This window comes from Canis lupus, chromosome 10, assembly GCF_003254725.2.
Source record: "Canis lupus dingo isolate Sandy chromosome 10, ASM325472v2, whole genome shotgun sequence".
Taxonomy (NCBI): domain Eukaryota; kingdom Metazoa; phylum Chordata; class Mammalia; order Carnivora; family Canidae; genus Canis; species Canis lupus.
In genome coordinates, this window is record NC_064252.1 from 30,202,456 (window position 1) to 31,177,630 (window position 975,175).

The 975,175-nt window shown below is 43.9% G+C and overlaps 2 protein-coding genes, 5 long non-coding RNA genes, 1 other non-coding gene and 1 pseudogene across 9 annotated transcripts; 5 read left to right on the forward strand and 4 right to left on the reverse strand.

Annotated features, from left to right (window-relative positions):
- Window positions 1-144,454: 144,454 nt before the first annotated feature.
- On the reverse strand, window positions 144,455-158,113 carry LOC125755922 (uncharacterized). Its single transcript, XR_007413483.1, has 3 exons — window positions 158,024-158,113; window positions 146,610-152,646; window positions 144,455-145,472 (listed from the first exon to the last, which is right to left on the reverse strand). It is a non-coding gene; the product is annotated as an uncharacterized LOC125755922 (long non-coding RNA).
- Window positions 158,114-347,063: 188,950 nt separating this feature from the next.
- On the reverse strand, window positions 347,064-369,249 carry LOC112668814 (uncharacterized). The gene is made up of 3 exons (XR_003141893.2): window positions 369,146-369,249; window positions 350,035-350,109; window positions 347,064-349,374 (listed from the first exon to the last, which is right to left on the reverse strand). It is a non-coding gene; the product is annotated as an uncharacterized LOC112668814 (long non-coding RNA).
- A 14,942-nt stretch (window positions 369,250-384,191) lies between these two features.
- On the forward strand, window positions 384,192-384,688 carry LOC112675002 (40S ribosomal protein S10-like; annotated as a pseudogene).
- A 23,316-nt stretch (window positions 384,689-408,004) lies between these two features.
- LOC112675010 (uncharacterized) lies at window positions 408,005-412,964 on the forward strand. Of its 2 annotated transcripts, none has more exons than XR_004803120.2 (4): window positions 408,005-408,123; window positions 408,753-408,867; window positions 411,146-411,362; window positions 412,418-412,964. It is a non-coding gene; the product is annotated as an uncharacterized LOC112675010 (long non-coding RNA). The 2 variants fall into 2 exon arrangements; XR_003145714.3 differs by lacking the exon at window positions 408,753-408,867 and adding an exon at window positions 409,618-409,712 and having other exon boundaries at window positions 408,074-408,123.
- A 26,399-nt stretch (window positions 412,965-439,363) lies between these two features.
- Window positions 439,364-442,974, reverse strand: LOC125755868 (collagen alpha-1(I) chain-like). The gene is made up of 3 exons (XM_049115068.1): window positions 442,719-442,974; window positions 441,347-442,184; window positions 439,364-440,626 (listed from the first exon to the last, which is right to left on the reverse strand). Exons 1-3 carry the CDS (start codon window positions 442,972-442,974, stop codon window positions 440,302-440,304), a joined length of 1,419 nt encoding a protein of 472 aa, XP_048971025.1. The 3' UTR covers window positions 439,364-440,301.
- A 41,030-nt stretch (window positions 442,975-484,004) lies between these two features.
- On the forward strand, window positions 484,005-962,731 carry LARGE1 (LARGE xylosyl- and glucuronyltransferase 1). Its single transcript, XM_049115330.1, is given in 16 exon segments — window positions 484,005-484,153; window positions 484,697-484,783; window positions 579,083-579,270; window positions 672,624-672,925; window positions 687,730-687,812; window positions 703,796-703,919; window positions 737,057-737,228; window positions 845,284-845,388; window positions 878,710-878,825; window positions 880,646-880,771; window positions 906,678-906,833; window positions 922,621-922,784; window positions 932,809-933,087; window positions 952,911-953,057; window positions 958,626-958,821; window positions 961,196-962,731. Coding segments are annotated over 15 exon segments (2,406 nt in total). The 5' UTR covers window positions 484,005-484,153; window positions 484,697-484,733; the 3' UTR covers window positions 961,394-962,731.
- On the forward strand, window positions 623,270-623,407 carry LOC112675871 (small nucleolar RNA SNORA76). Its single transcript, XR_003146131.1, has one exon. It is a non-coding gene; the product is annotated as a small nucleolar RNA SNORA76 (small nucleolar RNA).
- On the reverse strand, window positions 767,619-780,861 carry LOC112668833 (uncharacterized). The gene is made up of 3 exons (XR_003141911.3): window positions 780,394-780,861; window positions 779,754-779,945; window positions 767,619-775,476 (listed from the first exon to the last, which is right to left on the reverse strand). It is a non-coding gene; the product is annotated as an uncharacterized LOC112668833 (long non-coding RNA).
- Window positions 962,732-965,794: 3,063 nt separating the features above from the next.
- Window positions 965,795-973,990, forward strand: LOC118350045 (uncharacterized). The gene is made up of 3 exons (XR_004803128.2): window positions 965,795-966,173; window positions 973,182-973,307; window positions 973,398-973,990. It is a non-coding gene; the product is annotated as an uncharacterized LOC118350045 (long non-coding RNA).
- The last annotated feature ends 1,185 nt before the right edge of the window (window positions 973,991-975,175 follow it).

Below are 975,175 nucleotides of genomic sequence, written 5' to 3' on the forward strand. Positions count from 1 at the left end.
TCCATTCCCTGTGTACTAGAGGACACAGACTATACTAGCATGCCGCATGCCTTGGTCTTACTCTCAGACAAAACCAGGGTACATACTGCCCATTCCACTTAGCATCTGGTGTCCTCTAGAGCTGCTCACCAATGACCTGGATGCCAGGAGGCATTCTCACATGGAAGTTGGTCATTTGGTGTGTGAAATCTCTTAGCATATACAGAAAATTGATTAAACTTCCTTGATGAGAGATAGTTGGTAGACAAGGTCTCAAAATTCAGGGTGATATCTCTTCTCCTGTGATTCCCAGATGTTCCATGTGCGAGATCTGAAAGCAAAGAACACTGTTGCTCTGGATGATGAGACTAACCTGAGGGGACATCCCTGCTATGGACAGTCTTTTATGGTCCCTCAGAGTAGACGTGTTCCCCCCCACAGGTCTAGTACTTTCTCTTTCCTTACCAACATTAGGACTATTCCCAGGAAACAAATCTCTTATCCAATTTATCCCATTTCTTCTTAGCAGCCAACACTACCTGGCATTAAATTAATGTGTTTTTTCTATCTTCTTCACTGGAATATGAGGACCCCAAAGATAGACCTTTAATTCTTTTGTTCACTGCTATTTCCCCAGTATCGAGAAGAGGGTCTGACACATGGTAGGCACTCAATAAATAGTTATGGAAGGGAGGCACTGAATAAATAAATGGGGGGGGGGAGGGAGGAAAGATAGAAGAAAGAAAAAGGGGGAAGAGAGGGAGAGATAATCTTCAGACCCATTGCCCCTTCTCCCGACCCTTTCCTTCCCAGCATTGTCTCAGGGGCACATTTCCCTGTGAAGTCTCTTTCTTTCTGACTCCCTAGCTCATTAGCAAACAATTGTGACCTCAGTAACAGTCATCACTAATACTATGCCCAGGACCATTCTAAGTGTTTTATAGTAAATCCTTGTGACAATCCTATGAAGTAGATACTTCTATCATCTCTACTTTACAAAGAAACTGAGGCACAGAGAGATGACTAAATTTGCAAAGGCTGCAGAACTGGTACATGGGGCAAAGCTTGGATTTGAGCTTAGTAGTATGGATGCAGTGTCTGTTCTTTTAACCATTGCATTATTCACACAAATATGCACGCGCACACACACGTGCTCACACATGCTACAAAATCACTTGTTTTCTCTTCCTTTGAAGAAATTTTCCTTCCTTTATAGAAGCTACTTCCAGGTAGCTTTGTAGAACATTTTTTGATGTTGTGTTACCTCAACTCCAAAAATGTTGGCAGAAGGACTCCTATAGCTCTGAAAACCTACAGAGTGATTTCTCAGTAGGTCACTGGGTCACACCTCCCTCCTTGTCCACTAGGCCACCTGTATCACCTGCTCTACTGCTATTGGAAATCACGGTCCATGCACAATTGTTATAAATTGCACTGACACTGTGGAAAGATCTTAGGACTCCAGTTCTTTTATTCTTTATGGTTGATTCACATATTTTGGTCTTCTCTCCCATTGACGTTTACTTTTTAAAGTATCAGCATTCCTACCCTATGGCCTATATTTGGCAAGCTGCAAATGTACTTAATAGAGAAAAAGGATTTTTAAAATTTGTACATATTATTTGTAGTGCCTAAAACAAGTCTGAGCACATAAGACATATGCTAAATAAAGTAATAAATAATTGTACTGTGACTCATTAGGGTATTTCTATCAACCCAGTGCATCAAGCTGTGAGGATCTAAGTGTATTTATGCTGTTACTGAATCATCTGACTCCATTCATGTGCTGTACTGACACTGGAAGTGTCCAAACTATAAATTCCCTAATACAACATTTATTTTATTTTTTTTAGATTATTTATTTATTTATTTATTCATGAGAAACACACACACATACACACACACAGAGAGAGAGAGAGAGAGAGGCAGAGACATAGGCAGAGAGAGAAGCGGGCTCCATGCAGGGAGCCTGATGTGGGACTCGATCCTGCGACTCCAGGATCACACCCTGGGCAGAAGACAGGCGCTCAGTTGCTGAGCCACCCAGGCATCCCCCTAATACAACATTTAAATGCTCTCCCAATCTGGGGGCACTTGGGTAGTGCAGTCAGCTGATCATCAAATTCTTGATTTCAGCTCAGGTCATGATCTCAGGGTCATGAGATAGAGCCCTCAGTCAGGCTTCATGCTGGGTGTGAAGCCTCCTAGGGATTCTCTCTCTCCCTCTCCCTTTGCCCTTCCCCCAACTCCTGCATGCACATGCTTGCTCTCTTTCTCTCTTTCAAATAAATAAACAAATAAGATCTTTAAAATAAATACTCTCGCAGTCTAGCCCATTTACTTTTCCAGCCAGTTTGCCAGTTGCACATATTTTCCTAATATATCATATATTTTTACAACTTTGAATTTTGCTTATATTATTGCCTCTTGGAATGGCTGTCTCCCACTTATCTCAGTTCAGACAACTCCTATTTATCCTTCAAAGCCTAGATCAATAACGACTTTTTCCATGCAGTATTTATTGATGAGCCTAAATTTGGTTATTCCAGTCTGTTCTCCCATAATTCTTGGTGCATAAGGTAGTGTCAGCATATAACATAATGCATAATGATTTTTAAAAAGATACATACTCATTCTCACTAAGGCGGTATATGGCATGAGCTATGTATTCATGAGATCTTTTTTGAATCATGGCACTGATTTCATTTCCTTAAAAAAAATCAAGCTGGTAAAGAATGGCAAATAGAAAATCCTAATATTCAGTAATCAGAACCATCTGGATGCTTTGGATATGTAGCCATCCAATACCATCCATGAACTACTGACTGACAACCAAGCACAAAACACACTTGACATATTGAGCAAGCTACGAATTCAAAAACCTTGGATAAGTATTGGTCATAACTCCCTAAATTCTACTGGGTTGGATTATAAGACCCAAAAGTGTGTTAATGCCAACATTAAAAAAGTAATTTAAAAAACAGATTTTTACAGTATCTTTTATTTATTTATTTTAAAGATTTTATTTACTTATTTGAGAGAGAGGGAGAGAGAGCATAAGCAGTGGAGAGAGGGAGAAACAGTCTCCTTGCTGAGCCAGGAGCCAGATGTGGGGCTCAATCCCAGGATCCCAGGACCATGACCTGAGCTGAAGGCAGACACTTAACCAACTGAGCCACCTAGGTGCCTCTATAGTATGTTTTAAAATAGTTATTTATCTCAATCATAGAAGTAGTTCCCACTATTCGTGCAAAACTTAAAAATACAATAATGTATGCAGAAGAAAAAAACTCAAAACATATAGTCCCACATTCCCCCAAATAACCACTCTGAAGTGTTTTAGTCTAGCCTGTTTTCCTATTAGCCTATTAAGTTAAAAATTAGTGGAAAAATTCAATGAAAGTGTTTACTATTCCTTTCACTTAATACATTTTGAGCTATTTTCCATGCCATTAAATATTATTTGAAAACATGATTTTTATAACACAGTACTATCCACTCACATTTACTTAGATATACTCTTGTTACATATTTGGCTCATTCCTTCATTCTTTTGCTTCTATAAGCAATACTGTGATACACACAGTGGAACATAAAGTCTCCAGGACTAGCTTGCATAAAGTAGCAGGGTACTGTTTTAAGGTGAGTATAAATTTACAGTCTACATTTATTGTCCAGACCAGTTTGGAAAAGCCTAGAGTTAAGAATAAGAATAAGCCTTGTAGCTGGCCTTTTCCTGACCTGGCTAACAAACCCCTCAGGTGATGCAGCTGTGTGAGTGTATGTGTGGCAAGGCTCTTAGGTTCCAAAAGAGGGGCTCCAGTCCCAGAAGAATATTACACAGTGTCCTCGAAGAGGAAATGCCATATTGTTACATAGGAGCTTCAACCTTCTTTGGGATAGGTGGGGCCCCAGCTACAGGCCCATTGACTGCTCCCACTCCCAGGGATGTGGGGGACAAACCAGAACTGTGTTGGACAAGGAACAGGGAAAGCCCTCTGAGGAAGCAGAAGTAGCTCAAGACTTCATATCCAAAGGGGTGCCAACTCAAGTCCAAGCAAAAATGGAGCTCATGTCCAAAGGGAGGATCCAACGGCAATCTGATGAGTTCGATGCAATATACTGGATGTCTCTGGCTTTGAATTCTCTTTGCACCTGGATTCTCAGCCTGGCTTTGCCTCTTGCCAGTTGTTTGATCTTGGGCAAGTATGCAACCACTCAGTGCCTCAGAGTCTTCCTTTCAAGACAACAATTAATGTCTGCCTTGAGTTAGAGCTGTCAAGCCTAAGTGTAAGACAGTGCACAGTCTGCAAATAGCAAGAAGAGGGAAAAAGAGAAAGGAGAAGTGTATTATGTCAAGTGCTCTGGGAGACAAACCAAGGCAGAGAAGTGTGTACAAAAAATTTATTGGGGGGTGGTTTTAGGATCTGTATCTCTGAGAGGTTAGGGGGACTGTCATATTGCAACAGAGGCCTTGGCCAATCTCAAGGGGACTCTGAAGCTGAGATGGCCCTTTTAGAGTTGTTTTTAATTGCAGCAAGGACTCAGACCTGCTTGACGAATGACTTTTGGAAGCAGGCTATGGCCCCAGGGAGATGTGACCTTGGAGAAGGCAACCTCGGCAGCCAACCTTTCCCTGGGTCTGGGGAAAGGAGCATGTAGGCCCAAGGTGGGGATCTAGGTGGCAAACCATCGCATCTACTAGGAGAAATTCTCTCATTCATCGAATGCTTCCACTGTGTTCCAAACACAGAATCACAATAAAATCAAATACTTCCAGTATTTACTCTATTCCAGGAACAGTTCCAAGTTACAGAGATGAACTCATTTATTCCTTAAAACAGTCCTACAGGAAGTGTTATCGATGAGGACACTCAGCGATTAAAAGATCGACCCACTGCCACCCAACAAAACATGTCAGAGGCAGGATTTGAACCCAGGAGTTCTGACTCTGGAGTCTGTGCTCTGAAATTCCAGGACAATAGAAGATACTCTCTGCTCTGGAGGAAATCAGTTTCCTCAGATGTAAGCCACATTCTTGCTAAAGGTAGTGACTAGTTTTCTATTGCTTCCCTAACGAAGTACCACAAATTTAGCAGATCTTCCACACTCATTTAGGTTGCTGGCCAAATTTGGTTCCTTAACATTTTAAGACTAAGATCCTGTTTCCCCACTGGCTGCCTTGGGGGACCCGTTTTTGCTCCCACTGGCTGCCTTGGGGGACCCGTTTTTGCTCCCTGTTAAAGCCAGGGAAGGAAATCTCACTGAAGGCCGAAGGGAAGCCCTGCAAGGGGCACTGTCTGCAGTTACCCTCCCCACAGCCCTCTCTTCAGCAGAAGGAAGATAATAATTCTTATCTTGACAAGGGAGGATACTCTGCACACAGGTATTTTATCTTTTGCTTTTAAGAAAAAGAAGGAAGATCCCTCTCTGCCCAGCAACAACACACTACGCACCGCTGGCGGCCAATCAGAAACCGCCATAACCTCCAACTCCTCTTGGGTGAACTTTGGTTCAAAACAGCCCTCCCCAGTTTCCTCCTAAAACCTAATAAAAGCTGACCTTCCCTTTGTCTCTTTGGACTTGCTTGTGGTTCACCATAGTTTGCTTGTCCTGAATTGCAATTCCTCCGCTGTTGCCGAATGAAGGCATTTTGCTGGTGAAATAACTGTTTTATGTTTAAGTTCGCTGCTCCCAGAGGCTGTCTCCATTCCTCCTCATGCTTTCCAATCGTCTCTCCCCTCCAAAAGCAGTTGGCTGAGGCCCTCTCCTGCTTTAAATCTCCCTGACTTCTTCTGCTACATGCTTCTTACTCTAGACTTTGCTTTCTAAGGACTCCGGTGACTGGATAGGAGCCACCCAATAATCTGGGATAATTTTAAGATCCTATTTTAAGATCCAAACTTAATTACAATGCTAAAGTCTCTTGTATCATGTAATATAATATATTTGCAAGGTTCAAGGATTAGGACATCTTTGGGGGGAACAGTCTGCCTTCTGTAGGCAGTTTAAGGCAACGGGCACAGCCACCGCCACAGTGACTATTCCCCATCACCTTTACTTTTATATCAAGCAGACCTTCCCCTTATCTGTGCAACTGGCACCCAGTCATGAGGAGGGTGGGGCCCCATATTTTAACTATCGCTATTATTTTGACTCTCCCCACCTCATTCTTGAATTTGCCTGAATTTTGCTCTTCTTGTTTTTATCTCTCCCTTCTAATTCTTCCTTTGTCCCTTGAGCTTAATAGAAAATGGGGCTTCCCTGGTTTTCACCCATATCACCTGTCCTAACAAGTCTTCTTCTGTGGTTGATCAGTCCAAGGAAACCTCTCCATCCGATTGGAGACCTTCACTGGCCAGCGTCTGCCTACCTCTCCAGCTTCATTATCTACTGCTGCTCAACCCCTGGAGGGTACCAGGGTCTTATTCAGATCTGTAGCCACAGCTTCTAGAATAGTGGCAGGCATAACATAAGCAATCAATACAAGCTTGTCGAATATTGAACGGAAGGAAAGTGGGTGGGTGGATGGATGGAGGGATGGATGGAGGGATGGATGGAGGGATGGAGGGATGGGTGAATTAAATGAACAAAAGAACTCACTTAGTTATGAAGCATTGCTTTTTTCTAAGTGTTATGATTCATGAGGTAGGCCAGCAGGGTGGAACCCAAATGTATTTTCCTTTATAGTTTATTTATTAAACAAATATTTACTGAGTGCCTGCCATAAATTAGATTCTATAATAGGTTCTGCCGGTGATAAATAAGACATGCTCCTTGACCTGGGGGACGTTTACTTTCCATCAGGGAGAATAGCTGTGTACACATTTGTTTCCACTTTTCTCCCTCATGTCTTCTGACCCATTCCTTTCCTCCTGTTTCTGTCTTTCTGCCTCTCCTCCCTAAATTACTCCCAAACCCTGGACCTGTGCCAGCAATTCTGTAAAGACAGAAATTTCCCATCTTATGTTAAACTTTGAAACTAAGTATTAGGAAGGGATTGGGAGCTGATTAAATGTCTTCATCAACAAAGAAGAGAGTGAAAAAGAATTTTAAAGCACTTTGTTATTCTCATCGTCCCTCTTGAGGTCATTTGCATTTAACTTCCATTCTTTCTAGCACAGAGCAATTTTGGTGCTGGTTTCATGATCAAAACCAACTGAGAAAATCACCATGGCTGTGGCAAAACAAGAAGACGGCAAGCTTTGAGACCGAGTGGCTGGGATTTTCTTTTCTTTTTAAGATTATTTATTTATTCATGAGAGACAGAGAGAGGCAGAGACACAGGCAGAGGGAGACACAGGCTCCATCCAGGGAGCCCGATGTGGGACTCGATCCCAGGACCCTGGGACTAGCCCTAAGCCAAAGGCAGATGCCCAACCACTGAGCCACCCAGGCAGATTTTCTTTCTTCCTTTTTATTTTATTTTTTTAATGAAATGAAATTCACATGACAAAATTAACCATCTGAAAGGACACAATTCAGTGATATTTATGATGTTGTGCAGCCTCCACTTCTATCTAGTTCCCAAACTTCCATCACTTTAAAAGGAAACCCTGTATCTATTAAACAGTTACTCTCTATCCCCCCTCTCCAAAGCCTTGGCAACCACCAATCTCTCTGTCTCTCTGTGTCTCTATGGACCTTTCTATTCTGGATATTTCCTTTAAGTGAAATCATGTAATATGTGACTTTTTGTTTCTGGCTCCTTTCACTTAGCATAATGTTTTCGAGGTTTATATATACATCCTTGGAGCATGTGTCAATACTTCTCTCCTTTTTTATAGTGAATTAGTGTTCACTCACCATAATTTATCCATTGATGGATGTTTGGGTTGTTTTCATCTTTTGGCTACTGGGAATTATGTTGCTATGAACATGCATATATTTGTTTGAGTACCCGTTATCATTCCTTGGGGTACAGTCCTGGGTCATTTAACTTTTTGAGGAACCATTCTCCATCATGGCTATACCATTTGTGTTCACATCAGCAATGTACAGGATGGAGGGATGGATGGATGGATGGATGGATGGATGGATTTCTGCACATTCTTACCACCACTAGTTATTGTCATTTTAAAGAAATTATGGCTATCTCCCTGGGTGTGGATCTCATCCTTACACAACATGTTCTCTGTAACCCATTTCCCACTTTCCCTCTAGTTGGAAAGGGCTTAGTCTTCTGAATTTCTGCCTTTTGTGCCAACATTGACTCATACACTCCAGACTAAGTCCTTTCATTTTGCAGGATGCCTTCTGGGTTCTTCTAAGGCATCAGAAGCTCTGAGTTCCAGCCTCTGCCCACATAGCACACTACCTGGGTGATTCAGAGGAAGCTACTTTATCTGGAAGAGCCTCTATTTCTTCATTTGTTCAATACATAGGGATTGACAATCCCCCATAGGGTTGGTGTGGGGCTCCAGCAGGCTGTGAGTTGTACATACTTGGTTGTGCTCTTGCTCTAACTGGCCAGAAGGACTAGCTTTATTTTACCGTGTTTCCCTAGCATGGTATCTGGCCAACAACAGAGGAACTAGGAAAAGTGAATGAATGACTAATATTATCATTGTTATCTCACTGTGGGAATGACATTGAGCTGGAGAAGATATTCCAGTTTGTCTTCAAACAGAGTTTAATAGAGTAAAGGATGCACAAGCTGGAGAGTGCATAATCTTGTCTCTGAAGAAGACTCCTCCTTCTCCTGGATTGTACAGTCCTGGGTCCACTTGCAAAATGAGGTAGCAGGCTCTAAAGGGGACCCCCCTTCCCACTAGCCACATTTTGCTGGCATATCCTGGTCACAGTATGAGGTGGGAAGTCAGAGGTATTAAGGTCTCAGTTTATGGGCCATCCAGGTCTTGGCTTTGCATGGAGAACAGAGGTATAATCTTTTCCATTTACAGGATGCACTGGGTCTCCATCCTCATCATTTTATATTATTATATAAAATATTTTATCTATAATTTCTATGCATTTGGATCAGAGAGAGAAGTTTCAGAACATACTCATATCTCCAAATTGTCCTAGAGAGTAATCTTCATTGCTCATCCTGCGTTTCCATTAACTGGGTCTGGGAGGTTCATACCACACACCCCCTCCCCATTTAGAAATAAGTAAATAACAAGCAGAAAGCAACTGGCATAAGGCTTCCTATGTTTGCTGGTTATAACAACTCTATTCAATAGATGGAATTATCCTCATTTTATGGAAGAGGCATCAATTTGATAAGTTGAGGATGCCCCTGTGAAACCGTATTCTTGTTTCACTCTGACTCTGACTCTCACTAAATGCGATGTCTGTAAACACCCCATCAGTGTGAAGAAGAGAACGCACACGCATGCGCACACATGCATGCACATGTTGCGTACCGTATATGCAGTTTTTGGTCCCTGTTGCCAATCATATGTTGAAAGGGTCTTTGCTTAGAGCTTGTCAACACCATCATTTACTTTTCAGCTGCTTCAATAGCAACAGAATTGTTCACTCATCCTTCTACTTGATTGATGGGAGAAATCAAGGTCTTTGCAGTGGGCCCCACCTATTAGCAGGCTACAGGAGTGGGTGCCCTGTGCCCCTTCCCACTCCTTTTTTCCAGAAGCCAAAGGATACAGAGAGACAGGGAGCACCGAATCCGACAGTAATGGACTGTAATTTGAGTTCTCAGTTTATTTTAACTGCCCGGGTGTGATTGCCTGTGAAAATGGTTTGATTTTATGTTCTTTGTGAAGCTGCGTCAAGCCCCATTTGAAATAACTAGGGCCTTACTTTCTCTTGCTTCTGCTCAGAGTGGGGATGAGTGGAGTGGGGAGAAGGGGAGGGTAAGCTTCCAAGAGAATTTGCAGGAGAAGAATGCCTAGTGATTGTGTGCAGAAGTGAGTGGGCAGATGGAGAAAGCAGTGCTGTTAAACTGCCCTCAGGCAACCTGCAGCCTTGGCAGGTAACAGGTGGAATGTGCATCTGGCATCTTCTACACCTCCCCCCACCATCAGCAGCTGCTCTGTTGGGCCTGGTCAGATGGGCATGTGATGAGATCTGCTCCATTTCCATGCACAATAATTCGTAAAGGAAAAGTAGGAGAGGTGAGAGGTTAGGTGTACTAACCAGGGCACCATAGAACCCACTGGAAAGGTCCATAGTGCTTTGCCATGGCTATTTTTCATAGCGGCAAAACTCAGAGCTGTAATGTCCAGTTCAGAAGACACTATCCATGGGTAACTCCTGAGCACTTGAAATGTAGCTGAATTGAGATGTGCTCCAAGTATAAAATACATACCAGATATCAAGAGTTTAATGTGATAAAGAGAAGGTAAAATCTCTCATTAATGATATCTTATGTTGATCCCATGTTGAAATGGTAATATTTTGGCTATATCAGGATGAATATAATAGATTATTAAAATTAATTTTTGCTGATTGTGTTTTACTAATGTGGCTATTGGAAAATGTGAAATTTCATGTATGGCTCACATCACATTTCTATTAGACAGTGCAGTCCAAAGACTTCCCTAAATCCACTATCCTCCCTTAGGCTGTAGCACAGACAAAATCAGCAGGGAACTTGCACCCTTGACAACACCACCCCTCCCCCACCTTGAGGAAGCATATGGGAATGCAAGAGAGTTCTATTTTTACAGGAATTCCCTAAAACAAATCCAATGTTTCAGTAAAGTGCGTCCTTCCACGCTGTTGTATTTTTGTTGTTTAATTAAAAGCAAATTCTTGGGGCGCCTGGGTGGCTCAGTTGGTTAAGCATCTGCCTTCAGCTCAGGTCATGATCCTGGAGTCCCAGGATGGAGCCTTGCATCAGGGTCCCTGCTCCACAGAGAGGCTGCTTCTCCCTCTGCTTCTGCTCCTCCCACAGCTCATTCTGTCTCTCCTCCCACCGCTCATTCTGTCTCTCTCACTAACACTGTCTCTTAATAAATGAGTAAAATCTTTTTTTTTTAAAGAGCAATTTCTTATGTGATATGGACATCAGTGAGGCCTCTCCTTAGCTGTTGAGATTTAAATTCATTTGTCTGGATGATATCTAATCCATGGTCCATGGAAGTCCCCAATTCCTGCTAAGAATGTAGGTGGTGCAAGAAGGAGCTTTATTCTTCAGGCTCCTGTGCCTCCGGGGCCCCGTTCCCCATTTATCCACCATCAACCAACACAAGGAATATCCCCCTCTAGGGTGTCCTCCACAAGGAACCCACACACCAAGCATTTGTGATTTTAGAAGGCTGCAGTGCATACAGAAGCATAGGGGCTTCCTGGGGGAAAAGTCACATCAAGCCTTGCAGAGCCTTCTACCATTTGGCCCATGTTGGTCAGTGTTCTTGGGCTGTACTGGAATAACTCAAGATCTCGAAGTCCTATAATAACAAAGGCTTATTTCTTATTAGCACTGCAAAGTTCTGGTATGGGTGGCAGGTAGACTGTGGCTCTGCTCCATGAGTTCCTTTCATTCTAGGATTCAGGCTAAAGGAACAGCCCCTAAGTGAGAGGCTGGGAAACATAAAAGGCTCCTACTTTGAACATGATATGTTGATTTCTTCTGCTCACAGTCTACTGGCCAAAGCTGACCTCACTGAGATGGAGAAAGGACTTCTTTCTTTCTGTAAGGTGCTGTAGGTGACATAGCAACAGACTCACAAGTCATTCTTGCTCATAGTCCATTAGCCAGAACTAGTCATGTGGCTCTAGTACAACAGTAGCAGAGGATGGTAGGCAGGGAAGCACAAACCATTTGATGAGAACTGTCTCTGGCATTGTCTCCACCCTATTATCTCTGTGATGGCTTCCCACAACACAACCCTTTGGACCATGGCCAATTCAAGTGGTCGTTCCAACACATGAGTAGAGGTCTCTAGTGGACCTTTTGAGCCTTTGGCTCAAACAAGACACTAACAAACCTTAAGAATTGCTTAGAAAGAAGATTGACTTCTCAGGACTTCAGCCATATGTTTTTCACTCTCAGGGTTATCTGCTACCCTTCCTATATCCACCCTGACAGCAGTTGGCACTGTGGTCTTAGAGATTACCCAACACCATCTCTCACCCAGTGAAGAACCTACAGTGGATGGTTGATTGGGGTTAGTGGAATACACCAAGGCTATATGGGCACAGAGAACACTAGTGAGAGTGTGCTTTCAGGGCTTTGAAGTTAGAAGGATCATGGTGAACAAGGTGTAGATTCTCAGAAATGAGGAAATGAAGAGGAGGAGGAAGAGAAAAGAGAGAGAATGAGAGAGAGTATCTGCAGCTCATTACCGACAATGTATAAACAACCCCTTAAGTCTCATGACTCTCCAAAATATGTTGGGCATAAACTGGCATATTGTAGGTGCTTTAATTAGTCAGGATATTTAACACTAGTTGCTAAAACAACAAACCCCAAAATAAATCTCAGTGGTTCAACACAACAGAAGTTTACTTCTCACTGCTTCGCAGTTCCATAAATGTCAACTGGATCAAGTGGGTAGCTCCTCACCAAGGATTTACTTGGGAACCAGCCTCCGTACATCATGTGGCTCTACTGTCACAGTGTTTTTGTCTCTCATCCATGTGGCCACAGGAGAGAGAGTGTTTATGACATCAGAGAGAAGGACCATGCATTCTCTCTCCTCTTTCCTTTTCTCTTTCCCTCTTTCTCCCCACTCTTTCCTTGCTTCCCTACCTTTATCCATCTTCCCTCCCTCCATTCTTTCTGCATATTTACTGAGTATCCTGGCAGAAATAATGCTGTGTGAGTGAATAATGGGGGGGAGGGAGGGCAGTGAGGGCTGCAGGTGGACCGCTTCCAGCCCAGGCATCTTCTTGGGGCGCTGGTATCAGAGTGGGAGATGGGGAGAAGCTGGCATGTTTCCCTCCCTCTGCAACAGATGGCCAACAGGAGTGGTAGTAGAAGAATCCTGAGGTCTCAGTCGTGTCTATAGATCAGGTCTCACAATGTTAAAACAGAAACAAACATTTTCTGTGAGAAGATGTGGCAAGTCAGAGAAATAGAGGGGTCATGGATGGAGCTGTTGAGGCCAGACCCAGCCTCCTGGTGCACTGCGGGGCTCTTCCCCAGGCTCCCTCTTCTGGGCGCCCAGACCGGGCCTAATTGGAGAGAGTTATGACCACAACCTCCTTCACATCTGCTGCCTTCAAAGTCACCTTTCCAGTGGTTAGTGCTGAGCTCCCCACATGGCAATCTCACTTTGGCAACCCCAAATGTAGCTCAGTTTATTATACACTCATAAGAATGGCTTTATGAGCCCTTAATTGTCAGCAGTAAAGGCTTGAAAATGCTTGATATTCTAACTCCAAAGGCTGTCAGCACTGCAGGATATCATGTGGGTGGAATTGGGAAAAACAGGAAGACGCTCGAAGGTTACAAGTACCCAGGAAGGCACCGCCGCCTTTGCCGTCCACACTGGTAGTCTTGTTCTTCCCTCCCTTTTTACCCCCACCTTTCTTTCTTTGGTTGTCCTCCTCTCCCCTCACCCTGGAGGATCCAAGCAACACTCATTGGACAACCACGTGTGTGAGGTTCATGCTCATGACCATCACGGCACTTTTCTGAGGTGCCCACCATTGTCCCAACTGAAAGAGGAGAGAACAAAAGCTCTGAGAGCTGAGGGCATCTGTCTGAGGTCACGCAGCCAGTCAGCAGCGAAACTGGGACTCAGAGTCTGAATCTGGTGCCAGTGGTGATTCTACAGCTTAGCTCCACTGCACCATTTACCGTTTTGCCAATCCATCTCTGACTTTTAATTTTAACACCCTCCGCCGTACTTAGTCCAAGATGCCCTGGGCTTCACGCTTCCGAGAAGGAAAAAGTACAGGACCAGGAGGGAGGCAGCTTTGTCTTATCTTTTTTTTTTTTTCCCCACTGTTCAATAACTCATCAGTTGTGTGTAACACCCCGTGCACATCCCATCAGGTGCCCTCCTTAATGCTCATCAGCCAGTTACCCCATCCACCCACCTAGCTCTCTTCCAGCAACTCTCAGTTTGTTCCCCAGAGTTAAGCATCTCTCATGCTTTGTCTCCCTCTCTTAATGACTTCTCATTCAGTTTTCCCTTCCTTCCCTGATGATCCTCCATGCTGTTTCTTATATTTTACATATGAGTGAAACGATTATTATACATAATTGTCTTTCATGATTGACTTATTTCGTTCAACATAATACCTTCCAGTTCCAAACACATCGATGTAAAAGGCTGAGTAACATTTCATTGTATATATATGCCACACCTCCTTTATCCATTCATCTGTTTTACCTTCTGTAACAAATAAATTATCTCACTGTTTTCCCCCACTTTGATTAGTAGATTTGCCACCTTCATATTCCACATTTTGTCTGCTGTGTGAGAGAGCGATCTGTGAGATGTATAAGCAGAAGCAAGCGAATCCTGCATCCTGGATGCCCACTTCCAACCTAACTGTCTTGCTCACCCTCCATCCCAGATGTTGCATTCTTGCTGGTGTGATTCTTCGTCTTTTGTCCCAAAGGCTGGGATGCCCAGAGTCACCTTCTCTGGTTTATTCTACTCTACGGCATCAGGATGCCCAGCTTGAATGTGTGATCCTCTGGGAAGTCTTCCTTGATCCTGCTTAGCCAAACATGATCTCTCCCTCTACCTGCCTTCTGTAGTCCCCTCGGCCCTTTTCAACCTTGTATTACAACAAGGATACATGCATCTCATCTCTCCTGTAAGATTTTGCAGGAGAAGAAGTAGGCACTGTGGTATTTAAATGGACTTTGGAGGCAGACAAACTGGGATCAACATGATGGTTCTGCTACTTACAAGCTCCATGACTTCAGGCAAGTGACGCAGACTCTCCAACTCTTGGCTTCTCTAGCTACAACATGGAGGCTATAACAATGACATCAGAGGTGCCATGGGTGCCAAATAAGACAGAGGATGGAAACAGTTTAGCAGCACAGTGTCAGACACACAAGAGGCTAGCACATAGCAGGTGTTACTACCTTTTATTAAAAAAACATGGATTTGAATCCCAGCTCCCCCTCCTACTTTGACTTCAGCTATCTCCTTGAACCTCAGTTTCTTAATCCTTAGAACAAGGGTCATAATACTTCCCTGATAAGGCTTGAGGTTAAAAGACATCATATATAAACTGCATAGTGCAGTAAGTAGACATAAAGTAGGTATTCATTAAATTATTATGGAATGAATTAATAAATTAATAAATGGGAATAATGGCAGTAGAGGCTACAGATGCATAGCACAGATAGGATCAGAGGCTTATTCAAAGGCCATATTACCTCTTACTGAAGATCTTACAAAAAGTTAAAGAAAAACAATAGAGACTATTTAATGAGCACCTCCTCTATGCAAATATTTAAAAATAGTATCTGATAATCTTATGAGACAATAATTATTACCCTTGACAAAGATCTGGCTGATTTAGAATTCAGGCTCCTAGCCACTACATAAGGTTGCCACTCATCAGATGAGAGAATCCCGGTGTTTTGAGAGTGAAAACATTTTTAGTATGAGTGGTGGTAGGACAGCTCAAAATAGTTTAAGCCAAAGGAGAACTTATGGTTCATTTAGGTGGGAAGAACATAAGATCTCTCTGAGAACTGAGAGAACTCCTAGAACCTTATGTTCTCTAGGACCCCCAACATTACCCACCCAATTTTCACCTGTTAAAATTTGCATATTATTTAAGTGCAGAATCAAAGCTTCATTATCTTTCCCTCTCTTTTCCCACAGAACACTAATAGCTCCATTCTCAGATTCCCCTGAATACTTTGTTTATAGGAAAGTACTTGCCGGGTTTTGCCTTTTATGGTAGCAGTATTTATTTTTGTAATCATATTCAGACCAATTCAGTATCTGATGCTCAAAAATATTTTTTAATAGATTGATGGATGGATCAAGAGATGGACTGATAGGTACAACATATAAATGAATGGATGGATGGATGGATGGATGGATGGATGGATGAGTAAATGAATAAATGAGTAGATGGGAAATATATTGATGGATAGTATTGTGGTTGAATGGATTGAAGGATGGATGTATGAAGGTAAATGGATGAAGGGGGAAAATTGCAAGACTGGTGGACTGATGGATGGTTTACTCAATGGATGGATGTGCAGGTGAATGGGTAGATAGAGAATGAGATGGTTAGATAGATATTAAAAGCACATCTTTCCCTTTCAGGCACGTAGAGAATTTTAGTTCCCTAAAATATAGAGTTGGAATGATTTTCCTTAGTTTTATTTTTTTCCATGATAATTCTGTTAGAAGATATCAGGACCAAGTTGATGCCTTCTTTAGATGGAGTCAGAAAATGCAAGCACAATGTCTACCTGTTGTAGTTTTTATATTGCTCATCATAATGTGTTTGAGTATCTCACTGAAGAGGAAAAGGAAAAACAGATTTTATATAAATATGTGACAGTCCATTAATCTTGACTTGCCTCCCTCTTGGATTCTGAGAGTAATGCCGCCCACATTGACTAGAGAGGGAAGAAAGAGCTGGAAGGCGAATGGAGCAGGAAGATGGACTATTTAATCACTTATTATCATTCATGGGGCAAAACAACACCCCAAGAAGCATATCCTGCTTGCTCCCTTTAACCTGCTCTCTGCTAGGCAGCTGCCACCAGGCTCAGCAGTTTCCTCTGCCTTGGAATGAGCAGAAGCAATTCTGGAGCTGAGTCATAAAGAAAAGGGGCTTTAATTTAATTCTTAGAATCAAATGTAGCCCCCATGTTCTAGTCCAATTAAATTGGAAGGGTCACTACACTCGTGTTAGATTAATATGGTTTCTAAGTGATAAAATAGGATGATGCCTAAAAATCCTTTGAGGCAGGCAAATTTGAGTTTGTGCCTAAATTCTTTCCCTTGTTGAGGGGGGGATTTCTGTTTCTTTTCTAGCAACATGGTAAACCAGGTGCCTCCTACCAGCACCACCCATCAATGCTCCTGCTGAAAACATCTGTCAATGTTGGATAAAATATTTTTACATCTTTTTGAATGCTTCTTTGAGCTGAAAGAAGTTAAGTGATGCTCATGATAAAGACCTAGAAATATAAGCATAGCACCGAAGGCTACCTTGTGCCTGCAGGACATTTTCTGATCTTGGTGAAACTTAATTTTAAGTTCTTACAGCTCTACAGCTGGAAACAGAAGGCAAAACCCAGAGTCCACTGAAAACAAGGTGATGTCTGTTGTAGAATCTCCCCAATAAAGCTGGGCTCTGCAGATTGTTAGTACATTTTAGTGCACAGGAGAATTAGAAATATATATCCTAGAGAATTGCAAAGAAATTTGCAATGAAAATAAGTTTGCCTAAGCAAACCTTAGCAATAAGTAAAGAAGAAAAATATCCCATGAGAAGTTACAAACATAAACAAGTCATCATATAAGTTGCAGTCAGAATTCACTCTATCTGTTGAACATCTAGCTAAAAGTTTAGTTTAAAATGGTCCTAGTCTTACTAGGTCCTATTCCTAGGCAGTTGATAGAAGCCTAGGCAAATCTTATCTGAAATAGCCCAGCCAAAATTATCTCCAGAGGTAAAGTGTCAAGGAAAATGTGCATTTTTCAGGAAAATAAACCACTAAATTTTCATAGTTTTTTTATAGGCTAGACCTAACTTTCTCCCTCAACTCCATAGTTGTCATCTTTCAAAATGGCAAGCTCACATTAAGTCCTGGATAATACAGCTTTCTTTGAAAGAAGAAAATATACTGGATGATTAGAATAAGAATGAGAGGAAAAGAGAAAAGTTGCACATGTCTAGGAAGAAACATAATTTACATGACTGCTACTATAGGGCTGAATATATAGACTGTGACTAATTTCAAGTAATATAAACAGTGCTGAAAAGAATACTTGTTCAAATATTTGACTAGATTCTTCTTATTTAGTTGGAATAATTTCCTAAAAGTACAATTACTGAATTGAAATGAATGAACATTTTTAGGTCTCCTAACTCCCAATGGGATCATTTATACAAAAGAGCCTTATGAAATTCAGTGAGGTAAAATATAAAGGATGTAAGGTTATTTATATGAAAGGTAGGGAGAAATGAAGAATAATGAATGCATTGCATTTTGGTTTGATTAATTCACCAAATATCTCTGAAGCTCATGCTTTTTATCAAAGAAATTCTAGGCTCTAGGGATGCAACCATAAAAAGTCACAATCCTTGCCTTCCAGAAACTAACCATAAATAAAATGAGATGGATAATTAATTGTATATCTATGTTGGGACCTGTGCCAGCACCTAGTAGGTGCTTGTAAATATTTGTTGAGTTAAATAAACAGGTAGTTAGCATATAATAGTGCCATAGTAAGGATATCGGAGAGATTTTTCAATTGAGCCTAAGCAGAGACAGGATATAGCTGCTTAGGAGTGCTCAGTCACACAGCTTCCAGGTAAAAAGCCAGTGCCCTGAAACAAGACCTGAAAAATGAAATTCTACCTTCCACTGGGAGCCTCCTTGCAGAGATGTGGGACATAAATCCTAGTAGGCTTGGGAAGTGGAAAGTGAAAGCCCATGGCACCTTGAGTTTAAGCCTTTGTGAAAATCCCTGAGATCCAAGCCAAGATGCTGATTGTTCAATACCTCTTGTCTCAAGAGCTTGGAATTGGCGTTTTCCATGGCTGGACCACTCCTCTTTAAGAGCCATATCCTATGGCTGTCACCCCTGCACACCATGGGGATCAAAAGTCACCTCCTCAGAGAGGATTGTCTTGGCCCTCTTGGTACTCATACCCCCCCCATCCTATCTTAAACATCTACATTTTATTACCAGATGGCAACTATTCTTATTTGTTAAATGTTACCTCCTTGCACTAAAAGGTAAAGGAGAAGGATCTTTGTCTCTTTTGTTCACTCTGGTAAGCATGGCATTCAGAACAGCTTTGTACTGTGCAGCAGAAGCTCTGCACAGTGTCTATACTTAATGATACTCATGCTATGACATTAGGTGTTCTTACATACACAAAAGGAATTTGGGGAGGTAACAAATACATCTACATATTACTGGGATTGTGGTAATGGCTTCACAACCATATGCATATGTTCAAACTCATCAAATTGTTTACATTAAGTATGAGCAGTTAATAAAGTTGGTAAGAATAAAGAGGCTTGATGAATATTGGTTTAATGAATAAATGAATGAATAAGTAAATAAAGACTATTTTCCACTAAAACCCATCTTATTCCACTTAGTTCTTGTAATAACTGCCATTCACTAAGTGCTTACTATTTTCAGGCACCATTTGACTTTTCTTTGTACATTATTTCATTTAATCACCCAAGAAACTTAAGCAATGAGCCCCACTTATATTTCATTTTATAGACACAGTGGTTGTATAAGATAAAGAAGTTGTAAAATGTTCTTGGTACAGTGGCTTTTGCTTGTTTTTGCTTTATTTAATGCTGATGGGGCTTTAAATGTCATCTTAATTATATCATGTAAGAGTTAACATAGCAGAGGGAGGTTGTGGAGAGAAGGTGGGATTTGGAATCAGGTGAACCTAAATTCTAGTTCAAGCTCTGCTTCTATCAAACTATGACTTGGGTGGGGTCCTCACTTTCCCCATCCATAAAATGGAAGTTCCTTCTTGTCTCCCCTGCTTCACAAGGTTATTGTGAGCATAATGCAAATTATTAAATGGGAAGGTTCTCAGCAAACTATAATTTGCTATACAAATCTGGCTATATTCTTATAGCTATACCCTCAGGGGAACTACGTCTGAAAGACCTGAAGTTTCTGAGCTTCCAAGTTTATCTTCCTTTGCATATTTCATTTGCCTGACTTTGGTGGACAGAATCATTAATATTAATGTACAGGCTTCATGAATTATGCACCTGAACCAAGAAAATTTTCTTCTACCTTTCCCACCTTATACTTTGTCTCACTGGCCCAATAAGCTTCTACCACTAACAAAGACCTCACAGAAAATGAAGACAAGACTTGTCTTTGGGATGGCAGAAGATGGCCACTCCCTCCCTGGACATTGTCCACTCCCAGCAGAAAGTCCAAATGTATGCATATGCCAGCATGCATCTGAGTTTCCAAGTGTTGATCTCAATGTTCACAAAAGTCCCACTGGGTCACCTACTGACTCAGTACCTGAGGTTGGAAACACCTCTGTGGAAGCCTAGTCACACACTCTGGCAATGATTTGTCTAGTAATGCCCCTGAGGAGGCATGTTGAAGATCTAAGAGAGAGAGGAAAGAACATATATCTTTGGTAACTTATGATGCTACTTCAGCATTTCTATAACAATCAACAAGGTATCAAGGAAGGTGGAGGGAAGATACCTGTGGCAGGCAGGATAGTGTCCCCACCCCAAAGATGTCCACATCCTGATACCTGGAACGCATGACTATGTTACTACATGTGGTGAAGAATTAAGGTTGTAAACAGAATTAAGACTGCTGATCAGATGACTATGAGATTGGCCGATTATCCTGGATTCTCCAGGTGGGTCTAATGTAATCACAAGAGTTTTGAAATGGAGAAGAGACAGAAGAGAGAGTGTGTCAGAGTGACATAATGTGAGACTCAGCTTTCTATCGTTGGCTTTGAAGATGGGAGGGGGCCAGGAGCCAAGGAGTGTGGCAAGTCTTTAGAAGCTGGAAAAAGCAAGTAAATGCATTTTCCCCTATATGTCCAGAAACAAATTCAGTTCTACCAACACCTTGGTTTCAACCCAGTGAGGCTCCTTTCAGATTTCCAAACTCTAAAACTGTAATACAATAAATTTGTGCTCTAAAAACCACTAAGTTTGTGGTTATTGGTTACAGGAGCAATAGGAAAAGAATACAGTACCAACACTCTGAATATAATCTGGAAGTTTCTGATCAGAGATTATGGCTCATTGCCCTGAAAGCTATAATACCAGTTGTTAAATCAATCTGGATATTAAGAGACCAAAGACATTATCCATATACTAAATCTAGCAGCTGAAAGATCTATCTCCTCTCTTGAATCTCCACATACTGATATCTGAGAGGGTTGGACATTGGTCTCTAGGGTTCTTCTGGATCTGTCTGCAGGAATGTTTTGCTTCTGTGGTTTGTTAAGTACTGTCCTGATAGGAATGGACTCACTTATGGGGCTGTAGAAGACTGATATATGAACACCAAGATTATTTTCAGAGGTAATTCCAAATACAAGAGACATTTCATAATGCTGCTGTATCAGGTATTCACTGCTGCATCAAAAAATTGCCCTAGAACTTTCTATTAAGGACCACAAACACGTGTTACTTCACAGTTCTTGTGGCTGAGGCTTCTGGGAGCAACTTAGCTGGATGCCTCTGGCTCATGTCCATCACAAAGCTGCAGCCAAGATGCTAGCCGGGCCCATAGTCAAGACTTGACAGGGAAGGATCTGTTTCCCAGATCCCTCATGTGTTCATGTGGCTGCTGGTGGGCTCCAGGTCCTCACTGGCTACTGGCTGGAGACATTACTTCCATGACATGTGCCCTTTTCATAGAGTGGCTCCCAAGAGGGGAGCTGGCTCCTCTGAGTGAGCAATATCAGAAGTGGTTCATATCCTGCTTCCTGTATTCTGCTCACTAGAAGAGAATTAGTGAGTCCAGCTCACACTCAACTGTGGGGGATGATGGATGACTCAAGAACATGAACACAAAGAAACATAGCTCATGACAGGCCATCTCAGAGGCCACCTGCCTCAGATGCCCTCTATAATATGTAGGGTGATGAACTGGTGAATATCCCCAACTATTACAGAGGATAATGAGTTTGATTCTTGGATGAGGGAAAAATCATATTTTACTGTAGCTGGTTTGACCAAAAGTTAGGAGATTGATCTAATGAGCCTGAAGTTGTGTCTTCAAGTCTCTTACAGGCCTACCACCTTCAGCCTGGCCTGAAGCTGCTGAGGGTGAAGGATGGGAGCATTTCTGCTCTCACTCTCATACAAGCTGGCATCATTTCACACCTGGATGACTGCAAGAGCTCCTTAATGGCCTATTGCCTTTTAATCTTGCTTCTTTTCAACTCATTTTCTACAAAGTAGCAAGAATATCTTTAAAATAAATTATGCCACTCCTCTGCTTAGATCTTTGAATGGTTCTCATTTATTTAGGATAAAGCTTGAAATTCTAACCAGACTACAAGACCAGCATAATGATCTGGCAGCTGCCTATTACTCCAGCCTTGTTTCATGCTTCTATTTCCCCCCTTGTTCATGGCTTTCTAAGCACTGGACCTGCTTTTAGTCCCTTAAACCTATCCGATTCCTTCTTGCCCCAGGACCTTTACACACGCTATTGTTCCTGCCTCATATATGCTCTTAGAACCATATCTGGCTAGTTTCTACCTAGTTTAAATGCCATATCTTCAAGTGATGTGATTTGTAATTACACACTTCCTTGTCTGAGGCCTCTTTCATCTGACTCAAAGTTTCATACAAGAAGACCCATATTTCTTTTGCTCACTATTATAGATCAGCATCTTAAAAAGGTGTCTAGCACGTAGGAGCTTGGTATATACTTACTGAATGAATGAAGAGAACCTAAGAGTATCCAAGCCCTACCTTGGACCAGTCACATCTCCTTCCCACAGGTCTTAGAAGAACAATATATACAAAGAAAGAACAAGCATGGAACTTAAGAGCTGAACTCTAATAAGCAACACTCAGCCACATGTAGGATTTCTTTTTCTCCTATACTTATAAGCTTTAAATATAACCTCGGTTGGGGCACCTGGGTGGCTCAGTCTGTTAGGTGTCTGACTCATGATCTTGGCAGGTCTTGATCTCAGGGTCATGAGTTCAAGCCCCATGTTGGACTCCATGCTGGGTAGGCAGCCTACTTAAAAATAAATAAATACATACATACATACACATACATACATACCATGAACTAATCAAGCTGAAGGCCTAGTATGTTTATTTCTTCCCATTGTTCAAATAGGTATCCTACTTATTTCAATGGACCTAGAACACCACAGGCAAAGGATCTAAAGGTAAAAAGAATGTTTGCCCCACGGTGGAGAGCCAAGCTTGCTAAGACTGCCCACAGACCACATCGATGGGTCACATTCTGTCTCTTGAAATAATTGAGAGCATCCAAAAGAGAGAGAAAGAAAGATGTGAGGCTGTATCATCACTGACTTGCAGGAGGAAGGAGAAGCATATATGCACCACCTAATATTTCCTTGAAAGTGCTACCCATCAGGATCCTGGTTCTCACAAAATAGCCTAGAATGAAGCAATTCAGGTCAGCCTCCTCCTTCCAACTCTTCCTCCTCGATGGGGGAATACAGTGACCTTGATCCGGCTACATGTTTGGGAAGATATGAAAGGAAGAAGGAGGGATTGTGCCTTTGACTTTGCTTTTTAGAGAACAATAATGACGGTAACTGGAATAGAGCTGTTCCTGTGTGTGTGGAAAATGAAGGTGCTATTTGGGTCTTTTATTATTTCCCCTTAGATGGCACTTTAAATTTTGAATAGGGACTTCACATCTTTTATCTCATTTGATCCTTATATCACCTCTGCAACATTGGTTGGGATAGGACTTTAATCCCATTTGAAAGATGAATCAATAAAAAAAAAAAAAAAAAAAAAAAGATGAATCAATAGACTTAGGTCATTTTACATATTTGAAAACATTGTCAGTATGAAAATATATTGATATAACTTTTTTTAAGTCTATAAATTTTTTTTTAAGATTTTTTTTTAATTTATTTTTTTATTGGTGTTCAATTTACTAACATACAGAATAACACCCAGTGCCCGTCACCCATTCACTCCCACCCCCCGCCCTCTTCCCCTTCTACCACCCCTAGTTCGTTTCCCAGAGTTAGCAGTCTTTACGTTCTGTCTCCCTTTCTGATATTTCCCACACATTTCTTCTCCCTTCCCTTATTTTCCCTTTCACTATTATTTATATTCCCCAAATGAATGAGAACATATAATGTTTGTCCTTCTCCGACTGACTTACTTCACTCAACGTGGATGGAACTGGAGGGTATTATGCTGAGTGAAGTAAGTCTATAAATTTTTTAATGATACTTCTCAAAGTATTAGAGGATCTAACATTGCTATTAATTTATGCACATATTTGTGAAAGCACTGAGTTTTATTGTTAAGGATCAATTTTTTTCCTCAAATATTTCTTCATTTTTCTTTTCTCCCTCTTCTTCTCTCCCCTTTGATCTCCCTGTCCTTGCTGAATAATTCAGTCCTAAATCTATTAGATGGGACAGAAGATGGTAGGTATCAGAATCTACAGGGAGAGGGCACAGTGCTCTGGAGCGAGGGACTGAGCCCAGGGAATGGGAGAAGGCTATATGTGAGGGCTGCCCAAGAAGAGTAAGTTGAGCTTGACCATGCAAAGGAGCAGCCTGATGTGAAGTGTCAGGGCCTGGAGCATGTGGAAAGTTTGTCCATGTCAGGGAGAGTCATCCCAAGTGTTTTAAGGAAGGCATCCACAAAGAGGAGCAGCCTAAATGGGGTAAGAAGGGTATCTATCCAAGGGGGTAGAGAGCAGTTACCTGACCTGGGAAGTCAGAACCTTACCAGGATGAAGTACATAATCCTCAGGAAGAGCAGTCCACAGAGAGTGTCACGTGGGGTAGGTTGGACTAGCTTATAACAGAGAGTAAGAACATGAGCAAAGTGAGGAGGGGTGCCTGGCAGCGGGTGTCATAACAAAATCATGATCCTTAAGAGTATGCCTATGTGTCTCTAAGACCTAGCAGGATAAGGCAGGTGTTCATACAGTGTGCCCCACGTGGGATGCTGGAACTCAAATAGCATGAGGGGACCATCTGCTTTGGGAGAGGCAGTGGAGGTGGGAGATTGGTTTCATAGGAGGAATTGACTAAATATAAGTAAATAAAGTAGGGACAGGGGGAACCATTTGAAAAAGGGAGATACAAATCTAGAAAGAAAATTACAGTGAAAATATAGTATTGGAGTACTGTTGGAGCAAATTCATGGTCTTTCATCTAGATAAATAGAAATGTGAACATGTGAATATATATACATATGTTCCCTGGCTCTGTCCACTACAAAGATTTGGGAGCAGCTTCACCCCAATAGCAATGAGCACACTTTGAGCTCATATCTTGGTTTCTTAATACCATTTTCCATTAAGAGAAACTGGAACTCACTGGGAACTAGCTAATTTCAGGGAAGCATCAGGGATGAATTTACCTTATGAGAGAATATCTTGTGACAGAGAGAAATAATTGGAGCATATTAAAGGGGCATAAACCTAACCTGAATGGAACACTACTGGCCAAATTGGAGATAATCTGAGTAACCAAATAAGTAAGAACAGTAATAGCTGAATACACTGAATAAAATAGGAAACCACGAATCTACACTGAGAAAAATAGCTTAAAAGTTTGATGACAATTGCATATTTACATATTGATAAAGTACTTTACCATAAAATACATATCAATTACAAAAGGAAGAAGAGTGACTTTACAGTGGGGAAGCCTGGCAGATGCTAGCTTAATCAAGGAATCAAAGGAAGCAAATGGACTCATCCACCCCCTGGAGGGATGCGATGAGAAAAACACAGCATTGCTTCTACAATATTTCTGCCAATGAAGCATAACCCAAATCTAATCATAAGGAAATACAATATAAACCCAAATCGAGAGACATTCTACAAAATAAATGACCTGTACTCTTCAAAACTGTCAAGGTCATGGAAGTCAAAGAAAGATTGAGAAATGATTGGAAGAGAGAAAAATCACACAAAAGTAGGTGCAAGGCATGATTAATAACCGAGTCCTTTAGTTATCCGGAAAATGATTGGGACAATTGGAGAAACTTGAGTGGACAATTGTGTATTAATGCTGATTTCTTGATTTGAGGGATATGTTGTACTCCAATAAGGAGAATGTCATTTTTTGTAGGAAATATGCACTAAAGTATTGAGGTAAACTGGACATTAGTTTGCAAATTTACTCTCAAATGGTTTAGAAAATGTGTCTGTATGTGTTTGTAATTTTTTGGGTAAGTTTAGAGTTGTTTTAAATTTTTCAGAAAAGGTAATTGGAGGGATAATTCTTCATTGTTAAAAAAAATGCCAAAAGTCTTTGCTTTTGACTAAAATTAGTCTGATCACACTGCTGCCTTTCCCCATCTCTACTCTTAATCAGAAATCCTAATTTGCAGCCATGAATGTCTTTGATCCATTTTAATGAAATGGTAGGAGAGGAAAGAAGTTAAGTATTCCTTACATGATTGAATAGACCAAATTTTCCATCCTATAGATTTCCTGGGGAAAAGGATGACAAAGAGGGCCTTAGTAACAATAGTAACAGCTAACAATTGCTGGGAGCTTTCTATGTTCTAGGTGTTAATATATGTGTTTTACATTTATTAACTCGGATTAGTATTTTTCACAGCCCTAGGAGACAGGTTTTATTAATACCATGTTTTATGGACAAGGACACATAGATGGTAAATAGCAGAGCTGAGATTCAAACCCAAGTTATCTGACTCTCAGGCCCATAGTCACCATGTTGACAATAATAACTATTTTGATAATAATAGTTAATATATATTAAGTACTTAATATGTTCAAAGCGCAGTGCTAGAAACTTACTTCGTTTAATGTTCACATAAACCCTATAAATTAGGGTTTCCAGATACATAAAATTTGACACTCAGCACTCAGCACATGGGGAAGCAGGAATTCAAATGCAGCTCTGTGTTAACACCAAAGTCTGGTCCCTAAGCAATTACACCACCTCATCTATGTGTTGGTGAAAGTCAGTAACTCTAGAACTTTACTGTGCTTTTCACTGTTCCTCACGAGGTCTGGATTCTTTGTATGATACCATTTAGGAAAAAGTAGGTGTATGGTTTGATCTTTGTCAAATTCTGTCAGCAGCTACCATGTTTAAGTGATTCAGCCCTGTGAGTGGTTGGTCAGTTAGTCAATATACTTCTGTGTGACCTTTTCTAGCAGAAAACTGACTTTGAAGGTCTCCCTCACAGTAGTGATCACACAGTGCTCTTGTAATCCATTTTTTTCAAAGGCCAAGCTGATCAAAACCTTCTAACAGGGAGCCAAGTTGTTCCCGAATCTTCATCTAATGGGCTCAGAAACAGCTGTACTTTGCAGAATTGCCTGTGCTATGCTGTCATTTCTGAAACAGAATGACTGGCAAGGTGGGATTTGATCAACAGCTGTGTATAAATAAAACCCAATGTCAAAGGTAGCCCTCCCTGTTGACTCAGAGTTTCAGCAGAGTTCCCAGAGACCTAGAATGCATAATGGATGATGAGTACCCTCATATCCTAAAATTAAGATGCCATACCCCCTACATGGGACATGGAAAGGATGTGAAAAAAAATGGTTCTGTCACAGAGATCACTTACTTCCAAACTGTAAAAATGTCAAACTGGAGGTATTTGGAGAACAGAGCCCTTTGAAGAGGGCTGTTGGAGTGCTGTAGGGTCTATCTTCCTCTTTCCCTTCAAGGTGGAAATGTCAAGGGCTACACCTCTTGATATTAAATTAGATGAGAGAGACTTAATGGGACCACACAGAGAACTTGGCCTGTGTCCCTGAAGACTGAGGGAAGATTAGGGTGGCATGAGCAGTTGTGAGCTGACTATGAGTAGAATTCTAGCACATGAAAGCCCTCCTTTCGCTGATAGTGGGGTATAGCTGTGGATTTTCTTAGACCAGACACCAGTCACAACCAGGGGAGCTTGCCTGGAGCATTTCAGGAGGATTCTGTCCAGGGAGATGCATCCTGGAAGCAATCAGAAGATAGACTCCCAGAGGACTAAGGGTTAATGGGAAACACAAGGTTGTCCTCCAGAGAATGCACTGATTTCAATAAAGGAATTGTCCTGCTGGAAAATCCCAAGGAAGACACTCAAATGTGGTCTAAGAAAGAAAAGTCAATTTTAACTATTCACCAAACTTAGACTCCAACACTAGCTTTATGCAGTCAGCCTCATAAAACTATGCTCCCCTCCCAGAACTTTTCTTCATTTGGCTGACCCTAATGGTGACAGAAGCAGCTGGTAGCCAGTGGAGTAAAAAGATATCAAGAGAAAAGCAATAAGTCAACCACAACCCCTGTCCCCACTGGGGGCCAATTTGCAAACTGAACAAGGGGATGAATTAAAATGTGAATCATGAAAAAAAATTAAAATAAAAATAAAATGTGAATCATGTTTAACTTTACACTGCATTATTAGTTTGAACCATATAACATTGTCATTTACCTAGATCAAAAATTATCAAAAATTGGCAATTTCTCATGGTTTAACTTAAAACACTAGTCTGGATTAGTTTAATTGCCAAAATGAAATTACTCTTGAGAATGTAAGGAACTCAAAAAGCTATGATACCCACATACGATTTCCTGCAGGGTCAGGCTTAATAACTAACCCATGGAGCAGTCTTAGAGGCCAGTGGGAGAAAGAACTAAGCGTTATTATAGTTGCCCTCATCAAGTCCAGTTCATCCCACATAATGGAAACGTGATGCATTTTCCTACTTAACCTTGTTCTGTTCATGAGTTAATGTGCTTGGTAAAGAATACATACTGGGATGAGCAAGATAGACAGGATTCTTGCCCTCAGGAAGCTCATGTTCTTCTGGCAAGTATAGAGGGCTGGTGACTGCCATGAAGCAAAAAAAATAGATAAACACGCAAGATCTTTCCAAGAGAATAATGAATAGCATGGTCTGACCAAGATTACCTGGGGCTTGGTGATCAGGAAATGTCTATCTAAGAGATGACCCATGAACTGAGACATGAAGGGAAAAGGAGTCAATCATTCAATGAATTAAAAAAGGATCATTCCAGGCAAAGAGAGGAGCAAGTGCAAAGACACCAGGCAGGTGTGAAAGACAGAAAGGAGGCGAGTGTCAACAGTGATAATTGAGCTCTTATCCTTGACTGTAACCGACTTGAAGGCTGAACCACATCCCTGCATGTCAGTTTCCCCAATCCCCAACTTGGCACAATGTTAGGTGCACAATTCCTGGATGAACCTCACTTGTTCTGCTTGAGAACCCTGGCCAGGTCCCGGGCTCAAAACAACTTTTGAGCAAATTTCGCAGTTGGACACAAAGTTTGCCCAATAAGTCGGTGGAGAGATGAGTGTAAGCCCAATGCCTTACTAAAAGCTCAGGCTTTTCTGGCCTGAATGAGTATGTGATTTTCAGGTAGAAAGGAAAGAGGCATAGGGAGGTTATGGAGAAAGATGGAGGGATGTTTTTCAGAAGAAAAAGTACAATGGGATGGTCAACAAAACCATCTGATCTTCCACTTTATTTTTTCTTGTTTTTTTTAAAGATTTTATTTATTTAGTCATGAGAGACACAAAAAGAGAGACAGAGACCCAGGCAGAGGGAGAAGCAGGCTCCATGCAGGGAGCCCAATACAGGACTCAATCCCAGGACTCCAGGATCATGCCCTGAGCCAAAGGCAGACACTCAACTGCTGAGCCACCCAGGTATCCCTGACCTTCCACTTTAATACACACCTTCTTATTTAATCATTCAGGACTGTTTTTGAGGGCAGATTTTTTTTTTTTGAGAGAGAGAGAGTGTGTGGATAGGGGGCAGGAGGACTAGAGGGAAAGGGAGAGAGAGAATCTTAAGAAGGCTCCATGCCCAGCACAGAGGTGGATGTGGGGCTCAATCTCATGACCCTGAGATCATGACCTGAGCCAACATCAAGAGTCCGACATTCAACCAACTCAGCCACCCAGGGCCTCAATATTATCCATTTTTTAATCATAAGATAACTGTGGCTCAGAAAGGATAGCTTTTTGTACAATATTCACATAGCTAAAAACTGACAAAGACAGAATGCGATGCCCAAACCAGAGGATTCCAAGTCTCATGCCCCTTTTACCACAATGTGTTCCTCTAAGGTACAAGGAGAAATGAGCTCATGAGAAAAGAGACTAGCCCATGTTGTCTACCCATTGCACACCCCCTACTGCATAACATTTAATGCTCTTTCACATTGAGCATTGAGTCTCACATTGAGACTCACAATGTTAGCAGGATTCTGTGTCAATTAGCCTTCTCTGAGAAGCAGTAGCCAAGATGGAACCAAAAGCACAAGGTATTCACTGAGGTAGAGGCCTATAGGGGATAAAAGGAAGAGAGAGCAGGAGTAGATGAGGAGGGTCTCAGACCAAGAGGTCTGAGGCAGGTCTGGCATCTGTGAAGAGAGGGAGGAGGGAGGTCTGGGTAGGAAGAGCTTACAGCTAAAGTGCAGCTAGGAGAAACTCTCAGCAAGGCTACGGCAGCCCAGAGCAAAGACGGCCTATTAGGAGTCCCACAGTGGGCAGGAGTGCCCGACTATAATCCTTGCTAACCATTCAAAATCCTTGGCCAGGAATGGCTCAACATAACCTCTGCTATGGGTCCTGGAAGGTGTGACAACTGGAGCTGTCAGTCATCTCAACTCCTCATAGCAGGTTCTCTCTTGAAGAGAGATCAGAGTGGGGCCCTCCTATAACTCTACAGATGCCTACTTTACAAGTGGGTATAACTGAGGTTGGGATCATTGGGTGCCCTGCCCAAAGTCACTCAATAATTGAGGGAATTGCTTTTGTAAACCAGGTCTGTCCCAAACCAAAGTGTTTTCCATCACAACAAAAGCATACAAAGAAAGCAATGAAAAGGTATGGTGCCTCTGAGAGTCTCCACTGTCCCCCCTGTGTTTCCACCACCCCCCCAACCTTTTATCTTCACAGCCGTATCCAGACTTAACTATATCAATCTTTTCCTTCCCTTACCATGCCCTAGGCATACAAAACTGTCACAGACACATGAGCACCCTAAGCTATTTCCTGTTTCCATGACTTCACACGCACCTCTCCCTGTCTGGAAAATCCTTTCTGCTCTTATCTTCAATTGGTATTTGTGGCTGTTTATCTTCATTATCCGTTTACAGGTGTGCCTGTCACACTTGACTGGATGTCATAAGTTCAGTAGCCTGTATGTGACTTGTCTTTGTTTCTTTATTCCCTGTTCCAGTGCCAAACACATAGCAGGAGTACAGAGAGTGTTTTTGGAAAGAAAGGAAAGAAAGAAGGAAGGAAGAAAGAAAAGAAAGAAAGAAAGAAAGAAAGAAAGAGAGAGAGAGAGAGAGAGAGAGAGAAAGAAAGAAAGAAAGAAAGAAAGAAAGAAAGAAAGAAAGAAAGAAAGAAAATATAAATGAACGAGTGGCTATTACCTCACCTGAGAATCATTCCTGGGCCCTTGACCTTCCTTCTTACCTCCCATCTATACATCCAGGTGAACATGAAAGCACTATCTAAGCAGCTCCATCAAGTCACAGTAACAGACATTTCTACTACTTACCAGTGTTTACCACTCTGGGACACATGGGGATGACTGCCCTTATTTGCTTCCATTACATTATTTCTAGTGAGCAGGGCTTACTTCGAACAATAAATTATAAGCCAAAGTGGTGTGTATCACTTTGGGGTAAAAGTAGCTTGTTGCCAGGGCTCTCTTCCCCTCCAGGGAGCATCCCAGAAGCACATGTAGTCATGATAGTGCCATAGGTCAAGCAAACAGCTTGGGATAGGAGCCACCAAGTGGAGGACAGCTGCTCTGGAGAGGCACCTGCATTGACAGCAGACGTTACAGGAGCAGAAGATACACTTGTGCTAAGTCATGCAACAAAATTTGCAATTTGTCTGTTACTGCTCTATCCTGCTGCATTTGACTAACACAGGCAGGGGCCCATCGAATCCAAGAACTAGGAAATCGGCAGTAGTTTGCACATTCTTCCACCTGTCAGATGTGAGCTCGCTCAACCTCAGACTCCTAGGTCCCATCCACAGAGATCTGTGATGCTCCAAGCTTGGATGAAGGTTTAAGGATCCATTTTTATGAAGCTTCTGGTGGCAAGTCAGATGTGTAGGCAGAGTTGGGAAGGGCCACACCAAAGAATATTAAATATAAAATTCTTTTTCATAGGAAAGGCATTGCCACTTGGCAGAAAGCATTTGCTCCAGGATAGCCCATCCTGAATTACCAGCAGAATCTGCATTAACACCATGGTATTTCTAACTCTTCTGACCTGCCACACCGCTTTGAGTTGGGCTTCCCTGCATATCACCTACGTGGCCTTGGACAAGTCACTTCATCTCTCTGAGCCTGATTCCTTGCATAGGAGATAGATAATAAAATTTTCTCTGCTGGGTTGTTAGATGCATTAGGGTGAGCCTGAATTGAATGCTTAAAGACATCCAGTAAACGGTGCTTATGGTCACTACAGTCTGGAGAATCACATGAATTCACTTGAGTTCACACAGCAAGTTTGTGGTCAAGGAGAGAATAGCCTGCAGGATCTCTTGTCTGGGTAACAGACAGGAGAAGCTTCCGGGAAGAAAAGCGCCTGGGGGCAGCCCTGGTGGCTCAGCGGTTTAGCACCACCTTCAGCCCAGGGTGTGATCCTGGAGACCCGGAATCAAGTCCCAAGTCAGGCTCCCTGCATGGAGCCTGCTTCTCCCTCTGCCTGTGTCTCTGCCTCTGTGTGTGTGTGTGTGTGTGTGTGTGTGTGTGTGTGTGAGTCTCATGAATAAATAAACAAAATCTTAAAAGAAAAAAAGAAAGAAAGAAAAGAAAAGGGCCTGGGCTGGGTTAGGGGGAGCAAAGGCCAGCTCTGCTCTGCGAGACATTGGGACATGGCTGGCTGCCTGGCGCATCAGTTCCCAGGTACCTGGTACAAAGTAGGGCCTGCAGCCAGGCAGCAGGAGTGCAATCTCTCTGCAATTAAAAAACTAATGGCTTTTAAATGGAGCTGCTTCTTAAGCTGGCAAAAGCCAACTTGCCTCCAGGTTGTAACAGAAGATGGAGAGAGAAGGTGGGGCTTTTAAGCCCAATCTGAGAGCATTAATTTCAAACCACTCTGACTCTTCCTTTCTTCCAGTCCACAAGCAATGTCCTCCCTGAAGGCTGTGTTCTATGTGGGTGGGGTAGTGCTCAGACCACCAGGATTTGGACCAGATCAAGTGTTTTCTTCTCATATCTAACCAGTTCTTCGAAAGCATCTGGCCAGGCTCAGTGGTCATGTGGTTTCTCAACAAACATGTTTAGAGCTGTCAGTTCAGGGTTGGGCTAGGACCTGTGACATAAAGCTGTCCAAAGAGCCTTGGCTGGGAGTCAGGACACACAAGTTCTATCTCAGCTCTATCACTTCCCAGCCATGAAAGTCTAGGTGATCTTAGAAAGGTTCCTTCCCCCTCTGGGCCCCTTCATCTCTAAAATAGCAGAGAGGCTCATTGATTCAGACTGTAATAATTAATAACAAGCAACATTTATTTAGTCCTTACCACTTCTCAGGCACTGTTCAGTCAGCCTTACACTTATAAACTCATTCAATTCTGGCAACAAATCTATTTCATCATTCCCATTTTGCAGATGAATAAACTAAGGCACAGGAGTGTCATAATTTTCTGAAAGTGATGCATTTGATAAACATGAAGGTCCTCCTGGTCTCAGCTCTCATAGTCTGGCTTTCAAGAACGTGCTCTTAAACATCTCACTATTCCCCTCTCTAGACTCTACGTAGCTTTACCAAGGACAAGAACTGGGCCTCCTGCCCTCAGAGTTTTCTTCCCTAGTAGAGAAACAAGACTATTGCAAAAAAAAAAAAAGTAATATTGAGCATGATGGTCTGGACTGGGGAGCTCAGGAAGGAGAGGGAGAGAGGATGGGTCCCAGTGGTTGGGGAAGACTTCGTGGCAAAACTGACATTAGATACGGTTCTTGCAATGGAGACAGGATTTAGACAAGTAAGGGAAGAGGAGGCAGACATTTCTAGTAATAGAAATAGGTCAGTAAATGCCTAGAGGATAGAACATGTGTGATGTCCAAGCCAGAGGTCATGGCTGAGGACCCCATCCCTTTCTGAAACCACATATCCTCTTGAAACACCCCTGCCCCATCCTCCAGGTTCAGACCCAGAAGCATCTTCTTTTGAGCCTTTCATGACCACCCTCCACTCAACACAGACTTGGCTGCTGCCATCTGTGCTACGCTTCACCTCTCTTGCTGGACCATGAGTTTCTTAAGGTCACATATGGGGTTCTGTACATCTTTCCCACCTCTGAACCCCAGATTGCAGAGCCTGGCACCATCCGGTGTATGCTAGATGATGAATTCATGCTGGAGATAAGATTTATACCAAATGAGGCCAGGATGTGGTCTCACTGGCTATCAAAAGAGTTTGGATTTGATCTGAATTTAGACTGGGGAGTTGAACGATCTTGGGCTGAGACGTGACCCCATAAGATTTGTGGTCTACGAAACCCACACTGGATGGGCCGAGATTTAGGAAAGGCCAATCATCTCTTGCCTTTTAAAAAATATTTTACCTTTTCCATATGAGCAGCAGAGCATATGCTCAGATAATTTCAGAGCAGCAGAGGAGGAGAAACCAATGATACACATCCTGTAAGCTTTACAGGTTAAGGTTAAGGTTATTGGTAATGAAGAGAATGATAGTAATGGTGATGCTGATGGTGATGATGGTCCAACTTTGTCATTTGGGTGCTATCCTTTGAAGAATCTCTTCCCTTACACCAGGCATATTTATTTATTTATTTATTTATTTATTTATTTATTTGACTCTCTCTCTCTGCCACTTCCCATCCCCCGTTAAGGTTCTAAGACCATGCTTTCCACATAGTAGGTTAAAAAATGAGGAAAGGGAAAGTCACTTTTACAGTGCCTGGCACTTAGTAAATTATGGGTCAAACTATGTAATTGAAGATTTTGAGGAAAAACTATTTTTTTCACATTACTCAGGTAGCTGATTTGAGCATTATACTATCCTTGAAACTCTAGTGTAGTTCTTTGCAGTTAATCAACTGCCCTCTAGCTATATCAAGGACACAGGAGAAGAAAAAAGAAAGATGGATCCTAAGCCTAAAAGCTCTGAAGTGCCCAGAGCATTTTTTCCAAAAAGTGAAAATAGATAGAACTCAAGATAAATTGGGATGAAGAGTTTTGAGGTCATTCAGACCAGGAGGAAGGTACCCAAAGCTGCTCTGATTCTAGAGCTGGCCAAAGGAATTAGCAGGCACTTAGAGCTCTTATCAGCAAAACTAGAAAAGACAAGCAAAAGGATAATTCTTCAAAAATAACTAGGGGAAAATGAGCCTCTCTAGTTGAAAAATAAGGAACTGAACTTGCAAGGACATTTATACCTTCAGAACTTAATTGTTCAGATCTTATAAAGTGTTTCCAGGGCTTGAGAGGTAAAGCCTTGGCTCTTTGAGAGAACACGTGTGCACAGGCACACACACCCACACAGAGCCACAGCACACAAGTGGTACAAACAGACAAGACCACCTGGACAATAGGCTCTCACGTTTTAGAGCCACATCTTACAGGTCTCCAAGAAGTCCTGCTTCTCATTTGAGGGACCAGTTAAGAAAATAGAATTCTAACTTCTCTTAACCCCATCTATGCCCACTGTCAATTATGGCTCTTGAGATCCAGCTGTGGAGACAGATTCCTGATTGGGAGGACACGACAAAGGGTCAGGTCCCTGGAACCTGGGGGAGTTACTGCCTGATAGGTACACCCCAGAGAATCAAGGCAGATCATAAATGATATTCACTGAAACAGAAAACATCCCATACCGTCTCCCTGTACATTGGTCCCAACCACATACCCTCATGTACACACCACATTAGTGAACAGGGTAGACATGGGCTCTGCCCTCATGAAGCAAATAATCCAGTAGACAGATAAACAATCAACTATATAAGTAATATAGATTCTATTAAGATAAGTAAGATAGTCATAAATGAAAAAAAGAAAATTTAAACAAGATACTGTCACAGAGACAAGAATCACTGAGCAGGATCCATGATCCCACACTCCTGCTACTCACATGCATCACTCTTCAGACCTTCTATTATGAATAGTCCCTTAAATATGCCCCACACATGGCATACAAATGTATTTTCCCCGTCCATCCCATGTCATCACCCTCTAACCACCCCACCTCATCGCTCCTGCAGGCAAATAGCCATCCGCATAACTCTCTCACTACCACACCCACCACACATCACCCATCACACACTTACCAATATACCAGATCACAGTTCCACATACGTGCTCTCCCCATCACAGCTTCCCCAATTCACTGCTGATCACACACTCTCACACATGGATATATCCATGCATAGTTACCACAACCACAGCTCAATATCACCAACATGCACCATGACTCCATGAGTACCACACATCACATCACAACATTCTGGTACCTGTGGATTGAAATTTCTGTCTTCACAAACACACTTCATTTACACACAAATGTACACCCCAGAGCTTGCATTTAGCCTCATTTTGCTTCAGAAGGGTATGGATCTGGTCTTGTCACAAATTTATTTTTAGAAATACCACAACTCCCGGGGCACCTGGGTGACTCTTGGTTTTTGCTAAGGTCATGACCTTAGGGTTGTGAAGATCGAGCCTTGTGTTGGGCTCCATGCTCACTGTAGAGTCTGCTTGTCCCTCCCTCTCCCACTGTTCCACTCCCCCACCCTACCCTCCACTCATGTTCTCTCTCTCTCTCTCAAATAAATAAATAAAATCTATTAAAAAAAAAGAAATAATTCTTACTATTCTCTCCACCAGCCCCAAGGATTATTCAGTCCATAGTTTTGTTAAGAAGGGACAGAGTTTACTCTGATCTCAGACTAGGTGATATCTGTACTGTAGACAGTAATAGAAGAAAAAAAACTTTATTTGATTGAGACTTGAGACAGAAACTTTTTTTTAAAGATTTTATTTATTTATTTATTCATGAGAGACACAGAGAAAGAGAGAGAGGCAGAGATACAGGCAGAGGGAGAAGCAGGCTCCCCACTGAGCAGGGAGCCTGATGTGGGACTCCATCCCAGGACTCCAGGATCATGCCTTGCCAAAGGCAGACGCTCAACTGCTGAGCCACCCAGGCATCCTGAGACAGGAACTTTTTTGCCATTTCTCCTGAAGTCAAAGCCACAGGGAGTTTGCCTCTTCCTTTCCCCCTGACCTCTGCTTCTTAGCTGCCAGTGGCCACTCGTTGTTGGAAACAAAGATAACTCCACACACCTCTGCTGGAATCTTCAGTGGCACCTCTGCACGAAGGGGTGCATCAGAGGTCCTCGTGGTGTTTCAATTTTCTATGACTCAGTGGCTGGAAACAACACTCATTTATTGTGTTATAGATCTGCAGATCAGGAGCCCCAACACGGTCCTTCTCTGTTAGGGTCTCAAAGGCTGAAATCAATGCTCTTCAGAAGAGCTTTTTCCCAGCTCATTCACACTTGGAAGCTGGTTCCTTGCAGTTGCAGAACTGAGGCCCCCATTTCTTTGTTGGCTATCAGCCAGCAGTTGCTGTCAGCTCCTGGAAGCACCACATTCTCGGTCCTCCATCTGCCTCCATCAAGCCCCCTCCTGCACCTTCTGTCTCAGACCTCTGTATCTGACCTCTAGATCCAGATCTAAAGGGCTCAGGTAATTAGGTCAGGTCCACCAGGACAATCTCTCTATCTCAAGGTCAACTAATTTGGGACCTTGATTCCACCTACATAATCTCTTGCTAGTAGTACCTGGACTAGTGTTTGAATACCTGGGAGAACGGGTGAGTTATCATGGACTGGGAATCTTGGGGCCATCCTAGAACTCCACCTACCATACCCAGTATCTGGCCTGTGTAAGGAGCTCACCTCTCCAGGGTTTCCCTTGCCCAGTATTTAGCCAATCATCCCCATGTCCACTTTGATGGTAACTCCTGTCTTCCACTCTTCACTGACCTCTGTGCTGAGGCCTGAGTACACTCTCCCTTATGCATTCTGCCTTCAGATATTTGGCCCGAATAGTACAGCTCTCCCAGCCATCATTTTGCTTAATCTCACAAAGCCAGGACCTTTCATTTTCCTCATAAGATTCTCTTGACAGTTTTTCTTCCCCCAGCCCAGAACTGAGAAATGTGTCACCCCAGACATGGTCTTTAAAAGTCACCAAGCCCAAGCCTCACATTTTGCTATTAGGGAAGCTCAGGTTACCAAAAAGACCACCCAAGGTTACACATCAAAGATGCATTAGAACTGCAGTATTCCCAGCTACCTGTGATCCCTGTACCCGACAGACCAGAACAGGGGTTCTGGTGCTACTGACAGGAAGGGAGAGGAAACTCGGGGTTTGCTGAGCCCACGCCATGTGCCAGACCCCAGGACTGGGCATCTAACACATCACATCTTTAATTCTCGTGGTCACTCTTAGTCAGTGGCTCTCAATGGGGACAGATTTGTCCCCCAAAGGACATTTGCAGTCTGGAGGGATCTTTAGTTGTCACAACTTGGTAGGGGGTGCTTCTGGCATCTAGTGGATAGAGGCCAGGGATGCTTCAAACATACTACACTGCACAGGAGACTCCCCACAACAAAGAATTACCTGGTCTAAAATGCCAGTAGTGCCATGGTGGAGAAACCCTGCTTTGAGTCAAAAGCTATCACACTTTGTGTGTTCCCATGATTCTTAGACTGCCCAGACTTTTTATTTTAGACAGATAGGGCTATAACCATAGTGATTATCTTCGTTATGCAGGCTGTTAACCTCCCACTCCCATAAGCTATCTAGACTAAGAATGTCCTTCCACGTCATCTTATGTGTGCTTATGAACAATTTTCTCTGCATCTCAAGCCACTCACCAAGCTCTTCTTCTACATCAGACCTTCCAGAAATGTTACCTGGCCAGGACAGTGAATGTCTACATACCTGAAGGTACCTTATCCCTGTCTCTCATGCTTACAGCCAAGCACCCTTCTGTTGGCCACTGTGTCAGCCTTGATTGTTTTAGGATGCACAGCAATCCTTCAGGTTTCCAAATGGCGCTCCTTTCCCAGGGAGCTCACAAAGAAAGGGCCAAAGCCATGAGGTGGCCCAGAGAGAAGTGTTCCCCTCTTCCCAGCCTGGCATCTCCCTGGATCCCCTCAGCCCCCAAACAGTGTTGTCTGAGCACCAGTATCTCAAGGAGATTTTTAAAGAACAACAGTAGAAACCATTTCTTCAGGTTCTGCCTGCATGGTTTCTTTTTCTAGGATCTGGATGTAGGGTTAGGCATAGTCTGAGTTAGAAGTGGAGTTTGCAAAATAAGCTCTATTTGCTTCTCACAGCCCCACTCCCCTCTGCTCGGGCTCTGACATTGTTCCTTCTACCAGAACCCCTGAGCAAGTGGACTTGTGAAAATTGCTTTCAGGGGGGTGTCTCCCCCTAGTCCTTCATAGTTCACACCAGACATTTCAGGCCGAATCTGGGGTGTTTGCTACATACCAAAGAAGAAACAGAGACCCAAAAGGGTTAAGAAATGTGCCAAAAATACAAAATAGTTACACATTAGAGCCAAAATTCTGTCAGGCTCCAAAAGCTGTCCTAGGGCACCTACGTATTTCTGCATGGATGGAATCAGCTTCCTACCTTCTTCCTGGGGAAAAGGGGGGAGAGCAGAGCACATCCTTATCCCCCCGAATCCATAGACTCAGCCCTCCTAAGGCCATATTATATAAAGCAAATCGCTAAGACAATTCCAGCCCCTCCTTCTCTATACCTCTCATTTCACTTTACTTTTCTTTTCATCATATTATTTGTCCTAAAATAGAAGTCACACAAAAAGGTCATTTGACTAGGGACGCCTGAGTGGCTCAGCAGTTGAGCGTCTGCCTTGGGCTCAGGGTGTGATCCTGGAGTTCTGGATCAAGTCCCACATCGGGTTCTCCGTGAGGAGTCTCCTTCTCCCTTTGCCTATGTCTCTGCATCTTTCTCTGTGTGTCTCTCATGAATGAATAAATAAAATCTTTAAAAAAAAAAAAGGTCATTTGACTTAAAATTGCTCAGTGGCAGGGCAAACCCATCTCTGCAGGATTGTTGGCCTGAGCCATTCGATCTGACTTTTCCAAAGTCCATTCATTTCAGTCTTTTCTCCAGAATCTGGAGTCATATTCTCCTCCCTCAGGGGAGATGGAGTCTTCTTCTAGCTCATTCTCCTTCCCTCTCCTTCTCTGGAGGTCCAAACTGCCACCCCACTGTGTCCCTGACCTCCTGGTTGAGCAAAGCCTGGGCACTCCCTCCTCCCAGCATTTTCTGGGCTTCTTCCCTCAGTTCAGAGGGACTTCTCTGGCCTAGTTCCCATGGGAACGGAGGTTCACATTGCTGAGGCCTCCTGTGGCCACAGCATCAAGGTTTCTCAGTTAAAAAAATCATCCTGACACACAACAGGCTCTGGTCTCTTCTGTTTTGTTCTAACCCAGAGCCTGCCAAACCTTCCTGTATATCACCTGAATGGTGTCAGTTTCAGTGGGTCTGGAGTAAGACCCAGAAACTACATTTTAAAAAAATTATTTTATTTACTTATTTGAGAGAGAGACAGAGATAGTGACAGAGATAATGAGAGAGAACATGAACAGGGAGCAGAGAGAGAAGCAGACTCCCTGCTGAGTCAGGAGACTGACGCCAGGCTCAATCCCAGGACTCTGGGATCATGACCTGACCCAAAGACAGGTGCCTAACCAACTGAGTCACCCAGGTGCCTCAAGAATTGGCATTCTTAATGATTTTATCCAGGTGAGTCTGATGTTTAGCCAAGTTTGGAAACCATTGTTGTAACCAATTAGCAAATTCTTGGAATCCAAATGTTTCCTAGTTTCATTTTTCAACCAAAGCCTCCTACTAATGAAGATTTGGGCCAGGTAGAATGTACCCTTTGCCAGACCCAATGTCTTGCTCTTTTAATCATTCATTAAGTCACAGATGATTATCCAGGACTTATCATGAGCCAGATGCTGCTTATAAGTAATATAGTCCATGGAGGAGCAATAGTCCTCATCAAGAAAGCAACTACAGGGGCTCTCACACCCTGGGCAAATCCTGGCTCTAGTGCTTGGTGCAGGTTTACCTACCCAGGTGTTGACAAGCAGAAGTCCCTAGAGGGTTTGTATTACATGTGTGGTGGGATAGATAGTCCAGAGGACAAGATATGAGCAGCAAACATGCAGGTGAGGAACGTGGTGATCAAAGGAAGTTCATGGATACTTATACTATTAAAAAAGTGAAGACATGACACCACACATGAACCAGGGGTAGAGCTATAAACTGAACACAACAGGATAGCTAATCCAGTTCTATGGTTCTAGCAGGGAAAAACAATCATGATTTATTTTTGTCATTCTGTGACAAAAAAAAATGTGATTTTTCTGACAATTACAAGAGGGTTTTTGAGAATCACTGGATTCACACTTAGAATGAAAACTAAGTGCAGTTTATTCTAGAACTTCATATATTATAAATCACAAAGGCCATGTGGTGATGTCTGTAATTTTCCTAAGAGTTCTTAAATTTTATAAGTACTACATATTTGTAATAGTGAATTAAGTAGCATGTCAAACAAGTGCATTATATAAAATGTAGGAAATGCAGAAGCTGTAAAGAAGAATATTAAAATACTAAATTTAATTCTACTCCCCAGTTATAACCTCTTGAAATTTTGGTGTATATATTTTCATTTCTTGATAGATAGATAGATAGATAGATAGATAGATAGATAGATAGATAGATTATATGTGTGAGAGTATAAAGATGTTATGGATTGTATTTTCTCACATAAACTCTGTGGTGTGTTGTTTCCTTTATGGTTAAATATTTTCTAAGCCCTCTGCATCTGTAAGTATTTAAACTAGAGTGCCACTTTTGTGCCAGACACTAGGTTTGGCTCTGCAGATCTGAAAGTAACAAAACATACATGGTTTTTGTCCTTGCAGATATTACCATCTAGTAGGAGATAATCATGTGATCACATATATAAATGTAAAGTGACAAGTATCATACAAGATATGAAGCCAAAATTCATGATGCCAGGAGAGTGCATATAAAGAGGGAAGACTGGTGTGCATATCAGGAGGCACCATGGTAGGGAATGGGGCGGGCATCATGGGCAATGTGGTGGCTGAAATGAATTCTCCCCAAGAGATATGTCCAGGTCCTAACCCCAGTACCTGTGAATGTGACTTTATTTGGAAATAGGGTCTATGTAGACATAACTAAGTTAAGGACCCTGAGATGAGATCATCCTGGATTTAGAGTAGGTGATACATCCAATGACTGTTGTCCTTGTAAGAAAAAAGAGAAGAGATTGAAAACACATGGACATGAGAATAGGGTCAGGTAAAGATGGAATCAAAGACTGGTGTTAAGAATCCTCAAGCCCAGGAATGCCAAGGGTTGCCAGTAGCCACCAAAACTAGAAAAGAGGCATAAATGGATTCTCCTTTAGGGCCTTCAGAGGAAACCCACCTACTGACTCCTTGATTTGGACTTCTGGTCTCCAGAATAGAGAGAAAAGAAATATTGCCACTTTAAGCCACCTAGCTGTGGTTTTCTCCAGCAGTCCTAGAAAGCTAATACAGGGGCTTTCTGGGGGAAATGAAGCATCAGCAGGCCTCTGAAGGATGGGAAGGAGTTATTGAATAGGTTTTCAGGCAAAGGATGTAGCCTGCTTAAGGAGAGCAAGGTGGGAGGAAGATGAGTCAGTCTGAGGAACTCAAAGAAAGTTGACCTGGCTGAAAGGCAGAGTGTGAGACTGGACCAGAGCCTGGGCACCTCCAGGTCCATCTCCTGTCCTTGTGAGGTCACAGTCTTTATACTAAGAGCCAGCAAATTCATTGGAAAATTTTAGCAGGGCAAGGGTAGGGGGCTAGAGTGTGTAGAACAAACGGTGGGGGTCAAGGTAGATAAGGAAAACTGGTTAGGGGACAGAGCCCAAAGATGAGATCACTGAGCACTTTACTTCATTCTGAACCGGTTACATATATTAATCCTCACAACAAACTTAAGTAACAGGTGCCCTTATTGTTCCCATTTTATAGCTGAGGAAACAGACACAAAGAGAGGAACTAACTTTCAAAGTGTCCTATTGATAGTAAGTAGTGGAGTGGAGGTTTGGATGCATAGAGTCTGGCCCCAGAGTTCACCCTCTTAACCATTAGCAATGAATTAGAGAGAGGTGACTGAACAGGGTTCAGAAAGGGTGCTTTGTAGGGTGAATGGAATTCAGGAGGGAGGAGAGCATATGAAAGGACATTCCAGGGAGGAAAAGGAACATATGTATAGAAAGGAGGTGTGGTGTGTTAGTGGCATATGGCATCATGATATCATAGTAATTGGTACCATAATAAGGCCACTTTGCTGAAGTAGAGACTGTATCACCAAAAAAGTCAGTTGCAGAGATTATCCCTAGGAACCCTCATTAGGCTTTACACTTTGGCCCCTTCCATAAAACAATCGAGGCCAATGCAGGATGCTAAGAAAACGAGATGACAGTATGGGGATCCAAGAGAGGACGACGGGGCAACTGTTACCTGCTTCACTTCTTAGGTGAGGTCACTCTCCTCTTCATCTCTTCCTTTGCCCATTTGCTGTCATCTCAGGAAAGAGCCAGGAGATTTGTCAGGCTGCAGAAGTTGAGCCTTACCCTCCAGTAAATCACAAAGCTCAAGCCACTTGAGCTGCTAGAGAGCTTCTACCTGGGGTTCTTCCACAGGGTACATTTGTGCTCACATGGCAGTCATTTTCCAAGATTTATTCACAGCCCTATTCCCTGAAGTCTCCTCCCTTGTGATCTTGGGACAGATGATCAGTGTTTGCTCCAGGTAGAGAAAGAAGGTGGGAGAAGTAGAACCACCGGTCAGGCTCCAAGTGGGACTGAAGAGTCTCCCCTAGGGAAATTCTTAGTCAAATGGCTGGAAGAGACCTCTGAGGCCATCTATTCCCAATCCACAGATATAGAAGCTGGCACTGAGAAAAATTCTTCCTTTGACCTTTCAATATATGGAGGGAGTGATTTGTTCAAGGTCATCTAGCAAGATAGTATGAGAGCCAAGGCTAAAATACAGAGTTGACTCCTTCAAGGTCTACTGGAGAGTATCTATATATGAAGCTGTGATGTTTCTCTATGTTGTAGAACTATAAATTATATTTAAATTTATAGTTATACTTAAATTCTTCCTGTTAGGATGAAAGTTTTCAGAGGTCAGAGACTTCCTTTTAATGCCCATATTTTAATACATAGCATGTAATGGGAACTGAGTGAGCAATAAAAGAGTGGGTGGATGGATGGATGGATGGATGGATAGATGGTTTCAGGTGGAAGTTTTCTCCATCCTATCTCTTAAAATATGATCTGTCTTCAGGATTACTGTCATGTTTGCAAAGGTGCTAAGCAGTGTCTAGGGTTACACTAGAGAAAACTGTAAAATTGAATGAATTTCTTGTGACTTTTTTCCCTGATCAGTAGGTGTTTCTCACCAAACATAGATCCTCCCACCTCTATAGATGTAGGAAAACTTCCTACTATGCTACATCCCCAGGCCTTTCTATTCTGTTGCCTATATTCTGTATCTTTGATGAGCATCTATTTTCCATCAACACTCCATCCTGGTTCCCCTTCCTTGTCTCATCATTAATTCTGCCTCCACAAAGATAAACCTGATAATCACCAACACCTATCTCCTTTCTGTGGTCTAGCTGTGAAATCTTAGGGCTACCTTTGACTTTTACCTAAAATTCAATAGTCAAGCTGTCATTGAATCCACTTGCTTCTCCCTCTACAGCAACTCTCTGTTCATTTGCTCCTATCTTGGTATCATTAACCTACTGCAGGCCCTCACTCTCCTTGTTTATTACAGCAACCTAGTAGACTTCGTGTCTTGCCTTTCTCTTACCTTGACTAGTACAGCACTAATGTGGTCATTTCTTGGTCCTCTCATTCACACATTTCTCTCACCCCCAACATTCACACACATCCCCTCACACACTCATATACACACATGATCTCACACTTGTATACACATACACATTCATAAATATGCTGGCATATACTCATATTTTCTCCTAGTCTCAGTTTCACCATTTGTGAAATAGGATCAGTGATAACCATTTCTCAGGGTTATGGTGCCACGTAAGTGAGAAAAGATTAACAAGTGCTCTCATTTACTAGGTATTTAATGTAAGGGAGGCATTGCACTCTGGTATTTACAGTAGTATACCATCAACCTCTCACAATGGTCCCAGAAGATAGGTATCTGCCACCCTGGTTTTATAAATGAGGACCCTGAGGCATAGAGGAATTAAATAAGTTGCCTGAGTTTAGGTAATAAGTTCTGAATTTAAACCTAGGCAGCCTCTCTTGAGAGCACTGTACTCAACTACTAAAGAATACTGCTTGTGTTTTATATAAAGCACCTAGCAAACTGTCTGGAAACATTAGGCACTCACTGAATATTTTCACTTCTATTCCCAATAGAAATGTTGATAGCACTAAAGTGGACATTTAACATGTTGTTGGATCAAATGCAGTTGAGGTTAGAGCTCCCAGTTTCACCCAAGTCGGAGGAGCTTCTATGAGACCAATCCTCTTGCCAAGAACAACTATAAAAGCTGAATCAACAACTATAACAACTATAAAAACAGCTGATGGAGGGCACTGGACAGTGACTGAGGTACCCAGCACACAAGAGAAGGAACCTGTTGATTTGTTTGCCATGGGGGAGTGAGGATTTGGAATAGGAGCTAAACTTTTAGCAGTCCGAAGGGACTGGGTAGACAAACAGCAGAGTTGATGTCTACTAGACCAATATTGGAGCCAGGACTTTGGGAGCCAATATTCTCCAGCCATTCCTGTTTCAAGATTTCTTATATCAATCAAGCAGTTTGTTGACTCTGAACCCAAAGGCTTCAGCACTGCCCATTGTGCTTCTAGTTCAGGGCTGATCTGTCACTGATAAAAGCAACTCTGGAGAGAGATTTTTCTGCCCTCCCCTTCTATATCCCCTCAATGTCCAGTTCCTTTTGCTTCTGCCTCTTTAGTACTATCTCATTCACCTTTTTTCCCATCTCCAAAGCCCAAGGTTGCTGTCTTGTGTTGCTCAGATCTTCACCATCCTCCTCTTGGATTATCAGCACATCTTCCAGCCTGGACTCTCCTGTCTCTAATCTATTCTTCACATAGATGCAAACCTATCTTCCTAAAGCACATGTCCAATCAGTCCACTCCTTGGTCGAAAACTTTCCACAATTTCCTACCAATATCAGAAAAAAAAAAAAAAGCCCAACCTTGTTGCATGAACCAAAAGTCTATTTATGCCCTGGCCCCCACAAACCTTTGTAGTTTCCTCTCTTTTTATCCCCTTCCCATCTGTTACTTCAACCTATGATTCTCCAATCTCCCTCCACATATAAATACCCTCTTCAGGAAAAGATCTCACCCTGTACTTTCTGCTTTCACCTGGCCAATTATGATCAGCAGTCATAGCCAGCACACCTCATTCCACCAGACCTTCCACTCTGGTGGCTGGATCACATGACCTTTCCTGTGTTATCACTATACTATCAAGTACAGTCTCCTGAAATGCAGTATATACCATGCCTGAAAGAACCGGCCAGGTACTCATTTCTCACCCTCTATCATGAACTAGCTAAAGGCAGACAGAGCCCAGGTGGTTTGTCTTTACATATCAAATACACTTGCAACCCTTGCCCATCACAGCCACTATGTTTTGAATAGATAAAAGGAGAGAAGCATGTAAAGAGATGTATATGATGATAAATGCTTCCAGACATCAACTGCATTTAAATCAAGCTAGGAGTCATAAGCAACTCAACAAGCAAGATCTTCACCAGGTCTCACAGCTCAAGGAAGATCACTGGCCATGGAACAGGTCTCAGTCAGGACTCTGTTGCAAATCACAGAGGCCTAACTCATGCTAGCTTAGGCAAATAGGGGGCATTACTGGTCTACACACCCCATTCACACTAAGGTCAGGGAAGGCTGACACCAGGGACTCTAAGCCCACCTGCAGAGTCACTCTCCCGTGACTCAGCTTTGTTCCTCCAGCTCTATTCTCTTAGGTCAGCTTCTCCTTTTAACAAGGAAGTTGGTCAATGGTAACTTCCAGCTGATATCTTCACAGTCTCTTTTCTAGTTTGTAAAGAAGTTTTTCTTGCTCTGCTTCAGTTCTCCAGTTGGGAAGTTCCATGAAGGACTTTGATTGCCCTGGTTTGGTTCACATGCTCTCCTCACATTGGACAAATCATGGTTGTGTGGGAGTAGTGTACTCTGATTTTGTCCAAATTGGGCCATTTTCTCATCTCTGGCCTGCAGAGGAGGTAGAGTCAATAAGATGATGGCAGCTCTCCCTTAGAACCATGTGGGTAGAGAATGGATAGAAGAGGCAGTTCCCCTGGCTGCCACAGCCATGGTTGCTGGGGGCATCATTGGAGCTAGAAAGGCAAGCCAATTTGTATCAGTGAAAAATGGCTCTAGAGGAGGATTTGGAAATGTATGAAATGGAGGCGTATCAATTTGCTATTGCTGTATAAAAAATAACCCCCAAACTTAGTAGCTTAAGATAACAGCATTTAGTAAGCTCACCATTCTGCAGGTTGACAATTGGTCTTGGCTCAGGTGGATGGTTTTTCTGGTTTTGGCTGGGCATATCCCTGAATCTATAGTCAGCTGCCAGTCAATGAGTGGCTCTGCTTTTGGGGGTTGACTGGCTCAGCTAGGGTGCCAAGACTGATAGGACTCTGTATCCATTGTCATCCAGCTGGCCAGTCTGGGGTGTTGACATAGTGGCTCAGCATGGTACCAAGAGAATGAACAGAAATGATCAAGGTCTCTGCAGTCCTAGGCTCAGAATTGGCATAAGGTCACTCTTGCCATATTCTATATCTCAAAGAAAGTCACAGGACAGCCCATATTCAAGGGGACGGGAAATAGAATCTACCTCTCAATGGGAAAATCTGGGAAGTACAGCGAGGGATGGAGGAACAGTGTCTCATAGGAGGAAGGAAGTGGGAGAGTAAGGAGAAAAATAAGGAAAGGAGGGTTGACAGCAGAGAGTACATGGAAAAACCAGAGGGACTGAGGTCATGAAGAGTGTTCTGAGATGACAGGGAAGTGCAGCCTGGTGGGATCTGCAGGCCATAGAGTCAAGTCCAGGTGTTGTCATATGCCCAAAGAACTTGATGGTAGAGGCTGAAGGACAGATATGTCGTGGTCTTAGCTTCATAGCAACCAGTTCCAACATAGCACCTTTGATTTTTCATCCAGTTTTTTATCTTAATTAGCTATCTCTAAAAAGACATTGAGACTCTGCCTTGGCCAAGGATTGCCAGGGACACAAACGAGCCAGAGAAGACCTGAGAGGCATTTCCAAAGCAGATCTAAGCTTGGTTCTCTCCTTTTGTTTATGCATTTTGCTTTATAAAAATTAAAAAGATAAAAGGAAGGCAGCCCCTGTGTTCCACTAAGCTGGCTGTTAGGGGACTCCAGAGGGGAATTAGCAATCGTGTGTTATGATGATAGCATCTAGTTAAACCAGCAAAATGGCTCCTCTGACTCCAGCAGTGGAACCAGTGGGTGGGAACTCTCACAGTCTCTGAGAAAGCCAAGCATTTGTTCCTACCAGACAAGTTAGAAGCCACAGCAGAGGGAACTTCCTGACTCAGGAGTCTCTACCTGGAGTGAAAGTACGAGGTGCTGGCAAGGAAGTGACTGGATAGGATGAAGATAAGAATGCAGCCTGGGCAAGAGCTCATGGTCTGGCAATAGAAAACCAGTATTTGTGAAAAGCTTCTTTCTGCCACTTTCAGGTTGGGCAAACTTGGGCAAGTGAGGCTGAACCACAGGCCTCATATCTGCACAACAAAGATAGTCATATTAGCCTCAGTGGAAAATGTCAATGATTCAGTGAGATTAGCTGGTAGTAATGTGAAAAATTTAAACATGAGGCATAGTTCTAGCTATTTTAAGGAAAGTGAGTTCCCTAAGTCAGAGGCAAGATGCAGAAGGAAGGATAAAATTTTCTCTTGGAGCTATAAAAATCCCCACTCCCTTTCCATAGTCCCAAATAAGTGAAACCTCTCTAATCAGAAACTCAAAGGAAAAGAGCTCACCCATAAACATGACCCTGTGTCAGTAATTCCAGAGTCATTTCTTTACCCACATAATTATTCAACGTGTATGGCAACGTGGGTTGCCCTTGAGCTGAGTTGGGAAGTGGGACCAGTGGGTCCACACTCCCAGGCTCAGGTTTCCAGAGCTCCCCCCTCACTGAAACCCTGGACAGGACATTGTAGCTAGAGGGATCATGGACTAAGGGCTAGCAAACATATTTGTGTTCAAAACAATGTGATTAAAATAAATATCATCCACACTCTAAAAAATTATCTCTTTTTAATAATAAATAAATAAATTTAAAAATTATCTCTTTTTAAAATAGAAAAAACAGGAGCTATAACAAGTACAACCGCACCAAAGAGTTGTTTGCTGTTTCGTTGTCATTGAAGTTAGGATGTTTGTATGTTGACTAAAACACATTAGTAATTATGCCATTAGCATGCATGGCAGCAGCTGAATGTAATACACAAGGCGTCCCTGAGCAAACTCTGGGTGCAGTGAAGCTGTAGGTGCTACATAGAGAGAGGTCTGAGGGGCTAGGGAGGAAGGCAGCAACATCATAACACCATACAATTTGGGCACAGAGGTGGATGAGGGAGAGAACAGGAGGGAGGAGCACCAAAGAGCACTTTCAGTGGGGTACAGAGAAGTGTCAGTTCCATGGAGAACTGGGTGTTTTCTTTTTCCACTTTTCCTCTCTTTTCATCATCATTTCCCAAGTGCCTTACAAAATGCAGGCACATATGTTCTCAATAAATGTTTTCTCAATGAGTGAATAAAAAAGTAAATGAGGAGCACACCCACTGCAAATCAGGTGGCATCCCAACCGTGGTGGAATGTAAATTAACACAATACATTTTGAATAGCTGTTGGGTTTTGGGGTTTTTTTGTTTTGTTTTGTTTTTTCCCCTAGACCTAGTCTATAGAACCTCTAGAAGCAAACATGCTGGCAACAACATTCCCTCAGAGGAGGAGGGAACAAGGCCTCCCACCCTTCCCCTGAGACCATGAATCTCTCTCTCACACTCATCTGGGACTGGAACTGTGTCATAGACCACTTCCTCACCTGTGTCCAGAGCCATGTCTGTGGCCGTGGCAGCAGCACTTCACTGGTGTGAGTTCAGAAACAGCAGAGGGCTGGTTGGACTTCTCAGCCCAGTGAGGGGGTTTCAGTGCAGGATGGCCACGAGTGAGTGAGCAATATTGTCAAGCTTTGAGTTTAGAAGGTTTATGTATTGATTTTGGCTGTTGTTGTTTGTTTCTTCACTTAAGTTGAGACAAATCACAAATGAGGTAAGCCCTGCTTGTTCAAGTATTTATAAAGTTCCTACTGTTCTCCAGGGTCCATTCTGAGCACTGAGGATATAGAATAATATTACCAACAACAACAACAAAAAAGAGGAAATGAGGATCATATAGCGATGGAGGCCCTCTAGAGAGTTAAAATCATAAAAATAAATCAATATATAAAATGTTACATGGCAAGTGCTGTGGAGACAAATAAAACAAGATAAGAGAAATGGGGACATGCTCTATGAAATCGGGTGGCCAGGGAAAGGGAGCTACATGGAGGACCACAGCTTGGGGGAGCAGAGAAGAACACGCAACCGGATGGACATTTCCTTTCAAAAGGGAAAGAGAAAAGACTGAGCTCCTCATGCATGGTGTTTCCTTCCCATGTCACCAAAGGAAAAAATCTCAACTTCTACAGAGGCAAACATAGACGTGGAAGGTGAGCAGCTAACGACATTGCAGTAACATATGTCCATCCACGCGGAAGGAACAGTAGGCGCAGAAAGGAGATAGATGTTCCACCCTCACAAATCATTAAGCGGGAGAACTCATGCAAAACACACAGCAGTGTTTGACCTACAGGGGGCGCTTGGTCATAATAAAAGTAACAGCAAGATTAATAGCAACCATAATCATGAATATTCCTGAGTGTGCAGTATGTGCCAGACACAATGCCAGGCACTTCCTGTGTGTGTTCACCATTTTTCCAACAATCCTAGGAGGCAGGCATCACTATTAAGGTAAGCCAAATGGAATTACCAATATTTAACTGTTCAATCTACTATGAACCCTACTTAGCAGATGGGAAGACAAGTTGGTTACTATTGTATTGCTGTCAATGTGCAGTCAGTTTTGAATTCACAAAAGTCCATCAAAAACAAAATGCAAGGTAGGACAGGTACAGTGGTTTCTTCTTTCCTTAAAGAGGCTAAATTTGAATTGGCTTATCTTCTCAGCCTACAGCAATCTTCCTTGTTCCCTGCAGCATATTCCAAAATATCGGCATCATTTGTGTCTTTCTATATGCTCATCCTGGACCTCACCTTCACCAATATTTTTTTTCAATAACTTGAGTGAATGTCTAGCACACTGAGATGATATAGTGCCAAGAGAGCTAGATGAGCAAGCATGAGTCAAATAAAAATCCAATTTAGAGGTTCCACCAAAGCGACCAGATCCAATTAGATTACATGGAACGGGAGTAGGCTCATTCATGTATGCATTATTTTACTCAAAAATTATTGGATATCTACTATATCAGGCACTGTGCTAGATGCTGGAGATTCAGAAATAAGCAAAGGAGAAAGATCTCCACTGTTGCTCTGTTGAGCTTACTATCTAGTTCAAGAAACCAATTATAAACAGGTACACCAATAATAGCACCTGTGTAAAGTGCCACGAAGTAGGATGCAGTGGAATGCAGGTAGGCAGAAAGGGCTCTTTAAGGTGTGTGGCTTGGAGTTTAGGAGGGACCCATATCATAAGAAAGAAGCAGTCGTGAGAAATTATGGGAGTGGGGAGAGCATCCCTGGCTAAGGCACTACCTTGTGCCAGATTCCTGAGCTGGCAACGGCCTTGGTGAGTTACAGGACCTGGAGGCCCCAGAAGTGAGGAGGAGGAGAGTGGCAGAAACTGAGACAAAGCAGTGACCAGATGCCACAGGAGCCTTGGGAGGGGAAATGAGCTTTATTTCTTGTGACTAAATATGTATTAATTCCCTCAGGCTGAAAAATTACCTGCTCAAATACCGGATGAGGGAGAAATGGGAGAGACCATGAACTTCCTTAATGACATAATGATGGGACTGCGCCAGGAGTCAGCACAGCAACAGCAGGATGTGTCTACAGAGAGCTAAGGCAGCCTGGCAGTGTGTGAGCAGAGCTGTGTCATTCTTTACAAAGGAGGTGAGCAGCCTGGTCCCTCTGAGATACTCAGAGCACAGCTGCTGCCCTGTGTGCAGACCTGAGCACCAGACTTTCAAAAATGGTATCAACAAATGGAAGCACATCCAGAAAACGGAAAACAAACTCCTGAGGGATCTCTAAAGAATGCAGAGATCTTTGGTTCTGCAGGAAATGGCTTCTTAGAAAAAAAAAAAAAAAAAGGAAATTGGGGATGATCCCAGAAACATGTGCTTTACTGTCTCCATCCTACTGAATCTGTTGAACAATCCTTGTGTGGCATGGGGCATCATCCCCATGTTCATTACTCTGATGAAGAAACTGGCTCTCAGGGAGATCATAGGGATCTAAACCCTTATCCTTATCAAGGATTTCATAACTAGCCAGTGACAAAGTAGAACTTGAATTCAGGACAAGACTGATATTCTATCTAGTACATCAGACTATCCTCAAAAGAAAAAGAATCTTTTACTTAAGAGCCCAAAATACAGAGAAAAGTAAGAAGTTATAAAGAGGTGGAACCAGTCTCCAGAGGAGGAGGAACTTCCTAGAAATATGTGTGCTGGGTAACAGTGGAGTTCGACAGCATCATCACAGGTGGTATTTGACCCAAGGCTGGAAAATCTTTTGTCTAGGAAGTTGTGGTGGGATCTTACAGGCAAAGGGAGGTTGGATTTGGGTTCTGAAAGCCCTTTCAGGATTCACAAGATTCTCTGGTTGTGTCTCTGGAATAGTTGCCTTCTATGCAGAACTAGTATGCTCAAAATACTATGGGAGGCATAGAGATAAATGCAATAAATTTGAGAGGCCAGGAATAAACCTATATATCTATGGTCTGTTTATTTTTGACAAGGATGCCAAAAAAAAAAAAAAAAGAATATAGGATAAACTACTTCCCTTCTTCTTGGCCAGTTCCTAGGGGATGAGCCTCCCACTGCCTCTTCCCTCATAGTCCTGTCCAAGGTCATCTAAGGTCAAGTGTCACAAGTCCAAGAGCTCTGATTTGACTCTTGGCTCTCTTTCTTCCCCTCTCAGGTAAAGAGTCCCATCCCAACACATTGGCTCAAGGGTACTGCACAAACCCTTCTACAGACCAGACTCAAATCCATTTTGCAGATCCATCTGGCCCAGAGGCCAGGCTGATCTCATTCTAGACCTAAGTTCTACAGAAGGAGAGAGGTCAAGAAAGTGGACTATTCCTCTCTTCTTAAAGAACTAATCATCTAAAATTAGTAGGGAAATCCCTACACATAGATTGACATAAGCATGACCAGACCTCATGCAAGAGCAGTACATACTTGTGCTCACAGTATATGTTAAATTAGCAAGTGCACCTTACTTTCCACACAAGTGAGCACACACACAGAACCACAACATGTTGCACATTCCATAAACCCACACACAACTGTCTCCATTCCTAAATGCAGACGTTTAGGAATCACACAATCACCAATATCTAGCACATGTGCATTTCCGAATTCTCCCCCACACTAGCATGTACAAGTGCATATACACACGTGGTACAGTCATGTTCATAAATGTGTATGCATACCTACTGCTAACCACTACTGTTAGAAAAGTACTTCAACTTGCCTGATTTTTCCTCAGATTCAGTGTCAGAAAGAGTCTCATCTCTCTTCTGCAGCCCCCTTACATATGGTAGCAGATGGGAAAACTGCTTGTGCCTATCAGAGGAAGCATGTGCTTCTTGTCTTCTCACACCCCTGTTACAAATAAATGTAACATCACGGCCACAGGTTCCCTGGGGCCGGAGATTAGTTAGGAGCCCAAGTCGGTAATCTCTAGATAAACAATTATTCATGTCTCCCAAATTGGAAACCAAGTGATCTCGGCCAGCTGGAAAAGTATAAAAAGGCCTCTCCCTTTGTCTTGAACAAAATGAACTCTCTTCAAATACCCTTTAGCAGAAAAGCAGGAGATAAGAAGCAAATGGAAGGCTACTAATCTCTCTTTTCTTTTATAAGAACAATGTATTTTTTATTATTATTACTTATTTCATTCCACAGAAAGTGCTAATGGAATTGTAAACCAGTCTAACTGCTCCTGGAAGGGGACAGAAATAGTTATAGCTTCAGAGATTTTAGCTTTAAGACATGGTTCTCCTCCCCCTGTCTGTTTCCCCATCAGTGGAATGGAACAGGGTCAAAGGAGAGGTTTCCTGGCTCCTTCTCATATTCAATGTCCTATGCAAGCTAGTTCCACTTCAAAGTAAGTGTCAGACTGGCCTGGATTCAAATTCTAGCTAGGCTGCTTACTGAGCAATTTCAAGTAAAATAGTTCATTTTGCTAAACTGTGAGAGAAAGAGAAATCTCTCTTCCGTAAAACAGGGAACTAACATCCCCCTCACAAAATTACTGGAGAATTCAGTGAAATAATCATTGTAAAATGCTCTGTAAAACATAATAAATCTAAAAGCATTAGTTGTTTGTTGACTTGGGGGAATATCTCAATAACTCATTTTCCATATTTGTAAAAATTGAAAATTATGGAGCATAAACATATGCCAAGTCTGTGTGTGGCACAGAAAATAAGAAGTACTTAATTATGTTAATCCCTTCCCTCCTATTATAGCAAGATTAGGGTATTACCATAGAGCTAATATCACACACATTATTTTTATAACCCCTTTGTATTTTCTGGGGTCTTATCCTACATCTGCATGTATATTATCAGCTCTTTGAGGGCATCAGGCAGCAAAGGATGTGCTTTGTCTTAAAAGTCAATGCAATATACTGAACGAGGGCTCATGAGGTCAGAGCTTTAGTCCTGGCTCGGCATCTTGCATGCAGAATAATTCTAGAGAATCATCATTAGGATGCCAAGGTTCTCATTTTTCTCATTTATACAGTATGGGTGCTATTAATCTATTAATGTTCCACTTCATAGGGCTACTGTGAGGAGCATAACCAATGTGAAAGAACTTTGAAAAGTATTCAGTTATTAATCAGGCCCTTGTCTGGATCAGCAGATATTACTTAAGTAGTTACTCAGCAAGGGGCTTGGCTAGTTGTTTGAAACTTCTCAATCATGACCTCTTGGTCAATGGATCATATAGACTAGGGATTGGCAAGCTTTTCCTATAAAGGGCCAGACAAAAAATATTTTATACCCACTCACTTCAGGGTCCCTCAGTGGAAAGAGGGTAGATAGTCTCTGTCATGAATACTCAACCCTGCTACAGAGACAAAAGAAGCCATAGATAATAATAATTTAAAAAATGAATGGGAGCAGCTATGCTTCTATGTAACACTATTTACAAGAAAAGGTAGAACTTCTGATCTAGATGAGATGACATAGGCCTTATTTTCCCTGCTCCTCCCCATTAAGCACAACTATAAGCCCTGAAAATGACAAGCAAAGGAGAACTCTAGCAAGTGGTGAAGAGAAGATAAGCAGATTTGGTACCCCAGGGCTGGAGAAAGAAGACCATGGCTGGGTATCTCGTACCCCACCCTGTTCACCTACCAGAGATGAGCACCCAGACCTACTGGTTTTTTGACCCCTGACATAATACCAGAAGGTTATCTCATGTAGGTTCATTCCCCCACCACATCATACAGAAGACCCTCTGACAATACCAGGTAAGACTAAGCCCACCACAGGTGTAGTGTTCTCATTTCTCACTGGGCCAGAGACTCCCCTCTGCTGCTGAGAGATAACAAGGAGATAGGCAGAATTGGCAGTGGAGATAGCTACAGCAAATGCCAGGTCCAGAAAGCCTCCTTGTACCCATGAACTTGAGACTTTACTCGCCTGCCCAGAGACACCAGGGTAACTTATGAGTATCATAGAAGAGTCTCACTACAGTCATCCCTGGCAAAGAGATATTCAGCAGACCCCACTCCTCACCCTGAATGAATCCCTGCCACACCAGGCAGCACAAGCAGGGACCCAATGGGAACCCTAGCAGCACCAGAGAAATCAAGTAGAGCAAAAATTACACTGAAAAGACTGAAAATTAAACTGCCTTTGGAACCATAGTCCACAGAAGTGGGCCAAGACCCACATGCAAAACCAAAATAAGGTGGCTGTCTGCTAAAATAAAAGATTTAAATAAAACCCACTGTCTCCCAACATATTATATATAATAGATACAATGTAAAAAACCAAGAAAATCACAACTTGAGTGAAAAAAGATAATAACTTAATGCCAACACTGATTTAAATTCAATATTGGACTTCTCTGACAAGGATTTTTTTATTTTTTATTTTTTTGTACATTTTTTATTGAAGTTCAATTTGCCAACATATAGCATAACACCTGGTGCTCATCCCGTCCAGTGCCCCCCTTAGTGCCTGTCACCCAGTCACCCCATCCCCCCGCCCACCTCCCCTTGTTCGTTTCCCAGAGTTGGGAGTCTCTTGTGTTCTGACAAGGATTTTTTAAAAACAATTATTTATTTATTTTGGAGAGAGAGAGAAACATAAGAGAGGGCAGGGTGAGGAGCAGAGGGAGAGGGAGAGATTGAATCCCAAGCAGACTCCACACTGAGTGTGAGACTGATGTGGGGCTCAGTCCCACAACCCTGAGATCATGACCTGAGCCAAAATCAAGAGTTGGAGGCTTAACCAACTGAGCCACCTAGGCACCCCATGACAATGATTTTTGAAGAAGCTATCACAAAAATACTTCAATAATTGATTACAAATTAAACAATTTTTAAAATTTCAACACAGAAGCAGAAGTTATTTTAAAAGAATTAAATAAAAATTATAGAACTGAAAAATTCAATAATAGAAATTTTTTAAAAACCCACCCAGGATGGGCTCAGTGAGAGTGGAAATGACAGGGGTACCTGGGTGGTTCAGTTAGTTAAGCATCTACTTTCAGCTCAGATCATGATCCCAGGGTTCTGGGATCAAGTCCCACATTAGGCTTCCTGGTCAATGGAGATTCCTCCTCCACCCCTGTTCATTTGCACTCTCTCCCTCTCTCTCTCAAATAAATAAATAAAATCTTTTTTTAAAAAAAGGAGTAGAAATAACAGATCTATAATCAATGAACTTGAGAACAGAACAATAAGATTCACCCTCATCTGAACAATAGAGACAAAATGGAAAGAGAGAGAAGGCTCTGTGGGACAATAACAATAACCCAACATTTATACATCAGAGTTGCAGAAGAAAAGAATAAAAAGAGAATGGGCCTAAAACAATATTAGAAGAAATAATGGCAGAAAACCTCATAAATTTAGTGAAAGACAAATCCATGAATCCAACAAGCTGAGCTAACAGCAAACAGAATAAACCTAAAGATATCCACACCAAATATATCATCAGTAAGATTGTGAAAACTAACATCAAAGAAATATATCCTGAAAGCAGCAGATAGAAATGACACATTACATATAGTGGAATTCAAGTAAAAGAGGTTTTCTCATGTGAAACCCAGAAGGAAGTAGCTAATTCCATATCCAGTGAAACTGTCCTCTAAGAATCAAGGGGAAATAAAAACAGTACAAAATGAAAGGAAACTAAAAGAATTTGTCTCCAGCAGACTTATCCTTAAATGCAGTTCTTCACACAGAAAGGAAAAGAAAAAAGAAGGAATATTAGAGCATCAGGAAGGAAGAAGGAAGAAAAGATCAGAAATAGGGACATACATAAAATAGTGTCCTTTTCTTCCTGAGTCTTATAAATCATTTTAATGATTGAAACAGAAATTATGACATAATCTGATAGTCAAAACAAAGGCATTTAAAAGTGAGGAAGAAAAAGGGTCCTAAATTCAAGTGAGCTTTCCACCCTTCACTTGAAGTAGCAAAATGATACTGGTTGGCTATTATAAATCACATACGTACACGTAATGCTCAGAGCAACCACTATGAAAACTATACAAAGAGATTCACTCAAAAACACTATAAATAAGTCCAAGTGAAATCTTAAAACATGCCACATAATCCTCAAGAAAAGAAAAGAGAAATCAAGGAAACAAATGAAAATCAAATAATAAAAATGGTAGACCTAGGCACCACGATATCAATGATGACCTTAAATGTAAATGATCTAAATACACCAATCAACAAACCAGGATTAGCAATATGAATTCAAAAAAGAGTAACACCCAACTATATGCTGTTTACAAGAAATTCACTTCAAACTCAATAACATAGATAGTTTGAAAGTAAAAGAACAGAAAAGATATGCCATACAAACATTTTTTTTAAAGCAGGACTAAGGGCGTCTGAGTGGTTCATTGGGTTAAATGCCTGCCTTCAGCTCAGGTCATGATCTCAGGGTCCTGAGATTGAGCCCCACATGGGCTGAGCAGGGAGCCTGTTCCTCCCTCTGCCCCTCATTCATGCTCTCTCATTATCTCTTTCTCTCTCTCTCAAATAAATAAATGAAATCTTTTTTTTAAAAAAAAGCAGGAGAGGTGTATTCATATCTGATAAAGTAGATTTCAGGGAAAAGAAATTACTAGAGACCAAGAAGAACATTGTATCATAATGCCAAAAGTATCATACTACTGAAAAGACAATGTGTGAACAACAAACAGAGCTCCAAATTACATGAAGTCAAAATTAATATAGAGCTGAATGGAGAAATAGTCAAATCCACAGAGACTCCAACACTCTTTTCTCATCAACTAATAGAACTCCTAGATTGAAAATCAGTGAGGAAATGGAAGCTTTTAATAATACAGTCAACCAGCAGGACCTAAAAGACACATATGAAACACTTCATCTAACTATGGAAGAATCCACATTTTTTTTTCAAGTGGCCATGGAATTTTCATCAAGATGCCATACAAGGACCATAAAACAAGTCTTAACAAATTCTTAAAAATTTAAAAGAATTTAAGCCAAACAAAATGGGCTCTCTGACCAAGATAGAACCTAAGTAGAAATTCATAGCAGAAGAGCAACAGGAAAATGTGTAAATATGAAAATTAAACAACATGTATCTAAATAATCCATGAGACAATGAAAAAGTCTCAAAGTCAATTTAAAAATGGAATTGAGGGATCCCTGGGTGGCGCAACGGTTTGGCGCCTGCCTTTGGCCCAGGGCGCGATCCTGGAGACCCGGGATCGAATCCCACGTCGGGCTCCCGGTACATGGAGCCTGCTTCTCCCTCTGCCTGTGTCTCTGCCTCTCTCTCTCTCTCTCTCTCTCTCTCTGCCTCTCATGAATAAATAAAATCTTAAAAAAAAAAAAAATAAAAATGGAATTGAAACACAACATACCAATTTATGTGGGATGCAGCTAAAGTGGACTGAGAGGGAAATTAATAGCACTAAATGCTTGCATTAGAAATAAGGAGAACTCTCAAATCAGCAACCTAAATTCTTACCTCAAAAAGCCAGAAAAAGGAGAGTGAAATAGGCTCAAATCAAGCAAAAGAAAAGAAATGATAAAGATAAAAGTGGAATTCAATAAAATTAAAAATAGGAAAACAATAGAAAATCAATAAAATAAAGTATTTCTTTTTTAAAAAATCAATAAATTCATAAACCTCTGGCAAGACTGACAACAAGAAAGAACACAAATCACCAACATCAGAAATGAAATGGGAAATCACTGTAGGTTCTGAAGCCATTAAAAGCATATTAAGATTGCAAACAACTTTCTGCCCATAAATTTGACAACTTAGAAAAAAGTGATCCTCAAAAAACCACAACGGCCAAAATATATCCAAGATGCAGTTGATAATCTGACTAGCCCTCTGTTCATTAAAGGAATTGAATTTGTAAATTAAAACTCTTGAAAAACAAATATGTAGGACCAGATGGCTTTGTTGGATATTTCTACAAAATAGTTAAATATGAATTAATGCCAATTTTATACAATCTCTCCCCAAAAATAGAAGAGAAGGGAACACTTCCTAACTCATCTTATGAGGCCAGTATTATTCTGATACCCAAACCATACAAAAACAGTACAAGAAAACTATCAACCAATATCTCCCATGAATATAAATACAAAAATTCTTATTATAATACCAGTAAACTTAATGGAACAATGTATAAAAATAATTTTATAGACCACGAGGAAGGGACATTTATTCTAAAGATGCAGGGCTCCTTTGAAAATGAATCAATATAACCTATCATATCAACAAACTATAGAAAAAAATCACATGATCGTATCAACTGATGCAGAAAAAATTTTGACAAATCCAACTGCTATTCATAATTTTAAAAAATCTTCAGCAAATTAGGGATTGGGGGAAATTCTGTCAATTCAATAAAAATAATCTACAAAGGTCCTATAGCCAACATCATATTTAATGGTGATAGGGTGAACATTTTCACCCTAGGATGGGAAACAAGCCTGCTCTTAACCACATCCAACTTTCCTAGGAGTGGTAGGCAAATAGATGTGGTCATAAGAGGGCAACACGACAAATCCTTGTGGTATCAGACCTGTTCATTATCTTCACAACTGTGGTGGATACGTGAACCTACACAGGTGATACAATTGTATAACACCTAATAGACACACAAAAACAGAACAAGGGAAATAACTGAAAAAAGATTGGTTGGTTATTTTGATGTCAGTTTCCTAGTTGTGATATGATACTACATTTTGTAAAAATTGAAGAAAATGGCACACTGTCAAGGGATCTCTCTGTATTAGTTTTTGCAACTGCATGTGAATCTACAACTATCTCAATAAACATCTCATTTTTTTAGAAAAATAAGGAGAAAACCCAAGTAGTGGATTTTGGCCTGTGAGCCAAAATTTGCAGACCACTGAGCTAGACCATTGTTTCCCAATCCTGGAAACATGTTAAAAATTAACTGGAAAGTTTTTAAAGCTAAAGATGCCTAGGCTGTACCCCAACAGAGTTTGACTTAATTGTTTTGGTCTGGAGCCCATGCATGCACAGTTTTTCAAAGCTTCCCAGGTGATTCCAGTATACAGTCAGATGGGAGAACCCTTGTTCCCTTGAACATAAAATGTCATTTTTTGAAAAATATTTTACTTATTTATTCACGAGGGACACACAGAGAGAGGCAGAGACATAGGCAGAAGGAGAAGCAGGTTCCCTGAGGGGAGCCTGATGCAAGACTCGATCCCAGGACTCTGGGGCCATGCCCTGAGCCAAAGGCGGATGCTCAACCACTAAGCCACTCAGGCATCCCAAAATGTCCATGACTTTTGTCTTCTTTTTTTTCTCCTTGGCCCACATTAAGTCAGAAACCAAAACCTAAAATATACCCACAGAAAACTGTTAAACATTTCCCTTCTATCAAGAATACCAATGCCTTATTTCTGACCTTTGTCACCCATCACCTGAACCAGTATAATGGACTCTTGGCTGTCCTGCTTGTCTCTTGTACTTACCCTGGAAAACTAGCTCTAATGGTACTTCCAGACTGCAAGTCTGATTGTGGCATTCTTTTGCATAAAATCCTTTTTAAATTCCACTTTGCTTAAAAGAGTACATCTGTGCTATTTCATTTGGCATGATTCATCCAGTCCCCCACACAACTCCATCACACACACCTGTGTCCCACTCATTCAGAACTTCTCCCTATCCTCTGGACACTTCTGGACTTTTCATAGTTTCATCCTTCCACACAGGCTGTGCCTAAAGTAAACTTTTTAATCCTTCTTCACAGGGGAAATTTCGACTTTTCTTTCAAGATTCAACCCTCTCAATGAGATCCCTTCTAGCAGGAGTAGCTCTTCACTCCTTTGCATAGCATTCTGCCCAGACCTTTCTGTGTGCCTGTCCCTATACTCCACTATATGTTCTAAAGTCAGTAGCCAGGTGGCTACTGGATGTCTGGTATAGAACTTGGAACATGGTAACATTTTCAAATGCAGAGATAATTGAAATTTTAAAAATAGAAAAAAATTAAAAAAAGAAATTTTTAAAATAGGATCAAATTACCTGTTAGAACCCTAAAACTGCTACTCATCCTTGAGTCTTGGTTTAAACATGGCCTTCAGGAAGCCTTTTCTGAGGTCCATGAGTGACGTATGATGCCCTCGGTTATTTCCCCAATAACACCATGCTTTCCCTATGCTAGCACTTGTCATATTGCTCTTATACTTGCTGGTTTACTTGTCTGCTTTCCTATAGGGTGGAAACTCCATGAGATAAGATTCTGGATTTTTATGGCTCATTGCTTTAGGCCTAGCACTTCGCATAGATTAGATGATCAATAAATAGTGGCTTCATGTATGAATGGATGATCTCCATCTAGTGATGTGTCTCTTAGTACATAAATAATCTCTGTTCTCTGCTTCATACCCTAGAAGTACAGCTTCCCTGTCCCAACATCATTTCTTAGCAATAGAATATACAATCTCCAAGCCAAACTGTTGATCCATCTGCACTCCCCTGACTTGGGAATGTCTTTGCTGCCCAGGTGGTAAAGAGGTTACAATACATGACCAGTCTCCTTTGTCAGAACTTGGATATGACATCACTCTGCCTGCTGAATGTACAATAGTCAACAATTCCAGTGGGCTTTAGGACCTGTTTACACTAATTATAGAACATCCTTTTGTTTAGGGAACAAGAGAATTTGAACTGAATGTGAGGGATCCCACAAGGGAAGGCAGCTTTGAAAGATGTGATGTTATCATCTGTGCTATGCAAATTGAGTTTGGGTTGAAATATGAGTTCTGTTTGCCTGACTCAAAAGCACCCGGTGAAACATTAGTGTTACTGTAAAATATGGTGACACACTGGAGCTCACACATTATGCTGAGAGCCTCCAGTAAAGCAAGGCAGCCCAAACAGTTCTCCTTTATTCTTTTATTCAGTGTTTGAGGGAGTTGCCAATCTAATAATAAATTCTTCTTCCTGGGAAGAGGGCACCTGATGAGTACAAAACAGCATTTTTGATTAAAAAAAAAGTATGCACATTGGGGGAGGAAATCACTTTGCATTTTTTCAGCTCCTTCCATAGAAGAAGGAGGTGGCGCTGGAAAAACACACACTCATTTATTGTCACAGCAGCAGAACAGCGGGGACTCCACAATGTCTGTTTTTCTAAGGAAGGAAAATGAAGCCACAGGAGAGTTCCTGAGAACTAATAGCAAGAAGGAGCAGGGACAGGATGGAGAAATGGCCCAGCCCCCTTGGGATCAGCCAGGTTCTCTGGGACAGCATCCTCTGAAAGGACAGAAGAACATCCAGTTGTATTGTGATTCTTAGAAAGTATAAATAAATGGTTTCTAAAGTTTTAAAAATGAACTACTCTGTAAGTTGTTGCTTTTTTAATGTTGAGTGTGCAACATCAATGTATCTGTCCCTATCTCTCCCTCAACTTCTACAAGGAAAACATAAGCTCCATGAGGACAGAGACTCTCTTATTCAACATTGTATCCAAAGAGCCTAGAACAGTGTCTGGGATATAATGAGTGCTCAATAAATATTTGTTGAATGAAATAATAATAAAGACATGAGTAAATACACATGTATTTATTTATGGATTATATTCATGCATTCAAACTAATGTATATTCATGTAGTGAAATATTATGCAAATTTCAATGCCTATTGAAAAAGGGAAAACTCAAGAAAGAGAAGCAAATAAATATGAATAGCAGTTCCCATGATTTTCCCTCCATCTCCCCTCAGAATATTACTATCTACTCCCCTTTATATTGCATATAAAATCATCTTTAAACTTCAGGGTGAATATGAATCACCAAGGAAGCTTTTTTAGAATGAGTATTTTTATTCAGTTCTCTCCTTTTTCTTCCTCCACCTTTGCCTTAGTTTCTGATTTAATGGGTATGATTAGGCAAGGCTTAGAAATTGCATTTTTACAAGTCACTGGAAATTATGTTGTAGATCTACTTGGAACTACATTTTATGAAATTCATTGTAGAGAAAGTGTTGGTTTCAGGGGCAAGTTGCTCCAGGTCCAAGCTTCTGGAATAAGCCAGTTCTACCTTTCACAATTATGGAGTTCTTTGGAGCCTGGCTTTACAAATGGGAACACACACACACACACACACACACACACACACACACACACACACATTCCCCACAGTACTTGGTACCCTAAGGGTCATATTCAATTACAGCAAATACGTGGCACAATCTAAGAACTAACTACAGCAATGTCTCGGCCAGGTTGGGTACTACATACACTTCAGAACCATGGACAGGCCTGGGGACCCAACCAGCCACCCAACTTGCTGTCCTCTGTTCATGGTTCTCTGTTGTCTGCTGCCCCTGCCTGGGGAGTGTGGAGCAGTACATGTGACCCTGATGCTGGAGCTGGGCATCTACTCCCCAAGACCCCAATGCTTGTGTTGGGCCTGAAGGACATGGCAGTGTCTTTCAAACCCCATATCTACCTTTTTTTCTTCTCTAAAGCTTCCTACTCCGGAATACTTAATGACACTGACCAGTTGTTCACATCAACATCAAACCATTCATGGTCACACATAGCAACATGAAACTGGATGTTGCAGAAAAAATTGGATGAGCTATACATGACATTCTTTTAAAAAAATAATTTTATTGTTTCAAAGAGTGGAGTATTTGGGGGGGAGTTGTGGGGTTTTTTAAAGTTTATTTATTTTTTAGTAATCTCTACACCCAACAGGGGCTTGAACTCACAACCCTAAGATCAAGAGTTGCCCACAACTGAGCCAGCCAGGCACCCCTATTATATTTCTCCTATATGTCAGGCACTGTGGTGGAAGCAACCAGATTGTCTATTTTACCCACCCACCCCCATTTTAATAAAAGATTTATTTATTTAGAGAGAAAATGTATGTGCCCAAGCAAGGGGAGAGACAGAGGGAGAGGGGGAAGAGCTTCTCAAGCAGACTATGCAATGAAGGGTTCTATCTCATGACCCTGAGATCATGACCTGAGCCAAAAATCAAGAGACAGACCCTTACATGATTGAGCCACATAGGCATCCCCTCTATTTTTCTCCTTTAAAAAAGCTTTTTTATTTTTAAATAATCTTAGATTTATAGGAAAGTTACAAAAATAGCATAAAGGTTTTACATTTCCAAATATTAACTACTTACTTAATCATAGTTCAGTTATTGAAATCAGGAAATTAACATTCTAGACTATTCAAGTCTGACCGTCTTTTCCCTAATGTTCTTTTTCTGTTCCAGAGTCTAATCTAGAATCCCACATTCCATATATTATTAGTGATCTTTCCTTAGTATCTATACATCTATAAAAGTTGCTCATTCTTTCCTTGTTTTTCAAGACTTTGATGTTTTTGATGGGTACTGATCAGTTATTTTGTAGAATGTCTCTCAATTTGGGTTTGTCTGATGTTTTCTATGATTAGTTTGCATTCAGGGACATTGCTTAAATTATGTCAGGGGCCAGAGATAGGAAATGTATGCATGCATTCATACATATCTAATTTACTTCTCTGTAAAATTATTCTATCTGCATATATTGTAGAACTGTAAGTTCATACGGATACCTCCCATTCCAATCCAATGAATGCCACTATGTTTATTCTAGCTATTTTCTTTTCCTTGTGACTTCATTCTCTGACAAAATACCTGCTCATTATCTACAATTTATTCATTTGTTTCCGAAACAGTATACACATGCAGTAATAGAACTGTAATGCATACACTATAGGGATACAGTATTGGTGTGTAGTTCTTTTTGTCTTTAACCTTGTAGCATCCTGTTGTAAAAAAAAAAAAAAAAAAAGAACTGCTTTCCAAATGTAGAGTATCTTTGATGTCAGTGTATGGTATATGTGTGTATGTTTGTGAGTATATGTGTTTTATTCAGCATCTTCCATGATTTAAATGTGTCTACTAAAAATGTTTTTTAAATAAATGTGTCTACTAGTCTCATTTCCCAAATGTAAACTGAAATTGAGCCAGTAGAAACAGCTGTTAATATACCAGATAACTACCATAGGTGAGGGAACAATAGGAGGCTCACAGAAGGTGTTCCATCTCAGACATTAGCTCCTCCCTGCTCTAACCCTCTTGATGTGTATCCTGACATGCTCCACAAAGCTTAGGATTAATTGCTTGCCAGAGTTTTTACAAAAGCAATAACCAAACCTTCTCTGACCATTTTCCAAAGTCTGTGCTTTCACAGGCACCTGTACTTGCCTCTGCCATAACATTTATTGCCCTCTATTATAAACCATCTTTTTACTACTCTCTTGGTGCCCAGAATGGAGCTGGCACTCTATCAGCATTTCTTGAATGACTGAATGAAGATACAGAAGCGTGGCTGAAACCGTGTCCTTAAGTCCTTGCAGAAGATCACCCAGCATGCTTCTGGAATATGGCAACCCTGGGCCCTACCTGGAAGTCTTCAAATTCAGTAGATTGAGACAATCCCCAAGAATGTACATTTTTGCAAGATGCCCAGGAATTCTTACTTACTTTCAAGCCTGATAACTAAATGCATACTGGCTAATACAGCCCTGATAGAATACTTTGGTGGAATGGAGTAATTAGGGCAGGCTTCTTGAAAAAAGAGTTATTACTTGACTTCTTTTTTTTAAATTTTATTTGTTTATTTTATATGAGAGAGAGAGAGTGGGCAAGTGTGAGCTGGGGTAGGAGCAGAGGGAGAGGGAGAGAGAGAATCTCAAGTAGACTCCACACAGTTCAGAGCCTGATGCAGGGCTTAATCTCAAGACCCTGAACTGAAATCAAGAGTCAGCTGATTAATCAACTGAGCCACCCATGTGCCCTATTTATTATTTGACTTCTTAAAAGTGGATCTGAGGATGGAAGTCAAGGAAAAGCCAATGCACCCAGATAACAAAAGGGTTGACAACAACAGCCATTTCACATCTCCTTCAGTTGTCCAGGAGAGTGAAGAAGCCTTCAGAAATTTTCCTCAGAAGCCCCAACCCTTCCCTTTGAGAACTGCTATTGTTTACATGAAAATTCAGAAGACATGTTCTGGGCCCAGACCTGCCACTAAGTCTCTGGATTTGAATGACCTTAACAAATGCTACCAGTAGTAATTATTACTATGGTAATATTATTATCATTATTATTATTACTTACTCAACATTTAAAATACCCCATACTGTGCTAAACATTCCCTGCACATTGTCTCTTTATGCTGATCTTAGACTCAGTTACTATTATAATTTCCATAATTCAGGGGGACATGAAGATTCTGAAAAACTCAGGAACTTTCCCAAATTTGCAGAGCAGCCAGGTTACTCATCTGTACATTGGGAATGACATCACCTCCCTCCTTGGGGTGTAATGAGTTTTAAACTATAAGAGTTGTTGCAAAATTTTCTGGCTCAAATGTGAAAAACTACTGGCAGTGCCAACTCTTCAGAAAGGGACTGGGAGTTGGGATGACAGGGAGGTTAATATTCCTTGTACATTATTTAGTGCTTTGTAAAATTTGTGTGAGCTTTCAATATCACGAACAAGTGAAGTAAAAAAAATTAAAGACAGAAAAGAGTGAAGACTAAGTAGAAACTAGAAAAAAAGCAGAATGCCGCTACCAGCTCTAGGCTGGAGGCACAAAGAGAAGGGGTAGCATTACCAGAGCCCATGGGCCAGAGTTATTAGTAGAAGCTGGAACCCAAACCTGCCTGCCAGGGGAAGCTGGAGTCATTAAGGAGATAGAGCCCAAGCAGAGGCAAGGCAGAGAGAAGGAAGAAACACTCTGGTGTGATAGATTACCCAATATTCAAAAATATTACTCCCTACCTCCACCACCATGGAAAAAGTAAACCTTCCCACTCCACAGATGTTGGGCTTGATCATATAACTGGCTTTGACCAAGAGATATTAGAAGACAGGACATTAAGCAGAGACTTATAGTGTGCTTGCATAATTAGACCTTCTCACCTGCCCTTTTCCCATTGCCACATAAAGAGCATGCCTTGAGTAGCCAACTAGTGTCTGAAGACTAAGAGACACACTAAGAGATACCCCAGAAAACTTGCAGAATTGAAGCATGGAGCCTGATTTCCTCAGCACTACAAGTCAAAACAGAGCCACTCCAACAGATCCATGGACATGGGAGCCTGAAGTGTTTGCCATAGCATGACACTGAGTTGTGCTAGTATGTAGCAATAACTGATGGATGCACCTAGCTGCTCCCTTCCTCCTGCTCTCCAGTCTTCCATCCATGCCTCCCATTTGACTGCACCAAGCCAGAAGCCAGTTGATATAGGATCTTGGGAATTATAGCCTTCTTGTGATATGGAGATAAGCAAGGGAAGAACAAGGAATGGATCAGGGTGGGGGGCAGGGGAGTGGAAGTAAGCATAGATCTGTCACAGCTTATGACAACATTATAGTATCTGGCATAAAATAGGTTGTTCAGGGAGGCCTGGGTGGCTCAGTGGTTGAATGCCTGCCTTAGGCTCAGGTCATGATCCCGGGTTTGGGGGATTGAGTCCCACGTGGGGCTCCCTGCGAGGAACCTGCTTCTCCCTCTGCCTGTGTCTCTGCCTCTCTCTCGTGAATAAATAAATAAAATCTTTTTTAAAATAGGTTGCTCAAAAAATGGAGATTATTATTATTTGGGAAAAAAAACCTCTAGAAAGAGTAAGGCTCACCATTAGGTTCAAGGTCACTTTCCAGGACAGTGTCCCTGGTTTCTAGTTGAAGAATACTCCTGAGAACTAGACTGACTGAGAAGCAAAGCATAATAATGTGATAACGACAACACTGACAAGGATATAATCATAAAATAGTTAACACTGATTGAGAATTTAATATGCTACAGGGATTTTTTTAAGTTCTTTACATGTGATAATCAGAACAACCTTATGAGATTGGTACTAATAGATAGATGGTGCCCAATTTATGATGTTTCAACTTTACAATGGTGTGAAAGTGATATGTATTCAATAGAAACTGTACTTAATATTTTGAATTTTCATTTTTCCTAGACTAGTGATATGTGGTACGATCCCCCCTTATGATGCTGGGCAGCAGCAGTCAGAGCTACCAGTCAGCTCTGCAATCATGAGAGTCACAACTGATTTACTTACAGCCATTCTGTACCTATACAACCATTGTGTTTTTCACTTTCAGTACAGTATTCAATAAATTATACAAGACTATTACCACTTTATAATAAAATAGGCTTTTTGGAGCACCTGGGTAATTCAGTTGGTTCAGCCTCTAACTCGTGGTTTTGGCTCAGATCATCATCTCAGGGTCATGAGATTGAGCTCTATGACCAGATCAATGTGGAGTCTGCTTGAGATTCTCTCTTACACTCTCTGCCCTTCCCCAATTGCTCGCTCGCTCTCTCTAATAAATAAATAAATAAATAAATAAATAAATAAATAAATAAATAAAAAATAAAATTTTTATTTTAAAAAATAGGCTTTGTGTTAAATGATTTTGCCCAACTGTAAGATAATGGAAGTGTCCTGAGCATGTTTAAGGTAAGCTAGGATAAGCTATGATGTTTTGGGTAGGTTAAGTGTATTAAAGTGCATTTTTTACTTAGGACATTTTTAACGTACAATAGGTTTATCAAGACTCAACTCCATGATAAGTCAAGGAAGATCTGTATATCTATTTTCCTGGTAAGAAAATTGAGGCACAGAGAGGTGACCCAAGATCATGTAGCTAGTAAATGTCATGGTCAGTATATAAACCCAAGTAGTCTGCCTTCAGTGTCCATAGCTTTGACCACTACAGTAGAGAAAAACTATGTGTGTTACATAGTTGAAATTTAGAGATTTGAGTAGGATGTGCGTGTCCGTGTGTGTATGTGTGCGTGTGTACATGTGTGTGTACATGTGTGTGTGTGTGTGTGTGTGTGTGAGCGATGAGGAGAGGGACTGACTTCTAAAGCTTAATCATAAGGCATTGTGAATTCTCAAGCCTTGCTGATGCTGGAGAAGATGAATGGGGAAGAGGCAGCTGGGCTAGGGCATGGCATCTTGGAGCCAAGTTGATGAAGCTGGAGCCATAAATCCTTCTTCTAGAGCACACACTTCTTCCTGGGAGACTGCATCTGACAAGCAGAGGAGAGAGATGCCATCACCTGGACTGGGGACATCACTGGTGGAGCTTTCCCTGGGAGCCAAGGTAGCTCATGACAGAGCAATCTATGTGTGACAAGAGTGTCCTATATTCTCCTCTCAGGTGGAGAAGTAGGGAGCAACCCAGGGACTGTCCCCAGAAGCTCCAAGGGATAACAGGCTTTGGAATTAGAGAAAACTAGGTCCAAATCTGGGCTTTTTCTCCTATGAGCTATGTGACCCTAGGGAAGTTGTTTAACGTCTCTCAATCAAACTGCTGACACAGGGTACCTCCCACAGGAAAATTAGATGATAATAAATAATATCTCCCTTGGAAAGTTGTCAAGGAGATTCAGTAAAATTGTGTTTAATAAAATACTAGCTCAGTGCCTGGCAAATGATTACATTCAAAGCTCGTTGGAGACAACCCCTTTTCCTTCTTAACTGATGATGATAAGACTAATATTAGTTGTAAGTGGTTTACCTATAATCAGATGCCAAGCATCACAGCAGCACATTCTGTAAGCAACACAGTTGAAAGGAAAGGCCTTCCCCAGCTGTTAGAAGTGGTACAGCTAGTGGGGTTTGGGCATAAGTTATCAGGGTTCTCTGTCCAATCCAACCACTCACTTGGTATATGGCTTACAGCAAGCTAATTTCTTGAAGGCTTAGTTTCATCATCTGTGAAATGGGCAATAAAACAGTGCCTCTACTACTGGGGAGTTACGAGAGTTCACTGAGCTAATGCACCTCAGGCAATTGACATCATTCATGGCACACAGTAAACTCTTGATGTATGCTACTTGTGATTATCATGAAGCATGTTGTTAGATACATTGATCAAGGGTGCAGGCTCTAGAACCAAACCAAACTCAAAACCTGGCTCTGCTGCTTACCGCAGTGTAGCAAGAAACCTTGGGCAATAAATTGATTCTTCTGCATCTCACCTTGCCCACCCATGACATAGTGATAACAATGCAAACTTCTTCACGGTGGTTGCTGAAAATGAGGAAAATGTTCAGGATAATGTCTGGCATAAATAAGGATTTAGTAACCATTATATTGTCTTCACTTCCAAAACAGCATCAACATTTTTGGGAAAAGGGCATTTTTTTAAAAGTAGGCTCCACACTCAGTGTGGAGCCCAATGCAAGGCTTGAACCCACAAGATCAAGACCTGAACTGAGATCAAGAGTCAGAAGCTTAATCCTCTGAGCCATGCCGGTGTCTCTGGGCAAAAGGCATTTTATCAGGTCATGAGATTACTGCATATATACAGAAAACACATTCCATCACATACATGAAGCAAACAACAAGTAAATCAAACATCAATGAATTACCAGGAAAAAGGGGCTAAAAATAGGCAGCGGTTATTGACTGGGCAGAAAATAAAGATAGAGGGCTGTTTCTTTATAAGCTCCATTAAAAGGGAGAAATCACACAAACAATTTCTGTCTATGACACAGAAGATGTTCCCCCAAATATATATATATATATAATTTATATATTTTACATATGTATGTACATATATATTTAGAATAATAAAAGGTGGCAAAAAATAAATGATTCTCTATACCTGTTATCTAGGAAATTTAGCCTGATTGGATAGCTGGGAAAGCAGTGTGGTATATACAAGATGTTCAAGTGATGTTTCATTGAATGAATGAGTACTGGGGGCATTACTCAAATGAATGATAATATGCATGATTGAAAGAGCGTGGAGGCCACTGGTCCACGGAACTCTTCCCAATTCCTACCACAGGAATCTAAACTCTTCCCACTTCAACACCACTTCCCTTTCCCTTCTCTTGTTCTCTATCCATCGTCCATCTACTTGTGATTGCCCCTCATTCCCCAAATATGAGTGCCTTACTTCCCTCTTCTAAGATGTCCTTCCTTTTGCCTTGTTAATCTCCAATGCATCTTTTCAAACCCTATTTAAGTGCCCCGCCCCCATGAACTCCTTCTCAACTTGTCTTTCTTCCTTGCTTCTATGTCATTTTGTACAGATGTTCACTCTAGCTCTGATCACAACACATTGTGACCATCCATTTGTGTGTGTGTTCCCCTCTCCCTGCTTTACTGTCATAGGATAATACTATGCACAAAGTAGATGCTTAATTTCTATTTGTGGGGGAAAAAAGAGGAAGAACATGATGGATGGGTGGATGGATGGATGGATGGATGGATGGATGGATGGATGAGTGAATGACTATTTTCAATTCCTGGATGGACTTCTGCCCTCTTCTCCCCTTCACTTCCCCTCCCTTCCCTTCCTTCAGAGACTTCTCTCTCTCAATTGTCCCTGCAGGACCAACTGTGTCATTCTTTTACCTATCATTTTGCATGTCTTGTCTCTTTACTTTCTTGTGCTTTTTTTTGCCACTCCCAACTTGTCCTTCACTATGCTCCACACCTGATCTTCTGACCTACCTGTTGTACTTCAATTGCCTTTCTGGCATCCCAGTCTCTGAGTGAGCCCTATGATCTCAAATGTCTTCTAAAACATCTGCTTGACTCTTTCCTACTCAACATTCAGAACTCTTGCCTGACATTACCACCTCCAGCAAGTCTTCTTGTACAACCAACTCAGACTCTTTAAAAAAGCCATTCAGGATTCAAGCCACACTGAACTAGGACTCCAAAACCAGGATGGACCGCTTATACTCTACACCCTTGCTGTGTATTCATTTCCACTTGATGCACTTGCAATGTTCCTGGAAAGCCTCCCACTGTTCTGGCTCAGCTTCCAGGCTGCATGCTGTGACACAGGGAGTTCTGTGTCAAACTCGCAATTAACTAACTACTGTACTTAAGCTAATCTCAGCCTAATTAATGGCTGCTCAAGCTATCGGTGCTGATAAAGCAGAACTGCTGCTGCTCAGGAGTTCTGCTTCCTGCAGTCTCAACTGTGTCAGAACAAGGATGTGGCACCCATCCAGACTTCTTCAGAGCCCAGGGGTTTCTTAGTTCAATCACAGGGGATTGAGCACAAAGATGAATTTGCATTTTCCATCTTTCTAGGACTCTTGGGAAGTGCTTTCTGGGGTCTCAGCTCCAGTCATCTCCACTACTCACCTAGGGGGTACTTCAGGAGCCTGTAATACTCCATGAATGAGTTGCCAGGCAAATGTGCTTACACTTAGTCAAACTGACGTTTTGCTGGCAACAAAAGCAACAAAAACAACAACAACAAAAGCCCCCCAAAAAATACTTTTCCAAACTTTTCATTTCCTTTAAGGATTAAGTTACCTTAAGCATACAGTTTTATAAAGTATATAAAATTAAGTTTCTCCATTAACAAAATATTACATGCTGATCACAGAAGATTCAGGAAATACAAAATTGTGAAAAGAAACACCCCTTCTACAGTCTAAAGTCTTAAATAACTTTGATATATTCCCCTCCAATATTTTTCTCTGCAGTCTTTTCCAATTTTTATTCTCAATGTCTCCATAGTTTTGATCACTCTGTGGATACTATCTTGGATCTTGATTTTTATTAGGATTTCCTAAGACCCTCTTTTTGTCTGCTATGGATATCAAAATGAATCTTGTTACAAAATAATAATAATAATAGCTCATACTGAACATTTACTATGGTACATAGCACATACTCCCATTCTCTCTATAGTTTTTGAACTTAAATCTATACACAGATCCTGTTTGTGTACTATTATACCCATTTACCCTCCCAGGACACTGGGGCTCAGAGAGATGAAATAACCCACCCAGGTTCAGGGCGGGGCACAGCAGGGGTACAGTTTGAATTCAGATTGTTTAGATCTCAAACCTGCTCTCTTAGCTGCTAAACATATTGTAGCTTAAAAACACCATGAGCAATTTTCTCTATAGCAATGGATTTTGCACATGTTTATGCACATGTGTGAGGAAAATCTACTTAGAAACTAATAAACAAATATCTACTTAGAGTTCAAGTGTTTTTCGGGCTCATTTTTTCTTCTTAGCAGGTAACTTCTAGTCAACTCACCATGCAATAGATAAGGCAGAAGCAAAATAGAATGAGACCTGCATGTGGGATGCCTGGGTGGTTCAATGGTTGAGCATCTGCCTTCGGCTCAGGGAGTGATATCAGGGTCCTAGGATTGAGTCCTGCATCAGGCTCCCCTCAAGGAGCCTGTTTCTCCCTCTGCCTGTGTCTTTGTCTCTCTCTCTCTGTGTCTCTCGTGAATAAATAACATCTTTAAAAAAAAAAAAAGAATGAGACCTGCAAGGATTTCTCTGTTATCAACTTAAACCTGACCCTCAGGTTTCCATTATCCTCTCCTTGATTTTATTATTAGGATATGATCCTTATGTCCATTTATATAACAAGGGTTTGGGAGCATACAGACTCAACTTGAATGCTAACTCTGCCATTTGCTTTTTCCATCGCCATGAACAAGTTACATACAGCCTGAGTTTTCTCACCCACAAGATAGGAATAATAATGCCCATCCTCCAAAGATAATAATTACTTTGAGTCACAAATGAGGACGTTTGAGTCAGTTAGGTGTAAAGCATTTCAGACTGTCCTTGATAATTAGCAGAGTACTATAAATGGTAGATACTTCTATTTTTTTATTTTTTTTATTTTTATTTTTTTTATTTATTTATGATAGTCACAGAGAGAGAGAGAGAGAGAGGCAGAGACACAGGCAGAGGGAGAAGCAGGCTCCATGCACTGGGAGCCCGATGTGGGATTCGATCCCGGGTCTCCAGGATCGCGCCCTAGGCCGAAGGCAGGCGCCAAACCGCTGCGCCACCTAGGGATCCCGTATAAATGGTAGATACTTCTTTATGTAAGAATCAACACATCTGAGTTTTAGCCTTCCTAGATAGTAATATATTATTCATTCATTTGGCCATAAATGTTCATTTTTACTAAGACCCTATCTGAGTCAGCTTTTGAGCTAACTTTGAGAAATGTGAAGATTAAAACTTTTGACTCATCTCTGTAGTTCTATCTCCTCCTAGAGGTCCGGATACTCCTGGTTTAAAACAAAACAAAAACTAAAAACAGGCCTCTGCAGTGGATCCACTCCTGAGCAGCTTGATGGACCAGGAGAAGGATCATCACCAGCTCAACATCGCCCCCACACAGTGGTGGTGCTGGGTGATGCATTTGTGGCATGAGGATTCTCAAAATGTTTATTTTATTATGAGTACTAATCATAACGATAGCCAGTGTTTTAACCAAGAAGAGACTGAAAACGTTGGCCCCGTGTAACTGCCATTACACCTGGCTCAGATTCTTCTCCAGAGCATCTTATCTGTTGCACAAATCCTTCCCAAATACCTCCCTGGACCTGCTCCCAAAATTGAATTGGGCAGAACATTGGCTGCTTATATCTAGCTATGATTTATTTCATCAACATATGGATGGGTTCCTAATTTCAATATCATTATCACGGGGTGGCTCCACTCCCAGGATACAACTTTATTATATCTGTACCTTCTGCTTCAGTCAGGAAAATTCTGTATATATACACAGCTGATCTTGCTTTTGTGATCATGAGGGTATAAGTGTGCAGCAGTTCCTCTTCCTTATTTTCCGATGCCCCATCTACCTCTGTGCTTTTTTTCTACATTCATTCATGCATCTTCTACTTCCATCAACTAATACTGATAATTTTTTCTCATCTGATACAAAACATTTCCCTTGTGATCAATACTCCCTATTTAGCAGAGTTCACCATGTAATAGGGTAGAAAGACATAAAATCAAATACAGAAAACATCATCAGGAAAGACAATCTTATATCCGAACACTATACATATGGTAGAATGGTAACAGAGGAGTCGTTGATTCTTCTTAGAGCCATCAAGAAAGGCTTTTCAGGGAGGTAAAATTTGAATTGTGTCTTTTTTATGGTTCAATGTGAGTCTTCCACACATGTCCTCAATCACAAAAAGTAATAATACTAATAGTAATTGAAAGAAGGTTAGCCTGAGGCCATAACATGTACAAAGATGTGGAGGCCTGAGCCACCACAATGAAACAAGTAACTATCAGGTTCTTCAATATGGCTGGGACACAGGCAGTGCAGGGTTGACAGATGGAGATTAGGATAGAAAAATAGATTTGAAGTCAGATTACAAAAGGTGTAGGATTCTACAGGGCATCAAACTACAGGCCACCAGGAGCCATTAAATAATAAACAAGCAAAACAAAAATCTGTAATTAAAACAGCAATCATTTAATAAGCCCAAAATAATGTGGCAGGCCCTGTGCTAAGCAATCTACATACATTTCATGTAAAGTCACTGTTATAGATGAAAGGGAAATGCTTGACAATATCACATAGTATTACAGAGAGGGAACCAGGAAATGCCTGGATCCTGCTTAGGAAACCATCCCAGCCCTATCAAGAAGTTCTAATATAATAAAATAAGCAAATGGACATCTAGGTCTGGCCCCCTCAGAAGTCTGACCTCTGTACCACATTTTTGAAGGACTGCTGTACATTCAGTGCAGAAAGCTCAGAGGAGGTAGAAAAAGAAGCAGAATATTACTTCATCCATCAAGGCACAAAGGCCTGAATTAAAGAAGTGGCCAAGGGGAGGGAAAGAAGAAAATAGAGAGGAGAGGTGGAATAAGCATGGTTTATAAAAATGAGAGCTGGAATAAACAGGGTTTATTAGATAAAAGCAAAAGTGGGAAGGAGACAAAAAGAGTCTTAGCTGCTGGCTCTGAGCTGTCAGGCCAGAAATGGCAGGTGTGACAGCTCTCCAGAGCTCTTTTAGCTGTCCTCCCAGCTGGAACCTCAACTTTTCTCATCTTGAAACTGTGAAAGTTTCCCCCACATGCCAGGGCACCCATGGCCCTCAGCATTCCTCTGTAACCACTGCAGACCCCGAGATGATTCATCTCCCTGTCAAGCTTCTCGTCACCCTTAATTTTCCAACCAACACTTCCCCTTCTTTGCTAACCTTTTTGGCAGACACTGTTCATGCTCTGCCATTTCTAGACCTGCCAGCCAACCAGGCATGGAGCCTGAGCTCCTGTGGCCATTGGTGGAGTGATGGGAAACTGAGTTTGACTCTAGTTTTGAACCTCCAATGGCCAGAACTGTGTGTGGCACATAGAAGGCAAATGACTGCGTGAATACACAAACCTCGGACTTGATTTTGCTGAGCTTGAGTTTTCTCATACATGCAAAGGGGATAGGAAATCTCATCTCAGTGCATGGCTTTGAGGACAAAATGTGGTTAAAAACCAAAAAAGGTGAAAGAGTCTTGAAGATTGAAATGTACTATTTACACAATGGTTAATTTTATGTGTCAATTCAGCCAGGTCATGGGGTGTTCAGACATTTGGTCATTATTTTGGGTGTGTCTGTGAGGGAGTTCTGGATGAGATTAACATTGGAATCAGTAGACTGAGTAAAGTAGATTGCCTTCCCCAATGTGGGTAGACACCATCAAATCCAGGGAAGACTTCAATAAAAGAAAAGACTGACTCTCCCCTGAATAAGAGGTAATTCCTCCTACTTGAAAGCCTATGAACTAGGACATCAGTTCTCTTCTTGCCTTCAGACTGAAACTGAAAAATCAACCATTCTTGAATCTTGAGCCTGTAGCTTTCAGACTGGACTTTGGACTCAGACTGGAACTACCCATTGGCCCTCCTGAATCTCCAGTGGGCCAGCTGAGACACTGGGACTTCTCATTCTTCATAATCACATAAGCCAATTCCTTGTGATAAATCAAATCTCCCTCTCTGTCTCTCTCCTTTGCTTCTATTTCTCTGGAGAACCTTGACCAATATGCCATGGTTACCCCCAAAGCCAATATTCAGAAATTCTCCCTCTTGAAACACTCACACTGAGACCTAAGCCATCGTGAACAGAACAAAAACATTATTCTAATAATGCAAGGTACAGGGGCAGAATGGACTGGACACGTGGAGGGAAGTCAGGGGAGAAGAGTAAGGCCAGAGGCACAATCCAAATTTCTACCAAGAAACCTCAGGATTGTCCTCAAACCTCAGGGCAGTAGCAACTGCTAGACCATTAGCTACTGGAAAGACTCAAGACCAACTCTTGAAGATAAACCACAGGACTGCAAGCCAAGGGTTCTAGCTTCTCACTTTTTATTGCATTGTATCAGGTACATTCAGGTTATTTCAGGAAACATGATAGAAAAAAGGATGGGCATCTTCAAAAATTATGAAAAGGTTCAGAGATGCAAGGTAAGTTTTGTCAAGTGGTTTAACACTAAAGTGGTAACAAAGGTCAGAGTGTCAGAGGCTTATTTTTAGGTGCTAGCTCCTGTTTGGCATAACAACAGGAGGGACATAATATCTTAAGGAAGTCAGTCAAACAAAAGACTCTCAAGGAAAGTCTTTTCATTTATTCATTTTTCAAAATATTTGAACATAAGCATTCACTTTCCAAAAGAATTTCTCTCTAGAAACCTGTGCGGGTGTAGCCCTGGACTTGAGCTGGAAGTGAGTGCTTTCAATACAGCATCACACTATTTGTCAGGTCATAGCCTGCCCTGAAACAAATTATCTCTAAAGCTGGCTCTGCAAGGTCCCTCGGAAATGGATGTCCACAGATGGTAGAGATACAGCAGAAATATGAGTGGCCTGATTGACCTGAAGTAAGACTGATCAATGGGTTCTTGAATGTCTAGGAAAGATCAGATACAAACAACATCAACCTCGCTGTGAACACGTGTACAGAGCACTTGACAGAGGAGCTGCCCAATCTGGAACCAATCTTAAAAGGCTCAGATATGGTAAAGGACAAACTGGAGGATCAATGCTGGGTCTGGGCCAAATTGGCTGGTGGAGCCAGATGAGAGTTACTCAGTGTCAAGGTCATCTGTCTGAATCAGGAAGGGTTACATATAATACGTTTGGCCAAGAGTGTGCCTCAGTGCCCTGGGTTGATCTCCATGAATATACATATTTCTACAGAGGCACCTGTGCATTAGTAGAAGATATTATCATCTGAAAGAAGAAATTTTTCTACATTATTTATACCACTATAAACTATGAAACATTTATAGGTTTACATAACCTCCTTGATTTATCTTTTAAATAGAAATTAAAGTACTTTGGATACAAGTAAGAGAAGCCCAACTTAATGAAGCCTAAGGAAAAAGGAATTTGTTGATTCATTGACTTACATCATTAAAAAGTCTAAAAAAACACAAAAGTTAGGCAAGTAAGATCCTGGGAATCAGTCAAAATAGTTGAGATTCTGTTACTCTTTTCAGTTCTCACAGAGGGTCTTTCCACGTGAAGGAAAAGATGGTGACTAGCAACCCCAGACACACAGTTTATTTCCAATGGAAATAAGTCCATCCAAAAATTCCAGCAGAAAGCCCCATGGAAGACTGTAACTGGTCTGGCTCAGGCTATATTTCCAAATCTCTAAACAAATAACTTTGGCAAGGAGAATAGAATATCCTTGTGAAATAAGAGAAGCAAGAAAAGGAGGTATAGTGGTAAAATGGGTGCTATGCAGATGACAGGAACAGATGTCTCTACTCACTTCCTTTTCCAGGTATTTAGGACCAGATGACAGAACTGCTTGCAAATTGGGTGGTAAAGTGAACTTTCTTATAAAAATTCAGAGATGTCCAGCTCTTAACTTAGTAAATATTAATGTTTTATTTACCTGCATCCACACATAGCTGAGAGATGAATGTGAGAGATTTTCTTGATTTTTCTTCCCACACTGAGGAATAGAAACATATAGTTTCTGGAATAATGAGACCTGAGTTCATTTTTTTCAAGCTTTTATTTAAATTCCAGTTAGTTAACATTCAGTGTAATATTGGTTTCAGGCACAGAATTTAGTGATTCATCACTTACATACAACACCCAGCACTCATAAGAGTAAGTGCCCAAATTCAAATCCAGAACCCCTCTGTTTCCAAATCCGTGTTCTAGGGCATGATATACTGGCTCATAGGACAGCTAGGAGAGTTAAAAGAAATGCAGTATGTAGAAGTACTTTGCAACCCAGAGAGCTGTATGCAAACATAAGAGGAAATAATAAGAGTCATGAAGCTGGTTCCAGTACAAGGAGAAATGGGCAAGGTGCAAATATCTAGGAGCTGAAATTTTCCCTCAAAGCCTTCAAGACAGTTTCAAGGCCTAAGATGGAAAGGCCAGTGAGGCAAAACCCTTTAAGCAGTCAGTTCCAAAAGCAAGGGCAGCCTCAGGCTATCATTGATGCCAAGGTCTTTTGTTAGATCCTCTAAGTACAGAGAACAGGCTCAAGACTTCTCTGTCCTGCCTGCCTCTCTCCATCATCGTATGTCACTCTGATCCTACAGCCTCTCCTTCACTCCCCTTGAGAAGAGTTCAAGAATGGAAGGACTCCAACATAACAAAGGCTATCCAGAAAGCAGAGCTTATTGTTAGTGTCTCATCACCCAAGTGTCCTGGCCTATAGGACCCTGGTCTATAGTCCTGATCTATCCAGATCTGCTTTAAGGAAAGATGGGAAGGGTAGGAATAGAGATTGGAGACGGAGGGGTCTGAATTGTTTGACTAGAGTGCAGAGATATCTTCTACACCAGATTCTTGCATTTAACGTTATCTGGTGAGTCCTGCCAGAAAGAAAGAAAGGACAGCTCTGTTTTTGACTATCCCTCACTTAATTTATTGATTCAATTAAAATACTTTATTCTTATTCTGTAAATATTCCATAGCATTGTTCAATTTTGTTCTATTAAAATTCACAGAGTCCCTATTCTGTGCCAGGTCCTATGCTAGGAGCTGGGATGTGAGAATAAGTAACACATGATCCTTGTAATTCCAAGGAATGAAGGAGGTAAATACAGTGCAGCATTATGAATGCCATGACAGGGGAAACACAGGTGAATTGGAAGAACGGGAGAGTGGTATCAAACCCAGCCAAAGACGGCATTTCAAGTCCACTTCTTTTTTTTTTTTTTTTTTTTTTCAAGTCCACTTCTTAGAGGAGGTAATCACTAAGCAAAGTTGGCGTTACCCAAGCAAAGAAATGCAGGAAGGCCATTTTGTGATAAAGCAGCATAATGTGTGTAGAGATTATTTAAAGATTTCTTTTATTAGAGGGTTAAGTGTGAGGTGGAAATTAGGTTGTTGAGGGGGAAATATCTTGAGAGTGTGTGGTACGTGTTAAGGAACATGTATCTTATCCTGCAGTTGTTAGGGAGCAACTGAAGGGCCTTGTGGAGTGCCATGGTCTTATTTTTGTTTCAGAAATATCTTTATGTTGTCTGCATGGATGATGTATTAGAGGTGAACCCGCATGTAGGAAATAGAAAGCTAGAGCAATAATTCAGGTGAAAGATAATGAGGTTTTGAATAAAGACAGAGCTCTAGGAGGGATGAGAGAGGAGAATTAATTAAAATATATATAAGGTAAAAATGGCCAGATAGGCAACTGATTGAATGCAGAGCTGAGGGAGAGGACAGAATCAAGAATAACTCTCAGGCTGCTGACTCCAGAGACTAATGGTACCATTAAATGAGTTTGTAGAAATGGGTGGAGCAGATTTAATGGGGACCACAGTAAGTGTGGTTTAGGATATGTTTGAAATTGTGATGTTCATAGAACATCTAAATGGAGATGTCCATTAAGTAGCTGCATCCACAAGCATTTATGTTGGGAAAAACACAGAGGCGTGTCACAGACTAGAGGTAGTAGTTAAAACCACAGAAGCATGTGCAACTGCTCAAGGATAACTCAAAGATGGATAAAAGGAGATAAGTGCACATGCCCAGAATCTGAGCCGAAGGGAAGGAGGAGGTCATACAGCAGATAAGAGATAATAGGAAAAGAATGGCCAGGGAAGAAAAGACAAGAAGAAAGAAGTTTCAAGATGGAAGGAAGTAGTTGGTCACTACTACCAAATGCTACAGTAATAGTCTTTGGGCATGGCCATTAGGAAGTCACAGATGAGAAGAGTGTTTGCAATTAAGTGTGACCAGTTTGTGGGAGCTGATCAATAGTATCCCTCCCTTCCCTGCCTGTGCATGGAATCACCAGAAAAATCAAGACACAAAAATCAGAAGGAAAGCAAAATGTGGCTGAGATGTGTCAGGGAGATCCTTCTCCCTTGTGCTGACCTTCTCCTCCCCAGTTTGGTTGCAGGGTGGGATGTGTCCAAGTAAGCTCACTGCATAGGGATGAACAGATAAGCCCCAAAGAAGGAGGAGGATGATTAAACAGGTAAACAGGTAAACCTCAGGCTTCTTCCAGTATCATCAGTCAGATGAGTCTATCCATCCAGAGAGAGAATGTCTATCCATCCACAGTGAAGTTGCCTTTTTCACAAAGCTCCATTCTGGAAAGGGAAGGAAAATTGCCTTCCCTTTTTAGAAACAAAAATGAGAGGGGGAAAATAATGCTCTCTTCCAATAAAATCCAAATGTCAGGACATTGAGCAATGAGTGGGGGTTGAAGAAGTAGAGGCTGCTGATGTAGGCAACTCATTCTGGGGACCTCCTAGCACAAGCAAAAGAGAGAGAGAGATGGGAGAGATTTGAGTGACTGGGTCAGAGCATATGGATGTTTTCTATACCCAGCTCTTAGATTTTGTCTTATCTGACCCAAAACAGATAAACAACACACCCTGATGTAAGTGAGAGATCACCTCATCCTAACCAAGCTGAATCAGCAAAGTCTGTCCTTTGGCCTCAAATACGTTGTTCTATGAGGACAAAAAGAGCCCTGGGCTTGGAGTTAGAATAACTGGACTCAAATGCCAGCTCTTTTACTTACTTCTTAAACCCCCTTGAATAAATATTTTACTGTTCTGAGCCTCAGATTTCCCATGTCTGAATTGGAAATAATTGGCCATATCTCTTGGACTGTTGTGAAAATCAAGTCAAATGAAATCAAATCAGATTAGGTAAATATCAGTGAGAATACATATGAGAAGATGTTAGCACCTAGCTCAGGTGCTCAATAAATGATCTTTATCTAAGTATGTTTACTGACAATAATGCTCTTCCATAAAAGTATCTAAGAACTATAATTTAGGACTATGACTCATTAGTAATATTGTTAGTATAGTAGTATAGTATATTGTTAGGTAGTATATTGTTATCCTTCTGGGAAGATTCTCTTTTTGTTTACCAAAGTATCACACTAGGAATATGGCCTCCCTTAGAGCAGAGCAATATCTTTTCAGAATAATTTTCCTCTATAGTTTAGTCTCCAATTTTGTAGATCTGGGTTCTCAATTTTGAATACCTAGAAGTGATATAACTCAAGGGGATAGACTAACACTGCCCAAAGTTATAAAAGATCTGATAGGTAACATAGGCGCCAATATATTCTCAAAAAATTTTCCTGTTTGTTGATGATAATATTCAACAGGTTAAATTTATTTATTCAGTAATTCATTCAATGCTTAGTTGCATTATGTGTCAGATATTGTGAATACGGAGATGAACAAAAATGAGCTCTTGCCTTTGGAGCTGACAGTCTGTTCATGAGATAGGCATGGTAAATGCACATGAAGCTAGAGATGAAAACAAAAATCCAAGTCTTGGGACCTCAGTGCCACTGAAGAGAGGGAAATTCACCCAGCTTGGAGGAAATCAGGAGAGATTTGAGAGTAGCCGTTGCTTGAGCTGAGTTGCGAAGGGAAAGTAGGAGTTTGTCATATGGAAGTGGTGAGAAAGAGCACTCCAGACAGAGGGAAAAGTACTCATAAAGCTAGGGAGACATGAAATAGCCTTCTCATTCTAGGAACTGCCCTTTCAAGACATAAGTTTAGTGGCAATGAAGGGCAAGATGCAAGTGATGGAAGGTGGAGTAGAAAGGGAAAGGGAAAGGGAACAGGATAGGGAAAGGGAAAGGGAAAGGGAAAGGGAAAGGGAGATGCCACATCAGGGAGGACCATGAGTATGGAGAGCTTAGACTCAGCCTATAGGCAGAGGGTAGTGATGTAGAAGGATCCACATGAGCCAGTCTCTGCCTTTAGGAGGCCACATGGGAGACCAAATTCTCCCAGGAAACTGCTTGCTGATTCTGATGTCAAAACAAGCATGTTTTGGTAACATTCTTCAAGATCATACAACTCATCTTACATTACTCAGTGGCCTGCATCATTGTCTGTCAGAGCACCCTACTCCTCCATGAATGAAGGACATATTCTAGGCTCCATATGGTAATCTGCTCCCATTAACAAAATATTTTTTCTCACCCAAATACAATATAGCTTAGCAGTTAAAAGCATGCAGCCAGACTATGTGGATGTGAATCCTGGCTTCTCCACTGACTACTTGTGGGACCTAAAACGTGGGCATAAGCTTTTTATGCCTGTTTCCTCATCTGTAAAAAGGGGAATAATGTAAGTACCTACCTTAAAGTGTTGCTGGATTAAATGAGTTATTATATATATATATATATATATATATATATATATATATATAATGTGCTTAGAACTGGGATTTAGTTCAAAGGAAAAGCTATGTAATGTTAATTGTTGTTATATTTCAAATTAGATTACCGTTTTGAAAGTTCTAGTCTATATTCTCTAGACTCTGGGAGATTTTGTCTAGTGATAATCAAAGAGACCCAAATCCTAGTTCTACCCTTCCATGTCCATTTAGTCTTTGACAAGGAACATACCCATTTTAGCCTCAATTTTGTCATTTATAATATAAAAGTAATAATATGCACTCAAAGGGTTATTGTGAGGGTTTAACACCATGATGTTTGTAAATTGCCCATCATACAGAAGAGAGGCAATAATTTTCTGTTCCTTCCATTAGAAATCAGCCAACATTGATTCTCCCCCATGTCCTGAATTAAGAATGTAAGCTCAACAAGAAAAACACATAGAGAATTTTTGTCAAATAGGTATCAGAGGAAAAAAAAACTGAAATGAGAGGCGTCTGGGTAGCTCAGTCAGTTGAGTGTCCCATTCTTGATTTCTGCTCAGGTTCTTTTTTTTTTTTTTTTTTTTTTTTTTTTTAAATTGTTTCTTTTTTTTTTTTTTTTTTTTTATTTATGATAGTCACAGAGAGAGAGAGAGGCGCAGAGACACAGGCAGAGGAAGAAGCAGGCTCCATGCACCGGGAGCCCGATGTGGGATTCGATCCCGGGTCTCCAGGATCGCGCCCTGGGCCAAAGGCAGGCGCCAAACCGCTGCGCCACCCAGGGATCCCTCTGCTCAGGTTCTGATCTCGGGGGCATGAGATCGAGCCCCACATTGGGCTGGGCATGGAGTCTGAAGGTTCTCTCTTTCCTTCTCTCTTTGCCTCTCTCTATCCCTGCTTGCACACTCTCTCTCTCTAAAAAGAAAGAAAGAAAAAGAAGAAAGAAAAAAGGAAAGAAAGAGATGAAGAAAGAGAAAGAAAGAAAGAAAGAAAGAAAGAAAGAAAGAAAGAAAGAAAAAGAAAGAAAGAAAGAAAGAAAGAAAGAAAGAAAGAAAGAAAGAAAGAGAAAGAAAGGAAAGAAAAAGAAAAAGAAAGAAAGAAAAGGAAGGAAGGAAGGAAGGAAGGAAGGAAGGAAGGAAGGAAGGAAGGAAGGAAGGAAGGAAAGAAGGAAGGAAGGAAGGAAGGAAAAAACTGAAATGAGAGCTGGCTTTGAATTTGTCTTTAAAGCCCAGTGAATAGATTAGTTATGATTTACCCTGACATTAATTTGTCTAAGCTGATTTGAAGATTCTGAAAATGTCTTCTCCCACATTGACCCTAAACTCGAGTCACAGGCTCATCCATCTCAGATCCCTTTCATGCAGATAAATGATGCTGAAGTTGTACTGTGATAACTCACCTTGGTTATAGCCTTTGGATTCCAGTAAAATTTGCTTTTGAAGTTCCAAAACATGTGTCTATCTTACCTACAGAAGTGCCAGTTGGAAGGCGACTTTGAATTAATCTAGCTGACTTTTAAGAGACACTCAAACTTCCTCCTTGTGTAGAACCACCTTAAGTGAATATCCATTTACCAACATTTTTTCTGAAATGTACCCATCTGGACAGCCATTTCTCATTGGTAAAATGTAGTCAAGATGATCAGAGATCCTGAATGAAAAAATATATAGATGGAAAGAGGATTGGGGAGTTTTCAATGTTTTCAGGGTGGGTTTGCTTTCTTCAAACTGTGCAAGCCTCTTGGGGATCCTGATCATTGCTTTCCTAGAGAAAGAGAGAAATGGTGTAACTCTCCCTCCCCCCATTCCCAATACTGAGAATGAGTTTTATAAGGGTATGAATAGCATGGGGAGGGGAGAATGTTAAGGACAACTGATTACTATATTTCTGAGAGCTTTGGTAAGCTCTCAGAAGCGAGGCAATTGGAACAGCACAGGTTTAGATGCTGGAGAAGTAATATTCAAGTCCCAATTAGATCTTTTATTAGTGAAAGTAAAAGGTTGTTCAAGTTGGCCTAGTCTTGATTTCTTCAACTACAAAATGGGAATGGTGATCACTATCTCATAGAAGGGAGATTGAATGTAAAATCATAGCCATAATAAGAAATAGTAAGTACTCAAAAGTGTTAGATCCCTTTTATTTTTTTAAATATCTTATTTATTTATTTATTTATTTATTTATTTATTTATTTATTATTTATTTATGATAGCACATATGTGTGAATGGGGGACAGAAGGGGCAGGGCAGAAGGGGAGGATCAGAGGGGAAGGGAGAGAGAATCTCAGGCAGACTCTGAGCTGAGTGTGGAATCTGATGTAAGGCTCAGTTTCACAAACCTGAGATCATGACCTGAGCAGAAACCAAGAGTTGGATACTTAACCAGTTGGGCCACCCAGGCACCCCATCCCTTTTCTGTAACATTCTGAATCTATGATTTGATGGGTAGAGGTTATAGGCAGGCACATTTTCACCCCATGTTAGGAAGAACTTTCTAATAATAGGGGTTTCCAAGCAATGAAACAGACAGCTTCACAGAATGCAGAATCGCCTACCTCCTACTGTCTCCTGCTTTGCTGACAATGGTCAGCCATGGGCCCAATAATCTGCTTTTATGGCCATTTTAAAAGATGATGAGATAGGAAGTTGAATTGAATGTCATTTTAATTCAAAGAATTCAAGATTCTTTAAAAGTCACTATGAATTTTTTAAATTCCCTAACAGAGAAACTGGATGCTTCTAAAGGCATCACAGGAATTCATAGTGAGACATCCCTATGACCCAGAGAAAGAATATCCGTACATCTGAGCTTCATTATGAGAAGGAAGTTCTACTGACATTATTTAAACTCAAGGGCGTCTACCTCCTTGAGACACCATCAAATTAATTGCTTTAGTGTGTAAAAGTGGAGATTACACAGTGTCCCAGCTGTCAACTAAAAACATGAACAGGAAAAAAGCATTCAACAAATGGTTACTCATTGGGGCACCTGAGTGGCTCAGTTGGTAGGTGTCCAACTCTTGATTTCAGCTCAGGTCACGATCTTAGGGTTTTTAGATGAAGCCTCACCTCGGGCTCTGTGCTGAGCATGGAGCCTGCTTAAAATTCTCTTTTTCCCTCTTCTTCTGTCCCTCCCCACTCCCTCTCTCTCTAAATAAGGAAAGAAGAAAAAGAAAAAAGAAAAAAAAAGTTGACCATTTATATAACCCCAAAACAACCAGTTTGACTTCTTATTCTCTGTGAATTGACTTAAACTAACTCCAATGTTTATTAGAGGGAGGGAGAATAATGCAAAGTCTTGGATGTTGCTGTTGGTGCTTCTACTTAAAGACAAAGCAAACCTTCATGATGAAATCCTACACTGCAGCCCCATCCCTACCCCTCATAGTTCTATGTCCTTGGGCTTGTCATGGGAATACACTGGACTTTCCATTTCCTTATCCCTAAGATAGCAGCAATTTTTTAAACACCTTGTAGAGCTTTTAGAAGAATAATTAAGATCTGATTTTCAAAATGTGTTTCCTTACAAAATGGTACAGCCACTTTGGAAGACAGTTTGACAGTTTCTTACAAAATTAAACATATTTTTACCATAAAATCCAGCAATTACACTCCTTGGTATTTACCCAAAGGAGCAGAAAACTTATGTCCATGCAAAAATCTGTGCCGGGATGTTTATAGCAGCTTTATTCATAATTGCCACATTTGAAAGCAACTGAGATATCCTTCAGTAGGTGAATGGATAAATAAACTGTGATCCACCCAGAGAGTGGAACATTAGTGATAAAAGAAATGAACTATCAAGCCGTGAAGAAACACAGAGGAACCTTCAGTTCATGTTACTAAGTAGAAGAAGCCAGTCTGAAGAGGTTATATTCTGTGTTGTTCCAACTATATGACATTCTGGAAAGAGAAAAACTATGCAGACATTAAAGAGAGGAGTGGTTTCAGGGGTTGATTTTGTAGGGGTGGGGGAGGAACGAGTAGGTGAAGCATAGAGGATGTTTAGGGCAGTGAAAGTACTCTGTGATACTATAGTGATGGATATATGTCATCATATATTTGTCAAATCCACAGAATGTACAAGAGTGAATCCCAAGGTAAACTATGGATTTGGAGTGATTCTTATGTGTCAGTATAGGTTCATCAGTTGTAACAAATGTACCACTCTGGGAGGATGGTGATAGTGGGGGAGGCTACCTATGTGTAAGGGTGGGGGCATTGCGGAAATCTCTGTACCTTCCCTCTCAATTTGCTATGAACCCAAAACCTGCTCCTCTCCCTCGCCCCCAAAAAATTCTTAAGAAATGTGTTTCTTGAGTCACTATGGTTCTGCTAATGAAGGGGTCCCAAGAAACCAAACAGAAATTGTGGGCCTCTACTCCACAATGTCCAGAGCAACTCCAACTGCTTTTTTTTCCAAGTTTGAAAATCCTTAAGCTCTCCCATTGATCCATTCTCATACTCACACATGTTTATTCTATCCTGCTATATGCCAGGCACTGTCTTAGACCCTGGGGATACAATAGTGACCAAGACAGGCAACAGATGAGGTCCTGGGCTTCGTGGAGCTATATTCCGAAACAGAAGGGAACATGGTTTTTATTTCACTAGTGAATTGGTTCTTTCTTTCTTAAGATTTTATTTATTTATTTATTTATTTATTTATTTATTTATTTATTTATTTATGAGAGAGAAAGAGACAGGGAGAAAGTATGAGCAGGGAAAGAGACAGAGGGAGAGGGAGAAGCAGACTTCACCCTGAGCAGGGAGTCCGATGCAGGGCTTGATCCCAGGATCATGACTTGAGCTGAAGGCAGATGCTTAACTGACTGAGCCACCCGGGAGCCCTGAGAGGATCAGTTCTAAAAAACCAAGTCTGGCTGCCACTTGGAGAACACGTGAAATCAGGGTGTGGAAGCCAAATCTCTGTCAGGTTTCTCAAAGAGTTGTGCCCATCTGGCTCCAAACGCCTTGCTTTTGGGGAGGGGGAGCTCCCTAATGGCATAATGGGCTCCAATGGGTTAGTCCAGGTATCCTTCTCCCATGCAGGGCAAGAAGCCCACTGCTCAAAATTACTAGCCAAACATTCACCATTATGCAATATTCACCATTCTTCATTCTAATTGTATCAATGCTTAATCTGCAATCAAAAGCTGTCTCTGTATTGCCTGGGGGGCAATTTCCACACCACTTTCAAGACTTTTTTTTTTAATCTTTTTTGCTCTACCTATATACCTGTGTTTTTATTATTTTCTCACTATAGGTTTAAATCTACTCACATTGCCTCAAAGAAATTTACTTAAACAGGTATATCTTAGTAAATAAAAAAGCAGAAACACTTTCCACAAACCAGAAAGTAGGCATAGGGAATAAATATCACTCAGACAAAATGTTATTAAATTCTAACGGGCTGCCTGCTAAAGATTTTGAGCCTGAGGATTCCTCTGTCTTTGTTCAAATGTATTATAGTAAGAGTTAGAATCCTGCTAAAGATTTGCTGACACTACATTGGGACTTTGCTTGCCTTAATCAGAAATATGGAAATTGAAAATACTAAGGATCTCAGTCTGTTGCTCAGTGTTATGTAAATCCACGGCTGCATACCACCTGAATGCATCTCATACCACCTACACTCATCTCAAGTCTCATTGGTGCCACTTCTAGAAAGCCGTTCCTAGGCAGTTTGCTTGTTGCAGGCCTTAACATTAGGCTCTGGGAAGTATCAAATCTAGGAGATGGGCCCTAAGGATGGTTCCTCAGTCCATGAGTTAGGGATGAAGTCACTGCATGCTACCATTCCACTGACCCAAACAAAGGAAGTCACATTCTCTTGGTTGAAATATCTAGTCCCTTCTGTGTCCTGACTGGCTCCTCTTACTGACACTCATTTGTTTACATCTTTCCCACTAGAAGGAACGCTTAGAGAAAAGAGGACATTATAAGCATTCACCCAATGTCTTCTGAATGAAGGAAAACAATTCTGTCTTCTTGTTATCACCACTCCTCACTGCTTCCTAACTCTGACTCTGTCCCCCTGAGGAGAGACACCTACTAATCTGATTGGCCAGTACCCAACATTTTGGTTTTGCAATATTCTCTATAGAGGTCAGGATACCCAGGAGCCTTGCCTTCTTCTGCATCTCTACTTCCACTCTGTACTGAATCAGGCATTTTCATGATCTTTCTCTTTTCCCTACAGAAACTAGAAAACATGCTGCTCTTAAGTCTTGATTCAGAGGAAAATAGGAGTTTCTCTTGGGCCTCCAGGGCCAAAAGCTCAATACAACTTTTACAACCTTTTATGTTGGTTGGGGTTGTTGGGTACTGGATCTGCAAATTATAAAGTAGAGCTTTGATGTACCTTTCTATTGGTTCTTACATGTTTTGCTTCCCTAGGAACTTGGTAGAGATGGAGGTTGTATTATTTTCTATTATTGCATATCAAACCACCCCAAAACCTAGAAGCTTAAAGATGATCACCATTTATTTGCCTATTCTGCAGGTTGACGATTCGAATAGGGCTCATCTGGGATGGCTCATTTTCTGCTCCACGTGGTGTCAGTTGGGCTCATTCTTATGTTTGTGTTCTGATCCTCAGTGGATCAGCCAAGGGCTGGCTGGCTCTAGATGCCTTAGGATTGACTGGGGTAATGGGGGCAACTGGGCCACATGTCTCTCTCTAGCTAGCTAGTCTGAATACCTTCATACGGTGGCTTAATCACATAGTGTGGCTTGTTCTTGAAAAAGAACAAGCTCTAATGTGAAGGTGACTTTCATGCCTTTGCTACCATTACATTGACCCAAACAAAGGAAGTCACATGGCTAAGCCAAGTCAATGTGAGAAAAGAGCATGAATTGAAAGCCCTTGAATGATTTGGGGTCATGCTCACTAGCTAGTCTTTTCTACTCTAAACCACATCTCCTCCCTCCAGCCTCCTACCTGCCTCATTTCAACCTTATCTTATAATCCAGAATTATGGAACTGATTGCATTCCCTGTCTCTTCCATGGTTATTTATAGCTCCAGACCTTTGCACATGCTATTTCCCCAGTCTTGGACTCCCTTTTTTCTGCTGCTACCCTCCCTTCCTCTGGTTCTTGTGATCTGCTTCTGGTCATCTTTTAGCATTTAATGAAACTTCATACTAAAAGCTTTTTGTCAATCCTCTGAGGCCATGTAAAATGATCCTAAAATATGTTCCCATGGCACCCAGATCCCCTCCTATCATATAATATGAAACTTGTTTGTTTGCCTCTCTGTATCCCATGCCAGACTATGAACTCTATAAGGATTGAAACCATGCAGACCAGACAAGGAGAGAGTTCCTTTTCTGTGAACACACCCATCAAATTTGTTCTCTCTAGCCTTCCTCAGGAAAGATCTCTCTAGAATAGAAGGAACTGGTCTATTTCCCTCTGGCATTAGGATGGTGTGAGAGCTGGGCAAGCACAGGATATTGAGATGTCCCAATTTCCCATCCTTTTCAACCATGTTTGCTTAATGTGCTCTATAATAGGCTTCCTGAATTCAACCATTTTCCTTAGAAAGTAGTTTGCATGCCATACAGTTACTCTAACATGCTCCTTAGGGGATCACTGGGGTGGACAAGAGAAGTTTTAACTGCAAATATATATATATATTTTTTTAAGATTTTATTTATTTATTCATGATAGTCACACAGAGAGAGACAGAGAGGCAGAGACACAGGCAGAGGGAGAAGCAGGCTCCATGCACCGGGAGCCCGATGTGGGATTCGATCCCGGGTCTCCAGGATCACGACCCGGGCCAAAGGCAGGCGCCAAACCGCTGCGCCACCCAGGGATCCCTAACTGCAAATATATTAAGAATTTTTCCACCTTATAAAGATCTTGTATTTGTAGATATAAATGGAGTAGAATTGATCCATGTGGTACAATAGAGAGATCACTCAGATAGCAAAACTATAATAGAAAAGCTCGAGAGCCATATCTCAGCAGGATTCCCCATATCCTTGCTTAGAAGACACATGCTGTGGGGCAAACCCCAGGAGTTCCCTAGTGAATAACCTTTGTCTGACCTTCAGGGGTCAGGAGAACATCTTGCTTTTGATCAGAAGTAACCCTTCACACACATACTGTCCCACTACCCCAAACATCAGCTTGGAAACAACAGAAAATGTTGCAAAAATAGTCATCTAAAAAGGGACATCAAAAAAACCACCCCCCCACACACCCAGTAGCCATTAAATCTGGATACCACCTCTTGTGTTCACACATAGCCTTATGCATAGAAGGTACTAATAATTATATACGATGAATAAATTCATGGTTTTGGGCAACAATAATATGGAGTCTCCATTCAAGCCTGTGTTTGAGTGTACATAATTATAAACATGAGGCATATCTTACATAGACCAAATATCTATTGAATGAATGAATGAAGCTCAGGCCCCAGGAAGGCCATAACTTCCAATAAAGGCAGTAATCTCAGGAGTCAGCCTCTTCCTCTTGACGTTTTGTCCAAAGTCAAAATCAATAAGTCTATTATCCTTGAAACCTGACTTGACACTGCATCAGCATCAAACATGTATCTACCTCTGATTGGATTTTAAGTTCCTATGGATTATTCTCTGGAATAATCTCTGATTATTCTCAAATATGTTAACAAAGGGAAAAATAATAAGATCACCTGGGGAAATAAACTTTATGATGGTAGGCTTGAAGAGACTTGATTCGATCTGGCAATCCAAGATGGAAACTTAATATGCAGCTGTAGGAAAACAGTGGCAATGCCTCTGGGCAGTGATATGAGTCCTGCCCACTGCTTCTCACCCCAAACCCCCATCCTGGGAAGATACAAGTCATTAGCACATCACAATCAGATCTGAATAGAGGCCAACATGGCTTTTTCCTGCTTCTACTGGAAAAAAAACACACACACACACACACAAATTCAACTCAAGATGAAGAGGATGAGCAGGGCAAGGCATAAAGGAAAGAGTCCTGTGTTGCACATTGATAAACCTGGGTTCAAATTCACTCTCCAGATTACAGACTTTAGGAACTGCATAAATTATTTTCCCTTTGGGGGTCTTAGCTTTCTGATGTGTAAATAACAGTAATGCCTCAGGTTGTGTTAAGCAGTAAAAGAGAAAGTGATTTATAATGAGCAGTGCTACATAGCACAAGCTGTCATTACCACTGCTATAAAGAGCGAGCTTCCAACCACAGGAACTTAAAATCCAATCAGAGAGATAGATACATGTTTGATGCTAGAATTCATGGAAATCTATATTCCTAATCCATCTGTTCCTTGAGTGACTTTCAATTGTTATTTGTTCATTTAACAAATATTTATTGAGTATCTACAAATGGTCAGATAATGCACTTGGCATGGAGGAGATATCATGGCTGGAAGAAGGGAGATTGTCACTCTCCTAACTGGGTCGGTGCTGACCTGCAAACACACAACCTGGATGTTGAGAGCTTCTTAAAAGAAGTCTCATTTGGTCGCCTCCTATCTTTTCCTTGAATGCTATGATCACTAGTTATTTTAACTATCTGAGTTGGTAACAAATAGACAAACTGTGTGTGTGTGTACTGAATGGGATATGCAAGCCAAGGGGAAGATTAAAATATGCCTGCCCTTGGAAGGGGTATGAGAAGACTGGATATGGAAGGGCGACAAGGCTCAGTGATGTGGGGATTCCTTGTCTGAAAGAGGGAAATACAAATCGAAACCACAATGAGATACCACCTCACACCAGTGAGAATGGGGAAAATTAACAAGGCAGGAAACAACAAATGTTGGAGAGGATGTGGAGAAAAGGGAACCCTCATACACTGTTGGTGGGAATGTGAACTGGTGCAGCCACTCTGGAAAACTGTGTGGAGGTTCCTCAAACAGTTAAAAATATACCTGCCCTACGACCCAGCAATTGCACTGTTGGGGATTTACCCCAAAGAGACAAATGCAATGAAACGCCGGGACACCTGCACCCCGATGTTTATAGCAGCAATGGCCACGATAGCCAAACTGTGGAAGGAGCCTCGGTGTCCAACGAAAGATGAATGGATAAAGATGTGGTTTATGTATACAATGGAATATTACTCAGCTATTAGAAATGACAAATACCCACCATTTGCTTCAACGTGGATGGAACTGGAGGGTATTATGCTGAGTGAAGTAAGCCAGTCGGAGAAGGACAAACATTATATGTTCTCATTCATTTGGGGAATATAAATAATAGTGAAAGGGAATATAAGGGAAGGGGGAAGAAATGTGTGGGAAATATCAGAAAGGGAGACAGAACGTAAAGACTGCTAACTCTGGGAAACGAACTAGGGGTGGTAGAAGGGGAGGAGGGCGGGGGGTGAGAGTGAATGGGTGACGGGCACTGGGGGTTATTCTGTATGTTAGTAAATTGAACACCAATAAAAAATAAATTAAAAATAAATAAATAAATAAATAAATAAATAAATAAATAAATAAAAGAAATTAAGAATCCAGCTTAAATGAAGAAGCTCCTATGTTTTTCCCTGGGCTGGCTCTTGAGGCTGAAGTTTTAGGAAGAGGCCCTTTGTAGAGGAAGGTGGCATCAGTATGGCCCCCAGCTCTCAAGATAAGGCTAAAAGGAAAGGAAATTGATGATCCTTCCTCGGAAATATGGGCAAAGAGCTGGAATCATCGTCTCAGTAAGAAGGTCATAAAGGACCCTGGAAAGAGAAACATGGGAGTTTGTTAAAATCTGACACTTTTTTTCATTGGTGTTTTCATACCAATGACCAGCAGTGAAATCCTTAAAAGGGGGAGAAGCTGAGAAAAGAGGATGTAGAGAGATGCTATTCCATTCTGCAGCCGACTGGGTCTGAAGCGGAAGCCAGGGCAGGGCTGCTGCAAAGAGGGATATGCTTCCAAGGCTCTGCTAGCAGGAGAGAGGTGCAAACAGCCTGTGTGGATGCTGACCTGGGCCAGGCAGCTATCTGCGTTCAGCCTCATAAAGGAGGATTCATTGGATGAGGGTTTTGCTTATAAAGCCAAAGAAAGCTATCTTCAGGCAAATCCCTTAACCCACAGAAGAAAAAGCTGAAACCAGTTTAAAAGCAGTACCCAGTTGAGATTTGAGCAAAGACCTAAATTTGAAACACATCCACAGAATGAATGTAAGAGTAAATATGCGAATGTTTGCATGTGAAAGTAAATAAATAAGTGGAGCCTAAATGTTGCCCTGCAGACATGATCTTATCATACCCATGAATGCCATAAAGCTGCCCAACCCTATGAGCTGAGAGTGCCTGGGGTCTGAGAAGAAGCAAGAACCTCAGGTACCTTTCAGTTGCCAGAGTGTTGCTTGACTAATGAAGCAGACTGAGGAATTCAGATAGGGGTGGGAGGGAGGAGGCAAGGGGTAGGGGTTGACAGAGTCTTGTTCAGTTCTGTTCATCCATTCTTGGGATTGAGACACAGTTTTTGTCAATTCAAAAAGAAATAAAATAGTGACCTCTTTTGCCTCCCTCTGCTCATCCTAAACTCTCAAGCTCTTTCCCACAGGTCCACAAAACTATCAAATATCCACTGATGTGGAAAAAAACAAGAGATTCTCTATCCTTCAAGTCACAAGCTTGGGAGCCCCTCTCCTTCAAAGAGAAGGCTTGATCTGTCACCTCAGTAATTACACTGTCACTGCAAGACATGACCCAACACTGGGGGAGCCCCATCTTATTGACACAGGTAAATGGGGACCCAGAGCCCTCCTCAAGAAGTAGAGTTCTCAAGATTAGGACTGAAAGGGATGTTGAGCATTTTTGCTGAGCACACCAGGGGGTTCGCCCAAGTAGCTGGCATCGAGGGTGTAGAGGTACCTGGGCATGGGGAGTCAGGCAGGATTCCCAGACTCCAGGATTTCCCTTAGAGACTCAAATGTGCTTCAGGAGCTCTCATCGTTATTACTCTCTTATTCTCAACATGTGCTTCCCTGGTCTCTTCCATTGCAGCCCGGACTTGTGGTTTCAGCCAAAATATCACCTCCTCCAGGAAGCCTCTCTTTGACCCTCAGATTTTTGTCAGAATAGTGGCGTGGTCAAGAGCATGGGTCCTAGGATCCCTAGGTGTGGATCTTTATCCATAGCTACCACTAGCTGAGGACTTTGGGCAGATTACTTCACCTCTCTGTGCTTCAGTGTCCCTTTTTAGAATTAAATTAAGGGAGTAATGTCATGAGCATTAATTAAGTTATGGCAGTAAATCACACAGAGCAGTCCCTGCCATCTAACAAAAGTTCTGTATCTATCAGTTATTGTCATTTGTATTATGATTCCTCTTTATTGTGCTCTTGACACTCAGAGTTATTTGTTCAATATCCACATCTGCTCCCAGACTTCAAGATCCCAGAGGTTCAGGGAGTGTGTCTGTCTTGTTTGCTGCTGAATTATGACTGCTTAGTGGGGCACATCAATGGCTGAATAGATTTTGAATAATGAGTGAATCAATCAATGAATTGAAAATCTTCAACAAACACTGAAGTGACACCAGACCCCTCCAAGAATATCTATCATGTTTTCTTTAAAATTCCCAGGGCCTAGCACAATTTCAGGTTTCTCACAGACAAGAAATAAATAGTTTTTGGATGAGCAAATGACACTTTCCGAGGGGGGGGAGAGGTGCAAAAATAGTAGGGATAGGAAATGCAATTGCCAAGCATGTGCAAAAACACCAGGCAATGTTTGTTCTTGCAAACACTTAACATTCAAGGAAGATCGTCTATGATAAAGGGGCTTACCATGTAGCAACCCATGAAAACAGAGAAAAGAAACACAGTTGTGGCTGCCAACTGAATATCTTCAGAAAGGTTTGGCCAGATTGTGTTGTTGGGGAGAAAGCAAAAATAAACACCTCGCCACTTAGATCAATGGAGTTTTATTTCCACTTTTGGTATTTGTGCAGTGCTGGTCTGCAGAGAGTCCCTGCTTCCTGGAACCCCTGGGGGACCAGGCTAACAGAGGCTCTACCACTGTATAACAATGCCATCTTGACACAAGACTCTGGGGTGCAGCAGCAATAGGAAGAGCATGGGGAATCACATGCATTTGAGCTCTGGTCTGAGCTGGCACCAGTGGATCTGAATCTTTTGTGCAATACCTGGAAGGCAAGTCTTTGGATAGCTGGTATCAGAATTTTTCTTAAGGAGGAAATTGTGGGGTCTTTTAAAGGGAATACCTTTGTAAGTTTCTTAGGGTAGAAGATTGGACTCTGGAAACATGGCTGTTGGCAGGAGCTCTGGCAACAAAGAAAAAAAGAAGCCATTGTGCATGAGATAGAAGAATATAAAGACGAAAAAACTCTTTTTTTGTTTCAAGGAAAAGGAAGGTGATTAAGAGAGCAAAGTGATGTGTTCAAATTGTAAACGGTGCTCCAACTTTCTTCTCTTACGTACATGTCTTCAGTAAAGGCAACCACCACAAGGACGACTTCACCTGAGCCCATGGTATGTGAATGTATGTGTAGGGGGGAGGCTGAGCTCCTATTTTGGGCTAAGCACATATGCAACTGAGACACCATGAACCAGAGAGTGAGATATCCCACAAAGCAAGGAAGCCAGACCAGTGCCAAAGACAGCTAGCTACTCCCAGTGTAAAGCCCCTGGGAATTGTTAGAAATCCAGGACAATACTTTGAATTTTCAGACTAGGATGGACGCCAAAACACATCCCATTGAGCTCACATGGGATGGGAAGACTTTGGCTGGAGTCTGGGACACCTATAAATTAAACACTCATCAAAATGTTTCTGCTCTTCATGCCTTGCAGTCATAAATACCACGTGCTAAAAATAAAAGTGTGCATGGGAAGATGGGTCAAAACAGTTTGTAACCAGAGACCTTAAAAAACAATCAAACCCTACTACAAATTCTAACACAGTTAACTTTGCACCTGCAAATGCATCCAGACCACACTTAATCCTCAACAGCTGTATACCCTGGGCCTTCTATCTCCTTTGACTAAAAATTTCATCAAAATTAAAAACATGACTCAGATGGTAGCCTTCTTCTGGAATCCACTGCTTTAATATGGGGGATATGTCCTCCCAGATTCTCTAGAAGCTTAACATGTGGAAAGCGCAGTAGTTACAGGCACCTTCAAACTAGACATTGCACATACTAGAGAAAGAAATGTTGTCCTCTGTTGGAGGGTCTTCTTTAATTAATTGGAAAACTTGCTCCTGATCACACTAAAGCATTAATGTTCTGGGAAAAACTGAATGAACCACCATGATTTCCAGACTACACCAACATATCCCTCTTAACTGATCACATATGAGATGATTCATTCAATGAAAGATGTTCTGGCAAAACAAACTGTATTGACTACTTGCATCTTTCCATCCCTTCTCTGACCTTTTGAAGGGCATCTTGGGACATCCAATGCCCTGCTTACCCCCAGGGAGCATCCTTGGCAACAGAGTTGCTGTGATCGTGGGCAGAAAACCTGAGAAGCCTTGAAAGTTGTGAAAAGACTCTTGTCCGAGCTCCTGGTTCTTAACTATTCTGTTACTCTTTCAAGATCAAGTTTTGTCATAGAAATTTAATTAGATTTTTAGAAACTTTTCATTGTCATATATTCATTTTATAGCACATATTCACTTATTCGTTTTTTTATTAAATATATATTAAGTGGCTTCTGTGTTTAAGCAGAGGATACAAGGCATGATTATATATTAGTGTATATTTGTTTTCTGGGCAATCTCCCTCTCTAGATATTGAAAGCATTTAAATTAAATGCTCATCTCAAAAAAAAAAATAAATAAATAAATGCTCATCTCTCCTTCTGCATGGTCTGTGTCATGGCCTGGCATAGAACAGGTCCCCACACATCCTGCTTAGTGAATGAGTACAACTACACCTTACTCAGCAGTTAAAAGCATATGCTGTAGATCTAGAAGAGCCAAATTTGGATCCCTGTTCTGCCACAAGCTTAGACATGTTATTTAATCTCACCGGCTCCAATTCCTTTTACAGGCGGGGAGCCTGACCCTCAGAGATTTAGAGTGAATTGCTCAAGGTAGATTTAACAAAATCAGTTGAATTAGATGTGACTGTGACTAGAAGAGGGTTCTAAATCCTAGTCTGTCTGTTGTTCCTGACCCTTTTCTGAATCTATATTACCCCTTCAGGGTCCATCCAGCTGTTTGGAGAAAATAAACAGATGCCACACTTACTCGAAGGATACAATTTCACATGCTCTTGCATGTGTGTTACTTTACGGACCCCATGAAAAAACTATGGCAAATATCATTCTGTCCATGAAACAGTAAGAGTTTTAAATTTAAATTGCAAGGAGTAGAAGTCCCAACATAAACTAGATTAAGCAGTAGAGGAGATTGTCGGCTCATGTGACAGAAAAGAGTGAAAACTGACAAGCTTTAGTGTGAACTAATCCAGTAGCTCAGTGATATATTAGAGACCTGTTCTCTTGTAACTCAGCTTTGCTCTGCAGTGACAGTGGAATCCTAGGGCTGGCCCGACTGTGGTCACCGAATGGTGGCAAACAGAAATCTCATGTCCAATTGAAAGCAGAAAGCTCCATCTTATAATCATCCAACAATATCTTGAACTCTGGTGATTGGACCACTTCTGAACCAATCCAGTTGACCAGGGAAATCCCATGTGCTGACTAGCTTAGATCTATGATATTCTCAATCAATCACTGGGAAAGCAAAGTGAGATTAACCTCCTTGGCTGGGACCCGTTAAGGCCTACCCCTGCACATGAAAAAAATGCCATCCAAAAAAAAAAAAAGTAAAAAAAAAAAAAATGCCATCCAAATCAGACGGCTGTTACACCCTAGGAAAGAGGTAGAATGGAGAATCCTAGTTTAAAATGAGGAAGAACTAAAATGGAAGCTGGCCTCTAAGTGGTGTTTAAAATACCTTATGCTAAACTGTATTTAGAATAGGGTTTGCTTGATTCTCATGTTATCATGTTTGTTTTTTTTTTTATTTGCTCACTTCCTTAGAGGTGGGTCAATCAATTTATTATTGATTCTATCTTTGCTCTCCAAGGGGAATGGGGCGTAGGTGCCAAAGCACTGACAACAGGGATGCCTTTCCATTGCATCACTGCTTGATGTGTGTACCTGGTCTGTGTTATTGTCTACAAAGGATTGGAATGAGTTTGGGAGACCCCAGAGGTCAGAACAATTTTACAGGCACTATATGGATCTTATAGGAATGGGTCAGTTAGAAAGAAGTAGGCAGATTTTGTGCTGTCCAGCTGCATTTGCCTAGTCCCAAAGCCCATCCTATCATGGCAGCCCAACCCCATTGAGTCATTCAAGCACTCTGACCTGGTTGGAATTCACACATGCAGAATTCCACGTGGTGGCTCAGTACATCTCATCACCCAGACTACAAGAATGACAGCACTACCAGGACCCCATGTTTCTGTAAGGCTATCCCAAGAGTCTGAATGGAACCTATGACTACACAGGGCTGAGCACTAAACTGGTGATAAACATGCCCTTTAAAGTTGAAAGAGCCATATGGGAGGACGCCTCATGAAATAGCAAGAGTCCTAGACTTTGAATAGAAAAGCCTGTGTCGAAATCCTGCTCTGTCACATGTAATTTTATTTTCCTAAGTTATTGACTAGCATATATATATTCAGCCTATCGCCAAACTTCCAAAACAAACAAACCACCAGACACTTTTGATTCCATGCCACTTTCAAGCTACCACTATCCTCTCCTTCCCTCCTCATCTAAAACTCCCAAAAATGTTATCTACATTTCTCTGCTTCTTTTTAACAGCTTTATTGAGATATAATTCATATGCCACACATCACCCATCTAGAGTTTACAATTCAATGGCTTTTAGTATATTCACAGTTATGTAAATATCACCACGATGAATTTTTGAACATTTTCATTGCATCAAAAAGAATCCCACATCCCTTACCCATCACCCTCGATCCCCTTGTGAACTCTTCTCAAAACTTTTTATTGAGAAATATGCCATAGGTGCAAAGGAGGGATATGACATAGATGTAAAGTTTAAAAAATGAAAATAACACAAATGAAAAATTAGCATTTGTTGCATAAAGAACCTATGAGTAAAAGACAAAAAGTGAGCTATTGAACTGTTAAAAAGTGAAAATAGAACCAAAGTCATGCCCTCACTCCTCAGATTGAAAAGTAAAATTTTCTAACACTGTCGGTACTCCCTGTGTTTTCCTCTGATTATTTCTCCTTGTGTTCCTCCCAGAGGTCCCCAATGTTTTGAATTTTTAAAAATCAAGTTGATTGCTTTCCTTGATAATTTTACCCAAAGGCATGTATTCTTAAACTACATATTATTTAGTTTTGCCTGCTTATGAAAGTTGAATAAATGACACCAAATTGAATATATTCTTTTCAACTTTTTTTCTCCCTCAACAGTATAGTTTTTGAGATTTATCCATGTTGATGCTTGCAGCTGTATTTATTTTCACTGCTTATTTATTTGTTGTCTGAGTGAAGCACAATTTATTTATTCATTTCATAGTAGACAGATATGTTAGCCATTGTTTTTGCAATTTTAAAACCAGTGCTGCCTCGAACATTCTTTCTATGCCTCTTAGTATTCATAAATATGCCATTTCTACAGTGTAGACTCGACACAGAATTCTGGGACATTCCACATGGCATGCACATGTTCCACTATATAAGTAGTGCTAGGTTGTTTATCAAGCAGTTATTTCCAATTTCTACTTCCTCTGTGAGTGAATACTACATCTTTAGTATTAGCAAACTTCTATTTATTTTTAATTCAATATACTTCTCTAGGCTTTTCCTAATTAATAATGAAGTTAAGAACCTTTTGTCATATGCTTATTGGACACTCACATTTCTTATTCTGGGAAATGACTTATTTTGTCTCTTACTCATTTTTTATCTTATATCATGAATACATTCACTATACATTCTTCCTTGATCATATATGTTGCAAAATACCTACTTCAACTTTGAGGCATATGTTTGTGATGTCCTTTAATAAGTCAAAATTCTTCAATTTAATGTAGTTAAAACCATCAAACTTCTCCTTATGGGTTCCACATTTTTATATCTTGTTAAAAAATCTTACCTTTTCTGAAATCATTCTCTTATACTGTCCTCTAGGAATTTTAAAAGCTTTCTTTCACATTTAAATCTTTAGATCCATGTGCAAGTGATTTTTATGGGTGATGTGCAGAAAAAAATCATTATTTTTCCATATTTTTTCCATTATTTGTTCCACTGAACAACATATATTGAAAGCCAGACCATCATTTTCACTGGTCAGAAACACCAGCTTCATCATATATCATGACTGTATACGGATGAGGGTATGTCTATGGTACTTTACTATGCTCCCTGAGAGTAGTTGTCTCTTTCCACACCAGTATGACATACTACTGATTATCATAGATTTATAGTAAGCCATGATATCTGGCACGGTGAATCTCCTGGCTTGGTTCTCCGTCTTTGGGAAGTATCTTGACTGTTACTTGGCTTTCAGTTCTCTTGTGTGATTATTAGAGTAAGTTTATCAAATTCTATGAAAATTCTTCTTGGCATATTGATTGGAATTTTGGTGAATTTAGAGATGAATTTGCAAGGGATTGACATATTCATGACATTGAGTTTTCCTACCCACTAGCATAGTATCCCTTTTTCTGCATTAGGATCTTCCTTAATGACTTTCCCATAACATTTTACATTTTTCACAGTAAGTCTTGGACAACTTCTCCTACATTTTGGTGATTTTTTTCATTTTTTGTAAATATTATTTTGTGTTTCATTTTCAACTTGACTGTTGCTAATGTATAAAATGCAAGAGACTTTTGTATATTGATTTTTTTTCATCTAGAAAATTTGCTAAACTTTCTTATGCATTATAATAATATCCTATAGAGTCTGAAATTTTTCATATAGAAAATCTCATCTTCTAGTAATGACACTTTGATTCTTGCTTTTCAGTGCATTTATCTTTTATTTCCTTTTCTTGTTCTATTTTGCTAACTAGAAATTTCCAATGAAATACTGGAAATAACTGGTGATAGCTATCATTCTCATCTGTTTTTCTGTAAAGGAGTGCATTAAATATTTTATGACAACTATAATGTTTGCTTCAGGGTTTTTGTGTCTATGTAGGAATAATTTTTTTCTCAATTCCTAGTCTGAGAAGAGCTTTCATGTTATCATGAATGAGTATGGAACTTGGATAAATTTCTTTTTGTAATCTATGGAGGTGATCATTTATTAATAATTTTCCTTGAACTTGTTATAATAATAACTTTTTCTAATTTTGGACAAACCAAGCATCCTTAGAAGAAACTCAACTTGATCATGTAATATAACTGTTTAATGTATAGTTAGATTTGGAGTGTATGTGGACATTCAGGAAGGAGAGTGAGCTATAATTTTCTGTTATAATAGCAGGGTACAATTTTGATGTCTAGGTTAAGACTTAAAGAACGTTGGGAAATCTTCATCATTTAATTTACTTTTTAAATAATTACTTTAAATTTATAATAGTAAAATTCATTTTTTTGATGCACATTTGGTACGGGCTTATTTTTTCTATTTCAGCTGCCATACGAAAAGACATGTGATGGCACCTCAACCAGTAAGTGGTAATGCTTCTATATATCTTTCCATGTGCCATTCATATATCCTCTCTGGTAAAGTGTCTGTTCAGATCTTTCAATCATTTTTTTCCTTGAATTTTTTTGTTTTTTTATTGTTGATTTTTTAAAATTCTTTACATAATCTTGCTATAAGTCCTTTATCAGATACACGGTTTACAAATATTCCCTTGCCGTTTCAATACTGATCATTCTTCAAGTGTCGACTTCCTATCCCGAGGGTGCCGAAAGGGACAGAGGTCCAGAATATGTATTTGAACAAATCATAGCTGAAAACTTGCCTAATCTGGGAAGGGAAACAGGTATTCAGATCCAGGAAATAGAGAGATTCCCCCCCTAAAATCAATAAAAACCGTTCAACTCCTCGACCTTTAATAGTGAAGCTTGCAAATTCCAAAGATAAAGAGAAGATCCTTAAAGCAGCAAGAGACAAGAGATCCCTAACTTTTATGGGGAGAAATATCAGATTAACAGAAGACCTCTCCACAGAGACCTGGCAGGCCAGAAAGGGCTGGCAGGATATATTCAGGGTCCTAAATGAGAAGAACATGCAGCCAAGAATACTTTATCCAGCAAGGCTCTCATTCAGAATAGAAGGAGAGATAAAGAGCTTCCAAGATAGGCAGGAACTGAAAGAATATGTGACCACCAAACCAGCTCTGCAAGAAATTTTAAGGGGGACTCTTAAAATTCCTCTTTCAGAGGAAGTCCAGTGGAACAATCCACAAAAACAGAGAATGAATAGGTATCATGATGACAATAAACACATATATTTCAGTAATAACTCTGAACGTGAATGGGCTTAATGACCCCATCAAAAGGCGCAGGGTTTCAGACTGGATAAAAAAGCAGGACCCATCTGTTTGCTGTCTACAAGAGACTCATTTTAGGCATAAGGACACCTAAAGCCTGAAAATAAAAGGTTAGAGAACCATTTACCATTCAAATGGTCCTCAAAAGAAAGCAGGGGTAGCCATCCTTATATCAGATAAACTAAAGTTTATCCCAAAGACTGTAGTGAGAGATGAAGAGGGACACTATATCATACTTAAAGGATCTATCCAAGAAGAGGACTTAACAATCATCAATATATATGCCCCGAAAGTAGGAGCTGCCAAATATATCAATCAATTAATAACCAGAGTTAAGACATACTTAGATAATAATACACTTATACTTGGTGATTTCAATGTAGCGCTTTCTACACTCAATAGTTATTCTAAGCATATCTCCAAAGAAACAAGTTTTAAAAGATACACTGGACCAGATGGATTTCACAGATATCTACAGAACTTTACATCCAAACGCAACTGAAAACACATTCCTCTCAAGTGCACATGGAACTTTCTCCAGAATAGACCACATACTGGGTCACAAATCAGGTCTTAACCAACACCAAAAGATTGGGATCGTCCCTTGCATATTCTCAGATCATAAAGCCTTGAAATTAGAGCTAAATCACAAGAAGAAGTTTGGAAGGACCTCAAACACGTGGAGGTTAAGGACCATCCTGCTAAAAGATGAAAGGGTCAACCAGGAAATTAAGGAAGAATTAAAAAGATTCATGGAAACTAATGAGAATGAAGATTAAACCATTCAAAATCTTTGGGATACAGCAAAAGCAGTCCTGAGGGGGAAATACATTGCAATACAAGCAGCCATCCAAAAACTGGAAAGAACTCAAATACAAAAGCTAACCTTGCACCTAAAGGAGCTGGAGGAAAAACAGCAAATAGATCCTACACCCAGCAGAAGAAAAGAGTTAATAAAGATTCGGGCAGAACTCAATGAAATAGAGACCAGAAGAACTGTGGAACAAAGCTGTGGTCATCAAGACAGTGTGGTACTGGCACAAAAACAGACACATAGATCAGTGGAACAGAATAGAGAACCCAGAAGTGGACCCTGAACTTTACGAGCAACTAATATTCGATAAAGGAGGAAAGACTATCCATTGGAAGAAAGACAGTCTCTTCAATAAATGGTGCTGGGAAAATTGGACATACACATGCAGAAGAATGAAACTAGACCACTCTCTTTCACCATACACAAAGATAAACTCAAAATGGATGAAAGATCTAAATGTGAGACAAGATTCCATCAAAATCCTAGAGAAGAACACAGGCAACACCCTTTTTGAACTCGGCCATAGTAACTTCTTGCAAGATACATCCACGAAGGCAAAAGAAACAAAAGCAAAAATGAACTATTGGGATTTCATCAAGATAAGAAGCTTTTGCACAGCAAAGGATACAGTCAACAAAACTCAAAGACAACCTACAGAATGGGAGAAGATATTTGCAAATGACATACAGATAAAGGGCTAGTTTCCAAGATCTATAAAGAACTTATCAAACTCAACAGCAAAGAAACAAACAATCCAATCATGAAATGGGCAAAAGACATGAACAGAAATCTCACAGAGGAAGACATAGACATGGCCAACATGCACATGAGAAAATGCTCTGCATCACTTGCCATCAGGGAAATACAAATCAAAACCACAATGAGATACCACCTCACACCAGTGAGAATGGGGAAAATGAACAAGACAGGAAACAATCAATGTTGGAGAGGATGCGGAGAAAAGGGAACCCTCATACACTGTTGGTGGGAATGTGAACTGGTGCAGCCACTCTGGAAAACTGTGTGGAGGTTCCTCAAACAGTTAAAAATAGACCTGCCCTACGACCCAGCAATTGCACTGTTGGGGATTTACCCCAAAGAGACAGATGCAATGAAACGCCGGGACACCTGCACCCCGATGTTTATAGCAGCAATGGCCACGATAGCCAAACTGTGGAAGGAGCCTCGGTGTCCAATGAAAGATGAATGGATAAAGAAGATGTGGTTTATGTATACAATGGAATATTACTCAGCTATTAGAAATGACAAATACCCACCATTTGCTTCCACGTGGATGGAACTGGAGGGTATTATGCTGAGTGAAGTAAGTCAGTCGGAGAAGGACAAACATTATATGTTCTCATTCATTTGGGGAATAAAAATAATGTGAAAGGGAATATAAGGGAAGGGAGAAGAAATGTGTGGGAAATATCAGAAAGGGAGACAGAACGTAAAGACTGCTAACTCTGGGAAACGAACTAGGGGTGGTAGGAGGGGAGGAGGGCGGGGGGTGGGAGTGAATGGGTGACGGGCACTGGGGGTTATTCTGTATGTTAGTAAATTGAACACCAATAAAAAATAAATTAAAAAAAATAAAAAAATAAAAATAAAAATAAAAAAAAAGAACTGTGGAACAGATTAACAAAACCAAGAGTTGGTTCTTTGAAAGAATTAACAAGATAGATAAACCATTAGCCAGCCTTATTAAAAAGAAGAGAGAGAAGACTCAAACTAATAAAATCATGAATGAGAAAGGAGAGATCACTACCAACACCAAGGAAATACAAACGATTTTAAAAACATATTATGAGTAGCTATATGCCAATAAATTAGGCAATCTAGAAGAAATGGACGCATTTCTGGAAAACCACAAACTACCAAAACTGGAACTGGATGAAATAGAAAACCTGAACAGGGCAATAACCAGGGAGGAAATTGAAGCAGTCATCAAAAACCTCCCAAGACACCAAAGTCGAGGGCCAGATGGCTTCCCTGGGGAATTCTATAAAATGTTTAAAGAAGAAACCATACCTATTCTACTAAAGCTGTTTGGAAAGATAGAAAGAGATGGAATACTTCCAAACTCATTCTATGAGGCCAGCATCACCTTAATTCCAAAATCAGACAAAGACCCCAACAAAAAGGAGAATTATAGACCAATATCTCTGATGAACATGAACGCAAAAATTCTCAACAAGATACTAGCCAATAGGATACAACAATACACTAAGAAGACTATTCACCGTGACCAAATAGGATTTATCCCCGGGGATGCAAGGCTGGTTCGACATTCGTAAAAAAATCAATGTGATTCATCATATCAGCAAGAGAAAAAACAAGAACCATATGATCCTCTCAATAGATGCAGAGAAAGCATTTGACAAAATACAGCATCCATTCCTGATCAAAACTCTTCAGAGTGTAGGGATAGAGGGAACATTCCTCAACATCTCAAAAGCCATCTATGAAAAGCCCACAGCAAATATCATTCTCAATGGGGAAGCACTGGGAGCCTTTCCCCTAAGATCAGGAACAAGACAGGGATGTCCACTCTCACCACTGCTGTTCAACATAGTACTAGAAGTCCTAGCCTCAGCAATCAGACAACAAAAAGAAATAAAAGGCATTCAAATTGGCAAAGAAGAAGTCAAACTCTCCCTCTTCACCGATGACATGATACTGTATGTAGAAAACCCAAAAGCCTCCACCCCAAGATTGCTAGAACTCATACAGCAATTCGGCAGTGTGGCAGGATACAAAATCAATGCGCAGAAGTCAGTGGAATTTCTATAAACTAACAATGAGACTGAAGAAAGAGAAATTAAGGAGTCAATCCCATTTACAATTGCACCCAAAAGCATAAGATACCTAGGGATAAACCTAACCAAAGAGGTAAAGGATCTATACCCTAAAAACTACAGAACACTTCTGAAAGAAATTGAGAAAGACACAAAGAGATGGAAAAATATTCCATGCTCATGGATTGGAAGAATTAATATTGTGAAAATGTCAATGCGAACCCAGGGCAATTTACACGTTTAATGCAATCCCTATCAAAATACCATGGACTTTCTTCAGAGAGTTAGAACAAATTATTTTAAGATTTGTGTGGAATCAGAAAAGACCCCGAATAGCCAGGGGAATTTTAAAAAAGAAAACCATATCTGGGGGCATCACAATGCCAGATTTCAGGTTGTACTACAAAGCTGTGGTCATCAAGACAGTGTGGCACTGGCACAAAAACAGACACATAGATCAATGGAACAGAATAGAGAACCCAGAAGTGGACCCTGAACTTTATGGTCAACTAATATTTGATAAAGGAGGAAAGACTATCCATTGGAAGAAAGACAGTCTCTTCAATAAATGGTGCTGGGAAAATTGGACATACACATGCAGAAGAATGAAACTAGACCACTCTCTTTCACCATACACAAAGATAAACTCAAAATGGATAAAAGATCTAAAGTGAGACAAGAATCCATCAAAATTCTGGAGGAGAACACAGGCAACACCCTTTTTGAACTCAGCCACAGTAACTTCTTGCAAGATACATCCAAGAAGGCAAGAGAAAAAAAAAAGCAAAAATGAACTATCGGGACTTCATCAAGAAAAGAAGCTTCTGCACAGCAAAAGATACAGTCAACAAAACTAAAAGACAACCTACAGAATGGAGAAGATACCTGCAAATGACATATCAGATAAAGGGCTAGTATCCAAGATGTATAAAGAACTTATTAAACTCAACACCAAAGAAACAAACAATCCAATCATAAAATGGGCAAAAGACATGAACATAAATTTCACCAAAGAAGACATACACATGGTCAACAAGCACATGAGAAAATGCTCCACATCACTGGCCATCAGGGAAATACAAATCAAAACCACAATGAGATACCACCTCACACCAGTGAGAAGGGGGAAAATTAACAAGGCAGGAAATAACAAATGTTGAGAGGAGGTGGAGAAAGGGGAACCCTCCTGCATGGTTGGTGGGAATGTGAACTGGTGCAGCCACTCTGGAAGACTGTGTGGAGGTTTCTCAAGGAGTTAAAAATAGACCTGCCCTACGACCCAGCAATTGCACTACTGGGGATTTACCCCAAAGATACAGATGCAGTGAAATGCCGGGACACCTGCACCCCGATGTTTATAGCAGCAATGTCCACAATAGCCAAACTGTGGAAGGAGCCTTGGTGTCCATAGAAAGATGAATGGATAAAGAAGATGTGGTCTATGTATACAATGGAATATTACTCAGCCATTAGAAATGACAAATACCCACCATTTGCTTCAACGTGTATGGAACTGGAGGGTATTATGCTGAGTGAAATAAGTCAATCAGAGAAGGACAAACATTATATGGTCTCATTCATCTGGGGAATATAAAAAAATAGTGAAAGGGAATAAAGAGGAAAGGAGAAAAAATGAGTGGGAAATGTCAGAGAGGGAGACAGAACATGAAAGATTCCTAACTCTGGGAAACGAACTAGGGATGGTGGAAGGGGAGGTGGGAGGGGGGTGGGGGTGATTGAGTGACGGGCACTGGGGGGGCACTTGGTGCGATGAGCACTGGGTTTTATTCTATATGTTGGCAAATTGAACACCAATAAAAAATAAATTTATAAAATAAATAAATAAATAAATAAATAAATAAATAAATAAATAAATAAATAAAAATTCTAATCACTAAAAAAAGTGTTGACTTCCTGCTGCAAATGGTATATTATTAATTATTTTTCAGAATCCTCAGGTAGTTGATTTTTTTTGTCTAAAGTTTTTAGTTATAATCAGCAGGAGAGATAGATGATAAATAACTAATTCCACCTCAGCCTGTACCAAGAGACAGTCTTTTTATTCTCAAAATGTTTTTATCCAAGTTTGGTATGATCAATTCCTTCATGTTCTATAGAAATTGCATGTAAGATTGTGTGAGCATTTGTGGGTAGATTTTAACTGCTCATGTGTGGGTTTTTTTTTTTCAATTTTTAAAAATTTTATATAAATTCAATTTGCCAGCATATGGTATAACACCCAGTGCTCATCTCATCATGCTCATGTGTTTTGAAGTGGCCATAAAATCATTTGGCTTTTTTCTCTCTCCTTTAGTCAGTTTGGTAATATATATTTGGGAGTGAGAGTCTGATTTCACTTAAGTTTTAAAATTTATCAGCATAAAGTTATTCATAATACTCTCTTTCAGATCATTGTTGTTATTTCTAGTCACGGTCTCTTGTCACAGTGTCCTTTACCTTTGCCTCCTCTTTTATGGGAAAGGCATTGCAGCCTTGCCAGAGGTTGACAATTAATTTAGTGTTTACAAACTGTGGAAGGAGCCTCGGTGTCCAACGAAAGATGAATGGATAAAGAAGATGTGGTTTATGTATACAATGGAATATTACTCAGCTATTAGAAATGACAAATACCCACCATTTGCTTCAACGTGGATGGAACTGGAGGGTATTATGCTGAGTGAAGTAAGTCAGTCGGAGAAGGACAAACATTATATGTTCTCATTCATTTGGGGAATATAAATAATAGTGAAAAGGAATATAAGGGAAGGGAGAAGAAATGTGTGGGAAATATCAGAAAGGGAGACAGAACGTAAAGACTGCTAACTCTGGGAAACGAACTAGGGGTGGTAGAAGGGGAGGAGGGCGGGGGGTGGGAGTGAATGGGTGACGGCACTGGGGGTTATTCTGTATGTTAGTAAATTGAACACCAATAAAAAATAAATTAAAAAAATTTAGTGTTTACAGAGACTGATTTTCTTTTTCTGTATATTTGTATTATATTCCATTTTCTCTCTTCCTGTGTTCATTATTTCTTTCCTTCTACTTTCTCTTTCCCTTCCTTCCTTCCTTCCTTCCTTCCTTTCTTTCTTTCTTTCTTTCTTTCTTTCTTTCTTTCTTTCTTTCTTTCTTTCTTTCTTTCTTTCTTTCTTTCTTTCATTTTCTATTTATTCCTGAGACACAGAGAGAGAGTCAGAGACATAGGCAGAGAGAGAAGCAGACTCCATTCAGGGAGCCCAATGTGGGACTCAATCCCGGGACCCCAAGATCACGCCCTGGGCTGAAGGCATACACTCAACCTCTGAACCACCCAGGCGTCCCTTCTTTTTATTTTTTTTTAAAGATTTTATTTTATTTATTCATGAAAGACACACAGAGAGAGGCAGAGACACAGGTTGAGGAAGAAGCAGGGTTCCCGCGGGGAGCCCGATGTGGGACTCGATCCCAGGACTCTGGGATCACGCCCTGAGCCAAAGGTAGAAGCTCAACTACTGAGCCACCCAGGCATTCCTTTCCTTCTACTTTCTTTGGGTTTTTGCACTTATCTTATTTGAGACTTCTTTGGTTGGATTATTATTTCATTTATGTCCATCTATTCTGGACTATAAGCATTACAAACAATGCTTCCCTTCTGTGTAACACTTTAGTTTTATTCCACAATACTGTAGGATTGTAGTTAAGAATTCTTAGAATAGACTTTTATGTTTCTTTTTTTTTTTTGTATGTTTTTTTATTGGAGTTCGATTTGCCAACATATAGTATAACACCCAGTGCTCATGCCATCAAGTGCCCCCCTCAGTGCCTGTCACCCAGGCACCCCATCCCCCTGCCCACCTCCCCTTCCACTATCCCTAGTTCGTTTCCCAGAGTTAGGAGTCTTTCATGTTTTGTCACCTTCCCTGATTTTTCCCACTCATTTTCTCTCCTTTACCTTATAATCCCTTTCACTATTTTTTAATATTCCCCATATGAGTGAAACCATAAAATGATTGTCCTTCTCTGATTGACTTACTTCACTCAGCATAATACCCTCCAGTTCCATCCACATTGAAGCAAATGGTGGGTGTTCGTCATTTCTAATGACTGAGAAATATTCTATTGTATACAAAGACCACATCTTCTTTATCCATTCATCTTTCCATGGACACCAAGGCTCCTTCCACAGTTTGGCTATTGTGGACATTGTTGCTATGTTATAAACATTGGGGTGCAGGTGTCCCAGATTTTCCTTGTATCTGTATCTTTGGGGTAAATCCCCAGCAATGCAATTGCTGGGTCATAGGGCAGATCTATTTTTAACTCTTTGAAGAACCTCTACAGTTTCCAGAGTGGCTGCACCAGTTCACATTCCCACCAACAGTGCAAGAGGGTTCCCCTTTCTCCACATCCTCTCCAACATTTGTTATTTCCTGCCTTGTTAATTTTCCCCATTCTCACTGGTGTGAGGTGGTATCTCATTGTGGTTTTGATTTGTATTTCCCTGATGGCAAGTGACATGGGGCATTTTCTTATGTGCTTGTTGGCCATGTGTATGTCTTCTTTTTTTTTTCCCTTTGAATTATATTTTTAAATTTAATTTTGTTTTGTTTTAGGATTCCCAGAAAATTGTCCTTCCTCTGCTGTTTTTTTTAAATTTATTTTTTATTGGTGTTCAATTTACTAACATACAGAATAACCCCCAGTGCCCGTCACCCATTCACTCCCACCCCCCGCCCTCCTCCCCTTCTACCACCCCTAGTTCGTTTCCCAGAGTTAGCAGTCTTTACGTTCTGTCTCCCTTTCTGATATTTCCCACACATTTCTTCTCCCTTCCCTTATATTCCCTTTCACTATTATTTATATTCCCCAAATGAATGAGAACATATGTGTATGTCTTCTTTGGTGAAATTTATGTTCATGTCTTTTGCCCATTTCATGATTGGATTGTTTGTTTCTTTGGTGTTGAGTTTAATAAGTTCTTTATAGATCTTAGATACTAGCCCTTTATCTGATATGTCATTTGCAAATATCTTCTCCATTCTGTAGGTTGTCTTTTAGTTTTGTTGATTGTTTCTTTTGCTGTGCAGAAGTTTTTTATCTTGATGAAGTCCCAATAGTTCATTTTTGCTTTTGTTTCCCTTGCCTTCATAGATGTATCTTGCAAGAAGTTGCTGTGGCCAAGTTCAAAAAGGGTGTTGCCTGTGTTCTCTTCCAGAATTTTGATGGATTCTTGTCTCACTTTAGATCTTTCAGCCATTTTGAGTTTATCTTTGTGTCTGGTGTAAGAGAATGGTCTAGTTTCATTCTTCTGCACGTGGCTGTCCAATTTTCCCAGCACCATTTACTGAAGAGACTGTCCTTTTTCCAGTGGATAGTCTTTCCTGCTCTGTCAAATATTAGTTGACCATAGAGTTGAGGGCCCATTTCTGGGTTCTCTATTCTGTTCCATTGATCTATGTGTCTGTTTTTGTGCCAGTGCCACACTGTCTTGATGACCACAGCTTTGTACTACAACTTGAAATCCAGCATTTGATGCCCCGACTCTGGTTTTATTCTTCAATATTCCCCCTGGCTATTCGGGGTCTTTTCTGATTCCACACAAATCTTAAGATTATTTGTTCCAAATCTCTGAAGAAAGTCCATGATATTTTGATGTGGATTGCATAGAATGTGTAAATTGCCCTGGGTTCGCATTGACATTTTCACAGTATTAATTCTTCCAATCCATGAGCATGGAATATTTTTCCATCTCTTTGTGTCTTCCTCAATTTCTTTCAGAAGTGTTCTGTAGTTTTTAGGGTATAGATCCCTTTACCTCTTTGGTTAGATTTATTCCTAGGTATCTTATGCTTTTGGGTGCAGTTGTAAATGGGATTGACTGTTTAATTCCTCTTTCTTCAGTCTCATTGTTAGTGCATAGAAATGCCACTGATTTCTGGGCATTGATTTTGTATCCTGTCACATTGCAGAATTGCTGTATGAGTTCTAGCAATCTTGGGGTGGAGCCTTTAGGTTTTCTATGTACAGTATTATGTCATCTGCGAAGAGGGAGAGTATGACTTCTTCTTTGCCAATTTGAATGCCTTTTATTTCTTTTTGTTGTCTGATTGCCGAGGCTAGGACTTCTAGTACTATGTTGAATAACAGTGGTGAGATTTGACATCCCTGTAGTGTTCCTGACTCTTATGTTTCTATTAGTCATGTATTTCTAATACTCTATTCCACGGGGAAAAATAAGCCTTCCTTCTGAGCCTTCTCTAGTTTCCAGTCCATTGTACCAGCACCACATGAGTAGAGCGTGCTCTGTTAGTCTCTCCCCCAGGAGAGTCCATCTGTGTATGCCACACCTGACCCTCAGCCCAAATCTCGAGAGGCAGGACCCTCAGAGAACAAATGGCTGGCAATTATCAGCTCACCTAGAAAAGGCTCTTCTGTCTCTGGAATTTTCATTCATCTACTGCTCTTTGCTTTAAAAGCTCCCACATGTTTTTTAAAATGTTTTTGCAATTTACTAAATTTTTTTCTAGTTGATGCAATGGGAAAGAGAGGCTGTTATAATCTACCACATATTACTTAGAAATAAAAGTCCTCTTTGGAAAAAATTCAACCATTTCTTATATCCTCAAGACTCATAAATTTCTATCTCTAGTTCTGCACTTTCCTCTGAGCCTTGAATTCATATATTCAACTGCCCTGAGACCTTTCAACCTGAATGTCCTATGTATGGTTCTAACTTAGAGTATCCAAAAGTGAACTCATCATGTACTGCTCCTCTTTCCCATTCAATCTTCTTGTGTTCCCGGCCTCAGCTGGTGGCTCTGCCATCTCTCCAGTGCTCCAACCTGTTCCCATAAACACTGTCTATACCAAATAGTTCTCATGTGATTTACTATCTGTTCACTTGCTAATCATCACAAAGAAAATGAATAAAAACTTGACTCAGAATGAGCCAATCAGAATGCTTCCCTGGAAGTTTCATCCCTAGACCTAGAATAAGAGGGTCTTTCTCATCTGGAAAAACATGTGCCTATAGCTATTTGCAACCATGGTTCCAGTCTTATGGATAAAGCAGAGCTGAGCAGGTAATATCGACATGAAGAGAGTAGCAAAGATGAGGAGGCAGTGAAGAGAGAGGATCCTATTAGCATTTGTATGCACTGTTGTCGCCTTTCCCTCCTGTTCTCTAGGCTGGGAAATTTCTATGGCCTAAGCTTGTACAAGTTAGGTTTCTGTCGTATGCAACCAAAGAGCTCCGATTTAAGAGGTTACTCAAGAAATCTTTTTTGGGCTTAGACTGGGGCATGAAGCTGATTGCTAAGGGATGGAAACGGAGAATATACCTAGAAGTTCTTTGTTAAATGGGAGACAGAGAAGTAAGACACAGACTTAAAATGATCATTCTATGGATGTTACCAACCCTCGGTACTACGTGTGCATGGGGTCGTCTATAGAGGCTCCGTGGAAGAGAGAAAGCAACAATACCGAGATAGGCAGGAGACAACAATGGACAGAGAAAACTTGAGAGTGTACATTAACTGAGCACTCACCATGTACCTGGCACGGTTCTTAGTGTCTTGCATGTATTAACTAGTTAGTTCTTACAGTAACCCTTTGAGGTCAGGTGTTATTCTTCTCCTCCTTATGGCCATGAGAAACTGAGGCACAAAGGGACTCAGTAATGGCCAAGCGACACAGGTGATCAGCACCAATGCCTTGCTACAAACACAGGCAGCCTGGCTACTCTCTTAGCTGCTACGCTATACTGCCCCCTGATGGTCAATCAGGCATTGCCGATGAAGCCCGCCACATCGCAAAACCGTGATCAGGGGCAAGGTCGTGTTAACAAGAGTTCTCATTTGCTTGGAGCAAAAGTTCTTAATACAAGAAATGGAAGAAAAGGTAAAAACACCAGCTTGTAAGATATATGCTAAAAGCCTTTTCAATGCCATGAAAGTCTGAACTTGTTTGTGATGTCCTGAGATTAATGCCGCTAAACCACAATCAGGCCAAAATGCAAATACGTCTTCAGAGTGACTGGGCACTACTGTTGAAGTTGTGCACTGCACACAGGAACCTAGCTGCACAACAGGTGGGGCCTGAAACCCAGTCTGTGCGCCAGGGACCAAAGCTGAGATACACAGGTTGTCTTGGAGATTCCACCCTTTTATAATTTGTGCAAAGTACAATAGTAGCTCGTAGCAACCCACCAGTCTTCTCTGCAAGGTTGTTTTCTGGTAAGAAATTGAGAGATCTTTCCGGAGACTATTACTGAGAGCATCCTCAGTGCCGGGCAATGAACTGGATACTTAAGTGCTTTGACTCTCCTAATCCTTACAGTCCGGCAAGGTAGGTTATAATGTCCTATTACAGAAAAAGACTAAGGCCAAGAAAGGCTATGTCATTCAACTCAAGGAAGCATGGCCAACATTCTAATCCAGGTCAGACCCCAAACCTCAGTGATGGTTCAGTGCTCCAGCTCAACCTCTTCCACATCCAGAATGACAGAAAATTTCCACCTCTTGACACCATGATGCTCACCTGTCAGTGCCAGAGGAAAGCTAGCCAGCTGGGTCCTGATCAACCACAGCAGGACGGAAGATGCTGCTGAAACCACTCTGTAGCCACCAAGGGGTTAAGAGAGTCAGCTTCTGGGTTGGAAAAGCAGATGCAGACGGAGTGGATCCCACAGGAAATAAAGCACGGGAGACAGGTGAGCAGTGTTCCTGGCAGCCGACAAGAGTGAAAATAAAATCTATTCTAAGCTGCCAGCTCGCACCTCTCCTTCAGTTTAACAAGTGTATTACTGTCGAATTTGCAGCTATGGACATGCCACTTATAGTTCAAAACCATTTCTGTTTTAGCCCCAACTCAGTCAGTCAGAACTGGCAGAGAAGGATTTAAAAACAAAAAAAAAGATACTTTTTTTTCCCCACCATTGTTCTCCAAGTGAATCTGAAGTTCCTGTGACTGTGGCATGAAGATGCTCAGGGAATTCTCCAGAGGTCTCCCGCAGGTCAACAAGGAGGACATTTTGCCCCATTGTCACCCCTGGGTCCTTAGCAGATAGCTTTTTCCAAACAGGATTTTTCCCCTGAAATTGTTTAGAGTTTCAAACATCAAACAGCCTCTAGAAAATCTTGGTTGAGGGCACAGGATGCTCCCTAAGCCAAAGGAAAAAGGAGATGATTTTGAATAAAGGAACTTCCTCACTTGAAGTGATGCTACATAGGGACCAGTAGATGGATGAGGAGTTAGAGAACCAAGAGAATTGTTGTAAGAAGAAAAGGAAGGGAGCCCCGCCATCCTGCATGTGCCATGTCCAGTGCTATTCGAAGACACTTAACACTTATTCATTCATTTAAACATCACAATGGTCTAGATGGGCAAATAACAGATTTTCATCCCCACTTTACAGAGGAGGAAACTGACTAACTGAAGAGGTTAAATATAAGTCACCCAAAGTCAAAAACATTGGCAGGGCTCTGATTGAATCCAAGCAGTTTGGACCAAGAGGCTGTACTCCTACACCATATGGTCTCTTGGTGCCACCTATGTTTTCTAGAACATTTGTGAAAACAATTCTCACACCACTGGATGGAGGAGAGCTTTACAAAGGCACAAGCAATGTGTTGTGGGTGCCACAGAGGGAAAATCTGGAGAAGGTGGGAAATTGGGATCACTTCCCAGATGGAGAAGCTTTGGACACAAGGTCTAAGAACTTGGTCAGACTTTGAAAGGTTACAGGTAAGAGGAGAGCCTTCTAGATTGTTGCTTCTCTTTATTCCTGTGAAACCCTCCAACTTGGCCAACTATCAGGACTTCAGCTCAACGTGTCTGAAACTCTTCACCTCCTTCCAAGCCTGCTTTCCATCCATACTGCCTCTGACGGCGGCCCCTCCACTCACCCAACTTAGGAATCAGCTTTGATTTTGCCCCTTCAATATGTCATCAATAATTACCCCATCCTCCATAATCTTATCTTGAGAAGAAACCGATTTCACAAGAACGCTTGGCCTGAGAGACACACAGGGGAGTCTCTGAGAAAGTCTCCATGGGAAATATCCCGAAGTCAGTCTGTGGAGAGCACATTTAGGAACAATTCAAGAAACTTGGTTTCTCAGACCTGGCAGTCACTAACTTGTGCAAAATGAATTCATCTTCCTGGACTTCGAACCACCTCTTTCTATAAAATGGCAGACAAAACAGGAAAGAATAGAAGTTGGTGGACTAAATCATTTCTGGGTTTCCTCTTTGCTAAAACATTCTCTCATTCTTTGCTTTCTGTCCTGGCTTCTCTTTTTTACTTACAGGCTTCTTGATTCTCTTCCCATCCTGTATAAGTTCTGAAGCCAGACAGAACTTGATATGTCTGTGAACCCTATTCCCTACAAGGTCGGGAGCCCCAGGAAATTATCTCATTGAGGTCTTTAGATCTTCACCCTAGTTTCAAAGTGAGTCCATTGGTACCTCTATCCAATGCCAGAGGGGAGATCTAAATGACCTGAACAAAGCTTCCTTTTCTATGAACCACACTCTCATTCCTGCTTGGGTCCCTTAGGATGAAGCTTTCTCCCCAAAAGAGGTATCCCCTGACCTGTCTCATTAAGCCAGCCACATGGGAAGGAAAAAAAAGAAAAATCCAGGTAAGAGAGAAGAAGAAAAATCTAAGACAAAAACAAGGAAAGGGGCACCATAAATCCCTCACATTTGAAATAAGAAATCCAAAATGGAAAGGTACCGAAATACAAAAAAAAGTTGATTTTCCATCCCAAAATTCTACACCACCATCACTAACCACTGCCCTCCACCCACTGCCAAGTTCACAGCTCAAGATTATGTCTTTGACAAACAGGGAGCTGTTCTTTGGAGTAAAAACAAGACTGAGGAAAGCCTGAGCTGCTCTCAGAAGTGCAATTGTGCCACAATGTCCATCTTGCCAAATAAACAGTAGGTATGCAATCAATAACTGTCAAGCAATGAATGAATACATTAACATTGTAATGTTCTTCTCAACAATACTTTAATAACAAAGTACAATTCAAAGCGTCATAAATATATAACCAAAGAAAGCAAGGCTTTTTCTCTTTCTTTCTTTTTTTCTTTTCTTTTTTCCTTCCTTCCGTTCTTCTTTCCTTCCTTCCTTCCTTCCTTCCTTCCTTCCTTCCTTCCTTCCTTCCTTCCTTCTTCCTTCCTTCCTTCCTTCCTTCCTTCCTTCCTTCCTTCCTTCCTTCCTTCCTTCCTCTCTTTCTTTCTTTCTTTTCATCCAACCACTTGTCCTCAAGGGTCTCTGTTCATTTTATTTCTGTTTTAGAAGCTTGTTGATTTAAAACATACAATTACCATCACATTTATCCTATCAGTGAGGAAAGAGAGTTTCAGAGCTCTAGCACTGATTGCCAAGCAACAGAGTTGTGAGGGGAGCCGGGACTCAAACCTATTTCTACCTCATTACCAAGCTGGTACCTTCTCCACTCACTGTGCAGCGATAGAAGGAAATGTGTGCAAAACCCCAGACAAACAGCCTCATGTTTTATCATCCTCCTCTTCTCCAGCTCGCTGAGAAAGGCAGAATTTTGCTTTCCAGTTTATCTGTTCGATATATGCCTTCTAGAAACCATGTCGAGAGGGAGATGGTATTTCTTTGAGGAGTATCCTTTTTCCCATTTCCAGAAATGTTGACTTTACTACAAGGCTAATATTGCATTACTATGGATTTTTTTTTTTTTTTACTTAATTGAAATGAATGAGTCTTTTAGCTGAACTCCCTCCTCCTAAGAAGCTGTCTTTGGATGCTGGAAGTGCTATCAGGTATATTTGTTATTCTTTCTCATTCCAAAAAAGAACAGGGACAAAACAGCCTTCTCTGAGGATGTGGGATGATGGGGGAGAGGACCATAGTGTTTGCTTCCTGCCCTTCCTATCTTCCTCACTATAACCCAAGCTATTCCATCATGGTTTAATCACTTTCCACACCCCGGTTGATTCTTCTGTTATTTATTATTGAAGCATAATTGACACACAATGCTATATTCGTTTCAGGTATAGAACATATTGATTCGACAATTCTGTTCATCACTGAGTGCTCACACCACTGCTGAGTCTTATGGAGTCCATTGGTTTTTCCCAAAGACCTTGGCCAGAGTACAAAGACTTCAGTCAAACTCTTAGATCAGCATGAGCAGGTTTATCAAGATTTTAGCTCAACTGAATGTAGGCTGGGCCTAAATCTTGAAAAAAAAATTAAAAAGAAAAGACAATGTTTATACACTGCAAAAGCTTTGTCTTCCAGATGACTGACCCGTATGCTTATAGTTTTAAGAATTTCTGTCCTTTTCATTTGGGGAATATAAATAATAGTGAAAGGGAAAATAAGGGAAGGGAGAAGAAATGGGTGGGAAATATCAGAAAGGGAGACAGAACGTAAAGACTGCTAACTCTGGGAAACGAACTAGGGGTGGTAGAAGGGGAGGAGGGCGGGGGGTGGGAGTGAATGGGTGACGGGCACTGGGTGTTATTCTGTATGTTAGTAAATTGAACACCAATAAAAAAAAAAATAAGAAATTTGGAAGGCAAAAAAAAAAAAAAAAAAAAAAGAATTTCTGTCCTTTGATGATAATTTTTGTGATGATGTTTTAATTTCTGTTTGTTCTCAAGGGAAGATATAAGTAGAAAGACTGCTTGGATAGTGTAAGTATTAGCCAACTACTATTGCTATAGGTACATGTTCACACATGCTTATATGCAACACACACACGCACGCACATTCACAGCCATTCCTGTCTCGTCCTTTTCTACTTTATTTTTTTATTGAATTTATTTTTTTGTATATATTTTTTATTGGAGTTCTATTTGCCGACATATAGCATAACACCCAGTGCTCATCCCATCAAATGCCCCCCTCAGTGCCCGTCTCTCAGTCACCCCACCCCCCGCCCATCTCCCTTTCCACCACCCCTTGTTCATTTTCCAGAGTTAGGAGTCTCTCATGTTGTCTCCCTCCCTGATATTTTCCACTCATTTTCTCTCCTTTCCCCTTTATTACCTTTCCCTATTTTTTATATTCCCTTTTCTACTTTAGAATTATTGGAGAAGACATCTTTTTTTCTGGTAGGCCAAAGCTTCCTTGCACAAGAATTCCTATCCCGTAGTGTGACCCTTTCCTCTGGCATGCCTCACTCACTCCTCCCCCAGGTGCTGGAGGCAGTGTTTGCTCTGTCAGTTGAGTTTGAGAACACAAACCAGGTGTGTGTAATCAGCTTCTTCCCGCTGCTTTCTCTTTGGGACTGACCTGCTCTCCACCATGTGGTAAGTTTCTCCATAAAGTCCTCTCTCCTGTTGGTGGGACCTTTTCCCACCATGCTGTGTCTGAGGTGGAGAAGTCTGTCTCATCCTGAAGTTGAGTATCAGGAAGCCCACACAAAACTCATCCAAGCCACACACTGCTCTAGCTTTACCAGTAGTAATACCTCATTTGCCATCTGTGGGATTCCTTTTTCTTTCTCAATCAGTTCAGAACTCATGCAGGGGAAAGAGGGGGAATTATGGGTGGACTGCTGCCAACAACCCTCAAGAACTACAACTACTTCCAGTTTCTAACCCATAAGCAGACACCAGCTAAGGGAAGGGAGCAAACATGGGCTGTTTGGATAGCACACAAAGAGCATCCCTAGACACCAGCTGTCAAACACCCCTTCCTTTTAATGTTGGGGGTGGGGAGAGAATCCTTGCTTCCTTTCTGGACCAGGACATAAAACTAGCACCATCACAAGACTGCCAAACAGGAATTAAGACCATTCCACACCTCCTCATGAGCATAAGCATCTTTTACTGACCCTTTTTACAGATTAGGTCCCTCTCTGGGCTGCACCTCCCCCACCTATGCATCAGGGATAATAGATAGCCGTGCCACCCTCCTATAGGCTTATTGGAGGATAAAATGAGATAATAGGAGAGTACTTAGTTTCTGGCATTCGAAAGGTCTCAGTGAAGTTTATCTAGGTTTGCTGTTTCTTCAGTTTTGTTGCAATCTCCTATTGTTAATTTGTTGTTGTAAGAAGGACAATGAGACCCAGGGAGGTTATGTAGCTCACGCAAACACTCATTTCACAATTTGCATCTGTTGGCTTTGACATCTTGCCCATCTTTCTTCTGGTTGTTAGTGTAATGCCAAATTAGCTTAAGTTTATGTGATGTTGTGAGAGTCCTAATCATTTTTTTTAAGTGATCACCTTTAATCAAGAGAGACAGGACCTCCGTGTGCCAAGAGTCCTCATGCAGTTCTGCATTGATTGGCGAAGGTGTCAACGGTACCAGCTTATAATTAATTATGCGGCCCTCAGAGTCAACACTTCGATTATCTCCAGCCTCATCACTAATGTGTCTAAAGAGGGGGAGGAAAGGAGCAAGGGAAGGGCCTAGTGTGCCCTTCAAGGCAGTCCCACTCCTGGGAGCCACTGGGCAGGGGGTACAAATCAGGTCAGGAGACAGTGAATCTAAGAGAATAATAGTTCAGGGAGTCAGATCCTGCAGTGGAAAGAGTCTTAGCCTCTAAGCCAGGAGATCTGAGTTCAAGTCCTGCCACTAACTAACTGGATAAACTCGACAGCAGAAAGAAACCAACACTACCAACTGCTTACTCTGCCCGCCCCCTAAAGACATGATTTTATTTCATCTCTTTAATGCCACCACGAGAGAGACAGTATCCCATGCCACAGCCCCCACTGCAATTTACAAGGAGTAAAAATTAAGCTCAGAGGACTCATAGCTAGTAGATGACAAATAGAGGAGGATTCAAACTCTTCAGAGGCTTTGCCCCATATCCTTTTTAAAAAAAAAAAAAAATTATTTATTTGAGAGAGAGAGCACAAAGTTGGGGAGGAGCAGAGGGAGAGGGGAGGACCTCAAGCAGGCTCTGTGCTGAACACAGAGCCTTGATGCAGGGCTTGATCTCATGACCCTGAGATCATGATCTGAACCAAAATGAAGAGTTGGACGCTCAAGCAACTAAGCCTCCCAGGCACCCTGGACCATATCCTTGTCTCCAAGAGATCATGCTTCTAAACTGCAAGAATAGGGGCTTGTCTCCACACTAGGACCCTTCCTATCCTGCTCATCAACCCAGGAGAAGTCTCACACTGCCTCTTTCATGATGCTGCCTCTGCCCCCAGCTACATGTGACATCCCTCTGTTTTTTACATGCCAGGGTTATTATAGTCCGGGGAATCTTGCCATTCCCCCTGCCTCAAATATACTAGTTCCTTTTAAAGCATTTTGTTTGTGTCTATAATGGATATAAATTATAAGGTCTTCCCAGAATCCCTCCATTCCACTGGGAGTAGCATCTTCTTTTCCTGGAGCTTTTCCTCTTATAGTTCCAGCCATGATGCTAAAATGGGTACTGCTATCTTCTTATGAACCCAATCTCCTTGATTACATCAAGTTCAAGCCAGCCAATGATGAGGCCACATCTCCCATCCTTTTTCCACTCTCAGTTGATTGGCTTAATGGTGAAATAAACAAAAGAGAGACTGATAGCAGAACCAACTATATGCAAAATGCAGAACCCATCAGTGGCTGTGTCCTGGGGCCTTGTGGGGAAAGCAGCGTGCCTGGGAAAAGACTAAGCAGAGACTGAGACTGAGTCAGAGAAATCCCAGCATACTCAAATCCTCCATGTCAACTGAGCTACACCCTTACACTGCCTGCCATTTTGTAGTTCAGCTGATACCAGGACACCCTTGCAACAAATTATTTTTTTGCCTTGCCACGTTCACTTACTGTAACTGAACTACCTTAATATAATATCTATCCACCCATCTTGTGGCACATATGTACGTTCAATCCTCATTATTCATGGATTCCGTATTTGCAAATTTGCCTAGTTGCTAAAATTTATTTGTAACCCCAAATCGATACTCACCGCACCTCCGCAGTAATTAGCAGACATGTGCAGATGTGCAGAAAGAAGAAAATGTGTCTCCTGACACACATGTTCTCGGCTAAGGTCGAACAAGACAACACTCTGCCTTCGCGCTTCTGCTCTCCTATTGTAAACAAGTGTCTTTCTCACAGGCTAGGTAGTGCTATATTTTTCACATTTTTGTACTTTTTGTTGGTAAATGTGCTGTTTACAGTGACCCTAAGCCTGGCACAAAGTGCTGTTTGGTGTTCCCAAGCACAGAAAGGCAGTGATATACCTGAGGGAGAAAATCAGTGCGTTCATAAGCTTCATTCAGGCAAGAGTTATGGCGCTGTTGGCTGTGAGTTCAATGTTAATGGATCAACAACATATAGTAAATTAGATGTCTTAAAGCAGACACAGACACACATACAAAAAACAAGGTCATGTATTGATGTTTGAGCCCTTGCAATGGCTTTATAGATATTATTGCGAATAATAGGAATCAATTGTAGACATATATATCCAGCATGTATACATATATGTGTACATGTGTATACACACATATACAGGTGTGAGTGTAGACATAGGTATGCATACATGGAGGGAACCACTACCACTGATTGCACATACATATGCACACAAATATATACATATACATATGTGTGTGAGAGAGAGAAAAAAAACACAGAGAGAGAAAAAGTGAGAGAGAGATTTATCATACATATTTTCCAACAATCCTTTGCAGGGCAGGAGCAATTTTCTTGACCTCTTTCTTCAGCGGTACCATGCTTCCTTCCCACTGTTGAGTCAATAAATGTCTGCTGAATGATCATCGCCATAGATCGTATATGGTGGCCCATCTGCACAGCAAGCAATCCTGCTTCGGCGATACTGACCAACCCCACAGGAAGGACACCTGCTTATCCTGGGCTTGCACATTGTTGGGGACACCCTGACTGAGGATATATGGACCATGGGCTCCACATCAAATCATAGGCCTGGAGAGTAACTTAAAGAGGAGTAGAGAATGTGTACTTTGGTAGCCCAAATACCCGAGTTCAATTCTTGGCTGCACACTCTGGGCCTCTGGCCTTTCTCTTAGTATTCTATCCATGAAGTGTTTCTTCCACTATAAGAAGGTGCTCGAGGCTCATCTTTGTCCACAAACCCTTTGTGCTGTGTGCTGGGTGGGGATGTCCTCACAGCCACTGAGAGGATGAGGTGGTTCTAGAGAACTACACTCTCACCACCTCCCCTGCTATCTACTCATACAACAGGTAAGGGGAGAAAGTTCTGCGTTGTGACCACACAGCGCAGCCATGTAAAATGGCTCAAAGAAGCCCTGAGCCTACAGCAGGTTATTCAAACCAGCAGAAATAAGCAGTCAGAGACAAAGCTAAAGAGACACGCAGGGCTGAGTGGAGGCTGAGTAATTAAAAAGCCCCGGTGAGGATTCTGTAATAAGGGGAAAGGTGAATTGTGGCGAGATGGGCAGAAGCCATCCTGAGGCTACTTTCAAATTAGGAGAACAAACAGACAACTCCCTGGGGAACCTTTAGTGATCTGGAGAGCCGGGCCTCCGTGGCCGAGCCTCCTGTGCACACATAGAAGCTGCTGACAAGTCAAATTTCTTGCATAAAAGGGAGTAAGTGCTTACACAGGGCCTAAACACTTTTTATTTTTTTTAATTAATTAATTAATTAATTAATGATAGAGAGAGAGAGAGAGGCAGAGACACAGGCAGAGGGAGAAGCAGGTTCCATGCACCGGGAGCCCGACGTGGGATTCGACCCCGGGTCTCCAGGATCTCGCCCTGGGCCAAAGGCAGGCGCCAAACCGCTGCGCCACCCAGGGATCCCCCTAAATACTTTTTAGTTGGCAAAGCACTTCCCTTATATTGCCTCACGTCTGATTCTCTCAAAAGCTCAAGAACGTAGGCAGATTTTAATGAAGAGGAAATCAAGGCACAAAATTTCAATGAATTTCATGAGGTCACATTGCCAGGTAAGGGGCAGAGCTGGGGCTCAAATTCATGTCATCTGATTCTAAACCCAGAGCCCTTTTCTGCCCACCATCAATGTCCCCACAAAACTTGAAACTCAAGGACCCTGGGGACTATGAGCAGCATGTTCTGGGCTCCTTCATAGGAGACCAGCAATGATAAGCCTGCCTGTCTAGGTGGACAGCAAAGAAACCGGACCTACAAAGGAACAAATATCAGGTTGGACCCAAACACCATCTCATGGAATAGCAGGAAACACTTTTAAATATTTCCCTGGTGATTCCAATGTGCAACCAGGTTGAGAGCTACTGGAATTAGAAAAGTGTTTCTTAAATTTTGGCAGCAGAATCACCTGGAGAATTTATTTAAAAAATAGATGGCTGCGTCCCTGCCCCCAACACACACACTTGTGTTTCTGATTCAATGGGTCTGAGAGGAGACAGTTAATTTTCACTTTTAATAAGATGCCAGGTGGTTCCTACTGATACCGCTGGCCCAGGGACCACACTTTGAGAACCACTGCGTTGGAGTGTGGGGCTCATCTTGCCACTCACCTCTCAGTCCCACCAGCCTGAAGGGACGTTTCTTTCCAGGCAGCTCCCCCTCTCCATGGTAAAACATGTGGCAAACTCAGACTCTCTGGAGTGAGGTGTGCAGCATTTTTAAGGGAACCCTCCAAAAGCTTACATTGAAGCCCTATTTCCTGATCCCACTGTGCTTGAAACTAGTATTTCTGATTCCTTGTACAATATTTCAATCATGTCTGTACTCAGACGAGGAAAACAAAGGTACTGTTCAGGTTCTAAAAATAAAAAACACAACTTTCTGAACTTTGAGCTTGATCTGGATTGGATGGCACTTTTCAGGTGACGGTGAGTGCATTTCACATGTGTGACCAAGAAGACTGGCTGTGAGAAATGGAAGCGTTAGCAGTTATGCATCCATACATTTGCCATGGCATCAAGGTAGATGGCATCCAGGCCTCCTGTGCCTTGACTTTACGTCACTCAATGGAATATTAGCATATGTGACATGGTCAAGATTTGAAATATGCCTGCTTGTTTGGATCTTCCTCTTGTTCTCTGAACCACATCGCTAAAGAGAAGGAATGTCTTAGGTAGCCATGCCTTAAAAAGGAATATGTGGGACAGAGCTGATATGACCAAAACTCAGAGCTGCAGACTAAGCAGAGCCATCTCAGCCCATCTGAGAACCCTTGAATGAGACATACATGATGATTAGGTACCATTGCATTTGGGGGTGGACAGTGATGCAGCATGAATATAATAATTATTGACTCATACAAGAGGGATAACAGAACTCCCAAATTGGACTTTAAAAGAAACAGAGGATTGGAAACATTTGGAGAAATTATGAATGTATTAGTCAGGTTTTCCAGAGAAACAGAAATAATAGAATATGTGTGTGTTTGTGTGTATGCTGTTATAGTGTAGCAGTCAAATTCTAGCTCCTCACTAGAGTCAAATCAAGCTACACTGGTATATAGCATGTTGCTAGCAACATAGAATATATATAGAAGCTATGTGACTTCTCTGTGTCTCAGTTTCCTTTAGGGCCATAATACTAGTGATACCCACTTTATGGGGCTCTTTATAAGCAGTGCATGAATTAATACACACCAAATACTTAGAATAATACATGGCATGTAATAAGTGATATGTGAGTGCTTGCTGCTAAGATTTGACATCAGAATTTTTAAAATAGCACTAAATACTAGAAGTCAGGATCTATCTAAATGTAGTATGAAGGGAATTGTGAACTTCTGTTTTACATTCCACTAAATTATAATTCAAAATTAATATAAAATATATTTTTATATGTTTAAGGTCTCATGATGTTTACCTTTATGAAATGGGAAGGACCCAGAGAGAGATGGGACTAATTGTAAGTAACTCAATCAAGGTTGATGCCATTTAAATAAACAGCAACCAAGAGTATGAGAAAAGGAAGTACATAGCTGTGGCAGCACCAAGTGATACTTCTCAACTGAATCAATACTGTAGGGATGCATGGCTATGTAGGTATACACAGCGAGAAATGAAATCACTTGTTCATGCAAAAGTCTGTACCCAAATGTTCATATCAGCCTTATTTGTAATAGTCAGAGAGTAAAAACAACTCAAATGTCCACCAATAAATGGGTAAGATGTGGTATCCATATAATGGAATATTATTCAGCAATAAAAAGCACTGAAGCGCCGATACATCCTACCACATGGATGGACCTTGAAAACACTGTGTGAATTGAAAGAAAGAAATCAGTCTCAAAGACCACACAGTATATACTTCAATGTACATGAAATGTTCAGAATACGCAACTCTATAGAGACAGTAGATAAGTGATTGTCTAAGGTCGGGGTGCAGAGTGGGGGAAGACAATGGGGAGGAGCTGCTAATGGATGTGGGGCTTCTTTTTTTAGGTTAATAAACATATTCTAAAATAGATTATGAAAATTGTGGTATGACTGTAAACATATGGCACCTGTTGAACTCTACACTTTAAATGGGTAAATTGTATGATATGTAAATTACATCTCATAATGTAAAAAGGAAGGCTTGAGCCCATAGAAAGGAAAATCCCTCAAGAATCATGACAATATTATGCTGAGTGAAATAAGTCAATCGGAGAAGGACAAACATTATATGGTCTCATTCATTTGAGGAATATAAATAATAGTGAAAGGGAATAGAAGGGAAGGGAGAAGAAATGGGTAGGAAATATCAGAAAGGGAGACAGACCATGAAGACTCCTAACTCTGGGAAATGAACTAGGGGTGGTGGAAGAGGAGGAGGGCGGGGGGTGGGGGGTGAATGGGTGACGGGCACTGAGGGGGACACTTGACAGGATGAGCACTGGGTGTTATTCTGTATGTTGGCAAATTGAACACCAATAATAAATAAATTTATTATTAAAAAAAGAATCATGACAATACAGTATCAGAAAAAGAATTCAAAGCAAAAGTCATTTCAAAAAGGTCATTTTAAATTAATAAAATATTAATTCGAGTTAAGATAAAAGACTCATACATTTTAAAATGAAAAAATAAGGTAAAAATATGAAGACTTTTATATAGATGAGAAATTTACAAATACACAATTCTTGGTAAATCCTTCAATACACTTCTCTCAGCCTTTGAGAGACTAGGATGTGAAAGGAAAAAAATGATACAGAGTTAATAATTTACAAAGTGATAAAATTAATAAAATATATATGCTATTATATGAACATCAAATAGAAAATATACCTTTGTAAGCATTCATGTGGCATTTACAGAATTTAATTATACAGTAGGAATTGTAGAAGCCATATTCTCTGGCAACACTGCATTAAAGCTAGTGTAATCACAAAGTGTAATCAAAACAATGTGAAAAAACCTCTTGGAAATTAAACAACATTCTATTAAATAAAGATTGGTTCAAAGAGGAAATAAAAATTATAATTACATGCTATTTAGAAAATAGCAAAAATGAAAACAATATTTATCGAACTCACTAGAAAAAGGTTACCCTTTACCTAAAGTCAAGCCCGTAAAAGCTGTCATTATTAAATAGAAAATCATGTAATTAGAGTAACTAAGCATTTAATATTTAAAAACGAACTAAAATAACACCAGGAAAGGAAGAAACGATCATGTTAAAAGTAGATATTTGTGAATTACAAATAAGTAAAATAGAATTTGTAATTAAACTCTGAAAGGAATTCCCAGACTTCTAACAATGAGACTATGACAACAGTAGAAGTCCAGAGAGACATCTCAGAATAACATACAAAATGCTAGATGAAATATGGGGCTTGAGCTTTAAAATGCACCATTCACCTGGCTAGGAGGTAATAGAAATTGTAAAAGGCAAAAAAAAAAAAAAAAAAGAAAGTCCAGAGTAAAAAAAACAGATGCAGAGAGATAAGTGAGCCTTGTAGCATCATTTGCCCCCAGGACTTAGGTCATCTGCTGCTGCCCTGCACTGTGAGTTTTAAAGGATTCCATGTATGATGGGAGGAAGACACATAATCAAAGGACAAAACCTGAGGCACACACAGATGCGAGACTCTGGCATAAAGCCAACCCCTCTAATGGCTATACCATCCTCAATGAATTAAAATTATGCGCGCACATGCGCGCACACACACACACCCCTTAAGAGATAGACAATATGGATTCTAGTTTATACTGTCTCAGGCTTCTGAAAAAAATCAATGATAAAAACAAAAGCAAAAGATAAAATATTTTTCCCAGTGAATCCTTAATACCAAGTTTACATTTGCATCCATTTTAACTACTTTGACCATTGCCCTCAAAAATAAAACTATAATTTAAAGTGTCCAGGAATGATGATCCACCCTGAGCCACTGGCAATAGCAGATGTATTCCCCTCTGGAGAAATATACTTTAAATTCATGCCTCAAAAATTCCCACAAGTAATGTTTTACAAACCATCATCTCATAATCATAAATCACAGGACCTATGTGGGAATTGAGGCATCTTAATGAAAGGGAGCAGCAGAAACAACTACTCATACCTACAATAACTGTAGATAAAGGAATTATCAGATGAGATATAATCTGTTATGTAATTTAGTTAAAACTAAATAAATCAGGGGCACTTCAGTGGCTCAGTCAGCTAAGCATCTGCCTTTGGTTGAGGTCATGATTCCAGGGTCCTAGTATTGAGCCCCACATTGGGCTCCCTGCTCAGCAGAGAGTCTGCTTCTCCCTGCCTCTCTCCACAGCTCATGCCCTCTCTCTCAAATAAATAAATAAAATCTCCCAAAAAAACAAATAAATCGAAGTGATCTATATAGTTCAATATCATCCGTATCAAAATGCCAATGGCTTTTTTTTCAAAAATGGAAGTTCCTTCCTAAAATTCATATGGAATCTCTAATTAGCCAAAAGAATCTTGAGAAGGAAGAACAAAACTGGAGGATTTACACTTCCTGATTTCAAAATTTAATACAAAGCTACAATAATCAAGAGTGTGGTACTGACATAAAGGTAGACATAGAGACCAATGGGATAGAGAGCCCAGAAACAAATGCTTGCATATGTGGTATAATGATTTTCAACAAAGGTGTCAAGACCGTTCAAAGGAGAAGATACAATCTTGTCAACAAATGCTTCAGGAAAAACTGGATATCCACATGCAAAATAATGAGGTTGGACCCTACCTTATACCATATACAAAAATTGACTAAGTGGATCAAACATGTAAATGTAAAAGCTAAAACTCTAAAACTCTTAGAAGAAAGCATATGGGGAGAGCTTTGTGACATTGGTGTGGCAATGATATTAAAAGTACAGGCAAGAAAAAAAAAGTTGATACATTCAACTTCATTAAAATTTAAAACTTTTGTACATTAAAGGACAGTATTAACAGAGTAAAAAGACAACCCACAGAATGGGAGAAAATGCTTGCAGTTATATATCTGATAAGTGATTACTCTCTACCATATGTAAAGAACTCCTACAATACAACAACTAGAAATTGAAAGATGGGCAAAGGACTTGAATAGACATTACTCCGAAGAAGATATATGGATTACCAATAAAAGATACTCAACATCATTTCTTCATTAAGGAAATGCAAAACAAACCACAATGAAATATTACTTCATACCCATTAGGACAGCTATTAAACAAACAAAGAAATATCAGAAAATAACAAGTGTTGGTTTAGGATGTGGAGAAATTGGAATGCTTGTGCATCGATGGTGAGAATGTAAAATGGTGTAGTGGCTTTGGAAAACAATGCATTGATTCCTCAAAAAAATTAAACAGAGAATTACCATATGATCCCACAATTCCACTTTTGAATATTACACCCAGAAGCACTGAGAGACTTGAACATATATTTTTATAACAATGCTCATGGCAGCATTATTCACCATAGCCAAAGGTGGAAAACCATACAAATGTCCATAAAAAGATGAATGGATAAATAAAACATGATATATACATATAGACAGATGAAGAAATATTATACAGCCTTAAAAGGGAATAAAATTCTGATATGAGCCTTGGATGATATTATGCTATGTAAAATAAACCAGACACAAAAGGGCAAATATTGTATTATTCCATTTATATAGGTACCTACAGTGGCCAGAGACAGAGTAGAATGGTGCTTGCCAAGGGCCAAGAAGAGAGGGCAAGAGGCAGTGGGATGCTATTGTTTAATGGGTGCAGAGCTTCAGTTTCAGAATTATGAACAAGTTGTGGACATGGATGGTGGTGATAGTTGCACAACAATGGGAATGCCCTTAAAGTCTACATTTAAAAATGGCTGAATGGCAAATTTTATACTGTTTATACTTTACCACAACACAAAAAATATGGATTAGATCTACACATATATTATCCTATTTTTAGAGCTAACTAAAAATATTAGGAATACCAAACCAAACCAAGTTTCTGAAAGTATGATACAGAGAGGTAAGGTCGCTATCACTAATAACCAAGCGGATTTGAAAAAGAACCAAAAAGAGCTTCTAGAAAAAAATGTCTATATAATAATAACAAGTTAAAGAGCAGATTAACACATCTGAACAGATGGTTAGTAAACAAAGATAGAACTGAAGAAATTATGTAGAATTATGTAAAATGTAGCACAGAGGGACAAAAAGAGAAAAATGTAGAAAAGAGGCTTATAAGAATAGAGGAAAGAGAGAAAGCTTATTATGTGTCCAGTCAGACAGAGTCTACAGGAAGGTGATAAAGTCAAAAGGGAAGGTACAATATTTGACAAGGTAATGGCTGAAAGTTGCCCAAATACATGTAAAATTGAACTGCTCAGGGGATCCCTGAGTGGCGCAGCGGTTTAGCGCCTGCCTTTGGCCCAGGGCGCGATCCTGGAGACCCGGGATCGAATCCCACGTCAGGCTCCCGGTGCATGGAGCCTGCTTCTCCCTCTGCCTGTGTCTCTGCCTCTCTCTCTCTCTCTCTCTCTCTCTCTGTGACTATCATAAATAAAAATTAAAAAAAAAATTGAACTGCTCAGACTTAGGAAGCCCAGTGAAACATAAGCAGGATGAAAAAAAATAAACTTACAAGCTAAACTGGTCATGATCAAACTGTACAACATGGCAGAAGCTGACAGAGAAAAATAATAAATTGCATAGAAGACAATTAGGGTGTCAGCTGACATCTCCCAGCTAAAAATGAAAGCCCAAAGACGGTGGAATAACATTTCTGAATTTCTGACAGAGAATTACTGATGACTTAGGAAGTATACCCAGTAAAAATATCACTTCAACACTGTGGCAAAATTAAGACATTTTCATGGAAAAACAAACAATCTTTTATACATAGACTCTTGTTAAACTTTCTAAAGAACAAATTTAGAGGATTCATTTTAGGAAGAAGTAAAATATCTCACAGCATATGTGTAAATCCAAACAAACACTGGTTAAATAAAAATAATGTCTAAATTTTAGATTTAAAATAAGGTAGAACTAATGTGTCAGCTAATGAGCAAATAAACATCGGCAGAAGAGTGCAGGAGTTAAAATGCATTGTTCAGAAGGAGAATAACGATACTGATTAACTTTTGACTTTGTTGTGTGTTAAAAGTTCTACGGTAATCACTACAGAATAGAAACAGAATACAGAATTTCCAGATTATTAGAAGGGAGAAGTGAAACAGGGGTAAGCATAATGAATCCAAAAGATGGCAAGGATGGCCAGGAAGAGGTACACAGAAAAGGTATTACAGAAGTAAATCCAGGGCACCTGGGTGGCTCAGTTGGTTGAGCATCTGCCTTTGGCTCAGGTCATGATCCCAGGGTCCTGGGATCCCTGCTCAGCAAGAAGTCTGCTTCTGCTTCTCTCTCTGCCCTTCACCCTCACTCATGTGTGTGTGCTCTCTCTCTCAAATAAATTAATTAAATATTTTTAAAAAGAGAAGAAAATCCAAATATTGTAATCACCACCTACAAAACTTGATTAACCCCTCACAATAAAAGATAGAGTCACCAGGCTAAATTATAAAGACACTCCTGAGAGGCTTTTTTGGTGCAAGCACAAGATGTGACATTGGGCACTGAGCCTTACTGCATGAGCAGGGCATTCTGACCTGGCAGTTTACAGAGGTTTGCATAGGGCCAGATTCTCACAGCTAAGGCTTGGGCCCTTAAGTCTGAGAGCACATGGTATTTGATGTTGGCTGGCAAATTCAGCTACGGCAACTTTATCCATAGGCAAGTGGCTCCTTCTATAAAAGCAGCACAAATAAGGAGATGAATCCGGAGCCCAGGAGCTGGGTCTAGAGGTATATTGTAAGAGTCATTGATACTATCACAGATCTGAGAGGCACCCATTTGTGACCACCATTCTAAGCTAAGTTCCTTACATTGGGCCATAAGTAAAAGCAAAGGGGCCACACAGACCTCGTTAAGGATAATGTCTGCTACGCAGATGGCCTGGTAAACAGAGGCACTGACCCCCTCTTTTCAGCAGGTGGGTCTATCATACTCATCCTCAATACGAGGTTACCAGCCCAGCAGAACCAGCCTGGCCTGGAAGCCTGCTAGAAATGCAAATTCTTGGGCTCTACCCTGGAGCTACCCAATCAGAATCTCTGGCAGTAGGGAGGGCCAGCAATCTTGGTTTCAACAAGCCCTACAGTGAATTCGGATGCACAACAAAGTCTGAGAACCACTGGTCTACAGCAATGAGGAAAGCTTCTGGAATACACAGACTTACAGCACTATGGAGGATCCAGGATGCAGGCTTTCCCACCATGCACTTGTGTCTGTGGCAAACAGTCCATGATGAAGAAAACAGCATAGACTTTATCAGATTTTGAGGCCTGGGGGAGAGGAATGATATTTGCTGGGTTTCAACTGTGGGACCACTTTGTTCTGTGTGTGCCTCTGAATCCTGTTGGAGTTTCTAACTTTACTTTTTTATTATTTTTTAAGATTGTATTTATTCATAAGAGATACACAGAGAGAGGCAGTGACACAGGCAGAGGGAGAAGCAGGCTCCCTGCGAGGAGCCTGATGCAGGACTTGATCCCAGGACCCCGAGATCATGACCTGAGCTGAGGGCAGACACTCAACCACTAAGCAACCCAGGAATTTCTAACTTTAAATGACTGGTATCCAACCTAGATTATGAAGGACCAGGCAGTGGCTGCAATTTCCACTTTACATTCTTACCGTAGGAGTAGACTGGGAGTTAAGAATTAGAAAGGGTAAACCTAGGGTGTTTTGACTGGCAAAAGTTGAAACTAAGACCAGTCTGCTCATAATCTTCACTGTTACTTAACACTGCACTGGACATATAGCATGCCACAATGGAACAAAAAGCAATGAAAATGGAGAAGTGAAACCATCCGTTTTAGATTATATTATGGTAATCCAGGAAAAAAATCAAATAAGGAACTACAAATACAAAGAAACTGCAGGAAGGTAGCTTAGTATTGATCATGGATATATAGATGCCTCTCAGATCTGTGACTCTACCAGTGACTCCGATAATGTAACTATGGACACAGCTGCTGGGCTCTGGAATTCATCTCCTTATTTGTTTTGAGGCTAGGTTTTCTAGAAAATGGCTAAGTGTGGCAGGGATGGGAAGATCACTCTTGGGAGAGGGAGACTTCTGGAATGGCCAATCCATAGGAACAGAATTCTGCACAGAATAGCATCTGGCCAGGGTGCCCACATCAAGGTGAAGGAGGTGCAGGGGGTACCCATGATCATGGGTTCCAGTGGTCAGCTCATATACTGAACCAGCCAGAGACAGGCTATCTCAAAGAACACTGCAGTGGCTTTCTAAAGCTCAGGTGGAGTGCCGTACCGGGGTTGACACTGTGAAAGGAAGGGGGTGCCATTCTTCAGGATGCACAGTGCATATCTTAACTCAGAAATATCTGCATGGTACTAGATTCCAAAATGGAAGAATAGGCCCAGAATGGAAGAAAGGGTGGAAGGAGGAGTGGCTGTACTGACCGTCTCACTCAATGACCCACAGGGGTATTTTGTGCTTCCCATTCTCTCAATTATGGGCTCTACAGGGTTAGAGGGCCTGATCTCCCAAGCAAGAAACTTACCAGGAAAGTAGCAGGGGTTCTCCTGAGCTACAAGGCATGGCTATCACCATACTTAGGACTCCTGTGACCAGGGACCGGAGATGAAGGGAGCAGTCCTTGGCAGGAGTCATGGATCTCCATCAGCATGAGGAGGTAGGACTTTCACACAAGGAGTTAAGGGAGGAAGAACATGAAATTCAGGCACTTCCTGCCTTTCCCTTGCCTCACTATAACTGACCAAGAAGGATATGATTACCAAGAGCCCATATTCTCATCAATGAGGTTTTGGGCCATAATACCAGAGAAGCCATCAAGACTTGCCAAAGAGAGTGAAGGGAATTCAGAGTGGATGGAGGGGGGAGCAGGTGAGTGCAGTTGCAGCCCTAAGATCACTACAGCGACAAGGGCTATAGCAACAAGGGCTCCACTCATTTCAATTGGCTGTATTTTCCACAGGAAGAAAGACCCACGGGAACCATGGAGGAGCTGCTCCCAACTCTATGTGGAGAAGTGCACTGCCAAGGGTGGACTGTGGTGGCCAAAGGACGGGTTCTCAGATTTCAAGGTGCATAACTGACCAGCAAGCCCCACTGCTTAAAATGCATCACTACTGCCTATACACACCATGCTGTTTATAGGCTGCTCCCACTAAGGGTTGAGGAAGACATAGGAACCCCTTGATAGGCATCATTGGCTTCAGGACTCCCCAGTGGTCTTGCTGAGCTTTCCCAGAATTGCACTGGAGGCTGATGTGCTCCCCTCCTCCACCCTCCCTGCTCTGCTGGGTGTCATACCTGCATCTTGCAGCCTCCCTCACTCTCAGAGCGTTTCCACTAATCAAGGTCCGGCATGCCTGACTCCTGTCTTGGCATCTGCTTCTTAGAGTTAACACTTAATGGAAAATTAACGTAGCTGTCAGATACTCATACAACAAACTCTTTGTATCTTTCAACATGCATCAGCAATCAAGAGCAGACCCCATATACAATCACAATACAAAAGATGAGTTACCTAGAAAATAGAATAACAAAAGTCATTCAGAATGTATCTTTAAAAAAAAGGACTTGTAGAAATAAACCGAATTACTGTGTTTTTGCATATTCTAATTCAACATCGAAGATTTTAATTCTTCTGTAGTTTAGAACTTGAACATAATCTCCACAGAAATATCAATAGATTTTTTTAAACGAAGTACACATGTTGATGATCAAGTTTGTGGGGAAAAATTTCAAATGCCTAGACTGTTTGATCCAGCAGTCCCAACTCAGGGAAGTAACCTCTACAGATGTTACTGGAACATTGCTTACAATCGCTAAAGGCTGAAAACAGTGAAATACCCCTCAACGGCGGACTGGTTAAGTAGAATATGGTGAATCCATACAATGGAATAAGCTATCCCGCTCAGAAGATAAAAGAAAAGAAATAAGAGAAGCACGAAGCTATCTGCACACTGATTTGCAAAGATCTCCAAGTCATACTGTTAAATGAAAAAAGCAGGGAAGAGTGTATATAATATGCTACACTTTGTGTATAAAAAGAAGAAAAAATATTCAATCATATCTGTGCATTTGCATAAAGAAGGTCTGGAAGTTATGGAAACTAACAAAACATGGTTAACTTTGGGGATGGTAGAAACTATATATAGTGAGAGCAAAGGTAAAAGCAAGACTTTGCCTTTGAACCATGTGCATAAATTACCTGTTCCCAATAACATAAGTGTATCTCTAAAATGCTACTGAATTTCACACTGACTACAATACTCTTTCATGGCCACCAATTTGGCAAAAATTAAAAAGCTGGGTAAATGCTAAGTGTGGTGAGGGCACGGGGTATTCCAACACATTTCTAGTGTCTGCATAAACTGACTCAACCCCATCAGAAAAGACCCTAGTAAGGTTAAACTCCAAATATTCTATGATCTGGAAGTTTCTCTCCTTCTTATGTATCTGAGAAAATATGCACGGGTACTAGAAAATGTGTACAAGTATATTCATGTCTGTATTAGTTGTGATAGCAAACACTTTATCTAGATGTCCCTCCAAAGCAGAATGTATAATCCGCATTATAATCCATTCATGTGAGCACCATACTGCAGTAGAAAGGATCGACTTCACTACCTGTATAAACCATAGTGAATCTCAAAAACCTGAAATGGAAAAAGAAAAAAAAAAACCTGAAACGGAACAACAACAACAAAAATCATATAGCTTCGTAGATTCACAAAAAGATCAAAAGTGGCAAAACTAAATTAAATCTTGTTTAGAGAAAAGTACCTATATTACAAATATGCCATGGGCTCATAGACAGTTCAAGGATGTGGTTATTTCTTAGCAAGGGAGGGAGGGGCAGTTTGGAGAGGAGGTCTCCGGGTGACTAGTATTGTCCTCTCACCTCAAGATCAGGACAAAATGTTTAGTTTTAGCATTTAAACATGTATACATATAAATGCAGTTTTTTGTATGTAGAATATATTTTATGATTTTTTTAAACGTAAAAAAACAATTCTTTCAAAGACTGGTGATGTGGACACCTCTAGCATATTAAATCAGGAAAAATAATTACATGTGAAAAGAAATCTTGCTACTGATAAGGAGGAAAGAATAAAATAGTAAAAGACTATAAACAATTTAAACTTCAGAATTTCACTGAAATGGGGAAGATTCTGGGGAAATATACACTTTAAAAAATTCACTCATGATAAGGAAGAAAACCTGAACAGACAAATTACTGTGAGAGACTAAAAAATTTATCAAAGAATTACTTTGCAAAAACTCCTGCACCAGACAATTCTGAGATTTAATACTTTCAAAATTTCAAGGGACTAAAATCCGTATGCTATTAAAATTGTTCCAGGCTTAGAAAAATATGAATACATTTTTCATTTTGTAAAGCCACCATAACCCCGATTCCAAAATGTGAGAAGTGGGGGGGGGGGGGGGGAGGAATTGTAGTAAAATTGGAAAGTTATGTAAAACACTAAATAATATAATATTAGACCAAACCAGCAGCAGAATTAAGAGAATTATTTACAATGATCAATAGGATTTAGCCAAGAAATGCAAAGATCATCATTATAAGATCTATTAATGCAACATCCCATATTAATATATTTAAGGAGAAAATAGGAACAATCATTTTAATGGAAGAAGAAAAAAAGCAGTCAATAGCATTCAAAGTACACTTTATAATTCCAAAATATGTTTTTTGGGGAAAATTAAAAATAGGAGGTTTTTAACATGGTTAAGACTTTATATCTTAAGCTAATTATTAACATTATCTTTTAAAGTAAAAAACTAAAGAGAATTCTTACTAAAACCAGTATCAAAAGCAAGCAAACAAGATATTCATCATTATTACCATTTAGCATTTTCCAAAAACTCTCAGCAATGCAATTAGCATGAGATATGAAGAGATATGATCATTGAAAGGATGAGAAAATTATCACTTTGTACAATAATGCTGTTGTATTTTTATAAAACTCCAGAGAATGTTTTTAAGAGGAGAGAGGGGCAAGGGGCAGAGGAAGAGGGAGAAAGAGAATCTTAAGCAGACTGATTGCCCAGCATAGAGCCCAATGCAGGTCTCCATCCCACACCCCTGAGATCATGACCTGAGCTGAAATCAAGAGTCCAGTGTTCAATCAATTGAGCCACCCTAGCACCCCAGAGAATCTATTTTTAAAACATATATTTTAAGTTAGTTTTATAAACTAACTTCATGGAGGATTTTTTTTAAGTATTTATTTATTTGTTTGAGAGAGAGAGGAGCAGGGGGAGAAGGAGAGAGAATCCTAAGCAGACTCTGTGCTGAGCCTGGAGCTCAATCCCACGACCCTGAGATTATGACCTGAGCTGAAGTCAGGAGTCCGCCACTTAAGCTACTGAGCCATCGATGTGCCCCAAGGATATTTTAAAAATCTGTATATTTCATATATATCAATAATAATCCATGAAAACACAACCAGAAAATAATTTACAGTGGTATCCAAAATATAAAATTCTGAGGGGAAAAAAACATTTTTGAAGAATAGGTAAGATCTACAGGGTATGCCCCCAAATTTGCTGAAAAATAACAATAAACATTTTTAATATATAAGCTAAAAATGTTTATGTATGAGAAATTAATATATTAATTCTTCTGAAATTAATTTATGGGCTTAATAAAATCCCAGTTACATTCCTAATGGAATTTGTTTGGAAATTAATTATTGGATTCTTAAGTTTACCTTGGGGGGAAGCGATAATAATACAAACAAAATAAATTCATGAGAAAACAGCTGAGGACTTTGTAAAAAGAGTGATTAAGAAAGAATTTTCCTGAAGCCCCTGGGTGGCTCAGTGGCTTAAGTGTCTGCCTTCAGCTCAGGTCATGATCTGTGGGTTCTGGGATCAAGCCCATGACTCAGCAGGGAGCCTGCTTCTCCCTCTCCCTCTGTCCCTCCCCCCTCATGCTCTCTTGCTTGCTGTCTCCCTCAAATAAATAAATGAAAATCTTTAAAAAAGAAAGAAAGAAAGAAAGAAAGAAAGAAAGAAAGAAAGAAAGAAAGAAAGAGCTTTCCTACAAAAAAATAAATGAAAATGAGTGGGAAAAATCAGAGAGGGTGACAAAACACGGGAGACTCCTAACTCTGGGAAACAAACAAGGGGAGGTGGGCAGGGGGATGGAGTGACTGGGTGATGGGCACTGAGGGGGGCACTTGACAGGATGAGCACTGGGTGTTATACTATATGTTGCAAATCGAACTCCAATTAAAAAAAATATACAAATAAAACCCTACAAACACCAGAATTATGTGATAAAAGCCAAAGAAGAAATGCTGTAAGAGGAGATTGAGAAATAGAATGAGTTCCTCACAGAGCAAGGAAAGCCCACAAATCAACAAGGAAGTGAGAGGTTGCCCAGGACATTGTAATGGAGAGATTCACTACTGGGTGAGGGGAATAAAAATGGCAGCCTCAACTGAACCACTAAAAATGCATCCTACACTGATCAAGCCCTGCCTCCCTCCCCACCCGCCAGATCCAGCCCATCATCACGCCCATGGAATGGAGTCCTAATGCTTGTCTCTGATGCATCCCCATCTTTCTGTCTCCCCTGGAACACTACTGTTGTCTCCACAGTCCTTCTGCTTTTACATTCCTCCAATCCATTCTCCACCCGGCTGCCAAAGTGACCTTCATCACACACAAGGTAATTTGTGTCACTGCTTTTTCCTGATTAACCAGTTGCACTTAGTATACATTCCACACTCTAAAAACCTGGGTCATCTGATCCCCTCACTCCTCTGCTGTCCCAGTTTTGCTGGTGTCCCCTCACTCATTCTGCTGCTCTTAGCTACTTTGGCTTCATTAGTTTCTCAAAAGCAAGATGCTTGGGAAGAAAACCACACCAGGCAAATGAAAGAAAGAGCCAAGAGAAAAGATTGATAGATTTGATTTCTTAAAACTTTAAACCCTCTCTACATAAAAACCATCCTTAAAGAAATCATCATGAGTAAGCTGATGACAGATGATGAACCGGGCAGGGGGGCGGAATGGGGGGAGGATGTGCCACAAACAACTAGACAAGGATTCCAAGGCACTGCTGTTTAACAAGGCTGTTCAAGTTAGTGAGACAAGAACACAGATTTCTGTTGGCACCCAGGTCTGGAAGACACCCAGGCAATTCACCAAATAAATGCTTAAGATAGATAAACGTGTGAAAGATTTTCTTCCTTACTTCGTCAAAGAGATGAAAGCTTGAACTACAAGATAGCATTTTTCACCTATTGCTTTGGTAAATATGTGTTCTCCTTTTAGAAATGTTTTCATTGAGCTACAATTTACACAAAGTATGCCAATGTTTGGCGTACTGCAGTCTTATTTTTCATAGTTTTTATAGCCATGTAACCCCACCCAGATCAAACTATAGAACCCCTGGGGGTTTCTGTGTGCTTCTCCCTAGTTCACGTTCCCCTTAGAAGAAGCAACCCTTATTCTTCTATCTTCAAAGATTAGTTTTGCTCGTTCTTGAACTTGATAACAACAAAAATTTACACAATGTATCTTTTTTGTACCTGCCTTTTTTGCTCAACAAATCCCACGGGGGTTGCATTTATCAGTAGTTGCCTTTCTTCTGTTTAAACTTTCTGTGTGGTACCCCATTGCAGGAAACACCCCCAAGTGTCTCTTCATTCTGCTGCTGATGGACATCAGGGCTGTGCCACTGGGTCTAGTCTGAATAGATATGCTCTGAATGGTCTTGTATGTGTCTTTGGATGGGCACAGGTTTTCATTTCTTTTAGAAACCTTGCTGTGGATCACCTGGATCATAGATTAGATGTTTGAATAGCTTTAGTAGATAGAGTTTTTCAAAGTTATTACACCAAGGATTGATGCTCAAGCCTTCTAAAATGACGTCTGGTGCTCTCTCTAGTCATTGAGAGTGAAGATGGAATGCTCCTTCCTTCCTTTATCTTCTTTCCTTTTTCTTTCTCTCTCTCTCATCCTTTTCCATCCCCTAAACTCCCTGCTCAACCTGTCTGTATCCCCATCCTTTCCCTCCCTTCCCACACCTTTTCAGTCCACTCACAGTTGGAAGCTGTTCCAGGCCTTAGCAAGCCTGTAAACTAGATTCTGAGCTCCCTGTATCAGCAACTGCCTAATTAGAGGCACGATTTGTGGTCCAGTGAAGTCTCCACCAGCCTAATGTGCCTGGCGGAGCTGCGCTTCTGCTAGTAATTACCTTCAACTTCCAGTTAACAGAAGGGCAAGAACATCTGTATCAAGAGTAATGAGAAAGCCCCTGCTTGGGGTCCTGGAGCTGGAATGTGAAGCAGGGAGCCTGTAGAAACCCTCATTAAATGGACCATCCATTACTTATGCCCTGACAGCGCCTCAGCTTCTCCCGTTACCTGTCTCTCTTGCCCAAGGAAGATGACTTAGTTTCTGCTTCTGGATCTGGGTCTCTGTCCAGTATTTATTATTTAAATGGGAGAACAGGGAGAAACTGTGGTATGAAGCATAGATTCTTAAATATAAGAATATTGAGGCAGGTTGCAAAATTAGTTGGTTCCTAATAATTAAAGGACCAGTCTCCAAGGGATTCCCTTTTCCAATAGAGAGAAGATGCAAGTCTTTCCTTAGAGGAATATTCCTCTCATTTACAATCCAACACCATGTATTTAACTCTCTCCAGCATCTACCATGTGCCCAGCAATGGGTACAAATGGTGAGGAAAACAGCAGTGGTCTCTATTATATCAGTTCTATATCTAGTGATACATTTATCAAGTAATCACTCACCTTTGCTTAGTAGCTGTTTCATGTTGGGAAGGAATTCAGAGAGCATGAAGGAGGTATGAGAGCTTATTACAAGGGTCTGACGGGGGTGGGAAGTTCAGGAAAGGCAATCCTTAGGAAGTAACAGTTATGATCTCCAGGATGAGTGAAGGTTGGAGGGTTGGAGGGTGAGCCATCGAATAGCCTGGGATGAGGCTGCTTTTGTAGTGGGAGAGAAAGCACCAGAATTACAACAGGGCACCAGAAATGACTAACCTCCCTGATTACTCCCATTAACATATCATAGGCATGTGACGGTTTATACTCACTTCATTTCCTGGGGCAGAAAAAAAAGAGAATTATGGTCTAGCAGCCTTTATTTTTTGAGCATGTGCTATGTTTCATGCACTAGTAGCCTTTTCTCATCTCATCCTTACACTCATTTTTTGAAGTTGGCCTTCCTATTGCCCCAATTGTACAGAAGTGGAAACTGAGGCACAGAGCAGGTAAGTAAACTTTACAAGGTTGCCCTACTAGTAATTGCAGAGTGTTATGGGATGCCTGGGTGGCTTAGCAGTTGAGCATCTGCCTTTGGCTCAGAGTGTGATCCCGGGGTCCTGGGATTGAGTTCTGCATCAGACTCCTTGCAGGGAGCCTGCTTTTCCTTCTTCTTGTGTCTCTGCCTCTCCCTGCGTGTCTCTCATGAATAAATAAATAATTTTTTTAAAAAAATTGCAGAGTGCTAAAAACAAACAAAACAAAATCCAACTCAGTTTTAAAGACCTTTGTTGTCTTTATTGAATGATTTATGAATTAGGGAGCACCCCCATACAGTAAATTAAAAAAAAAATTCCAAAGAGCTGCACAAAAGGAAAGAGTTTCACAAGCAGAAAGGGATGGGACACACTAATTACTAGCAAAGAGTGGATTGTTTCAGGCAAGGCTATCTTCTCTTAAGGGATCCAGGCATCTGTCAGGCAGAGGACTTCACTAGTACTGACCAGGTGATTCCAGATTGACTGGTTTAAGATCCCACTCCTGGGAGAGCTAGAAACTATAATTGAGTTAGGTATGAAGTCTTGGTTTGGTGACACAGGCTTAGCACTAGTGACTCCATTTTGAGTCTGTTGTCTCTTTTTAACAGCAGCCAAGTACACATAAGATTCCAGTGCTTCACAGAAGCAGCAATAGCCATCATCAGTCTTGGGCCTTCACTCTAGCAGCAAATCCTCTGTCAGCCCCAGGAGTTCCCACGAGATTTAAAGGAGCCAAAAGGCTTCCCAGGGGGCCCTTATTTCCTAAGGCCACAGTTGTGTGTCCCAACTTGCCCAGCAACCTTCTGAGATAAGGCTCCTGGGGAAGGACTGGGAGAGCCCAGCAACAGCATGAGGAAGGGTGCACTGTCACAGGTCAGAGGAAGCCAGCACACAGCAACCCTGTACACTCAGAATGATTGTAACACAATGAGAATATCAGGGTAGTAAGCATGAATTTACTCCACAAATTTCAGGTTTAAAAAATATTTCATAATACATTGTTTTTCTAAACCAAATGGAATCTGGCTTCTAGGGCAATGGGTAGATATTGGTTCTTCTCCGAAGGGTCATCCAATAGTTCAAAGTGATAGAATCAGTACAGAAAATGTTTCAGGGAGCACTCTTCTTTCTTCCCTCTAGGCAGCATCTCCCCAGCCTCCCTCTAATTGCACCTCTCTCCTTTGCAGGAATTCCAGCCCTAAAGACCACCCTTGGGGGAAAAATCTTCAGTCATTCCATGTCGGGGCAAGTGAAATTCAACCCTTCATTTGCTGGTGGCAGAAGCAAAATAATATACCACTTAGTACTTCCTAATGAGCTTAGGGAAGAATCAAATTATCTTCTGTGTGTGCGTGCATGTATGTGTATGTGTGTGTGAGAGAGAGAGAGACAGACAGACAGAGGAAGATAAAAATCTAACTAGAAGAAAATACTCCAAACATGAATACAAATTGCCTCAGCATATTGGTATTGGGGATGATTTTTATTTCTTTCTATATACTTTTCTCTATTTTCTCAATTTTCTGAAACTGATTTATAGTACTGCCATAATCAGAAGGAAACAATAGAAGCCATTTCTTCCTCCCTCCCTCCTCACTTCCTTTCTTTCTGTCTTTCACTTTTGTCTTTATTCAGGCCTGTGGAATTGCAGGACACCTCTACCAAATGTAAGGTCCTGTGGAGCTCAATAGCCCTTCCACCTGCATCTGTGTTTCCTTCTGTCTCACTGCCATGAGCAGCCAGCTTCCCTTCTGCCTCTCCATCTAGAGAAACAGGAGCTCAGAAATCCAATCTCCTCAACTCACACAGATTAGGTCTAAAGTTGGGGTGACTGTGACCGATGCCTAGAGTCCAGAATATAGAGGGAATTTCTTGGGGCCACACCAGTCTCAGCCAAGAGGAGAAAGAGAGAGAGACAATGGGGACAGAGGGATCTAAGATGCCACAGTGCTGGTTCTGGGATGTTGTGTGTTTTCACAAGAATACTTTAGTTCTAATTACTCAATCCACAGTGGGAAGCTGTTGAGCTTGTGGCTATGGTAAATTCCAAAGGTCTCTACTTGGGCTGTGTCTCTGTCGTGAAGCAATTTGGACTCTAGAGTCTCTCTGGTAAGAAAAGCTGAGCCTAGAGATGAAAGGGGTAGAGGGGGAGGAAGAGTTCCAGGAAGGAAGGAAAGAGCCGAAGGAGACCAAACTGGTGGCCAGGGCATCAGCCATGAGAATATTAACCTGTGGAAAGAACACCAGCCACAGGGCCAGGAGACCCACCTCTGCAACTAATTTGGACTCCTGTACAAATATGAACCTCCTTTCCTCTTTTTTATTTTAGTACAGTTGACATGCAATGTAACATTAGGTTCAGGTGTATAATAGCAACCTGACATCTCCATAGGTTATGCTGTGCTCACCACAAGTGTAGCTACCAAATGTGGACCTCTTCAAACCCTTGCTGTGCAAATGTAGAGCCCCATAAGGCCTCAGTCTTCTCATCTTAAAATAGCAATAACATAGGGCCAACCTCACAGGCTTATTGTGAAGATTTAATGGAAAGTTCTAGAACAGAGGGCCTTTGTTGGATTATGGCCTCCCAGCATTCTTTCTACCTTCCTTGAGTAACTACACTTCAACTTCCGATTGAGGTGCTTCCCCCTCCCCACTCTCTGTTCATACACCTCAGTGGGCATGGCTCAAGGGGCCCCAAGCCAATTGGTGTGCACAGCCCCTAGATGACGTGGTTCTCACAGGAAGAATGTGTGTGTGCACATTCAGTTACAAAAGCCAAATACAAATTGTACATGAACCCAAAGTGAGGCCACTCAAGCAAACTGAAATGTCAAGTTTTCTTTTCTTTTTTTTAAGACTCAAACTATATTCATTCAATGTAGGAAAACTGATTAATTCATGCCTGTCAGAAGGTCTTTTTGTGGAATGCCTTTGGTTTTTAAAAAGCATGAGTACAAATTAATTATTGCTTAACAGATGCACTGTTTTAGACATAGTCTTCTAAAACATTAGATCCCAGGGGGAAATAGCTACAGGGCTGCTTGGGTGTTAAAAATGATGAAATCCTAACTAATTCCCTTCTGGCTCTAACGATCTATGAGCATCATGTGGAAATGGTAAGCCTCTGACAGGCAGAAGAGAGTATTTCAGGATTTGGGAGCACAGCTCAACAATACTGAAACCACACCGTGTTGTCAGGCGAAGGAAGAAATAACAGCAGAGGTCAGCACTCTGCTGGGCTCTTTCCGTGACTTTCCTTCTTGAAGTCTTACAGGAACCTGACAAGTTGTATTCTTAGGCACACTTTGCAGATGGGGAGACTGAGGGGTGGAGAGGTAGAGTAACTTCCATGAGCTCATTCATGAGGGAGCAATACAGTCAAAATCAGAGGGCAGAGTTTCAGAACCTGAAAGGTACGCAAGACCAGCACCGGGAGAGGCCCTCTGAGCAGGCTCAGAAGCAGCAGCTGCAACCAGTTCGCTGAGCCCTGGACAGTAACTCAGTCATTTTGTTACTGGAGTCAATAGTTCCAACACCAGTACTTATCGATTTCCCAAATTCTTGATGCGGGCAGAGGAAGCAGCTCTGTGGGCAGGTTGGTTCCACCAGGTTTTTCTGCAGAGCCCCAGACTGTCCGCTGCTGCTCCAATGCTCCCGATGATTTTGAAATACTCAACTGCCCTGTTTCAAGTACTTCCTGCTGAAATTATCTATCATAGTCTACCCAATCAGGTCAACTCCTAACCTCATTCAGGTTAGGAACAGAAGGAAGGGGAACAGCCCAAGTGAGTATTTGAACCCAAAGCAGAAATCTACGGGATTCACTTTCATTTCTTCTCCCACTGGGTAAAGCTACTGGGATAGCTTTCGCACCTCGGGATAGCTATGATTGGAATGAGTTTGGGGCTATTGATTCCTGTTCTTCCTTTCCCACGTGGCTGCAGAACTGCTCACAGAGCACATTTGTTTAAGAAGTAGTGACGAATCTTCTTTCTTGGAAGTCCTCTAATTACAAATCAGCATTAAGAGAGACCTTGCACATTTACAGAGTTTAGCAAAAATGTTTCATTAGCTATTCCTTGTGCTGATATACCACACTAGTCTATGGAATAGGGCATCAGAACTCATGTGGGCGAACACTCAGGAAAGAAAATGAAGAAGATACAAAGAAATGGAAAATAAGTTCCATGCTCGTGGATTGGAAGAACAAATATTGTTTAATTGTTTAAATGTCTAGGCTACACAGAACAATCTCTCCGTTCAATGCAATCTCTATCCAAATACCAGCAACGTATTTCACAGAGTTGGAACAAATAATCCTAAAATTTGTATGGTACCAGAAAAGACCTTGAATGCCAAAGGAATGTTGAAAAAGAAAACTAAAACTGGTGTCATCACAATTCTTGACTTCAAACTGTATTACAAAGCTGTGAACATCAAGACAGTATGGTACTGGCACAAAAAAACAGACACATAGATCAACAGAACAGAATAGAGAACTCAGAAATGGATCCTCAATTCTAAGGTCAACTAAACTTTGACAAAGCAGGAAAGAATATTCAATGAAAAAAAGACAGTCTCTTCAACAAATGGTGTTGGGAAAATTGGACAGCCACATGCAGAAGAATGAAATTGAACCTTTTTATCACACCATACACAAAAATAGACTCAAAATTAATGAAAGACCTAAATATGAGACAGAAATCCATCAAAATCCTAGAGGACAACACAGTAAGCAACCTCTTTGACTTCAACCATAGCAACTTCTTGCTAGAGACATCTCCAAAGGCAATGAAAACAAGGCAAAAAATGAACTATTGGAACTTCAACAAGATAAAAAGCTTTTGCACAGCAGAGGAAACAGTCAACAAAACCAAAAGAAAACTGACAGAATGGGAGAAGATATTTGCAAATGACATATCAGATAATGGGCTAGTATCCAAAATCTATAAAGAACTTATCAAATTCAACACCCAAAAACCAATAATCCAATCAAGAAATGCACAGAAGACATGAACAGACACTTCTGCAAAGAAACCCTACAGATGGCCAACAGACATATGAAAAAATGATCAACGTCACTCAGCATTAGGGAAATACAAATCAAAACCACAATGAGATACCACCTTCCACCTGTCAGAATGGCTAAAGTGAACCAGTCAGGAAACAACAGATGTTGGTGAGGATGTGGAGAAAGGGGAATCCTCTTACACTGTTGGTGGGAATGCAAGCAGTTGCAGCCACTCTGGAGAACAATATGAAGGTTCTTCAAAAAGTTGGACATTGAGCTACCCTATGGCCCAGCAATTGCACTACTGGGTTTTAACCCAAAGATACAAATACAGTGATCTGAAGGGGCATTAGCACCTCAGTGTTTATAGCAGCAGTGTCAACAAATGGCCAAACTTGGAAAGGGCCCAGATGTCCATTGACAGATGAGTGGATAAAGAAGTATTCCACACAATGGAATACTACTCAGCCATCAAAAAGCCGAAATCTCACCATTTGCAACAATGTGGTCGGAATAGAGGATATTATGCCAAGTGAAATAAGTCAGAGAAAGAATTCTCATATGATCTCACTTATATGGGGAATTTAAGAAACAAAACAGAGGATCAGAAGGGAAGAAAGGAAAAAATAAAACAAGATGAAATCAGAGAGGGAGACAAACTGTAAGAGACTCTTAATCATGGGAAACAAACTGAGGGTCACTGGAGGGGAGGGGAGATGGGGTGACTGGGTGATGGGCATTGAGGAGGAATATGATGTACTGAGCACTGGGGGTTCTATAAAACTGATGAATCACTGACCTCTACCTGTGAAACCAATAATACATTATATGTTAATTAATTAATTAAGTAAATTTAAATAAAATTTTTAAAAAAGAAGAGCTCATGTGAGGGAAAACCAAAAATTTGTGTGACCAGAGTAAGATTGTTCATGTTCTGGGATTCTAGATCTACCCCGCTCTCCTCCCTACTGGAGCCCCCAGGCCTTGCGTAAGCATTTCCTATTCATTCCATTTCGCCATAAACACTATGTAGCCATGGACATTTATTTAACCATTTGGTGCTATTGTTGCCTTGACTATAAAATTAGTCAAACTTATAATAGTACCTATTCCAGAAAGTTATAACAATGTAAAGAAATAATGTATATACTTCACTTAGAACAGGTCCAAGCAAAATTAAGTTCTATCTAAGTGCTTTCATAATTATTATTTTTCATTTGATCTATACATTTTACCTTTCATTTTATATCTGAGGACTCAGAGGCTCAGAGAAGTGCAATAGCTTACCTTAAAGTTTCTGTGGCCCCTTCCTGTCTGCCTGACACACCCTACTTCCTGGTCTAGTTCAAATGCTCCCTTCTCTGTGAAGCTCTCTGTCACTCATGCACACACATGTGCACTCACACACACACTTCAGGTTAGCTGTAATATTTCCTTTCATTATATTTTATACTTCTCATAAAACTTAACACACTTTGCCATATACAGCCAATAAGGGCATGCATAGTGTCCTTTGTTATGAAATGCAAGTCTCCACAGACAGACACCTTTGGACTCTAGGGTCTGAAGTTGCCCCCGTGGCTAGCATAGTGCTTTGCACATGATAACAATAATCGTGACGTGTATAGGGGACAGTCTTTCATTTCTGTACCATCATTCAGTTCTAACCATTCCTGAATGGATGAGGTATTTCTCTCCACATTTTACAACGAAGAAACAGAAGCTGAGAAATGTGACGTCACACAGCTCATGCCAGGTGAGCTGGTGTCTCAACGTAGGTCTGACATAAAAGCTTCTGGTTTTTCTAAGATACTACTGTCACTTCAGTAAGAGGTTCTGGGATGGGATGGGGTGGAATGGAGGCATGGAGAGGTGGAGTAGAATGGAGAGATAAAACACAAAGAGGAGAAGTCAGGAGAGATGGTGTGTGCAGAGGGAACAGTATGCATTATCAGAGTCAGAGTGTAGAAGAGAGCAGTACAGCTTGACCACTGGACTCCATTTCCACAATAAGACCACTCCTCCCTTCCTCTTCTTCAAGGCTTTTGTGAAACGGAAATAAAAAAACAAAACAAAACAACTAGAAAATGTTGAGGAAGAAAAAAAAAAAAAGCAGCACTCCCCAGAGGCAAAGGCTCTTTAATGTTATCCCAGTGACAAAGGAGATGACATCTGGGTGTCCTCCCAGTCAGAATATCCTGGCCTGGTGATGCTGACATCAAAACTACTGGGGGCAAAAAGTCATTCTTCGTCCTCCTAGCAATTGCTGTGTCTGTGTCTCCTTCTCTCCACAGAGCAGAGATGTGTCAGAACAGAAGATGAGGGCTAGACCTGCCAGGCTCAGATCAAGAAGCGGGTCCCCCAGGCAAGCCCAGTTCATGTTTCTGGCAGTTTCAACAAGAGTCAGGAGTCCCTGTGGGGATAGCACTAGGGAGCGGGGGCTGGGAGGAGCACAGCTTATGGCTAGCATCTGGGCATCCTCTGCAAAGGCAGCTAAGACCCACTTCACAAGAATAGGTTTTATGATCAGAACTCCATCTTTCAATGGATTTTGCATGGGGGAAAAAGAATAGGCACCCTTTCCCCAGGCAAAGTGCTATGCTGAGGGCAGGAACCAGGCTTTCACAAAGGACTTACATTACTACCTGCTTTTGCTAGCCAAAAGAAATCTGAAGGGGATTTTGCTTTTACAAAAAAAAAAAAAAAAAGTCATTTCTGTACTAATATAGGTCTTTTGTAAAAGTGAAGGGGCATGATGTGAACTTTTAGAAAGCAGAAGTTACACTTATACCCATTTTGCAGATGAAAAAAAAAACCTGAGTGACTCAAACACTAACTTGGTGACAGTGCCAGGATTTAAATCTAGACAGTCCACTTCCAGAACTCCTGTCTTGAGCTCTGTGTGCCACACTGACTTTCTTCTCTCAGCTCACGGCCAATAATCACTTCATTAAGCCCTCAATGGAGGAAATATGCATAGGCTGTGCCCAGCTAACCAAGAGCAAAATAACCCTTTATTTATTAGCTGGGATTTGGGCTGGGAGTCCAGGACCTATGCCAAGATGGCCAGGGCAGCACGGCATCCTTTCTCCCCTAAAATCAGTTTACATGCTACCAATGCCAACGAGACTCGAGGCTGCTCTATTTTCACACCAAAGCTTCACCTCAGATCTTCCTTAGCTCAGACCAGGCTAGCTGTCATGGAATGGGCAGGTCCAGAAGGTAGAGGGATTGAAGTGATAGCTTGCAGGAGGTGAATTTGGCTGGAGAGGAGTTGGGACTCAGGTGAAGAAACATCAATCAAGAAGGTCAAAATCAGTTCCAGAGGATTCCATGCCAGAGTGATTCGGTTCGCAGCATGGGCAGATGCTCCAGAAACCCCATTCTCCAGACTCAGTTAGCAGCCAGCATCCTAGGACTTGGACTCCAAGCTGTTAAAGAAAAGGGGTAAGACATGATGCTGGGTCCCCTACAGTTTCAACTTTGACTCTGAACCATTCAGCGCAGTCTGGTGTGAGGACAAAGTGGCCCCACTATAGGAAACAGAGAAGGAGAAGACAATGAATCTGCAGCCTACGGACCCGGGATGACCCACTTCAAATGGGACAGCCCTTGCAGTCACTGAGGAAGGAGAGAAGTGGAGTTGGTGGCCAGATCTGCTTGTGCAAATGTCTTCCCTTACCCCGCTGTCATGAGGACACTTGGAGGCAGTGCTGCTTTATTCTTCCAACTTTAGCCACTTTGTGGGATGTAAAACCATTTGAATTGGGGCCTCTAGGGCAATGGGCTTAGCTCTTGGCATGGAGATGCCCCTTTTTTTAGTGTAGAAACACTTAGGTTCAAGGTATCCCTTTGCCCTTCTGGGCTGTGCAACACTGGGCATGTCACTTAACCTCTCTGAGCCCCAGATTCCCATCTGTAAAATTAAGAAAGATGATAGTGATGGTGCCTATTTTAGTGGGTAATGATGACTGAGTGAAAGAGGTGGTTTAAAATGCTTAACATCGTACTTGGCACATTATAAGCCCCCCATAGATGTTTGCTAATGCATTATTTTTTTCTACCTTTGCTGAGGTATCATTGACAAATAAAAATTGTATATACTTAAGGTGTATAGGGTGTTGTTTTGCTGTTCATATACATTGTATAACGATTAGAATATCCATTATTTTGAAGGTGGGAGGCAGCATTGTTGAAACAAATCCCAGAGGTTGGATTGGCATCAATTCGGGGATTTTTGCCACCCCCATATCCACCCAGTTAGACACTGAGGGGGCCCTCACCCCTCTCCACCAGTGGCTGCCAACCAGTCAGCTCTCCCTCATGCTGCTATCAAGTTCTGCAACAGCCAGCAGGGCACATCAGGTGGACGGAGCCCAGGCCTCAGAGGGAAGAACAGACATGGACACGATGGACAGAGCCCTTCAGGGATCTTGAAGTCAGAACCCAAATTCTAGGAACCAGCTGCTGCAACACTCAACTCTGTCCCCTCGAGTTCCGATAATCTTCTTCCCAGAAAGTTTTTAAAAAGAGAGAGAACACATTATTTTACTGACTTTAAAAGCACTGACCTTTTAATCTGTCCTTCTAAAGAGAAAATGGTTTGTGCTTCACAATTTCTCTGGAGTCAATGATCCTGAATACATTCACTGAAACAGACTCTCATAAATCTATATATGTACAAGTTAAAAAGATAATAAAGCTCTCTGATTCCGAGGACCAGCAGTCCTCAACAATTAAGACACAGAAATGCATTCATCTCAAACTCTTTTGTGTGTGTGTGAACCCAAAGAACTTTCCTTTCCTTCTCACTTACTCTCCTAATAATTCCATCAAAACAATACTCCCTGAGTATATTTTCTCACCCTGTCCTAAGAAAGCCCTGGAGAGAATACAAAGTAAATAAGAGAATGGGGCTCCTCTTCTCAAAGAACTTAGATCAGCGGCAAGGCAAATTCAATAATTTATCCCACAAATATTGTCAGGTGTGAGAGATAGAACAGTGACCCAGAAAGACATGGTCCTTAAGGAGATGGAGGTTAAAATCTTTTTTTAAAAAAGATTTTATTCATTTATTCTCTCCATGAGAGACACAGAAAGAGAGAGGCAGAGACACAGGCAGAGGGAGAAGCAGGCTCCTTGCAGGGAGCCTGATGTGGGACTCGATCCCAGGACCCCAGGATCATGCCCTGAGCCAAGGCAGACACTCAACCACTGAGTGACCCAGGGGTCCCTGGAGGTTAAAATCTAAAAAGCTCCTGAAAATAAGTAATGAGAAAAACCACAGCTAAGATCAGGGCCTAGATAAGTAGTGAGGAAAGGAGTAATCTGAGTGCCTCCCTATTTGACAACACTGCAAAGGACGCTTTGCATGTTGGATAGGGTCGAGCTCTACAAGGAAGGGGCAAAGATCACACTGCTTTCCAAGGACATCAAGTGACTGGCCCCGGATCACAGAAAGAGTATAGAAAGGGGATAGAGCTGAGTTTTTAACTTCAAGTGTGGGATCTTTCAGTAGTAGTACAAGTGCTACAGTGTGAAGGTTTGCTTAAGACGTTGAATCCAGAGCCCGAAGAACTGACTGGCTCCCAAATTTCTGGTGCCAGCTAAAGCAAATTCCTCATTTGATACTGAGCTTTGCTGAAATGGACACCATTTACCACAGATTAAACATATGTGCTGCTCTTCTCTTGCCTCAGACTAAAGCCTCTTGCTTTGGGGAGTTCCCGTTCCCAGGTCCCCCATGTGTGAGATGGAAGATTCCCCCATTTGTTCCTGAGGAGAGCCAGTCTTAATTTCCTAGGGTTGCCAAAACAAAGTACCACTAACTTGATGGCTTTAAATAACAAAAATTTATTGTCTTCCAGTTCTGGAGACAAAAAACCCAAATCAAGGTGTGTCAGCAGAGGGGCGCCTGGGTGGCTCAGTGGTTGAGCCTCTGCCTTTGGCTCAGGTCATGAACCAGGGTCCTGGGATCAAGTCCTGCATCGGGCTCCCTTCAGGGAACCTGCTTCTCCCTCTGCCTGTGTCTCTGCATCTCTTATGAATAAATATATAAAATCTTTAAAAAACAAACAAACAAAAAGGGTGTGTCTGAAGGGCCATGCTCCCTCTGAAGTTTCTTTTATATATATATATATATAAAAGATATATATAATATATAATATTATTATAATATATTAATATTATGGTGGCTTTTGGTGGCTTTTGGTGTTCCCTGCTTTGCAGCCATGTTCTTCCGATCTCCGCTCTGTCTTCACATGGTCTTCCTCCCTGTGTGCCTGTGATCTCCCATAGGGACACCAGCCACTGGATGTTGGGTCCACCCTAAATCCAGGATGATTTCACCTTAATAGCCTTAACTAAATATATGTGAAGAAATATTGTTTCCAAAAAAGGTCATAGTCTGAGGTTCTGGATCGACATGAATTGTGAGGAGACACTATTCAACCTATCCTTATCATCTATTTTTTAATTTAAAAAAATGGTTTGATGTTCGCCGGGACACCTGCACCCCGATGTTTTTAGCAGCAATGTCCATAATAGCCAAACTGTGGAAGGAGCCTCCGTGTCCATCGAAAGATGAATGGATAAAGAAGATGTGGTTTATGTATACAATGGAATATTACTCAGCCATTAGAAACAACAAATACCCACCATTTGCTTCAACATGGATGGAACTGGAGGGTATTATGCTGAGTGAAGTAAGTCAATCGGAGAAGGACAAACATTATATGTTCTCATTCATTTGGGGAATATAAATAATAGTGAAAGGGAATATAAGGGAAGGGAGAAGAAATGTGTGGGAAATATCAGAAAGGGAGACAGAACATAAAGACTCCTAACTCTGGGAAACGAACTAGGGGTGGTGGAAGGGGAGGAGGGTGAGGGATGGGGGTGAATGGGTGACGGGCACTGAGGGGGGCACTTGACGGGATGAGCACTGGGTGTTATTCTGTATGTTGGCAAATTGAACACCAATAAAAAATAAATTTATTATAAAAATGGTTTGATGTTGGTCAACTCAAAATAGTCTTTCTGAAGCCTCATATTAGGATATGAGGAAAAAGAAAGGGGACAGCATCTAGACTGACTTGAAACGTTTTTATGGTGTTGTCAGATGTAGTTAGTAGCAATATGGAACACGAGCTATGAGATATTGCTTCTAGTATTAACCTCATCATTTACCAACTGTGTGACCTTGAATAATCAATGTTAGTCTCTAGAAGCTCAGGAGCTAAGGAATAGAAATTTCCAGAGGTTTAGAAATAGCTAGCTACCCACCAAAGATTTTAGTTATCTCTTCAATACTAGAGCTTATTGCATGAAAGCTGCTCACCAGCCAAAGTTCACATATCAAGTTGGTTTTTCATCTAGTTGAGGTCCTGTGGCAAGATCCGGCTGATGGAATATGCATCACCTCCTGGCTGAGTTGGCTAAGGAGTGGTTATACTTTCACCGGCCTCTATCTTCCCATGGAAACTGAAGGAAAGGGACTCTGAGGGCCTAGGGGAGGATATGCCCCAAGATGGGCAGAGTCTGAGTCCCTGAATCACCACAGGGAAGGCTGGACAATAAGAAGGAGCACAAATGGCAAAACTGGTAAATGAGCAAGAAATAAGCATCTGCTACATGGTCACGTAAGTGCTGGGGCTTTGTCATAGCACAGATGTCATAGCACAGGTGTCATAGCACACATAGCACAGAGCCGAATGGCATCCTACCAAAGGTCATGCAACAATCATGTTCTTCCTTCCGGCCCCACACTCTCCTACCATACTTTCCTGTCCTCAGATACAAAAGGGAACGGGATCTGGACTCGGACCAGAATCTCCATCCCAGAAGCAAAGATGAGTGTTTGCCTGGAAGGGAGCTTATCTAAAGCTCTCAAGGAAATAGCGTTTTATGAATGTGGTGCAGAAAATCCAGCGCTAAACTGGGGCACAGGGTCATACTGATAATGCAGACGGGGCCTATCAGCCTGAAGACTGACGGGGGGTCAGCGCCAGATCTGAAGGGAATTCTCCACATGGACGGGCAATATCTCCACTTCTACAAAAGGGAGATGTCTTTGAAACACGGAGTGACTTCCTTCAGACGGATTGCTTCTTCCTTTTCCGCCCAACCAGCTGGGGCCAGAGCAACGCCTCAGACATGCTTTACCGTTCTTTCAATAAACCTCAGCCCTTTCTTCTCTCTCCTGCCGCAGGAATGCACGGGCCTGATGCAAAGACTTGCTAACTACAAATTCAAACATCAGATATTAAAAGTCAACTCTTGGAGTGGAAAAAAAATAAAATAAAAAGAGCGCTTCTTGTAGAGTACATTCCTTTGAAAAGCCTTTGTATTTCCCAGTATTGAAGTGATGGTGTCTCATTCAGTCAAACATAAGAAATTTGAAGCCATAGTAGAATATCCAGAGGAAGTTTGCAAATGGAATTTTCTGCCTGGGATTAAAGGCATGTTTGAGCAAATGCTTAGCATTTTATTTTACGTAGGAGATCCCATCAGAACTGGGGCTTTGTTTGGTGGTGGAAAGGCCTTTATTGCTGTATTTAATGCCTTGTTATACTTAGTTCTGTACATTCAGAGCCCTGGATCGGAAGCCTGACAGACGTGTTGTTCAGGAATCCATTGTAAGTTTTGGTCTTTGGAACCCAAAAAGAATATTCAGATCTAGCCATCCCGGCTTCATCCCAAGGGAGAAATACCCACAAGGGACAATGACAAATGGGAAAACTCAGTAAAATTTTATTAATAGTTGAGCTTGTACCCAAAGCCACATGCAGAGCTCTTTGGTAAATTTACCTGGAGAATGAAGAGATGTTCACCTGATGTCTGTGAGGGATGGATCTGCTCTGACCCCATATTTACCAGATGACAACATTCAAGTCTAAGAGAGAGAGCAGAGAGAAGCCATTATCATCCCTTTGTCTTACAGTCACCTACCTGGTAGAATGCTAAGCTTCATCAGATTTCCAGAATTTACCTATCACATGAAGAACTCCTAAGTGGAGGGTGAAAAAGAAAGCAAAGTTTAGGAGGTGAGTGTCAAATTGTTTGGATGTATCTCATACCCTAAAAATCTACCCTGCTTCAAAATACAACTCTCTCTCTTATCACTTGTATGCTCTTGGGAAAGTCACTGGTCCTGCTTTATTCTTGCTCAGATGGTTGACATGAACAATAAAAGGAATAAAATACAGAAAGTTTCTAAAGCAATGCCTGAACTCTACCGAGGTGGTGCCTTGGTACCTTTTCTAACTCAGATCAAGCAAGCCCTAGAGATTAGGGGGAAGTCTGAGTAGAAGATGTAAGTCCGGGGCCTTGGCTGCAGAAAGAAGGAAGGCTAAGTGAGACGGTGTTGGTCTCAGACAGATTCGAGAGGATGATAAGACAAAAACTGGAACAAGAAACAAGTGGCAGGAGTGCCTGGGTGGCTCAGTGGTTGAGTGTCTGCCTTTGGCTCAGGGCATGATCCCGGGGTCCTGGGATCGAGTACCATATTGAGCTTCTCCCTTTGCCTATGTCTCTGCCTCTCTATGTGTCTCTCATGAATAAATAAATAAAAATCTTTAGAAAGACAGAAAGAAGTGGCAAGCTCGCTCTAGGGCTGGAGGACAGGTCACCATGAGATCCTCAACAAGGCTGTGTATCCAGGGATTTTTTTTTTCCCCCTCTGATGAAGAAGCTGGTTAGTTCCAGAGCCTGGGGCAAGTCAGGCCTGCTGTGGGGATAAATGGCCTGTGCTGCAGAGAATCGGAGAAAGAGGGGGGCAGGGAGCCAGGCAGGTTATTATAAATTCCAGGTGCCAACCTACACAGGAAGTGGAGTCTGGCACTCACAGGCCAAAGAAGTGCCAACACTTTTGACAACTGTCATTTGATTTAATTGTTCTGAGGCACCTCTGCTCAGCAGTAAATACACTGAGGAGGTTCGAGAGAACTCAGAGGTTCTGGTGGCCACTGTGGCATGATGAACAACTGAATAACTCTATCAAAGGAGGCGGGCCGAGGGAGGGATGGAGACACAGCCGGGATTGGAGCTGTGCTGCCCTATTGTTCTGTCAGAAAAATGTTCCTCTGCTGGGCCTTGATCTAGAAGTTTATTTAAGGTCATCAAGACTGTACCAAGGAAGCCAAGGAGAGTTGGTTTTTTTAGGTCTTCCAAAAACTGGGTGTGTGCAAAGGGTTTTCTTTAACCAGCACTGTTAAATAAAAGTTATATATAGTAATAATAATTACTTATATTTATTGAAAATTTTAATTTCAAAGCCACTACATAAATGTTTTCTATGAATTATCTCGTTTCTTCCTCTAAATAGTCCTATGGACTCAGAATACTTATAATACCTATTGCTTTGATGAAGAAACCAAGGCTCATGTGTGTTAAGTAACTTCTCCAAGAACACACAGTTAGTCAACAAGCCAGGAACTCACTCCAGTGCCCATACCCCAAACTACATGGCCATGCTTCCAGGAACAAAAGCCTAATGGAAGCATATACTTCATGCCACTTCTTCTAGGGCACATGTGGTTACAGGTAACAAACTACTTGCCTGAGAGTTAGGTGGTATTAAGGTAGTCAGTATTTGCTGAATAACATCAGCATCTCATCAATGTAAATTCTCTGGCCAAAGCCTCTGAAGTTCCCTTGGCCTTTCCCTGGTGGCTGAAAGATACTGTGGCAGTTGCAAGTCTAACATCCGACCCTAAGAGCCACCGCCCATTTCCCTGCTCCCCTTTAAAGTGAGACTCTTCAGAAGAGTCTGTTTCTCCTTCATCTCCTGTCATTCTCTCAAGAACCCAATGCAATCATGCTATGTTTTGCACCAACCCCATTAAGATAGCTCCTTGGAAGGTCACCAATGACCTCCACATTGCCTGATCCAACTGTCAATTCTCAATCCTGACTCTTAACTCATCAGTGGCCTTTAATACACTTGACAACTCCCTCCTTTGTGAAGGACAATGCTCATTCTTGGTCTTCCTTTAACATTTCTGGTCAATCCATCTCACTCCCCTGCTGGCTTTTCTTCATCTTTGACAACTCCCAACTGTCAGTGTGTCTCAAGGCTCATTCTCCTGTAGGTCAAGAACAATTCCTAGGTAATTCTATCTGGTAGGGTTTTAAACACCATTTATAAATTAATCAAAGTGTATGTCTCCAGCACTAAATTCCAGACCTCAATATAAAGGTGACTTTTTGACATCTCCACCTAGATGTCTCCAGAGTTTACACACACCAAACTGAACTTTTGATCCCACTCTCTTCCCATTCTTCCTCAGACGACTCTTCTCCATAAACAACAATTCTCTTCTTCCAGTTGCTCAGTCCAAAACACTGAAATCATCCTTGGCTGCCACCTTGCTTTACCATTCTACATCCAGTCTATCATAAAATACCATTTGGTCTAGCTTTGAAATAAATCTATAACCAGACTACTTCTCACCAACTCTTCTACTACCCCTCTGGTCCAAGCCCACCTTTTCTGTGGGCTCCTCTCTGTGATTCTACCTTTGGCCTATCATATTAGATTCTCCAAAGAGCAGCCAGGGTCATGTAAAAACACAAGTTATTCCTCATAATAAGTGTTGTAGCCTTCCTGCTCACTCAGCTTCCTTCAAGAACCTGAAAAGCCCATCCTCTGGCTTACCCCCACTACCTCTCCGGTCTTAATTCCTAACACTCATAGTCTACCTTAGTGTAACTGTAGGTTCTGACCTACTGGCAGATTACATAATCAATTTAGGTACTTAGGATAAGAATTTTTTAATAAAATAGAATAGACTCTATTACAGTGCATTGCACACAGTAAAGGTAAGTATTATCTTGTAGAACTTAGAATTCAGCAAGAGCATGTGTGCAACTGAGTGTGTGTGTGTGTGTGTGTGTGTGTGTACTGGGTCCCTATATAAAATTTACATCTCACTATGAATAATGTTTCAAAAGTTTAAACCTTAGCTCACTCTGTTCCAATCACTATTTAGTTTCCCCAACATGCCAACCATATCACCACCTGGAGGACTTCACTCTTTGTCTGGAATTCTCTTGCACCGGGTACCTAATTCCCTCACTTCTTTTCAATCTTTCCTAAGGCTCATCTGATGAGAAAGGTCTTCTCTGCTCACATTATATAAAATAGCTCCATCTGTCCTACCCTGCTCAGTTTTTTTTTCATGTTGCTTTTTACCACTTGACATACTATAGATTAATTTGTTAACTTTGTTGTGCACAGTAGAGCAGAACCATAAAAATGACCATGCAAGCTGAACAATGTCAACTTAACAATGGAAAAAATTATGATTGTTCCATGACCTTGAAAAATGCTTATCAAAACAATACCTCTTACTAGCACTTGTAAATCTATAGAAAAATGAAAAAATAAAACTAATACTATGGTCCTATTTCCCTTCTTATGTATGCCCTCTCTGTGACAGGATTCTGTTTCTGCCCCCATTTCCCTTAGATTTGCTGAGGACAATGGGATATGAGAGCAAGTGGTATGTGTAACTTCAGAGCAAAGTCTTAAGAGATAGTTCTTGGTTCATCATGTCTCTCTTTTCAGTCTCAGTAGGGACTGCTCCATACAATGGCAAAGAAAGGTGATGTAGAACAGACCTACAGACAACCCCAAATGCTCTAGTAAGGCGAGTGGGAAACAACTCTTTATTGTTCTTTAACTTCAGTGTACACCAAAAACACCCAGAGGACTTGGTAAAGGAAGACTGATGGGCCCCATCCTAAAAGTTTCTCACTCAGTAGGTCTAAAGGAGAGACCAAGAATCTGCATTTCTAACAGTTTCTCAGGTGATACTGATGCTGCTGTTCAGGAACCACACGTTGAGGATCACTGTTCTAAGCCACCAAGACTTAGGGGCACAATTGTTACCACAGCAGAGTAGCCTATGCTGATTGGTACAGAGCCAATAAATAAGTTCTGTACAGATGCAGGGAAATAACAACTCAGGCAGAAGGTACTTCAGAGCTTTGGAATCAGACATATTGGAGTTAAAATCCCTGACCCCATGTTAAGTGTTGTGTCAAGATTCATGAAGGTGAGTTAGAGTTTCTGCTCTCCAAATTTATACCCTTTGGAATATTATCTAGATTTTTTTTTAAATGGCTTCCATTACTTAACAGAGTGACACTTATGATTCCTCCAAGTGATGTTACACTGAATCAAGATGGGCCAATTTTAGTATTTCTCCCAGAAATTTAAAATTTGGTCAAAGATACAGTAGTTAAGCTACATATTTCATTATTCGGTTTATTTAATTGTTGTTTTTGTTAAAGTAACAAAAAGACCCTGAGGGAAAAAAGAGAAATTAGATACTGAGAGAACTTTGGTCTCTCATCAAATAGAATATGCTCTTGGTTTTGGTTGTCTAAAACATTGTTGGAGGTTTTCAGGCCAGTACTCTGGAGAGCAGAAAAGGAAACCAACATCCTCTATGGCATCCCTGCAGCTGACTTGGACCTGGCTCTCATCTCAGGGTTACTTTTCATCCTGTCCCTTCTCTCTGCTTATTAGCTTCTCAGCACCCCCAGCACCCCTTCCTCATCACTCCATCTTCAATCCTAGTGTTCACTCTTTCAGGGATGGCTCTAGACATAACTAACTCTGTGGTGTGCTAGGTCATGTTGGCTAGGCCTTCTCACTCTCAGGTACTGTGCTTGTCACTGTGCTCGGCATACACTCAACTCTCATTAACTATTGGATAGATGGATGGATGAATGATAGAATTGTATAGTTACTAAATTTATGGGCTTTGAAATCAGACAGAATTGGTTAGGAATCCAGCTCCACCACTTACCACCTCTGTGGTCAAGGGCAAGATGATAAATTTTTCGATACCACAGTTTTCTCATCTGAAAAATATTACCTACATCATGGCAGAGAATATTCAGTAATATTAGCTTTTCAAAAACCATTGTGGGAGCTAGTTTATTGGATCTTGAAGTACCCTCTTTCGAGATTGTTTCAACAGTGATGGAGAAGGAGGAGGCAGATGTTGAGGTGAGGAGAGAGGAGGAAAAGTATAAAAGATCATTTAGAATTCAAGAATGGGTGAAATGATTCTTGGCATTCTGAAGACCTACGCTGATATAAGTGGATGAAACAATCAGCTTCAGGGATCTCCACAGACATCCGGAGGTGAGGCGGAGAGGGCAAAAGGGAGAGGCATATACTCACTTTCTCCTTCTACAACCTTGAGAAAGTGAGTTTGGAAGTGGCTTTAATTCCCATCTGCCGATTCTCTATCACCAGAAGCCATTAGAAAGCAGTTAACTCTAAAGGCTCTGATACTAAATTACTTGTAATCCCTCTTCTTATGGAATGAATAGATAGAAGTCACTGCCTGTAAGAGTCTGTGCCCATGCAGGAAAACAGAAATCCAAGTAGGAAATTCAAAAAGAAATGATGCAACACGGGGATCTAGTTACAAAGTGTTGCCAAGGCTGAGAAAGCAAAGAGCAAAAAGTGTGACAGCCTGGAGATGAGGAACTGCAGGAAGCAGCAACCACCCTAGGGTGGGAGGAAGAGGGGGAGGACATGGTGCTAGCAGAGCCCAGGGTGCACTCAGGGCAGCGCTGCTGCGATGCCCCTGGTCAGGGCTGGAACTGCCTGGGAGAGCAGGCCCCACTCCGTGCTCCCACTGTGGAGAAGGGCTGCCGCTTGGTGCATGCACCAAAGAAGGCTCCCTTCTGAAGCTATGATCACCCAGACGGGGGTGCCATGGCTGATGCTAGGATCATCCCAAAAGGAAGCAGCCCCTTCCAGAGACACTGCCAAAAGCAGAGAAAGAAGAAACCAGTAGGAGGCCTTTCTCTTTCTGACGGTATCTCCTTATTGGCAAAATTGAACAAGGAGCCAGATGGTAGGGGAGTTCAGGAAATGCAATTTACACAGGCTCCCAGCCTCGGCATCACGGGGGAAAAAAAGGTACAAGTCTATTACCTCTACCAGAGAAAGGAGAGTAAGCAGGGAGACAGGAGGTGATGAGGATGATAATGAAGACAATGGTGATGATGACAATTATAATAGAAATACAACAACAGCAGCAAGATGGGTATTTACAGCCAGGCACTGTCCTAAGCACCTTGCATGGATTTACTCAGGACAGAGAAGGAAGGAAGATGAGAAGAATCAGAGGGAAAGAGTGAAGAGTGAAAGAGAAGCAGCCCCCCTGCTCTGAGACTGAGCATTTCATCCCTGAGAAACTTGTGTCCTTGCCCTCTTCCCCTTTCCACCTCCTCCCCCAACACTGACCCAGGAGGAAGAACCCCCAATAGGTATTGGATGACAGCTGGGAGCTGGCTTGGTACTGAGAACTCTTTATCGCATTACCTTATTCAATTTTCACAAAAATCATATGTTGAAAAGAGAAACAGGACAAGAGAGGTTAAATAAGTCGCTCACAGCCAGTAAATAGCTCACAGACGGTAAAATTTAGTTGTCTTTTTTCAGAGCCCATGTTCCTTCAAATTAAGTGGAAACAGTAAGAGCTGTTCTCACCCAGATGTCCAAAACCAGCGCCCAGACCTGCTCTCCCAGAATGCTGCCTTCATTTCCAGAGAGACTCTGGTGCCAGGCTGTCTTTTAACTGGGAATCTACTGAGGGAGTGGGGAGCCCCTGGCCTGGGGTGGAGTCACTCTGGCCTAAAGGGGATTCGCTTTGAGAAAGGGGTTTTGAAGTTGACAATGAAAGTCATTTCCCTTCTAATGGAGCCTAAATAGCAGATCTTGAAAGCCTAGGCAAGTAAAGAATAGTTTAAAAGAAAGAGGGAAAAATTCAAAGTGCTGTCACAAACTGCCCACCCCGGAAAGGGGACAGCATAGTTCAAACACAGTGAACTATCTCAACTGACTAGAAAGAGCCAATATGCCTTTCCCCTCGGCTTTACTGAGGTATCCGTGACATGCAGACCATGCCAGTTTAAGGTACGCATGTGCTACTTTGACGTGTGTATAAATTGCGAAATGATGATCACAATAAGGTTAGTTAACACCTCCATCCTTTCACATAATTACCTCTGTGTAATTATGTGTGGCAAGAACATTTAAGATTTACTCTCTTGGGACGCCTGGGTGGCTCAGTGGTTGAGCATCTGCCTTCAGCTCAGGTGGTGATCCCTGGGTCCTGAGATCAAGTCCCGAATCGGGCTCCCTACAGGGAGCCTGCTTCTCCCTCTGCCTATGTCTCTGCCTCTCTCTCTCTCTCTCTCATGAATAAATAAATAAAATTTTAAAAAAATTTACTCTCTTAACAACTTTCAAGTATACAGTAGAGCACTGACAATTACAGTCACCCTGCTGTACCCTAGATTCCACAGAATTTATTCATCCAATGGCTGAAGTTTGCACCCTTTGACCAAGACCTCATTTTCCCCACTGTCTACTCTCTGTTTGTATGAATTCGACTGTCTCACATGTAAGTGATATGCTACAATATTTGTCTTCTCTGTCTGACTTAGTTCATTTAGCATATTGCTCTCAGGTCCATCAATGTTGCAAATGGCAGGATTCTCCTTTTTTGTGGCTGAATAATATTCCATTGTGACATACCACAGGTTCTTTATCCATTTATCTATCAGTGGACACTTAGGTTGCTTCCATGTCTTGCCTGCTGTGAATAATGTGGCCATGAATACAAGAGGGCAGATATCTCTTTGGAGAGGGCTATTTCATTTCCTTTGGAAATATTCCCGGAAGTGAGATTACTGGATCATGTGGTAGTTCATTTTTAATGTTTTGAGAAACCTCTATACTGTTTTTCCATAATGGTTGCACCGATTTACATTTTCACCAACAGTGCCCAAGGGTTTCCTTTCCTCCACGTCCTCCGACACTTATTATGCCTTGTCTTTTTGATAATAGCTATCACAACAGGTGTGAGGTGATATATTTCATTGTGATTTTGATTTACATTTCCCTGATGATTTGTGATCTTGAGCACCCTTTCCTGTACCTGTTGGCCATCTGACATACTCTGGAAAAATATCTATTCAAACCTTTTGCCCATTTTTATTTTTTTTAAGATTTTAAACAGACAGAGAGGCAGAGACACAGGCAGACGGAGAAGCAGGCTCAGCGTGGGGAGCCTGATGTGGGACTTGATCCCAGGACCCCGGGCTCACAATCTGAGCTGAAGGCAGACACTCAACCACTGAGCCACCCACGCATCCTACTAGCCCATTTTTAAATTAGATTCTTTAGGTTTTTTGCTATTGGGTTGTATGAGTTCCTTATATTTTTGATAAGGAGTTAGCAATACCCAATAGACATTTTTTGCAAGAAGCCCCAGGTGTTAAGGCTCATCTGAGTGTGGAAGCCCCTATTGAGAGAGAAGCAACGTAAGCTGTGGTCGATCAAGTTCATGCTTGTATGAATGGGTTTACTATCCTTTTCTGAGAGACTTTTCTGGTGATGGAAAAGGATAAAAGCATCCATTGGTGCTCAAGGCAAGAGGGAAAAGGGACCACTCTTTGTTTTATATCACAATTGATTTCTATCATCAGAAAAAAATTATAGCAAAGTTAGCAGCTTTAAACAGCACAAAGTTTCTGTCTATCAGGAGTCCCAGCATGGCTCAGGGTCCTGTGGTTAAGGGTCATGAGGCTGCACCAAGGCAGCAGCCAGAGCCAGGTTTTCATCTAAGGCTAGAAGACCTCTTCCAAACTCATTCAGGTTGTCAGTAGCATTCAGTTCCTTGCAGTTAGTTATAGGACTCATGGTGGCTAGCTTCTTCAAAGCCACACACAAGTGCATGTACACATGCGTGCGCGTGCACACACACACACACACACACACACACACAAAGGATGAAGAAAAAAGAGTGGGTGAGTCGGCTTACAAAATGAGACTTCCATAACACAATGTGATCCCAGGAGTGATGCCCCATCACCTTCCATGTACAATTGGTTAGAAATAAGGGACAGGGCCCATCCACAGAGAAGAAGGGCATCACACTAAACTGAAAACACCCAGATGTGAGGCTCACAGGGAACACCTGTGAACATCTGTCAGCCACAACCTCTGAGGCTGCCCAACACAATAGTGATGCCATGCTGCTGAGAACCTCGCCTGCCTTCCTACTTTCTCTCCATGTTGTACCTATACACCCACTCCTTGCTCACCTCACCCATCAGACCACGCAGCAGCTCCTGATCATACCTCCCAAGGGCCCATTTGCCTGGAAACACCACCAGCAGGCTCTGCTGCTCAGGGCTCTCCCAACAGGTCCAGGACAAGGAGGAAGGCTCTCAAGGGCCCTGCATACGTCAGCGGGTCCACACCTCAGGCCCCATGCCCATGTTTGCTGTGGGAATGGAGAGAGGGGATTAGCAGGTGATGAGAGGAAGCATGGGTGTGTTTAAACCTTCTCCCCACATAATCTCTTATTGACCGAGAAACATCACAGGGAGGTGTCTGGGAGGAATTAACACTAATCCCTTTCCAACTCTTAGGCGGCTTTGCTCACCAGCCCCTCCTCGCCTGGACAACCACAGGAGTGGGTTAGTCACAGAGGATGCTGGGTAATCAATTAGGATGCTAACACGCCACCTTCAGAAATGCATTAGCCCTGGTCCCCCAGCACATTCTTAAATAAATCACAATAAAAGTGAGATCTGGAGCATCACAAATGAATTAAAAGAGGAAGATGAAAGTGGAGGGAAACACAGGCACGACATGGGGTTTTCATTTAAATAGGAAAAGAGAAGACAGGACATAAAAGGTAAGAAAAATGAAGAGAAGGAAGAAAAGAGGAAAGGAAGGATGAATACTTTTTCTTTTAAAACTTAATTCTGTGGCTGTAAAGTGGGCCAGATGAGCCTATGTGAATGGTCATCAAATGGTCCCCTGCTCTAAGGGAGATTCACAGCAATAAAAGTGTAACAAGAGCCAAGTGTTGTGAGGTCAAGGTCCTGCCAATCGAGAGAAGTATGGCCTTTGTCTCTTGGGTCCATACTGCTTATCACACAGCCTGAAATAGAGGAGGTGTTCTGGAAATGTTTATTATTGTGAAACGGATCCGCCTTTTGTTTCCTACACCAGCCACATCATTCCCCTCCAGAGCTCTGGTCACTCCACTTTCATTCATGCCTCCATTGGCTCATCCATTCACCAGATATTTACTGATGTGGTCACTTACCCCACATGCTGCTGCTCTTGGGTAGAAATCCCCAAAGCTAGAAGACATTATAAGTGATAAGTATAAGTTAACACTTAACCCAGTTTCATGGGATAGAGAAAACCTTCTGGAGCTAGTTATATCCAAGTTAAGACTAACAGGTGACAGCAGGTAAGAGAACTTGAGACAGGGGTATTCCATGCAGAGAGAAGAATGGGCTCCAAGCCGTGATGTCAGAGTAGCAAGTCATAGGAAACCAACATGGTTCAGAATGACAGGATCAAGGCCAAGTTACCATGTACAAGAAGTACAGGAACATCTGAGATATAAGCTTGGAGGAATAGCAGGGTCAGACTATATTTGATATTCTGTTCTGAGCCAATGGAGACCACCTAGAGGGTTTTAGGCAGGAAAATGGCATAATCCGATTCATGTTTAGCACAAAAACTAGACCAAAGGAGGTAAAATGAACAGTAGTAAAACTAGTCAAGAGTGAGGTGGAGCGAATGGACCAGGTGAGAGATACAGGTGACTTGAATGTGAGAGGTAGTTCAGGAGGTGAGAAGTGAAGAGGTACGGGGGGAAAAAAATCTAACAAAACTGAGTGGCCCGCTGGACATGGGTGAACAGTCAAGAATGGCTTTCCTCCTGGGATTGATGTTGCCCAGCTGGGTAGATGGATGGGGGTGCCATCTACTGCAACAGTAGGAAGGCATTTGGAGAGAAGATCAATGATGGGTTGGAGTGGACTCCATGAGACATCCAAACAGAGAGATGTCCAGTGAGTCTTCCAGGAGAAGTCTGGGCTGGCAGCATCAGCATACAGGTGCCAATCAAGGCCATGGGACCAGATAAGATTACACAGGGGGATGTGGGTCCTACAGCCATGCCTTGCCTACTCATTCTTCCTCCCTGCCAGACCCTTGGCTAGATGTATACTTGTGGCAGCTTTTTTTGGGGAGGGAAAAGGTAGCTTCCTTAGCATCAGGTTTGGGCAGTAGAAAAGCTCTCTGCTTGTTTCTACTGCGATTCTTAGAGCCAGCAATGCGTATTCGGGAAGCTGGCTATTTCTGTACTGCCTGTATTTGCTGTAACTATTTCCCTCCAGCTTCCCTTAGTGTTTAGTAAAAAAAATCTTTCTCAAAATATCAGCCTGTCTCAGTTTGTGTTAAAGGGATGGAGGAAAAGAGAGTTTTGTCAAGCTTGGGCTCTACTGTTGAAAGGGAAGCCGTGGCCTTTGGGGGCTTGACATGGTGTCCCAGGAGGACCCAGCCAGAAAGAGACCCAAATGGGAGGTGAAACCCTGGAGGTCTGTACATCTGTGCCCCCCAACCTGCAGACAGCCTTCCCAACTGGTTCTGCACTGCAAGAGACAGCAAAGTGCTGTGAAAAGAGAAAGGACGTGAATGTCAGACAGAAATGGCTTTGACCCCTAATGCTGCCACTTAATGAGCTAAGAGGCCTCAGGAAAGTTATATAACCCTTCTGAGCCTCCGTGCTTTCGTGGTAAATAATAGTACCCAAGTTGCACATTGTTGGAACAATGCTTATAAAACTCAAGGCAAGAGTGGGGACTCAGTAAATGGTGCCTCTGGTCATTCTTAGCCATAAGTAGTGAAAACAGCAGAGGATCAGAATTCGGAAGTCAAAGATGAGCCTAAAGTGGCTGAATGAAGGGAACCAAAAGAAAATTGGGTCAACACTGGGGGCGGGGCTGAAGCCACGCCATGGATTCAAACCCAATGACTGATCTGAATCAGGAGGACTATAGGAAGCGGAAGCACAGAACAAAGAGGAGATAAGAGGCCCCAGCTTTCGAAAGATGTCAGCTTGAGACCAAGTTATGTTCCAGCCTTTGCATTCTTGTATTTTTCCTGCTGGGAAGGAAGCCTGCCCATCAGCTCTGTTTCCCTAGCATGTAAGGTTGGTCCAGCAGCCAGAGGCAGCAGGGATGTTTGTCCTGGGATGTTGAAGTTCTCTATGGACTCATTCACTCTGAGCCACAATAGCTCACCAGTGGCTCTGGGTACAACCCATAAGCTCTATCTACCTTCTCTATCTGCTCTTTTCCTCAATCCCTAAAAATTAAGTGGAGTAAGACCTCCGCTGCATCCCATCCTGAGCAAGCCTTTCAAAGCCCATGTGCTCCAGCCTGGTTTTCTCCCCTTTACTATTGCCTCTGTTCTTCTCCCCACCTCGCACAGGAGGAGGTAGACAGATGACAGTCACTTCTTAGGAATTACAGCTGCAGAGATGACAAAAGGGCCGAGAAGGAGGTACATCTGGCACAGATTCACCCTTTTTTTCTAGATACTTATAATGCCAGAACTGAAAGGGCATTAAATCACAAAATCCAGGGATTGCAAACTCAAATGTTGTCACTTCAATCCTGTGCTCCTTTGTCCTGAGGCCAGACAACCACACTCTCTGAGGCCTGTGCCCCAGCACACAGCAACCTCCCGTGGGCACCGGACCTATGCTGTCAAAAGAGAATGAGGTTCAAGACTTGTATTCAGTGGCTGGCGGATGAAAAGTCATTTCCCCACTCCTGGATGCAAGTGAGGAACCAAGTAGCCCCAGGAGCTGTCAGCATCTCTATCATTAACATGAGAAGTCAGCTGGAGACCAAAGGCAAACTACAAAGGAGAGGAGAACCAAGAGAGGTGGGGGGAGTTGGAGCTGCGGCCCCACATCCATTGTGAGTCTCTAAATGAAACAGACCCTGAAATCAACTCTGCTTCTGGATCAGTGCCAGGAAGCCGGCTTGCGTCAGATTTTCAGAACTTGAAAACGTCAGTGCTCCTTCCCGATTTACTATTTAGTGGTTCCTACTCTTCTCACACTTTGGATCAACAAGGGCCCAAATGAGGAAGGTCATGTCACCATACTCCTCCCTCCCTTCATTTGGAGTGCGGACTACCTTCTGACCCTGGATAGATGACTTAACCTCTATATCTCTGGTTCTTTATCAGTGAAATGGGACAATAATAGATGCAACACTTGTAATGTGCTCAGGCCAGCACACGAGTGTTCAGTATACATCAGTAGTTGTGTTTAACCTAAGTAGTAAGAAAAAGGATTAGTATTGGTATTGTTATCCTCAACTCTGATTCTGGGAAAATTCTTCATTTGCTTCTTGTTCTGTGGCCTGGGTTAAGTCACTGGGTGAAGGTCAGTTAACTCTGTATCAAATACTCCCTACGTCTGGGGAAGAGCCCGGGATCTAAGAGGTGTCTGGGAAGACCTCGCCAAGCATCAGTTCAGTGGAGGGAGGCGTTATCTGGGTGACAAAGGGGGATGGCCAAACTGATGTTTCTTATCAGAGGAATTAGGAAAGAAAACAGCTGGATGAGCAAGTCAAAGCAAAGCCTTTACTGTTCATAGTTAGCCAACCCATGCAAACTGAAGTCAACCAGCAAGTCTAAGGGTGAAGAGCTGAGTCACAATTCAGGCACAAATTAGAAAGGAACAGAAGCAGGGCAAGAGGAAGGAAAAATTCTAGGAAGATTGCCAGTTCAAGCTTTGTGAACTGGACTGCTTCCTCCAGACACCATTGTTACCAAGGGAGATTCCATGTTCTCCGCTCCCCCTTATCGGTCACTGGTTGCATGGTTCACAGGGACCGGGTGGTGAAGGGCTAGATTAAAGAATCAGGGTACAGGTGGACAAGAGCTACAGAGGATTCTGTGTCCATTATTGCAAAAACCCTATGGGTTGTGTGACTCTGTAAACACTGAAAACATAGGGGCAATCATCTTTGCTATTCATTTTGTACAGTCATCAACCTCGAATCTTCCTGAAATCTTCTGAGGAGAAAGCAGTCACCAGCTTGCTGGGTTCCTCCCTGATCAGCCCCTCCTTCTGCAAATCGTGCTAGGTGGACAGAACAGTTCTCCAGGGGAATCCAGAGCTAGCACTTCCTTCCTTCATAATACAACTCGTCTCTGATAATCTACTTGTCATATGTGACTCTCCCCCCTTCCTACTGGCAGCAACACGGGCCCCTCTTATGACATGGCTGCCAGGCCTGCTCCAGCCCCACCTGCTGCAGAATTAACTTATCATGTCCGCCCCACCATGGGGACCCACAGGGTATCAGAGCCTCAAGCAGCTGAAATGCCAGAAGGATAGAAGATTGGCCGCCTGCGTCACTTTCTATCTATCTGTAGTACCACAACCAGCCCAGTAAGGAGCATGCTGGGAAGTGCTGTGGACAGATCCATGTACAAGGAGGATGGGGACCTGCTTTTGAGCCTAAGGCCATAGGACGCATGTTTGTAAGACATTTTACACCTTCCAAAACACTTTCTCACACTCTCACATGTGAAGCAGGCCATCGGGAGGTGATTATTTCTCTTTTTACAGAACTGGTTGCCATGCTGCAGAAAAAATCCTGAACTCTGAGTCAGGAGCACCTGTCTCTGCTACTAATCAATTTGTGAATCTGTGCAAAGTCCCCCAGCTGTTTCAATCCTCAGTTTTCTCAGCTCCAAAATCAAAGTAATAAAACCAATGTTAGGAGGACTCAATCAAATAAAGATAATTTTAAAATGCTTTATAAATTTTAAAATACTATATACATCGATCCATGATAGTGATTCTACTACGAAATGGTGGCTCCAGTTGAAGCAATGTAGTGTCAGCAAAGGCAGGAAGGGCAGTAAGTACCCTAGGGTGATACTCCCCAGGTCCCTTCTCTGCTTCTCCTCCTCCTCACTTGGCCTGAGGTAAGTTACTTGGCTTCCTGGTGAATCTTTGATTGCATCTATAAAATGGAAAGTAATAATAAAAGTTACTTTGAAATTTTTTCTGAGGATTAAGTTAGATAGTGCAAAGTGCACAGCACAGAGCCTTGAACACCACAAACACGTAATGAATAGTTGCCATCAGCAGCAGCAGCATCATTAACTTCCAGTTACTACACTTCAAGATCAGAATCCAGAATCTGTGATCGCTGGTCCAGGGCTGCAAAAGTCCCCTATCAATTGGACCACTTTAATGACTCTGCCCTCAGACCTCAGATGGTTAGAGCAAGGGGCACGGACAACCACACTCCTCTTTTATTAAAGACAAGAGAACTGGGGCTCCCAGAGGAAACTGAATTGCCCACCATCAGACGTAGAGTTAGGGAAGGAGGTCAGGCTTTAATCCAAGTCCCTAGGCTGTCAGTCCAGTGCTCCTTCCACCATCCTGCTGGCCCAGAGATTCACAGCCCTTAGAGCTGCAGAGACTGAGAGACCACCTACCTCACAAAGAGAGGTAGCCGTGACACAGACAAGAACAACTACATTGCTACTTCAGGGTTCTCCTCTCCCACCTCAAGCCTCCTTAGAAATGTCTCCCTGAGATGACCACTGGGTGTTCTACTACATGTTGGCATACTGAATTTAAATTAAAGAAAAGAAAAATAGGGGCACCTTGGTGGCTCAGTGGTTGAGCATCTGCCTTTGGCTCAGGTTGTAATCCCAGGGTCCTGGGATCGAGTCCTGCATTGGGCCCTCCACCAGGAACCTGTTCTCCCTCTGCCTAGGTTTCTGCCTTTCTGTGTGTCTCTCATGAATAAATAAATAAAATCTTTTTTTAAAAATGAAAGAAAAGAAAAAGAAACGTCACATTAAACACCATTGCTGAAGTGAAAAATCCAAAAATTCCAAATAAAAAAGAGAAACTGCCTTCAGAGAAATGAAAATGAGAAAGATAACTCGCTTATCAACAGATACAAGGAATGCCAGAAAACAAAGGAATGGCCTCTTTAAAGCTCTGAAAGGAAAAAAAAAAGCCAGACTAGAATTCAACTCAGAAAAAAAACTGTCCTTCAAAAATAAAGGTACAATAAAGACATTCCCAGACAAACACATACTGAGAAAATGTGTGGCCAGCAGGCTTACACCACCAGAAATGAGGCTTTCCAGAATGAAGGAAAATTATTCCAGATGGATGTATGCAAGTTCAAGAAGGAACAAACAGCATTAGAAAGGATAAATATATGGGTCACTTTAAGAAATCTATTTATGGTTTAAAGCAACAATAATAACAATGCCTCGTAAAAAGCACCACATACATCGAGGAAAATATATAACAAAAAAAAAAAAAAAAGAAACAGGAAGGATATAAGTGGAGTCCAACTACAGTAATGATGCAGGTTTTTAGATGTGATAAAAATATTAATTTCAGGTAGGCCATAATAAGTTTAAAATGCATTTTGTAGTTTCTAGAATAATCACAAAAAAGTGATATTGAAAGAACAAAAAAATAAGAGGAAATAAAACAGATTAAGGAAAATATGTGCATGAATAATACCAAAAGTAGTCAACAGGGAGTAATAAAGCAAAGAACAGAAAGGGCACATAAAAAAATAGCAAGATGATAAATTTGATAAACTTAACCTCAATTATATTAGTAGCAGTATTAAATTAAAATGATATATTCCAATTAAAAGGTTGTCAGACTGGAGTGAAAAAAAAAACAAATGTAAGACTTGCTTATGTGCTGATTACAAGAAACACATTTTATTATTATTATTTTTTTAAGTAGCCGCCACACTCAATGTGGGGCTTAACACAATCTTGAGTTTAAGAGTCGCATGATCTACTGACTGAGCCAGCCAGGCTGCCCAAGAAACACACTTTAAACATTAAGGATAGGTCACAAGTAAAAGGATGGAAAATATGTCATATAATACACAAATGCTAAACAAACACTAAGCAAGAGAAAACAGATGTGTGTGGCTATATAAATATGAGAGAACGGTAATTTTAAGGAAAGAGTTATGATGAGTGAAAAAGAGGAACATATATTAACAAAAGAGTTAATTGGAATAGACAGCTATCCTCAAGTTAAAAGTACTTAATAAGGGGCACCTAGGTGGCTTAGTTGATTAAGCATCTGATTTTGGCTCAGGTCGCAGTCTCAGGGTTTTGAGATCGAACCCCACATCAGGCTCTGTGCTGGGCATGAAGCCTGCTTAAGATTCTCTCTTTCCCTCTCCCTCTGCTCTTCTCCCCATCAAAAAGTACTTAATAATATATCTTTAATATATATAAACTTTAAATTGGCAGAACCGATAGGAGAGAGAGAGAGAGAGAGAGAGAGAGAGAGAGACAAAATCACAATAAGGTCAGAAGCTGTTATATGTGTATCTCTGTAAATCACAGAACAACCAGGAAACATTAGTGAGTTATAGAAGAGTGGCACAATATGGTCAAACTGAATACATCCAACCACACTGAATACATACTTATTGCAAGTACACATGTACCATTTATCAAAACATACTATACTGGGCTATGAGTCAGGTCTCAAAAAATCTTCAAGGAAGGCAATAACTTAATGGGTATACTCTGATGACCAGAATTAAATTAAGACTTAAAGACAGAAAGATAAAGAAAGAAAATCTCCAAATGATTGAAAATTAGATAACACATCTCAAATAGCCCATGTACAAAATGGAGATCAGAATGGAATTTAGAAGATAGTTTCATCTGAATACAAAATATCTCAAACACTAAATATCTGTATTTGTGAAATGAAGCTAAAGTGGGACCTGGAGGGAAAATATATATTTATGTGCATATATTAGGAAAATAAGAAAAGTTGAAAATCAATTATCTAAGCTTCTAACTCAATAAACTTAAAAAATAAAAAAGCCCACAAAATGAAGCCCAAAGAAAGTTAAAGGGAACAAAAATAAAGCAGGAAAAACCACAAGAGAGTATAAAATATAAGACATAAAATAGAGAAAGTAACATGGCCAAAAGTTCATTCCTGAATAGATCAAGAAAATAAATAAAAATATAGCATGAAAAAGAAATAAAACAAAGAGCAAACATGAATTACACATACCAGGAATAAAAAGGTACATTATTATAAAATTTGCTGGCATTTAAAGGTAAGAGTATACTATGAACAACTTTAGGACAATAAATTTTTTAAACATGAAATGGACAAATTCCTTGAAAACCACAATCTTACTAGAAGAAACAGAAAATGTGAGCAATCCTATAGCTAAACGGCTTCACTGATAGATGCTATCAGATGGTTGGGGAATAAATAATAAAAATAGTTTATGAATTCTTCCAGATAATAGAAAAACAGAGGACGCTTATTAACTTCTATTACGAATTCAGTATAATCTTGTCCTAAAACTTGACAAGAACATTATAAGAAACAAAAATTACATTCAATGCCCTTCATGAACACAGAAGCTACAATCCAAAACAAAACATTATCAAATCTAATTCAGTGGCTATTTTTATTTATTCCAGGAATGCATAAAAGAACTAAAGATTATAGGAAACACTTTTAAAAATCGCATGTCAATCCCTCTTGTGAACACAGAAATAAAAATCATAAATAGCAAGAAGAATGAGGAGGAGAAGGAGTGGGAGAGGGAGGAGAAAATCATGTGGTAAGATTTATTCCAAGAAGGGAACACTGATTTTCAAAAACAGAAGAAAGACAAAAATTATATGATTATCTCAAAATATGAAGAAAAAGCATTTGATAAAATTCAATACCCATTCATGATCTTAAAATAAAGAAAAACTCAGTAACTAAAATTTTTAAAGTTTTTAATCTGGTAAAGAGTGTTTTCAACAAATACTACCACTAACATACTTAACAATGAAATATGACATTGGGAACAAGACAAAAATTACTATGATGACTTCTATTCAATTTTGTTGGAAGTCTTTGAGCAATAAAGCAAAAAAATAGAAATAAAAAGTATAAGGATTGAAAAGAAGAACTAAAACTACTTTTATTTATGAAAATAATTTATAAAATTGTGTAAGCAGAAAATCCAAAGGATCCAACACAAGGAAATTCTTAGAATTAATAAGTGAATTTAATAAAAACAATGGATACAATATAAGTATATGAAAGTCAAGTGTCTTTCTATATTCCACAGCAAACAAAAAATAAAATCTTTAAAAATTAAAACATTTACAACAGCATCAAAAATATCAAATCCTGCAAGTGTGGCACTTTCATGTGGAAACCACAAAACATTGCTGAGGGAAATTAGCGTACTTAAATAAATAGGTAGTTCATATTTATAATTTAGAAGACTTACCATAGTAAAGAGAGCAATTTCCCTTGAACTGATCCATAGATTAATGAATAATCCCCATCAAAATACCAGATGGGATACATGCATGGGTGCATGTGTATATGTGTAAATTGACTACCTAATTCTAAAATCTATATGAAAGTGGAAAGAACATAGAGTAGTCAAGAAAACCTTGAAGACCAAATTTGGAGGACTTCAACTATCACATTTCTATATTTACTTTAAGTTATAGTAATTATGATTTCGTGGTCTTGGTCCACTGATAGATAAATACAACAGTGGAAGACAACAGAAATTCAGAAATAAATCCTCAGCAAATTTGCAATTAATTTATGGGGTGAAATCTAATGCAACTCAATAGGAGGATAATGTTTTTTTTTAATATATGGTTCTGAAACAACTATATATTCATATGTCCAAAAAAAAAAGTACCTTGACTTCCATCCCACATCAAAAATTCATTTGAGGTGATACCATTCCTAAGCATAAAAGGCAGAAGTATGAAGTTTCTGGGTGAAAATGTAGGATAATGCTTTTATGACCTTGGGAAATGTGAAATTTCCTTAAACATGACACAGAAAACACTAATCATAAATAAAAAATTAGGTAATTTTTACTTCATTAAAATTAACAACTACTATCCATCAAAAGAAATGATCAAGAAAGTAAATAGGCAACCCACAGACTAGAAGAAATTCTCAACGTATGTATCCGATGAGGACTCATTTCCAGAAAATACATTTTTTTAAAGACTTTATTTCTTTATTTGAGAGGGAAAGAGTGAGTGAGAGAGATCACAAGCAGGGGGAGAGACGGAGAAGGAGAAGCAGACCTCCTGCTGAGCACGGAGCCCAACAAGGGGCTTAATCCCAGGACCCTGGGATCATGCCCTGAGCTGAAGGCAGATGCTTAACTGACTGAGCCACCCAAGCACTCCAGAAAATATATTTTTAAAAAGCTTCGAACAATTTGATTTAAAAATGGGCTAAAAATTTGAATTGGCAGTTCACAAATGAGAACGTCCAACTGGCCAGTGAGCCCATGTAAAGTTATTCAACATCGGGCAATTCTAGATTTTGTCAAGGATCATAAGTGATCAAGAAATCCCACTGCTGTGTACGTACACAAGAGAAATGAGTGCAAATGTACACCAAAAGGTATGTACCTAAATTTTATAACAGTTTATTCATAACAGCCAAATCCTAGAAATGATAAAAATGTCCAACAACAGAGAAAGTAATAAAATTTGGTATATTTGGTATGGAATACCGCACAGCAATAATAAAGAACAATCCACCCAAACATAGAACAACATGAACGAATCTCACAGGTATTAGGTTGAATGAAAGAAACTTACAGGTTTTAGTTTCCATCTTCTGGTTGGACTCTGACAGATACAGTATGTACTATGTGATCCCATTCATAGACATTCAAAAACAGGTCAGATCAATCTATGGTGATAGAATCCAGAACAGAAGTTACCTCTGGGGTGGTGGTATTGACCAGAAAAGGTAGGAAGGAATCTTCTGGGGGGTTGAGTATTCTGATTTAATCAATATGGCAGCTACATAGATAGATAGATAGATAGATAGATAGATAGATAGATAGATAGATGATAGATAGATAGATGATAGATAGATAGATGATAAGTCGATCCATTGAGTACTTTTTTTTCAAAGATTTTCTTTATTTATTTGAAGGGGGAGAACGCAGAGGGAGATGGAGTGGGAGTGGGAGAAGAAGACTCCCCAGTGAGCAGAGAGCCCAATGCAGCGCTCAATCCCAAGACCCTGAGATCATGACCTGAGCTGAAGGCAGATGCTTAACTGGCTGAGCCACCCAGGTGCTCCTCTTTGAGTTCTTCATGGTATATTAGATTTCAGTAAAAAAGAAAGAAGTAATGAACTGCCCTTTCCAATCCATTTTCCTGTTATACTATCTTTTCCTTGTCAAATTGTAAGCACATTTTTATTTTATAGATATCATCTTAATCTATTAGCAATATTGAATTTTTCAGATCTATTATTTATTGATTCTGCCCATTGATTTTGTTATGGTATTTTTAATCATACAGAGTTTTAAACTTTTTTGTAATTTTAATTTTATTTTGTTAACATATTATACTGTATTAGTTTCTGGAGTGGAATTCAGTGATTCATCACTTACATACAACACCCAGTGCTCATCACAAGTGCCCTCACCCATCTAGCCCACCCCACCCACATCCTTTCATTAACCCTGTTTGTTCTCTTCATTAAGAGTCTTAATGAAGGGCTTGTTTCCCTCTCTCCTTTTTTTCTTTTCCACTTTCCCACATGTTCATCTGTTTTCTTACTTAAATTCCACAGTATGAGTAAGATCATATGGTATATTTGTCTTTCTCTCACTTATTTCACTTAGCATAATACACACTAGCTCCATCCATGCAAATGGCAAATGGCAAGATTTTATTCTTCTTTGATGGCTGAGTAATACTTCATTGTATATATACTACATCTTCTTTATCCATTCATCCACTGATGGACATTTGGGCTCTCTCTATAGTGTGGCTATTGTTGATAATGCTGCTATAAACAATAAAGTGCATGTACCCCCTTCAAACCTGTATTTTTGTATCCTTTGGGTAAATACCTAGTCGTGCAATTGCTGGATCATAAGATAGTTCTAACCTTTTGAAGAACCTCCCCAAACTGTTCTTCAGAGTACTGCAGCAGTTTGCATTCCCATGAACAGTGCAAGAGTGTTCCCCTTTCTCTGCATTCTCACCAACATCTGTTGTTTCTTGAGTTGTTAATTTTAGCCATTCTGACAGGTGTGAGGTGGTATCTCATCATGGCTTTGATTTGTATTTGCCTGATGATGAGTGATGTTAAGTATCTTACACCATACACAAAAATAAATTCAAAATGGATGAAAGACCTAAACGTGAGACAGGAAACCATCAAAATCCTAGAGGAGAACATAGGCAGAAACCTCTTTGACCTCAGCCATAGCAATTTCTTGTTAGACATATCACCGGAGGCAAGGGAAACAAAAGCAAAAATGAACTATTGGGACTTCATCAAGATATTAATCTTCTGCACAGCAAAGGAAACGGTGAAACTAAAGGGCAGCCTAAAGAATGGAGGAAGATATTTGCAAACAACATATCTGATAAAGGGCTAATAATCAAAATCTATAAAGAATTAATCAAATCATGGGCAGCCCGGGTGGCTCAGCAGTTTAGCGCCACCTTCAGCCCAGGGCGTGATCCTGGAGACCCCGGATTGAGTCCCACGTCAGGTTCCCTGCATGGAGCCTGCTTCTCCCTCTGCCTATGTCTTTGTCTCTCTCTGTGTCTCTCATGAATAAATAAATAAAATCCTTATAAAAGAATTGATCAAATCCAACACTTCCCCAAAAAATAATCCACTAAAGAAATGGGCAGAAGACATGAATAGAAACTTTTCCAAAGAAGACATCCAGATAGCTTATAGACACAGAGTTTTAAAGTTTTATATAGATAAACATTCTTGTTTTTTAAAGCTTCTGGGCCTCTAACTATGGTTAGGAGGTTCTCAATATCACATTGTACATGTAGCTCCCCAAGCATTTTATAAGATTTTTATTTATTCATATATATGTATATTAATATATTCACATATATTTAAAACTTTAATCTATATGGAACTTATTATTATTCATAGTGTTTTCTATGGACTGTTATGTTCCTCCAAAATTCATATGTTGAAGCCCTAACCCCCAATAACCTATTTGAAAATAGGCCCTACAAGGACGTAACTAAGGTTACATGAGGTCATGAGAATCAGGCTCTGACACTGCAGGATCAGTGCCCTTATAAGAAGAGACATGACAGACATGATCTGTCTGTCCACCATAGAAAGACACAATGAAAAAGTGGTTGTCTACAAGCCAGGAAGAGAACCCCCACCAAAACCAAACTCTTCCTTCATATTCGGCTTTTTAGCTTCCAGAACTGTGAAGAAATAAATCTCTCTCGTGTAAGCCACCCAGTCTATGGTGTATTGTTATGGCAGCTTGAGAAGGCTAAGACAGCCTGTTAGGGAAATCCATACTTCTCTTCTCCCAAGAACATAATCAGTCCCTTTTAAATTACCTTTCTTTATTCCACTGACTGAACTTCTCAAATATTTTGGGATTGATATCTTGATTCTCTATTCCATTCCATTGATAAGTTTGCCATCTCCATACCAATTTAAAAACCATATGAAAGAATAAACTCCTAGGAACAGCCATGAAAAAAGGAAGAAGAACACTAAGTATCAAACTATATTATGGCTTCTGATTAGTAAGAGAGTAACCAGTGGGGATGAACTGAGAAGTGTACTTCTACATGTTGTTGGTGGAAATGTGAAGGCCATAGTGTTCATAGAAAACGGTATGTTCAGCATCTATTAGATTTCATAAAACATATTTCCTCTCCTCCAGCCATTTTGATTCAGGGTATTATGCCTCAAAGAAATAAAAGCATCAGTACACGAGGACATGAATTCTAGGGTGTTTATGTCAGTAGTGTTCTAAGTGGCAGTGTAATGGAAATATAAGGGAATGTCTGTCAATAGAGAAATGGCTGACCAAACTGTGAAGCATTCAACACCATGGAATATTAGGTAGTCCATTGTAGAAAATGAATTAAAGCTACCTGAGGTCTTGGAAAGCTTTCCAAAAGGAATCACTGGGTAAGAAAAGCAAGAAAAGGTAGCATATACTATACTAAATGACTATATTTAGTTGTGGCCAAGTGACTAAGTTCTATCCAAAGAAGATGGAAATCACCATCTTCCCAACCCGGTGGTTGGGAAATCACCATTGAAAAAGAAAAAGATATGCCTGTTGTTTCCTTGACTTCAACCCTATTTCCTGGAATATGGATGTGATGGCTGGAACTTGAGCAGCTACCCTAGATGATTAGGATTAACCATGAGGATTGAATTTATCCCAGCAGCGGCAGACACAAGGGTGAAAAGATTCAGAAGTAATGACCATTAGCAGTGGTCCCCAACTTGGCTGTACATTAGAATCACCTGGGCAGAATTTAAAACTCCCAATGTTTCCCCAAATTAGAACTTCTGTAGGCATCTGTATTTTTAATAGTGAGGGTTACCTTGTATGGCCAAGGTTAAAAACAATTATTTCAAGTTTTCTTCAGTGTTTCCCCAACAATGCCAAGTGAATGTCAAAAGTCCCTATGCCAATCCATGCTCATCCAATGGAATTTATAATTCAGTAGGGTTAGGTTGGGGCCCCAGAATCTGTTTTGTTTTGTAGTTGGTTTTTGTTTTCACCAAGCACTCCAGATGATGCTAATCCCAGGTTTGGGAAACACCATGTAGATCAGTGTGTCTAGATCAATGCATCTAAACCACAATAACCATCAGAATCACTTGGATAGCTTGTTTTTTTAATAGCTTTACTGAGGTGTATTTTACATATCATAAAATTCACCAATTTCCAGTGTACAATTCAATGATTTTTTTTAGTTATTTTAACTGAACAGCATCATAAACCAGTTTTAGAACATTTTCATCCCCCCCACCCCAGTAAGATCCCTCATGCCCACTGACAATTAATTCCCATTCCCATCCCCGCCCCCAGGTAACCACTAATCTACTTTCTGTCTCTATAATTGCCTTTTCTGGACATTGCATAGAAATGGAATTACACAATACTGGTCCCTTGTGTCTGACTTCTTTCACTGAACATCACATTTTTGAAGATCGTCCATGACATAGCACTTGCCTGCAGTTTGATCCTTTTTAACTGAGTGGTTTTTGGAGAGTTTGTTTAAACCTGGACTTTGGACTGGGTGGCTCTGTTGGTTATATATCCAATTTGTGATTTTGGCTCAGGTCATGATCTTATGGGCTCGTGAGATGGAGCCCTATGTCAGGCCCCATGCTGAGCAGGGAGTCCATTTGAGATTATCTCCCTCCCTCTCCCTTTGCCCCTCCCCTTGCTTACACATTCTCCCTCCCTCCCTCTCTCTCTCAAAAATAAATAAATAAATAAATAAATAAATAAATAAATAAATAAACCTTAAAAAAAAAAAAAAAACACACACCTGACTGCCCTCGGCTTTGCCCCGGAAATTCTTATTCAGTGCAATTTGCATTTTTCACATGCTCTGAGGTGGTGCTGATGCTGCTGGTCCACAGATCACACTTGAGTAGCACTGGTCCAGAAGATGCCAAACCACAGCTGCCTAGCCTACTGACACACTGGTCTACAAGACACCATTCCCCACCAAGTGACAAAATCTTAATTATGAAGGCGCCCTGGGCATGTGGGTTCATCCTGAGGTTTACCACCAGATGTTGCCTTTGACTTTTACCTTGTCGTTTCCTGATGAAGGTGTCACTGCACACAGGTCCCTGACAGAAGCCATTTAGAAAAATAAAGACAAATCAACACATGGGAGCATTACATTTGTACACCAATGGGGAAGGAAATGTTAAACTGCACTAACAATTCACAGGATAAAAACTGATAGCATATTAACCTAGGACATTGTCAATGATATATTTAAATATCAAATACCCAATGTGCATAAGGATATAATGAAATAATAGCTGGTGGAAGAGTAACAAGTAAGACCATTCGGGATTGTATGGCAATACTGTCCACCTCAAGATCCTTAAAATGTTCCTGCCCCTTCCTCTTCTTAATTCTATTTTTTGAAATAAATCCTAACAGAAACACATGCTGAGGTAACTGGGTGACAGTCTTTAAGGAGGGCATGTGATGTGATGAGCTTTGGCTGTTACATACAACCAATGAATCACTGACCTCTATCTCTGAAACTAGTAATACACTATATGTTAATTAACTGAATTTAAATAAAATTAAATTTAATTTTAAAAAGAAACATATGGGGATCCCTGGGTGGCTCAGTGGTTTAGCACCTGCCTTTGGCCCAGGGTGTGATCCTGGAGTCCTGGGATCGAGCCCCACATCAGGCTCCCTGCATGGAGCCTGCTTCTCCCTCTGCCTGTGTCTCTGCCTCTCTCTGTGTCTCTCATGAATAAATAAATAAAATCTTTAAAAAAAAAAGAAAGATATGTTTACATACACATGTTGTATATAAACATATGTTTATATACACATATGTGTATATACAATGTTGTTTGAGAGTGTTGTGTTTCACCTTGAAATGTTCAACATAGTAGAGAGAGGGGTGATGCATATTTTAACGCATTCAGTATAGTCCAAGTCCAAGAGCAGTGATGGGTCTAACCTAGATGGGTTCAAATCCCAGTTGTGTTGATTACTGGCTGCATGACTATGGGCAAATCACTTAATATCTCTCTGCATCAACTTCTTCATCTGTAAAATGGCTATAATATTACCTACCTCAAAATATGTGATGATTAATTTTATATGTCAACATGACGGGGTCACAGGTGCACAGATACTTAGTCAAATATTATCCTAGGTGTTTTTGTGAGGGTATTTTTGGGTATGTTTAGACTGAGTAAATTGTCCTTCTAATGTGAGGCTCATCCAATCAACTGAAGCATGAATAGAACAAAAAAAAAGGCTGACAAAAAAAAAGGAGGATAAGAGAGAATTCCTCCTACCAGCCTGCCTTCAAGCTGAGACATTAAGTTTTTCTTGCCTTTTGACTCAAGTGAAATATTGGCTCTCTTGGGTCTCCAGCTTGCTGCCTGCACATCTTGAAACTTGTCAGCCTCTATAATTGTGTGAACCAATTCCTTATAATAAATCTGTCCCCCTCCTCCTGTCTCATTATCAATTGATCAATCATTTGCCTATTGGTTCTATTTCTCTGGAAAACTCTGACAAATACAAAACAACAGTATGTCCAATAAGTGGGAAGAAAATGTTAAAAATAAATTTTAAATTCATTTTAAAACTTAAAAATATAATTATCATATGGCCCAGCAATCCCAATTCTGGGTATATACCAAAAGCATTGAAAGCAGAGACTGAAACAGATTATTTGTATTTCCATGTTCACAACAAGCATTATTCACAATAACCAAAAGGTGGAAGGGACTCAAGTGTCCATTTATCTATCAGTTGGTCAACAAAATGTATTCTATTCATGCAGTTGAATACTATTCAGGGGTTTTTTTAAAAGGAAACTCTGACACATGCTATAACATGGTTTATACATGGTTATATTATGCTAAGTGAAACAAGCCAGTCACAAAACGACAAATATTGTATGATTCCACTTATATGAGGGATGTAGAATCATCAGATTCAGAGAGTAGAATGGAGGTTAGCAGGGGCTGGGGGGAGGGAGATAAAGGATTAGTGTTTAATGAGTACAGTTTGGGTTTGGAAGACAGAAAGGTCTAGAGATGGATGGATGGCAGTGATGGTCACACAACAATGAAAATGTACTCCATGCTACCGGACTGTACACTTTTAGATGGTTAAAATGATAAATATTATGTGTATTTCACCACAATTAAAGAAATGGGGGGAAAAGTATATACTTCATAGAATCACTGTGAGGGATGAATGAGTTAATACACGTACAGTGGCACATAATAAGCATGACGTAGTAATAGGTGCTTCACAAGATAAAGATCCCACATATTTTAAAAGTATACTTATACATGAAAAAATTCATGAGAGAAGGTGAAATGAAAATGCAGAATACAAAACTAGGCATTATGCATATAATTCCAATTTTGCTTGAAATATACTTTTTAAGATCTATGTATATCTTCCTATGCATAGAAAAGAAAACATGCAATCAAGAGTGACAAAATGTTAACCTGGTGGGTTCTGGGTGATGATATTATATAATATTATATGTTCATTTGTCTTAATGTTTCTGCTTTTGCCAGTGTTGAAAAAAGATATGTGTTGTTTGTGTGTGTTTAATTTTTTATTTAAATTCAATTTAGTTAACCTATAGCCCATTTTTCATCTCAGGAATAGAATTTAGCAATTTATCAGTTATATACGATACCCAGTGCTCAGTACACCACATGCCCTACTCAATGCCTGTCACCCAATTATGCCATTCCCCTCACCTCCTCTCCAGCAGATCTCAGTTTGTTTCCTAGAACTAAGAGTCTCTTATTATTTGCCTCCCTCTACTTTGTCTTAATTTATTTTTCATTCCCTTCCCTGTGTTCATCTGTTTTATTTCTTAAATTCCACATATGAGTGAAATAATATGCTACTTGCTTTTTCCTGACTTGTTTCACTTAACACAATACCCTCTAGCTCCATCCACATCACCACAAATGGCTAGATGTCATCCATTTTGATGGCTGAGTAATATTCCATTATATATATGGATATAAAGTAATATTCCATTATATATATGGTTATATATATATATATATATATATATATATATATATATATATATATACCACATCTTCTTTATTCATTCAACTATCAATGGATATCTGGGCTCTTCCCATATTTTGGCTACTGTGGGTATTGCTGCTATAAACACTGGGGTGCATCTGCCCCTTTGAATCACTATGGATATGTGTTATTTTTTATAAGTTTCACCCCTAAATGATGATTTTAGTTGTTCAATGGGAGCATATCTGCAACCAATTACCTGTTTATACTTCCCTATTAACTGGAGATGCCATTTTCCTTCTGGGAGGCAGCCTGCCCTCCCTCTCTGTGCACTGCTTACAACCTCCAGAAACTTCATCTGCACATCTAAGACAGATAAAGAGTCCTTCTAGTATGGGCATGACTTGAAGCTTTTGTTTCACATCCTGAATTCAGAAGAATTTTGAGAAGCAACAGAGACCTGGAGACTTCAAGGAAATAAAAGTCAGTCAAGAGAGTTGGCTCTTGCCATTCATGGACAAACTCAGCAATTTTATGTGTGAACAATCAGTTCCAGTGACATCAGGAAACTCACCCCACATTCTGTGTAATCAGGGCTCAGTTCAACACCTCCAGGACAGTACTAATCTCTGGGCTCTCCATGTCAATCACACCCCCTCTCTCGGCTTCTGTGTGATTGGAGGGTTTCAAAAAACCAAAGCTCCAGAGAATGTCACTCCAGGTCTGTCACAATTCAGATTCAAGTATCCACACCTTGCTCCAGATGTCCAATATCTAAACATACAAGGCTACAGCTTGCCCCATCCCATGCTGTGAACACTGAGATCACGTTTGTGCCTAGACCTTCCTAGTTTTCCTCCTTCATCAAAATATTTCCTAGTTGTTTAAGGCCCAAATTGATTGTCATCTCTGTGCAGATTTTCCAATTCACCAAGCAGAGTGAAGTTTCCCATCCTTGGAGGCCAACTGGCAACTACCCAACTGATTCTCTTGTGATGCATCTTCCCAGACAAGTAGAATATGAGTTTTCTGTGAGCATGGGTGGTACTAACTCATCTCTGTAAATACAGATCAGATACGTTTTGTTCAGTTCTACCTTGGCTATGATATATCACTAGAGGTATCCACAGCTCATAGGGTAAATGGAGAAGCCATTCTTATCTACTCTGCATGGTTGGCAAGAGAACATGAAAATCTAATGGGTTATTCTGGTGAGGGTGATGGAAGAGAGACAACAAAATCTCTCATTCAGAAAGTTTTGAAATCATCCAAAGGATCATGATAATAATCATGAACTTGCCTGACTCCAATGAAGCAAGTTGAGCCCAAAACATTGCCCTGGTCACAGCTCTGCTTTGTACTGCTAGAAATGGAAGCTTCTCAGCTGCATTCACCTGAATAATTGAATGGTTTGCTGCTTGGGAGAGGAACAATTGAGTATTCAACTGTTGGGAGAGGCACAATTGAGCGCACTCCATTGTTTGGGAGAGGACTGATTGAATGTTTCATTGCTTGAGAGGAACAATTGAGCATGAAACTATTTGGAAGAGAAATAATTAGGCATCCCATTGTTTTGGAGAGGAACAATTTAATATGCCATTCCTTGGGAGAAGAACATTTAAGGACAGACTTTCACCAATTTAGGACTCTATTCTACTTAAAAGTTAGCTTCCAAGTCATTTTTTTGTTTGGAACAGAGAATACATTTATCTAGAGACACAATGTTTATGATGATTTGTAGATTTGTAGGCTTCCAGAGTAGTACCTTCACCCCCATCAACATCTATTATCTTTCCATTATCTTTGAAGTATGCTGGGTTTGATTTCATTTGTACCATACCACCACTTCTGATGCTGCATCAATAAGGAAATGCATTTCCAAATACAGCTTTAGGTGCCAAGAGATGACTTTACCTGCTTTCATTGTAAACATGTGACCTCTGCCTCCACTGTCCCTGTCAATTGCCCTCCTTCACAGGTAGACAGGTTAGATGCTCCAGCCAGGTTGCTGTAACTCTCAACCCTTCCATTTTAACTGAAATCAACTCTGTGTATTTGCATGAGAAGTAATTCTCCATGCCAGTCACTCCCAAGGGTGTCCAGAATGGAGCATTGACTCAAATATTCTAATCCAAAAGTTGTGTTAAATCTCAAGTTATTAGAGTTCCAGCACTTTGTATGTCTTGCCTTTCAAGAGTAAGTGAAAGTGAGTGACACCATCTACAAAGCCACTGAACAAGACTTCAAATAGTTCACTCTCCTCAACTGGCTGCTCCCATCTAGGCACTGATATAAATCTGTGAGTGACAGTGTAATTCAGATAGGATTTTAAGTAAATCTCTCCATCTTTCTACCTCTCCATATTTATATTTGTGGTAAATAGTTTGCAAAACTGGCTGCCATATTTACCCTTTCTGTAACCACAGCCTTGGCTATCTCCTCCAATGCTGACTTGGGCTTGGCTATAGAACTCGACTGACAAATGGGACAACATAAAATGGAATGCAAGCAGAAACTTGAAAGTGCCTCAGACTGGGGCTTGCTCTATACATTCTTAAAACTCTGCTATCATGAGAGAAAGCCTGGGCTAGCTAGCTGGATGATGACAGATACATGGACAAGTCACCTCTGTTGCCCCAGCTCATAGTCTGTCAACTTCCAGGTATGTAAGTGAGGTCATAGACTTGTCACTCAGTTACCAATCTGCCAGTTGACAATAGGTTCAAGAGCAAGCCCAGCAGAAGTCAGCCATGCTGGCCCAAACCCAAAGAAATAGCTGCCCCCACAGAATCAGAAGCTGAACAAATGGTTGTTATTTTAAGCCAGTAGGTTTTGGAGTGTGTTATTACACAGCAAAATAGCTAACTGGTACAGGAATTGATACCTAATGGTTGAGGTGCTGCCTTAAGTAAAATCTTATACAGGTGGCATTGGCTTTACTACCAATGGATGGAGCCTGGAGAAGAGGCAAGGAAAATATTAACAAAAGAGATCAAAGTGATAGACAAATTGTTAGTGGAAACTGGAAAAGAAGCAAGGAAACTGCAAGAGAAATAGGAAAAAGTGTTGCCCTGTGATATATGGCAGTGGAACAATTAGCAATGCTGTCATCTGTGGTAATATATGATAGCAAATGTACTTAAACTTCTGGACCTTGGTAAAAATATTTCCAAGCATAATGTGGAAAGAATCAGTTAGCTTATTTAGGTGCCTGTGTTAAGACACAATAAAAGAGGGTAGTTAAAGGAAGAATTGTTCAGTTGGCAAGAAGAATTTTGAAGGCATAGAAGAGTTTTCTGGATGATAATTTTTTTCTCAATCCCTATCTTGAGCTGGTAAAAGATTCTCAAAGTAAGAGCCTCAAGGTAAAGATAAAATAAGATGTAACTCCAAGAAACCGTAAACCTTTTGCAAACACTTAATGCACTGCCTGTCAGACACTCTTAGCTAGAGAAAGGGGCTTATCAGAGTCTGAGGGCAACCATTCCAGAGTAGAAGCAAGCTTTTGTCAACTGGAGTGGACTTACAATTTGATACATATGAAACCCACAAAGTGTTGAGGGTCTTGTATCAGTAAAAGGAGCATCAGCTTTAACTGAGTAAGACGTATGTTACTCAAATTGCAAAAAACCCTCTAGGCTCCCTACTCTATATCAGCATAAAGCAAACAACAAAACTATTCAGCTGCCAACCAGACCATTTCTTATGGAAAGGGAAATATATCTCAAAAGGTAGGATTGAGAACTGAGATAATGGACCCTTGAAAGACAATTGACTCAAAGTCGCTATCAAGGAGCTAAACTGAGTCCTGGGGCACCTGGGTGGTTCAGTTGGTTAAGTGTCTGATTCTTGATTTTGGCTAAGGTCATGATCTCACCATCGTGAGATGGAGCCCCTGTGCTGGATATGGAGCCTGCTTAAGATCTCTCTCTCTCTCTGTTGAGTGCCTGGGTGGGGCTCAGTAAACTAAATGTCTGCCTTTAGCTCAGGTCATGATTTCAGAGTCTTGGAACCAAGCTCCACCTTGAGCCCCCTGCTCAGCAGGGAGTCTGCTTCTCCCTTTCCTTCTGCTTTCTCCCCACTAGTGCTCTCTCTCACTCTCTCTCTCTCTCAAATAAATAAATGAAATCTTTTCAAAAATTTTAAAAATCTTAAAAAGTCTCTGTCTCTCCCTCTGTTTCTGACCATCTCTTCTAATTTAAAAAAAGGAGCTAAACTTAGTCTTGATCAAAGAACATTTATTGTGTCTACAGTAGGGGGACAATGCAACATCTGCCTAGAGGGATCTCAGAATTGTTCTGAATGAGGATTGCTATGTGCTTCCCATTATTTTCACCTCTATGCCTGTCCTGCCCTGTATTACTATGGTATTGGTGGGGGGGCGTGGGTTGAGGTCAGATAACTCTTTATTAACTCAAGTCCTCAAGATGAATGGGCCCCATATTCAAAGGACCACAGTCAACAAGCCTCATCCATATCTTGACCTGCTAGACTTTAGTCCTGATGCTATAACTGGATGATGTTATAGAGGATTCAGAGATGGTATAAAATATTTTACATGTGAGTGGAATGTAAGCAACTTTGCAAGAGATAGATTGTAAAGGTACCCAAAGATTCTTCTTGAAAAGGCTTACACACTGGGCTTTTTCCTCTCTTGCTCCCCTTGAATAAGCCATCCTTTGAATAAGCCTGGGCTAGCTTGCCATGTGAAAAATCCTGAGCTAGCCCCTTGGATGGTTATAGACATACAGCACAGTTGCCCCATTGCTTCCACCAGCAAATCACAGACATTTGAGTACCAGCTAGCATCATCTGGTACCAGCTGGCCTCTGGGACCAAACAGTCTTCTGACTGAATGCAAATATATGAGCAAACTCTGCTGAGATTCACGGAGTCCAGCCAACCCAGAAGATCCACCCATCAGAAATGTGAGCAAAAGCTGACACACTTCTACATAGCTATGATCTATTATTAACCACTTTGTCAGAATAGTATCATAAAACCACAGAAATAAATTATACATTTTCTAATTTGGAAACTTTAAGACTGGCTAATTACATGCTCCATTCATACTATGTATTTACCACTTCCCCTTCTTCATCCAAAACAACATTTGATACTTTATTTACCGTGGAAAAAGTCTCCTCTCTTCCCTCACTAGACTGTAAATTCCTTTAAGAGGAAATGTGGCACAGCAGTTAGTAGCACAGACTGCGGCCAGATTACTTACTTGTGGTCAACCCCCAACTCCATGACTACAAGTTCTGTGGCTTTGAGTAAGTCATGTAACCTCACTGTGCTCAATTTCTTTAGTTCTAAAATATTGAAAATAATGGTACTCCCTCTAGAGCCACAGCAGAATTACATGAATCAATACATGTTATCAGCTTACAATGGTTCCTGACTCATATTCATAATGAATGATATAGGTTTCCATTACCTGAGGTCCAAGATGAGCCTTGATCAATGCTGGACCCCCCTTACTTCCTGGTGTTCTGAGCGGTAACACATATCTGTTAAGTAAGCAATCATTAATCAAAGAGGTGGGGAATTTAGACTATAAGCCAGTGAAGCAGATGTAGTATATTCATAACATCACCAGTACAAGGTATTTGGGTAGCAGTTTTTTTTGGAGAACCTGGGAGTGTTCCCCAGCCATTTTCCCAACCAGCCCTGCCACAGAGACTGCTAAATTCTAAGCCTTAAAATAGGTAGGTGATTTTTCCATGTTGGTGCTTTGCTTTATCATCAGAATGTACCTTTGTGTGCAGAGAAAACAAGAACACATCTGTTGTACCCCCTCAAAGGCTGGCTGAGGGTTTGAGAACAGCCCTCACATGTTGGCATCCCACCTTCTTGAGACAGCCTGCCATATGGTCTGTGGGCTCTGCTTTTCACAAGAGCCTTACCAAATTGCTGGGCAACTGCTGGACAATCAAGCAGCACAGTTTCTTTGAAGGCAGGGCCACAACGTTGTTACATGAGACAAAGCCTGGGAATGAGTCCTCCACGAGTTAGTGACAGTTGAATTTCACTAAAGGAGGAGGAAGTGATGAATAGGTAATTCCATGAAAAGAGGAAGCTGTCTCAGTGTAAAGAGTCTTCTTCATCTCTTCAGACATGATATATGTATGTCAGCCTTGAGCCACTTATGGTCCCAGGAAGAATGGGTACCATTGAACAAGTCAGGCACAATTCGTTAGCATTAATATAAACACCTGCACCCTCCTGCTCACTGGGTATTTGTAAAGTGCGGTCTTGACTTTGCATCAGTATCTCCAGAAGCTAGCTAAAAATCTGATGCTGAGCCTCAACTCTGACCTATCAGGTCGGTGTCCCAAGGGTGCATGGGGCCTGGGAAGCACCTCTCATCCATCTCCCCAGATGCACCTTCTGTTCACTGACATTTAGATCAGGTGCTGGCTTGAACTAGGATGACAGGAAGCACTGTTAAGAGATCAGAGAAGTGAAGAATCAGATATCCTTTCTTAACAAGATCCTCCTGTGATTCGGAAAAGAGACATAGGGAAAAGGAGGAGGAAGAGGAGGAGAAGGAGGAGAAGGGAAGGAGAAAGATAGAATGAATATACAGAATGCTTTTTAGGGGCAGGGCGAGATGGCAGAGGAGTAGGGTCCCCAAGTCACCTGTCCCCAAAACTTACCTAGATAATTTTCAAACCATGCTGAAAACCTATGAATTTGACCTGAGATTTAAAGAGAGAACAGCCGGGATGCTACAGAGAGAAGGGTTTTCGCTTCTAACAAAGTAGGAAGGCGGAACAAATAAGATATAAAAGAATCCAGTGGGGGGGGGGGGCGCGAGGAGCCGGGCACAGCGGGCTTGAGAGCCTTGGGACAGGAGAGCCCCGCCCCGGAGAAGCAGGAACTTTAAAAAATCCGCACCGGATTCTTCCCGGATGGAAAGGCGCTCAGCAGGGAACTCGAGCAGAGTCGCAGGAGGGCAGTGGAGCCCCCAGGTTCCCGGGGTCACTAACAGAGGAGGTGCGCCGGGGAGAGCGCACCCACACGGCGGCCCGTCTCCCCAAGGGCTGGAGCGGGCAGCGGGGCCTCGGGGGGAAGCCGGGGGTCAGGCGGGGCTCGGGGAGGCGGCTGCACCTGCTGCCTTTGGAGCCGCGGCCCGGGAGCGCAATTCCAGCGGCGCAAGCCCCGGAGCCCAGGGCGCAGGGGACATAGCCCAGGACCCTGCGCTTCCCCGGGACAGGCAGAGGCGGGGAGCACCCAGGACAGCGAGGACGCTCCTGCCCCGGGCGCCCACAGGCTGTGCAAATCGGCACCCCCCGCCCCGTGAGCACCTAGGCCCCTGCGGACTGGTAGCTGTGGTGGTTACTGCGGGAGCTGACTCCAGGGCTGGAGAGCTGGCTGCTGCTGTCACTGTCGTTGTTCCTCCTGGTGTCACTGTGTGCCTGGGAGGGGCAGGGCCTCCAGGGAACAGGGGCCTCCCAGGGTCAACAGCTCCCACTGAGCCCGGCACCTGGCAGGGGGCAGGGCAGCTCCCCCAGGTGCACACACCTGAGAAGCAGCACAGCAGGCTCCGCCCCCAGAGACCAGCTGGAAGGACAGGGGAAGGGCAGGCTCTTGGCCGAGCAGTGCTGGAAAGCTCCAGGGTAAGTCGAGGGATTTCCAGTATATAGAACCAGAGGCTATCCCCTCCTACTTTATTTTCTTCCTTTTTCCAGTACAACTCATTTTTATATCAGACCATAAATTTCCAATTTTTTTTCTCTTTTCCCACCTTAACTACAATATTTTACCACCTTTTCATTTTTAAGTTTCTTCCTTTTTGACTTTCACATTTCTACAATTACAGGTCCTAGATATATTTTCCACTTCTAGATTCCCTTCAACATACTCAACTTAATTTTGGGAGATATACAAGAAATGTTTTTTGTTTTGTTTTGTGTTTTGTTTTCTCTGCCTCATTTTGTTCTACAATGGCAAAAGTTAATACCTTCTAAAACACGACCAGCATGCACCCAGAACTAAGTGGCATACCATGCTAGTTCATTCTGTGAGATTATATTCTCTCTTCATTCCTATTCTGCCCCCCTCTTTTATCTCATTTATGTTTTGGTGGTCAGTGTTGGGGCCCTCTACAAGTATTTCTGGTTTATATAAATTTGTGACTGAGCATCTTCTAACATACAGAACTTAATATACTCAGGACCAAGAGGATCACCCTCTAGGACCCCTCAGTCGGGTTACATTCTCCCTTCACTACAACTTTGTCACCACCACCGTCTCCCCCCTTTTTTCTTCTCTCTTTTTTTACTTTTTTCTTTTTCTCTCTCTCTCTCTCTCTTCTTCCTTGGGATTCTTGGCCTTTTATTTTTTACTACTTTGTTTTAAAATTTGTTTTTCACTTTAGTGGTCCTTTTGTTTTATTTTGTTCTGATCTTTGTTTTCAATTTCTGGTCTCTGACCTTGGCAGAATCATCTAGGTTGAAATTCACTTAGGTCCTGTTTGATATTCTTGACTCAGGCCACTCTTACAGCCACTCTGCACTGAGCAAAATGACTAGAAAGAAGAACTCACCACAAAAGAAAGAATCAGAAACAGTACTCTCTGCCACAGAGTTACAGAATTTGGATTACAATTCAATGTCAGAAAGCCAATTCGGAAGCACAATTGGCTCTGGAAAAAAAGCATAAAGGATTCAAGAAACTTCATGACTGCAGAGTTTAGATCTAATCAGGCTGAAATTAAAAATCAATTAGATGAGATGCACTCCAAACTGGAGGTCCTGACAATGAGAGTTAATGAGGTAGAAGAAAGAGTGAGTGACATAGAAGACAAGTTGATGGCAAGGAAGGAAGCTGAAGAAAAAAGAGAAAAACAATTAAAAGGCCATGAGGAAAGGTTAAGGGAAATAAATGATAGCTTCAGAAGGAAAAAATCTATGTATAATTGGGGTTCCAGAGAGTGCCAAGAGGGAAAGAGGGCCAGAAAGCATATTTGAACAAATCATAGCTGAGAACTTCCCTAATTTGGGGAGGGAAACAGGCATTCAGATCCAGGAGATAGAGATGTCCCCCCCCACCCAAAATCAATAAAAACCGTTTAATACCTAGACATTTAATAGTGAAACTTGCAAGTTCCAAAGATAAAGAGAAAATCCTTAAAGCAGCAAGAGACAAGAGATCCTAACTTATATGAGGAGAAATATTAGATTAACAGCAAACCTCTCCACAGACCTGGCGTGCCAGAAAGGGCTGGCAAGATATATTCAGGGTACTAAATGACAAGAACATGCAGCCAAGAATACTCTATCCAGCAAGGCTCTCATTCAGAATAGAAGGAGGGAAAAGAGCTTCCAAGATAGGCAGAAACTGAAAGAATATGTGACCATCAAACCAGCTCTGCAAGAAATATTAAGGGGGAGTACCCTGGAAAAGAAAGAGGAAGGCCAAAGAAATAATCCACAAAAACGGTGACTGAATAGGTATTATGATGACACTAAATTCATATCTTTCAATAGTAACTCTGAATGTGAATGGGCTAAATGATCCCACCAAGAGATGCAGGATTTCAGACTAGATAAAAAAGTAAGACCCATATATTTGCTAACTGCAAGAGACTCATTTGAGACCTAAGGACACCTCCAGACTGAAAATGAAAGGATGGAGAACAATTTACCATTCAAATGGTCCTCAAAAGAAACCTGGGGTACCAATCCTCATATCAGATAAATTAAAGTTTATCCCAAGGACTGTAGTAAGAGATGAAGAGGGACACTATATCATACTTAAAGGGTCTGTCCAACAAGAAGACCTAACAATCATGAATATTTATGCCCCTAATGTGGGAGCTGCCAAGTATATCAATCAATTAATGACCAAAGTAAAGACATACTTAGATAATAATACACTAATAGTAGGAGACTTCAACATGGCACTTTCTGCGAATGACAGATATTCTAAGCACATCACCAAAGAAAGAAGAGCTTTAAATGATATACTGGACCAGATGAATTTCACAGATATATACAGAACTTTGCATCTGAACACAACGGAATATACATTCTTCTCAAGTGCACATGGAACTTTCTCCAGAATAGACCACATACTGGGTCACAAATCAAGTCTCAACTGATACCAAAAGATTGGGATTGTCCCCTGCACATTTTCTGACCACAATGCTTTGAAACTAGAACTCAAGCACAAGAAGAAATTTGGAAGAAACTCAAACACATGGAGGTTAAAGAACATCCTGTTAAAAGATGAATGGGTCAACCAAAATATTAGAGAAGAATTTAAAAGATTCATGGAAACTAATGAAAATGAAGACACAACCATTCAAAATCTTTGGTATACAGCAAAAGCAGTCCTGAGAGGGAAATACATTGCAATACAAGCATCCCTCAAAAAGTTGAAAAAAACTCAAATACACAAGCTAACCTCACACCTAAAGGAACTGGAGAAAGAATAGCAAATAAAACCTACACCAAGCAGAAGAGAGTTAATAAAGATTCAAGCAGAACACAATGAAATAGAGACCAGAAGAACTGTAGAACAGATCAACAAAACCAGGAGTTGGGATGGAGTGACTAGGTGACAGGCACTGAGGGGGGCATTTGATGGGATGAGTACTGGGTGTTATACTATATGTTGACAAATCGAACTCCAATAAAAAATATACTAAATAAATAAATTTTAAAATAAAAAATAAAATAAAGAAGAATGCTTTTTACATTCAGAACTGACACTCAAACCCATAAACAACACATACTTAACCAAAACAAAAGTTTTAGGAATCAATACCTACTGAAACTTTCTGACATAATTTGAACATCTTCTGTTATTTTATATATATATATATATATATATATATATATATATATATATATATATATATATTAGTGAATCCTAGTCACATGTGAGCATCTTGGTGCCTCTACCTGCCAAAAGCACTGGTGTGAGGAATTGGGGGCAGTGGTGGTAGTAGAAATCAAGGTACTCAAGAATAGAAAAAGCTTGGGTTTTTTTTCTTTCCAGTGAGAACTAGTGACTGTTATCAATCAGAAAAACGAAATGATGAGACCCCTTTCCTCCTCCAGCCTCAGTGATGATCCTCTCATTCTTTGTATGAAGTGTCAGTGTGAATGCCCTAAGACAACTAAAAATTGTGGGGAAAACTAATTGAGAACACAACAGTGGCTAGGCAGGAACCAAACACACTGACCTGAGAGAAGAAATAGAAAGTAATTTTACTATTTGTGGGGACTCAGAAATTTTTCTCAGGTAGGAGAAACTGTGCTTAGGTTAATATGAACCTGCAAAGAACCCAGAGAAACAAAGCTGGCATCTGTGGCCAGAACACTTAGCTTTCCACACCATCCTTTTGTTCATTCAACATATTTTTATTAAGTGCCTAGTAGAACTAGCGATACAGCAGTGAATGAGAGACAAAATATGCCTGCCTTCTAGGAGCTCAGGTATCAGCGGAAGAAGGTAGACTTTTTTTTAGTGAATAAAATATAGAATATGCTATATGGTGATAGAGAGCCCTACTCTGTTCTTTTGGAAAGTAGTATGTGGAGACCACACAACAGGGACTTGGGGTGCTCATTGCTGCAGGGTTGGTTATTGTATCTAGATGTTTCCAGTGGGCCACGCTGGAAAAACAGGGTGTTTGTGTTCTTTTCTCATAGGAAGAAGTTCATTATGAGTCACAATCAAACTTCCAAATCAAATTCAGGACCAAGGAGCTTTGACTTAATCTCTTCACATCCTTTCCGCCACTCTAATAATTCTGGTTCTCAAGGATACCAACATGAGCACTTAATTTATTGCACAGCATACACTCACAACTCCCAGAAGAACCACATCCACACTACACCAACATTAGGACCACTACAGGTGTTTACATTTATTTTTACCAGTGTTTTTATCTGTAGAGTATATGCCGCTAGAGATGCAGTCAAACTGTTGTTTTGAAGTCACTTGAAACAATAATTCTCTATTTGATTATTTAACACAAATTCATTTCTTTCACTTTGCCTTCAATCTTCGGAGACTGCTGTTTTTTAACTTTGATTTTGCTTCGTAATTATGTAAAATGTCTTCCTGGTTCCACGATTCACCCTATTTCCCTCATCTTCTTTCTTCACTGACCTTATAGGTATGTGTGATCATCTTATCTGTTTTTGGTTATTCTTCCTATCATCATTATTGTTATATACATATATGCATATAAAATCTATATCCTCACTCCCATTTTCTTAAATTGCACATGCTTTTCTCCACTTTGCTTAATTTACTTGCTTTGGTCCAGAATACATTCCAGAGACCACTCCACAGTTGTCTGAAAACATATTCCATGTTAAATCTGTGTGGATATCTCAAGGTTTATTTAACTAGTGCCCTATTGATGTACATTGAGCTTTTTCCACTCTTTTGAGCACCTTTCCTTTTGCCCAAGGGCATTTTTAGATCCTCCTGTAAATTTTATGAAAACTTTGGCTCTATAGACAATGGGAATCTCAAAAGACCAGTTTGGAGGTAATACATGGAGAGGAATACATCCCATTTATGTCTTATTTCAACTTACAAGGGTATCGATCCTGTGTTGTGTCAAAAGCACAGTGCTAAGTGTCAAGGGGGATACTAAAGAAAAACTATCCTACCCTAAAGGGCCCCACGCAGGTTAAAAAAACAACAATTAATTGTGTAATAAAAGTAGAAGAAGCTCAGTGTCACAAGACAATTTTGGAGAAGAAAAATCAAGAGAAAAATCTATGATGACTTAGAGCTGGGAAGAATTAGATAGGACTTATGATGAAAGAATATTGAATCCTTTAAAACAAAATGCAGAAATGTTGATTGATATGGGTAGATGATGGGTACACTGGGAAAAATTAAGGACAGGGACACAGATACGCTCAGGAGATATGCGAGGTGAATTTTGGGGTGTTTGCAAGGAAGTGTTAAGAGGTGACTTATGGAGAGCACGGTGGTTCAGGCTTGCAGTCACACACTGGAGTCCAAGTCCTGGATACTCACTTACTCTGATCTTCAGCAAGTTTGCTCAACATGTACATATGCCTATTCTGGACTATGCAGAATAGTGGGTTAGCCCTTATCCAGCAGAGTACTGAAACAGAATTTCACAGCATCTGACACTGTTGATGACCTCCTACCTCCTTTACCTTGGGCTTCTGAGATGACCTTCCCATTTTCTGACAAAACTCCCTATTCTTCCCCTTCATGGGCTGTCTTCTACCTAAGGACACAGGGAGCAACATCAGTTGTAGAGGAACCCTAGCCTTTGTTCTAGCACAGAGATGTCTTCTTCCCCAAGTGTAAACCTCCCCAGCTGGGGATGCATCGGCTTTTATGGCAACCACCTCCTCTAAACACACAATCTCTTCCCCAGACCTTTCCCAAGGTTGGGGTGTGGCTTGCACCTGTAGTGTCTCAGCAAGCCTACAATTATATGTCAGAGGAGTTTCTCCACTTTGTCCTTGCCTTCTCTGAACCACCTTACTCCTCGTAGCCATCTCAAACTCTTCCAGACACGATGGTGTAAAACCACCCTTTGTCTCTCCGCAGGAACAATAATGGATAGTTTGACAGCTGACGTTGTGACATGCATTCAACAAATGTTTTATTGCCTATTTTGTGTGGGGCAAGTCCTAGACACTGGGGATAAAGGTGTAAACAAAACACCGGATGAGGCTATTATGGAGCATGCAATAATGCCAGGTGCTCCACTACAGATTTTATGACAATAGGATGGTTGGGTCCTTGCAACAAGTCTTCAAGATCAATATTGTTGTTAAGTCCTTATAAAGCTGAATAAGGTAAGTGTTGGTTAGATGAACTAACTCGATACCTGAGCTTATATCTGGCTCTTTCTTTGACTCATTATCTACCTTTAGGCAAGTTTCCTTAAAAGTCCTCTGCCTCAGTTTCCTGATCTGGAAAATGGATGTAGTAGCTACATCCTAGTGTTTTGTGAGAAATAAATGAGCATCTTTCTGGAATGAGAATAGAACAGTACCTGGCACACTGAGAGTAATTCGGCAATTATGATAATTTGTAGTCTTATATGATAGAACGTTGATTTCTAAAAAAAAAAAAAGAACATTGATTTCTAGCCTTATATGACATAACATTGATTTGTTTAAGCATTTTGTCTTATTAGATCATGAGAGACTAAGGACCTTGATTTTTTATCATCTCAAAATCCCCATGTGTAAAATGGGATTAATAATATTTATTTTCCAGCTGAGTTGCAGGATTAGGGAGAATGTTTTATGTTTCTACGAAGGATTTTGCACAGTTCCTAATCTACAGTAGGTGCTCAATAAATTTCCATTACTATAATTATTGTTACCACTATTATCACTATTAGTATTACTGTATAATGATTAGCAGAGTTCTAGAAATGGAGAGGGTGCTTAAAAAGCTTTTTCTGACTCAAATAGAAATAAATGGTGGAGCACTGATTCTGAAGCATGCCTCCTGCCCCCACTGCCCACGAGACCTGAGGGATTACCCCTGCCTCCTTCTGTTTTCCTGAATGGCAACTCATCACTTGCTTTGGTTAACATTGAGCAGTAAGGGCTCACCCCTGCTAACCACTTAAAAACTAATATTGAGTTTGCAAAAACTGCTTTTTAATGATCTTTAACAGCCCTCCAGAAAACCTCATTAGCAGGCACCGAATCAAGGCTGTGCAGGAAAAGGTTTGTATGCATGGCCAGAGGCCTTTAGCTCCCATTTGTCTCTGATTGAAGGCAGAGCACGTGTCATGTCCCAGCTCCACAGAAGCCCCTCCTCCAGGTCTCTTGGTCATCTCTTCCCTCTTGTCCACCTTGTTTGGGGCCCTGGACCTTCCAGAAAGAGTACGTATCACTTGCCATCTGGTCCACCAGATTCTAGTATCTTCTTGCACAGAACTTCTTTGGTCCTGATAGCTAGGCATCACTCCTCTGCTCAAATGTCCAGCAGGGCTCCCTACTGCCTCTTCTACCAACTCTGAGCTCTTCACCAGGGGCCCTTCCCATCTCTCCCCCTTGCCTTTCATGACTCCTCCCCCCCCCCACAGAGATTGTCTACATCAAATGAATTGTCTGTCCCAGACCAAAGGTTTGTGGTCTATTTTCCCTGCTTCTAAGCTTTTGAACATAGGGTTCCTATAGCCTGACTTGGCACTGATCATTCCACAGTTCTCCCTGGAGAAAGCACTCATGACATGGATTGTAGAGATAGAGGATCTTATCCCATTCCCCCCGCCCCAAAACAATTCTTGGACTGAGCCCAAATACATCAGTGCATGGTCCATCTGTTCTTTTTCATTGTTCAAAATATTACAGCAGTGTTCCTGAACCTTGACACCATTGACATCTAGGGGCAAGATAATTCTTTGTTGTTAGTGTGAGGGGGTGCTGCCCTGTACATTGTAGTATATTTAGGAGTATCCTGGACCTTACCCACTAAATGCTAGTAGCTGTCCCCTTTCCCCCAGTGATGACAATAAAAAAATGTACCCAGACATTTTCAAATGCCCCCCTGGGGAGCAAAATTGCCTACAGTGAAGAAGTATTTCCTTACATTAACTATAAGAGCCTTTGGGATATCCACCCAAGTGGATGGTGCTGTAACTTTCTGCTCCACAATCCAGATCCCCTATTAATAAGAACAATCATACCTAATACTTACGTAGCACTCATTACATACCCAGCATATCCGTACAAGATTCACTTATATTAGCTCATTTTCATCACCTAGCCAATGAAGGACATGCTTTTTTGTTCCCATTTTATAGATGAGGAAAATGAGACACAGACTAATCGAATAAATTGCCCAAAGTCACAGTCAGAATTCACTTCAAGGTAGTGTGTCTCCAAATTCCCTCTTCTGAATCCATAATGTGTCTTAGAATCAGCAAGTACTTTGAAATATGAAAGATCTAAGCTTACATTTCAGTTCTGACACCTAAAAGCTCCAGAGCTTTGGACAAGGTGCATCCCCAATTTCCTTAGTCAGCAAAATATAAATAATAATACCTATATTGAGGGATTGTTTGAAGCTTAAAAATAATACATACATAAAGCTCCTAAAATTGGGTCTGACCCATTGAAAATGTTTAATGAAGGAGGCTGATGATGGTAGTGGTTGAGATAAAAGAGAAGGAATCTTAAAAGCAGTTGAGGAGAGACAGTAAAATCCTAGAAAAAGTCAGTGATTTTTTTCTTCTGTATATTCCCAGGGCCCAGACAGTGACTGGCAGAAAGTATTGGCTACACCTCTGTCTTTCTGGGATACTGGAGCATCAGTTGGCAAACTGGAGCCCCAGGCCAATCTGGCCCACCATCTTTTTTGTTAATAAAGTTTTATTGGAACAAAGCCATGCCTGCTCCTTTATTCATTGTTTCTGACTGCTTTCATGCTACAAGGGCACAGCTGAGTAGTTACAACAGAGACAGAGGTCCACGAAGCTAAAGGTTCACTATTGGGCCTTTTTCAGAAAATTATTTCCTATCTCTAAGGTATAATTTAAATTCGAAAACACTAAATGTGAAGATCTCTCATATCCTTTCTTGGCTCAAACACATTCTGTGATTTTTCTGGATTCCCAGCTCTAAATTCACCTCTTCCGTGTTACCTTCTGTAATTGACTCCATCCAGCTCAGGTTTTGTTGATTATTTCCTCTCATTGTCCGCCTTGCACCCTCAGATGAAGGCACCATGCTGTTAATTTTCACCATCTCCAGGTGCCTGGATGGCTCAGTTGGTTAAGCATCTGCCTTTGGCTCAAATCATGATCCCAGTGTCCTGGGATTAAGCCCCACCTGGGGCTCCCTGCTCAGTGGGAAGTCTGCATCTCCCTCTACCCCTTCCTCTGTTCATGCATTCCCTTTTTCTCTCTCTCTCTCTCTCTCTTTCTCTCAAATAACGAAATAAAATCTTTTAAAAGATTCACCATTTCTCACATTGTCCATATGTAGGTGTCTATGACTGCTTCCAGCATGAGCTTCTGCTGACAAACTCCCCAGTTCTTGTTCAATGTTGCTTCCAAGGACTGCCCTCTGAAGCTTTTTGACCATGTAATCACCAGACTCACATTCAAAGGGAATAAGGGAAATAGATTCAGGCAGGCCCACAACTGGGCCAAATCCTCCCATCTTCACTTCCCCTCCTTCCTTCCTTGCTGGTGGCTACAGATTTGGCTGGTCTCCTGTAGGCACCTTCATGCTACTCACCAGCTGTCAAAACTCTTCTCTGTCCTAACCAGTTATAGTAGGACAAAATTCTCTCATTTTTAAATTTAAATTCAACTTGTCAACCTATAGTGCAGCACCAGTTTCAGATATAGTTGTCAATAATTCTTCAGTTGCATATAACAAAGTTCTCTCTTAAGAAAAACTCAGAAACTAGAGTGAGGAATAAAACAAATGCAAAAGTATAAAGAAAAAATAGCTTTTGAGTCGATTTTGTTTCCTAGAGAGTAATGCTTAATTTCTAAATTAGATTCCAACTCAGATATTCTATTATTCTGCAGAGCGATGCTATGGTATTAACAGGTACTGTGTTTAACAAACCTAAGTCAGGGCCACCTACCAGGTGTGTGACAAGGAGGCATCTTTCTTCATTAGGGAAGAAAATTCTCCCCAGAAACACCCTAAAATAGGTTCATATACTCCTACTAAAGCTGCAAGGGAATCGGAGGAAGTGAGCATTTATAATTTTCAGCTTCTGTTGTGAGACATGGTCTCTTTCAGAAGGAAGTAAAAAGGGAACGATTACTGAGCAGAAGCAATCGGTATTCGCCATATGTAGTTACTACTAGTTAAAAACATACAATAAAATACCCCATTTCTAGATCCAACAATGTATACTCTTGTTTACAAATGTCAGCTAATCAGAAGTCCATGTTGTGAGTCTATTTTCCTCTTTGCTTGTAGAAGGACAGGCATCTATTTTCTCTAAGATGATATTTTTTTCCCTTCAAAAGGCTCGAAATTTCGAAGATTCCTGGGGTCACTTTCCCAGAGTCTGGTGAGACTGGCACACTAGAGCTACAAAAGGAAGAGACCTGAATGTTCACACTTCTTATGAATCAGGCACTCTGTTAATTACTTTTTGTGTGTGATTTTATTTAATTCTCACTGCAGGGCTGTGACACAGATACATCATCACCAGGGCTGGGGAGCAGGGGTGAGGAAGTAGGGTTCCTAGGGCTAAAAATTTAAGGAGGCACCCATCCTCAGGGCTGAGCCAGTGGTATTCTTGTACTGATGTAACACAGAGAGTGAGTGCCTCCTTAAATTTTACCCACTAGGCTCCTCATTCACCTCTGCCTCACCCCAGCCATGATCATCACCATGATTATATAGATGAGACAATCATCTATATAATCTATATAATCTATAAAATTACATTCCTGAAAATTGACATTAAACCCAGTTTGTCAGACTCACCCTTAAACACTGGATAATGCCCTCTCAAGTGTGAGTGATGCAAATACCATGGAAATAGAGTGGAGGTCTCACCAAAGAGCTAGGACCAACTGGTAGACCAGACATCTTGAAGGAACAAGACTCTATCTCACTGAGTGCTCATCCATTAAGGGTTGCATGTTGACCACAGCTGGTAGAAGGCATCTATCCTCTTCCCCTCCCCTGGTTTACTGTCACTCCCACCCATGGCTGCAGCCCCTTTTGTTCCATTCCTCCCCTGTGCCATGTGCCATCCTTCCTGTAAAATATACCTGCAAGGCCCTATAGCACTACTGAATCTCTCCTTCAGATAACTAATTAAAAATCTAAAATAGAGCATTACCCAATGCCTCTCTGGTGGCACTCCACGAGAGGTGTCTCCCTACTGGATACCTTTGTTGTCTGCTACTTAGTTTACATTTCCTGTATGGTAAACATTGAGGAAATGGAGTAGCAGAGTCCTTTTCTACACCCAGGGGAATTTCACAAGACAGTTCATCTAACTTAGCCTATGTTCTTTTAGTTAACTGCAAGAATCTGAGTCTAGAAAAAATCCGTCTGGTCCCTGGAATAGAGGAATAGGTTCAAATAGTGTTTGATATCTGATTAGCGAGTACTCACTGATATGATGTATGAGGCACTGTGCACATCTTTATGAAAGACATGAGGTCACATGTGCTGAGCTCCTGAGATTCTGCTCTCCCTCCAACCTAAATTAACCTAAATTTGTAGGCAATTAACTCCTACCCACAGGTCCACTCTGCTTTGAACATGAAGACCAGTTTTTATTACCCAAGTAAGTGGTCCATCACAAAAATCCCTCCAAACATACCTAGCCTCTTGCTTTCAATTTTATTCCCCTAATTATATGAAGTGGTGTTTTGTTTCATTATTTAACAGCCAAGCCTCTCTCTACCTTACATCCCCAATTTAGCAAACAGGTCTCCATCCTGTCTCACCAGATTCACATAGCTCATCTCCCAGCCCTGGGTAGACATCACTGTGTGATGGAAAGAACATGAGCTTTGGAAGGAGTTAGGTTTGCTTGGGAAAACCTGAAGTGAAGCAGGAAGACTGGCTCCTGGTCTAAATATACTACTAGTTAACAATTATGCAGCACAAATCACATGCCAGAGACTGATCTAAGTGCTTTATGTAGACTGACTCACTGAACCCTCACAGAAACTCTATGTGGTAAGCACAATGTTATGTCTACTCCATTCCTGAGGAGATTTAGGGCACAGAGAGGTTACTTTTCCAAATTTTCACAGCTGGAGGCCATAGAGCCAGGATAGCCTGGCAGTCCAGCATGAGACAGGCAGCTCTTAACTACTACACTTCACGGCCTCTCATACAGAATTCCTGGGTAAAAATAATGATAACAAAACCAAAAATGGAGTGGCATTTGAAAGCATAGGGATAATCCTCAGCTGCCAAAAAAAAAAAAGTGGATTTAAAACCAAGAGGTGATCAGGGGCTTAGGTTAACATCCAAATTGGTATTAAAACAAAAGATGAGACTTAGGATCTGGGCTTTGGGTTGTGATATTCATCTAGGAACAGGGACTGAAACACTCATTCCTGGGTGGCCAGAGAAACCTTCCTGGCACAGAATTCATAGAAAAAGAGTTAATTTTCCAGGGTTAGAAATGATAAGAAAATAAAGAAAGAGGGTCTAGAAGAGAAAGTATTGCTTTCTCTAGGATTACCTGTCAATTTTTGGCAACCAAGAACTTAGATTTTAACAATCCATGTACCCAAGGGACAGTAGACAACACATAGGACTTGCAATTGGAGGAAGGGTACTGGGGGAGATGAACTGGAACCTTATCTAAAGACAAGACTCTCAAAAATATATAGGAAAAATACTTACAAAAAAAAAAAAAAAGCTTACTTTCCAGAAGCAAGGTTGGAATGTTTATTTATCTCAGAGTAAAGCAGATTAAAACCTCCTCAAGGCTCTCTATCCATAAGCCTAATCTACACAGGGGTTTGGGTCCAGAATCCATATCTGATACATAGTCCAAAAAATAGCCCAAACCAAAAATGTAGCTGAAAGTAGTCCAATGTTGTAGTACCCCAGGGTCTTAGCCGAAGAGAAGTCAAATCCTCTTCTGAAAGGCCCCTGAAGAATGATGTTCCAAGGAACAGTCACTGATAATGACAAATTACATAATATGTAGAAGCAAGTCCCTATGATTAAGATTAAAATCACAAACAACACCAAAACCACAAATTGCAGAACTAGACTCATAAAGACTCTCAGTGTTGGAACTTACATAAGGAGATAAAAATTAGTATAAATAATATATTTAAAGAAATAAGTTATTGAAACTATGACAAAAGACCATTTTCCCTCCCCCCAAATGACTATCAAAGCTGACCAGGAAATGTTGAAAAATTATCAAATGGAACTTTTGAAAATAATAAACAAATGAAAATTAGAAACTCTATGAATAGATTAAGCGGCAGATTATATAGAGATGAAGAAAGTATTGCTGAAATAATTTTAATCAGTTACCAAGATTGCAGTCAATAAAGATGGAAGAAAGGAAATATGAAAAAAGATTCACAGAGGATAGAGCAAGAAGGTCTAAGAAACAACCAACTGGTGCCCATGCATAGGAATGGACAGAAAGACCAGAGAGATGGAAGCCTTATTAAGATTACTGTTGGAGGGGCATCTGGTTGGCTCAGTCAGTCAAGCATCTACCTTTGATTCAGGTCCTGGGATCAAGCCTGGCATTGGGCTCCTTGCTCAGTGGGGAGTCAGCTTCTCCTTCTCCCCGCCCCCTGCTTGTGTTCTCTCTGGCTCTTTCTCACTCTCCCTCTCAAGTAAATAAATAAAATCTTCTTTTAAAAAAAGATTATTGTCTGAGAAATTTTCAGAATCACTGAAAGGCATAATTTCATAGGTGCACCCAATCTAATGAACCCCAGAAAACAAGAATGCATATTACTATCAAATAAGCTGTGGACTGTAAGCTGACTTTCCATCCACAAAAATAGAAGCCAGAAGTCAATGGAATAATATCTTAAAAGTAGTGAAATAGGGGCGCCTGGGTGGTTCAGTCAGTTGGGTGTCTGCCTTTGGCTCAGGTCATGATCCCAGAGTCCCGGGAGTCCTGTATCAAGCTTTCTGCCCAGCGGAGAGCCTGCTTCTCCCTCTCCCCCTGCTGCTCCCCCTGCTTGTGCTCTCTCTGTCAAATAAATAAATAAAATCTTTTTTTTTAAAGGTACTAAAATAAAAGCCTTGTCAATCTTGAATATGTATATTCAGAAAAACCATTTTCTTCCAGAACAATAGTGAAATAAGATATTTGCAGACAGAAACCAAAGGAAAAAAAATTATTTGCTACCAAGAGAAATTAATAAAGAATGTATTTTGAAAAGAAGAAAAATAAACCTCAAAAAAGGCATGAGATTCAAGGAGGGAGGGGGAGACGAAAAAAAATTAACGTGCATGAATTGATACAACCTAGAAAGGTACAAATCAATCAAATCTCCTATTTGTGGGGTTTAAGAAGAACTAAAAGGGGACATCATTTTATTATTAGAGGGTAAACAGCACAAAACGTCCGATCCTTGTTCAGGAAGATAATAAAAATAAATTTGGGGTTATTTTAAGTTAAGTATATATGTTGAACATCTAAGAGAACTGTAAAAAGAATTAAAATAGTTTACCACTAACATTTGTAGTCATAAAAAAATATAATTTAAAAGATATCAATCAAAAGATGACACAGAAGGAGATAAAATTGATTGATATGTGGAAATCAAAAACCAACAAAAATAAAACACATGATCTTTACTCCCTTCCACTGCTTGGAGAAGAACAATAAAATGTGCTGATCACCTGGGCTCAAGGAAGAGAAAGTCAGCACTGAGGAATGGAAGCTCCAATTCATGTCATGAAGCATGGCATCTGAATTAACCATGTCCATGTGGTGTCAGAACCCCAAACTGGGAAATGTGCAAAAAGGCTGCATCTAGAACATATCAATTCCATTGGTCCCTTAGAGGCCAATGGTAAAATACTCAACAAGATGTTTGCATAAGTCAAAAAATGTTAGGATTCACAAAGTAAAACAGCTGCCACAAAGATAAGCTTGTAGTAAAAAAAAAAAAAAAAAAAAAAACTGCAAATGACAGGAGAAACAAATGTGAATGTGATCCAGGCAGCAGGGCAAAAGTCAGAATCACACCCCATGGGAGAACCAAGGATAATAATAATAAACAAAAACTTACAGCCACTATTCTGCAGACATAAAACTCAGGTTTAGTGAAGTTCAATTGTCCTTCTAGAGCTCAGTATATTTATTACACTTTGCCCAGATTTCTGACAATTTTGGAGCCCAGGTGAAATTGGGGCTGTGGCTTTCGACTTAAAAATGTTTAAAATATTCAAAGAGAAAAAGGAAGAAGGAGCATCGATAATGTAACTATGGAACAATTACCCACAAATCTGGAAAAGAACCAAATACAAATTCTGGAAATGGAAAATACAGTCATAGAAAATAAATAAGTAAATAAAACCACAGTGGATAGCTTACATGATGAATCTGTGATTGAATTTCAACTCTACCACCTACCAACTAACCTTGGGTAAGGGAGTTCTTTTATTTCTGAGACCGAAATTCCACATTTATAAGATGGTCTAGTTAATAGCTATTTCACAAGGTTATTGTGGAATTTAAAAGAATAGTACACCTGAAGCCTGGCATGTGGTTAATCTCAACTTTGTTCCTTTTCCACATTTCTGCTTATTTTCTGCCTTGTATTATGGTTATATCTATATTTGATTTTTCCACCATTAGACCGTAAGTCCCTCACAAGCAAGACCTAATACAGAGTTTGCATATAGACGTTCTAGATAAGTAAAATTTTATACATAACATGAAACATATATGTATATACATACATGAATATACATAACATGAAACATATATGAAAGAAAAGTAAAAATATATTTGAAAGTGAACATAAGGGGGAAAATCAAGGATCAGTATCCAAACATCCTTTAGGATTCTGATCAATTGCCCCAAATTTGGATTTCTGGTTCCTAGCATTCAGCCACACTTGTTAGGTTAGCTCAGGAGTCAGCAAACATTTTCTGTTAAGATCAGAGAGGAAGTATTTCAGGCTTTGCAGATCACATGATTTCTGCTGCCACTATTAAACTCTGCCCTTATCCTATAAAAGCAGCCACAGACAGCACATCAGTAAATTAGCATGGCTGTGCTCACTATGACTTTATTTAGAAAAACAGTATCAGGTTGGAGAACTGACCTCTGAGGAAAGCTACCTTTGCTCTATGGCCTTTGTCATTTACTTCCTTCCTTTGCTAGCTTGTATCTCACAATTTGAACAAGAACTTCCCCAGGTTAGAAGCATGACTGATTCACTTCTGCAACCTCCAGTAGTAGCTAGCCAAGGCATGGCACAGGATAGGCAATCTGCAAATATTTGTTATGGAAATAAATCCTTGAGAAGTGGGACCTAATTCCCCTCCCCTCAGATCCACACCAGTCTTAAGGACTCCCTTGACTAATGGGATATGATAAAAATGACATGGGAGACGTTGGAGCATGGGACATAAGACATCTTCCAGCTTCTGTGTGGGTCTCTTGGAACACTGTCTGGTAGCCCTGGGAGCTAGCCAAGAAGTCTGACAACTCTGCAAAAGAGAAATTCGGAGAGGCAGCCACTGAGACTACATAGAGAAGGAGAGTGACCTAAGGCCATCCTTCCCACCCTCATCATCAAAGCACCAGACATGTGAACAAGCCATATCCTACCCTACAGCACAGCCACCACCAGCTGAACACCGCAAGTGACTCTAGCTGATGCAATGTGCAGCAGAAGAATCATCCAACTGAGCCCTGTCTGAATTCCTGAGCAATGATGTCACTGGATACTACCATAAACAGTGGCTTTTCCAGGCCACCACGTTTTGGGGTGGTTTGTTATACATCAGATTACCCGAACAGCTGCAGATAGAACCACTCCACTGAGGTAAGTGCCATCCGTTTCTCTGGGTGCCACTGTTGGAGATGTTGTCTCTCTCCAATGGTTTTAGAATTTTCATGTCCTGCCCTTCACTCCCAGAGGGCTCTCCTGGCTCTGGTCGACCTTTGAAATTTTTGCCTTGTTGTAGACCAGGCCATGGTCTGTCTACACCCTTGTCTACATTCTGCATTTCAATCATATGTATGTCCCCTACCACCTTTGGAAATTCTATCCAAATCACTGTTTGCCTGAAATTGTTTAAATCTTCTTACCTGGGTTTTTACTGTTTATGTTCTTGTGTTTGTGGGAGATGGGGCTGTATGACCTCTGCATTCTCCTCCAATTCAGCCATTCCAAGGTCACATTGAGAATATCTGAATACTTAACTTTGGTCAGGTCTAAACAACTTCTCTTTGGAGATACATCAGGGACAGGGCTTGGGGCAAACCCCTAGGTGTCCCCTAATGCATAAGCAGAAGAGCAACAGTTCATAGCTCTCCTGTAATCTCTGCATCCTGTAGCCAGGTGTGCTTAGACCTGGGCACAGCTAGACATCCAGGGGGTCTAGGTTCCAGGGAAGGGACCCCCACCTGTTGCTTTGCCTTTTATGGGGTGGCCTCATAGAAGAAAATAAACATTTTAGACTCAGATACCAAGAACATCGAGCCTAGCTATCACACATTTTAGAGGAGCTCTGTGATGACCAGATGCCCAGCAGATGGAAACCTTGGGAAATGGGTATCAGGCACAGCCCCTCCCACTATAGGGCGGGGCTTAGACCTAGCTCACTGGTTGCCAAGCCACTTGGAGAAAGCTGGAGAGGTCATTCAGCCCTTCTTGCCTGCACAGGGATCCTGGCCTTCCCCTTTCATATCCACCAAACCGCGGTCTCTCTGGTTGTGCCCCATTGGCCAAAATCATCTTAAACCACCACCTTTGTATACCAGGCCCCATCCCCCACCAGCTCTGCCCAATGGAGAACAGACATGCTCTGGGCCTCTTCAGCGCTGTCAAGAATTTCTTTTGCTCACATTCTGCATCCTTGAGCAGTCCTTCATGAATCCACAGCAGATGTTTCTTAGTCCTTTCATTTTCCTTTTTCAGAGGAATTGTAATCGGCTGTGCTTTAATTAGGATCTCCCTCAGGATACTTGGGCTTTTTTCCATACCCGAGAGTTTGCAGATTCTCTCTTAGTGCACCAGGCTGATTAGATTTCTTAATTCCCTAAAATTTGCTGTCTCAAAGCCTAATACCCATGTAGTGATGAGGTCTGTTTCTCTCCCTCTCCTCTCATTGTGCTAAATCCAGGCACCAGTCACTGGTAAGGCACTTAATCTCTGGCTTCCTGCAAATGCCTTTCTGGACTGGGCAAGCTGGCCCTGAAGGTGGAGCCACTCCCTAATGGACAGCTTTGCTGGAGCTGAAAGGGCCTTCTGACCTGATTTGGAAAGTCCTCCTCCATTCAGTGGAGTAGCGCTGGCCTCGCTGGATTGGATCTCACTTGGAGTGACCAGAATAAGCCTAGCACAGGCTTAGCTGTAACCTGTCGATCATTCACATCACTTTTTCTATTAATGTGTATTGGGCTCCTACTCTGTGCAATGAGGACACAAGGATAAACATGCTTCTTAAGTTGTTGGAAATTACTGTCTAATGGGAGACACCAATAAGTGAAAAGACAAATATTCTGTAGCACTGTGAAAGGTGCTTTCAGCAAAGTGGGACATGGGTATCTGGGGAATGGGAAAAGGTTTCTTCAAAAATCAACATCTAAGTCGAGGCTGGAAGGGCAAATAGGAGTCCAGGCCAAGGAGACTGGGGAAAGGGTATGAAGGCAAGGTAGAAAAAGAGGAGGGTTTTCTAGGCAAAGGGAAAACCTTAAGAGACAGTGAGGCTTGTTCTGGGACTGCAAGTGACTCATTGCTGCTGGAGTGTAATGCAAGCAGGAGGGAACGGAGTTGGGTTGTGTGTGTGTGTGTGTGTGTGTGTGTGTGTGGAGGGTCTCAAGAGTACAAGACGAAATGGTAGGCAAGGGCCAGAGCATGCAAAAACCGGTGAACCATTTTAGGTTATTGACACTGGAAGAAGTGGATCTGTCCCCTTTACATCATTCATAGTGTGGGTTTCAGGCCCCGGCACGTCACACTCCCAGGAATTGAGAGAGCCCTGACTACTCATATTCTAGAGACGGCTGGTTCTGGCAGGAGGTGTCTCCAAAACCTAACAAGCTCGTTGAAGCCTGAGAACCTTCTGAAAGAGGGGGCACGCTTAGAAAGAAAAAGTGGGTCCAGTGGAGAAGTAGATGGAAAATTCAGCTCAGTGAAGTGGGAGCTGGGTGTTCTGGGCTGCAGAAGAAGCCAGAGTGATGGGCCAGAAGCACCTACAACTTCCTAGTATCAGTAACATCCTCGCTATTCCCAAGCAGGTCCCAACAGCCAGCCCAGGTGGACCCAAGGGTTAATACTTGTCACAGGTATATGGGCTGCCTTTTTTATTTTTTGAAGTTGTGACATTTCAGACTATCTCAAAAGATTGTTGGTCTAGAGGATAGAAGAGTGAAAGAAAGGGGCAGAGAGGACAGGCATGTTTGTGTTATTTTTCCTGTCCAGATTCAGGGCAAAGCAGAGGAGTAGAACTCTCTCAGAGGGTCCAAGGCCAGGAGAAACAGGAATTTGTGGAGATCAGAGCTCAAAGCAGGCCTCGAGTCAGGGACCAGGGTAGGGAAAAACACAGGTTAAAGGGTAGAAAGACGTCAGAAGGTGAAGTTGCCAAAAGACAAAACCCACAACCCCAGTAACAGATTGGACCAAACCATTGGAGACAGAATGTTACCAGTTATCAATCAATCGATAACCCTGTTATCAGTATTAGTTGATAATGACGATTGTTAGCAATGATACTATTGTTACCAACTGATTACATTAGCAATGATCATTGATTAAAAACAAGTATTTATGAGGCACTTGCTGTGTGTCAGACACTACATTTCATAGAAGATGGATATACAGACACATACCTACATACACCCGCACATGCACACATGTGGTTAGATAACTCGATAAGGAGATAGATAGATAGCAGGACTGTCTGTCTCCTTGTTCCCTCTAATATGGAAATAAAACCTAATGACTTCAAAGCCATAATTGAGCAAAGTGCTTTCAAATTTAATAGAAAATGTCTATGTAGAGCAAGAAATAGACACAGGCAAACTTATTAGATTAAAAATTATGGTGGTGTAAGAAATGGAATCTTCTATGTAGCCTGGCTGAAGGCTATTGGTACAATATTAACCCCTACAGGACAAGGTATGTGATCTTTCTTTCTTCTTTCTTTCTTTCTTCTTTCTTTCTTTCTTTCTTTCTTTCTTCTTTCTTTCTTTCTTTCTTTCTTTTTACTACTTCAGGCTACTGAAGAAAAATGGAGGGTAAAAAGTCAAGGGGAGCCAAGGGCAAATAGTTCTCCCATCTTTCTCCAGCCCCACTTCACCACCGTGGCTTTCCACACCCCACTACTCAGCAGCAGAAACAGATGCAAGAATCCTGAGATGCAAAAGGAGGCTGGGAACTTGGCAATTACTAGGAAGAATGACAGTGTAGGGGAAAGAGGGAAGAAGAGAAGATGAGAGGAGGGCAGCCTGGGAGAAGGGCAGGAATCTGCTTGACATTCTTCACCGGCTCAGAAATAGTCTTGCAAAGGTACCTGGAGGCTGGCAGCTGGTGCCATGAGCTGCTGTAAAAGCCCTGTTATCCAGAACAATTAGAACCAGCAAGTTGGGCAGCCCCAGTGGCCCAGGGGTTTAGTGCTGCCTTCAGCCTAGGGTGTGATCCTGGAGACCCAGGATTGAGTCCCATGTCAGGCTCCCTGCATAGAGCCTGCTTCTCCCTCTGCCTGTGTCTTTGCCTCTCTCTCTGTGTGTGTCTCTCAAGAATAAATAAATAAATAAATAAATAAATAAATAAATAAATAAATAAAATCTTAAAAAAGAAAAAACCATTTTTTTATATTCCCCAAATGAATGAGACCATATAATTTTTGTCCTTCTCCAATTGACTTAGTGAAAGGGAATAAAGGGGAAAGGAGAAAAAATAAGTGGGAAATATCAGAAAGGGAGACAGAACATGAAAGACTCCTAACTCTGGGAAATGAACTAGGGGTGGTGGAAGGGGAGGTGGGCAGGGGGTGGGGGTGACTGGGTGGCGGGCACCAAGGGGGGCACTTGATGGGATGAGCACTGGGTGTTATTCTGTATGTTGACAAATTGAACACCAATAAAAAATAAATTTATTTAAAAAAAAAAGCAAGTTGAAAGAAGAGAAGAAACCTTTAAAAATGAAAGAGGCCCACCTTAAGGATTTTTGTTTCAACCTAAAACATATCAACGCACCTTTGTTTGCCTTGTGCCATAGGATGCACATCTTTCTTTCAATGTAGGCTTGCAAACTGGAAATCCCAATCCTCTTGTACAAACCTCCTTTACATTTCAATTTTCAGTTTCAAATCCCTTCAAATAGAAGAATGTAGAGAGTGTACAAAGCAGTCTGAGTAAAGGACCAGTCTCTATTTTTACTATTGTTCTCCAGCCACTTATTGTGATCTCACATGCATCTGAAAGCATTTTTAAATGACTTGGCTTTTCAAGGTTTTTTTCAACTACCTTAATTTCATTTTTATGGAAACACTGCTCTATTTCCTTCTACATGGACATTTTATCAACTTATATAATTTCTAATTAGGTTAAGGTAATAAGAGTAGCAGGATAGCAAATGGAACTTTTACTGTTGAACCAGAATTAGCTACTCAGACTCAAAGCAAATGGCAAAGTAGCATCCAGTACCCCACATTCTGAAAAGAACTAGGGATATCGGGTGCCCAGACACTTCCTCCAGGGTGATGGCATCAATCAGCAGCCAAGTCATTAACAACAAAGTCCTTAATGCTATTAATAATATCCTCCCCTAAAAGCCTTATACCTTAACTACTACATGTCTAGATTTTAAACCCCTTCTATTTTGTTCAGTTGTATATTTAAGTACATTATGTCAGTAATGCAAAATGAAGCAATGCAACTGTATCAGTTGCACATTAAGAAAAAAAAATAAGCCCTCTCTGGAAGACTTGAAATGAGTTCTTAAGAAGAATATATAAATACAGTAGTAGTCTATGAAAAGTAACTTCGTATAATCAGCCTCAAATAGAAAGGGATTGAATAGCTTAAAAACAACGTTCTGATTGGAAAAAATATGTCATCACAGGGTTTTATCAGAACAAGCAAAGTTATGATCTCATTATTTTTCTGAGCAAGTCTATTCTAATTATAAGAGAATAAGATTTAAAAGTGAAGCAGAAAAGGGGTGCATCGGTAGCTGGGCTTTCTAGGAGAGAGGAAAACATGGAGAGAGGGAGATAGTTAATAAGTACAAAGACTGCTTCCATACTAATTAGGAATAAACCACAAAAAGAGAAGTCAAACTGCACGTTGAACATTAACTTTTGATCCTGCAAACCAGCAGACCAAGCTGTCCAGGGCAGTTCAAGTTAACTTGCATTGTGATTTATCAAGCACCTGTACGTTTCTCCCCTATTTGCTGAAGATGTGCACTCAGGTCCAGGTGGCAAGTTGCCCTGAGTGAATGTGAACCACCTGGCACTTGTGGGCTCCTGAATGGGCCACCCTTGACACAGGTGAATCTGCTCCGAAGAAGGGACAATAGGATCTTCAATTTTTGAAAAGCAGAGACCAGAAAAGTATCTTGGTCAAATGTCTTTTGATTGCAAATGAGAGAACCCAACTCAAACCACCTTGCAAAGAGGGGCAAGGAGGAGTGGTAAACTGTTTATGGTTCATTCAAAGAAAAAGTAGTGTATTCTAGCTTTCAGCAAGGTTGAATCCAGCTGATCACACACAGCGGACAGAAATAGGTCTCTCTGTCCCTCAGCTCTGCTTCCCATTGTATAGGCATGATTTTCAGCCTTCTCCACACCGGTGGGAGGGCAGAGGCTCCCATGGGCTGGTGTTTGTGTGATCCCAGCTTCAATTCAAGTGAAAAGAAAGCTTCTTTCTGGAAGTCATGATAAAAGTTCTATAACTGCCTATCACTGATGCCCAGATTGGGTCACACACCCAGCGTCTCTATCTGCTCAGGCTGCTCTAACAGAATATCACAGACTTGGGGGTTCAAACAATAGACATTCCTTTCTCATAGTTTTGGAGGCTGGAAGTTCAAGTTCAAGGTGCCAGCATGAGGGTGTCTGGTTAGAGCCCTCTTCCCGGCTTTCAGCCTGCTGCCTTCTCTAGGTGTCCTCACATTGTAGAGAGAGAAAGAGAGAACTCTAGTCTCTCTTCCCCTTCTTATAAGGACATTAATCTCAGTATGGGGTCCCCATCTTCGTGACCTCATCTAAATTTAATTACCTCCCCAAAGCCCATAACTATAAATCCCAACACACTGGGAGTTAAAGCTTCAGTATATAACTTGGTGGGGACCCCAACATTCAGTCTGTAGTACACATCCTGAACCAACCACCTTGGTGAAAGGGATACTACATGGTGAAAGACCATGCTTACAGGGTTTCCTATCCTTCCCTGAGGCCAGGGGTGAAGTCAGCTCTGCCTGGACCACATGAACTGAGTGGACCAAGAGGGTTTTCCTGAAGGAACATTGGGACACTGTAATAAGGAGAAGGTGGATGGGTCCCTGATGGGAGAAAAAAAAGATTTCTTCTACAGCTAAGGAAAGTCCTTAAACTACCATTAATTGAACATATACTACGTGCGGAGTAGGCTACATGCATTTTATCTTTTGATCTACACAACCAGGTAGATAACATTACTCCTATTTTACTATAAAAGAAACTGAGTCCTAGAGCTATTAGGAGACTTTGCCAGGCATTACAAACCTAGTAAGTAGGGCTTCAGGGGCTCTACGATGGAGATATCTCACCCAAAAGTACCTACTGCCCAGTGTTCTGAATTCCACTGTTCCATTAGAAACCCACCAACATAGCAAGTTCCCACTCAGTCTGAGGCAGGGGTAAGGTTGGTGCTTATCTCCCACATGCTTTGGGGCCAGTAGGTAATTTCACAGATGAGCAGAGAATTGAATGGGACCCTGAAGTGGAGGCAGAGTTCGTTCATTGTGAAGAAAAGGCACGTTCAGAATTGTAAACACTGAAGGGTCTAATTCTGTAAAAATCCAACAAAGGAAAAAAAAAAAGATCTGAATCATATCCAAAAAGGCTGGGAGTAGATGCTTCAGGGAATCAAAACCTAAGAAATTACTTTCTTCTCTATACTTTTCTGATCTTTCCAAATTTTCTATCATGAGGAATTATTTTTCATCAGGGAAAGGTTTACTTTTAAACAAACCTGGAAATAGAGGATAAAGAAAGGTAAAATAACCCCTAAGATATTTGAACCACATTGATAAGCTGGAAAAATCTTGTCAGGTTTCTGTGAATGAATTTTTTTTAATGAAGCATTGGAGTTAATAGCAAATTCTCTGCATGAACAGAAGTTAATATTTTCGTGCCCTCTGGCACTTGGAAGCCAGCAGCACACAGTGCAGGCATGTATTTTTATAACCCAGACACAAGTGCTAACAGCAAGGTTGGAAAACATGCTGACTCAGCCAGGCTCCCGCGGTGGGCGGGGGTGAAGCAAGGACAAACTTTGAGGACTCTTGAAGACCGAGAGGTTCTATGATCAGGAGCAGAAGAAAAAGTGAGCAATGAACATGAGAAAGGAATTAAAAAGTCATTCTTCCCTGGAGTTCAAGACCCTGGACAGTTCTCTGTAGGGGGCTCCTGCTTAGTCACCACCTGAAACCCTTGTTCCTGGTGAAATCCAAGAAAATAATCCTCATCACAACCAGGGTCCCTCAGGTGTCTGTCACGCATCAGTTTACAAACCATTTCCCCATTTACTGTCTCATGTGAGCCTCGCCATCTCCTCATCAGGCAGGCTCTGAGGATCTTTCATTGGAAGATAAAGGAAACAGTATGCTTCAAGCAATGATGGGGGCTGGACAAAGTCTCTTAAGAAAGCCCAAGTGAGGGGCCCGGGTGGCTCAGTGGTTGAGCGTCTGCCTTCGGCCCAGGGTGTGATCTCGGGGTCCTGGGATCGAGTCCCACATCAGGTTCCCTCAGGGAGCCTGCTTCTCCCTCTGCCTGTGTCTCTGCCTCTTTTTGAGTCTCTCATGAATAAACAAATAAAATCTTTAAAGAAAAATAAAATTTTTTAAAAATAATATCAAAATAAAAAGAAAGCCAAAGTGAGTTTGGAATTATTAGAGATGGCTAATTGCAAAACTGCATGCAGTTCTGCCCTTGCTGCATATTGCACTGAGGGGGGAAATGGATTTGAGCCATTAAGAATGAAGCCTCCCTCCAGGAAGGGGACGATTCAACATCATATGCTTTCCAACATGACACACAGAGGACACAGGACCACCTCTGTGATATTCCTGCCAACAATTCATTACCTGAATCAAATCATGAGAAAACATCAGACAAACTCAAATTGAGGGATATTCAACTAACAACTGGCCTGTTCTCTTCCATAATAACAAGGTCATGAGCTACAAAGAGTGAGCAACTTTTCCAAATTAAAAGACACTACAAAGAGAGCAACAACTGAATACACCATGGGACTCTACATGGGATTCTAAACCAGAAAACAATTTTTTTAACTGTAAATGTCATCATAAGGACTACTGATGAAATTTGCGTAAGTTCTATAGATGATATAATTAAATCAATATTAATTTCTTGATTTTGATCATTATACTCTGGTTATATAACAGGATGTCTTTTTAGGAAATACACATTGAAATATTTGGGGTAAAGAAGCAGGGGCATGAAGCTTCAACTTGCTCTAAATCACTCAGAAATAGACATGAAGGAGGGTACATGATATGATAAGCATAGAGTTTTATATGCAATTGATGAATTATTGAACACTAAATCTGAAATTAATGATGTACTATATGTTGGCTAATTGAATTTAAATAAAACAGAAATTGAGACATACATACATACATAATGATATAGAATGATAAAGCCAATAGGTACAGAGAAAGAGAGAAGTATAGGGATGGGATGGGAAGGACTGGAATGGAATGGAAAAGAACAGAAAGGGATGGGATAAAATGAGTTGGGTTAGGATGGGTGGATGGACACATGCATGGATGGATGCATGGATAGCTGGGTAGATGCATGGATGCACAGATGGATGGATAGATGGATGGATGGATGCATGGATGCATGGATGCATGGATGGATTGGACAGATGGGGTGTAAGGAATGGGAGGTGATGAAATGGTATGGGAAGGAATGATACAGAGAGCTGGAGTACAATGCAATATACACTAAATTATTAAATTAAATATATTTAATTTATATATATAATTATATATATATAATTTATAATTTATAATTTAATTTATAATTTATAATTATATATATAATTTATATATATATAAATATATAATTTATAATTTATAATTTATAATTTATAATTAAATTTATAATTTAATTTATATATATAATATATAATTAAATATTATAAAATGAGAAAGACAACGTTAAGCAGAAAACACAACATAGCTGATATTTCCTAACATTCATGACACAAAACAACCTAGCACCTGGATAGTGCTAGCCAAACTCAACGTTCAGGGTATTTTCATTCCATGCTTTTCTATATTCTATTCAGCTGAACATCAAAATCCTTAATATAAGCATTTGGTTTTCCAGTTAGGAAGATCTGGTTTTATACCCTGGCACCACCACTTTCCAGCTGGGCTATTCCTGGAAAGTTCTTCACCTCGTTAAGCCCTGAGGTCCTCGATGGGAAACTATGCCAGTGTTACAGGGCTTTTGTGAGAAAATCTGATACATGAGAAAAGTCAAAGAAAAGAAAGCCTAGCATGCAGAGACACAAAATACTTTTCATTTTTATTTTGCCCATTTTTATGTTCTCAGACCCTGGCTGCCACATACACAGTCCCTATAGGGACTGGAGAGCCCAGCCAGGCTGCAGACTCATCTCCCTGGAAGGTCCTCAACTCACCATGATCCATTGGTGAGATGGACCATCTCTATCTCACCACCATCCATCCACCATGGCTGACCTAAGACTGGGATCATGAACCACTGGGGCTCCTTCTGGAAACTTACCCTCATAGACACCAAATAAACACTTTGAAAACATTTTTATCCAAAAACATGATAAAAACATTGGCAAAATTCATGGAAAATATAATATGAACCACATTATTCTTTACAAAGCCACAAAAACAGGGCACCGTTATTAATAATTAAAAGTGATGCTCTGTTGCATTTGGCACAATTTGTGATTTTTGTATTTATTTATTTTTACAGTGTCTCTCTCTCCCCTCTAGACTGAGCAACAGAGGCAAGGAATTAAGTCTTACTCATCCATGTTTCCACAGTGCCTAGTTGTGTCTAGCTCATGGTAAATGATAAATAAATGTGTGTGTGTGGGGGTGTATGAATGGCAAATGAGTGAATAAATGAGTGAATGGGATTTTCTAGGTCTGGGGGACTTCTAAGAGCCTATGATTTTTGTCTGGCTTGCATCCATTGAACTTCCAACAGTCTATTCAATTCTCAAAAATTATCCATAGAGACCTGTGATACGGAATTAAGTATATTCTAAAATCCATATTCTAATCTTGACAACTCCTGTTCACTGGGATACATCCTGAGAGGATATGCCTCCAACCCCCTGGGTACAACCATGTTGGAAGACACTCTCTGTGTCCCTATTGTCAAAAATGCTGAAGAGGAGGCTCTGGGGGAGTGAACTGGAGCTATGTCCTGGAGTGATCCCGTCACCTCCAGATGCAGAACCATCAGCCTTCTACCTACAAGCTAAAGTGGGCAAGTAGTAAGGGACCTCAGAAACTAAAGGAGATCTGGAGGGGAGCCATTGGAAATCAAAGCCCATCTGCACAAGAGTCAGAGTAGAATGAGTTTCTGTGTCCTTACTACCTAGGTCTGAATCCCAAGTCCACCAGGTGAGTGCTCTGTGACCTGGGGAAAATCCCATCAATCATGAATATCTGTTTCCTCATCCTTCATATGGAATGGGATAATAAAATATATTTCACAGGCTTTTGTGAAATCAGTTAATACAAAAGAAATTGAACAGAGCCAGGTACATAGTAAGTATTCAATCTTTGCAGTTTATGGTTATTCAGGGTGAAGAATGAGCAGGTGTCAACAAGAGACCCAAGTAAGAAGACCTCAGAGTGAAGACAAAGAGTTGTGACTTCACTTCATTAGACAAAGTGTGTCTGGGACAGTGTGCTCTTAGAGGCTTGCAGCACACCCTCTGGACCAAGCTACAACCACTTCAAAGGTTCCAGAAGCATCAGGTAAAGACCACTGCTGAAAGCACAGAGCATAGCTGACTAGTGCAAATGCATTATGTGTCCTCTGCCTGAATTCAGTTTTGTTCTCTCCTGCCCCATCACAGGCTCCTGAGAACAGATCAACTTGAAACTCATTTCAACATTTAAATTGTCAGGATATGATTAAGCCTTGGAGAAGATTAATTACCAGCTTCTTATGCATCAACCCCCCTCCCCACAATGTTCCCTACCCCCTACTAAGTCTCTGAAAGAATCTAACGTTATAAACAAGGATCTAATTAGCAACTTGAATTCAGGCTTAAGATCTTTTGTGAAGGTTTGGTCACAGATGCTGCTTTACGCCTGGGTGGCTCAGCAGTTGAGCGTCTGCCTTTGGCTCAGGTCATGATCCTGGGGTCCTAGGATCGAGTCCCACATCAGGTTCCCTGCATGGAGAGCCTGCCTCTCCCTCTGCCTATGTCTCTGCCTTCTCTCTCTGGGTCTCTCATAAATAAATAAATAAAATCTTTAAAAAAATCTCTGAGGATTATTCTTCAACATCCAGAGAGACTCCTGTTACTTTCTTAGGCCTTTGAGGAATTTTATCTCATTTGAATAATGCTGCCAGCCCCAAGGACCTGCTGAGGAGTGGACCCAAGATTAGCCCTTGCTGGGCTATAAAGAACTCTCTTTTTTATATTAGAATTACTTCCCATTTCATTTACATCTTCAGAGGAAGCTAACTCCCCCAACTTGAGTTTCTCTCAGTTGGGGTGACAAGGGAGATGCGGACCTTCAAATGGTGGCTTCAAGTGGGTAGAGATCTAACAGAGCTCTGGTTTGCTGGCCAACCCCAAGCAGCAATTCAGTGTTGGTGGTGAAGATCTCACTATGTGACTCTAGGGCTCATGCTCCTTCCCTCTCCTCATTCCCACTGCTCTGCCCTCCCGGGGGTCAACTGAGGCCACAGCCTATCTCCACTCCACCCCACCCTGGACAGCTTTTATATTCCACCCAGCTTCACATTCTTCATGCAGCCTTGATCACATCACTGTCCAAATAAAACCATTAGAGATTCCCAGCTACCCAATGTCCAAAGTCCAGAGTCCTTACTCTGGCATTAGAGAGTCTCTCTGCTATGGATCCAAACCCCTGTATCCGCCCTTCTGCTTTACCCACGCTTCCACACCTCTATCCTATAGTTCTTCAAGCCGCAGGCAATGTCTCATTAAGGAAGTCTTGAAATCAATTGAGTGTATTATGACCAGAATTTTTAATGTGGTTTACAGCAGAAAAGCAAACACTTACATGGCTTTTATTCTATGCCAGGAGCTGTTCTCAAAGATTTCTCTCACTGACCCTATGATGTAGGCACTGTCGTCATTCCTGTTTTGCAAATGAGGACTCTGGCTTGAAGTGACGTTAAATAAGTTGCCCTACGGGATTAAGGCAGGCTTGAACCTAGGCAGCCATGGTATCAGAGGCCATATTCCTAACCACTATGCAATACTGCCTCCAAATATTGTAGAACTGAGTGGAATAGGAAAGAAAATCCAGGGTGTACTCAATACATAAGGACAACTTTCATGAAGGTCTGTTGCAGATAAATATAAATGTATACAGGCAAGAGCATAATAGGAAGTGTGCATCGCACTGAGTATACAACGTAAAATGTGTATCTTACTGTGGCTTGTGGTCAAAATATGTTCTGACGAAACCATAGGACTGGCCAGCAGCCCCTCATGCCTCCCTGCCTCTATGCTTTCTTCACCCACTTTGATCCTAGCCCTTAAAATGTCTTTCCCTATCTTCCCCCACACCTATTCAGTCCAAATATTGTCTCCTCTGCATAACATTTCTTAGTTCCTCCATTCTGTCTTCCAAATTAGAAGCTTCTGGAGGACTTGGGTACATGGGTTTCCTCACTGAGACTTGCTTTCTGACTGACTGAGCCTCATCTCCCCAGAGGCTCTCACCCTCACTCCCCAGAGGGCCTGGCGGTCTTCTGGCACTCAGCCCTCTATGTTAGTTCTGGGCAGTAGGAAGTGTGGTCTCCGGACCGGCAGCTTCAGCACCACCTGGGAACTTAGAGATGCAAATTCTCAGGCCTCACCCAAGACCCAGCGAATCAGAAATTCTGAGGGGGACCAACAGCTCTTTGTGCAATAACAAGCCCTCCAGATGTTCTGATGTTTGTGCAAGTTTGAGGTTACGCCAACCTGTTCCTAGGTTAAGCAAATGCCATTTTTATCCAGGATCAGAGAAGAGGTTTCTCCATGATTCTGGGCCAGTTGACTGCAATGCAATGCTTATGAGGACAAGGTCATGAGATCAACCTCATGTATCAAGGTCAGTGATATTTCTCACCCATACACCAAAGACCCAACCTTAGCCACTGTGCACTTGTGGGCTACTCAGTCCTAAGGGAAAGGATGGATGTCTCAGTGCAAATTCATTTGCTCAAGACTAACTTCCAGTTCTAAATGACTAGTGGACTGTCCTTGCTCATTCATGAATCTCAGCTTGGGGCTATGAGCTATCCACATCCAGAAGGAGGCAATAAAAGCAAAGCCAGGAATGGACAAGGATATTGTTTGAAGCCAAGGGAACTTGGGCAGAACACCAGTCTGTAAGGCAAAAACCATTTTAGGAGGTATGGTCAAGGCAGATTGCAAATGATGATAACAGGCAATGAAAGTCCATGTGGGTTTAGAATAGGAATAAAATTGCACAGAAATTCCAAGGTCACAGAAATAATAAACCAAGAAGGCCCGGGAGCTAGCTCTTGGATTCCAAAGCATTTGCATGAACATTTTGTGTTTGAAGAAACTCAAATTTGCATTCTAAGAGGTTAAGAAACAGGATCACATAGTAAGGAAGTGGCAGACCAAGGATGAAAACCCAGCTTTTGCTGTTTCCAGGCTCCCCACCCTTAGGGAGCTTCTGGGTCATCTAGGTGCCGTACCCTCACTCTCCATTTCGCTCCCTCTCTGCTCCTGCCACAGGACCCTGACTTATCACCACGCCTGATCCCACGCTCTGCACCTTCTTGCCCTTCTCCTATAACTACCCTGCCCTAGACGCCCCCACCGCTGTCTCTGCTCATCCTTCATTTCCTCAACCCCAATGCCGCTTCTTCACAGAGGTCTTTCCTAACCACTCAACTGACCCTCTGCCCCCTAACAGCTTCCTGGAGCTGCCAAAATCAACTGCTACAGGAAGTGTCTTAAAACAATAGAAATGTATTGTCTCACACATCTGGAGGCTAAAAGTCTGAATCAAGGTGTCAGTAGGGACCATGTCTCCCCAAAAGCTTTAGGGGAGAATCCATGTCATGCCTCTCTCCTAGCTTTGGGTAATTGCCCAGCAATCCCCGGTGTTCCTTGGCTTGCAAATACATCACTCCAGTCTCTGTCTCCATCGCGCATGGCATTGTCCTCTCTGTGTCTGTGTCTACATTTTGCTCATAAGGACACTGGTCATTGGATTAGGGCCCACATTAACACAGCAGGACCTCATCTTAAGTTGATGACATCTGCAAAGACCCTATTTCCAAATAAGGTCACACTCAAAGGTCCTGGGGGTGAGGATTTCAACATGTCATTGGGAGGTTGGTACATAGTCTAACCCACAACAGTCCCAGACACTTCTCACCACATTACTCTATTTTATCTTCTCCATAATACTCATCACTACATGAAATTATCCTATTGACTCAGAAGTGTATGTATCATTGTTGTCTCGCTCACATTGTAGAAAGCAATCTCCTTATAGCCAGGTTGCCTCTGTCTTGTTCACAGCTGAATCTCCAGCACCTAGAATGAAGCCTGGTACAAAAGAGTATTTAACAAATATTTGCTGGCTGACAAATGCCTCTCCCCACTGGGTCTTTAATTACACAGACCCAACTCGTCAACCACAGGATGAAAGTATGCCCAAGGCTGGCCAATCAGAACCATTTTAAGAATAGACTGTGTGAGAGAAGGAGTCATGGTCTTTCTTCTGAAGCTATTGGCTATGAGGATGAAACCTTAGGGTTGCCAGATAAAATACAGAACTCTTAGTACATTTTTTTTTTTTAGTTTAAGGATATTCCTCACATTGCATCGGCTATACTTTATGCATGTGACATACAATATTTTCAAATGTATTAGCTGTTTATCTGAAATTATAATCTAACTGAGCCTCTTAGATTTTTATTTGATAAATCCAACAACTTAGTGACATCAGCCTCAAACTACCAGCAGCCATGTTGTCCACCCCACGTAGAAAGTCAGCTGAGGAGAAAGACTTTCTAGAAGAAAGTGGAGCTAAGAGACAAAGATTGATTCCTGGCAATAGTTTTCCAAGTGCCTGGATCCAGGGAGGCCTAAATGCTCCCTTCACCAACTGGGACACCCCAGTAACCTAGGTCAATAAAATCCTCTTCTTTTTCTTTCCTAAACATTTTGTTGTTGTTGTTAAATTAAGCTTTTGCCACTTGCAAACAAAAGATGTCTGGTGAAAGCAAGTCACCATGCAATCAGTGCTCATTCTTCTCTCCAGGAACACCCGAAAGTCCACAATGTCACATTTTCCCTCCTCACTCTTCTACCACTTCCCCAAAGGGCCCAATTTCATTCTGATGTCGTCCTTTGTGTTCAAGCCAGACATCCTGCACCTGCCACCCCTGCACCTGCAGCATCAAGTCCCATCAAGACACAAGGCAAACACCAACAAGACAGAAAACCTCTCTCATGCTGAGGTTGGTCACCTTTCCAAGAGTGAAGCAAATATGTCACATCATGCACAGGGGCCCCCTCTGGATCAGGAGTGAAGGATGAGAGAGATAACTAAGGTGAGGAAGGCAGAGAAGCCCATCCTGCTCCAGCAGAAACCTAAGCTGAGGCTCTAAAGAGACAGGCCCCACTGCTAAGTCTGCAGAAGCCCAGCCTTTCCGGTCCCTCTCCAGCTTTGCCACAGAAGTTCAAGAAAAGACCCAGTTGACCATATAAGAGGGACAGTAGAAGGTAAGATCTGCATACCTGCAGGTGACCTGGGCAGCATCCCTGCTATAAATTGCATCACTGCAGTTCTATATAACAAGTCTCTTGTGAAGAGACAGCTGGGATCGATACATCTTGTTTGGGCAGATCCTGATTTGATAAAGATCAACTCTTTCATTCCAAGCCAGAGAGGAAGAATAGGCCTGATGCTAAGGTGTCAGTCCCCTAGCATCTGTGCATCTGTGCAAAACCCAGAGCTTTGCCAAGAAATCATTCAAATGGCCACGGGCAGGGATATTGACCCCCATGAAAATTAAACCCTAGGCCTTCTGAGCATAGTATTTGCCAAGCACACACTTTGCAAATCAAGACATTGCTTATTCATCCAGCAAATATTTATTGAGATCAACCAATATGCAAACCCTGTGCTAGGCACTTGCAAAACAATAGTGAGCAAATGTAAGCACTCTCCCTTCATCTACCTTTTTCCCTAGTTGGGAATATGGGCATTGGTCTCATAAATACTTACATAAGAGGAACTATTATTGTGCTAAAGTTACCAAAGAGAGAAAGGTATAAGGATAGGAGAGGTTCAATAGACTTCATTCCATATTCAACAAATTATTTGTTGCAAACCCCACCCCCATCCCCACCCCCACCCCCACTTTGTGCCAGACCCCATTGTGGGTGCCAAGCTACACCCATACTTTATCCATCAAGGGTTTGGATCTGTTTATTAACTGGAATTATTGACTGCTTCCCATGCAAAGGCTCATCTCAATCCCAGCTTGTGGGTAAACGTGTCTCCCATCCAACTGCTGGCTTCCTGGTTCCCTGAATCCGGGAATATACACTTGTCATACCTCTTAGGTGAAACCCACTGAAGTCCAGGGCCTGCGATCAGTCACCCTGGGCTCTGGGGAAAGCTGGGAGCAGGCAAATGAGAACTTGAAAGGGAAGGGAATGCGCTGTTATTTTCGTTTTTTGGCCTCAATCTGTGAGGCTGGTAGATTTTGGAGAATTACACAGCAGAATGAATGTCATACCCAACTGGTTAGCATTCAGGAGCTCTACACTTTGTTGGTGATTCATAAGCTGGGAAGTTCAGGATTTGAACTGCTGTGTATTAGCCTTTGCATTTTTGTTTAATAGCCTGGCTACTTGTGGCTCCTCCCCAGGTGTGATGGACCCTATGGCAGTTGGACTTCAGACCCACCCACCACAGTCAGCTGAGGAAAACCCAGGGGTCCTTTCCTTAACAGGAAAGTGCCCTTGCTCTTCCCATCGAGTATTCTGGGTGTTTGCCCAGACTCAAAATTCTCAAAACTTCCATAAACTTAGAAAGCATCCTCTAGCTGCTCTGGACCTCAGGGTCTCATGGCTTAGTCAAGAATCTTTGGGCTGAAGGTAAAAACAACCCACTTCAGAGGAGCCTATCCAGCAAAAATGAAAGTGTGTGTGTCAGAGCAGAGTGGGTGGGGGATGTTTATTAGCAGGATATGTAGGTGAGTTACAAAACCCATGGGAATAGATCACCTCTGTGCACAAGAATCTGGAGCCAGTAACTGGGAAGCTATCAGGAAGCAAGATGGCCACAGGTCCATCCCTCTGTGTCCCCCGGTCTCTCATCTCCACCGACCTCCCCAGTATCTGGATTCGATCATTCTTCTCGTCTGCAAAATCCCTGTCTCTTTGCTCTGTGCGCAGATGGAAGGATGACTCGTCTACAGTTCTTGCACTTCCATGTCCTTGCTTTCTGCCACACCAGAGACTGACTCGCTGTCAATTTCCTCTGAGGTGCTAAAATCCACCACTTACTCATTTCGCTGCAGTTATGAAGGACCCACAATGCGCCAGACACTGTTCCAAGTGCACTCCAAATATTCACTTATTGAGTTGGGCCCCTCATAAACTCCAAATCGTCATTGTTAGGGTCTCTTACGAGGGTCCAATAAATGGCATCCCCTCCTACACCTGTATAGAACAAGAGTACTTGGAGAGACAAGAATATCAAGCCAAAATTTTGTTTTTATTATTGATAAAAACTAGGTTGGATAATGTGAGTTCTATTTGTAGGCTCTCTAAAACTGAACCCCAGAATTTAAGAGACTTACCTTCTCAGACACAGACAAACCTGCCAGGATAGGCCTAAGGCCCAATAACAAAGATAAGATGCACTGCCTCAAGGAGTGGCTTAGAACTCATTTACCCTAAGGGCAGCTCACTCCGAAGGAGAAACCAGTCAGAGGTGAGATGAATGTGATTCATTTGCTTCTAAATTTACCAAATAGATAAATCCCTTCACCTCCCCTGGGGCAGGGTGTCTAAAGAGGGTGAGAGAGAGGCCAGGAGGTATGGAGCTAACTTTCCACAGGGAAAGAAACATTAAGAACAGGACCAATTAAGGGCTCCTAACTCTGGGAAACAAACTAGGGGTGGTGGAAGGGGAGGAGGGCAGGGAGTGGGGGTGAATGGGTGACGGGCACTGAGGGGGACACTTGACGGGATGAGCACTGGGTATTATTCTGTATGTTGGTAAATTGAACACCAATAAAAAATATTACAAAAAAAAAAAGAACAGGACCAATGTTGCATATCCCAAAACAATCCTTTTTAATATGATTCTTTGTCTTCATCACTAAAGGTTTTTACATCTTTCATCAGAGAGTCAGGTTTCCTTTTTTCCTTTTTTAAAAAATGTGTGGGCACATTTTTCTGCAGCTGTTTTGAAAAGTTTGATTTTTCCTGTTGTTCTAGCAAGCATATTGACAATTACATATGATCCGGAATTCTCTACTCTTTGTCCAGTGTCTATTGACTTTCTAGTATGAACTAGGACAAAAGCGTATTTTCTCTTCCTCCTGCACACTCTTTTTCCCACCAGTATTAGTAGATTATCATATCTTTGAGTAGATTTCTGTTACATGATTTGTTAGCTTTGAATAATACTTTTGACCTCTGACTACGAAAACTTCCAAAGGCAGCATATGAAACATCGCCTTCCACCATTTTGCCCTCTTCTCCAAATTTTCTTAATGAAATCATTTCTGCCTTGTGAAACCTTACAAGGTTTTATGCCGCAACCACAATCCTAAACTACTTTAGTCTTCAGTTCCATAGTTAGATGCATTGCCCACCCATCACGTGTCCTATTTCTGTGATGCCTCCTGCTATCTCAAGGGGCATCCTCCAGCAGCTTCTTCCAGTGGTAGGACTTTGGGAACTGCCCCCTCATTTGAGTGTGTGCTCAAGACTGTGAGTCTTCTGCTTCTACACACAAACAACAATCCAGCTATGTAAAAAAAAATATTTTATCATGTTTTTTTCTAATGAGTTTTATAACCACTGTTCCACTGCTTTCTTGCTCTGAAAATTGCCACAGACCAGACCGAGGCCTCTCAAATGACCTGATGCTTTTCCTGGTTGCCGAAAGTATTGATTTTTGACCTCTAAAATCTGGTGGCCTAATTATTATAGGACTGATCATTCGAGGCCATTATCTCCAGGGTGTGCGTGGGTGTATATGCCCATGTGCATGTGTATTTTTTGGAAACTTTTCATGAATTATGTTTTGATTATTTTTCCATCTGACAATTGAAAAAGACATATTTTCTCACTGTTAAAAGGAAACTTAAAAAAAAAATGCAGACCATCCATTATGTGTATATTGTATCTTCTTTATCCACCTTCTGGAGCTATTGTCTTATTTTTAACCCATCCTAGTCCTCTGTCCAGGACATTTCACTTAATTCACTTTTCTTAATCTCTCTTCCACATCCCATATTGTTTTCAGCAACGTGTACTCTTTATTTATGTGCTTCTTCTTATACTACAAAACCTGCATTCATGTGATGGCTTTATTTTTATCTTTCTCGTTCTTTTCCTGAGCTCCACCAGCTCACTCTTTCTTTTTGCCAGCTCACATTTAAGCTTTTTTACTGTTTTACCATATTTCCCCTGACCTATTTTATGTCCACTTTAGATTAATTTTACAAAGGTTTTTTTCAACCCAGTGATAAAATGTTTTTAGAATGTGCTTTATAGTAATACTTTACAGAAAGAAAAACGTCCTAGAGATTGCCTTGACTTTTAAAGGCACACAACCCTCCAACCAACCCACATTACTAGTGTAAAAGTTTTAAAAATAAAGTTCTTGTATATTTAAAAAAAATCTATCCCTATTAAGAGATTTATTATGAGGCATTGGGTCATGCACCATGAAGGCTGAGAGGTCCCACAGTCTGCCATCTGCAAACTGGAGACCCTGCAGAAAAAGTCTGTGGTGTGGGTCCCATCCAAGTCCAAAAACCCAAGAACCAGGAGAACTCTGTTGTGAGTTCTAGTCCAAGTTTGGAGGCCTGAGAACTGGCAGCACTGACAATGTCCCCATCCAAGGAAGGAGAAGAGGAATGTCTCAGCTCAGTCAGGCAAAGAAAGTAAATTCCCCTTCCTCCACGTTTTGTTCTATCCAGGCCCTCAACAGATTAGATCATGCCTACTCACATTGAGGAGGGCAACTGTCTTTATACGGCCTCTGAATTCAAATGCTAATCACATCTAGAAACATACTCACAAACACATCCAGAGGTAATGTTTAACCAAGCATCTTTGAACATCATGACCCAGTCAAGTTGACACTTAAAATTAACCACCACAGTCCTCAACTCCATCTTCCTGCTACTACCCCATCGCTCAGTTCTGCTTTACAGAAAATCTCACGTTGTACTTCTTCACCTCCCATTCTCTCTTGGCCTTACCAAGTGGATTTGCATATCTGCCCTTCCACATCCTAATAAATGTCATTCTATCCTTCAATTTGGTCAAGCAAAAAGCACTGGGCTGTATTCTGCCTACCGTGCCTCAACTATTGGCTGCTTCTTGGATTTATGATTTCTCTGTGTGAACTTTTCTTTTGGTCCTATCTTTTCTGCATCTCCCTCAAGCCAAACTGGGTCCAGGGAAACTCTTGCCATCAATCCACACAGCTGTACCCATTGCTCCAAATAAGGGTGATTGGTACGTTTCCTTCTGGATATGCCGGGTACTTGAGAGAAATATCTATGACCATATTCTCCTGAGATCTGCAGCTGTGAGCATCTTTTATACCTTCCTTCACCTTATCTGATCTTCACTGCATTTGCCATTCTCTAGATATTATGGCTCAGGGTTACAGATATCTCTTGGTTTCATCAGAAATGGAGATTTCATCTCTTTCCACATAATCCTTCTTGGTTTGAGAATAATTCCCAAGTGGAGAAAGAACAAACAATATCTCTCTCTACCATTTTAAAACTAGAAATCATAGGTATATGATTAATACTTTGCTTTTTTAAAGATTTATTTATTTTTTTAGAAAGAGAGCAAGAGAGGGAGTGCAAATGGGGGAGGGCCAGAGGGAAAGAGAATCTCAAGCACACTCCCTGCTAAGCTCAGAGCCCAACGCAGAGCTCAGTCTCACAGCCCTGAGATCATGACCTGAGCCAAAAACAGAGTTGTATGCTTAACTGACTGAGCCCCCCAGGAGCCCCAAAACTTTGCTTTTAAGAAGATAAATCTGACCACAGTATTTAGGTTGGATTGGAAATAGGAAACAAACAGATACCATTTGGTAATGGCAGATGGTCCAAAGAGAGGTGTTCAGGAGGCTGATGGAAGTTAGAGCCTGAAAAGATCAGAGAAGGATTGTGCAAATGGAGCCTTCGTTGCCTTTAGAGATGCAGCCACCACAGTGTGCCAGTCAGGGCTTGACTGGAAGTAACAAAAACTAATGCTATTTTAGTTTTCTTTTTTATTTAAAAATAAAATATATTTAAAAAAAATAAAAGATATTTGAGGCAAGGAATCAAATGCTTATAAAATCATTAGAAGGTCTGGAGTAGTAAGTTCTAGGCAGGGAATGATGAGGAATGGCTAAAGAAGAGTCCCCAAGAACCAACTCATGAAGTGACCCTCTCCAACAATAAGGCTCTTTGGGGGTTGGGAAGCTGGAGTTATAACTACTGCTTCCAGGAATCACATCACATAGCGGCAACCCAAGCCCCAAGAGCCCAGTGCCATGGCTGTTGGATCCAGGAACAGTTTACCTAATGAGTACCATGGAGGTCGGGAAGCTGCCATCAAAAGGTTGACCTCTCTAGAACCAGAGTGGCCGAGACACCAGTGATACAGACCCCTCACCTATACTGACTCTTCCCGCTCATCTTGCTCCAAATCCAAGCCTCACCTGTGTCCAGCTGGCAAAACTGTACCTCAGAAACTATGCCTTCAACTGAGAATATTGTTTTGAGGTTTCCAAGCTGGCCAATATAGAAAACCACCGAAGAGGGGCACCTGGATTGCATGTCTGCCTTCGACTCTGGTCATGATCCTGGGTCCTGGGATCAAGCCCTGCATTGGGCTCCCTGCTCAGCAGGGAACCTGCTTCTCCCCCTCCCTCTGTCCCTCCACCTTGCTCATGCTCTCTCTTGCTCCCTCAAATAAGAAAAATCTTTAAAAGGAAAGGAAAAGCACAGAAGAATAAAAGCAGAGCAAATGATACAGAAAACTACTCAACCTCCTTCCTGGGTTTACCTCACTGTTGGGTTAGCTGCTAGAGCACTGGCTCCCTCCTCCCCCCCAAATACCTTTGTTACTGTACATCACATATTATCATAGCTGCTTATTATGACAGCCCTAACTAATATCAACCCCACTTCACGGACAAGGACACTGAAGCCCATAAAAGATGAAATACCACGTCCAAGGTCACCCAGTCAAATAAGTGACAGAATTCAGACTTAGCCCCACGATCTAACTCTAAAGCCCTTCATCTTTCTTCTGCCTGTTAAATCCATGAACTTCTTTGACTAGGTTTCCTTTTCAACTGAGAAGGGCACCAGCCTCTTTCAAGCAAGTAAAATAAATAGACTTCTTAATCACTATTTCTTTCTGTTTACTTGTGCCAGATGGTTAATGCTCTTGCCAGCCTGGCTGAGGGCTACACATAATACTACTGATTCTGTAGGGGCTGCCGTCTTCCTGCTTGTGGTATTTGCCTGTATGGATGATCAATCAGGTATTTCCCTTATGGATAAAAGTTATTGATGGTCACTTGCTCCTGAAAGTCTAAAAGGAAACTTCTGGTCTCTCCAAGCCACAAGCCTTGTTCAGTGAATACACTGATTAGGGCTCTCACTGGTTCCAAGTTGCCCTGATAACTGGAACTTCCCTCCACAAACCTGGCCAAGTCAAACATTCATTATTCCTGGACATGCCCCTGTTTTCATGCCTTTGCTGATTTTATTGTCTCTGCCTGGATTTTCCTTCTCTTCTCCAATGCCTGGGTATCCAACTCTTACTCCTCTTACAAGACTGATCTCAAGCACTTCCTTTTCCACAATATTTCCCTTAAATCCTCAACCAGTTCAAAGTGAGTTCTCTGGCTTTTGAGTTATTTTGATACTTCTGTTTACCTAACTTTCTACTTGATGTTGAATAACCATGATGTGAGTTGAATCGCTGGCCCCAAACCTTCTACTACCCTGTGATAATATTATAGATCTGCATTCTTCGTTTGACCAGGAGTATTTGGCCTTGGGCTTTGACATGTGACTTGCCTTGGCCAATGGGATATTAGAGAACATGATACAAGGAGAGGTTTGGAATGGACCAGCAGAGCTGGGCTTACCTTCTTGCATTTCTGCTTTGTGCCAGGAGAACATCCTGAAGGGAGATATCGGTCCAAAGGGGATGAGAAGCACCTAAACTATGACTTGAAACCAAGCAGAGCCTAACCTAGATCAGCCAAATCCCAGGCAGTCTAGCATCTGCATGAGTGAAAATTCATACTTGTTTTGCCTGCCACTGTGATTTTGCTGATATTTTTATATAGCAGAAACAGACTGATGATGATGCAATTTCATCTCCTTCCCTGGATGGTGCACTCCTGAGGGCAAGCTTCCCATTTTCCTCTCTGGACAGCTTTGTGATGACAACCACATTCAAACATTATAGGATGCTTACTGCAGATCCTATGAAAAAGCTGAGGCTCAGTGAGGTTCAGTATCTAGAGTTCCATAATGAAGCAGTAGTGGAGATACGTGGTTCAAATCCAGGGAGGCTGGCTAGAGAGGCTTCATGCAATACATCCATCAATATAAAAAATGCTCACAAAAATACTTGTGGATGGGAAGTAGAAAGAAAGGGAGAGACCCATAAGAGACTCTTAACTCTAGGAAACAAATTGAGGGCTGCCAGAAGGGGGATCTGGGGGGATGGGAAACCTGGGTGATGGGCATTAAGGCGGCCACATGATGTTACTGAGCACTGGGTGTTATATGCAACTGATAAATCACTAAACTCTACCCCTGAAACTAATACTATACTATATGTGAACTAACTTGCAATTAAATAAAATCTTGAAAGAAAGAAAAAAATAGAAGAAAGGAAGTAAGGAAGAGCTCTGTGACTTTTGTGTATTTTTTAAAAAATATTTCTACATTTGCTACTGAGATTTCTACAGCATAACTGTGATTTACACCCTTAAAGAGGATGTTTATCATTTTGACTGCTCAGGAGTCATTCTTCTTCTAAGAGCACCTGACTACCTTTTAGGAAACACTGTACCCATGTGTCTTAGTGAAGTGTGTATCTGCAAGAGCCCTTTCCTTACAGAACTACTCCACCTACAGGATCCCCTAACCCCTGCCACACAACAGCCAAGGGATGGGCTTGGGAACAAAGTTAACCCAACTGGCTACTCTCCCTAGGACTCAGGTGAGCAGTCGAAAGAAGAGTTAAGCCATCATTTCAGGGAGGTGTACATGACAGACTTCCCAGCTGGGAATCATGGCTGAGTTCTCCTGAGGTCCCCTCAGCAATTTCCCATTTTCCTGCCCAATCTCAGCCTCTCTTAGATCTGTGAGTTCCCCTTACCCTTCCAGTAAATCTTCTTGCACCTAAGAAATGCACTGTTGGTTTTTGTTGCTTGCAACCAAAAACCTGACTCTTCCTTTTCCCAAAACAATCCCCATCATTATGGAACTATGTGCTGCATTGGCCTGAAGTCATGAATGTCCTAGATTTTGAAAGAAGTAAGTTCAAGGCCAAGTTGCCTGTAGTTGCTCTTTTGCCAACTGCAGTCTGAATGAGAACACCTCTAGGCCCAGTAACCAGTGGTTTGAATACATCTACTATCCAGAGAGGAACATGAACATGATCTATGTAACAGCTTCTGTCACTAAATCACAGAATATTGGGGGGATGTGGAAACTAGGTGATGGGCATTAAGGAGGGCACTTGATGTAATGAGCATTGGGTGCTATATGCAACTGAAAAATCACAAAATTCTACCTTTGAAACTAATAATATACAATATGCTAATTAATTGATTTTAAATAAAATAAAATAATAGAATTTTAAAGAATATCTAGAAACAAGACCCTGAGAGGGAAGGTGACTTGTCTGGAGATGAACAACTTGGTGGCAGGCCTGAATCAGGATCTTCTGATTCCCAACTAGGGCTCATTCCACCCCACTACCTGCTCTCTGTCTGCAAGAATGTTTTGTTCTCTTGGTATAGTGGTTAAGAGTACAGTTTTAGCAGACACACCACTGGGCTCATATCTTAGCTAAGCCACTTATCAGCTCTCTGACCTTGGGAGCATCACTTGCCTATCTGCACTTCAGTTTACCTACCTGTGAAATGGGAATGATTATAGGATCTATCCCCTAAGACTGTGATGAGTAACAAATAGTATAAACATATTAGCCTAGTGTCTGGATATGGCAAGTGTTCAATGAATATTTGACATCATTACAATTATTCATGAAGGAAGTGACCTTGAATATCAGTTATTCCTCATTTTAGCACTTGAGCAGAGATAAAGGGAACAGACCAAGGTCATGCATCTTGAAACTGGCATGCTGTTCCCACACACCAGGCATGTGTTGTGCTAGCCTGGGCTATTTTTAGTAGCAACTGACAGAAAGGCTCAACCTAGTGAAAACTTACTGATTCATGTAACTGAAAAAGATGGTTGCTGATTTCAGTAGTGTTGGGTCCAGCTGCTTACACAGTGGTCTGTCTGTCTGTCTTTCTCTCTTTCTTCTCTCACCACTCTCCCATCTCTTGGCCTTGTTTCTTGCTGTGTTAGCTTCATCCTTAAATAAACCCTTATCACATGGAGATTCTTGCATCTCCAGGCTTAATTTATTTTTATAAGTAATAATCCTGGTGAAGAAAAAGGAACTATTATTTGCCAATTATTCCTGCAAAATCTCGGGAATTCATGTTGATTAAAGTCAGATGTTCAAGCCTAAATCAATCATCTTGGCCAGAGGGCACTAGTAATGAGCCAGGCCTGCCCAATGTGCCCATTGCTGGATCTGGTAGGATGAGGTCACTCCCAATTAATCACACAAACAGGGTATAGAAAGGAAGCTGATACCAGAAGATGAAAGGATGGAATATGCAGGCAAACACAACCAAGATCAGGAGCCCAACTTTCCACTCTGTTATGGAAAGATCCCAAAGGCACCCATTTGCCACCACCACTCTTCCCCTCTCGCGTCCTCCAGTCAGTTAATTTCTTCATTCTGTTTCTATCTCTTCCTTAGAACTTAAAAAATTCTAACCTGCTGTGTAGACTCCTAAAAGATCCCCAGTGCCAAATCTGAGACCCAGATACTGGGTCCAACTCTCTGCACTGAACACAGAAATGTGGTAGCCTATAAGCATAGTTATCTTTGAAGCAGATCTGGAGACTCAGCCAAAAGGGTGACCTACTTCTCTTTTCTTTAGCACCTCAGACCCCTCTTGGGTCAGGAATGCATCCATCAGCAGCGATCCTCTAAAGAAGAAACAGCGGGGGCTCAGATTTGCTGAGAGCCAGCATGACCTTAAGTACTACAGTGGAAAGTCAAAGTCATCCTCCCCTACTGACGGTAACATTGCAATAGCAAGCGGGCTGCCTACCTGCTCATTCATAAGCCTTGGGGCCATATAAAGGGGCATATAAGGGATTTACAGGCATCGGTTCTAATGCCACATCTGCCATTAGTAGTCAATGACCTTGGGCTAGTCAATTAGCCTCTTAGAAGTCTCAGATTCTCATCTGTAAAACAGAAGCAATAACATTTATGTGCCAGGGGTGATGTGAGTGTTAGATGAGACAGTGCATGCGTTGACCTCTGGGGGGCACAACATTCTTTGGTCCACATTCCCTAGGCCCGGCCATTCCTTTCCATTCCTGTCAAGATCTAAGACAAATACCTCCATCTCCTTAAACAGAAGAATGCCAAGCTGATGAATTTGATTGCAAGACACAAATTGGACTATGTAACTGTCAAATGGATGAGCAAGCCAGTGTAGACATACCAGATCTCTCCTCCTCTTCCTCACCTCTTCAGGGTAAGGGCTGGGGCTGCCTCCAGATGTGAGAGAACCCAGATCTTTTTCTGTTTCTGTCCTTCTTTGTCTATCCCCTTGTGGCTACTGATGCAGATTAAGAAATATTAGGGCAGGCAGATCCAGGCTTTGGGGCCATTCTTTCTCTTTCTCTCTGTCATCCTGGAGGCAGGGCTGGAGGGGAGCCTCCTCTCATTACAGTGGCATGTGGCTGTGTGACACTGCGCAAGGAATTTAGACATTCCTGGCCTCAGTGTTCCCTTCCACAAAATAGAGATAAATGGAACTAGACCTGGTCATTCTAAAGATGACATTAGATTGCAGAGACAATGCAATAGTACAGTGCTTGGAATATGATAGGCACTAATCATAAATCATGGATGCTTTTCCCTCCTCCTGCTTCTTATAAATATGACAACATCTATCTCTTGTGGCACAAGCTCCCTAGCCCAGTTCCATGCAATAGCCTCTGATAAATGTCAGTGGCCAGGACCCAAAACTTTCCTCTTGTTTTGCTAGTTTTTTTTTTCTTTTTATTGGAATTCGTCTGAACATCAGATATTCCTGGTATTAGCAAGAACCATTTGTATATTTGACATTTGATGTTGGTCAAAAGGTATTTGACCAATGTCCTGTCTACTCAGAACTCCACTCCCTCACACCAGCTAATAGGATCTTCTAATGGGCTTTTCTTATAACTTTTTGGTGGCATTCATTCCATTCTGCTTTGTGGTTAAGGGAAAAAGAGTACTGCACTTGTAGCCATCCTAGGTTTGAGTTTTGGCTCTCCAAAGTGCCAGCATGACTTTGGGTATATCATCACCCCTCTGTGAACCTATTTCCTTTTTCAAGATGAGGATAATAATACTTTCTGCATTAGTGTTGTGAGGATTTGGGGGTTGTGATAGTATAAACTAATGTACATATTGGATATTATTGAGTATTTTGTGTATGTTTTCTAGAAATCTCTCTCTCTTGCTAGACAGTAGATTCCTTAAAGGCAATATATAATTGCATCAACAATATCATTCATTCATTGACCATTCATCATTTATCACTGATATGATTTAATGATGTCAATCGTTCATTTCAGAATCCTGCAAGTTCTAAAGCATAGAAGATATCCAATGTGCCAGATAGTTAAATGGATTAATGGGGATTCTCTTCTATGATATATTTAATGTATTCCATTTATACAACCCTTTGGTAAATAATCTTTTTGATTCAGTTCTGTATCCCCATGTTCAGCAGCTCTCTAGTAAATATTTTCTAGAAGAACAACTGAATAAATGAGTGATAGAGAATTCAAATCTTTCTTCTCTCCATTCCTTCCTTTCTCCCTTCCTTTTAACATTCATCAACCACCTCGTTTGGGCTGGTTACTTTAGTAGATCCCATTCAACTCTGTGCCCTTGCATACACAGCCCACATCACACAGTAAGGAGGTGCAAGACACAGGACAAGATAAAGAGGCAGTACAGTGATGTTGTTTAACTCTTAGGCTCTGAACTAGGGCTACCTAAGTCTGAATTCCAAATCCACTACTTAACAGTTCGACCTGATCCTGGTGAATAAACTTCTTTAGGACTTAGCCTCTTCATCTATAAATTAGGAATAACAGTAACTGTCTCAAAGAACTTCTGTGAGAACTATATCGGGAAATATGTCCAAAGCACTTGGAACAATACCTATACACAGTATTATTAGTATTATGGGCTGAACTCTGTTCCCATAATGTGTGTTGAGGTCCTAACCCCTGGTATCTGTGAATGTAACTTTATTTGGTAATAGGGTCTTTATGGATATAATCAAGTTAAAATGAAATCCTTAGGGTGGGACCTAATCCAGTATGAGTGATGTCTTTATATGAAAGGGAAACTTGAACACAGAGACACAGACATGCACAGAGGGAAGATGATGTAAAGATGGGGAGACTACGACGTGAAGCAAGGGAGAAAGATTGGTGTGAACATTTACAAGCCAAGGAATACCAAGGATTGCCAGCAAGTAGAGCACAGGCTAAAAAAGAGAAAGGAAGGATCCTCTCTTAGAGCCTGTAGAGCAAGCATCCCCTGCCAACACCCCAATTTTGGACTTCTATTCTCTAGAACTGTGAGACAATAAATTTCTGTTGTTTTAAGCTGCCCCATCTGTGGTACCTTGTCATGGCAAGCCACAGAAATGAATACAATCATTATTAGTATGTGGTTTAAATGTGCTCTTTTAAGAGTTTCTTTTTAAGTAATCTCTACAGCCAACATGGGGCTAGAACTCACGACCCTAAGACTAAGAGTCACATGATCCATTGATTGAGCCAGGCAGGCACCATGTATTAAATGCTTATTGAACACAAGAATGAATTTGTGCATTTTGGACTCTCTTTTTGAGTTTCTGGGACCCTTCGAGAGCCCAGAGTAATGAAAAGAATTCAGAAAGAAATCTGGTTTGCAGACTCTTAGGAGAACTTATTAGAACCATTCTTTCATGACATCCTGGAAACAAGGTCATGAATAGTTTTAACCTGGTTCACTAGGTGAATTTCAACTGACGTGCATAGAAGTCAATAAAAAAAATTTTTATTTATTTTTTGAGAGAGAGAGAGCACGCACATGAGAGGGGAGGAGAAGAGGGGGAAGAGCAGAAGTGGGGAGAGGGACAAGCATACTCCCTGCTGAGTGTGGAGCCCCACCCAGGGTTCAGTCTCAGGACCCTGAGATCATGACCTGAGCCAAAATCAAGAGTCTGATGCTTAACGGACTGAGTCACCCAGGCGCCCCAAGCCTGCTCCTTTTTTAATGCCTCCTCGTTCATGCAGAGCTTCAACTTTACACCCATTACCATAATCAAGCTGTATCCAAGGACAAGCAACAAGCATATCACACAGAGAAATGAAAAGAAACACCCAGATAGGGCAGCCTCTGTCCCCATTTCAAAAGGCTGGTCATCAGAGGGCACACCCCAACCGGTCTGCTCTCTGCATTTGATTCTTTCCCATGAGTTCTGAAAAGGTTCCGCGTGGAACCAGGCTTCAGTCAAAATTGTGTACCAAGCATGTATATGACCTGAAAACTTCTTCCATGTCTTAGGGAGGATTTTTCCATCAAACTTCCCCTGGCGGTCAGATCATTTGGAAGATGTGTATCTTCATGGATTGATGCATACCAATGGTGGACATAGCTGGATGCCTACCAGTATCTGTCCACTTTTCCTCCTGCCTTCTCTATAAGCCACGAGCCTCAGGACACTCCCACCCCTGAGTTCAAATCCTAATTGGTCTGAGTATAGTCTCATTTCCCTGGCTTAGGGTTGGCTCAAGAACAAGCACTATCCAAAAAAAAGAACAAGCACTATCTGATTCAGGGCCATAAAGTGGGATTCTGCAGGTGGGCTAGTGAGAAATAATGTCCTCAACCAAAAAGACAGGGAGGGAGAAGAGGAGGGGAGAGAGGAGAGAAAGATGTAACCTCTTTTCTTCTCCGGACATCACTGAGTCTGGATATAACACCTTCAGCCTAAGGATGAAAGCAATAGCCAGGACAGCAGAGGAGAGATTCAGGAAGAACTTGGATCCTCAATAAAAATATTGAACTGCTAAACCAACCAATTTGGAAGCCTGACATGTTTTGGGATATGTTCTATCATAGGAGCCTATAAATTTGCTTTAGTATTTAAGCCAGCTTGAGTCAGTGTCTGATCCTAGCAAAATCAAAGCATTTCAACAAATAAAATATAAAATATTTTTCAAACAAATTAAAATATTGAAAATAAAGTTTATCTTACTTTTTCATTTACCAAGAGATTTTTCCTATGTCACTAGATAATCTTTATAAATTAAATTTTATAGAGACATTATTATAGTTTGAAAATGCATCACAATTTACTTAACTATTCACATACCTTGGGGGAATTAGATTATTCCCATATTTCACCGTTATAAATAACATTGAGGTCAATATCTATAAACAACCCTATTTAGTTTCTTAAGATAGATTAGAGAACTTAAATTCCAGTTTAAAAAAAAAAAACTTTTTAAGGGTTTCTGATACTGCCAAACTGCTTTCAAGAAAGACTAAATCAATTTATACTCCCATTAACATAGTATAAGAGAATCTTTCTCACTACAACATAAGTCATAGGCAATTTATTAAGATAAAAGAATAGTATTCTCATCTTAATTGAAATATTTTGATTACTAGCGATGCTGTGTTTCCTTTTATTTAATGGCCCCATATTTTTTTTCAACAAATTGCCCATTCATGTTCTTGCTGATTTTTAATTGAGGTTTTACATTTCTCTGCAGACTTTTAAGAGCTCTAGGGCTTAATATGTGCAATAAACCTTAAATTCATAATTTATTTTAATCCTCAAAAATAATTTTGTTAGGTAGGTTTCATTAAATCCATCCTATGGAGGAAGAGATGGCAGCTTCAAGAAGTTAAAGAACTTTGTGATTGCCATCAAGGTGTGTCTCACGTGTGAATACAGGTGCGCACACCCAAACACCAATTTGACCTTTGCCACTTAAAGTGCCTCAGCTGTCACCCACACTCTTTTTCCTGCAGGTGAGCCCTTATACCTTGGCGATTGTCTGGTTCTCCATGTAAATGAATTTCTAGTAATTCACTTTTGGAAAACACAAGGATGCATTTTTCCACTTGGTATGTTTCCTCCTCTTTTGATGATATATACATAGAACCTCACCTCCTGTGAGTGAGATGTTTCCCCAGCGCCAGAATGCTCCCCCCCCCCCCCCCCCCGCCGGCCAGTGTGGCAACTGCAGCAATAAATACAGATGTTCCACATGCTGGCAACCTGGCCACTAACTGAGGGAGCCACCTGCTTCTGGCTTGTTAGCAATTGCAGGGTAACTGCATCCCAGACTTGACCTGACAGATGATACAAGGGAGGGGGGGCGCTCTGAGCACCCACGGTGGTAGAAATCATCCAAGTAAGCCAAAGGAGGAAAAGTGGTGGGCTTCAGAGGGGCTGGGAATTATAAAGCAGTGTAGTTCATGTAAGAGTCACCAGGGAGATTTTTTAAAACTCCCACACTTCAGACCACTCTCAAGACCAACTACATCAGAATCTCATGGCAGTGCGGGCAGTGGGGGGGGGGACCCAGACGTCAATATTTTTTTTAAAGCTCCCCAGATGATTCCATTGTGCAGCCAAGCCTGAGCACTCTCATTCTATAGAATCACACTTCTGATTTCCTGTCTTCAAAAGGAAACCCTGCACCCCAGAGATGCAGGAAGGGTTCAGGAGAGAGAACGAAGGAAGTGCTCAGAGAGAGGGTGGGACCTACGAGACCAAGGTGGGTCCTTGGCTTGGAAACCAAGTACTAGTTAGGAGATGAAGCCTAGTTGGGTAGATAGAAGCTGGGAGGTGGGCTGGACCCAGGGACCCCTCCCTCGCCCACTGAGCGTGATCATGCTCTGAGCACTCCCCTAAATCCAAGCTCCCCTCAGGTCCTTCTGAGTGAGACAATTTCCTTGAAGCTGAGCAAAACAGTATGAGGATACCCACCCCCCTCCCACACCAAACAAACCAGAACAAAGTGAGCAAACAGGCAGGAGTCACCACTGGCATATAAACACAGTTTAGAATGGTGACTCCCATTTCATCCTTGTCCTCTTCAGTCCCTCCCACACCTCTGCATGGGGCCCTCTCCCAAGGCCAATCAAGTGGGGGTTGCACAACTGTGCACAACTGTGCTCCAATATTTCTGCTGTTCCAGAAAAATCTTGCTCTAACGTGATCACGATTCAAATGACTTTGTCTTCCCCTGTGGTTATATGTTTCCTGAGCTTTCTTTCCCATCATTGTTAGCAACCACACTCGAAAGTCCCCCAGTGCACAGCAGGAATCACGGTCCCCACCTTACATATGGACAGGTCAAAAGCCTTCCCAGGACCCAAAGCTAAGCTACGCAGTGGGAAAGGGGAGGAACAGCAAGGCAAGGATGCACAGAGAGATGGACAGCAGCTCAGAGATGATCAGAAAGCAGGTAGAAAAAAAAAGAGAGACAGAGAGAAAGGAAAACAGATGCTCAGAGGTTCAAAGAAAGAGAAAGACACAGAGATTCTGGGGGATGCAGAGACATAAAGACATAGGAGAGAAAGATCCAGAGCCAGGACTAGAAGGATCTTACTTCCTGGTTTGGGAGTAAAGCACTGGTGTTGGGTCATTTCCACCACTCTTTTCCCCTGTACAACTGACCAGGTCAGGGGTGACAAACATGTTCCAACACGCCAACTGCAATCAATAGGCAGTCACTTAAATTCTATCTTGACAAAATCTGAGGCTACACCCGGGCGCAGAGAAAAAGACTCCAATGATGGATTAGCGATGTCTGCCACGGATGCGGGCGAGCAGAATTAACAACGCACGTGCCAGGTGTTCACCTCAGAAGTAGATTCCTTCTAAATTCAAATTTCAGCTCTAACGGTCTACAATGCAATGCCACCAAAACAAAAACACAAGATCTTTTCACTAGACCACGTTTTTCTCTAAAATGGTGACTATTACCTGCCATCATTGGGCATAAAGGGGAAAAATATGATACAAGGAATATTTCAAGAGGGAACAGTTGTGGTTTTTCTCCTCCTTTCCCAGAGCTTCTAGAAATATGGACATTTTAGAGTGCTAGGGGATGCTTTTTGCATCTCTTGGAGAAACGAAAGAAGGGGACAGCTGGAAAAATTTAGGACTGTTCTAAATTATTTAAGACCTTTTACTTTACTTGTACTTTCCCAAAGAACACAGGCACCAAGGTCTCAGCCACATGCACCCTGCCCACTTGGTAAGAAATATGGAAGCTTAGGCTGCAGAAATGAAAAACCACAGTGCGTGCTCAGAAACATCTGAAAGCTGGAGTTTAGTGATTTGTGCTTTACAGTACAATACTCTGTCCTCCAGGAACTGAAATCTGTGAAGGAGGAAGGGTGGTTGGCAAGAAGCTCAGACACATGGTGTCCAGAGGGTGGTGATCTTTAGGAACAGAATTCTCAAAAAAAAAAGGGGGGGGGGAACAAAATTCTCTAGCTTCGGGGCTAGCATCAGGCTGCCCTGGGGGTCCAGCCCTTCCATGGCCTAACAGCAGAAGCGGCTCTATAATGAGATGCTCTGGGCTGAGACATCTAGAAACCGATTTTAGATTCTAAGTACAGTTGACCCTTGAACAACACAGGGGGGTTAGGGCCACTGACAACTCCCCTGACAGTCGAAATTCCAAGTATAACCTCTGATTCCCCAGAAACATAACTACGAAGAGCCTACTGTTGACCAGAAGACTTATTGTAACATAAACAGTAGATACCATAAATATCTATATTGTATGTTGTATGTATTTGATACCATATTCTTACAACAAAGTAAGCTAGAAGAGAGACAACGTTGAGGAAATCACAAGATAGAAGGAATATATTTACAGTCCTGCAGCATAAAAACTCTACACCAAAATTGACCCACACAGTTCAAACCCACGCTGTTCAAAGGTCAACGGTATTTCAGAAATCTGTTCTCTTTCTGACTCACCCACTGCCGCCCTAGATGAGGTCCTCATTATCTTCCTCCCAGACCCCTACTAAGTCTTGTTTCTCTTCTCTTTATCTCTCGTCCTGACACGCTTGTCCATCCTCAACACCAGCCACAATGACCTTTTCAAAATGCACACTTGACTATATTGCTCCGTTTTAAAACCTCTTGATGGCTCCTTTTATCTCTGGATAAAATCCAAGGTCCTGAAAATGTCCCAAGAGACCTGACCCTACACAAGACTTCTGATCCTCACTTGTAATATGCCACCAGCACCAACACGGTTGAGTTTCCCCGCAGTGTGCCTCTCCTCCCTTAATCCCTGTCTTGGCTCAGGCTCCTGCATCCGGAATCAATGATCCATAGCTGTCTGCTGGAGAATTCTTCAGCCCTCCATTTTCCCCTTTCTGCATATCATGACATTTACCATATTTTGCCATAACAAGTGTACTTGTTTCTCTGCTCTTCCAGACAGGAGCTCCTTGAGAATAAGAACTACATCCTACTCATCCCCAAGTTTTGTCATCTGAGTATGTGCCAGGCAGCTTACAAGTCTTTATTCAATACAGTGAATGATATTTAAAAAAAAAAAAAAAAAACCTACCTTATATAGGACTCTGCCCTTCTTTAGCAAATTTACCCAAAGGAGGTTACGGTGTATCTTAAAAAGATTAAATCTTGAAATTTGAAGTGGGTTATACTGAAAGTCGAACTACCCCGTCTCTAACAAAAAACTCCTTCTGACCGTCTTCTCAGGGAAAACTTACTCAGCTTCCCATCTCTTCATGATCACATGGAGTTTTTGTTCCTCCTCATGGTTTCCTTAACCATGAATTTCACACATTCATTTTAGCACAAAGTAAATTTCAGTTTCACACATCAAGATAAGCATCAGTCTCCCTGGTTAGAATATGAGCTCCTTGAAGGTGGCAATTGTAGTTGACTTGTCTTGGGAGTAAAAAAATCATAAAACAGATAGTAATCATGTAATACTTTTTAAAATAAACAAGTGAATTGCTTTTTATCATAATAACTTACATCTATTGAGTACATAGTAAAATTCTCACAATGAGGTGAGGCAGGTATGCTTATTTTGCAAATGAATAAATGGAGTCTTCTAGATGTTAGGTGACTTGTCTTATTACTCCCAAGTGACTGGCCCAAAGCCAGAAGCTAGACCTGTCATGTTATGTAGTGCCTCAATGGATGGATGGGTAGATGGATGGATGGAAGGGTAGATGAATGAGTGGATGGTCTCATGGGTGGATGAATGAATTATGGGTGGGCAGATGGATAGAAGGATGATGGATGGATGGGTGGATGAACAGGTAATGGCCAGGGCTCTGAAATCCTATGGAAATATTCGACATTCTTCACCACCACCACCCACTGATGTCTTAAGAAGACTAACAATTCTAGTATTCATTTATGATAATGATTTCATTGAAAAAGAGGAGAGAAAATCTGAGAGGAAAACCCTAGACTGATTCGTCAAGAAATGAGAGTTCCTTAGTACCTACAACCTATCTGCAAATTTATTTTAAGTTATGAGATCTAAGCCTTTGTCCAGATTTCTTCATTCTTTTTATTCCCAATATTGCTTAACTAGTGTGCGTGTGTATATGTGAAGAGGAGTCTTTTCCTATTTCAAAGGAAATATTGATATTTTACTTTGTGAAAAAAATTACATGATTGCACTAGAAAAGATAAATGGATTCATCTAGTTTCAAATGCTGCTGGAAAAAATTATTTCTCCCTGATTCTTGACAATTTCCTGTTCCAGAAGGAATTCCCACTTAGTCTAATTAGGCTCTCTCTCTTCTTCACTGGGTCTCCATCATTCATTAGTTTCCAGCTGGGTGATGCATTACAAGGAGCTTTCTAATTACCTTTATTTTGTAGACATCCTTACCTGTAGGTGGCCAATGAATGCTTACTTAAGCTGGATTGCTGATCTCCACTGACCACTGACCTAATACCCTATAATCTGCTTGTTCTCTCTCTCTTTCTCACCCTGTTAGGAAATCAGAAACAAAGACTCACACCAGAGAGTGTAAAGAGTAACACCACATATAGGTTTCTCAAAGGATCAACATACCCAATGTGTAGAAGTAGAGATTCACTTTATTTACCTTTCTCAAAGCCTAGAGTTTAACACAAGACTTCTCAATCAGACCATCCTGCTCCAATAGCAGCTCTCTTTGTGCTCCACTGTAGGAACCCTCTAGGTGGTTGCTACCAATCACCATTCTCTTGAACCCATCAGCAGCCCACAGAGATTTTCAATAACCAGAGTGTCTGTATCATTTCTCATCCAAATTAGGGCACTTTGAGAAGTTACGGTGGGTAGCTACACCAGGAAAACAAGAGCAACGAGGATCATCCCCATCAATAACCCTACCAATAATAGATTTAAGCATTTGTATATTCCTCCCCTGGACCTCTGCACATTTTCCAAGTCAGCTTAGGCTGTGTGATTGGCCCCCAGCGCCCTGACTCAGTTTCTCACTGGACACACTATGCGCCCACACTCAACTCCTCATGTCACAGAGGTTGACTTTATCATTATCTACTGGCCACCACATCTTTATTCGTGGGCAGACCAAGTCCAGGGTATTTGGTCTCTTACTCTGTTTTTCATGCTCATCTACAATGAACCAGCTGATGCATGGATCCTATCCCCTTTAATTCCTAAATTTTCATTTTCACTTTGCCATTTTTGCTGCCCAAAACACGATGCCTATTTTCTAGCTGTAAAGACTGTATCTTTTTTTGGTATATTTTTTATTAGAGTTTTATTTGCCAGCATATAGTATAACACCCAGTGTTCATCCCGTCAAGTGCCTCCCTCAGTGCCCATATCTTTTTTAAACTGGGTCAGTGGATTTTGATCCCGATGCACCACAATGGGATAATAAGATAGATTACGCCTAGACAGTCACAATTAATTCTTAAACAGACTTAATTTGATTTCCCTTCTCCAATAAACCTAATTTACCTCAGTGGAGGTGTGACACGTCTGATTAGGCACAGCGATGCTCTGAACAGTGGCCTGGTGGAGAAAGGCTTGTGTGTGCAGAGCCATGAGGTCAAGGCTGAGCGGCGCTCCTCTTCGGTGCGATTAGCTGTAATTCAGAAGAACCTCTGGCTCGGTGGTCCACCCTTTGCTCTTTAACTGGCAAGATAATTACACAGGGAAGAGGTGAGGAAGGGAAGCCAGGGTCAACCCTCACTTAGCACTGAGACTACAGACAAGAGATGAGTTCAGGAAAATAATTATATGATTTTTCAATGCTTAAACTCAAAGTCCACTTTCAGCTCCTTATGGAGTCTTATTGAGGAGAGAATGGGATCACTTGCAGTGCTGTGGAGACTGCTACCTTCCTCAACAACATTTAGAGACATCGATTTTCAAGTCAATATGCAAAGTTTTTTTTTTTTTTTTTTTCATTGAACAGAGTTGATTAGACCCCTGTGAGTGCTGGGAGCACAGAATTCTTGATCCACAATGTTTGATTTACTCTGAGTGAAATTGGTAAGACACACCAATTCTTTCACTAGTTCTCAAAGACTTCAGAGGTTGAGGGTTACAGACTTTGGATATCCCCCATCCTCTGATCATCACAGTTAATTGCTCCTGAAAAGCCTTCAGATATTCTAGAAGTCACCCCTCAGGAGGGCAGTTTCATCAGCCTACCTTTCAGTGCATTAGTGGTCCTGCCAGCACACGATGGAAACAGCTGACTCTGTGTTTTCTATTCTCATTCCTGCCCTGACAAGCTATGCAGCCTTAGGTAAGCTACCTCACCTCCCTGGGCCTCCGTTCCTTCCCAGGATGAATGAGGATGAAAGGACCTGCCAAATCTCCATCAAATAAAGTAGCTAACAAGAAGTATCGCTTGATATGTTCTCAGTAGAACATAGTATCTGTCTTTTCTAGGAGTCACGCCAACGATACACTGCCCATGAAAATATTTCAGACAATTTTCCGAATAAGCAAGGAGGCATTACCATGATCAGGGACCCTAAAATGATAGCAGCAGAAAGAAAGACAAAAACACCTCTTAATTGTGACTCTGTTGAACAGAACTGAATTTTAATTAAGCAACAAGATGGGAGACACCATGCATTTCCAGGCAATTATGGAGCACTGTGGGGGGGATTGTAAAGTGGCAGGCTGCAGGCTGACTGACTTCAGAAGTTCACCAATTCCCACTGAAACACAGCCCAGGATGTCTCGTTGCCAATAGGGAGCGGTGTTTGTCAATGAAAATAAGACAGAGCTCTGGCGGGGAGACCAAGAGGGTCACTAGAGGGAAAAGATGGACTTTTTTTTTTTTTTTCTTTTGGTCTGAACAGAATGATCTAGAGCTCTCTCTGTCTAGTGATGAGCACACACGGAATAATTTCTGATGGACAGATTTAATATCTTATCCACGGCCGCCTCTCCTCATGTCAGCATCAAGACCAGGGAACGCAGGCAGGGCACACATGAGGAGAGATGGAAGATGGAGGCAAAGAGAGAAATCTGGCACAAGACCTGCAGTGAGAATATAGATTGTATTTCAGTGCATGAGCAGGCATGAGCACTGAATGGCATGAGCACTGAAATATAGTCCCATACATTCAGCCAGATTCAAAATTCGAGGAGCCAGTCTCAGAAAGCAGGCAGGTTGAGGGTCAGAGTAGGCCCCCTGAGTCAGATTCTTCACGATGTGAAGAATCAAGACACCATGTCAGGCCAAAGCAGGGAGATGGTCCAGACGCATGAAGATAGTCTGAGTCGCAGGTGTCAAGATCCAGGCAAGGAGAACACCCAGCCAGAAGAACCTCCACATCGGCCTCAGCCTGGGCCACCTGTATACTCTAAGTTGAGAAGCATCCTGTCCTCAGGCTTTTTTTTTTTTTTTTAAGATTTTATTTACTTATTCATGACAGACACACAGAGAGAGAGGCAGAGACACAGGTAGAGGGAGAGGGAGAGAAGCAGGCTCCACGCAGGGAGCCCCCCATGGGACTCGATCCTGGATCACACCCTGGGCCGAAGGCGGCGCTAAACCGCTGAGCCACTTGGGCTGCCCAGCTTTTTAAAGGACTCCCCAGGAGGCTGCTTCAGCTTGTCTGCCTGGAGCATTCATAGTCACTGGTTCAAAGGCACAGGTTGAAATCTGACAGCTCAGAGCATCCTGCCTGTGGGTTTGTTTTGCCAGCACAGTGTTCTTTAAAGGGTTAAGTCCAAAGGCCTTTGGAGAGGATGGGTATTCCGCACTTGGGGGATGCCTCTTCTCTCCCAATTGTGCCATATCTGGTCACTTTAAATACTTATTTTACTGCTGGCCCCTGGAAAGATCTGAGATTGTGAGCCCAGTTTAAGATATCACCACCTTGATGAAGGTGGCCCTGATTGACTCCGTCAGAACCTTCCTCTCTGCCCCCCAGAGCCTTGCATCTGACTCCATCCTAGAGTTTATCATATGGGACACTGTACCTGTATATTCCTCTCCCATAAGAAGAAGTTCCAGAAGGACAGGCTCCCAGCCTTGTTCATTTCTCCAGTGCTCAGCATACTGTATGGTACATAGAAGGAGCTCAATAAGTCGTAAGTGGATGAGTGAATGTTTGGACCTTAGAGACTTCCCTTGGAGACTTCCTGAGGCCCAGGTATGGGATGATGGTTGACATGGTAACTCACAGGCTACCTTCATAGAAATCTGTACAGCCAGTGCCATTTTCAGCCCAAGAGACTAAGAGTTTGAATCTCAGGTGGTTGCCTTCCCGCCCTAAATATGCTACTGAAGACAGCAGAAGTCCTAGCCTTTGGCATAAGTGCTCTTAGCTTCTGGTGGTGGCCATCCTGGAACCTTCTTCATTCCCAGCTTCCTCTCTCAGAGTGAGGATGGTTGGAGATACTCAACTTGGGTGTTCTTGGGATGAGAACTTAGTCACACAACACACACGTGTACACAATACACACCACTCCAGAGTCATCGGAACATCACCTAAGGTAGACTGATACAGAAACTGTGAAAGACACACATGGCAGCAAGCAGTACAGCCCTAGGGCAGGAAGATGTGCAAGAGAACCCTAGACCACCAGGCAGGCTTGGGATTGAGTGCAGCTGTGTCGCTAACAACTGTGAACTCGGCACATCAGTTATCCTACAGAGGGTACATGGTAGGGTGCTGGGGGAGAGCTGCAGGAGACATAAAATTCCACCTGAATGGCTTAAATAAAAGAGGGATATTACTGATTCACGGAATAGGAAAAAAAAAAAAAAAAAAAACAGGAGTAAACCGAGCTTCAAGTATGGCTGGATCCAGGCCTTTGGGGTAGGTGATCAGGACTTTCTCTCCATCTATTGGCTCTACTTTTCTTTGTATTGTCTTCATTCTCAAGCAGACTCTTCAACAGGTGGCCTTCGGAAATCCAGGCTTACATAATATTCCTGGGTTCAAGCCCAGCGCCCAAGAGAGCATCTTCCTCCAAACACCCTCAGAAGTCACAAGATTAGCTCTGAAGGACGTTTTGGATTATATGATCACACTTGGAGCTTCAGGGCAAGTCAGCTCACCTTGAACTTCATATAGGCCTTCTGTGCCTTGTCCTTGCTCCTCTGTTTTCTGTCTACAATTCCTCCCTAAATGATCTCATCTGGTCCCATAGCTTTAAATATCTACATCCTAAAGACTCCTAACACACGGCTATAGCTCTGACCTCTCTCCAGGCTCATGTATCAAACTGCTTCCTTCACACATCTCTACTTAACTTAATTATTAATCATTTTGAATGCAAGTTTTCCAAATAGAATTGTTCATTTTCGACCCCAAGCCCACACTTCCTTTCGTCTTCCCGATTTCATTAAATGGCACCACCATCCACCGTGTTGCTGAAGACAGAAATGTAGGGATCATCCTTGATTCCTCTCTACCTCTACATTCATCCAATCCAACAGTCCTTTTAGCTCCTCCTGCAAAACACATCCCACATCTTATCACTTCTCACGTTTTATAGTATCCTCCTAACTGAAGTCTCAGCTTCCTCTTTTTCTTCTCATAGTTTATTCTCCACACAGCAGCTTGAATCATCTGTAAAAGACACAAATCCCTCACCTACCCAAGCCCCTCAATGGCATACATTCATTCAGAATAAGATCCAAATTATATTCTATGACCTACAAGGTCCTACACAATTTAGTCCCCATTGCCACCTCCCTGCTTTGATCTCACTTCATTCACCCTTGCTCACTGTAGTTCAGCTGTGCTGATCTTCTTGCTGTTTCTTGGAGACGCCAAGCTAGTTGCTACCACAGGGCCTTTGCACCTACTTTTCCCTCTGCCTGGAACACTTGCCCCCCAAGAATTCTCACATGACTTGCTCCCTCACTTATTCAGTTTTCTACATCTTGCACTTACTCAAAGAAAAAACTTCCCTGCCACATATTCTTCTTTTCCCATCTTTCCCAGCCAAATTCTGTACCTGATTTTTCTTGATAACATGTATCTCTTCCATAAATTATACATTTATTTGTTTCCCATTTTCCCTACTAGCATATAGACTCCATCAGGACAGGAATCTCATCTATCTAACTCACCACTATATCCCAAATACCTGTCCTAGCATGAAGCACATGGCAGGAGCTCAATAAGTAAAGAATGAACTGAAAGTGAAGGATGGGTAACTACTTTTTTTTAAAAATGAGGGCAAATTTACCCTCATTTCTCCTTATTACTAAGGAGAAATGAATGTTGGGCAGGTGCCGCCCACGATACATCCTATCTAAAAATACCTGATAATCAGATCAACCCATTTTATGAGAATTTCTACTAAGAGGTACCACACACAGTTACACACAGAAGAGTCCAGCCAACCTTTACCTAGCTCATCCAAAATGCAAGATTTATGAGCTGCTTCAGGTTCAAGAAAGACTACTGAGGTTGACAATAGGGCAAAGGTGTGAGTCTACATAAAGCCTGGATTCAGAAATTCAAAACTGAACAACACATTTGTGGAAGATGGAGCCAGTGAAGCTGAACTGCACCAGCCCCCATCCTGCACTTCACTTTAGCATCAGAATATGCTGATTAAATATTTTCATTTTCTTTATTTACACAAGAAGAATTATAAGGGTAGGTATTTAAGATGGTGAAGGCAAGGGTTCCATCATCCTCAATGGGGCTGATTTGATTTCCTGCCTCAAAGTTGAACTACTTCGAATGCATGAACTAGATCATTCTCTTCCTATTAATACAACAGAGCAGCCTAACCTATTTTCAGATTGCGTGACACCTTTTTTTCTTTTCCCTCCTGAAGCTTGTATTGAGAGTCCAATTTTAAGAGCAGGTGATCAGCAGCATGGCCTCATTTGCAATGATGAAAGGCTGAAATTATTCTTACCTGTTTTCTTTACTCTCTTTCAATCAATTACCTTGAGATTTTAGAGATAGCTTCATTGATTGCCCCAAATCTCCCCATCCACCCTTCTATCAATACTAAGTTCAAGGTTACAGGAGGCACCATTTGTCTTATTGATGCAATTCCTCCTTCCATTTCCACTGGCCTACCTTGGATCAATTTTATTAATAATACAATTGGTATCTTTCCCCACCCTGCCCCTCCCTCAATCCCCAAATATATTTCAACATTTGCCTCCCCCCACTAAAAGCATTCACTCTGCCAGAACATTCTGAAACACAACACTCTCAAGAATGAACCGTCGTCCCTTGATTGTCTCTGAGCTGAGGGTGTTCAAACTTCAAAGAATATTTTAAAAACTATATGGTGTGTTTAAGAAGGTACAAGCTTAGGGAGTCTTTCTTTCCATGTTTACATGTTCTTTTTATTCCTGGCATTCTAAAGCCCAACCTTGTTTTATTTATCCTTCTACTATGAGCAATCATTGTTTTTATATATTTCAACCCCTTTTGCTATTGCAAGTTTCCTGAAGGTAGATATTATATATCAGCCACCTCTGAGTCTCCCCCAGGGCTTTGCAAAGAGCTTGGCACTAGGAGGCCCTCACTAAGGATTTGGAGAATGCATCAGCAAGTGAACTGCTCAGGTTTCCACAGGAGCATATATTCTTCTACAGATTTTCTAGAACATAGTTTCAAAATGAGTGGGCCAATTCCACCCGACTGAGCCTCTCAGAGACTAGGTGACCCTCACCTCTGTAGCCCCAGGAATGAACTAGCACAGCTCATGACACAGGAGAATAAAGGTTTGTTAAACAAGAAAACAAAAGCAATACTTTAAAATTATATATTTATTAGGGTGAAAAGTTGCACGTAAAGCTCCTTGGATTTCCCAAGATGCTAGACTCTCTGCTGGGAAAAGAAACTTGACTAAGAGCACCTGATGAGTCAGACAGTTTTTTCCTCCCTCCCCAAAGAAGTCCAAATCCATGGAACCTGTGGTATGACCCTTATTGGGGAAAAGAGTCTTTGAAGATGTAATTTAGTGAACGATCTTGAGATGAGACCATCCTGTGTTATCCAGCGGGCCCTAAATCCAAGAACAGATGTCCTAGAAGAGACAGAAGAGGAATAACACAACAAAGAGGAAAGAGGCCACGTGAAGAAGGAGCCAGAGATGAGTGATGAGCGCCCACAAAGAAAGGACTGTCAGACACCAGAACCTGGGAGAGGCAAGAAAGGACTCTCCTCCTCTGGAGCCTCTGGAGGAAGTGCAGCACTTTTGGCCTCCAGAATCTCATTGCTGCTGTTTCAAGCCGCGTGTGTTCCAGCATGTGCTCCAGCAGCCTCGGGAAATGGATACAGGCGCTGACACTGGGGTTTTCTCCCACGGACTCCTCTCAACACTTAGTGTCTTCATTTTTACAGAGGAGGAAAGAGAAATACAAAGAAGTAGAGTGACATTAGTGTCACAGCTCGCCGATGAGCCAGCTGAGCTTGCAAACAAGACTCACTAAGAACAGCAGTTCAGTAGGTCTTCACTGAAACCAGGCTTTGCAGGGCGCCTGGCTGGCTCAGTGGTTGAGCGTTGTCTTTGGATCAAGTTGTGATGCCAGAGTCCTGGGATCAAGTCCTGCATCAGGCTCCCTTCAGGGAACCTGCTTCTGCTTCTCCCTTTGCCTGTGTCTCTGCCTCTCTCTGTGTCTCTCATGAACAAATAAATACAAATCTAAAAAAAAGAAACAAAGAAAGAAAAGAAACTAGGCTTTGCTCCCAGCCCAGGTGAGGCTCTAGGGATGACAGCCTCAGTAAGATGAGAAGTCTACTTTTGAGGAGTTTCCAGGGGGCCTGCTACTTTCTACCAAAGCCCATGTTCTTTCCTCTATGTGATGTGAAAGGAAACAGTAGTTCCACCTTATACTTGTCCATTCTTTCTTCCATGCTGTGCTCTCCAGCCTAGATATCCTGCGTTCCAGCAAGCCACCTCAATGGTTTACCTGGGCTTCTAGGCTCAGGGAAGGAAAGGAGGGAGTAGAAAGAGAAAGCCAATTAGCCAGGAAGGGCAACCAGGGAGGGAGTTGTTCTAGGATGAAGGGCACTGGCTTACTTGATACACACCTGGTTGCTTGTGCCCTGGAGTGATAGACGTGCTAAACACACACACACACACATGCACATGCACACACACATACACACCTCATTCTGTCTTCCTGGGGAATTCCTTCAGACTTTTAAAAACAGCTACTGTTGGGGCACCTGGGTGGCTCAGCTGCTTAAGCATCTGCGTTAGGCTCAGGTCATGATCCTGAGCACCTGGGATCGAGCCCCTGAGTCCGGCTTCCCCCAAGGAGCCTGCTTCTCCCTCCCCCTCTCCTTCTGCCTGCTGCTCCCCCTGCTTGTGCCCTCTGTCAAATAAATAGGTAAAAATCTTAAAAACAAAAACAAAATAGCTACTATATGCTACCTACGTGTACTCCTTCTCAGTCTAAATCTTTCAGCGGTGTACTGCTTTGTAGTTTGTAAAACCCTATCACCATGTATCACCATGTTTAACCCTTTCCACCATCTAAGGAGGCAGGAATATTTTTTTCTCACTTTGTAAGAAAAGAAATAGTTTCACAGATGCACAGTGATTTTCCAGGTCAAAGAAAGGATCCAAACCCAAGTATTCTGAATACATGGTCCCATATATCCCCACATGAAAATTTAGGGGCAGAGACACTTGGTATCAGGGAATGCTAGTCCGGAGGATCCATTCTTGCCTTCAGATTTTAGCTGGGCACCTGGCCACTCAAAATTAAAACATGTCCTAGCCTCCCTGGCAGCTAATTATGGCATGTGACTAAGTTCCAGCAAAGAGACACAGGCAGAAAGTTGCATCCAATTTCTAGAACAAATCCATATGTGGAAGAATGTCTCTCTGTCCTTCCCACCCCTAGTTGGAATGCTGATGTGTTGGCAAGACCTGAGCAGCCACCATAGATTACTAGGTAAATGATATTCTGAAACAGTGGAATAATGCTAGAAAGGACCTCGGACTCAGTGATCAAGTAACTGCCTTGTCCATCTAACATCTATATTCACCTATATTTACATGGGGGGAAAGTGAATTTCTACCCATTTTGTTTAATTCATTATTGTCTAAAGGGTTCTCTTATTTTCAGTTGAACCTAATTTTTAAAAAAGATTTTATTTATTTATTTGACAGAGAGAAAGCACAAGCAGGGGAAGCAGGACAGGGAGAAGCAGGGATCCTGCTGAGCAGGGATCCTGATGCGGGGCTCGATCCCAGGACCCCGAGATCAGGAGCTGAAGCCTGACCTGAGCTGAAGGCGGGCATTTGACAGACTGAACCATCCAGGTGCCCCCAGCCAAACCTAATTTTAACTGACATGGGTTCCTAAATTTACAAGGAAACCAAATGGTTTAAAACCTCTTGGTTTTAAAGGTTCAGGTTGTTTGCTGAGTCTAATAAGTTTTCTCAAACTACTTTCACTGCCTGAAAACTGCAAGGTGAAGTTAAAATCAGCATTGTACTAAGCCACAGAACAGTTATGAGGAGTTTGGATTTTATTAAGAAAGAATTATCTACATCAATATTGAGGCATTCTATTCTTTTAGATCTTGCTACAGGTTGAATTATTGCCTATTATAGAAACTGGTTAAATAATTGCACTTTGTGTAGTCCGTTTATTTCATCCTTTTTTGGTACCAGCTTTATAGAGATATAATTCACATGCCATTCAATTCATCCATTTAAAGTGCACAATTCAATGGTTTTTATAGTCACAGAGTTGTTGTAACCATCGCTACAATCAATTCTAGCACATTTTCATTATCCCACAAAAGAAACCCCATGCCTACAGCAGACACTCCCCACTCGCCCATCCCTCCTCAGCCCTAAGTAATCATTACCCTACTTTCCATATTTGTGGACTTGCCTATTCTGGACATTTTGTATACAGATCTTTCTTGACTTATGATGGGATCATATTCTAATAAGTCCATTGTAAGCTGAAAATGAATTTACTATACCAAACCTACCAGACGTCATGGCTTAAGCTAGCCTGCCACAAACATACTCAGAACACTTACATGAGCCTACAGTTGGGCAAAATCGTCTAACACAAAGTGTTGATATTTCATGTAACTTGCCAAATACTGTACTGAAAGTGAGAGACAGGATGACTGTCTGGGTGCAGGTTGTTGACTCTCGTGATCACATGGCTGACGGGCAGCTGTGGCTGCATCGGGAGGGAGGATCATACAGCCTATATCATTGGCTCAAGAAAAGATCCAAATTCAAAATTCAAAGTATGGTGAAATGCCTAGCGTTTTCACACTATCATAAAGTCAAAAAACCCTAAGTCGAACCATACTAAGTCAGGGAACCTTTGTAAATGGAATCACCCAATGTGAACTTTTGTGCCCAGCTTCTTTCACTTAGCACAATATTTTCGAGGTTCATCCATGTTGGGGTGTGTATCAGTACTTCTTTTCATTGCAAATAACATCCCACTCTCTGGATATACCACTCTCTGGACATGTGGGTTGATTCCAATCTGGGGCTATGATGAATAACACTGCTACGGACAGTCCTGTGTTAGTTCTACTACAAAGCTCTTATTTATAGCATACCACATTCTAGCATTCTCTAGGTTACAACTATTAGTCTTCATTTCATTTTTTGGTAATTATTTTAGGGCAAAATATGTTCTCTCTAGTTAACTGGTGTTACAATCACAGTGTCATGGGAAAAGCAACCTGTTCCTAGGGTCGGAGATAAACAGCACCAAAGTTACTAATATGTACTAATTAACAATAATAACGGCAGCCATGAGTTATTTAGATTCTCCTATGTGTTCATTACTTCCCGTTCCTTCAGTTGATGCACCTAATTAATCTAATAATTCTCCCATTGCTGGTGGATTTGGGTTGTTCCCATTTTATAACATGGAAGTTAATCCTTCAACAACCATTTCCATGCAACATTTTTTTTCTTTCTTCCAGAAGTATTTTCTCAGGATAAAATCACAATCCTGGTAAAAAAGGATAAAGCCTCTTCTGGTGTTCACTTAATTGCCATATTGATTTATAAAATTATTTAGAAATATCCATTCCAGCAAACTCTGCCAGAAATAGGTACTGACTTTTTAAAAGATATTTGTTTGTTTGTTTGTTTGTTTGTTTGTTTATTTTAGAGAGAGAGCACACAAGCATAAGCGAGTGGTGCAGGGAGGGGGAGAAGAGGGAGAAGAAGAATCAGATTCCCCCATTGAGCAGGGAGACTGATGAGGGGCTCAATCCCAGGACCCTGAAGTCATGACCTGACCTGAAGGCAGAAGCTTAACCAGCTGAGCCACCCAGGTGCCCCTAGGTGGTGACTTTTTTAAACTTACAAATTTTATCCATGCAAAATACAAACTCCGCTGTAATGCCTTAATTTGCAGATCTTTGATTACTTCTTTATTATTTTGTTGAAGAATAAGGCAGTTACCTCATGGAATCTTTGAAAAATTGAAATAAAATGAACACAAGCTTTGACCCCATATCTTCATGAATCACTGACTGAAGGGGTGATAACATGCTTAAATTAAAGATGATTATTTGGAACAACAGTGAGCCTCAGTGGAATTTTCTAGAAATGGCTGAAAAACTTAACTCCATTGAATGTTTTATCTTCATTAATGATTTGGAAGGAAAAAGTAAACAGCACTGAAATTAACTTCACAAATGGCTCTAAACTGAGAGAATTGTAAATAGCAATGAATAATGAGAAATTATCAAGGGACCAGAATGGTGAGAACTCGTAATATACAAAAGCCAATCCAGGGACACCTGGATGGCTTGGTGGTTGAGCATCTGCCTTTGGCTCAGAGCATGATCCCAGAGTCCTGGGATTGAGTCCCACATTGGGTTCCCTGCAGGGAGCTTGCTTCTCCCTCTGCCTGTGTCTCTGCCTCTCTCTCTCTCTCTCTCTCTCTGTGTGTGTGTGTCTCATGAACAAATAAATAAAATATAATAAATAAATAAATACATACATACATACATACATACCAATCCATCCTTGAAAACAGGGCTGCCAGATCAGGAAAATGGAGTATCCAGTACAAAAGTTAGGAAGTGCTACAAGCCATATCCACTGGACACCCACCTAGCACAGGGCAAGTACCAGGGCCTGTCAGGTTCCCACATGGAACTGCCATCCTAATGCCTTGACCACTCACGCTGGTTCCCTTTGCCTGAGTATCTCATCCTCCCTTATTTACTCAACTGACACCTTCTGGGACTCAATTCGGACAGAAGCTATGTCCTCTAGCCAACTCCTGGCCAGCCTCCCTCTACTTCCTTCCGCATCACAAGGGCATCCTGGGCCTACACACATTTTAGCACTTAAGAAAAAAAAATATTTTATTTATTTATTCATGAGAGATACAGAGAGAGATGTAGAGACACAGGCAGATGGAGAAGCAGGCTCTCTGCAGAGACCCTTATGTGCGACTTGATCCCAGGACCCCAAGTCAATGGCAGATGCTAAACCACTGAGCCACCCAGGTGCCCCCATGTTAGCACTTTAAAGACCACAGTTTGGAGTCATCCAAAGACGGCTACTATGGTATACTATATTTTGAATCCCTTCCCATAAAAACATATAGAGCAACTGGAGTAGCAAAACTAAAATTCCACAAACAGTATCTACACTACAACCAAGTGACTAGATATCATCATGAACACTATAACAAGGCCCAGTGAAGACAGATCACTGCATGGCATCAGCATGTGGATCTGTGTATAAGGTAGGAGAGGGAAGTGGTGGAGCATCTGAAAGACTGGGACCAGAAGAACCCCCCAAAATAGAGTCCCATATTCCTTAAGTAAAGAAGTCAATTTTAGAATAACAACAGACACTGGGAAACACTTCCCCCATAATCTATGAGTAAATGCTGGGGGGCTCACACATGCTGGAAGGGCTAAGATATCCAAGCCCTAAAAACACTCCAAATTAACTGGTCAATATAATATACTCTTCAAAATTAAGTTCCACGCTGAGGACAACTGCTGATAATAGAGGTGAAATTAAAAGGACTGAGGTGATAGGAGGAAAGGACAAAGACATCCAGATAAAAGTAGAGGGAGAAAAAGGAGCCAGGAGATGTCAGAATTCATAAGGCCTTGACTTTTAAACACTTCACAAAACAACAGAAGAGAGAACTCCGGAGCTAAATGTAGAAAATCTTTCCTGACTAGCCCCCACCAAAAAGTATCAGAGAATACATCTTGTGTAAAAAAACAAACAAACAAATGAGCATGCACAAATTCCACACAAAATTATTATGTATACAGCCAAGTAAGAACACAATAATGCTCTTTCACATGACGAAAGAATGAATAAAAAATAAGATGTTTTTAAAGAAGTCAATGAAACTGTTTATAACTTAATATTTCCAAATGATGTAAAAGAACAGGGGCATCTGACTGGCTCAGTTGGTGGAGCATGTGACTCTCCATCTTGTGGTTATGAGTTCAAGCCCTACATTGGGCATAGAGCCTACTTAAAATTTTCTTTTAATTTAAAAGAAATTAGAAGCAATAATAGAAGATGTGAGCTAACAACATAAATCAGAATAAGAAATACTAGAAAATAGAACTAAACTCAAGAGAGAATTAGGAACAAAGACAAAAGAGCATTTTAGAAATGGAGACTAAGACTGAAAAAAAAAAGAAAAGCTAAAGAAACACAACATATAATACCTTAAAAGAAATAGAAGACATAAAAGAGGAACTTTTAAATAAAAATAGTCATAAGAATTAGACACAAAAGTGACAAATGCAGAAGATAGTCAAAGATGATCCAACACATATATAACTAGAGCACTAGAAGAAAACTATCCAAAGAAAGTAACAGAACAAATTCTAAAACTCTAGCTTAAAATGACTGTCCTAAAATACTGTTGTTGTTTTTTAATTTGAAACTGCATTTAAAATGCCACATACTGGGGCACCCAGGTAGCTCAATGGTTGAACGTCTGCCTTTGGCTCAGGTCATGATCCCTCAGTCCTGGGATTGAGTCCTGCATTGAGCTACCCACAGGGAGCCTGCCTCTCCCTCTGCCTGTGTCTCTGCCTCTGTGTGTCTCTCATGATTAAATAAATAAAATCTTAAATTAAATAAAATAAAATGCCACATCCTATTTCTAGGTATCATCAACCCAGGACAACCAGCAGAGAGACATATTCTAATAAAATAGTTAGAAGAAAAAAATGCCTTAGGGCATCCAAGAACAAAAACTAAGTCACTTCTAAGGGAAAGAATATCAGATTGTCATCAAATGTTCTGAGAGTGGCACAATATGCCAAAAGACAATGGCATATATTTAATATATTCAAAGAAAGAGAAGTTGAGTGCTGAGTGAATGAACCCAGTCCTAAAATACCACAATTGTATGATTCCACTTATTTAAAACATCTGAAATAAGTAAATCTACAGAGACAAAAACGTAGATGAGTGGTTGCCAGAGCTGGAGGGAAGAGGGAATGAGGAATGACTGCTAATGGGTACAGAGTTTCTTTTGAGGATAATGAAATTGTTCTTGAACTAGACAGTGGTGGTAGTTTCACAACTTGGTGAATACACTAAAAACCACTGAAATGTACACTGTAGAAGAGTAAGTGTTATGATATGTGAATTATATCTCAATAAAGGTATAAAATGAAAAAAGAAAAAGAAAAACTATGTAAGCCAAAGATTTTACACCTAGCCAAACTAACCTTTAGGTATAAAAGCTAACAAATGGTTCTCATGAAGACAGTACTCAAGAAGTATTGTTCCCACAGGCCCTTTTTGAGTGTGAACTTCACACACTCTTGAGTGTGAACTTCATTTTGCTAAAATCACAGGAATATTAAATATATATAAATACTTGTGTAAATATATATACTTGTAGAGCTAAGACTATTAGAGAGTGTACAGTATGCAATGACTATATGTATGACAGCATAGCTATCAAAAATAGGTGGGAAGCACAAATAAAAAACAGAATCTCAAATACAGAGAACAAACTGGCTGTAGCCAGAAGGGAGGCAGATGGGGGCATGAGTGAAATAAGTGATGAGGATAAAAAGTACAGTTATCATGCTGAGCACTGGGTAATGTATAGAATTGTTGATCGTTGTATTGGATGCCTGAAACTGATATAACACTGCATGTTAACTATACTTGAAAATTTTTTAAAAATGGATAGGAGATAGGGAGAGTGACAAAGAATTAAATTAAACTAGTTGATGCACAACGATTAACTTGGAATTAGAAAGTATGGCCTGGGGGGAGAAATGAGCAGAGGCTGAAGAGGTTATACACTGATTTCAATATTGTTCATTGAAATATTGTTCATTGCAGAGAACAAATAGACCATACTCAAAACCAAGGGATTATGGGTATTGTGTAAAGCTATTTTATACAGGTGGAAAAAAATAAATGAAGTGTGTCTCTAGATACCACTGTAGTATGAATCCCAAAATATATGCTTCAGAGAAAATATGGAAGATGAAATAGAAAAGCACATATAATATGCTCCTGTTTATTGAAAAAGGGGGTTATACATATTTGCTTCAATTAAAAAAAACAATAGGGATCCCTGGGTGGCTCAGCAGGGATCCCTTGGTGGCTCAGCGGTTTAGCACCACCTTCAGCCCAGGGTGTGATCCTGGGGACCCGAGATCGAGTCCCACGTCGGGCTCCCTGTGTGGAGCCTGCTTCTCCTCTGCCTGTGTCTCTGCCTCTCTCTCTGTGTGTGTCTCTCATGAGTAAATAAATAAAATCTTTTAAAAATATATATAAAAAATAAAAATAAAAATAAATAATAAAAATAAATAAATAAAATAAAAGATAAACCATATATTTTTAATTATAAGGGAGGAAAAGAATAGGGAAAACAGACAGAAGCTTCACTTACTTGAATTTATCTTGTTTTGTAATTTATCTTGTTTTTTGATTTAGAATCATTAATTACTTTATGGAATTGTAAAGTAAAATGAAAAGCAATGACTACAAGTTAAAAATAAAGAAATTTAACAATATCAAAAATCTCTAAAAGCACATTCAATTGGTGGCAGAGCCACACAGAGAATTATTATTCAAAATAACTTTAAGAGACAGTAATTTTATTTTTTTAAGAGACAGTAATTTTAACTGTAAATCCTTCATAAACTATACACTAAGAATCATTACATTATTGGAGCTAGTGTTGGTATTGTTTTTCTGTTGGATGTGTAATGATAAAGCAGATTTTTATGTTACTCTGATTCTATCATTCATAATTTTCATAAGATCAAGCTCAGAATAGAAGAGATATGGATGTAATCTAGAAAAGATGAAAGAGAAACTAGTCCTGACATTTGATTATAAATACCAGTATAAATCCATGATGTATTTTATCTGTTAAAAATGTCTTAGCACTGTCCACTGAAAAGACCTAAAACAATGAAAGCCCCAAAAGCAATGAGCATCCCTAAAGCACAGACTGTACTCTTGAAATTTCATTTCCCAGTAGAAGAAATCAGGGCTTCTTGGAGAAATGACTGATTCTGTATCTTGGGCAGGAAATGGACAAGGTGAGCCTAAAACATATTGCCATACCAAGTTCCTAGGACACTATCAAATACCCACTAGGGTAATGTCAAAACAGGTCAAACTGAGGAAACTCACTGGCCAAAAGTAATACATTTTGAGCATCAATGGAAAATAACTTCAGTGGGTTAAAACATTGAATTTATTTGCACACACAAGTATAAAATGATGCTTTAAAAATCTATCCAGTTGGTCCGTATTAGAAGATATTAGAGAACTCAATTTATCATTTTTAAATGTCTACTTTCCTTTACTTTTGGGCAACTAAATAGATTTAGAATGATGCCATTCTGTAACCTCTAGTTAATGAACAAACAGAGGCACTGACAATTATCACCAAGATCACAAAGAGAGGCACTATTGCCTCCTGATGGAAGAGTCTTGCCAAACATAATAAGAACAATAATATCAATTAAATCTGAATCTGATCATTGACAGCTTATAGGAAGTAGAGAGGACAGAGAATCATTTTATATATATGACAGGTGGGTATAATCATTCAAATCCAGACCATAGGAAGCTATAAAGGACCAAAGACATTTCTCTATGAGAAAAGAAAGCATATATTAGACTTTAAGAGTCAAATTACATATCAAACAATTGCAGGATGTGGCCCTTATTCAAATAAGTCACTAAAACATAACACTTGTGAAAATGGAAATTTGAATAGTAACTTAGCGTTTGATGACAAAGAGTTACTGTTAAATTTTTTAAGATGTAAGAATGATATTGTGGAATTTGTTTCAAAAAATAGTCCTTATTTTGTAAAGCTATACAGCTGTAATAATTCTGGGAATAATTCTGCACTATTTGAGATTTGCTTCGAAATAATATAGACCAAACACATATACACAAATGAGTATGAGAAAACAGGTAAATCTAGAGAAATCGGTGTAAGACCAGCAGATTGTATCAATGCCAATATTCTGGTTGTGATATTGTACTACAGTTTAACAAGATGTTCCTACTGGGGGAAACTGGGTGAAGTAGGTACAGATCTGTGTCATTTCTTATAGCTTTGTGTAAATCTACAATTATCTCAATAAAAGTTCCAACTAAAAAACCCAATAAATGGAGGACGTTGATGGAGGTATAAACAAAATAAGATCGGTGAGGTTGGCAAAGAATTGATAATTGTTGAAGCTGAGTGATGGGTTCCAGGAGTTCGTTATATTATTTTATTCACACTTGTATATGTTTGTAATTTACTATAATATGGTTTTTAATGCATTTATTTTTCATACCTCTCCATCTGTAAACTTTTGAGACAGGATTTGTGTATTATGCATCTGCAGTTATTTGCAGAAGACTTGAATAAAAATATATTGGTTAGATAAACTCATGTAGAAATGGATGGAAAAACAGTTACAAGTGAGTGCATTATTAGATAGAAAAATACATCAAACTGGTGAGGCTTTCAACCCCAGATCTGATACCAAAGTCCAGTCGTTACTAGTTAGTACCAAACTAATGATGAAATAAGAGAAGTATGGAAGACAACTAACTGCTCACCAACATCTGATTTTCCACTTTGGTGGTGGATTATAATTCCATCGAAATCAGGTTTGTTGTATGACTCCCTTTGACCAATTAAACAGGATTAAAAAGTCCTTTGTGTCAACTTGTAGAAAAATCTTTAAGAGACAGTTCACCATGTTCCCTCTTTTCCTCTTGGGCAGGGAGCTCAGTGGAAAGTGGCTGCTCCTTTACAGTGTGGGGGGTCCTGAGTAATGTGAAGAGGAGAAAAAGCCAGTAGGTAGCGTGTACCAAAAAAAAAAAAAAAAAAAAAAAAAAAACCTTTGTTGTTCCACACCACCAAGATTTGGGGGCTGTTACTAACTCTCTAAGTAGCATAACCCGATAGAGGGGGCTGCTGGGGTTTGCTTTGTTTTAGTAGAGCAGGAGCAAGAACAGTGAAGTCTGGGCTTGAGGGAGCCCAGGACAGGGATGGTGAGAGTATAAACCAGAACAGAGGCAGAGGAAGGCAACAGCGCTGAGCTGTGACAGAGGTGGAATCCGCAGGGCTGGGAAATGAAGAGTGGGCCTGAGGGAGGGAGAGAGGCCAGGATGTTTCCAGGAATGCGGTAGGAATGGCGCCACCACTGTCACTCCGGAAGGGAGCATGAGACAGGGGGAGAATGCCACCCAAGGGAAAGATGGGGACAATTTTGGTCTTAAAAAGGATCAAGCAAGGCTACAAATACATGCTGCTGTACAGTCCAGCTGCAAGAAAGCAAAGCAGAATCTCAGCACTGACAGTGCATATAGGAAGGGTGGTGATGTGAATGAACCCCCCCACTCCCCTCACCCCCACCGCCCCAGCCTCCAAGCTGGGCTGGGCTGTGCTGTGCTTGCAAGATCCCTGACAGATGGGCCCGTGCCCACTTCTCAACCTTTGCCAGGAAAAGTGATTCCCCTGGCTTCTCCAGGAACCCAGCAGTGTCTGCCAAGGCCAGTGGTCAGCAGGTTTTCCCCTTGGTAAGCAGGCAGCAGTCGCCCCTGGGGCAGACAGACCACAGAGCATTAATCAATAATCACTTTTATCAGGGCTTTCAAGAATTGGCTTTTGGCAGTAGGGTTCCAGAATTTCTGAGTTTCAACCTTGAAAAGACCTTTCTCCAGAAGTCTCTTCTTGTCAAAAGTAAAACAAGCCACGAGAGATCTAAGTTATACCTCTTTATTTAGTAGTTTCCGAGAGTGGCAATCTCTTACCGGTAGTATTAAAATAAAGTGACAATAACAAAAATTATAATTTATTTTTTAGCACTTTATCACATGCCAGGTATTGTGCAAAAGGTTTCATATACAGTACTTCTTCATTCATGTAGCCCTGCCATCAACTTTATGAAGTCATAAAAACAATGTGATGGAAAACTGACATTACATCCTGAGAAAGGTGAATTCTCTGACTACAGCTCTTCTGTTTGCTGAGAAACGTGATGATTGTGGGGATGTAAGCTTGGAAGAATCAGAGGTAAATTATGCTATATAATCAGAGGAGAAGAGTGATGAGAAAAGAAGGAAGAAAAAGATAGAGGAGCTAGAAGGCAACACTTAGAAGCTGGAGCCCCAAAGGGGAAAAAGGAGAACAAAGCTTACACGCACACACGTGTATACACACACACACACACACACATACAACTGGTGGGGCATCTGGGAATATCAAACAACTTGATGTTTGTTGCAGGGCATAGCACGTAAAACATCTCTTAATTCCCCCTACAAAATTTTTTAATGAAATACACATTGCACATTAATGTTTTGAGAGGATGATGGGGTGGGTTATAAAGAAGTAATAATTCCCACTTGAAAGTTAAGGAAAAGCAAAACAAGGATGCTCAAGGCATTATGCTAAGTCAAATAAGGCACAAATAAATACTGTATGGTATAACTTATATGTAGAATAAAAAAAAAAGGCCAAACGCATAGAAACAGAATACAATGGTGGTTGCCAGGGGCTGGAGAGGTGGGTGGGTAAAAGAATTGGGAAAATATTGGTCAAAGTGTACAAACTTTCAGTTATAAGATGAATAACTTCTGAGGATCTAATGTATAGCATCATGACTACAGATGATAATACTATATTGTTTCCTCGAAACTTGCAAAGAGAGTAGATCTTAAGCATTCTCATCTTTTAAAAAAGGAATATGTTAATTAACTTGATTGTGGCAAATATTTCACAATGTATTCATATATCACATGATCTCATTGTACACTTTAAATATATATAATTTTATTTGTTGATTATACCACAATAAAGCTTGAGGGGAATCTTTATAATCTTTATAATGACAGCAACATTTTTACTGGGCTGAAAAAAATCCAAAGTTCTAAGTGGCCCCATCAAACAATGGTGCATGCATACACTGGAATAATATCCAGTGATAAAAAAGACCAAGCTATTGATCCAATAGTATCAAAGATGCATCTTAAATGCATTTTGCTAAGCGAAAGAAGTTCAGACCCAAAAACCCTCATAAAATATGATTCTATTTATATGATAAAATGAAAAAGGCAAAATGTGAGGGGCAGAAAACAGATCAGTAGTAGCCAGGGGTTGGAAGAAGGGGAGAAGTTGACTATAGGGGAGCACACAGGGGATTTTTTAGGGTGATAAAGCTATCCTGCGTGGTTCTGAGGTGGTGGATACATGATTCCCCATTTACTCAAATCCTTACACAGTGAACTTTATTGTATGTAAAAACTCTTTAAGCAACCAGAATGTCCAAGGGTCTCAGGATGGAATGTGGACCGTGAAAAGTGAACCTATCTGTATCAAAAAAACACATAACCTTACTGATAGGAGTAGGGGAAAAAGTATTTCATCTAAGTAATTTTGATTGCTTACAGTATTTTGACAATTTATCTAAAGAAATTGTAGATAATGAGAGCTAGATTTCCTGCTGCCTGAGAAAGAAGGTAAAACTCAGCAAAGAGAGAAGGCTAGAATAAACCCAGGGCACCTGGGTGGCTCAGTGATTGAGCATCTGCCTTTGGCTCAGGTCGTGATCCCAGGGTCCTGGGATCTAGTTCCACATCAGGCTCCCTTCCCCACAGGGAGCCTGCTTCTCCCTCTGCCTGTGTCTCTGCCTCTCTGTCTCTCATGAATAAATAAATAAAGTATTTAGGGAAAAAAAGGTAGAATAAACCCTTGAGTATAGGCTGGACTTAGTGACTCATTTCCAGAGAATAAATTATGGAAAGGGGAAAATACAATCCTTAAAGTGGAGAGCCTGGCAGATGCCACTGTAATCAAGCAATCAGGGTTAATATCACCAGACTTAAGTCACATGGATGGCCTGTTACCCTGACACGAAGGAATAAGAACCCTTTACCTCAGTAGTATTCTTCCCCAAACACGAGGAAAAACATCAGGAAAACTAAAATTGAGGGACAATCTATAACATATCTGACCAGTCCTCTCAAAAACTATTAAAGTCATGAAGATCAAGCAAGGAATGAGAAATTGTCACAAATTAAAACACACTAAGATGTGGTACACAAGTGCAGTGTGGCCTCCTGGACTGGGTGCTGGAACATAAAAAAGGAGCAGTAGTGGAAAAGCAGATGTCATCTGAATAAAGTCTGTAGTTGAGTTAATAGGAAGGCCCCAATATCAATGTCTTAGTTTTGACTGAGGCTCCACAGCTATGCAAGATGTTAACACTGGGGGAAGCTGGGTGGAAGACACATGGTGACTCTCTATTCTATCTGCGACCTTTCTGTAAGTCTGAAATTATTTCAAAAGAATTGGCATGGGCTGGAAGTAGATTATAAATCACCACCACTCATACACTATTGGCTTGAAACTAGTCCTACATCCTTAATCCACCTGTAAGGGTGGCTGGGAGCTGTAATCAGCCTTACGTGCACAGGAAAAAGAACATAGAACATGATTTTGTAAACACCCAGCATTGTCTCTACGTACCACTTTAAAGGTATGAGGCAGACACAGTAAGCAAGAGAAGGTTCACCGCCCCAAGTTCAAGCAGCAACTTTCCCCAAACCTTTTTTTTTTAAAGATTTTATTTATTTATTCATGAGAGAGAGAGAGGCAGAGACACAGGCAGAGGGAGAAGCAGGTTCCATGCAGGGAGCCCAACACGGGACTTGATCCCGGGTCTCCAGGATCAGGCCCTGGGCTGAAGGTAGCGCTAAACCACTGAGCCACCCAGGCTGCTCTCCCCAAACCTTTTGACCCTGACCCTTTAACTGCCCAGAGTAGCCAGTCACGTTTTAGGAAGAGTTGTGCTGTTGGGAGAAGAGTTTGTGCAGTGCTTTGGGAAACACTTCCAACTCACGAACAGCTTTATGCTTCAAATGCATTGTCCCGTTTTATCCTCATGGCCACCCTCCAGGTTTAGAGATGAGGAGCCTGACAGGTGTGGAGTGTCTCACTGCATGGACCTACCGAAGACCCAGCTGGACATCTGATGAGGTCATGGGGTTAAAAACAAAACAGAAACCTTAACTTTACTGTGGGCCTAAATTGTCTCCCCCACCCCCAATCCAGATGTTGAAGTCCTAACCCCCAAAACTCAGAATGTGGCTGTATTTAGAGATGATCTTAAAAGAGATGACATATTTATAACAAAGTCTTGAGGGTGGTTCCTGTTCCAACCTATGTAATGATCTCAGAGGAAGAGGACATTTGGACACAGACACACGTCTACGGAAAGACTGCGTCTGTGAAGACTGCCGTCTGCAAGCCAAGGAGATAGACCTCACTCAGAAGAGATCAACCCCCTAACACCGTAATCTTGGACAGCCAGCCTAATGAACTGTGGAAAAATTAATTTGTTTTTTAAGCCACTCAGGAATCAGGACCATAGTCCTTGTTATGGCGGTCCTGGCGAACTAACACGGCCTGTCTGCAGTTATCCCCGGGTCACTGAGCCCCATAGGAAGGAGTGGAGAGTGAGCCTTTCTATTCCCAGCTGGTCTTTTCCAGAGGGAGAATCAGACCTCAAGGAAGCAAGGTGGTACCCACTCGCTCAACCTCTAAAGGAGCAGGAGCTTCAATCTGCCCATTCCCACCAGTGACCTCAAGCACCTTACCTGGCAAGGGGTAGCCTAGTGCCCAAAGCAAGGCTGTGCCACTCACCAGCTGAGAAACTTTGAGGGAGTGACAATCTCTCAGAGCCCCAATGACCCCACCAAGAAAACGAGGAAAATGGGTGATGCTTGCCCAACAAGGTGTTCATCGAGCTAAATTGGTCAAAAGTTTGTGAAAGCACTTCATACCAGGCCCAGTCAGTATACATTCAGTCAGAACACAAACATAGCATCCACCATCACTACAACTTGGAGACTCTTAACTCTTATGAGTCACGGCCCGGCCAGGCGTCTGGATGGGAGCATTAAATACACCTGGGCACACATCCCTAGATGACCATGAGGTGACCTGAGTTAAGTCCATTCTCTGAACTCTGTTCAGCTGTAAAATAGAAACAAAAACAGTGGCTCCCTGGAGGGATGTCTCTTGGGTCCTGATGATATTGCACGCACAAAGCTCTCAGCATGGAGGCTGGCCCGTCATTATGATCATCACCCAGGTTATTAGAATGTTTAGTTTTGTTTCATTTTCAAATTTCTCTTTTTCTATTTCCCCAAAATGTGCTAGCACGAGCACATCTCCCTTGAACTCATCTGAAAGCACCATGTTTTAATCACCAGTCTGTAGATGGGCAAACCTGGAGCTTCATCAATGTTATAACAATTCACAGGGAACATGATGTGACCCTGGACTGTGTTTTTAAAGCAGCCTTTTATTGGCTTCTGGGGAATGGATACCTCCTTACAAATCTTTGTTTCAAGATGTCTCTACTTAAAAGGGCAAAAAATGTTCAAGGAAGGGGTATTATATTCTTGTTCTCAGACATTGTTCTGGAAAAGGAACAGAAAGTGCTCCCAACAGGTCTGCATCAATACAATTCTATATTTAATCGTGTGGTTTGCTTTTGTGAATTCTTTATTAGCTGGTCATTAAGAGCATAATCGCTGATTGGAATCGGTGCACAGGGAGGGATTTTCTTGCTGCCTGCCTTTGAATCTTAATTGTAAGGCAGATGGAATGAGTTTGTGTACTGACCTGGGAATGAGCCTGAAGACATCTTTTCAGGGGAGTCAAAAACAAACAAGCCAGCCCCCACGCAGCCTGGCTTAGAACTGAACAACCTGGAAGGTGGTAGGAAAGGAGAACTGCGCAGGCCCCTCAGGAGCTGAACTCTAGCTCCAGATGCCAAGGGATTTGAAGTTTGGATGGACCCCCAAAGAGATGAAGGCTAAAGAAGCTGCTCCAGGGGCACCTGAGTGGCTCAGTGGTGGAACATCTACCTTCAGCTCAGGTCACGCGATCCCAGGGTCCTGGGATCGAGTCCCACCCCTGGTTCTCCCTCTGCCTCTGTCTCTGTCTCTCTTTGTGTGTCTCTCATGAATAAATAAAGTATTTAAAAAAAAAGGAAGCTTATGTAGTAGAATTACTAGCAGATTTAAGGATAATGTCTGGCAACCACACTGTTCAGTAAGATATTATTGCAGATAATATTTATCTATTTTTATTTAAATTCAATTTGCCAACATACAGTATAACACCCAGTGCTCATCCCATCAAGTGCCCTCCTCAGTGTATAGATAATATTTATTGATATTGTCTACAATGTGCCAAGTGCTTCCCGTGGATTATCTCATTTAATAAACACATACTATAATTTAAAAAATCTATCTCTTTGTTTGTTTATTTATTTATTTTAAATAGGCTCCAGGCCCAGTGTAGAACCCAATGCAGGGCTTGAACTCATGGCCCTGAGGTCAAGAGTCGGATGATTACCCAACTAAGTCACCCAGGGGGCACCTGGATGGCTCAGTCAGTTGAGTGTCTGACTGTTGATGTTAGCTCAGGTCGTGATCTCAGGGTCCTGCCTTGGAGCCCCATGTGGGGCTCCATGCTCACCAGGGAGTCTGCTTCAGGATTCTCTCTGTCTCACTCTCTCTCTCTCTCTCTCTGCCCCTTACACTGCTTTATGCTCTCTCCCTCTCTCTGTAATGAATAAATGAATCTTTAAAAAAATAAAAGAAACGTTAGACTTAAGGAAGCTAGGTAACATTCCTTGCTCTCAGATCCAGCAAGTCTAGGCTCGAACTAGGCTTTAAATTCAAGTTATTGATTTCAAAGTCGCAAGTCTTAATTACTACGATAGCGTGGTCAGTGGCAGAAGCAAGAACATCTGGATTTGTTGATAATTAAACCACAATCCTGGGCCCCAAGCAGCTTGCGGACTGACAGGGGAGTCAGACACTGTAAACACATAAATGACTTAACAATGCATTCAGTACTGGAAGAGAGTCACAGACAAAATGCCGTGACTATACAAGGGCAAGAGGAGCTTATCTGCCTGGTGGAGTCAGAACAGAATCACTGAGGAAGTCTTCCTGAAGCCGAGGAGCTCAACAGGCAGAGAAAATTGGGAGAGGTGGGGGCAAAATAAGGAAATGGTACAGCAGGTCTGAAGTCACAAGAGCATGGAAGGGCATGTTTTGTCCAGGCCACAATGAAAAGCCCAATGTGCCTTTACCAGATGGAGCATGTGCAAGAGAGCAGTTAGTTGTGCCTGGAAAGATTCACTGAGGCCAGGGATGAGGGGCCTGATGTATAGCAAGTGCTAGAGTTTATCCTGTGGAAACCAAGAGGTGAATGGCACTTGAAGCAGGGAAAAAATGCATCAAATTATGTTTTTTAGGAAAATTCTCCTAGCAGCAGTTGGGACCATGGAGACAGTCCCTGAATCCCTGAAAAGGTGAAAAAGATAAGAATTAGAGAATTCATTAGATAAGAAGTGGGTAAATGACAGACAAATTAGGACCATGGTGTCAGCAAACTGCAGCTTATAAACCAGGCAGGATGGGCTCTTGGGTCCAGAAATGAAATACACATTCCAAAGACGAGGAATGGTGTCTGCCTGCAGGTGAGACACAGCAATGGAAGAGTCCTTGAAATGAGAAATGAAGGAAGGGACAGGTGAGATCAAACTTCCTGGAGATGCTGGGTGGCTCGGTGGTTAAGCACCTGCCTTCGGCTCAGGGCATGGTTCCGGGGTCCTGGGATCAAGTCCCACATCAGGCTCCCTGCAGGGAGCCTGCTTCTCCCTCTGCCTGTGTCTCTGCCTCTCTCTGTGTCTCTCATGAATAAATAAATAAAATCTTGTAAAAAAAGAAAGTTTGCCTAGGGAAAATAAGCATGCATTCAGACATTCAACAAATTCTTATTAGACACTTATTAAGCTGTAGACACCGGGGGTATAAAGATAAACAAACCACCATAGTTTCTGACTTCAGGGAGCACACAGTCCATGCACGGGAAGAACGCTGAGTGCAGGAGGTGCCCCCAGGGTCACGTGGGAAAGACCTTGGAAACCATGCCCGGAATCTCTCCACTTTCCTGCAGAGTAAGCTTGGACGATGAGCAAGTGGACCTAGTGGTCATCATCCAAGGGGGCAACGCGCTCACAGCAACTTGGTGAGACAGGATGACCAGGATATAGGAAAGTATTCTTCCCCTCGAAATGAAAAGAATGGAGATTCCACTGCCCAAAAACTGGTGACCTAAGTGACAGTAGCTTTTTTTTAAAATTAAGATATTTATTTACTTATTTGAGAGAGAGAGCACACGCAGAAGGGGGAAGAGACAGAAGGATTGTGAGAAGCAGACTCCCCACTGAGCAGAGAGCTTGATGTGGGACTTGATCCCAGAACCCTGAGATCACGACCTGAGCCAAAGGTAGATGCTTAATCGACTGATCCACCCAGGTGCCCCATGGAGTAGCTTTTTATACCATAATTTGAATAAGATAGAACAGCTGGGCACGATTTTTGGAACCTGGGATTTGGAGTTTTGCCCACCCAGGTTCCAACTTCAGACTCTCCAGTTGACTGAATGATACTATCTTTCTCCTGCCTGTATGGTGTCTTCATCTGAAGAATATGGACAGTAACATCTTCCACCTCAGTTTGAGGTGAGAAGTACCTGAAGGGACTTTATGAAATGCCTATTGAAAGGACTGGAATACAGCAGGTGAATATCGGAGTCTCTGAGTCATACCCAATACATATACACCCCTCCTCCCCACTTAAATTTCTAAATAAGGAGAGAAATAAAATATAAGAGTACAAATAGAGGCCAAATATCAACTTTATTACTGATTATCTATTGCTGTATAACAAACTGCTTTAAAATTTAGTGGCTTGAAAATTATATTTATTGAGCTCATAAAGCTGCCATTTGGACAGAGCCAAACAGAGACATCTTGTCTCCGCTCTTCTCACATTGGTTGGGGCAGCCCACAGGCCCAGGGCTAGAATCATCCAAAGGCTCCATCACTCACATGTGGGGCAGCTGGCAGCTGGGACCTGCGGCCAGGACCAGGATACCTGTGCTCTCCACATGCTGGCAGGGTTCCAGCGGCGGGCATCCCTGGAGGACCAGGTGGGAGCTGTATTGCCTTTTATGACTCAGCCTCAGAGTTCACATAGCATCATTTCTGTCATTCTCATAGCCCTGCCAGATTTAAGGTGGGGGGGGTACATAGAGACCCATCTCTTGATGGAGGAGTATCAAGATCACATTTGAAGAAGAACACAAGTAGGATGGGATATATATTGGTGTGGCCCTGGTTGGCTGACCCGTCAGGCTAAGTTACAGAGGAGGGTTTAGTAAAGCGACTATGGGGTAGGGGAAAGAATTTAGGAAAAGCAATTAGACCTCGTTACAGTGGAGCTGTCACAACGCCTAGGCTCAAAGGGGTAAGGGAAGGGAGTGACTACCTGAGAGAGTGACAAACTCCAGCTGAGGAATGAAGCTGCCCAATGGCACCTGGCAGGGAGAGAGCCGCAGGAAGAGATACCGCAGCCTTACTCTCCTCCTTCCTTCTGACCTCCTTCTATACCTCCCCAGCTTGAAACCAGAGGGGAAGCATGTATTTCAGGATGCAACCAAGAACAGAACAGAAAGGATCAGGAGGGGCAAACAAAAGCCATCTAGCACAAAATCCATGTTGGAACATCTGCACTTGTGGGGGGTTACTAAGTGGAGCCCCCATCTTTCAGCCTCCAAATCTCAAACAAGGACCAGCCCTTTCCTTTGGGTAGAAGTTTGCATCTGCAGAGCAGGTGCATTTCCCCGGGGCCACAGCCTCCTCCTGGTCATGTGGAAGAGAAGTAGGAAAAGGCTGAATCAGTCCCCTTTGTTCCTTGAGTCCAAACAGAAAAGGGGACTGGTCACCCACCAGACAATTCACTGCACCGCTCTGGAGGCCTAAGGGGTGCAAGGGCTGTAAGAGGTAAAGCCCCTCTCAGAAAAATGGGGGGATTTCCCCCAACAGGACTCAGCCATGACCCTCCTTTTGTTTACTGGCCCCCTGACTTCCACCATAAAGGAAACCCAGGCCAGATGAGCGCAGCGCAGAGCAGAAGCAGAGATTTTTGTCTGTATTAAGCCAGCAGCATCATCCATCAATTTCAGGCACATCAAACAGACCAATTTAAAACAAAAGACTTTTCATTGGATTTCTGCATTTCCCATGTACACAAATAATACGAGAGGAGACAACCAATGCCTGAGCATCTCAATCTTACTCCTTCTAGATCCTAACACAACCTGACATTCTTCAGGGCAACTTTTCAAACAAACAGCCAGGAATGGACAGGAGGCAAATGCTTTGTGCAAACACCAATAATTCTCATTCTATCCTCTTACATATTGACATGTTCTAGCTGTAATCTTCTCTTTTTAACCTGTTTTGCTTTGGGAGAAGGTGAAGAGTCTCAGGAGGCAATTGCAAGGGACAGGGAAGAGATGGAAGAGAAGGTAGGGTGGGAGATGTTAGCCTGGTAGAGGCCACCCCCCCAAGACCTCCCCCCAGGCCTTCCAGGCACTCCTGACCACCTCCCATTTTACTCCCCCCACACCAGGACAGGAATGATGTATGGCATTTCCTTGTTCGTGTGCTCTACCCTCCCACCCTCCTCAAAGGTAGAGGCAGCTTCTTACAGGTAGGGGCTATGCCTTTCCCAGTGCTACACAGCTCGGTACCTGGCTCATTATACATGAGGGTGATAATAGCATAAAATAGGACGGACTGCAGTGAGCACACCAGCTCTGGAGATCATTGCAACACTCTCCTCCTTCTCCAGTGACACACGCTCAACAGACGAGATGTGTGAAATTGCTGTAGGGGCACCTGGGTGGCTCAGCGGTTGAGTGTCTGTCTTTGGCTCAGGTTGTGATCCTGGAGTCTTGGAATCAAGCCCCAGGGTGGGCTCCTCGCAGGGAGCCTGCTTCTCCTCTGCCTATGTCTCCGCCTCTCTCTGTGTGTCTCTCATGAAATGAATAAAATCTTTAAAAAGAAAAGAAATTGCTGTATAAACTGTGTTACCTGTACTGCACCCCACTAGTTAGTCCAAGAGCTGGGAGGCCCAACTGTCAGGACCCCAAGACTCTGTGGCGAGACCAGACAGGTTATTTTAAATCCTGGAATTATGGTGTCGAGCTTAAAAGCAGGACAGCCTCAGTTTAAATCCCAACTGAACCTATTACTGGCTGTGTGATTTTGATGAGGTCACTTGCCTTCTCTGTGCCTTGTTTTCATCATTTGGAAACTTGGGACCATAATGGAAACTACCTCCTAGAGCGGCTTGAGAATCAAATGAGTCAAAATATAAAACTTTTGGAGCAGTGCCCAGCATATGGCAACCACTATTAACATTAGGTACTATTAATAAGCATAGTGGCTTTCATTATTAATATTAATAGCTTGTATCTGGCTACTGTCAGAGTCTCCTGAAATCGTAGAAGTGGACAGAATCTTAGAGGTCCTACATTCCATCCTCTTGTCCCTGCACCCCAATGGGTGGGTGGCTGACCACAGAGGGAATCAACATTTTTCAAACACCTACTATGAACCAGAACAAGCACTCGATGTTTAGTACACATCATCACACTTGCGTCTCAATACAATTCAGTGAGACAGATACGGCTATTCCCCCATTTTACAGATAGGGAATGGAAGTTTAAAGGGAAAGTTGCCTCTGGTGGGGCTGGATTCCAGCTGGGATCTCCACACCCTAAACTTAGGACTTTGTTGGCTAGAGTCCTGCCCTGCGCTCCAGTCACTGTGTGTCTGCTAGCCTTCTCTCTGCAGCCAGACTCAGCACCTGCCATCTCCTCTGGCTCTATCCCCTCCACCCACTCCCATTTAATAAGTGTAAAAATACTTTTACTGAATCATTTATTCATAATTTTCTCAACACCCACCATGTGCCAGTCAGCAGCATGTGTGCTGTGGGTACAACAATGAGTAATCCACAGTCCCTTACCACGGAGTCTAAGGGAGTCTGGGGAACTCTGTATTTCTTATGCCAGGTAAATATCAATAAGGCCATTTGATTGATTGAGACAGAGGAAGAGATGGACAGCCACAGTCAAGGTCTCAGACTGATCTCCCCCTGGAAAGCAGAGCCTGAGTCAAGAAATTGCATGCAGGTAATTTGTTTTGGAAAGTAAGACCAAGGCAGTCACCATGATGGGCAACTGGGGCATTATTCCCCTGGGACCTTTGTGGAGTCACCTTCTAGAAACCTCTACCAACATTTATCCACCAGCTCTTCTCTTCTATAGTTCAAGGGTTCACCATGAGGTGTTCAGTGTGTGGCACTTCCACATAGCACATGCTTGAGTATCAAGCAGTTTCGCCACAAGCATCCACTGCTAAAAATCCTGACGCACCCCACGGCAGAAAACATTGCCAGTGCATTTGCCTGGACAGAGACAGTTGCTTCTGTAATGGCTGGAGCAAAAGGAGGACGAGCAACAACAGCATCACATTTGAAGTTATCATAAATACAAATATAAATACAAATTCTCATGACCCAGCCCAGACTTACGGAGTCAGACACTCAGGGAGTGGGCTCAGCAATCTTTTTCCCCAAGCCTTCCAGGTGATCATGATGCACACTTGAGACTCGCTGGTCTAGAGAACTGTGGGTCAGGATACAAGGAGTGTCTGACCCAGCTAATACACTGATCCTAACAGCTGAACATTCCAATTATTTCAAATCCCAAGGTAGAAATCTGCAGGCGACCTTCAACTCGCCTCCAAGTCTGACAACCGCCTGCTCATTCAAACACCTATTGTCTGCAGCTACTTTCATACAAAACAGACCATGTAGCCACAAACCTAAACTATTTACTATTCAGCCTTTTAAGAAAACTTTTGCAGGGCATCTGGGGGGCTCAGTGGCTGAGCATCTGCCTTTGACTCAGGGCATGATCCTGGGGTCCTGGCATGGAGTCCCACATCGGGCTCCCTACAGGGAGCCTGCTTCTCCCTCTGCCTGTGTCTCTGCCTCTCTCTGTATGTCTCTCATGAATAAATAAATAAAGTCTTTTTTTTTAAAAGAAAACTTATGCCAACTCCTAAAATAGAGTCCAGATATACACACACAACAATGGTCATAACTGATTTCTGACAAAGCTGCTAAAGCAATTCAAGTGATAGTCTTTTCAACAAACGTTATTGAAACAAGTGGGTATCTATATGCTAGAAAATAAACTTCAACCTACACTTTGCACCTTATGCAAAAATTAGCTCAAAACAAGTAACAGATATAAATAGAAAATATAGTCATATAAAACTCCTAGAAGAAAACATCAGAGAAAACAATTGTGGCCTTGGAGAGGCAAAAATCCTGAGACATGACAGCAAAAGTACAATCCATAAAATAATAAATTGATAAATTATGCTTCATTAAAACCTTTGGTCTGCAGAAAGCAATGTTCAAAGGATGAAGTACAAGCTGAAGACTATAAACATATATTTGCAAATCACTTCTCAACAAATAAGCTTGTATTTAGAATACATAAAGAATGTCACGGGGCACCTTGGTGGCTCAGTCAGTTAAGCATCTGACTCTTTATTTCAGCTCAGGTCATAATCTCAGGGTCATGAGACTGAGTCTCACATCAGGTTCTACATTCGGTGTGGAGCCTGCTTGAGACTCTCTGTCCCTCTGCCCCTCCCCCCCTTGCACTTGAGCACACACTCAAATAAATACATAAATAAAATCTTAAATAAAATAAATAAATAAAATATTTTTTAAAAAGAATGTCAAAATTCAACAATAAGAAAACAAAACAGGGGCAGGGCAGCCCTGGTGGCTCAGTGGTTTAGTGACGCCTTCAGCTCAGGCCCTGATCCTGGAGACCTGGGACTGAGTTCCATGTCAAGCTCCCTGCATGGAGCCTGCTTCTCCCTCTGCCTGTGTCTCTGCTTCTCTCTCTCTCTCTCTCTCTCTCTCTCTCTGTCTCTCATGAGTAAAATAAAATCTTAAAAAAAAAAAAAAAGAAAACAACACAGGTTTTAAAATGAATGAAGGACTAGAGCAGATACTTCACCAAAGAAGATATGTGGATGGCAGGTAAGAACAGAAAAATAATGTTCAACATCTTAAGTCATTAGGAAAAGGAAAATGAAAATGATGAGACATGGCCCACACACCTATTAGAATGGCTAAAGTTGTTCAGGAAATTTTAAATCTGACACTACCACATGCTGGGGGGACAGGGAGCAACTGGATCTTTCATGCATTGTCACTGGGAATGTAAAATGCTACAGCCACTCTAGAAAATATCTTGGCAATTTCGTACAGAGCTGTAAACATGCACTCAACTATATGACCAATAATTCACGCTCCTTCTATTTACCTTGGAGAAATGAAGATGTGTTCCCTCAAAACCCTGCAAGTAAATGTTTATAGCAACTCTATTCAAAATCACCCCCCCTAAAACTGGAAATAATGAAAATGTCCTTCAGTAAGGACACGGATAAACAAACTAAGATACATTCACACAATGACACACTCCTCATCGATAAAACAGAACAACCTATTGATAGTCACAGCAACTTGGATGAATCACAAAGGCATTATGCAGAGTGAAGGAAGTCAATCTCAAAAATTACAAACTGTATGATAAAACAGGACATTCTAGAAAAGACCAAACTATAGTGGTTGCCAAAGGCTCGGGGTAGGAAGGAGAAGACCACAAAGGAACAGCATGAGGAAGACTTGAAATGTTGGTGCTGTTCTGTGTGATGATGGTGAAGGTGTTTACAAAAATCTGCACAATGGGGCACCTAAGTGGTTCTGTTGGTTGAGAGCTGACTCTTGATTTCAGCTCAGGTCATGATCTCAGGGTCTTGAGATTAAGCCCCACATCGGGTTCCACACTCAGCGCAGAGTCTGCTTGAGATTCTCTCTCTGCCCCTCTCCCACTGGTGCTCCCTCTCACTGTCTCGCAGTCACTGTCTCTCTCAAATAAATCTTCAAAATAAAAAAAACCTATGCATGTATTAAAACTCAAAGAACCGGGAACGCCTGGGTGGCTCGATGGTTGAGTGTCTGCCTTTGGCTCAGGGCATGATCCCAGGATCCAGGATCAAGACCCACATCGGGCTCCCTGCGAGGAGCCTGCTTCTCCCTCTGCTTATGTCTCTGCCTTTCTCTCTCTGTGTCTCTCATGAATAAATAAACAAATCTTTTTGAAATGTTAAAAAATAAAAAATAAACTCAAAGAACCATACACCAAAGAAAATGAGTTATATTGCACACAAATGAAAAAAAAAAAAAAAAAACAAGCAAGAACATAGGCTCTGGGGTCCCTTCGGCTATCTGGCTCCCAGCTGTAACTCTTACTGGCTTGGTTGTTTAACCTTCAGTGAGTCACTTACCCTCTCCTTTGCCTCAGCTCCTCAATTTGTAAAATAGAGCTAATAGTTTCTACCACGTAAACGTTTTGTGATGATTAATAGTGCAAAAAAAAGCCCTCAGACAGAGCCTGGCACACACAAGAAATGTAATACTAATAATAAAGGTTTACACTCATTAAATTTAGCCACTAGTTACATCAAATGGATTTTACTTTGTTATGCAAGAACTGATCTTTTTCAGGGGGTTCGAACAGTAATTCTCACATAATTCAAAATATCCTATTTCACAGAGCAACTTTTTCCATCCATACAAGATTCAAAAGGCTTTTATGAATTTTGTCATTTATCCTTGTAAGACCAAGAGATCATCCCTATGTATGAAACTCCCTGTCACTGGGGCTGTGAGGGTTTCTCCAAATCCAAGTTTCAGATCGTTTATGGGAAAAAGTCAGGACCCAAAATTGGAGTCCAGAAATAAAGAGGCATCGTCTGTTCGAACACTGCACAGTTGAAATTCCTTCCATCTGGTCTTGAATACCATCACTTTGATGGAATGAATAGAGATGCTTGACAAATAAACAACAAGTGACTCACACTCTATTCCTCAACCATGGAATCTTCTCAGTTCCTATCCTGTCCTGTGGTTCTTGAAATAATCCCTCTTTTATAGCATATCCTTCCCCCTGCCCAGAGCTTCCCACCAACCCTGATGCTCTAAGTGGATGATGGCCTTTGATATGCCATTTCTGTCTTCAAAGGCCTGAGTTTCTCCTTCCCTTCACAAATCATCATTAGCTTTCTTTAGCAAATTTCCACTGGAGATAATTGTTGTGACATGTCCTCAATTCCTTTCTAATGAAAGTGGAGTGTAACCCAAGGCTTTTTAAAATTTGAACAAAGGCATTTCATCCCAGTCATACATAACACAGTCGTAGCCAGCTGTCAGTTCAATAGCTCAACAAATGTGTACTGAACATCGTTTGTGCCATGCGTGATGGAAACAAACATGACTATGAGCGGCCCCATGGAGCCACCAGGATTCTCGTACACTGCTGGCGAGAGTTTAAATTGGAACAACACTCGAGAAAACAGTTTACCATTATTATAAAGCTGAAGATGTACACTATGACCCAGCAATCCCACTCCTGGGTATACATCCTACAGAAACCCATGTGCGCATGCTCCAAGAGATGTGTACAGGGCATTGTTCCATCAGCCCCAGACTCCAAACAACTCAAGTGCTCAAACACATTGCTATATACTTACATGATGGGATATGGAGATAAAAATTAGTAAAGACAGCTATGCAACGCAACGTGGGTGAATCTCACAATGCCGAACAAAGGAGGCCGGACATAAAAGAATACATACAGTAGGAGTTAATGGCTATACAGTTCAAAAAATGCATAACTAAACCACACTGTGGTACAGAGGCACAAAATGTATGTTCCAAAGTGGGTACCATACACAGTCGGGAGATAACAGTAGCAAGAGACGGAGCAGGTCATCACTGATGCTTTTGGGATATCCATCATGTTTTATGTCTTAACCTGGGCGGTCACTTCACAGGTTTCAATTCATAGTCATTTAACTATATACGCATACATCTTACATATATATTTATATCTTACTTATGTGTATATAGACACATCTACACACACATATACACATCATATGTATACACATTGCATGTATACATAAGACGTGTACAAATTTATACACTCATATATATGTGTGTATATATGTGTGTGTGTATATATATATAGATGCACTTATGTATATTGTATTTCAAAATAAAAAGGTTTAAAAAGAGGTAACATTCAAAAAGAAAGAAAGATGGAGAAAACAGATCCCACCCTTTCTCTCCCACTGGATGCAGAGTGCCTGGGGCAGCTATTTAAGGACTCTGAAAAGTAAACAGCAGCAGGTACCTCCAGGAAGATGAGAATTGGAGCCAGCAAACGGGAGATGAGTTTACTGTGGCTTTTCCTCCAAGGCGCCCAGCCTGAACAACGCATGGGGGCGTGGGGACCAGCAAGCAGGCCCCCAGTGGACACTGAGAACTCCAGGAGCAGCTTCTGGCCCGGGCTCCAGGTGCAGGACAGGGAGTCTCTAACTCACAGAAGGAGTGTGGGAACACCCAGTCTCCCCTCCCTCGGTTCTCAGATCCAGACCCAAAGCGATCCTGGGCTGTCAGTGGCAGAGGCCCCTGCGGGAGGTCACAGGGTCCAAAGCGCTAAAGCAGGGGACCTGGCTCTGCTCAGTGCAGCGGAGATCCCTGGTTGGTTTTTTGGGGTGTTTTGTTTTGTTTTGTTTTAATGCACTTGTTCATTTTAGAATAGTTTTTAAGTTTACAGGCAATGGTGAAGAGAGCACGGAGAATTGCCATACACCCCAGAGGCAGTTTCTCCTACTGTGAGCCTCTTACATTATTAGTGTCTGTTTCTCTGTCCTGAAGCTTGGCCCCAGAGCCAGGCACAGCCGCGAAGTGCTCAGCCCCGCAGGCCACCTAAAGCCCCAACTTTCTAGCGGAAGGAAGGAAAAGGAGAACCCCGGGGAAATCAATGTGAAGTGCCGGAGACAGAAGGGAGACAGAGGAGCCCAGGAGGGAGAGCTCAGGAAGTGGTTGATGAATTCCTGTACCCACACCCAAGCTGTGCCTGCCTGGGGCTCCTCCTATTCGGCGCCCCAACCCTGAGAACTGACCGCAGCTAGAGGATGACCCATGTCCTTAGACTGAACACCAGGTGGCGCAGCCCTGGGGCGGCTCTAACCAGCACCACCGAGGTTTGAAAACCCAACTCCTATTGGAACCAAAGTTCACAAAAGGGATCTTGGAACTTGCCGCCTGAATCTAGCCGGATTGATTTTCCTGCTAAAGCGAAAAATTTCCTCAAGACGTAAATAAGGACCAGGGTTGCATAACATGCGGCTCAAATTGTTCAGAATCTAATTCAAAATCACTCCGCATACAAGAACCAGAATGCTCTCGACTCCACTGGGGGGAAGCAGTTAACAGAGGACACAGATGTTGGAATTAAGCGGTCATACAAAAGCTCCAACAAGCAATCATAAACCATCTTGAAACAAATGGAAAATCTCAATAAAGAAGTAGAAGATAGGGCAGCTCCGGTGGTGCAGCGGTTTAGCGCCTGCCTTCAGCCCTGGGATGTCATCCTGGAGACCTGGGATCAAGTCCCTGCATGGAGCCTGCTTCTTCCTCTGCCTGTGTCTCTGCTTCTCTCTCTGTGTGTGTCTCTCATGAATAAATAAAATCTTAAAAAAGAAAAAAAGAAGTAGAAGATATATCCAAACATCAAATAGAAATTTAAAAACGAGCTAACAAAAAAAAATTTTTTTAATAAAAAAAATTCACTGGATGGGCTCCATTGCAGATTAGGGATAACAGAAGAATTCGCAGTGAACCTGAAGGTATATTAATAAAAACTGTCCAATCTGAAGAACAGAGAGAAAAAATCTTTTTTAAAAATAAGCAGATCCTCATAGACCTGTGGCACTATTACAAAAAGTCTAATATTTGTGTAATCTGAGTCCAAAGGGGGAAGATAAAGAGTGTGATCAAATGTTTAAAGGAATAAAGGCTGAAAATGGCCAAAAGGCATAAAGCTAAAGGTTGAAGATACTCCGTGAGCCCCAAACAGGGTACCCAAGGAAATGCACATTACAAAGACCCCTCACTGTCAAACTGCTAAAACGGAAGACAAAAATATCCTGAAAGCAGCCAGAGAAGAACGAATTACTTAAAGAGAAGCAAATATTCAAATGACTATGAATTTCTCATCAGAAATCACAGAGGTCAGAAGAAAGTATTAATATATTTTTTAAGTGCTGAAAGAGAAAAATTGCCAATCTAGAATTCTAAACCTAGTGACCTATAACAGAATGAAGTTAAAATAAAGGCACTCTCAGATGAAGATAAACAAAGAGAATTTCTTGATAGTGCACCTTTAAAACATCCCTGCTTTCAAGGAATTTCTAAAGCAATTTCTCTAGGCATGAAGGCACATGAAACCAGAAGAAAACTTGAAATATTGCTGGAATGAAGGAAGAACAAAAGACATAGAAAAATATCAAGATGAAATAATAGACAATTCTCTCCTGTTGAGTTTTTAAAAATGAATTTCACAGTTGAAAGTAAACACTATTTTCTGGTGGAGTTTTAAATGAATTTAGAAGTAATATGTAAAATAAATATAAAGGTGGGAGGGTAAAGAGACCTATAAGATGCGAAGTTTTCTATATGTATCTTAGAGGGCTAAATATTGATTATAAGCAGACTGCCAAAAAATGAGTATGTATATTGACATCCTTTGTTGAACACTAAAGTAACTCTAAAAGAGGCATAATCAAAATCTAAATAGAAAATTAACATGAAACACTAAAAAATATTAAAATAACCCAAAAGGGGGCAGGGAAAGGAAAATTGAAAAAACAAAGGAAACAAAATGAAAAATAAAATGAGAGATCTGAATCCAAAGATAACAATAATTACATTAAATGTAAATGTTCTGAACTTACTAAATAGAAGAGATTTTCTGAATAGGCAAAAACATATGCCCTAACCATATCCTGTGTATAAGAAACTCACTTTGAGGGGCGCCTGGGTGGCTCAGTTGGTTAAGGGTCTGCCTTTGGCTCAGGTCATGATCCCCGGGTCCTGGGATTAAGTCCAGTGTTGGCTCCCTGCTTTCCCCTCTCCTAATCCCCCTGCTTGTGCTCTCTCGTGCACTCTCTCTCTCTCTCTCTCTGTCAAATAAATAAAATCTCTTTAAAAAAAATAAGAAAGGAACTCACTTTGAATATAGTGATATAAATAAGTTAATCAGGAAAAAATAAGAAGTGACATATCATGCAGATACCAATAAAAAGAAAGCTGGAAGTCTATACTAAATAGACTTCAAAGCAAAGAAAATTACCAGGAGTGAAGAGGAGCAAAGCATAATGGTCAGTTCAGCAAGAAAACATAACAATCCAAAATGTATATGCAACCTAACAACGATTTTCAAAATACACAAAACAAAACTGGAAAACTGAAAGGAGAAATCAATAAATCCACAACTATAGTTTTAGATCTTAACACTCCTCTTTCAGCGATAGACATAACTAAAACAACAACAACAAAAAATTTAACAAGGACATCAGCCTTGTTGTGTCTAACTGATATTTGTATCAATTGATATTCATATTGATCTAATTGATCAATATCTAATTGATATTTATAAAACATTCTACACAACATCAGAATACATGTTCTCTTCAAGTGCACATGGACTACTTACCAAGATAGACCATATTCTTTTTCATTTTTTGTTTTTTTTAAAGTAGGCTACCCGTGTGGAGCCCAATGGACTTGAACTCACCATCCTGAAATTTAACTAACTGAACCACCCAAGTGCCCCAAGATAGACTGTATCCTAAGCCATAACACAAAACCAAATAAACTTAAAAGAACTGAAATCACATGGAATATGTTATTTGATGCCAAAGAAATTAATGAAGAACAGAAAGTCTGGAAAACCTCAATTCACATCCTTCTCAAAAATCAATAAAGAGGTAGTCTCAAGGGGAAAGTATGCCAAACTGAACAAAAATATGCCATATTTGTCAGCTGCAGCTAAAGTAGTACATAGAGGAAAAATTATAGCATTAAATGTGTTAGAAAAGAAGGGGGGACACCTGGGTGGCTCAGCAGTTGAGCATCTGCCTTTGGCTCAGGTCCTGATCTCGGAGTCCTGAGATCGAGTCCCACATTGGGCTTCCTGCATGGAGCCTGCTTCTCCCTTTGCTTGTGTCTCTGCCTCTCTCTCTCTCTCCCTGTGTGACTATCATAAATAAATTTTAAAAATTTTAAAAAAATATTTAAAAAAAAAAGAAAGAAAGAGGGCAGCCCGGATGGCTCAGGGGTTTAGCGCCGCCTTCCCCCCAGGGCCTGATCCTGGAGACCCAGGATCGAGTCCCACGTCAGGCTTCCTGCATGGAGCCTGCTTCTCCCTCTGCTCGTTCTCTGCCTCTCTCTCTGCATCTCTTTGTTTGTCATGGATAAATAAATAAAATATTTTAAAAGAAAGAAAGAAGAAAGAAAGAAAGAAAGAAGAAAGAAAGAAAGAAAGAAAGAAAGAAAAAAAGAAAGAAAGAAAGAAAGAAAGAAAGAAAGAAAGAAAGAAAGAAGGGTCTCAAAGAAATAAGCTAAGTTTCCACCTTAAGGACTAGAAAAAAATAAAAGAATAGCAAAATAAACCCAAAGTAAGAAAATAATAAATATACGAGTAGCAATCGATAAAATTAAAAGGAGAAAATCAATGAAAACAAAATTGTTTTATTAAAAAAAGATTTAAAAGTTGATAGACCTCTAATAAGACTGATTATAAAAGATACAAATTACCAATATCAGAAATCAAAGAGACAATGTCACCTCCAACCTACAGACATTAAAAGGATACAAAAAGAATATTATGAACAACTCCTCAACAATAAAATTGACAAATCCGAAGAAATGGACGAATTCCTTTGAAAACCCACAAACTATCCAAAATGAAATAGATAACCTGGACAGACTTCTAACTATTAAGGAAATCAAATTCAGAGTCTAAAGCCTTCCAAGAAAGAAATCTCCATGCCCACATGGTTTCACTGGAAACTCCTCCCAAACACTAAAGAAATACATAACACCAATTCTGTATAATCTCTTGCAGATAATATAAGCAGAGGAAACACTCTCCAACTTGTTTTATGAGACCACAGTACCCCGATAGGAGGGAGCATTCAGGGTTGGCAGTACCAAATTAGAGGTCACCCCAGTAGCAGCAAATAGCAGTGCATGTAGAAATTCACGCAATGGCTGAGATTGCCCAAGGAGAGCACATCTAGTAAAAAGAATTGAGGGATCATGAGAGAACACTGGGGAACCACCAGGGTCTGGCAGGAGAGAAGGATGTCCAGGAAAGAGACAAAGAAATGGTCAGCGTTGAGACCAAGAGAAGTGGCATCTTCAAAAAGACACGAGAGGTCAATGGTATCCATCCCATAAAGTAGTGTGATTCAGACAAGAAGAAAGGCGTCCGCAATTACTGCCCAGTTAAGACGGGCACAGGCTCCCTAAAGGGGCACACTTGTGCACTTTGGTGGGATCGTAAACTGGTGCGACCACTATGGAGAAGTGTGGGGGTTCCTCAAAATATTGCAGAAGGACTACCATCTGATCCAGCAAGCCCACTTCTGAATACAATTCCAAAGGAAATGAAAATAGAATATTGAAGGGATCTATGCACTTCCATGCTTTTGCAGTATTATTTATAATAGCCAAGATTTGGAAACAACCTAAATGACCATTGATGCATGAATGGATAAAGAAGGTGTGATATAGATACAGAGATACACACAGAGACACACACACATACACACACAATGAAATACTATTATTCATCTATGAGATAAAAAGAAATCCTGCCACTTGCATAAAGGGACTTTGAGGGCATTTATGCTGACTCAGTCAGGTAAGACAGAAGAAGACCAATACCATGTGACAGTCCTTGTATCTGGGATCTAATAAGAACCCATCCTGAAATGGTAGTTACCAGGGACTGCCAGGCAGGGAATAGTAGAGATGCTGTGTAGGGGGTGCACACTTGCAACTAATGGACACCTAAGTCCTGGAGAGCTGATACACAATATCACACTTAGAGGAAATTGTAGAGAAGGATCATCAAGAAGACATGACTGGCAGTTGACCTGGCTCTTTACACCTTCCGCTGGCCTTGGAAAGTGGGTTCCGCTTGCTTTTCCTGCCCCCAGAGGCTGCTCCAAGGAAGGCCTTGAGACAATGATGTTTCCCTTTGCCTATTAACACTGCCACCTGACAACCTAGAATGGGCTGCTTCTTCTGTCTCTCTTGCCCTCCAAGTGCAGGGGGCCAGTTTCACTATTACACCCAGCAACCTCCAGAGAAAGTTACAAACCAACAGGAAAATGGAGTTATAAACATTGGACTTGCTAAAAGAATAGATCTTAACTGTTCCCACCACTAGAAGAAATGATCATGGATCTGTGATGCAAAGGAAGTATTAATGAGCTCTACGATTGCAGTCATGTTGCAACATAAATGCGTCAAATCAATATGTTGTAACCCTTAAACTTACAGCATTACATGTCCATTATAGTTGACTCTTGAACAACTCAGTCTGAACTGCCCAGGTCTACTTATACATGTTTTTTTCAATAAATATAGTATAGTACTCTAAATGCTTTTTCTTTATGATTTCCTTAACATTTTCTCTGCTCCAGCTTACCTTATTATAAGAATACAGTGTATAACACGGTGTAACATACAAAAAATATGCGTTAATCCACTATTTATGCTATCCGTAAAGCTTCCAGTCAACTATTAGCAAGCTACTAATAGTTAAGTTTGGGAGGAGTGAAAGGTTACCTTCAGACTTTCAACTGTGGGGCAGGGGGCGTCAGTGCCTCTAACTCCCTTGTTATTCAAGGATCGATTGTAAAATGGTAAATAATCCGTTTTTAAAAGAGCACGTTTCCAAGTCCATCCCACTGGGCTCAAATCCTGGCTTCACTCTCTAACTCAGGTAAGTTACCTTAACCTTCCCTGCGCCTCAATGCCCTTATCTGTAAAATGGGCCAATAATAGTTCCTGCTTCAAAAGTTGCTATGAAAGAAAAATGGGCTAACGGGAGTAAAACACTGGCACACAGAAAGTGCTCAGTACATGTCAGCTGCTAATATTTCAGTGTCCTTCCTTTCAACTTAGGAAAAGCAAGAATCAGACCTAAAATATGTGGAGGCAAAATGAAGTCAGCACCAACCCCTCACCGCAGCTGGCCTCATTGCAAACACATCTCTCTTGTCTTGGCAGTGAACTCTGCTGTCAATAAAGCCTCAGCCCTTCTCTGAAAATACTCAAGGTGCACAGTGAGTCCCTAATTATCTTATTTTTTTATTATTCCATGTCAATAAGCCATACTTTCCACATAGAATTAAAAGGCAAGGTGGTATTTCCACAGGAACGGCAGTCCAGTTCTTCAAAGATAATGTTTGCAGCCCTTGGCTCTGCCAACAGTGGGCTGTGTGAACCCTTGCAAGTAGATCGACATCCCTGATCCTAAGTTCCTCATCAATACTGACACTCACCCTTCCATCTTTTATAATGGTACAAGGGCTGGAGCGGTCAACTGACTGCAGACTCTTGCCCTCCCTCAACATTCCTGAGAATCACAGAGATGCAGCTGTGTCTAAAGTTTCAACCTGAAACTTACCTGGAGGTTTTGAAGATCAGCAGGACCACACAGGTGACAGGGAAGGAGTGACCACATCACTCCATGGAATTTCAAAACCCCTTCCAACATCTGCTCCATATTTCTGGAGGTCTCACTTTTCGCCAAGACCAAGCCCCAAGAGCCTGCTACACCTTTCAACAGCTCTCACCACCCAAGAGACACCTTAGGATGTGGAAGTAGAAGAATCAGCAGCACGGGAGTCAGGGGACCTGGGAGCCCAGCCAAGCCCCGACCCCAATTACCTATGAGATCATGAACAAGGTAATTGCCCTCTGTGGGTATCAGTTTTGTCATCTGTAAAATGAGCATGTAGGCCTGGGCTGTATAAGAAGTTCACTTCTAGTTCTTGGATCCTTCATCCTAAAAGGAAAGAGAGGGAAAAGTCTTCTTGAAATTCAATGAGAGAAACTTACCGGATGATTCACCTAAGAATGAAAACAACTTCAGGTAACCACTAGTTGTCCAGAGTCTCTGGGAACTACCCATAAGGATGTAAGTTTGCAACCAAAGTTCATTGTTGCTTTTTAGCAAAGAATTCCCCACCCCACCCCCCAACTTCTTCCTCTCTTTGAGTGGCATTTAATGTCCACAGAAGGGTGAGTACAGTGGCAGAAACTCAGGATGACAGTGAAGAGGGGAGTTATTGTTCAAGGGCACAGAAGGAAATCAACCCACCATCATTTCCCAATTATTTCTCCTTTTGAAGCTCATTAAGGCTTTCTCAATTCATAATCAATACATTAAAGTCCCTCTGTTTTATAAAACAGTTCATCAATATTTTATAGCTTTAATAATTTATGTTTTATTACAGAAGCAGATGGAACCCTACAGCACACATGTTCTCTAGAGACGACAGAGGAGAGAGAAAACCTGAGTTGCAGATTCTGGACTTAAATAATCAGCCTTTCTGGGCCCTTATGTCCAATTCTGAATTTTTGAAGGAGGGATGGTGGCTGGGTGATGACCCACCTATTAACTTCATTAAGGAAGAGACCAGTTCCAATTATTTCTTGACCATCTACCATGTGTCAGGCATTATGCTGACTATTTGACAGGCATTGCCTCAACTACTGCCCCCAAATAGCCAGAGTAGAGAAGTATAATCGTCCCCACTGCACAGATGAAGACCCTGAGGCTCAGAATTATCAGAATTAGCAAGGAATTCATCAGAATTCACCAAGGTGGGACAGACAGGACATAGCAGTGCAGGGTTTGAAGTGAGGTCATCTGACATCAACATCCATGCAGTTAACATCTCTGCCATACAATGGCCAACATTCCTTCTTTTGGGAATATTATTTAGTGAACATCAACTTCTGTAAGTACTGGGGATGCTGACATGAACTATGCAGGTGGGACCTGAACCTCAGAGCTAACATAACTCCCACCATATTCCATCCAATGCCCCCCTCGTAACAAGTCTCCTGCAGCCCATTTCACTAGCCAGGTCATGGCATGGCTTGGTCAGCTTGGCTGGGCTCACAGGGTCAAGGACAGAGACCTGAACTGGAGGGTACAGAGACCAGGTTCCAAACAGGTGCTCCAGAGGTACATGTTTTGATGGGCTTTCCCCTGGGAATATATCTACCCAGAGTATGGGGGAGGGATCCCCTGGGTGCTCATGTATAGAGGCTCCGTGCACTGTAACTTCATTGGCCTGCCTGTGAATCTGTCTCTCCCACATCGATTTATTAAAACTGGGGTTTATGTTTCTTATAGTGTGAGATGCCATTGCCTAACACAGTGCCTGGCATGTAGTAGGTGCTCCATAAATGAATGAAGGAATCATTGATTGAGTTCAAAGTCGGGAGCTAGCAGTTATTTCCTGTGCAGCCTCGGGCAAGTGACTTAACTCTCTGTGCCTGGATTTCCTCATATGTAAAACAGGACACTGAATAGTACCTATTTCACAGAGCTCAGGTGAGCAATAATTGAGTGAACAGACAGGAAGCCATTAGAAGAATGCATGACACATACACAAAATAAGTGACAGTTTCCTGTTTTTCACAGTATCTATCTAAGCAAAGGCCATTTTCCAGATGAATATTGATTTTCCTATAATATTTTCCCATTAAGTATTTGTTCAATGCAGGATATGTTTCTGTAGGTATTTGTCATACTAGGTGTAATTTATCCCCCCAGATGTTTTTCTGTGCATATTTTTTGAGTGGTAATTTCTCCTAATGAAAATTTTTCTGGTAGGCATTTTTTCTGGAAAGACTATCTCTCCAGAGGCTATCATCTCCCCCTTTTTTGCAGTTAATTTTTCCGGTGGATATGTCACCCAGTGAATATTTTTGTGGTGAGCATTTTCACAATGAACAGTTTTTCCCAGAGGATATTTTTCCTAAGGAGCATTTTTTTGTGAGACTATTTCCTGGTGGGAATTTTTGCTAAATAGTATGTTTTCATGAGATACTTTTCAGAATGAAGTGTGCTTCCAGTAGTTATTTCTCCAAATAGGCACTTTTTTCTTAGAAGTTACATGTTTTTCCCTGGGTGTTTCCCCTATAAGTCCTATGATCTCATTATGGATGGAATTGTGTCCTCTAAGTTTGTATATTTGAAGCCCTAATCCTCAATGTAATTGTATTTGGAGATGGGGCTTTTAAGGTGACTAGGGCTTAATGAGGTCATAAGGATGGGGCCCTGATCCAATAGGATTAGTGTCCTTATAAAAAGAGAGACAGACACCAGGAGGCCACATGGGGACACAGCAAGAAGGGGACCATCTGCAAGCCACAGAGAGAGACCTCAGGAAAAACCAACCCTACTGATGCCTTTATCTTCTGGAGACTTCCAGCCTCCAGCACTGTGAGAAAAATAGATTTGTTTTTTAAAACAAATCTGATATTTTGTGACAGCAGCCCTAGCAAACTATTACAGTTCCAGGACCTGGGATTTTTGTGGCTGGAGCTGCAACAGAGTAGTAACCTCTTTCCTTCCAGCTTCTTCTAGAAGGCAGTCCAGTCCTTCAAAGACATCCCTCACTCACCCCACATTGCACATGAAGTCCTAACTCAACACAAGCAGAAAGTCTATGCTGGTTTATGGCTCCCTTTTGTGCTGGTAAATATACAGTCCTTAATCCAATTTATGTTCCAGCCTGCAGCTCTCCATAACTCTAGTCCTGCAAAACCAGCTCAGTAACAAGTGCCCTGTTCCATACATGTAGCCTTGAGGTTGTACCCAAAGTGTTGCAGACACATAAAGATCCTGAGGACCGTAGAAGATGTGGCTTGGGTCCCTTTGTCCTGCATAATCCCTTTTTATCGCCATCCGAGTTTTTTCAACAGCAAAAATAATCAAAAACAGATTCATGCTGAAGTGCAAACAAGTGATGACAACTAAATTCGTCCTTAAATTAAAGAGTAAAGATTTACTATATGGACTTTGCGGGATCAGCTCACTGGGGGAGGGATGATTGGCAGGTAGCAACCCATCTGCTGTGTACCTTGCTCTACCCTTCCTGCACCCGGTGGAAGTTCTAGAAACAAAGTCATCTTGCAGGACGCTGCCAGGGGACTCAGTAGGGATTCTGCAGATACCAAACAAAGATGGGCTTCCCTATACTCGAGTCAGCACAGGGCACTTCATGGAGTGAAAGCTCCCTAGGCGTACTTGAAAAGATAATGCCCCATTCCAACACGCAAGAGTGCTTAGGCGCTCCTGACTCTTCTCTTACATCCCTCCCACACACAGCTCTGCCCCTATTTCTACCCTATTGGTTCTGGTGGACGTGACTGGTGCTCACCAACCTCCATATTCTCTCTTCAGGGGCATGTGGCTGAACAACATTTCCTAGGTGTGGCCACAAAACAGGGTTCTGACCAACAGGACATGAGCAGAAGTGATGTGTGTCCCGACGAGGTCCAGGCCATAAAAACCTCCCTGGCAGTGATTCTCACACTCTTTTGCATCTAAGCAGAGATGTTTCTGGGGACTTGTAGCAGGGAGGAGCCACAGTGTAGAAGGCGCCTGGCTTCTGGAGGAACGGTGGGGAGCAGAGCCCCAGGCCATTCATGCTGGACCATGATGAGCAAAAATTTAAGCTTTACTGCAGCAAGCCACTAAAAGTCAGGAAGTAATTAGCCTAAGCTGAGCCATTTACTGGCCCTCTCTGAGCCTCAGTCTCTGGACTAGTAAGACAGGGAGATCATAGTGACATGTAAGGTGACTTGGCCTGAAAAATTCAGCGGGTCTCTAACTTTTTCATAATTTGGTCCCAAGTCTTCGGACATAAAAAAATAAGCGCAGGTGCATTCATCCACCAGGTGGGCTCTTCAGTGTTATATATGTTACGCTCAGAACAGATCCATTTTTCTTTTAATAATAGAATATCCATCCATAACTGGTTCATTCCAGAAATAGGGTTTCAATCGACTGAGCCACCAAGCGTTTGAATTCCATAACATAAAATCAGTTAGCAATTGACTGATTTTAACTAATTTCAATTTGTGGGGAAGATCGTGATTTAAATATCATTTCTTATTTTTTCCCCCTCTCACTCAGCTTCATGCCTACTGTGTATCCTACAGAGGGATGATTATTCCACATCTTCCAGCTCAGAAAGCTCTTAGGGAGATTGTCCACCTTGATGGAACAAACACATGCCTTGATTTCCTGTTTGGGAACTTTGGGGAATGCTGAGGGAATGACAGTTGTCCCCCCAAGCTAACTTTATTCATGGACAGTAATGAAGTCTTTCCAAGTTCCCATGATATCGGCTTTGAGTGAGAGCCACCAGGAAAAGTGAGAGAATAAAGGTGGGTTTTCTTTGTAGGATGATGATGACTAATCTTCCTAATGGTGCCACGGTTTCCCTGCTTTCCTCTAGAATTTACTCTCAACACAGCAGCCAATTTGATCCTGCTAAATGCGAATGGGATCACATCACTCCTCTACTTGCAGAATTGCAAAGAATTTTATCTTGCTCAAAGTAAAAGCCAAAGTCCTTCTTAGCTTGCCTATGAGGCCCTACATTTTCTGGTCTGACTCCATTTCCTTTTTATCTCTCACTGCTCCCTGCATCTCAGCCACATGTACCTCTTTGCTGTGACTCAAACCACCCTAAGCAGAACTCCTGCCTCAGGGCCTTTGCACTTGCTGCTTCCTGGAACACTCTTTCCTAGATATCTTTATATCCTCCCACATTTCTTTCAACTCTTCGTTCCAATAGAGAGCTCTTCGCTCAAAATTCTATTTATACTTACAACTCCCTTCATCAATGGCACTGCCTATCCCCCTTCCCTGATTTTATTTTTCGCTACAGTCCTTTTCTCCTTCTAGCACGCTACTAGCTCTCATACCTACCTTTATTTTATTGTTTATTTTATTCAGCCCTTCCTGAATATAAGCTCCACTGAGAACATATCATTGTTCTTTTGCCGCCATTCCCCTAGCACCTAGAAGACTGAATGGCACAGAGCAGATGCTCAATAACTACTTGTTGAATAAAAGTTAAATTTTGTTCTGCCCTTATATTTATCAAATGATATCAGAAGCCCCTTAGATTTAACATATTTCCTATTTTGCCTTGGACAGATGTCAATTATTGTTGTTTTTATTGTAACCCTATTGTAATTCCAATTGGGTCCCCAAATTCCATAGAGAGTAGAATGGGATTACCCTTCGGAGAAAAGTCAGCCTGGGAGGAGGAAGAGAGTAATGACAGGTGCTGAGCTGCTGGGACCATTCCCTCAGAGCTGGCGATACCTGGGCCACGGCAAACATTGCTGACTCAAGATGTGTGGACTCCGAAGTGTCAGGCCTGTAAATCCCCTGAAACTATAGGCAAAAATGTGTCTCTATGTGTATGCGTGAGTGTGTGTGTGTGTGAGTGTGTATGTATGGGTGGGTGTGGAGTGTGTCTGTGGATGTGGAGTGTATGTGAGTATATGAGTGTGGGTGTAGGTGTAGGTAGGAGTATATGAGTGTGGGTGTAGGTGCATGTGTAAGTATGTAAGAGTGTGTGGGTGTGTGGATGAGGAGTGTGTATGTGTGCGTGTGTGAAGCACCCATGTATGCTCATTCATTCTTTTCACAATACCTGCAAGTGCCAATCTCCCCACCACCCGGCCCCAGGTTCTAGGATTATACAAACCCAAAGTCCCTGCCCTGTGCAGCTTACATTCCAGTGAGAGAAGAAATGCTAGGCAGATGCATATTTTTATAAATCAGAAAGCCAAGAGGCCAGACAGTGAGCAGGTTGACGGGGAGCTTTTCCAAGGGGCTTAAGCTGGAGGTTCTCTTTGAGAAGGTGGAACTTGAGCAGAGATCTGAATAAAGGAAGGGAATGAGAAGCTCAATCATCTGGAGCACAGTGGTCCAAGCCGAGGGAACAGCATGTGCGAAGGCCTGAGATAAGAAGATCTATGCATGTTTAGGAGAAGGGAAGGAGGCCGGTGAGGTGGGAGTGTGGTGAGCAGTGGCGAGAATGGCAGGACAGGAGGACAGAGAGAGTAAGGGGGGCCGGCATGTAGCATCTCACAGAGCCATGTGTGGCCGTGGCATTTTATTTAGTGGTGAAGATAACGAGATTCCAGTGGCAGACTGTGAGCAAAGACCTACCATGATGGGACCTGGGTTTTAAAAGCTTCTCTCAGGCTGCTGTGTACAGAACAGCCTGAAATGGAGCAGGGAGGCAATAGGAAAGGCGTGTGGAGACCCACGTGAGTGGATAGCTGGGACCAAGTAGGCGGTGTCACTGAGAAGGTGAGAAATGGGGCTGCTGACTGCTACATGTGGCTGTGTGGACACATTTCTGGAGAGACAGTCTATATTGGCCACCAATGTCTCCTGACAGCCCATGCATGCCTCCTGCTTCTTCTGGTGAAAATATGTCCACTTCACATTTGGCCAACAACCCTGCCTCAACAGGCACAGTAGGCATGGAACCTCTGTCCCTCAAACTTACCAAACTCTCCAGGCTGAGGGGCCAGCCCTGGACCTCAGCGAGGTCAACAAGCCTCCCTTCCCTGGAAAACTGCATCTTTTTTTTTTTTTTAAATTTTTATTTATTTATGAAGTCACACAGAGAGAGAGAGAGAGAGAGGCAGAGACACAGGCAGAGGGAGAAGCAGGCTCCATGCACCGGGAGCCCGATGTGGGATTTGATCCTGGGTCTCCAGGATCGCCCCCCGGGCCAAAGGCAGGCGCTAAACCGCTGCACCACCCAGGGTTCCCGGAAAACTGCATCTTTATTAGAATGACATCTTTCTGAAACCGGATCATATTCACCTGGACAGTGTTCCCCTGAAGGGGCTGCTTATGCGTTCTGCTGGCCTGACCCTAGGGCTGCTTGGTCCCCTTCTTTTCCAATGACTGGAAGTTCTATTTTTTCCTTTTTTATACTATTCTGACTATCATATATAGTCATATATATCATATATATTCATGTACATATATAAACACATATGTACTTACATGTATGAATATATACATACATATACATATATATGCATATACATATAATATATATATAGACCGTGATGTTATATTGTATATGATTGATTATATTATTATATTATGCTGTGTATGCTGTGTTATGCTATGTATATTAGCCAAGGTTTCTGTTCTCATCAACCAAATAACCTTAAGCAACACAGAGTCCATAGCTGTAATCAGATTATCGAAAGGGTCCAGTATCTCCAGAGGTTTAGCAGTTTAGCAGTAGTGTTTTAGAGCCTTGTGAATCAAAGTGTGGTCTGTGAACCAGCATCCCCATCACCCAGGTGCTTGGTAGAAATGCCCGATCTGGGTACCTGGGTGGCTCAGCCAGTTAAGCATCTGCCTTCAGCTCAGGTCATGATCCCAGGGTCCTGGGATTGAACTCCACATTGGGCTCTCTGCTCAGTGGGGATTCTGCTTCTCCCTTTCCCCTCCCCTTGCTCATGCGCTCTCTCTCTCTCTCCATTAAATTAATAAATCTTTAAAAAGAAAGAAAGAAATGCAGACTCTTAAACCCCAGACCTACTGAATCAGAATGTACACTTGCACAAAATCCTCAGGTGATTCCTGTACCCTTCAGAGCTTGAGAAGAGCCATCCGAGAGTCAACATGATGCAGGAGGAAGCTGTCAGACTGGAATCCAGAAAACCTGTGTCCTAGACTTGGTTAGTGCACTGAATAGTCACGTGATGTTGCCAACTCTCTTCCCTTCTAATCTGCTTTCATTTTCTCACCTTTAAAAAAAAAATAAAGTCGATCTGTGACTTGCTATTTGCTCTCATGATAATTTGGAAGCACCCACATTCTAGCAAGAGGCATAGGACATTATAACTGGTCAAATGTCCACATCCCCCACCATCTGGAGGAGTGGGTGGCTTTATCATTCACTGAGAAATGTTTGCTGACTCTCTTCCATGTGACAGGCACCTGCAGTGCTCTGGGATGATCACCTGCGCCTGCCCTAGCCCAGTACCAGTGCTCAGTAAATGTTTCCAAACACATTATTTAATGAAAGGATTCCTTCAGAAACAAGTTACTGCACTAAATGTACAATGTAAAGTAGTTCTTAATGACCACTATAAGCATCTTTTTAGAGATCCTTTTCCAGTTCCAACAGCCTAGGAATCTATGGAATGAGTCATTTATCAGTGGAAGGGTTAGTAAGGATGGATCGTATCTTCTGGAAATCCCAGGCCCTCACCTGAGCTTCTCATAGAGACATGCCATCAGCAGGTTACTCCAACCTACACATACAAACCTTCTTGGAATACAAGGATCAGTGGGTAATTCACCTGCCTGGAAAGACAGGTGCTAACTTCTTTATAGCTGAGCTGTTTGGGGTATGGGGAGGGGGGAGGGTAAAAGCAACCATTTCCATAGCAACAGAAATGTACAATTTAAAGGACATAGTGTCTTGCTTAAATCTATTTATAAAGAATGTGTAGGAAAACAATTAAGGAAACAGCAGATGAAGTCCTCGAGCTCTTGCTTAATTGTCTTCCATCATTTAGCGTTGAAGAAAAATGGGCTGACAGACAGGGTCAAAGGGTCAGCGGCCAAGGAGGGTGTGCTAGGAGGAGCATGTGACTGTCCTGTGTGGCTGCAGAGAGTCCAGCCCACTCACAATCCCAACCCCAAATCTCCCACTTCCCAGGGCTAGCCCTGTTCCAAAAGTTTTTAGGGCAGGCCTGAGATGTGGCTTAGAAAACCATCACCTTCAGGTGATTTAATTGTCCCCTGGGGCTTACCAGACTGGGAACGTCTTTTCCCTGACCTGCTCCTCCTGCCAGGAGATTTTCAAAGCTGCTATCTAACCGGTCTCGTCTCCAAAACTCATAATGCTGCTTTGGTGCTACAGGTGCGCCCCTAACTCAACATTTCCAAAGTCAGTCATCTTCCTGACCGCTCACTTGGGTCCCACCACCCTCTCTGACATCCAGCAGCAACACCTCCCATGTCCCTAAATCATGCCCATTTCTTCTTCCCATCGTCTCCTGCAACTTGTCCATCATCTTGACCCAAGACTACACAAAATGCAGCAGAGGTGGGCTGGAGGCAGGGCTTCTGAGGACAGTTCTGGGCTCTTCCCCGGGCCACATGGCCTCTCCCACCACACACCCTGGTCCGTCCCCGTCTTCTCCACACCCTAAGGGTGCCCAAATGTGTAAATCCCATGTGCTGAGCAGAACCTTGGCCACGCATCTCCTGAATTTGTGGCCCAGCCCTCAAGATTCAGGTGTGGAGCAGCTGCTGATGTTTCCTGTGCAGCTTTGAAAAGTGGGTTTCAGCCATTGTGGATTCTGCAGAAGCCATGGAGCTGTGTCTCCCCTCCATCTACACCCTCATGTCATCGCAGGGCGGCACCGATGCAGGGTGTGTCCCATTGGCAGTGGTGGCTTCTGACCTCCCTCCTCTGTCCTTGCTGACCTCCCTCCTCTGTCCTTTGATGCTCCCCAGAAACCTCAGACACATGTTCAACCTGGAAAATGGAAAAGGCTACCCAGAGTGTGAATGTGTCTGTCTCACTAATGAGACGAACCTATTAGGGCCACGTGTAATCAACACGGACTCCTAAACTGAGTGATGTGTGCCTCTCTTTGTCACATGGGTTGATGAGGACCCAACACTTCAAAATGAAGAGAAAACCAAAACAAAAGCACAAGAATGCAGTGTCTTGCTTGTTCAATAGACTCTCCTGGGCCACTTCTCCAGCATCTTCCTCCCTCCTCCAAAAGAATAAATCTTCATTTTCCTGTAACATTTCAAGTTCTGTGACCACAGGCACTGCTGGGGGGAACTTCACCCTCACACCAACTTCCCCAAGCCAAGTCCAAGCTCTTTCTGAGGCTCCAACTCCTTCCTCTAAGGAGCCCTGCATGTTCCTTTGGGATGTGCTCCTCCCTCCTCCTGCATTTCTCTTCCCCAAATCCATGTTTGTTTGGCCCCTCCTTACCATTCAGTTCTCAGCTCAGAGCAGCCTTCCTGGACCACCCTGGCTATATTATTGAGCCAAATGGGCCAGGCAAAGATATGGAAATGAAATCTATTAATGGGGTCGTCTTGTCCCTGTTCTCCTCCCGTCAGGGCACTCACCACTGCATGCAATTATTCTGTTCATTCTTCCACTTGGATCTATGTTTACGGAAGCAGACACCCCGGGTCATATCTGTAGCCTTAGTGTGTACTCAGAGTCTGGCACATAGTAGGAGCCCAGCAAGATAGTCTGTTGAATTAATGCATAATCTTTATTTACAGCTCCCTGGTGTGTGGTTGGCCAAATAATCACCCTGAATGAAAGAGGATAGTAGATCCCATGGGATTCTGTGAGCTCTCATACAATCTGGGGTGGGTCTCTTCTGGGAGACCTGGTACTGTAGACCATCCGCGGGTGCCTTGTGCCTGGGCAGCAAAGTCAATAGATAGCAACCCATGGAAGGACAAGGAATAAAATTCAGGGCAAAATGCTGAAGACATTTTTAAAAGATATGAGGCACCACAGAATGCTTCAGATTTCAGGCAGAAACTTGGTAGTGGACAGCCATTGCTTAAGGACTCTGTAGATGTTCACTATTATCGAGTTCTACCCGGTGGAATCAGGAGTATGAACCAGAGCAGATTACCTGCTTGTTACGAGGGTGAACGTATTAGACCACTCAGGCTGCCATGACAAAGTACCGCAGATGGTGTGGCTTAAACAACAGAAACTTGTTTCCTCACAGTCCTGGAGGCTGGAAGTCCACACATCCAGGTTGGCAAGATTGGTTTCTTCTGGGGCTCTCTCCTTGGCTTGTAGATGGGCATCTCCTTCCAGTGTCTTCACTTGGTCTTCTCCATGCGTGTATATCTGTGTCTGGATCTCCTCCTCTTATAAGGACACCAGTCATATTGGACTAGAGCCCAGCCCACCTTACTGACCTCATTTCACCTTCATTACCTCTTTAAAGATCTTATCTCCAAATACAACCACATTCATAAGATTCCAACATATGAACTTGGGGCAGGAGACACAATTTAAGCCATAATGGCTAATGAGATTTATCAACATAATCTATGTACAATCTTTTAGAATGATGCCTGATACACAATTTGCTTTATAAGTGTTATTATAATCATTGTCTACAATTTTAATAGATTTCATCTCAATGTCTTTGCCAGACCCATAGGGCTCAATAAATATGAGCTATTGCTATTAGTTTATTCAAGAAATATTGTTCATCGCCCATTGAGTGCCAGCCATTGTACTAGGTGTGAGGTGGAGCTGTAAAGAGGATGGATGAGGGACCTGTCCTCAGGGAAGTTATTATTATTATTTCCATGGACTTTCATTATTACCTAATCATATAACTTTATTTAAAAAAAAAAGCTGTGATTTAGCAAATGTGAATCCACGTTAGTGCCAAGAGATTTATTTTCCTAAGTGTTGGTTAACCATCTATTTGTTATCTGTACTAGGACTTGATGGGATTAAAGTTTAATGCTTTGTGGTGTCAAAGGTCTACTTTATTAAACACTGGACAGAACAGGTCCCTGAGTGATCATCCACTCCCCCACCACTCTGGGCTTCTCTCCACGGTCACCAACTTTGGTTGTGGGACCAACTGACATTCCCTCCACCACTCTGGATCTGATCTGTCAGGACATGGGTTGTCAACTCACTTAGAGCAGACCCCATCCCTTCTCCTCACAGATGACATCTGTGCCCTCACCTGTGTGCAGCTGCAACTCAACCTTCCAGCTGCTTATTCACCCTTACCCAGTTTGTAACCTGAATTAGACAGAACCCTTTTCATTTAGAAGCTAAAGAAACTTGACTTAAACTATCCCAAAAAAGGAATTTGTTCACTGTATGGACTGAATGTTTGTGTCTTCCAAAATTCATGTGTCGGAGCCCTCACCCCACATGGGATGGCATGTGGAGGGGAAGCCCTCAGGAGATGATTGGGTTTAGATAAGGGGGTGTGTGAGACCACCCTGATGGGAATACTGTCTTCATAAAAAGAGGAAGAGAGACAGAGCTCTTCTACCATTTTTCTTAGGTACCGGCCATCTCTTTTTCCTGTTCCTTGCTTCAAATAATGCTGACATCATTGTTTTTGGGGGGTTCAAGATACTTACGGAACTCCTCCTGCTTATAGTGGACTGTTTTTATACACTAATACCATACTTCTGATTTTGACCACCACCAAAACCTGAGCGCCTCAGATATCTTCTCTGGGTTTTTTTTTTTTTTTTTTTTTTTTAAGATATCTATAGCTTTTCTCTCTCATTGTATTTATTCATAATGATACAAAGTCCAATTGTTCTGTGTAAGAATTTAGACATTCTTTCAATAATGATTTATTGAGCCCCTATTATGTGCAAGATACCTATTGTAGATCCTGACAGTATACCAGGTAACAGGTGAGACACCATCACCACACTCCCAGACCCTATATTTCAGTGAGGTGGGGCATGATATGGATATAATATAGGGTTTTGTTTTTTTGTGTGTCTTGACCTAGTTTTGAGACCCTAGCTAATGCATAGTTAATTCTTCTTCTTGAGCAGCTGATTAAATTTACACTCCCACCCACCTACCATATAGGGCTCACACTCTGGGTCACTATCTACCTGCCCTAACTGCCCCAGGGCCACATACCAGACAACCAGAGATACCTTCTGAAATTATTCAGATTAGTCTATCTTAGCCCAGGTTGCCCTGCCACATTCTTCCCCTCTTGCAGAACCCACAAGTGCTCTGGCCTACAGGTATCTCCCCTTTACCTAATGACCCTCCCTAGTGCTTCCCCTGAGTGTCACTGAATAATATGCTACTAATCCCCAGGGAGCTGAGAGTAGCAAAACAGTAAAATTCTTTCTAGTTGCTCTCTCTTGATTTGTGTCTGGCCTCACTATACCTCAACCAAGATAAAAAGAATAAAACAGTGCACCAGTTGAATCCTCAATTCTTGATATCTAAGTATTATTATCTCAAACTCCCACTGTCATGACCTAGAGGAGCCCTCAAATATCATGGAATTTCTGCTGATTCCTTGTGGTTTGGATTCTAGTATCTCTGTTCCAAGTCCAAGTCTCCTTGATAAAAAGCTCATGTTCTTCATCTACTTCCAAAAGAAATCCACACAGAAATATAATGTTTGTAAAATTGTCCTGAAGACTTGGTGCATTTTGGGCAGATATAGATATGGTTGCCCAGGGAAAGTAGAATGATAGGAGAGATCTAGAATGACACCCTGAGGAGCCCTGACATTTCCAGGCTGTGTAGAGCAGGATGTGGGTAAGAAAAACTAAGGTGAGGCTTACAGGGAGGTGAGAGAAAGAGCAGGAGAGAGTATGTCCCAAGAGACAAAGAAAAGAGAAGGTCTTGTCAACAGTGCTGAGAATTGCCATGAGACCAAAGTGACCTAAATGTTGAAAAGCATTCCTTAGATTTAGCCATGTGGGGATCTGTGGAGATCTTCAGGAGAGTGGTGAAAATCGATAATAGCAAGCTGAGGATGATGTGGGAGGTGAGAAGACAAATGCATGCATCTCCTCAAAGGAGCTTGATTAAGAATGGAAGAAGAATGTGGTAGGAAATGCTTCAGTGGCCCCAGATGCCAGGCTGCAGCTTGGTGTCATAGTCAAGTGGCATAGAGGAGAAGGTAGCAGCATGGCCATCAGAGTCAATAGATGGTTAAGACTTAGGGAGTACTCCCAGGCCCCTGTGACTTTCACCTGTGCCCAGGGACCAGGAACACCTATATGCCCCAATGAGAAGACGCACAGTTGCCAAGGGGGAATGTCACAGCAGCCGCCTGGAGCTGGAGCAGCATGACTGCAGAAGCAAATACCAGAGACTGCAGACTCCAGCAGCACCAGCACACATGGCAACCCATAAAAACATATGGCACCAAACACACACACACACACACACACACACACGCATGCATGCACGCGCGCGCCCCTGCACACAGTGATGCGAATATGTCAAAGAACACAGCAGTCAACTGGAGGGGCTCAATGGCCAAAGCTGGAATCACGTAAGCCACAAAATAAATAAAGCACTATTGGATTATAACCCAAACTATAAAATAAATAACCATGAGTCCATACTGATAGATAAAAAAAAAAAAATCTCTGGTGCAGGTGGGGCATTACTTTTCACTCCTGAGTGTGAGTGTGGGCTGTGCATAGTGACTTCTTCCCAAAGAGGAAGTATGGAAGGGGAAGGATACCTCCACCACCAGGCAGCTGCTGTGACATTCCCCCTTGGCATCTCTGAGTCCTTTCATTGGAGCACATAGATGTTCCTGGTCCCTTAGCCACAGGTGAAAGTCATAGGGGCCAGGGAGTGTTTTCTCCGTCTTATCCATCTATCCACTCTGAAGAGGAGGGATACCTTTACAATGGAGAAAACTGACATATACTGCTCGGCCAGGTGATCAAGGTTAGCATCAACAGTGATAAGTCATAGCAATACTGTGTACTCTTGGGACGCCTGGGTGGCTCAGTGGTTGAGTGTCCGCCAAGACTCTGGGGTCATGTCCTGCATCGGGCAGGGAGCCTGCTTCTTCCTCTGCCTATGTCTCTGCCTCTCTTTGTGTGTCTCTCATGAATAAATCAATAAAATTTAAAAAAAATACTGTGTACTCTTGATGTGATATGGTAAAAATGGAACTTTACCTCTGTGATCTTCCCCCCCAAAACCCATTGCCCCAGTCCTATCATGAGAAAAGCATCAGACAAATCTCAGTTGAGGGACATTCTACAAAATATCTGACCAGTGCTCCACCAAACTATCAAGGTCTTCAAAAACGAGGAAGCTCTGAGAAAATGTCACAACTAAGAGGCTCCTAAGGAGACATGATGACCAACGGCAATGGAGTGTCCTGGATAGGATCCTAGAACAGGAACAGAAAAAACTAAGGAAATAGGAATAAAGTATGGACTTTATTTAATAATAATGCATCATTGTTGGTTCATTAATTGTGATAAATGTACCATACTAATGTAAGATGTTAATAATAGAGGAAACAGTGTGCAGTATATGGGAACTCTCTGTACTAGCTTCGCAATAATTCTGTAAATCGAAAACTGTTCTAAAATAAAAAGTTTATTAAAAACACAAAACAGATGGCATCAGATGAAGTATGCTTCAGGGCTGTACATGTCCCTGGAGATACTCTGACCAGCCACTCTGCCACAATTACTAAGAAGGATCCCGAGGATTTGAGATGAATTCAAAGACCCTGTCTTCCTCTTCCCACTACCTCCTTAAAGTCACCTAATTCACCTTCTCCTCTTCAATCCAATTCTAATGTCCAGAGCAATGGGAAAGAAACAGCATTCTAAAAAATCAATTAATTATCAAAACTAAAGAAAAAGTTTACAACACTGAACTTTGATTACGAGTTTGGACCCACCCAATGGGGGCAAAACTAGGGACAATTAGATCAGTCTTGGGGAAATAAAGAAGCTCCAGTTGTTGCACAGCTGAATGTATTGAGTAAATGTGCAACTAACTACATGTAGAGTCTCTGTATAAACAGATCCACAGAAGAAAGGGAGGATGTGAGGAGGAAGGTTCTCCTTACTTGGTAGAGTTCCTTGTCATACACAATGGTCTACTCACTCCAATTCCCTCCACTCTGGATGTGCTGACCATACTGCAGCAAGGTGGAATGAAGAATCCATACCTACTTGTGAGCCATCCTCCAGGGGACCCTCAACTGAGATCTTACCTATGTCGGGGTCACTTTCCTTGGAGCAGAAGAAGCTGAGAGATCAACACTGAGCATTCCTAATGCATCCTATAATGCTCTCCGAAATTATGCCATTAGTTTTTCTCCTTATTTTTCCATGTTCAGGTGGGAAATTAGACCACCCTCTATTCTCTGCTTTGGAAGATGGAGGAGCAAGGAGGTGTTGAGGATCAGGGGCCATTATTTAATATGCAGCTAATTTCAGACAAAAGACTAGGGAGTCCAAACTAACTGATGTCATGAGGTATTACAGAGATGTGCATAAGCAAGTGTGCAAGACCAAACTAAGGTAGCAGAGCCTGCAAGACAGGAACCATGCCTTGCTATAGAATACCAGATAAGGAAATGCAGCCAGTAGCAGGCAACCCACTCCCTTGCTCGTGATCAGGAAGCTTTGTTCCAAGTATAGAAGAAGAGTGGAATAAGGTAACTCACAAACTCTATCTGGAGCCCAGTGGTTCCCATCCTTCCCGCCCACCTTCTGATTCTGAATCAGTAGATCTGGGGTGGAGCCTATTAATTTGAATTTCTAGCAAGCTTCCAGGTGGTGTTGCCTGCAGGACCAAGGACCACACTTCGTGTTGTATTGAAATGGAAAAAAATAGATACATAAAAAGGTAAGCAGAGTAGTCATGCATTCTTGTGTATCTATTTTCCCAGCTCAGGGTAAATGCTCCCTCACTACTGTCAGAAGCATCCATGTCTCCTAAAGATGTAAGATGGCTTGAGAAAGAATGAAAAGAACAAGCTGTAACCTATAGGGGATCATTAAAAAAAAATTCTCCCATTCTGTTCAATACAAAGTCACTCTTCAAGACTCTGCCCCCAAGATCTGCCTTCCTGAGTTCAGAGATAAGCTTTGACTTAAACTGATAAATTTTTTAAATGAGGGTTGGGGCAGGGGTAGAATCAAACAAGCACTGAATTGAACACATTGGTTGAAAATCTGAGTCCCATTGAACAGAGGTCAGTGCTAGTTTCCTTCCCCTATCTTAGTTAGGAGGTTGGTTAGGAAGCAAGCCCTAACAACACTGTTTTCATGGTGTCTGAAGTACAAATTGGGATTCGTAACACTCCTTGAAGGAGTGAGCCATAATCTCATCTGTTATGTATTCCTTCTAAAGTAGTTGCTTATCTTCTAACCTTATGAAATCATTTATTGAACACTTACTATCAATACTAACTAGGTATCGATAACTTACTATTACAACTATACTAGGTATCATGTACACCAGGAACAGAGACAAAGGACAAGACTCTACACACAAAGACTCACAATCTAACGAGGAAGAAAGACAAAAAGATGGTCTGTGTTGGTTCAATTTTATGTGTGCTGTTGTAAGAGGTATTTGGGGAGAGGGATCCCAACTTACGTTGAGAGTTTTGCCAAAGGCTTTCTGGAGGAACCCACATCTGAACCAAGATCTGAAAGACAAGGAAGAGTTGGTCTATGTTATGGACTGAATTGTATTCCCCCCAACTTCATATGCAGAGGCCCTAACCTCCAATGTGATGGTATTTGGAGGTGTAGCCTCTGGAAGGTAATTAGGGTTAGATGAGATCATGAGGATGGGGCTTTGGGATGTTGGCATTAGTGGCTTTGTATAAAAGAAGAGGAGAGAAATATGCCTCGAGTCTGGATCTATAAGAAATAAATACCTATCGTTGAAGCCCCCCCGCCCCCAGTCTATGGTATTTTGTGATACCAGCCCAAGCAGACCAACACTGACTAATAATAAAGAGCAGGGAAAGCATTCCGAGTAGCAGGAGCAGCCCAAACAGTCCCCAAAGGATGGGAGAGCTAGCCTTGTCTGGGAGCTACAAGCCCTTTCAGATTCCTGAATCCCAGGGCTTTCGTATTGCTGGTACTATAAGGGAGGTGACCATGACAATGACAATTAGAAGTTCAAAGCAAGATACCCAAGAGTTAGAATGCACAGCACCAAGATGATTCGTATGTGCATTCAAGGAAAGACAGGTTCAATGAACACTGAGCAGGAGGCAGGAGGAGCAAGGATTTCTTGGAGGGGGCGTGGCAGCAGAGGGAAAGGGCACTGTCCCAAGGCCAAGAACAGAATCCAATACATTCCCACTTTGCATTCCACTGTGAAATGAGCATGACCGATTCTCTCCTCTCATCCCCTCTGCAAAAGTTTGCTTTCCACAGGAAACTGTTCAGGGACATGTATTTGTTTGAGGCAGATTGGAGAGGCCATGGCTTTGGTAAATGTGCATAGAGCTCATTCAAATTGGATGGATTAAAGTACATTTTGGCCAAAGGATTCTCAAAAGCCTGTGCCTGGCTGGTTACATAGAGGCAGCTCTGCTGATCATCTGACTCCCTTCCACTTGCTGGGCTGTACATCTATGGCAACCTTTTAGGGCACTTACCCAACAACAACAAAAAAAAATTAAATTATGCATTGAAGTGGAGGCGTGATGTGCAGGGGAGAGACAACAGCGTCTCTATTAAACCACTTAGCACCACCATCCTCAGCCACTTGGGGCCGGAAAAGATGGTGTGTTTGAAGGGTGGTGTTTAAAAAAATGTGTTCCAAACACGAACAGAAATAGTTTTTTCCAACAATTAAGAAACACTTTCAGATACTTTGCTGTGGTGGGGTATTTCAGAAACATTTGTGTCTTTAAATGCCAGATTCCTCAGACTGGTTATTGCAGAAGTATGAGAAGGAAAAAAACCCTTCTATTTGAAGAAATTTGTTTCAGAATGCACTCAAGCAGTAGTGGTTTGGCATGGGGGATTTTTTTTTATCTTTTTCAACCTTTTAATGATATGCACGAGTACCTTGGGACCCTCAAGGATCTAAATGACTGGCCCCCTGCTTACCTCTATATTCTTTTCTCTTGAAACTCTTCAGTTGGCCTCTTATGCTAAAATATGGCCAAAATGTCAATAACTAGCCAAATGTTTCATGCTGTTGGGTGTCTTTGTTTCTGTGCTGTTTCCTCTGCCTAGAATGAATTTCTACCACTGATTGTCTGGTGAACCCCTTCCTACATCCTTTGAAATGAACAGAGACATGACTTCCTCCAGACTCCCTGAGATAAAGAATGACTCATTTTCTCTCTTCTGTAGCAACACCTTTGAGTTTGGTCCCTACTCTTGTTCACTTGGGCAGTCTGGATGAGCTTCTGCTCTCCTTTTTACCTTATAAAAATGGAGAATCAGAATCAGCTTAAGAACATGACCTGTTTTTCTGCACTCACCCCAGACCAACAGCTTCTCTAGCCCTGTCTCCTGCTTATTTCAAATCTCTCATGCTGAGAGGATGTGTCCCTTATCAGCTAAGCATCAGTTATGTGTATGTTCTCTGGGTGGATCCATTGGTACATGGATGCACATATAATATCTGACAATCATGGAGTGCTTTATGGAATGAGTTTAATAAATGATTTTTTTCTTATTCTCAATCTTTAGTCTTGGGCTTATGGAGGCAAGGTGAACAAAAGGATCAGCCTCATGTTGGCCAACTAGCCAAGAATGAGGATTGAATTCTAGGCATTCTGATGAGCACTTAATAGAGTCTGGCATAAAGTGCTGTAGGAGCATAGAGGATGGGGCTGCTGATCTTGCCTAGGGAGCAAAGAGGGCCTCACAAAGGCGGTGCCCCGTGCAATCGTTGCCTCCATGCTTGTGTAGCCCAGACAGTCATGTGAGTCTTGTTTGTTATTTCGGTCAGACATGGATGAACATATTTTTTAATGTTTAAATATAATAAGTAGTACAGGCATGGTGTGTATTTGGCAAAAATTCAAACAACCCAAGTCTATTACATACCATTCTATTTGTTTAATTGATTAACACCATTCTTCCTTCATTGACAGAAGGTCATTAGCCTGTTTTCTCAAATATTAATTCATTTGAGCTTCATAACAATTCTATGAAGTAGATACTGTAGTATTAAGCCCAGAGGACAGAGGAAACTAAAGCATGGAAAGGTTGGATAATTTATTCAAGGCCATAGAACTAGTAAGAGGGGAGGATATGAACCCAGGCAGCATGGGGCTGGAGCCCATGCACTCAGACACTATCATATGCTGCCTCGTGTGCAGATATAGTGACAAACCATAAACTCAAGGATGCCAGGATTCATCTCTCTCTTTGTTTTCCTCCACTGTATATCCAGCCCGGAACTTACAGCATAGCCCCTAATAGGAGCCACATATTAAACACTTTTGAAGAAATGAATGATAGAAACAATAAGAACATTTCTTCAGGGCACCTGGGTGACTCAGTGGTTGAGCATCTGCCTTTAGCAGGTCATGGACCCAAGGTCCTGGGATTGAGTCCTGCATCGGGCTCCCCACAGACAACCTAGTTTCTCCCTCTGCCTATGTCTCTGCCTCTCTCTGTACCTCTCATGAATAAAGAGATAAAATATTTTTTTAAATAAAAGAACATTTCTTTGCTTGCACTAATCACACTAATATATATATATATATATATATATATATATATATATATATATATCTGCTTGCATATTTGTCTTTCTGCTAGACCTTGAGATTCTTAAAAACAAGAATTCACCTTGGAATCTTACTCACCTTCAAATCTTCTCAGGTCCAGCACACACTTGTATTTATTTGCTCAGTGAATTCATTCATTCAAGAGATATGTATTTAGTGCTTTGAAACTAGACATCACACAGTAGAAGGTCCATAAACAGTGCTATAATGATGCTGTAAAAATTTGGGGGGAGAATTCTGCTTCAATCCAAGATGATTAGTACATCAGTCATAGGTCTATACCTGTATCTAGGCATCCTCACAACAGAGGTAATTCCCTCTAAGAAAGCCTGATCTTCACAACAGAGAAGTTGACAGGGTAGCCATGTTACATGTGTTACAAAGAAATAGGACATTATTTTGATTCTTCTGAAATGAACTTCAGAGTCATCCTATCTTTTAAACTCTAACTTGCACTCACTTTTTCAAGGACGGTTCTGTGATTTAAAGTGAGTGTGCTCATAAATCAATCAACTCACATTATGCACATATTTCTCACAGGGATGCCCACAAGAAAGGGCACAGAGCATTCTCATCAGACAATTCATAATTCTTCTGACAAAATTATGTGATGGTTACCCTTTCCATTATCATTAGTGACATTATGCAATGGAATATGGTACAGAAAAGTAGAGAAGAAATGAACTTTAAAATTGGACCCACATGAGTTCAAATTCTAGTCTGCCGTATCTAGTTGTATGCCCTGGAACATGTGACTCGACCTTTTTTTCCTTCACTGCAGAAAAAAATGGAGATAATAATGTCCATGTGCATGGAGCATTGTGAGGTAACATATGCCAGTGCCAGACACATAATAGCTCTGATATAAAAATTATTTTCTTTACTTTTCCCCCATGACCCTTGGTATTCATAAAAAAATTGTCATTGCCATACTACTAAGAAGAAATACCTAAGCTAGAAAAGATATATCTTGCCAATGTCTTGACCTTTTGAGTCAACCACACAAGGAGTCTGGTCACCCAGGATATTAAAAAGGAATAGCAATTAAAATCAAAGAATAGGAGGCACTTCCCCCAAATCTTGAGTTTTCTTGGGGCATTTTAGTGAGTTTTTTGAAAACTCCACAAAAGGAATCCCCATTACACTGTTTCCCTGGGTAAGTGATGCAATCTCCAGCAAATTATACATAAAATATGCACATATAGACATAGTCAGTATATTATAATTCTTAAGAATGTGCACACAAGAGTCAGACTACTTTAATTAAAACTGTGGTTTCAACATGTATCAGCTGTGTATCTTTAGGAGCTATATCTAACCTCTTCATGCCTTGACTTTGTCATTTATAAAAGGGATATAAGCATTATACCTACCTCCTAGAGTTGTCTAGAGGATTGAATGAAATAAATACACTGCTCCACTTCACTTAGAACAGTGCCTACCATGTTGCAAGTGCCCAAGAAATTGTCCATATCCACATATCAATAGGGTTATCAGGGTGTGATTGGAGGATGGTCAATTCACTGCTTCATATTTTATTATGCATTTTCTGAATCTTTTACACCATCAGCCGTTTATGTTTTCACTCATAGCCAAACTTTAATGCTGTTTCAATTTGAGAGATTTCTTTTTCTTTTCTTTTTTTTCTTTTTAATGAGCAGCCTTCCATTCAAAGGGTAGGAAAGAATTGGAGACTTGCACAGAGCCAATGGGTGGAATCCAGAAAGAACCAACAATTGAACATCAGGAGGTGCAATCTAGAGCAATTCTTAGGTAGAAAGTAGCTGCGAGAGCTTTTTAATATATGGCCTGAAATCGCAGGCCAACAGGGTGAAAAAAATCTTCAGAGTAGGGTCCAGACTCAAATAAAGGCAAGGGTTTCCACAGGCAGCATGAATGAGTGAAGTGGGCAGGTTGTAATCCATAGAAGTGGTGGGAACTCCAGAGAACTGGACAGTACATACCTCATCTGAAGAGGACAGCCACCACTGCCTTCTGCTTGTTGTAACCATGCTCTGTTTCCAGATCTTGTGATTTTTGAAGAGAACTAAAAAATCTGGAATTTTATGTAAAATACCCTAAATTTTAAATGTTGGAAACTACTTACAATTTTTAAAAATATTGAAAGCTAAACAAAGATGTCACAAAGCCATGAATTTATAACCAATGAATGAAAGGCTCATTTCCATCCTAAAAAATCAATAGAATAAATGGAGAAAGTTCATATAAAACCCAACAAGGTGCATGAGAGACGCCTAGTGGATGGCAAAATGGAAGGAGGAGAAGGATCTAGGTTCTTGATGACATTGTTGAGATAACAAAGCAATCCTGGCACTACTTCCTGTCTTGTTAAAGAAAAAAATAAAATAAATGTTTAATGATTTCATCCCCTATCAGCCAGGTTTTCTTTTACTTGCAGCCAAATGCACCCTTATGTACACACAAAGCAGATCAATCTGGAGAACAATCTGGATAGGAAGGTGAAGATGTGGATGAGCAATGCCTCAAAAAAATCCATTTGCTCACTCAGTCATTTTACAAATATTTATTGTGGGACCACACTGTGCCAAGCACTGGGCTGGACAACAAGGGCTTCAGGGGTAAGTCGGACTCAGACTCTAGAAGCTCACACATGGAAGCATTTGCAACTCATCTTCATGGACCAAAAGAAAAAGAGAACTAGCTTAAAAACCCAGGCCATGTGAATGGGTTGCCTACAGGTGCAGTCCAGAGGGCAATTTCATGTCAGGTGGGGCAGAGAAATAAATCTCTAGACAGGCCTGTGTCTGGCTGCCAAGAACATGGAGCCTGTGCACAAATGTCAAGGATGGAGTGTTCAAATGTGACCCTCATGCCTTATTTATATGGCATTTTCACCCGGCAGCTATCTGGGAAGGCCCTGGCCCTGGTCTCCTTGCCACTTTTTTGTACTCTCTCTATTTTGACAGTGTGATTTACTGGTCTCCCTTTTCAGATCTTCCCTGGGCCTAGGAACAGATATACAAGCAGAGTGTATGGCCTGGAGAGAACCTGGTAAAACCAGGGTAATCTGGGAGGAGAAAATTGGCTGGGCATCAATCTGCCTCATAGAGATGAGCAAGAAAGAGAGTCATTACTGGCTCTGTCCTCTGTCTATTTCTCCTTCCCATGATCTCCCCAACTATACTCTTCCCATGTAGATACTGAGCCCTCTGTGGGGAAGGCTGAGGCTTGTCCAACAGTCTTAGAAACTGAAATAAGTTAAAAGGCAAGGGCTAGTTGTGTCCAATAGGAAAGAACCTCCTTACCTCCTCTTTCTAAGTCTCCATGCTCAGAAGTGGGAGATGGGCAGGTGACACAACACAAAAAGAGAATTTCTCCCAAGAAGAACCCTATTTCCTTCTGCTCTCTCAATTAAACCAAAGGAAGGCGATTTTTTTCCCTTTCTTCCTTGAACCAGAGTTTTCCTGATATGGTTGAGTCTAGGCAGCATTTAATAATTTAAGCATAGAGAATATTATTGTTAAGGTCCCCTAGAAAGTCCCAAGACATAAAGGTGCAGAACTGGAAATGAATTTAAACACCATCCAGTCTCATGCTTCCTCTGCCCCATTTAATGCTTCAATCCATTCTGATAAATCATGTACCCACCCTGCAAACATTTCTTGGACACCTACTCTGTACCAGGCACCAAGAATGGAACAGTGAACAAAACAGGCAAAGGTCATCACTTTCATAGAGCTCACCCTTGAATGCCATGTGGTTGTCCTACCTTTGTCTGAGTAAGAAAATGAGATCTTATGACCTCTGGGTCCAGAACAGCCCATCTTAGAACAGGTCTGCTGTCTACAAGGCTCTTCCCTCCATTGAATGAAAATATGCATTTCAGTCTTCCTTCACATGCATTGAGCATCTACATAGTTCCAGAGTAGTTAGCTTGAAATTTGCATCTACTCATCATTTTATACTCCTCATGATTACTCTGTAGGGAAAATATTTATTCCCATCTTACAGATGGGGAGCTGAGTCATAGAGAGACTCCATGACTTGGCTAAGGCCACTCAATTGGCAAAGGAAGAGCCTAGACTGGAATTACAGACCCTCCCACTGAGATCAGATTCACTGGTCAAAGGCAACCCAGGACATTCCTGCTGGGTCCTGTCTGGATAGAGATGCATCCTCCCTGGGATGCATTCTTGGAATGAAAGGGGGTTGACCCCAGCAGACTGATTAATTCAAGAAAGGGGCAAAGAAAATTTCTCCCTTCAATATCCCTGTTTATACAGGATCCCTACAGAAAGGAAAGTTCCTCACTATTACTACCCAGAGGAAACTGTCCCACTCTGCCTGAAGTTTGTCCTCAAGGACCCCATGGAACCTGCAGACCCACACTTAGCCAGAAAGTCCTATAGTCCTTAGGAATGACTCTTAAGCAAGGGTGCTGGAGAGTGGAAAGGAGAGTCAAAAAAGAGCACTCTCTCTGACACAAACAATGACTCACAATGGTGATTGCAAGGACTCTTGGTCAAAATGCTTAAGCTTCTGGGGAGGGCCTATAAGGGCCTTAGCCTTGCTTCTCCTCTCATTCAGTCTGCACTGTAATGCAGGGACTCAAATCTCAGGGTACTCTGGTCCAGCCCCCTCATTTTACAGACAGGGAGACTGAAACTCAGAAGAGAGCCTAAGGTAGCAACAGCCAGTAAGCAGAAGCCTCAGGAGAAGGAGTCAGTGGATTGGGAAGATGGTCTCAGGCATTGTTTGGTCTGATGTCACACCAGTTGGGAATTAAGTAGATGCCCAGACATGAGCCAGGGGATCAGCAGAGTCTTTATGGCTGTCAGAAGGAAGGCACTGGCCAGAGTGCTCTGGAGTGACCCACACCAACCTGTGGGACCCTTAAAAAATTACTGAACTACCCTGCTCAGCATCGTCATCTGCAAAATACAGACAATAGGGGATCCCTGGGTGGATCCCAGCGGTTTAGCGCCTGCCTTTGGCCCAGGGCACAATCCTGGAGTCCCAGGATCGAGTCCCAAGTCGGGCTCCTGGCCTGGAGCCTGCTTCTCCCTCTGCCTGTGTCTCTGCCTCTCTCTCTCTCTCTCTCTATCATAAATTAATAAATCTTTTTAAAAATCCTTAAAAAATACAGACAATAATGATAGTAATACTACCTCTATGTTGAATTGTACAGATTAACTTGGATACTTCAGAAAAAGCATTCAGCACACAGCCTAGCCCATATTAAGGGCTAACAAATAGGGGCTGTGATTATCATCTCCTCCATCCATTTTAAAACTTACTTCACTATACGAGAGAAGACTAAGATTCATGAAAGACAGTGGAGGCCAGATTTGTACGTAGCCCTAGTCGCTTTCTGGAGCCTGTGCACTTAACCATACACTGTGTTTGCCCGAGCATAAGATGGCACCATTTTGCACCTAAAACACTGGCCACATGGACTCCACCCATTTTCTGTCCGCACCTCCATCCTCCACTGACTGTGAACTCTCTGAGAGCAGGAAGCTGCCCATCATGTTCATTACTCATCCCTAACATCCCAGTGCTGATGGGTGTTCTGTGTTGGTTGAGTAACTAATTAAAGGGAAAAATAGCATCATAGATCATGACACTTGGAGGAAGAGAGTGAAGGTGAGGGATGGCTCACCCACTCCTGTTCCCTCCTCCTTCCCAGTGATGTGTCTCCCTCTCCTGGTCCCTCCCTTCCATTACTGGGAAGATCATAGAACCAGTGCCTTATGGAACCCATCTCTCCTCTTTAATCTCTCTTTATTTCTACTTTTGGAGAATTAATTTTTGGTGAGGTGTCATATTTCTTCCACACCCCCTCTACAGCTAACAATCTTCTCATCACGCCTCAAAACCCAACCCAACTGAAATGTCACCTCCTCTGTGGAGTCTTCTCTGTTCCATCAGGGAATGTAAGGGAATGTAATGCTCCGCGTGCACCTACAGGACTTTGTTGTTATTCACAGCTCTGCTCTAGTACTTACAGGGTTGAAACCTCTGCCTGCCCCCCAGTGCTGTGTCTGTCCCCCTCCCCCTAGCAAAATCACTTAAGGACAAAGCCTGACTCTTCCCATCTCTACCGGCAGCATCAAGCACAGAGGCTGGCATCTAGCAGGTGCCAGGACATTGATTAATTAAATGAATGAATGAATGAATGAATGAATGAATGAATACCAGAATGTGCCCAGTTCCCTAACAGAAGATCTGTAATTCTGAAGTAAGTAGTATTCAGACACTCAGTAGCTACCTCTTAAGTGCCTACTGAGCACTGGGCACAGTTTAAGGCCTAGAGCTCAGGCTTTAAGTGAAGCAAGAGAAATAAGAAGCAAGTACAGAAATAAAGAAAAAAGAGATTTTAGATAGTGATGAGGGCTGTGGAGAAAATAACCCAAGGGGTTTAAGAGAGGGTCACTGGGGTCACAAGGGGTCAGGGTGGCCTCTCAGAAGAGGTGGCATATGACCACAGGAGCTGCTGGGAATGACCACAGGAGCTGCTGGGAAAGATCAGTGGGAAAGGCTATGCCTGGCAGAGTGAGCATCAAGTGGAAAGGCTCTCAGGAAAAACAGGCTTGTCTTGTTGGAGGTGCAGCAAGGATACCCAGACACCTGGTAGAGTGGAGTGAAGTGAGGGTAGAGGAAATGAACCTAGAGACTCTGCCGAGGGTCACATTATCAGGGATGCATGGCATGGTGGGACATTGAAAAGTTTTACACAGAACAGTGACATGATCTGCCTTATGTCTTTGAGAGATCACCATGAGCAAGGAGAGAAAATAGGTTTTTGAAGCCATAGCAGGAGTAGACTTAGGAAACCCAGTTAGGAGGCCATTGCATTATCCCAAGTGTGAGTTGATGGCAGCTGGTCCAGGATGTGCTGGTGGTGATGGAGAGGAGGTGAGATTCAGGAACTGTATCAGAGGTAGAGCCCACAGAACCTGCTGGTGCACTCAGAGTGGAGGGTAGGAGAAAGATGAGAGCAAAGGATGGTGGTTGCTTACTTAGATGTATTTCTACAGGACTAACTTTCCATTACTCCAACGCTTACAGGGAGGACCCTCTCCATTCTGCACCTCTACGTCCAGCCAAGTTGCTCCAGAATGAAACCTGCCAGCACACCCAGCTCCTTCTTCCTATTCTCCAAGCCACCTTCACTTGCCTCCTGCATCTTTTCCTCTTCAAAAGCACTGCCTGAGCCTACGAGTCATTGCTATAGACTTCTCCAGCAAAATGCAATTTGGGAAAAGCTGGTTTGCTTTTTTTTAAAAAAAGCATCATTTGTACACAGGAAGGCACTACATGGGGGATGATGGCTTCCATGGAAAGCTGTCCCATGTTGGGCATGGTAAGGCACTGCATGAGCCAGCAGTGCCGGGGGAGGGTTGGGGACTGTAACATTTTAATAAAGTGCTGATTTCGGACAGGATTTCATGTCTTGGAGGGAAGTGCCTCAGGCCAACTGTATGCCTCTTTGCCTCATGTTTGCCAAAGCCCTTTGAGGAGGTTGAGAGCTCATTACTACAAGAACCTATTGTAGACCATACACCATTGAATCCTCAGCCAGCCTATGAAATTGTTTTCTTGCACTTTAGGTTCATGGTTTAAGTAACAGAGAGTGATGGCAGATGGTTGACCAAAATCCAAAGATGGAAAACCTACCACACCTCCTGATCACCCGTTCTTTCCACACCCCATACATTGACCTACATTTGGCAAGTGAAGCCCCTCCCCAGGTTTCAGACCAATTATGCTCTCAGTGTATACACAGCATCTATTTATTTTTCTCATTCAAACAAAATGTATTTATTGAATGCCTCCAAATGCTCTGGGGTTGCAGCCATGAGCGAGAGGCAAGGTCCCTACTCTCATGGAACGCACACTCCAGTAGGGAAGGAGAATGAAACGACAGATAAGATGATTTCAAAGAATAGTGTATTAAGGAAAATATGACCAGTGACTATGGAGTGACTCTAGGGCAGGGTCTGCAAACATTTTCCATAGAGCCAAAGAGTAAATATTTTTGGCTTTGTGGGCCATATGGTCTCAGTCACAACTACTCAACTCACCTGTTGTAGGATGAAAGCAGCCACAGATGATATGTAAAGGAATGAAGAAAAAAAACTGCATTCACAGAAACAGGTGGCAGGCCTGGGGACTATAGTGTGCCAACCCCTGCTCTAAGGGAATGTGGGAGGAATATTTAAAAGGGTGCACTGAAATAGGGTGATATTTAAGCTGAAGTCTGAATGGTGAGAAGGAACTTGCCACATAAAGATTAAAAGGAAGGTGTTCCAAACAAGGGAACAGCACGTGCAAAGCCCTGAGTCATGACTATTTCAGGAACAAAAATGCCCACCCATGTGGTGAAGCAAAAGGAAGATGAGGGTCACAGGTAGGCAGGGATCAGGCTATAATGGTCCATAGTCCAAGATGAGGCCTAACACATAGTAGGTGTTCAATTAATTAATTATGGCTCCATCAAAGGGAATTTAAGGAGTTCTAGGTTATTATCCAAAGAATTTAGACAAAGTTCCACAATTGTCATTCAACGCTGTACCAATCTTAGCCACAAGAATCTTTTTTCCTGTGATTAAATTCCCACCTAGAACCTCATTCCCATCATTTATTTTCAGCCTTGTCTCCTATTAGGTAGCCCACCTATGCCCAATCCCTGCCTCCGTAACCTAGTTTGAGCTCCCAGATCTTCCAAAACTGGTGATTGGTTTAAAACTAAGGGATTCCTGACTGTTTCCCTAGAGCAGAGGTCCCTGCTATGTACTAGCTGCTGACAAGTGGAGATTTGTTACGGCAGTCACTAGACTAGGTATATTAGCAAATAATCTAGTTCTCTCCTTCCAGGTACTTCCACATCCCCTGAAAGTTATACGATCAGTGACATGCTTAAGCCAATGAACTGCAAACAGATAATGCATGAGTAACTTTCAGGTAGAAGCTTTAAGAGCCAACATACAAATTGCCATCTCTCTCTCTCTCCCTTCCCAGCATGACTAACTTGCAGCATTTCTCAAGAAGGAGCCCTGTCCTTATCCATGTTGGACATACAGTATTGAAAGAAATAGATTTGTGTTGTGTTGAGGCAATAAGATGCTGTGGTTATGACTGTAGCACAATCTACCCATTCTGATGAATACAGAGATTTGTACTTAAAAGGAAGGGATAGCCATAATAAAGATCTAAAATATGTTACGTTGACCTAGAAGTTGAACAGTAGATGACTCAGGATATCCAAAGCTAAGTCAAGACACCAAGCCAGGGTAATATAGAAGCACAGCAAATCCAGGAAATCCAACTACTAAAGACATGACTGTTGACTCATGGGAACTCCTAGAGATTATTTCTGACCTTTAGAAGCTCACATTCTGTGGACAGCTCAGCCAAGTAAACAAGTAAGTATAATTCATTGTGTAACAAGTGCCATTATGGAATTGTCATAGGAACAAAGTCATAGGAACAAGAGAAAGTGAAGTGATATCAATAGTGCATTTAATTATACAGTAATAGTAAGATTAATTGGCCAGGCTACATTTGGTAGATCACATAAACTCTATGTAGGTAGGGAGTTGTCTGTCTGATTCTCTGTTATATCCCTAGAATCCTATTAGGCACCGGTGAGTGGATGTTTCATAGATTTTTGTTGAATGAATAAATTCTGAATTTCAGAAATATGGTGGTGAAAGAGTATTTCAGACAGAAGCAAGAGCATATGCTAAGGCACGAAGTTTAACTCTATAATCTAAGGAGTTCCATTTACCTGGATGATATGATATGCCCAGGATATGAAGGAGGCTGAGGGGACATGGGGAAGGAGTCAGGATGATCATGGAGAAGTAATCCAGGACAGACTTGGATTTGCAGACCCTGAGACCAGGTTACTCAAGGTTAAATATCTATGGGGATAAGGAAGAAAATGTGAGCTATAAAGCCATAGTTTGTGAAGAGAGTATGTGCTGGTAGAAATCTGACCAACTTCATGAACTGTTGGGTGCATATTCCTCCTAAAGGCTTTTAATCTGAGATGTTTACAAATATTGTGATGACCTAACACAACATGTCTGTGGGTTACAGGCCAATTGTAAGGCACCAATTTTCAAATCCTGCTAAGAGAGACAATCAGGAGATGACTGGGGCTTCAAGAAAAGGGGTATAAGTCCCCAATCATCATCCATAATCTTGAAATTCTAGAAGCTGACAACCGAAGGCTTTTCACGAGTTTGGCCCAAACTCATCTGGCAGCAAATACTGCCTGAACTTACATGAGGCTATTCATAGTCTTCATTTTTCCCTCTTCATGTGAATATTCATACATTTCATTGTGTGTGTGTGTGTGTGTGTGTGTGTGTGTGTGTGTATGGTTATGGGGTGCTGCCCTGGAGTACACTGCTAGACCTACATAATATGCTGTATCTTGTTTTTCTTAAACTCAAGAGATTCTGAATTTTTGGAAGACTCAAAATTTTAGATCAAGGTTTATGGACACCAGACATGATCAGATTCATAATCTTTTGGTAGAAAGCTCTGGCACCTGTGCTAATGGTAAACTGGAGGAAGGAGACAAGATAGCTGGTTAAGGAGCTGTGGGCAAACCATTTTTGAAAACTATCAAGAGCTGTTCCAAGGTGGATATGCTGGAAATGGAGGGGCTTGGGCGATATTTCCCAGTCGGAGCAACACAAATCAGTGCCTGATGGGAGGTGGGAGGTAAGAGAGGAAGGAATCCAGGATGAGTCTCATGCTTCCAGCTTGCAAGAGTGGACAGATGGTGAGCCATCCACCACAAGAGTAAATCCAGAATGATTAGAGTTAAGGGAATTAAAATTATAAATGCCAGTTTGGACCTGTACATGTGAAGTTCTTCTGTACCCTGTGGCTGGAGATGGAAATATGGATCTCAAGCCCAGGCAAGAAGCTACTGACAGAGTACAAATTTGGGAGGTATCATGATTTAAATAGTGTCCCGTAAAAAGATAAGTCCAAGTTCTAACCCTCGGTAACTGTGAGGGTGAATTTATTTGGGGATAAAATTAATTTAAAGATCTTAAAATGAAATTGTCATAAGCAAAGAGCCCTAAATCCAATGAATGTTGTCCAAATAAGAAGGAGAGGGAGATTTGAAACCCAGAGAGAACACAGAGGAAATTAGAAATTAGAGTGACTGTCAAGGATGCCAGAGCCACTTGAGGCCAGGAGAGGCATGAAATGGATTCTCCCTTATAGCCTCCACAAGGAACCAACCCCACTGACACCTTGATTTTAGACTTCTGTCCCCAGAACAGTGAGAGAATAAATTTCTGTTATTATAAGCCACCCAGTTTGTGGTAATTTGTTACAGCAGCGCTAGGAGATGAACACAGAAGGCTTCAGCCATGCAAGGCATTTTCAGCCTGAGGATATGGTGGGGAAGTTGAGAGGTAGACCAAAGACAGAAGTCAGGTGACATCAACGTGGCATTGAAAACAAGATGGTGACTAAGGATAATTGGAGAGGTAAGACAAGCCCTGGGAGGGTGGAAGCCCAGAAGGGCATGAGCCTCAGCAGGAAGGTATGCTCTGCAGTGTCAAATTTTGCGGAGAAGACATATAGAATGAAGGCTGAGAAGAGAATACCAAATTTAGCAATAAGGTCAATGATGATTTTGAGTTGGAGAAGCTCCAGTAAACTAAGCAATAGGTAATTTGTGAGAAGCGTGAAGTCAGTAAGGAATTCTTTCAAGAAGTTTGGCAGTTGTGAAGGGAAGGAGGGGGCCATCTCAGTAGCTTGAAAGGTTTGAGAGTCAGGAAAAAGGGTTTGCAGGCTGGGGAGCATTGGGAGCATGAACATATCCCCAGGCTGTTTGTGGAAACGAGGGCTGGGCAAGGGCTGGCAATGTAGGAGAGGGCAGAGGGCAGAGGACATGCAAGGTCCAACTGACAAAGAGTTAAATGTCACATTTGGGGCATGGAGTCCAGGGGCTTCTTAGTAGACCTCTATTGTGGGGAAGCAGGTACCCACCTAGAAACAACTCCCAGCCTCCCTTGCAGTCTAATGGGAACATGTGATCAATTCTCAGCAATGGAATGAAGCAGAAGTGGTGCATCTCCTCCAAGCCAGCGGTGCATCTCCTCTATCCCTTCTCCTCTCACCTCCCCCTGGACACAGAGGATGTCACAGCCCTTAAGGATGGCAGCCCCACAAGACTGAAAAGGTCTGGGTTCCTGAATTACCACCGGGAGGAAAGCCTCCCATTATCAGGAAAACTCTCAATGGACTGTCAGATGAGTAAAAAACAAATATTGTCTTAAGTCACCGAAATGTGGGAGTTTATTTGTTTTAGCAGTTAGGTGATTCTAATACTATCTGCATATTATATGTGTCCAGATCTTATACTGCTGGCTTCCTGCCACCTGCCAGAGTTCAATTGCTACCAGACTAACCCACTAACCCATTAAGGATCACCTGCCTGGGGCACCGGGGTGGCTCAGTTGGGTAAGTGTCTGCCTTCAGCTCAGGTCATGATCCCAGAGCCCTGGGATCAAGCCCCATATCAGGCTCCCTACTCAGTGGGGAGTCTGCTTCTCCCTCTGCCTGTCACTCCCCCTGTTTGTGCTCTCTTGCTCTCTCTCTATCTCTCTGTCTCTCTGTCTCTCTCTCTCTCCCTGTCGAGTAAATAAATAAAATCTTTAAAAAAAATCACCTGCCTTGCAGGACCTGGCATCTGTTCCACCCTAACTGAAGGTCTTTGGTTCATTCAACATAAATGTTTAATCTCCTACTATGTGTAGTATACTAGTTGGGAGATACGGCTACCGGCACAGATGTAATAAATCCCTGCCTTCAGGTAGCGTACATTTTATTTTTTTTTAAAGATTTATTTTTATTTATTTATGATAGACATAGAGAGAGAGAGAGAGAGGCAGAGACACAGGCAGAGGGAAAAGCAGGCTCCATGCCGGGAGCCCCATGCGGAACTCGATCCCGGGACTCCAGGATCGCGCCCTGGGCCAAAGGCAGGCGCGAAACCACTAAGCCACCCAGGGATCCCCGGTAGCATACATTTTAATGGGACACACAGAAACTAAACAGACACATAAGAAGGTAATACAGTATAAGGTAGGAATATATGACTTCCTACTGATATATATATATATATATCAGGTATACATATGAATATATATATGCTTCATTTTTTAATAGTAATAAAATTGCTGTAACAAATTATATTTTTAATAGTACTAAAAAATGAATTAAAAATGAAGCAGAATAAAGGGACAGGGAGTGATGGGTGAGGCGGGGTGCAATTTTAAACAAGTTAGTCCAAGAAGGCCACTTGGAGGGCAAGACATTGACACAGAGATTTAAGTAAAGTGACTGAACAAGCAAAGAACAGGCTGGAGGAGGTAAGCCAGACAGAAGGAGCAAGTTGTGCAAAAGTCCAGAGAAGACAATGTGCTTGGTATTTTGGAGGGTGGCAAGGCCAGTGTGGCCTGAGCAGAATGAGCTACCATGACAGGTACGGCAGAAAGATAAACCAGGGGTCAGATATCCTTGGGTCATGGTGAAGACTCTAAGCCTCTTCTAAGAAGTGGGGAGCGCAGACCCTGTCTCCCAGGCCAGCAGGACTTCTCCCACTGTTTCCCAAGAGCCCGCCCCTCCCACCTGCACACCTGGCCAGCTCCAGGACCCAGCTCCTGTCCCTCTACTCCGCACCCCGTTACCTCACTCTGAGCTCCCCTGGGCACAGAGCTGCCAGACTGCGGGGGACCTTTGCCAAGGACAAGCAAGGTAGAGGAAGTGGCTTTTTCCATGAGAGGTGACTCCTTTGCAGAGAAAAGAAAGTTCAGAAGCATCCTAGGGGAGAAGCAGCACCCACGAGGCAGTGAGCACTAAGTCTATATTTGAGCTGAAAAACATGCAGACAGGCGGGCGGGAGCCCAAACACAACTGTTTATGCCTTATGCGATCGCAAATGAGTAATTTTGCCTACTGGAGTTTCAGGAAGCTCCTCCAGCTCGGAAACAGAGCCATCTCTCATACTAGAAGGCTGCAAAGCTGCGTGTGAGGGTTTGGTGGCCTCCGCAGATGGAAACGCTTCGAACAGCCACAGTCACTTGCATTTGCAAACTATGCTTCTCTCATCCTGTCCATGCGGCCCTGTCCACACAGTAATCTGGCTCATTTTATTTTACAAACGAGGGCACTCTGGCCCTGAGAGGTGACGTGTTGTGTATACCTAAGGTCACAAAGCCAGTGGCGGGCTTATTCTTGTGAACCACATTTAAAAGTGATCATTATCCCCCTGCTTGAAATCACCCATGGGTACTTAAAATTCAAACTCCTTCCCATGTTCTAAGAGATCTTAGGCTAGGGATCAGCAGACTCTAGCCCACTGCAGGATTTTGTAAATAAAGTTTTATTGGGAGGAAGCCATATTCATTCATTTGCATGAATGCAATAAGACCTGGCCTCATTTGCATGAATGAGCATGTTTGCTCACTGTCTATGGCTGCTTTTGCACTACAATGGGAAAGCTGAGTAGTTGCTTCACAGACCGGTCCATAAAGCAGGAAATATTTATCATCCAGCACCTGTAATTTCAGATTTATTGACCCCTAGCTCTTTGCCATCTGTCCAGACCCACTTTTCCTCTCTTATCTCTCTGCTGTCTCTTCTACGCACTCTTTTCCAGGCACATTGGTCTTAGCCTAGCTTTTCTTGCCCCAGGACCTTTGTACTTGCTATTCTCTCTGAAACACTTCATCATGATTTTCATACCTGGCTTCCTTTCACATTTCAGGTCTTGGATCAAATGCTTACTCCTCGGGGCGGCCTTCCACAATCTCCCTATCTAACAGGGCTACGGTCCTGTCTCAAATTCATTCCTCTGCTTTTTGTGTGTGTGTGTGTGTGTGTGTGTGTGTGTGGTATCTATAACTTTCTAAGTCATCTTATCTTTTAATGTACTTATTGTCAGAGTCTCTCACTAGAAAAATAACCCCATGGGAACAAGCACCCTGATTGTTTGGGTCCCAGTTAAATCCCCAATACATAGAATGGTGTCTGACATGTAGCGGATGCTCTATAGTCAAGTGCTAAATGAATGAATGAATCAAAGAAATAATGAGTGAATCATAACTGTCCTTGGTGTATATCGAGGTTCCTCGGCCTTAGCACTAGTGATTCTCGGGGCTGAATAATTCTTTGTGACAGGGAATTGCCATGTGCACTGTAGGGTATTGAGCACTGCCCCTGATCTCTACACACCATAAGTCACCACTACCACCAAACTGTGACAACTGGAAATGTCTCCACGCATTGCCAAATGTCCCCTGGGGGATAGGGGGAAGCGATTCACTCCCAGTTGAGAGCCACGGAGATACATGGTTTAAAGCTGCCCTTAGAGCTTAAAGCAGACAATAAGCTTTTATACAAGACCACAATCATCCAGATTCCTAGTTGATTGTAGTTGTACATATGAGTGACCTCTGGGTTAGGGCCATCTCCTGATGAAATTGCTTCATAAAGGAAATACCAACATTATTTTGGAAACGAAAGTCCCAAGTTGGAAACCACTTTAATGTTTTCAGTGGGGAATGATTAATAATCAGGAGCCAGGATGCATGGAGTTACAAGTTATTATCATATTCTGGACTCATATGAACATAAAGAGACGTTGCTGTGTTCCAGGGAGGGTGGCAGGCAGAGGGGGCAATGTGATCGGAGAGGCCGAGGGGCTCTCCTGGGGATTCGGTCATTTACAGGGAATCAGAATTATTAATGTGTTTTGTTAAATCTTTTCCCGTAACAAGAAGAAAAATAGATGAGAACAGAGACAGAGCAAATGCACCGCCTGGCAAGGACTGTGGGTGATCTCTGGGGTCCGCAGATGATGGGAGGGTAGGGAGACTCCCTTTTGTGATGCTATTTTCTAGGAGGAAAATGCTGAGTTCAGAGAGCCTGCTCTTGCTGCAAGAAGGCTGCTGCCACTCTGCCTTTGATGTAGGGGCTGGTCAATGCACTTTGTTCCGTTCCTGAGGATGGAGTCTATTTTAGTAGCTCTTGTCCCCATGGGGCATAGCTTAATGTGCCACCCAATAGATACAGCCCTGCTTCACCAGAAGGATGGTTGTCCTCCAGCAGATGACCCATGGGGTCCTATGGTGTCAGCAAAGAGGAGGGACTCAGGCCAGGACAGGCTGCCCCAACCCATAAGGTGCATTTCCTGCTGAGAGTGGGCACTGGGGGAGAAGCAGTGGCCAGGAGCCATGCCTGTTGCAGTTGGTACGTTTCTCTCAGCCTGACTTCCCATGGGTACTTTCCCCCTGCTGACGGCCCCAGGGACCAACCCTGCCTCCCATTCTTCCTCACTGCTGCTGGTACTGCCTCCAGACCTCAGATTTCTCTCCCACCAAAGGCCGGTTTCAAATTAAGGATGCAATTCTGGTTCCCCAATTTCATTGTGGAAAAGAAGCACACAGTCTTTTCTTCCTAGGGTGTTGAGAGAGGGAGATAAACAGGGTAAATGAAAACAGCATGAGAAGGAAAATGAATATAGTGGAATCTGTTGTTTTTATGTATCTAGGCTCCATTCCTCCTTCTGACCAGAACACTCACATTTTGGGGGGAGACCCACCATCCCCTAACCCTCAGTTCTTGGGATCTGAGTTATGGCTAGCATCAGCCACACCAGATTCAGGGGCAGGCACATGGCCCAGCCCTGTCCCGATCATGGTATATCATCCTTCTGTTCACAGTGATGGGTTTATAGGTGGACAAATGACCCAGGTCAACCCAAGTCATCATTAACTCAAGGGCTCATGCTAAAGAGTTTAGGGAAGAGGAATGCTCCTCTTGCTGATTGAAGAGAGAACAGAATGAAGGCCAGGAGCTGCTGGAAGCCTTTTTCCACCACTGCTGGGAAGCCTGTCAATTGAGCCAACGGTGAAAAGCAGTTCCATGAGGTGGGGACAGCATGACAGCATCCTCTAACCATTTGCTACAGCCATACCTGAAACTGGCCCTTCTCAGAACTCATCAACTACATAAGACACACGTTATGTAAAATAGACCTTTTGATTTTTTTTCTCATGGTAGGTTTTAGTTTTGTCTTACAACATAAATATTTAGTATCTCTTGCAACACAAGAATCTTGTATTTTAACTCACAGAGTTCCCAGATTCTCACAAAATTCTGACCATGTCTTTGGTCAATATTAGTTTCCTTTATTCCTAAAGTTTCTAAGCCCTTTAAAGTCCTTTAAAAAATTAATTATTTATTCATGAGAGACACACAGAGAGAGGCAGAGACACAGGCAGAGGGATAAGCAGGCTCCCTGCGGGAAGCCCGATGTGGAACTCAATCCCAGGACCCCGGGATCACAACCTGAGCCGAAGGCAGATAGATGTTCAACCACTGAGCTACCCAGGTGTCCCTCTAAGCCCTTTCTTAAACAGTGAGAGGGTAGTTTCTCATATGTAAGAGTACTCCTTCTTTAACCCCAGTGCTGGAAGCTACTGAGTAAATATTTATTGATCACCTAATATGTTCAAGGCACCATGCTTGGTTCTTTACCTAGGGTTTGTTATTATTTAACTCAAGTTATAAGAACATATGATAGACAGTCTTAGCCTCAATTAAAGATGAACAAACTGGGATTCAGAAAGCAAAGTAAGTGCTGAAAGCCCCATACAGCTAAGAAATGGCAGTGCAAGCATTCAAATCCAACACACCTCTCCTAGGTCTATGAGCCCTTCTCCCATTGACGCCTGAAATTACAATTAAGAAGAACAACGGCTATGTACTGCTTGACCATTGGGATTAACAATACAATTCACCACTGGAGTACTCATCAGAAGCCCAAGCCCTGGACTAAGTACATTGCCTATAATATTTCTAACATCCACACAACACTGTAAGATACGGATTATTATCTTACCATCACCTCCATTTTAAGAATGAAGATATTGAGGCTCAGAAAACGTAAAATAACTTGTTCAGGGTTATACAGTTAGCTCAAGAAGAGAGAATTCCAGACCACGGAGAGTCCAAGCCAGCGTGCTTTCCAGTAGCCAGATTTCCTCCCAAATCTCAAGTGAGAAATTAACATCTTAAGAGCTTTGAGTTTTTCCCACCCCCATGTATCTCTGATCCATAAAAGAAAGCTCTTCTTAGGAAATTTCGTCATATGCCATCCACTTAAATACTTTATGCAGGAAAAGCTTGACTCCCCAGTTAAAATAAGATACGTGGAGGCTGGCTCCATCACTTACACATCTACACACCAAGAAGTGTAACAGGTGCATCATAAACACTTGCTGAAGAAACAAGACAATCCCTCCATCCAGACCTTGTCCCCAAGGGCAGTCCATGGAGATTTCTCTGGGAATCCTGCTGAAATTGCAGATGCCCAGATCTGCAGCCAGGCCTATTAAATCAGAATATATGAGACAAAAGGACAAAGAAAATGTGGCATATTGGAATAGTATACATATAATATCTATTATGAAACCCTATATATATATAATAACAGAATATTATTTTGCCCTTTAAAAAAAAAGGACATCCTGCCATATGTACCAATATGCATGAACCTCGAGGACATTATGCTAAGTGAAATAAGCCAGTCATAAGAACATAAATACAGCGTACTTCCACCTATATGAGGTACCTAAAAGAGTGAAACTCACAGAAGCAGAGAGTAGTACGTGGTTGCCAGGGCGCGGAGAAAGAAGGTAATGGTCAAAGGGCATGAGGTTTCAGTAATGCTAGATGAATTAATTATAGAATCTGCTGTACAACATTGTGCCTGTAGTTAATAAAGTAATATACACTTAAAAATCTGTCACTATAGCATGCACAACAATCATTGCAATAACCCTAAATTATTACCAAAAAACATACCAATACTCCTATTTAAAAACATCCATTAAGAGGGTAAATCTCACTCTAAGTGTTCTTACCACAATAAAATAAAATTTTAAATTAAAAAAGGGACACATAGAGACAGAGCACAGGAGTCTGCATATTAACAAGCACCCAAGTGACAGCTATGTGTATCGAAGTGTCTACTCTGCTAAAGAGCCGCCAACCTGAGGGACAAGTATATACTTCATTCCTCCACTTAACAAATGTCCTAAGTGTCTCTTGTACAAAATGTACCTTGCCAACCATTGAAAATAAATAATAACCAAGGTCTCTTCCCTCAAGGGACCTAGCAGTGAGAAAAGATGGTACACAAGTAATTACAAAACCACTGTTTACTTATAATTATGCCAAGTTTTGTTGTAACATGTAATGGGAAGACTTGACGTTGTCTGTGTCTGTATGTGTGTGTATGTATACACAGCAGAGAAGGATCATCGTGCACTTTGAGGACCAGGTGGCATTCTCACTGAGCTCTAAATGTTGAGCAGGAAATAACCAGGTAAACAAGCAAAGTGCCTGAGGCATAAGAAACAGCATGTGCAAAGGCCTTGTGATGGAAAGGTAAAAAAGAAGGTTCTAGAAACTGAAGGAAAAGGAAGGGGTATGCAGTGTAGAGAGGGAAGGTAAAAGTGCTGCATTATGAGGGTGGTGAAGCATATCCTGGATGTGTGTGGGGAGGGTGGTGGGGGTTGTACACCATTATTAGATTGCATTTGGGGGGGTGTTGTTATTTATTTTTTTGTTTCTTGTTATTTTAATTCCAGTATAGTGATCATACAGTGTTATATTAGTTTCAGGTGTACAATTTAGTGATTCAACACTTCCATCAGATGTGCGTTTTTTAAATGTTGGGAAGAGGACAAGAGTAGAAGAAAGAAAACCAATGGAGAGGCAGCTGCTGTCCAAGCAGGAGATGAAAGTGAAGGTGATGTGGACAGTGGACAGAGCAACATGTATTTGGGAAGTAGAAATAGCAGTCTCAGGGATAGAATGGATACAATGGCACAGGAGAAGAGCTGTAAATGGCTCTCTAGAAACCCAGGGGAGAACAAGAGCTCTGTCAGGGAACATGGTGAGCTCAGTTTTGGAAATGATGGGTGTAAAAGTACATCAGTCAAGTCTCAATTGGCAGACAACAAAAACTCCTCAAGCTGTTTAAGCAGTCGTGGATTTTTTTTTTTTTTTAAGCAGTCGTGGATTTAACTCCAGTATTAGATGTTCTCTGTGGTCTCTCTTACTGTGTGACAAACCACTTCAAACGTTGTGGTTGTAACAAGAGCCATTTCTTTAGCTCACAATTCTCTGACAATTTTGGGTTGTTTTGAGTTTAGCTGTGTGGTTCTTCCGGTCTTGGCTGGACTCACTCTTATCTGTGGTCAGTTGCAAATTCACTAAGCGTCTCTGCATCTGGGTACTGATTGGTTGTTGGTTGAGTGTGATGAGGACCTCTGGGCCATATATTTTTCATCATTTAGCAGTCTGGCTTCAGCTTCTCACATAGCTGCTGGGAGATGTATACAAGGCTTCTTAAGAGGTAGGTTCAGAGTGGGTACATCACTTTACCTCGTTCTGTTGGCTAAAGCAAATTATAAGGCCAGCACAAATTCTAGGAGAGGGGGAATAGATCCATCTCTTGATGGCATGAGCTACAAAGTCTCACTGCAAAGAGGCATGGGTGTAGGAAGATGTAAGATATTATGGCCATTTTTGCAAACAATCTACCACAAGTACTTACAAAATCACTGAAAGGACTGGAGGAACATGCTTCATGCTGAACCTCCAAGAATGAGTCTGAGAACTTGCTCACCAGGGGAACTTTTGCCTCTGCTACAATCAGGAAGGCCACCACAGGACCACTGATTTCAAGAATGGGCCACTGTCATTGTATTACAATGATCAAGAAGCCACTCGAACTGCCACTTCAGAAACAACTGCCTTTCCATATCCAGGAATGCAGTGACCAGAGGCAGGGACTCTGCTGCAGAAGAGTCCAACATCCTGGTAACTGCAACAAGAAGATGACCTCCACCTTCCCAATCTCATGCCAGTACATATAATTGGTGGAATCTGGTTTTCCTTCTAGAACTCCAGCTGTAATGGAGTCTGGGAAATACAATTGCTAGTTTTCCAGCCTTAATAGTATAGGAAGGTACTCTAGAAAGGGTTGGGTTGGATTCTGGGTGTCAGACCACACCATATATCTCAAGGCGATTGTGAATAACCAAGGATAAATGATGAGAAGAGGCAACTATTAGATGCAACTGTCACCTCTTCAATAAATGGTGCTGGGAAAATTGGACATCCACATGCAGAAGAATGAAACTAGACCACTCTCTTGCACCATACACAAAGATAAACTCAAAATGGATGAAAGATCTAAATGTGAGACAAGATTCCATCAAAATCCTAAAGGAGAACACAGGCAACACCCTTTTTGAACTTGGCCACAGTAACTTCTTGCAAGATACATCCACGAAGGCAAAAGAAACAAAAGCAAAAATGAACTTTTGGGACTTCATCAAGATAAGAAGCTTTTGCACAGCAAAGGATACAATCAACAAAACTAAAAGACAACCTACAGAATGGGAGAAGATATTTGCAAATGACGTATCAGATAAAGGGCTAGTTTCCAAGATCTATAAAGAACTTATTAAACTCAACACCAAAGAAACAAACGATCCAATCATGAAATGGGCAAAAGACATGAACAGAAATCTCACAGAGGAAGACATACACATGGCCAACACACAGATGAGAAAATGCTCCGCATCACTTGCCATCAGGGAAATACAAATCAAAACCACAATGAGATACCACCTCACACCAGTGAGAATGGGGGAAATTAACAAGGCAGGAAACCACAAATGTTGGAGAGGATGCGGAGAAAATGTAACCCTCTTACGCTGTTGGTGGGAATGTGAACTGGTGCAGCCACTCTGGAAAACTGTGTGGAGGTTCCTCAAAGAGTTAAAAATAGACCTGCCCTACGACCCAGCAATTGCACTGTTGGGGATTTACCCCAAAGATACAGATGCAATGAAACGCCGGGACACCTGCACCCCGATGTTTATAGCAGCAATGTCCACAATAGCCAAACTGTGGAAGGAGCCTCGGTGTCCATTGAAAGATGAATGGATAAAGAATATGTGGTTTATGTATACAATGGAATATTCCTCAGCCATTAGAAATGACAAATAACCCCCATTTGCTTCAACGTGGATGGAACTGGAGGGTATTATGCTGAATGAAATAAGTCAATCGGAGAAGGACAAACGTTATATGTTCTCATTCATTTGGGGAATATAAATAATAGTGAAAGGGAATAGAAGAGAAGGGAGAAGGGATCCCTGGGTGGCGCAGCGGTTTGGCGCCTGCCTTTGGCCCAGGGCGCGATCCTGGAGACCCGGGATCGAATCCCACATCGGGCTCTCGGTGCATGGAGCCTGCTTCTCCCTCTGCCTGTGTCTCTGCCTCTCTCTCTCTCTGTGACTATCATAAATAAATAAAAATTTAAAAAAATAAAATAAAACTTTAAAAAAAATAAAATTAAATTAAAAAAGAGAAGGGAGAAGAAATGGGTAAGAAATATCAGAAAGGGAGACAGAACATAAAGACTCCTAACTCTGGGAAACGAACTAGGGGTGGTGGAAGGAGAGGAGGGCGGGGGGTGGGGGTGAATGGGTGACGGGCACTGAGGGGGGCACTTGATGGGATGAGCACTGGGTGTTATTCTGTATGTTGGCAAATTGAACACCAATAAAAAATAAATTTATTATTAAAAATAATAATAAATAAATAAAAATGTAAAAAAAAAAAGATGCAACTGTCGCCCAGGTGTGGGGGAGGTGAGGGGTCTGGGCTAATTTCAGATTTGAACAAGAACTGAGCATGGTATAGGGAGTCACTGTGTGCCTGGGATTCATACCAAGGCCAAACATCCTAACCATTAACAACCTATCCCATCCCCATTGTCTCAGTGATTCTCGCTTTAAGACAAGAATGGTGGAAACATTCTTTAAATACACTAAGGCCAGAGCCTAAGCCTGTTGCTCCATAGCTCTGTGAATCTGACCACCTCTCTCCTACAGTTTTGGTGTTCTCCCCAGTATAGCAAGATGAGTCAGATTTGTCTACATAGATGACTCTCAAGAGCCTTTTTCAGCAACAGTATCTATGAAACTTTCTTGCTCCTGTGCACAGGTATGATTCATCGTCCTCCCGCAGTCTCTTGTTGAAAGAATACTTCCCAGCAGGTAGAAGCACTTACTCCCTTGACATTTGATGATGACAGCAAGGAGGGTGCCCTAGATTCCAGCCAGCCTGTCCCGTTCCCCACTCTGGCTGAGTGACAGCAATGGGCTACCCCTGTGCTCCCCATTTCACCTTTTTCTCCTATGGAAACCTTTCCCCATCCAGCTGTGCACCTGGTCTCAATCTAGGGCCAATTATAAGCTTTGATCCAAGTGTTCTACAAGGGCAGCTTCATGGCCAGGATCTCAGTAAACCTCTGAATCCATCTGTGGCAGACTTGGTGGTTCCTCAGGGACCAGCCAGATGGTTGGTAAAAATGTCTGGGGAGCATAGAGCTTTGCCCTGTAGGGTTATCCAATGGAGCTAAAGAATCAATTGAGAGAAGGAACCAAAAATGGAAGAGAAAAATCTAGAAACTTAGCAGTTCCATCTTTTTATCTAATCAAAGCGTATGAGAAAGAATCTGACAGTGTAGTGGCCTAGACATAAAAATGAAATCTATGTATTTGAAGACCACCCTATTACATTTAACAGAATGGTTGGCAACCAATGTTTCAGTGTCCTTACTACCAGTCCTAAAGTGCTTCTTAAAAGAGGAATTAATATAAAGATCCTTCTTTCCCACTTCCTGTCCCAAATTTTAGTCCTGAAAGTATTTCCATTCATCACATGCACTAAGTATTTCCATTCATCACATGCACTAAGCCATCCTCCAACAACTGGAAGTGATCATTCTGAAATGCAAAGACAACTGTGTTTCTCCCAATTTATAACCTTTTAATTGTGTTTTTCCCAATTATTCCCCCTGTTGTCCTCTTTTATGTCACATGTGTGACTTTTTATCATCTGGCCTCTCCAGCCTTGTCTCTTGCTTTAACTCCTTCTAACAGCTACACTCCAGCCCTGGGATCCCTGGTTGGTGCAGCAGTTTAGCACCTGCCTTTAGCCCAGGGCGCGATTCTGGATACCCGGGATCGAATCCCACGTCGGGCTCCCGGTGCATGGAGCCTGCTTCTCCCTCTGCCTATGTCTCTGTCTCTCTCTCAATCTCTCTCCCTCACTGTGTGCCTATCATAAATAAATAAAATAAAAATAAATTTTATACTCCAGCCCTGATGAGCTTCCTCTGGGTTCTGAAAAACACCATAACTTCAGTGTCTTCAGTTCTTTTGCAGATGTTTCTCTTGCTACCTAGAATAGTTCCCCAACCACCATCCCACCTCTGTATCTAGATTCCTCCAGTGCCTGCCTTAAAACTTTATCCAGGCACCACTGCTTCAAAAAAATCCTCCTTGACCCCAATAGAGTGCTTTGCAAATGAACAACTGGGCTTCCCTTCCCCCTCTCCAGAGCAGGAGTTTGTGAAGGTACCTATTGCTTTATCAGGAGTCAGTGTCTGGCCCAAAAGAGGCACAAAGTCAATGTTAGATTTTAAAAAGAAAATCAATCAATCAATGTATTAGAAAAGCAATGCTTTCTGAAGATACAGAGTGTTTCACTGGGCACCTTAGGATACACACCTCACTATAAATGAGTACAAAATTACAAGACCAGGGCTTTGACTCCAACTCACAAATGATCCAGACAATCCTACTGTGTATTTCAGTAAGAGATGGGATCCTTAATTTCCAAACTCACCCTGGTGATCAGTCATCAGAGATACTCAGAGAGCAAAATATAAACATGGTAGCCTGGTCATTTCTCCAGATTGGTCAATAAATATTTATTGAGCAATCGCTATGTATCAGGCATGATTCTAGGTGCTAGAGATTCCAGGGTAAATATGTTTGACAAAAGCTCTGCTGCTGTTGAGACTGTACCTCTAGAGAGGAGACAGTGGGAATAGTGAGTGTTAAATGCTGTGAAGAAACCAAAACAGGACAAATGGAAGGTCCATTAACTGTGACAGGCTGCCCAGTTCCGATGACTGGGAGGGCTACTCAGGAGCCATGGAAGACATCCCTGAAGAAGCGGCCTGAGAGCTGAGTGCTGAATGGTGAGAAGCATCAGGAAGCAAAATTAGGAGAGTGTAGGGCTCCAGGAAGATAGGAAAGCAAGTCCAAAGGTCTTGAGTGGGTGCCAAGTTTGGGGCATTCAAGAACAGACAGATGGCCAGTATGGCTGGAAGTCAGTGATCAGAGGGAGGGTGGTAGGTGCTGTGGCCCCAGAGGGCTGCAGGAATCAATGATGTAGAATTGTATAGGCCACCTGAGGAGTGGGAATTCTATTCCAAGAGCAATGGGAAGGGATTGGAAGTTTTTGAGCATAGGGATGGCATGATCTAATTTAAAAGATCACTCTGGCTGCTGTATCATGAGTAGGTAATGAGGACAAGAGGAGAGGAAGGGGAATAAGTTTGGGTTGCTATCACAGGGATCCATCTAAGTAGGAGGTGATATGAGAGATAATGGAGTTAGATCTGGGCAGAAGGATTAGCCAACAGGACTTGCCATTGCAGGGGGGTAAGGGAAATAAACAGAATGACTTCTAGTTGTTTGGCTTGAGTTGCTGGATGGATTCTGATGGCATTTCCAGAGATGGGAAGGTCTAGAAAGACAGATCTGGAGAATCAACGTGTGAAAACTGCTCATGTTTCACTTGGGATGTCCATACGGTGCTGACCAGGCCGTGTGGAAGAGATAATGGATGTGGGAATCTGGAGCACAGCAAGGTCAGCCCAGAGATAATAATTTCACCATTATCACCAAGTACATGGTTTATGAAGGCTTGGGCTGGGTGAGATCGTGCAAGAAAAGAGTACGCACCAGAAGAGGACCCTGGACTGAACCCAGGAATACTCCATTATTTTGAAATCAGAAGATACCAAGTCAGCGGAGGAGAATGACAAAGCTAGTGAGATAGGAGTTGAGAGCAGGAGAAGGTGGTGTCTTGAGCCCAAGGGAAACCCAGCACCTGAATAGATGAGAATAGAAGAGCCCAAATCAATCACACCTTCTGGAAGGACATTCGATCAGTGATATCATCTGCACAGAGAAAGGGAAGCACTTACAGAGGAAATGATGTTGGGCAAATAACTATGTGATAATCAATAACCACATCAGGCAAAAGAATGATATGGTTCAAATAGTAATTACAAGCTAGAATCACAAATCATGGTTTGAATTACTTTTGAGAGCTTAATCTTGAAATCCTTAGGCCCCAGTATAGGAAATATCACTAAGGACTCTACTCCAGCCTTTGGATAATGTCACTAAAGTGCCCACTGGTCAAAAAAGAGGGGGAAAAGGGGAAAAAAGGTCTTAATATTTAACTTAACTTGTAATTGCTTCACAATGCTTTTAACTGTGACTAATCAGTTGTAGTTTCAAAGTGAAATGAGCTGCTTCTGCCATAGGAGGCAGTAGAGCACGAAAAGAGCATTGATTCCTGTTGTTCTAGATGCACAGATTTTATCTGGGGACCCTTGGGGAGCCATGGATAGAACTAAGGGGTCTATGAGGTTGATTAGCAAAAAAAACTCATCTTTTTTTTTTTTTTTTTTTTTTTTTTTTTTACTAACCTCTGCTATTTAGCATTTCTTTCAGTACCTTTGATACTGTGCCCAAGAGAATCAAGATTCTTCTATACATATAATAGTTGTTGCAGGGATCTTGAAATATTGTTTATCCTCATCTACCACTTCAAAGGAGACCTTCCTCTAGATCCTATTATTTCATGTGTTAACAAAGAAGTACATATATTACTATATCACAATTTTTGTTGTTTTTGTCTTGTGAATATCTTTGACGACTGAATTTCAATGTATTTGAAAACTGATTTATCCTCACCAACTACTTCAAAGGAGACCTGCCTCTAGATCTTATTATTTTATATGTTGATTGATATTGAAACTGCTGAGAACTGTTTACACCTATCTACGACTTCAAAGGGGACCTGCCTCTAGGTCCTATTATTTCTTGTGTCAATAAAAAAGTACATACATTACTATATCACAACTCTTGTTGCTTTTGTTTTATCAATATTCTGATAAACTGAATTTCAATATAATCCCTTGATACTCCTTTGTGTTTTATTTGATGCATTTAAACGCATGACACCTAGAAGGGTCTGCAAGAGACAGTGTTTAGAACAAAGTGTGGCCTCAGGTGGAGGGAGGGGAGAACTGCTTTAGGAAAAATGGAGAAAATGCCTGACTCTAGAAGCAACTCTGATCTGGAAGAGAAGGTACTCAAGAATTGAGATAATTCCCATGAAAAGAACAAAGTTAAGTGGCAATTGCTCCTTGAAAAATCTAGAAAGGGACTCCTGGGTGGCTCAGCGGTTGCGCATCTGCCTTTGGTTCAGGGCGTGATCCCAGAGTCTCTGGATCGAGTCCCACATCAGGCTTTGTGCATGGAGCCTGCTTCTCCCTCTGCCTGTGTCTCTGCCTCTGTGTGTGTGTGTGTCTCTCATGAATAAATGAATAAAATCTTTTAAAAACAATCTAGAAAATATGGAGTAGAATTCAAAATACTGTAGCTCTTAGTAGTTAGGAGCAGCAAAGAAGGAAGCATTCACTTTTGAAACAATCTGAGACAGAAAAGCCCAGAGCAGCAACTTCATAGTAAAGGTTTTAAAAAGGCAATAGTGAGGTTGTAGATCATTACATTAGTGGTTTCTGATATAGCAATGCCAGATATGGCAAACAAAAATATTGGATGACCAGTTAAATTTTAATTTCAGATAAACAAAACATACTTTTTCAGTATAAATACATCCCAAATATTGCATAGAATATACTTACACCAAAAAATTCTTTACTTATCTGAAATTTACTTATGGCTGCCCTGTGTTTCATCTTGCAATCCTACCAATAAATCATGCCTCCAGCAGCCACACTTTTGTGTGGTTCCTCCCCTCTTGATGCTGGCCATGTGACAATTGCTTTGGCCAATGAGATGTCAGCAAGTGTAACCTACACAGAGATTTGATAAATTCTTGAGCAGACAAAGCTAATCCTCTTGAATGTTACTGCCACCATGTGAGGAAGCTCAGTGTAGCCTCTTTGAAGATGCAAGACACCCACCGTGGAGAGAGAAGCCCGCTGGCCCAGCTGGCCTAGCCCCAACTGATCCTCCAAGCTGAATGCAGCCACATGAGGGACCCAAATGAGCCCAGCAGAACCACCGGGACTGCCTGCCCACAGAATTAATGAGAAATAACAAATTGCTGTTTAGCGGTGGTTTGATATGTAGCAATAAACCATTGGTACAGTGCATTGTATTATAATTCACTCAGTGAAGACTTCTGCAGCACCTACTACATGCAAGCCACTAAAATTGGTCATCCAATATTTTTGTTTGCCATATCTGGCATTGCTATATCGGAAACCACTAATGTGATGATCTACAACCTCACTATAATTGCCAGAGTGCTGTGATCCACCTACATTAGAATCATGGAGACAGAGTGTTAAAAATCTATATTCATAGACCACCTCTATTGAATCAGAACCTTTGGAGATAGGACTGAGTAATTTGCATTTTTGACAAGCCTCCCTAGTTATTTTTAATCCTCTTTAGAGTTTGAAAACTACTACACTAAAGTTAATAGACATTATTCAGTCCTCAAGCTATGCGACACAGAGAAGGAGTCAAGAGTGTAGCAAATACCCACAATCCAAGTCAGAAATGGGAAATGACTGCCCCAAAAGTGGCAAAAGGAAAATCCTATGAGCCACAGAGAAAGGCAAAATCCACTCTGAGGGAGAGGCACAAGAAGGCTTGATAGGAAAGGGAGCTTTGTGAGTATAGGTCACAGAAAAGTACAAGACTCAGAATTTGGGTTCCTGGGTTTGGGTCTCGGCTAATGATAGCCACCATTTATTGAGCAATTATTATTTGTAAGGGGATGAGCTAGGCTCTTTACCCATACTCTTTCAAATCTTCACAACAACCCTGCAAGGTAGATGCTATAATCCCGTTTTTAAATGAAAGAAGAGCCTCAGAGAGAAGATGACATCTGCCTAAGGACACAGGGCCACAGTTGGCAGAGCAAGGATTTAATGCCTGTTTGCCTGACTCTATAAACCAGGAATCTTGCACTGCAACACATTGCCACTGACAAAGAGCCAGCCCACCCTCTGGGCCTCCATTTCTTCATCTGTGAGATGGGACAGAATGCATGAGGTAATTTCTGAGGTCCTATTACTGGAGCCCAATCACCCCTACTCTTGATATTGATTGTCCTTGTTGGGTTGGGGGTAGAAAGAGTTGCAACAGCAAAAGGGATGGGCCTCAGCCCTCGGGGATTTGTTGCTTTGTGAATGATTCAGTCAGCTTGGGCTGCTATAACAAAATATCATAATCTGGGTGGCTTCTAAACAACAGAAATTTATTCCTCACTGTTCTGCTGACTGGTAGTCCAAGATCAGGATGCCAGCATGGTCAGGTTCTGGGAACCTCTTCTGGGTTGGCAGACACCAACTTCTTGTATCTTCTCATGGCAGAGAGCAGGAACAAGCAAACTCTCTAGGGACTCTTGTAAGGGTACTAATCTCATTCGTGGAAGCTCTACCCTCATGACCTCCTCTCCTCCGAATTACCTCCCAAAGGACCCCTCTCCTAATATCTGTCGCACTGGGGGTTAGGGTTTCAACATATGAATTGGGGCAGAGTACAAGCATCCCATTGATGATCATTCCCAACCCAGAAATACCAGTCACAAACCATCTCCTTTTCACTCTCAATAACTGTTGTATTAAAGATTCTGCTTGCTTTCTACAGGAAATGAGAGGGAAAGATAAGATGAAAGGAGGGAGGTGGGTTAGTGAATAATTGACTGAATGAATCACTGAATGGATGATAAGTCAATGAATGAAAAATGGGAACCAGATGTTTGAGGAAACCCTGATTAAAATGGCTCAGGGACACCTGGGTGGCTCAGTAGTTGAGCATCTGTCTTCAGCTCAGGTCATGATCCCAGAGTCCTGGGATTGAATCCCACGTCGGGCTCCCCACAGGGAGCCTGCTTCTCCCCTCTGCCTATATCTCTGCCTCTCTCTGTCTCTCATAAACAAAGTCTTTAAAAGATAAAAAAAATTAAAAAGTAAAATAAAATAAATTGGCTCAGCCAAATTAAGAGGACCAATAAGTGTTTGAGAGCAAGCAAGGGTAAGAGTGGAAATGTGTGCTCCAGAGGAAAAAATAGCTTAGCAAACATCAACAAAGGCAAAGAATTAGACAAGACGTGAGGCAAGACTGACCTGCACAGCTTTGAGGGTCTAGGCAGTGCCCCACAACCGGCTTGCTACAGAGTAGATGCACAGAGTTCTGCCCAAAGTGAGTGAGAAGCCACTAACTGATGATTAAAGAAACAGGGAGAGTTCACCACAAGAGATCAGCAAGGACACTCAGATGCCTGGGTGGTGAAGTGCTGGTGTCATTACATCCTGAGACCTTGTGGATTAATGAGATAGTCGGGGTATCAGCCCATGCCAAGAACCCTTCGTTCTGTACCAAAGGAAGTCAACTCAGATCATTTAATTAACTGTTCTCAAGTTTTCTTACTTTGTTTTGTTTTGTTTTTTTAAGATTTTTATTTCTTTCTTTATGAGAGACAGAGAGACAGAGAGGCAGAGACACAGGCAGAGGAAGAAGCAGGCTCCAAGTAGGGAGCCTGATATGGGACTTGATCCCGGGACTCTGGGATCACACCCTGAGCCAAAGGCAGAGGCTCAACCACTGAGCCACCCAGGTGCCCCCAAGTTTTCTTACTTTGAAGAGAAAAATAAATACTTTCATTTTCTTCTGATTTCTGAGAAAATGAGTCTAGGCTCAGAGACGGCAGTAAGCACTTTGATAATTAAGAACTGTTCTTCAAATGCAGGAGATTTCTCCATGAAGCTAGGAAATCTGTTTAGGAGAGAAAAGGAATCAATGCTTATATGCCAAGTACTGTACCAGGCATTTATAATGGCACAACAGCCCCAAATGATGTCTTGCAGTCTCCAGTTTACAGATAAGGAAACTGAGTCCCACGATATCCAGCCCCCCAGAAACAGAGCCCCAGGTTCAGAATCTGGCTGGGCACTTGCCTCTGGGATTATGATTTGTCATTGTTTAATTTCCTTTTTCAGGGTACAACTCAGTTCATCTCTTTAAATATTTGCCTTACTAAAGTATCTTTTCCATTGCCAAAAACCATCCTATTAATTGAATTTGGGGATCTAGTCTAGGACCTGACTTTTCAATAATATTTAATAACTATTGCTTCCTTCTAGTTAAAAGGGTAAACATCAGAGTTGGAAAGAAGTATTCAATCCAAATAGGCCTCTAATTGAGGCTCTCTTCCAGCAGTAATAGTGATAAATCGTATTTATATAGAATGTTACAAAATTCCAGGCATCTTGCACTTAACATGTGCAAAACTGAAGTCTTGATTTTCCCTGAAGCTCTTCCACCTTTTGCTAATTTTCCACATCTCAGCCAAGAGCACTGGCATCCATCCTACTGCTCAGACCACGTGTTTAGGAGGCATTTTTGCTTTCCTTCTTCACCCCCGACTTGTTCACCATCCAGCCCTGAGTCACAAACCCTTTCCTCTTCTCCATCCTCGCTGCCAGTGTCTCACTGCCCCATCTCTCACTTAGCTCGCTGCCATGGCTTTCTAACTGGCCCTCCATTCTCCATCTTATCCCACTCTGATGCATTCCTCCACATAGCCCATGCCCCCTCCTTAAAATATAAGTAACCTTAAATTCTTAAATTAAGTCATCTTCATACTTAGGATCTTCTAGTGATTTGGAGTTAATAGTAAGGTACCAGTGTTAGTCCTAGGTTCTGATTAATGTAACCATTTGTGGAAGATGGAAGATGTCCACATTAGCAGAGATTGGGTAAATGGTGTAAGGGAACTCTGTGTTTTCCTTGCAACTCTAAATCTAAAATTATTTTTAAATTCAGACAATTTTTTTAACCTTCCAGAGAATTCCATCTGACTTGGACTAAGATTCAATCTCCTTTCCACAGCCTGCCTTCTTCCTCTGCACCAGTTCCTAGTACCCTCTCATGCCCCCTTCTCCCTTCACTGTGGCTTCCTCTTGGTTTCTAGAAAACGCCAAGGATCACAGTCCCTCCTCACCACAGGATTTTTGCACATGCCATCTTTTTCTCTGGTAACATCTTCCTTTGTTCTTCATGTTGCTTCCTTTTGGTCCTCAGGTCTCAGTTTTAAAAGACTCCTGCCCAGGGGGGCTTCCCTGACTCCCGGTGTAAAGTGGTTAGATTCCTCACCATGCCTGCTCGTGTCTGGCTGTAGGCTCCTCTAGTACCTTGCACAGTGTGCGGACCATGCTTGGTGTGAGCTCTCCTCTCCATCGGCTTGCATTTTAATTCCAAGATGGATGTTTGGTGTGTTTAAAGCTCCTTATCTCTGGCAGCAGCATTTACTTCATAGGAGCACAGCCCTTGGGGACCTGGAGAAACTTGTCTTCACCAAGGTATGCTGGAAGTAGATAAACTGTAGAATTTACACCCCCAGCTTACCCTCTAGAGAATGGGCATTTTGAAGAAGATTGATAAAAGGAATGAGAAAAACCCCTTTCTGCACACTGTTTCTGGTCCCATTTCAGCCGTTCCCCCATACACAGGCTATAAAAAGGATATAGAAAACACGATATGAAGAGGTGGAAGAAATAGGCTTGCCATTGAGAACTTCATCCCTAATTTAGATAAGCGTGTCTCAGGAGATATCCTTCTGTCATCCTCTTGAAAGCTTCTGTTATCATGTGACCCTCAGCTCAGCATTTTAGTGCCCGATTCCCCTCCTTCTCCTTCCCTTCATACTAGTTCAATGGATCAAGCAAAGTCAAAGTTACAAAAATGCTACATACCACCCATGGGCAGGGGACAGGCTTCCAAACAAGCAGGGCACCTGGTGGTTCTATTTCATGAATGAGGAAATGTGATACAAACAACTATCACTTGTTGAGAATGTCCCTGGGTGCCAGGCACTGAGTGAAGTGTATGCCTTGTATTATCTCATTTGATTCTTTATATTGTTTCATTCAATGATGTCACCCAAATGCGTAGAATAGGCACATAGTAGGTGCTCAGTAAAGTTTCCTATAAACGAATGATCCTCTGATGTAGGAATTGCTAACATCACCCTTTTCTGGATGAGGATCCTGAGACTAAGACACAGTAGCTTGTTCAACATGACACAAGCAGGAAGTGGGAAATCAGAATTGAACCCATGTCTAGTCTGAGACCACATGTTTACCATTTGTAACAGCTAATCATCACAGCCCCTCACTTCAATCCAAAACTCGGTTTGGATACAGGTCCGTCAGATGCCTCATTCCAAAGCACACGTGCCCAATAACCCTTCCAAATCTAAAGACAGTCACCCTCATACTGAAACACTTCTCTATCGACTTTCTAGATGATTGGATCTGCGTGCTGTTCTGAGTGAAAGAACAACCTTACAAAGAGACCTTTTTCCAAAATGGCATTGCCCTTTACATTCGAAAGTCATCCGGCATTGCATTTCTTCCATTAGTTCAGGGTTGCTGAATTTCCACTTATTTCTCCCGTCAGTAGATATATGGGAATATGCACGGATCAGAAAGTCCAGGTCAGTTTTGTTGAGCAACCTGAGGGTGAGTCTGGCTTGATTGGTGTTCTCACTGGGCTACTGGTCAGAACTCAGGGGTGTAGAGTCTTAAATATCTACCAGCCTGCAAGGCTTCTAATCTTCATGGAGAAAACAAGACCCACAGGGAAATATAGAACAAAAACAAAAAAACAAAAATTAGGCAAGAAGATAAAGTGAGAGTCAGAGCATCCCTCAGAAAACAAAAACAATGATTAAAAAGTAAGTGTATTGAACAGGATAATCTAAAGATACGATGGGAATGGGGCCCTTAGTGTTGTGCAATTAGGCAGACTCATGTATGCACCAACAACTGTACTAAACACTTTACATTAATTTCCTCAATTCTCACAATAAGCCTGAATATAAACCATGTTATTGTATACAATTTCCAATGAGGAAAGTGAGGCTCAGTGAGATTAAGGATCTTTCCCAAAGTCACACAGCTACTACATGACTTCCATGAATTGCTGTGCAAATTAGCAAAAATACGGAGAAGTCCTATGCATCGGTGAGATGTGCTGGCTTTAAGATGCTTGAGTTTTAGTCCTGAGTCTGTTTCTCACCAAACATGTGCTCATGGGCTAATCTCTTCCCCATTTCTAGCCTCAGTTTCCTTAACTGTCAGATGAGAAGACTGAACCATAGCTGCCAATTAAATGGGGGGTTGCTACCTGTAGATAGTTGGTGCTGGAAAAACAGAAGAAGAGGTCTAATTTGCTGTAGACTCAGGCAGAGGGAAGACTAGAGGGGTCACAGGAGGCCATGCTTGACCTGAGATGCAAAAGGTAAGTAGAAGTTTGTGGGGACTAGGACTTGAGGGACTGGGAAGAGCACATGCGAAGGGGCACACTGGTGAGCATCATAAGGAAATCTTGAAAAAATGGTACATTCAGGACTTTGGGAGGTCACTTCTCCTCTCTGCCTCCCACTTCGTTGGTTTTTAATCTGTGAGATGAAATAATTGAGTTGGATGCTCTGGGAGTTCAATTTCTCCATGGTATTATCTAGAACACCAGAAAGTATATTTTATTTGGTATATTTACAGTAATGACAATGTCCACCATTTACCCAGACAACTAGTTATCTAGTTAGGATCCCTTTCCTTCTAATCCCAACATCTCACTCCAGTCACCAGATTGCCTGGACCCAAATCCAGCCCTCCCTGCCAACTGGTAGCCCTGGAACCCCGGGCCAGTGACATCGCCTTGCATGCACCACAAATCTATCATTTTTTAGAAGATATTTGAGATAATACACAAAGTGTCTCTATTAAAGATGATAAAACAGGAAATAGTGACTAGGTTGGACTACAGTTCTTTTCAACTGTCTTCTGCTCCCAGATCTGGAATGAATTTGGTCTTCAGTTACATTATTGGAGCGAGAAAAAAAGAACATCTTCATTTTCCTAACACTAGCCTTCCACCTGGAAACCTGAGGTTGATTTGGTAGACACTTAAGACTCAGCAGGCATTCCCCCTTCCCATTTCATTCTGCTCACAGCTGGACTCCAGAAACCTTGGAACATTAACCTACCATAACCCCAAACCATGATCAATACCAATGTTAACAAACATATTTTCAAGTTTGGTCTGCTAACACAACTTCCAGTCACCATCAATGGCAGAGCCCGATCTTTTTTTCTTCAAGTATAAATCAAGTGATTGCATCCTCTTCCTGACCTGTCATACCACCTGTAAATCCACTACAAACATCATTTTAATCAAGTCCTGCTATAAAAGCTAAAACCTGACGTTTTTACCAGCTAATGCCAGGCCACTTTCCATCCAACAAATGGTAGACAGACAAGAGAATGAATCTGGGTATGAATGGATCAAGTGCAGCAGGGGGAGAGAAGAAAAGATAATCTCGACTATGGCACAACTTTCCCAGAGGCTCAGACCAGGTTAAGAAGTACAGAAAATTAGGGGTTCTGCTCTTCAGAACTTGAATAAATGAAAGAAGACAATCCCAAATGAAATGAACTCAATAATTAATGTATAAAAAGGTCCAAAGAAAAAGAAAGTGGAATTAAGCATGTGAATCAAAGTCCTTTTTTGTTTGTAACCTTACCATTTCCAAACAGTTTTCATGGCAAATGACAGCACAACATAGCATCTGTGGTGTAAGGTGTTGAACACCTCTGCAGGTGTTAAACATATATACTGAATGTGCTAAGACACAGCAGCAAATAGAACCTCTTCTTCATCACCTTCTCCAAACTTAAATTCAACAGATCACAAAAGATTGTTTTCCTATTTAAAAACCCACTTAGACTGTGGCATTCACTCTTTTTGCTGTGGAAGCCAGAGAGGCACATAGTGGTCTTCCAAAGCCCAGGGATGGGTGGGTTGCCTAGGAAAACTAGCTTGGCTGGGGTTAATCCTCCACAGAAGAAATAACATTCATCTCCCACTGTGGGGCAAATCAAATTAGAGATGGCTCTAGAGAGCCTTCTATCTGTAAAAGAGGCATCCCCAGCACATACTTCCTACAAAAAGGGTTGTTCCGACTCATACCGTGAAGGAGACTGAGTTTTATCTGAATGGCATATTACTTTGGAGTTTGGGAATGGGAAAGGTTTGGAAGATGTAGGACACTGATGTATCAAAAATTGATTCTGTTAGTGGGGAATTTTGATTCCATCTCTGTGGTTGCAGCCTGATGAGTCATGTGATGAAGCTTCCTTCTGACTCAGACATTTCCTCAACATTCACACCCCTCTCTCCAAGCCTGATTCCATGTGAAACCCAACAGCAAGTCCATTAGGACCTACGGCTGGAGAGCTTGATGCAAATGCTTGTTCTGATGCACATAAACTGGAACCTAAGAGGAAAAATCATGCAATTATTAAAAGTGCCCACATTAGGATCTTAGTTAATAGCAATAGGACCTTGGCCTAATTACTTGACCCTTCAGAAATGTGTTTTCCTAGCTTATAGACTAGAAATCCAGAATATTAACCCCGAAAGGCAAACCTAAGTCTCAAATGATGTCTGTAAAACCTTCAGCATGGTGCCTGGCGTGTGATAAGGGAGCACTGAGTGGAAGGTCCTATTGTAAGGGAACAATGAGGAACAGAAATAGAAGGAAATGGTCCTCAGGAAATGGGCACAACACCAGCACTCTGGGGCCTCTAGCCCTGTCACAAGCATGGAGCTGTGAGCACCCCTCCCAAAGTGAAGGGGAAAATGAGGGGGTCTTCCACTGGAGCTTCCATGAGCTTAAAAACAGGGACATCTGCCTTCTTAATCTCTGTACTAGAAATGCCTACTACAGGCCTTGGCAAATGGCAAATGTTTGATGAATATTTGAATAAATGAATGAGCCCACCCCAAATCAACAAAGTTAAAACCATAATAATAACAATTTCAAATTTGTATAGTGTGTACTAAATGCGAGGTACACATAGCAAACACTTTCCAAACATGAACTCATTTAATCCTCACATCAACTCTATGAGGGGTGTCCTACTATTATGCTTACCTTGGGCAAGATGAAACTGAGGCGCAAGAGAGGGTAGTAATTTTCCCAATGTCACACAGCTAATAAGTAGCAGAGCTGGAATATATACAGTAGAATATTAGTCATCAAAAAATGAAATCTTTCCATTAGCAATGACGTGGATGGAACTAGAGGGTATTATGCTAAATGAAGTAAGTCAATCAGAGAAAGACAATTATCATATGATTTCACTTAGATGTAGAAGTTAAGAAACAAGACAGAGGATCATAGGGGAAGAGAAGGAAGAATAAAATAAGACAAAAGTCAGAGAGGGAAACAAACCATAAGAGACTCTTAACTCAAGGAAACAAACTGAGGGTTGCTGGAGAGGAGGTAGGTAGGGGAATTGGGTAACTGGGTGATGGGCATTAAGAAGGGTGCATGATGTAATGAGCAAATGGGTGTTATATGTAACTGATGAATCACTGAATGCTAGAGTCCATAATTCATATTAAACTATGAAATAATAATAATTTCATTATTAGTAAAACTAATAATATACTATATGTTAATTAATTGAGTTTGAATTTAAAAATTAAAAAAATAAACACAGGCAGCCTGGGTTTCAATTCTGTGCACTTAAATCTAAATGTATTACGTACCTCAAAAAAAGAAATTTGCTCATTAAAAAAAAACACACTAATTCATGCTTGCTTTAGAAAATTAGAATGTACAGAATATTAATCTTTTGGTTTACTGCCTTCTAGGCTTTTTTTCTATCTATTTGATCAGTTACAACCATAACCTGCATACAAATTTACAACCTTTTAAAGGGACTGGTTGCATAATGAACTCTGCCAAATTTTGTAAAGAATTTTTGCAGATTGAAAACTTTAAAAAAACCTATTTATTACTTGCTTGTAATGATGCCCAGCCCCAAAGTTGGAGTTCTTCCCAGCCCTTTGGTCACAGGGGCTCTGACAGAGCTTTCTTCCCAGAATTTGGGTCTGGAATATGGAAGCTGATAATACTTAAGGTGTCTATAGCCTGATTTTATACTCTCGAGAACATTCAACTGTTCATCATGTTCAGCATTATTGTTCCCTTCACAATCTACTCAAAACTCTACTCCCCCCATCCTCCTCCACATCTCCCAGTTAGGGGTCTATTTGGACAACTGCTATTGAAGGTATCAAGGGACAGTAAGCACTTTTTTCCCTTTGAATTCTTGTTAGTTTATTCCTCTGGGTCCTGTGAGTTACAATCCACAGAAAGTAGAGCTTGTGTTTTTCCAGAGCAGTTAATAAAGTGTTACAGGTGAACTTTGTGCATTCTCTGCCCATCGCTGCTATCCAAACACAACATTTATTGAGCCTTTATACCTGTAGAAAAGATGTGCAGGATGCAAGAATTGGAAGCCTTTATTTTTTTCCTGATATTGACCTAAGTAATTCCCCTTATTTCTCTCTCTCTTTTTTTAATTGGAGTTCAATTTGCCAACATATAGCATATCACCCAGAGTCCCCTTATTTCTCAATGTGACTTTACCTAGAAATAAATGGGCCAAGACAGTGATTCCAACTTTTGGCTGAATGTTGGGCAAAGAATCCGAATAGACATTTGTCTAAAGAAGATACACAAATGTCATCATAAATGCATGAACATATCTCAACATCATTAGTGATCGGGGATATGAAAATGAAAATCACAATAAGGTACCACTTTATGCCATTAGGATGGCTATAAGCAATAAAATATATAATAACAAATGTTGGTGAAGATATGGGGAAATTAAGACCCTCATACTCTGCTGATGGGAGTGAAAAATAGGCAGCCACTGTGGAAAATAGTCTGGCAGTTCTTCAAAAAATTCAACAGAGAGTTAGAAGATGACCAAACAGTTCCGCTACTAGGTACATACATAGGACAAATGAAAGTACATGTCCATACAAAACTGTGCACACAATTGGTCACTGTGGCATTAGTCATAATAGCCAAAAAGTGGAGAAAATCCAAATATCCATCAATTGACAAATAGGTAAATAAAATGTGGTATATCCATATAATGAAATATTATGCAGCAACAAAAATGAAATGAAGTCCTGACAGATGCTAAGACATGGATGAACTTTGAAAGCATTATGCTAAGTGAAAGAAGCAAGTCACAAAATACCAGATACTGTATCATTCCATTTATATGCCATTTCCATAAGAGGCAAATCTCTACAGATAGAAAGTAGATCAGCAGTTGCATTGGGCTGGGGGATGGAGTGATGGGAAATTGAGTATGCTGTTAATGGGTACCGGGTTTCTTTGAGGAGCTATAAAAATCCTAAAAGTTGACTAAATCCTAAAAGTCCTAAAGTTGACTGTGGTTATGGTCATATGACTATGAACACACTAAAAATTTTTGTATTATACAGTAGTCCCCCCTTATCCAACAGTGTTGCTTTCTTTTTTTTTAAAGACTTTATTTATTTATTCATGAGAGACACACAGAGAGAGGCAGAGACAGGCAGCAGGAGAAGCAGGCTCCCTGTGGGGAGCCCAAGGCAGGACTCGAGCCCAGGACCCTGGGATCACAACCTGAGCCAAAGGCAGACACTCAACCACTGAGCCACCCAGATGTCCCCAACAGTGTTGCTTTCTGTGGTTTCAATTGCGTGAGGCTGACTGTGGTCTTAAGCAAATGATCCTCCTTCTGACATAGCATCAGGTCAATAGTAGCCTAACACTATGTCACAGTGTTCACAGCATTCACCTCACATCATCTCACCACATTCCAAAGGGAGAAGGGTAAGTACAGCACGATAAGATATCTTGAGAGAGAGAGTGCATGTGCACCAAAGGGTATATTCACATAACTTATTACATTATATTGTTATAATTATTATATTATTATTTTTTATATTTTATTATTTAGAGACAGCGGGAGAGAGAGAGAGCATGAGTGGGAGGGGAGGAAGAGAGGGAGAGGGAGAAGCAGACTCCCTGCTGAGCAGGGAGCCCAATGAGGGATATGATCCTAGGAATCCAAAATCATGATGTATGTGAGCCAGAAGCAGATGCTTAACCAACCAGGCCACCCAGGCACCCCTATTCAATTTCATTAGTAGTATTATCATTTATCTCTTACTGTGCCTAATTTATAAATTAAATTTTATCATAGGTATGTAGGTATAGGATAAAACATAGTATACAAGGGATTCAGTACTCTCCAGTTTCAGGTATCACTGGGAGTCTTAGAACAGGGACCACTGTACAGTTTAAGTGGATGAATTGTATGTGTGTGAATTATAGCTCAATAAAGCTATTTTTTTATCCATCAAGATACGTAACTAATTCAGTCAGACAATTGCCATTTTATCATTAAGAGGCTCAGACACACCAGACATTTTGACTCAGTTTTTCTTTTGTCTGGGTATGCTAACCATCCAAAAACTCAGTGTCTCACAATGGTGAGCATTTGTTTAGCTCATAAATCTGTGGGTCTACTGGGCTAGGCTGGGCTGAGCTGGCTGATCTTGACCTGATTCACTCACATGTTGGTCAGCTGGTCATTTGGCTAAGATTTGGCCAGTCTAAGATGGTTTTGGCTAGAGTGATTCATCTCTACCTCACATGATCTCTCCTCCAGAGGGCCAGCCCAGCTTTGCTCACATGGAGATAGTAGGGTTCTAAGAATAAATGGAAGCCTGTCAGACCGCTTGAGCCTTAGGCTGAAACTGGAAATTGACACAAAGTCACTTGACCGCATTTAATTGGCCAAAGCAAGTCATCAAACCAACCAAAATTAAGGTTTGTGGGAGAGGTCTGAAAATCACATTACAAAAGAGAAGGGTACAGAAAGCAGTAAAGAATTAAGGCAATTGTCATAATCAATCTATCCCATAGTCTTTGGGGCAATGTCTAGCTTTTAATTTCACTCATCTTTGTGGGTAGCTTTGGGCACATTTATTGCTTCTTCTTATAAAAGAGATAAGGCCTACTTGACCTTCAATCAGATTTCTGGGTTGAAATTAGATTAAAAACTCCTTTAGACTACTTATTTCAAAAAAATTAAAGTTAAATGCAAAAAGTATTCCATACTTATTAGCAGCAAGTGTCTTATGATCTATGGATTTAAATAAGGCAGAGTTCAAGTTCTCACATACAGGAGAGACCCGAGATTTCTGAGAATTAGAAACCTATTTAGGTAATATCTTCCTTGGAATGAAAGCAGAGTAGAGAAAATTCTTACATAGCCAATGTAATTCATCCATTCTAATCCATTCACTTTATCATGACCCAGTAGAAGACAATAGGGACAAATTAGAAGAATGAATGAGACCTTATCCATTTTTTTCTTGGAGCAAGTAGAAGTGAAAATAGGAAAAGAGAAGCTACATTCTAGAATCCAGAGCGTGAGAGAGTTTCAAGGAGGATGGGGAGTCGGCAGCAGCAAATGCATCTGTGAAAACCAGTAGAGTGACAGGGAAAAGGATCCATTGGATTTGGCAGAGCACATTCATTCTATAAATGTTAGTTGAGAAGATACAATATGCTAGGCCCTCTGTCAAATGCTAGAACACAGAATGGCTGTCTTCTCAATCTCAAAGAACAAACCAGTGGGAGAAAATAGACATAAAAAAAAAAGCCAGCAATTCAATGTGAAAAAAAATGTTTTGATGGAAGTTATTGGTCTCCTTACAAAGTATGCTTTTGGTGGAAAGAGAAAGCCTGAAGCAAGCCTACTGCATGTTGGATAAGAAGAAAAGATAAAGACTAATAATAGTTATTGAAGAGAAGAAGAAATCGGGAGCAGCTTGAGGGAAAGATTGAGCCCTGAAAATTTTTGCTTTGTTTTGTCTTTGTTTTTATTCTTGTGTGGAGACCACCAAAGCATGTTTGATGGCTACCGAAAGAAGCCAAAAGAGAAGAAGAGCTTGTAACGAGAGAGAGGCATTAGCGTCACCTCCTAAACAGAAGCTAGATCCGTGCAATAGGAAGATTTATTTGGGAAAGGAGTGGGAACCACTTCATCCTCTGAGCAGGAAAGGAAACAGGAAACTTGGACATTGAATATCTAAACCCAGAGCGGTTTGTGTCCATTGGGGTCCACAAGAGGCGATCTAGGGAGACTTATTTTGGATCAAAAATATTGGCATTCTTCGGGTATTTCTAAGGTTTACCAGGAACACACGACAGGATAAGTGAAACTGGGAGTTTCCAGGAGAGCGTGGACATGTGTTTGCTTCCATACCCCTTTTTGGAGACAGATGTGCAGCAAGTTGAGAGAAACCACAGGAGCAGGTCTCCGTTTTCCTGCTGGGGTGGCACAGGTCATCTGTGGACAGGAGCAGGTGAAGGGAAGGATGGGACTTGGCAGAGAAAGGCAGTGTCCCTGAGCAACTGACACGGGATGGGAAAGGGTGCCAACCAGGAGTCATCTCCTACATCAACAACTGCCGAGGGATTCATATATTCCGGGAGGAATGCTGAAGAGGTCATGCTGGTTTATGGGAAGCCTAATTAGAAAAGTTAATCAGATGCAAAATTCTCCCAATGAAGTCCACGCATTCCCAAGCTGGAGAGCTATGATTTGAGGATTGCCTGCTGTTCTGGATCGTGTGTGCTGCCAACTCTCCTCTATTACTGCAGATAATTGTGTCAGCTCCGTGGAGTGTCTCTATATATAAATGTGCAGGGCGTGTCACACTTTTCCTGGGTGCCACTTGTCTCTTGGCCAGCTTGTTGCCTTTCAAACAGTAGTCCCTGTGCTTCTGCCTGGAAGAAGGACAGTGCAGCCAGACAGGAAGGCCACGAAGCCTTCAGCGGTGTGTGAGTGCTACGTGTACCATCCTGCTTCCTGAAAACATGTCATCTCCATCCCTAAAACATTAGCTCTGATGCCTCTTATTAAAATATACTTTCTCATTTTCTAGCAGTGCAAATGTTGAGGAAGATAGCTGACACTTTTATATTTTCCTTTCTTGACAGTAAAATTTAAAATAACTGTTCTGAAGATGAATTGCTGACTACTTCTAATCATAATCTGGATGTATTTTTTTTTTAAATCCCGACACAGGTTTTGAAGTCGACAATTCTAGACTAGAAAATCAACTCTGTAATCTGGGATCTGCTAAGCTCTCTGAGCCTCTGTTTTATTCTCTCTATTTTGGGCCAACTAATGTATGCAAGTAGGTGTATAAAGTAGGTACACAGAGAATAGAAAGATAGTTGATAGATAGAGGAAGGCAGACAGGCAGAAAGATAAATAATAGTGATGAAATGATGAAAATGATGGATGGATGGATGGATGGATGGATGGATGGATATCGTTGGATGGATAGATGGATGGATGGACGGATGGACAGATATGCTAGTAAAGGAGAAAGGAACGAAGAGAGAAGAAAGATGCACATGTTATTCAGGGTGTACTAGTTAAGAGCACAGGCTCAGAAGTTAGACTGATGTTTCAGTAACTAGCTATGAGAAGTTGGGCAAGGTATGCCTTATTGGATGGTTGTAGGGATTAGACACAAAAATCCTATAAAATCCCTGGCACGTAGCCACCTTGGAAACTGATAGTGACTCATGCCAATTCCGTGTCAGCTACCAAGCTAAGCAATGTATGCACGTTAACTTACTTAATTCTTCTACCATTGCTCCCAAGGAAGATATTGTCCCCTTTTCCAGATGAAAGGCTGAAAGTCCAGGCCACCATGAATAGCCAGGAGGTCTATGCTTTGCCCATCCTTGGGGCTGCCAACCACAAGGACTAGATGGGACTGGGCTTTAGGGAAATGAAGTAACTTATCCAAAGTTATATAGAAAGCAAAGACTAAATTGGTGATTTAAATCCAGGTACGCCTGACATCTGAATGTGTGCTTTGAAACCCTAAATACATTCCATCATAAGCACTTATGATTATGTTACTCTAATGAGACTGTTTGATAAATCAGTTTAGTGTTCAGATGAATAGAGAAGAAACAAAGAAAACTGTTGAAAATACTGTCTTTACACATCTCCATTCCTCCTTGGACCTTCCATCTCAGTTACTGAACAAATTCCATTAACAAGTACAACTCTGGCTCTTCTCTACTCCTGATTAACTGGGTGTAGCTTGTCCTTTGCTAAATCATCTGCAAATGTCTCTTATTTCCCAACCAATAGCTATTGGCCACTGTTGCCTCTCTGTCCTACTGTCCCCTGAAAGAACAAAAGCCAATTTAAATCCTAGCCCTAGGAAATCATAATTAGGAAGCTAGGGCTCTGTTCTCTTCTTCCCTGCTCTGACAGATTCCACAACTGAAGGCCCAGCCTCAGCACAGAGTCAGGAAGGTGGAGACACTAACCAGCTTTTAGATATTTCAGCCTGGAATAGACACTGAAGGTGGCAGGATGCAGCTTCCGGCTCGTCTGAGAGTTGTCAGCACCTCAACCTAGCTTATCATCCCCACGTTGGGCTCAACTCCAGAGTTTAAGAGCAGCGTGACTAAAACATTTGAGGAACCCCTCTGTCCACGGTTCTAAAAATTAACACCTTGGAAGCATCCTTCTTGCTTTCTTTAAATACCATTGACTTCTGTCCAATCTCTGTGAAGAACGCAGAATCCAGTGCCTTGCCTTGCCCGTCTTATAAACATTTCTGATAAAGGGGAAGCTTAGTGTAGAAATGCAATAATTTGACCCATGCTGAACAAAATTTACATCAGAATGCAAAATATCCAGTTATTTTAAAGTAAATTATTCTTTTATATTTTTTTATATTTGATGATAAGTTTCTAATTGCTAGCCCTTAGGAGATACATATAAATCACAATGTGGCATTTTATTTTTAAATGTCAATATTTATAATTTGCTGAAAATAACATCCCTGGCAATTGTTTAAAATTCAGATGAGAATTTCAGATGTCAATTCAAAAACTTCTGATCACATTATTTTCCAAAATTATTTTCAGAGATACTAAGCAAACACATTTGGAGACTGCTGTTAAGCCAAAAAAGAGATATGATAGAGAAAAAACATGGAGGTGCAAAAATTCAAATAATTTTTTTAGGTCTATGCTAACTTTTAAGTACCTGTCTCTCCCCAACTACTGTGCAAGTTTGTTCATGGCTGAAACTAATCTGCAGTAGGTATGGATGGTACCCGCCATGTAAGCAGGTGCACAAACATGGAGTCTTCATGTAGACATGACAACTTCTCAAAGCTCAGGGACTACCCATCACCTTCATCTCTTTCCTCTGGCTCCCTCCTCCAGGTCTGTAGACTGCTAGATGCTATTCCATGAGCAGGAAAGTTTCAGCAGGAAGGCAGTGGTTAACAGAGATTCCTTTGTTCATACCCTAATTAAAACATATTTATTGATAACCTCGATCTAAATATGTTCTAAGAGGTGAGGAAGGCTTTGCTGTGGAAGAGTCATTTCAGCCCTGACCTAAATGATTCCGAGGAGCTACTGGTGGGGAAAGTCCAGGAAAAAGCATCCCGGGGAGGGGGGGGTGGGGGGTGGAGTGCAGGAACACATTCCTAACACCTGAACATCTTTGAAAAAGAAAAGGAAGACCAACATGGCCAAAGCACAGTAACTGAAAGGAAGAGAGGTATGGAAATAGATGAGAAATGTACTAGGTGGTATAATGCCATGATAAGGAATTGTAATTAATCCTAAATATTAAAAGAAGCCATTTGAAGGGACGCCTGGGTGGCTTAGCAGTTGAGCATCTGCCTTTGGTTCAGGGTGTGATCCTGGAGTCCCAGGATCAAATCCCACACCGTGCTTGCTGCAGGGAGCCTGCTTCTCCCTCTGCCTATGTCTCTGCCTCTGTGTGTGTGTGTGTGTGTGTCATGAATAAACAAAGTAAATAAAGTAAATAAATAAATAAATAAATAAATAAATAAATAAATAAAAGAAACCATTTGATTTATATTTTTGGAAGCTCATCCTGATTTCCATGTGAAAATATGTAGACTTAATATAGTATAAGGGCTTTGGGTAAGGTCAATAGGTTACACACACACACACGTGCATGTTTTCTTTCCCATTGACACTCTGCTACACTTACAGTGAAGATATTTTGTTTTAAGGCATACACTCAAAATATTGGGGAGAACAAGGGAATAAAAACTTTGAAAGTTGGGGGACACATAAATAACTGACAAATGACTTACAAGATCTAAGATATCAACTCATCTTCTAGAGTAAGGAAATCTGAGGACCAACTTAACTTGAGTAATAGAATCCTCAGAAGGCTTTAGAAACTTTACAAGTAGGAGACAAGGAGATCAAAGGAAGAAAGACTAAAAAAATCTGCTTCAGTTTTTGGATATCCAGATCCCCTTCCCCACTCCACAGGTAAGTGATTGCCACCACCTTGAAAAAGACAAGAAGTTTCATTCTCTACAGAGAGTAGAATAGTGGATCTGCAGTCTTGGAGACATCAGATCCATCTGAGGGCAAGATTGTCAAATGAGAAGATTAAGTGAACTTATGTATTTTAGATGCTGAAAACCCCAAGCATGTTTTCTTCTTTTAATTCCAGAATACTGGCATTCATATCTTCTAGAAGATTCTTTTAAGAGGAAAATGGGAAAGAAAAGGTTAAAAATGTTTAAGTATCAGTCCTGAATATTCCACAGTGAGATAATACATGTTGTGAAAAAAAATGAGAGAGAACAAAGACAATTAAAGAAGGGGAAATATAAAAAAAATAGTTTAAGAATATATAAACATAGGGCAGCCCTGGTGGCACAGCAGTTTACTGCTGCCTGCAGCCTGGGGCGTGATCCTGGAGACCCAGAATCAAGTCCCACATCAGGCTCCCTGCATGGAGCCTGATTCTCCCTCTGCCTGTGTCTCTGCTTCTCTCTCTCTCTCTCTCTCTCTCTCTGTGTGTGTGTGTGTATGTGTGTCTCTATGAATACATAAATAAAGCCTTAAAAAAAGGAATTGACAAAGATTGATTAACATTTAAAAAAAGAATATATAAACATAATATTATTTTCCACATTTAAAAATTTACTGAATGCTCAGCATAATGAAAAAAAATAAACCCAAATCCAATGGCATTATTATGAATGTTCAGAACACCAGGGATAAAAAGATTCTTAAAGATCTAACAACAACAAAAACAACAACCAAGAAAATTCACATACAAAGGCTAAGCAATCAAAAAGTCTTCATACTTTTTAATAGCAATACTGGATACTAGAAGGCAGGGAGTAGGGGGAAGAGACACCCTTAAAATTCATAAGGAAGTTTATTTCCAAGCTAGATTTTTATACCTAGCTAAACTCTCAATCAACAGCCAGCATGGAATTAACCATTTTTTTCAGACATGCAAAGAATTTTTTTATCCCCTTCTATGGCTTCTTTTTAGAGAAACTACTGAAGAGTAGGAATCACAAAATAGATGGAGAAAATCAACAAAGTAGTTGTGGGATATTAGAAATAGGAGACATGGCTTGAGAGAGAGATGCAAAGAATCCCCAGAATGAATGATAAGGAGGATTCCTGGATGAAAGCTGTGCCCTGGGCATCAAAAAGGCTAGTGGTCCAGGGTGATCAGAGCTAAAGACTAAGAGTATTATTAACAAAGACTAAATAGATTGGAAATACCTAGAATGTCTGTATATCTTGAGAAAAAGGAGATTTGGACAAATGGAAAAGACGCAGGATTGAATTACAGATTAGAACATAGAAGGCTATGGAAACAAGTTCAGTAGTAGCTCTGGGGGAAAATGTTGTACAGAGAAGGAAAAGTAATCCTAACTTAGTACATGGGGGGGACAGGAAGATGGCAGGAATACGCATGTATGGTGGGACCAATGGGAATTCTTAAACAATGTCTAAAAAAAGAAAGAAATCAACAGTTAGTATCCAGCTGGTTATTTAGAAGCAGAAATAAAAATAAGCATCAAAATTATCTAAAATTTTAATTATTGCTTGTGGGGAAAGGAAAGTTGAACAAGAGAGACAGAGAATTGATTTTTTTTTAAGATTTTGTTTATTTTTTTTTTGAGAGAGAGAGAGTGAGTGAGAGAGAGAAGGAGCAGGGAGAGGGACAGAAGATGGAGGGAGAAGCAGACTCCCCACTGAGCAGAGTTCCCAATCCAGGGCTTGATCCTGGGACTCCAGGATCATGACCTGAGCCAAAGGCAGATATTTGACTAACTGAGCCACCCAGGCTCCTTGAGAACTGATGTCTTATGTAAAAACTTGGTACAACTATTTTACCCTTCAAATAATATACATGAATAATAATGTTTAATGACAGCCAGATGTAAGGTGTACTTAGGTCGAGCTGTATACACATGCTATATACTCATTTAATTTTCACAGCAAGTCTAGAAGTTTGAGCTTATTTTTACTTCCATTTTCAGATGAGAACACTAAGACTCAGGGGAGTTAAATAATTACTGTATGAATACAGGGCTCGTAAGCTGCAGAGTTGGGATATAATTCAAGCAAACTGGTTCAAGAGTGACCATTCTTGAATGCTCTACCAAGGGTTCTTAAACTTGTGTAAGCCAGTGACCTCTTTGGCATTCTGGTGAAGCCCAGGGACACCTTAAATGTTCCAGCCAGAAGCAGCAGCATGCGCAAAGGTGCACAGATGTGAGCTGCAGCAGTGTATCCATAGGACCACAATTGTTCAATATTGTTAGAGAGATGCATTTTCCCTTCTCCTAATGTCTTCCCCATGGCCTCTTTCCACCCTTTTACTCACTCTATCCTGGGGGAAGTGAAGTGATCTATCTGATTGGTAAGTTTGGAAAGAATAAACTAGACCTCCCTATAGATCCTTGCAGGCAAATTATATGCAAAGAGCAGGAGTTCTGTATCTCTCCATATCATGCATTTTACACTTGCTGGTTTAAGACTCCCTGAGCCAGGATTGTCTGTGGCTGGATGGGTAACTTGCCTGGTTCAAGGCAATCAGTTAGTAGGCCCATCCCACACACACAAGCTGTGTCATCTAACTTAGTTCTGATCAGAATGAGAGGTGATATTTTGGTATTCTGGGTTCTTTGAGTTATTTTTCTTGACTTAATTCAAAACCCAGATGAATAAGAATAATACTATGCCCCTCAGAAACTCCAAAAACCATAGCTCAATTAAAAAATATTTTATTTATCTGTTTATTTGAGAGAGAGAGAGTGAGCATGGGCATATAGGAAGGTGAGGAGCAGAGGGAGAGGGACAAGCAGGCTCCTGCTGAGCACAGAGCCTGACTTGGGGCTCAATTTCACGACCCTGAGATCATGACCTAAGCTAAATGAGGAGTTGGATGCTTAACCAACTGAGCCACTCAGCCACTCACACACAACCCCCTCCCCCCAGCTCAATCTTAAGTAATGATGGGAGATGCAGGCACATGTAAAACTAGGGTGGGAAACAGGAAAGATACTGAACAGGGATCTTGTGGTGATTCATGCTTTGGAATTCTGATTTTAACTTGAGGGCAGTGGGAAGCCACCAAAGGATTTAAAGTAAGGGAGTAACATGGCCAGATCAGCATGTCGTAAAAAATCATTTGATAGAAGAATGGATTGGAGCCAAGGCAAGACTGGTAAAAGGAAAAGAATTTGAAATCTATAACAATCTGTCCAGAAGTCAGGCTGAGGAAGTAGACACGGAGGGGTAGTTATGGATTCTAGAGATACCGAAGGAATTTCTTTATGAGACTTCCTCATAAAGAGGAATTCCCCCACTCTGCTACACCTGCAGATGAAAAATAAGCTCTCTTCTCTGAATTCCATTTTCTTTGGTTCCTAACTCCCTTATGGTCTTTGTATTTTCACTCTTCGTCATAGTTATCTACCTGTGTTTTACTTAACCAACAAGATTGTCACTTCATGACAATGGAGAGTTTTATGATTCATCTTTATTACCCTCACTGACCCTGGTCAGAGTTAGCCACAAACAAATTCATGGAATGGATTCGCCTTTATAATTAGGAAAGAAAGATTCTGGCAAAATCAGTGAAAGGTGAGACTGAAAAAAAGCAGCAATTAGTTATTGCAGCATAAAAAAACATTCCCAAAACATAGGAACTCAAAACAGCAACCATATTTTTAGTGCCCACTAATTCGCAGGTCTGATGTGTGGTTCTGCTGACCAGCACCAGGGAGAGACTTACTGGCTGGCCTCAGTCATGTGTCTGTGGTCATCTGATGGGTGGCCAAAAACCAGCCAAGCAAGGATGGCTGTCAGCTGGTGGGATGAGGACTCCTGGACCACACACTTCTCATTATCCAGTGCACTAGTCTGGCCTTGTCATGGTGGCAAGCCAAATTTCCAAGAGAGCAAACAGAAGGATTCAAGGCCACTTGAAGTGGAACGATAGTACTTCCGCTGCATTCTCTTGGTCAAACACCAAGTCACAACACCAGCCGGAATTTGAGAGATAGGCAAGTAGAGATGGGAAGAACTCCAAAACCACACGGTCAAGGGCAAAGATCAAGGAGGGATGGAGAACAGGGAACATTTCTGCAAACATTATACTAGAGGGAATTTTGAGGTACAGCTCTGGCTGCAGTGAAATAATCCCCTTACCAGCAGCAACCATGAGAAAGATTTGCTTGAAGATCATGGATGATGATGATGAGGAGGAGGAGGAGAAAGAACACTGCAAGTCTTGTTAACAATGAATCCAGCTATTGTAATCCCCATTTTACAGGTATGAAAATTTCATCTTCATGCAGGGAGGTACTTTACTCCAGGTTAACTATAAGGTGATAAGTAGCAAGCCTAGAAACATATGAAGTCACCATATGGAATGGGGGACAGCCAGCTGGGGCCCAACTGCATGGAAAATTTGCCAGAAGTTTCCCTCCTTGTTTGAGAGCTGCAGGAGACTTTTCATATAGGCTCATTTTCCCTGTTGCATCTTTCTCTGTTCATCTCTCTTGATTATCCCTATCCTGGTTAAGTCTATTTCTCAGATTTAGTTTATAATGTTTTATCATAAAGGATCTTTTTTTCACTGCTTTATAGAGACATGGAGAGGATTAACAATTAATTTAGTGTTCGCAAAATGCCTCGAGCACCTTGGAATTAAACATGTCATGTGCAAATAAATAAATAAAGGCTTTTGAGTATAGAGACATTGGTCTTCTCTGAGATACATACTCAGAGTATCTACATGCATGCATGCACACTGAAAATCGGCTGATTCCACTAGACAAGGACCAGATGATCCCAGAATTTGCTCTTCCATGGGTGTGGTATTAGAAGGGAGAGATGAAAGCCAAGATTCCACCATCCACCACATTTTCTATCTGTATGTGAGGGATATGAAAATCAATAGAAATGTTCAATGTTTGATAACCCAAGTACCCCCCACCACACACACGTGCACACACACACACACACACACACACACACACACACACACACATACATGCTGCTTTCCAGGATCCAATGAAGCTGACAGGTGGCTGAGCAATGAGGAGGAAGAGAAAGATATGCTTCAAAGTAGAGACAGCAAGAAGTTTGAAGCTTACATAGTGACAATGAACAGTTCATGAACATATTTTGTTTTTGTCTTTTATTTTATTTATTTTTTAGTAGGCTCCATGCCCAACGTGAGGCTCAAACTCACGACTCTGAGATCAAGAGCCAGCCAGGCACCCTTATGAACATTGTTTGTTTGTTTGTTTGTTTGTTTGTTTAGAGATTTTATTTCTTTTTTTTTTTTTTTAGAGATTTTATTTCTTTATTCATGAGAGACACAAAGAGAGGCAGAGACACAGGCAGAGGGAGAAGCAGGCTCCCTGCTGAGCAGAGAGCCTGATGCACAGGACTTAATGCCAGGACCCAGGATCACAACCTGAGTCAAAGGCAGACGCTCAACCACTGAACCACCCAGGTGCCCCTATGAACATATATTTATGTTGATAGGTAGTTTCTTGGCACTTCCCTCTCCAGCTACTGTGGATAGGACCTCCACCCTGCTACCAGTCCTAGCTTCTTGAATTTCAGCTAAGTGTAGGATCTCCTGAGAACACAGCGTTCATAGTAGCCTGAGGTTCAGGGAACCCCTGGAACTCATAATTTACCTGAAATAGGTACACGTTTATATTCTCTATGAGCTGCCCTGAAACTATTTAAAATGTATTCTCTTTGTAAAACCCCTTTCAAGTCCTAAACAACTATTGTATGAATTAATTCTTAGAGTAAAACTTATGATTGCCAGGTTTGTGGATTTATAATCAGATAAAGCAGACCAGATGAGAAAAGTCTTTAATTTTTCAACCCACCCCTTCAACCACAGTGCAGTTTTAAAATTTTTCTTTTAGAGAGAGAGTGAGAGTGGGAGAGAGCACAAGCAGGGAGGGGCAGAGGGAGAGAGAAAATCCCAAGCAGGCTCCACACCCAGTGGAGAACCCAATGTGGGACTTGATCCCATGACCCTGAGATCACAACCTAAGCCAAAGTCAAAAGTCAGATGCTTAACTGACTGTGCCACGCAGGCACCCTAGTACATTTTTTAATAGACTTCCTATTTATTAGAGCAGTTGTAGGTTCACAGCAAAATTAAGAGGAAGATACAGAGATTTCCTATATACTCTCTACTCCCACACGTGGGTACCTACCCATTATCAACACCACTCAGGATACATTTGTCACAATCACTGAACCTACATGGGTAAGTTTTACCCAAAGCCCATAGTTTACATTGGGGTTCACTCTTAGCGCTGTATATTCTATGGGTTTGGAAAATTTATGACGTATATCCATCAGTGTAGTATCACTCATGGTAGTTTTGCTGCCCCAAATCATGGCACATTTTTGGTGAATGATTTTCCCTTCAAGGCTGCTCTTGATTTCACTTTGACCAGATTAGAGGAACAGGAAGATAACACAGCCTATGAGTAGCCCTAACTTCTAAACATTAGAAGAAACAAGGGATGGAAGGTGGACAAAGAAACCAACATATGCTGGGCATCTCTAGACACTGGTTAAGTTCTGTTTTCCTGCATTATCTCACTTTAGTCCCCCAGACCCTTTGGGGTAGATGTCTTCACCTACATTTTCTTTATGAAGTCGATGAGGCTAAGTATCTCATATAGCTCTTAAATGGACTATAAACTCCTTGAGGAGAGGACAGTATCTTACTCATCTTCATACCTCCCCATACTTATCACAGGAACTGGAAGAAAGTAGGCACTTGGTACATATGTGCTAAAGGAAAATTAAGGAAAAGGCAGAGGTGGAATTCAAATCCATCCCTATAGGTCTCCAAAATCTGTGCAAGTTTCTAAGAACCAATTTCATGTGTGTGTGTGTGCATGTGTATGTGCACGTGCATGTGTGTGTGTAAGACCATAGAATTTTCATTCTGGCACAGGAAATGCCCAAATATGAAAATCTGCTCAGCTATTTGCCTGTTCCTCCCCTCCTTCCTGAAAATTAAGTATCAAGTGAGATGCATCTTCTTTGACTGTATTAGGATTTTTTTTATTCCTCTTACACACTTATATTTTCCTTGCCTTTTCCTACTTTCAGAAATCAGCCCTCATCTACAGAAACTGCCAAGAGATCCATTCATGCTTTTTATGGAACGGCATTTGAGTAAGACCCTTGAATTCTTGGCAAACTACCTGTTTAGATTTGAGAACTATATACAGGTAGGAAATTCTCATTTTATGACTAATTAGGACTTTGAACCCAATCCTACAACTCCAACATGACCTTGCCCCATGGCAGCACCTAGCGCTACCTTTCTATCCTCTCTTCCTTACTCACTGGGTTCCTTTTTTTTTTTTTTTTTCTCACTGGGTTCCTGATACAATGGCCTCCTTGGTGTTCAACAACTGCACACAACTCTCACCACAGGACTTTTGCACTTGCTATGCCCTCTGCCTGGATCTCTCTACTGTAAAAACCTTCCTTCATGTCACTGCATAAATGTCACTGCATCAAGATCCCATTTCTAACCACGTTATCACAAATCCTTGCCTCTACCCCATCATTCTCTATGCCTGTTTATTTTCTTCACTGTCTTAGGACTCCCTGACATATGGCAGGTGGATTTGTTCATTGTCTCTCTTTCTCCCACTAGGATGCAAGAGCTTGATTTGCTCACACTTCTACCTTCAGTGCCTAGAACAAAGCCTGGAAATATGGGAACTCAATATCTTCTGAATAAATGAATGGAATGCCCATGATGGATGGCAAACATGTGTGCCTTCACTCCCCTCTTCTGTGTCCATTTCAGACCTCGCTAACTACTGTAGTGACCATTCCTACTAAATCAGAATAGAGCCTCAGAATCCTCTCTAGGCAACAGCTACCAACCTACTGAAGTGGGCACTTGCAAAGAAAATGATGTGCCTTTCTGAGGCCAGTGTGATCTTCTGCCCTGGTGACATGAGCTGGGCCACAGACCAAGCAGGAGACCTTCATCTGTCCCTCTAGCTTCAGACCAAGGCCAGATCTAGCCAAGTGGCTCATTCCTCTGTCCTTTTTTCCACTAAGTCCATAACCTAGTCCTCTGACTTGGCCCAGGTGTGTACTGGAGCTGGCTTAGATAGCTCATGAGTGCAAATTACTCCCATCTTCTCCCAGTCTGTGTTCCATGACTTCATTGGTAGCTTAAAATCAGCCATAGTGTCAATCAGCAAGTAGTACAAATAGGGCTTTTTCTTTTCTTTTTGAGAGGGAGCTGTGAAACCAGCACACCACTTCCTAGACCCTGTGAGGTCCAGTAACCAGGGGAGCAAGTGCTGTGTTTCTTTCCTTGCCTAGAGCGGGAATGTCCCAAGTCACTTCTGTCCCAGGGCCCTAGTCTCCTTTCTGTTTGGCCTTATGAGGAATCTGGAGGTGAGAGAAGATACGGCTTCCAGCAGGAAGCAGACTGGGTCACTGGAGGGCAGAAAGGACAGCAGCTTGCCCCCTGAAAGAAAGCGCTTTTGCCTCTTTGTTCCTTCCATGGAAACCCCTAAGTGGCTGGGACATTCTTTTTTCTTGTTAAGATATATCTGTTTTAGAGAGAGTGAGGGACCATGAAGGGTAGGAGCAGAGGGAGAAAGAAAGAGAGAGAGAAACTCAAGCAGACTCCTTGCTGAGTACAGAGCCAAACATGGAGCTCAATCCCATGACCCTGAGATCACAACTCCAGTGGAAACCAAGAGTTGGATGCTCAACCACCTGCACCACCCAAGCATCCCTTGGCTGGGGACACAGATCCCTCCTTCCAAGTAGGGAAGTGAGGTCTGAGGGAGGAAGGGACTTAGAGAGACTCTGAAGAGCAGCATCTGAGTCTGGTTTTTATATGGCCTGCCTCAGAATCCCAAAATTTTCACTACTATAGCAACACCCCTCATGTGCTGATCAAACTCAGAAAATGAGATTTAGAAAAATGCATTTCCATGAGCACAACAAAATGATTCATGAGCACAACAAGTGATTATTAAACTTGCTAACATAAATCAGACTTTCTTAGAGAGAGCATTTAAAATGCACACTCCTGAGTCTCATGTTGGAAGATTCTGATTCGGTAAGTCTAGGGTAGGGCCCTATGTTTTGTGGCTGGATAAAGCTTCCTAGGTGATTTCGATGATATTCCAAGTTAGACTTGGCAGTAAACACGGATTTGTCTTTCCTTTTTGTTTTTACTTCGCAAAATGAGCTTTTTAAAAAAATTCCTTACTTTTTGCAAGAGAACACAAGTACTTTTATCAGATAAACACATATTGAACATATAACATGAGCAAACATGATGCTGTGCTCATGAAATGGATACTTTTATTGCAGAGGTAGATGCTACTATCGTTCCCATCTTAGAGATCAGGAAACTGAGGCATGGAAGAATAAAGTCATCTGTGCAAGGCCACAGAGCTAATGAGGCAAAGCTGGAATTTACACCCAAGGTTATTTGATACTAGAACCTACACCCTTAATCACCAAGCTTACGGACTCCCGAAGACTTCCAGAAATAAAAAGACAAAAAATTTAATTTGAAAATCTCATTGAGCAAAAGGATTTTAAAAAAATAATAACGAATCTTAAACATTTCACTAAAATGTCAAATTCCATTTTTCTGGATTTTTCTCATAAAGAACTCTGGATGGTTGAAATAGATTTCTATGGGTGGAAAGCAATCAGAATAATTGGTTTGAGTAGAGCAAAGTAACCAATAAATTAGCTTGAACATGACCTTTCAGAGGCGGCTTCTATTTTGTTTCTATTCTCTGGCCCTGAATTGTCGCTTGTTAATTGGTGGTTTGTTCTGCAGTCAGGCTGCCTGTTTCTGACACTGGGTAATGCATTATGAGATAATCTACTTTCTGTGACTTCACACAGTTCCCATGGCAACCGTCAATGCCATTTCCCTGCAGAGTGGCTGCTTCGTTTGTTCCAAATATGTTGCAGGAATGTAAACATCTTCAATAAAAATGTCCAGTAACATGACAGTCCAAGCAAAGAATGACATTTATATAATTACAAATGGGAAACGATCTATAATTATCCCAACTTTTCCCCTTGGACTAAACCAGGAGAGATGTAGGGTGGTTTTGCTGTTGTTATTCTAACTTCTGTTTGAAGGGGGAAAAAATAGAGAAAAGGTTTGTTTAACAAGACTTACTTGAAGAGACACAGTACTTCTTTGAAAAGACCTTGTTCATTAAAGCTTTGGTTCATTAGAACCAAGCTGGCAACATTTCTAGAAGGAAAGAACCACATCCATCAACCCAACTATCACAACTATGAGGCGAGTGCTCACTGGGAGCCTCAGATGACCTAGATGTCCCGACGTTCAAAACTAATAATCTGAAATTCTCTTGGTTGACAGAGAGAGTTCTTTATCTTTAACTCTTGCTGGCTGGCTAGCTATGTCCTCAAAGTGAGCTCCCCTAAGGAAATTTCTCCCATCAAACACTTTCAGACACAATCCCAAAGTGAAGGAATTCAATGTCTGGAATTTTTTTTTCAGCTTTATTGAGATATAATTTATAAATAAAATTCTGCACATATTCAATGTGTACAATTTGATGAGTTCAGACATAGTATCTGGATCTTGATAGCACTTTTCAGTGCCTTCTCTATCTTTGTACATGCTGTTCCTTCTGCCTTGCATACTCTTCCCACCTTCTAGTTCAGTTCATTCCACTTGTTTTTTTTAATAATAAATTTATTTTTTATTGGTGTTCAATTTGCCAACATGCAGAATTACACCCAGTGCTCATCCCATCAAGTACCCCCCTCAGGGCCCACCACCAGTCACCTCCACCCCCCGCCCTCCTCCCCTTCCACCACCCCTAGTTCATTTCCCAGAGTTAGGAGTCTTCCATATTCTGTCTCCCTTTCTGATATTTCCTACCCATTTCTTCTCCTTCCCCTCTATTCCCTTTCACTATTATTTATATTCCCCAAATGAATGAGACCATATAATGTTTGTCCTTCTCTGATTGACTTATTTCACTCAGCATAATACCACTTGTTTTTTAAATCCAAGTTCAAATGTCACCTACTCTGGCAAGTTGTAGTAGGCAGAATTTCAATATGGCCCCCAAGATTCCCACCCCCTGGTATATTCCCACCTCTGGTGTATGTACTGCATGCAGTCTCCTCCCTTGAGTGTGGGTGATACCTATAAACATGTGGAATTTCTTTCCTAGGATTAAATGAATCAAAAGGGAGTTTATCCTAAATGCCTGACCTAATTCGGTGCATGCCTAAAAAAAAGTCAATAAAGGACCATCAGTTTCAACTTGGACATGTAAAGAGCTTGGAAATTGACATTCCCATCCTTACACCAAGAAAAAAATTGGACAACATGAAAAATCAATGAATTTTTTGGAACTGTGAGATAACTGAAGATGTAAGAGAAACTGCCACTCTAAAATCCAGAAAGACAGTCCTTTCTAGAGAGCACAGGTGAGATTTGCTTACCTGAGGCAGAAACCTCTAGGCTCATAAACTGGTAGGAAGACTTAGAAGGTGATTTTGACAAATTGCTGAAGGCTCAGTGTGGACTCACATGAGAGTAAGAAACTCCTTGGGCCACAGTCTTAAGAGGACCCACACTTTTGTGAGGTTTACATCCAGGAACCCTCCCAGGTTCCAAGAAAGATCCCTTCTTGGCTCTGCAGGCAGGAGAGTACAAATTAATCATTTGGAGATATACCAGGAGCCTACTACATTACAAAGGCCTCCCCTTCAGAAGAGCTTTGCCAGGCTATCTAACTGAAGGGAAGGGGATCCTACCTACTCCAGCCTGCTTCAACATTCCCAGCTCACCGACAGGGAGGAAAAACATAGTCAACAAGGATAAATCCTTCAAAGAAACAGATAAAAAACACTATAGCCAGTGAAAGTGGGGGGAGACAGAGAAGGGTAAAAGCTCTATCACTGGAGAAATACTTGTGAAGGTCACAGCCCCAAGACACAAACCCAGAGAAAGACTGAGATTTAATGGGAAGGTTTAAAATGTTCTCCATTCCTCATACCTTTCCACCACTCAAACAGGGCTCTGGTAAAACAACAGTGGATTTTGGCCAAAACAATGGCAAGGGGCAGACTCTGGGGAGGGTACTGAGGAAAGTCACAAAAAAAAAAAAAAGACATAAGTAAAGGCATTGAGGAGTGGGCAACCTCTGGCACCTGTAGCTATAGCAAACATTAACACAGCATGTCTTCCAGAGAGATTAACCTAAGTCCTTCCACTAAAGGCCTATTTACCTGACCCCCTGTTACCTGATACAACATGTCTGGCTTTCAACAAAAAATTACAAGGTTAGTCAAAAGGCAAGAAAAACAGTCCAAAGAGACAAAGTAATCTTCAGAGCTAGACTCAGATATGACACAGATGTCAAAATTATCTGACAGAGTTTAAAATAGCCATAATTAATATATTAAGAGATGTAATGGAAAAAGAACAGATAAGTATTCAAGAACAGATAGGTACTGTAAGCAGAAAGGTGGAAACTCCAGGAAACCATCAAGTGATGCTAAAAATCAAAACACAGCAACAGACATGAAGGATGCCTTCAGAGGGCTCATTAGTTGACTTGGCACAGTCAAGGAAAGGTCCACTGAGCTTGAAGATAGGTCAAAAGAAATATCCCAAGAAGAAAATTCAAAGAGGGTGGGAGCCTGGGTGGCTTAGTCAGCTGAGTGTCTGTCTTTGGTCATGATCACAGGGTCCTGGGATTGAGCCCCACATTGGTCTCCATACTCAGTGGGGAGCCTGCTTCTCCCTCTGCCTCTACTCCTCCCCCTGCTTGTGTGCTCTCTGTCTCTCTGTCTCTCTCTCTCAAATAAATAAATAAAATCTTTTTTAAAAGAAAATTCAAAGGGAAAAAAACAAATGGGGAGAAAAAAAAAACAAGATAGAGCATCCAAAAATTGTGTGACAACATCAAAAGGGATAACATACACGTGATTGAAACACTGTCAGAAGAGAGAATGAAGCAAGAGAAATGTTTGAAGTAATAATGGCTGTGAATTTTCCAGAATCAACAACACCAAATCATGGATCCAGAGAACATCAATGAGGTTAAAGGAAAACAAATCCCAAAATATCAAGACATTCATATTCAAACTGTGGAAAACCAAAGACAAATAAGAAATCTTAAAAGAAGCCACAAGAAAAATACACCTTAGAAGAACAATGATAAGAACCATGGGGAACTTTGTGGGTTTTTGTTTTGTTTTGTTTAAAGATTCATTTATTTATTTGAGAGAGAGAGAAAGGGAGTGGGGTGTGGGGGGCAGCAGAGAGAGGAATCTCAAGCAGACACCCCACTGAGCTTGGAGCCTTGATGCAAGGCTCAGTCCCACAACCCTGAGACCACAACCGACCTAAAATCAAGAGTTGGGTGCCCAACTGAAGTGAGCCACCCAGGCGTCCCAGGACCACAAGAAACCTTATATCAGAAGCCATGTAAGAAGAGAATTAAGTGAAATATTTAAAATTTGAAAAAAAAATTGAAAGAAAAAGCTCACCAACCTAGAAATTTATATCCAGCATAATTTTTCAAAGGGAAGGAAACATAAAGACTTCTCAGACAAGTAAAATCAGAGGAGCTTGATTACCAACAGATCTATCTTGCAATAAATGTTAAAAGAAATTCTTCAGGATAAAGGAAAATTATACAGGTCTGAAACTTGCATTATGTAAAGAAAGGAAGAAAGGAAGGATGTTGTAGAAGGAATAAATGCAGGTAAAATAAAATATTTTATTTTCCTAATTCTCATTGACTTAGAATATAACTTATTGTTTAATGCAATAATGGTAACAATGTACTAGATGTTTGTATAATGTGGATAAGCAAAGTGAATAACAGCAATATTGCATGGATGGGAAGGAAGAATAACGAATTCTCTGTTCCAAGACACCTGCACAAGCTTTGAAGTGGTGTCATGTTTTTTGAAACCAGACTCAGGCTGTTTGTAAATGTAGATTGCAAACTATAAATGGAATGTGGGATCCTAAGTGGGATCTTGGAATGGAAAATAATATTGGGAAAAACATAAGGAAATCTGAATAAAATATGAATTTTAGTTAATAATAATGGTTCATTATTGGTTCATTAATGGTGATAAATATGCCATACTCATGTAAGATGTTTACCATAGGAGAAAGTGTGTGTGGGATAAATGGGAACTCTCCATCCTATCTTGTGATAAATCTGAAACTATTCTAAAGTTAAAGGGAAAAAAAGTGATACTCAAAGAGATTATCCTGCTAGTGTCAAGAAGGAAGAAGCAAAGCTGCCTCAGAGAAGGGCAGGATCTAGTTGCAAGAGCTTTGGTCCTACAACCGCAAGTCACTCAATTTTGCCTACAATCAAAATGAGCTTGGAAGAGGACCCCAGCTGAGAACCATATGTGGCCAGTGCCTTGACTACATGCAGCCTGATGAGACAACCTGATGAGACAGAGGATCCATCTGAGCTGTGTCTGGATTCCTGACCCACAAAAACTGTGAAATAATGAATTTATATTGTTTCAAGCTACTACATTTGTGGTCATTTGTTATGCATCAACAGGATACTAATGCACAAGACTTTTCTGACTATTGTCAGGTGTATATGTTTCCCCAAGGAGTACTCATCCCTTTTATTCATTCACTCAACTTATACATATTGAGACCTACTATGTGTCACACACTGTAATAGATAATAGAGGGGGTAAGCGGGGTATACTTCTTTTCTTCTCGGAGCTTGGGGTGTGGTGGAAGATGCAAACAAATACCATTGTAGATGTTTAATTTACAAACTATGGTAAGTTCTATAAAGGGGAAAAATAGGGCAGGAGAAGCAGTATTTAAATACTGGAAGGTTGGAGAAGTCTTCTCTGAGGAAGACTACAATTAAGCTGACACCTGAAAGATATGTGTACTCTGGCCAGACAGTAAGTGGGAGCAGAGAAGGTTGCATGTGCTAAGGTTCTGAAGAGGAATGAATTGGGATATTTGAAGGACTAGGAAATCACCAGCATGATAGAAAACCAAAGACAAAGATAAAATCTTGAGGGAAGCCCGGGGCAATGGCTAGCATGGCTGTCATGAGTGACCACAGGGGAGGGACAGGAGGTGCATGTGGGGAGGTGAGCAGTGATGGTCTGGAAGGGGTCTCAAAGGTGGTAGAACAGATGCTAGGATTTTGTGTGGAGGCCTACGAAGCCCTTGAAGGGTTTGAGCAGGAGAGCACTCAGATTGCTGTGTGGGCTTGAGCAGAACATTGAGATGGGAGACTAGTTGGGCAAGAAGGATTACTAGAGATGTGGAAAAAAGAAGGCCTGAGAGTAACTCAAGAGCTGGGGTATCTAGAAATAAGTGGAGTTGATGAGGTAAGAAGGAAGCAGCAAGGCCAAGGAGGATTCCAAAGTTTCCAGCATCCTGGATAAAGGTGAAGAAGGCTAGGGGAGGTACCCACTGTTCTCTGTCTCATATGCCCTTCCCAGTCATCTTGGCCTAGCCAGCTTCTACTCTACCTTCAGAAGCCAGCTCAGTGTCACTTCTTCTAGGAAGATTCCCCTGACCACTCAGCCCTGAGGCTCTTCCTCTTGTCCCCAAGCATCTGGGGACCTTTCTCACAGCACAGAGTGCTCTGTGGCATAAGTGACCAGATACCCCTTTGTCCCACAGAAGCAGGAGCTCTTTAGAGGGAAAATGGTACTTCAAAACTCTCTATTTCCAACTAGAACATGTCTGGCACACAATAATGGTTTGCTGCACGAGCAAATGCAGTAAAAACATAGGAACGATTCAACATTGGGAAACACTGCTCCTCAGCACACGGTCCAAATGTGAGTAGTAAACAAAAGCCCTCTGAAACATGAAAGCAAGTGCCTTTACAGGCAAGCAGCAAAGTTCATGTTCTCCCCTCCAAGATGGGACACCCTTGGCCAAACTGAGAGCCAATTCACAATTTTAAGGAATTCAAGTTATCTGGTTTCTTAGTCCAGAACAGATTAGATGAAATTTATGGGAGTTTGTCACCCTAACAACGAACACAGAGCAGGAAAATAAAATGCACTTGACTGTAGAAATTGGGGCATTTTGCTGCAAAAATGCAGCAAGTAGCTGTCTGAACTCCAATCTGTAGCAACATAATGATGGCGAATTTAAAAATAAAGCAGTTGTACTAATGGGCACCTGCATTGTGCTGTCCACAGACAAGGTTCATTCGATCTTCTTAGCAAATGTATGAGAAATTAAGATGCTTGCTTGCAAGGAATTTAAAAAGTAAAATGTAGGAAGTAATGGGGATGGGGAATGGCACAGAGTACAGAGGGGAGGGGAATGTGAAATGGAAGAGGATTCACTGGGGTCTTCAGAGGTAGTAGTGATGGCCTCGTGTAGCAGAAGCATCCAGGGAGACATAAGTATCCTTCTTGGTTAGTGCCACAAAGTTCAATAATAATAATGTCATTGTTATGATTTACCCTTATAGTCTTTGCAGTGCATGGATGGGTGTTGGTCTATGCTATGTCTGATTTTATACAGAGAAAATCATTCAGTTGCCCCCCAGCTGCCCTGCAGGACAAGTCACACTGTTCCTATTAAACAGGAAACAAGATTCAGGTGAAACAACTCATAAACTAGACAGGATTGAATCCCCATCTACCTGATTCCAAAATGTCATTCCAGCCACCAGCCTCTTACTGAAAGGCAGGCCCCCACCCTCCATCTCTCATTCGTGTTTTTTAGCAGGAAAGGGTGAGGAAAGCGGGATCGCTTAGACCCTGCCTTGGCACAGGTGACCCTTCGTGCTCACACAGGCACAATGAGAGTGATGGTCAGGGCTCCCCTTCAGCCAGTTTCTCCCACAAGCCTACTTCCTCACCACGGAGTTCAGGGGAGAGGCTCAGCGTGTGGCTCAGATGTGAGGTGTAAACATCCTACTGCCTTCTGATGCTAAGGGGTGAACATGTTCAAATAAGCATGCAGCAAGAACGATGGATAGACAGACAGACAGATGAGACGTGATTCCTCAAGAGGCCCCCTGAGCTCACCCAGTCACACAGCCACCTGGATAAGGGGTGGGATGTTGGGGTTCATGCCTCTATGTCTCCTTACTCCATAGATACCTACCACCGCAGCCTTCCTGAACTCCCATCACTGTTTCTCCATCTCAGCAAGGCCACCATGCGGTGCTGTCAGGATAGTGTCCCCAAGCAGAGAGCTGGGATGATGGAAGGGAGCACACCTTTGTTTTGCTTCTGTCAGGGAGACAAGGTCCCACACTGTGCACTGTCCTGGACACTATCCTGTCTCCAGTAATGTACACTGGGAGGGCAGGTCCAGTCCCAGCTATTCCATCATGACCAGAAACAGTAGTCTGGTCCCTTTGTAAACTAGTCCTAGGCATAAAATTCTCTTTTTTGAATGAAATCTGTCATATACACAGGATATATACTATTATATAGTGTGAAAGATTTGGGATTTCCCTGAATTCAAATCCATGCTATTGGACACAATTCTTTCCTTATAACCCCTAAGAGCTGCTTTGTAAACATTAAGTTTAAAAATCATTGTCGATATCAATCTCCAAACCTCTAGACCAACAAAGGGTCAAAGTGATCCACAGAGGTGTCAGGAAAAAAAAAATACTAGAATTAACTTTTATTTTTAACTTCTATTTTGGGTGTTTTATGGTGAAAAAATATATTAGAATGGTAGTACATTTAAATATTTTATAAATAAACAAATCTACATATGTAGTTCAAGCGATGTGGGCTTTTTGTTTTTTGGTTTTTTACTAATAAGAATACACAATCAAAATAGCTTAAGGGTCTCTGAACTAGACAGGGGTCAGTAAACTTTTCCTGCAAAGAGCCAAACAGTAAAATATTTCGGCTTTGGAGGCCATATGGTCTCTGTCAAAACTACTAAAGTCAGCTTTTGTAGCATGGAAGCAGTCATAGACTATATGTAAATAAATGAGCAAGAATGTGTCCCAACAAAATTCTATTTGCAAAGACAGGTGGTGGCTGGATTTGGCCTCCAAGCTGTAGTTTGCTGACCCATGGCTTTGGTGATCTTTTTTTGTTTTTTTTTTAAGATTTTATTTATGTATTTGAGAGAAAGCCAGAGACAGAGCATGAGCAGAGGAGGAACGGCAGAGGGAGAGGAAGAAGCAGACTCCCCACTAAGCAGGAAGCCTGATGTGGGGCTCCATTCCAGCACCCTGGGATCATGATCTGAGTCAAAGGCAGACACTTAACCAACTGAGCCACCCAAGTGCCCCCACCTTGGTGATTTCTGAAGATGCTTTCAGCAGGAGAGTCTTTAGGCTCAATTTCAATCTACAAACTGTAGTGGGCCAAAGTGAAGTGTCTCTGGCATCACGAGCTCCTGTATGTTCTTAAAAGGGTAACTATCACTCATACTGCTCAATCCTAACCCTCCACCTGAATACGCAACCCCTTCTTTAACAGCACTGAAATATAAAACAAAATCTCTCCAGCAGTTACAAGGTGATTAAAACTCAGGCATTGGAATTAAACAGAAGCTAAAATCCAAAGTCCACTATATAGAGCTGGGCTCAGTTTAATTACTTCTGGGGCCTCCATCCCCATCACATGCAAAACCCAGACTCTACTAGCTACCCAATGAGTGTGCCGCACTGATTGAAAGGGATAAGAGGATCAGAAAGTGCCTGGCATGGATCCGAGACATAGCAGGTACTCGGTAAATGCTGAATTCCAAGCCTGTCTTTGCTCTGGGCCGTTTTTGCCCTCCAAACCAAAAAATGGAAGGAAAAATCAGAGTAAGAGCAAAAGGAAAAAGAAAGAGAGAACAAGAGAAAAGAAAGAAGGTTTGGTTATTCCTTTGCTCCTTCTCCCACAGGTTTCGCTTCTTCTGCTGGGAAAGCTGTAACTCCTACTTTTGTCGCAAACCAAGGCTCCTCCCTCAAGGACATGGGGCAGGGGTAGGAAGATGGGTGGTGGCTGCACAGTTTGTCATGCATCCTTTGTTAGTGGTCCCCAAAAGGAGGTGTCTCCACCAGGGGTTTTATGTGATCCATTTGGGCAGAGGGAGGAAGTGTTAGAACTTCATTTCATATTTATTTTTCATCTAGTCTTTTCTAAATTTCTACTTTTGATATGCATCTTATGGATTTAATATATTACACTATAATACATGCTTGTAGTCTATCAATAGTTACACATAAAGTAAAGAATAGGCTCAAACAAATGTCCTGATTGTGGTACATGATCAAGGAGATAAAAAACTGGGGAGAGGGCAGCCCAGATGGCTCAGCAGTTTAGTGCCACCTTCAGCCCAGGGCCTGATCCTGGGATCAAGTCCCGCATTGGGCTCCCTGCGTGGAGCCTGCTTCTCCCTCTGCCTGTGTCTCTGCCTCTCTCTCTGTGTGTCTCTCATGAATGAATAAATAAAATCTTTAAAAATGAAAAAAAAACTGGGGATATCTCTGCTTTAGGGCTTGACGGGGATATTTAGACATCCTATATGTCAGAGGATGCAGGTAAATTTTCTGTGTCTTCTGGGAGTATCCATGTTGTACAAAGATTTTTCCAGTATCATTAATGCAAACACATTTTGAAGTTGAATGCCAAATCCACTTGATTTTTTTTTTTTAAGTTTAAAGTTCAACATAAGACTTCTAAGAAACTGTAAAAGAGTGATTGTTCCTTCCTTCAGGTACACCCCAGACCACTCAAGAATATGTGTTTACACTATTCCATCTGGAAAGTGAGAGCCAGAGAGACAATGCTATTGGCAAAGGACCTACTTGAATGAAGTTCCTCTTGGTTGTCTGAATCCAACTCATCCCAAAGTACAGTGTGGGGAATATTCTGGAGGCATGCCCTGGAGACTCACATGTGGCTCTTACAATAATATAAATAATCATTTGTTTTACATTTATTACTTATTCCATGACAGGCATTTAATCTATATCATGTCACATAATCCTCATAACAACATTACAAAGTAGATGTTTGTATACAACATCATGTCGATGTTTTTCATATAGAAAAGGCATACAAAATGAAACTCTTTTTCTACAGCTAAAGAGCTGCAGTGGGTAGAATTCTGAAATGACCCTTCATGACCCCTACTTTTGTATAACCTCGTGTCCTGGAGTATGAACAAGACCAATAGTTATTATGGGATGTCAGTCCTGTGGTTGTGTTATATTATATGGCAAAGTAGATTTTTGTAGATGTGATTAAGATTCTTAATCAGTTGAGCTCCTCAAAAGGGAGATCACCCTGGGTGGGCCTGACCTTATCAGGTGTGCTCTTAGGGGGTCCAGCAGTCACAAACTAAAGAGATGAGAGAGATGTGCTTCTGCTGGTCCCAGAAGAAAACAATGTATTCTGCCATGAGCTGCCTATGGCGGTTACATGTTAAGAAACTGCAGGTGGCATTAAGGTTCTGAGTATGTTCCATGGCCACAGCCAGGAGCAAAACAGGGACATCAGTCCTACTACCACAGGGAAACAAATTATGCCAATGATCCATTAGCTTGGAAAAGGAGCTCAAATCTCAGGTGAGAATAGCAGCCCCAGCCAGTGCCCTGATTTCACCCCAGTGGGACACTAAGTGGATTCTTACATCACGGAAACTGTACCATTTTAAGAAAATGTATTATTTTAAGCCACTAAGTTTGTAGCAATTTGTTACACATCATGGAAAACGAATACAGGAAAACTAATATGGCTAACCAGAGGTGGTACCAGAAATGCAATCCCAGGCAGTCTTGGTGCATTCATTCATTCATTCATTCACTCATTCAACTCTGCTCCTGGTTCTGGAAGTAACAGTGGTGAATCATAGGTGTTCCTGCTGTCATAAAGATGCCAGTCTAGGGCAGCCCCGGTGGCTCAGCGGTTTAGCGCCGCCTTCAGCTCAGGGCCTGATCCTGGAGACCAGGGATCGAGTCCCACATCAGGCTCCTTGCATGGAGCCTGCTTCTCCCTCTGCCTGTGTCTCTGCCTATCTCTCTCTCTCTCTCTCTCTCTCTCTCTCTCTCTCTCCTTCATGAGTAAATAAATAAAATCTTAAAAAAAAAAAAGAATTAAAAAAAAAGATGCCAGTCTAGTGTCTCCAGAACCCTAGCTTTCAGTGCTGTGCCATACTGCCTCCTTATAAGTCAAAGGGGTAAGAGACACAGGTTAGTCTCGCCAAGGAGGAGAGGGATTTCAGGTCCTTGTCTGCAACTTCTCAGGAGAGGGTGGTTTTTTCCAAATAAAGGAATGGGACTGCAAGCCAAGATGAGGTCATGACACCCATAGCAATGGCCACATAGCCCACTTTGCTTTAACTTTTTTCTGGGACTCAGGGAGTCTTTCCCTTATAGACCAAAGAAAGTCCGTGCAGGGGCCTTCTGTCAAAATATGTTTACTTATATATTTAATCTTCTCTAATCTGATTTGTTTCTGTGGCTTTTTGTTTTCCTAATCAGTTTGCTATTCTTTTAAAGATATTCAAGATAACTAATAAATCTTCCAATATGGTTTTATTTACTTTTTTTAGTAGATTCACTATTTTGATGGTCAATGCCTGGAGAGAAAGGACTGGAAGGTTGCCATTCGTCTGGGAGGGCTTTCGTCAAATCATGTCTAGGTGTTTAGTGCGTGTCTCTCGCACACCAGAGGCCGGCAATGCAGCAAATGAGAAGAAAGTCTGTTGCCTGCCTGTGTCCTTGGAGACTGGACAGGAAAACACAGAAGTATGAAAACCTAACAGTAGAAACCTCCACAGATGCAGCCATCAAGGCACACCCAACAAAGCCCATGGACTTTGGAGCCACCCAGACCTGGGTTTGAATCCCTGCTCTGCACCTCTCTCTACCTCTGTAGATGTAATCATAATGATAGCTACAGCAACAATTTTATTAAATGTCTGCTATATACCAGGCACAATGCTGAGCCCTGTATGCATGTAGCTGCATGAATCTGAAACCTACAGTATGTTCTTCATTTTAGAGATGAGGCCATAAAGCACGGACAAGTTAAGCAACATGCCCCCCATTAGCCAGCTAAATCGTGGAGGGGGTAAGATTTCTGCTGAACCCTCTAACCTAAACTCTGGGCTTCCATTTCCTCATTTACAAAATGAGTTTAATCATATCCACTTCACAAGGTCGTATGGAGGAATGCGTGAGATAATGCCCTTACTACACTTGCTTAAAGGCAGTCACTTGGGACACATTAGCTTGCCTGTGGAAGCAACTCCTAGGCTAGAGGCGTGCCAGCAGGCTTCCTGGAGGAGGTGTGGCCTGGGAAGGGTAGATTATGCTCAGAGACTGTTTTGAGTTCAACGTCATCAGCGCGCTACCTCCAGTTTGCTCTGTAGGCAGGCTGTGGGCTCCACGCAGAAATGAGAGAGCTCGCCTGATTTAGTGAACAGTGATTCATTCTCTTTCTCCTCCAGGTAAATATGCCTGGTGAACCTGGGATTCCAGTCTCTTGGTGCACACGGCTCGGTGCTGGGCACACACCAGCATGCTCAGTCCCTCTGCTTTGCAGAGGAGCAGGAGCACAAATGTGACCTCATAATATGCCACTTTGGCATGTGGATTCTTTTGAGCTGAAGGGCCATCAAGACCCAGCAGATCCAAGAACAACTTTTCTCTAAAAGAATTTACATAGGGAGCCTAGCACAGAGAGAGAGAGAGAGCTATTACCAGGCATAACTTTTTATCTGAAATGACCTATCTGAATGGCAGGGCAAACATCTAATTACCAAACATCTGCTCTTCTTATTGTTCTATGAATCACCCGCCCCCACTTGGAAGCCCCAGGCCCCTATCCCATTCCTTAGCTCAGAATGGCATATTGGCCACAATTGTCAGACTTGTCCTTGGGTGTCATATTTTTTACAGGGCTCCAGTACGTACGTAATTAAATTTGTTTCTCTCCTCTTAAACTGTCTTATGTCAATTTAATTATTAGAGCAACCGGAGAACCGGAAGGGCAGAAGGGAAATGTTTCCCTGTCTACACAAACCGCTGCGTTAGGAGGCAACAGGGCCCATCTTGAGAAGCCATAAGCTCTTTTCCGTTTGAATTGACAGAGAAATATTTATCCAGGGTTGCAAAAATCCTCCAGGAGGGCATTACATTCAAAAAGAGAGAGAGAGAGAAGAGGAAAAAAAAAAGAAAGAAAGAAATTTCTTACTGTATTGGAGAAGCAGTGCTCCCCTTTTGACATTTCATAAGGCATAAATTTAATAGCAACAGAAACCCCAGAGACATGCTGTTAGCTAAACTGCAGGTGAAGGCATATTGCTGAGAAACTCGGGGAGTGCCCTGTCCTTGCCTTTGTTATCCTGAGCACACTTGTCTACAGTGTCTCTGGGGTAGTCTTTCTCCAAGGTTAACCCACCAGGGACTCAAGCTTCCAGTTTCACTTCTTACAAATGCGTATTTTAATCCATGCCCCTGGCTCCCTTGCAGAACCCATCCTGATAGGCAACACTCCAGGATCTGAATTTAAGAAATCTGGCAGAGCTGTCTGGACCCTTGCAAAAGTCTGTTCCTATTGTTTCTGGCAGCTCCCCCTTGCTCTTTGGTGAGGGGGGCAGTGACGGCCACTGCCATTCAGGTGGTGACATTAGGACCAAGGGGAGGTTTTGAACCAGAGTCCACCATTCCCTTGGTGCTACCAGTACCTCATGGTGGGTTTCAAGGGGTCGTCTGCTGTACCAGCTTTAAAAAACAATTAAAAAAAAAACAAAAAACGATTGGGTAGGGTTTGGAATCTGACCCTCTGTGAGATGAATTTAGGGATCTCCTCAGTTATATAGAAGGCGCGGACTTGCTATGTGACTTGAACTTTAGTGTACAAGTGATTTACCTGCTTGGGGGTTTTTGTTTTGTTTTGTATAAAAGTTGAACTTGATTTCTCATACTAACGTCTGTTTAATTTTTGATACAAAAGACAGCTTGTTTTTTGGACACTGTAGATTCCTAGCCACCACTCCGGGAAAGTCGGATTCAATAGGGAGGGACCCTTGACTTGAATTTCACAAGCCTTAGGTGTGATTTTTTTTTTTTAATATTTTACTTTTAAGCAATCTCTACACCCAATATGGGCTCAAACTTACAACCCCAAGGTCAAGAGTCGCATACAATGTTTACAGCAGCAGTGCCCACAATAGCCAAACTATGGAAAGAGCCCAGATGTCCATCGACAGATGAGTGGTTAAAGAAGATGTGGTATATATATATATTATATATATATATAATATATATATATACATAAATGGAATATTACTCAGCCATCATAAAAATGAAATCTTACCATTTGCAAAGACGTGGATGGAAGTTGAGGGTAGTTATGCTAAACAAAATAAGTCAGTCAGAGAAAGATAAATACCATAGAAGTTCACTCATATGTGGAATTTAAGAAACAAATCAGATGAACATGGGGGAAAGGAAGGACAAATGCAATAAGGTGAAATCAGAGAAGGAGACAAACCATAAAGGACTCTTAACTATAGGGAACCAACTGACGGTCATTGGAAGTGGGGGGATGGGGTCATGGGGTGATGGGCATTAAAGAGGGCACATGATGGGATGAGCACTGGGTGTTCTATGCAACTGATGAATTGCTAAACTACCTCTGAAACGAATAATACACTACATGTTAATTGATTGATTTTAAATTGAGAAAAATGGAAAAAAAAAAAAAAGAGTCACATACTCCACCAACTGAGCCAGCCAAATTCCCCAAAACTTAGATGTGATTTTGATGCAAATGGCTCTGGAGTCACCGAGATGTTGATGCTCAAGAAGAACCAAATCGCCATTTATGAACTCCTTTTCAAGGAGGGGGTGATAGTGGCCAAGAAGGACATCCACATGCCCAAACACCCTGAATTGGCCGACAAGAATGTGCCCAACCTTCACATCATGTAGACCATGCAGTTTCTCAAATTCCGACGCTACGTAAAGAACAGTTCACCTGGAGACATTTCTTCTGGTACCTTACCAACGAGAGTGTCCAGTATCTCGGTGATTACCTCCACCTACCCCCCAAGAATGTGCCTGCCACTCTGCACCGCAGCAGACCTGGGACTGGCAGGCCACTGCCCAAAGGTCTGGAGAGAGAGCGACCTGCAAGACTCACAGGAGGGGAAGCTAACAGAGACACCTACAGATGAAGCGCTGTGCCCCCTGGGGCCGACAAGAAAGCTGAGGCCAGGACAGGGTCAGCAACCAAGTTCCAGTTTGGAGGTGGATTTGGTGGTGGACGTGGTCAGCCACCTCAGTAAAGTTGGAGATTGTTTTGTGCTGAATAAATCTGTAGCCAGAAAAAAAAAATGGCTCTGGAAGCTGGCATTAAATGTAAAGAGAAAGGACTCTGCAGTCTCTGGGTTAGATTCAAATTCCAACTAGGTCATTTACTTGCTGTGTGACTTCAGCCATGTGACTTAACCTTTCTGGGCTTTGGTTTCCTCATCTATTAAAAAATAAAAAACAACAAAAAAAAAACCCCTCTGTCTCAAGATGTCTGTCACCATTTAGAATCCTAAACTACCAAATCTTTGGGTGGAAAAGGAAAAGGGACAAGACCCAGCATTTGATGGAGCCCCAGTGGTATGCCAGGTGTGTGATTACACCTCCTCTAGGACTCCTTCAGCTAAGCTTTTCTCCATCCCAAGTCAAAGAGCCTATGATAATCTGTTTGGGCTTCTGAAACGTGCCTACAGGGTAGTGGTTTCTGACTCATATTCTGACACAAAATGTGCATGGTGGATTAATTTTGTTCAACACACCTTGGTGGTTTTGTAAAAGGAAAATCTGTGCAACTGAGTTCATTCATTCTACTGTGTTCCAGACACTGTGGGAGACGCTGGGGACCTCATGGTGGGCTGCCTTTGTGGAGGCTGGGCACACTGGCACCACGATGCCTGACCCTGTGAACCAATTCAAAAGCAGCGGGACTGTCCCATTCAGCCCAGGTTAGGTGAGGCTGAAGGGAAACCGTGAGAGACTGCTCTGGGAGCTGAGCCGAGCCGCATCCCAGCTTGGCTGCTCGAAAATGAAAGGCCAGCTGAATTCAAAACACCTGCCCACAATAAATAGCAAAATAATAATAATGTGGTATTTAAATGCTGGCATCCAGACTTCTTATCTGCTGTGCAGGCTTGTCGGGAGAAGGCTAAAACAATGGAGGGACCACAGGCACCCCCTTAAACAGAAATACTGAGATACAAGCAAGTAGGTTTTCTCAGATTGTGGTCCCTGGGCCACCGGCCACACAACCAGCTCAGGGAGCTTGTGTTGAATTCATAGTCCGGTCCCCTTTCCCAATGCACTGACTCAGAACTCCAAGAGGAAGGGCTTGTGAGCTGCATCCTTTACAAGACCTGTAAGCCTGCCCCCTCCTCCCACAGTGAGCCTACAGCCAATCTGAGAATCATTATGATCTTGTTGCATTTAATGTAAACAACTTTCATAGTAGACGTGTCTCTCTCCTTTCTGATCTTAATGATAATAAAACCAATAATTGGTAATGTGTACTGTGCACTCTCTATCTGCCAAGGAGTGGTATGGATCAGGCATTTTACATATGACCCATTTATATGCCCAAAAACTGTCTTGGTTCTATTGTCATCCCCATTTTACAGGTGGGGAGACTGAGGCATGCAGTTTGGTGACTTGCCCAAGGTCTTACTTATTAGGAATACAGCCAAGATTCAAACTCAGACCCACGGATCACGCAAGAAAGGATCTCACTTCTTGCAAACACAAAACAAAATAAAAGCAAGATGCTGAGGGCAGTGGTTTTTGGGTGATGAGAATACAGAGAGGACACTGCCCTTTGCCAGGGCGGGGCGGGCCAGTGTGTCGCAATTAGATATTTCAGTCCTCTGGAATCAAATCAGCTCGTCACTGGCATCATGTTCTCTCCAGCACACATAGCACCGCTGGCTCGCTTTCTCAGTGTTGAATCCAAACACCACAGTTTTAGAAACTGCCCTCTTTCCAAGCACCTTATTAATCCTCAAAACATTTGTGAGCTTCAAAAAATTATGCTAGCAGCATGTTACATGTGCGACAGGCCACGGCTTGCACTCCCCATTTTCCAGACCAGGAAAACTGGGCCGGCAAGCCAAGTTCCTGGGCCAGCAGCACAGTTGGAGGGTCTTATCCCCTCCCTAAAACCCACCACCTCTTTGGGACTGTGTTCTCACAAAAGGGAAACGAAAACATGGAAACTACAAAGACATCTCCCCTGTCCCCCTTCCGCATGAGTTTGAACGATGCAGTCTGGAAAGTGTCTACAAATATGACTTAGGTTCAAGGCCCAGAATCCTAGATGAGAGCTAGTGACACCAGGGACAGGTCAGTGTTTTTATCCAATGAGATCTTTGAAAATAACAAGAATGACTCCGATCTGGGCTGGTTGCAAAGGGTTTTTGGTGCTCTCAGGGGCTGTCAAATGCCAGGCAAGCCGGGTTTTGCAGAACAGGCTCCTAAGAAACAACCAGCCAATTAAAAATGCCTATTTCTAGGCCCTTAGCTAGACCTGGAGCATCAGAATTTCCCGAGTTGGATCAGGAAATCTTTATTTTTAACACACACCTCCACTGCTCCTGATGCCCGGGCAGGTTTAGAAGGCCTTGAGTCCTTGTCATTATGAATCTATTTATATCCTAAAATGGCAAAGCTGGCAGGGACTTGAGATGCTGTAGTCCAACCCCTCATTTTACAGATAAGGGAACGAAGTCTGGGAGGGAAGTGGCCCGTCCAAGTTCCAAGACCCAGGCTGAGTTAACTGCGGCCCATTTAACTTTGAGTTCTGGAAGCAGATCTAATTTCAGGATCAAATTGGCACCACAAAAATACACTTGAATATTAACTTTTTTTAATGGCTAAAAACCTGAGCCAGGTTTCTCATTTAGATTCTTCTATCCAGTAAAGTAGGTAATTTAAGTCATAAGAATAGGTATCCTCACGCCCCATAAAACTCAATAAAGTGATTTCCATCTTAAATGGGGCGGGAGGAGGGGGCCCGTGGAGGATATATCCTGTGAACCTTTCTATTTTTTGCATTGGTCTTCAAGTCCTGAGCAGTATTCACCCAGAAATCAGATCTCTAGCTCCTTACGCAGCTTCCAGGAACTAGCGCTGGCCGTCCTCTGCTGGCCCACTCAATGGGATGGACACCTGTGGCTGGTGTGAGGCTTCAAACACTGAGTGATCAGATGACCTCCTGAGCCAGGCCTGGAAAGCCACTCACCTGCAACAAACAAAATGCAAATACATTGTGTTTGCTTTCTTCCTGTGGCAGGTTTGCAAACAGAGGTTGTACATCTGGTGTGGGGCCTGGGGGAAACACCTGCCCCTAGCCCAGGGAACAGAGTGACTGACAGGAGAGTCAACATGCCATCCTAGGTAGCGTAAGAGCCAACCAGGAGGGCAGCTGCTGCTGTTACTGCCTCAAGTCCCTACCAAGTCCCCTCTCAGATTTCTCCCAACTGTCTTTGCTGGAGCTGTGCAGTCCAGGCCTTATGTACCTTGCTACTGGCGAGCTGGGTTCTTTCCTGGACACCTGCCTCCTTAAGCCCACCTGAGCCTGCTGGGAGCCTTGAGCCCAGCACGGTGCCTGCAACCTGGTGAACACTCACAAAAATCTTTGCAGGACTTTTGAACTAGACCTACCCTGTCTCATATCTACATGCTTCTTGGGCTGCTTCCAACTGAATAGCTGATGCCAAAGTGAATTCAATTGGATTTTTATCCGACAAGCTTTGAGTACCTGTTGTTTGCCGAAGTGGTATTAAGATCAGTGAAATGGAGGCCCTCCGCGCCAAGAGGGTGTAACTGAGAAGAAAATGCACACATGCGTTCACATCCTCCTTGCACAAGGCAGCCTATGATGAATGCAACTCAGAGAAGTGCAAAGAGGCAGACAGCACAGTGGGAAGACTCCTGCTTGACTTTCTCCTCTTTATAAGTATTTTTTAACAGCTTTATTGAGATATCACTGACATGAAAACTTGTATATATTTAAGATGTGCAACCTGATGTTTTCATATTCATATACATTGCAAAATGATCACCACCATCCAGCTAACTCACAGATTTATCACCATCACGCAGTCACCCTTTGTGTCTGTTGAGATTTAAGATCTATCCTTGGCAAACTATACATTAGATCTCCAGACCTCCTTTATCTTGCACAACTGAAGTTTTGTGCCTTTTGACCAATATTGTTCCACTTCCCCTCCACCCAGACCACCTCTCTCCTCCCAGTCGGCAACCCCCATCCTACTCTCTGTTTCTGGAGTTTGACTATTTTGGATTGCACACGTAAGTGAGATCATGCAGTACTTCTCTTGCTGTGTTTTCCTTGGTTTCCTTTGCAGAATGCCTTTGAGGTCCAAACATGTTGCAAGGGGCAGGATTTCTCTCTTCATTTGTGCTAAGTGATATTTCATATATATATATATATATATATATATATATATATATATATAATAACTTCTAAATCAAAGGTTCATAGGGGGCATCTAATTGAGGGAGACTGAGGCCTACGTCTGAGTCCTGGCTGCAAAGGAGACTGAAATTGGGGGTCTAAACTCTTCCTTAGAAAGGCAGGACCTAAAATAATTGGAATTTCCTCAATGCAGAAAGGCCATTCAAAAGACGGTAGGAAGCCATGAGTCTGACAGATATACACCACAAGGGGCATAGCTGAGATCTGAAATGTGAACCTATCACCTATTGAGTGTAGGGGATATATTAGATCAGGGTTCCTCAACCTTGGCACTGTTGACATTTCGGGCTTCCTGAGTCTTAGTTGTGGAGGACTCATGTATGCCTTGTAGGATGTTTAGCAGCATCCCTGATGTACCCACAAAATGCTACTAGAAACCTCTCCCCCAATTGTAAAAACCAGAGCTGTCCTCAAACTCTGCCACATACTCCCTATAGGGCGAAGTTGCCCTGAAAACCACTGGATTGGAGACCAGCTGAGTTTGAAGGCTCTTTTGGTAACTGAGAGAGAAAAAAAAGGATATATATATATATATATATATATATATATATCCCATCTTCTCTATCCGTTCATCTGCTCGAGGACACTTCAGTTGTTTGCACATCTCGGTAATTGTGAATAATGAGGCAACAAACTTGGGGTGCAAACAACCTCCTAACCCACTGCAGGCTGTTTATTGCCTTTTGCTAGCTCTCCAGATAGTAAACTAGCAAGGGTAGGGATCTTGGTTTCTGCTCACGGATCTTGCCAAGTGCCTAAAACGGTAGCCAGCATGTAGTAGATGATTTACAAATATTTCTGAATGATTTTGATTCAGATGGGGTCTGGATTCCAATCCTTTTTCTGCCAAGTATCAGCCACATGACCTAAGACAATGCTTTTTTTTTTTTAACTTTAGCTTCCTTATCAATGAATCTGGAATAATGGCAGTTGTGAGGATCAGAGTTTATAAAGCAAGTGGTTTTCAACCAATGGCATTAATGTTACTGTGATTATCATATTATCTTAGTGATAAATTTTTGAAAGGCACGGTATCTTGGAAGAGAAGATTTATTATAACTGGCACACTAATTCTACCTTTTAACTATCTATTAGGTGACTATCAGCCAGAAGTCACAGAAAACCAACTCATACTGGCTGAATTTATTTTTTTCCTCATGTAACAAGAAGTCTGGAAGTGGATTCATATCAGGGCTGGCGTCTCTATAGTTCTCATGATGGGGACAAAGGATAGCCCATAGGAGAAATCAGCCTTGCCCACTGTTTCCTCAAATAAATTTTTATTGAAATATAATTACATTCACTTGTTTATATATTACCTGTGGCTGTTTCTGCACCACAAGGGCAGAGTTGAGCAGTTGTAACAGAGACAATACGGCCTGAAAAACCTAAAATATTTGCTATTTGGCCTTTATAGAAAAAGTTTTCTGAAGCCTGCTCTTGACCATTTTTTAATGTGTTCCAGGTAGCATATTTGCTTTCAAGACAAGGGAGGGAAAGGTGGCATAAGCCAAGCTTGTCCCTTTAGAGAAGAGCAACAGTTTTCCCAGATGGCCCTGTCTAACTTCCTTTTTCACTTCGTTGGTCAGAACGGGGTCACATGATCATCTTTGGCCAAACAGGAACCTGGGAAAGTAGGAGATGGCTGGTTACAACTGCCTAGACCTGAGCTGTCCAATAATGGAGCCACTTGCTGTGCGTGTAGCTGTTGAGATCTTGAAATGTGACTGGACCCAATAGAGATGTGCTGTAAGTGTAAAACATGCATCAGATTTCAAAGACTTGATGCAAAAAATAAACCAGCTCATTAATAATTTTTTATTGATTACATGCTAAAATGCTAATATTTTGGACATGTCAAGTTAAAATATACATCAAAATAAGTTCTACAAAAATTGAAATATGCTAAAAAATATACTATCAAAATAAATTTTACAAAAGTTACAATATACTACGAAAATGAATTTCTTTCTGCTTTTTAAAATGTGGTTACTAGAAGAATCTTAAATTATATAAGTGCCCTCACAGTTGTGGCCCTCATTCTGTTTCCCTTGGATGGCGCTGTGCTAGGCTAATTGTGATTCATTGCCTGAGACTGGGAAAATTGCTACCTTAACTACAGGGGCACTCTGTCAGCAAGCAGAAAGGGGGAGGAGTGGGGAGGCAGACATTGTTACTAACAGGGTTTGCCATATTTATTTATTGAACAAAAAAAGAAAAGAAATGAGTACCCAAACCATGCCAAGCACTATGAGAGATGATTGGAATAGGACAGAGCAACACAGACATGATCCTGCCATCGTGGAACTTAAAAATCTTCCCGGAAAAGGTAATACTAGACCTCGGTCGCAGAATGGATTGGACTTGGGTAGACAGTGGCAGGCAGTGTTGGCTGGGATGAGTGGGAGGGCATTCCAGAGTGAGTAAAGATGATTGAGGAGGGTGGGGATAGGGATCTGGATGAGGAGGAAGGTTTTTACCCCAACCTATTGCCTTCCTCTTCCTGCTGCACCCTAATCCAGGCAAAATCACCTTGTTTTCATTTCCCAGACATAGCATGCACATTCCCACCCCTGAAACTGAGATGTCCTTCCTCATTTTCCTCTCCTCTGTGTTGGCTCAGTGAAATACCTTATTCTTTGAGGTTCAACATGTGCATTCCCCCTCTACGAAAACTTCCTTGATCCCCAGTCCCAGAAATTAAGCTCTACTTTCTTTGTGCTCTAATAAAAATAATAGACTTAGAGTAACAGTCATAAATATCTGTTGAACACTTACTATGTATCTGGCATCATGGTTTTAATTAGATTATTTGAGTGTCATGACCACCTTATTAGGTAAAAATATTATCCCATTTTACAGATGGGACCACACAGATCAAACCCATGTTGTTCAAGGATCAAATTTGTAGAGGAAGTAATAATAAAATGAATGAGAAGACATTTCCCAGAGTTAAAGAAAGCAAGACTTCAGACTCAAGGGGCAGAAGAACACTGAGCAATTTGAAGGAAAAGACAGTCTGCTGATGTTACGAATTTGGGTACCTAGCGCACGAGGTGCTCAGAGGTAACTAGGTCCCCCACTCTTTTCCCATTGTACTACGTGTATCACTATATGAAGGCTGTCTCCTTGCTCTCTTGCCTTCAATGGAACTTCTCCACTATCTGAAATGCAATAAAAGCATCAGTTCAGAATTCATCCTTGATTCTGGGCCAATATTTGTGGTGTATGGAATTGGATGTGCCCATTTCAGAAGATGCCTATGGTATAATTAGAGTTTATTAGCCTCCGTAGTGTGTGTTCATCAGAAGTTCATCCCATTTGACACAGTTTGGGCCTGTGACAGGCAGCAGCTTTTTAATCCCTGCCAAATTGGAGGAGGAATCAAAATAAGAATCTATCTCGGAGATCCGTTATTGCATATAAAATGGGCAAAATGCTAAAAAAAAATGTCATGTAACAATCTGTTTGGGTAATATTTGAATGTATTTATTGAAGATGTTGACATTTAAGCAAGAAAATTAGTGTTCATAAAGTAGAGTGGACTGGGGATTATAAGAATCTCTGACCAAATAACAAAAATAAAGGACTACATAAACCAATCAATTTAAAATTTTAAATTAAAACAGCATTAATCTGAGATGTGAGATATCAATTTTGTAAGCATGGTTCAGGGCTGGCACTTGGTAAAGTCCAATGCCTCTTAAAGAGTGAACAGTTCACAGGATCATTTGGTTAATCAACTCTTGGGAGATGAAACTGAACAAAACCATTTTACTAGTAAATGAAACATATTTAATTTGGTGTCTCATTCTATGCCAGTCTGTCATTAGAGGGACCTACATCAAAACTTATAACAACAGCTTTCCATCAATAAATGTTTGACAGTTACAATGCTATTGGGTCCACCTTTCAAATTTATAATTAGGAAGACTTAAAAAAAAAAAAAAAAGGAAGACTTGGCAGATGGGACATATTGATCAATAACATAGTCAATTTTCTATTATGGAAATAAATTGATATTTCCACTGTAAAAAAAAATTTCTTTCAGTACCTCAGAATAACACAATTTATTTCCAGCAAGGTAACGAGAGGAAGTATAAATGTTAAGACAAATAATAGTAGGCACTTACCAGTCCTTTGAACTATACTCCATTTTCAACATCCCTATGAGACATCAGATTTGCTTAGCAACTTCCTTGCAAGAAATTTGTTCTCAGATTTCTGCCTTATGACAGGAGAACTGGATCCAAGACTGATCATACTGTTCATCCAACCAGGACCACTGTTGTTGGAGATGGAGTTGGCGTTGGTGGGAGATGTGATACAGAGGAATACAGACACAGAGCACAAATCAGATCCAGAATCAGATCCGGGTATAAATTTTAGCCTTGAACTTGAACACATTGCTAGCTCTCGCTGAAACATATATTCTTCACCTATAAAAGTTGGAATCAACTAGATCTAAATTCAAATCATTTCCCTCCTGCTTACTAACTAGCTAAGAAGCCTTTTTATTGGGGGATCCCTGGGTGGTGCAGCGGTTTGGCGCCTGCCTTTGGCCCAGAGCACGATCCTGGAGACCCGGGATCAAATCCCACGTCGGGATCCCGGTGCATGGGGCCTGCTTCTCCCTCTGCCTATGTCTCTGCCTCTCTCTCTCTCAACCTCTCTCTCTCTCTCTGACTATCATAAAAAAATAAAAAATAGGGGATCCCTGGGTGGCGCAGCGGTTTAGCGCCTGCCTTTGGCCCAGGGCGCGATCCTGGAGACCCGGGATCGAATCCCATGTCGGGCTCCCGGTGCATGGAGCGTGCTTCTCCCTCTGCCTATGTCTCTGCCTCTCTCTCTCTCTCTGTGACTATCATAAATAAATAAATAAAAATAAATAAATAAATAAATAAATAAATAAATAAATAAATAAATAAAAATTAAAAAGAAGAAGCCTTTTTATTGGACCTCTCTCACCTGCTTTCTTCAGTGGACTGCATGGGAGTGAAATGACATGATGTATCTAGGTATCACAGCACCAAGGGCATGCCCTCACTGATTTTAGTTCCTTTCCTCTTCCCTGTGATACGACCAATGGACAAACAATGCACCAAGTTATAGAAATTTGAGATCTGGATGTGCAAATTGCTCAGTCCTCTTTTTTTTTTTAAATGTAGCACCTCATCTGGATGGGTCTGGAGTCTTGGAAACCTGACTACCCTACATTCTTCTACAAATGGACCTCAAGAGCTTATTTGTAGGTTCTAGCAGGGGAGCACAGCTACCCATATACCCTTGACCAAAGAACAATCCTCCAATATCAGGGAAGGCCATCCTCTTCGACTGAGTGCAGGCTTGGGAAGGACACATAAGGAGCAGAGAGGGAGGAAGGGGACATGACCTAGCCAGCCAGATTAACAGAATCAATTCTGTCAACTAATGGGGTGATGGGTGTTGCAGCCAAATCACCCTCACATCCTTCTCAGTCCTTTTAGATGTAGTTTCTTCTAAGAATCTCAGTGTAGACTCAGATATGGAACCGTATTAATGTACCAGCTTGCTTCATCAATTGTTCATGGCATCTACTTGGTCATTTCAATCTCAGATGTTTGATGAGAAGCAATACACAAGGCATGAGAGGACCATGTAATGACTTCCAACATCAAGAGGGTTAAATCCAACTGGGAAGTCCCTACACAAACTGAGACCACCTAGTCACAACAATCACGTTAATGTGTCCTAGGGGTAAGGGGAGCCAGACTGTTAGGATGTCAGGAATTCTCACCAGTACTCAAGTTCTGCCAAAGTATGTTAGAGAACATTGTGTCAGAGTCCCCTTTCCTGCAGTCTCTCTTGCCCATTATGAATCGAGCCATGTTGCAGAGGAGGGAGTGGTAAAGTCCTCCTTCAATTACTGACAGTCTTGTCATCTCTGCAGCCCACCTCACCTGTTCTCTCCATTATGGCCACTTGATATTGAAGAATGCTCAGGATCAGAAGAAAGTTTGGCTAATTCCTTGGGACTTGGTTCTCAGAAACCATCTCAAGATGGTCAAGGACATTGGTAGTACAAGGAAGACTAGGAAAAGGACAGGTGAGCTTGTTTGGGAGGGATAGTAGAATGGGGAATCAAGAGTTCTATTTCAGACATGTTAAATTTTCATTCCTACTCAACACGTATAGGGAGATGTCAAGTAGCATTTTAGATACACAAATCGGGAACTCAAGGGAGATCTCTGAAATGGCGAACTGCTGTTATAAATTGGGGAATCATTATTACCAAGAGATAAGGTGAATCTTGGAATTACTCTACATGTCCCAGAGAGTATAGAGACAGAAAAGTAACAAACCCAGGGGAAGGCCTCCAGGAGAGATGGCATGGAAGGATCAACAATATTGAGATGGATGAAGAGAGAGATGGCCCTAGGTAGATTCAGAGATGTGAACAAAAACCCTACAGGCAAAATATATGTCTTGTTTGGCAGCTAATGAAAACACTATTGGGGAAAAAAAAAAAAGAAAGAAAACACTATTGGGTTTTCAAATGGTATCCCATGGAACTCCTGGGTTCCCCAAATCTTTCAGAGGCTGTCATTTGGGGTCCAAAGGAAGTTCAGCCATGGGGTCTCAAGTCCCCCTTCCCTGCCTCAACCATAACAGCTCCTTTATTGTCTCTTCTATATTTTTTAACAGAAGATTTTCTGCAAAGATAAAACTTTAAGGCCTTTTAGAGAAGTTGGCTTTGTGACAGGATCATAGGTCCTAGAGTCCTAAGAAATATCTTATGATCTAGATTCTGGCCCTTTGTATCATGTGACCTTAATCAGGTTGCCTCTGGTACAAAAAGAGGCTACCAACACCTCCAATTTGTGACTCCATTGAGAGAATTAAATAAAAATTATATAAGGTACCTAATGGAGTACCTGACACCTAGTAGGTCCTCAACCCTTACTGGTTTCCTTCCGTTTTCAAGGGAGGGCTGACCGGGAAAATTCATTCCACCAGACTCACTGTTCTACAGAGTTCTCTGGCATTGCTAGCCTGACCCAAGTGCTTTTTCATCTCTCGGAGAGTTTTCGCTCTCCCAGCCTCAGCCTCAGCAACCCTGACACACACATGCTCACATGCATACATGCACACACACAGGTGCACACACATGTCCATAGTTTTATTTCCTTCCCAGAGTGTTAAATCTTTGTTTTATTTTAGCCTCCCCCATTCCCAGTGCAGGCTCCTTCTCACTCCCATAAATTCCCGCAGGTCAGCTGTGGTGGATCAAGGCTTCCCCAGGACCAGTGGGCTCCCAAGAGCTGGACAAAGCCTCCAGAGTCCTCTCTGGGAACCTTCCCCTCATAGGAGCCAGGCTCGGATGGGAGGCTTCCAGTGTTCATGAGCTCACTGCAGTCCCCTGGGGGCCAGAAGGAAGGTGCCCAGACAGGAAACCAGGGGCCTGGAGAATGAAAGAGAGACATTATAAAGGCTTAGTAGAAAAGCTATAAATTGCTGTTTCCTCCCCCGGCAACTTGTATTTTCCAAGATGGCTGCAACATTCTCTCCCATCTTGTCTGCTCTTCTACAATTTAACCTTGACCCTCCTCCCTGAGATGTGGGATCTAATTCTTCTGCCCTTGAAATCTGAGCTCATCTCCTGATTTGTTTATTCCCAGTAGAATGCAGCAGAAATGGACTCTGTGACCTTCAAGGCTAGGTCAGAAAAGGCCATGCAGCTCCCACCTGGCTTTCGTGGAATGCTCACTGCAGGCACACTGCCTCCAGGAAATCAGGCCCCACTCTGCGGAAAGGCCATGCCACATGGAGAAGCCACCTAGAGGGGCTCTGGGTGAGTCATCCCAACCCAAGTAGCAAGCAAGACCTCCAAATGCTCCCAGCCCCAGGGGTCTGAGTCACCACCAGCCCCCTGAGTCTCTGCAAGTGAGTGCTCAATATTGTGGAACAGGCCCAAGCTATCATCCCCTTTGCTCCCTGCCTGAATTCCTGACCCTCACTATCTGTGACCTGAACAAAATGGCCATCACTTAGTTTTTACATCAGTCTGTTGTGAGTGATTTGTTACACAGAGTTAGTGATGGGAACACAATCCCAAAACATATAACAAGTAAGTGCACACATACACACGTGCATGCACACACGCGTGCTCACCCTTGTTTAAAGAAGAAAGAGTAACCCACTAACTCCATGACTCAGTTTCCCCATCTGTCAGGTGACAGGTGAAGCTCTAAGCCCCAAAGGCCTTTCCTGCGCTGACATTCTGCTTCTGTGACCTTCCCCCCTTCCCTTTTGTCAAAGCCTTGTCTGAAACTCTTCTATTTCTCTGCGGTATACAGGCCTGAAGCCTCCCCGGCTGTAGCTGCATTTTAGACAGCATGAAAGCCTACTGGGAAAGAAACCAAGCTTTGATGGTGGGATTTCAGAGCCAGGAGGTGTTTTTTTGGGGGGGTGGGGAAGAGTGGTTATCCTACTTGGAATTATGGCAGTATTTGTGTATCACTGTTACATAATGAATTATTTATACACAATAACTGTGATTACATGAGGTGTTAGCACATGCAGATGCTGACTGTATGCTGAGCGTTCTTCCAAGCACACAGCATGTCTTGTCCTTCTAGCCCTTCACGGCGGGAGATGGTCCCACTTCAACGAGTGCTCCCTGCTCTGATACCATGTTAGGGAGCACATGTCACGTGGGGAGAAGAACCTACCTGAGAATTCCATACTAAATGTCGGTCTGTCCAGCCCAGGGGTTTTCAAAGCTGGCTGCAGTGAAACACATTTTATACCCTGAATCATGGTGTTCCTCTGATAAAACTGAATGATGTTAATGTCTTCATTTGCAGGGGAAATATGTTAATGAAGAGGATTTTTTATTTTCCTCCAATTTCTTTTTAAACCTTTGGCATTCACTGCCACTTGCTGACTAAGAAAACCAGCTCAAGCTCAAAGGAGAGGAAAATATGGGGGCAATGAAGAGAATGGGCTCTGGAGTCAGAAAAAAAATGAACAAAGTGAACCAGCCCTTATAGCTGTGTGGCCTTGGCCAAGTCACTAATCTAATGCTTAATCCTGTCATCTGTTACAGGGCAACTACAGTTCCTCCCTCATAGAGTTGTGTCAGGATTAAGGGAGATTATGTATTAAGTACAGTGCCCACCACGTATAAATAGCTAATACAAGTTCGCTGCTTTTATTAATAAACCATTCTTAGATTACTGCAGGCAAATTCAAGATAGAAGATAATTTTCAAGGTGATTTGGGCCTACTAGAAAAAGTCTCAGGACTAAGGGAATGTACGTTTGTTCATGCATGCACATCTGTATTTTACGAATTAGATAAAGTCTTACAATAAAAACTTCCAAGTTAGTTATTGAATTTTCCACCCTTGTGATGCAAAAATACTCCACTGAAAAATAATATACTGAAGCAGGAAATGCATGGCCATTGGAGCAGAACAAAAACAGATTCTAATCCTGGATTAGTTACTTATCTTCTCTGAATCTTGGTACAGACACGATGTATTAAGTGCTCAATAAATATTTGTGTCACAAAATTCTAAAAATTATTATACTAATATCTACCTTTTTCTTTTTTTAGGATTAAATGAGATATAAAGTAAAAGTGCCTAGCTCACAGTTGCGAGTTGGCAAATGTTCATGTTCTTTATCCACAAACTCTTTTTAAGTGCCTGGCATATTTTATTAAGAAACTCCAAATTTGATCAGTTCTTTTCATTCTGATGAATTTTAATTCCTTTATTCATGCAGATAACGGCTGCTTTAGCTACTAAGATGGTTTTACTGAATATACTCTCTATTCCATCCTAGAGATTAATAACAACAGGCTGTGTGGATAAAGTAATGGTGCTTCTCAGATGAACTCAAGAAGCTGTACATATATTAATCCTCCTCCTTGTAAAGGAGTTAAGAAACACCTCATTTTTCATTAACTTAAGAGATAGCTAAGTTTGCTTTTATCATGGGCATACACACATGCACACACACACACATACCTTGAATACAGTGTCTCTTTAGAACCATGGAGTCTCAGATGGTCATAGAATCATTAGACTCCCTTCCTCTGGATATAAATTTAGATCTCAAAAAAAAAAAAAAAATTTAGATCTCTGTGACTTCCTGAAAGAAGATCATTTGTTTCATCTTCAAAATTAAGGAGTAGTGGGGGAAAGTTCCGGTGATTCTTTTTTAATGCTCAGCAATTTCTAGTCTTCCAATTAGAAGCAACTAAATTCACATCACGTGACTCACCTTCCTGCCATAAATCTGGTGATCAATCTAAAAGCTCCAGTCTGCCAGCCATTTCCTAGGTAACCAACCCCAAGTGACTAATGGACAGCCCATAACAGACAGCAACCAGCAAGAGAAAGGAAAAATCTGTCAGTTTGTACTTTTTTCTCAATACATTTAAATAATTAAAAACACCATCAAGCAACTAATCCATAGGCACAGTGGTGTGTAAAATATGATTGCATAGTGCTTTGCTCCCTTCATTGATTCATTGGAGAAGGAGAAAGAACCATTTCCTCAAGATTTTACTTGTCCCAAAAGGAGTTTCTGCCAACCTTTGCTAACTTTGAAATGAAGTTAGTTATCAGGCCAAGCCTTGTTGAGTGGCTGCATGACAAATGGGCATAAGCTAAGTATTTATGGCATGATCTCGAAGTTTCCTTTCAACCTGGAAGTATCATAAATGGATGATTTCTGGAATATATATTGGATTACATTCAATGATTCAAGAGGCAGATCTCTCCCACCTAGTCCAGCCTTCAGGTCACGGCTGCCCTCATCGCCATCCTGATTGTCATCCCATGGGTTGCCCTGAGCAACAACCACCAGCTCAACCATTCCTGGGGGTCCTACCCCTCAGACTATGTGAGATGGTAAGCTTGTTGTTCTAAGCTGCTAAGCTTAGGGTAATTGGCTCCACAGCAACAGACATATTCCTAAGTGAACAAGTGAGGGGCACACCATTAGGCACACAATGATTCTTTTTGTTTGTTTAAAGTCTATCTCTGCCTGTGCCAAAAAAAAATCACAGATATTGCTATCTCTAGGTGGAGAGATGACTTGCATTTTTCCTTCCAACTTCTCTTTGTTTTCCTACTTTTCTACAGTGAATCATTTCTGTAATAAAAAACAAATGAAGTTAAAAATTTTTAGTAATTCAACAAAGCTTAAAGGTTAAAGCATCCATTGGGGAATCAGTCCTCAGTGAATCCTGGATGCAACATATATCAGTGCATGACCTTTGGAAAAGATATATAATCTTTCTGAGTCCCTATTTTTTCATTTGTAAAATGTTGGTAATGAAAATAATTGTATCTCATTAGGTTTAGGGGATGCTTAATGCAGATAATGCAGGTAAAGCACCCTGCACAATGCTGGTCACATAGGAAACACTAAATAAAGGTTGGAAATAAATTTAAAAAGAATCACCTTCTTATAGGTAAGTACTTTCTGAGTGTCAGGCAGCAGGTTAAGGTAATTAAACACAGAAAATACCAGAGCAATAAAGAATTAAATAGCTGTTGATTCAAAAGAAAGGAAACCATTAACTCTGGTAGCATCATAAACAGCAAACAAATATTGAGCACCTCCATGTGCAAAACTGAGTAGTAGATGGCAAGGGCATGGGTTTTAGAATCAAAAAGAAGTACATTTGAATCCTATCTCTTCCTTGTTATCTGTATGACAGTGGAAACACAACCTACTCTCTTATCTTCACAATGGGTAAGGTCCACTGGGGCCATTTTGTAGTCAATAAAAATGGATCCGGCAATCTTTTTTTTTTTAATATTTTATTTATTTATTCATGAGAGACACAGGGAGATAGAGAAGCAGAGACACAGGCAGAGGGAGAAGCAGGTTCCATACAGGGAGCCTGATGTGGGACTCCATCCGGGGACTCCAGGATCACCTTGGGCCAAAGGCAGGTGCTAAACCACTGAGCCACCCAGGGATGGATCCGGCAATCTTTTTCTTTTTTTTAATGATCTTATTTATTTATTCATGAGAGACACACACACGCACACAGAGAGAGAGAGAGAGGCAGAGACACAGGCAGAGAGAGAAGCAGGCTCCATGCAAGGAGCCTGATGTGGGACTCGATCCCAGGTCTCCAAGATCACACCCTGAGCTGCAGGCGGCACTAAACCACTGCGCCACCTGGGCTGCCCCTGGATCCGGCAATCTTAACCACAAGAGAAATTCATTGGAAATACTCAGGACACTTAGGCAGTCAATGAAACTAGAAGACTAGTTTGGAAAACTATTAAGTTTGGGAAGGTTCCAGGTGCCAGGGCAAAAACCACAGAAAGACCATGCAGCAGCAAGGGTGTGGTTAGCGACCATCAATGCTGCTGGCACGAATACGCCCTCCCATTGGCCTCATGTCTTTAGGTCACCTGCTCCAGATTCATAGACCTCCATTGTGATGCTATCATCGGCTCTGCTGGAATAAAAGAGGTCTCCTCAGGCTCCATCAGTGGAGCAGGTGCTATCTCCACCATGACCATGTGTGTTGGGCTATTTCAGGAAAGGGAAACTGGGCACCAAAATGTTGAGTGCCCACCCTCATTGGAATAATGATATGAAACATTGCACACTCATTATAAGGATGAAGGAACTACATAAAGTCTTTAACTTGCATATCACAATACCTGGCATATAGTTGGCACTCAAAAACTGTAAGCTGTTATTATTAGACAATCAAAATGTAGCCTTTGAGCTACAGAGCAGACTTTAACTGACCACCTACTCAGCACCTGGCCCCATGCTAGGCTGAAGATAGACCAGTTACAATATCACTTAATACAGTGTTGCATCTGCTTATAATGAGATTACAGGATAATGGGAGAGGCAGAGAAATAAAAAATAATAATAGAAATTTGAAATCATTGTGATGAGGACCAGAGCTCTGGGAAGGAGTAAAGTGCTCTCTGCATTCTCAGAGGAGGGAACTATTCACTCTGTCTTGGGTGGCTGGAGAACGCGGAAAGAAAAAGGAAGTCCTTGCTGAAAGGACGGCATTTGAATCAGGAAGATACTCTCCTGCCCATCTGTCCTGACCCTGCACATTCCCCAAGGTGCTTCTTCTGATAAAACAGCCTTGCTACTCCATCCAAAATGCAGATTGAGGAATTTGAATAAAGAAAAGTTCTAAATGAAACCTTCCAGGTGGGCAAGTGGTTGCCAAGCAAAGGTATTCTTCAGTTCTTTTTTATTTTTTCTTATCTTCCATCGTCATCCCTACATCATGCCCAGGGAACAGTTTTCCTTCTTAATTAATGGTCTGTCTAAAAGCAAAGGTTTTTCTCTCATTTGCTCATTTGTCATTTCAATAGATAGCCAACACTTATCCTTATCCAGGTGGTAACCCAGGCAGTACTTTCTAGTGGTTGAGCACCTAGGTTATAAAATCAAGCAGACCTGGTCAGATCCTACTTTTGCCCTTCCTCTCCAGGTGACCTTGGGCAACAAACTCACCATAAGTGTTTAAACATGTGTAAACCAGGGACAAGCACAGTAAACATGATTCTCAGAGTTGGGACACCACATTGGTATACCCTTGCAGAGAGACAGACGTTCAACAAATGTTACCTATATTGTTACTATAAGTGGGATGTGGGTTAGCTGTGCTACTATTCAAAGGGCAGTGTGCATCACCAGCAAAGAGGAGAGAGGCTGGAATTTTCAAAAGCCTTTGTTAAATACTAGCAGAGACAGGAAGGAAATACAGAAAATTTGAGAAATACAATAGTTTGACATAATCAAGGACAGCTTTCTGATGCTTCACTAGCCTATTCTATTACTGTTTCTTCACGTCCTATAATAGTAGCTGGTCTTGTGAAGGTGTTCTATAAATATTTAGTGAGTTATTTAATTAATAATGTGTGTTTATCCAGTGACCATTACCTTCCACAACTCCAAGGGTTATTTACATATGACACACATAGATGACATTGTGCTTCAGAGCAGCAGTTCTCAAACTCAGCTGGACTTTGGAATTACCTGGAAACATTTTTAAAAGACTGAGGGCCTGGGTCTCACCCCTAGAGACTCTGGTTTAATCAGTATGGGATGTGATCTGGGCATCAGGATCTTTTAAAGCTCCCAGGAGAGAATAATGTGCAGCAAAGTGTAAGAACCAATTCTCCAAGTATTCTGCATGAGTTTTGACCTCTGGATTGTGCACCAGGGTCATCCTGTTATTAATAGCTCAAATCCCTGTTCTCTAAGGTATACAGTGAGAGGGGAAATGGGCAGGTCTGCCTGCAGTGGTAATTTATTATGGCTAGAGAGTAGAGAATTGAGATCAGATGGACACAGATTTAAGCATAGGCCAAATTATTACTAAATCATGTAACCCAAAGCAATTTGCTTTGGCGGGGAGGGTCTCAAAATTCAGAGAGCTGTGACCCAGAGTGCCCAGCAGAGGGTCAGCCTTGAATAACAGCTGTTCATAACTCAGACCTCTCTGACTGTTCCACACGGATCACTTCTTCTGCAGCCTTCTCTCATGTTCAGTCTAAACGAGGAATTAGCAAAGTACTACCAGTGGATGAAAAAAGGTTCGGCCACCTATGTTTGTAAATAAAGTTTTATTAGCCATGCTCCTTCCTTTATCCTCTGTGGCTGCTTTCAACCTCAACAGCTGAGAGACTCTATAACCTACACAGCCTAGAACATTTACTCTCTGGCCCTTCCCAGAAAAGGTTTGCCTGGCCCTGGTCTAATCACCAATGAAATACATTTTCTGTGCTGTTTATGATAATGAGGATCTACTGTTATTTGAAACCCCACCCCCACATTACGATTTAGGTTCCTTGAAGCCAGACCAGCTCATGTCATATTTCTCTGATAATTCTATTTCATATTCACTTCTTGCTTGCCAAAGAACTTTGATGTGTGAGCTGTCATTTCCCACAGAGTCTAGCATAATGTTGAGCAAACAGAAGACACTTGAAAAATATTTGACTGATTGATTGCCTTTCTCTGATTTATTTCAAGCTCTGAGCAATTGGGCCAATGGTTATTTTTGTCGCTGACGTGATAGGTCATGAAGACCATCACAAAACCCTATATCAAATGGGGACAGAATATTTCAAACCATTGTATGAAGTGGCTTTTTTGTAACCTTTCTGATTGTCACTAGTTTCCATCCATTTCTTTATAAGCGTTATATGATTCTTCTCACAAGAGACAGTGCTGTTTCTGTAGAAAAGGACAATGTTTAGGTTTGAGCTAAAACCCCAGCTTGGCCATTTCCTAGCTCTGAGGCCTCGGCCACATGGCTTGTGATTCATATCATTTACAATCTAGATGAGTCAGAAACATGCTCTTCCCTTCACTCGTATGTCTTGGTCTCACTTCTCTACCAGTTCATGGGAAATCATATCGGTGAATTGTCTTTTACGACTGCAGACAAGGGCACAGATCAATCTAAAGTCAAGCAAGTTTGCTAAGAAAAACAACGATGAGAAGCAAATGTTCAAGGAAGAAGATAAGAGATGTCGTGAAATGCACATGCCTATCTGTGAAGCTCTGGAGTGATGTGACATTTCTTGTCATTGATTTGACCTACTTCCAGCTCTCCTATGTAATAAATAGCAGGGCATTCAACACTATTAGCTATTCTATTTCTATACATTGTATAGTTAGTTCTAATGATGTTTTCTAGTTATTTTGTGCTTGTTATCATACCAAGAGGACCCACTTTAAAAAATAGTAATAATTGAATTTACTAAGGAGATTTCATTAAAAAAACAGGCTGAACATGGTCCAACTACTGAATACTGTGGCTAAATGTGAACCTGATGTTGAAGTTTTTAAAGGGGTTTATGTAATTATTTTGAGTTAATACTGTCTTTGTTCCAGATATTGGATGGTCTTTTGTTGGAATTCTATGTGTATTGGATGCTTTTCTCTTGGATAGTTTATAAAAGAGCCCTCTGAAGGAGATAATGTAGCCAGAAAGCAAGACCAAGTGTGAAAGAGATATTTTTCAACTCTATAAGAAGATGACACTGTCACTAAGAGTTCTGCACACTATTGCAGGTATGAATTGTCTTCCCTACAATCATATATTTCACCACAAAATGAATTTTTAAATTTATATTGGAGTATGGAAAGGTCTTATATTATGGGAATTCACTTCAAATTAAATAATGAACCATGAAAAATTAAACCTGAGAACTCTTCTGAACTTTGATAATGTAAGTCTTGACTAATAAATAACAAAAATCTTTCCATGGTACTTACTTGATAATCACAATGATCCTACAAGGTAGGCATGTCAGGTATTAAAAATCCTATTAAATCGAGAAAGAAAGCCTCAGAGAAAGCAGAATCCAGGCATACAACTGGGTTTTAAAACCGTATCTGAATTCACATCCTTTGGAGTTTTCAATCGAATAAGCAATATTCTGCTCCCCAGGAGTCCTGTGTTCTTTTTTCCAACAGTCTATCCAGTTTCTGACTTTTCCCTTGGTTTTGTCCCTCAGCTCTAATCTGCACCCTCCCCTTGGGAAGCATTACAGAATTTAACTTCCCTCTTCATGGCCAGGTATTTTGGCTCCTCACTGTTTTAGGATAACTGTCCAGCCCTACCCAACGCTGCTGCAAGACCTGAGTCTATTCCTCTCTGCACCTGGCAGACGGTGTCTGCTCTGATGAGGTGTTTTGGCTGGCAGAGAGAGAGGTGGTGCATTCCATTTCCTCCAGGAGCTTCTGTTCAGAGATGAGTGGTAGAGATCAGAATTCTTGCTGGAGGCTGGAGACACAAGAGGGGATTGAGATTACAAAGTGGATATTCTCCATCTGGCAGGTCATGGGAGCCAGTTTTGGTCGTTATGGCTAGAGGAATAAGACAGGATTGTTTTCGTGAGAAACTATGTGAGACTGAGCAAAATCAAAACTGCTTTAGAGCCTCGTATTTTCATTCATTCAACAAATATTTAATAAGCAACTACTATGTGCCCCACACTGTTGATAGACACTGAAGATACATCAAGGAATGAAATAGTAAAGAACTCCTGATCTCATAAAGCTTACATTCTAGTTGGAGGAGCAGGCAATATACATATAAGCAAAAATATGTATATTTTAGTCTTCTAACCCTTGAACATGGTATATGTTTCTATTTAGCTATTTTTATTTCTCTCAGCAATGTTTTGTAATTTCTCGTGTACAGATCTTGATTTTGTCATATTTAGTTCTAAGTATTTTGTGGTTTTTGCAACTAGTAAAAATAGAATTTTTACATTTCATTTTCTAATTGTTTACTGCCAACATATACAACACAGTTGATTTTTTATATTAACCTTGTATCATGCAACCTCATTAAATTCACTTATTATTTCTAGTCATTGTTTTGTAGATTGCTTAGACTTTTCTATGTAAATAACCAAGACATCTGCAAGTAGAGACAGTTTTACTTTTTCCTTTCTGATCCTTATGCCTTTTCTTTATCTTGTCTTATGACAAAAGCTAAGATGTCTTGTGCACTATTAAAAAGTGTGGTGACAGTGGACATCCTTGCCTTATTCTTACTCTTGGGTGAAAGAATTCAATATTTCACTATTAATTATGATACTGTTTATAAATTCTTTATAGATGTCCTTTAACATACTGAAGAAGTTCCCTTTTATTCTTGGTTTGCAGATTTTATCATGACTAGGTATTGACTTTCGTCAGATGTGGTTTTGCACCATGTGGCTTTTCTTATTTATTCTGTTAATATTATTAACATATAAATATAATATTATGAATATTATATATGACATAGATAAGATATAATTATAACATACATAATATGTAATGTTATGAATTATATACAGATTTAATTAAAAAGTTTTAGTATAAATGCTGTAAAAATTAACAAGTTATACTCCACATATGAGTGAAATCATATGGTATTTGTCTTCTCTGACTTATTTCACTTAGCATAATATTTTCTAGCTCCACTCATGTTGTTGCAAATGGCAAGATTTCATTCTTTTTTATGGCTGAAAACTTTTCTATTGTTTATATATACTACCTCTTCTATATCTATTCATCATGTGGAATTAAACGAAACAAATGAACAAAGGAAACAGAACCAAAAAAAGATAGAGAAAAAGACAAACCAAGAAACAGACTCTTAACTACGTAGAACAAACTGATGGTTACCAGAGGAGAAGTGGGGAGGGGGGGATGGGTAAAGTAGGTGATGGGGATTCAGGAATACACTTGCTGTGAGTAACGAATGTACAAAATGGTTGAATCACTATATTGTATGCCTGGAACTAACATAATGCACTATATTAACAATACTTGAATTAAGATTTTAAAATTTAATAAAAAATAAACAATTTAGAGAGACTAAGAGTAACAGGAAGACTGTTTCAAACAGTGGGCAAGGAAGGCCTATCTGAAGAGATCACTTTTGAATAAAGACAAAGAAAGTGGAAAAGCAAACTGAGCAAAAGGTTTGAGGAACTATCATCCCAGGCATCAAGTGGTAGAAGATGGATTTGAAGAGATAACCAGGGATTATTTATATCAGCCCTTGAACCCATTGTAAAGAGTTTGGAATTTTATTCTGAGTCCCCTGGGGAACCATTAGAAGGTTTTTAGCAAGAAAGCACCATGAATTGATTTATGGCTTTTAAAGATCCTTCCAGCCGTTGTGGAGAATTCGATGCAGGTGTCAAGAGTGGGTGGGGTGTCAGTCGGAACTGTTTTACCAGACTACCAGGGACACTGGCACCCTGGATTAGAATGGTAATGGATGAGGTGGTGAGAAGTGACCTGTCTGGGGTTTGTTATTGGATTGAATCCGGACTACGGAAAGTCAGGATTCAAGCTGGGTGCGTGGCGGTGCCACTTACTGATGGGACAGAAGAGGATTGGGAGATAGAATCAAGAGGCCTGCTATTGCCATGTAGACATTCACCTCTTTCAATGAATCCAAAATAAATAACTGGACATACAGTTCCGGAACTCAGGGAAGAGGTAAGAGTAGAGAAACAAAACTGGAAGCCTCAAGAATGTAGATGACACTTAATTCTATGCAGCAAGGTGAGTTCACAGAGGAAATGAGAATAAACAGAACTGTGTGCTGGGGGATTCCAACACATGTAGAATCAGGAAGAGGAGGAAAGGCCCACAATGGAAGTGGAGAAGGAGCAGCCAGTGGGTAAGAGAAAAACAGGAGGAGTGGGGTGGCTCAGAAGCCAAGAAAAGAAAGGGCTTTGTGGGAGAAAAGAAAGGTCCACTGTGTCCAGGGCTCCTAAGAGGCTAAGTGAGATAAAGATAAAAAATTGACCATGGACTTTCAGGAAGTCTTTGGTAACATAGAAAAGAACAGTCTCACTACAGTGAGTGGAGGGGAGAACCTAAATGAAGAAGGTTGAAAGACAGAGATTTATACTGGCTGGGTTGAGGGGCTTGGAGACAGCATGTATAGACAAAGTTTTTTTAAGTCTCACTTCAAAGAAGAGCAAAGAAATTACTTAGGCCTGAGATGGGAAATGAAGCCCAAGGATGGCTTGTTTAGTTTTGCTTAAACATCACAAGTATTTCCCACATGCTTATAAGCTGATGGGAATGCGTCATACAAAGGAAGAAGCTGTTGGTACAAGAAATAGATGGGATCATTGAAAAAGCAGCAGTTTGTCACTAATAGGACAGAATGAGGTCCAATCACAACCCCAGGGACTGGCCTGACCCAGGAACAGGACCAATTCTCCACAGAGGGAAGGCAGGAAAAGGGAAAGCGATGAAGATTGATGGGTAGGTCGGGTAGATGCAGCTCTCTTCCTCCAGATTCCATCATTAATGGCAATGAAAGAAGAGATGGAGGCATCTGCTGAGTGATGAGGCTGGAGCAGAACTGGAAGTGTGGGGAGGGATGAGATATGATGACACAGTAGCCCTACAGGTAAGAGAGTAAGGGATCAGTGCAGTCCCACTGAACAGCCAGGCAGTGCCAAAGTCTACCTGTGACTGATCATAATTTGAAGTGAGGTCCATCAGCAGAGATGTGCATCCAGGTTCTGCTACTTGGGCTAAGAGGCAGAGGAAAGCTATGTTGGGGTCTACTGTGCTGGTTGGGCAGTGGAGACTCATAGAAGCTACTGATTGCAGAGGTGGACCATGTTATCTAGGCTGAGTTAAAAGAGAAGAGATAAAAGTAAAATGGTGTTAGGGTCAGTGGAGGTCTTAATGAGGTGAGAAAAGTCTGTTTGTGGAGAGGGGGTGGGGGCACTACTCACATAAACAAGCTGAAAAAGCAGAAACTGGTGGTCAAAGAGTAAGATGCTTAATCAAGAATTGGAAGATGGTTCAGCTATTGCCAATGACAACGTCAGGGGGAACTTCATGTGACAAGATGCTTGGAATTTGGTGGAGGAATAAAGTGAGAAGAGTATGGGAGTGCAGGATAGAGGTCTGGATGTCAGATGGATGGACCTTTTAGCTAGATGTTGTCCTTGAAGACTTTGCACATTGTCCCTCGGATAGCCACATAGGAGAGAGTGTATGTGATGGGCAGTGAACTAAGTCCTAGCATCACTGCTTCTCCCCCATTCCTGCACTTTATTTTTCTATCATATTTATGGCCAGTCAACATGTTTCATAGGTATTTATTGTTTGTTGCCAAGGTAAGGATCATATCTGCTTTGGTTCACAGCTGTAACTTCAGAATGGAGGGACAGTGGGTCTGAAAGAGACAATGAGAAGCCCCAAGGACATATTTCTTGTCCTCTAGCCTGGTAATCCTTGCAGGTGAGAATTACAACCAACACTAGAGGGCCACCACCCAGAAGGTGGTGTTCTCAGGGGAGTTTTAGCAATGAGAAGAGGGGGACACACAAAAAAGGGGGTGACAGGTATAGATGTTTTCTTTTTTCTTTTTTTGGAACACAGGAGGTAAGAGTGAAAGGGACCAGGAAATGAATGGGAAATTGGGTCAAGTTCGTGATGTGGAGGACAATGTGGGGTGTGTCCAAGGGACTGGCCAGAAAGGCTTGGGAGTGTTATGGGTACTGAGGTAACAAGGCATGGAACGCATAATGGGATCAGTGCTGAGGTCTTGGAGAAGGTGAGCTATTAATTTTCATTATGGGGTCCCTTTAGAGTTTAGCTTAGTCAATAGTTCGTTATGAGAAATAGATCGTAATGGTCTTGCCAAGCGCCCAGAGATTTCTGGTGGCCTCCTTACTCTGGTGGGTTACATCATGACATGTCTCTCCCACCTCTGCACAGAAGCTGACACCCAAGTCCTGGCAGTTTGGAAAGGACTGAGTGGCCCTGCCCTGCATGAGCCTTGGTATCCTCACAAGGGGCATGTGGAGCAGTGACAACTGTAGGGAACCTCCCAGCAGATTGCAGTGTGGTAGAGCAGACTGATGGGAGCTGGAGCAGAAGAGGGTTTATCCCAATGGCCTACATTCCTGCATGAGAAGATATGGGCTGGAGAATTTCAGAGTCACTGTAATTTGGGCACGAGTGCAAAGTGACCCTATCCCATAAGCACAGGTGGAGGAAGCTAGTGGCCACATAAGTTACATGCCACAGTCTCCATATGTAGCCTCTTTGCCACACCTTTCCCTAACAACTCACTTCTTGCTCTGGCTCTTAAAAAAATTTTTTTAAAAGGTAAAATTTATGTTTTTAAAAAGCTTCCCTAGAGCAGAGGTGGTTCTTAAGCACTGACGTTTCAAAAGATAGGCCAGAAAGGCTTGGGAGTGTTAGGGTACTCAGTTTGTAGAGCTATCCAAAGTTGAGATGTCAACAGAGGAAGTTAGAAAGTGGAGAGCCCAGGCTGCCACTCAAGAGTTGAGCAAGTTTGGCACCAGGATGCCCAGAACAAGGAGCACCATTGACTAATTTGAACAAAGGCACCTTATGGGCAAATGGCAGTCCCGAATCAATGAACTTGAAAGCAAACCCCCAGAGCATATGTCCAAGAGAAAACAGAGTACTCTTCATCTGTATGAAGTGGGAAGGCATTGACCTCATTTATAGGATGAAGGATTCAGGTGAAAGGTGAAGAGAGATGCAGATATTTGAGTGGTTCCAAGGAGTCTCAGAGAACAGCCTTTCGAGCAAGTCTTCCTCAAAAAGGCAATGCATAATATTTTCAATATGTTTGCTTTATGTTTCCCTTCACTTTCCAGGGGTGAGGGTTCTAGTCTAATCGATCTTTTCATTCCCAGGACTTGGCCAAGACTGGACACTCAGAATATGCTCGCTGAGCAAAACTGGACGACATGTTGTATGTCATAATGTGAAGTTTCAGTTCTAAGGCAATCCTGAGCTCAAAATCTTATTTTTTTCAAAATTTTAATATTATAAACTCAGAATGGGTACTAGAAATAACTAATTTTTATTGAGAGAGCCATATGATTTAATCCCCACAGCATAGTCTACGAGGTAGGTACTGTTAGTACTTCCCTTTTATAAAGAAGGAGAAGGGGGAGGTGGGGGAGGAGGAGAAGGAGAAGAGGAAGAGATACATACATAGTATTTAGTATGTGACAAGCCCTGCCCTAAGCACTTTTACTTATAATAACTAATTAAATCCTGCTAATAAAACTTTGGGGTGCCTACTATCATCATCCTCATGTTACTGACAGCAAAACTAAGTTGCAGTAACACATTTAGTAGTTAGCAGAACCTGGAAACCTCCCTGACTCCAGGATCCATGAGATTAACCAAAGTTATCCCCAAATAAATCCTCAAATTCCCCACCCAAAATAATAAACATCCCAGGATCTTCCAAAACATCTATATTGATCTTGTCCAAAAATCATTACCATTCTGAACTCTGAGTCCAAAAGATTGTCTTCTTAGGAGAGAAGAGGGTAATAAGCAATAGGAACACGCATTAATGGGAGAAAAAAAATCAAGAGTTTTAGAACTGTTATTTCAAAGCCTGACAGCACCCTTTCAAGGATCCGTGTGCCACCCTCACAGTAAGTGGCTCAAGTATAGATTTCCCATTTGGTCATTAACACCCATTATCTCACTCCCCCCACAGACGCGCCAAATTTACTTTTAACTGCTCTCAGCACTGAGACAGGGGGGCAGGATAATGAGTCTCCACAATGTATAATTATTATAAATGAGCAGAGATAAACTACACCTGTCAAAATAAATGATCGGCATCTTAAAACTGCTGGTTTCTCCATTCACTGTTTTGTAAACTTGAGTTAGCCGTCCTTGCTAATTTTTCCTGCTGCTGTTCCTAGGATTTTATTTTTTATTTTTCTGATTTAAGCCCCTAGAGTTAGCTCAGAAGGTGTTCGTCACCTGCAAATTCTTCTGAGGATAAGAGAAAAGCTTGAAGTAAATTGTTCTGCAGGGAATGAATTACTATACAACTAGAGCTCCCTGAAAAGATGTCAGACATGGGCTGGCTCATTGTGACTCTGTCTATCAACGTTCAGCCCTTCAATAATACCCCAATTTCGTTCTTTTTTCCTAAGGTTTCTGCCAAAGTGACAAAAAGACAATGGCAACACAGCATAGAAGTCAAGCTAATTTTAAGTATAACTATATTTAAGGAATGTTCAGCCGACAGTATTTGGGATGCAGAAATACTTATTTCCATAATCTCTGAAGTTCAAATCCAACTAACAAAACTACTGACTCGTCTACACCGGTGTAAAATAACTGTCCATGTGGTTTTTAATGATTGTATACTTGCGTCTTTCTCTTGCAAAATATTTTCCTTACTATCTTGGGTGTATTAGGATTCTCAGAATGTGAGTAACAGAAATAAGGAAGGGACCTTTAGTAGAAGGACAATGAGGTCACACAGCAAATCAGAGAGAACTGAACAATTGGACAGGAAGCAGGGCAACTCAGAGCATTTCAGGAACAGAGACACAGTACTTCCCAGGGAGACTGAATCAGATTCATTCTAGCACCACGCATTCCTTTGAGAGAAGATCTCATTGACCTCGATAGAGCCATGTGTCCAACTGCAAAGGTAAATGAGCAGGATACGGTGAGAAGTGAGCCTATAACCAGAAGAAGGGAAAATAAAAACAAAAATAAAAGCAAATGGAGTTCCTACCCTGTTTGTTTTGTTACTCCATACAGGAAATGCTTTCCAGGATTAATTCTGGAAATTAGTTCCAACACATTCTGGTTGGTCCAAGATACAAATCTGTTTCCTTTGAGTTCTAAGGTGACAAGAAGCTAGCTCTAAGAAACAAAGGGCCTGTGGTGGTCAGTACATGAAGTTTTTCCAATGACTCTGAGTCCACAGAGATGCTCTCTGTTGGACAGTTCTGGAGATTCAGAGTGTCGGGAGAATAAAGACTGGGTAGCTGGTCTCAATTTACCAAACACCCATAAAATTTTTTTTAAAGATTTTATTTATTTTTTCATGAAAGAGAGAGAAAGAGGCAGAGACACAGGCAGAGGGAGAAGCAGGCTCCCTGCTGGGAGCCTGATATGGGACTCGATGCCATGACCCTAAGATCAAGCCCCGAGCTGAATGCAGATGCTCAACCACTGAGTCACCCAGGCATCCCCACCCATAAAACTTTTAAAAAATATCTCTCACACACCCTCAATCCACTGCTGATCCTGTGGTTGGCTTTACCTTGGGGATGAATACACCCAAGGATGAGATTCAAAACCTAGAATAACCTGTGTGGCACAGCCTTCCCTTCCCCCCAGAACAGATCCCGACCTGCTGTGCCAGGAATTACTTCTTCAGTTGCTGGATCATGGGAGGTCCAGGGGATATATCCCAGCACCAACCAGAAGCTTGCCCTTCATCCCTGGTGAGGGTCACCCCAGCCTTAGGGACCCTGCCTTCTTGCCCATGGCTGCAGCCTCTTGAGGTACACCTGCAACCTATGTCTCAGAAGCCCTCTGGGAGCTGTAGTCAGAGACTTGGCATCAAGCCATTTTGCTGTACATCTGAATCTGAGTTTCTTCTGTTGACTATCTGGGTTCTAGTCCTATTCTTAAGCTATAGTCCCCATGGAGCATCCTGATATTGAATACAACAGCCACCCTTTGTCCCTGTAACCAGCTTCTATTCCAATAATATGCCAGCTATTGCACTTCCAACCTATGACTGGAGCATAGCCTGTTATGCACCATGTCCCTTGCCATTCATCTATTTGTCTGTTCACAAACATTCCCTGGGGATGCTGAGATGAATTAAACCCTTGTCTTTGAAGAACAAACAACTCTACTCTTGAGCCCCACTTTGTGCCAGGGCATTGACTACCAGCCATGGACCTCCTAGAAAGCAACAGCCTGCTTGGACATGTGTTAGGCCATAGTTAGGGGTGCCTGGGTAGCTCAGTCAGTTAAGCATCTGACTTTTGATTTGGGCTCAGGTTGTGATCTTAGGGTCATGGGATTGAGCCCCATGTTATACTCAGTATAGAGGCTGCTTGAGATTCTCCCTCTCTCTGTGCCTTCTAAATAAATAAATAAATAAATAAATAAATAAATAAATAAATAAATAAAATTTAAAAATCTTTTAAAAAACAAAAATTACTGAAGCTACACACCACCCATTTGTTGAAAAATCTGAGTACTGGTCACTGTGGGTAGAGAACTTGGATATTAGGACCAGTCCTTCCTTCAGCATCAGGAGATGCTCCATTCCCACCCTACCCCCTGGCTCAAATGAAATTAATTTAGCTCTCTGAGCCACCTCTCACCTTCTTTGGTCTTATGAAATAACCAGGAACATCTAGCCACACCCCCACATATAGCACCCTGAACTCTCCCTAAATTCGTGCTCCATCATCATCATGGGGTTTCTTGTGTTTTCCCTGTTCCTTGGGAACTTCAAGGCTAAGGGTTGTATTAGTCTGTACAAAATGTGCATGTTCAGCTTTCCCCAAAGACTGCTTTAATATAAAAAGTATGATATTAGCTTAGAGATGTCACCATAAAAAAACCATCACCCAAAATAGGTTATTAATTCAGAAATGCCTGATTTTGAGATGTCCTACTTTGTTACCCTAAATTTCAGACTTTGCTACGTCCATGTCTAGCTGCTAGAAAGCTGTCATAGTGTTGGCAGAATACAGAAAATTGGGAGAATTGGCCAAAATGTTTTTGAGGGTATATTTATTTGTCATTCAGAGAGAAGGTAACCCCCAACAGGCAACATGTCATTTGTGGGTATCAGGCAAATTTTTGGTTTAATTCCAAAGGCATCCAGGACATATAACTGAGCAGCCATTAGATTGTCCTTTTCCTTTGGTTCTGTAGTGAAGGGAAACCTGGAAAGGTGAGTGAGCAACGTTGGGTTGGATGCATCTTATCAATGCATCTAATTAGTGTGCTAAGATGTGAAGAAAAAGCATTTGTAGGAGCAAGTGGCCATTTGTATTCAGTCCTGCAAAGGCCCATCTCCCTGATTCATCAATCTGGACCTTCTACACCCAGTGTCACCTGGTTCTGCCTCGCCCTACCCTCCAGGTGCATTCAATCTCAATCCCCCAGGTTTCCAACCCCATCACTCTTTTTCCTGTGGATGGCCATGGTTCATCTCTAAGGCCTACTGTTCATCCCTCTTTTCAAACTATGACCTTCACTGACACTCAGAAGCCATCTCCAGGTACTTTGCCTCTGGATTCTCGGGGTGACTACTTTTTCCAATTCATTTTGGCCACTGGTCCCTAGAATGGTGCTTCCATAAAAAGAATTGATAGTCAAGCATAGTTGTTCTCTAAAATAAGCTAACATTTATCTTTCCCATAAAGACTGGCAATGGCATCAAGCCATTCCCTTCAAAAGAAGCTGTGAAGTCTATTGCCTTTGTTTCTATCTGAGATTTCATGAGGTTTTGTGCAACACAACAACAACAACAATAGCAAAAACCTGATTTGCTGCCGAAGTGGTGAATTTGGAAGGTACGTGGACATTGTGGCTTACCTTTGGTTAGAGCAGCAGGGCCTCCCAGCTGGGTCTTTTGGCCCAGTTCTTGGCTGTTGAAGCCAGCTCTACAAAAAATCCTTGCTGCTTTTGGCTATTTGGTACATTGTAATAATTAGTTGGCAGTTCGTGTGATTGGTAATGGAGCTTTTAAAACAGATTTTTCCCCCATCCCCTTGTAAAAAATTCAGGGCTTAATTGTTCTTTCAGAGCACTATTGGAAGAATTGGGGTCGGGTGTGAAACTCAAAACAAGACTGTTGCCTGTGAGAGAGCTTTTCTGAAAACATTCCATAGTGCACCTGCTTGCTGGGGAATGGAATTTTAGGGGAAGAATGTTTGAAAAGGAAAAGTGACTCCTAGAGTGCTCCTGGACTTAGCTGTTTATAAAAGCAAAGAAGCAAAAGTGGCTTTCAGTTACTTCTTTAGGAAATGTAAACATGATAGGGGCGCCTGGGTGGCTCAGTCGGTTAAACATCTGCCTTCAGCTCAGGTCATGACTCTGGGGACCCCGGGAATGAGCCCCACGTTGGGCTCCCTGCTCAGCGGGGAGCCTGCTTCTCCTTCTCCTGCTTCCCCGCCCCTGCTTGTGTGCTCTTTGTCTTTCTCTGTCAAATAAATATAAAATCTTAAAAAAAAATGTAAACATGATATACCCCAGTCTCACTATGTAAAGCTCTATCAAAGTATGTTTTAGTAGCAAGAACTCTGGACTCTGAATTCTAGACCTGACTGCCCCCAAGACATCATGTGACACAGAATGCATATTCGTTCACTTATTTACAGTCATTTATTGAGTACCTACTATGTGTCAGAATTCTTTGGTAAGTACAGTAGACCCCATCTCTGCTGTTAAGAGGTCATATGAACTAAGAATTGGATCCAGCAAGATGGAGACCAATGGTGACCTTAGCAAGAGATATTTTCTATGAAGTAATAGCATCAGAAGCTTTACTGGAAGGCAGGAGGGGACAATGCTGAAGAGTGACTGTTGGGACATGAGTTGTAGATAGCAAGGACCGATACACATTTCCAAATTTTCAAGAAGGCAAACCTTTCTGAATTGCTGACTTTTAGAGAAGAGATGTGAAGTGCAGGCCAGTCCCCCTCCCCCAGATACAGCAAATGGATAAGGACAAAATTAACTGCTTGTCGGGAAATTTTTCTCAATGGAGTTTAAGTTCAGGATGATTTAGACTCCACTGTCCTGGAGCAGAATGATTATCATCTTAGTGAAACTTCACCAAAGAAGATTTACCCTCCATTGTCTATTTGTACTCAGGTACCACTGATTGTCTGCAGTGGATTTTGGCAACTACAATGCTCACAATGTGGGCCCTTAAAACACAATTGTGCTTGGAGTAGATGCTCCAAGGGCTGAGGATCAGCAGTTTTAACATTTTGTGGATGTTGGGCTAGTGTTGGGAAAAATCTTATGAATAGTATTGATAAAATCCTCCCTTGACTCTCAAGCTACTGCTCTAGTTCTCTCTCTTTTAACAGCAAAACTTCTCAAACACAAGATATAAAGCACCTAGAACAGTACTTGGAACATAGCAGACATTTGTTGTTAGTATTTTGTCCCCCAGAACTTAATCCCCCTGCTTCTCTAGTTAAGACTTCAGTGATGGGTGTTCACATTATCACAAGTAATTTTGAATGCTAGACAGGTGTTTACAGAAAGCTAATAAACAGAAATATTTTTTTAAAGATTTTATTTATTTATTTGAGAGAGAGAAAGAGAGCTCACTAGCAGGGGTAGGGAACAGAGGGGGAGGGAAAAGCAGATTCCCCCCTAAGGAGGGAGCCCCAGGCAGGGCTCCATCTCAAGACCCTGAGGTCATGACCTGAGTCATGACCTGAGCTGAGCCAAAGCCAGACGCTTAACCAACTGAGCCATCCAGGTGCCCCTAAACAGAAACACTCTTATACATAGTAGAATTTGAAAAACTATTAAATTGATCATTACAACTCAGTTTTGCTAGAAGGGGGGGGGGGCATGAGTGAAAGGCTCTTGAGAGACATGTGTTGGGATACATTCAGCTTCAAGTAACAGATAACATTGACTAACCAATCTAAACAATGAGGACATTTAAAAATTTCAAGTGCAAGGATTCTGAGACAAGGTGGCTTCTGAATTAATTCAAGGTTCACTGACATTAAGGATCCATATTTCTTCTAATTTTCAACTATACCGTGGTGCTAGCTTTGTCCATGGTGAGATTGTGGCCTTAGGATGTGCTGCTGCCATTCTGAGCCTTACATGCAAACACAGCAATGTTCCAAGGAAGGAAAGGGATGACTTCTTCCTCTTTTTGTCAGTAAGAAGCCCCCATCCCAAACCTTCAGCATATCCCTCATATCTCATTGGCCAGAACTGCTTTAAGTCATACCCCTAAATCAATTTCTGGCAAGAGGACCATGCCTCAATGGTAGATGTAGACTAATTCGGATCTGCCCCCACAGTTGCCGCTTTGCCTGCAAGGATGAAGGGAGAATGACTCTAGCAGTAGGCTCTGCATGCCTTGAAATTCCTGCACCACCAGCTTTGAGACGTTTGCAGAATGGCTACTTTGCTTTAGAGAATCAAAGAATAATCCAACCTCCTGAGATTCCTTTTGGGAGAAAGATACACAGAGTAGCCTAGGAGTGTTTTATAAATAAATATTTAACAAAAAGCTGGTGTTCTGGGCCGGGGTGATAAGGGAGCAGGCTTGGAAATGCTGCCTCAGGCGATTTCCTGCTGGACAAGCCTTTATGGCCAGTGACCAAAAACTTTCCATGGACAATGGACACTCCAAACTTTCCATAAGACCCCCTGGCTAGAAGAATCAGTTCCACTACAAATTTAGTGAGGTCAGACAATATGATATTGTGATTTATAAAAAGAAATATGGTCTTTTTCCAGTTTCTGGCACAGAGCTCCTAAAACTCTTGGAATTTCCTTAGAAATGAGTGAGATAAAAAAGTGTCTTTTGTTATGTTAATGACATGACTTTTGGGCCTAACCTAAGGATGAGGCTGGTTGCCAAGAGAACCAACCATGTGGTTAGAGGGTTGTAACTTTCAGAGGGATCTCCTATCCTCCCCCCCAGGGCTCCCAACTTCCAGGGAGGGCATAGGAGCTGCCGATTGAATCTACAGCCAAAGGCCAATCATTTAACCAATCATGACGATGTAATTGATGTAGGAATGAGTTAGGGGCAGATGGGGCTAGGCAGGGAAAGATAAAGGAAAAGCCCAGAGTCAGGCTCCCATAAATCTGGGGGCTCCCATAAATCCCAAAGACTCCAAATGGTCCAGAGTCAGGCTTCTACCCATCCCAAGGAAACAGAGATAAGACAGTAAAAATGGAAAAAAATAAATAGATCAGGCTCCCTAGATCCAAAGTGTTACGGAGTATCCCCCTTTGGTGATTACCAGACAATCACAGAGATTCACCAGACCCCCAAACAGCCATATGTCAATCACTTGAGACAGCACAAAGAAATCTCAAGGCCTTGGGCTCCCTGGTTAGGTTCCCAATAAAAGGCCAGCCAAAAAGCCCTCAGTGGCAACCCTGTTGGGACCATCTCACTTCTGAGAGCTTTTTCTGTATCTTTACTTAATAAACTTTTATCCCTTTCCTCACTTTCCTGTGTTGGCAAGATTCATTCTTCAACTCGGTGAGATAAGAACCAAGCTCTCCCATGTTATAATGAAGCCTTCACTAAAACCCAAAAGGTCCGTGTTGGGAGAGCTTCAGATTTGGTAAAGAAGTGGAGATGTGGGGGAAAGTGGTATGATCAGAGAACATGGAAGCTCTGAGTCCTTTCCCCACACCTTGTCTTATGTATCTCTTCCACCTGGCTGTTCCTAAATTGTATCTCTTCACAGTAAACCAGTGATGTAGTAAGTAAAATGTTTCTCTGAGTTCTGTGAGCCAGTCTAGAAAAATTAATCAAACAAGGAGGGGCGCCTGGGTAGCTCAGTTGGTTGGGCTTTTGACTCTTGGTTTCAGCTCAGGTCATGATCTTAGGATCATGAGATTGAGCCCTATGTGGGGCTCTGTGCTAGGCATGGAGTCTGCTTGGGATTCACTCTCTGCTCACCTCCCCCCCCCCCCAACCCTGTGTTTGCTTTCTCTCTCAAATAAATACAAATAAAATCTAAAACAAAACAAAACAAAACACACACACACACACACAAGGAGGAGGTTATGGGGACCTCTAATATCTATCTTCTGTTCAGAAGCAGAGGTGACAATCTGGGCTTGCAAATGGCATCTGAAGTGGTTGGGGGGAGGGCAGTGGTGTAGGAATGAGCCCTTCACCTCCAAGATTTGATGTTGTCTCTGGATAGATAGTGTTGTAATTGAATTGAAATCTCAGATGCCTCAAGTACCACCCTCCTCCACTCCACCTCCACAACTGAAATTGGGTGTAGGAACCCAAAGTAGAGAGTGAAACCATTAAGTCTTTCATGAAAATAAACCCCAAATAAATGAAACTTTTACCAAAAACTGGGTTTGCCTTTTGGTGGGTGTCCAGCCAAAAGACACAACCAAGCCAAAGAGTAGGAATAGAAGGGTTTCACTTGCAAAAAGTGAAAGACAGGGCTATGTCCCAGAGCAGTGTTTCCTTGAACAACAAAACTGGGAAAATTTGAAGCTAAGAGTGCACACATATTCACAAAGGGGCTTGTGCAATGGGGCATTCAACATGGAATTGGGGCAAAAGTCGTCTTAAGGAGACAGATTCCAGGTCTCACTTGATCGAAGTCACCAGGACTGGCAAGAGTGAGTATCATCGGTTCTCTGGCTCCAATTGGCCCTCTATTTGATTGTTCAAAGGGGTTTAAATTCCTGCAAAGATAACTCAAGAATATGCATTGTCAGGCCAATCTTTACTTTTGAACCAGGACTGGGAGTTTTATCACTGATTTATTGTTCCCTATATGATTAGGGTAACTCTTGCCCCCCAATAGTGGCTATTTGTTCTTATATTCTTTTGTTCCCTTAAAATCATTAACCACTAGATCTAGTCTTCTGCAATTTCATCATATCCCAGGAAGTTCTGTGAGGAATATGCTCTGGGCAAGTAGTGCCATCAGGCAAAAGATCACAAGATGGCAGGGTGGTGGTGGGGGCTCCAATGACTTTTCTTATGTCAAGAAAGTTGTCTCTTCCTTCTTTTTCCGGGAATCCCTAGCTCTTTCTGCTTGCACAATCACTACAACAATAAGGGCACTGACTTTTTTTCTCCCTAACTGATCCCCCAAGAAATGGAGTGGTAAGAGGTTGCCTGGGAAAGGAAGCAGGTCAAGTCAAGGTTTTTCCAAGATCCAGAAAAGACCAGAGGAGAGAATTTGAGAGCTAGAGATATAGCTGAAAATCTGCATCATGCTTTAAAAAACCAAGAAAGAAGGAATTTCCTGCCCAGAGCAATTCTGTATTGTACAATAGTAGCATGTCTGTTGCCAGCTAGACTATATAGTTTTTTTTCTTTCTTTCTTTTTTTTTTTTTTTAGGGAACTTATAACCATGTTAGGCATTTGGATCAACATTGATTTTTTTCTGTGAATCATCACTGAAGTTTTCAAGTCAGGTTTTGTTCACATAATGTAAGCAACATCTCTCCCTTAATGATTTTTATATACTTTTAGACTAATCACTACTCTTCTGAGTTAGTTTTCATAAATTAACGAGTTAAGTACGCTTAAATCTTTAACATAGAAAATAAAATGTCATGTGAATTTAAAAAATATTATTCTTTTTTTATAAATTTATTTTTTATTGGTGTTCAATAAAAAATATTCTTTAGAGTTTTAATGGAAATGACTAAAAAAATTTTTTTAATGACTTTTAAAATTTTAAGTAGAATATCTGGATGTTAAAGCTATAGGTAGATCAGTTTACACCATCCAGCCAAAAATCTGTAGTCAAAATATCAATAATATCAGTAGCAATTTCTGAGTAGTCCTGAAGCCTTACGTTTCACTAGAAAGAATAACCACGTAATTTTGTTAATATCACACCCTGACAGAGAGGAGCAAGAAAGCTTCTAGAGAGAAACCACCAGAATTACTAAGTAGGTGAAGGGATTATTCCGAACAGACTAAACGTAAATTGTACTCTAGCGAAAGAGCCTTAGAGGACTTTTGATATCAATTAATTAAATCATAAAGGTTGTTAACGAAGACAATAGTCACTACCATTTACTGGTCATCTGGTGTGTACCAAGCATCCTGCTGTGAGCACCTACACCAGGCCGGGCTTAGGCTCCATTTCTGGTTAAGATAAGCAGAAATGGACATTTTGGGAAGGAACTCAGGTGATCTATCATGGTGTCCAGAAGGCTAATGAGACAGGGAAACTGAAGGGAGCCCATTTTAGAGAAGCTCCCTCTCTGCTGTTTCTCTGCTATGCCCTACTGACTTATGTTCTATATTTCCCCTCGCGTCTGAGTTAACCAAAGAAGCTATGTTTCCACTCCAAGGGGAATGCAAGAAAGTTAATCATTCTCCAAGTTTCATCCTAGGCCCCCATATACCTGTTAATATCTACAAAGAATTGGATCCTGAGTATGTTTCACGACATTAGCTTCAAACCTTGGTCAACACTGACATCAATACCCCCTACCTTTGGTGATTTATGGAATATTACTTATGTTCACCTGACACTCATCTTTGATGGGATCCTATCCTAGATTCAAGCACCCTGGGCTCCTTTCCAATAGAAGACTCTAACCTCAAGTAAGGGGAAAGACTCACTTTTCTGAGTCTCCCAGACATTCTGTCCATTACTTATGCTCTTCAATAAACTCTGCTCTCACTTCCTCTCAGCTGGTATTTGATTTCTACCCGGCAGGAAGCCAAGGATCCCTGTGGCTCTTCCTGTGGAATCCCCCTCTGGGTCCTCCTTACTTCACTGGTGAACTGAAACTAAAAAGTGGCAGCAGGAGGCATGGGTGTTGTCTGGCTGGCTCAGCTGGAAGAGCATGCAACTCTTGATTTTGGGGTTTGACCCCCTTGTTGGTTGTAGAGATTACTTGATAGATAGATAGATAGATAGATAGATAGATAGATAGATAGATAGATAATTTTAAAAAAGTCCAAAACCAAACCAAAGACTGGAAGAAAAGAAAGGGGACTAAGGAGCTGAGACGACAGGACATATTTCAGGTGAGTCCTCTGGATTCAGCAGTTTATAATTGGTCAAGCTGGATCAAGTGGCCACATCTTAGCTGTCAGAGGGAAGGAACACCTGCTCCTATCAATTTCCTTATTGATAGGGGGTGGGGCCATATCCAAGCAAGGATCTTACAGTGGGGAATTTCACCTAATAGGGATATTTAGGTACTGGGCAACCACAAAGATAAGAGTTCCTTTTAAAAAAATTTTTTTTTTTAAATTTATTTATTCCTGAGAGATACAGAGAGAGAAAGAGGCAGAGACACAGGCAGAGGGAGAAGCAAGCTCCATGCAGGGAGCCTGACACGGGACTCAATCCTGGGACTCCAGGATCACGCCCGGGCGGAAGGAAAGGAGGCGCTAAACACTGAGCCACCCAGGGATCCCCTAAGATAAGAGTTCCTTGAAGTCTGCGCCTTCAAGCACCCAATAGCCTCATAACATTTCATCTGATATTAAAAAAATAAAATTCTGTTTCCCATCAAAATAGTATCAACTAATCCCTCATACAACTGAAAATGGTCTATGAACTACTCAAAGCCCCATTCATGGTAATGCAGCTCCCTCACTATCCTACAGGACCACCCACGAGTCACCACAATGGTACGTTAAAATAGAAAGAAGCTCAATTCGAAGTCTTTGCCCTGCCAAGCCAGCAAACCAAGGCTTAATTACAGTTTCAGCTTATCCCAGGAATGTGAGCTTTTAACTGTCAACCGGAAATTTCCAGATTGGCCCTAGCGAGGTCATCTGCATGATAAAAACTCTGCCTTTGCTTCCTCTCCAAAAAAAAAAAAAAAAAAGGCCTGACCTGAAGCAATCTCCTTTTTTTTTTTTTTTTTGCTAATAATGTCCTTGCCCCCCTATAAAAACTTGCCTATAAAAACCTTCCATTTTGTACAGCTCTAAGGAGCATCTCGTTACCTGCTATCTGTGGTGCAGCTGGCCTCATGGATTGCCTAATAAAGCCAATTAGACCTTCAGATTTACTCAGTTATATTTTGTTTTTGTGCAGGTACCTTCCTGGCTATGCACACAAAGCAAACCCGCTGTCTGCCAAACTCAAATTGTTTCCTCTATCACGAAAATCTCATGACTTCATAAATCTGAGGCTTAGATGAGCAGCAAAATAAAAAAGGCAAGTATCCTTGGAGGTTGGGCAGTGTTAACTGTAATTGATTCGTACCTTCAAGACCATTTGGGGGCTTGTCTGTGTGTGCGTGTGCGCGCACGCGCACACAAGCATTTCAGCCAACCAACCAAGCCATTGATTAGAACTAATCCCACTTGTTTGAGTTTACACACTGAATTCAGAATCTCCTGCATGTAAACCCATATCAAAATTATTTTGTGACTCCTCCTTTCCCCCTCAAGGCTTAAGTTTTAAATTGGACTTCCAGCTCAAGGAATACTGGGACCTGAGTAGTCCTAGGTATGGAGACTGCATAGAAGTATCCATCAAACTTGGGGGGGGTGGGCTGCTTTTTCTGGGGTTTAGTGGGAGAATTACTGAGGGTTCGGAGCTCCCAGTGCTCTAAATTCCCTCCCATAGCCCCCTTCTAACTCTTGGGGGCCCACTCTTCACAGTAACCTACCTTGTACAAAAGACTTGGGGATGCTGTGAATTCAACAAACACTGCTTTGGTAATCCACAGGATCAAAGTCGGAGCTTGGTTTTCAGCTGCAATTGATAAGAGATTACTTAGCTGCACTCATTGAAAGTCCCCGATTTCTGAGTTTTGAGCCAAAACGGGAAGATTTGAGGAGGTAATTCTGTTTCTTCACATGACCTCCCCTCGTCCATGCATCCCTTATGCTTTTGTAAAGACAAAATTTGACGTGTTCCTATAATAATTGTTAAACATTTCTTTCTGGCCTTTTCCTCTTCCATATCTTTAGCTTTAAGCTTCTTGGCCCATTTCCCCCCCACCCTCACTGCTAACTGATGTAATTTCATTGCTTAGCTTGAAACCGCAGGCCCTTCTAACCTCTGATGAAAGAAATCTCAAGAAAAATAAGGAGATAAATGTTCACCTTTTTTGCTTCAGCTGTAGAAAAGCGGATAGGATTTTGTACAATGATGCTGTATGTGCAAATATATTTTCTTAACAAAGGAGTCTTTATAAAACTCAGACTTGAGATGGCTTCTGCAGGCTGGGTGTTACCTTTCACTTCTAAAGAAGCCGGAATTGTCTTTGTCACTTTAATTATTTGCTGCCTGAATAGAATATATAGCATCTAATCTTATAAAGGCTACAAATACTTGTGAAGTTTCTTTGATAAACCAGAAGAGGTACTGATACTTCTCTCTTTATCCTACATGCATGGATGCGAAAAAAAAATTAATAAATAAAACTTTTGACTCTGTTGGAGTTCTTATTTAAACAACATTTCCAGACTATTTCAATAAAAGAGTTTCATTGTCCCGTAGCAGTGAACACTTACTAGTCCTTCAGTGGGTACTGCACTGATGGAATTAATTCTATGACTGATTGATATGGTAACATCTGAACATAAATATGTTTGGTCCACACCCCTTTTCTGGCACAGAGCTCCTATAACCCCTGGAATTTCCTAAGCAAGGAGAGAGGTACAGGTGTCTTTTGTTATGTTAATAGGCAAGTTTTGGACACCTAAATATGGGGTTGGTTGCCCAGAGAACCCACCTGAATGTTAGGGGTTGGAACTTTCAGGGGAGGGGAGCAGGGCCGCAAGGTGAATCACTTGCCAATGGCCAATGCTTTAATCAAGCATGCCTTTATAGTGACACCTCTATAGAAATCCAAAAAGATGGGGTTCAGAGAGCTTCCAGGTGAGGGAGCACCTGGAGGTGCGGGGAAAGCAGTGTCCCTGAAGAGGGCATGGAAGCTTCCCGCTCTTTTCCCAGACTTCGCCCTCTGTATCTCCTCATTCTGTTACTGAGTTAGATCCTTTTATGATAAACTAGTGCGTTGAGTGGTTTCTCTGAGTTCCATGAGCTACTCTAGCAAATTAACCAAACCTGAGGAGGAGGTCGTGGGCACTTCTGATTTACAGGAGTTGGTCAGACACAGGTAACAATCTGAGCTTGGGGGTTGGGGGGGGGAGCACGCATCGGAAGTGGGGGAGGGGCAGTCTTGTGGGCCTAAGCCCTTACCTGTGGGGTCTCCAGGTAGCTAGTGTCAGAATTGAGGTGGGTTGTAGGATACCCATTCATTTTTAAAGATTTTTAATGTATTCATTTGAGAGAGAGAGCACGTGAGAGCATGAATCGGGGAGGGGCAGCGGGAGAGGGAGAAGCAGACTGCCAGCTGAGCAGGGAGCCAACATGGGACTCCATCCCAGGACTCCAGGGTCATGACCGAGCTGGAAGCAGATGCTTAATGAATTGAGCTGCCCAGGTAGCCCTAGGATACTCATTTAGTGTCACAGACTTGCTCTGTGGTGTGGTGGAGTCTGGTGTAGGGGCCAAGGACAGGCTGCCCCCAAATGTGTCACTTTAGCATATTGATTATTTTAAATTAGACGTTATTTAAGAATCAGCCAGTGTAAGGAGAATACCCTGACCTTCCTTTGTCCCCAGAAAGTAGGAAATAAATCTCCCATGTGAAAGGTTACCCTCCTCATACCAGGAGGTAAAGAGACATCCCCATCACCAGAGAGAGAATTTAGAGCCAAGAGGCTGTATAGATAAACCTTGTTACTTTTTACTAATTTACTATCCCAGCCCAAAAGCTGTTTAGAATTCCTTCCTAATTGAAATTCCCAAATGTAAGTTTCCTTTGTCCTGTCAATTCCTCACAAATTTATTGTCTCTTTGTCTAAAAAAATATAAAAACTGCTTGCCTTGGTCGTTGTTTTAGGTCATAATTTCTTTTTTTTTAATATATTTTTTAAATTTATTCATGACAAAGAGAGAGAGGCAGAGACAAAGACAGAGGGAGAAGCAGGCTTCTCGCAGGAAGCCGGATACGGGACTGGATCCCGGGACTCCGGGATCACGCCCTAGGCCGAAGACAGACACTCAACCACTGAGCCACCCTGGCGTCCCATAGGTCATAATTTCATTATTGTGCCTCCGTGCACATGTAATTACACTCCCCCCCCTGTTAATCTGTCTCGTGTCAATTTATTTTTTAAAGATTTTTTTTAATATTTTTTTCTTTATTTATTTATGATAGTAACACACACACACAGAGAGAGAGAGAGGGAGAGAGAGAGAGAGGCAGAGACACAGGCAGAGGGAGAAGCAGGCTCCATGCACCGGGAGCCCGACGTGGGATTCGATCCCGGGTCTCCAGGATTGCGCCCTGGGCCAAAGGCAGGCGCCAAACCACTGCGCCACCCAGGGATCCCCTCTCGTGTCAATTTAATTCTTAGGACAGCTAGAAGATGGAAGGATAGAAGAAAGTCGTTCTTCCCCAACACCCTCACATGTTGGAATCAGGTCCAGAAACCTAAAAGACTACCATATACCTTAATCTGCTGGAATCCCACAGCCCCAGTTAGCCCAAAAACAATCACAGATTATTCTCTTTACCCTATTGGTCTCCAATTGTCTACTCAACTAGTACCAGCTTCTGTACCGGTGAGTAATGCCAACATTAGATAAGACATTATTTTATTGGAAGGTTATTGCATAGCTCACAGAACTGATGGAAACGATGGAAAAGCAGACTCAGAACAAATGTGGAAATTAAAGGAAATTATGAAGGTAAACCATAATCAAGGCCATGTCAGAAAGAATCTGGTTCTGATGCCACTGTGGGTACTGTCACCCCTGGAAAGCCATTGGTGCTGCTCCCAATTTTCAATTCTACGGTGACCACCAGGAGCAATCTCCAATGGACCTGGGTGTCTGCTTTGCTCTCAAAGGTAAAGTCCTTGATGGGGACATTTGATTAGCTCAACCTTGGTCAGATGCTCTTGCCTTAGCTGCCAGAGAGCATGGAGAGGGAATATCATCCCTGTGATAGATATTTGGATATTTCTTATGTTTCTGGGCTGATCACCCTGTAATCTCTGGGTAATCCACCTCCACCTCTCCTCTTCCCAAAGTAGAAATCAGAAAAATTATTTCTTCAGGTTCCTTTGCAGCCTTGGCCCACATATGACCTCAGCCTACCCATCAGTAGGGGACAAAAGGAGGAAAAGGTTTTGTGTGGAGTGTTCATTTTGTGGGGTTGCTGGTTGCAGGGTCAAGTTCCCCATGCAGAAGTGGCATATGAGTCAAAGGAAAAAAGTTGAGTCCCTAATGAGGTGCAAACTCTAACTCTCCAACTTAGTGACAGAACAGCAGTTTCCTCACGAGGCCAGCTCCCCAGCATGGTTTTGGTATCATTCTTAATCTCTTTAGATCATTGGTTCAGCACTCCAATAATCTGTAAATTATCCCTCTTCTGTTTTGTCATCCAGGGTCACTTAGTGTTGATCACAATCAGGATCTCTAGTTGATAATGTATCCCTCTTTATTTTCCACATCAAAAGTGGGGACCCCACTCTTATCAAGACTAAAATAATGGGGATTTCCCTTCAATTAAGAGTGGTATTCTGTGGTGCTTGGCTGGCTCAGTCAGTAGAACATGCAACTCTTGATCTTAGGGTTGGGAGTTTGAGTTGCACATTGGGCATAGAGCTCACTTTAAAAAAAAAAAAAAAAGAGTAGCATTTTGACTCTGGTAAGCAAAAGAGAAAAAAAAGACATTAATACTCCAACACTGACAACTCCCTACATTTGCTATTACTATGCCCATTTTGGAAATGAAATAAATGAAGTCTCAGATCAAACAACTTATGTGAAGCCACACAAGCCACAATTTGTGTGAAGCTGTGTAGCAGAGCTGTAGCTGAATCCATCAGGCCCTAGTGGCCAATGAGCATTCTATACCAGAGCTTTCTAATTCCTGTCTGCTATTCTGCTATTTTCCACTACGACACATCTTTTTGTTAACAGTAAAACACAACACACAAAAGTCAACAACAAATCCTCTCCTCCAGAGAAAGTACATTATACCTAGTAGTACAGTCTGAAATTTTTAGACAGAGGCATTCTATAAGAAGATTCCAGAAGGTAACCAGACTGCATCCCTACCAAGAGTTTCATAGCAAACAGAGGTGGGTTTTATTCAGCTTGTTCTTGAACCAGTATAGCATATCGGCATCCTGGGCAAGTCCCTTAACCTCTCAGGGCTTCATTTTGGTCATCTGAGCAGTGGGGATAAATAGAACCACTTCCTTTGTTCTGAGGGTTGAAAGATGAAATGCATCTAAAGCACTTATGGAGCACAATACTGATGTACATTAAATACTCAACAAGTGTTGGCTATTATCCTTGGGTGACCTTTGATAAAAGCGGAGGCACCGCACAAAGAAGCATGTCAGCTAAGGGTTCGGAGGGAGACCAGGGATGTGGTCGAAGCCTCTTGTTGGTCCAGCCTGCTCCTGAATGTCTACCAGAGTGAATCAAGGCTGTGTTTTGTTTTATTTTTTCCCCAGGGAGATAATAACATCCACCCTCCCTAATTCACAGAGTCATTAAGCGGACAAAATAAGATAATGTATGTACAAAAAAAGAAGCACTGGGAAAGAAAGTTAAGTGCCATAAAGTTGCAAGGTATTGTTGTCCTTGAGGCTGTTAGTGTTTTTGGAAAGCTTTTACCCTGGTAAATAATAAGACATGCCCTTGAAAGCCCTTTAAATATGTAAGGTCTGAGTATGTTACCAAAAAAAAAAAAAAAAAAAAAAAAAAAATTAAGGGATTGAAATTAGCCTGGGAAAAGGAGGGCTGAAGAGGGTGATATAATTATTCTTTGTAACTTGAATATTGCCTCCACAAAGAGAGCTGTGATCAAATTGTCTGCTTTCTACCAAGGTCTACACAATAGGAAATTAGTTTCAGGTGCTACTGGAAGAGACCAGGTTTTTTACTCTAAGAAACACTTCTAGAGATCCCATTGGAAGGATTAAAGATGTCATGTCCTATGTAAATGCTACCAGTGTAACAGTTGGGGCCTTCCAGAAGGAGGAGGCCAGTTGGATGCTTTGAACAAAAAAAGACCTAGTGGCTTATAAAACAAGATCTTGACTTTTAGTCTAAAGGTAAGGTGGAAGGGATACGAGTTCCTCAAAATGGAAACTACAGCCAAGCAACTGATTGGAGGTGGTCCCATAAGGCACCATTATTGAAAGGTCATCCCATTCCCATTGGGAGGGGGATGAAAGGTGATGGGATGAGAGGGAATATTGCAAACCTACACAAAGAAAAATTAAGTTTCCAAATAATCTCCCTGCTTAGTTAGGACAAGGTGTTTCCAGAATGCGGTTGAAGAATTGGCTGCATTAGAAGGTTAAGTAGGCCTTCTAGCATGGAGTAGAGAATGCAGGGATCAAGGGACCAGGAAGACCATCACAAAGGATGAAGCTAGGTTACCTCACATCTCTTCAACACAAGCAAAACTGGGAGACAGACAGAGTGATAGAATATTGTTAGAGAAAATCCCAGAATGTTGTTGAGTTGGATCAGCACTGATTCATGCTAAGTAAGTTCAAGGGACCACACTGCTACTCCATTTGTTCATCTCTGTTGATTCTCTCTCTTTTTTTTTTTTTTTTTTTTTAAGATTTTATTTGTTTATTCATGAGAAACACAGAAGAGAGAGAGACAGAGACGCAGGCAGAGGGAGAAGCAGGCTCCATGCAGGGAGCCCGATGTGAGACTTGATCCCCGGTCTCCAGGATCACACCCCGGGCTGCAGGCAGCGCTAAACCGCTGAGCCACCCGGGGCTGCCCTGTTGATTCTCTTAAATGCCCTCAACAGCTGTTCATGTCCTGTTCTTCTCTTCAAGAATGTCCTTCCTGCTCAACAAGCTGCAGCCATGCCAGCCAGCCTTCTCTCATGCCAAGTCCTCTTGTTTCATTGCTTTGCACATGCTGTTCCTTCTACCTGGAATATTCTTTTTTTTTTTTTTCTTTTAAACATAGAATACTCTCTGTCCTCACTCATTGCTTGAATTACTCCTACTTCAGATCCCCTTAAATATTTCTTCTTTGGAAAGGCCCATCTGAGCTACAGCTTTGGTCCTTTTCCCACTGAACCACCTCCAGGTTCTCTGTAGCATTTCCCTCAATTAACAATTATGTATGTGTTTGTGTTTGTCTGCTTAATGTTTGTCTCTCCAACTAGATCGTAGCTTCCACAAGAGAAGGAACACGTCTATTCTGCTCACCTTTGGCACCAGGCTAGAAAAGCAGGCCCTCAAAATATCCTGGTTGAACCCATGAGTGTTAGAATAAACTAAAATGTCTCCACTAGAGACACTTTCCATCAGCTTTCAGCATGTCATTTATTTATGTTGGGCAGGGAAGAGTTAATTCATTAGTATCAATGAGAACATGAGTCCAAAGCAACAATTTGGTTAGGTTAATCTGGCTGCCTTTGGTTTGGCCAACCTGCTCAACAAATATGTCCTCTTATGCTCGGTTGAAGTGGACAGTTGTTCCCAGGAGAAGCAGTAGCTGAATTCCCCACTCTCACTTAACTACAGCCGACTTCCACTGGGAGACCAAAGTATATACTTTTCACTAAAATTCTAACGGTTAAGAAATCCTTCAGAAGGTAGTGCTCATAAACAAAGGCCCTGTAACCAAACACAAGAAAATGGTAAGTTGTGATTCCCCTCATGAGCACGAAAAAGCTTTGGCTGATCATACATTGCCTTTGCAACTTTTTACAACACAATAACATGGAAAGGTGGACCTGTCAGTTGAGTTATTATTTATACCAGCCACATGGCTGCTGATAGAGATGAAGAAGCTCAGTCATGAACCACCTTCATTGGGCCAATAGAAGTGGCAGGAGCTTAAAAGGCAGAGATAGAGCCTTCAGCATAATCCCCCATCCCTTGTCTTCTGATTGAGAAGCTCTAAATCTCAACTAACCAGTCTGGAAGGTGGAGTCCTCACGGACAAAGCAGGATAGGGAAGCAGAGTGAGAAGAAGAACTGGGCATTCTAGTTTTGAGTATCAGAGAGCCTGGTGGCAGGGAGGGAGAAGATTCATCCTTAAATGAGCAAGCCACCTAAGATACAAGTCTACTGTGAGGTCGGTGGGGCAGGGAGACATTGGGTCAGGAATTGTTTGCCCATATCCATCTCTATCCAGCTGTGGATCTGGAAAACAGTTCAAAGCCACCACTCTGAGAATTGAGCTAAGGAAAATCCATCACCAGTGTATTGGTAAACACTGGGTATCGATGGGCTTGTTCTTACTTGAGGATAAATGAGTAGAAAACAAGAACCATGCGAGACCAGTGAAAAATACTGCCGAATAAGAGAAAGGGAAGAATATCCTAAAGACCTAAGGAACGACGAATTCTCTCAAAATGATTTACTATAGGAAATAAAGTAATACTTTAGAATCTGCTTAACATCTATAAAACTAGAGCAGAAAGGCCAAGATGTCAAGACAAAGAAAATGAAATTAAAAGGGAGACAGGTGATATAAATAAGAATTGTAAGGAGAGGGGGATCCCTGGGTGGCTCAGCGGTTTAGCCCCTGCTTTGGCCCAGGGCGCGATCCCGGAGTTCCGGGATCAAGTCCCACGTCAGTCTCCCTGCATGAGCCTGCTTCTCCCTCTGCCTGTGTCTCTGCCTCTCTCTCTCTCTATGTCTATCATGAATAAATAAATAAAATCTTTAAAAAAAAAGAATTGTAAGGAGAATCAAAAATGAAGTACAAATAGAAAAATTAAAAATCTACAATGAAGTAGTAGAGAGCAGAACTGAGCACACAGAAATGTGGGTCAATGCCAGGGAGGATGAACCAGGGTAGCCTTCTCAGAAGGCATCTATAAATAATTTAGGAGTTAAAAACAACGAGATGGTAAATGGCATCTCTATTAAATGACACGTAAAGACAACAAAATATAGGGAACTAACCTGCATCTTTGCCCACTCCCTCCCCAGCTCTTAGCCAAGTTTGTGAACAAGCTTTAAAAAGCTCCTGTACCGGGACACCTGGGTGACTCAGTGGTTGAGCGTCTGCCTTGGATGCAGGTTGTGATCCCTGGGTCCTGGGATGGAGTCCTACATTGGGCTCCCCACAAGGAGCCTGCTTCTCCCTCTGCCTAGGTCTCTGCCTCTCTATCTGTCTCTCAATGAATAATATCTTTTTAAAAAGCCCCTATACCCTTGTTCTAGGGCTCAGAGATGTGTCCCCATGTTCATCTCTTAGCCTTTGTTATGACCTCCTTAATTTGTCCTAGTGCTCACACTTTGCAGAGGCAATATGGCACCATAGTTAAGAGCTCATACTCTAGAAATAAACTGCCTGTGTCTGGAATCCAATCCTAATGTTACTGTGCAAATTTTGTAACTTACCTGATTCCTTATGTCCTCATTATCTCATCTGCAAAATGGCCACAAGGATGATAATAATAGTAATTACCTCAGAGGGTTTAGTATAACTATGTGAGCTAATGCACAAAAGTGTTTTGAACAGTGGTAAGTGGATTACAGATCCATGGTAAAGTGATATTCAAATCTTTTGCATTTTCTCTGGTTTCTTTCTCTCTACTGAAAGCGATGGATACTTCCGGATTGATATTTCATTTGAGAATTTTAAGGGTTGCTCTAGACTTTGGGTTTTCCCTTGGCTCTACCCTTGACAGCCCATGGAGCTTTTGGATACTTCCTAAACCCTAGTCTGGGGCTAGTATTCCAGATCCCCACCTAAGGGAGTCAAAGTAGAATTATAGATATTTTGGGGAAGGAACTAGAATACATAAGACAGATGTAAACATAAGTTATTAAGAAGCATGCTCAGATTTACTTTGTGGAGGTAATTTGGTTAGCATATAAGAATGGGGAAAGGCTAGTTTAAGGAAGTTGGAGATACTTGGGAGATACTATTTGCAATATTCCAGGTGAAAGAGAAAGGTCTGAGCTAAGGGTATAAGTAAGTTTGGCTGAAGCATTGGAAGGATGCTCTCAGGATAGGATGAACAAGAGTCTGTGACTGAGGATAAACAGTGGATGAAATATAAGTCAAAGTTAAGCATTTCACCCAGCACCCTTTAATATTTTTCTTTCCTCTGTCCACTTGGCTGTGGGCCATGAAAAGAATAAGACCTGTCTTTATTTTTATTAAAATTCTCAATGGTCAGCATAGTAACTGACACACAGCAGGGATTCAGGTACTATTTGTCAAATAATTCTAGACCCAAATTAGCTTTCCAGTCTCTGATCCTTTAAATGATTGTGTCACGTTAACCAATCACATCTTCTGTTGAACAGCTTAGTTGTTTCTCATAGCTTCCCTTCACATATGGCCAAACCTTGCCAAACCTGCATTGTCCAACAAGATCCTCCTGCTTTTAGAAGTCTTCCAAAGACCAGATGGAGCACGGCAATCTCTCTCTTCCAGATTCATAACACTGCTTGTCCTTACTGTATCTTTTAAGAACACTCAAGGGCAATTCTTCGGATTTATCTCATTTTTGCAAAGTCATTTAACTCTTCAAAGTAAATGCTTTGTCTCCTGAATTGGATTTGGAGATTCTCAAGTGTAGGAACACATCTACATTCCCTTTTGCTTGCTCTCCCCACTATGCCCACTCCATAGCGTGCCTAGCACAGTAGTAATGTGTAGGTAGTAGCTACACAATAAACCATGAGGCACATGATTCTGAACACTCAGATTGTGTTTTTTAATCTTCTTAAGCAAGTAATTTTTAAAACTACTGTTTAAGATGAGAAATTCTTAACTCTCTAGCAGGACTGGGTAAAATACTAACAGAAACAGCTCTTCCCTGGCTTCCAGACATGCCTTATTCTGCTACGAGAGAGACTAATTTGAGGCTTGGGTCCAAGAGTTTAACTGGGACACCATGACTTGTCCTGTCCACACAGAGGTTATCAATTCAAATCCATGCGTTCTGTGACTACAGCATATTCAAGCCCAAACATACAGAAATAAAAGCCAAAGGTCCAATTGTCATGGTGGAGAATGGAGCTGTCATGGGAACTTTCAGCCATCATCACTTCTCGAGTGAGGTTCTTTGCCAGAATGTAGAAATGCCAAAGTCAAAGCAAAGGTTCTAGAGGCAGGCTCCAGCTCCCATGATAAAAATGCTGGCAGAAACTATGGGGTAGGGGCAAAAATGGTGAAAGAGCTAACCGAGCAGGCTGAATCTCCACTCCAGACTCTGCAGGAGATCGGAATGATAAATAGATCCTTGTGCAAAGGGAAGTTGTAGTTGCGCAGACCAACCACATGTGATAGATGGTGGGTAGAGTGTGGGAACTGCAGGATCTAGGTCTGTTCACACCAAGTATAAAATAGCAAATGATTTCCAAATGAAATTTCACTCTCTGGAGGAGAGGGAGCTCCTTGTACCCTTGTAGCATCAGTTGTTGTCATATCCAGGAACGGTGAGTATGAGAATTTTTAAGTCTGAGTCTTTGGGAAGCAGCCCCTTTTACATGTATTGGTTAAGATGATTTGGATATGAGTAAGAGAAACCTAAACAAAAACTTACACAATAGGTGGATTTATTGGTTCATGTAAATGAGGGATTCATTGGTAAGTTCTTATTTGGTGCCATCAAGGGTCCTAGAGAAGGCCCTATTAATTGATATCCAAAGGTCACTTTCTCCCCTTCTTTTTTGCTAACAAGCTCAGCGGTGTTCCATCTTCAGAAGGGGAATCGTGACTAGCCCAAGACAATCCTAAGGGAGAAATCTAAGAAAAGACAAAGCACTTTCTGCCTGTCTTTTTCTTACGGCTTTGGATGCTGGTTTGAGAAAATGATGTTTTAGAGTAACCACAGCCATCCTGTGAACATGAGGCAACACGTAAAACCAACCCATGGAGGATGGTAGAATGATAGACTAGAGGGAAAGATCTTAGGTCCTTGATGAAATCATCGAGCTGCTGTATCACACGTGGACCTGCCTACCTTGAGATTTCCCATTATGGGAGATTATTATTTAAGGTCTTATTACCTGGGTATTTTGTTACTTGCAGATCAAAGCAATCCTGATTGATATGGATTGATTTTTTTTTTTCTCACTCCATGCTCTGATATTCTTGGTATTGCTGTTATGTGTTGTGGCAGCAAAATGGCTGCAGCAGTACCAAAGTTTGTATCAGTAGACCTCACAGGCCAGAGGTGATGGAACACTTGGTAGTCCAGCATCTCAAATAAGCGTCCCGAGAGTCAACTTGATTGGACTAGCTGAGGTTGTCTACTCAGCCTTGAGGTGGTCAGGATATGGAATACATTGATTAGCTTTTGGTATTCATGTCTGCTTTTGGAACTGGAGATAGGTCAGGTTCAAAATAAAATCTGGGTTCTTTTAGCAAATATGCCTTGCTCAGATCCCCAAGGTGATCACCTCCATCTTTGATGGACAGTTTCCATATCAGTGAAGGTTTCCTACCTTAAGCACCTGTACCTCTCTGCTGTGGATATTGTCTGGCCATGGGAGCGTGGTAGATGTGCTGGAACTGACTAAGGCCCAGGAGCAATGCTCAACAGATGAAGGGATTTTGTGGATAATGACTTCTTTAGGTTTCCTGACCCTTGGGGGGACAATCCTGAGGTATGTTCTACATCTTCGCTTGTCCCACACAGTAGCTAAAAGCCAGGTGCAACTATTGACATTTAAATCAATTAACAACAACAACAACAAACACACACACACACACACACAAATCAATTAACATTATATAAAATTAAAAATTCATTTCCTAAGTCAGACCAGCCTCATTTCAAGTATGCAGTAGCCACTAGTGGCTACTATATTGAGACAGTGCAAATATATAACATTTCTATCACCCAGGTCTTCTGGACGATGCTCTTCTACACATTCTCTCAGAGTGTCCTTATCACAACTAAGCACCCATTGACCACTGATTAATTTACCCCTGATTGGTCTCTTCCCCTTTCTTATTTTATTCCCACACATCTTCATTGGGCTTCTTGGAATCAATTTCCAGATAAGCTTCTCGGTCTCAAGTCTTTGTCTCAGCGTTTACTTTCTGGGGAACCCTACTTGCATCACACTCTCAGGCATAGGAAAGGGAGGATAGGATATTGTTGGTTACTGACAAATGTCCTTTACACCCTGGCTACTCAAAGTGTGGTCCCTGGATATTGTTAGAAAAGCAGAATTTCATGCTCTGTCCCAGGCCTACTGACTCAGTACCTGCATTTTAAGAAGATTCCCAGGTGACATGTATGCACATGAGGTTTGAGATGTGCTGCTCTATGGGTTCCTTAGATAGAGAGGGGGTGGAAAAAGCAGAGCTGAGAAAATTTCCCCACACAACTATGACTGCCATTTAAACAGTTATTGTTTTCTTGTCTAGAGCACCAAAAGATATATTTCATCATCTTTTATTTCAATACTTTGAGGACCTTATCAATGTTTGAATGTATTTATTTAGTTATTATATATCATTATATTACATTATTATATTATATTATTATGTTATTATATATTTTTTTTTCATTTTTGTCTTGGTCTTCTGGGCCAATAACTTGAGATCTCCTTTCCTTCCAGGGTGCCAGGACCTCAGGATGAAATCTCACCTTGACCTTTGAATTGACCACTTCCGCACTGATTTTCTCTTCCTGTCTCCACAAGGCTGTTACATTGCCAGTTAAGCACTTCATCATAAGGTGATCAGGGAGCTATTTACCTGACAAGGTTTTTACTCTGATGGACTTTCACATTCAGTGAGTGAATAAAACCTTTCTTCTAAAGACAATGGGATTCTCTATGTAGAGCCAAGTTTGTTCTAATTAGCTGGCTCTGAGGTTTGCAGTGGCAAGTCTTCCGGAAGTTAATACTGCTATTTTGAGAATACCTGTATGTTGTCTGCTTAATGAACATGATGATGGGAACATAAACTATTTTTCATTCCACTAAGAAAGACTTTATCCTTATTCCCCATCTCACATCTCAATTCTAGACTTGCTTTGTTTTTAGTTAAATTATGTTCAAATCACACTTTCATTAGTGTTAATTTGGCGGTTTTTGCAATGTTCTTTAATTCTTCAGCTAGCAAGTGGCATGTTTCCTGCTTAGATCTGATGGAGGCATTTTATTTTACTCATTTTGATTATTGGCCTGAATGACAGAGGGATGTTCCACATCATGCATTTATACTTTCAGTTGAAATGCGTCTGGATAGAACACCTTTTGCAGATATTTCTCCAGCATTGGTTGAAGGATAACTAGTAGGTTTTATATCTGTGCACCCTGAGTGTTGTTTGATTCTTGATCCTTATAAGGACACTATAACCTTATTTACTGGCAAGATGTGGGAAGAACATGTGTGAGTGCTAAGTATTCTGAAACCTTGAAAATTTGATTGCTAGATATTGAAGTCTACAAAATGATTTGGGCAGCTTTACATATGATCAGGTCTGATACTGCAGTTGTTTGGCAAATGTAACATTACTATTAAAATATTGAAATCCTTCCATAGTGGCTGTTAAGTACCCCCTGAAGTAGTAGGTTCCCTACTTCTCTACCTCAGCTGACATAGCCGTCTCCCAAAATCATACCTTTCTCCCACCACCATTTCGCCAGAACCCAACATCAAAGAATTAGTACTTGGCCTACCAGGCCCCCCAGATTCTGCTGTAAGCGTGGATGCCCCAAGGCTGACCTGACTTCCCATAAGTTGACTGGCAGGTGCCCTGCTGTTATAGGTTGTATAGTTTTCACATCACTCCTGTAAGGATTCATTGGTTTCTCTACCTAGCACTTGAACACCTTTCAAAACATTCAGAAAATAGCTCTGAAATCTTAGAAATGAGTTCTATTTGGAATAGTAAAAGTAATTGGGTTGACTTTAAGATGGTAAAAGTATCAGGCCACTTTCATTTGGATGAGGGCAATATTCTTTATTATGATGATGATATTTTGGAGGCAAGATAAGAATTGGGAAAATGGGACTCGTTTTATATTTTAAAATAATTTTTAATATTTTATTTTACTTTTTTTTGGGGGGGGGGACTCTGGTCTTTTAAGATGTAAAACCCAATCTGCCTCCAGACTTTGCATCATATTCTTATTCCATTCCAGTTCCTTGAGGTTCACAGAAAATGAAACCAGGAAAAGCGGAGGTGACAGCAGGTCTCCCGACTTCCTCTTTGAGATGCCTTTAGGGCCCCCTAGTGGCTATTTTAAGACAGGTTTTTTCTTTTTCTTTTTTTTTTTTTTTTTAATTAGGATTAGGTCTCCTTGACCCTGATTTTTTTTTTTTTTTTTTTTAAAGACCTTTCTGAATCTCTCCTGTGACAGGTGCAATAACTGTGTGGAGAAAAATATATAACAGTTGGTTTAGAGGGCTCAATATTTTTCACTTCTCAGTTCTTAGCAAAAGCAGTGCAGAATCTTTAGAAATAACAGATATATCACCTTACATATTTTATTCTGCATTCCTCATACTATATTATGTCATAGCTGAAATCCTTTAAGACATTTATATCCTGGTTTGTGTCAAAGGGCTATACTATAATTCATAGGTAAGTACATTCTCCCTTAGGTTTAACACACACATACACACACTAACGCACCTATCCATCCCATTGGTGGGCAAAGGAATTCTTTTAATGTGGGGCTTCACATAATATGAACTAACAGAAAGGCTCAGTTTGTGGAATATTTCACTCTGACAGCATTCCTATCATTTAGAACATTAGAAATGCCACTGAGTTCAAAACACTGCAACACTGAACAGATAGAGCCAAGCTTTTGTGCATTTAAGGTGCCTATTGACTGATGCAAGTAATTTTTGTGAAATCCTCTAATAATGAAATATATCTTCAATGTGTTTTATTGACCAGAGTGAATATTGCTCCCTCTCTCTCTATGGTGATATTTTTCTTTCTAAAATCCAATCTAGAGAATGCACTATACTTGGGTGATTATAATGGAGACGTTTCTTTACCACATGCTTATCTTTTAGTTCAGTTTCTGATATTATTCCTTTATTTCTCCATCGCTTGTAAATTTCAGGTCTCCCTCTCCTTCCTGGGTAGGGTACTGAGTGTCTCAGTCACGTTACCCTTATTAATATGCTAATGTATTATAATAATGCATTTTACACCACTAATGAAGCGAGGCAAAGCAATGAATAAAAAGCAAGCCCAAATTCTTGCTTTAACTTTACCCGGTTCCAGGGCGGGGGCTGGAGTAGGGGAGAAGGAGAGTGGGAAGGACGGCCGACCCGCAAAAAATAAAAATGATCCCCTTGTTTTCAGCGCTTTCTAGAACAGAGCTGTACGTCAGAGGAAGAACCGAGCAGCATTCGAGCTACAAGGATTGGCATTAAACTTTGACACTTTAATGGTCTCGAGGATATTAGAAAATATTTTATCATATAACGTTCTTCTCCGACACGGTAGTGACATTGACATCAGAACCAGATACGATCTCCTATCGGTGCAAACGTGCAGGGTGAGGCTCATCCCCGCCGTGATAAGGCGGCAGGACCCCAGCTTCGCAGTGAACTTCTGAAGCTCCGAGAGCGAACGTTTCTTACTTCTTCGCCGGGGACGCTGCTGTGTAACCGCTACCTTCTTTTTGCATTCTCCTCGGCTCGGTCTGCCGCTGAGAATAGGTAAACAGCACTCCAGAGCTGGGGGAGAGCCGGGGGTGGTGCTCGAGGGGTGGGGTGTGCACGGGGGTGGGGGTGGGGGCGCTGGGGCGTGGGGGGGGGGTCGTTGCCAGAAGAGGCTGGAGGGAAGGGAGGGGACGGCGGAAGGGTCCCGGCTGGGTCGAGCTGCAGGCCGAGAGCGGGGTTACTTGGCGGCAGCCGGGTCCCGAGCGGACCGGAGGGCCAAACCTCCGAAACCCTTGGGCCTGACCCGGGGGGCCTGACCTCTGGGGAGTGTGGTCGGTACCGCAGTCCGAGCTCCGCGTCCTTTCCTTATGCACCCCCGCCCCCCGCCCCCCCCCCCCCCTTGCACTTTATCTCTGCTTTTGCATCCTTCTCCTGCCCCTTCCCGGAGTAAGGTGGGCTTCCCGCGGCCTCATCTAAGCCCTGGGGCGGGGAGACCGAGGCGCGCAGTGGCGAGGCTGGGACCCGGCGCCCGCCAGGTTGGGGAGGGGTGGGGACCCGGTGGTGGGGGGGGGGGGGAAGGGGACCCCAGAAGCCCTGGGACGAGCTGAGGAAAAACCCGGGAGCTGGATCACACGCCGGAGCCCCGGTCTCCCAGGCAGAGTTGCCCATCCCTCTGCGTCCTCCTCCTCTCCCGGCCTGCTTTCTCCTCCTTCGGGTTTTCTCTCCAGGCCTCCTCCCGCCCCCTTTGCCCAGACGATTTCACCCACTCCTTCCGTAGCTTCGGAGCTTCGGAGGACTCTCGGCGCCCCTCTCTGGGCTTTAGGACTGGGAGGCTGGAAGTCCATTCAGTGGGATGTCGCGCGCGGGGTTCTTGTGCCAGGAGGGAGAGCAAGAATGAAATCAGGACCGGGAGGGGCGTGTTGTGCGTGCAAGGGTGTGTGCGTGTGTGTGCGTGTGTGTGTGTGGGGAGGGGGCAGAGAAATGCAGTTTCCCCGAAAGAATAGGGAGCCCTGGATCGGATTCTTGGATACAGAGCCCCCAGTAATGCTGTCAAAGCCCTTCCTCGTGGCTCCTCGCAGCCTCCGGCTGCCCCGTACCCTGGCCACCTTGCTGAGAAGCGGCGACCCGAGTAGAAGTGGAGGCGGGGAAACTTCCTACTTCCCACGACGGCCGTTTCGTACCAGGGGGAGTGGACCGGCTGCGCGGCCCTGCGAGCCTGCCGGCGTCTCGACAGCGGCAGCTGCGGACCCGTGGCTCTTCCCTTCCCCCTCTTTCCGCCAGGCTGGCCAAGCCCGAGGCGGCCGGGAGCGGCCGGGGTGGGGGGGGAGAAGGGCGGGGAGCTCCCGGCTTGCACCCTTCCATCCCGACCCCGGCCGGGATCCCGGCTCCGGGTGTTGCTTCCACCCGCGTGCGAGCGAGCCGGAGAGGCGGGGGGGCGGAGCCTCGCGCGGGGGGCGGAGCCCGGGCGGGGGCGGGCGCTCGGTCCGCGCGGCTGCGGAGCCCGCCATTGGCCGGCCGCGCCGTCACGGGGTGGGGGCGGGCGCCGAGGCGCGCACCGGCCCCGCCCCCGCCCGGAGCCCGGCCCGGGCTCGCGGTCCCCCCCAGCTGCACAGACATGACACAGACACACAGTCACTGCAGCTGCTGAGCGAGCCCGGCGCTCTGGGCACGCGGCGGCGGGGCCAGCCCGGAGCCCGGACCCCAGCGCCCGCCCGCTCGCCCCCCCCCCCCCCCCGCCGGCCTCCGCGCGGCGGCCCCCGCCTGGCCGGGCGCGGGAGGCGGGGATCGCGCGCCGGCTCCGGCCAGCGGCGCCCGGCTGCCCGCGGCGGCTGCAGCGGCCGCCCAGCTCCGAGCGCCGGGCGCTCGGGGAAGCCGGCGCGGCGCGTCTCGGAGGCGGCGGCGGCCGAGGCCGGCGAGCGCTCCCGGCGGCAGCGGGGCCGCCCGCCGCGGCTCCCCGCACCCACCGCGCTGCGCCCCGCCTCCGCTCCGGTGACCTTCCCGGGGCGCCGCCCCCGGCCCCGCGCCCCCGGCCCCGCGCCCCAGGCCGGGGCGAGGCCCTCTCCAGCGCCGCCTCCCCGCGGAGCCGCGGGCGGGCGGGCGGGCGGCGCAGGCCCGGGGGGAGGGGGCGCCGCGGCCGGCTCAGCCTCTCCGCCGCCGTGCTCGGCGCCCGGCCCGGTCGGACCGCCGCTGCCCCGCCGCCGCGCGGAGCCGGGGCGCCTGACGCTGGGGGCGCGGCCGCGCTCGCCTCGCGGGGCCGGGAGCGGGCAGGCCCTGCCCTGAAGGGGCGAAGCGGCGGGGAGCGCGGGGGGTGGAGCCGGCCCGGTGGCCGCCCCGCGGCTCTCCCCAGCGCCCCCTCCCCGGACCCAGCCCGAGGCCGACGCAGGCCCCTGCCCATGCGGGGCGCCCCCGGCGGGGAGAGTCCTCGGGGCAGGGAGCAGCGCCAGGCAGCGGCGCCGGAGGGCGAGGAAGGAGGGACGGCGCTCAGCCGGGGCGGCCCGGACCCTCCCCGCCGCCCTTGCCGCCGCGGGCCGCCCCCGAAGTCCGCGCTCGGCCCCGCCGCCTGAACTAGGGCAGCGCCGCCGGGACCCCGACCCGGACGCCCTGCGCGCCCCGCTCTTCCGCGGCCTCCCGGTGCTTGGCGGCAGTCACGGCCAAGGTAAGAGCCCGGGGGGGGGGGGGGGTCGGAGAGCCGCCGCGGGGGCGCCCTGCTGAGCGGCGCCGGACTAGTTCCCCGAACCTGTGGCTGCTACCCCCGCGAGGCACCCCCTCGGCCGCCTGGGCGCGCGGCCCCGGGCGGCTGGGGTGCAAGCCCGCGGGTCTCGGACGCCCCCACCGCCCGCTCCTAGGCACACGGCTGCCAGCCCGGAGCGCGGGGAGGACTTTCCCGTCCACACCGGGAGGGGGTGCGCCGCGGTCTCGCACCCTCCTGCCCCAGTCCCCGCAGCTTCTCAGCTTGGGCATCCGTACTTGGGGCGGGGGGGGGGGGGACGACGACCTGCTGTGTGTTTCGCTGTCCCCCTTGGGTGATCCTCACCTGCCTATCCTGGTGTGATGCTCTGGAGAACTTTTCTTTGCTCCTGTTGTAGACAGTCGAGGCGATTTCGGGGGAGCAGCCACGGCTTCCAGGGCCCTCTCTGGGACAGAGTAGTTGGGTGGCAGCGATATCCGTAGAGAGGAAACCTAAGCAGAGTGGCCGTCCTGTTAGACAAAGCTGCTTACGATGAGTGATGAGTGTGCAGCGATCCAGCCATTCCCGTGAACGTCTCTGCCGCTGAAGGGTGGAGTGGCTGACTCCAAAGTTCGAGCATCCTTAAGTTATTTTGTTTATTACCTTCTTTAACATCTCAGTCCTACAAGGCTGTCCTTGCCACTTTGAAATTTATTAAACCTATGAGATTTCCCTGGAACAATCTGATTTTAAATGGGTCACTTAGGAGGGAACAGATTGTCTCTCCTACACTGAATCCATCCCCCGGGTGACCCTGTTTAATGGGGATGGATTTTTTTCTCGTCCCCGAGCCGGTGTACCTCGGTTGAGCAGGTTTCTGTTGAACTCCGAATCCGTGAATTTTGTCACTCAGTCCATTAAAATGATCTCCTGAGGGAGCAAAATAGCAGCTTACGTTTTCCGTGAATGTCACAGGAAGTTTTACAGGGTCTTATGTAAGTTCCCCAAGAGAGCACTCAGGCTCCCGCTTTCTTCTTGGGGGGTGAGGTGGGGTGGCAGGTGCGGAGGTCACCTCACCAAAATGTGGCTCGGTCCCCTCTCTGACACAGGTGGAAACCCAAAGTGCTTATTCACTCCGTGGATGCAGTCACTTCAGGCTCATTTTTCTCCTTACCTCTCTCGCCTTGCCTCCCCAGGAGTCAGCTTCGGTAGACTTAAGACAAGGGAAGGTTCTAAATCAGGAAAGGAATAAGTGGTGTTTTCTTTTCTCATCTCTCACAAATGGGTGACATGAATGAATTACTCACGGGCATGAGTCCTCACTGGGGATTAAAAAAAAAATAAATAAACAACACCTGGCTTTAAGGTTTCACACATCTTAGTGTACCTTTATATTTCAAGAGTGTTTCACTTCAGTGAAAATTGTTTGAGGAGAACACACATTTATCGAGCCTGGCCCTGTTAATTCCATACCAGGAAGAAAACTAATTGGAGCAGAGAGGCAGAAGTCGTCAAGATTTAGATGTTAGTGGGTTTTCAAGTAGTGGCAAGGACAGGAAACAAATCCACCTAGTAAGATAGGTTTTCAGAGCAAAGATTGGATCACTCTGGAGAGGTCAGTCGTCCACTAACCAGTGTGGGTCCTTTTTCTTCACGTAGTGAAGCGTGTTGGCTTGTGGGTTAACTTTTTCCGTGTGAGGTAATGCAGATCACATTGTCTTTTAAACCAGAACTATAAGGGCCTTGGAAATGAAAGCACAAGGTTTTCGTCTCCTCATCTCCTCGTAGGTCCTGGAGGGCTTGCATCTCGACAGGATGTGGAGGTTCCTGAGCTGTGCTTTAATGTGGATGCGGAATGCAGGAGTGTCTCCATCCTTCAGCCACCTACAGTGGGACGACACTAGGGGGACTAGTTTTCTCTTCCACCACCAAGGAAGAAAACACAAGGACCCATGTTACAAAAGGCCGTGGTTTATCTTTAGGGCTCATGAGCTTGACTTTTTGGTACCTACTGTATGCTTGCATGAATGAGTGGATCCCGGATGCTTGAATGATGGGCCTCATCACATCTAAAGTGTCAGTCGGGCAAATCAGGACTGGCTAACTGCAAAGTTCTGAGTAAATGAGGGCTAGACATTTCAGGGGGACAGAACCTCCTGCAGGCTCCATCCTTTGGTCATGTAGGCCATGCTAACTTCTCCCCCAAAGGTTTGTAATCAGAACTGCCTTTTTTTGGTTTTGGACTGCACATCACCTGCAGTCTTCATAAAATCACATATAATCATCCATTCTGAATGGAGTCTAGAACCAACTCCGTCAAACTCCAAATTTCTCACCATCATCCCTTAAAAACACATACGTTGTATTTACACACAGCTAACATTTGACGGTCTGGTTTGCACTTTTGTCTCAGATGCTCTCTGCACTTCTAACAGCATTAAGTCATTAGCGTCTAGGTTTCTTCCAGTTGAATTGGAAGATAATTCTATTTTGCTGGAAAAAAAAAAAAAAGCCCCATTGCCCAGGCTTTCCTTACCTAGGGGGTGTGTGTCTTATCATAGCCGACTCCAGCGGGGGGCAGACAGAAAAGGTGAGAGGCAGAGTCCAAGAAGAGGTTACCCGGTTCAGAATACTGGCACCAAAAAAGGGCAGATGTCCCCAAGATTTAAGTCTCACTGGATTCTAAAAGCCCCAGTTCAGCATATGGAATTAGATTCAGTGTTTGGAACCTGTGAACCTGCATGAGTTAGTTATTACATTTTCCTGAACTCAGGGTCTGGTAGGACCTGCATTTTTTTATCTTTTACCCATATGTGTAGTGCATATTTAGGTAGTTTGAAGGGAACTATTGTTGTGGTCTAAGGAGAATGGTCAGTATAAAGCTTTATTTCTGCTATTAAAGCTTTATAGATTGATTCTCATAGGCACAGTATAGCCAAGGGGTAAGAGATTGGAGCAGGAAAATACTATTAAATTTGCCACTGAGCATCAACTTGTGAAAACTGGTTCCAGAAAAGATATATACTGTCGTCCTAAGGCATGAATGAAGTCATGTGAATGTCAGGGACACCAGGTGGCAGAGGGAGAATAAGAAGTTGAGGTGGAATACTGGTCTACGGTAGGGTCTGTGAATGATGGGAAGGCATCTTGGAGCCAGAGTCGTCAGAGAGTAGGGAGCATGCAAGGTTGGGGGGAGGGATGAGTCAGTCGCAGGGGACTGCAAGCCCCAGGCCACCCTGCCACTGACACACTTGAGTCATACAGCCGCCTCACAGAACCCACTAGTGCTGTTGAGGCTTTGCTACTGTCTTCCAGAACATTTGACATTGAGAGGTACTCGGGTGCTCTGTTCCTCGCTGACCACATTGGCATTTGGAGGGCAGTAGGCAGCTCCATCATAAGTTAAATGTATTTCAGAAGATGTTCCTCCTTTTAACTCAACGAATAATAATTGAACATCTATTATGTGGCAGATGCCATGCTCTGCATGGGAGGCTACAAGAGGTTTCACATTTAGTTCAGGGAAGCAGAAGTCCAGAGGACCTTTCTCATGAGCGAAGTGCTGTTGTATAGGTTGGTGCAAAGGATGTGTGTTTGCCAGAGGAGTAGAAGGAAGAGAGTCCCAGGTAGCAAGAATAGCGTGAAAACCTTGAAATCTGTCCCGTGTATGGAGAACAGTCATTAGTTAAGGTGGCCGGAAGATGTTCTGGGAGAGGGGAAGCCTGGTGGGAGAAGGGAGATAATTGGATAGGATTCTGAGCTGGGGACTAACTTCCTGCTACATGTCTTCAGATGGTGACAAGAATGGTGTCTGGATAAGATCCGAGAGTACTAGTTGATTATTCCACATTGTTAACAAAAACAGAAAAAGGGGTTTTCTGTTTTGTTCTTTATCCTTCTACATATAGCACTTTGCTTGTTCTTTAAAAAAAAAAAAAAAACTGTTAGCAGTGCAAATAAAGAAAGGGTCCCTTATCAACCATATAAGTCTGCCCTCTTGCGTACGAGAATTCCATCTGGGGCTTTCATTATGTGATCATGCAGCAGTGGGAGAAGTGACAGTGTTAGATGAGAGATGATATAGTACGGGGGAGCAAAGTCCTTCTCTGGGAGAACACATTCCATTTTGTCAGATCGGATTCCGGGTAGAGTTACGGCCACGTTTACACTAGAACAAGGTTCTCGTATTTGAGTCATTTTAGTTCTGGCCTCAACGTTCTTTGCTTTTGCAAAGGAAGAGTTTAATAATGAGAATGAGTGTGTGTATGTGTATGTGTGCCTGTGCGTACGTGTGTGTATGTGTGCGTGCATTGTGGGATGAAGAGACTGTATAGCGAAGAAGAAAAGCAATGATGTAACTGTCGGAGGATGATAGGGAGAAAGGAAAATCAGAGTTGCGGCAGTGAGTGAGCCCCAGGGGAAAATATATTTAGTTTTTTTTCAGAAATAGGAGCCAGACAGTGGAGGAAAAAGAAGGCTCTGTGTGTGTGTGTTCCTTGTATCATCTTTACCTGCATTAAGTGGGAAGCAGGGTGATTTAAGTAAAATCAGGAGATCTGGGCCTAGTCTTGCATCATCTGTTGCTAACTTGCTGTGTGACATTGGAATATTGCATGACCTTTCTGGGCTGCAAGTGTTGTCTCTATACTTGAGTTCTTTACCTTGCAACTGGGAATTTAGGGCCCAGAGAGGGAATGGGTTTGCCTGAGTTAGTGGCAAAGCTCTGACTACTTAGGATTTCTAGCTCTGAAATGGGAAGAGGCCTGTGACCAGTTCAAAGGTATACTCTACCTTGAAATATAAAACACAGGTAGGCAATGCTGAAGAAATGAAGCATGAAGTCTTGGCTGTGTTGCTTGTATTTCTCTGATCTCTCTCTAATATGTTGGGCTATTCACGCATAAGCAGCCAAACTTGCCCGCTAACTTCTTAAATAATAGGAAAACAAGTTGGTTTTGATGTTACCTATTCTTTGAGAACTACTTGAGAACTAAGTATGTTGTGATAAAAAGCAATGCTGAAAATTTTGATTTTTTTTTTTCTTCCAGTTGTCTCTTGGGGATTTGGCAAAGCCTGTACTCTAACGTGGAAAAGGGAACCCTTTCATTTGGTCCAGGGTTGGGGGAGCAGTTTACTTTGTAGGGCAAGCTCTTGGGTGAGTCTGAACGGAGGGATGTTTGGAAGAAAAATGAATGCAGAAAAGCAATCCTGTAGATGTATAAGTTGGGGGAAAAAGAAAATCAATTTAATTTTATGCCTGCACATTTGTGTTCTAGGAAGAAGGGTGCTCACTACTCAGGCATTGATCTGGCTATAGAGGGCAGTGCTTATTGGAAAGAGGAGATCTGAAGTGAGTGCACTGTAAATCTGAGGGTTTATTTATTTATTTATTTATTTATTTATTTATTTTTACGTTCTTATTTCAGTATGGAAGTTAAGTCTAGAAGTGCCCTATTTTAGCAGAATTTGGCTTATAAAATCTGATTTTAAAGGCAAACACGTTAAGTAATTGGGGTACAAAGATTTTTATTTTACAAAAGGGATTCATAAAAGGACCTTTTTAAATTGCTAGTTCCTTTATTGTATTTCAAATTATTTGGTTAAGGCAATCATGATGGATGCTTTTGGGAGCCTCATCTGTCACATGAAACCAAGGATGTTTTTTAATACAAACTTTTCAAATGTTTTAACAAATAATTCCACAGGTTAACCTGCCAAGGACCCTAATACGGAACTGTATTACTGGAAAAAGTCTGGTAGTTGTATCGCCTTTCATAACCACTAACCAGCAGCTGGTGTTCTCTCACTCACCCACTTACTTGGGGGCAGATTTACTTGTTTAACTGCTCTTCTTCTGGAGATAGCAGTCATAATGACCCACCTGCCTGAGTTCCTCAACCTCCTGCATTGAGGTTCTACCTCTGAGACTATATCAAGAACAGAGGTGGTTTAAAAAGTAAATTAGGTCATGGGATGCCTGAGTGGCTCAATTGGTTAAGCATCTGCCTTCAGCTCAGGTCCTGATCTCAGGGTCCTGAGATCGAGTCCCAAGTCTCTTGGGCTCCCTGCTCAGCAGAGGGTCTGCTTCTCCCTCTGCCCCTCCCCACCGCTCCTGCTCTCTCTCTCTCTCAAATAAATAAAGAAAATCTTTTAAAAAAAACATTAAAAAAATTAAATTTGGTAAGAGTTTCTAGGACTCTGAGTTTTCATTATTGCAGACATGGAATTAATTGGCTTCTGCCTAGGTATACGGGAGAGGTGATAAATGTAGGAAATGTATAGAATCATGCTTGCCTCTTGGCTCTTGCTTTGCAGCAACTGCAATATCTAGGGCTTTTGGGGTTTTTGTTCCTTTATCTTTTATGAAAGTTTCTGGAAAGGAACTTGTTCTAGGAATGAAATAAAATGTAAGGTGTTTGAGGCTCCAGAGGTAATTTGGGGGCATCCTGGCATTGTAGATAATCACAGGCCGGGGCTAGACTGGAAAGTGCCATATTCCCGGTAATTTTAGCCTCTCTTGTCACATTATGGGGTTGTGCTCTGGACGGGTGACAAATGAAGATGGAGATGGAGCCCTGACTACCGGGAGAGGTCTGCTCATCATAGAGTCATTTTTTGAAGTACCAAGGCCAATTGGGAAGACAGGGCTTGCTCATCTTTCCACGGAAGCAGAATTTGGGAGGATTTATGGCAGAAGTGGGCATGTGGGAATTTCTTTCTTTTTTTAAATTAAAATTCAGCAGGGAATCCTGGGCTCTCTAGTGTGATTCTGTGGTTAGGGCTTGCCTGGGATACCTTGGTCACCTGTTTATTATTGAGGAAGGTTAATGTGTCGGTGCCTCCTGGGGAAAACCCGCTCGCCCCTTCTGCTCCTAGAACAGTTGCGTAGACCCTTGATACGCCAGCACTGTGTGTGCACCAGCCTCCTTGACTGTTGTCAGCTCTCATCTGGGAGGAATGGCATTTCCTGGTTGTCTCAGGAGCCAAGAGGGGTGCAGGCAGAGTAATCAGCAGAGTAGGGCTTTCCCCCTCCTGCAGGCCTCGTGCCCAGAGCTTAGTAGTTCTGCACGAAATGAGTAGTGTGTCCTGTGTCCTCATGGAACAATTTGTTTGATGAGTGAACAAGCGGTCATGTTTTCAGTGCTGCGGTGGGGAGGTGCCAGGGAAGGAGGGCGAGTGAATACCAGCAGACGCACAGACTCGAGGCCTCTCCAGGAAGATGTTATTTTAAAAATGTGAAGGACGTTTCAGGTCAGCAAAATGAATTCTCTTAGGGGTCATTGTTGTGGTTCAAACACTGATGGCTTTGTAACAAGGCAAGGGGAGTGCAGTACTGGAATGTGTGGCGGCTTTCCTTTGCTCTCACTTTGTGGGGATTTTGACTTTTCTGGCACCAGACGAATGGGCGTGCCCTAAAGCCTGTCAAATGCACATGCCAGGTGGCCTGGAAAATGCTGGAGAAGCGTGGATTGTTGCTGATGCTGTTTCCAGTGCTGGGGAGGGAATTATGGAGTGTGTGGGGGTGTGGAGCTGGGGCGTGTGGCTCCCTCTGAGGAGGAGGAGTGGGGGGCACTTGGGACAGCTGGAGCCCTCTGTCTCCATGGGAAGACCTTTCCACTGCCATCTTGGTATCTCTTTGCCTTTCTCTGTTTTCATGAATCACTCCCTGCTTGGCTTTTCCATGTCGGAAGTTCTCTGCACCAGGAGCAGAGCTTCAGGGTGGGGACCCCACCAGGGTGGGGAAAGACCTTGGACCCCATCCGACCAACACCTTCCTTTCATAGCTGTGGCTGCTAAGGCCAGAGAGATAAAGAGAATGATCCTGAGGGGAGGCAGGACCAGAGCCCCAGCTTTCCGGCCTCCCCAGTGGCCCTAGGCTCTGTCCTCTCACACCTGTGACTTCTAGGTGTCTGTCTTCAGCCCCTTCCCTTTGTTGTTCTGCATCATCTGTTCCACACCCAAAAGCGTGTTCCTCAAGTGCCTCCTTGGTGCCAGGCTCCCTTTCATTGGATCTTTCCGTGTCATTTCAGCCTGACAGCACCCTATATGTGGTGGGCACTCTTACCCACTTGGGGTATGGAAACTGAGGTTGCTCAGGTCACACAGCTGTGAAGCCTGGGGCCAGGACTCAGCTCAGCCTGCTGTCTCAGTGCTTACCTTGTCCTGGCTTCCCCGCCTGTCTACACTCGCTGTTTGCCCCGGGACTTTGCAGGTCTTCTCTAGTCCTGGCCTATTGGCTGTTGCCTAAAAATGTCCCTTGTTTTCCCCACTTGGGCCTATTACTGCTTCTCCCTTTGCTGGATCAGACTCCTCCTTCCTCCCTCCTTTCTCTGTCCGGTCAAAATCTTTCCTGTCAATAGGCCCCGGGCGGGCACCCTGTCTATCCTTGATGGCATTCCCTTCACTCATTCGACGTCCACTCACTGCCTGAGCCAACACTCCTCAGACAGCATTCACTAAACACCTGTGATGTGCAGGTCTTGGCTTGACATTGGGAGACGGAGGTGAGATCACCTGCTATCATCAGTAGCCTTGTCTTGGTGAGGGAGGCAAGTGGTAATGAAAGCGCGAACGAAGGACAGTGGGCACAGTGTGCTGGGTAGCATTATATTATGCTTGAGAGAGTCAAAGAAGAGAGTATTCGATCTGGATCTTGGTGAATAGGAGATGGAAGAATGACGTGGGAGGAGGCATTGCTCCCAAATGCCGACAACTGTGCGTGGCCTCTTCTGCTTGGCCTCGTCCGTGTCCAGATACTTTCCTTATTCCCCCACTTGAGTGTCAGCTCCTTAGGCACTGTGGCCTGGTTAGCGCATCCATGTACCTATGGGTATGTCTTGCTAGCACTTAGGAATCCTAAACAATCATTTATGAAATTAAATTGAAAGCCTGCTGTCCTTGCCCTCGAGAAACATAGTTGGAGAGATAAAGAATGTGTGATAAGTTAAGCAACAATAGAAGATTCAAACGACTGGTTGAGAGCAAGAATAGAAACTGCAGCAGTACATACAGTTAATGGTTGTGGATTATTGAAGCTGGATGGGAACTCAGAGGTGGGAGTTTACTTTAGCTGCTTAAACTCAGGAGGTGGGGTTTGAGCTGGGTCTTTGGATGCAGGATAGTTATAAATCTGAATAGAAGAATTACAGGGAGGTCAAGGGGCCAGGTTAGGTCCACAGGTACATATTTCTGGGTTACAGGATAAGCCAGCTTGGGTTTCTGTTAGCAGGGAGCCGGAGATGAGCTTGGCAAGCTGGGTTGGGGGCCATGGGCTCTCGGAAGGCAGGGTGGCTTTTGATCAGGAGACTGATGTATTAAAAGCTCTGTTTTAGGAAGATGAGCCCAGGAACAGGATTGGGGTCACTTTGGAGTAGGGAAAGAGGAAGCTGGGAGGCCACTGAACAGGCTTTTTTGCCATAGTTCATACATGGAGTTTTGGAGACCACAGGGCTAGAGCCGGTACGGTTGGGGATGGAAGCCAAGAGGAGCTTTTGAGCTTTTCTCCGATCCCAATCATTGGTACCGAAGTCTGAGATGCCCACTGGAAAGCAGCCTTGTTGGAATAAAGTTTACTTGTGAAAGTAACAGCAATTCTTAAAGTAGCGCTTTCTTCCTCAGCTGGGTAGAGCATGGGGATGGGGCTTGGGTGAAAATGTGCTTTCCAGCGCTTCTTGTTTGTTTGTTTGTTTTTTTTTCCACATGAGCCCAGGGTTATAGAACAACCTTATTCCTAGCCTTGGATGACACCCAATAACAGAGAATTCTTTTCCTCATGAGTGGTTCCTAAAGCAGCTGTCGTGGGCCGAGAGGAAAACGACTGGAGCTCTGACATCTGGGCTCCCAATCTACCGTAAAAGTGAAGCTGTGCTGTGCTTCCCTCACCACTGGTGTGTTTCTGTGCCTGAGGAAGGCCTTGCTGGGAGATGACAAGAATTGCAGAGGTTTCAGAATTTCAGAGGAGGCCATTCTGGATAACAGAGTTTTTCAAATAGGCTCGCAAGGCTCTCTCATAGATAAGAGAGCCTTTATTTTTAATCTGTAAAGAAAAGGGCTTTTCTTGAATGTTCTGTGTATTTACCCTCACAGGCTTACTCTTGGCCACTGGAAAACTTCCAATTTTCTTATCAGGACCTGTAAAGCTTGTTAGGAACTGGCCCCTGCCTCTCTCTGCAGCCACATCTCCCCCTCCCTCTGCTTCATGCATCTGCAGCCCCTACCTCTTTCCCCTCCCTGCCCCCACTCCCCACACCTGCCAACCTGTGCACAGAGCTCTTCTGCATGATGGGCTCTCTCTCTATCTACTTAGGACCCCTCTGTTTCTCCCTGAGTGCCTCCCTGCCATTTCCCTTGCTGGCCTCTGCTCCTGCACTTTCTGTGCTGTGTTCCCAGGTCTCCAAGCTGGCTGCCTGGCCAGAGTGTGCGAGCCTTTCAGTAAAGAGCACGTCTGAGGACTGGGGGATCCTCAGTGCTTTACCACGTTGCCTGGACCTTGCTGTGTGTTCCATGCGGTGGCAGTGCTGGATATTTTGGATTTCATTTGCCGTCCAGGTGTAATAACAGCTCTTCCTTGCTGAACGTTGAGGATTCCAGAGTGCGTGTGTGTGTGTGCACATGGGCTTCTCAAGGTATTCTTGAAGGACCTGCATGTCCCTGCTGCTTCCCTTGTCCTGTTGGGTGTAGCTGTGTTGCCACCACCCTCACCACACCCTCTTCTCTCTGCTGCCCTAACTTTGCATTTCTCTGCTTTCCCCATTTTCTCTGATCTTCAGCCTCCTCTTTCTTCTCCTCTTGGGCGTTTTAAAACCCTGACGAAGAAGGTCAGCTCTTTTCCGCAAGCCGCAGGAGGCCTTGTCTTCAAGTGTTTGATTCTTTCTGGCTGTGCTGTTGGTCCCGAGGTGCGGGATGGAGTCTTTGACCATGGTTTCTGTTTACCAGGCTTAACACCATCTGACATCCTTTGTAGAGAACCAGTTGCAGAGTGGCACTTGTGGTTGATGGAGAGATTATGAGATAGTGATGGGGCTGCAGAGGTTGGATGAACTTGTGGGGAAACTCAGCCCCAGTGCTCAAAGACGCTTCCCTGGATAACCAGTGTGTTTCTGTTGGCTGTCTAGGATTGCTGCTAGTATTTGTGAGGTCCATCTGGGTTTTTATCACGCTGCCCTTGTAAGCCAGACACTGGTGCTGCACAAATAGGTTTGCTTAGCGAATCACAGAAGAGTGATAGATGAACCCTGGGCTTATCAGAGGGCGTGTGTGATCCAGGCCCCAACAACATTTTATAAACTTGCAGTTGGCACGGCATTGGTTTCATGGTCCATGAAGCCCTGCTGCTTTTCCAGTGGTAGTCTGACTTAATACACACCGAGGGATGCTTTCTCTGGCTCTTACTTATTGACATTTTCCTTTTTCTTCTGCTTGGATTTATCCATAACTCCTGTTGAAACAGCATTTTTGAGCTCATTAAATCTGTTAATGTGTGTGTAATGCTTAGGACAGAGCTATATACAGAAAGCGCTCGGTAAGTATTAGCTATTGTAATTGTGTTATTATTTAGAGCTTACCCACATTTTCTCTCCTCTCCCTCACTCCGGGCTCCTCACTCCTGGCTTCTGGTGGTTGCACTTAGTAAACTAAGGAAACCAATGGCCCTAGGGGCAGAGGACGAGGCTACAGGCTTTGTCTTTGCAGCCCTGTCCAGAGATCTCAGAAAGCTTACAGAGGCCCTGAAGGTAACCACCAACCCTCTCATCACCTGAGGCCATTTTCCCTGAACTCTCTGTCCACCTGGCTCCTTTCTCTCATTGGAAATTTGTGCTCTGATTGGAAAAGGAGATGGGAGCCAATGAATGGTATAGGGGAGGACTCTTAGCAAGTTGTGCTTCAGAGTATTTAAAATAACAGTAACAGTAATAATGGTGATAACAAATGATAGCAATCATCCTTGAGTCCCTCTTCTGTGCTTAGGAGATATGCTTTCCATGCATGAAGCCTTCTGATTCTCACTGCAACCCTCTCCTCTGTGCAGTTCATATTACCTATGGGGAACCTGAGGTGCAGAGATGTGGTTTTTACCCAAGTGCAAAGCCAGAGACTGAATACCAGGTCTGCCCATAGAACATTTCCTCTTAATCTCTGTCCTGTGATCCACTAGCCCAGGTGCCTTGACACCTGGGGATACATGAATGAAGCCTTTCCATAGAGTGTGCAGGTGTGGATGGTTTTAAGGGAATAAATTTTCAGATTTTTCAGCCTTGCATATGGACTCTTCCCTAAAATTAATTGGACTGAGACCATTCCTCCCAGGTCCATGGATCATCCTTCCATTTTCCCAGGCACCCCTCATCCCCCTTTATAAAAGCACATTTCTCACCCAACACCAATCTCCCTCTGATGCACTGCTCTTGAGTATCAAACCTATCAAGGGGCCATTACATTCCAAACAGAGTAACTGTTGGAAGTGGGTGGGTGGGAACCTTCTGCTAATGTGCGCATTTTGCCACAGGGCGCCCCTTTGTACCTTCTCTCGCCTGTTTACACTTGGGGTTAGAAACAGGACATCTGGGCCCCTTTGTGCTAAGGAATGATATAAATTTTTCAGCTCTCAAAAAAATGTAATTTGCTCCTGAATTTTTAAAATGAATGATAGGTCTCAGATGGTTAGATTCTGTTTAAAAATGTGATGGGAAAGTTTTATTTTAAAGTGTTACTGTTTATAATGTGCTGGGAATTCTGTCCTTAGAAATGAGTTTATGATGAAAACTTCAGACGTCAGCCTAAAAATAGGCAAAGTGGTGCAAGTTTTTCAAATTTCAAGAATTCAGAAAAAGCGCAATAATTGTACTCTACTTCCCCCTAAGATACTGAAGTTTGGAGCAGACTGTCCTTTGGTTAGTTTCTGCCATGGACCCTTAGGCACCTAAATATTATATTTTTTTTTTCCTTAGAATTTCAGGGACATCAGTATCTCCGAAAGCTCATATTTGCAGTCCTGATTAGGCACCCTTGAAATTATATGGGTTTTAGTCAAATGTAACCACACTTGAAATTTTGATGAAACTTTCATATGTGGAGTGAGACATCTGATTGTATATAGCAGAGTGCTCCAGTGAGGACTGTTTCTCCTCCTGGGGTAGAAACCTCATTCACACTGATGTTAAGGGGTGGGGGAGAAGAGGACTTTTGCTGCTCAAGTAACTGAAAAGTAGAGGGAAGCATCAGGTGGTGCTGGATCCAGTCCTTGAGAAGTCATTGATCTGTCTCTTGGCTCTGTTCTCTTGGGTGTCGGCTTCATTCTCAAGCAGTGTCCGCATCAGGGGGCAGGACAGTCCTCAGCCTTACGTCCTACCCACCACCTCATTGCCTCTGAGGGAGAGCATCTCTTCCCTGGTAGAATTGGTGGAAGTCTTGGTCATCCTCTGGTTAGAAGGGTTGAGACCACAGTCCTGGAGTGGGTTGGGGACAAAGCAATGAGTTCTGTTTGAAATGCTCGGAGAGTGGGGAGGGAGTGGTTCCTAAGAGAAGCTGGGCAGACAGAGACCCTCAAATGCTCAGTGGGAAGATTAGCCTGAAGATCTTATGATGCTATCAAACCGACCACAAATGCCTTCACCAAAACCCCTTTATTCTCCTGGGTAGGCTTCCCACTGGCCAACACTTTGACTGATATTCAGATACTCATCTGCCCAGTGACACAGTGACGTTAGTGGTACCTTCTCTCCCTGCTTTGGTGATTTCAGGACATCTAAGGAAATGGTCCCAAATCCCCGATGTAGTGTATTTTGTGATTTATTTTTTTTTAATGACCATTACTTCTGTGTGTGGGCTGCTATAACAAAGGACCACAGATGCGGGTGTGTGTGTGTGTGGCGGGGCTTACACAACACATTTATTACCCCACAGGTCTAGAGGCTAAGCGTCCAAGATCAAGGTCTCAGCAGGGTTGTTTCTTCAGAGGCTTCTCTCCAATGGCTGTTGTTTCCCTGTGTCTTCACATGGTCCCTCTTTATCTGTGTTGTCCCAGTCTCCTCTTAAAAGGACACCAGTCCTACTGGATTAGGGCCTCGCCCTCCCTAATCACCTCATTTAACCTTATCATCTCTTTAAAGCCCTGTTTCCAAATACAGCCACATTCTGGGGTATCGGAGGTTAAGACTTAGACCTATGAATTTGGTGGGTTGAGAGGGAGACACAGTTCAACCCGTAACACCGTCAGTTGCTGCAACTCTGTGAATGGGTTCTATTTTGAAAAATAATATTAACGTACCCACCTTGTTTAAAACACAGATTAGTAACAGGTTCAACTATGCGAATGCAGACTCACCATGGCAGGGTGGTAAGTTTGACTCAGTTTGCTATTTGGGTATGCTTTTCCCATTAACAGGTGTAGAGGGAAGGCAGCTTATAGGTGAGGACTGGTCGTGGGTTTGTCAAAAATGCTTGGGATCTGGACCTTTGGCTTCCTTCACTCCAGCTGCCACTGTTGTTCTGGTTCCAGTAACAACTTCCTGGACATTCCCCGAGGGTAGACTTTGGTTGTGAAATAAGTTTTAGGAATTTTTAGGGAGTGGGCAGGAGGCTGCCCTGAGGCAGGATTTTTCCATTAGCCCAATAGCTGGTGGTCAAAGCCAGTTTCTTTTTACTCTTTCCCTTGGAGCTGGTGGATCATTTGACCTTGATCCCTGTTGGTGTCCGGCCTGTGTGTAGAAGAGAATCTCAACATCCCGTATTTTGTGTCTGAGGACACAAGGTTCACAAGTGAGGGGTTTTATGAGTCAACTTGCCCAGGTCCCTAAAGGGCTGCTGTTGTAACAGAAATTGCTTTGCATCCCCACGCAGGGCTCATCTTTAAACTCCGCAGATGACAAGCCTGCCTCAGATTCTCCTTGCTGAGCGGTTGTCACTGTTCTCCCTCCTGCGCTAATTACTGTTTTAACACGGCTCGGGTGTTCGTTGTCTGGTCTGCCTGCGTTTGTAGTGGAACATCCCTGCTGAAAGATGTGGGGAGGAGGCAGCCGCTTGTCAGATTGTAGTTTCTTGGTGTCCAAATCCCAAAAATGCCCCACTGAGACTTTGCTTACCTACGATCCTGAGCTCTCCCTCCTGAGTGCTTTGGAAAGCCCTCTGCTGTGGGATGTGGTCGAAGCATAGGTATGTCCCTGGGAGGAGGGTGAAGTTTTGAAAAATCCATCCACAGGGTAGCACCCCTTCGTATGCCAGTGTGGATTGCCGTAACTGATTTCGAGATTGCCTTTATGGGAAGCAGATCACAGTCCCCAAGAGACAAGGACACAGGAGGTGGAAGTTTTGACTGACAGCCCGGTTTCTTGTTGGATGTGCCTTGGCTAGCTCAGCCTTGGGTAAGCGGCCTACTGTCTCCGTACGGGCTTTCTGTCACTGCCGTCACAAAGTACCAGCTGGCTGGCCTCAAGCAATGGGAGTATATTGTTGCACAGTTCTGGAGGCTTCACGTCCAGAGTCCAGCCATCTCAGAGTGTCAGCTGGGCCAGGCTCTCTCTGATGACTCTAGGGGAGAGTCTTTCCTTGCCTCTTCCAGCTTCTGGGTTTTGCCTGGACAGTTACTGGGCAGTCCTTGGCTGTTGCCGTTCTGTCCACACGGCGGCCTGCTCTCTGTGTGTTGACACATTGTCTGACCTCTGTGCATAGCTCAGTGTCCAAATTTCCCGTTTTGTAAGGACACCAGTCATATTGCACTGGGGCTCACCCTCGTGACCTCATTTTAACTGGAATATTCTCTAAAGACCCTGTTTCCAAATACAGTCACATTCTGAGGTCCCAGGGGTTGGGACTTCAACTTCTCTTTTTGGGAGGATACAACTCAGCCCCCAACTCCCTGAGCTTTAGTTTTCCTCCTCACAAGTTCTGTTAACTGTTCCCACTTGTAGCATAAGTTTCAAACATGATCACGTCAGAGAGCTCTCTAGAAAATATATCCCCTGAGTGATGGAGGCAGAATGCCTATTGGATGTTAGATGTGTTTTATTCTTAGTTTCTGGTACCTACTGAGCATTTGGACCTGGCACATGACATGCTCTGTGTGATTTTTCAATTAAAAGTCTTTGGGGAGTGTGAATGTGTGATCCGAGCTGCGCATTTGCTGAAACCTGGAGCACGTTGGCAGCAGACTCGCAAGGGGAGCGCTGCCCCAAGGGTGGAGCAGCCTCAGAGACTGCTATCACCTGCCTTGTCCTGACGCACTGGCCACTCGGCCGCTCGCTGCTGCCCTGCGGGACAGTTTGGATATAAATCCTCAGATTCCCATCCCGGCTCTTGAATCTTCCATGGAGTGCATGGGAATGTGTGGTAGCTTTATTGGTTTGTTTTCATAAGTTGTATTTTGATATTCAAAAGAGGTTCACTGGGGCAGAGGCTAAGAATGTTTTCAGAGTGTTTCTCTTTTGCCTTGTCTTAGTAACTTCCAGTGGTAAGAAAAACAAAAGCTACAAAACAAACACACTGAAGACAACCCTGAAAACCCTCACCTCCCAGACATTGAAAGGATTTGGAGTCTTTAACTCCTTTTTGTATAGGCTTATGTGTATATGTTTCTGTCTGAAGGCATGTACATCCAGATATTTCCTTGGAGGTGCTCAAGCTGGGCTGAGATCTCACTTCTCCATTAAGTAAGTCTTGACGTTGTTCCCATGTACTGGATGGGTGTTTCCAGGGGCTGCCGGTCAGCAATGTGGCTTTGCTGTGTTTCCATCCTCCTTCCTTCCTTCCTTTTGCTTTCCTTTGCTTTCCTTCCTCCATCATGCAGGGAGCATGCATCATCTGTGTGTCGGGCACTGTGCTGGGCACGGGCTTGAGGAGGACGAGACGTGAGGCCCTGCCCGCATGGAGGCTCGTTCTGGATGGCCTGCGCTTCCTTGAGCCTGGGATGCGTCGTCTCCCTGCTCTCTGTCCTCTTTGCACGCAGAGCGACTTCCTTTGACACTTGGCACCTGCATTTGAGGCTAAAAGCTACCATATATCTAACTCCACTTGGTATTTATTGGGTTGTTACACCAAATTTTGCAAAGCCAAAGGCACCGCTTGGTTAGAAGGAATTCTCTCTCTCAGTCCCAGGAGGCTGCTCATTGGGCTTTGATGATCCGTAAAACCCAGCTCCGTTTCTAACAACGAGAGAGCTTGTAACTTTTTTGCCCTTTCTGAATTTAAGTCCTTTATAGAGTATTCTGAGAGTTGGGCACTGTCAGACAGATTTTATGTCATGACTCTCGGATGGGTGACGATGTCCTGGGATTAATTTTGTTATATGGCTGTCTTCATGTAGTGCCACCCTTGGAAGCATTAGATTGTGAGAAGTGTTCTTTTCATGGCAATATTTAGATGTGGTCATTGAAATGGGAATTCCTGGAAGGACCCTTGGCGTCCCCACGCTGCGTGCAGGGGTTGACAGCCATCTTGCAGAAGAGTCGAGAGCATTTGTTGCCTTGTTCTCTTCCAATGGGGAAGACCATAAATAGGTCCTGCTGTGGGGAGCTGGCCCAGCCGCTTTTATCTTCCCGGCCTCCTGTCCACTTCCTGCTGGACAGAATCGAGAGACGACTTACTTGTTTAAGGGATCTGTAGTGAACTGTCCTGGAAAATAACTCCTCAGAGAAGAAGGTGCAGGAGGAAAGGTTTCTACGTGGATGGGAGAAGAAACCAACCAGTGGGAGGTGTCTTGGAGAGTTGCACAGTGGGTTGTTTTTTTTTAATTTTTAAAATTTTTTTAATTTTTAATTTTTTAAAGATTTTATTTATTCATGATAGACAGAGAGAGAGAGAGAGAGGCAGAGACATAGGCAGAGGGAGAAGCAGGCTCCATGCAGGGAGCCCGACGTGGGACTTGATTCCGGATCTCCAGGATCACGCCCTGGGCCGAAGACAGGTGCTGAACCACTGAGCCACCCCGGGATCCCCTGGGTTGGTTTTATCTTAAGATGACTCTTGTAATGATCTTGTTAAGAGAGAGGAGGAATTAAATATAACTACTATTATCTGGCTTAAAGTTCTTCACCATCCCTCTGTGTCTTATAGAGATGCAGACTCTTTTGGGCTCCAAAAGAGTAGACTAACTGGTTTATTTGACAGATGATGAGACTTCAGCCTGGGAGGTCAAAGGGACCTGTCCAACGTCACACCAACTTGATGGTGAAACCCTGGTCCCCTGACTTCCATCCTCTTTGGCTGCCTCCCCCCCAGCCCAGGCTACCTTCCACATGATTCGATGGCTTTTTAAAAAGACAAAGGCTGTTATTGGTCAAGTGCCTGCCCCCCCCCCCCATCTGCCAGAGAACTGGCCTGGCCCTCCTGGTAATGGTTGGGTAACTTTTGGGTTGTAACGGCCATGGCCACATCGATGCTGGAAGGAATAATAGCAGGGCTGGGTCTTGTTTTATTTATTTTTTTTAAGCGGGGTCTCATTGCTACGATTATTGAATGCATCTTTTAAAGATGAATATAAAACAGCTACCCTCCCAAGCAAATCATAAAACAAATTATGCCCTTGCCACCCAGAACTACAGAGAAACAGCAGGCTCTTGGTGGCACAGAGAGTAATGGCTGCAATATTAAAACAATGATGAGAAAACCAGGATCCGATAGCTGGAAGGCAGGGAGGAGAACAGTCCCTTAATCCCCCAGGGATAATGGGTCTCAACGACAGGTCCCTGTGATTTATTGTGCTTAATGGACTTGTTTTTATTTGTCCCCTTCAACACAGAGCTTTGTCACTGAAGAGATTTGATAATGGCCTGTTTGCAGTCACTTAGACTCTGTAATAAAGCGCTACATTTTTGGCTGTCTGGAGATCCACTGCTTCATTGGCATTCCCCCTCCGATTTCACCTTCCCTGGGATGGAGTGAGATAAGGACTTCTTTGCAGCCCTTGTGCATTCCCATCATGCCCCCCAGGCCGCTTGGTGGCCCAGCGGGCCTGGCCTGCCTTCTGCTCTCTTCTTGTGCTACTTTGGGGCAGCAGGAAGGAACCCTTTATTCTGCCCATAATAACAAATCCTGAGGACTTTGTTTTCATGAACCATCAATGAGAGTTTACTGCTTGCAGCTTTTGGGGCAAGCAAAAAAAAAAAAGAGAGAGAGAGAGAGAGAGAGAGAGAGAGAGAGAAGTAGATGTGGGAGGTTTTCAGAAAGAACAGGCTTGACCTAAAGGCTGCAGGTGTTCTGATCGAGGTGTCCTGCCCCTTTACAAAGATGTGTCTCATTCATTCCTTTTGCGTAAGTCACCCTGAGGTTTCATTTCAGCTTCCTCCTGGGTTCTGGGGAAAGGGAGCTCCTCAAAGGACTGCCCTCCTTCCTGCAAAACTGCCCCTCACCTGCTAAGGTTTGGGCAGAGAATTCCCAAAGCAGGAGATAGAGGGAAATGCCTAGAAAAGAGACTTCCAAGTCTCTTCCAATCCTGAGTTTCCTCTCTTGGAGGACCTTTCCTGGTGCCCTGTTAACAGGTCTGGTCAGTGGGGAAGGCGCTCTGCTGTGTGGCAGCCACACTTGGCCTCTGGGGCAGTGTTGGGAGAGACTCTCTTTCACTGTGAGCATTTCTGAACACCAGGAGGGACCAAGTATCTAATTATAGGAAGCTCAAACAGAAAAAGACTCCTTTAATATGCAGAATGATCTGCAAGAGTCAGGAGTACAGAAGGTTTGGTACAGGGGTGGTCAGCATCCTGGGCACCTCTGGGTGGGGTGCTCCCCTGTAGGTGGGGTGCTGCAAAAAAACAGTTTAGTTTGCACATTCTAGCAGGGTGACAGCATCATTAAGGGTGAAGTGGTGCTGACAGTGTTATGTTGCTCTTGGGTATTTAGGATTCCACTCATATGAGGTACCTGGGGGAGTCACATTCATAGAGATAGAAAGCATGGTGGTTGCTGGGGCCTGGGGAGAGAGGTGAAGGGGCAGTTAGTCCTCAATGGTTGCAGAGTTCCAGTTTGGGAAGATGAAAAAAGCTCTGGAGATAGATGGTATTGACGGTGGCCCAACCGTGGGGATATATTTAATTTCACCAAACTTTACCCTTAAACATGGCTGCAGTGGTCAATTTTATCAGGTGCATTTTACCACAGTGGAAGAAAAAAGGGTTTCTCTTTGACCCCACCTGCCGACGTTCATGCTCTTGTATGACCCCTTGCTCACCGTGTGGATGGGGCCTGGGCCTTGTTGTAAGCCACAGAATACAGCAGGGGTGATGGGGTGTTGCTTCTGTGATTAGGTTCGCCTGCTGACTTGCTGTGGAGGTGCTCCTGGTTGGCTTGGTGAAGTCAGCATGCTGGGGAAACCTATGTGGCTAGGAGCTGTGCGGTGACCCTTAGCACACAGCCAGCAAGGAGCCTAGCCCTGCAGTCCTACTGCACAAGGACTTGGGTGAGCCTGGAGGGAGGTCTCCCCCAGAGCCTCCACAGGAGGACACCCCCTGGATAACTTGACTGCAGCCTTGCCTGTCTCTAAGCAGAGGACCCAGCTAAGCCATGGTCAGACTCCTGAGCCGCAGGGACCATGAGATAATAAGTGTGTGCTGTTTCAAGCCCCCAACCAGGTGGTAATTTGTTGCACTGCACTAGATAACTAACACAGAGCCTCATGAGAGACTTTGTCTGGATTTATCCCATTCTAGTTTTCCCTCCACCTGGTCAACCTCAGGCCTCCATCTTCCCTTCCTGTCCACTGGGAGTATGCAGACTGTCTGTCTTCTGTTTGTGTTCAGTTATATTCGTTGTTAGAGCCCCTTCATCCTTATGCTTCCTTCCTACTCTTCTCTGGTTTGTGGTTTCAGGGGTGGGACACATTCCCAGTTGGCGAGAAGAAGAGTAGTTTTCAGGGTGATGATGGACTTCGTCAGAGACTCAGGTGTACTAACTCACCCACCTGTGCAGGTGGGCCCTTTTCCTCATCCCTCACCTGCTTGCTCACTGGCAGTAGCTTAGCTGGATCTTGCCTCACTCAGGTACTGTGCTCATTATACAAAATGCAGGTAATCAGATTTTCTAGGGTTGCTCTGATTTCAAATATTCTGCTCCCATTCATTGTCCCCCATAAACCATGAAACTGTCCCAGAGACTCTGCTTTGGCATCTCAACTCTTTTTGGACTGGCTCCCTTGCAGTAAATTAGTAAGAGCCACTGCTGTTTTTTGAGTACCTGCTGTATATCAGACCCTTGATTGATGATTCCCCTTGTGTCTTCCCATCAGCCCTGGGGGGGGGGGTGGCCGTCATGATGCCTGATTTACACAGAAGCACGCCAAGATGCAGTGGGGTTTATTTTCTTGTCCAAGGTCACATGGAGAGCATGTGTGGCCAAACCAGGATTAGAACTCTGAAACTGTCCTCTGTCCTCTCACTCGTCTGGGCTCACTGCCTCGGAAGAGGACCGGAGGTATTCTTGCCAGGTCCTGTGTCCCAGTTTTGCTTGGAAAATAGGGTTGCTGCACACAGGCCACCTGGAGGTTCCTGATAATTTCTTCCTGGTGGACCACAGTGGGACAATGTGGGGTAGAGGGCACAGCTGAACCCTCAAGCTCAGATAGGGAGGGAGACCAGGTGGTCAGGCGTGGAGGTTCCAGTTGGCCTTGGCAGCCCTGGTGGGCAGAATGAGGAGTCCAACGTGGTTCCCAGCCTTGGCTCTAAGTTATAGTCATCTGGGCTGTAAGTTGGATAACATCTACTGATGCCTGGGCCCCACCTCCAGAAATTTTGATTCAACTGGTTCGGGGTGCCACTTGGGCATGGGGGCATCTAAAACTCCCCAGGAGATTAGCACATGGAGGGCCTCCATGTAGCAGGAGGTCAAGTGGACGGAAGCTAAGGGTGGGGGCATATCCCAAACACCACCACACTCGCCCCTCCCCATTTAGTGACAGACTCTGTTTATGGCCTTGGCCTTGTGGAGTCCAGGCCCACGGGATTGGCTTCTAGGAGCCCAGTTTGAGAACCCAGTGAGGCAGGCTCATAGTTTGCTATGGATTCCATGGGTCTTAGCACCGTACTGCATCTTTAGTGCCATCAACTCATTCCTACTCAATGCACAGTGAAGGGGACAGAAAGGTTGGGATCCACACCCCAAAGGCCTTATGAAGTCAGCTTCTGTGCCTGCATGGACTGCTTCTTGTTCTTGCCTAGAATGAGTGGTTAAAGCTGGGCTGTGCCATTTCCCCCTGTAGCTGGTGTGCCTTTTGATGAGCGATACTAAGATTGTAGTCATTTTGTGGATAGGACCTGAGGTTTGGTCTGCTGGAGCGAGTGGCGTGATGAGTTACCCATCGTGGGTGCTGTGTACAGACAGCTTCAGCTGGCGATTGCTTCAAAAGGCTTTTGAGGACGCCTGGGTGGCTCATCAGTTGAGCATCTGCCTTTGGCCCAGAGCGTGATCCTGGGGTCCTGGTATTGAGTCCCACATCGGGCTCCCTGCAGGGAGACTGCTTCTCCCTCTGCCTGTGTCTCTGCCTCTCTCTATGTGTCTCTCATGAATAAATAAATAAAAACTTAAAAAAAAAAAAAAAGCTTTTGAGAGTTGAAGCCCAGAGAGCCTGAGGTCTGTTGTGTAAGTGACACCCTTGGTGATTTTTGCCCTGTATTTGTAACTGGTGTCAACAACACCCCACTGCTTTCTGTACCCCACTCTGTTTTTTCTTACGTGTGGCGTCACTGTTGTTAATACACTGCGTGATGTACTTGAATGTAAGCTGACGGCGGCAGGCATTTCTCTCCCTTATGTCTTGCATGCAAAAGGCTCTTGATAAGTATTTGCTGAATGCAGGAACAAACGGTGGCTTGTAGCTTGTATCATTGGGACCCAGAGGGGGAAGTGGACTCATCTAAGACTTTTTCCCCCCTTGGTTGAACTCTGGGAGGAAACTGCAGGCTTTCATAGGGCAGGAGGAATGGAGAGCTATGGGTTAATTTTATTTTACCTACCCTCTTGGAGCTGGTGTCTTCTTTCTTAATTAAAATGTATTTTTTTTTTTAACAGTTGCCTTGTAATGGAAAATGACAGTTCTGTAGGCTTTAGTCTTTTATGTCTTCTAAACCGAGCCCTTTCCCCTGCTGTGGCTTCAATAATGCATCATTTCATAAGTTCACGGACTTTAATGTGCTTCTGCAGAGCCTCTAGTCTCTGGTAGGTAGTTAAATGAAAATTAACCACCGTAGGTTTGATTCAAAGTCACCTCCTCACCTTCTCCTTTTGTATCCCCTCCCTCATCTCATGTATGCAAAACACTGTCACGTTTTTCTTCTTCTAGTGAGAGGGCGTGATGTGTGTGTGCACCTGGGCTCTCATGTGTGATGGATATATCGATTTATTTCATAATCTGAGATCCATGAAAAAAATAACAATGTGTACATACAAGGTTTTGAAATTTTGCCTCTTGAGCTAAAGTACAGGGGAGCCTAGGGACCTGGAACAGACTAATATTTAATGAGAGTGTTGCTGTCATATCAGGCTGAGGACTCAGAGTGGCTGCTGGTAAATTGTCATGTGTCTTCACAAGGCTCCAAAAGCTACTCAGGTTTCATTCATTCATTCATTCATTCATTCATTCATTCACTCAGTGCCCAAGGATGATTTTTTTCATGTAGGAAGGCGCCTGGGTGGTGGATGTGATGTGCCCTTTGCATTAATGGTTTCAATTCTTCATACCTTTCTGAATTCTTGGAATTCCTACCTAAAGATTATGGTGTATTTCTGCAGCTTTTGAGTTTGGACTCAACTGTGTGACTTGCTCTGACCTGAAGGGATGATACAGAAGTGATGGTATGTGAGTTCTGACCCCAGGCCTTATAAGGCTGGGCAGGTTTCCGCTTTTCTTTCCAACTCTGTGCCTTTGCCACGAGAACGGCATTCCCTGGTAGCCTGCTTTTCTGAGGAGAAGCAGGATGAGAGGCACTTGGAGCAGAGCTTCCCAGCTGACCTGGGAGCCTGCAGTGGGAAGCCAGGCCCACCCTATATCTGCTGGGTCCCAGCTGGCCTGCAGATGCTTGAGTGAAGATAAATGATGGCTGTCTCAAGACACTGCTTTTTGGGATGGTTTGTTACACAGCGTTATGATGTGACAGGTGGCTGATAGAGGGATATTAATATGACTTGGACATGGATCTTCAAGTTTGGAGTTTGGGGACGGTGGTGGTGAGGCCAGGACAAGATCAGTAGCTCCCACAGGGCAAAGAAGGGGCTTAAGTGCCCTAAGAAAGGACTCAGTAAAGGTAGTGCAAGGAAGGAGAGTCTACTGGGTGAGTTACCAGGGAACCCCTAACCACCAAAAGACCATCGAGAAAGGGTTGGTCTTTGAAAAAGTGTTCTTTGACAATGTAATCAAAGTTCAGAATAGAGGACCATTGACTGGGTTTCTGAGTTTAGAATATGTGATGTTTGAAAATTGATTTTTCATCACAGCTAATTGCATTGATGCCAGTTTCCCATTAAATATCTTATGACTTTGCTCTCACTGGACCAGAGAAGACTCAAGACTTAAAGTCATATTGGTGTCAGAGAGCAGCATCTCCCTTTGATGACAGCCAATATTTATAACGCTTGTCACAAAGAACTGCCCAGCGTGTATTTGGCATACCTACTGAGTGCCAGGGAGGTGACTGTCCAGCACTTTATAGGAATGAGCTCATATAAGCCTCATCATCATCACCTACAGAGGCAGTGATAGCTACTAATGTTAGTTCCATTTTCTAGGTAAATTAATCAAGCCAGAGAGGGTAGGTAACTTGCTAAGCCATGCAGGAACATTCTCCTCCCTGTACTTGTCTCTCCCATGAGACGGACATCCTCTCCATTCATTCATTTTTGTACGACTAGCACATAGAATGATGTTTTGCACACAGTAGGTACTCAGATGGCATCTGTTAAAGGGAAAAAAATGAATAAATCTTTTCAGAATGAAGTGTCTGTATGGAAATCGTAGTTGGTAAGGAAACAGGTTTCTGGGGATTGATTCTTATAAAACAATGAGGCCAGGTCAGTGGTAGAGATCCTGGAAATATTTACAGGTATTTGGGAGAGCACAGAAAGGAAAGGTAGCACCTTCTGGAAGTGATGAACTCTGAGATGAGTCTCAGATGAGTCTGAATTCGACAAGGGAGAAGCAAGGGGCTCATCTGCAGAGGAGCCATGCATTTACAGAAACTGTACACACATCCCCCGGTGCCCAGCGCAGCTTCTGGGACATGGCAGGTGCTTGGTTATAAATGTTTGTTGAGTGAGGGAGGTGCTGGCGATGAACCTTCTAAGCTCTTGTGACCAACACAGCTGTGAAAACTTGAGTCTCTTCATAACCTTTTTGTTTCCAGCTTCCCTGATGCTTGTCACTTTAGGGAAACTGAGGCAGCACAACAAAAAGCACCAGGACCCATTTTGTCTTAAAAATTTGAGGGATTGTTGCCTGGTCAGGCTGGTTTATCAGATAATGATTCTCTTGAACAAAGCGAGGAATTCTGCAGATATTGAATAAATTTGGAATAGCACATGCTAGTTCAAACCTTGACAGACTTGTACCCAATGACTCTCGAATTTTGATACTATTTACTGATGACCCTCAACTCGACCCATATCTGAATCCTGGCCCCAGCATTTACCTGTGTGAATTTGGTGACATTCCTTAATAGCTTTCTGAGCCTCTCTTTCTTCATCTGTGAAATAGAGATAAAATCCACATCCTGGAGTTATACAGGTTAATTAAAAGAAAACAAAAAAAGCTTGGATTTTCTTTTTCTTTTTCTTTTTCTTTTCTTTTCTTTTTTCTTTTCTTTTCTTTTCTTTTCTTTTCTTTTCTTTTCTTTTCTTTTCTTTTCCTTTTCTTTTCTTTTCTTTTCTTTTTTCTTTTCTTTCTTTCTTTTTTTTTTTTTTTAGTATCAGCTACACACCAGGCATTCTTTTTAACCCCTGTGTGAATGGATTCATCCGGCATTTTGAATCCTCACAGAAAACCCTAAGATGGTATAAATAGGATGATGATCCCCACCTTACAAATGAAGTTTGTTCATAGCTGTTCATAGCTGCAGGGCTGTTGAGGGGAGAAGGAGGATTTGAACCATCCCCCCACAAAGTTATACTCCTAACCCTTCAGCTGTACTGATTTTTTTTTTTTTAAAGATTTTTATTTATTTATCCATAGACACACAGAGAGGCAGAGACACAGGGAGAGGGAGAAGCAGGCTCCATGCAGGGAGCCTGATGTGGGACTTGATCCCATGTCTCCAGGATCACACCCCAGGCTGCAGGCGGTGCCAAACTGCTGCGCCACCAGGGCTGCCCTATACTGTGTTCTTAAAACTTAGCAAGTACCCACAGATCTTCAGTTTTCCATCCCCTTCTCTTTGCAGACCTGACCACCAATGTTCTTTGCCAGGCCTGAGGAACCAGTATGTCTGCCAGGCTGGGAAGGCTTGGCAGGCCCCAGTTTACATATGGCAGACACTTGGCGGAGGGGGGGCCTCCCTTTCAGTGCTGACATCTCTGGTCATTTGGTTTTGCCTACGTGTTTATCATTGTTTATCCCGTGGGGTGGTGTGCTCCACGAGGGGCAGGGACCCTATTTTCCTGTATTTTTGGCACAGAGCTTAGGACCTTTCCCACTTTGTGAGCACTCTTTATTTGTTTTATTTTTATTTTTTAAAGATTTTATTTATTTATTAATGAGAGACACAGAGAGAGGCAGAGACATAGGCAGAGGGAGAAGCAGGCTCCTCGCGGAGAGCCCCATGTGGGACTTGATCCCAGGACCCCGGGATTACACCCTGAGCCAAAAGCAGATGCTCAGCCACTGAGCTACCCAGGTGTCCTTGTGAGCACTCTTTAAATATCAAATGAGGGAAGCCCTGGTGGCGGTGGCACAGCGGTTTAGTGCCACCTGCAGCCCAGGGTGTGATCCTGGGGACCCAGGATTGAGTCCCACGTCAGGCTTCTTGCATGGAGCCTGATTCTCCTCTGCCCGTGTCTCTGCCTCTCTCTCTCTCTCTGTGTCTCTCATGAATAATAATAATAAAAAATAAATCAAATGAGTGAATTGAATTTTGTTCACTTTTCTTCCCTGTTTCCTGATCACTCAAGACCACTCACCATTTTAGACCTAGTTCAAATGATCCCATCCGCTTACAGTGAAACGAGCAGCTTGAGCCTGTATATGTTACGCTGGCATTTTATGTGGGTACTTTGGTGAGCACTGGTGGGGTCTCCTTTCTAACCTGCTGGTGAGTGCCCATGGGCCCCCCAGAAAATAGCAGACTCAGAGCCCACCTTCCCAGGTCAGATATTCTCAGTAAGCACTATTGACGAGTTGATTGAACAGAGGCCCTCTTTGACTTTTGCCTCTGTTAGAACTTCCAAGGCGACCGAGAGGGGAAAAAAAGAAGTTTATTTAAGGAAACTATTTTGCATAGTTTCCAAATATGTATTATTCCAGCTTAAACTTATGAATGGATGGACTCCAAACGATATTTTCTTTTCTCCCACTGAAAAAGATGTCCTAGATGGTGCTAAGGAATGCTGGTCTAGGCACAAAAGTCCACCTGACCCAGGAGGGAGTTAAACTCTGGGACCTTTGCCACAAAGTTGTCAGAGGGCTGTACTTGCAAATCTCAGGATTAAAACGGGAAGGGGATACAATTGAATCAGAATGTTTTTCATTTATATTGAATGAAGAGGCTTGAGGACAAGCTCATGTAATTAAAAGGAAAACCTTGATACTTCTGAAGGGCCCTGGGTAAGAATTCTGGAGGTACTTGTCATTTACAATTCAATGAGTGGGTTTTCTTTGGGGGAATGAGGTTAAGGGGCTGCACTGAGCCCAAGCCCTAGGATCCTGCAGGCCTTGATTAAATCCAGAGCTTGACTAAGTGTGTTAATTGACTTTAAGTAAGCTACTAAAAACACTCCTGGCTTTCTTATCTCTGAAATGGGTGAGGTATTTTATGAAACTGACTGGGTGTAAGGACTTATTTGGAGGTGCTCTTTAGGTAGGAGGACCTCCGTGAATGTTAACCCCTTTCTCACCCCTGTGTGTGATAGAAGTACAGTCCATCCATCCCAAACATCATTACTGCATTTATCCACAATACACACACCACATCTGAGAATGGAAGCAAAGTGGAGAGAGAGTTGAAATTGCAATGGGGAGGGATTTTCCTTGAGGGTATGGAGATTTTTGACACATGGAAGGGAAGAGGGTAACTCACTAGGTACTTTGTTTCTCCAAGTGTTCCTCCATGGGGTTTGCAGGTGTTCTCCTGGAGAACATTTAGATTTTTTTTTAAATTTTTTTTCCCATTTAAAATTTCATAAATTGACATTTTGATGTCATCTCAAATTAATGTAAGCATCTTCGGGGTCATCTGCATGACTACCTATAATCAGACTTGCACCAAGTGATTCCTGTTCAACTGAGTGAAGCTCAGGAAGGAAGGATGGGGATGCTTACTGTGAAGGAGGCCTTTGGGCCATTCGACAGTGTTTCCAGCATCAAGAAGGCACAAGGCTTGAGGCACTAACCTCAGAAGAATCTGATCCACCTGAGCTGAGCAAACCTTCCTCCCTTGGGAGAGTGCTGGTTTAGGTTCAGCATTGACTGTCACGTTGAGTTAATGTAAACTTAAACTGATACCGGACTTAAAAAAAAGCCCAACGACCAGGTACCTTGTGAATTTACTGCCTTCAAAGTTGTGTTAGAGCCACAGGTCCTGGGTGTGTGGTCCCCGGCCCTCTGCTCTCTACCTGGCAATCTGCTGTCATCCACCACCACTGCCTTGGAACTCCCCAACCTCAATTTACTTACCAATCCTCATTCTCTCACACTGGCTCATTCAAGCCAAAACTTGCCTTCTCTGTATGTAATTTTTTATTTATCTATTTGGAGAGAGAGTGCATGCTTGCAAGTGGCAGAAGGAAGAGGGAGAGAGAGAGAATCTCAATCAGACCCTGCGCTGAACACAGAGCTCCATGTGGGGCTTGATCTCAACACCTGAAATCATGACCTGAGCCAAAATCAAGAGTCAGACACTCAACCAACTGAGCCCCCAGGTGCCCCAACCCTCTGTGTTTTTAAACGAGCTTTGAGAGAGTTTTCTCAAGTTGGTTTTTACAGTTTTGGTGGGATGTTTTGGTTCATTTCTTTCTTGGGTGAATTGCTGGAATGGAAGCTTCCTGAGGGCCTTGGGGTACTTGTTACTATATCTGTAGTACTCAGGACAGTGCCTGGCACTTAACACTCTATAAATAGGTATTTAAATCATTAAAAAAATTAATATTTAACATTTTAATGCTGAAATAACACTGGAATAAAAACTAAGCCAAAACAAGGGTTCCTTGCCAACTTCTTTGCCATACAAGTGGCCCCTGGTAACTCAGTTTGGGGGAACATTGTGTTAGATGGATTGCCTAAGCGAGAATGGCCATACTCTAGGTGGAGGTGGAGGAAGAGGGGACATAGGATCGTATTGGATCCATGTGTACCTGCTGACACCAGGGAACAGGGCTGCCCTGGGTCCATGTCTGGGGGGTCCAAGAAGAGGGACTTGGTGGCCTGCAGTTCACCTTGGCTGCTTACCTGCCTGCAGCTCACCTTGGCTGCTTACCTGGGATGCTGACTGGGGGAAGTTTGTAATGTAAGCGCACCCTTTCTGGATTGAGTGTCTCCTGGAAGGTCAGTAGAAGGGCAGTAGAAGGGCATTCTTGTCCTTTATAGAGTTTGGAGAGACTCAGGCTTGAGTGGGAAGTGAGTAGGAAATTGTAGCTCAGGTGAACCCACGCGGACCTCTGGAGGGTAGCTGAGCTGTTTATGCCTAATATTCAACTTCTTAATGGGTGTTACTCACTGGATTTCATCATAATTATAACTTTGTTCTAACCGCCTTTTACAGGTCGCAGAGCACACAAACAAGCCTTTTATGCTCTGTCAATAAATATTATGAGGTCCTTACTGCAGCCATGGGAGGTGGATATGGGATAAACATTCCTGTTCTGCAGGTAAACAGACTGAGGCTTAGAGGGATTGATTTGAACTTGGGTCTTGGGACTTTGAGGTTCTGTTACCTCCATGTGTCATTTGGCCATCTAAAGGAAGGGGTGCTTCTGGATTTAAGTCTGGAGTTTCCCCTGCTTTCCCTGCTGCTAAGGGTCACCAGCTGGTGATAGGGTGACCCAGTAGCACCTTCATTATATTTTCAGCAACCAAGAAAGGGATAGATCCACTTGACTTCATGACAGGCGGTGTTGCAAGTGAGACCCACACCCTTGTGCCATACAAACGAGGTTTGAAAGCAAGCTCTGTCATGTTCTGGCTGGAGTGGATTACTTCTTACCATCTGAGCCTCAGTTTCTTTGTGGATAAGATTGGGGATGCTAATGTTTAATCAGGGCATTAGGATGAGAGGTGTCATCATTTGCAAACTGCCTAATTCAGTGCTCATATACTTAGCAGTTATTTCTATTTCCTGAGGTTCTTAGCCAGCCTTTTGTGTAAAAAATTGTGTTTTTTGTTTGTTTGTTTCCGGTAGAAAGCCTCACAAATGCATGTGTTCTTGGTAGCTTCAGAGAACAGGAACCTAGAGATGCTCCTGTCATTGCGCCTCGGAGTCCCCACGGATGTGATTTGCAGGAGAGGGGAGGCCTCCCTTCCCTGCGCAGGCAGATGAGAGGCTGGGTTGCCAGCCCTCAGCGGTGGAAGCAGTGACCTCAAGAATCTGGCAGCCCTGCAGGACGGTGGCATCTGGCCTTGCAGGGCCTCCCCCCATCTGGCCTGGCCCGGTCTCCCACCGATTGATTCCTTCTTAGTTGTGACATTCCAGCCAAACTCACAGTTGCTTGGATGTGGCACGTGCCTTCTCATGTCACATGCGTTGCTGTGCTGGCGCTGTGTTAGGGCCTCAGAATAGATGTGGGGTTTGATAAGTGGGCAGCCTCTCCTGGGCTGACTCACCCCAAGCCATTGCTATGTGTGAAGAGTACACTCTTTAATGCCATCAGAGGAAAGAGGTCCCGCAGACGGTGACCCGAGACCATGGTGTTCGCAAATACACAAGTGCTTTGAAGGGAGGTGTTCCCAGCAGCCTGGTCGAAGAGCTCAGCAGTGACTAGTAAATGGTAGTAAGTGGAGGAAGTCGATGTTGGTCGAGACCCAGCAGGGGAGCTGCCTTCCTGCCCTGCTAGGAGCTTCTGCTCTGCACTCGGCCCGGGCCCACAGTGAGAGGGGTGGTGTGCTGAGGTGTTTACAGCCTAATCATTTTTTCATTCATCATCCGAATATTTACTGAGTACTGCCACGTATGGCACGGCTGTGAAGTGCAGTGGGGCTCTCAGACAACTGAGTGTCCTCAGGAACCTTACATTCCATTGAGGGAGACAGACCAACACAAGTAAAATATATCAAGCCTTCTGTGGTGACAAAAGTCCCAGAGAAGTAAAAGACATTGTCGATGGGAGAGGGAGGGTTGGGGGGAGAGTTTGCAAGTTTAAGTTGCTCAAATGGGGGTTCTTGCAGGTGATTTGAATGAACCTCTGAAGAGGTAAAGAAATGAGTCATGGAGATATTGGGAGAAAGAGTGGAGAGCAAGTGCAAGGGCTCTGAGGCCATTTTTGAGTTGAGAGACCACAGGAGGTCCATGCATAGAAAGGAGGGAACCTTTTTTTCTTTTAGGGATACAGGGACACAGGATGTTGCATTCTTTTCCTGAGCTGATGCAGACCTAGATTTAATATCATGGAGGCTGCTGAGATTTTTTCACAGATGAAGAATGAGAATTTCCCCCTGCCTCCAAGTGGAACCTGGTTAGCTCCTGAATCCATAGATGTCCTTGATGTATCCAGTGAAGCCAGTCTTGGTCTTCTGCTCCAGCTTGTCCTCAAGGGGTGGAAAAGCCAAATGTTGAGGGTCAAGTCAAAGAACAGAAGCTTGCAGGGGATAGGTTGGAATCCTGGTGGGAGGTGCGTGATGTTGGCTTGCTTGGTGACAAGGGAAGGGTCCAGGCAGAAGGTCTCAAACTGTTCGACCAGAGGCTTGTTCAGGTGATGGGCGCAGGCCACCCCTTTCTCTGCATCACGTAGGACCCTCCTCTGTTGAGGATTATCCATAGGGAGCAAAGATGGAAGCAGGGAGACCCTCTGGGAGGGGCTTGCTTTAATTCAGGGAGGAGGTGACCGTGACTTGGGCCAGGGGGCACTGCCCCCCCTCCTCATAGCTGGCGTTGGAGGCTGTGTGCTATCTTCTGTCATGTCATAAGGGAAGGGGCTTAGATGCTGACTGAGGCTGAAACAGGCTTCTGGCAACTTTCACTGCATGATCTCTTCTGGGGTTGGTGTCCCAGCAGGTTGGTAGGGATGTTCTCACCCAACCTTTGTGTCTTACTGATTCCGAAGCTGGTGCACAGTGACGAGTCTTCCCACTGTGCACGTAACTCATCCAGCTGGGTGTCATGTCTCATGGCTTCCCTGGATTTGTGGAGAGGCAGGGTGAGTTGTGGTCCATCGTGAGGAAAATTGGGAGTATGGAGCAATAAATTGAAAGAGGCCTCCATCAGTCTGTTGAAATCCCTGTCATTTTGGGCTCCAGTTCAAGGTAATCCCAGGATAGAAAATAGAACGACAGAAGAAAATAAAAATTGGGACTAGTTTTGAAAGGAAGGAGGGCATATGTACCTGTTGTTGCAAGATGCAATCTCAGGAGTTTACTAGAAGTGCTGTAGCGAGGTCATTAAGGGCATTTCACTGCTCCGTGGGATGTATGGAACTTTTATTTGCCACATGCATTGTTTATCATCATTAGTTCTTTTCTATGACAAAGGTTAGCATTGCTGTTCCATTTTTCCTGATGAGATAGCCTTTGCTTTCCTGGCTGAATTTCATCCTGGCTGAAATTTCAATCTTTCCCCAAGGTTTAACAGTGTTTCCTACTGGCCTGTCTCCTGGTCCCCTTCTGACTGCTGTGTGGGGGGTGAAGTGGTAGCTGCTCTGCAAATTCTGGACACAAGTTAGATGGCATTAAACGGATTTCCTTGGCCCTGGCTCACTGGCCTTTTTCATCAAGCAGAAGGACAAGGCGTGTGGAAGAACGGAGGCAGTTTTTCTGGAGTGGGAAGGGTCTTAGCACCCACTCTGGGCCTGTGTCTGGGAGACTTTTCTTCCCTGTCCTGTGTTGCTCCTGGTTGTTGCTGCCTTGGGGAGTTTTGCAGCTCAGCCTCCTGTCCTGGAGCTAAGTCCCACATGTCATTGTCAACCTGTTCATACACAGGTGAGGCTCCTCGTAACCGTTTCCCTAACCCTTTTTTTAAAAAAAAAAACATTTTATTTATTTATTCATGAGAGACACACAGAGAGAAGCAGAGACACAGACAGAGGGAGAAGCAGGCTCCATGCAGGGAGCCCGACGTGGGACTCGATCCTGGGACCCCAGCATCACGCCCTGAACTGAAGGCAGACACTCAACCACTGAGCCACCCAGGTGTCCCCGTTTCCCTAACCCTTAAGGCTCAGCCTTGGTGAAACAGACTCGCAGGTGGGTCTTTGTCGAAATGAGATCCACGGGTCTTTATTCTGTATGTCCTGGAAGAGAGACCTGCTAATTCAACCAAACTTTTTAAACAAGGGGTTTATATTTTGAGGGTAAACTAAACAAACAAACAAACAAACAAAAATAGCCTTGAATCTTTGCTGTGATCTTTTGCAGTTGACATATATTTTCATAAAATAGGACCTGAGCTTTTGAACCAGCCTCCCCCTCCCCTTTGAAAGAGGTCAGTTTATTACCTCTGTTTGGAAAACTTGATTATAATTTTCTACCTTCCATTTCCTAGGTACCTCCCTAGGCGGAGAGGCTTAGATCAGCCTTCCCCTCCAGTTCTCCACCTGCCTGCCCTGGGAGCAGGAGGTGACCTCGCCCGGCGACCTAGCGCAACAACCCCTAAGGGCTCCTGGCCCCACTGCAGGCTTCGCGTGGTTTGCTCGCCAAGCGGGAGAGGAAGTGGGCAGCATGTTGTGTGCGCAGGACTCCTTTCTTGGCCCCAGGGGTGCTCGTAACTATGCTTTTGGAAACCTGGTACATGGCAAGGCATCTGGAATGTTAGACTCTCCATATGGAAGCCTGTTAGGGAGCGTCACCGCGGGTTGGCCTCATGGCCTGTGTGGCATCTTTATTGAGCACGTGCGCATGTGCACACACACACACACACAGCTGCTTTTTATAAAGTAGAAGGGGATAGTTTGGAAGGGTGACATGATTCTTTGCCATCAGAAGCCTAAAAAGTACACAAACACCTACAGTAAATCTCTTCTTTGTTCGTTCCCCCCTGCTCCTGTGTTTACTGCTCACAAAATGGAGCAGAGATGGGCACCTGTTCAGGAGAGGAGCGTGCCTCCATCAACACCTGTGTCTCAAGCAAGAGAAGTAGAGGGAATGAAAATGTCAGTATGGAAACCTGTTCTAGAATTTGAAAGCAAGATTTAGCTGAAGGTTTGGATGAAAACATCCTCACCTTTTACATCTGGGAGGGGATGGGAGGAGTGCACCCGGAGCAAAGAAAACTTGAATCACGTGGGACAGCCCCTGCTTTGATGAAGCCATCAGAGCGAGGCAGGGAGGTCGGGGAGAGTGGGCTGGGCACAAGGAGGAGGCAGGAGTGTGGTCCTCGGGTCTTGGATGATGGGGCCTAGGTTGGCCTCATGCAGTGATGCGCATCCTGTGCTCCTGGGCAAGTCTGTGGTCTATGTCTCAGCCGAGCCTCATTGTCCTTACCTGAAAGCTTGGCTTAACACTAGCAATGTCACAGCGTCATGAGGGCGCTCAAATGAGAACGTGCATCAGAGGTCACTCTGATACCTACCTGCTGTGAAAAAGCATTGGATGGCTGAGATTTTGGTCAAGACTATCGTACTTCCATCTGATGTGACTTGGACCCACAGAGCCTGAGAAATATGGCAGCCGTGCAGGGTGGAAAAGGCTCTGAGAGTCTGTCTTTTGCTTCAGCTTAAACCTATTTCCTTGGTCATCCAGAGATGCTTTCATGTTAGCGTGGGTGGGCACAATTTGGAGTGCTTGATTAACCCAGCAATTAATAAAAGCGGAGAGGTGACAATTGGTGTTACCAAGCTGCAATTGAAAGCGATGCATTTGGCTTCTCTCCATGCAAACAGATTGGTGGAGAAGCCACCCATGGGGAGGAACATCGGAATGCAGAAAAAGGAAGCTGGTTGGAAAAAGTATGCTGAGCAAAATACGGTGTCAAGATGGGTTGCTTGGTTGGTGATTTCTTTCAGTCAACAGATATTTATTGAGTAATTCCTATGTGCCTGATTCTGTGCTAGGAACTGAAGAAACATTTGTGGATAAAGCGTAACTTCTCCTGTGAGGAGCCTCAGACTGGTGATAAGAATGACTTCTAACACTTTGTAGGAAGTACAAGATTGAGGGTGTTTAAAGTTCATGGGGATCAAGGGAAGGAGTGGCTGGTTTTATGAAAAGAGAGAGCAGTATTGACTTTACAGAATAGTGGATTAAAAGGATGTTTTCACACAAGGGACTACAGGAGCAAGGGTTCGGAGGCATAAAATGAATGGTGGATTTGTAGTCGATAAGCAGGGCCTGGTCTGAATTTGAGCTCTGCTGCTGGCTAGCTGGGGGACGTGGCATATCACCGAGCCTTTGCATGAGTCAGTTTCCTCATCTGTCAATTGGGCATAAAGACTACACATCTCAAGGGGTCTTGGGAAGATTCTTCTCTACTTCATGCAAGACACAGCATGCTTGGCCCGTGGTGAGCCCTCCTGCAGCAGTAAGCCCCGAGATATGCCCGGTTCCGTGGATGTGCCCTGTGGAAGCAGGACCTGAGACTGGAAATGTCACATAAGGCCTGCTGGGTCAGAATATCACACGTCCTGATTTTACCTCTGCAGACATTAACTGACACCTTATTGGAGCCTTGTCTCCCCTTGAGGTACCAAACCATCTTACCCTATAAAATATGGGCACCTGTTGATGACCCTGGGTGGCAAGGAATTGCCTATTCATTTTCCTTCTCGCCTGGAGGTGATAGGTGATGGCGTGGCATAGCCTTGGAGACATAAATGAGATGGCGACAAGCTCGGCTCAGCATCTGGTTGGATCTGGGACCTGGTTCTGGCTCCATCGCTTGTCAAGTGCGTGACCTCAGGCAGTCTCATGTCCTCCCTCCTGGGTGGAGTTTCTGCACCTGTGGCATTTTGTTTAACTTGTATTTACATATTGAGTGAAACTTTGATCTCAAGAACTAGGATGAAAACACCTTTGAAAGAGGGAACTGCCTTGTGGTGGGGAAAGTCCTTGATAGGCTACAGTAGTATCATCCAGTAGAAATAGAGACCACAGGGGCACCTGGGTGGCTCAGTGGTTGTGTCTGCCTTTGGCTCACATCATGGTCCCGGGGTCCTGGGATCGAGTCCCTCGTCTTCCTCTGCCTATGTCTCTGCCTCTCTCTGTGTCTCTCATGAATAAATAAAATTCTTTAAAAAAAAAAAAAGAAAGAAATAGAAACCACATATGTGATTTAAAGCTTTCCAGTAGCCGCGATAATAAAAAATTAAAAGGTAAAAAGAAATAGGTGAAACAAATTGTAGTCTTCGGTTGTATTTAGGTCAGTATAACTGAAGTGCAAATGCAAGTTATTGTGCGATGTTACCTTCTTTATTTCACACTAACTCTGTGAAACCTGGTGCCTGGCTTTCAGTTAGAGCGTGGCTGGGTCCAGACCTGCCCAGGGCTAGTGTGGCTCAGGGCTCTGGCTGCGGAGTCCTGGGAGGAGCCAGAGCCACAATGCAGTGGCTCTTCCTCCCTCTCTCCATCTGTGTCTCTCTCTGCATCTCTCTCTTTCTCTCTATGCTTCCCCTCCCGGAGACGGACTAGAAGATAAATGAGCAGTGGAGACCACAGTGGATGCTTTGTGTGATAGGATTTTTGTGGAAAATGAGGACTGGGATAAGTTTCACGGAAGGACACAGAGAAAGGCAGTGCACCAGGAGTGTGCAGAAAGCACGCACATCACAGCAGTAGCAGCTCTGTGTCAAGCACTGTTCTAAGCATCTCACTGGCTCCTCTCATTCAATCCTCACGGGACCCTAATCATTTCTCCTATTTTGAGAATGGGAGAATTGACACAGAGAACTTAAGAAACCTACCCAGAGTCACACAGCTGAGGTTTGAACTCAGATGAGCTGTCTCTGGAGCCCTGCTTGTGCTAGTTAATTCAAAAAAAAATCTTGCAGGGAGCGTCTGGGTGGCTCAGTTGGTTAAGTGTCTGACTCTTGATTGCAGCTCAGGTCATGACCTCAGGGTTGGGAGATCGAGCCCTGTGTTGGCCTCAGGGATTGTGTAAAATCTTCCCCCTCCCCCTGCTTTATCCCCTTCTCTCTCAAAAAAAAAAAAAAAAAAATCTTGGAGGAACTCAATCTTACAGAAGACTTTGGGCTTCCCTTTGGACTGAGTAGTTTACACCAGAGGTTTAGGGGCAGGAAGGCCCTGAGGATCATCTGGATGAGCCTGAACTTTGCAAGAGTGTTAAGTTTACACCACATGTCAAGTGTGCTGCCCCGAGCACCGTTACTATACACAACAGGGCTTCAGTAAATGCTGCTCCTTCCTTTCTTCCCTCAGCCCCCCAAGATAAGCCTGTTTAAAGAAGGGGCTTTCTACATTTTGCTCACACTAGACCCAAGCCTGGTGCATAGCAGCTGCGTGGTAAATATCTGTGGAAGTCAGTGGGGATGCGTTGGCATCACCAGGTATGATGATCGTTGAGCCCACCAAGAGCTTGCAGGGGCAGCTGTGCCATGACATATGGGATGGCCTCATAAATACAGCCCTGGGTGAAGAGGGCTCATGTGAAAAGATGACCAGCCTGTTATATCTAGAGTTCTCACTTCCAGCTGAGGACAAAGGCCAGTTTATGCATCTCATGCCAAAACTTATATATAGAATATAGCATATTCTATAAGCAGCAAAGTTCAGAAAACAAAGTGTTTAGCTTGATATACTTTTTACAAGGGGAGTCCCCCTGTATAACCAGTTCCCAGATCGAGAAATAGGACATTACCAGTACCCCAAAGACCGCCCCGCCCTAGAATGTCTGCTCTCCTAATGTCTGACTTCATGGACTACCTTTGTGTGCCCATGCTTTTGAGAAATCCTGATGACCAGAGGTGTGCAGGGTCAGTTTGTTTCTGTCTTGCAACTCTGATCTTCTCCAGGGTTGGAGTTCTAACCTGGTTCTTGTGTCTATTGCATGGATGAGACACTGAGGCTCACAGAGGTCATCTAGTTCTCATGGTTGAGCATAGATCAGCGACTCAGACTCAGACCTGTAGTGCTCCAAAGCTTGTGTTCTTGACCATCCCATATCCATAGGTTTCCTTCTATGACATTTTGTCTAAGATCCCAAGGTTGGGATGTTCGGGTTGAGATTTCTGGACTGAGCAATATCTGGGGTGCCTGCTGTGATGCTGCAGAGGAGAGACCAGCCGTCCCGGCTCAGAGCCTGGGATGCTGGATTTATCCCAGAGGCCACACCTTCCAGGGTGCCTTGGCTGGCAGAGTCCATTCTGGGTGGGATGGCAGGGTGCTTCAGAATGTGGGGCAGAGGAGTTCCTCATTGCCCCGTGCTTCCCACGCCTGCTTATTGCTGACAAGCATGCTCAGGCTCTGTTGGGGGAAGCGTTTAATTAAAGTCAAATGGCTCACTCCCACCTAAGTCCAAGGGCTCTGTGCCACCAGGTACACTGGTCTCCTGCTCTGGGAGCATGGGCTTTGGAAGCATGGTGAAGGCTGCTTGGGGGAGGAAGCTGGAGTGGCAGGCTGGGGAGGGCAGCCCCTGCCTGGCCTGGAGGCCCCTTAGATGGTTGGAAGTGGGCACACGTATTTCAGGCTGGGGAGCATTGCTCTCTCTGTGGCACTGCCCTCTGCCCCCACCGTTCTCCAGCAAGAGGGACAGGTGGTAGCTGTCATTCTGCAGTTGGCCCTGGCCACAGAGAGATTTGCCAACAGTTCTGGAATGGAGATACCCCCCCAGCCTGTTTGGCCCAGAGAATGCAGCTTGACCCATAAAACTTCAAGCAGGCAGTCCCCTCGGCCTGGCTTTCTCTCCGCTCTGATGGGAGTGGATAGCAGGCAGAAATAGAAGCCATTACGCTAGGCTCGGTGCCCCTCGGACTGAAATTTAATTCAAAAAGGCAAAATAAAATCATCCCTCTGAGGCAATAGTTCTTATAAAAATAAAGCCAATATTATTATAATAATCCTAGTGAGTGAGTTGCCGAATGGTTTACTCTTTGCTGGCTACTGGGCTTAACGTCCGTGATTGAATGGCATAGCTCTGGAGCCAGGCTGTCTGGGGCTGAATTCTGTATCCTCTACTTAGCTGTGTGACCTTGGGGGAGTTACTTGACCTCTCTGTCCATCAGTCAAATGGAGATCTCAATGGTCTGTACTTGTCAGAGTTGTTGTGTTAATGAATTGATTCATGTAAAGCACTTAGATTACTGCCTGACCTGCTAAAGGCTCAATGGACTTCCATGTGGTGATGATGATGGGGATGATGAAGATGTGCATAGAGTTAGTTCTAGTCTCCGGGCAGTCTGGTGTGCTAGATAGCTTAGTATTCCTAGTTTACTGACAGAGAAACTGAGGCACTGCAAGCTGCCAAGGTGGAATGTGAACCCAGAGCATCCCACTGCAGGCTGTCCAGCTAATGGGGTTATTTAATCCCTGAAAAATTAAATATATTTCACAATCCCCCCCATAACTAATGTCTGTTGAGTGAATCACCCCATTTCAGCTGCTACGTTTCCGTTGCCTTAGTGTGTGGGTTGTGTCTTGAGACCTTTGTGGAAGAGCTCTGAGGTCCGGTGAGACTAGAGCCCTGCGGGTGAGATGTGCTTGTGAGACGGGGATGCCTCGGCGTGTGAAGACAGTGGCAGTGGGGTCTTAGCAGTGAAGGCCCACCGTCCCATCTGTGCCTGTGCGGGGCGTCACTCTGGCTGGCTGGACCCTTCTGGCCTTCAGTCCCTCGTAGGACTCATCCTCGGGGTCTGTACCAGCTCTAGCCAGGTTTGACAGACATGGGAAAGCACTGGGCAGTCTGGGGAAAGAAGGAACCGTTTTCTCACGGAAGTTCCCTGAGTGGAGGCAGGAAACCAGGAGCAGAGGGGAGGCAGGAGGGAGGGAGAGGGAGAGAAAAATGCAGTAGGGGTGCAAGATGAGAGGCTCAGGAGGAGGGAAGTGAAATCGGTGAGTATTTGGATTTTTATGGCTTGAGAAGGGCAGGGCAAGCCTAGGGTGGGAGGCAGATCTGGGCCTGGTGGGGAGCGGACGGACCGGGTGCAGGGATGTGAGGTGCTGGCAGGGGGCCGCAGGCATGGGAGGGTGGAGAGGGGCCCAGAAAGAGAAGGGATCCTGAGTAGAGTACAGGTGGGGTGCGGGTGGCCATGGGGCCGGAGTCTGCTCTTGGGCTGGGCCCTGTGGGTCGCCACCTGCTGCAGAGTTTCTGAGGAGGGCTGCCCCGCCCCCACCGCCCTGGGGGTGAGGTGGGGGGGTGTACCCGGGCGTCCGTGCAGGGCAGGAGCAGGCGGGCAGCACCCCACACCCTTCAGAAGAGGCTACACAGATAAACACGGTGTGTCTCATGAGTCCAGGAACAGCTTGAGCTAATCGAGGCGTGCCTCTGCCGTGTGCCGCTCATGCCAGGGGGGTTAAAAAAAGACAGACTCACGCCGATCCCAGCAAGGGCTTTTTGTGGCGGTGCAGAAATAATAAACCCAAACCCAGAGGCGAGCCGTTCCGGGAGCGAGGCGGGCGCCGGCGCGGGGGAGATCCTGCCAGCTTCTGCGGCCCCGGGGGCCGAGCCGTCGCAGGCGGCCCCTGTCTTCCAGGGCAGAGGTGAGAGGGCACGCTTCCCGGCGGGGCGATCCGAGTTTAGTGTTGGTCTGCCCGGCGAGGTCAGTTCCGTGCCCCCCCCCCCCCTCCCCCCCCGAGGCTCTGCCTTCGAGCCAGCATGAGCCGGCCCGCCTCGCCCGGTGCCCGGTCCTGGCAGCCCGGGAGAACTTGTTCAGGTCCAGAGACGTAAATGGCTCGTCCCGGGCTCATACGCAGCCCTGGTGGCGGCGATGGCCACGCCAAAGGACTAGCGTAGCTGCTAGCTGTGTGCCTGGGCGCCGTGGCACGTTCTTTGGCAGTGAGGACGGTGTTCCTGATGGTCATGGGTGGCATTGACCCTGTGTTGACTCCACGCCTCACCTTCCTCTTTGAAATGGGATAGCTTCGTGGGGTTGTGCTGGGGTTAGGGTCTTCGCGGGGATCCCACAGGTTCATGAGTGTAAGGCATTTAGTGCCATGTTGGTATTCGTTACCAGTATTAGGTGCTATTGATTAAGCCACTGGAAGGGCACTTGACCTGAGAGCCACTGTTTGCCCTTTATAAAGGGGCGAGTCTGAACCTGCATTCTTTCTGCCAAGCCACATGCTGCATGATGACCTGCCAGCTTGCGGTGTGGAGAGACCCTGCAGTGGGTGAGTGACTGGCCAAAAGTTTGGTGACAGGACACATCTCTGTTGTAGATTCTTTTTCCTTGGCTCCCAGGACGCCCCCCGCCCCTGGCTCTCTCCCTCTCTCTCCCCTTTTCCTAGTTTCCACATCCGTTGATAAAGAATACAGTAGCCTGTTTCTCTGTGAACACGTGAGGGGTAGTTTAGCTGAATTAACACTGGCAGCCATCACTGGTTGTCTGTTAACTTTAGGTTCGCAGGGCTCTGACTCCGTCCCCAAAACTTTTTTTTCCAAAAGTAAACAATCCACTCTCTTCCCTCCACTGGGGATTAGGGATTGTGGAAATTGAACGTTGCTAAATGTGCACCAGGGTGGCTCATGCAGTGAGAAAAATCTGTTTCTGGGAAAAGTTGCAGAGAGAGAAAAAGGGGAGGGAAGAGGAAAGGAAGAGGTATGTTTGCACAGGGAGGCAAGCTGTTTGGGTGGGCCTTGAAACAAGCAGTACGCTGAAACTGAAGATTCAGTTCAGATGCCACCTGTCCCAGAGCCGGTGCTGTGCACTCGGGCAGATTTAGGAACCTCTGCCCTGTCCTCCAGTAGCACCTGTGCTCTGACTTCCCTCTTGGCGCTTGCCAGGATTTATGGCTGTTTGACCACTGCCGTGTCCTTGCTGGGCTGGAGCTGTGACTTTTGTATTCCCCTTACCTGACACCATGCTGGCACATAGTAGGTGCCCAGTAAACGTTTATGGAAACGACTTAGTGTAAAAGCTTGGCAAGTGAGGAGCTTTAGTTCACTCTGCCCACTTAGTCCTGGAGGTACCCTAATTGCTTCTTTCCTGTTTTCTGTTGCCCATATGGACCTGGGTCAGTTTTAACTGCTAAAATGAACTAATTTGAATTTAATTTGAATTAATGGGATGTATGTAAGCCACTGCTCATTTAATTAATTTGTTTATGTCATCAAATGAGTACTTTGAAGGCCCCTAAGTGCAGAGCATTCTGTTTGGCCAGTGGAATAACAAAATTGAGATAGATGCCAAGGATGTGGGCTTTGAAGCTGGACCACCTCAATTCATGTCCTGGTTAGACACCCTCTTCTGGCTTCAGGGGGTTATAGTAGGTAAAGAGCCCAGATTTCTGGGTCTGAATTTGAATCCTTACCCCACCACTTATGAGCTGTGTGACCTCAGGCAAATTACTTAACCTTTCTATGCCTCCCTTTCTTCTTTAAAATGGGATGACTTCATGGGGTTGTTGTGGGTTAGGGTCTTTGTGGGGATTACACAAGTTAGTATATGTAAAGCACTTAGTACGTGGTTGGTATTTGTTCCCAGTATTCGTTGCTATTAGTTAAGCTTCCGTACTGTCATGTGTAAATCTTGACTGTTAGTACCTAAGTCTTCATGGAATTGTGCTGAGAAATGTATGGGTTTCCTGTGGCTGCCGTAACAAAATGCCACACACAGGGCAGCTCAAAATAAGAGACATCTGGAAGCTGGAATTCCGAAGTCAAGGTGTATCAGCAGGGCCACACTCTGAAATCCATTGGATGATCCTTCCTTCCTCCTCGTGGCTTCTCGTGATTGCCAGCAGACCTTGGTGGTCTTGGCTTGTAGACGCCTCGCTCTTGTCCTCTGTATCATATGATGTTTTTTCCATTTGTCTTCACATAGTCCTCTTACAAGGACACCAGTCATACTGGCCTCAAGGACACACCCTATTCCATTATGACCTCATCTTAACATAATTATATCAACAGTGACTGTTTCCAAATAAGGTTACATATTGAGTTGCTGGGGGTTAGACTTGAGAATATCTTTTTTTAGGAGTACACATTCAACCCATAACAAGGATGGAATGAGAATCCAGAGAAGTGCTGGATGTAGAACCTAGAACAAAACAGTGCCAGCAAGCTTTAGTTGTGCCTGTCATTACTGTTACTCTGTCGTCATCAGCACAACAGCCCTTTGCTGGGTGGCCATGGGAGGTTCTTGGAACATCTTTGAGCCTCATGTTTTAACTGTGTTAGTTAAAATACGAGGTTTCCTGTGTATTATCTGTGAATGGTGTGGCCCATCTTACAGGGCCAGCCAGTGTCTCCGAGGTGGGAGGAAGTAGGACCACTTCCCAGAAGGGACCCTGTCACGATGAAGTGAGGCTGAGTTTGTTGGTGGCCCAGACACACGGTGTTTCCCAGGCTTGCCGTCCTTCCTTTGTGGTGGGTACCTGGTAGCCCACTGAAGACAAAGCCCGTTGTGTACCACTGCACAGACCAGGGAAGGCTCCTCTTCCCTCCCTGTGGGGTCAGGAAGGCTCAGAGGCATGTCCAGACATTAGCCAGCTTGGATTTTCCAGATCCCCGGTTCCTTTTGCAGATAGAATGGGATTTTTTTTTTTTTTTCTCCACTTGGGAGCCGAACAGATTTGCTACAGAGAAGTCTAGATATCTATGGAAACAGTCCTAATTTTAGCCTTGCCACGCTTAATGCCAACTCGGAGAGTGCTGTCTTGGGTCAGGGCCCAGAGAATGGGGAAGGTAAGCAGGCCTGAAAGGGTCAGAACAAGCGCAGAGTAGCCAGCTGACCGGCCAAAAATGGGAGGGTGCTCAGAAGTCTCAGGGGTCACAGAGGGACTGGCTCCAAGGAGAGAATGGGTCTGGAGAGAGGGGCTTTGAGAGATGCCAGTATCAGAAATTAGTCTTTAGAACCAAGGGATCTCTTTCACCTCCCTGTCTTGTGCTCCCTGTTGAAATTCTGCTCATTTTCAGCCCATGCCAAGACCCTTACTCCACTTGCCCACTTTTGGAATCAGCCTCTAGCTGCCCTGAATTCTACTGCCTTCTTTAATTCTGCTAAAGCACTTCTGGCAGCCAGTTTTGTTTTAAGGTTAGTCTGCATACCCCGCCAGCCTCTGTTTGTTTTTTCGCCCCTCGAGGTCAGCTGTAGTCACTGTCATGTCCGTGTGCTGAGCCTGCCATGGGGTGGACCTGCAGAAAACGTGAAACGAGTGGAATTAGACATGACGTGGTCTCCAGTTGGCCACACCAGGGCCGGGGCAGCCTGGAAAAGGGCACTGAGTGAATGAGAATATTTAATAGAGTATACAGAGCCCCCTTAAATGGGAAGAATCCCCATGCATGGGAATGGAAATCACTTGTCATTCCATGAGGGACATGCTGAGGAGCATGACAGGCAAGAGGCCCTGCTTGGGGTGCTGGGTGTGTCCCATGATGGGGTGAGGGCAGAAATGGACAGACATCATTTTAGGCCACGTAGGGGACATTGCTTCCCTGCGTCAGCCCCGTCCACCCAGCTAGCTCAACTCCTGGCAGAAATCATTGTAGAATATCAAACACAGCCGACCCTCAGACATCAGACCTATAATGAGCAAACGTCCGTTGTAACGGTTTGGAAGTAAGGCTTAGGCACATGGAAGAAGTCCCTGATGTGAATTCTTGTACTGCATTTCCAGAAACCTTGTGTTCTTTTCATCAAGATGAAAAGCAACACGATTGTGGTAAAACAGGGAAGGTCATGTGCAAGAGATTGCACGGATCCAGTTCACCTTCCCCTTAAGGAGGTGGGTGAGGCACAGGTTGGCATGCTGACCCGGATGGTGTCAGCCCGAGCGGCTTAGACCACATCTCTCATTGTCTCCCCATCTTGATGTGCTAGACAGAATGTAAACCAGGTCCTACTGAATACTTGGGCACTTTATTTAAATGATCTCATTTAATCCCACTAACAACATCGTGTAGCAAGCAGTGTTTCTCTTCACTGTGCAACCAACGGGAGGCTGAGACCTAAGGATTTGAAGTAACTTGCTGAGGCCCGCCTCACCAGTAAGACAGCCAATGATTCAACATAGCCCCCTTCCGTGACGTTTAGCTGTGTCAGGGAGCTGCAAACCTACCAAAATGAGCTTTTCAGGCAGAGAGGTATGGTGCCATTTGCCACCTCTTGGGAAAGCTCTGCCTAGTGAGTAATAGAATTGGGGCCAGCGTGCAAGTTGGACTGGCCTGCAGGCGAGTCTGAGGGCTGGGCAGGCATTTGCTGGGCAATGGGATCCCTACCTCTTGGGTGGCTGCTTGTCCGGCACCAGTTAAAGGCTGTTTTGCCGGGTGGGAGACGTGGGTGCAGGCTCCCTGATTGGTTCATCCCCTCTCCACCCTGGTACTGCAGAGAGGAGTGAGCCGCCCCAGCTGGCAGGGTGAGTCAGAGCGGAGCCCAGAATAGAAGCCAGAGGGCACGTATGTGAAGGCCATCTCTATCCCAGTCATTTGGGTTTTAAAATTCCCGTTAAAGATGATTAAGCTTTTATGCATCACAGTTTGCACACTGCTGTGGGATCATTTATTAGTGTTGCCTGGCAACAGCTCTCTGAGTTAGCCACACCCTCTGGAGGGTAATTAACTGGGTCACCCAGGGCCCAGCTCAGTATTTATGCATTTTTTTAAAAAAAAGATTTATTTATTTATTTGAGAGCGAGAGCGCGCGCGGACACACACATGCACACGTGGGGGCAGAGGGAGAGAGAATCCCAAGCAGACCCTGTGTGGAACATGGAGCTTAATGCAGGGCTCCATCTCATGACCCTGAGATCTCCACCTGAGCCAAAACCAAGAGTCAGATGCCCAACTGACTACGCCATCCAGGTGCCCCTTACTTGTGCGTTATTGAGCCTTCTCCTAACTCCCTTCATGCATGCATCCTTCCTTCCATTCATCCGTCCAAAGAGCACTTTTCTTAGGCACCTCTTTGGGGTTAGCTTTATATTTGGCAGCATTCTCTCTTCATTGCCAGGAATCATTGTGCTAAACTGGAAATGTTGGTCTTCCTGTTTGTATCGGCACAGTAGCGCCCCCATTTGTTGAGACCCTAAGCTCCAGGAGGGCAGGGACTTTGCTCATTTCTACGCCTCTCATGCCTGGAAGAATGCCCAGCACATAGGACCTGCTCTGTGAACATTTGTTGAAAAACAGAGTGAATGAAATGAGTGTCTGCTATGTGTTTGGCCCTGTGGGAGGTCCTTTACAGATTTTTTCTTCCTTTTTGATTCTCTCAGTAAACCATCTTGCACCATGCCTGTGGCTGCCGCTGTTGTAGGGTGCTAGCTGGCGAGCGCTTACTTTTATCGTAAGCCTTACTATCAGCACTTGCATAGCAGACAATCATCCCTGAAGAATGCCGCTGCTGTTATGCCCATTTTACAGATGAGGAAGTGATGCAGAGGTTAAGTTGCCCAAGTTCACACAGACCCTCTCGCTTCAAGCTGTGTTCCTTTTCCTCCTCACCAGGGCTGCCCAGTAGAACTTTGTAGGTGACAAAGTGTTCCGTATCTGTGCCGTCCAACACAGCAGCCACCAGCCGCAGGTAGTTCCTGAGCACTTGACATGTGTTTAGTGTTACTGAGAGACTGAATTTTTAGTTTGATTTAATTTTAATTTCATGCGGCTAGCGACCTCGCACACCGCACAGCACATAGTTCTTTCCTGTCCAATCTGTGCGTATTGTAACAGTTTACCTTAATTGTTTATTACGTGCTGCTGTTTTTTTCAAATGCTTTACAATTGGGAAGTTATTTAAGTTAATCCTCACAACCATAAATGAGCTCTCGGAGGTCAGAGGTCAAGCGCTTCCCCCCACCCCCAGGATTTTTCCGCAAGAAAGTGGTGTAGCTGGATTCTACCCCTGGGAAAAACTGTCTGACGCCAGCCTTTTAAAGGATCTCCCTCTTTGCCTCCTTACTTCCCACATGTCTAGCAATGGATATTGCTGTGAAAAAACGAGGTCTTGTTGTTCTATGTGTTTTTTTTTCCTCCGAGGTTTATTTTTTTATTTTTTTATTTTTTTAAAGATTTTATTTATTTATTGAGAGACGGGGAGGGGGGGGTCTTACGTGGTTTTTAATCCCAGACACAATGCTGCCCTCTTCCCCAGCTTTGGAAAGGGGTCAGCCCATATGCAGGTGAACTCGCTGTTCCCGCCAAATGACTCATTTAGGTCAAAAACATTTATTTACCTGAAGTGGAGTTGTGTCATTGTCACTCAGAAGAAAAACAAGATGCCAATATTCCTTGCTAGGATGTTCTTTAATGAAAACAAACAGACCAAACCAAACCTACTCCTTGGAGTCCCGGTGATAATATTTCGAGGTCGGGCTTGGAAGGAGAGAAAAAAAATCAAACTGAAATTCTCTGCAGTCCTGCTGGGTGGAGCAAGTGTCTGCGGCCTGTGGGCAGAGTGATGGGACTCTTCTGTTCCTGGCCGCACCTTCCCGTCTTGAGGATGCATGAGAGGGCTCTGGGTCAGGGGCCAGGTGGCAGAGGTCGCTGAATTTTGCTCTCTGGTAGAGGTCGGCATGTTTTGGGATAAAGGTTCATCTGAATGTGTCATGCATGCTGGGCCAGGGCATGCCATCCATGCCTGTGGCTTTTTCAGAAACCGTGAACGGAATTGGAGGCCGGGCCAGGAATTGAGAGCAGAGCTGGGGCACAGGTGATTGGGGAGAGACGGGCCCGAAGGATGAGGCCACATCAGGACCACAGTTCCAGTACAGGCAGTGGTTGTGGAACCCAAGGGGCCACAGGTCAACAGCCCCTTGGGTTCTGAGTTGTGGGACCAGGAGAGAGGTGGCTGCTGGCCTCCAGGGAAAGCCGTGTTTGAGGGCTTCGACTGACCAGTTACATCTGCGTTCATCTTGTTGCTGCCTCAAGGTGGTCACACAACCTCCTTGACCAGCCCTGTCTCTCTGCTTGCCCACCCATCTGTCCATCCACCCAACCAGCATTTGGGTCTCAGCTCTGTCCTGGGAACAATGTGGTGAACAAGGCACCGTCTGTCTCCTCGAGGAGTTCACAGTCCTGTCAGGAGACACGTATTGGAGCCTGGGTTTCTGAAATGAGTAAAGGCAGCGAGGGAAGCTGTGTCCCAAGGCACCTCGCCTGCCCAGCCTTCTCCAGTGACATGAAGCCAGCATTGCTGTCTCTGCTCCTGTCGTCTTTATCGTACACATGCCTACTGTCTCTGTTATGCTTCGGGAAATGTAATTTATGCTCCATGTAGCTCTTGATTGCATCTTTTTTTTTTTAAGATTTTTTTTTTTTCCATGAGAGAGACAGAGAGAGAGGCAGAGACAACAGGCAGAGGGAGAAGCAGGGTCCCTGAGGGGAGCCTGAAGCGGGACCCGATCCCAAGACCTGGGATCGTGACCTGAGCGGAAGGCAGAGATGCTCATCCACTGAGCTACCCAGGCGTCCCACTTGATTACATTTGATTGTAACCCTCCTGGAAATAGGGGCCTCCCTGGGACCCAACTCTGTGGTAGGAGCTGCTGGGGTCTCCAAGATTACTGAACTAGGTTGGAGCCCCTTCATCCTGGAAGCGACCTTCACGGCCCTCAGCGACTTTGTAGGGGCATTCCTAGCTTTCTTCTCTTTGCCTTCCTCAGATAAGGTCCCTCAGGGTGGGCTCTGTCATGAGCTGTTGCCACCTCAGTGGAAGAGAAAAGGGAAGCCTCACCTTTCGCTTAAGACAAGTTTGCTGGAGCTCATCGCCCTCCATGCACGTCCCTGTTACCTGGAAACGCAGGAGGGATGAGTTTTCCTAGATTATCAAATGTGGGATGGTACATACTTTGCATTTAGGTAACACTGGGAGGTAAGCATGCCTGTGCATTTGTTTGATGAGACAAAACGCCAGGTTGCCTTTGGTGTGTTCAGTGAAGGAGCCACACTTTACAGACTTTGGAAAAAAATAAGGCATTGTTACCCTGACCCCGCCTTTTATTCTTAATAAAGTTCACCTGAGCCTAGAAGGAGTCTGAGGCCTGCCCTGGAGTCCTGGAAATGGGGCTGGCATCATCCAGGCGTTGTGAGGCGTACCATCACCTGCCTTCCCATTGGGAGGCAGGAGGCCGCCCAGTGCTAGAAGAAGGAGGGCTGCCAGCTTCTTGGGAGTTTCCTTTGTGTCAAGGACTTAATTCATGTTTTTATTCCAAATGTCTCCAGCCCCCAGTGAGCCTGTATTAACCTCCACTCACAATCAAGGGGACTCTGGGAGCCCAGGGAAACCCATTTCAGACTTCTAAGCTTCAGATAATAAATTTGTCTAAAGCACCCCCTCCCCAGGTGTTCCACAGAGTTGACCTCCCCAAGGTTGAGCTGCTGAGGATACCACGTTCCCTGCTGAGGCCTGACATGGAAAGAATCTACGTTCTGGATCACATTCACACCATCTGGGGTAGCTCAGTTGACGTCTGTGCCTCAGTTTTCCCATCTGTAAAATAGGTTATTAATAGGTTATTAATAATAGTAGTAGGCGTTAGATGAAATAATTCACCCAAAACCTAGCACATCATAAGCACTCAGTACATGTGAGTGCCAATAGATAAATAGCTAGAATTATAACATTAATCACCATTACAATTTTGACAGTTTTTACTTCTAGGGGCACCTGGGTGGCTCAGTTGGTAAAGCATTTGCCTTTGGGTCAGGTCATGATCTCGGGGTCCTGGGATCGAGCCCTGCATTAGGCTCCCTGCTCAGTGGGAAGTCTGCTTCTCCCTCTCCCTCTGATGCTTCCCCCTCTTTGTGCGCGCTCTCTCTCTCTCTCTCTCTCAAATAAATAAATAACATCTTTAGAAGTTTTTTTTTTTTTTTAATTTCTAGTAACAATTTTGACCATTGTATTACTGGACTGCCTCTTTGTTAGTCGAGTCATCACTTTGTTAATGAAGACACAGGTCTTCTAATAAGAACTTAGATTTCATGACATTGAGCCCCCGTGCAGCATTGTGGTAGCCCCCAAGGATGTGTGGGGTCGCTGGCATTCCTAGGACCCCCATGTCCTGGCTCAGTCTCAGTTTCATCTCCCATGGTCCCGGAGACTGTGCTTCTTGCAGCCATTGTGTCAGGGAGCTTATCATCTCGTCGTGGGGGGCCCCCCAAACTCCAGATTGAAGAAGTGGAAAGTCAGTACAGTAGTGCAGTGTTAGTTAGGTCCAGGCTTGACTTGTCACCAACCCAGAGAAGCCTTCCATAACGTGGACTGTCCACCTCCTGCTCCCACGTGGCCTGAGCAGACTCTTCCTTTGATTCTGTGGTGGTTTGTGTGACCTTGTGTTGCAGCCTTTTCTGTTGTGTGTTCTTAGGGGGCTTTGTGTCTCAGCTCCTCCCCTGGCTGTGAGCTCTTGAGGGCAGGAGACTGTGACTGTGTTAGGAATTTCTGCTTCTCACTCGGCTCCTGTCCTCCTCTTCTGGGGACAGAGATGGGTTCCCTTCCCTGCTCTGGCAGTTAGGCAGGGCCTTGTGGCTCCTTCTGGGAGAAGAGAAGGCTGAATAGAAGTGGCATGCCTAACTCAGCTACAGCTTGATTTGTTCAGGAGCCTGTGAGGCTTGGGAAGTGGCGCCAAATATGAGGGGAGGGGCGTTTGTGAACTCTGAGCGGCCAGGATGGCAGTGTGTCTGTCTGCAGGTGAAGAGTCAGAGGCTTTGCCAGCTTAATTACTTGTCCACAGTCCCACAGCTGGAATTCAAGTTCAGCTCTGTCTTGTTCTATATCAGTATGCTGCCAGTAGCTAGTCCTGGCTTCTTTTGTTTTTGTATTGTGGGGTGAAGGGGTATGTGTGTGCAGGTGGGGGTGAGTGCATATTGGAGGCATCTAGCAAAACCACAGGGCTGGGCTCCTTTCGCCAAGTGGGTCATTGCGAAGGCTGGCATCCTCTGTTCACCAGGTTAATGAGTACAGAAGCCATTTTCTATTTATTTAGTCTTAAAGATTTTATGTACTTATTCATGAGAGACACAGAAAGAAAAAGAGGCAGAGACACAGGTGGAGGGAGAAGCAGGCTCCCTGTGGGGGCCTGATGTGGGACTCGATCCCAGGACTCCAGGATCACACCCTGGGCCAGAAGCAGGTGCCCAACTGCTGAGCCACCCAGGTGTCCCCCACCACTTTCCCTTTAATGTGGAGCTTTGTGGAGCTTTAGTGAGATGAGCAGGAGGGGCTATGCTTACTGACCTTTACCTCACCTCCCAGATGGGAAGACGAGGGTGGGAAGAAGGGAGGAAACAGGACAGGAGGCCGAGGTAGAGGCTTCTTGGGTGATGCCGCCTCCCTGCACGCTTAGGCTGACAGGCTTCAGCACCTTGACCCCCTTGGGATTCTAGGATGAGGGAAATGGCTGTACCATTTCCGTTGTTGGGGCATTTGGAGGGGTGGGCTCGCCTAGGGGTTGCAGAGCAGTGGCCTGGCAAGCCTGCTGTGTTGAGTTCGTTCCCACTTTGACCTGGTGATCCCAGTGAGGCTCAGTTTATGACCATTCTTTGTGTGCCAGGTACTTTTTTTTTTTTTAAGATTTTATTTATTTATTCATGAGAGACACAGACTGAGAGAGAGGTAGAGACACAGGCAGAGGGAAAAGCAGCTCCATGCAGGGAGCCGAACGTGAGACTCGATCCTGGGTCCCCAGGATCAGGGCCTGGGCTGAAGGCGGCACTAAACTGCTGAGCCACCCGGGCTGCCCTGCCAGGTACTTTCTTAAATGTTTCCTACACATTTATTCCCAGAACTGTCCCCTCTGAGCTCTGGGTGGTCCTGCTGCCCACCTGACAGATGAGGACTAGAGAGACTTTCCCCAGGCCACACCTGCTATTGACTAGAGGAATCAGTTCTACACCAGGACATTCTGACTTGGGAGTCCCTAACTGCTGTGATTTCTCTTCCAGGTGCTTAACTTGTCCAGTCACAGCTTAAAAAATTGTTTTTAGGTCTTTTTTTTTTTTTTTAAAGATTTAATTTATTTACTCATGAGCGACACAGAGAGAGGCAGAGACACAGGCAGAGGGAGAAGCAGGCTCCCTGCAGGGACCCCGATGTGGGACTCGATCCTGGAACTCCAGAATCATGACCTGAGCCAAAGGCAGACGCTCAGCCACTGAGCCACCATGTGCCCCTGTTTTTAAGTCTTTATTATGATACAATATGCATTATATAAGATTGACCATCTTAACCATGTAAAATGTAGTTTAGTCGTATCTGTACATCTGCATGGTTGTATGACCAGTCCCCAGAACTCTCTTCATCCTGCGAAACTGAAACTGTACCCATTGAACAGCAATTCCCCTTTCTGGCCACCCTGGCAGCCACCATTCCACTGTTCATCCCCAAAACTGGGCTGCTCTAGGTACCTCGTGTGTGTGGAATCATGTAGTACTTGTCCTGCTGCATGTGGCTTATTTCGTTTAGCATAATGTCCTCAAAGTTCATCCAGGTTATAGCATTGCTTTTGACTGAATGGTATGTATAGTCTGTTGTGTATACATCACATTATGTTTTTCTGTTGGTCCACCAATGGGTAGGTGGATTGCGTTCACCTTTTGACTACATTTTGTTGTTTTTATCAATCAGACCAAGGTCACACTTCAGGCTTTGAACCCAAGTTTCTCTTTGATACTGGACTACTGACTTCTTTTACTTCGAAGCTCTAGGAGTTGAAAAGAATTTTGACACACAAAAGAATGGTATTTTTTGTAAAGGGGCCAGTGAAAAAAGTTCTAGAAATGTTCCCCGAGGCTCTTCAAGGCTCCTCCTGGAACGTGGCTGCTGGGACTGCTTCTTTTCTATTTGAGTTTCTGCTGGGGCTTAGGAGGTGGTTCGGAGCAGTCCCAGAAAGTATGAGGGAGGACGTGGATCAGAAGAACAGTTCTGGTCCAGGCTCCCTGGACAAGTCTGGCTCAGTTCACCAGCTACAGAAAACAGCTCTGGATGACCTCAAAACCCATGTACCTGGAGGTTTCAGATGGCCTCAGACATCTGGCTCTGTCTGCATCACTGTTCAAGAAGTACATTCGGGATCCCTGGGTGGCGCAGCGGTTTAGCGCCTGCCTTTGGCTCAGGGGGCGATCCTGGAGACCTGGGATCGAATCCCACGTCGGGCTCCCGGTGCATGGAGCCTGCTTCTCCCTCTGCCTGTGTCTCTGCCCCTCTCTCTCTCTGTGTGACTATCATAAATAAATAAAAAAAAAATTAAAAAAAAAAAAGTACATTCAACTTTAGTAAGCCTCAGATGGCGTTGGACCATTCAGGTGGTGTGAGATCCTTCTTCTGAGTCCCCACTCAGATAGCGCTTCTCCCAGAAGCCTTGTGGGGACCCAGTTACATCACCAGAAGCCAGAGGAAGGATTTTTGTTTCTGTTTTGTGTCCCTTTTCTCTGAAAGTGTACTTTTGACCCCCACTTTGTTGGGTTCTTTGTAAAGCTCTTGTCTTAGGTTTATATTAAGACAGTCTTGATGGGCACCTCGTGGCTCAGCGGTTGAGCATCCACCTTTGGGTCAGGGCGTGATCCTGGGGTCCTGGGATCAAGTCCAGCATCAGGCGCCCCACAGGGAGCTTACTTCTCCCTTTGCCTGTGTGTCTGCTTCTCTCTCTGTGTCTCTCAGGAGTAAATAGATAAAATCTTTAAAAAAAAAAAAAGAAGACTGTCTTGAGATACTATTCTGAAATTATTAAGTATAGTGATCTAACATTATTATCATGACATGGGTTTGCAGTCGTAGCTCCCTTGAAGGGGTTAGGTTTTTCTTCAAGCCCAGGGCCTGAGTGAGAATGGATAGTGTAGCTGTGGGGGTGTCTGGTGGCACAGGCAAGGTCTCCCGTGGACTAAGCCATGATTGCTGTCCAGTCCAGTGTGTCATCAGTTTCTACTTAAAATAAGGGTTTTGTTTTACTGGGAGAGCATTAGTTACTAACTGTTACTGTTGATTTACCAACAACCAGAAGAAAGGTTTAAATACAAGTGTTTTCTTAGCATCTTCCCTGAGAAACTATCTGCAATGGGATGCTTAATTTAGCTTCACCTTTCTCTGACCACATCATTTCTTACGGTTGCATGTCCACTGGGAATATTTATTGGCACGCATCTATTGACCTGTAGCATTTTGGGGGCTGTTGGAGTAGCAAAAGCTCGTAATGGATTTTTCTCCTGCCCTTGAGGAGAGTCTCTTTCTTTCCATTTCCAGTTTAGAGCCAAGAAGGCAACGTGTGGGTGATGAGGTGCGCTCCCAGACGTTGCCAAGCTCTGTCTGCCCCGCAAACTTTGACTTTAGATGCTATTTTAGCCTTTTCTTCTTGCTCATGGCAAAACACAAATTGGAAGAAAAAGATGACGACAGGTTCATCCAACAGCTAACCTTAGGAGGGGTCTTGTCTGGTTTTTAGAACCTATGTTGAAAACAAATTCAGATGCATTGGCTATTTGTAGCGCACCTGTCACATGCCAGGTAAGACATGGAGTGGTTTCTTTTTTTTTTTAATTAAATAATTTATTTATCTATTCCTGAGAGACACAGAGAGAGCGCAGAGACACAGGCAGAGGGAGAAGCAGGTTGCCTGTGGGGAGCCCGATGTGGGACTCGATCCCAGGACCCCGGGGTCACACCCTGAGCTGAAGGCAGATGACTGAGCCATCTAGGCATCCCAAGTGTTTTCAGAGCTGTCCTGTTAAATCCTTTCAGATCTCAGTTTTGCAGTCGCGTGAGCATCCACCTGTCACAGGGCTGTCCGTGGAGGGGCCAGCAGCCTGGTGCATGCCTTCTCTGAGGTCAAGGCTCTGTTCTGGTTCTTCTTGCTGCAGATGACACAGTGGCTTTCTCACATGGACCCAGACAGGATTCTGAATCTCTGTTCCAAAGGAGTTCTGCCTCTGTGTCTTGCTGTCTTTGCCCACGCTCCATGGGTTTCATTATTAACTCCCAGTTAGCTGCAGAGACCTCCGAGGTCTTCGTTGAGGCCCTGAGAGAGGAGTAGCTGCAGAGACCCTTCACACACGTAGGTCCTGGCCACCTTCTGTGTGGAGGGTCATGTGGCTGCGTGGAGAACATTTCCAGAGGGACCCGGCCACCCAAGAGCTGTGACAGCCATGAATCAGCACTTACTCTGTTTGGACTCTGCATATGGAACATCCTGGAATCTCTTCACGGAAGTCTGGCGTGGGGTTCTCTTCCACTCCCCCCCCAACCCTTTCCTGCTCTGTCATGGGCCGTTCCTCTGCACACCCAAGGGCTGGTCTACAGGAGGCTCTCAGGAAACAGCCTGAGGTAGATGGTGCTTCTCAGAGGGCTGAGGCCAAATCCTCTCACTGTGTCACTTATTACTTGTGTTCTCTTAATCTTTTTTGCATCAGTTTCCTTGTCTTGGGGTGAGAGTAATATCTCGTGGTATTGCTCCTAGGACTCAGTGAGCAAAAATGTTGAGCGAGAGCCAGGTATTTTTGTTTTATTCACCACTGTATTGCCGGGTAGGTGCTCAGGAAATATGTGTTGAACAACAGAAGGAATAAGGAGTCTGTCTCTAAGCTCATTTCCCCCACTTTGGAAAAGGAGATAAGGGTGTTGATCAGTGGTTCTTAAGGAGGGCTCCTTCCCAGAAATTCCTTGGGGGCCTTTCCTTTAAGCACACAACCAAGCCCTGCTCCTGAAATTCCGACTCCCTGCATCTTGGCCTGAGCTTGCCACGTGCATTCTGGAAACAAGGGGTCCAGGTGATTCTCCTGTGCAGCCCTGGTGAAGAATGAGGGGCTCGCTGGCTGCTGGTATCTCTCACCTGATTCTGCATTGGACAGGTAGGGGGCAGGTCATCAGGGTCTCTCTCGGTGCTCACCCCAGCCCCCTACCTTTCACACCCATCCTTCAAGACTCAGCTTCAGTGTCACTTCAAGGAAGACTCCCCTATCTTCCTCAGATCCAAAGCACCCCTCTCTGTTCGGTCTCCATGGTCCTGCTCCTGGCATCTGTAATGCCACCATCAGCTGAAATGAGGTTGTTGTTGTTTCTTTTTTTTTTTAAGATTTTATTTATTTATTCATGAGAGACACATAGAGAGAGAGGCAGAGACACAGGCAGAGTGAGAAGCAGGCTCCTCACAGGGAGCCTGACGTGGGACTTGATTCCAGGACCCTGGGATCACGCCCTGAGCCCAAGGCAGATGCTTAGTCCCTGAGCCTCCCAGGTGCCCTGAGGTGTGTCTTCTTTATGAGGCGGCAGGCTAGTGGAGGGCAGAGTCTTGCCTGATTCAACTTGCAGCCTGCCCTCCGCCCCCAGCACCGTCCCCCAGCCTCTTGGACCTATTTGGTACATCATGTGTATTTAAATGTGTCACTGATAAATACATGAATTTTTCAAAAGCTAATTTTACATGTATAAGTCATAACGGTCTCCCTTGAGACTCCTGTCTTATTCAGACCAGTAACAAAGGACATTGTTATTAGATTTTTTTTTTTTTTCCTACTAAACCAGGGACATTTAGGGGGAAAAAAGCGATACTCTTCCTTTGTAATTAGCCTTGATGATTAGACTATCTTTTCCATTATGTTTTATTTTTACTCTGCTGGAATTTATCAAGTGGCCTCTTTTCTGTGAAGGTTACCCTTCAGAGGAGCAAGGGAGCTTGATTAGAGCACTGGGGGATTTACTTTGTGTTTTTTTAAAAAATACGGAGCATGGTGGAGAGGGCTGATGTGAGCCGGTGGTGAAAGGTCAGCGCTTGAGCCATAAAAAGGGACCTTCACAGGGAGAAACTGAAGCCTGGGCTCCCAGGACAGGAATTTTTTTTCTACCACCAACATCTCAAGTAATTAATAGTCACTTTTATTTTTGAATTTGTTTTATATGTGGCAGAGCTTCCCGACCAATCCCTCATGGCCTGTCATCTGTGCTGAGGGCAAGTTCCTTTATTTTTTTAAAAGCACATTAATAATTGCATTCATCAACTGTGACTTTCTGTTAGCTATTTGAGTGTGAGGTTTTATTGCATTTTTTGGATACAAATGGATTTCAGAGTCAATTGCTCAGTGCCTTGGTAAGCTACTTAATCCCTAAAAGGCAAGTTAATTTTTTTTTGTCCAGCATCTAAAAAGAGTGTCTGGTGAGCCCGGGGTGTGTGTGTGCAGCTGGCTACCTTCCTGCCTGTCTGGTTGGGACTCCTCTGGGGACATGCTGAGAATAGTTTCATTTCACACTTGCTTTCTCTTGTCCAAAGATAAACTGAGAGGTGTTCTTGGGGGTTGAGGGGTCCCTGGTGTGTTGCGGCCAAAGAGCAGAAGAAGTTTGTTTTTCTCCATTTGTCCAGTGAATATTTAGTGCCTGCTTCAAGGCAGGTTCTGAGGATACAGAGGACAAAACAAAGTCCTGTTCTCATGAACTTGCTCTTTTCAGCTCAACTTCTTTGGGAAGGTAGGCGTTCTTGCTGCCTTGGGCATACTTACATAGGTTTGACCACTCTGCAAGTAGATGTTATTAGGGATATTACACACACACACACACAGATCTGTAAACATGATTCTGGCGTGTGGCATTTTGCAAAAACAGTTAAGCTGTGGAATTATGTGTTCTGGGTTTGAAAGTAAACCCTGCCTCTTACCAGCTCTGTGGTATTAGACAACTCTGGGGCTTCGGTGTTCAGAGCTTTGTGTCCTCCTCTATCAAATGAGGCTAATGGTTGGATGTACCTCTCTGGATCACCATGATGACCTGTGAGGGGCATAGCAGAGGCCCAAATGCTCAGGGATGGCCCATAGTAGTAGGTTGGTGCCGTGGAAGGGAGGACAAATTTCCCGCTACCCTCTAAGATTCAATGACCAGACTTGCGAAATAAGTGGAGAGAAGACAGATTAATGGGAGAAAAGTGTACAGATTTTATTGGATGTTGAAAGTTTTACAGGGTATGAGGGTGGGGAGGGGAGGCTTCAGAGAAAGAAGAGAAAACCCCTAAGGAAGCAGCTAGAAAGGGGTTTGGGGACCTTTCAGGGGTGGTGAATTGTGAGAAGGTCACTCTGTGGGGGCAGAAAAGGGTTCTTGAGCAGGATCTGCTGGTGTAGATTCCTCTCAGTGCCGTCTGCATCTCTGATGATAAAGTTGCTCTCTCCTCTTCTTGGTGTGGGAAGAAAGGGCACCTTTGCAGGGAATTTATGCCCTTCTTCCAGGTGGGTAGGGAGAGGGCCTGGGTCTGCTTTTTCTCAATGCCATCTGCTCAAATAGTCCTTATAAGCCAGAGGAGCATATCTTGGGTGACATATTCTGACCCTGGTGGTGTGGACACACTGACGTGTTGTCAGCCTCGCTAGGAGTGAGGAGGTGAGACTCTGGTTCTGAGGTCTGGAGTCCTTCCTGGAACCAGTCTTGCACCAGGATGACCTTAGATCCAGTTTGTGTTCAGAAAGGTCACATGTGGCAGAGGATCCTGAGGCCCTCGGGGCTCCCTGGTTGTACTATGTAGTTGCAGAGTGGTCTTGGACATGTTCCCCACTGCTGCAAATGTCACTTTTCTCATTTCTGAACTGGGACAAGGCTCCTAACTTTTCTGGTCACCTCCTCATCTTCCCTCAAGTCTCTGTTTAAATTTCACATGGAGGAGGCTGCCTCTGGCCACCTGCTTGTCACTGGTGTCCTTCGCTGGTGTGCCCAGTTCCCTTTGCCCTGCTCTGCCTTTTCTTTTTTCCAAAGCACTTATTGCTTCTAACGCACTGTAGGATGTTTCTTTTTTAATGTATTAGGTTTATTTTATTTATTTATTTTTAAGATTTATTTATTTATGAGAGAGATAGACAGAGAGACGGAGACACAGGAGGAGGGAGAAGCAGGCTCCATGCCGGCAGCCTGATGTGGGACTCAGTCCTGGGATTCCAGGATCACGCCCTGGGCCAAAGGCAGGTGCTAAACTGCTGAGCCACCCAGGGATCCCGTATTAGGTTTATTTTTAATTAATTCTTTATCCCTTTGCAATGTAACCTCATCAAGGGTCAGGGTCTTTATTTATTTTGTACCTCTGTTGTCTTGATATTGCCTGATGTAAACAGATGCTGTGAATAGTTGAACACATTATAGAGAAAAGAAAAGAAAAAAGAAAAAAATCCCCAGGAACTCTGACTGCTGTCTGCGTGGGTCTGGCCTGGCTCCGAAGGCAAGGCCCTGGTGTTTTCCTACTGGACACGAAGAATGTCACAGCACCTTGATATGTGGCAAGGCCACTGGGTGATGGTGGTAGATCCTAGGAGGAAAATAAGACCACTTATGACCAGGACTGATTGCAGATGAGATGGGATCACAGTGCACTCCACAAAACTGGCCAAATGCTCTTCCTCCCCAGATCATGCAAACGACTGCTATTTATCTTTTTTCTTTTTCTTTCTTTCTTCCTTTTTTTTTTTAAGATTTTATTAATTTATTTGAGAGGGGGGAGGGAAAGAGTTGTGCACACAAGAGTGGAGGGGAGAGGTAGAGGGGGGAGGGAGAAGCAGACTTCCCCCTGAGCAGGGAGCCTGAAGATGAGCTCAATCCCAGGACCCCAGATTATGACCTGAGCTGAAGGCATCCACTTAACTGACTGAGCCACTCAGGTGCCCTGACTACTGTTTCTTTACCAATTACAGCTATAGTCCTACTCTGTTCTCTTCTCAGATAAACATTACAAGGGTACATAGTCACAGAATTCCTGCTTTATGACAGCCCCCACCAGAGAGGAAAACCATGCATTTTCAAACCTTCCCCTAAATCATGAGCAAGCCCATGTTGTATGAGTACCTCCTAACATCCTTGTACTGAGACACCCATCATTCTCCAGGATGACTTCCTTGTTTGACTTCAGGTGTGTTCCTGGTGGTCTCTGGCTGGAGGCTTCAGCATCGAGTGGCCTGGAGAATGAAACTCAGTCACTAGCTATCACTATACCAGTTGCGTAGGTTATCATTCATAGATAAAAGGTATTGAACAGATATGATATCTGCTGGGCCTGAGTTTTCTAATTGGCAAAGTGAGAGGATTGACCAGATGGCTCACTAGGTTTTCTTATAGTTGTCACATTCTGTTAACTCCCGAGTATTACTAAGCACTCAGTGTGTGTTGTGCATTGTGGGGACGAGGAAAGAGATAGAAATAGGAGGTTTTGGAATTCCTGCCTGGGTTGTAGCACTTGCACTCTGGCCCAGTGCAAGATATAGAGCCCCAGATTTCAGTTTTATTAACTGAAAGGTGGTGATGGTGTTGATTCATAATAATATTGATAATAATAGCATAAAATTCCTAAGAGCCTACTCTGTGTTATCTGAATCAGGATCCCATGAATTCTCACAATAACCATGTGAGGAAAGTGCTGTTACTACATTAAACATACGAGGTCAGGAAGTCACAGAGAAGTGAAGTCATTTTCCTAAAGATCACGCAGCTCAACAGTGTGAGAACTGGGATCGAATCCTAGGTCTCTGTCATCGTTAAGTCACATATTTTGACGTCTAGGCTCAGACTCTTCATCACGACACCATGGTGAACTAATGTGATGGCTGGATGTTCCGTGGCATGCAGCATGAACAGTGCGTTATAGAGTGCACGGTTTACGTGGAGGGCTAGGTCATGCACACCTTCAGTGGTTGGGATGTTAATGCAGGGGTTGTAGGATGCACACCTCAAGGCATGGATGTTGAGAGAGAGGGAAAGCCTGGTGGATGGGGCTGAGGGAGAGAAGGAGGCACCACTCCACGAGACACCGCAGATCTTGAGAAGTCCACAGGATTGGGAGTCAAAGTGACGTAGGTCTTATCCCGATTTTACCACATATGAGCTCTTGACGATTTTTAGTGGCTAGATTTTTAATTTGTTTAAAAAAAAAAAAAAAAGAGGGTCAGTAATTTCTCCCTGCCTCACAGAGGAGGTAACACCTGTGGAAGCACTTTATAAATGGTCCAGTGCTGTATAAGCATAAGTCCTCTCTACTTATGGAGGGGGAAAAAAAAACCCCACAACTCATGTGGTTTCAAGGCATTTCTCGGAACATAAGCCAGGTGCTAAGTGATCCCTCTTCCAACTACCCAAACTTTAGAAAGGAGTGTTGCCATAAGAACCTTGTCATTATTATTCAGCAGATGTAGACTTGTAAGGGTAGAGTATTTTTGAAAGGCCCTTTAGGTTACTTGTAGGGTCTTGGGGGCAGGAGGTGGGTGGGAGGGTTTGCTGTAGGCAGGTGGAATTAAATAATGAGGGAAGCCCACAGGGCCCCTCCTTCAGGTGAGGGCCCTGGGATTAAAGGGGCTGCTGCTACCTTGAACCATCTGCCCTATCTCCTTCACTCTGAGTCAGCCTTAATTGTTCAGGGATTTGAATTGGAAAATGTGTTAGCCACATTATTCTTCCAAATAAGGTTATAATGTCTACCTGTGTTAAGGGAAGAGTTCCTTTGGTATTTCAGATCAGGATGATGATAATGGTGATGGTGATGATAGTTAGAATCCTACCACATTCTAGCAGTTATTGGGTGCTGTATTCCAGACACTGTATTGGGTGTGTGTGTGCATTACTTTATTTAGCACTTACAACACATTCATTGTTACCCCCTTTGTAAATGAGGAAGCAGGCACAGAAAGACTGAATTACCTACCCTGAGTTACCAGCCAGCGGGTCTCATGGCCTAGGTTGGAATGAGGCCCTTCTGAATCCTCAACTTCTAAAGTCTTAAGACCCTGCTCCCTGGTGTCCTCCCAGAGAATCCTAGGATGAGAGCTGGTAATCTGGGAGCATTGACTTTGAGACAGGAAAAGGGGGTTTGGAAGAGGTGAGGTCCCTGTTTGAAGGCCATGATGCTGGCCTGGGACGAAGCCTGGATCAGGGCCTCCATCTCTTCCTTAATCTAGAGCAATAATATGCTTGATTTTTCTCCTGATGGATTTCTCCTAGTGTGGTTTCTCAGACACAAGTGTGGGCCCCTTTTGTTTAACTGGAAATGACCTAAGCCAAAAGAGCCAAACTACCTGGGTTCCCATCCTACCTCTTCCCCTAGCTGACCATGTGACATGGGACTTGTTTTGTGATCTCTGTGTGCCTTTCTGTGTCCTCATGTGGAAAATCCACTAACAACCGTACTTACACCAGAGGGATGTGATAAAAACGAAAGGAATGAATGTCTTTGAAACTCTTAGGGCAGTGCCTGGTGCACTCTGAGTTGTCAGTAAGTGCTACCTGTTCCATGGCTTATAGTCTTAATATGAGTCTGTTCCAGTGTACTGGACTTCCTGTCCTTACCCCCCAGGATCCGCAACCCCCTGGAGGTATGGATGCTGGTGAAGATGTGGTGAAGTTGGTGGGTGCCGGACAATGGGGGGGAGAGTTGCTAGTTCACAAGAGACATTTGCCTACCACACACCCCCTCCCAGGTGGTTGGGTGTTCTGTGGAGTGAACCTGCGTGTGTGTGTGTGTGTGTGTGTGTGTGTGTGTGTGTGTCTGTCTACTGGATTCGGTGTAAGGAGACAGGTTTATTTTAATCAGCATCCTGTCCTGGGGTGACTCAGGAGAAGTCATGTGGCCCAGTGGGGTTTGAAAGTGATGACACAGCATCACCTCCAGCCAGAAGTGGCGCAGGGGCATGGAGGTCATATCCTATGCATCTTTATTTTATGCAGGAGATATGAAGTAGGTAGGGTAAGAAGATGAAGAACACGGACACAGGGTGGGTGGAACAGAGAAGAAAAGGATTGATCATGCAGTTAAGTCATTTTAATCCTTTTAGATACTCCAGAAGGCAGTGAAGATGGCTCTCTGGCTTGGAGACCGGAGAGGAGAGGTGTTTCAGATGAGTAATTTCTTCAGAGCCAGTTAGGTGTGGATCAAGGACTTGAATCCAGGTTCCTTTGCCTCAAAGTCACTCTGGGATGGACCCAAGGGACTTGCCTCAAGGAATTAGTAGAATACCAGTTTATGCAGAGCAAGAACTCTGGGGCTGCAGGTGGACAAGCCTTTGGTGAAGCCCTAGGATTTAAGAGCCCGTGCCTGGCAGGGTGCCAGAAGTCAAAGGCCCCTCTGTCTCCATATGGTTCCAGGAGGAGTTCCCTCTCCTCTCTGGCTGATGCAGAACCTGGGTAGGCTGGGGATGAGCTGCTGGCTTGGAGACAGCTGATAAAGGGCACCTCTTCCCTTTTCTTCATGAATTCTGGAGGGAATGATTATTAACTCTGAGTTATTTAGTGGCCCTTGGGAGGTAGGGAATAGAGCTGCTGGCCAAAAACTCTTTAATGCCTGCTCTTTCTTACCCACTGCCTGTTTGGGCCTGTGAGCCTGGTTTAAAAACCACTTACCCCTCATCCTGTTTCCATCCCTATACACTACATACTTGAGATGCGTAAATACATTTGCCACAAGTGTTATTGGGGGGCTGATGAATTTATACATAGTCTTTTCCTCATAGGCACTCATTTGTTTATACTCTGAACTTCCACAGCAGATACAAGTAGTTTCATGCCGGTAAAAAAAGCAGACCCCACAGAGGGTTTAACAAAATCTGTGTTCCTGATTTAGTTTTGATTGATTATATCTCTGGCTTCTTTCATGGGGCTATTAATTGACTATGGGGAGTGGCTGCTTTTCACCACCATTAAGTCGCTAGTCAGGAGTAGAACAGAGACATGGATTGTTTTGAGGTCCTTCAGATTGTGCAACATAGAAACAGGCTGTTAATTTTGTAACCACCAGTTAGCATTAGTAGGGATGGCTTGAGTTTCTCGTTTGATTATGGATCAGGGGCTATGGCTTAGAGTCTCTTTGGGGTAAGGTAAACTGATGAGTGAGTTGAGGCAGCGAAAGATGGAGTCATGCCGGGTTTTTCAAGCAGTTGTTTATAAAAGAATATGTGAAGTGGTGGAAAACAGAATTTGCTTGGCTTTTCCTAGTTTATCACCTGAGAAGGTGTTTGAGACTTTTTAGCAGACTTAGATCTATCACAGAGCATATTTAGGGGAGCCCTTATGCAGGTTAGTTGATAACATACAATACTTTACGAAGTCCAGTGAATTTCAGGGCACCTGGCTGACTCAGTTGGAAGAGCACGTGACCCTCGATCTCAGGGTTGTGAGTTCAACCCCCACGTTGGGTGTAGAGAGTACTAAAAACAATAAATAAAATCTTAAAAAAAGAAAGTCCAGTGGATTCAATAGTGTTGCTTATTTATCGAGAGACTATTTATCAGTCACTTATGATGCATAAATTACTATCCTAGACAAAGGACAGAATTTTAACTATAAATTGTTATAACGTAAACTGTATCCAGTATTGTTACCATGTTAACTGTATCTTATTGTAGTCTGATCTTTAAAAAAAATATTTATTTTTTTGAGCACAGAGTGAGAGAGCATAAGCAGCGGGGAGCAGGAGAAGGCTTGATCCCAGGACCCCAGGATCATGACCTGAGCCAAGGGCAGATGCTTAACCACCTGAGCCACCCAGTCGCCCCTGAAGTCTGATTTTTAAAAAAATGCATAATGTCACATTGTTGAGCAGAAAATTTCAGGTCAACAACAGGATTTAATCCACTCTAGGTAAAAAATAATTAAAAAAAAGGTATAACTTTATGCTTTTGTACATGTGTGAAACATTTTGGAAGATCCACAAGAAACTGAAAAATAGTCTAATATGGAATGTCATAATTAATGGCTGCCAACGTAGAAAACAACCAGATGTTATGTGTTTCCTGATGGAGCTGGAATCTGGTTGAGACTCTGGATCTAACTGGGAAATCAGCAGAAATATGAGCGGCAAAGACATGTGTAAACTGACGGGGGGCAGACATGAAAATCCAGGCAGCGGGAAACTGTAGAAAAACAACTCAGTCCTTCAACAGATTAATTGTAAGGGGGAAAATGATGGAGCAGTGACTTGGATGTCAGATGATATTGAGGAATTAATGTTTTTATTTTCTTAGGTAATGAAACCGAGGTCTAGATTTTCAGAATCTCTATCTTTTAGATGAACATGATGAAATATTTTTGAGTAGATAACAATATATTTGGAGATAGTTTTCAAAATAACCTCAGGGGCATGGGAATGGATAGGGTGGAGCCCAGATGAGACTGGGCATGACTTAGTAATGGTACACACCTGGGTCATATTAATGCAAGGATTCTCTCTAGTCTTGAATATTTGACATTTTCCATCATAAAATTTTTAATGAAGTAATCATCAAAACTAGTCTATTTCCCCTTCACTCCATGTGGAGAGGCGTAGTGAGAGGTTCATGGTAAGTAACAGCCCTGAAATGCTCCAAGTTGGAATGATCTTAGAAAGATGAGCTCGTTTGCTGGCACTGTGCCCTGGGTGTCCAGGGGCTGGGAGAGGGAGGCAGGGAGAGACTCCATCGGTGGGGCTTTGTGAATCCCACACGTGCACTTTGACCACAGCTGTTCCACTTGTATATTTTATTTCTTGGAGTTTCCCATAAGATTTCACTTGGGACAAAAAGACTTTTTGCTGCTTTAAAAAAAGACAAAGGTTTGGCAATCACTCCCTAACATTCTATTTAATCAGGAAACCGAAGCCCAGAGAGGGAAGGTGATGTATGCAGGCTCACACCGAAGGTGCATAGCCCCAGACCTCTTGGTAGATGTTCTTTGCACTACTCAGTCATGCTGCTGGTTATTCTTTAAGCCTCTTATGCAGGGCCCCCCAGGAAGATAGATCACCTGCATTCTGGTTTCAGGTCCTACACCCCCCTCCCCTGCCTGCAGCAGAAGCTGGGTTGAAGTCATTCTCTGTGTGCAGAGTGCTGGCTCTGGGCTCTGGGCTCCGGCTCCAGGCTCCCTGACTTGCTCTCAGCCTCAGCTCCTGGCCGTGCATCTGTGCCAGGGAGCCCTGCAGCAGGAGGAAGACATTGAATTTGGGAAATGAACAGTCTTGTTGGGACCCTACATGGGCTGAAAAGCCTGTATATTGAACACTTAATCATTTTTAATGCTTGTTTCATCTGCTGCTCAACTTTATTTGCCTTAGTAAAACCTAGGAGCCTCATAGGGCCCCAGAGATCCCCTCCCCCCCTTCAGGGCCAGGTACACACATGGAGCACAGCTAGAATCCAGGCATGTGGCAGTATTTCTGTAAAGTGGTGGGTCCCTCCTACCCCGTATCCAGATATCAACCTAGGCAAAGACGGGAATGGGTAAACTAAAAGTACGGGCAAGATTGGTAGGAACAGCTTATAGAATCTCTTCTGTTAATGTTAGACCAGTGGCCCTTAAACCACTATTACCGCTCCCCTCCCCCCCCCAAAAAAAACATGAAGGATAAGGCTTAGCTTTTATCGGGAACCTTTTGGTAGAGATTTGGGGATGGAGAGAGGGTCTTAGTATAGTGATGGACATCCGGGAGGATGGTGGTAGTGACTTTGGGTGCAGTTTGAATAAGCCCCCATAAAACTCTCCTACCTATGATCTCACTCCTCTACCCCTCCCAGTCTTGAGATCTCCTGTTTCATCTCAAGGCTGTTTAGCATTATGGAGTATACTTAGAGCTGAGCTCAGGACTGGCATCCATCTGCTGGAGGCATTATTAATAGCAGTCTTTAAGGCATGCCTTGTATGCTTTGACTCTGGGTTACAGGGATGGCTAGGATCTAGTATGTGCTCTAAGGTGCATAGTCTAATAAACTAATGAAAAAATAACACATAGAGGCTCAATTTTAGAGAGTCTTCACTCCTTGCCAGGCACCATGTTAATTTTTTTAAGATTTATTTATTTATTTATTCATGATAGAGAGAGAGAGAGAGGCAGAGACACAGGAGGAGGGAGAAGCAGGCTCCATGCCAGGAGCCCGACGCAGGATTCGATCCCGGGACTCCAGGATCGCGCCCTGGGCCAAAGGCAGGCGCCAAACTGCTGAGCCACCCAGGGATCCCCCCCCCCCCCAATGTTAATGTTTTACCTGTGTTTGGTAATTTAATCCTTGCAGCAACCATAAAGGAGAGTCACTATTAATAACCCCACTTACAGAGGGGGCACTGAGTTCAGAGAGGTTCTGTGACTTGCCTGAGGTTCTAGAGCTCAGAGTAAGTGCTTGGAGCAGGATTTGACACTAGGGCAGCCATCTCAGAGCCCTCTTACCACCATGCCCTACTGCTTTCTGCTGTGGTGAGGACATTGCAGTGTGTTGAACACAGGCACAGACATGTGCATGAGCACAGAGGTGATGGAGAAGCAGAGGGGACCCATGCTCATGAGTGGGGAGGAGATGGGGAAGTCAGGGAAGGTTTTAGAGTAGAGAGACCCAAGTTGGGTTTGGGGGATTAAATGGAGTCTACCCAGAGAAACCAGGAGTGGAAATTCAATTCAGGAGCCAGAGCAAACAGAAGCGGCTGTTTGGAGAGTGGGAGGTGGTTGGCTTGTGCTGGGATAGAAAACTCAAGTGGAAGAGAGAGCAATAGATGGACACACGGGAGAAGTCCTCAAGGGCACCATCTGCCCTGTCCTCCAATTCAGTAGCTGCTAGCCACATGTAACTACTTTAAATTAATTAAAATAAAATGAAATAAAAATTCCAGTTCCTCAGATAAGTCTGAATCCATGCAGCTAGTGGCTACCATATCGGATAGCACAGATATAGAACATTTCCATCAGGGGATCCCTGCATGGCTCAGTGGTTCAGCGCCTGCCTTTGGCCCAGGGTGTGATCCTGGAGTCCCGGGATCGAGTGCCGCATCAGGCTCCTGGCATGGAGCCTGCTTCTCCCTCTGCCTGTGTCTCTGCCTCTCTCTCTCTCTCTCTCTCATGAATAAATAAATAAAATCTATTTTTTTTTTAAAGAACATTTCCATCATTGCAGAAGGTTCTGTTGGAGAGTGCTGGGCTAAATTGTTTTCTTATTTGGCACACACCTGCCAGGCCCCACCTGGCTGGTCACCTGCAGGTGTCGGGACAGAGAGTTTGTTTTGGTTTGGTTTTGGTGGAAGAGCCTGGGCTCTCAGTGGAGGGGTAGGGGGATGGTGTGTGCAGTTAGAGCAGAAGCATCGTATAATTGCTTAAGATAGGAATGTTGGTAACTTTTTAAAAAGCACCGCTCAGATCAGTGTATAAAACTCCCAAGAAATATGTCATTTCCCCTCTTAAGCCAGCAGAGCTAACTAGTTTCATTAAAAAGGCAATGGCAATCTATTTTTAATTTTATTTTTTATTAAAAAACACCCTACTGCTTGAGATTCTAATCTCTAACTGAATAATAGGTGTCATTTTAGTGTTGCGAATAGCCAGCAAAATAGCATGCATCGAGGGTGCTTAATAAATAGGATTCAGTGCTTTACATTAGCGTAGGGACAAAAATAGGTCAAAAAGCTTTTCCTTTTTCCTTTTGAGTACAGTGTTCTGACTTTCCAGATGGTGAAGAACCATTTAGAGCTATAAAGGGATTTTGATTTAGATAATGGTAACCTTGCTTAATTTCACAAAATTTATGTTTTGTAAAAGGGACTTGGCTTTCTTTGAAGTTCTGTGAGCAGTGGATCAATAGTTTCAAATGTTATTTGTGACCAAGAGATTCAGTTTTGAGGACTTTTTGTGATTTACTCCCTGTGTTTTGAAACAATTTGCCACTATTTTTGGAGTACTTGCTTTCAGAAGATTTGTACTTGAGTCCTGATTGTGTCTCTTAGTAGCTGTGTGACTTTGGACAAGTCACGCAGTCTGTAATGGGCACCTCTTGATTTTCCAACTCAGCATTTATTCGGCCCTCTCAGTCTTTCTTAGGAAATCTAGTGCAGCCCATGAGCTTTGGAGGAGACCCTATCATGCCCAACTTCAGGGTGTGACCTATAATACCAATTATACCTCACTACAGTGATTTGGGTGGGCACAATCAGATGCGATGGGACTTTTGTATGGACTGTTGAGACAGGTGCATGTATTCTTTTCCTTGAACTTTAGAGGCTATGGCTGTGCACATCTGCCTACATCCTACCTAGTAGCTCTGCACTGCTTGGCATCTGCGAATGAGGTCAGTGAGGTTAAGAGCAGAGCTGAGAACAGGAGAGAGATCTAGATCACACCTTGCCTGAGGGCAGATCTACTCTTGGACTTTGTAGATTATAAGCCACTAAATTCTCTATTTTGTTTACAATAGTTTTTCTATCCCTTAAACTGGAAAAGTCCCCTTACAATCCTTGTGACACCTTTTTACACATTCATAAAGGAAAAAAATTATGAAAGTATTTTCCCATCACCTAGGATTGTTGTAAAGGTGAAGAAAGGTGATATATCCAGAAGCATTTTCAAAAGTAAAAAAAATCATGTTCAGATAGATATTTGCAAGAAAAAAAAGATGTTAGAACGTTTCAAACCAAATTTTGACTTTGTTCTTTTTGGACAAGGAGCAGCAACTTAGTTTCATGGATCAAAGCTAACAGAAGAGATTAGATCATATTTTAACATTCTCAGTATTTTCTCAAAGTGAGTTAACCTCCAAAAATAATTTTAAATGAATATATGTAAAAGTAGTTCTTAAGGACTGAGAGTAAGACTGCAAAAGGATTCTTTATTTTTAGGACCATTTTTGTTTTTCTGAACTAGGTCCTTTTTTAGTGTATTAATTTTCTTAGATTTTTAAGTGGGGCTATCTTTTGAGAGGCACCTATATAGTGCTGGGCTAGCTGTTTTGCATATGATATCATTAAATCAGTCTATGGCCATACCACCCTGAATGCACCCGATCTTGTCTGATATCATTAAATCACTTTTTAAAAAAGATGTATTTGTTTTAAAGAGTGGGGAGGGGCGGAGGGGGGGGAGGGAAAGAATCTTGAGCAAACTCCATGCTGAGTGTGGAACTGGACACAGGGCTCTATTTTCACCACCCTGAGATCAAGATCTGAGCCAAAACCAAGAGTCACATGCTCAACTGCACCACCCAGGCACCCCATTAAATTGGATATTTTATATTAAGTGTGGGGTAGGCTAGACTGTAAAACCTAGTCACTGTGGATGTGTTTTTCACATTATACATTTTCCTATCTTGGTTTGTATTGTCTCTTAACTTCTGCAATTCAGAGGCATTTTAGAGGCATATTCTCTAATGATCTAGCCTGTGGATCATTTAATAATGATTTCATCTTCCACAAGGGACTGGGATGAGCAGAGTTTTATATCCTAAACAGCAGAAAGTGCATGGGCTTTGAGGCTGGGTGGATGTGGGTATGAATCTAGAGTCCCCACTGTTGGGTCTGGGTGTCTTCATCTGGGGAAAAAAAAAAAAAAAAAAAAGGAAGGCTCACAGTTCTCTGTGGTGGGTTTGTTGTGAGGATTGCAGGGGGTGATGCATATGAAAGCACCTCATACCTGGTAGGTAATCAGTAATCACTTTGCTTATTTTTTTTCTTCATCTAGATGAGATAGTTTCAGGCAGTGAGTCTAGCTCTAGGGAAATTAGGAATTTTATTAAAGAATCAATTTGTCCCAGTAGCATTCATCTTTTAATTCTTTAGACTACTAAATAATCTTGTTCTCACACAGATGTTCTATATTTTGAGATCTGGGCATGTAGAAAGAGGAGAATGTTCTCCAGGGATGCTAAAATATATTTATTTGTCCATTCACTTATTCATTCAAATTATAATGGGGACCTTCTCTGCCAGGTGTGAGGAAACATCTTTCTTTCACCTCTCCTAGGTCATTTCTTGACTTCCTCGTAGATCTGTGGACCTTGGGGTCATTTCTGAAGCTGATACTTAGATAAAAGTAGACTTTTCTACCAGAATTCCATGTTTGCTCACTCTTGGGACAGATTTTTCTGTCATGGGAGTGGTCCATTTCTTTCATTTTTTCACCCCTTCTCTTGATGCAGATAAAAATTTGGAGAGCTGTTGAGGGAAAATGGACAGGATAAATTCTGCAGACCGAATCTGGAGACCTAATAGCTCGGGGGAGAGTGACCAGGAGGTGGAGAGCTACCTGGGGCAGGACTTTCAGCACTGGAGCTGTCCACCAGCCAGATGGGCTATTCCCTAAGGCAGGTGAAAATCTACTGCCAGTGGTGTTTCATTAAAGGCCACAGGACAAATTTTTTTTTTTTTTAACATTTTTTGAGATCTAGTGGCTCTGTGACTTACTGAAGTTTGAGTAAAGGATATTCCAGCATCCGTATCCCCAACTTAGAATGTCAGGAGAACCTTGACGTTTAGACCATCTGATAAGAGACAGCCACAGAGAATGGTCTAGAGCAGAGACTAGCAAATGACAGCCTACCACCTGAGCCTGTGAAATAAGAATGGATTTTATTATATTTTTCAGTGGCCAAAAAAGAAAAGAAAATACTATGTCACGACATGTGAAAATGGCGTGAAATTTAAATGTCAGGTATTCACAAAGAAGGTTTTGTTGACACACAACCACACCTGTTCCTTCACTGTTGTCTGTGGCTGCTTCCCACCACAAAGGCAGAGTGGAATAGTTGCAACAGAGGCCATATGGCCCAAAGCCTAAAATATTTACTGTCTGACCTTTTACGTAAATAGCGTGCTGATCCATGCTCTAGAGCAGAGCTTCCAGACTCTTCTCACCCGAAGCGTCGTGGAAAATGATGACGTTTGCTTAGCCAACTGAGATCCATGGGAGGTGCCCTGCTGTCCGAGGGCTGGAGGACCAGTGGCTCAGCCCGCCTGACATCCTGGCTCACAGACCGCCCTGGTCAGGGGCTTCAGTCCCACCTGCGGCTGTTTGATACAGACACTCTCACCTGGGCTTGCTCTTCTCCAGCTTTTTAAAGATGCCCCAGGACTCAGAAGTTCGCAGTCATCTGCATTGCTTTTCATGGTGCTCTTGATGTCGCTTGTGCTGCAATCTCTTTTTCTTTGTTCTCAGGCCCTAGGCCTTTCATAATCTGTTTGAATTAGCCCTTCCCAAAGGTGTTAAGGGCAGGTACGAAAGCGTTGTTGTTAAGAATTTCATAATGTGGTTGGAGAAGCAGGACTTCCACTTACATATGTGGAATGGAGGGTATTAAAAGGCTGTCTTTGGCGTGGCTATCACGGGATCTGCTGCATCCCAGCACCAGCTGGTAGAAACGGCCTCACCCTTGTTGATAGGACTGCTCTGGGCATCTGTGCCCATTGCTTTGAGGGTGGGCACCTGATATACTGGCCACTCCACAGAGTCTGGGTGGCATTTCTTGTAGTGGATTAGCAGAAGAACCCGAAGCCTGGTGTGATAATGCTGATTAGTAAAGTATATCTTTCAGAGAATCTTAACTAGAAATCCAGAGCAAGGAGCCGCTGGGTAGCAGGAAAAGAAGCAGAGAGAGGGGAATTCATTCCTGTCACAAATACTCACAATGTTTCTCTTAGGGATGAAGTGCTCTTCTCAGGGTGTGGACAAGCAAAGTCCCTTCTTTCTTGGATGTTACATTCCAGGGTAAGAGAATATAGAAAAAATGCTTCTTAAAGAGAAGTGCTATAAAGGAAATAATCCAGATTGATAGGCTAGAGAGTGGATCATAGGAGGGAAGGGTTAGGTATCAGGGGAGGCCTCTTAGGGTGGGGACAGCTGAAGGCTGTGCTAAAGTGGGTCTGCAAAGATAGGTCAGTAGAGCATTCTAGGCAGCGGGATCAGCAAGTGCAAAGGTCCTGAGGTGCAAGTAAACTCGGCTTGTTCATAGGACAGAGAAAAGCCATTGTATCTGAGATATAACAGTGGGATATGAAGTTGGAGGAGACAGGGCCAGATCTTACAGACACATGGAGCCAGGAATCAGCTCATGGCAGAGCTCATGCTCCCTCAGCTGTGGTCCCTTGTGCTGCCTGGGTTCTAGCAGCCAGTGCTGTGTTGCTTGGTTGTACTGCAGCTGCTGTTCTGGGGCTCATGGGAGGGGCTGTCTCCCTTTTTTGTCCTTCAAGTGTTCATGATACATTGTTATTATCTGGGCTGGCCTCATTAAGTCTCTGCTTTTTTGCAATCTCATCTGAACCACAACTAGTACTTACAGTATGCCGGATCTGTCTTCATACTTTATATGGATTTACTCACTTTTTTTCCCCAGTGAGGTAGATAACTGTGCTCATCCCCATTTTACAGATGGAGAACCTGAGGCAGAGAGAGGTTAGGTTACTGGTCTCAAGCAACCAGTTAGGAAGTCGGAGGCCCGAGGTTTGAGCTCAGGTGGCTGGATTCTGAAGCATGGGCCTCTCCCTCACCACCTTGTGCTCCCCCTTGAAACCCACGAGTGCAGTGGAGGCACCTGGTTGTGGAGCCAGGCCTAGGTGGAGCTGGGTGGGAATAGAGGGAATGTAGAATTGTGGGTGAGTGTAGCAGATGAGATTCAGCCTGGAGCAGCTAAGGTGGCAGGAATTCATGATGTGCATGAAGCAGCAAATGGACGGAAAGAAAAGACAAGGCTTGCCCTTGGTCCTGTTGGCTAGGGGAGCTCTTCTGTTTTCCCAGGGGACCATGAATGGGGAGACTAACACTCAGTTGGCACCACTGCATGTCAGACATTTGTTATTGTTTCTAACCCCAAAAAACCCTGCAAGGAGGTGGCTTGGAGAGGTAGAGACCTCTGCCATCATCACGGATCCAGGATTTGAACTTTTGAACGACCGGACTACACTGTCTTTCAACTCCATCACCACCACCCCCCCCCCCAGTCCAGCCCTCAGGAAGTAGGCTGAACAAGAGGAGCGAGCTGCACTCTACATTGGTCATTGTCAACGTCTTCTGGCTGTGGAACCCTCTGGAGCGGCTGTTAAAATGTGGCCTTTCCCCCAAAAGTGCTCGTTTACATACATTTGCAGACACATGGTGTTGCATGCACATTGAAGGACTTCACTGCATCTCTTGAATGGGTCCAGAGCCCTGTTCCCATCTCTCAAAGTGAGGCTGAACCCGACAGACCAACCCGGTTGGGGGGAAGAGGAACAAAGTGATTCCTGACTGCTCGCCTTATGTGGATCCAACAAGCTGTGACCTCTTATCTAAATAGCATAATTTAAGTGCCCACTTATGTGTCAAGTCTGGGACCAAGAGCTCACATGCTTCATTTAATTTCTACATCCCTAGGAGCCTATGTTATGGGTATTATAATTTCCTCTAGTTCGTTCATTCGTTCGTTCGTTCGTTCCTTCCTTCCTTCCTTCCTTCCTTCCTTCCTTCCTTCCTTCCTTCCTTCCTTATTTTGTTTATTTGAGAGAGAGCACACACAAAAGCAGGGGGGGTGGGGGAGAGGGAAAAGCAGACTCCCCACTGACCAGGGAGCTCAACGATGTGGGGCTCGATCCCAGGATCATGAGATCATGATTTGAGCTGAAGGCAGATGCTAAACTGACTAAGCCACCCAGGCACCCCAATTTCCTCTATTTTAAAGATAATAGAACAAAGCATAGAGTTTGAGGGATTGATCCATGCCAGATGAGCTGCAGAGCCAGGATTCTAACTTAGCTCTTAGTTATACTGAATTTCCAAGTGGTCAGGCTGCAGCTAGTGCCAACATGTTCTTAGCATGAATAAACAAGTGCTTGTAGGTATTGCCAGGTCCTCAAATGCCATTTCTTACCTGCCTCTGTTAGGCAGCTCAGATCCTCGAGCCAGGGGAATGCTATTGAATTTCTGGTTCTGTCTTGAATGCCATCGATGCATTAATTAACGTGGCTGTGCAAGCACCTGACACTCTTGGAGGGCCACAGGGATGTGGCGTCCTTGCCACTTGTGTTGCACGCAGCAGTGCAGTTAATCCCTGCTGAGACAGCTCCACGCCATCCAGGGGGCTGACGATCATAGGGGGTTTGCGCAGACTTGCCTGCCACTACAGACCCCAAGTGCAGAATTGTAAATGAACAAACACTTAAAGATGCCACATATTGGGTAAATGCTTCTCCAGCGGTAAAATATTACACCAACAGAAAACCCTTATAAACATGTAATAATAATTTACGCATAAGTACCAGCTCTAAAGTGAAATTCAGCTCAATCGAGTTTTGCAAGAATTTTCCCTGGTGGAGAGTGCTAGCCATTGTGTGAATTCTCATCTGGGTGAAGAAAAACAAAATCCATTTCCCTGAGCATAGTTATTCTTTGAAATAGCTTTGGCCTCAAACTTTAGAGGGAAAAATTATCCTGCGTGGGAAATGCTAACTGTATCATTTCTAAAGCTGTAGCTTTGTTGCCGAGGCATATTAACACTATAGAAACTTTTACTCAGGGCTTATGACTTGCCCCTGCCTGATGTTTCCATTTACTTAAAGAAGAGTGAAATGAGTGAGCAATGTTCTTTTTTCCCCCAGCACTTTTCCTCTGAATATTCATTTTTATGGTTCAGCCTTTTTAAAAAAGAAAACTTGAATTGTTTGGCTTAAATGTTCTTAAGTGTTCATCAACTAGAGACCAGAATAAGAAAAAAAAAAATTGCTGAGATTCCTAGTGCTCTCCAGTTATTTCTGAAGGTGGATAGTATATCCAGGTGCCATATATATATGTGTATGTGTGTGTATATATATATATATATATATATATATATATATATATATATATATATATATAGGATTACGGTGATCACTGACCTTTCCTTCAGTCATAAGCTCCATGAGACAAGGGGCTTTTTGGTGAGTGTAGTATCCTTAGCACCTTAAAAAGCTCTCAGTATGTAGTAGCTACTCCATGAATGTTTTGAAGTCAATGTCAGATCCCTAGGAAGTGGTAGAAGGAGCGAGGCTTTATTCTCTTGAATTCCACTTGGCGTTGGCGGCAAAGTCTGAGAGGTCCAGTGTTCTCATGGTACAATGACAACTATGCACCAAGACTGACCTCTAGGGCGGGGTGGGGGATGCCTGTGTGGCTCAGTAGGTTAAGCGCCTGCCTTCGGCTCAGATCATGATCCCAGGGTCCTGGGTTCGAGCCCCATATCCAGCTCCCCGCTCAGTGGGGAGTCTGCTTCTCACTCTCCCTCTGCCCCTCTCCCTCTCATGCTTGCTCTCTTCTCTCTCAAATAAATAAAGAAAAGCATTTCCTCAGGGTCCTGGGGGCTGGGACCAGATCAAGGTGTCTATGGGGTGGTTTCTCCTGAGGCGTCTCCCCTGGGTGCAGACACCATCTTCTCCCTGGGTCCTCATGCTGTCTTTCCTGGGTGCGTATCTGTCCTAATCGCCTCTTCTTAGGACGCCAGGCAGATTGGATCACCCTAGAGACATCGTTTATCCTTCATTACTTCGTTAAAGACCCCGTCTTCAAATACCATCACACTCTGAGGTCCTGGGGGTTGGACGTCAATTTGAGGGGGGAGGGCGAATTTGTGAATTTGAGGGGGGAGGGCGAGGAGGGTCATAGTTCAGCCCTGAACAGGGCAGTTACTGACTTGATTTTAGCACCTTGTCACTGGTGAAGTGCCATTCAGATGTTCAGGTGTTATGAGGACTTTCAATCTAATTGAGGATATAATGAACGACATGAAAGTCAATTCATTGTATGGGTTGGTATCTTCTAAGCACCTTGGCAAGCATAGTGCTTTTGGGGTTCTGGGGGGTGGGCTTCACTCCACCCCCTCTGTGGGACATGGGGGGTTTTCCAGCATGTGTCCTCTCATTGACAGGACACATGTGTCCTGTGGCTTATTGAATCCTGTGGCCTGCCTTTACCCACCTGAGGCGCAGACACTCCATGGTACCTACAGGGTCCTGTCTGCCTGGTCCACCAACAGTGGCCTAATGATAGCACTTATTGAGTACTTGGTATTTGCTGGGCACAGTTCCAGGCAGACTCCTGTCTAGAGTTTTGGTACCCCCCCCCCCCGCCCCGCCCCGGGTTCACAGAGTATGTGCTGGAGTTTGTATTTGAACCAGGGGGTCAGCCCCAGGCTCCATGCTCTTACCTGCTGAGATATATTGCATACCAGTGAGGCTGTTCTCCTGGACACAGGTCACTAGGTGCTGACCGGGCCACAGCTGGAGCCACCAGGTGCAGTTTGGGGCTGCTGCTCATCTACTCTGTGCCCTCTGGGTGGAGCCAGCCTGGTCCCATCCCTCTGGGCTTGCCTCAGTGCAAAAGCCCTTCCTGACTTTCATTCTGTAGAGTTCTGAAATGGAGTCTAAGCCACAGCTCCCAGGCAGCTTGGAGGCTCTAGGTCCTGTCTCCATTGGACACTCACCCCACTTTTGGTTAAGGCTTCAGTTTGTTTTAGTCCCTCTGATTGCTTTTGGTTGCCGGACCTCCCATCTCCCTGTTGGGTCTATTCCTGATCTATTTTGTTGCTTATGTGGGAGCTCCTGGGCTTGGACTTTGCTGTATGCACTTACATCTGATCTGTGTGTGAGGGCAGAAGATGGCTGGGCACCTCCAGGGCCCTCCCCAGCCCTGGTGGAGGCTCCCTGGTCATCTGGTTGACATGGTCAGTGCTGGAACTCATGGTGCTCCAGCTGGGAAAATGCAACATTATGGGACCCTGGTAAAAAGGGCCACTGACTAGAGGCTCTCTGGGGAGGTGTTTGGCTCCAGAATCTTGAAAACTGATTTGGAATTAGCTAGAAAGAAAGGAGGGGAGGATCTGCTGGTCAGTGGGAGTGGCAGGAGCAGGAAGGTGAGGGACTTTTGAGATGCACAAAGGAGGGCACTGTGGAAATCTGTTAGTACCAGGACCCAGAAGCCTGAGAGTTGGAAAGGTGAAGGGGGAGGACTCTGGGCCAGGTGGGGAGGGGCTTCGTGTGCAAGCCAGGCAGCTTGAATGTTGTCTTCAGGGGCTCAAGTCTTTGTGTGTGTGCGTGTGGTGCATATGTGTTGTGAGGACTCCCATCTCAGAGACCCCACTTACAGCGGTGTGCCTGTTTCTAAGTGAAAGGATCCATGGACTTGATTTTGAAGGCTGGAGGGCTGGACAGGAAGCCACTAAGGAGAGAGGCAGACATAGCACTTGAGTTTTCATTCAGGGATCTTTTTTAAAGTCTGAAAAGTACTTTTCTGACAGCTGGTTGCTGGGAGTCATCACCAGCCTGAGATTACTCCTGTGGGCCCGGGGGCCACCCGAGGCCTGAGGCCGGCATTAGGTCTTTATGCAGCTGCTGCTGAGCTTCCCACCCGCTTGCTCAGCAGCTCTTTCCACTCTTGGCAGTGTTTCATCTCTCCAGACCTCCTGTCTCCTCGTCTGCAGGTGTGCTTCTGGAAGAATAGGAAAGGAGGAGCAGAGGGACGGTGCTCAACCTGCACCCCACGCAGGATGTAAAGTACTGCATCACATGTAACTCTTCTTTCAGTGAATTTCTTGTCACTCCTTTGCTCTGTATCCCCAGAATCTCTGCTAACATGGGAGTAGGATCACCGCCACCATTACCATTACCACCGTCATCATTACCATCACCATCACCATTATCATTACCATCACCATTATTCCCACCAGCACCAGCACCACCATTACCACCATCATTACCATTATTACCACTACCACATCATCACCACGACTATCATAACCATTAACCACTGCCATCATTACCACCCCATTACCACCAGTATCATTACCATGACCACCACTACCTTTACTACCACAACCATTACCACCGTCATTACCACCAGCAACACCATAACCATAACCAGCACCAATGCCATTACCACTACCATCATTACCACCATTACCACCACTACCATCATTATCACCACTACCACCATTACTACCAGCACCACCACCATCACCCTTCACCCTCACTTTCAATGTATCAGGATTTCTGGCCTCAGGAATACTTGCATCCCCCAGTATCCTTTATGTCAAGCATAAAGGATATGCTTGACCTCATTTAATTTTCAACAAGTGGCAATTAGTCACTTGTTGACAAATTCATTTTGCTTTTGAGGAAACTGAGGTATGGGGATGTTAAATAAGTTGGCCAAGATCATGCTGCTGACACGCGACAGAGATAGAATCCAGATGGGCCCCCGGCACCAGGGGGAGCCACTGCCGCCTCTCACGGAGGAGGCCTGGCCTGGTAGCTGGGGAGGGGATCCGGAAGGCCGTCCACTCCGTCTGCCCTGGATCTGTGTGGTGTTGCTTCTCTCTGCTCTCCAGATCCCCGAAGTTTTATGTTCTAATCAAGCGTGGTCAGCACTTGCTCATGGAAATTGATGACGCAGCACAACCTCTTTCTGTAAACTTCAGAGATGGAGTGTCCTTTGGAGACAGAGTGGCTGTGGGTCTCAGACCTTGAGGGTGGGGGTACGCACCATCGCTTTAATAAATGAGCTGAAAGCCTCATTGGCCTCCAGCCTGAAGGGCCTCGGTGACTGATGGGCAGATGGAACGTCACATCTGTCTTTGGGGTGCTGTTCCTCACCTCCCCACCGCCAGGCTCTCACCCCGGCACTTCCTGCTTGGAGTCTCCATCTCTCGTCCCTTCCCGGGACAGGTCACCTGTAATCTCTCAGGCAGGGGCCTTGCCTGCCTCCTGCCTTCACCCTCCGGGAAGGGTGGTTTCTTCTCAGGATGTCTGCAAGCTCCACGGCTTGGGAGGAGTTAAGTCCAGCCAGGCTGCCGCCTGGGAACCTGTCCCCCTGGATCTCTGTTGGTTTTAATCTTCATTATCTTGAATGACAATGCTGTCAGCACCCGGGAGGGATCCTTGAGCAGCCAGATGGTGGCTGGATTTTTCTGCCAGTCATCAGTTTTCATCTGATTGCAGCGCAGGTGCAGGGAGGAGCCGTTTCTCAGCACTCCTTCAGATTGCCGCTGCTTGAGTAGATTCCTCCAGGAACCTTTCCAGGGACTGTTAAGGCTGGGAGCAACCCAGAGAGTTGGGAGTTCACCAGAGAGGTGAGGTGGTGGATTCATAAATAGTTATTGATGTCAATTATACGCAAATAAATAATTTTTATACATTTATTGAGCACCTACTATGTACCAGGAGTTACCCTAGGCCCTGGGGACCTGGGAATGAGCAAAACCAAGCCCCTGGTCCAGTGGCTCTTCGAGGAAACAGACATACATGGGACACATCAAGTGCAGGAGGTGCTGAGAAGGGAAGATAAAGCAAGATAATAGCATCAAGGGTCAGAGGGTGACTGGGCCATGACGTGGGGTGGGGTGTTGTCTTGAAGAAGTCTGAAGATGGGGGATGTTTGGAACCCGCCTTGGCCTGTGTTCTTCTCCCTCTAGTCTTTCCGTATTGCTCTTAGGTAGTTTTGATAGTCATTGTGTATAAAGGACTTCTTTGCTTTCTGTCATTCTAGCATTATTACGTTTTCTCATTCATTCCTTTACTCCTTCAGTGATCCTTTACTTAGGATGCCACTGGTGTCAGGTACTACTTTCGGGACCAGGAATTTAGAAGCAAATATGCTCCCTTGGGGGCAGCCCCTGGGATATGGGATGCTGGCATTGAAGTCACCCCCAGAGTTGTCACTACTTCATTGCTGCTGATCGCCAGCACCTCGGGCTCTCCCGTGCCTTCTCTGGCTCACCTCATCGACTGCTCTCTCACCCCTCTGGAGAGTGGTCCTTCCCTGAGAAGAGAGAAAGCCCTTTCTTTCTCAGCCAGGCTTCCTTCTGGATCCTCCTTCATGGCCAGGCCTCAAAGCAGAGCCTGTGGCAAGGCTTCCACATTCTCAGCATGGCCATCAGAAGAACCTGGCTTCCGTCCCCAAGCATCAGGGAGCTGGTTGTTAGGTCTACACCCGTTGCCCTCCACCCATTGTCACTCCCCCTGAATTGGGCAGCACACATCCTCCCGTCTACTACCTCCTGCAGCAGACGCCCTGCTCCAGGTGCTTCCTGGGACTCCCGGGACTCAGCCAGCTCCTTGGGGACTCCCAGCCTGCTGCCTGTGCCAACACCTCTTCCCCTGCCCTTCGGAGACAGGTCGCCTCCAGGTCCTGTGGCTTCTTCTCATTCTTGAACTCACCCCCTTGGTATGTGGATACCTTTTCCTACCTGTCCTGTCGGCAACTTTAAACTTAGTGTGTCGAAGACCCAATTCTTCACCTTCCCTCCTCCCGACGGCTCCCCCTTAGGCTCCCACCTGTGAACATAGTACTTTCATCCCTGTTGTCACGTTACTTCTTCACACTAACCCCAGGAATTCCCGCAGTACCGAGTCCCATGCCCAGCCCTATTGTTCCTTTTTGACTTTGTGTCTCCCCTCTCCCAGCCCTCGCCACCTGGGTCCTCTGGAGAACAGTGCTCCTGGGAGGAGCCATGGATTGAAGTAGCTTTGGTTTCCCTAGCTGTGTCTTTTGGGTAATTCCAGGCCAAAAGCTTTCACCTCTGGCCTCTTTTCAGTTGGAAGAAGCTAGAATGTGCTGATTCCCAGGATGGCTCGAGCTTTGATATATCTTAGGTTTGTGACCTGTAAGGTAAAATATTTCCTAATTATCTTAAAATTAGGTAAGAAGAGAACTGAAGTAGGTGGAAAAATGTCCTCTGGAGAGAGGAAGGCTTAATCCCCAGAACCTGTAAGTATTACTTTATTTGAAAATTGGGAAAGACCCTTTGCAGGTGTGATGAAGCAAACTGCTCTCAAGATAAGGAGATAATCCTGGATCCTCGGGGGGTGCCCAAAGTGCAGTCACATGCCTACTATAGGGAGGCAGCGGGAGATGGTCCACAAACAGAAGTGGGGATGACGATGCGAGGGAGAAATTGGAGCCATGAAACACAAGTCAGGCACTGAGAAGGACAAGGAACAAACTCTCTAGACCCCTCCCTGGGGAGAGCACCACCCTGGGACACCTTAATTTAGGACTTCTGGCCTCCAGAGCTCTGAGAGAGCAAGGTTCTATTGTTGTGAGCCACCAAGTTTGTATTACAGCAGACATAGAGGATTTTACCACAATTAAGCCCCCAAAACAGAAACCACTTTTGTAAAAAAAAAAAAAGAGTAAAGAGTGTCTGTGTTTGAAATATGTCCCAGGTGGTGGATGTATCTGTTATTGGCACCAGGGTTTCTAGGTGTAGGACTGGTGGGGTTGGTGGCCTCAGCCCTGCCACTCCCCAGCCCTCGTTCTCCTCCCTGGCCCTCCTCCTCTCCAGCCCTGCTCCTCCTCCTGGGCCCTGCTCCTCCACAGCCCTTCTCTTCCCTGGTTCTGCTCTGATGATTTCCTAAGCCTTCTGCTCTGCTTCCTCTCCAAGTGGCACTTTGTGTCTTGTAGTTCTGGCGCCTTCCTCCCCTCCTAGCCTCGCCCACATCCACACCTGCTGTTTTGTTTCCCTAATTGCAGCTGGGGCGTTCAGCGGCTTCCAGTCTCTGTTGGAGACTGCGCTGTTGGGTGGTGGGGACAGCCAGGTGGGCTTTGTTGCTCTGTCTCTGTCAGCATCCCATATTTGGGCATTTGATAAATATCCCCATCCTGAAATGAAAAGACTGGCCTCTCGAATGTTCCTTTCTGGGGTTTTTGCTGTAGAGTAGCCCAGTCCTTTGGGTTCCCCTGCCCAGCTTTCTATAGTGAGGCCAGTGTTGTCTGCACAGTGGACTTGGGGAATTCCCTGGGGTATTCAGTCATTAGGTCACTCATTTATTAATCAACTACTAGAATCACAGATCAGAACATTTGAAGACTGGTTCCTAGAGATGATCCAACCTTTTTTCCTCATCTTGCGTACAAGAAAACAGAGGCCCAAAGTGTTGCCTCTGAGGGCGAGCGATAATACGATATGACATTAGACTTAGTTTATGTTGTCCACCTGCCTCTATCCCTCTCACCCCTCACTGCCCACACACTGTGCTAAAATGTGTTGGTGGGCCACAGCTGTCATTATATTTAATTTTATAAACAGCTGACATTTATTGAAGCCATACTATGTGTGAGGCACAGCTATTAGCACTTCCCTGTATCAGTCCATTTAATTATCATTAAAACCCAAGAGGTAGGTGCTATTATTAGTAGAAGAGTGTCTAGGCTTTTTCATTACTCAAGCCTTTAAATTCTGGGATCATCATTTGCTAAATTTAAACCTCATCTATAAAATGGGGGTCATAGTGCCTCAGGCCCTGAGTAGATATTTATAGGTGAAAGGAGCAAGTGGAGGAACATATAAATTATGGACTCAGAAAAATACATGTAATTAAGAAATATCAGTCAATAAAATGTTCACAAAAGCCAGGGGCCTGTGTGTTTAATTTGAGCCTGTGACATGAAACTTTTGTTGCATTCATTTTCCCCTCTGGAAAACGAGGATAGTAATATTTAGCTTATAAGATTGTTCTAAGGATTGGATGGGAGAGTGGTATAAGCAATGGACCTACCCTAGTGCGTAGCACAATGGCATGACATTGGTGATCACCCAATATTGGGTGGCAGCTTTTGTTTGCTGTTGAGATACCTGAAGGGCAAATGAGGAATGCATTGTCATTGGGCTGTGGGGTGCTCTGGGGTAACTGTAAAGTCCTGTTCCAAGATCTGCCCTTTTAACAGGACAGCCAGTGTGAAGTACAGATGACTCAGTTTTTGAACAAGGATATCTTGACCCCAAAGGGCAGCAGAAAGAGCTCTATCTACCATCAGCCCCAGCCAGGAAATTCCTCACTGTCTAATGGGAAGGTACAATGGTCAGAAGGAGCTGCTGGCTGGGTGCAGATGCATCTGTCCGCAGTCACACTGTCTATGGGCATGAGTCATTGGCTCTGTCCTCAGATGTGGAGGGCAAGGACAGGGAACAGCATGTCATCGGACCTAATTGATGGGGTGAGTGTTGCTGTGCTTTAGAGGGATAGTTGAGCCTAACTCTTTTTCCATTGTAAGCTCTATGTTAAGTTGAGCAGACTCTATTAACTATTTTTTCCAACTTAGAGGAGTATATATTGACCTCTGCTCTGTACCAGGCACTGTATTAGGTTCTGGAAAGACAGAAGGAAAAGACATGGTTTCTGTCCTTGGGCAGTTTAGAACTCCTAGGAGACATAGGCAAGGAAGCAGCAATAGCAGGTGCAGGCTGGTACTATGAGTGTATTTACACATGCACATGTGTGGGCAAGGCTTGTGCCATGGCCTGAGAAGAAGCTCATGAATTTTTCTCATTGGGAGGCCTCTTGACAGATGACTCATGATCTTGTTTCCTTTTTTAATATATCATTTATATTCATCAGGATGGATTAGGTTATGCTATTTATATGAACAATCCCCAAATCTCTATAGTTTTACAAGGATTTATTTCTTACTCCGGTAACAGGTTCATCTTTGGTTGGTATGTGTGTATGTGGAGGCTTTCTGCTCCATGTTACTCATACTCTGGGAGTCAGGCAGGTCCCACTCCTTGGAATGTCCTAGATCACAGCGGCTGCAGGAAGTTGGGACCCGGGGAATCACTTTCTGCCTCTAACAGAGTTTTGCTTACAGTTGGTTGGCCGCAGGCAGTCACCCAGTCGCAGTTTGCTTCTAGCAACTGGGGAAGATTAGACCTACCTGGAGAAGAGGAACCACATGATTACCGACAGCCTTGGATTGTTCTGACCAACTTCACATTTGAATTCCTAAGCTAGAGGCTATAAACAAAACAGTGCATTGAAAGAGGAGCTTGAGAAGGTGGCCAGAAACAAAAGGAGGGACAGCCTTGCCCGTAGGAAAAGTATAGGAAAGTCATGTCTACTAGTGGTAAGATCAGATAGAGCCACTGTGCAGAGTTGACTGCCCGGACACCTTTGTAGCCTCCAAGGGCATACACTGTGCTGTTGCAGTGTAGTAGAACTTATTGCTACACAGTGCCTTGGCCAGGCACCGTGCCAAGGCAGGGGTTACGTAATTACCTGGGATCATTAAGAAAAACTTAAGAATATATTTATTTTATTGGTTGTAAGACTAAGGATGTATCTTTTTAGTTAGTTAAAACTAAATGTAACAAAAACAGTAAGCCTTTTGTTACCTAAAAAAGTCACTTAGGGGTGCCTGAGTGGCTCAGTTGGTTAAGCATCTGACTCTTGGTTTCACTCCGGTCCTGATCTCACGGTCATGAGGTTGAGCCCCACATTGGACTCCATGCTCAGCTCGGAGTCTGCTTGAGATTCTTTCCCTTTCCCTCTGCCCCTCTCCCCCCATTTTCTTTCTCTCTCTCTCAAAATTAATAAAATCTTTAAGAAAGGTCATTTAAGTGAAACTTGGGTAAATGGAGGCATTGCCGTTTATAGTTTTTCATTTCTTCAGGATAGTTTGTAAGTAAGTGTTTGATTGTTTGAGCAGACTCCAGACTATCTCCCATGTTTGTTTTTTGTCGTTATTTGTTTTTTCCTGTTCATCATGCTTATGATTGTTGGGAATTTCCAGTAATGTGCTGAAGATTGAGCTATTTTGTTGTAAGTATATATGTATACATGCACATGCACCTTTCTATTAGGAGAAATATGGGCTTTAGCAAGCAGAAGGTCTTTGGTTAGGGTCAGAGAGGACCCAGGACATAATTTTGGAATAGCCTTACCTATTATCCCTGCTCTGTTCTCTTTCTCAGCATGCTCTTTGACATCCTTTATAAGGTAGCTGGGAAGAAAGCTCCTTAAATATCTTTGGCTCACTTTCCTGGAGATCTGTACTAGCTAATCAGTCAAGCAAACATTTATCAAGCATGGTTTATATCCCCCAAGGCATAGTGGAAAAAGAGAAGTATAAGGTCTGGCCCCCCATGCTCGAGGAGTTTACAACTTAGAGATGGGGAGATAAATCAATATTTGCCAACTATGTGCCACACACTGTTCCAGGCTGGCATCACCTCATTTAACCCTATAGGAGGCTTCAGTAGCTGCCAGGTTTTCTACTTTAGGATGAAGAGATTAAGACCTGGAGAAGAACTCTAACTTTATCATGCTTCCATAGTAAATGGCAGTATTTGCATGGGAAGCCAAGTGTTCTCTTTTAAGTCCCGTCTGCCCTTGCTCTGCTATCTGCCAGCCAACACAGAGCATTCAGAGATCCCTAAAGCAGAGTGGGATCTCAGGAGGGCAGAGATTTGTGTTCGCTTCAGCTCTTAGGTTCCCAATGACTACGTGGGAGCCTGGCTTAGATGCAGTGATGAGTAAAGAAGGCTCCTGCCCTCCAGGAACGAGCAGTCCAGGCCTGTGAAACTGTTGAGAGGTTCAAGTCAGGGCAGGGAGTCTGCTACCAAGGGCACTGGCACAGGCGAGGGTGCCTTGCGTGTAGCTCATGAGAAGTGCTGAGGGCGTTCAGCAGGGGTGGGACCCGGTGTGACTGGGTTTTAGCCAGCCTGCACCCCTTGAGCAGTGGCAGGAGAAAGGACAGAAAGGAGCACGCACCTGAGGTGAGGTAGCAAGCCCCATCAAGATGCCGTATGAGCAAGAGGGGGCTGCATGCCGGTGCCAGCGGTGGGAGCTACTGGTCTTACTGGTGCTAAGCATGGGGAATACAATAGAGGAAGGAGCCTGGGAAGATCTGTTCATTCCTGGCTTGGGTAACTAACTAAGCTGGTGGTAGTGGACGAGGAGGAGGACCAGATTTAGCGGAAAAGATAATCCTATTTCAGACAGGACAAGGATGTGGGCTTGGGAGTCAAACCCCTCATTTTCTCTATTAGTTTTTTTGACTTTGGGCAGAATACTTCACCCCCCCCCCCACTTAGATTCCTGTAATGTGAGAAAACAAATTGTACCTCTCCCATAGAGGTTTTATAAGGATGAAATGAAGTCATGCCCATAAAGCACTTAGAGTTTGACATGTAAGTGCTGGCTGCTGATAATTACTAATAACCTGTAGTTACTAACTGATAAAGAAGATGGATAAAATGTAGCTTACTGCAGTGGAGAATTTATTTTATTTATTTGTGGTTTTATGGTTCTATTAACACAAATACGATGGCACACAAGCTGCCTGTTCACTTTCTTTGCTATGCAGCCTGGCAGGGGGATTGGCCAGCGGGGCTGCTCTTTCCACAGTGGCTTTGGAGGAGCCGCCGTGAGTGGCATCTGCACAGCGAGATTTGTCGCACATCAGCATGGCTAGCTCCTTGACTTTGTGGGCTAGTAACTTCCCGAAGCTACTGGGCAGCATGAACTTTGTTTTCTCTTTGGTCCCATAACTAATGCTGGGCATCAAGATGTGGCCCTTGAATCTGTGTACCCTATTGTCGGTGCCTCTGCGTATCTGCCAGTTGCATTTATTTTTGATGTATTGGCCTGACTAGTGCTGGATGTACTTCTTGATCCTCTTTTCTTAAGGATCTTTGGCTTCATAGGGGTCTGAGTAGGAGATGGCTGCCACCTCCCCAGGCGGTGCCAAGGAGAGTACAGCAGGGAATTTAGTATCTGGTGACCTCTATTCTCATTTTAAAGAGTTGAGGGAAAATGCTATAAGAGCAGATAAAGGAAAAAAATCAAATATCTGTTATATTGGCAGGCTCTATGCCAGATCCTATGCTGGATGTTTCGGAAATTTTTGTTACTATAACCATCCCATCACGGCAGGCTGAATAGATCTCAGAATGTATGATTCAAGAGGTTTTTATCTCATTCCCCAAAGGAGTAGGCTGGGGAGAGTGAAGGGTGTGTGTGTGTGTGTGTGTGTGTGTGTGTGTGTCTGCTCCACGCAGTGACTCTGGCCCTTGTCTTCTCTCGAAGCTCTGGCACTGATGTCCAGCCAACACAGGGCAAGAGCATAAGCCTCCTTGCCGCTCATGTCCCCCTGGTTAAAATTTAAAATTTTTTTTTTTTTAATTTTTATTTATTTATGATAGTCACAGAGAGAGAGAGAGAGAGAAGCAGAGACACAGGCAGAGGGAGAAGCAGGCTCCATGCACCGAGAGCCCGATGTGGGATTCGATCCCGGGTCTCCAGGATCGCGCCCTGGGCCAAAGGCAGGCGCCAAACCGCTGCGCCACCCAGGGATCCCCCTGGTTAAAATTTAGTCCCAGGGTCGCACCTCATGGCGAGGAGGCTGCAAACTCTCTCACCCTGTGTGCAGAGCTTGCTGAACAGCTAGCTCTCTCCACAAAGGGCCCAGTTTACAGGTGAAGAAACAGTTTCTGAAAAACAAATACGTTTCTTTCAGGATGACTGATGGAAGGCAAGATACATGTGGGAAGCGAAGATGGATAGTTGGGGGATAGGTGGGTTAAGTGAAGTGGATTTAGTGGGATTAAATGATGAATAAAGGAGGCATATCTGTGGTTAAGGTAGTTGAGACAACTCCTGGGCAATGTCCCAGGCCGTGAGCTGGAACCAAGGAGGCATGGCGGTGGAGGTTGTTGGCACCAGGAGTTACAGATCAGGTAAACCAGTAGGTTGGATGAATAGCCACAGGAGCTGGAGCCGCCCCAGATGGCAGTATAATTAGAAAGGGAGGGAGAAGCTGAGAGAGCGGGAGAAGGACACAGAGTTTGTGACCAGAAGATCTAAACTTCAAAGACATCATCCAGAGCATTGATGTGTGTGGAGTAACTTACTTGTTTTAGCCCTACCACGGACCTGGTAGGATAGTGGACCCGGGGAGAGCTTTGAGCTCGCGTACCCTGCAGGGGAAGATAAAATGAGTTGTGAGGATGGGGTGAACGGAAATCGGCTGTCATGATCATTACTTTTGGATTAAAGAGGTTATGGGGGCCTGTGTAGACTTGGAAGTTGTTTGGCATTTGGATCAGGCTGTGGTGAACAGGATAAGCACAGTTCTCTTCAAATTGGTGGTTTGTGAAGTTGCTTTTGAGCGCGGGGATGAGTCAGTCTCGGCACCTATTTATTGAACACGTACCATGTGCCCAAATGTTAGTGATACCAGTTCTCAGGATAGCGATGAGGTATAACCACAGCTTTACCCGGGGCCTGCTTGTAGAGAGGACACGCTCCTGCAGAGTGGTGGGGGGACGTCTGAGGGAGTCCGTGATCACTGCCCACAAAGCCCACCTAGGTTCTCACCCGCCCTGAGTTCTGTGAGCCTTTGCCAAGTCACTGGGCTTCCTGGTCTCGGGCATCTCATCTGTTTAAAAATAAACTAAAAAGCATGGGCAAGGCTTCGTTTTCATTATTCAATAAGTATTTGCTGGGTACCATCTGTTCAGGTCCACGGGGCACAGAGGGTAGGACACAGAGCTGCTGCCCTCAAGAAGTGAAGGAATAAGATTAATATATGTGGAGGGAAAAGGTAAGTTTGTACAGGCTGTCGTTGGATATTTATGAGAGCCTCTGCCTTACGAGGCCCTGCTCCCAGGGCTGCGGCGGTCGGAGCCTGCCTACTTCCCACATGCTCTTTAGTCCCATACATTCTTGTGCGGCCACCCTGAGCTTCCCCTCCCCTCCTCCCACACTTCCTTCTCCCTTATTCATTCAAAACATATTCACTGAACACCTACAGTTGGTCAGGCTCTGGAGAGACAACCATGAATGAGTTGACAGGGTCCCTGTCCCCATGGAGCAAACATGTCTTTGGAGTGACAGATTGTACACAAGCCAACGAGGCAGTTCCAGATCTCTCCATACATGCTCTGGATAAACTGGAGACAGCAGTGTGGTGGCAGTGACTTCTGGGGTGATGCTGGACAGGAAGGTCTTTGCAGGGGTGACATCGCACTGAGCCCTGTGGAGGCAGAGAACCTGCCCCGTGACTTGGGGAGCAGCATCTACCATGAGGGTCGCGGCATGGCCAGGGACAGCAGGGACTGAGGGAGCACGGTGGTGGACGTCTCAGAACTCAGATGATGGGGGCAGAGGGCATGCATATTGAGACACACGTAGGAAATGTTAGGCCCCTTCCTTTACTCGTCCCTGGCACATAGTAGGTTCTCAGTAAGTATTTGTGAAAGGGTGAGTGCATGCATACACACCACCTCTTGGAGCCCCCTTCTCTCCCAGCTGGCTCCTCCAACCGTCCAAGGCAAAATGTTCAAAAGATCTCCAGCTTTTCGCATTAAAATGCCTTGGCTTTAGAAGGACTGGTGGTCCATAGACGGGAATAAATCTTGTAAACTGGCATGCCGACTGCACCACTAGTATTGGCTGAGGCCCAGGAGCCCCCCCGCTGGCCTCCTGAGCCTCTCAAGCCTCTGTGCTCCACTTAGAATAGGAAAGGAAACACTATTTAGCCCTTACAAACTGGCCATGGTGCCATAGGGAGATTTTAATATTTGTGCTCCTATGAGTAAGTACAGTCATATCCTGTGTTTATAGGGGAGACACTACAGCACAGACTGTCCAAGGTCAGATTCATTGTACAGCCTGGGGTCTCATCCCGGGTCCCCTGCCTGTAGGGGCCCCCTTCCCGCACGCCACACCACGCGGCCCCCGTCTCCTGCCCTCCCTCCTTAGCCTCTCCATCTGTCAAACGTGGATAATGATTTTGTCCTATCTTACCACTGACCCCCTTGATAATATTGACCTAGTGGGAAGTTGTAAGGCAGAACCAGTAAAAATGACAATGAAGCATTTTGCCAATAGAAGGTGTGCTGCTGAATGTTAATTCACAGCGGAGCCTGGCCGTGATGTGAGGGCACATTTATTAGGTAGCTATTTAGCCAGCAGGCCTCTTCCTGCCCCCAACTCGATGAGGAAGCCTGGGCTGGCTCCAGCGGCGTGAGCTCCGTCCTCTGTATTTTTGCTGTGTGTCCCTTCTGTGATCTCTCCACATGTGGATTTGGTGACCCTGTAAAAGCTTGGAAGCTCTTTGGGGCCATGAATGGGGTTTGGCAGCCACAAGAACAGTGGACACCATGCTGGGTGTCCAGCCATGAAGGCTGGAGAGGCTGCCTGCCCCAAGGGTCTCCTGGTCTAGAGAGAAGAGAGGGCAGGTGTGTGATCAAGTGCACCAAGCAGTGGGGAGGCCTGAGAAAGATGCTCACGCATGGAGCATTGTGGGAGGAGAGGGAAGAGGCAGCCAGGGAGCCTTCCATAAGGAGGGAGTTTGAGAGGCTGGTCTGGCACAGGGGTCAGGTGCTTGCACTCTGGAGCCCACCTGCCACTGTCTGGCTGGGTGACCCTGGGCAGGGTATTCGATCTCTCTCTAGGGCTGTAAAGTGGAGATGGGAAGACTTAGACCTCACAGGGCTGTTTAGGGCATTAAATGAATTAATATATGCACCAGGTGTAGAACAGTATCTGATACATGAGTACTTGACATGTGGCACACACGTGTATTCTGAGCAGTGGCGTCAATGTGTGGAGGCCTGTGGAGGGAGCGGACCTGTGAAGGGCTGAGGTGGGTGGGGGACAAGATCCTAGGCACATGCTGGGTGGGGAAGGCACTGTGTGCCCACTGGAGGCCAGGCTGTGTGGGTGCTGCTGAGCCTCAGTGGCACATCTTTGACACTGTGTGTGTGTGTGTGTGGGGTGGGTGGGTGGGGGGATCTAGATGTGTATTTATGTAGACATAACACACATCTGACATTTACCACCCAGCCTCTTAGCTCTAGGGACAGACTGAGGAGAATGACTTGAGGGATAGAAGCCATTAGGGGAGAGTGATAGTCCCTCTGACCAGCCTTTCCAGGAGAGCATTCTGGAATTCGAGATGGTGGAGTGAGAGTAAACTGTGTCATGGAGTAAATAGTGATTCTAGAGTTCAGACAGACCTGACTTAGAATCTTGCCCTCAACATTATGTACGGGTACACCTACCTACCTACCTACCTGCCTATGTATATAGGTATGTATCTATCTACCTACCTACTTACCTATGTATGTATCTACTTACCTACCTACCTACCTACCTGTTTGTCTCTCTCCTATTTATCTGTCTCCATCAGCCATCCATCTGTTGGTATCAGTGTCCCTCTGTCTCTATCAGTCCATCAAACCAAATTGCATCTTGAGGGGGAAAGCCTGAGTGCTACTCCAGCCGCAGCTCTGTGCTGTTCACCATTGGTCCGTGATTTTCACCCCTTTTGTCCACAGGCCACAGGGGGTGCATGCTGTCGGGCTGGAGTTTTCATCACCTAGACTCTTTCTATTTGTGAAAACAGTGCAGGCATCCAAACGCCAGGCCACGCTTTGTGTGCTCATTTAATGAGAAAATCGAATGCAAAAGAGGGAATGTTTGGAGATAATTGGACTCAGGAGGGTTGCGGGTTTTTGGAGGTGATGAGCGGTTGATGGTCTCATAAGAAGTGCTTATGATGGTCTACAAATGGCTGAGCAGCCGGATTCCTGCTTCTAAGGCACATCTCCCCAAGGTCTTCCTCATGTGGTGAACCCTCCTGCCCCCCACTGCTGTGTGAGGCAAGCACTGGCAGGGTGTCCGGGTGCCTGCGAGCGTGCACACACCTGTAGGGACACTCCTTGTGGAAAAGGCAGGGGACGAGTTCCCATCCTTTGCTGTGGCTCTGTTTTGAAACTTGGTTTTCATGGCCAGCCTCTTCCCTGAAGTTGCACCCAGTGCATGGGTCCCTGGGCTGGATTGACAGGCAGGTGCACTGTTAGATTCCCAAGAATGGGTCTCAGATGAAAAGAGTTCTCTCTCTTTCTTTCTCTCTCTCTCTCTCTCTGGGTCATAGAAGCCATGGTCAAAAGCCAATCACTCACCCACTTGTCGTAGAACAGATGAAGGCAACCCAGGGCTTTTTCTCCGATGGCAAATTCTCCCGGCATGAGGAAAGAAACATAATTGGAAAATGGGCAATATTCACAGAGCAATTACTGTGCCCGTTAATGAGGTTTACATGAAGGCTTCCAGTGAATTAATGAAGAACAGTGATTTTGGCATTCATGTTGAACAGCTGGACAGCTTGATAAGGGAGCAGACTAGGAGGGCCCAGGGCTCGGCCAAGGTGATAAGGACTGAGGGAAACTCTCTCCCCAGCTGGCCCCTTCCTCAGTTCTCTCTGGTCCCATTACTGTCCTGGGAGAAGTTGATCGTGGTGTCTGGGCCACCACATTGGACCTGCCCCACCAAGAGGAGAGGAACCAGTTTGCCTAGGCCGTGGGGGCCCATCTTCCCTGGGCTACGCTCAGAATCTGGCCAGTGGCAAGCCATTAAGTTTCCTTTCCTCGGGCGTTCTGTTTGGGGGTTACATTACAGTGGTTTTTGGGGGACAGTAATCTTGGAAATCTCATGCCATTTGAATACTGAGGTCTGGGTGATGGCCCTGTCATTCATGCCCGTGTGCTCCTTGGGCACGTTACTTAGCTGCTGGGAGCTGTGGTTTCCTCCTCTGTGGAAGAGACACACTTACATCAGTGACCTGTTGGGAGAATCAAATGGAATAGTTCATACTGAGTCCCATTCTGCATGTGTTATGCGTTGTGTCAGGTGGGGGTTCTCCAGAAAAACAGAGCTAGTAGGACATAGAGAGATCTACCATATACCATAGGCTTTGTTTTAAGAAATGGCTCATGTAACTGTGGGAGCTGTGAAATCTGTGGGGCAGACCAGCAGACTGGAAGCTCAGGCGTTGGGAGTCAGGACTACAGTCTTGAGGCAGAAATTCTTCTTGTCTGGGAAACCTTGGTTTTTGCTCCTAAGGTCTTCAACTGATTGGACAAGGCCCACTCACATTATTGAGGCTAATCTCCTTTACTTGAAATCACCTGATAGCACAGATTAACCACATCTACAGAATGACTTCACAGCAACATGGAGGCTGGTGTCTGATTAAATAACGAGGGACTATAGAACTAGCCAGGTTAACACACAAAACTAATCATCATTGTCATTGTCATTGGGATGTCAGGAACCTTGAATACAGTATTTGCCCCTGTTGGAGACTATTGGAAATGTGTCATTTGCTGACAGTCAGCATCTTAGCTCTAGGGATAGATTGTCAGGTTGAGGAGAATGACTTGAAAGACAGAGGCATTTAGGGAAGAGTGACAGTCTGTCAGACCAACCTTTCCAGGAGAACATTCTGGAATTTGAACTAGTCAAGTGAGAAGATGTCATGGACAGGATAGCAATATTGGAGGCCAAAGAGACCTGATTTAGAATCTCGACCTTAACGTAGCTTCCTTTCCATCCCACATTGTGATAAGTAATTGAACCTGTGATGCTTTTCAAACCTTTTTTGTCCTTTAAAATGGGAAAAAATAAGCTTAAAAGATAAGTTTTATAAGAGTGCAGTATATTTGGCATAATTTAAACAATCAGCAGATAATTATTTCCCTCCCTGTGTATTTGTTCAGTGTTCATGGAGTTGTTATAATGGGGCATTTGTTTTATAATCTAAGGATTTTCCTGTGAGGGCTTTGAAGCTGGGAACATTGCAGAATGCGAGAGTTAAGGAAAGCTGGAAGTATCTGTCAAAATGGGGACAAGTAAGGGGCACCTGGTGACTGTTGGTTAAGCATCCGACTCTTGGTTTTGGCTCTGGTTATGATCTCAGAGTTGTGAGATCGAGTCACGTCGGGCTTCTTGGAGTCTGCATGAGATTTTCTCTCTCTCTCTCTTTCTGTCCCTCCCCTCTCAAATAAAAGAAAAAATAAAATCAAAAAAAAAAAAAAAAAAAAACAACATAGGGGCAAGTATGGCATTCAAGAGTGCCTGAGTTTCCTATGTTCACAATGAAAATGCATTTCAACAGGAGATCTTTGAGGGGCAGAAAAGATGGACCCTCCTGAAGTAGTGCTTCCTTATCCGAGCTGAGGGCTGAGCTGGGGTAGAAGTGGAGTGTCATTTCCTGGTGCTTGTGTCCCAGTGGGAATGGCCGCACATCACCATTTCTGAAGATAGGCGATCACCATGGTCAAGCTTATTTCATTTATCCCCTGCCCTGTTGGGTAGAGGGGATCCTAAATGCTAGACACATCTGTCTTTCACCAGATGTTTGTGTGGGACAGTGTGGGCACCTGTTTCATTTCTGGTCCTTGGTACGTGACTGTCAGAAGAACAGAAAATCTGTGTGATGATGGTGAATTTCCATGAGCTTGGCATTGTCATCTGGGAAAGCTCGTTGCTTCTTAGAATGGCACTTCTGCGTGCACTGGGTGTATTTCAGAACAGGACTACACTAGACGTAATGTCTCCTCCCCATCCCTCCCACCCCTCATTAACATGTTGAAATCCTACCTTCCAGTGTGATGATTTCTGGAAGTGGGGCCTTTGAGAGGTCCTTATGGTTAAATCAGGTCATGAGGCTGGAGTCCCCCAGAGTGACATTAGTGCCCCCATAAGAGTCACCATCAAAAAGCTCTCCCAAGTGTGAAGTCTGCAGCCCTGCAAGAGAACAGTGCTCTCAGCAGAAACCAGCCATGCCAGCCGACTCCCAGCCTCCAGAACCGTGAGGAATAAATTTCTGTTGTTTCCTTATGCCCCCAGTGTATGTATGGTACTTTGTTACAGCCGTTTGAAGTGACTAAGAGAACCACTTAAATCCAGACTATTCCCTTAGCATTGGTTTATGTACCAACTTGGTACCTCCTAATGAGGGAAAAAAAAAAAAAGCTAGAAAGCATGCAGAACCAGTTTCATTAAATATATCTGTGTTTTATTTGTCTTTTTCTTTCTTTGTCTCCTTGAGGAAGCTGTGAACTCCTTGAAGGACAGATGGTTTTCTTTTCATCTCAGTGCCTCATTGTCTAGCCTGGGGCCTGGCATGTTGTCAGGGCACAGTGTACATGTTTGGTGGATGAGCAGACAAACTGTGAAGAAGCTTCTTGATCCACATTGTGTGGTTGGCCTGCACAGCTGTTGAGGCTTGACTGTGCGTCTGGAACATGATATTCCACACAGAGGGAAACTCAGTAACGGACCAGAGTCCCCAGGGAAACATCTCAGAGGGTCTGATAGATGGACAGAACAGCCTGGCGAGGCCTGCACCATCTGTGCCTCTGACCCGGCGGATCGAAGGTGACCGTGTGATGGAGCGAGGTCTTCCCAGTGACAACTCACCCTGCTTGGCACGTACATGCTGGGAGGCTCTGGTCTGAACTCCAGTGTCCCTTGAGACTTGAGTAGATAGAAGTGGCTTCGTGTGTACAGGGGAGGGAGCCATCACTTGGACTTCTTTGGAACACGGAAACGCAGAGGAAGGCAGGTGTGGTGGTGTGTTTCAGAGCATGTTGGAGCCTTGCGTAGACTTGACCTTGTGGTCTTAGCCCTGTGGGGCCTCTGCTCTTGGAGTTGTTCAAATATTAAGTGCCCCTGAGTGGGAAAAGAAATGAATTTTTAACATCTATATTTGCATGTGTTAATCATCTCCTGCATTTGCCTGCCCAGATTCAACCTTTCAAAATAATTTCCAGATGTCTCTCTTAATGACACCACATCTCCGTGTTCCTCGTCTACTTAGGTCATCCAGCTGAGCAGGGTTTTCATCTCCCCCTGCTACAGGCCTGGATGGTGGGACTCGCTGCTTGCCTGCCCCACTCCTTCCCGTATCTTCCCATGTTTCGAAGGACTGTTCTGAAGCTTGGAGCAGCTCGTGGCAGTCCATGTTAGTGCTAAGGCTCTGACAACTCCTCATCACTTCTAGAAGAAGTCCAACAATGCCACATGTGTTCCCAGTTGGGTTCTGGTTTTCCTGGCCTTAGGCTCTACATCTAAGTGCCAGACCTCAACTTGACCACTCTCTGAATCTAACATACTCTTCACGTTCCCAAGATTTGTGAATTTGTTTTTCCCCCTGGAAAATCCTGCTGACTCTTTCTACCTGTCAGACTCTCAGTCATCCTTTAACACTCAAGTTTTTTGGGTTTTGGTTTGGTTTGGTTGAATTGAATCGCATGCAAACGAGCACTAGGAAGGTGCTGGAATTGGCACACTTCTCTGCAGTGTTTTGCTTTAGTTTAGTGGAAATTCTCTTCAGCTCAAGCCATGAGTGCCCCACAAGGGAGCCCAGTTTCTTCATGTCTTTACTCGCTCCGCTAAATTGTGTTTTATTAATGTGTGTGATTGTACTGATGCTCGGGCCACTGTGCTAATCACTGATAATTGCCTTAATGAGCTATTTGTAAGAAATACAGTAATACCAGTAGGGATGAAACCAGACCCCACCACAGCTGGTGGTGTAATAGCCCTTTCATTGGCTTTGGGGAAGAACAGTCTGCAGGATTCTGGCAGTATCAGGAAGAGCTCTGAGTTACCCACTTTCCCCTGAACACCAAAGTTACCCATCTTCCACTGCACGTTAACCGTGTGCTCATCCGTCAGGAGGCTGGGTTATCTGGGCAGCATCCCAGTGACTCACTGAATGAGGTCCCCCCTGCCCTCCACCATGATGCATGTTCATCAGAGGCCACATGTGGCTCTAGCCTATGCTATCTTCACTCTGGGATCCAGGGTGACCTCTCTCAGGACCATTGCTGGTCATCATGCCAAGAGGAGGGCCACACACTGGTTTTTAACGCTTCCTTCCCCTCTGTCGCCTGTGTGCTTATTTCATTGGCCAGAGTGAGCCACATGGTCAAGCAGGGGCAGAGAAGTTCTGTTTTGATGTGCTCAGGGCTGGAGAACTGGTATTTGAGAATCACCTGGAGCCCACCATACCACGTACAGGGGTACATTGCTCTGCCTTGTGTGGTTTGGTTCCAGGGAGTCAGTACAGAGATAACTGTGCTGACACAGGCTTGGGATTCAGTAGTCCTTGGTTCAAATCCTAACCACCACTTACTATGTGATGTTGGTCAATGGCTTAATCTCTCTCAAATTCAGTTTCTTTTCTTATTTTTTAAAAGATTTTATTTATTTATTCATGAGAGACACAGAGAGGCAGAGACACAGGGAGAGGGAGAAGCAGGCTCCACACAGGGAGCCCAGTGTGGGACTTGATCCCTGGACTCAGGATCATGCCCAGAGTTGAAGGCAGACACTTAATCCCTGAGCCACTCAGGCATCCCTCAAACTCAGTTTCTTCATCTGCAGCATGAATATAGCAATTCCTGGGGCACCTGGGTGGCTCAGGGGTTGAGCATCTGCTTTTGGCATGATCCCAGGTCCTGGGATCGAGTCCCGCATTGGGTTCCCTGGGGGAGCCAGCTTTTCCCTCTGCCTGTGTCTGTGTCTCTCATGAATAAATAAATAAAATCTTTTTTTTTTTTTTTTTTAAAAAAGAGAAAACAGCAATACCTGCCATATAGGACTGATAAGGATCCCATGAGAGAATGGATTGAAGGCCTTTCTAATGGTAATTAGTAAATGGTAGCTGCCCTTGCCATTTCCTCAGGGGAGCCATGGGAGTGAAAGCACCCACACCTGTCAATTCAGTAGTTGGTATCCAGCTCTCCCTTGTGGTAGCCACACCCTCATGTGTGTCCAGAGCTCTCGAAATGTGCCTGGTGTGACTGAGGAACCACACTTTGAATTTTATTTAATCTTGATGATTTAAATTTTAAAATAAGCAGTGTAAAAATATTTTCCCTTAATATACAGGCTTATTGTTCTGGAGATGTTTTTTCCTTTAACCACACATGGATAGTGGGTTTGGAAGGACTCCGTTTCATTTTAATTATTGAAAATGCAGCATCGAAATTGAGATGTACTGTGAGTGTAAAATATGCACCCAGTTCTGAATATTTACTGTGAAAACAGCATGTAAATTATCACATTAAACATCTTTATATTGACCACATATTGTTGTGATAATGTTTTGGATATATGGGGTTAAATAGATATATTATTAAAAGTAATTAGGAGAAAATTTAAAATTACACATGGGGCTAGCATTCTGTTGGGTGGTGCTGGTTTAGAGATGCAGAGAATGAGGCTCAAGCCTTATTGGGATTTGTCTGATTATCTGTCTGCCCATCTATCAATCCATCTGTCCAATCAGTATGGATTTATAGATAGCCTCCTATGTGTTAACCTCCTATATGTTAAGCTCTTGGTTATCAGTACCAGTCAAAACAGATGCATTCTCAGAGCTCACGCTTAGTGAGGTGGGGGGTGGGGGCCAATGATACAATCACATACATAAGTATAAGCTGTTGTATGGCATGTGGGACAGTCAGGGTGCTAGGAAAGCATACGACATAGGCCCTGCTCTTTTTAGTACATTAGTTGGTTAGGTGGGGTTAGGGAAGAAAGATTTTCTGAGATCTAAAATCAGAGAGGGTTTGGGTTGGATGAAGGTGGCTCTGGAGTTGGGAGAGGAGTGTTGCAGGCAAAGGGAAAAGTATGCACCCAGGTCCTGGGGCTGAGAGGGAAACAGCATGACAGTCTCACTGAACCTCTCTCCATCTCGTCCTTTTAATAGTTAATTTTCATGGGAAAACACAGAATGGATGGTCTTCTGAAAAAGGTATGAAACCCTGAATCCTTCTGCTGCTTCATCTAAGAGGTTCAAGTCCAGCGCACACTATGCTCCATGTGGAGCCCATCCGTTTTCCACATCTGACTGTGTCCATCCTCAGGTTGGAGCACTTCTGAGTCTTACACTGATCCCAGAGCTGAGCAGCGGGCCTTGCAGCTTAAAAATACTCCGAAAATATTGATGAGATTTATGCCTTCCCAGAGAAAGCTCATTACCATGTTAACCCCACTTTTTCATGCTTTTGCACCAGGGGCAGAGGAGGGCTGCTTATGCTCCCTTGAGGACTCCTCTCAGCACAATGGCAAGGCTTCATCCTTCTTTCCAGATACGGAGATGGAGGAACTTGAAAAGCAAAGACCTGGTTGTAAAAGTAACGTTCATTGCACACTTACTACATACTGGTCCCTCTTCTAAAGTGCTTCATGTGAATTAACTCATTGACTCCCCAACAGGTTGATGAAGCTGTCATCCTGATGTTGCAGATGATGAAACTGAGCACAGAGTAGCTGAGAAATTTACAAGCTCACACAGCTCAGAAGCGGTAGAGCTGGGATTTGGATCCCAGCAAGCCATCTCCAAGGCTTTTACTCCTGATGGGCTGCCATATAGTCCCACCTGCTGCACCACACTGCCCATCAGGCTGTGTTTCTGGAAGTCACATGGCTTGAAAGTGCAAGGAAGAGGACTCCAGGTCAGCTCTAAGTCTCATCACTTCTCTCTGAGCTGGGCAGCTGGCATCCCTGAGAACCTAGAAAGGCCCGAACACTGCTCTGAGTCCAGGAATTCAGAGACGAATAAGCTATCTTCTTACTTATAGGTGGGGAGATGTCCTATTGTAGATGATTTCAATATAATGATATAGCCATGTTCCTGGAAAGTGTTCAAGAATTATTTATCCTCTTCCAGGATGTGATTATGTAAAGGGGTGTTTCTGTTGAAGGTCCTGTAAGCACTGCATCTAGAAAATGTGCCAGGTTCATTTATAAGGCTCCAGGCTGTCCTGGAGGCTAGACTCCCAGACTATCCTGTCCTAACACGTGTCTCCAGCTGAGACTCGTTGGATTTGCTGCAGCCACGCCTGGTTCTCAAATCACAGACCTGTCTGACCCTCCCAGCTCCTCCAGAGAATCTTGCAGGAGCCCCCTTTGCTTCTATTCTCTTTCCTTCTGGATGATAGGGGCCATTTACTCTCCCATTCCCTCATCCACCTGGCTGCTCATTCATTTACCAAACACTTATATTAGCCGACTGGTTTTCTTGGGTCAGGTACTGTTCCTAGACACAGGAAATACAATGGTCAGTAAAACAGATCGCTGCCAGCGCCTGACCTGGCAAGGGGCAGACCCTAAAGGTCACAAACTCTAGGATTCCATTTACAGGAAATATCCAGAAGAGGTAATCTTTTGGTCATTACCAGGCCCCGAGGGAGAAGCTGCCCAGTGGGTAGGGAGTTTTATTTTGCAGTGATAGAAATACTTTGGAAGTAGGTAGGCTAGATGGCACAACATCGCAAACGCTCTCTGCGACAGGAGATCACTGACTTTATACGGTACTTTGTCTTAGATTGTACTGTGTTTCACTTTAATGACTTTTAAAAAAAAGGAGTAAAAAAAAATTCTAGTGAGGAAAGATAAGCCCTAAACAAAGAAGTTCATGGAGGTGGTGACAATTTTACAAATGAAAGAGAAGGGAAGGAGCAGGGATAGAGCTGCTGGGTGGAGTGACTGGTATGGACAAGCACCTGTCAGCAGAGGGTTGAGGGAGGCCGAGGGAGGCCGAGGGAGGGTGAGAGCACAGCAAGACAAAGGGCTGGAGGAGCGTGTCCCTTGTGATTGGCGAGTGGGGGGGGTGGTCAGAGCCCGATGGTGCCCCTGCCACCCTCTGAGTGCATGCAGATAAGGCACTCCTGTCCCTGGAGTACAGGGCTCCCTGGCGGGGTGGCAGGATTGTATCCCTCTCTGTCCAGTTCCCTTGTTCAAGCACGATGTGGGGCTGTCACGTGGTGGCCCCTGCTAAGAACTGTAGGACAAGAAGAATTGCTTTTTTAAAAACAGTTTTTTTTTTTTTTTTAAAGCAAAGAGTTGCAGTCTTACTCCCTGGGGGAAATAAAAACTAGGTTGCTTAAGGTATCCAAACCACGCAGATACACAGCTGGCTCTGTGCAGTGTTCTGTGGCAAGCGGTCCCCAGGTGTGTGCGTGCGAAGTGTTTAGTGGGCTGAACAGCAGTGAGGTGGGCTCTGGGTCCTTTATTCTCATATGTTTTTTCTCTTATGTTGCCAGCAATGGAGAAGGTATCTGGTCCTCATAAGGTGCCAAATGCATGTTTGAGGAATGAATGGGTGGATAGTCCTTGAACTCTGAGCTTGAAGACCAAAGTAGGAAGATCCAGTATTGTTATTTATTGTTAACTAGTGTTTTGTGCCAGAGGCTCCCAAATGCCTTGGTTATTGGAGATACAGTCCACCTCATGGGTTGAAAAGCCACCGTATTTTGCACAGAGGGCTCTGAAGGCAGATCTCTAAATAAATAAATAAATAAATAAATAAATAAATAAATAAATAAATAAATAAAATCCAAAACACCTGTGGACAAAGGCAGCATTTTTGGAATCAGCAAATGACTTTTCAGGATGATGACTTAGGCCAATATACTTTTGGGTGTTTCGCCCTGTGCAGACCAGAGTTAACAGACCCAATTGGTATCTGTAAAAAGGCCTGCTTGCAAAGTTGGCCCTTGGCTGATGTCTGAAAACTTGGATTTTGGGAGGGTGCCCACCATTCCAGAAGCTGGTAAGAGTGCCTCGCTGTGCCTCAACTGTTTATGCAAATGATAGAGCTTATGCTGAACACAGTTTCTCCTGGGAGTCCGGAATTTTGGTACATGTTAGGCAAAGGATGCCCACTGACCAGTCTCCAATAAAAACCCTGAGCCCTGAATCTGAACTTCCCTGGTCGAACTTTGTACATGTGTTGCCAAAGCCTGTGCTGGGTGCATTAGGTGCGTCTTGGGTGACTCCAGTGGGTGGGGACTCTAAGCTAGTGCCAGGTTCCTTCCAGATTTTACCCATGGGCTTTTATTTTTTGCTGATTTTGTTTGGTGTTTGCTGTAGTAAGTCAAAGCCATGTGCGTGTGAGTATATGCTGAGTCCTGTGAGTCCTCTTAGAGGATCATGGAACTTGGGTCTGGTCTTCAGGACCTCTGACACCCCTCTGCCTTTGGTTATTGGCTTTATTAAATAATTAGTCATATCACCTTAGAGACTATTGAATGCCATTGGCATTTACTGAGTCCCGTTTGTATACATATCACATCTGTAAAATGTCTGCATCTCCAGGCTCATTTGCCTTTATAAAAACTGGCACTGCGACATGCTTCCATGAGTGACTTGTTGCCAAGACATTTCCACACATAGGGCACTGTCACAGAGATGATTGAGACAGAGAATCTCAATTTGAGGGAGAAAAATGTAAGTTATAGGAAAGCAAAACCCCTAGAACTTTGGGGAAATTAAGTGCCCTCCCATTTCCATGATGTGACAGTAGTTGTTATAAAGGACAGGCTTAATGCCTCTTGCCTTGAGGGAGTCATACAAGTGGCTATAAGATGCTGGTGGAGTTGAGTGGTTTGGAGAAACAACACCTCACTCTTCCCAGTATCCCTTGCTCTTCTGGCGTTTTCATCAGCGTGTTGATGCACCCAGCTTCTTACCCATCCATTTGTACGTCTGTCTATCCACTCAGCCAGCCAGCCCTGCCAGGCAGCTTGGCCTCTTCCTGAGTGCTGATTATGTGTCACACAGTGTGCCAGGCATGGGGTACAGGAATTAGTTGAAGAGAGTCTCTGCTGTCCCTGGAGATAGGCGTGGAAACAAGAACTTCCAGGGGGAAAGAGCCAAGGCTCTCCAGAGTCACACAGGAACACATGCCTAGTTCATCCTGATGGGAAGAGAGGTAGGGTGACAGCCCCGCTTGGACTGTATGTGACAAGGAGATTATCTAAATAAGGGGACCAGTGCCCGGGTGGGTGGGTGGGTGGGGGTGTCCTCTGTCCTTGTCCTCATGGACATTGAATCAAAGGGCAGGGGAACGCCCTCCTCCTGTGGGAGTTCCCCAGAGGTTAATTTAAAATTATCTTTTCATTTGGCCTTGAGATGAGTCAGAGTTGCCTTGGGCTCAAGGCTGGGGACACAGCCATTCCCAAAGGAAAGTAACAATTCCCCTCCTTCACCTGCCGGTGGTAATCAGAGGAAGACTCCCGAACAAATAGCCTGGAACCCCAAGACAGGCCCAAGGACCCTTCCCGCAATAGTAATGGGGCCAGAGCCCCCTCCCTGGAGTCTTCTCGGAGGTTCTGTTAGAGAGTCAGCAGTCTTGAGTTGAAGAAGCCAAATTACTGCTTTTATTTTTGGCTTTGCCTGGGGTCAGAAATTCCTTTTGTTTCTGACTTACCTTTTGTTTCAGCAAGTTGGCCTGATTTCCGTGTTTAGAACATTTTTTCATCATCTCGGCCTCTACGACATTGTTCCTTTGCACAGATGCTTCTTAACCCTGCATTTTTTTTTTTTCCAGAGTTAATCACCAGGCCTTTTCCTCTCAAGGCTTTCATGAGGCAGGTCGGAATGAAAGCAGGTGTTCCTTAAGTGAGCAGAAATACCCCAAACCGCAAACACTGTGTGTCTGAACTGCTTTATGTGATACTGTTCAGCTCTTAATTCTTACAGTAAGTCAAGAATTAGGTGCGAGGCTTGCCCTCCCCATTTTACAGTTGAGGAGACTGAGTCACAGGAGGGTTAAGACATTTTTGCCCAAGTGCCTCTGCTCATCTTGGATTAAAAAAAAGTGGGACATGTGAAGCCCAAGTCACAAAACAGAATGGATCAACTGTTCTTCATCACAGGTGAAAATGTTCCGGGGGGTAGTCTGTAAAGAGGAGGGTGAAAGACCAGGAGAAGATTGTGCAGAGCATGTAGCTGACTGCAGACCCATCTCCAGGGTGGATCAGAAGCCCTCTAGACTTGACGGGAAAAAGCTGAACTGTGCACTTCTGGGCAACAGACTTACGCAGACAGCTCACCAGAGGAGATGTACAGGCGGCAGACAAGCCAGTGGAGAAGGTATTCCACACTGTTGGGGAAATGCACGGTAGAGCCACAATCGGCTCCCACACCGCACCTGTTACAGTGACAGGAGGAGCCCTTGCTGCTGAGGACGTGCAGAAACCACACCTTCTGTGGGCGTGTGAAGGGCTGCAGCCATTCTCTGAATCTCTTGGGCAGTTTCTTGAACAGTTAAATATATACTTAACCATATGGTCCAGTGATCACACTCCTGGGCATGCATCAGAGAGACAGGAGAACTTGTGTTTACATGCACACCCAGACACAGGTGTGTACAGGCACTTCATTTGCAGTAGCTGCCAACTGAACATGGCCCCTGTGTCCTTCAACAGGAAAATAATAATAATCTTTTTATTTGATACCGAATTTTTTGTTTAATTTGGCACATATGTATGTTTTTAATACAGCTGTATTTTAGGGTATCATTGATATGTAAAAACTGCATGCATTTAGTCTATGCACTTTGATTAGTTTGGACATATGCATATACACCTGTGATGCCATCAGCACAATTAGGGTAATGAAACATCTTTGATTTTGGGACCCCTGGGTGGCTCAGTGGTTGAATGTCTGGCTTCAGTTCAGATCCTGATCCTGGGGTCCTGGGATCGAGTCACGCATCCGGCTCCCCACAGGGAGCCTGCTTCTCCCTCTGCCTGTGTCTCTGCCTCTCTCTGTGTCTCTCATGAATAAATAAATAAAATCTTAAAATCTTCATTTTCAATAGGTGAATTGTTAAAATGTGGTCTTGCCTTACAACAGAATACTGCTTAACAGTAAAAAAAAAATGAACTTCATGTGTGGAACAGCTGAGGTGGTCTTAAGGGCATTATGTTTAGTGGAAACTATCTCATAAGGGTTACGTACTGTATAATTGCATTTATATAACGTTCTCTACATGATAGAATTGCAGAGCATAGGAGACGAGTGGTTGCGGGGGCCTAGCAGGGAGCAGGGGCGCGTATGAGTGTAATGGGGTGGCTAGAGGGAGTTGGCTTGCGGGTAATGCAGCAGTTCTGCATCCTGATGGTGGCGGTGGTCACACAAATCTTTACATGCGACAGAATTTCTTGAACTAAACCCAGAGTTCAAAAAATCCCAAACACTAGTACATGCAAAAACTAGTGAAATCCCGAGGAATATCTATAATTGGATTGATTGTGTTGTGCTGGTGTTAATTTCCTGGTTATGAGAACGATGATACTTAAGCTGTCACTCCTGGTAGAAGCTGGGTGACGGGTACACAGGACCTCTGTGTACAATTCTGCAACTTTTTGTGAATCTAAAATTATTTCAAAATAAAAATAAGCATGGAGTTAAAAAACAAAAAACAAACCTGAGAGGTAAATATTTTGCAGACAGAGCATTTGATACACTCTTCGCCTGCAAGAGGCTTACTGTCTGGTGAGCAGGGGTTTGGTTTGGCCACACTGAACTTTCCAAATGGAATGAGTCAGGACATAAGAGAAAGCTGAACTGCATCGAATCGAGTGTCTTAAGAATTCAAACAGGCAGAAAGTGCCCAAGGCAGCTAAGATAGCACTTCTCCCTGCTTTCTAAGTGCAGCTCCCCCGTGTGCAAACACACACACACACACATACACACACACACACATTCAGCGAACTCTTGTCTGCCTGTGCCACCTCTTCTGCCATGTGGTCTCATCAGTGGCACCCTTTCTGTTTTCCTTTCTTGCACCTCGAGTCTTTCTGTACACCCCCACACTTTCAGCCAGTGACTCCGGCTTTTGTTTATCAGAATGTTCTTCTCTATATCTTTACAAAGACAGGCATCCCTTTTTGCTTGAGTTAGTTGTCTACTGATTTGTTTCTACTGCGCGGATTAAGCCTTTATTTTTACAGCCACAGTGCCAGGCCATAGTGATGCTCTAGAAAGGCTTCTCGGATGAACAAACAGCAGGCAGCTGTGTGCCCTTCTCCAATCTTTTTTATTTTTATTTTTTAAAAGATTTTATTTATTTATTCATGAGAGACACAGAGAGAGAGGCAGAGACACAGGCAGAGGGAGAAGAAGCAGGCCCCCTGCAGGGAGCCCGATGCGAGACTAGATCCCGGAATCTTGGGATCACGCCCTGAGCTGAAGGCAGACACTCAACCGCCAAGCCCCCCAGGTACCCCTCTGGTCCAGTCTTAACTTCACAGGAGATAGTTGCGTCCTGCCCACGGGATTATGAGTAGAATACTGTACTTGTATACTCGTAGAGTACAGTATTCTATTACAGACAGTATTTTGCAAGGGCCCAGGCAGATTGCTGGCTCTCCATCCTGATATGGATCTAGGTGTCATCCGCAATTTCTTGGAGAGAAAAAAGGCTCCAGAATCTGGTTGCAGAATATCCAAACCAGTCATATGGACCAGAAGCCAGAATTTACTGCTGTAGGTGCTTGAGGTCTGTATTGTCATTACTTTTAATAGGATGCAATAGTGTTGGGTGGAATGTTGAAAGGCCTGACCTTTGAAAGTTCCTTCCAACTCAGTGTCTCTTCGGTTCCACTTGAGAGTGGTGTGGAAAACCCACGTGGAGAACTGTTTCTGAGGGAGGATTTAGGAAGAGTGCCATGGCGGCTGCATGTGTCACCTGCGTCATGGGCCAGATGAGGCTGGGCTGGTGCCAGTTTTCCTTTGTGCATATTCCTCCAGTATGTCAGAGAGCTGGGGGTGGCAGGGACCTGAATGATTACATCATCCCCTCCAGATTAGATCTCTGAAAAATGTGTCAAGATCCTGCATCAAGCACATGGAGCAGCAGTTACCAGTGTGGAACATTCCTGACGCAAAAATGCCATGTGTGTGTCTTGGTACAGAGTGAAGAAGAGGAGGGAGATTGTCGCCGGTGGAGCACTCCTGGTGGTCACCCATTCCATCAGTTTCCCTTTCAAACTTTAGGAGTTAGGAATACCCAGGAGGTTCTGCTTATTCCTTTCCTGCAGTTTTCCTGTATTCTGTTTTCATGGATGCTTTTTATTCTATACTATGTTCATGTTTTAAAGATAAATGCAGTTTGTGTGTGTGTGTCTTCACATCTATACTCATACTACCTCAGATACTGCTTGGTACTTTGCATTTATTACCTTTTATAATTCATGCAACACCGTAAGCCTCACGTGCACAGTGTTGCATGAATTATAAAAGGCAATAAATGCAAAGTAACGTGAGGCTTAAGATCCCCATTTTATAGACAAGATAAAATGAGAGTGAGGATGGGGAGGGATGGTCAGGTGACTTCAGGGTCACAGTCGTAAATGGCAAAACTGGGCTAAGACTCAGGTCGGTTTATCCTCAGAACCGGTGTTGACAGTGTATCTTCAGAAGCATTTGACAGATAGAGGAGGGTCCCAAAACTCAAAGCACTGTGTCTGTTCAGATGACTTTGTTGGGAGAAGCAGTATCTACAAACTGACTTAAGCAGTTCAGAGAAGATACTGGAAGTTCGTGTAGTTGAGAATCCCAGAGGTAGGGCTGAGTTGAGGTGAGACTTTGTCCTTTTCCCTGTGTCACTTTTCCCACAGTCACCACTGCTTCTTTAGTAACTGGAGCCCATCAGATGCATGCCACCTGGAATCCATCACTGTGGCAGTGGGGCTTTGATAACAGCAATTGTGTAGGTTGACTGGACCCAACCTTAACACTTGAGGTGGTGGTGATGGGAACAAAGGCAAAAGAAAAATTAAATTTCCTTGCTACCTACAGCCCACTGACAAGTCCTTGAAACAGGCAGAGTGACCTTCCTCTAGGAGCTCAGCTGCCTCGATGTTACTACTTTGCTAAGAGCAAAAGGCAATCTTAGCCCAAACCCAGGATCTTCTAAATCTAACATATAAAAATTCCTTTGGAAATTTCCTTTATTTCTACCCTCCTATATACGGGTTGGCAATCATCCCCCAAGCACATGACCCACCGATATACATCTGAAGGGTCTCATGACTAAGGTTTTACTAGACAGTAATAAATGACCTCCCAATAATTGCTAGTCCCTCAAGGTCCTGGAAACCTTGCTTCCAGAATTCCTTAGAGACTCACGCTCTCCCTAATCCCCCTCCCCACATGAACGTCTGTAATGGGCCACTCCTCATGACCCCAGTGCAGCTCTTCCTGCCCATAGGTCATGTCCCGCTGCTTTAATAAAACCACCTTTTTGCACCAAAGGTGTCTCACGAATTCTTTCCTGTGGCCGTGGCTCCGAAACCCAACATCTTCCTACATCAGTGGGACTCCTCTCCAAACCCGACGGGCTGGATATTCTGGTTCCTTTCAGAAGAGGAAAGGGGAGAAAAGGCAGTTCACGGTGTCCGATGGTCTGCATCTGAAATTGTCTGTAGGAGGTGCAGGCTGAGAAAGGTACAGGGCCTGACAGGAGAGGTCTCCTGCCTCCCCTTTGTCATCTGCACTTGCGGATTGACTGGAAATCCAGCCACCTAGTCATCCACCCACCGCCATCTGTTGTTCCTGTTCCTTGTGGGTTCCCACTTTATTTGCTTATTTATTTATTTATAAGATTTATTCATGAGAGATGGATTTTCCTGTTTTATTTATTTCATCTTATGGTGTTCTTTGCTGGCATGATCATTTTACAAGAAAGACACTGTTCCCTGGCACCTCTTCTCCCTTGATTTATTATTTTACAGGTTTATTTTGCTTTTCTTATTAAGAGTTTCGGATTGTTTTCGAGGTTTCTCCCCTCTGCCACCAAGTGTGTTAGAGATCACGGCTTTGTCCAGGTCCCTCCCTTCTAATGTTTCAAATTCTTAGCTGTTTATCCTTCACTCCCATTGAAATTGACTTGCAGAAAAGTTTCCAGTGACATGTTAAATGAAATTCGATAATGTGGGCATTAATGTCTGTGTTACCTGGGTAATATCTGAGCACTTAATATGTTATAAGCATTATACATATATTAACTTAGTTAACAGAACCCTTATGAGGTAGGTACAATTTGTATCACATTTTACGGATGAAGAAACGAAGTCCAGAGAGGATGGTTGATTTGCACAAAGCCACACAGCCTGTGGCTGGCAGAGGCAGGATTTGAACCTTGGTCGTCTGGCTCCATAGTCTACACTCTTAATCATTATGTCTATCATTGTATACACATTTATAAAATCCCATATACATATATCCACTAATGTATATGTGGTTATGATTGCTGCAGGAATCAAATTGGTTATATCTATGTAAACATAAACATAAGCAGCAGTGATTATTATGACTAAGAGTTAATCAGATATATACTCTATGCCGGGCGCTGTGCTAATTGCTTACTTAAATTATTCTGTGCTGAGCTTTCCACAGCCCTACAAACTTGCTACTATTATCCTGGTTTTTGAGGTGAAGCTACTAGAGGCTGGCAGACTAAGTAATTTCTACCAGGTGACACAGTTTATAAAGATAGAGTCTGAATTTAAACCTTTGGAAACATCCGTCCTCTTAAAATAGGACCAGCAACTCTTACCATTCACTGAGTCCCATTCCCTGCCAAAGACTGAGGGAAACATTACTTACGTTGTCCTATTGGAGCCATCCACTGGTACTTTGGCCTCCTTTTATATGAATACTACTCCCTTTCGCTCCTGAGATTGTTCTGCATTGGGCAGGGCACCTGTGGATACTGGACCAAGGAGGAGACTGAGTGGAGAGAATTAGTGTGACTTCTCCAAGGCCCCGCAGCAGTAAGAGGGCAGGTTGGGTTAGGCTCTGATCTACCTGCTTGAGAAGCCAAGGCTTTCAGCTCTTCCAGCCACCTGGCTCCTCTGAGATTTGCTGCCTTTGTGCTGCCCAACACGTACTAGAGGAAACCAGGTCTGTGGGCAGAGATGCCTCCTACTCCAGCCCCAGCCCTCGAGGCGCACCTGGGGCTGCAAGTGCCTGAGCAGCACCAGGGCTTTGTCCCCCTTCCCTCCCTCCCTGCTTGCTTGCTTGCTTCCTTCCTTCCTAACTTCCTTCCCACCCAGCAGAGAAGAATCACCTGGCCACTCCATCTTCTGTGGTCCAGTATCTGAGAAGACATGCCCCACAGTCTCATCAGCATTTGCAAGTTATTCACCAATTATGTGCACAGACACATGGGGCCCAACCACGTGCTTCACGCACGGACCACAGTGTGGGTGCTGGGAAGCATGTGGATGCTGTGGGTTTGGGAAGCTGGGTGGGCGTCGCATCGAGCATAAACTTGTCATCTTCATGCTTTCAACCTGGCAACATCCGAGCCAGTTTTCCCCTCAGCATCCCATAAACTTCCTTATTTTCCCTGTAGTTGTAGGAGAGAGGCCCTACAGAAAACTCAGAAACCAAAATATATTCTTTTGCAAAAAAAAAAAAAAAAAAAAAAAATGTCCCCACAAAAGCTGCCTTTCTCAATTCCATATATATTAGTGCTGCTTTACTTTTTTTCGGCGGGGTGGGGGGGCATGAAAGCAAGAGATTCTCACACCTCCCCTTCTTTTATGATTGTGACCGAGAGGCAGGGAGAGGACAGATCTTAAGGACACATGAGGGCTTAAGAATAAGCAGAGATCTGCATTGGGGAGCAAATAATGCAGATGTGCTTCGAAGACTTAGGAGATGAGTTGGAAAAGTTTTTTTTTTTTTTTAAATAAAGATTTTATTTATTCATGAGAGACACAGAGACACAGGCAGAGGGAGAAGCAGGCTCCGAGTAGGGAGCCTGACGTGGCCTCAATCCCAGGTCTCCAGGATCAGGCCCTGGGCTGAAGGCGGAGCTAAACCGCTGAGCCACCCGGGCTGCCCCAGTTGGAAAAATTCTATTTAGAGAGGAGGATTTTCCCATGTTCCTGGGGGAGGCAGGAGGGACTCTGATGCCCTCCACATTCTGGAGGCCAAGCTGCCATCCGGGGCAAGCGGCGTTCTTCACTTCTCAGGGCGCTTGCTGGGGCTCCAGGGTTTTGAGCAGAGACTGGGCAGGTGCGCCTTTCAGTTCTATCAATTACACATTGTAGTACCGGGTTTGTGTCCCAGCTCGAGTCATTGGGGGGGGAGCGGGGGTGGGGGGGTGCGGCTGCTCCTGAGCTCGGAGGGGCCTGTTCCTGCTCAGGTTGTGGAGGGCATCGCGGCTGCCAGGCAGGAGCGGAGACTGCCCTTCCTCACGGAAAGGAAACTTGGAAAAAAGTCCAGTATCTATTCTCAGAGGTGGGGGGTTTGGCGGTTTCCTTTTCTCTCCCAGCTGTAATATTTAAAAAATAAAAATAAAAAAAGGGAAAAGCATGGACAGCCTGGTAGCAGTCCAGGATGGTGAGAGAGAAAAGGGAATTTTCAAGTTCCAGAACATGTTCTCCTGCTCCTCTGTGGGTCACTAGCGTGAAGAATGACACGCTCCTGAGCACCTGTCCTGGGGATGCCTTGAGCTCTTCGTGGGCATCTCACAAATCTCCGGGGCGTTGCCTGCAGGAGCCTGGCCGGTCCTGGAGCTCCCTCCTCCGGACACACCCCGGGGGCTTCTGTTCTGTTGGAAAGCTGTTCGTGGATGTCAAATAAGATCGTACTCAGCACAGACTGGGCGCTCTTCTGACACCCCCCGCCCCCCGCCCGGCCCACCTTTTCTTTCCCTTTGCTCACGGGTGGGGTTCTGGGGGAACCCCTGCACATAGCAGGAAGGGAAGTGTGTTCTCTTGGAAAACTGGAAAGTGCTGGAGAGTGAAGGAGGAGAGAGAGACTTCTGTGGACTGCAGGCTGGGGGGCTTGGGAACGCCTGCGTCTCCCTTGGAGGGAAAGTCTTGTGTTTTTTGTTCATGTGCTTTATTTTTTGCTTTGTTTTTAAGCAGGTGAGTCTACTGATCTGGTTTGTCATGCTTCCCTTAGAGCACAGAAGAGGTTTCTTACTCCTCCATGTACTCCCAAGATCCTGTCCCCTTAGGTCTCTGAGAACAGATTTTCCTGGTCATACCTTTGCCCTTGTCACATTTCTAATCCCAGAATATCTGCAGTCATAGTACGTTCTGTTACAGAGAGGGGAAAAAAAAACCAAACCCTGGCGTTGGAGTCGATATGTCTGGGTCTGCACATTGGCTCTGCCACTGGCTATCAGAGGCACTGTGCATGCCACCTAGCCTTTGTGGCGTCCCGTTCCTCAAATAAAGAAGGGAACAGGTGATAATAAAGTTTAATTAGTGAGGATTGAATGAGATAATGTGATCTGATGCCAATCCTAGCATGTAGCAGGTGTAAAACACACAAAGATTTTCTTTACCCCTAGGTACATATAAGACTTAAAAAGTATTTTCCCTGGAAAAATGGTGATGATTGTTAATAGTGATGGTGGTAGTAATAGTAGTAGTGAGCCTTTGGCTTAGGTTCCATATGAAAGTCCAAAATGATTTCTTTTTTTTTTTTTAATTTTTTAAATTTATTTATGATAGGCACACAGTGAGAGAGAGAGAGAGAGAGAGAGAGAGAGAGGCAGAGACACAGGCAGAGGGAGAAGCAGGCTCCATGCACCGGGAGCCTGATGTGGGATTCGATCCCTGGTCTCCAGGATCGCACCCTGGGCCAAAGGCAGGCGCTAAACCGCTGCGCCACCCAGGGATCCCCAAAATGATTTCTATATAATCATCTGTCAAATTATTATATGGAAAAATAATGTGCTACTAATATATTTAGTTATATACTCATAATAGTATACTAATAATAATGCCACTTAGTAGCATTATTCCTAAAGAAATTCATTCCTCAAACACCCAATAGCCTAATAATAAGTCATTGTTAGCAAGAAAATGTTCCATATAGGTGAATCTCCAAATGAAAGGACACCTTTTGCCCTTAAGCAGCAAAATCTTCCAACCCAAAGAAAACCAAAATCACATGACAATATTACAGAAAATGTTCTAAACCCCATCTTTCCCTTCTCAAACACAAGAGACCAAGTCTTATTTAAACTTCTCATAACAAGACTCATTTTGCCTTTGCGCCCTCCTGTCATCCACGGGGATTACCGTGTGAAGAACAGTTTGCCCCGACAATCAGTGGCCCCAACTGTGGTGCTTTTGTGGTTTCCTGACTGCCTCTTGCTAGTGTATTTTTCAGACCCGTCATCAGTCCACCCCACGCCTGAAGGGAATGCGTGGAGGTGGCTCTGGCTTTCTCAGGACAGAGCTCATCACAGGCTTTAAATCTGAATTATGTATCTCCTCACGAGCTCTTCTCATTTACTTCTACGAAAGAGGTTCCTTCTTCATTTAAAAGCCTTGTCTTCATAGCTACCACAAGTTAAAAAATAGCTCTTCTTGCCTTTATGTTTTCTTACAAAAATTTTATTTGCAGTGCGTACAAAGAAAAGTCACTGCGGTGGTTTTGGGCAGAATTTTTACCTGATGTTCACCTTGAGAGGACATGTGCTTGAGGGCATTTTAAAGCAAAAAAGTAAGGATTGAAACTTCTGAAGTCATCTAAATAAATATTCTGGATATGTATTGCTATGGAAAAAAAATTCAAAACAGCTTTTGGAAGTACCTGTCAATTATATTTCCTGTTTTGCTGAACTTAAGCAGTTGGCATGTCAGATAACTAGATTCTCGGGATGTGGAATTTTTTTAAATCATTGTGATGGGCAGGATAAACGTAAACTTCGGTCATCTTCCACAGAACATAGCTTGGTCTTTCATCATGTTTTTGAAGGCAAAAAGATGGATGGAAATCTCTGGGTGGTATGAATTGTTAAGTGATTCTGTTGGGTTATGAATACCTTAAAGAAAAGAACCATCTTAGTTTTCTTTTTATTCATGTAACAAGTATTTACCTGCTTTTGAAGCATCTGGAACAGAGTTCCCAAGTTAAAAATGTTTTGGACTTAGAGCAGGAAGATGTAGTTTAAATCCCCACTGCATCCTTGACCATTTAGCTTACAGCTCCTGAGTCTTGGTTTCCTTCCGCCAATAGCCACCGAGTTGTAGCTACGTTCCAGGTGCCAAGTGTGTGAACGTGGCTGAGAACCAGGTGGACACTCGGTCCCTGCCCTCATGGAGTTTATAATTGGCCAAGGCTTCGTGAGCTCTGCCATCCTGTGTTCCTGTTCAGTGTTGTTTCCTCCACCACCACCCCAAGCGAGCACAGGTAGGGGCAGAGGGAGAGGGAGAAGCAGACTCCCTGCTGAGCAGGGAGCCCAATGTAGGGCTCGATCCCAGGACCCTGAGATCATGAACTGAGCTGAAGTCAGACACTTAGGCACCCCTCTCCACCTCTTCTTAACACCTTATTATTTACAAAAAAAAAAAATACATTGATGGTAATGAGAAATGTATATCACTGTCCCTAAGCAGGTAACCAAAGGAACCCACGCTGTGTTAAAGCTTGGCTAGATGCTGCTGCCGACCCAAAACCCTCTAAAGGGGACTTATTTCCCTTTGTCAAGTGTTGGAGGGCTGTAAGGATATACTAGCCTTATTCAGAGGGCCGAAAAAGGAGGCAGTAACTTTCTCACTCAGTTCTTTTGAATGAAGATCTGAAGATTTGCAAAAACTGAATTCAGTACTTGATTTTTTTCAGTCTGATGGAGCTGACCTCTGCCTGCTGAGGAAGGCTTCCTGGAGGAGGTGGCCATTGAGTTAGGACCAGATGGACAACTAGCAGTTGAGCTGGCAAATAATTGAGAGGAAGGGCATTCCAGAAGCCTGGTCATAAAATTGCTTTTTATTGGGTTTTTAAAGGTACATTATTTTTATATCTGGTGTCAAATGTCGAAGTCTGAAATTCTAGAAATTAAGGGACATTTCAGAAGAATATTGAGACGTCACCATGAAAACTTGTTTTTAGGAAGATCATAGAAACAAAATGCCCTTTGAATCCCCAGCCACCCTCACTTCTTGCTGAGGATGAACATCACCCAGCCTACTTAGTGCACCTTATTCCCTGAAACTTTGCGTGTCTGGTGCTTTTCCAGAGGTTTGGGTTAACCAGTACATCAGGGATTTCAAAGATCTTCTCTAATTCCTTTTTAAAATTGGGTAAAAAAAATCCTATCAGCTTTTAGTTGAAAGTAAAGTGTGTTATTTACTTAGAAGCAAGCCCTATACTCATGGAGCATAAATTCTAGGAGAGAAGAGAGTCATTGATAAAATAACCTTGCAAGTAGGTGTAGGTTGTAAAGCTGGTAAATGCTTGGAAGGAGAGTATTGAGAGCTAAAGGGAATGCCAAGGTGATAAAGGAGAGAAGGGTCTGGACAGGGGAGAATGTTCCCAGACCCTCTAGAAGGAGTGGGAGAGAGTTAGGCCTCCACCCTCTCTCTACAGGGCCTCTCTGTAAGGTCCCAGTACAAACTGAAATTCCAAGGGCTGGAACTGACCCAATGTGACTCCTTCCTTGAAGACAAGTGCCCTTTGGCTGCGGAGTCGTGATTTTGAATCTCCCCCTGAGAGCTCACGGTGGGCCAATTTAGAGAGATATTCTGCAGGTGTTTTATTATTCCGATTAATACACTTGAATAAGAACCTCCGTGTTCCTCTGCATTAGAAAATGTTTTCCTAACAAGGTCCTTATTAGAACTTGCAAAAACTGCCTTCCCGGTCTTCTCGGCCTCTGCATAGTGTGCCCCACTTCGACCCAAGAGAACAGGCTTCTTGAAAAATTCATTTCCTAATGATTCTGAGTTTTATTGTTTAAAGGCATGTTTTTGCTATCTACAGGATTTATTAAAAAAAAAAAAAAGGCTTTCAGAGTTGGCCTGCAGGCAATTTAATGCTGCCTGTGGCTTGCAGCAAGGCATATTTTAAAACATTCTCTGCCCTTCTTCCTTCTTTTATTTCGTATGCCACCCTGCCCTGGTTGCACGATGCAGTACAGCATGTCTGTAAATATCTACAGTGTGTTTGCACAGAAATTGTGCCCAAATTGAATCAAACAGCATTTCCTTTCTCTCCTGACAGCTTGGATTTTTTTTTTTTTTTTAAGTGGCTTTGACAAGACTCAGGGCCAAATTATTAAATCACCACGGTGACCCTTTGTGTTCATCTGCCGCTAATGAACTTAGAAAATTGGGATCTCATCTGGCAGACAAACTCATTTTGTTTGACAAACAGCTTAAAAGCATTTGTAAACAAGAACAAATTGGGGCTTGTATTTTTTTCTCCCACCTGGCATGAGTTTTAGAGTTTTTCGTTTTTAGCGTCTCTGAGGTTTGTAGGAATGAAGCTTTCTTCATATTTTTGTGACTTCCATTGTGTTAGTTGTCAGCCCAGCAGACCACACACGTAGCAGCTGTTCTAGAATTCGCTGGCGTGGTGTATGAGAAAGAGCGCTAGGTGTGTGCCTGAGATATAGTTTGACCAGTTACTCATCAAGTAGCTTCGTCAAGTTGTTTAACACCCTGGCACCCCAGTTTACTACTTTGTAAAGTGGATAGTAAAGCCAAATGATGAACATATGTATTGTGTGTGTTTACATAGTGTATATATATGGTATCTATACTGCTGTATCTATGTTATATATAGATACTATATGGATTTTTTAAAAATTATTTATTCATGAGATACACGGAGAGGGAGAGAGAATGAGGCAGAGACACAGGCAGAGGGAGAAACAGGCTCCATGTAGGGAGCCCGACGTGGGACTCAATCCCAGGTCTCCAGGATCAGGCCCTGGGCTGAAGGCAGTGCTAAACTGCTGAGCCACCTGGGCTGCCCTGGATTATTTTTTATATGGATTATTTTTATGTGTAAATACATGTGCATGTCTGTGTGTGTATAATTGTATGTATGCATATATACATAAATGTTTCTATGTATGCACAAGCAAATAAAATGGAGGTTCATAGGAGCTTATTAGTACCTGCAACTATCTCCTACAACAGAAGGACAGATTTCTTTGAGAGACGAATGCCACCTTCATTGTAACTTTTCAACATACTATTTAATCATGCATTGGAATACCTAAGCCCTGAGGTAGTTTAAGAAGCAAATTTGGACATTAGAAATCTTTACCGTTAATTTGTATTCCTTCAAATTTAGAAGAAAATTCAGAAATTGTATAGTTAACTGCCAGAGATCCAGCTCTGTAAGCAGGAGGTACAGTGGAAAACAGATGTGCAGGAGTCACATTGTTGGGATGACATTCTTGCTCTGTCACTTGCTGTGTGACATAGGACAGATTGCTTAGTTTCCTTTTATTTAAAATGGGGATAGTATTACCTTATTTACAGGGTTGAATTTCAGTAAGATACTGCATGCAAAACACTTAAAGTGCAATGCTTGGTACAAATATATTGCTTGGAATATGATAGAAAATACTTCTAGTAATATTCATCAGCAATAAAACAGTTGTTGTAATGGCTAAAACAGAGAAAGGATTCTAATTAAACAAAGTATTGGAGGATGGTGGCTCAAAGGAGTGTGGGTCAGCTTCCCCAAAGAGGTGACCTATGAAGGATGGAGTTGTCAGAGTTGTCACACACAGAAGGAGAAAAAAGGGAGAAGAAAGTGAAAGATTGTCTTAGCAGTTCAGTATTGATTGGTTTTAGCAACTTTGAAGTTCCTTCTGAGTACACAAGTCCTTCCTATCATCTACTGATGAAAGAAGACTCTAATCCCCCTCCACCACCCTTTCTTGCCCATGACTTCCTGCAGAGCCTGGTGATCAATAGCCACCAGGGGACTTAGAGCCACTTCTCAATACTGATTGTCAGAGGCAATGGCGCTGACGCTGCTGTTGTTTCGTTGTGTGACCATGCCATTCTCCCCAGCTAGACTGTAAGCGTTTCTCATACCCAAGCAGATTTCCATGGATATTTGTTTGATTAAATTAACAGGAATTAAAACCTTTCTGCCTGGAGTACCTCCAGTAGATGCCTCTTCTTCTTTTCATGGAAACTCATTTCTTAACCTTCTCTGTTTTCCATTCCCTGGCCCTGGTCCACCTTCCAGTAAATCTCAAAGTGTACTTCCAGACTCGTTCTTTTCCTGAAAAACATAGTCCTTGCTTAAAGGGATTCATTCTCCAATGAGAGAGATTCAGACGAACTCACTGCAATATATTTTGCTAAGCTCTACGAAAGGAAATAGAGAAGACAGATGGTTGACCTCCTTATATGATCTGGAGGAGATCTCTTGACTTTTAAGAGACTTAGTTTTTTATCCGGAATTTGGGGCCAATAGCATTGTGTCACAGGATGATTGTGTAGATCTAGTGAGACAAAGAACTGTCATGTGCTACCTGACATGCTTATGTCTGGGAATTGCTCAGGAAAAATAAGGGTGACCAGTAGACTCTTTTGTTCTTACAACTCCATTCTTTATCTTGGTGGGGGCTCGTCTGTATTATTAAGCCCTGACCTGATGTGACTGCTTATTTTTTCAAATGAGGTGTAACATATATAAGTTCTACCCTGTTAGATTGTACAAGTCCGTGCTTTTAGGGTATTCACAAGATTCTGTGACTGTCACTAGTGTTTAATTCCAGAATACTTCCTTTAGCCCCCAAAGAAACCACATATTCATTAGCTGTCACCCCCTCCCCCTCATCCATGAGCCCCAGGTAGACACTTTCTGTTTCTCCAGGTTTGGGCTGGGAGATTCTTGAAGGGTCTTTCCCTCTGTCCCCCATATTGAATGCTTGCAAATCATGACGTTTTCCATATTTAGGTCCTTTAGACATTTCTCTCTCTCTCTCTCTCTCTCTCTTTTTTAAGATTTTATTTATTCTTAGAGATAGAGAAACAGACAGAGAGAGAGGCAGAGACACAGGCAGAGGGAGAAGCATGCTCCATGCAGGGAGCCCGAAGTGGGACTCAATCCCAGGTCTCCAGGACCACACCCTGGGCTGAAGGCGGCGCTAAACTGCTGAGCCACCCGGGCTGCCCCCTTTAGATGTTTTTTTAAAAATATACTCTGATTTGAAGATGACAAAGAAGATAAAAAGCAATGGGACAAGAAGGCAAGGACTCAGGTTCCAGACTGAACTCTGTCCTTTTCTTCCTGGATAACTTCTGGGCCTGTCTTGTGCGAGCCTCAGTTTCCACACTTAGATGACTGGTAATTGAATTTGAAGAACCACTCCCTCTCTGAATTATCATTTAGTTTAAACTCAGTGATTTTGAGTCTATGCGTGTTCATATTCATTGGTTTTCAACATGTGCTTGTTCTTAAAGTTTCTCCCTGCTTTCTGTTATCCACTGAGCTGGTGGTGTTTTCCTTTTAAAGTTTGATGCCATGTTGATGTCAAAATATGTAAGTATGTCATGTGTTGTGCATCCATGTATGAAACAGAGGCATTTTTGCAGGCAGCTGTCTTGTGAGGACCGATGAGATCATGCATGTAAATTAGCACAGGATTTGCACTTAGGGTTACAGAGCAGTTCTTTGATAGGTGAATGATGGGCTCACCAGTTGGTGTTGGTAGACCAGTTGAACACTTGCCCAGATGCAACTTATTAAACCGGTTGTCCCATGTGATCCCAGTTCAAAGCTTTCCTGATCTTGGGATGGGCCCTCTGAGAGCTGCTTCCTTTCCCTCTTTGCCTTCTCTGACGTGTGGAACATGTCAGTGCGAAATTATAGATTTGGAAAAACAAATGCCATGAGAGGAGCAATTTACCTTATCCTGCTCTCTTCAAGTGGCATGGGAAATGAAAAACGTCCAAACTAAGACGAATTTAGTGGATACCAAAACCACCAGGCTATTGATTCTTAAAGCCAGACAGCACGGTTATGAATTGGGTGATAAAAATGGAAAGCATTTAGCTCGACTTCCAAGACGGGGACAGCTTTGTGTGTTATCACTGCGATTAGGTTCTCCTGACAGCCCCACAACTAATGAACTAGCACTCAGTAACTAGCCGGCTCACTTTATGTGCTGCATCTGTCTGACGTGTTGTGTGAGTGAGCTACATGGGAATAATTTGATTTTTTTTTTTTTATAGAAACTTGGATGCCTGAGATTTAATCTCTAACTTTAAAAGGTGGCAGGACTGCTAGCTGGAAGTTCTTACTGCAGTTAGGACAGTAAGAGGTTAGAAGCTGTGAATAGTTCTGCACCCTTGCAGAGGAGGGGTTTATAGCTCCTGATGGACATAAAACTGAACAAGCAGATGCCTTTTGGGTGTGAGGGATCAGTTATGGAATCTGCATTGATTGTCATTGGATCCTGAGGCCCAGAGAAGGTGAGTTTCCAGTCAAGTCACAGTGTAATTTGCTGGTTGAGCGGGACTGGATTTCCTGCAGCTGTGTTTCATGTCTTTCCTTCACATCATTTAGAAGGTTGAGGCCTGCGGTAGGTCCAGGCCATCCTGTCCTTTCTCCAGTGGCCTTGGGTCAGTTCTGCTGCTCTCTGACAGGTCTGACAGACCTCTCTCTGGAGAGAGGATCCCTGACCATAGAGGACCAAAATGCCTCTTCCCAACTTTCTGCCTTCGTGGTGGTTTCTTTTCTTGACTTTTGTGTGATGGGGTGAGGTTAACTGTTACTAACTGAATTATATTCACCTTCCCTCCCAAATTCATATGCTTAAGTCTTAACCCCCAGTACTTGAGAATATATTCTTATTTGGGAATAGGGTCATTGCAGATATAATTAGTTAGAATGAGATCATCCTGGATTTGGTTGGGCCCTAATCAGGTGGTGTGACTGTTGTCCTTATAGAAGGGGAAATTTAAGCCCAGATACACACACAGGGAGGATGCCATATGAAGTCTGGGCTTGTGCTGCCCTAAGCCAAAGGACCAGCAAAGGCTCAGGGAGGGGCCTCGGATGAGCCCCTCCTAAGTGCCTTCAGAGGGCGTATGCTGTGCTCATGCCACGATCTTGGACTTCTAGCTTCCAGAACTATGAGATGATATAGGTCCGGCAGTCCTAGGAAATGAATATAGCCACCCACCAAGCAGTTCATACTATAAAAGCACAATTAGTTATGAGAAGGGGAAAAGTAAGTAATAGATTGTACCTTCCTTCTTACCCTTTGCCACATTCTTTTTAATTTTCATAGGTAGGTATTTGTTGAATTAACTGGATATTGATTCATTCATTCATATTCACTCATCAATATTCATTGTATAGTTGCTCTGTGCCAGATAACATGCCGGGCGCTCTTCTACCATGTCTCATCCTGCTTCTACCCAAACTGTGTGTGATATGTGTGTCTGGCATTTAACCCACACTGAGCCATGATTTTCTCATCCCTATAGTGGACTATTGACATACAAATGTTAGACATCTTGAGGGTTGGGCACCTGGGTAGCTCAGTGGGTTGAATGTCTGACTCTTGGTTTTGGCTCAAGTCATGATCTCAAGGTCATGGAATCAAGCCCTGAATTGAGCTCCACACTTAGTGGGGAGTCTGCTTGAGATTCTCTCCCTTTCCCCTATATTTCTCCCTCCCCTGCTTGTGTGTGTGCTCACTCTCTCTAAATAAATATATAAATCTTAAAAAAAAAGTCTTGAGGGTCAAGGGAGATGAAAATGTGATCAAGTGTCCCGTAGAAACCAGCTTCATAGTAGATGCTAAATAGCTGCTACTACATGAGCTCCCCAAGTACAAGATTCTAGAAATTTAAAATCATTAATAATAATAGGATTCCTTATGTGCATAGAGCAAAGGGATTTTGATAACCTTAGAAAAGTCATTCTTCTCAAAGAAGTACTGTGCATGCACACTTATAGTGGCATGATTCAGAATTACCCAAAGATGGAAACAGCCTGAATGTCTATCAGCCCATCAGCTGATGAATGGATTAATAATGTGTCCTTCTGTGCAGTGGAGTATTATCCAACCATAAAAAGGAATGACATTGATACATGCAAGAACAGTGATTGAACCACAGAAACATATGCTGAGTGAAAGAAGCCAGATACAAAAGGCTGATATGGTTTCACTTATATGAAATATCCAGAATGGATGAATCCATAGAGACAGAAAACAAAGTGGTGGTTGTTAGGGGCTCAAGGAGGGGAAAATAAGGAGTGACTGCCTAATTGTATGAGATATTTTTGAGTAATGGAATTTTTTTGGAATTAGATCAAGGTGCGGTTGCACAATAATGAATGCAGTAGATGCCATTGGATTGGTATGTTGTTAAAATGGTTAATATTAGGGGTGCCTGAGTGGCATAGTCAGTTAAGCATCTGACTGTTGGTTTTGGCTCAGGTCACGAACTCATGGTTGTGAGATCAAGCCCTGCACTGGGCTTACACTCAGTGTGGAGTCTGCTGGAGATTCTCTCTCCCTCTCCACTAGCCCCTCCCGCTTGTGCTTGCTTATACTCTCTCAAATAAATAAATCTTTTAAAAAAGGTCAATTTTATGTTTGAGAATCCTACCTCAGTAAAAAGAAAAAAAGTCATTCTTCTTTAGTCACAAGGATATTTCTGTGGCCCTAGGCAGAGGAACACGGAACCAGGTCAGAATGTCACACTTTGGAGCCATCACACAGTATAGCTCAAATATTTTCAAATCGAGAGACATCATCTTGCCTTTACTTTTCTGTCTGTCTGAAAGAGGAGTTTTCTTCATGACACTTTCCTTTTTGTGGCTTTGGTGACACTGTGACTTGTCATTGCAGTTTCTGAGCAGGACTGGATCATGGGCCATCCCCAAGCCAATCCTGGGCAAAGGAGAACAGCATTGCTCCAGCTCTGTGAGACCGACCCTGACTAATCCTCTGCAGCTGGGGGCCCCATTCCTGAGCATTGTGCTGCCTCTGTCCTAGTCCACGAGGGCTGCTGGAACATAGCACCACAGGCCCGGTGGCTATATTGTAGTAAACAATATTTACTATAATATAATGAATAAATAAACAACAGAAGTTTATTTCTCTCAATTCTGGAAGCTGGGAGTCTGGGAGTAGGCTGCTTGCATGGTCAGGTTTCGGAGAGGAGACTCTTCTAGGTTACAGACCGCTGGCTTCTTGTGTGTCTTCATATGATGGAAAGAGTCCCTTTTAATAAGGACATAAATCCCATTCATGGGCTCCACCCTTGTGACCTCAATTCCTCCCAAAAGCCCTACCTCCTAATACCTTCATATTGCAGATTAGGATTTCAACATACAAATTAGAGGGGAACACAAACATTCAGTCTATTGTACCCACATATGGACCATATCAACATTGTGGTAAATAGAACGGTCCTCCAAACAAGGACATGGCTATTGGGATGGCCCCCAGTTGCGTTGGCCACCAGAAGCCTTCAGGTTGGCCTCTGGGATATGCTTTCTTCTTCGCCTATCCCAGAATTCACCTCGCTTGTAGAGATGTTGGTTTTCTTAACCACAGATGTTCTAATTCCTGCCCAGCAGCTCCCGACGGACTGTAGGATGAAGTCCAAGTTCTCCTTCACTTATCATTCAAGGCCATCCAGGCTCATTCCCCTCCACCCAGCCTCTTCCTTACCTGACTCTGGAAGGAGTGGTTGTCTGCCATTCCCTGATTCCACGCATGCCCTTGTACTTTCCTGAGTGGCTCCTTCTGTTAGGGATGACTTCTGTTTCCTTACCATCCTTTTGAATTGTGCCATCCTCCCTTAGCTTAGCCCAGATGTTTCCCCCTGCAAGTCATGTTTCCCTGGTTCTGTCTTGTGTCCTGATCATGGTGTCTTTGTCCCCTATGTTCTTAACAAGTCTGTTCAAGGGCAGGCACCCTGTTGTATCCTTCTTTTACCCTCTACCCCAAGCCCTGTGCCCAGAATAGAGTGTATGCCCTGTAAACATGTGCCAGGTGGAATGGGGATGAGTGTTGAGGAATCAAGAGAAGGTAAAGAAATAGCTACCTTCTTATCATTTGCCACAAGAGATATTTACATAAAATCTCCATAGGCCTTGAAACAGAGGGAAAATAGAGACTCTGCAAGTTAGACACATCCTCCTCCAGCAGTTGGGAAGGCTGGAGTGCATTTAGCAGTCTCCGCCCTTGATAAATGCTTATGCGTGTTTGCTTAAGCAGAATGGAAATGGGAAGCATGCCTGCTTAAATCATCCCTTTCTAGAGTGAAAAATCAAAAGAACGAAGACCAAAACACTCCAATGGGTAGCCTTCATGGATATGATTAAGCACTGATTTAACATTCAGAACAAAAACATAAAAATCAGCCTTCCTGGAGCTGTAGTCTGACCCCAGGAAAAGTGTGTATCTTCAAGAAGGATCAATTTGCATTAAAGATCTGTTTGGCAATGCTTTGTTGAAAGAGGTTAATATCGTAAGTGGAAATTTCTGATTGCTTCTCGATTCTTTTCCTCCTCCTTGCTCCTCCACCTGTGTTATCCCAGAGAGAGCTCCGGGCTAGAAGTGATATTTATGCCACCCGCCTGTCAACATCTCTATGAAATTTGAGTTCCTGCCCTTGGAAAGCAGAATCTGGGTTGATTTAACAGGTTGGAAATTAAGGGCCTGGGATGCAGATCATCAGCTCACCACCTACCTCCCCAGGTCAAGGGTGGTGGCTTTGGAGGAAGATGACCACAGTGAATGTGCAGTCTTGCCTGGGCCACTAGATGCTAGGAGCACCCCATTCTCTCTGGTCTTTACTATCAAAAATGTCTCTAGACATTGTCAAGTGTCCCTGGGGTGGGGGGCAAAATTACCCCCAATTGAGAACCACTGTCTTAGAGGCTCACCATGCAGATAAGAAAGAGTTAGGCCAGGAGGAAGAAGCCACAGCAGGCAGAAAGGCAGGGAACTGTGAAGGACACAGTGTCCTTCATCCAGGTGCTGTCCTGCATCAGAAGGTATGACATGGGTGGGCTACGGGGTGTGGAGCCCTTTAATGTCATGCTGAGGAAAACACATTGGATTTGAAGTCAGGAGTCTTTGGATTAACAGCAGGCAACCACCTACTCTGTTCCCCAAGCTGTGTGACCTGAGTCATTCAACCTCCTGAGTCTTGGTGCCCTTACCTGTAAAGTGGAGGGGCACAGATTGATTATAAAGACTGAGTGAGTTAAGACCAGGAGGATGTGTTGGTCTGGTGCTGGGCATCCTCAGTGATGATTACATGTTGTCTTCCTTCTTGAGAGCTCTCATGTCCAGTGAAATCTAGTTCTCTTTCCACTTCCATCTGGCTCATGCTGTCGTCTCTCCAGCCTGTGCAGAAACTCCTGGTTTCTCTGCTCCAATTCAGCCTCAGGCCTGTAGCCACACTTGCTTCCCCGAGACAGGGTGACATGAAGGCTCATAAGATACCTGTACTGCTCTGGGGTGCCTGGGGTGGGGTGGGGGTCAGTTGGTGAAATGTCTCCTTTGGCTCAGGTCATGATCCTGGGGTCCCGGGATCGAACCCTATGTTGGTCTCTGCTCAGTGGGGAGTCTGCTGCTCCCTATGTGCGCGCTGTTTCTCTCTCTCTCAAATAAATAAACAAACAAACAATCTTAAAAAGAAGAAGAAAAAGAAGACACCTGTACTGTTCCACACTGTGGCTCTGGAGCATGTATAACATGGCAAGTTCAGATTGAGTGGTGTGGTGTTCCTGTTAGGTGCACTCTGGATTTTGAGACTCAGCCCCAGTAAAAGAATGTGCAAGAGCTCAGTTGTATTTTATTTTATTTTATTTATTTATTTTTTTAATTTTTATTTATTTATGATAGTCACACAGAAAGAGAGAGAGAGAGAGAGAGAGAGGCAGAGACACAGACAGAGGGAGAAGCAGACTCCATGCACCGGGAGCCCGACGTGGGATTCGATCCCGGGTCTCCAGGATCGCGCCCTGGGCCAAAGGCAGGCGCTAAACTGCTGTGCCACCCAGGGATCCCTCAGTTGTATTTTATATTGGTGACATGATAAAATGCTAGTATTTTTGACATGGTAGGTTAAATAAAATACATTATTAAAGTTAACTTCCCTTATTTCTTTTTGCCTTTTTTAAAGATGGCTATGGAAAACAGGATGAGTTTTATAAGAGTAGCTACAGTCTTGTCCAAGGAAGCATATGGTTTGGTTCTTCACAAGAGAATCATTTCCTGGTGCAGTTTTGAGACAGAATTTGCTTCATGGGGCAGTTCCATTTTAAAGTACAGAAATGGCCCCTTAAAAGTAGTCACTCATTGGCTAACATGTTTAGCACAGTTTGTATTTCCCCCCGTAGATGTTAGAATTTTTCCTGTTTAATACTACTTCTTTTACAGTATACGCCATCCTGAGGCAGGACCAGGGCATGGCCATATTTGTGAGATCTCTCCCCTCCTTAGTTATGGACTGAATGTGTTTTCCTAAAATCCATTTCTGGAAACCTAACCTTCAGTGTGCAATGGTATTAGGAGGTGGGGCCTTCGGGAGGTGATTAGGTCATGAAGGTGGAGCCCTTATGAATGGGACTGGTGCCTTATAAAGGGGACCCCACGAGCTCCCTTGGATTTCCTGCCACGTGCAGATACGAGCAGTGTGCTCTCATCAGTTGCTGAATCAGCTAGAACCTTGGTCTTGGCCTTCCTACCCTCCAGAACTGTGAGAAATAAACATTCGTTGTGTAAGCTGTCCAGTCTATGGTATTTTTCCAAACCAGCCCAGATGGATTAAGATGTGTCCTCCTAACTACTTTGTGGGTGGCACAGCAAGGCCTTAGAATTTGATTGGTCAAGCAACTGAAATCCAAATAATTCATTTTTATGTTAATATTACCTCAGCATCTTATGTTGCTGTGTAATCATAGTTTGGAGATTATTTTGATCTCTCTTGATCCTTGCAGCAACCACTAGTGCTTGATATTGCCATGAGCTTTGTTTCGCAAAAAAGGATGGGAATCTCTGAGATATCGAATAACTTGACAAGATCCTCAGGTCAATGGGCAGAGCTGATACTTGAACCCAAGACCTGACTCCCCATCCTCTGTAAATGCTGGGAGGCCCACCTGAAATGCAGACCATGCCTTGGAGCTTGCTGCCAACATAACAGAGACAAGATGGCGAAACTCTGTGGCTGCAGGTAGCATGTCCTAACTGCAGAGTTGTGTGAAATGTGTGATTGATGACTGGAGTGGGCGGTTGAGACCCTGGTGAGACCTCTGCCCTTGATCTAGCACAGCATGGTGGTTCTGAGAGTAAAAAGGACATGTTTCCCTGCAGCAAGAGGATTTGACTTCACAGTGGTATCAAGACAAACTAAGTTGGCAGAAATGGGCCCTCAGAGTCCTTTAGAACACAGCGAACTCCCAAGTCTCCGATGTTTGTTCCAAAGCACGTTGCATGTGGCTTTTACTCTCGTAGTTCACATGATCAATTTTTAAACAGTGCCTCCAAGGCCAAATGCCATTCTCCGAATGAAGAAAGGAATTGGGAGCATCAGTTTGACAAGCCCAAGGATCATCTCCAGGAGGGACATGCTTTGGGCTCTGATGTGCTGAGAAGAGAGAGGGGAGGGAGCATCTTGGGGTCGGTCTCCAGGAGGGGTGCTCCAGATTGCAAGGGAGAGGCCCCCCCCCCCTTGTGTTTTCTTCCTTGGGGAGCAGAGAAAGGAGAGAAGGTTACCAAAGTGAACTTGGCAAGTGACCTCAGATGTACCAAGGGGTCTCTGAGGGATTCACCACAGCCATAGGGACCTCCCTGAGGTGCTGTGTGGATTCTCTTTGTCCTACTACAGACATTATAGAGTCAGGCAGCAAAATGGTAAGCTTTTGTGTAGAAAGGACTTATCCAAGCAATAGTAGAATGACTGCAAGTTATTGGGTGGTTGAGGCTGTCTGGCATGTTCGTTCACTTGCTTCTTCCCCATCCATTTATGGGATGCCCACTCTGTGCCTGGCTGTATGCTGAATGTAAAGCAGTCATGGTCTTTGCCCAAGGGGAGACTGAAATCTAGCGAGAAAGGCAACCATTATATAAGTAATCCCTCAGATAATCCTCAGATAATTGTATAGTTCCAAAGCTTGATGAGTACAGTGGAGGGAGAAGCCAGAATATGGTGACAGATGACACAAAGAAGAGGCATTTGGGGCATAAGGCTGACCAAGAAGACCTCTCTGAGTTGACTGCATTCAAGGCCTAGGCTTGAAGAATCAGAAGGACTTAGCCCAGCAAAAAGCAGAGTGATAAGCATTCCAGACAGAGGCAGCACACGTGCTAAGGCCCTGAGGGGCATTCAGGAAGTGAGAGGGGTAGTACGGCCAGAGGCAAGCAGAATGAAAATGAGAGTGGCCAGAGGTGAGGACTGAGAGGCAGTTAGAGGTCAAGCCATGTAGATCCTTACAGATACACCATAGAGTTTGGCATTTATTTTAAGAGCTGTGGGGAAACATCGAATAATTTCCAGTGTGATCTGAGTTAGGAGGTGACTGCACTAGGTACAATGTGAGACGATGGTGGCTTGGATTTATATAGTGGCAGTAAAACCGGAAAGAAGTGGGTGTTACCATTGGACAGAATACATGTTTTAGAGGTAAAAATGACAGGACTTGAGGATGGCCAGATTTGACAAGGTATGAGGGGTGAGTAAGGAATTGAGAATGGCTCCCAGGTATCTGGCTTGAGCTTTGATATAGATGATGGTGCTCTCTTAAGGAGGTGGAAAGCTCTGGAGAAGAGGAGATGAGGATGGGGGAAATTGGGAATGAGGTCTGAGGCACACCTGGAAGGGGAAGATGATTGTACATTTGAGTCTGGAGGTCGGAGGCCAAAGCTAGAGATACAAATGTGGGAGGCATCAGCCTGGAGTCCATCTCACAGGACACTGGAATGGGGCATCTCCCCTGGGGAGAGAAAACAAGGCAGATTCCACACTGCACCGTGGAACCCTCCTGGAGTCTGCCATTTGCCATTGGGAAAAGAAGAGGCTTGAGGAGAAAAGAAATGTTTGAAATAAACATCTCAGGTACTAAGAAAGTGAGTTTACTCACTTACCAGATCACTTACCAGAGATCCGTGGTAGCATCTCATAGCACTTGACTGCCCATTTGAAACCAGACGTGAGTAAATGGAACAAATCTGCCTGCTTGATAGTGCAGTTTCCTACCCCAACATCTGGCTTCCCAAGTACAGCGGTGGTGAACAAGTATGGTCGTGCTCATCGGAATGAGTGGATTTTTCCAGGCTAGTACGATTGGAGCGAAGGAGGGCCAAGAGGAGGGGTGCATGCTTGCAGGGGGAGGTTCTAAGAATGAATCATGGCCTTTATGCAGAATGAGAGAGAATATAAGGAAAATCTAGGCCTGGATGGGCAGTGATGAAGAAAGCTTGTGGATTGAGGTACCAGAGGACAGTGAAGAATTTGTGTAATGGCAGCCTGGGAAGTCTAATGCTGACGTTTGAGATTTGGGAGGTTGTGCTGGTTTTGGTGACACCACGTCGTAGAAGGTAAATTTGGTCCATGTGAAGTGGCAGATATTTTGAACTGACCGTTTCTATCATGGAATCGAGGTGGTGGGGGGAAGAGCTTGTGGGGGAAACTGAGGTCTTCAGAGAATGAGAGGAGTAACTAGGAGTTGCCAGATGACAGGGACAAGGATGGAGAGAATGATGGTGGGCCACAGAGGAACAGGGTGCTCCTAAGAGGGAGGGCCGGTAAGAGCTGGCAGACAGCTGGAAGCCAGGAGGACAGAGGCCCACTTCCCAGCCCCTCCGTATTTGTGGGAGAGGTAGGGGGAAGGGTTCTCCTTTGGGGAAAGCAGTGACCCTGAGACAGCTGTACTTTCACACAAGCATTGAGCTGGAATGGAGCCAAGGGAAGTTGAGGATAAAGAGGAATTTGCTGATGACCTAGTGAAAGTTCCCCAGGATTCCATAGCAGGGCTTGGGAGGAAGGTGTGGGCTGGCACTTGTCAGAGGGAGTAGTTTGCATAATGAATATCCAGGGAGGCTGCTGGCTGTCACTGACATATTCAGTCATTGATCCATTCAATAAATATTTCTTGATCTCCTCCTAAGTGCTAGATACTGTGCTAGCAACAAAGATAACAGCAGTGGCCAAAGTAGACAAAGTGCCTGCCCTTGAGGCCTTGTGCTCCGACTGGGGAGACAGCCCGGTCGTCACTTGTGTGTTCTTTTGCACAGAACTGATTTTCTCTTTTTTCAGGAAGCGCTGGAATTTGAGTCTCAGGGTTTCCAACAACTAAATCAGTGTCCTTAGCCTCTCTTGGTCTGCGAGGTGGGCATAATAATGCCTCGGTGGGAGGTGGTGGTGCCATTCAGTCATTCAAACGTATAAGAAGTGTCTCTGTTGGGAGGTCAGGATGGGTCATCAGAGCCACCTCTAGTCCACGAGATGCTTCTGTTTAGTTAGAAAAAGGCACTTTTCCTTCTAGAAACTTTCCCTCCATTTATCAGGGACCTGTAGATAATAGATAATCGACAAAGTCCAGGGATGCGTGGGGGGCTCAGTGGTTGAGCATCTGCCTTCAGCTCAGGTCTTGATCCCGGGGTCCTGGGATCCAGTCCCACATCGGGCTCCCCTCAGGGAGCCTGCTTCTCCCTCTGCCTGTGTCTCTGCCTCACTCTGTGTCTCTCATGAATAAACAAATAAAATCTTTTTTTTAAAAAAAAAAGATAATCAAAGTCCAGGATGTGATGGATTCCCTAGGGCCCTGGAAGCCCCTGCAGGGGTGAGGTGAGGGAGGGGGTTCAGTTGGAGCAGTGGGAGGCCAGCCTCATTTATAAATAACCTGTTAGTTACTCATTGTTTTAGTGGAACTGGCCTCTCAAACTGCGATGTGCACTCACATCCCTTGCGCTCTTGTTAAAATACAGATTTCAATCCATGGAGCTGGAGGTAGTGGGGGGGGGGGGGGGAGGGGGGACCGGACAGACTGCATTTCTGGCAAGATAGGACCCGCCACCAGCCACTGCCTCTGCTGGTGGTTCAGGGACCACATTGTGGATGAATATGGCAAAGTATATAAAGTGTCATCTTACTGCTAGTCTCAGGCAGAGGCTTCAAACAAACACTACAGGGCCTGGATCCTTTGCCCTTGAGGGGTTTTGGTGTAGTGAAGAGAGATTAATGCCAGGAAATGATTAGAAGACAGTGATGTGATCAGGAATGTGCTCCTGACAGGCTTTGGAGTTTAGAACAAAGGGAGGGAGCCTCTCCAGGTCTGGACTTGCAGGGAGATGTTCCATGGAAGCAGCAAGAACTTGAAATTCCTCCAGAGGTCCTGCAGAAGTCCTGCAGAGGAGGAGAGACTGGCAGGATATTGCAGCTCTGTGAGAGGCTTGGGTGAAGGCATGAGGTGGGGATATAACACTCGCCCTAGTACAGATAATGATAGAACAAAGCTAATGTCTCTGAAGGGTCCGTCTGCTGTAGGACCTGTACTAGGAGCTCAGGGAGGGCCAGCCCTGTGCCCTCTCAGGAACTGGGACAGCATCTTGCAAGAAAGGTTCACTTGGGACTCAGACAACAATATGGAACCAGCGGGATTCACCCAATCTTATAGTTACAGTCGGTGACCTGAATTTGTTACCTGCCCATTGGATCAGTTTGGGCTCCTGAGTGATTGTGAATAGTTTTGGCCATTGGGTTCCTTAGACTTTCTGTTTGCTTCTTTTAGAGATTACTTAGATTGTTCATTCCCTCTTCATGTGCAGTATTTTTAGGGAACTCACACATCTTGAACACCTGTGAAAATTCATTTCTAATGATGCTGATTAAAAGACAACCCCTCGGGGCAACTGGCTGGCCGGCCCAGTTGGTAGAGCACGTGACTCTTGATCTCGGGGTTGTGAGTTCAGTCCCTACATTGGGCGTAGGAGCCTACTTAAAAATAAATAAATAAATAAAAGATAACCTCCAGTGTTGATCAGATCTGTATTTGGAATGTGAGCTTCTGATAGTCTTTCAAGTGGTAGCCAGCCATCCCTGGAGGCTGTATTCCCAGTGAGGATCCTATAGATCTTAAATCACCACACCTTGCACACAAAGTAAAACTAACATGTATATTCTTCGCTGTCCGCACTCAGGTCTTTTGAAAATCACATGCAATATAACAAGACGTGGCAAGTTTTAAAATATTTTTAAGTTATAAAAACACGTATTTTTTTTGGATAAAATTTGGGAAAAATACGTATTCATATATGTTTAAATTATCCACATCCTCTACTCACAGATAGCCTATAAGTTTTATGCCTTTTTTCATATATATAGTTATATAGGTATTTATACACATGTATGCAATGTTACATTTTACTTTCAGCTATGAATGCTGCTTTTGTGGCTTTAATAGATCATAATTTTTCTTGCTCAGGCGCAATGGTTTGCATACGTGTGAATTTCACTGGTTAAGACGGATGGGAGAAGACAGTAACAGATGTTTAGGAGGAGAAATTGACCAGTTTGGCCAAGGGATTGGGTGTTGGGTTTGAGGCAGGGACATTTTTGAGGTGACTGTTGGTGCCACCTTTTTTCCAAGGAATCTGTCTCTCTCTGAGCAGGCAAAAGCAGGTTCCAGGCTGGTTTTCTCCCAATAATCCATCAACATTTGCACGTGTGTGGGAGGTAATTTCCAGCCCACCCTTGGTTCCTTCCTTCCTTCCTTCTTGTGTTGATTCCTGTATTGACTTCCTGGAGTAACTTCTGATATAAATTGAGATTTTTCTTTAAAATGTGTTTTTAGTGCATAGAGGTGTCATTTAAAAGTCAAATCCATGAAGGAATATTTTTTACCTGCTGGGTTTAATTTCAGATGCCAGTGTTATCATAAAATGCAAACCACCCTAGACTGTTTTAAAACTTTGGGACAAATTGTGCCTGTTGAAATTAACTTTTGCAGATGGAGCGAGGAGAGGAGGAAAATAAGTGTTTTAAAGAGTTTTTAAAAAATGCTTTTAAATATTAATGTTGCTTGAGTTCAACTCTGTATATATTCCTATATTCCTCTGAAGTCCAAATTCACCTATAACTTTCCAGTTTTTGTTGTGTCCATTGTACTTTTTTTTTTCTTTGAATGATAGCAAACAGTGGTGATATATTTAACCCTGGAAAGAAAATAATCAGAAGATTCAGTATAAAGGATTGAGGTTAGATGAGAAGGAAAATGATCCCTGGCAAAGGTAGTTAGAATCAATCAGTTCCTTAGGGAGAGGAGAGCCTGAGGTGTCTCTGCCTTAGGTACATGTAACCTTTGGCCAGTTGACCTTTCTAGGCCTGTTTCTCATCCATTAAAGGAGGTTGAAAACTAGTTCCTATCTCATAGGTTATTTTGAGAATTAAACAGAAGGCACAGAAAAGATCTTGAGACATGATCTGTGTTGCTTACTGCTAGTTGTCATTGCTACTATTATTATAAGGGCCATTCTTTAAAAAGATTTTATTTATTTATTTGGGAGAGAGCACAAGCAGGGGGAGGGGTGGAGGGAGAAGGAGGAGCAGGCTCGCCAGCTGAGCAGGGAGCCTGACAATGGGACTCGACCCAAGGACCCCAAGGACCCTGAGATCGTGACCTGAGCTGAAAGCAGATGCCTAACTGAGCCCCCCAGGTGCCCCTCTAAGGGCCCTTTTAACATGATGGTATCTCCTAAAGGAGATTTGAGGAGGGTGCTTCAGGTTGAGATCACCCATTTGGCAGTGACAGCCAGTGCATACTTGTTGGGATCTGTTTTCTCAAGAAGTGGCTGCTCTTTGGCTCTCAGGAAGAGGTGGGGCCCCCTGCCATGTGCTCCATCCATCTTTGCTCAACACTTATTCAAGAGCTCTCTCATTTAAGACTCCAACAGAGAGGGCATTGCTTCAAGAGGAGGGAAATGAAGCTTACCCAGTGATGGGGGGTTGCCAGTGCCATGGCTAGTCACGTGTGGAACTGGATTTGAATCCAGAGCTAACTGCATAGCCTCTTGTCCCCAACAAGTTTTTCCTGTGAGATTGGCCAGTGTCGGAGCGATCCTCATTCATAGTGATTCACAGAGTTTGTGTGGAGGGTTTGTTGCCCATGCTTCAGAATGAAAACTTTCCATGGGGGACTTTTTTTTTCAAATCCACATTCTTTGAAGCGATTTTGATGTTTTGGTTTTACCTTGTAGTCTATACCTTCCAGCCCTGTAGTCATTCATCTGTTTCAGAGGAGGGCCATTTAGAAAATCGTGTCAGGGTGGGTATAGAAGAAAGCCTGGTGTTGACAGTTGAGATTGGCTCCATTAGGTGTTCATTGCTAGCAACTTGCTGAACACAGACTCCTGAAGCTGGGGAGGACCGCTTTTGGTTAGAATCTGATTCCATTTATTCGTTCAGCAGACAGTGATTACCTAGCCTGCAGGTGACAGCAGGATGCTCAGGCTTAGGGAAAGCAAGGTGAGTGGACAGGGTGTCGCTCTCTTGGGAACTGCAAGGCTGATGGGGAGGGCAGACATTCAAGACCAAGACCACATCATGTGGGGTTTAAGGCTCATGGCAGAGGGAAGGACATAGTGTGGGAATACCCAAGGGGACACCCACACCAGCTTTTTCATGGACGTCTGTTCTTTGGGGCTGGGAAGCCTGCCGTGGCTGGTTCTGCTCTGGGAGGCTCCCAACACGGGGACTCCTCGCTCCTTCTGCAGCCAGTGTGACATCAGTGCAAGGAGAGAGGTGGAGACAGATGGCATGGCCTCTTGGTTTATAAATTCCTCTATAAGGCACATGACTTGCAGTCAGATATGCAGGTGAGGGGTCATGGCCTGTACTCTGCGTTGACCTTCTCCCTCTTCTTTGAACATGTCTCAGCAAGTCTGTGTAACCTGAGGCCTGGCTTTCTGCAGGCCTGTAACGGGTTATCTGTGTTCCTCTGCTTTTTCTGCACGTTTTAATCATTTCCGTGCTTTTCTGGACATCTTTTTCCGTTTTGAAGGCAGAAGCGATTAAGATAGTCCCTGGTGAGTGTATTCAGGTCATGAGCTGTGATGGGGATGTGGTCCCCTGCAGATGGTGTTGTGGCTGGTTTGGTGTCCTCTCCTCTGAGTGTGCAGACCCTCAGCTGTCAGTGCCTTGCACAGCTCTCCATCCCCCTCGTCTGGGACTTGGGAACTGTTCTGCTACCTCGACTGCACATGGGTTAGCCGGCGACTTCATCTGTTGTTCCTCTAAGGTCCATGCCTGTCTCATTCGTTGCAGTCTTGGAGCTCCTGTGCATGTTTCATTTCGGCCTCTCTTGTTAGACTATGTCTCCCAAGCAACCTGTGTTCTGGTCGTTTTTGGAAATGTGGCACCTGGTCAGTGCTTGGTATCTACAAGGTGCCAACTAAGTGCATTGTTAGTAAGTATGTTAGTTCAGGCTTTCGGCTAATCTGTACTGTAAAATACGTGTGTGTGCGTGCACAAGGGAAGGAGGGAGTCATAGTTTTTAATCATCTTTTATTTATTTACATTTTAAAGAGCTGTCTCTGTTTTGAGAGACTGGAAGACTGCAGAATTGTCTCTGGGATGGAAGGTTAGCAAGAAGTCATGCACAAGCCACATTTCAGGATCTCGGGGCTATCGCTCCTCTGCAATTTGTATCCATCTACAGTGCTGAGAACTCAGCCCTTCCTCTCTGCTCTTCCTTTCAGAAAGTATTATGAAGGAGGCCGAGGACCCCGTGCTCCGGGCAGAGAAGCGGCGCTGGGATTAGGGGTTGCCACTTCTGAGAGGATGCTGGGAATCTGCAGAGGGAGACGGAAATTCCTGGCAGCCTCACTGACTGTTCTCTGCATCCCAGCCATCACCTGGCTTTACCTGTTTGCCGGGAGCTTTGAAGGTAAGAAGGTGGCTTCCTTACAGGGAGAGGGGAGGAGGGAAGCAAAAGGCCCCTGGCTCTCCCAGAGTCCTGGGAAGCCCCTCCAGGCTGTCCAGTCCCAAGCTGTCACTTCATGGAGCAGGAGGCACATGGGCAAGGGGCCAGACTTGCCCAGGTTTACACGGGCAGCAGGACCGGGTCCGGAGTGAGGAGGACAAAATAAAAGCAAAAGCAAAATGAAGTGCACCTGAATGCAGTGACATGGTTGGGGGGCGGGGGGTGGGGAGTGACACAAGTGTCAGAAACCAGCTCTTGGAGTTGATCATTGTGTCCATAGGGGGTGAAAGGTTTGGGCCCTGGAGGGATGACGTAACTACTCATGGAGCCAGATGTTTCATTCATTCTTCGGTCTGTTCATTTATTCACACATTTCACATGTTGTTGTTACTGCTGCTGCTGCTCGTGTTGAGCATCCGTGCTGACCAGGTGCTGGGGAGGCGGCGATCACAGGTCTGGACGTGCGCAGTGCGGTGGAGACGCGCTGGTCCGGGCCTGGCCAGCCCAGCGCGCTGTGGGAGGCGGCTGTGGGAGCTGTCAGGCCTGCCGGCCGTACGACGCGATCGGTCACACTGGCCGAGGAGACGAGTGCCGCAGAAGAGCTGCCCTCCCCAAACAAATAAAAACAAACGCCAATCCCTGTCACTTTCCAGAAATCAGTAGAGAAGACAAACCCCGCCGTTCCTGCAGCCAGCAGTTCCGAGTGCAGCGCGGCGTTGGGCTGTCAGAGGTGGTTTCCTGAGCTTCAGGGGGGAGGGGATGGCACCATCGAGGAGGACCCTTCCTTTATACTTAGCGGTTGAGTTCCAAAAACATCTCAGGTGAAAATCTGTCTCAAGGAAGTCACTGGTGTGTTTTCTTTTCCTTCCGAGATTTTATTTATTCAATTTGGAGGGGGGGGAGTGAAAGGAGGGGCAGAGGGGGAGGGAGAGGGACAAGCAGACTCCATGCTGAGTGTGGAGCCTGACATGGGGCTCGATGCCACAACCCTGAAACCATGACCTGAGCTGAAATCAAGAGTCGGATGCTCAACCGACTGAACCACCCAGGCGCCCCTACCCTCTTTATTTTCAAAGATTTTATTCATTTTTAGAGGAAAGAGTCACTATTGTGTGTTTAAACATTTCCTTTATACATGATTTTTATTGACACCTCAAGGCTGCCTTTTAATTAGGAGTTCCACCTCACTCTCTTGAGATTTACTCAACTGAATATGATCGAGGTGTCACCATGTGCCTGCAGTGCAGGGGAGGGCCCAGGGCCACACCCGTCCCTTCCCTGTCCCACTCGTCCCTGGACTGGAGCAGCTCCTGTCTGAGCAGCTCAATGGGGTAAATTATGCCACGGCAGTGGATGATTAGGTTTTGGCAAAGAGATCAGAGAGAGGAAGGGGAGTTGCTGTTGATCCTAGAAGAGACAGAAGGAAGCATTGTGCCAGGGATGTTGGAAGAGCTCTTGTAAAAGAAGGCTGAGAACACGCCGTGCTGGTCCAGGGTTAGTACATCAAAGTGCTGACTTTGCCAGTAAAACTGGACCCAGTAATGATACTTATAGTGTAATAATAATAATAACAACAGTAAAGGGGATGATTATATTTCAGGCATTTCTGCGGCCAGGTGTTATTGCAAGGATGTTGCACGTGTTGACTGTTTCTCCGTCATAACCCCTTGTAGTAGGTACAGAAGAGGAGGACAAGGCAGGAGTCCTTCAGTGATCTGTCCAGGGCCCCAGAGCCAGTCAGGATGGGCCTGGGTTATTGGACTTGAGATCTGGGGTTTCTAACTACAATACCATGGTGTAGATTGGGACTTCAGTGAGGTAGAAGACTTTGGCAAGGGGTTTGTCAAGGTGTCACCTGCCCTTTCTGAGTGCCTGCGAGGGAAATTGCAGAATTTTGATTTGCAGTCATTGTCGGAAACCCAACCCCAAATGATTTTGGCAATAAGGGAACTTAGGAGGTAACAAAACCAGTAAGTTCAAAGGTAGGGGGTGCTTTAGGCAGGGTCAGATCCAGGGGCTCAGGTGATATTTTTGCAGCTCAGTCTCCCTCCTTCCCTTTGCTCTACTTTTCTCTGCCTTGGTTTCTTTCAGGGCAGTTTTATGTACACAGAGGAAGCTTTAGCTTATAACTTAACCTCACCGGTGCCTGTAGAAAGAGTTTGTCCCCCTAATTCTGCAATATGCCTCTGATTAGATTGCCCCTGGTCAGTTGTGGTCCAGAGACCAATCACTGTGGTTGGGGGAGGCTGGTGAGGCCAGCTCTGTACCCTCTGCTTCATTTTCGTCATAGGGTAGAGAGGAGTTCCCTGACACATGTGGAGTCAGAATGGGGGAAGCGTGGCCCCCAAAGGTAAGTGGTGCAGTTTCCCAAAGAGGAGACTGGGAGTTGATCTGCGATATGGAGAATTCATAATCGGCTGTGCTTCGTGATAGGTTAATGTCAGCTGGAAGTCTACCTTCCAGCATCATGCTATCTGAGCCGGCCCTGGCTGATGGAGTGACGATGATCCTCAACTTTGAATGATTTTATTAGCCTGGCAGGTAGATGACGGGAAACAGGGAGGATTAAGGAAATAATACTCTGAGATGAACTGTGGAGACTGGTGTAGGTGCCCTGTTTATCAACATGATGCTTAATCATAAGCCCTCCCCTGGGGACTGAATCGCAAACTGCATTAAACAGGGGCTAGATGATGGGAGCACATTAACAAGCATTCTTGCTAGGATGACAAACATTACAGGTGTGTTTTATGGGTATCAATCTGTAGCTGGACCACAGCATTTATTTCTGGGTGTCACACTTTAAGAACAATCTAGACACATCAGCACATCAAGGAGAGTCTAGGTGAGTGACAGTGCCAATTCAAACCTTGTTACATACACAGTGGTGGAAGGAATGGGGGCTCTTTACCTTGGAGAAGCCGAAACTCCAGGTGTACATGATCAGCTTCAACAAGCAGTCAAGGGACTGTCACCCGAAAGAGAGATGGCCCCAGAATCTATGGAGGGACATGGCAGGGAGCCAGCTGTCAAGCTCATCATAGTAAAGGATCACTCTGTCCAAGGCTGGAGTGAGCTGCCCTGAGAGGCAGTAAAACACCTAATGTGAGAGCTGTGTACACGGGAGTGCGGTGAGTGGGTGGGCGGCAGCTCAGCATCAGGGGTACGTGGACAGGATGACCTGCCTGACCTATCCTGACCCAGAGATCCTGAGACTCTAGGAAAGACAGTCTTTACTGGGAGACAAAGGGTACCTCCTTGCAGCCCCTGCCAGTTTACAGCAGACATCAGTGCATTTCCAAAAGAGCCCATGGAGACATTCTTTTCTCTGTAGTTAAACATAACAACTTTGCAATCCATTTATTGACACCCTTGAGTTTTCTGTTTCAGTGCAGGTGGAGCCATAAATAAAGGACAGGGTTGCTGCCTGCATTCATGAAAATGCTATTTATACTTTATGCGAGTTTATTTATTTTCCAACCCTGTTTAATTTCAGTGGATCTCTTGGAGATACCGATGCCCTCAGCATAATGTTTTGGAGTTAAATGACACGCAAGAGCAAGATACATTGAGAGTGCACTAGAAGGGGGCGGAGAGTGGTCTCAGGCACCAAAACCAGCTGAGCCAGAGAAGCTGGGTGATTGGGAGTATGGTCACTGCTCTTTCTAGGCCTTCATCTCCTGCTGCATGAAATGACATAAAACTGAAGGTCACCTATGGGGGCTGTTGGGGCACTGACATTCTAGAACTTTCCTAAGCATCTGATGTGCATGAATTGGAAATGACCAGAATCTGCCCCAGTGAATGGGAAGTATGTCTGGAAGAGGGAATCGGCTTCCTGTGATTTGCTCCAGAGTGTGGATCCAGGATCAATGTTATGATCAGGATCAGAGTTATGGGAAGGCAGGTGTTGTTTTAATATAAGAAGGAACTTGTGTTGTAATAATTAGATTTGCCAGGTGTTGGAGGCCACCATCTGGGAAAGCAGTGATGAGATCCCCATTCTTAGAGCTGTTTGTCAAAGGCCAAGTGACTGTTGGTTCAGGATGCTACTCAGGGGATGGTTTTGCTGGTCCTTCATCTCCCTGCCACGGCCCCGTTCCTAAACCCTAATTCCTTTGTTTCTTCTCCAATCAGCCTTTCTTCCCATAGCATCTCAATGACCATTCCCAGCCACCCATCCTTCATGCTCAAAGCAGCATATCTTCGCTTCCTCCTTCTTTCCCTGCAGCCCATGCTTGCTACTTCCTGTTGAACCTGACTGTGGCCTCTTGTGGCCGCGTCTTTGCTTTCTGCCTCTCACCACTGAGTGGCCGTGACCCTGAACCAGCCAGTCATGCTCCTCCTGTGTGGCCATGACTGGTGCAACACCTGCCCTCCACCTCCCGGAGAGCAGCGGAGCCGGGCTCAGTCACTGTGCCACTCTGTCCCTCTTCTACTGCTCTGCCTCCATCCCCTAGCGTCCCCTCCCCAGCCTCCTGGACTCCCTTTGGGTGCGGTGCGCTGTCTGGTGGCCGCTGGCCTTCCCAGGTGCTGTTCTTTTTCCCTGGGACACCGCTACACTTCTTTGCTGGGCTGACTTCGACCCTTGGGGCTCAACTGAGCCTGATGGCACCTCACCTCTAGCTAGGTTGGCTTCCTCTGCTGCTGTCTCCAAACTCTATATACTGTCCTTTCTTCACACCTGCTTTACGTTTATTGTTTCTCCTAATCCGGTCTTCACAAGTGAGCACAAGCATCGGGAAGGAAGGGAGTGGTTCTGCTCCCCCTCCCATCCCTAGGGGAGCCAGGAGAACTGGTTGTTGAATGAGTGAATGAGTGAAGAATGCCCTCTTCTGGATTTGAGTGCTGACAATGCTCACCATTGCCTCCTGGGTTTTCTCCAGATTCCTGGTAGTGGTTTGGGGTCTTTCACAGGCACTTTTCCTTAGCCTCTGATTTCTGTCAGAGGCTAAGGCAGGCCTTACTTCTCACTCAGGCAGGCCCCCTTCTGTTTTCCTACTTCTGTATTTTTGCTCTTTGTTTCTTCTTCCCAGAATACGGTTCTCTGGTTTTGCACCACCCTTCCTCCCAGCCAGCATCTTCAGCGCCCATGTTCAGCGTGTGATCCCATGTGGAAGCTTCTGTGACGGCACTCATCAAGGGGTATTTTGCTTGTTTGGTGTCTTTCTAGTGCTTTCTTTTGAGTTTTGTGAGACAGGGGACTGTTTTACTCATCTTTACAGTTTCAGAGTCTGGGCATCACCCTTAGTGGGTCCTGAGTGTGAATGTAGACTGGGAAGGAGTCTGGATGTTGGAGGAAGCAGGAACCACTGGTCTCTTCTGGGGCTCTGAGTACCTGTGATTTTGAGACTATGGCTTAGAATATGGCTCCAGGAGCCTCACCTCCCTTCTGGATGTGATGTTAGTTGTGGGACTTGAGGAATTCTGCTTAAACACACATTTATTTGAATTTATTTTATTTTTTTAAAAAGATATTATTTATTTATAAGAGAGAAAGCAGGCGAGCAAGCAACGAGAGAGCCAGCACAGAGGGAGAGGGAGAAATCGGCTCCCCCCTGAGCAGAGAGCCTGATTCAGGACTGCATCCCAGGACCCTGGAGTCACGACCTGAGCTGAAGGCAGACACCTAACTGACTAAGCCACCCAGGCACTCATTTTTTTTTTTTTTAAGGTTTTATTTATTGAGGGGTGGGGGGAGGCACAGAGGGGGAGGGAGACTTCCCTATTGAGCAGTAAGTCTGACTCAGGGCTCAATCCCAGGACCTTGAGATCTGACCTGAGCCAAAGGCAAATGCTTAACTAACTGAGCCACCCAGGTGCCCCTGGTGTTTTGTTTTTTTTTTTTTAATATTTTATTTACTTATTTGAGAGGGAGTGAGAGAGAGTACAAGGAGTGGGGCAGGAGAGGCACTCCCCGCCGAGCAGGAAGCCTGATGTGAGGCTCCATCCCAGGACCCCAGGATCATGACCAAAGGCAGACACTTAACCAACTGAGCCACCCAGGCTCCCTGCTCCATTTGAATTTAGATCATGCTGATTATTTTCTTCCAGAGTCACCTGGGTATGTGAGTTTTACTTGCCGGGTGTGGTTCTTTCTCCTCTGCCCATCGAGGAGATGTTGTTCAGCTGTTACTGAATTCCCAGCATGTGGGAAAAGCATGCTTTTCAGCCATTCAGAAGATTGTTCACACATGCTGCCCTCTGATAATTTATAACCAGCTCCATGCAGACGCTTGGTCCAGAAGCTTTCTATGGTCAGGGAAGCAGGCCGATGCAGGTGTGCGTGTTATTTGACAGCACGTGTTCTTCGGAGGATGCAAAGTCCTGAACATTTAAAACCCATGTCATGGGCGGCCCTGGTGGTGCAGAGGTTTAGCGCTGCCTGCAGCCCGGGGTGTGATCCTGGAGACCTGGGATCGAGTCCCACATCGGGTTCCCTGCATGGAGCCTGCTTCTCCCTCTGCCTCTCTCTCTCTGTGTCTCAATAAATAAATAAAATCTTTAAAAAAAAATAAAACCCGTGTCATGAGCAGGCATAGGATATTGATTTTTGGACTGATTTCAGCCCGCACCCACGTTATTTAGTTCACTGTTCATGCCGTCCTTATCAACACAAATTCCTTCTGAAATGAACGGTTTCTTGGGGTCCTGACATTTGACTTGAAGAGTTGCAGTAAGAACCAAGGAGTTGTAAGTTGAACTTATTTTTGCCTTATGACTTTGGGGGATCAGGGGCACGGGAACCATGGATTAAAGGGAGCTGGTGATGGTGCTGGTGGGGTGTCTGTTATCCAAGCAGAGCTTATCCAGACATGACTGATTCCCCAGCCCCATGTCCACTTCCCTCAGCACAGGACTGTGATGGGATGTTGGTGAGTGTGCAGGGGGCTGGTGAATAATCTGCTCAAGGTTTCAGGATGCCCTGGGGCTAGGGTCTGTGGCAGTGGTGATGCGGCTAGGCCATCCTGCTTTCCTGCCAGTGGCCCAAACAGATCCCTTAATGAGGGTTTTACGGGGTGCAAGAACATGCGGTGCTGAATGAAATGGAAATGAAATGGAAAGCATAATATACTTACTGGCTGTCTTTAGTATGTCGGAAATGAGGGGCTTCCCTGCTTACTAGCTGTAAGCCTCCGAAGCAGGACTTGAGGGAGGCGGCGGTGGGTGGAGGTCATGCCGCAGACCCCGGGGCTGCACTCATCTGTGCTTCCTACCTTGGGCCCAAAAGCATCTCCTTAAGCTCTTAGACTCCGAGGGTAGTTGAAATCTGTCACAGCTGTGTTCAGCTGTGAGGTGGTTGCTAAGGTGACCTTTGCTTTTCTTGTGCCAGCTTTCGATCATCTAGCATTATCGGTAGTCCTGCTGGGGTGGAGCAAACAGCCCCTATGTGGCCTCAGTTGGCTGCGCCTCCTGCAGGAGCTTGTGGCTAGGACCTTTGTACCAGGTGTTAGGAAAAGCTGGTGTCTACTCATCAGCCACCTTGTATTAGTTTCCTGTGGCTGCAGTGACAGAGTCCCAGATGTTCAGTGCTGAAAGAACCACAAATGTATTGTCCTATGGTTCTGGAGGTCAAAAATCTACAGTCCAGTGTTGTTAGGCTAAAGCCAGATGTTGGCAGGGCTGGTTCCTTCTGGAGGCCGCCAGTGAGGATCCATCCCCTGGCTTTTCTCAAGTGCAGAAGTGTAGCTCCTTCAGATTACTATTTGACTCTGAGCTCTGCTGCTGGAAATTGTCACATCTCCTTCTCTGTCCTATCCTCTTAATAGGACCCTTGTGATGGATTCCAGTGCTCACCTGGATAGTCCAGAATGATCACTTCATCTTACAAGCCTTAATTTAACTATACCTGCAAAGTCCCTTCTGCTATGGAAGGTAACAGATTCACAGATTGTGGGGATTAGGACATGGACATATTTGGGGGTCATTATTTGGCTCTCCATATTGCTTGGTCCTATTCTCAGCATCCCCTCCATCTTGTGACTCTAGAGAGACAAAGGGGTGTTGTACCATCTCTTCTCTTTTTTAGATATCTTAATCCTGCTCGAGGAGTTAGGTGTTCTATAATTTTAATACATAGAAACATCGAGCAGGACTTACTGCTCATGAAAAAGGTATTGAATTCAGATGTGTTCAAACCATTTTAAACCATAATATTTTGTCTATAACAGATGTTTAACCAATAATGACAGTTCAGGTTTTTTTGAAAAGGACAGGAACTTCTGCTCTTTGGGGGTGCTGGTCTTAAAGTGATTTTAGTTATTTTTTTATTTCAAATGCCAATTTAACCAAAGAAGGGATCATTTCATTTAGAGAGGGCTGTTGACGGTCTCTTAATTTTAAGTAAAATATTTTGTATTGCTACTTTGGAATACGATTTGCTGTTATCACCTGAAGCTGAACATACTCCATGTCCCATCAGTTTCTGTCCCTAGTCATATGCCATAGAGAAAATGTACGTACGTGTGCTCAAAAAACACGTACAAGAATGTTCACAGCATTGTTTTTAATAGTGCCAAAGAGGAAAATACTGAAATATACACCCACAGTATAATAAACACAAGTAGTGGCATGGTTATATAGTGAAGTACTACAGAGCAATGAAAATCCTCACGGATACCGTTGAGCAGAAAAAGCAGACACAAAAGAGTATATGTACTGTTGGATTCCAATTGTATAAATAAAAAACCAGACAAAAGTTGATCTAGGTATAGAGACTGTGGCATGGCCAAAGGAAGACTTTGGGACACTGGTCATTAACTTGTTAACCTGTGATTATACAGGTGGGTTCACTTTATGAATATTCACATTTTCATTTTCACATTTTTCATCTGTAATTCACTTTTCTGCATGTGTTTTCTTATTTAAAAACAACTCTGTAGGGCAGCCCTGGTGGCTCAGCGGTTTAGCGCTGCCTTCAGCCCAGGGCACGATCCTGGAGACCAGGGATTGAGCTCCACGTCGGGCTCCCTGCATGGAGCCTGCTTCTCGCTCTGCCTGTGTTTCTGCCTCCTTCTCTCTCTGTGTCTGTCATGAATAAATAAATCTTTAAAAAAAAATAAAAACAACTCTACAACTCTTGATAGTTAACTGAATTTGAAGAGATTGTGTGGGGTTTGCATTCTTTTCAGATAAAAGAGGCATTTTATTAACCTTTGGGATTTACAAATCTATGTCATTGTTTAACTTTGAAATTCAAATACTTTTTAAGCATGAAACTTTTCTTTTGGGATATATACTTGACACTTCTATTTAACCACATTTCCTTTTTTCCCCTCCTGATCCACCTTACCATGTGGATACAGCCCCCACCTTCTGAGGGTCTGATCACAGCACTGATTTAAGATCTGAAATTGGCTCCTGAGACCTTAATTCTGAAAGCATGTTTTCATCACTTTGAGCCAAGATCAGTGTTCCTGTCGGAACTCTGTCAGTGACCAATTCCAATTAATATTAAAGTGATACTATTTCTTAATATGGATACCAAACCACATTGGATAAAAGCTCCCACTTGCATTAGTCATCTGACCTGCAGCGTTATAAAAACCCTTGTGCCTGGAAAAGAAAGACACTTCTTATTGTAAGCAGCATGAAAACATGGAAAGGGTATGTACTATTTAAGCCATAACCACAGTGGAAAGGACAGCAACTGCTATCACTTCGTTAGACAGAAATTGGCTGCATCTGGCCCGAAATTGTGTTGCGCTTGGCCAATGCGCTGCTTTTTACCATTGCTGACTTGATTATTGACCATTAACACTTGGGGAGATTGCACATAAAAATCATGATTTCTGGCCTTCCTTAACACCATGGAAAGATCTAGCAAACCAGAACCCCCTTCATCCTAGTGGCCACTGGCTGGAGCTGAGTCATCCCTTCACACGGTGCATGAACACTCCAGTTTGTCACAGTGACATCATTCCCGGCTGATCCCTGAGTCGCTCTGTGTGCTTGCTGTTTTCCGCAGACCCCAACTGAGAAGGAAGAGCTCCTGGTATTTTCTGATGTCACTCGTTGACCCTGGCTGGCTCAGTTAGACTTTGCGTTTGGACGGCTTGGCTTACTCTGTGCCATGTGCCGGGCTGGGGCTGTGACCTGCATTGTCTCCTGTCTCCCCACAAGCAGCATCATGCTCTGCCCATTTGACAGACAGAAGCCGAGGCTCAGGGTGTTGTGCTCCTTGGCCGAGGCCACCAGCTGGTAACTCGGGGAGCTGGCATTCGGACCCCGGCCTGGGCTGATAAGGCCCCCTCCTCCCACATACACTGCTCACTCTCAGTGACCTGCAGATATGGAAACATGTGGCAGAGGAGATTGTCAAGTCTGTACGCTCAGGTTTCAGTCAGGGCAAGGCAAAACCCTGTCTTGGTCGAGAAGACAGACCCTTTTCTGTGGCTAGTGGGATTCTGGTCAGCCAGTCTAAGCAGAGAATTTGATTAGTCTTTTAATGCAGTTTGCATTTTTGCCTCTGCCATAGACGCCTGCAATTAAGAGCAGGAGGGCATTTTAGGATTCTTCCAGGCAGCCTTGCAACCTAAGCAGATAAAACCTTTGAAAACCACTTGAGGGCTTCATCCAGGGCGGGGACTGCTGGGGGAGGGGGGTGAACGTGTACCCGAGTGAGCAGGGTGACAGTAGACCTGGTCCTTGACATCACTGCAGGTCTATTTCTCCCCCATGGAAAGGGGTGCATGGTTGCAGCTCCTGCGTGTTATGAAGGCTCAACATGGTCCTGCTACAGAGCATGGTTGTTTAGGACGGGTTCGTTTTCTTCCCCTTCTGTTTTCCTGGCGTGTTGGAAGGCTATCCTGGGAGAGATGCAAACGATCACCCACTTGGTCTTAACTAGGCCTGCGGAGGCCACTGATGTCTAGAGAACTGTCCAGACTAAGTTCAACGCCTCAGCCGGCGGTGCAGTTGGAACCATCGCTCAGTCTGTAGCACCACAGGACTCGCTACCCGCCTCTTCATATCCCTTTTAGAAAAGACAAAAGAGGAAGGTCACACTTGTTCATTTTTGTCAATGTGCTTTCTCGCACATCGGCAGCACTCCCTGTCTGTGTTGGGGGCAGGGGATGGGGACACGACCTACACCTGTGGTCGTAAATGCACCTGCAGCTGCTGGTGGATCCAGGGTCCATGTTTGCAGAAATGAAGCCGTTTCACATGGGTGTCCTATAGTGAGAACATGGAAGAGTAACAGGAAAGGACCATCCTCTGATTCCACGTTGAATCACCTCTATAATAAGATTTGTCTTCTAGGGGCTGTAGCTGAGTCATTACCCCTGGCTCTAATTCCCAAATCTCCCCTTAAATGCTGTGTGTCCTCAGCTGAGGAATCTAACCTCTCTGAGCCCAAATTGCTGCCTCTAAAATTGGGGTGCTGCTCCCTGTTTTACAGGGCTTTTGTACAGGTGAGAAGGAGTCCATTGTGCCTAATGCAGAGTAGACTCACAGAGTCGTTTGTGTTCAGCTGTGTTTTATATGCTGACTGTGCTCTCTGAAGCAAAAATCACTTAAGGACTCACTGGAATCAAATGTTTAAGGCTGTGGTGTTAGGCAGTCTGGCACTATCAGGTTCCTTCTTATCTTTCCAGGGGGGACCCTCCTCCGATAATGAGGATTTGTCAGTTTTGCTCCAGCAGAGGGCACTCCACGCCCCATCTCCTGCCTACCCGTGAATTATGCTGGAGCAGGTGTGGGGCATTGAAACTTTGCTCTGATGTCCTGGGCAGGAGGCCTCTCCATGGCCCCAGTAGATAGCCATGATGATTCCGTAGCATGGTGCTGCTGAACAGAAGCTTTCTCACGTACATTTAAATAATCCTCCCACAACTCCAGTAGGGAAGGCGGTATTCTCAGAGATGAGGTAACTGGGCTTCACAGCCATTGGTGGATCATTCGAGGACATTGATTCATTCAACAGACACAGCCAGGCACTGTAATGCAACACTGGGGATCGGGCTTTCCATCCCAGGAGCCCATCCTCTTGTGGCCTGGAGCTCCCTTTCTGGTGGAAGGGGAGAAATGATTAAAGGGTAGCTTTCTGCTACCCTTTTTGCTCTGCTGAGTGGTAGCAAATGCTACAAAGAAAAAGAAAACATGGCGAGATGATGGTGAGCGTGTCAGGGGAGGGGTGGTTGGACAGTCCTTGGGTGATGTTTAAGCAGAGCCAGGTGGAGAGAGAGAGGAGGGACATTCCAGGCAGAAGGAACAGTGGGTGTGGAGAGTGCTTGACACCTCTCTAGAAGGGCAAGGAGAAATCCGGTGGGCTGGAGAGGGAGTGGGCTATGTCAGGAAGGTAGGTGGGGGCACCACATGAGGGTGGGCCTTGCAGCTCTGTACTCTGATTCCTTCATCATCCTCAGCAAGTTTATTCCTTGGTATCTCCCTTTGGCTGCTAACTTCGAGGAACCTTCGAGAGTGTTTCCTCCTCCTGCCTGGGAGCCAGGTCCCTTAGATCTCTGGTTTCAGAATGGCCAGATGAGCAGAATCACCTGGGGCATTTGTTTCATGTGTAGACTCCGGGCCTATCGTGGGGCACAGAGGAAAGACCAGTTCTAGGGCTCTGGCCCGGAAATAACCAAATGCGGTGCTACAGCCCCAGTGCCAGTGTTTTCAAGTATGTCGAGTGAGCCTTCTCTTCTGGGAAGTTTGACATGATTCTGGATCTTTATAAGTTCCCTTCTTACTATGGGTGGCGGATCTCAGCCCGTCTCCAAGGTTCATGGGCTCTAGGACTTGGATTTGGTAATGATCAGGTCGGTGATGACAGCATGGATTGAGTGCCTGCTGTTTATCTTCTGCAGAAGCCCAGCTTTATGCTTTATCTGTGACATTTAAGTCTTCGTCCTCACGCCGGGTTCCCCGGGGAGATAGTACCTTTGGGTAATACACTGTTTGTGCTTCTGTTCAGCCTCTAGTGTTGGATCACACTCCACTTCCCTCCTTTGCAGAGTTGCCACATAGATGAGAATAATGGTGCATGTTGCTCGGAAGAGTGCCTCGAGTGCTGGGTAACCTGTTCTTGTACTAGTATCCACCCTAATTTTGGCACCCTGCCCTCTGTCGTCATCTCCAAATCCTTAGTGTTTGGCACAGTCCCTGGTGTACAGTCGTTGCCCTGCAAGTGTTAAAGTGCCTACACTGGATAGTTCTAGCTCCTGTTTATGGAGGATTTATATGGGTTCTTTACTCATAGTAACTCCTCTGTTTCTCAAAACCAAGAAAGTAAGTACCGCCAACCATCCCATTTTATAGATGGGGAAACAGAGGCACAGGAGCGCTCAGGAGTGTGCTCGAGGCGTGAGAGCTAAGGCGGAGCCCGGGCAGTCGGTGTTTGCCACGGTCTCTCCAAGGTTCCATTTGCCTCTTCCACGGATGTGATTGTAGATCTTTCTCTCTTCTGTCTTAAGTTCCCTCCTTCCAGCTTCATTCTCCGTGGAGACTGGGAAAAGCCAGTCAGTCATTCCCCTTGTACGAACAACCCTTCACATGTCCTTGGAAAGTGTCCTAGACCAAGACTTGGAAGGTGGTAGAGTGTCCAGGTGTGTTTACCTCTCTTTCTTTCCAAGCCCTGGATTTTCTTTGCCCACCCCTTGGGCATACCTGCCAGTGGCTTCTGCCTCAGTGGTGGTTGGATGCAGGCTTCAGGGACAGATAAGGGTCGGCCTGTTCTGAGCAGTAGAGCTAACTATTAGCCTGTGCTTTCCCCCACCCAGAAACCATGCCTGTGACTTAATGCTTCCCGGCATGCAGGGCCTGGCTCACTCCAGGGAGTTGGGTGGGGGGCAGGCTGGGCTCTGAAACTGTTCACATCCATCCAGAAGTGAACATAGGCAGTCCTATGGGAGCCGGTTCTGCGGTGGCAGTGAATGAGACAGGTCTGGGTAGAGCAGCGTCTCACCTACGGCTTGATTTCATGTTTTGGATAAATACTCCGAGGTGAGGGGCATGAACGGGTGGATAAGTAAGGATCTCAGGGAATATTTATGAAATCTTTGTGTCCCTCTCACTACCTCTCTCTCTGTCTCTCTTTTTAAAGATTTTATTTCTTTATTTGAGACAAAGCACAAGCCGGGGGTGTTGTCAGAGGGAGAAGTAGACTCCTCACTGAGCAGGGAACCCGATGCGGGGCTGATCCCAGGACCCCAGGATCATGACCTGAGCCCAAGGCAGACACTTAACCGACTGAGCCACCTCAGTGCCCCATCACCTTCTCTCTTAATAGAGTCCTGCCTAGGTGGCTCTCTGAGTGGAAAGGATCTGCCTTTTCCCTTTGGTCTCCCCTCTGCCCCAAACAGTCTCAGCACTGTTTTCCAGATGCTTTGATGACAGGTGGCAATCAGAAAGAGACCCTTGAGTTGCATGTCTTCTCTGCTGCTTCGCTTGTTCAATCCTCAGGTGAAATCCCTGGGCTCCTTCAGGTGCTGAGACCATCTCTCCTGTCCACCCTTACTGCCGGGTGATGACAGTTTGTGCTGGTGAGCACAGGCGCTGTCTGCTGTTCCCAGTGCATGTGTTACTTTTTGCAGCGCTCCTTTCCGGTAGGTCCTATTCTCGTCCTGCTCCTACAGATTAAGTGCAGGGTGTTGGGAAGCTTGGCTGGGGTTGAGGAGCCAGTGAGTGCAGACCCAGCTGGTGCGGCTCGGGGCCTGTGCTCTTAATCACACACATAGGCACTGCCCTCCCTCTGTCTTGGTCGGTAGCATGCATGTGGCTCTTCCTCTGGGCAGAGCACAGGACCAGCCACAGGGGAACAGAGGAGAGTATGATTATTCCAGGGCATGGGGTTGTAGAAATACAGAAGTGCAGATGTGCTGCAGGTGCTGTGAGAATGCAGAGCTCAGTGGGCCGTGTGTGGGCTGCGGGTCAGAAAAGGGCTTTACAGGGAAGTGATCCTGGAGCTATGTGTTGAAAGGGCAGTAAATGTGTCCTGGGGATTCATGAGAGCATTTCATCACTTGGGAAGACACAGTGGAGTGAAACCACCAGGACCAGAGGGAGGTGGGAGGTGTCTCCTGCGCCCCATGCTCTGTCACGGCCTATCAGAGGAGCGCACACCCGGATGTCAGGATGGAAGAGACATCGGGCTTTGCAGACAGAAACCTCTGGGTTTGAAGTCTGCCACGCAGCTGCTGTGTAACCACAGAGAGCATCTTGCCTTGTCTGTGCCTCTGCTTCTCCTGCATAAATGGGAACAGCACTATCTTCGTCCAGATTTACTACGAGAGCTGAGTGTGAAGGTTTAAGTAGGCACCTGATGCATACAGGGCACTCAGTGAATTGCAACTGCTTGTTTTATTTATTTATTTATTTATTTGTTTATTTATTTATTTATTTATTTAGGGCTGCACACTCGCATTATTTTATTTTGCTTTTCCAGCTTGTTTTATTTTTGATGAGATCATCTATCGATCAACTTCAGATCTGTAATTGCAAATCAAATATAATCTAAAAAAAATCTCTAGCACATAGTTGTTGCCCAGTAAATATAAATCAAAGGGTGGACTTGTTGCTAGCAGGGCCTAATGGGAGAGTGTTCTATGGAGACGAAGATTGGGATGGCTCTTTTCATTTCATCATGAAGCGAAGTGTGGTTGGAATAAGGTAGAAGTGCCAGCTGTGGCTCAGTTAGGTGGTGGCGACGCTGAGGTGTGCTAGGGTTGGCAGGTGTGTAGCTCTGGTCCCCTAAGACTTGGGTTTAAGTCAGAGCCTGCCGCTCGCCAGCAGTCCCGTGCCATTTCGGATCTGCCACTCCTCCTCTAGGGAATGGTTGTGACAGATGAGCTACTACAGGACTGGAGCCTGGCACACGCGGGGCCAGGGATACGGGGTTCTTCAGCAGTCGTGAGCCCCCTTTAAGGGACAAGGAATTAGAAGGAACACAAGTAGTGTTTTTGGGACACTCACATGTGCTTGGCGCTGTTCCCTGTGACTTACACGGATGGTCTTCAGTCCTCACAGCTTCCCTGCGAAGTTGGTCTCCTAAGTATCCCCACTTACAGGTGAGGAAATTGGGGTACAGAGAGGTTAGGTTACTTGCCCAAGGTCACTCTGCTTGGCAGGAAAGGAGTCGTGCTTTCAGTTATGCTGCCGTGCCGTCTCCAACAGCAACCCTGGGGGAAACTCTGCCAGCCCTGTCTGACGGATGGGGAAACCAAGGCAGCAGGAGATCACATACCCTCCAGAGAGGGCAGGTTTGTGGCACTTGGCACGTTTTTTGTTTGTGGACAGTTAAAGGCTGAAGCTGGTTCTGCTTGGACTCTCAGCAGGAGGAGGAATCTTTGTCCCCACCCGGGGGACGGGGTGGCAGCCCGGGGAGGGGGTGGCAGCATGGAACCAGGCGCCCGTCATCCTCGGCCCTGGGGTCCCGCAGGGGGTCGTCTCAGGACAGGACCAAGTGCTCCTTGTCCCTTCCAGCCGCACTCGTGGCGTTGGTGCTGCTGCCCGACCTCCCTGTTCCCTGCAGCCCCTCCCCTGCCTGTGGCTTAGCGGGAAATCACAATCCCAGGGGTGTGGGGGGGTGTGGGGGTGCTTCCGCTGCAGTCGTGCTGCTCCGAGGACGCCGGGCCCCGCAGGACTGGGTGTCCTCACTGGCTCCCTGCGTCTGTGCTTGCGTGCAGCACTCTGGTGCATTTAGGAAAGTCTCCTTTCCAGCAGGCAGTTTGCAGCTGCTCAGCCCCAGGCGCCTGACATTTGATCTTCCACTTGCAAGTTTTTCTGTGGGTATTTACATTCCCATCAGCCTGGAAGAGCCTTGGGGAGTCAAACTGGCCCTGGGGCCCCCTTTAAATTCCCTACTGTGTGTCGCGTGTCTAGGGGTCATGATCACTAGCTGAGATGATGCTCCTGTGTTGGCCACTTTTTAAATGTATCTTTTTTAACCTACTGAGGGAGGCATGTATCACTTTTTTTTCCCCTTTACATCTAAAAGCTGGGGCAAAGCAGCCTCAGTACTGTAATACTGTTAATGTTTGGCCTGTACCTGTGTGCACTCTGGGTTCCTGGGTTCCGGTGTGCTGGTGATTATATACATAGAAAACCTAATGCGTTCGGTGGACACCTTTTGATGATGCTTTGACTTCCTCTGTGAATTCCAAGCTAGTCCCCTTCCTTTGAAGGCTTTCATTACCTAATGAAATGGTTCCAGTTCCCTCTGTAAGACGTGGGTGTAAACATTGTTCCGCACAAAGCCTGCCCTTCCGGATTGTCCTCTACCAATTTCACGGTTCCCCAATCCTGAAGCCAGATGTCAGATGGTGTGGCACTTGGGAAGTCGGGAATCCTGAGCTTAGTTGAGATGAAACCTCACCCGGAGTTTGTGTGTGAGGAGGTTTAGTAGGGAGTAGGGGAGACAATGCCCCCTTTACTGCTTTTTTTAATGACAGCCCCCCACCCCCACCCCATACCAGAGGGAGAATCCGGGTATTTCTGAGGAGGAAAGACCTGTATGACTCCTGCTTCTTTGCATGTTTTTTCATGCATGTGGGGGTCTCCTCTGGATGGTCGATGGATTTTAGAGCCTTTGTATCCTGCTCCTCTGTTTTCCTGTTAGATGATGGAGCAGATGTTTATTAAGTATTGGGTATGTATTTGATCCTGGACCAGGGTCTGAGAAAGACAAAATCAGGCTAAGGCATGACCCTTGCTTGCCGTTAAGAAAACATGTTCTCTTGTTAGGTGATAATGACCCTTCTGAAGGTGGTCATTCCCTGAGGACAGTGGGTCCTTGGAGGAAACCAGATGAGGTGATGGGACCACTGTGTAGTCAGGGAGGGAGGTTGTAGGATGATCAGAAGTGAAAATTTACATCAAGAGCAGCAGTCTGTTCTGGAGGCGAGAACTCCCTAGGTACAATCCAACCTAACTACTATGTTAGAAGGAAAGACACGTGACTCTCCGGGGGCATCAAGGAAAGCTTCCCGAGAACCGTGCCTCTTGGGCCGAGTCTTTTTTTTTTTTATTTTTTTTTTGAATAATAGATTTATTTTTTATTGGTGTTCAATTTGCCAACATACAGAATAACACCCAGTGCTCATCCTGTCAAGTGCCCCCCTCAGTGCCCGCCACCCAGTCACTCCCACCCCCCGCCCTCCTCCCCTTCCACCACCCCTAGTTCGTTTCCCAGAGTTAGGAGTCTTCCATGTTCTGTCTCCCTTTCTGCTATTTCCTACCCATTTCTTCTCCCTTCCCTTCTGTTCCCTTTCACTATTACTTATATTCTCTTGGACTGAGTCTTGTAGCATGACAAGGAAGTGTCGTGCTACAAGGAGCAAGCCAAGGAAAGTGGAGTTGAAGGCCACAGCTGACCGATCGTTGGCTGGGGTCATGAGATCGTGACTTGATGGTGGTTCTCTGCTGAGACCGTCTAGTGATGCCACATGTGGTCCCTGAGAGCAATGTGTTTAACAAATTGGTCCAGTGGTCTTGGTAGGAAAAGCACAAATCCCGCCCGAAACTGTGTGGTATCCTGCATGGCCTCGGCTAACAGATTTCCATATTAGCTCATGAGCCTTGTGGAAATCCTGTCTTCAGACATCCATGGGGTCCTTCTCTGTACGGTATCTGCAGTGCTATCACCTCCTCTCCTGCCTCCCTCCACGCCCCCATCTTTGGCCCTCAGTGATTCTGTATTAATAGCAGCGATTAAGCTGCCTCATCTCATCAGGGAGGAGATATTAATCTTCATCAGACCCAGGAAGGAGCTGAATTTTTTTTTCCCTGCTCTTCCCTTACCTCCCCTTTCTCATCCCCCCTCCACGGAGCTCAGGGCTGCTCCAGTGTCTGCTCTGGAATCTCCTTCTGCAGATGAGTTCAGGGGGGTCACTTCTTGGCTTCCCTTGCTCAGCCTCCCTGCATCCAGGCATCGCATGCTGCATGCTGTAATTGAAGCCCACTGTCCAGGGACAGAGGGCGGGGAGGTTGCTCCCTCCAGTGGGAACTCCCAGTCTCACTGTCCTCGTTGCTGCTGGGAAGTTAGAACAGGGCAGTACCACAGCTGGAAGCTGGAGGTTTCTTGGTTTACGAAATCCCATTCAACCCTTAGAGAAGTATGCCAGCACCCTGTTGCCTTTTTCATTCTGTCTTTCTAAGGTCCATGCTGGGCTGAGGATCCTGGGTGCCAGGGCCAGGGCCGGGAGGCAGAGACCTCAAGGACCAGAGTTAGGATGGAAAGGAACTATGTCCCAGAGCTCTTCTCCATCCCCAGCTGTTCCCACTTCTGTGAACCAGCTGCCAAATATAGCTCATCGTGCACCAAACTTCTGTTACGGGCCAAGCTCAGTGTTGGCACGGTAACTCATTCACACACGAACTTGCCATATGTGTGTTGTTAGTCCATTTTTCAGATGAGGAAACAGGACTGGGAGGTTGAGCGCCTTTGCTGAGGTTGCGTGGCAAGCTGGGAGGAACCAAAATCCATCGTAGGTTTCTTGACTCCTGTTTTGCTCTGCCCACCAGGGATGACAGTAGAATTTCTTGCCAAAACCGGAATGCTTTAAAGACTGGAAGAGGATGCTAAAATATGTAGGCTGGGCCAAAAGGCATAAATGGTGACTGGTCCAGGTTAACCAAGAGGCATGGTCTCTTGCTTGTACTACAGCTGGAGACACGGGGATGCTTCTGTGCTGTTTCTGGAAGCAGAGATGGCAAGAACAGACCTCATTCTCTCTGCCTCCCTTCCCTCCCAGAGACCTGCTGGCTTAGCCACAGGCCTGGTACAGGAGAACCTGATTAGTTTGCTTCTAACAATGAAGAATCTGGAATAACCACCATCTCCTCTGCTCAGCATGCAGCCTTCGTACCCAGGCCACCTTGAAGGATCTATCTAACTCCCCTCACTCAGTGGCATTGGCCTTCTTTCAGCCTCTGAGCACACCCCGGTTGGAGGAATGGTAGTCTGCGCCCTGCCCCCCCCAAGGGCTCTCTTTGCATTCTACCAGCAATCTTCTTCCTCAGAGGGATTCCCGAGACATTAAATTAGCAGACAATGACATTAGCTCTAAGAACCAAACTTGATTACTCGAACTATGAGTGTTTATTATTATAAGGAATAAAACAACCTTCTCTCTATCCCCAACTCTTAGATCAATCATATCCTCACACTAAATTGCATTAACACCAGTTTCCTTTTAGTTGGCAGGGTTGTTTTGTTTTTTGGATATTTTTTGTGCAGATTGTCTGAAAGGCAGGGAGTATGTCAGAGTATTACACACCAGCACAGACAGGTTTGTATGTGAGCTTCCCCATGTAATTTGCTGGCTCTTCAGGCTGTGGTCTAGGAGTGTGAATCCTGCTAGAGGCTGCATCCTATCGTGGCCTCATCTCCCTGGACTCTGCCCATCACTCTGTTCCTCTAACTTGACAGCAGATACTCTGATGCCTTTATATTTGCCCATGCTCTGCTTTTTCCCTGAGAAGTTCCATTGTCCACGTCCAACCCCCAATCCTCTGTACTTGAAACTGTCCCCAATGCATCTCTTTGCCCCTACAGCCCTTCTGGGCTCCCCTGTTAGAGTACTTTGGGCAGAATTGGTGCTTAATATATGCTATTCATGGGGCAGGAATATTGTTACCTTGTGAACTTGCTGTGAGGTTAAATGATACACTTAGAGAGTGCTTTCCTCTGTTCTTTGTGTTCTAATTAATACTAGCAATTGTGGTGGTTGGTAAACTTCTGGGAGGTGATTCAATGTCAATATTCAGTATGTGTCTCCACTGACGTGACAGCTACTCTAGGGTAGGGCCGTACGTCTTACTCTATTTTGTATCCCTGACTACAGGGTACTGTGGTAAGTGTTCCATGAATTCAGTTGAGTGAGTGAGATAAAAGCCGACCTGGGGAGGGGAGGTTTTGAGAAAGATCCTTTACTCCCCTCTTACCTGAGGGCCAGTTTGAGGACCTGAGTACAGGATCTGAGATTAATTGGAAGGGTTCTGGGTCCTATAGGAAGCAGGCGAGACCTGTGAACAAGCAAGTCTGTTCAAAGCACGGTGGGTGATTCCAGGCCGCTGCAGAGCTGAATCTGAGTTTTTCCATGGGATGCCACAGCTTCTGTGAAGAGGGGAGGAGGATCCTTTCTTACCTACACAATTTACCTGGAGAAGTTTGGCCTCTCCAGTGCTCATGGGGAGCCAGAGTCCTCTTTGGACATTGAGGCAGAGAACCCACATCTGAGTCCAGTTGTGCCTGAAACTCCTCGTGTAGCTGTGGGCAAGGTACTCCTCACTTCTAGGATCTGTAAACAAGGGGCTGGGTGTTGGAAGAGTTAAACTTTATAAGGATTATTATTCTAGAACTCAGAAGGATAAAAACAAAAATCAACTCAATGGATTGTAGAGCTCAAATAGACTCATAAGAGCAAAGCTGTAAGACTTTTAGAAGCAAACATAGGGGTAAATCTTTGTGACTTTGGATTAGACTGATTTCTTAGCTATAACTCTAGAAGCAAAAGCAAAAAAAAAAATAGATTGGACTTCATCAGGATTTAACTCTTCTGTATATCAAAGGGCACCATTTAAGATGAGACAGCCTGCAATATTGGAGAAAGTATTTGCAGTCTGATAAGGGACTTGTATCTTTAATAAAGAACTCTTCTAGATCAGTGAAAAGACAACTGGATTAAAAAGTGGACAAAGAACTTGAACAGACATTTCTCCAGAGAAGCTACACAAGTAGCCAATAAGCACATGAAAAGATGTTCAATGTCATTAGTCATTGGGGACTGTAAATCAGAACCACCACAGGATACCACTTCACACCCACTAGGGTGACTGTTATCAAAAAGATAGAAAAGAACAAGTGTTGGAGAGGATGTGGAGAAATTGGAGCCATTCTACACTGCTGGGAGGAATGCAAAATGGCGCAGCCACTTTGAAGAAGTTTGGCAGTTCCTCAGAAAGCTAAACATAGAAGTAGCATGTAATTCAGCAAGACTACTCCTATGTATATGCCCAAAAGAATCAAAAACAGATACTCAAAAACTTGTACACAATTGTTCCTAGTAGTTTATTCATAATAAAGTGGAAACTTCCCAAATGTCTGTGAACTGGTGAATGGATATACCAAACATGGCATAGCCACATGGTGGAATATTATTCAGCCATAAAAAGGAGTGAGGTATTGATACCTACAGCATGGAGGAACCTGGAAGACACTATGTGAGAGAGGCCAGACAGGGAAGGCTACGTAGGATTCCATCCATATGAAATGGCAGGATAGGCAATAAGTAGATTAGTGGTTTCTAAAGGTTGGGGGGAGAGTAACTGGCAGAGTACAAGGTTTATTTTGGGGGCTTATGAAGTTCTAGAATTGGACAGTGGTGGTGGTTGCACAACCCAACATATGAGAACCTGCTAAATTGTATGCTTTAAAAAGGTGACTTTTTTATGGTATGTGGAGTATATCTCAATAAAGGTGTTATTAAAGATGAAAGTGGAGGGACACCTGGGTAGCTCAGTCGGTTAAGCATTGGCCTTCAGCTCAGGTCCTGGGGTCCTGGAATCGTGCCCTGCATTGGGCTCCCTGCTTTGCAGGGAGTCTGCCTCTTTCTCTCCCTCTGCCCTTCCCTGCCATTCATGCTCACTCTCTCTGATAGATGGATGGATAGATTTGTTTAAAAAAAAAAAAAAAAGATGGGGCAGCCCCAGTGGCTCAGTGGTTTAGTGCCATCTACAGCCCAGGGCCTGATTCTGGAGACCCGGGATCGAGTCCCACGTCGGGCTCCCTGCATGGAACCTGCTTCTCCCTCTGCCTGTGTCTCTGCCTCTCTCTCTCTCTGTGTGTCTCTCTTAAGTAAATAAATAAAATCTTAAAAAAAAAAAAAAGATGGAAGTGGAGCTACCATATTTGTCCTTCAGGGTCTGGGTTTTTACCCCGTTGTGGGTTGAATGGTGTCTCCCCTCCCCCCACAAAGATGTTGCTGTCCTAATCCCTGGTACCTGTGAATGTAACCTGATTTGGAAATAGGGTCTTTGCAGATGATCCTGAGTTAAGATGAGGAAATTAGGGTGGGCCCTAATCCAGTATGACTGGTGACCTTCTCCAAAGAAGGCGTTTGGATCCAGAGACTCCCACTGAGAGAAGACGATGTGAAAACACACAGAGAACAACACCCATCTACAAGCTAAGGGTTGCCTGTGGCCACTGGAAGTTAAGAGAACAGGTTCCCCCTCATGGCCCTTGCAAGGAACCAACCAGGCTGATGCCATGACCTTGAACTCCGGCATTGGGAGAAGAAGGAGTTTCTGTCGTTTCAGCCACTTCGTTGATAGTACTTCTTTGTGGCAGCCCTCAGAAATGAATATGCAGCATGTCCATGAACACTATGGCCTTTCTGCTTTTTCCACCAAACCATTTACCACTTACTGTGTCCCCTAACACTTTGTCATTTGATTATTATATTTGTCATATTACGTTGTATTTACTTCTGTTTGTCTCTCTAAGTAGACTGTGATGGGAGGGATTATCCTTGCGTGTTCCTACAGCATGCTGATGTACATGTCCTATAGGCAGGATGGATGCATGCAGGCAGGACTCAGAAAATCAGAAGAGAAAAACCACCTTCTTCATATCAAAGCTCAAAGTTTAAAATGCAAAATAACATTTGAAAGAAAGATCTGTGTGTCTTCTCTACTTGAGTCTCCTTGGCACCAGTCCTCAGGCACGCATTTCCCAGTGTAAATAACTTTTGGACGTGTTAAAAAGTTCACCAGTGTTTAAGTTCATTAAATTAATGTTGTCACTTTAAGCTGCTGAGTGTGGTGCAGGCTGTAAACTGTTCATCGTGTTTCTATAATTCTGCAGCAGTGGTGTCCTCAGGAATGGGAGGTGTGTTAAAAATAGAAGAGTTGTTCTATATTAAAGAGTCCTAGACCAGGAATTCAGTGACTCAGGCCTGCCCCTTAATGCTGCATGGATTTACTTTGTTAGACCTTCAGCTAAACTCAAGTAGCAGGTGGGGGAAGCCAGGCAGTATGCAGGCAGGTCTAGTAGAGCCTCCTATGGTTCTGAGTAGAGCCATGGCCTGCTGGGGGTGAGATAACATGGCAGTGGGTCTGTCACCCAGTGTCAGATGGTGTGCCTGGCATAAATCCCCTGGAAATGTTTTAATTTGTGGGATAGAGAGTCTCTAGGCTGGAGGAACGGTCTATGTGTGCATATGAGAAGAGGCGGATGAACTCTGGAAGCAGTAGGGAGTGGGGCTGATGAGGAAGGGTGGGATCACATATGCTGTAGGCAGAGTTGCTGGAGAGCCATTTGCACGGCTTTGAGCGGGCCTTTCTGAATCGGACTAGGAGTTTGATTCAGCTTATTGGGATGGTTGATGTTTGCCGTCAGGCCTTGCGAGCACCAGGCCCATTTGCCCAGCCTCTGGATGACCCTTACCTGTCCCCAGTCCTTGATCCTGCTCGGGGCTCATTCCTGCTAACCTTCTGTGCTGGCCCCACTCCTACCCATACTTCAAAATTCAGTTCAAAGCCTACCTCCTCTAAGAAACCTTCCCTAACTCCCCAAGCCCCAGGAATTCCGTCTTTACCTCCTCTCCTGAGCTTCTTTCTTTGCCTTTGCTTTCTGTGTTAATCATTTAGAGAATGGACCTGGGTTGAGGTCCTAGCCTTATTAGTCAGTGGATTTGTGACCTTCGGCATACAATGTGACTTCCTGGGTCTTACCTTCTTTCTCTGTAAAATGGATATGATCATAATTTCCAGACAGAAGGAATAGGTACACCTCATTGTCATCCTCAAACGATGAACTGGGACTTGATCCTGTTACAGGCATTCATGGCGGGTCCTGGGTCAACAAGGCTCTAAATTGCATTTCTCTTTATGTTCTACTGTCCAGCCCCATTCACATTACTGCAGTGGGGTAGAAAAATGTGCCTTACACACTCAGCTTTGAATGCTGGCTCTTTCTCTTTGCTTGGTTGAGCAAAATATTTCTGGGCCCTTGGTTTCTTCATTGTGGTATGTATGGGGTAATACTACTACCCTCTGTAATGTGGAGATTGAACCAGGTGGGGAATGGATCAGCCCTACTTCAGTGCCCAGCCCAGAACGGGGACTAATCAGATGACTTAATCAAAACCAGCCCAAGCTTCACTATTTGAGGTCATTTCTTAAGAGCATTCTGAAGTCTCTCGATTCTTAGCAGCCACCTACACCATGGTTGTCATAAGAGATGGAAGATGTCTTTCTTTCTCTTTGGTGGAGCTGATTTTGGGGGCACTCTCATTTGTGAAGCCCTCTTCCTCTCCATCCATAACCATCTTCCACCTTGTTGTGGCTGCCCTATATCACCTTGACTTTCAGGAAGCCTTGGTTTTGCCACCAGCCTGTGCCATCCTCACTTGCCAGGGCAAGCGGACTCTCCCTACATTGCTTCTCCAAATCCTCTCACATCTCTCAAAACTTCTCTCTTTCCCTCACTTATATTGCCTTAATTTCTTGTTCCTCTGCCATTAAGTAGATATTGATTTCTATTAAGATGAGCATCAGGATTTATTGAGTGGAGAGGTAAATATTGACAGGCAGGGAGGTGGGGAGTTCCCTCCTCATCACCACTCCATCCTGCTTGCTGCTTGGAGGTAGGCAGGCAGGGTCCTAGTGTGGCATCCAATTCTGTTGCAGTAGGAAGATTGCCTACCTCGGGCCTGGGCAGGTTAAGAATGCTTAACAAATGGACCAGGTGAAGAGGAACCCTTGTATTTGCATCTTGTATTTGAATATTCCCAGTCCTGGCACTGTGCTCGACGCAGGGTGGATGTCAATACACAAAAATAATTTTGGAAGGAAGAAAGGGAGGGAGGAGGACTATCTAGCAATGGCACCTCCTTCCTTCTCTGGGTGAAGGGGGAGGAATTTAGGATTTGTATGGCTAATATTGCTCTGAGTTTCTGAGTGTGCTTCCAAAGGTAATGTTTCTGCTCCGATGACGAACAAGTCCTAGCAATGTTAAGGCTGGAAGTAAGTGATTGTCTACATCTTCTGAATCTTACAGTTGTGGGGACTGGCTTAGCATGGGGAGGGGGGAGTCACGGGGCCATATGCCAATTCTTGGCAGAGCTTTGGCTTAGAGATACTTCCAGTCCATTCACTGATCTTGTCTGTATTTCTTGAGTTTTTTTTCTTCCCTCTATTTCCCCCCCCCATTTTTGTTTCAGTCTCTCTGCCTATTATTCTCTACCAATTTATATTTACCTGTGAGATAATTGAAACTGTATAATTTGGTCTTTGGTCTGGTTCCTGACACAGAGCTTGTAAAACCTTTGGAATTTCCTAAGGGGTGAGAGGAGCTTCTTTTATCATTATAAGTGGCCCCCTTTAAGGCTACCTGAATTGATGCTAATGAGATGATCCTTGGTGTACCCTCAGAGAGCTCTGGATGGGGAGCTCCTTGCTGGGGGCAACACAGTGGAGAAGGAAGAGGGGCTGGACATTGATTAAATCATTGGCCATTGTTTGGCCAGCTCCATCATGTCCTCTGAAAGAACTAAGGGGTTTGTAGAGCTTCCTGGTTGGTGGGCGTCTCTAGGTTCTGGGAGGGTGGTGCCCCTTGAAAACATAGAAGCTTCACATTCTTCCCCCTCATACCTTGCCTTCTTTATCTCTTCCGTTTGGCTGTTTCTGAGTTACAGCTTTTAGAATAAACCAGTAATAGAGAGTAAAGTGCTTTTCTGAGTTCTGTGAGCCAGTCTAGCAAATTATTGTGCAATTTGTCTATTGGCTTATGTTGCTACCATTTTGTAGTTAAGAATGTTCCTCACGCTGTACTCTTCTGGGTATGTGGACTTCCCAGTGGCCCAGCTGGCTCAGCTGGAAAAGAGAGTATTGTGGAGATTAAATGGGCCGGGGTGTCAGGCCTGAGGATTCTTCGTGGGGAGGTGGGGACCTGACCGTCTTCTGCATTGTATGACGGTTAGTGGTTTCCCCAGCCTCTTCTTGCTAGATGCCAATGGCATCCTGTTGCTGCTCCCCACACACATGGTTATGATCTCAAAAATGTCTCCATTTATTGCCACATGCCCCCTGGGGGGCAAGATCACTCTAAGCTGAGAACTAGTAGCATAGAATGAGAGGACATCATGAGGTGTTATTAAAAACCTCATCCTTCTTGATGATCATGCGGTCACATGGTTTATCTGGCAAGCATTTACGTGACACCTACTGTGGATATTGCATTGCACAGACACATGAGGAAGGCAAACCTGTTTTTGCCTTCTAGAAGATTATGATGGGCTTTGAGAATCACACACCTGAGTATGGGCTTCCAGGATTGCTTTAAACGTTTTGTCCTGACCTGCGTACAGTAGAGGGACAATGTCAGGGCAGACTTGAGAGCAGCTTTGCCCACTATCGATCGACCTTTCAGGGTCTTCCTGAGCTTCTCCTCACTGCTGACCTTCTGACCTCACCCCCAATTCCTATCTCTGTTACACCTCCTCACCCCTTAGCCCATTCTACCTCCCACACCCCCCACCCCACCCCTGCAGCTGCTCTCCTTGCTGGGACCACTACTCTGGCCCCTCTGGGAATGCTCTCACTCCATGTCTGTCCTAGCTCAGTCCTTCACTCCTAAGCGTCTCTGTTCACAGTTCATCTTGTAAGAGAAGCCTTCTCTCAGGGCCTTTTATGAAGCAGCCCTCCTCCCTGCACTCTCCATATTTTCTTCACAACTCTGATCACAACTCTGTCTCCCACTCGAGTGTTGACACCTGAGGGCAGGCAGTTTGTAGGTCTTGTTCAGTGTCCCAAAGAGTGACCTGGGCACTCAATAATAATCAATGGATGGATAGATGGATGGATGGGTTCCATGTTGAGGTAGGAGACTTAAAATGACTCGTGTTAGTACAAGGTCGCTGAGAATGTGCAGAACCTTTGGACCTCTTGGATCATGACCTGCGTCTTGATGGTCAGTATCTGCTTAAAGCTCTGAGTGCTTTATGTCAGCCCTTCCCTTCTGTATCTCAAGAGGATTCTTTCCAGGTTATGAGCCCACCTGGATGTACAGATGAGGTGTGAAGGGTGACCCATGTAGAACTGTGGCTGATGGCTCTGGTTCACGTGTTTGACCCACAGCATTGTCAGCTTCAGCAAGAAATGGTGGCACCTTTGTGTCTTGGGACTCCCTGCACTCTCTGCTGTGCTCACCTGCCCCCATAACCCCCCCCCCCCCCCCCCCCCGCATCCCACCCATCTAATGCAAGCAGAATTTTAACGTGTGTTGTCATTGATACTCCTGTTGTCTTCCATGTAGCATCGTGCACCGGTCCACCTGCCACTCAGGCACGTTCTGTGGCCCGTTTGCCTTTGCTCCCCAGCCTGTGTTTCCTTGCACACTTCTACCCTGCTAGCTGTCCCCCCTACCTGTGCACTGATCCGTGCTTTACCCAAGTCTACCTGGTATCAAAGCTGCTTCAGTGTCTAGGATCCTTAGAATCAGCAGCAGCCTTTTTCATCCTTATTTCCACTTCCCTACATTACAGGATGTCCTAGGTAGTAGGACTTGCAAGAGTGTCTGCAGAAATGAACCGGCTGGTGGTAGAAGAAAGATAGCATGGGTGGCGGTCTCCAGAATTTCTTGGCATGTTACCCCTGTCCTGAAGTTCCTACATGTGAGGCATCCAGAGATGGCCTGTCTCCCTTTCTCCCTGGACCTTGGAGGTTGTGCATCCCTCACCATGAACCCAGCTCTGGCCCCGGTTAGCCTGGAAATGAGGACCCTTCCCCTTTTAGGAGAGCTTTTTAAAGTTCTTTGAAGTGTGAAAACCTTCTTTCTTGTAATTGCCCCTAATGGCTGTCTCTTTGGAAGAAGCCTTCCTTAGCCTTTATCTGACCTGTCCTATGCTGCCTTCTGCCTCCTGGTGTTCCCCTAGTTCCTCAAGATCCCAGAAGAATCCTCCTCAAAGGCTGTGCCACTCCCTGCTGAATAGCCTTCTGTGGCTCCCTATTGCCAGAACAGGAGAGCCAGGCCAGAGGTCACGGGCTTCCCCTTCCTGCCCTCAACATCCCGCTCTGACTTCCTTTTCCAGCTCTACCAAAGCAGTTTGCCCCCAGCCGTCAATCCCAGCTCCCGCTCATGACCTCAGCCATCCGCTGACCCCTGTGGTAGCCAGCAGAGGTGGTTGTGGGTGCGCGTGGCCCTTATCTGGGTGCTGGACCTTGCGTGGAGCCTGCCACCCCCATCCTTGGCCCCCGTCCTTGCTGTTCTTTCCTCCTCCTTATTGTCCTCCTACTTCCCTCCACAGTCCTGTGCCTTCTGCTCGGACTTGTCTCGTGTGCTTTTAGGGTTTCTTTGTTTTTTTGTTTTGTTTTTTTAAAGATTTTACTCATTTATTCATAAGAGACACACAGAGAGACAGACACAGGCAAAGGGAGAAGCAGACTCCCCGTGGGGAGCCCGATGCGGGACTTGATCCCAAGATGCTGGGATCATGACCTGAGCCGAAGGCAGACGCTCAGCTGCTGAGCCACCCAGGCATCCCATCTCATGTGCTTTTGTGTGTACGGTCTGTCCCAAGGGCAGGAGTGAGTGGTGAATCCCATCACATCTGGCTTAGTCCCACACACACCATAAGTCTCCATACGTTGTCATTTTGTCAAAGCACTTTTCACGTGATTGGTGTCACATTGTCGTTTTCATGATCATCCTCCCCCATGGTTGTCGTTAATAATAACTTTATGGTGACTGCGCAGCCAGCCTCGTGTCGTCCCCAGGCCCTCTGTTGTACTCATGCTGCTGTGCAGGAACAGGAGCTGAAAGACAGACAAAAAATGCCACGTGGTGTCAGGGTGACATATGAGACTCTTGTGTCCTTGGTCAGCGTCCAGAAAGATAGTGCTCAGACCAGAGCACTGGTCAGGGCATGAGGTCTGGAGCTCCTAGGAGAAGACCAACTTGTTCGGGGGTGTCACTGACAGGTGGTAGCGGGAAGCCCAGCATCATTGTGAGTTCAGAGGGGGCACCGCGCATGCTTACTCTGCACTGCTCTGGTTCCCCATCTGTCAGGTGGCTGTGCCGCTCTTCATTTGGGAGCTTAGGCTGGACTTGAGAGATGTTGCTAGAAGACCCTTCGTGGAAATGTCCAGGATTGCATTTCCTCTTCATGCTCATTCATGGCTTTGTGTCCTTTCTTGTTCTTTGGCCCAGTTCGTCCCAACTTTTAGGGGTATATGGGGAATTTCAGAGCTAAGTGACTCAGTACCCAGCACCCGTGATTGTTGAATGTTATACTTAAAGGACTTATATATTTGGATTCCTACATAGTCTTCAAAGCGAGCCTGAGGAAACTGGTATCTTTGTCCACATTCTACTAAGGAGACCATTGCAGCTCAGAAGGAATGAGTGTTTTGCTCTGGTTAGGTAGCTTGCCCACAGGTCACATGGCTGGGGAGCCAAGATTTTGATCTGAACCTCAAGTTCAGTTTTCCCCCTACATGACACCTGATTCTGCAGTCCTTTTACATAGATAATCTGACCTAATCATATGAGGGTTGTGAATGGGAAAGCCCAGTTACACTGCTACTGTGTCCCACCCCCTTCTGCCTCTGTTTTTTGTTTTGTTAAGATTTGATTTCTGCTTTGCATTCGGCTCTCCGGGAATCTTGTGGCCACAGCAGACCAGGCTGTTATTCCAGCAGCCCTCAGCTTTCAGTGGCCCCAGCTTTTATTAGCCACTGTCCTTTGCTCAGCAGCCAGATCATTCAAGCCAAGCATTTTATTTTTTTTTATTTTTTTTTTTTTAAATTTTTTTAAACTTTTATTTATTTATGATAGGCACACAGTGAGAGAGAGAGAGAGGCAGAGACACAGGCAGAGGGAGAAGCAGGCTCCATGCACCGGGAGCCCGACGTGGGATTCGATCCCGGGTCTCCAGGACCGCGCCCTGGGCCAAAGGCAGGCGCCAAACCGCTGCGCCACCCAGGGATCCCAAGCCAAGCATTTTATTTCTTCCTCTCCTCTCCTCTCCTCTCCTCTCCTCTCCTCTCCTCTCCTCTCCTCTCCTCTCCTCTCCTCTCCTCTCCTCCCCTCTCCTCTCCTCTCCTCTCCTCTCCTCCCTCTCCTCCCCTCTCCTCCTTTCTTTCTTTCTTTCTTTCTTTCTTTCTTTCTTTCTTTCTTTCTTTCTTTCATTCATTCGTGAGAGACACAGAGAGAGGCAGAGACATAAGGCAGAGGGAGAAGCAGACTCCATGCAGGAAGCCTGATGCGGGGCTCAATCCCAGAACCCTGGGATCATGCCCTGAACTGAAGGCAGATGCTCAACCACTGAGCCACCCAGGTGTCCCTCCAGCCAACCATTTCATTCTCTTATTTAAACCCCTCCAGTGGCTTTGGATAGTCTAAATGTCTCACAGTCAACAAGGATGTTTGGTGTGACCTCTGTTCACCTGGCAGCCTTATCTCTAGCCCGTTCCTTCTCTAACATTCTACATTTCAACCTCCCCTAACCACAAACCACCTTCTCTACCTCTGGATTGTGGACTTCCAGGTGCACACCTGTATACGCTGACTCAGAAAAGAATGAAAAAGCCCTGATCTGCAGTATTTGCCCATTTCTGGGGTATAAATTCTCCCATGAGGAGGAGCCAGCCAGCATACCACAGGGGTCACGTGGCCTGCTCTTCTCTCTTCACCTTAATGATTCTTGGGTGGTGTTGGGATTTAGTTCAGATATTGCGTCTTCTAGGATGACTTTCTTGACCGCACCCCCCCCCCCTCCGGTCCCCTGCCTGGCAGAGGCTCTGTGTTTTCACGTGCCTCCTTGCTCACATTGGTTATAAATAACAGTTATCAGAGTGTATCATAATTGTGTGTGCTGGGAGATCTCCCTTCTGTTTTCTGTACTCGGTGGGTGACTACCAGCTGTGTTTTGATTCATTTCTCCAAGCCAATACTAAGTACAAGGTCAAAGAGATAGGAGACGTCCAACAAAGGTTTGCTGAGTGAAGGCATGTTTTGACCTTAAAAGGACCTTTGTAGTTAGCTCAAGAAGAGTGTTTCATATTGATGGAAGTCTTCCTGCATATTCTAGTTGCAAGACCTACAGATCTGCTTGAGTTTAAAAAAGGTGAAGGTGCTGTTATCTATGAAACATGAGTATGTGCCCAGAAACCTCAGATTGGGAAATACAGCTCAGTTTCTACCTAAAAATTTGGGGATCGAGGCTTTTACTTCCAGGATGTAGGAAGCTCTAGGATCTGTCTAGTTCTAAGTCTCCTCTTTGTCTCTCCATCTTTTCCCTCTGACTCTTTGCTGTCTTTCTCTCAGGCCCCCACTCCATACACCCTCCTTTTCTGCTTCTCCTTTATTGATCACCGGGTTCTTTTCTTTCTCTCATTCGTTCTCTTCTCTCTTTTTTCATACAGTTTAGTATGGTCTTCCATTCCAACTTGTTGTGACCTGTCAGCTTAGGCATCTGCCACAAATGAGAATTTCTCTTTGTTTGCCTTATTTAAAATTTCCATGGGAGGGACACCTGGGTGGCTCAGTTGGTTAAATGTCTGCCTTTGGCTCAGAGTCATGATCCCGGGGTCCTGGGATCGAGCCTCACATTGGGCTCCCTGCTCAGTGGGGAGCCTGCTTCTCTCTCTCCCTCTGCCTGCCCCTCCCCCTGCTTGTATGCTCTCTCTCTCTCTGTCAAGTAAATAAAATCTTAAAAAAAAAAATTCTATAAGAAGAACTAGGAGTGGCTCAGCATTTCTGGTTGAAGCCCCCAGTGGCCATCTTGGACCAGGAATCTTTGGCTGGTGTAATCTGTATGGGGGGAAGATAGCGTCAGGCTGGGACACACAGTGACAGACCTGTCAAGGACATTTGGAAATAACGTGGTTCCCTCTCAATGTGCCATCCCAGGCTGAGTAGGAGCTAAAAAAATGATAGTGAATTGGCGTTGGGGGTGGGAGAGCCACTTCCCTCTCATTAAAATAATTGTGGATCAGGATGGAAGGAGTTCAGTCATGTGGCTACGTGGCCAGCCAGCTCTTTGTTGGCTTGTGTTGTTTTCACCCAATGAGAGCCCAGGTCTATTAAAAATAATCATGGCTTCAGATTCTGTGATTGCCTCTGGGAGTCCAGTCAACACATTAATTAATTATCCTCAGTGTGAACAGATTTCCTCTAAAAAGCCTCCTGTTTATTTTCTTAGCCTCATTCTGTGCCTTCCAATTTGTCCAACCCTGTTCCCCTCATAAATTGGTCACTGTCTTAGATTTCTCCCCAGCATCTGGGCTGGCTCTGTGTAGTGTTGTCTTCCGGTGAGCCAGCTGTGGCTCTGATGGACCTCCCTTTGCCAAGAGTCTTCAGAGCAGGAGACTGGATCTCTGCTTCGGTCTGTCTCTTAGATCCATACCTAAGGTATTGAGAGCCTTGGACATTTGGTCTCGGGGGGCAGCCAATGTGCTATTTAGGGACAATGAGCTGATGACAAATAGCACATTTGGCTTGGTTAGAAGGCAAGTATAGACAGTACCTGGAATTGTCGGCCATGAAACAGGTTATCTACACAGCAGCATTGTGAATCTCTCTTAAATGATTTATCCCTCAAAGTTATGCACGAACCTAGAGATTAGACAGAGAAAAGCTTTAGAGATGAGATGAGCAATGAAAACAGAATGACTATTAAAAGGATCTCCCCAGGGTGGAAATAAAGGGTGAATGGAGTGGAGAGGGTGGGAATGGGGATGGACAGCCTGGCCCTTTGGGAAACCTGACTTTGAAGGAATGTGCTTGAAATAAAATTTCAGGACATGATCAGTCAAGTAGTTCCATGTATGGTTTTAGTCAACTTCACCCTTCATGCATTAAGTCTCCTTTTTCATTTGTTGTAGCCGTGAGAGAAGTCAGTGCCAGTTGGTTTCTTAAGTACAGTCATCTGAGCTTGGGATTGTTCACAAAAGAAGGGCGTGTGGGTCACCAGCCGTCGCAGATAACCTGTTGCTAAGAGCCCTCCTTTCCCAGTGCAGGTACTTGAGGGTTCTGGAATGGATTTATTTGGTCCTCAAGAGCTCCTCTGTGGTGTTTTTGGATTTCTGCAGGGTTGTTCACTGACCCAAGGAAGTATTCAGTAGGTTGGAAAAACTGGTTCCCGAGAAGAGCTTTACCAACACTGGAAGGAAGACAGCTTTACTCGGTTTAACAGCTGAGAGCAGATTTACAGAATATTCTTCCAAAAGGGTATTGGAAAGGCCAATACTTCTTCCAAAAGGCCCTTGGGAGAAAACATTGGTGATGAATTCATAGTCAGTTGGAGGCACTAATTGAGATATGTCCCCGCAGATTTGAGAGCATTGCACCATTGGATGGCTTGATAGAATTAATGGAAAAAGGCTATACTGTGAGTGGTGAGGAACAGGAAGGAAGGGAGGGAAGCAGAAACCCGCCAACGTGACTCCCAAACGGAAACAACTTTTGGTCTCCTTGGGGAGGCAGAGTATAACATCCATAGCAGAGAGGAGTATCTTGTGTATCCATTAGGACTCATTTGGGTACTAGCGATGGAAGAGCCAACCAACAAGTTGAGGCTCAAATAAGAGTGTATTCCTCTTCCCATACGAGAGCTGGGAGGTGGGTGATGGTTGCCCTCAGTTCTGTGGCTCAGTAATGTTGGTCCTTTGAATGGGCGTCTCTACAGGTCCTTCTGATCTTCTCATATTTGCAAGATGGTTGCAGGAACTCCAGGCATTAGCAAACACTAAAAATTATCCCCTCTACAGCCAGTTTTTAAACATTTACCCACACCCCTGCTTATATATCTTATATTTGTAGCAAGTAACATGTCTTTCAAGCTCAATATATATTTTTTGAATGAGTGCACAGGTGCCAGATAAAATACAAGACTGTTAAATTTATACTTCAGATAAACATATAACAATTTTTAGCATAAGCATCGCATGGACATACTCCTGCTAAAACATAATTGGTTTATCGGAAATTCAGTTCTAAGTGGGTATACTGTATTTTTTAATGCCCTGAATCTGGCAACCCTAGGACATGGGAGTGACTCTATGGAGCTAGGTTGGAGGGTTTGCCTTTGTTTCCCAAAGCGAGGGCTATGTATCGTGATCCTACTTCAGCATATGGGTTGAGGTGGAGAGTTGAGTTTAGATTGTGCACAGAGTTGGAACAATTTATCTAAAGGGAAACATGAAATTGGAATTAGTAGTTAGTGATGGAGAATTAACTCAAAATTAAATTGTGGATGGTTTGTAACTCCTTGGAGAGATTTCTTAGTATTGGTTTCGGAGCAGTGAAGAGAAAGCCCCCGCCAGCTGGGATTCACAGCATGTCGACATGGGTCTCTTTCTCCGTGACATCTGTCTGTGATCACATGAGAGATTTGAGCTCTGTTGGAAAGAGTGGCAACTTTAGGCTAGCTTGTCCAGTGTCCCCAGAGTTGTAGACAGGGATCTGATCTTTGATCCTTGCCATAGGTCATGTTGCTGGATCGGAGAGCTCAGCAGAGAGAATATCTGAATGGGGCACTTGTTTGAAATATGATTTCCTGGGGTCCCACCCCAGACCTACTGCAGCGGATGCCCTGGAGGAATGGGGCTCAGCATTCTGAGCTTTTAACGAGTCCTCAAGGTCACTTTGTTGAAGTTTGAGAGCCTCTGTTCTCAACAGTAGAGGAGCTGTGGAAGAGTGTTTGCTTTGCAGTTCGAGCAAAGGGCTGTCGTGAACACAGCTGTCCGGGGAAACCACTTTGAGACTGGTTAACGGCCAGATGTTACCCCAGCGTTACCAACCTGCCCTTAGGAACATCCGCTTAAAGCAGTAAGATGGCAGGGGTCTGTTGTACCTCCAAGGAGCAGTGGGAGGGCTCAGGGGCTTCGAAGAAGATGGCCTGTTAGTGTTGAAATGTCTCCCATGTGCTGATGCTAAGATGTGGGAGAAGTCTGGTGATAGGGACCCTGGGTTCTAGTAATGACCGGCCCAGTAAGTGGCCCAGTTAACCTTCTACAGCCACTTTCTTTTCTCCAGATCTCAGTGTCTGGTGGTGCCAAATGAGGATTTCAGAGGAGCAGCCTCAATTCTGATTCTCTGTTTCCAAGCTTCTCACTCAGAAGGTGCAGAATGGAAGCCCAAGTATTCCTGACAGCCGAGCTGGAGTTGGGGTCCCCCATCTCCTGCATAGGCTCTTTCCTCTGTTTTGTCGTCTTCCCCGCTTCTCTCTCCACTTGCACAGAAGTCCTTCTGACAGCAAGCCTTCAGAGGATGAGAGAGGTCTATCCAGTGATTTGGATTCCAGAGGACAGCCTGGAGGGAGCCAGGAGCATTGGGGGTCCATGAGCTTCTGGGAGACTGCTCCCCGCCCCCCAGCCTCTGTGCATCTTCAGAGACCTGCACTCTGTGCATATGAAGTAACCACCCCGTGTCCTTTTGGAATCTGTGGTGGCAGATTGGACTTCAGGACTTAGGTTGGACTTCAGGAGGATGTCACAGAGGCCAGAGTGTGCTTGGAGTGGGTCGGAGGTCTGTGTGTGGTTGGTCGGTTCCTAGAGAATTTCCCGGGGGGAGTGACAGGCCTATGTGAACAAGATGCAAGAGGAGATGCATGTCACAATCCATTTTACCTGGACTTTGTAGGTTACTTTTCTACCCCCCCCCCCTTTTTTGGATTGGTTTGGTAAATGTACATTATAGATCTTAATTTAGCATTTACATGATGAAAGCAGTTGCTGCTTGTTTCCCCCAGTATATTGTGTGGTGTCTTGATCTTGCTCATTTAATCTCATAAAGTAGGTATAATTCTTTTCCCCAGTTTACTGATCAGGCCACAGGCTTAGTGAGGGAAGGGGTTTGCCCAAATGTGCATAGGGAAAGAAGCCATGATTTGAACCACTTTATCTGACTCTAATTTTTTAGAGTCAGACACTAATTTTTTTCAGGCAAGGCCGACTTCGTTTCTGGCCTGTCCCCACAGTCGTCGGACCTGAGAACTTTCAGCTGTCGTAGTCAACTGAGTAGAAAGGTAGGTGCCAGTCCCTGGTTTTCTACGCCATCATGCAAGATGATCCAGTTCATGTTACCAACTGGTGGGGGTTCATTTTTAAACACTGAATGTTACAGGGAAAGAGTAAACAGATCTGTGAGTTTTTCCAGAGAAGGGGAAAAAAAAAACACCTAAAACAAAACTATCACCTAGAGAATTAAGGAACTATCAGATTGATATAGTGTCACCCTGGTTTGTTATGTCCAGCCATATGTGCTGGCTGGTTGTGTTTAAAAATAAACTACCATTGGACACCTGGCTAGCTCAGTCAGTTAAACATCCCACTGGGTTTCAGCTCAGGTCCAAGATACCAGGATACTGGGATTGAGCCCCATGCTGGCCTCTGTGCTCAGCAGGGATTCTGCTTAAGGATTCTCTCCTTCTCCCTCCGCCTCTCCTGTTTGTGCACACACACTCTATCAAATAAGTCTTTTAAAAAAAAACAAACCACCAAACCCACATATACTGGAGTTGACCCCCAAACCGTAATTGATGTGTTTCCAATAGCCAGGGGTGGTGCCCTATATTCGTATACTTGAGGCACAGCAGAGGTGGGGTGGCTCTCAATGAGGGGCTGTTTGGGGATACATTTTAATTTGGTTCCAGAAGGAAGTGGAAATAGCTCTCTCGTTTTTCTTTATCTGATTCAGGGGAGGCAGGGGGAGCTGGAACCTTTTTAAAAACCAACTTCATCCATTTCTTTAATGATTATCTGAACAGCTAAACCTTCTGGGACTATTATATATAATCGTTCTCTGAGCTGTATCCATTCTCCCAGGTCTGTAGATCTATCTATCCCTCTCCTCCTTTTTAAATAAAACTGATTAATTATAAGAAAATAGATGTGAAATGAAGCTTTGAGCTTCTTAGCAAATCTTAGCCCTCAAGTGATATGATTTTGCTCTCAAGATGAAGAGGTTCATAAAGGGGAGATTTTGAGGACAAACAAAACAAATTAGCCACGGGGATAGGCAGTTTTCAGTGGCTGTGACTGAGTAGCAGTCATCGGCACCATAGATGTTTAAGATATACCATCTGTGAGTACACCTGCCATGCAAGGCAAATTCCTGGAGGTGATAGAGTTGGTGCCATAGGAACAAAATTTAATCTTGACTTTGGTAGAGGCTGGTGAGGAATGTGAGGGCCAAGGTTACTGGTCTTTTCCCCCTGTTGTTGTTTCTACTTTTTTTTTTTTAAAGACTGAGTACGTTAGTAGCTTTTCTTGCTGGCCTCAGTAGGATGTATGATACCCATGGTGTGTTCTCTCTCTCCCCCTCCCTCCCTCTCTCCATCCTTCTCTCTCAACTGCTGTGGCTCTAAAACCACTCTTGGTTTCCTCCAGTTCTCTACCTGTTCTTTCTATGTCTTGACCACGTTTGGAGCCAAGTCGAAATTTTCTCATAATTTCCCATTGATGATAGAGTGTGGCTCATCTTGTTGCCTAGTGGCTAGACTGTCATTTTGATGTGCTCATAGTTACTGGGTCCCTGGTCTTCAGGAACACTCCTCTCTTGTGCTCTTCTCCTCTTGAGGTCCTCTGGGCTCAAGACTTATCTGATCCTGCGTTCCTCAAGACTGCTTGGATATTCGGGGAAGGGACCATCTCTCCAATTCAGGTGGCATCCTTACTGGTCCAGTGCCATTTATGTCCACTGGTAGGCATGACATCCAGGTTTCTTGGCTTCCCTACCGAGTTAGCATCTGCTATCTTTTTTTTTTTTTTTTTTTTTTAGATTTTATTTTTATTAGAGAGTAGAGGAAGAAGCAGAGGGAGAGGGACAAGTAGACTCCCTGCTGAGCACAGAGCTCAATGTAGAGCTCAAATCCACAACCATGAGATCATGACCTGAGCTGAAATCAAAAGTCAGACTGCTTAAACGCTTAACCCACTGAGCAACCCAGGCTCCCCGGCATCTGCCATCTTGTTCTTTACTCCACAAAGTTATTGAATAAGACAATGGAAGTGGTTAAAGCTCTCTGGAGTCAAATTACTCCTTGACACATGGTACAGCTCCTGGGCCTGTAATTTTTGCTACTGTTCCTCCTAACTTGCTCAGTACCTGGACAGTTACATAACCATGGTGCTCTGTTAGACCCAGAACTAGCCATTGTGTAGGGCCAAGGGCAAGGATTATGGTTTTAGTCTCCCATTTGATGCTTTGATTTACTGTCTCTCTTCTGAAAGTCTTTTGTTCTTTAATATTCTAGCCTTACACTTATTCCTTGATATTCCTTAAAGGCTTAACACATATTAATACAATTTGTATTACATTATTCTGCATTCTTACATGTTTTTTACCTCCTTGAATTCTTAGAAACTGCCTTACTGTCCTGAACTATTGTCTTCTTCTTCTAAAACTGCCCGTGGTAGTTCTCTGCTTATAGAGCTACTCAGATGTTGGTTGAATGTCAGTGACATCCTCCAGATAGGAAACAGGAACGGTAGAATCAGATGATGGTAAAGTTTTCCTTTTTTCCACCTAGAAAGTGTTTGGCAAGAGAAGAAAGTACATCAAAGTAGGTTGGGATTAATTCTAAGGGCAAAGTTTAATTGGTCCTGGTGGTTTTCATCATTCTGTACCTAGACAGAGGCCATTAATTTCAATGGCAGCTTATCACTGTGTTGTTTCCGTAGGTGCTGCTGTCCCGATCTGGGTAGGAGGAAGATGCACTTTAGAGAAGAAAGGTGTGGGTTTAGGTCTCATGTACTCCTCAGCTGTCAAGCAGCTGTCCCAGTGTGTTACTCCCTAGGACAAAATCATGGAGCTTCATTAAAACTGGAAAGGGTCTTTTGAGCTTAACTTGACCATTCTGTCCATCCCTCCATACATTCATGCATTCAGCAAATATTGATCAGGAGACTGTGATCTGTAAGGTTTTTCACAAGGCACCATCAAGAGGCTCTTAGGAAGCATGAAATCCACTTTGGAGAACAGGCATTAATCACATGGGGGCTGCTGAGAGTTGTGATCCCACAGCTGAATGGCCTGTAATGAAGGTTTTTAAAAATCGGTGCATTGCAATGGAGAATGGGTAGCTGTGCACAGCTCTGGTGTCTAGACAACCCTGAATAGAGGAGAATGAGTCATGATGATAGAAAGTTACTAGCTCAACGACCAGCAACAAAACAGTTTTAATCCTAGAGCAGTCTTGGCATGCTTGATGCGAATGACTACTTGGGATAAAGTTAGATCTCAGGTACAAGGCCTACGCTCACTCACTCAGTTTAGACCTGTGGCCCTCTGGTAAGCTACCTAACCTTCCTGTGTGTGTCATGTTCCTCAGTGGTATACAGATGATAATGACTGTTAGGGGTTGAATTTTGTTTCTTTCAAAATGCATAGGCTTGAGACATCATACCTGGTACTTCAGAATGGGACTGTATTTGGAGATAAGATCTTTCAAAAGGTAATTGAGGTGAAAGGAAATCACATGGGTGGCCCTAATCCAGCGTTGGTGGATTACAAGGTGGTGTCCTTATAAGAAGAGAAGATTAGGACACAGACACATTCACAGGGAGGACCATGTTTAGAGCCAGGGGAGGAAGTCCATCTGCAAGGCCAGGAGAGAGGCCTGAAAAGAAGCCAACCCTGTTGGCACCTTGATCTGGGACTCCAGCTTCCAGAACCTGTGAGAACACATATTTCTGTTGTGTAAGCCTCCTAGCCTGGAATACTATGTTATGACTGCACTAGTAACCCAATACAGTGACAGTCACCTAAAGAGAGGTGCTGTGATTCAAGAAGGTATGTAATGTCTAGCTTATAGGATAGTGCACTGGGCAGGGATCCTGACTAGACCGAGTGAGAGGGGTTCAGGTTGGAGTCCCCATCCAGGTCTCCCTGTACATGTTTACCACCACGACCACCTTCTCGGGAGGTAGACTCAGTACCTGGTGCACAGTCCCACTAATTACATTCTTGTTCAAATAGCAATGCCTTGGGGTACCAGCAACTTTTCTTCCATGTGTGGAGGCCAGTCATACCACATTGCTGGGCTCTGTTGAAAATACTTTTTCTCCTTCAGACCATGTAGTTGATGAATTCTGAGCCTTTCATCCTAGGAAATGGCCAAGGGGGTTTTTCCTGAGGGTCCTGTGGGGGGTGGTATTTGGGTGCTACATCATTCTCGGCTCCCAGACTTCTGGCAGTTTGCTTAGGCACATCTGCCTTCCCATGGCTGAGGCCCAGTCCAGCTGGCATAAGTGCATTGACAGACGTCCATTTGATGGTCTCTACTTGATTCTGTGGACATTTCCCGAGCCAGGTATGCATTGGTTCCCCTCATTTCTATCTCTGGCTCTCTCAGATGTGCTCACTCTTGTGGATTTTTATGGGGGGACTTGCCCCAGGGCCCGCACAGTACTACTAAAATCACAATAGTGACATCAAGCCCTTGGATGTGTGGGTAGCCAGTGGGAGGCAGCTCCATCTGGAAACTAAAAAGGGAAACCACAATCCTCTTCTTTTACTTCTAGATTTTCCTATATCTTTGCAGGTTGACAGGGCCAAGTAGGGAATTTACAAATTGACACTTCTTTTTTTCCCCCCAAAGCAGCTTGATTTTTTTTTTCTTCTTCTTTTTAAAATTCCTTTGATTCCAAAGAATGGGGAGCAGAGAGTAAGGTTGGCTGGGAAGCCAGAGCAATTGGAGAAAGGAGGGGGGAAATGATGCATATTTGCCTGGAGTCTTGTGTGTTTGGAAAATCTTGGTTGTATACTGCAAATGTAGCCATAAACCCCAGCAAGACGAACCTATAACCATTTCCAGCTGTTAACACCTGGAGATTTTCTAAGTTACGATCAAAAGAGCATCTCTGGTAAGCCAAACTTGACTTTATGAATTTTGTTATGTGTGGCATCGATGCTTTTCATACTCACCTGAGCATTGCCTGTATCTTACTGATGGTGGACACATAGTAAAACGGTCAGACTGCTTGTGCCAGGGGGCAGATGTGGTTTCCCTTTAACAACTGGCAGGATGGCGAGGAAAAAGGCACATCCTTCTAATGCCAGGATGGTAAGGAAAGGAAGCCAGGGTGAGTTTTTCCTTTTCTCCCTCTAGAGCATTTCTTGATCAGTCATAACATTATTTAGCTGGAATTGTTCTCCTGTGTCAATTCTGGATCTCCTGAGATGATAGCATTCGTGATGATGGAGGTAATGATTGCTTTTCCAGGCTGCTTTCAACCTGCAGTATCATCAAGATGTGAGCTGATGGGGGTCTGAAAGAATCTAGGATGGTCACTGCCTTAGGGCAGAAAAGGGCCAACCCATGGGTTTCTGTTTGTGCATTTTGAGGAAAAGAACTTCTAAGATAGTAAGTTACTTGTGCAAATGATCTGGGACCCACGTACCCGGTCGTGGTTTGCTGAATTTTTTCCTTTCTTTAAAGCTATTCGGTCAATCTCCCCTGCTGCCTCCAGAGGGGAGTCTGAAATTACATCAAGTTATTTGTTTTATCATTTATTAGGCTTCGTGAGGCCAAGACTGACTTGCTCCAGGTCACACATTGAGTTACTAGAGAGCTGGGACTTGAACCTGTGACTCCTTTCCCACCCTGATGCTCTTGCCCTTGTAGGGAGCTCCTTCTGCTTTCTAGGAACTGTCACCTTTCTGTTCCATCTGTACTGCGCAGTGTACCCCTAAGAGAGGCCTTTCCTGTTCTCTCCCAGGCTCTGATGAGAAGGCCCCCTCTCAGTCATTAGAGGGACCACTGGAGGCCTGTGTGGGGACGTGGCCTGATCCTTGTGATCCTTGTTCGTGTAGTGGGGAAGCAGCCCTCAGAAGAGGACAGGCATTTGTATGCAGCTAGGCGGACGGCATTGAAGTAAACACAGCACTCATCAAACTACACAGCCAGCACATCCCAGGGAAGATGAACCCAAAAGGAATGCTGATTTTTCTCACCACCATCTTTAGAAACCAACTTCCTTGGCACCCATCTGGGGGTAGTAACTGTTCGGGGCAGTCTAGCCTTGGAATGAAATGCTTAGGGTTTGGAGACAGTGCTGTGTTCAAATCCATTTGATGGGTAGGTTTATCATTTGTGGAACTGTTGAGGGAAGTCACTTTCCTGTCTTCTATAAACTGGGCCTATTAATGCCTTGCTCAGATTTCAATGGACTCCCTGCCAGTGGGCTTGGGTAGATGTGCTGGTTTACATAACAAAGAAGTACCCAGTCTAGTTCCTGGTCTCTGGTTGCCTTAATAAGGAAAAGCTGTTATAGCAGTGTGGGATAACTCAAAGATCTGAATAATTCAGCAGACGCAGCAGAACTGGGGGATTCAGGGACTCAGAATCTTCTCCCGGCCCTGTCTCAAAAGCACTCAAAATTGTAAGGATGTGTTGGGGCAGGTTGCTTCACTTGACACAACCTCACTATTCTCATCAACCAAATGGGGCGAACTGAGCACTGTGCGCTGTTGAAATGAGAGCTCGGGAGGGGAGGTGGCCAGCCCCGCGTGGAATTAAGGCAGGGCCCATCAGCTGCTGGATCTGAGTGGCTGGCAATGCCAGCTGGTGCTCTCGGGAGAGTAAGACGCGAGTTCGCCATAAGAACTATAAATTGTGCTTTTACCCTTTAACTCAGTGATTCTATTCTTAGGAATGTACCGTCCCCAAATATAGATCCTAAAAGAAAAGGGGGAGCAGGGAAGAGTGGAGCCTGTCAGAGCGGTTCCTAGCAGTGCTGTTTAAAATAGCTCCAAATTGAAAACTCGGCACGTGCCTGACTCTTTGTCCGCCCTCTGTGGTGCCTTAACGCCACGCCGGGAGCCCTCCGGGGCCGGGGAGGGGGTTGGAAGTGTGCAAAGCACGCCTGGCTTTCAATTTGTGGGCTCTCCACGTGGTGAAGTCAACGAACCAGTGTTTTAACTGAAGCCGAGAGAGGACCAGGGATTGTTTGGAATGGGTTCCGCAGCCTGCGGGGCCCCCTTCTCTGGGGGTCCGCTGCTTTGGTGGCTGCCCAGGCGCTGCCTTGGAACCCCTGTGGTGCCTGGCCCGTGGCCTCAGGGAGCTGGTGGCGGTGCCAGAGCAAACCCAGCTTGTTCAGATCCGGGGCTGCTTACATGCCACCTAAGCAATCCCTTTGGCAGCGAGTGACATTCGGCAAAGGGCGCAGCTGATGGAGGCCCCGAAGAGGTATATGTGGGTGAGGGATGTGCTACACACGCGCAGTGGGTGGGAAGGGTGCAGAGCCTGGAGGCTGGCTGCAATTTTACATTTAGAGGCCTCTCCGTGTGCAGGCAGAGACTTGCAGAGATTGGGGGGCGGATGGCGCATGGGGAAATGGATTAGCTCCTCTGCCTGGCTCTCTCTGATGGGCCCTGTGCCTTGTGACAGCAGTGCCCGGGGAATGGCACTCAGTCACTGGAGACTCAGGGCCACCCTGGCACTTAGGGTGCAGCCCAAAAGGGTGATAAGTGTTCTTCTTCAGAGGATCGTGGGGTGGGGGGTGTCTCAGCAAAGGAAATGTTCACAAAGCTTTTGGCCCCAAGTGGGCATTCAATATACATTGGTTGCCTTCCCCATTCTGGAGGCTCAGGCGCAGGGATAGGGAGGGAGCATTTGAATGGGGTCTTTTTAGGCACAGGGCAATCATCCATTCATCCAGGATTTTGCAGGAGCAGATGAGGGTGGGAACTCTCAAGGCCCAGTCCTGTCCAGCTGTGTGTCTGCACCTGCACACTCCTACCTGATTACAGCCCACCAGTACAGGTGTGTGTTTTCAGAAACATTAGCATGGCCTTTGGGGGGCTGGTAATAGAGTGACATATTCCAGTAGGTTATTCCTTCTTTTCATAATGTCATTACAGTCCATGGTAAAAGAAATGAGTCCATAAAATGGAGAATTAGACATGTGGTAATTCCTGAGATTTAAGATCTAAAAATGTGACGATTCAGTGCTTTAGCACGGGCAATCTTATTATATCATCCCTCTGCTTAATATCCGTTAGCAGCAGCTCCACGTTGAGGATAGAATGGAAACTCAGCCTGGTGCACAGATCCGTTCGTGGTTGGGCCCCTGGCTGTCCCCTACCTCAGTTTCGTTTCTGGGTCACTTTAGTTTAGCATTCCTGAGGATGCACCTCCCACGGCATATGTGTATTGATTTCCCAGGGCTCCTGTAGGGAATTCCTGCAGACGTAGTGGTCTCAAGCACCACAAATGGATTCTTTCATACCCCTGGAGGTCACATGTCCAGCACCAGTCCCTCTGGGCTGAAGTCCAAGTGACAGCAGGCAGGGCTGGTTCCGTCTGAGGGCTCTGAGGCACTATCCGTTTCTTGGCTTTTTCTTGGCTTCAAGTGGTTGCTCGCATTCCTTGGCTTGTGACCCGTTCCTTTCCCTGCAAAGTGTGTTGCTCCCATCTCTGTCTCGGTGGCACGCTGACTCGTCCTCTGATGCCAGCGGTTCCTGCCTGGCTCGTAAAGATCTTGTGATGGCATTGGGCCCAGGAGGTAATGCAGGATAATCTTCCCGCCTCAAAGCTCGTTAATCATACCTGCAGAGACTCTTTGGACTTCTATTGTAGCATCCCTGGCAGCCTCGGGATTAGCCTTGGGCATCTTTGGGGGACCGATATTTAGCTTGACCCAGTGTATTTCCTTGGTCCCTGGACCTAGTGTTCTTGCTGCCTGGGACACCTCTTCCTGCTGCCTGGATGAGACTCCTCCCTATTCACCCTCCAGAACCTAGTCCCTGGGTTTTCTCTGTGAGGGGACTTCGTTGGATCTCCTCCATCCCCTGCCCCGTTGAGCTGGTAAGGTGCCTCTGCTGCTCGCCTGATGCCTTGATCCTGTGCCCTGAATAGCACTTCTATGCTGTATGATGATGTAGGTTTATTTGCCTGCCTGTCCTTGGGGACAGGGATTGCATTGTCATCGCCTTCCTTGTCCCTACCCTGTGGACCAGTGACTGTACTTCATGGACACAGGATGATGGATGCCCAAAAAGCGGGGGCCAGGGCGGGACCCATGCTGCCCACCCTGGAGACATCCAAAGGGAGAAGCCCTTTGTCCCGATTTCCACACAGCCTCGTTGGCCTGGAATGCATTTCCTCTTGGGAACTGCAGTCCCTTGGGCCTCAGCATGTCAAGGTCCCATGTTTTCCTGTCCCTTCAGCTGTCTATTTCCCTCTTTGTTGGGCTGCAGTAGATTAGCCTCAGTAAAAGCGAATAGACAATTTCCTATTAACATTTATATTGCTTTTCTTTTCTATTTCTTGGCGAGGCTCTGAGGGCTGGGATGGCTGCGGAAAATGTTCTTTCATCTAAATAATGTCCCTGTTGGGGGCTGGATTCCGGCTTTTCGCTGGGCTGTGGAGAAGAGTGGGTGGGGTGGACTCATGAGCCCAGGAAGAACTAAGGCATGGAAGCCAATCCAGAAACTGCAAGTTAGAGTCTGTGAATGTATGTGGAGCGCCCACCAGGTGTGTCCATTCCCACGCTAGGTCTTGGTATGAAGAATTAGTGCCTAGTGTTTATGAAATGGGTACTATGTGCCACACATTGTTTCAGGTGCTTTAATTTTACCACGTCCTTGGCTTCTTGGAACTCCCTTGTGAAACATGGGTCCTGAGTTTTACAGGTGAAGAAACTGAGGCAGAGAGAGGTTGCATTTTGTGTTCAAGATTACACTCTAGGAAGTGACATGGGCTCCAGAGCTCCCTGTTGTCCACCTCCGTGACAGAGAAGGCCCAGCCCAGTCCCTTCTCCCCCAAAATGCTCATGGTCTGGAGGTGACATCTGAGCTGCCAGTGCACTCAAAGGTTAAGTGGGAGATCTGCAGGGCGTCTGGGGCTTGAAGGGCAGTCCAGGCAGAGGGAATAATGAAAACAAAAGCAGGGAAGTGTGAAAGTAATTATTTCGTTCAGGGAAGAGTGAGTAGCAAGCAATTCAGGGTAGTGTAGGTTGCTTTGAAAGTTGTAGGAAGGGGTGACTCCGTGAGACCTGGGAGGGCAGGAACAGGTGCTGAAGAATGTATTTCCCACTCTGCGGTCAGATGATCTCACCTCAGATCAGAGGTGAGAAGGAGGACGTTGACAAGAGTGCCTCTCTAGCTGTCACGGGCATACACATCTCCTGGTCGTAAGCCTCAGGTGGGCCTCAGAGTCGGCTTCTCTGACTGGCTCCCAGGTGATGCAGATGTGGGGCGTACCTGGGCCACGCTGCGGGGGTGCAGGTGTGTGGGGGAGTGGGCTGGGTGAGCATACTTGGAAATGAGCCCCGCCTGGTGCTGTCTGGCGAAAGGGTCGGACGGTTCTGTGATAACGTTCTCAAGAAGCGTGGCAGCAGATGGAGAAGCGGATGGGGGCTTGGGGCAAAGGGGTCCCGTGAAGGAGGAGGAGGAACCCCGAGTGCTGCAGATCAAGAGGAGGCTGGTGGAAATAGTGGTGAACTGGGGACAGTGAGGCGCCACAGCATGTGACAACCGTCCCCAGTAACAGTGGCTTAACCCAGAGGGAGGTTGATTTCTCTCCCACATGCACGCAGTCAGGACGTTGGCAGTAGGTTGGTGCATGGTTTGATGGCATCCTTCCCTTCTTGGGACACTCGATTTCGGCTTTGCCATCCTCAGCGGAAGGTCGAGGACCTCAGCGTCCGACGTGGTGCTGGAGCGGCACTGTCCTCCCCGTAGGCCGGCAGCCAAGAAGGGACCGGAGACAGGCTGCCAGGCTGGGCACACGTGGCCCCCGGCAAACTGCCCGTCAGTGGCCTCCCCGAAGTCCCAGCGCCACACTCAGCTCTGTAGAGGCCGTGGGAGCGAGTGTTTTCTCCGGCCTCTTTGCTCTCCTGGATGTAAGCAGGGTTCTGTTCCTGAGCAGGAAAGGGTGAATGGACGTGGGGTGGCAACGTGGCAGTCCTTGCCACAAGCAGGATCCATGACGAGGACTCAAAGGGCAGGGGGTGTCTGTTGAAAGAATCAAGTTCTTAAAGTGTGTTGCAGAGTCACGGCCCCTTAGGTTCACAGGACTGTGACTCTTCTTGTGCCCCTTGTGTATCCTGGTTCCTTAGGGTGAGTGTCATTCTCCTTGTCCTAGAAAACCTGTCCAAACCTTCTTCCCTTAGAAAGGTCAGCTCCACTGCCACCTCCTCCGAGAAGCCCACCAGGACTCCTGAATCAGAATTTATCCTCCATCATCTGAACAGAGCGTGGTGCTAAGCATCTCTGTGAGCCATCACCTCATTCTGTTTTGTGTTTTACTTAGTCATTTGCACGTGTACCTCTTTAGGATGTGAGGCACATTCAACTCCCAGCACAGTGCCTGGTGCACAACGCATTCCTAGGACATTTTAGTTCAACTTGCATGAGTAGTTAAGCTTGAGTGCTCAAGCTGATGGCACTGCGTGTTTTTCTTAGAGCAGTGCTTTTCAAACTCTAGTATGAATCAGAATCAGCTGGAGGGTGTATTATACCAGCCTCCCCCTTACCCCGTTTCTCATTTAGTAGGTCTTTGGTGGAGAAGTGAGGGCTAAGGATGTGCATTTCCAACTAGTTCCCAGATGACGCTGATGCTGCTGGTCCTGGGACAACCCTTTGAGAACCACTGTCCTTGAGAAACACAGATTTGCTGCTTTCCCCCAGGGGAACCTGCCTTGTAAATCAGGCCTGGCAGTAGGACCTGGGCATTAAATACAGAGAAAATAAGCCCAGGGATAAACCAGCAGAGAAATATTTGGGGTCAGGGGTGCTTCGGAGCCTTGTTTCCTAATTTTTTTCCTCAAACTAATTCTGTTTAATCTAAACCTAGATGCTGCCAATTGTAAGATGCACTGTTACTTTATATAAAGCCAAGAAATTAAAAAAGGCTTTTAATTAAACTGCGACACAATGCTTTCTTATCCTGCTCAATCTTTCTTTTGTACTTACTGAAAGGGCCCTTTTAGACCTAATTAGATGGGTTTTTATCATATTTTACTGCTATGCCTACATATAAAGGAAAGTATTGGCAAATATGTTGGTTCTGGTGTTCCTAAAGCTTCTTTACGTTGAGTCTCACTCTTCAGCATGCTTTCTTGGCTCCTTGTCATTGCCGTCTCTGTTTTGCTGCATTGTGTCTTCTCCCTCACCTTTGTGAGCATCAGATTTCCTATGAATGCCCCAGAGACGGCACCTGTGCCCACTTTGCAGCTCTGTCGAGCTAGCCCACTCCTGGCTTCTCTTTCAGGAATGTTAGTAGCACATCTCATTCTCCACCTCCTCCTGCCCCTTCCCACAACCCTTTGGTTCATAGAATTGAAAGACCGCCCTCTTCCATGGTCTCCAGGATTTTTTTTTTAAGATTTTATTTATTTATTCATGAGAGACAGAGATTGGCGGGAGGGGGGGCAGAGACACAGGCAGAGGGAGAAGCAGGCTCCATGCAGGGAGTGTGACGTGGGACTCGATCCTGGGACTCCAGGATCATGCCCTGCGCTGAAGGCAGGTGCTAAACTGCTGAGCCACCCGGGCTGCCCGGATTTTTTTTTTTTTTTTGAGATTTTATTTATTTATTCATGGGAGACAGAGCACAGAGACACAGGCAGAGGGAGAAGCAGGCTCCAGGCAGGGAGCCTGATGTAGGACTTGATCCCAGGACTCCAGGATCATGCCCTGGGCCAAAGGCAGGTGCCAAACCGCTGAGCCATCCAGGGATCCCAGGTCTCCAGGATTTTTACCAAAGCCAGTGACACCCATTTTGCAAGTTCTGTGAATGTTCTAGCAATGGCAGCCATGTTATACCACTGTTCTGTGGTCCTGTTACCACTGGAGGCTTCTTGATGTCAACGATGTTAGAATGTGCAAAATACTTGGTCTTAGACTCCATAGAATTTTTTTTTTAATGTTCACATGCTAGGCACAGTTTTTCACAGTCTATGGCTTTTCACATAACTGGTCTGTTAGTATTTGTGACGGATGCCCAAGATCAACATCGTGACCTCTTTTATAGATGAGGACCTTGGGTCTGCCCTAAGCATGCAAACAGGCATTCATTCACTCAACTATTATTGAGCTTCTCCTCTGTGGCAGTCACTATTGTAGGCCCTGGGAATACTGAAGTGGAAGATTTTCTGGGGGAATAGTCAAGAAATAGATCTGTAAGATTGAATCACTTAAGTGCCATGAGAGTAGTAAGTTGGGGGTATGCTGGCTGTTAGGGAAGGCTTTTGAGTAGACACTAGAGTGAGGTGAAGGTACATGCTATACAGATATTGGAAGGATATAGATTTGAACCAAAGGGAATTTTAAGTGTAAAAGTCCTGTAGCAGGAATGTGTGTGTCTTATTTGAGGAATAGGAAGTCTGCAGGTTTGTTTTTCTTTTAAGATTTTTATTTATTTATTAATGAGAGAGAGAGAGAAGCAGGCTCCACGCAGGGAGCCCGATATGGGACTCCATCCCAAGTCTCCAGGATCACGCCCTGGGCTAAAGACAGGCGCCAAACCTCTGAGCCACCCAGGCATCCCAGTTTGTTTTTCTTCTACAACACTTCTGACCTCAAATGCTTGTTTTTTTTTTTTTTTTTTTTTCTTTCCCCTCACCAGTTTTCCATCTCCAGACAACTAGATATCCTACAATTCCATTTGACACTCACTATCCAGAGTTAGTCCAGACCCTAGAGGGCAAGGGCTCTGTCCTGTAAGACTGTTCCTACTTCATACTCTAGTCACAAGGCCCAGGTTGCTGCTTATACTTTTGACCAACCAGCTATAAATTTGGAGGTTCTCACACCCCATTCCGGACCTCAGAAAACTGCTTTACTTACCATCACTGTTTTATTTTGGAAAAAAAAAAAAAAAAAAAAAGCCTAAACGGAAGAGCTGCATAAGGCAAGGTGTATGGAGGAAACAAAGGTTGTGCATGTGCCCGACCCAGGCATGCTGCCCTCCCAGGACCTTGAAGTGTTCAACAACCCTGGCAGGTGTCTGAACCCTGTCATTGAGGTGATTTTTTTTTTTTTTTTGGAGGCTCCGTTACAGAGGCATGCCTGATGAAATCATTGGCTGTTGGGGATTAATTCAACCTTCAGCCCTTCTTCCCTCCCTGGAGATTGGGAATGGACTGGGCCTGAAAGTTCCAACCCTCTAATTGTGCTGTGCTCTTTCTGGTGACCAGTACCCAGCCCGAAGCTATCTAGGGGTCCCCAGCCACCAGTCCTCTCATTAGCATACAGAGGACACTCTGGGATGTTAAGAGATTCCAAGAGATTTTAGGAGCTCTGCTCCAGGAACTAGGGACCAAATATATGTTGACCACAGCAAGGAAGCCAGCTATGCTGGAGCAATGGCAGCTGGGATGTTGCTGAGCTGAAATTTCTAGATCTTTGAGCTCAAAGTCTGGGGTTTGTCCACATGCAGGTAAATATGAGAAGCCACTGCGGACTATACCTCTCTCTGTTTCATCTTTTAAGAAACAAATGTCTTGATTGATTGAGCTCCAGTAGTGAGTAGCTGTTCCACAGCAGAAAAGCAGGCTCATCGCCGTCACCCTGTGTGGCCTAGGAAGTGCCCACGGTGGCTGGTTCATGAGCAGAGAGGTCTAACCAACCCGGGTGGAGGTGACTGCATGTGTGGGAAGGTGGGCAAAGGAGGCAATGAGAAAGCAATACAAATATTTCATTCCCAGGGCATGTTCTCAAAATAGAATACAGGACTTTCAACTCTTTCTTCTTTGAAGAACATAGCACCAGAGAGAGACTCTGGCAGCACATTCCAGAAGAAAGGACAGAGATCAGGGTTTTGATCTCAGCTCTGCCAGTAATTAGCCATGGGACTCTACCTATTAGAGTTCAGTTATGGACAAGAGAATACGTGAATTTAAGCAGAAAGGATCTACGGCCGTTATTGGGTGCAGAATTCCAGGAGAAGCTAGACGCACGGGCTCTAAGCTGAGCTGTGAGGAGAGGAAGCAGACCACCAGAGAGGCTGCAGTTAAGGAGCCACCGGACCCCTGCCGCTTGCAGACCACACCCTGCGTGCTGGGGTCCGTGTCAGCAGCACAGGTGTCATGTTTTCTTGATACTCATGATGCTTGGGACTGGACTCAGATCTAATCACAGATGCCTTGGGAAGAAACGAACGTTCCTTGCTTATGCTTGCCAGAAAAGAGTAGAAGCATTAGCAGAGCTGCCCCATCTCCCGACGTGCGCTCGTGCCTTTCCAGTCTCCCAGGGTCGTGTCTACATGGTGGAAACCAAGTTTCACAATGGATGTCCGGGAGTTAGACAGGAGTTAATAGGTATAAAAGAGCTTAGAAAGTGTCTGATGTGGCTCTTGGTGTATTTAGAGGAAATACTTAAGACAATCCTATTGTAACTGTGAGTGGGCAAAAGGATGCAAACGGCGGAGGTAAGGTTTCCATACTGCACTCAAACCAGGATATGTTGGCCCTAGGAGAATATAAAATTTGATAATTTGATAAATTATGCAGGTATAACAGAATATTTAGAGAAACCATTAAAAAGGCCAAAGAAAAAACAACAACAACAACAACAACAAAAAGGCCAAAGAAGGGGATCCCTGGGTGGCTCAGCAGTTTAGCACCAGCCTTTGACCAGGACATGATCCTGGAGTCCCAGGATCGAGTCCTGCATTGGGCTCCCTGCATGGAGCCTGCTTCTCCCTCTGCCTGTGTCTCTACTTCTCACTCTCTGTGTTTCTCATGACTAAATAAATAAAATCTTTAAAAAAATAAAAATAAAAAGGCCAAAGAAGTACACTAACACCACCACAAGCAAATCAAAATGGAATTCTAAAAACTGTTTGAGGCAAGGAAAAAAAAACCCATGAGATGCCATCACAAGCTTACTAGAATGGCTAAAATTAAAAAGACCATCAAATGTTGGCAAGGATGTGGCACAATGTAATTCCCCTACATCATTGGTGGCAGTATAAAATGGTTCATCCATTTTGAGAAGAAGTCTGGAAATTTCTTCTCAAGCTAAACAAACACCCTCTGACCCTTCAGGTTCAGTTGTGGTCATTGCCAAAATGGAAGATGACTCATGTTCATTGATAAGACCATGAATAATATAAAGATAGATTGTAATAATGCAGTGACTTGTCGCTCATTGAATAGAACAAAACCGACAACTGGAATGCTTAGCAACATGAATGAATCACAGAAATGTTATGCTATGAAAGAAGGCTTAGCCCAAAGTGTATGCTCATGATTCCTAATAGATGTACCTCCTTATAATGGGAATAAATCAGGAAAATGATTGCCTTTGAGGAGTGCAGGCAGAGATTGACTAGGAAGGGGTTTGAGTACATTATTTTCCATCACTCTACTTTGTGTCTTGAGAGGTGTTGGGTTTTACAAATGTATGCAGTTGTCAGAACTCACCCCATGCATTTCATTATAATGTGCTTTTTTTCCTCAAAAAAAAACATTATTGAACTTAATTAATGTGTCTGTACTCTAGTGCCTAGGGAATAATGTGCTGGTGACTAACTTGCTGTTTTGAAATGCATTTTTTTTAAATGATGGGTTGATGGATAGATAGATAGATAGATAGATAGATAGATAGATAGATAGAATAGAATAGAGCAAGCATGGCATAAGATGTTAACATAGAATGTAGATATGGGGATATACATGTCCCCTGTAAAATTCTTTCACCTTTATGGTGTGTTTGAAAATTTCATAAGGAAACGTAAAAAAAAAAAAAAAAATCAGAAAATCGATAGGATATATGGTCCCTTCCTTTCCTACATCAGGCAGCAGTTGGTTGTTGAGAAAGTCACTCCAGCTGCCTGGCAGTACTTTATGGCATGAGATGATTTTTGCTGAACAGCATAGTACAAAGGACTCATAATTTAGGTGACTGAAGTAACTGGGATTGAAGATGTAGCCTGGGTCCACCCATCCACAGAAGAGGCTCAGTAAGTAGGTACGTAGCCTGTTTCTCTTACTCTGTAATGATAGTCCTGAAGTCCGTGCCAGCCATGCAAAGACTGCGCCAGGCATTTCTGTGCTGAGGGTAAGTGCAAACTTTTGTAGTTAAAAGAGACCCTGGCAAGGGTAGGAGGAACTACCTAATGCTATTTTATTTATTTATTTATTTTTTGTGTGTATGAATTTACAGAACTCAATTTGGTCATTTAAAAATTATAGCTGATTTTGTAGGTAATAGTAGTGGCCAAAAAGTTTGAGTTGGACAAGGGTTATCTTCAACCTCCCTACATTCATTAGTTAATATGCACCCAGTGATTCAAGCATCTTTAAAAATACCAATGATGTGTCTGTCCTCTGTCCTTTCAGATGCTCTGGCTACCCTCTTACAGAGAGGATCACAAGAGGCAGGTGTGGCAACGTGGCAGGGATCGTGCTGTTGTGGTGGTAGCTGGCGTCAGGCAGATAGCAGTCTTTCCGAATGGTGGCTGGAAACCAGAGTGCTTAGGGATCACCCCTAAGCTGCCATTGCTGAGGATAGGCTCTTTCTCTAGATTTGGTGTCTGTTTATGGAAAGGTGGAGAGAATCTCTAAAATGCTTTAGCCTGTCCACATTTCTTGAAAACATTTCACTCATGAGAGCCTTTCCTAAAATTCCACCTGCCATTTAAGAAGCCACTATGTCACCAAGAAAACCCCATTCCAGAATTCACTAGATCTCCACCCTACTTCATGCTTCTGGGAGAATTCTGGGTTGAGTTCCTAGTAGAGTGCATCTTGTTTGTTTAATTATCGTGAAATAAACATGAAACTTACCACTTCACTTTTACTTTCATGGCATGAAGTACATTCATGATTTTGGGTAACCATCACCACCATCCACTTCCAGTAGTGCTTTATCATCTTTTTTTTTTATAAGATTTTTTTTTTTAATTCATGAGAGACACACACACAGAGAGAGGCAGAGATTCAGGCAGAGGGAGAAGCAGGCTCCATGCAGGGAGCCCAATGTGGGACTCGATCCTGGGACTCCAGGATCATGTTCCGGGCCGAAGGCAGGCGCTAAACCGCTGAGCCACCCAGGGATCCCCTGTGCTTTATCATCTTAAATAGAAACTCTATGCTCATCAACCAATGACACCCCGTTTCCTGCTCCCCCAGCGCCTGTCAACTTCTATTCTACTTTGTTTCTATGAATGCCCATTCTGCGTACCTCCTATATGTGGGATCATACAACGTTTGTCCTTACGTGACTGGCTTATTTTACTTGGCAGAACATCTTTAAGGTTTGTCTGTGTTGTAACATGTGTCAGAATTTCCTTTTTAAATCTGAATAACATTCCGTTAGATGTACGTGTAGCGCATTTTGTTTATCCCTTCATCTGTTGACACCGTTGGGATTTTTTTCGTCTTTTGGTGATTGTAGATAAGGCTGCTGCCTCTTGTGCTTTTTCTAATACTTAAACTTCATAGAACGTACATGACACTACACCTTTGGGGTGGTATTTACTTAGGAAAATGTATATTTACATTGCAAACACCAATATAACACTTTCAACAAAATAATGTATTATGATAGGCATTGTTATAGACCAGACACAACAGGCAGAAAATTAGAATCCTTTCTAGAGCTTTTAGAAGCCCGTAAGCCTCAACAAGGTGGGGATGTAGGTCTTGGGTGTTGCTGGTACTATGAAAGGTCACTCTGCTGTATGCACAGCAACTGTTTGCTGACAGCTGCATGAGTCGTTTCCTGATCAGGAGGCAACATTTTTAAGTATTTCACATCCTTACGAGAGAATGTGTCACTTCTATACAGGTGTTTTATATTTATGATGACTTCGTTTCATTTTAGGGAATTGAGTGGGAGGGAAGGAGGGAGTCGGGTTAACGTGTAGTGCATTATAAGTTTTAATTATCATTTTAATTTATAATTTTAATTATAATGTATCTTATTTAAAATCATGGGAAACTTGTTCCATGTTAGCTTTTTGGGAACAAAACATTTTACTTTCAGGAATGAGTTATTGAAATAACAAGGGAGAAGCTTGCCTTTTAAGGTAAGTTACAGGGATGCCTGGGTGTCTCAGTGGCTTGGGACATGCCTTCGGCCCAGGGCGTGATCCTGGGTCCCGGGATCGAGTCCCACATCGGGCTCCCTGCATGGAGCCTACTTCTTCCTCCACCTATGTCTCTGCCTTTCTCTCTCTCTCTCTCTCTCTCTCTCTCTCTCTCTCTCTGTCATGAATAAATAAATAATTTTTTTTAATGGTAAGTTACAGATATGAGTGTGGAGTGGGAAAGAGACCTGGTCCCCTCAGCGTCCTTAGGGTTGCCTAGAGAAGAGTGGGGTCACCCTTTGAGTCTGTAGCTCTTCCTGATTCCTTAGGGGTCTCTCATTGTCTGCATGTCTGAACCATTAAGGGACTGGCCCAGAAAGTAGGAATAGTCATGGCCTTTGCAAACACTTGGGAGAGAGCCACCATGATGGGCTGGACACACTGGAAAGTTCTAGGAGATTGTTGGGGCTTGGTCAATTTTAATGTCCAAGTCTGTATGGAGATTTGTGGATGTGAGCAGAGAGGTACATGTTTTGCTTGCTTGCTGACTTGCTTCCTCCTGGCCCGTGAAGAGCCATATTCCACTGTGGGGCTCACAAGCTTTCTTATCGTGCAGTCAGTATTTGCTGGTGAGAAACAAGTCCACCCGTACTGCCACATCCAATGCTCAGCTGATTCTCTCCATGACCAATGTCACGTGCATGGTTTGTGATGGTAGAGCAACAACAAATCCAATTTTCATCCCCTTTCCCCTCTTCTTCTAGAAAATGGGGAAGCCACTCTTCCCCACCAGCAACCTCTTCTCCCTCCTCCCTCCCTCCCTCTGTCTCTCCAAATACCAACTGGATTCACATTTTGCAGTTGTGGCTGCCTACACACCTGCTTAGAATATGTGGCTGAACTGTGGAAAACAATGTCACAGAGCCTTTGTGGGGTTTCTGTGTTTCCCTTCAGTATTGTCCGGAGCACAAGTATTGCGTTCTCAAGCCAGAGGATGCTTCCAGCAATGGCCAGGGCTGTGCACTCAGCCTGGGCTCAGCACTTGTGGAGGGGCTTCCAAACAGGTCCCCGTGAGCTCTGTTCTGTGCAGTGGCTGTGGCTTTGTGATACAGGGAGAGTCCAGGAGAGTCTTGAATAGTTGGATGCTGTGTAGGAGAAGAGGCCAAATGGGACTGTAGGGAGGTGGCCATGTGGGATGTCCCTCCCAAGGCTGGCCTTGTTGGCTAGAGGAGACCCCACTATGCCAGACAGAGATGGTCCAAAAACTGACCTCAAACTTGGTTCCCTTTGCCAGGAAGGTCCTAGGATGTTTTTCCTTTCTGTTGTTTTCTCTTTGGTCTCTTTGCCTTCTCACCCCAGTCCACTGTGATCTGAAGGGGAAAGGGTGCTTCTCATTCCTTACCTTCCTCTTTTCTCTGCTCTCCTTTGCTCCTTTCTTTTCCTGTGGTCTCTAGAAAAAGCATGGAGCCTGTTAGAATCCTGCCTCCTGTGGAGTATGTGTGGGAGCTCAGGCACCGGCGCCTTCAAGGGTTAACTGGGGATGCAGATCCGCATATCTGGGGTTGTTGGGAGATCTAGGTAATGACTGTGCTCGCTTAGAACTTGTATAGCCCTGACAGCTGTGTATCAGCTGCTGATTCTACATGTGTACGCTTGGTCCTCAGGACTACCCACGAGATAGGACTGTGGTCTTCAGGTCACAACTGTGGAAGCCAGGCCTGGAGAGATGAGCCAGCTCACTGATAGTCACACAACTCTTATATGGTGAAACCAGTGTTTGCACCCAGCCTGCCTGGCTCCACCCTTCACACCGTGGCAACATTACCCATGGAAGCTTTTAGAACATGGGGAAATGAGGAACTAACATTTGACATCTGTGGATGAAAGTTACATTTTTTTAAGTTTTTAATTTCAGTTAGTTAACATACAGTGTTATATTAGTTTCAGGCAAACAATATAATGATCCAGCACTTCCATACAGTACCCAGTGCTCATCACAAGTGCACTCCTTCATCCCCATCCCCCTCCACCTCCCCTCTGGTAACCATCTTTTTGTTCTCCATTAGTTAAGAGTCTATTTCTTGATCTCTCTCTCTCTCTCTCTCTTTTCCATCTTTGCTTGTTTTGTTTCTTAAATTCCACATATGACTGACATCATATGGTATTTGTCTTCCTTTGACTCATTTCATTCTTTTTAATGGCTGAATAGTATTCCATTGTGTATATGTACCACATCTTCTTTATTCATTTATCAATCAATAGACACTTGAGCTGCTTCCATATCTTGGGTATTGTAAATAATGCTGCTATAAACATAAGGATGTGTGGATGCATCCCTCTGACTTACTGTTTTTGCATCCTTTGGGTAAATACCCGGTAGTATGATTGCTGGATCATAGGGTAGCTCTATTTTTAGTTTTTTGAGGAACCTATGGTACTGTTTTCCAGAGCAGCTGCACCAGTTTGCATTCTCACTAACAGTGCAAGAACAAGGTTCCTTTTTGTCCACATTCTTACCAACACTTATTGTTTCTTGTGGTGTTGATTTTAGCCATTGTGACAGATGCGAGGGGATATATCGAATTATAGTTCTGGTTTGCATTTCCTTGATGATGAGTGATGTTGAGCATCTTTTCATGTGTCCATTCGCCTTCAGGGTGTTGTCTTCAGAGAAATGTCTGTACTGTCTTCTGCCCATTTTTTTAATTTGATTTTTTTTTGGGGGGGGGGGTGTTGAGTTTTATAAGTTCTTTACTTATTTTGGATACTAACCTTTTGTCAGTTTATGTTATTTGTGAGTACCTTTTCTCATTCCATAGGTTGCCTTTCAGTTTTATTGGTTGTTTCTTTCTCTGTGCAGAAGCTTTTTATTTTGATGTAGTCCCAGTAGTTTATTTTTGCTTATGTTTCTCTTGCCTCAGGGGAAATATCTAGAAGAAAGTTGCTACATCTGATGTCAAAGAAGTTATTGCCTGTGTTCTCTTCTAGGATTTTTTATGGTTTCTGGTCTCACATTTAGGTCTTTAATCCATTTTGAATTTATTTTTATGTATGGTGTAAGAAAGTGGTCCAGTTTCATTCTTTTGCATGTAGCTGTCCAGTTTTTCCAGTATCATTTGTTGAAGGGACTGTCCCTTTCCCATTGGATATATTTTTTTTTTTTGGCTGGAAAAGAGTATGAGCTTTATTCAGAAGACTGGCAGACTCTTGTCCAAAAGCCAACTCCAAGGTTTCTGCCTGGCCCAAAGATTTTTAAAGGAATTTAGGGCAGTTAATCAGTTAAGGGAGTGCAGTGGGCTGTGACAATTCTTGATTATATGCAGTCTCGATGGTGCCAGCTACAGACTTAATCACAGTGCTTGGAGGGTTGTGTAAGGGGATCTGATTCCTTGATGTCTTGGGTGGTGCAGGAGAGTCTGGTGATGTTGTGAAAGTGCTCTGTTTTTTTCTAGAAAAGAATACTTGATTTGAAACCACAGGCTGGGGGACACCTGGGTGGCTCAGTCTGTTAAGTGTCTGCCTTCGGCTCGTGTCATGATCCCAGGGTTCTGGGATGGAGTACCACTGCTTCGGGCTCCCTGCTTGGTGGGGAGCCTGCCTCTTCCTCTCCTCTGCTACTCCCCCTGCTTGTGCTCTCTCCTCACTCTGTCAAATCAATAAGTAAAATATCTTCAAAACAAAAAATAAATAAAAGGAAAGGAAAGGAAAGGAAAGGAAAGGAAAGGAAAGGAAAGGAAAGGAAAGGAAAAAGGAAAGGAAAGGAAAGGAAAGGAAAGGAAAGGAAAGGAAAGGAAAGGAAAGGAAAGGAAAGGAAAGGAAAGGAAAGGAAGAAAAAGAAACCATAGGCTGGTTCCCTTGGAGTAGTCTCAGGGTTTGGACCCTTCAGGGCTTATTGGGGCCACAGGTGGGGACCTTCTTTCAGGAACTATGGTAGATCACCAAGAGGAGAAAGCAGCAGAGCTCAGCTCCTGAGAGTGTCCAGACTTCCTCCAGGAGGTGCAGGCTGAGTGCCAACTGCATTGATGCCTGGAAGTCTTGCAGACCCTCCCCGCTGGCGCCCCCTACGGGCCAACATCGCTACAGGTGCTGTGACTGGGGGTTCCTGCTACTCCCAGGCCACCATTGGATGTTCTTTCCTGCTTTGTGGAAGATTAATTGACCATATTAATTGTGGGATTATTTCTGGGTTTTCTATTCTGGTCCATCGATCCCGTGTCTCTGTGCCAGTGCCATACTGTTTTGATGACTAAAGCTTTGAATATAACTTAACGTCAGGAATTGTAATGCCTCCAGCTTTCCTGGGCATTTTTTCAAGATTTTTTTCAAGATTGCTTGGGCAATTCGGGGTCTTTGTGGTTCTGTACAGATTTTAGGATTGTTTGTCCTCATTCTGTGAAAAAGGCTGTTAATATTTTGGTAGGGACTGCATGGAATGTGCAGATTGCTTTGGGTAGTATGGACATTTGAACAGTATTTGTTCTTCCAGTCCGTGGGCATGGATGGAATGTCTTTCCATTTCTTTGTGTCGTCTCCAGTTTCTGGATGGAAGTTCTTCAGCATGCATTGTGAAAGATGCACATTATGAATATTTAAAAGATTATTTATTCATATCATTTTCTGTCCATTTTAATTGTCCTGTTTTTTTTTTTTTCTTTCTTTTTACATTTCTCATGCCCTTCTCAAATCCTGGGGATTTGGCCTAGCTCCCCTTCCTCTTTCTTTTGATCTTTCCTCCTCTGTGGACTCCCCAGTGTAGTCTCTGCTGCATTTCCCCAAATGTCTCCACCCACCCTCTGCTTCATGCCTGTCCCTGTCTCTCTGCTTTTATCCATCCTCATATTGCCAAGCCAAATTCAGCAGGGATGGAAGTCAGCCCCCGTCTCACAGCGTGGCAGGAGCACCAGGAGTCGTGCTAGCCTAGGGCCTCCCATTCCTGGGAGCACAGAACAGGATGGAGCGTGGCTCCTCAAGCATTCACCGAGGTGCGCTCTGTATTTATTCCTGCCAGAGGAGCTGCACCACAGATGGGGAGATCCCTGTGCAGGACTCTGGCTGAGACTTTAATCTCCCCAAAGTCAGAAAAGTTCTGAGATGGAATTTTTGCATTCTTCATAACTTAGCCAGACACACACACACACACACACACACACACACACACACACACACACACTAAAGGCAGTGAATTTGTCAGCCTGTACAGTAACACACGGTTCTAAATATGGGCAGGGTAGGAAGAGAAATGGTTACTGTGGGAACTATAATTTTTAATTTACTGGCTTGGAGCTCTAAACCCAGGGCTTGGTGCTTAATGTAGTGTTTTTACATTTGGATATGTGCTCAGAAAAGTCATAAAACCTGGCAAAGCTAGGACCAGTATAGGGGGTGGGGTGGGAATCATTGAAGGAGGTTGAGGGGGAGGGCCTGAAAAATTAGGGGAGGTGGAACGGGGCCAGTTAGTGTGTCCATAACAATCAGAAGGGAAGAAGCAGACAAATCCTGGAGAGCCCAGCTCACCAGCTTGGGGAGGCTTCATGACCAGCAAGGCTGCTTTTCTCAACTTGCAGCTGAGAGCAAGGTCCAGAGAGCAAGGTGATGTGGCTGGGGAAGGAGGGAGAAAAGGAGCACAGCTCTGGGAGCCAGAGGTCTGTGTTCAAATCCATGCAACATGCTGGGGATTTGGACTCTTTTTTTTTTTGTTTTGTTTTTAAAGACTTTATTTATTTATTCATGACAGACACAGAGACAGAGGCAGAGACACAGGCAGAGGGAGAAGCAGCTGCCATGCAGGGAGCCCGACGTGGCACTCGATCCCGGGTCTCCAGGATCACGCCCCGGGCCAAAGGCGGTGCCAAACTGCTGGGCCATCGGGGCTGCCCGGATTTGGACTCTTAAAATCGGAGCCCGAAGAAACGAGGAGCCCTTGGGTACTGCTTCCTATGTGCCAGGTCCCTTTCTCAGCAGACGAGGGCTAGTCATTCATCCTCATGTCCTCATGAGGCAGGTACTCTTCTTGTCTCCACTGTATAGAGGGACATTGGGGCAGAGACAGCATCAAGGCAGAACTCTACCCCATGCAGTCTGGCTGCAGTTTCTACACCTTGTTTGCTACATTTTGCTGCATTTGAATCCTGACTTTACTTCTTATCAGCTGTGTCATCTTGGGCAAGTTTCTTAACCCTTCTCAGCCTTGATTTCTTCCCCAGAAAAATGAGGACAGTAATCCCCTTTGCCTGTGGTTGTGGTGAATCTTGGGACAGAATGATCATATGGAAGTTCTCTGCAGGTGTGATGTTTTCGTGTTTACCATCGAGAGAGGCCTGAGTGCAGGCCTTGTTTGAGGAAGATGAGGAGAATTAGTATTGTGGTATTTTTACTTCTTAGGTGGGCAGCACCTGTGTTGGCATGGGGCCCACCTGACAAACAGATCCTCTTCCTACCTCCTACTTCCCCAGCCTCCCTGGAAGAGGGAGCAGCAGCCCCATGTGCCCCCCTCCTCCCCTCCTGCCATGCTTTGCCAGTACAAGATGTGACTGAACCATCAACAACACCTGCTGGGGTATTTGGGCCTGGCACAACTTCTGGTGGGGCTCTCTTGAGTGGAGTGGAATGTGGTGCCTCCTTGAAGATCCATTCATTCAACAAATGTTTATTTTGTACCTGCTGTATGCCACCTATTGCTCTCAGCTTGAGGAGTATGTATACTCATGACTAAGACCAGATGGTCTTTGACCTCCTAGAACTTTCCAGTAAGGGCAGTGGGTAAGAAATAAATTCTATCTGCTAGCAATGAATGTTATAAAGAAAAAAATTAGCAAGGAAAAGAGAGCCTATGGGGAGAGAGTAGGGTCCAATGGGACCTCTGTGAAGAGGTTGTCTCGGAGCAAACAACTGCATAGAATGAGGGGATGGGGCCCACAGAGATCTAAGGGAAGAGTGTCCAGATGGAAGGAGGGACAAGTGTAGCTGTCTTTAGGCTGGACAAGTCTGATGTGCTCCAGGGACAGTAGGAGGAAGAGGTAGGAACAGAGGTAGGCCAATGCCAATGGTGTGGGGCTCACAGATGGTAGAAAGGAGATTGGTTTCTGTTTCAAGTGTAATAGGAAGCCACTGAGAGCATGTTGCCAGATAAAATACAGGATGGCCAGTTAAAGTTCTATTGTGGATAAACCCTGGATAATTGTTTGGTTTGGACATAACTGGGGATCCTGTATTTTTATTTGCTAAATCTGGCAACCCTACATCAGTGGGCTCAGAGCAGGGGCCTGTTGTGTGGAGAATATTGGCTGGAAGGCATTTTGCAATCAGGGGACCTGGGAGGAGGTTGTTATCCCCAAGACAGAAGTAGAGCTGGTCTGGGCCCTGGTGGCCCAAGTGGAGGTGCTGAGAAGTGTGTGGATATAGTAGATGTTTATGGGACTTGGTAACGGATTGGATGTGTCAGGGAAAGAGGGGACTCAGGCAGGGCTGGTACAAAGCTCTAGTTCATGAGAGTCTACAGGGTCAGCTGTAGACCAGGTTGCCTGCTGTTTACCTGAGCTCTTGTTGAGCTAAAGATTCAAGTGCCTCCAGAAAGCAGAGGAGTTTACCCTGTTTTTCTGCATTTTTTTTTTTCCGTGCAGTAAATTTCTATGCACTCTGCCTAGATAGGTGGGTCGGTAGGTACTATCATAGATGAATGCATCATCTTTTGAGCACTTAACCTGTGCTGGGCCCTCAGCTAATTGCTCTCCACAACTGATTCCCCCACAACCAGGGGTGGGTTTGTGCTGGGATCATCCACAGCTTACAGCCCAGAAGATTGAGGGTCCGAGACAATGTGGCAAGCATGTTACTTGCTTTATTGGTGTCAGGCTTATTTCTCTGTTCCCTACCATGTGGTGGGCATGTGAGTACCAGATCCACAGTTCGCCCTTGGCAGTGATGTTGTTCTGATGAGGGACATCTCCTAAAGCTGTCCCGAGCCTCAGTACCAGAGTTAGAACTCAGCTCCACAACTTTATATATGGCAGTGTTCTCTGTCTTGAGTGGGAATAAAGACCACTTAGGGAGTTTGTCCAAGATGTATATTCCTGAGACCCACATGCCTGGGGTTCTGGTTCAATCAGACCTGAGACGTGGCCCAGGAAAGTGCTTTTAGACAAACTTCACAGTTGAGTTTGATGTCATGATTTGTAGACTTGGAGAAATGCTATATGACTTTGCCTTAATTATGCCAAACAGAAAAAACCTCTGTTCCCTCAAATGCCCCAATGGGACATGCTTGGATTCCATCATTTGGGTATTAGGGATGCAATTTTGAATATAGTTTGATAGCACGGGTTACTCCTATTCATGTTTTCAGGGATTTCCACATGCTTTTCATAGATGCCTCAGGGATAGATCTGTATTCGGTGTTTCGGGCAGAATGGCTTCAGGTTTCTTTTGTGAGTTGATGCCCCGTTACATTTGCTCAGCACCAACCCTAGTCCCAAGGGTTCCAGGTACCTACCCCTAACCCCCCGCATCAGGCTGCTTTTGCCCTTCTCAAACATCCAGGACCTGTGCCAGCTGCCTCTCCTGCTTTCCTGAGCCGATGTGCTCTCACCCCTCCCCATGTGCACATACCTGGGCAGACTTTGGATTGAATATAATCTGGTTATGTGCTCATCCCAAGGGAAATGTCTGCTGGTAGGAGCTTGGTGAGGTATGGTGGTTCTGCCTCCAGGCATCTGTGGTTCCTCTAAATGGAGGTGATGTGGGGCCTCAGAAGCATCTCATCCAGCACCTTAAAACAGCAAAGTAAAAAGCTCAGAGCCAGGACTTGAGAAAGTGGGAGGGGTTGGGGGAGAATGGGAAGAATGTCACTGTGGGAGGGCAGGTGGGATTGGAGTGGCATCCTGGGTGAGTATAGGGTGCAGGGAAAAGAAGGTAGTGTCATAGAAGGAGATCTGTGTTTCCTAACTACAGGTAGTGGGCTCAGCAACATACTTCTTCATCCCTGGGTGTACTAATGAGGACTTAGCATTATATACACAGTGACCCCCAGCGAGCTAGGTCCTGAAATTCGCCAGTTCCTCATGGGGTCCTGTTTAGCCATTATTTGTCCCCAAATGGGACACTCAAGAGACTAATGAAGTCCCAGAGGAGTCCTCAGAGAGTGCCTTGAGGGGTCCTCCATGGGTTCTTCTCCTGAATACGTCTTGTTTGAGGGGGTAGGTTATGCCCCATGGGTTCCAGGGACGTGAAGATGAGAACATGGGGCGGGAAGCCCAGGGCCAATCTCTCAGCCTTTGCCCTCTTATTGGCCTGGGTAATAGTATCATGGTTCCCTGGCATAGCCCGTGAATTTGTTGTTACTGTGTCCATGCTGGGGAGCCCGGGCGGAGAAGGCATCGGTGCCAGAGACCAGGAATTCTGGAGAGAGGTGCCCTAGAACACTCCTTCCATGAACACATTCCACATTCACTGGGTGTCCCAGCCCACAGTGATTTCTGACGCCGCTGCTGACTTAAGGGCCAGCGCGTTCGGTCCTAAATCTTGCTTCCTGTCTTATTAAAGAGCTGCTCACCGTAAAACTGTTACTTTGGCTCAGAATGGTTTGCTCTCCACACCTCCCCGCCCTCCTGGCCTCCGTGCCTAGGGACAGCCATCAGCCTAGAGCAGTCCTGATGCTGTCACAGCCTCTCCCACCGCTGCTAGTAACATGGAGCTGGCTGCCACATGCCAGACTCTGGGGGAGCTTTACCTGCCCTGAACCCTCAGTTCTGTTCTGGTGCCTCCGGACCCATGCTTGGGCATTGCATCACGGGCTGCAGGGATGGTCCCCGCTGTCCCAGTGGTTACAGTCCACCTGCTGAGAAGAGAGGCAGGCCTGATAGATGGCTCAAATACCATATCCACTATGTGGGAGCTGTGTGACGTTCGTACTTGCCTGACCACCCTGTTCCTCAGTCTCCTGTCCTCTGGAGATAATAGTAGCATAGGCCTTACGGTGTTATAAGGATAAAATAAAGTAAAAATTCAGAATGCCTAGTACCGTATTGTTACATAGAAGGTTATAACCCTTTCCCTGTTGTCATTTCCATCATTGTCGTGGATACTCTTACATAGCGGGCTGGAGCCAGGAGCCGTGGCATTGAACTTGTGGCTCTTCTTCCTGCTGCCCATGTCCCCCTGGGCTGTGGACGGCCCCCTGCGTCCCTGGGAAATCAAACCGGTTTTCCTTCGGGCTTGGGTAACGCAGCAGCAGCAGGCACAGGCACGCAGCAGAGTGTCTGGCCCACAGTGGGTGACGCACTCACTGGCGCGTCGTCTCCGAACTTCTGCTCTGTGCCAGACTGTGTGTTCGTGGCTGGGGATCCAGCGATTCAAAGATGCATGGTCGCTAGTTTGAAGCAGCCTACTGTTCCCTGAGAACACGGATGTGACCAGAGAGGATTTTGTACAAAGAGATAATTGCTGAAGTGGAAGCTTGCGTGAAGGGCAGCAGCAGAACCTGTTGAAGATGAGCTAACTTCTGCCTGTGGGAATCACAAGACTTCCCATGGATGGGTGTGAGAGGGGAATGAGGGGGGAGTAGAAGGTGGAGGCCTGGCGGCAGGGAAGAGCATAGAGAGCTTTGCCGAGTGACAGGGAGGAAGCCTGGGAGCGGGGAGAGGAGTCAGCGCCAGCTCGCAGCCCATTAGTTCTGCATACCTCTTGGCGCTCAGTGTCTTCATCTTTAGTATCTTGTCATCTCTTTCCCAAGGATCCCTATTTTCACAACCCCCTGTGTTATGACGTTAATAATCTTCCTTATAATATTATTTACATGTGCGAGGCGCCTGGGTGGCTGACTCGGTTAAGTGTCCAACTCTTAATTTTGGCTCAGGTTGTGATCTCAGGGCCATGAGATCGAGGCTTCGAATCAGGCTCTATGCTGAATCAAGAGCCTGCTTAAGATGCTTGCTCTCTCTCCCTCTGCCCCTCCCCCTGCTTACACGCACACTCGCTTGCTCTCAAAAAAAAAAAAAAATACACGTGCAACTTGGTACAACCTCTGTGTAGAGGTAGCTTGAATGAACTATATAGAAAGAGCACCAAAGATTTCCAACACAACTGTAACATTAACAAAAATGATCAACCAGACTGCTTATTGTAATATGTCAGGGGATGCGGTGTTCTCTCCCAGCATCACTGTGGCAGGGTGTTTGGGACGCCTGTGTGCCACATGATGGCTCAGGTGATGACTCACTTTTACTGGTTACTTCCTGCCCAGAGAGCCCCCAAACCACTTAGCACCTGATTTGTAACCTGCATGTGGTCTAACTGCATCATTTATGTTTCTGGTCTTTTTCTGCCCTGTTCCTTACCCCAAGACAGTTAAGACAGTGGAAATCCATATTCTAGCACATGTTTAAATTGTCCTATGTGCCGGGTACCATTCTGAGACCTTTATGTACGTTATGTCATTTAATCTCCACCACCCTCCTTTGAGGTATGTATTATTAGTATTCCTATTTGAAAGGAAGAAGATGAAGTGCAGAAAGTTTCCATGTCGGGCCTCAGGACACACGTGTAACAAACTGCAGAGCTGGGATTTGAACCTGGGCAGTCTGGTCCTGAACCCTTGGCTCCTAGCAGCTGCAAATTTCAGTGGACATTTCAACTCCTTTAATAGCTAATAACTAATGACCTATTCCTACTAGTTTCTGCATGTGTTTAGGGGTTGACAACTTGCTAAAATTTAATATTCAGAGCAACGCTGCCAAATAGCAATGCTATTTGACAACTTCAGATATAAATCTACCTTAAAGATGTACAAGTACAAATTATGCAATTTGACTTTTAAGTGCTTTTCTAGCAATATAAATAATGAAGTGTGTTGGAACTGGCAGGTATAGTACATTAAATTGAGTGCAATTAAAACACTGTGATATTTTTAAATTAACAAGAAAGAAATAAGTGGCAAAATGAAGAAATCCAAATCTGTCTTTGCAGCCTCCACCAGCTGATAACTGGGTGGGTGATTGCAGAGGGTATTAGTAACATTTATGCTCTGGATTTCAAGTGCAATGATACTCACATTTAACACAAAGAACACTTGGATTTCACTTCTGCGTAATAGGCAGATGACATTTCCAACAACATCATCTTTTCAGTCTTTTTTTGAAAGCAGATGACAAGAGGGTATTCTGAGAAGACATCTGAGTTGAAATAATGACTTGCCTTCTGGGTAATGTCTCAATGAGACATCTGAAAGTCAGGATTCTCTTTGCTAGACACCAGAAGAATCTGTATCTTTCACACTCATGGGTGGGCTCTGCCCTTTCCAAAAGCCAAGAGTCTGTTCATTGGGAACCAGGAGGATCATACAACTGTTCAGATTTTTCATGCCTCCCAAAGACTTGATGGGGTGGGGTGAGAGCTACTCTCAGCCAGTAGTTACTATACAGCCGGATCAATACATGTTTATCAAAGATCTCCTACATCCTCATCCTCAGTTCTGAGGTTACAAAGGTATAGACAAGACACCATGGGCTTATTTTGTTGTAAACATACCTGTACCTGTGAATTCACCTGTTTCCCCTAGAAGCAGTCCTCTCCCTTCCCTGTCCACTCACTCCTGGTACTTAACCACCCTTCATCCGGGTTCATAGACTCCATGGAAATCCCAGTTTTTGAAATTAGGTGTGTGGCCTGCAGCACATTTTTACAGGTGGCCCAAATGGGGATGGTGAACAGCTTTAGAGTGGAACATATCTTCCTAAATTTGGGGTCCCAGTATATTTGTTCACTAGGGCTGCCATAAAAAAATAGCACACACCAATTGGCTTAAACCGCAGAAATTTGCCTTAACATTTCTAGAGGCCAGAAGTCCAAGACAGGGCCATGTTCCCTCTTGGCTCATGGCAGCATGACTCCAGTCTTTACACGGCATTCTCTTTGTGTATTTCCTAATTTCTCATTTGATGAGAACACCAGTCATATTGGATTTGGGACCCTCTCTGCTCCTGTATGACTCATCTTAACTGATTATTTCCCCAGCTACCCTATTTTCAAATAAGGTCACCTTCTGAGGAACTAGGAGTTAGTACTTTGACGTCCACATTTGGGAGGTGGGACACAGTTTGACCCACACCAGCCTGTAAACCAGTAGAGCAGCTGGCACATAGAAGATTGGTTCATCCATCCATTGTTCATTCATTGAATATTTGACTGCGTACTTGATGTCAGGCACTGTTTTAGACACTGGAAATAAGACCATGAGCAAAACAGATTGCTGGATCTCAGGAAGCTCCTATCTTAATTGAGGGAGATAAATCTTAAACTAAAAAAGGTTGGGTAATGGTATGTGCTATGAAGAAAAATGGGAAGGCAGATAACCAGTGGTGCCTGGCATGGGCACCTGTATGGGATGGAGTGGTCAAGGCAGGTGTCTCAGAGCTGGTGGCATTTGGGCCAAAACTTCCCTGAACCATGAGAAGATCTGGAGAAATTGTATCAGCATGGAGGTGAAGTGCTCAACTGGACATGAAATAGGACATGTTGCTAGGGTTCATTTAAGAAGGTATTTGGGGACAGGGCTTATTTTTAAACACTCTGGGCATATTCGGGAGTGAATTCTAATACATAAGAGGAAGGGAGAACATTCGGGAAAAGCAGTTGGATTAAACTCATGATAGAACCCTTAGAATCTTCCATCACAGTTGATCTGAACACTGGCCTGGAAACCATTTCTGAGGCCCCTCTTCCTGTTTGAATCTTAGTTTCATGGGGTTTCCAAGAAACCCCAAGTCTATCTAGATCTTCCTCCCATCTGTTGCAGAAATGAACCTCTTCTTCCAACGTCTCCAGTGGGCTGTGCATTCAGCCCTGTGTTGAGCCTCCCCTCGTCTGGATACATTGCCCTTTCTAAGACTTCCTGCTCCATTGCTAGACAAGCAGCTCCTGAACCTAGCTCCTTGGCCCATGGGGAGATACTTTATTCCCCGGCTTTTTCTCTTTGCCCAGCTGCCTATATATCCTTCTGCAAGTATTTCATGCCCTAAATCCAAATCCAAATCTGAACCATGGTTCAGAAGATTGGCTGTATGATAGAACGTATTTGGAGGGTTCTGTAGAAGGCTGATTCTCAGATTCCAGCCCATACCTATTCAGTTGGTGTTTTTGTGGCAGGTGCCTGGCAAACATTTTTTTTTTTTTTAACACAAAGCTCTAAAGATAATCCTGCTTTTAAGAATCACTGCCCTGAAGCATTGATGCTTTTTCCCCAGTGGTCAATTCTTTTATTAGAGCAACATCAAGAAAAGGGGTAAATGGGAGGTCACTTCTTTTCCCACTACAGTGTCTTGGGTATCATGAAACAGAACTGTCTCTGGCATGCCTCAACCTCGTGGTAATTGTGAAGGGTTCTGTTGCATGGTGCACTCTGCTCAGATTTGTGAGGATATATCACATAATAACCATGCTCTCCTCAGATCTCAGCACGTCATTAAGAAACGCAGAGAGATCTGGGTCAGCTTGGAGAAGCAGAAAAGAGAATGAGCTGGTTCTAGTGCTGGTGCTAAAAACAGAACTTGAGCTGAAATTTATTTTCTCATTACTTAAGGACCACTCGGACCGAGAAATCAAAGAAAATGAGCTTTCCTGGTAGGGATCTCCATATCAAAATCTTATATAAAGTGAAGAATTATTTGCGATGCCTGTTATCACTCCTCCCCCGAATGCCTTGTGTACACATTCAGGTGATCATTTGTACTGGGCTATGCATGTGGATTTTCAGAGACTTCATTGCACCTATTAGCAACTCCTGTTAGAATTTGCTGCCAGCTTCTTGAAATCAAACAGGAGGCCCTTATTTCCATTCTTATTGCCCCCAACGCTGCCCTTCGTGGGGATGAAAAGCAGCTTTCCACAATTGTTTAATAGTATCCCTTTACATAAAATAAGACCAGCCACTGCCTTTGTGTTTCTGTAGTTTGGCATATTGGGTTTTTCCATCTATAGGATTATTTTTATCGCTCTCACTTGGTCTCTCTCCAAGTCCTGCAGATTCTTCCCGAATTGAGTAAACACATCCCACTTCCCTTTAAGTGATTTTTTTTTTGATTCCAGCCTGGCTTTGTGCTCCTCCGATCTGTCTGCTGTTTCTTTCAGATTGTAGATCGCAGTCATCCCTGCTGTGGCATTAGACGTGTTGAGGTGTGTGTGCCAGTTTCTCCAACACCTGGCTTCTACCTGTGGCTCTGGCATTCCCTGTGTGTTTGGGACCTCAGCCCTGCTCCATGCCTGGCCACGGCTGGTTGGAAAGGGAATGCAGTTGTGATCCACTCCCTAGTTAACCCCCATGCTCATGGGTGACCAACCGGATGCTCATTCCCAAGAATTTGGACAGACAGACCCCAGGCATTAGCTGTGGGTATAGATCAGGAGAGGATGGCATCAGGGTGGTGGTCAGTGGTACTACTCTAGCAGGTGTAGCTGTTCACGGGTCCGCTGGAGATGTGGCTGTGGGCACCTGTGACCCGGGAGAGGACACCAACAGGTGGAGCAGGGGAACGTTACAGACACCCTGAGGAAAGCAGAGCATCTCTATCAGATAGAGATGCAGAGAAATATGGAGAGGGAGGAGGGAAGAAAGAGAGAGGGAGGTGGACAAGGAGAGCCAACTGCCTTGATTTCCAGTGGGTTTCCATTTCCCACAAGTCTCAAGAGTACTGTCTTCCTACACAGTTCCCATGTGTTTCTGGTAAACTCTGGTTTTGCAGTTGGGCACGGGTATAGGTGAGTTTTTGTCTTTGCCTCTGAAAGATTGCACACGGGATCCCACTCGGTGTGGTCACATCTTGAGGACCATCTCCTTATCTTCCCCGATCCTCTTCACAGCTGGGTTGTTTCTCTGTCCCTAAGCGGTAAGCCACAGGGTACGTGCGGTGAAAAGCCCCAGGACACCAGGAGCCCACCACACCTGCCTTCTACGCCTGCCTCTGCCATCTGGGTGGCCCTGTGCAAGTTGTTTCAGGTCTCTGAACCTCAGTTCCTCTTTTTGAAAAATGGGAATCAGTGACATTTGAGTCACAGAAGTAGAGTTTTGGGTAAATTAAATAAAACCCTGGGGAACATTTAATTTTAATTTCCCTCCTTGTGTGATATCCAGGCTCTGTGTTGCTACTTTGATGGTGGGAAAGAAGACCTGTTCTTGACCTTCAGGGATAGGGGTTGGCATGTTGTAGCCTGCAGGTCAAATCTGGTTCACTTGTGTTTCTAAAAATAAAGTTTTATTGGAACACAACTTTATGTACTGTCTGTGGCCACTTCTGAGCCACAATGGCACAGTTAAATAGTTACAACAGGGACCAGGTGGCCCAAAAAACCTAAAATATTTATTGTCTGGACCTTCATATGAAGTTTTCTAACCCTGTTCAAAGATCTTATGGTCTCCATGGGAATTAAATCAAATAGCTTTCTAATATTCATGTTGTGTATCATAGACTTTAGCTTTTTAATTTTAGTATATAGTTCTGGTCTTTGATAAATATTTTGGCTTTTTACTTATCTAGAACATTTTATACTATTTTCCCCTTCTCTTTCATTGTCTTTATAAACCACTTTCAGATAGCCAGCAATTATTTTCTTGCCTTTGACCTGTAACTATATGATGTGCAGATTTTACCCTCTGGACATATTCTTATGTGAAAAGAACTGCATATGAGCAGTGACATTTCTCAGAGGATTTTTGCACCTGTAGCTGGCTGGCTTTTGCTCCTCTGGTTTCATCTCTAGGATCAGATTTCTTTTGGGGAACCTCAGAGCTGTGACCTTAGTTTCTCAGCCAGTATTAGTGAACAGTGAATCTTTATGAGCCACTTTTTGATGTTTTATGCAAAAATATCCTTTGTTACCAAAATATCACCCTACAACTTCTACTGCTGGTGTCTGTAAATGCATAAAAACATAAAACTGTCTTTTGGAATAAGAATTTACATAAGCAGGGCAGCCTGGGTGGCTCAGCAGTTTAGCGCTGCCTTTGGCCCAGGGTGTGATCCTGGAGACCCCAATGGAGTCCCACATTGGGCTCCCTGCATGGGGCCTGCTTCTCCCTCTGCCTGTGTCTCTGGCTCTTTCTGTGTATCTCTTGTGAATAAATAAATAAAATCTTAAAAAAAAAAAAGAATTTACATAAGCATTAAAAGAAAAAACAACCCTAAGACTCCAGGCTTCCTAAGAGCCATGGTATGATTAAAATCTTATGGATCTTAGAGACAAATCTTTGTCCAAAACTCTGGCCCTTTACCAGCTCAATTCTCTCCAAACCAGAGAGAATATCTACTTCAGAGAGGTGTTAGGAGGATTCATTGAGAGAATGCATATAAGAAATTAGAGTTATTGCCCTGCATATAAACCTTGTGTAGGTGGGAGAGGGGAGTGGTCGTGGAGACTTATGTAGATACTGTGCTCATAAGTCCCTCCCAGTATGGTACCATTTATTCTGGAACTTTCTAAGCTCAGAACTCTTCAGAGAGCATATTTGCCAAGGACTTGGGGTCCTGCTGCATCAGACAGCCCAATGCCCTGAAGCCCCTCTTTGCTCATGCTGCTGCACACACCAGGCACTATCTTGTTTGGTTGTGTGTGTTTGCAGTTTCCCAACTCTACCAACCTCTTTCTCACATTCCGGCTTTTACTTCTTGTCCTTCTGTTTTGAATATTCTTCACCCCCACTTTTGCCTGGTTCTTCTTTTTCAGTTCTTGGATCATACCTTTGTCAGGCATGGCTTCCCCACACCAACCGAAGTTAGGTTCTACTATTGTGTGAATTTGTTAAACAAGCAAGGGAATGAAAATCCTTTCTGAGCCCTTAATAGATGCTAGTAGGTTTGCTAGGTGCTTTGGAGAGAATGGAATAAAAACCATGTAAGTTGAGGCTATTCTGCTAAGTGAAATAAGCCAGGTCATAAAGAGACAAATTCTAATTCTGTTTGAGGTCCTGGGAGGAGTCCCATTCATGAAGACAAATTGGTGGTGGTGGTGGTAGGGGTGGGAGGCTCTTGTGTATGGGGTCACAGTTCCAGTTCTGTAAGAAGAAAAGCGTTCTGGAAATGGTTGGTGGCAGTGGCTGCATAGCAGTCCGAAGCTGTACACTCAGAAATGGCAAAGATAAATTTTGTGTGATGTTTATTTTACCACCACTGAAAGTAACTTAAAAAAAAAAAAAAAAGGACTAGATTCAAGTGGATCTGTTTGGAAGGCTGCTGAAGCCATAGGGGAGAAAACCCAGCTGGAAATCTGGCATGTAGGGTTATTGGGAGGAATGGAGAGAATGGGATTGGCTGAGGAGGTGCAATGGCTGGGCAACAGCTAAGGACCTGGTGACTGGTTAGTGACGGTGTGACTTGGCAGTGGTGGGGGTGTGTGGCAGTGTTGAGCATGGCTAAGGCTCACCCATTGAGTGGGGATGGTTGCCAAGATGGAATCTTGGTATGGTCCCTCACAGCACTTTATACTAATCACACTCACAACTAAATAATTAATTGGGCCATCAGCCGTCTTCCTTGGGGAGCTAGAAATAGCACCCAAAGAGAGAACATATCTGCTTTCTTCACTCAGTGTCCCCGGCGCCTAGCATGAGGTCTCATCCATTATAGGTGCTCCATGTCCTCTTTGTGAAATGCAGATGGTTTGTGGTTTATCAGATCTGCCTTTCCATTAACTGACTTGGTTCTTAGGCTTATTTCTTTTTTTTTTTAATTTTTTTTATTTATTCATGAGAGAAATACACACACACACACAGAGAGAGAGAGAGAGGCAGAAAAGAGGCAGAGGGAGAAGCAGGCTCCATGCAGAGAGCCCAATGCAGGACTCAATCCCAGGACTCCAGGATCACGCCCCAGGGCTGAAGGCAGATGCTAAACCGCTGAGCCACCCAGGGATCCCCTTTAGGCTTATTTCTAATGTTAAGGTTTTTGGGATCAATAAATAATACCCCTCTCTTCCATGTCTGAGATGAGAATAGATGGAAAGGTATGGGACCAAGCACAAAGAGATCAGAATATCACTTTTTCTTAAAACCATTTAGAGAATGAGTATGTCTCAACCAGGCTGACTTCCCTCCTCACCCAAATCAAACCATCTTAGCAGCAAAGTAAACCTCAGGTTCTCCCCCTGGGGACCTGTGGCTCGTGCTCTCCACAGGCTGGTGGACCCAGAAAGAGCAAGGTCAGGCTGAGCAGGCACAGGTCCTTGTCACAGGTGCACAGTCAGATGTAGGCCCCTCTTTCCCAGGAAGGAGGAAGCAGCAGGTGCCATGGAAGACCAGGATTGCTGTTCTGGCCGAGCTCAGCCCCCTAGGGACCCTGCACACTGAGGTGGAGGGGTTAATAAATACAGGATAGCTGTTCTTGCTGCAAGTTTCAGAGCAAGTAGGTTTTTCTGGGGACGATTTTGGAACTGGCCGAAGTCCTGACCCCCAGACTCTTTTCTATCCTATATATAAGAAGATGAGTATGAGATGCCAGTGGTCCTGTCTCCTCTGCTGGATGCTCATTCTAGGACAGCCTTTACAAAATCTCTCTTCTTCATTGTTCTTTTCTCTTAGACCTAGCAGACACTGTGATTTTTAATTACTTCATACCCTACTGTTTTCTGACTTTGGGAACCATGAGGGACGTTGGATTGACGTGGCCAGTTTAGCTTTTGGTTGACGAAAGTTTCTTAGCCTGGTGAGAAATTTTTCTTAAGCGTGACATTTTAAAGGGAAAGTATCTTCATATGAAATGTTTTAGTAAATTTGTTTACGATATTCTTGGGCTTATTGTAAAATGCATCATACGTGCAGATAGGAATAGTCTGCATTCTTTAAACTCTTAGCTAATACTTTAGGGAAATGACAACATACATTGTTTCAGCTCCTGAATGCATCAAACACTTGAAGTTAAGCAGTTCAGATTTTACCAGTAGCGCTTTCTCTTTGAATCTAAAAGGTGTTTTAGGGATTAGAGGAATAAACAAGGGTAAATTTTGGCAATAGTGTAGAATAAGGAGAGAGGAGGTATTAATAGCCTGCCTGTGAGTAGTTCAGAGAGAACTTAAGATTCACTATAGGTTGATTAATTTTAGAGTAGGACACCTACATATAAATGCTAGGTAATGGTAACTTTTGTTTGTCAAGCATTTTACACTTTACAGTGTGATTTTACTTAGGTTCAGTGGATTAGGTGAAATTGCAAGCGCTGCTTGACTTAATGATGGCTTTCATTGGAGTAGCTTTGCTCCTCTGTAGACCTCACTCCTCAGTGTGGGCTCCGCTGTGTGGCACCCACATGACTGAGCTCTGAAGTACAGGTGTTCTGAGAACTGGGGAGAGTCTAGGAAAACTCAGGTGATAAAACTCAGGTTCTGTGCAACGGGGAAGTTTCAAACTCTTGTGGGTCCCACTGGCCTTAGAATGAGGTCAGGTTCTGTAATGTACCTCCAAGGCCCCCTGTGATCGCCCCATCCATCTTTCTAGCATCTTCCTTCCTCACCCCCCTCCCCTTGCCCTATGAAAAATCTTTTGTGTTCATTCTAAGCTCCAGTTCCTTTGATCTCTAAACCACAGGTTCCCACATTTTCTCATTTTCTGGGGCCCCTGGTATCACCTTGCCCACAGACCAGATGAAATACCAAATAGTTTATTGTTTATGTCCTAACAATTCAGTAGCTGTTTGAAAAAAGGACACACATAAAGTGAAGGAAAATTTCACTGTCAAATAGGGATTTACTTACGGGATGCGTTATTCTCAAACCTTAGAATCGGACTGGACACCCGTTGCACACTGGTTTCCATGCGGTTATTGCTTTTTATCATGGCAAGTTCTGAAAAACCTGGCTTTGCCAAAAATATGGAATGTCGTTCAGTCTAGTGAACTAAGTTGAGCTAGTAGTTCAGGCAGTGCCCGGCAGATACTGAGAATTGCTGTGCTTCTCTAGAAATTTTTAAATATCCCGGGGTGCCCCTGTGGGTTTATTGGGGCACCCTGGGGCATCCAGCACACAGTTTGGGAACCGTTGTTCTCAGCTTTTGTATATGCAGTTTCCTCTGCTTGAACATGTCTCCTCTCAATCCCGCTTCTTGGTGTGCCCGTCCTTTAGCTGTCAGCATGGATAGGATGACTCCTGGAAGTTTTCCCTGAACCTCTGAGAGCTGGGAGGTGCCTCTACAGGCATCACCCGTAGCACACTGTCCTTAATCCTATGGCTTTATCTCTTGCAGAGATAAACATCATCTCTGTAGTTTTAGCTTTCCTTATCTTTCCCGCTGGGTTTTGAGTTCCTCCAGGGAAAGGGCTTGTCTAGTGACTATCATATTGCAGATGCTTTATAAATGTGTGAATTGAGTGAGTGACTCACTTATTGGATCTTGTTCAGAATGAGCTTGTAGACTGGAGGAGATAACAGTTCCAAACACATAAGGTTGACAACTACAGGGCTCTTGTCATTTGTTTGAGGATGTCTTACAAAAGCCCGACCTTAGTGACAGACAGTGTCTCTTGCTCTCCATGACCTCCTACCCTCCTTGGCCATATACTGCAGCCCTACAAGCACACGACTTCATGAATTATAACAACAAATCACAGCGGAGGTCATTTTGATCCTTTTGCATTTATTCATGTTGTGAGACGCTGACCCATATACACAGCTTTTGGGTTCAGAAATTGGAGGTATAACTTGCTTCAAATATGTTTGTTCTCCCCTTTATAGGGAAACAGATTACATTCCCCGATGGCTCGAACTCCCGGCTTACTGTAGCATTATAGGAAATACAGTTGTGCTGCAATCATTTAGTCTAGAGGTGATGAGGCTTGGGGACAGTGACCCAACTCATATCAGAAGGAGCAGAACATGGGTTTTACACCGGAGCAGGTGGGAAAGGCCTCAGTTAGCAGATGGTGGTCATCCATGTGCACACTGGTCCTGGACGTTTCTGCTGTCTGTTCCTGGCACTAATGTAATTAATATGGAGGAAGACGGATAACCATTTCCTGTACCAGGCTAACAACTCAAGTGGCTTTTGAGAGCCGTGGGCCTTGTTTGTTTTCAGTTTTGTCTTATCCTCAGAATATGAGAACATTAATGCTGTAATCTACCAGGTGGCTGCCTTTACTGCTAAATTAAATGCCATGGTAAGTGGCCGATGTCTAATAACAGGACTAGTGAGCACAGCGAAGTCCTGTGTGTCTTCACTTAGGAATGTCCCGTCCCATTCCCATAAGAGTCCCTACTTACCTAGGCCTTTCCCACAGGCATTTTCAAAATAGCCCTATCAAGTAGACTAGAAAGTTTTTCTTTTCATTTGAGGCTTACGGGTGTTAAATTGCTTGCCCAAGGTCAGCACAGCTGAGAACTCATTTCTCTTCCCTACTCTGTATGGGCTCTGTTGCTGCACCGGGAGACTTTTCTCACTTCTACCATAACCAGGTGGGCCTTTGAAGGTCTTCAACACAGCCTGAGGCATCAGGACTCAAGGTCTGCTGAACTGTTTCATGTGGAAGGACAAGGTTGGCTGAGGGGTCCGCATAGATGCTTCAAGTCTACTCTCTCGTGACCTTTCTTTGTTGCAAGTGAAGATCTGTTTTTGTGCACCTTTTCACTCCTTAAGTTCTGATGCCACTTCCAAAAGTTGTAAAGGTGACACGAGGCAGCAGAATATACACTAGAAGCAATTGCAGGGAATGTGAACCAGTGCCTCTGGTCCTGGTCCTGACATCGCTGGGCACATGCCTGTGAACCTCTGGACCTCACTTGGCTCACGTAGAGTGGCAACAGCCACAATCCCTTCTCTGCCTACATCAGTTCACGTGAAAGATCAAGGCATGACCGAAGATCCACAGATGCTCTGGACTTAGTCTCACAGTACTTTACCAACGTAAAAGAGTAGTATTTTGTACTAGAAGCACATGGGCGGTTATTTCAATGCCTGCACTCATAGTTTAAAGGAAGAGTAACTTGCCCCCGTCAGATAAATAGTAAGAACTTTAACCAAGCACTTATGTTCTACCTTGCCTCGGAAGTGAAGTGCCTCCTGGGAAATTCTCTCATTCTTCCCAGCAGTACCACGAGGCAAGGGCTCAGTGGAAGCTTCTTAATGCATCTCCACTTAAGAACACACCCAGTACCCAAGCATGCCTCCATTCCCTCTTGTTAGGGAACTGTTCATTGCCCACTGCCTGCACAGTATTGGCCTGCTTTCTAGAACTGTTAGGCATTTGATCCCACCAGTTGGATTTTGTGCTTAGTAAAAATCACTGTAATCTATTTCCCAGTGTGTTATGGTGAATCTTTATCATGTTATTAAATGATACAATTGAATTATTACAGAAGGCAGTAAAATATAAGGGCAGGAAGTAACATGTGTGTAGACAACCAAGTTGTATGTTTTAGAACAATGACACAAAGGCAAATTGCTATAAAAGCAGCTGTCAGAAGCAAGACAACTAAAACAACAGGGGGAAAAAGATACAAATATGAAAGGAATTCTGTGCTCTGAAGACTTCACAAATGTCTTTTAAGTTCCCCCTAAATTTTAAAGATACCCCAGTGGAAAGCTTTTGACAATTGTAATTTAAGCAGCAAAGGGATGGCGCCTTTTCACGCAAGCGGGCATGTTCTTAAAGAAAAGGCCTTAGGTCCCCTGTCAAAAGACAGTGCTCAGGTGACTCATTTGAATGTCTGCCTTTGGCTCAGGTCATGATTCCGAGGTCCTGGGATCCAGCCCCACATCTGGCTCCCCGCTTGGTGAGGAGCCTGCTTCTCCCTCTGCCTCTCACGGTCTCCCTCTCAAAATCTTGGAAAAAAAAAAAAAAAGGTCAAATGAATGAATGTTCACAGTAGGTACAGAACCCCGATGATGCTGGGTAAGAGGATTCCTGCAGAATCTTTACTCCCATTTTACAGATGAGGATATCCAGGTGCCAGGAGGGTCACAGGCTTAACCAAGGATGAAGAAACCCAGAGTCGATCATTTATACAGTTTTTTTTTTTTTTTATCCTGTTGTCTATTTCTGCCTTTAGAATGTCATGGGTGTAATTTTAGACACCCTGTAAATTTAGCCAGCCCCAGCGGCATCCTTATTACAATCAAGTCGTGACACCTAGAAATGGCATTGGTATTTTCAAATCCCTGATTTTTCAAGCCAAGTTAAGGACCCTGTCCTCACTATGCTCCTGGGACCCATGGCTTATTCTCTGTATGGCATCCTTCTCTATGGGAGGAGAGACGTGGTAACTTTCCTCCCCTGCAAGCCAAGACAAATGTAACAGAGATACGCCATCAGAGACGTGCAGTTTGATGCTGTTTGCCTTTACTTCTCGCTTCTTCAGGGCTGACGCTTCTTAACCGACAGGTGCAAAGATTGAAAAGTGTCAGGAATACATGAGGAAGATAGAGGCTCTGCTTTTGGAGAAACTAATAACCATTCCAGCCAGTAAAACAACCCAGGTGTGTGCAGGCAAGCCCATGTGCACCCGGCTGGGTAATCAACATTCCTTATAGACGTGTTTCTTGGTAGAATGCATCCTTCTCGGATCTGGAGAAAAGAGGTCTCTTATTTGAGCTCTGGATTTTGACAAATGGCGTATTTTGGGATGTGGGGTTTATTTCTGCTGAATATCTGGCTTGATGAGTGTGGAGAAGCACATGCAAAGCAGGCTAGAGCCCCACCCCACCCAAACCTCCCAGTGCTGCACAATCAGGAAGCGCATTCTCCCTCCCATTGTGGCTTCAGAGGGAAGTGTGCTTTACATATGCAAATGCAGGCCCCAAGTTTCACTTAATAATTATCAGCTGGAGATTCTATTGATGAGCAGCTGAAGCTACTCATCAGGAGAGAAACTGTGAGTTAACCCTTCCTAGTCTGTCCTGGATACTGCAGCCTACCCCCCACCCCACCCCCCAGCCTCTGAATACTCCGGTGATTGCTGACAAAGGTTCTGATTTTCCCCATTCTTCACTCCTCCTGTCTGGCCGGAGTCTGGCAGTCGAGCCTTCCTGACCCCTTGTGTTAACATGCGTGCATCTTTTCCCCTGCCCCCACCTCCTTTCTGTTTTATAGGCTACAGAAGGCAGGATAGATCCATCGTTATTTGCGTGGCAAGACCGCTTGCAGCTCTAGAAATAATGGCCTCTCCCCGCAGCCATTCTCCCGCTTAGGCAACCAGCAGCATCCTTTTCAAAGGACACAGGGTGGCCTGGAGGCAGGGTACCTGGGATGTCTAGTCCAGGATACCAGAAACTTTCTTCTTTCTGCTTCTCCTTTTCCTCTCTGTGTGCTTGTCCTCTGGGATGTCCAGGTGTGTACTTGGGCTGCTTTGTCCGTGTCACTTGTTCTAGCTGTGGCTTGGCAGCGTTCTCTGGGCTGGTACAAATGGTTTTCCTTGGATTCCCTGAGTGTTCTTTCTGCAGGAAGTTCCTTACTTTCTTGATGCTTGTTGAAACTGTCTTGCCTCTTGTCTGTCCGTGTGTCTCATGACACCAAAATGCAACCTTCATTTTTTGGAAAGAGAGCTATTTCAAGGTAGAAGGTGGCATGAAAAGATTTTTTTTTTTTTCCTTTGGGGTGGGTGTCCATTAGACTTTTGTTCAATCTGGTCATTTTACTTTTGCTGTAAGTCTTGGCAGGTTACTTATACTCAATGAACCTGACTCTTCCACCTTAAAATGGGGACAATAAAACCTACCCCATAGGATTGGCACTAGAGTAAGACAGTGGGTAAGACCCATTCGACTGAAGCAGGTGGTCAGTGAGTGGGTGGTAATCACTATTCTCTTTTGAAAACCAGTTCCCATCCCTGGACTGTTCTAGTCATTGCCTGTATCTATTGATTTCATCATTTGAGACATTTATTGAGTGTCTTCCGTGTGCTCAGCTCTAGGCCTTGCATGTATAACAGTGGATAAGACCCATCCACAGAAGACCTCTCCAACATTGAACTTGTATTCTAGGGATGGAGACAAGCAAACAGGAAAGAAAACAAATTTATACTTGGGGGAATTCTGTGATGTGTAGCAATGGGGAAGGGGTAGGGAAGTGTGCTTTACATATGCAAATGCCCTACATGTGTGTCTACATATTGGGGACAACAGTGGTGGTTCACTGGGACAGGGAGCAGGAGGTATTGAGGTGGGAACCCAGGGCTATTATTTGGATATGGGGACATGGGGGACTCCTGAGTCCCTGTCTGTTTCCACAGGGGGTAGCAGGCATAGAAGAAGGCCCACTGTTTGCAGACATTGGCAGGAGACATTGGGAGGCAAAGGGGAGTCAGCGTGGCCTTGGCTTTCACCAGCACAGTGTCTGCCCTGAGCATCTGTTGAGGGCATGGAAAGTCATAGCGTGAGGCATGTTACATAAACAGGTATTGCAAGTATGATAAGAGCCATTACCTTAGCCGTTACCCTATTGTCACAGGTTTCAGGAAATCCCATAACAGTAAGAAGGGTGGAGCGACTGGGTCACCCTGGGCCAATGGGAGAAGGGTTCCTAGGAAGGATTCCTCAGGTAATGGGAGAGTCCATGGTAACTCACCACATGACAAGGTCCGCAAAGGAAATAGCACGGATCCTTAATACTTGTTCCAGTTGCTGGTCCTGTTGCCTAAACTTAAAACAGGGCCTGCGCATGAGAGGCTTTGGAAATACAGGAAGATCGCTGGTTCTCCCAGGTACCCTTCAAGGCCAGAAGGTAGAGTCATAAGGTATAGGAAGTTTCCACAGCAATTCCAGGAGGTCCAGAAAGGCTTGTACCAGCTTTCCTCTTGTTATACCCACTCCATTATCTCTGTCTGGACATGGCCTCTGAGGTCACTCCCATTGGTAAGCCTCTGCTGGATTCTGTAAGGGTCTCATTGCTTTGGGGGCCAGGAATTGAGGTCTTGTCCTGGCCCCATCAAGGCAAGTTCTGGGGCCTCTGTGTCAGCTAGTGCTCCCCACAGTCCAAGGTCAGCTTCCTCTCAACTTGCTGAGGCATTTCCTGCCATTGCTTCACAGCTGAGTTGAGCTGAGAGTCCTTGGTTTTCTTCTTGCTTTTCTGCTACCGTCGGAAGCGCCTTATAAAAAGTCACTGTCATCCCAGGAATAGGACTTGGAAGTAAATAACAAGCCATCAGAAGTAGAGATGGCAGGTTTTGCTTATTAGGTATTAGCACAATATTTTACCCAAACATCTATCACGCTCTTGGTAATGTCTTATCTTTGCCAAGTGCCCATCCTGATAAAGTGTTATTTCTGTCAAGCTGAGCTTCTGATAAAATCGTCTATCTCCCCCTCCCCCCACCTATCCTTATAAAACCTCATACTTCATTTCTGAATTCCTCCTGAGGGATGGTTTGGATTTGTCAGGAATGAGTGAAAAAAGGGATGATGAGGATTTTCCTTCTTTTTTTTTTTCTTGCCCTTTGTTTCCATATAGATACTCATGAGAATTGGAATATAAGTAAGTCAAACTGATAAAGGGGGGTTGGAGACTCTGAAGAAAGGAAAAGAAGATTGAGGAAAGGAAGGCAGTCATTTATAGGCAAGGGGACATTCAGGCAGGCTTTTGCTTGTTTTCTCTTGTTTTTAATTTACAATTGAGCTGAGGATGATGGCATTGATTTAGGTGATGAGACAGTTTGCAGGAAAGGGATGCGATTGAGGGGATCAGTTACATTCACAAAAATACTTGCTTCCTTTTCTTTTTGGAATGTGTTAGAATATTCTTCATGGCAGCTACTCGTGCTCTTGGTGGGCTCCGTGGCCATTGCTAACTTTAGCCCATGCAAGTGTGCCTTTACCCACAGGCAGTTGGGTAAGGTTTGCGTGAAGGGCAGCGACTTTGTCTCAAAGTCAGTTGACTATACAGGAAATGAGTTTGTTGGAGGGTCCAGAGAGTATGGTGCAGATCAAGCCAGTCTTCACACTAGACCTGAAATATCAGACACGGGAGTGAGGCGTTTTCTTCTATGTTAATCCTCACTTCTGAGCAACATGGAGGAAGAGAGTCTTTGCTCAGATTTGGCCTGTGCCTGATTTCAGGTAGGCAAACTGAGCGCCATCACAGACATCGGGCATGAAGAGCATTCTAGACTTTGAATGCTATTTTGCATTTAGTTTTCCTCTTCTAGACCCTGGGCATTCCTGAGAGTTACTGTCCTCCAAACACAGAGAATAGCGAAGTCTGAGTGTGCTGGTCGCCTGTCTCCCTAGGAGAGCAAAGCACCGTAGTTCAAGTCTGATGCAGTTTGATTAAAGGTACACTCATGATATAAAGCAGTCATTCTTTTGGATCTTTGTACAAGAGTCCCTATTCTTCCCCAGAGATCTGACTTTCACTGTGATACTCCACCCCTTAAGTAAGATGACCTAGAAGCACTGGGGGAGGATAAAGGAGCAGGAATGGATGGGGCCAGGGTTTTGCTGATTGTGTGGGGTCCTTCCTGAAACAAACACCTGTTGCCTGCCAGTGAAATCTTTATCCCTCTGCAATCCAAACCAGATTCTACTGTCAACCCTCCCCATTAAAAAAAAAAAATCCTTTTTGGTAAATTAATGTGGCTATCAAGAATGACAGTTTTATGGTGAGCATGGATTCACATATTTAGAAAAGGATAGCTTTCAACATCCTTAGTGTGACAAATGGAAAAATTTTAAAACCTTGCTAGAGAGTCATCCCATGTGGCTCTCTTGATTTGAACAAGATTTTAGTTGAAAAAATCAAACCTCATTCAAAATTTTTACAATAAAATATTCTCCCCAGCCCATATGATTTGCCACTCTTGGAACGTATTAGTAGGATTTTATGAGGGCTATGAATATTTCATATAAAATAACACATTTATTGCTAGGATTTTAAAAAAAATAGATCAGTGGAAAAATACTTAGGAGATCTTTCATCTTGAGTACTGCCAAGGAGAAAATAAAAAAGAAATTTTGGAATCTTTGTGGGTTAGGGACCATGTTGATGATTCTGGTGAGGATGGCCAGTTCATGCTTTGCAAAGGATAAAGTCACGCTAGTTTTGCTTACAGTTTTGATAACGATCCTACTGAAGGAGATTGTGTTCAACTGTTGCATGCCTACAAAATGTCACTCAAGATACTATGGAAGGGGACACACTGCCTTCCAAACTCAACCACTGGAGACTGCCCTTAAAGCTGGGTGTCTTTGAGGCCATGCTAAATGCGATAAAAGTCAGGGAGTTAAATGGGTACAGAAGCTAATCAAAGATGTTTGGAATGTGAGTTATGCTCTAACACACTAGTTGGGTTTCCAGATATGGAGTGAATATCTACTTAACATTTTCTGGGACACACTGTGTCCAATAGTTATTTCCTAAACCACCTTGTGATTTAAGAGAAGAACTGGACCCCGCTCTCAAATTGTTCAATTATATCAGAAATCACTACACACATTATCCTTTGCCTTGTTTGGTGATGATTTGAATGCAACTAACAAAGTCCCTTCTGTCCATACTTAGACTCCTTGGATAGCAAAAAGAAATAGGATTGGCCAGAGTTAGAAGTGGAAGGACTCAGTTACTCTGCTATCAGACCAACTGCCTCAAACTTTCAGAACTTAGGATATGTGGCAAGAAAAAAAAAAAAAGACATTTGAAGCTTTGAGGTCCTTGAACCTAAAGTTTCAAGGGACAAAACACTGACATCATTGCTCATTAAGATAAACTTTGTAGATCCCTGGGTGGATCCCTGGGTGGCTCAGTGGATTGGCACCTGCCTTTGGCCCAGATGTGATCCTGGAGTCCCAGGATTGGGTCCTGCATTGGGCTCCCTGTGTGGAGCCTGCTTCTCCCTCTGCCTGTGTCTCTGCCTCTCTCTCTGTGTGTGTCTCTTATGAATAAATAAAATAAGATCTTAAAAAACAAAGATATAATTTGTAAGCACTTACAGCAAAAGCCCAGCTATGGATACAGCAAATTGGTGCTAGAAATGTTTTCATTTTCTTGACCTAAGCTCTTTAAGACACAAGGTTCTGGAAAATACTTTCATGGAGGAGAGAAGTCAAATTGCATCTAGACCATTATGACGAAACAGAGCCAGGCTTCTTTCTGTGGTTTTGTAGTTGCAAATTCTTTTTAGAAGCTTGTGGGGAACAGTTTTCTTAACTGTTGTGCAGTCTTTGCCAGAAGATCTCCAAGGTCTTTGCTGGAACTCAAGTTTGCTTTGGTTGCCAAGACAACTTTCAGAAAATCACTTTGGGGAATTTTTGGGTAAAATGTTCCCTGTTTACCCCATAACAAGTGAGCAGCTTCTGCATGTTACTACTGCCATTTTCTTCTCCGTAGCAGATCTGGTTACACAGTTCTGGAATTAGGAAGATGTCCAAGCTGAGCCCTGTGTCTTACCCTGATTGTAAACTGCCCAGAATTAGTGCCATATCAGATGCAACTGTCACGTGGGCATCTAGTGATCAAAATGTTAAAAAAAAAAAAAAAAAAACCACACACACACACAACTAAATGTGAGACCTTGAAGATTAAACTGAGTTCTGTCAATTTTTCTAAAGTGAGTTTGGCTGCAATATTTATTTTGCAATTTCAAAATGTATTAAAGGGTGTGTGTGAGATTTTTATGTTAATTAAAAAGGAGAGCAATTACAAAATGCTTACTTAATGAACGCAGCCTTATATGGAAGGTGAGAAATTGGAGAATTCATTTGGCATGAAGTAACCTGTTGATCAAGAGATGAGAGCTTGGAACCAGGGAAGCTGGAAGATCTGGCAGTTGGGAGTGGGGTGTAGGGGGACTGCTTTGGAAGGAGCTTCAGAGGAGCTCAGAAAAAGACATTGACAGAATCAAAACAACCCCAAGCTTGAGATAATTAGAACACTGGGCAGCCTAGCTTTTAAGAAATAGGAAGGTCCTGGGTTACACAATAGAGCTGTTCTAAGAATACAGTAGAGACTCAGGCCGGGAAACGGGCCTACGGTCAGAGCGGTGCTGGAATTAATGGTAAGATTACTTCCTCTTAGTAATGCTAAGACTTCCTCTGCATCTGAGCAGTTTCTTAAATTTGCCTTCAGGAGCCAACAGGCATGCTTTACAAAGGAAGTTTATGGTGTCTTATATGGAGGATTGAGGGAAATGCCTAAACCAGTGTTTCTCAACCTTGACTATACAGCAGGACGGCTGTGAGGGTGGCTGCTTCTAAAAATGCTAACTAGATCCCCATTTCCAGAGATTCTGAGCTAATTCACCAGGGTTGAGGCCTGTGTACATCAATATTTTGTAAAAGCTACCCAGGGGATTGTAATAGCAACCAGGACTGAGAACCACCAGCCTAAGGGACCAGGGGATGAAGCAGGAGCAATACAACAATTAGATTAGACTTGTTTGGAGAAGGGACAATTAAGACATTTTGATTTGGAGCATATGAACCTGGTTCAAGACTCTCCCTCTGCCATTTGCTGCTGGAATGACACTGAACAAGTTAACTCATGTGTCTTATTTTGTTTTGTTTTCCCCTTTCATAATCAAGCTGGGATAGTGAGAATACCTGCTCCGTTACAGTCTTGCTAAGTTAATGAGATGGCACATGTAGCTTCTACACACTGGACACGTACTCACTAGGACTTATGGCCGAGCATTTGTTGAATTCAATGGATGACATTGAAGTAGATGGAGTTGCTTCTGTACAATGCAGTGGGAATAGGGCTGACGAACACTATTCTTGGCATCTGTGAGTGAGGCTGGCAGAATGAGGGAGAGATTGGAAGCCAGTGTTCTTAGGATAAGGGTTCACAAATGAGGGCGTATGGGCCAAATATGGCCCACTACTTGTTTTTATAAATAAAGTTTTATTGAAACAGCCACGCCCATGTGTTATACATTTCTGTGGCCCCTTTTGTATTAACGTGGTCGAGCTGAGTACTTGAATCAGAGACTATGTTGCCTTCAGAGTAAAACATTTATTTTTTGGTCATTTACAGAAAAAGTTTGGCCCCTGTTTTAGGATATGATTAGAAGATTTGGTTTGGGATGGAATGTTTGAAATACAGTGAGAGAAGCAAGTGCTTCAAACAGGAAGAATCTGCAGGCCCTGGTGATGGATATATGTAGGGGGATTTTGCTGTATAAAGGTTAAGGATTCAGTGTCTTTGTCATGGATGAGATGATGCAAGGAGGACAGACGTCCTGAAATCTGGGCATGAGTGCAGGATCTGGGTATCCTTGCCTAGAGAGATCTAGCTCTGTCACCACTGGAAGGGGCTGGTAGGAGTCCCCTCTGTGGGTAGTCTCAGGGCTGGGAGGCCCACTCAGGTCCTGACCCTGCCTCTGATAACAAGGCCCACAGTCCTGTTTTGTCCATCTGCAGGTGGTGAATATCATAGCGCTAAACACTAGCACTCTGGACAGATCCAGAGAGATTCAGTCCACACAAATTGATTCAGATCATTACTTAGAATGTTTTAGATGGCAAGTCCCTAATTTCTGTCACCACACTGCACGGAGGCTGATTTTCAGTTTACCTTTTTTGTTCTCAATCTTCGATGTTTTGATTCTTAATTCAGAGCATTCATCTCAAATGGATTCAGAGACTCAAATCTGCTGATAAATTCATGATTGTTGAGAATATTGGACGGAGGAGGAAGACGTCAAATGAGCTTTGAATATTGTCTCCTTTGACATTTTAAAGTCAAGGTGGGCTGAACCGCGGATCAACACGTATAGGCATTATGTGACAGAGATGTACCATGTGTACAAATAGACTGTGTATATCTGAGAAATAGAGCCTGGAAGGAAAGGTAATAGAGAAGCAAAAGTCAAGGGGCTCAGAAATGAGGGATCCTATCTGCAATTGTCTTTACATGTCCTGCTTCCTGGATTAATGGAGTAGGGTGGGGGGGGAAAAGGGGGAATTTGTGTATTTATCCTAATTAGGCCTGATGCTGGCCTACCAGTATACCACACACACACAACACACGCCATTTTATATATTGGAACATGGAGTCACAGAGAAGTCCTTTGCCTACGATTATTTATTAGGAAGTAGGACCATAATTTCAATTCGGTTCTTTCTTATTCTGAATTACAGACCTTTACAACTCTGCCTGATTTGCAAGCAAATTTTCTTGGGTATCTCTCCTTCCCCAGCATTTAATATTATAATGAGGATACTTTTTTCTTTTTTGTATATAATGAGGCTGCTTTTTAAGTAACTGGTAGTTTAAGATTTGCTAGGCCAGTTTTTTTATGCCATTTTAAAAATTCTAGTGGCCATTTCATCCCTTCTTTGAATGTTTCTTAAGTACAAGCAATGTGGCAGGCCCTGGAGATAGAGAGAGGCCAGGTATTGGGCAGTGTCACTCAAAGTATGATCTATGGACTATTCTTGGTTCTTGTAGTAGTCAGGGTTCTCCAGAGAAATAGATTAAAAGGATATGTATGTGTGTGTGCATAATGAGATTTATTATAAATAACTGGCTCATGCAGTTATGGAGATGATCAAGTCCCAATATCTGCAAGGTGAGTTGGCAAGCTAGAGACCCAAGAAAGCCAATGATGTAGTTCCACTCAAAAGCTTAGCAGGCTCCAGGCCTAGGAAGGGCCAGTGTTTCAGGTCAAATCCAAAGACAGGAGGGAAAAAAAATAAACCCAGTTTCAAGGCTGTCAGGCAGGAAGAAGTTTCTTACTGAGGGGATGGTCAGCCCTTTTATTTTTTTCAAGGCCTTCAACTGATTGGATGAGGCCCACCCACATTAAGGAGAGCAGTCTGCTTTACTCAGTGTATTGATTCAAATGTTAAGCTCTTCTGGAAACACCCAGAACGACATTTGACCAAATATCTAGGCACCCCGTGGCTCAGTCAATTTGACACTTAAAATGAACCATCACAGTCCCCAAATTGTTCTGTAGCAAGCCAAGTACGAATGATCAAAATTGACATTTAAAAACTGCCAGGGGAATTGGACTTTGTGGCAGCCCAAGCATGTGATCAGTGGACTTGATGAACGGGTATAGGCCAATTTGTTAAATGCAGGTGATGAATAGCATGAGGAGCAAGCTATGTACTAAGTATGTGTGTTAGGGCCAGATTTTTTTTTTTTTTTTTAAGATTTCATTTATCCATTCATGAAAGACACAGAGGCAGAGACACAGGCAGAGGGAGAAGCAGGCTCCATCCAGGAAGCCTGTTGCAGGACTTGATTCCAGGACCCCAGGATCATGTCCTGGGCCAAAGGCAGACACACTCAACCACTTAGCCACCCAGGTGTCCCAGGGCCAGATTTTTATCCAGGATTAATGGGGAAGAAAAAGTTGGTTTTCCTCCACTGATGGTTTGGGAAGTGCTGGTATGGGCACAACGGTTTACATAGGCCCTAAGTTCCCATGTGACAGGCTTTGTAATGACTATGTGTACACAAAGCTAGGGGGAGCACTCCTGGGAGGGACCAGCAACAGAAAGAGGTCATTGGGGTGTGAGACATAATTATGCCTTTAAATAAGCACATAAGCAAAGGATTATAGATGTGTAAATGTGGAGCTTTCAGGGGAGGAGCCAGAGGAGGTGATGAGGTCCCCATGGGAAGCCTGCCTATCCTTCCACTTGGCCTCTGGATGAACTTTGACCTGCCTAAGGCTGAAGGGAGAAAGATTCAGAGATGCCACAGATCAAAATAAGCCAAGGTTTGTCGGCCCTTTTTTTCCCATATACTAGAGAACAGCCCTGTGTTCAGAAAGTTTATAGCCTTTAAAACACCCTAATTTTTGCCATCAACTCATCTTACTCATTATACCACTTACTTTCATTGGCAGCTATTGGAACTATTGCCCAATGAGGGGCAAAGTGCTCAGAGCCTTGTATTTCTCTGTATCTTACTTAAGACTCCCATCATGTTTGTGAGGTTAACATTTCTGCTCCCATTTCAGAGATTGGAAAACCAACGCTCAGAGCATTTAAGTGATACCTCCAAAGAACAAATTTCTAGTTCTTCTTTGTTGTGAATTTTCCAGAGTTTCTGGGACCCTGGTGTACTTCCAGAGCTTACTGGGTTCCTTCCCAAATGTCCCAGGGTTCTTTCATGAGAAAGAAGACCCCTCAGGCCCCAGAGCACCTGTACCTCTGACTCAGAGCATAAAAGCAGGGGCATGGCCCCACACAGTCACGGATATCTTCACTTCAGTCGCAGTGCACCACAATGGGAAAGCTTAAATGTTGAGCGTCTGTTTCCTCATCTGTAATGGGGACACTGGTTGCCACCTTCTCTTACTGCGATAACCTCAGACGTTATCAGCATGAACTACCCAGCACTGCACAGATCCATAGCAGGCCCCACACAAAGCATAACTCTGCCTGCTGCCAGAAACTAGATGCTCATCTTTTCCCACCCCTGCTCGAAGGGTCGATGTCAGTTGAGCAAACACAATTGCTGTTAGTGGCCTATTCGTTTTCATTCTCTGTGGAACTGATTTGGTTTCACCAAACAGGCAAACAGGTTTCAAAAGCCTGGGTCAGAGCTTGTAATTGGCCAGCTCGGTGACAATACAACCCTAATCAACCTGTGATTTTATGTACCCACACACTCAGCCTCGGCCTTTGATCTGTGGTCCTGAGCAGTGGAATTCAGCGAGTCCCATACGCCAGTAATAGGAGAGGGCCAGGAGCTCAGGCATTAACCCCGAGGTAATTAAGAGGGAGAAAAATGAGTCATGTTTATGAAGGCCCACAGTCACATCAGAAATCAGAAAGCCCTGGGCAGAGGCCGAGGTAGTGCAGCGGCACAGGTGAAACCCGCGGGGTATAATTCATCCCTTTCTTTGATCTTCTCTGGGACAGTTTGGAAGCTCAGTGGGGTCTGAGCAGGAAGAAGAAAAACTCAAAGTATGGAAAAAGAGGAAGGTGTTTTTTTTTTTTTTTTTTTTTTGGTGTGGGTTTTTTTTTTTTTTCTTTTCTTTCTTTTTTTTTTTTTTTTGGCAGGCAGCTAAGAGAGGATGATTTTCTAGAGATGTCATTTTTGCTTGGTAATCTCTCAGGCAGCCGTGTTGTAGCTGGATCCTGGGATTTGGGCAGCATAAGAACAGAGAGGAGTGACAGCTTTGGGTTTATCATGTCCCGGATGCACCTGCATACAAGGTGTGGTATGCTAAGTATCTTTAGGAAATGGAGATTTTACAGTAATAAATTTTTTTAAAAAAACCATAGCTCTCTATAGGGCCTGTAATGAAACTTTAAGTGGGGCATGTACAGGCTCAGGCCTAAGGGCGACCTGGGTACGAATTCTGACGCCACTGTGTCCTGGTTGTGTGACTTTGAGGCACTTGATTATTTTACTCTTGGCTTGGACACATGTATCTACCTCACAGCGTTCATCAGATGGTATATTACCACAAAGATAAGTATGATCTGTTGTTCTCATTGAGCTGCCAGCCTTTCCAGGAAACATTTGCTAAAACAATTACCAAGTACAGTATGACAGCTACGTGTTTTTCATAGTGATATGTACCAAAAAAATGTACGAACACCCTGAAGAAGATTTTGCCTACACATGGAAGGAGGCTTCTGAAACGGGGTTTTGAAGGATGAATAGGTGTTCACATAGGAAGAACTAAACAAATGTGGCCGTTATTAATATTTGTTCCTTTTACTCCTTTTTGCACTCTTCCACTTTCTCCGTTTCCTCCTTCCCCTCCACCTGCTGCTACTCCTTCATATTCGAATTTTATAGAGAACAAGAATGTCTGCCTGGAAATGTGCCAAGTAGGAAGGCAGGGTATTTAATTAGGGGAAAAAAATCATGATTGTCTTCTTTAGACGGCCCCTTCGTTTTAATCGTGGTAGTTGGTCCTGCTGTGGGCTCTGTCCCCGGGTCCTGCTGTGGGCTCTGCCCCCGGGTCCTACTGTGGGCTCTGTCCCCGGGTCCTGCTGTGGGCTCTGTCCCCGGTCCTGCTGTGGGCTCTGTCCCCGGGTCCTGCTGTGGGCTCTGTCCCCGGGTCCTGCTGTGGGCTCTGCCCCGGGTCCTGCTGTGGGCTCTGCCCCCGGGTCCTGCTGTGGGCTCTGTCCCCGGGTCCTGCTGTGGGCTCTGCCCCCGGGTCCTGCTGTGGGCTCTGTCCCCGGGTCCTGCTGTGGGCTCTGTCCCCGAGTCCTGCTGTGGGCTCTGTCCCCGGGTCCTGCTGTGGGCTCTGTCCCTGCGGTCCTGCTGTGGGCTCTGTCCCCGGGTCCTGCTGTGGGCTCTGTCCCCGGATCCTGCTGTGGGCTCTGTCCCTGCGGTCCTGCTGTGGGCTCTGTCCCCGGGTCCTGCTGTGGGCTCTGTCCCCGGGTCCGCCCAGATGCATTTATTCCCCACGACTCCCGGCGCTCTCCCTGGCTGGGGACAGCGAGGCCCCGGGTGGTGATGGATGCGCGGGCGCGGGTGTGGGCTCGGCCGCGTCGCCCCGGCTAACCTGGTGTTTCTCCCCCAGATGGGAAGCCGGTGTCCCTGTCTCCGCTGGAGTCGCAGCCGCACAGCCCCCGGTACGCGGCCGCTGGCCCGCGGGAGCGCGAGAGCCTGGAGGTGCGCGTGCGGGAGGTGGAGGAGGAGAACCGCGCGCTCCGCAGGCAGCTCAGCCTGGCGCAGGGCCGTGCGCCCGGGCCCCGGCGCGGCAACCACTCCAGGACCTACTCCATGGAGGAGGGCACGGGCGACAGCGAGAGCCTCCGCGCCGGCATCGTGGCGGGCAACAGCTCCGAGTGCGGGCAGCAGCCGGTCGTGGAGAAGTGCGAGGTAAAGAGCGCCTGCGCCCCCCGCACCCCGCGCCACCCCGAGGGCCCCCGGGCTCCTGCCCCCACCCTCCGGCTCCTGCCCCGGGCTCCTGCCCCCCACCCTCCGGCTCCTGCCCCCACCCTCCGGCTCCTGCCCCAGGCTCCTGCCCCCACCCCCCCGGCTCCTGCCCCCCCCTCCCCCCGGGCTCGTGCCCGGGCAGCGCTGGCGTTAATGCCTCGGGCCGAAGGTGCATCTCTCACGGACACTGACCTTGCCGTGTGGCCTGGCCCCTCGCTGAGCCGCTCTGAGCCAGAGTCTTTGCCATCTGAAAAATGGGCCCAAGAGGGGCCCACGCCTCGGAGATGCTAGGAGGAGCCGAGGGGTGGAGACGCTTGCTTGCTTCTTGGCGGTTCGTTTTGACCCAATCAGGGTTCCTGACCCTAGTTGTCATCCGTCCTGGGGATGCCTCTAACTTAGAATACAGTGAGGGTTGCGCCTGGACTCGTGGCCCTGTTGGGCAGTTCCCTTGGCCTCCTTCTCACTTTATAATCAGCTTCTGAAGTTCAGAACCAGACATTTGTTGCTCTTCCAAGGCAGTGATTTAACTTTACAGCCTAATAGCTTGTCTCCCGCCCCCCCCTCGCCACTTTCCCTGTTAGTGACTCTTTGGACATTTGGAAAACTTACCACCTCTTCTCCGTACTGTCCTCATCCCACTCATTTGGCTCATTTGTGCATCTGTGCTTATGTCTGCACTGAACACACACACATGCACACACACTCGTTTCCTGCTGCTTCCAGTTCCCAAGGACAGAAATTAGAGCACCCCTGTCAAAATCAAGGCCTCTTGTGATCCAGACGTGCCTAAGTTCATATCCCAGCTCTGGTGGTTTCTGCTGTGGCTGCTTGAGCAAGTATCTCATGAATAAATTTGAGGAAAAAAATTCTGCTTCACACGGGATTTATGAGAAGTAAATGGGATGGGTCATGTAAAGCCACAAGCAGTGCCTGGTACATAGTATGTTTTTAATTATGGGTTTTGTTTTTTTGAGAGAGAGTGTGTGCGAGCAGTGGGGGTGAGGAGGTGGGCAGAGGGAGAAAGAGAATCCCAAGCAGGCCCCACAGTCAGCACAGAGCCTGATGCATGGCTCAATCCCATAACCCTGAGACCGTGACCCAAACCTAAATCAAGAGTTGGATGCCCAACTGGCTACCACCCAGGTGCCCCATCAATTATGGTTAATCTTTATTATTTTTAGTTAGATAAATTACCTACTGCTGCTTTATTCCATTTCTGGGCCGCATGGTCAGAATGAGACTTCACACCCCCCTGAACACTCCTGGCAAACTGTAATATGTTGTTCATGTGAGAGTAGTTATTGTTGCTGATACTATACAGTCTGTGACAAGGGAATGTGGGGCTTACTAAGCAACATAGACTCTATTCTGGGGAAGGTCAGTGGTGAATGAGGAGAACCCCAGGCTTTAGTAGGATTTTTCGCAGTTTCTGAAGCCTGGTTGAGGTGTGGAGAGGTGGACAGTGGTGGATGGAGGCTGTCCGGTGAGGAATGTACACATGAGTATGAAAAGTGTGAAGCAAAGCCTTGTCCTAGCAAGAAAGAATGCAGGACATGGGGAGGTGGTCAGTCAGGAAGCCTAGAGAACCCGAGCCGGGAAACTCGGATTATCATTCATAATTATCATTCATCCTTCATTCAGCAGATAGTCACTCAGCCTCTGTTAGGTGTCTCACACTATTCTCTGCGCTGGGAAACATCAGTGAACAAAAAGCAGCCCAAACTTCCCTTCTTGTTCTCATGTTGAGATGGGACATAGAGGAAGAGATCAAGAAATAGAGAAATTCAAATGTCAGGAGGTGTTAAATGCCACACATTTGTTCAGCCCTGCCCACATGCCACGTCCCATCCGTTCATTCTTCCACAACCATCGACAGTGGCCTGTGGTACTCAATCTCTCTCCCTTTTTAGATCTTTGAAAATGAGGACTCAGCCGTGTTAACAGATCCCCCTGCTTCAGGCTGGTCTGGGAGGACCCTAATTTGGGAGCTTCTCTTCTTGCCTGAAAGGCGGCTTGCTTGCTTTCTTGCAGATTCTTTGCTCACAGGTTGTGACCCTGATGTCTGCTCAGAGTGGGTGATGGAACCCTCCACCTAGGTGGGACAGCTCAGAGGGAGGAGGCATATGTACATTACCATGACTCAGACGGACTCAGAATCAAGGAGATGGAAAATGGAAATGAGAAAGGAAACAAAAGGGGAAGGGTGGGGGACCCAAGTGAGGCAGAGGGAGAAATTGGGGCTTTCTTTTCCTACCATGGGCTGTCTGGCCAGCAGCTTCCCTTCCCCGTTCTGTTTTCTGAGAGACGCCTCCTATTTCTGAAGAGGGCTTCTGCCCAGAGCGCTCTGCAGAAGAGTGTAGACAAAACAGCTACTGAAGCTGGGAGACGGGAATCTCAGTCCTGGCCTCATTCCCAGCGTAAGAGCTGTGTGGCACTGAGCAAGTTACATCATTTTTCTGTGTCTCAGTTTCCTCGTTTGTAAGTTACCAATAAAAATCAAGTTCCTGCCTTGTTTGTATTATGTCAGTGGTGACAGTAGATACTACAGCTGGAGGCAAACTCTAAAAATACTTGTTACTGGCATTAGATTTTACTGTGAAGTATCTAATCCCAACTAACAATGGCTTGACATCTAATTTTTCTTTATGCTCAAGAAGTCTGGAAGCCTTTCAAGTAGGAATGTCCATTTTGGGGATGCGGGCTTCCTTGATGTTTCACTCAGCTTGCTTGACTGGCATTCCCAAGGTCCTCTCAGTGTCCATGATGGCTGCTGGAGCTTTGGTCATATCTCCACATTCCAGCTGGCAGGAAAGCAGTGGGGCTAAGACGGAGTATGCCACCCTCCTTAAATAACATGCAGTTGACGTCCACCATCCGTTCCTCTAGGAGCACGCTGGTGGAAGAAATTTGCTGCAGCTGCCATCTAGCTGCAAGGGAGCCTGGAAAGGGTAGATTTCATTCAAGAAAGCCACGTTCTCTGCTAACATTTTGGAGTTCTGGTGCTAGAGAGAACAGATGTTATAGTCACAGTGAATGTTCTTTATCACATGGATTGTGCACAGACTTGGTGGTGAATTAGAATAAAATATCAAAAATGCACATTTGTGGCACCCACCTTAGACCTGCTCATCAAGATTCTCTGGGTGCCTGCAAGATATGAGCATTAAAAAAAATTGGTACAAGTGATTTAGAAATAGTAGGGACTGTTTAGAAGCCACTGCTTGAAGCCACAACAAAAAATGGGGTTCTCTTCATTCTCATGATCTGATGAAGCACAGGGATGAAGTAGCAATATAGGAATTCAGACCTAGGGGACACCTAGGCAGCTCAGTGTCTGAGACCTACCTTTGGCTCAGGTCATGATCCCAGGGTGCCTGGGATCAAGTCCCACATCGGGCTCCCCATAGGGAGCCTGCTTCTCCCTCTGCCTGTGTCTTTGCCTCTCTCTCTGTGTGTCTCCCATGAATAAATAAATAAAAATATTTTTTAAAAAATGGAATTCATACCTGGCAATTGTTGATTCTTATCATCTCTTTTCAGTCATTTGCACCTGAGAATTAAAAGCTTTAATCTTTTGTTTTTCTTCTCTTTGCCTGTCTTGATAATGTTACTTCTTAGACCCTGCAAGTTATTTTTGGTAGAATTGTCTGTGCTGAAACCTGGGTCCTGTTCAGAGCTTGCACAGATGAATTTGAAAGTTGATCTGCTGGCAGCTTCTTTCAAGGTGGTCTCCTCTGGGAGCACATTGACCTTGAGATGCTGACTTTATAGTCATTATTATGGTATAGATACTTTCTCTGTCTCCATCGTTTGGTGTCTTAAAAGATTTTAGCAAAGAAGCCATAGAGGCAAACAAGAAATGTCAATGGAGTCAAAATGGAAGCCTCCCTTCATGGCGACACTTAGCGATTACAAGTGCTGAAGCCGGTCCTGACACCCTGTCAGAGCACAGCGCCTCGTAACTAAGGACATTGTCATCATTCCTTGTTGCACTGAAACTTCTCCGGGGTATGACAAGTATTTCTTGAAAAGTCTTCTGTAATGATGCCCAGGCTGTCAGTCGAGATATCTGGTGATGGAAACAATGGGCCCTCACCAGTCCTTGTGCCCTCTTATCGTTCCTAATTACATGGCCTTCAAAGAGCTGTCCGTTTTATTCTTGCCTTTCTCTGTTGTCAGGGCAGTGCTGTTTCAGTGATGACTGATTCCTCTGTGCCCCAGAACTTGCAGCAGAAAAATCCTCTTTGATTCCCCCATGGGCCCGCCTGTGTCTGGATATGTGTATTTTTCTTGACTTTCTGGTTCAGGTCTATTCCGAGAGTCAGCTCTGGTACAGCGGAAGTGTCACAGGATCCAGAGTCCAAATTCCTGACCACGAATCTTGCTTTGTTGGTCATTAGTCATATGACCTGGGGTAATTGAGTGACTCTCTTAGAGTCTGTGTCATCCTGTTACAAAATGAGAATTTATGATATGTTCTTCCCCCTGCAGTTGTGAGGATGAAACGGGTTAGCAGGTGGGAAACTAACTCTGTACGAGCATCACATACCCTTGCGCTGGGTGTTCTTGTTCCCTGATTCTGCCTGACGGACACTTAAAATGTCATGGCTTCAAACAATACCAGTTGTTTTATTAGCTCTCATGGTTTCTTTGGGACAAGGATTTGGGAAGGGCTATAGAGCTGTACTGGATTGGTGTTCCTCACACACTTGTCAGTAGTTTGTGGCTGGAGCTGAACAGTGAAGGCTGGAGCAGTGGGCACCGGCCCCGCCTCCCTCTTCCGCGTCTATAGACTTGGGCCTCTCAGCGTCTATCTGTACAGCTGGTTTGGGCTTCCCTCCAGCATGGCGGCCCCAGGGCAGTTGGTTGCTTCCATGGCAGCTGAAGACTAAGCACAAGTATTCCAGTGACCAAGGCAGAACAGAAACACTTTTCCGGACCTGGCCTCAGAGTCCCATCGTGTCACTTCTGCTGATAGTGTAACCTTTTCATGGACAGAGGCTCAAAGGCTCACCCAGTTTCCCAGGGAGAAGCACACACGCCATCTCTCAGTGGGAGGGGATGTCAGGAATTGGTGGATGTACTTTGATTCAACAGCAGTTGACACTGTTACAGTGAGGGGTCAGGTGAATGGTTCTCTCTGATGTGAGACCACCATTACGGAAGTATGTCTCTCCTACTCCACGCTTTGAGCTTCATTTCTTGGTAGTAATGTCATAGTAATAAAAGTTAACATTTACTCAGCCTTTAAAGTGGATCAGACACTATGCTAAAATTTACATAAAATAATTTACATAAAATATCTCATTCAAACCACACAGCATACTTTCTTCATTTTACACATTAGAAAACTGCTAAGAAAGTTTCGACAATTATTTCCAAGTCATGCTACCGAGTGGAGGGGGAGCTCGAATTTAAACCTAAGCAGTTTGCTTCCAGAGCCTGTGCCCGGAGCCCCTGCCTTATCACTCTGTGAGTCAGAGCACCTGGGATCCATGCTTCCGTGAGCTTGGAGCCCCAGCTCTCGTCTGTGCCTGGCAGATGCCTCACCTTACAGGCTGTGGGTAACCGGGCGTGAGGGAGGGGGGGGTCACCTTTCCCCTTGGGGGCTACAGCAGCCCCACGGGGGTAGTCATTACTCAGTAGGTTGAGGCAAGGATGTACCTGTTCTTTTAAAAGAAGTTAGGTTGAAAATTGCCTTCCAGATTGTGACTGTGACTGTATTTGTTAGCTCAGTGTACTGAGCTAGCTAACAGGTGTACTATTTTGCTTTAGGCATTACATTTAGAAGACTTGACACTTTGTATGTTCATTTTCTGGACCCCTAAAACCACAGTATTTTGATCTATTGCTTTTACTTCATTTTTGAGGGTTTTACAAACTAACTCCTCAGTGGAGGGGTTTGGGGCCTCCCATATTTACATTGTTGTTGGAAGATACTCTTGTTTCATCTGGGTTCACATTTTATTAGCCTCACAGGTTGTCTTCTGGGCTACCCCAAGGATCTAAATCTGCTAAAGTATCTTCCCTAAGTGTCAGGCCCTGGAGTTAGGGAACATGATATCTGGAAGGATCCTAGTAGGATTTTCTTATGCAGGGATTTTCAGGAACCCTAGCTCCTAAAGTGATTACTTAGGTTGCCTCCCCTACTGGAGTCTGGTAGTTAGTTATTGCTTCATACCCAGTTATCCCCAAAACCCAATGGCTTCAGATAATGAACCTTTATTATGTCATACAGTTTGTGAGAATCAGGACTCTGGAAGCAGCTAAGTAGTCCATTATATCTGGAGGGTTCTCATGTGGTTGCAGTGAAGTTGTCTGCTAGGGTTGCAATTATTGGTAGGCTTGTTGGGGCCTGGCAGATCTGCTTCAGAGATGGCACACTAGTGGGCTGGGACCTCAGTTCCTTAGAATTATTTGCATGTTCTCACACTGTCCCTGAGGAGGGGATCCAGAACAAGGCAGAGGCCATAATTTTATTGTGACCTGCCTTTGATATCATATCCTACTAGTTCTGCCAAGCTCTATTGGCCATATAGACTGACCCTAATACAGCATAGGAGAGGCTATATCATGGCTACATAAGCTGGCAGGGATCTTTGGGAACAGTCTTGGAGGTGGCTACCATACCATGCCCATGGCAAGGGGCCCTGCCCTGTCTCTTGCAGCCTCCTGTCCATACTTACTCCAAAGGAGTCCTGCCCTCATCTGCTTTCTCTGTCATGCTCTCTTATTATGTTTTATTTCTTAAAATGTGCCATTAACAACAACAAATAAAGATGCAACCTTCTCATTTCAAAGATAATGAAGGTAAAATGGAGCAAAATAAAAGGTCTGTCCTAATTTTGCACAGTTGCTACCATGGCCCAAATGATGGTTGATTCCAGTGGCTCATCTCCTCCCTCCTGTGTCTTCTGCCCTCTTGTATGGAGGAGGATGAAGGTAGTTCCAACATTTGACAAAAACAGAGGGAATCGGGCAGCTCCAAAAGCCCTCCTTTCAGCTGTGGGGGAAAGACAATCCCAATCCTTACGTGAAGGAGAGGCAGGGTGAGGGCAGGAGGAATGAAACTGATGACTTTCAGGAGTATTTAAGGCTCAAGAACATAGAGTCCAGCATACTGTAAAACTTTTATATTAATAGTAATTGATACTACTGATTGCTGATGCCTATCTTCTGTGTGTACACAATGCCAGATTCTAAGTCCTTTACATGAATCATCATTAATGTGTCATTAATGTGTCTAGCAGTCCTTGACAAATTTTTATCCCTTTTTTACAGATGAAGAAACTGAGATCCCAGCAGGTGCTGGTATGTCTTGTAAGATGGGGGGGAGGAGTTTGATATGTGAGGTGAAGCACCAGGGCATCCTGAACTCTGAGGGCTCATTATGGAAACAAGGAAACCTAGTGAGTCATCCAGCTTGATCACAGCACAGACACTATGAAAGAAGGAGGCGAGGAGGGTGTTGATCACGTCTGCTTTCACTTTTTGTGCAAATATCAGACACTGCACTTGTGCATGTGTTAGCTCCTGGACTCTGAATCGTTATAAATTTATAACTAGGGAAGCTTGAGCTTAGTAAGGCCACATAGCTAAAAAGTGCGTGTCTACATTTACAAATCTCTTTTGTTTTTAATTGTGGTACAGTAGGCCTTACAACATGACATTTACTCTTAAAAATGAACTGTACATTTCAGTAGTGATAAGTATGTTCACATTGTTTTGCAACAGATCCCTAAAACTTTCTTATCTTGCAAAATATACCTGTTAAACAGCAAAAATTCCTTCATTTTTCTCTCTCCTCACCTCAGGCCCTGGTAACCACCATTCTACTTCCTGTAAATTTGTGTGCTTCAGATCCTTTATATAAGTGGGATCAAATGGTACTTGTCTTTCTGTGACTAGCTTATTTCACTTAGCATGATGTCCTCAAAGTTCACATTGCAGCACAAGACAGGATTTCCTTCCTTTTTAAGGCTGAATACTACTTCATTGTCTGTATATACATGTTTTGTTTATCCACTCATCTGACAGTGGAAACTTGGATTGCTTCCACCTCTTGGCTGCTGTGAATAATGCTGCTGTGAGCATGGGTGTGCAAAAATCTCTTGGAGATCCTACTTTCAATTTTTTTGGATATATACCTAGAAATAGGATTGCTAGATCATATGGTAATTCTATTTTTAATTGTTCTAGGGACCACCATATTCTTTTCCACAGCAGGTGCACCATTTTGCGCTTGTGGTAATAGCACACAAAGGTCCTATTTCTCCACATCCTCATCACACGTTGTCTTAATCCATATACTATCCTGCTTCCTCTGCTAGAGAAGTTAACTGCAAACAGATCATCCCAAGGACTTTGAAAGAATACATCATGTGGACCCTTCTCACCACCACCTTTGATTCCCTGTCCCAAATCACCTCTGGTTTAGTGTGCTATGATGTTGCATGTGCAGGCAGTCTGCAAAGACGTGTCCTTGGGGCTGGTGCCTGAGGATACTGAGGGGTTTATTGGAGGTGGCTCTATCTCACAAACCTGAGATCATGACCTGAGCTAAAACCAGCAGTCAGACACTTAAGCCACTGAACCACCCCAGTGTGCCCCTGTTTTTATTTTTTTAATTGAAGTATAGTTGACAAACAATAGGAGGTGTCCACTTTTGTCTTCTATAGGGTTTAGACAATTCTGTCTTTTGGGTCTGTGGTTTAATATTTAGAGGAAACAGAACTCAACCACTGGCTTTACAAAAGAAGTAGAGATGCCCTGGAGGTTTGTAAGATGATTTTAGGTGGCTCATCAGCAGTATATTTCTTTCATTTTAGTAGTTACATGTGTGTTTTATTGAGACAGGATAGTATGGGTTTAACAGCAGGGCTGTGAGTTCAACCCCTTGATTTGCCACCCATTGGCTGAGCCATGGGGCCTTGGACAAGACACTTAACTACCATATCTCACTCTTCATCTTGAATTTTGGAAAACTCTGGATATAAGGAGGACTCTGTACAGTAATCCCACCTTATCCATGGTTCTGATGTCCACAGTTACCTGTAGTCAGCTGTGGTCTGGAAGCAGGTGATCCTCCTCCTGATGATCCATCAGGTCATTAGTAACCTGACAATGTGTCAGAGAGCCCACATCATTCCCCTAACTCCATCTCCACACCTAGGTGTTCCGTCATCACCCATCATCACAAGAAGGGTGACTGCAGTACATGGTACATTAAGATACTTAGAGGCCACATTCATGTAACCTGTTACAGTATATTACTATAAATGTTTTATTTTTAGTTACTGTTGTTAATCTCTTCCTGTGCCTAACTTATAACTTAAGCTTTGCCGTGGGTATGCATTTATAGCAGAATACATATATATATAGGGTTTAGTACTATCCACAGTTTCAGGCGTCCACTGGGGGTTTTGGAAAGTGACCCCTGTGTACTACTGTATATAGAAATTCTACGCTCCTCCTTGTATAGAGGATTCACCAAGAATCAGAGCAGTTAAGTTACTTGCACGAGGTCACTCAGCTGGCCAGAGGCAGAGCTGTCACCATTACCCAGCTCTCCTAATCTGTCCCTCGTTCTTTTATACAAGTGCAGAGGAAGGTCCTCTCTATTGGAGAGATATTGGAAATGGATCCTTTGAACACCCCTCATAGTCTCAGTATGGTCACAGCTCACATCTTGGTTGAGTTTTTACCCAACATTCTTCAAAACACTGAGATAGAGCAGTGGTTTTCAAAGTGTGGTCCCTGGACCAGCAGCATCGGCATCACCTGGTGCAGGCAGTCCTCAGGCCCCCACGTCAAACTTCCAGGATCAGAAACTCTGGGGAAGAGTCCACTGCCCCCCCGCAACTCCCTACCCCTCACTCTGAACAAGCCCTCCAGGGGTCATGATGCACGCAGTTTGAGAGCCACTTACTCCTTATCCTCAACAAGCCCTCAAAGGTGAGTAGTGTTGTGTCCCTGTTGTGGACGGGAGGGAATTAAAGCACAGAGGTGTTGAACAACTTTTCCGTATGTTGTTTAGGTATTCAATAAACAGCGTCTGGTCATTAGAGACCCCTTCTCCCACTTGCTTGTCTGATGCACAGCCTCTCAGAGAGGTACCCATTTTTATCTCCATTGTACAGACAAGTCAAGGAGGTCGAGGGACATTAAATGACTGCTCCATGGTCACATAGCAGCAGCTCAGCTTTGACATTGCAGCTCAAACCAGATCTCTTCATTCTTGGTGCATTTTCCCCACAAAGCCACCTCCGCCTCTGTCTCTAGCTATGTGCTTCTCCCCAGCTACCTGTCCTGGGAGGCACCTGCCTCCTCACCCCTTGCCCCCAGCACAGAAGTCTGCAGCTGTCCTCAGAATACGGGCTGAGCCTGACTTTTCACGGCACAGAGGCTGGTATTGAGATGGATGTCCCCTCTCCCTCCCGCCCCACCGGCAGCCTGCCCAACAGGAGATGCTCACAGTAGGCTGTGCCTGCAGACAGAATGCCCTGAAGAGAGTGCCAGGCCTTCTGTGTCACTACTTCTCATGATGTTGCTGAGGGGGAAGCACAGCGGAGCACAGTATTGATTCCTTCTACCAGGGTCACGCCTTGCCTGCCATCCCTTAGTTTCTTCTGGCTTTCTTTTGGGACATTTTTCCTCTGCATCCATATTTGAGAAAACCACTCTGTGGAGCTTTTTTTGTGTGTGTTGGGGTAGGGGCAGAGGGTGCAAGAACACAGAGAATGTTCTCTTTCAGGTTCTGTTGAAGGCTGGACCAGCAGAGAGCTACAAATCCCAGCTGGCCCTGAATGTCAGGAGTGACGATTGCCGTGGTCAAGTCACCTTTGCTCTTTGAAGCTGCCTGGCATCCCCTTGGTCTAGACGGGGCAGGCTACTCTGGTTTACGAGGACACTGAGCTTACCATCATAGGAACCTGATGGAATTGTCTGTTTGGTGTCTTTCTTCCTCTTCCTTTGACCCTGGGGGACTGATTCACCTTTCTGTCCTCCAAGCACAGCACAGTGCCTGGCATGTCGGGGATTCTGAAAATGCCCATGTCATGCCTAAATCCTTCTACAAGTCCTAGAAGTAAACGTCTGCTCACTTGACCTTAGTTCAACTATGTCATGTCTTCAGATGCAGCGTGTGGTGTGTGCTGAACTCCAGAGTCAGGACTAAAGGGAGTGAGCGGGACGCTCTGTGGGCTTCCTTGGAAAGAACCTGTGATCCACGTGTCTGAGAATTTTGTCAATGCTTAAAATTTATAAATACAACTTAGGCATTCTCAAGTTTGCTCTGTTGGTGTTCCTCTGCCTTGTTTCACCTTAGTGATCAGCAATTTATGTATGAATGCCTCTGAGTCCTCTGTGCTTCCCTTCCAGACACCAGGACCAATGTGAGGCTCAGGAAGAGTCACTGGAACTGGCCAGGCCCTAGAAGGAAACTAATGGCACACTCAAAGGAGCTGGGAAGGGTTTAAGGCAGGGCACAGGCTTGGGAGCCAGCGAGGGTGGTGGGACCCCTTGGAGGGAGTCACTACAACCCCTGTACCCATGGTGTGTGAGGCAGGTAGAGCCCAGGAGAGCCAGAACTCTGGGAGAAGGTTTATGAAAGGTGTGGGGGATCTGACTTGTCTTTGTGCCTTCCCTCAGGCTTCTCAGGGACCAAATTCAACCAGAAACCAGAGCTAGTGGGAACCCAGTTATTCAGGCTGTAAAGGTCAGGTGCTCAGGTACAGAGCAAATTAGAGAAGACTAAGAGTGAGGTTGGAGGAGCAAATATGATCACTGCCAACCCCCATCTGACCTTTGTGACCGGTTAAGGAGAGTATGATATCTATATAAAATATAGGGAGGAAGGCTTGGGGAGTGGTCAGTGGTCACTGAATCTGATACTCAGACCCTTCACTTTGATGAGAGTCATTGAGGTCGTTGGTCATCTTCAAGTCACTTCCCTGAAACACTTTAAACATGGACTTTGTAGCTTCGAAACCAAGTGATGGTGAGACCATATTTGTGACTCTGCTCTTTCAAGGAACGTTCATCTCTGTCCCGTTCTCTCCACCCCAAACCCCAACCCCCATCCCATTCTTGGCATTTGCTTCTGTCCCCACAAAAGTTGGAACCATCCAGAACTCTTCCAAGAGCAGGTCCACAGTGCTCCAGTTTTCTGCATTCCTGGGTAACAGGGCCGTGCTGCTACGGCTCCAGATGATGAATTTATTCATGGTGGCAGGTGTATTGGATGAAACTAAAGAGATTGGAAAATTATGTAAAATGTTTGAGAATGTGCACGCTTGTGCTTACATTTAATGGGCCCATTTAAAAAAGCCCCTGAACCCTGAAGCCAAGACAAAGTTTGATATCTCAGAGGCCGTGTGTTTAAATATTTGTGATTCCAAAGAGCCTGATTCAGCTTTTATCCATTCTTGTTCCCTTCCTGGTTATGTCTCCTGCGTGCAAGCGTTTTCCTATTCATTTCCTCTGTGATTTAAATGGTGACAGTTGCATTTCGCATTACAGTCTTTCATCCTGAGTCTTTGGGAGATATTATCCAGAGATAAGCGATAGTGTCTTCATTTTACAGATGGAGAAATTAAGATATGCACAATATGGTCTAATTTTATGCGAGACTAGGTCAGGCTGGTAGCTCGTGGGTCTGAGTTTCCCTACCACCCCCCCTTCTTCTTTCTGAAAGCCAAATTTCCTCCCAACAGCCCTGCGACTTTTGGGGCAGGATAATTCTCTCTTGTGGGGGCTGCCCTGTGCCTTGTAGGGTATTGAACAGCATCCCTGGCTTCTGTTCACTCGATATCAGTAGCCCTGCACACCCCCAGACTTTGTCAGATGTTCTGGGCAGGGCAAGGGGGCGACTTTTGCCTCCTATCAAGAACCACTGCCTTCCAGCAGAAGAATTTTATATCCTGGCCATCAGAGATTGTGAGTCAATGGGTCTCAGGTAGGAATGAGGCACAGGGTTGTTTCAAGAATATTTCAGGTGTTTCTGATGTACTATCCAGGTTCAGAATCTCTATTCCAGGTTTGGAATCTCACCTGTCATAGCCTGAATAAACTTCCCTCAGTGATGTCTTGGGTGGGGTGGTGGAGTAGGCCTGGGAACCATAGGTCATTGCCCTGAAAGCCTGTAGGGGAGTGACTAGGATGTCAGACCTGCTTTTTTCTTTTTTCTTTCTTTTCTTTTCTTTTCTTTTCTTTTCTTTTCTTTTCTTTTCTTTTCTTTTTTCTTTTCTTTTCTTTTCTTTTTCCATTTTTTAAAGTAATTATAGACTCCTAGGAAGTTGTAAAAGTAGTACATAGAGTCAACAGAACCGTTTTGAACTGGCTGATTGGAATAACAGGGAGTGAGTAGTTCTGAAGATGGAGGGCCCCTCTTGAGAAACTTCCTTTTATTAGGTATTGGATGCTGGACGGAACAAATGTGTTCTGCAGTACTCCCAGGACGGAGCGAGGTAGGCTGATTTCAGTTCAAGGAAGGCAGTGCTTCGGTAAAAGGTACAACATTGGGAGACATGAACCTTCTATTCTTTGAGCTGTCTTGAGAGGCTGGGTGACTTTCTGTATGGGATGCTCTAGAGCAGGGCTTCTCAGTCTTCATCAAGTTGCTGAAGCTCACAGGGCAGCCAAGCCCAAGGGAGCCAGCCCTGCCTTGGGAGCCTTGAGATCTCACTGGAAGGGATGAGTGACCTTGTATCCCGTAATTCACTTTCAGCACACCAGGGTGCCAAGGGACCCTGTTTGGGAAGTTCAGCTCTAGAGATCATCATTGCTGTGATTGGAATGCCTTGTGCCAAGCACCATAGACTGCTCTTGGTATCATCCCCTTATGTACTCCATGACATCCTGTAGGACTTGTCATGGCCCTTGCATTACTGTGTGTCACCTGATGCCACTTTTTCCCCCTGGACTAAAGGATGGAGCCAGGGTTTGTGTCTGGAGCCTGTGCTCTTGACTGCTCAGATGAGATACGCCATGAGGTTCCCTTCAATCTTGCCAGCTCTCAGTTCTTGGAATGATGTCCCAGCTGGGGCCTTTGTTGTAATGAACATGCATAGATGTTTATGGGTCTCTGTGCCCAGTCAGGATCCCCTAACCTAGGGCATCTTTTTTTTTTTTTTTAAAGATTTTATTTTTATTTATTTGAGAAAGAGAGAGTGAAAGCAAGCATGGGGAGGGGCAGAGGGCGAGGGAGAAGGAGACTCCCCACTGAGCAGGGAGCCCGATGTGGGGCTCGATCCCAGGACCTTGAGATCATGACCTGAGTTGAAATCAGATGCTTAACCAACTGAGCCACCTAGGCACACCACCTGGGACGTCTTGCAAGAACATTTCCCAACTCTGAGCCATCACTTCTCAGTCTAAAATCCCTTTCAGTTCTTTCTTTCAGGAAGTATTTCTTTCTTCTCTCTTGTTACCAGTTGTCACGGTCTCCCAGCTTGGGGGAAGGGGACTCACTGTTTGCTTGTTTGAGCCAATCGCCTCTTTTCTCATCCCCAAAATGTAATTGCAAAGAGCCTTAATGGTTTCCAAATGTTCATAGCTCCATAAACTGATTAAAAAGGCCTTAATAAAATGGTCTCAAGTTATTTTCCACAGCTGCAGACTATGCCCTTTGTTTTCTAATGATCCCAACAAGAAATAAGGGGGATTTTTCTTTTCCACATGGTCTGAAGCACTGGGAAGGCTCTCTTCCATCTGTCTAACGGTTTGCCCTGTTTTTTTTTGCTTCCCAGACGATCCACGTTGCTATCGTCTGTGCCGGGTATAACGCCAGCCGTGATGTCGTCACCTTGGTCAAGTCTGTCCTGTTTCACAGGTAAGTGTGGCCGTGGCCCTTTGCGGGCTCATGCCTGTGACTTCCTTGGGGGAAGGGTAAAGAAGAGCAGCATTTCTCATCAGTCAAAGCTGCTGTGAAAATGTGAGTTTTGCCTGACACCCTGGAAATATTATTGGGTTCATAATGTTTAACAGGAGCAATCAGGTGCTATCCCACAATGTGTAGAATTGTAGCTCCTAGACCTAAGGGGACCTTCAGGGACACTCCAGATTTGAGGCTTGGATTTCTTCATTGTCTTCCCTGGCCTGAGATCACCAGCCTTCTCTGTTTACACATCTCTAATGACAGTTTGTGTTATGGACTGGACGATGTCCCCCTAAAATTGTTCTGTTGGAACCCCAGCCCATAGTACCTCAGGATGTGAACTATATTTGGAGACTGGTCTTTAAAGAGGTAGTTCAGTGAAAGTGAGGCAGTAGGAATGAGCTATAATCCAGTATGATTGGTGTTCTGATAAGGGGAGGAGTTGGGGAGACAGTGTCACACAGAGCAGAGACCACATGAGGACAAAGGGAGAAGATGCCCATCTACCAGCCCAGGGAGAAGGCCTCAAGAGAACCCAGCCCTGCCATCACTTGGTCTCGGACTTCAAACCTTCAGAACCATAGAAAATAAGTTTCTACTATTTAAGCACCACCACCACCACCACTCCGTCCCCCCGCCGCCAGTCTGTGGTATTTTGTTGGGGCAGCCCTAGCAAATTCATAAGAGTTTGCTTGCTCTATTCCAATGTAGCCTGTCCCACATCTGGGCATCTCTGACCATCAGGAAGTCCTGTCTTTTAGGACAGTAAAATTTTCCAATCTGTGGATCCTAGCAGATCCCCATGCAAACAGCCATGCAAAGGGTAGATTCCTCTTCACCCTGGAAGTGATCCTGCCTCTCCTGAGTTATCTCTTGTCCAAATTAAACTCCTGTCATTTGCTTCTGCTTTTTTTTTTTTTTTTTTTTTTTTTTTACAGGAACTTTCTTTTATGTTTTCTCTGTTTGGATTGATTGATATCTGGACCTATCGAGGGTGTATCCAGAATTGAGTTTGTAGTTCTAGCCAGTGTCCTCTCTTCGAACATTCTTACCAAGTGTCCTAGATTCTAGCTCATTCTACCAAGTTCTATCCAGTTCTACCAAGTTCTACCCAGTGTCCTTTAACATTCTTACCGAGGGTTTAGATGAAGCTATCTATGGCTGTAGCCAAGATCCAGAAGGCTTTGAGCAGTAGGAACAGCCATGAAAAGCTCTTAGAGCTCAACTAAATGAAGATCAATGTGAAGTTAATGCCCGAATCTAGCTGTCAGTGGCATCAACAGAGATGGGAGGCATGGTGGGCACTCCAGACCTGCCAGCCACGCAAGAAACTGGCCTTTGGTTCCCCTTTCTCTCTCAGACCCCCATCTGGCCCCTCTATGATCAATTTGGGGGTTCTCTCTCTTAATATTTTTAATTCCATCCCTTTCTCTTCATCCTTGCTGCACCTGGCACAGTTGAGGTCTGCATATTTTCTCTCCTGCTCTTGGTTTTCCAGTCCCCACAGATCTAGCCTCTAAGGCCAGGTGGGGGTTCAGAAAGGCAAATCTGGTTTCTTCAAACTTTTCATTGGCTTCTCCTCATGGAGGGGAGAGAATCAAACTTCTTCACTGTGGTATAGGGACCATCAGGACCTGCCTGATGTCGTTCTCAGCATGCTTTCTCTTTCTTCCCCTTGTTGATAACTTGACTCTCCAGCAACACTGACCTGCTTGTGGCTTCCACCCTCTCCCACATGTGTCCTGCCTGTTGTCTTCACCATGCTGCTCTGTCCATTTCTTCTCTCCTCTCTCTATTTTCCCCTCCCAACTTTGCAGACTCCTTATACTTCTAACAGGAGGCCCACCTGTACCTGTTAGTCAGCAAGAGCCCCCCTCCTCCCAGCCCATAATACCCTGTGCATTTTTATCATTGTACTTAGTATGTTTTGTTTTATTTATCCATGTTATGTCTTTTGTAGTAGAATATGGGACTTTGGGGGACAGAAATCATGCCCAATGTTTCTGTATTCCTATTATCTTAGTGAAGGACTTCACAAGTGTTAAGCTCAATGTTAACTTGTTTATCTAGTGAATCTGGGAAACTTCATTAATAAATCACCTGAAGATGTATTTATTCGACCAGTTAACTAATCTGTCCAGCTCAGACCTGGTTCGATTACATGGTCCTGCCACTCTATAGCTGAGTGATTTTCAACAGGTCATTTTAATTCTTTAGACTTTAGTTCCTAGGCCAGTTAACTTTTGCTGTGAATCCGTGCACCCTAAAATTTATTAGGTTGAAGACAGAATTTATTAGCTCAGTTGTTTTTACTGAACTCACCTGGGTGGGTGTTTCTCTGGGGTGCCCTACTATGCCTCTGGTCAGCTAGCAGGTCTGCTCCCCACCCAGGAGGGGGAGGGATTCCCTGCTTCCACCCTCCATCCCCTGCGGAGCAGATAAAAGAGAGAAATGAGTAAGCAGAGTAGAGAACACTGTGGGCTAGTGGTAGGGGCTCTCCCATCTCCTATTTGCTCTTCACAGTTGGCACTGGGATTTCAGTTGCACATCTAAGAAGGAAATGGAAATACCAAAAAAAGAATGACCGAGTGGGGCTCAACCTCACTTTTTCTGTCTTAAGGGGAGATGGCCCTTCCACACTACCGCTGCTGCTGTGTGGTTTTTGAGACTCCCTGTGATTCTATAGCCTTCATCTGCTGCTTGAAACCAGGTGTTTTGTAGTAATTTCTAGGGCAGTAAAATTTTCCAATCTGTGGATCCTAGCAGATCCCCATGCAAACAGCCATGCAAAAGGGTAGATTCCTCTTCACCCTGGAAGTGATCCTGCCTTTCCTGAGTTATCTCTTGTCCAGATTAAACAAGATAAGACAAGACCTGATTGGGTGGGGGCAAGATTTTTAAAAAAATCTTTTTAAAGATTTTATTTATGCATGAGAGACACAGAGACCGAGATACAGGCAGAGGGAGAAGCAGGCTCCCTGCAGGGAACCCAATACAGAACTCAATCCCAGGACCACGGGATCACACCCTGAGCCAAAGGAGATGCTCAACCACTGAGCCACCTAGGTGCCCCAAGAAGCCCCTTTTTAAGAAAAGAGGATTTGCATGACTTGCATGATTTCAGTTGTGCTATATCTGAATTATGGCAAATTTTAAAGCCATGAAAACGTTTGGTTTGGTATTGTTGGGTATAAATATTCTCATTGTTGTGTTAGCTACAAATAATAGTTGCTGAAACCCTAAGGAATCCCAAAGAGTATAAACTTTTATTCCTGCAGTCACTGTGTAGCACAAAGATGTTACATTTAAAAATAGCAGATTTGTAGTTGGCTGCTGATGGCATGACATGCTTTCGTGGAAGCATGGGGATTTGAGAAGAAAGCAAATTCTTAGTATGCATTAGGAAATTTCTGCACTCCACGTCAGTGACTGCTTTATCTTGGTCCAGATGACCACTTAAATCCCTCCCATCCTTGAAATTCTACAAATGAGAATGTCTGTGAATTGATGTGCTGGTGATAATGACTTGAGATATCAAGACAAAAGGACTTTTGAAAGACTTTCCGCTCAGAAAGTCCAGCTATAAATAGCTTCATTGCTTCCGAAGCACGTTATGGGGATTAACCAATACATGATTATAAAATACTTTGGCAAATGAAGTACCTTTCTAATGTTAATAATAATATAATAATAGTGGTGTAGAATGCTTCTTTTGGCTTTCACTGTTAATTACAGCAATTAGATTTATTCTCCAGACAGGATTTTCAGCAAATTTTCATTTAAGGGTTGCTTTGTTTCATCAAATCAATTTTACTTCTGCAGTATGCCTGGTGACAGTGGGCACACTATATTTTAAAAGATAGTGAAAGAGTGACACACAGGCACTCTTATATTCTCCTACCAGAACTGGAAATTGCTATAATCTTTTGGAGAAGAAGTTTTATGATGTTATGCCCAAGACCTTGACCCTATATGACTAACTTCAGGGACTGTCTTAAGAGGATAATCCTGGCTACAGAAAATACTTTTTTTAATGACCTATTGCTTATGATCCTAAAAATTTGAAAAATACTTAAAAACAGTAAGACTAAACAATGGAACACCCTTTTGTAGTAAAGCATGTCCTCAGTTGGTCTTAAAAAGCATCTCCTCATATGGACAAATTGTATGATATAATGACAACACACTTCAAAACATATGCATAATATTATTACATGGTGTCAGCAAAGCCACGTATATGTCACATGTGTGCAGATGCACATAAACAGAATACCGGGGGCAGGAAGACTAGCCAACACCCTGTGTAAAAAGGGAGTTTTTCGTGTTATGCGTAGAGAGAGAGAAACAAAAATGATCTTGTTTTTGTTTTCTCTTTACATGTATTTCTGGTCATCTCATTATGCAACCCCTATGATAAAGAAAAAGGGTGGATGAGAAAAAAATCAATACAAAATATATGTGAACAATGGTTTACCTAATAGAAAAAAATAGCACATTATGTGTCTGTGTCACCTAGATGGAAGACTATTTCAAGAAAAATTGGGGGACGTAACTCCAACCCCATTTGCAGATAAACTGGGAAGTATAGCTGCTCTTCAAGAAAACCGAGCTTTTAGAGAGCAGAGGAAAAAAAAATTACGTAGCCACTAGGTGTTTACCTCCTGGGCAGGAAGGCAGGCCAGCTTGTAAAAATTTAATATTTGTTTGCGAGGATGATCTACTTACTCTCACACTCTACAGCCCTGTTGGCAGGAAGAAGTTGGGTGATTTCCCTTACTTTGCATATCAAGCAGCTGGATTTTTGTTTTGTTCTGTTTTGTTTTTTTAAAACTTGTGCCCCTGAAGAACATGGAAGATAAAACAGCCTATTTGTGCCCAGTATCTGCCTCTAATTGTGTTATTGCTTATTCAGGCTTAAACTTATTATAGAAGCAGTTTCTAGATCGTGACGGGAAGAACTTAGGATTTGAATAAAACAAACAGAAGTAGGTACTGATTCTGGTCATACCATCTATGAGCTGGGTGGCCCTAGTGAAGTCTCTGAAGAGCTTTGGCTTGTTCCTTTACGTCTTAGAGCCCTGTTGGACTATCCTCAGAGATATTCTATGTGAAACGTTTCTGTGTTTTGTGTATTGAACAAATACGAACCTAGCTCTCTGTGTGAAGTGTTTTTCAGATATGCATTTCATGCTCTTGTGACTCCGTGAGGTGGGTAGTATGATTGTCCCCATTTTACAACTGATGAAGCTACAGGTTAAGTCATAGCTCAGGATCAAAGAGAAGTTACTAGAGACCTCGCTTTGTACCCACTCAGTCTAGATTCAGAGTCTGGCGGGGAGAAAAGTTACTATCTTGAGTATCATTATTCTTTTTATTTTTCATCATCATTTTGAGTGACCACATTGGGAATTGTTATCATTACTGTGATCTCTGTAATCACCCCTTTATCCCTCTGTCATTATCCTCACAAATGAATAAGGAAACTGACGCTCAGAGGTTAAATAGCTTGTTCAAGGTCACTGGGGAGTCATCACTTCTCCTCACATTCTGACCTGACCTTGGTTCTGCCAAAGCCTGGAAGCCACAAGGCCTTTTGCTTTCTATCTTTCTTCCTTCCTTCCTTCCTTCCTTCCTTCCTTCCTTCCTTCCTTCCTTCCTTCCTTCCTTCCTTCCTTTCTTCTTTCTTTCTTTCTTTCTTTCTTTCTTCTTTCTTCCTTCCTTCCTTCCTCCTTCCTTCCTTCCTTCCTTCCTTCCTTCCTTCCTTCCTTCCTTCCTCCTCTCTTCTCTCTCTCTCTCTCTCTCTCTCTCTCTGTTTTGTTTTAGAAAGTTGCTCTGTTCCTCTCCCATGGAAAGCTTTTCTGATGTGATATAGACTTGTCCTTGAATGTTCCCACATTATCAATGCCACTTGTCCTCCCTCAAACCAAGAGCTCACATTGAAAAACCCCCATTCCGGCTGCTGTGTTTTTCTGCAGTGAGTTCTATTAAATCCTTAAGGATAACAGATTCACTGAGCATTGGAGGTACTGTCACAGACTCTTTCTTTTTCTAGAATTGCAATTCCATTGTAAACTTAATAATTAAGGATTATTTCAGCTCAGATGTCCCTGTATATTTTAATAAAAGCAGACCCTGGATTGCCCTGTAGGGGCTGTGGCACATTCCTGACAAGAGAAGAAAGAAAAGCAGGGAGAAGGCTGGGGTTTAATCATCTTTGCTCTTTGTATTACCATATTTATTGCATCCCAACCTGGAACAGGGGAGTAGTTAAGGAAATCATAGAGGCAGCAGGAGCATTGCTCATTATGAGCAAAGTCTGCAGGCTCTGCTGAAGATGAAACATGCACTTGCTGCTTTCTTTGTTGTAAAAGTGTGATCTGGTCTGAATATAGACCAGGCTTAATGTCTGTATTGTTCAGACCCCGGCAAGCTACGTGGGACTGGTTGTATATGAAGATGTTCTGGCCTATTCACAAAAAAGCCTTTGCTCCTGGGCTTAAATCAATGCTCCCAAAATGCATATAATTGATGACTGGTATAAAAGACTATTTTAGATGTTGTAGAAATAAATTTAAATAACATTGAATCCTATATCGAGAAATTATCTTTTTCTGTAAGAAAAAATTCTAAGTTCTCCTCCTTTGCTTGATGCAGTTCAGTTGATATAAATATATTCTTAATGTCTGTCTAACTCCTGCTATCTCCCTGTGAACAAAAGAGCAAGGGGTGGGGGGTGGGGCCCTTGGCCTTTGACTGATTTTGGAATTTGAGGACCCTATCATTAAAACTATTTCTTACCTTCCTGATTAGGAACTAAATGTAAAATAAGACTCAGAAGTCACACATGGAGAATGAAAGTCCTTTTTATCACTGTTCTGAGCTGCAGGACATTTCTTCAAAATGTGGGCGCAGTAGGATATTCTCTCAAATGCAGGCACGGTTGGGCTTTTTCTCACCCCCATTAGTTGGGTTTCCCTTCTGGTAGAGGCCAGCCCTGACACCTGCAGGCCTTCCTGACACAGCAAACCATTGGCCTTATAGCCCAGCTCCCTCAGGAGAGAGAAGCCCAGAAACAGCTGAGCAGACCAGGTCTCTTTCCCTCCCCCAAACAGGCCACTTCCCATCGCAGGCAGATGAGAACGTGTTGGCATCTAATTCACATACCTAATGTTCACTCTTCAAGTGAGTACAGTCCATTGGTTTTTAGTGTTCTCTGACTTGTCCAACCATCACTACTTCCTAATGTTAGGCTGTTTTCATCATCTCAGCAAGATCCCTTTGTCTCCATGAGGACTCGCTCCCCATGTCCCCCTTCTTCCATCCACTGACAGCCCCTCATCTTTCTGTGCCTGTAGATTTGAGGATTCTGGACCTTTCACATCAAGGAGTCTCTCACTGTTTAGTCTCTCATGAGTGGCTGCTTTCGCCGAGTACCACATTCTCAAAGTTCATCGGTGTCATAGCAGGGGTCTTCGATGCTTCTTGTATTTGCGTTTCCAATAATACTCCAGTCCATGGCACCACCACCTTTTGTGTATCCACTCAGCACATAGTGGTCATTGGGGTTGTTTCCATTTCTTGGCAGTTCTGGATGATGCTCCTGTGAAGGTTTGTGTACAAGTATGGGTGTCTAACTAGGAGCAGGGCTGCTGAAGAGCTCACCAGCTGTTAACTTTTTATGCTTAATTTCTGGAGAAATCCCCAGAACCGGTTTCCAAAACAGCTCTACACCATCTTCCAATTCCATAAGTGACAAATGAGGGCTCCAATATCCCCAAGTCCTCACCAGTACTTGTTGTTCTCTTATTTTAGCTGTTTGATGGCTGTGAAGTGGTACTTTGTAGTTTTGATTGACGTTTTCCTGGTATCTAATGTTGTCAAGCATCTTTTCTTGAGCTTATTGGCCATCTGTGTATCCTCTTTGAGAAATGACTGTTCAAATCCTTTCCTTTGGCTTTTTGTTTTTTCAAATTTATTTATTTTAGAGAGAGTGAGAGCATGTGAGTGGGCAGAGGGTCAGAGGGAGAAAGAACCTTCAAGTGGAGTCCCCGCTGAGTGCAGAGCCTGACGTGGGGCTCCGTCTCACAACCTGCAAGATTGTGACCTGAGCCAAAACCTCGAGTTGAATGTTTGACTGAGCCACCCACGCACCCCTCCTTTGCTCAGTTTTTAATCAGCTTACATGTCTTTGTATTGTTTGAATTATAGAAGATCTTTATATATTATGGTTACAGGTCCTTTATCAGATAAATATCTGCAAATATTTTCTCCCATTCTGAGTTAACTTTTCTACTTTCCTGATGGTATCTTTTGAAACACAAACATTTTTAATTCTGATTAGGACCAGTTTGTTTGTTTGTGCTTTGGGTTTTTTGCCTAAGAGACCCTTGCCCAATACAATGCTAAAAGGTTTACTCCCACATTTTTTTCTGAATGCCTCTGCTTGTAACACCCAGATACCTGTGTCAGACTGTAAGGACATTTGGATCTCTTTGGTGATTATTAACTTGTCTATTTATTTATTCTTTAAATAAAAAATTACTGGATGTTATATCTACAGGGACTAGTAAAAATACAGGGACATGATTATTTACAAAATACAGGTCCCAGTGCCAAGACCCCATCTCATAGGGAACAGAGAAGTGAATATTTAGTAGACTATAGCATTCCTCTGTGTTTTGAGTTCTGAAATCAGTGGGAGACATAAAAGAAGGACACCTGACCCAGTTGAATGGCTTCCTCATCGAGTACAGTGACATCTACGTTGACCACAGAAGGCTGGAAGCAGTTAGCAAAGCAATGTGAAGGTGGTCAAAGAAGAGAGGCAGCATGCACTTGAGCCTGCGGGAAAACGTGATTAGTCTCTGACATTGTACCCACGGCTAGGCCCTTGCCAAGCACTGGCATGTAGAGTGAGAAAACAGGAGGATAAGTGCATTGTGGAAGCAGAGAAACTCCTCCCTACACAGCTCACGTTCTAGCAGCGGGCAGGAGATAGACCTGCAGATTGATATAGAGAGTTCCAGTGCTGAGAAGAAACTAATAGGGCAATGCAGTGGGGGGAGCCCTTGGAGAGGGAGGGGGCACTTTTGATGGAGTGGCCATGGAGGGCCTCCCTGAGCAGGTGGCACTTTATTCCTTAAGAAGGAGAAAGTTGGTCACATGCACATCTGGGGAAGGGAATGGTTGGAGTGCAGGTCTGTGGAAGGGGAGTAGGAAGACATGTGTTTGGAGAGGTGGACCGGATGAGATTATCAAACCTCCTGCCAGCTCCATGCGGGAGGCGGGACTTTATGCATCCGACAACGAACAGGGGGTTATGTGATCATTTTGGAGGGAGTCCTGGGCTTACAGGACAGAGGATCTGTTGGAGGGAGCCAGCTCAGAGACAGGGAGAGAAGGGGAGCATGTATTTGTGAGCTCTCACCGAAGAGCAGGTACACTAGTCAAGCTAACATTCATTAAGTCCATATTCCTTGGGGGTCACTGTTCTAAGTGCTTCATACACTTTAATTCAATTTGATAATAACAACCCCATTTTATGGATTCAGAAGCTGAGACTCCAAGACTAACATGCTTGTCCAATATCCTGTCTTTAGTTGGTGACAGATCAAGATGAGAAGCAGCTAGGCAATTTGGCTTTAAAGGCCTGGCTCCTAACCAGTGGACTAGGCTGCCTCCAGGGTGTGGGATTGATTGGGGGTGTGGGAGGTGGGCGGGGAAGGAGCGCTGATGATGCTCCTGTTTCCAGCTTGTGTGAGGCTGGATAGATGGTGTGCCCTTAGCCCTGGCATGGAATTCTGTGGGACACGTCTGTGTTAGGAGCCTCTAATAGGTCCTGTTGTTTTGGGGGCTAGGCTACCCCAGTGAATGACAGAGCAAATGTCTATCCTCATGGAGCTTACAGTCTCGAGGAGAGACAAGTTACTAAACACTACGCAACTTCTTAGTCACCTGGTGTTAGGAGAGTTGTCATTAGGCCATCTTGATACTCTGTGGCCTTTGGGCATGAAGGGAGGACCAGCTAGTTGGTGGTTGGATTTATAGATTGAAACTTGAGGGAAACATTCTGGTTTGTACAGAAATTTGAAGCAAAGTAGTCTGGGCAGTATTTTCAGGTGCTTCTCCTGTGGCCTCCAGGAGGTACAGTTGACAGGACCCACATTCTCATGATGGTGCCGAAAGTGGAGCTTAGAGCTGCTCTGAGCATCTTGCTCACAGCAGTGAGATCAAGCTGCTGCTTGTGAGCCTGCATGGGGCTGGTGAGACTGTCCATGAACTGGCAGGGTCTCAGTGGTCCCCTGGGCTGGGGGGCCCTGATGTGTCCTCTGATTCAGTATTTGCATATTCTGATGAGGCACACGGACCTCTTTAACAAAGCAAACAGCTAGTTTTGCCCTAAAGATGAGCTAAGTGTCTCTGGATTTATTTTCCCTTCTGGGGAGTTGCTTGAAATAGACCAGAGCAAGAGCTTGTAAGGGGAAAGCCTCATCAGATGCTGGCAGCATCCTCCTCTGCGAGCCTATTCCTCTTTCCACGCTGGTCTGTCTTCAGCTCTGTAGCCAGGTTAATGTCTCGAATTACAACTTTATCGCCTTCCTGCTCAGCACCCAAATCTTGTCTGGCTCTCTTTCTCTTAGACAATGAAAGTCATGGATCTTAAGAAGTCACGCACTCTGGCCTGCCCTGCCATTAGGACTTGCACTTTTTCTTTTTATCCTCCCTATTCTTGGCATGCAGTAGGTGTCCAATAAATGTTGTTGTATGATCCACCCAAATAAGCCTGTCATTCCTTCATAGATATGCAATGTACTTTCCCGCCTCTGTTCCTTTCCTTATTCTGTTACATCCTACGTATTGCCTTCCTCCTTCCTCCCATCTCTTCTCATCTAAAGGTCTGGTTTAATTGCCACTTAGTCCATGTAAACATTGTAGATGCTCCACGGTTGAGAAGTAGCTTCCACCCCTGTAGCTTTTGTGCTTCTCTTTGCAGAGTTGTCCTGTACACTTGTACAGGTTGCTCACCATTCAACTCTAGGGGTACCCTTCACTTACTGTCCATATCAGTCTATACAGGTGGCTCCCCAGGAGGTGTGCCATTCCCACACTTTGCAGCTCTGTGAGGTGGCCCAGTGTTAGGGCACAGCCATGTTCCAGTGTTTATGTAGTTATTGGCATTCTCTCTCTGCTTCTACCAGATTGATAGCTGCACCAGCAGAGAGTCCCAGCTCTAGCATCACCTAAACCCCTATTATGCCTTACATGTACTTACTGCTTGATAGCTCTTTGTTGCATGTTTCTTCATTCAACTCATTTTTTGTTTTATGGATGGAAGAACTAATTGAAATTACTTCATTTGAAGAGTAATGCAAAGCAGGAGAGAAAAATCACAGTTTCCTAATAAGTTAGCACTGACAATGGCTGTCGTAGTCTGCTCGGGCTGGTACAACAAAATACCACAGACTGGAGATGGGGGGGGGGGGCGCTTATAGACCACAGAAATCTGTTCCTCACAGTCTCAGAGACTGGGAAGTCTAGGATCATGGCACAGCATGGTCTTAAGGGAGGCGGGGTAGTGGAGACTGCTTTTTGGTTGCAGACTGCCAATTCCTGTGTCCTTCTATGATGGGAGGAGGGTGAGAGCTCTCTGAAGCTGCTTTTATAAAGACACTAATCCCTTTCAGGAGGGCTGCAGCCTCACAGCATACTCACCTCCCAAAGGCCCCACTTCCTGATACCCTAGGGCTTAGGATTCGACATGAATTTAGGGGGGCATGCCATAAGCACTCAGACCATACTAGTGGTTAACATACATTCAAATCTTTCATAACAGGCACTTTATATTATATCACTTAGTCCTTACAATGCAATATTGTTTACTTACTGTTACTGTTCCTAATTTGAAGATGAATAAATTGAGGCCTAGAAAGATGCGTTAACTTGCTTCTGGTCACTCAGTTAGTAGTTAACACAGCCAGGGCTCTGACCCAGACATTCTCGAGCAGTGTCCCCGGCTCTGAAGCATTGATGCAGATAATGCCATTGACTGTTGTTGCCTTCTCATGGTAAGGCTAATGGTGACCTGGAAGGAGGGACTTTGGTTTTCTTTTCTCCTGTGGCCAAACACTTGTTGCACAAGTGTTTGTTGAGCACCTATTATGTGCCAGGCTCTCCTCTGGCCACTAGGGATGGAGATGAAAACATGGTTTTTGTCCTCAGAGACCTCCTAGTAGAGATAAGGAGCCACATGTTTCAATACTTATACAGTGTCATGTTAGAAATGGTAGACAGGTTTTGGGGTGCTTGGGTGGCTGAGTTGATAACGTGTGACTCTTGATGTCTTAGCTTAAGTCTTGATCTCAGGGTTGTGAGTTCAAGCCCCATGTTGGGCTCCATGCTGGGTGTGGAGCCAGAAAGAAAGAAAGAGAGAGAGAGAGAGAGAAAGGAAGGGAAGGAAGGGAAGGAAAGAAGGAAGGAAGGAAGGAAGGAAGGAAGGAAGGAAGGAAGGAAGGAAGGAAGGAAGGAAGGAAGGGAGGGAAAGAAAGAAAGAAGAAGAAGAAAGAAGAAAGAAAGAAAGAAAGGAAAGAAAGAGAGAGAGAGAGAGAGAGAGAGAAAGAAAGAAAGAAAGAAAGAAAGAAAGAAAGAAAGAAAGAAAGAAAGAAAGAAAGAAGAAAGAAAGAAAGAAAGAAAGAAAGAAAGAAAGGAAGAAAGAAAGGAAGAAAAGAAAAAAGAAGAAAAGAAAAGAAAAGAAAGAAATGGTTGGGATGTTTTTTATATGAGATGCCAAGTTAGCAGGAAAAAGGGACAAGGATGAGCTCAAAGAAGGTGTCCGGGAGGAGCTAACTTGCAAAGGGAAGTCTGAATGATAAACAGGAATTCATGGGACTTCTAAGTAGGAGGCAAGTATTTTTTGGAGCACATGAAGACAGAGACACGTGAATAGCAGGATTGTGTTGAAACAAATATACGTACCTTGGTCTGTTTGGTATTTTCACTGTGTCTAAAATTATGCCATTCCTCCATTGTGGATAAAATTGAAAATTGACAGGAAGGCTTTCTTTTATCCATTCTTGATGCGTAAGACTCCATCATGGCTCCTTTTTTATTTTTTTTAAAGATTTTATTTATTCATGAGAGAGAGAGAGAGAGAGGGGGGCAGAGACACAGGCAGAGGGAGAAGCAGGCTCCATGCAGGGAGCCTAACGTGGGACTCGATCCCGGGTCTCCAGGATCACACCCTGGGCTGCAGGCGGCGCTAAACCACTGCGCCACCGGGGCTGCCCTCCATCATGGCTCCTGTGGGAGAGGGAGGCTGGTTGTACCAACACCGAGGGCTAAATGGACCGTCTGTCTTCCCAAGGACTCTGACTAGTACCTCTCATTTAGCCTTCAGGTAAGTCATTGGCTGATAAATATATGACCACCAATCATCACTCAGGCCAACTGGTAGCTTCTTACAGGAAAACTTGTTGTAGGGCTTCCAAGGAATGCTATAGGGCCCTTTCCCCTTGAGTATAGATAGTTTAATGGGAGAATCTGCAGTGTTCAGGCATTAGGTCCCATGGAGAAATTCTGCAGTCCTGTTTGTGTCTTCTGTTCATTTACTCTGTTTATCATCTTTGAGCACCTGTTACATATATGGTGGGTTAGCCTTGGATGATAATCACCTTCGGGTCTAGACTCTTCCGTTCAGCTCCATCTGGCTTTGCTACGCTCACCTTAAACTTGGTGTGTCCAATCTCAAACCCCTCATCTTCCTCTGATGTGCCTTGCTTTTTGTAACCCCTGTCCTGGAGACATCACCACCAACCCAGGAACCTCAGTGTCCCCTTATGCATCTTCCCCTTCATTTCCCCCCTTTCTCTAAGATCTCTTTTCCTGAAATCCCTCTAGATTCAGCTTCTGTGCTGCTTTTCCCCAGACATGGTCTCAGTCAGATCCTCACTTCACATTCACCTAGTCTCCTCTTCTAAATGATGTGTCTACCTCCCTTCCCCTTCTCTCTCCACCATCCATCACTTAATCCAGTCCATTTATTGAACTCCTCCTGCATTCTATGCACAGAGCTAGATTATGTGGTGATATTTTTTAACATAACGGGCATGATCCTTGACTTCTCCAAGCTCACAGTCAAGTGGGGATCTAGACAGGTAAAAAGGCGACCAAAACCTGAGGGTGGGTGCATGGTACTGAGGTAACTGACTATTAGGAAGGGACCCTGAGCCAGGCATGGGTAGTCAGGGAAGGGCTCCAGGAGAAAATGATGGTGGCCCTCAGAACTGAAGGCTGAACAAAAGATAAATGCTGGCTGGGGAGTGTGAAGGGTGGGAGGAGAGGGGGCCAGACCAGGAGATTTGAGAGGGCAGCAATGGTGTGCCTTACCTTGTCCCTGGCATCCTGCTCATCTCCCGCCAAGTAATAGGTGCTCAGTAAGTATTTATCAAATGAGCAAATGCATGAAGGTTCTTACAGAGCAAACTGAATCTGCAGTCTCAGGTGAAGAGAGGGCATGGAAAACAGAAGGTCTGTGGTTCTGGAATAGGGCTGGGAAGAGGCTCAGAGGCTGAGAGCTAGGAGGTGGGTCACATTGCTCCCCACACCTCGCGAATATAGTAGGGACTATTTAATTGGGTATTCACTGCACTGCTTCCTGCACTCACTGCTCTCTCCTCCTCTGCTCTGACCTTAGAGTCCCAGCTAACTGCTTCCCTACCCCCCATGCTCCCAGCACCCCCTGGGCGCTAGCTGTTGTCTCCTGTTACTCTCCTTGGATTGTGTCCACTCTCCCTTTGCTTCCTATCAAACTCCTATATCTTCTAGGGCACTGCTTCCCCAGCTCCTCCACGTCCTCCTGACCCAGTCAGAATTAGCCCTTTTTTGCCTTTACTCTCATAGAATGCTGTGTTGTGGTTGTGGTTGTTAACAACATAATGTGCCACCATGTGTGTATATTAAATTGTGGATCATCTGTCCCTATAAGGAGTGTGAGCTCCTTGAGGTCAGGGGAACCAGGTCATTTTCATCTTTAGATTTCCCAGAGGCACTCATTTGTGGTATTATAGTTCACACTGTCACTTCTGCTAGCTCAGTTGTATTTATAAGACTAGAAGGTATATCTGCTATTTATCATCCTGTGTTTATTATTCATATGCCTTATCTCTTCTACTTACCTCATACACAGTAGCCTGATAAAGAGATTTCTCTCAACATTTTACAGAATGAAGAAACAGCAGTGCAGAGGCAGAAGCAACACACTCAAAATCCCCACTAATAAATGCCATGACTGGGATTTGCACCCATTTCCATTGGACTCCAGAAGCTTTGCCCTTGTGTAATGCCGGCTATTTCGGATGCTCCCTCAGTAATGTCTGGTTGGCCGAGGGGAATGAATAAAAAAAAACTCTAGGAATATTAGAAGTTGAGAGTAAGCTGATGTCCGGCGATGGGGTTCCCTGGTGATGCCATCTTGGATGCCTGGGTTTCTTTTGGAGAAGAACAAGCAGAAAACAGAACTCAGTACTGTGCTGTGGGAGAAGTATCTTGTCTGTTGCATTCAGTCTAAAGACTTCATTGTCTGACCACGTGCTCCTGAAACTGATGCCCATACGTCTAGATGGTAGAAATAACGGGCTGGCCAAATTGTTATCTGTGCCCTGCTTAAGATTTTTAGAGACACAAAAATGCTATTAGGGTTGGCTCGAATGGAGGGTTACCAATGATTTGACCGTCTGAAATCTTGTGGTTGGGTGAAATACCTTCTCTCCTTTTCAGCTTCCGCCATCCTTGTCAGCAAGCATTGGGTTGGTCATGTGCCTGACTTCCTTTCACAGCTGCTGTTAGAAACTGATGGGCACATTACAAGTTAGAAAGAATGTGATTTTGTGGCTGGAACTCCCTGACTCGTCCCTCCTGACTCCTCTTCCCTCCACTTCTCACAGGCGGAACCCCTTGCACTTCCACCTCATTGCTGACTCCATCGCAGAGCAGATCCTGGCAACGCTCTTCCAGACCTGGATGGTGCCGGCCGTGCGCGTAGACTTCTACAACGCAGATGAGCTCAAGGTACAGGCAGGAGGGAGAGGTGCCTCCCTGAGCACCGCATGCTGGAAGCTTTTCTTGGTTGTGGCCTTGTAGACTGGCAGTGGTAGAAACCTCAGCTTTCAGCTGGAAATGCCCAGGGTATAACTTAGGCTGTTTGTCACTCAGATCTGATATTACTACAGAAAGCATCAAAGGGACCACTACTTCAGCACAGAATGTGTGCTGGTCTGTGTGGTTCTGGCACAGACCAACTTTCTTTAAAGGGTTTCTTCAGAAGGGGAAGACCTGGTATGCATCTGAAAGAGGTCTTTGGTGGCTCTTCTAGAGAATTCTGCTACCAGTGAGATCAGTGCTGAATTCAGAGTCAGGGGCCTGGGTTTTAATTTGTTGTATTGTCACTTGTCGTAAGATACAAAGTAAATAATCTGTACCTTTGCTGTGTCTGTTTTCTCATCAGTAAAAAGGTGATCATACCAACCTCACTGGGTAATGAAAAGGCAGAAATGAGAGAATGTGTGTGAATGTGCTTTTAAAAGATTATGCAACACAATAGTAAAGATTGTGTTGGGCCAGAAGTTTCACCGAATAAGACTCATTTGGTCATATCATTTCCTTGCTTAAAAGCCATCTGTATTGCCATGTTGCCTGGATCAGGATTGGAATTCATAGTCTCAAGAAGTCCTGCTTCTGGTTCTTGACTCTTCTTCCAGTCTCATCTGTGTCATTCCTGGAAATTCATCCTGTTACTCAGCTCTAGGAAACTACGTCTAGTCTCTGCTTCCTCTCCTACTTTTGAGTCTTTGCTTATGCTGTTCCTTCCAACTGACATTCCCTTCCACCTGCCTTGTCACAACTCCTACTCACCTGCTGCATTGGTACTTCCTCTGAGAACCTTCCCTGACTTCTCCAAAGAAAACTTCTTCAGCAGTCTATCTGCTGGTTTAGTTTAGAACCTTTTTTAATAGGGGAGGGGGCAGGAAAGCACGTCTTACTCTTTTCTGATTTCTGGTGCATAGCTGATACCCTGTAATGCTTGTGAATTTAACAAATTGCTGTTGTTAGGAGAACACGTAACTTTGCTGAAATATGTTGATGTTCTATCTCCTATCACCTTGGGAAGGACTGAACACCTAGGCATGAGGCTGATTCTAGCAAATTGCTTGTTCCAAACCTCATAAAGCCATTATCTTTTCATTTCAGAGCCATAACATTTTAAATAGATCACAGAGATGCCGGCCAGAGTTTCTGATTTTCCCATATTTCAGACTCTGAGGTTGATCGAGATGTTCAGAATTTAGCATTTGGGGATTGTCGTGGTAATTTGTGTGCCATTCCAATCTATTCTGAGCTAAAATTGATTAACACTCTTAAAAGGGAAAAACAAAATTTAGCAAATTGCTACGCTAATTAAGGTGAAAGCAAGCCTCTCTGTCTCCCAGGGTCTTGGCGCCAACACAGTGGGGGAAAAGCAATGGGAGGGAGGCGTGGCGCCTGGTGCACAAGGATGCTTCTGCCTCCTTCATTGCTCTTTTTTGGGCAATCCTGTGCCATGCTCCTTGCAAGTCTGTGCCCCCCACTACTTTTTAAGAAAACACAAAAGTGGTTCAGCAGAACCCCAAGTTCACATCTTGGCTTGCTGTCGAAGAACCATCTGAATTGGTGTCTGAGCCCTGGCTCAGTCAGGTGTTAGATGGGTGGCACAGTGACAGCCACCAAGACAAGGACTAAACAAAATAACACCTGTGAAGGCACAGCAGTGTCTGGAATGCAGCAGGTTTTTGAAAAGGCCCCACTCTCCTTTGCAGCCAAGGCACAAAGTAAGATTAAAATGCTCGTGAAATCCACAGACATTTGGGAGATGTCTGAAGGACATCTGAAGGAGTAAGGCACCAAGGACTGTACTCTGCTCCCGGGAACCCTGGGGCATCCCTGAGGTTGAGGTCTTGGACGACATGGGGGCAGAGGGACTGCTGCTCTGACTCTTGCACGCCCACTTCCATCCTGGAAGACCGACTGTTCATTATTTTACATATTGGATTTTTATCCATTGGAATCACAGAGTCCATGGCTTAAAAAATAAGAATTAAGAAAAATACAATCAGATGTGTTCTAAAAGATACTGTCTCCAGTGTCGTCTTCTTTTTTTTTTTTTTTGTCTCCAGTGTCTTATCCTCTAGCGTGACCTTTGCTACCAACTACACTGACTACCCTGTTCAAAGTCTCAAACACACCTGCATTTTATTTCCCTTCCAATGAAATTCCCATCTCCCACCATCTTATATCCCCTGAGACTCTTGTCAGAATCCTGTAAGGACAATGAGTATGAAAGCATTTTGTAAACACAATTTTGCCATAACTGATGATCACAATAGTGATGATTTATATGTAATCTAGCTCTGCAAACCCCAAACCATGGTTTGCCCAGTCCCCGCAGCTTGAGCCTCTCCTGGCCGTAGCACTGCTATATGCCTGCTTAGCTGCTCTTCCAGAATCAAGGTTCATCTTTTTTTTTTTTTTTTTTAAAGATTTTATTTATTTATTTGAGAGAGGGAGCATGAGGGAGAAAGCAGGAAGGGTGGGTGGGGAAGAAGGAGAAGCAGACTCGCACTGAGCAGGGAGCCCAATGCGGGGCTCTATCCCAGGACCCCGGGATCATGACCTGAGCTGAAGGCAGACGCTTAACCCGGTGAGTCACCCAGGCACCCCCAAGAGTTCACCTCTGCCATCCCTCTTCCCTCACCCTGTGTCTGCTCATCCCATTCCTAGCTGGTCTCCATCTTCCTGGCCGCCATCCCTCTCTGAGCTTTTCTGACCTCTCCCCAACACAACAGCAGTTTTGGTCTTTTCCCCTCTGCCCACTCCTCCCCCAGATGTATTCTCTCTCAGCAGCATGAGTTGGCTCTCCCAGAAGCATGCCCAACCATGCCAGTTCCCTTTCCTGTGCATAAAACCCTGCGTGGTATCCTGGTGCTCCAAAGATAGAGGCTAGGATCTGGACTTGGGCTTTCTGGCTCCTGCCTCCTCCGGCTCTGTTGTCTACCACAGTACCACCGCTCACTCACTGGATCATCACAAGTGCTCTGCTCCTTCCCTCTCACCAGGGGGGCCACTACACAGGCTACTCCTCTGTCTGTTAAACTCTGTTCCCCAGTTGGCCTCCTCTTCCCCATTGCTAGTTAATTCCATGTTTTTTTCACTTAAGCTACATTTACTCCGGGAAGCCTTCCCTGCATTCAGTATCTGATAGGGGACACTTTGTTGTATGTTCTCATGGGATCACATACATTTCATCACACAATGTGATCTTTCTTGTCTTTGTGGAGAAAACTGGTCTTTCTCGCCCCTAGATAGCTGGTTCCAAAAGGACCGAGATAGGTCTGCTTTTTATCACCCTTCTATCTTTAATGCCTCCTGTGATGCCCGGCCTATGAAAATATTTGCAAAATGATGATATACAGTAAACTTAGAGCTGGGTCCTTATGAGTAATAAAGCCATTAGGAAGGGGTTTCTTTATCATTGTCAGGGCTCACCACATTCCTAAGGCCTGTTGGGCCTTAAGGTATGGGCGGACAGCCAGGTATTTGTCTACCAGTCACCCTGCAGTGGCATAAATAAGGCAGCTCCATCTGTGCTACCCTGTGTAAAGTCCCAAGAGCAGCCCTGGGACAGGTGAGTGTCTTTCCATGAATGCATTAAAACGCCATCCATCAGCTGATGTTAGCAAAGGAGGAAGAAGGGGAGAGGAGAGGGCCCGTGCTGTGTTGTGCAGTTGCATTTAGAAAGCGTGTCCGATGGTACCCTCAGCAGGCACACATGATGCCCCCCACCCCCAAACTGGTGCTGGAAAATCACTTTGTACAGCTGTTGGAAATGGCATTTCTCGGAAACATTCCTGTGGGCCCCTTATTATATCTGTTAGTGCTGGAGAACGGACTAAAAGGGAAGAGGAAATTTATAAGGGATTGGTGCATGATTACAAATGAACTGCAGGAAGTCTGCTGTGGACTGGTATGCTTCTCTTGGTAATGGCCAATTAGTGCAGATTTGCAAATAGTGATCACTCAGCTTGCTTGTCTCTGTGGCCTGTGAAATGCTCATTGGTCTTCTGATGTTTACAGGGCCCATTCATTTCCAGCCTCCCAGTCCCCATATCAACAGGCTACCAGGACTGAGCACATTTTTGTACCCAGAACTCCATTCAAGATGCATAACTCCTCTCACCAGAGAAAGGAAGAGCAGGATGGGGGACTTATTTTTGTGGGGAGCTTTGTAGATGATGGCATGCTGTCCCTTGCCCCTCAACGGCAGCCTTGTGGGATGGACTGAAGTTTGATTACCGCCATCTCACAGATAATTTATAAATTGAAGCATGGAGTTGAAGAGTATTTGCCTACAATCAGGCAGCTAATAAATGCCACAGCTGCTATTTAACTTTTCCCTTTCCAAAAAAAAAAAAAATAAATAAAAAAATAACTTTTCCCTTTCCAAATGGAATGCTAGGAGATAGAGGATTGTGTAATTCAGTAGACATGGATGTAGAGCAGATCCGAAGGGAAGGAGGGAGTCAGGGACTACAGCCACCGAGGAACACATCCGCCACTGTTGAGTTGTGCTTGAACATAGGATTCCTGTTTTCTGTGCCTCAGGACCCTGTCAGGCTGCAGTGTAACTTGTGCTATCTATGGGACCCTTGGTATCTTATGTGTGATGTGCTCCTTTTATAGAATGCCCCCAGCTCTGTGGAGCAAGTGCTATTATTATCCCCACCATGCAGATAAGGAGGGTAAGGCTTTGGGGTGGTCAACCAAACCAACCCCAAGTCCTGTGTGTAGCTCGTAGATGGCAGAGTCAGGATTAAAACCCAGAACTACTTGACTTCACAACCCATGCTCTCCTGTGTTAGATTTCCTTCCCTGTGGTCTGCTTGTATATATATATTTTTTTTTTTTAAGATTTATTTATTTGAGAGAGAGAGAGAGAGAATGAGTGTGTGCACAAGTAGGGGGAGGGGCAGAGGGAGAGAATCCACAAGCAGACTGCCTGCTGAGCACGGAGCCCAATGTAGGACTCAATCCCAGGTCCCTAAGGTCATGACCTGAGCCAAAACCAAGAGTCAGCCTTTTAACCGACTGAGCCACCCAGGCTCCCCTATGGCTTGTTTTTAAGCTGGGACCCTGTAATTGTGACTAGACAAGGGTCCTCTAAGCTCTCGGTGGTGTTTTTTTTCCTGGTTGTTGATGAAGAACAAATGCTTTAAGCATGACCCCTCCATTAAAGGAGATGGAGCTTCCTGCTGTAGATAAAAGGACACTATATTCACAATGCTGCTGAAGTTCAGGACAGCCCCATCACTTCACCCAAGGTTGTTTTCCAAATGAAGCAGTCACTCTCTAGGCAGTTTCCCTTAAATCAGCAGTACATACCTTGTCAGTTTTCACACAAGACCCTGCATACCAACTAGCCCTTGATCTTGCCCCAGTTGGCCCAGAAAGTCAATCCCATGCCATCAGCTGGGGTGAGGATGAACCCGAGCTTGCAACGGGAAGCTCCTAGGGCCGCAGCCGTTTCATGATTCACCTGTCCAGCTGGGGGTCCTAATTTATCTCCTTTTCTCTTAGACCTGATGCCTGCTCGTTACCAACATCAGAAAGGTTATGAAGTGGGATTCAGGGCTATGGCTCCAAAAAATATTAATGGCTGACTCTAAAAATTGGCTCCCTACTCATCCTCTGTTACCTTTGTGCTGGTCTTTGTGGAGTATCGCAGAAGCTCTCTTTAGATAACTGCCATCTTCAGCACCCTGCTGTCCTTTGGGAGACATACTTCTATTGTTCCTCTCATTAGGGGGTGGATAAACTGCTACCTACCCTATCTGTTTCCCAGGAAGATGTGCTTCCTGAATGTTGGACATTTCCAGTTAGGAAGGACTGATACAAATAAGAAGCCCTAGGGATTCAGGGTTCGGAGGAAGCTCGATAAAAATAGCTGTCTTTGGACAGATGAGGTCCAGGGAGGGTTAAGAATTATCCAGGATCACATGTGATTCTTTCCAACACAGTCCTCTTCCCAGAATTGGGTCTGGGTGTTTTGATTGTGGGGCCTGGGCTATCGCTCAAAGGCACTGCACTTGACGGTGGTTGAACACCATGGACCGTCACCAACTCTACCCCCATAGGGCTGGAGCAGGTTCCAGTTAGGCTTGACCTGCAGAGGAAGGACAGAAGTCTCATGGAGGACATGATCTGCTCTAAGATGCCTGGCAGAAGAGTGAGAAGTGAAGTGTGTGTGACCTTTGGAATTGTGCGACTTCACTAATAATTCGGTAATACTGAGAATAACACACAATGCTTAATTGTCTTTTAAAGTTGTTACCTCTAGCCCTTCTTTATTAAAGGTGAAGATTAAATGCAGTAAATGAGGTCTCATAATGGAAAGCACACAGTGCTTGGCACATAGTAGGGACTCGTGAATTCTGTGTTTTCTCTTTTTCTATATTTGAAAATGGCTATGATTAACCTCTTAAGTCTTCACCCTTGTTTCCTTCTCTCTTTTTGCATCTCATGTTCTATAGGAGGGCTGACAGGGGTTAAATATTATGTCCAGGTCTGGAAAAGTTATTATCTCCCATTCTCTTCATTGTTTTTCTTGGGCCCTGGATTATCCATGTGGTTTGTGAATATGAGGGCTGGTTCTATCTGGCCAGCAGTGCACCTCTGGCCTTTGCAATAGGTTCTTCTCTCTCTCGGATAACAAGGTGAGATTGTAGAATGGACATGGGAGTGAAATGCATCTGAAAACACAGGAGGTGGTCGTTAGCTTTTAAATATCACACATGGAAAATTGTAAGCAACCAACAGGAAATTGTAATCTGCATTAGAAAAGAATCTTTGTGTCGATTGTACAATTCACTTTATACACAGGCAAATATTTCTTTATAAAATGGAGTGTCTTAATGAATGGGCCCTGTCTCTTTTTGAGAATCATAGAATCTTAATTAGGAAGGAACTTGGCATTCATTTGGCATAACCTTCCACTTTCTTCTATAATATTCTATATAAATGGTCATTAATCTTCTGCTTTTGAATACTTCCAGAGATAAGAGACCATTACCTCCCAAAGGACCTTGTTCCATATTTAGAAACTCTATTAGAAATATCCGCCTTGTGCTGTCCTGAAATCTTTTATCTTTTTGATTCTCCCATTGGTCCTGAGCATTAATAAAGACCAAATGCAAGTGTAGATATCATTGTCTGTTAACTCCTGTTAACAGTCTCCTTTCCCACTAGACTGTGAGAACCAGGAGGGCAAGTCCTGTAACTTTTATCTCTATGCCCAGCTCTTCGGACAAAACCTGGTAAAAGTGGCTCCAGGAAATGCATTGGTTTTATGCCATGGGACTGCAGAGTGAGTCAACCAGCTGTTTGGAGACCAGCAGATCTACTGAGTCTTCTCTTCCCCATTCTTTCAATCATATCCCGAATGGCAGTGCTTGGAATCTGGGTGACACTTAAATATATCTTTCAACGTTCTTATGTAATACATGGTTTCCACGTTGTTGCCTTCCTTGAATGGGCTTACTTTTTGTCTCTGTCTACTATTCTCTGTGGGCCTTCAGAATACAACAGGTGTGTCAGATCTATGTACCTGACATGCCCCATCAGGAGCAGTCATTGGCCTGGGCTTAGACACTTAAACACCTTTAAAGCAATTAAGTGTCCCCTGATCCACCCTTTCCCTGATCGTGAACATTGATCCCTTCCCATTTTCATCGCTGTGGTCTTCTCGTTCTTGGTTCATTTCCCTCAGTAAAGAAGGAGATGTTTTTGTGTACCTTATTTCACTGTGTCCTCAAGAATCCCCTGCTGTGGAAACAGCACATGTTTGCTTGTATTAATAAGGGATTTATCAGGGCAGCCCGGGTGGCTCAGCAGTTTAGTGCCGCCTTCAGCCCAGGGCTTGATCCTGGAGACCCAGGATCAAGTCCCACATCAGGCTCCCTGCATCCTTGCATGGAGCCTGCTTCTCCCTCTGCCTGTGTCTCTGCCTCTCTGTCTCTCTCTATCTCATGAATAAATAAATAAAATCTTAAAAAATAATAAATAAAAAAAAATAATAATAAGGGATTTATCAAAGGAAGTAGCAGAATGCTGCTAATTGGAAATACAACTGATACCAAAATATACTTCTTTTGGTCTTTAATACAGTGCTCTTCCCTTGTACCAAAAATCATACCTATCCACAACTTGAGTTAAAAACCAGCAACAGTGATTGAAAAAGGTGGTTATAGTGATGGATTTTGACATTATAAGCTCAACCAAAAAAAAAAAAAAAAGACCAGCAGTATCTGATGGGTGAAGGGGATGGGCAGAATGAAGTGGGAATTAGGAGGTTAGGATATATTCCCAGTGAGAATAGGAGTCTTTGTCCAAATGTTTTCAAAGGATAAAAGGCTGGATTTTGGGAGTAAAATGTTAGAGCTTCAGTGCCTTAGATGAGGTATATTTTTTGACATATTACCCAGAGATGGAGTGGCTGAAGTGGTGTGATGAAAATTAGGAGCTTCTGGCACTTTAAGGCAAGCGTGTTGAGTGGTCCATCCATAGGTTGATGAAACCCAAGAGGAGAGAAGAATTCTATGCATGCAGATGAAAAGGAGCCCTACAATCTAGGCAAAATGGGTGATAGGTTGCCCACATCATGGGATACCCTAGAAACATATTGAGTTATGAGGATTTAAAAAAATCCTCCCTTTAAGATTAATAATAACTCTCATTAATAAGAATTGATTATATGCCAACATAATAGCTTTACAAGCATAATATTATTTTATCCCCACAGTAAGCCTTGAGGTTAGTATAATTATTTTCACCCATTTCCAGGTGAGGAAGTGGAATCTTATAAAAGAAACTTGTTAAAATTATTCAGCATTTTGAACCAGAATATGACTCTAAGTAGTCCAACCCTTGAGCAGCACTGTCCGATAGAAATATAGTGACAAATCATAGGTATAATTTCAAGTTTTCTACTGGTCACATTTCCAAAGGCAAAATGAAACAAGTGAAAGGAATTTTAATAATAGCATTTTATTTAAACCTATATATCCAAAATACTATAATTTCAACAAGATCAGTATTTTCAAAATTACTAAGGAGATAATTTTATATACTTTTTTTCATACTGCCTTCAGTAGTCAATGTGTATTTCACGCATTTAAACTTAGGCTGCATTTCAATGACTCAGTGGCCATCTATATAGGGGTGGTGGCTATGAGGGAGCACTGGAGCCTGATTTCTGAGGCTCCACCATGACACAAGGGCAGAGGGTGGAGAGAGACATATCTTTGAAGAATAAAAATTCTGGCTGAGTCTTTTTGCTATAATAATAGACGTCCTTAAGAAAATTTCTACAGCCCTTTCTGAGCAGGGACCTCAGAATACTAGCCACATTTTCTCGTGTATAAAGACAACAGAAAATTATATTCTATGCAAGAGCTCACAAAATATACACCAGTGTATACTTGAAGAAGTATCATCAGTGATTTGCCAGCCAACCATATAAGTAATCAAAATGAATATTCAGAATGAGAAAGTCTCATTCTAGAGGGGCAGGCAATGTGTACTGAAAGAAGTTACACATGGGATGATATGTAAATAATTGTTTTAAGTCTATTGCAAAGATGAATGCAAATGCCAAAAGTTGTTCTTAAAAACATACATAAATAACCAAGTAGTTTTGTTGTTGTTTCCATGTTTACCCATCTTGCTCACCCTGTACCTCCCACCTCTGGCAACCACCTGTCCCTTCTCTGTGTCTATGAGCTTGGGGCTTTTTTTTTTAATTGCTGTTTCTTTGTTTGGTTCTGTTTTTCCGAGATTCCCATGTAAGTGAGATTATATGTATTACTTTTCTCAGTCTTATTTCTCTTGTAATGCCCTCAGGGCCATCCATGTTGTCACAGATGATCTCCTTATTTTTTAGGGCTGAATAATGGTCTCTTTTCCATTCACCATCAGTGGACACTTAGGGTGCTTCCATCTCTGGGCTATTGGAAAAGACGCTGCACTAGAAAACTAGAGTGCTGATCAGTCATTTTAAAACCAGCTGGGAAGTGTGTGTTGGATTTAAAAGCTGCTACATTTCCTGCGTTTTGTGTAACTCAGGTGGGATTCTGTAACCCTTCACTCTGATCATCAGGAGAATGAAAAAGTAAGCTGTTTTTGCAAAACTCAAAGCTGACCATGGGTAAAGTTATAAATAGAATTAAAACTGAGTTATCAGAGATGAATATTAATATTGCAAGTGAAACAAAGTCTGTGTAATGTAGGTAGGGAGCAGAAACAAAATGAAAAAGAAAAAAATAAGAATGCTGGAACGTAAGATATACAAATGGGGGAAAATGAGCCTTGTTGTAGCATATGCAAAAATTAACTTGAAAATAATCTTACACCTAAATGTAAAGACTAAAACAATAGAACTGATGGAAGAGAACAGAGAAGAAAATCTTAGTGACCTTGGGTTAGGCAAAGATTTCTCAAGTGGGTTATGAAAAACACAAACTAAAAGAGCAAGAAATACTAATAAATTGGACTAATAAACTGGTTTTTGTTGTTCTGAGACATGAATAAGAAGACGACAAGCCACAGACTCAGCATATTTACAAAGTATATGTCTGATAAAAGATTTGTATCTGGAATATGCAGAGAACTCTTAGAACAGTACAAGAAGACAAATGACCCAATTTAAAAATGGACAGTGGATTTTAAGAGACACATCAGTAAGGAAGACAAGGATAGCCAGTAAATGCCCACCCCCCCAAAGTGCTCAACATCATTAGTCATCAGGGAAATGCAAATTAGGTCACCAGGAGATTCTACTTCACACCCACTACAATGATCAAGATCTTAAAAGAGTGAAAATACCAAGTGTTGGTGAGAATGTGGGACAACCAGAACTGTTGTACATGAGTAGACATGTAAAATGGTACATCCACTTTGTAAAACAGTTTGTCCATTTCTTAAGAAGTTAAACAGTCTCACATTATGGCCCACCAGCAGGAGAAATAAAAACATTCACATACAAAAATTTGTATGTGAATATTCACAGCAGCTTTGTTCATAGAATGCCAATGTCCATCAACCAGAGAAAACAATTAGTATATCCATTCAGTGGAATGTTAATTCAGCAGTGAATGTGATATATACAACAGTATCAGGGAATCTCAGAAGTAGTACACTAAGTGAAAAACGCCAGACACAAAATACTGCATATTATATATGACTACACAAAATTCTTGAAAGCAAGGCAGGAGGTACTAGAACCCAAAGAGTGGGGTGGAAGAGACCACCTAAAAGGGGTATGAGGAAAATGGGGAGGAGGGAGATAGAATTGTTGTATATAGTGATCGCGTGGTGGTTGCAGACTGTATACATTTGTTGAATCGTTCATTTAAAAGGAGAGATTGTAATGTATGTCAATTTTTTTCACAGAGCTGAAAAATAATGCTTAAAAATACTATTCCAGAACAAAACCAACATTACTTATTTTAACAAATGTACATACTTTAAATTTCTTTTAATGGAGAAACACCCCAATGCTTAAGTAACGGTATCTTAACTGCTTACAATCTTCAAAAATATACCTAAAATAAATTATGAAATTAAAAAATAAGTTTATATGTAGGATGTCTCAGACATACAAAGGAAAAAAAGGTACAGATGTTAATTTCAGACTATCTCAAAAATAAAGTATATTTAATTGAAATTAGTAATTTCAAATTGACAAGCATGATATCCATAAGAGGAAATAATAGCCATGCTGTTTTCTAAGTTAGAAAGCTTTCAAATACATAAAGCAAAAACTGATAGAAATATAGGATATATTGAGTTTCAGCCACTAAAAAGGCAAATCATAATTTTAATGACAGTTTTAAGAATATAATCATTATGAGTAGATATCAAAGCTTATATCCATAAAATGGAATAAAATTGGATTTTCATGTGTTTTTGGAGAAATTACATAAATTGAGGGTGCAAGAAAACCTCATTAAATTCCAAACCATAAAAATTATACAGGCCCCCTTTTGGCTACAGTGAAGTAATACTACATCAGAAACAAACTTTTAAATGGGAAGTTCAACATACCTGGAAATTAGAGGAAGGTGAAGAATTTTTCTAAATGCTTATTTAATCCAAAAGGAAGTAAAACTAAAAATTATAGCCTATTTTCAAAACCACAAAAGAGGAATATTTCACAGTAAAGCTTATGGAATGTGCTCAAAGCTGTCATTGGAGATGTTTTAATAGCCTTCAGTGCCTTCATTATTCAAACACAAAGATGATGATAAATGCACCTCACATTCCATTTGATAATTTAAACAAGAATAATGGTGTGGACCTAAGGAAAGCAGAAGGAAAATAAAGTTAATAGCAGAAGGCTGTGAAATAAGAAAAATGAAAAGCAAAACTAGAATTAAATTTTCGAAAGCTGGTTCTGTGAATGAGAAAATGGCAGTCCTCCGGCTAATTTAGGAATGAGTAATGGAGTAAATATTATTAAGCTAAACACTAAATAAGGTAGCAGACAACAATGAACATGGAAAACAGTAATAAGATAACAGTAAAACCTAGCATTTATTTGGTACTTATGTACTAGATACAATACTAAGTATTTAATGTGGGTTCTCTCACTTAATTATCACTCTATAAAATTAGTGCTATGATGATCCCATTTTGCAGATGAGGAACCTAAAACTCGAGGCAGTTTGGCCAAGACATCTTGGTTTGCAGAGGTTGGAAACAGGATCACAGCCTTTATCCTGGTAGTGGGTCTGGGTTTTGATTCCTAGAACATAACACTGTAAAATGCCATCCCCTACATAGGTGTATTTTAATTGTATGTGTATAATACACATTTTAGTATATACTGTATATGTTAGGTATATATAATACACACATGGCATGTATTTATGATATGCATATATTGTATAAATATATAACATGTAATATGTACATATATGCATTGTATATATAATTGTATATAATATGCATATGTTGTAATACAAAGTGCTATAATATATATGTATGTATGCATATATACATACATTGTATATATACACATCTATATGTATACGATGTATATAATATACATTTCAATTAGTCAAATTGAAATAGATTTCATTTCAGTTAATCAAATCTACTAGAATTTTCCCTTGAATTTTCTTAGAATTTTTTCCATTTCTCCTTGCCATATACAAATTTTCCTTGCCCTTGGATAAAAATTTTCATTTTTTTCCTAGTCTGAATGTTTCTCCCTTTAAATTTAAGTCTTTAAATTACCCAAAATTTATTTTTGTGTCTGGCGATATCCTATTTGATCTTTCCCCAAATGCTCAATCTTCACAATAATGGCCTTTTGCTACATAAACCATTCTTTCTCCAAGGGTTGGAAATTCTTCCTTGAGCAAAGGTTGATAATTATCCAGAACATAGGATACCACTCTTTCCTTTTCATATTCACAGCTGATAGAAGTAACTGCTCCTGGGACTCTTCCTGCTGAGTGGAGGAAAAGCTTCAGCATTCTTATTAAGACTCCTTCATTCAAACATTTACTTAGAGTCAATTATGTGCAAGTACTCTGTTAACAGTGGGGGATAGATAGGGTGGTTAAGAACAGAGGGGGTCCATCCCTGTAGTGGATGAGTTGGGCTTATGACCAGTACTTAGGCATTAAAGGTACTGAAGAAATAATTATAGAAGAGAAGTGTTTAACAAATAACTATACAATAACAAGTGTTATGAAAAAGGAAACAGTGGCATGACAGCCTAGAGTAGAGCAACCCAAACATGAATAGAATGGTGGGCCAAGAATAATTTCCTTGAGATTTAGACTGAGCTCTAAACAATAGATGGGGAGGAAAAGTGAGGAGGGAAGACCTCTATTTCAGGTAACATGGTGAACTAGACATACTAGAATGTTGTATATAACATTGCATATATATATTATATATGGAACATTTTATATATATATATATATATATATATATATATATATATATATATATATATGAAAGGAAGAACTATCCCAGTAAATATGGCTTAAACAACATATCCATTTTTCTTATAAATGATTGGCAGTTCCATGAGAGATGGTAGTGTTCATGGGTGTTCTCTTGGGCTCCTCATGGTTACAGTGGTCATAGCAAACCCAGCAAGTCATCTCCTCTCAGGACATTGGGAAGGAAATGTGGGTTCTCTCTGTCCCCATCTCTCTTTCTCTCTCTCTCTCTCTCTCCCTCCCTCCCAGGGGGAGGGAATCTTCTCCCCAGAATCTCCCAGCAGACTTCCCATCAGGTGTGCTGGTCAGGATTGTCCTATATCTATATGCTGTCTACAGGGGAGACTGGGAGAGTGAGGGTTTCTGTGTTTGCAGCCTTCACAGCAGAGACTAGAGGAGCAGCTCTGAGTAGGCAACCAGTAGAGTCTCTCACACTTCCCTTTGTAGGTTTGTTGTGAGAAGAAAATGCATATTTAGGAAGCAGGGATAACTAGTATATATATGTATATATATATATATATGTATATATATATGTGTGTGTGTGTGTGTTGTTTTTTCCTTACTTGCTCTTTTTAATCTGTGACTTCTGAATTAACCACTTTTGGAGTTTGGTTTGGGTAACTTTGTTGGGATTTCCTAAGGCAACTAGTCTGTCCATGGGGAAATTCCCAGCCTCTCAAGATAGATGGACTACCAGTAGCCCAGGGTAACTGGCTGGCTTGGGAAATCGGATGCTAACTCTAATTAATTCAGCTACCTAGCTGAATTCTCAATTAAGAGGAAGTAACTTGGGTCGGGTCTATACATTGGTACAAGTCAATCAGTAGATAAGGATTTGCTGAATGCACAAGATTCTGTCAGAGCTCAGACGCAGAAAAGCTAATGTCTTCTGCAGGAATTTAGTACCAGTGAATGAAATGGAGAGTGGTGCAGTACCAGTCAGTTACCAGCTGGATAGTCAGGGCTGGCTTCCCAGGAGAAATGGGATTTGGAGCTGGGCCTTGAAGCTAGTGTGATTTCCAGAAGTGAAGGGGAAAGAGAAGGGGCGTATCCATGCTGGGTACATCATTATCCAGAACAAGGAGGGCTTGAGGAAGAGGGTGGAGAGAAGGCGGAAGAGCTTTTTATCGGGCTCTGTGAATTAATGACAGGTTTTCACTGCCCAAAGAAGAGAATACCTTTCCCCAAGCAGGATTCCTTTGTCTGATTATTATCTGCTGAGCTTAGCTATAAAACTTAATACCCTCATCATTGTACTTTTTCTGTCAGAAAAGAAAGAAATGTGTTTCTTTTATCTTCCTGGCCTTCTGTTTTTCACTTAGTAAGGCCAGACCTAAAAAAAAAAAAAAAAAGGAAGGCCAGGTCTTTTGATAGTAGAAGAAATTAATACACCAGTTCGCCAAGACTATCACCTGGGGCTCCTCAGGATGCCCATGGGAAAAAAATTAAATTACTGTTACCTTCTAGTCTTCAGTATCCGTATGCCACTATGTCCACATTTGCATTAAAAGCAAACAAATTGAATGTCTACCATATGCAAAATATCTTAGAAACCACTAGGGGAGTTTCTGAGCTAAGATAGTGAATCTACCACCAGGGATGCTCAGGTGGAGATACATGTGTACCTGTGAATTACCCACAGGATACATAAGGCAGAGAGAAGCATGCTTAGTAGTGGATGAGTGTGAACCTAACTGGCCTGATATTTGGAAAATTGAACTTTGATTTTACAGTGTGCAGAAACCATTTAAAAAAAATCAATGTCCCTGATCTGTTCAGTGGGTTTGAGGACAAAAGGGGAGCTGGATGGGATGAGCATTGTCAAGTTTTTTCCTGAGGTTCTGTTTCTCTTATTTATTAGATAACTTGCAACAGAATGCCACCTCTGTGTGCTAGGGAGCATTGGTAAAATGAACAAGTCAGTCCAAGATCTTGATCTTAAGGTTCTCAGGACCGATGACCCAGTGACCATATGGATCCTGGGGGCAGGGTGTTGTGGTAGATGAGTAAAAAATAAAGAATAGAATTGGTTCATCTACTCCAGACTTGCTGCTTTACACTATGACTATCCCCAAAAAGAAGATATAGATGGGTTTTAATTAAAAGTCTCTTTCTTAGACTGCTTCTTCCCTCTTCAGGTGACCACCGTTAAAGGCAGATTAATTTTTTTTTTTTTTTTTTACAGCTGATATGACAGGGTTTGGGACCTGTTGAATGTATCCGTGGAGGGAGAGAGGAATCAAGTTCACCTCGTAGAGTTCTAGAACAAGCTGGTGGGTGCATGGTGGTCTCATGTATATTGAGGGAAACTGACAAAGGAGCATGCTTTAGTGGGAGGAGCAGGAGTTCTGGCTGTTGTCTAGATAACCACTAGAGAGACCATAGTGTAATGTGTGTGGCTGGGAGCTGTCCAAAATGGAGAAGTGCTGATAGTGTGATTTTTTCCCCCTAAATAATTGCATAGTGCAGGATCATCAGATGTACAGGTGTGTCATTTGTTACATGAGCCTGGTTGGGACACAGTTAAGTGGATCTGGGGCTGTGACCCAGCAGAAGGAATCTGCTCTACTTTATACAGGGCAGGCGTGGGAGTGGAGCTAACATCTGGGGCTCTGTACAAGAGAGCCTAAGCTTAGGGCAAAGTATTCAGGAGGATGCTAAGTAATGACAGGTGCCCAGCGTGTGGAGCTTGGAGTCCTTGGTTCAATGCGAAGTTGCATTTAGGATGAGGCTTATCCTCCAGGGAGAGGGGGTGCCTGGGCCTAGTGGAAGCATGGAGTTCTTGCTGGGATAGGGGCAGCCCCAGTCTCAGCCAGCTAATTGCTGCCAGCCAAGAAAGCCCTCCTTGAATTGGCCACTGGGCAATCTTGCTTGTCTAAACGTTGTATTCTTCTCTTTATAAGCCTCATTTAAGTTTTTTTTATCTTATTTGTGGGTTTATGGAATTGCCTCTTTTCTTCCTTTAGCTCATGATGCTGAGGACTTCACACTCTTGCCTTCTTCCTCTGAAGAGGTACTTCACTAATTCTGGATAACACAGTATTTTCCAGTAGGTCAAACTGAGTCAAACTTTTACACTGGTACCAGGATCAAATCAAGATTTCACCTGCTTATCCGTACACATTTTTCAAGGTTTCACCAGTATTTTTTAATGATTTATTTATTGGGGGGCGGGTAGTTAGGGGAGTACAGAGACAGAGGGAGAGAAATGCTCAGTACACTCCCCACTGAGCACAAACCCAACACGCAACTCGATCTCACAACCTTGACTGAGATCATGACCTGAATGGAAACCAAGGTTCGAGACTTAACTCACTGAGCCACCCAGGTGTCTCAAATTTTCACTAGTATTTTTGAACAAGGTGCCTCAGCCATAGCACCCTTGATGTTTTGGGGCAGATAATCCTCTTTTTGGGAGTTTGTCTAATCTTAAGGTGTTTGGCAGCATTCCTGGCCTCTACCCACTAGGTACCCAGTGGCTGTCTTCCCCTCAGGATGTGGTAACCACACATGACTCTAGTGTTGCCAAATGCCAGAGAGTGGGCAAAATCAGCCCTAATTAAGAACCAGTGTACTGAAATCAGACAAAATCATGTGTGAGTCTGCTATTGAGGCCATCCCTGACTGTGATGTCCTTGAAGGTAATGGGGTGGAAAATTCAAGCCACCAACTCAGAGACCAGCCAAGTGGATTTATGTCCTTTTATTTCTGTCATGTGACACATAAGCAGCACCCAGATGTTGCCTGTTCTGGACACATTATCTGTGGACCCCATGGTGATATCATCACTTTACCTTGTTTGGGACACAGAAGGGGCCAGATTCTCTTTCTTCGCTAACTGAAACATGGGAAGCAAGCCAGAGTTATTTCTACACAAAGAGTACTTGGAACTTTTTATGTTTTCATCCCTTGGTACATGCACCATGTCACCAATTTGATTTTGGGGGTAGGCGGAAGTGCCCAGAGGTGTCAAACTGAGTTTTCTTGCTGAGCACAATGGACAATACTTTGGTCTGTCAATTCCATCTGCTTACCTTGCTAAAGTCAAAGCATGACATGGGGAGCATCTTCCCGAAGGTCTAAAGAGGTAAGTTTCAACCCTACTACCATTTACTGGCTTTGTAACTTTGGACAGTGGTGTTTTAAAGTCTCAGTTTCCTGTTATGTAAAGTGGGGATGTGAATTCTTGCTTAATTCACAGTTATTTCCAGAATCAAATGAAATCATCTGAAAGTGCATTGTAAACTAGAAAATGCTGTGCATGCATTATCCTCATCATTCCCATTATCATTTTTGAAAGATGGACATCATCTTCACAAACTGACCTGTTAAATATCCCTTTATAGACTCAACTCCCTTGGCTAAAAACTCATCTAACTAGGATATTTTCATTGGATTTAACCACTCAGCCAGGCTCAATTCAAGAACCCCAGTGGGTTTTAAATCTGCTCACTACTGGCTAAATAATATGTTTGAAGAGAAAATAGCAAGCAGTGATCAACATCTTATTCATAGGCATAATAGCGCTGCTAAAACTCCCCTTTCTCATCCCCTATTATTATTAATATGCTGTTATTACCTAACGTACACTGTGTCCTAGAGTGTGCTTGTTGCCTTTACATTACATATACATAATACATAAGGCCTACCCTCCAAAACCAGCCATTATAAAGAAGCGAGAGGAAATCACCGATGGTGGCAGATGTGGTAAGGCACTAGCGTTTCAAGCTTGCTCACTGTGATCAGGCCTTTATTCTCCTTGTCACGTCATGAAATATTCCTTACTTCCAGATTCAGAATTAACCAGCAGCTGTGAATGCAGATTCTGTCAGGTGGCCTGCTTGGTGCGTCCACAGACATCATCTCTGGTTTTCAGTCTCAGACCAAGTGAACGGCTTTGTCTCTATTTTTCAGGTGCACAATCTAAGAGAGAATAGAATTGACCCACCTCCCAATGTGTGTTTTCAAACTCTGAGTAGTGTTCATTTCTGTATTCTGTGTTGCTTCCAGGTCAAGAATGCTTAAATATTCCCACACCAAGGGGAATTAAAAGAGACATACAACAAAAATACTCCGTATAGGAACAGTGTCTGTGCAAACAACAAAGCAGAACCAAAGTTATGGAGCTTATGCTGTCATTAATTTGGGTCTTGATTTCCCAGCTAGGAGTTAGAATTGATTGGTTGGTTCATTTCCCCAACTGCTGTATATCTCAGGCTTGGTTGCACCTAAGGATCATTTAGTAGACTTTACTAACACAACACATTACCCAAAAAGCCATGACAAGGTCCTACCCTCAATTGCCCATTAACATCACTTGTGATCTTGATCAAACCAGAACCAGCATTAGTGCCAGGCCTCACCACTGGCTTTTCCAGGGCAGACCCAGTATAGTGGGATCAGGTGATTCTCTGGTGCAGCCCAGTGTCGGACCTTGCCTCCAGCTGGTTTTCATCAGTGTCCTAGTGAAGTTGGCTTTTGCTCTGGGCCCTCAATAACATCATTCATATAAAGCATGAGCATCAGAGGCTGAGATTTTCTCTGGCATTCTCCTTAGGTGCTAAGGAACAGAAATTAAGAAATCACTGTAACACTCTTGGGACACCTGGGTGGTTCAGTCAGTTAAACATCTGCCTTTGGCTCAGGTCGTGATCCTGGAGTCCTGGGATAGAGCCCCACATTGGGCTGGGGAGCCTCCTACTTCCTGTGCCCCTCCACCCTCTCTCCTGCTCTTTGTCTATGTCTCTCACTCTGCTCTCTCTCTCTCTCTCAAAGTCTTTTAAAAAAATCATTGTAACGCTCTTTTTGGATCTACTTTTTAATCTTCACTTTCTGTTCTGTTTTGGTGTTAACAGTTTTCTTCATAGCATCTTATCTGGTCACTTGCAGTCTTGTAGATGTCTGGGAGACATCTGTACTGGGAAGGTATGTGACTCTCACAGGTTGCATTGACTGGGACTGCGTTGGAATGTTCTTTTGCACTAAAAGTACAAGCTCCGTTTCCTAATCACCTTTTCCTTTTCTAACTGTACTTTCTATTTCCAGGTGCAATCGACTGCTCTATCCCCAAGAATTCTAGAGAGATTTCATTTATAGCTTTCACTGCCTGATGATCATTTGAATATCTCATTTGAGTCAGTTTCCAAAATGATTAAGATTTTTGGAATGAGTCAAATCTGATTTTTAGTCCTAGCTCCTGTAATTCTTGAAGATTGTGTGATTTCCTTGATGTCTGTTTTTTAGGGTTATTGTGAGAGAAAGATATTCATAAATTGCTTATCATGTCTGTTACATAGTGAGCATTCAACAAATACCATATTATTATCATCATAGATATAATAATGCTCTTTCCTTTTTATCTGTGATCTCCTAAGAAATAGGAACATTCCACATTCACTGCTCTTTCCTTAGTGTCTAGTATAGAGTTTGGCACACACAATGAATGTTTAGATAAATGAGTCACTTTCAGAATTAGGTGATTTTTTTTTTTAAGGGGGATTTAGAGCATTAGGAATTCCTTTGATCAGTAATCAAATCCCCAAATGGAAAGTACAGGCTTAAATGGAATTATCTTGTGCCACATACCATCTTCTGTAGTACTTTCTAAGGTTGACATTCATTTGCCTTCTGCACTCTCGTGTATGATAAATTCTAAATCTAGACAAGTTAGACAGCTATCCTCAACACCTGGTTTCCTTGACAACCCTTCATATAAATAGTAAGGGCCTGTTACAGGGGTGAATGTCAATATAACAGTCTGAGGATTCATGGTCAAGATAAAAATATTTTAAATTACAGTAAGACTCTTGGTTAATGTTTTTAGATGTATTACAAGAGCTGAGTAAAGATACCATCTTTCCTTTGGATGACCAGTAAACAAGGGTCATTTCGGTTGTCAGCCAAGAGAAATTCTGTCATGATAAGGCTTTCCTTTGGGTCTCCACTTTACCAGGAGAGTTTCACCTTCCATGTTGTGTGAGAGAAAACAGTCTTTAAGCCAACTGAAAATTAATTAAGTGGCACCTCTGGTTCACCCTCCTTAACCCACTTTACCTGCTCAAGGTTACCTTCCTGTGTGTTTAGAGTTCAACTGACCTGAGGGGTTCATCTCTGAGGCTGAGACCAGAGAGCTTCACAGGCAAGAGCTTCACCTCCAAAGGATTACAAAGTCCTCTGAAAATGAAAAGCACCTCATTAATGCAGAGCAGCATGGTGCCTCATTAATTGCAGCCTCTGAGGCTGCCTTTTGGAAGGTTCCTGACAGAAGGAAGTGGTAGGAATGAGAGAGGGGGGATCATGGGCAAGTGTTCCCCTAAAATCTCTAGATGAACTTGGGAACAGATAGTTGTAATGTTTTGTGATTGAACTGCCAGCTGAGTAAATTTATGAAGAACCTCTAGACTTAGCTGATGCTAATATCGGGATTCAGGTATTGAGTTTATTTGTGTTGTTTTGTACACTTCTCTGTTTTGCGCCTAGCTTAGTGTCATATAATCCTGTAGAGCATAGTTTCTCAACTATTAAAAAATTTTATCATCACCCTCTCCCCAGGAGCCTATTTAGGTACTTTTTTTTTTTCCTAATTGCGCCCTTCCCCTCCATGAGATTTTAATAACAAATCATGGTAATATCCAAGATTTTTTTTTTTTTTGGCCTCACAAGAAGCAATTTTGCCTTGTTAAGAATGCATGCTGAAGAATAAATTTATAATAACAGGGAAACAAATAAGAGGGCTTTTCCCCCCTCCCTTGCCTTTACTAGCAAAATGATTATCTCCATTCTAACACTTGGAGCAGGAGTTGAGAGAGGATGGGGGGTGGTTTTAGCTGGTTAAGCCTGGTCTCTCTCTAACTCCCAAATCCTGTGTTCTCTCTAGGTCATGTTCTAGATCACCTGTGATGGATTTCTGTACATACAGGCACATAGACACATATGAAGACTGCAGATAAATTGGTTATGACAGACACTGATGAAAACACCACACTATCTAACTTAGAACTAGAATAGTATCAACAAAACTATCCCTTTCTTATTCAGTCCCTCTATCACTTCCAGCCCCTATTAACATAAACCACTATTCTGAGTGCTGTAATAATGCCTTTTGAAATAATTGTTGTCTCTTAAAGCAGTCCTCTGGTGTTTGAAAGGATGAATGAATGATCCATGATCACAGCAGGTTCACCACTATATCCCCATCCCCAGGAATGGTTCTCAGTAAGCATAGCTTGTGTACTTGTATTGTTTTACTTTTTCAAAACTATTCACTGAGTGCCTTCTGTGTGTCAGAAATTGTGCTAAGTATACATACATAAATACATACTGTGCACTATAATAAGAAGAATTGCAGCTTCTAAAAATATTAAGTCCAGGCTACGCAGGAGCTAATGCAATTTTCTCCTCAGTGCATTGAAAAATCTATTAGTTAAGAAGGCAGCTATATTTCAGGAAATTAAACCACTGTAACAGTCCAGTTCACAAATCAGAACTCCCAGTGCTTTGAAATGCTTCATTTCATAACGTAAAGTACTGAGGGATGTTCAGGCAATCCGTAAATGCTCTGGTGACCAATCCCCCCAAGCTTCACAAAGCTAAATACAGAATGCTTCTTGCCGGGCGTGAGAGGGAGGAGTTTTGTTGCTGATATGAGAAGGAATGTGTTTATAGATCCATGATCGCATTCCTCATGATTCATTCTACCTTTGTCATTACTCCAGAATTAATTATGTTTATGGAAGGTGGTTTCTCAGTAGATTTGTGAATAATGAGCATTTCAGGTGGAAGCCAGTTAACTTATTTTAGGCTGGAGTTGTAACCTGTGAATAATATTTACTGATGCTTAGTGTAGAACGCTGTCACCTGAAAAGACCAGCCTGGGGGCTCTTACAAGGTTTCCTTCCAAGTTTCCATTGTGGGAAGATGTGAAATATATAACTCAGCTCTCCTGTTGATACCGGTTCCTTAGAATTTCACTCTAGCCGACCAAGTGTGGTTTTTATGGAAATAGGATTTCTAAGTTTAAAAAAGGACACCCAGGAAACCTTTGTGGCTTTAGTCTAAACTGCCTGTGAGGTGTAGGGTTATCTAAAAAACTCCTGATCTTCCCTCAACCCTTTCTCATATTAATCTTTGAGAAAGTTCTTCTCTCCTTATACATCCAACTGCATCAAGTTCAGGTGGTACACTTAAGTTTTGGACTATTTTATGTCTTGTTTCTACCCAACAGTGAGCTGGTTGGTAATCCACTCTAAATGATTCAACCAACAAGACCTTGAGAAATAAGTGTTTACTGTGTCTGCTTAGGATGCCCTAGGGTATAGTCTGGGGACAGCTGCTTTAGGATCTCATGAGGCTCTGGTTAAGAGTACAGGTGTGTGTTTGTTTTTTTAATTTTTAAAATGTTTTTATTTAAACTCCAGTTAGTAAACATAAAGTGTAACGTTAGGTGTACAATATAGTGATTCAGCACTTCTGTACAGCATCCAGTGCTCATCTCGAAAAGTGCACTCCTTATTCCCCCATTACCTGTTTCACCCAACCCCCCACCTGCCTCCCCTCTGGTAACCATTGGTTTGTTCTCTATAGTTAAGAGTCTATTTCTTGGGATCCCTGGGTGGTGCAGCGGTTTCGCGCCTGCCTTTGGCCCAGGGCGCGATCCTGGAGACCCAGGATCGAGTCCCACGTCGGGCTCCCGGTGCATGGAGCCTGCTTCTCCCTCTGCCTGTGTCTCTGCCTCTCTCTCTCTCTCTCTCTCTCTCTCTCTCTGTGTGTGTGTGACTATCATAAATAAATAAAAATTAAAAAATTAAAAAAAAAAGAGTCTATTTCTTGGGCAGCCCCAGTGGTGCAGCGGTTTGGCGCCGCCTGCAGCCTGGGTTGTGATCCTGGAGACCCGGGATCGAGTCCCACATCGGCTCCCTGCATAGAGCCTGCTTCTCCCTCTGTGTCTCTGCCCCTCTTTCTCTGTGTCTATGAATAAATAAATACAATTTTTAAAAAAGAGTATTTCTTGGATTGCCAAAACAAAACAAAAAAACAAAAAAACACCGCAGATTTCTGGGCCCCACCCCAGGCCTGATGAATCCTCACTTCTGGGTGTGGATCCTGGGAATCTACATTTTCTCCCCTTCCCTTATTTATTCATTCATTCATTCATTTAGAGAATGTGAATGGGGTGAAGACCAGAGGAAGATGGAGAGAGAATCTCAAGCTGAGCAAGGAGCCCCACACGGTGCTCGATCTCATGACCCTGAGATCATGACCTGAGTTGAAATCAAGAGTCAGATGCTTATCACACTGAGCCACCCAGGTGTCTGGGAATCTGCATTTTCTGTAGGCATCCTCCAAGGCTCTGATGCCCCTGAACTGTATTCTGTTTGTCTTTCTTTCCATAGGTTGCTAGAGTATATTCTAAACATGTAGTCGAGGTTCTTCTGTCTCTTTGCTAGTGAAAACCTTTTTCTTTCTTCCCACCATTTAGGACATTGTACAGTGCTCGTTGGCATGGTATACAGTATGCTCCAACACTTGACGCTTTCCTGCCTCTCCATGTTCTTCTCTATCACTTCCAATCCCAGGCTTTACCTTAGTCTTATCAGACTATTGCATGCACGTGCACACATAAACACACACAGTTGTTTATATCTGTGTGCCTTCACTGATGATAATCTCTCTCCTATCCTGCTTTTCTCTCAGTGTAACTGAGAGAAACTCAATTTTCAATTCATTTTCTAAGACCAAATTTAAAGCTCATCTCTAACAAACATCTCTAACTGGTTACTCTCCCTCCTCTCCTCTTTAATTGTACTTCTACTAGACAGCTATTATACATCCACTCAGAATACATCTTAATCCAGTTTATACCATTCTAGAATTACAAATGTGGTAACTAGTTTCCAAAGTGTCCCCCAATAATCCCTGTTCACTAGTATTCTCACCCTCGCCTGGTACCTAACCATGTTGCATAGGGCTGATCTGTATAACCAAGAAGACATTACAGAAATGATACAGTGTCATTTCTGAGGCCAAGCCATAAAAAACACCCTAGTTTCTCTCTTGCACACTCTTTTTTTTTTTTTTCTTTAGAGATTTTATCCATTTATTTATGAGAGACACAGGCAGAGGGAGAAGCAGACTACCTGCAGGGAGGCTGACGTGGGATTCAATCCCGGGTCTCCAAGATCACGCCCTGGGCTGAAAGCAGCACTAAACCTCTGAGCCACCCGAGCTGCCCTCTTGCTCACTCTTGATCACTCACTGTAGGAGAAGCCAGCTCCCCTGTTGTAAAGACATTCAAGCAGCTGTCCCAGGTTTGCCGTGTGGCAAGGAGCTGAGGCTTCCTCTGGGGAGCCAGCATCAACTGCCATGTGTATATACATGAGCCATTTTAGAAGCCAATCCCAACCATCAGATGTCTGCAGCTTCAACTGACATCTTGACTTTGACATCATGAGAAATCCTGAGCTAGAACCATCTAGCTTATGTGCTCCCAAATCCCTGACACTGAAACTGTGAGATAATAAATAAGTATTGCTGTTTTAAGCTGCTGTGTTTTGAAGTAGCTTATTATGCAGGATTGGATAATGAATATCTGGTAAACCATAGACTTCGAGAGCATCAGCTATGTTTTATTCATCATGGACTCTGGTCCCTAGCCTCTTCTTGGTACCTGGCCCACATTAAGTGTTCTAGAAATGCTTATTTAAATGATCCCAACTGACCAAAAGTGTATTTTGGGGGGTTTTTGTTTTGTTGCTGGCAAGGGTAATGCAAATGCAGAGGACTCTGTCTTATAGATAAGAATCTCATCTTTCCTGTTGCTTTAAATATCTTTAATATAAACAATGAATAACAAATAGCTAGTACTTCTATATAGCACCAGAAATCTCATAGTCCTATGGAGTATGCACTGTAGAGATGCCCATTTTACAGATGAGAGAAGGGAGGTACATTCAAGTTGAATTACTTGCCCAAAGTGACCTAGCTAGTGAATGATAGAGCTGGGATACAAACCCAGGCAGTCACACTCCAGAGTGCACGCTGTTAATCAGTTTAAAAGCTTGGATTTTAGAAATTGAGCCCTTCCCATGAGGCAGACACTATGCCAGGCACCTTAGTTCTCCTGCCTCACTTAATACTTTTCCAAACCTTGTATGATATGTATCATTTTCTCTATTTTGTGGGTGACAAGGTGGAGGCTTAGAGAGATGAGCTTGCCAGTCTTGAGGTGGTGGAGCCAGATTTAGAGCCTGGCCAGTCAGACGCCCGAGTCTTGTTCCATGGTCCTCCTCCATGGCATCTCCCAGAGTCCCCGCCCCATCCGAGCTCCTCACCCTCCTTTCTCAACAATTATGTTCTGAACATACAGGTTGGTTGCCAAGACGACCACTCCGAAACAACATGAAAGGCAAATGACTTTTCGAACATTCTGCAGCTAGGATGACTTCTTTTTTTAATTTTTAAAAATGTGTCAAGGTGATTTGTAATCCACAGGAAAATGTTGATGTGGGTGAGAAGTCTATTTTGAGCAATAAATATTTCCAGGATGATGGAGGAAAGCTTACAGACTATAAATACAACAAACAACTCCCTAGGAAGAGAGCAGGATATGCTACTATCATCCCTATTATACAGATGAGAAAATTCAGGTTCAGAAAGACCGAGAAACCAGGAATACCCAACTCCAGAGCCCTCATATCTAATTGCCATGAAAAACTGCTCCTTGGTGAATGAAGGTTTGGTTGGAGACAGGCTCAGTCATGACAATACAGGAACCCAGAGGAGTGAAGAGCACACCTGGGCCCAGGGGCAGTGGGAAGGGAGGAGAGAGAGACACTCTCATCATTTCAAAGTAGAATGTCTCCGACTGGGGACTGAGAGAAGAAGGAAAAGCTTGGGTCCTCATTCCCCAGACTTCATGCGCTGTGGTAGTAATACCTGACCTGTAGACTCGGGGCAGGGTGGGGCAGGTGCAGGAAAGGTAGCTAAAATGGTAAGCAGAATGCTCAGAAGGCATTGCCTGACACCCAGGAAGCACTCAGGAAAAGCTAGATGATATTTTCTACTGTTCCCATTAATGGGGCATCCCAGTGCCTCCTGAAAGCCAACATCTTCAAGAAGAAATGTGCACCATTCCTTGATAAAACCAGCCCTTCTTCCGGTCTTTCTCTTGTCTATCAAAGGTCGGCAACTTGGCATCAATCGCATTGAGACATCACTTTCCTTCACACCCTGTGCTTCCATCCCCAGGTTACTACCCTGGTCCTGTTTTCTGAGTAACTTCTCTGTGGACCACCCAGCATCAGATGAACCCTAAAATCACTTGCAGCACTTCATAGAAACTCCCCTTGGGGTCTGTCGGCTGAGGAACTGGCAGTTTGGGGAAGGTGAATTTTCGCTTGAGAGCATCACCCACTCCCTACTCTGCAAAGAAACCCTGAAAACCTGGGATTGCTTACGCTCCTTTATGTAAGTGCATTACGTAGGATTTTTGAGCACGATTGCATTTTTGCTAATTAAATCTTAGAACATCCTTTTTTTTTTTTTTAAAGATTTTTATTTATTTATTCATGAGAATACACAGAGAGGAGAGAGAGAGAGAGGCAGCGACACAGGCAGAGGGAGAAGCAGGCTCCATGCAGGGAGCCCGACGTGGGACTCGATCCCGGGTCTCCAGGATCATGCCCCGGGCTGTAGGCGGCGCTAAACCACTGAGCCACCAGGGCTGCCCGAACATCCTGCTTAGAATTATTAACAACCATTGCAAGGATAATTGTCCATTAAAAGAAACCTAACTTTCATTTTTATTATTGTTTTAATTACATAAACCCTTTGGTGTGTTCATCTTGAAGAAGAACATACTAGGTTATTGCTCTGCCAGGTGTTGTCATCTTATAGGATGCTCTGGGGTTAAACCCTCCAGGTTTCTGCAGTGTGCCTCTCAGGATGGTCTTCTTTCTGTTGACCCCATGGCTTAATGTTCCTGATTGGACTGGAGTTTATTACAGGGTAGAAATGGGATTTGGTACCAGTAAGAGTTGCACCAAGACACTGTCCCAAAGGTTGCATGGGTGACCACATCCATCCACTTTGGTGAAAACGGTTTTGTTTTGTTTTGTTTTGTTTTGTTTTGTTTTGTTTTGTTTTAGTAGGGTTTTCCTCCTAAAATCAAAGGTATACGGTCCAATTTGGAGATCTACCGGAGGAGGCTTAAATTTCCAACATCTTAGTTTGTGATTTTGTTAATAATCTAGGTAGGAAGGGCACTGGGGTGCTGCAGTTGGTTAAGCGACCAATTCTTGGTTTTGGCTCAGGTTGTGACCTCAGGGTCTTAAGATCAGGCCCCGCATAGGGCTTCAAACTCAGTGGGGAGTCGGCTTAAGACTCTCTTTCTCCCCTTTTCCTTCTATCCCACCTGGGTGGTGCGTGCTCTCTCTTTCTCTAAAATAAATAGGTAAATCTTTAAAAAAAAAAAAAAAAAAAAAAAAAGCTAGGGCAGCTGTGTGGCTCAGTCGGTTGAGCATCTACCTCTTGATTTAGGCTCAGGTCATGGTCTTGTTAATAAGATTGAGTTCCCAGTCCAGCTCCATGCTCAGTGCCGAGTTTGGTTGCCCTCTCCATCTGCCCCTCCTCTCTCGGTGTGTGTATGTGTCTCTTGCTCTCAAATAAATAGAAATCTTTTTTAAAAATAATCTATATAAGGATCCTAGGGAAAGATGATGAGAGACTTATTTTCCTCTGACAAAACCATCTTCACTCCTGACTTCCCCTTTACTATCAAAGATAGCATCATTTCCTGCTTTTATCAAGTCCAACATCTTGAATCATCTACACATCCACAGTGCTGACAGACTATCACCAGGAGAAGAGGAATGGCCTTTGCAGAGGCCAGCTTGGTGTCCACCCTCAGGCTGGATGCTTTGTCATTCTCCCAGCAGTATTGCAGAATGAGTGTTCCAAGCCCCCATTTTGCAGATGAGAAAACAAAGCCTCACAGAGGTAAAATGATGGAACTGGTGGTGTTAAAGCCCGGGCTTTGGGGCGGAACAAGCCATGCTTCTTCCATTGCACTGTCTGGACCCTGGACTTCAGTAGTTATGGATGTTTCTGCTGCTGGTTGCAGGAAACGTCAAAGGTAGGATTTAAACCCAGGCCTGGCCAACTCTGCAGTCATGCACGTTCATCAAACATTTTTTGAGTAATGACTGTGTTGTTACCACAGCAAAAATGACATCGTCCCTGCTTCAGGGAGTTCCAGCCCAGAGCTGGCGAGAGACATGGAAAATTAGACACAGCATGAGAGCGTGCTGTGCTAGAGGAAGGGAAGCAGCTTGCTCCAGGAGCCCTTGCCCAGCCTGAGGCCCTGGGGAGGTGACGACTGGGGGGGTGCTTTCTAAGCCGAGACTTGAAAGAAGAGCAGGATTAGACTAAGGCAGGGGTGGGGGGCGTATTATATTGTACTTCTGAGAGAGCCATTTATAATAAATGTATCTGCTTCTTACCACACGTTCTTTACCTGCCCCCCTAGATTCCTCAGTTTTCTTTCTGGGGTTTTCTCTCTGAATACAAACTCATTCAAATGCTTCCTTTACCTCTAATTGAACACTCTGACTTAATTGATTATGTATTAAGTCGGGGACTTGGGGCGACATTCCAGCCTGGGCTCGTGTTGAGATTAATTTATTCCTGTCGTCCTACTGTTCTGTGATGCATCTGAGTGCCTCACATGTGTGTTAAAAATAAAGCCTAGAGTCAGGGCAATCTAATTAGATGGCTCAACCCAACGCTCTGGTGTTCAGTCTTCACCAAGCTCTCCTGCTTTGATGGTAACCAAAATAGATGAATAAGTTAATCAAAGGTCTGATTAAATAGCACAGCTCTGCAGTGTGGACCCGTGATTGCCAAGCTTCAGTTCAGGCCAATTCTCAGGGGAGAGAAGATGCAGAGCTGAGTTCCAAAGGCTGGAGCTTTCATGAGGGAAGTTTTTTTTTAAAGCCCACTGGAGGCTCTTAGGCGAGGAGCCCCCGGCCCTCAGATCTAAGCTGATGGCTAGTTAGGATGCTAACTCCAAAGGGAGGCAGACCTTCCCTCGGCAGGTTCTAAATGGAGCTTTGCATGCCTCACTGAGGGATTGTAGACAAATCACTTATTTTCCTGTATCACTTGTCCATCTACCCGCCTGTCCATCCTTCCATTTGCACACCAACCCAGTCTACCTGTCCATGCTTCCATTTTTGCCCACCCACCACCTTCTCATAATAGCATTTTGCACCTGTTCAGTAGAAGGCATTGAGCTGTGGTCTTGCCATCACTCGTTTAGTTGAGTGACTGTGCTGGTTGTGTTCGGTTTGCCCTTCCCAGTGCTCTCTGGGCCTTCTCTGCCCTACTCTGTGCCCCATGAGGCCACTTCACAGGGCCATGGCTCTGAGATCACTTTCCATCGGCTTCCATTTGGGTTTGCACAGGGGGCGCCCTAGAGGGAGATGGGTGGGTTAGGAGGGGAGAGAGGCTAAGCGAGATGCCTCTCCATACTCCATCCTGTGAGATTGCTACAAGTTGGCCTTGACCCTCTACCAAAGTTCACCGTTCCTGCCTGGTGGCTCATTCGTATGGCCACTGTCTCCAGATTCCAGCAGCAGCTGGCAGCAGCCCTTCTGGCCTTGGGTGAGAATAGCCCCTTACTCTCCGTCTTCACAGGTGCCACATGTTTCCTTGCTGCTGGCCCTAAATTATGCATACACTTCAGTAAATCGTTCTTCTGTCACCCCATTTCCCTCAGATTACCCAGTCTGAGTGTGCCGCTTCCACCCACACCCTGACTGATACAGTGCTGCAAGCGGTAGAATCAACTGCCTTTTGTAAATGACAGACTCTCAGAGAGGCCGAACCCACTTGTTCAAGGTGATGTGCCAATTAAGTGACACGAGAATCTGACTCCATGTGGTGCCTGACTCCAGAATCTGAAGTTTAAAGCTGTGTTGTACCCCAGAGCCCTGCCCCCCTTCAGTATAATGAGGTCAGAGAGGCATGGCCATCTAAATGCTTGACAAGCTCAGGGGGAATCAGGAGGAAGGCTGGGAGCCTCTGTGTGCTGAGGGTCCTTTGTGCACCAAACCTTCGAATCCTTCCATCTCCTTTGAGTTTTACATGAGCCATGTGATATAAGTATCATCTCCATTTTACAGGGAAAGGAACTGAGGCTTAGAGAGACCATTGCCTTGTATGGGGCTGGGGTTCAGATTTTGGCTTTGGTTCTGCTTTCCCTTTTCCATGCTGCCCGGGAACATGGTGTCGGGGATTCTTTTCCCAAAACTGACATGTGGTGACCAGTTATATCCATCAATTTATGTTTTTTCTTTTTTTTTTTTTCCTGGTTAAAATTGCACATGTATTGAAAGGACCATTGTAAAACTGAGGATAAGGAGTAGCTGACATTTTATTTTCAAATAAGCTGAAGATAAATGCAGAACACAAAGTGGGTTTGAGGGATGGGGTGGATCGTTTTAGTTACCACAAGGGTCCTTTGTCATAACTCTCCCCAAGGCAGCTTCTGTGTTCCTGTTTTCCCACCATCACCAATGTTGGTATGTTTAAAAAGAAGGCTAAGTATTCTTAGTTTTTTCTTTATAATGATAATAGTTGCTCATTTTGAAAAGTTGAAAAGTGTGCTGAAATATCTGTGTGGTGTGGGGTGTGTACACATATATATCTATTCAGAGAGGGACCCATCATTCCAGAATGACCATTATTAGTAATTTGATACATGCTTCTGGTCTTCTTTCTGCATAAATTTGGGTAGATATGCTTTCGTGTTATTTGATTATACATAATGATTATTAAGCAAAAGTAATTTTAAAACTTGCCTTTTTTCTTTTAGCATCACATGAAAGGTTTTGTTTTTTTTTTTTTTAGTACATCTTAATCTACATGGCTCATAGCCATTAAGTAGTATGTTATCGGATTTTTAAAAAGCACGTTTTAATTAACTGTCCAGTTTTGGGGCATTTGGATTATTTCTATTTCTTTTTATACCATGGTGATGCACATCTTTAGGAATAAAACTGGTTTCTCATTTTGGAATGTGATTTTTTTTTTTTTAGAACAGTGACCTCAGAATGGAATTATAAGGACAAAAGGGGTGAATGTTTTTTGGACTCTCAATAGGGTGACCACATTTTCCACTGAAGAGTTCCATTATCAGTGGTAACTTTTTGGGAATAAGTGTGGTTTGGCTTTCGTGGAGGCTTCCCATGGTAGCTAGGTTGGGTCCCTATCCATCATTACTTTCATATATGTCCTGTACCTTTGAGAGCTTTCAGCATGCTTGTATTCTATATGATTTTCAACCTTGTCTTGCTTACCAGGTGATACTGAGATGTGTGGCTCTCTGACAGATCTACCCATGTGTGGGACCTTGGTAGTCCTGTTACATCGTATGAGGATTTCAGTGGTGGCTTTCTGTTGGCTGTTCATTACCGTCTGTGGCTGTGTCTTTTGCTCCCTAGTGAAGAGTGTTGCATAGCTCAGGACCAGGTCTGTCTGGTGTGCTTGAGAACCAGGAGAATGGAGCAATGCTAATTGGCCCAATTGCAGCTCAAAAAAAAAAAAAAATAGATAAGCGTAAGCTTTAACAACACCACTAAGATAGCAATCTTTAATGACAAACAGAATGTGATTTCAAGAAATAGATCTACCTAGGAATAGTTAGGTACTGTTTTCATTGCAAAAAAAAATCGTGATCCAATTTTTATACTTTTATTTTTATAACATATTTTTAATTTCTCTGACAAGCGTATATCATTTCTATAATAAAAATTTTATTTAAAAAAATCTGAGCCTAGCATTTGCAAATAATAGTTATTTCATAAATATTGCTTTTGCTCCCTCTTGATTCAGATGCATTTTCTTCCAATAAACTTCACATGCCAAACTATAAATTTACATAAATCTTGAAGAAAATATTTATTTACTGAGCAAATTTTTATTGAATACTTTTTATGTACCAGACACTATTTATAATGTTTAATAATGCTTATGCAAAAAGTGAATGTAATGATTCTTTATTTTTTCCCCCTTTTTTCTACTCCTTCTCTTCCATGCCTGGTGTAGTCTGAAGTATCTTGGATCCCCAACAAACACTACTCTGGCATTTATGGTCTGATGAAGCTTGTCCTGACCAAGACTCTTCCTGCCAACCTGGAGAGGGTCATTGTCCTTGACACGGATATCACCTTTGCGACCGACATTGCAGAGCTGTGGGCCGTGTTTCACAAGTTCAAAGGTAATCATAGTCCATTTCTCCTGGTATCTTTGAAGGTGTCATCAGGCCAAGAAGAGTAATTGTATTTTTTGTTAAATGTGAGGCCCACGCTTAATGAGTTCATGCTAATGAAATGGACAGGAGGTAGAAATGTAGTTAAGTATCAACCCTACTGGTATTTGAAACACATTCGTATCAAACTGGAATTTGTCTGCGTTTCTTTAGTAAATGAAGAGGTAGTCTGTGTTCACAGGAAGAACCCAATTTAGGATGGTTTATAAGAGATGAATGTCAAATATGTATATTTTGTGTGCAGATAATTGAGTGTTGACTTACCTGCATTTATCAGTTTTGTTTTGTGTTTTAATCAAATGATGCTTTGATTGTTGAGAAGGCCTTTGAAGGCGTGGAGATGGGTATTGATTATGGTGTTGGGAGATGTACTTAGGGCCTTTTTGTTGTTGTTGTTGTTGTTGTTCTTAGGGCTTTTGCTTTCATTAATATTTTGGCTTATAATTTTTTTAAGGAGGTATATAAGTTTCACTTCATAAGACATTCCTTCTTGTCTGGTTAGTTTCTTCTTAGCCATTATTGTAGCTCTTGTCACTGCCTCAGGGTGTATAAGATGATGTGGTGAGCAATTGTGAGCCTGGTAGGTGTACTTGACTCTGGCACGGATACATGGGAGAAGTAACAAGTTAGCACAAATCTTGGGCTTTTATTTTAACCCCCCCTCCAGATGTCTTCCTTAAAATTGCGTCCTTACAAATTCTTCTCTATATTAAACAAATGCAGTGAGAGATAAATTTGGGAGTAAGATTTTTTTTTTTATTTCTTAGTTTTCTCTTTAAAAATCTCATTCTGGCTCTGTTTAAAATCTCTCCTGCTGCTTCTCTGTAGCTCCTTATCCTATGAAGGTGAAATGCTACTCAGTTATTTAAAATCACCACATTTTCATAAATTACAAGATATTCCAGTTGGTTTCTGTTTCCATTCATGGATAGAAGAGTAAATTCCTTACCTACTCAAGTCTCTGCCTGCTTCTTTGGCCAGGGTGGAACAGTGGGAGGATGGAGGGGGAATCTCTTAGCTCCAGGTTAATTGAAAAAAGTCCTCAGCCTATCATGGGGGAGATACCCTGACCCTCGGACTCTTTCCTTTGTCAGGATCAAAATTTAAACTTTCCTTACCCATGTCAATAATGACACCAAGAAAGACATCATTTAGCAAAACTTTTGAGACTGAGTTGGTGTCTCAGCTCTGTGTCTTCATAGAGCGTTGGAGTCTGTCCTTTCAATTCACAAAGAAACTGCAGCTGAAGGCATGCAGAGTTAGAGTTCTTTCCAGAGTTCAGACCAGAATGCACATATCTGTCAACTTCCGTGTACATCTCTTGTCAAGTTCCTCTATTATTTCTGCTTGTTTTTCTGACTACATTTAATGAACTCCTTGGGAATAGGTTTTTGGTTTTTTTCTTTTTTTCTTTTTTTTTTAATGAAGGAGGAGGGGCAGAGAGAGCTGGAGAATCCCAGGCAGACTCCCTGCCCAGCACAGAGCCTGATGTGGGCCTCAATCTCATGACCCTGAGATCATGACCTGAGCTGAAGTCAGGAGTCAGATGCTCAACTAACTTGAGCCATCCAGGCAACCTTGGGGAACAGTTTTTTAAAAAATAATTCTGTGATACTCCCATTTTCATGCTCATGTATTCGGTGATGTGTTTATTCAGCAGACATTTATTGCATCTCTACTGGCTGTCACTGATATGCTGGACTCTGGAAATAAAGAGATGAGCAAGAATGAAAGTTACCACTTCTCCTGGAGGGGATCGGAGAAGGCAGCTGGTAGGGCATCACAGAGGAGGTGGTCATCATGCTCTGACTTGCTTGAGAGAAGTGGTTGTGGGCAGTTAATGCCCACATTCCCCTTTAGGAATAAAGGACTTTTACTGCAGCTGCTGGGAGTGCCACTTGCAGATGGCAATCAACTATTAGTCCCTTGGAGTAGGCCACAGGTGAAGTCACATGCCCGGGGCCATACCCCCCATCCTGGGGAATGTGGAATCTTGCAGGGTCTGCTGTAACACTCCCTGGAGAACCCCCCTCACAGCTGGATTTCTCCCCCTGCCCAGTCCTCTTACCTTCCCTTTCCAGATACCCTTCCTAAGATAGCTCCCTAAATTAACCTCCTGCATGCTGACTCCCATATCAGAGTCTGTTTGCCCAGAAACTCAACCTGCAATTTGCATTTAAAGCTACAAGTCTCCCTGGAGAAAGTCTAACTTAGCAAAATCACTGAAACAGGTGGTCACTAATTGTTGCATTGTAGCTAGGAAATCCCATTTATTCTGTGCCAGCCAGGACCTGCCATAGTGCTGGTAGGGTTCTGAAGCCAGTAACAACATCAGTATAATCGTGGTGTTAAATTCCCCAATATCATCTGTGGAAAGGGAGCCGCCCAAGGATTGGGATCCTGGGGCAGAGCAGAGTATATGGGCCAAGGTCAGGACAGAGATGGGGCACTTGAATGGAAGCAACTGAGTTAATGAGCTGCATTTTATGTTTATTCTTTTATTGGTTTATTTCTAGCACTTGTTAGGTCCCTGCTGTGCAGAAGAATATATTAGATGCTGCTGTTACCTAAAACTGTCGAGAACACAGCACCTGCCTTCAAGGCGCTCACAAACAAGGCAGGCTGCCTTATATTTTTATCTATCACCAGCAAAGGAGTATAAAAACATCTGAGGTTTTCCCATGCCCACTCTAACTTTTCTGGGAAAATACGGAGATGAAAGGAAAATAAGTAAGCTCTCCTCTTCTCCATATGGTACTCTTTTGGAGGAGGTTGTTTTTTTTGTGTTTTTGTTTTTTGGGTTTTGTTTTTTTTTTTGTAATTAGTTTTTTCTAAACTGGAAAAAATAGAAGCCAGGTCATGGAACAGGAAGAAAGCCCCTTGGCGCAGATAAAAAGTTCTGATCCAAAAGGGAGAGTTCTCCTCTCTTAAAGGCAATTACAGTTGGCATCCTTCACCGTAAACATTTTGAGTGACACTAATGCAGTTTGGCCTTGTTCATTTTTCTCTGTTTTACAACAGCGAGTTATCTGGGGCTTTTGTGTTCAGATCACATATGCTTGACTCCTTAATGGCGCTGTGAGATTTCCCTCATCTAAATCCATTATGTGGAGACTCTAGTAAGAAGCCTTTTAGTAAAGGCTTAGACTCATCCTCCACCTCTGCCACGGGCAGCTTTGTGTGCCTCTTGGGGATGTCCACATGCCCTCTGAGCCTTGACTTCACCTAAATGGCAGGTTCCTCCCTCCCTGCAGCAGCAGTCTGCACCCTTAACACCAGCTGCGACTGCTGGAGGATTTTCAGAGCCACTGCTTCTCAGCAAAAAGAATTGGATGTGCCATGGATGGCTAGAATGAGGAGCCACCCAGTCAGTCACATAACTGAGCTTTTAATAGTTGCCAAATTGTTTCCCAACTATTGGGAATGTTGCAAGAATAAGAGAAACCTAGCCCCTCCCCTGGCAAGTGTATATTTAAGTGGAGAGAAGACTGACAATAAACAAGTAAAATACATAATATATTGGATGGTGACTAGAGCTTGCTCCAGAGGAAATTGCTGAGAGCAGATGAGGATTGCCTCTGTCTTTGTGCACACGCATTGTTTTAATATTCAAATACGGTCATAATGGAAGCTCTTACAAAAAAGGTGACATTTGGGATGCCTCGATGGCTCAGTCAGTTGAGCATCTGACTCTTGATTTTGACTCAGGATCATGAAATCAAGCCCTGCATCAGGCTCTGTGCTCAGCATGGAGTTTACTTAAGACTCTCTCCCTCTGTCCCCCACCCTCAATCATACTTATGTGCTCTCTCTCTCAAAGAAAAAAAAAAGTGACATTTAAACAGAAACCTGAAGAAGTTGAGAGAATAGCATGCCAGGTGCCTGCAGGAAAGTGAAACAGTGTCCTAGGCATAAGGAACAGCAAACGTGAAGTTTTGGGAGCCATGTGGCCTGACCTGTTTGAGCAATAGGATGGTATGAGCCCGGGACAGCCAGGGGCTGGTGGGTCAGATCCGTCTGACCCCAGGGAGGCCTCCTTTGTCAGGCAGAGGGAGGATTGTGCCTTTTCCTTCAGTGCGAAGGGACAGCCATTGTGCAGCTTTGAGCAGGAGTGATGTGACCTGTTTGATGTTTTTAATGAGTCATCCTGACTACTATTTGAGAACAAGTGGAAGGAAGCAGGGGGAACACTTCAGAGATGGGGCAGCCACGGGCCAAGTGGAGCAGTGCAAGTGAAGACGTTGTCATAGTAGGGATACGTTTTGGAGGTGGAGGCGTCAGGATGTTTTGCTGGTTGGATGTGCGGGTGAGAGAGCAGAGGGCAGGATGCCCGAGCTGTCTCGGCAGACCGCGCCACAACGGCATAAAGAGGATTTGCATTTGGGACCCTTTAAATCTGAAATGTCTAATTGGACATCCACATGGAGACGGTGAGGAGGAGGCAGATAAATGAGTATTTGGAAAGCAAAGGGAAAGTACTATTTCCTAAGTACGTCTTCTGTTTCAGGCACTGAGCTAGAAGCTTTATACATTTGAAAAACAGAATAAACTGGACCCAGGAGAGGCTAAATAACTTTTCCTGCTCAAAGAGCTATTCGCAGCAGAGCTGAGCCCTGGACCATCTGGCTGTGGAGTCTGCGCTCTGCCTCCCGCCTCTCCGGCTCCCTGATGGCGTGGGGCTGGGGGGGTATGGACCTGGGAGGGTGGCGCACCTTAGTTGGGCTGTGGCCACTGATCGCGAGTCGTCCACCACCCGAGTGCCATAGGTTTACTGCACAAAAATTTGGAAATGATATCTGATTTTTGCAGTATGAAGGGGCTTTTATGAAAGCATATATAATAAATATACCCCCATAACTTGAAGCTTTTAGAAGAACGCCATGTTCAACATACTATTTTTATTCTGGAGAAGAAATGCCTTCCCTTTGGGAAGAGTATATTGCCATAATGTAAAGCTCTGGCCTCAAAACAGGTCTGGTAGGAGTGTCAGGCACAGGTGGGCATTACCCTGCTCAACCCCATGGTGCCACAGTATGGGCACATATGTCACACCTGTGGGTATTTTTTTAGGAACTAATAGACTCACTGTGGACTAATTACAGCTAACATTTTTGAGCACTTACTCTGTGCCAGCCACTCTGTTAAGCACTTTATGGTGAAACTCATTTAATCCTTACAAGACTCCCATGAAGTAATCATTGTTAATGTTTCCATTTTAAAGATCTGGGAGCTCAAGCTTAGGGAGGCAAAATAGCATGCCCAGCACCTCAGCTCTTAAATTGTATGGCTGAGATTTGAACTCTGATGACCCGACTCTGAATCCAATACCCGTAACCGTGTACCTACACTCCTAGAAGAGCAGATGGTGGAGCTCAGAGTCTCTGTGGAGAGACCTCTAAGTTAAATAGTTGAGAGCAGTCTAGGTGACCGCATGAAGCTGGGTGTAGAGGGCAGGCCCAAGGCGATGCAGACTTTCAGAGAAGAGCAGTGTGGAGGCAAAATCAGGGCCTTAGAGAAGTGTGGTTTCCCCAGGCTCTGAGAAATAAAATTTTGGTTTCCAGACTTCTGGCCCATCTGCTGACATCCCAGAACATTATCTCTAAGGTAGCTGTGAGCCCCAGGATCTCTGTTCATGTACTCCTCATGGTCATTGGAAGGGCAGCAGAATTGGGGTCACTCTGTGACCATGGGCGGGTTACCTGACTTCCCTGGGCCTCAGTGGACCAGGACCAGTGCATGGGTCTTTGTTGAGGAGTGCATAAGATGATGTGCATTGTTCTCTAAGGACTTTGACCAGAGGGTATGGGGTAACTGTAGGTGTTGTTCAGCTGTGTCTGCTGCATTACCTTGCAGCTTTGTCCACAAAGCCATCGGGGCTGGGGTGGCTCTGAGTGGGAAATAACACAGAAAAGCTGAATATGAAAAACCTTGAAAGTATTACTATTGAGAAGACATTTGTAGAACTTTTGTGATTATAATCACTTGCCTTGAAGGAGTTTTTAGTCACTTTTAACATTTCTCTGGGTCATGTCTCTATTTCTCTTTTTTTTATTTTTATTTTTTAATAATAAATTTATTTTTTATTGGTGTTCAATTTGCCAACATACAGAATAACACCCAGTGCTCATCCCGTCAATTTCTCTTCTTGTCAAGGCTGCTCTTCTTCTTCCCTTCTCCTCTGCCATCCTCCCTCCTTCCCCTCCTCCTCCTCTCTCCACACTTCTCTCCCCTTCTTCCTCATCCCCCCTTTCCCCCTCCCTCCTCTCCATCCTTCCCCCTCTTTTCCCTCCCCCTTCCTCCCTTCCATCTTCCTTCCCTCCCTCTGTCAGCAGAAGACGAAAAGTTTCCAGTCCCCGCTCATCTCTTACCAGAGGGATAATCTCGGGATGCTCACTGACCATCTCTACCACCAGCCCTTAACTGTAGAAAGAAAACAGGGGCAACATCCACAAGGGTGTGGGTTTGGGGAGGTGATCCTGGTGCCAGTACACCCTTGTCCTTCCTTGTTACTTTTTCCTTTTTATTTTTTTCCTTTTCCTTCCTCCTCTTTCCTGTGTTCACGTTAGCTTATCCTATCTTATCCCATTTGCTCCTTTCCCTTTGACTTTCGATCCTTCTCCTTCCCCCGCTTCACGGACCTCCAAGTGAAGCTCCACACCCCCCTCCCGCTTTAGCTGGCTTACAGAGGATCAAAGCTGGCCTCTCAGGACCACCACCCCTCATGGTCTTGTGGCTGTGGCCCGTAGGGTCCAGAATAAAGCCGGTCCTCCTTGGCCAGGCCTGCTCTGGAGAAAGTCCCCCTCACCTCACATCTGCTTTCACCTTCCTGCAGAGGCTGTTTTGCCTCCTGGGAAGAAAAGCAGAGATTTTGAAAGATACAAAGTTGTAGATCAAGTGCTTTATAGTGACAGCGTCTGTGTAGGTGATGCTGTTAGTGCAGATGGCCCTGGGATTCTACTGGAACCCAGTGAGGTGGGGGGGGGCGGGTATGTTGTGTTTTGTGTTAGGGCTCCACTCAGGGGCTGGGGCATGCATGTCTTTTCATCTCTGTGGTGGTTTCACATGTTCTGCACTCCTATTCAGCACGTTCCTTCCTCATCATCGGTACTTTTCTAATTCCTAGCTGATTTTCCACTTGGGAAATTTGACGGCCTTTTACATCATGTCCTCCTCGTACACTTTGGGTCTGTTGTCCGTGCTGCCTTCCGCTCACAGTCCAGGAACTAGCTCTTTGTTTCTCTCCTTAGATGTTCATGGACAAGATAGATGTTCTTGTCCATTAGACAAGCCGAGATGCTCACCACTGGGAGAACACCAAAACAGAATTCTGTTCCTGGCAAAACTGGCAAAGGTGTTTTAATGATTTTTTTTTCCCCATTAACTTTGAAAGGGATCTGCTTTCTTTCACTATATTAGAAAAATCCTTTCACCTCTCTGAGCCTCTTTTTTGTTGTTCCATGAACGTGGGGGAATGACACAGCCATCACCGCCCTGCATAGGTTTTATTTTGGTAGTTAAGTGGGGAAATGAGTCTGCCTTGCACACCACTTACTCGGTGATAATTCCCCTTACCATCTGCATCTTTGTTTTCTTCTTGTTCCTCAATCAGCAGCTCCTGAGAGTGAGGGGAACAGAAGTCCCTGCCTCCCTGCCCCTCCCCCGTCATCGCTGTGCTTTCCACATGCATTCATTTCATTGATTCTATGTTTGGAGTCCCTAGACCTGCCACAGGCCTGGGTGATCAAATCATAAATAAGGCAGACCCAGGCCTGCTATCTCGGTTGCTAATTTCTATTAAGTGGTTTTTACATGTCAGGCACTGGGCTCTTACTGAGCCCTCATAAAAGTCTGTAAGTATCTTGCCGAGATACAGCAACTTTTCTACAGAGCCTGGACTGAAGCCACGCTGGCCCCCAAGCCCACGCTGTTGACCACTAGATTCTAGGTCCAGCTGAACACACGGTTACATAAAAGCGTGAAAAGTACCTTGAAAGGGAAAATTCAGGGTGAGGTAGCATCATGTTTCAGGGAAAGCAGGCCTGGTCAGGAAGGTTCTGGAGGCAAGAGGCATGGTGATAGTAGCCTCCATGTATTCCCCCAGGGAGGCCACAGGCAGAGGCCTGAAGTCCCCGAGAGGATGGTGCAGACAAGCATTGAAAGACACACTAAATCTCCTCAAACAGACTGGGTGGGCTCCTGCCTCTGGTCCTTTGCTCAGATGGCCCTCTGCGAGGACTGCTTGTTTCCCGATGCTGTGTCTTGCTGCTCCCTGCGAGTCTTGGCTCAGATCTTGGCTTCTCAGCGAGCTTCCCCCTGATAGTTCCCTTCCATCCTGCAACCTGAGATCCAGCCTCTTGCTCCCACCTTGCTCTTTTCATGGTCTTTACAACACCCATCACCTTCTAGTCTGGTTTGCGAGTATTTATCCAGACTTCTGCTCCACCCTACCCACTAAGCTGCAAAGACCCAGGTACCTGGACGCGCCTGGCTTTACCTGGTCATCGTGAGTCTTTCCTGCTGATGTCATCGACAGTCTTTGTCTGTCTTGTTCCTGGAAACGTTTCCAACATCCAGAACAGTGCCTGTAACATAACAGGAGCTCAGTAAATATTTGTCACATAAAGAAGCAAACCATAAAGTATATGATTCTAGGTGATTTGTGGGTGGGTAGCGGAAATAAGAAAAGTATGAAGGGTAGTCCTGGGTTGTCTCCACAGGTAGTTAAAAGATGGCTTAGAGGGGCGCCTGGGTGGCTCATTCAGTTAAGCAGCTAACTCTTGATTTCAGCTCAGGATTGTAAGATCAAGCCCCACATCAGCTGAGTATGGAGCCTACTTGGGATTCTCTCTCTCCCTCTCTAAACCACCCCCTACCACTGCCACTAGCTTGTTTGTATGCACCGTCTCTCAAAAAATAAAAAAATAAAAAAATGGCTTAAGAGTTTTAGGTAGAAAAAGTATGCTCAGATTCTCAGATTTGAAAATAACCCTTTGGCTGCAGTGTTCAAAAGCTGAGGCAGGAAACAATACCTTGGAAGTAAGTTGTGTCAATATGTGTGGGTTGGCTACTGCTCCAGTCCAAGCAAGACATTGCTGTAGCCTGTAGTAGGATAGTGCCCTTGGGACAAGCCAAGGACATGGATTCAGGATGACCTGGGGAAGTTGAGTGGATAGCACTGGGTGATCAATGTTGATTGTGCGAAAATGGCTGAGCATGTCTGGATCTTACAGCAAAGGACTGGGCTGGAGGTATCTTAAAGTGTTTTCTTTTTAAAATAGTATTCTCACCAGGTTATTACAGTTTCCTTTTCTGAACTTCCCGATATGTCCTAGTGTAAGGTTTGGAGGTGCTAATCCCGTGGTCCTGATCCTGAAGGGGGAGTGGCGGGATTTGCTGTCCCTCATAGAAGGCTAGTGAGCTATCTGCAAGCACTGAAGCAGGGCGAGGTGCGGTTGGATGGCAAGCCCTGGACAGTGAGGAAGAGCAGCAGAGGGAGCACAGAGCAGAATTGATCCAAGGAAGATCCCGGAGCTCCCTGATGGTGCAACACACACCCAGCCGCTGAGGTCACCTGCTGCCTCATGTGGCTGTGCATTCTCGGGCTGGCTGTGCCAGGGTTGGCTGGAGCAGAATAGCCACACTGCTGCCTCCTCAGGAACCCCCCAACTAGGCAGACGGGACCTCTGTCGATCATGTGGCTTTCGTAAATGCACAGGGATCCAGGCTCTTTGCAGAGTGAGCTGGAGGATGCTTGGAGGCTCCCATAGAAGAGAAGGAAAGACAGACTTCTGGAAGTGACTATGAAGTATTTCTTCCCTTTGTCCATACCCAACTCAAGTGTCCACTCCCGGGGTGGAACATAGAGATCCAGGGCCTCTCCTTTGGGGAGCACCATCCTCCATCCTCCTACCGTCTTTATGGCCTTGGTACCATCTCAAATATTTCCTGCCTGTAAAATGGAGATGCCAGTGCTCCGAGGGTATCACTGTGCAGCTAATGTGACCTGGTCCACATACAAGTTGGCTCAGTACCTGACACAGAGCAGCACTGAGTGTATAGTAGACTTACTTATGCTGCTGCTGTAGAGTCCTTTTGTTGTCCTTACAGGGAGCCCGCTGTTTACATACCTACGATTCAGGATCAGGGGGATCTTGGTATTAGAGGGAGCAGTGTTGGTATCAGTCCCAGCATAAGTAAGACACGCCACCTGATCCTGGGCGAGGGTCCTGGAGGAAGAGTCTGGATTTTGTCCCACCTGCAGAGCACAGGCTATGGAGCTCGAGGGTCCCAGGACCTGGGTTTGAGGCCAGCTCTCCCAACCAGGCGGCACTTCCATTGCTCAATCTCAATAGGAATAATAGTTTGGAGGCAAAATACGTAATTCACCGAGTGCTTTGCAGGTATTCGTTACATTATCTCAGTTCTTCGATGTAGGCTTTTTTCACGTTTTACTGTTTCAGAAATTGGGATGTGAGTTACAAAAGTAATTCTCCTGATGGTCTTTTTCTCCTCGAAAATATTTTGATATATCCTACAATCAGTGGCCTCCTAGAATCCAGAAAATGTGGTGTTATTTTTATCAGTATTATTTTACTAGCTTTTCCTTTTATCTTGGAGTGGTACAGGAAGGATGGAGGGTAGGGAGGGCTGTAGACTGGAGAGAGTGGGCTGAATTGGGAGGTTGATTAGAATCACTAAAAGAGAAGGATTTGGGGGTCATAGAAGGCCACTCTCTGATTATGTTATTGTATGACCACAGGGTCCTGGGATATTTGTGCCATTGCTATTTTTAGTAAACACCTTCCTAGTGTCTCACGAGGAATAGTTACCATCCCCTGATGGGCCCTTCCATTGTGGAGTGTGACTACATGTTTTCTGGAAATCGTTATGTTGTGGGCATGGAGGATGGGGATGTCATCGAGTCATGGAACAGAAACATTTTAGACTGAAAATTGCAGAAAGAGATAGTGAAAAGCTTAGCATTAAACCAAGAATTACAGGAAGCTGCTCTGCCTGGAAGTCTTTTCTTGATCTTTCAGATAGTCAGTAAATATTTACTGGGCATCTACTTGGTACCAGACATGTTACAAGCTGTGCTTTCTAGTGCTCAGGCCATTAGAAATTCGTGTGACTAACTCATGCTTCCTTGAAAAAAAAAAAAACAAAAACATAAACTTCTGGGAGCATTTTAGGGTTATCTGCCACTAATGTGAATTATTTAGGTTGCTCTTCTGTTGTTTCGCTGAAATCGGCTGCCTTAAGGCAAAGAGATTATGATTATGAATGTAGCCGTTGCGGATGTGTAGAGAGGATAGGGCTCTCCTTGGTCATTCTAGGGGAAGGGCAGGTGAGGGAACAGGATCAAATAAAAGGTACCAGGGACTTAGAGTGACAGTGAGAGACAGGTACACAATAGGTAATGAGCGGAAGCAAGAGGCAAATACCTGTGGAATGGATGTATAGAGACAAAAACAAAGCCCATCTTTAGAACTCTGTGCTCAGAATGGAAGCCATTTTTTTTTTTCTTATTTGCACTGTAAGTGTCTTGACCAAAGGCAGAAGCTCTTTGAATCATCATGAAGGCTTGTTCTGGGATGGAGGCCCACTTCTGGTATCAGAATTACCTGTAGGGTCTTTTCAGATCGCACAGATTCAAGGCCCACTTATGTCCTGCACAGCGGCCTGGACATCACCAGTGATTTGAGATTCATTGCCTCAGTGCAGGGTTTCTCCAGCTTGGTGCTATTGACATTTGGAGCTGGATCATTCTTTGTTATGGGATGGGGTCTGGTCCTGTACATTGTAGGATGTTTAGCAGCGTCCCTGGTTTCTATCCACTAGTTGCCAGTAATACCACCTTCCCCAGTTTTAATAACCAAAAACATCTCCAGATATCATCAAATGCCCCCTGAGGGGCAAAATCTTTCTCTTTGAGAACCCCTTCTTGGCACACCGTTACTGATAAAAATGTGCAGGATCAGTCAGGTAGGTGGTGGTGGTGGTTTTTAGTGTTTGATAATGATGGCTCAAAAGAAGATATAAAGGGGCACCCGGGTGGCTCGGTGGTTGGGCATCTACCTTTGGCTCAGGTCATGATCCGGGGTCCTGGGATTGAGTCCCACATCGGTCTCCTTGCATGGAACCTGCTTCTCCCTCTGTCTGTCGTCTCTGCCTTTCTCTCTGTGTCTCTCATGAAGAAATAAATAAAATCTTAAAAAAGAAGAAGAAGAAGAAATATGAACTTTTGATAGCTTGTTTATCTGTTCACACCGTGAAGACTCCCAATCATACACCCTTTGAATGACTTTCTGAATCAGCCCTGTGTTCAAGCTCCTGTTGTTATGTGCTTCAGACTTCTTTTCCCTTCTTTATACTCAACACTGGCCTCAAAAATGCTTGAACTGTAAATTTTCTCTTTTCTAGGGCTGCAGATAGAGTTGAACAGCCAGCAGTGAATTTCTTGTCTCAGAAAGTAAATAAATGCGTTCATTCCCCCTGTACCTGGAAGGATACATGATACCAAGGGAAAGTATGATTGAATTAACCAGACCCAAATGCATTCATATCCCTAGAAGGCCACGATTCTGTTAGGACCCACTAGAATTTATGATCTTCCCCTGAAATTACAAGAGGGACCAGCTCACTACTCATCTACATACTCATGAAGAGAGGAAACCGCCGTGTGTCATTCTGTGACTATTGCAAGGACACACATTTTTTTCCCTCCTAAATGCATATACATAGATTATTAGCAGCATCTAATATATGACAAGGACGGACGTGGCCTGTCAAGGAAGACAAATAGCTGTTCTCTTCTCCGCACGGTGCACTGGGCTTGCCCATCTGGAAGAGTGCAGTGGGCAGAGGTGTGTGTGCTGATTCCTTATTGAGATGGATGGAGGGGCCATGTAAGGGAACACTGTCAGCCAGCATAGGACCAGGTAATATCACCAGCTTCCCTAGAAGCAAAGGATATATATATATTTTTTTTTTTCATTAACAGACATCTTCATTAGAAAAAGAAGTCCGGTTTCTGTTTTTTTGTTTGCCTTTTGATTGGTCTTAGGGACAAAGAGGTTATGACAATTTGGGGTTTTTCTTTTTTATTGCTTGGATAGCAAAAGAGGCCCCAGGTTATATTCCATGATGGCAAAAAATCTTAGAAGCTTAAAAAGAAGATTCCCCATCCAGCCAATAATCCTTTTTATTTTTGAAATGATGTGATAATGGGTTTTCAAAAACTGAGGAGGCAGCCCTTGAGGGGCTAGAGGGGAGAGGGGAGGAGGGGTTGGTTGGCAGGAATGGAACTTATACTTTTTTCAGATGAACTTTAAAATTTTGGAACAGCTTTTGATTTACAGAAAAATCATGGAAATAGTACAGAGTTTCTATATACCCTGCCCCCTCTCTCCCTTATTGCTTCCATCTTGCATTAGTACGGTACGTTTTGGGGGAAACATTTTGCCTTTTTGTAAAGTGTCTGATACAATCTAGACTGTGCCTGCAGCCTAGTTGCTCTGTATACCTTTGCTCCATTCATCACAATAGTCCTCTGACAGATGGATAGTCCAATCTCCATTTTATGAGAGCAAAACCAACACTTACAGAGGTTGAATAATAGACCCAAATCATCTGATTAGTATGTGGGAGGCCCACAATCACGGCCTCTTTCCTTTGTCAATAATAAGCCCACAGGTTTTTAAGCATTGCTTTTCTGTACTGAAGTGTATGGTTAGTGAGGCGGTACACCTACCTTCATGAAGAGGGCACTCTACTTGAAAATTTGAAAGGCAGGCAGCTACTACGAAGGGACTGTGGTGAGAAATAGAAGGGCATGTACCAAGCACAGTGGTGCCACCATGGAGAGAGTAATTAACTTTGGAGACCAGGAAAGATGTCACCTGCAACACAAGATAAATTGGTGTGTGAATTGGCTGGAATATCTCTATGAAAGAAAAGTGGAATAGGCCACTTCAGGCAGGAAAACAGAGTGGTTAGAGTCATGAAGACATGCAACAGCATGGCATGTTGTTGAACTGTCAGGGGCTTCCCTCTGGCTAGAATATTTATACAAAGAATTGAGCATGGGAGGTGGGTTGGGAATGTGATGGAAGATTGAAAAGTAGGCAGGAGTTAGGTCATGAAGGGGTCTGGCCTTGGCATGCCATGCTAAGGAGTTTGGGCTTTTTCAGAATACTGTGAGAATCTGTTGACAGTCTCCAAGAAGAATGATTAAGATCAGTCCCCAGTATAAAAAGGTAATGCACTGCAGTGGGAGATTGAGTTGGATAGTACAAAACCAAAAAACAAAATCCAATTAGGTGGCCGTGTTGGTAATCCAAGTAAGAGATGATCATTGCCTAAACTAAGGTGGAAGTGGGTTGCAACAACAGAATCAATTAGAAATAGATGTCCAGATACAGTGTGGTAGATGAGAGATTTGTAGATGTCTCTTATTTCTCAGTTTAGCAGATTAGGGTAGGAATACAAGAGGAAGCATAGGTGTTGGGTAAGAAAATAAGTTCAGCTCTTCTTACCTGTGATAGGGTAGTGCTGGTGATTGATGTTTTAAGTGTAGCAAATTCTTTCTCATAATATACTACATTTGTGTTCCACCATGGTAGAAGTGCTGTTTGCTTACTCGGGATCCATAAACATCAACAGAATGTCTCTTTTTCTTTTGAAAACCTTGACTCTCCTTGTCTTAATTGATTTTCAGTGTGCATAAGGGGTGGTGTGATCCATCCTTGGCTGCATGGTAAGGGCATGCGCCAGTCCTGGCCAGCAAGACCTAGCCATCTCCCTGACTATGATTGGTTTAGGGAGCTTACGTGCCTCATGCTGAACCAATCAGAACTAATGAACACCAGGTCAAGGGTTTCTGCTGGGATGTCTGAGAAGAATTTTCCACTCCAGTTTCTAAACTATGAGGAGATGAGACTAGAACCTCCATTGGTCGCTTTACCACCGGGATCCTCGAGACCACCCCTAGATTCTGTGATTTGCAAGGATGATTTGTAGGATTCAGCCTGAGTCATACTCGTGGCTATGACTAACTTCAGAAAAAAAAAAAAAAAACATAAAGCAAAATCATCAAAGGAAAATGTGCATGACTTAAGTCCAGAGGTAACTGGGCTTAGGCTTGCAGAGTCCTCTCCTAGTGCAGTAATCCAGGTCATACTTCATTCCTCCAGTAATTAGTTGAAGCAACAAGTATGAAATGCTCTCCACCAGGAAAGCTCATTAGAAATTCAGCATCTAAGGTCTTTACTGGGGGCTTGTCACATGGGCACCCTCTACTAGAGCATACCAAAATTCCAGACTCCCAGAAGGAAAGCATGTGTTCATCATAAACCATAATGTTTACATAGTTTATACAGTAGACCATTCTTATCAAGCAAGAGTGGGGAACCTTCCTGGAACCCAGGTTCACACGTGCCAGCCAAAGGCAAACTTGGCAAGCAGACCTTTTTAAAGAAAGCAGTCTCAGACTGACTGGTGCCCCTTTCCTGCACAGCTTCTCTGTCTGAGAGTGAAAGCCAATCTGAGAGCCTAAATGGAGAGATTCCAGATTACATTTTATTATGTCCCTAGTTCCAGCCATGCCTGAAGCAGATTTCACTTGTCTTATTTCTTACATCAGTTTAAATTTCTGTCATTTACAGTCTTAAGAAGCATGCCGGCCAATAAAACCCATTCTACATAAAGAATTCTTTTTTAACTTCTCTCCCACAAGTCCCCATCACTATTTTCTTGTCTCAGATGGGATCTTCCTCCGTGACCATGACTGGCCTATAATAGACACTATAAGATTTTCTTTAGGATTTTAGAGAATTATTCTGTCTAGATGGAGAAGGTAGATTTGGAAGACTCTTTATCCTCGAATGTGACCTAAATTAAAGTTTGACCTAGCTGAATATCTCCTTGATCTTCCCTTTTACAAATTACTCTTCCCTGAGAAATTGGCCACAGCTCATAGTAAGTAGTGCCTCCAGCTTGGGCTCTGTCCTGGGCATTCTTCCTTGTTTGGCCTAATTAACGGTGTCATCATTCAAGCGGATTAGGTGTGTGCCTTCCTGGGACATCAATTAAAAAAGAAATCAGTATCTGTCAAAGTGGAAAGGTGACATGTTGAAAGATGAATTTTCTTTCCAGTCTGTACAGAAGCAGTAGCAAACAAAGGCAATTTGGTAGTGGCTTCGCCGACGTGCACATATGCCAAAAACAGGAATGGGACGAATGTTAAAAGATCCTGAGCTCGTTCAGTGCTTTCTGCTGCAAAGATAAAGAAAGGTCCAAAAGGTCTTTAGTTTGTGAGATGGAGTTGTAAGAGGACTTGACTTGGATGCAGGTCTTTGTCTTGCCATGACTAGCCTTAGGCAAGTCACTCTCCCTTCCTGATCCAAGGGTATCTGTTTGATGAGTATTTATTGAGTGCCTGGTACAGAAGTGAATCTGTAAAATGAATGGGTTTGCCTGGATAATCTCAGTGCTCCATTCAGGTCTGTGAATCTCATACAAATTCACATGGCCAGAAGCAGAGCCAGAATTACAGAAAATAGGAGTCCCCTTTATGCCTTTCTTGACCTCACGCCCTGCACTTATCTGCCAGCAAGTCTTGTAGGTACTGCCTTCAAGGTCTGTCCCAATCCATGCCTTTTAGATGCTAAAAAAAATTAGTTCTTGAATAAATAAAATTAGGTCTTAAGCTTCTTTGGCTCCTTGAACTCCATAATACTGTTTTTTCCCCATTGTCTGCTTCCATAAAGTAGAAAATCACAGACACCCTGGAGTCTCCAAGGGGACTTGAAGCACTGAGATCTAAGACAGGAATGGAGATCAAATAAGGGGAATGAAGCCATTCCCAAAGTAGGGTTCCCACAAGTGTTTAGATCTTCTAGAGTAAATAGTGATTTGTGGTTCAGCCCAGCGAGTCTCCTGACAGTGGGCTTCTAAACTCAAGCTCAGTTCTGGGTTCTGGCCTCAGAGAGAGGTGTGGAAGCACTCATGATAGGAGGTGGGCTTTTGAATACTTCTTGGTGCTTTTCCATAGTAGTACAGAATAGGTGCTCATCCCTAACGTTTGCATCTCTGATTAGGTTTTTAGAGACACTGATGCTCATGATTTCAGCTCTACATTTTTTTTTTTAATTTGAAGAAGAAAATATGTTTTTCCTTGTAGAACAGTAAGAAGAGAATTCTATATAGTCAGGACAGGGGCAGGCAGCATAAAGATGCCCTCTGGACATTATTGTAATCGTGAAAGAGCTTCATCTCCAGAGGCAAAAACAAGAATTTACTAGATCCTTTCAAGAACAGACCAGACCGCTCTGTCGTGGGCATCATTAAGGTTCACTAGACTGATCCACTTTATATGCATGCATCATGAATAAAACAATGCACATCCATATCAGCACAAAGAAAATAAAACTCCTTCTGTGTCTGTACTACCAAGAGTTCAGTTGTTAACATTGTAGTATATTTCCTTTCAGACACTTTTCTGTGCGTATAAAATTGTTTATTTTTTTAATAAAATGGAGGACCATGTTGTAATACTGTTTACGTACTATTTTTTTTCTTCTTAACTACACATTGCAGCATTTTCCAAAGTCATGTGCCATGTCATTTTTTATGCTTCCGGGTATCCTGTGGGATGGCTATATTATTATTTGCCAATGCAGGCCTTCTGTTTTGGATTCTTGGGCCCACTTCCAGCTGTTTTTTGGTATTCTAAAGAAGAGCAAAATGCTCACCCTCTCTTTTGAGCATTGTAAGGCTGTGGCCCTGAGGCTGCTTACATATAGATCTCTGTAGGTGTACTGAGCTTAAGAGTGCAATGTCATGGCTGCAGAGAGTCAAATAGCCCTGTGTTCTAGGCTGAGCCCTGGCTGTGTGATCTTGGATGAGCCAGTTCACCTCTCTCTGCTGTGCATTCTTCATATGAAAACCAAGCACCTTCTCCACCTGTTCCCAGGGGCTGGCCTAAGGACTGAACCTGGTCATTTACCTCTCTGTTCCCTCCACTTCTTCCAAATGGCAGTTGTCTTCAACTGGCTTCAAGTTGGAATTACCTGCGGAGCTCCTTAAGAAGAGTATTGCCCAGGTCTACTCCATAACAACCAAGTCAGAATCTCTCTGGTCTAGACACCGGATGTCATGTTTTTACAAGCTCTTTATGTAAGGCTAACATGCCACCAGGGTTGCGACTTATGCCTGAAAGTTTCAGACCTGCGGTTTCATGGCTGCTGCAACAAAAGAGACGTTGTCTTGGCCATTTTGTCATGGGGGTGGTGAGGCAGGGCAGTGTTTGGAGACAGGATTAGAATCCTGGCACTCAGGCCTCCCAGGGAAAAGTGCCAACCTGTTTATTTTGTGTCAAGAGCTCAAACAGTGATCAAAATCCAATCCAACATCATAAATACCAGAAAAGGTCAAGATTGGGCTGGTTGTGGGATCGAGCACACACAGCCGAGCTGAGGTTGGCACTTGGTCAACTCCAAACTCTGAGCTGGCACACGGTGCAGGGGGCCCTTGGCAAGGCCCAGGCATACGGCACCCCAGTCACAGAACGGAGGTGCATGTGGCTCTGTTGCTTTTGCCGAAGGAGGAGAAATGCCATTCTCTCAGCAGTTGTTCTTCTTGACTCATTAGTGTACTTGGCATGCGGTTATTTTTTAACTTCTCTGCAAATATTCGTAGAAAGAGAAGGGGAGTGGAAGGCAGGAGGTGTTAATGTTTACTGAGCTTGTATTTTGAGCAGGCCTTCCTAGGAAGGGACGCCTCCCCTGCTCACGCCAGACCCAATTCCGTAGTACAGCTGGCAGGCCTGAGGTCTCCTGGCTGGCTCAGAGCAGAGGTGGGAATTTTGTCCTGGGGTCAGCAGAACCTCAGAGCCTATAATTTGTTCCTCAGGACTCCACATCTTAGGAGTTCAGGGGCTTTAGTTAGACCATTTCTGGATAATTACATCTTGACTATGACAGTCAGAAGGAAATCCACTGTAGACTATGTAAAGGTTTTCCATATGAGTTTGCCAGGACAGCCTAGGTAATAGAACAGGACATACTTGAGCAAGTCATTTACCCCAGTTGGCTCACCCCAGAGCCAGTGGGGTTCCTATTGGGATGGCAGTGGAGCAAGTGTGATGTGCAGATGCCCATGGGCTTGGAGAGTTTACCTATCAGGCCTTTCATTAACGGAGCTGGCAGGACTCAGTCCATTGGCAGGCCTTGCCTGCTCTTTATATCAAAGTATAGATGGAGGAACATCAGGACTTTTCATACCTTTTTGACTGTATCCCACAGTAAAATACATTTTATTTTTTATTTTTTTTTAAGATTTTATTTATTTGTTCATGAGAAACACAGAGAGACAGAGAGAGAGAGAGGGAGGCAGAGACACAGGCAGAGGGAGAAGCAGGCTCCATGCAGGGAGCCCGACGTGGGACTCGATACCGGGTCTCCAGGATCACGCCCTGGGCTGAAGGCAGCGCTAAACCGCTGAGCCACCCGGGCTGCCCTAAAATACATTTTATATCACAATCCAAAAGAAAGTGCACACGCGCGCGTGTGTGTGTGCATGTGTGACACCTACACACATATGATACACACAGCTGTGTAACTAAATATCTCATAAAACAATACTTGACCTTATTATGTCCATTGACTTAAAATATTTCTCTCCTAATTGATTTCATGTATTGTAATTTTTAAAATGCTCGTTGAAACCCACTAAATTATTTTCACAAGCCCCTGATATGTGGCAAACCCTAATTTCAAGAACATTGGACTGGAAGTTAAGTTGCCTTTTAACTCTGGATTAAGCGTTCTGAAGTTCTGCAGAGGGGCCAGCATTCAGAGAGGAGATCATAAACTCATTTTCTAGAATCCGTGTGCTGGAAGGGGCCATGGGGATCCCATTTAGGCCATTCCCTCTCATCTGGCAGACCTCCACTCAAATGAGCTAAAGTGTAGCAGTGTCAAGTGGCTGGCACATAGTAGGGGACTCCATACATCTCATTTACCTTTCTTCCCAGGCAGGTGTCTGGTTTTATTCGTCTCTCTATTCCTAGCAGTGAGTATAATGCTTAGCACTGGGCTTAGCAAATTGATGGGAAAAAAAATGAAAAAATGTGGCTTGGTTCTCTTTTCTCTTTCTCTCTCTCAGTAAAGATTGCTCAATCTGCCTGGATAATGCAGTTCGTTTGATCTTTTAACTAACTTCAATTCAGGAGCATGTATTCAGCACCTACTATGTGCCAAGTAATATTGAACATAGGAAGTTGTTACACGATGCACCAGAAAGGGAAGGGATTCTTGTTCTTCAGGAATTCCCTGAAAAATGGAAAAAGGAAAAGGAAGCAAGGAGCAGAAGCAACTGCCAAGTAATGTGATTGCTCGCGCAGAGAATTTGCCAAAGTGCTGGGCAGGTATTGAAGACCCAGAGGTATTGAGACACAGAGGTATTGAGACCCAGAGGGAAAGCACCTGATCTGGGCTTTGAAAGTTAAGTAGAAGTTTGTAGGGGGGCCAAGTAGAAGGCAATTCCAGGCAAAAGGAACATCTTGGAAATAGCAAAGAGGAGTATCTTACAGCATAGATCTGGGGCCCAGTAATTGTGGATGTGCCTAAGGCTCCGGGCTCATGGGGCAGCAGGTGTGCACAGTGGGTAGTTAAACACGTGGCCTTGAGGCACAAAACACAGGTCTGAATTCCGAGCCCTTCTTTCTATCTGTGGGAGGCTGAATGATGCCCACAAAGATATCTTTGTCCTAGTTCCTCAATGAAAGTTAACCTTTATGACAGAAGAGACTTTGCTGATGTGGTTAAGCTACAGGCCTTGAGATAGGGAGGTTATCCTGGACTATATGGATGAGCTCAAAATGTAAGGAGGGTGATATAATAGAAAATAAGTATGTTTAGTCTTTGTCTCCAGTTCCTGATATAAAGCTCCTAAAGTTCTTGGAATTTCCTGTATAATAGGCATGGCTTTATTCTAAAGAGGTTCCTCTTGGTGGGTCTCTAGATGGCTTTAAGATGGTGCTGGTAGCAAGAAGGACCCAAGGCCTGCTTAGAGGGTTGGAACCTTCAACCCTCTTCCCCTACAAGAACCCCACATACAGGAAGGACAGGGGGCTGGAGATTGTGTTAATCACCAGCCTGTCATTTAATCAATCATGCCTAGGTGACAAAACCTACATAAAACCTGGGATTTGAAGTGCTTCCAGGTTGGTGAACACATGAAGGTGCTGCAGAAGTAACACACCCAGAGATCCCTGCCCCTACACCTTGCCCTGTGTCTCTCTTCCAGTGACTGTTCATGAGTTACACCTTTTATAATAAACTAGTGGTAATAAAGCACTTTCCTGAGTTCTGTGAGTCATCCTAGCAGATTATCAGCAACTGGAAGGTGAGGGTTGTAGGAACCCTCAACTTTGTAGCTGTGTTGGACAGATGTGTGGGTGACCCAGGGACCCAGTGCCTGTGACTGGTGTCCGAAGCAGGGGCAGTCTTATGGGACTGAGCTCTTCAACCTGTGAGGTCTGTGCTGACTCCAGTTTGTGTCAGAATTGAAGTGGGTTGTGGGATAGTTGGTGTCAGCAGGGAGAGTTGGAGAGTTGGCTGGTGTGAGAAGTCCTGCACATCTGGTATCAGAGGTGATAGGACGTGAAACAGTCGAGAGGGTCCTAACATAAGGAGGAGACAGAGAGTAATCTGATGGTGGAGAGAAGCTATGTGATACAGAGAAGCAGGGGCTAGGAGTACCGCCATCTGACAGTGGAGGAAGGGGCCACCAGCCAAAGGATGCGGGTACCACTGGAAGCTTAAACAGGCCAGGAATCCTCTGGAAGAATGCAGCCCTGCCAACTCCTAGATGTTAGCCTAGTCCCATTCCAGAATCGTGAGAGTGTACGTTGTGTGGTTTGAAGCTACTATGTTTGAGGTGATTGTTCCAGCAAGTAGGAAACTAACACAGTGCCCGGGGGGTTGTTTCTAACTAAGCACTGAGAGACGGGACCCTATTTGTGGGGTTTATCCCTGTCCTCCAGGACATGGCATGGCCCTGGCCTGTTTAGCATTCTAGAATTCATTGATAAACAGTTGAATGCATGCTCTGTTGTAATTCAGAGGTTCCAGGTGAGGGAGAGGAAAAGGAGGGAGGGGTCACATCAAGGAGACCGTGGGGCACCAAATAATCCAGGTAAGACGTGATTTTTTTTTTTTCCTTTCTGGTTGACATCCCTCATGTCACACTTTCATGCACATGCCCTTTAATTCTGTTCGCAGAGCAAGAGAACAGCTGCAAACTGTCCTCAAATGGTCTCTTCTCTACCATTAATTTGTTCTTCAGCCTTCTCTTTCCAAGCAAAATGACCCAAATTATTTTGGCTTTCCCTTATTCCGAGTGCAGCATTGTGATGCCTTGCAGATGTTGCAGACGATGGTCCAGAGGACACATTTGGCTTTGTACACGTGTTTTAAGTGACCCACACATACTTTTTTTTAAAATGTGAGTTATAAAACATGGCAGATTGAACATGGGTTTATTTCTGTGCCTTCCCAAAGTCCACTAAAATGGAAGGAAAAGAATAAAAAAAAATGACTTAAGTTCACAAGAACAGAGCTAACAAGAGGAGAACAGACCAGGGCATCAGGAAGAGTGGGAGCTGGAAGGCAGACAGGGAACCCTGCACCCAGCATGGCTCTGACTCCACTCCTCGGGGCCAGGCGCTGGAGCGAAGACAGGGAGATGGCCTCAAAGTCTGTGTCCTGAAAGAAGACCATCTCCTCCTCTGCTCAGAGCCCAGAAGACTGTGGAAGGCCTCGTGTCCTCTAGACTAGGAATTGGCTTGATGTCTCCGGGAAGAGAGTCCAGCCCAGGAGTTGGGTTCTGACATTGGCATACCCATCCAGGTGCTCACGGAAGGGCATTTTGAGTTCCTGCTCTCAGCTTCAAAGCCAGCCTTGTGTACTCCACTCCTCTAACATTTCATCCATGCCCTGTGAGATTCTGTAAAGAGGGACACTGGAGAGAAGAGGCTTGCTCCTGTTTGTCCGAGTTCCAGTTTGTCAGAACCATTCCAGCAGGGCTTCCTCACCTGGGTCAGCAGTTCGTTCCAGCTTCAGTCCATCCCCTCCCCACACTCGCGATGTGACGTTCCCTCCTCAGAGGCCTGGGCTCCAGGTACGATGGGGGGAGTGGAGGTAGGGTTTCCAAGCTCCTAAAATCTCATAATCCTAATTCCTCCCTTCCTGTCATCCTGCCAGCCCTAGGAATGGCAGTTGTCACTTTCAGGTGCTGTTTCTGTGACATCTCAGTGTTTCCTTCTGGCTTTTACAGCCCCCCACACCTGGCTAGCAACCCCATATTAAGCTCCTCTGTGTGGGGTTCCTGTTCCTTGACCACACCCCAAATGATGGACCAGATAAGAGACCAATATCTGCTTTATCACCCTTTAGTGAAGGCCAACAGCTGGGAAGCCCACCCACATGATCTACTGCCCAAAAGGTACAAACGTCCAGTTATAAGATGAAAAAGTTGGGGCAATCCAGGGTATACAGCATGGTGGTTATAGCTCATGATACTGTATCACACTTGAATAGTGCTAAGAGCAGATCTGAAATGTTCTCTCCTCAAACAAATAGCAACTATGTGACAGGATGGAGGGGTCAGCAGGTGGTGATGGTGATAGTGGTCATCATTTTGTAGTTTATAGATGTATCAAGTTAACAAGTTGTGCACCATCAGCTCACTCACTACTCATCAGTTACCACTCTCTAAAGCTGGGGCAAGGAGATTTTAAAAAAAAAAAAAAAAAAAAAAAAAGCTTACCAATGAACTCAAAAGCTAAAAAGCCAAGCCATTTTTAGTGCCTCATTCATATGTACTGTGAAGACTCAGTACACATTGAAGGAAAATCTCTAATGTAAAAGTCAGAGATCAGTTTTGACCAATTAAAGAAATACCTAAGAAACCGAGATAGGGCAGAAAAGGAGCACTCAGCTTACTTTTGATCTTAAAATAAGTTCCTAAATCATTCTGGGCTTCTGTTTTCTTATAAATAAAATGGGGATGATAATACTTAGTCTCTCATGGAACTATGGGGAGCTTCAACCCTGTCATACCAACATCCAGCATCGTTTTTGACATGGCCTGACATAAACATTTTGTTAATAATTGTAATAAGGCCATAATAAATAGTACTATTATTCAGAAGATTCTTGGGCTTCATATCACTGTTAACAGGGAACCTTGCCATCTTGGTTCTTTTAAATGGCTGTAGGCTCATGAGAAGGAAACACAAGCTAACATTGAACTCCCCAATGTCCATCACTGGATGAACTTTACATTTTCCCACTTATTACTTATAAAAATCCACTAAGTTGGGGTGTTTTATACCTACCATATTAGGAAGCTGAGGCTCAGAGAGCATTGCCCCATTTCAAAACTCCTACCAGGGAATTAGCTGCATGCCCATAGAGGCAGCCTGCCATGAAGTTTCCGAAGGGCCATATGGGCAGACAGCCTCTTCGTTGTCTAGCTAATTTAAAAACAGGAAGGTGTTCCGAATAGAACTCAGCTGATATGAATAATCCCAAGTGAGGACTCGTTCTTTCAGGCATGGACAGGGCCACCCGGCAGCTGACGACGTTAATAAAATTGTCAGGCAGCTATTAGAATAACTTAAAATTATCCAGATTTTTATAGCTACCTAAAAAGGCCGAACTGCTCCTGTCTTTGCTCATAAAATGAACATCTGTTAGCTCCTGAAAGACTGATATTCATGCTCAGTGGCTGGACCTCAGGCCCCCTGTTGTCCTGAGATGCTCAATTATGTTTTGTTTTGTTTTTTCTTTTTTTACCCCCATCTCTAACAATGGTCTGTCTTGAGAGCAAATACATCTGCTTGTTTTTACTTTATTCTAAATATTTTTACCTTTTTTTCTTTTATTTTTCACCAATGAAAGACCTTAAAATCAAGCATTTGAGTTCAAGAAGCATGTCTTGACCTCTTAGCTATGCTGTGTCTTGCTCTGTCCTGGCCTTTGGTATACAAGTTCATGTTCTCTGTGTCCATTCCTATGGAATTAATAACTGGACGTTATCTAGCAGCCATCCTTGGAGCAGTTGTGCTTCTTGCTATGCCTCCCATCACAGGGGAATGAGTACATACATGTTGTATGTAGAATGGATAAGAGTCTTAGGACTGAAATCTTTCATTCTGAAAATCAGTAGAGTCGTAATGTTATGTCTCAAAATTATCAGAAGTGGCTGAGAAGCCCAGAACTTAAATAAGTATTGATAACGGCAGTGATAATCATTTGCAAACAGGGAGTAGAGCACCTACTAGCAGCTGTCTACTCTTGGGTCAGTGACCACTTCTCTTCACCCTCAGTGTTTTTATCTGTACATTGTATATGAAAAATCTTGCCTTAGAGTGTTGGTGTCTGGATTATTAGAGCTGTTCCATGTGACATACACAGATTGGCACCTGATGCAGGAATAGGGGCTGAGTAAATGGGTGCTTCCTAGTGCCCCAGGTGTTTTCAGGACATATACATCTGTGCATTCACCTGTTGCATGCACAGACCCATCCTAGAGCCTTACAGAGCTAAGTATCACAGGTGTTATAGGTGGGGACAAAATGGGACACTGATTAAAGAGCTCCTGGATCTCACTGTGTGAGGAAGACCTCTGGTTATACAGTTAGCACGCAGTAGAGTTAAATGAATGGATATGTGTGGCCCTTCTCATCTCCATTATATTAATTAATTATTTAATTAATTCAATAAATATCAAGTTCCTTTTATGTGCCAAGCATATCAGAGTTGTATACCACTGCTGCACCCAAGTTCATTGCCAAACTAGCTAAAGCAGCTTTTGGGATCATCTTGGTGCTCCTGAGCCTTCCGGCCCTTCTGTTATAATCCCTGCCTTACAGGTGTTCAGCCTCTGTGGCATGTGTCCATTGGAAGGAAGCTCACCTCACAAGACCGTCTTCTCTGTTTCTGGGCATCTTGAGCAAACCTTATATGAGCCTAAACCACCATGTGTGTTCCTCTCCCTGCTTAGGCATGTGTCCTCTAAGCCCTAGAGCTGAGGCTCATTGATTCTCTGATGGCTGTCTTTCGCAGCTGCCTGCAAGGCTCACCTCCACCAGGCCCAACAGTCTGTGTTCCCCTAGAAAGTGAACCAGGATCTCTGTCTGGGGTAGCAACACAGTCACAAAACCAGTCTAGAACCTTATTCATGATCCACCCTGTCATTTTCTAGCTGTGTGACCTTGAGCCAGGGAGTTACTCTTTGAGTTCCTCAAAAGGAAGGTGGTGGTCACAGCAGCATCTAGCTCTGGATAGTTGGTGTCATTTTGTATGACAGTGCTGTAGTTGTGTCCAGGTGTCCAGAAGTGCAGTGCTTCCCAGCTTGATGTGGTCAGGTCTCAGGTTATGGGTGATAATGCTGGCTTATAGTCCAGGCACGTGAGCCTCCCAGCATGGCACATCTGTTAGTAAGAAGATCAGGTGTGAGACCAGACATCAATGCTTTGTCCCTGTGGAATGACTGGATGGGTGGCCGGTCTCTACAGTGCTGTGCTTGAAGATGCAGATTTTGCAGGTACTAGAGTCAGGCCTGGATGTTTGTGAAACTGACGCGGTTGTCTTCAGGGGGCACAGGAAGGGCAAACATACCCAGCCTGTCAATACCGATTAGCTGAGGTCATCTAACACCTGGGAAAGAAGGACATTTTCCCCCACATTGTTTTGTCTTCATTTTTAGTTTGGTGGGGAAATATAAAAGCAGTGCCATTAGGAGGCTTACCTGATAGCCTAAAAAAAATCCCTCAGCAAAACATTATTTCCCAACAGGAAATTAACATCTTTGGTTTGCCAAGTTCTAGGCCAAATGCCATTTATATCATTGCATTAGGAGAGCTTCTGGCTGCAAGTGACAGTGCTTTAAGCCATAAGGAGGTAGGGAGTCCAGTGCCTACACAGCAGCTCAACAGCATCCTCAAGACCGCAGATTCTTTCCATCTTTTTCCATTCTTAGCATATTGGCTTTTTGTCTCCATATTTCTTGCTTCATGGTTGCAAGAAGGTTGCCATGGCCTCAACCATCTTATCTTCACTCCAGTGTCTCAAGCAGGAAAGAAGGAGCAAGGCCCAGATTCTTTTTCCTTTGGAGGCCCCGCCTTTTTATTCAGAGTAAGAACAGTCCAAGCATACTGTGAACCAAGTCCTCTTTCCTTTTTGGTACTTAGTTCTCTCTGCCCCACCAACAGCTCTCCACATCAGGGCTGATTTTTTTGTTTTCTGTGTGCTTCATTGCCTGCTATCATTTTTGGCAGCGGGTGCCCACTTGGTAAATGCTCTTAACTGGATTCCCAATAGGTAATGAAGTATCTGCATAAATTAGGAAGATTTTTAGCTATTGCATTTTGATGGACCTTAGAGGTGGATTTGTGATTCCCATGGTGCTGGCTGAATCTGAGGGACTATGTAAGTAGTGGGAAGGGTGGAGAGCAAACGGGTTGGGTTGCCAAAGCAAGAAGCCATTGTGACATTTACTGGCGATGAGCCAGCAATTGAAGATGGATTGTCATTTCTTCTCCCAAAAAACGTACAAGATAACATTTGAAATTCATCTTTCTCCAGCTCTTCAGAGAGTTCTTTTTTGGTAAGGCATGGCTGGTAGAAAAGGTACTAGGAAAGGAAAAGAGAGAAAATAATTAGAGAAGAAATTCACTACTCCATGTTTAGGGAGTGGAGTAAGGGAGGTGGAACGTTGCAACTTTTCGTGGTGGGTGTGTAGTTGTAGTTGATGAGCTTCTCTACCTTGAAAAATAGGTTTCTCAGGATTGTTCCAAAGACTAAAAAACTTCATAAATGCAAATGCTGAGAATAGTGCCTTGCACTTAGTGGACACTCATTAAATCATCTATTATTATTAATATTGGAAATTGTGTGAGATTTGATCCTCTAAAACCCAGTTTGAAGGAGAAGAAAGGAGATAATTACTCTGTGCAAAGATCTTTTGCTAGGACTCTTTTTATTCTTCAAACAGCCTGAGATTGATATTAATATTCTGATTTTACAGAGCAGAAAATTTGGGGGACCCAGAAAGATTAAGCTCTTTGTTCAAGTCCAAATATCTGTTTGATTTATTCTGTTTCCTTTACTCTTAGGAAACTAGAACTTTACATCTCCTGGACTTCCTTCTGTTCTCTTTGTATACTAATTAATCAAATACTCAATTAACCCACCATTCAATTAAAAAAATACAGCAGACATGGTGCTGGGAATGCAGAGATAGTCACAGACTTGCTCCCATGCAGCTGTTTGTTCAAGTCCAGAAATATCTTGACACCAAAGCTTATGTTTGTTCTGTTCTTGCATATGGGAAACCTGCTTCCACCTAGCCCACCTAGCCCGCCTAGCCCTGCTCTGGGGTAGGCTATGACTTGTCTTTTAGGAACACCAGCTCATTCTTCCTCCTCTTCCACCTCTTCCTCCTGAGCCTTCTCTCTCCTCTCATTTTTTTCTCTTGGAATTATAGTTCCTTTCAGCCACATGGCCAGTTAACTTCGTGTTGGGACCTTCCTTTAATGGGGTCAGTGTCTGGGCAGATGGTTGTACCTTCCACTGAGGAGCCAGGGGACCTCAGACTTGGTGGCACTCAGAATCTTGGTGGAAAGGTCTTAGATTATAGGGCCATGTTAAGTCATCTTGATGGTGAAAAATGGCAATAGTGGTTAGATAGAGCTGGCGCTTATCTTTGAGGGGATCTCTGAGCGGCTCCCCATCCCATTGCCACTCATCAAGAAAAGGTCCTCTCAGGATTGATGTCCCTGAAGACAAATCTCCTCTGACTATGCTCTGTGCTCCCAATGCATCACCTACTTGGGGTTTTGGAGCCTCTGCCACATGATAGTGTCATTGACACTGAGCCATTGGTTTTCATCGTGTGCCCTGAGGACACATGAGGCTTCCTTGGGAAAACAGATTTCCAAGTCTAGCTCTCTAGGCCTACCAGGATTTGGCCTTGAGATCCACATTTTTACACAAGTTCATTGGACATGTGGATGCAATCTTTGGGCCATGCTTTGAGAAATGCTTCACTCAACTGTGAGCTGCATGAAAGTAAGTCTGCGACTATTTATCTTTGCAGTCCTAGCACCTCGCCTGATTATTTTTTTAATTGAATGGTGGGCTTATTGAGTATTTGATTAATTAGTATATGAAGAGAAGAGAAAGAAGTTCAGGAAATGCAAAGTTCTAGTTTCCTCAGAGTAACAGAAACCAGAATAAATCAGTTGCTCTGAAAGATCAGAATGGCCTTTGCAATTTAAGGACTTAAATTCAGTATCATTTGTGTGAGCCCTTCCCGTCCCCCCATTATGACTGCACTCCCTGGATCTTGTATTCTGCAGACTGTTAATGTCAAGCCAGACCCTTTGTCAGAGAACCTAACTGTAGTGTGAATATATGCCTGCACTGGATTTATTCATCTGACAAATGCTTCCAGACCCTAAGCCCAGCTTAGGCATTATGTTCTCCTGAGGTCCATTCTTTTTTTTTCCGCCCCCCTTCCAAACCAAGGGTCCATCTCTCCTTTACTTAAGTGCCATCTTTTCTAGAACCAACCTTTTTAAGAGTTTTGCCTTGACCTGTTTAAACTGGCTCACAGCTCCTTTTTTTTTTTTTTTTTTTCACAACTCCTTTCTTAGATTAGAAGCTCTCAAAGACCGAGAACTTCATGTGTTGTGTACATAGTAGGAAATAAATCTTTCTGGAATAAATGGTTAATGAAGTGACCGGGTTCTCATGCCAGCTCTGCTGCTTAGGAACTGACTTCATCTCCATGCATCTGATTTTCCTGAATATCAGAAAATGAATAAGCAGTGGATTGTGCTGTGAATGGAGGAGATACTAAAAGATGGACTTGGGGCTCTTTTATTATCATGTATAATATATAACAGAGAGAGCAATGGCTTTAGCTCACCTTCCAAAGTTGGAAAGGTATTAGTTAACTTTGCTTTGACTTTTTTCCTCTAGTAGTAATTTTTTAGCAGACATTCATTTACCTAGTCTTTATTTTACTGGGTCAGCCCGTATCTTTTTCTTTTTCTTTTTTTTTTCTTTATTTTTTTTTTTTAATTTTTATTTACTTATGATAGTCACAGAGAGAGAGAGAGAGAGGCAGAGACATAGGCAGAGGGAGAAGCAGGCTCCATGCACCGGGAGCCTGACGTGGGATTCGATCCCGGGTCTCCAGGATTGCGCCCTGGGCCAAAGGCAGGCGCCAAACCGCTGCGCCACCCAGGGATCCCCCTTTTTTTTTTTTTAGCAGCTTTATTAAGATGTAATACATATGCCATAAAATTTACCCTTTTAAAATATGTAGTTCAGTGATTTTTTTTTAGTATATTCAAACATTCAAAGAGTTGTGCAGCTATCTATACTTTTAGAACATCTTAATCACACCCAAAATAGATACTTTTGGTCTTTAGCGGTCACTCCCCATCATTCCCTACCCCACCAGCTCGTGGCAACCAGTAGCCTACTTTCTGCATCTAGAACGTGGCTATTCTGTTTCATATAAATAGCTTCATACGTTATGTAATCTTTTGTGGCTTCTTTCACCTAGCATGTATTTCAGGATTCGTCCCTGTATAATGTGTATCAGGACATCACTCCACTGGACTGGACAAGTTCTACTCCATTGTATGGATATACTGCATTTTTTGGACGCATTCATCAGCTGATAGACATTTGGATTGTTTCCACTTTTTGCCGATTAGGAATAATGCTGCTCTGAATATTTGCATACCTAGTTTTGGTGTGGACATACATTTTCAGTTCTCTTGGGAATACTCTTTGAAGTGAACTGGAATTGCTGGGTCATGTGATAACTCCATGTTTGGCATTTTGAGGAACTGCCTAACTGTTTTCCAAAATGACCATACTATTTGCAAGCCTGTGTCTTAGACTTAGCTGTTTGTGTGCTAAGAATACCAATGCCCTGCATCTTCACTGAAAGCCAGATAATCAGACAGGTGAGACACAGGTGGTGAATATGGAGCAAAGAACTGCAGACTCTTCTATCTCTGCAGCCGCTCTGGGCCCCAATGTGGACCCAGTGAGTAGATCCAGTAGGCTGAGTAAAGACAGAGGATCCAGGGCTTTGGGGTTGCCTAGGGACAGATGAAGTTGTTTAACCGTGAAGCAAAGGCAGGATGGTATCTAAGAGGTGAATTTCCATGTCTGGCACTGCATCCTCATCCCACATCACATGTCACTTGCATTTGTCTTCCCTTTCTTTCCAGTGACGTGTAGCAGGGTTGCTTGAGAGGCTGTTTCCTGCAGCTTTCAGCTTCCATCTCTCTTTCTACTTTGTCCACTAGTTCAAGGTTCATAAGACCTCCAGTAAGAGGCTGGAGGTCACACCTTCCACACTGCAAATTGTGCTGATACCAAGACCCTGAGATGGCCACGGAATGTGCACAGGAGATTGTTTCTCGTCAAAGACATGTGTTCTGTGGGCCTCTGTGTCAAAGGATCAAGCAGAGCCTGTTGCCGACAGGTTGAGGGTCCCTCTGTTCGGATGGCAGAGCAGGTAACGAGACCTTTGCAGAACAGGGTCAGCTCTGATTCACGTCCTCCTTTCTCCCTGACCTAATTGTGACTTGTCTCAACAGAGGTAGGACTTTCATCTTTATGACAACAAAACATTCTCTAATGGAAAGATTCTAAACAAAAGATAAACAAGCATTTAGACCCTTCCTAAACCAGAAGGTTCTGTGTACTAAATTGATGAATGCAGAACCATCACAGTGGTCGCAACCTTACTGCATTTTAGACCAAATTCTCTGGAGCCCCTCTTGTCAGGTTTCTTTGCCACCACAGACCACCTCTGCCAAACAGAGATAAGTTCCCCTTAGGTACACTGGAAGAGAAAGGGCTCTCTGTACCATGCCTTCTTAGAGCGGGCTGAGCTTTACTCATGGCTTTGGTTTGATTTGAGGGTTTGGGTTTTGTGTGGGTTTTTTGTGTTCTACCTTGTGATTTTTGAGTGACTCCAGCCAACCAGGGGGGAGGAAAGTGGCATTTTCAGACCTCCAGAGGCCAATGTGGAATGAGAGATCAGTTTGACCACCAGACCTTTGTTTGGGAAGTCAGTCACTCTGGAAGGCCTCATGTTGGAAGGAATGGGAGAGCACAGAAAAGGGATGACTGAGAAGTTACATGAACCTCAGATTGAGTGGGTAGTTCCCTCTGTGTAAACAAATTTTACATCTGACCCTATACTTGGAGCATTACAGAAGATTTTATAAGATGATGAGAGTATGAAGAAAAAATAAGTAGATTATAAAGGAAATGGTATGAGCTTTTGCTGGGGGATGGGGGAGTGCAAGGTTGTAGCTACAGTTTTTAAGTTGATTGCATTGGGCGGGTGGGAGATGTTTGCGGTGATGGAACAGTTCTGTGCTTGCTGGGGGAGTTTCATGAATCTCCATATATGATACAGTGGCACGGAACTGTACACACAGCGTACCGACCTCGCTGTCCTGGTTTGGATATTGTACTCTCCTTATCGAAGATGTCACCATGGGGGAGACTATGTGAAGGTACATGGGACCTCTCTGTGCCATTTGTTGCAACTTCCTATGCATCTGTAGTGATTTTAAAATAAACGGTTTTGGGTTTTTTTAACCTGGGAGGAGAAAAAGGAAAATGGTAATGCAAACAGAGAAAAAGGAAATAATGGGATGGACAGGACAAATAATGACCTAGCATCTAACTAGGCGTAACCTCTATTAGACTGCTGACAAGTGGTGTCATTTCAAACAGGAAGGCAGCCCCTGGTGGTAGTGTGGTGTCCATCATCGAGATTCCCCAAGAGGAGAATGTTTGTGTGACTCATGCCACACACAATGGGCTAATCTCAAAATTATATGCTAAGAACTCCTAGAAATTAATATGAAAAAGACCAACTATGATCAAAGAATACGAATACATGGTTCTCAGAAGAGGAAATACAAATGGTTCTTTTTTTTTTTTTAAGATTTTATTTATTTATGCATGAGAGAGAGAGAGAGAGGCAGAGACACAGGCAGAGGGAGAAGCAGGCTCCATGAAGGGAGCCCGACATGGGACTCGATCCTGGGTCTCCAGGATCAGGCCCTGGGCCGAAGGCAGCGCTAAACCACTGAGCCACCCGGGCTGCCCCAAATGGTTCTTAAACATAAAAAAAGACTCCTCTTTCTGTCAAATTTAACAAAAATAATAATGCAAATAAGACTGTATTGAGATACCATTTTTATAATCTCAGATTCGTGTAGATCTATGAGTTTGGTAGCACATTCTGTGGGTGATGCTTTGTGGAAGCAGCCCTGTCAGGCTTTGCTGGTGGGAGCACAGACGGGGCACTTGGCAGAGTTGACAAAATTCCCAAAACAGAGAAAAGACATTTTGCCCTTCTGCAGAAGTACAGCTCTAGCTGGAACATGGCGAAGCCACTAAGGGCTCCAGGCCCTGGCTCCCCTGCAGTCACATCGCTATGACTGTCCAGTGGGATATGAGTAGGAAAAGGGTGGCCCTACACGCTGTGTGTGTGCTCACATGCTGCATGCTGGCAGACACAGACGTGTTCTTTCCCTCCCTGTGTGCATGCCGTGTACCGATACTTTGCAGGCCCTCTTATCAGGAGTCGTCTCTCTGCATTCCCTAAGTAGCCTGCCCTTGGCACTTCTTTTGGCCCATGGGATGGGAGCAAACAGGACAGGAGCACCTGAAAGTGCTTGAGCTTTGGGGCTCCCCCACTGCTTCTCTTGGAAACCTTCTGCCATGATCTGAACACACCTGGGCAGGCCTGCCAGGAGATGAGTGACTCAGGCAAAGAGGAGCTCCTGTCTTCTGAGCTGCCCTGTGAGGCCTGTCAAGACCATCATATAGTAGCAGCCCCTGCCAATCCACCAGCTGACTACAGATGCCGAGCAAGCTCGGCCAGGAGGGTCCACACTGAACCTGGTCCAGACAGCCCACCTGAGCCAGGCCAGATTGTCCACCCATACTTTTAAGCTACTGGGTGATTTGTTACACAGCAGTGCTGATATGGTACACTCCTGAGACCAGATTTCTGAGTGCTGCATGTCATGTGCCCTGCTATGCTATCGCTCGCTGTCTTCACCATTCCACAATCATTCCTGAGATGGCTCATCGCTCAGTCTCATTCTTGAGTCACGCAAGCAGTACCAGCAAATCCTCATCAAGACTCTACTTGCCAAGGGCTAGGGACTCAAAGTCAGATGCTCTGGCTTCAAGGAGCTTACCCTCCAGCAAGAGACAAATAGAAATGTTTATTTTAGGCACTGCCAAGTGCAGCAATGAGAATAAAGTGGGAAGGAATGTTGGTATGCCTTCCCTCCGTTGACAAGGAGGGAAATAGGGCACTCAGCGCTTGACATACACTGTTTACAAATGAGCGAAGCAAGTCACAAAGGGATAGCTCCTGTTTTGCGACCATAATCCCATGAATTTCCGCCAGGCCATGTTTCACAGAGCATTACGGAAACCAAGACAGAAAGATAGAGAAAACATAGAGAGTCAAGCAGAGCACAGCCAGGATTAGGATTCAGGTGTGGACTGCAGAAGCAGTCGGGGATGGACTGTGCTTCAGCCTAATGTACCAGGGGTAGATAGGGCATGTGTTCAGGGGGGTGTGAGTTGGAGATGACATCGTTCAGAGCTGCTGTGTTCTCAGAGAAACAGGTCCAAGTTACCAGCTCGTTGGGATGCAGAAGGCTGCTCCCTGCATGATTGTAGGACCCAGGGAACTACATTTTATCCCCCCCACCCCCACCCCCACCCGCACCCTGCACATGTGTGGCTCAGGTTCATGGCAGTTTAAGAACCACTGAACTGATGGATGGCCACCTCTTACATGAGTGACAAGCCTCTCTACAAGACAAAGCCAGCCAGAGCAACTTTTTAACCCAAGGAAAATGCTCTTTAATAAATAACATGAAGAAATAAATCCCCCTTTCCTTCAGAACACAACTTGCAAATGCTCCCTTTTATGTCCAACATTAAAACCAGAATGGGAAAAAACCAACCAACCAAACAAACAAACAAACAAAACAGAATGGGAGCTAGTGATGGAGCCATCCTGGTCAGGCGTCTGAAGGAATGAGTTGTTTCCTTTTCTCTCCCTGCCCCCCCCCCACCCCCTTGTTCTTCTAAGATACTGTTTCTTCTTTTAGTTAAATGACAGACTTCAGTAAAGCAGTAGAAGATGTAAAAATAGCAACTATTCAGGAAAATTCTGGGAAGAATCATCAATTTCTGTTTGAAAATGTAGGAAGTCAAGTCCTCTGGAGTCAGAGATGGGGGAGCCCAGAGTCTGGTATAGAACCCAAAAGAGCTTCCTGAAGCCCCTACGGGGGTCTGGCAGGTGCCTCATTTTATCAGCTCAGGGAACCTGCCTCGGGACCTGGAGCCTAAGGTGAGTTTTAGGGATAACAGCACCCCCTTCTGGTGCAAGTGGTTTTAAACATATAAAACCTTGCAAATCCTGAGCCAAGTGGCGAGCTTTCTGTCTGTGCATGGGGTAGAACCCCTTGCTGCCTTGGCGATTCTCCTCCCAGAGCTCCCTGGTCTCTTTGGAGTGAGCCCCTCTCTGGGGTACACATGCCCTCCTGACATGTGGGCAGCTCAGGGGCCTGCAGGTTTTGCCAGAGATCACTGTGCCGGAGGAGTTAGATTTCCATTTAGCTACTTAAGCATTTAAATTGCTGGGATTTAATTCTTCCTGCAGAAAACCAGGGTCTCTTCTGACTGGTATCAGGCGGCAGCAAGTGAAACCTTTGTTTTCCTTCTAAAAAACATTACAACCAACTGACTAAGTGTGATCTCTTTGCATGTCTCTGTCTTGCTAGGTGTATCAGATTGTGATCAGAGTGTGCACCTTGCCCAGGGCCCATGGCCATATCCTTTTCCCTGTACCAGTTCCCTGGTGGCCCTCTCAGGAAATACTCAGCACTGTCTTTACTATAAACTCTAGGCCTCATTTCTCACACATTGGCCCTACCCTAGTGAACTGTCCATGGGCTTCTGACCCTTAGGTAGAATTTATGTGGGATACCGTTAGGGTCAACATGGGTAGAAGGGGGCCTATCAGCCAGGGTTCAAGCCCAGAGCCTGCCACTTAATGGCTCTGTGACTTAGGGCAGGTGATTTAACCTATTTGGGTTTTGGTCTCCTCATACCTAAGATGGGGCAATAGTGACAGACTGTAACTCACAGGGTTAGTGTGAGAATCCAATGAGCTGATACATGTTAAGTGTTCAGGACAGCGATTAGCAAAAGGCTTTTCAGTTCATGTTCGCCATTATTCCAGCTCCTTTGCTGAAGGCCTAAACTTATCCTGTGGTTGTGTTCTTGGTTGTATTTCCTCAAGTCCTATCCTAAAATCCCATGGCCTTGGGTAAGAGAGAGCCCCAGATAACAGCGAAGTCCGTAGGGGGTACAGCTATCAGAGATAGCAAGGAATGTGAAATTCTAGTTAATTCCACTTATAACCTTCAGGACCTAATTGCTAGGTCTGACTTTGTGGCCTGATTTTTCTAGAAGAAGCCACTGTGACTGACCCAAATCTACCTCTGCCTTCTTAGGGTGGGCTGTGTCTGATGACACAAGAGCTAGGTGCTGGGCCAGCTCCTTGCCGTGCACCCCATTCCTGAGTCGGTGCCTCTTACCTGGGGTCCACAGATAAATTAGGGTGGTTCTCAAACCCCCTCAGAAATTGTGTGCAGATTTTGGTGGCATTGTTACACATGGGTTGTCACTTTCTTAGAGGGAAGCTGTTGTGGAAGTTAGAGCGTGTCTCTAATACTTACAGGTGTTGACTGGGAAGATCGGAGACTTGGTTGTGAGGGAAGTAAGTTTGTGAGCACTCCCCAGTGCTTCATCCTGGGGTAGCTTTGTTTAGGAAGGTAGAGTTTGCTTTCCCATGGCTCAGATTGTTCAGCCTCAGGATTACCAATCAGTGCTTTTCACAATTAAGGGGAATATGCAGGGAGGAAAAGAAAAAGCCACATGCTAACTTTCAGAACTAGAGATTTTCATGGGCTGTTTTAAATTATTCACGCTCCCCGTTCCCTTTATTAATGTAGAAAATAAAGAGTTGGCAGTGTTTTAGAGACCCAGGCCCCAACACAAGAGTGTTTGTTTTCTTTTTCAGGCTCCAATAAACATAAAAAAAAAAAAAAAAACCTGATAGCATCCCCATGGCCACTTCCATGGGATTCTTGTCATGACTGTCTCGTAAGTGGGAGACAAAGGAGCTTAAATAGGAAGAAGTAGGGAGCATCTCCCCAGTTATACAGACATTGTTCTCGAGGGTAAGGTTGGCCAGCCCTCCATGAATCGTATGGCAAGTAGCAGGACTGATTGGGTTATTTGTGGAGCCCAGTACAAAATTACATTTATGACTCCTTTTTCCAAAACTGTTTATGAATTTCAGAGTGGTGACAGCAGAGTGTTAAACCAAGGGCAGAGTCCTTCTGGGGGTCCTTTGTGGCTAAACAGGACACAAGACCATGAGGCCAGCCCTGGAAGGATGCTGGGTTGCAGAGCTCTTCCCCCGTCATTGCCCCACTCTGACCTTCTGGACATCTTGCTATGTGTCGCCCACAACAGGCACACGCCAGCCTCTTGGCTTTGTACTTGCTGTTCCTCTGCCTGGAAGTCAGTGCCCTCAGGTCCCCCTAGAGTCCACTTGTTTCCTTTAGGTTTCTGCTAAGACCTCACCTTTGCGGAAGGGCCTTGCCTGACCACCCTCTTCCAAACAGCACTCCCTTCGTGCTCTCTGCACCCTCCTCTGCAGCAGAGGCATGGCTCTCACCATACATATATTTTATCATTTATTGCTGTTCTCACCACAATGAAATATAACCTCTCGGAGGGCTGGGACTTGTTGGGTGTCACTCACTGCCATACTTTGTAGGGCTCACCTGGGGCCAGCCACGTAGCTGTGACCCGGTATTTGTGAGTGCATGAGGCAAAGGCAATCCAGAGGCAAGGTTTCAAGAGAACGCTGAGAGTTTGCTCTCGACTCGGCCTGCTTTCATCAGTGATATCCTCAGGTAGAAGCATTTCTTCTCTTGGTCTCAATGATTCTGGGTGCCTGATCCTGACTGTGAAACAGAGAACAGGTCTCAGAGTGTAAGAGGCCAAAGTCATTAGTCAGTTTTAAGAATATGCTAGAATACACTACTTTCTACACTGAGTTAGCAGCTGTTGGGTGGGCGAGTTCTGAGGTCAGGTGTGCTGCACGGGGAAGCACGGTGAACTAACCCCGGACTTCAGGGTTCTCAGAACTCTCTGTGTGCTGATACGCACTGAGTTTTACAAACTCATTCACACAGTTCCCCAAGCATCTCAGCACAGTTCATCTGGGAGGTATACATCGGGACCCCGTCCTGGTACTTTGGCAGATTCACTGGCCCATACATCAGGAGGCTGAGCTCCGTCCCTGGACTCCGCCCTATCTTCTAGAAAGATGAAGTCAAGGTGCCCTATCCCTCTACCCTGGGTTCTTCAGTCCATGAAACCAGGGTAGCGTTTCTAATCATTGTATTATTAAATGTGTGCTGGGCAAGCCCAGAATTCCTGTCCAGCTCCCATATTCTAGAAAAGACAATCCTGGCTCTTGTTCTCTGATTGCTGTCAAAATTCTTTGACTCATTTATTCATTCAGCCAGTAGATGTATGCCAAGTGCCTGTTAACGTGCTAGGGACTCTTTGAGCCCCTCAAAAAAAAAAAAAAAAAAAAACCACCAGTGAAAATAAACCACATCTCTGCCTTCTGGAACTGACCTTTTCATAGATATCCAGGATGAGCAACCCAGCATGGATAGATTTGCTGTGTGTCTCGGTCTTGATGCACCAGTTAGCACTGGAAAAGCCACTCGTAAGGGTGTGAAAGAAGGAACATTTGGACACAAAGTCCAGAGACCCAGATTACTGTTCAGGCCTCACCACCAGCAAAAGTGGCTTTGAGATCACGAGTTTACGCTCTGAAGTCACACCATACCAGGTTCAATCTTGGCTCTGCTGTTTGCTAAGACCTTGAGCAAACAGCTTCTCAATATCAGCTTGTTTTCTCATCTGTAGACTAAGGCTAGGCACACCACCTGCCACCAAGGAGATACTGTGCACAAAACACTTAGCCCAGAGCCTGGTTCATGCTGTGCACACGAGGCTGTCTGTCCATTCATGTACCTCAGACCCTCTGTGAACCTAGGCCAGCCACGTTCCTTGCACTTTGGCTGCCCCCTTCTGTAAGGTGAAGTGTTATCTCATCACGGAGGCCTGTGTTTCAGACTCCATTTAAATAGCATCAGAACTGGGATGATTGTCTCTCCTCCATGTGTACACTGGCCAACCGAAACATGGCTCTAGGAGATCTCTGGATCTGTATCTGTACCTGTGTAGAGAGACATATCATATATGTATATGTAAGGCTATTCATCTATACATATGCATATGCATCATCCTTTGTGTGCATGTGTAAAGGACCTCAGCTTTTAAGTCTGTAGTAGAGCCTTTCTGCTTCTGTCATTGCAATCTATGGTCAACATTGCGTATGTGGAAGTGTAGCAGGGTCAGAAAAATTAATTTCTGCCCATTCCAATGCAAGGGTCCTATCAACCCTGTTGTAATCCATGGAGATTTTATTTAATTTCCTCTTTTGCATGTGTTTGTTTTATTTCTGTTTATCCTTTCTCCCCTGGATCTATCATCATCCTGCTTACCATTTACTAATTTTCTTGGGTAGGAGCATCTTCTTGCAGAGTGTCTCCATCATCTGCATAGCAATTCTAAGATGCAGGAGCCTGGCTATATAATGGGTGCGGAATAGGGAGCAAAAAGTGCTTGAATTGCTCTGTGCTCAATAATACTCAGATCTTTCACAAGGGTTAGCCCATTTAGCACACAAAGGAACCTCAGCCAAAATTTAGACATGGGTAGTTTTTCCTATTACCTTGAAATTAGTCTCGATTACCCTTAAATTATTGAAGATTGACCGCCATGCAAAGTGGTTTCTCCTTTCATTAATCTTACTAACTGGCTGCATTTGTTACAAATCTTTTTTTTTTTTTTTTCCCCTAGCCAGCACAATTCCCTTTCTGCAGAAAGGTTTTTCTCCTGCAGTGCCTTTCTTTTACATCCCTTACTTTTCTTTTGAGCATTTGATTAATGGTCACACCAGAGCACATCCTGACAGCCGTGCTTCTACCCATGTTTGCCCAGCAAAGCCATCTGGATGCAATATTTGCATCTTCTATTTTCTGGGATCCTTGGGTGTTAGACACCTTCCCCCACCGCCTCCCCCCAAAAAAAACCCTTGGTCAGGGTAATATAACACATCTGGCTCAGGCATTTTAAAAAGAGAATATCCAAAAATAACAGTGCATGTGTATGTGTTCCTCATTATTGAATAAAGTCCGTGCATCACAGAATCTATTGGAGACTAGAAACGATGAGAGGTGACAGAAATCCTACATCTTCTACTGCTTAGAGATCACCCCCTAAATTAGTTAGTTAACTTTCAAATTTTCTGAATAATTTTTAAAGACCATTGTCTTCCTTCTAAATGCAGTTCTCATTCTTGCTTTATATTTTCACTTAACATTATTGATCTTCATAACTATCACTTTCGCTGCCTGGGTAATGTTCCATCTAGTGATATATCATCATTAATATTTTAAGACATTCTCCCTATTTTTGGCCAGCTAGGTTGTTTCTGGTTTTTTGAAGATTTACTTAAGACTTTATTGAATTTTGGTGGCACATGGCATTCCTTCTTTCAGATTCATCTTTCAATATCAATTAGCAGAGTGTGATTTTTGGGGCCACAGGTTTGAATTTTCTTGAAGTTCTTAATCTGCATTGTTCGTTTCCTTCTTACAAGGCATGTGCCCCTTCATAGTGCAACCAGTTGTATCAGAGAGAGGCCTAGCAGAGGTAAATTTAATGTGTTAGCTCATAATGAAGTTCTGGCTTTGATTTTTCTTTCACAGGACATTTTTTTAATAATAAATTTATTTTCTATTGGTGTTCAATTTGCCAACATACAGATAACACCCATTGCTCATCCCGTCAAGCACACCCCTCAGTGCCCGTCACCCATTCACCCCCACCCCCCGCCCTCCTCCCCTTCCACCACCCCTAGTTCGTTTCTCAGAGTTAGGAGTCTTTATGTTCTGTCTCCCTTTCTGATATTTTTGATAAGAAAAAACATAGTGACTTTAAAAAAATTACTTTAACTGTGTGATCTGACCACCAACCAAACAAGTAAATGGTTCCCTTTCTTGGGCCTCAGTCTTCCTACCTGTAAAATAAAGCCATCAGTCAAGACGAGGCACATGTGTGGGTGGTCATTATAGTTGAACAATTTGACTAAAGCACTTCTCTAGGTGGAGTTGAAGGAGGAGAGGCTGGCCGTTAAAATAGAAAAATGACATCCCGTTTCATGGGGGATAAGCAACCTTGACATCACTCAGCTTTGTCTTCAGCAAGCCAGGGTGTGCAGAAAAACTGCCTCACAAGATGCAGTGGAGGCAATTAGAGACGACAAGACACACGATCCTCATACACACATCCTTCCACCAAGTCCTTTTCCAGGGTGAAGCATTCCATTCCTGCCCCAGGGGCTGGATGGGAATATCCCCGCTTTGGAGGAGTTCATTCTCCCAAGTGGAGTCACCCCATCTCTGTGAGATTCATCTCGGGGGCCAAACTGCTTAGTTTGCCTAAATCTTCAGAACGTTGGGGAATGATGCTGGCAGAGCTGGAATGTTCTGAGGTTGATGAGGCAAAGCTGAGTCCTGCTTTGTGCTCTGTAGTGGTATCACAGGGAACATGTAGAAACCTCTTTAAATGCCAAGGAAATACCACCCGTCTTGTCTACGTCAGAGCCTTCCAGGTCCTTAACAGTTTAAAGGACACTCAACAAATATTACCACATAGGACACCAAGCTTCCAGATACTCCACATAAGGGCACAGGAGAGCACACATACAGGTACAACACACCCGGGTAGCATCAGCAATGTAACAAAGAAGTAGCCATAAAAGCTGCAAGCGAAGGTACCCGAGTACAGCTGCCACATGTGGAAACATCTGTGCAAATGGGAGCAAAGTCTGGCTGCCCCATATTGGTCTCATTAGCCATTTAATAGCCCATCAGTGGAACGGGAAAGAACTCACTTTGTGTGTGATGGATTGTTTGACATCACGCCACTGTCATGGCATCTACTACCTTGAGTTGCGTTTATTAGTTTATGTGCCCATCCTCCTCTCAAGAAGAGGGCCACATGCCAGTCATCAGAGAGCCGGGACCACGTGGCACAGACCTCAGAATCAAAAGCTATGTTGATTTGTGATCTCTGTGGGCTTCCATTGTCTTACCTGTGACACGTGGATGATGTCACTCACCGGCCAAGGCAGTAGCAGAGTCATTGGTTCATCCTCTGGAGCCAAGTGACATGGGTGCGAAGTTTACCATCACCTTCTATTAACAGTGGTATTGGCCAAGCTGCTGAACCTCCCTATGGTGCAGTTTCTTCTTCCGGAAAGTTCTAACTCCCAGGGTTGTTAATGCTGATTAAATAAGTGTGTGTCAGGTGCTTAGCGGAAGCTCGGCACCTGACCAGCAAGGTGTACACCTGTGCTGATATCACCGAACTGTCACTTCCTTCCAAGAAGGCTGCAGGGTTTAGGACAAATGCCTTCCTACTGCTTGGTGCACGGTGGGGCTTAAGAAGTAGTATGGTTATCATGGTTAAATCCTTCTCTCCCAGCACATTGCCTGCCTATGGCTATCAGTTGAACAGAATCATGAGCTCATTCCTCAGTTTTATAGTTAGGTAGGGGCAGGCACCTTTATTATGGTATTTTTACACATTTTGCATCTTTAGGTCTAAAATGTTTATAAAGAACAGGGTGGGAGGGAAGTCCTAGCATGAAGCACAGGACATTTTTCTAATGGCCAGTTTGTCATTGCGAGGTGAGCCCCAGGTTAAGTAAGCTTTACTCATTTTTTCCTTACTCTTTGGGATTCATTCTGTCCAGATGAAAAGCAGGATGGAGCGACTGTAAAATCATCAGTTAGGTTGTGTGGGGGCGGGGCAAATCATCCATTGCACCTTTCGGCAGCAATCCCCTGCATTAGTAAGGCGCCGTCCTCCCCTGTGAGGTGGTGCACACGGAGACCAACCAAACATTCTGTGGTCGTCTTCTGCTTCTGTTTGCAACAGGTGGGACCACTGAGATGGGAGTGGAGAACCCAGCTGGGCTAAGGGTAGGAGCAAATTGGGGAGGCCAGTGATTCTCAACAGGTGGCCCTGGGATCAGCAGCATTCATGTCACCTGGGAACTTCTAAGGTACTCACTTTCTTGGGCCCCACCCCACACCTGGTGAATGGGAGTTCCTGGGGGTGGGGCCCCGCAGTCTGTGCTAAATAACCTACAGGTGATTCTGATATGTAGGAAGTTTGAGACCCACTAGGGTAAGCTGAACATTTCAGACACTTGATGCCTCTTTTAAGGACAGCCTAAGGCTTGCGATACCTGCTCTTTTTCCTCACTCCCCAAGCAAATATATACCTGTGACCACACAATCAGAGCGGTAAATTGAAGCCAATTAGCAGCTAAGTAACTGCCAGCACTTGTCACCAGGGTAGTTGTTAGTAATTAGCACTAATGACTCTAGAGAGGAAAACAGTTGTGGTTCAAAGACATCCCCACCATTTGAATTCACTCTGAGTTTTCTCAACGTTTTCCTGCCATGTTTCTCTTTTACATTCAAACACCATCACAGTTGGATGGATGCTTCTCTTGAGACGAGATCACATGAAGAAATAATATGCAGTGGTGTTTTTTAATGCTTGCCAGGATGCGCTGATTGAGTTGGGGTGTATGTGAAAGTTGTGAATCCGCCTTTTGGATGCACCTGCATAATTCCTATGGCGATGTCAGGATGTACATTGTAACTTTCTCCGGGAAGCATAAAGTGATTTATAGGCATGTCAGAAATTGTTGGATGAGCTCACCAAATGACAGTTCTTTCTGAGTTTTGTGAGAATAGAACCAAAGAGAAGAGAAACCAAGAAAGGGTCATTTTCAAATAGAAAGTCAACTTTGTAAACTTTTGAAAACTTTGGTGTTGAGCTAACAAACATAGATTTTTAAGAAAATCTTCCAAGAAATCCTAAAGGATACAATTAACCCGATCCTCCCGTTAGCTCCTATGTGAACATGGTGCATATAGAAGGGGAATGGCTACTTTGGAACCGAGGGGCTCCTTCAGTTTTGCAAGGATCATATTTTGCACATTCCCAGTTCTCGGCAGCCACCCTCTTGCCTTGCCTGGGGGTGACTCTCCGAGCAATCTTCAGATGGTTGGATCGAGGTGAGTGAAGCTGGATTGAATGGTGTCTGAGATTCTCTTTTCAGTACAGATACTATGTGCTCCACCGTGATCAAAGCTCATCACTGTGAAAGTTTGTGAAGTAGACAGATGTTTAGTTGTGTGGGGTCGTGTTAATTAGGAGAGGGAGCATGTTATCAAAGGGAAGGCTGCCTGTTTCAGCTGTCTCCTTTCTTCCCTCAACCCAAAGACGTAAAGTTAGGGCAGTTTGTTAAAAACTTAGGGAGGAGGGAAAAACTGTGTGATTTCAAAGTTCACCTCTTTCAGGAGGTGAGAGCTTTTTCAAACTGCTAGATTATTTGTAAAGATTGAGTCTGAGACATTTCCCATGGGTGTCTGATTCCCATACCACCTCAGTGCAGAACAAGCTGAGATGCCTGAATTTACAGACATAAGAGAGGCTGGTCCTGAACATGCTTCCTGGGCATAATCTTTTTATTTTAATTCATTATGGTAAAATATAACAAGTCAGCATTTTAATCATTTTCAAGAATACAGTTCAGTGTTAAGTACATTCCCAGTGATCAACCATCACCATCATCCCATCTCCAGAGCTTTTTTTTTTTCATCTTCCCAATCTCTGTACCCATTAAACACTACCTCCCCATTCCCCATTCTGCCATCCCCTGGCACCCAAAATTTACTAAATCAAACTGCTCACAAGCCCTCAGATCTTTGCATATTTTAATTTCTGTGCCTGAAATGCCCATCTCATCAGCTTGGTAAACTCCCACTCATCCTTAAAGCATCCCTCTGGTGTCACTGTGGGCTTGGTTCTCATAGCCCTTCGTGTGTCTATGGTGTGTGACACTATCATAATGATCAATTCCCTTATCTCTCTGTGACTTCTCTTTTCCCTTCAACCTGTGAGTACCCCTTGCTCTAGTGACTCCCAAATATATGGCAGAAAGCCCCAGTGCATGGTCAGTGCTCAGTATGCTTTGTTGAGCAGCTTGCTTAATAGAGGCCAGAAAGCCCAAAAATTCTACTAGAATTTGTATGTGTGTGTGTGTGTGTGTGTGTGTGTGTGTATGAACAAAGGAGATCCATTTGGGACCTCACAGATGATTCCATTACACTATCTCAGCTCCTCCCCAAGTGGAATTTTGCAAGTCGAGTACAGCTTGGGTGAAGAGGAAGGGCCCCTGTGAGATGCATCGGTGATTGTATGTCCCTAGTGCCAAATTCCTGCCCTAGGGGTCTTGATCACTGGCTCCAGGAGTTGTATGGTTTCTAAACCTTGTTCAGAATGTCATTTATTACTGGGTTTAAATGGAAAATTGTTCCAGAAACGACAGCTGCCTCTCCAGGCCTAAGAAGATCTCTTTCTCTGACTTGGGAAAAAAAAAAAAAAAAAAGTATTTTACATAGCAAGTTCTGTTCTCAAGGCATCCTGGGAGGTAAAGAGGTTTGAAATGAGATGAGACCCTTCCTCCCTTTAGGGAAGATCTAATATAAGAGAGGAGTCAGGCAAGTGTCCAGGAGAATGCATACAGTGAGTCTTGTAAGATTGAGAACAGTTTGTAATTATGAAGCATAGGGAATGTTGCTGCCCTGACCCGCACATTCATGCCTACTATGCTTTAGGGCCTTGGGGTGTCTGGGATGATAAGAGCAGTCCCTGGCGAGGAAGGCAGCATGATGATTATATCCAGTGTAGAATGGCCGGTGCTTTGTAGAGCAGAGAGCAGGTTGCTCTGGAAGCAGAGCTGTTGTCAGGTCCATCATTTATTAAGTACTAGGAAGTGAGGGAAGAGAAGGGAAATTGATTCCAAATGACAGGAACCAAAAGCTGATGCTTAAAATGACAGTCTCGGCACGACAGGGAATCCCGAAGGCCTAGAATGCCCTCTTGTCTTACCCACGTCATGAGTTGGTAAGGCTGTGCACACCCTCAATGGCTGGGAAACTCATTACCTGTCACAACGGCACATTGTGCCTCCAGAGAACACTGACCTTTAAAAGTTCTTCATATTCAGCCCCAAATCTCTTCTGTAACTTCTTTCTTTGTTTCCAGGACTTGCCCTCCCCGTGCAGAACAAATCCCCCTTCCTAGCCATGTGCAATGGACTTGGTGAGCCTCCTCTTCTTCCAGGAAAACCATGATCAGTTTCTAGAGTTTTTCGAGGGGTAGGGATGACATGGGAGCTGGCAAGAGGTTAGCAGAGCCCATATGGGTCCTCTCATCTCTCCTGTGATAGTGGTATTAGCTGCTGCTCCAGATAGAAGCCAGGGACACCTGTGAGAAGCTGACCACCCACAGCCTCAGCTCACCCCAGCATCTGGATGGGCCACAGGAAAAAACCTGCTCTGGCAGCCTGCTTCTTCCCTTTATTGTAGTCCTGGCCCCAGGACTGGCCCCCAGCCCAGGGTCCGTCTTGGCACAGCAGGATGGGGGAAGGACAGGAGAGGCCCTCGGATCTCTGGAAGCCCTGTGCCTCTTCAGTCCCGGCAAGACTGATGAACAAAGGCCCCTTAGCATTTCTGAGCATTCTGAGTGTTTTAAACTTCTGATACTGAGCCGTTAGAAATGGAGCGGCTCTGTCGGTTCTGGGGGCCAGCCATTTGTTGTTTCCTTGCACCTGACACCTTTGGCCACCAGTCACCTTCTCACCTGCAGTGCCACCTGAGCTCTGTCTCCACGTCCGAACTAGGATAGATGGCAAACACTTGAGTCCTGCACCACTGGCCAGAACACGTGGTTAATGTACTTTTGATTGGTGTTTGTTCCTGTTTCAGTAATCACAGCGTCCACCTAAGGTATTTTAAATGTGTGTATCTTATGGCAGGTGTGCTGCTGACACTTCACAGGAAATGTTTCATTCTGTAGCACCTTATGAGCAACCCTATGAGTTGGTGGTGTGGATCTTGCACAGATGTGAAAACTAAAGCTTGCAGGCAGGAAATCGCCTGCCCTCTTTCACATGGCTCAGTGATTTGTAGAGCAAGGATTCAAAGCCCCCTCTGTTGGATTCTGATATTTGAACTCTTAGTCACTATTTCTTTTGTGTGTGTTTTTAGATGTATTTCAGATACCGTAAAATTCACCCATTTATAGTGTATCGTTGAATGTTTTTTAGTAAATTCACAGAGCTGTGTGACCGTCACTGCAGTCTATTTTAGAACTTGGACGCTCCCAAAGAGACTACCCGTCAGCCATCACTCCCCATTCCTCCATTCCCCCAGCCTAAGGAACTGCTAACCTGCCTCCTCGCTGTGTGCAGTTACCTGTTCTGAACACTTCGTATAAATGGAGTCCTGCATTGTGTAACCTTTGTGTCTGGCTTCTTTCACTTCACCCTAAGGTTCCTCCATGTTGTAGCAGGTGTCAGCCCTTGTTCCTTTTTGTGGCTGTATAATGTTCCATCATATGGAAATGCCACATTTTATCTTTTCCTTCATGGCCGATGGACACTGAGGCTGTTACCACTTCTTGACATTGTGAATAAGGCTGCTGTGAAATTTGGGTACAAGTTTTTGTGTCAGCATATTTGCATTTCTCTTGTTAGATCCCTGGGAGTGCAATTTCTGGGTCATGTGAAACTCCATATGCGGCGTTTTAGAAGGAACTGCCAGGCCATCTTCCAAAGTGGCTGCTCCATTTCCCATGTTCTTGACTGCTTTTTTTGAGTGCAGGAATCATGTCTTAGGTGAGCAAACCCTCCTCACTTCATTATTTTAGTTCAGTGACTAACCTGGTGAATTCCAGCTGCACAACACAGAATAGCTAACTATAAAGTTTCTGAGGGGTACCTGATTGGGATCTCAGCTTCGGGACTTACCACTTCTGTGACCTTGAGTTTATCAACCATTCATTCTGTATGAGTAAAATGAATTGATTTGATGCTAATCAATGAATTAATGGATGTAGTGAGACACAGTATATAAAATCCTGACATGGGGCCTAGAGCATTATAGGAAATTTTTCACTTCACTTCAGCTTTTATACTTGAATTTCTACTGTGTGCTGTGAAAGCACATAGTCAGGACCAAAAGAGTAAGTAGTGAAAAATATAGACCAAAGTCCACACCTCCTTTCCTCTTCACATACTTCCTCTCTCTGCCTCACTCCGGAAAGATTAGTGTTCTGTGTTTTGTGTGTATGTGTGTGTGTGTATTCTGTGTTTCTAGAATGACTTGTTCTCCCTGCTGCCGCAGGACCTTTGCACATGCTCTTCACTCACACTGGAACTGTCTTCCCTGGGTTCCTTGGCCAACCTCCCACCTTTGCTTGGTTGATCCTACATGCTCTGCCAATCACTGCCATCACTGCTTCAGGGAGAACCTTGCCTATTTAGATCAATTCCTCCTATTTTATTCCTACACAAGCATCACACGTTTCCCCTTCATAGTACTTATGATAACTGTCATTTGGTATTTACTTGCTTTTGCATGATTCTTTCATTCATGTCCCATATATTCCCACTAGACTCCTAAGTTCCAGGAGGGCAGGGCCTGGTGTGCCACTGTCCATTGCTGTATCCGGCAAGCAGTAGTAAGCACTTAGTAAATATCTAATGATGGAACGAAGATCTGTTCCTTTCCCAGTAATTACAAACTGTCAAAAGTGACTGCTCTGAGCTGGGAGGAGGGCATCATCCACATCGTAGGTAAGTGAAACTCATTGTGCAAACTGCCTGCCACCCCATCTGGATCACCCTGTTCGAGTAGAATATCTATGTGTTGATGGACAGCCAGGTGTTAAACAGGTTGAGATGAAGAAAGACTTGGAGCACTTCCGACCAAGAAAGAAACCCTGAGTGTATGAGATCAGAATTGATGGCTGCCAGCAGGCAATTTCAGGGTAACTAGCCCATCTCCTGCTCCATAATAAAGTTAATTAATCCTCGGTCTTGTCCATCTTCCTTCCACCCTATGACCACCACCAGCCACTGATTCTCACAGGTGTGTGCATGCAGATTAATGCCCCCCTAGGGCGTGACTCTTTTGGCAGCAGTGATGCGGGGGGCAGCCCCCGACCCTTTCCCAAAGTCAGCATCTTCTGTTTCCTGCTCCTGTTCTTGTGAGGAGCAGCCCCTCTTCTGCTTGCTGCCTTTGAAGTATAAGTAATAAACTTTTACAGATGGTGACAAGAAAAGCCTCATTAGCTTCGTCCCTGACTTGGAGAGTAGCTCTAATCCACTTGCCTCCTGAGTCCAGCTCTTTAATGTATCATTTTCAATCCTGGACTTCTCTGATGCAGCCCTGGAGCTGCTTTGAAGTGTCACCGCCCCCTCACACACCCTCCCCGTTCTCTGGGTTCCTCTTTATGGCCCGGGAGGGTCCGGGGCTGGGGCAGGAAGCCCTCTGTGGGCTCCCCTGAAACCTTCATCTTGTCACAGGCCCAGCAGTGATCATCTGCCCCTCTCCCCTGAGCTTACACCTGTGCTAGGAGCAGCTGTTCCTCTTCTATCCCTTCTGGGGATGGCAGCTCTTCAGTTAGTTTAGCTGTGAGTTTCCATTAAGCCACTTGCTTGGATCAGCTTCTGTGTTAGCAAGTGCTGAAGTAATAATAAGAGTAATAACATGAAGAACAATAATACATTCCATTTATTGATGATGCCAGTCATTAGACTAATGGCTTCATGCATATTGCCTTATTTAATCTCCACCAGTCACTTAAGGAAAGGGGCTCTTATTATCCACATTTTATGGGTGAGGACACAAACTCTTAAATAGCTTGCCCAGAGTTAGCAAGGATTAGAGTCTGATGCAGACACCTGCACTTAACCACCTTCTAAACCTGGAAGCTATGGGACTTATTTTTTCTTAACAAAAACACACTAGAGGTTTTATATCCAAATGGTCTCCCATGGGACAGTCTGCACTTTAACGATGTGTTCCCCTTTGCTCTAATTGTCGGCATCATGGTCCTCAAAGTGGATTTGTACCTGTAATTGGACAGGTAAGGTTAGGGGTTTTGGAAGATGGAGATGAAGTAAGTGCCTTGTAATTCCTTTGCTGCCTAAAGATGTTCTAAAGCTATAACTTAATGGTCTTTTGAAAGAAGCATCTCCCACTTAGCACCTAACTGTTAACAAAGCTGTGTGCTAAGCACTGGGGATTCAGAGGTGAATTAGACCCACTTTCTACTTTGGACAGCTTACGTGGAGAAAAAAAGAGAAACATATATGCAGATTCATATATTATCTACATATATGCATTATGTATTTTAATGTGTATGAGAACATTGTATAAATTACGTATTGTATGTTTATATATCTAATATCTTGTAAGGCCTGGCATAAGGTGCTCTGGGAGCAGAGAGAGGAGTCATGCTATAAGTAAAGGAAATCCATACCATACTGGCATAAATAATGAATGCATTGCTTTATGTAACTGCAGGTGGCAAATGGGCTTTGGCTCATTTCTCAAAGATTCTTCATCTTTGTCCTCAGGCTGACTTCCCTTTTAGTAGCACATGATTTCTATCCATCCCTGGGGCTGCCAGCTTCCTCATTCATCTCTGAGGGACAGAGAGTCCTACCTTATTATTGTGCCATCTTGGGCCACAGCCTCACTCCTTATCCAATCTCTATAGCTTAATGAGTAGAGTATGCCGCTCACCTTGATCACGTTGGGTCCACGCTTTGAGCAGGGGTGAGGTCAGTTATCTCTAAATTGAATAGCTGCCACAAAATAGAGGAGGGAAGAAGAGAGGAAGCTACAACCATTAGTCTTCTACAGATCACCTTTCTTTGGCTTTCTCATTGCATTTAGGGCAGAAAGCCCTAGGCTTGGGGTCCATTCTGACCCCAGAGTCCACCCTGCTACAAAGCACTAGCCTAATTTTATGGAAGGCAGCAAGCAGCAAAATGGCATGCCAAAGAGGCTACTCTAAATGTCCATTTTCCCAAAAGTCATATACAAAATTACCTTGTAAACCACATGAGTCTCCGTTTTATAGTCTTTTATTTTTAAAAAAGAACAGGCCTTTATTACCTTTCTTTACCACCCATCTTATTTAGCAGATTTAGAGGTATATGGGATTCTTGGCTTTTTATGAAAATTAAATCATCCCTCAAAGGACAAGATACACCAACCCTTTGTTCAGGATATACTTTCGGATCTTCGGGGAGTTGTAAGTCACCTGGCTGCCACAGTCGTAATTTTAGCAGCATGGGCATCATTAATACACATCTCCAAGATGACTATTCTGAAGGAAAAAAATACCCTAATCACACTTCATTTTCTCCTACCAAGTCATTCTAAGGAGTTCTAGAAGTTATTTTTATAGAACAATTCCACTCGAAGGACTGTTACCCTTACTTGAGGTTTTGGGATATAAAGTCAGTGAAAAAGTTAAATCTGACTCCCCTGTACTTTGGGGCTAGTAACAAGCCACAATTCCATCTCTGACCCTCAGCGTTCTTAACTATCATGTGAGCACCCAGTAAGCCTTGCTTTGTACAGTGTAGATGAACTGGGATCGAGTGTATAAAAACTCTTCTGAAACACTAAGATTGCTATCATTCGCATTACCTATATTCCATTCTTTAGCAAAGCCTCAGCAAAAAGTTGGAAGTAATTAATAATACATTGTATTGATGTGCATGCCTTGCCTAAGAAGGGTTGTTCTCATTTATTCAATATGTATTGGACACGTTGTATGTTTTTATCACATTGAAAACCTGATAAAAATACAGCCCTAAGCTTCTGGCAGCAACCTTGGAAGAATCATCTTTGACATTGTGCTGGATAATTAGACAGCTGGCACTCACATGGCTAAGCCAGTTGCCGTGAGGCAGGCATTCTTATTGGAGTTTGCAGTGGGGAGACTGAGGCATAGAGTGGTCACTTCATTTGCCTAAGAAAATAGCAGAACTAGGGTCTGAACTTGACAGTCTTGCTCCTGAGCCTGGGAGTTGGGTCCCTCCATAGACTGCCTCTCCAGGTATCTCAGAATACTTCAGAAAGAGCCCAGTTTTCATGGACAGGAGCAAAAAACAAACAAAAAAGACACAAATCTATCAATAGAACAAACACAAAGAAACAAAACGAAGTTGAATTGATTGTTTTGTTGCCAGATGAGGAGGGAACAAACACACACCATTGAAAAAAAAAAAAAAAGATTTACCAAATAGATGGCACAGGGGAAAAAATCAAAGTATTTAAGTGCAAAGGAGGGGGGAGGTAGGATAGGAAAGAACACTTGAACTTGTGTTCTCAGGGGCTCAGAATGAGTTCATTGTTTGTACAAAGATTTTGAGAATAACCTAGTTCACTGGCTAGGAGACAAGAGTGGTTTTTTGGGTCCAGTTAGAGGCAGCTGTGATTATGATCCCTGAGCAGCTTCAGCTGTTTAAAAGCAGTTACATCGAAATACAAACTTTAGTTTTGATGTCCCCTAAGCAGGTGTTCCTGGGGGGTGGAAATTTTTCTATTATACCGTGTAACACATACTGCATGAGATGAGTGAGACAGCCAAGGGCCTTGCCCCCGTGGAGCTTAGACTCCTAGGTGAGGTGAGCATGATAAAATTTGATGGTGATGTGGTAGGAGTATCATGGCAGAGAGGGGTGGGTGCAAGGCTGCTTATGGAGGAAGGAAGTCACAAAAAGTGGATGAGAAATTCCAGCCCAGAGTAGACACCAGCACTTGCAAGAGGAAGAGTGCTCTAAGCAGGGCAAACAGCAAGGGAAAAGCAGGAGGGAGTTAGTGATGTCTGATGAGGCGAAAGGAAGCCAGTGTCACTGAAATATAGCAAGTAGGGGAGGGGAATTCGGTGGTCTGCTGTGGGCCTCCTTGGAGGGCTTTCTGATGATCAGGAGGCGGAGGACGCAGGGGACAGAGGAACAGCAGCCGTGGGGCCGGGGGCTTGGATGGCATTCCTGAGCCAAGCTTGGCTCTCTCTGAGAACTGCAAGGTGTAGCTATCACCCTCACGGCAGCGCGGTGAGAGGACGGACTTGAGGACCGTTTCCTGGCTTCTCTCGGACTTGCCATGTGATCCTGGAGAAGCCGATTATATTTCTGCCCTGTGATCTTGTAGAACCTACAGGTATTTTCAAAGCAGTGGTGGCAGAAGCAAAAGGAGAATCCGATTTCCAGTCTTAGCTGCAGCAGTGACACCAGCTGACCTCCTGGCTTGAAGTAAGTTCTTGAATCTCTCCGAACCTCACATTTCTCAGCTGCCAAACAAGTGTATTAGTTGAGTTACCTACCTGCTAGGGGGGTTGTGATTACCAGTTGGGGAAACTGGTGGGAAAGCAGTTTGAAACAGTTTAAAACATACAGGTTTGCAAGCAGCCTGGGTGGCTCAGCGGTTTAGTGCCACCTTCGGCCCAGAGTGTGATCCTGGAGACCCGGGATCAAGTCCCACATCAGGTTCCCAGCATGAGGCCTGCTTCTCCCCCTGCCTGTGTCTCTGCCTCTCTCTCTCTCTCTCTCTCATGAATAAATAAAATCTTAAAAAAAAAAAAAAAGATACAGGTTTCCGAGGTACTGATGTTATGGATCTGACCAATTAAAAATATAACATGGCAGCACAGATTCTACTATTTGGATGCAGTTATTTATCATGTACAGTTTATTGGACAGTCCCTGCGTTTCGTTAGGCACCACGCTGAGCACTTCCACACACAGCTGACCCTTGAACAATGCAGGTTTGAATGGCACAGATCTACTTACACTCAGATCCATTTCAATAAATACAGGATGATACTGTATGTGTATTTTCTTTTAGGATTTTCTAAGTAACATTTTCTTTTTCTCTAACTTGATTGTAAGAGTATAGTATATAATGCATATAACATGCAAAATACATGTTCATTAGCCATTTATGTTACCGGTAATGCTTCTGGTCAACAGCAGGCTATTGGTGGTTAAGTTTTGAGAAGTTATATGCAGATTTGCAAGGTACTTGGGTGGCTCAATTGATTAAGTGTCCAACTCCTGGTTTTCAGGTCAGGATTGATCTCAGGGTTGTGAGATTGAGCCCCGCATCAGGCTCTGTGCTCAGTGGGGAGTCTATTTAGGATTCTCTTTCTCCCTTTCCCCCTGCTCGCTTGCTCTCTCTCTCTCAAAATAAATATTTCTTAAAAAGTTATATGCAGAATTTTGACTGCACAGGGGCAACAGCACCCCTAACCCCGGTGTTGTACACGGGTCATTACTGTACATTAATCTGTGTTGAATTTCATTAGCAGCTCAGTTACCGTAGACCTGCACATAAGCCATCAGGTAGCATTTAGCCTAAGGAAGCTTATCTTGGTTTATCTTCACAGCAGCACCAAGAAGTCAGTGTTACTGTCTCCATTTTACAGATAGGGGACTCTGAGATGCATCAGTTAGATTCAGCACTCAGAACCAGGCAGCCTATAAGCAGAAATGTTCTAGATCCACACCCAGCACTCTTTGGCTGCAGTGCTGACCGTGATGCGACACTGCCTGCCTTCTCTTGACAGGTTTGTATACAACCATAGCATGCTGGTATCTATAAATTAGCCAGTGCTCAAACTTGATTTCTGGGTGAGAAGCTTAACAAACACAGAATTCCCTTGGGCATTTACCTTGTACTTGTATTAAACTGACAGTATTCGCTGTCATGCTCAGAGTAGCATCTTTTACATAAGAACCTTTGGTAAGGATGGAGCAACTGTTCCCTTCGCTAATAAAAAGCACCTCATGATTGCTACCCAATTAGAAGAGAGAGGACCCGAGTCAGCAAATCGGTTAGCAGAGCTTCTTAATTATTATCAAGAGAAATGAGAACACTGATATTTATTAGCTTCGTACTAGGCAAATGTGGGCCAAGGAGCCAGGTTACCGGGGGCCATTGGTTAAAACAAAGGCTTTTGAGTCCAGTCACATGGATGTGAATCCCAGCCGCAAGATGTGGTAGGTTGGGTCACCATGGGTCAGCTGGGTCAGCCTCTCTCCTCAGTTTCTTCATCTGCAAAATGGGTGTGGTTGTTCTGCCTAGCTCATAGGGTTGTTGGGAGGTGTTATTTGGGTAATGGTAAGCCCTTGGGTCCGTACCAGGACCGACAGTCAGAGTAACCTGTCCTCATCATTAGGCTCAGTGATCACCTATACTGATGACACTGAAAGACTAAGAAACACCATGTCCACAGTGGTGTTCATTTGAACAGAGGTGGATTTTTACCAGGAAGGTAACATAGGTTGTTTCTCAATTGTAGAGAGTACATGGAAGTTATTTGCCAGAGCGCCGTGACTCTCCTCACTTACCCAGCCATTAAACATAATTTTGACTTTGATGGTGTACTGTGATATTTCCCATTTTCCCTGAAAATGGGATGTTAGGAGGCAGCGTGGGAGGATATGTTGCCTTTCAAGAAAGGACACACACTGCACCCCACTGACCTCTCCTCCCACCTTGGGTCCTCGCCGTGACTCCAGACACTACTCCCAAGCCCCCAGGACAAGGACAGTGTGTCCTTCCATATGGTAAGTAATTCAAAACATTATTTTTCAGTTAAGACACACACAAAATTTAAAATGTGCCCAGATGACTATGATAAAAATTGAGACTTCAAAGACATCGCTTGCTTACCAGCAGGCTAATCTGGGCTCTATATTCATTGTCCAGGGTCCCAGGATTTATGTTAGTGAAAGAATTTGCAGAGTTCTGGGAGCATCCCACCTCTGACTTCGGACAGACCAGTTATTAAGTCCTTGCTCTGCTCCCTGCTTGGCTGTGTTACCAGAGTATTTAACTTAGAGATTCCATTTCCTCTGCTATAAAATCGAGATGATACTGTCTTCTACTTCAGTGGATTTGAGGGAGAATCAAAGGTGAGAACATACCTAAGAGTGTGTGGCAGGTGGCTTACACCCAGTATTCTCTGCCACCCTCCTTTGGCTTTACTTGGCATTCGGGGATCAAGGGTGGCCCGCTCTGTTCCCCAGGCCATGGAGTTTGCAGCCCAAGCACCTACTTCTTTGTGCCTCTCAGTCAGAGAGGCTTCATCTCAGCACTTGGACTATTCCACAGCCTTTTCCTCCATGTTTCTTGTTGATGCATTGGCTCATCCATCACCTGCCAGTGGCCAACCGGTCCCATCAATCTTGCTGTGACTTACTCATCCGCCAGCCTTTTCTCTTCTCTGTCATCACCCATTTGGTAATTCAGCACTTTTCTGGCACCCGCTCTGTGCAAAACATAGCATCTTTTGCATCTTTTCAGTTTTCAAATATACCATGAAACTCTTCTCATCATTTATGGAGTCCTACAGCACCATTGGTGGATCAGCCCCCATCTCAGCGCAAATTATGCATTACACATCTGACTTTACAATGGTTTTGTTTTGTTTGCCCCTGACTTTGTCTGCATTTTACAATAATTCAGCCACGTCTTGAATTTCTCTTCTTTTCTGCGTCAGGTTGACAATTTTGCTTAATTTCAAGTAGGCAGGCAGTGCTGGCCAGAGAGACAGATGAATTCATAATTTTCAAAAGCTTTTCAAACCTACCCCAATGCTGGGCACAAAAATGGGGCTGGAGAACCTGTGATTGAGTTCCAGTTCAGATGCAGAGGCTTATTGTCAAGGCAAAGCCCCATGCCATTTCCCCTTCAGAGACAAAGAGCTGAGCTCAGGGGAAAGGCAGCCAACCAACACTTTAATTAGAAATAAGTTTTGAGAAGATTCTTTCATCTTCTGAATTTTCTCTCACCTTGAAATGAGCAACCAGCATTGTCTTTTAAATTATTAAGCCCTGGCTGGCTGGCTGGTGTAGCACAATTGGGAATATGCATTCATCTTTTTAACTATTTTTATCAGAGGTTCTAGCTGACCCTCCACAGGTGCAGGTCGCCTGACCTCAGTCTTCCTATCCACAGATGGCTGTGTGTAAAAACACAGTTCCTGCTTGTGCCTGCTTAACAGTTCTTGAGCTGTATCCATATAGCCACATGTAGTAAGTGGTCAGCTATTCAGAAAAGAGCATTTTCATGCCCTCAAGCTCCCGGAGACCATGTGCCAGCACTGTGGTATTAAGATAGGAACATCCTCTGAACTGCCTTGGAAACCAGGTGCTATCCTCTGAAAACATTCCAAGTCTCAGAGCTCTATTTGCCCCCTGTGGTCCCACAGCAGTTTACATGGGACATGGTGCTGCAAGGCTCCGTTTTGTCTGTCTGAGCTGCTGAGATTTATTTCACGTTCTCACAGACAATATATAGGTAACCTAGGAGAGAAGAAACTTGGATGGAGGGAAGTTGCTGCCAGGGGTTTGAAGAATTGAACAGCAGAGAAGACTCCAGAGGTGGGGCAGCTCTGCAGCTCAGGCTGGGAGCAAAGAGCCACCAAAATGTCAGTACTTTTAGGGGCTTTGAAATCAAAGAGCATCTCCACCAAAACTGAATTGAGGGTGGTAGAGATGGGGGAAGAGGGTCAGTAACCACCTGGAAGTCACTGCAATGCCTTTAGATATGAGCTCTTTCACGAGCAGATTAGCCGTTCAGGATTCCCAGGGACCGTAGCACCCACTGGCAGGTTTACTAGTCGTGCTAGGGTTTCATACCATAGTCAGAAACTAAAAGCACAAGCAGTCCCAGAATGTACTGGATAGCAGTGCCTGTACTATAGACAGGCAAACAATTGATTTAGATCAGTTATAGTTATAACAACAACTCCTACTTACTAAGAAGTTTTCATGCTTTGGGTGCTTTGTCAGACACTTTTGCATGCATTGTTTTATTTAAATGTCACCCTAGTGCTTTGTTGTGGATGAGCAAGGAGGACAGAAAAGCAGGTCTTTTTCAGATAAGGACAAAATGGCAGGCGTCCTCTTATTCTCTGTGGTAGAGAAGCTGGGCAAGCTTTGTCCCTGGTATTCTGTGAAAGCTTCTAGAATGAATAAAGGAAGATAGATAAGACAGTCCCTGCCCTTCAGGAATTTGAACCCACTGGGACTAACATCTACCTAAATACATAATGTAATACTATATGATACCAGATGGATGAATCAAGGTATTTACAATGTACAGAGAGAATTCAGTTGGGAGAATCAGAAAAGCTCCAGAAAGTACTCCAAGTCAGGACTTGGAGGAGGAAATGGAGGAAGTGGCCACGTGTGCAAGGTAGGGAATGTGCATTCCTGCAACGAAGAAAACCTGCATGTATACCCTCTGCATGTCCAGGTTCAGTGACCTTCTGTGTAGATGGGAACACTACCACCCCAGCCCCAACTGTGCTTCCACCACCTTCCAACTCCCAGATCCTCAGCACTTGCCTTCATCTGAGCTACAACAGTGTCCTCTTGCTTATAACGCCTCTCTGCCACTAGAATATAACCTCCATCAGGCCAGAGCATCTGTCTGTTTTGTTCACTGCCGCAGCCCCTGTGCTCAGAACACCTCTTAGCACTTGGAAAGTGTTCAGTAAAAATCTGGGTAATGGGCATTAAGGAGGGCATGTGATGTAATGAGCATTGGGTACTATATAAGATTGATGAATCACTGACTCTACCTCTGAAATTAATAATATATGTTAATTGAACTTAAATAAAAAATAATTTTAAAAATTACTCCCAAGGGGATCCCTGGGTGGCGCAGCGGTTTGGCGCCTGCCTTTGGCCCAGGGCGCGATCCTGGAGACCCGGGATCGAATCCCACGTCGGGCTCCCAGTGCGTGGAGCCTGCTTCTCCCTCTGCCTGTGTCTCTGCCTCTCTCTCTCTCTCTCTCTATCATTAAAAAAAAAAAAAAAATTACTCCCAAAAAGTTTTAAAAATCTATTGAATGAATAAACAAATAAATGGCAGTTTCAAAGTATTTAAGAAAATAAAATAATGTCTAAATTTAAGGAAAGTACCTCCAACCCCTCCCCACCCATGTTTATGGTTTCTGTAGGCACCTGTCACCATTTAGCATATTGTATATCTTAATATATTTATTTCTCTATTGTCTTTCTTGTCCTACAACGACATAAGCTCAATGAGGTTATGTAGAGGTCTGATCTTGTTTTTTCTTTGCTGTTGTAGCTCTAATACCTGGCATAATATTTGGCATTTAGGAGTGCTTAATAAATACTTTTTTTTTTTCTGAATAAATACTTTTTAAAGGAATAAATGACTCAATGAGGCTTCCTCTGTGGGATTGAGTGGAAGTTAGGGGTCTGAGGCAGAGGAGTAAGGGTGGGTTTGGCAAACTATAGTCAGCTTGTGAAGGGGATCCTATCCTAAACTGAGGGCTTTTGATAAGTACTCTAGGGAATGGAGTGCTTTGTGAACATTTTGAAGCTGGGAGATAGGATCATATTTGCATTTCTACAAAGAGCACTGGGTGTGACCAGAGGGAGATTGGAACTGGCTGGAGCTTGTATAGTCCAGACTAGGTTATACCTAGAGGGAAGACTCTTTGCATCTGAGAATATTGCAAACCATTTCCCCAAGTCATGATGATTAGCACGTGATTTATTTTTGAGGTATGGCTCCTTAGTCCTGGGTTATCAGAATTAACAGTGTCAGGGCAGACGGTAGGGGAGCCATTCGGTTTGTCAGAGTGGCTTCCGTATGACTTTTTAATAAATGTCTTAATTTGATCTGTGCTAATTAGTAAAAGATCTGAAAGTTTAATAATGTTCGAATGGCGCTAAACTGTTAGTAACCAGAACTACTAAAGCTGTCCTATAAAGCCAACCAAATGCCCCGAAAGCACTTTGTCAGGACAACCCAACAGATGAGGACAGCCTCACCCTATTAGCCCTGACAAATTATTGAAAACCTGCTGAAATTTCACAAGTGTCTGCAGAATTAACCCTCGGACCCTTGTGTTGACTTTTCTCATTTCTCCTTCTCATAATGTATTTTACCTCCTCCAGTTCTAACAGAGTTTTCTGCAGTGATAGAAATATTTTATATTTGCACTGTTCAATGTAGTCACTAGCCACCCTGGTCATTAAGCACTTGCAGTGCAGCTAGCGTGACCTAGGAACTGAATTTGAATGTAATCTAAATTTGATTGATTTAAATTTAAGTAGCTACAGGTGGCTGGTGGCTACTGTATTAAGTGGCCATCAGATATTTTGGACCAATGCTGTTTTGACATTTCACCAACTCTTGTGTTTTATTTTATTTTTTAAGATTTTATTTATTCATGACAGAGAGAGAGGCAGAGGGAGAAAGCAGGCTCCATGCAGGGAGCCTGACATGGGACTCGATCCTGGGTCTCCAGGATCACCCCTGGGCTGAAGGTGATGCTAAACCACTGAGCCACCGGGGCTGCCCGACTCTTGTGCTTTATTAAAGTTTTTAAGCCCATAACTCTCCTAGTTGCTCCAGAAAAAAAAACTCTTTCTGGGAAACAAATCCCTCACCGCCGACATGAGGTCAAACAACTAGATTAAAAAGATTTTATGTCTAACGTGCTTTACACACTACCTGACTCATAATAAATGCTCAGTAAAGGTAGCATTGAATCCTGGCCAGTAACCCTAAGCAGAGAGCATTATCTCCATTTTCTGGATAGGGTAAGTGAAACAGAGACTTTTAGAGCAAGTGCCTATGATGGTGTTCCAGCCAGTGAGGAGCAAGCAGAACAGAGATTCTGAATGTGCTTCCTTAAATCACTGGGTCAGAAAGCAAACTTATTTTCCAGACTTTGGTGTTTTCCTTTTACTCTGCTAAGCGAAATCGCCACTTCACACTGGCACAAACATGACATCCTTAGCAGCATGTTCTCAGAACTCCCTTCTTCATTTGGTATACTGGCCCCGTGAGAGGGACAGGCACGTTCTCCAGTTACCCAGCTTGGCAGCTGGAGAGAAACACCTTTAAAACAAAGTGCTCCCCAAAGGTCCTGGTCATAGGAACTCGTGAGCCAGAAAAGCATCCACAGGGGTGTGTCCTGGGCAAAAGGACTTGGAAGAGAAAAGGAGAAAGCAGTTAGGCTGCTACAGAGCACCCCATCAGGCTGATGTAAATCAGAGCAAGAAGAACCCCAGCTGGAGTGGGGTCCAGGGAATGCAGCACACCTGTGATGAGGACACGAGACCGCTGTCTTAACTCCTGGTGTGAGTGAATTGTGTCTTTCTCTCCAATGTCCATGAGATTCTCTACCCCTATTACCTGGATCAGTGTCTTGATGATAGGAGATGCTCAATAGTTACCTGTTGGATGGATGAACAGGTGAACAAATGAAAAATTTGATGAACATAAGTTTCCTGTTGCCCTAAAGCCCTCCTAAAAAGTGGGGAGGCATTTGCTTCTGCAAACTTAAAGCAGCATAAAAGGACTGGAGAATCAACTCGGGCTGCAGTCACTCCTTTGGAGAAAGTGTAGAAAAGAATGTTTGTGTCTGCAGTTCAGATCTTGCCTCTTGATAAAAGTCATAGAGTTACCATAAGAGCACAGTTAGTATAACTGAGTAAGCAGATTTGATAGGAATCTAGATATATCCTAAATGAGTTCCAGAACTTGTGGTTACAGTTTTCTGAGGATCCTGAAACATTCAAGCGAAGTTTGGGGGCGGGAGCCTGACAAACCCACCTAATTTCCATCCTTCCCATCAGAGGGGTGGAGGAGGAGATGCCAGGAGTAAATAAATACAGCTAGATTGGGGTGGGGGATGTAATCCCTATGGGACTGGTGGAGTCTGATGGTTGCCTAAGGAGTATTTAAATAAGATTTGGATGACTTATGTGAAAAGTAGCTCCCTTGCCTTTTGGTGCTCTTTTTCTCCTTCCCCCTAAAGTTACATTTAATCTCATTGATGGAGTATCTCAGTCTTTGACTGGCTCTCCCCGTCACTTCTGTTTAGTCCTGCTGACTTTGTCATGGCATCTTGGGAACGCACTGCGCTTGATTTTGATGCTTTGTTTGAGATTCTTGGGCTGATTAGCCAATAGATAAAATTAATGAGATCATCTCAATGAAAGCACTTAGTTAACTGTCAAGGGCTATGCCAGTGGAAGGGGGTAGTGGAGTGGCTAGGGTGGTGGTGGTAGCAGTCAGACACACACCCCGCATTCTCCAGCTTCCTGTTACTTTTCCCATACAGTCTGTATAATATCAAAGGACAGAGAGATGGAAAAGCTGCCGGGCATCATATCCTTCCGGCCTCCCATTCACATAAGTGATGAAACCAAGGCTCAGGGCGGACAAGCCACATGCTCAAGCTCAACCAGAAAAGGAGCGGCAGAGCCAGCACTGGTGGCCAGGCCTCACGTGCTCCTTCCTGTCCCCCCTGCCCCTTTCCCTCCACCGGTGGAAGCGGCAGACCTGCTGAGGCTGTCACCTGGAGTGATGGTCTTTGTTACTGACACTTCTTTACCAGTAGAGAAGAGTGTTTGCTGTTTGGGAGGTAATTAGGGCTGACTCCTTCAGCACTGCCTTGTCCTTGTGGATGTGACAGGGCAGCAAACAAAACAGATGAAAATCCCTGTCCTGCCGGAGCTTATGTTCTCCCCCAGGAGGACGTATAAATATGTAGTGTTTTAGGTGGTGGCACATGCCTGGGTGGCAACTAAAGCCAGGTTGGGGGGGTAAGAGCGCCAGGGTGCTGGGGGAGGAGTCGCTATGGTCACTGGGAGATGCGGGTCAGAGAGGCCTCACCAGATGGATAGTGTGGTATTTGAGCTCATGATTGAGCTTGGGTGGTAGTCTAACTGAAAACCCAATTTCAAAGTAATAATTTGGTGGAAATAAGGACAAGATTAAAAAAACAGCAAGTGAGCAAGTGAGCATCTAAACTACAGAAAGTCATTGAATACTCACTAAAATGTTGACAATGCCAGTCTCTAACTCGTGGGATTATAGTTTTTCTAGTCTCTGTATTTTTATTTCCTACAAGAAATACGTATTACTTTTATTCCAGTATGAGCCCCAGAGAGCGTTCCTGCATGCCCTCCCCCAGCTCAGTTCAAGATGGTGGGGTCCTCAAGGGCCCTTTAAGAGCGCCCCCACTGGAAGATGCAGAAAGTCTTACAAGATGTTGGAAAAGAGGAATATATCATCCTTTAACATTTGTTTTCCAGAAACATTATTCCTTTCCCAAGTATGATTCACAGTAAGATTAAGTCCTGTTCCTGCATTTAAATCATGATGACATTGGTTGAAGAAAAAAAAAAAAAGTCTCTTAAACGGTCATTAAGTGGAAACTCCTCAAGGTTAGAGACCATGCCTCATTTTTCTTTGTATCCCCTGTAGCACCTAGCTTCATAAATATTTATTGATTTGATTAGAAAAGGTGATTTGATAAAGTGAGAGGAACAATGGAAATACAACTAATTTTTTTTAAACCTAAGGATATCAGAATGTCCCAAGTTGTCCATTATCTCAGTTTTTGCCCTGTATTTGGTGAGGTGCACCTTTGAAAGGCATCATATTTACAGCCTAGAGATACATGTATTTGTAAGAATGAGATGGCGGTCATCAGCCCAGATCATGATTTTCCGTGTTCCCACTGTGTCCTCACACATACTCAATGAGTAAGAGAGAATCTAAATTTACAGCCCACTTGGTTAGAGGTCTCGCTGTGCCAAACCACCATGGTGGTTCACCCACTGCCTGGCCAGGCCCAGATGCACACTGAAACTGTCCTGGCATGTCACCCTCTCCCCATCTCCAACCTGTTGGTGTGTCATCCCTGCTTCTAAAAGGATTTTAAAAGCCAGTGGCCCACTATCCCGCCTCCATCAGTTTAACAGAGTGAAGATAATTTAATTGTTTTTTAACGAGGCAGGAGCTTTAGTGCCTTGTGGTTATAATTAAGAGTGTTAGTGGTCATTAGAAGTATCCACTCACTATCGTGGTACAGTCCCTCCCTCAGCTGCTATGGCTATTGCCCCACCCACTCTCACCTGTCCCCATCTGTCTTTAAACCCAGAGCTTTGGTCTCCTGATTTCTTTTTTTTTTTTTTTTGGTCTCCTGATTTCTGGCCTGCCTCTTCACTGCCTTATCCGCCTTCCCTCCATCCCTTCCTCCCCTGTCCATGCACTACGGAATGCTCAGTCCTCTGCACATAGGAACACAGCGGCCAGCTTTGCATGCTGTCCCATCCCCCTAAATCAGTGTATCCCCAAGCCTTGCTGGACTGCCGGCTGTGCCAGGAAGCATTCTCATTAATAAAACGGAATCTTGGATCTCCAGGGTGGCTATGGAAGTACAAACGCCTTTTCTAAAAAGGAGGAGAGAGCACCTGAATTTGACCTTCCACTGGGGCCTTTCTCTCTGCTCTCATGCTGCCATGTTGCTGGGCCTCAGGATGATCCCACTTCACCTTTAATGCCCTGGCTCAAGTGTGATCCAGACCTAATGCAGACCAACCAAGACTTTCAGAAACACGAAAATTTTGCTAATAGAAACCAGGGGATGGACATTAAGGAGGACCCATGATGTAATGAACACTGGGTATTCACTGACCTCTGCCTCTAAAACCAATAGTGCATTATGCGTTCATTATTTCAATTTAAATAAAAAATTAAAATTTTAAAATAATTTTAAAAGCAATGGGGAAACGGAATTAATAAATTGAACACAAGAGGCATGACAACAGAAGATAAGTGATGGTTGGGATGCCTGGGTGGTTCCAGTGGTTGAGCGTCTGCCTTCAGCTCAGGGCATCATCTCTGATGCCAGGATCAAGTCCTGCATTCGGCTCTCTGCAGGGAGCCTGCCTTTCCCTCTGTCTGTCTGTCTCTCTCTCTCTCTTTGTGCATCTCATGAATAAATAAATAAACCTTAAAAAAAAAAAAAAAAAGAGGGATCCCTGGGTGGCGCAGCGGTTTGGCGCCTGCCTTTGGCCCAGGGCGCGATCCTGGAGACCCGGGATCGAATCCCACGTCGGGCTCCCGGTGCATGGAGCCTGCTTCTCCCTCTGCCTATGTCTCTGCCTCTCTCTCTCTCTCTCTCTGTGACTATCATAAATAAATAAAAAAATAAAAAATAAAAAAAAAAAAGATAAGTGGTGGAGTTTCTGGTGCTGCTGTGGTTGGTTTGCTGCTAGGCCTCGTAAGCCCTGTCCTATCTCACAGTCTCTGCTTTGCTGATTTCCTAGCACCGTGTGGGGAGGGCACCATACCTGTCCCCACCATCAGGAAGCTACACTGTCATTGCAGGAAACAATGGAGCCAACTTTCCATTTTGCTTCCCCGCCCCTAAATGGTGACAATGATCTTTTAGCTCTGGTATCTCTTCTAATGGAAGAAGTGTTCTTTAGGGAAAATAACCCATCCATTAACATCTCCCTGCAGGTGAGATCCTCCTTGAACATGCAGGAAGTAGCCCTAGAAGCTCTGAATCCCTTAGGGACTCCAAATTCTTGACCCTGTTTGTGACCTCCACATCACTCAAAATTGTATTGTCCTAAATGAGGTACCGCCTGACTTTGTATAGGACCAGTTTCTACATTAACTGTCCCCTTCTGCTTGGGTTGGTGGTTGAGCTAAGGGATGGACTTTGCCACCTTGGAGAAAATTCCTTGACCATCCACTAGATAAATAAGTGATAAAGCTGAAGTGAACAGTGGTGTTTTTCTCTCCTAAGTTTTTTACCAATAACTATTTGACATGTAAGGAGATGAGAGGAACCACAAGTGAAAAATTGGGAGAGTAGATGAGGAAAGGACACAAAACACCATTAAATAATATATTGAAAGAAACTACTCTAGGGAAAATGCATATCATAGATGAGAAATAATAGACCAGTATTTCAATATGTAAAATGCTGCTGTAAATCAAGAAAAAAATAAAGAATAGGCAAAAAAAATAAAAATAAAAAAGAGATGTTCTTTCCTATAGAGGAAAACACAGAGGCTAATTAACGTAAGAAAAAAATTGTACTTCACAAGCAGTCAAAAAAATAAATAGTAAAAGAGGAATTGAGCACTGGCATATATATACCAATGATACTAAAGATAAAAATGTAGACATTTCTTGCTGGAGGTAATATGTAACAAAAGCACTTTTGCAGCACAGTTTTAAAAATGTGCATATATGTGACATAACAGTTTTATTTCTAAGAAATTATAGGAGATGAGTTCAAGGAGGTTTTACCATTATTTATGATAAGAAAATGTCCAAAATCAGGAATTTGTTTAATTTTGGTACATCCATACCACAGAATACTCAGGGAACTAGTAAATGTGGAATACTGACATGAAAAATGACTTTTGATAAATCAACTGTAAAGGTAGGTTATATAACACCTCTACCGTTACCCTATTTTTGTCAAAATATATAACTATATCTCAACATGGAATAAAAGTCTAAGATTGTATTTTAAAATTACCTCTAGGTGATGAGATTGCAGATAATTTTTATTTCCTTGTTTGTGCTTTTTTCTGTTTTGAGCATTTTGTGCAAGAACACTTTTTGGGTCTTGTCATCAGAAATCAGAATGATAAGCATATAAGTTATTGGAGACAGGAGGTTTGATTTACTGAGATTCCATTTTCACGTAGTCTTTAGAGACTGTATCTGTTGTTTAAAGCAAGGCTTGGCTCTCCAATCCTGGAATAGGCTTGCTTCTGGAAAATACTCCCAGGGAGGACGGGAAGCAGTATAGAATCTCCTGTGGGGCACCATGGGGCTCATCTCTCCTCCCCGGGCAGAGAACCAGAAAAATGAGCCGGAGATTTATACCCACTTGACTTCTTGTTCTTATCCTTTTTGATTAAAAAATATATCAAGACGTGAGACGGATGGAAAAACCCATAAAAATAGTTTTACTGCATCATAAAAGGCTTACATTTCTGACATTAGGATCACGAAGGGATTAATTGACACTGTCACTTTGCTTTCCCACTATGGAGAGGGCACACACTCACTAGTATGTAAGGGCCTGAAGAGCGCACACTCTCGCTGGTATGGCAGGGCCCTGCTCTGCAGTCTGTGAAGCCACAGAGGGTGCCTGGTCCTCTTCCCCCAACTGCTGTCCCCCCACTGTGTTCAGTTGAGGCATTGTTTTCGTCTTTGTAGCCCCTAGAGGGGAACCAAGGTCTTGTAGTCTCTCAACTTTATGCATCGCTGGTCCCGTAGGAAACATTCATTTTTGCTACCATCCCTCACCTTTTGTATTGAATTGCATGAACATTAAATATCCTAATAATTTTGGAAAATAAACAGATCAGGAAATAATATGAGAGCAATTTGATTTGTCAGTGAGTTGTAATTGTTTATAGCTAATTTTCCAAATGGTAGCTCAGCTTAGTTTATTCAATTATTCATCTGTTCATTCAACAAATATTTATTTAGTCTCTGTTAGTGCCAGGCACTGTTTTAGTCGCTTTGGATACAGCAGTAGCTGACAAGGGACAAAGGCACTGTTTTTATGGAGTTCATATTTCAGGAGAACTGAGATCAGTTTCTTCCTCCTTTTCCTTCTACCTCTTTCCCATCCCTCCTCTTCCTTTCATCTGTCCATCTATCCACCCATTATTAATTGAATGCTCATCAGGTACCTGGTACTATGGTAGGCATTGGAGGATGTATTAAACAAGATTCTGTTCCTGTTCTGAAAAAGTGGAGGGTATAGTGAGGAAATGAGCCAAGATTAGTGCTATCCAAACACACACACACACACACACACACACACACACACACACACACCAGCTACAGATCACCTCTTTCCTGGATACAGGAATACCCATCATTGTCTAGTTCCTGCTTCCACAACTCATCTGCTCTGGAAGGAAAGTTGGCCTCCGAAATCAGGCAAAAAGAAGTCAAAAGATGTCCCTTGCTGCCAGGAACACACTAGGGAATGGTAGAGTTCTTTGGGTAAATCACTGTTTTATTGATAAAATCCTTGATGTCAACTATATATTGAACAATCTGCTCCATTCTGGGGGTTAACTGGAAGGTGTCAGACTCAGAAGACTGAAGATTTCAGTGGAAACTCAGTGACGTGGACTGTCTGCATTACAGGAATTCTGTAAAAGGAGAGGGAGAAGAAACAGGCTTTTATTGATCACCTGTTAGATTCCTTCCAAGCATTTTACAGATGTTTCTGTGTGCTATCTCATTTAATTCTCACAGAAATCCTGTGACTTCTTATTATGTTTTCATTGATGAAAAGTTGTGGTTCAGAGAGGTTAATTGACGTGACCAAGATCACAGGTATCGACCTGCATGACTGAGTCCCCAGAGCTGTCTGCCCTCTTCATTCTTCTGCAGTTAGGGAAGCAGCATGGAGGAGGTTATCTTTTGGCACTTTATTTGAAAATCTCCCTTCTGGCAATTATTTAATCCTACTCGGGATTGCAGTGCTGTTTCCCAGACAATTTTATAGAATACAAGATGTTAATAGGTGTTCTAGCCAGAGAAGGCTTCCATGGTTAAATACATTGGAGGAAATGCTAGGTTGCTTCTCTTTCAGGATACGTCCATGTACTGGGAAGCTCGGAGAGGAAATTGTGGCAGGCACTCGAGAACACACAGTGCATCATTGTGCTCATGTCCAGTGAAAGCCAGTTTAGAAATATCATTCATTTAGCAAGCATCTGATGAACTAACCTGAGAATGGCACCTAGGGCTGTGCCTTTCTACAGACGGTGTCCTAGTCCTCTCCTCCCCACAGTGCCTGCTGAACTTGTCATAATTACAGCTAAATCTGTATCTGAGTGGGTGTATGAAATGGGCCTTAACCTTGACTCTGAAGAGCTGAGAAGGAGGCTTCCAAGAAGAAAGTCTTAGGGCCCCTGACCCCACCATATGTGTAAAAGAGAGGCTACATGTTAGGGGAAATGTAGGAAGAGTCTGGGTTAGATAGAGGATTTTGTGGGTATCAGATTCTTTCACTGGGCATTTGGACTAGTTTTATTGCAGTGAAATGGATTGTGCAAGACATCGAAAGACAAATGGTGGTCAAAGGCTTTAATCCTCCACTCATTAGCAATTCATTGCAGTACCTAGTGTTACCTAGATCATAGCCATACTGCTCCTAGCCCATTGCTCAAAGTGCAATTATTCAGCTGAGCCCTAGGACTGCAGGAATACACTGACACTCCTGTGGGATGTGGTCTGCATCCATGACGGGGGAGTTGTGCATAACTATGGACAAGCTCCTGGGGGTGTCCTCTGAATCCTTTCATGGATTCCTTGGGCATGAAATTAAGGTCCTATGAGGACAAACAGCTTTCATTTACCTTATTCAGAATACTGATAGACAAAATTTTTCCTAATCTTTTGTGGAACCCAAAAGAGCAAGCCTGTATGGTTTCTAAACAAAGGAAGACTTTTGTCAAAGAATCTTCAGAAAGCATAATTATCAAATAGAAATTTTCAACAAAGAGCCCTTTAGAGATTGCAAAATTCCCCCTTCCTTGCAACTGACAAGCAAATGCTTTCTTGGAAGAGACCCATTGGCTTTGCCTTATTCTTGCTTAAGTATTGTAATTATAGTCTGTTGATCCCCTCTTGATTCGTATAAGAAGGAAGAATCTATACATGTGAGTGTCAGGATCTCTCAAACCCCAGGTGGGGCTTCTCTAAGAATATTCCTTACAGAATCCCCTTGGCACCCATGGCACTTTGAAAACTAAATCACTGTGCATCTCCTAGCTCTTCTTTTTCATTGCTTTGAAAATTTTTTCCAGGAGAGTTATTTCTACATGACCTGAGAAAAGAGAACTTGTGACAGGTAAAGCAGCCCCAACAAGAAATTGTTTCTTCATGTCATGGGCAGCCCTGAACCTCCCCACTATCCTTCATTTCAAATAAGCTAAGCTGAGAAGTAGCAGGTGTATTGGGCTGCCATAATGAAATACTATCAATGAGACGGCTTAAACATTTATTTTCTCATAGTTCTGAAGGCTGAGAAGTCCAAGATCGAGATGTCAGCAAAGTAAGTTTCATACTGAGATCTCTTGGCTTGTAGGCTACAGCAGTCTTGCTGTGTGCTCATGTTCCTGTTCTTTGTGAGCGTGTGGGGAGATGGGAGGACACAAGTCCCTGATGTCTCTTATAAGGTTATTATAAGGGACTAATTCCATCAGACTGTGGCCCATCCTCATGACCTCATCTAACCCTAATAACCTCCCAAATGCCCTACCTCCTAATACCATCACATTAGGGGTCAGGTCTCAACATAGGAATTTGGGAAGGATGTGTCAGTCCATAGCAGCATGTAGTATATTACTACATTTCCAAGTAATGTCATTAAAGGTTGCTGTTAGCATTAATGAAGAAAATCCTGTGTTACCACATCCTGACACTATTTGAGTCTCTGATTCTGCCTTCCTTGCTCATGACCTTACCATGAATTTGGGGCCTGCTTAATTAGTACCTAATTATTTCCTACGTGTGGAGATATGGAACAGAGTAGGAGTGAAAAGTTACCTTATTTAAATGACAGTGTACCCTATTGCACCTGTCCAAACTATGGGCTGTAGATGGTTTAGGGACAGGAGAAATGTGGTTTACAAGAATGGCTAATATACACCAATAAGAGAAAAGATAAAAAACCATATGATCATTTCAATAGATGCAGAAAGAGCATTTGACAAACATTCATGATAAAAATGCTCAACAAAGTATGTTTGGAGGGAACATACCTTAACGTAATAAAGACCATATATAAAAAAATCCCACAGTAAAAATGATGCAGTGGTGAAAAAGTTGAGAACTTTCCCCCTAAGGTCAGAAAAAAGAAAATATTCAACATAGTACTGGAAGTCCTAGTCACAGCAGTCAGACAAAGGAAGGGAATAAAAGGCATCAAAATCAGTAAGGAAGAAGTAAAACGTTCACTATTTAAAAGATGACGTGATACTATTTATATAAAACCCTAAAGACTCCACCAAGAAACTACAAAACTGATAAATGAATTTGGTAAGATCACAGGATACAAAATCAATGTACAGAAATCTGTTGCATTTCTATACACCAATAATTAAGCAACAGAGAAATTAAGAAAGCAGTCCTATTTACAACTGCACTAAAAATAATATCTAGGAATAAACTTAACCAAAGAGATGAAAGGCCTATACTCTGAAAAATATAAAACATTAATGAAAGAAATTGAAGACGACACAAAGAAATGGAAAGATGCTTATAGATTGGAAGAACAAATATTGTTAAAATGTCCATACTACCCAAAACAATCTATACATTGAATGTAATCCCTGTCAAAATATCAACAGCGTTTTTCTCAGAGCTAGAACAAACAATCCTAAATTTGTATGGAATCACAAAAGACCCTGAATAGCCAAAATAATCTTGAAAAACTAGAGGCATCACAATTCCAGATTTTAAGTTATACTGCTAAGCTGTAATAATCAAAACAGTATGCTATTGGCACAAAAATAGACACACAGATCCATGGAACAGGATAGAAGACCCAGAAACAAGCCCACGATTATATGGTCAATTAATCTTTGACAAAAGAGGCAAGAATATGCAATGAGAAAATGTCTCTTCGACAAATGGTGTTAGGAAACTGGACCCCTTTCTTAAACCATACACAAAAACTCAAAATGGAGTAAGGACCTTAAATGTGAGATCTGAAATCTTAAAAATTCTAGAAGAGAGCACAGGTAGTAATTTCTCTGACATCAGCCATAGCAATATTTTTCTAAATAAGTCTCCTGAGGCAAGGGAAGTCAAAGCAAAAAATAAATAAATAAACTATTGGAACTACATCAAAGTAAAAAGCTTCTGCACAGCAAAGGAAAAATCGACATAAGTAAAAAGACAACATACTGAATGGAGGAAGATATTTGCAAACAAAATATCCAATAAAGGTTTAGTATCCAAAGTATATACAGAACTTACACAACTCAATGCTCAAAAAACATCTGATTAAAATGGGCAGGACATGAACATTTCTCCAAAGAAAACCTACAGAAGACATTATATGAAAAAATAATAAAAATAAAAAATAAAAATAAATTTTAAAAAAGACATTAGATGCATAAAAGGATGCTCAACATCACTCCTCATCAGGGAAATGCAAATCAAAAGTACAATGAGGTATCACCTTAACACCTGTCAGAATGGCTAATATTAACACAAGAAATGATAAGTGTTGGTGAGGATATAAAGAAAGGGGAACACTCTTCTACCGTTGATGGGACTGCAAACTGGTACAGCCACTCTGGAAAACAGTATGGAGGTTCCTCAAAAAATTAAAAATAGAGCTACCTATAAGCGGGGTGCCTGGATGACACAGGCAGTTAAGCGTCCGTCTGCCTTTCGGCTCAGGTCATGATCTCTGTGACCTGGGATCTGGGATTGAGCCTTGTGTTGGGGGAGGGGGTGTTACTGCTTAGTGGGGAGTCTGGTTCTCCCTCCTCCCTGCTCTTGCACTCTTGTGTGCACACTCTTGCGCACTCACTCGCTCTTTCTCCTCCTCGCTTCCTGTCTCCCCCCCCTCTCCCTCCCCCGCCTCAAATAAATAAAAGAACTACCTATAATTGAGTAATCATACTAAGTACCCCCAAAATACAAAAAAAAAATAATTCTAAAGGATATGTGCACTCCTGTGTTAATTGCAATATTATTTATAATAGCCAAATTATGGAAGCAGCCCGAGTGGCCATTGATAGATGAATATATAAAAAAGATATATATACATATGCACACACAGAATTGAATATTATTCAGCCATAAAAAAGAATGAAATCTTGCCATTTGCAACAATGTGGATGGAGCTACAGAGTATAATGCTAAGCGAAAGAAGTCAGCAAAAGAAATACCATATGATTTCAGTCATGTGGAATTTAAGAAATGAAAGAAAGAGACAAACCAAGAAAATTGACTTCTTAACTACAGAGAACAAGTATATGGTCACCAGAGTGGAGGGTGGGTGGGGGAACTGGTGAAACAGGTGATGGAGATCAAGGAGGGCACTTGTGATGAGCACCAGGTGTATGGGCGTGTTGAACCACTATATTGTACACCTGAAACTAATATAACACCATATGATAACTATATTGGAATTAAAATTTTAATTAAAAATAGTTAATTGTTCTTATGTTAATTAGATCTAAAGCTGTAAAAAATATAATAAATAATGGCTGATGCTGAGTATCCAAAATGAACCAGGACCAAGGTTAGACATTTTCTCTGCATTTCTCTCTCAATCTGTGTTTGTAACACTCTGCAATGTAAACTGTTATCATCTTTACCTAACAAAGAAGGAAGCTGACTCAGAGAGATGCCAGTTGGCCCTGACCGATAAGGTTATATATGTAGGAGGAGATGAGACAGAGATTTGAGCCCTGATCATCCAGCCCCAGAAATCACCTTCTATCCTGGATTAGACAACTTTGCAGAAAAAAATTCAGTTTAGCTCTGTTCCAATGAATAGACTCTCCCATTCCCTATCCCCAAATTCAGGTCTTCTGCCCCTATCTGGTCCACCCGCTGTGGTTCCTGAAGGCAGAGATGGGTAGAGTGGTGCAGCCTGACAGAGGCCCTAGGTCTTGGTAAGTAAGCCCTGATATGGCTTTCAAAAACAGATGTTCCTGGCTTCTCGCTTCTGTTCGTCTATCTTCTTTTGCTGTCAGTCCTGCCTTGAACAAAATTTCCTTAAGATTGCAGATGAGCACCAGTGTTTTGGGTGCAGGAGCTTTAGCATCGTGCGGACAGCGGATTTTTCTCTGGGGACACCAGCTAACCCAGAGCAAGCACCCTGTGCTTTTTCTGTGCTCCTTATTTTCCTGGAAGCTTTCTTGTTGGTTTCCTCTTCTGGCTACAACTTACTCTCAACAGAGAACTGTTTTCCTGTTACTGCTTATTATCTCAAAGCAGATATTCAAGGTGAGGCTCAGGATTACTTCTCAAAAATATAGAAGATATTTGTGTCTCAGAGGTGTAGAGTGAGGTCTCAAACCGGTGTGTATACAAGCAAACTGGTGTGTATACAAGCAGAAGGCAGGTGCAATGCCAGTACACAAAGTTTTCCAAGTATAAGTCGATAGGTTTTTATGTCTCGGGAATTGTAAGTTGATGCATCACCTGCCAGGTTTTGTTGCCTTTTAAAAGTCAACTTAAACACAGTGGTCAACAATACATGTCTGAGATTCTGGGTACAATTGATTAGTCAGATTTAGTGGGTTTGACGTTCCTTTGAAAATCTGTGATCTTGTGATTTTACGATTCCTTACAAGGTAGGTCAGCTTACTTTCCCCCCAATAAGTGTTGGAGAGCAGCTTTGCAGAAAACTATAACAATATGAGATGCCTTCAAATTGTAGGGTGGTAGGAAAGGGAGCCTGTATATCAGCCACACATTTCTAGGAAAGAACAAGCATGAATATGGAGGAGAGTTAATTTTTGTAATTCTGAAAAAATGGTCTCTTTTCTCCTTTTCCCAGGGCTTTTCATGGGCCAGGCATTCTGCATATATGGGGATATTATAAAGAAGAATAGATGGTAGGATTTCAAGAGTATGTGCATTGTAATATGATCAGTAGGAGTGTCCAACTCATCCCAGTTTACCTGGGACATTTGCCATTTAGCATTAAGAGTTCTATGTTCTGGAACCCCTTCAGGGCAGCTAGTCACCCTGATGCTTGGAAATGCCTACCCTGGAAGACATGATGTGCTACCACCGACAGGTAGGATTCCTGTGCAGGTGACAGCCACAAATGCAGAGGGATACAGGTATGTTGTAGTGATGACTCACATACTCCAAGTGCCATTGGTTTCATTTCACAAAATGATAAACTCTGGGTAAAATTCCAAACAAAAGAGTCTTCCGTCTATTCACACACTAATTGCATTGCCGGAAAATTCAGCATATATCAATGTGTACAAAAAAATTTGGAGTTTAAATTCAAAATATAGTTTCTGTACAGATGATTATCGACATCTTTTCCACTTAAATGAATGTCTACATAGATATTTGAAAGTCTGAGAAGCAAGGGACAATTTTTTTAGTGTGGACTTGTCCTGCACACTGTCAAATATTGATCATCCCTTGACCTCACTTATGAATTTAGCCAATGGTTCCTCTAGTCTTAACAACCACAAAAACCTCCCTCCCAGATTTCCAGGATAGGAGGCAGTACTTCCCTCATTAGGAATCACTATACTAGATATTTGAGAAGAAATAAATATTTAAGAAGAGAGAAGGAATGGTTGGGTCCTTCTGCTATCCTTATTCTCTTATTTTCTCTCCATCCACTACAAACTATAGAGATTTTCTGTGTAAACAACATTCTACAAAGACCCTGGGACAGTCGGCAGATAATTCCCATCTTCATCTCCAAACAGCTTACATTATGCTTGCACATATCAAACCAACCAAAAGGATCAGCTCTCAACTGACCTGAATGGCACGGAATCAAGAATGTCTGCTCAGTTTCTGCTGTCACTGACTTGGTTGGGTGTACACTTCTTACCTTTTATTGATCATAAAATCAGCCCAGTGTTTTTTCCCCTCTCTGTGTCCTCTGGCCTGGCAGTGGGAGAGAGGGAAGGAACTAAGACCCACACCTCCCTGAGTTGAAGAGATTCCCAGGCGGTCTTGTGTTTGGTCTCAACCAGTTATTCAACGTGGTGCATGTTAGTATTCTTTCAGGTGAAGCATAGTAGTGGGAAATGAGATGGTTAAGACCCAAGAAATTAGCAATTGGAAGGACGCCTGGGTGGCTCAGTGATTGAGTGTCTGCCTTTAGCTCAGGTCATGATCCTGGAGTCCTGGGATCAAGTCCCACATTGGACTCCCCACAGGGAGCCTGCTTCTCCTTCTGCCTGTGTCTCTGCCTCTCTTTCTCTGTGTCTCTCATCAATAAATAAATAAAATCTTAAAAAAAAAAAGAAAAGAAATAAGTGATTGGAGAATGAAAAGACCAATGAGAAATTATTAAGCCCATTGAAAATTTGAGTAGATGCTTTGTACATAGAAGCAACAGTTATAATGGCTACTATTAATAATGATTATTGTAACAGAAATAATAATGTTTTTATACTTTGGGGGAGGAGGTTGGACTTTTTGGAAGCCATGTAAGGTTGGGCTCTGGCTCTGTCACTTTCCAGCGCTGTGCCCTTAGATAGCTTCAGCTGTGGGTTTCCTCATCTGAACAATTAAGATTGAGATATGTACCTCAGCTGCTGGGAAGAATAATTTTTTCACAGCACCTCTTATGAGGAAATAGTAAATGTTATAGCTTGGTGTCTTCTTTTTCTAAAAGAATTACTGATAGGAATTTGATGATTACTTGATTTCAGGACCCTGGATATGTTGCTGAAAAATGGCAACCATGCTGGAAAAAGTTGGAAGTCTGGGTTGTAATGTGCTGAATTTGAGTGGCAGCCACGTTGAAACATTGGGTGTAGAGCTGGTGATCGGGACCAAAACTCGGATGAGGTTCCAGTAGGCACACCTAGTGTCAGAGACATTGATGCAGAGAGTCCCCAGCAACAAACAAAACAGAACAAACAAAAAACAACAGACTTTCTGCTGAAAAAGGTGAAAAGATCACAGCAGAGATGGGGCTCTTGGTGTTCTGTACACTCACCAGCGTTGCCACATGGCCGGGCACGCACCATTTGGTTCTCTTCATCGGGATCCTCCCCAGGTGTCACTGCTATATGTTAATAAGCTCCTTCCTCTTTCTCATCTTCACGTTCTCATCTTCCTATTCAACTAGGGAGATGGACTACACGTGCCAGGCACCCCTCGACCTCATAGGGACAGGTGGGAAGCTGAAGCCAGGCCCTTCATTAGCAACCACCACAGGCTGAGCCTTTGAAATGTCCAGAGGCAGATGGAATTGAAGAGTTGGGGGTATCGGTAGCATAGACCTCAACCAAAGTGGTTCCAGATGTTGGAATGAGCGCAACCCTTCTCTTCTGCTGCTTTCTATCCACGTAGCATTAAAATTATCCAGAGAGCAAGCAACGAGTAATGAAGTCTGGGTCAGTCCCGTCTGTCTCACAAAATGCCACTTGGAACCAGAGCCTTTTCATTTGACAATAAAATCAATGAATGAAATATCGCAGGGTTGAAAGCAATGCTGTACAGAATTCATTATGGGCGCCGTGTTCCCAAGGATGGAAGGGCTTGGCCCTCTGTACTTTACTTTCCCGTAACATCAACACATCTACTAAATGAAACTTGAACCTTCTGTTAATCCTTCACCTATTCGCTTTTAAACTTAAGTCCTTGGAACAAAAGTCAGAAGGCCTTCTTTTTGGATTCTGCCTCTTTACGACTGAGCTATCATAAAAAACAATAGAATTTACATCAGTTAAGGGAAAATGGGACTCGTTAATTAGGAAAACAGATCATGAGATGAGAAGACTCATTCTCATAATCACCACATCTCCGATGAGCCCACACCATTTTTCTTTGAATTGTTCTTGCATTTTGAGTCATCTCAATACTGAGCCTACTGAAAAGAGTGCCACCATTAGTACAGATTCAGAGACAGCCGGGTGGTGGGTGAGCAAGAAAAAGTGGCCAAGGGAAGGGGGGGTATCTCCAGTCTCCAGTCCTGCTTCTTGGAGAATGTAAGGGAGCTTTGAGAAACCTGATGAACAAATAGGATTGGCATGAGAACTAGCCCTTCAGGTGTGTGTGTGTGCGTGTGTGTGCGCGTGTGCGTGTGTGTGGTGGAGTGAGGAGAAGAAAATCAGGAGAATGTGGTGAGGGCTGGTTCTGCTGCTGCCCTTTGCCAAAGGAAGTGTCCTTTCTTTGGGAAAGTGGGTGAGTGAGGGGATCAGGAAAGGAAGGGGGGATGTGGGATTATACTTAAGGTTCATGACTCATCCAAGAGGTATCTTCCATTTTAATCCAGGCTTCCTATTCCCCCACTGCTTCCACAAATACTTATTGAGCACTTACTGTATTCCTGATGCTTCTGGGCTTTAGACAGAATAACCACTCCTGACCTCTCCCTCAGAAGCTCACGTTCAGGTATGAAAGAGAGAGACAAGGGATGGACATGAACATAATAGGTGCTCTGAAGGAAACAGAATTTGAGAATAAGGAGCAGGGAGGTACTTTGAAGAGAGGGACAAGAAGGAAGGCTTCTCTGAGGAGGAGAGACTTCAGCTGAAAGAGTGCAGAGGAGCTGACCCTGAGAAGAGTAGGGGAGAGATTGGCAGAGAACATTCCAGTATGTATGGAGGCTGACATGGTGGCATTGGGAAACAGGAAGTCCCATGTGGCTAGAGTGATAGCACACATTAGGAAGGGCAGAAGGAGATGAGCAGGGGCTTGTTCATGTAGGGATCCGGAGACCACAATAATGCGTTTGCTTTTTATGTTTAAATAGAGTTTTATAGTAAGGTACTGGTGCAATCCAGTTTACAGTGGAGGGTGGAGGGTGGATCACAGGAGATAAGCATCAAAGCAGGAGGACCGGTTAGGGCAGGTGTCTAGATCTCAGATATATTTTGGATGTGCTTTAAGGATGCTAGGGTATGGTTGGTGAGGAAGAGGAAGGAGTCAGGGTTGACTTACACCTTTTGGGCTCAGGCAATGTGAGGGAGGATGTGGCCATCACTAGTCATTCTTTCAGCATATGTTCTTTCACATCAGCAACGTACACTGCACTAGGCCAGAGAAGAGGAGATAGATGAGGGTGGAACACAGTCACTGCCCTCACTGGGTTCACAGTTGAAACGGAAAGACAGATGTGCAAATACACTCTTAGAACAGTGGGACCTACTGGCACACACCTGGAGGTATTTGGCCGAATCCCCTGAACAGTTTCTTTCCCTCTCATCCCCCTGCGGCCACGAGTTTTGTTTGTTTTGTAGCAACTGTTGGGATTTTTGCTCTTGCAGATATATTTAAAATACATGGAACATGCTCTATACGGGAAGGAATACATGCGACATTTACACTCTGCTTAAAAAATAATAAATCCAACATCCACGTATCCACCATCAGGCGAAAGGAATAAACTTTGATCAGATCCTTTGAAGCCCTATGTACTCTTTGTCCAGAGTTAAATCCAAAATCCAGTATAATGTTTTATCGCTTCCTGGATCTTCTTTGTTGTATAACACCCACATTCTCAAATAATGTGTTGTTTATTCCACCTCTTTTAACTTTGTAAAAATGGAAGCATTCTACATAAATACTTCTGCAGCGTCCTTTTTTTGCTACTGGTAAGCTATATCAACATTGAGCATGCAGCATGTAAATTGAGTTCATTCATTTTCCCTGCTCTGTATGCATAATAAGTCGCAATATATTCCTTCTTCTGTCACAGGTCACTTGGGTTTACCATTTTTGGCTCATCCTCACAATACTTGTATGAACATTATTTATATATTTCTTAGGGTGCATACCTCCTGAGGCTTTCCTTGAGGGGTTACATGTAGAAGTAGGTCATAGAATATATATATTCAGTTTGATTAGTAGTTGCCAGTGGTTTTCCAAAGTAGTTGTTACAATTTACACTCCCACTCTAGTGATTAACAGTTCCCATGGCTATCCATCTTCACTGGTAATTACTCATTGTTGTTTCACTTTTGAAAATATTTGCCAGTATAGTGGGTGAAAAATGATATGTCACTGGCATATTAATTTGCATTTTTTCTGTTACTAGTGAGGTTGCACTGTACTAATATGTTTTTTGGCTGGTTGGATTTTCTATTCTAGAAATAATTTCTTCAATATCTTTGCTCACTTTTCCATTGAGTTGTTTTTCTTATTGATTTGTAACCACTCTTTATATATGCTGGATACTAAGCCCTTGCAAGTTTTATATGCTGAAAAATCATCCTCTCAGTTTATTGCATGTCTTTCTAATTTTTTTATGGTGTCAATTGATACACTGACCTTCTTAATTGTAGTGTAATTGAATTTTTCAGACTTTTCCTTTATGGTTTGCATATTTTTGTATTCAGTTTAAGAAAATAATCCATAGCCTAGGCCCATAAAAATATCCTCCACATTCTATTCTAAATTTTTTGAAGTTTTTTAAAAGATTTTTTATACTTCATTCATGTGGGATTGGTTTATATAAAGTTTATTTTTTGTGACCATTTGTTCCAACATAATTTTTAAATCAGCTCTCCCACATTTATGCATCATAGATTATGTTCCTGCATATGCATGACTATGTTCCATTGGACTGTGCATCCCTATGTCAGTCCTACATTATATTATTACACCATTATAATAGGTCACGGTTGCTGGTAGTGGTGGTCACCTCACTTGTTCTTTTCCCTTTTAAAAAACTTTTCAGGGGTGCCTGGGTGGCAGTCAGTAACCATCCCACTTATGGTTTCAGCTCAAGTTGTGATCTCAGGGTAATGTGATCGAGTCCCACATTGGGCTCTGTGCTCAGCCCAGAGTCTATCTGAGATTCTCTCTCCCTCTGCCCGTCCCATTCTCTCTCTCTCTCTCTCTAAAATAATAAATAAATATATCTTTTAAAAATAACTTCTTAAAAATTGAACTGTACCAAAAATATAGTACATATAGGTATATATATACCTTAGTGAATTATCACAGTCGTGGCTATTTTTAAATACATGTAAGAATAAATTTCTCAATTTCCATTCATGTACACACACACTCATACACATTGGGACTTTGATTGGAATTTCATTGAGTCAATATCCATAAATCAGTCTGACAAGAATTGTTATCTTTATGATAATGAGTTTTTCTATCTATAAACATGATTTGTTATTCTTTGGATTTGTTGTTCTTTAATATCTTCCAATAACATTTTACAATGTTCCCCATAAAAAGTCTTACACATCTTCTGTTAGATGCATTTCTGTGTATTTGATAGGTTTTGCTGCCATTGCAAATGATATTTTAATGTGTTTTTAATCTATTGCTGGTATATGAAAAGGCAATTAACTTTTGTATATTGACATTATATGCAGAAGTCTGAAACTCTCATTGATTCTAATAATTTATTGATAGAATAGTTTTTTTTATAATGTAAAGACTACCTCCAATAATGGTTTTTTGGTCTATTGTTAACAGACGTATTTCATATTTGCCTTTTATAACTTTATCTTTTTATTTTCAAACTTTTTTTTTCTTTTAAATGAGAAATGGCTGGATTTTTTTTTTTAATTTTGTATAAAAATTTTTCACCCAGAGGGTATGGTCCAAATTGCTGTTACCCATATGGTTGGCTGTTACCCATATGATGTTACTTCTGCCATTTGATTTTGTGCTTCCTATTTGTCCCACTTTTCAGGTTTCTTCATTTCTTCTTTCTTACCTTCTTTGAATTGATTGTAAGTTTTACTTCTTAATATAGTCTAAAACTAGTATTTTTCATCTCCCCACAAATTTAAAAACTTTAGAATGCTTCATCTATAATCCCCTCCTCTCAAATTGTATGCCTATTATTTAAAGTATGATTGTTTATTTTGCTTTTGTTCTAATTCCATTATGTAGCTCATTGTTGATTTTCAGTTGGCATGTTTTAAAAATTATCAATTTGCTTTTTTATTTTCTCACTTTTCTTTCCCACATTTCAAACTTTCTTCTGGGATCATTTTCCTTCTTCCTTGTAATATATTTTTTAAAATTTCTCTTGGTGAGTATCTGCTACTAGTAAAATCCATCTTTGAGTCTCTGAAAGATGTCTTTATTTTGCCATCAGAAAGGATGTTTTCACTGGATCTACCTGTGTAGGCAACAGTTATTTTCTCTTGGCACACCAAAGATATTATTCCACTCTCTTAAGGCTTGCAACATCTTTATTCATAAGTCAGCTGTCAGTCACTTCTCATTTCTACATCCTTTACTTGGTTCCTTTTCAAATATGCCTGGTCATTTTTTAGTTTTCTTGTACTTTCATCATACTTTTTTCTAAAGATTTTATTTATTTCAGCGAGAGAGAACACTAGGCAGGGGAGAGCATGAGGGGATGGTGAGGCAGACTCCCCACTGAGCAGGGAGCCTGATGTGTGGGACTTGATGCCAGGACCCTGGGATCATGACCTGAACCAAAGGCAGACGCTTAACCTACTTAGCCACCCAGACACCCCCCATCATACTTTTTATAGTCTGTATGGTTATCTATTCATACATAACAAATTACAAGAAAGTTTAGTGACTTAAAACAAGTCACTTATTATGTCTCATGACTTCTGTTAGGAATTCAAGGAGGGTTTAGCTCTAGACAGTTCTCATTTAGGAACTCATGCAGTTGTAGGTATATGTCAGCGTGGGTTGGATAGTTGACTTTTTACCTTTTTTTTACATACAAAATATTTTATTGTGTTTTGGTGTTGGTAGCTTGTTTTTGATTCGGTTATTTTTTCAGCTTCTTGAGATAGACTTGACTGGGACACCTGGGTGGCTCAGTGGTTGAGTGTCTGCTTTCGGCTCAGGACGTGATACTAGGGTCCAGGATCAAGTACGGCATCAGGCTCCCCGCAGGGAGCCTACTTCTCCCTCTGCCTGTGTCTCTGCTGCTCTCTCTGTCTCTCATGAATAAATAAATAAAATCTTTAATAAAAAAAAGATAGACTTGACTTACAGCGTTATGTAAATTTAAGATGTACAGCACGTTGTTTTGATGCACTATACATTGCAAAGTGATTACCATCATGTCGTTCTCACCATTCCTTCTTTGTGATGAGAACATTTAACACCTAATCTCTTAGCAACTTTCAAGTGTGTAGTACAGTATTGTTAGCTATAATCACCTGCTGTATATTAGATCCCTAGAAGTAATTCATCTTATTCCTGGAAGCTTATGCCCTTTGATCAACATTTCTCCATCTCCCTGCTCCACTACCCCCAGCCCCTGATGACCACCATCATACTTCCTATGAGCTTTTTCAGATTCCCCAGATAAGTGATACCAGACAGTATTTGTCTTTCCCTATCTTACCTCATTTAGCATAATGTCCTCAGGTTCCATCTATGTTGTTCCAAATGGCAGGATTTCCCCTTTTTTATGGCTGAATAATATTCCACTATATACCACATGCTGTTCTTTATGTGTTTATCCATTGGTGGATGCTTAGGTTGTTTCCATATCTTGGCTGTTGTGAGTAATGCCTCAGTGAGTGATGCTGTCTGGGGATGCAGATGTCTCTTTGAGATCTTGTTTTCATTTCCTTTGGATATATATACCCAAGTTTTACCCCAAGTGGGGTTGCTAGGTTATGTGGTAGTTCTATTTTTAATTTTTTTCCGTACAATTTTCTGGCATGCCAGTTTACAGTCCCTCCAACAATGCACAAAGGTTCCCTTTACTCTACATCCTTGCCAATACCAGTTACCTCTTGTCCTTTTGATAACAGCCACTCTAATGGGGTAAGGTGGTATCTCACCATGGTTTGATAGGCATTTCCCTGATGATTAGTGATGCCACACCTTTTCATGTACCTGTTGGCTACTTGCATGTCTTTGGGACAAAAATTCTTGAGTTCCTCTGCCCAGTTTTTAAATCAGATTGTTTGTTTTTTTGCTATTGAGTTGTATAAGTTCTTTATATATTTTAGATATTAACCTCTTATCACATACCTGATTTCTGAACATCTTTACCATTCCATCAGTTGCCTTTTCATTTTTTTTGTTTCTTTTGCTCTACAGAGCTTTTTAGTTTGATGCAGTCTCACTCATTAATTTTTGCTTTTGTTGCTTATGTTTTTGGTGTCCTACCCCAAAAAAGTCTTTGCCAAGGCCATTGTCAAGGAGCTTTTTTCTCTATGTTTTCTTCTAGGAGTTTTATAGCTTTCATTTTCACATATCAGTCCTTAATCTGACTTAATATTTGTGAGTGGTGTGAGATAGGGATCTGACTTCATTCTTCTACATGTGATGATCCAGTTTTCCCAGCACCATTCATTGAAGAGACTGGGTTATTGGCTTTCAAGCTATATTCACATAGCTGTCAAGTTGGTACCTGCTATGGGCCAGGGGCTTCATTATTCCTCCATGGGGACCTCTCCACAGTGCCTCTCCAGTGTCCTCATCTCATGGTGACTGGCCTCTCTCAAAGTAAGCAAACAATGTGAGGCATTAGGCACTGAAATGAATCTTTCAATGGGCAGGGGATTAGACCCTACTTTTTCATTAAAAGAACCACTGCCTATTTCCTGTTACTTCTTAATAGTTGAGTCTATCTTATGTTCTTCTCTAATGATTTCAATAGTCTTTTGGGGTCATGTTCATTTTGACTTCTGCAGGGTTTGTTTTCTGATAGATTTTCTGACTGTGTGTGTGTGTGTATGAGAGCGAGCGAGCAAGCAAGAGTTGGAAATTTATCTGTGAGAATTCTTTGATGCCAGGTTCTAAAATACATGCTTCCAGAGAGGATTTGTATTCACAGTAGTTTCAGACCAAAAAGATAGCAATGAAATTCTGGCCCCCAAATACCTGAGGATAGGTCTGACGTTAAAAACTCTCAGTAGAGACCTCTTTGTCATTGTCTTTCACCGAGACCCATTGCCAGGATAGACAGGGGTCCCAACTCTCTTCCTCTGCAAGGCTGGCTTCACTTCAAGGGCATGACTTCTAGGGGGGTTCCTGACTTAAGTCTTTGTTTCCTAACCTGCTTTTGCAAAGGCTTATAGTCCTAGTCTGTCTTTGTGTGTGTGTGTATTTGGCTCATTAAAACCCATGCTTGGGACGCCTGTGTGGCTCAGTGGTTGAACGTCTGCCTTCAACCCAGGGTGTGATCCTGGAGACCTGGGATTGAGTCCTGCATCGGGCTCCCCGCATGGAGCCTGCTTCTCCCTCTGCCTATGTCTCTGCCTCTCTCTCTGTGTGTCTCATGAATAAATAAATAAAATCTTCAAAAAAAAAAAAAAAACATGCTTCATGACACTCAAGACAGACAGGTTCCCCAGCTCAGATACTGCCTTTAGCTTGCTTACCTTTCTGGATTTGTGCTTTTTTTCTAATCAGTTTTCTTTATTGACTCTAATAATTGTCCTTATGTTCTTTTTTTTTAAGCTTTTGTCTATTTGACAGAGCATGTGAGCACAAGCAGGGGCAATGGCGAGGGAGAGGGAGAAGCAGGGTCCCCACTGAGCAAGGAGCTCAACATGGGACTCGGTCCCAGGACTCCGGGATCATGATCTGAGCAAAAGGCAGATGTTTAACCAGCACCCAGGCACCTGTCCTTATGTTCTTATCTATTCTTTTTTTCCCCTTGATGCACACACACCCCTACATTATTATTTTGATTCAGTGTTTTTAGGTGTTTTCTACCAAGATTTTGTTTTTTTCAGGATATATTGTCCCGTGTCCTGTCAGATACTGATGTCTCTGGGGGGCTCCTTAAAACTATGAATTCCCTGGTGCAACCCAAACTTAGCAAATTAGTCTTCTGAGATGGGGGCCAAGTTCATGTACTTTTTAAAAACCTCCCCAAAGGATCATGATGCTCGCTGCTACTAAGAGATAATTATTATAATGAAAACATGGTCCAAAAGCAATGGAAGCACAGCAGGAGAGCTAAATTTGGCCCGTGAAGTTGGGGAAGGCTTTATAGAGGAGGAAATTGCTTTTTACCCTTTTTAAACATTCCCTCTCATCTTCTGACTGTTGCAGTTAGTGTAAGCATCAAACAGCAGCAGCATCCCATGTATCTGTGGGCTGCTGGGGAATGTCCAGAGGCAGCCATCCTCTCACTGTGTAACAAGATTATGTGAGTTGGCCCACCTTGTGATATGAGATTCCCAGCACTGACTCATGCCTGTCCCCCCATGTGTCCATTGCATGGGCTCAGAGCCACCAGTATTCCAGCTTACAGAGCAAGAACCCACTTGTGTTCTTCTCTGGTCCTACTATGGCTATGGAGGCTATGGAGTGGGCTGAGCTGACAGATGCAGATGCAGCATAAAGGTCAGAGAACTTCAGCAAAGAGGATTCTAGGGAGGAGACAACCCTCAGAATGTTGGGTCCATTTCTTGCATGACCCCAAGCTGTACCAAACCTTGTGATGTCAGGAGAGTTTTGTGTGAATTTACTCTTCAGTAACCTGTAAACGGCTCTCACCATGGACCCCAATGAAAATTCCTAGATCCACAGGGAATGGAGATGCTCAACAGTTCATGAGGTGTGCAAATCTAGACTCAGGAAGGACTAGGTTTGAATCCCAGCTGTACCGCTTATTAATAGCATATTCACAGGCAAGGTATTTCAGTTTTTCTGAGCTTCAGTTTCTGTTTGTCAAATGGGAGGGAATATCTATCTCCTATGGTTATTGGAAAACTTATATGAAAATGTATTTTAAATACCCTGTACAGTATCTCACGGATACTTCTGTTTGTTATTTTTACTATTGCTTTTCTGGCTCTTAAAATCCCTAAGGAATAAATAGGACAAGGATTATTTTCATATTCTTTTCCTGTTTAATAAATTTGATGCCCACTCACTTTATCACACAAGTCACGACCAGATTTCCATGTCCATGCTGACCCCAGTCCACCCTCCCAGATTTAGTTCCTAGTAATAACAGTAAAAACCACAACTCATTTATTGAACAACTACTGGGCACCAATGTAGATACTTTACATATATTATCTCTATTCCTTGCAGTAACCTGCAAGTAGGTCTTGTCAGCCCCATTTGACAAAGAGCAAACTAAAGCTCAGAGGGTAAAGGACTTTGCAAGGACACAGAAGTGGCCAGTGGCTCAGCTGGGACTTGAAACCAGGACTTCAGTGTTTCCATATGTAGACAGCCTTCCCTTCACTGTGCACAGCTCTATATGATTGCTACCCTCACCTGGAATGACCTTTCACCTTTTAATCTGCCCACCAAAATCTTATTCATCCTTTAAGACCTAGCGCAAATGCCACCTTCCCTATGGGCCTTCCTCTGGCTCTCTGGGTTGTAGAGAATTAGTCTATCACCATATTTCCATGGGAGTTTTCTTAGGTTCCATTTGGGGCACAATTGACACCATCTTGTGTCTTTCATGCACATAAATGTCTCCCATGTTTATTTGCAATCTGTTCAAAGTCAGTGGTTCTATCTCATTCTTTTTTTCTTTCATAATAACTATCCGTTGCATGTCCTAGGTGTTCACTAAATGTTTATTGAATCAAAGATTAAAAATTCTATCCAGAGAGGTTGTTATTAGGTTATGTTCTTCACTGTGTTTGTCCTTAAATCTTCTTCAGTGATGCCGTACAAGTGACCGTTAGCAGAAGATAAAGTTGACCCTAGTGCCTAGCTTTGTTGACAGCCATGAAACTTCCCAAATATTGATATTCCCAAATCACAAGTTCACAGGTGAAAGCTTCTGTCTGCCTGAATTGTGTAAGTCACAGAAGTTTATTTGACTGGATTAGGTCTCCTGTTCCTTGTCTAGGTCTTTCTCTCTGGCCCCCTTCGGCTTCTTCATTCTCACCTGGCACATTATCCCAAATCTACAAAAGGTGAGTGGACAGCATGTTGAGTTCTATTAGCTCAGAGCTGCAGCTGCCCCACATACAAGCTCTTTAGAATGATGCAATGATGAGAAAGCTTGCACCTAAGTTACTAGGTCACAGCAGTCAAAAATTGCATAAGTGGAATGGAATTAGAATCTCTCGGGGGCTAAAAGGTTGTGTTTCTAACAGGTTCTGTTTCTCTGATGCCTTTCATTCAATGACACCTTAATACAGAGTTAATTGAAATGGAAAACATCAAGCACAAAAGCAAAAAGGGCTTTATAAGATGTTTATGATTTTTCCACACTTTGATTGGGCATACATTTAGAAGTCACAGGCAAACCAAAAGCTTTATGTTTGAGAAGTATGAAGAAAATATGTCCAAAATCTTTCCGTCCCTAAGAAAGAATAACAGTACCCACGGTACTGTTTATAGTAAAGTAGGTCAGAGTCCTTAGATCAAATGGAAGACCTTTTGGTACAGGTGGATTGGTGGTTGTGCCTGGGTCTATAACAGCTGTGTGGTAACTGACAGCCATAAGATCATAGACCGTCAGAACTCAGAGGGACCTTTGGGATTACTTTCTGGAAATACTTCACAAAAGTGAATGTCCAGGTCTCTGAACAATTGCACCTGGCCTGGAACTCTCATGTTGCTTATTCTAAGACCGTATGTCTGTAGTAATTGCTCAAGTGTCACAAAGATGGCCAATAATATGGGGAGAAAGCATATAGACAAATCATGGCTGTAAATGCAGGTGTTTGAGAGTCTTGAGTTACAGTCCACTGATTATCCTTATGTGACATTTTTCTTACAATTGCCTCCACTCATAATGTTATTTCCAGCTTCAGTTATGTAGAGATAGTACCAAAGACATTCTTCAAGCAACTAGATTTACACTACCTTTCTGAGTTGTCTAATACAGTAGCCATTGTTTAGTGACCCACCACTCTTACCAGATCTTTCTCTAATTCAATTTAGTTTTCAGTGAGACAGCTCTTTTCACACTGCTAATTAATTTACATAATATTTACTTAGTATACTTAATTGCAACAATAACAATGTGCATAAACAGGTTTTGGAACAACTGTAACTCATTCTTGGTTAGCACATGGCCTGATGTGCGGAAACAGGAAAGTGGAGACATCCCGAAGAACTCAGTAGACCTTGTTCTGCATGCCCTGTGCACCGGTCCATGTAACAGACTCCTGGGGGAGAGCGAGAGGGTGGGCAGGAGGCCCTCAGTATAGTGCAATCATTCCCTCCCTTTTACAGACCCAGGAAAGAAAGAAAGGTGACCTGGTCAAGTCTCATAAGCATCGTAATGGCGGACCTTCTGTCAAACATACTAATGGTATCTGGGTGTCTCCTCTGTCTATTGCTTTTAGCAGCAAGTACCTGGTCTGGTGTCTTCATGAATTTGGCCTGCTCTAACAGAAAATCATATGCTGCATGGCACATTTATTTCTCACAGTTTTGGAAACTGAGAAGTCTGAGATCAAGGCATCAAAAGATTTGGTGTCTGGTGAGGGACTGCTTCCTGGTTCATAGCTAGCCATTTATACCCTACTTTATCCTGCAGAGGGTTTTGGAAGCTTAAATGACACTGTAAGCTACGTACAAGGTTCATTGTATCCTACACTGTTTTTAAAATTAAGCTCTGAGCTTCCTGGCAGCCAAAGTAAAAATATCTATTCAGAGGGTGCATAGGTGGCTCAGTCAGTTAACCATCCAACTCTTGATTTTATCTCAGGTCATGAGTACAACTTGTACTCTCTTGCTCTCAAATAAGTAAATAAATCATAAAAAAAGTTTTTTAAATCTTCTCAGAGGACTCCTGCTCCAAAAGAATATATATTATTTCTTTTTTAGTGGACTCAAGTTAATCCTACTGTTTAGTTTGAGAGGAATTTCTCATCGGGGTCTTCCCAAAAGAAAGATTGGCCTGGTGGGCAGTGTCCTTAATAAAATCCTTGCAATAAATGCAATGGAAAGTTTCGTGTCCTTCAGGGAAAGTTGGGAAGCCAGCCAGACATGGGAGTTCAGCACAGGCCCAGGCAGTTTGGCTCAATCGTGTAGCATTCTGTGATCCCCCCTAGTCACCCATCACTGTGACCCTCTCTACCTGCCCTTTGTCAGGACTTCAATAGCATATCATGCAGGCTTAATTTCTGATAGCAAAAGAAATGAGCATTGTGTAAGTTATAGTTCAAATGAATTGAAATGGCCCTAATTTTGACTAAGAGGATAGGAAAGCTATAGCCCTCTTCAAGGGGGGTCCGCCTACACTTTTAAACTTCTGGACTTAGGGAGTATGTCATTTTTATGCAGTTCTCCTTCTCTCCCTAAGATGGATATTGTTTCCCTCCTATGATGGCTCTGAAATGTTATTCTGACATACACCATGCAGCCTGATGCCTTCTGACCTATTCATTCTTGAGCAGACTTCAGCCCTAAATAAGGAACACATGTCATCCCAGGCAGATTTTTTCGCCTGCCACTTGCTACTAAATCAGTGACCTTTTCCAGATTGAGCCTCAACAAAAGCTTTTTTATGCGGCCAGCTCACCTGAGACAGACACACTGGAGCTGCCAACCGTTCCTTTCCTGGAGGCCTCGGCACTGTAGGCTCCCTGTTCATCTGCCACTCTTTCTTCTTGCCCTGGCATTCCTCTGAGCAGAGGGAAAGATCCTTTCTCCTCAAATGTCACCTCAGCTATGCTTTTCCACCCCACTGTCTTGTCTGGTGGGCTCCAGTCCTTCCTCCCATCTCTCTTGATCCCCTCATCTATTTACTGTCAGGGTGTTTCTTAGTACCACTTGGCACTTTACCATGAATCTCTCTGTGGCCTGGCTCCTCCATTGGAATGAATGTGCCAATGAGACAGGGCCTTCAGGTTTTTGGCTTTGTTGTTATTGTTTATGACGCAGAGCCCAGAACAGTGCCTGGCACATAATCTACACTTAATAAATGAATGTTGGATAAATGAATGAGTGGATGGTTAGATGGATGGGTGGGTAGGTGGATGGATGGATGGATGGATGGATGGATGGATGGATGGATGGATGGATGAATGAGTGAATCTAGGTTGAAATGCTGGCTCCTTGTTCTGAATTATTTGCTCACCTACACACATATGCGTCCCCTCATTGGCTGTCTCCACCACTGCTCAATCATTTCTGTGACTTAGCCAAACAAAACTATTTTCTATTTTGAACTTGGAAGCCTCCATTTCAGTCTCCATCAGGAAGGATATCATAACTATTAAAAAAGCAAGGTCTTGTGCTTTGTTACTGGTGATTTAATACCATGCCAGAAGAAGACCATTAGCTAACTGTTATAGGTGTGTGGCCCTTGTTTTCCTAAGGCCAAGGAAGGACTCTCCGAGGGGACAGCAATGAGCAAGCCTAGAGAGTGACTCTGCTAGCAGAACCTCAGTGGTTTATGCGGCATGTCTGCTGTTCAGCTTCTACAGGTACTGTGTGAGTAGAGTGTGTGGAAGGACCTGAAGGAAGCCGAGGTCCATCCCTACATCCCTATCCAGCTGTTGACATCAGCAGCCTTCTTTCCCACATTGATCCTAAGCAGCTGAGAAGTACCATTTTATTAAGAAGCAAGGGTTCTGGTCTCTACACAGCTCTGCAATCTTGGGAATGTTGTCTCTCCTCTTTCTGTAACTCAGTTGCATTGGTTATGCTGTGAAAAGGTTAGACTAAATGATTACTAAGGTTGTTTCAAGTGTAGTATTTTTAGCTGTATTAGGAACTTTTATTTATAAACTGTTCTAATGTCCTTTTGAAGTCTGCCATTTAGCATGCCTCTGTTATAACACATTTCAGGCCACATACTTGGTCACATGCTTTGTCTCCTTGATGAACCTGTGGCCTTTCTAAGCGGGGAGGACCCCGTCTTGTTTATGGGTTTATCACCCAGAGTCAGACCCAGTGCCTAGTACTTGTACATTCTGTGGACAATGACTCTGCTGTTTTCCTGTGCTTGGTTACCTGTTGATTGAGTTGTAAGTATGCAGTGCAATGTCCTAAAAGACAGGTGGCTTGTGCAAAATTCATAAATCATCCATGTATAAGTTCTGAGAATCTCATCACTCTTGGGTGCCATCTCTAACACTTCTCCAATACAGAAAACTTCCTTAATCCCCTCTCCTTCTCCTTTTATCTTCATCCCAGAAAACCACCACCTAGGCTTTGAGGTCACACTTAGATCCCAGCTCCATTATTAGCCTATGGGAAACTGGGCTACATGCATTTATCTCTGAGCCTCAGGTTTCTTACCTGTAAATGGGAATAATACCTTGCGGGCTTGGTCACAGGATTAAATGGCCTCTTAGCACAGTGTCAGTGTCAAACAAGACTAAGCAATGTTAATTATTCCCTCCAGGGCTCAATTCCTCAGAGTTTTCCCAGCTAACACTTGGTGATTGTTCCTTAGACACTATAGGATGTGATACCTCCTGGAACATCTGTACTCCCTTTTGCAAAATAGACTATAAAATGCTAAAAGTCTAGGAGCATCCAGGAACCAACTAAATAAAGTGTGTACTCCTTTTTTTAGCCTAATGTCCTGAAAATAATAGATGCTTAATTCATGCTATGTTCAGGCAGAGGAGACCACACATAGGAAGGAAGGGCACCTGCACCACGTGGCCCTGGTTGCAGATCTTCTCTCTGCTTCCATCTCCTTATTTGAATGAAAAGTTTGGCCCAGGGATGTCTGGGTGGGTAGCTCAGCGGTTGAATGTCTGCCTTTGGCTCAGGTCGTGATCCCAGGTTCCGAGATCAAGTCCCGCACTGGGCTTCCTGCAGGGAGCCTGCTTTTCCCTCTGCCTATGTCTCTGCCTCTCTCTCTCTCTCTCTCTGTCTCTCATGAATAAATACATAAAATCTTAAAAAAGAAAGAAAGAAAGAAAAGAAAGGAAAAGAAAGAAAAGAAAAGAAAAGAAAGAAAAGTTAAGTTTGGCCCAAAATATTCCCCAAGGCCCTTGAAGCAGCTCTGATATCCTGGGCCATGAAACTGCAAAGGGGTCTTGAGGGGGTTGAGGTTTAAGAGTACAAAAAGCCTCATCATTGATGCAGGGGTTTCTTTAGACACAGAGGGGTGGGCTTTTCTACAAGACACAGTTTTCTTGCATGAACACTTGTCCTCAGCTCATGAACAGACAAGCATGTGGTTTGGGGCTCAGCTTCCCTGCAGCAGTGAGCTGCTGTGGTCAGCATATTGTTTCAGGGGAAGATTGGCAACTGATCTGTCTCCTGCAAGGGTATATATCACAACCAGGCACTTCAATCCAAAGTTAGTGAAAGAATATGGAGACCTTGGTTTTTCACCAACGATCTTAAGGGAGCCAGTTAGGAACCTCGCCATAGATAGAGCATCTTGTGGATGAAAGGTGGTGGCAGTGGTAACGAAGGGTGGTGAGTGTGGGCTTTAGAGTCAAGACTGCCTCACTGCAAATTTTAGACTGAGAAAGAGTCAGTACGTTGACAGTCTGGAGTCCTTACCTTTAGATTCCCCATTGGCTCTCCTTGACGCAGTACCACATGGCAGCCTTCTGCTGTTATACAGGGGACACTCCTCTGGCTTCTCGCTTCTTTCTTCAACAGCAAAGCATTGGGGGGCTCAACATTCTGCCTTGGTCTTCTTTCCATTAGCCTCTCCTTCTCCTGAGCTCATGCTCCCAAATACCATTTGTGTGCCATGACATGCAGATCTGCAGCTGGGAGCACAGGCTGAATTTAGGCAAAGTAAGAACTCTTAATTCCACCCAAATTGTGGTATATCCATGCTTTGGAATACCGCTCAGCAGTATAAAGGAGTGCAAGGTCAATGCATGTAACGACTTGGGCAAATTTCAGAAACACTGCTAATACAGAAAGTCAAACATGGAAAGCTCAGTGCTGTTGTATGACTGTGATTCTGTTTATGTGTAATCCTGGAAAAGGCTGAACTGAACCATAGTGTGACAGAAATAAAATCAGCAACAGTTGCCTGGAGCACCCTCAGTTCAGGAAAGTAGATCACCTGTAGAAGGGCCACAAGGAAATGTTAGGGTGTCGGAACCAGTCTGTATCTTGCTGGTGATGGTGGGTATGTGACTGCACACAGATAACCAAAGTTTTGTTAAACTACAGATCGTTGAGCTTATCGAATTTCACAGTACTTCAGAAAACCTTGAGGGAAAAAAGAAATGACTTCATAGTTTGTGGTCTAAGCAACTGGGGAGATAGAATGAGCTGCTGTTTTCTGACATGGGTAGCCCAGGTGGAAGAGTAGGTGTGGAGGAGAAGGATCGAGAGTTCCATGTGGGATGTCCCAAGTCCCAGATGCCTATGAGATGTCCCAAGCAGAGAAGTCAGATGGGCAGGCGAATTTGCGATTCCGGAACTCAGTGTAGAAGTCAGACTGGGATATAAATTCGAAGTTATCAGCATGTGGGCAGTATTTAAAGCAGTGGCGTGGAGGGAGGTCCCCAGGGACACAGCAGGTGGACAGTAGGCTGGAGAACTCTGGGGATTGAGTGAGGCCTCGGCACCCTGGCATCTGTGGGGAAGACTCCGTGGGATAAACTGTGATTGACATAGACTGAGTATTACTTCCGTGGTCACTACATCGTTGTCAGCTTTTGTGTTGGTGAAATTCGCCAAACTTCAAACAATTAGCCATTTTTAAATGTGTGAGTCAGCAGTGTTTTGTTGTTGATAGTGTTATGCAGCTGTCACCTCTCTCTAGTTTCAAGACACTCTCGTCACCCCACAAGAACACCCCCGTACGCAGCAAATAATCGCTCCCCACCATCCCTCCCTCTGTGTCCCGTTAACCACTGACCTACTTTCTCTTTGTGAATTTGCCTACTCTAGATCTATAAAAGGAATCGTACAGTATGGGGTCTTTTGTGTCCGGCTTCTTTCATGAGGCATAACATGAACGAGGTTCAGCCAAGTTGTAGCACGCATCAGTACTTCGCTCCTTTTTATGGCCAAGCACCTTATTTTGTTATTATTCCATGTCTCCCCACGATGACTCCAGAGCACATGTGGGAATTCTTGCCTGAGAACTTGTCTCTCCTCATCCACTTTACCTGGCTGCACTTTCCTCCTCCTCCCTGTGCTGATTTGACTTGTTTTAGGAGGCAAGTCCCACCTCCTCAGAGACTTAACCCACCCCCGGCATACCTCTTTTGTATCCCCCAAGACACGTAGGTAATTTCATAGTGTTGCCTTTACCACCTCTCTCCCAGAGCCTGATTGGCTCCAGACATAGGGTAACTTGTTGTTGTCCCCACAGTACCGTTCCCAGCAGGGAGAGAGCACTTCAGTGCTCTCCAGAGTACATGGCACCCTGGGAGACCCCGGGTTAGGAGAGCAGCAGAGTCTGCCCCCATTCCTCCATTCCCCATCCCCTTAGTAGATCACAAGCACCTCACCTGGGCTGAGGGTACGGATGGCCCTCAGCTCAGGTCTGCCACCTGCACACAGGTCCCTCAGAAGGCGTTTGCTGAGCGTGATGTGTGTCTGCAGCCCTCACCTCTCTGCTCATGCATGTCTCCAATGGGCTATTTCTAAAAGAAAGAAAGAGAGAGAGAAAAGAGGAAGGAGCGAACGAATGAATGAATGAAAGAGAACACTCTGATCACACTGACCTCACTGACCATAGCTGGGGCTGTTCACACTGTCTTCCTTGCAGATGGTGCCCGGTGTCATGGGACCAGATGGTCCCGCCTGCCTCAGACCCTTCAGCTGTGCCCCTGCTTGTCCTGCACGGAGCAGCGTCCTTACCCTGGGCAGGTCTGCCTGCCAACTGCAGTCTCCTCCCCCACCTCCTCTGTGTGGTCTGTGTGTTGGCCATGCTGGCCGTTAGTCCCTTGAGCAGTAGTTCTTCCTCCTGACACCAACCAGTGCTCCACCTCTCTGAAGACACCAAGGGGACATCCCACAATTCAAATCTGACATTACTACCCAGAGTTGGCATCAGACCCCATGGGCTTATGGGCTCCGTCCTGCAGGACTGCCTGCACTTCAGACACCAGGCATGAGTATCAGGCCCACCGGATTACCCACATCTCCATTCGACTTGGCCCCCGAGTCAGGACCTCCCACAGCCCCTCTCCTCGCGTAGGTTTGCTATTTGCTAGATCACAGGACTCAGGAGCCCACTTTACTTACTACTAGTGGTTGATTATAAAGACTACAAAACAGGAACAGCCAAGTGGAAGAGATGCCTAAGGCAAGGTGGAGGGAGGCGTGTGGAGGGGCCATGCTGTGCTGAGTGCACCACCCTTGAGCACCCTGAAGTGTTCACCAACCCATAAGCTCTCTGAATCCCATCATGTAGGGTCTTTATGGGGGTTTCATTAGGTAATCATGGTTGATTAAATCATGGTCATTTGTAATAAACTCAGTCTCCAGCTCCTTTCCCCTCCCTAGAGGTTGGGCAATGGGGTGAAATTCCCAAGCTTCTAATCAAGACTGGTCTTTCTGGCAGCCAGCCCCCATGTAGTGCTCTTGGGGCCTACCAAGAGTCACCTCATTATAACAAAAGATGCTCCTAACACCCTTCCCACTCAGGAAATTCCAAAGCTTTTAGGAATTCTGTGCCAGAACCAGAGACAGAGACCAGGTATCTTTGTGTGATGCATCCTTCGCCCTGTCAAGCTTCCTGCTGCAAGGTCTTAACACACACTGTCTCTCTACCTTGGTGCTCTTCCCATCTTCCTTTAGATTGCGATCGGATCTTTCTTTGTTCAGATCACCTTCTTGGCTGACTTCCCCTCTTAACAGACCCTGGCAGCACTCAGACCTCTGACCTCACTCCCCCAGACCTTCCAGAGTCACAGTTTCACACTTGTTGATTGGTGTAATTGTTTAGTGACCTTGCCCTATGTCATGGGCTGAATTATGCCCCCCAGAATTCATATATTGAAGTTCTAACCCCTAATACCTCAGAATGTTAATTGCCTTTGGAGAGAGCGTTTTTTTAGAGAGGTCATGAAGTTTGCATGAGGTCATTAGGAAGGGCCCTAATGTGATGTGACCACTGTCCTTATAAGAAGAGATTAGAACACAGACACACACGCAGAGGGATCCCATGAAGACACAGGGAGAAGGTGGTTATCTACAAGTCAAGGAGAGAAAACTCAGAAGAAACAACTCTGCCAACACCTTGATTTGGGACTTCCAGCTTCCAGGACTTTGAGGAAATAAATTCTGGCGCTGCAGCCACCCCATCTGTGGTACTTGTTACAGCATCCCTAGCAAGCGTATCTGTCCTCCAAGGCTGTAAGCTACACTGAGGGCAGGGACTGTCTCATGATTCACCCACTCTTGCATCCCCATGGCCCAGCCTGGTGCTTAACCAATATGTATTCAATAAGTATTTGCTAAATGGACAAGTGATTGACCTCATGGCAATGAGAGAACTTCAAAATATGAAGTTTCATTAACCTGACACTGAGTGGTCCAGACTGGTGGTGATCCTCTAGTGTTTTAGTATCTCTGTTCCAAACTTCCTCTGTGTCTTCCCTCATTGAATGAGCATCCCTACATCTCTATAATCTGCCCGAGGGCCAGTCATAAGAAGACAGATTTGGTCCTCATGCTTTCTGGCTGCTTCTAAGCCACATTGAGGCATCTACTGGCCACTTCCGCCTTCCAGGCCATGTTTCAAAGAATAAAGTTTGCTGTGTCAGGCCGCTGCTTATGTAGACTATCAGCAAGTAATAATGCTATAATCTCAGGAATACTGTAGGGGAAAAATTGAGTAATAGCTACAGAAGACCCAGAAATGTTTGCTAATGATGGTAATACTTAAAGTTGAACAGTAGTTTATAGTTTACAACATTTTATTTCACTCTTGAAACCATATAGTGGAAATAGGATGGATTTTTACCATCATCTATTTTATTTATTTTTATATATTTAAATTCTATTTAGTTAACATATAGCGTATTATTAGTTTCAGGGGTAGAATTTAATGATCCATAAGTTGCATACAATACCCAGTACTCATCACATCATGTGCCCTCCTTAATGCCCATCACCTAATTACCCCATCCCCCCACCCACCTCCCCTCCAGCAGCCCTCAGTTTCCAAGAATTAAAAGTCTTATAATTTGCCTCCCTTTCTGTTTTAATCTTATTTTTCCTTCCCTTCCCTGATGTTCATCTGTTTTGTTTCTTAAATTCCACTATGAGTGAAATCATAAAGTATTTGTCTTTTTCTCTGAGACTTCTTTCATTTAGCACAATACCCTCTAGTTCCATCCACATTATTCCAAATGGCAAGATTTCATTCTTTTTTGATGGCTGAGTAATATTCCATTGTATATGTATAATGTGGTATATATGTATATACCACATCTTCTTTATCTGTTCATCTGTTGATGGACATATGGGCTCTTTCCATATTTTGGCTACTGTGGGCATTGCTGCTATAAACATTAGGGTGCATGTGCCCCTTCGAATCACTATTTTAAAGAAATAAAAACTAAAGCTCAAAAAATCAAGTAGTTTTGGTCCAGGACACACAGTTACTACAAATGACATTTGAACAATGACAGGGTTAGGAGCCCTACCCCCCACCACCACCACCACCACCCTACTCAGTTGAAAAATCCACATATAACTTTTGACTCCCTCAAAACTTACCTACCTGTTGACTAGAAGCCTTAGTGATAATGTGAACAGTTGATGAGCACATATTTTGTATGTTATATGTATTATATACTGTATTCTTATAAGCAAGTAAGCTTGAAAAAAGGAAATATTAAGAAAATAAGAGAAAATGCATTTATAGTACTGTATTCATCAAAAAAAAAAAATCCACAATGTGTAGGTGGACTTGCACGTTCAAACCCATGTTGTTCAAGGGTCAACTATAATTGGAAAAGCCAGAACTTCTCTGGTGGTCTGAGAATCCTACAAACAAGTGCTTTTTCCTGCAGACCCAGTAGGAAAAGTGAGATAATTTCTCCGAGGCAGTGTTACCAGTGAGACAAAGGAGTGTCCGTGAACAAAGTATCAGAAAGATGCCAACAAATTGTGTTTTTTAAAAAAGGATCCAAGCAGTCCACGGATAGAAGTTGTAGCTGGATCCGGGCCAGCTCTGCTCCCCTGGCTGGGGCCTCATCTGAGAGGTGACAGCAGCCAAGCGTCCTGGGAGTCATTGTGATAAAAGCAGCCTTGGAAGAGAGCCCAAAGGCTGGCCCTGAGTTCCTTTTCAGTTTTTCCCATTTCCAAAGACCAAAGTTCAGGGAAGGAAGAAGAGAGAAATCATTATTTGCGATCGAGCAGGAGTTTTTAAACCATAAATTAAGTTAATGTGGGCCCGCTTGGGACTGACTCGAGAGGGTGGGTGGGGACTTGCTCTTGCATCGTGGCAGATGGAATCGTTATCTGGACCTTTATTGGATTGTAGACTCTGTTCTGAGCCTCGGGCTGTCCTTCTGTTCTCTCTGGGTACCCCTGGGTAGGAAAGTGCTCCAGCTCAGTGCCCTGGGATTAATGCTGAAGGAAATTAGTCTCAGAGCACCTGATGGACAGCAGAGGACTCTGCAGTATTCTGGACCTACAGCCCCTGGTGGCAGCACAGGCAGGAACAGCTGTGCAGCTCAAATAATCCTTGGCCAGACTTTCTACCCATTTTCTCCTGTCCTTTGGAGTTTTTCACATGGTGGTATTTAGGGCAGGAGATGCCTTGCAGATTGTTCCTAACAATGAGTGTAGGTATGGAAACACAGGCTTTTAGGACGCCTGGGTGGCTTGGTGATTAAGCATCTGCCTTTGGCTTAGGGCATGATCCCAGGGTCCTGGGATTGAGTCCCTCATCAGACTCCCTGCAGAGAGCCTGCTTCTCCCTCTGCCTATGTCTCTGTCTCTCTGTGTATCTCAAGAATAATAAATAAATAAATAAATAAATAAATAATCTTAAAAAAAAAAAAAGGCATTTGCAATCAAGACACCTGAATAGAGCCCAACTTCTGGGATCCCAACCACTTGTCCTTGACAAGTGATGTATCTTCTCTAAACCTCAGTTTTCCTTCCAAACAATACAGATAAGCACCACACCCACCTCATGGGGTTGTTGTAAGGTACTCTGAGACAACGCATGGAAAGCACGTATCCCAGTGCCTGGACAAAGTGCTCACAAAAAGGGGGCTGCCCTGAGAAAAACAGGCTCCCATCACAGGGCAGCTGTGTGCACACATATACAGTGCAAGTGGAAAAAGAATGTGTATGGGGACAGTACAGCCTGAGGGGATACTGAGAAAGGTCCTTTGGGCTTTACAGTAAAGCGAGCTCACAGGTTGGAAGGGAGCTTTGAGATCATCAAATCTAATACAGAAACCCTTCTCCCACAGCATAACGGCTGGGTGACCTCCCACTGCAGAGGTCCCCAAACCTGCCATACATGAGAATTAATGGAGCTGTCTTTGCAGAGAAGGCCCCTAGCCTACCCCGGAGGCTAGGGAGGTTAGAGGTGGGGCCTGGCCAATGATAGCTAACCCATTTGAGAAGTTCTTTGTAGAGATCATAAAATCCAGAAGGCAAGGACTCTCTTGTCTTCAGTGCTGTGTCTCCAGCAGTTGACACAGCCCCATGCACAGTAGGGTCTTGGTGAATACCTGCTGGATGAGGGCTGAATCGTGCAGCCTCTTCCAGAACCATGCCAGTGTTCAGAAGCTGCTCCCTAGAAAGGCAGCTGGTTTCCATCTTGGTGAACTCTCATGGAACTCTTGCAGTCTTGCTTTTAAGAAGCAAAATCTGTCTTCCTCCAATCTTCACTCATTCAGCCTAATTCTACCTTCTAGAGTGACACAGATTCTAATTCCTCTTAGAAGGGATTATCTATCAGCTATCGAGGTCAGCAAGGATGGGGTCTTTATCTCTAAATGAAACCGAGGTTGCCTGAACAACAATTCAGAACAGGGGCACTACCCCCTGGGCAACCAATGATTGACGACTGGGAGTACATGGGTTCTGACTCAAGGCCATGCAGTATGAACCTGAGACACATGAACCTGCTCAAGATCTCAGTGAAGCCCCCTGAAATAGATACCTTTACCATTTTCCAGAGGTGGAAACTGAGGACCAAAGTATTTACTCAGGATTACCAGTCAAATGTAGGAGAGCTAAAATTTGAACCAGGTGAGAATTATATTCACGCTCCAGGAAAGAAGGCGTAACCAAGTCGGAGAAACTGATGAGTAGAAAACACAGCATAGAGTCGGCAGTAGAGTCCCAGGACTAGGTGTTGTGTCCCTAAGTCCCTCATCCCCCTTCTCTGGCTCCACCTGTATAAGGCAGGTGGCCCCAGAGTGAGTACTCAGATCTTTGCTGAGCCTATGAATTTCTGTGATCCCAGAGTGCATTTAAGTGAAACATGCAGGTTCAGAAACAGTCCTTTTCAACCCATTCAGAGTTGCTTAAATACCCTTTTGTGTGGCATCTTCTAAGGGGATGCTTGATTATTCCGCACCCAGTAGCCAGGGGCAACCAGGGCAGGCTCGCAGCAGTTCTTTCAGGATGTTTAGTAAACGGCAATGTGATAGTATATGTTTTCCTTGTTATTAGCCATCCTGCACCCAGACATGCACTGAATGATACTATTAAAGGCTTTTCTATTTTAAAATAGCTTATTAGAATAAATATGAGGTTGGAAAGTCATTGTTGCTTTCTCTGCTGATACCCCAGACAGCCCCTGGTTATAACATTTTAATATTCACCTGCTGGTATAAGCAGAGCTGTTTGATATGCAGCAGTGATTGGCAGATTCTCTGTGCATCCAGGAACTTTCCTGGTGGTGGGGATACGGAGACAGCCCTAGGAGCATCTGTGATCAGAGCTAGAACTACCTGTCTCTGGTGTTTATTACCTGGGGAGATTAACCTGTAAGCATCCACCTCCATCCTATTCAGATAGAATTCATCACTTCCAGATGGGCTAGGATGGTCGATGACAGATAGTACTTCTTTTTCATCCATCCATCCACACTATATGGGGGCCTGGGAGCATTAAGCTTTTTAATCAAGGAAGCAAAATTATCAAATTTGCACTTGCAGAATATTTCTTTGTGGGCAGAATGGAACAGCAAGGCTCCCCTGAGGGAAAGGTGATCAAGTGTGATCTGCCAAGTAATCTAGGAAGGAGAGACGGGTTGAGGGGGTGACAGACAGGGGAGGGGACGAGTTTGAGAAATAGCAGATAAAATCTGTGGGATTTGGTTATGGCAGGGATGTGACAAGCAAGGATTTAAGAGCAGAAGCTCTGAAAAGCAGTCTGAGCTGGGATGGAGGTGGGTGATTAACTTCCTGTCGGTGGTATTTGAGGCCACTGGAGTAGATCCTGTCACCCAGGGATAAAACGTAGAGCAAGAAGAAAAGGGGGCTAAGGACGGGAGTTGGGGAACACCAGCATCCAAGGGGAGGCAGAAAAAGAATATCTGGAGGGAAGAAGACAGCCAAGGGACTAGTGTCACCGAAGCTGACAGGGCTTCAGAAAGTCGCAGGGGGTCAGGGCAAAGGCCAACAGGACAGGGTAGGGACAGTGGGGCCAGATTTCGCCGTGTCGAGTCTGTGCAGCTAGCGTCAGCCCTTGAAGAGAAATCTCAAACACCAGGCACAACGACCATCATCCAGAAGGAAGCATCTACCTGAAGGTGAGCGCTTAACCTCTGTCACCTGATCTGCACATCCGTTCTTGTAGGCAAGGGGATAGATTCTCTTCTTGCCATTTTGCAGTTAAAAAAACAAAACAAAACAAAACAAAAAAACAAAGCAAGGCTCAGAAAAAGTAAGACCTCCACCAAGCCATGAGGAGCTAAGGCTAGAACCCACGTCAGTCTGGGTTACAATCCGTTTGTGTCTATAATTCACCACGCCGCCTCCTCCTAGCTGGTGGGCGATGCCCAGCCCGCCCCGTCCGTGCCCGGTGTGCCACACGGAAGCCTCCCCAGGGCCCGCTCCTGGGGCCTCACCACCCCCCACCCCGAGCAGAGCCCTGCCTCGAGCCAAAAGCAGTGGAAGGAGGGAGCGAGGGGGGTTCCCAGCCCGGAGCCATCCGTCTGCTGGCTGCTGACACCGACACCAGGGCCCCAGCAGAATAGCAAGCTTGTTCGCTCTTGTCTGGCTGTTAGTGGTGATGTATGAATAAGCAAAGAAGACAGCTTCATTTTCATAAGTTAACTTGTGCCTCGAGTAAGGGAGACAGGGAACAGTGCACTTAATCATAACCACAGGGCCGCCCAGAAAACAATGACAAAGCCGTTTCTGTTAGTCACGGTGTTTTATTATAATAACTCCTAAGAAGACGAGACAGTGCGGAATGCTGAGGGAGGGGGTGCGCCAGCAGCCCATGGCCCCCCCACCCCCACCCCAGGAGGAGTCCCCTGGGACTCGCCTCTTCACGGGACAGCAGGCCTCATGTGCTAGCATCACCCAGGCTGAAGCTGTCGACTTTGACCTCTGGAGACCAGATGATGCCGCCTGGCTGCTGAGCTGGGGTTGGCATGACCTGTCTCATGCACTGTCACCAGGGAGCAGCAGGGCCTCTGCGGAGAGGGGTGTTGGGAGGTAGCACTGTTATCAGGGAGGCCTGGGAGTGTGGAGGGCGGTGTCGATGGGGCAGGTCTAGCCCATCGTGCAGCAAAGGATGCGGCAGGCGACCCCCGGGAGGCGCCCGGCCGGTCCCCCACCGTCCCCCACAGAACCCATTACTTCCTGCCCTCCACTCCTCCGACGTACTGCTGTTTCTATTGCTGTGCGTACCAGCTGCTTCAGAAGTGTTTCTCTGCCTCTTCTTCTAGCTGCCTGTTAGGGTGAGGGCCGTGTTTTATCTTTGATTCCTTGGTTTGTTGTGTGCTATCTGACACAGCAAAGCCTCAGCCGATTGCTAAACTAAACCAAAGTCGTAGGCAGAGAAAGGACCTAGGCAGCTAAGAGGAGCCAGGGAGATGGCCGAAGCCACAGACGCCTCCTGAGTGCAGGCGACCGGGATAGAACCAGGGCCAGGGAATTCTGGGTGTAATGATAAGAGCAAATACCTCCTGAACAGTTTTACTAGTTTTCCAGGCATTGTTAAGTTGCAACATTTGAATAAGCAAAAAAGCACAAAATTAACTTGTGCCTAGAGAAAAAAAAATTCTAAGATATATCCTATGTGTTAACGTCACTTTATAAATAAATGAATGAAGAAACAGGCACCAAGAGGTTAGGTAACTTGTTTGAAGTCACACAGCTAATAAGTAGAGGAGCTGGGGTTTGAACCTGGGCAGTCTGGCTCTAGGATTCATTTTCTTCATCACTTCACTGTCCTTAAGAAGCATAACACTGGGGGCGCCTAGATGGCTCAGTGGTTGAGGGTCTGCCTTTGGCTCAGGTCATGATCCTGGGGTCCTGGAATGGAGTCCCACATCCGGCTCCCTGCAAGGAGCCTGCTTCTCCCTCTGCCTGTGTCTCTGCCTCTCTCTGTGTCTCTCATGAATAAATAGATGAAATATTTTTTAAAAAATAGAAGTAGAAGAAGAGGAAGAAGTGTAACACTGGAGGCTGCCACTGAATTCTGGTGGTTTGTGGGTGGGATTTAGATTCCAGTTTATTTTGTGTTAAGGGTTCCGCACGCGAGCCTCACCCCAGACCAAACCTGGGACACAGCTTCCAGACCTGGTTCAGTAATTCTCAGACTTCAAGGTGCTCTCCAATTACCTGGGCTTTTTGTAATGCAAATGACTAGACCCAATGACTAGAATCCTGTGTGGTGCATTGGGGCCTGGAAAGTACTGAGTGCTCTGTAAGTGATAATCTATTTTTTTTCTATATTTATTTATTGGAATTCAATTTGCCAACATGATAAGCTATTTTTAACTAGCATCACCCAAGCTCACCTGGAAGCTTCAGAAAGAGCATTTTGCCCTCCCTTCATTCACCAAGATCGATGCATGCTCCCACTCAGCTCTGTGCAGCAAATCTGGCATCTTCCTCACCCGTGTGGAAAACTGCAGAAGTGTAGTGATGACACCTGGAAGCACCTCTACACTGGTTGCTTTGCTGAAGGCTTGAACTCAAGGTCACAATCTCCAGAGAAGGAAGGCTCTGCATGGTTAATCTCAAGTCGTGTTCACCAAATTCCCTGTCTCTCACTTTGCACCTGGGCTGCATTTCTCATGATCATCGCAAACAACTCTTTTAACACATGCCAGCCCTCTTTAGGGTCTAAAAAAAAATTCCTTAATTAGCATCATGATAGCGGTAATTTTAATATCCACTGGTTGGGAAAATGCAAAATAATAAACAACTACTGAGCCTTTGTTTTGCTTTTTTAGACAGATCCATTAGCTGCTCTGTCAGTGATTAAAATTAGTAGCCTGGGTTTTGTGAGTGGGCTTGTGAAGCCCCTGAACAGTTTGGAGCATTAGGGGCTAGAATGTATTGAGTGCTGTAAAAGTGATAGCTATTTTTAACTATAATCATCCAAGCTCATCTGGAAGCTTCAGAAAGAGAGCAAGCCCATCCATGAGGGTTTCTTTGGAGGTCATCCAGCATAACAGTTAGGTCCTTCTAGAATTTTAACTGTGGTCAGGGTTTTGGCATGATGCCTATCTACAGTAAGTCCTCTAACTTGCAGTAATAAGGTAACATTTTGCTCTTACTTTTTTTTACCTCTAAATTGGTTTGGTATCTGGGAATATGGGGTTAATATCATCTATTAATTCTCTCATGCCTCCACACTTCTAAATAAGAATTCTGGGAGAATGTGTCAATCTCGGTGAATGAGGGGAGGGCAAAATGCTCTGCAGCTTCAAAGATGTGAGAATACTAATATACTAACATTATGGGTCCCGCAGTCGGGAGGGGTTTACCCACTGGATGTCATATATTTAGCAGACATTTATTAGCACCTGTTAGTGTGTTGGATGCTACTCAGTCCTTGCTGTTGGACTAAGGTAGAAGTGGATATTTACAAATGAGGTGTGGATGTGCCCAGTGTGTCACCCACGCTGCCTTTGACAAGGCATAAGTCAGCTGATGGCAAAAAAATGCCAGGAGGAAGTGCTAAATAGAGCTGTCTCCCGTCTCATGTGTGAGCAAAGGTAAAGATCCAGACTTAGTGGTGTTCATAGATGTCTTTGTGCTGGAGATGCCCTGGAAGGGATTCCGGGCAGGAGTTGGCCGAGGGTAAGGGCAGTTCCCGCCAAGCAAGAGCCATGTGAGCAAGAGCCAGAAGGGAGCCAGAATGCAAACAACAAAACTGTACATTTTCATTTGGCAGGAATAAAGTGTGGCTACTTAGAGAAAGCTTCTGAGGAAGTAGACTGGGGCAGAACACTATGCATAGAATGTGAGAATACAAAATTTGGACTTCAGGTAGCTGAAGATTACCTTACCTAAAATTCAGGTGGCCACCTGAGTTCAATGAAAGATCATTCCCCTTTTGTCATTTCTTTCTTTCTTTTTTTTTTTTTTTAAGATTCTTATTTATCTGAGACAGAGAAAGAGTGAGAATACAAGCAGGGAGGAGGGTCAGAGGGAGAGGGAGAAGCAGACTCCCTGCTGAGCGGGGAGCCCAATGCAGGGCTCGATCCCAGGACCCCGAGATCATGATCTGAACTGAAGGCAGACACTTAACTGAGCCACCCAGGCTGCCCCCATATTGTCTGAGCATGCGACACCCTTCATTACACCGAACCTGTGGTCATTAGTAATTATGAACCAGCTCCCCTAAGGACTCTGCAGCCCCTCCACACCCCAACCTCCGTGCGAGGTTATCACGTGAGCTCTGTAATGAGGTCCCAGCATCAGGACGTGGCACACAGGTTTCTCTGCTAAGGACAGCCTGCCTTTCAGATTTCACTGTTCTATATGAATATCCCAAGCTTGTTGTGTGTGGAATTGATTGGCTCTTGCACTTCCTGAATTGGTGATGGGTTTTTCTGAGGGATTCTACAAGTTTTAGATGGGATCATATACAATGACAAAGTGGGTGGTAGTATTTTTCTCATGCCTCTAATTTATGTATTTGTGCTGAGGTGATGATTTAGATAAGAGCTCGATAAATTGATCAAATAAATTACACCAAACCCACACACCATCGTTTCAGGGAACTGTCATCACACCAAGGAGGTTCTATATCACCCAGCATGGTGTACCGGGAGAAACACTGTGTTTTTCTTAACATGCTGCTGGGCTTTTATTTGGTCAGAAAGGTCTTTATTTCTCAGATTGGCCAATAACATAAAGATTTTAGCCCCCAAAGACATCGGTTCACTGCGGAAGACAAGGATTATGAGTCATGTGACCTTTAGCAAGTTAAACTGTCCAAGCCTCAGTTTCTGCTCCTAGAACATGGGGATTTTCAATTCCTACCTCAAATGCTTATTGTAAAGGCAAGTAAGACTGCACCGAGATGGTGGAAGGAATCTGGGTGTCAGACAGATACTGAATTATGTGCCAGCTCCACCACCTGTCATGTACATCACAGTCCGGGCGAACTTCGGTTTCCTGGTCTGTAAAATAGTTGATAGTAGGCCCAAGGGAATACTTCCTGCAAGTTACACAATAGGGTTGTCTCATGGAAGATTGGTGGATCTGATGCCCTGTGTGCCTCCATAGAAGGCCTGGAATCCCACGTATGGGACGCCCAAAGAACTGGAGAGGGTGACCAGCTCACTTAAGATGCTGAGTTACTAAGAGGACTGGCTCACCTCTGCTGTTGGCTCCAGTAGACCAGACATATTAGAGCCGGGCGCTGGGGATAGGGCAGCAGTTCTCCTCTAGAAGACACTCCCCTATTGACATGACACCATGGCTTGTTGACTCAAGATAAAGGGGATATGAGAAGCTTCGGCCAAAAGGGGGCTCTTGTCTATGAGCTTCCACCTCCCTCACCAGGGGCACTTTTGCCCTCTGATGGCAGGAGATGATGGCAGCTAATGCTCAAAAAGCCATTGAACTAGCTAGCGTACAGTGGGGAATATTGCAGCTAGAACACTCGAGGTATGCCAGTAAGTAATACTGGTGGTGAGTTAAGGGATGGTTGGACCAATGGTTGGCTGCTTGGTTGGGGATTCTGGCTTTATCACAGAGTAAGTGGGTGACCTTGGGCAAGTTAATTAGCTACTCTAGGTGGCCTCCAAATGGCAGGGCTGGCGAAGTAGGAGTTGTAAATGCATTAATATGTGTGAAGCACTTAGATCAGGGCCTGACACATACTAATGAAAGCCACTGTTGTGATGATCTGCCTTGACTCTATCTCCTGTTCAGTTCTCACTGTTGCATTTGGCTTGGTTTCATCTAAGACCTTTGCTTTCTCTGTACTTTACAGGTCAGCAGGTCCTGGGCTTGGTCGAGAACCAGAGTGACTGGTACCTTGGAAACCTGTGGAAAAATCACCGCCCTTGGCCTGCCCTTGGAAGGGGCTACAACACAGGTAAATCGTGAGGGTGGTGCATGGCGGATGTTTCGGAAGGTGGTATGAGGGCTCAGCGCTCCTTCCTCTGAGGGAGAAGGAAGGCAAAGCCCAGGAGGAGGCCAACTGACTGCCCGAATTCTGCAGTGGATAGTGCCTATTCGGTCAACCTTCCAGTTCTTTCTTCAAGCCACAACTACAGGCACAGTAGCTATCAGACCTTGGCAGTCCGTGGCAGTCTCACCAAAAACTCTCTCTCCTGACTAACCATCAGACCTAGATCCCACTGAACTTTTTTAGGAGTATGCACAATGATCTTTGCATCAACAGGGCCCTGTTGATGCAAAGATCATTGTGCAGTGACAAAGAACCCCAATGTTTCAGCTTCTTAGCACAATAGAAATTTATCTTCCTCACATTCCATGTCCATGTCAGGCCTGCTGGATCTGTGCTCACCATAAGCCGTCAAGATTCATCTGGATTCATACTTCCTCATATAGGGAGGAAATAGCAGATGTCCTATTGATTCTGAAAGTTTCTGGTCAGAAGTGACATCAATTCTGCTAATACTGCTAAAGTATCTCTGTTAATGGTATCATTCATCCATTCATTCTGTATTCAACAACTGCATGTGGAGTCCCTAGTGTGTCCTGGACGTACCAGGAAGGCCACAAATGGCCCATGACCTCCCAGAGTGTACTGATAAGAAACTCGAGCGGCCTCCCTCTCCTTAAAGCTCAGGGCTGCCAATGTCTGTTGTCACAGTGCTTCTGGATCCTTCTGCCCTCTCCCCCTCTTCCTCTTTGCCACTGCTTTGGCACACTATTCTCAAAGGATGCAGACATATGATCTGTGTTGGAATTAGAACTTGGAGCTCAAGGAGCAGTAGACTTGCTCAGGCCCAGAAGGGCTTGGCGTCTGAGACCAGCTGTCCTGCGGTGGAGCAGGTATCTAGGGATGGCACCACCTAAAGGATCCTGGAGACTAGGGCCACGCTGTAGTGGGAAGAGCCAGTCAACTCTAAAAGCTAAGGGTTAGTCTCCAGACAGATCAGGTACAAATACAAGGTCCCAGAGCAAAAAGAAATGGATGATAGTCAAGCTTCCCAGAGATGAGAGTTCAGAGATGGAACCATAGCGGGGTCAAAGCTGGAGGAAGACAAGGGAAGTTTCAGAGTCAACATCCTGAGGAGCATGGAGAGATGCCCAGTGGGGAGCCTGGTGAAGGTTGTCCTTTGAGATGGGGTCATTCCTGACCTGACATTTGCCAGAACATCCAGGCATGCCTCACTCTATGTAATTTTTTCATGTGACACCTTGCAGGCATTACAGCCTGGAAGATACTTAACCAGCAGCCTTTCACACACCTCCTGGATGTTTCCCCCCACACACACACACCCAGGCCTCCCATCTCTGCTGGGCACTAACCCTTGAGTTGCTGGATGGTGAGGAAGTCTGAGGAACCCCCAAGAAGAGGCAGACCACTCTGAGCAGCAGCTCTCCATTAGCTGGTTTAGAAGTATTTTAATAATGGCTAAGGCAGTGTCTGCATACTAGCTAAGTGTACACCGGGTGCTTTCTAGATGTTCATCTTATTTGATCCTCACACTAACCCACCAGGCAGGTGCTATTCTTATCTCTACTAGTTTCCTATTTATACACAAGAAACTCATGCTGAGAGAGGTTGAGGCTCCAGTCTGATCAGTAAGAAGGCTGCCTTGTTAACTACTAACCTTCCTAGCTTGAACTTTAGTGGCTTGGGGATCAAGAATACTGTAACACGTGGAATCCTGGACTCTGTCTTTGAAGCATCTGGAGAGAGGTCTAGGATTTTGTCCATAAGAAGCCTCCAGGATGCTTCTGGAACAGAAAGGTCTGCTCTGAAAAGTGGCTCTGTTTCCCCTCCCAACAAACCTTCCCAGGGGCTTGCTTGGTGCATTTGAGACTGGACCTTTAGAAACCCATGGTGGGGCCAGAGATGCACATACCACTCCTCCTTACTTTCCTTTGGTGAATTATCATCCCATGTTGATCTTTTGTAAAAGCCTGGATTCCAACACATTCACTTCAAGCTCTTATACAGCTGGAGACTTCCTGTGTCTGTTGGGTGGGAGAAGGGAATCTCAGGTAAAGCCTGGTGTGTGTTGAGTTTCTGTCTTTCGTATGAGAATAATAGACAGTGTCACATAGAGATGTACTGCGGTGTCTCGAGGACACAGCATCAGGGTCATGGTTATCTGCATAAAACGAAACCCACTGGTCATCAATCCAGGTTTGCAGGGAGAAGAAAAATGTGGCATATGGGGAATTTATTATGACAAAAATGACACGTCCTCCCCTCCTCTCCCATCTTACTTCAGTGTGAGGTCAGGAGACATTCAAGTATCTAAACCACCTCCAGCTCCTACTTGATATGCCAAGGCGCAGTGAGTTACTTCCCTGCTTGCTGGTACTTAAAGGGCAGAGCAGATGAGGAAAGCCCTGTTAGAAGTGATGTGTCCATTTAAATAAGCCAGTGACACCAAGTGATCATTATAAAAGGATTTATGCGACATCAGAATGCATTGGCTTTCATGATGGGGATTTGTTATTTTAAGACTCGGAATTGTACCACACATCAGTGCATGAGTCATGCAGCACTTAGGATTCTCACGGAAATTGAGGACTCTGCGGGGAGGGAGCATGCTGCCCTGAATCCCAGCATGTAGCAGGCCTCCACAAGGGGTATCTTCAGCAAGGCCCTGCGTTAAGTCTTCAGCTTGGTGAGGGCGAACTCCAGCAGATCCACACTGGAATTGCAATTCAGCCATTAAATGTCCACATAGGCTTGGCCACATTGGTTTGCTTCCTTGAGTAAACCATAGTTCTCTTCCTCCTATAGGAGAATAGTTCCTAATACGGGAGAATTAACAAAATAACTAGTTCAACAAGCCAGCCCTTACTGGCGCACAATGTGTGCACAGGAAATCTCAGTCTGTCCTCTTGGGTCTTTTCTGCCACCTAACCTTTCAGCGAATGGAATCCATTCTCTGCTTTAAAAAACGGTGATTATATGAGGTTTTTTCTAAGGTCTTCAAAGCCCTCAGGTCAGAAAAAAAGTAGTAAATTTTTTGCTTTTCCCTGAATATAATATAATGCGGTCACCTAACACTTTTTCTCCTATTTCTCCCCTATCTGGAAGGGGTTGCCTTTTCATATTATTTTAGAAAAAGTGATGATTCTACTTCACATATCAGCTTCCTGTGTTTTACTTTAAAAATCCCCAGAAAAAGCAGAAGATGTTTGAGTTGAAAAATCTGCCTTCAAGAGGTTAACTTTATCATTTTTGGCTTTATTCCTTTTGGAAAGCCATGCCAGCTCTCTGAGCCCTGCATTCCTTTCTGTGACTGGAGAATGAGAAGCCCCCACCAGAGCCCTTTGTGAGGCTCCCTTGTGGTAGTGTAGCTACAAGGGCCTGGTAGACCAAAGGGCATTTGGAAGGCGGTTGTAGCTTTTATTTCCCCTCCTGACCACAGCCTCACAAGTAACTCTTTTCACATAATTCAGATTTGGCCCCATTTATCAAGTTCAGCTGCGTTCACCAGGCATCCTACTGGAGACTTTACTATGCATTATCTTCATTAATTCCTAGCATTGTCATGCACAGTAGACATTCCCATGGAAATTGCCAGCCAGCTTCCTCCTTCCTCTTGTTTTTCCTTCCCAGTCTGCTTGCACAAAGTCCATAGGGCCTAAAAGATTAGAGAAGATCTTCTCACCATCTCCCACCCACTCCCCTCCCTTCTTACCGGAGCTGCGTACAACTTAATTCCATCCTCACAGAACTGCTAAAGCCACGGCAGCTGTGGATGACCAGGCAGCCCGCAGCACGGGGCCCTCACTCAGGTGGAATTAAAAGGCACCTCCCACATCCTTGCATGGAGATGGGTTCATCCCCGACCACTCTGTCCATCCATCACCTAGGTGCAGGAAGCTCTCATTCACCCTGCATTCAGCTATCTGCAGGACTACCTTTTTTTTTTTTAAACAAGAGTATGACAGGCTCATTAAGATTCAGCACACTTCAGTTCCTATGCTGATGGTGAAAATCTTAAAAACAAACACCAGAAAACAAGAGAAGGGGAAGGAAAGCTCCAGGTAGCAGGTGACTAGAGGTGAGGGGGTAAGGGAAGGCAAGCCAGTGGGAAGGAGATGGCTGCCCTACAGAGAGGTCTGTTTGCGTACCATCCCAGAGGTTACTCAAGGACAAGATGCATCCTTCCCGAACTGAAGGACATCATATTAACCAGAGGATGTGCTTTAAGAAACTATTTAAAAATAAAATGTATCCCAATTCCTTTCAGTCTCCAAGTAGGCCAGAGACAGGCAGATGGAGACCTGGCTCTCCAGGGAGGGAGGAGGAATTTCTCTAGGAATCCATATCCATAGAACAATAAAATGAGGACATTCAAGGACTGACTCACCTCTGAGGCTGGAGGAAAGCGAAGAAGTAGACACCATGGTGATTCCATGGCAGGGAGTCAAAAGGAGCCAACATCTGAGCACTTGCCAAAGAACTGCTAAACAAATAGCTTTCGTGGGCTGAGTAGAAGTGTAGGATAAGGCTGACGCTTTGCTTCGCCCCCGACATCCAGTTTTCTGCAGCCCTAGGCATTTCCCTCCATTTTGCAGAACCCTCCTCATCTCTTGGCTCAAAAACTAAGAAATGCTTATGCTCTGAAGGAATAGCATCATTGGATGATTTCTGTCTGTAATAATTGCATCCAGAGAAACTAGCTTTGGATGTAGTTCATTTATTGAGCACGTGCTACTGAATGCCTATTTTCTGGGTAGAAAAAGATTTTTGAAAAATAAGTGATGCCAAGAACCTTCCTTTAAGAAGATTGTAGTTCAGTGGAGAAGAGTTTGCATATCCACAAATGAACTCAGTGTGACTTGAGTCCCTGGAATGATTGAGATTCAGAGTTGAATGTCAACCTTGCATTGCAATAAGCCCAGACCAGCATTTTCTAGACCGATTCCAAAAGGCGTTGCAGGAGATGCTGATACATCTTTAGAAACTATGGAAGATAAGGTTGAGAAATCTGTATGCTGCATCCTTCCCTTAGAGATTCAAGTTGCATATTGGTGTATTAGAGATCCTGGAACATCCAAAAGTAAGGGAAGCTGTTCAACCCAGCAGCACTTCCCACTCTTATTTGATCCTAGAGCTATGGAAATGTTTGAAAAAAATCCTACTCCCACACTAATTCTGAGAACGGGCATTACACTTTTTGGGCTCTGTATCCAAAGCTTACGTCACAGAAGACCTGAAATAAGTAGAGTTTGTAGAATAAGCCCATAGAAAGATGCTTGCCATTCGAGGAATGGTTCACTCAGTAGAAACATCTACTCTGTTTTTTACCATTATTTTCTCATCCATCTCCCTGCTGTAAGGATGGAGATATGTTTTTACTTACACCATCTAAGCCAACATCCTGTGTATCATTGCATGTCCGAAGCCATGCACCAGCCCTCAAAACCTTCTTCCCATGTAAAGGAATTCTGTGGGAGATGGCTTCCAGACCTTCCACCATCCTGATTGGTTGGCCATTTCTAGGTAGCTCTGACTTCTCTCTGTGGGGGCGACACTCTGACCTGAATGATATGCTCTGGGTGTTACCAAACTGTCAAAGGTCCACACCTCCACTTGGACTTGAGTCCAGTCTTCGGAATCCATTCTTCTCAATCATTCAGAATGCCTGCTTACAATGTCAGCTTTCAGGCTCTAACCCAGAGAAAGTGCATCTGAATCTCCAGAGGTGAGGCCAGGAAACTGTTCCTTTAAAAGCATGTTGCCTGCAGGATTCTGATGCATGCCGAAGTTTGAGAAGCAGCCTCCTGGTACAGAGTTTTATTGCCATTTGCACATCAGGCTCAAATTGAACTTGAGTTCAGCTGAAAAGCTCCCCGAATGACTGCTCAGCCAAAGGTTCCCCATTCTGTACTTCTGCAGTAGATTTATTGACCCAGAAGCACAGGCCTTATATTTATCTCTGGTTGAGTTTTATCTGATTTAGACCAATCTTTGTCTCATTTTATTTGACTTCATTTGAGTCCTCAACTAAGGGTCATCCACAAAAATAATGAAAATGCCTTCTGTTCATTCAGCGAGTGGCCCTCGCCTCATTTTTGTAACAAATGTTTTGAATGCCTTTTTTTACCATCCTGGAATAAAATTCAAAGGTTACCTATATTACACTGTCTACAAATATAATTTCCAAAAAAAAAATCAATATAGTGCCCTGGCTATCATTTAAAGAAGAAATAAAAGGAAATTAACTTACTATAAAATAATATTGACTTCACATGTGATTGCTCAGGCTTGGCTGCAGTGGACAACCCGTAGAGCAGTCCGAAGCTTCTATGCCTGTGTTCAAGGTAGAGCCGTCTCCAATGTGACTCTGCCAATGCAAAATGGCACCGATGGAGCACGGGCAGTCGAAGCTCGATGTGTGCTGTTTGCTGTCTTTGAGATGTTTCCCCAAAGTAGTGAACGTCCCTTGGCAGATCACCACATGGCAAGATGTATCCTCTTCCCTTGATTTGTCCTCCAGGCTCAGTGTCTACCAAAACCATGCAAAACCAGTGCTTAGTTTTGTTTCTGTAAGTAGTGTTAGCTTCAGGCTCAGATAGCTGGAACATCTATACACAACCATAACACACATGTTCGGGCATATTCTTCACTCTGGTGGCCTGTCCTGGGAAGAGGTACTGCTCCCTCCATCCCCCGAAAGCCATGAGTTCAAGGCATTGCGCATGTTCAACAGACAGACTCAGGCAAAGCTGTGATCTGCTCAAGAGCTCCCTCAAGGTTGGTGTCAATGATTTAAGATGATGCTCCTTGCTCAGAGGGAGTTCAGCTGGCTGGAAGTATGTAGCAATGCTGCCACCAGCTACTTCTCTCCACTTACCCTTCTTCTAAGGTTCAGTGAAGTTAACCAGTGCTTGTCTATGTCATATCCTGAACCAGAATCTCCTTTAGATCTGCCTTCTAGGTTCCCACCAGAAATCCATTCCCTCTTCCACCCAAGAACGCTCTAGATACCCAAGTGAAAGCAAGTGAACAGTACATCCTAGACCCTCTTCTCTGATATCATCACCCTCAGTTCCCTGCATATCCCTCATTCCCAGAGCCTCCACTCACGTATGAGACAGGGATGGTTGTGTCTACCTCACAGAGGACCAGGTGAGAAGCACAGATGATAATGCCATATGTTTAACATAAGGCATGTAGGCAACGCTTGGTCCATGTAAGAGTAGCTGCTTTTTGTCATCATTTAAAAGGTGGACTAGGGGACTGCAGGGGTCCAGCCTCCTCCCACATCGGCCACCCTGTGCTCCTGGAGCTCCAGTTTCATTTTTCCTTTTAAAAGACAATATTGCTTATGTTCTGGAAATGAATAGTTGTGGGTTCAAGTGCCAGCTCCATCTGGCTCTAGCTCCATGATATCTGGGCAATGAACCATCTTTATTTATCATATCAGGACTTGAAGAGTTCCCACCTCACAGGGTTGCTTTAAGGACAAAATGAGATATTTATAAAGTACTTGGAACGATCTCTGGATTAATAAATGTCAAATATTAGTGCTTTCCTTTTATATTTGAGGTTCCCAAAGAGGGAAGACAGCTGTAGCTCTCGAGCATCTTTTGATAATAACTCTGTCTTTTGTCCATTGAAGAGATCTGTGCCTGAGCACTCTCCGCCCAGCCCCAACCATCCATTTGTTTATTCACGGGACACATAATCCTCAGGCACCCAGCATGTGTAACGTGCTGGGCACCTTCCTAGGCCCAGGGGACACCCCAGACCAAGACAAAAGGGGGCCCTGTTTGTAGGAGATCCCTTAATGTGGGTGAGAAGAAGTCCCTGTCTTGTATCTTGCGATGCCACCACATCGGGTGCCCCCAAACTCACTCAGCTTCAGCCATTCAGCCTCTGCTAACCATTCCTTGAATACACCTGGGCGCCTCTCCAGCTCCACTGCCTTTCCCTGCATTACGCTTCTCCGTAGTGGTAATTGCCATCTGACCTAAGATAATTTCCCTCATTTTCTTTTTAATTTTCTCTCTTTCCATGAGGATTCAAGTTCCTCAAGGATAGTAATTTCTGTCTATTAATTTGCCTGCTTTATCTCCTGTCCCTAGAATCATGCCTGGCATATATTAGACGTTGCATAAGTATTGTTGTTGAATGAAATTAATAACTTTGGAAGATGGTAAGTGTTTTTGAAGACAGTAACCTCGAGCAGCGGCTGTCAATAGGAGTTGGCGGGAAATTTGGCTCCCAAGGGTAGGTTGGCAGTGTTCAGAGACCTATTTGGTGGTCACAACAAGGGAGACACTCCTGGCACTTGGCAGGTAAAGGTGGGGGATGCTGCCAAACACACTGCAGTGCATGGGAGGGGCCCCTCTAACAAAGAATGTCCAGCTTAAAAATGCCAACACCTCTGAGTTTAAGAAACCCTGACATAAGGTGATGTCCTGGGTAGCAGAGGGGAAGTTGGATTCTTCTAGAAAGGGCTGTTTGTTTAGGGAAGAGTTCTCTGAGAGGACCTTTGATCTGCAGACCTGGAATAAAGGAAGTTGGCAACAATGCAGAGATCTAGAACAGCATTCCAAAGAGAACAGCAAGCACAGCAAAGGCCTCCAGCAGGAGCGGAGCTGGCTATTTGTGTTCTCATGCTGTCATGCCCCACACCCCTGGGCAGAGACATCAAGTCGACCTTCACCACGCTTTGGCTGATTAACCCATCTCTGGTCCATTCCTGACCCTGCAGGGGTCTGGCCCCTCCTCTAAAATCTAGGAACGCTCAAACCAGAGTCTTCAAGCCTGTGCTTTCAGAATGACCCTCTACGCCCTTGGAGCTCTTCCTTGCATTAACATGCTTTGGAGCCATGCATCTGGCCCTGTTCTCCTGCCTGAGGTCTGGGGTTTATAGAGATCACCACTAGCCCAGAGAAAATCGTGGCTAAGTGCAGCATCTCTGGAGGGGAGGTAGCCTAGGCTGGTTGTGGCACATAGCCCCTACTCTCCCTTGTACACTCTCTTTCAGCCACACCAGCCTCCTGACTGTTGCTCAGGTTCATCACTTGGTCTTACTTGGCCATCTTCTCCAAAGGAGGAGTCCCCATCCCCCCACCCTCATTTCTTTTTCTTCATTGCACTTTTCATCAATGTTATAAAAGATACATTTTTGATTATTCATCGGCTGCCTGTTGTGGTGGGCAGAAGAGCCCCTGAAAGATGCCCATGCCTTAATCTTTGGAACCCGTCATTCTGTTATGTTTCATGGCAAAAGAGACTTTGCAGCCATAATTACAGACCTTAAAATAGGGAGATTATCCTGGCTTATCCGATGGGCCCCAAATCTAATCACAAGAGCCCTCAAAAGCAGAGAGCTTCCTCCACCTGGCAGCAGAACAGATGTTGCAGGAGGGGAGTCAGAGAGATTTAAAGTGTGAGGAGGAGTCATTGCTGGTTCGAAGATAGGACAGTGCAACGAGGAAAGCAGATGGTCTTTAGGAGCTAACACGTGCAGGGAAGAGGGGAGCTTAGTTCTATAACCCCAAGCAACTGAATTCTGCCAAGAACCCAATGAGCTCATGAGTAGAATCTCCCCCAAGAAGCTCCCAGGCTGGCCGCCATCTTGATTTTGGCCTTGTGAGACTAAGCAGGGAGCCCAGCCCAGCCCCTAGGTTTCCAACCTGTACAGCTACAAAATAATTAATAAATGTCTGCCTTTTAAACTGTTAATTTGGGGATCCCTGGGTGGCGCAGCGGTTTGGCGCCTGCCTTTGGCCCAGGGCGCGATCCTGGAGACCCGGGATCGAATCCCACGTCAGGCTCCCGGTGCATGGAGCCTGCTTCTCCCTCTGCTTGTGTCTGCCTCTCTCTCTCTCTCACTGTGTGCCTATCATGAATAAATAAAAATTAAAAAATAAAAAAATAATAAATAAACTGTTAATTTGTTAGGGCAGCAATAGGAAACTCGTATCCCTGTTTTTTCCCACAAGAATACAAGCTCCTTGAGGGCAACTATCTCGTTTGCTTACTCCCGTGTCCTCTTCCAGAACAGAGAGAGCTATCAAATATTTGTCTAGTGAACAAATGAATTCCAGCTTCCACCACTCCTGCCTTTCTGGACATGGAAGACAACTTGGAAGGTTACTGGTGGGAAACAGCCCGTGTGCCCATTCAGTAGGCACACACTCAGCAGGTGGCAGGTACCTGACACCAGGTGTAGTGGAGCCGAAATTAAAATCAAGTGTGGTCCCTGTTTGCACCACTATCTCCCCTCCCCCGTGGGGTCACTACTTGAAGTAGGTGGTTAAGGACAAATATAATGTAGCTGAGTGCTGTGATGGAGGGGTGTGCCTGCATTCCCGAGAGCTCAGGGGAGGCCCGGTTGCATCAACCAACACAACCGGAGGTGGGGACATGGGGGTGGACATACCAGGCCAACAGAATAGCAGGCCCCCAGCCCAGGCTGGGAGATGGGGAAATTCTTGGCACAGAGAACAGCACATAGTTTGGGCTATTAGTTTAGTCAAAGGTGTCACCTGTAGAGTTTGTGCCCAGTGTATGGGGAGTGGTGAAGAGCCTGAGTCCTGTCTCCATGAATGACCATACAGTGACCATGTAGTGATCACTTAAGCAAATCCCTTTGCCTTTTTTTTGCCTGGCTTTCTTCAATTCCTGGAAAGATTAAGTGAATGGAAAATACCTGGCAAACAGTAAGCACTCAATAATGGTAGCTGAGACCCCTGGCACAGTAGTACAGAGCATGGAGGGAGGTGGGGAAGCTGCAAGCTTAGGTAGAGCGGATGTCCAAATGCTACAGAGCCTCTGCAGCTTCACCCAGCAGGCTGGGACATTTTTAAACAATACACAGCTTCACTGCAGGCCCTAGGGAGACACCAAGCACCCTCTCCCTTTTCATTGTCCCCATCCACGTGTTTTCCCTGAGCCAAATTCTCATCTCAGTCCTGGGGCCACAGCCTGTTCAGACGCTTTGCAAAAGTGTCCGTTAGCAGGCCCAGGGCACTTAACCCACTGCACTGCCGTCGATGGCTCTAGGTTCCCTGTGGTATCCTAGCAAGGAGGCCAGATGAGAGACCCCCACTCACCGGACTTGGGGGTGGGGGGCTCTCCTTACCCTGAGCCACTAAAGTGTTTTCCTGACTGCATCCTGAAAACAGGGTAAGATTTCTCATCCCCCGCCCTCTTGAGCAAAAGCCACTGTTCTAGAAGAGTTCCTCTGCTGTTTTTTCCTTCATTCCCCCGGCACAGCCTCACAGGAGAGAGTGTTTAATTCAAGGCTTCCGGAAGCTGACCTTAAACAAAAAGACTGCTCCGTGCCCTCTCTCATTCTGAGATCTCCCCCCTCCCTGAACGATTTTCCTTATAAATGATTCTGTTTCCTGGGTAGCTCTGACAAGAGTCTCATGGTTTTCTTCCCTCTTTGCTAAGTAAGTAAATCACAAAGAGAAACCAAAACCAAAAGCTCTGGGTCTCCCCGGCCCATCAGCCCAGGAGGAGGACAGGGTGCTGGCCGCTCCCGGTGAGAATGTCCTTACTACGCACATCCTGAGCTTACAGTCATCAAGCCGCTTCCCCAGGCCCCAGTGTCCTCGCCTGTGGACTGAGAGTAATAACGCTTAGTCCATTCAGGCCGCTGTAACAGAAAACCAGGTGGGGTGGCTTCTGAAGACACCTGTGTTTCTCACGGTTCTGGAAATTGGGAGGTCCAAAGTCAGGGTGCCAGCAGATTTGGTGTCTGAAAGGGACCCTGCTTCCTGGTTTGTCATGGATGGCTGTCTTTGCGCTGTGTCCTTCCATGGCAGAGAAGGCAGGGGATCTCACTGGGGTCTTTTTTTCTCTCTTTTTAAAATTTAAATTCAATATGGTACATCATTAGGTTCAGGTGTAGTATTCAGTAATTTATCAGTTGCGTGTAACACCCAGTGCACATCCCATCACCCGGTTACCCCATCCCTCCACCCACCTCCCCTCCAGCAACCCTCAGTTCCCTCGAGTTAAGAATCTCTTGTGGTTTGTCTCCCTGACAACTTCGTAGTTTTCACTCCCTTCCCCTATGATCCTCTGCAGTTTCTTAATATTCCACGTATGAGTGAACCCATATGATAATTGTCTTTCTCTGATTGACTTATTTTATTTAGCATAATACCTTCCAGTTCCATCCACGTCGGTGTAAGTGGTGGGTATTCATGCTTTCTAATGGCTGAGTTATATTCTCTTGTATGTAGACCACATCTTCTTTATCCATTCATGTGTCAGTGGACATCTCAGGGTCTCTCTAATAAGACCACTAATTTCATCCATGAAGGCCCTGTTGTCTTGACCTGATCACCTCCCAAAGCCCCCCCGCCCTTCTTCATACTGTCACACTGGGGATTAGACTTCACCACAGGAATTTGGGGAGCACACATTCAGTCTATCATAAATGCTTTCCCTGAAATGTCACCATATTGCTGAGAAGGTAAAAGGGTACAGATCTGTAGAGCTGAACAAAGTTATCAGTGATTTCTTAATATCTGAGCATATGTCACCAATCCTATACCACTTTGTTACCTATGTGCTACCACTTGCTCCTCCAACCTGATCTCATGTGTTTTTCCAGATTATTTTCAATCATTCCTCATTGTCCCTGCGGCTGGAAACCTTCTCCTAAAGGCATATGGCGTTCACCCTTCATCAACAGGGCTTACTATGCCTTGATGTTTGAGAGGGCTGTCAAGAGATCAGAAAGTCCCAAGTCATGACATCTACTCAGAGTATATCAGGGCGGAGGCAGAGATACTGTAAGGTGTAGGTATAGCATATATGTATTTATATAAATAAATCCATATTCTGGCACATAGCAGGTACTTCGTAAACTAGCTCTTTTTGCAGAACCTGGGACACAATAGGCCTTTCAGAAAGAGCAGTTCAACTACTTTAAAATGCCATTATGGACTCTGCCACATGCTATCAGAGTTTTTAGATTACTGCCAAAGAATAGGATCCCTTGAGCGTGATCCCAGGATCGAGTATCAAGTCACAAATCGGGCTTTTTGTGGGGAGCCTGCTTCTCCCTCTGCCTGTGTCTCTGCCTCTCTGTGTCTCTCATAAATAAATAAATAAAATCTTTAAAAAAAAAAGAATAGGATTTCTCTGGTTTTATTTTAAACTGCATTGCAGACAAATTTGGACAACCATCCATATCCACATTTGTTGTAAAGGACAAATAGTATAGAAATGCAGTGATGTACCAGACAGAGGCCTGGGTTGGGAGAGCCTATCGTTAAATTTTCAGGCAACAGGACATCTGGTTGTTAAGCATAACTACTGTTAAAAATCAAGTTATATAAACTTACCATTAAGTAAGCTATTTTTTAAAAGGTAGTAAATCAGAACTCATTTCTTCCTAATATTTTACTATTACCTGTGTTGTGAAGGTTATCTACATCTACTGTATGTATATGGTGGGGATGCTGTATAGTGATATGCTACTGTACCTCTCTTTTCAGCTCCATCTGATAGCGTGATATCTGCCATGGTGCGGGTATTTACACTGTGGAAATTGGCAAACACAAAAATCAGAGCTTTTCTTTCTGGAGATGCAATTGTGAAACGTTGTTACCAGCATACCACTGAGATACAGTAATATATGAAACCCCCTCTCCCCATCCCTTCCCAAAGTTAAACCCTGTTAGCTGTGTGCAGTGTTTGTGACTTTCCTCCTTCTGCCTGTGTAATTGTTTCTCTTTATGCATGCATCTCCTTTTGAATTATCAAGTGCTCTATTTGCTTAAAAAATAAGATGCTGGGTATCTTTCTACATTGGTATATAGGGTTGTATTTTCTTTTTAAGAGCTGCATGGTTTTTCTTTTAAAAAAATGATTTTATTTATTCATGAGAGACACAGAGAATGACAGAGACATAGGCAGAGGGAGAAGCAGGCTCACTGCGGGGATCCCGATGTGGGACTCGATCCCAGGACCCCGGGATCACACCCTGAGCTGAAAGCAGATGCTCATTTGCTGAGCCACCCAGGCACCCTGCATGGTTTTTCCATGTGATGAACGTGTCATAATTTATCTCCTTTCCTAATTAATTGGGACTTTAGTTGCTAGGCTCCCCCTTCCCCCGCCCGTTTACAAACACCACCACACATAAATATCCTTTATCTGTTTGCTTGTGCAAGCATGTGTATGCACAATGGATTTTATGAAGTAGTACTGCTATATCAAACATTTATAGATATTTTAAACTTTTATAGATTACAACATGCTAAATGCATCGGTCAGGTGGAAACGGAGCTAATTTTTAAAAGTAAACTTTTTAAAAATTGAACATGTATGTGTGCTTTATTTTCTATGCTGGGAACACAGTCTGCATATTGCAGAAAAATCAGTATTTTGCAGAGTAGCTACTTAAGAAGAACTTCTTCTGGACTGAATGTGCCCTCGCCCCAAATTCATATGTTGAGGTCTTAACCTAATGTGATGGGTATTTGGATGTGGGGCTTTTGAGAGATAATGAGGTTCAGATGAAGTAAAGAGGGTGGACCCCTCATGACAGGGTTAGTGCTCTGATAAGAGACACCAGAGGGCTCACGCTCTACGGTCCTCTCCCTCCCTCCCCCACCCACCCCTTCCCTTACCCCCATACCCCTTCCCCTTCCATGGGAGGATGCAGTGAAAAAGTAGTCCTCTACAGGAAGAGAGCCCTCACCAGGAAGCAACCCTGTCTGGATCTTGAACTTCCAGCCTCCAGAACTGTGAGAAAATAAATGTCCGTTGCTTAAGCCACCCAGTCTGTGGTGTCTGTTAAAGCAGCCTGAGCCACCTAATCTAAAACCTAATTGTAGCTTTTTATAATTTAGGCAGGTGGTCTCCGACTAAGGTCCAGCTAGGACTTTGAAGCCAAGAATCACAAGCCAGTGGCCAAGGGAAGTAGAGCCCTTTCCTGTCTGTGGGTAGCTCTGCCTGGCTCTGGTGCCTGGCTCTGGCTCTGGTACTGGGACTAAGCACACTGACCAGGCCTATTGAGTGGATACAAGGGGTGGTCATTTTCTGAAAATGTTTCTGCCCTGCTCTGTGAGCCCATAGAAGGTCAGCTCTTGCTGTGTCCCTCACTGACCTCCTAGCAAGAGCTTGCAGGAGCTGTGACCCTGACACCTGTGTTGTTCAGTTTGCAGAGGAAGAAAAGGAAGGTAGGATATGATCCTACCTCTTTCTGCCTTAAGAAAATATTCTGGCATTCATTCAGGGCACGGTTTCCCTGAAGATATATTTATGGTGGGCGGCATCTGATTTCCTTGAGGTCTCTCCGTTGCACAGTACCCATCTCTTAGAGTCCCCCCAGGCTTTCCTGTGCACTAGCTCACGTGTCCCCATTTGACAGAGGAGCCAGTGGAGGTGCAGAGCATTTGCTCTGTGCCGAGCCCTGTGCTAAGTCCATTTCATGATTTATCTCATTTCATTCTCACTACATCCTTTGTAAAGCTAGCACAGTTATTCAGAATCTCACTTTAGGGCATCTGGTTGGCTCTGCTAAGGGTCTGCCTTTGCTCAGGTCATGATTCCAGGATCCTGGCATGGAACCCTATATCAAGCTCCCAGCTCAGCAGGGGGTCTGGTCTGCTTCTCTCTCCCTCTCAAATAAGTAAGTAAGTAAGTAAGTAAGTAAGTAAGTAAGTAAGTAAATAAATAAATAAATAAATAAATAAATAAATAAAATCTTTAAAAAGAAAAATCTCACTGTAGAACAGTACCTCAGAGTCATGGCTGCACACTGGAGTCCCCTGGGAAGATCTTAAAAGCCCTGGTGTCCAGTGCTCACCTCAAACCAATTAGAATGTCTGATGTGTTGGGACGCCTGGGTGGCTCAGCCGTTTAGCTCCTGCCTTCTGCCCAGAGAGTGATCCTGCAGTCCTGGGATCGAGTCCCACGTTGGGCTCCCTGCATGGAGCCTGCTTCTCCCTCTGCCTGTGTCTCTGCCTCTCTCTGTGTGTCTCTCATGAATAAACAAATCAAAAAAAAAAAAAAAGGACATCTGATGTGGGACCCTCTCCATCATTAGTTTCTCTAAAACCAAGCAAGTGGTTTCTTTCTACTGGATGGGCCTGCCCCCTTATCTTTCCAAAACCTGTGTTATAAAGACACCCTCGTGCATTTCCACAGCTTTCTTTGGACCTTCCTTCCCTCTTATTTATCCCCTGCCACCTGTTTCCCTAAACATCACCAGATTCCAGGACTCCATAGCTCTTTGATTTTGTGTACCTTCATTCAGCAAAGATATCTTGCGTATTAGCCGTGTATAACATCAGGCACCATGCTAGGCTCCAGGCATACTCAAGTGAAACCAGAATCCTGTCCTCAGACTGCTGTCAAGAAGACCTAGAATGCTCTCCAGATTCATCCATGTTGTCACAAATGGCAGAACTTCCTTCTTTTTTTTTGGCTGAAGAATATTCCTGGTGGGGATCCCTGGGTGGCGCAGCGGTTTGGCGCCTGCCTTTGGCCCAGGGCGCGATCCTGGAGACCCGGGATCGAATCCCACGTCGGGCTCCCGGTGCATGGAGCCTGCTTCTCCCTCTGCCTGTGTCTCTGCGCCTCTCTCTCTCTCTCTGTGACTATCATAAATAAATAAAAATTTAAAAAAAAAAAAAGAATATTCCTGGTGTATGTGTGTACACACACACCACATTGTCTTTATCATTCATCATCAAAGGACATTTGGGTTGTTTCCCTATCTTGGCTGTTTACAATACTGCTACAGTGGACATGGGTGTGCAGATATCTCTTCAAGTTCCTAATTTCAGTTCCTTCGGAGAATTACCTGTGTTAACTATACGAGGTGATGGATGTGCTAATTATCTTGATCTTAGTAATCATTCTACAAGGAATATCAAATCATCACACTGTATGCCTTAAATATATACTGTTATGTGTCAGTTACTCAATAAAGTTAAATAAACATTTAAAAAAAAGACCTAGAAACAATTACAAAAGATTATAATGCCTGAGTGCCCAGAGAGAGAAAGTTCTTCAACTACAGGGAAGAGGGGGTACAGAGATGCACCTCCCTTAGTTTAATTTGCACCCCCTTTGTTGCCTGGATTCTGACCCATTATCTTCTCCTTTCCCCCAGGGGTAACAGAACCCAGCAAAAATGCCAGTGACATCAGAAAGAGAGAGACTAGCCTCCTGGTCTGCCCGTTGCCTTGAAAGCTGTGCCTGTCATCCACCTTTATGCTTAAACATCCCCCATGTGCTCCTAAGCCCGCAGTTGCCAGGTGTCCTTTTAGACCATATTTGACATTTCCCCACAGTAGGTTAGATGTATTTGAATCAGAATGGTCCAGAAGAGCTTGAATTGGTTTGTGGGGCCCTCGGGGGCTGCTACAGGTAAAGGTGGTCTCTGCTCAGACAATTATCCAAGAGACATCGCTGCTGCACTGAGGCAGGCTCGGCCCACTGGGCCCCAGGCATCTGGCACGGACCGTGTGCCCAGCACGGTGCAGACAAGCTCATCTTTAGCTATGCTCCACGGAGGCATCAAAAGAAGAAAACACGACCCTTGTCTTCAGTAAATCTAGGATTAAATTAGAGTGGCCAGGCAAATACACAGAGGAAATATTTATTTCTTTTTTAAATTTTTTTAAAGATTTTTATTTATTCATGAGAGACAGGGAGAGGCAGAGACACAGGCAGAGCAAGAAGCAGGCTCCCTGTGGGCAGCCCGATGCAGGACTTGATCTCAGAACCCCAGGATCACAACTTCAGCAAAAGGAAGATGCTTAACCACCTAGCCACCAAGGTACCCCAGAAACATTTCTTTCTTAATCTTAGTTTACTTGATATCTCCCTGATGTTAACCTGTTTAGAAAAGCAGGGAGTGATGCATGCCCAATGTAGCCAGCACCTGCTTTAGTCTGTCTCAGCTAGGAATGATTTTTACATTTTTAAATAACTGAGGGGAAAAAATGAAAAAAAAAAAAAAGACAAGTATATTTTGTGGTACATAAAAAATATATGAAATTCAAATTTCAGTCTCTGTGAAAGCATAGCTTAGGATGGCTGCATGCTCTTAAAAGCCACACAAACACGGATCCCTACCTCCCAACAAGGAGTTCATGCACCCATGATCCTCCCAGATAATTGCTTATAGGTACAGCTCTAGCCACATGTCCCCTCCCCCCACCTCACAGAAGCAGAAATGTATTTCCAGGGAGAAATCCCACCCTGCACTAAGTAGATCTGTAGGAGGATAATGCAGTTTGGCACCACCACCCCCCACTCCTTCCTTCTTTCTGTTTTATTGAACGCCAGAAACATTATCAAGGGAAGGACATTCTCCCCTCTTGCCTTAAAGCTTGGATTGGGGTAATTTTGCACCTTCTTTTGAAATGATTGACACCACAACAAAGCTGGATTAAGTTCTCTCTTCTTTCTCCCCAGCATTCAGTGGGTACCCTGCTAATCCAATTTATAGGAAATCCTCTCCTGTGAACTGGACGGCCTGTGGACTGCCCACATCGGGCTGGCAGAGAACAGATAGGCTCATTCATTAGCGCAGGTTCACACCCCAGAGGGTTACCACTCCAGCGCCTGCTGGAGTCGCTCTGCAGTAGGTATGGGCCTTTGTGTGCCCACGGGAATAATGTTAATAGTCCTGGCTCACATTTACTGAGCACTTGTTATAAATGTGATATTTCGAATGGATTATTATCTTGTTTAACTATCACAGCAGCCAGGAGGCTGTTTCCACAGCAGATCAGCTCCCTCAGGGCCTTTGCACTTGTAGCTGCTTCGGCCTCCTTGCTTCCCCCATATTGGCATTGTATGGTCCCTGGCCTCCTGTGGGTCTTTGCTCAAATATCACCTTCTGAAGAGAAAGCCTTTGCCAAGCATCCATTTAAAATTTCAATAGATCCCCACCCGAGTGCTCCTTACCTCCCATCCTGCTTTATTGTTATCATCAGACAACATGCTACATCTTCAACCTGCTTACTTATTGTCTTTTCTCTCAGCATCTAGGCTCCATGAGGACAATGACTTCTGTTTTCAGAATGGGTTCTGTATGTAGGTTCGCAGCAGACATCAGTTGAATGAAAAAATAAGTGTAATATCACCATAACCGTTTAACAGACTATAAGGAGAAGTTGACAGAAGTTAACTAACGTGCCCCAGAAAACAGAATTAACCTGTGTCTCAGACTCTCAAGTCTTTACAGTGCTGGCCACCAGCACCTGACCAAACCCAAATCCTTCTCTAGAAATTCGATCGTGCTAGGAAATAAGGAGACAGAACTGCCATTTGTGCCGTTAAAACATCCTCTTGAAGTTAGCTTTAGTGTAACAGGGATTGATGTTAACAGAGGGGCTGTATCTGGTCCCTCCTCTGCTCTAGGCACTGTGCTTGTTGAAATGCAACTCTCCAGAGTTCAGCGCAACAGCAAGGCAGATCATTATACTTGTTGTGAGCAGACCTGCTGTGTGTCACAGACCGTTGGAACCTAGGGTGCAGTCAGACACACGGCCACCCTTGGCAGCTCAGTATGTGGCGCAAAGCATGTATGATGACTATGGATCTTAGTCATAAGTGTAGACTGGGTTTATGAAGTTTTTTTTGCAGCCGATTTGCTTATAAGGCCTATCCAATTTCATTTCATCGACAACCATCCTGGGAAACACATGGCTTTGGAAGCCAGACAAAACTAGGTTTGAAGCTGAGCTTAGTTACTTTCAACTTTTCTGAGATGTTATAAGGAGTAGAGGTAACGGGCACGGCTAGCACAACACCCGAAGCCTGGTAGGGGTCCAGTAGTGGGCGTGGCCACCCTTGTTAGTTATCAGTGTTATCATTTATCATCATTCAGCTTCTGGGCAGTGAATCCAGTGCCCACAGGTCAGTAGGAAGAACTGAGTTGGGTCTACCTCAGATAAAACAATAGCTCATTATCAAATGAAGTCCCTCTGCTGAGTGTTTTAGGACAACAGTCCTTTGAGTTCTTATGAATACCCGTTTTACAAAGGAGTATAGGGACCCACAGAGCAGTAATGAAGTCACTCTACTTGCCCCAGGTCACATAGCTGATTTAGTAAGCACGGAGCTAACATGTGGATTGATGCTGGGACCCTTATTCTTCATCGTTATGCTTGAGTCCCCAGGCAATCCAAGTGGGAGGCTTGAGAGTTGTTGCTTCCAGTCAGGGAAGCAAGAGAAAGTACCAAAGCTGGAGTTGAAAGACTTGCACTCAAGCCCTACTTCTGCTACTGCAAAAGCTTCCTGACCTTAGGCCCCTGAGCTTAGTTCTCTGCATCTTGCTCTCCTCATCTACAAAATGAAGAGATTGCTCTAGATGTTGTTCAGGGGTCCTTCCCACTCTATGGGCCTCTCATTCCGCATGCTGCAGATCTACCAGAGTCAGCACACTGTGCCCTTAGAGACCTCAGTTGAGATCACAACGTTGCCACTCACTAGCTATATGACCTTTCTGAGCCTCAGTTTCCTTATTTGCAAGCTGAGCATAATCATCCCAATTTCACAGAACAGTCCAGGGGATTAAATGATTATAATATACATGTAATAAGATCCCATCAGATGACTTAAGGTGCTCCAGTGAAGGGACTGTTTATGCTGTGAGTTGATGGCACTGAAAGTATCAACAGGGATGCTGAGGCACCAGAGACTCACAGAGGCAGTGAGCTGTTACCACTTCTGGAGCAAGAGATGTGTGTTAGTTTCTTAGGGCTGCCATAGTAAAGTACCACAATTGTCTGGCTTAGCAGAGATAATGGTTTTTTGTTTTTGTTTTTGTTTTTTGTTTTCTTTGTTTTTTTTAATAAATTTATTTTTTATTGGTGTTCAATTTACCAACATACAGAATAACACCCAGTGCTCATCCCGTCAAGTGCCCCCCTCAGTGCCCGTCACCCATTCACCCCCACCCCCCGCCCTCCTCCCCTTCCACCACCCCTAGTTCGTTTCCCAGAGTTAGGAGTCTTTATGTTCTGTCTCCCTTTCTGATATTTCCCACACATTTCTTCTCCCTTCCCTTATATTCCCTTTCACTATTATTTATATTCCCCAAATGAATGAGAACATATAATGTTTGTCCTTCTCCAATTGACTTACTTCACTCAGCATAATACCCTCCAGTTCCATCCACGTTGAAGCAAATGGTGGGTATTTGTCATTTCTAATGGCTGAGTAATATTTCATTGTATACATAAACCACATCTTCTTTATCCATTCATCTTTCGATGGACACCGAGGCTCCTTCCACAGTTTGACTACTGTGGACATTGCTGCTATAAACTTTGGGGTGCAGGTGTCCCGGGGTTTCATTGCATCTGTATCTTTGGGGTAAATCCCCAATAGTGCAATTGCTGGGTCATAGGGCAGGTCTATTTTTAACTCTGAAGAACCTCCACACAGTTTTTCAGAGTGGCTGCACCAGTTCACATTCCCACCAACAGTGTAAGAGGGTTCCCTTTTCTCCGCATCCTCTCCAACATTTGTGGTTTCCTGCCTTGTTAATTTTCCCCATTCTCAACTGGTGTGAGGTGGTATCTCATTGTGGTTTTGATTTGTATTTCCCTGATGGCAAGTGATGCGGAGCATTTTCTCATGTGTCTGTTGGCCATGTCTATGTCTTCCTCTGTGAGATTCCTCTTCATGTCTTTTGCCCATTTCATGATTGGAGAGATAATGTTTTCTTATAATTCTGGAGGCTAGAAGTCTATGATCAAATTGTCCACAGGGTTGGTATCTTCTGAGGCCTCTCTTCTTGGTCTGTAGTGACCATCTTCTCCCTGTGTTTTGGTTGACCCTCTGTGCCTGTTTGTCCATATTTCCTCCTCTCACAAATAAGGACACCAGTCATACTGGAGCAAGGCAAAGCTCGATCATCTTAGTTTCACTTCACACCTCTTTCAAGGTCTTATTTCCAAATCCGTTCATATTCCAAGATACTGGGGGTTAGGACTTCAACATACGAATTTGAGGGGAACGCATTTCAGCCCCTAACAAGAAGGAAAGGGAGGAGATAATGCTGCCAGAAGACAGTGAAGGATAGAGCCATGGCTGCCCAGCAGAAGCAGAAGCTGGAGAAGACACAGGCCCTGTTGGAAATACTGCCCAAACTGGAGAGTCCGTGGGAACAGAACACCCTCTCTTTCCAACCCCCCTCCAGTGTGTGGCAGATGCTTCCAACCAGGAATCGGCCCCCAGGGATCCCAGGTAATTCCATCTGTAGGGAAGTGGCTCTCAGGGCACAGAGAAAAGCAGAGAGTGGAGTCGGAGCAGACAGATGGAGAATATGCCACCTGGAGAGACACCTGGCACATAAGAAATGTTCGAGAAGTGCTTCTTTCCACTTCATAAGTGTAGGGAGGAGAGTGAAGAAGGCAGCTGTGAACCCTACCTACCTCACTGGTTGTTTTGCAGTACCTGCTTTTTCTTTGAGCATGTGAATAATGAAGAGACTCATAGTGCACCCTTCCATGTGGACTCACTTTGTTTAAGTTTGAAATTGCAAAAAGCTTCTTGCCCTTTTTGCACCCCATTAGCTCAGCATTCAGCCAGGCTCCAGCATACGTTCAGCTGGTCAGCATTGCTCGGCCATCCACATTGTCTCACCCTTCTTGGTAAGTAAATGAGATATGATCTTGTGCAGTGGAGCATCTAGCCAGACTGGTAGGGAGAGTCGGGCTCATTATTTGTAAAAAATTAAAATCTCCATGCCAACAAGCTGGTCAGCAGGTCTGACTTCTATTCAGCGAATAATTACTTTTCTGTACCTGCAAAATGTCGGGCTCCAGACCTCCCAGACAGACTCAGTAGTGCTGTCCTCGGTTCTGGTGTCTACCTCTGGCTTTTCTAAACATCATAATATATTCCATTTTGTTCACTGGTAATTTTAAGACCCACTTTTTGGGATCTCTATATTCTTTCCCATAGACAGCTCCAGAAAATACTTTCTTCTTGCTGGCAGAGGTAGGCTGGAGAGTCTTTAATAACCACCTTAATAACAGTGGCCTGGGCATGGTCAACAATGTCTCTATTCAGTATCTGTCATCTCCCGAGGTCTGATGGCCTGGCCATGGTAGGCTGGCTCGTCTCAGAGCTGGTCCTGTAAGACACTCCATCTCCCTGTGGGTTTTCTGGGTGGCGGGAAAGCCAAAACTATAGCCTTTCAGCAAGGATGGTTCCTCCTGCCATGGGTATTTCTTATCACTTGCTATCTAAAATGGGCAAAATCACTTTACCTTCTACAACTTAATGATTATCTGAAAATTTGCCCAAACCTGAAAAATGGCAGTAATAGTTTTGGCCTAAGACAACAGCCAAGGGCTCTCAGAATCAGGTGGATTTGGAGTCTGGGTGCTGTGTTCATTTCCTCGGACTGCTGTGTAACAAAGTGCCACAGACCATGTGGCTTCAATAGTTTATTCTTTCAAGTTTTGTTTTGTTTTAGTTTAAGATTTATTTACTCATCTGAGAGAGAGAGAGTGTTGGGGCCAGGAGGGAGGCAGAGGGAAACTCAAGCAGATGCAGGCTCGATCCCACAGCCCTGAGATCATGACCTGAGCCAAAACCAAGAGTCAATGCTTAGCCAACTGAACCACCCAGGCACCCCTCATAGTTCTGAATGCTGGAAGTCCAAACTAAGGTATTGTCTGGGTCACACTCCTGCCCTGCCTCTTCCAGCTCTGGCAGCAGCAGGTGGGCCTTGGCTGCGGCTGCATCACTCCAGTGTCTGCCTGATTGTCACATGACCTGCCCTCTGTGTCTGTTCCCATGTCTTATCAGGGCCCTGTCATTGGATTAGGGCCCAGCCCTAAGTAGTGTGGCTCATCCTAACTTGATTATATCTGCAGAGACTTTCCCAACAAGATCCTATTCACAGGTCAGGGGGTAGGATTTGGACATACCTTCGTGGGGGGACTCACCACAACAATGCTTTTCCTCTGCTTGTTATTTGCAAAGCACACTCTCTGGCTAAGAAGATCTACTTGTAGAATCTCCTTGGATCTGTGCATCTGACCAGAAATTATCCCCTCATTTTGGCCCAGGAGTCTAGAAGGACCAAGGAAAGCTGAGAGATTTAAAGAGTTTGGTTGAACCAAAGTGGGGAGCAGGGGACAAAGAGAAAGCCCAGGGGAAGAGTCAGGTCCTGAGGAGCCTCAAGTGTTGTTTACTTCATGCCAGTTATTTTACTCTGAGCCAGCCACTTAGCCTTTCTGAGACTCAGTTTCCTCAGAGAGATGAGGATGGGGTGGAGGCTTGGATTGATAACGTTCTGAGGTTTCTTCTAGTTTAATATTCTTTGATGCCACAAACCTTCTTAGCCATATCACAATCTTAGCCAAATACAGTCTGTCCAGGGATACGTATATTTTTGAACCGAGCCTGCCTGCCCAGCAAGCACACTTCTCTCTGTTTGAGTACCCACATCACCTGCCAACTCTGGTGTGTAGAGACCACGTGAGTTTTCCATCTCCATATATCTGGTGCCTGGCACGTGGAAGTTCCTCCATAAATACTAATTGAATGGATAAGGGAGTGAGTGAGTGACCACCAGCCTTTTATGAGGTCTGCGCAGCCCTTTGTTCACCATCCCTGCACACTTTCAAAAACCCCAGCAAATTCAGGCTTCAGGTGGGAGGATTTCCATTTTTTCTCTTTCTCTCTGCTCAAGAGCTTTTGGAAAGGAAAAGATTTTAAAAAACAAAAAGTAGGAGCTTTTAATTTATAGGATCAAAAGTAAGTCCCAGGTAAAATCAGCAGGGGATTTTAAATTAAGTGGTTTTTAATAAACTCACCTTCTGTTGGGTCACACATGAGAAGAGAGCTGTAGCGCTTCAAAGTGGGAGAGAGGGAAGTGGTGATTTCGAGGGTCATTTTCAAGAATGTTTCCGGGATGAAAGCCCCTGCGTTCCCAAGCCACTGGGACAGAAGTACGCACAGTGCCCACTTACAGCTTTGTTTCTCTGGTCCAAACCAGCAAAACCACAGGAAGTGCTGAAGGACTAGGGAAACAGATTTGTATCTTCGTGTGTTGGCCCTTGCAGGGCAGATTCCAAGCCAAGGAAATGCAGACAGCCAGTGAGGACTCAGAGTGAAGGAAAACCAATATCCTACAGATTCCCAGGAGGAAAGGGGAGAAGAGGCCCTGGTAAATAAATCTGGGAGATGTTGGATACAGTAGCCCCCTTTGAGGCTCACCGGGCACCCTGATGCAGCCAATACTGTTTATTTAAACCACATGTGTCTTAAGCTTAATTTACTGACTTAACCCTGTTTCCCACACACCTGCTGTAACACACTGGTTCAGTGTGTGTAGTCACTGTGAGTTTAGGAACGGAGGTTGAATCTGAAACCTGCTCTGATCTCATCTAAAGGAGGCACATAGCCTCCGTTTCTCCTTCTGAACTAAGGAAGCATGGAGTCTGCCTTGACCAGGCCAATCTGAGCCGGATCGTTTAGCTTGACTATAGACTGGAAGCACATTGCTTGGAAAGAAAAAGTGGTAGACTTGTTCTGAAACAAAAGCCTTGCATCATGCTGAAGAGTGCCTGCAGGAGGCGCTATGACACACCATGATACAGTTGAGTGGGCTCAGAGTATAGTTGAGTGGGCCCAGGCACAGAGATGAGGGCCTCCACACCACACACCGGGATTGATGACAGGTCAATTCTGAAACACTTGTGCTGATTGGCATCTCTCTTGGCTGGCAGGCAGCCACCCATGCCTTCATGAATCTGATCGGGCCTCACCCTGTGCACAAACCCTCCCTTTCCTGGCCTCATGGAACACTTGGTCTCCCTGTGAATTTTCACACAAGCAAACTGATCATGGCCTGTGGTCTTCACAGACACAGTCCTTCAAGCATGTACTTCTGGTTTTCCAGGAGCTACCTGACTTGTTTCATCTTGAGACCGCAGATGTAGCTACATCTTGCCATATCTAGTCATGAGCATGCACACGGACACACACACACACTAGGAAGTAGCATGGAGTGGTTGAAAAGCCACAGATCAGAGAGTGAGACTAATTTTGCCACTCACTAGCTATGCATGCCTGAGCCTTGTCTCGTCATCTGCAAGATGGGGATCACTCCATCCACTTTGCAGGTCTGTCCTGAGACTTGGAGGGTCTGTAAGGAAAGCCCTCATCTCTAGTAGGCAGCAGTGTTACCAGCACCATCACCACCTCCCCATCTCTTCTCCCTCTTGCAGTCCCCTTGGTAAGAACCAATATTTGGCTCATTTTTAAAAAGCATTATTTTCTCCCTCCTCTCTACAAAGACCCCCACTTTTCTTTCCCTGACATCTTGGCTACGGAGCCATTGCTGCATATTTAATTTAAAAAGCAGAAATATTACCCTCTGATCCGCAGATGAAATGCCCTACTGCTGGACCAGATGTTCACGGGAGAAGCCTTTGATTTTTAATTTATTTAGTGTTCGTCTCTCCTGCTCCCAGCACAACAGCTGAAGGTAAAGCCCTGCAGGCCCCATGCCTCCCAGTCAGCTCCATTGGGAGCCCCTGTCACATCGAAGGCATGCTGCCTCCGTGCAGAGTGCTGGCCTCCAGAGCGAAGGGCTCGCCCCATGCTCCCAGAACCCCGATGGCAAGTATGGAAATGGGCGGATCATGTAGCAGCAAATGCCAGGCAAAGGCCAAAGTCAAGCTTTTTGGCACCACCATCCCCCTGAGAGCAGGAAAGCTTAGTGTCACAATCTAACTCCGGGCAAGCATTGCAAAGCCAAATCTGCGTCGTTTCAGCTCGAAAGGGTCTAATTTCAGAAGGAGCCATTTTCATCATTTTAACCAGAATTCACTTAAAAAGCTTGCTCCCACATTGCATGCATGCACATAATTTGTACTCATTCTAGTGGGAATTATGCAAGTAGAGTGAGTGATAATTAGACACCTTAATGAGGAAATGTATAGTTTCTGTAACTGTTATTTATAAGCTTTTATGTACCACTTCATATTTTCAAAGGCCTTTACAATCATTAATTAGGCTATCTCCCCAGCACCATAGGAGGGAGGTCAGTAAACAGCTAGAGTTATGTTCTCTCAGAAATGTTGTTTTTCAGCACTTGTACAATGTGTGTGCAAACTCCTAACCTTTGAAGAAACAGGCAGATTCTCTCATTCAAGCGTATCCAAGTGATTATATGTAACAGTCTATACAGAGACTCCTTAGCTGCTTAGGAACATCCTTGATGCACCTAATTTTACTCGCGATAAATTTTCTTTCCTTTATTATTATGTTTTTTGTTCTTATGGGTCTTATCCCTTAGCTGTCACTTAAGAGCCCGAGGACCTCCTGATCATGCTGGTTGGGATACCATCAGCTTCCTGTTGGACAGAAGACTTCTCAGGAACATGGGCTTGCAGATATTTCAGAATTTTTAAGTGTGCAGGGCATTCTGCACACAAGGGGATTTTAAATATTTTTAGAAAGATGAGTGAATTTGGACTGGGAAAATTACTAGGTATGCATATTTATTAATTAATATTTCTCAGTTCAGCCATATTGAGCATTGCGCTGGCTGTTCTAGATACTTCTTAATGTCATAGGATTTTTACTTTGAGGTAGGAAAGAATAGCTCATGGCATATACCAGATACTTTTAAAGATAGACTCTTTTTTTTTAAGTCCTCATAATCATGTTGGAGTTAATGCAGGATTGTTCCCATATTTTACAGAGGAGGAACTGGGGCTCAGAATCCCAGTGACTTTTTTCAAGAGATCTTGCTGGTAAGAGAGAATGTTAGGACTCAAAACCCTTCTGTTTTCAAGTCCACCTGAAAAAACTTGGGGCTTCCACGTTATAAACAGCTTCCTCTTCTGTGATAGTGACAGAAACATCTATGTTCCCAGAATCCATTCCACAGCCTTAGCTTGAGGATGTGGGGATATTTATTGTGCAAATAACCTGTTGTTAATTACAGATTTATGAGCAAAGACCAACGTTTTCACCCATGCTAGACAATTTAATGTGGCCACTTTTTAATTTTCATTTTTTGGGCGAAGAGAGGGAAATGGTTCATTACCTTTTAATGTCTGCTGTTCAAACATGGTAGAAAATATTTGCTGTCTGGTAGGGATTCACATCCCTGAAAGGATAAGCCTGTCTGGTCTGACCTTCACCTAGATGATTGTATCCTTTAGCTTTTAGGTTAGATATCATTTATTTCAGGAAGCTTTTCCCTAATGCTTCCCTCCACACTCAGATCACAGTCTATTTCCCTTACTGGGTCCCATGCTTCTTACTGCATCTTTTATCTGTCACAGTGTTTGCATTTTTCTCAGTTGCCCATTTCCCTTTCCCATTAGGCCTTGGTCTCTAAAAGCAAGGGCTGTGTTGTACAAACTGCTAAGTTACCAGCTAACCCGGTGACTAATAGGAGGTGCTCAAAACACACCCCAGATGAATTATACAAGAAATAACTTCTGAATGCAGGCCCCATGGTTGGAGACCAGACAGGGGCCCCACTGGTTTGTTTGACATGTCAAGAGAAGCTCTTTACATATGGCCAGGTGGTAGGTGCTGGGAGCCCTGAATCCCATGAGCTCATGCTGGCCTGCGTTGGCCAAGTACACATTTGGCATTAATGTTTACCATGAGGCTGTCCTTCAAAACATCGAGACAGGGGCGCCTGGCTGGCTCAGTCAGTAGAGCATATGACTCTTGGTCTTGGGTTTGTAAGTTTGAGCCCTGTTTTGAGTGTGTATAGATTACTTAAAAATAAAATATTAAAAAAAAAAAAAAGCATTGAGACATATTCCATAGACCCTACTGACACATGGAGGACACAGTCTTCATTAGTTCTAACGTTATAGGATGCAGACCCTTTCCCAGATGGGGCAGCAGGAGGCACTTACCATGACATTGGAGATTCACCTTACTTCTTAGCACCTCACTGCTCACATCTATCCAAAAGCAGTAATAATGACTAGCTGGTCTCCTTTCTAAGAATGTTATGGAGTCAGAAGAGGATAAATGTGGAAGCTCTTGAATACAGAAGCTGACAGTGAAGTTCATAAGCTTTGTAACATGTTTGCTCATGAATTTTTTTTGGGGGGGGATTCTGTTTGAATCAGGGAATGGACAGTAGTATATTTAGTAAACATTCTGGGATTCTAAGGAGAAAAACTGCATATTGGCTTGTCAAGTTTGAAAAGAAAGAGTTAGTTAAGTGCCAAGTTGCCATCAGGCCATGTTTGCTGGAAGGAATGGTCTGTTGGAAGGAAAAAATGTAAATCGTGGCAAGATGGTCCTGGTGTGCCCAGCTAAGGAATTAACAGCTTGTTCTTTAGACTATCTAAGATACTTGAGGCCTTTGAGCCTATGAAGTGACTTGATAAAGCAACCTTTTAGGTTGGCTTTTCTGAAACAGAAAAGTTGTGGTCACTCCTTTGCTCAAAATCCTTCACTACTCCTAGGTGTCCTCAGCAGGACTTGCCAACCAGTGTGACATTGTGCATGATAGATGCAAAACAGTGATCCCTTCAGTCCTGGGCGCCCCTGAATGGGCAGCCAGATCTTGTCTCTGGATCAGCCCTTCCAGCCACAAGCAAGTTATAAAGATATCATTTTCTGTGTAAGAAATGACATTGAAAATGGTTGGAAGGCATCCCTTTTGCACAGATCCAAGCCCTTCCTGACCCATACCCCACTCACTTGCTCAAGGTCACATCCTGACATTTGTCCCAAAGGGCTCTATTTCAGCTGTCCCACCATCACACACACCTCTTCCCACATGCCCAGTCCTGCTGCTCTGCCTTTGTCCATGTCTCTTCAGACATCCCTGCCTTGTCTGCCTGGCCTGATCCACGCCCTGGATCCTGGCTCACTAAGGCCTCCCTCCTGCATTCTCTTGATAAGTGTTGTACATCGTCAGTGTGCACTTGAATCATGATGGTTTGTGTGTCTTCCATGGATGGGCCTGGCCAAGACTGAATGGTCTCCACCTAGTAAATATATGTTGAATTAATATTGAATGAAACCCATGAAACTGGGGAAAGTAGGGAAGAAAAACACATACAAGTCTGTTTCAGTTGTTTGCACAACATTGGTGCTCACTAACTACTGAATGAGTCAGTAAAGGAAGAGACACAAAAGCCATTTTAAATATAGACTCCATGGGACACCATGATGGCCTGAATGTAAGAGAGGAGGAAGGCGGATTGTTTGAGATGTTTTGGGACAAGCAGCATCCTCAAGCTTTCCTTGTACAGTTTGGGAAGCTGGACCTCAGCTAAACCCTCAGATGTATATCTAACAAATTGGGATTAGGCTGTTAATTGCAACATTGTTTATATAATAGGAGAAACCTAGGAAACAGCCCGAATGTCGTTCATCAGGAAATGGTTAACTTGTGGTAGGGTTATACAGTGAATGAAGTGATTGCAATGAATAGACTAGATATTGAAATCTTCACATGGTTAAGTCTTAAAGACATAACTTTGGGTGAAATAGAAAATTAGAATTGAAGGTAGGCACTCTGAGACACTCGAAGCAGCATATATTGTTGATTAATACATGCACAGGGAGTGAAACTTTAAGCGCATGCATGGAAGTGAAACCCAACCACCTCGGGGTAGTGGTTACCCTTGGGAAAAGGAGCCAGAGTAAGATGAAGGACCTTTGATTTATCTGTCATGTTTTATTATTCACAACAAATGTGGCAATATATTATTAGCATTTATTAAACTGGGGTGGTGGGTATTTGTCATATTTGTTTCCAGACTTTTCTGTTGGATTGAAGGGCTCGTGCTTTTAAAAATTAACATCACACAACAGAAAAGGCTGGGTAACCGGGAGAGTAGCCCCACTTTTCTGCATCTAGGCTTCTGTTCTAGACGCCCGCCTCTTTTCAATGAGGCTGGCAAACGGTGGAATCACACTGGCCACAGAGGATCTGCCAAGTCTTAACACCATTTAAAAGCCTCAATTCTCGGTTCAGCCCCTGAGACTGATAGATCTCTTGACATCTTTGACATCTCTAGAGACTTGAAAATGTACATTAATACCTTCCATCACTGTTTATGGCTTCTACCCATTTTCTCTGTATATTAGAGCATCCATCCAACCTAATTACAATTAGTTTTGCAATAAGATTTAATGAAATTGTCTTTTGAGTGTTTGACTGGGATACCCAGTGTTTGGGATGAATTTTCTTGAATCCATCACTGTTTTCTCTTGGTTTGTAACTATACATTTTAATTTTCTTTCTCCCCCAAAAAAGCAAATAGTATTTGCATGGCGAATTTCACTCTTTCTAAAAGTGCTTCCATGAACAATTTCATGTGATGTCCTAGAGCTAGCTTACACTGACTAGGGGTGGGGGGAGTCAGTTGTGTGCATTTCTTCCCAACTGGGTGTTCAGTGACATCACGTTGGTAGCTTGAAATCAGCCAGGGTGGGAGTATTTACACCATGGGAATCAGCAAATGCTACCAATCAAGTTTTAGGGTTTTTTCTCTGGAGAGCTTGTGGTTAAACATTTACTAGCCTTCCATTAGGGGGCACAACAGCTTCCTGAGCTGCACAGGGCAAGTAGCATTTTTCTCATTTCACAGATCCAGAAAACCAAAAATCAGAAAAGGAAAAAGTCTTGGCCTGAGTCACAGGACTCCAGGGACTGGGGCTCCAGTCTGTGTGGTGTAGATGAAGAAGTGCTGACTTCGAAGCCAGGCAGATCTGAGCTCAAATCTAGTGTAGCTTCTCTGGTATACTGTGAATTGTTCGGGTGTCTGACTTAGCCTTTCAGTTTCCCCACCTATAAAATAAGGATGACCACATCTAGCCTGTAGGATCTTGTGAGCATTAAGTGAAAAGATGTGTGCAAAACCTAGCAAACCACAAAGGAAACATGCAAAAGAATGTAATTTGACCTTTTGACTTACGAGTGCAGATCTGTGTATTACCCCATTCTTAACCATTGCCATATTTTTTTTAATTTCAACTTTACTAGACCAAACACCTCTGACGAAATGGTGACTTTATTTTTTCTCCAAATACGTGCCCCTAGAATATGTTTGTTTTTTGTTTTTGTTTGTTTGTTTGTTTTTTTAAGTCTCAGAGTTGACATTTATGTGTGATTTGGGGAATCAGTTTCTTTCCAAAAATCTTAGAAATGTATGTACTAGGTATCAACAAAGATCATTCGTCAGCTGCCTAGAGTTTTCTCCACTGGCCATTCCTCCGAGCTAAGCATCCTGAGCAGGATTGGTGTGGGGGCCCATGGGTGCTACAATTCCATGCACCAAATTAACTGCAGTGGCCTGCGGGGAAATTCTCCTGCTGGCTCCTTGTGTTCTGTGCTCTGTGCCTTCTCTGCCTGCTCCAGCTGACCTGGGAGTAGACAGCTGCGCCTCAGTCATTCAGCAAAGCCAAAATGTGCCTTTTTTTTTTTTTTAGACTTGCACTAGTTAATTTTTGCCTGAGTGATAAATGTATTTGTTTTAACATTTTGATAACAGAATACGATGACAGATTCTCTCCCTACACTGTCCCCCATTGACTCAAGTCCCTCCCCGTGAGGACTAACAAAACAAAACAAAAATGGAGCTCATCTTAAAGACCTGGCATTAGCACTGCTTTCATTGTATTTTACATCTGTGTCGGTTGTAGGGACCAGAGAAGACTTTGGAAGTCAGAAACACTGGATCCAGCTCCTATGGATTGTCAATAAAAATTTGCAAAAAGCAAATTGGCCAGACTTACCTAGAATAAAATTGCAGAGGAGCTGTTTTATAAAGATAAAAATGGCATATATTGTGCAAACACCTTCCATCAGCTAAACCTTGGAAGGTTATCATATTTCCGGAAAAAAAAACATGGGGAAGAACCTAATGCTTATAGGGAATGTGCTACATATCAGGTGCAGCCCTAGAGTCTTTTTAAAAATAGTGTGGCAAAATATACATAACATAAATATACCATTTTAACCATCTTTAAGTGTAGAGTTTAGAAGCATTAAGTACATGCACATTATTGTGCACCCATCACCACCATCCCATCTCCAAAAAGTGCTAGGCTGTTTTGCCCATTTCACCTAGTGTTTGCAGCAGCCTTGGAGGCTGTTGTAATGTTCTCCGTACACTGAGGAGGCTTCAGAGAGAATGTTTAAAGTCTCATACTGAGACACTGGTAGAGCCTGGGATTGAATCCAGGTGTGTTCATCTCCACAATATGGACAGGTGTGCCAGGCTCTGTGTCTTACTACTGCTTTTCCCTTCTCCATCCTATGCTGTTGCCCAGGAGTGATCCTGCTGCTTCTGGATAAACTACGGAAGATGAAATGGGAGCAGATGTGGAGGCTGACTGCAGAGAGGGAGCTGATGGGCATGCTGTCCACCTCTTAGCTGACCAGGTGAGTGGCCATGTTAGAAGGTACAGTTGTTCCTGAACACCCTTGTACTGTTTCTGAAAGAAGCTTGAAAATAGATGGGTCTGAATTATTTTTCCACCGATTGCATGACTGTGCCCTGAGATAGATCTACCTTATGCTTGTCTGCCAAAGACAACAGCCGAGCTTGTTTGTGAATTCACTGTCCGTTCTGCAGACTTTGCACACTGTATGCCAGGGATGATGCTCAGCAATAGGATTGCAGAGATAAGTGAAGGAGGCAGTCCTTGGCCTCAGAGAGCTCCTAGTTTATTGAAGCAGACTGATAAGTAAATGGCAGTCAGATGTGCTGAGAGGCGGTCGCTGTCTTTGTCTTGCTGTGAGATGCATAGCTCCACTCCTGTAACTCTGGAGTACCATAGCATATTTCCCAGATAAGATTTCATTTTGCTTTTCTCACTTTTAAAGCAACACCTTTTGCTTAGAACCTGTGCTATGACCTTATCCTCCAGGGAAATGCATTTAAATGGAAGGGACAAACTGCCTGGCAGGGTTAACTGACTTCTAATTCAGGCGATCTGAAGAAGCCTATGCACTCCACAAAACCATTAACATAAATTGATAAAAATTCCGTTTCTCATTTTTGCTAGGAAAATGCAGGTGCCCGAGCCTTTGACCTTGGCTCTACCAGGGTCACACATTTAGACTTTGAGTTCCCTGTGGTATAGCTGGCCGTGTTGAAATGGAGATAAGACTTCCCTGGGTCCTCTGCATTTTATCCTTTCCTCTTCATCCAAAAAGCAAGCTCACTCCCATGTTTTTGCTCTGTGTTCAGTGGTCCGATTCATTGTATTTTTGCAAAGTTTTCTTTGCAGAGGAAGCAAGAAACTCTATAGGGTTACTATACTTTTTTTTTTTTTTTTTTTAGCATTCTTATTATTCAGTATTTCCCAAGCAACCAGAAACTAATTTCCTTTTTCAAACATGAGGCCTGGTATAATGAATGAGTTAAAAATTACCCAGGTAGCTGTTTTAAACCTGAGGGGAAAATTGTCCTCCATCATCATATTTTAAGTCAGGTCACAATGACTCAAGTGTGTCCCCAAAAGCTAGCAATTGCATGTCCGTGTCCAATGAGGATAGTTTATCCAGCCATCTCCTTCTGCAAAGGCACATAATTCACCTCCCGGCACCACCTGTCAGCAGCTAGTTAATAAGTATGGCCTGGTGCAGCGAAAGCTTGGACAAAAGCCCTGAAAGAAGGAAAGCCTTCCTAGAAAAGTCGGAGTAGGATTTGGAGGTGGGGGGTGTGTACTCGGGTACCATGGCCTGCAGGAAAACAAGGCGCATCCATCATCGAGTCCACCAAGAGCCCCAGGAAGAGCTGCTAAAACAGGATCTATAATTTGTCTCAGCCTCTGAGTGAGTGGAGCAACTTGTCATCATGCAGTTTCCTCTCCTGGAGGCTTGGAATGGATGACACAGGGCTCCTCGATGAGGTGGGAAGAGGGGCAGAAAAGTGACTTCATTTAATATAACCCAGCACAGGTAAGAAAGATACTTCCTGTCTGCTCCCACATCCCCTTGCCTGATGGCACCTTATGAGACCAGGAGAGCCCATGAGCATCAAGTCAGCGTGGGGCATCCCCCTGTCTCTATGCAAACACAACTGCTTGGTTCTAGAGCTAGGAGAAGCAAGAGGAAATGCCTTTGCAGTGCCAGCCAGCCTACGTTCAGAGCAGGAGGTTCAAGAGAGGCCCTTGCACAGGAGGTGGTGCACTATGAGAGTTGGCATCCTAAGTGAAGCCCACCTGACTGTTTTGACTGTGTCTGGCTTTTATCTCGCAGGATATTTTCAACGCTGTCATCAAACAGAACCCCTTTCTCGTGTATCAGCTCCCCTGCTTCTGGAACGTGCAGCTGTCGGACCATACCCGCTCTGAGCAGTGCTACAGGGATGTGTCTGATCTGAAGGTAGAGTAAGGACAGGCTACAATGGGTGTAGGGCAGACCTTCAAGGAGGAAGAGGAGGAGGAGGAAGGGGGGGGTGTCCAATAATAGCAGAGGGAAGCTGGATGGGGAGGGCTCTTCAGGGGGATGAATGGCTGAGCTTTTTGTGCAGTGTGGTGAGAGAGATAAGGGTGTCAAAGGGCAGAAAGACTGTGCTTTTCTCCTTTGTTTTTGTTGGGTTTTTTCCCCTCTTGTTTGAGCTTTCTGGAAAGCATAAGGCCTCCCTGCATAAGAACCAGCTTGCATATGGTTATTCTTCTTGCCACCTGCTGCCAGCCGTTTTGGTTCATGTCAGCTCCCCAAATCCAGTCATTTAACTCAAACAAAAACATTTATTGAGGGACTACTCTGTGCCAGGTGCTGCAGACGTGAATAACTTCCATCCTACTTTCAAGTAGCTTGTGGCCAGAAGAGAGACACGTGTGAAGAAATGAGCCAGGGGTGAGGGGAGGACATGCACACCAGGTGCTGTGGTAGGTTTTCCCGGGGGGTGGGGGAGGCACCAACACAAAAGGCTCACTCTACCCCCGCAGCAGTGATAGTGATGGAAAAGCCTTTAGCCTCTAGGTACCAAACATCGTAGTAGGGCCTGGAAGTAGAAGGATGAACATAGCCATGACTTTTAGGCAACCCACTTGAACCATGGAAACCTGTGTAAGGTAGAAGAGCCCACAGTGACCCCCAACCGCCCAGCTGAATACAAACAGGCCCATTAGGTGACCCACCTCAAAATATCTGTAAGCCCTAGCTGACCAGTGGTTACTGACACCCGGACTCAGGTACCAAAGCAGGAAAAATCCATATGTCCCCATACCTCCTCACCCCCCCTTCACTACAGCCCCACCACAGCCTCCAAGCCTGTCTGCCAGCACATGTGTTTGCCTCTCTGGCTATATCAGACAGGAAGTAGACAAATGCAACCATAGAGAGCTTAAGTCATTTAATTTTTTTTTAAGGATTTTATTTATTTATTTATTTATGAGAGAGACACACAGAAAGGCAGAGACACAGGCAGAGGGAGAAGCAGGCTCCCTGCAGGGAGCCCAATGCGGGACTCAATCCTAGGACCCCAGGATCACAACCTGAGCCAGAGGCAGATGCTCAGCCACTGAGCGAAGGAGCCACTCAGGTGCCCCTATGTCATTTAAATTTATTGGCATTGCAATAACAATCATTAAAAGTTTTATGAAAGGAAAAACCCAAACTTTGCTTTCCAAATAAATCCATCTTTTCCAAGTAGCTTTTGGCCCATGTCCACAGGTGTGTGTTGCCTCTTACGTATAGTCCCAATGCACATAGAATTCTGTACTCTTCTGTTAATGCACCACTCCTGTTACTCTAGCTATTTTCAAATTTTCACAAATATAAACTGCTAATGAACAGGCTAAAGTTCACACCTTTCCAGCAGTGAAATCACCTAGTTAAAAAGAAAGAAACTTGTTTTTGTTTTCTTATGTACCCGAAGTCCCTTACAAAATATTAGGAAGTGTTTAAAACAGAAGTACCTCCATCATTCATTCTTTCAATCAACATTTATGCAGTTTCTTCACTATGTCATGTATTTCTTAGACATAAGGAAAATATATGACGTACTCAGGAATATTTCCAAGACTGTCATGAATTGGAATTTTAAAGGTGAGGAAAATAAAATCAACCCTGTAGAAAACACCAAAAAGTACCAGATTAAAAAAAAATTTAATGATTTGAAAGCATAGTCTATCAATCCATAAAGTAAATGCAGTAAGCAGAGGCCAGAAATGATGATAAAGTATGGATCCAGAAGGATAAGCAAAAAGCAACTAGATCTGGGGTGCCTGGGGAGCTCAGTCGGTTAAGTGTCTGTCTTCAGCCCAGGTCATGATCCCAGGGTCCTGAGCTCGAGCCCTGTGTCAGGCTTTCTGCTCAGCGAGGAGCCGGCTTCTCCCTCTCCTTCCTGGAGCTCCTCTTTTTCCCACTATTTCTGTCTCTCTCTCAAACAAATAAATAAAATCTTAAAAAGAAAAAGAAACTGGGTCTGACATTGGCTGGGTATTTGCTAATCCTTGGGAACTAAAGGCCTGGCTTAAAAGTAGGTAACTACATAATTTACTATATAATTCGAACAAAAGAATGCTATTGTTAGCGACACTGGGACATTAGGCCAGTCAGGAAAACTATATGTGTAACCTTTCCATTGAAAGGCTGTGAGTGGGAATTTGGGTTCCAACCCCAAGGAGGACCGTTAGAAAATCCTTGCTGGAAGTCAGGATCCAGGAAAAGTGAAATCCTCAGTGGATAACAAGTTTAAAAATATCTATAGGAGAAGATGATAGAGGTGTTAATAAAACATTGTTAAATGTTTTATCCTTGGCTTTAGGTAGAATAAGAGGGAAATGTTTCCCCTAAGAATTTCTCATTTCAAGCTTGTGCTCATATTATTTGAGGGAGCTGAGATTGTACGTGTAGAACAAAAATAGGAAGAAAAAAGTGAAAATGTGCCAGGCACCTGGCAGAAGTAAACAGAAACCTGATCTAGAAGAATAGTCTCAAAAACAAGAAAGACTTGAATGAATTCTTTAGATGAAGTTTCAAGAAAAATGAGTTCTCATTCCATAATCCCTAAACACAAAGGGAAATAAGCCACCATGAGAAAGGGCAGAAACTATAGAATTATTTTTTCCTTTTTATATATATATATTTTTTATTGAAGTTCAATTTGCCAACATATAATCTAACACCCAGTGCTCATCCCGTCAAGTGCCCCCCTCAGTGCCTGTCACGCAGTCACCCCATCCCTCCCCCCGCCTCCCCTTCCATTCCCCTAGTTCATTTCCCAGAGTTAGTAGTCTCATGATTTGTCACCCTCTCTAATTTTTCCCACTCAGTTCCCCTCCTTTCCCCTATAATCCGTTTCACTATTTCTTATATTCCCCATATAAGTGAAACCATATGATTGTCCTTCTCTGATTGACTTACTTCACTCAGCATAGTACCCTCCAGTTCCATCCACATCAAAGCAAATGGTGGGCATTCGTCCTTTCTAATGGCTGAGTAATATTCCATTATATATATAGACCACATCTTCTTTATCCATTCATCTGTCAGTGGATATCAAGGCTCCTTCCAGTTTGGCTATTGTGGACATTGCTGCTATAAACATTGGGGTGCAGGTGTCCTGGCAAGAAACTGTAGAATTAAATCTCAAAGACTTTAGGTATGAGACTCATCAGATATAAGACATAAGGGTTTTTATTTTGTGTAAGAAATAAAAGAGAATTAAAATGATGGAGGAACAAGAGAGTCTCAAAGGCAAATGGACCTATTTGGATCAAATAGTCCTTTTAGAAGTAAAAAATATAATTATTGAAATTACAAATTAAATGAATGTGTGAAGCAGTAAATTAGACTCGGCTAAACAGAGAATACCAGAAGAGATGATAGCTGAAGAAATTATCCAAAACCCAGCACACAGGGAGAAAGAGAAGAACTGAGAGAGAAGTTCAGATATTGGAATATGTCTAATTAAACTGTCAGAAGGAGATAATGGAGAAAATTGGAAGTGAGGCATCTTTGTAGTAAGTGGGAATTTTCCAGAACCATTAAAAAGTATCCATACATACAAGCAGTTTAAAGAAAGAGAAGGCTATGTTAGATCTATAGGAGTAAGATTGCAACACCTTAAAGTGATTTTTTAAATAACTAAGAGAATAAACAGATTCTCTACAAAGACATTGCATGTGTAGAATAAGAGTTCTTAGCAACAACAACAGAAGCCAGAAGTGTAGAAGTAATACCTTTACTGTGCTAGGTGACCACAACAATACATTGTATACCTAGCAACACAAGAGAAAGAATATCCAGATAAGCAAAAGCAAAGAGAATTTACCACAAACATAGCTCTGCAAAGAAACTTCTAAAGGATTTATTTCAGGAATAAGGACTGTGATTCCAGGTCCAAGAAGGAATGCTGAACAGACAAATCAGACATATGTAGGAATTCCTAATAAAAATTTCTAAAAAGTAGTATGTAACTGTGGTCTTAGAAAGGTTATACCTAAAATAACAGCAATATCACATAAGTCAAGAGGAACATGATTAGAAGAATTAAGGTATTCTAGAATCAGTGTTTTGTTGGAGAGGGGAACGAAATAATTTTAGGTGCTAAGGTAGCTGTGCTTGCTAACCTTTTAAGCTTAAGCTCTATGAATTGGGAAAAGTGCATAATTTATAAATTCATGGTAGGTGAGATGGTGAGTGGAGTAAGAAAAACCAAAACAACCAACCAAAATATCTCCATCTTTAGAAAAAAAGAGAAGAATGCAAGAAAAAATGACAGCATAGGAAAAAGAGAAAGCAAGAAATCAGATGGTAGAAATAAGTCTAAATATATCAATAATCAAAAAAGCAAACTAAGTTTGGGGAGGAAAAGACACATTGTCAGACTGAACAGGAAATAATATTCAACATATGCTCTTTATAAAAGATATACCTAACACATTGACAGTTAAATGTTGGAGAAGGAAAACCAAGATAACTGTCTTGGTAGCAGACAAAGCATTGGTAGGTGTAGAGATGGTCATTTTAAAAATTAAAAGTTTAAGGGTGCATAGGTGGCTCAGTCGGTTAAGTGTCTGCTCAGGTCATGATCCCAGGGTCCTGGGATTGAGCCCCACATCGGGCTCCCTACAAGCCAGGAGTCTGCTTCTCCTTCTCCCAGTCCCCCTTCTGTGCCCTCTCTCCTCTCTCTCTCTCTCAAATAAATAAATAAAATCTTTTTATTTATTTTTTTTAAGATTTTATTTATTTATTCATGAGAGACACAGAGACAGAGAGAGGCAGAGACACAGGCAGAGGGAGAAGCAGGCCCCATGCAGGGAGCCCGACGTGGGACTCAATCCTGGGTCTCCAGGATCACACCCTGGGCCGAAGGCGGCACTAAACCGCTGAGCCACCCAGGCTGCCCTAAAATCTTTTTTAAAAGTTTTCACTAAGAAGATACAAGAACTCTAAACTTGTATACATTTCATAGTATGGCATGCATATAGATATATTCATACACACACATTCAAAGCTCAGTAGAACTCCAGAAAATAAATTGACAAATCTACTATCATAGTAGAATATTTTAATGTATCCTTATCAAATATCAGAAGATCAATCAACCCAAGAAAGTGGATTAAAAATATGGAAGATTGAGGTACACAGTTAAAAATCTTGATTTATTGGGCAAATAAGAAGTCTTGTACCTAACAGAGAATATACACCCTTCTCAAGCTCACATGAGACATTTACTATAAGTAACCATGTTCTGGACCATAAAGCAAATCTCAGTATGTTTCAAGAAATTTACATACATACACATAAATTTGAACGTGTGTGTGTGTGTGTGTATATATATATATTCTCCAGGACAGTATAATTAAATTAACAGCAGTAAGATTTTTTTTAAATATATTTGAAGGGCACCTGGGTGGCTCAGTCAGTTAAGCATCTGCCTTCCCCATAGTCCTGGGATGGAGCCCCACGTCTGGCTCCCTGCTCAGTAAGGAGCCTGCTTCTCCCTCTCCCTTTGCCTGCCGCTCCCCCTGCTTGTGTGCCCTCTCTCTCTCCCTCTCTCTCTCTCTCTCTGTCAAATAAATAAATAAAATCTTTAAAATATATATATATTTGATTAAAACTCAGAGCATACTTTTTTTTGTATATTTATTTATTTATTTATTTTGTAAATTTATTTTTTATTGTTCAATTTGCCAACATATAGAATAACACCCAGTGCTCATCCCATCAAGTGCCCCCCTCAGTGCCCGTCACCCAGTCACCCCCACCCCCCGCCCACCTCCCCTTCCACCACCCCTAGTTTGTTTCCCAGAGTTAGGAGTCTCTCATGTTCTGTCTCCCTTTCTGATATTTCCCACTCATTTTTTCTCCTTTCCCTTTTATTCCCTGTCACTATTTTTTATATTCCCCAAATGAATGAGACCATATAATGTTTGTCCTTCTCCGATTGACTTATGTCACTCAGCATAATACCCTCCAGTTCCATCCACGTCAAAGCAAATGGTGGGTATTTGCTATTTCTAATGGCTGAGTAATATTCCATTTTATACATAGACCACATCTTCTTTATCCATTCATCTTTCGATGGACACCCAGGCTCCTTCCACAGTTTAGTTATTATGGACATTGGAAACCATACTTTTAAATTACTCATGGTTCTAAGAAATCATAATTGAAACTGACACCTACTTAGAACTGAATGAAAATAAAAACGATACATGTCAAAATTAGTGAAATAATACAAATATATGAGGAAATTTATAGCCTTAAATTTCATATTAAAAAGAAGGGAAAAAAGAAGAAAGGCTAAAAATTAATAAGCCAAGTCTATAACTTAAGATGATAAATAAAGAACATTGGAACAAATTCAAAAAGTAAAAGGCAGGGCATAAAGAAGATTGGGGCAGAAATTGATCAACAAATTATTCTACAAAGTCCAAAGTGGGCTTCTTGAAAGGAACTGATAGAATAGGCAAAGCAGTGGCAGGACTCATTGAAAAATAAAAAGAGAACTCACCAATAAATAAATAGGAAGCCATAAATGCAGATTCATGTATTCAATCCCTACATGTCTTTGAGCCAATCATCTTTCTGAGTTCTAGAAATACAGCAGAAATTAAACAAAAGTTTCTTACCTTGTGGAGTTTTCAATCTAATATATAAAGATATAAATAGATACAAATATATAATCTAATATACTGTGTCCTATAATATATTAAATATAATATATTAAATATAATTATAATAAATTAAATATATAATATTATTATGCTATAATATATAATTATAGGACATATTAAGAGAATGCTGTAGACAAAATTATGTCAAAAGTTTGAGAACTTATATAAAATGAACAAAATCCTAGATATGTATAAATTATCAAAACTGGCTTAAGGAAAAAACAAATTCTGGATTATCTTCTAGCCATTAAGCCATTTTACAAAGTACACAGTATCCCTAAATGATGAGTAGAGATAAGTGCTACCATTTTTTTTTTAATCAAAAGATAATTCCAGGACTCCTGGGTGGCTCAGTCAGTTAAGCATCTGCTCTGGCCCCAGTCATGATCCCAGGGTCCTAGGACTGAGCCCCCTCATCAATCTCCCTGCTCAGTGGGGAGTCTGCTTCTCCCTCTCCTGCACCCCCTGCTTATGCTCTCTCTCTGTGTCAAATAAATAAATAAACAAAATCTTAGAGTGATAATCAGGGGCCCCTGGGTGGCTCAGTTAAGCATCTGCCTTTGGCTCAGGTCATGATCCTGGGGTCCTGGGATCAAGCTCTGTGGTGGGCTCTCTGCTCAGCAGGGAATCTGCTTCTCCTTCTCCCTCTGTGCTCTCTCTCCAATAAATAAAACATTTTTTAAAGAGACAATTCAAATTTTAAGTAAATTTCCAGAGAATAGAAAAAGAGGAACACTTTTTAATGCATTTCAATGAGGCCACAATATCCTCAATACCAAAATCAGACATGGAGAGCACAAGAAAGGAAAACTAGGCCTGTCTCACTCATGAGAGGTTTGCAAAAACCTTAAGGAAAATATTAGCAAATCGAATTAAGCCATGTATGAAATAGATAATACATCATGGCCAACTTGGGTTTATTCCAGGAAAGACAAGAGTGATTTAACATTGAAAAATCCACAAGTATCATTCAGCATGTTAATAGATTAAAGGGAAAAAAAATAGATTAAAGGAGAAACAGCATATAATCATGTAAATAGATGCAAGAAAGTGATTTGATAAAATTAGATATTCACTTATGACAAAAACTCTCATAAATAGTATCCACTGAAAACCTACAGCAAAGTTTTGCTGAGCATCTGCTTAGGGATGTGCTAATTAATTAGTAAAAAAAAGACAGAGAGCCCAAGAACACACATACGTATATGGAAATGTGGTATATAAGGAGGTGGCTTGCTGGGAACTGGAGAAAGAATGTAATCGTCCACCAATGGTACTAAGGCATCTGATTATCCATATGGAAAAATGAAAACTGATCCCTATCTCATATCATGCACAAAATTAATTCTGATAGAGACTTAAAAGTGCCAGGCCAAATTAAACTTTTATTTTAGAAAAATTAAATAACTGGCCTGTGACCTCAGAATTGGGAAGAATTTCTTTGACAAGACAACAAAAGCATATATCATAAATGAAAAGATCAGCAAATTCAGCTACACTGAAATTAATAACTCTCACCAAAGTAGCATCAATAAGAGAAAAGAAAAAAGACAGTGTCAACATATATAACTGACAAAGAACTAGTAAGTGAAATACACAAATAGTTCTTACTAATTAATAAGAAAAATGTGTAAAAGAGTCATTTCACTGAATTGTAAAGAAAACAGCCAGTAAACACTTAAAAAGATGTACAACTCTTTGTTAATCTGGGAAGTGAAAATTAAAACCACAAATAATTTCACCCCCACCAAATTGGAAGAGTGGTACTATCAAGTCTCAGTTGATCTGTAGGAAGTCTCTAGTCTTGTTGACAGAAGTGTCCATGGATCAGCCAAATTGAAGCAACACTTTAGCACCATCTTATAAACTTGAAGTAGTACATATTTTGCAATATAGGCCTTGGATGTACGTGGTCAAAAATTGAGAAGTGGGTGAGCTTCAGAAGGAAGCATTCCACGTTCAGCTGTCAGGGGCAAATATGACAAGACATTGAAGCAATCCCTGGGTTCTTGTAATAAATGGACATTTCTTCACCAGGCAAAAGTACAGGAGACTTCTAAACTCTCAAGTCTTATTTTCATACCAAAAATAAAACCATAAAATTTCTGTAAAAATCAGTGTTACTGAAGATCTTGACAGTCCTTAAAAAAGGAAGGAAACTCTGACATGTGCTACAACATGAATGAATCTTGAAGATATGCTAAGTGAAATGAGCCAGGCACAAAAGGAAAATTATCGATGGTCTCACTTATATGAGATACTTAAAATAGTCAAATTCATAGAGAAAGGAAGTGGAACAATGATTACCAGGGGCTGGGTTGAGGGGAAAATGTGGAGTTAATGAGTACAGATTTCTATACGAGACATTGAAAGAGTCCTGGAAATGGTGGTGATGGTTGCATAACAATGTAAATGCACTTAGTGGCACTGAACTATACACTAGAAAATGGTTAAAATGGTAAAATTTGTGTATATTTTACCTCAGTAAAAATAAAATCAAGGGTGAGGAGGACCTTGGTGGATGTCTTGTGCAGATGATTATTCTTAGCAGGATTAGTATGAGTTTCATTAAAGAAACCAGATAGGTATGCATAAGCCAATATCTTTGACATGGTATCTGAGAGCCTCTAAATTGGCAGTCACAAAAAGGAAAAGTCAAGGCACCATAAAATAGAGAGATTTTCTCTGTGAACTTTCAACTTGGACATTTTATAAATGCCAGCAAAGCTACTAGGTGTCCAAGTGAAAGTGTGTCACGTCTGCCCATCACAGATATACCAATGCATTCATGCATTTACTGGGTAGTTACTGTATGCCAGGCACTGTTACAGGCCCTAGTGATGCAATGGGAGACAAAACAAAGTCACTGGTCACCTAGAGCTTAGATGTTAATGTAGCAGGTGGCTACGCCACTTTGACGTTGCTCAATGATTGGTTAAGTATTGTCACTTTGAACCTGTCAAACAAAGTAACTTGTGAACTCTTTTTGGCAGCCTATTCTATGTTTAAGTAGAGGACTTTCAAATAGGAAAACCAGGAAGACAGAGTCAAAGCAAGTAACTCCTCTCTCTCAAGATAAACCTAAAAAAGAATCTGAATGTCATTTTACCCACTAAGATCTTGTCTAACAAAATCTTAGAATCCTTAAATATACCAACATATAAACATGGGGAGAGAGTTAAGGGATGAAGGAGAGCTGACAAGTCTAGGTTCCACCCTTGGGGCACATCAGGGTCTGGACGTTGCCATGGAGCCTGAGGGCCCGGTTCAATAACAAGGGGTGTGTGTGTGTGTGTGTGTGTGTGTGTGTGTGTGTGTGTGTGTCCCTCCAGGCCAACCTGGGCCTCAGAGTCCAGGTAAAGGTGCATCTTCTTCATTTTCTTTCTTCTTCCTTCTCCCATCCTTTATGTCCTCCATCATATTCAACGGTTAAGAAGGACCTCCTATTTCTGGTTCCCATGTTCTCCATGGGGAATATACAGATGAATCCTGAACCCTGCCCTTCATCAGCTCACACTCATGCTCCAAAGGGTAGCCCACCTAAGAAGCCCCACCTGTGGGTCACACAAGCCACCGGCACTGGGTCAGCTGACTGAAAAATGTCGGTCCAGGCAAGAATCCTAAAAATAGGTTAACTTTGATTTGCTTATCTCTTCAACCAAGGCCAGATTTTTCTTTTTGTTTTTGTTTTTGTCTTTGTCTGCTATTGCACTGTATTTATCTTGCATGGACACCTTGTTATCCATCTTCTTTGGTTCTCCTGATTCCTTTCCTTGAAGGGGGAGCAAGAATATAAGGACTCTGACAAAGCAGGTGGAGGACAGTCCTGGATTTTGCATTTTCCCATTCCTTTATAGTCTCTCACCCACACCTAGTCTGACAGCCATTTTTTTTTAAAGGGACTTCTTTTTTATCAGTCGTTCCAAAGCTTTGCCTTGGCCTTTCATGGAAATAACAACTCTCTTTTTGCATTCACCTAATTCAAAGAATATTTGATTACATTTCCAATTGCATCAGAAATACAAACAGCATAGAAGCACACTTGATAACACACAACTCACTCTTGGTAAGCATAAAGCTCTACCAGAGACAATCTTACTAGCCTTGGGCATCCAGCCTGCCCTGGGTGTCAGCAGAGAACTTTATGCTAAGCAAAGATTGGTTAAGAGAACAACTAAGGGGGGAAATAAGGGGAAAGAAGTATATAGGCTTTGGGAGCCAAGCAATCCTGTCAATTCTAATGACAGTCCTGCCTCTTACCAGCTGAAGGACTTGTATAAACCGCTTACCTTCTCCCAGTCTCAGTTACATTTTTAATGAAATGGAGGCCATGATTTTCAACCCTGTTCTCCACCAGGCCCCATGAGTGCTCATAGAAACACACTTGACTTTACCTCGGTCTTTTTGTTTCAAAGACCTTCATTTTTTATCTTTCAGTCCTAAAGCTTGATGACTCAGCCTTCCCTGGCTGAATCTTAAATAAAAAGAGAAGAACCCAAAGGAGCATCTTTTTATTCTTTCACCAGGAGCACAAATTCTTCAGAGATGAGCAAAGGGCCTTGTGCCGGCTTGGAGAAGGGACAAGGGGAGAGACACCAGGAAGCTGTGTTCTAGTCCTTGAGTCTTCACTCCGCTTTTAGAGAAGGAAGCCCTGGCCGGAAACAGTGGGTGGTGGTCAGGAATTGGCAAGCAAAGGGTCCAGTCTTCGGATCTGTATGAGCTCCTGGAGCCCCAGGGCTGAGCCATGGTTCCTGCTCTTAGGAAGGTCACAGTCTAGTGAGAGGCAACCATTAGAGAATTCCAGGACAGGTGCTGCATGTTGCGATGGAAGGAAGTAGCCCACAAGAACTCAGGGAGGCCCCACTGGGGACAGTGTGATGCACTCTGTGTCTTGAGGGATTCTCTAGGAGGCCTGAGCTCAGTCTTCATATCAAGTCTCTTCCTTCCTTGTCTTCTGCCCTGACATCATTCCTCAGCCCCCAAATACCCTTGCCCCCCTCTTCCCAGTCCTGTTGAAACCACACTTCCTTCTCTGTGTGTGTCTCCGGAGAATGGGAAGGAGCAGAACCCCACATGTGAGTCAGGAACAACAAACCTGGTGCTGGTAGGCAGGCAGCAGGGAACCACACAGGGTTCCAAAGACATCTGCCCAGAATGCACTGATCCCTTTTGGGGATTGACAGGAAGCAAGCTGTGGCCAAGACTTCAAAGGATGCCATGGGGGTTTTCAGGCAGATTGAGTGGGAATGGTGTGTGTGCTAAGTGCGGTATCACTTAATCTTTGCAAAAGTCTCACAGGGTGAATATTAATCTGTTTTATACATTAGAAAATGAAGGATCATGTGGATTAAGTCACTTGCTTGCCCAGAATCACACAGCAAAATAGGACTGAGCTGAGGTTTAAACTCGTATCAGCCTGACCCTGACTCCAGAGCCCTTTCCTCTGACACAGGGATATGTTCTCAACTTCATATATTTTCCCAGGAAAACATTTGATGTGAGATAATGCTTCTATAGGATTATTCTGTGTGAGTCCTCTTTGTATTAAATGGCTTTTGGAGGGCTAACCCCGGAGCAGAGGCTCTTAGTATAACATTGTCTCCTTGAAAGAACGTTTGAATTTTAAGCAACAGACTCAGAGGTTGGATTTTTGATTGCCACCCATTCATAAAATAGGAGCTGAGTACACTTAAAAGAAAAATCCTAAGGAAGAGAAAAACCAAGAGAAAACGTGCCATCCATATGGAGAAATGATGTATGTTCCTAGAGGCAATCTGTACCATTTGCATAAAAGGAGTAGCACATAATTCAAGTTTTAAAACATTTTATAATACTTAGAGAGGTGTCAGTTTTCACATCTTTTGAGGAAGATGAGGGGCCGCCTGGCATTAGCATATCGAGCGTGCCATAGCTGAGCAGACTACCATGAAAAATGAGGCTGGGGAAACCAGAGAGAGGGTAATAAGAATGATGAATGGTAAGGTTGATTTCAGAGGATTAGGATGGATCAGGAAGAAAAAAACACTTGTTTTGGGGGAGAAGATCTAAGATCTACAATCACCACCTCCCACCCAGAGACCCCTCTTTATTTGAGGCCTGTTTAATTTCATCCTGTGACTCAAGTCCAAGGGCTCTAAGTGCTTTATTTTCTCTGGTCATCACTGTGGCTGGTACACTTGAGGGGTCTCGGGATCAAATAGGAGGTGGCTGGCGCCTGTTCAAGGGGCCTGGCATTTGGCACTGTCAGTTGGTGGCTCATGCTTTGGAGTCACTCGTGCACCCAGCAGACACTCAGAGCACCCACTGGGGGCCAGACTGGAGGCCTGTCATTGGGTTTCTCAACCTCCCTCACCAGTGTCCTCGCATGAGAAAGTAGAGAAATAATCGGCACTTTACGGAGATGTAAAGATTAGAAGAGGCACAGGTGCGTAAGGCAGTTAGCACGGGGCTGGGAGACATGGAGTAAGCCTCATATACCCTATTGCCAGTAATTAATAATTAGTGATGCTCCCACTCTCTCAGTAATTTTCGGCCAGCTGCTGGGCAAAACATGTAAACGAGGGATCTTCTTCCTCATGCATTCCACTGCCCTCCTTTCACAGACAGGACAGAGGGCCCTGAAGAGAGGAAGGGGTCTCCCGAGGTTAACTGCTGGTTTGGGGCACGTCCTCTGGTGCCCTGATAGTGTGCTGGAGAAGGGCATGCTCAGCACGGGGAACTTTGGATAATTTAAGCTTTTGGTCTTTTGTCTTCAACACTCACCTATTCTTTGCTCATTAGCTAAATTTTCAGAACTTAACCCCTTTGGGTATTAGTGATTTAAGTTATCCATCACTGGCTTTGTTATACATAACTGATGAAGTTCAGATGCAATTATTCCCAGAAACATCAACAAAATTCCTAGAAGCAAGGTGCTGCCTCTGGAAAATCTGCCCTACAGTAGCATAGCACTCTTTGGATTATGTACCCAAAGAGTTCTAAGAATTGTTAATGGGATTTCTTTAAACAGCGAGGACCTGGGGAGGGGTGTGGAGGGGAGTTCTGTATACCGTATATACAAAATGGCATATTACGAAGTCCTGCAGCAAGGAATCCTGATGGGTTTGGTTGATCCATGGCATTTCTACAGAACAGACCACTTGACCATGGAATATCTTATGGGACAGGTTCCTTAAAAGCCCACTGTAAGAAGCACTTTCCTGGATAATCTGGCCTCTCTTATGAAAAGGATTTTGAGAGAGGGAAGGCCCAATTAAGCAATATTTGCTGGTTGTGGACACCAGGCCATTGAAGTATGTAGAAATGAGGGTTTTGTTAGGTAGCACAGCATTTTTTACCTCAAAATCCTGTAACAACAGAAACAATTTCAAACATCTGTTTTCTAAAAGCTCTATATCACAAGTTCTTTCTAAAAGTAGTTACTACCCCATTCATTACCTTGACATTGAAGGGTCAGATTACAGTTGCGTACTTTTTTTTTCAAAGGTATGAGCTAGCATACCACTGATAACCATTTTTTGTAAAAACAAACGCATAAATCATCTTTACATATGCTATTATAAGGCCTTTGCCATGAGGTAACTAGCAAAGCTCTATATTGTACAAAAGATTTCCATTGTCATTCTTCATGTCATTTCAAAGTGTTATAAAAGTTCTATGATATTCTCAGCCTCACCTTTATAAAAGTAACCAAATTAGTGACATCCAGTAGTACTTGTCTGCCCTGGCTTCAAGGCTTTGTTGCAAACTTTCCTTCAATAATGAAGTAAAGAAATTCAGTATCACTTTGTGAACTCACTTGGAATCCTTTCATTATTCCAATTAAACAGCTCTACCTGGGATCCCTGGGTGGCGCAGCGGTTTAGTGCCTGCCTTTGGCCCAGGGCGCGATCCTGGAGACCCAGGATCGAATCCCACGTCGGGGTCCCGGTGCATGGAGCCTGCTTCTCCTTCTGCCTGTGTCTCTGCCTCTCTCTCTCTCTCTCTGTGTGTGACTATCATAAATAAACAAAAATTTTAAAATATATATATTAAAAAAATAAAAATAAACAGCTCTACCTTTCATACATGCACTTTCCATAAAACCATTGTCATCACTGAAGTAGGAATTTACTGTTCAGATTATAATTTGTCGAGGACATCTTTCCTTTAGTGCTCACTGAAAAGTTGTTCTTTTGGTATTTCATTATCTAAACCAAATCTTGCAAATAGCATAAGCTGACACACATCAGGATCCTCTGTGCTTTGATTTAACTCTGTAACAAATCTCCCATGTAATTTGTCTTCATACTAGGATCTTCAGGCCAGCTGCACTTATATTTGTGACTCTGCCCAACTATATTTGCTGACAAAGGAATTTACTTCATTTGTTACTGTCTTGTGTGCTTTTTCTGTGATTTTTGCCAGGGCAGGAAAAGCTAGTGTTTTCCTTATTGGATTTTATTATCTTTCGTTTTACATATGAAATCCCCAAAGGGACCACTAAACTCTCTTCATGGGGGTTAGTGGAACGTTGTAAAGTTCTACACAGAGTTTCACAAGACTTTATACCTCATCAAAAAATTACAGAGAAAAAAATAATTTAAAAAATTACGGAGTCTTGTTTTCTTATCCTGGATGCTTTGTGTTTAAGTGTCTTGCCAATCATGCATCCTTGTACTAACATTAAGTAGTATCTTCAGGCATTATACACACTTGGGGTGAAGTTCTTCCTTAATGAAGTGGTTGTAAATCCATATTTGAATCTAAAACAAAAAAATATTTTTTTTGCCAGCTTCTTGTCAGATCTAATTAGGTAGCCATTTCTGTTCTTGGGAACGTAGCTAAGACTCATATTGGAAACAGAGCATCAGCTCGGCTGTTTTCCTGCTGGCCACCTGAGCCTGTCTTACTGGTGTTCACAATCAGTCCATTGCCTTGTAGGACAAGTTTTTAATACCTACTTACTTGGAAGAAGTTTTAGATTTACAGAAAAGGTTGTAAAAGTAGTGCTGAGACTCCCATACTGCCCCCACTCCAGCCGCTCCGCATTTGGTGTCCATTTCCCCTACTGTTAACATCTTACATGGTAATGGTGAACTCTCCAGACTGACAAACCCACATTGGTAGATTGCGCTTCACTTATCTCCACAGGCTTTAGGCATCTTTCACTGGTGTTTCTGTTGGTCTCCTCTGGCCCCCAATGCTTTTTCAGTCTTTCCATGTTTTTCATGACTGACCTTGACCATTGTGAGGTGTACTGGTCAGGTACTTCATGAAATATCCCTCAGGCTTGGTTTGTCCCCTGTATTTTTCTCATGATTAGACTGAGGCTATGGGTTTTTGGAGAGAGTATCACAGAGGCAAAGGGTATCCATCCCCAAGGGCATCACATTGTATCAGGAAGGACCTGATTTTCACACATGGCATCACTAGGGACCCTAACTGTCTGTACCTGGTCAGGGCAGTCTTTGCCAGGATTCTCCACTGCAAAGTGACTGTATTCCCCTTTCATGCTTCATTTTTCAGAAGGGTGTCACTGTACCCACCACACACTGGAAAGGGGGAGATTAAGTTCTACTTCCTAATGAGGAGCAGAATCTACATATGAGAGCTCTTAAAAAAAAAAAAACATATGAGAGCTCTTCTGTGAGGAGATCTGCTTCTCTCCCCCATTTATTTGTATTTATATATTACATAATTTATTTATATCCACGTAGACTCACTTATATTTATATTATACTTTGGGTTACCATGCAAGGCTCTTTTTTTTTAAGATTTTATGTATTTACTCATGAGAGACACAGAGAGAGAGGCAGAGACACAGGCAGAGGGAGAAGCAGGCTCCCTGCAGGGAGCCCGATGCGGGACTCGATCCCAGGACCCCATGATCACAACCTGAGCCAAAGGCAAACACTCAAGCCACCCAGGTGCTCCAAGCCATTTGTTCATTTTGTGAGGAATATTTTATTTAAAGATTGATATTATTAGATACTATTAAATGAGCTAAAAATAGATATTGAAATTGATGGAACACTCACCCAGGAACATTGAAACCCATCAAAATGTGAGATACACTGCCCTCTGTGTTGACACAGATATGGGTGCTCAAATGACACATCAGCTCACTCTCTCCTTTTTCTCCATCTTTCCCATGCTGCCTCTGTTACAGCAGGGTGACTTTTAGTAGTTCCCCAGCCCATAAGTACACAGGACTTAGTTATTCAACAAATATGTATTACATGTGGGCTGTAGGTCAGGCACTGCTCTGAGCACTGGTTATACAGTAGTGTGTAAGATTGCACAGGCCTTGCAATGAGCTTATATTCTAGGGCAGACTGTAGACACTGAACAAGAAAACAAATGGTCAAATTGGTCATTCCAGGTGGTCCAACATGCTATGAAGAAGTCAAAGCAAGTAATCTAAAAGTGACTAGTGCTCATGACCCCAGTTAGAGAAAGAAGACCCTCTTTCTTTCAGTGACTCAGCTAAATGATTCTGTTGACCCCTCTTAAGACACATGTCCACATCTGAACCCATCTTTGTGTTCTTAGGAATGGTCAGAAATGACTCATTGGTCAACCTGAGTCACATGCCCCTGCTTCTGATGGACCAGGCATGACCCATAGCCCCATGAGAATCATGGGAAGAAGGCCATGTCTGGGTCTGCGAGGGGATGATGCAGGACATACAGAAAAAAGATAGGGGGCCACCACTGAAGGTGTCAGCTGGGAACCAGGAAGCCAGCTGCCTTTCCCAGAGCAGTGATTCATATGGTGCCCACCCCTCAGGGCATTACTGATGATTCCACCAAATTGGCAAAATCCCACTAGACTACAAACCCAGCTGCTCCTCAACCAACCTTGGGAGATTCCCTCAGCTAAAGATTCCGTATCATCCCTAGAGGTGGAATCTGCTTCCCTCTATCCTCTCTGTCCCCAGATCAGTAGAGATACTCCCCAGAGGGACACTGTGGGGCTTCTGTGAAATGTGAGTAAAGTCTTAGTAATTAATCCCATAGAGAGAGGGGGAGTACAGGGCCAGTTACATCTGCAAGTCTTAAGTTGGTTGTCTGCAGAGGAGCCACATGAAGACAACACTCATTGAGGATTCTTAGGCTGTTTGTAGTGCTTTGCCATTTCCTGCAATTGGGGCTGCCAGAAATTCTCCACACATATCAAAATCCAGTTCAAACAGATCGTTAACTCCATTTTATAGCAAAATAAATACATACATACATACATACATACATACATAAAGGAACTGAAAATATGGAACGTGATGGCCATGAGAGACTATAGCCAGATCTCCTCATGGATTCATGACTCTCCCAGCCCTGAGTATTATCAAGGATATCTATTTTCCTGTGGTCATTTGTCCTCTCCAACCTCCCCATCCTCAGGCAGGGGAAAAACTAAGAACGGTTACAGATGGCAGAACAAGAAATGGTAGGATACAGGACAGGCCTGTGCCTTCCTTTTCCAGATGAGGATGCTAAGTAATCACTGAGTCTGGTCTGTCCTCTGCCCCCTTCCTGGGGAATGAATGATGCACTTTTGTCTGGGAAGAATTTTTTCTTTTCTTTCTGGGACTTGTAAAAACCAAGAAGCAATAAGAAGCTGTGTAAAAGGAGACAAAGAGTCACCAGAGCCTTTGTGGCTTGGACTCTGAGTTTCAAACCCACTGTTGTTATTTAATAGCCACTCCGGGTAGTGGTTAGGGGTGAGAAAGGAGGAGGACGAGAGCTGGAATAGAATCTTCCACAATTAGCGGGGCAATAGAAGAAGCGGAGTGGATTCCACGGGCAGTGAGCAAACATTGACCAAGCCTGTCACGATGTCTGCAAAGCTGGACAAAAACAGGCCTTACATTCAGGGAGTCAGCAGTCTGGGCTTTAAATAGGTATAGGGGATGGTGTCACTTTAGATTGTCCACCTCTCATGAACTGAGCGCCAGTCTGCTCCAGGCTCTGCAGCAGATGCCTTTACATTTCTTGTCTCATTGATCCTCGGAAGCAGGCAGTATTATTTCCTTGTATCAGATTAGAAAATAGAGGTTCATTTACATCAAGTGGTTTAGGTGACAGAGCCAAGAGGAAGCAGGGGTAAATTTGCTTTGCTTCTGTGCCTAGCAGCCCTCTTTGGTATCTGCTCAGTATTTTGAACTTGACTAGAAGCGTGGGCCTTACTACCTTACTGGATAGCCCCTGGCTTCATCTCTGGGCTTCATCCTGCCCTTCTGCCTCAGGCTGTGACCATCTGTAGTCCCTTGTTTCAAGTCTTGTTTCTCATTCCTCTTTCCGACATAGAGACTCTGTGTTCACCCTGCCTCCTCAGTTGGCAAGGTGGCTGTTTTGTGAACTCAGAACCTCAATTTCTTCTGTAATTTGATGAGCACCTTCAGTATACCTTCTTGTGCATGCATCCATCAGTCCTGGGCTGGACCACCAACTACAAGGTGGTTGCTGTGACATCCCTTTTGCGGGTGAGGGACTGTCTCCGTGAGACCAGGCAACTTAGTGCGGGCCACCAGCTGATAGGAGCTGGAGCTGTGACTGGCCTGCAGATCTGTCTGCTTGTCCCTTTCTCCTGTGCATCGTAATCCTGAGGATGACAAGGAAAGGGACTTGTGAGACTGTTGTCCTCCTCCTTGAAATACCAAACAAGGGTAAGAACAGAGGGAGCTTAAACTCTTTCAAGAGAAAATGACAAGCTGTTTGGCCCTTACACAAAGAAAGGGGGAATATATTTCCCCATCCTAAAGTCCACATTAATAGGGCTTTTATAAATGATTTGCTGTAGACAGACAGAATGTGAGGATTATAGAGAATGTCATCATCATGATTTCCATTCTTGAAGCAAAGGGCAGCTATTGAATACTAACTACCTGCCAGACACTATGGCACTCAGGAAGAGTAATAAGTCATGCTCCCTGCCAGCCCAGAAATTCACATCCCAGTGCTGCCAGGTGCAGGCTTGTAAATAAATAATTACAAGAGTGTGCAGTGAGTTCTCTACAGAGTTAAGTGCAAGAATCTATAGAGCACTGAGGAAGGGCCCAGCAACTGCCCCGGTGTTACATAGGAAAGCTTACAGTGAGAATCAGAAAACTTAGTTTGCAGAGGCTTAAAATAGAGGAGTTTAATTTCTTAGCTAAGAATTCTGAGTAGCTATAGACATTGGCTTCTAGACAGCAGGATGTTGACTTTCTCATAGTCATAGGATAGCTGTCATGGTTCCAGTCATCACATCTGTGTTCACAACAAAAAGGTGAGTAGGATGTGAGCAGAATGGCACCTTCTCTGAACCTTATTATTAGGAAATCAAATACATGCTTCCTCATGTATCTTTTTGGGCAATCCTGAATCATATGGCCAACCTAGCTGCAAGGGGGTCTGGGCAATCAGAGCATAGGGTCATCATGATTAGCTTAGACCTTAAATGGATCAGGATCCATTCACAGATGCTGGGAATTACAACTATAAAGTTAGTGTTCTGTCAGGAATGAAGAATGGGGTAGAGGGACAGACCTACTAGGAGGGAACCGTCTGCCACAAGCGGTCAGGCAGAGATTTACAGAAGAGACATGTATTTGAGCTCCGCCATGGAGGTCAAGCAGGCATTCACATGGTAGAGAAGAAGGATATTCTGGGGAGGGGGATAGAGCATATGCAAAGACACACGTCATGAAAGACAGGTTCAAGAAATACTAGGAAGTTCCTCCAGCCTGGACATAGAAAAGAAATTGTAAGCAGGAGTCAGTTTGCAACAGGCTTAACTACCAGGCTAAGGAAGGTCGTAGAAAATCAAGGAAGGTCTTGAGACAGAGACCCGTTTTCCAGATTACCCCTCATTCCCATAACTTGGAAGATACATAGCCCAAGTTCTTGTTCACCTGGCACTTGCACACAGGCTCTGATGTCTTAGCATTTTGGGCACCGTAAGTTACTTTTAGGAACCCTCTGGGTTGTGAGTGCTTCAGAAGCTGAATTTTTGACTGAGCTCTTTCCATAGCCTTGTCCTTGTACCGAGGTCTTGCTTCTACCTTTGAAATGCTTTTTCCTTGATGGGCGATAGAGTCTCGTGTTTCTCCTTTAATCAAGTTGACTTCTGCTGTCTTCCCAGATGATGTTTAAGTTTCCTGAACAGTAATCAATTTCTGTCAATTTCTCTGGCTCACTGCCTGCTGACTCCCAAGTCTGCACACATACTCAGCCTTCACAGACATTTCAGATCCAAATCAGATCACACCCATGGGGCCCCTGGTGCCTGGCAGCTTCTGCAGCCCACCTGGCATGGCAACCTGGATGCCTCCTTCTCTGCTTCCTGCCAAGATGGAGGTTCAGCCCCTGTACCTGAGAAGTCCTAAACCATCCTCAGCCTCAGGATCCCAGAGATGAGTGAGGTCCCTGTGCTTAGAAGGGGAAAGTAGGATTCTTTTATGATCCAATAATTCTCCTATAAATTTCATTCATTGCTGTGATCAGAGTCATTTAATGATTACAGACATGAGAGAAATGAGAGAGAGATCCCAAGTATCTCTGTCTCTTTGGATTCAAATCCTGACTCTCTCACTTCCTAGCCATGTAACTTAGGGCAATTTAGTGGACTTTCCCCACCTGTAAGATGGGATAAGGAGACTATCACCTCTACTCTTAAATGAATGTGTTAAATGAGCTATGACAGCAAAGTATTGAGAGCAGTGCTTGGCACATAGGAAACATCCTGTATATGCTAGCTGCTGATAGTAATTACTATTGCCATGCTAATGTGCCTCAGCAAGTAGAGTAAGTTATGATAGTTTCCACCACAAGCCTTGGTAGACTCATACACATTTACCAGCTCTTTGCAAAAATCTATTTCAGGACACATTCTCCATTGTCACTCCCATCTCGTGTGTGAAAGCTTGTCAGCAAATGTCATCTACACCACCGGCTTGCTGCCCCCAAGCCAGCAATGATGGTCCCTCAAGGGACCAGGAAATGACATTTCTCAGTAGTCAGATATGCCCTGATCAAAATTATCAGCAATACTAATCCTGAGTTGGATTTTCCAAAGCAGGCATATGGTTTAATGGAAGGAACAGTGCCTCAGGAGACAGAACCTGGGCATGACTTCTCCCTTTTTTGCTGTGTGACTCTGGGCAGGTCTGGGCCTTGGTCTTTCTCCCTCTGGGCCTTGGTCTCTTTATATTCAGGTGGCCCTGCCCAGCAACCATCACTAACAGTCTCTCTTTTAACATCTCCATAAGACCACGTAGCACACCTGTAATTTAAAATGGATGGTTAACTTAATGTCCTGCTCTCTCTCAGTTGTAAGTTCCAGAAAGAGAGTCGTGATCCCCTGTCCATCTTTGCATTCACGGCCCCTATCAGTGCCTGGCACGCGGTCAGTGCTCATTGTAATATTTACTGAATGAATGAATGATGTGGTAGAAAGAAAAAGATGAGGGAGCAAGACAGACCTGATTTTGTATTAGGACTGGTTACTTACTAGTTGGGTGACCCTGCATTAGGATCGGCTTCAGCATTATTGTCTGTAAAATGGGGATACCACGTTGTTTTGAGGATTGCATTGAAAACATCACATGCACGCACACCAACCACGTCTAGTGTATAGCGGGTATTAGATAAACATAGCTATTATTTACTTCTCTAGAGCCTAGCACAGGGGAGTGGAGTATGCTGTGTCCTGCTAAGGAGAAAAAGGCACATCTGAATATACATTAAGTTTCTCCCTGGTGAGAGACTAAAATTTTTTGAGCCAGACGCACATCCCTCAGCCTTCTTGCTGGCTTAGCACTCAGCAAGCACCAGGATCTCGGTCGGAGTGAGCCTTTGAGTAGGCTTCCCTGTTGCTGGGTCGCCAAGTTGCAAAGGGTTTTCCAGAACCCCCTTGACCTGCCAGCAACCACATCATCTTCTCCCCCTTCCTTCGTTCAACCTTTGCTGCTTTCTGTAGAACACCAGGTAGCAGTATCTACCTGGAGGCAATAGACAGACCCAGAGCACTGTCCAGGCACAGAGCAGAACAAGACATGGTGGGATAAGAGGTGGCCTGGAAGGGGTCGGGGCTACCTGGAGACTTGGGTCCTCATCATAGTCTTGCCCCTGTCCAAACACCCCGTGAGATCTTAGGTAAGCCAGCTCCTCTGTAAGCCTCACTGCCCTCATCTGCAAAGCATTCAGCCCATTGATGCCGTGCACGACAGCAGTAAGGAACCTGGGACTTCAGGTGTAGCACCGGCTTCATGTCTCAGCTCTGCCCCTTACCAGCTGTGAGATACAGACAAGCCTGGTACCATCTTTGTAAAAAGGACAGTGGGATCCAAATGGGCTTTATCTGGGGGATTTAATGACACAGTGTCTCCAAAGTCCCTGGCAGATTTGTGCACAAGGAGTAAAGATTTGTTTGTCTGGGGACCCAGAGGCTAGCCCTTATTTTTACTTCCTGTAAGTTTCTCCCTGTTGAGGAACTTCATGTTTCCTGAGTCAGTTGCACATCCATCAGCCTTCCTGCTCGCTCAGCACTTGGCAAGCACCAAAGTCTCTTGCAGTAAAGACATGATCCCCACAGGGTGTGAGTGACACCAGCTTGCATGCAATTATTTTAATGCGTGGCCCAGGACCTTCTCATGCCCGAATTGGTGTATTCTCAGGGGAGAATCTTCCCTCTCCTTCCTTCTCACATCCTTCAAAAGGCACAGGAAGAGAACACATCCTGCATGCTCTTCCTTCCCTGAAATGCAGGCGCCGCCAAGTGGCCTCATTCCAGGGACGGTCTGCTGGCCCTTCTGCACCATCCTGAATGCTTAACCCGCTTCCTTGCTTATTGCTCCGGTGGACTTCATGCTGGCAGGGTTCGGAGAAAGAGGATGCAGAATGCTGGTAGGCAGGCTGCTGCCATCATCTTTGAGGGGAGAAGAGAACCCACAGAATATGGGGCCATCCTGGCTTGCAGGCACTGGGCTAGGCGTTTGTTTTAAACCTCTTAACTCCTTTGGGGAGTTGGGTTTACTGGTTCCCACCTTACACATGAAGAAACTGAAGCCCCAAGGAATAAAACGAGCTGCCCAAGGACACAGTTAGTGAAGAGCATAGAGCATAGCTGAGATTCACACCTAGGCTGGCCTGACGTCCCCGGTTCTTGCTCTGCCCTTACACCATCCTGGTCTTGGGAGGCTGTGGCAGGTATGGTTTGTACTCAGTGGGTTTCCCGTTGTTGCCATGAGAAGAGGGACTTGGTCTTGCAGAGCAGCATTTACCAAGCCAGCGTCGAGGGCTGTGGCTGCCGTACATCCAGGAGACACTGAGAGGGCCCCACTCTCTACTCCGAATGCTGGCTCTGTTCAGGCTCCTGCAGACAGAATGTGGCTAAAGGAGGGAACTAGGGAGGAACCGAGCTCTGGACACCCCATTCCTTCCTCTGTGTCACCGTCAGCTATGCTGGTCCCCCCACCACAGGCGGCAAGTGGGGGAAAGGGGAGAGTGCATTCATATCTTCTGTAACGTGACAAGGCATGAGCAGGGAAGTTTTTAAAACCTGGCTTCTCCTGTTCTCCCCGTGTGGACAGAAGAACATGGGCTTTGGAATCAGGTTTATTCAGACTTAATTTTGAATCCCGGTTCCCATGTTTACCAAGTTTGTGGCCTTGGGCAAGTCACTTCTCCAGGTTCTTCATCTCTAAGATTGCATTCCTCATGCAGGGCACCATGAGGATTAAAAGAAGACCGTGATTATAAAGCTGATGGCAAAGGGTGCTCCCGCCCGGCCCCTGCCCAGCCAGCTCCCCCGCCCAGGGCACGAGCTGTCCCTGCTGGCTGCTCTTCTGGCCCTCGCAGCCTGCATTCCTGTCTTGTCTGTTATGATCAGAGCATCATACTCAAACCCAGGGTTAGTGATTTCCCCCTCAGTGAGGTCCCCAGTGCCACAGCTGAGTTCTGACCATGGCCTGCATGGGGCTGGGCTCTCCCCGCACCCTGCTCACACTTTTGGCCTCATCTCCCACCCAGCACCTGCACTCCGGCCGCAGCACCTGACTTTGTATTGTCCCACGGGTCTTCCCTCTGCCGGCACTGTGCCACCACCGTCCCCTCCATGCTGGCCTCTGCCTCCTGGGGAGCTCTGGTTCATCGTTCAAGCCCCAGCACAGGCATTGAGCTACCTATTCATAGCTCTGGTTCCCATTGACCCTCTCTTCACGAATCACATTCTACGCTCTGTTTGTAGACACATCTCTGGCCAACCACCAGCCAAGCAAGGGCAAGCACCGTCAACAGAGGTGGCTGTGCCTCTCTCAACCCAGTGCACCCCAGGCACATCCTCGCAGGCCTTTCTGGGGTGCTCACCTTGTGCCAGACACTCCTTGCCTGCATTACGGGTATTGACGAGTTGATTTTTCACGGCAGCTATATGATACAGTGTATCCGTCGGCCCTGGCTGGAGGCAGAAAGCATCCCCATTATTCAAACAGAGAATTTAATCTTTAAAAATAGCAACTTAGACATAAAGTGTTGATTTGGTAACTAAAAAAGCAAAAATAAGAAATAGCAGGAAAGAGTTACTGCCCCTGGCGCTGAAGGAACAGAGGGGAGGTAGGAATCATTACATGGGGCTGGCTCCCAGACCTGGGCTGGGGGCTGTAGGCAGCTCTGAGGCAGACCAGGAGGTGCATGCTGCATGCTGGAAAAGCTGCAAAATGCTTCTAGCTGCTGCTAAACGAAGGAAGTGTCACTGCTGCCTTGAAGAACGGAGGTAGGGTGATGCTTGCAGGGACAGGAAGCAACAGGAAGGCCACCTTCCTTTCTCCTCCCCCAGACTCCCAGTCTATCTGGCAGCACCCAGCAGGAGGCGGCTGGCAAGGTAGCAGTAGGGTTTTCAGAGTCCCCACCTCAGCATCAGGAGGCTTGGAGCTGAGAGACAGAAGCTTAAAAGCTGGCACAAGCAGGAACTTTTGCTTTCCCCAGTTCACAGACAAGGAAACTGAGGCACAGACAGTAAGTCACTTGCCCAAGAGCAGAGGCAGGATTGGAACCCGGGCCATGTGGCCTCAGCGCCCTTCCTCTTCACCCCTCAGTTGTAAATGGTGAATGAATGAGTGAGCGAGTGAATGGACAGGCCCCCCCCAATAGTGCTTAGGCCCATGCCACCTGCCTACCTCCTTGTCACCCCCCCAGGTCATTCACTGGAACTCCCCCAAGAAGCTGCGGGTGAAGAACAAGCATGTGGAGTTTTTCCGCAACCTCTATCTGACCTTCCTGGAGTACGATGGAAACCTCCTGAGGCGAGAACTCTTTGGCTGCCCCAGCGAAGCAGACGTCAACAGCGAAAACGTAAGAGGCTCGTGGGGCCCTGGATGGACGAGCCGCACCCTTGCCCCTGGTCCCATTGGGATGGGGTGGGGACACTGGTGCTCCAGCGTCTCCCCTGCTCCATGCTCATCACTGCAGGCAGAGAGGGGGTACGCTCAGCCCCGATGAGGTGCACTAACTGGTTCCTTTAGGGGTAGTGTAGGTGGAGAAAGCGTTAGGTACAGGCTCCAGGCATAGCTAGCACCTGTATCTTCCTGTGTCTTCGCTGCTGATAATTTTTTCCTACCTTATACTTCATGTGATGTGCATAGAAACCCTCTTTCTTCCCCCAATCTGAGTGCAGAGATTGAGGCACAGCAGGTTGCTCACAGCAAGCAAGGAGCAAGGTTGGAAGTGATTTGAAGTTCTGGGGAGCAGGAAATGGGGAAGCCGCACACTGTCATGGAAGAAGGCAGGGCATGCTGGGTCAGGCTGACCTGGGCTGGCTTTAATCCCTTCCAGTTACCAAGTACATGACCCCCAGCAAGTTACTCACCCTCTCTGTGCTTCCGTTTCCTCAACCACCAAAGGAGATGTAAAACTTAAAGGCGGGTTTTGAATTGCATTTAGAGCACCTGGCTCAGCATCTGCCATATGTTAGCTGCTCAATAAATATTTTCTCTCTTTCCTTGACCCTAAGTATTAGAGATAGAAGTGATTGTTCATTCAGTGAACATTTCCTGAGGGCCTCCCTGTTCTGAGCCCTGAGCATGCATAGGTAAAACAAAGGACGATGGTCCCCTGCTGTTGTGGTGCTAATATTCTCATGGGGGAAACACACTTGATAACTATGAATGTTCAGGAAAAATGATCAGCCAGTGGCAGGTGCTACATGGTGGCATATTAATGAGCAGCTGAGCTACTCCACTGGTTTGCAGGGGCCAGGGTGGGGTGGGGCAGAGGGCAGCTTCTCTGAGAAAGTGGTGTTCCATCTGAGTCCTGAATGACAAGAAAGAGCCAGCCATAGAACAGCAAAGGATGAGGGAAATACAAATCAAAGCCACAGTGAGATACCCCCTCACGCCTGTAAAGATGTTTGCTCCCAGAGAACAAAAGATAATGAGAAATGGTTAGATGTAGAGAAGTTGGAACACTGTGCACTGTAATACGATGCTGTGGGTGCTGTGCAAAACAGTATGGAGGTTCCTCAAGAAATTACAGAGAGACCTGCCCTATGACCCAACATCCCACTTCTGGTGTGCTTCCAAAAGAATTGAAATCAGGATCCTGAGGCAGTATGTGCATTGCCGTGGTCACTGCAGCATTACTCTTGATGGCCACAGGTGAAAACAGCCCAGTGCCCATCGACATCACAGATGAATGGATAAAACGCCATGTGTATGAACAATAGGATATTGTCCAACCTTAAAAAAATAAGGATATCTTACCATTTGTGACAACATGGGTGAACCACGGAGATGTTATTATGCTGAGGAAAGAAGCCAGTCACAGAAGAATAGATACCGCATGATGCCCCATGTGTGAGACATCTAAAATAGTAAATGCACAGATGTAGACAACAGAATGCTGGTTACCGGGGAGGGGAGAGGGGTTATGGGGAGCTGGTGTGTTTAGTGGGTATAAAGTTAGAGTTACACAACAGGAGTAAGTCCCAGAGATTTCCTATGCTGCACGGTGCTTGGAGTTAACAGGGTGTGGTGCTCTTAAACATTTTAAGAAGTTGGATCTCATGTGTTAAGTGTTCTTAACACACACACAAAAAAACTAAGAAACTTCTGGGGGTGATGGATAATGTGTATTACCTTGATTATAGTGAAAGTAGCATGAACGTAACACGTCTAAACTCCAAATTGTTTTCATTATGTTAACTTTTTAATTTGCCATTTAATATGCTATGTTAATACGCCGTCTCCCCATTTCAGTAAAGCTGGGGAGAGAGGTGGAAGAGCAAAGGAAGTACATTCCAGGTCGGGGGGAGTAGCTAGTACAAAGGCCCTGGGGCAGGCCACAGCCAACATGAAGACCTGCAGGATGGCCAGTGTGCCCAGGGGCTGGAGCCCAGGGAGGAGAACGGCAGATGCTGAGCATCAGAAGGGCAGAAGGCCGAGTGGAAGGATGTTGTGAGCAGGTGAAAGAGTCAGAATTTCCTTTTATTACTATTATCGTTATTATTTATATTCTTATCTTGGATGTCAGGAGAATTCCTTTAGTTCCCAGCGTCAGGGGATGGTGTCTACGGAAGGTCTGGAGGACGCACTCACCTGGCCCTTTACCAGGGTGACTGGTCCCACGGCCACCCTGCCCTCTGGCATCTGCTCCCAGGTCACAGTGGAGTCCCCTTGAGCTCTGGGCCTTCTCCACATCACCTTCCATGCCTTTGTCAGTGTCTGCCCTTCTCCACCACTGGCAGTAGAGAAAAGAATACCATTAAGCACTTGAACTCTGGCTCAGAGTCTGGAAAGCACTTTAGAGGTTTCAACAAATGCTGTGTTCTTCTGGTTTTGCCACCCTCTCTCTACTCAAATCAGTATTTGCCATCATCATCAATATCTGAGTGCCCATTCGGCACTTTTTCCCTCAAACACTAAAATGAAAACTGTTCTCTCACCTTTGTTTTTTCCTACATGGAAAAGACTCAATAAAAAGCCTTGGCAGGATGAAGCCACCAGTTAATTGTTCTATCAGTGTGCTCCCCAAGTGCACTGTTGGGCATCTTACAAAGTGGGACTCCCTTTATAAACTACCCACTTGCACCTCTTTCCCCTGCTGGGTCATCAGAGTGGGGAAGTCATCGGTGGTCCTTCTCCTAATCTGACTGTATTTATTTGCTCAATAAGCATGCATCAGTGCCAGCCACCTGCCAGACACCCTGCCAGGCCACCCAGGTTGAACTTACAGGCTGACTCCATCCCTATACATAAATCGCTTGTCATGTAACAAATGTTAGAGATGCCAAGAGGATGGTCACCTTGGGTCCAGGGGGGGCCATGAGCAAGAGGGCAGCCTTCCCTGAGCACTCACCACAGCTGTTGTCCCAAACACTCTGCCCTTGACTGTGCAATAGCCACAACCACCACCTTTGTTTCTTCTGCATTCCAGTCCCATTCCTAAAGCAGGGCCTTTGTGCTTGCTTCCCCTCTGCCTGGAACACCCTGCCCCTTAGCACCCACCTGTCTCAGAGGTAGCATCCTCAGAAACTTGCCCCCCTCCCCTAACAGGGGCATCCAGTGATGCTATAAGTCACTGTGATGTGCCCCATTTTCTTTTTATCAGAGCACACACTACTATGCACAATTAGTTGGTTCATGTAATTGTCTCCTATCCCTCCCCCCCCCCCGGAAAAGAAGAGCAGAATATATAAGACCCTTAGAGACTTTGCCTGTCCTGTTCACCTCTGGGGACTCCTTCCTGTAGCAGAGAAGCAAGCACATCATAAGCACTTAACAAATATTTATTGAACGGGTTGAACAAATAATAGAGACAAAGGAAGTACCAGGTGAGGGGAGAGCAGATGGAAAAGCAGGGAGTCCAATGAGAATATGCTGGTAGTCAGTTTCCTAGAGCACAGACCTGTTAGGAGTGACAAGGAATGAAGCCGACCGGAGGGGCCTTGGCTTTGCTTAGTTTAGACTGACCCTGTCAGCAGTGAGGAGCCACCAAAGGGCTTTAATCATGGTCAGATTTACATTTGAGAGAAATCACTCCGTGTAGAGAATACAACGAGAAGGACAGATTGGAGGCAGGGAGGCCAGTTAGACCATTGCTACGTCCCAGGCAAAGAGATGGCAATGGGGCTCTGACCTAGGGCAGCAGCGGCAGGGATCAGAGAACAGGTGGGTTGCTTTGTGGGTGCTAAGACAGGGGCAGATACAACTCCCCCTCACAAATCAAGAGGGTAGGTCCCTGTGCCCTGCTGCAGCCAGGTTCCTCTGGCCAAGCCCACCCCCAGAGAGGGGCTGGGACAAGCAAATTGTAACTTTGGGTCCCCGAACATTGTGTCCCTGGGGGGAGTTCCACCCTCTGGCCCTTTGCAGCATGTCGAGTGTTAGGCAAACACAGCCAGAGGGAAAGCATAAGATCCTGGATCTGGGCCAAAGCTAAATGCTCCCAGCCCTGGGGGTGAGGTCGTTAGAGCTTTGACAAGCGCACAGAGGGTGGCAGTGTCAAAGAAATGATGTTGGGAACCTCTTCATAGGACTGCAGGCCCTAGAGGGGAAAGGTCTCCAACAGCAGTGTCTCAGGCAGATAGTCCTTCAAACAGGCACCAGCTGCAGGGCTAGTGATCCAGGGGAGCGGTGCAAATCAAAGTCTGCTCCAGTGAGGGATGCAGACAAGCGGGGGTCATCCTCCCGTGTGAGGAGCACCAGACCAAGACGGCACTTCAGTAGCCCAAGAGAAGGGCATTTCACCGGTAAGGAAGAGCAGGTGCATCACAGGAGACTCCCTGGAGGAGGGAGGATTTGAAGGCTAAGAAAGGTGGACCTAGTGGGAAGGAGGGAGCAGTGGAGACCCGAGGTGAATGGGAACAGGGCACATTCAGGCGAAGGCAATGTGAGGGCATAAGCAGTTGCACAAGATGGTTATTATTTCTTCACCGGGGAGGTGATGATGGTGGTGATGATAAGATGGTGGGCTCCCCTGTCATCACAGATCACTCATTCAGGAGACACGTGACTCAGAGAAGTCATGTGAGTGCTCTGAGGGTCACCATCTGATAAATGGGGACGGTGATGCCTTTGTCACAGTGTTTCGTGGACACTTTATGTTAAATCACCATAAATGGGACTCAGCACCAGGAACACAGTGTTCACTGAGGTGCATTTTTTCACAGATCACGATACTGAACCCATCTGAGATTGGGCCCAAACCTGTTGTTCCACGAATGGTCTTCAGGTTTTGTTAACATTTTTCCTAGGCAGAACTCCAGAGAGGGGAGCTACAGCGTTGCTTAGAGCTCCGTCTATAAGCATCCCAGGGGCTGTCGCTTTAGCTCTGGGCCACACAATCCCAAGTGGATTTCCCACCAATTAAGAGACTCTGGGTAGGAAGGGGAGGCCTTTGGGCTGACCCTCCTGCTGAAGAGAATACACAAGTAAATTCAGGAAGCCAGTGTGAAGCTACGATGGGAGAAGCAGCCCCCATTTTAGATTCTGTGTTTGGGGTTCTTCCTCTAGGACGAGATGGTTTGGTTTGGAAGAGCAGCCTCCATCTGTGGTTTAGATAGGCAGTAGCTGATGGGACACACAGCCTGTCCTGTCCCATGACATCTCTCCATTTTCCTCAGCAACCTTGCCCCTCAGGTCTATCCAGGGAACCCTGGGACTCCACAGAACACAGGTGGATAAGCCCAGATGTTCTCCACCCCAACTCCGTGCAAAAATCCTGCTACAGCATCTCTAACAGGCTTGCATCCGGCCTCCGCTGGAATCCTCCCAAAGACAAGAAGCTCATCACTTACAACAGCTTCCTCCACTGCTGGGGAAAGCTCCAGATGCTAACCCATTCTTCCTCATGATGAGTGTAGTCTTCCTGTCTGTAAGGAACCCATTAATCTGAGTCCTGTCCTCTAGAGCAGAGAAAAATAAGGGCACCCTACCCCCTGGCATCCCTGACAGCCTGGCAGCTAGGGTAGCATGTTTCCATACATTGGTTATTTGGAAACATGCAGCTCTTCCTAAGCACTGTATTTGTAAAGCGATGCTGTATCATCAGGAGAGCCTTGTTCCACCTAAGGGTATTTTCCAGATAAAGGAAGCTCACCTTTTAAAATGCAGAGTTATTAGAATATATACATTTGAATCCATTTGGATGGGAATCTTGGTCAAACACATATGCCCCCTTTGGTAACCTAAGTATACGAAACTCAGTTTGCAATTTTCAGTAAGATCACTCTGGCTAGGCTGAGGGGGCAGGAATTGGCTAGAGGAAGGAGGATGCTATTTATCCTGGCAGGAAATGGCCTCGGACTATCCTGCTTATTCTGCAGATTCCTTTCTGACAGCTGTCACTTTGAGTTCATCAGCTTCAGAACAACCCTTTCTGGGCTCACCTCCCTGTTCCTCCTTCCTCTGGCAGCTGAGGAAAGAAAAACCAATGGTATGTAAGTTGGAAAGACCCAAAGTAGAAGAATCATGCGCTGTTGTGGTAGAAGTTCAATTATGAGACATAGCAAACCTCCAAAATGTGCAAACAAAGCAAAAAACAAACAAACAAAAAAAAAACGACCCCAGTGAGCTTTGACCTGTACGTGGAATTGTAAATCAATGGACAGTGTCTGCAGACTTAGAGCTTCTTTAGCCCGTGTCCACAGCAGACCTCGTGAATCGATGGCCCAGCCCATTCCACTCGGGCTCAGCCCTGTTCCCAGCATCCTTGCCAAACCGCCCTCCAGGAAACCAGTACCAGCGTCCAAGTGATGACACAGGAGACTCGGAAGCCTGTTGAGTCTGTGTCCCTATGCTAGACGTTCACCACTCTATCTCCTAGCCTGGAGTCAGCTCTCTGCGTCGCTTCAAGACCTTCCTCTGCTTTTTTTAGCCTCTGCCGATTGGGGTTTCCTGCAGGGAAAGAGAAAAGGAAGTGCAACTTTAATCTTCACCCCAATCGAGGGAGGTAGGCTTTATGAGTCACATTTCACAGATAAGGAAACCAAAGCTCAGAAGGGATGAGTTACTTGCTCAAAGTCAAACAGTTCCTATATGGTGGGCCACGATTGGAAAGCAGGTCTGTGTAACTCAGAAGTGGTAACTGGGGCCATGCTTCCCAAGTGGATGGAGCTCCATGGATAAGATGAATATAATGAGAACTACAGGTTACTTGGTGATGGTTCTAGTGGTTTTTACTTTTACAACCATCTCTTACTCTTTCACAAACCCTGCAAGGTAGTGATCACCTCCATTTCTAGAGGAGGAACTAGAAGCTCAGAGAAGTGAATTCCTAGAACAGGTAGTGGCAGCCCTGGAACTCGTGTGAAGCTTGACCCATGGCTGAGTGGTCTTTGTGCAAATATTTATAACTCTTCGGTCTACACCTGCAGTACCTGGCCTGTACCCCAGCACCCCTGTGTCCCAGGCCTCCTGACTTAATTTTTCTGTATAATATGTACCACTAACTCAATAGATTATATTCTTGACTTCTTTATTTTGTTGATTGTGTCTTTCCCTATGAGAATGGAAGCTCTGTGACTGCAGGGATTTTTACCTGTTTCATTCATCAATATATCTTCATGCCCGTAAAAGATTACCTGGCACCTGGTATGTGCTCAGTCAATTTTGGTGAACACATGAACTATTGTTAAGTCCTCTTCTTTTTAAGATTTTATTTATTTATTCATGAGAGACACACACACAGAGAGAGAGAGAGAGGCAGAGACACAGAGGGAGAAGCAGGCTCCATGCCGGGAGCCCGACACGGGACTCGATCCCAGGACTCCAGGATCACGCCCTGGGCCAAAGGCAGGCGCTAAACCTCTGAGCCACCCAGGGATCCCTAAGTCCTTTTCTTGAAACATCTGTGGAGTGCTGGAAAGATCCCTGTACTTGGAATCAGAACACCTGGCCTGAGAACTAGATCTAGGACTTCAAGGGTAACTCTCCCCTCCCACGGCCTCAGTAATCTCACCTGTGAAAAGGTCAGGAAATAATCCCAGCCTAGGCTGTCATGAGAGTTGATGCGGTTAAGGTGTATGGAGTGTCGCACATCCGCAGGAGGCCTGGTTCCGAATGTGGGCCGAAAAGCTCATCCTGACACCTGAGATCCTGCCTCCCCTCTGGAAGGAGGGTTTCCAGACTCAACTCCCTCATCCTACAAGAGTTTTGGGCAGTCTGTGCGGCCATGTTCCCTGATACCAAGCCCACCAAGAAGAAAGGACCACAGCATCACCGTGGCTCAATTAGAATTTAAAAATAAGACATATATAAGCAGACTCTATAAACACTTTGCAGCATCAGTCTGCACGGCAGTGCCAGGGAACAGATGGCTCTGTGGAAACAGCTGTATCCCAGAGAAACCCCAGAGAAAAACCAGAAAGCATTATTGCTGTCACGTGCAAGCTGCGTGTCACCAGCTCTTTAATCACACGGTGGGCAGCAGAGCCCTCGGGTGGCCAGCACCAGAGCCCTAAGACAGGCTGCCCAAGGCCAGCCTCCAGGGGCCCTCCACAGGCTTGTTAAGCTCTAGAGCCCAAAAGTCACAGCGTTTGCCTGGGAGGCCAGGGGAGAGAAGAGAGGGAAGCGCCATGGGGTCAGGATCCTGGAGAGATGTGTCTGGGCTGCAGGCGCCCCATCGTGGCCTGTCTGCTTTGTTCCCATCAAGCTCCAACTTGTACACATCCCTCATGCATGCCCCTAGGCTCTGGTTGTAATCCATCCAAATAGGTCCTGTCCCCTCGTGTATGTTTGCTTATAGCAGCTCCCTGCCCTCTGCTTCTGGCACACTCTCTCTGCTAGCCAGCTCCTTGTACAGTACCTAAGAGGGCAGCCCTGGAGCAAGACTGCCACAGGTAAAATCTGAGGAGTACTTAGATGAGAGTTCAGGCCATATGCTTAAACTCTTTGTGCCTCAGTTTCCCCATCTATAAAAATGGGAGTCTAACTAGTCCGCCTGATAGGCTCAGTGAAGACTAAATGACTCGGGACAGCTGAAGAGCTGTGGTCAGTGTGGCACACAGCACATGCCCACACCTCTGCCCCCCCCCATTAAGTTTCGTTGGTATATGAATATGCAGTATTATGATTGCTAACTCACTTCATTTTTTTAAGATTTTATTTATTTATTTATTTATTTATTTATTTATTTATTTATTTATTTGAGAGAGAGAGAGAACACGAGTGAGCATAAGTGAGGGGAGAGGCAGACTTACCCGCTGAGAAGGGAGCCTGATGTGGAATTGATCCCAGGTGCCTCTACTAAGTCACTTCTTTATTTCCCCACCCAGACTGTGTGAACAATTTAAGCATAGAAACTGGGGTTCATTCCCCATTCCTAGCACAGGGCTTAGCATACAGTGAGGGCCTATTGTATTCTGTTTACAAATTAATACTGGTACCCAGGAGGGAGGAGACTAGGCCTTTTCCTCATTATTTCCTTAGAGCCTGAGTGCTAGAAAGATTCTCTCTGAACCTTCTCTATATAGCCCTAAACCCATGCCTTTCCCCTCCCGTCAAAGAAGGAAAGTGGCCCATTGTTGGCTTTCCTTAGTAAATGTTTTGAGCTTCCAGAACTTTGTTGATTAATACACCCATGAGCTAGTAATCTTTCCCTACCTGTTTGAGTGGTTTAATAAAGCTTTCCTGCTTCATGGAAAGCCACAGGGAAGAGCCCTGAGGTAGGTTTCAGGAGATATGCGTTAAGAGTCCCAGTTCTCCAAGCAAATCAACTAAGGGCAGTAGGGCAGCCCTGCCTGTCTCACTCAGATATTGGGAGGAACAGATGAAGTCAAGGGTATCAAGGCAACAGAAAACTGAAGGTAAATGTTGAAAGTATAAAGCAGCATTCTGGAGAGTTACTTTACCCACAAGAATCTTCCACCCATGCTGCCAAGGCATCAGAAAGAGCAGTGTCATAAGAAGTAGACTCTTTACTTGGTCCGTTGTACTCAGTCTTCATCACTCACTGGCTAGAAGAGGCAAGCAGGTGTGTTAAAGTATCACAAGCAGTGGTGAAATGGGCTCAGCATGCTAGAAATGTATTTCTCACATCGGCCCAAATGGATGTTTGTGATTGGCAGGTGGCTTTTCTCCAGATTCAGGGGGCCAAAATCCTTCCAACATGTGGCTCTGCCCTCCACAGAGCCTTGGAGTCCTCTCCTGGATGCCCTTGCTCTGGCCAACAGAGAGGAAGGTGCACAAGTCAGAGCCTTGAAAGTGGTAACCATAGTAGCCAGAACTTGCCCATATTCCACTGACCAGACTTGGCCAGTTACCTTACCAGAAGGAAAGCTGGGAAGGCAGCCTGGCTGTGCACTCAGGAAGAGAAGAGAATATGAATCTTGGTGCATACAGAAGGTCTCCGCCACGGCAGGGAGTGCATGCGTTCAGCATGGTCCCTGTAGTCATAGAACCATCTAGCATTAGAACTGGAAAGAGCCCCAGAGATTGACTAACAAGGCATTGTAGTGACTTGATTACGCACAAGAACGTGGGGAAAATACGCCTGGAGGTAATATCCCAACTCTCACTGTGTGACCTTGAACAAGTGGCTAAACCTTTGAGATGATGAATGCTTTCATCTGTAAACAAGGTGGACAGTAGTTGTCCCTAAGCCGTGGAGTCAGCGTGAGTATTAAATGAGAAAGTGCCTGCAAAGCTCCCCGCACGTTCCCTGACCCTATTGAGCGCTTGATCCTTGAGAGCCACTTTTATGAAACCCAAACTCTGTCTTACAAATCGGAGAAATGACTTGCTCAAGGTCACATTGAAAATGAGTGTCAGAGGAATCAGGTCTGAGTTTCCGGTTATCCCCATAACCTCTCTCTGTAGCTTTTCTTGCCTTTGAAGAAGGCTGGAGCCATGGACGCACTTCCAACCCCTCTGAATCCTCAGGCATGACCAGCCATCATCTCTGACAGCTCAGAGGTCAATCCAGGCCACTGTCCTTAAGGATGGGAAGAAATAAATGCAAACTGCTTAAAGGGCCATTTTCCCTTGAGTCCAAATCTCCCTGTGCCTCAGCTGGCTGCCCAAAGAAGCAATTTAGCAAATGCATTTTATCTCAGGAGAAATCTGTCTTTTGTTTCTGTGACTTGCTTGTCAGGAAGCCTCCTACTCCCCCCTGGCCAGAGTATGGAGTGCGGTAGCGTTCAGACCCTGTTAATGAAATCCCTCCCTCCAGCTCAGCATCTCCCTGGAGAAATCACCCATAGTTTGGGTGGAAAAGAGGTAGTTTTTAAGCTGCTCCAACCTTCCCCTTGAGATAACATCAGCCATGCAGTCAGCAGTAAGAAGTCCTAGATTAGAATTTGAAAAGGTACATAATGCAATCATAATCACATGACTTAGGTTTTGTGTAGCACTTTACAGTTTACAAAGCAGTTTAACACGCATTAACTCCTTTGAGAAAATTGCAGGGAATTTGTTAAGTACCGAAAAGTATAAAGAAGCCAATAAGATTCATCCGTGAATTCACCAGGCAGAGAAAAGCTTTGTTAACACTGTAATGTGTTCCCTTTGCTCTATTTTCTGTGTGGCTTTTTGTTTGTTTGTCTTTTTGCTGTATTGGGATCATACTGCATATGCATTTTTATGGCCTGCTTTTTCATGGAGCATTGTGTCTTCCACGGTCTCTTTGATCCTTGCATCTATCCCTGGGGAGAGGAGTCACTGCACTGCCAAGGTGTCCCTTATGTGAGGTCCCAAGACTGTATTCTCAGTCTGGAACTGTTTCTCCTGAGCCGTGCAACTAGCAGATGACTGAAACTCCCTGAGACTCAGTTTCCTCCTTTGTAAAACAGAGGTGTGTGCCGAAGGATGAAATTAATAAAGCAATCCGCCTGAAAGCATTTAGCACTGAACCTCATCATGTTGATGAGGAATATAACATTAATCGCCGGGAAGGCATCTGGTTGGTCCAGAGTCCCATAGATTCCGACATCATATGTTGGACATCATATTTGATGTGCTTGCCACAATACCCAGTGCGGTTGGTAGACAAGGGTATTCCCTAGACCCTCCTCCTTAGGTACCGTGATGGCCACAGGTGACCTAGGGGTGTGGATGCCACTGAATCATATTAGTGGTACCATGAAGTTCACAGAGCCTACTTATCCCTCCAGGACTGCTGGTAGACCCTCCCGACCAGGTCAGGCCATGCTTTGGTGATTCTGGGTGCACTTCTTATTGTTATTGTTCCTTTTTTTTTAACATGAGTACATGGCTGGGAGTATATCCAGTAGAGGCTTGTTGAGCACACAGGGTGCTCTAGATGTTCTAGGTATAGGAAATTCAGAAATGAATGGGATACAGCTCCTGCCTTGAGGATCCCACTATATATGGGTGTTTTTCAGAAAATGGCTCCTGGAGCTATCTATCTTGGAATGTTGTTTCACCCTAACTCAAGAGTATGCTTGCGTATATAGAGAGAAATCCCTATACATACATGCATTTCTCATGCTCTGGCCACTAACTTCCTTTCTCACAGGATGAGGATAACTTCTCTTTTGAAAGCTCATCAAGAAAAACCCTGCTCTCCATTATCACATGCCTGGCCACACCCACCCTCACATGTTCCCTCTGTCTTCACTGTACCAGAAGCCATGCACTCCTGTCAACACATTAAAAACACCACATAGATCAAACTGCACCCTCCAACCCCCACCCCCGGAAACAACCCTGTTTTTGCAGAGAGCTTTGCAGATGTTTATTCTCTAAAAGGGAATAATTGCATGTGCCCTTTTGCAGTGTAGTTGAGAGAGAAGGAGGATATGAATTGGTTGTTTCCAGTTGAGGGGCAACATTGTGGTTTCTTGGTATATTTGGGTTCCTCAAGGAAGATGTGGGGACTGTCTCTGACACTCATGAGACAGAAGTGCTATCCAGGCTCAGCGAGCTCCAGCCTTCACTGCCATTGCCCTACTGTCTCCTCCAGGTGGTGGTTGAGGATGGAAAGTATCCACCCAGGCGTCTCCATTTCCTAACTCTGATAACAACCATGTAACAGACGATGTCTGCTGTGTCTTTACTCTAAACACTGTACTCTGCATATGCAGGATCTCTTGGAATCCTCCTACAATCCCCTGGGGTAGTTCCTATTATCATCCCCATTTTTACACTTGAAGAAGTCAGGGCCCAGAAGGGTTAAGCACCTCACCCACTCACCAAAGACTGTGCGGACAGGAGTGGGATAGAACCAGTCGTCATTCAGCCACGGTGCCATGTGTGCTTCTTGACCCAAGGCTGAATGAGCATCTTTCCTGGAGAGGCAGCTCGGTAGTAGAATACAGACCCAGGTTCAACCTCCCTGAGTGACCTCAAGATCTCGACATTGCTTTTCAGCTGTCAAATGAGGCTGCACATGCCTCCCAGAGGGGCTCCAAGGAAGGAGATCACACCTACCCAGCACCTTGCACAGAGCCTGATGCATGCTTGTTTGCTGTCTAACACATTTTCAACCATCACAGACCCTTGAACTGCAAATATAGGAACAAATAATGGGCTTAAGAATGATCACCTTCTATGCATACTGTTAGAGGATACAAAAAGAAAGTTAGAAGGACAGGCCTTCTAATGATTATGGTCTTCATGCAGCAAATATTCCGCATGCATGCAGCACATGAATATTAAGCATCTGTCATGCAGTGGGCACGGTGCTAGGGGCAATGGTACAGTGTCACCGTGTCACCAGGAAAGTTGCCCTTAAGTAATTTCAGTTCAAACTGACAAGTGCTTTAGTGGAGTTATGAATCAAGGGCTCTCGGGGCACAGAGAAGTGGACCAGTCCTACCTGGCAGGGCTAGCAAAGGTCTCAGACAGACAATGTGTCATCCAGGCTGAATTTTGAAAGGTAAATAGAAGGTCCCCTGGTGGAGAAAAGCAGGTGAGGGGAGGGAGGGCAGTAGAGAGGGTAGGACACATACAAAGTCTCAGAGGGAGAGAAAGGCAGGTTTGGGGAGCAGAGAGGGCATTGGTGCAAGTACAGAGTACCTGGGGGTGGGGGCGGGGGAGCGATGGGTCAGGGAGCAAGAATATGATTATCAGCAAGGATCTGGGTTTAATCCTGCATGTTAGAAGGGGCCCCTTGGCTCATAGAATATTAGATGGAATGAGAATTCCAGTTTCCTGGCCTTACATGGGTCACACTGTCGGCATAATAGGAATCTTCAAATAGGCCAGAACTTCAAATTTAACATGAAAAATTGAAGAGACTCCCCTACTGCATCCTTGTTAACAGTTAAAAATTTTAAAGGTGGGTGAGAATATCTCATAGATCACTGGATCTCAACTGATCCTCCAAGCAGCATTTGGAAATATGGGAGGGGGGTGCATTTGGAGTTGTATAGGCTGTATGGAGAACTCTACAAGCATTTAGTGGGCTGGGGCCCAGGAGGCTAACTGTCTGAGGATATGTTGGACAGGTCACATAATGAAAAATCTCCCTGCACAAAATCCCAGTGACACCATATGGGTTATCTGTTGCTCTAAACTTGTAAAACCTCAGTGGAATACAGGAAGCTGAGCTTGGCTGGCCTTGCTCCCACAACTGAGGCAATTGTGGAGCTCCTGCCCTGCTCCAGGTGTGTCTCATCCTCTAGCAGGCCAGCCCAGGCATTCTCTCAGGGTAGTGGTAGAGGCACAAGAAACACACACTTTCTCCTTGAAGCCTAGTCTCAGTATTAGGGCAGCATTGCTTCCCTACAGTTTTATTAGCCAAAGCAAGTCACATGACAAAGAGTAGAGATGTGGGAAGGGGTGAAGAATTGAAGGGATTAAAGCACTCTTCTGCCATTGCACACGTCTTGAGAAATAAAGCTATAGCTTAATCTATCAAGACAATGGTTTTAACTGAGACAGGGTCATGAAGAAGTGAGTTAATATAATTCTTTTTTATTACACTATTGATTTGGAGATTTAAAATATATACATACACCTTTTTCTTAGAAAAAATGCTCTGTTACATTCAGCCAGGTTAGTAGCTCTAGCCCCACAAACTAAACTACATTCAACTATCTGCCATCATGTGATACACTAGGCTGATGTCACAGAAAGAATCTTGTAACCAGCGATTTGACCTTTAGTAAATTCAATTGAAATTGTTTGCATATGTTAAATCCACCCATTCTAAGTGTATAGTTTGTTGACTTCTCATAAATGTATAACCCATGTAACAGTGGGTTACATGTAACACTGTAACCATGACATAGAACATTTCCATTCCACAAAAGACTTCTCTCCTGCTTCTTCTCAGTCCATCCACTCTGCCGCTACACATCCACTGATCTCATTTCTGTCCCTATTGAAGTCCTTTTACTTTTTCATTGCAAATCTTCATCTATAAAACAAGCATAGTCACCCCTGCCTGGGAGGGACACGGTGGGGTTGGCATGACATGGTTGTATATTGGGCAGCTGCACATCCTCAGACAGATCTGCACATCCAGACAGATCTGGATATTGTGCATCTGCATATGCCGGTGTCACACGCTAAATCCTTGTTTCTCTGTTGGCAGGTCATCCAGCTGTTGCATTGGTTGGGGTAGGAAGGCAAGTAGAGCCACGTAAAGAACTTCTCTAGGCAGATTAAGGGAGCGGGACTTCCCAAGAGTTAGAAAGAAGAAAGAAAAGTGGATGCCAAGTCTGATTAAACTTGGCTGAAATGAAAGGAATAGATTTTTAAATTTTGTCTTTGGGTTGGTCTTTTCAATACCTGGTACAGAGATTGAAGTCTGTAGCTCTAGACAAGAGAGAAACTCATGCAAAGGTACTGTTCCATTTGGATTTCGGTACCTTCTTCCCTGTTATTTGAAATTATTGTACTAGGTCACCTATCAAAGCATTTTTTTGTTTTTAAGGAGTTTCTGGTTGCTTATACATTTGTCATTGGTGAACACCATCATTCTCAGCCTAGATGGTGCTTCTTTCCCAGATGGCAAGGACAACTGCCCTTAATTATTGCCTTTTTAAAATTAAATTGCTAAATAAATAAATAACTAGCTAGCCAGCAGAGGAAACTAAGACCAGCGATCCTGTCCTATGTGTGACCCATCAACAAAATCCAGTGAATAACCAACTCAGCCAGAGGCAGGCTCCTACCTCCCTGGAGCTTACCTTCTTGATCCCATACGCGCACCCCCCCCGCCCCCTTCTCCTACTTTTCAGCTCCAGAAGCAGCTCTCTGAACTTGATGAGGATGACCTGTGTTACGAGTTCCGGCGAGAGCGGTTCACCGTCCACCGAACCCACCTTTACTTCTTGCACTATGAGTATGAGCCCGCTTCGGACAACACGGATGTCACCCTGGTCGCTCAGCTCTCCATGGACAGGTAGGCAGACGGGCCCTGCCCTCCCCACAATCACTACCCTGCAGCTCTATACTGGGTCAAAGGGAAAAAGGAGAAATTACCTCACAGGCGTAGGCTTGGGTCACACACCTTCCTCTCCAGCCCTGAAAACCAGGGGCTCTTGTCTTCTGGTGAGGGTGGTGGTTTTGAGAACAGAAGAATTGATTCTTAAAAATAGAGCTCTATGCAAATTACTTCAAGGAAAAGGGGTATAGTATAGGCAAATACATAATCTGGAACCACTATCACTGCTAGAAAGCAATTGCTATTTCTTTTCTTAGTATATCGATGAAACAAACATCCATCAAGCCTTTATCAGAAGTACTGACATGATCCCTGCCCTTACATGGCTTACACTCCAGTGCACTGATTCTCAGCTTTGGCTGGGGACAAATTGAATCACCTGGGGAGTTCTTAAAACAAATTCACCTTTGAACTCCATTGCAAACTAGTAAAGTAAGAATATTTGTGTGGTTGGACACTTTGGATTGTTTTATGCATGCCAGGGTTAAGAACATGAGTATTGTGGTATGAACAGCAAGAAAATAGTTAAGTAAAATGATTATGTATAAAATGATTATAATTGTGATAAGTGCTTGGAAGGAACCGAAACTGATAATAACAATGTCAAGAGAAGGACCTTTTTAAGGTAATGTGGTCAGGGGAAATCTAAGGAGGGGCCATTTCTGCAAAGACCTAAAGGATGAGAAAAGGAGTCAGGAATGTGAGTTGCTGAGAAGAAGAAAAAAAAAAAAATCCAGGTGGATAAAATAAAAAGTGCAAAGGCCCTGTAGTAGAAAGGGGGTTCAGGGATCCCCGGGTGGCGCAGTGGTTTGGCGCCTGCCTTTGGCCCAGGGTGCGATCCTGGAGACCCGGGATCGAATCCCACGTCGGGCTCCCTGCATGGAGCCTGCTTCTCCCTCTGCCTGTGTCTCTGCCTCTCTCTCTCTCTCTCTCTCTCTCTCTCTCTCTGTGACTATCATGAATAAATAAATAAAATCTTAAAAAAAAAAGGGGGGTTCACATTCAAAAACATGATAGAAGATCAGTGGCTAAAGGATAGCAGGAAAGTGGCATGAGATTAAAATTATAGAACAAAGTCACCAAAACATTTGGATTTTATTCTCAGTGTGGTAAGAAGTTATTGAAGATATTTACACAAAGTTATATGATCCAATTTATGTTTTGGAAAGCGTCTCTCTGGCTTCCAGGGGCTGCATAGATTCAGAGCCCGAGGTCATTCACTCAAGGCTGTACCCTTCCATACCTGGGTGTCCTGTGTGTCTCCCTCCCTCCCTGACAAGCTTTCTCTTCCATTTACACATAGCCCACAGTGGCTCCCTACCTCCAGTTTCCTTCATATCGTTCCCCCTCAGCTCCCACAATTAGGGAGTTTGATTGGCTCATTTTCTCTGAGTCACCTCAGAGATGCCCCTGCAGCCTGTGGATGTGATTCCATGGGACCATTTCTAGGATTCAATGAGTTAATGGCTGTTAGGTGCTGAGAATAGTACCCGGCACGCTTGTTAAGTGTTCAGTAAATACCACTGGTTACTAGTGGGGAGTGACTGAAGAATGAGCAAACCAATGAAGGAGCAAGTGCTCAGCCACAGAGAGGTTCACATATGGTAGGAAGTAGTGTAGGGGTTGCAAGGAGTGAGTGGAACCTTGCCTCCAGGGACATCTGGGGATGGGCCATGTAGAGCATGGCTTACAGAAGCAGACTCATCACTTTTATGTGTCCCACTGTGTATTGGCAAATGCTCACTTGTGGGATTCAGTGGCTCCACCGGCGGGTGGTTTCCTGGAGGTTCTTAGGCCTCAGGACTCCTCTGTAGGAACACGGTGAACTTGCCAAGCATAGCAGGTAGCAGGGAAAGACAAGCTGGGATGAAAGGGAAAAGCCCAGAGCTTCTCGCACCAACTCCATCCTGACCTGTATTGTAACCTCAAACAGGGTCTTCCCCTTTCCGTGGCCTCAGATTCCTAATCTGTAACATTCATGAGACCGCTTAGTAGGTATTGTATAATATCTATTGCTGTGGTGTGCCAGGCTCTTGTGAAGTGGAGGATATTTATGAGAAGACCCAGTTTTTGCCTTCAAGGAGTATAAAGCGTACTCACGTCTCAGGGTATTAGTTACCTACTGTTGTAGAACGAATTGCCACAGACATAGCAGCTTGAGTAACATTGAGTATCTTTCAGTCTGGGGGATCAGGAGTCTGGATGGGTGCTAGCAGGGTCCCCTGCTCTGCTCTCAGGACTACAGTCTAGGTGTTGCCTGGGGCTGTGACCTCATGGGAGTCAGGGTCCACTTCTAAGCTCATTCTCAGTTCTACGACTGAGGTCCCCGTTTCCCTGCTGGTTCTGGCTGGGGTCATTCTGAGCAGCAAGAGGCCACTCTTAGGTCTTAGCTTTGTGGTGCTCTGACAGCATGGCAGCTTACTTCTTCAAAGCCAGCAGGGGACTCTCTGCAGTCTGTCATATGGAAGCAGTGTTCCATCCCATTCCTGGGTTCGACTCACACTCAAGGGAGGGGGTTATACAGGAGTGTATGCCATGGGGCAGGAGTTGTGGAGGCCACCTTAGAATTCAGCCTGCTACAGACAGGCAACAGATTCTTCCTGTAGAGAGATGCTGTGCTGGGAGCCCCTAGCCCGGCTAGGGGTGGACAAAGAAAGAGACAGGCAGTGTGTCCGAGAAGAGGTTGCCTGCTTGAGTTGGAGGCTGAGTAGATGGGAGGTGGAAAGTACATGGGGAGAGAAGGTGGGTCCCCAAGGTGGAGCAGGTAAAATAGGGAACAAAGAGGCCACCAGGCCCACTGAGAACACAGGCTCTAGTGTGGTTGGAGCTTACGGCATAGGTGAGAAAGCAGAGAGTAGATAGGATGACAGAGGGTGTTGGGGAAACCAAGGCAGGTGGCCCCCTGCCGGCTCAAACCTACCTGGCTCCCAGTGAGGCTCCATAAAGGACTGACCTATAGACCAGAGCCCCAGGGTCACCCCAAACTTCTCTATCTGGCTTCTCACCCAGCCTTCAGTTTGGGTGCACACACTCTCCCACCAAGCAGCACTTAGTGAGCTGGCCATGACAGACCTCTCTTCCCATTGCGTCTCCCTTCTCCTGTATGCCATTCCAAATGAAAATAAAATCTAATCCTTGAGTTTCATGCTGAATGATGGTTTAGATGAGTCCTCTGTTCTCTGGGCAACACAGATGCACCTCAGTCCCCTCAGATGAAGCTCACGTCCTGTAATCTGCCCAGGTGAGTGAGTTCCAGATAATTCCAGGTTCTCACCTCTCAGAGCATCCCTGGTTTTCCTTGGTCCCATTCATGCCTCCTATTAATACATTCCTTTTATCAATAAAATATGGTGAATCAAGATTAGTAGCCGGTGAGTACCTCCAAACTCAGGAGAAAATAGAAGAGACAAATCTGACATATTTTCTAATCAGAATAAACTAGACTGACCTTGAATAATTTGGTCCCTGGAGTCAGACACTGTAGGGTCTTGGTGGCTCTGCCACTTCTTGACCTTGACCTTTGGACAAGTCACCTCTCCAGGCCTCGGTTTCCTCATCTATAACCTGGAAATGACAATGACAGTAGCCCCCAGCTAAGGTTGGTGTAATGATCAGATGAGATCATACACAGCCAGGACTTAGCCCCGACATACAGTCAATCAGAGGCTCCCTATCATTGATAGCATCATTGGCCAAAATCTTAATATTTGTGGACACTAGACTTAGAGACAAAGAGCTCTGGGTTCAAATCCCACTGGCTTCTTTACTACTCAGCTGGTGATCTTGGGCAAGTCCTGACACCCTTGCTTATCTTTCTCCTTCTACAGAGTTAAAAATATTTGCCTTGTAGAGTCCTAAGATTAAATGAAAAGACTGTCTATGAAGGCCCTTGGCATATATTTGCATTCAATAAATATGTACAGATCTGAGAACTTTGACCACTGCATCTGCACATGGTAGGTATTTAGGAGAAGTAAAGTGAGCCTGGGTGGCTCAGTTGGTTAAACATCTGCCTTTGGCGCAGGTTACGATTCCAGGGTCCTGGGATCGAGCCCCACATCAAGCTCTCTGCTCGGCCAGGAGCCACCTCTGCCTACCACTCTGCCTGCTTGTGCTCTCTCTGTCAGATACATAAATTAAATCTTCTAAAATAAAATATTTTTTTAAAGGAGAGATAAAGTGATATAGGAAAACAAAAAGAGAAATATGTGAGTTCAAAGTCCAGTTGAACCACTTACTAGCTATTTGAATTTGGACAAGATTCTTAGGCTTTTTGAGCCTCATCTTATCTGTGAAGTGGCAATGATACTGTCAAGGTCACAGATCGATGTCTGGATTTTATAAAATAAGAAGCTCTTAAGTGACCAGTAGGTAATAGGTCTACATTGAATATTAGTTTCCCTTCCCTTAGTGTTTTTTTTTCTCCCATGCTAGCTATAGAATTCACAATCTGGAATTTATAGACAATTAGAAAGAAAAGTTTTTAAATTATTAACACTCCAAGTCCATAATTCTGTATACAGTTGCCATCAATAAAAAGATACAAGCAAAACAGAACTCCTCCTTCTAGTGCCAGCTAGAAGCATCCTCCTGGCTGGAGCTGCAGGACACTGGCAGGACCTTCCCTCCCAACCCACTTAAAGGGAAACCCAGGCCCCCCTCATATCTGCCACAAACACTAACCACAGAAGCCTTCCCTTCAAAGCACACCCATCCCTCAGGATGGCAGGCACACAGTCCCCCTTAACGCATTGTGACAAGTATTGCCATCCTGACAATACCCCAGAGAGCCCAAGGAGTTCCACACCCTAACGAAAGCTGCTTAGTGGGACATAATAAAAAAATATAGAGCAGTACCACAAGCTGATGGAGATGGTAGGAATCCCTCCTTTCGCTCCATCCTACACATCCAATTATGATGCAGCAGGCTGATTGGTGCCTGTTGGATTGATTTTTAATTGAAGAAACATTTCGGGTGTGTTTGTAAACCTTTGAGTCAGAAGTAGGCCCTACGTGAATGCCACAGTGAATTAGGGGATCCGGCGCACAGGCTCCTATGCCTGGCTCCCTCTAGAATTCTGTTCAGAAAGAATGAACGTCGCCTGCTACAGCTGTGCAACCAGCAGGTCTCCCCCACTCCCAGCATGCAGGAGACCGCCCTCCCATCCCAGCCGCAGATGAGGATGGTGGATAGGACAGAGGGGGCTGGCCGGGAGGGATCCTGGCCACAGCATCCTTGCCACCTGGCCAGGAGTCGCTTGCTCTTTCGTGTTCCCTTTGACAAAGTCATTGAGGTACTAAGTACTGGTCCAGGGAATCATGTGGTCTTCTCTATTTCCTGTGAGTGGAGGAAAGAAACTGTTAGCTGAGGTAAAGGCGCCCATGCTTCAGATCACCCAGGAGCTTGTTAGTGACACAAATTCTTGGTCCCACCCACACCTAGTGAATGGGAACCTCTAGAGGGGAACCCAGGAATCTGTGTCATAGTAAACCTCCCAAGTGATCTTGAGCATGCTTAAGTTTGAAAAGCACCGCTCTAGAGAGTGAAAGGTAACTCCTTCTCCATGTAACAGCCATAGTGATCTTCTAAAAAATAGATCTTCCTTAAACTTATGGTGGATGGGGTTATAGCCCAATAAACCCATCATAAGCTGAAAATATTATAAGTTGAAAATGCATTTAATACACCTAACCACCTACCAAGCATCCTAGCTTAGCCTCGCCAACCTTGAACGTGCTCAGAACACTTACATTGGCCTGCAGCTGGATAAATTCATCTTAACACAAAGCCTGTTTTATAACAAAATGTTGGCTATCACATGCAATTTGTGGAATGCTGTATGGGAAGTGAGAAACAGAGTGGCTAGCTGAGTGCAGAATGATTGTCAAGTGTATCAGTTGTCAACCCTTGTGATCGAGGGGCTGACCGGGAGCCATGGCTGCTGCTGCCCAGCACCAGAAGAGAACATCCTACTGCATATTGATAGCCTAGGGGAGAATGCAAATTAAAAACTCAAAAGCACAGTTTCTCAATGCATATCACTTTCGCACCATCGTAAAGTTGAAAAATTGTTAAGTCAACCCATCATAAGCTGGGGACCATCTGTATATCAGGCCAATGTCTTTAAAACTCCCCAATAATTTCCTCCTGTATATAGAATAGTAGTATAGCTGCGTGCTCTGGCCTTCCCTGCCCCATAGGACCTGGCCCCTCCCACTTCCCAACATCTTCTTTCCCTCTGCCCCCCTCACTCGCCCATCTTCCCTCTCTTCTTGCTTCAACATACTACACTCGGTTACCCCAAGGGCTGCTCCCTCTCCTTGGAAAGCTTCTTGCCCACACTTCTTCAAGGCTGGGTCCCTCTCCTGATCCAAGTCTCAAATTCATGGCCCCAGTAGACCTTCCCTGGCCAGCCCTCAGGGTTACTCCATCCTATTTCCTGTTCTCCTTGCCTCTTCAGCCCTTTGCTCCCTCTGAATTTTCTCGGTTTGTTCTGTGTCTTCTCCCTCCAGCAGAAGGAAGCTCCAGAAGTGCAGGAACCCTGTCTTTCTTGTTCATCCTAGGGTCCAACACGTAATCCATACCTCGTAGATATTAAATAAATATCTGTTAGGTGGGTGCATGTTTGAGAGGCAGAAATAGAACCTAAGGAAGAAATTACAGCTGCCATATATTGAGTACCTGCTGCATATCTCATGGTAAGTAGGCTTGCCCTATGGCAGTAGTCACAAAGTTCCATGAGCACCTAGGGTCAAGCCCCAGCAAATAAGCACTGCTTAACACTTCTTGTGTCCTGTTTGAAGCAAGTGACATGGCCATCCCAGAATCAGTAATGAGGAGTATCACCAGAGGGTATAGATTGAGAGACAAGAATGATTTGTTGCCATTTTGTGATCTACAGAGGCATTACTGTCTGCACTGTGCACATGTAGAAATGGAAGCCCAAAGAACCATCATCCCTTGCTCAGGAATGCTGACACAGCTCAGAGTTCAGACCCACTTCTGCGTAACCCCAGAGGCCACAGTTGCACCTCCATACCATGCAATCTGCCCTGCTCTCATCAGCTGCCTTGTAGGGAGTGAGTTCCCCATCCCAACAGAGGCCAACTGACATTCTAGAATTCCTTCCAACCCAGGCTTGTAAGTTTCAGACTTAGCTCTTTCCCTGCCTGCTCCCTTGTCCTCAGACAGAGCACACGAGGCTTCCTGTCTCAGTAGGCTCCCTGGGGCAGCCCTGGCTTATCTAGACCTTACTGACATCTCTTTGGCCTTTCCTGAGCCTCTGCCCTCCTCTTCCTAGCATGAAGTGATGGTGGCCCTTCCGGGAAGTGGAGAAAAGCATGAGATGGAGAGTCGGGGCCACGGGTCCTAGTGCTAACCAGCTCTCCCATTCACTCGCTGAGGGCTCTTCAGCAAGCCATGCTCCCTCTGAGGCTGAGCTGCTTTCTCATAAAGATGGCATAATCAATTCTTTCCAAACTGAAAATTCTGTAGCTTAGGTTCACCTTTGTCTCTTGAGACCCTCTCTGTCGTCTCCGATCCTTGCTGTGCCAGGTACTTTATCTGCCAGAGTAAGAGACCAAAGAGCGACTCAGCCCAGAAATGTGGACAAGAGCCGCAGGAGAGGAGTTTAGGGCACAGGTGTGGGGAGACACAACCAAGAGAAGGCTCAAGAGAGCAGTGGGTCTTTGAAGCACACCCCCCGGGAGACTGAAGAGGAGGAGGAATGGGAGGGAATGCACAGAAGCCAAGCCCAAGGGGAGAACACATTCGTGTTTGGGGACACGGGCAGCCAAGAGAAGATCCTTGGGGGCATTAGTCCCAGCCTGCGAGCAGTCTGTGTGGAACATTGGTCTGGTTCTGGGCACTGGGTTCCAACAGACCGGGGTGTCAGTCCAGCTCCCCACCTTTGTAGCTCCGTGCCTTGGAGAAGTCACTTCACCTCCTTGGGCCTCTCTACCTGTGACACAGTGATGACAATCTCAGCGTAAGGGAGTTGGTGTGAATGTTGAAAGCAGTCCCATTGGAAATGCGGCTGGCACACTCCATGCCGCAGAGAAACGGTAGCGATGTTCTGTGTGTCGCTGTCAGAATTTCTGTGTTACCATCATTACATTAAACCTCGGTCTGTCGCTGTTGTTCGGGTCCCGGCAGGAAGCTTGATTTTGAGGGAAGAGAGGTCAGAAAGCTTGGGGCTGGTGGCAGACAGGCAGGCGTGGCTGGGTCGTCCTCCCTCTTTGTTCACAGAGGTTCCACGGAACACCTGGCACCACTTCCAGTAAAGCCCACACGGCTGTGATGTTTGCTGTGGCAGCACCTGAGAACCTGGAGTATTTCAAAATGCGTCTCTGTTCTGATGCTAAACCCTTGGCAGAGCTTGCTCCCTGCTCAGAAAACTCGGACACAGAGTTAAAATCCCAGGCAGTGGGCTCTCCACCGTGGGGGCTGGCCTCTCTCCCTCCACCAGACGTGCATGCCTCCCCCAAGGGTGTCCCCCCAAATGCACAGCCCCCTCCACTCCATAGACAGTGGAAGTGAGGTGTTGATCATTCAAAACCCCCGATTCTCTGAGCCCAGCAGAGGGCCGGGCCTGTGGCAGAAGCCAAACACAAATTTCAGGCAAAGTAGGCATTGTGGAGAATGCAGAGCCTCTCAGAAAACTGGCTCTAGTCAATTTGATTATTAAGTGTTATAAAGTATGAGAAATGGAGGGCATTTTACCCTCACAAATCTCGTAATCCTCCGTCACGAAAGAGGAAACAACTCCTGGCTATAGCAATTCACAGAATTACCAAGAGGAAACTCTGAAAGTCCATCGAGAAAGCCATCGGTAGAAGATAGTTGTGCCCATTTTCTTTTGTTTAGAAGCAGGGAAATGCATGGAATCTATTTCCTGGTAATTGTCCGGAGAAAGTGGGCATTCCTACTGGGAGACTGCTGATTATGTACCTCTTGCTGGGCAGGGTAAAAAACTGAAATAGGCTTTTGCTGTGTCTGAACCGTAGATCCTACCTGCCAGGCACTTCCAAAGCCTTTGGAGGAAAAAAAAAATCTTCACAGATTTCTCTTCAAGCATTTTTGTAGAATCTTCTCCATTAGAAGCACCTTTTGTCCCACCCCCTCCCCCCGGGCTCTTCTTCCCCCTGCCATAATCCTTGGCACGGTGCCTGTCTTGTAGCCTCACAAAATCGGCAGGGACCCTAGGGCAGTAAAGGACTCTGACAAATGAAGACAGCATCACGCCAGGCACGCTTTTGTCCCAAGCATTCACGTGTTCTCCTGTTCCCTTGCCAAATACCCAGTGTTCTCGTTTGTTCTCACTGTCTCCAAGGCCCTGGCCCGGTACCCATCTGTACAGGTCTGGTCCACGTCCAAGAATCCAAGCTGACCAGACATCTGGATCCCCAGTTTCTCCACCAGGGAAATGAGGGAAATGACAGCCATGCGCAGGGTCGTTGGGGGAGTTCTGGAAAGGGTCTGGTGCATAGCTAATGATCACAGTTATTATCACTCATGCTTTAATGCTCCTTGTAACTTACGGCCTCACTTTGGTTAAATCTTCTATGCCTGGTCACTGCTTTAGAAGAGCAGTACAGCTGTTGTTCATCTTTGCTGAGAGAGGAGAGGCATAGGACTTCTGAGCTGGAAGGGGATCTTTACATCATTTAGTGTCATTGTCCCCGCCCGCCGTGAGAAGAGGAGTAAAAAGGAAGGCTTCTAGTGGGATGTGATTCTGTCAGTATCCCACCTTCATTTGGAAGCTGATAGAGGCAAGAACCAGCAAGATAAGTGTTTCGATGCCCCTTTTCCAGATAAAGGAGCTGAGGTTTGGGGATTTGCCCCCATCATGCAGTGATTACTGTTAGAGCAGGGATATGAACTTGGAGCTGGTTGACCAGGTATCTGTGGAGGTAGACTCCCATCCCAGGAGGCTGGTGCATGGACTGGGTCCCCGTGGCTCACCTTACCTGTCTCTTCCAGGCTCCAGATGCTCGAGGCCATCTGCAAGCACTGGGAGGGACCCATCAGCCTGGCCCTCTACCTGTCGGACGCCGAGGCCCAGCAGTTCCTCCGCTACGCACAGGGATCCGAGGTGCTCATGAGCCGCCACAACGTGGCCTACCACATCGTGTACAAGGAGGGCCAGTTCTACCCTGTGAACCTGCTGCGCAACGTGGCCATGAAGCACGTCGGCACGCCCTACCTGTTCCTGTCTGACATCGACTTCCTGCCCATGTATGGGCTCTATGAGTACCTCAGGTGAGGCCCGGGAGGGGGGACGTAGGCTCATGCAGTGCCAGGACTAGAACGCTCCCGAGGATGGTCCTCCAGTCCAGGACGGGCCCTGCCCAAGTCCACCCAGAGATAGAGCTCTTCCTGCCGGCTTTGGCTGGGCCATCGTGTCCTCATTTCCCTGAACAGGCTGGAACCCCACTTTGCATACTGAAATGGTAGGGGCAGAACGTGGTCTCAGAAGCCTCTCTTCTGCTCCCAGTCTAATGCTCTTTCTGTAGCTGCTGTGAAAACGTGTCATCCCTCCCCCAGTTTTGGATCAGATGACCTTCATCTAACCATTCTGGAAAGATCACTGCCTATTCTGTAAAACAAATCAAAGTGATGGTGAAGGCTAGCATTTATTGAAGTGCTTGCTGAGTGCCAGGCACTGTTCTAAGAGCCTGACAAGTAGGAGTCCATCCCCACCCACTGCAGTCCCTATGCCGGCTACTATTATTATCCTCATTTTCGGGACGGGCGTGTGTGGGGCTGAGATCGTGAGCTGTCAGCCCCAGGTTACACACCCTCGGAAGTGAGGGCTGGGGGCAGCCAGTCCTGCCTGCAGAGCTATATGCCGCATGGCTGTCTCGGCTACCTCTGTGACTCTGCAACGACCCTTCCCAGCTCTGGCCACGCGGAGGGGCAGGCATCCAGTGGCTGGAGAAGGCCCTCGACTCGGGGAGCAAGAAGGCTGTGTGGGGAGTGTGGCATTTACTATGGAATAACAACCAATCTGAACTGAAAGGCACTGCTGAATTCATATGGCCCTGAAGTCCCCGTGTGGGTAAACTGAAGTCACAAGATGGAAGTCAAGACGTAAATGATCAAATTTTTTTTTTAATCCTTTGCCGCTGGCTTTTGTCAGCGTGAATTATGTCTGCTACCGGGTGAGTGCTTGCCCGAATCCAGGTACCAGAAGAGGTGGTTTGCACATATTTATTATCCTGCTGGATCTACACACCAAGCCCAGAAGGCAGGCCTGGTCACCCCGTGTCACTGTGGGAACGGGGAGGCTCAGCGCAGCACAGTCCAAGTCCACGTGGCTTGCTCCCGGGCTTGGGCAGCGCCTGGCAGACCCCGGTGGGCTCGCGCACTGCTTCCTGTTCGGCTGGCTGCTCTGGGGTGACTGACCGTCCCCAACGGGGCAGGAGTAGGGTTCCGTCCCTCCCGCTGTCTTGCCGTCCTTCCCTCTGTGTGTCTGTCTCTCAGCCTTCCTCTGTCTCTGGCGCTCTCCCTCTTAAAAGAGCCTCTTCCTCCAAAAGACTGGACACCTCTAGTCCGGAAGCCGGAGCGCAGGTGCAGGGTGAGGCCCCCCTGCTCTCCAGAGCAAGGGAAGGCAGCCTGTGTCCTCGGTCCGCTTTTCGGAGCCCCGCTTCTTTCCAGGTTATCCTGGGACCTCGGAACTTCAGCCCCTCCCTCCCCTGCAAGCGGGAGGGCCCTTGCGGCCTGGCCTCTCTCTGTGGCAGCATGACCGCGGGTCAGGGCGGCGGGAGGTGGGCTTCCCAAAGAGCATGGGCTGTGGCGCCCCGGGTGATGCCGGCCCTGGGCTCCCGGAGCAGAGCCCCAGTGTGGGGTGAGGGCGCCCCCGTGTGGCCAGACCTCCCTTCAGAGCCCGATTCCGGGAGCTTCTGAGGCCTCCACACACACAGCCTGCAGGAGCACCAGCTCTGGGAGTCCAGGGAGGGGGGCGTCCCCCCAAAAGAACAGATGGTGGGGGCGAGGGCCACCCTTCACCGAGAAAAGAGAAGCTTGAAGATCAGGCTGCGGCCCATCCTCCCCGTGCGGGGCTCTTCTGCAGGAGCGCCTCAGGGGCCTTCATTCCTAGGAGTTCGGGGTGAACTGGCCCCCTCTTAACAATCTGTGGTCTGCTCCCGGCCTCCAAGCACTATCTTATTATTTTACCTCATGGGCCTCATGTTTCAAAAAACATCACAGACGAACAGATTGTTTCTATGTTCTAGTCCTATGTTTTATTGATAAAGATGCTCTTAATCTCTAATCAGGACCTTACTCGAGACAACCAGTGTCGCCTACTAATTAACATGTTCTTAACGCTGAGTCACCTGAGGCTTGGTTGGCCTTTGCCACCTTGTTACGAGGAGCTGCGTGGTTCCCCTCAGGGGTTTTAAAATATTGCACATTGCTCCTAAAACTCTGTTGCTGTCTTCACAGGCCGTATAGAAGTCCAGAGACCCTACCCTGAATGAGAAGAAATGATCTTGTCCAGTCTTCCTTTTTTTAAAAATTCCAGTAGAGTTAACGTAGTGTAATATTAGAGTCAGGTGTACAATATAGCAATTCAACACTTCCACACATATGACACTTCCACTCATCACAGCAAATACATTCCTGAATCCCCATCACCTGGTTCACCCCTCCTTCCCCACCCCTCCCCCCAACCCTGCCACCCACCTCCCTCCTGGTAACCAGCTTGTTCTCTACAATTAAGAGTCTGTTTCTTGTTTTCCCTCTCCTTCCTCCCACCCCCATGTTCATCTGTTTTGTTTCTTAAATCTCATATATGAGTGAAATTATATGGTATTTGTCTTTCACCAACTAACTCACTTTGTTCAGCATTATACTCTCTAGCTCCATCCGTGTTGTTGCAAATGGCAAGATTTCATTCTCTTTTATGGCTGAATAATATTCCATTGTGTATATACACCACAACTTCTTTATCCATTGACTTTTGACGGACCCTTGGGCTGCTTCCATAGTTTGGCTGTTGTAAATAATGCCACTATAAATGTAGGGGTGCATGTATCCCTTTGGATTAGTGTTTTTGTATTTTGGGGATAAATACTCTGCAGTGTGATTGCTAGATCATAGAGTCGCTCTATTTTTAACTTTCTGAGGAGTCCCCAATCCTGTTTTCCACAGTGGCTACACCAACAGGGCAAGAGGATTTGCATTCCCACCAACAGAGCAAGAGGATTCTCCCTTTCTCCACATCCTCGCCAACACCTGTTGATTTTAGCCATTCTGACAGGTGTGAGGTGGTATCTCACTGTGGTTTCAATTTGCAGTTCCCTGATGATGAGTGACGCTGAGCAGATTGTCATGTGTCTGTTGGTCAGCTGGATGTCTTCTTTGGAGAAATGTCTGTTCATGTCTTGTGCCTGCTTTTTTTAGTTGGATTATTTGGTTTTTGGGTGTTGAGTTGTATTGTCCAGTCTTCTTGGTAAAGTACACATATGGAAACTGAGATTAGAGAATCCATAACTTGCCTGTCATAGAGTAAAAAGGCATTGTGACTTTCCTTATTCTTCTTCTGCTCCATCCTTAGTATCCATTCATTTTTCATTCATTTAGTGGGTAAACTTTTATAAGGCACCTACTACTATGTGCCCCCATATCTGTGAACCACAGAGATAGGACCTGTGGATCCCAGGGCGGACAGACCAACAGGAATGACAGTTAATGAAAGATGCACAGTCTTTACGTTCTGTGGTGGGGGTGTCCCCTGCCAATGGAATTCACCTCATCTGGAGGTGGAAGGAAGGGACATCCTGAAGAGGTTAGATGCAAATGAAGGCTGTGTTGGAGTCCGCCAGTGGAGATTGCCATGTTCCAAGCAGAAGGAGCTATACTTTCCAGAGGGGCAGGGTGGCTAGAGCCTTGATGGGGAGAACAGCAAGAGATGATGTGGCTAGAAATGTAGGCTGTGGTGGGTCCCACAGGATTTCTGATAAAATATTCTGAGTGTGGACTCAATGAGGGAGGAGAACAGTGGAAGATCACTGAGAGAATGGGCAGATTAAGTGTTCATTTCAGGAAGATCATTCTGGTTGCTTTGCAAAGGATCAGAATCAGCAGGGCCAGAGGAAGGGGGATAAGTGAGGAGACTGTTGTGTTAATCCAGGCAAGAGGCACAAAGAGCCTGATGCAGGGATCAGAAGCAATAGGGATCAGAAGCAGCAGGTAGACAGGCCAGTGAGATTTGACAGCTGAAGTCAGTAACTGCCTGCAACAGTGTCTGGACTTTGAAAGGGAAGACAGGAATCACTTCCTAGTGCTACCACCTGAGTCTTCTTCCTTTGTAAAGCCTGCACCCAGAAGTCCTGCTTGGTTTGGCCTGTCTCTCATGCCGCCCACCTCTTGATATGCTGTGCCCGCGTCCGTCCTGGATTGAGCGAGATTACATGGCATTGACTTTGAGTGTTAGGGTGGACAGGATGCTTGCCGAGGCCCAGGAATCCTGTTCCTGCCCACCCTATGGGCCATGGTGAACTGTGTGACTTCCAGCAATTCTGTTTTTTTTTTTTTTTCCAACCCATTTCCTCATTGTCAAATTAAGAAATGAGTTTATATCAGGAGCCATAAATGCAGACACCCGCAGGGGCCAGGACCTTGGCCCAAAGGAGCCAAGAATGCTGAGTGTGATTCTCTAGAGAGACTGTGGCTCCCATCTCAGGCTCCTGGCTTCTCTCTACTTCTGCCATGGCATGATCACTCTGGGGAGAGGAGGCGGCAGGGCTAAGGTCCTCATTTTTCTTTTTAAAGATTTCATTTATTTATTTTAGAGGGTGGGAGAGCATGTGAAAGGGGGAGGTTGGGGAGGGGGGAGAAGCAAAGGGAGGGGAACAAGAACAAGCGGACTCCCCTCTGAGTGTGGAGCCCACGGCAGGGCTCAGTCCTACCACCCTGAGATCATGACCTGAACCAAAACCAAGAGTCAGATGCTTAACTGCCTGAGCCACCCAGGCCTCCCAATCCTCATGTTTTTCAAGAGGAGCTGGAAACTTGGATTTCTGTGTTTTAATTTTTAATATTGACAACTAGTTTTGAAAAAAACACTGTTGTGTTTGAGCCCAGACCAAATATGTCTTCAGGCTGAAAAGAACCTCCCACTCCCATCCTGTGCCACTAGTTTGTGACCTCTGACCTAGATAATTCCTAGGCACCAGAATTTTGAGAACTGGTAAGGAATATGATTCTGTCTGAAGCCCCAAATAGGCATGCACCCTTACTTTCCTATGAAGGTAACCATATTGGCTTGCCATTGGCTTATGGAAAATTTTCTTTCAGTGAGTGGGCTGCACGTGTTTCTGATCCAAATACTAAAAGTGGTTGTGCTTCGTGACCAGTATTATATCGTGAGTTGGGGATGAGATTAAGGGTACTGTTCACCATGAGAGCCATGGACCCTCTTGGAGACTTTTTTTGGCATAGATACCCAACAAAATGCTCTACCCAAACTCTGTCAAGACGTTAATATTACAAATGATGGTAGTTAGAATTTATTGAGCTCTTCACATGTGCCAACAACCCTGCCAGCTGCTTTGTAAAAATTACCTCTGTGGTTGACACTTCTCTGAGAGGTAACTGTTATCACAGGTGGCCAGATTGAGGCCCCAGAGAGGTTAAATACTCATGTCAGAGGAGGAAAGTGGACTTCCCTCTATGACAGCCTGCTCCCTCTGGAAGGGGCCAGATCACGCTCAAAACCCGAGGACACCTGAGCAGGCTGACTGGCAGCCCTCTCCCTGGACCCCCCCCCCCAAACGATCATATCGCCCTTTGGGGGGGGGACCTACCTGCTTTCTCAAAAACAGTTCAGCATCATAGCTCACTCAGCGGTTGCTTAGCAGCCAGCTAGTATTACAGCAAAAACAAACGGATCAATTGGAAAATAATGAAATCAGTTATTCGTGTGGACACAGCGGCAGAGTTTCACTAAAAACTCTCCCACCCCTTTGCCGGTTTCTTCCAAAGAAGAAACTTGTAGATGTGTGGCTTTCACTGGGTTTCAGAAATGTCAGGAACGATCCAGCAGGGCGTGGCTGACCTGCACATGAATCCAGGTTCTGGCACACCTTCCCTGCGTGTCCCTTGGGCAGCTTACTTAGTCTCTCCAGTCCTCTGTTTTCTCAATTAATAAAGGCGCTAGTAATAACCTCTCGCAAGGGGATAGTAGGCACTCACCTGGGGTGAATTATCTGTCCCTCACAAAGTTCAGACCCCTACCGGGCCAGACCGCCACCCGACCCCCTCCCATTGCAGACTGCCAGCTTTAGTATAGCCGGGTAACTTCACATAACCATCACAGCTTTTTTTTCTTATAAAATGAGAAGCTGTATACTTAGGCTCATTTATCTGAAAAAATATGTAGTGAGTACTGTTACGTGCCAGGCAGTGTGCTGCATGGTGACAGTGCTGTCCCTGGAGTCATTCAGACCAGACCTGCCTTTCAATGCCAAAAACTCCTTACTCATCATTTAGTTGACCTTCAGAAAGGTGCTTAACTGTTTTTGCCAAATGGGGATAATACTACTTCTTCCCTCTTCAGGTCCTGGGAAAATTAAACGAAATAGTATTTGGAAAGCACCTGGCACGATGCCTTACAACATGCCTCATTCCATGACATTGCACAGCTGCCATGGCCCTGCCCTGGGTGCTGGCGTTGTCACAGTGAGCAGGACAGGCTGGTAGGTTCCTGCCGCATGAGGGTTACGTCCTAGGGGCCACTGTCAACTTGCAGTTGTTGCTGCTGTTCTTGTTACCAATACAGAAACAAAGAGAAAAGATACAGGAGCTCAGACTTACTAACAGATGACCCCGTGTGGGTGGACAGGGATGGCCTTGAAAAGACATGGATGGTGATAGGCACGAAGGACTAACAGGTGTAAAGGCGTGATATATTTTGACATTTTCAAAGAATGTTCCAGAATGGCAGAGGAATCGAAGGTGGAGTGTAGAGACAGCTCCTCTCAGCTAGGACATTGCATATCCATGAGACTGGGCAGGCTTCCCACCTTTCTCACTAATCCTGCAGAATCTTCATCTTTGTTCAATGCCTGAAGCTTAAAACATCTGCTCTGCTTTGCAAATGTCGCCTTTGCTTTCTAGGGGACACACATGCCACCCTGCATGGAGACTATATTCTGACGGTGTGCAGGAATGACAAATTTCAGTTTCATTCTGTTCTCTCCAGGATGATGGCTCACCAGCCTCCCCCATCAGATTTCCCCTGGCACACACAGCTGCTCTATAAATACTTGTGAAATGAGTGCTGAAATCTGAACAAGACCAGGTAGAGGTAGCACCAGGCACGGCCAACTGGCTGCCTCCCAAGAGCCGTTACTAGGTGGCACTTCCGCGGGTTAATTCATCATTTTAGTTCTGCTATCTTGATAACATTTAACGTTTACTGGGCACGTGCTATGTGCCAAGCACGGTGACAAGCACGTTGCATGCATATTGTCATTTAACCTCATGTTAGAGACGAGGTGGTTTCGACTAAGTAGCCTGCCCTCAAGCATGACATTGCCAAGAGGACAATTCGCTTATCCTGGGGTTATCTGAGGTGTTCTACACCTAACCTGTTTATTGATCCCATTCCTGACGGGCCCATCTCCACCACCACCATGATGGCCATGACCATTGTCATGGGTCGTATTGGTCAAGTGCATCTCATGCATTGAAAAACCGCCTCTGTGTGAGATAGCCCATTAATCCTCATACCTGCCCCACACACAGGAGGAGAAAACTGTGGCACAAGGTATAAGTTGGTGCAGGGCACCTGCTGGTGAGTGTCCTGCTGGGATCTGCATCCGAGCCACCTGCCCCAGAGCTGCCCTCCAGACTTTGGGGGTCTTGACTATCCTCGCATAATCCACAGCGGGCACCTAACGCAGAGCCAGCACACAGAGCGCTCCGATGTGTGGCCCTGGTTGCTCACAGTCAGCATGGAGCCAGCAGGGTCCTTTTTTTTTTTTTTTTTTTTTTTTATTGGTGTTCAATTTACTAACATACAGAATAACACCCAGTGCCCGTCACCCATTCACTCCCACCCCCCGCCCTCCTCCCCTTCTACCACCCCTAGTTCGTTTCCCAGAGTTAGCAGTCTTTACGTTCTGTCTCCCTTTCTGATATTTCCCACCCATTTCTTCTCCCTTCCCTTATTTTCCCTTTCACTATTATTTATATTCCCCAAATGAATGAGAACATATAATGTTTGTCCTTCTCCGACTGACTTACTTCACTCAGCATAATACCCTCCAGTTCCATCCACGTTGAAGCAAATGGTGGGTATTTGTCATTTCTAATAGCTGAGTAATATTCCATTGTATACATAAACCACATCTTCTTTATCCATTCATCTTTCGTTGGACACCGAGGCTCCTTCCACAGTTTGGCTATCGTGGCCATTGCTGCTAGAAACATCGGGGTGCAGGTGTCCCGGCGTTTCATTGCATTTGTATCTTTGGGGTAAATCCCCAACAGTGCAATTGCTGGGTCGTAGGGCAGGTATATTTTTAACTGTTTGAGGAACCTCCACACAGTTTTCCAGAGTGGCTGCACCAGTTCACATTCCCACCAACAGTGTAAGAGGGTTCCCTTTTCTCCACATCCTCTCCAACATTTGTTGTTTCCTGCCTTGTTAATTTTCCCCATTCTCACTGGTGTGAGGTGGTATCTCATTGTAGTTTTGATTTGTATTTCCCTGATGGCAAGTGATGCAGAGCATTTTCTCATAAGCATGTTGGCCATGTCTATGTCTTCCTCCAGCAGGGTCCTTAATCAAGGGTGAATAGGGATGTGGCGGGTTACACGAGGTGATGAACACGGACAGAGTCCCTGACATAGAGCATGGCGCTGTAACCCCAGCTGTTCTGGGTTTCTAAAATTTGCCCCCAAAGCTCATTCTAAGCTTCCCTTTCTTCCTCCCCCCTCTCTGACTGACAGGCTATCTCCCTGGATATGTTAATACCATGCATTTGGGATCTTGCTGGGGCCTGGGAGCCCCCCCCCCCCCCCCCCCCCCCCCCCCCCGGGCTCTTCAGATGACTCTGCCCATCTCCGACCTCATCCATTATGTGTGTATTTTACAGTCGCACTCTCTGTGGGCAGCCTTCTCACCCTCATTTGCAAGTCTTTGCTGTTGCCCCCACACACCTCCTGGAAGCCTGTCTGCCAGGAGCTCATTTCCTAGGCAACTGTAATCGATGCTGAGGCTGCGCACACCCTGTTACCTGCCTCTGTGTTCAGGGAGGAAGCAGGACCGGCGGTGCCAGGGCCGGCCTCCGGGTTACCGGGCGCAGGTGGCTGGCACTGCAGCATTCTGCTCCCGCCTCGCCCCGGCCCGAGGGAGGCTGGTGGTCAGATGCGGCCCGGGCTCCCTGCTGGAAAGCCATGCATATCTAGTGCTGTTGAAGCTGGGCAGTTTCAGGGGTGGGGGGCAGCCGGAGATGGGGCCTCTGCTCGCCTCCCTGAGGCACACACGCACACATGCACACGTGCGCGTGCACAGATGCCCTTCCTTGCCCTCCCGGGTTGGGTACATGTGTGGCCGCATCTGCCTGCTGCTCCTCACCATCTGCCAGCTCACTCACGGGTTGGGTTTGCACCCTGCCCACACACTCGTTCCAGGAAGAAGCCAAAATCAGAAAAGGGTGGGTGAGTCTCAGACGTGCGCCTCAGCCTTCTCCTCCAGCAGGGATGGCCTCAGCCACGCCCATGTCCTCCTAGACGACATCACAGGACAGTGGGAGTGCACGGCAGCCTGTGAAGGGACAGGAAGGAAGGAGCGCTTCACAGGCGCCTTCTGTGTACCAGGTGCTGGGCTGGCTGCTCGACACATGCTCCTTTTTCTGTGACCACCCAGTCAATGCTCAGAGCTTTCATAAGCAGGAAGATTAAAATGCAGAAGATAAATGTGCCCACAGGCCCTACAGATTAAGTGGCAGGACTACAATTTCAACCCCAGTTTTGGAAACTGTCATTTCCAAAGGATGGTCTTCACAATACCATCTTCTCCTCCATATGACAACTGCAGACTGACTCCTCCATTCCCTCTACATTTGTTGAGCACCTACTGTGTACTGGAGCTGGAAACTCCGCCATGAGCAAGGTTCAGCCCTGACCTGGAGCCTAGCGGAGCTGACAGGTGCACATTCAGGCAGTCTGCTCGCTGTTACCACTGCTACCTCCCACCATCGCCAGTGAGCTGAACAGTCTTCAGAGAACCAGTCCCAAAGAAGATGCCCGCCAGCCATCCAGGGATGCATCAAGGCCAGCAGAGGGGGCAGAAGAGGTGCCGAGGGGCCCAGATGCCAGGAGCCAAGCTCCTCCTGCTGGCTGCGCACAAAGCCTTAAGAGAAAGGATGAGGCCATTCTGGGGTTTCTGAAACAGATGCACATTCCAGCACAAGTTTCTTTCCTGCCTCCCACCCCCTTTTAATATAACTTTCACCTAAATCCCCGGGAACTTATGAGAATCACTTGGACTCCTTACAGCTCGGGTTTGATTAAACAGCGTGCTCTCTGACATTGGAACAGGCTCTGCAAATCTAAGGCTCTGAAGGCTGGTGGGCCTCCTCTCCTGGCTTTGTGACGGCAGCCCCAGTGCCTTCAGCCCGTGGTTCCCAGCAGTTTGTCACCTGTCAGCTCTGGCCTCAGCCATATTGCACTGCCACAAAATATCAGTTCAGCCAGTTCTGTTACGGGAGAAGTTTGCATGGTCAGAGATCGAGGATCCCTCACCCCTGCCCAAGGGGTAGTGGCTACAAGAGGTACCCCATCTAGATGGTAACCAGCACTGTGAGGGCTGATGCACAGAGCAATTCCCTGATCAAAGCCAAGCCAAGTGGGAAGATGCTCTCCAGAATTCTGGGACAGAGTTCTTGAGCTAAGGGCAGAGGGAGTGGTCTTAGCGCCAAAGGTGAGAGGAGTTGAAGAAGATGAGAATGGACCAATCTGTCGAGTTTAACAGTAAGGGGACACTGCTGACCTTGGCCAGATTCAGGGGTTCACTGGCAGACTCCACTAGTTTAAAGAAAGGAAATCACCAGGATAGGAGGCCCAGTAAGCCAATAGGTCCATGCGCACGTCTCTGCATCTCCAGACCCTGCCTGTGTCCTGGCTTCCACACCGCCCCCCCACCCCGCTGCTGTGAGGCAGGACCTGCCAGGCGGAGAAGCATGCTGGTTGTAGCTCCTGGCCACGGACTCCAAGAGGCTCACTGCTCCAGTTGCAAATTCACCGCATTCCTAGACTTGACTCCAGTAGAGCCTGTGATTAATGATCTTTCCCAGTTATTTCTAAGCTGCTGCAGCCTTAACTAATACAGTGAGTGTCTTCTTCACTTGAGGAGGAGGATATGATGATGGTGATTGCACCTGCCAGCTGGGTTATAAGGCAGCTTGCTTGACCTCTCGGAGCTTTAACGACTTTATCAGTAAATCAGAAATACCAGTGCCTCTGTCGCACGTGGTGATGATTAAACATGCTTGAGGGGCCTGATACTGAATATACATATGCACTCGTTATTGCCATTTATTGACCACCTACAGTGTACCGGGCATTCCTAAGAACTTCAGCTCCCCCGAATCCTATGTGCTTTCTCATTTCCAGAACTTCACAAATATTTAGAACCCTCTCCGCTGACCTGCTAACTCCTGCTTCTTAGGAAAAAGTGGCAAGAAGCTCTCTGTGACTCTGCACCAGAGACCCCTACGCTCCTGCCTTCCTCCCTCCCCGAACTTTGAGCTCGGTCCCAGCAGAGGTTTTGCCTCTTCATGCAGCGCTGTGCTCCGTAGCTATGTCTGGCCTCATAAATATCCATTAATTAATGAGTCTTTTATCTTAGTTCTCTTAACAACCAAGTCTGTGAAATATTTATTATCAAGATAAGGAAACAAAAGCCCAGAGAGTCAAGCAGATTGCCCATGATTACACAATTAATGAAGTAGGGGGAGTTAAGATAGGCTCTGTCATCTAGAAGATTGTTTTTTTTTTTTTTTTTTCTCACGATTCAGCCTCCCTTGAAACTGGTGTTCCCCTGGGAGAGAATCAGCCCTCAAATGTGTTGAAATAATTTTAGCTGGCTCCCCTTGGAGCATCAGAATATGTGGCCACATGGATGACGCGATCCCATGCAGCTGCCACGCGGCCAGAGTTGAAGGGCATCTTGGTGCTGGGCATGGATCCGGGGTCACCCCATCCCCTGCCCTGGTCCTGCAGCTCTCTGAGTTTGCCCCCTCCCCCTCACACCCGATAGAGACAGCCTGAAACAGGAGATCATTGCAAAAACCCTTTCTTTCTGTTTAAACCTTACCGTGCTAAATCATCAGAGGTAGATGATTTTTCTCATTTTGTGTTCCCAGAGGTGACACCAGATTGGGTTGGCAGTGCCCAAGCCCACACCCCTGAGAGAGGAAGCATTTGTCTCTGGGAATCCTGACTAGGGTAGCATACATACAAGTAGAGAGGAACAAGTCAGCTGACCCTGTGAGGGAAACAGGCAAGTAAGTCACGTCCTGTTTTCAGACAAGTGTTACCATCTGTGGGACCCCTAGGGGGGCCTAACTGGAAAACAGCCTCCTGTCCTGGCTTGAAGCTCAGTGTTAAAGGTTAGGTGTTAGGAAGTCTTACTCCCTCTCGTCTGCACCATGTGGGTTAATTCTTTCCAACCTCTAATCACATAAGGTGAAATGAAACGTTTTTCACAGCAAAGATACTCATGACAAGGTTGTATGTTTTTGCCAAGTATGAGGTCCCGTTTCTTGGTCAGTTGCCTTGGGCTCCGTAAACATCACTGCTTCCATGCTGACCACCATTGTGCGTTCCGGATGGGGGATGAAGGGCCAGCATGGTGACATGGATCCTGTTCCTGATGTGTGACTCGACCCTGCTCTTATGTTGACTGGATTTGTTTCTGCAGAACTAGGGGGCAGCGCCTCTCCAAATGGCCAAAGCCCTTGCCCCCACCCGTTAGCTGGTCTCGGCTGCTGCTTCAGGTCCTATTCCGGGCGCCAGCCATCCAGAAAGAAGCCACATTGCCAAAAGCCAGTGGTCAGCCTTCACTGCTCATCTTGACTTCTCAGCAGCGTTTGACAGCCAACAGCCCCTCCGTTTCTTTCCTCTTGGCTTCCTGAAGAGCGTCACTGTCTCCTGGTGTTTCTTCCACCTTATTACTCCCTCCCTTTCGTTCTCACCGATGGCTGCATCTCTTCCCATCCTACCCTCCCTTGGAGACGTTCAGTCTCGTGGCTTTAAATGCATTGGCCACTGATCCCCAAAATATCCCCACCCCGCCCTGTCTCTTGACAGGGCTCAAAACTCAACTGTCCAACAGCCTCCTCATTGCCTCTGCTTAGTTCTCTCAAGCATCTCAAACAAACTGTCAGAAACCTAAGTCTCACCTTCCCCCAAAAGTCCACACCAGGGTCTCAGTTGATGGCAACTTCAGTCTTCCTGTGATGCAAACCAAGAGCCTTGGGTCACCTCCTGTCCTCCACCTGCACACCCCACACCCAGTGGGTAAAGAAATCCTGCTGGCTTTAGAACCAGGCCAGTCCTTTTCACCTTCATTGGTATGATCGTGGTCCAAGCTAACTCAGCCGTATCACCTCGGGAGCCCCCTAATTGGTCAGGAGCCCCCTAATTGGTCTCCCTGCTTCTACTCAAGCAACACTGCAGTCTGTTACCAACACCGCAGCCAGAGGGATTCTTTTAAATATAAAAAGCCCCTCATCTCCTTAGCTCGCAGTTCTCCAGCGGCTCCCCATCTCACTCAGTAAAATCCCAAGACCTCTGCATTGGTCTCCTATCGCTGCTGTAACAAAGTACCACAAACATGGGTGTTGAAAGCAACACAGATATTTTATCTTAGAGTTCTGGAGGTCAGGAACAGAAACCGGTCTCACGGGACTGACATCAAGGCGTCCACAGGCTGTGTTCTTTGTGCAGGCTCTAGGGGAGACTGTTTCTTGCTTTCTTAGGGGGATCCACATTCTTTGACTGGTGGCCACATCACCCTCACCTCTGCTTCCATCGTCCCATCTCTTTTCAGACTCTGACCCTCCTCCCTCTCTCTGATCCAGACCCTTGTGATTACTCAGATGATACAAGATCATCTTCCCATCTCAGGATCCTTAATCGCATCTGCAAAGTCCTATTTGCCATGTGAGGTTTCATATCGTCAGGTTTCTGGGATTAGGACATGGACACCTTTGGAGGAGAGAGCGGTGGTGTTCTTTTGCCTCCCTCAACCTTCAGTGATCTCCAAGACCCTGTGTGGCTCTCCTCCCGCCAGTGCCTCTCTGGCCTCATTTTTAGAGACTCCCCCTGTCCCTTATTGTGCTCTTGTTATTAGCTAAGGCCTTTGCACTGGCTGCTTCCTTCGCCTGGAACGCTCCTGCCCCAGATGGCCACATGACTGCCTCCTCGCCTACTGCTCACCTCCATGAGGCCTACCCGCAGCACCTTATCCAAAACTGCAACCCATTCCCCACCTCTGGCATTCCTCACCACCCTGACCCAGCTCTGTTCTCCCTCACGGCAATTCCTTCTTTCCCACATACCCCGGGATTCACTTACTGTGCTGTCTCCCTCCCAGAAGTGTCAGCTCCTTGAGGACAGGAATCTCTACCTATTGCATTTACTGATGTTTCCCAACATGTGCAGTGCCTGGCACATGGCGGGGTGTGTGAGGAGACGAACAAGTGGAAAACAGCAGTCTAGTCACACCTCGGCCAACATTGGCACCAGCCTTTGGGACCATGGTCAAGCCAGCGCCGGAGGATGGGCGTGATCAGAATCCCGGGCAGCGTGCACCACTGCTTCTCACCTGCTGGACACAGGGCCTGCTCGGTCCTCGTGGACCCTGTTGTCACCACCGCCGTCATCACAGACACAGAACGTGCGACGGAGAGGACAGGCAATCAGCCAGGAGGCGAAACCCAGGCAGCCGGGACTCTCGTCCCCACCACCGAAGTGGGAAGAGTTCTGCAGCACGCCACTGTTCCGTATTTCTGAGATGCTTCCCTGTGATCTCTTCATGTTTCCCTGGTGACAGAGACCGGTCCTGGGACAGAGGGTAGGGTGAAAAGGAGCGAGATGGAGGGCAGGCTGTGTGTGTATGGGGGGGTGCACACGTACCACCCACCACTAGGATCAGTCCTGGGGTGTGGTCATACTGAACTGTAGGAAGCCCATCTTTCTAACAGCATACCTTTGGCGCCACCCCCATGGTTGGTACAGGAGTCCTCGCTACCCACTCACACTCTCCCCAGCTCACCACTCTTCCCAGCAAAACAGGCTGTGAACTGTTTGCACACTTGACTGAACAGAGAGGAGACACTGAAAGGAAGAAGAGGTGTAGGAGGACTGGGGGGCCTGAAGACAGACGCTGCCTAGTGCACAGATCCCACCACCCCATTAACTCCCCCTCCACCAGGTTGGAGAGGCCGAACTTGCTCTATCCAGAACACCTGAGTTGTTTTTGACCAGAAGAAGGACCCAGAGAGCTGGCTGGAGACTGGGATCGAATACACTGTTTAAACAGATAAGCAGGTTAGCATCCAACGTCCTGCCCTAGATGCAAGAATCCGTTGTCCTTGCTGGCTCCTCTGCACTCACCCATGTCTGGCAGTTAGGCCCCCCAGGAGGCCGAGCCCGGAAAGGGAAGGGGGCTCATTTGTTCATCAGTTACTCTGGGTCAGTCTCGAGAGTGACTGTTTTTACTTCATCCTTTCAGCAAGCCTGATAAGAGCTGTCATCTCCATTTTATAGACGAGGAGCCTGTGACCAGGAGAAGTTGAATATCGTGCTCAAGGTCATAAGAGCATGGCAGGCAGAATTTGAACCCGATGCCAGCTGGCTCCAAGTCCCGTGTACCTGCTATGCTCTGCTACACCAGCGGGGTTCGGAACTACTTAGGTAGAAGCCTTTTTCTAAGAGTTCCTCAGTCCAAAAATGCTGTAGTAGGTTTGGGAATATTTTTGAAAGTGTCTCTGGCCAGAAGCAGGGACAGCGCATCAACCAGGATTCTTCGGAGAAATGGAACCAACGAGACTGGATACTTGTTTTAAGGAACTCTGGGAACTGGCAAGTCTGAAATTCGTAGGACAGGCCAGCAGGCTGGAAACTGAGGCAGGATTTGGATGATACAGTCAAGAGGCAGAACCTCTTCTTTCCCAGGAAAGCTCAGTTTTGGCTCTTATATCCTTCGACTGCTTAGATGAGGCCCATCCAATGGTTGAGGGCAAGGGCCTTTATTTAAAGTCAACTGATTGTAAAATTACTTATATCCACGAAATACCTCCACACCAAACTTTAGATGAGTGTTTGGCCAAACGGCGGGCACCATAGCCTGGCCAGGTTGACACAGAAGAGCAACCGCTACAGGCTGAACCATCACAGACCTAGTACTTTACGGGTGCTGGGCATGACACCAAAGACTTCCACATGCACATGTGCTTGTCCCTCCCCACAATATTTAACACAAGCATGAACTCTGAGATTCAGGATGGTTCGAGTGACTTCCTAGGAGGAGTCTTAGAATCAGAGCTGGAAGCCAAGTGTGTCTGATTGCAGTTGCACCCGATGACCTTCCAGAATCTTCAGTGTTACTCTAGATTTAGCATTCTACAAGGGGTGAATGAAGTGACTGACCCAATGCCACTCAGCTCGTCACGGCTGGCTCCAGAGCTCAGGTCTCTTGGCTCCCAGTCTGGCCTTCTCACCTCCATGTACGGCCCCTCTGTTCCTGGAAGATTCTGCCTTTGAAACACTCCTGTGGGACTCACTTTCCAGATAAATGGTGGAGGCAATTTGTGCATCCCTAGGTGGTCAGCAAACCCCCTGCAAGGATATGCCAACAGGAAACCGGCCGGAAGGGTCCGAGCTCTATCATTGCCAGCTCAATGAGCAGATGTGCTCAGAGTCACTGTCCTGAAAACCACTTTATTGCTGAAACAACCTCATAATGAGACCCATTCAGGACATCCATAGCAAGACCTCTTTGGACTGCATCTGAAATGGACCTCTCTAGTGACAAACCCATCTTTGTGGCAGTTTGTGTTTCAACGAGATTAAGGGGAATTTTAGAAAGCACTCCAATCTGATGCTCTCTATGCGGAGAGAAATAAGACTTTTTCAGGCTGCACTTTGTAAAGCTTGCCACTTACCGGGTCGGTTTACTCTGGACCTATCAGGGTGGTTTGGTTGCAAATAACAGAAACCAATAGTAGGCAGCTGAATTGAAATGAAAAGAAATCAAAGAAAACAAGACAAAAAAAAAAAAAAACAGTTGAGTGGTATTTCTTAGGGAATCAAAGTGGAATTTGGAAAACCAATACTTGAGACTGTAATTAACCTGGGCAACTCTGGGCTTTCTGCTGCAGAAGCTCAGAAGCCTCTAGAGTGCTGCCTGACATTAGCACGTGTCAGCCCTGTGGTTTCCAATCTCTGCATCTCTGTTCAAATTTCCAGGAGTGAGAAACCGATTTGCTCAGCTTGAATCCAGTGTCTGCCCCTGAACACTGCCCTAGCCATATGTTCCTGGAGCTGCTCCTACATGCAGGAGCCACGAGAAAGAGAATCACCTTTGAGCAGGGCAGTCCAGGAAGTGGCTACTGTAACCATGGTTATAATAGCAGTAGAGACACGTGCACATTCATAGATCTCTGTTGTGGATGTGTGTACACACTTTGCCCATGCTTTGTGGTTCAGTGCTACTGGCTTCCTACGCTTTTTGCAATTATCTTGGCATAATTAGCAGTGAATGCAATCTTGGGCTTTTAGCATCCTGAGACATTTGCGACCAGAATGTAAATACCAAGCAGGAAAGATTCTGGCTGTTTTGTTCACTCTGTGTCTCCAAGTGCCTAGCACGGTGCCTGGCACAGAGTAGGTGTGCTCAGGGATTGTTGAATGAGTAGCAACCACTCATCAGTGCTGGGGTGCTGCTTCTCCCCGCTTCCTGGTGGTTGCAGGGGCTTTTTCGTCTGGTGAGTCCACGGATATTCTCTAGACCCTTGTGGCCCACCCCCAACACTCAGAACCAATAGCTAAGGTATCTAGTTTTCCTGGAGGAAAGGTGGCCAACCCTGGTTCTGCCTATGGCTAATACAGGATTGACATAGAAGAGAAGGCTTGGCCATGGATGAAGGCATCTTGGGTGTTTGAAAACTGGGAAGTCATTGTTCAGGGAGACAAAGCAGGAGAGGAATGCAGACCAAAGCAGCCTGACTCAGGCTACTCATCCAACTGGCTAAATCTAGCTCACCCAGACTCTATCTTGGTGTCATCCTTTATGAGTCTCCCCAGAAATAGTGACATCAGGGTCCTATATCATTCGGTATATAGTTAACATAAACCTAATTACAAAGAATTAATTACAACTGATATTCAGAGGATTCTGAAATGACCTTCTGGTCCATCTCAGCCACGCCCTCTCCAGGGGGCACCGATGCCACCCACCCCCTTAACCAGGGCTGGCTTCTGAGACCTGTCCTTACTCTGACCTCATCATTCACAGACACCAAACCCCGCCTTGTCCTTCTCAAACCACCCCTCTGTTCTTGCTCCACACTGGCCTCAGCTCACAAAGTTTTACTTCCTGGGAGCGTTACTCCCCTTTGCAGACCCGTCCCTGTTTGTGCACTGGTTCACAGTTGTGTAGAGTGAGGTGACTTTAGTGATACAACAATAAGTGATACATCTATGGAGGGGCTACTTCTTCCAACATTTTGCAAAATGCCTTCCAGTGCCCTGATTACCCCGAGGAAGAGTGCTTTCTCTACTTCAGAGATGATAAGCAGATAGCCTTTGCTAGCACCGAATCCCAGGAGTCAGTGGTCTGAGCAGAAAGCCAGAATGAAGTACCAAAGTCATGGCCAAAAGGGATCATTGGAAGATCAAGCCAGGGAACAAGGACCGTGTTGTGGTATAATAGTGACCACTTGTTGCCACAAGCCAGCCGTGTGCCAAGTGCGCCAAACAGTATTTGTAATTTATGTTACCTCGTTCAGCCTCTACAACAGCTCCGCGAGGGAGATCGCATTGTCCCTTTTCAGGGAGGAAGAACCTGATGTGGTAAGAAGCTGAATTACTTGCCTGGTAACAGACTCAGTGAGTGACGGAGCCAGGATTCGAACCCCATCTGTGTTCATTACAAGACTCCTGCCTTGTGTTCCTCTCTAAGCCTTTCTCCCTTTCAAAATAATGGCCACAGAACCGGGAGATGGCAGACAAATCTAGAAGGGCAGGAGCTGGGTCTCAGAGGAGCAGGGCAAGTCGGCCGGGCTCAGAGGTGGGAGCGAGGAAGTGCATGGAGCATGCCCACCCTCATGTGGACACCAGAGCTTGTGTTGGGTGCTGGCTATGGAGGCAGGGCTACCTACTTTATTTTTTTTAATATTTTATTGATTGATGGATGAAAGACACAGAGAGAGAGGCAGAGACACAGGCAGAGGGAGAAGCAGGCTCCTCCCATGGAGCCCGATGTGGGACTTGATCCCAGGACCCCGGGATCATGCCCTGAGCCAAAGGCAGATGCTCAATCACTGAGCCCCCCAGGTGCCCCAGGTCTGGCTACTTTAAAGGCTCAGGGCCTATGGGACTTGGGCTTGAGAAGTCGAAAAGATGGGACGCAGAAATGCCCAGGTTGGTGGCCATCTCATCAACTTGATGTCGGACGTTCGCATGTGGCCAGTGGTGGTCAGCCCAGTGGACTCTGAGGGCTGGACTCCAACCCCTGTGGGTCCCCAGAGACCTGCCTTCTGCACTTGGCTCTGACAGGGACACTCGCTGTGAAAGTAAGCCCCTCCTGTCTGGCCTGCCCTCTGTACTCTCCAAAAAGACTCCGCTTTTAGGATCAGAAGCAACATTTCTTCTCTGGCCTCCTGAGTGGTATTGGACAAGCTGCTTAGCCTCCCTGGGCCTCAGTTTCCCCATCTTTCAACTGAGAGTTTGACTTGGGCTTTCTGTCCTCTCCCCCCACCCCCGTGCCAACCAACTCCCTGCCCTCATGTGGGAGAGGCCTCATGGGGACCCTGTCTCTGCCTGCCCTTTCTTTTCAGGAAGTCTGTCATCCAGCTTGACCTTGCCAACACCAAGAAAGCAATGATTGTCCCTGCGTTCGAGACACTGCGCTACCGGCTCTCTTTCCCCAAGTCGAAAGCGGAGCTGCTGTCGATGCTGGACATGGGGACTCTCTTCACATTCAGGTGAGTAGCCTCAGTGTCCTCCCCTGGGGGTGTCTGAGGCCTTCCTGTTCCCAGAAGCCAGGCTCCAGAGCCACTGGCTCACAAGCTGGTTGCTACCTTAGACCATCTTAGGGCCAGAAAAAGTGCCACAGGCCCCCAACTAGGCTTTTGGGATATTCTCTTCCCACATGCCGCACGCTTCATCTTGTATGTGGCAGTGGACATCATGTGTCTGGATGGAAGGACAGGATGTCAGGTAGGAAGTTAGCTCACGCTTTTTGTACTTTACTCAGGGTAGATTCCTGATCCTGTCTCAATTCTGTCTTTGGGTTTGTGTGTTCCTTCATTCATCTGGGAAGTGGGTTCATCCTGTTGGTTACTATTCCCTCGTTCCCTTGTTTTGTGAGCGGTCCAGATACCAAGGTCCTTGGGCTGAGGATGGGGGTCCGTAGCTTCAACAGCCCAGGGCACCAAGGTGATTCTGGGCTTGAACATGGCAGAGGGGGCAGTCGGCTGTCCTGTTGCCCAAGTGAGAGGTGTTTTGTTTTTCTTTTTAAGATTTTATGTATTTATTTATGAGAGACAGAGAGAGACAGGCAGAGACATAGGCAGAGGGAGAAGCAGGCTCCACACAGGGAGCCCGAAGTGGGACTCAATCCTGGGACTCCAGGATCACGGCCTCTGCTGAAAGGCAGATACTCAACCATTGTGCCACCCAGGCATCTCTGGTTTGTTTTGGTTTTTTTAAAAGAGTTTATTTATTGATGAGAGACACAGAGAGGCAGAGACACAGGCAAAGGGAGAAGCAGGCTCCATGCAGGGAGCCCGACGTGGGACTTGATCCCAAGACCCAGGATCACACCCTGAGCCAAAGGCAGATGCTCAACCACTGAGCCACCCAGGTTCCCCCACAAAGTGACAGTTTTGAACAAGCTCCTCGTTGGCCTGATTTTTCCAAGCCCCCAAGTCCTGCAGGACCATTGCTGGGGAGCTATCCTGCCACCTGTCCAAAATGCCCAGGAAGCGTGTACGAGTGTACAGGTGTGAATGGGTTCTGACTCCCGGGAACAGGCTGTGGCATTAAGTCTAGTGCTCGTGGGAGAAGTAGGAGTCCTCCCTGGTCTCTTGATAGAGCAGTCTGAAGAGAGAGCCACTGCCCCACCTGCTCCTATTTTAAAGAGAAGCCTTCACACAGAACAGTGCAAAAACAGCCAACACTGCCTGTGAGTAAACACGTCACACGTTTCTAGGCAATCTGAATTTTATTGAAAAGGTTATAATAACAACTTTGGTGTCCATACTACTGTTAAGTTACCAGAAGTTTCTAGAAGGCTCTCTCAAATTTTATTTTGGGAAAGTAACCTGATGAGATAGGTTATTCATTCAACAATTCAGAGATGATTCTTGTTCACGTTTCATGCAGATAAACAGAGGAGTAGAGGGATCCTGCTAGAGCCAGAACTCGAACCCCAGCCTTCTCCCTCTATCCAGAATTCTGGAAAGTGACCTGAAATGGTTTAATAACCCCCTAAACTCAGACTTCTTTCTTCCTGGCAAGAAATAACTACCATTTGGCGAATATATAACTTGTACCAGACACTGTCATCAGCTGTGTGATCCTCACAACAAATCTATGAGGCAGATACTGTCATTCCCCTTTTACAGACCAAGAAACTGAGGCACTGAGATGCTAAATAACTTACCTAAGGACACACCACCAGAGCATGGCAGAGCCTGGATTCAGTCCAGGTCTCAGGAGCTGCAAAGACCATGCTTTTAACTCACATACCGTTGAACTGAGTCCTGAATGTTCAGTGTTAGATGCAGGTAAAGACTGACGCTCTGAGACCAGATCTTAGTGTGAGCCTCCCACAGACGCCAGAGCCTGAAGGCTCCATGTCCGGCAAATTTGCAGGGCATCTTTCCTCCCATGTCCATCCCCAGGTGATGTAAGAACTCATTTCAAGGCCATGCCTGTGGCAGGAAAGCTGGGGTTTGGCCTGCCATGTCCATGATTCCTGCTCTGGCCAACAGCTAACAGCCATGAGGCTAAGTGCTAAATTACAGACCTTCTCCCCCAGCCCCTGAGAAATTGCTTGTCACCTGCCCTCCAAATGATGAACTCTCAGGTCCCCTCACAGCAGAAACCCCCTCCCACTGCAGCTGGAATGGGAAGCGTTCCCCACCCCTGCCTCTCCCCTCCCCTCTACGTTCTCAGAGTGGGGTCCCTGGACATGTAGCCTCAGCATCCCCTGGGAACTTCGAGGCTTCAGGTCTCAAGCTGCATCCCGGATGCACTGGATCAAGACCTGTGCGGGTGGAACCCAGTGACTGGTTCGCCAGGAGTCTCCTAGGTGATTCTGATACTCAGCTCAAGTCTGAGAACCGCTGCTCAAAGCAGAGTGCCCCCAGATCTCTTCAGAGTGGCCTCCCATGTGCTGTATCCAGGAAACCTCTCATCTCTGTTTGGTTATTTGTTTTTTGTGTCTTGTTTTTTGTTTTTTTTTGGAGGCTCCTGGTGTTGATGGTCTCAGAGAACGAGCCCTGGAGTCCCGTGTCTGTGGCCTGACAGTGGTTTCCTTGGGGCATAGTCAGGCTCTGGCGTGGCTTTGGGGCAGGTGAACTGTAATGTCACCCTGTCCTGTGCTGACCAGCCACTCGGCATGCTGGTCCATCTTCAAGCTGAGCTAACAGAAGCTGCCTCCCCACCCCAGGGGACACAGCGGCCCTCCCCCTCTCTTCTTCTTTCTCACACTAGGCCAAGAGTTTGTATTCCAAATAAGATGCCTATTGAAAAAAAAAAAAAGATGCCTATTGATACACGAATATCACTGAGAGTAAGGCCCCTGTGGATTGACATCATATCCAGGCCAAAGAAGAGGGAGAAATGAGCACATCTTCATTTTTCGAGGCATCACTATATATCAGACACTGCTCTGGGTACTTTATATGAATTCACATCATTGTCATAAATCCACGAAGGAGTCATTATTCTCTCTGTTTCACCAACAGAAAGAAACGAATAATAATTATTATTTATTAATAATGTCACCTAGAGAAAGAAATGAAGGAACAGAGGAATTAGGTAAATTTTCTACACCTGCTGAGTGACAATTCAAACCCAGACAGCTGGCTCCAGATTCGTTGTTCTTAGCTGCCTTGTTAAACTGCCTCTTAGGGAAGGAGCATTTATTGAGTGCCTCCTGTGTGCCAGCACTGTTCCAAGCTCTCTATAAACATTTCCTCCTTCCAGTTCCTTCGCCATTCAGCAAGAGAGCTGTTCTTTTCCCCAGGGGACACAAGAGGGAAGTGAAAGCTGGTGTAGATGGTTTGCTGACCAAACTCCTCCGCTCCTAAGCGACAGAGGCAGGATTCGAACCCTGATGCGGTGGCCCCACTATGCGGAGCTTGAGCTACAGTGAGTGCCTGGCCGCTGGAGGTGCAGGGCCAGCTCTGTGGGAGCGTCAGGTGCCAGAGAACTGTAAGCTAGTTCACGAATAGAAGTAACTCCTTCCCAGCCTGGTTCTTGGATTAATCCCAACATCTTGCAGTATCCCTACTTCTCACACTCCGTTAAGGGGGCATTACTCTGCCTTTCATTTCCCTTCCCATCGTGTGACTGTGGTTTTGGTGGCGGTTGCTGAATTGATGGAGCCGGGGATTCAGGTCCCTGCCCTCTGCTAGCCTGGCAGGTAGCCCGGCAACACAGTGTCCTGACAGGCCACAGGTTGGCCAGTGCCCATTCAGCCACACTGGGCAGTTCCTGGGTGTCCCAGGGAGGCCCAGCCTCGCAGAGTAAGCAGGTGGCTGCGTCCCTACCAGAAAAGCTCCACTCACCACACTGACCACTGACTCTCACTTACACCTCACCTTAGAGCCTGCCTGAGTGGAGGTGAGGCCCCAGACCACGAGCTCCTTTCTCCCTAAAGCTCCCTAACTTGTTGGGGTCCCACCTTTTTCTGTCTTGCTTTCATATTTTTCTACAATGTTCTTTTTCCCTAACCCCTTGCTCTTGGGCCAGCTCTGCTGCTTCACTAGGCTCCCGGCCTCCTGCCATCTCTTTGTAGTTTCCCAAGGCAGATTCCTGCCCACTACCTGCTCTCTGTCTTAGATACCCCTCAGGTTTTTAGATCACTTGTTCATTAATTTATTCACTGACTCTCTGCTCTGTAGAGGCCAGAGAGTGTGGGTGATGGTGACAAAGAGGAGAGATCACCCAGCATAGCAATTCAGGGACCTGGCCCTTTGGCCAGACTGTCTAGGTTTGAATCCCAGCTCCATCCTTACTATTTGTAACCTGATATTGAATAAGTTACAAGAACTTAAAGCTGTAGGCAGAATATTTACAGTGTAACCAGTATATAGCAAGTGCTTAATATATGTTAGCTTGTTATGATTGCTGCTACGTGGTGATATTCACTTCTGTTGCCATATAAGGAATTTAGAAGCTTTAAACAATACAAATTTATTATCTCACAGTCCCTTAGGGTCAAAGATCTGGGCATGAGGTGGCTGGATTGTCACTCAGGGCCTCGCTCGTGGGGGCAAAGCTCCAGTTCTCCAGAGCACTCCTCTAGGCTCCCTGACTTTCTTCCTTACACATGGAGGACTGTGGTCACCATTTCCTGCTGGCTGTCTGCCACATGGCCCCACAAGCAGCTCACACATGGCTCTTTGCTCTCTTCCCCCACATCTAAAAGTTCACATGATTCGGCCAGCCCCACGCCCCACCAGTAATTCCCCTTTGTTTAACCCAAAGTCAACTGATTAGTAACCTTAATTACATCTGCAAGGATCCTTTTTGCCAGATGATGTAACATAAGCACAGGTTCTGCCTCAAGGGGGAGAACGTTCTATGAGGGACAGGGTCACTGTGTTCTCTGGTAGGAATAACCAGCACAGACCGACCTGCCCTTAGGTCCCTATGAATGATGCAGAGCTCTCCAGGAAGTCACTTACCTCTTCATTGTGAGAGTCTCCTCGTTAATGGAGGATGGAGATGACAGACTGGATTAGTTTCCTAGCACTGCTATAACAAGATGCTATAAACCAGGTAGCTCAACACGGTGGAAGTTCTTTCTCTTAATTGCAGAAGCCAGAAATCCAAAACCAAAGTGTTGGCAGGCTCATTCCTCCTCCAAAGGCTCTAGGGAAGAATCCTTCTTTGCCTCTCTCCAGCTTCTGGTGGAGGCTGACCATCCTTGACATTCCTTGGCTTGTGGGTACATCACTTCAGTCCCTGCCTCCACCTTCCCATGGCATCCTTCTGGTGTGTGTGTCTCAGTATCCACATTTCCTTCTTTTATTATTTTTTTTTCACATTTCCTTCTTATAAAGACACCAGTGGTTGGAATAGAGCCCACCCTAACCCACTGTGACCTCATCTTGATATATCTGCAAAGACCCTCTTTCCAAGTAGGTCACATCCACAGGTACTGGAGGTCGGACTTGAACCTATCTTTTTTTGCATCACAGTGCAACCCACACAAGGACTGTATCCGCATATACCTTTTCTTCCTCCAAAGCAGTAGCATTGGTAAAGCTGAGCTTCCTTCCTTGTACCCAATGGCTTTTCTCCATGTGACCCAGGTACCACGTCTGGACGAAAGGCCATGCTCCCACAAACTTTGCCAAGTGGCGGACCGCCACCACGCCTTACCGTGTTGAGTGGGAGGCTGATTTTGAGCCATACGTTGTCGTGAGAAGGGACTGCCCTGAGTACGACCGGAGGTTTGTGGGCTTTGGCTGGAACAAGGTGGCTCATATCATGGAACTGGATGCACAGGTGAGCTGATGGAATGTCCTGGAGCTGTTGCTATGGGGGAAGAAGCCATGTAGACTTCAGGGCTGAAAGGGGACCCTGGAGGTCAGAGAGCAGAGCATGGAGACAGAACAAGATGTGGTCAGGGACCACAGAACAGAACATGACAGTGCTAATTCTCAGGGCCGCTGATTCCCAAATCATTCCTCTTTCTCTACCTTTGGGTGAGAGTTGGATTCCTGAGCAGGACCCAGGCAAGTGTGAGTGTCCTGTGACAAAACATTTCATTCCCCATCCTCACCCAATTTAATGATGGGAACAAAAAAAAAAAAAAAAAATCATCACTTGGCTCTTGTGCCATGTAACTGGCACAAAGCATTCTACAAGTTCGATATAAGGGTCACAAGAAGGCATGTGGCTTGAGATGCAGCGCATTATCTTACTCTGTCACTAAAAGCAATGATTTGGGGGCTATGTTTAATTGTGAAACATTTTCATTCATTCAACTAATACTTACTAAACACCTACTTCAAAAGAAATTGGCAGAATTCTAACAGGATACACCAGGTGTCTGCAAGCTTTCTGCAGACGACCAGATAGTAAATTTGGGGGCTTCGTGGAGCCTACAGGTCTCCTTACTCAGCTACTCAACTCGGCTGTTGTAGTTCAACTATAGACAATAACTAAACATGGGCGTGGCTGTATTCCAATAAAACTTTATAAAAACATATAGGAAGCCGGACTTGCTGCAGTGTTAAATAAACAAAAGCACAGCTAAACTAATCTGGTTAAATTAGGAGAAGGATGCCTAGGCCTCTCAAACCCACCTTTTTCCCCTTTATGTGTTATTCTCCAAGGCTTCTCCTCATGGAGCACGGGATAAATATCTTTCAACAGGAGCACCTCAAATTAAAAAAAAAAAAAAAAAAAAAGGCAAGGTCGGATGCTCAGTGCTGGCTACCCCGAGAATCACCTGGAGAACTTTCCAACAGTTCCAGTATGTTTGAGAGCAGTCCTGAGTGATTTTAATAAGCATCTAGGGTTGCAAACCACTGGTGTAGATGGGAGGTTGTAGAATAGTGTCCATACTTAACAACAGAAGCATGATCTTTAGTATCCATTTTTTCAGTACTACTGAAGGTAGTGCAATGCTGCTCACAGAAACGTTCAGGCTGCCCCAACTTCTGCTTGAAGGAAAAGAAATGCCATATTCTTGTGTCCAGCAGTGCGGTGAGGTGAACTGGTTCAAATAGTTAATTTTTTCCAGCACTGAGACCCGGCTTTTGTTTGTTTTAAGGCAATTTTGACAGAACTCTTGAAAATGTCTTGATTTATTTTTCTTTCTTTGCTGGTAGCACAGCCAAACATAACTTTACCCTTTCCAGCGATTTCCCGAAATAATGAGTACATACCCAACAGGTAATCCAGCACACCTGTAGGGCTAGTGGGATTGGCCAGGTTCTTTGTCCCCACAGGAAAGTCCCAAACAGCTAAGCTCTGGGAGCCCTTGCATTTTCTCTTCAGTATTTATCTTATTCCTCCCCACCATCAACTGTCATTTCTTGCTGCTGTCAGCGTTCCTCCATCTGGAACAGCTACCTTTCCCCATTCTGAGTCTCCCTTACAGAGTTCATTCTGATCTGCTCTGGGCCAGAAAACTAGATGACCAAAGCTTAGCAGACGTTATGTCTGAAATCAGAGCACATGGGGTCTGAGGGAAGGTGTGCTGGCTTCTCTTTAGAGTTCCGTGTCCTAAATTTGTGTCACCTATTTTGGCTCTTTGGAGGCGTTTTATTTTTAGTCTGAATTTCTAATGCTGAGTGGAGGCTACTATATGGTAGCGTGACTTATCATAAGGATGAGTAAGCAAGAGCTTTGTTCTAAGTGAGCTTCTATCCAGTGGGGTCTTTTTTTTTATTATTCTTTTTTTTTTGGTCCCCTCTTGTGTACTAATCTGTTGAGGCTGTCAAATCTCATCAAGTCCTATGAGAAATCACATAAACAGACATCATTTAATTGAACAAGAGCGTCTCTCATGGCTTGCATCATTCTAGAACAACCACATGGGCACGTGCTCACATTTACCAAGAACCTTTCATGGGCCAGGAGCTCTGTCCAGCACTATTCCGTACATTATTGGTCATCTTTCAAGGTAGGTATTATTACATTTGCTTTATAGATGAGGAAACTAAGGCAGAGAGAAGCCAAGTAGTTTGTCCAGCGTCATGGCAACAGCCCTGCACTGTCCCTCTCCGGCATGGCTGTCTCTCCATACACCCTCCTTGCTGATGTCATTCTCCACTTCATTCATTCACTTGGTCATCTGATCACCCACTTGGGCATACACCGTATAGGCCTGAGGGTTCTTGCAAGTGCTCACGCCGCTCTTGTCTTCCAGGAATATGAATTCATCGTGCTGCCCAATGCTTACATGATCCACATGCCTCATGCCCCCAGCTTTGACATCACCAAGTTCCGGTCCAACAAGCAATACCGCGTCTGTCTCAAAACCCTGAAGGAAGAGTTTCAGCAGGACATGTCCCGCCGCTATGGCTTTGCTGCCCTCAAATATCTCACGGCCGAGAACAACAGCTAGCACCAGGAAGTCCGCCACTAGGGAGAGAGACCTCTTCTACAGGGGGAACGCCACTTGCTCTTTGGGGCCCAGCCTTCAAACTCAAAATTGAGTGATGCTTTTTTTGGTTTGTTTTTATTTGTCTTTTTGGCCCAACAAAGCCGCCCACACTATAGAGATCTGGGATAAGGATCCGGCCAGCGCCTCTCTGCTCCAAAATCTGACATTCCCAGGATGCAGAAGGATAGCTCATCGACACAGTCTCTTCAAGAATGGGACACAGAGGAGTTCGAGGGAGCCAGGGGGTTATCCGACCACAAAGCCTCAAAACCAAGCAGGTCTTTAGGATGTTCTCATTGCATTTTAAGAAAGGGAAGTCAGGGTGCTGGGGGTTAGCCATCCCAGGAAATAAAAGCAAAACTGTCTCTTCGTTTGAAGAAACTTTCTTTTGTGTCCTGCAATCTAGCTGCGTATCCGGGGTGGGAGGCAAACCAATGATCTGAACCAACCATTTGGGAAAACCCAGTGGGGACATTATACCTGGTAGGACCTGGAGGTGGGGTTGGTTGGTTCTTTATCCTCAAGGACACTCTTGTTTTGCTTTGATTTGTTTTTGTTTGGGGGGATTTTGTTTGTCTGTTTGTTTTTGGTCTGGGAATCCAAAATAGAAAACCTGATCTTTTAAGGCTCTGAAGGAGAATCCGCTGCCTCATCCAGCATGCCCCCATCAGCAGTGGCCCAGCAACAAGTAGGAGAGTCTTTGGCCAATATTTAGACATGGGCAGCCTTCTTCAGGATTATCACCGAGGCCCCCGTGACTTTGAATCCCCTACTCTCCAGAATCCAGGGGCTAAGACAGAGACTGCGGAAATACCAAGACCAGTGGTTCTACAACTGGTCACATATGCTATTGGCCATGACCGGTTTGTGGGGAAAGGGCTCTGAAGGGACTCTTGCGGTGCACACGGAAGGCACCAACCTCTCAGGCTTTAGAAGAACTGCAGTAGTTCACACAAGCCCAATACTGAAGACCCATGTTTCCATCTGGAGACCTTCGGGAAGAAGGCCTTGGGTTCCTCTGTGTTCATGCCGCCTCCCTGTGGCTGGGACAAGGTCACGGCCTCAGGCTCCCTCTGGGACCTGTCGGGGGTGGGGGCGGGGGGATAGGCAAGCACCTTTACCGTTACACGGATTGAGGAGACACTGGACTTTTTACCCATTTTCTTGAATCTTCAATATTAATGTTGTGTTTACATTGATGAGAACAAGAGTCCACGCCTACTCTCGGCGAGGCTGTTTGTACTAAGTTGCAATGTGACCAGCGAACGCTGCATTCAATAAACGAAAGTACGGACTGTTTCTTCCCCGCTCCCTCCCAGTCTTGTGAGATGATGCTGCCGAGACACATGCCAGTGTAGAGAGCAAGATCCATAAACGGCAACCTTACACTTTCTGTTCTCCCATTTTGTTTTTCTCATCATTCGAACCTTAACCTCGCTCGTTTTCTCCTTTTCTGAGGTTAGATCTCACTTTATGCCCCAACCCTCAAAGCATCTTCAGAGTCTCTGTCCATCTTCTGTCTCAGCGCAGAAGCTAGACACTTTATATCCCAGCTGCTAGCAAGGGAGATCCTGGTAATCACTGGGAGCAAGCCCCCAACTCTTTGTCCTGGTGGTCATGTGACACCCACAGCACTCTTACGAGATCCTTGCATGTGTTATATGCTCAAGTGGAGATCTCACTAAATGTATTTAAAAAGCTTAGGAAAACAATTATTTGGACTAATCCTCAGATACGGATACATTTCCGTGTGTATGTATATGAATGTGTGTATGCATATATATTTATCATATATATGTTACATATATATAGTATATACGGAGCATGTACATCCCCAAATTAATACACAAATACTATAAAAAGATAGCACAAACGTATTCAAAGTACGTGTTAAAGTCCTCTTTCTCCATAGGTGTGTGAGAGCCAGCTCCTGCCAGCTCACAGGAACTTAATGTGTGCATCTCCTTCCTATGCTTGTGTCCGGTGTTTCATGTTCCTACTTTGAAATTGGCCATGATGAAAGTATTTACGCCACGGCAATCAGAAAACCACAAATCAGGTCACCATCACCACCCCAAGAGCTGATGGTTAAACATTTACCAGCACACCAATGCCTTTTTCTCTTCCTTCTGTATACACACACACCAACACACACACACTTGCTCAAAAATTATCTTTTATAGAGAAGACCATTGTTAATGTAATTTTTAATCAGTCACTACTAGCTACTTAAGCTAAGTGGAAATGTACTAGTACTACTGGTTCCTTGACGCTAAAAATCAAATTTTAATTCCCTAAAGCCTTTTATTTTTTACAGTTCCTGAATCCTGCCCAGCCACCTTGCCTTCCTTTGCCTTTCTATGGGTAGAGTCGTGACCATATAACTTACCATGCAGACTGGGTCACTTCTGAGAATAAGAGAAGGTGCTAAGTACTTTGAGACAACAGGTGTAAATTGGAGGACGATGTAGCTTCATGTACACTGAATTTATTAAAGCCAGAAACTGACTCTCCACACTGACAGGAGAAAATCCTATTTCCCCAAAGACAGGTGCCTGACATAATGAAGCTGGTCTCACTTAAGGCTAGAGCTCAGATGCTGGCTAATGCCCAAGTTCAACACTGAGGCTGCCAACCCAGTGGAGGCTGAGTTCTGCAGAGCCTCAAATAATTCCCAGAATTTACATTGAGAGCAGCAGCTCCTTACCAGCCCCAGTTCACGGGCAGGGGGAGCTTCAGCCCTCAGGGCAGAGGCAGTTCCTACCCATGGTGATTCCTTAATCTCAGTTCCCCAGGGCAAAACAAGCTTATAAATGGGTCACGCTGGTGTTTTCATGCTTTAAAAAGTCAATACCATCTTGGCTTTCAGCTGGGAGGAAAGAAAGGTTTCTCTCGCTTTAGCCTCCATAATATCCAGTGTCTGGGAGAGCTAAGATTCATTGAGTAACCACCATGTAAAAGGGCCTTGTGCATGCATTAGCTCATTGAATCCTTGCAGCAAAACTGCAAAATGAAACCTGCTATTTGTAGGTGAGGAAATCGAGTGAGCGCTGGGAAATTAACTTCCCTAAATTCATCGTCACTATATGGCAGACCCAGAATTTAATTTAAGCCCATGCCTACTTGGATGGATACAAAAACCACATAACCTGCAATGCTGCTCCCTTCCCCAATAAGAAAGAAACATGGACTATTGGCAGATGAGAGGCTTTGAGCCTATATAAGAAGAGTCTTAGATTTCTAGTCTTCCTCCTTCCACACCCATCCAGTAGCACACACACAGACCAGACAGCAATCCCTCTTAGATGCTCCAAACCTTACTATGCCCAAAGACTTTCTGAAAATTCATTTGAAATAGACCTGGCAGTCCTATAATCCTAGTGAGATGGCTGGGATCGACTCAGGGGCAGTCATGGATTCCCTGAAGGCTTCTCCTGGGTTACATGGCACAGATGACACGTTTTAAGCTCCTCTTGGACCTGAACTCAGCTGCTTGCTGCTTCAAAGTGGACTCTGAATGTGTTGAGCTGATTTACAGAGCACATATTTGCTGAGTTGATTAACAGCTTCTTTGTACACCATCGTGAAAGGACAGACCCCACTTTAATTCTATTCCTTTCAAAGACTCTACTGTCTTTGAGCTAAGGCTTCATTTGTGGTCACCAGGCCTTTAGGGAGCTCTGTGTTTAGTGGAAAAAACGTGATTAAAATCCCCTCAGACATGGCTTCTGCACACTCTTAGGAAGACAATGAGAGCTGCCCATTTACTGAACCAAGACTTCTGTGGTAGTTGGCAATGATGAGTCTTCACAGCAGCATAATAACATAAGGTATTATCATCCCTATTCTTTCACTAATGGAACCAGACCTCAGAGAAATTTTGTGAATTGCCCCAAATAACACAGGTTGTTCGTGGAAGTGCTAGAATTTGAGCCAAAATCTGGCTCACTTCACAAATCCATGTCTCCACTCCGTGCTGCTCCCTGTCCATACCACAGTGAAGTCGACTTAGCTACAGGCATATGCGGCCTTATGCTCATGATACACTTTTTTTCCCTTGCTTTTTCAATCCTAAGTGTTTATTTCCCAATTTAATGCCACTGAAGTTTATGAAATGTCAGTTATCTGCTAAGTGCATTCTAAGACGTTTCAGACCCATAGAATCTAATGTCAGAGATACCCTGGTTTCTGTCTTCATTCATTTAACAAAACTATTCTTAGTAAGTACTCTCCAGTTTGAAGCAATGGTTGCTGATATCTGAAAGATAACGGGAGTACCACAAACATATAGAGTTTCTGATTGTGACTATTTGACACAATTGGTCCTTGGTTTTTTCCACCACTTTCAGATAATCTTGAGAGACCATATTTTCTGGAATCAAAGAATGTAGGTCAGTTTCGGAAAAGGATTTCCCAAGGTTTGGAACCATTGCGGCTGGGATGATGTCACAGAATGACTGACAGAGTTGCCTAGAGCAAGACTCGTCAGCAGAGTCCTGGGTAGGTCATGCTGCTGAGATTCTCCTAATGGAAGAAAGGAGGGGCTGCTGTGGTGGCACCATAATTTCACTGTACTCCCTGTTCTGTCTTCTGCATTCCGCTAACAGTTATTGAGCATCCACTCGGTGATCAGCACCGTGACGACAGCAGGAACCCGGCGCCGGCAGCTTCCATGTACAGTAACCTGGAGAGCTGAAAAGTACACATAATGCTGCGACAGGTTTCATTTTCTTACATCCATGTAAACAATTTTAGTTTACCGGTTCTTTTAAAGATTTATTTATTTGAGAGACAGCCAGTGGGGGAGGGGCAGAGGAAGAGAAGAGAGAATCTCAAGCCAACTCTGCACTGGGTGGGGGACCCCAATGCAGGGCTCCATCTCATGACCCTGAGATCACAACCTGAGCTGAAACTAAGAGTCAGACGCTTAACCAAATGAGCCACCCAGGTGCCCCTACTTTATTTTTATTTTTAAACTTGGATACTGAAGAGTCCTAAGAGTAATACAGAGAACTTCTGTAAACTCTCCATTTAGATTCACTGATTATTAGTATTTGCCCACCTATGCTTTATATCTCCCTGGCTATATTTTTTTCTGGAACCTTTAAGAGTAGATTGTAGATGTCATTCCCCTTTAAATCTGAATACATTGGCATGTATTTTTTTAAAGGACATTCTCATATAACCACGATTCAGTGATGAAATTCAAGAAATTTTAGCTACAGTACAATCATCTAATACACAATTTACATTCAGAATTTTCCATTTGCTCTAATAATTTCTGTGTGACAGTAACCATGGCCATCCCACACCTGACTCCAGGGTCCAATCCAATCTAAGACACATTGTGTTGTTGCCTGCAGTCCCTAATGAGGAACAACTCCTTGGTCCTTTGTACTATGACAATGACATTTTTTGAAAAACAGTCATTTTTCTAGTGTTTTGAATGAAAAATAGGTATCTATACATAAGGTAATTCATAAAATATATATGTATATATATAATGACTTTCTAAATTCCTAATTATTATTATATAGAATATTACATAACATAAAATTGTATGGCAGATAGTGTTAAAGAAGCCAGACCCTGGAATGATCACCTCAATGTGGATGTATGTGCATTGGTGGGATGGTCCAATAGGTAGGACCCTATGGCAGGCAGCACATACTATCATAGGGACACACTGCTAACCCCACTTAAGTGTTCTTATCACTAGACAATGAAAGTGATCATTTTCTACTTGCTTGAAAGTCTAGTAGCAACTTTTAAGAGACACTCCTTAGCTGAACTGCTTTGTGTCAGGGTGAATGTATATTATATGTGGATATAAATGTGGACATTTTTTGTTCAGTTTCTCAGAGCTACAAGGAAAAAAGATAAAACAACAATAGAAGAATTCTAACCTTCCCCCCAACTTCATTATGTATGGATGCACATTAGCCAGTTCATTAATATCTTCAACCTCACCAAAGAGTATTTAATACTTAGGTAGAAGTGAGCAACTTGGTTTCCTTCTCCATGAATATGAAGATCAGCATCTAATATTCAGACCTTTAGAAGATGAGAAACATCTAAGTAGGTGAGAGAAAACTGTCTCACCCCGCTGATATCAATAGTGGAAACGATGTGGAAAGACCATGAGTGAGCCCTTTGTGTACACTGGCTTGGTAATCTGGCCTCAGAACAAAGAGCGCCACTCAGAAATGCCCGTTTTCCTGGTGGTCCATGATCACCATGTTACACCAAGTTCATCACACTCGGACTCCAAAGTCCCAGGAGCACCAGCATGCATGATGCACCCTGCAGTCCAGGGTGGCTTGTGTACATGCCGCAACAATGGCAACTCTGAGCCTGGGTTTTCCATCAACCCTGAGTTACTGGAATATAAAAACCTACATCTAGGGGGCACATGGCTAAGCATCTGCCTTCGGCTCAGGTCGTGATCCCAGAGTCCTGGGATCTAGTCCTGCATCGGGCTCCCTGTGGGGAACCTGCTTCTTCCCCTGCCTAGGTCTCTGCTCTCTGTGTCTCTGATGAATAAATAAATTAAAAAAAAAAGAAAAGAAAAAAACCTACATCTAATCCAGCAGAAAAAACTGATGGAAGACCCGTAGTTAATCATGTCGTCTGGCAATGGGTCTGTTTTGAACATTCTGATACTGCTCATAGCTACCTATAGCCAATCCCAGCTATCTTTATGCAGCATTTAATGTGCCAGTGTGCTGATTCCTTGCTCCTGTTGTCTACAGGAATCCCATGAGATGAGGGATTATTATTTTCAGAGATGGGGAAACCAAGTCTCAGTGGGATAAAGTCCATGATGAGGCCACAAACCAACACTATTTTTCTGACTCCACAATTTTGGTGGATGGAAGTGGAATGAGTATGGGGCCCGGGAACAATGAGCATGGGGCAGATCAGTGGGCCTGCTGGTCTCCTGTGGCATTCCCAAACCCACTGTAGACTAAGCTAGACCCCATGGTCTCCCTCCCTAAGAGTCTAAGTCCTCTTATACTGCTGCTTGAGTGTCATGAACCATTCTGAATGATGCGGGCAGGGATCAACTGGAGTTGGGAAGGAAGGGAATGGAACAGACCTTTGCTGACTAATACATGGTTTGCATTATCTTATTTAACCAGCAATAGAAGGTATAATATAAGTAGTATCTCCATTTTAAAAGTAAGGAAACAGGGGCACCTGGGTGGCTCAGTGGTTGGGTGTCTGCCTTTGGCTCAGGTCATGATCCCGGGGTCCTGGGATCAAGTCCCTGTGGGGAGCCTGCTTCTCCCTCTGCCCGTGTCTCTGCCTCTCTCTTTGTCTCTCATGAATAAATAGATAAAATCTTTAAAAAAAAATTAAGGAAACAGAAGCTCAGGTTAAATAAGAACCATGACCATCAAACCCAGATCCATGTGCTCCAAAGCTCATGATGTTTCCAATTATCTTCACTGTTTCCCAGGGATCCAGCCAACACAAAGTTATAGAATCTTTGTTTTTCAAAGGACCTTAGTAGTGAGAATAAGCCTAGTCATCTGCGGGATATGTCTCTTTGGCCTACAACTAGTGCTTCTCTGACTTTAGCGCTTGGGAATCCTTTGTGAGGATCTCATTAAAAAGCAGATTCAGTGCGTGCAGCCTGAGATTACATTTCTAACAAACTCTCTTGTGGTGCGGAGGCTGCTCGTCCACACACATAAGGTGGTCTCTTCATACCTTTAAGACTCTCAGCTTCTTTCTAGATCTTTGTAGAGCTCTGACAGGATGTCAGGCAGGTATCACTAGATACCTCGGAAAAATCACTGTTCAGGAGATTAATTGATTCATTTTTAAGAAACAGTTCCTGGGGTTCAGCAATATTGCCAGGTGGTGATAATTCAAAGATGATTTAGACACAGTCCTTAAGCTCATGGAACACCCCCACCCCAACCCCATAAGAAGACAGGTGTATGAAGAGTGACATATGGAGAAGTAGCAGGAGAGGGGCCGAGGGTGCTATGGGAGCTTGGCAGAAAGAGGTGCTCCTGGAAGCCTCTCAAAACAGATGACGCCTATTAAAGAAAAATTACTGATTGACATTTGTTAAAATGGTAAGAATGGCTTTATTTAGGTGTCAAGATTATTGGCTTTGAATACAGGGGAGATTCATAGACAAGGAGCTGAATGGGGGGACTGGTGGATGCAAAATCATGAAGAGGAAGAACTCAAAGGTAGTGGAATTCTTGCTAAACCTCATTAACAAGATTCTTGCTGAAGGCAGGTCAAGGATTTATGCATCACAGGTGGGGGTAACTCTTATATTGTTGGTAGGAAAGCAAGCTGGGGTAGCCACTCTGGAAATCAGTGTGGAGGTTCCTCAAAAAGTTGAAAATAGAGCTACCCTACAACCCAGCAATTGCACTGTTAGGGATTTACTCCAAAGATACAAATGTAGTGATCCAAAGGGGCATCTGCAGCCCAATATTTATAGCAGCAATGTCCACAATAGCCAAACTATGGGAAGAGCCCAGATGTCCACTGACAGATGAGTGGATAAAGAAGATGGAATTATTACTCAGCCATCAAAAAAATGAAATGACATGGATAGAACTAGAGGTTATTATGCTAAGTGAAATAAGTCAATCAGAAAAAGACAATTGTCATATGATCTCACTCATATGTGGAATTTAAGAAACAAAACAGAGGGTCAAAGGGGAAAAATAAGGGGAAAAGTAGGGGGGAAAATAAGACAAAATTGGAGAGGGAGACAAACCAAAAGAAACTCTTAATCATAGGAAACAAACTGAGGGTTGCTGGAGGGGAGGGGGGATGCGGTTCCTGGGTGATGGGCATTAGGAGCCCATCATTACAGGGTGTAATGAGCACTGGGTGTTCTATAAGACTGATGAATCACTGACCTCTACCTCTGAAACCAATAATATGTTATATGTCAATTAAATGAATTTAAGTTTTTTCAAAAAGGTGGGGGTGAAGAACTTAATCAGATGTCAAGGGTGATCAGCTCTCAAAGGTGGGGGATTCTTACTAAGCTGTTTTAGCAGGATGCTTTGCTGCACTGGCTGGGCTCACCAAACACAGGGAGGGGACCATGTCATAAGGAGGGTGCAGAGGAGCCTGTTCAGAGTTGGGCCAAGGAGAGAGTCTTTGTCGTGCCTGACAGAGGACAGTCATTGGCCTGAACAAGAAAGCAAACCTGATTTAAGTGGCTCACCCAGCAAGGAGAGACTGGAACTTGCCACCTTTCTTCACCCTGAGTTAGGCCTGAGTTAGGCCATGAACAGATGACAATATGATGTCATCCTGTGGACTCCACGAGCCTTACCTTCAGGAGTAGATGTCGTTTGTGAATTTCAAACCATATCTCTGACCTTGAACAAGATGTCTCTGGAGCTCAGTTTCAATGTCTGTAAGATGAGGCCATTGGGCGTGTGTGTTTTTGGACACAAATTCTGTTCTCCTCTTTGGTTTTGATTTGCTAATGATTTTAGGAAGCACTTGGGTAGTACCGAGCATCTTACATTTAGAAAATTCAGTAAATTAGTTTAAGTAGTGACCCAAGGTAGGTACTCTTACTAGACCTATCTTGCAAAGGGGCAAATTGAAGCATAGAGAGGGTAAGTGGTTTGCCCAAAGTCACACAGTAAGTAGCAGTGCTGGGATTTGAACCAAGGCAAGTTGGCCTCAGAGTTAACATTCCCAACCACTATGTCCTACTGCCTCCCTGATGGCGGAAGAAATAGCACACAGTTATAACAGATGCTTCGTTGTGCACTTTCTGTCTTCATGGAGCGTATCCATTTTCTATGGCTGTGTAAAAAAGTCCCACAGACCAGGTGACTTAGAGCAACACACCTTTATTATTTCATTGTACCCGAGGTTCAGGAGTCCAGATATGGGCTGGCTGGGTCCTCTGATCTGGCTCTCACCAGGCTGCAACAGAGAGGTCAGCCATGGTATGGTTCTCAGGTGGAGCCTCTTCCTTGGTCCTCTTCCAAGTTCTTTGTTTGTTAGAAGAATTCAGTTCCCTGTGGTTGTAAGACTGAGAGCCCCACTTTCTTATTACTTTTTTTTTTTTTTTTAGTTGAAGTATAACATACAGTGTTCTGTTAGTTTCAGGTGTACAATATAATGATTTGACATTTCCGTACATCACATGGTGCTCAGCATGGGAACTGTGCTCTTAATCCCCTTTATCTAATTCACCCATCCCCCCACTCACCTGCCCTCTGGTGACCACCAGTTTGTTCTTTGTATTTAAGCATCTGTTTTTTCAGTTTGTTTATTTTGTTTTTTAAGTTCTACATATAAGTGAAATCATATGGCATTTGTCTTTCTCTGATGGATTTCACTTAGCATAATACACTCTAGGTCCATCCATGTTTTTGCAAATGGCAAGAACTTGTTCTTTCTTATGGCTAATATTCCACGGTGTATATATACCACATCTTACCTATTCATCCATCGATGGACACTTGGGCTACTTCCATATCGGGACTATTAAAAATAATGCCACAATATAAAGCCCTGCTTGCTTGCTGGCTGGTGGCCATGACCATTTCTTACCAAGTAGAGGACCTGCCAAGTTTCCACGACATGCTGATTTCCTTCTTCAAAGCCAGCAGGAGAAGCTCTCCCTCCAACTTGCTAAGACAGAGTCTGTTACAGGATAATATAATCATGGGAGTGACACCCCATCACATACCCAGGGGTTGCCCACCTGGGGCAGGGAGGAGGTCTATAGGGCATGCATAGCAGGGGATGAATATCATCAGGACCTCCTTAGAATTCTGCCTGGAGGGGGTGGGGAGGCGGGTGGAGCCTGATGTGAATTTGTGGCCAAAAGGATTTCTGTAGAGTGAGCCCACTGCCTTTGAGGGAAAAGGAAATCATTGGTTATCATTGTACCTGAAAGGCACAGAGTTCGTGAGAGCGTGGAGGGGCACCCACCACGGGCTGGCCATCAGTTCAGGCCTCCTAAGGAGGTTACACTTGAGCTTAACATTGAGAGGTGGGTAGAACCAAAGTCCTTCCTGCAGAGGAACCCAGGCTGTATTTTTTTGCTTTTCTCTTTTTTTTTTCTGTCTTTTTTTTTTTTCTTTGTAACTAGGCTTATAGATTTTTATTTGTTAGTTCCTTTCATTTCCTTTTCTCTATTTTTCTTTTTTGGTTCACTTATGCTAAGTGAAATAAGTCAATCAGAGAAAGACAATTGTCTTATGATCTCACTCATATGTGGGATTTAAGAAACAAAACAGAGAGTCAAAGAGGAAAAATAAGGGGAAAAGTAGGGGGGAAAATAAGACAAAATTGGAGACAAATTTTTCTTTTTCTTTAGCAGAAAATAGTGTGACTTAAACAGAAAACAGTGTAACTCTCCCAGCCATTCCCCGTGTCCCAGAAAGGGTTTGACCAAATGCAAGGGAGGCAGAATTTCTGGAAGTTATTTTATTTTAATTCTTAAAAACTTTTATTTATTTATTTATTTTTTTTGAGAGAGACATAGTGAGAGACAGCATGAGCAGGGGGGAGAGGGAGAAGCAGACTCCCTGTTGAGCAGGGAGCCTGCCGTGGGGCTTGATTCCAGGACCCCAAGATCATGATCTGAGCTGACTGCAGATGCTTAACTGACTGAGTCACCCAGGCATCCCTGGAAGTGTTTTTAGAATGGCCTGGTCCAGTGGCAGTTGTGGCCTGGTCATAAGAGCTCTGTACTTGAGGTCAGACCCACATGAGCTCCTGTCTCTTCCAGACCACTTAACAGCCAGGTGATGGTGAACCCAGTTAGCATCTCTGCCCCAGGTTCATTCGACTGTGAAGGAAAAACTGAAAAATCCTCCGTCTCTTAAGATTTTTTGTGAAGATTGAAGGCGTTAACGTAAGTGGATATGTTTTACACTTAAAGCACCTCATCCATACAAAGTACTGTTTGCTAGAAAACTCTTCATGCATTTCTCTTCCTTTTCAGCATGTGTGCTTCTTTGAGTGGGGAAAGGGAGCCAAGTGGTTAGTTATCACGAACATCCCTGGAAAAGATTCTTCTGAGGCACCTGTCTGAAGCACTAGGAGGAAATGCCACAGCCCATGTGGCCACTGGTTGCCACACAATTTGATTCTCTACTCTTGGGAGGGAATAAATCATTTTAGGGATGGGAACCAGAGGCTAAAACAAAACGAATTCCCAAACTCATGGCAGAGCAGATGCAGTCCTCTGACTCCAGGACTCATTTCCTTCCCACTTCAACACATTGACAGGGCAACTGATGTAGAAGCTCCTCAATGAAATTCTAGAATCAACCGCAGATTTGAGTGTTATCTGGGTTGGCCTTTGACTCCAGATTTGTTGGAGTTTTTCTTCTTTCTTTAAAAGATTTTATTTATTCATGACAGACACACAGAGAGAGGCAGAGACAGGCAGAGGGAGAAGCAGGCTCCCTGCGGGGAGCCTGATGTGGTCTCAATCCCAGGACTCCAGGATCATGACCTGAGCCAAAGACAGACACTCAACCAGTGAACCACCCAGGTGCCCTTTATTCTTCTTTTATTTTGTTTTGTATAACATCTTGGCCTCGGTTCATGTCATGTTTTCTTTTTCTTTTTGTAAGAAACAGCCTTTTCACACATTCTCCTTCAGAGGACTCACAATTTTAATCTGGGACACAGAAAAATGGTCCCAATGCCTGCAGTCAACAGTTGCATCCAAGGCCATGTCAGGGGTGAGCATACGTAAAGAAGAGCCGAGAGCCTGAGACAGAACCCTCAAAATCCCAATCACCATGGTTCTCTGGATGTTTAAACATTGAAAACTTGGGAGAAAAGATAAATCCAAAGAAAAACTCTGAGCATCAATCAAACATCGTGTGGAGAAACATCTAGTTGGCACAACCAAGCAATCACATCACCCTCCTCTGTGGGCCAGACTGTGTGCCCCTTGAGAGAAAGAGCAGCTGCTGTGTCCCATGACTGGCACTGTGTCCTCAAAGGGGTGCTCGGGCCTGGCTCAGTGTAAATTGCCAGATGCCATGGAGACCATACGCCTCTTACTCTGAGCAGTGCCAGGTGTGGTACCAACATACACTGGCCACTAATGTTTCATTTTGAAAACACTGACATCCAGAAGGTGAAATCCCTCTGTTCCATGACAGTTATCTTTACTGGGTACCTGCCTACCCCTTCATTGTCATTTTTCTCTCATTCTTTGCATTCACTCTCTTCCTAGGATGGGACAGGGATGTTCCTTTTTCTTTAATCAAATGCAGCAAATATTCAGAGAGAACTTTAGTGCGCTGGCTTCAGCCTCATGGGCACTGTAAGGACGTGGAGAAGAGGCTCACGGTTTAGGGAAGATGAACACAGAGTCAGGTAGGGGAACACAACTGGACACTAGGAACAGCCATGACCCCAAGGGAGGTGCTTCCTTCCTGCGATTGACTGGGTGGGATCACTGCTACAATGTGACCTGAGGGGGTTCCTCCGGAAGTTGTTTTCTGTTGTGCCTGGGAAGCAAGGTAGCCTAGTAGGCAAGAGCTCAGACTCAAAAAGTCCTCGTTTTGAATTCAGGATGGGCCACCTCCCAGCTGGTCCTTGCACGTGGCGTGTCTCCATTTCTTCATTTGGAAGGTGATGACACTGAGGATCCCCACTTTCAGGGGCCAAGAGGTTTACCCGGGACAGCACCTGGGGCACAGTAGGTGTGCGGCACACGGAGCTGATGCTTCATCTTCCCTGTGTTTTCTCTGCCGGCTT

Coding starts and splice junctions, on each gene's coding strand:
- LOC125755868 (XM_049115068.1), bottom strand. CDS start 442,974: ATGGGCAGGGGCCTGCGTCGGCCTCGGGCTGGGTCCGGGGAGGGGGCG. Junction 442,185..442,718: donor CACGGCGGCGGAGAGGCTGA/GCCGGCCGCGGC, acceptor ATGTCTGTGCAG/CTGGGGGGGACCGCGAGCCC. Junction 440,627..441,346: donor GCTCCGAAGCTACGGAAGGA/GTGGGTGAAATC, acceptor ACCTATTCTCAG/CGGCAGACCGAGCCGAGGAG.